Consider the following 1,111,313-nt stretch of genomic DNA (forward strand, 5'->3'; position numbering starts at 1 on the left):
GTATTCTATATACTAATCCTGGTGGTATCTAAACTGCCCTTTAATAAAGTCTCATGTGTTTTTATACTGTTCTCGGGAGTAAATTCTCATGTGTTCACCCCGCTAATCCTGATGTAGTCTCTATACTAGGTTTCCTATTTTTAATATGTCCTGTTATACTCAATATATTAAATACCAATTTATTCTCAAGGCTATGCATTCTTATGCTCTCTACACCAAGTCCGGTTCCATTTTCTACACTAGTACTTGCGGAAGTTTCCTGAGAAATTTTAGGATAAAATACCTGTCATTTTCTCCAAAGCATATCTGTTGCTTTTTTCATCCAGTTGAAGCAATTAATTTTAATAATATTATGAAATGCTTCAGTTAGCTGGTTATCTATGACAGAATTTATTGCAGGTAATTATCTGACCTTGGACATTTAAATATAAAGAGAGATGTTGTCTCTTAGATTTTACACAAGCAGGTTTCAATCTGCAGGATGAACACAGAAATCCTAACTTGCCTTATTGCAATTTATTTCCAGTAAGCTTATTTATCACCTGAGAATTCAGCAGTCAGCTCCTCAGAATGTCGGGCTCGGTGCACTGAGGACACGGTGAAGCTGCTTTTTTTATCTTGTAAAGGGAGACTGGTCCCCTGGCTGAGTTCTTGGACACGGTCACATATATCACAAATTTTACGGAAGATGTCCTCGGTGTCAGATTTTTTCAAACTTGTTTGAAAACGGGAGGGGTGGGGCGGAAGGAGAGAGCAGAAATTCAAGATTAATGGCAACTTGGCACTGTTAGAAATTATGCAACAGAAAACTGGGCTAACTTTCATTTCTGGGAAACTTCTATGTGTTGACCACCGAAAATACCTTTTAATAGTGGTATATTAACTTTGGTGGACAGATTTACCTGAAATATGCTGAAACTAAAATGGTCATATTATGAGGGCAAGATGCTTAGGCTCAGGTCTCATCTTCTCAATTGAGCTATTTTACATGATTCTAAAAAAAATAATAGAGAAGCTGGAAAGATTATTTCCTCCCACTGAGGAATCCAGAACCTGCAACCATGCAGCAGCTAGCCTTTTCAGGAACAACAGATCAGTGGGTGTAAAGTTCCCACTGCACTCCTTCCAAGGAGAGCAAATAAATTCTTTCCAATGTCCTGGATAACAATTTTCCCTCAACATCAGCATAAGCAGCTCATCTGGTCATGAATCCTGCGCTAATGCGCAGCTCTTTTCCCAAAAAATAAAATTAGAAGACTGAGTTTAATGGATTATTGTATTTCACATTAGGGCTGTTAAATGGAGTTAATACTGATCAACCATGGTCTAACTGAAGGAGAAGAAAGTTTAAGAACTGAGCAATGTTTCTCTTTCTTCATTCCTGTTTCTTGTCCTTTCTCTATCAAGTCAATATCCAATTGGCTTAAGGCACACTCTGAATTTGCTTCTCTTAACTCAATTTTGCCATCATACATTCCTTCCTTCCTCCCTATACCCTCACTGAAGCAAACTCAACACACAGTTCCCTTGTTCTAATTCATTAAAGTCCCCTTTGTGGACTAGCTATCGATGTAGCACTTTCACTGGTTGGCAAACCACAACGTTCAAGCAACACCTGAGTGCCTGCAGAAGCTTTTGGCGCAATACACACATCACTTTGTACAGTGTCATTGTTGGGTACCAGACCCACACTCACGTTCCTCCAGAAGCCAAGCCTGATTATCAGCTGAGATTGATTCCCTCTGCACTTACACTGCAGATGGAGGAAGAGCAGCTGCATAAATTATAACAGAATGGCTGTGGGTAATGTTCCAACAGATTGAGTGGGAAACTCCATTGGTGGTGCTAGATAAAACCATACAATTATTTGGGAATTACAACCTAACTCTAAAGCCTTGGTTTACATGCTTTCAGAAGTTTCTGGTTGACAGAGACTTTACTCTGGTCATGGACCACAAACACTTGGTGGCAATTTTTGGACCAAAGTCCAAAGATGGTAACCACAAGCCTGCAATGATGGGCTGTCATCTTACAACACTTGGATTACTCTATTGCACATCAAAGCAGAATGCTACAGCTGATTTACTGTAATGTTTGCCTCAGGAGGAGCCAAAGACTAATTTGGCACATGGCATTTTTCAATTGCAAGTCACAAGCTAGCCAGGATAACACACAAAGATGTTCTATTAAGGCAGGTATATGAAAATGCCTTGTCTGAGTAGAAACAGAGCGTTCAGGAAGGTATTGAGAACCTCTGGCCCATACATTAGGAACACAAAGAAGCCCAATATAAATGGAGGTATAACTTACAAGCTAACCACCAGCCCACCCCTCCGGGCACCTCCCACCCTTTCTTTTGAAGAGTCTGTGATTCCCACATTGGCCTTGTCAGTCTTTTCAGAACCCACTAGACCAAAGTGAAAGCAACTCATCCTCGATCCTGAGGAACTGCCTAAGGTGAAGAAGAAGGAAACTGATAGAATTTATAATGTGATGTGATATAACTGTGTAATATATGTAAATATTTAACTTGTTGCATAATTGCATTTGTGAAAATAATTGATGGTCAGTATGGATTTTCTTTCTGAAGGAGAAACAAAATAGTGTACAAGTCCTCTCCACATTACAACGGGGTTCTGTTTCTGTGAACTATTTGTAACTTGAACAGTTCGCAAGTCGGAAATGTGGCCGTGAACCAAGTTCCCACACAGCAGAAGGTGCCTGCAACCCTGCAGCAGCCAGCAAATCCATCCCGCCAGTACCCCAAATGCATGTTCATATGAACAGGCTGTACATAAGTTGGGTTTTCGTAACCTGAGGAGGACCTGTATATAACTGTAATGGTACCTTTAGAACTGAATGTACCACATGATATGATCTTAGTACATTGTTGTTCTGGACACTGCTTTTTAGTTGAGAGTTACTGCTGTAAATAAAGGATGCTCTGTGCACATCTCTACCTCTGTCAAGTCACCAATGCTTACAGCAACACAAAGAAATTCATGGACACTACATTATGTAAGCAATTTCCAAAATGTGCAGAATTTAGCAGGAAGATATCAAACTGTGTTCTGATTAAATATGTTGGACTCAGGCTGGCAACATGCCCTGTTGTGGCTAAATGGCCAAGAAGAACTAATTGTACATCTGGCCTACTCCCTCTTGAAAATGCAAGACTGCAGAAGGATATGAAGGCGAAAATTGTAACTGAACAGAACTCCACCTTCTAATTCTGTCTTTCTACTCCCCTACTTTCCCTTATTCTCCTCGCAGGATGCTGATACCAAGACTGTGAGAGGCTTAATACTATAAATGAATTAAATACACAAATGCTTTCCTTTTAGGGGCTAATTATTTCTGTACCTTAGCCTATATTCTCAAATCCTGCTTTATTCATCCACAAGGGGATGCAAGAGTGCATTAATGGTTTTGTTTTGCAACCACTGAACTAGTTGGGGTGAATTGGGACATAGGAGACTGCAGATGCTAGAATTTGGAGCAAAAAACAAATTGCTGGAGGAACAGTGGGTCAGGCAGCATCTGTGGAGGCAAAGGGATGATCAACATTTTGCGTCAAGAACCTGCATTGGGACAGGGTCCTAATACAGGGTCTTGACCCAAAACATCGAGCATCCCTCTACCTCCACAGATGCTGAAGGACCTGCTGAGTTCCTCCAGCAGTTTGCTTTTTGGGGTGAATTGGGACATGGGCTAAGACACAAACGTAGCAGTTAGCGTGACGCTATTACAGCGCCAGCGAACGGGGTTCGATTCCCGTCGCTGTCTGTAAGGAGTTTGTACGTTCTCCCGTGTCTGCGTGGGTTTCCTCCAGGTGCTCCGGTTTCCTCCCACATTGCAAAGACGTACAGGTAGGTTAATTGGGTTTAAAATGGGTGGCGCTGACTCGTTGGGCCGGAAGGGCCTGTTACCATGCTGTAAATAAACATTTTTTAAAAAACTTAACAGCTTTACTCCTTTTCCTTTATATCACAAAGACCCATTTCCTTTTTATCTCTCCAGCTGCTCTTTCTCCATACCAAGTTGATGTTGTACTTGATGAACAGTCCAGAGGTGTGGACAAATGGTACATACTAGTTACGATGCAGGGAAGAACATTTGGTCCATCGAGTCCCATGCAGCCTGCTATCAGAGCAACTCCAAGAGTCTCATTCCTCCTCATCTTACTCCCCTGTACCTCCGCAACTTATTTTCTCTCACATGCCCATCAACCTACATTAATTTGCACAAGGGAGTAATTTACAATGGCCTGTTAATCTACCAGCATGTCTCCGGGATGTGGGAGGAAACTCGAGCACCCAGAAGAACAAACATACAAACTCCACACAGACAGATCCTGGGATTAGAATCAAACCCAGGTCATTGGAACTGTAAATCAGCAGCAATAACTCCAGCAACAAGTGTAGAAGCATGATTTCAAATCCCCATGTAACAATCAATTTTAATTAATTAAATAAATCAGGAGTAATTAGTGTCAGTAAAAGTGAGCATTAAATTATCAGAAGAACGTAAATAGCCATTCTCTAGTGTCCTTTAGAGAATAAAATCTGCCATCCTTTCCCAGACTGGCTAATATCTGACTCCAGACCACAGTACGTGTGCTTCCCAATGTTATGAACGGCCCAACTTTTGTACAGCCTCTATGAGTATTTGGGAGACCGGTGGGACAGATTTGCTGCCTGCTGCAGGTATGTTCTGCCACCTGGGAACTCGATTCGCAGTTGCATTTCTGACTTGCGAACTGTCCAGGTTATGAACAGTTTACAGGAATGGTTCCCTGCCGTAACCTGGGGAGGACCTGTAGTGTAGTTGACTCTGAAACAACCTGGCAAGACACTCAATTTAAAGGCAGTTAGGAATGAAAATTAAACATCAGTCTTGCTGAATTGAAAAATAAAACAAAATCATTCAGGATTCCTGCTCCTGTCTGTCATCAGTGAACCCATCAGAAAAATAGGAATGTTTGGGGACAGGATCAGGTTTGACTGTGAAACTTTTCCTGCTAACTAATGCTCATAGTGTAAGTTCAGATATATGAAGATCAGATATTGTGTTGGGGTTGTATTCATCAAAGGAGAGTGAGAGGAAACAAAACTTATTTTTCTTAGGACAGTAAACAGCTGCAGTGAAGTAACTTAGTTCCCGTAGGCAGTACAAGCATTCAGGGTAATTATCAATTGCCTGACCACATACCACGGTGCATACCTTTCAGATGACTGCTGGTAGAACAGATGCTTCTGCAGCCGCATTATTTCATCTCTGAGAAGACGAATTTCAGACTCCATCGTGCAGCAACGAAAATGTTCCTGGTGCAGCTGATGACGCAAGTCCTAAGGGTGGTCACAGAATCACAGAATGGTTATTGCACAGAAGGAGGCCATTTGGCCCATTGTGTACCTGCCAGCCATCTACCAGAGCAACTCTCTACAGACTCTCCTCTGTAGTCTTGCGAAGTTTTCAGTTGCCATATATTTATCCACCCCACCACACCTGCAGGCAGTGCATTCCAGATTCATGCCACACACTACACGAGAAGGTGTTTCCTCACATCTGTCTTAATTCACCTCCCTTTAATTTTATACCCGTGACCTGTAATCCTTAATCCTTCACCAAAATGAACAATATCGCATAATCTACTTGGACCCCTGATCATTTCATATAGTTCTATAAAACCTTCTCTAAAGAAAACAATCCAAGTAGATAATCTATCCTGTAACTGTACTCCCAGGAGCCAATCTCATTTTCTGGACTTTCTCTCATGCCCTCACATTCTTCCAACTATGTGGTGTCCAAAATTGAACACAGAACTCCGATTGTGACGGGGCCAGTGTCTTATAAAGGTTCAGCAAGTTCCCTGTTTACACACTTCATACTTTTATTGATAAAGGCCAAGAAATATGCATTTCCTACTAACTGCTTTCTCAACCTTCCCTGCCTTTTCAATGATGTATGCATTCATAATCCTCAGGTCCTTTTGATCCTGCACCTCTTTTAGAACAATATTCTTATTCTGATTGTTGACTAAAAATCCCTTGTTTCATCAGGGGAAACAGGATAAATTATTTCTTCACGTCCTGGTTGGTTGGTTGGTTGGCTGAGTGGATCTCTTGCCTGTTGCAGGACTCACTTGGGATCAGTTTGAAGGAGCCATGTTCTGTGAAGGATATGGCTCCGCAGATTACTGCTCTGCTTCTGAAGAGTGAAAAATACTCTGAATATCATTTTGTGTTTCTTTTTAAATATGAGAAAGAAAAGCAATAAATAAAACCTGTTTTTTTTTAACCTAGCTGTTTTTTCTTTCATTGCAAGGCAGAAAGGTGGAATGGAATAGAGAGGCAGGATGGGATGGGGTGGGTCCAGTTCAGATTGAAATGGGACAGGATACAACAGCCTTGTTTTATAGGGAGCCACATAAATATCATCACAGAACCGCAACCTACCAGTATACACTATAGTTAGTGTAATTTCCAAACAGGGCAGCTGGCAGTGAGTGGCTGCCCTAATAAATATACTATTCTCCCTTAAAAATGTTCCTGTGGTCAATAAACTGATGACTATTGATGCTTCCTACGTTAGGCACCAAATGTCAGTTTTGTTCACTTCCAGATCTAAGTATAGTACAACCAGACATAAAGCAAAGGTCCTCTTATCTGCCTTAACCATAAACTCAGAATAATGGCCTCCACCGCCTCAGTGTGTCATTTTGCTTCTAATAATTGACCCTAGGTTCTTTGGAGAAGTGGAGATTTTAGCCTTAAATCAGTGTCTGTATTATCCCTATCGCCCCACCCAACCCTACCCAAACAAATACCTGAATGCCACTCCTGGTCAAATATTGGGAAGCATGGTGTACAGAGGTGACAATGATAGGAAATACAGTGAATAGCAACATCCTGTTATTACTGGTTATTTCAATGTATTTGGACAGGCATGTTCAACAGCAGAAAATATGAAGATGACAGTACTAGTGGTGAACCCAAGGCAAGTGCTTCCTGGATGATTTATTTCATTGCACCTGGCTTTAACTTTAGCCAAACAACTTCATGAATTCCAGTGATATCTTATGCACACCACCCTAATGCACCCTTCCATGTTCATACTTCACAGGTTGTTTTGTCTTTTACAAAAACAGAAGCAAAAAAATGAGGAAAAAGTGCTTCAGTGTTTATAGTCATGGTCAAACATATCTTGACAACTGCTTTGATTTTAGGTACCATTCCCAATGTTGGATATTCTTGCCTTTGATACAGAGAGGGGTACAGTCACCAGAGAGGGATAATGCATAAATATAGCCAGCTTTCTGCTGGGTAAATTGATCAAGGGGATTAAAATACCAGAGGCATTTGACAGAGTTAGAATCAAAGGAGGAATTTATTCTAGCAAGGCAATTAAGAACAGGGAGAAATTATCTTAAAATTATAAATGGGCTGTTCAGGAGGGAAATCAGAAAGCACTTCTTCAATCAGAGGCTAGTAGAAATCAGCTCCAGTGCTGGGACTTGGAGGCTTCAAAATTGGAATTGGTGTAGAGTTTGTCTCGTGAGGATATAAGAGACATGAAGCAAAGGCAGTTGGATGAAGGTATATGTCAGTCACGATCTAACAGAATGGTGGGGCAGACTCAAGGGGCTGAATGGCCCCCTCCCTGCCTCCTCTGCTGTTCCTACCTCAACCTTTTGCCTCCAGCTCTTCACTTCCTTATATGTACTGTCCTCCATGCGGTGAATTTCCTCTGCTATCGAGGATGTTGATTTTTTCAGAACCTGTTGCACAGCCTCGGCACTGAAGCAGCATTCAATAACACTGGCAAAGTAGGAGAGAGTGGAGCAAATATAAATAAGAACTAGCTTGGAAGGTATGCTAGCTACCCGAAGGCTCAGAAAAAAATGATAGAATTACAACATAATAGTGATAAAAATATAATTAATTTCACCATCTTGTAAACTATTTGCCACTGATATTCACATTTGCATTCATATCCACAGTCCTGGCAAAATGTGAGGATTCCCTGCCACCCACTCCCACCCCGCGCCCAAGAATGTACACAGAATAACCCGACACATGATTTATCATGGATATTATATAGAATATGTGCAGATTATATCACTGTTATAGATCTAATACATTGTATATTAATATTAATCAGGGTTTCTGTAGCTATAATAAGGATAACATTTTTAATACGTTGCAGTACATCTATACATTAAACATATAGTGTATTTCAATGGCTCTGTTTTGGTTTCTTACACTAATACTTACTTCCCACTCTGGGGCTTGGTCAGTAAGGAGCCGCTTTTCTGACTCAGGTCATTGGCTCTGTGTAGTTCGACCAGGATAGCTTCTAAAAGTGATTGAATTCCCGTGAGATCACTGGTGTCTGCTGCAATTTTTGATATTGCATCAGAAGATTCATTCATGCTGAAAGAAAATTGGTTTAAAATAGCTGGTTAGCTTCAGGTCCTGGTGCACATGGGAGAGCAATTTGAATGTTCTGAAGGGAATTCTGGTCTGACTACTTCTGAGGTAGCACTGACTACCTTGTTACCAAAGAGGCTTCAATGGTTTAGAAAAGTTCTGATTTGATGTGGCAGGGAGGGAATAAAACTTAATTTCAGCTGGAGGTAGCAGATAGAAAGCGTACAGAGGAGTCCAGAGGAGGGAACATTATCATACAGTTAGAGGTAGGTTATTCAAAGATTGTGCCAGAAATACTCCCTCATATAAGGGGCTGAGGCTGTTGAAGCTGTAACAGAGATTGAAAGCTTTCAGTATGTTGGGCAAGTGTATTGAGGATTGTGAGATGGATAGCTGGAGTTAGATACAGATCAGCCAGGAAATCCTAGGGATCCTAGGAAATTGCATGTCCATTATCTGGGCATGGTCCATATAAAGGCAGTGGCCCATGGCTCAAATTGCAAAGCATGGCACAGGTCCAAGTGTGACAGTGGCCTATTGGGCCATTTCAAATGGTCTCTGTCAATTATTTAGGGAAAAGAGCAGAGACCTACCTAATCCTAATGGATGGTCACTCCAGGTGACTGCAAGTGCCACACATCAGATCTTGCACCCCCACTGATAGGACCATTGAAAAATTGCAGTCAACTTTTGCAATTTCTGAATACTAGAAGAAATTGTGTTTGATAAAGTGCCACAGTTTTGCTCAGGCTTTATGCACGTGAATGATATAAAACCCATGTCCATGTCTCTGTATCACTCTACTTCAAACAGGAGGCAGAAAATTTAGCTTATAGTTTGAATGGGACAATCAAAATGTAGGTAACGGAGAGGAGGCCAAATATGTCCATGAATCAAAGGTTGGCTGCTTTCCTGTTAACAAACAGAATGACACCACATTTGGCCATTGATTGCAGTCAAACTGAGATGTCCATGGTCCATACGCTCAGGACAAAAATGATTCTGATGTAACTAAGTTCAGCAGGTAGAGGGGAAGAGAAGAAATGGAATTAAATAAAACATTTTAGATCAAACAGGAAAGAGAAGGATTTTGGTAAGGTGAAATATTTCATGGATTTCCCAGGGAGATTCAGATATTCAGATGGGATCAAGAAGTTGTAGAGGGGTATGGAGTCATGGACTGTTTAGAGAAAGTGGATGGAAAGTTCAGGAAGCTCCATATAGATCATGTGGTACCGTGTACAACTCGCAATGGGAGCAGATTAGTGGCAAACAGAACAATGGGATAGAAAACGTACTGGAGGAGGACATAATAAATGAATATGCAGAAGTTACTCTGATATAGTGGCCACAGTCCAAATGAGATAACACCACATGCAGCAGATCACCATCTATCAACATCTAATCAAGTCATTAGAATAACACAAGTCCTGCCAAAACCACTGAGAAGGCTCCAAGAGTTAGAAGATCAGTGAAGTGATTGGACTTACACAAGTCTTGTATAGCTACTTGATTGTAACTGTATCCTCTTTCTTTTTGTTTCTAACAACAGGCTGAATACAAATATGGACCTTGTGTCCCTCAATGCCACTGTAAGAACCTTTGAATAAGTTTGTGTTCCTTGACAAGAGCCTGCTCAAAACTGGGCATTAAGATTGAACAGTTGTTTGATGTCAAGCTTGAGTATCTTCAACCAATCTTTGCCCAGCAGGATAGGCTTGTAATCATCTACAATATCGGTAGCTTAGCTTCTTGATCATTTTAAAGATCTGCTCCAATATTTTCAGCAGTTTTATCTGCATAACTACATAGCACCATATTGGTGCTCATTAATGGGATCTTGCTGTATTTTGTCTGTATATTTCTCTTCCCATATAAGAGCAATTTATAATTTACAGCAGCATCTCCGCTCATTTCTAGGTTTTGGCCATCAGCGCTGTCTTGAAATCACCAGTATTATTCTTCTTTTTGCTGTTCTACCATTTTTGCTGTTTTAAGTACATTCTTTGTGGTCTTCATTCACTTCAAGATGTGTCAAGTAGCTCTCTGTGATTGCTTATTATATGTACTGCTCTGCTGCTGGGACATTTGTGCACTGCCATTATCTGAAATATTTATATTTTTTTTCTAGTTTTGTAGGCTGATGCTGTGAGTCCCATCTTTTTGCTGTTAAGACAAATTGTGCTAAGCAAACACACTGAGCGGAATGGTTGACATTATTGGCAAGGTTTTCCGTCAAAGCCATCTTTGGTGTTCATTGACTCGGGCCTGATGAAGTAAATGTTGCTGTTGCTTTCAGGAATATATACTACATGCATGTTTTGATGGAAACACCTGTGCATTTTTGGATGCAATTTCCATGGCAGCAGTCAAAGGTGATATCCTGTACGTTGAAGAATTTTGCCTGAAATGCTCATTTGCATGCCCATAGACAGATTAGTTGCTGATCTAGGATCATCCCAACGTTATAGTACCAGTCTTAAACTCTTTAATTTATCTATATAGTTATTGATCATTTCTTTAGGCTTTTGGCTAAGAGTGCAATGCTTATTGCTCTTGAAGATTTCTGATAGTGCTGGACCAAAATGACTGTGCAGCATTTCAACAGGCTCACTGAACCGGCTTCCCAACTCTCCAGCTTTCTAGGGATCAGGTTCTCCTCCACCATTCTTGGTGACAACAAAACGGTGAGCAATGGTGCTTATTGTGGAACTAATTCAATTTCATCCCATTGATTTCAAGGTGCTTACACTGTACTCAGAGCTGCACTATCTAATACATCATCTGAGATGCTCCAGCCAGTCAGTTCAGGTTCTCCAGGCAGATTCCAGCTTTCTGGATTTGAAGTCTGTATGTTGCCAGAAAAGACATCACTTTTTATCCACATTTTGTTAATTTTCATATAAACCAAATATGGAGATTAATTCTATTGGACTGTGTTCAGAATAATGTTTGTTAAATCTGCAGCCTTACTGACTCTAACAACATAAAGCAACATGAAAGATTGATTAAGCAATCAGGACCATAATTTGGATGGCTAAGTTTCAAACGATAACTATCAACTCATTCCTTAGATATCTAATTACATCTTGGTGCACCGTTCACTAAATGCATCACACTGTGCTGTCTGAGTGTTCCATCTATACAATTAACAGAACTGCTAACCAGAGAACCGGTGTGATGCACATAGAATGTAGTTGAAGGGTGATAGCATGCCATTCATTGCTAGCTCTTTGTATGCTGGAGTTTTGGTGTGCTGCTCACTTTCAGCCTGTATCACTGGCTCGGAGAAATGTAGGGAGGAATGTGAAATGTCTCTTCCTATCAATACCTACTCTCCCCTTTGGCAAGTCCACTGCTGTGCCTCTAGGTGGCAATGCATGGGAATTAGGACAGTTGCAGCCCTGGGCTAAAGCTACAGGAGAACTTGGAGGGGGTTTGGCTCTCAGATGTGCATTGCACAGGTCTACTAGGTTTACGGTGGGTGGACAGTACCACTGCCTGTAGGTACATTGCGAGTGAGGAAGACTAGGGAGGTAAATCCTGATAAAAATGCTGGAGTGAAGTCCAAGGCAGACTAATGCCTAACTAGATCATCTTTCTGGCAGCTTATTAATACACAATTGATATGATTTTCTCAGTTCGGCAATTTTTTTCCTCTTCACTGTCTTGTATAATTTATATATAAAGTTTTGTATGTTGTCTGAACCTATGTGCCTGTGATGCTGCTGCAAGCAAGATTTTCATTGTAGCTGTACTTCACTCTGCTTGTGTACATGACAATAAACTTGACTTAACAAGAGAAATGCCGTGACAAAAGAAGTCAAAAGGTTTGCTCTATGGAGCTGATATCCTTAGCACTAATAACGTGTTACTGGAGGTTGCTGACAGCTTCAGGTATTTAAGCTACACAATCATCATCAAAATGTTCTTTGATGCTGAAGTCAATGTGCATGTTGCAAAGGCTGCAGATGCTATATCCAAGTGGAGCATGAGAGATGGACCAAGAGCAACATGATGGTGAACAGTAAATTGTGAGCTTGTGTTTTCAGTAAACTCTGCTACAGTCAGAGGGCCTGGACAACACATGCAAGACGTGAGAAGAGGATTAATAGCTTTTGTCTTTGTTGTTTTAGATGCATCCTATGCCTTGCCTAGATGCACAACTTAAGAGATCCTGGAGCATGCTGATCCCATCAGCGTACCTTCGTTACTAAACCAATTGCGCTGGATTGGCTACATTCAGCAGATGGATAATAGCTGTATTCCCAAGGATATACTGTATGATAAACTGGCCACTGGGTCAACTTGCCAGATGTTCATACATCAATTACAATGACAAATGTAGGCAGGATATGAAGACAGTGGGCATTGATTCAGACACTGGGAGATAGCCACTGAGAGTTTGACCTCAGGAGATGGTCTGTTTTTACGATGACATTGGAAAAGCCAAGGAGAATGAGAAAGTTCAGCTGATTCAGAAGAGGGTGAAGAGAAAACAGAAGCTAAAAAACTTTGTACCTTCTCAGCACATCGCCTTCATCTGCAGTGAGTGCAGCAGAGACTGCCATGCCAGAGTGAACCTTCTAAGCCACACTATTTCCATGATTCCAAATGACATAGGAGGAGGCTATTCTGCCCATCGTCTATGCTGGTTTCTAGAGCAATCCCATCAAATCCATTTCACTATTACTTCCCTGTAATTATTCTCTCACATATTCCCATTGACACCCCACCGATTCTCCAACCAGCCACCAGCACTGGGTGTTAAATACATTAGCCACATAACAAAATGATGTTAAACCACAAAGGCATAAATTATTGTCCTATGAGATGGAAGGCTGCCAGGAGGAGAATCACAGATGTACTGCACTACCGTGTAGGGCAGGTGTGGGATATGCAGCACCGAGCTACTCCAGTTAAGAGTGTGAGAAGTGTAGTGCCAAAGCATAACAATATGTTAAGTACAGTGTAAACAAACCCCTAACCCAACTGCTAGGACTGGGTTGAATTTGGGTGGGCACCCATCTTGAAATACTCCTGCTTTCATGCCGCTGACTTCAACTTCAGTTGTAAAAATAGACTTATTTGATAGGTTGGAGGCCATGTGATGCTCAGCTGGGTCCTTGGTTAAAACAGCATCCCTATCCGAACAACATCATCCTCCAGTGGCACTCCTATTTTAATTAGACCTCTGTACTCTGGGCCTTCCTGCACTTGAAGTCAGGCAAAGATGCCAGTAGGAAGACACCAGGAACATAACTTGAACTCCCTCACCGTCTTACCACCCCATCAAATCAGTTGACCACAGAGCAATTGTGTAGCAGTTAAATTGTTGCTTAAGCCACCCTTCTCATTGATTTACCTGATAGAAATGGTCATTTGTTCATTTCTGAAGTCTCCAAGCATTTTATGCAAACTGGACTCTTGTTCTTGACTGACCTCCCACTGGCTCAGTAAACTGCTCATCTTCTCTTTGACTTTGTCAGTCTGCTTGGACACTTCTTCTGTAAGGACAGTATCCTCATGGTATTCAGAGTTAAAATCCACTAGTGTCTTCCTGAAACAATCACAAAGGTTTGGTAATTGGCATTGGGTGTATTTGAAATAGAGAAAAGTCCCCTTCCTTCTCTCTGACTACCCCTCCCATCCATAAGCTTCATGAACAATATAAGATTGTTGTATACTCTGGCCAGCAGGCTCTATCTGGCCCAGGGGATGTGTCTATCCAGTTCATCCTTGTCGTTCTTATAGCCCATTGGATGTCAAGTTCAAGTCCCCAGGGCCTATGCGGTGCCAAGCCTTGAGGCCTTCCTGACACTGGGTGCAGAGTATCTGGGTCCACCCAATTCCATGCTCTAGGACAAGGAACTCAACTGGGCTCAGAGTTAGGGATTTGAACGTTATGATCATCAGGGCCTGAACCCATATCCAGGTTTATTTGCAGCTCTGGGTGAAGGTGCACCATGCTGGTGGCCACAGATCTGGCAAGATGGAAAATAGTACCAGAGATATGAGAAGTGAAGCGGCAAAGGGAGAGTGAGTGAAGCAGTGAGGGGGCCGTGGGTGAAGAGGTAAATGGAGAGGTGAAGGAACAAGGAGGGGGCAGTGAGTGGAGAAGTGAGAGAGCAGAGAGGGGGGGCCTGTGAGTGGAAAGATGAGCGAACATGGAGGAGACATGGGTGGAGAGGTGAGGGAGTGGGGGAGGGTGCAGCGAAAGGGTAGAGGGTGGAGCAGTGAGTGGGAGAACCACACGGTTGAAACAAATGTTTCTCATGAGTGGTTCCCTGAAGTGTTTGAAATGTAATTCTGGTACTTCTGACAAAAATGTTGTGCACACTGGATTAGGGCAAAAAGAACATACGTATCAAAGTAGCACAAAAGTTCATTTCTGAAATGATGTTGGACTAGATATTTGTTGTGCAACAGTGTTAAGATCTGAAATAATTTGTTCCAAGACAAAGCTGACTTTGTAAAGACTTGCCTTGGTCCTAGGTGACTAGAGGGATGATTTAAGTGGCCGTTTTGTCATTTCTTGATCTTTTACCATCTCAAGTCATGATATGTAAGGTTTTATCGCTAAGAATGCAATTTTGTGTCATTGCTCATCATTTGTGCTAAGTGGAAAGATAGTCAGCCTTGCCAAAGCCTTATAAAATTAACATCACAACTTGTTGCTCCTTCTCAGAGCTTTGCTTGAGGGAAGAGTTGATTAGGCAATTGCATGCAATGCATGCAAGTTATGCTTCTCCTGATCTTTCAGTCATTAAAATGAACAAATGAAGTGGCTGTGAATTGTGGAACTAATTTCTGTGCCCAATTCACATTTTCATTGTGAAGTCCTACTGATTCATGGAGATAACCCTGGTATTTCCCCCATTCGTTGTTACTCAAAAAAATTAGCCAGAGGACAATGCTATAAAAATACCAATGGCTATGAACAGTCTCAGCCAAATTGTTCAATGGTTTATCTGAAATTTGTATAATTATTAATACAAACTATATGCTGAAATTCAAAAGAAAGGTCTCCATTGTGCTGCCTTCCACCAGGTAAGGATCCTAAGTGATCAAGTCAAAGGGGAATAAATGGGATTGAGATACAAAGACCAACCAGGACAAAAGAGAACTATATTAATTTCTTTAGTTTCTAGGGTCGTTATTCAAAAAGTTACAAGTATGTTGCCTTTAAAAGGTAAGAAAATAAATGGTTTACCAATTGTTGACTAGAGGGTCCCTGTAAAGAATTGCCAAGCACAATTTCTCCCATGCCCATAGTTACCTGATCTAGATGTGGAGCAACGTGCAACTCTACTTGGTGTTCTCTCCACAACAGCTCCACCCCCTCACCCTCCAGACAACCCATCACAGCCAGCAAGGCTCTGTACCCAGCAAGGCTCTGTACCCACCAGTGATTTTTAGAATTGTTTCTATGTCTCTAACATTCAGGGACATTTAAAAACTTGATTGAAATAAAGTTAAAAATGACTAAAAGGACAAATAAAGTTAACTAGGAACATCAACGACATCATTAACTAAAAAATTAAAGTCAATTGATATAATTGAATTATAGTAACTTACCTTCCTCCTTCCTTTCTTATCCCTTGTCCTATAACCCCCAGTGATCCTCAATACAATCCTAGCTCCTGCTTTGCCTGATACTAGTTCTAAAGGTCAATCTCCCTTGTTATTAAGAGAATCTAAGGAGAAGAAGTTTGTGCAGCAAAGCAGTATTGAGATAAAAGGTCAGCCATGATCTTACTAAACACTGGAGCAGGGCACAAGGGGCCAAATGGCTTACTCCGGCTTTTTCTTTAGGTTTTTGCGTTACCCAGTGAAATGTTGGGTAATCCCAGAAAACGGCAATTGATAGATTCAGCCTATGGGTAGGAACACAAGAAAATAGCTGTAGGTAGACCACTTCACACCTGCTCCACCACTCAAAATAGTCATGGCTGATTTCCTCTGGGCCTCAACTTCTCTTCTGTGTCATTTCCATATAATCCTGGCATATTTGTGGAATATGGTTGTGGATAAGGATTGGACTAGTAAGAGAAGTTCCAGACCATTGATCCAGAGGCCATGAGGCAGGTCCCATGTTGACAGCATAATTAATTAAGTCTGGAACTAAAAACACAACTAGTTCTTGGTAACTAAGATCATCATAAAAATCCATCTGATTCAATCACGTCTTTCAGGGAAGGAGGCCTGCAATTTTTACCCAGTCTGATCTATTTCTGACTCCAAACCCTGAAATGTTGAACCTTAAGTGCCCTCAATTCAGGGGCAATTTGGAATGGACTATAAATTGTAGGCATTACTAGGATTCATTCCACATTTTTTGAATAAGTGAAGAAAACAACTAAGACACCAGAACAGCCAGTGAGATCCAGACCAATGATTTAAAAATACTTCCCCTCCCTGATTGGCCTGGTACTAACTGTTATCCCTGTGGTGTTTAAGTTCAAAGACTACATTAGCCATCAGTCTTCTCCAGAATAGTCATGCCTGGAAGCATCCCCCTTTGTCAATATCAAATTAAACACTCCTGGACTCTTTAGAATTGACACAAGTTTTCAACTGATATAAATAGGAATTCATCAGCATAAACAATCAAGCCCAAAGCAATATTGAACCTATAACTATATTTGTTATTATTTTAGTCTTAAAATTAAACTTTTAAACTCCATCCATCATCATTCATCCACATTAGCCATGCTGTGTTTAAAATTCTTTACTTTGGGAGGATCTTTAATTTTTAGTGTTAATCATACTTGTGCAATAAAAATAAATTAAAAGTAATAGAAAGCACAGACCAACTTAGTAAGGATATTTATAAGTGCTTAAAAGATTGCAATTAGAAACCAGACAAATGATTACCCAAGAGATTCCGCAGATGCCAGAATCTGGAGCAATGCACATAAAATGCTGGAGGAACTCAGCAGGTCAGGCAGCATCAACAGAGGGAAACAGTCGACATTTCGGGTCCAGACCCTTCATCAGGACCTGCATTTTGTGTGCGTTGCTCCAGACAAATGGTTGTTTCCCTCTGAGCCTTAAAACCTTCTAATGCGAAGAGAACTGATCAAGAACAACTAGAAGAGTTGCATGAAAGTTGGAGGCATGGCCAGTTTTGTGGATGGAGATTCATATGGGCTTATGTAGGAGTCTTGATCATATTGGTTGCACTAGTGATTTAATCATGGCCAAAATTCCATGTTTTTTTAGATTTGCACCAGATTGCAGGCATTTTTGGACACAAAGCCAAAGGGAATTTGAATGTTGATATGATGCACTTGAGAGGGAGCTATATCCTGGAAGAAATCCATTGGACTTCCTTTTTCCCTCAGCCCAATTCTACACATAGCATGCCATGATATTAGCCAAGCAGAGCAATCCTCCAGTTATCTCAAAGCCTCTATGCTAAGTGCTCATGCTTGATGTTCTTACGTGTCCAATATAATTTTCCTGTTTCACTTTCATCTGTGAACAATACTATATAGAGAATATACAGGAAAATCCATCAAAGAGTGTGAAAAACTTGAGGAGAACCTTCAGGGAAAAGTCATGAATATGTTGTAGGCAGAACTTTCTGCTGACAGAAAACCTGTACTCAATGAGCAAGATTCTTTACTCTGGCACAGCCACTCCATTTATGAGCAGGAGGAGAGTATGTCCAGTTTCTTCAAAGCCAGAGAAGTTTGTGTTTCAGCATGCTTTGCGCAACCAGCTAAATCGTCAACCTTAATTTAGTAATAATGGCAACCTTCAGGCATGGATTAGCAGTTTTTGGATTTACACATTGATCATTTCTAGAGGCAAAAATAATATTTGCTTCGACATTATTTGTGATCTTCCTCTTGGTCAGATGGAACAAATGTGGCGACCTCCTTCAGTGACCATGTCACATCATCAGAGGGACAACAATAAAGTGAACACAATGCTTTTACAATCATCAGCCAAAACATCACATCAGATAAAATGATTGTACTAATTAATGGGAGATGACTTGAAATGGGCTGGGAGATGAGGTTGGGAAATTTAGCACTTATTAACACTTTCATTAATGTTCTCTGTTTTTAGGCCAAGAATGTAAGGAGGAGGGAAAAGGACAGTTGTGTTGAAGGAAAAGAGGAAGAAACAATAGTTTTTAGAGAGACCACATTTGGAAGCCACTATCCAGCAAGTATCTTATATTTACAATGACTGTGGATGCTGGAAATCTGAGAAACTCATTGACCTGGAACATTAGGCCTGTTTCCCTCTCCACATTCTGACCTGCTGAGTATTTCCAGAATTTTCTTGTTCATTTCAGCATCTGCATTTGTTTTGATCTTTCAAACACTGCCTCTCTCTCTATGGTTTCACAGCAGGGACAATAACTACTGAGCAGCTCCCTGGCACACAAAAGTCCTAACAGCCATCTTATAACAGAATATAATTCATCTGATTTATCAGTAAAACCAGAGACTGCATCAGTGGCAACAGGAGGGCAAATTTGGCATAACACAGCCCACAAAATGAAGCATAATTGTTCATTTGACCTTTAGCACCAATTACAATAGAATATATTGCAGCATGGATTTGGTTCAGGTTCATCCTCAGGACATAGCATATACTGTAAATGATGTATGGTAGAGCTTCCTCATACCTCAACATGTGTTAATCCCAACAGAACATTTCTCCATTGAAGCCAATGTGTTGCTTTTCGTTCCTTCACTATTCAGTCTGGTTTTAAGTTGTTCTGCAACAAAGTCCATCGGCTAAGTATATGCATAATCAGGCCACTTGGGTCCTTACACCAGCTATTGTTGGAAAAGCTGGGTTTCACACAAATACACGGATAGATCACTGATTTGTTGGTGAAGGAATGAACAAATCTGAACCAGAGTTTGATTTGAGAACAACTACAGCCAAAGTGAAAAGGGATTCAACATGCCAATCCTGACATCTCTCAAGAGAAGGTACACAAAAATTTAGCTTTATTGGTAGTATGTCATTGGGAAAGCAGTTCACCAGCTACAAGATAATTCTGTGAAATTAAACGCCTGGATTTACTCTATGTCTTCATTCATGTAAAAATTGCTGTGTCTTTCTTCCTTTTACACACACATCCTAAATGCTCCCTTCTTTATTTTGCAAGTTGTGCTCCAATGAAGCACCAGTGCCTACTTTATTAAGTATACTCCTTAAATATTAGTTGTTGTTATTGGACTACTGTGGCTCTTCCAGTTGCACTACACTTCTCACACTCTTAACTGGAGTAGCTCGGTGCTGCATATCCCACACCTGCCAAACATCAAGATCTTTCATTAAATATTGTATTTCTTTGGAAGAGAGATAGTCATTCATAAAATATTAAGGAGGACAGGTTTTAACTTGCAAATGTTACAATGACAATGTTTATACCTCTCATGTCATTCAATAATATATATATAGTACTTAATATATTATAAGTTATTGACCCCGATAATGATAAATGGTTAATGCCATTTCCCAATGTAAGCAGCTGCTTTTGATAAATATCTAAGAGGTGGGGATCTCCACATAAAAGTACAGGAGTACCCAACTTCTGCAGTCCCTGGAAGTTCTGTAATCAAGGATTTCAATTCCATCACCACATTCTCTTAAATGAAGAAACCAAACAGCAAATAAGTTATTTTAAAGTTGTGTAGAACTTTCACTAGGTTATATCACACTTGGGAAACACTAGCCAAGTATTGATCCCCTTGTTATAAAAGGGATATAATGGAGCAACAAAAGGTACAATAACATTTTATACTAGAATCCAGAGGTTGTACTCAGGAGGAAAAGCTGGGTCTTGTAGGTGATCTTGTAGAGACTTTTAAAATCATGAAAGGGTGTAATACAATAGACGTCGGGAAAATATCACCACTAATGGGACAAACTGGGAGACATGAATACAAAAGAGTCACTAATAAATCTGATAAGGAATTCAGAAGAAACTTTCTACCCAGAATCTGGGTTAGAAAAAGCCATTTATGTATTTGCACGTAAGGTAGTTGAGCTGAATTGCACAGACATAAAGAATAGTTAGACAAATATATGAGGGAGAAAGAAATGCAAGCAAATGTTGCAAATAAACCGGCGTGGGAAGAGGCTTGGGTGGACCATCATTGGCATGAGTCATTTGGCCCAAACATACTAGTCCTGTCCCTTTAATATATGTTGATCTAACATAGTCATGAGATGCAGAGAGATCTAGATATTTTGGCGCATGACTCACATCGGTCTTGCATTTAGGTACACTAAGTAATTAGGAAAGCTGACAAATGTTATTGTTTATTGCCAAGGGAACGGAATACACGGCACGGTAGTGTAGCCGTTAGCATGACGCTATTACAGCGCCAGCGATTGGAGTTCGATTCCTGTCATTGTCTGTAAGGAGTTTGTACATTCTCCCGTGTCTGCGTGGGTTTCCACCAGGTGCTCCGGTTTCCTCCCACATTCCAAAGACATGGGTAGGTTAATTTGGGTTTCAAATGGGCGGCATGGACTCGTTGGGCCGGAAGGGCCTGTTACCACGCTGTAAATAAAATTCAAAGAATTTAATTTAAAAATACAACACCAGCTCAAGTTACATAGGGCTCAATGTATACTATCGGCTTCCTTATTTAAGGACGGATGTTAAATCATTGGAAGCAGTTGAGAGAAAATTTGCCAGACTAATATCTGGAATGGGCTGATTGGATAGGCTAGGTTTGCATCTGCTGGAGTTTAAAAGAGTGCAAAGGGAAATGACTGAAACACACACCCTTTCATGATTTTAAAAGTCTTCACAGGGTGAATGTGGAAAAGGTGCTACATCTTGTGGGAGATTATGGAACTATGGGTCACCATATAAAAATAGGGAGTAACTCACTTACAACATTCTTTTCTCTCAGAAGGTCTTGAGTCTTTGCAACTCTTCATCACAGGACAGTGGAAGCAGAGTTTTTGAATATTTTTAAGACAGAGAGAAATAGATACTTGATAATCAAGGGGGGGGGGGTTTAAAGATTGTGATGGGAAGAAAGAAATGAAGATTTGAATTTACAATCAGATTAGCCAAGAGATATGTTTATATATTATGCGCTTACCTGACTTCCTCTAACACTGATGATAAAGATTTAGGCTGGTGTGGCATGTTTCGAGTTTCAGACTCCTTCCTGGATGTTACAGGATCCTTCTCTGGCATTCTGTCTGAACTGGGGTCCTCTTCAATGGTGTTTATAATGTCTGTCATCATCACCTCCAGATCAGACATTGTGGCAACAACATATTCAAGTGTCTGGCATAAACTTTCATTGGGGTTGCAGTATCTTGATGAGCCAATCTCGTCAGTCAGGCTTCTCTTTCTGAGTTTCTTGCTTAAATCAACTTTAATCTTTTTGTGTTTCTTCATGGTGTCCTCTTTGATGCGCCTGCAGAGCTGTCGCAATTTTAACTGTCATGGAGAAGAAACACATAATGATGGGCCTTTCTCCCAGATATTCCAAACAATGGTAGCAATGAAGCACTTGCAACTACCTTTTGTACACACATCCAGTTATGGCAAAATATAACTGTTTGAAGGGGTGTCTGCATTAAATACCTGAGAATTCACCTACACGGGAGTTCCCTGAGTTACAGAAGACCTGACTTATGCAAATATAACTTTAGGCAAATTCTCCTGTAAACTTTAAGAATTTTTCAAGATAGGATAGTTAGAAATGCAAACAGCTTTTGGAGTTATGGAATAGGGATAGCAGCTAGTTAATTTAAAACACAACCAGTCTTCAAAAAAACTGTTTACATAAACCTCCCTGTAGTAAACAAACACCACCATTGTCTTTAAGAAAGCAGGTGACATTTCAGAGTGGGAGGCCACTCAAAAGATTTGGTTTGGAAACTGACAAGGCAATCTCTTCTATTGACACTTATAAAATACTTCATCAAACAATGTAACATCCATTGGTAATTTAAGGCTATTGAAACTAGCCTTTGGATGTGGGATATTTTGATTCTGTGCCATTGTAATTACATGGAGAAGACAATAAATAAATGTTCACGGTAATCAACCCTCATTGAAATTGTTCATTTCTGACCTGCGATTTATGGACAGTTTTCAGGAACGGAATTCTTACACGACACGGGGACTGCCCGTATTTAAAATGAATGGGGAATTGTTGCATTTTGGGCAGGATTTATAAGAAATCTCTAACTGGGCCATTCTAGTTCTATCCACCAGATCAGCCAGATAACCAAAATAATAAATATGATACTTTGTGAACCAATTAGTTGTAAAGTCAATTGAAACTACTTGTGGATGTGAGAAATATCTCCCAAATCTGAGTTATTTCCTTTTCTTTAGTTGATTGCAAAAGGAAGACATCCAAATAAAAACAATATTTAAATGCACAAATGCCAAAGCACTCTCAATTTTCAGTCAGAAGATTGTGGGTTCAGATCCCACTCCAGAGATTTGAGGACCTAATCTAGGCTAATATTCCAGAGCAGTACTCAGGGATTACTGCACTGTTTTCCAGAGAAGATGTTAAACTCTCTGCCTTCTTAAGAGGATGTAGAAAATACAATCCTCTATTTCAGAGTAAAGTAATAGAATTCTTCCTGGTCTTCTAGCCAATATTTATCTCAATATCACTAAAAGCAGGAAATCTTATCATTGTCTCATTGCTGCTTAGAGTCACAGCGTCATACAGCACAGAGACAGTTTCTTCAGCCCAAATGGTCCACACCAACCAAGATTCCTATCTAAGCTAGTCCTATTTGCCCAAGTTTGGCCCATAATCTCTCTAAACCTTTCCTGCCCATGTACCTGTCCAAGTACCTTTTAAATGATGTTAATATACCTGCCTCAACTACTTTCTCTGGCAGCTTATTCCATACACTGACCATTTTCTGGGTGAAAAAGTTGCCCCTCAGATTCCTATTAAATCTCTCACCTTAAACCTATGCCCTCTAGTTCTTGATTCCCCAGCCCTGGGAAAAAGACTGTACACATTCACCCTATATACGCCCCTCATAATTTTATACAGCTCTGTAAGATCACCCTTCATTTTCCGACGCCCCACTGAAAAAAGCCCCAACTTGCTCAACCTCTCTCCATTATTCACTCCCTCGGGTCTCGGCAACATCCTTACCATCTCCTCTGCACTCTTCCCAGCTTAATGGCATCTTTCCTATAGCAGAGCGGCCAAAGCTGAACACAATATTCCAAATGCAGCCTCACCAATGTCTTCTACAACTGCAACATAACATCCCAACTTTTATACTCAATGCCCTGACTGATAAAGGCCTGTTTGTGATGCTTGCTTAGTGCAACATTGGCCACTGCATTTCCTGCATTGGATCTATGAACACACTACAAGTGTATTTCATTAGATGCAAAGTACTTACCTCTAGGAGGGAGGAGTTTTCCCTCACAGCTGCTGCTTTTCGCTGTATACTATCTACTGATGCTTCAACATCTTCACATTCATACTAAGAAGAAACAACAAGAGACATCAGCATACTTGAAAGCAAAATCAATTGATATTGCAAAATATTGAGAGAATCTGTGGGCCCATCGTAAGTTGCACTAACCCTCCAGGTTATGTAGATGTTTAAAACTCACTTGATCTCCCACTGATATCCAAAACATTAACACATTTTATGTTTAAATGCCAAAGATCTGAATGTTAGGCATGATCTAGATATAGGCTAATTGAAAATACTGCTGACACATGGTGAATTAGCAAATCATCAAAATAAAAAGGAGATCGGATCACAGGAACAGGTTTTAGAACTAGAATGGAACAGCACAGAAACAGGCCCTCCAGCCCACCATGTCCATGCTACCCGCCATACCTATCTACACTAATCCCATTTGCCTGCATTAGGTCTGTGGCCTTCAATGTCTTTGCAATCGGCAATCCAAGTACTTCTCTAAATGCTTCTTAAATGTTGTGAGAGTACCTGTCTTCATTCCGAATCAGAATCACTGATATATGTTATGAAATTTGTTGTTTTGCAATAGCAGTACAGTGCAAGACATAAAGACATAAAAATTATTACAAGTTACCAAAGCAAATAAATAGTGCAAAAGAGGAATAACAAGGTACTGTTCAGAAATCTGATGGCGGAGGGGAAGAAGCTTCAACCACTCCCTTGGAACCCCTCTATACCTCCTACCTCTCAATGTAAACCCATGCCCTCTTGTCTTAGACACCCCCACCATGAGAAAAAGTATCTACCATATCCATCCCCCTCATGTTTATATACCTCTACCAGAGCATTCCTCAGCCTCCTCCTCTCTAAGGAAAACAAACCTAGCCTGCCCTGCCTATCCTTAAAGCTGAAGTGCTCCAATTCAGGTAATATCCCAGTGAGTCTCTTCATTCTCTCCAGCACAATCACATCCTTCCTTATAGTGTGGCGACCAAAACTGCACACAATACTCCAGGGATGGCCTAACTAATATTCTATCAAATTGTAACACATATTCTAACTATAAGGGCTCTTTTATTCTAATTTTACACGAGTTTTCACACAGAAAATTATCTTGGGGTGGAAAATTAAGAAGCAAAAGGAGTGAAAAGGACCAAAAAAAAGGGAGCAGAGTGACCACTGCCAGATGAAACTGCAGAGAAGTCAAACTGACCAGTCATTTTCATTATTACATAAATCAAACACTGCATCAAGATTGTAAAACCCCATTCAGCTTCATGTACCTCCTGATTTTTCTTTTTGGCTTTATTGATAATACTCTTGACTGAAATATCTGAGCATCCATAAGTCCGTTTCAATCCAACCCACATGATGTCCAAAGGGTCAGGAGTGGAACCAACTGTATAGTTGTTCAGCCTATAAAACAAGAGGATATCATTGTCAGAAAGAAGTCATACAACATTCCAATTGTTTTCGATATTTTACAAATAAAGATATATAGAAAGTGATACCGCTCCACCATTATAAAGCTCTTTTGACTTCTCCATGATCTAAATCTTCCATCATAATTTCAGTTTGACATGCCTATATTTATTGGCAAAAATTTATTAAGTAGAAACCTATATCTTATCTTGAACTTTCATTGAGCAGTTACATTCTTATTTATGATACTGGGGTACATCAACTTATAACTGTAATTCATGATTTGCATAACACACTTTATTACTCATTTCCCTGAGGAGTCCCATTACCAGTTCAAAGCAGTCTGTATTTCATCTGACTCCACAGGTGATATTTGTTGGCTCTCAGGATATATATATGCTTCTTCAACTTCACCCTTCTCAAATTCTGAGGACTGCCAAATAGTTTTGAAAATAATTTCCATTTTGATAGATAAAAATCATAGCCAAGTGCTCTTTTCAACTAAAATACCTCTATTCGTGTCAGTAACCAAAACAAAACTTAGCAGGGTATTGGCAGCAAACAAGTTAGGTTTTGATTTGATATTGCCTCACTCATCTCTCATCCAGTTTACAGCTCAGAAGACTGTGGATCACAGTTGGGTTATATTCAAACAAAAGTTGTTTGAAAAGCATTATCATATTTTGTGATGTCATAGAACCTGAAGAATTCCAGTGATGAAAACCTCTACCTCTATAATTGGACATTGTATAACCTTGTCAAAACTGCCTGTTTTGAGGTAATTGACAAGTTAACCAGGCAGGAAGTGAGAAGATTTTTTGTTTACCTTGCAGTTTGTTATCTGGCATACACTGCTGAAAGTGAGGTGGAAGCAAATTCAATAGCTGGAACTAATTTGAAAAGGAAAACACTTGAAATGTAGGGAAAAAACAGGAGTGTGGGATCAATTGAATAGCTCTTTGAAGAGTTGACACAAGATGATGGACTGTATGGCCTCCTTCTGTGCTGTATCACAATGCGATTCTCAGTTGCCAGGGTATTGTGAAATGCTTAGTCACTTTATTTAAAAAAAAGATTTGAAGAAAAAACATTTCATTTTCTTCAAATGTTCCCCCTTATATAAATGTACATTTTGTTCAGTGCTTGTTGTACAAGTTAGATCTAATCTCAAGAGAGACAAGAAACAAAAAAATGCAGAGAGCAGAAAGGGAAGACAGGAGAGATAGCAGTAGAAAAAATTGTGTGAGTAAGTTTAATACAGATTAAGTGCTTTTGCAAAGGCCCTTTTACTTTCCTTCCAAATCTGCCTGAGATGGAGCCTAGCAGCCATCAAATCTAGGCCAAAGTACATTCCTACTCTTGGCCTTGTTTAGGGCTTTCATTTAATTCCGTTAAATTTAATGAGCACTGGAATGTTGTTCAATTTACGGTATGATGGAGCTTAGTCACTAGCAACCTATCTTCTGAGGTGGAAACAGAGAAATCCAGAAAGGGGAGGGAAAAGTTGGAGATGGACCAGGTGAAAGTGAGAGCAGGATGGTAATTGGCAGCAAAAGTAACGGAATTTGTGTGTTCTGTGTGAGTGCAGGAAGCAGCATCAATATGGTTCTCAATGTCCAGGAAAAAGAGCTGAGGGAGTGGGCCTGAGGAAGACTGAAACAACATGTCCCACATAGCTTGGACCCATATGAATTCCCAATCATAGAGTTATACAGCATGGAAACAGGCCCTTCAGCCCAACTTGTCTATGCTGACCAAGGTGTCTTCCTGAGCTAGTTCCATTTGCCTGCATTTAGCCCATTATCTTTCTAAACTTTTCCTATCCATAGTTAGGTCTTTGATTTGGAATAAGCAAGTGGAATGGAAGTAAACATTTATCAAAGCTTTGCAGCATTGATTGTGGCAAAGAGTAATGTGGAACTGTGGACCAGGACAACTGTGAGATAGAGTGAGTCAGGATTGTTTCAGGGAGAGGACAAGAGCATGCATATGTGTTTGGCCAGGCAAATGAGCATGTTGGCAGAGCACCTGTTCAATGAAGAAGCAGCAAGCCCTGAGACCATGCTCATGTGGCATGGAGGTGCAAAGAAATTATACATCCATGGTGAAGATGAGCTGGTTAGGACCATGAAACTATGAATGTAGTAAGGGCATTAGAGGTATCAATGACGTGAGTGGGAAAAGACAGAGCCAGGGGAGAAAGGAGGGATGTAAGGTAGGAAGAAGTTCAGGAGGACAAGAAACAATGGGTCTGCTGATCAGTTCAGCTTATGGATCTTGGGGCAAAGGTGGAAAGGGGCTGTTCTAAGTTAGGGGATCATGAGGCTGGAGTGAATGACTGTCTGGGAGACAATGGCCTGATGTTCCGTGGAGGGAGTTAATGTCTGAGAGGGGAAGTTTAGCTTCTGCAAGAGATCATTTTGCTAACCTACAACAGCTCCAGCAGGTTTAATGACTATGCCAGGGTTGTCTCTTAGTGAACAGGGTGCTGCAAGTTCAGAAGAGTGGAGGTGAGAGAGTGAGGGGAGTGGAAAAATGGAGATGGTCAATGGCACATTGGCAGTGAGCAATGAATAGATCTAGAGAGTGTAAGCAGCCAGAAGGGGTCCAGGTGGATCAGGAATTCTGGAGATGGAAGAAAGGGCCCGCCATCTGAGGTGAAGACTCCTGTCCAAAGAAACAGGCATAGATACAAAGGCAGCAGAATAAGAGACCAATGTTATACTGGGTTTGAAACTCATTAAGACAGGGACTTTGGGTTATAAAGCTGAGACCTCTGCTGGGGACTGATTGTTTGGAATCAAAGAGGGGAAGATTAGAAGGGATAGTGAAAACAGAGCAGGGTATGGAACTCTGGGGAAAGATAGGGTGAGAGGATAGTAGAGAGAGATCTGCAGGAGTATTGGAATTCAAGCCTTCAAGTGTGCAACCTGAAAGGAAGGAATAAGTTTTGCAGCAGTGAATGTAGCAAAGAATAATGTAGAACTGTGAATCAGAAGAGCTTTGTGCTGGAGCAAGTCAGGGTTGTTGCAGTGAGGAGTCAAGAACATGCTGACACACAGCATTGAGCATGAACCTCAGGAAATGATGAGTTCCCTTGATCAACACAGTCTACTCCACCAGCCTCAGCATTCAATGGATCATCCTCCGCAATTTCCTTCAACTTCAGTGCAATTCCACAACTGGACACATCTTCCCTTCTCCTCCCATTCAGCATTCCAAAGAGAAAATTCTCTTCTCAATTCCCAGGACTGCTCTTCCACCTCCACCAACTGATCCCCTTTTCGTAGCACTTTCCCATGCATCCACAGGAGATGCAACAGCTGCTCTTTTATCTCATTCCCAATCACCATCTAGGGAACCAAACACTCCTTCCAGATGAAGCAGTGATTCACTTCTTCCAATTTAGTGTATTGTATTAAACACCCATTGTATATGCTCCTCTATATTGGAGAAACCAAGTGCAGATTGGGTGAATGCTTTGTGGAAAACCTCCATTCCGTCCACAGGGATAACATTCAAATTCCAGTTGCCTCTCATTTAATTTTCATTCCATTCCCACATTAACCTCTCTGGCTGTGACCTCCTGCACTGTTCTAACCAGGTCCAACATAAGCTTGATGAACACCAATTTATCATCCATCTGGATATGTTGCAGCCTTCTGGACTTAATAGTGAATCCAACAATTTCAGATAGATTTCTATTTCTATCAGAACTGCACAATTCTTTTGAAATCCATATGTACTTTTAACTCAGGTTTTCTTGCTCCATAGATATTGCCTGATCCGCAGGCCTTTCCTAAAATTTTCCTTTTGTTTCAAAAACTCTGATCTGAATTTCAGTTTTAACAGTTTCCTTTGCTTATTTTCTCTCTTACACACTTCCCTCATTAATTTATCGATCAAAAAGTTCCGTAAACAACCGGATTACCTCAGGGTGGCCTCACTCCTCCGTCCTATTCAAACTTCTCCCACCCTGTCTGCAACTTGAAACTAACTTGTGATATTACCAAATTTTGATGAAGGATCTCCGAGCTGAGACATTAATTTTGCTTCTCCTTCCACAGATGCTGCCTGACCTGCTAGGTGTTTCCAGCATTTTGTTTTTACCTCCACAAGACAACACATGAGCATGCAGTCTTGCCACTGATCGTACAATATTGCCAAATTCCTTTTTTTAAAACTGTAACAGTTCTAATTTTGAATAAATCCCTGACTGACTTGTTTATTCGAGCGTTATTCTGACAGAAGTAGGGACATCACGCCACTGAACCTCACGGTGCCCACAGAGCAGCAGTTACCTGAGCAACCGCGCCCATCGAAACTTGCTCTGATCCAAGACCTGCCCCTCAAGCCTCGTTCTGATAGCGGAAAGAGAGCCGTATCCCGCAGGCTACGCTCCGACGCTCTGCCCCCCTAGCCTCGCTGTGGTGCCAGCCCCCCTCCAGCCGGTCGCCCGTGGCGGCGGGGTCCGCGCCTGCGCACTGATGCAGCGGGGAGCCGGCCAGTGGCTGTGTCTGTGCAGCGGAGTCCAGTCCGGACCGTGGGCAGCAGGAGAGACCGCACATCTCAGCGACGCTGCCCGGCGCCCTCCCGCTACAGCACCGCCATGATCCGCGGCGTCAGTGCCGATCGCGGCACGGTGAGGAGGCCGGCCGGCGGGGAGCCGAACGGTTTGTGGAGGGAGCCGGAGCCGGGAGATCGGCAGCAACGCGGGGAGGCAGCGAGCGGCCGGCGGGACAGGGTGGACGAGGCCCGGCGCAGCACCGAGTCCGAGGTGTTTGACGACGGCACCGTCACTTTTTTCTGGTGAGATCTGAGGAGCGGAGAGAGGGTCTGGCCAGGGTAGTGATGGAGGGGGGAATGACTGGTGATGGGGTGGATTGGGGGGGGGGGGGGAGGGGGGGCGGTTGTAGAGGAAGAGCCAGTGGCAGGAAAGAGGAGAAAGAACTGGTGATGGGGAGGAGGTGGGAGAAGAGGAGGAGGGAGAAGAGGAGGAGGGAGCCGGTGATTTGGTGGTGGGGAGGGCGGGGGAAGAGAAGAGGAGGAGGAAGAACAAGAGCTGGTGATGGGGAGGGGTGGGCGAGGAGGAGGAGTAGGAGAGGGAGCCGGTGATGGGGAGGGGGAGGGAGCTGATGATGGGGGGAGGGGAGGGGAGGGGGAGGGAGCTGATGATGGGGGGAGGGGAGGGGAGGGGGAGGGAGCTGATGATGGGGGGAGGGGAGGGAGGGGGAGGGAACTGATGATGGGGGGAGGGGAGGGGGAGGGAGCTGATGATGGGGGGAGGGGAGGGGAGGGGGAGGGAACTGATGATGGGGGGAGGGGAGGGGAGGGAGCTGATGATGGGGGGAGGGGAGGGGAGGGAGCTGATGATGGGGGGAGGGGGGGAGGAGGAGGGAGCTGGTGATGGGGCGGAGGAGGAGGGAGCTGGTGATGGGGGGGTAGGGGGAGGAGGAGGAGGAGGGAGCTGGTGATTGGGGGGGGGGAGGAGGGGTGTGGAGGAGGGAGCCAGTGATTGTTGGGGAGGGGTGAGGAGGAGGGAGCCAGTGATTGTTGGGGAGGGGTGAGGAGGAGGAGGGGGCCAGTGATTGGGGAAGAGGAGGAGGGAGCTGGTGATGGGGAGAGGAGGAGAGAAAGAGCTGGTGATTGGAGGTGGGGAGCCGGGGAGGGAAAAGAGGAGGAGGGGGAAGAGCTGGTGATGGATGGGTTGGGGGGATGGGACTGGTTGGGAGGTTGTTGTGTTTTGTTGATTGGCCAGTGATAATGATTGTGTGATTGTTAAACAAGGTTGGGATTATAATTATCAATTAATTGGCCAGTGACTTGGACAGGTACTTTAAATACTTTGCATATGGTGAGGGCAGAACCTGAGGAGGAGCTTTATTGTACTGGGGCTATTTTTAACTGTAGGACGCTGTCATATGATGCTAAATGGTGGGGCAGAATTTTCTGTACCTGCTGTTTGTTCTGAGAAGTGGATTTCTGTGAGATACAATAGATTTTCCAACTATTTTTGAACAAGATGACATAAAAACGGAATGCTGGAAATATTCAGCAGGTCAGGCAGCATCTGTGGAAACAAGAAACAGTTGATGTTTTAGATTGAAGACCCTTAGTCAGAACTGAAATGTTAACTCTTCTTCTCCTTCCACAGATGCTGCCTGACCTACTGAGTGTTTCTATCATTTTCTGTTTTATTTCAGATTTCTAGCATCTGAAGTTCGTTGATTTACAAAAGGACATTTTTTTATTGTACAAAGCTTTGATTATAACATATATCTCTAGTGTTATATAACAGTAGAGATGTCTGTTTATGTGTGCATTTCCTATAAAATGCAGTATTTAATTTTATAAAATGAAGTCTCAACAAGTTACAGGGCTGAGAAACCCAAAAGAGTCGATTCTCACAATGAAAGGGTTAAGAGTTTGCAGTATACTGTACTCCCGTCACTGCAATGTTTTGATTCTTATAGCACAGATAGAATCCTTCCATTCTGGAAATAGCAAATTAATCAATCTCCTGTTGGTCGAAAGGTAGCATGAGATTCCCTTAGCAGATGCTATTCCTGCCCCATTACATGTTACATAATGTGACTTTTGGTGACCTAAACTCCAGATCCAGTTTACTCAGTTTTAGTGCACTTTTTGGTTGTCATCTGTAAAATAGGCATTATTCACCCACAAAAGCCATAGAACATCCAACCCATCTGAGATTTGGTGTAGGGTTAAAGTAGTACTTGGAAATGTTATGTAAAAGTCACCTTGACTTATTCAAAAGCTGAGTTTCAATACCTGAGTTATTAAAGGCTGATGCAGAAATCTCATTATAACTAGACTAAGTCATAATTTTCTGGGCAAGATTGTTTCATCTATAAGGGAGAAGAAATTAACCATGTATCATGACTGGTTTTGAACAGATCTGATGGGAAATGGTGTTTAAAATTTACAGTTCATGATCAGTGATCATCAGAATGCAGGTGGTCAGTTCTTTTGAAACTGATGTGTGCTTCTGATTATCTTCCACAGTAAATTTTTAATTTATGTTCTTTAAGTAGTTATATAATAGATTAGTTATTGCGTTTTGCCCACACCCCTACAATCAAAGCACTTCAATTATTGTGTACTTTTGAGGTTGTTAATAAAAATGCTGTTCAATCACTTTGACAAGTACAGAAACTGCAGTGAGGTTTGTTTCGTAGTGGATAGTTATATGTGCTCTGATGCAATGCACTGCTCTTCGTCCTGCATAATGAAAATCTAAGACAGATTTCATCTTTCAACATAATTTACCGCATTTGTGATCCCCTTGGGTTTAGAGAAATAGCAACAAGGATGATAAAAAGATGCTGAGTTACAGATAAAAATGTATTATTTAAGGAATTTAGATAGTTAGCAGTGTAGTTTGAACTTTTATAGCTTACCAGAGACAGAACGAGTAAATCATGGCCATTTGTGATGTTGTCTTCTACTTAGTGCAGAAGTAGGCCATTTGGCCCATTGAGTCCATGCCAGCTCCCAGAGGAGCAATCCAATTAGTCCCATTCTCTCTCCTAATTTCCCTTTGTTCCATAATTTATTCTCTCTTGCACATGTCCATCAACCCCCTTTTGATTCTGTTTTCCCATTAACTTACACCCAGGGGTAATTTACTGTCTCCATTTAACCTACCGGTCTTTCTTTGGAATATGGGAGGAGTCCTGCACAGTCATGGAAACTCCACACCTGAGGTCAGGGCATCGCTGAGTCCCTGCAGCTGTGAGGCTGCACTGGCCATTCTGCCCAGAAGTCAGTGAAGTAAAATGCTTTTATTGTAATCTGGCTGTCTGCATTCATTTTACTGGGAAGTGCAACTGTCTGATGAAATTCTGAATATAAAGCACTCACTATATTTGAAAATTGGGCCTTGATCTCGAACATTGCACTTGAAAATTATAAAATACATCAATCTGTTTGTATTCTTTGAATTTTCTGCTTTTATTTCAGAAAATGAAGATTTATTTTGGTCTGTTTAATGTTGTCTTTCATCTTGTGACAATTGCAATGCCCTTGGTGTTGTCAATTGGTCTGTGCATTTGTGAAGTCTTTTGAATAAAAGACTTTTGAATAAATGACAAGCCCTTGCAAAGCATTTGGTAGATGGTCTTATTGAAGGTAATGTGTAGTAGGAGGAATAGTCAGGAATGGCATAATCATTTATGCAGCTCCAGCTGGAGTGTTGAGTGAAAGAAGTCAACTTGAAAGTGGACTCAAATCCAGGACCTCTTGGCCAGTGCAAAATTTTCAGAGCCATTAGGGCAATATAACCCTAAGAAAGTTAATACTATTTAAAATCAGTAAGATTTATGGTATTAATAGAATGTTTCTTTTGATCAGACATTTCCTATTCATTGTTGATTTTGTCATATCTGGCATTTGAATCTGAATTTGGAATGGTTTCTGAATTTAGTTACTACAAAGGAAACTTGAGTGTCTATATTTAAACATATTGTTGTTGCCTGTATTTAATACTTAATCCAGGAATGTTATTCTGCATTGAAACCATAGTGTAGGTTGCCTGTTAGAGTAAGCGGGAGTGGCTGGCTGACACATTGGAACTGTAGTGTTTATTCCCTCTTTTCTCTTCTCCCATTACTCCATATCCCATTAATTCTTATCTTTATTATTAGATCTTGGAGTGATTGCAAGTCTGTTACATAATTAATGGATTTAGCAAATGTTTATAAGTGTGTTGAACTACACTCTTGTCATTTGACATTTGAAGGCTCTGATCAGAATCACAGCCAGATGCTTTTATTCTCTCATCTGCCTCAGTAGAGTGGTCACTAGATTGTGGTGTAGAGTGAACACCATTTAAAACAAAAAAAAATCCACCTTGTATTTTTCGTTGGAGGAACTCAGCGGGTCAGGCAGCATCTGTGGAGGGGAATGTTCAGTCGACATTTTGGGTTGAGACCCTTCATCTAGACTGAAAGATAGAGGGGAGATAGCCAGTGTAAAAAGGTGAAGGGGTGGAGCAAGAGCTGGCAGGTGATGGATGGATCCAGGGTGGGTGGGTGGGTGGGATGATAATGGGCAGATGGGGGAGAGGAGAGTGGGAATAATGCTAGAAGCTGGGAGGTGGTAGGTGGAAGGGACAAGGGGCTGAAGATGATGGAATCTGATAGGAGAGGAAGGTGGCGCATGGAATAGAGGGAGGGAGGTGGGGAGGGGAACCAGAGAGAAGAGTGTGTGGGTGATGGGCAGATGGAGTGGGTGGGGGAGGGGATAGAGGCAAGGTGATGAGGGCTAGGTAGATCAGGAGGAGAGAGAAAGGGTTCAGAGAGGGAGCAATTACCAGAAATGGGAAAATTCAACGTTAGTGACACCGGGTCGTAGGTTACCTAGCTGGAATATGAGGTGCTGTTCCAGTTTGTGTTTAGCCGCATCTTGGCCGTAGAGGAGGCTGAGGACAGATGTGTCAGTGGGAGAATGGGGAGGAGGATTAAAATGCCTGGCAACCAGGAGATCCAGACAGCCACGGCGGAATGAGTACAAGGGCTTGGTGAAGCAATCACCCAGTCTGTGTCCAGTCTCACCGATGTCAAGGAGGCCACAACCATCACCTCCCAGCTTCTGGCACTATTCGCACTCTCCCCTCCCCATCTGCCTATTGCCCCCACCCCTCTACCTGAACTCAAAGTAGAGACTGTCCATTTCCCTCCATAGATGCTGCCTGACGTGCTGAATTCCTCCAGCATTTTGTGTGTGTTGCTCCAGTTTCCAGCGTCTGCAGAATCTCTTGTGTGCTCTCTTATATTTTTCATTCTTCTGTTATATTAATTTCAAATCACAAAATATCTGTTTCAAATTAGAGAAACATAGAACACCACAGCACAGTACAGGCCCTTCGGTCCACAATATTGTGCCAACATTTTATCCGGCTCAAAGATCTATCTAACCCTTCCCTCCCACATAGCCCCCTATTTTTCTATCATTCATGTGTCTATCTAAGAGTCTCTTAAATGTCCCTAATGTATCTGCCCCCACAACCTCTGCAGCAGTGTGTTCCACGCACCCACCATTCTCTGTGTAAAAAAACAAAAAACATACCCCTGACATCCCCCTTATACCTTTCTCCAGTCACCTTAAAATTACGTCCCCTTGTGTTAACCATTGTCGCCCTGGGAAAAAGTCTCTGACTGTCCACTCCATCTATGCCTCATCATCTTGTACACCTCTATCAAGTCATCTCTCATCCTCCTCTCCAAAGAGGAAAGCCCTAGCTCGCTCAACCTATCCTCATAAGACATGCTCTCCAATCCAAGCAACATCCTAGTAAATCTCCTCTGCGCCCTCTCTAAAGTTTCCACATCCTTTCTATAATGAGGCGACCAGAACTGAACAGAATACTCCAAGTGTGGTCTGACCAGAGTTCTATAGAGCTGCAACATCACCTCGCAGCTCTTGAACTCAATACCCCAACTAATGAAGGCCAACACACCAAACGCCTTCATAACAACCCTATTGAACTGTGTGGCAGCCTTGAGGGCTCTATGAACGAGGAACCCAAGATCCCTCTGTTCCTCCACACTGCTGAGTCCTGCCATCAACCTTGTATTCTACTTTCGAATTCAATCTCCCGAAGTGTATCATTCACACTTATCTGGGTTGAACTCCATCTGCCACTTCTCAGCCCAGCTCTGCATTCTATCAATATCCTGTTGTAATCTACAGCAAACTTCTACACTATCCACAACACCCCCAACCTTTGTATCATCAGCAAACTTACTAACCCACCCTTCCACATCCTAATCCAAGTCATTTATAAAAATCACAAAGAGCAGGGACTCCAGAACAGATCCCTGCAGAACACCACTGGTCACCGACCTCCAAGCAGAATACGCTCCAGCTACTACCACCCTCTGTCTTCTATGGGCGAGCCAATTCTGAATCCACATAGCCAGGTTTCCCTGGATCCCATGCCTCCTGACTTTCTGACTAAGTCTTCCATGAGGAATCTTATCAAACAGCTTACTAAAATCCATGTACACCACATCCACTGCTCTACCTTCATCAATGTACTTCGTCACATCCTCAAGGAATTCAATCAGGCTCGTGAGGCACAACCTGCCCCTCACAAAGCCATGCTGACTGTCCCCAATCAGCCTATGCTTCTCTAAATTCCCATACATCCTGTCTCTGAGAATCTTCTCCAGTAATTTGCCTACTACTGAAGTAAGACTCACTGGTCTGTAATTGCCAGAGTTATCCCTACTCCCCTTCTTAAACAAAGGAACAACATTTGCCACTCTTCAATCATGTGGCACTACTCCTGTGGCTAGTGAGGACGCAAAGATCATCGCCAAAGGCACAGCAATCTCTTCCCTAGCTTCCCATAATAACCTTGGATATATCCCGTCTGGCCCCGGTGACTTATCTATCCTAATGTTTTTCAATAGTTCCAGCACATCCTCTTTCCTCACAACAACATGCCCTAGTATATCAGTCTGTCATACGCCATCCTCACAAATGTCAAGGTCATTTATATTGCTCAGTCTTTATTTGTAGGTTAATATACATCCATTGTTAATTCCATCATTTTCCTGGTTTATGTCATCCCCAAAGCACTGAATGGTTGGTTAATCATTACCACTGACTCCAAAATGACATGTCTCTTTATGAGCATAGTGATAGCATCCTGGTCTGTGGTTTACAATGGTGAAGTGGCATTGGGGGTGAATAAAACTCTGCCTGAATTTTTCAGTCATGTCCTTGCCATAAACCTGATATTCATTGTTGGCAATGAGCAAGGCACTGTTGTTCAGGTTATTCCTTGCATAATAACTTCTGATGAAGGATAGGGGGTGGGGTGGGGGGGGGGGGGGGGAAGGAAATGACATGATATAATCTTGGAAGAACAGTGCGGTCATCCAGGCATTTTTATTAGATCAACACATCACTGGAAGATTTGCATATCTCTTCAGAGTCCCTGGGTTCATTGAGTGGTAGATTTAAGAGAGGTTTACATTTGCAGTCACCATTGACATTGCCTTTAGGAAGAATAGAAAGGCAATTTTTGGCTGCCTAAAGTCTGGGGTAGTGTTTTTTTCATCCTTTGAGATGAATGTGCAAGATGGCATCCTATTCCAAAAGAGCCCCATTTCATTCATGTTACAACCTAGCATGGGAGAGTAGCCAACTTCCCTGATCATTCACTCCATCTCTTTGGGGAATTTTTCTGCAGTCACAGTATCTGCACTTGCTGCCTTCCCTGCAAGATGAAAATAATTCAGGTTTGCATGTTTCTGAAAATGTTTGAACCAGCAAGGGCCAGCCTTGAATGTGCAGGCACTTTCATAAGATCCTTGTGTTCTTTCAAGACTTGTCATAATGACCTCATTTTTTTCATCTCCGAACTGCAACTGATTTTAATCGTCTAACTGCATGCTGAACCCTTTTTCCATTTTCTCCTTTAACATCTCTGTCCTTCATTAGACATAATGTACTTCCAGGGGTAGCATCTGCTATAGCCGATAGAGAAATAAAGGACTGCATATGCTGGAATCTAGATGAAAAACACGATGATACTGGAGGAACTTAGCAGGCCAGACAGCATCCATGGAGAAAAGCAGGCAGTCAACATTCCGGTTCAGGACTGAAGATAGGAAAAGGGGAAGCCCAGTATATAGGAGGGGAAAGCAAAGCAGTGATAGGTAGATAAAAGAGGGGAGGTGGGGTGGGCACAAGGTGGTGATAGGTAGATGATAGTGATAGGCAGGTGTGGGGGAGGAGGGGAGAGGAGATGCACCTGGGGATGGGTCAAAGGTAAGGAGAGAAAGAAAAAAAGAGGCTAGGAAAGGGAAGAAGAGAAGAAGCATGGTGAGGAAGTGGGGTGGGGATTTCCTAAAGTGGGAGAATTAGATGTTCAGCCAATAGAGGTTTGTTTCAATGGAAGTTATGTTAAGGGTCGGTCTAAACAGTAGCCTTTTTCAGCACAGCTGTCAGTCCAGTGGATAATGATCTTTGTTGACGCAGTGTGCCTCAGACCAATTGCCACTTATTAATAATAACCAGACAATGTCTCCCCCTCTCCCACCCCCCCCCCCACACAATCTAACATGAAGGATTGCTCATTATCATGGAAGAAAAGCCTTGTAAATCGAGGAATGTTTAAGGTGGCAAGTAGATTGTCAGTCATACAGGCTACTTTGTCCTGGCTTGTGTTGTTGGAACTGCATTCATCCAGGTGGGTGTTCTGTCACACTGCTGCCTTGTAGATGATGTATAGGTTTGAGTAATCGGGGTAGTCTGTCCTACTGATGGTTTCACCATTACTTCTACCTCGAAATCTGGCCCTATATATTAAGTAAAATTGGTAAATACATCAGGTTACTTTAGGTGTGACAATTTAATGTTAATCTTTTTCACATGTTGGAGTTGTACATTAAGACCCCTCGCACCACTGCTGAGGGAGCAGAAGTAAGCAAGGATTCAGGTGGAAACAGTGAAAAGAATGTTCATCAGATTGTTTCCACAAATGATGGGACTGTCTGATGACGAAAGATTAATCAGATTGGGTCTGTGTTCCCTGGAATTAAGATGACGACTTTATCAAAACAATCATCAAGGAGCTTGATGTGGTAGATGATGTAAGGTTGTTTCCACTGCTGAGGGAATTGGAACTTTTGGGGATACAGTCTAAGGATAAGTATTCACTTATTTAAGACTGAGATGAGAAGGAATTCCTTTTCCTGAGGATTGTGAATGATTGGAATTCTCTACCCCAGAAAGCTGTGGAGAACAAGGTCAAGAAGGCTGACATAGAGTTAAAGACTTGTGGGGAATGGAAGGTTATTGGAATTGAGTGTGTGGGTTGGGCCAAGATTAGATTAACCTTGACTTCAAAGCTAAAAATGGCAGATGCTGTAAATGCGAAAGAAAGATAAGTATTGGAAATACTCACCAGTCAGGGAAGAACAGAGTTGATGTTTTGAATCAAGGCCTTTTGTTCAATTTATAATAATTTTTCGTTCTGATATGTCTTTAGATACAGAGAATGGAGATGGGTAGAAAGAGCATCTATGATGGGATTGAGACCAAGAAAGACTGAATGACCACTTGAGAGAGGGTGGTGAAGGCTTGTTAATCACAGCTGGTCTGTCTGGAGAAGTTGAACAGAAAAATTGTTAATCTGAAATTGCTGTATTCTATATTGTTACAATTTAATGTATTCTGTTTGGCACTTACGATATGGTCTCCCCTACTTTGGAGAAACCAAATGGAGATAGGGTGACTGTTTTACAGAATGGAAAATGCTGAGAATATTCAGCAGGTCAGACAGCATCTGTGGAGGGAGTTTCAGATTAACATCTTAGGTTAATGGCCTATTGAGTGTTTCTAGCTTTTTTTTTCTTTGTATTTTATATTTCTAGCATCTGCAGTCTTTCGCATTTCTCTTTGCAGAATATCTCTATTCAGTTTGCAAGGCTGGACCCGAGCTTCCAGTTGTTTGTCACTTTAATTTTCCATTGCATTCCATTCCCACTTCAACCTCTATTTTGTTCTCTTCTACTCTTCTAATGAGCTTGAGCAACAGCATTTCAGTACTGTCCTTGGAGCTCACTGTTGAATTCAACAATATCAGCTGTACCAGTTTGTCAGAACTGGCCAATAACGTTAACTCAGTTTTTCTCTCTCCACGGATGTTGTGTGACCTGCTGGATATTTATCCAGCATTCTTTCAGATTTGCAGTAGCTGCAGTGTTGTACCTAACAGTTCGATATTTTTCTCTCTTCTATCCTTAGTCATCTCATTCTGTGTACACCTCCAGACAGCTCAGAACACGGGGAATAGGTCTGTCTGAATTGCTGCACAAATTTGATGGGTTGAATTGCTGCTTTCTTTGCTGTAGCTATTTTCTTACAGGTGCACCCTGGGACTCTCAGACTTCATTATCTTCCTCTATTTCTTCCTGCTTCCAAGTCTGTTATGTATCTTCTTCAACTATGTCTTCGTTTTCATCACTTCTGTGCCAAGTTTTTGGTTTTATTAAAGTTCGCACTCAGTTGAAGTTATAAAGTAATTTTAAATTAGTTTTACTAAGCATGGAGCATAATTTGTTTAGAAGTACGTCTGCATTTTCTTTTGCAATACAAACTTCACTTGAAATGAAAGTGGGTTTGAAAAACCTAAGCTATTAGATTCTTGAAAAATATGTAGCTTCAATAAAATGTGTTCCAACACTTGACGTGTTATGTTGAGTAATGATTTTTCAGAAAATATGTTTAAGACCCTTCTTTGTGCATTATTAGTAGATTTTAAATTCAGCAACCTAGGATCAGAATCTATTTTACAAGGATCAATTGATTTGTATCCAATCTTGCTTGTGAACCAAGTTAATGCAAAATCACTTTGGAGTCTTTGGAGTATGCCTTTATTAGGCGTTTTATTTATGATGTATATTTGAGCATATCCAGCATTTTTGTCTGCGGTATTTCAAAGTACAGCAATACCCTGTCTACTAGTACTCCCAGGAGAGTTGAAGAGCATGTAACTCGTATATTAGTTTTTCCTGGCTCCATACTTAACTAACAAATAGTTTGGTATTTACGGCTTGTTCTGAGTTTGAGGCTACTGACCTAAAATGTTTAGATGCTGCCTGACCTGCATTATTTAGAATATTTTTGTTCACTTCAGTTTTGTGGATTGCAGTTTACTAAGATTCTTCAAAGTTGACATGCCTGAGGTATTTGTTACTGATCTATACTGTCTTGATTTGCCTGCCAATATCAGTATCTAAATATGTAACATTGCAAATATAACTTGAAAGATCTCAGAACATGGTGGAGAGAATTTACATTTCAGAAAAGGCAGTAAGAATAAGCAGGGCTGTTTTTGGCCCCTTGAACCTGGATTACCACCTGTAGCTGATTTGTATCTTATCTTAACCTGCTACTTTACCTTGTAATCTTAAGTACTCTTACCTAGAAAAATATTTTATGAAATTCTCAACAGATCTAGCCTCAAAAATGCAGTAGTCCAGAGATCTAAGCAGAACGTGCTGGTTTTTAAATGGAAGACCAAAGTGAACCTTGTCCTGAGCTAAATGTGCATTATGGCTAGGCAGACTAAAATAAGATCCAATGTAGTCAAATACTATCACCTACTGACACATCTGGAAGAAACTGAATTTTTTTTTCTACTTGGAACTTCCGTATTTTAGTAGTTATTTAGTGTAAAAGAGTTAATTTGGTATATACTTTGATCTTAAGGACTCTTGTATTCTGTCTTGAGTCATTTGTTGCACTGCTATTTTATTACATCAGACGTAAATGCAAAATGTGAGATTTCCTTCTCCTCCAACACATTTCAAAAATGTGCTGATGTCCCTCTGTTAAATCTCTCCCGATTCTTGTCTGGATTTCTGTGTAGGGATGGGATGGGGGGGTGGGGAGGTTAGGAGGGGGTGGCAGTGCTAGTTGGAGCTCTGTTGTCATAGTGAAATTTCTTTTTGCAGAATAGTTCTATTGTGTCTCTTCAGTTGTCTGTGCTGAGATTGTCACTGGGTATAACCATTTATCTACAATGCATGACCTGTTGTGACAAAAATAGCTTGTTCGTCTTTTAAAAATAAATTGTTTGGAGAGCTATTAGTTGACCTGTCACAAAAAGTATATGTTTACAGTTCCAAGGCTGTATTGGATTTTTGGTGAAAGGTTTTAGTTTCTGTTAATATACTGATAAAATCAACATTTTGGAACACAGTTCAATGTGGATAATGCCTGACTGCCATTGTCTGAGTGTTTTTGTGAAAGTGGGCAACGTAGGGAATAGAAGTTTCACATGATTTATAAATTAATGCCTGTTTAGTTGTGTCTTGCAAAAAAAGATTCATGTTTATGATGACACTGGGCCCTCTTTGTTTAATGGGAAAAAAGCATGTGAAAAGGTTTAAGTTAATGCTTTTGTGGATCCTTTATCAGATTTTTTTGGATTCTGGTGAGAATATATTTTAATCTGGAGTGCCTAAAGATTTGAGATTTTTCCCTCTTGTGTCACTCTTGATTAACTTAACACTGCAGCTTTAGATGAGTGCAGCGCTATGGCACCTGTCAAGGGGTCAGGTTCAGATTCTTGCATCTCACTCCTGAACAGCTCAGATTAAATTCCTCCTCATGATTTGAATGCTTAAAAATGGCGCAGGTATAAAACAAAATCAGAAACTAAAGAGTTGAAGCACTGGCAGTGACGAGAGAGTGGAGAGAAAGGGGAGAAGAGAGGGTTGACCAGATTTCAACAGAATCAGTTTAAAAGGCTGTGCTGAAGAGTGTAGCAATAATAAGTGGATATTATACTAAAAGTATTGAGTTTCGTTGGGACTGATGAGACAATTGTCAAGCAAAAGTTAAAATTTTAATAAATAAAGGTGACAACATGTATATTATTTTTTAACCACTCGTTGGAAAGTAAATAGTTGTTGTAAAAGTAAGTGATTTTAAAATGAATCTGCCTTCTATTACTAAATTAGGCATTGTTCTGAGCTGGATAATTTTAGCAATTTAAACACATTTTTCAGTAGTTGTCCACCCCTGTAGATATCGCTTGGGTTCATTCAGCCAAACAAATAATGGTTATTGAACCAGTAATCTTATTTCTATTTGCAGGAGAGCTCACACCTTGACTGTGTTATTCATCCTCACTTGTGCACTAGTTTATGTTACCCTGTTGGAAGAAACTCCTCAGGACACAGCCTATAATATTAAGAGGTAAGTAATAGCTTCTTGTAAATAACTTGTCTAATACTTTCCCTGAAATCCAAAGTATACTTTGTCTTTTATACCTTGCTTTTTTTTAAATCCCTCAAGGGTGTTGAGAGGTGCTGTGCTAAAACCTGGTTCAGTAAGTCTGGTGACTTAAATTGTACGTGACAAAGTCCATAAGCTCTCATCTGAGTTGCAAATAGTACATTTCATCAATAGCTTAGAGTTCAGTAAAGACCCCTTGCAAAATTTTATTTTCTGCCCTTTGTGCAATGCAAAGAATTGAAAAATTACATTTTCCAATGTAATCTGATTTGTCATGTCAATTTGCTGCCCCAACCAACAACTAATATCTATGGCAGTCCTCATTGTGGAAGGAGGAAAATTGCTATTGGAGCCTACAATTTGGGTGGACAAGTTGTCTGAGAATAAACAGCAGTTCATGTAGAACTTTTGCCATTATCCTATTGCACATCAAGATCCACTTGCACATCACTCCTGTCCTTGCTAACTGCCTTGGATTTTAACTATATTTTACTATAACTTAGACCTACTCCTCGGAGAACGAACTCAGCCACTCGAACAGATGCAGGCCTTCACGGTCTTGAGGTCTGCTTTAGCATCACAAAGGGAAATTGTCCAAGCAGTTCCTGGTTTGGAAGTCTGCGCTGGGAGCTTGCCTTGGTAGATCCCTTGTGAATAATATACTTATCCATTGGGACAGCTCTTCCTTGGTGGGGGGGCTGGGCCTCTCTCCTTACTGGTCTTATTTCCCACCCCACTGTTCAGGTGAGTTGGCCCAGACTTGCTTGATTTCCATCATGCAATCCTCATTGATGCAGAAGTGCAAGGTCTATTCAGCAGCATACAATGCTTGGCCCTTGTGTGTAATTAATTTTACAGGGGTGGAGCTTCAAACGAAACCTCCATTGGCCAGCTGCACACCATCCCAATGACATTCATTTAACAGTACCATTCAATTTCTAGCAAAAAAAAACTTGCAATATTGTACTGTTTTCATTTGAATACTTTTTTTGTGGTAGCTCCAGTATAACTAAGTTAGCTAAGCTTGAAAATGATAAGTTTGAAAATGAAATTCCCAACTTTGCAATACATTATTGAGCAGGCTTTCCAATTAACATATGTATTAGGAGCAGGAGCATTTGATCCTTGAAGGCTGCTCTGCCATTCATCAAGACCAGCAGCTACTTCAACACCATTTACCTGCACTGTCCCCACATCCTTTGATTCATTTAATCTCCAGAAATCCAATGACCTCTGTTTTGAATAAACCTGATGACTGAGGCTCCACAGTTCTCTGGAGTAGAGAATACATTAAATTCACTTCCCCTTTTCCTGAGATTGTGATCCTTGGTTTTAGACTCGGTCAGGAAAGCATCAACCCTGCATCCACCCTGTTGAACCTTGTAAGAATCCTCTCATTCTTTTAAAGTTGAGATAATATCAGCCTAGGCCCTAGGCTATTCAGTCTTGCCTCATACAGATTTAGCATAGTGAATTTTTGCTGCATTCTGTCTACGAAGTATACCTTCTCTAGGTAAGAAGACCAAAACAGTACAGAGTAATCCAGATGTGGTCTTACTAAGTCACGATATAATTGTTGTGTGACATCCTTATTCTTGTACTGAGCCCTTTTATAACAAAAACCAACGTACAAATTGCCCTCTTAATTGCTTGCTTCACTTGCGTGTTGACATTCCTTGACTTGTATGTTGGCCAATTAAGTCCCTTTAAACATCACTGTTCACCATTCTCACTGTTTAGTGCACCAAAGTGCCTAACCTCACATTTTTCCAAATCATTTTGCCTTTCCCATGTTCTTGTTCACTCCTTCAGCTTGTTTATACCCTTGAAGCCTGTTTATAGCCAAATTGTTGAGATAGATCATGTGTAGTAAGGTCCCAAACACTGATCTCTGCAGAAGCCCATTTGTCACAGCTTGCCAGACTGAGAGAGGTTTTTATTTCCATATCTGGCTTTCTCTCCAATATCCCATTCTCAGTATGTTACCTGCTCAATTCCTTGTACTGTAGCCTTATTAAACAACCTGTGTGGGGGTGTTATTGAAAGGCTTCTGAAAATCCAAGTAAGTGTATGAGATTGTTTCCACATACTCTCCTAATAGTCACCTTCTCCAGGAGCTCCAGTAGATTAGTCAAAAATGATTTTCCTTTAATAAATCGATGCTGACTCTGCTCAATCCTGTTATTCTGTTCAAGGTGTTCTGTTAATATGGCCCTCATTATATATTTTGGCATTTTCCTTATTACTAATGTTGGGCTAATTGCTCATTAATTCCCTGTTTTCACTCTTTCCTCCAGTACTTTACTGGTACTTATTTTCTTCAGTTCCTCATTTTCACTTGATCTTTGGTTCTTTGGTATTTCTGTCAGGTTTTTTGTAGCTTCTTTCACGATGCCAGGCACAGGAGTTGTTTAATTCCTCTGCTATTTCCTTGCTCCCCTTCGTAAATTCTTCTGACTCTGAATCTTCCATTGCTGAATTCTACAGTACTGTCAATTATCGGGCTTCCTGCTGTTTTTGACAACTTTGTAAGTCTCTTTCATGGACTTCGTTCCATCTTTAATTTCTCTTATCGGGCACAGATGAACATACTTCCTGTTGGGTTTCAGTGCTTTAAGAGAACAGACTTTCTACTGGTTATGCATTAATTTTTTTTTAAATGTCAGCTGTTGCCTAGCCATTGCACACTCTTCCATCTGCTTTCCCAATCAGCCATCAGCTTCGTAGTTTCCATTGGATTTAAGAACTTAATTCATTCAGTCTTCTGTATTCTGTATACTTATGCAAGTAAGTTTGCATAAGCGACATCTACAAGACAAGCATCTCGTGTTCAAGATTTATAATCTCCAAGAGCTAATTAATCTGTTGATAATATTGGGAATTAAACTATTTTGAGGTCATTTTTATGTACCTCTTTAGATTTAGTAATAGGGACAAGTTTTATTTTTTCTTGTTTTCCTGCAATGGGCAAAAGAAGCAATAGGTTAAATTCCTGATGTTATTGTGCACTGACATCTGTACTGAAGGAGGAATGCTTAATGAGAGTCCAAATTTAATCCCACTCTCCCTTCATTGCCATAGTTTCACTTATTTGGATTTAAAACCTAGTTCATTTTGTCTTCTGTGTTCTGTACCTTTATTTGCTTTTCTGATTTTGTAAGGTTTATCAGTAAATTGTATACATAATTTTAATCTGTTGTATACAAGTACATATTTCAATAATGTCAACATTAATTGAATTATGTACTTTGTATACAATGGATTAAAATTATGTATAAATGATTCTGTTTAGAATCGTTACATAAAAATCCTTTTAGTTTTTCAGTTCCCTGATCTGCACATTCCACAAATGCCTTGCTGTGTACGTAAATTGCTGTGTTGTGTTTATTCCTCCACCAGTGACCCCCTTCCAGCCACACATGCACATTTGTCAAGTGGATTCATGCAATTGATTTTTGTGCCTCATTGAATGCATTTAATTAGTGAACTCAACGAGTTTGTACACGACCCTCAATTAAATTTTCTGATTTTAGTGAATAATTAAGTCTTGATTGAACTGCATCTTAAATGTAGGATATAATTAGTTCACAGCAATGTATTCCTGTGGGAAAATAGAACTAGATTAATTTTCCTTCATTGTAGAGCTTTGTTCAGCATTTCATAGAATATCAAATGTGTACATTTGAATGTAATGGGTGGGTGATGCATTGTTCAAAGAATTATTTCTTGACTTAACCTTCTGCTTGCAGTAACATTTTGTTTCCTTAGTTTCCTATTTGTGCACATGTTCATAGGTGTGTTTGCACAGAAATCTGTGTCCATTTATGCTGAAAATGGATAAAATGCGAAGAAAAACATGCATTTGTATATTGAAGCCTTTTTTTTCCTGTAGTCCTTTGAGACCACTCTGGCACCTAGCACCTCCTTGTGTAGGTGGCAGCAGCTGGTACAAGAGAAATAGGGTGCCAAAAGCAGTGGCAGGGCGAGGAGGAAGTGGGATCTCAGACGCAATGGTGGAGTAATGGAGAGGAAATGGGCTTCAGGAAATGGTGAAAGTGAGACAAATAGACTGATTCAAGTTTAAGTACCACAGAATATTTTTTTCCATTTGATAAAATGTTCTGTTCAATTGATGGTTCTGTTATTTGACTTGCTGAAGTAGCCATTTCAACCTTTATTATTCACCCATTTGTGGATTTTTCAGTCTCTTTCACTTAGGTTTATCATTTTGTTCTTTGATGTGGAGTTCAACTCAGATAAGTGTGAAGTGGTTCATTTTGTTGGGTCAAATATGATGGCAGAATATAGTATTAATGGTAAGACTCTTGGCAGTGTGGAGGATCAGAGGGATCTTGGGGTCTGAGTCCATAGGATGCTCAAAGCAGCTGCACAGGTTGACTCTGTGCTTAAGAAGGCATACGGTGTGTTGTCCTTCATCAATCGTGGAATTGAATTTAGGAGCCGAGAGGTAATGTTGCAGCTATATAGGACCCTGGTCAGACCCCACTTTGAGTACTGTCCTCAGTTCTGGTCACCTCACTACAGGAAGGATGTGGAAGCCATAGAAAGAGTGCAGAAGAGATTTACAAGGATGTTGCCTGGATTGGGGAGCATGCCTTATGAAAGCAGGTTGAGTGAACTCGGCCTTTTCTCCTTGGAGCGATGGAGGATGAGAGCTGACCTGATAGAGGTGTATAAGATGATAAGAGGCATTGATTGTGTGGATCATCAGAGGCTTTTCCCCAGGGCTGAAATGGTTGCCACAAGAGGACACAGGGTTAAGGTGCTGGGGAGTAGGTACAGAGGAGATGTCAGTGTTCAGTTTTTTACTCAGAAAGTGGTGAGTGCGTGGAATGGGCTGCCGGCAACGGCGGTGAGGCGGATGTGATAGGGTCATTTAAGAGACTTTTGGATAGGTACGTGGAGCTTAGAAAAATAGAGGGCTATGGGTAAGCCTAGTAATTTCTAAGGTAGGGACATGTTCAGCACAACTTTCTGGGCCGAAGGGCCTGTATTGTGCTATAGGTTTTCTATGTTTCTATGTTATTTTTGTGTTATCATTCTGTGTAACGTTGATTCCCAGACTGCATTTTCTTTGCAGATCTAAGATTGAGGAAAATAATACCTTAAAAATTTATTTGTGGGATGTGGGCCCTGACTGGGCTGGCAGTAATTGATTATGCTGGTTATCCTTGAACTAAGTGGCTCGATAGGCAATCTGAGGGCAGTTAAAATCTACATTGCCTGCCAGGACAGAGTGCTAGATTTTCTTCCCTGAAAGACTTCATTGAAACAGCTGGATCTTTAATTTCATGGTCACCATTGCATATGCCAGCCTTTTATTCTGGATTACTTAATTAATTCACTGAATTTAAATTCTCCAGCTGTCCAACAGGATGGGCTAATACTAATTTGGAATATAAAGGGATCTTTAGGTGTGGTAGTTTGGGATTATGATGATACTTCAATGTGTAAACAATGGAATTTATAAACTATGAGAAGAAATGTTTGTTGAAATATAGAGGCATTAACTAATTTTTTTATTTTAAGTTTATGGTAGTGGTTTTATATTATAGAAAGAAGATTCTTAATTAAAGCGCTTTAACTACTGCAATTAGGTTTTCCCTTGTCACCCGAAATGAAGATTTTGACCCACAGTTATTGGGGCCTTACACTGGAGAGTCATACCTTCGCTTCACTAGTGTGTGGTAAAATTGAGCACTAATTTTCTGATTTAGAACCATAGAAGAACCATAGAACAATACAGCACGATACAGGCCCTTCAGCCCACCATGTTGTGCCGACCTTCAAACCACTCCTAAGACTATCTAACCCCTTCCTCCCACATATCCCTCTATCTTAAATTCCTCCATATACTTATCTAACAATCTCTTGAGCTTGACCAACATATCAGCCTCCACCACCACCCTAGGCAGCACATTCCATGCACCAACCACTGTCTGGGTGAAAAACCTCCCTCTGACGTCTCCCCACCCATTACCTTAAAAGCCATGCCCTCTTGTATTGAGCATTGGTGCCCTGGGAAAGAGGTGCTGGCTGTCCACTCTATCTATTTTGTATACCTCTATCATGTCTCCCCTCATCCTCCTCCTCTCCAATGAGTAAAGCCCTAGCTCCTTTAGTCTCTCCTCATAATCCATACTCTCTAATCCAGGCAGCATCCTGGTAAATCTCCTCTGCACCCTTTCCAACGCCTCCACATCCTTCCTATAATGAGGCGACCAGAACTGGACACAGTACTCTAAGTGTGGTCCAACCAGAGTTCTGTAGAGCTGCATCATTACCTCGTGGCTCTTAAACTCGATCCCCTGACGTATGAAAGCTAACATCCCATAAGCTTTCTTAATACCCTATTCACCTGTGTGGCAACTTTCAGTGATCTGTGGATATGAACCCCCAGATCCCTCTGCTCCTCCACACTGCCCAGAATCCTGCCATTTACCTTGTATTCCGCCTTGGAGTTTGTCCTTTCAAAGTGTACCGCCTCACACTTCTCCAGATTGAACTTCATCTGCCACTTGTCAGCCCAGCTCTGCATCCTATCAATATCCCTCTGCAAGCTTCGACAGTCCTTCACACTATCCACAACACCACCGATTTTTGTGTCATCTGCAAACTTGCTAACCCAGCCTTCCACCCCCTCATCTAAGTTATTAATAAATATCACAAAAAGTAGAGGTCCCAGAACCGATCCCTGTGGGACACCACTAGTCACAGCCCTCCAATCCAAATGCGCTCCTTCCACCACAACCCTCTACTTTCTACAGACAAGCCAATTCTGAATCCACATGGCCAAGCCTCCCTGCATCCCTTGTCCTCTGACCTTCTGAAGAAGCCTACCATGCGGAACCTTGTCAAACGCCTTACTAAAATCCATGTAGACCACATCTACTGCACTACCCTCGTCAATCTTCCTGGTCACCTCCTCAAAGAACCCTATCAGGCTAGTGAGGCAAGATCTTCCCTTCACAAATCCATGCTGGCTGTCCCTAATCAGTCCATGATTCTCTAAATGATCATAGATCCTATCTCTTAGAATCCTTTCTAGCAGCTTCCCCACCACAGACGTGAGACTCACCGGTCTGTAATTCCCTGGACTATCCCTACTACCTTTTTTGAATAAGGGGACAACATTCTCCACCCTCCAATCCTCTGGTACCATCCCCGTGGACAACGAGGACTCGAAGATCCTAGCCAGCGGTTCAGTAATCTCCTCCCTCACCTCCCGAAGCAGCCTGGGGAATATTCCGTCAGGCTCCGGGGACTTATCTGTCCTAATATTTTCTAACAACTCCAACACATCCTCTCTCTTGATATCTACACACTCTAGAACATTACCCTTACCAACACTGTCCTCAGCATCATCAAGACCCCTCTCCTTGGTGAACACTGAAGAGAAGTATTCATTGAGAACCTCACCCACTTCCACAGCTTCCAGGCACAGCTTCCCACCTTTGTCTTTAATCGGACCTACCTTTACTCTTGCCATCCTTCTGCTCTTCACGTATGTGTAAAAAGCCTTGGGATTCTCCTTAACCCTACTTGCCAAAGCCTTTTCATGTCCCCTTCTCGCTCCCCTCAGCCCCTTCTTAAGTTCCTTCCTTGTTCTCTATATTCCTCACGAGCCATATCTGATCCTTGCTGCTTACACTTTATGTATGCTGCCTTCTTCCTAACTAGTTGTTCCACCTCTCTTATCACCCATGGTTCCTTCACCCTGCCATTCCTTCTCTGCCTCACCGGGACAAATTTATCCCTAACATCCTGCAAGAGATCCCTGAACAACGACCACATCTTCACAGTAGTTTTCCCTTCAAAAATGTCATCCCAATTTATACTTTCAAGTTCTCGCCTTATAGCCTCATAATTCGCCTTTCCCCAATTAAATATCTTCCTGTCCTCTTTGTTCCCATCCCTGTCCATGACAATGCTAAAGGTTATTGAGCAGTGGTCGCTGTCCTCCAGATGCTCACCCACCGATAGGTCTGTCACCTGACCCGGTTCATTGCCTAAAACTAGATCTAGTATGGCATCCCCCCTAGTCACCGTGCCATGCTTCTGGCAAGAACTTCTCTGTGCAAGAGTTCTTGCCCCTAATAACCTTAAAACCTTTGAGTGCACAAGTGGGGGTCACCATTAAATTGTCTTGTCTTGGAATATAATACAATGATATCGGTGCTCTGTATGGCTGATGAACCAGGCACAACAGTAGTTTCAGTTACGGGCCTGCTGCTGTATATTTTAATAGCATTCAAAGATCAATCGTTAGGTGCTGTTGAACTACTGCAAAACATTTAACGTACAATGACTTTGAGGGAAAATGAGTGGGGAAAGAAGCTTATGGAGTGTGGGACAGGAGAGAAGGGCAAATATGATTTAGGTCAGAAATGGGGCCTCCTTTGTGGTTTTCACTGGGGCATCAAGTTTTAGGGCATCAGGGGATTGAGGTCTTGTGGAGATGGGGCAGAGTGCTTAGGACTTTATGAAGGAGTGCATTTGGTGAAATTAATGGAAGAGATATTAGATGCAAAAAAATAGAATCAAATAAGGGTGATGTAATGGAATGTTAATCTGGCATGAAACCATAGTTGTGCTGACTGACCAATGACGCTGGCTTCTGGTACAACATGGTCATGTTTCCCTGCCAGCATTCTCAAAAGGAGCATTGGACTGTGAATGGTATCACTTAATGAATGTCTGGTATAACTTGCTCTGTGAGTACCCAGTCAAATTTCTGAGTTGAAGCGAATCACTACATAAATAATTGTTCACATGTTCTTGCTATCCATAATACAATTTCAGTCAAGTGATGCTGAAATAAACAGAACATACCCAATGAGTTTCTAGGTCTATTTTGAAACACACAATGACAACTTGATGATACTAGACAGGTTATCTTTGCATGTTGTTGTAAAACCATTAATGCAGGATTATTCAGCAAGGACAATAATAATCAGATTACTGCAGTAAATTGAGCACAGTCTAAAGCATATGACGTCCTTTCCTCCAAGAAGCTGTTTTTACTATTATAATATTTAAACCCCTCCACTATCTGTCTTCCTTCAATATATAGTTAAAACTCGCCATTGACCTACGTTTTTCATTTGTTCTAATATCTATCTCCTCCTCTGGCTGGTACCAGACATTTTTGCACACCTTGAGAAATTTTCCATGGTTAAAGAGGCTAGTAAAGTTGTGTTCAGGGGTGGTTCTGCTTCAGTCAATATATTGAGCAGATGGTATATGTTAAGACCGTTATTTCCATAAATTTGCATGGCAGATTTAGTAAATCCATTTATCTTCCCTGACACATGAACTAAAAGTATTAGTTCCTGATTTGTATAATCCTTGTTGAGATTCTTGCTGATTCAGATCTACTTCTAACCAATCACAACTTGAGCTAAAATTTTAAATTGCAATCATGAGCTTTGGTGTGAACGTTATACCATTGTCACTCATCGAGGATGAAGTGGATCTTATTCTTCTCGAGCTAACCTGTGCAGGCATATAGGGATCGAAGTTGTTCTCTCATTCTTTGTGTATACTAATCTGAAATTTATTTTAAGTGGTATATGTGTCTCTAAATGGACTATTTTCTGCTCATATGTTCATAACTGTAAAACATAATTCTATGGTCGAGGAACTTAAGGAAAGGGAGCATGAGTAAGCCGTTCAGCCCCTCGAGCCTACTCCACTATCCACACATCCCTTGATTGTTCTAATATCCAGAAATCTATCAATTTCAGCTTTGAATCCAATCGGTGACTGGGCTTCACAGCTTTCTAAAGATTTGCCACTCTTTAATTAAAAAGAAAAATCCTGATTGCCTGCCCTTTATTTTGACTGACCTCCAGTGTCAGACTTCTCAGCCAGTAGAAACTTTCTTCCTATACCTATGTATTAAAAACAGAAAATGTTGGAAACACTTGGCTGGTCAGACAGCATCTGTGGAAGGAGAAATGGTTAACATTACAGGTCCTAGACCCTTCATCAGAACTGGGAAAGAAAGAATACAATATAGTTTTCAGTAGCAGAGAAGGTGGAGGAGGGATGGTCTCTGATAGTGTGAGACCAAATGACTTGAAGTGGCAGTTAAAGCCTATTATGCTACTTTGCCTGTGTTATGAGTTACTAATAGCAAGGCTGTATTTCATGCTCAGCAGACTATACTAACAGAACGAGCCAAAATAATGACAGGCAGGAATGACCAGTTTTGGTACAGCAAGACAGAGTTAGCTAAAGAATACAATATTGAGTCTGGAAGGCTGCAGATAAAAGATGAGATGTTCCTTAAGCTTGCATTGGGCCTTGTAACAGTGCAGCAGACCACGGACACACAGATCAGAGTTGGAGCAGCATGGGAAGTTAGTGGCTGGCAACCAGAAGCTCAGCTTCAGTCCAGAGAACTAAATGATTTGCTCTGCAAAACAATCACCTGATCTATGTATGGTTTTTGCAGTGCAGAGGAGGTCACATTGTGAACACTGAATGCAGTACACTAGGTTGGACGAAGTACAAGTGAATCGCTGCTTCACCTTGAAAGATTATTTGGGTTCTTGGATGGCGGGAAGGAAAGAGGTGAAAGAGGATGTGTTACACTAGCAAGTGCTGTAAGATGGGAAGTGGTTGGTGTAGATAGGAGACCAGACCAGAGAGTTTGAAGGGAGTGATCTCTTTGAATGCCGAAAGGGGAGGGGAATGTGTATCTGGTGGAATTTTGTATGTTTCAGTGAGGGTGCACCTCATTCTTATAAACTCTATAGAATACAGGTCTTGCTATTCATTCTGCCATCCTGGGAACCGGTCTGCATTGCTTGAGATCTTGATATCTTCAAGTAGTTCAAATTCCCTATGCCCAAATTTACATTAGGTTCATGAAGAATCAACTTAAGGGGAAGGAGCTATTGCCATTTGGATATAAAAGTTTGCTTCAGATGGACGCAGAGAACTTAGCAGTATTAAGAACGTTTTTATTTAAAAAAAACTCTATCTTGCATGGGATACTTTGGTTCTCCCACATCTTCATTTCTGTTGGCTGATCTTTCACTTTTCCTGTTTTATGCCTACATCTGAGAGTGGTTCTGACAATGAAAATTGTACCTACATACAAATTTCCTTTATATTTTTTTTCTTTAATGTTTTAAGTGTCTGCAGAGGAATTGGAAACCACAGAAGTTTGCACAGGAGAAGGAGATGAGGAGCATAGGAGCAAATATTGGTGATTTGAAGCAAGTGCAAGAATTGCCTGGCACTTTATAGTTTGTGATGTTGACCCAGTCTAGTGGGAAGTTCCAAGAATAGACGATTTCCCATGTTACCTAGGGTGCAGCTGCATGCTAGCAAGCTGTTATTTTGTGTACAATATCCATTTGCATACGGAGTAGTCTAATTTCGCCAAACAATCAAACTGACATTCCATTACTAGTGTCAGATTTGAATAGAAAGCATTGATTAAGATTGCCTTTACTAGAACTGGAAATAAAAGGCCTTTACATTACTTAGAGTTCAGGGTTCCAGAGATCCAGGGGAACGTCAGGTTTTCAGACTCGTTTGAGGAACAACTGTTAATCTTGGGAAATCGTACCATAGACGATGAATCAAAATTTCCCAGCCTGCTGTCTAGAGCTTTTGAAATGACTCTCACTCATTTATCATGTCACCTTTCTTGCAAGCATCATTGGCGATAACAAAATCACTTCAGGATATATTGGGACACTTGCCTTTCAAGACATTAGCAGTCATGTCTTACCATGGGAAGATTAATACACTTTTACATGTTTAGAATTTAATGAGTACCTTCTGAAGGGGGAATTGACTTTGAATGTCTTTTTCCCTTCGAGATGTATTTGAATTAAGAACCTTGAATACCAATAAGGGTGTTTTTAAAAAAAAAACCTCAGATTTGAATTGTGATCAATTGTTTCTTTGAGCATCTTTCTCATTTTACCATTTGACTTGCAGAGGAATTGTTGCCAGCATTCTGGTTTTCTTGTGTTTTGGAGTCACCCAAGCAAAAGATGGGCCATTTTCCAGACCTCACCCAGGTATGGTTCTTGCCAGCTCTGTCGCAAACATTCTTATTTTGAAATAGTTTTCCAGTTATAAAGAAATATTCAAGATGATTAACTTATGCATGTAGCCCAAGAGACCTGATGTAGGGTCTCAACCAGAAATGTTGACCACCCCTCTGCCTCCACAGATGCTGCCTGACCCACTGAGTTCTTCCAGCATTTTGTTTTTTGCTCTGATCACAGCATCTGCAGTGTCTTGTGAAACCCAGGAATCTGTTGGAAGAGATTCCATAAAAGTGTTGTAACGCTATTGCTTTGGTTGCTTGAATTTATCAAATTGATTTGCATAATTTACTTGTAGCTTTCATCTTTGCATGACTGTTGTAGTATCTCTTGGATCAATCCAGTATTTTCACTGCCTCATGCAAAGTTGCAGTAATAGGGCAGAATTTCTACCATACGTTGAGATATATAGGTAAGCATTCTAATTCACTGAGTGTTTACTTGTCCAATTTCACAGTTTACTTAAGGGGAAATGAGTCCTTTAAAGACACTGGAATGACCAAGCTAAGAATCTTGTTTAGCATTTCTTGTGTTTTCCTTTGAAATTACGATATCAAAAAGGCTAATCGCACTCAAACTATATTCTTTGCCAGGCTGCTATACAGTCCTTATTACTCACTTTACAGATGGTTCACAGTTTAGACTGAACTTTCCACGCAATGGCATGTCTGCATCCAGAACTAATTTTCAATGTGTATTTGTCTACGTCTAACACTCTTCTTCCTCGTTGGTATGGTAAAAGAATGTGGGGGTTGAAGGCACCACAGGCAGTAATGGAGATGTGGCAGGTGACATAGAAGGGCTCATCACATACAACCTTATCAAACTCAAGATTTATGGGGACTTGCACTCGTACCTGGACTTCTCTGAGGAACAATTTCAACGTGGGCTACATTTCACTAGCACAATTCTCACTGAGATCTGTGAACCATGACTCAATACTGCTCACCCAATTGAGGTCAAGATCATGGCCACCCTCATCTTCATAGGCTGAGGTGATTCCAGGCTGCTGCTGTTGATCTGGGCTAAAATTCAGTTTGTGTCTCACTGCACCATTAGGGAGAACATCCAAACTTTCACCTAGTTTCCTTCAGCCTTGAGAGTAAGGCATGCTGGGCAGGAGGATGTGCTACATTGCAGGCTTTCTCAAATGATTATGCAGACATGGTTTATTCCTAGCAGAGATCTCCTGAGCAACCTCCTGCCAGAAGCACCTGACTGTAGCCCTGGGGGGTCTCTTTGGTCTCCCTTTTGTATAGTACATCTCTCCTACTTAAATATCCCATTGGTTGTTCAAATCTTTCTTAGTGAAAGAAATGCAAATAAAGGAAATCTAAAATAAATTGAGAAAATAGTGGATATGCTCAGTGGTTGTGGAGAATTATTGAAAATTATTAATATTGCAGCATAGTCCTGTCAACAGAATTGTCAGTCACTGGTAAGTGTCACAGGGATTCGCTCTATGTTACTGTTTCATTCCCCCTCACTCCCTACCTATTAATTAATGCAATGTTCTGATAGTGGACAGTCATAATTCATTAAAAGTAATCTGTAGCCAAGGTTGCATCTCACTTGCACACTTTGGAAAATGCATGTTGGGTCAAATCTTGCATTTTGTTTAGGTAAAGCTCTGTTATTCTCTGTGGCCTGCCTCACCCTTAAGTCTACTCTGACGTGTGTTCTGCCATCCCTGATGTCTCCAACTGAGGCAGGCACAGTCCACCCCAGAATGGTCTGCTTTTTTGCCATTCAAGCAAAACCATAAAATGTATTCATTTTTCAGCATGTGGGCTTTGTTGGCAAAGCCAGCATATCTTGCTTGCCAATCATTGCCCTTGAGAATCACTGCAGTCCCATCTGGTGGAGGTACTTCCACAATGCTGTTGGGGAGGGAATTCTAGATTTGCACCCAGTCGTAATGAAGGAACAGTGATTAGAGGAGGACCTGCATATGCTGGTGTTCCCATGTGCCTGTTGCACTTGTCCCCCTTTGTGGTATAGGTTGTGGATTTGGGAGATGCCCAAGTCATCTAGGTGAGTAACTGTAGTATACTTTGCCAATGGTACACACTAATGATGAAGGGAATGAATATTCACTACAACAGGTAGTACATTGTCTGATTCTATGGGCTTTACAATATCCAGTGCTGTAACCTGTTTCTGGATATCATGTGGATTGATTCGAGCTGGCTGAAGGCCGCTTCTGTGATGGTAGTAGCATCTTGGGAAGAAGTTTAGATAGACCTAGTGGTCTTTCGCAGGGATCTCTACGGGGACCTCTGCTGTTTGTGATATATATAAATGACTTGGATGAAAATGTGGATGGGTGGGTTAATAATTTAGTAGATGATACAAAGATTGGTGGTGTTGTGAATAGCATAGAGGATTGCCAAAGGATACCGCAAGATATAGATCAGTTGCAGATATGGGTGGAGAAATAGCAGGTGGAGCTTAATCTGGCCAAGTGTGAGGTGTTGCGCTTTGGGAGATCAAATGTAAAGGGACCGTACACTATTAATGGCAAGACCCTTGACAGTGTTGAATGTACAGAGGGATCTTGGAGTCCAAGCTCCCTGAAAGTGGCTGCACAGGTTGATAGGGTGGTAAAGAAGGTGTATAGCATGTTACCATTATTAGTTGAGGATTGAGTTCAAGAGTCAGGAAGTTATGTTGTAGCTTTATAAAACTCTGGTTAGGCCATATCTAGGGTATGGCACTTAGTTCTGGTTGCCCCAGTATAAGAAGGATATGGAGGCTTTTGAGAGGGTGCAGAAGATATTTACCAGGATACTGTCTGGATTAGAGGGCATGTGTTATGGGGAGAGGTTGAACAAACTTGTGTTGTTTTCACTGGAACGGCAAGAGACTGAGGTGAGACCTGATAGAAGTTTATAAGATTATGAGAGCCATCGATAGAGTAGACAGCTGGTAAATTTTTTCCCCCAGGATTGAAATGTCTAATACTAGATGACATACATTTAAGGCGAGGGGGGTAAGTTCAAAGATGTACGGGGCAAGTTTTTTTTGCACAAGTAGTGGGTGCCTGGAATGTGCTACCAGGTGTAGTAGTGGAGACACATACTATAGAAGGATTTAAGAGGCTCTTGATAGGCGCATGAATGTGCAGAGAATGGAGGGGTCTGGACATTGTGTAGATAGAGGGGATTGGTTTAGATAGGTGTTTAATTACGAGTTTAATTAGTTTAGCACAACATTGTGGGCTGAAGGGCCTGCTCCTGTGTTGTACTGTTCTATGTTCAAGGTCATACCAGTTGGGGTTTCTAACTGAATGCGAGGTAAGAGGTTTAGTCTTGTCTTTAACACTCACAGGCTGGGTCCCAATATCCCCCGCTAAACGAGGATTGCTGGACTATATTGCATTAGCAAGGGTTAAAGGAAAATAACTTCATCCCATAATGTTTTGGCCTTCTGAAATGTAGTTCAACAATGAGCATTATTTGGAATGGTACTCAGAGCTTATACCTGTGAATTAAAGTTAAATACCCACTTGCAGTTCACACAGATTTCAAATTGCTTTAGCTAATTTCTGCATTGGAAACTTGAAGCCTTCTACTGAACCCTTAGTCTATGTCTGTGAAACAAACTGGAATTCACGTGGAAGCACATTGCTGTAGAAGCATGTGACCTTGCTGAAATAGGCAGCTTTCAGAAGCATAAAGAAATGAAATCAATAGATGGGCTTTCTGAGAAGACACTCTCCCTTTTGCCCTATGGGAATGCTGTGTGCTTATGTTTAAACAGAATTGCTGATTTTCAAAAATTGCATGTTTTCAAAAATTGATTTTTTTAAAAATAAACAATGTTTACCCACTAGATCCATTTGTCCTCTGCCAAGGCACGAGATGGCAGCAATTTTCCTGAGAATTTTTGAGGCTTTTTTTCCTTAAAAAGCATACAACAGTCATGCTCCATAAGTAAGCACCATTGGAAATATAAATTTATGCTGTATGATGACAAGCATTGACTGCATTCCTCTAAGTAAAACTGAAGAAAAATTACTTTGGTGCACAAGATACCAACCTTCTGTGTGTGCAGGAAGGAATGTGTTGATGGTATTAATAAAAATGATCTAGGCTTCAGATTAAAGATTTAAGTGTTCCTGAAAAGTGTTCCATTTCCAAACTACCCGTCCTACAGAATGATATAGATATCAAGTAGGATTTTGTTGGTTGGGTGCTACTTATGGCTACAGGATCTTTTGAATGTTTCTGCTGTCATTCTTTTAAAGCTATTCTGTTTACTCCCTGTTGGACAGGGCCTTATCAATACTGCTTGATGTACTGAGGCTTAAAATCGTGGATGTAAAGCTGTATCTTGTCACCATTTTGTAACCCACAAATTATTAGTATTAAAAATAAAAATGTTTTCCCTTTCCCTCTACAGCATGGAATCCTGAGTCTATTCTAGCTGGGCTTTTAAACAATATCCAGTTGTTTAAGTTTAAAAGTGTGCCTCTTTTAAACTTTATTTAAAAATAATTATTTTAACTAATATTTTCTGTATTGGGGCATTCTCTCTTGCAGCATACTGGAGATTCTGGTTATGTGTCAGTGTTGTATACGAGCTGTTTCTCATCTTCATACTTTTTCAGGTAAGAGAGAAGTCCTTATTTCTTCACTCAAGTATCTTTAAGCATTCAAGGTAGAACTATTTTGGGTAACATAACGTTTATACAATGAAAAGTATGAGTATAATCATGGTAAATATAATATTGGTAACATCTCTAGGTAAGAACTAATGTTTTTTTTCTATGGGGGGGGATGTTGTGATTGTTGACATTTTGCCTGTAAAATTGTTTGAAATAAATGCTGATTTGAACTGCACTCGGGTTAATGAACACTGCAAACAATCTGTTGATGCTTGCAAATATGCATACATCCTTAAAGTGTTTTCAAACGCTTAATAATTAATTAAGCTTCTAAGAAGTTTGACTCTGTAATCAAGGGTGTGACTGAATAGTCATTGCATCACTTGCTTTATATTTGTGCTTTCTTTTACTTTTCATGTTTTGTTTGGTATCCTATAACAATTTTTTTGTCATCCTTCCTTGGGGATGGGCTAACTCAGTTTGCCGCTCTCACTGGTATTTGAATTAGTTAGAGCAAACTCAGACATCTGTATCTGAAATTTTAGTGGCTATTTCTCTATGGTTTCCTTGCCCTTTCAACGTTGAATTCCGTTGAATTGTTATTAAGTTTAGCATCTGATCTTCAGTAAAAATATAGACAATATTGATCCTTTTTTTATTGGACATGACACAAATGTTTTGGGTACATCTTTACCGAAATTTTCATTTCTCATTCCTCCAAATCAGGATCTTTATTTATACAAGAAAAATACTGCACATTAAGGCATCTTTGTTGACTTTGATATCAGAGATTTGAAAAAAATCTGAGTAGCTGTGTAAACGATCATACTACTAAATGCATCTGTAGATGGATACATAGCATTCAGGTTATGGATTCAGTGCTATGGTAAACAGCCATTCCTATTAAGATTAACTCAGAAAATGATATACAGGTTAAAATTCTGTGGTACAGCATGTTTTGAATCTATCGTGCAGATCTATACAAATTAACTAATTCTAACTAAGATCTAAAATTAATTAAGATTTGTACTAATCTGTAGCTAATTAACCTACCAGTGCAACTTTTGCAAACTCGGCCAATGGTGTTTCTGACTTGCAGAAACTTTGGGTTGCAGACAGTTCTCGGAATCCTTCCATAACATGGGGAGTGTCTGCACTTAAAAAGAACAATTCTCTTGCTCAGAAGATGATGATTGGGGGCAATTTCTGTGGTCCAGCACCAATCAGGTCTCAAGGGTGCTGGTCTGGAGAGTTTCAACCTGTTGTCCAAAATATTTTCATGTGTTTTGCAACTTTATTTTACCTAACATATTTAGCCAATTTATAAGTAGTAGATTCTCATGCTAAGCTATCCTGAACAATTTAGATTATGTAAGATTCCACTTTATGGTTGAATACTCATTTATGATTTTTAAAAAAGTGATTGCAGACAAAGCTGCTCGTCTAGAACTAATGTATATAATCTATTATAGGCAGATATAAAAGACTGAAGATGATTCCATGTGTTAGCTTGGTTTAGTGAAGCAAATAATGGCATTTAAATGTATTGTAGTCCACTGTCACTTTATATCTGGTCATTTGTGCTGCATTTGACCCGAGAGTGGTTGACATTGGAAAGGAGGCGAGTGTTGTTTTCCCATTGCCATCATATTTTTATCATGAGTATTAATTCAAATGGTGATTTATAATGATTTATTAATTTTGCTGGCTTACCCTTTTGAATAAGATGAATTGTTCTGAAGTTTAATATCAAGACTAGGTTGAATCCAATCTCTCTGCTCAAGGGTTGAATTATTATGTAGATGCTGGTTGGGAATAGTATACAGTAGTTAGGGATATCCTGATGGCTTGTGTTGATCTGATCAATTGATTACATGATGGTACTGAAGAGCCACGGTCCCTTAAAACAATGCTCTCCCATTTCTGGAACTAAAAGCTGGATTGACCTTTACCTAAAGAGATAAAAATTGTTGTTTACAGAGAGGAGCATGTAATTCTGGAAATATTTTCCTGTCTCAACAGTGTTAAGTAATTGTTCATGAGTTCAATTAAAATCTGTTAATAAAATCTGATTAATCAGATTTTGTGAGTCAAATAGGAATCAAAGTTGCTGTTGAAAGCACTTGGACAAGGTGGCATAACCAGAGGAGCTGCTGCCTTGCAGCTCCAACAGCCTGGGTTCAATACCGACCTCCAGTGCTATCTGTGTGTAGATTACACTTTCGTCCTGTGCGCATGTGGGTTTTCTTCAGGTTTCCTCCCACATCCCAAAGATGTGTGGATTGATAAGTTAATTGGTCACTGTAAAATTGCCCCTGGTTTATACGTGAGTGGTAGAATTCAGGGAGAGTTGAAGGGAGTTTTGGGAGAATAAAATGGGAATTAGTATAGGAGTAAATGGGTGCTTGGTGTGGAATCGGTGAGCTTGAAGGGCCTTCTGCTGTGCTTATGAGTCTATTTAACATAATAACAAATCTCAAAGCCTGGTCCATGATCTGTATAACCAGATGGTTAATTGTTACAGCAATATTTTGAACCCTTTGATAGTGCTGAACTTTGATTGGAGCCAAATCAAGCTCTTTTTCTGCTACAAAGAAGTTCTGCATGATTCCTCCAAGTTTACACAGGATAATTGAGAACCAGTTATGAGTATGAACAATTGGATAAACTAACCTCTTCCCCCCCTCCCCCCCCCCCCCCCCCCCCCCCCCCCCACACACACACACACACACACACACACACACACACACACACACACACACACACACACACACACACACACTCTGCTAAGGGTCAGGGTGTTGGTTAATCCAGTTGTTCACTTCTACTGGTAACAATTTGTCATTAGTTAAGCTATTACATGCATTTTGATTGCTGTGAGTTTTCTGATTAACGTGCTCCAAGATGACCAATTCCAACTTGAGCAATATCTTCAAGTGACTGATTCCTTGCATTCCATGTAACACTCAAGTAAAGCTCTTCTTTATCTTTTCCATGGCTTTGACATCATTCTTAAATTTTGTTGGACAATAATGTAATTGAGGTCTAACCAGTGAATCATTAAGATTTAGTATTGCTTGATTTTGCAGTTAGTGCATCTGTTGATAAAGCCAAGGATTCTGCTTGCTTCAGCAGCCTTATTTGTCCTTCCATCTTCACTATATTTCACTGCTGTAGTGAAAAGATCCCCAGTTATTTCGGTTCTCAGAATTAAAATCTCTCATACGTGTTATTGTGTTAATGGAACTTTGTATCCTCCATTTCTTTGCCATTCAGATACATATTTTAATGTGTTCTAGCAATGACTTGTATAGGTTTTCATTCATTTTTTACTTTTATATAACATGCAACATGCACATAGGATGAACAAATAAGTAATAAAATATCAAAGCAGTCTCTACAATTATAAGATATTTCAATACCTATCATTTTTGGTATCATGAATGACATGACATAAATATACAATTTTAGACTAATGGAATGAATGTCCTAGTTTAAGATTCTGTAGACACTAAGTGTGCTTTTGGTGGCTGGTTATGGAATCAAAAGTTGCTCCCACGCAGTGTCATGTTTTACTCTTTCTCAGTGAAATTTTTCTTTTCAGTGTATATCCCGTCAAATGCTCCAAAACAACGGGGCCCTAACATTTAAGGATTGCAAGTTGTTTAAATTGTTGCCAAGACTGGATCCCTAACAGTTGATTTTTCAAAAGAGTACAGGTGCATATGAAAGCTTTTGGATTTACTTCTGTTTTTGTTCATTTTCTTGTTAAATCTAAATAGCAGTTTATTGTCTGGCAGCTGAGAGAATTGGAATGTGGGGCAATTGACACAGTTTGATGGTCAAATGATCCTTATCACAGACACTTCAAGTAAAAGGTCAAGTTTTATCTCATGGGAAGCATGTGGATGCTTGTGTAAACAATGTTTTCAATTGACATGAGAAGCAGTACCTAAGGGAGTAACATCTTGTTTATCAAATGCACAATAAACTATAGAAACTTATAACATATAATTTACATTAAAAAGAGATTGGATCTGAAGAAATGATTGTCATTTGTATATGGTTGTTCTTTGTTCTATTCTTCTGGTGCCTAACATTTAAGCTGATTAATCAAAAGAACCATGCTCTGTAAATTCTAATTTAATAACCACAAGCAATGCACGAGATTGGGAAGATGTAAAAACACTTATCCACGAGTATCCTATGCAATATTTTGGGCTGTTAATTTTTTAACCAGATTTGTTAAAATAATCTTGGGCTTTAGCACCCATTAATATGGGGCATTTATCAAATCTTAGCTCATTAGAGGTTTGAACAACTTTGAGCAGACGTTCAGAGAATTCATGAGTAATATCACAGCATGACGTTCTAAACCTTTTGTATTTAGTCCTACTAGTTATTAAGCTTTGCACATAATGCATGATGAAAAGGCTGATTGTTTTTGTATTGTACTAATTACTAGGTGTTGTAGATATTGTACAATAAACTTGCACATCATTCTCCAAACATTAATTTTAGAATGGATTTTGCACATCTCCTTAAAACTGTCCTATTTCATTAAGGCACTCCTGGAAAAATACCCCTTTGGACAAATAGTTTGTTCACTGGCCAAATCACTGACTGTATCATTTAAGTTATGTGGCCAGATAAGTTCTTATGGGTCTTGGTGATCATTCTGCTATTGTGCTTCTCTTGGAAAAATTCTAATTCTAGTTCAGCAGTCGGACCTGAACTTATATTTGGCTTTGGAGGTTAAAGGGTCATCAGTGAGCCATGGTTGACATCACTTTGGCTGGGTACATTTGGGATTCTACCTTTGTCACGTATCAAAGCTGTCAAGTTTCATCAGTGCTCCTGAATTTGTCCCTGACTTCCTTGCTATTACTATTCAAATGAATGGACGTGGGTCCTACTGTAATGTTGTCCAGTGTACATTCTGGGGAGTTCCACCAAACTCCTGCTGCACACTGGGACTCCATGTGGGTTCCAGTGGCGGAGCTGATTTGGGAAATCAGCATGGACTTCAGTCAGCATTCAGGCAAGAGATCCAAAACTTGCATGCACTTTTCTGGGTAAATGCTGGCAGGTCCACACATGGCATTGAAGTGCTCAGCTCAGTGATTTCAGGACTGAATGACTTTAGTTGTAAAAACTAAATCACAGGGACTCTTCATTACAACAGAGAAGTACAGATCCTTTGAGGTGGTAGGCCAGAAAACATATATATGAATATACACCTGGCCCCTCAAACATGCTCCGCCATTTAATATGGTTGAGATTAATCTGACTGTAACCCTAACTCTGCATTCCTGTCTGCCTGTGGTATCCTTTCACTCCCTTGGGTTATCAATTTTCTATCAACCTGTATCTATTCAAATACTCTCACTGCCCTTTGAAAAGAGAGTTTCAAATAGTCTTGAGTAAGAAACTTTCTCCTTGTCTATCATAAGTAGACAATGGCTTCTTTTTAAACAGTGATCCTTTGTTCAAGTTTCTCCCACCTTCAGCAATATCCTTTCCATATCCACCCTTGATCTTGTATGGTTCAATCAAAGTAAGACTTCTGAAACATTCAAGATCCTTGACTTTATAAACAGTCATTGAAAAGCCACAGAAAATAAAGGCTTCCATAAATATAGCACATTTCATGATTTCAAGATGTCTCATAGTGCCTTTTCCTTTTTAATTTACTTGTATAAACTCATGTTTTCATATTTCTTGTTTGCACATTTCTGTGCAACACTGTATTTTTCACTTGAGTAGATTGAGCTTATGTTTCTCATGAACCACAAAGCCTCGCGTTATTTTAAAATGAAATCCCTTGTGCATTTCATAATTAAGCTCTGAATTCAAATTTCAACAGTGTTCTAAGCAAGATGTTGTGATTTCCCCATTTAGATTTAGTCTTAAAAGTAGCCATGACATGGATGTAATGAATGCCAGTGGACTCTATTAAAATATGTATAAATTGTTAAGAATTAAGATATTGGTGCATGTTACAAACCAGCAACAAAAGAAACACACCGAGTCATGATTCAGTGTTTAAAAACTACTTTATTAATAGCTACTTATGATAATAAGAAAAATAAAAGTAAAAATTTTAGAATGTTAGAAGTAAAAATGTTAAAGCTTAAACATTAACCCCAAAACTAAACTCGTAGTGTGTGTGTGGCAAATTTCCAAACTCGAAGTCCAGGAATGGTTCTTAAAGTTCCAGTCAGCAAGCCATAAGGTGAAACATGAGCAAAGGCTTCTTCAACAGCCACCGTTGTCTGAAGATAAGACATAGATGTAGAGAGAAAATAGAGAGTAATTACGAAATCCAAATGTTCCACGATGGAACCCAAACGACACCTCAGTGTCTACTCGGTAGTGACTTCCTCACCCCGAAAAGCATCCGTATCGTGGCCGTCCACACAAATACCTGTTTCCCTCTACAGATTAACGACAAAGTGGACTCCACCGGATTACTCCAAAAATCCATACATGGATTGTAGTGACAGACGCAGTTATTGTTTCTCATCCATCGATAGAAAAACTAACAGGCTGGTGTCTCTCACTCTCTTCTCCTTCTCTCTGACTCTCTCTCCAACCAACTCCGACTGACTTCTTCAACAACATCCTTTATCTCCTGTTGACGTAAGCACACACACACACACACACACACACACACACACACACACACACACACACACACACACACACACACACACACACACAGAGCCCTATCTTAAAGGGACATTCACCAATAATCAACTAGTCCGTAACAGTGCAGCATTCAGACATACTAACTTTACCCAATCCTTCAGTTAAACTTTCCCATTTAGATAATCTCACTTATTGTGCTGCAAGATCCTTCTGTGATTGTGATTTGGGTTGGTTACTTGTGTACTTCTCTATTGTAGGAATCCTTATTTCCTGCTGACCTGAATTTTAAAAAGGAATATAGTTAATAAATTCACCTCTGTCTTTGGCCTACACTTTCTTTAAAAAAAACCTCAAATTTAAGATGCATAAAATAAAATCCCTTTTCCAGTTGTTTGTCATGTACACCTAATGTAATATTAGGGTTTCAGCAAGATGCAAGTTAACAGCACATGGTGTAATTGCAAAATAGGTAATGGTGAAATGCCAGATTGCTAGATGTTATTCTGAGGTGCGAGATATTTCTTTATGAACTGTTTATCAATTTATTAGTAAGAGTATTATTTTATTTATCTAACGGCCATAAAATACCCGTATTTCAGTAATAGTTTACAATAGTTGAAAGACATTACCTGTTAAGCATTGAGTAGGCAGCAGATATAGCTGCACCTGTGAATTGAGCACAACGGTCCTGTGTGATAGTGGATTTAAGCTGGATGCTGTCACCTTTTCTATTGTCTTTGCTTGCACCTGCACCAAATTACAGTATGGCTGTTACTTTTATATCTAGAATAATGACATCCTTCACCTACCAGTTTCTGTCTCCACTTGCCTTTGATTTCTCAAGTAAATTTCCTGCTCATTCTCATCTCTTCTATTCCCAACTGGGATAGATGAACATGATCACGACTTTTGTCTGGTGAATGTTGCTAGCTGTGTCTATTAACATAACACAATTTTTTTGTTTCTTGCTTTGCCATCTATTTTTGTGGGGGAATTTGCCTGAACAAGTCTTTGGTTAGTTATGGGGCAGGGGGAAGAGATGGAACAGCTGGTGAGATTCATTACTACTTGAGAACACAGGGTTGCTTTTATTCTTGGAATTGTGACTTGTTCTTAGCTTGTGAGGCTGAGCATACAATGAACCTCCTATATATATATATATATATATATATATATATATATATATATATATATATAAAAATATATATATATATATATATATATCAATACTTGCTCTGCGTAACAGTAGGCAGACTCGGATAGGCATTTGAATAGGCAAAACCTAGAAGGATATGGACCTAATGCAGGCACATAGTATTAGTGTAGATGGTCAGACAGATCAGCATGGATGTGGTGGGCTGAACTCTGACAGTGAGTCTATGGCTCTTTCATCTATCATAAATCTGTCTTTCATTTTGTACTATAATCTCATTTCTGCAGTATTCTGTGGCCCAACAATATTTTTTATATCATGAGGTAAACACACCACATGCAATAAGGAAACATTGCAAAGTGACTCTTGGGCTAGTATTAAACACTCAGAATTAGGTAATAGAATAAGCTGCCTCTTATTGCCCAGGACATTGGAAGCTGTTGTTTCATGTAAATTCTTTTGTTATCCTTTTATAATTGACAAATGAATGATTTTCTGAAAACAAGCAATTATTCTAATTGGTGCTCATTTGATGTAAATTTGTGGACAGAACCAAATTATGTATATTCATTAGTTAAAGCCTTAATGTGATGTTCATTGCTTTTTTTTTAATAAGGACAGGATATTTTGCTTTCTGGAATTTTATTACATTTGTTGTGTATTATTGAGGGGAGAAACAAATTGGTTAGACCTATTTGAAACATCATTTGCCTTAAATTCAAATCAGTGGTTTGTCTGCTGCTTATAAAATGAATCCACTGCATACATTTTTGAGTAAGTTGGTGATAATGCTCAACATGATGTGATGTGAAGCACAGCTGATGTGAAAGGGAAATTTTACAGTGGGTGATGTCTCAGCATTGAGTAATTTTCTTTCTTCCTTCCTTTCCCTGTCTCCTACCCCTGCCTTCCCCTCAGAACTAAATTAGTTTGGTGAAATTGAGAAATATTGGGGTGGTGCAGTTAGTAGAGCTGCTGCCTTACAGCTCATGTAATCCAGGTTCAATCCTGACATTTGGTACTGTCTGTGTTGTTCTTGCATGTTCTGCTTGTAACCACATGGGTTTCCTCTAGGTCCTCCAGTTCTACCACCCCCCCCCCCCCCCCCACCCCACATTCCAAAAATGTGCAGGTTGATCAATTAATTGACTGCTCTAATTAACACTGTGTATGTAGGTGAATGGTAAAATCTGTGGGGACTTCATAGGAATATGGAGAGCATAAGTGTAATTAGATGCTTGATAGTTGGTGAGGAATTAATGGACCAAAGGGTCTGTTCCTATGCTCTATCACTCTAGATCTATGGCTCTTTAGGGGCATTTTTATTTTGTTGGACTTGAAAACATACACTTGAAAGCCCACTTAACTCTAGTGCAAGTATGTTGGTTATTCCATTTATGCATAGATGGTGAAAAGTTGACTTTATTAGTCTCTAACTAGATTCTATAATGCCTTACATCTGAAAGTGTACTGATAAAGGCTGCACATAGACTGTGTGCTGGAGATTCCAACCAAAGTGCTGGCACTTTTAATATTTCAGGCAGTAGTATTTTGGGCTGGAGAACTGAAATCCCATTTTTCGAGGACTTTACTGCCCTTGTGAGCACATGTACAGGTTAACTTAAAGATCAGATGCTGCCAGTGAATTGAGTGGAAAGTGCAGTTTATAGGGGCCATAATTTTAACCAGTTCAGTTAGAGAGCAGAAGGAGATGATGTTGCATAACATTTCTGAACTTTAACTGCATGAGTCCTTAAGTTTAAATACATGGTGGATATGTGTTTTATGGTCAGCTTTTATCTTCAATTGTACTCAATGCCACATTTAGGATCATTAACTTGTGCCATGTTTGTGCAGCATTACTGAGTGCTGGTTTTTGTTCCCACAGACTGTTCAGGACGGTCGTCAGTTCATGAAATTCATCGATTCGAAACTGGGGGTGCCGTTGCCTGAGAGGGACTATGGTGGGAACTGTCTTATTTTTGACCCAGGAAATAAGACTGATCCATATCACAACATTTGGGTGAGATTGATTTGCATTTCTAAACTGCCATCTTCCTTCTCCAATTGTGGGTGGAATTCAATTGCACTTAAATGCCTGAGAGTGCTCCCATCTTAAGTTTTCAGAATACTGTCAACAGCCTTAACTTTCCATACTTTAAACTGGATTCCTCCAACAGAACAGAACTAAGCAAATATTTTGCCCCTCAAATGGAGGAACAATGTGGGCAGGAGATGTAGTTAATTATGTTAGATTATGGATTAAGAGGAATGAGGAGGGGTGGTTTACAATTGTCATGTCAAAAAGAATTTATTGTGTCTTTAGTAAGTGCTCTACCATCACTGAAGAGTGGTCAAAATCCAGTTTGGGCTGATTGAAATATATTTGAGGGAAAGAAGGCAGAGGTGACAACAGTTCTAGGGGATGTGGATGGGAAAGGACAATGGAGGGTGGGGAAAAGCTAAATATTGCAGATGCAGGAAATCTGAAATAGAAAATGGTGGGAATGCTCAGGTCAGCATCTGTGGAAAAGAAAGCGGTTAGTATCTTATGTTGAGGATTTTTTTTTATCAGAGCTGAGGAGAGGGCAGTTATTTGCAGTGACGGTTAAAGGTCTCTTTGGAGCAGACAGTGTAATGACAGCAGATCTGGAGACATGAGGGGCAATGCCTGAGAAAAGGGAGACATTAACTGTATCAGCCAACATTAAGCCAGAAAGAGATTGCTGACAGTTCAGTATGAATAAAATTAAGTGAACTGGAGATGGGTCTTGTGGGCAAGATAAACTTGGAGAAAGCCAGAAAAGATGGTCAGAGGATCAAGAAAAAGATGTGATTTCAGGAATGGGGCAGCACAGCGAGGTTTGATCAAATGACCACAGTCAAGGAGAGGTAGAGAGGGATGAATGGATTTGATCTTTGACAAAAACAGTCATATGCTCCTTATACTTGTTTGAGGTGAGAATAGTGAAGGTTAATGATGGCATTTTAAGATGGTTTATTGTGAAATTGTCATTGCATTCCTCCCATTCAGATAATCTCTCTTATTGTGCTGCAAGATCCTACTGTCAAGTGTCATGTGCTTCCACCTAAATTTTACCTGCTCTTGTAGAGTTTGGGGGTGCAATGTACTTGGGGATTTGCTTTCCATTTAGCTGTCTTCCCCCTGCTAATCCAGGTATGTCCCAGTATCCTCATTAAACAAAGGGAAATGTTGAATCAGAAAACACCATTTCCATCCAGTCTGCCATTATCAAAGAATTAAATGTTCTAGTTGTGTTTTCGGTTACAGCCTACTAAATAAATATTAGTTTCCTGGAATATAAATCAGTCCTGGATTTCACTACCTACCTCACTAAACTGCTGCACATGGTCATCATCTGGAATCTTTATTGATCTTATGTTGACACTGGAGAGTCAGTGGAATGCTAATTAAAATGGAAGCATGTCAGCATTCAAGAAAAGTTAGGTGAAGGATAGGTGAATAAAAGGAGATGGGAACCAGAAGGGCATAGAGGATTAACACCAATGTTGACTGGTTAGGTCAAACAGCCTAGTCCCGTAGTAATTTATGTGATCATTCTGCATGTGCTTCTCCCAAGAGTGCTGTAGTTTCATTTCTTGAAATGATACCATTTGAATTAATTACTATTACTCAATCCAGGTCTGTGCTGGCTTATGTGGAATCTGTGATGTACTTAATTTTGAAACAGACATGAACTATGTTCGTGAACTCTAATTGAATAATCTAAAATAAGGTTTGGTGACATCTGCTCTTCCAGTAAAATAACCTAACCTTCCAGCTTTTACACATAAGCATTTTCATGGTGAAAAGAGCTTGCCTTTTTAGGCACAGTTTGCACCTGCCTTTTTTGAGTTATGGATCCCTCACATGAACTGACAGTAATAATCTTCCACCATAAAACAATCCTTTTTCTTTAATCTCCCACATGGGGCTACATCAGCTTTTTTTCTGTCTAGTCTTGCCTAATCGCATTTAATGCCACAGCTATTCTGTCGTAAATCATGTTTTTTTTTTAGGCTGCATGTTTTTTTTTATTCCTCTTATGCTCTACACTTTGAGATAAAGTTTGTTCACCTTGTAAGTGGTAAAGCATAACTCAGTTTTAATGACTGGCATTATTGCTTAAAACAAAATAGGAGATTTCACTTTATTTCTCACTGTCCCCAACCACCAAAATAACTCCAAAATCTTGCCCTTTTATAGTGAGGAAGTCAAATGCTTAATCTGAGGCCTCTCTTATCTCCTGAGGATTGACCCTAAGGAGATGAGAGAGGTTAGAAGTATGAAGATACCTAGAAAAGTCTGGGATCTAATTATTGATGTGTGTCAAATTTGGACACTTCAGCTGGAGTAGAATCAGTACCACAACACTCTGGGTTTAGGAAGGGAATATTTAGCCAGGTGTGTTGCTCCTGATTTGATATCCAGTTGGAATTATGGATTCGGGTATCTCCGGTGAGGACAAAATTGAAGCTCACTGGGCCCTGTTCATTTCTTTCTGGAAAATACTTGCATCAAAGCTCTGACATGTAAAAAGCTACTTCTGGAAAATAGTGGAGGGGAGCCAGCATCTTTTAAACAATCCCTCAAGTTAAAGTATAAGGAAGACAACTTCCATCAAGATATTGTATGTAGAAGTGAAGTTATTTATTCATAGTCATTCTTCCTTAATTTACTTGTTGCAAATATTTCTGGCATATAATTTCAGTGCATAATTTCTCGAATTTGCACTTCACATTGTTGCATCCATTGGAATATTATTTTGTATTTTTACATTGACATAATCTTTCACTGGACTGCAGGCCTTTTTTTTCGCAATGGTGTTTTGTATGTCCACATTTGATGTTCATGACATTTGGTCTTTACATGCCAGCTTTTCAATCAGTGAAGATTGCCTGGAGGCATTGGCTTAGTTGATTATCACTGTACCATAGCATCAAAGCTCTGAACAGTCCAATTGAGCTTGGCTCTCAATGGCTTTGAAGTTTTGAGACAGGAAAATGGCATGATTTAACTTTCAACATCTAATGGTTTTTGAAGCTTTTATTTATTATTTATTACATAATTGAGCTTTACAATTTTTGCTGTCAGATTTTTTAACATTTTATCCAAGTCCAAGCTGAGGTAGGAAGATCCTACGCATTATTTTTGGTTTCTTTGTATTTTTATTTCCTTTACTTTTCCACCCAATGCAGTTTCAAAGTTTAGAGGCAGCTGAATTTGTACTTGAGTATGCCACTTAATCAGCATGTTAGTGATTAAAGAATGGCTCTACCTGGATTTGAAACCTCAAATTATCCTCCATTCAGTCCACATTATACTAGTGTTAGACTGGTTTAAAGGCTTTGGTGTTGCCTTTTTCTATATCTGTAGTGTATGTAACGTGAGCAGAGGTTGGATGGTCACCTGTAGACCTTTACGTAATATATCAATCTTTTTCTCTGAGATCAATCAATGAAGTTAAGCAGCTTTTTAATAACACATTGAGCAAGGTGTAAAAACTAGTTTTCAGATAATTGGTAAAGAGAAAAGTACATTGTATAATTTTTTAAAAATGAAATTATAAGTTTAATTTTAAAATCTGAAATTTCTTGTATCTGTTGTATTTTAGGACAAATTGGATGGATTTGTCCCAGCCCATTTCTTGGGCTGGTACCTTAAGGTAGGATAAGAACTGGATTAGCTTTCCTCCATGACTATTTTTATTAGTAAGGCTCCGTCGAGATTTGTTATCCATTATGTTAAGATGTCATTTTACAACCTTGACCACTTGGAGGATTTGCAATCAGAACAGGAGTTGTACAGTAAGATGATAGGCATATTCCATCTTGATTATAATTTTTTTTGGAGCACATTTGCTATCAGGATGCGGTGAACTAGTGAGGACATATGTAAAGTGCAGATAAATACAAACAAATCTATCCAAACATGGTACAGACCAAATACATCATTAATTCATGAATAGGGTATGTTTAGCATTTCTAATTTTGTATGCAATATGGTACTTCAATATTTCATGCATTACAGCCATCAATTCAGAGCTGTATTTGATAACTCTGCCCATTATACACTTCATAGATTTAAAAAGCATGGAAGTGAATTCATTTGGCCATTGTGTTTGTGCTGAGTCCTTGAAGTGGCTCTTCAGTTGACTCTGCCCAGCTCCAAAACCTTGCAAACTTCTCCTCTTGAATTACTTATCGATTTCTTCTTTAAAAGTTATAATTCAGACTGCCTTTGCCATCATTTCACCAGTGCATTCCAGTTTGCAACTTGGATCCTGAATAGGCCATTGTGCCCCTTGAGCCACCTTTTACCATCCAGTGAGATGTGTGACCCAATTCTTCTAGCTAGCTGTGTTCCTTATCCATTATACCTTTACCTAAAAATATATATATAAAATGGACTTTGGTTTAAAGTTAATAAGTTCAGTATCAAATACAACTTGTAGAACAGTTCCAGATTTTTACCATGCTCCCTGTGAAAAGTGTTTCTTAACTTCTGTGCTGAATAGCCTGGCTTTAATTTTCTGGTTCTTTCCCTGTTTCTTCACCTGCCCATCCACTCAACTCAACTCAACTCCACTCCCAAATCAACGGGAACAAGTTTCACTTCTTGTGCCCACCAGTCCCTTTTCAAAATATACTAGCTCAGTTCACATAATCTCTCTGGATAATCTAATCCTTGGAACTCTGGTAAATCTGCGTGGCACTCCTTCCAAAGCTAACGTATCCTTTCAACGAAACATCTGAGATGTGAATGCCAAATCCTGTAAAGTAATTGTACACATTCCATAAAGTTTTGGTATCCTAAATCCATAACAAACACATTCATTGGACGGTCTTCCAATTTCTCATCACATCCTCATTCTTCAGGCTATAGAGAAAATTTGTCTTAATTCTCTGAAAGTAATGGAGAAATGACTCCTTACAAATATAACTCATTGTTCAGTCAGTTTTTTTTAAATTAGTCCTTTTAGTACTTAATTTTTTTTCCTCTTCTGCCTAGACACTAATGATTCGTGACTGGTGGATGTGTATGATAATCAGTGTGATGTTTGAGTTTCTGGAGTACAGTCTGGAGCATCAGCTGCCTAACTTCAGTGAATGCTGGTGGGACCATGTATGTATCTGGGGAAAATACAGCCATGTTCCATCCTGTAGTACAACCTGAAGTAAACTTAGCAACATTATAATTATTTATTGATACAGAAGTGTCTTTAATTCCATGGGTAGACCCCATGGTTTGTATAGTTTAACTGTGAAGAAATTTTCAGCAAATTTTCTCCTGAAGGCAAACTCAATATGGTTTGTGATGCACACGGTTAAGAAATTTTATTTCTACAACAATGCTTGCAGGCAGGAAAACATCTCAACACCTTTTGTTAGGATGGAAGTGAAAAATAGATGCTGAGTAAGATGATGAAAGGGGGAAATGGAGAACTGCTGGAGGAGGGTAATGATGTGTACAGGTGGTAGATTCCTAGGTGAGGAGGGTAGAATGGTGGAGAAACTGCAGAAATTAAGATAAATGAGGACTCAAATAATTGTATGGTAGTGAAGAAGTTGAATCAGCCATCGATAGACGATAACAGCTGCAAAACATTCTTTACCTTTTTTGAGACCTAATTTTGAGAATTTTCAGGGCTGGGACAGATTTTTGATGTTTGAAAGAGACTTTGGTTATTGGATGCAGGATGGAGAATAGCCATTATCTTATTGAGGGTTGTATGGCCTATTGCTCTGTTAAATTCCTATAATGTTTGTGGAGGAAGTCTGTGGTTCAGAAAAAAAAAGTTTTGAAATGCTGTAGTTTCTTCCAGGCAGGGCAATCCAAGAATAGTAAGTAGTTTTAGATAATGAGAAGCATCTTATGTTAATGAGGTGATCCAATCAGATTTAAAAGTAAATATCTGGTCGTCTTGATCACCAGCTGCTTCTTGAGCTTGTGTTTTATTTCATTGAAATAAGTGTATTTACTCTTGTAATGCAGGAAATGGGCAAGGGAAACAGTGAGAATGGCAGTGGCAGCCCTGTTGATAATGGAGACCATAAATGTCTGGGCACCAATTGAGTAAGTGACATTGAGCATATTGCCATGTGTATAAATGAGGAAGTCAAACAGTAGGGTTATGCTGAGGAAAATGACTAGTGTGAGGAAGTCTATTTTTTGTCCTACTCAAGCCACATGACCTTTGTATAATCATATTTGCAAATTATTTTGATGATCTGAAACTTGTTATAGTCACGCTTGAGTTAAATTACTCTGCCTATGTATGCATTTGCAAACTTCCATTCTGTCCACCCAAAACAAGATATGCCTGCCTTGTCTTGTGAAAGGTTTGTAAAATTTTCCCTTTGTTTACAGTGGATAATGGATGTGTTTCTATGCAATGGATTTGGAATCTATTGTGCAATGAAGACACTGGAGTGGCTTTCAATGAAGCCTTACCACTGGCAAGGACTCTGGAATATTCACAGCTACAAGTAAGTCAGTTTGGTTGTGAAGACACAGCGGGTGGATCATTCTGTGCAATTGCCCAACACTTCCCATTGTCCAACACTCACTTGCTAATTAGTCACAAGCACAGTTAGGAAGGAGGAATTTTTGTGGGGAAATTCAGAATTTTAGCTGTATCCCTGCAGTGTAAAATTATCTATATTGATGGGTAGCTAATGGTCACATTCCAGTGTAGATGTCTTTATTCTGCAGAAGTGAAGCCATTGTTGCTAATGTTTCCTGTTCTTTGGCTGGGGTCCAAATTGTATGAGGAACTGACAGCCTTGTGAATTCTGAGTTGGGAATTTTCCATCTGCTGAACGCTGCTGCTTTCAACAAGGTAAATGCTGGAATCTGACTGTATGCCAACCATTAACATTCTAAGTTTGCAATCAACATTTCAGCTTCGTGCCTGTCAGCAATTTACAGAAGGATTAGTTTTTGCTGGGTTTGATTTTATCTGAGAAAGTAGATGTGAAGCCAATGGTGCTTTCTCCCGCTGATTGTTACATACAAAGTAGAATGTTTTAGTTGCTTTCTGAAAACCCCACTTGCAATGTTTCTCACCAGAATTAAAGGTGTAAAAATACATTCCTAAAGTACAGCCCTTCTTTAAAAAAAATTTTTTTTTGAAGGAGGTCTCTGGGGCATGCCTACATATTTCATTTGTGCAGGTTTATTTATCCTTGCGATACTGCTTCCCTGTGTTTGTTTTTCAGGATGGTGCTTTTTGATGTGAATTCATTGATTGACCTTAATTTAACTTTTCTGTGGAATTGTCTTGGTTTGGAAATATTGCAGGCAGAGTAGTGTAGCGGTTAATGTAACGCTATTACAGCGCCAGTGACCCAGGTTCAATTCTAGCCGCTGTCTGCAAGGAGTTTGTACGTTCTCCCCATGTCTGCGTGGGTTTCCTCTGGGTGCTCCGGTTTCCTCCCACATTCCAAAGACGTACAGGTTAGGAAGTTGTGGTGACACTTGCAGGTTGTGCCCAGAACACTCTACGCGAAAGATACATTTTACTGTGTGTTTCAATGTACACGTGACTAATAAAGATATCTTATAAATAGATATTGTGATGTTTTTAGCTTTTTAAATAAAAATTGCCAACTTAAAATTGTAGGCTCCAAAATGCACAAAATCCAATGGAAAGTCAATGTTATCTGAAGATCACGACTGTAGAAAATCCACTGATCCTGCTAATAATTAGTCCATGAAATAATATAATGAGTACAACTATTAAAGAAAAGGGCAGCGTTATGCATTATGCTTTTCACACACTAGGAAATGAAAGTGAATTTTAAAAAAAAGCAATGTGTAAGATCTCCCAAAATTTATTGTTGGGAAAGTAAGGGGTACCATAGCAATGAGCTTTTTATGTTTTTCTAAGCACAATGATAAACAATTAAAATGTATTCTTAATCTAAATTAGAAGTTGGGTAGAGGAAATGTGGAATTGTGAAGAATTTGGCTTAATTAAACAGTACTATTATCATTGTAGAACACAAATTGAAAATTGTGCCTATAAAAATTATGCAACTATTATTGAGTGTAAAATTCTATTTCATCATCTAACTGTATCAAGGACCTACTTCATTACAGTCCATCACAGAAGAATTGTTTCATTTATCCAGAAGACCGTACATGAAATTTTAACTCCACTGAATGTTTTTAGTGCACAAGTGCACATCTTACACCCCTCCTCAGGCACCTGTCTCATCACTCCCCTTCCCCTCCACAGTCCTGATGCAGGGTTTTGACCCAAAACATTGACAATTCCTCACCTCCCACAGATGCTTCTCAACCTGCCAAGTTCCTCCAGCAGATTGTTTGTTGATCCAGATTCCAACATCTGCAGTTTCTTCTCTTTTTTTTGACAAAGTATATTTAATTGGTTAGTAGCAAATGGAAAATGCAAAGTGAGTTGGAAAATTATCTCCTATAAAATTGTACTTGAAACCTACCTCCTTAGCCAAACTTTTGATCACATGCCCTAATAACTTAAACGTAGTTTAAGATTTTTTTTATTACACTTCAGTGAATTGCCTGGAACCTTTGCTACATTAAAACTATTCTGTAAGTGTAAGTTCTGTTTTATGAGGGAAAGGTCATTGTTCAGTGTAAAGTTGAATGCAGATCTGTGCTCTTAAGCATGCAGTTATATTTTTGAAATTGGTGTTGAATTCACTTACAAGGAAGGGAACACATGAAATACCTGGATTTGATTGAACAAGTTGGTGACCTTATAGAACCTGTAATGTGGTAGCAGATTTTATTGCAGAGGTGAAACCAAAAGCCATAGTACTCCATAGGTGGAGTACAAATAATTCTAAATAAAAACATTAATATTTCCTTTTATGTACATCTAATCTGGAGCTTTTGAATCATGATCTGATACAGGTTTTGAAGAAATAGAAGTCAGGAAAATAGGAAGAATGAGCCAATAAAAACAAACTTTCTAATTGGTAGTATATTTATCTATGATTAAAAGTAATATATGTATGTTCACTCCAAGGCTCTGTATATATTCCCATTAAATCTTTAATCATGGTTCACCATTGCACACAAAAATTGTATCTGGATCATATTACCTGAAAGAACTGCAGTGGTTCAAGTGGCTCACCCTTGCTATCATCACATCAAGGCCAGTTAAGGATGGATAATAAATACTGGCCTTATCAGCAATGCCCACATCCCATAAATTAATTCCATGTTTAAAAATTTAATTGTTCAAACTTACAATGCCACAATCGCTCACCATGTCAAGGGACCAACATTGTCAAAGCACTCTGGATGTGGACTCATCGCTGACTTTTATGTTGTCGTAATGGTATCCTTTAACTTATTCTGACTTTTAATATGATTCAATGCTTTGTTAGCTTTGACTGCAATTTATCTGTATTGGTATTGAATCTTAGTGACTGGTTAAACAAATCATCTTATGACCAAGTTCATCTTCTTAACTTTCTATGCAAATGACGCATGTTTTTGTGTTGCCCTTACCAGCATGCATTGGTAATGCATATGTCTAAATTAAATGCTGTTTACTGATGTGCTTCTCCTTTTGAGGAACTTGCATGTGCCTTTTTAGCCTCTATTGAAATAAGATAAGGACAACAGGCACATAAGATTGTCACCACCTAGAGGTTCCCCTCCAAGCTGCACACTGTCCTTCTTTGGAAATCTACTGCCATTTCTTTGCTGCTGGATCTAAATTTTGGAAGTCCCTGCCCAACACTCTGGAGTACCTGCATCAGAAGGAATGCAGCTATTCATCACCATCTCCTCGGGGCAGTTAGGAATAGACAGTGAATGTTGTTTTTGCCTGGGATTTCTAAATCCTGCAAACAAGGTTTTAATGAAATGGAGGTTATGACGAGCCATCACAGTCCATTTTGAGTTTTTTGATCTGATTTCTCTTGGACTTAGAGATGGAAGCTTTAGGATTTCATAGTTCTGTTTTGTTGAGTCAGTGCAGTATGATTGATTCTCTCTGGAAAGAAGGGCAAATCAAGATTTAAGTGGCTTTGGAAGTGATGTGTTGGTTTCATCATGAAGGCCTCTGTATGCCGTTTTCTTAAAAATTGTGCAGCACTTTTTTGTTGCTCGCCTCATCTGAAAGTTCACTGGAGCCTGTTCAATATCTTGAAAATATAATAAGCAGTGGGTGTGTTGGTAAGAGCCCCATTTGTAGTATTATGGCTCAAGGGAGTATCTTAAATTTGCATCTTTAAACTGTGTTGAAGAGTCTAAAAATCTTGCTTCCTATAACAGTTTGTGGCATGTCCAAACAGTTCATTGTAGGAATGCAGCAGAGGGCTTCCTGTCACCAATACATTGGTAGAGAAGTTGTTTACCTGTGATTGACTGAGTTCTGCCCTCCTTCAACTGGCATTGTTTTATGAGTAAATGAGAGTTCTGTTTCAGGCTGTATCATTCCTGTCCAAAGGTGCCCAATGCTGCAGCTGAATATCTGAAACGTGACCAACATCCTTAATTTTGAGCACATATAGATAGGTGCTGGGCTCAAAGTTGCATGAGAGTATGAAACAAAGCTTATTAGCAGAAAGTTGCAATCCAATTATCATTACACATGTAAGTACATGTGATGGTCCACATAACATTTGAAGTACTCAGAAGTAATAGATAGAGCAATAATTGTGCACCACTGCAGGTTTAGAATCAGTAGGAGCTATTCCTTGCATTAATCTTTATGGAAGTGGGTTCAAGTTCCAGGATGGAATATCGCATATCATTGTTTGCTGTAATATATTGTATGTGCTGCGGTAGCATTACATTGAAAATGCAGTCCTGCAGGAAGCATTGTCTTATCACAATTAGAGACCTGAGATTTTCATTTCTAAATGGGTAGAATTTTTTGTTTTATTTGTGGGATTATCGGGCAGGTTGCTAGTCCTGGATATTATAGAGTTTCTTGTGTTGTTGAGTAGCACTCTTCCGGCAATTTAGCTGCATGGTCTTTTCCAATTGATGTCAGTTTTGTGGGGCCCAAGTAATTATTGATTCACATTATCGCTGACAGTGGAAGTGTTGCATTTCTGCTGTCAATGGCTTCCATCAAAGTAAATGGAAGATTACATAAAATTGTGCCCACAAAGCCACTAAGCAAAATGGCTTTTCTGTTCTTCTATCTTAGAACCTTTCATGTAGGCGCCTCAGTAACAAGTAATGTTGACGTTGAAATACGTAAGTGTAATTGTCTCTGGTGTAAAGCAGGTATTCAGTGATGGCCATTTCTGATTTTTACTGGATGTTTTGCTTCTCCTTCAGAGGGAAAATCAAGCGCATTGCTTTCCAATTTACACCATACAGCTGGGTGAAGTTTGAATGGAAACCAGCCTCAAATCTTCGCAGGTGGCTGGCAGTTTGTGGAATTATTTTCATGGTAAGGAAGTCTGATTATTGTGTGGCATTTGGATGTGAGTATCCATCTAAACTTTTGCTTATCAATGTTTCAAAATTTTTTGAGCTACTTACTGTTTGGGGGGTTGAAAATGGGCATAAATTAACGTTATTCATCTGCAAGTTTCAGGAATTGTTAAATAGTACTTGTAAATATGGTAGTATAGTGATTTGGTAACTGGAGTATTTGCAAGGCCCGGACTACTGATGTGGAGACTGGTTCAAAAACCACCAACTAAAGTTACTTAGACAGACAGTAGCTTCATAATAAAGGTATAAAAATTTTTATGTTTGAGTTTGAGTCCAAGTACAGAACCGTTAGCCTTGTAGATTGACAGTAACAAAATGTATTAATTGTAGCATTTGTATTTCCAGAAAACAAAGAAAAATTTCATGTTTCATTGTTTGTCAGAGAAAGTGCCATTAACTATTTACATTTGAAACTCATTATTTCAATTGTACTCCTAAGAAACTAGCAACCCTTTTCCATGCTTTGCAGTTCCTGCTTGCGGAGTTAAATACATTTTACTTGAAGTTTGTCCTCTGGATGCCTCCCGAACATTACCTCGTCTTGCTACGTCTAGTTTTCTTTGTGCATGTAGGTGGTGTAGCAATGCGTGAGATTTATGACTTCATGGATGACCTGTAAGTATTTGTTGGAAGAGAAAGATGTGTTTAACAATTATATCATGTTCATTGAAACAATTGTCAGCCTGAGACTGTAAACTCTATCTGATCTGTGGAAATCTGATCTGTGTAAATATATTGCCACTGTTTACTCATTGTAGTGACATTGATTTCAAGTGGATTTTTATCTCTAAAGCATACACTGTGCATCCATCTATTCAGTAGATGTTTTTTTCTCTCTCTCTTCACTATCAATGTACCAATTTGTACGTAAGATGTAGATTTCTGATTACCTGCACCTGGCATTTAAATTGTGCCTTTTCCCATTATATTTTTTCATAAAGGGGACAAGAAGTGCCTTCTCATACTTAATGACCACATCATGTTCAAATTAGGCACTAATGGGACATTTCCACCTTGCCTACTGTTGCAGTGGTGTCCATTGAAAACTCTAGTGAAACCGCCCAAATTTATTTCATTGATTCCTCTCAAATAAGGAAATATTGTTGAACCAAAATTAAAATCCATGTTCCTACTATAAAGTATTATCTGTATATCAGAATTGCTTTAGTCAGTTTAGACACCGCCATTTTGGGAACCTTTTCAAGGTGTAGAACTAAATTTCCACTGAAGTGTTAATCTTTGCTGTAGTAATTTTTCCCCCTTTTACTTTGTAGTTTCACTGAACCCGATTCTCTGAAGCCAGAAATTTAAGTATTGATGGTTGCCACATTGTGCTTTTTAAGTAATTAAACTTCCTTGATGGTAGGACAGGCATATACATGTGTTTATTTGTCCACTGGTAAGAACCAGTTTCCAAAGGGCAGTGAAAATTTAAATTTGCCTCTTCTGTAAATTTTATTAAAAATGTTCCAGGCTTGTGAACAGTCAGTGTTCACTACACTATGGCATTCTGTTCTTGCACTTTTGTTTCTTGCTCTCCCAACCTTGTAAAAAAAAATGGATCAAAATTAGTTGAGATCTTGTGCTCTGAATTGAATTTTAAACACGTAAGAGCTGAAAAATCCCTTGAACATAAGGGGTCCATTTCCGAGGGTTTTAAAAGTTGGCTACACAAGGCTTACAGCATTGGGTTTATCTTGCTTGAACTCCTGAGATCTTGGAATGGTCTTTATGGATTGGCAAGTGGAATCTAACACTGTTAGTCAAGAAAAGAGCATTTAAGTGAGAAACTGGAGATAAGTTAGCCTGACATTATTGTCAAGAATTGTTAGAATCCATTGTTAGATGGTCAAGGATACACGGAAGTTATATGATTGGGCAAAGTTGACACAAATTTGAGAAGGAATCCAGAATCAAAATCGGGCAGAGGCCGGAGATCTGAAGTAAAAACAGAAAATGTTGCAAGTAGATAGCAAGTCTGAATAGTCAACAGTCTGAAGCATGTCCTCTTCCTGTGTCCATGGATTCTGCCTGATCTGCTGAGTATTTTTTGTATTTATAGAAAATAGTTGTATCTTGTGGAAAAATGTGAAATTATTCTCTCTGAAAGATAAATTGGGCAAACAGATTTTTTTAAAATGGTTAATGACTTGGAGATGCCGAGGCATCAGTTAGCAAACAAAGGTTGACAGAGTCATTGTTGTAAGGGATGGGGGGGGGGCCGGGAGGGTGGAATGTGGGGGTAGAAAAGTTTGTTCAGGAGATCGAGGAGCCCAAGATGGTCTCATTGTAAATACTTCCAATGCTGGGGCATAAAGATTTGGATGCATTTTATGCAGAAAGTATTTATCAAGTGGGCATCCTTGAAATAATCCTGAATGGAATAAATTTGGCAAGTGTGAAGGTTAGATGATATTATTTTCAGTTTGTTAAACAGATCAAAATGTAAAACTGTCTAATTTTCACCTTGGTGAATTTTGAGTAATAGTGCTTTAATCACCTTTCTGCAGGCATTTCCATAAAAAGCTTGGTCAGCAAGCTTGGTTGGTAGCTGCGATCACAGTGACAGAATTCCTAATTGTGCTGAAATACGACCCATATACACTCACACTTCCGATTCCTTTCTATGTTACCCAGTGCTGGATCCTTGGTTTTATACTGGTCCTGTCTTGGACAATATGGCGTTTCTTTATACGGTAGGTTTTATACAAAATATAAAGTGAATCTATGCATAATTTATTATGTAATATACAAATTATTTTCTTGTTCATTAGAGGTTTAATTAAACATCTTATGTACTTAAAGAAATGCTTAAGTGTGTACTTATAGTTTTACCAAAGCTTTCTCACGAATATGAATGTTGTGCCAATGGCCTCAAATTTCAGGCATTGTTCTCAGTCAGGCCAGTAATTGCCCTTTTTTCTGCATTCTTTACTGATGTGGTTAGATCTGTCAGGTTTATGAAAGGATTCTACTGTGTGCAGTATTCGTCCCAGTGACGTTTCATATTTATTAGGGATGTCAGAATATTCTCATTATGTGTTTGAAGGGAATATTCAAGTTGTACGTATTCCTAACTTCCATTGCACAATGAAAATCAGAAGAATTACAGATGCTGGAAATCTGAAGTAAAAAGCCAAAATGTTGTAAGCAGTACCCAATTGCTACATTGTGAGCAAATGATTAGAAAATCAAACTGAAATATTAGTGTGCACAGATTACTACTTGGACTTGCAGGAACTCTTACTTGGTCTTTAAATCTCATGTTTCAATTAAATTGTGAAATTGAGAAGTATTTTGTGATAAGCCGGGGGCAAGTCTGTTTTCCAAACAGAATTTTCACATACTTTTTTTAAAAACTTTGGTTAAACTGCAGTTGGAGTATAGTGTGTGCGCATTCCTGGTCGCCCCACTACAGGAAGGATGTGGAGGCTTTGGAAAGGGTGCAGAAAAGGTTTATCAGGCTGTTGCCTGGATTAGAGGTTATACGCTATAAGGAGCGGTTGGACAAACTTGTGTTGTTTTCTCTGGAGTGTTGGAGGCTGAGGGGAGACCTGATAGAAGATTGCAAGATTATGAGAGGCATAGATAGGGTAGACAGTGAGAATCTTTTTCCCAGGGTAGAAATGTCAAGTACTAGAGGGCATGCATTTAAGGAGAGGGGGGGGAAATTTAAAAGAGATGTGTGGGGCAGATTTTGATTTTGCACAGAGTGGTCAATGCCTGGAATGGGTTGCCGGGTGGAGTGCTGGAAGCAGATACAATAGTGGTGTTTTAGAGGCTGTTAAATAGATACATGAATACTTTTAAATAGGCACATGAATATGTAGGGAATGGGGGTACATGGGCCACGTACAGGCAGAAGAGAATGAGTTTAATTCGGCATCGTGTTCGGCGCAGACATTGTGGGCTAAAGGGCCTGTTCCTGTGCCGTGCTATTCTATGTTTTCCCTACTACCCTCTGACCGCAGCCTCACTTGAGATTATTTTTCAGTGATAAACATCATCCATGAGCTTAGTCACTGTTGACTGGGTAGGTCTCTTTTAAAACTGATAAATATTTGAATACTTTGGATGCCATGAAAGGATGTGAATAATATAACTGCTTTGGCTACCCTTATTGTTGTAGGTGTGTTGGTAAGCAAGAACGCTGTCTTTAGGAAGTAAACCAGCAAAGAATATGCATTGGAATTTGGTTTCTTCATATGATATTCCAGCAATTGCCAATATATTCCAGTGAGCCAAGGCAAATTCAGTCAAAGTGCACAACATTTATGTTGTGTTAACATTTTAAGAATTTGATATGCGCAAGTGCAATGCCTTCTTGAAATTTCATCTCCCATTTATAAAGTGCAAAGCTGTGCACAGGAATTTGTTTTTAGAGGGGCATATTTAAGAAGAGAGAACTTAGAACCATAGAACACTACGGCACAGAAAACAGGCCATTCGGCCCTTCTAGTCTGTGCCGAAACTTTATTCCGCTAGTCCCATTGACCTGCACCCAGTCCATAACCCTCCAGAACTCTCCCATCTATGTATCTACCCAATTTATTCTTAAAACCGAAGAGTGAGCCCACATTTACCATATCAGATGGCAGCTCGTTCCACACTCCCACCACTCTGAGTGAAGAAGTTCCCCCTAAACCTTTCCCCTTTCACCCTAAAGGCATGTCCTCTTGTACTTATCTTTCCTAATCTAGGTTGAAAGAGCCTACTCGCATTTACTCTGTCTGCACCGCTCATAATTTTGTAAACCTCTATCAAATCTCCCCTCATTCTTGTACGCTCCAAGGAATAAAATCCTAACTTGTTCAATCTTTCCCTGTAACTCAACTCCTGAAGACCCGGCAACATTCTAGTAAATCTCCTCTGTACTTTTTCGATCTTACTGATATCCTTCCTATAGTTAGATGACCAGAACTGCACACAATACTCCAAATTTGGCCTCACCAATGTTTTATACAACCTCACCATAACATCCCAACTCCTGTACTCAATACTTTGATTTATGAATGCCAGGATGCCAAAAGCCTTCTTTACAACCCTGTCTACCTATGACGCCACTTCCAGGGAATTATGTATCTGAACTCCCAGATCCCTTTGTTCCTGTGCACTCCTCAGTGCCCTACCATTTACTGTGTATGTCCTACCTTGATTTGTCCTTCCAAAATGCAATACCTCACACTTGTCTGCATTAAATTCCATCTGCCATTTTCTGGCCTTGTTTTCCAGCCCATTTTTCCAGTTGGTCCATATCCCTCTGCAAGCTTTGAAAGCCTTCCTTGCTGTCCACAACGCCTCCAACCTTAGTGTCATCAGCAAACTTGCTGATCCAATTTACCACATTATCATCTAGATCATTGATATAGACAACAAACAACAATGGTCCCAGCACAGATCCGTGAGGCACACCACTAGTCACAGGCCTCCAGTCTGAGAAACAATCATCCACTACCCCTCTGTCTTCTCCCATACAGCCAATTTCAAATCCAGTTTACAACCTCTCCATGAATACCTAGTGTCTGAACCTTCTGAACTAACCTCCCATGTGGGACGTTGTCAAAGGCCTTACTAAAGTCCGCGTAGACAACATACACAGGCTTTCCTTCATCTATTTTCTTGTTAACCTCCTCGAAAAACTCTACAAGATTCGTTAAACATGATCTACCACGCACAAAGCCATGCTGACTATCCTTAATCAGCCCTTAATCAGTCCAAGTACCTATATACCCTATCTCTCAGAATACCTTCCAATAATTTACCTACTACTGATGTCAGGCTCACCGGCCTGTAATTACCTGGTTTACTTTTAGAGCCTTTTTTAAACGACAGAACAACGTGAGCTACCCTCCAGGGCCCCTGCAATTTCTACACTAGTCTGTCTCAAGGTCCGAGGAAATATCATGTCAGGCCCGGGGAATTTATCTACCTTTATTCGCTGTAAGGCAGCAAGCACCTCCTCTTATTTAATCTCTATATGTTCCATGACACTACTGCTTGTTTCCCTTCCCTCCATTATCCACTATGCCAGTTTACTGAGTAAATACTGATGCAAAAAAACTGTTTAAGATCTTCCCCATCTCCTGAGGCTTCACACATAGACGACTACTCTGATCTGCTAGGGGACCAATTTTGTCCCTTACTATCCTTTTACTCTTAATATACTTGTAGAAACCCTTCGGGTTTACCTTCACATTATCTGCCAAAGCAACCTCGTCTTCTTTTTGCCTTCCTGATTTCCTCCTTTAGTATTTTCTTACATCTTCTATGCTCTTCAAGTTCCTCATTTGTTCCTAGTTGCCTATACCTGCTATACACCTCTCTTTTTCTTATCCAGATTGCCAATATCCCTTGACAACCAAGGTTCTCTATGCCTGTTAACTTTGCATGTTCCTGCCAGGATTAAAGGCAAACTCTGCACTCTCGAAATTTCGCCTTTGAAGGCCTTCCATTTACTGAACACATCCTTGCCAGAAAACAACTTATCCCAATCCACTCTTCCTAGATCCTTTCTCATTTCCACAAAATTGGTCTTTATCCAATTTAGAACCTCAACTCGAGGACCAAACCTATCTTTCTCCATAATTAACTTGAAACTAATGGCATTATGGTCACTGGCCCCAAAATGTTCGCCTACACATACTTCTGTCACCTGACCTGTCTGGTTCCCAAATAGGAGATCAAGTATTGCATTCTCTCTTGTTGGTAGCTCTATATTATTAGAAAACTTTCCTGAACACATTTGACAAACTCCAAGCCATCTAGCCTTTTCACAATGTGGGAGTCCCAGTCAATATGTGGAAAGTTTAAAATCCCTTACTACTACAACTTTCTGTTTCTTACATCGGTCTGCTATCTCTCTACAGATTTGCTCCTCCAATCCTCTCTGACTATTGGGCGGTCTATAAGACAACCCTATTAGTGTGGTCACACCTTTCCCGTTCCTCAGCTCCACCCATATGGCCTCTGTAGACGAGCCCTCCGGGCTGTCCTGTCTACGCACAGCTGTGATATTTTCCCTGACTAGTAATGCCACTCCTCCACCTTTCATCACTCCCCCCTATCATGTCTGAAACAACGGAACATTAAGCTGCCAATCCTGCCCCTCGTGCAACCAAGTCTCACTAACAGCAATAATGTCATAATCCCATGTGCCCATCCACACCCTAAACTCATCTGCCTTACCTACAATACTCCTTGCATTGAAATAGACGCACCTGAGTACATTTCTATCATGTATAACCCTTTGATTTCTGTCTATACGTGCAGTCCTCGCATGACCTTTATCCTCCTCCACCTCACTATCTGCTCTAACACTCTGGTTTCCCTCCCCCTGAAAATCTAGTTTAAACCCCCTGGTGCAGCACTAGCAAACCTACCCCCAAGTATGTTAGTCCCCCTCCAGTTCAGGTGCAAACTGTCCCGTCGGAACAGGTCCCACCTTCCCTGGAAACAAGCCCAATTGTCCAGAAACATGAAGCCCTCCCTTCTGCACCATCTCCTTGGGTTGGATAATCCTGGATCAGTGTTCCTGCCTACCCCAATCTCTCCCATACCCCAACTAATCATTGCAGATGAAAGGGCCTAATGATGCTGGGTATCTCCAGCCTGGAATTGAGTGGCAAAACCGAGAAAAACCTCGTCAATGTCTAACCTTGGCTTACCTACTATTGGTATTGGTTTATTATTGTCACTTGTACTGAGGTACAGTGAAAAGCTCATCTTACAAACCAACTGTACAGGTCAATTCATTACACAGTGCAGTTACGTTGTGGTAGGAGGGAAGGTAGGAACCTTTTAAGAGTTTATAGACTCTAGGAGGCTACAGACCTAATGTGGGTAATTGTGGTTAGTATAGATGGATGGGCCTGAGGGTCTGTTTTGTGCTGTATGACTCTGACTCTATGACTCTTTAAATACTTCAGATTTAGTTTGGTGAGTTTAAGTAAATTGATATTATAGTGATTAATCTACTAAAATTGAATTAAGTAATAAGGAAAACAGATCTGAACTTAAAACATTTAAAGTGTTAAAATAAAGTAAAATAAATTTCTAAAACAAGTATTTGAACTTGCCTGTTTGTTCCTGACCTATGGATCTGGAATTTCTTTTCAAGTGCATGGGAATTCAGATCCAGCGCCAGGTTTGGCTGGCATAGGGTCTAAGAAGCACATTCCCCCATGTAATGTTCTGGAATCTCAATGCAGCCAGGCTAGGCCTCTGGAATCCAGTGTATCCTGGACTTACAGGGCCATACACATGTTCAACTTATTTGCCTGCATGTAGCTAAATGCTGGTGATCCTCCACGGCCACTGAACACAGCCAGTGTGTTTTGGCCCATTATCCACATTAAACCGTATAAAGGCAAGGATACAATTGTCGAGCACTGTTTTGGTTTAAATCATAGAGTTAGAAGTTTCAAGTAATTTTTTTTATGGATTCAATCTAAAGTTAATTTACAAATATACTTGGCAAGGTTAGGGAGCTGTAGCATAGTATGTTGTAAAGTTGACTTGGATTTACTTTGCAGTGGTAAGAGACTCGCGCCATTTCTTCTCAACTTCAGAATTCCTAGGGGCGGCACAGTGGCACAGCTGGTAGAGATGCTGCCTCCCATCTGGAGACACCATTGTTCAATCCTGATTGCAGTGAACGTGTGGGTTTCCTCCCATATCCCACAGATCTAGGTTGGTAGTTTAATGACAATCAGAAAAAAAAACCTGCAGATCTGGAAATGTGAAACAAAATCAAAAAATGCTGGAAAAACTCAGAAAATCAGGTGGCATTGGTGGAAAGGGAAACCGTCAACATTTTGGGTCTGCAATCCTTCGTCAGGACTATGTCAATTCTGACAAAGGATTGCAGACCTGAAACATTGACTTTCTCTGTCCACAGATGCTGCCTGACTTGCTGAGTTTTCCCAGCATTTTCCAGGTGGTTAGGTTAATTGGCCACTAAATTGTAAATTGGTTTATTATTGGCACATGTACCGAGGTACAGTGAAAATCATTTCATCACATCAGTGCATTGAGGTAGTACAAGGGAAAACAATAATGGAATGCAGAATAAAATGATACAGTTACCAAGAAAGTGCAGTGTAGGCAGACAATAAGGTGCAAGCCAATAATGAGGTAAATTGTGAGAACAAGAGTCCATTTTATTGTACTAGGGGACCATTCAATAGTCTTATAACTGCGGGATAAAAGCTGTCCTTGAGCCTGGTGGTCCGTGCTTTCACGCTTTTATATCTTCTGCCTGATGGGAGGGGCAGTGAAGAGAGAATGCCTGGGATTCTTTGGGGTCTTTGATTATGCTGGCTGCTTTACCGAGGCAGTGAGAAGTACAGACAAAGTCCATGAAGGGGAGGCTGATTCCGTGATGTGCTGAGTTGTGTCCACAATTCTCTGTGGTTTCTTGCGGTCTCAGGTAGAGCAGTTCCCATACCAAGCTGTGATGCATCCGGACAGGATAATTTCAGTGGTGCATATGTAAGTATTGGTGAGGGTCAAAGGGGACATGCCAAATTTCTTTAGCCTCCTGAGGAAGTTGAGGCACTGGTGTGCTTTCTTGGCCATGGCATCCATGTGGTTGGACCAGGACAAGCTGTTGGTGATGTTCACTCCTAGGAACTTGAAACTCTCCACCCTCTCAACCACAGTGCTGTTGATGTAAACAGGAGCATGTGCACTGCCCCCCTTCCTGTAGTCAATGACTGGCTCTTTTGTTTTGCTGACATTGAGGGAAAGGTAGCTGTCACGACACCATGCCACTAGGCTCTCTGTCTCCTTCCTATATGCTGACTCATTGTGTGATTACCCATAGTGTGTGGGTGAGTGGTAGAGTCTGGATGGAATTAATGGGAATGTGTGCAGAATATGCTTGGTGTTTATTGAGGAGAAAATCGTGGTTGCTCAAGAGATAAGGGAAATAAGTGGATATGTTTTGCAGGACATTCGTATTACCGGGGGAAGGTATTTGCAGCCTTACAATGTGTTAAGGTAGATAAATCCCAGGGCCTGACAGTACATCCTTGGACTTTGTGGGAGGCTAGAGAAGAAATTGTGGAGGTCCTTGTGGATATATTTGCTTCACTGTTAGCCACTGGTGAAGTTCCCGAGGATTGGAAGGTGGCTACTGTCCTTCCATTGTTTAAGAAGGCTGGCAAGAACAAGTCAGGGAACTATAGGCCGGTCAGCCTGACATCAGTAGTGGGGAAGTTACTGGAGGGGATTCTGAGGGACAGGATCTAATGGCATTTGGATAGACAGAGTCTGATTAGGAGTCAGCATGGCTTTGTGTGTGGAAAGTTGTGCTTGATGGATCTTATAGAGTATTTTGAAGAGGTAACCAAAAAGGTAGATGAGGGTAGTGCTGTGGATGTTGTCTTTTTGGGCTGGTTGGCTGGTCTGGAAGGTTAGGTCCTATGGAATCCAGCTAGTTAGGTGGATTCAAAATTGGTTCGGAAGTAGGAAGCAGAGGGTGGTGGATGAAGGTTGTTTCTCGGAATGGAGGTCGGTGACTAGTGGTGTGCCTCGGTTTCGTGTTGAGACCATTGTTATTTCTTATTTATGTAAATGATTTGGATGCAAATGCACAAGGTTTGATCAGTAAGTTTGCGGATGACACGGAATTAGGAGGTGTTGTTGATGGTGAAGAAGGTTATTGTAGATTACAGGGAGATCTTGATCAGTTAGGGAAGTGGGCTGAGGAGTGGCAAATGGATTTCAATACAGGTAAGTGTGAGGTGATGCATTTTGGAAAGTCAAACCAGCATAGGACTTATACTATGTATGGTAGGGCACTGGGGAGTGTAATGGAACAGAGGGACCTAGGAGTACAAGTGCATAGTTCATTGAAAGCAGCGTCACAGGTAGACAGGTTGCTGAAAAAGGCATTTAGCACACTGGCCTTCATCAGTCAGGGCATTGAGTTTAGGAGTTGGGACGTTATGTTGCAGTTGTATAAGTCGTTGGTGAGGCCGCACTTGGAGTATTGTGTACAGTTTTGGTCACACTGTTATAGGAAAGAAGTGGTTAAACTGGTAAGAACGCAGAAAAGATTTATGAGGATGTTGCCAGGACTAGAGGGCCTGAGTTATAGGGAGAGGTTGGCCAGGCTGGGTCTTTATTTCTTGGATTGTAGGAGAATGAGGGGTGATCTTAGATGTTTATAAAATCATGAGGAGCATAGATAAGGTGGATGGTAGCAGTTTTCTCCCTAGGGTAGGGGAGTCCAAAACTAGTGGGCATAGATTTAGGGTGAGAGGGGAAAGATTTAAAAGGGACCTGAGGGGCAACTTTTTCACGCAGAAGGTGTCAGTATATGGAATGAGCTGGCAGAGGAAGTGGTTGAGGCAGGTGCAATAGCATCTTTTAAGAAGGACTTGGATAGATGCATGGAGGGGCGGGGCTTAGAGGGATATAGATCAAGTGCAGGAAATTGGGACTAGCTGGGTGGGCGCTGTGGCCAGCATGGACCAGTTGGGCCGAAAGTCCTGTATCCCTGCTGAATGCTATGATCTTTCTTTTAAAAAAAAAGAATTTGTGTAAATTGATGTTTGGTTGTCGGGCGGACTTGGTGGGCCTGTTGCGGTAGTATATGAATCTAAGTGTAAGAAATAGAAACACGAGGAGACCCTCATTCCTACTGTGAATTCAATAAGATTATATCTGATCTTTTGCTTTCAACCACTTTCTTGCACAAGATGCTATGGCAACACTCCTGGTCCAAACACTGGCACCTGTGGTATTATATCACAGTCCAAGCAAGGGAACACGGCTATCCACTTGTCTGCTGCTATAATGGGTACCAGTGACTGCTGTAATGACATGATTGCGTCATCTGCACTATTATCACCATCAGTCAGTGTCAGCAGAAACATTTCAGGAGTTAAATGTCAAAGCTGTCAAAGACCCTACAATGGTAGCTCTTATCAGGCAATCTTCAACTCTCAGACTGCAGGAGTGGCAGTCCACAGCTGGTATGAAGTTCTCCATGTGGCACTCTTAGTTACTCTACCATGAAGAACCGGGACTGGTTGGATGAGAATCACCAGGAGATTGAGGAGCTAATTAACCACAAACGTAAGGTGTTCAAGGACTGGCAACTCTGTCTTTTCTGAGCCATGATGTACCTTGTTCTTTAATACCATCAAAACCATCAATATCCCAGACAGCCAAGGCCCTGCCCCAATGAGAGGAGAATGTACCAAGAGTGAACTCATCAGGGACAGAGAGAAAGTCGGTGCCTGTTGGAAGGAACACTTTGAAGACCTCTTCAACCACAATTCTGTGCTTGACTCAATCCACGGCAATCTGTTCAGTCCAGCCTTGTCGCCACTCCTGAATGACAAAGCAGTCAAAAAGGCCTTGAGAACAGTCTGCACCCACACTGAAGTTTTAAAACTGTGTGGTGAAGATCTTCAAACTCAAATCCACGATCTCATTATGCACATCAGGTGATCTCAGATGCTGTAATCATGGCCATCTTCAAGAAAGGAGATACCGCATTACGGTAACTACAGGAGGAATGCTGTAGGAAAAGTCAACACCAATGACCTCCTCTGAATGGCTGAAGAGCTGCTCCCTGAATTGCAGTGTAGATTCCATCCATCTCAAGGCACAGTGGATATGATCTACACCATGCAGTAGCTCCAAGAGGAGTGCAGGGAGCACCGATAAGATAAGATTTCTTTATTAGTCACATGTACATCAAAACACACAGTGAAATGCATCTTTTTGCGTAGAGTGTTCTGGGGGCAGCCCGCAAGTGTCGCCACCATAGCATGCCCACAACTTCCTAACCTGTACGTCTTTGGAATGTGGGAGGAAACTGGAGCACCCGGAGGAAACCCACACAGACACGGGGAGAACGTACAAACTCCTTACAGACAGTGACAGAATTGAACCCAGGTCCCTGGCGCTGTAATAGTGTTACGCTAACCGCTACACTACCATGCCTTTTGGACCTCAGTAAAACCTTTGACCATCAAACAGGAGGAATGGTGCACTCATCGTCACTTTGTTTGCTTCATGATGCATGCAAGCCATGCTCCTAACCAATGGGTCTATAACAGAACCATTCTCAGTGACGACCAATGTTCGACAGGCTGCATCTTTGCTTCAGCACTTCTTTCAGTCTTTCTCACCACAATGCTGCATGTGGCCTCCCACAAAGGATGGGCCATGCAGTCAACATCCACAAGTCAATGTCCTTTATTCACCTGTCCCCACCATGTAACACTGTCCTCCAACAATAAAAATTCCCAGTGAGACTCTGGAAAATGTGGACCATTTCTCACATCTTGAAAGCCAGGCAGACATCACTGACAAAACTCACCACCCCCTTGATTATGCCACCGCAGCCTTTGGTTCAATTCAGAAATAGGTATTTGAAAATCAAGACCAGAGATGTGGCACAAGGCCTGTGGTCTATCAGGCAGCTGCGATCTCTGCTCTCCTAAATGCTTCTGAGACCAGGACCACCTAAGCTGCTGGAAAGATATCACCAAGGCTGAAGGAGAAGTGAACCAATGTCATTGTCCTGCCTGAGCATTGAGATCCCAGTTAACCTCACGACTCCATTGATCAGTTCACTGGACAAGCCACATTGTTTGCCTGACACCAAACTCCTGAAACATGTTTTATTCTGAGCTCTGTCACAGGAAGAGATTACCAGGTTGTCAAAGGAAGATGTTGAAGGATGTGGTCAAAGCCTCTTTGGAAACAAGGTAGTTGATGGACTCTTTGGATCCTCTGTCCCATTACTGCCTAAAGTAAAGGAGGAGTATTCAGGATGGTATTGAGAACTTTGAGTCCATGAATTGGGAGCAAACAGAAGCCCTGTGTAAGGAGCACACCACCTCACAAACTGTCCACCCTGTCAAGTAATACCTGCCCCATCTGAGGATGAGTTCATGGTTCCCACCTCATTGGTTACCTCAGACTCTACAAACAGGAGTGGAAGCAAGTTGTGCTGAATCCTGAGGGAAGAAGGAGCTGTTATTCTTTCCCAGTTGTACTGAAGGGTCCCAGATCCCAGCATCTTTCTCTCTCTCCAGATGCTGCCTGACCTGTGGTTTTTCCCAGCATTTTTCGTTTTCATTTCAGATTGCCCGGATCTGCAGTTTTTTGACTTGCCTTTCACTACTTGACTCATGAAAAATATCTAAATAAGTTCCGCTGTTAATTTGACATTTTCATTCCGTAAGCAGCATGTGACTGCAATGACAGACTTCACAGTCTGATAAAAGGTCAACTTTTGTTTTTGTTTTCCTCTTCTTAAGCTTTCATTGACTAAAATATGGCATTGTTTGGCTGCATGTGCCTTAAGTTATCTTTTTTCTTTAAAAAAAATCACACAGTGAGGATTTACTTGAACAATGACATTTTTTTCACTAATTACATTCATTTCTCTGTTTGACTGCTTTGAACTGTTGAAATAAATCATTAAATACTTTGTGAAAAAAAAGTCTGCAAAAATTTTGATTTGAATTTCTGATAGAGTTGGGTGTTCAAACTAATAGATGAGAGTAAACTCAGTATCAGGGCCCCTTGTGTCCCATGTTGCATGTTTTTTAGTAGCTTTAAGATCCTGAGTGAATTCTTCCCTGTTTGCTTTTAGCTGGTAGCATGTATACGCTGTTCAAGCATTTCTTCACTTTATTTACTGGAGGCAATCGGAAATCATGCTATTTAGTCATGAGATATGAAGACCTACAAATTTTGTTTAATATGTTTATTTGGTAAATCTGCTTCAACTGATTATTAGAGGAGAAAATATAGTAATTGCCATTGCTTGAAAATGTATACTTATGCAATATTACAGAAAATAACCACAAAACGTATACACTGTTAGACATTACACCAGGTTGGTACCTGATGACATGTGGAGCACAATTCAGAATCTATATAGAATTGTGACCAAAATGGTTTGTCTTTTTGTACTTGGCTTATGTAGGTCATAAATCTGTTCTCGAAATCTTCACAAATGGTGATCAAAGGGATCTAATTAACAGTTTATAAAATACAAATGTTCAATGGAACTATCTGCATCTGAGAAAGAACTTCGTGAGAACTGTCATACATAAGTCTGTCTGTATAACAGTCTCTCTGGCCCAGAGAGTTGATGCATTCGTGGTGGTCTGTAAGGTTCTTTGAACCACCATCCCTGCCTAGGTCTTCCACCCTGATTTTTACTCATGTTAGGCACAGGCATGTGTGCATGAAGTGCCATGGTTATTTTGGAACAGTCACTTAGGTTCTGATTTGCCCAGCTCCTTTTGAAAATCAAGCCAGCTCAAGCGATATTGTTTGTTTAATGACTTAAAGTGGATGCCTGCACATGAGGGAGAGAGGAACAGAAGTATGTTATGGTGGTATGAAATAAGTGGGAGCAGTCTCATTAGGTACGTTAGCATCATTGTAAATCTGCTGGGATGGATGAAGTGTTGTGTAATGATATTTTTTCCTTTGTAATTTTGCTAGCATCCTCTGCTTTGGGAAAAGTTGTGCAGCTCTCCCGTAGGGAGCTGACAGTGGGTGTAATTCAGATGGGAAAGCTGGTCAATCAATTTAAAAAAATTTGAGGGAACCCTTCATGGCAGCCAGGATAATCCCACAACTGAAATAGGCAAGTTTGCTGTTGGATGCAGAATTCTACTTTGGAGTAAACCACAAAATGTTTCATATACAAGGCACTCTAGAGTATGATGCTTTGCATGTCACACTGAATTTATTCCTGACTATGCTGCCATTGCTGACATCCAATATGTTTCGCAAATTTGAAGATGGATAGGATCAACTTAAATTGCCTTCAGCACCTTCCCATTTGAGCAGATTGCTAAGCATAGGGCTGGCTTAGTGGGAGTTCCAAGACAGCAGGTAGAGCTGCATGGTGCCACGCGACTATGTTAAATTGTCATGGGCATATTTGGTACAAATTTGAAGGACTCTTAGCTATCACCAGTGCAGGCTGGGATTAATCCCACCAGTGTAAATGATCTGACATTTCACATGCTTTAGTGACACTGGAGCTATTGTAGCAGAAGTTGACCTCCTAACTTTATAATAATTTTAACCATTTTGTTTCCAACAGGAATATCACGTTGCGGTGGAAGGAAACCAGGTTGCAAAAACAGGACAAGACGAGTGAAAAGGAAAAAGTGGGCAATGGCAGTGCAAATCCTTTTATAAAAAGCAAGCACAATGGCAGTGATGCAAGGCAAAGGAAATGTTGAATGTTATGAAGTAGGAACACTGACAACTATGCACCATTAACAGGATTGCAAGAACTAGTTTCTTCATTGGGTAACAGCAATGACACTTCAGTTATTGGCTGATATATATGCACATATATATTTGTTACATTCACTGGGTGTTTAGTGCTGCAAAGTCAATATATTAAGCTAACTATATTATCATAATTTCATGAAACTAAATCTTGCCAATGTACCATATTTTGGATCAATGTTTCTTACACTACTTGCCAACTTACAGTTGTACAGACTGGTTCTAAACACCCATAGGTTCCTTTAAGCTGTCAAAACGCATGTGAATGTGGATTATGAACTAATTACTAACTTGGTCATCTCTTGCCAAGAATTTAACTTATTCCTTTAATGGAATTTTGAAGTGGCCAGCACTGTTGGATCTAAGAGACAATTCAGGCTTCCATGCCTAATACTGATTTAAAAAAATGCAGAAAGAATTAGTGTATTACAATTCAACCTAGAATGCCCTGGCAACTTAATGTTATACTGAATGTTGCTGGTTATATTAATGGTAGAATTGCACTGAAACAGCAATTTTTTAAAATCTTTATTGCAGTCTGTTAAATCTGTTCAACCTTTGATCCACAAGTATCCAATTATGCAGTTGGATACCTGGCTGCATCTAACACTGCTGGCCAGTGTTTTGTAAGAAAACTTCTTCCTTATACTGCATTGAATATTTTGGCACCTTTGTAAACAAAAGCATTTTTGCTTTCATGAAATTACGGTATTCAAATCCTTCAGCAATAGTAGTCTTGGTTTTGAATTCTTAAAGCCATAGTTAAATATGTCATATATACTGTCATTTCATCCAGGAATTGGAATCACTGATGTTTTTATACTTGGAGTTAACTTATAAAATAGTATTTGATTTTTTTCTAGTATGCTTCATTATGCCATTTTTTTTAAAAGCTGGTGAATTTTTTTCCTCTGAACACTGGGTACAGGATGGAGTGAGACTTTAGTTTGTCGAACAAAGCAAAAAAAATACAGTGCTAAATTTATTTGATATGCTTTTTGTTTGAGATATTAAGAATATGTTCTGTCTATAGATTATGAAAATTATATTTGGTTTTATAAGCTAAGAGGCCTTGAGAAGAATATGGTGTAATGAAGTCTTGGACATGCTCACTTTAGAGTGGGGCTCTGTGTACAGTGGAGGCTGTATACTGCTGGTATTAGTTTTTATAGCCATGGTGGGTTCAGTCAGTTCTGAATTAAATGAAGTGTAGGTGTCTAGATTTTGTAACTAACAAAATAATAGGAATCTGAGCAATAAGAATATGTGTTCTTTTCAAAGAAAAGAATCCTGTGTATAGACTGCAGTTTCCTGAACAAGCCACTACAAAGTGTGAGGGTATCGGTTTGCTAGCTTTATCACCTCTCATTCAGAGGTATCATCTTATTGATATAACTTCCCTTTTCCTCCACCACCTATAATAAACCTGGTAATGAAGTAGAAAAGTAACACTACACTGAAATGTATCTCTTAAAACTGTGCTCTCGTTCTTCCCCCATTTGTAATATAAGCCCATGGCCAAGGCGGTGTTAAAATATTTTGTTCTGACCCATGGCTGGAAAGTAACCTTATTCCTGAGAAAATCCAAGCCACCGAGCCTGTCCCTTAGCTGCTATCCTTGCCTCCATGTAAGGTGAACTGCTCTTCAAGTGATCAATGTAATATTACCCTCCTCCCCACTGCTGGTCTGACACCTTTTGATAACAATACCCTGTGAAGTTGGTCTTCCCTGAGATAATCATCATCTGATTGTGATGTGACTATTTCTCTGAGGCTAACTCACTCATCTTTAAAATTAGGCAGTTAATGAACAGATTACCTTGCTCTAATTTAAGCTTGTCCATGAGGCTATTATGGTTTTATGGCTTCAGAATGATGTACTAGTAGAACCTGAATGTAATTGACATCAATTCCAATTCTCAGGAAATCCACTTTTTTTCCTAAGCTTTTGTAACTGTACTTTCATATCTGTTGAATTGTCAATGTTTGCAATTACTACTTCAGTGGACTTGATTTGCGTTTACATTTTTTCTGAGCACTGAATATTTCTTCCTGGAAAATATTTTGCATTTAAATGAATTGCTAATAATGTCCATTGTTATACTGATGAGAAATGTGCAAATCCTCCTTTACAAAATGGTAAACTTCAAATCTGATTTCTAGTGCATAGTGTCCTTTTCAGTTTTCAGAGTGATGGTGGGTTTCTTGAACATGGGAATTTATGAAAATCGTTTTCAATGGCAGAGGCGGGTATAAATATTTCGGACCATCTTTCAGAAATAGAGTTGATGCTTGGAGATTGTTGAGCAAAGGAGGTTAAAGTAGACAAATTAGCCATTGAGGACTAGACTTGCATAATATTCACATTTTATTCTAGAAAAGGAATATACAGATTAAATTCAGGACATTTGGGCTTCCAATTGGATTCCTCAGAACTGGGGATGCAATAGGAAAGTGTAATTGTGAAACACCAAGTCCACTCTTTTTCTCCCTCTCGTTCAATCCCTCCCATAGGGCCCTGGAACACTTGTGTCCCCCAGTGATTGGTAAATCTACATACATAAACTCTGCTGTTGTCCTCAAAAAGTTAACAACCTACTCTACCTAGGCGATATTAATGAGTAAAGCAGTACTGAACATAAGGTGCCTTACTGGGGATTCAGTTGTGCTGGAGGCTGGACAAAGTGCCTAAATGTGGCTACTATCCCTCTTGGCCCTTAAAACACACTTTCAGTACTCTCATCACATGGGCACAGAAGTACATCTTAACCATTTATTAAATTGCGCTATTAATGGGCTACTTTGATTTTATATTAATATAGTTATTTTGAGAGGTACAAGCTCAATCCTGGTCCTATATATCATTTTCCCATTATTAATGAGTCAGATCCTTATTGCTAATGTATAATCTCTTGAAAACATGGATAGTTTTATGAATATTTTTACATAGTGATGCTCATCTCAACTGGTCTGAAGAATTGATTGTGGCAATATATTCTAAATAAACTGGAATATATTAGATTAATTTTGCTTCTATCGCAGTTACTGAAGTAATTTTGTTTTGTAGAGCTCATTATACATATTTATCAACAGCTTTTCTGCTTTGAAGTTTGCTTCTTGCAAGTGTGTTATTCCATTGACCACCAAACAGTGTATATTAATACATCAGGTGCTATTAGCTCTATGAGAGAGTTCACATTAACAGTATTGGAAATCCCCAATGCTGGTTGTTCTATAAACCTAACATGAGTGTGTTGCTATGCTATGGTGTCACCAGTATGCATCTTCATTGCTGTTGGTATCTACTGTGATTCTCCAGTGAATGGCATGGAATTATTTATTGCAAGGATGAAAGTAACTTGTTTTTTTTACCAGCACTGACATATCATTAACATAGCCAATTTAATGAATTTGTACTTGCTGTGTCTGCCACTCTCTTGTGTGCAGTCCCAGGCTGGTTGGCCTTGCTGTCATCTCTGATTTATTGTAGTTTCAGCACCATTTCCAGGGAATTGATATAGGCTGGCGTTTGTGAAGGGAATCAGTGGAGAACTGTGTCGTAAAAGATGTACATCTTTCAGATGAGACATTAAACTGAAGTCTTTTCAAACCCCTCTGGTGGGTATAAAATTTCATGTAGGAAGATGAGGAAGAGCAAAGGGACTTGTATTATTTTGATAATTTATTCTGCAACTGACATCTTAAAAAGTGATCTAATAATTTTATCTTGTTACCAATTGTGGGAGCTAGTGTGCAAATTTACTGCTGCAGTTCCAAGATCACAGGAAGAAAAAACTACATGCAAAAATATTTAAATTCTTGACGCATCCTAAGGTAGTGGTATGTGTGCATGCATATGGATGTCTTATGTTAAGGGTAATATCCTAGAATTCATTGTTGATTAACGTAAAATTAGGTTTTTTTTTGCAGTAATAATACAGGATATTCTAATCTGTGTATTACTGTTGAAGGCTAGAAATGGGCTGCTTCCAAGTATTAGTCGTCATGGAAAACTGAATTACAGTCATGGCTTATATACTGTCTGTTCCATTGCCTAGTGATTTTAAATCTTTGGGGCATTAGTACTTCTGAAACTGGAATAAACCACTTTAAGCCAGCTTGTGATCAAAAGCTTACTCTTGTTACAATACTAGGGATAGATGATTTGTCAGCTGAAATCCTAGTGTGAAATTATCTTCTCCTTTACAAGTTCAATGATAATAGCTATCTGTTTTCTTAATATTCATTGTGTGAACTTGGCACTGTTTTGGTGAAGGATTTATTTCAGCTGGACCCAAAAACACATATAAATTTAAGGAGTTGTAATCTATCTAACTTGAAGTATACTGCTTGCAATTTCTGCACTTCTGAAATTTCAAAGATTTATCAAGGCAGAATGTTCTTTATAAAGCTTTAGGTCAACTCCCTCTTGTCTTATTTATTGCTTTCTCAGGTGGTAATTTTCAGTCAGTTGTTTCCTGGCTAGTCTTTCCTACTATTTGCATAGGGTCATAGAGTTATACAGCCTTTTGGCCCAACTCAACCCTGCTGATCAAGGTGCCTACCTGATCTAGTCCCATTTGCCTGCATTTGGCCCATATCCCTCTAAACCGTTCCTATCCATGTACCTGAACAAATGTGTTTTTAAACTTGGTAGTTGTACCTGCCCCTACCTCTTCCTCTGACAGCTTGTTCCATATACCCACCACCCTGTGTAGATGAACTTGCCCCTTGGGTCCCCTTTAAATCTTCTCTATTCATAAACCTATGCCCTCTAGTTTTAGACTTCCCTACCCTGAGGTAAAAGACTGCGACCATCCACCTTATCTATGTCCCTCATGATTCTATAAATCGGTCACATCAACCCTCAGCCTCCTTCACTCCAAGGAAAACAGTCCCGATTTGTCCACTCTCTCCTTACAAGTCAAGTACTCCAGTCCCAGCAATGTCCTTGTGAATCTTTACTGTACCCTCTCTAGCTTAATCCTATCCTTCCTATAGTATGGCGACCAGAACTGCGCGCACTATTCCAGGTGTGGTCTCACCAATGTCTTGTACAGCTGTAACATGATGCCCCAACTCTTGTACGCAGTGCTCCATCCGATGAAGGCAAGTGTGCCATACACCACCTTGTCTACTTGCGTCTCCACTTTCAGGGAACTATGTACCTGTACCCATAGGTCTCTCTGTCCTACAACACTCCCCAGGGCCCTACAACACTGCTTATGTCCTGCCTTGGTTTAACTTCCCAAAATAGATCACTTCATACCTGTCTGAGTTAAATTCCATTTGCCATTCCTTTGCCCACTTTCCCAGTTGATTAGGATCCTGTTGTAACTTTAGACGACCATCATTGTCCACCATACCACCAATTTTGGTGTCATTTGCAAACTTACTAATCATGTTAACAACATTATCATCCAAATCATTATTATGTGTAACAAACAACAATGGACCCAGCACTGATCCTTGCGGCACACTGCTGGTTATAGGCCTCCGATCTGAAAATGCATTCCTGTGCTACCACCAAGCCAATTTTGTATCCAATTGGCTAGCTCACCTTGGATCCCATGTGACATAATCATCTGGACTCGTGTCCCACGTGGGACCTTATCAAAAACATTGTGAAAATCCATGTAGTCAATGTCTACTACCCTGCCCTCATCGATCTTCTTGGTCACCTCTTCAAAATAAAAACTCAAATCAAATTAGAGACCTGATTTCCCACAATTAGACCTGACTATCCCGAATCAGTCCTTACCTTTCCAAATGCGGTAGTTTATGGATATCAGAATCCCTTCCAGTAACATTACTGTTGGCCTCTAGTTTCCTGACTTGTCCTTGCAGCCCTTCTTAAATAAGCACAACATTAACCAACCTCCAGTCTTCCAGTACCTCACCTGTGTCAAAGGAAGATACAAAAATCTCTGCCAGGGCTCCAGCAATTTCTTCCCTTCCCACAATGTCATAGGATAACACTTGGTTAAGCCCTGGAAACTTATCCACCTTTATGCACCTCAAGACCACCAACACCACCTCTTTCATAATGTTGATATATTTCAGGACATTACTGTTCTCTTCCCTGAACTCCCTAGCTTCTATGACCTTCTCCATGGTGAATACAGATGAGAAATATTCATTTAAGACCTCACCCATCTCCTGCATCTCCACACATAGACGACCACACTGATTCTTAAGGGACCTTTTCTCTCCCTACTTACCCTTCTGCTCTTAATACACTTATAGAATCTCTACTTCATCTGCCAAGGATATCTTGTGTCCCCTTTTTTTTTTGCCCTCCTGATTTCCTCCTCAAGTGTACTCCTACATCCCTTGTACTCAGGGATTTGCTTAATCCCAGATGCCTATACCTGACACATCCTCCTTTACCCTGACCAAAGCCTAATAACCCTCATCAACCAAGGTTCTCTCATTCTGCCAGCCTTTCCTTTCACTCTAACAGGAATATGTTGGACTGAATGCTTCCTATCTCACTTTTAAAAGCCTCCCACTTGCTAGATGTCCCTTTACCTACCAGCAGTCTCTCCCAATCAACCATTGCAACTTCCTGTTTAATGCAATCAAATCTAGCTTTGCTCCATTTTAGAACTAAAACTATCAGAATTACATCTCCATTAGAATAACTCAAAGGGTGCAATGTTTCAAAATATGGAAGACTCAGACAGGTTATTCCAATACTGGGCTAGAAAATACAAGGTTAGATAAAACCCCAATGTAGTGGTATAATTTTTGAAGATTTGTCATGCTAGATCTGTTTCCTAGAAGTTACCTGCAGTGTAGTTCAGATACTAATCCATATAGTTGTATTCTGCTCACGCCATCATGTGTCATCCATGGCTTGTCTTGTGTCCATCAGCTATACTGAAATTTAATCCAAAGATCTTTCCTTCAGCTATTCATTTAATAGACTATCTGAGTATAATTCACCAAATAATGTGCTGCTTTTTGTTTTTAAATCTTTAGCTTACAAAATGAGTGTGTGCAGTTATGATCACTTTTGTTTTTATGTTAAGCAAGTGGGAACAGTTACAATAGCCAGCTAGTTTAGCATATTCACCTCAATTTATGCCATGGTAATGGATTAGCATAATCATGCTATAATAACTGTCTTGAGATAATTATTTCTAAGTTTGACTTGAATGGATTTTAATTTACCGTGAATTATTTAACAAGTCTTAATATGCCAATACAATCCAAACAAAAAAAGGTGCATGATTTGTAATGAGAAAACTTGCCCTGGAAATTTAATCCTTTCAGTAAAAGACAACAGACTTGATTCAGTTGAATTTCTTTGGTGGCTGGCTGTTTACTTTGACATTTTATCACTACATTGGGAATTGTATCAATTATTTACTTTAATTCAAAAAATATGAAATTGGGAACCACTGGCTTTTGTGAGGTTTGTTGCAACTCAGTAGTTGTAACTTTTCAAAGTTTGACTTCAGGCCAAGGGATGGCTGCAGATGATTCATCTCTATCATTTCTATATTTTTGAATGGTTGCAATATCTCTTTTGGAAGGTTAGAATCTTTATTAACTTCCCATCAAAAGATCAGATGATGCATCTTAAATAGTTTGCATTAGAGATTATTTGGCTTAACAACAAGCAACCTGCTGGGGTGTGGTGGTATGAATCGTGAATAAATTTATGAACCGTGCACCAGGACACCCAGATCCCTCTGCATCTCAGAGCTCTGCAACCTTTCCCCTTTTAGATCATACTTTATTTTTCCTGCCGAGCTGGATACTTTCACAGTTTCTCACATTATATCCACTAGCCAGAGCTTTGCTGACTCACACAACCTATCTACATTCCTTTGCTGCCTACCTTCCCCTGCCTACCTTTGGGGCATCAGCAACCATAACTTTTGGTGCCTTCATTAATTATGAAAGTTGAGGCCTCACCACTGATCCCAATGACATACCACTCATTTAACCAACTAGAAAGCCACCCACTTATAACCCGCATTGTAACCCACTTATGCCCACTTGGTCTCCTGTTAGTCATTAAAGCACTGTGTAATGTACTGAAAAAAAATTATCACTGGTGTAAACCAAATTATTTTAAAACAAAGTGGATCTTCAGATCATGAAAGAACAAACACGAGCATATATTCCCATTTAGGTTTACTGAGGACTATTGATGATGCTTTATGGAATACGTTGCAGTCCAGATCACCTTTCAACTTTCCTTTCATTCCCTAATGTCTGACATTTTTGTGGTTTCATTCAAGTGTCTGACAATAGCTGACATTTGATCAGTTTGTTTTTCCAGAGGCTTTGCTGAAAGTGTTGCAGGTTACATAACTGTGGAAAAACACTTATTGCTGAGTGAGGGCTGGTGTAATGGCACATATTTGTTTTCAACAACCATGCGATCTTTGCAGCTTGTATTCTGACTTTGGTGTATTAATATATTACATCAAAGCTGCATGTACATTTGGACCCTTGGAACAAAAATGAAAACTTAAGTTTACTGCTTTTATAAAATCAGAAGTTCGAATTGCAAGCATTGCACTAAAGCTGGGAGAACATTGCGGTAAGAACCTCAGAATAAATTTATAATGTAATCGGACATTGTAATAGCATTGTAAAATGTGTAAGATTCAAAGTTTGTGTTCTTAGATAGGTACCTCAATAATACCCATCTGAGAATAAAAGTTTTGAATCAAGAACAATTGCAATCATTTCAAGCTCTTGCCTACTATTTGAAGTTGTTCTTGGTAGTGGTAGGGGAAACCAGTTTGTTGTTGTTCTCACCACCAACCCCTCTTCCCCCCCCCCCCCCCCCCCCCCGCCTTCCCTCCTCAGATCTGAAATCGTAACACATTAACAAAAAGTGCATAATCCTCTGTTGAACTGCATTTCTAAAAGCAAGTAATATCGTCAAAGGACCTGAACAAAATAGTATTTAAAAATATAGGCAATCCCCAGGTTATAGGGTTCCATTCCTGAGAATTGTCTGCAAGCTGATTGATTGCTCTGTGAGTCAAACATTCATTTTCTATGGTAACCCATACAGTATCGCTCTACATACACTTGCTATAATTCTTTCATTTTATTGAATAATCACGCTAACACTACCCATAATTAAGCTAATGGAATACTGTATATCCTGGATCCAGTCATTAATGACTACCAGGAAACATTATTATTACGAGCTTGAAAAATGCTTTATCAATGTATGTAAGACTTTGTAAAGTGGGATTTCCACAAGTCGGGTCATTAGTGATCCATGGAGCCCCTGTAATGGACAGTCTTGCCATGTTCAGAGGATATTGGCTTGCTTAAAATGACCATTCTGGAAGAATACCTGGTTAGACCATACTTGGAGTATTGTGTTCATTTCTGGTCACTTCATTATAGGGAGGATATGGAAGCTTTAGAGAGGGTTCAGAGGAGATTTACCAGGATTCTGTCTGGATTGGAGAGCATGTCTTATGAGGACAGGTTGAGTAGGCTAGGGTTTTTCTCTTTGCAGAGAAGGAAGATGAGAGGTGACTTAGAGATGTACAAGATGATAAGAGGCATAGACTGAGTGGACAGTCAGAGACTTTTTCCCAGGGTGAAATTGGCTAACAGGAGGGAGCATAATTTTAAGGTGATTAGAGGAAGGAGATGTCAGAGTTAGTTTTTTTTTTACACAGAGTGGTGGGTGCGTGGAACGTGCTGCCAGCAGAGGTTGTGGGAGCAGGTACATTAGGAACAGTTAAGAGACTCTTAGATAGGCACATGAATGATAGAAAAATGGAGGGCTACGTGGGGGGAAGGGTTAGATAGATATTAGAGCAGGATAAAATGTCGGCACAACATCGTGGGCCGAAGGGCCTGGACTGTGCTGTAATGTTCTACGTTCTAATATGATTGGTGCAATGTTTTTAATGTACTGAACAAGATTACAATATAAAGCTGAACCATTTATGTATCACAGCAAACAATGTGTACGGACAATTGACAGATGTAGTTATGCAGGTGAAAACTTGCATTTTAATTGGAATGGCTAGCATGACCTTTGTATTCAATAAAAGGCAAGCAGTTTGTATCACACGACATCACTTTGCAGTGCATTGACAAGGGCTCAGTGTATATTCGGTGCATTTATTCAAGGCCAATATTGACAAATCTTTGGATGTCAAGGAAATCAGGTGCTGCAGTGGTTGGCCAGGAAAGTGGATTAGATACAGGAACAGGCATAACCTCATCAAATGGTGGAGCTGGTTTGAGGAGTTGCATGGGCCACTCCTTATTATGTCCTTAAATAAGACCAGCATAATTATACACAGGAAGTTCCAGAAATAGCTGTGAAAATAATTAGCAGTTTAGTCGGTGTGCAAGGCAAACTGAACTGCCTGGGATATTTAATGAACAGTATTTAAATTCTCATTTTGGAAACTATTTATGCCAACCCAGACAAGCTCTGTACCATTCTGAAGAGTCAGTCTAGGTATGCAGTGAGTCAGTGGGGTGATGTATTAGAGTGTTCAAAGAGGAATTAACATTATAGGTTACCAAATATGTTTAAAGTGCCAAAGTACTGTATATACGTATTGATTGTGAGGTTGGTTTTGTAAATCTTTGCAAATTGTCAGTTTAACCCATTGAAACAATGCTCAAAAGAAATGATATTTACCACTGAACAAGTTGGTTTATTTTCAACTATTTTGTTTGTTTAGTAATTGCATTTTTACACTAGTGAGCATCAGACTTCACTCAGGTATATTAAGCAAAGATATCAATGATCTGATATGTCATTGCTACAAGATATGTTTGTTTGCCTTTTACTCAACATTTATTTTCCAAACAGTACAAGTGAGTTTCCCCAAAATTAAAATCCAATTTTAAAATGTGTACTTTTTTTTGCTGTAGGTGTTGCCACAGAGGATAAAGATTAATGCTAGTGAAATAATAGTGAAACCTTCATTATCTTTCTCTGTACCAGAGCACTTTCCCTGCTGAAACTAGTTATCGATGTACGGCATGGCTATTGCCTCTATATCCACTGGACAGTCAGTAACGTCTGCCGTTAATGCATTCAGTGGTGGTTTTTTGTAGACTGGAATCGGAGAATCTGCAAGAGAGGGGAAAAAGTCTTTTTACTGTAGTTACTGTTGTGCTATAAGCATTGGCAGAAGAATTGGGTTTTAAATGAGTTGGTTAACACTCAAAATGGAAGGGTGCAGGACCGTTTGCCCAAATGAATATGCATATATAATTGAACCACATCATCAGATGTTACATTTATCCAACATTCTGCAACTAAAGTCCATAATACAGTCTATGACCATGTTATAGAAACAAGTCTCAGCAAAGGGCCTTCAGCATTGGTAGGTGTACTAGCCACGGCAAAAAACGGGCTGAGTCAGTCAGAAACAGGCCCTTTTGCCCACCTTTTTCCCATCTACACTAATCCCATTTGTACCCATAAGGTCCATAACCTTCTATGCCTTGCCTATTCAAATGCCTAGCTAAGTGTTTGGTCTGCAAAAATTTAGCAGTGTCCTATAGAACTACAGATCAAACCCAGTACATTTAACAAGTCTGTTCAACTTTTCTTGAATTATTGAGATAAATGCTTGACCTCTTGAACAGCATCAACCCGCTCTAAAGTTGTCCTGATCTGCTATTTCACTTCATCATTCACCATATTTGGTGCTCTACAAAAGACTTTCCTTCCTTTCAAGCACTGATGATCACAAACTTCATCAGCTCTTGAATTCCATTTCTCCACACGATCATTTTCCCCATTCACTTTTCTCTGAAACTACTTTGTCCTCCCCAAACTCTCCTTTCCTTCTCCTCTGCTGAGATCTTGAACAATCTATCCTTGTCTCAATGAATTCTGGACCCCTCATGTGATATTGAAATCTTCTGTCATCACCCCAGATAGTGGACCCTTCAGAATTTCTGGCCTCCTACCCTTTCTTGCTCTCTTCATTACTAATGCTAGAGTGACACTGGTCTCAATTTTTCCACTGCTCCTATCCCCATCTAAAAGTTCTGCACAGCGTTCAAACCTGCTGTCAGGTGTAATGGTGTTGTTGAACTAACTTCTATGTCAAAGGCTGAACAGCTCTGTCACCACCTAATACCTCCCTCTGAACCATAACCACCAGGCCACTTTCCCCAGTCACTTGCTGACCTTAATTTCCTCTATAGAGCTTGCCTCCACTGCCTCACAGGTCCCTAACCCTGCTAATACCTCCCCTAGGTCCACAAGCAGAACCCATTGTTTCAGCCTGCTCTTCTCCTACACCGGCTCCATTGCTTCAGTCTTGTTCAAGCTCTTCCCTCCACCTACTGTTTCCAGGCCTCAACCAGCTCATTTTCACCACAGCCATCCCAATCATCATCCCACACCAGGATGGCCTGAGGCCTTTTTCTCCCCTCCTGAATATAGAACCAATCACTTCCTCTATACCACCACTTGCTTTGCCTGGCTGAACTTTTTCTCCTGTTGAAAACCCTGACTTTAACCCCACTCACTTACTCCAAATTGGCTATGGGAACCACATGGATTCACCCGTCTCTGTGGGATGTGTGGGACAGTCCTTAGGCCCCTTATCTTGCTCCTTTTTATCCCCTTAAAGGATGACTGTATTGAAATTGCCTCCTGTTCTCATACATCACTCAATTTTCATCAGTGGTGATGCCACTTTAAATTTCTCTCTTTTTCAGGTGGACCACCTCAGGGGATGGCTATAATGCAATTAATATGCATTACAGGCCCACAACTATCTTGATCACACCATGGCCCACCCACTCTAGCTCCTCCGATTTCATTGTTTCTGTTCTGATGACAGCATTTTCCACACCAGTGCTGCAGGGATAATTCCTTTTTTCTTTCCCTGAATTTTAGTTGACACAGCTCTCAATCACATTTACATTTTCTGCATTTCTCTCCCCGCTATTTCTCCTTCCCCTTGCATTCCATCTAGAACATAGAACACTAGAGCACAGTACAGGCCCTTTGGCCCACAATGTTGTGCCCACATTTTATCCTGCTCTAAGATCTATCTAACCCTTCCTTCCCACATAGCCCCCTATTTTTCTATCATTCATGTGTCTATCTAAGAGTCTCTTAAAAGTCCCTAATGTACTGTATCTGCCAATGTCCCTAATGTATCTGCCATGTATCTCATCAGCTTCAATGTGATGCCACCACCAGGCACATCTTCCCTTCCTCTTTCAGTAGTCCGAAGTGATTGTTCCCTCTGCGATTTCCCTAGTCTACTCCCCCTTGCTGTGCAACCACAGGAGATTCAATCAGCCCTTCTACCTCTTCACTGCCCACCATCCAGGGACCCAAGCACAGTTTTTCAGGTGAGGCAGTGATTTGCTTATACTATTTTCAATTCAGTGTATTACATTCACTACTCTCAAGTTTCTCCTGCAGCTTGGATAACTGCTTTTTGGAATGTCTCCATTCAGTCCACAGGGGTGGCACTGAGCTTCCAGGTGCCTGTGAACTCTAATTTTCCAACCCACACCTGTTCTGGCCTTTGACCTATTGCACTGTTCCAAATGCAAGCTCAGAACAGAATCTCATCATTACAATGAGACAGGTTCTAGCCCTCAGGACTCAAATTCAATTAAAAACTTAACTCGTTTTTTCCGTCTGCAGACGTTAACCACCTTGCTGAATATTTCCATCATCTTATATTTCAGATTTCCAGCAACTGCAGATACTTCAATCTCTCTATGTTCCATCATTTTATCTCTCCACATTAATCTTCTATTTAACCTCCTCCAGTCAAATCAACTGTTATTAATCAGCCTCTCTCTGTCCTCCTTTGAACCATTTTCTACTCTACAAACAATCTTTGTTCTCTCCACTCTTCCCAGTTCTGAAGAAAGGTCATCGACCTCAAACATTAACTGTCCACAGATGCTGCCTGACCTGTCGAGCATCTTCATCATTTTTTGGTTTCATTTCACATTCCCAGCATTTTTTTTTAAACTTTGATTGGTATTAAGATCTACAAATGTAAATTGGACTTCTGTATGTTCTAAAATGAGACAATGTGATATACACATGATTTGGAGGAAACATTTGCCTTTGAAGCATTCCTCACAACTTGCCCCTTGGGGACTCCTTCCATCCTCTCTGGATGTGTTTTGGACTAACTGAAGAACGCTTTGCTTTGTTTATCCAACAATTAATGTTAGGTGAACTAGACAGACCCAAGTCTGTCTTCGCTTAGGGATTATGTTTTTACACTTTCCACAGCAGTTAATAAAATTGAATGCTAACTGAAAGCCAAAGATAATAGCCTCATGGCTGATCTGCTCCAGGCCTCAACTCCTCTGTTGCCTTTTCCCCATTATCCTCAATTCCCTGATCATTCAAACATCTTTCCACTTCCTCTTTAAATACACCCAATGATTAAGCCCCCACAACCCTCTGCAAACCCCTACAGGAATATATTTTCATACAAGCAGTGGCTGATTTTAAACTGCTGACCACGTGAACTCAAGATGGAGAAAACTGGAAGTATATGGACACACAAATGTAGCCTCTGAAAAGTGATGAGTAAAATAGGAGTACCTGTATGGGTTGGAGGAGGATTGTTGCAATGTAGGTTATGTTGAATAAAGGATTCAGTCATCCAGGATAGAACATCACTGCAGTATTTCATCTGCAAAAATACCAAGAAATAAACTCAAATGCAGTTATTACTGAAGCAGTAATGCAACTATCAAAATGAATCATTTCATCTGGGATTTTGATTAAGGAACTGCAACTGCAAAGGAATTTTCAGATTGATTAATGGAACACAAGTCATAGATTATATGAAATATAAACAGAAAATGCTGAGGAGGCCAGACACTATCAATGGAGAGGTAAATAACTAACTGGAAACATTAATTTCCCTTTCCTCTCTCGAGCTGCTGACTAACCTACTGAGTATTTCCAGCATTTTCTGTTTTAGTTTTAATTTCAAATTTCCAGCAACTATAGTATTTTACTTCTCAACCTTTCAAGTATAACTTAGTCAACTTAATTGATGTGATTACTAGTCATGGTTAGTGTAGTTGCCTGTGAAAACTGGGATGGTGCTAGGTCTAGTCAGTAGCATGTCTTATACCAAGATGAACTGATGTCATCTGTTATGGCACCGACTTGGAACAGCATCCGTTGCAGCATCAGGTAGTACTGTGTTTTATATCAATTTAGGGTTTCACTAATTGATTTTCACACTTTCAAAACAAGGTTAAAAATGTGGGTATTTTTGTTTACTGATTTATGACCCTTACCCAGCTGAGTAAAATGTCAAGTGCAAACGATATGTTTATGGCAGTGAATCAAAGGTAACATTTTCTTCCAGTCTCCCATGGCATGCAAAAGTTTGGGCACCCCTGGTCAAAATTTCTGTTACTGTGAATAGCTAAGTGAGTAAAAGATGATCTGATTTCCAAAAGGCATAATGTTAGAGATGACACATTTCTTTAATATTTTAAGCAAGATTACTTTTTTATTTCCATCTTTTACAGTTTCAAAATAACAAAAGAAGAAAAGGACCCGAAGCAAAAGTTTGGGCACCCTGCATGGTCAGTACTTAGTAACACCCCCTTTGGCAAGTATCACAGCTTGTAAACGCTTTCTGTAGCCAGCTAAGAGTCTTTCAATTCTAGTTTGGGGGATTTTCACCCATTCTTCCTTGCAAAAGGCTTCTAGTTCTGTGAGATTCTTGGGCCATCTTGCATGCACTGCTCCTTTGAGGTCTATCCACAGATTTTCGATGATGTTTAGGTCAGGGGACTGTGAGGACCATGGAAAAACCTTCAGCTTGTGCCTCGAGGTAGTCCATTGTGGATTTTGAGGTATGTTTAGGATCGTTATCCTGTTGTTGAAGTCATCCTCTTTTCATCTTCAGCTTTTTTACAGACAGTGTGATGTTTGCTTCCAGAATTTGCTGGTATTTAATTGAATTCATTCTTCCCCCTACCAGTGAAATGTTCCCCGTGCCACTGGCTGCAACACAAGCCCAAAGCATGATCGATCCACTCCCATGCTTAACAGTTGGAGAGGTGTTCTTTTCATGAAATTCTACACCCTTTTTTCTCCAAGCATACCTTTGCTCATTGCAGCCAAAAAGTTCTATTTTAACTTCATCAGTCCACAGGACTTGTTTCCAAAATGCATCAGGCTTATTTAGATATTCCTTTGCAAACTTCTGACGCTGAATTTTGTGGTGAGGACGCAGGAAAGTTTGGAGAAAAGAGGGTGCAGAATTTCACGAAAAGAACCTCTCTCCAACTGTTAAGCACGGGGGTGGATCAATCATGCTTTGGGCTTGTGTTGCAGCCAGTGGCACGGGGAACATTTCATTGGTAGAGGGAAGAATGAATTCAATTAAATACCAGCAAATTCTGGAAGCAAACATCACACCGTCTGTAAAAAAGCTGAAGATGAAAAGAGGATGGCTTCTACAACAGGATAACGATCCTAAACACACCTCAAAATCCACAATGGACTACCTCAAGAGGCACAAACTGAAGGTTTGTCCATGGCCATCACAGTCCCACACCTAAAAATCATCGAAAATCTGTGAATAGACCTCAAAAGAGCAGTGCATGCAAGACAGCCCAAGAATCTCACAGAACTAGAAGCCTTTTGCAAGGAAGGATGGGCGAAAAACCCCCAAACAAGAATTGAAAGACTCTTAGCTGACTACAGAAAATGTTTACAAGCTGTGATACTTCCCAAAGGGGGTGTTACTAAGTACTGACCGTGCAGGGTGCCCAAACTTTTGCCTTGGGCCCTTTTCCTTTTGTTATTTTGAAACTGTAAAAGATGGAAATAAAAAAAGTAATCTTGCTTAAAATATTAAAGAAATGTGTCATCTTTAACTTCATGCCTTTTGGAAATCAGGTCATCTTTTACTCACTGAGCTATTCACAGTAACAGAAATTTTGACTGGGGTGCCCAAACTTTTGCATACCACTGTATATGTATCACACTACTATGGAGCAAAATGCTGATGCTGTGTTCCACTAATTTAACATTTGGTTTGAGACCTGTTAAGTTGTGCTCAGCTGCATTGTTGCATACAGAGTAATCAATCCATTGTCAAAGCGATCATTGCCGCTGTAGCTGCAACTCCCAACATTTGCCAGTTTGCTTATTCAAGGGAAAGTTAAAATGACAAAACATTGGAAAATGCATGCCATTTACTCAGCATTATTTTATTTTACCTACCTTTGCCTCAAGGGTTACAAGGCGTTTCTCCCTCTCTTGAAGTCCACTTATGGATTTAAGTAACGAATCTACCCTAAAAGAAACAAATAATCCCGTTAGAGAATATGATTCCATCATGATTGAGAACTTGCTATCAGGGATCAAGCAAAGTGCAGTTAGCCCAAAAATGAATTCCAGGCCAGTTTAAAGAACAAAATATTCACCTCTCTAACAAGCTACATAACAATGCAGAGCAGATTTAGAGCAGATTTCACATCATGTAAATCAATTTAAAGATGTAACAGCTGCCAACCAACTTGGCGATAAATTTGTTTCCAGCTGTGCACAAGCTCAATTCATATTGATCAGTCTGTGGATGGATTAAACAAAGTGTTCCCTGCAGGCTATCTGAACTTGAAAGTTCAAGTTGCTATGGGAACATAATAGTCAAGTATTTATTACTGGTATTCAATATACATAAAAAAGCTCTTGTATTCACTTCAACTAAATCTTCACTTGTTACATTCAGACTTGTGTGCCCTCAGAATATCTATGCTTCATGTTTGTGATCATGTGGATTTTCATACAACACTGGTTTTGCACTCAGATGTAATACCAATGAAACTATTTTCAGATTTTCCTCTTTGCACTGGTTCAGAGTTTGTTTTTTTTTCTTTTTAACTTAAATCTAGGTCCAGAACCCCTCTGCAGCACAATTCTAGTAGAACTGCACTAAATAAATAGCATAGGGCAACCAGAGAAGTAATATAGTTGGAGGAGAAAATGCTGGAAATACTCAGTAGGCCTGGCACCACCTGCAGAGAGAAAGAGTTAATGTTTCAGAAAGGTTGCCTTGAAAGGTCATCAACCTGGAACATTCTCTGCTTCTCTCTCTGCAGATGCTACATACCTAACCTATTGAGTATCCCCATAATTTTCTGCAAGATTTTCAGAAAATGCAGTCTGCTTTTTGAATGTAATGTATTTGAATTGCTGAAAAGGTTTAAATAACACATAATGTAAACTCATTACATAGACCAAAATGTATGAAGTCAGAGGACAAGTATGAATTAAAAACAGAAGAGGGAGTAAGCTTAAAAGGTAGTTGCTCAGATTAGCAAAAAGATGGAAGTGGATTTGTTGAGACCACAATTTACAAATACTTGACTTGAACTGAAAAAGTTGATGGAAGAAAACTAGCAAAATATGGAAAAGCAAAATCACTGGGCATACCACCTTCACAAGATGATGTGCATAACAGTACAGTTTGGTATGGAGAATAACAAGGTGACACACTTGCACAGAGCAATGTAGATCTGGTGATGTACATGGATTAAAGACAAAATTGCAGCATTGCTTAATAAGGCCAGAGAAGCAAAGCACATACCTAGAGGGAAAATTGTGAAAAGCAGAGATATTAAACTTGTACAAAACCTTGCTTAGATTAGGTGGAGCAAAACAAACAGTTCTTATCTTACCTCACAAAATGGATATTAGTACGCTGAATAAAGCGCAAAACAAATACTGGAGTGATACCAAGGCTCTGAGGAACAACCTGTTAAAAACCCATTATGAATGGATATATAGAAGAGGTTTCTTTGTGGGTGAGACCAGAATTAGGGACCATATATAAACAGACCCTCTAACACATCCAGCAAGCAATTTGGGAAAATCTTCAGATTTCATAAATTCCTGCACAGTAAAGATGCTTTAGGTAATTATAATCAGATAAACATGAGAGAACAAGTTGAGAGGAAATCTTGAGTTTAGAAGAGATGTAGGGGGAGGTGACTGGAGTATTAACACTAACGTGAACCTATTGGGCTAAATGTTTGTAAATGTATTGCAAACACTTTATATTTTGTACAACAGATGAAAAGGGACATTAGAGGTAGACCCACCTGCAAACCCAATTGTCTTATATTAAGCAAAGGGATAAATTGACCAGGAACTTCCACTGGACCACTAACCCAGTTGATGGAAGGTTCACCAATTTAAATAGTCCCAGAGGATGCCTCCACAGCAAGAGAAAGAGCTGGGGGAGGGAATGGGCAGAGAAGAGGAGCAGAACCCATGATTGTGGTCAAGAAACTTCTTGATGCAAGGAATTATTAAGATTTGGCAAAAATCTCACCACCATTGTAAAGAATGCACCTCTGAATAAATTAAGGGCCTATTCAGTACTCCCATGGCTGGATTTTACAGGTGTCAGAGAACAGCACAGGAACAGGCCCTTCAGCCCACCATGTCTATGCCAACTATGCCACCAGTCTAAACTAATCCCATCTGCCTTCACAAGGAGCTACCGCTTCTCCCTATCCCTCTATTCCCTGCCTGTCTAAATGCCTCTCAATGTTGCTGCTTCTACTGCTCTCTGTGTAAACAAAACTTGCTTCATATCATGTGATTTAACAGAAGAATCTATTCCGGGCAGTAGTTCAGGGAACTGTAAATACTCCAAAAGCAGCATTGGGAGAACCCCGTTTCCACAATGCTGCTGAGACTTTCCTTGACACTTTAGCTACTGTGACGGAGTTGACTTCTGACAGTTTTATTCTCATCGTTGGAAACCACATTGTTATAAAGTAGTTTTAAGAACTTGGGTGAAGCATTTGGCTACATTTACTTTCTGACTGTACAGTCCTGTACTGCTTGCACAGTTGGTAGTCCCACAACACTGACCCAGTGAAAAAGTAGCATGTAACTATGCCAGGAATGCATTGCATTTTCGCTGTTAGGAAACAGCTTGTTTTTTTTTCCATAATATATACAGTGAATACAAATGGTGCATTCCTTTTTCATTATAACAGCAATTCAACACATTCCTTTACAATGTACCAATGCCACTCGCATTTCCTCAAACAATGCAATAGTGAAGTGTTCAAGAGGCTGTTACACAAAGTCCAGCCCCTCAAGGTCCAGTGGCAGCATTGAATCAGAGAGATACAGCATAGAAAGTGGCTCTTCAACCCACTGAGTTCCCAATGACCATGAAGTGTCTGTTTACACTAATCCCATTTTTCATTCTCCCACGTTCCCATCAACTCCCCCCAGATTTCACACTCACCTACACACTGGGAGCAATTTACAGCAGCCAATTAACCTACCAACTTGCATGTTCTGGGGATGTGGTAGGAAACCAGCACACCCAGGGGAACTCCACACAGCAACTGTGGTCAGGAATGAACCTAGATCAGTTGAGCTATGCAGCAGCTCTACTAGTTGTGCCCTTGGTCTGGGGTCCAACAGAGCTTCAGTGCATTCCTCAGCAAGTACTCCCACATCCTGGAATGTGCCAGTCCAGCAGCATTCACTTGCAGGCATCTCCTTAACCTGGAAGGCCAACAAGTTTCAGGTAGACCAAGTGCACCTTTTGCTGAGTTGATCTTCCAGCAGCAGTCGGTGTTGAACTGAGCTTTCTTTCAATTACACTTACTTGGTGGAGGTTTTCTTCAGTCGTTCAGTGCTGCTTTCTCTCTTCCCCTTTTCCAAATTGGCAAGATAATTCTCTTTTTGTACAGATTCCCAGATCCTGATTTTCTGGTCCAAGCCCTCCGGTAATTTTTTTTCTAGAATAGATGCATGAAACAAAACCTTTAAAGAGTGATGCTAGAATAATTTATTTGTTAAAACTAAAAGCACTTAACCATTAATTGGCATTCCCTCTCCCTTCCCTTGAAGGGTTGAATCACAGAACAAGGTGCAGGAGTCAGAGTTATACAGTACAGAAACAGGCCCTTCAGCCCAACTCATCCATGCTGACCAAGATGTCTATCTGAGCTGCTCCCATTTGCCTGCATTTGGCCCATATCCCTCTCGGCCTTTTCTATCCATGTACCTATCCAAATGTCTTTTAAACATAGTAATTGTACCCACCTCTACAAGCTTCCACTGACAGCTCGTTCCATATATCCACCGAGTAAAAAAAAATTTGACCCTTAGGTCCCTTTTAAGTTTTTCCCCTCCCACCTTAAACCTATGCCCTCTAGTTTTAGACTCCCCTATCCTGGGAAAAAGGCTGAGCGTTCACCTTATCTACTCCCCTCATGATTTTACAGACCTCTACAAGGTCAATCCTTAACCTGTTCTGCCCCTCGATAAAATGTCCCAGCCTACCGAGCCTCTTCTGATAATTGAAGCCCTCCAGCTCTGGTAATATCGTCACGAATCAAAAGGGCTGTGTGCTGAGGGACACACTGAAGCTCAGAAGGACCACAGACTAGGCACACAGCTGGTAGAGCAGTTCTAGCGATCCAGGTTCAATGCTGACCTCCGCTGCTCTCTGTATGGAGTTTATACATTCTCCCCATGACTGCATCGGTTTCCTCCAGGAGTTTCCTCTCACATCCCAAAGATAGGTGAGTTGCTAGGTTGATTGGCTGCTGTAAAATTGCCCATAATGTGTGGGTTTGAGGGGTAGCATTGAAATGAACTTCAACCTTCCGCAGAACGTACAATAGACCTGGCCAGAGAAGTTGATGCTATTGAACCTTACCTTGTCCTTGCCTAGTATTAATGCACACCCCAGGAGAAGGGCAACTTACCAAAATGCTCTTGCTTGTGCTGTGGTTCCTTAATAATCGTTCGAATGAAAAGGTTCAGGTGACTGATGATGATGAAGGGTGGGGCCAGAGCAGGCCGGCTGTGATACTCCACTATCAGATTGTAGCGCTGGAATTTCCAAAATATATCCGTGTTTACTTGTACAACCTGGAAGGTATAACTGGAAAAGAAAGCATCTCACTGAAGTGTAACAGTACAGATGAACCCTTCCGCGGACAGGACATTCTTCAAGTTTGCTCATTTTGACTGCCGCAAGTGATTTCCATGAAATAGTCATCAGTCTGCAGAGCTGGATGCAACATTTGGCATCACACTACGCAAACATCAGCCACGGATTTGCTCGAGTTATGAGCTTAACAGTGCTAAGTGACCATGTGAACTAGAAGACTGTTGTTGGAACTTGATGTTTGTGCAGGAGAGAATCTCTTTAGCATGGACAACCAAGTGACTGGACCATTTCAGATCAATTGTAAATTGTAATTTGCTTGGGTGGGGAGGAAGCGGATGGTGAGGTGGTGGGGTAATTTCCTGACCCACCAGTTCCCCCATAATGTATGAAGGAAGCTCCGAAGGAATCGGCTCTCCACCATCAGCCTGGAGATTTCACCAGTTTTATCCAAAGGCTGAGGTGGGAGATGAGCAGAATCACTGAGGAATTGGCCTAAATATCGATCTTCTGTCTCTGCTGAATGTTTAGCCACTTATTTGCAAATGCTAACCAACATCCAATCAGGGTTTGGAAAGTAAGATAATTTTAATTGGTTTAAGATTCCAAAGTCAAATGTTAAGGTGTGCTGCAATAAAAACAGAAATTGCTGGAAACACTCAGCAGGTTCTGATGAAGGGTTGTCAACCTGAAATGTTAACTCTGTTTCTCTCTCTCCCCACAGATGCTGCCTGACCTGCTTTGCACTTCCAGCATTTGCTGTTTATGGTTTAGATTTTGAGGAGCCTTGAATTTCAGTTAGAGTACACCTGATCTGCCTGCTTGACAATGAATTGCCATTGGCTTGCAGACTGATTGTTAATGTTGCTTCTAAATCTACCACAAGAGAGCAAGTTGACAGTTAGATTGCCGAAACAGATTTTCCAGTGACAAAGCCATTAATGATGTTTAAGCCCTTAAATGTTCTAGTACGTGTCAGATTTAACAGTGAAATTGCCTTCCTTAACCTCCTGCCAGTTTACGAATGTACTAGTCTTGGTGTATCAGAACCCGAACCCTCGTTCCTCCATCACAGGACCAAAACAGATCACCCTATTAATGAGCATGACATTTTTTTCTTGTATTGATTCAGTTAATAATCTGTAATAGCTCCAACTAACCATAAGCAATGATGTTTGTAGATATGTGACTACAGACCCACTCCATGCAGTTGACTCTTAAAAAGACCTCTGAAATAACCTTGTAAGCCACTCCATTGTCACCAACATCTTCTCAAAGACAGCTAGGGATGGGTGGTAATAACAGTGGCCTTGCCACTGATACTCAGATCCTGAAAAGTGGATAAAATTCTATACGTTTAACCTCTCTCACTTTATAATGTAGTCAGTTTGTACGAATAGATGATTCATTCTGAGTAATTTTGATTTTGCACATTTTTGGATCAATTGCCCATTGTACATCTCCCCCATGCAACCAAATAACTCCCATTCTGATGTGCATTGATTGCATAGTTCTTCTTATGTAGGAAGGAAATACTGATTCTTTTTCTTTGCAATTTGAAAATTTGAATGAATTTCCAAAAATCACTTTTCAAAGCTACAAGTTTCTGTGATTTTGTCGATGGTTTGTTATTTGCTGAAGCAGGGATTCTGGAATCACTGGGGAGGTGAATAAAGCAGTAATATTAAACAGCCCCGTTTCATATCATCTCTAATGCACGTTCTTTTGTGTCATTCAACAATAACCCAGGTGTCCCCAATAGCTTTTCAACACTAGTAGTAACAGTTTTTTTTAAAAAATCAAAGCGTAACCACTAGCATTTTGATGAAACGTTTAGGCCAATAGGGTTTGTAAGCCCTGAAGCTTTACCTGCTGAGAAATGTGCTCCTATCAAATCACACGACTGGAAGAAGTTAGATCAGCAGCAGCACTGAGCTTGTAAGGCAAAGTGCACACTGCTGAATAAGCTACTAAATTGAGAATTCAAGATTTGTGTGACTAGAAAATACAGGGTTTTAAAGGGGCAACGTAAAACTGTTGGGTAATCTTTTATTAATTTTGGGAAAAATTAAAAAGCCATTGGAACTTGCTAGGTATTTCCTTCTTGACATCAGAAGCCAGTATACATTGTACAGTAGCACAGGGCCACATTTCACAGTGGGAGGTGTTAGTCGATAGAATCATACACCAAATCCTCCAAAACTACAGAACGAGAACAGGAGGAGATCTCAATTCCTGAAGCAAATGTTATGCTACCTGAACATTGCGATCAAAAGGTTCAACAGCAATACGTTAGTGACCAGCAGGAAGATGACCAGTAGCATGATGACCAGCCAATTTGCATAGCGATTAATGCAGTGGGGTAAGTTAGCTCCCATTGTTACATTGCCTTCGTTGCCAACGCATGGTCGATTAACCATCCGAACTTCTAAAATTACATAGAAATCATTGTTAGTACCGAAGCCCAAAACTGGAAATGAAGTGAATGAAAAGATTTTGATGCTGACAAAAAATGATTGAAAACCTTCTTAAGTTGTACTTTGACAACATGGGCAAGAAATGAAACACGGTGGCCTGGAAATTCTTTGATTCAGGGCAACATTTCTGTATGCTGGAGAAAGTTAAATCAACATCTGTTCAGGTTGCTACCCTTGTTCTAAGTTGTCTGTTCCTGTAATGTGCTGACTTATAGAGCCGGCTGGAAGTCAAATGTTAGCATAAAATTAGAGTGGGAATGACCCACAAGTAGCACAGGCCTCCTGTTCAGAAGGTGACCTCCATAAGACAGGACAGAATTGCCAAAACATCAACAATTCCTCCCCACCCTCCTCCTTCCACAGATGCTGCTCGAACTGCTGAGTTCCTCCAGCAGATTGTGTGTTGCTCCAGGTTCCAGTATCTGTAGTCTCTTGTGTTCCCTGGTTCTGTTCTGCTAAAGGAGTCTATCCTGATCTGGGCCATGGCCGTGGCCATGGAGTCTGGTGCATGAAAGCTCCTGCTGGTTGATCACTACTTATTCCTTGATTCTAACACTGCTAGAGCCCCATTGCTGTACATCTCCTTCTGGACCAGTCCAATCGCATCCCCAACCTCTAAAGTCCCACATTTTCTACTCGTTCCCACATTCTTTCCACCACCCTCCCCCCACCCACCCAAGGACCAAATCTTCCCAATACAGGCCTCTCTCAACAACTCCCACCCACCTGTGACCCAGAACCCATTGTCCCACCTCCAAGAGTAGGCCATTTGGCCTGTGGTGTTTGCTCCACCATTCATTTACATCATGGCTGATCTCTTATCCCCACATCACTTTTCTGCACTAACTTCACATCCTGCAATCTCCTCAAAATTCAAAAGTCTATCTGTAATGATCCTTTAAACCCTCTTGGGTGGAGAATTCCAAAGCTCAGCTACCCCTGGGTAAAAATCTCTTCTCCTGAACTTTGAAACAACAACCCCTTGCTTCTAGACATGCCAGTCAGGAAATATTATCCATGAATCTACCCTGGAGAGCCCTGAAGATCATCTCTCATTTTTCCAAACTCAAAAGAGTAAAGGTCCAGTCTGCTTAATCTCAGAACAATTCCTCTCATCCACGAGTCAATCTGGCAAATCTTTGATGGACTCCCTCTGTGGCAAGTATAACCTTAAATGTGCATTGTATGTGAGAGACCTAGCTTATGGGACACAATGCCTTGTACCACACATGCAATAAATATTGCTACAGTGGGATCTACCTATAAAATGTACACAGGGACTCTGGCATGTGGCTGGCTTAATGTACTTTGAGGCCAGGATCAATTTCTAGACCAACACTTCCATTTGCAAGAGTGATTTCTGCTGCTCAGCACATGTTTTATGATCTCTTGTTCAACCCCAATTCAGAAAAGATTCCTTATGATTCAGTTTTGTCTTTAATGTCTGTACCATTTTTGAGAAAGAGGTGATCAAATTAGTCTTCTTCCTATGCCAATCCACCATACTATTTTCCCTCAATTTTACACCCAATTCTGCTTTTGAAAGTTACTACTAAATTCACTTCAACTATCACTGATACAAGTAGAATTTAAACCGCGTACCATCTATTTCATCCAGTGGAATCTGGCCAAATATCTGAAGGTAAGGTCTGTAGAGAACGTGCCTGAAGATCCAGTCCACCCGAGTCTCATTGGGGTGCAGCAGTGCCTGAGTGGCCACCCCGTAGGCAACAAGCCAAACACACAGAAAAAACAGGAAGAAGAAGACATCTTTCATCTGGTGGTAGAGATGGAGGAAGGGAGCCAGACATCAGTTGACTCTACTCAAGCCATAAGCATTCAGCAAGTAAACAATGTAAACTTTGTGGGGTAGGAAGAGATCGTGGACATTATAATTTACCCAAAGTTACCTGATGGTTTGTATAGCCCTGTGTGACTGACAGGGTATAACTAAACATCTCAGACCTGAAAGACTCTGTACTCATTCACCAATCATTGTTGAATTAACTGAGCTCAGCATAAGTGACTACAAGCATGTGAGACAGATTACACTAGCCTTGACAAATGAGTGGGGGAAAATAAATAAACAGGGTTCCTGCTTCAGGTCAGGAGGCAGTGACTGATATGAGAGGTGCATGTGTGAAGATAATAGTGCACAGCTGCGACAACTAACATTTGAATTGGCTGCCATCGGGCCATTCATACACAATGGGGCAAAGAATTGGTGAAACTACTGACAAAAAGTACAGTGCTCATTGATGTCACAAAATGTATCCCTCTGCTTATTCCTTGAAAAAGGGGTAAATCCATTCTGGCCACTGACCATCCCATCAGTCTGTTCTCAGTAATCTGAAGTGATGGAGGTGTTGTCATTGTTGCTGTCAGTGGTCAGTCTCATTTCTAGCCCGAGCCTTCGCCACAGCTTTAGGTCTAACATAGGCAAGAGAGGCAGACTCCACAGGTGAGGTGACAGCCACAGCTCTCAATGCCAAGGCAGCAATGCTATGTGGGGCATCGTGGAACCCTCGTAAAACTGACAACAATGGGAATCACAGACGCCATCCCCCAGAATCACACCTTGCACGAAGGAAAATGTTTGTGGTTGTCGGAGAGCAATCATTTCTGCAGCAGGCCGCAACGATAAGGGTTCCTCAGGGAATTGTCCTAGGTCCAACCAGCTTCAGCTGCTTTATCAATAACCTACCCTGAATCGTAAAGGTCAGGAGTGAGACTGGTCATTGATTCGAGTAGAACATTAAGTTCCATGTTGGAACTCTTCGGAAAACAAAGCAGTCTCTACTCACATGCCTGATATAAAGAAGGCATGGACTAGTAAGTGACAAGTACTATTCACACCAGTGTTACGACCATCTCCAATTGGAGAGAGTCTAATCACCTCCCTGGCATTGCTTTGCTGAAGGCACCACATTAATTGCTTGGGAATCACCTTTGACCAGAAATTGACTGGGTCAGTCACAAATACTGAGGCTACAAGACCAGGTCAGGGGCTGAAGATTCAGCAGCCAGCGACTCAGCTTCTGACTCCCCAAAGTCATCCACAATCAGTACTTTCAGTAAACTTGCAAGGTGGTGACTCACCACCATCTTCTCAATGACAATTAGGAATGAGTAATAAAAGCTGGCCTTGCCCATCATGACGTCCACACCTTGTGAATGTTTGAAAAAAAAATTACATTGTATAAACAGTTATAGATAAGAATCAGCACCTCCAGGAGAGGATTGGTCTAATAAATCTGCTAATGATTGCCTGCACTGGCACTTATATCTATCTGTGCACTATTTGTACTGTCATTTTATTGGTTAATGAATCTATTAGAGCTGCTGGGGGAAATAATAAAAGCAGTCCACCTCCTTCCTCAAGTACCTCCTGCTCGGAGAGGGCGAGTATGAACCCTGGCTGGACTGCAGCTTCTAGGTATACTGATCAGCAGCACAACGGAGTCCAAGCTGGTAGCTGCTCACCCATCAGCTGTTACAATAAACAGAAACCCATGGCAGGATGACCGTGGCAAGTTGTGCCATCCTTGGTCACCACTTAATGCTAGTCCTGTACTTCTTCAATGCAAACTTAAACCAAGAAAGTTAAATGAAAGTTTATATTCTCACCATTGTCAACTGCACCACTTGATTTTTTTTTTAAATACACACTTTCTCTCCCTTTAAGATACTAACCTCAATGCTTGGGCACATTTCTAGAGGGACCCCCAAATGGTTCTTTAGAAATGAGGCTGAGAAAGGAGTGCAGAGGTTCCATTGAATGGGAGAGGCCAACCCTGCCTTCACTCAACAGTTATGCACATATTATCTAGTAACACTACCTGATCCATGAACAGGGAACAATCTTGGAGCTATCCTATGTACTGTGCAGAAGTTATTCAAAGCAACATTATAGGAATTTAACCTGAGTTCTTGTACATTGTTCAATTACATATTTCAATAAAGAGAATGAAATGGCATAGTGTTGTGATACAAACTCAGGTTGTAAATGATGTTCTTGCTCGCATGGACACCTACCATCCGTTCCACAATAATAATCTTTGGCCCCAGCTGCTTATTAATGGCAAAGATGTGAATCAATCTCAGAGCAAACACCATGAAATCCAGGCACAGTGTTGCGCGGCCGGCATCATATGTGACAGAGAGCATTCTGTAAGGGAAAGGACATGCCACTGGTTAGAAAAACAGATACATAAAGGCCTGCAGATCTGCAGGACCTGGCACATGATGTGTCTGCATGGGCCCACCACATAAATGCATTTTGAATCTGCCTGACATGGGAATTCTCCTGTACAGTTTTGCTAAAGTTCTGTATTCTCTGTTGAATATTGAGACTGTAGAACAGTGCACAACATACTTATTTGTGATTCTATGTAGTTGTGAGAAGAATTCAAACAACCATTCAACTTCAAGTTAACTGGTGATCCACCAAGAACTTGTGAATCAGAACAAATCATGACAAATTTATATAGAATTTACAACACAAGGAGGCCACTCAGCCAAACATGCCCATCTTAGCCAAAACTGCTGTCCATTAAACAGCACCCAGCTATGTGGTCTTGTGGGTTGCAGCTCTTCATGTGCTTAACCAGGTACCTTTTAAGTGTGATGAGTGTTCCTGCCTCCACTGCATTTCAGGCAGTGAGTTCTGGACCCAACGCCTCAACTAGGATTCTTCAGCCTAGTCAACCTCCTCAATTTTCCCCTCTGGTTACCTCCTTCCTGTAATGTGGCGTCCAGAACTATAATACAGTTAACTATGACCTAACTGGTGCTTTATACAGTATGACCTCCTTGTTCTTGTCTTCTATGCATCAGTAAACAAAAAGTTATAGAGTAGCAAGGTTTGAGATGAGCAAATAAAAATCTTGATAGAGTAGGGAAAAATCTCAACGACGGAGAGACTAAGAAAAGCAGAATGTTAAATGTGGGAGATTCATATTATAACTGATGCAGCTCGACACAACTAAGAGCCCAAGTGCTCAAATTGTCAGCAAATAATATCTCCAGGGATTCATGGAAAGAGGGCTACATGTTACTGGAGGGAAAATATCATGGGGATGGAAGTTTCCTTGGCACTTGTTCACAACAACAAGTGAATTGACTGCTCATTTTATATGTCATCCAATTTAGTTTTCTATTGCTGTGGATTAAGCTTCGAGGGCTCCTCCCAGTTTCCTCTCATTCTCATATTTTCATATTATTTCCTCATACTTCCATAGGACATTCAGCCCAGAGTCCTTGCCAACTCACTGAACAATCCAAATCCCACCCCCCTCCCCCCCCACACCCATTTTCCTTTAACCTATTCTCTCAATCAACTCCTCACCCACTCAGATGAAGGGTAATTTACAGTGGACAATTAACTTACCAACTACACACCTTTGAGATATGGGAGAAAACTGGAGCACCTCGGGGAACTTGACGCAGTTGCATGGAGAACATGCAACTCTGTACAAAAACCATTGGAGGTCACGATCGAACCCAGGTCATAAGGAAAAACAGAGTCTAACAAATGGTCACAATTGACTTTAACATTTGTAGAGGAATACAGCAGATAGCTGTATAATAACCGATTGCCAGTATAACATCAAGGAGGTGGGACCAATTAGAAAGAGATATTTCCTATCATTGGGAAAATGAATGCAGGGTCTCAACCCAAATCGTTAACAATTCCTCTCCCCCCACAGATGCTGCTCAACCCACTGAGTTTCTCCAGCAGTTTGTTTTTTGCTCCAAATTCCAGCATCTGCAGTCTCTTGTGTCTGCAAGCATCTTGCAGCTTTCAAAATGCAACATTAATGTGTCTTGCTATACTGGCTTTGGTTACAGAGTTGACTATTATCCAAAGTATGCTGTGACAGACTGAACAAGCATAAAGAAGTTCATGAAGCTGCTACAAGAATCCAAACAGAAAGAGTTTGGAAAGAAGGAAACAACAGTTTATCTTCCTGCTGCATTCTGGATATGAATAGACACCAAGGGATGCACAAGTAAACTAGAGAACACTGATAGTCAAAGTGGAAGGCCAGAGCTCTCTGGAGTTGGGCTGCAGAGCAGATTAGGACCCTGCGATTGAGATAAGAGGCACAAGATACAAGACGTGGGTGACTTAGAAGTGTGACCTATAACCAATTTTGAACAATTTTTAAAATAGTTCCTAGAGTGGGTTTATGCAATTAAATGCAAGTTAATTATAATTAACAGAAGGACTGTAAGGGGGAATCCTGAGGAAGCACAAATAGAGTTGAATAGAGGTCATTTAGTCTTGGACTTTTCTGACTCAAATCAATTGGTCGCTTTCCCCAAATCCTTTCAGATTTCTGTTAAAACTGCTGTGTATCCTGATTCTCTCTGGAGTGGAATGCAGCAAGAGGTTTGAGATCATTATTGAACAGGACAAAGAGTACAAGGATACTTCAGGGACACCAGTACTGACCTGCATGTTACTGCCACTATGAACAATACCAGGGCCACCATGTCACACTTGTTCCATGAATCCTCCGCATAGAGCTTAAATTTCTTCACTATGTTAGTGTTTCCTTCAGTGAAAAAACTCTGGGGAGGGGACAGAAAGCAGTTAGTTATAAGAAGCAGGATGCTGTGATCACATTGGTTACATTTAAACTCTGGGCATTCATTTAAAGTGCATGTACGGGGTAGGTGGTGCATAAAAGATTCAACCTAGAGTAGTTTATGGTACATCAGTCAACTGGTTTGAAAACAATAACAAATCATGAGAAAATTAAAAGGATGTGTATTGGGTAGAGGTTCTGCATGTATAATTGAGGTGCTGGAATGGCCCATCTGCCCCACACTTTATATGCTTTGTGAGCTTTTAAACTTCATCCACCATTAAAATCGAGTGGCTGGCTCCATCTCATGGCCGTTGTGGGTACAGCAGCTGGATTTTGCGGGATTAGATGCGGCGATTGACTGAACTCACCAACATTCCATCACTTCTCCAATGCAAGCAAAACAAACAACAATAGCACGATGTGTAATTCAGCGTGGAGTTCAATTCCATTTTTTTAATGACATAGAATGAGGCTATTCAGCCCATCGAGTCTGTGCCGGCTCACAGAACAATACCATTTCTCCCCCTAATTGCTCCTGGAACCTATTCTCACATATCCGTTAACTCTCCCCAGATCCTCCCAATCACCTAAAAACAATCATAATTTACAGCGGTCAATTAACCTACCGATCCACATGTCCTGGTGATTTTTGGAGGAAACTGGAGCACCCATAACAAGTTCACGCTATCACAGGGAGAAACAAAGGACTGCAGATGCTGGAATCTAGATGAAAAACACGATGATGCTGGAGGGACTCAGCAGGCCAGGCAGCATCCGTGGAAAAAAGCAGGCGGTCAACGTTTTTCGGGTCAGGACCCTTCTTCAGGACTGGGGTATCACAGGGAGAATGTGCAAACTCCACACAGACAGCGCTGGAGGTTAGGATTGAACCCAGGTTGCTGGAGCTGTGTGGCAGCTGCTCGACTAGTTGTGCCACCCGGGACCATTTACAGTGGATTTTATTCACTATATTAGTTACTTGGGAACTTTCACATTGTGCGTAAAGTCGCATATTAAAATTATATTTATTTCTAAGTTTCTTAGCTAGTGTTTGATCTTTGCCTAGATTTTGTTGACACCAGAAATGCATATTAAAACTACGAGTGAGCTAGTATAGTAGTTTCAATAAGTCCCCAGGGTTCCATTCTCGAGAACTGTTCATAACCCGAACTGTTCGTAAGTTGGAAATGAACAAAAGACAGCGTGTGGGAGAGGATCACAGAGACAGCCGTGACGGGAGAATGAGCAGGCGCGGAGAGAGTGGCCGCCAGCCTGCTTCACTGACTCAGCGAGCGAGCCTGCTCAGTGCTCCCAGCCCTGCTTGCCTCGACCCAGCTCCCGATCGTTGCGGCTCAGGGCGACAGCACGCAGAAATGCCCTGTTCCCACCTGGCAGAGGGTGCCTGCAGCAGCTGGCAAATCCATCCTGACGGTCTCCCAGACATTCATTTGTATGTATGGGGCATCCATAGGTCAGGCATTAGTGACCCGAGCAGGGCCTTTATGGTGGAGGAGATGGTGCGGTGGAACAGAGATGGTGAATAAGCAGATTTGGTGGCATTAATGTAATGAGTTAATTGGTACAGTCAGCTCTGCAAGTTAAAGATTCCGTTTACACGGTATCAGTTTGCTTTGCTCTGAACACTTAGTTAGAGACTAACTGGTTCCAGCAGCCTGCCAGCCAACACATGCTTATGTTTTCACTGGTGAAAATTGCCAGTTTTATTCTACATAGAGCTAAATTAGGGGCACCTGCACTTTTGGGCCTGTGCCCACTAAACTCTCTATTGAGACTTGCCACACTTTTTAAACTTATAGGTTCTCTGCAGATGGAGATGTCTCTCACACCATCAGGCTGGCACAGATGGGATCTGGAGGTGAATCCCTGCCTCATACAGTCACCACCATGAACCTCAACTGCATAACTTAACGGCATCTGCTGCTCAAAATATGTTTATTTGCAGAGAATGCAGTGTGGAGTTCTGCTTTTAGTAGAGGGTAATAACTCCCAAACTCTGCCCTTTCTTTTTAGCATTCACAGCCCTACACGTGCCTGGGCAGGCACAGTAGTGTAGCGGTTAGCGTAACGCTATTACAGTGCCAGCGACCCGGGTTCAATTCCGGCCGCTGTCCATAAGGAGTTTGTACATTCTCCCCGTGTCTGTGTGGGTTTCCTCCGGGTGCTCCGGTTTCCTCCCACATTCCAAAGACGTACAGGTTAGGAAGTTGTGGGCGTGCTATGTTGGCGCCGGAAGCGTGGCGACACTTGCGAGCTGCCCCCAGAACACTCTACGCAAGAGATGCATTTCACTGTGTGTTTCGATGTACATATGACTAATAAAGATACCTTATCTTATCTCTTATATTACCACACCAAGTGATCTTCAGCCACGTGTTCCCCCCTCCCCCACCATATCTGCCTTTTTTCTCCATCCCACAGCTATATGGCAATGCAATTAAAATATATCTGCTCTCCTCACCTGTCTGAGCTCCTCCAGGGCCAAGGTGAAAACCCAGAAGTAGAGCGTTATCTCTGCCATAGAAGGACCGATAGGAGGTGGAGGCTGGAAGTCCACCAGCAAAACATATGCGAAAAGGGACAGAAATGCAAAGTACAGTATCACATTCCCCAGGAACACAGTTACAGGAGCACCCCAGAATTTCTTCCATCTTCGTATGATAAATTCCCAGTGTTGGTTTCCTTGGCAAAGTCTTTTTCCATCTTTCTCACTGCTGTCAAGCGATAAAATAACAAGTTGTTACATTTTAAACATGAATCAGGACGACTTTCAGGACTTACTTGGTATTCCCAAGAGACATTAGTCCACGAGGGAATTTTTATACCTCCTGCAACAATGAATCAGTCACCCTTTACCTATAAAGCATAATCATTGTCTAACTGCCACGGTAGCATAGTGGTTAGCATAATGCTTTACAGCGCCAGCGACCCGGGTTCAAATCCGGCCGCTGTCTGTAAGGAGTTTGTACGTTCTCCCCGTGACTGCGTGGGTTTCCTCCGGGTGCTCCGGTTTCCTCCCACATTCCAAAGACGTACAGGATAGGAAGTTATGGGCGTGCTATGTTGGCGCCGGAAGCGTGGCGACACTTGCGGGCTGCCCCCCCAAAATCACTACGCAAAAGATGTATTTCACTGTGTGTTTCGATGTACATGTGACTAATAAAGATCTTATCTTATCGTTAACCTACCTGAACTGGTCTTGTCTTATCACAGATACTCCCTTTGTCCTAACCATTCCTCCCGCCACCTTCTCCGCGCAACTTAACATTACCTTTCTCTTCTCCCTTTACAACCTGAAACATTAACTGTTTCCCTTTCCACAGATGCAGCCTGCCCCACTGAGTGTTTCCAGCATTTTTTGGTTTTATTTCAGATTTCCAGCATCTGCAGTATTTTTGATTTCCATTTATGTTCCTTGGGAATAGTTAGAAAGATCTCCAGTGCACTTGTGGCAATGTTATGGGAGTGCAATTGGAACAGCTCTGATTGAATTTAAGAGCAGGGAGGTTACACTGCCACTGTACAGGGTACTGGTGACGCTGCACCTGGAGTACTGCGGGCAGTTCTGGACTCCTTACTTGAGGAAAGATAGACTGGCTTTGGAGGCGGTGCAGAGGAGGTTCACCAGGTTGATTCCAGAGATGAGGTGGTTAGCCTGTGAGGAGAGATTGAGTCACCTGGGACTATCTTCACTGGAATTCATAAGAATGAAAGGGGATCTTATAGAAACGTATAACATTACGAAAGGAGTAGCTAAGATAGAGGCAGGAAGGTTGTTTCCACTAGTAGGTGAGACTAGAACTAGGGGACATAGCCTCAAGATTCGGGGGAATAGATTTAGGATGGAGGTGAGGAGAAACTGCTTTTCCCAGACAGTAGTGAATCTGTGGAATTCTCTGCCCAGGGAAGCAGTAGAGGCTACCTCATTAAATATATTTAAGACACAGTTGGATAGATTTTTGCATAGTAGGGGAATTAAGGGTTAAGGGGAAAAGGCAGGTGGGTGGAGCTGAGTCAGTGATCAGATCAGCCATGATCTTGTTGAATGGCAGAGCAGGCTCCACAAGCCAGATGGCCCACTCCTGCTCCTATTTCTTATTTTCTTATAGTGAGGTTAGTCTACAGCTATAGAATGATATTGAGTTACTCCCATGGACTTACACTGATCCTAACTTTTCACCATGTAAATAAGATCCGGATCTATCCTTTCTTGGCTCAAATGGATGACCTCACACACAACATGTTATCTTGACCCAGTCATCCATTTCAACCCTCCATAAATTACAAATCATTCAAAACTCTCCTGCCCAGATTTTAACTCACAACAAGCCCTGCTCTGCCAGTTGCCATTTACTCACTAATCTTCACCATCTCAATTTTAAATTTCTTGCCATAGTATGTCTCTTTCTCACTCCCGACCGATTCTACCTCTTGCTTCAGCTCGCCTATCACTGGAACCCTCCTTACCACCTTGGGATTTGACAGTTCCCAGCCAGTCACCCACTTTCAACCCATCTTCAGTTGTGGGCTTTTGCCCATCCCTTCTTTTAATCATTCCAACATTGGCATTCATGCTACCAGCTGTCTAGGTCTTATACTCTGGAATCTCATAAATGAATCACTTACCTCTCTATTTCCCTCTTCTCCTTTCAGATGGTCCTCAAATCCTACAAATTGACCAAGCTTTTTGTTATCTGACATAACATCTTCCTGTACTGTATTACGATCAAATCTGGTTTGATACCACTCCCGTTACCTTGAGACACATTTTACTACATTAAAACTGGATTATAAATCCATGTTGTTGTTGTTCTGCAAGGATGTAACATAATTAATTTGATAGATAATTATCCTGGTAGGTTTAACTTTTGCCTTGCACAGTAAACATTAGCCATCTTAGTCCATTACTGATATCTTTTGCACCATTGGAATCTATATTTGTTTCACCCTGTCCCACTCTTAACATTTTTTGCTCTACAAACGTTTTAGATGGGCAAACCTGTTTGCCTCGTCTTGGAGCAGTAAAGCCTTTTCCATGTCAAAACTGTTCTGTTCTCTCAGCTGGTCAGATTCCTCTGTGGAGGTGTGGTCATGTGCACTGCAGGGAAACAAAAAGGGTTATATGGTCATTTGTCTCATTGCTATTTGTGGGATCTTGCTGATCAGACATTAGCTGTTCCACTTACATGGTGACTATTTCAAAATTACTTCCCTTGAGGTGACAAGCTCTGGGGCGTCCAGAGGTCATGAAAGGCACACTGTTAATTTCTTCTATAAAGAGATCAAGTTTTGGGCTAGCATTATAATCAAAGAGGTTTCACTGAAGCTACGAACAGGATAATGGGAGGGCATGCAATGGAAATTCTTTAAGAAATTCTCTCGCACGGCGTGGGGTTCCCTCAGTACTTGCTAGCAGTGGTTACAGTCAGGCTCATCAGTTTACGTTGCCACCTGGCGTAAGAAGAGTGAATTGCATAGGCCAATTTATGCACTGTGAGCACCCAGAAACAGCAACGTGATAGAAACCTGATAACTCATTCTATCCCAAGGTACTATGGCTGACTCTGTTATTCCCCTTTCCAATAGTACCACACAAACCTTTACAGCCACTGGAGCAATGCTTCTGTTTAACGTCACATCCAAGAGGCAGCACCCCCAACACTGCAGCTCCCCTTCAGTGCTGCACCAGAAGGTCAGCCTGGATCTTCGTTCTCATGTACTTAGAGTGGGACTCGTACCCAGAAATGAGGCATGAGAGCTACCGCGGCTAAAGGTGTAAGAGATACTAATACACAAGACTTTCATCACCAGAAATCCACATCTAAGCTATTGTCATTATTGTGCCACAGTTTCAGTGGTGACTTCTTTGTTTACATGGTGTCAGCTTTCACCTTTGAGTCAGAAATCAGGGTGGGATATGAAAGTCAAGAGAAGCAGTAGAGGCTACCTCATTAAATATATTTAAGACACAGTTAGGTAGATTTTGGGCTGTTTTAGATAGATTTGTCTTAGATAGATTTTCGGCAGTTTGGGCTATCTTGAAAGATCCCACAACAGCATGAAGAGAAACTCATTAAGTTCTTCAGGACAAACATTCCACCCTCAACCAGACTGCCTAAAAGTAGACAAATTATATCACTACTTGAGCAAAACTACTACAGTACATTATTTGCCTAAGCAAGAGTAATTTATAATGCAAGACATCCTGGCTGAATGAGAAGAACTGTAAATTAAAAGACAATAGTTTTAGAAAGTCTGCTCACTAATTTCTTACCTGAAGGTAATAAGGTTTGTAAATATTAGAGGAGGGCAACAGAATCCTGACAGCAACTTCCAGAATGGAGTATCAGTCGACATATCGCCCCACCAGATTTTAGTCAATAGAGCCTAATATGAGGAATTGAAAATTGGTTAGTTGCTATAATGAGCAGCTTTATGCCCACTTTGGGGCAGAGAAAAAAAAAATCTATGGCTGTGGTCTCCTTAAGCCTTGACATTGGCGCTGCAGCTTGAGAGCAATGACTTTGTCGAGAAGCTGAAAAGGGTACAGGAAACGTGGGCTGAGTCTGCACGTTCTTGTCGGTTCTATGTGGGAAGATGATATCGCCAATGAGGAGAAGCACCTCATGGAGTCCAAAAGCAGAATCCAGTGGAATTTGGAGGACACTACAGGGGTCAGGAGTTGAACAAAATAAGTGTCGAGATCGAAGGACGAGGATGCAGAGGGCCAGACAAGGGAGGAGATGAGGATGGTGTGACCTGCCACAACAAATGCTGGATGGAGGAGCAGCAGGAAGGATGATGCACCTTGGCTCAGTGAAAGTTGTTGCAAATGCACTGTGCTTGTGTGAAGCACATTTTATAGGGTGAAGGGATGGTGGTACAAACTGATTACTGCAAAAAGAAGCAACCCAACACAATCTTAATAACTGCTAGTTGTTTTGCTGGAGATGGCAGATTTATTTTGTCAATGTTATTCAGTATAAAAGAAATATTGAAACATCTCAGGTCAATACCTGAACCCCATCATGTGCAAAGAAAGATTTGGCATCTGCTTCAGTAGCTAGCTGCAGGCAGGTGGTCTTGCTCCAGTACTTGGTCTTACGAATCAGTAAGTAAAAGGCTCTGTCTTCACTGTTGGCGTAACACTCACTAAACAGGTCTGCAATCAGAAAACAACACACCATTTCAGGATGCTGCATTTACAAACAGACAGCCATCTCTTTGGTGTGATTTGACAAAAGGTAGAAATTCATCTTGTACTGCCTCTACCTTCCTCAGAAGGCTAAAGAAATTTGGCACGTCCCCTTTGACACTCACCAATTTTTATCGATGCATCACAGAAAGCATCCTATCTGGATGTATCATGGCTTGGTATGGCAACTGCTCTGCCCGGGACCGCTAGAAACTGCAGAGAGTTGTGGACACAGCCCAGCGTGTCATGGAAACCAGCCTCCCCTCCATGGACTATGTCTATACCTCTCGCTGCCTTGGTGAAGCAGCCAGCATAATCTAAGACCTGACCCACCTGGGTCATCCTCTCTTCTCCCATCAGGCAGAAGATACAGGAGCCTGAGGGCACATACCATCATGTTCAAGGACAGCTTCTATCCCACAGTGATAAGACTACTGAATGATTCCCTTATACGAAGAGATGGACTCTTGACCTCACAATCGACCTTGTTTGACCTTGCACCTTATTGTCTACCTGCAATGCACCTTCCTGTAGCTGTGACACTTTACTCTGTATTCTGTTATTGTTTTTACCCTGTACTACCTCAATGCACTGTGTAATGAATTGATCTGTACAAATGGTATGCAAGACAGATTTTTCCACTGTATCTTGGTACAAATGACAATAATAAACCAATACCAATACTGTATGCTTTAAAAGCATGTTATATGCATTGAACTCCACTTCCAAAGTTTGGTTCCATTGAATTTAAACTCTTGAAGAAAGCTCAGTATGTAAACTTTGCTCAATCATGAATACTCTGAGAGGCGGGTTTTGTGATGTTTAGAAATGTACAATAGAGAACAGTGTGGAAGAGATATATCCAGTAAATGACTTCAAATTAAATTGCAGGATTAGAACAGTGGGCTGGATCATGGGCTCAAACTAACAAACCATAACTTTAGGGCAGCCATTAGGAAATGGTCCTTGAGAGGTAAAGGAAATGGTCTCCCAAACAGAGCATAGGAGGTGAAAACCATTTAAGAACCAATTGACAAGCTGAGGAAAGAAAGGCCATTTGGCTCTTTAAGTATCTTGTGATCAGCACCATGATAAGTGGTGGTGCTGGAAAAGGCATTTCTCAGGTCCTCCTCTGCAGTTGAGCTCACTGTACCTATCGCCAGCTGATCGTACTTCGCCCCCTTCATGCTCCGGGCGGTCTCTGCGTCCGACTCCAGCCGAGCCATTTCTTTCAAAATCTTGCACGCTGCCAGTGCTGCAGGCACGGCTTCTGGGCCCTGAAAAGCAAAGATTGGGTGGGAATGGAAATACATTATTTGCATGATTACTGAGGGAAACACTGGGCCATAGACCGAACCTGTTCATTCAAAGGTTACCTCATTACACATCGCACAAATTAAATCAGAAATGCGACATGCTAAAAAAAACACCCACAACTTGCACTTAGGTAGCATCTGTAACATAACAAGGAGGAAATCAGTCAATATGATCAAAAAGCCTGGGATTGGGAGGACAATTTGGAAATTGGACACTTGGTAAAGGATTTTTTAGGGGGATTCGGTGAAACAAAATGAAGCAGCTTAGGGAGCTTATTATTCCAAAATGGGCAATGGCTGAAGACGCTGTAATTACAGATAGAGTCATATCAGAGTGATAAACATAGTGGCCACTATCCAGAAAGAACAACTTCAAATCTCATGCCAGCTGCAGAATTTAGTTTCAGTTCAATACAATCTGGAATTAAAAGTTAGGTTAGCATCGGTAGCAGGAAGCACAACATATCTGAGAGGGAAATCTATTCATATGCATCTCCTGACGCACCCATATGGTTGAGTCTTAATGGCCTAGTAGGCCACTCAGTCAGGAGGCAATTGGAGATGAACAGGAAATGCCAACCTTGCTGGTGTTGTCCACATCCCATGAACAAATAAAGAGTGATCTGGGATGTAGGAATTGAGGCAGTTGGTAGTGTAGCACAATGAATCCATAGGGGAATTACAATTGTAGGATGAGGAACCAGTACAGGTCAATGAGAGTGGGAGAATTCATCTGGAATAGAATGTGGGCTTGAAGATAAGTTGCTGCTGTCTAAATTGGGCACATTATTATCACACCAGAGACTAATAATTGGATGCTGCCCTGTCATAACTGTGATAACATTACTTTAAATTCCCATTTCCAAACTGTTGTGGAACTCTGAATGAATGTTTCCCATTATCATAAAAAGAACTAAAACAGTGTAAAGTTCTCACAGTAGCATTCAGAGAGATTCACAGAATCAGAGGCATGTTTGTATTCAGAATTTTGCTGGAGACACTTTTTTGTTATCAATTTTATTTTTATTCTTATTACTAGCCAAATCTTTTTGGTTGAATTCCAAGATTCACTTTTGTTTTCCCAATAGAGTTAAAAAGAAAACATGGCGCTATCTGACATTCCCTCGTGTTCCAGCATTGAAAGGTTATCTCTTCGAGGAGGAATCTAGAACCGGGGCATAGATTCAGAACATAGGGCCTCCCCAGGTTATGACAGGGTTCTGTTCTTGTGAGCCATTCACAACCCAGGCAATTTGCAAGTCAGAAATGTGGCCACGAACCAAGTTCCCACGTGGCAGAAGATGCCTTCAGCCTCGTAGTAGCTGGCAAATCCACCCCACTGCTCTCCCAAACACTTGTTCGTACGTACGGGCTGTACACAAGTTGGGTGTTCACAAGCTGGGTAGGGCCTGCAAGGGGACCAGGATAAAGGGCCATGAATCTTTGGAATTTTCCACCCCTAGAAGTTGTAGAGGTTGACACAGTGAACATATTCAAGGCTGAGATCAAAAGATTTCGGTCTAAAGAGTTACTTGAGCGCTATGGAGAGCAGGCAGGAGAGTTGAGTGGAAGCCAAGATCAGATCAGCCATATTATTGAAAGGTGGAGCAGGTTTGATAGGCTTTTTGGCCTACTCCTGCTCCCATTTCCCATATTTTTATTGCTGTAACCAAAATTATTCACCAACACACCCGAATGCATAAACTGTTGTGATATGCCAGAAGATTTAGTAAAATTTCATATTAGTCTACGTTAAAATATCTTGCACCAAAGGGACAAATCCTCATGCTTCTGCAGAACCCAGAGTCATAATCATAGAGTAATACAGCACGGAAACAGGCCCTTCGGCCCAACTCATCCAGGCCGACCAAGATGCTCATCTAAGCCAGTCCCATTTGCCCATAACATGACATGTAGCTACACGCTCATTTTCTCAGAGACAGTGAATTAAATTAGACAGCTTCTGAAAGCAGGTATGGAGATCACAACGCGTGGTTAACCAGTGCTTGTTCAGTAGATTGCAGACAATTTTACACAGTCTGCTCATTTTAATAATTTCCTCCATGTGCACAGTGCTCCCAGCGTTTTAATTTTGGCTGCATTCACCTTCAGAAGGCCCAACATCATTGCTACCTTGAACTACTTTGTAAGCGTATGGGGGCTCATCAAAAATGGCTGGAGGATGGAACTCTGAAATGGGGATCCAAAACTGGGATGCGCCGAGCAGAATATCATTGCCTCCTCTGACAAGCGTTGTTTCACACATTTCATTCACAGTGAGGTTATGCCAGTGAAGTGACAATCTCCAAGAAATTTGTCCCCTTGGTCTTGCTGCCCTGTGTATAATGCTGTGGTTAATCAGTAAAACCTATACTAATTTGGGAAGCAGAGTTGGTTGAAGCATTAGGGGTTCCTATGCAGTATAAAGTAGAAAACAGGGAGAGTCAAAACTGGATACACAACAATACTGAATTGGTAAAAGGATATGAAGATCCTTATCCAAGAAACTCCAATAATACATAGAAACGTATAATGTGAAATACTGACGCATTATGTCATTTATAAGCAGGATGTTAATGCATGTTCAACAATCTTAGTGATCTGTAAATTAATAGTACACAATCCTTCCCTGAACTCTTCCTAAATGGAATGGTGCGGAAGTCTAGGCTCCTCGAAAAAGGTACTCACCATTTCCCAGAAATAGTTGGCCATCTCCTGTCGGTTCTGTAGCACTGCCCACAAAAAGAGGTCTCGCCAAGGGTTTTCAAAAGTTTGGTTTAAGTCAGGCATTGTGAACAATCTTTGACCACGTAACTTGCTGTTTAGTTCCTGAAAGACTCATTTGCATTAGAAAATATAAACAAGTCAACTGCCAGTCCAACAGAAGCTAAACTACCTTTGTAGAACTACTCTCCTACTTCTATTTTTTTTACATTTACCAAAGCAAAACTGTTGCTTCCTTTCCCTCCCTACAGATAAGATAGATATTTATTTATTAGTCACATGTGCATCGAACCACAGTGAAATGCGTCCTTTTGCGTTACTGAGAATGTGCTGGGGGCAGCCCACAAGTGTTGCCACCCTTGCGGCGCCAACATAGCATGCCCACAGTTCCTAACCGGTACGTGTTTGGAATGTGGGAGAAACCGGAGCACCCGGAGGAAACCCATGCAGACACGGGGAGAACGTATAAACTCCTCATAGACAGCGGCAGGAATTGAACCCGGGTCGCTGGCGCTGTAATAGTGTTACGCTAACCGCTACACTACCGTGCCTCTTGTGATGCAAGCCATTTAATTTTTCTATTATTCCCTAGCTTCTATCCTCACAGGTATTTGAGGGAGGGATTTGGGAGGTACATCGGTCTCTACCAAAACCCTTTCTGCAGAGAGCAAGTGCGAGGGGCAGTATTTCAGTGAGGAGATGAGCACAAGTACCTCACTGGAGGATGTATTAACTCAGCAGTTGGGACAGGTGTTGGAAAAGTGTCAGGAGGATCAGAAAGAATTGTCAGCGTTGTCGGCATGTACAAGAAAGTGCCAGAAAAGTAGCAGGGATGGAAAGTCATTAGACAACCACCACCTCCATTCACATATCACGTTACCTGAGATGCCATCAAGCAAAATCTGATGTTGAGATACACGAGATCATTGTGGTAGATGATCAAAGGTAGGCTTCATGAAGCATGTCAAAGAGAAAAGAGAGCCTGAGAGGCCAAGAGATTCAGGAAGGGGATTCTAGGACTTAAGAGCCTTGCTTCCTGAAGACATGGCTGCTAATAATGTGGAGATTAACTTCTGGGTTGATCTACAGGCCATAATAAGTGGTATGCAGATATCTCATTGAGTTACAAAGCTGAAGAAGATCACAGACTGCAGGAAGGGACAAAACCAATGAAGGATTTGAAGCCAAGTATGAGAATTTTAAACCTCAAGTGCTGCTTAACCTGGTGCCAATGAAGTCAGTGGTAGGATAATGGCTGAATGGAGCTTGGTATAACTTTAGGACACTGAGACAGTGACTTCAAGTTTACAGAGAGCAGAATAAGGGAGGCTTGACAAGAGAATTCAGGGGCAAAATAGATATTGGAGGTTGGGGAGGGTGTCAGATGACAGATTTATGTTATTTGGCAATAAATCCAGGAATGTTGCAGGTTATAAAGTTAAGGGTCACAAGTAAGTAGAAAGCAAATTGTGATCAGCTACAAAGAGATATAGATGGGTTAAGTGACCGGGCAAGGATCTGGCAAATGGAAATTGTCCATTTTGGAAGGAAAATTAAAAAGCATAGTATCCAAATGGTGGGAGATTACAGACAGATTTGGAAGTCCCAGTGCATTATTCACAGAAGGTTAGTATGCAGGTGTAGAAAAGAATTGGGAAATTCAACACAATGTTCTTATTTATTGCCAGGGGAATTGAAAGTAGGGAAGTTATGCTTAAGTTATATGGAGCATTGATGAGACATCAGCTGGAGTACTCTGTGCAATGTTCCTTGTTTAAGGAAGAACATTAACATGTTAAAAACAGGAAAGAGAATGTTTGCTAGACTTGTAGCTGGAATAGGCAGGTTGTTATCCTAGGAAAGATTGTACAGACTAGGTTTGTATCTGCTGGTCTTTAGAAGAGCAAGATGGGACTTGATTAAGACATAAGATTCTGAGGGGACTTGACAGGATGGATGTGGAGAAGATGTTTCTTCTTTTGGGAATTCTACAACTGTTTGAATAAAAGGGGCTGCCTATTTAACAGAAATGAGGTAAATTTTTTCCTCTCTTGTGGATGGCTCCAGGTCTTTGGTAGAAACAAAGCTTTGAATATTTTTTTTTAAGAGAGGTAGATAGATACTTGATTTGCAAGGAAGTGGTGAGTTATAGTAGGTAGACTGAAATACCGAGGTGAGTTTCCAGTCAGATGACCCATGATCTTATTAAATGGTGGAGCAAGCTTGAGAGGCAAGTGACCTACACCTGCTCTTAATTCTTAAGCATTGAGGAAGCAGCATGACCAAATTTATTTGGAAATTTTTATTATACTAAATCACCCAATTTTTTAAAACATTGAACCGATCCTAATTTTATTTTAAAACATGAGATAAAATGATTATATAATGCTCAAGCTACTTGGTGACTGAGCTGTGGAAAAGCATGCAGATTTAATTCAACTGAATATAATTTTATCTGACAATATAATTTATGAGACAATAAAATGAATCAAGGGATAGATCAGCCATGACCTTTTTGAACAGTGGAGCCAATATGAGGACCTGAATGGCCTACTCCTGCTTGTTTCTTTTATTCTTTCTCAGTGAATCTTGGGATGGGCAACAAGCCCAACATATTAAACCCCAGTTTTTGCGGGGTATTTACAGTGGAAGTAGATATATTTTTGAAAGATCGGGGAATTGAGTAGTATGAAGAACTGGCACAGAAAGGGAGAGGAGGTCTGGGGTAGGTCAGCCATGGTCATATTGAATGACAGGGCATGCCTGAGGGGTGGAGTGGCCTCTTCTTACCTTCTTGTGTTTTTGACATTACCAGCTACACCCACATTTGAGATGATTATTTTTATTTGGAAAAAGTAGTAATTTTTTTTCTTCATCTCTTTGGTTTGTACTTACCGCTATTGATTTTTTAACACCCATGTGCTTGCGAGAGCAGTTGGATTCCTGGAAAATTCCCTTGCACGCATCATGCAGGAAATCTCTCAGCACCTTAGATACTTCATACAGGGTAAACTTGGGTCTCTTCTCTGGAAAGTCCCGATGTGAAGGGGTGTTAATGCCTGTTATAGTAAGCCTGTGCTCCTCAAGTTTTTTCAGTAAGAGTTCATAGAGGAGGCACTTTTGCGAGATGGAACGATAGAGTTCTTGGAGCCGGCCATAAGTGAGGAAGTCGTACATATTCATCCCATTATCAATGAAGAGCCGAACAAATTCTGGCTTGTCATTCACCAAGGCATCCATCATTACATCTTCCAAGTCACAAGACTGCAGGGCAGAGGACATTATTTTTATTCCTGTGCAAGCAGTGAGAATACTAACAAACAAGACAAAATCTTTCTTTCTATAGCACATTTCATGATCTTGTCCCAAAGATATTGTGGTAAATTAAAATGCTTATTATGTTTGACGTGGCACACCAACACCAATGTAGTAATGACCAGATCATTTATCTCAACAATGATGTTCCTTGGAAGACCAATACAAGCTCCAGGACTGGTATCTTATCTTCCAACAGAGCACTTTTTACCTGCTTGGACTCAACAAGATTTAAACATTTCAGATCAAAACCAGTGCCCCAATTTTTTTCTGATAGCAGCTTTTGGTAATGAATCTCCTGTTGCAGTACTAGAGTTAGCTTTTGCTTTGTTACTTGTCCAGAGTGAGTTGACGGCAGTGAGAGGAGAGTGGAATAGGATTAATGTAGGATTGGTGTAAATGGGAACCTGATGGTCAATGCAGACACAGCGGGCTGAAGGGCTAGCGTCTGTACTGTGCGACTTTATGACTCTATCCTTTTAACACATTTCCACCATCATCCCTTTTGCTATTTAAATTGCTCCTGCCTCTCACACCAGCACACACCTTCCCCCCTCGTTCTTTCTTCCTGCCCATTCCCTACATTTGATACACCTGTAATTCTTCCAGTCTGGGTGGATATTGTCTGACCTCCCAAGCACTTCCAGCATCTTTTGTTTATGTTTCAGGGGTTCACATAGCTGCACTATTTTGCCTTCAGTTTGACTATTTGCTGGCCCTTCTTTTCACAGGAGAATGGTGAACTTATGGAACAGTTTGGCAGCTGGTGGTGTGATTCGATTTGTTATATACCATCAAGACAGCTAAATTTGTTCCAACTGAAGCCTACAAGTGGTAGATCCTCTATAGTACAAATCAAGATCTCTCAAGTTAGTTAAAATGTTAAGATTAGGAATTCCCCAATATTTTTCTCCCAGAGAATTTGGGATTTTGCCTTGCTAAGGACATAGAGTTTGGTCCACTATGACCATTCCAACCTTTCTGCCCATCTACACCACATTAGGACTGTATCCTTCTATGCCTTGCCTGTTTAGGTGTCTATCTAAACACCTCTTTAGACATAGTATGCCACTACCTCTGGCAGTACATTCCAGATATCAATCACTCTTTGTGTAAAAACCTTACCCCTCTGATCCCTTTTAAAACTCCTTCCTCTCACCTTAAACCTATGCCCTCTTGTTTTTGATACCCCTACCATGGGAAAAAGAATTTCATTATTTCCTGGAAGATTTTGACAGCTGACTGGAAATTCAAGTGCAACAAATAGTTTGCTGAACTGGCATTGTAATGGCGTGCTAGTAATTGTTTAGGTCATGTTGCGACTTTCAATCTCTCCCAAGATGTGGGTGGGGGAAGAGATGGTCAGTAGCTGTAGGCCTGCCCAAATGGTTGCAATACTTTGGATATCAGTCCCATCCAGCTACTAGCACCAAGGAGGAAATCCAGCCCCTATCCCCAGCTTCATAAATTCTCATTTAAATAAACATTGTACCTTCCACTCCACATCGCCATTGAAGATCTCACTCTTGGCAATATCTACCCTGTTCCAAGCAACAGCAAGTTTTAGTTCATCCAGGTATTCCTGGGCTTCACTGGTTTGACTTTTGCAAGCTGTGTGGGGAAGAAAGAAAATTATTGTATGAAACGTACATTTCCAGAGGTGACACACAGCATTACTTCTCCACATTGATGCCAAATTGTGACCAAGGTATCTCCCTACCTTTGACAAGGGCTTTCAGGATAATGGTATCCAACTCTTCCGAGTTCTCCTGCTCCGAATTATGAACTGTTAAGATATGGTCCTTGGCCATAATGTTTTGAATCTAAAAATAATTCAAAAGTTTCAGTCATTTTTGTTTTTGATTAAAGGTGCCAAAAACAATTAAATCCTGCGGGTCAGTGTTTGTATAAGTCACTTAAGAGTTGGTCGATATTTATGGAAATTCAATAGCGTACAGAACACCTCATTGTTGAGTTGATAATGAATTCCTCCTTTGAATTCAGAATAAAATAATCCATGAAGAGCAAGTAATTTATAAAATAGGAGGTATAAAAAGTAGGTAATACAAAATGTGTGGAAAAGTGAAAAGATTTGGTGATACGCAAAAGGGAGAATTGAAATACTTTGATATTGCGGAAGAGTTGAGTTAATGTCCAGGAAGAATCGTGCCTTCTACAGATATGACAAGCCATAGTCCAATTAAATACTTTGCTTTTATCCACAACTTTCCTTTTTATCCCAACAAAGAGCCAGTATGATATATGAAAAATTAAGATTAAAGCAAGAGACATATCATGTACAAAGACAATAAAACAGGAGAAGAGAATACATTATGATTAGGAAAGAAGTCAAATAGGCAATTAGAAAGACAGAAATCCTGAAACTAAATTATCAAGGAACACAAAAAACAAATAAAACAAATCAGGATAGGAATAGAGTCACGCAGGGATTTACATAATAAGCTCACCAGGTTATGATAGGGAAATGATAGAAATAATTACTGCCTTGGTAGGGAAGATTAAAATAATGGGTGTGCCTTTAGAAGATGAAATTTTTAAAAAATGACAGAAAGGTGAAGCTAATTTATGAATTAATCAACAAATGAGGATAAAACCCCTGGTCCAGGTGAATTGCATAAATACAATTTATAAGGATAGGGATAGCTGTGGCACCATTATTTACATACAGGCATTCATTAGGAAAAGGGAATAGTGCCAGAAGACTGCCTGGCTGCTAATACCAACCTTTAAATTGAAAAGTAGAACAAATCCAGGGAACCATAGACCAATTAGCTCAACACGAGTGGCAGAAAAGATACTGGAACCAAGATAGAATACAAAATACAATAGCTTTGCACAATGGAGGAGTTCATGCTTGAATGACCCAAGAGTGCTTTGAGAAAGTACAGCAAGATGAATAGGGCAATCTAGGAGAAATAATACATTTTGATTTCCAAAAAAAAAACTATGTGGTGCACTCTTGATCCAAATCAGACTACATGGAGATAGAGGACAAACAGTGGAATGGAAAGGAAGCCGGCTGCAAAATAAGTACGAGAGAGTGGGGGTTGAATGCAATTACTTAGAATGGCAATTGTCAAGTGATACTTTAGGCAGCTTTGTGCTGAGACCACTGGTGTTCATCATGAACATAAATGATATAGGCTTGGGAATCATAATAATACCTTTGCATAAAATGTATAATTAATCCAGAATAATCCATGATGGTAAATTTTGGTGCAATGAATAAGTAGGCATGTGCTTCTGATGAAATCAGTATCTGAATGCAGCAAAGGAACCCTGGCATCTCAGGTACACATACACACAGCATTAACAATGGCAACACATGATAGAGATTAAATCAACTCCACCCCACAAAATAAGCAAACAAGGCACTGGAATGGAATTAAAAATAGAGAGAAGTAATGTTAAACTTGTACAGAACCTCAGCAGGACCAAACACATCTAGTTTCCCATTACAAAAAGGACATGGATAGCCTGGAGAAGATGCAAACAATAAAAAAGGATTTGTCAAAATGACACTGGAACTGAAAAGTTATTTTTAAAACAGAAGATACTGAACAGATTGAGGTTCTTTAGAAAACTGGTGATAGAGGATATGATAGAATTTAAGATTATGTGAGGGTTTGATTGAGTAGATTTGAAGAAGAATTTTCTTAATTTGGGCCAGACCATGACGGGGGCATAATCAGTAATGTGGTCACTAATAAATCCAATAAGAACTACAGGAATTTCTTCTCTACGTAGATACAACATCAGTGCCTCAAGGAAAGTGGCACTGCCACTTCAGGCAAAGCTTGATGAGCACGAGAAAGAAAGGAATAAAATAAACACATCAATGCAATTAAATGAAGACAGTGCAAAGCATGCAAAGGAAATGCCCTTGAAGGAACAAGGCCTGTTTAGTAACATATGATGTTTTGGCTTCTTGCACCAATGAATTTTGCAGTAGCAAGCCCTTGAACAGGATGCCTGCACTGCCTCATTAACATGACACCAATTTCTAACCATAGCTTTTAATAATGTATCAAGGGATATGAAACAAAGCCAGGTACAACAGAGTTTGGGTACAGACTAGCCAATGTCCATTGAACTAAAGGTACGGAAAGGAGAACTCAGGTTCTTAATTATGATTCAAGAAAAAGCTGGCAAAGATGGTGTATGATCTTGCTTGTTAAAAAGTAAGTAATGCTCAGTTCACTGGTGAGTGTATCACTTTTACCAGTTTGGTCCATTCAAGAATCTTCTCTCTGGTAAAGGTTTCTCTGGGGAATTTTTCTTGAAGCTGCTCTTGTACAATTTCGGGTACCACAGGTCCATGCATCAGTGAAGCAATGACATCAGCTATGCCTCCTGATCCAGCCAGGATCAGCCACGGAACAGAATTTTCCACCCCCTGGTGCAACTTCTGCAATATCAATTAAAGCACACTGAACACATTACTGATGTGTTAACAGCAATCACTGAATATCCCTCTTTAACTATTGTTTTAAGTTATGGAACCAGCCAAGAAGGTTTTGTACCACCAAAAATATTACAGAAAATTAATCCACTTTTGCTTGCTTTGCATATCTTCCTTATCAGTTCTTCTATACTTCATATTTTTCATGATTTCCTTACAACATAGAATTGAGTCTATGCCAGTTCTCAGAGTAAATCCTATTTCCCCACTTTTAATTTCCCCTGTAACAATTCTCTTTTAACACATGCCCATTAATTCTACCATCCATTTAAATAGGTTCCCATAACTAAATGCAATAAAGTTGATCTATTAGGGAAGAAGGCTATTACCTGCAACAGCTTTGGGTGGCCATGTACAAGAACACAAAGCACGGGAATTTCAATGCTCCCTGTACCTGCAAAAGATAAAAAAACAGAATTAAAGCACAATGCAATCCTGAAAGTTATATTTCCAAGGATATCATTTAGACTTGTAAAGGATGACTTAGGAGATGGTGGCCTTCAGGTAATAATATCTGTGCCATTCCATTCAATGGTTGGTGAAACAGTAGACCATTTAGCCGTTTCTTTTTAGATCAGAGCTGACATTGGTTGGAGGTTGTGAAACAATTCAAAAGGTCTGTTAATATTTCTTTTGTATTGTAAATTGTGTGTGTGCAAGAAACAAGAATGTTGACTAAATTCTCCTCTCTCCCTGCAGAAAGAAACTATGAAAGGCAATTTGGTACATTTTAAAGAAATGTCTAATGGACGACAGCCCTCACAACTATGCATCTCTCACTAAATTGACAAAGAGCAACCACAAGCACGGCTCGCATACGAAACAAAAAACTATTCAACTTCTTACGTTGATGAGTTGAACTTGATATGGGAATACTTTTCTGACACCGGAGTTAGATGATCAGCTTTCTATCCACCTACTAAAATCTCCATTACACAATCAGCATTCCTTCTAGAACCAGGGTCATGCATTGAGACAAATATTGACTGCTGTCAACTTGGTGAAAAATGCTCTCTGATCTGCCTGAAAATTACCAGTCTTCCAGCACAAGGAGCTGTTCCCAACCAAGTGCAGTTCTCCCTCAGTAGCACACAGGGGTGGCAACATAGATTGTGTTCTCAAGACGAAAGTTAGACTGAACCCACACTGCCTCATTCAGACACTCGTTACGCGAAAAGTCAAATGATTCCTAAAAAGTGTAGCATATAACATCAAATCCATACTGGGACAGAAAATGAAAAATATCCCTCTTACATGCAAGAGCATGAAAATGTGTCATTCTGAAACATCTTGTTATGAGCCAGGTTGCTACTTGGTGAGTGTTTCTTTAAGGCACCTGAACGGTAGTGTGTGTGGCTTTGTCTGACTGCTGCGAGTGGGAGCGAAGAAGCTTCTGTAACTGGAATGATGCAAGTGTCTGAAGGCAGATTCACTGAAGTGCTGGCAACTGCAGACACTGACAGAAAGAGAAAGAGAGAGAGACAGAGAGAGACAGAGAGAGACAGAGAGACAGACAGAGAGACAGACAGAGAGACAGACAGAGAGACAGACAGAGAGACAGACAGAGAGACAGACAGAGAGACAGACAGAGAGACAGACAGAGACAGACAGAGACAGACAGAGACAGACAGAGACAGACAGAGACATGAAAGTTGGTAGCACTGACTGCAATCCATACATGGATTTTTGGAGCAATCTGTGGAGTTCACTTTGTCGTTAACCTGTACCAGGAATCAGGTATATCTGTGGGCGGCCACATATCGAGTGCCCTCATGAGGAAGTGAAGGGTTAAGAATTGCAACCATACCTATAACTGGCAAACAAAATATATATATATATATATATATATATATATATATATATATATATATATATATATATATATATATATATGCATTTATATTTCTTTCGCAAGGACTAGCAAACTGCTGACCCACTAGTTAGGTTGGAATGTTAAGTATGTTAACTGCCTTTGTTTCGGGTAACGAACCATTCCGATATGTCAGACGGTGGCGATACTGAGTGTAATTAAAATCGAGGTGAAGACTTGGTCTGAACAATGAAGGGTGATACCTGCCTTTGAAAGCCTTGATTATAACTCAATTATACTAAGACAAAAGGTGTGATAGCTGTCTCGGGATCTCTATAGCTTGACCGAAACTCGCGGCGCCATTTGCATGGGATGTGCGTGACAATTCCTGTATAAATGTCTGTCTGCCCTTTGTTCGGGGAGAACTCGGGAAGCGACTCTTAGTGAGTGCTGAAGAGAATTCTCCTAGCGGTGCACTGCTAATAAAGGTATTTGTTCGAATCGACCTCGTGGCACTGTGTTATTTACAGCGGACGGAAAGGGAAATTGATTTCGGGACGACACTCAGAGTGGCAGATACTTCTGACTAAAAGCAACGGAGATCTTCGGCGATTGGGGTGTCGTATTGGTTCCATCGTGGAACTTGTGGAATTCATAAACTCCTTTTCTCTACATTCTAATGTGGGTTTTCAGAAGCTTTTGCTCATTGTCTTGCTTAGAGACTGAACTGAACTTTGAGAACTGTTCCTAGACTGGGTGGTTTGGGAACTAGCCACACACACACACACACACACACACACACACACACACACACTTCAGGTTATATTGGTTAATGTCTGATGTCTAACCTTTTTCTTTCTTCTTTATTATTACAAGTAGTCATTAATAAATAGATTCTAACATTTAAACATGGCTCGTTGTGTTTCTATTGTTGCTGGTATGTAAAATCTCCATTTGGTGTATGAAAACATATAGTGAATCAAGTCTACAGACAGCATTTCCATGTTTATCTATTCAGACCATCAAGTCCACGGAGTGTCTCAAAGAAATCCCATCAATCCCAGTCCCTGACTTTTCTCCCTGCACACTTTTTGCTCTCACAGTACCCCGACCCTCCTACCACCCAGCCACAGTGGGGATAATTTACAGTGGTCAATTAACCCACTATCCAGCATGTTTTTGGAAAGTGGGAGAAAATGAGAGCACCTGGGGGAAACCCAGGGAGAAGATGCAAACTCCACACACAGTAATGATGCTGACTTATTAATGGAAATCTTCCAAATATTTCTGAAAACAAATCCAAGGAAAAAGAAAGTTAACATTAGATTTTTTGGCCAGACTTAGAGGCAGTCTTTTCAAATCCATCCCTCATTGTCCCCTTGTTTGGCCTGTAAAGCTTAAATAACTAGCAAAAACTACTTTAAATAACTACAGAAACAAGATCACCATAACCACATGATTTAACATTGTTCAACTATCTTGATCAATGTGAAAATAGATTCCCATGCAGGATTTGTGGGCAGTATATGGACTCGTGCTTTCACAGTCCAGCTTGTGACAGCTTTCACCTGCCATTTCATTTTCACTTGTCATCTGTTCATCAACCCATTGTCATGATGGAGATGGTGCTCTGCGCCATGTCCTGGTGCTTACCTGCATAGCCAGTGCGCTGTTCAGAAATATGTTTCAGCAGTTTCAGCCAAAGATTTGTGGTGCCATTGGGAGTCTTGTCATCCACTAGTATGAAGTGGGAGTGGTTGTTGTCCAAGGGGTAGAGAGGACCTTGTGCTTCCTCATCAACCCGGTAGACTGCTGGATGGTGCTTCTAATTAAAGATTGATAAAAATTAATTATAGGGGAAATCCTAGAGAAAAAGCAGGCCAAAACATTGCTTATTACAGATGAATTTTCTATCCACCATGGCTCAGTTGATAATTTCCAGACCCAAAGCAAGAGAGTGTTATGACACACACATACTTCCCTTTCCCAGTGTATCCTTACCAATATATAATCCTCAACCAACATACTGAAACCCATGACTGTTTATGGTGATATTGCCATGCACAAATTTAGATGCATTTTTTCCACCATTTAAAGGTTCAAATCCAGCTGTAAATTATTTTTGGATATCTCAAGGTACTGAAAAGGTTTTTTTCTCCCCTCCAATGTAGACACATGTTTTAATGTTTCACCTTTTGGTTACTTTGAACCACGTTCCAAATCCCATCCGAGGGAGAGGAAATGTGGCCCATTTCCTGTGTTCTGCCACACTGAAGGAGTAGCTATGAAAAGGTAATTGTGGATGAAGACAGAATGACTTCCATCTCCACTTATCTTCCTTGCTCCCAACAGCTCACACATGGGAGATCCTGTACGGTGCTACTCAAAGGCCCAGTTCACAGAATGTTCCAACATCTTCTTCCAATTTATTACTTGATACTGTATTGGGAAATAAATATTTCCTCCAACAAGTGCCACATAGTTCTGAATTTTAAGGGTACCTATGTGAGAACAAATGTCAACATTGGCACCGAACACTCACTGGAAAATCCAAAAACGAGTGGTGGGATTCGACCTCTGGGACCCTCCAGCACCGATACCACCAATGTACGTACAATTGGGCAAACCTCCACCATCAGTTACGTTTGAACAGGGTGTGGGGCAGGGCGTATACATACATTGTGGGGGAGATTCCACATTACAGCCTGCCCATCAGCCCAATCTCAGCTGCCTTTTGAGTAGCTTTAGCCAAGCCCTGAACCTGTGGATTTCCATGTGGACCCACAAACAAGTCATAGAGCCTCCAGGCTACTTCTGAGCAATCTCGCAGCTTGGGAGTTGCCTCCTCTAGTCGCTCATCTTTGGTGTGGGAGACCCCATTTGTGGTAGGCTCAAATTCCACACCCAAAAATACTATGGCTGTGAAGACTGGGACATGGTGTGCATAGTCCCCAATCTACACCCCAGCACTAACCATACCTGTTTTCCTGATTTATGACACAACAGCCTATGAAAATGCAGTGCCTCAAGGAGGCAGCATCCATCACTAAGGATCTCCACCATCCGGGACGTGCCCTCTTCTTGTTACTATCATTGGGGAGGAGGTTCAGGAGCCTGAAGACTCTCACTCAACGATTCAGGAACAGCTTCTTCCCTACTGCCAACAGATTTCTGGACGGTCCATGAAATCCATGAATATTACCTCATTATTCCTTTTCTTTGCACTGTTTGTTTTTGTAATTTATAGTAATTTTATATCTCTGCACTGTACTGCTCCCACAAGACAACAAATTTCACGACAGACAGGTCAGAGAAAATATATCTGGTTCTGAATGTTGTACTGATCACTCGCAAATGGAAATGTGTTCCTTAAAAATTGTAGAAATAGGAATAGAAGAAAATAGTTTTAAAATATTTGAATAACTAACCTTAACATTGTTCAAGGCTTCACGGTCAGCAATAATTTCCACTGGGGAGATTCCAATTGCAAAGACTTTGATTTTGGTGGAAGTGCTGGCCAAGGCATGATCACGGACCGCTTCCCCAATGAGTTTGGTGACTCCAGCCCGCAGACCACTTGTAATTATCCAGGCTCCTGTACAGCAATCATGGGGAAATTTATTTATTAATTTCAAGCAGTGAAATTATTTTCACTGTGCAAGAACCCACTGGCTTACAACCAGAAGACTTTCTGAAAATCAGTTTCCCCTTCTCCGCTATCAATTTTAAACTTCTCTCTCTTCACTCATGTGACTCTTCACCCTGGGATTCCCATCAAAGTAGAGAATCACCGAATCTTATTGTATAGAAGCTCATTCGGTCTTTGTGACTGTGCCGGCTTTTGTTTAGTTTCTTTCCCCCATAGTGCTAAATATTAGTCCTCTTCAAGCATGTCCAATTGCCTTCTGGCAGCTACAACATAATCAGATTCTATCGCAATTACAGGAAGAAGAATTCCTGGTCTGGAAATCTCTCTGTATGAAGAAACCTCATTTCACTTTTGCGCATTATTTTACATATGTGACCTCTAATTTCCTCCTCTTAATGGAGGGGAAAAATGGTTCTTCCGCCTTGTTACATTAAAATCCCTCCTAATTTTGAATACTTCTCTCTTGCACTACTGAAAATGCAATAAATTTCCCCAGCTGCTCCACATCACTCTATCTTCCAATACCATCCTAGTAAAGCTCCTCTCCGCAGGCCTTGATCTTCTTCCTTGTGTAGTGCCCAGAACTGTCTGCAAAACTCTGGCGAATGCCTAACTAGGGATTTGCAATGGTTTAAGCTGATTTTCTGTTTGTCGGTTCAATGCTCCTGTTCACAAGGTTTCCCATGTGTGTTCTAATTTGCCTCCTCAACCTGCCCACCACTATGTGACCATGTACCCTGAGGTTCCTCTGCTCCTGCAGTGTGCCCTGATAAACCTACTGTCTGGATTATGCCGCCTCTCCATACAGTTTCTCCCAAAGTGACTTTACCCACATCTGCATTAAATTCCATCTGCTATGTGTCTTGCCATTTCACTAATCTACGTCCTTCTAAGAGTCAAATCATAAAATTGTCACTTTTTTTTGTAATATTGCCAAGTCAGATTAAATTCCTTATATTAAGAACAAGTGGGCTTGATTTTGATAAGAAAAATAACATCCCTAATGCTGAACCCGAGGGGAAATCCCCACTGCAGTCTTCTCTCCAGTCAGGAAAGGATCCTTTCTGCATATTTCTCTGGCTCCTATCCCTTAGATCCCTGCTCAAACCACTGAAGTTGTTTTATATTAATCCTTTGATTTTTCTTTGTCTCCTTTCATGTCTACCTTAATTCTAATTATATTATGATCAGTGTTACCAAGAGATTCTCCCACTGTAACACACTCCACTTGTCTAATTTAAGTTAAGATTTCTTTATTAGTCACATGTACATCAAAACACACAGTGAAATGCATCTTTTTGCGTAGAGTGTTCTGGGGGCAGCCCACAAGTGTCGCCACCATAGCATGCCCACAACTTCCTAACCCGTACGTCTTTGAAATGTGGGAGGAAACTGGAGCACCCGGGAGAAACCCATGCAGACACGGGGAGAACATACAAACTCTTTACTGAGTGTGGCCGGAATTGAACCTGGGTCGCTAGCGCTGTAATAGCACTACGCTAACCGCTACACTACTGTGACCAGAACTAGATCCAGCACTATTTTCTTTCCTTGTGAGGTTAGAAACTTAGAACATAGAACACTAGAGAACAGTACAGGCCCTTTGGCCCACAATGTCGTGCTGACATTTTATCCTGCTCTAAGATCTATCTAACGCTTCCCTCCCACATAGCCCCCTATTTTTCTGTCATTCATGTGTCTATCTAAGAGTCTCTTAAATGTCCCTAATGTATCTGCCCCCACAACCTCTGCCGGCAGTGCGTTCCACGCACCCACCACTCTCTGTGTAAAAAACTTACCCCTGACATCCCCCTTATACCTTCTTGATTAATTTTTTTTTTCCTTGACACATGTTAGGAAGTTGGGAGTAAGTTTACCTGTGCTTTGAGCAGCTTTCACCAGACCTTTCCGAATAGCATCCCGAAGCCACGGTTTTAGAAAAATATTATCTTCTCCTCCAACGATTGATACAACTAGGTTTGGGACTGGCACATTCCATTCATGAGTCAACAACTCAAATATGGCACCTGGGGAAGTGTTGCAGGATACCTGGACAAACTACAGCAAAATGTGAAATCATTAAAACAACAAAAGCATACAGCCAAACCAGAAAGAAAATAAAAATCACATATTTACATAGTGCCTTTAATGCAGGAAAACATCCCAAAACATGTAGTCAGTTAGAGAAGTAATTAGGCTGGCTACTGCAAGCTTGAAGAAAGGGACAGGCATTACAGAGAGACTAAGTGAAGAAAGGAGGAGATGGTAGAGGGAATTCAGGGGTTTGGGCTCAGTCTATTGAAGGCAAAAGCCAATTAAAATAAAATCAGGATGCACAGAATTAAAAAGGTAAGCAAGAAGATCTGTTGAAGCTGGACAATAATATGGCAATTACAGATTCCAGGCCACTAAATCTCATCAGCTTGACATACATTTTCTTTCTTCATATAGAAAATTTATCACAATTCTGTAGTCCTGAGAATGGTGATAACTATGCAACTCTCCTGGGCCAGTTAAACTTGGCAATGACCAACATTCAGATACCAGAACCCATTTGAAACTAAGAGCCTCAGTAGGGTGACTTTATCCATTCAGAGTTGATACACCAGACACAACGTTCAATGAAATATTATCTACACTGATCTCATCATCTCTTTTCCAGTAAAAAAAAAGCATGACCTTCATGTTGAACTGAATGATTAGAGCAGGCAGATTACATTCCTCCACACATTCTTTTTGAGAGTCATTAGCCTGTTTAGGTTAAATTACATAATTACACCCAAAAGAAGTTATCTGATGAGGTTTGAAAGATCTGGGTTATCCATGAGTCTCCATTCCATATTTTTCTTGTTCCGTACCTTACCATACTTCTTGCCAAATCCAAAAAACTCTATCTCTCCAGTGTTGCAGATGGATTCCTTTTTAAAAGGCTCTTCGACACTGTGACTATTGTATCTGTTCTTTCTCGTTTGTTCCTGTCCTGTGTCCTCTATTTCTTCCAGTCGAGAGTGTAGACATTGGCATGCGCTCTCTCCACTAAAAAACATACAACAGATCATTATATTGCATCCTCAGAAAGCTACTCCAAGACTAATCTTTCTGCCTAGGTTGGCTTACTTCACATTGTCATTTATAATCGTGTGATGAGATCACACACCAGAGTGTGTGTAAACCACACACTGATCAAAACTAAATGAAAAGATTTAAGATTGTTTTTACTCTTTAGTCTGGAACCAGGGGTTTTGATTTTGGAAACACAAGAGACTACAGATGCTGGAATATGGTGCAACAAACAATAAGCTGGAGAAACTCAGCTGGTCAGGCAGCATCTGGGGAGGGAAATGGACAGGTCGACGTTTTGGGTTGCGACCCTTCATCTGGCTGTCTTCAAGTGGTAAGAGAATAGGTAGATCCTCCAGTGATGGATCGAGCCCTCTGAGTCCTACTTATTTATGAATGAATAGCGTCTAACAGACCCCCTCGGCACTGCCTTTAGAGTTGATATTGTTCTGATATATGCAAGTATTTCAAGCTCTATAAAAATCTATGCACTTTGAAACACCAATTATACTCCGTACAGGCTTAAATTTACAGCACATATGGAAGCCATTTATCCCCAGATGCTTGTTACAGGTCTATTATCTGCTTAATCCCATTCACTCTCCAGAAAACACTTTAAATAATTATCTCTCAACCAAGGAGAAATGTTCTGTTTACCCCCTTGAGTGGAGTGATGTGTTATTGCTGAATGTAATCATAGTCATTGCAGAAGCTCAGTTTGTAATTCTCTGCAATCTGGGGAAAATTACACAATGAATCACACAGGGATACTTATTTCGCTGACTAACATTAAATTCATGTTACACACAGGTAGGTACTTGTTCCCACCTCTTATTTTTAAAAACACTACACACCCATCCCTTTTGATCAACAATGAATGAAACCTCTGCAAAGGGCTTGGCATTGTTCCCTTATCCTTTGGTGATAACCAAAGGGTAGGAATCCGAGGATTTGCAACAAATCCATATGTGTGCGCAGTATTAACAGAAGCTCAGAATGCCACTTCCTGATCACTTGCAGCTGTTTAGGTTTGAGGGACTTGCTGGCTGTGCATAGTGACCAATATATAGTCGTTAATAGTGACACTGTTTTGTGGCTAAGCAACATTAGGAGGATGTTGGCTTTGGTGAGTAACGAGGGAAGATTAGCTCTCCGTTAATCTATGCTCTCATGAGCCCATTTTCCAGCAATAGGTTTGACCTTAATGTGGGATCATTCAAATTCAATTCACTATCGATGGGGTAGTCATTTAAACAACAGTAGCACTATGGTAGGCAAGGAGGTCAATCATATCGAACTGCTACCGTAGAATTAGTATGTCGCTCAGAATAACGTGAGCTTAAACACGATGCAAACACACCAACACTCATGCACATAAACTCTCAAGCACTTGGCTCATATGTACTCATGCTAAGATACACCTGGGCTGCCAGGAAAGTGCACGCAATGCAGGATACCAGACCTCTACTTTTATAAATACCACCATTGTATCATGAATCTATGCATGAGATGCAAAAAGGAAATGTACCCAAGGATTTGCATTTTCCTGTAAAATTCTAGTAAATTTCACAGGTGCAGTATTGCCAAGGGAAATAAATTTGCATCCTTTTTGTTTACCCTTTGCAGTCGCTTTCCATCGTGCTCTGACAATAAAGTGCCAGTGGGTTATTAGTTTTTCTGCAATCCACATTTTGAAAATATAGTTCCATTTACCACAAAATGAACCTTGGAAGCAAATTACACCACAAAAAGGTATAGAGGCAACACACTTTGCTGGTAATTAGAACAGTTAGATTTGGCCATCTCATTTAAGCAAGTCTGACGGGTCACGATGCACAAGTCCCGTGAGAATGGGGGCAAAAGTGTGTCCAACATTGCCCTCATTCTGATGACTACCTTCGTGTGTGGCTGCATCAGGTGGTGTGTGTGTGGACCCGAAGCACGTGGGCACAAGTGTCACTATGTACTGAAGTTCTACTTGTTGCTGGTGTTGTGGAAGACAGGCCTGGCCCTTTTACTGCGCAATGTCCCAGTCAGATGGATGTTGCCACACTACCTATCCTTTGTGGAAGAGTTCTTCCCAGTAAATACCTTTGACCAGAAATCCATCAGGCAGTGGTCAGTGCAAAATGTACTTCAAACACTGCGGGACAGGGACCCTATGGATTCTGTGGTTTTGTTCCCTGAGCAAATGGTCCAAACCATCTGGCAAAACACCTCATCGCCAGATCTGACCAACAAGCACCAAGACCTTGCTTGGCTGGCAGTGAGGTGCCCTCCCAGTCAGAGCTTTCCTCTACAGACGACACATCACTCCCAATGTACGCTGTCCTCAGGACGGCGATGGTGGGGAAGAGACGGTCACCCACTTCTTTGCGGACTGTAGATTTGCTGAGAGGGTGTGGAGACGGATGCAAGGGTCCGTGTCCCAGTTCATCCCCAGCAGCTGCGTGACAGAGGACTCTCTGATCTACGGGCTGTTTCCAGGGACAACACACTGAGCCAGACATTAGGTGCTGCTGGAAGGTCATCAAGTTGGTGAAAGACACCCTTTGGTCTGCCTGAAACTTGTTGATCTTCCAGCACAGTGAGATGTCTGTAATGGAATACTGCTAACTGGCACAGTCCAGGCTGCAGGAGTACATGCTGAGGGACGCACTGAAGCTCGGTGCAGCCAATGTTAAGTCTCTGTGGGGAAGGACCACAGTCCTTTCTCTACCCCACATGGAAGGGCAGAGTTGAGTGGAGAAGCCCCTCGAAAAACAAAAGGGGTATCACCACAGGGGGCTATGTGAGTAGCAATGGTGCTATATTTGTTTTTTTAAAAATTTACACTACTGAATGTAACGGTCATGAATGTAGAAGTTTTTTTTGCACTGTTTATTCCTTAGTATATATTTTATTACGAATAAAGTCTATTTTTGAAATTAAATTTTAAAAAAACTCATTTAAGCAAGGAAATCAAGCTCAGGGAGTTGATGTAGAAGGTAATTTGTATTTCTTTTACAGGTGACCCCTGCACTACAGCGGGTGGGGTGGGAGGGGGTGGAGGGGTGGTGGCTGTTTGCGTTCCTAGAAAAAAACAGCATCACGATTTTCTGCAATGTGAAGCTACATCATCTGAGCATATGTCAAGAAATAAGAGTTGAAAATTTCAAAAAAATTGTGTTTCTTTTTCCTCCACATAAATTTCGTAAGAGTGAATTCTTTTTCCCCGTATCCCAGATTAATGTGGTACTGATTTGCGGATTCCATAAGCACGAATTTCCATTACCCAAACTGCCGTAATGCAGGAGTTGCCTGTATATATATTTTTATAAAATGAGACAGAAGAGACTGCAAGATGCTGGAATATGGAGCAACCAACAATTTGCTGAGGGTCAAGCAGCATCTATGAGGGGAAAGGAATTGTTGATGTTTTGGGTTGAAACCCTGCATCATTAAGTTTATTTTGAAATTTTAAAAATTGTTGAAGAAGATATTCACTAAAGAAATTAAAGTGGTTGAGAAGTTTTAGTTATGAAGAATAATGACACAAACTGGGCTTCATTATCATGGAAGAAAAAGAGATTTGATAGAAGTAATCATAGTTAGTTACTAGTCACTCGATATTTAGGGGGACAGACAGGAGATTCTGTGGCTGTGGAAGAGGTGCCAGGATGGTGCATTACCTCCCAGGTGCCAGGGTCGAGGATGTCTCAGAGTGGCTGCAGAACATTCTCAAGGGGGAGAGTGGGCAGCCAGAGGTCGAGGTGCACATTAGCACCAATCACATCGGTCAAAAAGGGGAAGAGGTCCTGCGCAGTGAGTATAGGGAGTTAGGAAAGAGGCTGAAAAGAAGGACCTCCAAGGTAGTAATCTCTGGATTACTCCCAGTGCCACATGCTAGTCAGGGCAGGAATAGTATGGTAGAACAGATGAAAGTGTGGCTGAGGGACTGGTGCAGGGTTTCAGGTTCTTGGATCGTTGGAACCTCTTCTGGAGCAGGGGCAACCTGTACAAGAGGGACGGGTTGCACCTTAACTGGAGGGGAACCAATAGCCTGGCGGGGAGGTTCGCTAGTGCTTCTCACGAGGGTTTAAACTAGTTTGGCAGGGGGGTGGGAACCAGAGCACCAGGTTAGAAAGTGGAGGGATTGAGAGGAAGGCAGATATCATGACCAGTCAGAACAGGCAGGAGCACGGTAATAGACACAGTGGGACAGACGGGTTGAAGTGTGTGTATATTAATGCTAGGAGTATTATGGGTAAGGGTGGTGAAAGAGCACGGATCAGTACATGGAACTATGATGTTGTGGCCATGACAGAGACTTGGTTGTGAGAGGGACAGGAATGGGTGCTTAACATTCCAGGATTTCGGTGTTTTAGAAAAGGCAGAGAGGGAGGTAAAAGAGTAGGGGTGGGGGGGTGGGTGGGGTTGGGAGAGGAAGAGTTGTGCTATTAATCAAGGACAGTATCACAGCTGCAGACCACAGACTCCCCAGTAGCCACCGGGACATTGAGGAACAGATATGCGGGCAGATTAGAGAAAGGTGTAGAAACAACAAGGTTGTTGTAGTGTGTGACTTCAACTTCACTAATATAGACTGGAACCTCCTTAGTGAAAAATGCTTAGACGGGTCAGAATTTGTTAGGTGCATCCAGGAGGGTTTCTTAAATCAATATGTGGATAGTCCAACGAGAGGAGGGGCCGTACCGGACCTGGCGTTGGGAAATGAGCCTAGCCAGGTGACTCTCCTTTCAGTGGGAGAGCAGTTAGGGAACAGTAACCACAACTTAAGTGTTAAGATAGTTATAGATCAGGATAAGTATGGACCTTGCAGGAGAGTATAAAATTGGAGCAGAACATATAATGAGAATATTAGGCAGGAACTAAGGAGAGTTAATTGGGAACAGCTGTTTTTGGGCAAGTCCAGATCTGACATGTGGAGTGTATTTAAAGACCAACTGTACAGAGTACAGGATTGGTATGTTCCAGTAAGGAGGAAAGAAAAGGATGGCAAGGTAAGGACACCTTGGATGACAAGAGGTGGTGAATTTAGTCAAGAAGGAAAAGAAACCATATGTAAGGTTTAGGAAGTTAAAAATCAAATGGAGCCCTTGAGGATTATAAAAAAGCTAGAAAAGAACTCAAGAAGGGAATTAGGAGAGCCAGAAGGAGCTATAAAAATTTCTTGGCAAGTAGGATTAAAGAGAATCCCAAGGCATTCTATACATACATCAAGAGCAAGAGGTTAACTAGAGAGCAGGTAGGACCACTCAAGTATAAAAGAGGAAACATGTGTTTGGAGGCAGAAAATATAGGAGAGGTCCTAAATGAGTACTTTGCATCAGTATTTACCAAGGAGGAGGACGTGGAGGATAGGAAGATCAGTGTGAAGCGTGCTAATATGCTAGGGCATTGAGATAAAGGAGTTGGGTCTCTTAAAGAGCATTAAGGTGGATAAGTCCCCAGGGCCTGATGGGATATACCCCAGGTTATTGAGAGAGGCGAGAGATGAGATTGCTGGGGCCTTGACCAATATCTTCGTGTCCTCTCTAGCCAGGCAAGGTCCCAGAGGACTGATGAGTAGCTAATGTTGTTCCATTAGGAAATAGGGCTAATCCTGGAAACTATAGACCAGTGAATCTCATGTCATTGGTAAGGTATTGGTATATTATTGTCACTTGTACCGAGGTACAGTGAAAAGCTTGTCATACAAACCGATCGTACAGGTCAATTCATTACACAGTGCAGTTACATTGAGTTAGTACAGAGTGCATTGATGTAGTACAGGTAAAAACAATAACAGTACAGAGTAAAGTGTCACAGCTACAGAGAAAGTGCAGTGCAATAAGGTGCGAGGTCACAACAAGGTAGATTGTGAGGTCATAGTCCAGCTCATTGTATAAGGGAACCGTTCAATAGTCTTATCACAGTGGGGTAGAAGCTGTCCTTAAGCCTGGTGGTTGTGCCCTCAGACTCCTGTATCTTCTACCTGATGGAAGAGGAGAGAAGGGAGAATGTCCCAGGTGGGTGGGGTCTTTGATTATGCTGGCTGCTTTACCAAGACAACAAGAGGTAAAGACAGAGTCCAAGGAGGGGAGGCTGGTGTCCGTGATGTGCTGGGCTGTGTCCACAACTCTCTGCAGCTTATTGCGAGCCTGGGCAGAGCAGTTGCCGTACCAAGCCATGATACATTCAGATTGGATGCTTTCTATGGTGCATCGGTAAAAGTTGGTGAGAGTCAAAGGGGACAAACCAAATTTATTTAGCCTCCTGAGGAAGTAGAGGTGCTGGCGAGCTTTCTTGCCCATGGCATCTACATGATTTGACCAGGACAGGCTGTTGGTGATGTTCACTCCGAGGAACTTGAAGCTTTCAACCCTCTCGACCTCAGCACCACTGATGTAGACAGGTGCATGTACACTGCCCCCTTTCCTGAAGTCAGTGATCAGCTCTTTTGTTTTGTTGACATTGAGGGAAAGGTTGTTGTCATGACACCATTCCACTAAGCTCTCTATCTCCTTCCTATCCAAGAAGTTACTGGAGAGGATCCTTAGGGATAGAATTTATGAACATTTGGAAAACTATGCCTAATTAGGGACAGTCAGCATGGCTTTGTGAGGGGCAAGTTGTGTCTTACTAACTTGATTAAGTTTTTTGAGGAGGTGACAAAGGTGATTGATGAAGGTAGAGCTGTGGATGTTGTTTACATGGATTTTAGTAAGGCGTTTGACAAGGTCCCTCATGGGAGGCTCATCCAGAAGATTAAGATGCATGGGATCTACAGTGAATTGGCCTTTTGAATTCAGAATTGGCTTGCCCAGAGAAGACAGAGGGTAGTGGTCGATGGGACCTATTCTGGCTGGAGGTCTGTGGCTAGTGGTGTTCTGCGACTAGTGGTGTTCTGCAGGGATCCATACTGGGACTTCTGCTGTTTGTGATATATACAAATGACCTGGATGAAAATGTAGATGGGTGGGTTAGTAAGTTTGCAGATAATACAAAAATTGGTGGTGTTGTGGATAGTGTAGAAGACTGCCAAAGGATACAGTGGGATATAGGTCAGTTGCAGGTGTGGGCAGAGAAATTTAACCCAGCCAAATGTGGAATGTTGCACTTTGGGAAATCAAGTGTAAAGGTGACAGTACACTGTTAATGGCAAGACCCTTAACAGTGTTGATGTGCAGAGAGATCTTGAGGTCCGAGTCCATAGCTCCCTGAAAGTGGCTACATGGGTTGATAGAGTGGTAAAGGCAGCATATGGCATGCCTGCCTTTATTAGTTGAGAAACTGAGTTCAAGAGTCGGGAAGTTCTATTGGGCAATTAATATTAGATATTTAATTTTTTGGATACAAGATTCTGATGTAATTCAATGCCCCAAATGGGTACACCTTGAGCACCAATCAGTTCCTGACTTTTCATTAGCTTCTATTTTAGGTGCTTCAATCCCTTTTGCACTTACCAAGTTAAGTAAACATACGACTAACCCAATTGTTAAACATACAATACGAATATGGTTTTAATTTCGTAAATTTTTTGGATTGAATAAATTTAATTTGTCAAGTCCCATTCAATCTAATTTTTTCTTTCATCTGTCTAGAGTTGACTCAGCTTTTTCCATATGGAAAAGGAAGGGAATCGTATGTTTTCAGGATCTATTCATTGATAACTGTTTTTCATCTTTTGAACAATTGTCTAATAAATATAATTTGCCTACAGCACACTTTTTTTGATATTTGCAGATTAGAAATTTTTTTAAAAACTACTATACCCTCTCTTCCGACACCTTACAAAATTGAAACTACGGAAAAAATTTTAGGTCTTAATCCTTATCAGAAGGGCTTGATAGCAATAATTTATGATTTAATTTTGAAAATACATCCAGAATCATCAGACAAAATTAAGAATGAATGGGAAAGTGAACTCCAGACATCTATACCTATAGAGACTTGGAAGAAAATTCTTCATTTAGTCAATACATCTTCAATGTGTGCCAGACACTCGTTGATACAGTTTAAGGTAGTCCACAGGACCCATATGTCTAAAGATAAGTTAGCTCGTTTTTATAACCATATAAATCCTATATGTGATAGATGTAAATCAAATGTGGCTTCTTTGACACACGTCTTGATCCTGTCCTCATCTGGAAAAATATTGGAAAGACATTTGTAAACATTATTTCAAACATATTGAAGATTGATTTACAACCTCACCCTATTACTGCAATTTTTGGATTACCAAGGATAGAGTCTGGCCATTTATCTCCTTCCGCTAACCGTATGATTGCTTTTGTTACATTAATGGCCAAACGATCCATTTTGCTCAAATGGAAGGATCCAATACCCCCTACTACTTTTTAATGGTTTTCTCAAACTATATCATGTTTAAACTTGGAAAAAATTAGGAGTGGTACTGTTGATCCTTCGCTTAAATTTGAAGGTATTTGGAGTCCATTTATTCAATATTTTCACATGATGTAGATCCCCTTTCAATAACTTTCCAACTTGAAGGAACGGATTTGACGACATAATATTGCCCTGTTTCTACTGAGAAATTTTAGCCCAGTTTTTTTTCTTTTTTTTTGTTGTTTTTTTTAATTTTTTTTTTGTTTAGTTTATATTGTTTATAATTTTTTTTATTGATTTGGGTTTCTTTTTTAATTTATATAATAAATCTTTTTCGTTCCTTTCTTTTATATTATATTCATTTACTAAGAGATCATTGGATCTACAGATTTTTTTTATATTTTATTGTTCTTTATGATTATATATGCTATAATTGTTATCCTGATCTCTTTGTATTACATGTATAAATATTGATGCTATATATCAATCTGTATTAATTTGAAAACTAATAAAAAGATTGAAAAAGAGTCGGGAAGTTATGTTGCAGCTTTATAAAACTCTGGAAAGGCCATATCTGGAGTATTGCATTCAATTCTGGTCGCCCCCATTCCAGAAAGGATGTGGAGGCTTTGGAGAGTGTGCAGAAGAGGTTTACCAGGATGCTGCCTGGATTAGAGGGTATGTGCTATAAGGAGAGGTTGGACAAACTTGGTTGTTTTCTCTGAAGTGGCGGAGGCTGACAGAAGTTTATAAGATTATGAGAAGTTTATAAGATTATTAGATGATAGAGTAGACAGCCAGTATCTTTATCCACAGGGTTGAAATGTTTAATACCAGAAGGCACGCATTTAAGGGGAGAGGGGGTAAGTTCAAAGGAGATGTGTGGGGCAATTTTTTTTGACACTGTGTTTGGTAGGTGCCTGGAATGTGCTGCCGGGGTGGTGGTGGAGGCAAATACGTTAGAGGTGTTCAAGAGGCTCTTGGATAGGTACACGAATGTGCAGGAAATGGAGGGATATGGACATTGTGTAGGCAGAAGAGATTAGGTTACTTTAGCATTTGATTACTAATTTAATTAGTTCGGCACAACATCGTGGGCCGAAGGGCCTGTTCCTGTGCTGTACCGTTCTATGTTCTAAAATGTTGAGAGGTTTCATTGATGCAAACTATTCCTCTAATTTAAGGACCTAAAGGAGGTCATTGATAGAACAACCAGCTGGATATTCTCTCTCCTAATAGAAAAGGCCAGTCATTATTCACATCTGGAGTTTTGGGAAATGGTCAGTGTGTTGACCTTTCCTAACAAAATGAAGTTTGCATCGTGGTTCTTTTCCCTCAATGTAGAGTTGTGTTATCAATGAAGGAGTTCACTGAACCTGTCCCATCAATGCAACTCCTGCTGTTAATGCAAAGCATCCTTAGCCGTTGTATATTGTATGCACTGGAGACATATCCAGTGCACCAGAGACATATTCAATGAGCAACAGGGATACCATGAAGAGGCGATGATTTTCCCTTCTGACATCAGGAAGAGAACTCAAAAGAGGCATAGAACCAAGGGAAGAAGGAATACCTGTGAAGTGGTGAGGTAAAATGAGAAAATGGAGGAGAGGAAAAAATTAGATCCTGGAAGCAGTGGTCAGGGAACGGCAGTGTTTACTCAGGAACTGGAATGGAAAGAGAAGCTGATGTGAACGAATGAAAGATGGATACCAGCTTGAAACAAATTGGAAGAGGGGGAAAGGAGGCCCTTCCCCTCATTGTATGGGGGGGGTTGCGTCCTTAGAAAATGGTCCATATTGCGATTTTCTCTAATGTGAAACCACATCATCTGAGTATGCGTCAAGAAATATGAGTTGAAAATAAAATTGTGCATTTTTATTTCTGCATAAATTCTGTAAGAGTGAATTTTGTTCCGTATCTCAGATTTCTGGATAGTGATTTGTGAATTTCATAAGGCCGAATTTCCCTAACCCGAACGGCTGTAACATGGGGATGCCTGCACCAGGATGTTGCAATGGTGTGGGTGCACAATGCTTAGTTGGTTAGTAATCAAGAAACAACAAGTTCAAATCCCCCCCCCACCCCATGTCCATTTAAACGTAATTCACTTTTAAAACACGTGGAAATAAAGAGAGACAACAGATTCTGTCAAATAATACATTGCGAAAATACAACTGGATCACAAATGCTGGTTTTTCTTGGTCAGGTCTATATTTAACTCCAGTTTCAAACTACTTAGTTACTCTTTGCAGTGGTCAAGCATGTTAACTAAACATTTCAAACTAGTAGCTAGAAGTGGGTAATAACCAGTTTTATCAATAAGTACCCACACCCAAACAACAAATATTTAAAATGCATCGCTTTCAATGTAAAATATCAAGGTGTTCTGGACTCAACCCCACCCTCTGTCCAGGATAAACTACCAAATATAACTACGTGAAGAAGTGTTGCACGTACACAAGTTACAAAGCCCGAGTAACTGTTAGTTTTCACACATTACTGGTTATAATCAGGGTGATTAATCTACCTCAAACATACACCACCCACATATCTGTGCTAAATTATCAAAGACCAAGGTGGGACTTTTAATGTTGTATATGTGGAGCAACAGTGGTAATCCGACACTTTATCATGAATGTTACCAATCACAATTGTTGGTACAGTGGCACAGCTAGTAAAGCTGCTGCCCCACAGCTCCACTGACCTGCACTCAATCCTGCCCTTGGGTGCTGTCTGTGTGGAGTTTGCATGTTCCCCCTGTGATCACGTGGGTTCCCTCCAGATGCTCTGGTTTCCTCCTACATCCTACATGTCAGTGTTGGTAGGTTCATTGGCCATTTTAAGTTGCTCCTAATGTAAGCGAGTGATACAATCTTGAGGGGAGGGGGTTTAAACGACAATGTAGGGAGATTAGGTTACAGGTAAAATGAGTGGGGGAACGGGATTGCTCTGAGTTGGCATGAGCTCAATGGACTGAATGGCCTCCTTTTAAAAACAATTAGGTGTTGCAACCAAGTGTTAACTGCTGGAGATTTTTAATACCAGTTTCAAAAGTGCAACAGAGTTTAAAGGAAATTATGAGATCTTCAGCTAAATGTTTCTCCTCAGGAGAAAGGGCAGACTTGCAAAAAAGAATATTAAGTGGGTGAATTTTGAGGAATTTAAATATTGCAGTGTGCAGCTTTTCCCATTACTTAAACTCCTCTAAAGACTTGACCAATAATTTTCCTGTTCTGCAAAAATTTTTTTAAACCTTTGATCATTTTAATGACAGGCCCACTGAGAGGAATGATTCAAGGGTAAATCAATTCCCTGGGGAAAACAAAAATAGGTTACATCATTAATGCAGGAGAAGAATAAATGGTACAGAACGATGTTGGATTTTTCATGTGCCAATAAACTAGAATGCATGCACGTGACCTCACCGGAAAAGTTACCACACTAGGCGAAAATGGTTTAGTCAGTCAGACGTCCTCTTCTCCTTTTAACCCTGAGATATATTTCTCTTGAAGATATCCATTGCTAGTTTCCATTACTTATAGATGGAGCAGTGGTGGTTACTGCAGCTAGGTAACACACTCAATAACAACATGCTTGCATAATTACCATCATCTTTTGGCACAACACTAAATTAAATAACATCTTTTACTTACATTATGCTGAGTTGTGACCCTAACCTCTTCTCACTTTCTTCTTTATTAACACACATGGTCTGTGAAAAGAGGGAAAAAAAGTTGTGGAAGAGCAACAAGCAAACATATTGGTACTTGAATGTCCCCAATAAGAACTTATACTTGCTAATTAGGCTTGGATAAGAAGGGAAAGGAAACATTCTTAAACAGATGAGTTAGCTTACAGCTCCGATGAATCAAGAAAACTAAAGACAATGCTGACTCATGAGGACCATTGTCACATTGAGATCCTTTTGAGAACCCTATAGAGACCATCACTATTTCTTGGCATTAAAGAAAATTCACAAATTAAAAGTTAAGGTCAACAATTAAACTACTTCTTCGCTGGATTCGGGGAAGTTGGTTTAATGGAATTTACTGTACAATTTGCATCCAGAGCAAACCAGGCAGGAACTGAATCAAATACGCGGTGAATTAGATTTGGGCATACTTACTTGGCGTGTGCAAGATATTTCCAAATCAACCTTTTACAATCATTCCATACCTCTACCTGAATTAGTGTTGCCATTTTTAAAATGGCAAAGGAAAATTTAGGAAATTTAGTGGGAGCTGACACCTAAAGGAAATTTCGGAAAGGGAAATTTAGTGGGAGCTGACACAGTGAGCGTTTCCAGGCTGAGGGGCAGCACAGTAGCATAGCGGTTAGCGTAACGCTATTACAGCACCAGCGATCTGGGTTCAATTCCGGCTGCTGTCTGTAAGGAGTTTGTACGTTTTCCCCGTGTCTGCGTGGGTTTCCTCCGGGTGCTCCAGCTTCCTCCCACATTCCAAAGACGCACTGGTGAGGAGCTGTGGGCATTCTATGTTGGCGCTGGGAGCATGGCGACACTTGCGGGCTGCCCCCAGCACATTCTCAGTAACGCAAAAAGATGTATTTCACTGTGTGTTTTGATGTACCTGTGACTAATAAATAAATATCTTATCTTAAAATTCCAGAGGCTTCCGGTAGTCTCCAGTATAACAGCAATACTAGTGGAATCCCTGTGGAATTTCCATTCATCCACATCCAAAGGAATTTAATTTTCAGTTTCAATGCACACTCTCCTCCCTTTAAATAATCCATAATATGCCTCCATTTCCAAAGCCAAGGGTCTATGTTAACTCCTGTTTGGGATTTAGCTATTTATCAGTCTCTGTACTCTAAATGCAGTGTTATTTTTTTCACCATGACCTGAATGACTGACAGACAAATGTGGTTACAGCCTGTTAAACAAACTGGAGAAACAACATCAATTCTTGTACATATCTGCCACAATGGGTTGGGTCGGGTCGGGCTAGCCTTGTATTTTCAAATCCTAAGCATCTATCACTCGGTGGTCTTGCCTTTCCATGTTTCTGCAATCAGCCCCGAGGCATCATCAATCCTTGAATTCTGGCTTTTTGCTCACCCCTGAATTTTAATCACTCTACCATTGGTGGCTGTGCCTTCAGCTAAAGGCTTTAAGCTCTTTACTTCCTTCTCTCAACCTAATGCTTTCCTTCTTTAAGATGCTTCTTAAAACCCACCTTCTTGGCTATCTGCCATAACAAATATGAGTCCATATTAGTGCAAAGTAATTAAAGTGATCATAGTGTTGCTGTACTGTGGTGACTAGGGTTGTGCCGGTTGGTTCAAGAACTGAGTGGTTGAAGTGAAGTAGCTGTTCTTGAACCTGGTGTGTGGAACTCAAGGCTTTATGTCAAATTCTTGCTTGATATTGAAGTGCCTTGGGACAATTTACTGTAGATCAGATCACCACACCCCTCTCTTCCTTCGTAGTTATCATTGTTGGCTCTAGAGTTAGCTGAGCTTGGAGGCTGGGTGCTGTAATTGTGTTGCCAAGCATAGCGATCTGTGCATGCTGACTGGACCTCAAGCCATAGATCCCCAGGCCCTGCTCCAAGAACACACTGGCGGCCTTTGACTGCAACTTATAATAATAATTTCCCTGCTGTTTTCCACAGAGAAAGTCATTGAAAGGATCCTCCTTAACCAACTCCTCCCACTGGCCAAGGAGCTCCTCCCAGGATTGCAATGAGGATTCTATAGAAGGCACAATGAACATGATTTTCTCCAGATGTCAAATTCAAGTAGTTCAGAGAAGCAAGAACTATCACCATAGAGGGCCTTTCTCAACCTCACAAAATCTTTTGACTCCACCATCTGAGGTACTATGGAGGATCATTCTCAAATGTGGATGGTCTTATAAATTCACCACTGTCCTATATCTGCTCCAGTGATAGCACACAAACCACGATCCTCACCAATGCATTCACCACAGACCCAATACCAATCCCAGACTGGGGTCAAGCAAAGCTGCATCATCAAACCAACCCTGCTACAAGTACCTGCCATGGTGGAGTAAGTCTACAGGAGCAGGAAACTGTTCAACTTTTTTTTCCCTCCACTCCAGAAGCAAAATCGTACCTACCTCAGTCAGAATTATAGTTGCTGCCTGAGATCGAAGAATGATCGAAGACCAAGGCCTCAAGTCCAGCACAAAGCCCATGGTGTACTGTGCTGCAGTGATCTCCAACCACCAGTATGCACCAGAGACATGGACAATCTGCAGTAGCAACTGTAGGCACTTGCTAAGTATAACCAAAGTTTCTGCAAAATCTTTCAAGTCCATTGGCAGGTATCAACATCAGTACAGGGGCTTTCCGGGTTACAAATGACCTGACTGAGGGAAATATGACTTCATGCAAATTCTCCCATACATTTTTAAAACATTTTTCAAGCTAATAATAATGTTTCATGTTATTCATTAGTGACTGGATACAGTATATATTCCATTGGTTTAATTATAAGTAGCATTAGGGTAAATATTCAATTAAATGAAAGAATTACGTCAAGTGTATGTAGAGTGATATGATATAGATTACGATAGAAAACTGACATTTCTGACAGGGAAAAGTCAGCTTATGGACAGTTCTCAGTAATGGAACCCTCACGTAACTCAGGGACTGCCCATATCCTCTTCCAGGCTAACATTCCCAGCAAAGCCTCTGATCACACGCAACCAGCTCCAGTGGGTGGGCCATATTGCCCACATGCCCGACACCAGACACTCCACTCCAAGCTCTGTCGTGACATGAGATTCCCAGGAGATCAGAAAACGTGTTAAGAGCTTTTTCAAAGCCTTCTTGGAAAAAATAATGGAACATCCTCTTGCACGATCAGGCATGGAATCATTTAGGACTGTAGCAAACTCTACGAGCATCTCCCATGAGAACACATCGAAACCACATGCCAGCAGCAAATGAACACAAAACATTGCAAATAATCTACCCATCCACCCATCCCAGTTGCACTACCTGTCCCACCTGTGGCAGGATTTGCAAATGCCAGATAAGACTCATTGGTCACTCCTGAACCACAAAGCTGGAATGTAAAGAAACCCTCCTCAAACTAGAGGGACTGCCTAAACAAAGGCACCATTTCATAATTCACTGCTCTGGACTCTTTAACTTGGGACCGGGATCAATAGGCGCTTTAACTGGATCGACAAAGATACAGAAGATCTTCACTCATTTTTTTAATGATGGATTTGAATCCAACCTACAAAAGACAGTGAAATATATTTTCCAATTATCATTATTATTTGAGTTGGATGTTTCCCCCAGTCCTTCTGCCGAACAAGCCTCAATGCCACAAAATGCTCAGATCAGAAGTTTTATCTGGGCCTTTGGTCTCTGACAGGATCAGTGAGATTTATAGGCAGATGAACAGAGAGAGAGGAATTAAGTTAGGTGCAGAAGGTAAAAAAGAGAGAATTTTAACCTTCAAAAAAAGTGAGGTGGGTCAGTGGAACATTATGTTAAAAATCTCAAACTCAAATCCTGCTTTGAACCCAGGTGTTTCTAGATTAACATTATTTTAACAAGGTTGCAAATTTTTTTTTAAATACAGGATGATGGTTTTCTCAGGACATGGATACCCAGGAGCTGAAGAGAGGCACAGCCTGCTCAGTATAGTATGTAAATGCTTTACCAGCACAGCTTGTGGGCTACACTCAGTAAACCACAGTGCTTCAACCCAGCCCCATCACTGACAGCTTCCTCTCCTCGAGTATTCAACCCACTCAGACCTCCCTAACAACACTTCACTTTGGCTTTCTAATCCCCTCTCATTCAACTGAATCCCGACCTCTAACCTAACCTAACCCATTCTAGCATTAATCTCCAACCTCCCCCCACTCTTTAGCTTTACTACCCTCCATCCTACCTGGTCTCCAACCTCTACCCCACCTCTGACCCCTCCCCTGTTCTTCTTGGGGCTTGACCTGGTGCCCAAGACCATCCAGCTGAGGGGTCAGTTGACCCTTCAGCCTGGCTAGCTACAATCATGAACCTTATTCATATCAGTTTGTCAGCAAACCTGGACTCCACAACTATCACTCCTCAGCTACCTGTAAATATCAGGGCTCATGAGAGAATGAGCCCTAATCTCAGTCATCGTCTCACGAATGAATGATAGAAAAATAGGAGGCTATGTGGGAGGGAAGGGTTAGATAGATCTTAGAGCAGGATAAAATGTCGGCACAACATTGTGGGCCGAAGGGCCTGTACTGTGCTGTAGTGTTCTGTGTTCCATGAGAGGGCAAGGAAGACTGAATAAAGACTACAAATTAAAGTTTAGATTACTTTTCATTTTAAACCATTTCGAACAAGCTGCAGGTGTGAGATTTAGCATTGCACTTTGGGCTTTCTAGGCCAGACTGGTGAGTGATATACAAATATACATGCAAACATATGAATTATGAGCAGGAGCACGCCACTTGGCTCCTCGAGCTTGCTCTGCCAGTTAATAAGATCACAGCTGATCTGACTGCAGTTCCACATTCCTGCCTTCTCCTTGTAACCTTTCACCTTCTTGCATTACATGATAGACTTCACCATTGAAAACATCCCACTGCTAAGAATAAACCCCAACTGCAAGTATTCACTGTGAAAAATCGTTATTTTCCTTAAACCCACAGGAAGTCGAAAGCAAGCTCTTGCTTCTGTAGGGCTAACAGCAGTGTGAAACGGTCATCCTGAAGTCTGCAGTGACTTGAAGCTCAAAGGGTGAAAAATCCTTGCGTGCAGTTCAACGTTTGTGTGTGCTACACCATGCCACTTTAGAAGCACACTCTAGGGGAATCCAAGCCCTCAAAGACTGTGCTTTACTTTCCAGATCCTCTGTGCATCAGACACACCAACACACAAAGTTCCAATGGAGGCCATAGTGACATGCAGCATTCATTCATCAAACTCATTCCTGCAGACTTTCTTAAAAAAAACAATGTGCATCTTGTATTACTTTAATAGTTTGCTTTATCCATTCTTTTGACACCACTTCCACGATTTTGGTGTTTATCTGCCTGTGCAGGACACTACTGAGGAAGACTTTCATAATACACTGCTTCCATGTGAATTAGGGAGGGTAGTTCTCAGCCAGGGGGAGCCCAACACTAGGCAATGGCTTGAGATAGTCCACTTAAACAAAAATGAATCTCTTACAGCAACTCTCCCTCAGACCCCTTAATCTGTCACAACCCATCCAAGATGAGACTCTTTCCTCCACAATCCCACATACAGCAAACTGGACCCCAACCTGTTGGTTTTCCTCTGCTTCTCCACCCTTAAGGTATGGTCTCACCCATTCAACATCGCCAACACATCTTTTGCTAAAAGCAGGGAGGGGTGAGTTACTTCCTTCTGTAACCACAGGTCAATGTCTAGGCAAGACAACTCTCTCATAGAAAGATAGTGTGCTGCTGTTCAAGCTTGCTTGGAGCTTTACTAAAGCATGAGTGAAGACTGAAAGCAGTAGAAGGCAGAGTGGGACTTGAAAGGCAATTGTAACGATGCACAACATGGGCCATGTGATTGGACTGAACAATCCTTCTTAGCGAAGGAGAAGCTGCGCCATGAGCAGTGACCAGTCTCACCCAAGGACCTGTCAGTGCTGTACAAAGTAGTAAAGAAACAGGCTCGTCAAACCTTCAAGATTACCAGAAGTCTCCACTGAACCCTCCCTGAACTTTAGAGTCAGCCAAGAGAAAAGTCATTTATTTAAGCAAGTTTGTGATTCATTACAAAAACATTAGCAAATCCGGGGCAAGGGTCACATGGTGAAATCTCCAGGAATAAAGCCCGAGCTGGCAACCCTCATGTAATGTACTGTGCCATTAGACAATCAGGATCTCCCTCACAAAAGCCGATGTCTGAAGTTCTAACAGTCAGCATTCGGACCAGAAGGTTACTTGGTGCCGAGTCACAACTATCTGCACTAAATTTCCCTTTCCACATTCAAGTGTAATATTCCTGTCCATCTCTTCACAGAGGCAGTCCATCCCCAGCCTCTATTTTTGTTTCAGATTTCCATCATCTGCTTATTTCTTGTTTATTTTCATGTTCTGATATTTGAATAGGACTAAACGTCATTGACATTGATGGGGTTGGATTTTACTGCACATAATAATAGCGGTTGTCATCTAAACAAATAAGTAACTGCATTTGCATTCATGGACATGACCTCTCTAATGCATTGATGATATAAGATTTCTTTATTAGCCACATGTACATCAAAACACACAGTGAAATACATCTTTTGCATAGAGTGTTCTGGGAGCAGCCTGCAAATGTCGCCATGCTTCCGGTGCCAACATAGCATGCCCACAACTTCCTAACCCATATGTCTTTTCAGAATGTGGAAGGAAACCGGAGCACCCGGAGGAAACCCATGCAGACACGGAGAGAATGTACAAGCTCCTTACAGACAGCGGCTGGAATTGAACCCGGGTCGCTGGTTATGTAATAGCGTTACACTAACCACTACACTACCATGCCATTAGATAGGAATTGCGCTTGGTATCTTTTTGACTCTCGGATGCAACTAAATGCCTCAACAATTTGTGTTTATACGGCACCTCCCAAAAAGTAGAAATTTGCCAAGGTTTTTACACCTATAATAACCAGAATTTATGTAAGAGTCCAATGTAACTAATATACCCAACCGTTCCTACTGTGGAGTCACTGAACAACAATATTTCATCCACGTTTAGAATTAACTGATGGAAAGCTCAGCCACTTAAAGCTCTCCTAACTGGAATACTTAACTACAGAAGTTTAATGCTCTTATGCCCACGTGCACAGAAGGTGGCCTCAAACATGTTCCGAGACACAAGATTCTCTGTTCAAAAAGACCGTCAGTGCATGGCAATGTAACTTGGTGAGGGAGTGGGAACAGCTTTGGGAATTTGAACACATTGGAAATTATTGGGCAAATTTACAGACAAACTCTGTACATGCTTTGTGGTACTTCATGAAGTTCCATAGTAACTCCTCATCACAAGGTGATCTACCCATCGGGTAATAAGGTAATCTATTCTCATAAGCAATGTTCTTGTTTGTTCATTTAAAGCTGTTGTTAGGAAGGCCAGTCTTTATTGCCTATTCCTAATCACTCTTAAGGTGGTGGTGGTGAAGTGCCTTCTTGAATTGTTGCAGAGATAATGAAGATGGTGTTGAGGAGGGAGTTCCAGGACTTAGACCCAGTGATGTAGGGGGAGCAGCAACATATTTGAGTCTGGAAAATGTTCAACTTGGAAGGGAACCTGCAAGGTGATACAATTCACAAGTACCTGTTACCAGCTTCTGATGAAAGGCCATCAGCCCGAAATGAGAACTCTTTTTTTCTCTCCATAGATGCTGTCTGACCTGCTGAGTATTTCCAGCATTTCCTGCTTTTTACCTGTTGCCTCATCCCTCTTAGGTGATAGAAGCTGTGGGTTTGGGAAATGCTGTCATAGCACCCAAGGCGAGTAACGGCAGTACTGTGTGCAGGTGGTAGAGGGAATGAATGTGTACATTGGCGGATGGGGTGCCAGTCAAGTGGGCGGCTTTGTCCTGGATGGTGTTGAGCTTCCTGAGGGTTGTCAAGCAAGTGGAGAGTTTTCAACACCCTCAATCTTGTACTTTATAGATGGTGGAAAGGTTTTGTGGAATCATGAGGTGGGGCACTCACCACAGTCTCTAACCTGCTTGTAGCCACAGCACTTAAATATCAAGGCAAGCTTCAAGATATTATGGTGGAGGACTTGTAGGCAATGACATTTCAATGTTGGGTCCGAGCAGTATTTGATAAAGGGCACATAGTTAAACTTTGTCTTGTCAGAAATTGTCATTGTTTTACACTTCTGTGGTACAACTCTAATTTGACACTTATCAGGCCTATGACTGAACATAGTCCAGATCATGCTACATGCAAAAATGACTGCTTCACTCGCTGAGGAATTGCAAATGGAATTTAACATCGTTCAGTCAATACTGAACATCCCTACTTCTGATCTTGAGATGAAAGGAAAGCCATTGATGAAGCAGCTGAAGATGGGGGGGTCTGGACACTATCCCAAGCAGCCTCTGCACTGATGTCCTGGAGCCAGAGTAATTGATCTCCAACAACACTGCCATATTCCTTTGTTACGTATTACCATTGCTCCTTGACATGACACTTGGACATATACTCACTTCACGTCACGGGCAGTCACTGTCTCTGCTCCTTTGGAATTGAGCTCTCTCGTTCATGCAACGAGGCCTGGCTACTAGTTTTAATACAGGGAACGTAACAGGCAAGATCCCACAAACAACAATTAAATAACAAGCAATCCCACAGAGCAAGATGCTTCCTAGATCAAGTTGCACTCTATAGAATAAGTACAAAAATCCAGCCTGAAACTCCACTGCACTATTGGATAAGGGGTTAAATCGAAGGCCTGAGCATACTCCAAGGCCACCGTTCATCCCTCAACCATCAGAAGCACAAAGCAGTACTTGGTTAGTAGCCCATCACTCTTTCTGGGAGCTCGTTGTTCCCAAGCTGGCTGTTGAATTTTCTACAAATCAAAAGGAACTATGTTCAAAAGTGCTTGGGGGTTTTCAGAAAGGAATGTGACGGATGCCCATTTTGTTGGTTGTCCATCACCAAGGCCCCATTTTCCCCAAGTGACCAATCCATGTTAAAGCTCACAGGAGGCCTGCCCCACGTGAAGGAGGGGAGCACCCAAGAAGCAGGAAGTAATGAAGAGGATTGTGAGCTGCACAGTTTGCAGACACTGCCGGAAACCTTGGTGGAGAAGGTGAAGAGGTGGCCTGTATTCAGAGTGGGGGCAGGAAGCATTCAAAAGGCAAAAGGGGTGGACCGTCAAATCCAGGAGTCAAGCTCCAAGAGCCTATAAGCAGTAACTACTTCATTAATGTGGTTATGGTCAGTGGATACACATCCAAATACCATACCCTACCAACTGCAGAACCAGCCTCAAATGTTGTTCAATAATGCAGCCTAGCAACAATCTTTATCAAACAGAATTCTAGCCCAACATTCAAATGCCCACATCCTCATACTACCCAAACCTCATATTGATTGAGAACAAAGCAAAGCAATATCAGGAACATCAAACAAGAACACATGCTGCATCACTGACTGAGACATTGTCCATTCTATTGCAGGACAATGTGACACTAAGGTGAAACCAAAACATTGGCAGTAGCAGCTAACTGGCAGATAGCATAGATACACAGCATCTCTGACCATTATGCGACCCATGGTTAGCATTGGAGATGATGATGATGATATGCTGGTACCTTATCTCAGATCTACCATCTCCTCATCCCACAGTCCGTTTACAAACAGCAGAGAGTATGATCATGCCTCTCTTCCCTACATTCCACTCCCCCCTCCCCCCCAACCTCTTGTCCTTATTTGCCATATAGCTAAATAATGTAGCCTGGCCAAGTATGGCAGAAGAGCAGGAGGAAGCTATAAAATGGCTGGATTTGGCATTTGTAGCCACCACCTCAGGTATGAGTACTTGGCGTGTGCTAGAAGTTGGCTCACAGATGGGATCTGAATGTAGTGAGATGACAGAGATGCCAGCTTCCTTGAGCATATAGCTGGCAAGAATTCAGATGGGGACTTTGATGGTGTGCAATGAAATTCAAGATGTTTTACCAAGATATTTTGGAAGCCTATAAGCAATTTCAATGATCATGGAAGGAGTCCAGCACCAACTGGCCTGCATGCAGAGCTTGGAACTTATCATTTCCAATATGAAGAGGTGATCATTTCCATTTCAACACTCAGGGTCTCAACCATCATGTAAGCTCCGATGCTTGGCTTGTCAGCTTCCACTGGAGTGCAAGTAACAGCTCCTCAGTGTCTGGCTGCTGCAGTGGGAGCATCAACTGCTGCCAAAGTGGCTGGATAAGCACGTTTAGGGGCTCTGAGTGGCCCGCATTAAAGGATCAGTGGTTCTGTGGAACACAGATCTGCTGTAATCTCTCAAGGTGGCAGACAAATGATCCCACCCGCTGCCACACTGCTTGTTCATCAGCTACACAGGCTGCTTCTGACAACCTAAGATGGTGGATTCTGCCGGTCATTCTGCCGGATCAGCTGCAGTGTCCTCCATTGAACATCAGCAGACTTCTGCCAACCCAGTAGCAGCCGCTGGTTTAGCACTGCTTAGGAATTCTCATATTTTGTTACAACATAGAGGGAGGCCATTCGGCCCAGGGAGTCAATGCTGATTCTCAGAGCAATCCCATCAATCCTATTCCCCAATTTATTTCCCTGTAACCCATTTTCTCTCAAACGCCCACCAACTCCACCCTGATTCTCCCTCCTTTCTCCTGCGTTACACATAATTTACAAAAGCCAATGAATCTACCAACCTGCACATCTTTGGGATGTGGAAGGAAAACCCACGCAGTCACAGGGAGAACATGAAGACTTCACATTTCAATGTGAAATGAGATCATTAAAACAAATGAGTTTAATTTCAGTGGTGGGCAAATTATCACGATCCATTCTCAGGGATAATACAATGCTTCATTTAGAAAGATACAGATCAATCAGGGATAGTCAGCATAGATTTGTTGAAAGGTGGAGGTAACAAGGAGGATCAATGAGGACAGTGCATTTGATGGATTTTAGCAAAGGTTTTTGACAAGGTCCCACATGAAAAGCTGGTCAAAAAAATAAGAGCTGATGGGATTCAAGGAAGAGCAGCAAACTGGATCTAAAACCAGTTCAATGTCAGGATGCAAAGGGTAATAATTGAAGGGTGTCCTTGAGACGAGAAGACTGTTTGATGGGCTTAGTACTTGGTCCCTTGATTTTTGTAATACATGTTAATGACTTAAGAGACCATGATAAAAGCAGTTTACAGATGATACAAAACCCAGCAGTGTGGTTAACACTAAGGAGGAAAGCTTAAGGCAGCAGGATGATAATGGTGGTCTGGTCAGTTGGGCAGAAAAAAGCAAATGGAATTTAATTCAGATAAGTGTGAGACATGGCATTTGGTGAGAATGCAACAAGGCAAGGGAATATATAATAATATTGAGAGGCGTGAAGAAACAGATGGGTGTTGGAGTGCATGCCATCAGATCCTGAAAGATGGCATAAATGGTCAACATGGTGGTTAAAAAGCCACACAGCATCACAAGACAAAGGAGCAGAAGTAGGCCATTCGGTCCATTGAGTCTGCTCCATGAGTTAAACTAAAACTATTCCTATCTAGCCCCAATTTCTGGCCTTATTCCCATATCCCTTGATACCTTGACTAATCAGATACCTATCAATCTCCTCCTTAAACACCTCCAACGATCGGGCCTCCACAGCTGAACGTGGCAAAGAATTCCATAATTTCACTACCTTCTGGCAAAAGAAATTTCTCCTCATTTCTGTTTTAAACCGGTACCCTCTAATTCTAAGATTATGCCCTCTAGTCCTGGACTCACCCACCAAGGAAAACAGCTTAACCACATCTACTCTGTCCAGTCCTTTCAACATTCTAAATGTTTCTATGAGGTCCCCTCTCATTCTTCTGTACTCCAGTGAGTATAGTCCAAGAGCCGACAAACGTTCATCATATGTAAGCCCTTTCATTCCAGGAATCATCCTCGTAAATCTCCTCTGAACCCTCTCCAACATCAGCACATCCTTCCTAAGATAAGGGGCCCAAAACTGCACACAGTATTCCAAATGAGGCCTCACCAGTGCCCCATACAGCCTCATCAACGCTTCCTTACTTTTAAACACTGTACATCTCTAAATGAATGCTAACATAGCATTCGCTTTCTTTACCGGCGATCCAACCTGGTGGTTAACCTTTAGGGTATCCTGCACGAGTACCCTCAAGTACCTTTGTACTTCTGTACTTTGAATTTTCTCCCCATCTAGATAATAATCTGCCCATTTATTTCTTTTTCCAAAGTGTACAACTGCACATTTCTCAACATTGAATCTCATCTGCCATTTCTTTGCCCATTCTCCTAAACTATCTAAGTCTCTCTGCAACCTTCCTATTTCTTCAATACTCCCTACTCATCCACCTATCTTGGTGTCGTCTTGCAAACTTAGCCACAAAACCATTTACTTCATCATCCAAATTATTAATGTACAAAGTAAAAAGAAGTGGCCCCAACACCAACCCCTGTGGAACACCACTAGTAACCGGTAGCCAACCAGAACAGGATCCCTTTATTCCCACCCTTTGCTTTCTGCCTACCAGCCAATGCTCCACCCATTCTAATATCCTACCTGTAATTCCACGAGCTCTCATCTTATTAATCAGCCTCTTGTGCGGCACCTTGTCGAAGGCCTTTTGAAAGTCTAAATACACAACATCCACAACCTCTCACTTATCCACCCTACTTGTGATTTCCTCAAAGAACTCCAATAGGTTGGTCAGGCAGGATCTTCCCTTCACGAAACCATGCTGGCTTGGACCTATCTTGCCTTGCACCTCTAGGTATTCCATAACCTCATCCTTGAGGATTGATTCCAATAACTTTCCCACCACCGATGTCAGACTAATAGGTCTGTAATTTCCTTTATGCTGCCTCCCACCTTTCTTATACAGTGGAACTACATTTGCGATCCTCCAGTCCTCTGGAACCATGCCGGAGTCTATTGATTCCTGGAAAATTATCAGCAATGCCTCCGCAATCTCTAAAGCCACCTCCTTCAGAACCCGGGGGTGCACCTCATCCGGTCCGGGAGACTTATCTGTCTTTAGTCCATTTAGCTTCCCTAGCACCTTCTCTCTAGTAATCTTAACTGAACTCAGTTCTATCCCGAGACCCCCAACAATCAGGTATATTGCTGATGTCCTCCACAGTGAAGACCAATGCAAAATACTCATTTAGTTCCTCTGCCATCTCTTTGTTATTCCTTATAATCTCTCCCACACCATTTTCAATTGGTCCTATATCAACCCGTGTCTCTCTTTTACTCTTCATATAGTTAAAAAGACTCTTAGTATCTTTTTGAATGTTATCTGCCAACTTCCTTTCATAATTCATCTTTTCTTTCCTAATGACCTTCTTAGTTTCTTTAAGTCTTTAAAAGTTTCCCAGTCTTCTGTTTTCCCACTAATTTTTGCTTCCTCGTATGCCCTCCCTTTTGCTTTTATTTTAGCCTTCACCTCTCTCGTTATCCACATTTGTGCCCTTTTTCCATTCATAATCTTCCTTTTTCTTGGAATATATCTATTCTGCATTTTCCTTATTTCTTGTAGAAATTCCATCTATTTCTGCTCTGGTGTCCCTCCAACTAGCTTACTTTTCCACTCAATTTGGGCGAGTTCCTCTCTCATACCACTGTAATTTCCTTTGTTCCACTGAAATATTGACACATCTTTATCGGCTGAGGCACAGAATATACCAGAAGGAGGTTATGCTAGAACTGTACACAACACTAATCAGGCCACAGCCAGAGTATTGCATGCAATTCTGGACACTGCATGATAGGAAAGATGCGGTTGCTCTGGACAGGGTGCAGAGGAAGTTTATGAGGATATTACAAGGAGTGGAAAATTGTGGCCACAGGGAAAGATTGGATAAGCTAGTATTGCTTCCTTTAGAATAGAGGATACAGAGAGGAGACTTAATTGAGGTGTATAGGATTGTGGTACCTATATAGAGGAAGTATCAAGGATTTACTTCCCTTTGCAAAAAACCAGTGGACATAGATGATAGTAATAGGATCAGAGGGACAATGGTGCAAATTCCTTTTCAGACAGAAGTCACAGGGGTCTGGAACTTGCTGCCTAAAAGGGCAGTGGAAGCAGAAGCCCATATCACCTCATTACTTAGATGTGCACCAGAATAGCCCATGGTTTGGAGGGCCATAGACCTAGTGGTGGAAGGTGGGACTTGGTAGGGGAACTACCTTTTAAGCAACACAGGCACAAAGGGCCAAATGGCTCCTTCTGAGAGGTAAATTTTCTCTGACTCGACGAAACAATATCTGTGATGCATTCTGAAAGCATCTGATTACAAGTGACTGGTAAGATCACCACGGTAAAATGATGGCTTTGAGCTTGAAGACAGCAGCAGAGGAATGGTGTTCATCATTTGCTTGCTGATAGCTGTCCAATAATGTTTATGGATTTTAGAAGAGTCACTTGTTCTAATTAGCAGGATGATCCAGTGTGGAACTATACTTGCCATCAATGGCATGTGTGAACAGACCAAGAACGAGCAGAACTTCAGGTTGTAAAATTCTCCCTGCAACATACCGAGTCTAAACCAGGAAGTATAAAGCAGGGAGTATAAATTATATTTAGATAACCCACAGAAGTAGAATAAAAGATTGGAAAAGATAGATAGGAGTAACAAAGGAATAAAAAGATAAAACAGTAAAAAGAAAAAAAATATATTTATATATTTTCAACTTCTGAAGAAATGAATCCCAACACCCGCAAAATCAAATTTTCAGGACCAGAGAGGTTGCCTACTGGCAATTACAAATGACCACACCATTGCAAATTCACCTACTCCTGAATTCACCAGCTCTTAACTTTATAACTTTGATGAAAGGTTACTAACCTGAAACATTAACTCTTTTTACTCCCCTCTCTGCAGATGCTGCCCAACTGCTGAGTATTTCTTGCATTTTCTGTTTTATTAATTTGATAGAATGTCTTTGGTGGGAAATAGAGAGGGTTGCTTGGGTGGGGGATGTGTGTCTGTGTGGTGGCTGCTGATCTTTGCAATTATGGTGGGCGCAGAGAGTGTCATCATAATTCTGAACAGAAAATCCGTCTAATGTGGACACTATCTCTATGAGAGACAGTCACGCATTATGAAGAGTCCACATCAAAAAGAACTTGCTCCTTTGTCACAGGCACCACCCTACCTGCAACACCACCCTCAGATTCTGAGCAATCTGATTCAGACTATCATTAAACCACAAAATGCAGGGAACACTCAGATGGTCGAGCAGGTGTGGGTTTTGTTTCATTGTTCGGAACCTGTGCCCTGCCTGATCTTCTGTTGAGGCTCAGAACCATATTTTCTGTACCGCAAAGACTACTTGTCTACAAAGACTAGACCTCTGCAACACCACCAACCTCTATCCTTCTCATGGCCTCGCCAAACATGAAACCCCATGTCTCTATCTCCTACATTTCCTCCACACTCAGATTTTCTGATGGTCAAGCAGCACTTGGGGAAATGCATAAGGTTGATGCACTTCCCCAAGGACCTTTTATCCAGCTCTAATGCCTTCAGACCCATGTTGTTACCCCACTGTGGACAAGGCAAAGCAAACTGAATTGCCATAACCAGCAGGGAATTGCTTTAATTCTGCAAATTTCTTGGGTATGTCAGTCTGAAATAAACCTGTACATATGGATTTATCTTCAACTTTGCGAAATGTTGACTCCATCCAATGGCTGTACAACAGCTATTTGCCAAATTAATAACACAAATAATATTTGCACCGAGCTGCTATAAGGATTGTGAAACATAGAACCAGCCCTTCTTAATCATCCAATCTGAAGAGTGTGTACAAGTGCATTTCAACAAACGATGATTTTAGTTCTGTTTATTTCTCCTATCCTCAAGTAAGTTTTTTCAACACAGCGTATCAAACACCTGGACTCCATTTGAATCAGGAGAAGTTTATGACCATCCTTGCATGGTAAGAGAAAGGCAACTTCGGGATAATACAAAGCTCTCTGAATTCAGCCACACAGCACCCAGTACTCAGGTGCAACCTCTTCCAATAAACTCCCAAAATACTAAGCATGAAGCACACACCAAACTGACAAAGGAGGGAAACAGGTGTTGCACATGGCCAGAACAAACTCAAATGCAAATAATGGGCCTAAATGTGATTGAAACTCCCAGTTTGAGGAGTTCAACTTGACAGAGTTGATGCCACTACTCTCTGCTCTCAATGAAACTGCAGCTCACATCCAAATGCTACCAAATAAAATTTCCCAAATTTTCTTACTTATATATGGAATGAGTAAGGAGACTCCTACCACATTTAAACAACACCCCCATTGAACATTATCAAAGAACAGTACAACATAGGAACAGGTCTTTCGGCCCACAATATTCATTCCAACTATAATGCCAATTTAAATAATCCCATGGTCCATCTCCCTCCATTCCCTGCTTGTTCATGTGTCCTTCTAAATGCCTCTTAAATGTTGTTATCATTATCTGCCTCCACCATTTCCCCTGGTGTACGTTCCAAGAACCTACTACTCTCTGCATAAAAAGACTTGCCTCATAATTCTCCTTTAATTGTTCCCCCTTTCAACTTAAAGCTGTGTCCCCGAGTATTTGACATTCTTTATATCTATGCCTCTCATAATTTTATATACTTCTATCTGGTTGCCTCTCAGTCTCAGGAGCAAACAATCCCCTACAATTGCCAGCAGCTCCTGAAATTCCTCCTCAACTTGTCCCAGCCTCTCCCCCATTCTCCAATCACCTCCACTCTGATCCTAAACATTTCCCACCTTGCCATCCTCCTACCCCGGATCTGAAACTCAGTCATATTTCAGACCTTACTATTTGAGCACAGCTCATGCACTCCCATCACCGTCTCATGTTCCAAAATGGAGGCACAAATTTTAGCAGCAAACATCCCTTTCTGATATCTGGAGATAATGGTAGATCGTAGGGGAGCTCCCACACTTTGCTGCATTTTGATTTGAAAAGGCACTAATAATACAGACACTTTAATTTTACCACTAATTTTCTGCACCAGCATAGAACTGAAATTGCTCCAATGCACAAGTCTAACACAACTAACAAAGCAACTTCTCCAACAAAGAATTGAACAGGAGGAACTTTATCCCAACTAAGTGGCATCACAGGTAGACAGGATGGAGAAGGCGGCGTTTGGTATACTGGCCTTCATCGGTCAGGGCATTGCGTATAGAAATTGGGATGTTATGTTGCAGTTGTACAAGACGTTTTTTGAGGTGGCTCTTGGAATATTATGTTCGGTTTTAGTCACCCTGTTATAGGAAAGATACCATTAAGCTGGAAAGAGTGCAGAAATGATTTAGGAGGATTTTGCCAGAACTTGAGGGTCTGGGTTATAAGGAGAGGTTGGGCAGGCTAGGACTTTATTCCCAGGTGCGTAGGAGACTAGGGGTGATCTTATAGAAGTGTATAAAATCACGCAGAGCATAAATAGAGTGAATACATAGTCCTTTTCCTAGGGTTGTGGAATCAAGAACTAGCAGACATAGGTTTAAGGTGAAAGGGGAAAGATTTAATAGGAACCAGAGGGGCAACATTTTCACACAAAGAGTGGTATGTATGTGGAACGAGCTGCCAGAGGAGGTGGTTGAGACAGGTACAATAACAACTTTTAAAAGACACTTGGATAGGTTCATGGAACGGTTCAGAGGAATATGGGTCAAACACAGGCAAATTGGACTAGCTTCGATGGGCATCTTGGTCAGCATGGACGAGTTGGGTTGAAGGGCCCTGTTTCCGTGCTGTACGACTTTAAAACTTCCACTAAACCGTTGGATAGTTGATTAAGAAATGCCAAAGAGTACAAGGAGTCTTTGTGGATCCCTCCGTTAAAAGGAATGGATGTGTTAATTCACATCGGCGAAAGGTTCCCACTAACGTGGAATTCCTATATGCTCTGTTTTTAAATAGAAATGAAAATGCGTTGGAAGCAAACGTGTCTTTTATAATAATTCACAGCAGGTTTGTGCATTGCCGGAGGGAACAGATCCACCAGATAAATACATATGTTGTCTAGCACTTGGTCTCTTCAAAGTCCACGAAAAGTCAAGCCGGCTCGTTTCCCGACGCTGCACAGGCAGCGAAGTACGATTTTAATTCAGAACTTTCTGCAGAGAGCAGTCCCTGCACAGAACGATAGCAAGCAAACCGAGAAAAGAGCAGAACCAGGCTAGAAGCACATCAGCCACCTGCTAAATGCATCGTTTTCTTAAAGGCACCATCATACCACCAATATTCCCAATTTCCAGATATCACCTCAGCATACAGGATCATATATAATCCAGTCCCTTTCCCACAGTATCACTTCCAAAGGTAACAATTTGTAAGCTCTTCTTCGAGGGATTTTTTTTGGTGGGGGGAGAGGTAAAGAGGAAACAATTGAATTAAATGTTGTTAACATTTCTCACCAGGTGTAAAGGCTCCACACTGGTCATCTCGCCTCTTCTCTCTCCCCAGTTAGTTGAAGTGAATTCGCCCTGAGCTGCCTGTTGAGTGATGTCAGAAGTCCTGCCCTCGACAGAGGAGGGAAGGATGGGGCGTGTGACCAATAGAGTACACTGGATGTCTTTCATTCTCGCTTCCTGTTTCACTACCCCGGGAAAACATTCGACGCCTCCTTGTTTTATCACAGAGCAAACACCAACTAGTGGTTTTGGAGTGGGTGGAGGATGCAGTGAGGTGAGACTGGTGTATATCTGTACAATGTCGGTGTAAACTTGAAGGTTTGCTTACACGAGGTCTCTAAAGGGTTCATGTTCAGCAACCTCTTAAAGCACCGGGTTAAAAAAACTGCAGATGGTGGAAATCTGAAATAAAAGTAGAAACAGCTGGAAACAGTCAGCCGGTCGGGCAATACTGTGTTTTACTGTCAGTACTGTTTTAAACCGGTTTTTTATCTTTCCCTTTACTGCTGGGCCTGCGACCTCAAATGTTATCTCCGTTTCTCTTTCCACAGATACTGCCTGACCTGCTGAGTAGTGTCTGTTTCTCTCGAAGCACCTTACACCCAATCAAGCACTTTGGATGGGAAGTACTTGTTATTATAGGAAACATGGCCTCCAAGGTCAGTAAACAGCAATTTGGTAGTGACGGAGTCAGTGATATCAGTAGATGGTAAATGTTACATGGTATCAGGAAGAGATCCCCTGTTCCCCAAAATAGGAACACGGATTATTTTACAATCTCCCGGGAGGGCAATTCAACTAAAGTGCTAAGTGATTAAGAGAAACAGATGGGGCTGTATTCCTGGTTATTACACGTGACTATGTATGTGGAGAAAGAGTGAGATTTGGCAACTTTTCTTGTGATGGAAATGAGCAGAACTACGAAACATTACAGAGGAGGTGTTGGGGTGCTTCACTAAATGGATAATGTGTCACAACCATAGGTGCACTGGGTGTTGTTTGTGACTTTAGCCAGTCACAGTGCTTGGGTGAGGGAGAAGCAGCAGGACGGAGTGGTAGGTAAAGGTGTGGAGCAAGGGGCCCCAGATAGGAATCACAGAATCAGGAGCAGAGGAGCAAGGAAATAAAGATATTCCAGAAAGTTTGATGTTGGGTAATAACTGGAGGAGGTTAAGGATACTTTTTAAAAGGGAAATTAAATGAAACCCATTTTGAAATGATAAAGGAAGTGCCTGATGGAGACAAGGTGGTAATCTTGATGAGTTTCACACTGAGTGGTTACTGATCAAAGAGCTGGGGTGGAAGTGCATTGAAGGAAAGGTAATCAGATTCAAGGACAGCTAGGTTTAATGAGCATGGATGGAAGAAGGGCCTTTTTGTTTGGCCTCTCTGTAGCAATAGAGAAGGCCAAGCTTGAGATGGCCAATGCCGACAGAGTGCAGGTACTTCGCAAAGGTGTTTGCCAACTCTTGCAATGTGGTTTCCTCTACGTAAGAGGAAACAAGTGTAAACTAGGCAATCATTTTGTGGAGCCCCTGTGCTCTGTCCACAGCAGCCATCTCGAGCTTCTGGTCACATGTCATTTTGGCTCTCCTTCCTAACACTGACCTGTCTGTCCTCCGCTTTCTTCATTCCTATGGAAAGGCCAAATGCAAATTGGAAGAACAACATCTCATGTTCTGCTTGGGTAGTTTACAACCCAGTAGTATGAATATTGCATTTTCCAGTTTCAGGTAACCCACATTCATGGTGCTCACCTTCCACACACAGTCAATTGTCCACCTAGCTTTGGTTCGGAGGACTTCGGAGCAGCTAAGTGTTTTCTCTGTTTATCACTTTTATTAGGGTTTTTGGGTGTAAGGGTTAGTTTTTTGTTAGGGTTTTTAGTGTAAGGTTTAGATTTTTTAGTAAGTTTTTTAAGTAGTCGAGTGGGGGTTGGACTGCGCAGGCGCGGCACGGGCAGCTTAAAAAGCAAACAGCCTAGAGAGCGGGCAGCGGAGTGAGTGGCAGCAGAGTGTTCTGGGTTTTGGCTCAAGGGGCTTCGGCGCGAAGGGGCAAGGAGGGTAAGTAGCTGGTAAGTAGGTAAAGGCAAGGTTTAGCTTTTGGTCATTATAGATTTGTAGGTGGGACTAACTAGGGAAAAAAAAGGTAGTCAGATGGAGGACATGGTGGTGTGCTGCAGCTGTTTGATGTGGGAACTCGTGGACCTTGCTGCGGTCCAAGATGGCCACATCTGCAGTAAGTGCTTGAGGCTGGACGAACTTCGGCTCAGAGTTGATGAGCTGGAGTCGCAGCTACAAACACTGCGCAGCATAAGGGAGGGAGAGAGTTTTGTAGACACGGTGCATCAGGTGACAGTCACCCCCCTTGGGGTAGGTACATCTGAGGTTCAGGAGGCAGATAGAATGGTGACGGTCAGGGGAGGGAAGAGGAAGAAGAAGTCAGGCAGGCAGACAGGACAGAGAGCCCCGGAGGCTGTTCCCCTCAGTAACAAGTTTTCTGCCTTGGAAGCTGTTGAGCGGGATGACCTGCAGGGGCCTAGCTGCAGTTACCAGGTCTCTGGCACTGGGACTGGTACTGCTGCTCAGAAGGGAAGGGTGGGAAAGAGACATGCGGTAGTGATAGGGGACTCGATAGTCAGGGAAACAGACAGGAGGTTCTGTGGCAGTGAGCATGAATCCCGGATGGTATGTTGCCTCCCAGGTGCCAGGGTCCGGGATGTCACTGATCGGGTCCACAGAATTCTTAAGTGGGAGGGAGAGCAGCCAGAGGTTGTGGTCCATATTGGCACCAATGACATAGGTAGGAAGGGGGATGAGGTCCTGAAGAGTGAGTTCAGGGAGCTAGGCAGAAAATTGAGGAACAGGACCTCAAGGGTAGCAATCTCAGGATTGCTGCCAGTGCCACGTGATAGTGAAGGTAGGAATAGGAGGTGGTGGCAGATAAATGTGTGGCTGAGAAGTTGGTGCAGGAGGGAGGGTTTTAGATTTCTGGATCATTGGGATCTCTTCTCGGGAAGGTGGGACCTGTACAGAGAGGACGGGTTACACCCGAACCAGAAGGGGGCCAATATCCTTGCGGCGAGATTTGCTAAGGTGGTACAGGAGGGTTTAAACTAGTTTGTGAGGGGGAAGGGAACCGGAGGAGTAGGTCAGAGGAAGAAGGGAATGGGGAAAAGTTAGATCAAACAGGCAGAGAGGCTTTGGGGAAGGAGAAGCAGAATACAGGCTGTAAAAGTAGTAAGATAGATGGACTGAAGTGTGTTTACTTAAATGCAAGAAGTGTCAGGAATAAGGGGGATGAAGTGAGGGCTTGCATAAGTATGGGGGACTATGATATCGTGGCTATTACTGAGATGTGGCTGACGTCAGGAGAGGAGTGGATATTGAATATTCCTGGTTTTTGGTGTTTTAAGAGGGATAGGGAAGGGGGGAGAAGAGGAGTAGGGGTGGCGATACTGGTCAGGGACACTGTTACGGCTGTGGAAAAGATGGATGTTGTAGAAGGATCATCTCTAGAGTCCGTATGGGTGGAGTTAAGGAACAAGAAAGGAGCAGTTACTCTATTAGGAGTATTCTATAGGCCCCCCGGTAGCAGTAGAGATATAGAGGAGCGGATTGGCAGGCAGTGTTTGGAGAGAAGCAGAAATAACAGGGTTGTTATAATGGGAGACTTCAACTTCCCAAATATAGACTGGAACCTGCTTAGTGCCAAAGGTTTAGATGGGACAGAATTTGTTAAGTGTGTCCAGGAGGGATTCCTGACGCAGTATGTTGACGGGCTGACTAGAGGGAATGCCATGTTAGATCTAGTTTTAGGAAATGAACCGGGACAGGTGAAGGATTTATTGGTGGGTGAGCATTTGGGGGACAGTGACCATTGCTCCATAACCTTTAAAATTGTCATGGACAGGGACAGGTGCAGAGAGGACAAGAGGTTTTTCAATTGGGGAAGGGCGAACTACGAGGCTATAAGGAGAGAACTTGGGAGTGTAAATTGGGATGTCCTTTTTGAAGGAAAATGTACCATGGGGATGTGGTCGATATTCAGGGATCTTATGCAGGATGTTAGAGATGAATATGTCCTGGTGAGGCAGAGAAGGAATGGCAGGGTGAAGGAACCGTGGGTGACGAGAGAGGTGGAACGACTTGTTAGGGAGAAGAAGGTAACATACGTGAGGTATAAGCAGCAAGGTTCAGACGGGGCCCGTGAGGAATATAGGGTAGCGAGGAAGGAACTTAAGAAAGGGCTGAGGAGAGCTAGAAGGGGACATGAAAAGGCTTTGGCTAGTAGGGTTAAGGAAAATCCCAAGGCCTTTTTCACGTACGTGAAGGGTAGGAGGATGGCTAGGGTGAAGGTAGGTCCGATTAAGGACAAAGGTGGGAGAATTTGCCTGGAGGTGGCAGAAGTGGGAGAAGTTCTCAATGAGTACTTCTCTTCAGTATTCACCAGGGAGAGGGGTCTTGATGATGCGGAAGGGAGTGCTGGTAGGGGTAATGTTCTCGAGGTTGTTGATATCAAGAGAGAGGATGTGTTGAAGTTGTTAAATAATATATTAAGACAGATAAATCTCCGGGGCCTGATGGGATTTTCCCCAGGCTGCTTCGAGAGGCTAGGGAGGAGATTGCTGAACCGCTGGTAAGGATCTTTGAGTCCTCGTTGTCTACGGGGGTGGTGCCGGAGGATTGGAGGGTTGCGAATGTGGTCCCCTTGTTCAAAAAAGGTAATAGGGATAGGCCAGGGAATTATAGACCGGTGAGTCTCACGTCTGTGGTGGTTAAGCTGTTAGAAAGGATTCTAAGGGATAGGATTTATGAACACCTTGAGAATCATGGACTGATTAGGGACAGCCAGCATGGTTTAGTGAAGGGAAGATCTTGCCTCACAAGCCTGATAGAGTTCTTTGAGGAGGTGACCAGGAAGATTGATGAGGGCAGTGTGGTGGATGTGGCTTACATGGATTTTAGTAAGGCGTTTGATAAGGTTCCTCATGGTAGGCTTCTTCAGAAGGTCAGAGGCTGAGGGATCCAAGGAAGCTTGGCTGTGTGGATTAGGAATTGGCTTGCATGTAGAAAGCAGAGGGTTGTGGTGGAGGGAGTGCCCTCGGATTGGAAGGCAGTGACTCGTGGTGTCCCGCAGGGATCGGTTCTGGGACCTCTACTTTTTGTGATATTTATAGATGACTTAGATGAGGGGGTGGAGGGCTGGGTTAGTAAGTTTGCGGACGACACTAAGATAGGCGGTGTTGTGGATAGTGTGGAGGGCTGTTGGAGCTTACAGAGGGATATTGATAGGATGCAGAGCTGGGCTGACAAGTGGCAGATGGAGTTCAATCCGGAGAAGTGTGAGGTGGTACACTTTGGAAGGACAAACTCCAGGGCAGAGTACAGGGTAAACGGCAAGGTACTTGGCAGTGTGGAGGAGCAGAGGGATCTGGGGGTTCATATTCACAGTTCGTTGAAAGTTGCCTCACAGGTGGAAAGAGCAGTTAAGAAGGCCAATGGGATGTTGGCTTTCATAAGTCGCGGGATTGAGTTTAAGAGCCGTGAGGTTATGATGCAGCTTTACAAAACTCTAGTTAGGCCACACTTAGAGTATTGTGTTCAGTTCTGGTCGCCTCATTATAGGAAGGATGTGGAGGCGTTGGAGAGGGTGCAGAGGAGATTTACCAGGATGCTGCCTGGATTGGAGAGTATTGAATATGAGGAGAGGCTTAAGGTGCTAGGGCTTTATTCAATGGAAAGGAGGAGGATGAGAGGAGACATGATAGAGGTATATAAAATATTGAGAGGAATAGATAGAGTAGACAGTCAGCGCCTCCTTCCCAGGGCACCAATGCTCAAGACGAGAGGGCATGGCTTTAAGGTTATGGGTGGGAGGTTCAGGGGAGATGTCAGAGGGAGGTTTTTCACCCAGAGAGTGGTTGGTGCATGGAATGCACTGCCTGGGGTGGTGGTGAAGGCAGATACATTGAACAGGTTCAAGAGCTTGTTGGATAGGCATATGGAGGAACGTGAGATAGAGGGATATGCGGGAGGAAGGGGTTAGGTAGTGTGAGGGTGGTCTGATGGACGGCACGACACGGTGGGCCGAAGGGCCTGTTTTGTGCTGTATGGTTCTATGGTTCTCTCCTCCCTTTGTTCACCCTTCCCAAATCCCCACCTCCTCACCTCGTTCCATCTGTCCATCAGCCTCCTCACACGCATCTGGTTCCACATATAATCTAACAGCCTCTGTCTCACCCCTCCCTCATACTGCTCTTTACTGCTGACCTTTCCTCTTCCATCTCAGTACTGATGCAGGGTCTCAACCCACATCATCAACTTACACCTTTTGCTACCACAAATGTTACTTGACCCACTGAGTTCTTGGAGCATTCTGTTTTTAGTTATAGAAAATGATCTAGAATTTTATCCTTTAAGCCCTGGCATGTTAATTGAACGTGTGCTGTACCTTCTTTGGGGCCATCATACCCATCCTGAGGAGTAGTTCCAGAACGGAATGCAGTACTGCACCTGGTCTCTACCCAAGGCTCTGAACAACTGGAACACCACTTCCCGTGTGGCTAACCTCTAAGATAAGGCCAACATTATGATGGCATTTTGATTACTTTTTATGCTTAGGCACAAGCATTTACCACCCTAAGCACAGAGATAGCAAAATCATTTCTCCCTTGACGGTCCCTGGTGTTTAAATTGAAAAAAGTAATCTATCATTGACTTTTCCACTCATTTTATCTGCATTCTTTTGTAATTTCCTGTATCCATCTGTGGCTGTTATTCAGGGCCAATTACAAATTGGATATAACTTTATCCAAGCTGATAATATGTATTGCAAAATCATACTAAAGAATCTTGAATTACCACTTGCTAGATCCAACCAACCAATTAGCTCTATCCCCATCACCTATTCCAATCTAATTACCATCCCATGCATAATATTAATTAAAGTTTCATTTGTTTAATTTTCATTAATAACTCATTGTGTAGAACCTTATTCAACACCTTCTGGAAGACAATACAGGCAACATCTATATATGCACACCTCTCCACCAATGACCTTAAAAATGTCAACTAATGACACAATGGTGCAACTAGTAGAGCTGATGCATCTGAGCTCCAGCAACCCAGGTTCAATCCTGTCCAACAGTATCTGCGGGGAGTTTGTTGGTTTTCCCTGTGGCTGCATGGGTTCCCGCTGGGTGCTCTGGCTTCTTCCCAAAGACATATGGGTTGGCAGGTTAATTGGCCATTGTAAATTGCCCATAATGTATAGGTGAGTGGTAGGATACAGGAGAGTTGATGGGAACGTGGGGAGAATAGGTTACAGAGAAAATTAGTGGGGAATATTTTTGCTCTGTGAACTGGCATATTTGATGGGCTGAAATAGCCTCCTTCTATGTAATAAGGAAATATAGAGTTCTGTATTCACTAATAAATCAAATTTCTTTGATAAGCTTCTACTGGTCTGTCTCTGATAATGGTTTCTAATGACTTAGCAGACATTAAGGTCATTGGTTTGTAGTCACCTTAATTAATGGAGCGGCATCTGCAATTTTCCTATCAAAGGCACAATTTCTTCAGGGATTTAGAAAATTATGGTCTGATTCAGCTGCATTTGCCTCATTTCGGTGTTCTGTGGAAGACTCCAAAAGGTCCAGGAGGTTTGACTATTTTGTGTATTATTTCTATTACTGACATTCATGTGTGTGAATAAGTAATGGTGGTAATATTGTTCACAGATGTCATTTTTTTCAAGGAAAGGAAAATAATCAATGGTATGCAGTCTCTGTAGTGAAATATTTATTTTATACAAGTTATATTTGTGGTTAGTTTTTTTAGTATTTATGATGGCATATCGGGAGATCCCAGGGTTGTTTCAGGAAATTGTGTCTAAATCCTATTGAAGGGAATGATGATGATTGGCAAAAGAACCAAAACTGAAATAATTAAGAACTTTTTGAACAGCTAAGTATTTATGGTATGAAATGCACTGTCATGGGTAGTAATTGAGGCAGATTCAATCACAGCATTTAAAGGAGAGCTGGATAATTATTTGAAAGGAATGAATTTGCAAAGCAATGGGAGAAAGCAAGGAGTAGGGTTTGTTGGATTGCTCTTAACTGGAGCTAGTGCAACCTTGATATGTCATCTGGCCTCCTGTGCTGTAACCATTCAGAGATTTTGTGAGTAGTAGAAACTTTGGCAGTCAATGTACCAGTGAAGTGGCTTCGTCATCTGCGAAAGCTGTAAGATGAATGCTGCTGGCTGCCTGTGCCGAGATGGACCACCCCCTCACCGAGACAGACCCAGTAGTGAGACAGACGCTACACTAAGACTGGGAGTATGGTGTCACAACAGAAGGTGCTGCTGCCTCACGTTTACAGGGACCCAGGTTCGATCCTTACCTTGGGGTTGTCCATGTGGAGTTTGATTAGAATCAGATTTATTATCACTGGGGCCTGTTTTGTGCTGTATGGTTCTATGGACATATGACGTGAAACTTGTTGTTTTGCGGCAGCAGTACAGTGCAAAGACATAAAGATCTATACACGTTCTCCCTGTGACTGTATAATTCCCTCTGGTGCCCTGGTTTCCTCCAACATCCCAAAGATGTGCTGGTATTTTTACTGGCTATTCTAAATCATCCCTGAAGAGTGCAGGTTGCCAAAGAGTCAGAGGGGATCTCATGGGCACGTGAGAGAGAATAAGCTGCAAGGCTACAGGGAGAATGGGACCGATGGAAATGCTCTGCTGGGAGCCAGTATGGACGTGGTGGGCTGAATGGCCTCCTGCATTGAAATAGGTAACCTACCCTGAGCTGTGCTGGACCATGGTGCCAGAAGCTTGGCTTCCAGAGACAGACTGCACCCAGAGGCCATGCTGAAACAAACTCCCTGGCCCAAGGGCAGATGATCATCAATCTTGGGCAGGAGGAGTTCCACTCCAATAAGGAATGAACGGTCTGCGGTTAATCTAAGTATCACACTATCTTTATCATTTCTACATTCAGAGCATTTTTCACATGGTAAGCGTATGCTTAATTTTGAGTTTTTTGTTGGCTTGACCTAGTTCACAGTCCTGCCTCACAACTCTGGCTCAGAGACTTGAGAGATGCTCTGCAAGTGCTGTATTGTCACAGATGCTGGCTTGTGAATAGGAATATTCACTCAGGGCCTGTTACCTTGTCCAAGTAGATAGTTGTGGTGCCATTAAACCGCTGAAGAAGTGCAAGGTGTTCTTGTATCGAGATCAACATAAGTCTCTCAATCAACATGTTTTTAAAAAACCTCCTGGTTTTTCGACTGTTGGTGAATGTTATAAGGAAAGCAAAATATTGTGGCTGTTTGAGACTGGAGGTCAGGCATTCAGTTCACAATCTGCTTCCTAATTTAAAATGTGAAAATCATGGAAATGCAGATGCTGGAAATCTGAAATAAAAACATAAAATGCTGTAAACAAGGTCTGTGGGACGAGAAACAGAGTTGGTGCTTCAGGTCAAAGACCCTTCAACAGAACCAGAAAAGAGAGAAGCCAAGTGTGTTTTAAGTTCCAAAGGGGGTTAGGGAGGGATGATAGGTGTGGGAGAAATGTGAAAGACAATTGAGGATGTTCTCGAATTTCTGCAGGAGGGGAGCTAGAGGGTTAACTTTTGTTCTGCCAATAACCAAGGATGTAGGTGATGAACTTTGCCACAGGCTTCTGTGTCTTGTTTGTCATGTCCCACGCAAGATATGGCAATCTGATTATACTTTGTTCTTCAAGAGTGCTAGACTAAGGCTGAAACCATGGTTGCTCACTTCTGCCATTTATTTCCGCTATTCAAAACCACTCTCTGTGCTTGGATGCTTGTAGTCACATACTCTCGTAAATGGCCGGGCTCATCCATTTCAGCTGGGACACATGGTATATGTAAAAGAACTAAGCAAGGAATCCCTTTCTCCTAGGTGGAAAGGACCCTACACTGTGCTGCTGACCACTCGAACGGCCCTAAAGGTCAATGGAAAGGAGGATTGGGTCCATGCTACGAGGTGCAAGCGGCACCACCAATTGAAAGAAGATGAAGGGGCTTCTGTTGGGTCTAATGCTGGGGAGAGTGATGCTAAGGGAGGGTTGGACCTATAATACCTTCTTGTCCCTCTGCTATTCTTATGCTGAACAAAGTGAAGATGGGCCCTGCTGTGTCTGTGGACCCTTTTAGTCAAAAGGTTCTAAGGTGACGGAGGCAGTCCCAAGATGGTTCCTATGCTGCCCTGGGTGGTCCAGAAAGGTAGTTGGGGTGAGGAAGTGTACCCCAGCCTTGAATGTCCCTTCCCAGAAGGGTACACTCCTCTGTATGAAGAAGAGGACGAGGTGTGTTGATCTAAAAGATCAACAATGAGGGAACTGTGGGAGAAATGTGAAAGACGATCGAGAATGTTCTCGAATTTCTGCAGGAAGGGAGCTAGTGAGTTAACTTTTGTTCTGCCGATAACCAAGGATGTAGGTGATGAACTTTGCCACGGGCTTCTGTGTCTTGTTTGTCATGTCCCACGCAAGATGTGGCAATCTGATTATATTTTGTTCTTCAAGAGCGCTAGACTAAGGCTGAAACCATGGTTGCTCACTTCTGCCATTTATTTCCGCTATTCAAAACCACTATTTGTGCTTGGATGCTTGTAGTCATGTACTCTTGTGATATAAATAGAGGTTGTAATCTCTTGGTCAGGCAGAGCTGTAGAACTCTGCTTTTAGGAGTCTGAGCTCTCCATGATATCATGCTACAATAAAGATTTTTGAAGCAGATGCCTGCCGAGTCCGTGTAATACTCTTCCGCAACGATAGGACAATGGGAACATCTCTGGTTGGGGTTATTGTTGTAATAAACTGCAATGAAATCATCAGGTTGATAGGTTAGTAAGTCAAAGAGACATGTAAAAGCTGTGAAATGTGGGTCTGTGCTATAGGAAATTCAGTGTAAGTGAAGAGGGAAAAACTGTGTCTAATGTATAACCTGGAGCAGAACTGGCCAGTTGTGATGCAACAGAGAAAGCAAATTACCAGAAATTGTTCAATTCGAGTCATTGAATGTTAAGTTTTAAAATCCACACTGTGCCCAGATGGAAGGTGAGATGCTGTTCCTCAGGTCTTGTTGGATACATAAGATACATTAGATAGATAAGTCAGGATTGGAGAGGGTTGGAGAATTAAAGTGACAGACATTTGGAAGCTCAGGGTCAATCTTGCGGACAGAATGCAGGTACTCTGCAAAATGGTCGCCCAACCTCCAGTTGGTTTCTCCAATGTAGAGGAGGCCACGTTATGAGCATTGAATGCATACAATGAATTGGAAGAAGAGCAAGTGAATCTCTGCTTCATCTGGAAGGTCTGTTGGTGCCATGTATAGTGAGAAGGGATGAGGTAAAAGAGCTGGTGTTATACCTCCTGCAGTTGCATGGGGAAATAGAATGAGAAGGGGAGTGGTTAGTGGGGAAGGAAGAGGCTACCATGAAGTTGTGAAGGGAGCTGGCCTTTAAGAATACCAAAAGGGTAGGTGAATGGAAAATATATCCAGAGGTGGGATCTCGTTGAAGGCAGTGGAACTTGTGAAGGATGAGCCATTGAATCAGTTGCTACTTGGGGTGGAAATAGGATGTGGTCAAGGGTTTTGTTAACCACAGTGGTGGGGAAGCCACAGAAGAAAGATATTTCAGAGATATCTGTGTGAAAGGGCTCGTTATCGGAGCAGATACAATGGAGACAGAGGTACTAGGAGAATGGAATGGAGTCCTGATAGGAGGCACAGTGGGAGGAAGTTAGCTTTGGAGTCTGTGGGTTTATAGTGGATGTTTGTGGCTAACCTATCTCCTGAGACAGAGATGTGGAGTTTGATTGAAACGTGAATGGTTTGAACCTCAACATGACTGGCCTTAGCTCCTCATCCCTGGATACCTTTACCCAGTAATAATCAACAAAAACCAGCTCATTGTTTGTGTGGAAAGTTGGTGTGAGAATATTTCCTTTGAATACTTGTGCCGATACTTGGGGCAGCACAGTGGTGCAGCAAATAGAGTCACTGCCTCAGAGCGCCAGAGACCCTGGGTTCAATCCTGACCACAGTTACTGTCTGTGTGTAGTTTGCACGTTCTCCCCGTGATTGCATCGGTTTCCTCCAGATGCTCTGGTTTCCTCCCACATCCCAAACACGTGTGGGTTAGTAGGTTAATTGGCCGCTGTAAATTGCCCCTAGTGTGTAGGTGAGTGGTTGAGTCTGGAGAGAGTTGATGGGAATGTGGGGAGAATAAAATAAATTGGTAAATTGTTTTATTATTGTCACATGTACCGAGGTACAGTGAAAAACTTTGTTTTGCATGCCATCCATACAGATCATTTCATCACATCAGGACGTTGAGGTAGTACAGGGAAAAAACAATAACAGAATGCAGAATAAAGTGTTACAGTTACAGAGAAAGTGCAGTGCAGGCAGACAATAAGGTGCAAGGGCATGACAGGTAGATTGTGAGGTCAAGACTCCATGTTATTGTACAAGGGGACCATTCAATAGTCTTATAACAGTGGAATAGAAGCTGTCCATAGGATTAATGTAAATTAGTGGTTGATGGTCAGTGTGGATACATTGGACCAAAGTGTCTGTTTCCATGATTCACTGACTCTGCTATGAATTTCACAAGCTATAGTACTCATCAGTTCCTCAGGAGGGCAGTATCGTTCCTTCTAAAGTAGGGACAAATGTGCCAAATTTGATAGAACCCCTAGACACCAAACTCAAAAGGAGAAGCCCTTGACACCATCAGGCATGTGTGTAGTTATAGATTTCTCACTGTATAACACCAAGGTACATATAATACTGGTTGGGCACAGGTTTGTCACTGTATAACACTGTGGCACAGCACTGATGGGCACACGTCTGTCACTGTATAACACTGGGGTACCAGTACTGGTAGGCACTGGTCTGTCACTGTATAACACTGGGGAATATATAGCACTGATGGGTACACATCTGTCACTATAGCACTGGAGTACAGTACTGGTGGGCACTGGTCTGTCACTGTATAACACAGGTACAGTACTGATGGGCACAGGTCTGTCACCGTATAGCACTGGGGTACAGTACTGGTGGGCACGTCTGTCACTGTATAACACTGGGGTACCGTACTGGTGGGCACAGATCTGTCACTGTACAAGGGTACAGTACTTGTGAGTACAGCTTTGTCACTGTATGATACTTGGGTGCGGTACTGGTGGCTGCAGGTCTGTCAGTCTAAAACACTGGGGTACTTTACTGGTGGGTACTGGTCTGTTGCAATAAAATATGGGTACAGTAATGGTGGGTACAGGTCTGAAACTTTATAACACTGGGGGTCAGTACAGGTGGCACTGCTCTATCATTGTATAACACAGGTACAGTACTGGTGGGTATAGATTTGTCACTATATAATGGAGTACAGTGGGCACAGATCAGTTACTGTACAACACGGATACAGTATTGGTGGGCACAGGTCATTGTAAAACATTGGGTACAGTAATGGGTGCAGATCTGTCATCTACACCGCTGGGTACAATACTGGAGGGCAAAGGTTTGTCATTGTGCAACAACTGGGTGCAGTATGGGTGGGCATATGTCAGCCACTGTATAACACTGCGATACTGTACTAGTGGGTGCAGGTCTGGCAAGGTAGGAAGGAGCATTGGAGATATGTTAAAGGGACTCACAGGGAGGATAGCAAATGAAGCAGTAAAGAGACAACATGGAGCAATGAGAACTATAGCATTTGTGTCTTTAAACCATAGAACCATACAGCACAAAACAGGCCCTTCGGCCCACCATGTTGTGCCATCCATCAAACCACCCTCAAACATCAGTTTCAGGTTACATGAGGTTAAAATAAAATATTTTTCTTGTGATTGGCCATCATAAGTGGTTTGGACTGTAAATGTGGCCTATCCTACCAAAAAAGCTGTGCCTGACTGATAAATAGGCACTCGAAAAGTAATAATAAAATACAAGAGTAAGTGATAATAAACATTTGCCTTTTGTTTAAAAATAAGCATGGCTGTGCTATTACAAAGATAGAGACTGGTTGTTATCTCCTTCTTGTTTGTAGGACCATGCTTTAACCAAATTAGATGCTGTATTTCTTACTGTATAACAGTGGCCATACGTCCTAGGTACTTTAGCTGTCTGTGATGTGCTTTGGTATACCCTGGTAAAAAGATACCCTGACTATGTATTTATATTGATATATGATTAGAATTTGGTTTAACCTTGTGATTAAAGTTTTTGTCTTTTCTAAGTAGTAATCATGGATAGATGTTTATTTTCAGGGTGATTTATGGTTTGGTTGGACAGGTTGGGTGGAATTGGGGGCAGAGGATGTGTGGCTGTGAAGGTGGAAAAGACTGGTCAACACCTTGCTCTGGGTGTTTGAAATGACTGAGTTTGGTGTCACCTGTTTTCATTACCGCACTGATAAACAAGCTAGTTTCGAAGTAAGAAGTGGAACGATGGAAGACGAGATGAAAAACACTTGGCATCTGTTGTTTTGTTCAAATACATCCTCTCTGAGTGTCTTACTCACAACAGCAATCATGCCATAATTACTATTCACGAGAAACAGACTTTAAAGGTCTCAAACCATTTTTTAACAACTGATAGATGGATCCAGAACAGGAAAGGAACAGTGGACGGTTCTCTTAGGGAAATAAAACACGGTGTATTATTATCTTTGTGCATGTCTACTGCTTGAAGGTGTTGGGAGGAATTGTAACTCTCGAGGAATGGGGATAACATTTCAGACCATTGACTTTCCATCAGACTCATTGACCTGAAACATTAACTCTGTTTCCCTGTCTACAGATACTGAGTGGTTCCAGCATTGTCTGTTTTGATTTCAGATTTCCAGCATTCACAGTATATTGCTTTTGTAAAAATGACACAGTGTTGGAAACCCAATGCCATCCTGTTGCATTTCATGTTTAATCAAGTGCATCAGGCTGCAGTCAGGAAATTCTCTCAGGATAGCTGGGTTTGCGATTTCAATTTAGTAATCCCTAATTAAGAGGATTATTTACTGGAGTCTGTGGTTTAAATCAGTGCCCATGGGTTTCCCAGGCTCCTTGGAACTCCTTGATGAAGCAAAGGCGATTGAGCAGAGGAATTGGACAAAGGGTTGTGGGATTAAAAATTTCACAGGAAGTTTTGTCAGTTCTGCAGCCCCAAAGCTGCTTTCTTGAATGCCTCTGAGACAGATTCTCTTCACAAAAGGTGTGTGGAGAGGTTGGATGCAAAACTTTGGAGATATGCTTCTAACTACTGGAGAGAAACTTACAACCTTTGCGATGGAGTTGTCAAAATTTGCAGCTATTTATCAACTGCACCCTGCAGCTGCCTGTGGCAAAATTCACGTGGATGTGCTGGCAACTGCGGGTAAAGCAGGTGACTGATGGCAAGATGGTCAACTGAATGAACTTTGCCACTGATGGGGTCAGCCAGAACAAGAGAGCATTCAGTTTGTTCCTCTGACTGACCTCTTGCAGTTGAGGGGAGTTACAAGCTCGACACATTTGCTTGTCAAGACATCCCAAAGTCATTAAAAAAATGTTCATAAACCATAAGGACCTCCACTCTATTTATGTGCAGAGCTGGTGTCCAACCATTACGAGTTGTTCATGCAGGCACGTGCAAGGCTCCCTGGTAGCAGTAACACAGCATTTATTGACCATCAGTCTACACTTCCTTATCTACTTGTACATCATGGAGACACAAAAGAATGCAGATGCTGGAATCTGGCGCAAACAACAAACTATTGAAGGAACTCAGTGGGCTGAGCAGCATCTGTGGAGGCAAAGGGGATGGTTGACTCTGCATGGGTCCTGCTGCAAGATCTTGACCAGCCCTTTGCCTCCACAGATGCTGCCTGACCCACTGAGTTCTTATAGCAGTTTGTTGTTTGCTACTTGTTGATCATGACAGGCTGTTCCAAGACATGACTGACATTTGTGAGGAGCACGAGAAATAAAGACTGAAAACACATCAGATTAATGAAATCTCACCGATCAAGGCATCAGCGTGCTGAAGCTACACTTCAGGTATGCTGACATAACTGGAGGTGGTCTTCAATACGCCTCAGCCAAGATCAAAAGAATGTTTGCAGCAAGTGCTCTGTGCACTGCGCTGAAGAGATAGCTGGACATAGAGGACACAAGCAATGGAAAACTCTTATGATGATGAAGAGTACAATGAGAAGGAGGATGGTCCTGTCTCTGTCATCTGCTCTTGCTCACTTGTGACATGTGATTTAACCAAAAGGCAATCCAACCATCTTCTGGAATAACTGAGCTGGTGCACAATGCACGAGTTCCGTGTCGATGCATCCACTGAGTCACCCTTTGAAGCATCGTTGTCATTGTCCTGCTGCACACACCGGTTGTTGGGTGAACACTATCCAGCCACATTAAAGAAATGAAATAGAGCTGTCGTGGTAACAATGCTTAAAGTTATCATTATGCACAAGCTCATTTTTCACTTGCTGCTAATTTTGGTTCATGTTTTATTCATTGTGGCCAGTGAATATTGAATTGGGTCACAAGTATCTGTGACATCCCACCCGCCAGTCACCAATGCCGACTGCAGTCTACCATGCCTTTTATTGCCAGACCTCCTCTTCTGCAGATGTAAGGGAGGAAATAGTTGAAGGTTTGTCATTTCTGATTCTCTTCCTCTCCCACGTGCTTTGTGACCTCTTCTATTGTGAGGATGTAAAGGAGAGATTTATAATGAGAAATGCCATCCCAAAGATATGCTGGTAGGTTGATTGGTTTGGTGTAGGGGAATTGATGGGCATGTGAGAGAGAATAAGCTATGGGACTACAGGGAAAATAAATGAGGAGGAGTGGGACTGATAAGATTGCTCTGCTGAGAGCTGGCATGGACTGGATGGGTCGATTGGCCTCCTGTGTTGTGATAAGGAGTAAGAGTATTGCAATATATCAGAGAGTGGAAGGAGAGCTTTTTTTTCCAGGGCAATTATTGGAGGAGAGCCACGAAATTGCAGGTCTGAGGGTCCGTGATGGTTGGACAATTGTGATGTGCGTATGTGCACGGGCAGAAAAGGAGGGGTGATGTGTAAAGAGAGTTGGTGAGAGGAGGGCTGGGCTGAAGGCACTCATGAGGGTACATGGAGGGAGTCAGAGTATTATACAAAACAAGATGTTGGTAGGTGTATTATTGACCTCCCCTTCCCATGTCATACAAGATCATTAGCAAAAACATACTGCTGGAGGAACTCAGCATGTCAAGCAGCATCTGTGGAGGGAAGGGGATGGTCATTGTTTCGGGTAGAGACCCTTCCTCCAGCCATTTAATTTTTATAAGATCATTAGGCTGCTTGCGGCAATGAATCCATGAACATGGGATCATGTTTTTTTGCCGTTGCTGTCACTGCCGTCACATTAAACAATTCAAGGCAAAGAGGGTGCAGAGAAATTGTCTGATAATTAATACAATATTTTAGTTATGAGCGTAAAGACATGATAATGTGGGTAATAGTGATGATATTACAATTGTTGATTATGTACAAACATTGGACTAGTATGTAAGAATTATGATGATGATCCAATTTGAAGATGGAATGCACATCCATGGAGTCATAACTCACACTGTGACTGTGTGAAATCGTTCATCATTGATCCTGGGATGAAGTATCCAACTACCAGTCAACACCACATGATGATCATGGTTTACACTTAGTCTTAGCATGGGTTGGGCATGTTGGTGGAATATGATTTAAGATGATGGCTGTTTTTCAGTGGAAATTTCAATAAATCCAGTTGGGCATTAAAATGGTTGGATGAATTACACATACCATTCGCAAGGATAACAACCCATTTTTGCCACTTACTGTTGAACCACTATAGCAGTTACGTTTTTCTAATACTTACAGAAGACATGAGCATAATTACAAGTGTGGCGGCAACAAAATTCTGAAATCAGATTACTTTTCATTATGCTTTAGGTGTTTTCTTAAGTGACAAGATGTATAAGACAGGAAGTGTAAGTTTCTTGACTTGTTTTCATGGCCACACTGGTAAACAGTTAGTGAGGAAGTTTTGAAATAAGGGATGGAACAATGGAAGTCAAAATGAAAAACAGTTGGCATCTGTTGTTTTGGAGGAATACATCCTCTCTGAGCATGATGTTCACAATAACATTGATCATGCCATAATTATCGATGCCTGAATTCATGAGAAACAGACTACAATGATCAGGAGCTTTTGTTATCAAGCAGGAGAGATGGGAACGCAACAACAGCATGATTATGGCTCTACCCGTGAAAAGAAATATAGTATTTTTTATTACGCAGTGTGTTTTTGGTTTAACAGTAATGTCTATAACCTGGTCAAGTATATGTAAAAAGAGAATGTTGTATTTAGAGTCATAGGGTAATACAGCACAGGAACAGGCCCTTCGGCCCAACTCTCCATGCCCACCAAGGTGCTCACCAAAGCTAATCCCATTTGCCCGTGTTTCGCCCGTATCCCTCTATATTTAAACTAATTTCAAACCAAAACTTAAAAGCGAGGGTTTGACATTTGTTGTCAAGAGTCAAACTACATTACATTAATAGTGTGAAAGCTACAATATAAATGGAAATTCTTTCATTTACCTTTGGGTGGACATGTTAAGCAGAAGCCATGAACTTCCCTGGATCTGATGAGACCACTTCCTTTCCCTGCCTTCTCCCAAGCACCAGGATATAGATAGAGTACAACAGAGCTCAATGAATTCTTAGTCTGTGAAGAATAATGCAGGACTTCAAAGAGAATCTCGGTGCTCAATCTTAACAGGCATTGGAGAAATCGATATCAATTTAGATTCTTGATATCAAATTGGTCCATTGGGAATGGTTTCCAACCTTTGCTCTTCTTTCAAGGCATTGTGTGTAATGCCTGAGATTGTGGTCCTTTGTGGCCATTTAGTACTTCTGGATACCTATTGCATAATAAGTAGCACTAAACAGGTTCTAGTTCAACACCATGCAGTTTTTGTTTGAGCAGTCATATTAATGATGCTCTCCTCCTAGGTGCAATGCTTATTGCCTGAGGCTCTGGGAAACCCCTAGGTATGCATTGTTGGTGCTTCCAAAATAGTCCCATTGAGACTGGATCCTTGATTAAACCAGATTGTGGCCAGATGTGACTCATTGGCTGCCCTTCCTTTGTAAACGATGCCTTTACAGAGACAGACAACACTGAAGCTTTGCTGAATAGCCTTCTTGGAACATTTTGGTACTTCTTCCTCTAAGCAGTGTTCAGTCACCATTTTGTTTAAGGGAATAAGAGAAAAAGGTTTTAAATTTTTATTCCAATGTTCTCCTCTGTAGATGTTGATACTTCCTTAGGCATAATTTGATAAAAGATTTTGAGGTGTTTATCTTCTAGCTTCCAGACCAAAGGACCATAATTCATGTGTTAGCAAGAATTTTTTTTAAAAATTGCTTAATTTTTCCAACTTAGTTGCAGGGATATTTTCTACAAATTCAAATCTTGGTGGTTTAAGAAACCTTATTCATATAGAGGTATCTTTTATAGAACAACACAGAAGGAGACTGTTTAGTCTATTGTCACAGTGCTAGCTGTTTTGAGGAAAAATCTCAACTCTTTTCCCATATTCACAAAATGCTGGAGGAACTCAGCAGGTCAGGCAGCATCTATGGAGGGAAACAAACAGTCGATGTTTCGGGTCAAGACCCTTCATCAGAAAGGTCTTGATCTGTCCTGACGAAGAGTTTTGACCCGAAACGTCGACAGTTTATTTCCCTGCACAGATGCTGCCTGACCCGCTGAGTTCCTCCAGCATTTTGTGTGTGTTGCTCCAGATTCCAGCATCTGCAGAATCTCTTATGTCGCTCTTTTCCCATAGTCATGTACTTTTTTCCTTCAAGTATTTCCGTTTTGAAAACTATAGAACTATATATCAGTTAGTGTATTCCAAATACTATACACTTGCGTCAAACTGTATTCTTCATATAGGGTTTGATTTAATTCCAAGTGATTTAAGGCATTTGTTTTATATACGTGAATTAGTTGTCTTATGGACATCCAACAGTGGATAGCTATAATAAAATGGTCAGGTTTCTCATTCCCAGAACTCTTCAAGATCTGGATAACATTCAGCAAGAATGATGAAGGGTCCCGCTCCAAAATGTTAACTGTTTCTCTTTCCACAGATGTGGCTGACTTGCTTAGTTTTTGCTGAATTTTCCATTTTAATTTTTTTTATTTCTTTTCCTACACACATTAGTCCAGCCCCCAGGCAAGTCTCAGCACCTTACCATTAACAACTCATTACACAGACCTAGAAGTTTAATGTGCTAATAACTGTCCCCACTAAGGCATTTTGACTCTCCATATCACAGACATTCCCTTTGTTCTTCATATCCCTCCCAAACCTTCCCTCCTGCTGAAAATTACTTGCTTCTGACACACAATGAGTACTGCTTTTCTTTCCACAGATTCCATCTGACTTCCTGAGTTTTTCTGGTATTTTCTGTTTGTGTTATAGCAAGAATAACTTCTGTGATTCTTAAGTGGGGTTCTTCTGTTTGCAAAGTCAGTAATCTCTGAGATAAGAGGATAGCCTACATCATAAATAGATATGATAAAGACAAATGCATCAGAGAGAAAACGATAAGAACACCAGGGATGAGTTTGTGTGACTGGTAAAGATTTTAAGCTCTCCTTTATAACTTGTAGGGAGAAACATGACTGTTAAAATTTTTAGTGCCATTATTTGAGATTCCCTGCTGTGTCTTCACATTGATAAAACAAATACTATTTTTGTCATAGTAACAAATGGGCAGATTTTGAATGTCCTAGAATCTCAATGAAGATATGACCTGGAACTGAGCAGGTAACTGGAGACAGGGCTTTATTAACAGTGATTCCAGCTGCACAGTTGTAATCAGTGGAATGATTTTTTTTGTTATTAATCACAGCCACAATGTTGAAGCTACCATATCTAACTTGAGAATTTAGATTATGCTGTGTTTTTTTTTGATGAAATAAAATGTTCAGAGAAGAGTATTTTTCAAAGAATGTTTAAGCTCATTACGTTTTAGATTAGGCTCTTCATTTTGGGAAATACAAACCCATGTAATGATAACATTAAATCGTTCTGGACAGATGAGAATCAATTTATCTCTATTTATTTCTTCACAGGATCTGGCTATCGAAGGCAAGGCTGGCATTTAGTCCTCATCTCAAATTGCCCCTGAATAGCCTGACCAGTTCAGAAAGCAGCTAAGAGTCAACTACCTTGCAGTGGGTTCAGAACCACATATAGACCAGACCAGGTAAGGATGACTTATTTCTTTCCCTGAAGGAGATTAGTGAAACAGTTGGGATTTTCTGATAATCCAGTAATTTTATGGTCACTATTGCCGATACAAGCTTTTTTTTTCCAGATTTATTTAACTATCTGGATTTAAGTTCCCCACCTGCTGTTGTGGAACTCAAACTTGTGCTTCCAGATTAATAGTCTTGGCTTCCAGATAAATTATCCACTATAATATTGTATCGGATTTTTTTTATATATGGATTCAAATGCACCCCATTTTGCAAGCCACAAGACTATAGATAGGCCGGTTTTAAGTGGAGGAGCAAATATTTTTTAAGCAATTATTTATCATTCATTGATTTCTAGAGCTTATACCCTGCATAATTGTAAGATTCATTGAAAATTCTTATTAATGATGGCCCACAAAGGGTGAGGAGGCTTGCCATTTTGAAGAGTTGTCTCTGATTTGCTATCATGGTGAAATCATTCTGTAATGTACTGAAAAAGGAGTTGATTTCAGGTTTCCATGATCTCACTGATTTCCTTTCTGCTCTGCTTTTATAAGAACATAAGAAAATAAGAGGAGGAGCAGGCCACTGTCCCCTCAAGCCTGCTTCACCATTATAAATGATCATGGCTGATCTGCCCCATTCCTCAACTCCTCTTCCGTGCCAGTTCCCTGAATCTCCTGATCTTCCAAAAATTTATTAACCGCTTCTTTAAATGCCTTCAGTTATCTACCCTTTACAATCCTCCGGGGTAGAGAATTCCAGAGATTCACCACCCTCTGCATGAAGAAGTTCCTATGAATCTCAGTTTTAAATGATTGACCCCTTTTAACTATATTGCATTGTTCAGGATTCTGTCACAATTGAAAACATCTACCTGTTATTGCCACCTTAGGATCTTGTGTTTCAATAAGATCTCCCCTCATTCCTCTAAACTGCGAAAAATGCAGACCTAATTTCTCCAGCTGCTCATGATGGAAACATGTAGACTTCTCATGGTTAAGTGAAGATCTCCAGGTACCAGGGATTTTCTGGTACTCAATGAATGTTCAATCATTGTAAGATCCACCAGATGGTGTAACCTTAGCTGAAGTCACAGTTGAATCTGGATCTTGTCTTTATATTATGCAGCAAAGGTAGTTATTGGAACATGAAATCTGATTCACTTATTCAGTTTGACGATTGTGGGTGAGGAGTGGGGGGGGGGGTGGAATTGGTTGAAAAACCTAATAGCAAATCAGTTGTGCGAACTGTTGTGGATCAGACGCACATACTGAGAATTAGGATCATTGATACCACAATAGTCTCTCTCCTTCCAAGTGCTCCCCCAATCCATATGTTGTGCCATCTTGTAGCCATAAAGCTAGAATACCCCATTACTGACCATCAATACTGGAGAGAATATTTTGCAATTTTTTAAAGTTTGTGCATGGGATATGGGGATTGCTGGCAAGATCAGCGATTAATGACCTTGGCGAGGCGCTGGCCAGTGCTACCTTGAACGGCTGCACTTCTTCTGGTGAAGGTACACCATAGTGCTGTCAAGTAGGAAAGTCCGTGATTTTGACCAGTGATGATGAAGGAATGGTGATTTATGTCCATGTCAGGATGTTCCATAACTTGGTAACTTGCAGGCATTGGTGTTTTCCGGCACCTCATGCTCTCTTTCTTGTAGGTTGTAAAAGTCATGGGTTTGGGAAGAGCTGCTAAAGAAGTCTTGATAGGAACCTGCAGTGCAGTAGACCAGTACACATTTTTGCACAGTGGTGGTAGAGGAATGCTCGGGGGGGGGGGGGGGGGGGGGGGGGGGGTGGTCAAGTGGCCTGCTTTATCCTGCATGGTATCAAACTTCAAAAATACTGTTGAGCTGTACTAATAGAGGGCAAGTGAAACATGCTTCATTGAATGCCTGAACTGCCTCTTGTACATGAGTGTATGATGAGGCTTAGTGCAATGAAGCTGAAATCTCTCCAAGCACTGATCAAGGGTGACACCTACAGGCTCTCTTCATTAGCAATTTGAGAATTAAAGATTAAAAACTTTAAAAATTAAAGATTTTTTAGATGGAGATATTAACTGTTTACTTACGTGATCACAACCACCAGCAGTTAGTGAGGGTTGAAATGTCCACCTGTGGAATCATTATTATTGTGTTTTATGGCTCTGCTTTGCACACTGCTTTCCCCCTCGTTGTGTAAATTATTTAAACCTCCCATCACAATGAGGCAGGTGTGAGGGACTTGGAGTCAGCAGGGATTTAGGTAACCTTGGTGCAAAACAATGGGAAGTTCCCTGATGCAAAGGATTCCCCCATACATTTGCACCCATCCTTAGGGGAATTTCCAGTGGCTGTGAGGATTAGAATCTGCATCAGCAGTACTATTTATAGGGGTCATATGAACTATTTGGCAAAAAAAAGAAAACTGTTTACAGGATGGAAACAGTGAATACTATATCTCGGAAAGTTTTGCACCAGTACAATAAGAAATAAAAATTGTCAGTGTTTAAAAATACTTGGTTACTCTCTGACTTGTGACTTCTTAACATCTCTCACATGCTTCTATATGTTTACTCTTGTTCCTGACAAAAAACTCAGGAAGATCCTTTTTAAGGCACTGATTCTTAACTAGATTAGAACATGCATTTTCCACACTTCAGGGGAGGTTCTTAACCCTTGTATGCAAGGAGTTTTCGTAGGAGCAAAGGGGTCATCTGTAGAAAAATGTAAACCCAATGTGAATCTACCAACTTCTGGCTTTACCCTTGAGTGCATGGTGTTGGGATTGGGAAATCCTTTTGTGAGACTAGGTTGGCTATTTAAATGCTTTAAATGTTCATTAAGAATGAGTTCAACAGCATTTTGTGACTTTAACTCCGAACACAGGGATTTCCTGAGCTTCCAGTGAAACCCTGGTGAGTGCACAACAGAGGGAGCGCTGAGAATCTGGAATCACAGAACAGGATCATAGAATTGTTATAGCAGAAAACGAGGCCGTTTTGCCTCTAGAGTCTGTACTGGTTCTGTGTACAGCAAATCAGTCAATCCCATTCCCCTTCTCCTTTCCCGTTGTTCTGCAAATGTTTACCTTTAGATATTTCCCCAATTACCTTGACCCGCCATCTTTAAAGATCTATGCACATATGTACCCAGGTTTCTGTTCCTGCATCCATTTTAGAGTTGTCACATTTTGTTCACATAGTCATTCTTCCTTCTTGCCAAAGTCTATCATTTCACATTACTCTACATTAACTTCCACCAGTCGTGTATCTGCCTATTCCACCAGCCCATCTGTGTCCTCTTAATCTATCATTATACTCTCCACTGTTCACCACACTTCAAAGTTTGCATCTGGTATAAAATTTCATACTCCATACTCAAGTCTAAGTCAATAAGTCTTGAGGAACACCGAGGTCTACCTCCCTCCATTCTAGAAAAACTACCATTTATTATGACTCTCTGCTTTCTATCCTTAAAGCAGTTTCTTGTCCAAGTGACCAAACCATTTTACTCAGTGGACTTCAGTTTAGCTAACTTGCTTCTCATGGAAGCGTTTATCAATAATCTTTAGGAAATCAGTGCAGATGACAACAGCTGCATTACTGTGGTTAACCCTTTTTGCTACCTTGTCAAAACTTCAATTGGATTAGTCAAACATGATTTATCCTTAACAAAGACACAAGAAATTCTGCAGATGCTGGATGTATCTGGAGCAATACACAAAAAGTGCTGGAGGAACTCAGCAGGTCCGGCAGCATCCATGGAAGGAAATGAACAGTTGAGTTGTTTCGGGCCAAGACCCTTCATCAGGACTGGAAAGGAAGATGGCAGAAGCAAATCTGTGCTGGCACTCCTTTAGTATTTCAGATTTCTCCAAGCTTACTTTTTGTTGAACTATCTTATCTTATCAAGCAAGTGCCCACCACTTAAGCTGACCAGCCTGTAGAAGCCAGGCGTCATTTTGATCAGGCCGTAAGATTTCCCATTCTTCAGTCCACAGGCACAACTCCTGAAGATAGGGCTGATTGGAAGACCATGGCCTTATGCAACTTCCATCCCAATCTCACCACCTACAATCTACACCCACACACCCTCATGTCACTTTCACTCAGCAGCCTCAGGTGTACTGAGTGATATCCTCGCACCCTATCTATTTTTCTATTACTTCCCCTTTTCACTGAGACTTTGGCAGCACCCTATTCCTTGGTAAATACTAATACAAAGGACTTTTATTACAGTTCAGTCTTGGGCTCTGCATTCACTTGCATTTTCAAGCCTTCCTTTCCTCTTTTAGCTTCCTTTCTAAATTAGTTGACAGTCTATTCCCATATCCTCAGTCTTCTGTGTCTCTTCTGCAAGGAGGTTAAGAAGAGACCTTTGAGTGAGAGCAAAGTACACCTTGAATGAACAAATGGACAGAGAACATTTATTGATTGTGTGAAGGGGGCAAGGCATTAGACCAAGATGAGATTGAATGTAATGGGGGCTGGAGAGCTGGGAATATGAAGAAGTAGTTTGACAGAAATGATTGATTGATGTACATGTAAGGTATGTAAGTGCAGTGTAGATGCTGTAGTAGAGTTAAGAGAGGATATAGAGGGGTTGAGTTAGAATTCAGAGCAGAATATAGGTGGAAGTTCCACTGTGCTCACTTTTCCTTCCTTGTTTGATGAGGTCAAGTGCTTAAGGTATTGAATCCATGAGCAGGGGAACACCCCATCACCAATTTCTGTGGTTACCTCCAGCTAGGCCTTCTTGCTATCATCTGCAGGCTTCTTCCTTCCACCTTCAGAGAATATGATGCAGCTCCCACCAATGAGGCATCAGCTGATTGGGAGACAGCCTTAGCACAAATACTTTACATTTTCTTCTCTTTTATGGTGCAGGCAATTCCTGAACATCACATTCAGACTTATGTGCCTTTAAATAATACAGCTGGAATTGCATAGGTCATGTAATTATCACTTCCACTCAGCATAATTAATTGGGTAACCAGGTAATGTGCTGATCATGTGACTGTATTACAGGCATTTGTGCATCAAAACTAATCCTTCTTCTCTGTGGTGAATTTAACTGTGATTGATTACAATCCCACCTAATTCCTGAGAGGGGCACAAAGGAGCCACAAGGTGGCATTGCTTTGTGTTAGTGATGGAGACTTACCTTGTCATCACTGCTATATGTTAACTGTACCAGAAGGCTTATCGTTGGGAAAAGTTCCTGATTGACTGGAAAAACCATGTGACTATTCCTACGTCATGAGACAGGACTTGCATATGTCATTGCTGATAATTTTATTTTCTTTCCACTTGGGATCTATGTTCAGATCCAAAGATGTAATGTTCAGAAGGCTCTGTGCCAAATTCAACATCACAAATTATAACTGAGGTATGCAGTCAAACCTCTTGGCTCACAGCACAAAGGATTCTGTCACAATCTTGTGTTGTGAATTTGTCCAATGTAATAATTTTGTAATATGTATATGACTTTTTTTCATAATAGTGAACAACAACTTGCATTTATATGGTACCTTTAATGTAGTAAGGTGTCCCAAATATCAAAACGAGTATGCGCGCAGACACACACACACACACACACACACACACACACACACACACACACACACACACACACACACACACACACACACACACACACACACACACAGCTTTCCTGACCCAGGCACCAACCTACAAAGCTTTGAGTTCTAGACCACTTCTGTGCTCTAGCTAGGGGATACCTCCTGCCTTGGGAGTCACCTGACAAACACAATGAACTAGGATTTTGTGGTCAACAAGTAATGGCTACCATTCACTGACTGCTGAATTAATTGAAACTCACTTATTATAAATTTTTCCCATTGGAATCATTCCCAGAAGGCAAAATAAGACCTACCAACAATGAGCCCCACCCACAACAGGCTTCAGCCACAGCAAACCCTGCCTATAAAACACCCAATGATTAGCAACCCTTGGCCATAACCTTCATCTTTCAAATGCATTGTTGGCAACACTAGATGGACCACTACAGTCATCAAGCTTTTAAAGAAGGACCTGAGAGGAATTGGGACACAGGATGTTCCACTTATTTCACAAAAGGCAAATAGCAACATGTTTATTAGGAGAACTGAATGGAGTCAAAGAAGAAATATGAGAACAAGTTCAGCCAAGCAGAGAGGTGGTAATGGCTGGGCTTCTGTTCAGCAAAGACCCTCAAGCCATCATGGTGACGGGGCAGTAATCAAGGGACTGGACAACCACAGTGAAAAGGAGATGGTCACAGCCAGGACATGGGAGACTGTTGAAGCGCTAGAGGATGTCAGAAGAATCCTAGGAAAGGGGAGAAAGAAACTGGACAGGGTTAAGCAAGGAAGGAGTAGGTTCTGTGGGGCAAGAATATGCTGAAACTATGGATCTGTGGATGTCGTACCATTTGCAGATCTGACCACATCATTCTTGACTCAAAAGAGAATAAAGCAATCTCCATGATATCCATTCCTGTTTGTGTTTCAGTGACACCTGTTCCTATGTCAAAAAACAGGAATGTTATTGCTCAACAGACTTTTGTTCAGTAAAAGCTATCAAGGGTCACAGACCAAGATTAGGCAAATATGGTTCATGTTCACATTAACTAGAGTAAATGGGAAAATGGTCTCAAAGGGCTAAATGATACACTCCAGCTCTTATATAGATAGGAAAAGTTTATGAGAGCCAAAATTGGATTAGCATAAATGGCATCTTGGTTGGCATAGACAAGCTGGGTCGTAGGGCCTGTTTCCGTGCTGTACAACTCTATGAATCTAAAAACAGTGAGTCCATTGAATTGAATGTATAGAACAGCCGTGAAGGCCAGGGGGAAAGCATAAAGTCATTTACATTTGTTGTGATTTAATTGAATTTGCTTCACTATTTTTAATTAGTCCAAAGTGTTCTGAAGAGTTTTAATTTTTAAAAACAGTTATCAGATTTTAAAATTGTTTCTTTCATTGATTTTGTATTTTCTTAAATTGGGAGACCTTCAGAAGCATTCGTCGACCTTAAGTAAAAACAGAAAAAGCTGGAAATACTCAACATATCAGGCCATATCTGTGACATGTGTACTTCCAGCAATTTCTGTTTTAATTTTAAGAGTCCAGCATCTGCAGTTTTGTTTTGTTTTCATTTGTAGACTTTGGTTGGCTTGACAAGTCAGTTGAGCTGGGCATATAATTTAGCCAGATGTCAAAGTATATTCATCTATCTTGTGGGCAGGTTTAGTCTTTTCCTCCCCTTCCTCCCATGCCATAATGACAATACCTTGCCACAGTTGAAGGACTTGGATTTTAGATCAGGATGTTCACAACAATAAACCCCCAAAAGGTGAGTCCAAATTTGCAACTGCTCTGGCCCAATTCTTTTTTTCGTCCATTCATTAGGTGTGGGCATTGCTGGCACCAGCATCTGTTATCTATCTGTTGCCCTTGGGAAGTCATTGAAAAGTTATTGTGAGTTGAATTCTGAAAACAGCCAAAAAGGTTTCAGGTTCAAGGGGAGTTAAAATTCAACCACATTGCTGTGTGCCTCAGGCAGCACGGTAACGTAGCAGTTAGCGTAACGCTTTACAGCGGCAGCGACCTGGGTTCCGTTCCGGCCACTGTCTGTAAGGAGTTTGTATGCTCTCCCCGTGTCTGCGTGGGTTTCCTCCGGGTGCTCCGGTTTCCTCCCCCATTCCAAAGACGTACGGGTTAGGAAGTTGTGGGCGTGCTGTGTTGGCGCCGGAAGCGTGGCGACACTTGCGGCCTGCCCCCAGAACACACAATGCAAAAGGTGCATTTCACTGTGTGTGTCGATGTACATGTGACTAATAAAGATATTTTATCTTATCTTAACGTATAGGCCAGACCAATTATATATTGCAGATTTCATCCCTAAAGGACTTCAGTGAACCAGTTGGGTCAGTTACAATAATTAGGTCACTTTACGTGATAACATTATTTTTAAAAAATCTTTGTATTTTTTATTTGGATTTAAATTCTCCAGATGCATGGTGGGTTTGAATTTGCATCTCTTGGTCATAAGTCCTATAACACAATGGTTAAACAACTGTACTTACAGGTTGGCTGACTATAACACCCCCAACTTGAATGACATAAAGAGTGCCTGTTTTGCTTTGGGAAGATTGAAGAAAGGTCCAATGTTGTGACGGAACATTCCAGGACTGCTCATACAAATTGAAGGGTTAGGACTTGCTACTGACATTGTCATATAGCAAACATTTAATATGTGCTGAAGAAATAACAATACCATGCTATGTTACCAGTTACACCCGTTTTGCCACATGAACCTATGTTCTGAACTACCTCATTTTTCCAGCAATTATGAAGTGCATTCATGCTAGGAATTTTCCTTAAGGTTACAGAAGTGACAGTGTATTTTAAATTAGTTCCTGTAATCTGAGAAGCCTGCTATGTATGGCACTGCATTCAGTAATCTATTCAGCATTATGCAATGTATCAGTGGAGGCAAGCACATGGATTCCCAGCAGCAGACCCTAAAGCTGTGTGCGTTGTCTGATTGGCATAACGTTTTTGCATTACAAATACTAAGATGTTTCGTAATTAACCGAAAGATTGTTTCTGTTTCTTCACTTTTCACTTCGCATTTCCAGACCCATACTGCTGATTCTCTTCTATTCTAGGAACGGGATCAGAACTGCTCACAGATCGCCTTCAATCCGACTCTGTAACTGTTGTATGGTACCCAAGAATGCTTTAACTCTTGCCCTACCCAAACAAACCTCCCTCGGCGTGGCTCTGATCAATAACTCACTCCAATGTTATTGGGGTTGGGATGGAAAGAGGGGACCTTCAGTTTATCAGCACCACAAATCACTTCTCCGATGGGATGTTTTATCCATTCACTGTATCCAGACAAAGTTTCTGTTCATTCGGCAGGTTAACTGTATCCCAGTGTGATTCACCATTCAGTAGGGTAAGAATCACTTGTTTTGAACCAGTATGGAGCTCCTGGTTTTTCAGTACTATGGGGCTGATCACTGTTTAACATTATGTAGATTTTCTTCATCAATGAATGATTAAAATTAATTTCTCCATCTAGTTGTGACTAGTTGTTCCCTCCAAACCGAGGCCTGGGAATTGAGATGGACAGGATATGTCATTCAGCACATGGTCTATCACCCTGAAGGTGATTCCCAATTAACTCTATTGAATCACATATAATAATATTGTGTTTAGAAAGTGTACTCGAACTAGTACACATCAGAGTTGCTTCTAGTTTCAAATGCTACATGCATCACAGAATCAGACCAGACCAGAGAATAAAAGTGGCTCTTGGGGTTAAGATCTCTCAACTCTTAGTTGTGCTGAACAAAGCACCTTGAACAATGAATGCAGACATTGTCAACAGAGTGGAAGATGAGGTCACATTGCTGATAAGTCAAGTACAAAACACTTTGTTTAGTTTCTATTTAAAATACTATTTGCATTTTAACATGTTTGCCCATGTGCTCCTTTGGGCAAATAATGACAACTAAGAGAAAACAGGAAAATTAACCAATAAATTCACAGTCTGTAAAGAAGAAAGAGTTTACACATCCTGAGATTAAATTAAAGGCTGTATATCTCACAGAAGTTCATAAGCAGTGACTGTTCTTATATGGGAAACATACTTCAGTGGAGACCCCAAAAATGACTTGCAACTTAACTTTAAATGTGTACCTGTGCGTGTAACTAATGACAGAGGATTGGATGGTCTAGATTCTGATTGAGTAGGTTGAACAGCTTCTCATTTGTCCAGATGGAAGTTTGTTGGAGGTGAGGTACAGGATTGGAACAAGGAAAATTAGAAAGACTAACAGTGCGATGACACAGTCTTGCATTGTCTACACTGAAATTGGGTTTCTGGTGAACCCTTTCACAGCTTGCATGTTATCATGCAGCAATGTAGAAAGGTAACAGACTTATGAGGATAACAAAATGTCTCCATAATCCCTCTCAGTTGATGAATAGTAAGGCTGAGAGAGATCATGTACTGTGGCTGATGCTGTTTTCTTCATTTGTTGAGGGGATTTCTTGCATGGTGAAGATCATCTCCATTGTACCTCTCGCTGGATGGAATCCTGACTGTGGCTCAGGAAGTAGTTCTTTGGCCAGTGCGAGGAGATGTTGGGGAAGACCCTTGAGAAGAATTTCCCTGTTGCAGACAGGGAGACTCCCCTGTAATTGTCATAATTGGAATTGTCCCCTTTCTTGAAGGTGGTCACAATTATAGCATCTTTGAGATCCCATGTCATGCTATCCTGTTCCCAGGTGAGGTAGAGATCGTGACAAATTCAGTCAACAAGCTGTTAAGAAGACAGTGATATATTGGCTTCATAGGAAGAGGATTTGAGTACTGGAGCACCGATATCTTACTACAATTATACAGGGCCTTGGTGATATCATATTTGGTGGATTTTGTGCAGTTGTGGTCTCCTAACCTAAGAAAGGATACACCTGCCGTAAGGAGTGCAATGAAGGTTCATCCCATTGATTTCTGAGATGGCGGGACTACTGTATGAGCAGGGATTGTGAAATAGGTTTGTATTTACTAGCGTTGAGAAGAATGTGAGGGATCTAATTGAAACTTACAAAATTCTAGAGAGAAGATACATGGCCAGGATGTTTCCCCTGGATGGGGTGTTTAGGACAAGCAAATCACAGTCTCAGGTTACAAGGCAAGAACTTAGGACTGAGATGAGAAGAAATTTCTTAACTCTGATGAACCTGTGGAATCCATTACATCAGAGGCTATGGAGGTCAAGTTGCTGAATATAGCTAAGCAAGAGATGTACAAATTTTATGATGCAAAAGGCATCGAGGGGTATGTGGAGGAAGAAGGAATTGAGATAGATGATCAGCTCAAAGGGCTGAATGGTCTACTCCTGTTGTCTGTGTTTCTTATTTTAATACTTCAACTGGGAATTTTTCAGCTCTAGGGACTATTATTTTTCATCTTTTGGATGGGATGTTGAGCTGGGTTAGTACCAATGTAATGCTCGATAGTGTGCTGAGGGATAGAGTCAAAAGCAAAGTGTGGTTGAGGAAATCTTCAAAGTGCACTTCCAGCATGTTTTTTTAGCTTTCTGACTTTGAGCTCTCTTCCATCTTTGGCATTCAGCTGAATGGGCCCTTTGCTTTTTAGACTGTAGGTAGTATTGATAGTGTTGAAGAATCAATGTATGACATGATTATCAGCCAGTTGCTATATCTCCTGTGGTCTTTCCACCCACTCTCAGTTCTTTATGTCAGTTTTTTTGTTGAACTTTGACCTTCAGATTCCTGTAGAAATGTTTCCATTACCGAAGCACATGAGACAATTAGCTTTATGCTAAATTTCCAGAAGACATCCTTATCTTACCGCAGATCACCACCCTATCAAAAATCTAGATCCATGACCAGGTGCTGGACATATGCACATTACACCAACCTTTTTCACAGATCTCCAGAAGGTTCAAAAATAAAAAATTCATGGATGTTCTCAAAGTTTCCCTGAAAAACCATAAGATGCTCACTGACTCATGGGAATTCCTGGCCCTGTGGCCTTTCTGAATGGAGGAGGAGTACACAGCATCTCAAACCACCCAACTGTCTCCTAGCAGGCACTGCCTGCTCTCCTTCCCCAAGGCAGGATCTAAGATTCCCACATAGGACTCAGAACCCACAGGATTAGGGTGGAAGAAGGTCATCGTCGACCTATGAGAAGAGTAGAAAACACACTAGATGTTTAGAACAACAGTGCAGTGACATTCATAGCTAGATCATCCATCTGTATGTATTGGTTGAGGAATATATGTTGCATAGGTTCAAAGGGGATCTTGCTGCACTTCTTCCAGTAATGCAGTGGGATCTTGTGCTTTCATTTTAAATTGAAGACAAGGCCTCCATTTAGCATGGCCTCCACAAGGTGGCACCTCCAACAATGCGGTGCTCCCTCAGTACGGCACTGGAGTATGAGCCTGGATTCTGTCTGGAGTGGGACATGAAAGCATAATCTTCTGATTCAGAATAAAAGTGCTACAAAGTGAGCTATGGGTAATGAGCCCTTGACGCTCAGTGTATTTCTTCGACCAGAACCGGCCATCTCTCAATAGCTGTGCATTTTCCCAGGATGTTTAATCAAAGGAAAATAGTTATAAATCGCAGGAGATGAACATTTTCATTTCATCCATTTCAGCATTCAGTCCACAACTTTTTTTCATCAAAGAACAAAAGATTAGAGATGCTGGAAATCTGAAACGAAAACAAAGAATGCCGGAAATACTCAATGGAGAGAATAAAAGAGTTAATGCTTTAGGTTGACAACCTTTTGTCAGCACTGTTTGCTCATCAAGTGGAAGCTGGTATATACGAGAGCAAAATGTGAGGTCATTCACTCTGGTGGAAAAAGTATAACCACAGGGTATTTTTCAATGGTGAGAGATTGAGAAGTGTTCAGAGGAACCTGGGTGAAGAATATGGCTCTTCTGGATTAAACATCCTGGGAAAATGCGCAGCTATTGAGAAATGGGCAGTTCTGGTCAAAGAAATACACTGAGCGTAAAGGGCTCATCACCCATAGCTCACTTTGTAGCACTTTTGTTCTGAATCAGAAGATTATGCTTTCATGTCCCACTCCAGAGCAGAATATGGTTCACCCAACTGGCATATCTAGAACAAAGAATCACAGTCTCAAAATAAGGGGTCAGCAATTCAGAACTGAGATGAGAACAAATTTTGTCACCAGAGAGTAATCAATCTCTGTGATAAGGCTGTAGAGGCTCCATTACTGAGAATTTTCAAGGCATTGCTTGAATTTTGATTATTAATGGTTTTATACAATATGAGGTTAGTGCAGGAAAGTGGTGCTGAGGTAAAAGATCAGCCAATATTTCACCAAATAGCAGAATAGGCATGAGGGGCCAAATGGCCTACTGATGCTTCAATTTCCTTATTCATATCTGACTGCTCGAACAATCACAAAGCTTATTTAAAGCCATGTTACAGGTATGTTGGGTGTTAACTCATCAAAATGGATAAAGCCTTGCCTAGAATATTTTGGGTTTCAAATCCATCACCAGGCAGTGTGAGAAACAATTTACAAAAGGTGAGGAGCTCAGTAATGAAACACTTATTTCCTCCACGAGGAAGCATAAGTCGATATTTTTATACCCAAACATAGTTTTTCTAAAATTGGTACAGTGAGAATGCACCCTAAATTGTCTCAGCATCAAACTTATGAGAGAGCCCCTTACAGTGCCACATTGCACAATTGCCATCGGATCTGCTTGGTAATATCTTCAAAAACATCGTGCAGTGATCTGACAATATAGGAAGAGTGTTACTGTTCATTACACAATGAGCAACAATGCAGAACTCACTAGTAACCTTTAAATGACAGTGATGTATAAGTAGACCTTTAAGGCAGCATAGTGGTACAATGAGTGGGTACCTCACAACTCAAGTGACCTAGTTTCGATCCTGACCTCAATGCTGTCTGGTGTGGAGTTTGCAGATTCTCCCTGTGATTGCATGGGATTCCTCCGGATTCCCCAGTTTATTCCCACATCCCAAAAGATGTTCTGGTTGGTAGGTTGATTGCTCCTAGTGTGTAGGTGAGCAGTAGAATCTATGGGCAGTTCATGGGAATGTGAGGAGGATGGGGGAATTGGTGCAGGATCAAAGAAATGGGTACTTGACGATTTGCAACGACTCAAAAGGGTAGAAGGGCTTGTTTCCATGGTGAGCAGTAGGGCAGTGCATTTTGATAACATTCGGTATTACACTAGGTCCCACCCAGGAGAATCCTGAGCCCTCCTGAATCTTGATTGGTTCAATTTGAGATCTGTCTTATGGTAAGTGAAACAAGCAAGTATGTTCACTTGACTGTCAGCATCTTGACTTTGAAGAAGAGTGATTGTTTGAAATCCTCTTTTAAAATTTACTCTATGATGTGGGCATTGCTGGCAAGGTAAGCCACAAATAGTGTGGTGAAGATATTCCCACAGTACTGCTTGGTGTGCAGTTCCAGAAGTTCAATCCATTGGTGATGAAATCAGTGAAGTGCGTGACCTGCAAAATGATGTTGAGACAAAGGTGATCCTGTGCATCAGGTGCCCTTGATAGTCACTGTCAAAGAAAGTTTAAAATTTGTCATGACGTTATGACTGATAGCTAAGGGGTTGACTGTGAGAAAGTGTTGAGTGAGCTGATGAAGTTTGGAGAAGTGAGAAGCAATCTCATTAAAACATGTTAAATTCCAAAAGAAGATGAGGAGTGGATGTTGCGAGGTTTCTTTCCCCACTCTCCGGACAGTCAAGCAAAAGGGGGAAAGTACTAGGACGAGGACTGAGATGAGGAGAAATTTCTTCACTCTGGGAAATTCTCTGCTCTGGGGTCTGTAATTGCTCAGTCGCATTGTGTAGGAAAGACGAGATTTTGGAATCCAGGAGAAACATGGAATATAGTGATCAGAGAGGAAAATATCAGTGTCGAAGGTCAGCCATGATCTTATCACCTCCTATGGAGAAGTCTGACACTTTTTAAAACTTCTCTTCGCACCAGCTCCTTCCTGCCTGTTTTAAAACCGCCTTATGAGTAGTTGAGTTTGATTGCGAAAAGAGATGAACATCACTCGAGATGAGGGCATAACAACAGGAATGAGTGAGTACTCACTGGGCATCTACCACTGTAAATCTTCCAAATCTATTGCATCATCAGTATTAACTATTGAAACAAAGATATGTCAAACATTGACTGCAATCTACAGAACAAAGGAAGCTCTCTTTTCAGAATTGTTTCACTTTTTAAGGGAGTTTTGTGGTTTTTATTTAGAATAGATCTTATAAAACAGGACAGAGAATTGGCAATGTGCTTTTATTGCCACTGACATTAACAGCAATGAAAATTCCCTTTGAGGTAATATAAGCTGCTACTTTGCTATCATTGGTTTTACTCTCCTGCACAAAGTCATAGTTTACACCTTACAGTGAAAGAAGAACATTTGCAAACAAAAGAACACTTGGAGCCTGAAAAGTTTAACGTGAACAATATGTAAGAATCAGACACATTAGCAAATAGCATAGCTAATTAAATGGAAATTGCTTCCCTCTCTTATAATTACATTTCAAATGTACATCATTAGTATTTGAAAGGCTTATAAATACAATTCTTTCTTCTAATTAGTGATAATGCTGACATGTTGTATACCTGGACAATAAAGTAAGATTTCTTTATTAGTCACATGTACATGGAAACACACAGTGAAATGCATCTTTGTGTGGTGTTCTGGGGGCAGCCCACAAGTGTCGTCGCCACACTTCCAGTGCCAACATAGCATGCCCACAACTTCCTAACCTGTACGTCTTTGGAACGTGGGAGGAAACCGGAGCACCTGGAGGAAACCCATGCAGACATGGGGAGAATGTATAAACTCCTTACGGACAGTGGCCGGAATTGAACCCAGGTCGCTGGCGCTGTAATAGCGTTACGCTAACCAAAACTTTCAGGATGTGGACATTGCTGGCAAGACCAGCGTTTATTGCCCATTAATTATTGCTCTTAAGAAGGTGGTGTTGAGCCTGCTTCTTCAATCCAGTTACTGTTGGATGGGAGTTCCAGGATATAGGCCCAGCAATGATGAAAGAACAGTGATATATTTTGAAATCAGGATTGTGGGCAGCCGGCAAGTAGTGATGTTGCCATGCACCTGAAGCCCTTGTCCTTCTTAGTGGTAGTGACCATGAGTTGGTGGTGCTGAGGTGAGTAATTACACTGCCTTTTGTGGATGGCACATGTTGCAGCCACTGTGAGCTGGTGATAGATGGAATTAATATTTAGGGTAGGGTACCAGTCAAGCTAGCTGCTTTGTCCTGGATGGTGTCGAGTTTCTTGAGAGTTGTTGGAACTGCACTTATCCAAGCAAGTGGAGAATATTCCATAATGCTCCTCGGGTGCTTTATAGTTGATGAAAAGACTACAGTGTCAGGAGGATATTCACTGAAGATACCCAGCCTCTGATCTGCTCTTATAGCCATAGTATTTCTGTGGCTGGTTGGGTTGAGTTTCTGCTCAGCCGTGAACCCAAGATGATGATCAGCGATGGTAATGCAATTGAATATCAAGGGTAGTTGGCTGGACTCTCTCATGTTGGAGATAATCAACTCCATAGTGCTTGTATTACTTACCACTTATAATGCTTGAAGCTGTCCAGGTCTCACTGCATGCAGACAAGGGGTGTTTCATTTGCTAAGGAGATGTGTATGATATTAAACAATTTGCAATCATTAGCAAACATCCTCACGTCTGATGTTATGGTGGAAAGAAAGTCTTTGATGAAACAGCTCAAGCTGGTTGGACCTAGAACACTGTCCTGAGGAAGTCCTGGAGCAATGCTCCAGGGATTGACTTCCAAGAAATATAACTGCATTGTTACAGTGATAAAACAATCATAGTTAGAATGATTACAGTGTCAGGAGGTGAGTCACTCACTGAATTAGGGCCATCTATGGATATAGTACTCAAATCTTTATTTCCTTTCCATAGTATTGCAGATTTCCATTTTGATTCAATTAATTCATTTGAGGCAAGATGTCTTCTATTTCCTCCATGTGATATTTTAGCTACACATTAATATTATTGCAATATATTCAGGTCATACTTTTCCAAAGCCAATGGCTCCTGGATACCCAGAATGGTTTTAAAACAAATCTTGTGTACATACAATGGGACCTGTCTTCTTAAGGGTGGAATATTTGTTCCAGGATAAGCTGCCTAACCAAAATTGGATGTTATTACATGCAACAAAAAAAAATTCTCACGGTATGTAGTCATTACTGGCAAGGCCAGCATTTATTGCCTTTTTCTTATGTGCCCCCTGAATTAAGTGGCTTGTCAAGACCTTTCCAAAGGTTTTTTCCATCTTGGAACCTTGTAGCCTAACGGCATGAACATTGAATTCTCCCATTTTAGGTAATCCCCACCCCCCTTCCCCACAACTATGCCCCCCCCCCCACCATGCTTCTTCTCTCCTTCCCTTTCCTAGCCTCTTTTTTTTTCTACCCCTTTTTCCCCTCTCTCTCCTTACCTTTGACCCATCCCCCGGTGGATCCGCTCTCCCCTCCTCCCCCGCACCTGCCTATCACTATCTCTTACCTGCATCTAACTATCACCACCCTGTGCCCACCCCACCTCCCCTCTTTTGTCCACCTATCACTGCTCTGCTTTTCCCTCCTATATATTGGGCTTCCCCTTTTCCTGTCTTCAGTCCTGAAGAAGCGCCCTGACTCGAAACGTTGACCGCCTGCTTTTCTCCACAGGTGCTGCCTGGTCTGCTGAGTTGCTCCAGCATCATCGTGTTTTTCATCTTTCAAAAGGCAGTTAAGAGTTATCTCCTTTGGTAGGTCTTGAATCATATATAACCAAGACTGATTAAGGACTGCTTATTTTCCTCCCTGAAGGATATGAGATGGGTTTTTATGACAATTCAGTCATTTCAAGATTATCTTTACCAATACTACCTTTTTGTTCCAGGATCTATTTCATTTACCTTCCCAGCTGCCAGAGTGGGATTGGAACACATGATACCTGATTAACCATCCAAGTCTCGGGATGATATTCCTGTAGCATGACCATTGCACAACCATACCCACATGTATCTGATTGTTAACCAGTGATCTTTGCACAGAGTCTATGAAATAATTGTGAGGGGTGTTGCTTTGAAAACACTGAATGTGCTAATACCAAGTTCCCTTCCCCACTACTTCAACAGATGCATTAACTTCTTTTATTTCAGCAGGATTAAGATTTCCATTAAAGAGACAGTGAGGGAGAGAAATTTGGTGCTAGTAACAAAATAGATCTAAGAACAAATCCAGGCAATTAATATGTTTCTCCTACTCGCATATGGGTTCTGAACATTTATTATGTCCTCTGGGGCATTCTCCTGATAAGTCACCCAAAGTGATACTATTCTACTACAGAGGCACCACATTTGACCTAGTTGTGGTCCTTACCCAACACTCGTGCAGCGTATTTTCCAATCAGGAACATTGGGTAGCAAGCAGGAGTCCTGGGCAAGGTGTTCCCCTCCCGAAGCAAAGGGCTCTGAGTGCAGTTGTTGGACCTTCTCTGTTTTCCACATTAATACATTTAATCTGTATGATCATCCATTATGTGAGCTTACAGTCACCCTACTGGGAGCAGTTCTTGTCTCTCAGTAAAGCCTGGATGCTCATTATATTTCCTACTTTGCAACAGTAACTTTGAAAAGTTCCATTCATTGTAAGGATCTCCAGCATAGCCTGAGGTGGTTAAACTAAATGCAAGTTCTTCCTGTGGTCTGTGACTTCCTGTCCATTCATGTAGATGTGAATGAATACAAAGTCAATCCAAAAATGTCCTCACTGCAATCGGCTCTCCCTGCTGACAGCATCAGATTGGGAGTTATGCCTTTGCATCTTGTGAGGGGAGAGGGCCATGGTCTCAGATAGAATCCTCTCTTGTTTGTAACCACTGCGAGGCCTGAAACACTTTGTAGAACTTTGTAAGCAGGCTGCCGAAGATGCTCGATAGCAGTAAAAAAGAAAAAGCCAAAATGATAAATCCTACTTGCTGTACTCTCTAAAGGTCACTTACTCAGTATGAACTAGTGCCAAGTTCATGTCATGAATATCAGCGTGTCTAACTGTACTTTGGCAAGGGAAATTCCTAAAATACTTGCACCCTTTAAGAGTACCACAAATAAACATCACAAGAAGTAGCTCTTCTCATCACTGAACCATCCTTTTAACAAGCACCATGATTGTAATTAGCCTGACTTCAGTGACATTTTCCATATGGTCATGCCTGATAAGAGATGATAGAGCCATTCTCACCACTATAGACAGGACTAAGAATGGAGAGTATTTAAGCATTTATCAGTATTGATTCCAGTCGGTCGAAATCACTTCAGATGCAGCGGTAGCAGAACATTCCATATGTGGTCTTTCCCTTTTGCTTTGTATTGGGTTGAGTTTTATTTTTCCTTTCTAAACTTTTTAAAAATTGCAAGGTCTTCACTGTAGTCGGCTAGTCTTCGACCTGCTGTTCACTCCTTCTATCACCCAAGTAAGAAAATTTACCATTGGTAAAAAGATACAATTGCAATGAGGTGGGAATAAGCTTTCAAAATATCTCATCAGACTGGCACCTCCAATAATGGCTCTAGTTCCAATAATGGCTCTAACGTACAGGTTAGGAAGTTGTGGGCACGCTACGTTGGCGTTGGAAGCGTGGCGACACTTGCGGGCTGCCCCCAGAACACTACGCAAAAGATGTATTTCACTGTGTGTTTCGATGTACACGCGACTGATAAAGATGTCATATCATATCATATCAGTTCTGTATCCTGGGAGGTGCAGGAACCTTTGATTTTGTACTGAGCAGCCCGTGAAGTCAGGTTTTGCATCTACGAAGCTGAGGAATATACTGGGAATTGCCAGAACCCTTAATCTGCATCATGGGGGAGCCCACAATCCCAGGATTAGCAGTTTATGAAACATCAATAGTTCACTTAGTATTTGTGCATATCCAACTCAGTATATCTTATTGCTTAATGTTAATCTTGTACATTAGAAAATTAAGTTCTGTTGGTAATGGCTACTGGCTACTGAATCATTAGATTCTGAACAGGCCTGTTAAACCAGGATCATTTAAGTACACAGCTGTGTTTGTCACTTCTATAGTTTGGAGTGCAAAGCATTGACTTCCATTCACCAGTTCTCTCCAATCACATGGCTAAACTTTTTCTGTTACTTTGATGATCAAAACAAAATTACCAAAAGATGTCATGAGCACAGAACAACCACTCATAGAATTAACTTTAAAGAGAACAATTAAATATGGAATTAAAACCAATGTTAATTCAGATTAAAAGGTTTACTCATTTGACATTTCTGATAATATTTGAAAACCTGTGTGTGTTCGCATGTGCTTGTGCAGGTGAAAGAAGGTGTTGTTACATAGCATTTATCACATTGCTTTCCCCAAGTGCTTCTGCTTCCTTGTCTTGTGATCTTGTGAAGAATTTTCCTGTTATGATATAGAAAATGCAGCAGTCAGTTAGAACCCAACAGATTCCCACAAAACTCAATGTAATAAAGATCTGTGCAACTGAAAACAGATTTTTTTTGTGTGTGTATAGGTGGATGAGGCTTTAGGTGTGTGGTGTGTCTGTAGTGAATGGTTGTGTGTGTTGTGGGTGTGGGAGTGAATACAGATCCACAGACTGCTGGCTAAAATCCAGTTTAAAATTAGTATAAGGTGTACCTGTCTGGTATAAGTGATATTTGCTATATAGCAAGTCTTTCTTTCATTTGCACAAGTACGTGAAAGCACAAATAGAATTTCATATATTAGAAATGACAAATGATTAAACCTTTTAATCCTAATTAACCTTAGTTTTAATTCTGTATTCTTCAAGATAAAATTTTTACACTTTGGTTTCTCAGCCATCATTTCAAGTTTGTTTATTTTTCCATTTAACTTTGTTTCAGCTATCAAAAAAAATTATCTTAGCACCTTTGTGCACCTACTGAGTTTGCTGATTGCCACAGGCTAGGTTCACTTTCTAGTCTGTGTTAGGTTACCTGAAATATAGAAGTTGACATTGCCTGTTATGAGGAGAGCCCTTGAAATGGTCCTAGAGTTTCAACAGTATTTTCTGTTCTCATTCTCAGACTTATCAGCAGTATTTTGTTCCTCATTAAGTTACCTGTTTCAGTCAAGGGAGTGATACGGATGCTGCAAGCAGGGTTGGTGACATCAAGTTCAAGTTAAAAAAACTGCCTGGTACAATGCTAATCAAGCACTCAAGTGTGTGCAGGTGTTAATTTGAGAAGAGGATTATGCCTTCTGAGGTTGAACAGCATGCTGGCACTCATCACTTTGGCTCCAATGGAGTGGAACAGTAATTACATGCAATGCAGCACAGTTCAGGAGCTTGTAGAATCATTTCCCAATGGGGTCAGTGCATTCAGTTGAAGAGGAGAGGGGAGGGAGGAAAGGTGAGGAGCACAAGGAGAGGGGAAGTGAATGGGAAGTAATGAGAAAAAAGGATCAGGAGGAGGGATTAGGTGTGGAAGGAGGCATTGTTCACGTTGTTAAATGCATTCATCTCAGTGTACTACATGAAGGATGGTGAAACCAGATTTGATCAGAGTCGAAGTCAAGTTTATTGTCATATGCACAAGTACATGTCAGCACAGGTGCAGTGAAAAACTTACTTGCAGCAGCACCACAGGCACATAGCATCGTATAAGCAGCATTCACAAGAAAACCATAATTTTTTCATTTATAAAATATACTTTGATTATCTTCATAATCATAAATATACTTAATACTAAATTATGATCATGACTTAGAAAAGGATAATAGAAGTATATTTTAAAGTGAAAAAACTGTAAGGCCAGAACAGTGGAGCACACAAAGTACTGAATGGCTGCTCCCATATATATGCTGCTATGTATCATCAGTGTTGCATGTGCTCTAAGAGACTGCATGCAAGCTGTCTGCTCAATTATCCATCAGATTCATTCAACAACAAATCAAAAGCAACATGCCCCTGGAATTACCCAATTATTCACCCATAGGGTTCCACCTTCCAGCAGTGCTGCAGGGCTTCAAGAACACTCACCTTCCAAATAAACTTGTTTCTATGCATCAACCCTGGCATAGTAAAACAGTCCAAGGGTGGTAATCAGACAAAAATTTGACACTGAGCCAAAGAGTTGGAGAGGCTATGATTGTTCCCATCCAATTTTGCAAATACAAGTTGGGAGCAGAATTGGCCACTCAGCTCCTCAGCCCTGCTCCCATTCAATAAAATCATGCCTGATTTGTCTGTAACCTCATCTCCACATTCCCATCACCCTAAGTAATCTTTCACCCACTTGCTTATCAAGAATGTATTTAACTCTGCCTTAAAATGTTCAAAGACTCTGCTTCCGCCACCCTTCAGGGAAGAGAATTCCAAGACTCAAGACCCTCCCAGCGGAAAAAAATCAGCTCGCCTCCATCATAAATGGGTGACCTGTTATTATTAGGCAGTGATCCCCTAATTCTAGATTCTCCCACAAGAAGAAACAACCTCTACATATCCATCTTGTCAACATTCCTTAGGAGTTTATATAATTTAATGAAGTTCCTTCTCACTCTTTTAAATTCCAGCAGATACAAGTCTAGCCTGTCTAACTGTTTCTCATACCACAACCCAACTATAGGCATCAGTCTAATAATTCTTCTCTGAATTGCATTCAACACATTTCTATCTTTTCTTAAGAAAGGAGACCACTGTTGTATACAGTACTCCAGATGACACATATGTTACATCTCTCTTTTAACAATGAAATACGAAAAGATAAAGAACAATTGTCTTGTCACTATGGGTTTTGGCACAAACGTCTCCAGATACTTCAGGCCACAAATTGCCCTTTCCATTCTAGTCCTAACTGGTTTTGGTTCACCCAAGGCCTATTGTTGAGCTGTGGTGTTCTCATCCTGTGGGGTTAATGTTACATCCTCTGGTATCTCTGCATCAGCTTATGTCAAGCAAACATCCTCCTGAGATGGTGCTTGTGTCTTCAATACAGGCGGCCTAATCCGTCATGATCCCATATAATCCAGGGGCGTTGTGTGTATAGAGTCAGTACTGCCTTCTGTCATGTCTGATTTCCTTCTCAATTTCTGCCGACTCCAAAAAATGTTACACCACCAGACACACATTCCTCTCCCTTGCCCCTTTCAGTATTTCAAAGGAATCACTCCTGTACGACTCCTTGGTACATTGTTCACTTGCCATCTTACAGCACTTTCCCATGGAACCACAGGAGGTGCAACACCTGTCTTTCACCTCTTCCTTTCCCACCATCCAGAGACCCAAAGAGTCTTTTCCAGGTGAAGCAGTGATTCACTTGCAGTTATTCCAATTTAGTGCACTGCATTCAGCACTCACAGTGTGCCCTCATCTACACTGGAGAAACCATATGCTGATAGAACATTAGAAGTAGGCCATCTAGCCCCTTCAGCCTGCTCCACCATTCAGTAAGATCATGGCTTATCTGGCCGTGGATTCAGATCCACATACCTGCCTTTTCCCCATCACCCTTAATTCCCCTACTATGCAAAAAAACGATCCAATTGTGTCTTAAATATGTTTAATGAGGTAGCCTCTACTGCTTCCCTGGGCAGAAAATTCCACAGATTCACTACTCTCTGGGAAAAGCAGTTTCTCCTCATCTCCATCCTAAATCTATTCCCCCGAACCTTGAGGCTATGTCCCCTAGTTCTAGTCTCACCTACCAGTGGAAACCACCTTCCAGCCTCTATCTTATCTATCCCTTTCATAATTTTATATGTTTCTATAAGATCCCCTCTCATTCTTCTGAATTCCAGCGAATATAGTCCCAGGTGACTCAATTTCTCCTCATAGGCTAACCCCCTCATCTCTGGAATTAACCTAGTGAACCTCCTCTGCACTGCCTCCAAAGCCAGTATATCCTTCCTCAAGTAAGGAGACTAGAACTGCACACAGTACTCCAGGTGTGCCCTTACCAGTACCCTACACAGTTGCAGCATAACCTCCTTGCTCTTAAATTCAATCCCTCTGGCAATGAAGGTCAACATTCCATTTGCCTTCTTGATAACCTGTTGCACCTGCAAACCAACCTTTTGTGATTCATGCACAAGCACTCCCAAGTCCCTCTGCACAACAGCGTGCTGCAATCTTTCACCATTTAAATAATAATCTGATCTTCTATTTTTCCTTCCAAAGTGGATGACCTCGCATGTACCAACATTGTACTCCATCTGCCAGACCCTTGCCCACTCACTTAACCTATCTATATCTCTCTGCAGATTCTCCACATCCTCTGCACAATTTGCTTCTCCACTCAGTGTCATCAGCAGACATAGATACGCTATACTAGGTCCCCTCTTCTAAATTGTTAATGTATATCGTGAGCAGTTGCGGGCCCAGCACTGACCCCTGCAGCACCCGCTCACCACTGATTGCCAACCAGAGAAGTTCCATTCATCCCAACTCTCTGCCTTCTATTGGTTAACAATCCTCTATCCATGCTGATACCTTACCCCCAACTCCATGCATCCTTATGGTAAGTCTTTTATGTGGCACTTTATCGAAAGCCTTCTGGAAATCCAAGTATTACAACGTCCACCTGTTTCCCTCTATCCACTGCACTCATTATATCCTCAAAGAACTCCAGTAAGTTTGTCAAACAGGTTCCTGCCCTTCCTCAATCCATGCTGTGTCTGCCTGATGGAACCATTTCTATACCCCTTTGCACTGATTGTGCTACAGTTTACTGGCCTTGTTTCGAATACCTATGGGCATTCAGATAAAGTGCTCTTACACTCATTGTCCTTTTAGAATCTGGTAACCTTTGTGTCCTTTGCATTTGACTTTTCTGTACTCCACTCTAACCTTACTCTTTTCTAACTTTTGCTGTGTACTCTGCATTGCTTCCCTCTGTCTTTCTGATTAGGTGATTGCTTTGCAGAGCACCGGCATTCAGTCTGCAGGAGTAACCTTGAGCTTCCAGTTGCCTGTCTCTTTAATTCCCTATGCCATTCCCACTCTGACTTTCCTTTGTGTGGCCTCTTGCAATGTTACAGCGAGGCCCAATGTAAGCTTGAGGAACAACGTCTCATCTTCCGTCTGGGCATGTTGCAGCCTTCTGGACTCGATGTCAAATTCTCCAACTGTTCTGTCCATATCAGAACTGGCCACTGCTCCCTGCCGTCATCCTGGCTCAGTTTTTCTTTTTCTATTTGTTTAGTCTGGCTGCTGGGCATGTTCCACAGCCTTGCTATTAGCAACACATTACACAGACAATGAAGTATAATCTGATCCTAATTGCTACTCCTACTGCTGCATTAGTACATCTGGTCTCACCCTATCAGAGAGATTCTCTTTTGTTCTACCCAAGCCTCCTACACATTCTCTGCTACTGAAAACTAACTTGTTTTCTCTCTTTCCCAGATCTGATGAAGGGTCCCAGATTTTAAACATTAACTGTTTCTTTTTCCATAGATGCTGCCCGACTTGCTGAGTGTTTTCCCGGCATTTTCAGTTTATTTTTCAGATTTCCAGCATCTGTAGTTTTTTGATTTTCCTGCTATGTCTGATGTTGCTTTGACGTGGGTTTCATCCTCAGGCCAATTCTTATTAGTTGCTGGTCTGCACCTCTTTTGCAATAGTGTGCCAGTTGTCCTCCTGCACCTTATTGCACTTCTGGTTCCAGGTGTGAGTATTAGAGCTCTCATTCACCTACTTATATAAGCCTCTGCACAGTTCTACTCATCATCCCTTGGGTTGGTGCATTGTGGGCTGCCGGGATGCTCAAACAGGGGTCTGACTGTGATGTGATTTAGCTTTCTTCACCAGTTCCAGCTCCCGCCCACTCTTACAGCATTCTCTGTCTTTCCATTCCTCTGCATTAAGGGAGCTGATGTCTTCAGGTGTTCAAACTGTTTCTCCTTTGGGAACCTCACAAAGTTCTCTGTTGTGAACTGTAGAACTGCAGGGATGCCACATCTGGCACACTATCTTTTGAGCATGTGAATTAAAGCATGTTCTCTAACAATTTATCGCTTCAGTTTTTAAAAAAAAATTAATTCCCATCAGTGAACAGATCAAACCTGACATTTGTCCAGGCTCCGTCTGGGATGATGAGAATGAAGAATTATTTTGCTTGGTTCCTTCCTTGAGTTCCATAGGTTTTATGTTTTCACACATGGTCTCTGATCTCCTCATTCGTCCTTGGCCAGTAGATACTTTCTCTCAATCTGTGGAAACAGCCATTCACTCCAAGAGTGGGCAGTGAATGCATTTTATCATATGGTTCATTCGTAGCTTGGGATCGATTACCCTTTCGCCTCTGAAGATCAGATCATTTTTTGAGTGCCTAGTTCACCTCTCTTGTGGAAGAATCGTCTGAGAACAGCTTCAACCTCCCTGTGTCTCTGTCTATCCTGTCTCAATTATTTGCTTCAGGTACTACATCACATCCTCTGTTCTGGTAGCCTCTGCATCAATGGCTGAGAGATTGTTAAATGTTGAATGGCTCAAATTCCATATCCATAGTATCCCTCTGTATCCTTGAGAGAGGCTTGTGTTATCTACATGCATGTCTTTGCGCTGACCATCCTGAATATTTATGCTGCATTCTTTGTTCTCTGTGGATGGGCTTAATTGCACAGATCTTGAATAGCTTGAGCTTGCACTTACATATTTTCTCCCTTATGTGTATTGGTGAAACCTATGTGTTTCAAAGGTCATGGCAAGTAAGTTGTTTCTCGATTTGTGCTTAACACATCTCAACATAGTCAGAACTCTATTTGTATATTCTCTCAACTGACCCTCCTCATAGGATCATAGAAAGTACAGCATAATGTCCACGATGTTGTGCCGAACTTTAAAATCTCACCTAAAAACTATCTAGCGCCTTCCTCCCACATATCCCTCTGTTTTAACTTCCTCCATATGCTATCTAGCAATCTCTTGAATTTGACCAATGTACCTGCCTCCACCACCGCCCCAGGCAGTGCATTCCACTGCCCCAACCACTCTCTGGGTACAAAACCTTCCTCTGATATCTCCCTTGAACATCCCCCCCATTACTTTAAAGCCATGGCCTCTTGTATTGAGCATTGGTGAGCTGGGAAAGAGGTGCTGGCTGTCCACTCTACCTATTCCTCTTAATATTTTGTATACCTCTATCATGTCTCCCCTCATCGTCCTTCTCTCCAACGAGTAAAGCCCTAGCTCCCTTAGTCTCTCATCATAATGTATACACTAAACCAGGCAGCATCCTGGTAAACCTCCTCTGCACCCTTTCCAACGCTTCCACATCCTTCCTATAATGAGGTGACCAGAACTGGGCACAGTATTCTAAGTGTGGTCTAACCAGAGTTTTGTAAAGCTGCATCATTACCTCGCGGCTCTTAAACTCGAATCCCACGACTTATGAATGCTAATATCCCATAAGCTTCTTAACTACCCTATCCACATGTGAGGCAACTTTCAGGGATCTGTGGATATGAACCCCCAGATCCCTCTGCTCCTCCACACTACCCAGAATCCTGCCATTAACTTTGTACTCCGCTTTGGAGTTTGTCCTTCAAGACCCTTTCCTGTAGCATCTGCCTGCATTATCAGGTTCTTCTTATCATTAAAGTATCCCAACACAGGCTCTGCTGTGACTCTCTCTCCATAATTCATTTGACCATCTGCTCATGAATGTCCAAACAACCCCATTCTGCATCTTTTCTGGGGCAGGAGCATGCTCAGATCTTCAATGAATCCCAGAAAGCATTGTATTCCTGCAAAATCAGTGGTTTAGCACCTCCTTCATTGCTTTGACTTCAGCTGGATCTGGATTCAGGGCATCTCTGGTGATCAAGTAAACCATGACAATATTTCCCTCATTTTGAACTTTGATTTTTCTTTCAGCTTCAATTGCATTTCTTTGCATCTGTTTATCAGGGCTATCAGCTTATGGTCATGGTACAACTAAACATTTTCCACAGTTTCCCTGTACCTAAGACATGTATGCCATCTTTTAAAGTCTCTCTCCACTGAGACCTTAAAGTACAGCTTTTGAATCTTGCTATTGTGTTGATTCCAAATGGCATTCTTCTCCCAAAGTAAATATTGTGCTGCTACAAGCTAGAATTGAATTCTCCTTATCAAACTCCACATGCCAGAACTCATTCTTTGCATCCAACATGCTGAAATTTTTTGTTCTGCTCAGATCTGGCAAAACATCTTCTCTTATCTTTGTAGGGCAGGACTCTTCTTCAGAGCTCCATTATGTTTTCTCAGCTTGCTGTTTGATTTCCCAACATGCACCAAACTAGATACCCATGGGACAAGCATGTTTACCAGGACTATTATTTTTGTCATTGTCAGTCTCTCCAATTTGGCTTTAAGTATATCCTTGAGAGCCACTGGAACATGCTTCGGTGTTCACTACTGACTGCCTCCTCTCAATGAGGACTAGATGGACGTCTCTGATTGTGTTTTGTTTTTGCTCAGTCTTTTTTTTCACAGTCTTGTATAATTTATGTAACTTCTGTTCTGTGTTGTTGTCTGAATCTATATGCTTGTGATGCTGTTGCAAGCAAGTTTTTCATTGTACCTGTACCTCACAGTACTTGTGCATATGAGGATCAACTCAACTTGACTGAGGTAGTATTTGCCTTCCAGTTTCTGTGTTCTGTGAGAGACATTTCCATATTTACTAGTGATTTGTGTGATTCCTTGTGTAGAAGCAATCTGAATGATCCTGTCATGGTGCACCTTTAGTCATTACATTTGCTGTACTCTATTGCTTCCAAGTATAGCTCTTACATTTTTGTCATCTATTACAATGAAATCCAAATCACAGCTCTCTTGATTCGTTGAGATGACCCTTCAGTGTAGTCTTGGTTTCCATCAATAGGACATGACTTATTAGCTTCAACTGTACTACCTCAAGATTGATAGCTTGCTTTGGGAGAACATGACATGTTGCTCCCATGTCAAGTTGAAATGCTACTGGTTGTCCTTGCACCAATATCTTAGCATTGGTGCACCAATATCTTAGCAGAATCACCACCAAGTACATTGTTATCAACTGAATCCGTCCTTGTCTCTGTCCATGTGGATGGCAGTGTGAATGGGTGAGAAAGGGAAAAGGCTGGCACAATGTGGACTGGCAAATTGTTTCTACAAGCAGTGCTCAATGAAGAGGACATTGTAAATTGAGTGGATTCCACAAATAATCCAATCTCTGAAGAGCCAGTCCTTCAAATCTGCCATGTCATTGTGCCATGTCATAAACCTCCCACTGAGACCTTGGAGAATGCATTACAATCAACCTGCCTGGAAGGGAAATAGTTGACCATTACAAGTTACTTACACACAAACAGAAAGAGAGTGAATCTTTTGATGCTTACTGAATAGAACTGCTTCTATTAGCAGATAATTGTAGTTTGGCAGATTTGAAGGAATGGCTCTTCAGAGATTGGATTATTTGTGGAAGCTACTCAACTACAATGTCCTCTTCATCCAGGATTGCTTGGAGAAACAACTTGCCAGTCCACATTGTTCAAGCCTTTTCCCTTTCTCACCCATTCACCTTGCCATCCACAATGCTTGAAACAACAAAAAACAAGCTGCTGGAAGAACTCAGTGGGTCAAGCAGCATCTGTGGAGGCAAAGGGATAGTTGGTGTTGTGGTGCACCTTTGATGCATCACATCCTGATGCAGAGTGTGGACCCAAAATGTCAACTATCCCTTTGCCTCCACAGATGATACTTGACCATTGAGTTCCTCCAGTGGTTTGTATTTTGTTCCAGATTCCAGCATCTGCAATGCCTTGTGCCTCCATGTTGAAACAGCTTTGATCAGCAATGTTTGTCCCCATATTGGTATGTTCCCATTTCTGCCTTTCATCTCCTGCTTCGCTGTATCTACTTAAGGCTGTTGGCCATCCATTATTCCAGTCCTTTGCTTCCACAGATGCTGCCTGACCCACTAAGTTCCTCCAGCAGCTCGTTTTTTGCTCCAGATTCGAGCATCTGTAGTCTTTTGTGTCCCAATAATTCTTGCTTTGTTTTGGAGCTCTACCTATGTGTCTGATTTTTCTAGAGTTAATTCTGTCTCATATAGTAGCTGTTCCCTCAGGCTGGAATCCTGGATTCCACAAATAACCCAGTCTCCGAAGAGCCAGTCCTTCAAGTCTGCCAATTGTCTGCTACTAGGCCTAGGAAGCATCAAAGATTTGCCCTGATTCTGTTTGTATGTAGATAACTTGAAATAATCAACTAGTTCATTTCCAGGCAGATTGCAAAGTGCTTGTAATGCATTCTCCAGGATCTCATTTGAAAGTCTATGACATGTACAGTTCTCTCCTCTTGTAACCAATGGATACCATAACATTTACCTGTAATAGCCTGCTCAATATACACTTGCCTCCATCGTCTCCATTCTTTAGGCAAGTTACTAGCCTGGAAATCCAGCAGTATGGCCGGCTTTGTTCTATTGTACACTCTCTCAATTGAACCATACAGCTCACAGTCTCTCATTGTATGTTCATTGGTATTCCGAATCAAGCATGGCATCTAAATGCCATTGTTTCATCAACCAGCTCTTCTGTCATCATGTCTCAGTATCTTTGCTGAGATACTGAAAAATAGTCAGTAGTTCAAACTGATAGCAATGATATTTTATCAATAAAAGAAAAACTTACAATATCAGGACATTTCTCACTGTGTATTTCTCCAAAGAGGCTGAATTTTCTATGCTAAATATTATTGCAACAAAACCAACAGCGGTGCGTACAATTCTTAATATGGTACGCCCATTAAACAGCTATCTTAATTTCCATCAAATGTTGTATAAGAGACAGAAATTACAGATCCAATGCATTTTCATTGATCATGACTGATAGAAGGACACAAGATCCAGATCTTTAAAGCAATTGTCATCCCCTCCAGGTGTGAAAACTGAGTGCCCTACTGAAAGCAGCTTAAGGGTCTGGAGAGCTACCAGCATGTGCCTTGGGAAGATCTGCCATGTCAAGTGAGAATTTCACCACACTAATGCCAGCATCCTCACTTAAACCAATGACATCAGCATTGACGCAATGATAATCGTACAGCAACTCTGCTACCCTGGATGTTTGTCTGTGGATGCTAAGTTTTCATCTCCCTAAACAAGCCCTCTATTCTGGCTTGGCCACAGTCAGAGAGCACATGGTGGTCAGATGAAGCACGACTAGGTCACATGAAAACGTACATCACTAACACAGATGTAGATGTTGCAAGTTGAGAGGAACTGTAATTAAGAGGCCTCACTGGAACCACATCAGGCAATGGCCTGTTTCAAGGAGAAGCACTTAGGTAAAGAGAGAAGAGGAAGAACAGGGTAGGAACTCATTAGTAGACAACTGACTGGGAGGGAGTATCTGTACCTTGTGCAGGTGGGTTAGAGGTTCTGAGATCAGGCTCCTGAATCACCTCAGATCCCATTGCCGCTTGTGGTAGAGATAATCCTCAAATCAATGGTTAACTGATCTTTATTCACAATATTGTGAAGTAGCGAGTCAAGCATTAAGACCCAATTACAATGAAGTATCAGGGTGATGTGGGAATTGGAGGAGAACATGGAGTTGCTAGTGGTGTCATGTACCTGCTGGCTTTGTGCTGCGTTTAGTTTGGGTGCTGTACCTAAAGATGCCTTAATGGATTGATACAGTGATTCAGTTGTAATGAGAGAAGGTGGATGAATGTTAAATGATATTCTGATATACATAAAACTTACTTTCCTCCCCTCTCTCTGTGCTTTATGGTTCAAAATCATTGAGAAATTATATATGTGCAGAAGTTCTGTCACTGATATCTTGAATTGGGTTTGAGCCTGATGTCTAAAGCCTATTGTACACCCTACCTCCTGACTTTCATGGAGATACAACTTGCAGTATCATTGAGTTTATGAAATTTCATCATTTACATTTTCATTGGCAGAAACCAGACTGCTGGAGGAGCTCAGCAGGTCAGGCAGCACCTGTGGAGGCAGAAGGATAGTCAGAGAGTGATCACTGTGTCTGCAGTCTCTTGTGTCTCCTTTTTACTACTCGACTTCAAAACCTCTTCGAAGTACGCCTAACTTTGAAGAAGTTTACCTCCTCCCTTCAGGAGCTCCGGGAATCCCTGTCTCACTGCCCCACCACCACCCCCCCGACCTCCCGCCCCTTAATGGTTTTAGACCATTACCTCTGCCTCCACAGATTCTGCCTGAACCACTCAGTTCCACAAGCAGTTTAATTTTCATTCCGGATTACAGCACCTGTAGTGTCCTGTGTCAACGTTTTCACTGGTTTGCATTCCTGGGCTGTTTTTCACCAAGATAAAACTGTAAACCTCATGGCTGAAGACCTACCCACCATTTTACAAAGAGAGAAAAAGAATATTATTTTGGGAGAACTGTAAAGCAGGGCTACCTCCATCATTAACCTTCCTCAAATAATGGCCGAGTCATGGCAGAGGAGTTACGTCAATCAAGGTGTCGCATTTTCTTTGGAACAGTGTCCTCAAATGTGTGATATTTTTAGAAACGATAAAAATACTTTATCATTCATCTCACAGAATACACATTCTTCCTGCTTGCCTGCTAAATAGCATCCAATTTAGTTCATAGGCAGAAAAACTATACTGAGGGTTCTTCCAGTTCTGGGAGATAATATTAATGGGATCATTTTCAAAGTTCAGTGAAAATGAGAGAATACTCTCAATGGTCATTGGATGGTTTGATATGCAACTCCAAGAGGATATAGACATTTACATCTGTGTGCTATATGTGAAATTCATTGACCTTGCTGGAGTGTAAGCAATGATAATTGTAACTTTCACTAATGCCTAAATACTGCTGATATGTCTTCACCCCTACTTTTGAGTTATACTTTACAAATAGCTTGTTTTGTTAGCTTATCAAATGGCTAATAAATCTAAGTTTTGCTGAAACTGTATTACCACAGGGTTTTACACTGGTGTGGTAAGTACGGTTGCTGCCTCTTTGGTCCATGATTTATTGGTATTGGTATTGGTGTTGGTTTGTTGTTGTCACTTGTACCGAGGTACAGTGTAAAACTTGTCTTGCATACCGATCGTACAGGTCAATTCATTACACAGTGCAGTTGCATTGAGTTAGTACAGAGTACATTAAGGTAGTACAGGTAAAAACAATAACAGTACAGAGTAAAGTGTCACAGATACAGGGAAAGTCCAGTGCAATAAGGTGCAAGGTCACAACAAGGTAAATCGTGAGGTCGTAGTCCATCTCATGGTATAAGGGAACCGTTCAATAGTCTTATCACAGTGGGGTAGAAGCTGTCCTTAAGTCTGGTGGTACGTGCCCTCAGGCTCCTGTATCTTCTACCCGATGGAAGAGGAGAGAAGAGAGAATGACCCGGGTGGGTGGGGTCTTTGATTATGCTGGCTGCTTCACCAAGACAGCGAGAGGTAAAGACAAGAGTCCAAGGAGGGGAGGCTGGTTTCCATAATGCGCTGGGCTGTGTCCACAACTCTTTGTAGTTTCTTGTGGTTCTGGGCAGAGCAGCTGCCATACCAAGCCGTGATGCATCCAGATAGGATACTTAGGTAAGTAGACTAAAAGTGTACACAATATTCCAGGTGCATTGTCAGCAAGGCCCTTTATAATTGTTGCTGTAGGACATCTTTACTCCTGTACTCAAATCCTCTCATAATAAAGGCGAACATACCATGTGCCTTGCCAATCACTTGTTGGTTTTCAGTGATTTGTGTACAAGGACACCCAGATAACTTTGAACATCAACATTTCCCAATATCTGCTTTTCTCTTTTGTGTACCAAAATGGATGACCTCATGTCATATTGCATTTGCATGATTTTGCCCAATCACTTAGCTTATCTGAAGCCTTTTTTATATTGAAATCCCCGACAATTATTATATTACCCCTATCAACTACACCTATATCTTTCTGATTCATGTAACACCCATATTACAGTCACTATTTGGTGGCCTGTAACTAACTCCCACCAATGTTTTCTGCCTTTTATTTCTTAGCTCCTCTAAAAACTGATCTACTGAGACAAGATCATTTCTCATCACTATTCTGATCTCTCTTTATTAATAGCTCTACGCTGCCTCCTTCACCTTTTTCTCTGATTTTCCTAAATGTTGGATACCCCTGAATTTTCCGCTCCTACTGCTGTTAACCTTGTAGTCACATTTCAGTTAGATCATACCAATTCCAGTTGTGCTGCTAATTCATCTACCTTGTTGAACAGGGTCTGTGCTGTACTTGCCTCAAGGAGTGGGTACGGGACTTGTGCCATTTTTGTCCTCGGGCCAAACTTGTATTCATCCTATGAGCTGTCACTGTAAAGCACTCTCTCTATTGGTACTTGTAAGGTAGGTATGCTGGAAGGTGGCTGATTTTGGGAGGACTCCAGCTACACTAAGGGGAGGTACGGAGTATCAAATGAGAGAACACCAGTTTTCCAATGCTGATGTATTGCTCTACAGCATTTGGAATATTAAATGTGTAAGATTTTAACCTTTAAAATTTACAAGGAAATGCAAATGTACCAACCTTCTGTCCTCCTGCACTTGACTGTAGCTAAGAATGGAGTCATGGAGGTGAACATCACTCCCACTGTTTGTATCATTGAAATGTGCAACTTGCTTTTCTGGATTTCTTGGCAATCAGCTGAAGGTGTTGTCAGTTTCTTTGTTTAACGACAATGAATGCTGATAGTTTCACCATCATTGCAATCACAACATGTGAGCTAAAATACATACATGTTTACAGACTCCCATGTGCTGGATCCACTCTTTTTATTCTGGTCAATGACTTTGCAGCAGATCCTCAGCTGGTAAACCCATTCTCAAGTTTGGGCATTGGCACAGCCTTCCGTTGAGCAGGGCACAGGTAGATACCTCCTGTACTCCAACTGCGCAAAGCCAGCTTCAAAGGACCTCCCAGCTCTAAGGCTGGAATATCCCCTGTGCCAGGGTGGATGTGACAAAGGTACTGCTGTTCCACTGAGATGCACAGAAGTTGACTGTAGAGAGAGAGGTTTTTTTATTTGATTTAGATTAAATTGATTTTTTAGTGTGTGCATTTGCGTATTAATCTTTAATATTTAATTTTTTAAATGTATATTTTAAGTTTTATTTTTAACTAGTGCTGAGTGATTTTGAATGTTTGTGAGTGTGATAGACGTTTACAAAGACATGATAATGGTGACGGCTTTGACAGCCAGTGAACCTGTAGGGTGGAACCTCGCAGACCGACAAAGCTGCCTGTCGTTGTAATGCTGGAATGGGCCCTACCCTCTGCAATGTTGTGCTGGCCCTTGCTCATGAGCTAGGAGCTGGAGTGCTAGCTGCAGACTGCACCCAGAACAACGCTGGCAGAGACGAGATGGTCCAGGAGCAGAGGGCCAACAATTATGGGCATGTTAAAAATCTCTCCCAATAGCTCTTTGAAGTTAAGGTCACCTTTGAGGCTTCCCTTAGTCCTCTATTACATCTTTCTTCTGAGCCCTCTACTCCAAGACAAGCAGTGATAAGATAACATACGTTGATCCTGATCGAACAGAGCTCAGTTACAGTGTCCCAGGCTGACATTCTCAGTGGCAAATGAGGTGCAGCTTTAAGAAAGTGTCAGTAATCATGACCTCAAAATCTGTGAAAAACTTGCATTCGCATTCTGACTTTCACAACCTTAGGAGGTCCTCAAATGCTTCACAGGCAATGAGTTACTTTGCAAGGTGTAGCTACTGTTGCACTGGGGAAACTCTGCTGCCATTTGGTGAATAGCAAGGTCCTGTAAGAATGCGATAAATGACTATATAAGCTGTTTTGGTTATGATGTTTGAGGGAGAACAATGTAAACACTATGCACAAAATGAACAAGATGCCCAACACTATGTAAAATTAATATAGTAAAAGGTTGGTTATGCAGCTCTTTATGATCCAGCATGGTCCATCAATTAGCATTACCAAGGGAGTGCCTGGGATGATGAAGGGGCAGCACTGAGGAATCAGCTGGGCAACTCTAGATTAATTGGTATATTAGATTAACTAACATCTGACAAGTCTGGCCACTGTAAATTGTCCCCCGTGTGTTGGTAAGTGGTGGAATCTGAGGGGAGTTGATGGGATTGTGGGGAGAATGGAATGTAGGATTAGTATAAATAGATGGTTGATGGTTGGCATGGACTTGGTGAACCAAAGGGTGTGTTTCCATGCTGTATCTCTCTGTGACTTTATCAAGTTTTCCCTACAGCAAACATGATAAAAACACAAAATCTACTTTGATTGACATTTGAAGAAGGAAAAGCTGGGTTGAAGTGAACAGTTTCTCAGTCACTGTCTTAGTATTTCACTAACACGATTTGCATGTTGATTGTAGGCAATTCAACTTGATTGAGTGTGTAGTTCAATAGCTTTGCCAACTTGTTATGGAGCCATAGAGTCATTCAGCACAGTAACAGGCTCTATGGCCCACCCTATCCATGCCAACCGTCAGGTACCATCTACACCAATCCCGTTTTTGTTAATTTATGCCATTCCGAAAGAAACTCAAATCTCATTGTTTTTAAGAATGGAACACAGACTTTGGATGCTCAATGATGATAAAGGAAACTGGAGTCACTAGATACTGCAGATGCTGGAATCTTGAACAAAGCACAAACTGCTGGACAAAGGCAGTTATTACCTTTGGCTTGATGTGGTGTCACTGCCTGGAACCTTTCTGAAATGTATCTCTCACTTTTAGGTAGTTCCTCAGGACCAGTTTTGTGGTTTCTGAAGTGGTGGATAAAGCCAATGTGGGGACTGCAGACTCTTCTGTGATTGGGCAGGAGGTGCCTAATGTGATGGTGGAGTAGTGTATGAGGTGCAAGGTTTCTATTGCTCCCAGTGCATGGACTGGAAGTTCATCCTGAGTCCCTCTTGGTGCAGTCATGGGCTAGGGATTCCCAGGACTCAGTGGGGACATTGCAATCTTTCAAGGAGGCTTTGAGAAATTCTTGAATCTTTTCCTCAGGGCAAGACAAGGCTCTTGTGAACTGATTATACTTTAAGACTGTATGATCCTAAATTATTACTTACTTAATATTGTATACAAAGTCAATAGCTGATAGTTAGTTGTTCCTGTTTTAAAGCTGAAACTTTTTTTAACTGAATTGTTGAAATACCTGATAAGAAATGTAAAGTTAAAGATTTAGCTGGATGCCACAAGAAACATGCTCTTAAAGAAAGTTGAGACTCATGAGACTGCAGATACTGGAATCTGGTATAACAAACAATTCGCTGGAAGAACTGACCATAAGACATAGGAGCAGAATTAGGTCATTCGGCCCATTGAGTTTGCTCCATCATTCGATCATGGCCGATTTGTTTTTCCCTCTCAACCCCATTCTCCTGTCTCCTCCCCATAACCTTGGACGCTCTTACTAATCAAGAACCTATCAACCTCTGCTTTAAATGTACCCAATGATTTGGTCTCCACAGCTGTCTGTGGCAATGAATTCCACAGATGCACCACCCTCTGGCTAAAGAAATTCCTCCTCATCTCTGCTCTAAAGGGATGTCCTTCTATTCTGAGGCTGTGCCCTCTGGTCCTAGACTCTCCCACTACTGGAAACATCCTCTCCACGTCCACTCTATCCAGGCCTTTCAATATTCAGTAGGTTTCAATGAGATCCCCCCCCCCCGTCCTTCTGAACTCCAGCGAGTACTAGCCCAGAGCCATCAAACGCTCCTCATACGTTAACCCGTTCATTTCTGGGATCATTCTCATAAACCTCCTCTGGACCCTCTCCAATGCCAGCACATCCTTCCTTAAGATATGGGGCCCAAAACTGCTCTCAATACTGCTAATGTGGTCTGATCAATGCCTTATAAAGCCTCAGCATTACATCCTTGATTTTATACTCTAGTCCTCTGGAAATGAATGCTAACATTGCATTTGCCTTCCTTACAACCCACTCAACCTGCAAGTTAACCTTTAGGGAATCCTGCACTAGGACTCCCAAGTCCCTTTGCGCCTCCGATTTCTGAATTCGCTACCTGTTTAGAAAATAGTCTACGCCTTTATTCCTTCTACCAAAATGCATGACCATACACTTCCCTTCGCTGTATTCCATCTGCCACTTCTTTGCCCATTCTCCCAACCTGTCCAAGTCCTTCTGCAGATTCCCTGCTTCCTCAACACTACCTGCTTCTCCACCTATCTTTGTATCATCCACAAACTTGGTCACAGAGCCATTAATTCCTCAATCTAGATCATTAACATATAATGTGAAAAGTAGCAGATAGAACACCAACCGCTGCGGAACACCACTAGTCACCAGCAGCCAACCAGAAAAAGCCCCTTTATTCCCAATCTTTGCCTTCTGCCAGTCAGCCAATCTACTATCTATGCTAGTACCTTTCCTGTAATACCATGGGCTCCTTTCTTGTTTAGCAGCCTCACGTGCGGCACCTTGTCAAAGGCCTTCTGAAAATCCAAGTAAACAACATCCACTGAATCTCCTTTGTCTATCCTGCCTGTTACTTCCTCAAATAATTCCAACAGATTTGTCAGGCAAGATTTCCCCTTAAGGAAACCATGCTGACTTCGGCCTATTTTATCAAGAGCTTCCAAGTACCCTGAAACCTCATCCTTAATGATGGACTCTTGACATCTTACCAACCACTGAAGTCAGGCTAACTGGCCTATAATTTCCTGTCTTTTGCCTCCCTCCCTTCCTAAAGAGTGGAGTGACATTTGCGATTTTCCAGTCCTCCGGAACCATTCCTGAATCTAGTGATTCTTGAAAGATCACTACTAATGCCACCACAATCTCTTCAGCTCCCTCTTTCAGAACCCTGGGGTGTAGTCCATCTGGTCCAGGTGACTTATCTGCTTTCAGACCTTTGTTTCCCAAGCACCTTCTCCTTAGTAATAGTGACTACACTCACTTCTGCCCCCTGACTCTCTCGAATTTCCGGCATGTTGTTGGTATCTTCCACAGTGAAGATTGATGCAAAATACTTATTTAGTTCATCCGCCATTTCTTTGTTTCCCATTACTACCTCTCCAGCATCATTTTCCAGCGGTCCGATGTCCACTCTTCCCTCTCTTCTACTCTTTATGTATCTGAAAGAACTTTTGGTATCCTCTTTTATATTATTGGCTAGCTTACCTTCATATTTCATCTTTTCTCGCCTTATTGCTTTTTGATGAACTGATCCTGTCTTCCGAATTACTCCAAGAAACTCCTGCCTTTGCTGCTCTATCGTCATCCCTGCCAGGGTCCCCTTCCAATCAACTTTGGCCAGCTCCTCTCTCATGCCTCTGCAGTTACCTTTACTCAACTGTAACACTGACACATCCGATTTCAGCTTCTTCCTCTCAAACTGCAGGGTGAATTCTATCATATTATGATCACTGCCTCCTAAGGATTCCTTTATCTTAAGCTCCCTAATCAAATCTGGTTCATTGCACAGCACTAAATCCAGAATTGCCTTTTCCCTAGTGGGCTCAACCACAAGCTGCTCTAAAAAGCCATCTTGTAGGCATTCTACAAATTCCTTCATTTAGGATCCAATACCAATCTGATTTTTCCAATCTACCTGCATATTGAAATCCCCCATGACCGCCGTAACATTGCCCTTTTTACATGCTTTTTCTATCTCCTGTTGTAATTTGTACTCCGCATCCTGGCTACTATTCAGAGTTAATATAATTCCCATCAGGGTCTTTTACCCATGCAGTTTCTTAACTCTACCCACAAGGATTCTACATCTTCTGATCCTATGCCACTTCTTGCTAAGGATTTGAGTTAATTTTTTTACGAACACAGCCAGCCCACCCCCTCTGCCCACCTGCCTGTCTTTTCGATAGGATGTGTATCCTTGGATGTTTAGCTCCCAGCTGTGATCTTCTTTCAACCACGACTCTGTGATGCCCACAACGTCATACCTGCCAATTTCTAACTGTGCTGTGAGCTCATCTACCTTATTCCGTATACTGCGTGCATTCAAATATAACACCTTCAGTCCTGTATTCACCACCCTTCTTCTCAAATTTGTCTCCATGTTGCCTGAAGTTAAATTCTTATTCCTTTCTAAGCTTTCTATCTTAATCATTATTCTGGAGAGTTCAGTCACCTCTCCTGCACTCTCCTTCCCTTTTACTTTTCCAATCTGTTGAACCCACACATCTACTATTTAGTTTAAAGCCCTATCCACAGCCCTACTTATGCGATTCTCCAGGACCTTCATCTCAACATGGTTCAGGTGGAGCCCATCCCATTGGAACAGCTCCCTCCTTCCCCAATACCAGTGCCAATGTCCTATGAATTCAAACCCACTTCTCCCATACCAATCTTTGAACCATACATTTAACTCTCTGATCTTATTGACCCTGTGCCAATTTGCACGTGGCTCAGGTAACAATCTAGAGATTATTACCTTTTGGTTCTGCTTTCCAATGCTTTTTAAACTGATGCAGGGTTTCAATCGAAAACATCGATAATTCCTATCCTCCCGCAGATGCTAATCAACCTGCTGAGTTCTTCCAGCAGATTGTTTGTTGCTCTTAGAGAAAGTTGTTTTTCAGGCTAAATAATAAACAGCAGTACTATGGTTAGATGTGTACTAAACAGTAATGTTTCTGTGGTTAATCTGTGAACCAACTCACATATTTTGCTTAACCTATTTCCTTTCTGCATTTGTGTGTATATGTGTGTGTTTGTGTGTTCACTGTAAAAGGCTCTGCTTGTTTTATCATGTGTGATCCCATAGATTTAACTGTCATATTATTTAATCTTAATGCATTCAATTGACAGATGCATGAGAGATGCATTATTATTTCTCCCAGTCATGGGGGTGGGAGTGAGGGAGGAAATATTTTTCAGCTTGTCTTTGTAAAATTGAACAGCCCATCTAAATCTATTGGAGAAAGTAAGACAAAAGATGAGTGTTTTGTTGAATGCAGCACAAGTTAACTGCTACGTTAACTCATTCATCTTCCTTGAAGAACAAATTAACCACATTGTAACTGTAGGTCTACTATGAGTTATTGCTTCCATTCGTTTATCAATTAACTGGTTAACATATTTACTTGACATTCATCATTTAAACTACAAGTGGCTATTTTGCCACTTCCTGTAAGGAAGTAAGTAATCAGTAAGTTGGAATACTTTAATGAGGATCTTCTATCCAATTGCTGACTCATTACAAATGATTTAGATAAAAGGCAGTAAAGACACACTGTAGGTCAAGGACAATGAAGGCTTACCTTGGGGAATGGTCTGAAAATTTGAACCTCGAAACAGAAACATAATAAACAGTTTCCTGGTTAGCCTGTAGACTAATTTATATAGGAAATATGTATATTGTATAGAAATTCAGTTGGGTTATATTGTTTTCCTCAATATTATACAATTAAAATAGTTTTGTTCCAGAGTGTAACACAAAAATATGCAGGACCAGTCTTCACATTTCACTCTGGGAATTGAATGGGGCACATCTGGGCATGAGTCACCCTTGCATTCCCACTGATGTTTATATGAAGGTTAGAAACCCTCTGCGACTGGATCCCCGACTTTGTTATCGGGAGACCACAGTCAGTGTGGATCAGTAGTAACATCTCCTCCTCACTGACAATCGACGCAGGTGCACCTCAAGGATGTGTGCTTAGCCCACTGCTCTACTCTCTCTACACTTATGACTGTGTAGCTAGGCACAGCTCAAACACCATTTATAAATTTGTCGATGACACCACTGTTGTTGGCAAAATCTCAGATGGCAATGAGGAGGTGTACAAGAGTGAGATAGATCTGCTGGTTAGTGGTGTCATGAAAACGACCTCCCACTCAACGTCAGCAAGACCACGGGATTGATTGTGGACTTCAGGAAGAGGAAGTCAGGAGAACACACACCAGTCCTCATTGAGGGGTCAGCAGTGGAAAGGGTGAGCAGCTTCAAGTTCCTGGGTGTCAACATCTCAGAGAATCTATCTTGGGCCCAACACATTGATACAATCATGAAGAAGGCATGCCAGGAGTTTGGGGAGATTTGGTATGTCACCAAAGAGTATTGCAAATTTCTACAGATGTACGGTGGAGAGCATTCTGACTGGTTGGATCACCGCCTGGTATGGAGGCTCCAATGTGCAGGATTGAAAGAGGCTGAAAAGGGTTGTAGACTCAGCCAGCTCCAACACAGACACAACCCTCCCCACCATCGAGGATATCTTCAAGAGGCAGTGCCTCAAGAAGGTGGCATCCATCACTAAGGACCCTAACCATCTAGGACATGCCCTCTTCACGTTACTACCATCAGGGAGGAGTTACAGGAGTCTGAAGACCCACACTCAACAGTTTAGGAACAGCTTTTTCCCCTCCATCATCAGATTTCTGAACGGTCCAAGAATGCTACCATGTTATTCCTCTTTTGCACTATTTATTTTTGTAACTTATAGTAATTTTTATGTCTTGCACTGTAGTGCTGCCACAAAACAACAAATTTCACAACATATGTCAGTGATAATAAATAAAAACAAAAAGTTTCCTTCACTGGACAGCCTTCTGATTCTTTTAATGTTGTTGAAGTTGAGTTAAATATGTTCTTGGCTTGGCTGCACTTTTATTATATGAAAATCCAATAAGAACATAGTTTTTGTCATCCAACATTTCTGGCCTGGGTTCAGAAAGTTCTGAAGCTTCACAATAACTGTATGTACATTTCTGGAGTTTAATTTGTCTTCGATATTGGTCAGTCACTCAGACTGGACTCCCGAATTCCACAAATGATTTGATCTCTGATGAATGAGTCTTCAAACCTACAAAACTATAATTATCTGAAAGCAAAGAGAAGATGGCTGAAGAGGTTTGAGGAGGAAGCTCTACTACATTGCAGAGTGCTCAGTGCTGAATAAGCAAGAAGGGAAAACATACAGACCAGACTCAGAGTACCAGACCTCCTGACAGGATTATTAAGGTTGCATGTAAAGAATCCAGAAAATGGGCAACTGATTCATTTCTAGGTGGGGCTGCAATGTGTTCGTGATGCATTTCCTGGTGTCACTTTTGAGGTCTTTATTGTTGGGTACGGTTCTCTTCCCTTGTGACAAATGAGAAACAATACCATCTTTATGTTTTGGCTTATCTACCATTGTGCATTCAATATTGAATGTAAACTCTTCACTCTATTTTTTAGACAAATTACTTGACTAGATAGATGAAATGTAGTATACAGGAGGGAAAAGCAGAGTAGTAGTAGGTGGACAAAAGAGTGGAGGTGGGGTGGACACAGGTGGTGATAGCTAGATGCAGTTAAGAGGGGAGAGCAGATCTCCCCTCCTCCCCCACACCTGCCTATCACTACCTCTTATCTGCGTCTACCTATCACCACCTGTGTCCACCCCGCCTCCCCTATTTTGTCCAACTATCACTGCTCTGCTTTTCCCTCCTACATGTTGGGCTTCCCTTTTTTCTATCTTCAATCCTGAAGAAGGGTCCTGACCCGAAACGTTGACCACCTGCTTTTCTCCATGGATGCTGCCTGGCCTGCTGAGTTCCTCCAGCGTCATCGTGTTTTTCATCTAGATTCCAGCATCTGTAGTCCTTTGTTTCTCTAGATGAAGTGTAGATGAGTGCTTGACGGTCTGCATGGACATGGTGGTCCGAAGGGCCTGTGTCTGTGTTGTATGACTGAGAAATTCAGAAGCTTGGGCGGCTTTGTTTGTTCCATCGTGTGCTTTGTCAACTTAATCACACAACTCCCGATGAAGGGTCTCAACCTGAAACGTCGACTGTCCATTTCCCTCCATTGATGCTGCCTGACCCGTTGAGTTCCTCCAGCTCCTTTGTGTGTTAATCACACAGCTCACTATCTTTCATAGCATGCCATGTGATATCTCAATGGGATAAATTCTGGGATTCATGTTCCCTCTCAGGCACAGTTTCTGAATTTTCTCAGGCTAGTTTCATCACCCAGCAGATCTGTCATTTGCCTCAGTGTCTAAGATACTGGAAAATAGTAGGTAATTCAAACTAACAACAAGAAGCTCACACTGTCATGACATCACTTCCTCCACACTTTCACCACAGAGACTGGCAGACTCTGGAATTTCCCACACTAAACATTGTTGCAGCAATGCCAAGAGCAATTGGTCACTATACAATCTGTAAAATGATACACCATTGAAACAGCAATAATTGTCGACAACTAATGACACTTATGATTAACGTTTTATAAGTCCCTAACTTGCATTTTATGGGGGTTCTCTCTGCCCCTCTCACCCACAGTGCACCTAACACCACTAACTCCCTGATGTTACATTTAATCCCCTGAGACTTAGACCCTGATATTCTAAAAACCCTCTGTTGTCCCAAACCCAAACCACAGCTATCTAATTCTGCATTCTATGAAGGCCCCTGAAGAAGGCTATGGTCTCTAACAACACTCTCCAACACCCATATTACAAGTCATTATGATGCCTGGTCCTCGGTTGCGATTCTTGAACCCCCACCCTGAACCTTGAGTGGTCATGAGCCATGATCCTTCTAACCTGTTCCCACAGCCACTGACCACAGGCCCCAATCCTTCTTGTGTCCACCCACAACCCTGGACTCAACTGTATATCCAAAACCTGCAGATGCTGCAAAGTCTGGAATAAAAATAGAAAATGTTTGAAATGCACTGCAGGTCAGGCAGCATCTGTGGGTACTGAATGCAGCACCAAATGTTGTAATTTGTTATTTCAACCGGAAGAACTGTTTGTGTACCTGGATGGAAAGAAAGTTAAAAGGAATGCCGCCTGCATCTCCTATGGCTACATGGGAAAGGGCCAAGGAAGGGCAGTGATTGGTGGGAATGGAAAGGCAGACCAGTGCATCATGAACAGAATGGTCTCTTGGGAAAACTGGAGGGCATGGGAAGATGAGTCTGTTGGTGGAATCTTATTGAAGGAGGCCTAATCATCTTCAGCTGTAGCACAGTCAACATCCGAACACCAATTCCTGAGCGTGACCTCAATGTTGACTCACTTAACATGTCTCCTGTTGTCTACATTAAAACAGTGGTAGCACTAAAACATATTTTATTGGCTGCAAAGCATTTTGAAGCATTCTTAAAGGGACAGGAAAGCCTTTGCATAAATACAAGTCTTTCTTTTAAATAAGCATATATGCAACTTAATTTGTGTACTGAGCAGGCCCATGAAATTGAGTTTAAGACATTATGATGGGGCACAGTAGAGGGAGCCTTGCAATAACATGTGAGCACTTGATGCTGACGTTGGGTGATAAAAGCAGCAATGTGTTTAATTCCTGAGAGCTGACTTTTTGCTCTTAATCTTAATAACTGTTCAATTCATCCAGTTAAAAGGAAAAGAAGTGTTTCTTTGTGAATCTTGCTACAGTTGAGCAAGTTCACCATAAAACATTGGTCTGTGTAATGTGATGCCAGGAGTTAAGAAGAAATGCTGTTTTCTTTTACATTCAAAGCAGCAGTTGATGTTGAGTCTGTGAGAGATTGCTGTGGTAAATTCTGGGATATATAATTAAAAGGCCTTCAGGAATAAGTGATTATGAGATTCCTTGCTTCTACCTGGGGTACTAAGTAAATAAGTTATTGTAAGTCTGGGGTTTTGCTCATTCCTAAGTCCAGGTTTTTGTCTGTGCTTAAAAAAAAATCAGAAATCGTTCAACTGAACCATTTCAGGGAGATCAAAGATAAGTTTGGAAGTAATGTTTGAAGACAGCTGAGTTCATTTATTACAGTAATTAAAAGGGACTAAACTTCAGAGGAAAAAGCAGAAAATCAGAGTATTTTTAAATAGTAAAAGATTGAAAAGGTGTTGGTGTCCAGAGGGACCAAGGAGTCCTTGTACACAAATCAGTGAAAGTTAATGTGCAAGCACTTCAGGCAATTAGGGAGGGAAACAAGTATTGGACTTTATTACAGGAGAGTTTAAATCTCCATAAGATTAATGGAGATATCTTATTGGTGGCACAGTGCTGCAGCTCGTGGAGTTGCTGTTTCCAGCAACCCAGGCTCAATCCTGACTCCAGCTCTGTCTGTGCAGAGTTTGCATGTTTTCTCTGTGACCATGTGTGTTCCTCCCACATCCCAGACATGCGAGTCGGTGGGTTAATTGGCTGCTGTAAATTGCCTCTGGTGTGTAGGTGACTGGTAGAATCTAGGGGGAATTGATGGGAATGTGGGGAGAACAAAAAATGGGATTACTGTAAGATTAGCATAAGTGGCTGTTTGAGTGTGGATCTAGTGGGCCGAAAGGCCTGTGTCCTTGCTGTATGACTCTTGATTCTACTGCAATTATACAGGGTGATGGTGAGAACGCACCTGGAGTAATGTGCAGAGGTTTGGTCTGCACGGAGGTGTAGGACAGGAAAGATATTCCTGTAATAGAGGAGGTGCAACAAAGGTTCACCAGATTAATTCGTGGACTGGGGGGGAATTGTCCGAAAAGGAGAGAGTAATCAGACTGGGACAACATTCACGAGAGTTTAGGAGGGCGAGGACTTCGGAAGCACACAAATATGTGGCTTGACAGAACAGATGGGGGAATGGTGTTTCCCCTGGCTGGGCTGTCTACAATCAGGGAGTCACAATCTTAAAATAAGGAGCTGGCCACTCCCTGAGCTGGGCTGTCAGCCTCTGGATGCAGGCTGCAGACCCCTGTGTCTGGGACACCCTCAGATGGGCATGGGCAGCCAGCTGCAGCCCAGGCTCCTCTCATCATCCACAGGGTACCGAATCTTTGCAGTTCTCCATACAGAGGTTGTACAGGCTCAGGCACTGAGTACATTCGACAGAAGTCATAGATTTTTGGATATTAAATCAAGGAACATTGAGCTAGTGGAGGAAAATGGAGCTGAAATATAGGTCAGCCATGATATTGAATGGTAGAGCAGGTAGGAGAGGCTGAATATCCTGCCCCTGCTTCTGTGTCTCATGTTCTAATGTGTACTATATACTGCTTCAATGATTGTCGAGTGTGTGGGTCTGCTAAGACTGTAATGCAGAAAATGTGATTGGAGTCACATGGGTTTAACGGAGGTATGTCCTGAAGTGAGATATAAACACAAGTGTTCAGTGCACACTTTTCATTCGGTTTTATGACATTTTTTTCCATTCTCTTTTCATGAACCAGTATTATTTCATACCTTAATACTGTTGGCAATCTATAAAAAAAGGAATGTTATTTGTATACCAGTTTAGTTCAATGAAGTTTACTGTCGGCTGCCTTTCTCTATGGCAATTTATGTTAAGGTTGATTCAAGTGCGAAGGTTTTCCACGGGGATTCATCATCTGCTTTGAAAGTATCACTGCACAACAGAAGGAAAGACCTGATTCAAGCAATAGGAGGAAATTAGTGCAGGGAATCATTTTTTCTGCATATTACTGTGATTTGTGACCACTGCAGAAGAGTTGTGGTGCCACATTCTATAGGGATAGTTTTAACTAATGGTTTGGATGAGAATGTAGGTGGCATGTTTGTAGATGACACCAAAATTGGTGGCATAATGGACAGTGAAGAAAGTTATCTACAATTACAACAGGAGCTAGATCAACTGGGAAAGTGGGCAAGGAAATGGCAGATGGAATTTTTCTTGGTCAAGTATGAAGTGATGCATTGTGGGAAGTTAAGACAGGTCTGGACATACACAGTGAATGGCAGGGCCCAGGGGAGTGTTGTAGAACAGAGAGACCAAAGGGTATGAGTACACAGCTCCCCGAAAATGGGAACAGGATGGTGAGGAAGGTGTATGGCATACCTGCTTTCATTGGCCAACGTATTGAGTATAAGTTGGGAAGTCATGTTATAGCTGTACAAAATGTTGGTTAGGCCACACTTGAAGTATTGTGTGCAGTTCTGGTCACTACGCTTTCGGAAGGACATGTTTAAACTAGAGAGGGTGCAGACAAGATTCGTAAAAATGTTGCCTGTTATCAGGAGAGATTGAATAGGCTAGGTCTGTTTGCCCTGGAGCAAAGGAGGCTGTGAGGTGACATGATGGAGGTATATAAAATTATGAGAGGCATAGATAGGGTGGGTAACCAGTATCTGCTTCCCATCGTAGGGATGTCTAAAATTAGAAGGCATAGGTTTAAGGTGAGAGGGAGGAGGTTTAAAGAGGATCTGAGGGGCACGTTTGTCACACAGAGTAATTGGTATCTGAAATGAGCTACCAGAGGAGGTGGTGGAGGCAGGAACAGTAGCAACATCTTGACAGGTACTTAAGCAGGACGTAAGAGGGATATGGAATGCAGGCATGGGATTAGAATAGATAGGCATAACAGTCAGCATAGACATGTTGGGCCGAAGGGCCTGTTGCTCTGCTGCACAATTCTATGGATCTATGACTATGACTCTATAACATAATCCATCAGATAGGAAGCACATGGCACAAGATGAAATGGCTGGTTTAAACACATCCCAATATTAGTCTCTCTTGACTTCAGTGGAGAGCATCTAATCCCATCATTCACCCAGTGGTAGGTTGGGTTAACATTACCCTCCAAAGGTCTGGGGAGCAGCCTAGGCTTCATGTTTCAATGCAATACATCAAAATGTGAACTCATCAGTGGATGAACTTATAATTAGATAAGGAAATGGGAAGGCTTAACTTTTCTACGATTTCATGTTCCTATATAATTTTTAGCAGCAAGCAGTGCATGATATTAATGGATGCCATTCAAACCCTATAAAGTAAAAACAAGGAGCAGAACTATACATTAACATCTCATTGTCTATATACCATGGAACAGTGGTGTCCCTTTGGATTACTTGGTCCCCAGATAGGTCAGGCACGCATTGTTTACCGAGATTTAGATTCCAGAAGTAAATACTTCATGGCCTGCATATAAAGAGGATATGAGGTATAGTGTTTTCATACACTCCATGACTGGTATCACTGATATGATTACGGGTCCCATTCTCTGTGCTAGAGACACCCGCAAAATCTCTTTTGTGTCCACTGGTATCAAGTAGATCAGAAGTGTCCAGGCTTTATTTCTGGTCACCATTGCTTTGGTCAGGTATTATTCAACACTCAATATGTCAGTGACAATAACAGAGAACCAAAGAGGCATTCTCTACTCCACCCGTGCAATCAGTAATTATAAACCTTATCTGTTGTAATCCTGCATCAATCCGTGCTTGTTTTCAAAAATAAGTCACTTTTATCATATGTGGGTGACAACCAACATCAAGAATACCATCAAGATCGACAAGAATATCACCAATGATGCCAGGAATTTCATCACTGATAGCAAGAATACCATACCATCATGCACGATACATTAAGGCACAACTTTGATGGCTGTTTTATTTTGGTAAAAGTGCTTAATGGTGCCTGGTTTCTGAGTACAGAACCATGCTGATTCCTTTCTAGTATAAATATTCATCTTACTGTCATTCTTCCTCTTCTCAAGTGACAGTGGCTATGGTTTATTCTATTTAGTGGATGGCAATATAGTACGACTATGGAATTTTAGAAATGAAATGTCGGTATTTAAATCTCTCAATGAGAATATCTCGTTCTAAGGGTAAATCGGAGGGTGTGTAGGAGACATTGTGTAATGGTGGACTTATAAGTTTCTGCATATTTACCGTTGGGGTCAGTGATGAGGAGATGTCCAGGAAGCTGGTCAGAGGGAGTCAAACAGATGATTAGAAGGGGTTTACAGGTAGACACTGGAGACTGGATTGGGTGGAGAGTCAGGACAAACAGATGATAATTATAACTGGCATTTAAAATGTAAAATGAGGTGGAAGATGTGTGTGGTAAACTCTCCCATATGGTATCCTTGCTGACATACAAATGCATCAACTCAAAACTATGAAAAGAAAGATTGTATTGCATCTTTCATAACCTCAAGCAAAAATACTGCCATTGTGCCAAGTCTGACAACTAATTGTACATTAGCAATTAAGTGCAGGGAAGGTTGTTCAAGATAGAATGCTATCGTGCATAATTGCTTTTTATAAATGCATTGGACACAGTTGGCATCTGTAGTGAGTTTTACTGGTTAAGGGTCATACATTGGTCACACAAACATGTTTTCAACAACCCCATCAATTACGTTCTTAGTGATTAGATGTTATATTCAGCAACTTCCTTTAAATGACTCCCAGGATGCTCACAACTGTCGCTTATAATGTTCGGATCATTTCATCAAGGTTTCCTCTGTGCCTTTCATCAAGGCCATGGAAATCCTTTTGCATTTTGTTCAGCAGATCCAATTAACTTGTGGTTATGTTCCAACAATTTTAATTTGTGCTCCCAACCACAGGTCATCCCTAGGTAACGAATGGGTTCTGTTTTTACAGACATCCATAAATAGATTTTGTCTTTAAGTTGGAAAATACATAAAAATCACTCTGTGACCATACTTCCACAGTATTGTAATGAATGCCATTAAAAGCACATCAGACTGATAAGAAAGAACAATTACTAAAAGTAGAGAGAGAGGAAACAAGTTCTGCCATTCATAGGAATGAAGTTCTGCCATTCGTCGGACTTTTGAAGTTAATAATACTATGGGAGCTCATTTGTATGTTGAGGTGTCCATAACTCAGCCATTTGTAACCTGGGATGGGCTGTACTTATCTGCAGAATACGAGTTCAAATCTCATCTTTGCAATTTAAAATAAAATCTAGAAATATTGTAAAAGTAATCAAAAGTTTTCAGATTGTTGTAAAAGACCAGCAGGGCACAGAACTCCCTTAGGGAAGGAAATCTGATATTTTCACCTGGCCTCTAGGTATCTCAGTCTCACAGAAGTGTGGTTGCCTTAGGCTTCCATTATATCAACACCTACTAAGGCCAATCAAGGATGGCAATAGATGCTAGCTGTTCAGCAACACCCAACAGCAATATTTGTCAGGCATGCAGTTTCTTTATGTCTCATACGATATCTTCTGGTCTAAAAATTCAAGTGCATTAGCACTTGTCTATGGAATGTGAACGTTAAATGCTGAAAGGTCATTTCTGAAAATTTGCTCTTGGATATTGTATATGACACACATACACTTAGAGGACACCAGTTACATGCATGTTTTAAAATTCTTTGATGAAAATGAAATTCATGCTGTCATCAAAACAGGCCTTCAATGGAGGGTTGAGACCTGCTTTAATGTTTGTTAAAAGGTATGCAACCTTAACTGGTCCATGCCAAAGAGTCAGAGGTGTCTGTTATCTTCCAGGTTGGCTTCCCTGCATCTGGATTTATTAATATGTGCTCTGATCAACCCTTACCCATCCTGTCATATCACTACCAATGTCCCAAGGACCTCAGATTGCATGTTTCCTGTTCCACACACCTTCTCCTGATCACCTGTCAACTAACAAGTCAGATCTGACTGCCAGCCCCTGTGATCCTGCACTTGATACCTGATTTCCTGACTTAACCAACATCCACCCTCGACACCACCCTCTATCTCTGTCCAATTGTATCTGCAGACTCTTTAATATTCACTAAATATATTAAAGTGAATAACATGAGGAAAAGCTAGTAAAAGGACATTTTTTATCAGAGGTAGTAAATTATAAACTAATAGCAAAAATATATCAAAAGGTATATCTCATGCTATATATAGACATAAGAGTAGACCTACCCCTCTGTACACAATACTGATGAATGCCATCATTCCTCTCACCTAAATCCCTTCTCTTTAAACTACAGATCAACTGACTTCCTTCACTTGCAATGGGATTGCTAGCACCACCATTACGGAACAAACAGAGGAGAGACCTTTGCATGTGCAATGCCTGTTCCATTGTGCATGACATTTTGTGCCTCAAATGAGACAGAGTTTCACCGTCAAGGGGACATGCATAAAGGAGGCACGTGACCCACCTTAACCCCTTTTTCCAAGAAGTGTACAATTTCTGACCCATCATATCTTAACATTGATGGCTCCTCCTCCAGTCCATTAGTATCTGTCAAAAATTAAAGCTTCACTCTCTTTTCTGTCGTTAAGCATTCCTCTGACTCAATGACAGGGCCCTCACCTTTAAACAAGAAGTTGTCAGCTCAAGATCATGCAGACTAGTTGTGGATAACTCAGTGAAGCACGGCAAGAGCACTGACTTGCTGGAGGAGTCGGGACACAAATTTTGTAGTGTCTGAAACAACGTCGTGCAGAGGACCAACACCAGTTTAGTGCACTTTCCCCAGCAGCCAAATTTCATTGCATGTGAAGCCCAAGGACTTGCCCATTTATTTGCTGAAAGTCATCCCTTCTGGCAGCGGTGCAAGGAAAGGATGTTAGTCGACTCTGGATCACAAAGGTGGATTGGGGACTGGTTTGAAAAGATTGGGGTGGAGTAGAGAGAGAGGATTGGTGGAGTAGAAAGTGTTAGGGAGGAAGTTGGGGGATGAAGAGTAAGCAATTCAATGCAGGCTCAGCCTCTGTAGCCCATATCCCTGAATGAATAGATAAAAAAAAGATGGGGCAGGGCAGTCAGAGGTGGATCAAACCGGGGCTGATTGAAAAGAACATCATGGTTTGGGATAGAGGTGGGTCAATAAAGCAATAAGAAGCCAAGCTAAAGCTGATGCATAGGTGATTGGAAGTTGCCGAGAGGGAATCGGGGTCTAGAACTAATGACAAACCAGCCCTCAACCTCTGGTTAATGCCTGCTCCAGTGTCCAGTTCCAGGTTCATTTCCATGTGAGAATTTTGCATGTGATCTCAACACATGCATTACTGTGTGTGCCATTGACATCACTGTACACACTTGATGGCACCGTCATCTACACATTGCATTTTGCAGAGGAGCCAGAGCTCATTTGAATTTTTGGACGTCAGAAATAAACCAAAGAGGTTTTCTGGACACTCTGCATTCTTAACCTGTTGGTTAAGAATTTAAACCACCTGCCTGAAGATCTTGTGCCATTATCTGAAGAAAAGCAGGAAAGTTCAGCCCCATATCCTGATCAACTTTACTTCCTTAACCAACACCACTGAGATAGATCACTTACTTCCATTTGTATTTGTGGCATTTTGCTATGTAAAAAATTATCTACTTTCCCTGCATAACAATGGTGCCTACAACAGTATCATAATGACTGTGAAACATTGAACTGTCCTGAGGTGGTGAAAGGCACCATATAAATGCAAACCCTTGGTTCATAAATGTATTAGGTACAATTCCTTCAATTGTAGCTGTTTGTAGTGGGCAGAGCTCAACACCAAAGAGCCAATTCCATATCCCCGAGTCACATCTTTGACAACATTGTAGTAAAATACTAAAATCCAACATCACTTTCACTTCCCCTATCAGTTGCAATCCTATCAGTTTGCTCTGGAGAGTCAGAAGCAAAAATAACAAAGTCTTTAGATAAGGTTCTGATATGTAGTTAAAGGCAATGTCAAGTATGACATTATGGCTGATCTAATCTTTCCTTCTTGATTCTTTTGAATGAAACCAAGGGAGCAAAGGATGGGATAAAATCAGGGGAATCGGCACTGGGGAGAAAGAGGCAAAGAGGACCGAATGAAAATTTGACACAACAAAACAGTACTTTAGAAAAAAGTAACAAGTTTAAAAATCCCCCTATGCATTGTTCTCTATGCATTCCTCAAAACTATGCAACACTTCGATTTTGTTTTAGATGTTATTTCTATGCCAGCCATATCTCTACAATGGAAACAATGAAGACCTGTATCCTACCTAACTCAATACTATAAGCCATTGGCTTACCCCTAGTTGCGTCTACTATTATGTTACTAAATTCAAAACACAATATTTGTAGTCATAGGTAAGTTTCTTAATTGCACAGGAATTTAAGTAACACTTGCAGCAATATTGCAGGCTTCTGATCCTTTCTCCCCATCCCTTACCATTGATAAATGCTGGCCAACTGATCACTTTAATTTTACTTGAACCAGCTCATTCAGAATTTCACTTTAACCAAATATTAATTGGCACATTATATGAATGTTTATCTCTAGAAATCAGATTAATCAGTCCAGTACTAGTCAGCCAGAATTAAATTAATTGGAAAAAATAAGGCCACTGATAACACATCTCCAAAATAATATCCTGTTGTCACTTTTTACTGTGGGACACTTGCTGATAGCTCGAATGTGCAACAGTCCTGAAAGAAGCAACAAGCACGATACTGGTATGTTGACAGTGAAGAATCATCAATCACAAATAAGAGGTGTTGTCACTCCAGATAGAGAGCTTGCACTCTTCTCTTTTATGTCATTTAATCAACGTTATGTGTTTAGAGAAGTGTCTTTGGATTTTTTCCTATGGAACAAAATAATCTGACAAAAGTGCAGAAACACTGATTAGGATAAACCCAACTCCCTTTGACATGGTGGGGCACTTGAGAACTGAATTTCACTCCTGTGCGTTTGTGTTATCGGCATCCACTGACCTCAGAACCCAAGGATCTTTGCCGTGTTGTGGGAAAAATATAGAAAGGATGATTTGTGATTATTAAATGACAGTTTGCAACTGATGAAGTAGCTTTGCGATGTAGTCACTGCAATAGTAACAATATAGTATCCATTTGGCACACAAAATCTCACGTAATTTGTTTTAGTGATACTAGTTTAATGAAAGAGTTGCCTAGGTCACTGGACAGAACACTTCTGGTCTTATTCAAAATGGCACTGTAGGATTTTTTAAGCCGATTTAAGAGGGCAGTCTGGGTTTAACATCTCAATGCAAGTTACAATGTCAACAATGTAGCACATTTTTGGGTGTCAATCCAGATTCTATGCTCAAATCCATGGAGTGGGACTTGAAGCCATGGGTTATGCAGTCACTGACCTGCAGTTAACACTGGCTCCAGTATTTCCAGTAGGTCTGTGTCAGAGGAGCAAGGGGCTCACACTGCCCTGATGTATTCTTTCCCAGTATATTGAACTGGGAATTTAAATCCATTCCCCACTGGCAGAAGCCCAGAAAGCAGTGTGTTTAAAAACTGTAGTAAAACCAAGATGCAATGTATTCTAAAGCCTAAAACCTGGGGCTTCTAAAAAAATATAATTGGATAATTACTGGCTTCTTCTGGATAGGATCATTTATACTTTTGTCGTACTATATAGAGAAGAGCTGGTAGCTGATCTAACCACATCCCAGCCCTAACCAGCACCAGAAAATAGATTTATTGGGTATTTGTTGGATCTTCCTGTGTCTAAAATGCTTTCTGCCTTTGCCTATTCAATAGCAATGATTATAATTAAGAAGCACTTAAGTGTTCAAAGAACATAAGACCACAGCTCCTTGTGCCTGCTCTGCCATTCAATAAAATCTGACCTCGGCTCTGTTTTCCTGCCCGTTCCCATTACCCTTGCCTCCCCTATAGATCAAAGTCAGCATCAGCCTTGAATTTATTCAAGGATTCCATCTCTACATCTCACTGAGGAAGAGAATTCCAAAGATTCACAACTCTCTGTGAAAAGAAATTCCTCTTCACCTCATCTTAAATGGGTGACTGTTTATTCTGAGACTAGCCCCTAGTTCTAGATTTCCCAAGTAGACCAAACACAAAAAGTAAGCATCTTTCTTTTCTACCTCTCTCTAATTTCTCAGCATCTAACCTGAAAGCTCCCTCAGAATTTTACATGTTTCAATCAGATCACCTCTCATTTAAAAGCCAATGAGTATAGGCCCAACATTCTCAGAATTTCCTCACCTTGATCCTGACAATCAACCTAGTGAAGGTCTCTAAATGGGCTTTAATGCAAGTATATACCCCACTAGATAAGGAGACCAAAACTGCATGCAGTACTCCAGTTGTGATTTTACCAATGCCCAGTAAGACTGTAACAAGACTTCCCAATAAAGAACAACATTTCACTTGTCTTCGTAGCTACTTTCTGTGTTTCAGGTATGAAGGCACCAGAACCCTGTGTATCAAAGCATTCTGTTGTCTTTTTCTCCACAAACAATATTTTAGGTTTCTATTCCTATGTCATATTTCCCCACATTATACTCAATCTTCGAAATTTCTAAGAATTCATTTGACCTACTAGAATCCCATTGCAGACTCTTTCCATCCTCCTCACAACATCTCTGTATTGTCAGCAAACGCAGCTGTAGTAAATGTGGTCCCTTCATATAAGTCATTAATAGCATAGAGGAAATAGAAAGAATGCAGAGGGACCTAGACAGTTTAGGAGAATGGGCAAGAAAATGGCAGATGAGATTCAATGTTGAGAAATGTGCAGTTGTACACTTTGGAAGTAGAAATAAGCGGGTAGATTATTATCTAGAAGGAGAGAAGATTGATAGTGCGGTAGTACAAAGGGACTTGGGGGTACTTATACAAGATACCTTAAAAGTTAACCACCAGGTTGGATCGGTGGTTAAGAAAGCGAATGCTATGTTGGCATTCATCTCGAGAGGTATAGTGTATAAAAGTAAGGAAGTGTTGATGAGGCTCTACGGGGCGCTAGTGAGGCCTCATTTGGAATACTGTGCGCAGTTTTGGGCCCCGCATCTTAGGAAGGATGTGCTGACGTTGGAGAGGGTTCAGAGGAGATTTACGAGAATGATTCCAGGAATGAAAGGGCTTAAGTACGATGAGCGTTTGTCGGCTCTTGGACTGTACTCGCTGGAGTACAGAAGGATGAGAGGGGACCTCGTAGCGACATTTAAAATGTTGACAGGTAAGGATAGAGTAGATGTGGCTAGGCTGTTTCCCTTGGTGGGCGTGTCCAGGACCAGAGGGCACAATCTTAGAATTAGAGGGTACAGTTTCAAGACAGAGATGAGGAGAAGTTTCTTTACCCAGAGGGTGGTGAAATTGTGGAACTCCTTGCCACGCACAGCAGTGGAGGCCAGATCAGTGGGGGTGTTCAAGGAGGAGATAGACAGATATCTAAATAGTCAGGGTATCAAGGGATATGGGGATAAGGCTGGCAAATGGGATTAGAATAGTTTTTTTTTTCTCTCTCTTTTTTTCCCACCCCATTTCTTTTTCCCTTTTCCTTGGAGCAGACTCGATGGGCCGAATGGCCTGCTTCTGCTCCCTTATCTTGTGATCTTGTGAATATAGACTGTAAGTAGCTGATCCCTGTTGCGCCCCACTAATTACAGTTTGCTAACCTGAAAATGATCCATTTATCCCAGCTCTGTTTGTAGTTAGTTAGCCAGTCCTCCATAGTGAAAGTTTTACTGCCAATGCCATGAGCTCTCACTTTGTCCAGTATCCTGCTAGGTATTTTATAAATGCAAATTAATTGTTTTGTTTTGTGTGGAGATAAAATTCAGTAAAATTCATGGATAATGCCTAAACTAACCTTGTTCGAGACTTGGAATCAAGTGTGAGACCCAGAGAGTTATTTGAATGTTCTGGCTTTTTAAGGAAGAAGGCCCACTGGCCTAATTAATCTGGCCTAAATTTGACACCAGCTCTACATCAGTGTGGTGGAACCTTAATAATCCTTTGAAGTGGCTGAGCAAAGCCACACAGTTGCATCAATAAAGAATAGAAAGTATGCCACGAATGAATCTAGGCATTGTTCGAGATGAAAGCCCACCATCTCTTTCACAACACAACCAAAGATCAACAATAAATTCTAGCCTTGCAGTCTTTGCCCTCATTGCCAGGATTATTATCTTGAAAATTTGGGTGCAATGTTAAGTTTCTGATATCGGGAGCTTTATAATTAATGATATAAATGTCGTGGTGTAGCTTTAAATATTGGTAGAATTTCTGTTTCTTATGTAGTCAGTCATAACTTGGAAAATGAAAGTTGAAGCATCTCAGTCCTTATTAACAACACTGTTAACCTGACTTGTGGCACAATGAGATATGTCAATCACAAGACTGGAAGATAAAACCCCTCAATGGAAGTTAGTATCTTGCTTAAATCAGTTGTGTGGTTAAGGAGCCCTGTGCTTCATATAATAATAATTTGAGATACATTCCTTTGTGACTATTTTCTCCAGTGCTCCTCCTCTGCAGGGCTTCCTCCCACCATAAGAAGTACACCAAGCAAATTGATAGCCCTGACACGTTTAGAATAAGGCTGATAAATTTCTGAGAGCTACTCCTACTGCGCTACTGTAATTTTTCTGGAAATTTTTATAAACAAGATTTCTGCCATGTCTTGGTTCACAAAGAGCGGAGATGATGGGTATGTGAAAGAGGAAAAGTTGCAGAGAACAGAATAACAGGTGTGTTCTAAGAGCCAACATGGACTCAATGAGTGGAACAGCCCTCTTCGATGGTGTGGGGAAAGATGACTATTTCCAAAAGAAATTTTGCGCTTTTATCACAGCTGAGCCCAATTAACTTCTCTCTTAAGCTCTGCATCAACTCACTTTCCAAAGTTATTCACCCAATAGCAACCCCTGAAAGATCTTCTTTCCCTTTATACGAAGTATACTGGTAAGTTATGTACCAAGGAGTGAATGGGAGTTGAATCGAGCACTTTTTCTACATGGCTTTGGTAGTACCAGCCTTTGCCAAATGATGCATCAACAGCACCCTTATAAGTTTTGTTAAACTGTTTCCTTTACATAGAATATGCCACATCTTTTGGCCAATTTGTCCAGAGTAGTATATTCCATTTGGGCTTCCTCCTATGTTTCCTTATCTGACTCCATCGGCATAAACCCTTCCTCCTTTCTTCCCTTCTTTGTGTTTCTGGCATTCCCTTAAATGTGTTTATACCAGTCCCTTTATTAATGAATTTCACATCCTAAACATTCCATCGATAAGAAAAATTATTCTTCAGAATAAAGCGTGTCAGTGAATATCACTCCAACCTGAGGACTACAGGTGAATCTAGTGAAGTACCAGTCTATATTGAGCAACCTTGGATCCCGTTGAATATCTACAGATTTCTACAACAATGGCCTTGGGGCAAGGAGGTCACGCTTCAACTTAATGAAACATTGGTCAGACCTCAGCTGGAGTACTAACATGCATTTCTGGTCCCCGCACTGTAGGAAAGATGTGATGGTGCTAGAGAGGGTGCAGAGGAGATTCACCAGAATGTTGCCTGGGATGGAGTGTTTCAGACATGAGGAGAGACTGGAGAGGCTGAGTCTGTTTTCACTGGAGCAGAGAAGTAAAAAGGGGACATTATTGAGATACATAAAATTATGTGGGCTATAGATAGGGTAGATTGTGGGAAATGTTTCCCTTATCAGAGGTGAATAAAATTAGAGGATGTAGATTTAGGGTAAGGGGTAAGAAATTTAAAGGGAACCTGATGGGGGGGCCTTTTCCACCCAGAGAGTGGTGAGTACCTGGAATGCACCAGCGTGGTGGAAGCAGAAGAAGTGTCAAGTTGAGCACTTAGATTACCCAGGCATAGGAGGCTGCAGGCCAGGTACTGGAACATGGAATTAACAAGGATGGGTGCCCACTGGTTGGCATGGACGTGATGGGCTGAATGACCTGTTTCCATGTTGTGTAATGCTATTATTCATCTTGAACCTACTGCCTAAAAGATAGTCCACATTTGGCTCCTGATGGAAATTTGAGCAGCTGGTTTATATTCCCAAAGAGGTGCGACTTATGTGTACTTCTCCTTTGTATACCAAGCTGTTTTTAAAGTTGTGTAAAGTTTGAAGGACACTAATTGCTCAGAACAATGTGATCTGCTTATTGTCATTAGGTTACTGATAACCCCACCCAATATAGTTTTGTCCCACCATTTAAATGTCTTTAAAGTGCATTTGACAAGTTCAAAGATTTGCTTTCACAATCCAGAGAAGTTTTTTCTCACTGAGCTTTTGTAAAGTTGGTGCCTTGGGCTTAACTCCTGATATGATACCTGATAATTCTGAACGAGCTGTTTACAGTGTGTTATATTTGCATAGTGATTTAGTCACTCACACATTGCAGTGCAGTTGATGAGAATATTCAATTTACTGTCTGCAACACATAGATTTAACTGCTACCTTGTGGTTTGTTTTCATACAGTTTGTACTCAGGTAATTTGATTTGAGAAACAAAGGATTGCAGATGCTGGAATCTAGATGAAAAAACAAGATGCTGGAGGATTGATTTGGTATACTTTAGATCTTTTCCTACAGTACTGTAATCAGGCCAACTTGTGATCAGCAATAAAGAGACACCCATTATGATTAAAAGAAATTTCTGGTGAAATTCATCCTCGGTCAGTACACACTAGATGTTTCCAACAACACATTGCACTCCACTTCCAAAATTTAGTTCCATTGGAGCAAAGTCAACACAATGAATAAAAAGCCAAAATTTAATTCCAACAACAATTACAATGCAGCATCTATCACAGTCTCATGAAGTCCAACTATAGCTCAATAATGTCACAAAAGGTAGACTCTAGAATATAATCAGCCAGTTGCATCCAATCCACTGGTGAGAGATTACAGAGCACTAAAATGCAAAGGGATCTGGTTATCCTGGTGAATGAATCATAAGACGTTAACGTGCAGGAACAGCAAGTAATTAGGAAAACTCACAGAATGTTACTGTTTGTTGTGAAAGGAATTTAGTTCAAAAATAAGGCGGTCATGCTTTAGATATGTAGGGCATTGGAGTACCTGGAACACTGTATGCAGTGGTGGTTTCCTTATTTAAGAAAGGATGTATATGTGCTGGAAGCAGTTCATAAAAGGTTTCCTGGATTGATACCTGAAATGAGCAGTTCACCTTATGAATAAAGGTTGAATGGATGCTAAAGAGCTTACGTCTGCTAAGATTTTAGAAGAATGAGGGGGGCAATTGGAATATATAGGATTCTGAGGTTTCTTCATCGGGTAGATGTGGAGAACATGTTTCCACTTGTGGGTGAGTCTGGAATTAGAGGTCATTGTTTAATAAGAGGAGATCAACCATTTAAAATAGAGATGAGGTGAATTTTTTCACTCAGATAGTTGTAAGATTCTGGAACTCTTGTCTGGTGGAAACCGAGTCATTGAATGATTTTGAGGAAGAGGTGCACAGATTCTTGTAGATTCTTGATAACAAAGAGAATGAACAGTACCTGGGGGTAGATGGGAATCTAGAGTTAAGGTGATAGTCAGATCAGCCATGATCTTAGGAAATGGCGTAGCAGGTTCGGGGGGGGGGGGGCCGGTGGGGGGGGAGCTTACTTCCTAAATCATATATTTGTACATTCATCTTTTGCTTTTATTGGCTGTGGCAGACTATAGTCAGTAGGAACAAGAGGTAACTTTCTCCACTGCTTTTCAATGAGATAAAATTCAGTTCCTAAACAGGTATTGGAGCCTATAATGCTAACACAGCTAATTTTAATGAGTAGGTCAAGATTTCTGGACTCCACCTGCTCTTTAACCAGGTTTTCCATCCATTCTTCAGTGGCGTTAATAAGCTAAATCCAGCCTTTTGTAATGAATACCAATTTGACTGAGCAGAAAGTTACACAGAACATCTAAATACAAACACATATTTGTCCCAAACAATCCACATTTAAATTTATCCACAATATCATGGTCAGGGGTCTGCAACAAATTTATGCTCATCATTGATCTGGAGCTGAAAATATTAAGGCACTAAGTTGTGTGATTCCATTGTTTGTTGCTTATGAATTTATTGCTTACTATTCCTTATGTCAAGAGGAATGTGACATTTATATCGTATATAATGGTTGTACATTCTATGCAGGGTGGTGGAGTCAACAATAACATTTCTTTCATGAAGTTGTTGATAAGAATAGAGTCATGACTCTAGGCCAGGGAGTCGTGCATTGATTTTGCCATAAGACATCAAACATGCTTTGCATATGCATTTCAGGAGTTCACCAGTATATCAAAAGGTTCAATTGATAGTCACAGGACTGATGCAAAAATATTTTCTGAAGCGGTATAGCCCTTTTTTTGTTTTGTTTCCTTGCATTATTTAAAAAATGTGCCAAAAATCACAATGCTTTCTATTGTCCTGCCATTTTTATATTTAAAAAATAGGCAATAACTTGTTTCAACACCTTCATCAACTTATCCACCTTCATGACTAATATGATTCATGAGACAAATTATCAATATTCTGCAGCAGACCCTTTTCCATTTTTTCTGTGATTCTTCAAAATCACAGTATCCATTTCCTTACATATTCTGTAAAGCTCTTACTTTTTCAACCCAAGTCATTCACTTCCTAGAAAATTAATTCCTGAGGAACTATCTTCAGTCTCTGAGGTCCCATGTACCCATTGACATCTAAAGACATGACATAAATGCGGGTCAGTCTGATCTAATGAAGGTGATATGAATAACATAAGTTGCAGTTATAATTAACACAATAGGACAAGTGAAGAGCTGAGAACTTATGTTTGTTTAATTACATGGATTGCACTGCCCTAGTGAGTGGTGAAGTAATTTAATGAAAATGTTCAAAGTGAAATCGGATACATATCACTTGAAAAGGAAAAAAATAGCAAGCTGTTAGGAAGGAGTGGCAGAATGGGTCTCAGTAGGAAGATTGTTCAAATAACTGGCTAAAGGCCAAATGCTTCACTTTCCTGTTGCATGTTTCTACAACTGTGTATCAATTGTACCTTATATTGGGGATGTACCCATTTTGGCTTTAGCCAGGATAGCTGTAGAGACATCACTTTTGACCTTAGTCTTCTTGGGATCTAAAAGATTCTCCCACAAATCTTGCCAATAGAAATTTGTGTGGAAATCTGGCGAGGACAGGACATAGCTTAATCACATCATCTAGGCCCTAGGGCATTGCTGCAGATGTTCATTAGGACTGTGTCAATAGGTCAACCACCTTTAGTTGCCTCACTGCTGATCTCCTCTCTAAGGCCAAAAGTACAAAGTTCACTGATGGTACTGTTTGTTCAGTTCCATTTGCAACTCTTGAATTAGGAAGCAGTCCATACCTGCGAGCTGCAAGTAAGGGACAAAGTCAAGCTCTACTTAAACATTGGGAAGATCAGAGACCTTGTTGTCAGTCTTCACCACAAATTCCTTTCCTTAACCAATGAACACCTTCCTCCATTGGTATTGGTATTGGTTTATTATTGTTACTTGTACCAAGGTACAGTGAAAAACTTGTCTTGCATACTGTTCATACAGATCAATTCATTACACAGTGCATTGAGGTAGTACAGAGTGCATTGAGGTAGTACAGGGTAAAAACAATAACAGAATACAGAGGAAAGTGTCACAGCTGCAGGGAAGTGCATTGCAGGTAGACAATAAGGTGCAAGGTCAAACAAGGTGGATTGTGAGGTCAAGAGTCCATCTCATCGTATAAGGGAACTGTTTAATAGTCTTATCACCATGGGATAGAAGCTGTCCTTGAGCCTGGTGGTATGTGCCCTCAGGTTCCTGTATCTTCTGCTTGATGGGAGAGGAGAGAAGAGAGAATAACCCAGGTGGATGTGGTCTTTGATTATACTGGCTGCTTCACTAAGGCAGCGAGAGGTATAGCCAGAGTCCATGGAGGGGAGGCTGGTTTCCGTGATGCGCTGGGCTGTGTCCACAACTCTCTGCAGTTTCTTGCAGTCCTGGGCAGAGCAGTTGCCATACCAAGTCGTGATGCATCCAGGTAGGATGCTTTCTATGGTGCATCGATAAAAATTGGTGAGTGTCAAAGGGGACTTGCCAAATTTCTTTAGCCTCCTGAGGAAGTAGAAGCGCTGGTGAGCTTTCTTGTCCATGGCGTCTACATGATTTAACCAGGACAGGCTATTGGTGATGTTCAGTCCTAGGAACTTGAAGGTCTCAACCTCAGCACCATTGATGTAGACGGGTGCACGGACACCGCCCCCTTTCCTGAAGTCAATGATCAGCTCTTTTGTTGACATTGAGGGAAAGGTTGTTGTCATGACACCATGTCACTAAGCTCTCTATCTCCTTCCTGTACTCCGACTCATTGTTAGTTGAGATATGGCCTACTACAGTGGTATCATCTGCAAACTTGACCAACCATGGCCAACCATCTGAAACTGAACTATTTTCAACATTGGTGTCATATTTGACTGAGACAAAATTTAGATCACAGACGTGTCATCACTGAGACGGCCTATTTCCATCTGCATAATATTCCCTCACAGCTCAGCATCTTCCAACAATCTACAGCCTCCTCATTTGACCTCCTGTGTACTGAGATTATCCAATATTTTGCAGTCCATGTCCTAATTTACACTGTACCTTTCATCTACCACCACTGGTTTGCATCTCCTTGGGATGCCCCTAAAAGCCTACCCATTTGACAAAGCTTCTTGGAATCCCATCACCTCCAAGTTCCTTTCAAATTCAGAGATGATCCTGATTTAGAATTATAAAGTCATTGCTTCATTATTGCTGGATTAAATCTCAAACTCCCTATCTAACAATGCTGTGGGGTTATCTTAACCACACATTGGTTCAAGAAGGGAGCTCCCCACTCCTTGTCATAGGCAATTTGGAGATGGACAGGACATCCTGGTCTAATGAACAGGATAATGATGATGTCATGCATATATTAAGGAATGCATTAGGCTTCGGGTTTCTGGAAAGAAAACAACATGACAAGGTCTCTTTAAATCACGTGAGGCAAATTATCCACTTGCTCTTAATAAATGCAATTAAAATTTTGCAACTCTTCTTGTTACTACCATCAGGGAAGAGGTACAGGAGCCCGAAGACCCACACTCAACAATTCAGGAGCAGCTTCTTCCCTTTCACCATCAGATTGCTGAACAGTCCATGAACACTATCTCATTGTTCCTTCTTTTGAACTATTTATTTGTTTTGTAATTTATAGTTTTTTATGTCTTTGCACTGTACTGCTGCCACAAAACAACAAATTTCAAGTCAATATAAGACAGTGATAAACCTGATTCTGATAGGGTACTGTATTTATGCCATTAAAACATACCCAGGGCTTAACGCTCCATACACACACATTTGCCAGCAAATATTATGAAAACTGGATATTTAAGCCTAATTTTAGTGCTTGGTTATGAGCATTAACCCAACATTTGGAAGTGTTGGGGAGTTGTTACATACTACATTTCAACAATTTCTTTAAATCTTCACCTGGTGTCTCTACAATTAAAAAGAAAGACTGGAATGGGATTTATTAAAAGGCATTGACATCACCTAATTTGTCTTATTTTGCATTTATACCTTTTCAATGAGCTGTGGCTGCCAACATGCTGAAGGCAGCTGGATGGGTACATCGCTCTCTGACCCCCTCAATTGACTGGTTATTCCTCATCAATGACTCGACTGAAACGACAGAAAGAGCTAAGCACAGACAAGCAACTTTGTCGATCTAGCCAGGACTTAACTCACGCTTAAAAATTTTCTCTAGAATCGGGTCTGACAATAGTTGAATATTCACTGACCTGAGCACATCCATCAGTTCTGTGCTCAAGCTGGAACTGGTGGATCTGTTGCCGGCACTCTACCTTTGTTGCTTATTTTCCTGCCAGAATTGGTTGTCTCAACCACATCAAGGTAACAATGTGTGGGGAAAAAAGGAGAGTATGTGTCAAAGAGAAACTCTCATTGGCTTGAGTTTATAACTGATATAAAAACTTGCTTTCTGTATTATCACTTCAGGATGATGAAGGGCCATCGACTTGAAACGTTCTTAGTTTCTCTCTCTGCGGATACTGCCTGACCTGTTGAGTATCCCTAGCATTTTTTGTTTTAATATCACTATAGGAGATACTCAAGGATACAATCTCAACACAACTTTGAGGCATTTCAAGAAAGCCTTTAATTCTGGGATCATTATTGAGGCTTTTCACAGATCAATAAGCAGCGTTTTCTCCAACCACATCTACATTGATAATGAAAAACTCTGTCTAGCTTGTAGCAGGATAAGGCTTGAATTGACAAGTGCTAGATTCCAGTTCCATGTCTTAAGTTCCATCTTACAGAAGGAAAAGCCATTCGATCCTCAATAGTCTCACATTATTCAGTCCCACTCCATTAACATCTTGAGGCTTCAGAGGCAGGGCTCCTGAGGCTGACAAAATCTCTGACAAAGTGTTAAAAACATGGCAGAGAAGTTCTTCTGATGAGAATATGTTCTCATAAAAGCCTTTGACTCACTCAGCTGAACAAGATTGTGGAGAGTGTTTCTCATATTTGGCTGGCCTCAAAAATTCCTTAATATTCTACACAATGACATGCAAGTTGTAATCCAGGCTAATTGGTCCACCACACATCCAACCCCAATGCAAGTCATGGCTAAACTAATCTCTGCAATTGTTCTAACTCTCCTCTCAATCTTAATTACAATATTGTTCCTCACCTCCAGTAAGCTTCCCACTAGAGTGGAACTCGTCTGCAGGATCAATGGCAATCTGTTCAACGCTTCTTATCTCTACTTCAGAAATTACCTCAACCTCAGTTACTGAGTTAGAGTTTGCAGACAATACTTGCATAGGTGTGCATCACTTCTTCATTGAAACACATAAGAACATCGGGTTTGTACTAACTGTCCAGAAGATAGAAATCCTCTACCAATCCTATCAGCATGAGACAACACTGCACAACAATATCCTCGCTAACACCCTGGCAAATGTGGATCACTTCCATGTCCTGGATTCCACCTCTCAGTGAATGCAGACATTGTTGACAAAATTCACCATTGGCTACTGTCTGCCAGATCAACTATTGACCAGCAAAGGAAAAGCGTGTTCAAAGACCAAGACCAACATGGCACCAAGCACAAGGCCTAAGGAGCAGCAGAGATCTTTTTCAGTAAGCTCATTTCTTATTCTTGTGAAGTCCCATGAGTATAAGCCCAACTTGTTCAACCTTTCCTCTGATGACAACCCCTCCATTCCAGAAATCAACCCAGTGAACTTACTCTGAACTGCCCCAGTACATTCCTTCTGTACACCTCAGAGTCATGGACAGTAGACCCTCAAATTGCTTGGGAAAGAACACAAATACCATCTCAAATCAAATAGCAGGATGAGCAAACTAACATGAATGGCTTCTCCCAGGCCAACAGCTCCAGCATCAAGGCTCTGATCACACTCAACCTGTTCTGGTGGATGGTCCACATCACCCACCTTCCCAACACCAGAATCCATCAGGGGAAGAGGTTTCCAAGAGGACAGAGAAAACACTTCAAAGACATTCTCAGTATTCTTGGAAAAAAAGTAATATCCTCATAAATGCATGGGAATCTTTCACCTGTGACACCTCAACTGGAGAAGGAGCATCTGGGAAGGCACTGATCTGCTCAGGACTCAATGGGAGCACATAGAGGTCATTCATAAACAATGGAAGAACAGCAAGGAAGGATATTTTTGCACTGGGGCAGTTCAGAGTAAGTTCACTGGGTTGATTTCTGAGATGGAGGGGTTGTCATCAGAAGAAAGGTTGAACAAGCTGGCCTTATACTCATGGGACTTCACAAGAATAAGAAATGATCTTACTGAAACAGATAAGGTTTGGAAAAGCTTGTAAGGTTAATGCTGAGAGGGTGTTTCCCCTTGTGGGGAAATCCAGAATAAAGGGAAATGGGTGTAGTTACCCATATAATGTGGAGATGAAGTGGAATTTCTTCTGCCAGAGGATTGGGAATCTTTGGAATTCTCTACCCCAGAGAGCTGTAGAGGCTCAGCCATTGAATGCATTGGAGAATGAGACAGATAGATTTCGGACTATCAGGCACTCAAGAGTCAAGGGAAACAAGCAAGCAGTAGATTGGAACTGAAGGTAACTTCAGATCAGCCATGACCTTGTTGAATGGTGAAGTAGTGGCAACTATAATGGCCTTTTATGACCTCACAGATACCTTTAACTTCAGTTTGGCTGTCCACATAAATTTGTTTCCATCTTGCATCTGCTTCACAAAGCATGCAAGCCATGATCTTAACTAACAGTTATGCAACGGACTGAGTCATGGCAGACCACGCCAACGTTTTTCTCAACCTTTCCTGTTCTAGTGCTGCACGTCACCTACAACAATCTTCCCATTGGAGTGGAGCTATTCTAAAAGACAAATGGGAAACTGTTGAACTTACATTGTCCACACTCCAGAACCAAGATCACCACAATTTCAGTTATTGAGCCGCAGAACACAGATGACACTTGTGTGTGCCAATGTTCAAAGGCTGAGCTCCAAGTCATCATTGATTTGTTTACTAAAGAATTCTTGAGCATGAGCTTTACAAAGGCCCTCGACCAACCTGTCACCTACTGTGGAACACTACCCACAGATAAAGTCAAAGTTTATTGTCATATGCACAAGTGCACATATGCAATGAAAAACTTACTTGCAGCAGCATCGTAGGTTCACAGCATCACAAGATGCTAGGTTCATAGCATTCACAAGAAAAACATATATTAAACATAAATTTTATAAGTAAGGACACAATTAGAACAAAAAAAACAGTTCGCTTTAGTGCAAAGTGATCAAAGTGATCATAGTGTTGCTATACTGTAGTGATTAGAGTTGTGTCAGTTGGTTCAAGAACTGAATGTTTCTTGAAATCAAGGAAGGGAAGTAGCTGTTCTTGAACTTGGTGGTGTGGGACCTCAGGCTTCTGTTCCTCCTGCCCGATGGTAGCTGTGAGAAGATGGCATGACTTGAATGTGGGTATCTTTGATGATGGATGTTGCCTTCTCGAAGCAGCACTTCCTGTAGATACTACCAATGGTGGGGAGGGATGTACCCGTGATGTACTTGTCCACTACTCTCTGCAGCTTCTTATGTTCCTGTGCATTTGAATTGCCATACCAGACCATGATGCAACCAGTCTAGATGCAAACAAGGTCCACTGTGAGACTCTGGAAAACATGAACACTTCCCATATATCAGGAGCAAGGTCTCAATGATGGCAAAGCTTACTTACAAAATTCAGCACCACCTTCACTGCACCAGTACAGACTTTGGATGTCTGAGGAAAAGAACATTTGAAGTCAAACCTTCGATGCTCAAAAATCATGGATCTACTGGGGAGCAGTGATTCAACCCTCCGGTATGCTTGGGAATCATTGACCACTTACAGCAGGCACTTCAAAGATTTGAGAGATAACACCAATGCCACCTCCACAAAATACTCCAAATCCACTGGCAGATAAGTGAACAAGTGCTCTTTTCCAAGCTAACATCCCCTGCACCGAGTCCCTGGTCACACTCATGATGAGGTAACTAGTGAAGAAGAGGAAAAGATTCAAGGATGTCCTCAAAGCCTTCTTTAAAAAGTGTGAGATCCCACTGGGAATCCCTGTGCCATGATCACTCAAGATAGAGAAGGAGCATTCAGGATGGTGAGAACATGAGTCCATTGTATCAGGAGAATAGAGAAATCGAGCATAAACAACAGAAGGAGCACACCATTTCCCCAACCCACCCACCTGCCTTCCAAGCACCTCTTACCCCACCTGTGGTAGAGTCCATACTTCCCATGTTGGCTTCGTCAAGCACCTCAGAACTCACAGCACTGTAGTGGAAGCAAGTCATCAAAGGGACTACCTAAGAAGATGAAAGCACATTGACTATAAAGTGAAACCTGAAGTAACAAAGGTGCAAGATAACTGCAAGTAATTCCATCCTGTTCTATTGGAGGCATGGTTGTGAAGTCAGTGAGATATTATAGATAGGCCACATTGTTTGGATGTCACACCAGACTCCTGAAACAGACACTATTCAAAGTTCACAAAACAACCTGCTAGAGGAACTCAGCAGGTCAAGCAGCATCCCTGGAGACAAAAGGATGGTTGATGTTTGTTGAGACCCTGCATCAGGACCGCATCCCTTTGCCTCCACAGATGCTGCCTGACCCACTGAGTTCCTACAGCGGTTTGGTTTTTGCTCCAGATTCCAGCATCTGCAGTCTCTTCTGTCTCCACTATTCTTCCTTCCTTGATGACAAGAGATTATCAGGTGGAGAGGGGAAACATTTCAAGGATGTCCTCAAAGCCTCCCTGAAAACATGTAAACACCCCCACCAACTCAAGTGAATCCCACAATTGGCCAAGATCAAATCAGCCACAATCAACCATTGAATGGTGGAGTAGTGACCTCTTCTGACCAACAGGCCTTTAATTCCTTCGATCGAGAGGGATCATGGAGCATTGTTCTTAAGTGTGACTGTCCGCAGAAATTCACCCCCATTTTATGCAAGGGTGCTTGGCCAAATAGCGCCCAAATAGCAAAGTATACACTCACAACACCGAGAATACTATTAAAATAGATCTTTTAGAAAAGAAATACCTGCAGAACGTAGGTTAAGCTGTGCCACTTTTAATAAAAATCGGTCCCAAGTAACAGATTATCCTGACCTTTGACCTTCCAGAGACACCAATCCAAAATCTCTTCAGAATGCAAGAAGGAAACTTTTTTTAAAAAACTTTCTGTATATTTAACAAGCCTCAGGGAAACCAGATTCTTAGCAGCGATGCGGAATCCCACTAAATCACACGATCACAGGGGAAACGCAGGCGTCCTCCAATCTTTCATTGAAATAAGAACATCACCCCTTAGAAAAGTCGTAGGAGCAGCGTAAAAGAAAACAGCGAGCTAGGGGAATAAGGAATCAGAGGGATGTGTTGGGCATGGATCTTACCCTCCGTTGTAAACGTTGGAGACACAAGGGGATTGCACATGCTGGAATCTGGAGCAACAAACGAGATGCTGGAGGAACTCAGCGGGTCGAGCAGTATCTGTATCCAGATGACGGATCTTGACCGTCCATTTCCCTCCACAGATGCTGCCTAACCTGCTGAGTTCCTCTAGCATCTTGTTTGTTACACATTTTTAAAATTTTTTATTCCAAAATAAATTTTATTCATAATAAAAGGCAAACTATATACAATTATAACACAGTGCAAGCCTTTACATTCTTGTACACATTATTCATTAGTGTTACTTCTTTATATAAAAAGCAGCACCGATGCCACACGTGTGGCTCCCCGGGGGCTACCCAGTCCCGTATTTACAATATTTAGGGACTTTCTCGCCTGACCCCGCCCCTCCCTCTCCAGTGGCAGAAGAACCATAAACTGTAGTGTGTAAACCAATTGGCCCCGAATAAGACAATACAGCCTGTTGATCTATTGAGATCTGGGCAGACCTCATTTATAGATCTCAATCTCAAGTGGACCCTTTATGCTTGCATTTAACAGCTCTGAATTCCTGCCGCTCTGGATGTCCAGATAACATTGTAAAGAATTTCAAAGTCTCCTCCCTTTGTTTCAGGTGAGCAGAAGGGGGCAAGGCACACTTAGAGCGTGAAGTGTCAGCGATCCACCACGCCCCGACACACTCGTAGATTCCATTTAAAGAGACGCTCTCGTAACCGCGATAGTTTTCGGATTACTTGCAGTCCGGCGAGTAGGAAAGGCCGGGCCAGCCGACTCGGTGATTTCCCAGTAGCTAACCGCCGCCTGGTTCGGCTCGGCTCCTTCTGGCGGCTTCTTTCCTCACCGGAGTCATGAAGAAAGGTCGCAAAGTGCCGCCGGTTCGACCGTGGCTGCTGTTGCTTTAAAGACAAGTTAGAGCCCCCTTGTTTTTGGAGGGGTGGGGGGCGGGTGGGTAGGAGAGACCAGTCCCGCCACAGAACCCAGTCACCGCCTGCTTTGCTTAGGTGAGTGTAATTTATGGTTTGAAAGGTCTTCCTTCCTTCCTTCCTTCTCGGTGTAAGGCGCCGAGCGATGTTTTTCCTTACCCCTGAGACGCTTCCAGGTACAGCTGACAATACACTCCGGGCAGGAGCGAGACAGAGAGGAAGAGAACGTGCGCTTAAAAAACCCCTTCAAAACTCCTTGCAGACATGTCCCTTAAAAACACTGCCAGCGTCTCCCCTGCCGCCTGTCACTGCGGCACCAGCCCACTGACCGACCCGCCTCACTGCTCATTCGGAGCTCGGCTGTCAGAGTCGCCGAGCTGTGGAACCCGAGGCTCGCTCCGCCACTCTTTTTGACTTGAATACGACACCAAGCGTCCCGGTGCCTCTTTCGATGAGGGGGGTTTAATGCCTCGGCAAGTGTCCCTCAATTCTAAACACTAAAAAACACCCTAAATCACCAAATTAAAATCTCTTCCTTCCCCCCCTCCCCCACATTAATCTTGGAAACCTGAAAACGTCAAACCCCTTGCTTTGAAGTTTCGGTTTGACATTATGGATAGGAAACGTTTAGAGGGAGACGGGCCAAATGCGGGCAAATGGGATGAGTTTCGGTGGGCACCTTGGTGGGCATAGAGGGTTGGGCCGAAGGGCCTGTTTCCGTGCTGTATTGCTCTATGACTCTAAATCAAGTTAGTTACCAAATGTGTACCTACTTTCGCACTGTTAGAGGGAATGTAGTGATGGAGAAGTTGTTTAAAGAATAGTTGGCTCAAGGTTTCGATGTTTCCTTAAGACTATTTTTCCTCGATTCGGATGCCCGGGTTTTCTGGACTAAGGTGAAAAGGGCGCGCTCCATCCCTGGCCGCTCGCTGTTTACATTTCAAGTGGTCCCATGTGCTGGCAACGTTGTTATCCCCAACCCTCTGTTTACCCAGCCCGAGTTCTCTCAGGTCTCCTCAGCATCCACACATTAAACGTCGCCAGGCAGTGATTTTTCCTTGTACCTGCCTCCCACACTCCCCCACCCCCTCCCCCGCAGAAACACCTGTTCTGACCAGAGATCCTTGCGCAGATGTCCTCACCGACCGCTGTCTTCCCGCGCTCTGTTCTTGGCCAAGGTCCTGACCACTGGTGTCCTTGTCTTAAAATTGCTGACTCTTCGGTGTAATCTCTCCCCCCCCCACCCCCGCACCCCCCACAAAGGCAGATACCTGTCTCGGCCAGATATCTCAAAGCTGATGCCCTGACACTTCGTGGTCTCTCCTCCTCCTTTGTACTTGATCGGGCTACTCATGCCCACCCTTTGAATCTCCCGTGCCCATGTGCCCACTGTCTTCATCACCCTTCTCCCCTTCTCTCACCTTCCCTCAGCTCTGCTCGGTCTGACGGCCCGAAGCTCCGACCCGCCTGCCTGAGCGTCCCTCCCCACCCTGATGTCCTCCGAAGCCAAGTCACGATGGAGCGGCTCCTGTTCCCAGACGAGCGGCCCGGTCTGTAGACCGACCATGTTGGAGATGTCTGAAAACGCGAGTCGACAGAGGAGCCACCGCCCCGAATGCGCGGCGGACAAGACCCCGGAGAGCCGAGGGGCAGACGAGGTGGTCATCGACCCCCCCATTCCCCCTAAAGCTATTACCCTACCGAACCAGATGTCGGTGTACAGCGCGCGGAAGCCCCTCTTCTCCAAGGTCAACATCCAAGGCAGAACTTACAACTTCTTAGAACGGCCCACTGGCTGGAAATGTTTCATCTACCACTTCACAGTGTGAGTACAACTTTATGAGAAAAACAGTGAGAATTTTGCGAACTTGGCCGTTCTCGCATTCTCCCAGGAAGCGAGACTGTCAAATAGTTTAACCCTCTATTTTTCCGTCGATTTTTGGATGACAAATAAGATATTTGTCTTAAACTTTTATTATGCATTTAGCGGATCGCAGGGAGAGCGCGGTTGTTGAAGTGTTTGACAGTTCCTGCCATCCAGCCGAAGTCTGGTGCACCAGAACTGATGACCATAGACCTCGTCTCTTTGAAATAACTATATTCAGTAGTGAGTGAGTGGAGCTCCATCTGTCCCGTATCAAGATGCCAATGTTTAATATATTTAAAAGAATATATCTGCTCCTTCTAACAACATTACTGTCACTTAACACGCATCAAAACTGGTCCCAGCGCAAAGCTATTTATTAGCAAAGATTGAGAGACTTGGGTGAGACGGCAGAGCCATTCCATGAACTAATATATCCATATGTACTTACGAGAGGTTCGCGGAATCAATTAATGATTAGATTTGAACTAATTTATTTATGTAATGTATGTTCATCCTGTTGAACGTTCTGAATGTTGTAGCCAGGTTCGTATTGTTTATTGAATGAGACTGGAAATGTTTTAACTGGGGGACCCAATTGTCCGGGACTCTTTCTTTTTTGACCTTCCTATCGTATCAAATCGTGTTCGCAAAGAATTTCCTTTATAAATATTATTCTCGTATGAGTAATATTTGTAAATGATATGGCACGCCTTAAAATGCGTTACTTTGAACTTCTGCAACTAAAGGCAATCTTAAAAAGAAATCTCAGCATTCTTTCTGGATTTTCTCAATTCGTTTAAGTTCACAGAAACATAGAATCGTAAAAGGATACAAGAGTGGCTCTCTGAAAGATGTTTTTACTTTGAATGTTGTTATTGAATCTACTTTCTCTGCCCTTTCAGGCAGTTCTTTGCAGATCGTTCTTGTGAGAATGATTGATCGTGGTTGTTTTGTTGTCTTGGCACAGGTGGGGAAGCGAAATCATTAAAGAAATTTTTTTTATCGAACTACTTTTCTAACTGACGAATGAGGGCGATGGGGGGGGGGGGTGGAGAAAGTCCATTCTTCTATAAGTACTCCCTTCGTTGGCAATAATGTGGTGACAAAATACACTTAAGTATTGTCCTTGCAAGCTAATGACCTTCCAAGTTATTAATGTGCTGTGTGCAACAGCTAACGCAATGGGTCATTTTTTTCGCATTGCACCTCATCAATCCAGTTACATTTGTTTCTTGTTGATGCTGATACAAGAGTCAAAGTAGGTTTGATAATTCATTTCTTGTAAACGTGCGTGGTGCTCGAAATGAGTCTCGTCCACCTTTAGAAAGTTGTTACCAAAAACTGAACGGAGTAGTATTATCCCCGCACCCTTCAGAAAGAAAGCAAACTGAGGGGGGAGAATAAAATTACAAGGGTAGACTTGGAGAAACTGTTTCAATAAATATCTCCATAAATATAAGATATTCACTAATTACAATAAAAATATGGGGACTTCGCGATAAAGATCACTGGACAGGGTGCTTAGGATGTGGAACTTACTAACACATAGAGCAGTTGACAGAAGTTGGTCGGCTAAGTCTGTCAGTTCACGGAGAAGAGTAATTGTGGGCTCTGTTGAAAGGGTAAAATGAAGAAAGGGTCGGAGAAACCTCCTATGAAGTACGGAAACCACTGATATTCCGAACTGTAATTCAAGTGCTGTAACTGTGAAGTCATTGTTGCCACCTAACTTAAATCTATTCCTAATGCAAAGCTTCGGTATAATAAAATCAAAACCGTTGTGTTAGTTTTATATACAGTATATTTAGATAGATGAACTTAGGGAATGTAATTGCCCCATATTGAACAATACAGCATAGTACAGGCCCTTCGGCCCACGATGTTGTGCCCACATTTCATCCTACTCTAGTATTTATCTAATCTTTCCCTCCCACATACCCCTCCATTTCTCTATCATTCATGTGGCTATCTAAGAGTCCATTAAATGTCCCTAATGTATCTGCCCCATATAAATCTAATAAAATCAGGTCCTGTAATTATGCACCCCTGGTGTTATAATCGTCCTTCAGTTCAAATTATCTGACACTTGTCACTGGTAGAAGAAAACTTGCCAAAAATAAAAACGACGCTATCTGTGTGGATGTGTTATGTAGAGAGCTTCTTAAATCGCAGTTATGTAAGGCAAGCTGTGATTCTATGGGAATGCTTAACCTTGACATGTATTACCTAATAACACAGAAGCATACATATTACTTCATCAACACACACAGAGTAACAGGGTCCTGAACAGGAGATATTGATGTTGCACTCCTGTTCTTTATAAACAGAAGTTAATAAACTTGGTACACATGGGGTCCCAACACAACTCTGAACAAGAAAGGTGAACTAAAGTATAAAGGATGCTGGAAATATTCAGCAGGTCAGGCAGCTTCCACAAGGAGAGATATATTAATGTTTCAGATCAATGACCTTTCACCAGATTTCACTTGGAGTCACTGGGTAGTGAGAGAGGTTAATTAAGCACAGAAGAAGGGTCTCAACCCAAAATGTCGACGGTCCATTTCCCACCATAGATGCTGCCTGACCTGCTGAGTTCCTCCAGCACTTTGCGTGTTGCTCCAGATTCCAGCATCTGCAGTCCCTTGTGTCTCTCTCTTCTTAATGTTGTTAACATTGCTTTTCCCCAATTCAAGGGCAAAAAGTCAATTGCAACACCCCTGTTATGCCCTATTTGAGATATTAATATGTTGTTAATCCCCATTTTCCTGGATCAAGTACTTCACTTGACCAAGGTATCTTGGTCAAATCTATCTGATATTACCTGGTGCTGGGTCACTGACCTTAACCAGATTAAAGACCTTGAACTTTATCCCTTGTCAAACAAGTTGAGAGGTGTGCCAAATTTATTCTCAGACTCCATTTGATTAGGACATTTAGCTATTGCTGGAGCTAGCTACAATGTATTAAAGCAACCAATGCATTAAATAAGCAGAACAAATGACAAAACTGATGAAAATTTGAACCAGAGAATATGGAAATTAGGAAGCTTGACAGGCAGCCTCTGTAACAAACTGAACTTGCGTCATGTGCCAAAAAATAAGCTGCTGGAGGAAATCAGTGGTCTTACTATTTACACAGAAGATGGTTCGTCTGCCCCAAGAATTGATTTTACCTCTTTAATAAGGTTGAAAATGATGTCTTCTGAGCAGTAGTCAGAGAGCAGTGCTATAAGAAATGCTGGAGTTGGTCAGTCTGCTAAGTGTGCTCTTGCTTAATGCTGGTGCAGAGTATAGGAACTCGGAAAGGAAACAGGATCTTATAACAGGAGGCCCTTTATTGCATCTTGTGTTTCAGAGTGATATTGTTTAACATATATATCAATTATAATGACAATGAGGCAATGACACTGCTTTGTTGGATTGCAGATTTTCTCTGTAAGGAAAAGGAATGCTTTTGTGACTTAAAATAAAGCAGAAAATGCTGGAAAGCACTCAACAGGTCAGGCAACATCGGTAAAGAGAAAAAACCTAGAGTTAACATTTTAACCCAACAATCTTTTCATCGAAGCTAAAAGATGTTCAAGATAAACTAGGTGCATAGCCAGGAGAAGAACAAAGGAAAAGTTCTAATAGAGTGGAGGAGTGAACAAATAACAAACATGATGTTGCAGGGTAAAAGAAGGTGACAATGAGTGAGACGTGGAAGTAAAATATGCACATGGAAAAGACATAAATGGTTATAGCTGAATCTCAGAAGGGGAGGAGAGAGAATTGCAACAAAGAACAGAAAGTCTCCATGCCCAAGGAAGATGGTGGGGAAAAAAGAACTATCATCGTGGTGTAAATATTGGGCGTGTACAGATCGAGAATCTCTACCATAAGCACAAGCCCTCCTCACCTTTACACCAGTGCGATTGATAACGCCTTTTGTTCAAGGGGAAATCTGAGTTAAACTTTCTGGTTGATCAGTACCTGCCTCACATAAGTACAAGGGCAAAATAGTAGAGTTGCCTGCAATCTTGCGTTAAAAAATAAAACTATTGTAAATACTCAGCAAGTCAGGCTGCACCCGTGGAGAAAGAAGCAGAGTTGAAGTTTCTAACTGATGAACCATTCTGATGTAAGGTCACATAGCAGATACAGTCTTTGACCATGGCCTCACAACATGTGAGCCTGCTGCACTAATTTGCAGCAATAAATTGCTTGCTTTGTTGGCGATGGCCACATACTGCAAATAAATAGAGGAAATAAGTGTCCAGCCAGATAATAGATGCTCAGAGAATTATGTAAATGTTTTTCTCATGCTATTCATTTTTAATATCTCTTCTTCCATCCAGCTCAATCTGGAAGGAATGTAGAAATATGTTAGGAAGTTTTTAATTTTGTTTGAAAAAATACAACTTTGAAATTAGACTTTAAGTACATGCCATGTCAGTGATTATAAAAAAATAAAAACAAATCATTGACTGGTAGATTGGTCAAGAAAGGTAGGTATATCTCCATTGAATTAGGATTCTAATCAGATAGATCCAGGATGTTGCCTGGATTGGAGTGTATTAGCTATAAAGAGGTCAGTCAAACTTGAATTGCTTTCTCTGCAGCATTGGAGTCTGAGGGACGAACTGAGAGAAATATACAAAATTATGAGAGGCATAAATAGGGCACATAGTCAGAGTCTTTTCCTCAGGGTGGAAATGTGATATACTGGAGGCATAGGTTTAAGGTGAGAGGGGGAAAGATTAAAGGAGATTTGCGAGGCAGTTTTTTTTACACAGGGAGTGGTAGGTGTCTGGAACACGCTGCTGGGCAGGTGGTAGATGTAGATCCGATAGTAACATTTAAGAGCATTTAGACAAATACTTGAACAAACATGTAACAGAGAGATATGGACTATGTGCAGGCAGATGGGGTTATTTTGAAATGGCATCATGGTTGGGGCAGACATGGTGGGCTGAAGGGCCTGTTCCTGTGCTGGACTGTTCTATGTTCTGCGAAGGTGTCACTCAGCATACTATTGGCAGAAGGTTTGAGGTTTGTGATGGGAGCAATTTGTTTGAAATGCAAAAAAAACTGGAGGGGTCCAGAAAATGATTAGAAAAATTGACAATAGTGGCAATAATGTAATAAGCTGGTTGAGTAAATTGAACCTTTGTAAGAGATTAAGTGGAGTTCTGGTTGTCATAGTATGAATAAGATATAGAGGTATGGGAAAAGGTGCAAGAAAATAATTACGATGGCAATAATGGAATTGAGTGTTATGGTTCTGAATAAAGAAAACCAAGGCATAAAATTATGGAAAGTGTTGATGCACACAGAGAGTGTTTCAAAAGTAAATGTCATCAAAGATAGTTGAGTCATAAAGATAAGTAGGAAAGTAAACTGTAAGAGGAATTCCAGTTACAAAAGAATATAGATAGGTTAAGTATGTAGGCAAATGGGGTATAATGTTGAAAAAATTGTAATTTGCCATTTTGGCTAGAAAAATAAAAAGAAGCATATGATCTAAGTGGTGAGAGTTGCAGAGCTCGAAGATGCAGTGGTATCTGTGTGTGCCGGTGCATGACTCTCCAAAGGCAAGTATTCAGGTACGGCAAGTAATTAAAGAAGCTAACAGAATGTTATTTTGAGGAAAATTGAATACAAAATTTGTGAGGTTATGCTTCAGTTATGTGGTGCATTGGTATGACTACATCAGGAATACTGTGCACTGAAAAACAAGAGCAGCCCAACGGATATGGAAATTTTGAGGGGTAACTTAAGAAAGTATTGAGAGGTTAAGTGGGGGATAAAAGGTGTTTGAAATCTGGAGAACACTTCTTAGAGGGTGGTGGAAGTAGATACTCTCACAATATTTAAGAAGTATTTGGATGAGCACCTAAAATGGTATAGAAGGCTCTGGGTCCACTATTTGGGGTAATGGCATAGGTACAGAAAGGTATTTAACGCCCAACATGGACAAGGTGGGCAGATGGGCCTGTTTCTATGCAATATGACTCTATAACCAAGACTCTGTGAGTATTGCTCTCCTTATTTAAGAAAGGATGTAAATGCACTGGAAGCAGTTCAGAGGTGTACTGGACTAACAAATGAAATGGACAGGTTATCTTGTGAGTAAAGGCTGGATTGGCTAGTTTCACATCTGAAGAAGAGCTTAGAAGTGTGAGAGAGGATGAAAGAAATGCATAAGATTCTGAGAGGTCCTGATAGTATTGATTCGGAGAGGATGTTTCCTCTTATGGGGAAACCTACAATAGGGATCTCTGTTTTAAACGGAAGGGTTGTCCATTTAAGACAGGTGAGGTGAAATATTTTTCCCTCTGAAAAGCTGCTGAAAGCGGAAGTCCTTGAATATTTTTAAGGCAAAGGTTGTAGATTCTTGATGAGCAAGGGTTGGAGAGTTTGTTGGTGATGGATAATGGGGTTAGGGAGATATGCAGAGTTTAGGCTGCAGTCAGATGGCTATAATCTTATTGAATGGTAGTTCCGGTTTGATGGGTCAAATGGCTTCCTCCCACTTATAATTTGCTCATATGTCTGCATGAACCCAAAGAGAAACTCTTTCGGAGAAACTCTTTTACCCAGAAAGTGGTGAGAGTGCACCACGCAGAGTAACTGCGATGACCAGTATTGAAGCATACTAGTGAAGGCTAGATAAGCATTCTAAAGGCACCATTTCTTCTGGGATGCCCCACTTTATAGTGACTTCACCAACACACCCCTTCCCTTCCCATGGTTCATTCTGGTACGACTGTACACAGATCTAACACCTGCCCTTTCACTTCAGCACAGTCCAGGGCCCGCAATGCTTCACTTGTGCCTCTTTAATTTAAGTATACAGTATTGACTGCTCTCAGTGCAATCCCAACTACATTGAGGAGACCAAACACAGGTTAGATAAACACCTCTGTTCAGTCCACAAGCACTTTTATTCTCAACCACCTATACATTTCCAATACCACTCAATGTCTCCTTTGTCCAGACACAGGAGAACTATCTGTATTCAATATCATGCCAACAGTTTCATAAAATGATTGTGCTATTCTATGCTTTTTGTTGTGTTTTCACAGTGTAGATTCTTTGGGGAGCATAAGTACATTTTCTTTGGAAATAAGTCAACATAACATATGGTTTTGTTATACTTCCTCCAGATCCACCTTTTATTTCAATCCTATATCTGTTGTGTATTGCATCATTATCCCTTCCATCATTTAATATTTCCAGCATTCAACCCTATCACATACCTCCCCTCTTGTTCAGTCCTTCCATTCTTTTTCTGTTTACCTCCAACATTTCCCATTTCTGATGAAAGATTATTGATCAGAACCACTGTTTCCCTCCTTAGATATTGCTTGACCTACTGAATATTTTCCTGATTTTCTGTTTTCATTTCAAGAATATGCTTTGCAATGAAAAAATAAACTATGGACTTCCAGCATTTCTTAAAGCCAGACCAACCTCAATTCATATGGAAAAAAAAATGTTAACGTGATTAGACTTCATGTACAATAAAACTGATGTAGTTATACTTTTTTTTATTAAGCCATTTAAACAAACCATCTGCCTCTGAATAAACCTCAAGAGAGCAAGATTTCCTGGTTTTTAGCTTGGCTCTGCTGGTAAAATTCAGAGAAATGTATGATGAAATAATTGTATTTATATCTCACCTATCATGACCTTAGAATAACCCAAAATTATTATAACTAATTAAATTACCTTCAAAATGTAGTCACTGTTGTAATGTGAGAAATACTAAGTGTGCATCCATGCTTACAGGCAGAAATGATGTATTAGGAAGAAAAATCTGCCTCTCACTGCTTTTCATTGAAGGATAAATATTAGCCACATATTGCAGGGAATCCTCCCGCCAGTTCTGAAGAAAGTATAATAGGAAATTTCTATTTGTCTGAGTGGCCATTTGGAGCTTTGGTTCAATATCTAATGGCATGTCTGATGATCCTGCACTTCATTTGTACGTCACAGAATCACCCAGCCCAGGTCATTTAACCCAAGTCTTTGGAATATGGACTTGAACCCTTTATAATGCGACTGAGATGAGAGCCTATTGTTATGAACTACGACTGACATATTGAGAATGGGAGCACGCAACATTGAACAGTACAGCAGTGCAACATGACAGAGTGCTGTGTATTGGATACGTTACTTCTTACATGGGATATTAAACTGAAGCCATGTTCCATTAGCAATACTATTAAAACTATAGAGAGGTCTTAAGGCATCTTGGCGACTACTCAAGATTCAACCAATGGCATCAATAATAGGGCGTTGCTAGCGGGATGCTATTGTATTTTATCTGGCATAAGCAAAAGTTTGCATTACTTACTGGGCTCATAGTCATATCCTCAAGATATTCCAAAGTGATTATAAATACAATATCAACTTTGAGTTGTAGTTAGTTATTATATCGCATCCAAGTGATTTATAGCATGTCAGCTGTATCATGCTTTTTTAATTTCTAGGGGCATGTTTTCATAGTACAGTTTGCTGCAAAGTATATTTTCTTTGGGGAAAGTTAAGATAAACATAGTGTATTGTTAGCATGTTGAGCTCTAATTCCTTCCTTCATCTACTCCCCAACAGTCATTAAATGATTGCATTCCTACTTATCCAATGTGCAATATTTTCCACTTTTGATTATTAACTCAAAAGTGTCCTAAGAACCTAAACAAGAACCGATGTTATATATACATGCTGCCTTTTCATAGCACAATTTATAGATCCAGGTATTAACTTCCACATCGACGCTACCTAGGTCTACCTCTAGACATCTTCAGAGCTTTCATGTTGTTAGATTGTTTGCCTGAGGCGCCAGCTTAGGAAAGGTTTTGAATTGCTCTAATTTTTCTTTTTTGTAAGAATAAAATCTGTGAACCTTTTCTATCAACCATTCTACTTGCCAATGCAGGGCAAGCTGAATTAGACGGTGACTATCCTATTATTCTTGACCTTGAAAAAATTATAACATAACCTTCACACTTATTTTCATCTTTTCCCTCCATCTCACCAGTTGCTCAGTCATTTGTGAAACCTGATAGATGACTGTCATCCCTGGGTTCCTATTTCATGTCTCTCTCCTTCCTGATACCGTCTATTCATTTGATGGACTAGACACTTTGAATATATTGACAGGATTCGACAAAGTTAACATGGAAAGGAAAATCATGTTGACATACCTGCTGGACTTTTTTTGAGGATGTAACTGGTAGAAAAGATAAGAGACATTCAATGGATGAGGTGTGTATGGCATTTTAGAAGGCCTTTGATGAAGTCCCACAGAAAAGGTTAGTTGTGCAATATTAAAATACTCAGGATTAAGATTGGCATGGATTGAAAATTGGTTAACAGACAGGAAACAGAATAGGAATATTGGAGGCTTTCTCAGGGTAGAATATAAGTGGATAGTACTGGGATTTAATATCTCATTGGTATTGGTATTGGTTTATTATTGTCACTTGTACCGAGGTACAGTAAAAAACTTGTCCTGCATACGATCGTGCAGGTCAATTCATTACACAGTGCAGTTACATTGAGTTAGTACAGAGTGCATTGATGTAGTACAGGTAAAAAACAATAACAATACAGAGTAAAGTGTCACAGCTACAGAGAAAGTGCAGAGCAATAAGGTGTAAGGTCACAACAAGGTAGATCATGAAGTCATAGTCTATCTCATTGTATAAGGGAACCATTCAATAGTCTTATCACAGTGGGGTAGAAGCTGTCCTTAAGTCTTGTGGTATGTGCCTCAGGCTCCTGTATCTTCTACCCAGTGGAAGAGGAGAGAAGAGAGAATGTCCTGGGTGGAGGGGTCCTTTGATTATGCTGGCTGCTTCGCCAAGACAACGAGGAGGTAAAGACAGAGTCCAAGGAGGGGAAGGCTGGTGTCTGTGATGCGCTGGGCTGTGTCCACAACTCTCTGCAGTTTCTTTGCGGTCCTGGCAGAGCAGTTGCCGTACCAAGCCGTGATGCCTCCAGATAGGATGCTTTTCTATGGTGCATCGGTAAAAGTTGGTGAGTGTCAAGGGGGACAAACCAAATTTCTTTAGCCTCCTGAGGAAATAGAGGTGCTGGTGAGCTTTCTTGGCCATGGCATCTATGTGATTTGACCAGGACAGGCTGTTGGTGATGTTCACTTCCCAGGAACTTGAAGCTCTCAACCCTCTTGACCTCAGCACCATTGATGTAGACAGGTGCATGTACACCGCCCCCTTTCCTGAGTCAATGACCAGCTCTTTTGTTTTGTTGACATTGAGGGAAAGGTTGTTGTACATGACACCATTCCACTAAGCTCTCTATCTCCTTCCTGTACTCCGCCTCATTGCTGTTTGAGATACGGCCTACAACGGTGGTATCATCTGCAAACTTGTAGGATGGAGTTAGAGCAGAATCTGGCCACAGTCATGAGTGTATAGGGAGTAGAGTAGAGGGCTGAGACGCAGCCTTGTGGGCAGCAGTTTTGAGAATAATCGTGTCGGAGGTATTGCTGCCTATCCTCACTGATTGCGGTCTGTTGGTTAGAAAGTCAAGGATCCAGTTACTGAGGGAGGTGTTGAGCCCTCCGTCTCAGAGTTTGGTGACAGGCTTGCTTGGGATTATTGTATTGAAGGCAGAGCTTAGTCAATAACAAAAGTCTAATGTAGGTGTCTTTACTTTCCAGATGCTCCAGAGCTGAGTGTAGGGCCAGGGAGATGGCATCCACTGTAGACCTGTTTTGCCGATAGGCGAATTGCAGTGGGTTCAGGTTGTCTGGGAGGCTGGAATTGATGCGTGCCATGACCAACTTCTGAAAGCACTTCATGATGGTGAATGTCAGAGCCACTGGTCGGTAGTCATTGAGGCATGTTACCTTGTTTTTCTTTGGTACTTTGCTTTTATGTCAAGCAAAGGAGTTCTCCCTAAAGGGATTGATAAACATCATCTCAATATTGCACTGGGAGCACTAGCTTGAACTTTTTGCCCAAGTCTCTAGATGAGACATGAACCCAGAATCTTCTGGCTCAGAGGCACAAGTGCTACCAACTGAGCCATAAGTGACTTTGTCAAAGTCGAGTTTATTGTCCTATGTACAAGTACATGTATGCATATGTGTAATGAAAAACTTACTTGCAGCAGCACCACAGGCACGTAGCATCGGATACACAACATTCACAAGAAAAACATAAATTATACTAAAATTATACAAGAAAGAACACAATTAGAACAAAAAGAAATAAAGTTCATTATAGTGTAAAGTGGTCAAAGTGGTCATACTGTTGCTACACTGAGGTAGGGAATAGGGTTGTGCAGGTTAGTTCAAGAACCCAATGGTGGAAGGGAAGTAGCAATGGCTGAAGGAAGTAGTTGAAGGCAAGTAAGCAGGAAACACTGTTTCCTCCCATGTAATATCGTGGCAATCTGTCCTGAGGCAGGGTTTCAACCGGAAATGTTGACAATTCCTTTCCTCCTACAGATGCTGCTTGACCTGCTGAGTTGCTCCAGCAGATTGTTTGTTGCACTGTAAAGAATTATATTGCAGGTAGCAGTTTGAGATCTTACTCAACCTGTCACCTTGTGGTTCACTGTTAGCTACGCAGTGCTGCCCAGTCAGGAAAAATGGAGCTTGAATTAACATTTGATTGAGTAAACATGATTACCTGTAACCTTTAATATCTGCTTCACCAATTATAATGGAGCAATTTTCCCACTTGGTAGCAGCCAAATTATAAGTGTGAAAAAAGCAAAGTAAGTCAACAAATGGCTGGAGATCCATCTGCTTTGTGTTACATTTGATTCTCCATTGTGAATTGAGTGGTGAAAAGCAGAAACCATTAACTTCTATGTGAATGAGGTCAAAGTTATATCTCAAGGCCGCTCATGCTATTTCCATCGCTTGTACTGATGTCAATTACCCACAGTACGTGGTTGTTCCATCTGGAATTGGCACCTGATATTAAAATTAGACTGATTGCCCTGGAACAAATTACTCTGCCTCAAGTTCATGTGATTCACACTCCATTTCTGGCCAGGCTTATAAAGCCCAATTAATAAAATCTACACAAATACATTTACAACAGGTGCAATCCAAAATGGTGGGAAACTGTTGTCTCACTTGCCGAAACCCTTTGGGTTTGTTCACACTTAGATTTCGCATTGAAGCAGAAATGTAAATATATAATTTAATTGCTTTGTGATGTGTTTTCAAATGCATATGCTTGGTCCCAAATCAGTCAGGTTGTGGAATTGGGAGATTGCCTACTTGTTAGCAGGAAACTGCTTGCCACTGTGAGTTTTAAAGTTCTGAAGCAACCTAAAGCAGGACATTGGTTGGCAAAATGTAGTGCTTACAAAAAACATCATGTACATGTTTTTTACAAGGAAATTTCTTTAGCTTAAAGTGTAGTCTTCAGCATTCACAGCAGATGCTCTGTGCTATTGCGTTATGCTTCCTCTTGCACTAGACACTTGCATGAATCTAACTGGCATTCCTCATACTCTTTGTTGTAGTGGATTAGAAGCAAACATTTTTTGATTAGTGTTGAAATACTCAGACCCATTTTTGAAGCTAATCGAATTGGATAAATTCATGACTATTGCTCTGCTGTTATATATTTAAACTCAAATCCTTGAACTAATTCAATGGTCAGGAAAAGATTTGTGGAAGTGCTGGTGCATAATGTTTTAGGTAACTCTTAATTCAGTTGCCTGATACAAAACACTGCACAGTAGCATGGTTATTACTGGATGAGTAATTTAGAGATCCAGTTTAATGATCTGCAATATTGAGTTCAAATCCCAACATAGCTGCCAGGGAACTTAAGTATAGTTAAATAAGTCTGGAATTAAAAATGACTGGTATCTATTATGGTAACCATGAACTTTAAAAAGAGGTGACTTTAAGGAAAGAAATGAACTATTCTTACCTCCTGGCCTAAATGTGACTCCAGGACCACAGCAATGTGATTGATTCCTAATTGTCCTCTGAAATGACCTAACAAACCACTTATTTCAATTGCAGTGATGGATGGAGAATGAATGACAGTCTCATCTGATGGATAGTATATGAAGAGAATACTGCAGAGTACTAAATTTAAAATTAAATTCCCTTTTTAAAATTTTCACAATATTTAAATGTGATTTTGTAACCTTTAATTATGCCTTCAAAAAAATTTCCAGAAGTACTACATCTCAGTTGGCCCATTGTGTCTGAAGTGCAAACTGTTCACTGGACCCCAGTTGCTCTTATAAAGAACAGGCATGCATATAACTCGGTAATTTCTGATTCATTCATGAGATGAGAGTGTCACTCTGGCAAGGCCAGCATTTAATGCCTACCCCTATTGCCTTTTATACCTCATGAACAATTTGGAAAGGGATGTGTCAAGCAATGCTGGCCACATTTGAGTTTTGCGGCACAAGTTTAATGGCCGTCTTCAAAGTATATTTTACTTTACACCAACTTCATATGAAATCCTAACCTGCCAATGGATTGATACTTCCTGAAGAAGGGAACCTCACTCCATTTTACGTTGCAGCATGTTTGACCCTCACCAGGAGTTTAATGTTGGTACAAGGACACTTCTCACCTTATACGGCAGGGCATAAGTATTCCCAGAACTATTATTCTGCGAGTGTCCTGGCCAATATTTATCCCTCAACTGATATCGCTGAAGGCATATTATTTGGTCATTTTCATATTGATGTTTGTGGAAATCTTCCATGGGCTGTATCACAAATATGTAATTTGTTGTAAAGTGGGTTGAGTTCATGCAAGCACTATATAAAACCAAGCATTCCTTTTTATGATTAAGCATTAACAAAATACTTGCCCTTAACTAGATTACATGGATATGCACACAACAGTCAGCAGCACAAGCAAAATGATGCCTTCTTTTCACTTGCTTTCAAAGCTGATATAGTTCATAGCACCTTAACATAGAAAATAATCTCAAGGCATTTCACACATACTTATTCAACAATATTCTCCTTAGGACCTTTACCTGAAGTTTTTACCAGTTATCTTCAAGCTTTTGCCGTAACATGGGTGGATGAGGAGGTGGGACTCCCAGGGAGGTATCGTAACCTACTGCTTACACTTTTCCTCCAGTGAGGGAGGCTTGTTTTAGTGAGCTTCCAAATGAAAGTTCATTCCTCTTCCCTTCAACTCTACCTGACCTCAATTCCAAATTCTTTTCCTGACTTGGGTTTTCTTTCCCCTTCCTTGTTGAAAAATTTAGTGTGAGGAGCATTACACAAAAGTGATTCCTGGTTGAAATGAATGCAACAATGAATACTCAGTTACAGTGCAGCCAGTTAGATATGTGCCCGGCATTTCACAAATCATAAGACTAATTCCTAAACTGATTTGGATTATCTATATAGTCACAAGATTGAGACACTGCCAGCCAAATATTTACTGCTGGATCATTTGTTTTTCATTCCCTTTTATTAAAGTGCACAGTTAAGTGCAACTCGCTGTGAGCCAAAAGTTTTCAACGTGGTTGTGACTTAATTGCCTGGTCAGTGGACTGATACATCAACTTTACACTTGGTTTCGGTTTTGTGATCTACAGAGTCCAATACAAAGAATGCCTGCTCTTATCTGAGCACACAGTTTAGGAGAAGTATCACTCAGATGAGGATGTAAAAGCAGGAAAACAAGGAAGGTGACTGACTTGCTTAATACAACACAGATGGAGACTATTCAGTCTATCAGGCCCATGCCAGCTCCCAACAGAGCAATCCCATAAATCCCATTCCCCCTCTCCTTGTTTCCTTGTAGCCATGCAACTTATTCTCTCTCACATGACCATCAACTCCCCTTTGATTGTTTTACCATTTACCTATATTAAGTGATAACTTACAGGGGTGAATTCACCTATCAGCATGTCTTTGGGTTTGGGAGGAAACTAGAGCACCAGAGGTGAACCCAGAACAGCTACAGAGAAAACATACAAACTCTGCGCAGACAGCACCCAAGGTTGGCATCGAACCCAGGTCCCTGGAGCCATGAGTTAGCAGTACTAACTACTATGCCACAGTACCTCCCAAAGATCACCCCATAGTCCTGGCAAATAATTATCCTTCAATTGATGTCACTGAAACAAATGATTGGCTTGTTGTTTCATTGCTGTATGTGGGTGCTTGCGGTTTGCAGATTGCCTGCTATGTTTTCTACGTTTTAACAATGGCTGCTCTTTAAAAGTACTTAATTACCTATAAAGAATTGGGAATGCTCTCAGCTTCTGAAAGGTGCTATCTAAATGCAATTCTTCTTTATCAAACCTTTATAGCATGAATGGTCCAGTGCAGGAGAAAGGGTCTTGCCCAAAATGTTGACTGTCCATTTACCTCCATTGATACTGCCTGACTCGCTGAGTTCCTCCAGCTTTTTGTGTGTTGCTGTAGGTTCCAGCATCTACAGTCTCTTGTATGAGGTTGAATATGCCAGATGGACAAAGTGAGCAGGAAATTCTCAATTTAATTAAGATTGTCATTCTGTCGACTGATCCCACCATTTTGGTAACTCAGCTATAGAGTCAAGCTTTGCTGCAGGTCTTCCACAATAATGCTGTTTATTTGGAAGATGTATTAAATGAATATATTTTCCTGCTTCAGTGGTTCAGTTGGATATTGGAAGATCTAGTAGCTCTGCTTGAAGGTTTCTTCAGATGCCCCAGCCAAACATTCATTTCTCAACCAACACCATCAAAAACAGATTAAGTGGTCATTCATCATCTTGCTTTTGCTGGGTATAAAGTCGGCTGCTACATTTACCCAGAGAACAACTGGCTGCACTTCAAAGTAATTAATTGCAATCTGAAGCACTTTGAGATAATCCGCTTCAGAATTGTAAGTTCTTTATTAAATCATTTCTTTGTTAGTCTCATCTCTTTGCCTTAGCACCTTTCTATGCGATGTTAAGAGGAATTCCCTTGAGTAGTTTTCCACTCTCTTGCTCCAGGATAGCTAGGATGTATTACACCGACCTACCCCTCGCCCAACCAGCCAGTTCTTAGCACTGGGAATTTTTAAAATATATTTCAAAAATAAACATTATTCATAAAAATATAAGAAATGCAAAATCAGTGCATGGCTTTCTTTACATTTGTTGTGTCATTCAGTCAATACATTCATAGTGTTATCAGTTCTATACATTTATAGTGTTAGCACGTTCTGTGTACAGAGCAGCATTGCCACTCACATGGCTTCCTTGGACAATACAGACTTTAAGTGTTTGAGAGGCTTTTACACTGGGTTTAGCCCTTTAACATCTAGTGGCAGAAGGACCTTGGACTGCAGTCCTTCCCCACAAAGCCTTCGCATTGGCTGCACCAAGCCTCAGTGCATGTACTCCTGTAGCTTGGAATGTGCTAGCCGGCAGCATTCCCTTATGGACATCTCATTGTACTTAAGGATCAATAAGCTTCAGGTGGACCAAACTGCATCTTTCACCAAGTTGATGATCTTCCAGCAGCACATGATTTTTGTCACAGTGTTCATCCCTGAAAACAGCCGGCAGATCAGAGAGTCCTCTGTTACGCAGCTGCTCGGGATGAACCTCGAGAAGGACCCTTGCATCCTCTTCCATCCTCCTTTGCAAATGCACAGTCCACAAGAAGGCAGGCGATCATCTTGTTCTCACTCCAGCTGTCCCGGGGCAGCATGCGTCAGGAGTGAGACTCCGACCGCGCAGGAAGGATCTGAATGGTGGAGATGGCTTGAGGAGTCTGGTGGCCTCCTCCTGTTCCTATTTTCTAGTGTTATTGTGTTTTTATAATGTTGAGGGATAACTGTTAATCAGGACAGAAGGGACAATGGTACACGAAAATGAGGCTTTGGTTTAATGCGTCAACCTCTTTCATACTACAGGCAAATCCCTTAAAATAAAGCAACATCTAATATCCACCAGCTTCTCTGGTTAACCTTTGTATCACTCTGTGACATCCATCCTCATCACTCCAATGTGACTGTATCTCCTGGTACAGAAAAAAAAGAAGTAAATAACATTGGTTGAGCCCTCATAGTGAGGGGAGGCTGGGTTCATTACTCTTTCATATGCTCATGATCTGATTGTGTTTTGTTTCACTGGGACAATTTTTTTCTTAGTTATTGTGCAACCTGCTATCAACTAACATAGGCTATTGTTTAATTACAAATGGTGATTTCACTATAAAAGTGGTCTCCTTAGGTGCCCCCCCCCCCACCCCCCAGATTGTGGATGACCTATTCTGTGGCAAACTCTACCACGAATGAAGCGGGAGGTTGCTGACGGGGAAGGTGGGTGGTTAGTTTGTGAGCTGTTTACGCCTGGCTCTTGTTGCTCCTGATGCATGGACTCGAGAATATCATCCTGAATGCTGCACAGAATGCATCATTCTGCACTTTCAATGCACATAGGCCAGGAATTCTCAGGAGCTGGTGAGAAAGTTGCATTTTCTTTTCAGTAGACTTTTGAAAACATCCTTGAATCTCTTCCTCTGTCCTTCTGGTAATCTCTTCCTATACCTTGGTTTCAAATGGTAAGGTACTTCATCTCATGTGGCCCCATTTCAAATTTTGTTTACTTTTGTGATGAGTCATGGGACATTTTGCAATGTTAATGTGCTATATACCTACAGGTTGATGCTATTGTTGTGTTGTTTTTGATATCTCAGGCATATTCTTATCTTTTTATTGGTGTCCTTTTTGAAATAAACTTAATAGTCTATGTGCTCAAGATGGTACATCGATTGAGAACGGGTACAGAAGATCTAATCAAATTAACTCTACATGCCCGATAGTGAAACAAGGTTTTTGTTATCTGGACTGGCGGTGCTTTGACACTGACTTTTTCCTACAGCAGAGAGCTGAAAGGATTCCAAAGGTCTGGATGGTTATTTCTGTGACACTTCATTTACAACTTGTGCAATTAATTAGTTTATAACCTGTCTTTGGATATATACTCAGCAGTGGGTTGATAAAAATTGAATGATACTTATTGACAATCATTATACCCTGTCCATAAAATTATATGTCTTTCCTTTTCCCTTTTTCACAATCCCCAAATAAATACTTGGCAACTTGCTCAAAACATTTAAGAAATGCATGGTAGATATCTATAATTTCAAGGTCAAAGATAAATCAATGAAATTAACTAGGTTATTTAAAGCAGAAGCCCGATGAAGTCAATGGGGTGGGTGGGGGTTCTTCCCCACTGCTTCTATTATACACTGAAGCAGAGGATGGCAAGGCTGATGTTATAAAGTATAACCACCACCTTCCTGTATTCATGCTCATATAGCGTGAATGAACACAAAGAAAAAAAATGTTTGCCCACTGGTTGCTTAGCAGAGATGTCCCAGCTGCAACCAAACATTCCGACTAAATTAGCTAAAAATAGAACTGCTTTTCCTCAGTTGGACGTGATTCTAAATGTTGGATGAGATATTGAATAGCATTGTAATAATTCCAGTCATTTTCTTTGCTTGTGAAATCTACGTAGTTGCATGACCTGGCTATGACAGTGCCAGCTTAAATATTGCCCAGATGTGTACGGGCATTGATGTCATCTGCATGGTGTAGCACAATGAGTCCAATATTTTGGCAATTTAGTTGTGGCAGCAAAGGGAAGTTCACAGCCAGTGCCATGTAGATTGCAGCATTGGCTAGAGTCTTAAAGTAGTCGGAAATCACAGTGTGGGAGTGGGAAGGGAACAGAGACTGTTCTGTTATCAACCCTCCATACTGACTATTATACAATAGTTGATTATTTTCCTAACCATCTTCATTGGGAAACCTTCTTTCTTTTTCAATCTTTTTATTAGTTTTCAAATTAATACAGATTAATATATTAGCATCAATGTTTGTACATGTAATACAAAGAGATCAGGAGAACGATCATGGCATAGATAATCATAAAGGACAATAAAATATAAAATAAAATCTGTAGATCCAATGATCTCTTAGTAAATGAATATATTATAAAAGAAAGGAAAGGAAAAGATTTATTATATAAATTTTTAAAAAAAGAAAGAGAAAAAAAACCCAAATCAATAAGAAATATTATAAACAATATATCAAACCAAACTAAACTAAACTAAACAGAAAAATTTCAAAAAAAAACAAACAAAAAAAAAGAAAAAAAAACTGGACTAAAATTTCTCAGTAGAAACAGAGCAATATTATGTCGTCAACTCCGTTCTTCTAAATTGGGAAATTATTGAAAGGGGATCTACATCATGTGAAAATATTGAATAAATGGCTGAAAGATCAACCTAAGGGTTTCAGGGACCACAAAGATTTGAAAGAGTGAAGGAGAAACTTGGATATAGGGCGAAAGATAAAGGAGTAACCTAAGGACATAAAGAGGGCTGCAGTTTTGAGCTCCTCGAATATGTGCATTAGAATAAGATAAAAGCAATTTAAATGGATTCTGGAGACAAAGAGGAGGAGGCATGCATAACAGGGTGCATCAGGAGCTTAGAGAAAAGAGAGCAAGATTCAGAAGGGCTCTGAGCACTGGTTTATCAATACCATAAACACTGATGATGTGAAACATTTGGGGTAAGAATGGGCTTGTTTGATGGCACAATATCAGGAATTTACATTTTATGTAAATAGTAACCACTTTGCATTTTGTGTTTCTGTCCTGAGAGAGAAACTTACCAGGAACCTAACTTCTGCAGTTCCCTGTGTTCAGCAACGTATCACTTGCAATGATCTTATTTGGCTCCTGGCTGTGCCGCTCACGATTTCTTTCAGCCCACCTGAACCCAGAGCCTGAACTCTTCGAGCACTTGGGAGAACAAAGGGTGGTGACTGTAAGCAAGAGTAATAAAGCTGGCCTATCCGTCTGCATTAAGTTTTATCAGGCTCCATAGAGCCCTGTTGCTGTTGGGAGTAGGGGTAGGAAGGAACTGTTGATCCTTTACATGATTAGATTTCAAGGAGGATGAAATCAGCAAGCTTGCAGATCTATTGAGATATTAAACCAAAGCCTCAACTTTGCTGAACATGGGTATATGAGCAGTGTTATCCCTGCTGTCTTCGCCAACAGTCGTCTCTCAACCAACGTCATAAAAACAGGTTATCTGGTCATTTCCCTCCTACTAAGTTACAGCCTGCCCTTCTCGATTCCTCATACCGTGGCCCAGACTCTGCAATTTCTGACTTAAGACTTTTGTCTGACCAATATCAATTTAAGGTCAGCAGTAGCCGATGCCGCCCCTTTGGTGACTTGGAAAGGGCAATGAAGGTGGTTTTGCTCAATCCTCTGAACAAGTACAGTTAAGCACCTATAATGTGGCATCTGATTTTTTTGGAAGTCCCGATGGTCTGGCAGTGGGCTCACTTGTTAGTGCAGAATGTGAGCCAGGGGTCCAAAGTGCAAGGAGGTGTGTGTGCATCCGGGGCAAGGATCCGGACTGTGGTTGGGTGTATAGCTGGAGTAAGGGTAGGAGTCCAGAACATTAGGGGTCAGGAATGACGGTAGATTTGTGGCTGGAGCAAGGTTCTAGAGTGCTTGTATATTTCTCATTTCCTTTAAACTTATTGGGCTCACTGGAAAATTTATTATACTACTGTGTAACATTAAAAAAATGAAATAAAGGCATGTCTTGTATTAATAGAATAACATCCAATAATCTGGAAGATCTGCTGGTCCACACTACCAAAGACCCAAGGCCTCCAGATTATCAGAGGTTTACAGTAATAGAAATGAAGATATTAGATGCAGTTAGAAGTAGTAGTGGGTGATACAATCATGGCAGAAAAATTTGTTCACTGGAGGGAACATAACTAAAATGATTGGATTGAGGAGCTGGTTGGAAAGCTTATTCTACATGAATATGCATTCCATTGAGAAATAAAATCTCCATGGGAAAATTGCTTCATTCATAGTTATCTAAAGATGTTAAGGATCATAATAAATTAAAATAAGTTGCTTATAATTAGATGATCCATAACCCCAACAAAATATGATCAAAAAATTGAAAGAGAAAAAAGAATAAGAGAGTAAACTAACATGATGTTTATTAACAAAATATAAGTAACCATTTTCACAAATGCCTAAAGGAGAGTAGGAACAGTAAACTTTGGTCAGAGAGAAAGTAAGAATAAAATAGGGAGTAAGGATACCGACAGTTGGGCTCTTGTGAGTGGAAGTGCCCATAATACTGGAAGTTGGGCTGGTAGCAAGTGGTGACACAAAGGACTGCAGATGCTGGAATCTGGAGTAACATACAAAAAGCTGGAGGAACTCTGTAGGTCAGGCAGCATCTATGGAGGGAAATGGACAGTCAACGTTTCTGGTCGAGACCCTTCCTCTGGACAGCTGCTTGTGATACTGACTGTCAGGCTGTTAGTGTGTGCCAGCTGCCTAAAACACTAACATTTGGGTTGTAATGAGTGGTAACTGTCTGTAACACTGACAGTCGGTTCGTTGTGAGTGGCAGCTGCCTGTAATACTCGAATTGGAGCGTGCGAAGAGACCCACCAGAAAGAGAAAGGTGCTGTTGCAGTGACCTTGTCTTCCTGCCTCTAGCTGCCCGACAGTGATGCAGCTCAGGTAAAATAAATCTGTTATCTGTCTCCCCGATCACTTTGAGAACTCCCAGCATTGTACTGGCTGTGAACACAAACCTGTCATTTAGGATATGCTTTCATGCCGGGACCTGGTTCCTGTTCTCCTAAATACAAATCACTGAAAGAATGTAGCATGACTTGGGTTTAAGGAGCAGAGAGCTGAGTGTGTGAACATCTCCAAAAGAGCATGGCATTGTTTTTGGGTAACCTTAAACCACAGTCTCCACCCATCCAAGACACTCTTTTGTCAGTCACAGTTTTAAAACTGTTCATTTCTTATCTGGATCATTTGTTTGCAATTGAGCATGAAAGTGTATTTAACCTCCTTAATGGTGTGGTGGATCGAGGTGACTGCAAACTACTGGCAGCCTAATTAGATTTGTCTGTCTGAATAAAGAGAAAAAAGCAGCTATTTCTTACTGTATGAGTGAGCAACACTCCCAAGGTTAAACCCCATTTGAGGTCAACTCTCAGTCTCTCCAAAAATATTCAAGGTGGCAGTGAGCTCTGCACTGGGCAAGTGTGTTTAGTGGGTAATGGCAAGTAGTGATTTGAAGCTGTGCATTTTAATGTCATCTCCCAAGACAAGTTCACCCCAAATATTTTTAAATGGAAATGTATTTATAGATTCCAGTTGGTTTTGCAATAAATCTAATGGTCTGTTGTTTCAAAGTGTGACTGCGGTCTTTGCCATTTATTTATAAGTAACGTAATCAGAGGATTTATTGTGTGGCACCAGAGGATATTTTACATGTTAAAGGCACCTCACAAATGGGAGTTATCACTTCATGTCTCTGTTGATTTGGTAGTTCCACCAAACATTTGAAAATCTGAAATCAAGTAGGTCAGGCAGCATCGGTGAAGAGAGAAGCTACAAGTTGATGACCTTCCTTCACAACCTGAGGACTGTTGGTCTTCAATCCCTAGACCAAGGCATTTAAAATTTATTAGATTTCTTTCCTGTTACAACCCCTGTTGGAAATGCAGTTGTTTAAAAATTGGCTAAGTATAAAATCAAGCTCTGCGCCTTGGTGTGATTAACAGCCAGACAACATTCACCATTGAAGCTCTCCTATTAATTTTGCCCACTTTAGGTGAAATGTAGAACTGCAGCTACCTCCACTGTCTGATCCTTCAGGAGAACATGAGATAGGCTACTAAGTGCTACCTCTCCTGAAATCAAATTGAGCAAAAGGCTCCATAATGTCCTCAGTAAAAATGCAAGACTCCAGGAACTATTGTGCCATGTTAATGCACTTATTCTTTGAACTGAAACCTATGTATTTATCCACTTCTTAATTTTTTTTTCTTAAAGATGTTTCACTAAAGTTGCCTCCATGTGCCGGAATCTCATAAAACTTTAAGTGAATGCACCCACTTAATGCTGCCCTTCATTGTAATGAGTGGAATGGCGCACTCTGTGGTATGTAGCTGAATCAGAACTGAAGCAAATGCTCAGGTCCAGTTTCCAGGGGACTTGATTTTCACCTGTTCATTGTTAAGGGGCAGAAACCCTAGCTTAATAGTTTACTGAATCCCACCACGATAGTTTAGATATTCAGAATTACCACATATCCTCGCCCTCTGGTGACCATGTAACTGGCTGAAACAGTAATGTGTTAAGATCTTGTAATTCTATTTGTTCTGTAGGACCGGTTGTCAATGGCAGACGTCACAGTGCAAAATTGTGAGATGTGTACACAATGAGATGAAGTGCATCAGTTTAAATCTTTAACATGTCCTGCAGCCAGCCTTACAATCAGCACATAATCTGAAACCGAAACATAATACTGTATAACCAATTAATCAGGGACCCTTCTCTGTTTTCCACTGATAACATCATTATGCTAGTTATGGCCATGTGTATTTAAGTGCAGACTGCCCTTTGGGTTTGTTTGTTATGCTCCTACTGAAACCAACCACCATTCGCACCAAAAATTGAAGCAAGGTAGCACTGAGAATCCAGCAGTATCATTAGAATAAAACAGTCACCAGAAATAGAGTTAACAGGTTCTGGTTGTGCATATTCCTGGAGCTTTCATCACACACATCCAACCGGCCCAGCCTGTCAAGCAGGCTTCCTTTCTATCTTCAGTCTTCTTATTACTAATATCTGAAAAGAAAATTAATATAAACACACTTTGTAGCCCCTGTATGCATTCCTACTCTCAGAAATGTAAGTAACATTTCCTCTGTTAAACTGCTAAAGCAGTGTTATACTCAGGATGCTTCAAGTGTGTATGTAGACCCTTTCTGCAAGAAGGAGCATGGGTCCTGGTCAATCATTGCACCCTCCTCACTCCATTGACCAGTATTAAGTGCTGAACTGTATTTACTATGACCAGTAAGTAGTCTCATCCATGTTCATGTGAGAATATCCAACCATTCATTCATTCCAAAGTTCATGGTAGGCCATTGCATTGTAACATCTTGGAATCAGGTGATCTTGTGTTTAATCTCTCCTGGACTCAGGTGATCTTGTGTTTAATCTCTCCTGGAATCAGGTGATCTTGTGTTTAATCTCTCCTGGAATCAGGCTAACCTGTCTTCATGGGTCTTTCAGCTGTGTGTGTATTGTAATGCAAGTCCAATAACCAAATTGTTTTTACCTGTACTACCTCAATGCACTCTGTTCTAACTCAATGTAACTGCACTGTGTAATGAATTGACCTGTACGATCGGTTTGCAACACAAGTTTTTCACTGTACCTTGGTACAAGTGACAATAATAAACCAATACCAATACAACGTTGCAGCTGGTAGAGCTCCTGCCTTACAGCTCTGACGATCTGGGTTCAATACTGACCTCCACTGCTGTCTATATGGAATTTGCACATTTTCCTGTGGCTGCAAGGGGTTTCCTCCCAGCGCTCTGTTTTCCTCCCACATCCCAGACATATGGGATGTTAGGTTAATTGACTGCTGTAAGTTGTCCCTAGTGTGTAAGTGAGTGGTAGAATCTGGGGGAAGTTGATGGGAACATGGGGAGAATAAAATGGGATTGGTGTAGGATTACAATAAACAGGTGCTTGTTGATAGCACAGACTCAGTGGGCCAAAGGACCTGTGGCTCTACAACTCACCATTCAATTAGAACTTTCCTTTACAAATTGACTAAAGTGGTGTTTCTTATTGGGCCAACGAATTGGCAGTGGACCCCTGTATTGGCAGTGGTCCCCTGTAGGAATACTCATCCAGGCATTTTATATGTCCAATGAGAGAGTAAGGTCATCAAGGGTTGCCACCAGAAATTAAAATGATCACAAAATTAAGAATAACAAAGTTTCATCTTAAGCAGTAAGTAGGTTCAAATAAACTCTCCCAGGTTTGGTTTACTTTGTTGAAGTTGCTACATGGTGTGTGGTCTAACAAACTATAAGTCGATGCAGCCACTATGTTTGGTTCTGGTGAGCCCAGAAGTGTGGGTTTTGCAATGAGTACCTCACTCCTGGTGACCCACAAGATGGTGCATGGCTGTGATAATATTCTTAAAGCCTTTCCTCAATGTGTTGGATGTGGCTCAGTTGGTAGCACTCTTGAGTTTGATGGTTGTTGGTTCAAGATCCTGTTAATGAAAGTTAGTGGGCCTCAATTTGCTGGGCCTGCCCAGGTTCCCAGTGCTTGCTCTCTGAATGCAGAAGGCCTGACTGGCCGCCCATGACTGGTGAGTGTCCTGAGGCCCCTACCCTGGAACACCTTGATGGCCTTTGAAGGTCACCAGCTATCAAAGACCACTTTAAATGTCTCAGAGAAAGAAGTAAAAATTATTCAGATAGATTTAAATGCTGAAAAATGCAAACTTAAAAAAGTAAATGCAAATTAAACTATTAACTAATAACTTTAAAAAAATGTCAAATAATATTAATGAATTTCTGCTGGTTCTGAATGCTGTTTACCTCCACAGATGCCATTAGCCTCTACCTCCCCAACATCCACCATCATGTGGACAGGGGGCTACAGTCATATTTTGACTTTGTTTCTGGAGATTAAGGTTTTCACATCTTTAAGTTTTTCCAGGAGAGCTCTCGGCATGCATTTCTGCCCAGATTGTTCTGCTCAAGGTCACTGTCGGCCAGCACACTGTTGAACTGCTTAATCCTACAATTGGACCAGATCTGGAGGAGCTGCAGTTATTGCACCATCTGAAGGAATGCTAGATGGAAACACCATGGGTATCTCTGTTAGCAGTTGCATTATTGGCACTACACCACAAGCTGAGACAGAGCTGGTGCCCACATAATTGGGTACAAGCAATTCAGAAATTGTGTGCATCAAGGAACTTGGAGGCATTAATCCAACTTTGCAGACAAACTTGCATGTACAGATCACTGAAGGAGGCTGTCCACATCATGACATGATGAAGGCTTGAGGACAGGACAAACCAGGAAGGAAATCCATGAAGTGAACCATCTCACATATGACTTGGGGGGGGGGAAAGTGGTTTATGAACATTTATCTTGTGAATTATGAACAATAAATGGGAACTCCAGATGCACAGCATCCTCAGTGACTGGGCAGCACCTTATATGATTTCTTAGTTATTGTTGAGCCATGCAAGTCATTGCTGATTTTTACTTAATTTATTGCTGTCCAGGCAAAGATTATCCACATCTGACTTTATAATTGAATCATCAGCCATAGATAAGGGCCAAGGAGGGATATTCAGTATTCTTCAGAGTGACATGAATGCATTTGAGCTGATATTATTAAAGACAGTTGGACATGTTCACGATACTGCGCATTCTGGACATTACAGCCACAAGGCCCCCTGCAAAACTGCAACACTTGCATCTCTTTGGTACCTTAGCTATTCAGTGATTTAATAGTGTCATCTGGCATATCTGTGCTTTAGGAACACAAAGAAAAGATGAGAGTTCCTATCAGGGAGACCAGTGATCCAACTCTCACAAAACTTTTCATTTGCACCTACCATTGGATTTTGCACTTGAATAACTGAAGTAAAGATTTTAATTAACAGATACCTTTAAATTATAAATCAAAATGACACATGCTGCATTAACCTAAATAATTAGGGATCACCTTTGTATGTACACTCTGGCTTGGTTTGTTTGGCCTGCTCCTACACTGCAGTGTCCTTCTTGTGGCTGCTGCCAGGATGGAGGCTGGCTCCTTCCTTCACCTGGGGGACAGCAGATGTTCACACGGACAACCATGATAGGCTCTTGACTGCCAGTGAGGATGATATGGGAATCGTTTCTAAAACCACATGAAGGTTGCAACAATATGACTTGATCTGAGTGAACTGCGCAATGCTTGGTTGATGCTCAAATGACAGAATTTTGAGGCAAGAGTCTTTAATGTATTTTGGAACTTGCTGCAGTCAGGATGAATAATGTGCTTCTCGCCAAAGAGCACCTTCTGTGAAAATGTAACACACCTCTTAAGTTTCCTTGGAGCTGTTTTTATTTAGCTGTGGTAACTTACTTGTAATTGAAGCAGAAACCTCTTTGATGTGGCTAGATTGCAGTTGTAGTGATGGAGCAACCAAGGAAATTCTTGGCCTTGTAGCTTCTTCTGCTGGAAATTAAGAATGTGATATATGATCGCTTAAATTAGATTTTGTTTACAGTAATGCCAGAACCTGAGGCCTCATGTAAAAGACAAATCTACAAGTATTATCATCCTCATGTAGGCACTGATCAACATAATGAATAGTCATCCTTTGGAGCAGTGAAATCTCAGCAGGTCAGGCAGCATCTGTGGAAGGAGAAGCAGAATATGGGTCCTCCCCAGCTTATGACTGCCTGACCTATGTACAACCCATATATATATAAGATAAGATAAGATCTCTTTATTAGTCACATGTACATCAAAACACAGTGAAATGCATCTTTTGCGTAGTGTTCTGGGGGCAGCCCACAAGTATCGCCATGCTTCTGGCGCCAACATAGCACGCCCACAACTTCCAAACCCGTATGTCTTTGGAACGTGGGAGGAAACTGGAACACCCGGAGGAAACTCACACAGACACGGGGAGAACGTACAAACTCCTTACAAACGGTGGCCGGATTTGAACCCGGGTCGCTGGCGCTGTAAAGCGTTATGCTAACCGCTACACTACTGTGCCTGTGATATGAAGGATATATATATGATATATATGAAGGAGCACATGGGAGACTGGCGGGATGGATTTGCCGGCTGCTGTGGGGCTGCAGGCATCTTCTGCCGCCTTGGAACTCGGTTCGCGGCCGCATTTCCAACTCGCTAACTGTTCCGGTTATGAACGGTTCACGGGAACGGAACCCTGCTGTAACCTGGGAATGTTCTGTAATGATTCAAGTCGAAGAAACTTTCTCAGAACTGGGAAAGAGAGAGGAAATGAATCAGGTTTAAGCTGAAGAAAGAAGGCAGAAGGAGGGGATAGGACAAAGGGAACATCAGGGATAGGGTGATGCCAAGGGATAAGTTGCAGAGGGCTTCCGGACAAATGGGTTAACAGGGAGAGTTCGAGGATAATACAGGCAAAGAAGTGTAATGTGTTGCAAATAACAGGCCCATGGCATGTGCCCATCAGGTCAGGTTGTACCTATGGAGGGAGAAAAACTGAGCCAATATCACAGTTGGATGAGTTACAGCAGAAGTGGCCGATTCTGATACAGACAGCGGAGGTGAGTAGTCAGCTGAAGTAGAATTTGATATTGGGCTGGGAAGGCTGCAGAGTGCTGAGAGTGATGATGAGGTGCTGTTCCTCAAGATTGCAGTGAACCTTGTTATGACAGTGCAGGAGGTCACAGACAGGTAGGACAGAGTGGGAGCAGGATGGAGAGTTAAAGTGGCAGGCAGCTGGAAGCTCGGCATTGCTCCTGCGTTTGGTTTTGCCATTGCAGGAGAGACCACATTGTGAACGTGGAATTCAGCTCACAGGATGGAGTAGTGAACTCAGATATCCTGGAATCATTAATCAACTGGGTGGTGCAGTGGGAAGGTAGGCTTTGAGATCATCCTCAAAATAATGTAGGAATTAGAACATCGAACATAGAACATAGAGAAACTACAGCACAATTCAGGTCCTTCGGCCCACAAAGCTGTGCCGAACATGTCCCTACCCTAGAAATTACTAGGCTTACCCATAGCCCTCTATTTTTCTCAGCTCCATGCATCTATCCAACAGTCTTTTAAAAGACCCTATGGTATCCGCCTCCACCACCGTTGCTGGCAGCCCATTCCACACACTCACCACTCTGAGTAAAAAACTTACCCCTGACATCTCCCCTATACCTACTCCCCAGCACCTTAAACCTGTGTCCTCTTGTGGCCACCATTTCAGCACTGGGGAAAAACCTCTGACTATCTACCCGATCAATACCTCTCATCATCTTATACACCTCTATCAGGTCCCCCCTCATCCTCCGTCGCTCCAAGGAGAAAAGGCCGAGTTCCGCATTCCAGGCAGCATCCGAGTAAATTTCCTCTGCACCCTTTCTATGGCTTCCACATCCTTCCTGTAGTGAGGCGACCAGAACTGAGCACAGTCCTCAAGTGGGGTCTGACCAGGGACCTATATAGCTGCAACAACACCTCTTGGCTCCTAAATTCAATTCCCCAATTGATGAAGGACAATACACCATATGCCTTCTTAACCACAGAGTCAACCTGCGCAGTCGCTTTGAGCGTCCTATGGACTCGGACCCCAAGATCCCTCTGATCCTCCACACTGCCGAGTCCTACCATTAAGACTATATTCTGTCATCATGCTGTCAGGACTGAGTTACGAGGAGAGGTTGGGCAGGCTAGGAGATTGAGGGGTGACCTTATAGAGGTGTATAAGATCATGAGGAGTGTAGATAGGGTAAATGCACTTAGTCTTTTTTCCCAGGGAAGAGGAACTAAAAAATAGAGGGCATAGGTTTAAGGTGAGAGGTGAAAGATTTAAAAGGGACCTGAGGGGCAATTTCTTCATGCAGAGGGTGGTATGTATATGGAATGAGCTGCCAGAGGAAGTAGTTGAGGCAGGAACAATGTTTGTGATTTTGTTCTCTTAGTTAATGATCTTCCCGGCCCATCACCGTGTTACAGTGAAATACCGTGGATACTGAATATCTGAAGTAAAAGACAGAAAATGTTGCTAATACCCAATAGGCCAGGCAGAATCATTAGAGAGAGAAATACTGACTGATGTCCTCTTATCAGAATTATGTCTAACTGCAACAGAATAATCAAAGCACCCTGTGGTTCACTTGTTCATTGTAACTGTTGTTAAGGATGGAGTTGCCCTGCTTTTACTATAAGATGACATGCAATGTCCTAGCAGTTTGTTAAAAATTGACTGCAGGGCATCTGACAGCTCCAGTGGGTTCCACCCTCCAAAGACATTCCAATGAACTTGCTCGGCATGATGAGCTGCTTTTTTAGTGAGTCTGTAAAGGGTAGCTCACCATTACCAGACAAGAGTTTCCCTTGTGTTGTCGCCTTTTTCAGGTACTCTCAAGTATGTGGTCATGAAGAACGTGCTCTCAATGTTTCTGGCATTTACCTTTAGTGGGTGCAATTTGCGCTTGAATGTCTAGTTTTCCAGCATCAAAACATTCCTTCTATGAACTTTATTTTTGATGTTTCTGCTCCAGACCTTGAAATGAATGAATCAACCCAGCCCAGAGTGAGATCGAAGAACAGACTCTCATCTTCCAATGAATCACGAGCCCTCGGGTTCAACAACTTCAGGGAACCAGCCTTTCCAGTTTGCATCAGTCTGATGGCATTGATCTGCAACAGTAACTCTTGTTATTCTCTCCCCACGATATACCCGTTGAATATTTTCAGCATTCTCTTTTATTGCAGACTTCTAAAAACTTTTTTTCTTTACTTCACAGTCCCGGCACTCCCCCCACCCCAACCACTTCTCCTCTGCCTTCGATCATCACCTGCTATTTACATCCCTTCTAGATTGAGCAGCTGTGATTAACAAGCCTTCATCACCTTCTCTCAGGCACCACCACCACATGTTATTGGGTCACTTGGTCTCCACCCTATCGCAGACATTCCCTTTGATCTCTCCACTCATCCCCCTTCTCTGCAGCTCAAGACATGATTGATCTCTAACTGCTCAGTTCTGATGAAAGGTCATTGTTGACTCTGCTTCTCTCTCTGTGGACGCTAACTGACCTGCTGAGCATCTCCAGCACTTTCTGTTTCTAATTATGACCTTGGGATAATCAGGTACCGATGCACGTGGTGCTTTTACAAATATACATTGGCTGCAGATCTGGTCCGATGCATGCAGTGCCTTTTGCAAACATATATTGGCCGCATGGCTGTTTATCTTTGTCAACAGAACATATTAAGCACTCTCGTATTGCCGTTTACATGTCCTTCGGAGAAAATTGATCATTTCAAGAGCACAGTGGTGTGCCTGTCTTCAACATAATTAGATTGTGTAGGGCATGCTGAGGAAATACAGGCAGGTGCTCCTTAAGATGACGAGTGAAATGGTTTGCGGAGAGAGAACACGAATACAAGGGAGTTTTGATGTCATCAAAAATTCATTTGATTAAGCTAACTTGCTTCCTGGCCATGACTGATTGTCTCAGTATTCAGCTATTTGTATAATCACGAAAAAGGCTCCCTTCAGGATAACAGCAATTCTTTTCAATCATATAAAACTAGCTGTTTTAATAGCCAATTGAAGTGATCCAAGCACCAGTCTACAGAGCTTGGGCAAAATCTGTGGACCAGCAGCATATACATGTTAGGTAGAGCGAGGAAGTCCCCTCTAAATAAAATGAGGTCCATGTGCAAGGGTGCTGAAGTAATCAGGGTCCACAGTCACAAAGCCTTTAGTTTTGGCTCTGACTGCTTTGGTGGCAGCTCAGCCTGCTGCTACTTCGGAATCCACCATCTGCCGCAGCTCGATACCCTTAAAGCAAAACACAGATTAGGGCGTCCACACCATCACCCTCACTCTGACACACTGATGTTGGGCGGAGCAGTGGACGTGCTGAGGCACATCCCTGGGCATGTGGTACCATGGAAGAGGTACTGGATATCCTCCGTCAGGATGGCGGGATGCCTGTTGTATTCCTTCCCTCCCCCAATGACTCAACCAGTGCTCATGCTGTGGCATAGAAAAGCAGCAGGGACGGGCTGTCTAGGTGTTAAGGTGCTGCAGTGGCCCCCACCCCCTCCCACCCCTTATTTGAACTCACTAGTTAGTCTTCAAGTGCATTCATTTTATATACAGGACCTTCCACTCCCCTCTGTGGCCACTGGAGTAACCACCCCATTGGAACAAAGTAAGGGAGCACCTGAAATGGGGGAGAGAAAAGGTTGTTTTTCCTGCTCCCTGACAAACAGCCCTGAGGAAATTCTTAGACAAGCTTACGAATTTTTGCTTTGCGTTTCCTTTCAGCTTTGGCTTACAGCTGTGCTGTCACAAAGCTTCTCTGTCTTTGCCTGCCCTGTGTGGGTTTTTTTTCCCACACTAGTTCTTTGAAGTCAAACCAAAGCTTCCAAATCAGCCATTTAAAATCAATTTGTCTCAATGTTTAAGAAGTCATAGCTCAGGTTCAATTAGCAGCTGCTATAATGCTAATACTCCACTTACACACTAACTGCATTAATTAGAACATTCAGAAGGCTGAGAAATACAGCCACCTAACAAAAAGTTGACCTGCTGCTGGTGATCTCTGTAAAGAAGGCTAAGTGCAGATTACAAGGAAACCCTACACTGCATCTGAAATTAGCTCTACAGCTAAACTACAAGCAAAATAAGTAACTGAACCAGTAAGTTTACTTCCTACCCAGAAGGAAATAAATTAGGCTTACACTTTAGCACGGTACTGCCCCATTGACAGATGTGGTGTTAAACCACGACATATCTTTACCTCTTCAGATGATTTTAAGAGACTAAGCAACACCATTCAAAGAAGAGCAAGTGGATTTTCACTGTGTCTTTTGTAATGAACTGTTCGTAAGCATAATTAAATAATTCCTCTTAATTCAGGCTTAAATGTGTTTAAATGCAGGCTTGTTACTCAGTGCATTTATATTTAGTCACAAAAACTGGTTTCCTGCAAGGTGATCAAGCTTGGCATCTGTGACTGTTGGAATAACATAGTACCATGAATTCTATTGAGTTGCCACCTATGTCTCATATCAAAACCTTCTGATTTTATGTCACATTACATGATGCGTTGGACTGAAATGAGGTCACTTCTGACCAAACCTTGATGTAATCGTCATTTGTAATGGTTTAACGGCTGTGGTGGTATAAGCAAACTTTTCCTGCTTAACACCACAATAGGACAGCAGACGTCACAGCCATGCCAGGCAGACATTGTGATTACCGAATAACCCATATGACCATAACCTAAGATGTGATTAATCGGAACTGCAAACAAGGCTGTAAATCCTTAACAGGAATAATGAAACAAAAACACATTGTAAAGTCCTAGTCCAGCAAAATTAGATTGATTAAACGTCTTTTTCAGTTTGCCATTAGTTCATTCTTTGCTGCTTTGTTTCACCTGAATGACAGTGACTCCACTTTGAAAGGGATTTGACTGGTTGGAAATCAAAAGAGGATATTCTGACATTGTGATGATAAGCCACGATAGAAGTGAAGCTTCTCTGAGTTGTTATTATCTATTTTGGTAAGATGGTGATACTTGTTGTTTGAAGCAATAATATTACAGTTTATTCAAGCAAAGGATTCACAGTGAGACAGCAGTAATTCACACTGGGAAACTCTTCCTCTCTTCAGGCAATAGACCGGCTCACCACCACTTCTTAGGGCAACGAGAAAGGGGTAATAAATACTGGCTAAGTCTAGCCATGCTTGTATATCAAGAAGTAATCATTTTTAAATAAAGGTACCCATGAATTATCATTTTTGTTCTGTTGCTCCCCGAATCTTAAATATAGTTGAGCAAAGCTCCAGAATATCAATCATACACTACAATCAAAACTGGTTGCATTCCACAGGTGACATTCCCATGGTCCCCGATGAAACAGTAGAAATTTTGATGATTTATCACTTTATCTTATCTCTGTTTATTTAGCTGTCTGTTAAAAATGTTATAAAATAAACCCAGTGCCCAACTCATGTGGAACCACCAGCATTCAGCCACCATTTACTCTTTGTGTAGTAACTTGCGGGTACTCTAATTGTGGTCCCAGGCTCATGAGTGTAAGCGAAAGAGGATTTCTTGTACCTGTTTTAAAGTGGTCCATTGCTTCAGAAATATAAATATCTCAGGGGCAATAGTTAACATCTAATGTTACTTGCTTAACTGATACAATCACCGATTTAACATTAAAAACTTGCTTTGAAGTAGTATCTTGAATATAGAAGGGCATTCCAAGGTGCTTTGCAAGAGAAAGGATGGGTAGAAATTTTAGATTGATAGCAATTCATCAATCGTGGCTGTGCATAGAAATGGAAGCTTCAGGCCCATCAATCTGTCCTGGTACTAATCCTCCATATGAGAAGTCCAGGCGACCCCCACATTATGGGGAGAGGGGACTGCGGTCCTAGAAAACAGTCCGTACCGCGATTTTCCATAATGCCAACCTGCTTTATCTGCACATGCGTCAAGAAATGAAAGTTGAAAATATATATACTTTCTGTTTACTTATTTATTTTCTTCACGTAAATTCTGTAACAGCGAATTTTATTCTGTTTCTCAAATTTCTAGGGAGTGATTTGTGAATTCTGTGAGGGCAAATTTCTGTAACCCGAACCACTGTAACGCGGGTGTCAAGTGTAGTCATAATTCATTGTGCTTGCTTTGCTGATATAACCATTTATTCCCTTTCATTTACCAACCAAACCTGTTCTTAAATGTTGACATGTATTGGGAAACTTCCTTTGGGCTTCTGTTGCTCTTTTGCCATAGCTTTGCCAAATATCCAATTTACACCTTTCAATGTGGCTCCTTAACGTAGAACATAAAACACTACAGCACAGTACAGGCCCTTCAGCCCACAATGTTGTGCCGACATTTTATCCTGCTCTAAGATCTATCTAACCCTTCTCTCCCACATAGCCCCCTATTTTTCTATCATTCATGTGTCTATCTAAGAGTCTCTTAAATGTCCCTAATGTATCTGCCCCCCACAACCTCTGCCGGCAGTGTGTTCCACGCACCCACCACTCTCTGTGTAAAAAAACTTACCCACATCCCCCTTATACCTTCCTCCAATCACCTTAAAATTATGTCCCCTCTTGTTAGCCATTGTCACACTGGGAAAAAGTCTCTGACTGTCCACTAGATCTATGCCTCTTATCATCTTGTACACCTCTATCAAGTCACCTCTCATCCTCCTTCACTCCAAAGAGAAAAGCCCTAGCTCACTCAGCCTATCTTCATAAGACATGCTGTCCAATCCAGGCAACATCCTGGTAAATTTCCTCTGCACCGTCTCTAAAGCTTCCACATCCTTTCTATAATGAGATGACCAGAACTGAACACAATACTCCAAGTGTGGTCTGACCAGAGTTCTATAGAGCTGCAACATCACCTCGCAGCTCTTAAACTCAGTACCCCAACTAATGAAGGCCAACACTCGATACGCCTTCTTAACAACCCTATCGACCTGCGCGGCAACCTTGATGGATCTATGAACGAGGACCCCAAGATCCCTCTGTTCCTCCACACTGCCAGGAGTCCTGCCATTAACCTTATATTCTGCCTTTGAATTTGATCTCCCAAAGCATATCACTTAACACTTATCCGGGTTGAACTCCATCTGCCACTTCTCAGCCCAGGTCTGCATTCTATCAATATCCTGTTGTAATCTACAACAACCTTCTACACTATCCACAACACCACCAACCTTTGTATCATCAGCAAACTTACTAACCCACCCTTCCACATCCTCATCCAAGTCATTTATAAAAATCGCAAAGAGCAGGGGTCCCAGAACAAATCCCTGCAGAACACCACTGGTCACCGACCTCCAGGCAGAATACGCTCCATCTACCACCACCCTCTGTTTTCTATGGGCGAGCCAATTCTGAATCCACTTCTAGCAAACTCTTGCAAATGATACTACTACAATGATGTTGCTGAAACCAAATTTCAGAAGTAGGAGACAGCACTCATCCATCTAGTGCATGCTACTGTTTTAATCTACTTATTGTTGCAACACAGAAGGAGGCATTTCTGCCCTTTGGGTCCATGCCGGCTCCCAGCAGAGCAACTCTGTCAGTCCCATTACTCCTCACCTATTTCCCTTTATCCCTGCAACTTATTCTTTTTCACATGCTGTTAAATTCCCTTTGATTCTTTTGCCAGTTACCTATATAATAGGTAATTTGGGGTAGCCAGTCAGACAAGCAGTACGTTTTTGAAATGTGGGAGGAAACTGGAGTAACTGGGGAACCCACGTGTCTGAGGGAGAATGTGCAAAGTCCACACACACACAGCTCCCGAGGTCAGGATTGAACCCAGGTTCCTGGAGCGATGAGGCAGCAGTTCTGCCTGCTGCGCCGCTCTGTTACATTTTAAAACCCTTTGATCTAATCTTTTTAACTCCTGTATTCCAACAAACTGAATCTCAAATTTATTCCTCTTTTGCATGTCCTCACACCAGACAACATCCTATTGAATATGAGCTGTTTTCTTTCCATTGCCCCAACCTGCACACAGTATTTCATCTATGATTTTATTAGATTTTGCATCAATTCACCATTACAGTGCAAGTATATTGTACATTATGCCTCTTGCCAATAGTTTTTTTTACAAAATTATTGACACTGCATCAATCCTTTAGAGATGTGGTGGGTTATATAACTTATCGATCTGTTATATGGAAGCAACGAAGGCAATTTACTCAGATAATAGCCTCAGTTTAAGGGCAAAAGGAACAGAAACTGCAACCAATTCTTCCAATAAAAACAGGTGAATTTCTCCAAAAAAATGCACTGAGTGGAGGATAATTACACATTAATTTGTATCTAAACTCACCCTCCCATCACTTAAAGCAATGTGGTCACTAAGTTTGATTAATGGCAGAATTACCCAGTAATTTCCATTTTGATTGATTATAGCATTGTTATGGTGTGTGGCCTTTTTGTTATGACCTTTTTGTGATACAGTTTTTGTTATCTTGTAAACCTAAAATTGATTTAGTTTCTCTATATCAAGCAGATTTCTGTAATTACTTTATTACAAGATATATCACCATAGTCTTGCTGATCTTGAATTCCTTTTGCCACTTTTCATCCTCAGAGTTATTTACATTGTCCCCAGTTTTGATATTTTATATAAATTTTGACCAATATCTTTACTCTTCAGTCCATACACATACTGTACTCTACTGCTTTTATATTTACTCAGCAGTTCAATTTGTTGCTAACTAGTTGACTAATGATAATAACCATTCATTTTTTACCATGTCAAATTCCTTCAAAATTATCAATCATTTCTCAAATAGCCCTTTCATCCTTCTCACCAATGATGATATCTGGGTTTTGAAAGTCTCAGAACCTTCAACTTCTGATTCCTCTTAAGTGACTTATCTGTGGCTTCAACCAGAAATTCTTTATTCTTATCATGAACCCAAGGGCCACTAATGTAGTAGGGTAGGGGGTAAAAGCATTTCAGATGGCAATTTGTGAATGATTATGTTCATTAATCAGCGAATTACCAACAAGATGGCATAAACTTAGGATCATTTAAATAATGAACTTAGGATCATTTAAACAATGAGCAGAATTTCTATCTGTACAAAGGGTTATTGATTATGGAACTTAATTTACCACGTTGATTATGGAACTTAATTTACCACATTCTGTATAGCACAGATCCAGCACAAGTGGCAAAATGACAAAGAGTTCTTTAATGGTCAATGGGAAGACTGATCTGCTGTGCTTCAGTGTACTGCAAGAACCATGTACAGTGGTTTTCCATTGCTGGTCAAGTTTGCATAATGCAAATGTCTCCATTTTCTGCCTAGTGATCAGGGACTGAACTTTCAATTCTATTTCATGCTGATTCCTCTACTCTACAATTTGTCTACTACGCTTTGTGTTGTGGATCCATGATATCTAATCAAAACCTCAATTACTCATTGAGCTAAGAGTCTTCTGGCTAGGTTTTGCACATTACTGAAAGGACAGTCAAGTATTTAGTCATACACACTATGATAGGGCTGCATTCTATCCACCCACCCTGAAAAAATAATTTATATGTAATATTTCATTTTGCAAACATGCACTGTGTGGTTAAGCTACATTATGTAACAAAGATTCTGCCCATGTTTACCTGTATTTAGCATCTAGGTTGGGCAATTTGCCTCTCTACTTCAGGTCAACTTTCTGCCAAATTCACTGCCTATCCAACTGCCAGGAGATGTGCAGATTGAATTTTAAATAATTGTTTTTCCCTTTCTTGTCAGTGGAGAATTACCAATGGGAGCGAACTCATTATCGCTTACTGCTAAAATGGCATAGATTGAGTAATTGCTGCCATAAATCAATCGTCAGCTGCATAGTGCTTTGTTGCACTAATACGCTCAAGCAATGAGTCACCATGTAAATCACATCCAGCAGGAATGTCGGAATGTTAAAGGACTCCTTGCTGTTCTTTGGCCTCAGAGCCACGGCAAGAGAAGTGTAGAGAGCAACAGAAGCATAGGCTCACAATAATCATTAAGAATCTTTAGGATGTATATATGCGTGTGCATAGGTTTACATTAATTTTGCCTACCCCATCCTCAAATAGAGGTTATATTTAAATTCATGTCCTAAGTTTGTCCTCTTTCTGTCTATAGCGAGAGGCAAAGAAGGTTTTCACTTTGCAGCTGATAGATGTGGGATTGATTGCTGTTTGATTTTTTTTCTTGCCGAGGCCCACATGCAACTAACATCACTGGTACACTGATGAAAAACACGATGAGGCTGGAGGCCAGGTAGCATCCGTGGAGAAAAGCAGACAGTCAACGTTTCGGGTCAGGACCCTTCTTCAGGACTGATGATAGGAAAAGGGGAAGCCCAATATATAGGTATAAGTAGAGCAGTGATAGGTAGACAAAAGAAGGGAGGGGGGGTGGGAAGAAGGTGGTGATAGGTAGATGCAGGTAAGAGATAGTGATAGGCAGGTGCAGGAGAGGAGGGGAGAGCAGATCCATGAGGGGATGCGTCAAAGGTAAGGAGGAAAAAAGTTTAGAAAAAAGAGATATAGGCTAGGAAAGGGAAGAAAAGAAGAGGCATTGGTTGGGGGGGGATGGTTGAGGGAATTACTTGAAGTGAGAGAATTCAATGTTCATAAGATAAGGCATCTTTATTAGTCACAAGTACATTGAAACACACAGTGAAATGCATCTTTTGCGTAGAGTGTTCTGGCGGCAGCCCGCAAATGTCGCCACGCTTCCGGCGCCAACATAGCATGCCCACAACTTCCCAACCTGTACGTCTTTGGAATGTGGGTGGAAACTGGAGCACCCAGAGGAAACACAGGCAGACACGGGGAGAATGTACAAACTCCTTACAGACAGCGGCCGGAGTTGAACCTGGGTCATTGGCGCTGTAATAGCGACACACTAACTGCTACACTACCGTGCCTTCCCCGAAGGGTCCTGACCCGAAACATTGACCGCCTGCTTTTCTCCACAGATGCTGCCTGGCCTGCTGAGTTCCTCTGGCGCCATCATGTTTTTCGTCTAGATTCCAGCATCTGCAGTCCTTTCTTTCTCTAGTATCACTGGTACACTTGCTTTCTGCAGGTGACACTTACAGAACAGAATTGTTCAACTTTGTTTTGTCAAAAGAAATCTTACAATGAAATCACTTTTCAGCTGTAGTCACTGCTTCCAATGTAGCAATCTTAACTGTGCACAGCAAGCTCCCACAAACAGCAGTGTGATAATAACCATTTAATCAGTCTTAGTGATCAGGGGTGAGAGTTTTTTATGTATTTGCACAAAGGACATGAACACTGCTGCCTATGTCAGCATTTATTACCTGTCCTCAATTTCCCCCAGCTGCTAGCCCTGATAATCTATCATTGCGCTACTACACTTCAATGTTACCAAATAAGTCTAGCACACACTGCTGCTGGTTGGTCAAGTGACCTAACCCCAGAAAGGTACAAGAACAACACCCTGGTTATAAGATAAGATAAGATTTCTCTATTAGTCGCATGTACATCGAAACACACAGCGAAATGGCATCTTTTGCGTAGAGTGTTCTGGGGGCAGCCCGCAAGTGTTGCCACGCTTCTGGTGCCAACATAGCACGCCCACAACTTCCTAACCTGTACATCTTTGGAATGTGGGAGGAAACTGGAGCACCCGGAGGAAGCCCACGCAGACACATGGGGAGAACGTACAAACTCCTTACAGACAGCGGCGGGAATTGAACCCGGGTCGCTGGCGCTGTAAAGCGTTACGCTAACCGCTACACTGGGATGAAAGTAACTATAACTTTTTGTGAACTAAAAGCGATGGGAAGAATCTTTGTTCACCATTAGTCACGCCAGATGTACTGAATAACCGATGCCAAGTTCTTCAGCCAACCATTCAAGTGACCTGACGTTCAGCATGGTAATTATGAGCCCTGATTATCTGGCTTGATATATAATTTGTCTGAGATGTCAAGGCAGAATACTTGATAGTGAGCCAGTTTAATGCTTCATTACATTTATTATGGAAAAGTGTATCCAATAAATACTCAGCTGGAAAAGGAAAATCTCTATTCTTAAGTAGTGCTTTTTGCAACTCGAAACTAGGAGAGTACTTTAGATATCATGACGTATTTTAGAAGCATAGTTACTGTTGTAATTTAGGCAATGGAACAGCCAACACATGTACAGCAAGCGCCCCATTAACAGAAATGAGTTAATGACCAGATAATCACATTGTGATGTTGGTTGAGGAGTAAATGTTTGCCAGTGCACCACTGAGAGTTCCTGCTTCTCTTTAAATTGGTGCCACTGGACTTCTTTTATTTAAGAGGCTTAAAGAGGGCCCTGTGTAACATTTCATTTTAAATACAGCATTTTTGATATTAGGACATGCCCACAATGTTGCACATGGTTATCTCCCTGGATTTTGTACTCAGGTCTCTGGAGTTGAAGCAATGATCCTTATGACACACAGATGACAGTGTTATCCACCAAAATGTGGTAATGTGTTGGCATTTGTATTTGGAAGCTCTGGGAGGAGACTCTGTTGCAGTTGTTGCAGGTATCTGGTCACGTGGCGTTGCCTGTTCCAGAGCCATGCACAGAGCTAGTATTTCCTGGAGTGCAACATGATTATGAGGTTTTCCAACTTTAATTGCAACACCCTGGAAAATTGGACAGGCACTTCCGGATCTGAGTCACAATATGTGGATAAGGTGGTTTCCAAGAATAATGTCATTTCCGCATATTGCCAGGAGGAACTAGGACGAGTAGATCCAAAGCAACGTCACCCAACCAGGATCTCATAGCACTGCTTGCTCTGCATTCCCAACCTGTTGCTGGGAACCTGACCCAGGCAATCCCTCCCACCCCCATTACCTAAGGTGCCATCTCCCCAACTGATCGGCCAAATAACCTCCATTGATTAACCCAGTCATACTTACTAATCACCTGATCACTCTCCCATTGATTAGCCAAGCACCTCCCATTACAGATCACTGCTCATCCTGGCCATCCTGATCTCCAGTTCCCCAACTGTCAGTCACTACCAGACCACCAGCATTAACTCCACTGCCATTAACTCACGGTCTTCCGACTCAGTGAGAGCTCTCTGCACCACTGCTTGCAGCCCCATTGACTCATCAACCTCCGGCTCCCAACCAGAGCTCACCGGCATCACCAGCAACTGACCCTCAACGGACCCGACTTCTTACTCATGGTCCTTCTCCCACACCTGACGCTATCTCTTTTGCAATCCACTTGGCTTAGTCTTACCCGGATTTACCTTCACATGCTCAGTCCTGGCCTTTCCTTGTGTAAAGCCAACTTTTTTTTAATCCAAATATACTTTATTCATAATAAAAGAAACTATATACAATAATAAAACAGTTCAAACCTTTACATTCGTGTACAATTCCATTCTTAGTGTTACCTTTTTATATTAAAAAAACACAGCACCAATGCCACACGTGTGGCTTCCAGGGGTGATACCCCAATCCCATATTTACAATATTTGAGGGGCTTCCTCGCCTGATCCCGCCCCTCCCCTTCCTGTGGCAGAAGAACCCTAAACTGTCATCCTTCCCCACCGAGCCCTTGCGTTGGCTGCGCCCAGCTTCAGTGTGTCCCTCAGCACGTACTCCTGCAGCCTGGAATGTGCCAGTCGGCAGTATTCCCCTACGGACATCTCGCAGTGCTGGGAGACCAACAATTTTCGGGCAGACCAAAGGGCTTCTTTCACTGAGTTGATAACCTTCCAGCAGCAATTGATGTCCGTCTCTGTGTGCGTCCCCGGGAACAGCCCGTAGATCAGAGAATCCTCTGTTACGCAGCTGCTGGGGATGAAACGTGACAAGGACCCCTGCATCTTTCGTCACACCCTCCTCGCAAACCCACAGCCTGCAAAGAGGTGGGCGACCGTCTCATCCCCAGCGCAGTCCTCCCGGGGGCAGTGCGCGCTGGGGGTGATGCCCCAACCATGCAGGATGGATCTGACTGGGAGGGCCCCCCTCACCGCCAGCCAAGCGAGGTCTTGGTGCTTGTTGGTGAGTTCTGGCGATGAGGCATTCTGCCAGGTGTAAAGCCAACTCTGATTAATGACTGATGCCGCGGGCCTCAGGTGCTAATGAAATTCCAAGTACTGGCCCCTGAATGAAGCAATTATCAGCCCACGTCACAGTAACCAATCAATGCTCCATTGGAGGTGCCAATTAAATTTAACTAAATATACTGACTCCTGACACAATGCCCTCTTTTGGTCTATTACAATATGCATGTAAAATAGATATATAAAATAACTTTGAAAGATTAACAATAAAGCTGCTGTATTAAAGGTTCAAATCTGAATGGACTATTTCAACCAAGCAGTTCACCTTCCAGTTGATGAGCTCAGGTCTGTCTATACTGTAAAAAACTTTAGGTTCGCGTAGATGCTCCGCCATAGTGAACATACCAATGTTGTTCCTATTCCCAGACTTGTAGGTGCCAGCTTTCATTGTTTCTATTGCTCCACTTGTTAGGAAACAGGGTTCATTGTCCTGTATAAATCAATACTTAATGCATACTGTGCATGGCAGAGTGGTTTAATGATTGTGTGACTTTGCATTGTAGTTAGTAAATCTTTGAAGATAACTTCACTACAGGAAAGCCTGTTAGGTATTTTACCATCTTCTTTCATGTCTTAATCAGATGACTAAACTTTCAGTTCTATGTTGTTTACTCTCTCCTCTTCCATTTGTTCCCTTGTACTCTCTCATGTGTCATGGATCCATAATAACTAATTACACCTTCAAATGGGCCAGTAGACTTATACCCGGATGTTACAGGCCGTCCCCGTATAACGAAAGGGTTTCATTTTTACAGATGTGCTTAGGTCAATTTTGTCCATAAGTCGGAAAACGCACAAAAATCGCTTGATATGGCAATAATACCTCCACAGTATTGTAATGAATTATGTCAAAAATACATAAGACTGATAAGAAAAAGCAATTACTATGTGGAGAGAGAGAAAAAACTAGTTCCGCCATTCCTGGGAACAAACATATGTATGTATGTTGGACTTTTGAACTTAATGTTATTATGAGACCTCGTTCAGATGTAGGGGTGTCTATAGGTTAGCTGTTTGTAACCCAGGGGTAGCCCGTACACATTACTGAAAGATCAGTATTTCACACACTTTTGGAGTTGTACCCTGTCTGCTACTCAAGCAGAGTAACATATATAAATTTTGGATTTTGTGAAGTTCCAGTATGTATTTTGAGTTGCATCATTGGTCATGTGCATCAAAAATTTTAGTGGTTGGGCTGTATGGTTTCATGGCACTTGGCAACTGGTTAGGCATTTTAGGTTGATCATCTACCAATGTTACTGCAGGGAGTTGTCCTGGACAGTATTTTCCTTCTCACTCAGGTATTAGGTTACAATGGAGAAGATTTCAACCTCAAGGTTAGGCTGGAGATGTGTAAAATGGAGCAAAGACGTTTGAAGGGAGATTTGATTGTGATAAAAAAAAGATTGTGGTTGGTTTAGAAAGGATTGATTGAGCCATGCAGTTTCCATTAGGGAATAGTTCAAGAACTATGGGGATGCAGAATTAAAATTTGGAGCAAACGATGCAGGGGGAGGGGGTGCGGGGGGGCACTGTGGGGAAATCTTTAAGCAGGGAATAGTTGGAATTTACTGCCTGTAGAGCTGGTGGTGGAAAAGGATTTAATCTGTGTTTACAAGAGGGAATTGGATAACGTGATAATTTACAGGGCTAAGGGGAAAGAGTGGGGGAACAGGACTGACAGATTGTTTTACAATGACCTGGCATAGACTTGATAGGCTGAATGGCTTCCTTTTGTGCTATAACAATTCTATGACTCAGAGTAAAAGTTTACCTGCAGGCTCGGACATTGCTTCTTGCTAGAAAAATGGGTGGGATTGAATAATTGCTGCCGTTAATAAATTCGCAGATGACGCAGTATTTATTATGACTTGGATAATTTGTTGTGTGGAAATTGCAGCAAGGTTTGCATCCATATTTCAATTCGAAAGGATGTGTGATGGAACCAAAATTATGACAGTGATGAGAAATGTACAATTGCAGATACAGGAGTGGCGTTTAGGAGGCTTTAAGGTAGGCACATGAGGGAATGGAGGGATATGGATCATGTGCAGGCAAAAGGGATTAGTTTAATTTGGCACCATGCTCAGCACAGACATCACGGGCTAAAGGGCTGTACTGTTCTATGTTATTCTGTGATCTAGTGTCTGTATCTTGATCTAACCTGCCCAGTGTTTCTGAAAGTCTATTCACACCGTGTGACCACAGTAGTTTGTGAATTCACGTATGTGAAATGTTAGTCCAATAAAGTCTTGAAGAATTTAATTCCTTGCATCTGTCTGTTGAATAAGGCCCCACAGCACACTGCAGAGCACCTGCCAATATTTTTTTAAGTGGATGGTACCTCGTTGAGATTTGCATCTCTTGCAGTTTCAGATTGGTCTTGGGTGTAATCAAGTATATTGTGCACATGATGTCATTCGCATAATTGGAAACACAAAAGAAAACAAAGGGTTTGCAGCTGAATTATAAGGAAAGCTGTTTTAAACATGTTGTAAACATGTTTGTGTTATGTGCAAAGTTAATGCTGTACTTAGAGGTCTGTTCAAAGCCCAGAACTCAGAGGCTAGTTTCCATTGCAAGGAATTTAGTGGATGGGCATAGTTTGTCACCTCAAACTGTTGTTAAGCTTGGGTCTTGCTACTATTCTCAAACTGGCTATTTTAGGGGAGCCTGTGAGTGTAACTCAGGCTATGTTTAGACAAGTTGTAATCTGTGGTTTGGAACACAATGAAGTGTCAGTTACTGGCAATCCAAGGAGCAGATGGCAGAATAGAGGCTGATTACACAACAGCATGCAGTGCTCATAGGGAGCTCCATTATTTCACTAATGGTTCTAAGTCACAAAGGGACTAATTAATAATGAAACGATCAGAAGAGCTCAAATGCTGTCTGCTTCTTAAGGACAATAATAATACTTAATAAATTGTAAACCACATAGAAAACAAATGGCCCACACAGGCTGCTTTTAATCACCTCCCAAAGCCTCTTATTTTGCCTGGTTTACTTGACAGACATTTCTATTTTATGCTTTTTCAAAATGCAAAAAAGCCAGTGACCATTTATCACCCCCTCTGCTTGCCAGCCACATCCCCATCACAGAAAAAAAGTGAATAAAGTTAAAAGCTGAGGGTGAAATGTTTGGTCATGTCTGGTTTGCTAATCACAGCCAAGACTTTGTCAGCTGTGACGCCCCAAAACCTGTAGGTTTAAATCTCACTCTAAAGGCTTGAGTATTGCATAGGCTGATGGAGTACTAAACTAGTAAAGGTCCTCTCCTTGGATGACGTGTCAGACTTAGCTTCTGTGTTCCCTTTTTTGTTAGATACAAAATATTCCATGAACTATTTGAAGAAGAGTAAGGGAGAGTTTTATTTTGCATTGCCTCGTTCATTATTTATCGAATCTTAACCAATATTAACAACAGTGCCACCTTGCTATTTATGAGAACTTGCTGTATTGGCTTCTGCATTTCCTTCATTACAGCTGTAATAATATTTGAAAAGCACTCACAAAGCATGTGAAAAAGCTGTAATACACTGAGGTCATAAAAGGTGGTGCAGAAATGCAAGAGTATTTTTTAATGGAAATAGAACTTCTTGTCTGTCATTCAGTTTAATTGTATAATACAGTGGATTTGCTGTGGATATAGCTACAATGATAAAGGCCATTGACTTCATATAGTAGAAAGTGACCAGAATTTGTGGTGAGACAGAGATGGAGAAGAATAGGAATTGAACCTATTGGTACAGTATGCCAAGGATTTTTGGAGGAGAGAAAATCAAAGGATTAAGGTTTGAAAATTTGGGGAGATGTGGGTAGTGATGACAAAGGTTGCCTTATTTGCATAGGTTTTGTTAGCTGTTCATTAGGTCTGAAGAGAGATTTAATAAAGTTGTGCAGTGGCATTTAAACCTTGTCACAAGTCTCTCTAGCCACTGACACTGTAGATTGCTTTGGCCACTTGAGGCTGACGGAGTTTGAGGGTGTGCATCTGACCTCAAGACGAGCTCACAACCATACACCCGCTACATCATTGATGACTTCCAACATCTGTCCTCACGTAGCGTAATGGTTAGTGTAATGCTATTATAGTGCCAGCGACCCGGGTTCAATTCCAGCCACTGTCTGCAAGGAGATTCTACATTCTCCCCGTGTGTTTACGTGGGTTTCCTCTTGGTGTTCCAGTTTCCACCCACATTCCAAAGACGTACGGGTTAGGAAGTTGTGGGCATGCTATGTTGGCGCTGGAAGTGTCGCGACACTTGCGGGCTGTCCCCAGAACACTCTATGCAAAAGATGCATTTCACTGTGTGTTTCAATGTACATGTGACCAATAAAGAAATCTTATCTTTACTGCAGAAGCTTCATTCCTGCCTTTGTTACTTCTAGATTCAATGATTCTAAGACTCTTCTGACCAGCCTCCTACTTTCCACCTCTTTGGACTTGAGCTCAGCCAAACTTTGCTGTCTGATTCCTAGTTTGGACTAAATCCAGTTAGTCATGTACCTCAGTTGGCAACCCACTGGTTTGAAAATTCCCATCTCTGTTTTCAAATCCCTCAGTGGTCTTCCCTGCTCCCTATCTTTGTAACATAATTTAGTTTAATACACCTCTGAGAAATGTGGGGGAGAATAAAATGGGTTAATGTAGGATTAGTGTAAAATTGCATGCTTGATGGTTGGCACAGACCTAGTGAGCCAAAGGGCCTGTTTCCATGCTGGATCTTTCTGACTATGACTCTATTCTCCTTCTAGGGTATGTCTAGATTCCCTTTAAAATGCACCCGCCCCATTCACCTCAACGTTCTCTATATTTCTCTCAAATTTCCTTTTAGATTTGTCAGCGGCAACCTTATAGTTATAATTGCTCGCTTTGGTCTCCCGTGCTGTTTCGTAACAGTACCTAGGATACAGAAAAGAGTGCAGGAGCAAAACTCAGTGTGGAAGAAGTCTCAAGTTCAGCACCTGGTGTTGATTTCTCATGGTGCAATGGTATAAACTGAATGTTTTCTTTAGGGCTCCCGGTTGTGAAGGGGATAAGCAATAATGCAGTGGCCCCTGTTGGAAAGTGCAGAAGCACTGGCATTATAACGTTACATTAAGCACTGCTGTTATAAACCATACGTAAATTCCAAGCTTAAGTGCAAATAATGCCAGTTTGATATTAAGTGGTGTTTCTGTCCATGATACCAAACTTAGAATATGTTACTAATGCTCTATGCCAGAAATCTAAATTTTAAAACAGAAATTGCTGGAAGATCATCTACCCAGGTGGGGCTTCTGCGGGGAGAGAAGCAGAGGTAACATTTTGGGTTGATTTTTGTTTGCCTCACCAACTCTCTTGAACGGTCATCAATCTGTAAGTGCTGTAAGTTGCTGAGTGTTTCCAGCATTTTCTGTTTTGTTCCCACATCACTGCTTTCAATAGGGAGAGTGAGGAGAGAAAGAAGGGTGTATTCTTGTAGCTAACACCTTCTCCATACATCACAATAAAAGCCTGTCATGGATGGCAGCTGGATGATGTAAATGCCTGTTCATAAGTGCCACAGATGAATGACACAACCCTGGCCAGGCTATTATTTTGTGCAGATAAAGACCAGCAGTCTGTTATTAGCACACACATGCCTGACAGCAAACTGGCAAAATAAAATCAGTTTGCAGTTGAAACCTTGCAGGGTGCTGCTTTTACTAATCATCATGCAGTAATATTAAGTAGATATTGTTTAGTATTTATTTTGTACATAAAGACAGACAAGAGTTAATAGGACTTTTTACATCCTTAAGCTCTTTATGGCCAAGTAGGACTTCTGAAGTATTTTTAATGTTGGAAGTGCTGCAGCCTATTTTGCACACAGCTGTCCCACAAAGAGTGATGTGATAATGCCACTCACAGGTGTCAACTGAGGGGATAATTATGGCCAGAATATCAGGAAGAACTACGCTGCTCTTTTTTTATTTGTAGTACGAGGGGACCTTTTACATTTATCAATGATCACACATAATTCTGAATTCCCTTTGTACTGCACTAGAAAGCTTTATGCTCAAGGGGAACAAGTGAAGTTCTGGGGAACCAGTACAGGCAGTTCCTGGGTTATATAAGGGTTCCATTCCTGAGAATTATCTGCAATCCAATTTTTCCATAAGTCGGAAACGTCCATTTTCCATAGTTAACCATATCATATCGCTCTGCATGCACTTCCTACAATACTTCCATTTCATCGAATATCTTCTATGTTCACCTGAACACTACCCATAATTAAACTAATGGAACATTTACCGTATCCAGTTGTTAATGAATGCCACAAAACATTTTATTTTTTTATTATTACTACTATCTTGAAAAATTCTTTAAAAGATTATGGGAGAATTTGCATGAAGTCAGATTTGCATAAGATAAGATATCTTTATTAGTCACAGTTACGTCTTCCATAACCTGGGGAGTCCCTGTAGTCCAGAAGCCTTTTCTATTGCTTATTTATGTGATCTGAACATTGGTGGGCAAGGCCAGCGTTTGTTGCCCATTCTTAAATACCCTTGAGAAGATGGTGATGAGTCGCTCCCTTAAACAGTGCAGTTTATAAGGGGAAAGTGTTTCTGCTGATGGAAAGGGAGTTCCAGGATTTGATGAAGAATTTACAATCCATTCTCAAGCAGAGATGTTACCCAAATTTGGAAGGCGGAACATATGTGTGGACAACATACAAATGAAAAGAGACCAAGAACTCGATGTTGCAATGTGCTGTTCTTAAGTTGTTTGTGCAATTGGGAGATGATAGTGATATACAGCTGACAGTGCTGGATTTCTGATCTTTGTACTTTCTATGTTTATACAAGTCCATTATGTACATTGCTCATTGCAACGAACTGTCTGACCACAAATGCAGCTCAAGCAGCCTACTGAGCCGCTCTAATACTAAAATTTGATGCCGATTATAAAGAGAGAACTTGCAATCATATAACATCTTTCACATTCTCAGGATGGCCCAGGGTGCTCCACAGTCAATGGATTACCTCTGAATTATGGTCATTGTTGTACTTTGAATGAAACATGACAGTTTTAACCTCAAGTGCCATGACCATCAAAAAAACGAGTCACAGTATCAGGAGAACTACTTTGTGTTCTTTGAAAAGTGCCATGCATCTTTCACTCCCACCTGAAGGTGGGGATAAAATCTTAGTTCAACAACCAATGCAGCAACTGACTCCCTTAGTACCAGGCATTGTATTTCCATGGGAATTTGACAACTATCTGAGTGGCGGACAAACTTTACTTTGCTATCTTATCTGACGTTGTAGCATTTCCCTCTTTTAAAACTGTTGTAATGTAATCAAACTTCACAAGCCATTTTCCCACAATTGGCAGTGGGGTTATGTTCAGATAATTTGCTTTTCTGAAGACAACTGAGGGATGTGGCCAGGAAAATGGCTTAAAGGTAGGCGATAGACTTAGATCACTTGTGAATGTCAAAACAAGGTTGTAGGGCTTGAAGGGTTTACCCTGTTCCCCTGTTCAACACAGTGTTTATGAGGTCAATTTTAACAGTCACAAACGAGGTGGAGGAGCAGTTACACTGGAGTAGTGGGCACCACCCTGTTCTGTCCCACAGCAATTTCAATCCAGGTCACCAGGACACTCTCACTATCTAGGGTGGGGTCCTTATTGGATTTGCCATTGGAGTCTGGTAACGTTATCTGGTCTGATGTGCTATCTCAATTAAATGAGGCAACAGCAGAGGCTTTTCCCCCATGCCAAGCCTATTTGGAAAGGAGCCAGGGCAGGAAGCTCAGGAAAGTTACATTTTAGTTTTTTTATTGTGTGGGGGCCAAGAACAGCAGAGGGCTTCTTCAGATCCTGCAAGGAAATTCTGGGCTTCCCTGAGTCCACCTTCCCCTATTTCTCCCACAAGTGGGACTTCCTGATTTGAATAGCCAGGCAGATGCTTTTAATTACCTTCCAACCTTACCAGAGAATTTTGGTTGGGAGGTTGGCCTGAGGCAGTTAATGAGTCCCAGCTGTTGAGAACAGCCAGCAGCCTTGAATTGGGTATCAATTAGCCACGCTGATGGTGGAAGCTGGTATTGAATGAGTAACGAATGACATAGCATTTAAAAACACTTAAGTGCTGGTCACAGGGAACTACCTGCACTACTAAACATCCAATGGCTTTTGCAGCTGGCTTGGTGCATAATTCATATTAAACATTGCTATTCTGCTCAAGTGCTGAAAATGTCACCCTGTTCCAGGATTTGTTACAACCTTCTGCCACTAAAAGAACATGTGACCAATCTGTCAGTCAGTCACTTGTTTCTGAATTAATCTGGTTGGGTTTTGACAGGCTGCTGAATGTCATACAAAAGAGCAGATGTTGTTCCATAGAATCCAGTAAATGTTGGGATCTCTGTTGTCTAACGTGACAAAATGCAAATGAAATGTCAATGATGTAAAGGGAAAACGCACAGTGTTTATTCTTTGTAGTAAGTCTTCCTATTCATTGTTATAATCCTGTTCTCCAATAAAAAAAAACCTTTTGATCAGAGTGATGAAACCAGCTGAGCACTGACATGCCCATCTTAGCAGAGAAAAGATTTGGTTCTGATCTGAGTATACTTCCCTTTTGTTGCTAGATGTAGCTATAATACAATACAGGGTGACATGCTAAGAATTATTGTAAGGGGCAGCAATGTGAACACTGAAGGTCAAAATAATTGTGGCTGCAAAGGTGGAGCAAGTTTGTAATAAAAGCAAAAATGTGCTTGGTCAGCAGGATGCTAGAAGGAGCTTTTTCTGATGTGGACTGGCAGCAGCTGAGGTTTTAATGTGGACTTACTGTACGATTTGAAAAGGGATAAAATGCGCTAAAATACCACCACAATTTCTGCAAGTGGGGTAGTGCTGTAAGGTCAGCTAGAAAATAAATTTCATATTTTCAGTAATCCAATGCTTCTTCCTGATGGTGGTGGTGTCTTGATGCATGTTTTGGTTAATCATTCCAAAAAGTCCATCTTAAACTTTTCCTAGGTTGCTTTCCCCCTTTAATGGTTAATACTGTTGTTCGACATGTGTTGGTATTCTAACCCTATGTGCATCAATGCATTGAGACTGAAAATGGAGCTGAGCTGGTCAAGAATCATGGTTATAAAACCCACAACCTGTTAGTTCGCAGTGTAGTACAGGAACTTCGTATTCCTGAAAGTGGTCCTTAATTTAGATGTTAATTGGAATTATGGGCCTCAACACAAGGTAAGGTTGCTGCATAACAGACAGACTGAGCTACCAACTAAAGGATAGGAGAGGTCCCTAAAATTAGAGGACACGGGTTTAGGGTAAAGAGTAAAAGATTTAGAGCAGATCTGAGGAACGTTTTCTCAGGCAGAGGGTGGTTGGAATATAGAACGCACTGGCTTGGGGTGGTGGAGGCTGGCTCTCTCACACCATTTGAGAAGTATCTGGACAAGCACTTGAATTGTCAGGGCACAGAAGGCTCTGGGCCAAGTGCTGGTAAATGGGATTCGTGTCGATAGCTATCTGGTGGTTGCCATAGACACAGTGGGCCAAAAGGCCTGTTCCTGTGCTGTACAACTCTATGGCTGTAAAGAAGATTCAAGTCTAAGGCAGATTGATGTGAGTAGTCAAATTGAAGTTAATGGACTGCAGTTATTTGTTTCCACTTACCCTGAACATGTAATTTGCCGTTGATTCACTGTTAGTACAACGCACAGTTCTAAGGGCTGGAAAGGAGCCTATGCACGTTTAAACAAGACAATTTGAGCACAGTCATGTGAGAACAGATGGTGGAATGCTTACAAGCTTGATGTGCAACTTGTGCGGCAATATTTCTGTTTTCTTAATTAGTCACGGTAAAGGCAAAAATTGATGACAGTTGTCTTCTTCAGGCCAGGTCCTGAATGATTTCCAAACTGGTTGTCATGTTAATTTATAAACCATTGATAGGATCAGTGTTATGATGTTTGACTTAGAGCATAGAACAGTACTGCACAGGAACAGGCCCTTCAGCTCACAACGTTGTGCTGTACTAATTAAATTGGTAATTAAATACCTAACTAAACTAATCCCTTCTGCCTATACAATGCCAATATCCCTCCATTTTCTGCACATTCATGTGCCTATCTCAGAATTGTTCTATCTTGATGCATACCGTTTTTGTAGTATAACCACATGCATACTTGCTTGACTCTAATGGTTTGCAGTGTGACCTTCTGGACCTTACGCCATTGGTAGCTTGTGCAGGTGTGCAGTATGTAATCTGATGGTGATCAGCAAGCCAGTAATATTGGAAAGCAGTTGAACAAAAGAACACAAGAAAATAAGAGCAGGAGGAGTCCACCTGGCCCCCCAAGCCTGCCTCACCATTCAATATAATTATGGTGAATCTATGCTGGCCTTAACTCCTCTTCTGTGCCATTTCCCCATAGCTTTCAATTCCCTGACCCTGCCTCAGTGAGAGTGCTGTCACCACTGAGTGAGCCGGTTGTGGGCTCAAAGACCCACTCATAGCACAAAATCTTGGCTGACATTTCAGTGCTGTGCTACTGCTGGTGCAGTAGGATGCAGCAGATGAGGGTCTTGACCCATAACGTCGACTGTCCATTTCCCTCCATAGATGCTGCCTGACTCGCTGAGTTCCTCCAGCATTTTCTGTGTTGCTCCAGATTCCAGCATCTGCAGTCGCTCGTGTCTCGCCTTCTAAAGACCATCCAGTATGCTACTTAGTCACAACCCCTGGGTCAGAAGGTTGTGTGTTCAAGCCCCATTCCAGCCTCTTGAGCACAAAATTCTGCACTAGAAAGCCACCAATTAATCAGAGATAATCATGTGGATTTATTAATGGAAGGTGATGTTGAATTTTTCGATATGGTAACAAGGATGGTCAGTGCAGGTATCATGTTTGAAGTGGTTTCTGTGGATTTTAGCAAGGCAGTTAACTAGGTCCCACAAAACAGGCTGATTAATCAAGCAAAGGCTGTCCAATGAATAGACAGATCTAAAACTGGCTTAGACACAAACGATAGTTGAGGGCATTTTAGTCACTAGAAGGCTATTTGCAATGGAGCTCTGTGGGAAGCGTTGCCTGTTATCAGTAACTTTTATAGGAAAATGCCAAACAGACAGCAAGAGGGGTATAAAGACAGCAAGAGGGGTATAGTATTTCATGCCATGTAGCTCACTGAGCGGGAACTTCAGCATGCAAGGTTTGCAATGGGAAGTGACCAAAAATAAAATGTGAAAACTGGACATTGGTGGTTTGAAAAGCTAAAGAAGTTCTCTTGATCTTCAAAAATTGCTCTGCATTTATCTTGCACCTTTCTCATCATCCTGAAATATTTTACTGCCAATTAAGTGCTCTTGAAGAGTAGGAATGTAAGAATTGCTGCCAAACTAAGCTTTCACAAGAAGTGAATTGGTAACATAATCTTTTTTCAGTGCTGGGATAGATATTGGCCAGGACACCATTGGAGAATTCACTTACTTTTCTTTGAAATGATGTCATATAATCTTTTAGTCACCCAAGAGAACAGCCATAACTTGAGTTGAACAATTCAGCCAAAATCATGCCTCCAACTCTTACAGTACTGCTCTGCAGGATCAGTTTAAGGTTTTGAACTCAAGTCTGGAGTGGGACTTGATCTCACAACCTTCTTCCTCAGAAGTACTCTGGATGGGGAAGTGCTTTAGCCATCTCTAGCTTGAATAGACCTTGCTGGACTGAGTTGGAGCACTGAAGCTAGTTGCTGCTTGTGTTGAGATTTCCCTACAACACTGAGACATGCAAGCCAAGTAACTTCAGCAGGAAGCATCTGTCCCATATATGTACATTACTTTCCACCGACTCATGTCTGATTAGATAGCAGCTGACATGACTAGCCTGCTGCATGGCCAGAATTCAAGAAAACATTAACAGTTTTTTGGTGTTCAATATGAAGCTGGGAGCGTGCCAACCTGTTTTGCTAAACTGCACACCAGCCACTGGATTTACTGACTAAAAGCAGCAGGGAAAATCACTCCCATGTTTACAATGTTTATCAATGAGATACACTCAACAAGAGATCAACTTTCCTCTCGGTATCATACAATTTCCCAAAGCTTGAATGAAGTCAAATTATTCTTGTGTGTCTTATTTTAGAAGGCTATTTTTTCCCTCCAAATAGCATAACACATTAATTTAAAAATAAGATGCAGAAATTGTAGAATCCAATGCACAGTGTATTTTTTACACCAAGGATCTATAATTTCATAAGACCCCCTGCAGGTCATTCCAATGACTCTCCATTGTGTTTAGAATGACACTCCACCATTACTGCACACCTTACACTGGTAGGAGGAATGAATTGGTGGTAGAAAGACTGGAAAGCAGTGGCTTGTACAAGAATTGTCCCTATTTCTTGACTCCATAAAAGGAAGGATACCTGACTGATGATCACCACAATTCAACCAACTGAATGGTTAGATAAACTGTCACAAACCAGACTTTTGCAAGTTACTGTTCCCATCTCTCAATGCTTGCCGTGCTTATTGTTCAATCTAGAGCATGCTTTGCAGAGAATTTGCAGGGCAAATTCTGTTAGAGGCCAGAACCTTCACACCATTCATCATTTTTATCATTCGCATTCTTCATTATCTGCAGCTCATTCCACTGAAGCTGAGGCTGATCTCTTGAATCTAGTACACTTACTTTGTGACATCCCTTGCAGTGAAGGTTAATACACTTGGGTAATGAGTTTAAACCCTTGCTGTTTAGGATAATCTCAAATGCATAAAACCTTTCTTTAGCTACTTTTTCCTTATTATTATTGATAATTCTTAACAGACTATGGGTTCCTCTGTTCAATAATTTAAAGAAAAGGGTAAGATTTGAGTAAGAAAGATGTAGTATTGGCAGAAAATATTGACATCTATAATTAATATTCCCATGAAAATTCTGACCACCTCTAAAAATTGACCAACAAATAACCAAGGACCACTATTATGACCATAGATGAATCTGTGGAGAGCTGTGCATCCAAAGAGATGGGAAGACAACAGCTTCCATTGCATCCAACAGGAGATGATGAGGGAGACCGAAGGATCGGGGCTCCGTCCACACATTGAGCAGGTGCTGCCAGTCCCCAGCAATGGCCCCACTCACCATACTGGTCAGGGTGCAGCCCTGAACCTCACATCTCAGTGCTGAGCAGCTGCATCCTCGCCCTGGGACCCCCTCCTCCCCGCCCCCACCCCCTGCCTCCCAAGACACCAGCCTTCACAGGCAGCCTCTTCACACGACGCCCTGGAGAATTTCATTGCTGGGGGGTTAAGCAAGGATTCGTGCCCATTCCCTGGCACAGCAGCGTCCAGCCTGAGCAGATGCCCGTTTTAAAGTACAGTGGGGTACGTATCCTTGAGTGCTCGGACTGCAGCACCAATAGCACTGCAATGAATCAGCCTGCTGCATTGTAGGACTTAATGGGGTACAAGTGAAGCTGGAATAAAACAAACAAGTGAATGCCATTACTCAGACAGTCGATACAGAACAGTAAACATTCGCTATTTTTACGGATTCCTTGTTTAATAGATGTCCATTTTGTAATTTTATAGGATAATGCCTGCAGAGACTGCTCCTTTAACTGGATCCGAATCTTTCCCTCTCAAATAACCTTTCTTCCCCTTCCCATTTGACCTGCTCCATGTAGTTTTGGAATCTTTTTGTATACGTAACCTCAATAATAGTGACACAAGTGTCACTGTGCAACAGTACGATCTGAATATCAAGGTCCTCACAATATGAAGGCACTATCTACCCTGCATGATATTATTTGCTTTCAAATCAGCAGCAGCTTCATTCCTTCCATTCATTCAAGCTTCCCACAATTCTGGCCTTTTGACCAGAGAGGGCATTCAGTAGATGAGTCAGTCACCACCTCTTTTTCCCTTTGGTCATGTGTACTTTCATTTCCTGAGCACTTGCCTTGCGAGCTTTATTCTTCTTTAAGATATTTTGACTGCCTCTGAGCATGGTCTGAATCAGTATTTGTGTAATTTGCTGTGCTACATATTTTTCCAGCATTTCTGAAATCAGTAAAAAAGATAAAACTGAGTGCAGTTGACACCAAGAAGTTCGCCAAGTGACCTATAGGAAGAATGGCTCATAGTTAATGTTTCTACTGAATTCAAAAAAGCTAAGGATGGGCACCTGGGGCACATACAGGTGGATGCATCACAAAATAGTTTTATTAAAAGGAACTGGCATCTTAGAGACTTAATCATCCATTTTCACTGACATATTTTTCCCTGCGCTGTCTTACTCTTTGAAGATCATGGCAAATGCTTGGATATAGTATCACAGGTTGGAAAGGAATTCTATCAAAAAGTACATCATTGGTTATAAAACAAATGACTTGAGGTTTCGAAAAGTGCAGCAATGAATTTGGTTACTTCATTCTACATTTCTCTTCCTGCTTCTCTCTTCTTTTCTTTACCTTTTTGTTTCTCTACCCTATTTCTACCTCTTTTTCTCTTTTGCTTTTCTTATTCCTTTTTCTCATTTCCCTGTCTCCATCTCTGCACCTTTCTCTTTTTCCACGTTTGTCCATTTCCATAGAACCATAGAACCATACAGCACAAAACAGGCCCTTCGGCCCACCATGTTGTGCCGTCCATCAAACCACCCTCACACTATCTAACCCTTTCCTCCCGCATATCCCCCCATCCCACACTCCTCCATATGCCTATCCAACAAACTCTTGAACCTGTCCAATGTATCTGCCTCCACCACCACCCCAGGCAGCGCATTCCATGCACCAACCACTCTCTGGGTGAAAAATCTCCCCCTGACATCTCCCCTGAACCTCCCACCCATAACCTTAAAGCCATGCCCTCTCGTCTTGAGCATTGGTGCCCTGGGAAGGAGGCGCTGGTTGTCTACTCTATCTAGTCCTCTTAATATTTTATATACCTCTATCATGTCTCCTCTCATCCTCCTCCTTTCCAGTGAATAAAGCCCTAGTACCTTAAGCCTCTCCTCATATTCCATACACTCTAATCCAGGCAGCATCCTGGTAAATCTCCTCTGCACCCTTTCCAACGCCTCCACATCCTTCCTATAATGCGGCGACCAGAACTGAACACAGTACTCTAAGTGTGGTCTAACTCGAGTTTTGTAAAGCTGCATCATCACTTCATGGCTCTTAAACTCAATCCCACGATTTATGAAAGCTAACATCCCATTGGCCTTCTTAACTGCTCTATCCACCTGTGAGGCGATTTTCAGTGAACTGTGAATATGAACCCCCAGATCCCTCTGCTCCTCTACACTGCCAAGTACCTTGCCATTTACCCTGTACTCTGCCCTGGAGTTTGTCCTTCCAAAGTGTACCACTTCACACTTCTTCGGATTGAACTCCATCTGCCACTTGTCAGCCCAGCTCTGCATCCTATCAATATCCCTCTGTAAGCTCCGACGACCCTCCACACTATCCACAACACCACCGATCTTAGTGTCGTCCGCAAACTTACTAACCCAGCCTTCCACCCCCTCATCTAAGTCATCTATAAATATCACGAAAAGTAGAGGTCCCAGAACCGATCCCTGCGGGACACCGCTAGTCACTGCCCTCCAATCCGAGGGCACTCGTTCCACCACAACCCTCTGCTTTCTACATGCAAGCCAATTCCTAATCCACACAGCCAGGCCTCCCTGGATCCCTTGGCCTCTGACCTTCTGAAGAAGCCTACCATGAGGAACCTTATCAAATGCCTTACTAAAATCCATATGGACCACATCCACCGCACTACCCTCATCAATCTTCCTGGTCACCTCCTCAAAGAACTCTATCAGGCTTGTGAGGCAAGATCTTCCCTTCACAAAGCCATGCTGGCTGTCCCTAATCAGTCCATGATTCTCCAGGTGTTCATAGATCCTATCCCTTAGAATCCTTTCTAACAGCTTACCCACCACAGACGTAAGGCTCACCGGTCTGTAATTCCCTGGACTATCCCTACTACCTTTTTTGAACAAGGGGACAACATTCGCCACCCTCCAATCCTCCGGCACCATCCCCGTGGACAACGAGGACTCAAAGATCCTTACCAGCAGTTCAACAATCTCCTTCCTCGCCTCTCAAAGCAGACTGGGGAAAATCCTGTCAGGCCCCGGAGATTTATCTGTCTTGATATTATTTAACAACTTCAACACATCCTCTCTCTTGATATCTACAACCTCGAGAACATGACCCTTACCAGCACTCCCTTCCACGTCATCAAGACCCCTCTCCTTGGTGATTACCGAAGAAAAGTATTCATTGAGAACTTCTCTCACTTCTGCCACCTCCAGGCACATTCTCCCACCTTTGTCTTTAATCGGGCCTAGCTTTACCCTAGCCATCCTCCTACCCTTCACGTACGTGAAAAAGGCCTTGGGATTTTCCTTAACCCTACTAGCCAACGCCTTTTCATGTCCCCTTCTAGCTCTCCTCAGCCCTTTCTTAACTTCCTTCCTCGCTACTCTATATTCCTCACGGGCCCTGTCTGAACCTTGCTGCTTATACCTTATGTATGCTACCTTCTTCTCCCTAACAAGTCATTCCACCTCTCTCGTCACCCACGGTTCCTTCACCCTGCCATTCCTTCTCTGCCTCACCAGGACATATTTATCCCTAACATCCTGCATAAGATCCCTGAACATCGACCACATCTCCATGGTACATTTCCCTTCAAAAAGGACATCCCAATTTACACTCCCAAGTTCTCTCCTTATAGCCTCATAGTTCGCCCTTCCCCAATTAAATATCTTCTTGTCCTCTCTGCACCTGTCCCTGTCCATGACAATTTTAAAGGTTATGGAGCAAAGGTCACTGTCCCCCAAATGCTCACCCACCAATAGATCCTTCACCTGTCCTGGTTCATTTCCTAAAACTAGATCTAGCATGGCATTCCCTCTAGTCGGCCTGTCGACATACTGCGTCAGGAATCCCTCTTGGACACATTTAACAAATTCCGTCCCATCTAAACCTTTGGCACTAAGCAGGTTCCAGTCTATATTTGGGAAGTTGAAGTCTCCCATTATAACAACCCTGTTATTTTTGCTTCTGTCCAAACACTGCCTGCCAATCTGCTCCTCTATATCTCTACTGCTACCGGGGGGCCTATAGAATACTCCTAGTAGAGTAACTGCTCCTTTCTTGTTCCTTACTTCCACCCATACGGACTCTAGAAATGATCCTTCTACAACATCCATCCTTTCCGCAGCCGTAACAGTGTCCCTGACCAGAATCGCCACACCTCATCCTCTTCTCCCCCCTTCCCTATCCCTCTTAAAACACCGAAAACCAGGAATATTCAATATCCACTCCTGCCCTGACGTCAGCCACATCTCAGTAATAGCCACAATATCATAGTCCCTCATACTTAACCAAGCCCTCAGTTCATCTCCCTTATTCCTAACGCTTCTTGCATTTAAGTAAACACACTTCAGTCCATCTACCTTACTACTTTTATAGCCTGTATTCTGCTTCTCCTTCCCCAAACCCTCTCTACCTGTTTGATCTAACTTTTCCCCATCCCCTTCTTCCTCTGACCTACTCCTCCGGTTCCCTTCCCCCTCACAAACTAGTTTAAACCCTCCCGAACCACCCTAGCAAACCTAGCCGCAAGGATATTGGCACCCTTCTGGTTTGGGTGTAACCCGTCTTCTCTGTACAGGTCCCACCTTCCCGAGAAGAGATCCCAATGATCCAGAAATCTAAAACCCTCCCTCCTGCACCAACTTCTCAGCCACACATTTATCTGCCACCTCCTCCTGTTCCTGCCTTCACTATCGCGTGGCACTGGCAGCAATCCCGAGATTGCTACCCTTGAGGTTCTGTTCCTCAGTCTTCTGCCTAGCTCCCTGAACCCACTCTTCAGGACCTCATCCCCCTTCCTACCTATGTCGTTGGTGCCAACATGGACCACAACTTCTGGCTGCTCTCCCTCCCGCTCAAGAATCCTGTGGACCCGATTCCTTCATCCACCTTTCCTCCTTCCTTTCTTTCCTCCTTTCTCCTTCATTTAGATCAATTCTTTCCTTCCTCTTTCTTAGCTTCTGTTGCTTTTTATTTTCGCTTTCTCTGCCTGAATAGTATCTTCTAAAACACTTATGAAAAAATGTGTCTTTACATAGTGCCTTTCACAGCCTCATGATGTACCTTTAAGCAAATGAATAACTTTTTGCGGTGTTGTTTTCATTGTAATGCAGTGGACAATTTGCCAACAACAGACTTGTGCAAACAGCAATGTAATAATGATCATGTGAAACGCTTTAGAGGTGCTGACAGAAGGATAAATATTGGGTGGGACAATGATCAGAACTCATCATTCACCTTTGATATGATGCCATCCATCTGAGAGAGCAAATGGGACTTTGGCACAAAGCCTGTTTCAAAAGGCAGCATCTCTGCTGATGTAGCAACACCTCAATAATGCTTTGCTGTCTCAGCTTGGTTTAAAGTCCATGGTAAGTTACTTAGTAGTTAGTTAGTTAGTTAGTAGTTAGTAGAGTTACTAAGTTACCTTCTTACTTAGTGGTGCTGCTCAACCAGAATTCTTATCATAGCCAACTTAAGTTTGTCTCGCTAAGATTTTCAAAAACGTATTTCCCATCACAGCTCTCCCACAAGCAACTACAATACATTTTTCTCTTATCAGTTATGTAACATGCTGCAAAATGCAATCTCTGTGTTTATACAGGAGTCCAAACCTCAGCAAAGCGCCAGAAACAAGTCAGGCACTGTGACTGCTAAGTTGTCATACATGGTCACCTATAAGCAAGGAATCATTGCATTATGCTGAATTAATGTAGCATTACAAATCTCTGTTTAGGAATTTTTAAAACTAGTGTTAATAAATTCAAACAGAAACAGAAAGAACTTTGTGTGATTCTGATTTCCTTTTTTCAAGAGCTATCCAATAAATATTCTGCAAAGTGGCAGAAATTATGGTTTATTTCTTATAATCACAAAATCATTCTCCATTGTCAACTTTTGATCACGTGGCTTTGGAAGGATTTCATGGCGCAACTTCAACCATGCTCCATTCAAAACATTGATAAATATTGGCTTGTGTTAGGAATTTAAGGTTGTAAAATAAGATAAAGAAGCATATCATGCCTGTTCCTTGCTGGGACCATTGCAATAATATATATGGGCTTCCCTTCTTCCGGGTCAAATAACGATAAACTAACACCGAGTGCCCTTTGAATTATAGATAATATTAAAGAGTTCTATGCAGGTTAAATTAACTGATTTAGTTTTCTAATGTAGAGGTTATTCATTGTCAGGTAGCCCTGACATTCCCTGTTACTGAAAAATGAAGGTGGGTGATTATTTTTTCATCAATCCACTAAAGTTGAGTTGGGACTAGCAGCCCTGAAACATTGGATTACCAAGGATATGACCAGCAGATTATCAATTAAAGGTGCAAGCTTATTCACATTTCTTATTTGGTCAAAGAAGAAATTTCTTTAAAGCATTTGAGAGGTACCTGGCATACCCATATCATTTACAATGGGATGATGCATCTATTAAGTGTGAATTCCCCATTTATACATTAGATGGTCTTACTTCTTTGATAATTTAGTAAGCTGAGTGTCCAAATAATATTTATTTCATATTTAATACTTAATTCATGTCATTGAAAACATCCTCCTCTCAAACATACAGGTGTAGGGTTTTGAAAATAAATCAAAATTAGCAGCCAATCAATAAGAATTGATAGTTTTGATCAGAAGAATTCCTCAGTAATAAGTATGGCAGGCAGTGCATGACTTATGAGAAATAATAGTAGTATTTATATTCAATGATCATTCTGCCATCTGCCCGTTGAATACTATATTAATTGTAAACCTTGTAAATTGTGAACAGGTGGTGAGAGCTTTTCTACAAATGTTACAAACCACCTCAAGTTTTGCTCCAAAACTGTATTTTGAATATCTACTCTCCCAAACTTCCCTTTAATAAAATCTAAAACACAGCAAAATGATATATCTATACAGCATGGAAATGAATCTACCAGTAGAGTAAGAGGGAGTAATTCCTACTCCAAAGGCAAAGGTCTGAAATATTAACAGTTATAAGGCATTTATTGACCATTCCTAATTGAGCTGCCTTCTTGTGCAGCTGCAGTCTTTCTGGTGAAGGTATTCCCGCAGTGTTGTTGGGTAGAGAGTTCCATTATTTTGGAGAGATAAATATGATGCAATAACTTCAGTGAGAGTCAGGGAGATTTTGGGCAGGAATGGAAAATGGGCAGTCTGGAACTGGCACCAACTTTAGAGACCAATTGCTTGGGGTATTTTATCCACCTTTGGCCCTTGAACTTTCCCTCACTGTGCCTGTGATTGGATCTGTGCAGGAATTGCATGGTCAGAGATTAAAAATAACATTGGGTGTTGAATGCATTAGACCCTGACCTTTGCCTAATTGGAAAGCCTTGCCTACTGCTGGAAGCATGCCTGCAAATGCAATGTGGGCCTGGGGAGCCACATGCTAACCATGTTTTAACATGCTGGGCATCCTGTTCTTTGGAAACACACAAAAAGCTGGAGGAACTCTGGATCAGGCAGCATCTGTGGAGGTAAATGGACAGTCAGTGTTTCAGGTCGGGGCCCTTCATCTGGAGTCCAGCGTCAACTGTCCATTTCCCTCCACAGATGCTGCCTGACCTGCTGAGTTCCTCCAGCTTTTTGTGTGTTGCTCCAGACTCCAGCATCTGCAGTTTCTTGTGTCTCCTTTCTGTTCTTGGGAATGGGTGTGGTGAGAAGAAGTAATATTGCTTCCTTGACCTTCAATAATAATGGAGGAGAGTTTGTCACCTTGGAAAGTATGCATTCTTGGAAGCTCAGCCATATTTAAAGTGTTTAAAAATCTTTTCTTCAGAGGCAGCCGGATAGATTGAGACACCAGATGGCTGTCAGATCAGTAGATTTTCTGCACCAGCCTGCAGGCAGGGTTCAGATATCGGGTTAAAAAAAATCAGGTGGTGGTTAAGGTGAATGGTTTGATGGCAGAAACAGTGAGGTGGAGTGCTGGGGGGAGGTGACCTGGGCTCCAGGAGAGCAGAATTGGACCTCACTGGAGTTTGTTGGAGTCCAATTTTGGGGTTGCGATTCCAAGTTTGGAAGCAGGTTAAGATTAGCCAGCGCAAAGAACTCCTTATCATACAAGCAGTCCCCAAAGGCACTTACACCATCATCCATTTATTCATTTCCCTTCAGCTGACTGGTTTCCCAAAACCAAACAGCCACCATTAAAGGTGGAACAGAGATAACATCTCAGGCATTAGCCTCATTAACTTCTAGCTGGTCGCCACTGATCAGGTTGAGTGCCTGAACACCATTCTCTCTCTGTGAATCCTGGAAGTAGATGGGCTGCAGGCATCTAGTTTCCCGCTTAAAAATATTTCAACCCCAGAGACTCCACCTCTGGTCTCCCACCTTGCTGGGTACTCATGGTACCTGTAAAAAGACACTTTTCTACATTACGCAGGCTGATATTATTATAGAAACTTTTTGAATAATGTATGAATCCTAGAGTCATATAGCAAAGCAAGAGGTACTTAGGACCACCAATTCTATGCCAGCATCAAGCAGCCGTTAACACTAATCCTACATTAATGCTACTTTATTCTCCCCATGTTCCCATCAACTACCCCAAGATTCTACGACTCAGCTACACACTCGGGGCAATTCACAGTGGCCAATTAACCGAGCAGCCCACACATCTTTGGAGTGTGGGAGGAAACTGGAGAATGCCGAGGAAACACAAGTGGTCACAGGGAGAACATGCAAATTCCACAGAGGCAACACCAGAGGTCAGGATCAAGCCTGGGTTGCTGGAGTTGTGAGGCATCACCTCTCCCAGATGTGCCACTATGCTGCTGTAAGAATACAAACTCAGAAGCAGAAGGTTTAGTTATAATGCACTTTGGACAACCATAAAGGCGTGGTACATTGGTTGTTTGAAGCTCACTTTATCTTCATACCTCTCTGTTCCTCCCCTCAGCTCTGCTGCTTTGGCTGGCCATTAACTGAAGGTGGAGCAGTCTCCCAGTGGACAAGAGGACAACCCTTCCATGCAGCTCCCCTACTGGTTGAATGTGACAGTTTTGGAAGTCTGACATCAAAATGACCACTCACCAATTATCTCACACAGAATAGGGTCTGTGGGGAATAAAGAGGATTTTTAACTTACGTAAAATTCTCCTCAAACTGAAGCTGAAGCAAATTGTTGAAAGTTGAGCCAACCAAGTTCTGCAAATCAGAGAAAAACTTCAGATGCTGGAAATCTGAAATGAAAACAGAAAATGCAGGAAATGCTTAGCAGGTCAGGCACCATCTAGGGGGGAAAAAACAATAAACGTTTCAGGTCCAAGACCCTTCATCAGAACATCTTTCCACAGATGCTGCCTGACCTGCTGAGTATTTCCAGCATTTCTGTTTTTTAGGACAGTTTAGCATATGCGTTATAGTAAATAAATGTATCCAGTCACAAAACAGGCAAGAATTGCTCAAGTTGTTGTTTCTTTTTGAAGGGGAGTGTGGAGTTTCAGCAATAGTATAGGAGCACAATGGGCATCTAGGGAGGATTTGAATTTTTACACTTGGAATGATTGAGTGCCACTTTCCATAACTATTTTTGAAAGAAAAGTAGAAATGAACTCTTGTGTGATTATGGTCTCTAAGTGAGGCACAGCACTAGCTGTAATAAAAGAGTGTTGTTGATTGACAGCCACACTTCTCTATTGCCGAAAAGTTAAGTGAAAGGAAAAATATATATCCAGAGACAAAGTGCTTAAACTCAATGGAATAATGATCCAGCCACTTACTGTAATTAGTGTTCAGTCCTTCACATTAAAAAATAAGTTGACTCTAATTCCTAAAGACCAGCATCTCTGTTAATGATTGAGGCCAGCAACATTTCCCACGTATTTTCCTCCTTTTAGAAACTGCCTTTGCTATCTCCACTGCTCTGCATTGGACTGTTTAGAAGAAAATAATAATCTGTCCATTTCCTTATGTTTTGTTTAACATTTTATTTATTTAATTAAATAACATTTTATGTTGGAAATACTCAGCAGGTCAGGCAGAATCTTATGAAGGATCTCGGACATGAAATGTTTCCTGTTTCTTGCTTCTGATTCTGAACACCACTCAGCAGATTTACAAACAGAACCCTGGATTAGTGCAGTAATAAGAGAACTCTGCATTGTTAGACATGCCATCTTTCAAATGCGATGTCAAGACAGGTAACATTGGTTCGCAAACCACCTTCTTACGGTGGGATTTGAACTCATGTCCCTGGATTGTCCGTATATGACTGTGAGTAACTGAACACCAGTGTCTGGTACATCAATATACCAAAGTCATACCATGTGGTACACTCAGTTCTTAAATGTCACACTTATACACAGAGCAATTTTCAATGAAATACTTCTCAACAGCAGTCATTTTGCAGTGTGAGAAGATTTTGGTTAGCGTTGAATGGCAAGAGGAGGTGTTGAGGAAGTTGTGGACAGGGGTATAGTGGTGATGGGACTGAGTGAAGAGCAAAGACCTGGTCAAAATGATATTTGGTTTGGCTGAAGAACAAGAGTGAATCCTTTTCAAAACTCATTTATTGGATGTGAAACACTTAGAGATGTCCTAATGATGAATAAAAGCAAAGTACAAATGCTATCCTTTTTTCTGTGAGTGAACTAAACTCAATAAAATGCACTTGTTTACTTTGTCAGCACGTACAAAGAAAAAACTAATGTAATTCAATTTAAATCTTTGTCAAAACCTTAAAAATACTGATGGTCATTGAAAGGAGAATAGTCTTCTGTTGTTCCAAATGGATTGTAATGACTCCAAAAGTGAAAGCACAAATGAACTAAGGAAGAGGGGAGGTGGTCAATGTCTTGATTTTAAAATTCTCAAATACCTCCACAGCTTTGCTTTTCCATACCTCGGTAACCTTCCTCAGTCCTATGACCTTCCGCGTCCTCCAAGGCTGGCCTCTTGTTTCCCCAGTTTTCATCACATGAACTTTAGCAACCATGTCTTCAGCTGCCTTGGCTCTAAGCTCTGGAATTTCTCCCTAAGCCAATCTTGTCTTTTGAGGCGTTCCTGAAAACTTACCACTTGAACCAAGGTTTTGGTCAACTGTGCCAATATTTTTTTTATTAGGACTGGTGCCATATTTGCTGTGCTAATACCCTTATGAAGAACCTTTGGATATTTTTCTGTGCTAATGACTCATTGTTCTTGTGATGACAGCCAGACTGACAGGACCTTGCAGGTTTCTTGCAATTTTATCAAAGGAGCTATGCAGTGATTTTAAAAGAGCTGGGGAAGAGAAAGGAGGCAGAGTTTCTTCTTTGGTTTATTGTTGGGAAGGGTGCATAATTCATATAGAACATATAGGACAGGGCTAGGCCAAACAATCCAATGCTGGTATCTATGCACTACTTGAACTTCCGAACTTCCTCTCACCCTCCTCCATTTACAAATGCCTTATCTTGCTTCTCTCTATGCTTTTTGCCTCAAGCACTCCTAGTGAGATTCTCACATTTTCTGCAAAGTCCTACTGCATTGAAGGTTCTGTGTGAGTACCAATTGTTGTTCATGATAAGTGCGATGCATCTCCTCAATGAAGTTCCATTATCCCTCCCTGTCTCACTATCAATGCCCTGCACTAGACACTAAACAAACATGGAGCAGGCAATACTTTGGACTATATGTAGACAAGTAAGCTATGAATCCAAAACAAAAATTGCAAGTAATTTCATGAATCAGAAAGGAAACATTGAGGCACACGAGCTTAATTATGGAATGAAAAATGAGTGTGCAAATTTACATCCTGTCCTTATCTAAGATGCTATTATCGGTGAACTAGTCCCCACTGATAATTTAAAAATTAATGTTCTTCCTTCTTGCCTCCTTACTGACGTTAGTTATGAAACACAATGATAGGCAGTGGTCAGCAAATTGGCCCCTACTATTCAGAAGAGTTTTGAGTGCAAAATGCAAAATACGTTGTAATTGTTTGGGTCCTTGATTAAAGCAGACTTTTTAATGAAAGTCCATAAGAATCAAGTTCCCATGTCACTTGATAGGCAGAACCTGTCAGTAAACAATATGATGCCATATATATAGAAACATCATGGCATCCACATGGATTTAACAATTGAACACTGGACAGCATGGCAGGAAAAGTATAGAAAGCATCAGTTTCCATTTCCAGAAAGAAAAGATAATTGGTGTTGTGTGTGTAGTGCTTTTGAAGATCTCTGCACATTTCAAAGCACTTCACAGCCAGTGGGGGACTTTGGTGTCATTATTGCTGTATTGTGTGGAAAACACCACACAATCCATTGGCAGTAGTGTTCTGGAAATAGCAAAGCACAGTGGTGCAACTGCTGCTTCACAGTTCCAATGATCTGGATTCAATCCTGACCTCTGGTGCTGTCTGTTTGGTGTTTGCACATTCTCCTTGTGACCACGTGGATTTCCCCTGGGTGCTCTGGTTTCTTCCCACACCTCAAAGGTGCACTGGTAGGTTAATTGGCCCCTATAAATTACCCCTTAGTGTAGAAAAGTGGCAAAAGGAGCAAAGAGAAGTTAATGTACATGCCAGAGAGAATAAATTTCAGTGCTACAGGGAAATAAGAGGGGGAATGGGATTGGTCTCTAGGAATGGGCATGGTACCCAATGGGCTGAATGGCCTCCTTCTGTATTGTAATAAATAAATATGACTAGATCCTTCATAATTAGATATATTGGCCCTATTTTTATTTATTCAGATTCATCTTTGTTTTCAAGAATCAATCAAGAAAGAGACCTAACAGCGTGCTGAATAACCCAGAATTTGTTAATTAATTTGAAATGGTCATAGAAACTGGACCAAGTTCAAAAATTCTTACAGAAGTTGCTTTGGAGGTCAGTCTGAACTACTGACAATGTCAGTAGTTTGTGACAATGTCTCTCCGTAATCAGATCGTGAGGTAATTAAAAGGTAATGAGTAGATGATAGTTCCTCACTGGCACCTCTAAAAAAAATCACTGTTCCAAGGTTGAAAGATCTTGGTGACCCCTTTCAAGGACATAATTTTTATTTTTACTTCAAGAAGACCTGCAGACTCACTCCATCCCATTAAATTGGACTTCAAATAGAAGCCATTTTTTTGGTTGAACATGTGTGCTATTGATAGTTAGTTGGTCTGTTTTTAATCAGATGTTTGGTCCTATTGCTAAGAACAAAATCTATGCATGCTGACGGGTTATTGTTTCAGGCTTAACTTTTCAGATCACTCAACTACCAGGAAAACCTGAGAATGAGACAATTGATATTGCTCTTCTGCACTTATCCACCACAGAACAAATCAGAAAGAGGGGAGAGGCCTTCCACTGTAAGCTAGTTACGTAATTCATCAGAGATTTCTTCCACTGATGGTGACATCAAAGAGGGAAAGAAAGGTAAATGTCTTGTGTAATCAGTTTCAGACTGAGCATTGGGAATATCTAAAGGTTAACTGCAGCGTTTCCTGCGGTTCTCAAGGAACTACTCCTTAACATGTGCTTTTGGCTGCAAGTGTGGAAGTGCAAAGTCTTCCCGATTTGGATGGCTGAGGCCAGCACTGCTTCTACCTCAAACTGTCAGTGTATTGTACTGGAATAAAACCTTCAGCTGCTTGCCATACATAACTTGCACTTATATCCATGACTCCTCATTCTAGATCCCTCAGTCAATTTATCAATTGGAAGACTAAATAATTTTTTAAGGACAATTTCTTATGATATCAGTTTTCTTTTTACAATGGAAATTCCTTTTGAGAACTTTGTTGTTAAAATATAGCATGAATATTTTCATGTGATTCAATGTGATGTCTGAGCTGTGGCAGATGTATCTCAAGCTCATTTCTACATGTATCAGTGGAGCCTTTGGACAGCTTCCCATTAGAAAAGAAAAGGTTCATTGAACACTGTGAAGAGGAGTGCCTATATATGGCAGTTCAAAGATAATTCATTGGTTGTGGAGTGCTTTATACTATCCCGGGCATGTAATCAACTACTATATAACTATAGAGCATGAGTTCAAATCCAACATCAGCTCGCGAATTTGAACTTTTATGTATCTGGAAGCTAAAATGTTGGTATGAGTAAAAATTGATCATGAAAGTGAAGGCTTGTTGAAAAATCTCGTCAGCTCGCTATTGTCAGTTTCAAGGTCTTTGTGCCTTGTCAACAATAAATAAGTTGCAAACAAAGTTATGATAAGTGGTTGTCTGTGTTCTGCAATCCCCTTGTAATCAGGTTTCCTACAACTGTTGTGATAATCGGCACCAGTGAGGCAAAACATTTTAGCGGTGAGGGTCACATTTACAGTCCAAACCACTTCTGAGAGACATGGGTTTTATCTGAACTGCACATAACCAGCTACTGAAACGTTTAGTTGTGTTTAAAGACATAAAACCTACAAATGTCCGACTCCATTCACCGTCCCTCACTCTCCCCTCACTCTTCCCTCACCGTCCTCTCACCGTCCCCTCACCGACCCCCTCACCGACCCCTCACTGCTCCCTCACTGCTCGACAACCAGTCCCCCACTGCTCCACTTACTGCCCCCCACTGCCACTGATGAGTGGTAAAAATGAAGTGAAAGGGGCTTTGGATGAAAGAATGTTTAAGAAATGGAGCAGAAAAGGGTAATGGAGAGGAAGAGACAATGCGACAGTTTTGTGAAAAAGCCAAGGCAAGAAAACTAGGAATCTGTGTGATAAATAAGAAAAGTAAAGATGGTATAAGGAAGGGAAAGGCTGTCAAAGAACTTGTAGCTATTCGTCTTTTCTTTGATGCAGACATTTAGGACTTTTTGTAACTTTTAGCCATAAAATAATGTCAGAAAATGCTGGGACACTCAGCAAGTCAGGCAGCATCTATGGAATGAGAAACAAAGTCGATGTTTTGGGCCAAAGATGCTTATTTAGAACTGTAATGTTAATTCTTTTTCCCTTCCCACAGTTGCTGCCTGACCTGCTGAGTGTTTCCAGAATTTTCTATTTTTATTTCGGGTTTCCCGTACCAGTAGTTTTTTTTTTTATTTTCACACCTTTCAGCCAATAGTGCAAGTACATGCACCTCAAAATATGTCAGTTTTCACCTTTGCCATACTTTGCTAAGAGTTGTAGGACCTCACTCTTTCCCACTGGCTCTGGCACTGGTTAGCAACACACTGACATTATCACCCATTACCCTGCTTAATGGTTATAATTTGAAAAGTAGTCAAAAACTTCAACAGCAGCATTAGTGTACTTGCAACGTCAAGTGAAAATATAAAAGGTGGAGGTATTTTAGGGGACCTTTTGCTGCTTTGCATGTTGATTGGTGCCCATGATATGCTCCTACTTGGAGCAGATTGTTTTAATAATATTGCCTAAGAATTTATCTGGACCAGAGATTGGCTGTGCATTATGGAACGATGTGAGAATTTCCTTTGGGTTCCCACACTCCACCAACAAGGGTAACAATCTTATTTTAACAGGTAATTGCCGTTCTCTGCAACATTATCGTGGTGATCAAGAAAGCTCCTAGAAATTCTTGCTCCCATATATGGAATAGACAGAGCACATATTCATGCCTCGGTTTTTGGGGTATGTAGTATCTTGCCCCTATTATTGGGGTAATATTTCTTGGTACCACCCTAGCATTAATGCGCAGTGCCCACCAATAATCCTGCTATTGGTCCATGTGGTTTACTGATCCTATTAATGGTGTGGGGAGGGGGGAGATTATATGTTTAAGCATCCCTTTCTGTTTTACTCTCCCAATGCTGAATGACACTTAAAACTCCCTGTTGTAAGGCTGGTGTCCCACTTTCCCTTAGTAGGGAAGGAAGAGTTCAGTTCCAGTTTGAAGTGGGTCATGCCTTTTCTGTATCTTTATTTGTGTTTATAACTGAGTCAAGTCTACACTAAACTCTTCTGGGAATAGAAAAGTTGAACATTGCAAGCCTCCACAAGGGCAGGCTCTGTGTTGGGAAAAACATTCCCTTTGGGCCTTTTATCCAGGTTGAACTTATTGTGAAAGCTTTTAGAAGACACTGGGAAAAAAGCTGCAGCTGAGGAAACATGTCCTTTAATCACAGTGCCCGCTACTTGGCTTCAGCTGGTATAAAGCAATTATTAATTCCATGGAACTTCCATGTAAGGAATAATGTGATTGTGCTAAGATTCGAACATTTTTGACCTTTCTCTTGGGGTTTATCTTCAGAAGGTAAACAATATGGTGAGATATTAAAGGGGCAGCACATTTATTGAAAAATGTTGTGGCAACCCATCATGTTTGTTTACAAACACAGAAAGAAAAGATGTCAGAAAAACAAAGGACTGCAGATGCCATAATCTAGATGAAAAACACAATGATGCTGGAGGAACTCAGCAGGCCAGGCAGCATCTGTGGAGAAAAGCAGGCGGTCAATGTTTTGGGTCAGGACCCTTCTCCAGGGCTGAAGATAGGAAAAGGGGAAGCCCAGTATATCAGAGGGAAGAGTAGAGCAGCGATAGGTGGACAAAGAAGGGGAGGTGGGGTGGGCACAGGGTGGTGATAGGTAGATGCAGGTAAGAGATAGTGATAGGCAGGTGTGGAGGAGGGGAGTGCAGATCCACCGGGGGATGGGTCAAAGGTAAGGAGGAAAAAAAGGGTAGAGAAAAGATAGGCTAAGAAAGGGAAGAAAAGAAGGGTGTGTGTGTGTGTGAGAGTGAGTGAGTGAGAGGGGGGATTACTTAAAGTAGGAGAATTCAATGTTCATGCCATTAGGCTGCAAGGTTCCAAGATGGAAAATGAGGTGCTGTTCCCCCACTTTGCGCTTGGAATTCTCCTGGTAGTGGAGGAGGCCGAGGACTGACCAATCTGTGGGAGAGGGTGTTGAAGTGACTGGCAACGGGGAGATGCAGATCACGGTTACGGACAGCGCGCAGGTGTTCTACAAAACGGTCACCTAGTCTGCGTTTGGTCTCACCAATGTAGCGGAGACGTCAGTTCAAATATATCACTGTGTCACCTCTATGTGGTTCGCTCAGCTGACATTGCTGCTTAGCTATTTGTTCTCTCTAGAATAAATAACATTTGCCAGGCAATTTTTCAGTAAGGTATCATCCCTTTAATTCACATCCCCAAGGGCACTGCTGGCTATCTCCCGAGGATGACTAACCAGTCGAGAAGGGAAAAGGATTTTTGAATTCCACTGAGAATGTGTTCATAACAGTGGGCTCCCAGGTGATTCAATTGTGTGGGATGCCAAATACACAGACTGTTTGCCTCTTGTGATTTAAGAAAGATGCATAATATTACATGGGCAAAGTGAAGTGTCCATTTCATGCAGAGCGTGGAGATAAGCACTAATCTTTTGGCCAAGTGGGTTGAGAAGGCAAGTTATTCAAAAAGCACCAAGAGCTCTTTGCACTGCTTTAAATCGTGCTGTGGGATATTTCATGTTCATCTGATTCAATGAAGCAAACAAATCATCAAAAAAATAACAGCGTATTTCCTTATTACACCATGGTGCGACAGTACAGCAGTTCTGGATTGTTGATCCCAAGTTTGAATCCCACCATGGCAGTTGGGGAGTATAAATTCAAGGAATCAAATAAATCTGGGAAAACTACCTGTCTCAGTAATGGTAACATGAAAGTACAATAATCAAAGAGGAGATAGCTAATCATTCGGTAAAGACAAATATAATTGAACTCAGTCAACATGGTTTTATGAAAAGTAAATCATAGTTCATAAATTTGTTCAAATTCTTTGAGGATATATCAGGCAGCGTTAACAGAGGGGAACATGTAAATGGAGTATATTTAGATTTCCAAAAGGCATTTGACAAAGTGTCACATAGAAGACTGGTGCACAAATTAGAAACCCATGGTATCAGAGGAAGTGTGTTGGAATGGATTGAAGACTCTGACAGAGAGTTGTTATAAATGGGTCCTTATCAGACTGGAAGCAGATAACTTGTGGAATACGACAGGGATTAATTAGTTCTTAGCCCGTAATTATTCAGTATTTACATTAATGACCTGGAGGAAGGAACAAATTTGCCAATGATATGAACATAGGGTTGTGTGATTCTGCAATGGAATATAGATAGATTGAGTGAGTGGGCAAAAGACTGGCAAATGGAGTTTAGTGTGGGGAAGTATGGGGTTATGCGCTTCAGTAAGAGAAATCAAAGGACAGATTATTAACTAAATAGAAAGTAACTGCAAGTGAGTGAAGGACAGGGGGATCTAGGTGCTCTCGTGCATGAATCACAAAAAGCCAGCAGGCAGGTCCACCAAATAGTTAAGAAGGCAAACGGCACTTTTGCCTTCATTGCAAAGGGATTGGAGTTTAAAAAAATAGGGAGGTTTTATTGCTATTGTACAGGATGTTGGTGAAGCCTCACCTGGAATACTGCATACAGTTTTAGTCCATTTACTTAATAAAAATGTAGTGGGACAATCTCAAATGAAGGGATATAACTACAAAATAAGGGACCAGTGCTTTAAAACTGAGCTACATAGAAATTCTTTCTCACAGAGGATGATGGATCTTTGGAATTCTCTGCCCTGGTTGATGGTGGATCACTAGAAGTGTTTAAAGTGGAGGTGGATAAATATTTGATAGATCAGGGAATAGCGTGGTATGGAGAAATGGTACAGAAGAGGAGTTGAGGCCAGCATGGATCAGTCATGATCATATTGAATGGTGGGGCAGGCTTGCAGGGCCTGATGGCCTACTCCTGCTCTGATTTTCTTCTGTTCTTGTGTATGGAATTGTTGTAAAAACCTGTCTGGTTCACTAATGTCATTCAAAGGAAGAAAAACTGCCAACTCTTTCATCTAGCCTATGTAGGCCTCTGGATCCATCAGTATGATCAATTTTATTGATTTGTTCATTTTTTAGGATGTGGGTATCACTGGTAAGGCCATCATTTATAGGCCTTTCCCTAATTTTCCCTGAACAGATTGGCTTGATGAGCCCTTTTCTGAGTTTATTGTGACAATCTTTATAAAGACCAGCTTTTAAAAAAATAAAATTCCAGATTATTCTGAATTTAATTTCCACACTGGGATTTGAACTCGAGTCTGGAGAGTACTGGTCTGGGCTACTAACCCAATATTTTAACCACAGCACCAGCATATCCATAGCAATTCTACTAATGCCAGTGATGACCATGTCTCAATTGGTCCTTCAATTGAATAAATATAAAATAAATTGTCAGCCATGGCTCAATGCTGCACTTTCGCACCTGAATTACAAGGATATGGCTCCTGATACACAAAGAATCAAACTAACATGTATATCAGGAGCTGTAACTGGCTGTTTGGTCCCTAGGCCTGTTCTGTCTGACAATTAAGTCATGCCGGACCTTCCACCTCATATTCATCTTTGCAAAATATCCCCCGTCTCTTACTTCTAGGGTTTCCATCAGTATCTAAAAATCCATTGGTCCTTCTCTCTTGAATATACCCAATGGCTATCTGTCAACAGTAGTGAATCCCTAATATCAACAAGTGAAAATAATTCTACTCATCTCAGTCCAAGAGATTTGAGCCCTTATTCTGTGATGCCTAGTCCCACCCAGAGGACATATCCTCTTAGCATTTGCCCTGCAAGCCCTTAAATATATTCCTTTCATGTCCTTCTGAACTCTATGACTATTGGCACAGTCTATTCAACCTCATCTCGGAAGAAAATATCGTCATCCCAGGAATTAGTTCGGTAGTTTTTTTAAAAGTCCTGCTTTTGGAGGTGAACTAATTACTCAACTGGCCTTTTCTATTCTTAGCATGTGTCCAGTATTAATAGTTTCAATCACTGAGGTAACATAATTAAATTGCTTCAGAAGGTAATAATTGAAGGAAAGAATTTCCTTAAAGGATATTGTGCAACTCGTATAATAATGGATTTCCTAGATAACAACAATGAGTATGGTACTTCACTGAATATAAGCTACACTAGAATATTCCAAGTTCCTAATTGTAAAAGGTGGCATATAAATGCAATTATTTCTTTCTTGATTTCTCAAATGGGCCATGGACTAGAAATTGTACAATGCTGTGGTTTTTCTGGGGTCTGTCTATGCCAGATGTGTGTGCAGCTATACTCTAGTGTGCTTGAACCTCAAGGAATCTTTGGTGATGAATACTTCATGCACACCATGTCTTTTTGCCCACAAGTTCCTGCCATTGAACGGTTGTTGGATCAGAGAGAATCAGACAGCAGAGAAAGGATTGAGGTGGGTTAAAGGGGCAGACCAGGCAGGGTTAGTGGAGAGGATTAGTTGGAGAGGGGATAGGACAGGGTTGGGGGAACTGGTCATGGGGACTACCATACTGTGTTTGGGAAGGGGGAGGGGAATAGTCAGAGGAAGGATTGTGCCGTGGTTGAGAGGCAGGCATCTGGTCAGGGAGATTAACTGGGGTGGAACTCAGACAGGATCAGTCAGGAAAGGAGGTAGAGGGAGCATCAGAAGCAGACGGAGTTGGGATGAGATCGTCATTGGGAGCAATAACTCAGAAGAGCAGGGAGGCTTCTTTGTAACACATCAGGTAAGGTCAAGCCCCCATTTCAGTGACCCCAGAGCAGACCTCAACCTTTTGCTCCACAGGGTCTCAGGCTTCCTACACACACACAAGTTCGGTAAAGATGATGGTAGCCATTTGACATCACTGCACTTGCAACACTCCCTCCATGTGTCTGCATCTCAGCTGCACAGAGGAACTGAACAAAAGTACTGAAATTAAGTCCTGATGCAGGGTTTTGACCCAAAATGTCACCAGTTCCTCCCCACCCCCCCTCACAGATGCTGCTCAGCCCGCTGAGTTCCTCCAGCAGATTGTTTGTTGCATCTGAAATTCGCTTCCGACTTGTTGTTGGGCTTTAGGTTAAATTCTATTGCATACTGCACAGAAACAGTTTGCAACAAGAGATAAGATGGACTCTGACCTCAAGATCTACCTTGTTGGGACCTTGCACCTTATTGCACTGCACTTTCTCTGTAGCTGTGACACTTTACTCTGTACTGTTATTGTTTTTACCTGTACTTCATCAATGGACTCTGTACTAACCCAATGTAACTACACTGTGTAATGAATTGACCTGTACGATTGGTACGCAAGACAAGTTTTTCACTGTACCTTAGTACAAGTGACAATAATAAACCAACACCAATACCAATGTTACCCACTGTTGATTTGTTGTTGATTACGACAGACTAGACCCATTCCACTCTCCAAGTCAAATAAGGAAAGGACTCCCCTGCACTAAGTCTGCGTCAATTCTCCTACCCCTGAAGAAATAATTTTCACAATTGTTTGGAAGTTCACCCCAGGCAAATATGTTTATATGAAAAGGGGTGAAAAGAAAACAGATTATGTCACCTTTCTGCAACTAGTGCAGTAACTTCTACTTGGAGTGCCACTTAGAGTTTTGTAAATCTCTTGCAACAGGACAAAACAAGTTTTAAGGTGTCCATCGGAGAAAAAACTCAGAAATGATGAGGAGGGCTTGGGTGGGCTGGGGCATGTGTGTTGCGGGGAGGGTGTATGTGGGTGCACTTGAGTGATAGATCTGATACTGCACCAACTGAGCTCTGATTGGTCTGAAATTGCTGCATTTGGTCATTCATGGTTCTTAATGTTGGAATAAATGATACACATCCAAGAAATCAGATACAATTTTTTTGTTTCCTAGATGTGGGTGAGAGGAATATGTTATGCTATTTAAAACTATGTCTTGTACAATGGGATTAAGCCAAATGTGATCATTTGGAAATTTTCATGAATTTGAGCTTTGTTCTCCATTATATGAAACGCTGCAACTTTGCTCAGTTACTGAATATCAAACTACAGTGAAACGATCCATGTTTTATTTCATTGTATCCCAGCCCTGTGTTAAAGGTGGAGGGTGGGGCCATGGAGGAACTGGATCCCTGTAACCGTTAGTTTATTTCAGTAATTTAAGATTATTTTACAACAGACCTGATGGTAAACTATCCTAATGATTTAGATCTGATCTCCCATTGTTAGCTCACAGGGCATATGCCAGGAAGTGATTCAGACCAGCTGTCCTACTCGGTCAGAGAGAGCAAGCTTTCTTAATAGACCAATAAATGGGAAAGGGTCAAATGTAATTCCAGGGTCCAGTTCTTAATCTGCTTTAAACTAACTTTAGTGTTAGCCTTGGCTCAGTAGCAACATGACCAGGAGGTAATGCATGCGAAGCATATTCCAGAAACTGAGATACATGAATTGGGATCATGTAAATGCTGCACTGAGGGGCTTCAGCATTGTCTGAAATGCTGGCCTTTGGATGAGCTGTTAAACTGGTGACATCTTTCAGGTAATCTTTCAGGTGATATGAAAGATACAGCAACAATCTTTGTACTGGGGAGCTCTTCTGGTATCCTGATCAACAGGTTAATTGATTATTGTCATATTGCTATTGATAGGACCTTGCTGCATTCAAACTGGTACTGTGGTTCAGCTGTTTCAAAAACTTATTAAAACTCACCTTTTCAACCAAGCTTTCAATTACTCCTTGTAGAATGAATCCAGTCTCATTTCTCCCTTTCATTTACTATTACTCTGTATAGTAAGGGTGGCATGTACATTGGGGCGGTCTGTACAGAAGGTGTAGTGTGTACAAAGGTGGTGGTAACATGTACAGTTGGGGCAGTCTGCACAATGGGGGTGGTATGTACAGCAGGGGTGATCTGTACAGTTGGGGTGATATGTTCAAGTGGTGGTCTGTTTAGTGGGGAGTATTGCGTACAGTTGGGGCAGACTGCACAATGGGGGCAGTCTATACAGTGGAGTGGTCTGCACGGTAGGGGTGGTTCGTATATTGCTGGTGGTCTGTACAATGGGATGATCTGTACAGTGGTGGTTGTTATGTACAGGATGGGCAGTCTGAACATGGGTATGGGTAAATCTGAGGATGATATATACAATGGAGTAGCCTGTACAGAAGGGAGAGTATGTGTAGTGAGGTTAGTATGTAGATTAAAGGTGGTCAGTGCAGTGCAGGTGGTCTCGACAGCAGAGCTGGTTTGTACAGTAGGGATAGTATATACAGTGGGGGTTAGCATGTACAACATGGGTGTGTATACAGTGGGGGTAGTATGTATAATCAGGGTGATACCTAAAATAGATGGATTGTCTCATGAGGAAAAAGGTTGGACAGACTGTTGGAGTTTCGAAAAGTGAGAGGAGATTTGATTGAAACATCTAAAGTCTGGAGGGTTCTTGGTGAGGTGGATTTGGAGAGGGTTGTTTCTTTTGGGAGAATTCAGAACTAGGGTCTCTGTTTGAAAATAAAGGGTCACTGATTTAAGATAAGTGAAGTGAAATCTTTTCTCTCAGAAGGTCATGAGTCTTTGGAACTCCATTCCTCAAAGGGAAATGGATGAAGAATCTTTAAATATTTTAAGGCAGAGTTAGATTCTTTGTAAGCCATGGTGTCAAACATTACTTGGCATATGTGGGAATGTGGAGTTGGGGTCACAATCAGCCATTCATGATCTTACCAAATGGCGGAGCAGGCATGAGTGACTGAGTACCCGATTCCTGCTTCTGTTTCATATATTTGAATATAATCAGTCAGGAGTTGTGGAATCCTGCAAAGATGGAGCTAGGGATCAAGTCAAGTGAGTTGGTTAGCGGCTACATTGTCTCATCAAAGAACGTGCCTCAGTACTGAGTGACAAGTTGGCTTGTGTTTAATTCATGAGTAAATTCAACTGAAACTTATTAAGCACACTGAACTTCAGATATGATCTTCTGTGCAAAACTGTGACACCTATGAAAATGGTGGTGAAGACACTGAAGAATTTGTCCGATGGAAGATACAAATACAGCTGCAGTTTACAATCATAAAGCAGCAGTGAAGAGTAGAGCTCCAATGCAAAATCAGAAGCATGTGGATGAGGATGGAATGAGTTGCTGTTATTGGAGATAATGGGTGGGGCATTCACAGCATTGCCGGAGGAAAGGGCGCATATCGTCATCTGTCAAGTCTCAAGCCGTGGCAGTTGACAAAACTAACTCAATTTGTGTGGCTTCTTCACAAAAGGGAAGCTTTTAATCACAAAAAGCTACAAAGGGGAAGTCCATATTGTATTGAAGCTAATGTGAAAAATGAAAAATTGGGCTCATATCGCATTTATATCACCAGTAGGAGAAAGCAAAATGACTTTAAGCCAAAAGTAAAGTTATATGGTCAGTGCAGTCACATGAGCGTCAACGTGGCAACATATTGCTCAATTATGGGCAAGGATACCTATCTAAGTCAATTCAGCTAAGTACAAAGAGTACAGTGAACTTGCAGACATACTGTATTCAGGTGAGGTATTGAAGACATTAACTGGATGGAATGTTCAGTGACTCATAATGTCAGCAAATAGAATTGCAAATGGTTGCAGCTAATTACTCTAAGTGACCAACACTGATGGGTGAAGTTTAGGTCAGAGAATGGAAGCGAGACTGGAATAAGATGGTCAGCATGGATGCTTCAAAATCTTGGTTAGACATCCTAGTGGGAAAGGATGAAGAAATATTTAAAGATCCCTGCATGGGTATCATGGTTCATGTTAAGGGAGGCACACAACCAATATACTGATAAGTCTTGACCTGTCCAATACGTAATACAGAACCATGTGCAGGAGGAATTGGATAATTTGGGACAAAAGAGAGTTTGGCTGATTTTTGGACAAATGCCAACTGTAGTAGTACCTAAAATGGACAAGATCTTTGTCTGTTTTGATAGTTTTACAATGACATTTAGCGAGGCAGTTGAAGACATGTTACTTGTTATCTACCTCATAGGATTTACATTGTGTTAGCAAGAGCCAATGTTTTTACTAAACCAGACCTGTTATATGCCTAAACTCAGATAAATGCAGATAAGTGTTTAACAATTAGTACACATGTCAGCCTATATTCCCACATAAAACTATTTTATGGTGTGAAATCATCATATAAATCTTTCAAGTTGACAAAATACTACAAGGTATAGATTGTTGTGTAGATAAGCTGAGGTACTAGCAGCTGAAAGTTCCAATAAAAACAATCTGCAAATGTTTGGGCAGCTACACAATAAATGTGAAACTCAAAAGAAGCAGGTACACCTTCAGACAGAAAGAAGTTGTTTATCTGGGGCTAAGTGTACACAAACATACAGAAGGGGAGGTGAGACAGTACAATAACCAACAAAATGACTTGTTGATGGAGAAGGCTGTGATAAGTGGGGACATAGAGTTGTCAAAAAAAGTTTGTTGAAAAGATGTTCACATACATTCTGATATTGTGAGCATAAAGGCAATTGCCAAAAGTTTTGTTTATTGGTTGAATTATATAAAGATCTAGAGCAATTTATGGATAAGTGTGCTGTCTTCCAAGATTGCAGAGTTAAAACAGCAAAGGCAACTTTACAGAGTTGGAAATGGTCAATGATGTCTTTCTGATTGTTATGAGAAAGGGATTGAGAACTGGTACTCATAGAAAGTGATCTGAAATAGATTGAGGTGAAACATGTTGGGTCTTATGGTATGGCAGAGCATGCAGTTGAAGAATTGAGATCTATTTTCTCATGTTGTGATTTACTAGAAGAGCTAGTCACGGTTAACCTATCACCTGCCAGCGTGTCCTCCGACCTTCTTGTTCTGGCTTCTGCCCTCTTCCTTTCCAGTGCTGATGAAGGGTCTCGACCCGAACCATCGACTGTTTATTTCCCTCCATAGATGCTGCCTGACCTGCTGAGTTCCTCCACCGTTTTGTGTGTGTTGCTCCAGATTCCAGCATCTGCAGAACCTCGTGTGTCTCCAGTAACTGTTCTCAGCTTTGTTTGTTTTTATCTGCACACTTTATGAAGCAAAATGCTATTGTGTACAGATATTTCACTATAATCATCCATCAATAAATGATGTGGCAGCAAAATCAGGGAGAATTGTCAAAGAAATGCTGAAGAAACAAGTGTTGGGGTGGTGCTCAAGTTTAACAATGAAACATCAGTCAGCTAGCTTTTTGCTAAATCACGGACAATACCACATTCTACAAGTTATGCTCCTGGTGACTTAATAATGTCTGTCTTAGAAAATGTTTGAGCTGAGTTCAGCCAAATCTTGAGGGTTCTGTGAAAGAAAAGCAATTGAAGCAGAAATAAAATTTTGACTCAAGTTGTGGAGAGAAATGTTTTAAACAACATGATAGATTTTGCTCAGTGTTAACACCATCTAACAAACACTCAGATGAACTATTGGAGTAATGGTTGAAGTAGTTGGTACATATAGATTGGTTGTGAAAATAAGAGATAGTGTGCTTGTAAATAACTTAAACTCAGCAAGAGATATACATGAACGTATTGAAGAGTGTCATCATTGTATTCCAGAAATTAAACCAGTTGAAGAAAAAATAGCACAAATACTACTGAGTTGTCAAGTAGTGACGCTTTCCTTAAATGAAGGCATAGATACAATACCAAGGGAATATTCCATTGACAATATCCAAGACACTTAGAAAATCCGTGAATGGTTTAAATCTGTAGGTATTGCGAAAATAGAATCAGAGAAAATTTATTACACAGAATAAGGCCATTTGACCTATCAAATGCTGATTGAAAAAGAGCTCTCTAGCCTAATCCCACTTTCCAAAATATGTGCATTGCCCTGCAGACCACGGCTCTTCAAGAGGACATCCATGGACCATTGAAGTGTGCTGGTAGTTTCTGCCTCTTTCATCTGTTCAGGCAGTTAGTTCCAGACCCCTACCACTCTGGATAAAAAAACATTTTATTCATCTCCACTCTAATTCCAAGTTACTTTGTTCCTCCACACACTCAATATTTTGCTTCAGGCAGAGAAATAGATAGCTCTAGAGATTTTATTCTAATGCCACACTGATTCCATTTAAAAGAAACAAAGCAAACATGGATTTGAGTATGCTTGAGTAACCTTGAAATGATGAACAAACCTCTGCATTGGTGAGACCAAACGCAGACTAGGTGACTGTTTCACAGAACACCTGCGCTCTGTCCATAACTGCGACCTGCATCTCCCCATTGCCGGTCAATTCAACTCCCCCCCCCCCCCCCCACACCATCACTAATATGACAGTCCTCGGCCTCCTCCAGGACTGCCAGGAGAATTCCAGGCACAAACTGGAGGAACAGCACCTCATTTTCCATCTTGGAACCTTGCAGCCTAACAGCATGAACATTGAATTCTCCCACTTTAGGAAATCTTCACCGCGCCCCCCCCCCCCCCCCCCCCCCCCCCCACCACCATGCTTCTTCTCTTCTTCCCTTTCCTAGCCTCTTTTTTTCTAGTTTTTTTTCCTCTCTCTCCTTACCTTTGACCCATCCCCAGGTGGATCTGCCCTCCCCTCCTCCCTTGCACCTGCCTATCATTATCTCTTACCTGCATCTACCTATCACCACCCTGTGCCCACCCCGCCTCCCCTCTTCTGTCCACCTATCACTGCTCTGCTTTTCCCTCCTATATATTGGGCTTCCCCTTTTCCTACCTTCAGTCCTGAAGAAGGGTCCTGACCTGAAACGTTGACTGCCTGCTTTTCTCCATGGATGCTGCCTGGCCTGCTGAGTTCCTCCAGCATCATCATATTTCTCATCTAGATTACAGCATCTGCAGTCCTTTGTTTCTCTACTATTCAAGTCCCGATGCTTAGCGAGACACACAAAGGTTGCTTGCATCTTTAAACACTTCATTTCCTGCACTTTAGGGGATTTCAATCAAGGACATTCATGAAAAACAATGCTGGATGGTAATGAAGCACAAATTGGTGTAGCTGAGTCATATGGCTAATTAAGACCTTTCTATGGCCACTTAAGAGTGTCTCAGTCAGTAGCACTCCCACCCCTGCATCTGTAGGTTCAAAACCCATTCTGGAGAGCTCAGCAAAAATCTAAACTGAATGTGCAGTACTAATGGGGTGCTGCATTACTGGAAGTGCATCCTGTCACTGAGAGTCTTCCTTTACAGGTGGGCTAGTCGAGAGGCGGGCAAGTTTTTTCTTGCGCTCTGCCCAATACTTATACTTAAAATGTTGTCAATAAATTAGATTGTCTGACCATTAGAACACTCCTGCTTGTAGAACCTTGCTGTGCCTAAATTAACTGCAACATTTCCTACATTACCATGTTTAAAATGTGGCAGTAAAGAGCTTTGGGGTGTTCTAAAGTTGTGAAAGGCACTGTAAAGGCAAGTCTCTATATTTTCACATGATGGCATTTCATTCCCTATAGAGAGCCGCTGAATAGAGATGAGTTATGGGCAGTTCTGTGCCGTGGACCCAAGTGCACTATGCACTGGGTTGAAATGGTTCAAGCCTAATGGATACGAAGTCCTTGTGCCCGATAGGTAGTCTGGATTTAAGACAAGATCCCTGGAATGAGAGGATGGTATATCAACCCACTGAGATTTGAAGTCAGTTTGCAAAAATACACTTTGGGACTGAAGAACTAATGTGGTTGTTTCCAAATGGTTGCAATTCATGTTGGGAGACAAAGCTGGCACCTGCTTGTCTCCAGCTGTTACCATCTGTGCCCCAAGAGGACTCTCCTGGATGATTATTCCAGCCTAATTATATTGCATGGTAGAGCAAAACATTGCAGGGCCAAGTGAAAGTGTGGGCATGTACCTGCAACAGGTATGTGCAGGTAAAAGGTTTGAAAAGTCAGCACTGTTGTCAAAAGTAAAGGTGAAATGTTTGTTTTCTGCTTTGTTTTCTTGGAGGGAAGCCAACATGATTTTGTTTCTCTTTTTGTGACCATTGGAAATTAGGTCAGAGAGCATTATATCGCATTATCATAAATCCTTTTGAATTTCTTTGTGCAATAGCATATTGCAGATTTTGGACAGGTTCCATGATTTTGGAGGGTCATGTGTAAATGACGTAGCCTTGATTGACACTGAGGGAGCACTGAGCTGGGCTGAACCTCGCAGACAACACACAAAAAGCTGAAGGAACTCAGTAGGGTCAGGCAGCATCTGTGCAGGGAAATGGACAGTCGATGTTTTGGTTACTGACCCTTCCCTGCATAGATGCTGCCTGACTGCTGAGTTCCTCCAGCTTTTTGTGTGTTGTCTGCAAGATTCCAGCATCTGCAGTCTCATGTGTCTGAATCTTGCAGATTCTGGGTCTGAATTGAAGTCCCATCTGAGTCCAAGTCTAATTGACTGGTTTACGTGGCCCAGTAGCAGAGCCCCCATTCTTGCTGAGGTTGCCCAGCTTGGGAATCACCTGTCAGTTCCCCCACCACTCAGATCTCCTGCAGACACCACTGATATAAAAAGGGACTCTCAGCTGGCAGAAGAGGTAAAGAAGAAGCTAAGTTTTCTTTTCTTTTTTTTTGCTGTACTTTAATGTTTTCAACCATTTCTGTTTATAATTTACTTTTAAATTTTTCTTTATTTATTTGAATTTGAAAAGCTTTTATATATCTCTGACATTCAGTGATGTAAAACTTATTAAATTCAAACACCGCCTTGACACAAGAACTCACAAAAGTGCACATGAAAATGGGAGCAGGAGTAGGCTGCTTAGCCCTCAAACCTGCTCTGCTATTCAATATGATCATGGCTGATCTGCCCCAGGCCTCAACTCCACTTCTTTGCCAGTTCCACATAAAACTCAAATCTTGGATCTTTCAAAAATTTATCTACCTCCACCTTAAACATCTGCAGTGATCTATCCACCTCAACCTTTTTGGGTAGAGAATGCCAAAGATGAACCACCCTCTGTGGGAAGAAATTCTCATGCGCTTCAGTTTCAAATGACCGTCCCCTGACCTTGTCCTCATTTACATTTTCCGCTTGTGGCAACATCTCAATATCTACCCTGTTATGCCCCCTTAGAATCAGATATATTTCAATACCATCTCTCCTCATTCTTCTAAGCACTAAAGATTACAGATCAAACTTTCTTTAGTTTTCCATGATAGGGCAGCTCTCTCATCCCAGTAAATCTCTTCTGGACTACCTCCAATGTTAGTACATCCTTCCTTAAAGAGGCGACCAAAACTGTACCCAGTATTCCAGGTGATGCAAGGCAAAGCCGGTCCCCAGATTTCCATTTTGTCAAAGACTGTCAGGGATGTGGGGTGGGGGGGTGGAGGGTGGAACCTTCTCCATCTGAGGCCAAGGCACCATTCAGACCTCTCTGCTGAACTCCTTGCTGTGGAGGTCAAGTGGGAAAGGATCCCTGCGCTGGGCCCACATTAGTGCGGGCGTATAGGAATCATGGATAGCGTAACACCGCACACTGTCAGAGGTTCCAGACACTAACATGTGGTCCCATTTAGGGGAACATCAAGGTCACACAGCACAGATTAAATCAGAAAAAGGAGTTTTCCCTGCATATTGTGCAACAGCCCTTCCTCAGCTAATTTACTCTACAACCAATTGAACAGATTAGCTGATCTTTATCTCTTTATTGTCTGTTGTTGCTTTGTCGAAATAGCTGGCATGCAACAGTTCTCACTGCACAGCTAAACAGTTCCTCATATGGTAAGTGTTTTGAGATATTTCTGAGAAGCACTGTAAACCACAGTGTCAACATAGATGTCCTTTTCCATCATTCATGGTTGCATCTTTGAGATGATTCTGTTAATGTTTGCAATTGGAAAAGGTTTGGTGACTGCTACATTAGATTTATTCCACATGCCTCTGAAGGACATTTACAAATTCCTTCACTTATGCGAACCTTTGGCTGATATTTTCAGTGGCAGCTTGATTTATGTGTTCCAGAAAGAATTGCCTCATTAACACAGAGACTCGCCTGTAATCTAATGATCCAGAGCAACATGGCCATTTGTTGTGTCTGACCTCAATACTTCCTCAGTAAGATCCTGCTCTGTTTATAATTTTGAGCTTCTATGATGCTGAGGAATAGAAATAATCATTCCAGCCTTGAATAACGTTCCCACAGAAAGTAACCATGGTACAATAATGACAGTGACGAAAGTTATGGCACAAGTGCATGCCAATGTATTGCATTTTTCAAAATAATTATGTTGAGAATTGATATTTTTCTTCTGTCCTTTTGCTGTAAAAGTTCTGCAGCCATTTGGTCCATTGTGACTCGGTTGGCTATCTATACAAGTTGGTATTGGTATTGGTTTATTATTGTCACATGTATCAAAATACAGTGAAAAGCTTTTCTTTGTATGCCATCCAGATAGATTATTCCATACATAAGTACATTGAAGTAATAAAAAGGAAAACAGAATGCAGAATAAAGTGTTACAGTTACAGAGAAAGTGCAGTACAGATAGACAAATAAAATAAAACAGATAAAGGGCCATGACAAGGTAAATTGGCAATCAAAAGTTCATCTTTTAGCATACGAGAGGTCCATTCAAGAGTCTGATAGCAGTGGGGTAGAAGCTGTCCTCGAGTCTGGTGGTACGTGTTGTCAAGCTTTTGTATCTTTTGCCCGACAAGAGAGGGGAGAAGAGTGAATGACTGGGGTGGGAGGGGTCCTTGATTATGTTGGCTGCTCTCCCAAGGCAGCAGGAAGTGTAGACAGAGTCACTGGATGGAAGGCTGGTTTCTGTGATATGATGTGATGTGCTGAGCTGTGTCCACAACTCTCTGCAATTTCTCACGGTCTAGGGCAGAGCAGTTGCCAAACCAAGCTGTGATGCATCCAGACAGGATACTTTCTATGGTGCATCTGTAGAAATTGATCCCATTCCCTTGCCTTTAATTGGCTTTTACTTTAACAATGTTCCTTGAATAAATAATATGAACATGCAAACACATGAATTTGGAACTCGAGTAGACCACTTGGCCACTTGAACCTGCTTCATCATTTAATAAGATCATGGCTGATCTGATTGGAACCTCAACTCTGGAATGGTATCTTAATAATTGTAGGTCAGGTAAATTGGTTAGTTATCCAATGACCTCTGAGCTGAACATTGTGGTAGGAGGTTTAACCAGCACAATATGTTTATAATCAGGACTGCAATAACTAAGAAAAGAATATCAAAGTAGCCTCTGTTAAACTATATCAATAGATTCCTATCTGCATGTGTTTTGTTAAATGAAATTATTTCATTGATTTAATGATAGCAAAGTAGATATCAGTATAAACAAGTGTGAAATGGCAAATCTTGGGATTATTCAGGCTTTCATATCAAGTGTAGGAAAGATTCTAACAGCTGTCCTTCTGTTGTCCTTTAAATTCATAGAGCATGGAAACAGGCCATTCAGCCCACCAAGTGCATGCCAACCATCAAACACCCCCCTACACTCACCCTACGCAAATCCCATTTTATTCTCCCAACATTCCAGTTGATTCCTGCTGGATTCTGCCGCTCACCCACACAGTGCGGGCAATTTACAGCAGTCAGTTAACCTACACGTCTTTGGGACATGAGAGGAAATTGGGGCATTCTGAGGAAACTACACGGTCAGAGGCAGAACATGCAAAGTCTTCACAGACAGCACCAGAGGTCTGGATTAAACCTGGAACACTGGAGCTGTGTGACAGCAGCTCTACAGTCATGCCACTGTGCTGTCCAAGGTAAAGGTATCACTGCTGTTCCTGTCAGCAATGCGGTAACTTTCCATCAGCACCATTAAATCTAAAACACACTTCCTCATTGTTGTGTCTTTTTATAATGATGTATTCCAACCACCAATTTTCCACCACCTTCCCTTCCCACCCTACCCCTCCCCCCCCAACTTTACATTTTTCCACCACGAAAGGCACTTTTGTAAAGATTTTATAATTCAAAATTAGTTCCCCATCTCGTGGCATCCTATGACCCCTTGAAGGAAGTCACATTTTTTTCATTCAACTGCCAAATTTGTTTCATGGAACATCTGAAGACGATAAGAATTCAAGAAGGCATGAACTTTTTTGCTGATTGAAGCTTCTATATATCCGTGACAATATTTAAACAGCACTTCATAAAGGTTATTAACAAAAGGGAAGGGCACTTAGCTAATGGGTTAACAATCATCAGTGAGGACCAGTTGAATGAATGGATCTTAGGAGGGATTTTTAGAGGTGGAGCAAGTTGAGAAATGTAAATGTTTAAAGAAATTCCAAAAGTGTCTCAGTTGTTGGCAAATGCAGAGGCCCATTTAAAGATAAACTTTGAACTCAGAGGTATCACCAAACTGTACTAAAGCTTTCTGGCACTCCGGAGGAACAGGCTTCAAGGCACTGCACATTCATTGTTAACCAGTTTTTAGTAGGTTAATTGGAGACTCGTGTTCCCTTTGTTTGGCTATGCTCGGTCTACCTGCGGCCATGAATGCTATCTGATTAACCTTAATCCTCAATCTTTCTTTCATTGCTTCCATGCCTCTTTCAATGAATGGCAATATTATAGCATAAAATTTGAGCCACAAAATAGAGTTTAATTGTCTTACTGAAGAAAAACAATTCAGAGAAATTTGCCTCTGCTGCTTTTGATTGGGTTTTGTTCCATTGATGTGACCTAGATGGATTTGTTTTCTTGATGGAAAACAACAGTTGATGTGAAAGACCTGTGTTCTATGGCTTTCTCTTACCTACACTACACTGGCAATAGCACTATATAATATCTGGCCCATTTCCCATTCAGAGGAATGTCTCAAAATGACTTTTGGACACCTTTAATGAGAATCATAGAGTGCCATTTTGAAGTAAAAATTAATTCAGGTGTTCAGTTAGATTGTGTCTGCACCTTTAATAGTAAAACAAGTAGTTGCCATATCTGATGAAATCTTATGGGAGTATAATGATGTCTATCTTGATAGTGTTTTAGTCTTTAAACACATGTAGATATTTGAGCATTGACCATAATGGACAACTGCCTGGTATGGAAACAAGGCACTTACAGTTCACCATTACTGAGTTTTTCTCTAAAACGTGATAGGTTCAAATGTCCTGTAGAAGGTTGCCTCGGGATCCTGTGCAAGAAAGATGCATTGTTTAAATATGGGTTAATCTTCATCATCACTGGGAGGTCATCAATTCTTGATATCCTCCGCTGCCAGTGGCAATAGTCAAAGGTTCCAAGTCCGGTGATAACAATGGTGATGAAGCAAGTTTGGTGCAACTTCCTGATCTGAGAGATTGTGCGAGAGGCCTACTCCATGCCTTGAAGGCTGTGAAAACCAAGAAGGTTGCTTGGATGCCTTTATGAGAATCAAGAACAATGAGAGACATCATCAGATAAGATAAGAAATCCATCATTTATCTTTTCTCACATCCATTGAGAGTTCAGCCATCAGATTTGGAGAATGACTTACTTCATAGAAGAGCGGCATAGTGACTCTGCAGGTAGTGCAGTTGTCTCACAGCTCCAGCCAGTCAAATTCAACCCTGACCTCCAGAGCTGTCTGTCTGGACTCTGTGACTGTGCAGGGGTTCCTCCAGGTACTTGAGTTTATTCCCACATCGCAAAGCATTGTTGGCTGGTAGTTTAATTGGCCATAGTAAATTATTTTCTGTCTTGGAACCTTGCAGCTTAATGGAATGAATATTGAATTCTCCGACTTTAAGTAACCCCCCACCCCCTTCTCCACAAACCCCCCCCAACACCATGATTCTTTTCTTCCTCCCTTTCCTCACCTTTTTTTCTCTCTCTTTTTCTCTCTCTTCTTACCTTTGACCCATCCCCCAGTGGATCTGCTCTCCCCTCCTCCTCCGCACCTGCCTATCACTACCTCTTACCTGCATCTACCTATCACCACCTTGTGCCCACCCCGCCTCCCCTCTTTTGTCCACCTGTCACTGCTCTGCTTTTCTCTCCTATTGGGCTTCCCCTTTTCCTAGCTTCAGTCCTGAAGAAGGGTCCTGACCCAAAACGTTGACCGCCTCCTTTTCTCCACGGATGCTGCCTGGCCTGCTGAGTTCCTCCAGCATCGTCGTGTCTTTCATCTAGACTCCAGCATCTGCAGTCCTTTGTTTCTCCATTGTAAATGGGTGATAAGAAAATGAAGAGTTTGTTAATGAGCATGTGTTGAAGAATGGATTACCTGAAAATAAGTGGGGGAATGGGAATAATAGGATTGCTCCAAGAGCCGGCATGGACATGATGAGCTAAATGGCCTCCTCCTATGTCATCAGGAAACATAATATACATAAAGTAAATTGTGTATTGGAACATTGGACCTTTAATAACTTGACTTTTCATTAACTCTCCAGGTGTACAAAGGATTCACTAACTATAAGACTGGTACTGTTCAGCAACAAAATACAGTAGTAACTACTGTATTATTGAAATATTTTTTTCGAAAGTGTAAAGGATGAGTTTACTGACGAATGCTCAAAGCAGCTGTCTTGCCAGATCCATTGGCCAATTACATCCCAATGATGATCCTCAGTGAACTGTTACTCCCAAGCATTCCTTATCTGTAGACAGAAGATAATAGAATTTCACATCGGACACTTAATCCTTTGTTCATATGTCTAACCACACCCCATTCCCTACACCCTTTCAAACATCGGACACTTAATCCTTTGTTCATATGTCTAACCTCATCCCATTCCCTACACCCTTTCAAAGTTTTCTGTTACAAGTATTTGCTTCCAAGCTGTTAGTTAATGTGCTCCAATAATTATTACAAAATTTTACTATTTAGCGTATCTTCCTCCAAGAATATTTCACTTTGACTTTTATGTAACCTCAATAGAACTCAGCTATTGCCTTGTCCATGCCCGCCTGAAGATGCTTATAGTCTTAATGTATGTACATAGTTCTTTTTTTTACCAGTGGCAGGTTGGATAGTTGCACAGTTAACTGTATGATAAAGAATAATATATTTCCCCTTCAGATCCATTCTCACTCAGCTGTAATTCTGCAGTGGGATACAGATAGATTGAGTGAATGAGTGGGTAAAAGACTGGCAAATGGAGTTTAATGTGGGGAAGTGTGAGGCTATGCACATCGGTAAGAGAAATCAAAAGGTAGATTATTATCTACATAGAGAGAGAATGCAAGTGAGTGGACAATGAGATCTTGGTGTTTCAGTGCTTGAATCACAAAAAGCTAGCAGGCAGGTCTAACAAGTAGTTTAAGAAGGCAAATGATATTTTGGCATTTATTGCAAAGGGGTTACAGTTTAAAAATAGGGAGGTTTTGTTGCAATTGTACAGAGTGTTGGAGAGGCCTCACCTGGAATACTGCATATAGATTATGTCCCCTTACCTAAGAAAAAATATAGTAACATTGGAGGCAAAACAAAAGAGAATCAGCAGGCTAATTCCTGGGATGAGAGGGTTGTCCTACTGAGAGAAACTAAATAGTCTGGGCCTGTATTCTTTGAGGCTTAGAAGAATGAGGGGTGATCTCAGTTAAACATACTTGTGGGAAAGTCTTGAACAAGGGGATATAACTTCAAAAAAAGGTCAGTCAGTTAAACTGAGCTACATAGAAATTTCTTCTCACAGAGGGTGGTGAATCTCTGGTATTCTCTGCCCTGGTGGATGGTGGAAGTTGGATCATTAGAAGTATTTAAAGTGGAGGTGGATAAATATTTGATAGATCAAGGGGTATAGAGAAATGGTATAGAAGAGGAGTTGAGGCCAGCATAGATCAGCCATGATAATATTAAATGGGGCAGGCTTGCAGGGCCTGATGGCCTCCCTCTGCTCCTATTCCTCGTGTTCTTTTGTATGGAGTAACCTTCAAATCAACCAGATCTATGTCACATATAACTCAGTCCTGGAATTAGCAAAATTCTCAATGAATTATGTGTGAAACGTACAAAGAGCAACTTTAACCTTGGATGTTAGTGAAAGTGGGGAATACCAAATCCCCAGCATCATTTTCATTGACCTTACGTTCAGATCCCAGCCAGTTTAGATAATTAAAGGCTGCTTTCTACAGATAGTGCCATCCCCTTCTCTACTAAACTAACAATGTGGGATTTTCAATCACATCCAAATTCTTGGAGGTGAACTTGGGCAGCAAACAAGATTATGCTAAGAGAGACACAAATCATATTTTTCTTTGTTTCCATCAGATGTTTATGGTATTCAGTCCATTCTATTTAACGCACTTTTAGAGATGTGTGTCAATAATACAACACAGAGGCTTCAAATAATGTAAGCTCGATCATTTACTTTATGCTTTCCTTAGCCTTACTGTATAGCTGGCCTAACGTTATTCTCTCTTTACACATTAAAACAAACCATGTAGATAACTTACCCTACATCAAGTAGTCATTTGATGGATTTTGTACCTAATGTGATTCCCTCTTCTTACATCATCACTGTGTTGAGATCAAGGCACATTGCACAATGTCTTAGGATTCCATTCCTCTCAATGTTTACAACCCAAGCTTGACACCGCTGAATCTCTTTCTCCAGGTATATCATCTTATCTTATACTTTGGCTCAATGGGGCCATGTTAGCTCCCAAGGGAGCAATCCCCAGGCACCATTTCCCCAATTCCTTATTTCTGTGTATCCTTATGATTCATTCTCTCTCACACACATTCCCCACAACTCCTCTTTGATTCTTCCTGGCACTTGCTTACATTAAGCAGTGATTCACAGAAGCCAATTAACCTACCAACATGTCTTTGGAATGTGGGAGGAAACCGGCTCCATAGAAATGGAGAGAATGTGCAAATTCCACACAGATGGCACCTGAGGTCAGGATTGAACCTGGGTCCCTGGAGCTGTCAGGCAGCAGCACTAACTGCTGCACCACCATGCTGTCTTTACTGCGTGTCTGTCCTAACATCATTTCAACCTTAATAGTTACGTGCATTGTGGCATTTAGCCTTTTTCAATGAAACCTGTAACTAAGTATCAATTCTGTCAGCATGACGTGTTTGGGAAGATGAGGTCCAATGAGCTCACCACACCAACTCGTGCAGTGGATTGTTAACCTGCTCCAGACAACTTGGTGGAGGAGTGGTTAGAGGATGACATGATCCATTTCATCCCGTGTTCAGATTCAGATCCCAGTCAGTTTGGATATTTTAAGAGCTACAGAGCACACCATCCCCTTCTTTACCACACTAACAAGTGTGTGGAAATGTGCTAGCTCCTTTTGACCTGACACTGGCCATAAATATATCACCTATCTTGTCCTGTGGGCAGGCTTGTTTCCCATGTCTTTGAGGTGGCTCAGCAGGTATTACAAGGGGAAATATCTCATGAAGAGGGTTGTGGTAGTTGCTGTCATTGTGGAAAGATTTTTGAATTGCTGCTTTTCTGGGAAGCTGGCAAATGAATGACTGTTTTCCCAGAGCCTAATGCAGGAACCATAGGCTAACAGGCAGTGGACATTGCACTGATCTAACTCCTTACAAAAGCCAGGATTTCAGGTGCAAGAGCATGAAGTGTGTTAGTTTCCCTATAAAGTTTTGACCATAAAATAGCCATTTATTTCATATCACTTTTTTGCAAACGTTTAACCAAAAGCTGGAAGTCCATTCACTCTAAAATTATAAAGTTTAAAAATACAGGTCCTCCTTGGGTTATGAACATGGGACTTATGGACAGCCCACACATACAAGCGACTACTGGGGAGTCCAGCGGGATTGATGGGGAGGGATTTGCCGGCTGCTGCGTGGCTGCAGGCATCTTCTGCCTGGTGGGAATGGGGAATTTCCAGGTGCCTTCTCTCCTCACCTCCCACCTTCGCAAGCACCCCCACCCGACAACCGGCAACAATCAAGCCAAGCAGAGCTGGGAACACTGAGCAGAATCACTCACTGAGTCCATGAGGTCGGCTGGCGGCAGCTCTGCCCGCGCCTGCTCACTCTCCCATCATGGCTGTTTCTGTGACCCTCTCCTACACGCTGTTGTTGTTCATTTCTGACATATGAACAGTTCTTGGGAATGGAACCCTGCCGTAACCTGGGGACTCCCTGTACTTGTAAAACGTGGTGGGACACAGGAAGTAATGTGTTGTAACTTCTGGACACCATTGTGAAGCCAATCTCTTATTTTTCAGGGAAAACTGATACCATCTGGTTTATTGATTACCTTGGATATAAGGAGATCTGTCTACTTTTAAAAATTCCAAGAAACCATTGATCAAATAGAAAACTGAAAACATGGTGTACGGATTTTTAAAGAAATGTCAGAGTACCACGATTATATAACTTGACACTTAGAGGCTTGCACTAATAATCAGAAGAATGCACTTTCAAATCCCGTTTTGCAGCTTAAGAATATGAATATATTTTACAGAGCAAAAAAATGTAATTTGGAAATGAATAATCTGCCATTTGCAAAAGTGACCAGGAAGCTGGTGAATGTTGACATGATACATGATGATCCACCAATGCCCTTTGCAGGGGAGGAGAACTGATGCCCTTCCTCTGATATGTGACTCTAGTCTCATACAAACAAGATTCACTTTAAATTAACGCAATAACAGAAAATGCTGGGTAACTCTTAGCAGGTCAGGCAGCATCTGCGGGGGGAACAAACAGTTAATGTTTTGGGTTCATCAGAGCCAGGAAAGAGAGTAAAACAAGTTAGATTTCAGTGGGAGAGGTGGGGGAGGGGTGGGTAGAACAAAGGGAATATCTCTGATAGGGCGTGACTAAATGGCTTAATGCGGACAGTCACCTGGCATACAAAGCTTCCTTGTCTGTATAATGTTCTGAAAATGGTGAGGCTGTGGGACTTGCCCAGCAGGACAGTCTCTACAAATAGAATAACAAAAAACTGAGCCAGCATGATGCCGGGCAGAAACAGCCAGTTGAGATACAGACAGAAAGAAAGAGTGAAGAAAGAGGGCACGTACCACCAGCTTCTACCCCACTGTGATAAGACTATTGAACGGTTCCCTTATACAATGAGATGGACTACGACCTCATGATCTACCTTGTTGTGACCTTGCACCTTATTGCATTGCACTTTCTCTGTAGCTGTGACACTTTACTCTGTACTGTTATTGTTTTTACCTGTACCACATCAAAGCACTCTGTACTAACTCAATGTAACTGCACTGTGTAATGAATTGACCTGTACGATCGGTTTGTAAGACAAGCTTTTCACTGTACCTTGGTAAACCAATACCAACACCAAGAGTGAACTATCTAAAGTTGGAGAATTCGATATTGAGTCCTGCAGGCTGAAGCGTGCCCAGAAGGAAGGTGAAGTACCTTTCCTCAAGCTGACTTTGGACCTCACTGTAACAGCGCAGGAGGCCACAGACAGAAAGGGTAGATGGGGAGTGGGTGGGTGAATTAATGCAGCAGGCAACCAGAAGCTCAGGGTCACTCGTGCGGATTGAACATTTGCACCTCTGAACTGCACCCTTGCTCTGAACTGTCCTTTCAAGTGGCCCAGCGTGCTGCGAGTTACCTCAAAGCTGCTCTTGCAGAATTTCCAAAAGAAAATGCTCACCGCCACCTTAAGGGCAATGACAGGTGAGAAATAAATGTCAAACTTCGCCAATTAAAGGAAAATTTTGTATTTTTTCTCAATCACAGAAGGACGTACTGACTGTCCAGGAATGTCCCGCATACTTGACCTAGTTACATGGGCTTCCTGTATCGGACTTATGTTTGTGCAAAGTACAGAACCTGACACTGTAACATTGGCTTCCATACCCCCAGGCTAGAGAAGAGAATCACTGGCTTGGGTTCCAGCTCCTGACTGCTGGACACCAATCCCACTTAAGAGTAAATGTATACCGAGCTCTCTAGCACAGGATTTTCTACCACAGAAAGCAGTGAAAGCCAAATCATTAAATATATTTAAGGAGTTAGATATTGTTCTTAGGGCTGGAGGGATATAGGAAAGACACTGGAACAGGATACTGAATTTTGATGATTGGCCATGATCTTAATGTATGGCGCAGCAGACTTGAAGGGCCGAATGGCCTTCTCCGGCCCATTCTTTCCACGATTCTGTGAGCTGGATGAGAGCTGGAAGTGAACGAGTCACATGGTCAAATGGTTGCACGTGGCTCAAATTTACATCTGTAATGATGTCATTTACTTGCAAACTTTGTTGTGGAACACTGGGGGTGAGGGGATATAGAGGGGGATATGGAGGGAAAATAGGTTGAGAGGTACCAAGAAGTCTCCAACTGCCAGCATTGGCAGACCAGAGTTACAAGCTGCAGCTTCAACTGAATAGCAATGGAAAAGAATAATTTGATTGCAACTGTACAACGGCCTGCGACTGTAAAAGAAAGTACTACTTTAATGAGAGTGCAATGAATATTGGCTGTTGGTTGCACAAGAGGAGGTATGGTGATCAAGGCATGGGTAGCAATGCACTGGCACGATTGCAGGCATGAACACAAAGGTGGGAGCCATGCCATGGGACCCTCAAAATCCAGTCTCAAAATCCCCATTCAAAACGACCCGATTGTATAATGGCCGCAGATGGGGGATATTGCATGAGGGCACAAGTTCATGTCAAAAGTAACTGCCAGCAAAGACAAAATTGCCCATTTGTCTTGAATACAAGGGCCCAAGGGTAAGAAACAATCCCCTTGAAGTACATAAATCTGGGTTACAAGGAGGTGGAAACAGAATGTTGATTTGCAAACCCATTGATTGAGAAAGCAATGATAAACAGGCCCATAGATGTTTCATTGTTAGTTTGTAGAAGACCAAGACATGTCTTAGAAACGCCTCAACCATTTTCTATTGAGGTAGAGCCAAGTGCTGTTGGGCACATATTGAGGAGGAATCCTGCAAGCTATTGGCGGAGAAGAGTGATTGGATTGCCAGTGGAGAAGTCGGTGGTCATGTGAGTTGGTAATATCAACAAAGAATAAAGCTTCTATGACATAAAGAGAAGATTAATACATTTATAGAAGGTCATAGGTTTTCAGCATTGGCCATTCAGGTGTCTGCCAGCAAGGGATGGACACCTACCTGCTTCACTCTGGGCAGGAAGTCAAGCACACATTGTGTTGTGAAGTTAGATACTATTAGTGAGGTACCAGAGCAGAAAGTATTGATTACTGAGGTATCTCTGAAAACCTCCATGAGATTTGAGAGACAAGCCTGCAAAGCAAAGTAACAAGCTGGTCCAGAATTAGACCAGGGTAGACGAGATGTTCCTGAATGAAGGAAAGCTCACTTTGAACAGGCTGACTCCAAAGCATATGATTTAGTATTTTTGGAGCAATGGTATTATTTGCAATTCTCAACACCAAATTGTCCAGCGGAAGAGTCTGTAAGACGTTGTAACCATATGTTAGGAAGCCAATTCACTGGAGTTCCAAGGCAACACCTATGCCGCTGCAAGAATCCACAGATAAGTTGCAAGGCAAGAGGCTCGGCATTATGTGCTATAGTGAGGTTAGGCATAGAGAGTTTCAGTAGAGGATGTGAGACCTGTTGTGTATGAGGCATATCTGGAGATGAGATCCAACAGAATTATCAGTCATCGGTGAAGCAGTGTTAACTGTGAATAGAACCTCTTCCATTCCACCTACTCGTTATCGCAGATAGAATAAGCTTCTCTTTGGTTACATTTATAACTCCGTAACTTCATATACACTGATACTTCCTTGGCATTCCCAGGAATTAGAGCACTAATGGCAGCAAAAATCAAATTGCTGGAGGAACTCAGCAGGTTGAGCAGCATCTGCAGGTTGGGGGTGGGGGGGGGGGGAAGAAATTGTCGACATTTAGGGTCGAGACTCTCCATCCAAATGTCGACAATTCCTTCACCTCCATAGATGCTGTTTGACTTGCTGAGTTCTTCCAGCAGTCTTTTTGACTCCAGACTCCAATATGTGTAGTCTCTTGCGCCTCCACTAGTGGAATCAGCACAATAGGGGTTATTCTCGCATTACTTAGATGCATTAATGACAGTGCTGCTGTGCAGCAATGTAAAAGTTAAAGGTGATCTAATCACCACATTGTTCAGTGTGGAGTGAGCAACTGAGACAATATGTACGTTCCCTGTATTTCCTCTATTAGCAGGATGGGTTTCAGAAATAGTCCAGCTACATTTTAGTTCCCCATTAACAGGTTGGGACTCAGATGTGTGTGCAGCTGTATTCAAACTCTCCCAGCTGTAAACTGGGATTTGGATGTGTGTCCAGCTGTATTTTGTTTTCCTCATTCAGAAGGTAGGACAGCTCAATCTTATCCTCCCCAGTAAATGGTTAATAGATATGGGGCAGGTATATGTTCCATCCTCATAAGCTGGTGGATGGAAATGATGTAGTTGTATTTTATTCCTCTTTTTTGAAAGGTTGGTGAATGTTATCAAAAATGATGAGCTTTTATATTTCTGTGCTCTTCATCCTTTTCATTTCATTTTCTTTTTGCCTTCCAGATTTCTAATTGTTTTGGTTTGCCTCATCTTCAGTGTCATGTCGACAATCGAGCAATACCATTACTTTGCCAACAGAGCTCTTGTTTGGATGGTATGTAAACAACTGTTCTTACCTATGATAACACAGTTTCTTCTGCACGCACTCTGGAATGTATGCCTGGTTGTTAAGAGTAAGCATTCACACCATTTAATGTTCTTCTAATGGGGCATACAAGTCTCTTACAGTCTTTGGCCAGAGTAATGTGTATGAAAAATCTTCAGTTGTTACCTTAAGCCTGACATGTCAAATTGTTGGACTGGAACTGACAAGCTTCTTACTGTTCCTCAAGGTGATGGATAGATTGCTGTCCCTTGCTGCAAAATTAATCTTACCAAGTATAATTGTGGTGGAGCATTTAATCTTTTTTTTCTGGTCAGTTGTCCACAAGATTACTCTGGCTGACTGATTTGTTGCATCTGGTGCTTACACAGCTGCTGGAGTCACTGTCCTGAGTCCAGGTCAATACTGCGTGCTCAGTATCAGCCAGTATACTTGATGCACTGATACCTGTTGTTTCAGACATTGTAATCACCAGGTCAGAACAACAATTGACCAATGTAGACTGGGGAAAGTAAGTTAAAAATTTCACAATAGATAAGCATTCAAAGAAGTATTTATTAATTCCCAGCAAATATATTGAGAAGTAAAACCCACTGATAAAGTTATCCATCTGCAGTATTGGAGACTTATAATATTGCTAAGAAGAATAAGAAGTCTGAGAGTGTTAGGTAACAGCAAATGATGATCAAAATCATGATGGAGGTACTGGAAATTAGCAAGATTTAAAAACATTGTAAGAGCTTCTACACATATATAAAAAGAAAGAGATTAACAAAAATATGTGTGGGTCCAAGAGACAAATTATAACAGAGAATAAAGTAATGTCTAAGGTATTAAACAAGTATGTTTTGTCTTCACTGAAGAAGACATCATAAATAAGATGATGGAAGACCAAGGGTTCAATGGCAGGAAGGAACTGAAGGCAATTAATATTGCTAAAGAACATGAACTGAAGAAATTAAAGGGACTAAAATCTGCCAAATCCTCTGGTCCTGATTCCTGCATTTGTAAAAGAGGGGGCTGCAGAATAAATGTACTTATGATGATCAAGCAAATGTCCAGAGATTCTGGAACAGTCCCAGAGATAAGGCAGCAAATCTAACACCACTGACGTCAATTGTCAGTTAGTGCTGGAATCCATTATTAAGCATTTGTTTACAGAGCATTTAAATCATAAACTAATTAGGCAGAGTCAACATAATTTATAAAAGGGTGATCTGGGTGACAAATTTTAATAGCTCTTTGAGGAGGTAACCAGAGAAATAGATAAGGGGAAACCAGTGGATATAATGTATCTGGATTTTCAAAAGGCATTTGATACCAATCAGTCAGCCAAGTATACCAATACGATCAATGCCGAAAATAAGGGCTCACTGGGTTGGGGGTAGTGTATTAACATGGATCAGTTTGGTGCCAGGTGTCAGTACTGAGCTCTTAGCTGTTCACAATGTTAGTAACCTCAATGAAAAGACTAAAACTTGTGTATCTAAATTTGCTGATGATACAACAGACTGTAAGGAGCATGTGAAGAATCTGCAGAGGATACAACCAGGTCAAGTGAGTGGGAAAGGAGGTGGCAGATAGAGTATAATGTGAGAAAATGTGAGGTTATTCACTTCAGTAGGAAGAAAAGAACAGTTTTTAAATGGCAAGAAATATTATGTACGTCTGTAACATGGGACATCATGTTAGAGTTGGTTAGACTGCACTTGGAGTATTTTGTGGAAGGGAAATTAGAGGTGGGCAAAATATTGTTGGTCTTGCTGGTGGTGTCCACCTCCTGAGAATGAACTTGAATGGGTTTAAAAATAATGAAGGCAGTTCAGGAAAGCTAGAGGTTGAACTTCAGTGAGGATACAAGGAAATCCAACCTGATGCCCTTGGGCATCTTCCGTAAATGGATGTTTCAGCATGTTCCTTCCTCAAGGATCAGAATTGCCAGCTTGTGCTCATTGTTGGGCACAGGTGGAGAAGCACATTCTTCAATGTAATGCACCTTTCCCCACTTAGAGTGGATCCCTGCACGCATGCACAGAGTGCACAGCAACATAACAAGTGTGTGTCGCTCCTGTGGTGGGTGAATGCAGGAGCTTGATGCTTGACCTACTCCCAAGGACTGAATGTTAGGTTAGGAACAGCAGTAAGGTTCCCTTCATTACCAAGAAGCGATGTAGCTTGGCTTATGGGAGGTGATGGGGAGCCGAAGATTTCATTGACTTGGGATGAAGGTGAGCAAGGCATGGCAGAAGGAGAGTGCCAATGTTCCTTGGTCAAATAGGTGGGACCTCACATTGTATTGCCTCCAAATGAATGGGAAGGAGTCCGAATCCCATCCCTTCACCACTATTGCTGGTTCAGGTGCAGCTCAATGCTTAGTCTCAACACCAGAGTCCATATGTGCTCAATGCTCTCCTATTTTAAGGGCATGAATATGCTAGCATTCCTTATTGATTCTAAGACCTGCCATGAGTTAAAATAGGGACAAAGCAAATAGCAGGAACAGTGGCTTTAATTCTGTGCTCTGAGGCTTGCCTTTAATGGGGGAAAATTCAGGGAAAAGTTCACCATGCTCAAAGTGATAAAAAGGGAAGCATAGAGTACAGGCAGGGGTTTATCTTGCACTCCTGCTACCCCAGTGACTTCTGGTATGAACTGATTTGGAGTGCTAGTTTATCCTGGGTCTCTCCCAGCAATGTTGGTTGAAGCAGGGAAGTGGCAGGCCCTTGAACAGTGTCTGGGTTCCTCGTGCTGATGATGCCTGATGAGGTTCCTACAGGTCAGCCGTCAGGAGGCTTCAGCCAGTGGCAATCACACCTGGTGTCTGGCCTGGCACCGCAGCAAATCATCAGGAGCCGACCCTCATTCAGACAGGCTGAGGGGTGGATCTGATCGTCAGGACTGACAGGCGCTCACTCAAAGTGCCCTTGAACCTGGGTGTGTTATCACATGAGGGAAATTTCTTCACTCGGAGGGTGGTGTTCCCATGGAATTCTCCACCACAGATTGGCTGCGGAGGTCAACTCATTGAATATACTTAAGAAGGGTGTAGGGAGGTTTGTAGATAGGGTGGGCTGCAGTGTCTGACTGATGCTGTGGCCTCTGTTCCCACTGCTGCTGCCTTTTGGGCTGGGCAGGACTTGGGACCTAACCCAATGGAGCCTGGCCATGCTCCTGTCCCAACTATACAGCGCCAGAGACCTGCATTCAATCCTGACCTCAGGTGCTCTCCATGTGGAGTTTGCATGCTCTCCCTGTGGCTGCGTGGGTTTCCTCCGGGTACTCCCCCCACCTCCCAAAGACATGCGGGTTGGTATGTTAATTGGCCACTTGTGTGCAGGTGAGTTGGTAGAATGGGATGGCAATTGTTGATTATATGGGAACAATAAAAAATGTGGTTAATATAGGATTGGTGTAAATGGGTGGTGGTGGTCAGCAAGGATTCATTAGGCCGAAGGGCCTGTTTCCATGCCGTGTCTCTCCATAACTCTATAAAATGATGAAGGTTACACACCATCAGAGTGCCCTTGAACCTCGGTGTATTATTACACGAGGAAAAATCTCTACACTCAGGTGGACTTCTCTACCTCAGATGGCTGTGGCCAACTCATTGAATATACTCAGGAAGGATGTAGGGAGGTTTCTAGACACAAGAAACATCAAAGGGGTATGACAAGAGAGTGGGATTATGATATCAAGATAAGCCAGTTTGAATGGTGGAGCAGGCACAAAGGACCAAATGACCTGTTCCTGCTCCTATTTTTCTTTGTTCCACTGTCACAGCCCCACATCTCTCTAACAGTAACCCTAACACTCTCACATTGCAACCACCAGCATGGTAGGAAAAGGAAGTGTAGTGGAAGAGCATATCTTCTTTACGTTCTTGACTTCTGCCTGGTGTGGATATTGGAACTTCAGAGAGTCTTGGAACTGAAGGTTGGGCAATTGCCCCAGATTCCCGTTATAGATCTCTGGCCATCAGGTGTCCCTACCTGTACGTCTGAATCACTCCAAAAATACCCCCCCACCCCAAAAAAAACCCTGCAGATGCTGGAAATCCTGAAATCAAGAGACAAAGCACTGGAAATGCCCAGCAGGTCAGGCAGCACCTGTGGAGACAGAGGTTGAGTTAATGTTTCAGCTCCATGACCTTTCATCAGAAATTGCTCTGTTTCTGCCTCCACAGATGCTGCCTGACCTGCTGAGTATTACCAGCATTCTCTGTTTTTATTTTAGACAGCCCCACTTTACCCACTTGGTACCCAAACTGTGTCAACGTTTCCCAGAGATCTCATCATAATGGACTGGAGGGGGAATGGGGACATCGAGCTCTACTTAAGGAATTCCATCAATTGGTGTACCGAAAGGAGTTGATTTGCCATCACCGATGACAAACCCCTCCCCTTCACCCTAACCCCCCATCCCTAGAATTGAACACCAGCAGTTCTAGTTGAACAACTGTGGTCTGGATAATGTAACTTTGACTCTGGAGTGGTTTGGTAAACAAACCTGAATGTCTTAGTTATCACTCTTGATTTGCCATGTTGTGTGATTCTTATCATCTTATGTCAAACCTGTCGCTGTTAATCCTCTTTTGCTGGGAGGATTCCAGAATATGGAGCGTTTGATGTCTCTGGGCCTGTACAATGGAGTTCAGAAGGATGAGGGGGGAATCGCATTGAAACCAACCGAATACTGAAAGGCCTGGCTAGAATGGATGTGGAGAGGATGTTTCCATTAGTGGGAGAGTCTAGAATCCGAGGGCACAGCCTTAGAATAAAAGGACATCCCTTTAAAGTTGAGATGAGGAGGAATTTCTTCAGCCAGAGAGTGGTGAATCTGTGGAATTCGTTGCCATGGAGGACAGTGGAGGCCAAGTCATTGGGTGTATTTAGGACAGAGATTGATAAGCTCTTGATCGGTAAGGAGGCTTAAGGGTTACGGGGAGAAGGTGGCAGAATGGGGTTGAGAAAAAAAACTGCAATGATTGGTGGGGTAGACTCAATGGGCTGAATGGCCTGATTCTGCTCCGATGTCTTATGGTGTTAATGTGAAAAAATAAATCAGGCAGCAGACTACTGGAGCCAGGCCCCAGGCCCAAATCATGATCACAGTGGTTTAACCAGATTGTTCTGGCTGCTGCGGTAATAGAGTGGATCCGGAGGTGCACAATGTAGGTGCTGACGTGGTTCAGGGGGTTAATGTGGTATGACAACCAGCTGGAGGTCCTTGCCTGGACCTTGTGGGGCGGGAAGCAAAGCAGCATTGTTGGGGAACGTTTCCCAATTTAAGCTGACACCCCTCCCACCCCTTGGCTGCCTCTGTTTTTCAGGTTTTCCATGCTGCATTCTTCCTTAATTAAACCCTGGTTCAATTCCAGCACCTTCAGTTTGCAAAAGTGCTCACTCATCCTTCACAATACCGCATTGTAGCAGATCAAATTATACATTTTTGTTCTTAGAGCACTCAGGCCGAGAGGTTCAATTGCACAATGCCATTTCCTTTTCAACCTCATACAACTGAAAATGGAGTGAAACACAGTATCACCGGAAATTCGACTGACTGCTCCAGGGACAGAGTTGTCCCTGTGCTCGTCACGATGGCAGGGATTCAGGGCTGATGCCATTCCCTGTTCACTTCTCCTTTCACAGGATCATGGGAGTACTTCGACCACGTTGTCCTGGGAGCTTCTGGTATAGTTGGTGGGCTTGTGAGAGAGAAGAGGGAAATATGTGTTGGAATGGGTGTGGTAGGATTTCTCTGAGAGCCAGCATAGACTGGATGGACCAAATGGCTTCCTTTTATGTTGTAAGACAACATAAAGTAAGCTAATAGGTGTAGCAGGCTCCAAGAATTTCCAAGGGTTGCACAGCGGCACAGCAGTTAATGCTCCAGCGACCCAGGTTCAATCCTGACCTTCAGTGCTGCCTATGTGGAGTTTGCACATTCTCCTTGTGGGTTTCCTTCAAGTGCTCTGGTTTCCTCCCACAGCCCAAAGGTGAGAAGGTAATTGTCTACTGTCCTATATCCCTCATGTAGGGTGGGTGGCAGGAGAGTCAGAAGCGGGTAGTTGATGGGGATAGGAGAGGAAAAGTGAGATTAGTGCAGAAGAGTACTCAATGGTCGGCACAGACGCAGTGGGCCGAAGGGCCTGTTTCTGTGCTGTGTGAATCCATGACTCCCAACACCATCTTTCTGAGATCTGGACCCCTGTCAGTTAAGTCCCTTACTTATCTTTCATCCATCTGGGAACCTCCCCTCCCCTGTGAAAACAATACACCAGCCAGTCTGTTCCCCAATCCCTGCAAACTCCCCAGTCCTGGATGCCCCATCTGAGTCCCACCAGACCTCCCTCTAACTGGGCCCTGACTAGGCCTGAGGCTACCAGCCAGCTCCCACCCACTCCCCCTCTGCATCGATCCTGTCCTTGATCCAGGAACCCAGGCAGTGCCTTTTCCAATGGTTTGAAGTTTGTAGCAGGGGTGAAGTTCACAGCCAAAGCAGAGACTGCCACCCCATTGCAAGGGCCCTGTCGGAGGGAACGAGAGTTCTTCCCCGAGTTTGCACCTTGCTGTTAGCGTGGGCTTAGCTTGAATTATTTATGATTTTATTTGATTTACAGCATTAACAACCACTTTAAATTATCATTCTCATGGGAAGACACTGAGGTTACAGGCCTGGAGAGCTATGCATGAAGCCTTTCTTTGTGCTGCACTTGTGCAGTGCCTGTGACGTGCCTTTGACAGAGTGGGAAAGCCAGACATAGAAGATTAAAACCTGACACTACCGTGCCAAACCCAACCAGTACTTATAATTCTTTCCACATCTTGGCCGTAACTGCAACAATCTCAAGCATGTCACTCACATGCAGTGATATCACGTATACCATCCTGTCCTGGACAGAGTGCTGAGATAGACTGGTCCTGACTGGACACAGACACAGATGGTCAGGCCCCATCAGGCTTGGGTTGAGTAGCCAGCTTCGCACCAAATACAACTTGTCGTTGAGATAGGGAACTTGTATTTCTGTGGCTCATCTTTTATATTGTATATCCTTGAACTGTGAAGTTCAAAGCTCAGTGATGTCTGCTTCCTGATATCTTAACTCATCCTCATAAAAAATTGTTAACAAGGAATTTGGCTCTGGAGATGTCTGGCTCTTTATTTGGTTAGATACCATACCTTTCCTCTGCCGTACACTGAGTGTCCAACAGATGGCAATATTGTCTATATTTTCCACAGCCGGTGACGGACGGGAAGACCACTTAGTTTATTCTCAGTGAAAGGGAAAAGAGGGGCCAGGATACCAGGAGAGTTTGCTGCCCTTCAGTCATTAACACCCAACCCAGCAGCCAAACAGGGGTTTAGTTTCAATGTCTCATCCAAGAACGTGCTGGTTATTAGGTGAATTGTCTTTGGTAAATTAACCCTCGTGGGTGAACCGGGGGGTGGGGGAGGTGGCGGTAGTTTAATGTGAGTGTGTGAAAGAGAATAGATTACAGGGAAATAAGTGGGACAGTGGGATTGATAGGATTACACACAATGGGCCAAATAGCCCCCTTCCAAGTCATTTTTTGAAATGTTGATGTAAATATAGAAACAGGCTTTATGGTAAATGCTTAAATTGAGTTGTGAGTATTGAACTTATAACCTTCTGACTTGGGCTAAAAGCCCCACTGAGTGTAGCCATGATGGAAGAGGTGAAGAAGTCTCCTTTCAGACCTGGAAACTTTGGCACTTCACTGGCCCTGAGATCCTTCAGGCAGCTGGTTCTGACAACAACTTCTGCTTATATGGTGCCCTTTACTGACTTGGACAAGGCTGGGGAATTCAAAACATAAAAACCTGCAGATGCTGGAAATCTGAAATAAAAACAGAAAATGCTGGAAGCAGGTTGATGTTCTGGTGGAGGTTTATCGACCTGAAACACCAGCTCTGTTTCTCTCTCCACAGATGCTGTCTGACTCAGCCTTCTCTGTTTTAATTTAAATCTGGTGAGTTTCCAGCTATTTCTATTCAGAACAGCACCTCAAGGCAGGACTTAACAGAATTCTCAATCATTAGACATGCTACTTATTTATACACCTGAAGCTTTATTTTTATATTTTTACAAACGAAGTTGCAATTTCTCTCACCCCACAAAAGATCCTGACTGCTACGTTCCCTCAAGATGGAACCCTGCCCAGCTCTGCAAAATTGACAGTCAGAAGATAAAAGAGAAGGATTTCAACTTTGTTTGCCCGTGTTAAACTTACGCAAGAACACGCACATCTCTGCACGATACATTCCACTGAAGGCGGTGCACTTTAATTAAGTATTCCCAAGTAATCTGAATCTAAGATTTGTATTGTGGCAGTATCATTATATTTTTTAACTGCAATTATAATTTAACCGTTTAAGAGATTGTCCTCAAAACACCTTAAAAACAGTGTCTTAAAATCACTTAGCACACAATTTTTAAGGTGTTTGAAGAAGATCACTCCTCCCATCCTATTCCCCACTGGTTTGGTGGGCTCAGAGAGTGGTGGCTTGAGTGCCAACAGAAGTAGGCAGTGTATCAATTGCACAGTGGGCACTGAGTGTGGTGAACCTCCTTCCCTCCAACAGAAGGGGAGAGGGAGCCCAGACACCGTTCACACAAAGTCCCTGGACTTTTTTCTTTCAATAAGTGGAGATGTATGGTCACATCCAGAGAGATGGCAGGTGTGTCTATCTCTGTAGCCCATGGGCAGCCATTATGAGCTGTGTGATTGACGGGGAACCTGCATCAAGTATTGTACAGAGTTGTGAATGTCAGGAGGGATCTGGTTGGGGTCACGTCTGGCAATCTCAGCTGGGCAATAAGATAAGGGGACTCAAGTGATATGGGGGTTAATGCAGGAAAGTGGCGCTGAAGTAAAGGATTAGCCATGGTGTTATTGAATGGCGGAACGGGTGCAAGGGGCTTCTCCTGCTTCTGCCTCGTTCTTATGGCACCTCCTCAAACTGGTGGGAGGGGAAGTCAACCTGGGTGTCGAGTCCAATCACTACCAATGGTCGTATGGTGGGGGGAGGCAAAGGCAAAGGCAAAGTCGAGTTTGTTGTCATATGCACAAGCACATGTATGCACAGGGGCAATGAAAAGCTTACTTGCGGCAGCATCACAGGCACATAGCATCAGATACACAGTATTCACAAGAAAAATACAAATTAAACATAAATTATACACAATTTTTTTACAAGAAAGAACACAATTAGAACAAAAAAAAGTCCATTTTAGTGCAAAGTGGTCACAGTGTTGCTAAATTGTAGTGATTAGGATTACCACAGGGTGAAGTTGAGCCATAACCAGATCAGTCATAAGGTAATTGAAAGGCAGAGCAAGATCGAAGGTCTGAGGGCCCTCCTCCTCTGGCTCCTGTTGTTGGTAGTGCTGGGGTATGAGGTTCAGTGGGCCAAAGTCCTGCTGCCCCCTGATAATGAGAGTTGCAGGCAAAATACTGCAATGCTGTCTGCCGCTCTGGAATGTTTTTCTCAGGGATATGGAAGAGTTGCAGATAAGGTTCATACCAGCCATGATCTAACCAAATGGAGGAGCAGCCCCAGGGAACTTGAACGGTCTACTCCTGTTCCTATTGTGTAGTATATCATCCCCTTCAGGACCGGGGGAAGAGGAGTATTGGGTTATAGTTCTAAAGTTTAAAAGCTTTGATTTCAATGACTGGCCAGTCCCAGGGACTCTTTATCCCTGGGGTGTGATGGGAGAGGGGGGTGGGTAGTGGGTCATCAGTAACTGCTGCAGGTTCTCATGGGTACATCAGTATTTATGGGGACATGGGATGGGGTGTGGTGGGAGGAGGATTTAGAGTGTGTGCCACTCTGTAAAAGGGGGATACTTGTGACAGTGTGACAGGAATGTGTTGTAAACACTGGCCCTTGTAACGACAGACACTGAGGAAGGACCATTCTGCAAGTGTGACAAACTCACAGACTTCTTACACTGCCCCTCGGGATCAAGTCTGGGAAGAGGAAGGGAGGAAGGTGCCTGTGTGGGGGTTCTTTTAACACAGTGGTTCTTGCACACCCTGTAACCACATGGTCTGATGGAGAGAGGTATTGGATCAGTGACAAAGAGGTCCAAGATGATTGGAAAGCAAGCTCTGCTGCACGTACACTCACACACACACACACACACACACACACACACACACACACACACACACACACACACACACACACACACAGATATACACACAAACACAGATATATATACACACACACACACATATACACACATAAAGGCACTTACACACATACAGACATATATGCACAGACATGCACACAGACCATAGAATCATAGAACAGTACAGCACAATACAATGACTGTATAATTTATGTTTAATTTATATTTTTCTTGTGAATGCTGTGTATCTGATGCTATGTGCCTGTGGTGCTGCTGCAAGTAAGATACAGACATACACAGGTGCACACGCACATATACACACATTCACAGATACACACACACAGATATACATACACACACACACATATTAAGATACACACATACGTACATACACACGGATAGACACACAGACACACACACACATACACATACACATATACACACACACCAGACACACACCCACAGATACACACACACAAACACACACACACAGATACACACACACATATATACACACACACAAACACACACAGACACACACAGATATACACAGACACTTACACACACAGAGACATATACACAGACATGCACACAGAGATACAGACATACACAGATGCATACACACATTCACAGATACACATCTCCACACCCACACAAACCTTTCCCTTATCCCCCCTCCTTCACATCCCACACCCTGATTCCTTCCCTCCTCCTTCCATCTTCCTATTTCTGTCTCCGTTCCCCAAAATGCCTCCTCAGTAGCACTGGCTTCCTGAGGCACTGCAAATGCTGTCACACCTCTGTGAACCCATTACAAACAATGACACATTCCCTGCAACACCCCCACAAGTCTCGGTATAGTCCCAGGGGTACCAGGTCAGGAGGATGGACTTTCCACCCTACGGTATTTTAATTTCAACATTAACAGCAGTGACCCTTCACGTTGTTTGTGGAGGAGTACGAGGTGCCTGTGTGTCTGCCCGCATTCACATTAGAAAAGACGTGGTACTTGCACCTATATAGCTACCTTTAACAGTACTAACCTCTTCACAGCCAAGCACAATGTAGGGACTGTCACAGTGTCATCCAGGCAACAGCCAATTTATGCACAGCAAGCTCCCACAAGAGCTATCCAGCTAATGACCAGAAATCTTCTCAGTGGATACTGAGAGTTAATTATTGGTCAGGTTACTAGGTGAATCCCCCTGCTTTTCCGATAGTTCCATTGGAATTTTTGCCTCCTGTGGAGAGGGCAGGCAGCCACTGCACCCAAGTGTCAGCCTGCTTACATGACACCCAAAAAAGCCTTTTTTATTTTAAAAAATAAATTTTATTAATTTAAAAATGTATTCAAGAAATACAAGAATAGTACATGGCTCTCTTTACATTCAGATTGCCATCCAGTCTATGCACTCATAGTGTTGTTAGGTCAATATATTTGTAGTGAATCAAGTTAATACATTCTCTGCACAAAGCACCAATGCCACTGACATGGCCACTTTGGACAATACACTCGTCCAGTGACACAGCACCCAGCCCCTCAGTGCCCAGCATCAGCAGGACCATAGATTGCAGTCCTGTTCTCCTCCCGCCCTCACCACCCGACAATATCCTGAGTGAACAGTCACTCAGCCAAACTGTGCAAGGAAACGAGAGCAAAGTGACTCTGATTTTAAATAGGGCAAGCACAGTAGTGTAGCAGTTAGCGTAACACTTTACAGCGCAAGTGACCTGGATTCAATTCCGGCCACTGTCTGTAAGGAGTTTGTACGTTCTCCCCGCGTCCGCATGGGTTTCCTCCGGGTGCTCTGGTTTCCCCCCACATTCCAAAGACGTACGGGTTAGGAAGTTGCGGGCATGCTATGTTGACGCCAGAAGCGTGGCGACACTTACGGGCTGCCCCCAGAACACTCCACGCAAAAGATACATTTCACTGTGTGTTTCAATGTACATGTGACTAATAATATATTATCTTAAATACACAAGGGTGAAATTCACTTCATAGTGAGGGCAACTTGGATAAATGGCTGAGGAGTGAGGGGCAGGAAGCAGAGCTCCCATCGGTCATAGATAGAAATTCACTGACTTTACTGGGTTCTAGAAGATGTCAGCATTTCCTTTTAGTTTTATAATTAATCAGGAATGGCTGTAGGATAATTTTACTGGTCCAGGGAACCCACCAGGGGAAAGCAAAGGAAGATACAGTAGTAATGTATATGGGTTATATAGGTCGCACAACATCGTGGGCCAAAGGGCCCATACTGTGCTGTTCTATGTTCTAATGTACTATACAGCAAATCGGGAACACCCAGGTGCTGGGTTAGCAGACCTTCCAGAATTTCTATGTATGACCGATGGGAGCTCTGCTTCCTGCCCCTCACTCCTCAGCCATTTATACAAGCTGCCCTCACTGTGAAGTGAATTTCACCCTTGTGTATTTAAAATAAGTCATTTTGCTCTTGTTGCCTTGTACAGTTTTGGCTGAGTGACTGTTCACCCAACACATTTTTAATTCACATTTTTTAGATGATACACTATTATAATAAATCTCCCAGTAAGTTTAAAGGGAACATGGGGAACAAGGCCCCGGTGAATGGAAGGGAGTGTGAGAACTGAGGCCACAGTGAGTTAACAAGGAGGGCAGCATCAAGGACACCCAGCAAATTGGAAGGGAGCACAGCTGACATCACCCGGTGAGCCAGGTGTCGAATCATCAGGATCTCCAAATGGTTGGATGGTGGATTATCGGGGTTTAATTTTCTCCCTTTCCCAGTTCTGACAAGGGGTCTTCAACCTGAAACATTAACTTTGCCTCTCTGCAGATGCTGCCTGACCTGCTGAGTGTTTCCAGTATCTTCTGAGTTTGGAATTCACCACCATCACTGAATACACAGTAATCCTTTAAGCATTAACCTGACACTTCCCTATAGACTGATCCCGGCAGCAGAAAGCCAGGGGTTCTGCCTCATTTTGTGGCAGGTGTTCTTCTAGCCAAAGTGTCCAATGCAAGAGTCGGTCATTACATAATATAGCCTGCATACCCCTGCCCTCCACAGAACTTTTGTTAGGTACTTGTTTTACACATTAGCTTGGCCAGCTGCAGTCCTATTTTAGAGGGATATGGGCCAAACGTGGGCAAATGGGACTAGCTTAGATGGGCATATTGGTCGGCATGGATGAGTTGGGCCGAAGGGCCTGTTTCTGTGCTGTAACACTCTATGACTCTGTGTCTTTATTGTTTTAAGTGTAATGTTGTGTCTGATATAACACAACCAAATCAGCCAGGGTTTTTCGCAGTCTTGGTTCTGTCGGATCCGGTTATCTTCAAATCCGCAGGTTCTTTCAGGAGTCCAAGAATGAGTTGAAAACAACTTGGTGCTTCACAAAGTTTTACGGGAAAAATTTAAAACAAAGAAACGGTCACAGAGCACATGGCACTAGCTTTACTGCTGGGAGATGAGCTGAGACAAAATGAACTAAAAATGAGCTAGGGCCGGTGGGGGGGGGTGGGGGGTGGTTGGGAAGAGAGCAAGAGAGCAAGACAAGCAAGAGAGAGATAAGAGGCAAGAGAGAGCAAGATAAACAAGAGAGAGATTAGCAAAAAACCACACTTTTATACCTGAGATAAGAGGTACTCCTTAGCTAACAATAGTCCAATCAGAAAACCTATTAGATACCTGTGGCAAAACCAACCAGTGAGAAAACACATATTCACCTGATGGACGAACCAATAAGCTAAGAAGCAGCCATTCCTTGTACACCCACTTGAGGTGTATTAAACACTGTACTTGTTAAAACACTACTTAAAACAGTGGAATTAGAGAGATTCAGATTATATTTTTACTGCTTGTGAGTATATATATTAACCGTTATTATTGTTATCCTGATCTCTTTGTACCATATGTATAATATGTATATTAATTTGAAATTCAATAAAAAGATTGAAAAAGAAAGAAAACAGTCGAATTCAACAGTTCCCAGGGCTGGCAATCTGTCAGAGTTTACCATAATTGACAGGCTGCCTGCTGATCACAGTTGAGGCCGTGGTCTTGATCTAACCAAGGCTTGGAATGGTCTTCCAGATGTCGCTATGGTTACCTTCCAGAGGTTGCTTCTGGGAACATGCTGTCTGGGTATCTAATGTTAACTGTCTCGTTTTTGCAGCATCTGACGTCATTATAGCACAAGTGATATTAGCATTCCATGCCTGGCTGGATTGAGGGGCTGACTGGTGGAATAGCAAATAAGGATGCCCAAAGCATCGAAACACTTAACAAATGAAGTACCTTTAGAGCATGAGAATCCAAAAACTGCAGATGCTGGAAATCTGAAATAAAAACAGAAAATGATGGAAACACTCAGAGAGTCAGGCAGCATCTGTGGGAAGAGACCCTTCGTCAGAACTGAGAGCGGGTGAACAGGAGTTAAGTTTAAGTTGCTGAGAGGGTGGGAGAGGAACAGATAGAACAGAGGAAATATCTGTGAAGGAGTGAGGGCAGGGTTGCCATTGGGTTAAGTTGTAGAGGTCATTGGTTAATAGTTTCATGGGGGCAGGTAGAGAGAGAGAGAGAGAGATCAGGGCTGTTAAAGAGCGGGAATATTATTGGTATTCGTATTAGTTATTGGTTTATTGTACCGAGGTACAGTGAAAAACTTGTCTTGCGTACCGTTTGTACAGATCAGTTCACTACGCAGTGCATTGAGGTAGAATGATTATAGTAAAAGTAATGAGTAGATCTGCAGAGAACAGCTTGCACGAGAACTTAAAAGTTGGTAAAATATAGGGCTGCCAGACATGCCCAGTAGGTTGGTCTGTGCAAATGGAGAGAGAACAGCATCCAAAATCACAATGGATAACTTGCAACAGAACTGGCCAGTTCTGATACAGACAGAGAAGGCAAGTTACCCGAAGTTGTATAATTTGATATTGAGTCCTGAGAGCTCCAATGTGCCCAGATAGAAGAACAGTGCCTCATGTTTGTTTCAGGGCAGGGGAATGTCCCTGGGTGTTCACTGAATGAGCTTCCAGAAGCTATTAGGTCTGGTTTGCTAAGATTAGAATGGATGAAAAAACATAAGACTAGAGGCAGCCTTGAAGGCATGGATTGGATATTGGGTGGGAGCTGAACGTTGGAGAGGATGATTAAGGATATGAAGGATACGGGTGATGTTTCCCACGGAGTACTGGGGGCTTCCACTTGTTGGAACTGTTTCAACTTGCTTTTGATATCCTGCAGCAAAACCACATCCAACCTGCCAGTTCATTCCAGAAGTTGAAGACTCTACCAAGAGATCTGCTCCATTGCCTTCTGACTGAGTGAACCTGCCCCAGCAACCAAGCTCCAGCAACCTATCCATGTGAACAGAGCTTAAACCTTTCATTATTTCAACCAGTACAGTCATGTTTACTTGAAGTCTATCCCTTTCCAAAGTTAAAAGCCCTCAGTTCTCTGGGCCCATCCAGGTAACTAAGGGCCTCAAACTTGTTGGAAGTCCAGGATCTCATCTTCCCTATGATGCAAAGTGGCAACAGAAAGTATTAAGGGTACCCTGGTGCACAAGGATAAGATTTCTTTATTAGTCACATGTACATCGAAACACACAGTGAAATACATCTTTTGCATAGTGTTCTGGGGGCAGCCCACAAGTGTCACCACGTTTCTGGCGCCAACATAGCATGCCCACAACTTCCTAACCTATATGTCTTTGGAATGTGGGAGGAAACCGGAGCACCCAGAGGAAACCCATGCAGCCACGGGGAGAACGTACAAACTCCTTACAGACAGTGGTGGGAATTGAACCAGGGTCACTGGTGCTGTAATAGCATTGTGCTAATCGCTACAGTACTGTGCAGATCCCTGAAAGTGGCAACATAGGTGGATAAGATGGAAAAAGCACATGGAGTACTTGCCTTCTTGAGCAAGGGCATAAAATGTAAGAGCAGGGAGGTTATGGTGCAACTTTCTAAAACATTGGTTAGGCCATAGCTGATGTATTGTTTCCAGGTCAGGTCACCACACTATAGGAAGGACGTGATTATACTGGAGATGGTGCAGAGGAGATACACCGGGATGTTGCCTGGGATGGACTGTTTAGGTTATGAGGTGATACTGCATCGGCTGTGTTTGTTTTCTTTGAAGCAGAAGAGGCTGAGGGAGGCTGTAATAAAATATAGAAAATTATGAGGGGTGTTGATAATTCGGAGTTGGTAAATGCAACAAGTATAAATGGGTGGTTGATGGTCAGTATGGACATAATGGGCTGAAGGGCCTGTCCCTTCCCTGTATGATTCTATCTCTCTATGACAAAGCTGTTGGTGGTCCTCAGTTTCCAGGTGGACCAAGTTTCCAGGGTACCTTTGGAATTTATTAAAACTCAATGGGAAGCTTGATCAATTGTGCACAGTTGTAATTCCACTGAGTGACTCCTGGTGGCGAGACTGAGTTGCCATATGCGACTGATCTGACATTGCCACCATCAGGTTGATCATGATATTGCTGCTGATTGCAATTCATTCTTCAATGCAAGCCTTCAATGTTATCCCAGTTATCCTTGGTATCGATTTGACAACACAAAAGACTGTAGCAATTACTTACAATACTAGAGACACAGGCTGTTGCATATCCATCATTTGAAATGCCTTTTTACCTCAACCATACTGGTAGTCCATGAAATAATAATTTTAACCTATGATTCATGGGTTACAGCTCAAATATTTTATTAGTAAGTGGTTATTATGGCAAAGCAACTCATTTTGATGTGAAGGTTGCTTAATACAGGTAAGTGTTGCTTAATGCAACTTGGCCACTCTGGTAAGGCGGCACAAATGTGAAAATCTCTTCCTGCCTGGACTGCGAACGCAGGGACATTTGAAGATTTCCAGAAAGAGTTCACTGGAATTTTACAACAAATGCTCGAAGGGATGAGGAGCAGAGGTGAGAAGATGGAGGTGAGGTATGGATAAACTGCGATCGGATTGGGGGTGCATTAGAGCCAAGGGCTGAATGGCCTCCCCCTGATCTTGAGTTTCACTTCATTTTAAAGTTGCTTCCCTTTTAAGTGCATACGTTCCTTTGTTTATGAAAAGGGTGTATTCCTGGAAAACGTTTTGCCAAGCAAAATTTCATAAATGTGAAATGCTTGTCAAAATGCAATATAGGGACTTCAGTACAGTGTATTCCATTGGACAGTGCCATTCATTACAGAGAATAGTTTTGTAAATCGAAGACGCATACCCAAAGAATTAATTGCATTACAGCAACATTATATCTAAACATACAAACAATGGAGACTGAGTTTTGTCCTGCTGAGAGCACTTGTCTGCAAAACACAGCCCTGACAAAGATTAACCAAAATGGTGTAAACCACCGAAGAACAAAACAATGAAACAAGATAAGTCCCCAAAAGCACCATGATACCTGCTGGCTTAGCGGAGAACAATGATCAATGACATACATTCAGTTGTATCCATTGAAAATTCATTAATCAAAGAATTACTGATTTTGGTTCTCTCAAATTTAGAGGGAATGAGAAGAGAGAGAAACAGATTTGGTTAGATGTTTAATTGAACAACAAATGAACTTTGGTTGTGAATTGAGGAGAAGACAGTGAATAGAAGGGAGAACTGAAGAGGCTGCAAAGACTTCAAGAAGATATAAGACCCATTGGCAGGACTAGAGAGAAGGAAGTTGGGTGGGGGGGGGGAGGGTAGGAGGGATAGTGGCGTGGTTTGGGGAGAAGAGGCTGGGATGAGGGGGTAGATTGAAGGACTGAAGCTTGCAGAAGGAACTGAGGTTCTGAAGAAGCTATCAGAGTGGAAAGGAGTCAAAGCCCTGATATTTGAATGTAACAACAAGTCAAAATGATATGGATGTAAAGGAGCCAAGAATCTCTACACAGTTAAAGCATTTGTCCCTAATTACTATCAATTTGTGATCTGCTGCCCCCTACTGGAAGTTGTTCAGTTGCTGTTGCATTGAGTTGCTAGGTTTGGTTTGCTATTATTGTCATGTGTACTGAGATACGGTGAAAAGCTTTTGCCATCCGGGCAGATCATTCCATACATAGGTACATTGAGGTAATAAAAAGGAAAAACAGAATGCAGAATATAGTGTTACAGTTACAGAGAAAGGGCAGTGCAGGTCTACAAGTAAAGTGCAAGGGCCACGACAAGGTAGATTGGGAGATCAAGAATCCATCTTTTCGCATGTAAGAAGTCCATTCAGGAGTCTGTTATCAATGAGATAGCAGCTGTCCTTGAGCCTGATGGTATGAAGCAGATTTGAATGAGACTGCAGGACAGATCCAGCCCTAGGATATGAAACCATGAACGAGACTATCTTGACCTCAACAACATGGCAATCAGGAGACAGAAGTTGACCAAATTCTTTCTAGATCATCTTTCACCATCCTGGTGGCCATATGAAATATCAACAATGGGGTTACAGTGAATTTACAGCATACAACCAAGGCATTAAACATAAAATATAGAATGAAGAACAGTACAGCACAGAAACGATCCCTTCGGCCCACAATGTCTGCACCAACCATGATACCAGTCTAAACTAATCTGACCTGCCTGCATATGGTCCATATCCCTCTATTCCCCACCTGTTCATGTGTCTAAGTGCCTCTTAAACATTTCTATTGCATCTGTTTCTGCCACCTCCCCTGGCAGCACATTCCAGGTACCTACCACTCTCTGTGTAAAAAAAAAACTTGCCTTGCAAATCTGCTTTAAACTTTTCCCCTCTCACCTTAAACCTACACCTTCTAGTATTTGACCTCTCCATCTTGGGAAAAAGACTCTGCCTCTCATAATTTTACATACTTCTCACAGATCACCCCTCAGCCTCCGACAATCCAGAGAAAACAATCTAAGTTTGCCCAACCTCTCCTTATAGTTAATGCACTCTAATCTAGGGCAACATCCTGGTGATTCTCTTCTGCATCCTCTTCAAAGCCTCCATATCCCTCCAACAGTGTGGTGACCAGAACTGCACACAGTGCTCCAAATGTGGTCTAACCAAAGTCTTAATAAAGCTGCAACACTGAAAGCAGCTGTTCTATTCCACATCCTGAATGATTAGCTTTGCTCAGTGTCCACAAAGGAGCACATGAACCACGTGCTCTGCCTTGCGATCAACAAATGAAGTAGCTCAAATGAAGGATCTCAGACCTGAAACATAACTGTTGATTCCGGCATAAGGAATTTGTATGTTCTCCCTGTGTCTGCACAGGTTTCCTCTCACATTCCAAAGATGTACAGGTTAGGAAGTTGTGGGCATGCTATGTTGGCGCCGGAAGCGTGGTGACACTTGCGGGCTGCCCCCAGAACACTCTACGGAAGAAGTGTATTTCACTGTGTGTTTCGATGTACATGTGACTAACAAGGAAATCTTATCTGATCTGGTCTGATCTGACCTGCTGAGTGCTTCTGGCACTTTTGTTTCATTACCAACATCTGCAGGATTTTATTTTGATCTGACAATTGAAGTAACCAGCTTTGACCTGAGTTAGCCTCAACTTTTGGGGAGTCTCAAGGGTGTAAGAGTTTTAGTGAGGAATGAAGAATGTCCTTACATTTAAATGGTCCGTGCAAGATCCCCATACACTTCGCAGCCCTGACGGAACTCCAGTCACTGCTGATCCATGGGCCAATGCAGCTGTCAGTCACCCACAGCAAAGAGATGAGTGAGCAGTTTGTCTGATGTGAGGGTGGGATGCTGGCCAACTTATTCAGGGCTTCTGGTGGTAGTTCACAGAGAGCCACACACAATGGTTCCTAAAGTCTGTGGGATGAGTTACATGGAAAGGAGCCAACTGAGAAATAACCATCAGGTTAGTAAGTAGCGTGGTAAAGGTAGGCTCTGACTAATACTAGGAAAAGTGTAGGACCAAGAGGCAGAGGTCCAAGATTGTAAATGGTTCATAAACAACTACTCTCTTCACTTTATGCATACAAGGAGAAAATTGGTAAATTGGTTTATTATTGTCACAGGTCACCGAGGTACAGTGAAAATCTCTGATCTGCATGCCAATCCATACAGATCATTTCATCACATCAGTGCATTGAGGTAGTACAAGGGGAGAACAATAACAGAATGCAGAATAAAGTGTTACAGTTACAGAGAAAGTGCAATGCTCAAATCATGATTGCTCAAGAGATAAGGAAAATCAGTGGAGACGTTTTGGAGAACATTCATACTACCGGGGAGGAGGTATTTGCTGCTTTACAGTGCATTAAGGTGGATAAATCCCCAAGACCTGACCAAGTGCATCCTAGGACTTTGTGGGAGGCTAGAGGAGAAATTGCAGAGATTTTTGCTTCGTCATTAGCCACTGGTGAAGTTCCTGAAGACTGGAAGGTGGCTAATGTTGTTCTGTTGTTTAAGAAAGGTAGAAAGGACAAGTCAGGGAACTGCAGACCAGTCAGCCTGATGTCAGTAGTGGAGGGAACTCTGAGGGACAGGATCTACCAGCACTTGGATAGACAAGAGTTGGATTAGGAGGAGTCAACATGGCTTTGTGTGTAGAAAGTCGTGCTTGATGAACCTTTTAGAATTTTTTGAAGAGGTAGCCAAAAAGGTAAATGAGGGTAGGGCAGTGGATATTGTCTATTTGGACTTTAGCAAGGCCTTCAACAAGGTCCCGCATGGTAGGCTGGTCTGGAAGGTTAGGTCATATGGAATCCAGGGAGAGCTAGTTAGGTGGATTCAAAATTGGCTCGGAGGTAGGAAGCAGAGGGTGGTGGATGAAGGTTGTTTCTCAGAATGGAGGCTGGTGACTAGTGGTGTGCTGCAGGGGTCGGTTTTGGGACCCTTGTTATTCATTATTTATATAAATGATTTGGATGTGAATGCACAAGGCTTGTGGATGACACGAAATTAGGAGGTGTTGTTGATTGTGAAGAAGGTTATCGTGGATTACAGGAGGATCTTGATCAGTTAGGGAAGTGGGCTGAGGAGTGGTAAATGGATTTCATTACAGATAAGCGTGAGGTGATACATTTTGGAAAGTCAAACCAGTGTAGGACTTATACTATGAATGGTAGGGCACTGGGGAGTGTAATGGAACAGAAGAATCTAGGAGTACAAGTGCATAGTTCGTTGAAAGCAGCGTCACAGGTAGACAAGGTGGTGAAAAAGGCATTTAGCACACTGGCCTTCATCAGTCAGGGCATTGAGTACAGGAGTTGGGACATAATGTTTCAGTTGTACAAATTATTGGTGAGGCCACACTTGGAGTTCAGTGTATAGTTTTAGTCACCCTGTCATAGGAAAGATGTGGTTAAACTGGAAGGAGTGCAGAAAAGATTTACGAGGATGTTGCCAGGACTAGAGGGCCTGAGTTACAGGGAGAGGTTGGCCAGGCTGGGTCTTTATTCCTTGGAGCGTAGGAGAATGAGGGGTGATCTTATAGAGGTTTATAAAGCCACGAGGAGCATAAATAGGGTGGATGGTAGCAGTCTTTTCCCCGGCGTAGGGGAGTCCAAAACTAGTGGGCATAGATTTAGGGTGAGAGGGGAAAAATTTAAAAGGGACTTGAGGGGCAACTTTTTCACACAGAGGGTAGTGAGTATATGGAACGAGCTGCTGGAGGAAGTGGTTGAAGCAGGTCCAATAGTATCATTTAAGAAATACTGGGATAGGTGCATGGAGGGGCAGGGCTTAGAGAGATATGGGCCAAACATAGGAAATTGGGACTAGCTGGGTGGGCACCGTAGTCGGTATGGACTGGTTGGGCCGAAGGGCCGGTATCCCTGCTGTATTACTCTCTGACTCTATGCAGGTAGACAATGAGGTGCAAGGCCATAATGAGGTAGATTGTGAGGTCTACAAGGAGTTACAGAAGCAATTATTGAAATGAAAAAGCTGGAAGTTTTCACCAGGTCAAACACCATCTGTGGAAGGGGAAGCAGGTAACTTTTTTCTCCACAGATTCTGCTTGAGTGATTCTTTTCTTTTCTGTTTTTATCTGAGATTTCCAGTACCTGCACTATTTTGCTCCTGTATTACAGATTCAGCTGCTCTTGAATTTGCAAATACTGCAGGTGGCGCTATTTTCATTTGGCTTCCATAAATGTCAGGGATTTTTAATTGGTCAAAATATTCCTCATGTACTTCTCCAGTTCAGTGCTCACCCGATGTTGTGAATGAATACCAAGATTTGCAGCAATAAATAATTCTCCAAACCCTGATCTACAAATCATGTTTAGCCTTGAAATAAATGGGAGCATTGCAACAGCAATTGCTATATCTAACGGACTGCCTTAGATGAATCTTAGGCACTTTGCAGGCTGCTGTGGGACCAGGAACAGCCACACGTATTACAGGGGCAGAGGTGGATGCAGCAGGGATCAGGAGAGCCATCGGCTGCACAGAACTCATACAGACTCGACAGGACTAATACAGTTTGCCCTGAAAATGGGTTCATGTGTCAGGAAACAAACCATTTGAGAAAGGGGCATTTTCAGCAAATATCCCCAAGCTTTTTATACATCTTCTACATTGACTGAAACCATACTTTGTACGTAAATTGAGCTAAGGAAGCCCTTAATTACAGGCTAACTAATCGGTGCTGAATAAGTGCATATAATGTACCTATTGTTTCATTTTCCAATTATTTTCTTTAAAAATTAAAACCCTTCAGCTCACCCAGATTTAATAAGATCATCTGAAACTAATACAGATTTGGACACATTAGATTAGATAGAGTATAATATCTGAAAACTAGAATATTACTTGCCAGTGGAGACACTGTCTGTATTAAAGTACTGGTCACCCTTAGAGCCCCTGATTCTGTATAATGGAGGTTAGCACAATGGTCACTGACAGATCCCTTGTACGGAGGTTTGTTAACTGCTTGCTGATAGAGCCCCTGTCTGTGTGTGAACTATAGAGGTTAGGGCACTGCTCATCAAGAGAGCTCCTGAAATTGTGTCTGCGGAGGTTAGGGCCGTCATTTGCGAGTATAGTTGAGTGTGGTTTAAATGTAATGTGATCTGATCTCCCTGACATGACCTTTCTATTGATAATAAACAGGCTTAACAAGGGAAGGTAATCTCCAATGTCTAGTTGGTGGACATCAAGAAGGGTCAGATGCTCATGAATTGGAATATTTTAGACCCCTTGCACCTGCACAGAATCAAAAACTCCATGAATTAAATGCAAAATAATATTCCAGATGTGTTATCCCAATGGCCTGCACTAATGCCAATCTCAAAGTCCTACTTGCAACTGGACCAAGATGATAACTTATGACCTACTCTCTGGGGTGAAGTTGGGGGAGGGGGGGTGCATTTCTCCATTGTAACAAACTGGGAACAGTTCAAAATCCCCCAAGGCCACCCTTCCCCTCCTTTCCCCAGTTTTGTATCACATTCCACATTCTGAAACGGTCTGGTGACTTGAGGAGAAACTTTAATGCTGAAATGAAAATCAAGCAAACTGCAGATGCTGGAAATCTGAAACAAAAACAGAAAATGCTGCAGATCAGCAGGTCAGGCAGCATCTGTGGAAAGAGAAACAGGTTGAGTTCAAGTTCACCTTCTTCACTCACATATCTTGCCAGTGTTGGCATGTAAACACTGGTCTCTCATGCAAAGATGTGGAGGTTTCTGGTTCTCAAGGAACCTAGAGAGCTGACCTTGGGCAGATAATCATGGTAGAAGAGGTGATGATTTACTGGAATCCAAGGTTTTTGTCAGATTAAGTGAAGGCGGTTTATATAGGCATGTGGGATTTTGGTTCTGTTTTCCAAGATCAGAAGCAGACAGGATAGGGTGTAAAAGTAATAACTCTTCAACACTAAACTGTATAAACTAGAAGGTCACCGGTCCAGTTCCCTGTCTGTGCTGAGCTATCTAGTGCCAGCCTGGTTGGTCGTAGTAAACAGGAGACACAAGAGACTGCAGATGCTGGAATCTGGAGCAAAACACAAACTGCTGGAGGAACTTGGCAGACTGAGCAACATCCGTGGAGGCAGGGGGATGGCCAATGCTTCAAGTTGATACCCTGCATAGTAAGTATGCTACAATGTGACATATCCGTCCCTGGCTAAGGTGGGAAGAAATTGGCAAAGATATGTTGTTTCTCATTGAGATCTGATAACTCTCAGTAATGTGCACGCGGATGTTAAGGGTGGGTGTGATCTTCTTGGCTGTGACGATGCCAATGGCAAAATCTCATTGTTTCATCTCCCTGCCTCAGTTCACACATGAAGAATGAGATCTGGATGCGTGAGCTGAGGCAGAGAGATGAAATAGTGGGGGATCACTGCAAGATATTTTACCACTGGAACCATAACAGCGTAGAAGATCACACCCTGCCTTAACATCCACATGTGGAACAGTGTAGCACACCACCAGGAATCAGTGCCTTTAAAAGAAAGAAAATGAATATTGCAAGAACTGATTTTCTTCCATTACTCTCTGTCCCCAACAACACAGGAAAACCAGGTGTTGGGGAACTGGCTAATTTTTAGTTGTCCAGAGCAAAATAGTAAATTATTCCATATTTCTTTACACAGGTGATGGTCAGATATTAGAACAAATGGGGGAAGGGGTTGGCCCACAAACTGCCCCACCATTCAATATGATTATGGCTGATCTGTCCCATCTCCTCTTCTGTGCCAGTTCCTCATAGCCCTCAATTCCCCAGCCTTTCATAAATTTATCTACTTGCACTTTAAATACCCCCAGAGATCTTACCCTCTGGGATAGAGAATCCCAGAGATTCACCACCCTCAGCAAGAGGTTCCAACACACCTTTAAATGACTGCCCTCTAACCTTGTAACTATATTCACTTGTTTTGGATTTTCCACAAGTGAAAACATTGTGTCATCTACCCTATCATTGCCTCCAAAGGATCTTGTGTGTTTCAATAAGATCACTGCTTATTTTTCTAAACTCCAAAGAATATAGGTCCAAATTCTTTAGCCACTTGTGACAGGGCCTATCCTCTTATCCCAGGAATTAGTTTAGGGAATCTCTTTTGGACTGTGTCCTATGCCAAATTATCCTTTCTTAAGAAAGGGGAACAAAACCATGCACAGTACTCCTGGTGTACCCTGTACAATTGTAACAATATTGGCTATTGAAGATTTGTCTTGATGGTTTCCAACTATAAAATGTTCCTGGTTAAGCAATGAGTTGCAATGTTATCTAAGAGTTTAAGGAGTGAGAAACAGCAGTTGCTATTTCTTTCTTTTACTAAAGCTGAATATTCCACTATTCTGTTATAAATGCAAATGCTTAGTCAGGAGTATTTTTGCCATTGGTAGCCACTGATGTATGAAACACATAAACAGCTCCAGATGCAGAGTTTCCAGCCGAAACATCGCCAATTCTTCCCCCCCCCCACCCCCCACCCCCCACCCCCCTCCCCCCACAGATGCTGCTCGACCTGCTGAGTTCCTCCAGCAGATTGTTTGTTGCTCCAGATTCCAGCAAGTGCAGTGTCTTGTGTCTACATAAACAGCTTGATCCTTTACCGAACAGCCAGCGATTAGTTCAGTGTCCTGTTTAGGGCAATCATCGTTATCTCACACTGCCTCAAGCAAACTTTGCATTTCCATGCTTTCATGTTTTTTGGAGATTTGCAAATCATTGGATTGAAAGTTACCCTGTGCAGTACGATGTTGCTTAAATCCTCATTTTGGTGTCAGTGGAAATAAAAAGAACAATTTTACAATGTGCCTTTTCACAACCTTAGAATGTCCCGGAGCACTTCACAGCTAAAGAGTTGGATGCTCTTCCAATGTGTGCAATGTAGCAGTCAGTTTGATGCACAGGAAGCTCCCACAAGCAGTTATGTAGCAAAGAGCAGATGATTTGTTTAATGATGTAGGTTGAAGAATAAATACTGGCCAGGATGCCAGGTAGAATTCCCCCGCTCTTCTTTGAACAGTGTCATGGAATCCTCTACCTGACAGGGCAATTGAGACCCTTTGTTTAAAATCTCACCCAAAAGGGAAAATAAAATCAGGAAGCAGACAACCTTCACAGGACCTGCTTTCTTCTTTTTAAAAGAAAATTGCTGTCTAGCTCTTGCCGAAGCCCTGCCTTTTGTCTTGTGCAGGTGAAGGAGTTGTCATGTCTCGAGTTTCGTGCCACCTCAATGTCACTTCCCAGCCATTCCCCATCTGTGTCTGTCTGGGCTCCCTCTGCCTCAGGGGCTGGGGTCTGTCGCCAGCACAGTGGCAGCAACCAGACAAGCCATTTCCCTAGAGGTCCTGTGCGTTTAGTGTAATCTTAGTGCATTATTATTGAGTAAAATGTAAATTGCATCTCGTTTTCTGGCTTCAAATTGAGTTAAAGAACGTGGAATCTGATAAAGTGAGTTTGTAAATGCTGAATATCAGAATCCAAATGGAACATGCAATTGAAGCAAGTAATATAGCCTGGGAATGTTTGAAGCTAGTTATTCATCAGCAGGTAAATTTTACTTAAAGATGAATTCATTTGAGGACATCCGGAGTCAGCTGAGCAGAAATAAATATGCAGAAAAAATGAATTGTTTTGGTATCATTCAAAATTAGAACATATTTTAAAGAGTTTACAAGTATAATTTTGGGCATCGAGTCTCAAAGTTGAGCTTTGAATGTTGGAAGAGTACTTGAATAATCAGGGTACAGAACCTGCCTCCCACGTTCTCCTTGCTCCGATTCCCTTCCCCTATCGCCAGGTTTCTGACAGATTTCATGCATTTCACTCTGCTGTGGACTGCACCCACATTCAGTGCTAGAGGGGCAAATCTGCAAAATTTGCTGCTGTGATTATTCACAATTCTTTTCTGTTTGTTCAGATTTTCTCCCAAATGTCCTTTTTAAGGTACAGATTGAAAGAAGTCAGCAACTCCTTGGTGGCTCAGAAGTCTTCTCTTTCCATGTGTGAAGACCCGCATTTATATCGGCACCTTTCATAACCACTGAAGTTGTGAACTGCAGCCACTGTTGACATTTGGGAAAATGCAGCAGGCAGGCAATTTGCACACAGCAAGCTCTCACAGATTGTATCGTGATGATAAGCAAATCATCTGCTTTAGTGATGGAAGGTTGTTTATTGGATGAAGGACTACCACCACCTAGTTTCGTTGAAGTCTGAGGAACTTCGAAATTCACTGGAGAAGACAGAAGGGATCTTAGTTTGATGTCTCATTGGAAACAGACTACACCTGACAGTGAAGTACTTCCTCAGCACTGCACAATGGGATGTTTGATCCTTGGACAAAGTGTTGTGGTGCCAGGTTGCAGTGTAGCATTCTGAGACTGGATTGGGCATGGAGTTTCCCAGCTATGGCACTACAGTGGGCCATTTGTGCCGGGCAGCAGGTCATGCATTCAAGCCCCACTCCAGAGACCCAAGCACGTAACCGAGGCTGGCATTCCTGTGCAGTGCTGAGGAAGTGCCGACAACTGAATCTTTTAAGGAACTAACAAGAAGGGTTAATTAGGGTAGCACTTTAGGTGTTGCCTGCATGGATTTTAGCATAATGTTTGACAAAATTCTGCATGGCTGACTGGACATAAAAATAAAAGTTCTTGGGATTCGAGAGAAAATGTCAAGTTCCATCCAAAGTTAGCTCAATGGATGGAAGCAAAGTGTAAGGGCCGAAGGGTATTTTGGTGACTGGAAAGCTGTATGAAATGGGGTTCCACAGGCCTCATGATATGGTTTTTGCAATATACAGCAATGGTTTAGAATTAAATGTGACCTCATTAGTGAGGAAGAAAGGTGGGGACTGCAGGAAGATATTGATGAACCAGTCAGATGGGTGAAATATAGCAATAGGACTTCAGTCAGAGAACGATGTGGGGAGGGCAAACAAGGCAAGCGAATTGACAGTTAATCTTTGGGAGATCAAATGTAAAGGGACAGTACACCGTTAATGTCAAGACCCTTAACAGTGTTGATGTACAGAGGGATTTTAGGTTCCAAGTCCATAGCTCCCTGAAAGTGGCTGCACCCATCGATAGAACCGTAGAACCATAGAACATAGAACAATACAGCACAATACAGGCCCTTCGGCCCACCATGTTGTGCCGCCCTTCAAACCACACCTAAGACTACCTAACCCCTTCCTCTCACATATCCCTCTATCTTAAATTCCTTCATATGCTTATCTAACAATCTCTTGAACTTGACCAACGTATCAGCCTGCACCACCACCCGAGGCAGCGAATTCCATGCACCAACCACTCTCTGGGTGAAAAACCTCCCTCTGACATCTCCCTTGAACTTCCCACCCATTACCTTAAAGCCATGTCCTCTTGTTTTGAGCATTGGTGAGCTGGGAAAGAGGCGCTGGCTGTCCACTCTATCTATTCCTCTTAATATCTTGTATATCTCTATCATGTCTCCCCTCATCCTCCTTCTCTCGAATGAGTAAAGCCCTAGCTCCTTTAGTCTCTCCTCAAAGAACCCTATCAGGCTAGTGAGGCAAGATCTTCCCTTCACAATCCATGCTGGCTGTCCCTAATCAGTCCATGATTCTCTAAATGCTCATAGATCCTATCTCTTAGAATCCTTTCTAGCAGCTTACCCACCACAGACGTAAGGCTCACTGGTCTGTAATTCCCTGGACTATCCCTACGACCTTTTCTGAATAAGGGGACAACATTCGCCACCCTCCAATCCTCCGGTACCATCCCCGCGGACAACGAGAACTCAAAGATCCTAACCAACGGTTCAGCAATCTCCTCCCTCGCCTCACGAAGCAGCCTGGGGAATATTCCGTCAGGCCCTGGGGACTTATCTGTCCTAATATTTTCTAACAACTCCAACACATCCTCTCTCTTGATATCTACACACTCTAGAACATTACCCTTACCAATACTGTCCTCAGCGTCATCAAGACCACTCTCCTTGGTAAATACTGAAGGGAAGTATTCATTGAGAATAGGGTGGTAAAGAAGGCGTATGGCATGCTTTGTTAGTTGAGGCATTGAGTTCAAGAGTCAGGAAGTTATGTTGCAGCTTTATAAAGCTCTGGTTAGGCTGCATCTGGAGTATTGCATTCAATTCTGTTTGCCCCATTATAGGAACGATGTGGAGGCTTTGGAGAGGATGCAGAAGAGGTTTATCAGGATACTGCCCGTATTAGAGGGCATGCGCTATAAGGAGAGGTTGGACAAACTTGGGTTGTTTTCTCTGGAGCGGCGGAGGCTGAGGGGAAACCTGCTAGAGGTTTATAAGATTATGAGAGGCATAGAGTAGACAGCCAGTGTCTTTTTCCCAGGGTCGAAAATCTAAAACTAGAGGACATGCATTTAAGGTGAGAGGGGATAAGTTCAAAGGAGACACAAAAAATTCTGTAGGTGCTCAAAGGAGATATGCGGGACAAATTTTTTATACAGAGAGTGGTGGGGGCCTGGAATGCACTGCCAGGGGTGGTGGTGGAGGCAAATACGATAGAGGTGCTTCAGAGGCTCTTAGAAAGGCACATGAATGTGCAGAGAATAGAGGGATATGGACGTTGTGTTGGCAGAAGAGATTCATTTAGTTTGGCATTTAATTATCAGTTTAATTAGTTTGACACAACATCGTGGGCCAAAGGGCCTGTTCCTGTGCTGTACTGTTCTATGTAAATGACAGGATACTGGGAAGTACAGAGCAGCAAGGCACAGAGATCCCTGAAGGTAGGTGGTGTTTTTAAAAAGGCGTATGGAATACTTGCGTTTATTGGCTGGAAGCACAGAATATAAGAGTACAGAACTCAAGCTAAGACTTTATATAACACCCAGTTGGCTAGAGCCAGGATACTGTGTACAGTTCTGGCCACCACAGCACAGGAAGGATGTGAAAGCATGGGGAAGGATGCAGATTAGATTTGATGACATTGCCAGGGCTACAGACATTTAATTATGAGCAAAGATTGGCTCGTCTGAGATTACTTACTTTAGACAGAGGCAGCAAAAGTGGTAATTAAATTGAGATGTGTAAAATTATGAGAGACTTAAATACGTTGAACAGGAAGGACTTGTTTTCCTTAGTGTATAGGTCACTACCTAAAGAACACAGGTTGAATATTTAGAGGGCAATTGAGGACTTTTTCTTTTGCTCACTTGCAACCTTGGCCTCATACTCACACACGCACGCTTTGAGTCATAGAGATAAACAGCGTGGAAACAGGCCCTTCAGCCCAACTCATCCCTGCTGACCAAGATTCCTATCTAAGCTAGTCCCATTTGTCCATGTTTGGCCCATATCCCTCTCAATCTTTCCTATCCACGTACTTGTCCAAGTGTCTTTTAAATGCTGTTAATGTATCTGCATCAACCATCACCCCTGGCAGCTCGTTCCAGGCACCCACCACTCTCTGTGTAAAAAAACTTGCCCCACACATCTCCTTTCAACTTTCCCCCTCTCAGCTTAAACCTGTGCCCTCCAGTATCTGACATTCCTAGACTAGGAAAAAGATTCTGACTGTCTGTTCTATCTACGCCTCTCATAATCATATAAACTTCTATCAGGTCTCCCCTCAGCCTCCAACGCTCCAGAGAAAATAACCCAAGTTTGCCCAACCTTTCCTTATAGCGCATACCCTCTAGTCCAGGCAGCATCTGGTAAACCTCTTCTGCATCCTCTCCAAAGCCTCCACATCCTTCCTGTAATGGGGCAACCAGAACTGCACACAATACTTCAAGTGTGGTCTAAACAAAGCTTTATACAGCATGACTTCCTGTATCCCTCTCCTCTGTAACACCCTCCGGCACCTACACTACTCCCTATCTCTGTAACCCCCTCCCTCCCCTATGCCCCTCCTTGCCTCTGTAACCCCCTCCAGCCCCTACATCCCTCCCTGTCTCTGTAACTCCCTCCCTCCTCTACACCCCTCCCTGTCTCTGTAACCCACTCCAATCCCTACTCCTCTCTCCATCTCTGTAACCCCTTCTGGCTCTTACACACCTTCCCATCTCTGTGACTGCCTCAGCCCTTACACCCATCCCTGTCTCTATGACCCACTTCGGCTCCTACACCCCAACCCGTCTCTGTGACCCCCCCCCCACTCCAGCCCCTACACCCCTCCCTGCCTCTGTGACTCCCCTCTGGCCCTTCCACCCCTCCCCATCTCTGTGACCTCCTCCGGCCCCTACATCCCTTCTCATCTCTGTGACGCCCTCTGGCCCTACACATCTCCCCATCTCTGAGAACCCCTCTGGCCTCCTACACACTCCCTGTCTCTGTGACTCCTTCCAGCCCCTGTTCACTTCCCTGTCTCTGAGACCCCTTCCGGCCCTTCCAACCATCCCTGTCTCTTGTGACCCCCTCTGGCCTCTACAGCTCTCCCTATCTCTTATATCTAATGAAGGTGATTACTGTCTGTGTGCCTTCATACATAAAATTTTAACCCTGTTATATATTGAACATTGAATCCTTGATTTATATGTTTGTGGAAAAGCAACCATTCCTTTCATGTCCTTGTCACATCACCATGTTTTTAAAATCACCGAGTTGGAATTCAAAGATAGGTCTGGTGTGAAATTGGCTGCCACTGGTTGCAATGGATGAATGGGGAGAGGTGAATAAGAGCCTTCCCTGTGCTAAGGAGGAAATCCATTCCTTCCTTCCTTTTATGGGTACAGAGTGAAAGCAAATCATATAAAAGCGGTGACAGAAGAGACTGTATCTGATGGAAAATCTGGAGCAAAAAAGCAAACTGCTAGAGGAATTCAGCGGGTTGAGCAGCATCTACTGGGGGAGGGACGGGGGAGGAATTGTCGACATTTTGGGTTGAGAAACGTTGACAATTCCTTTCTCCCCCCACAGATGATCCTCCACCGGCTGAGCTCCTCCAGCAGTTTGATTTTTGCTCTGTATGAAAGTAGCTCTGCTAGTGCGGAACTATCATTCTTAAGGGAGGTGGCTCCTCAGAAGGAACTCTTTCCACTGGCGAGAGAATCAGTAACAAAAGGACATGGATTTAAAGTAATTGGTGAAAGAAAAAAAGAAAGAGAATCTTTCCTTTTTACACCTTGGGTGGTTATCGTCAGGCAGAACCGTTAAGAGTGATTTCAATAACTCAGAAGTGAATGAGTCTTTAGAGGAAACATTTGCAGGGTTTTGACAAAGCAGTGAGGGGGTGGGAATAAATTGGTCTTGAGATATTCTGAAAGGGATGTAAGAAATCCCAAATATACTTAAAAAAAGAAATCTGACATAAATGCAAATCAATCTTTCAAACAACTGTCACAAGTGCACTGAGTTAAATGGGCTCCTCCTGTGCGCTGAGGTTCTGTGTTAAAGATGCACTGATTAATTTTATCTCAAGTCAATGGCTGAATCGCTGCCAAACCGAGCAATCCAGTGCACACCCTACTGCCCTTCCCAAAGTGCATTGTGTTCTGGACATTCAGTTTGATCAGCCTAATCTCAAGGTAGTCACTGCCCTTCTGTTTCCTCCCCAATTACTCTTTTATCTTTTGGGAAGTGGAGGGCGGAAGGAGATCAGATTGCCCTCGAGGCCCTGTTTAAATTGCACAATGTATGTAATGTGATTGGCGTCACAGGAACACAGCTGATCCTCTGTGTTGTCTTGCATTTAAATTTTTAGGCTTGTCAATAGCAGTTGTTGAATGGTGACAATATATTTGGCTGGCAGTGAGAGGGGCCCTCCCCATCAGATCCTTCCTCACAGTCAACGTCTCAGCCCCAACGCATGCTGCCCTCTGGACGGCTGCGATGAGGATGAGCCGATTGCCCAACTCTGTGGATTTGGAAACGTCTGGAAAAGGATGCAAAGGTCCTTGTCGACGTTCATCCCTCAGGAACTGCACAACAGAGGACTCTGATCTGCAGGCTGTTCCCAGGGTCACACACCATGGCAAATATCAAGTGCTGCTGGAAGATCATCAACTCTGTGAAAGGCACACTGTGGTCCGCCCGAAACTTGTTGGTCTTCCAGTGCAATGACATGTCCGTCAGGGAGTGCTGCTGCTTGGCACATTCCAGGCTGCAGGAATACGTGCTGAGGGATGCACTGAAGCTTGGTGAAGCCATCGCAAAGGCTTTGTGGGGAAGGACTGCAGTCCAGGGTCCTTCTGCCACTAGACATTAAGGGGCTAGGCCCAGTGTAGTAGCCTCTCAAACACTTGGGAGTTTGTATCATCCCGTGAGGCCACATGAGTGACAATGGTACTCAGCATGCAGAACATGCCAGCACTACAAATGAATAGACCTAGTAACACCATGGATCTATAGACTGAACAAGACCATGGACGTGAAGAAGGTCATGCTCCGATTTTTGTATTCTTGTGTATATTTCTTATGGATTAAGTTTATTTCTGAAATTTAAAACATGGTGACAGTATGTGTAGTAAATCGTGCATCTAGCACAGTCCTTTGTTCAGTGACTGTCCCCATGTATAGTAAATGGTGAATCTAGCCCCCATTTCATTCAGTTTGATGACTATTCTGCAACTTAGTGAGTGCATATCATTCCACCATCATTTAATCGTACATTTGATAGTTGTCCCTTTATGGTGACAAGTGGACAGCACGGTAGTGTAGCGGTTAGCATAATGCTTTACAGTGCCAGTGACCCGGGTTCAAATCTGGTCACTGTCTGTAAGGAGTTTGTACGTTCTCCCTGTGTCTGCGTGGGTTTCCTCAGGGTGCTCTGGTTTCCTCTCACATTCCAAAGACGTACAGGTTAGGAAGTTGTGGGCATGCTATGTTGGCGCCGGAAGAGTGACGACACTTGTGGGCTGCCCCCAGAACACTCTACGCAAAAGATGTATTTCACTGTGTGTTTCGATGTACATGCGACTAATAAAGATATCTTATCTTATCTTATAATTGGGACTCAATGGCAAAGGGGAAAGGAGTGAGTAATAGTGTTTAACTTAAGAGCTTTGTATCGGCAGCAGCATGTTTTCCATGAAGCATGTTTCAACAGTGAAGCATGTTGATGGGTATCTGGGGAGAATAGGCTACACAGTCAATTAGTGGGAGATGGTATTATGCTGTGAGCTGGCATAGACTTAGTGGGCCAAATGGCCTCCTGTGCTATAAGGAAATATGGACATCAAATACGAGACAAGAAAATTATTAACGATTGGTCAACAGTGTAACAGATAAACGTAGTGATTACTATGAACAGTGTTGACAGCTGAATTTGAAATGCTTTCACTGGACCCTCTTGTAGTATTTGGTTTAGATCAGTAACCACCTTTGTGACTCTCCCACGTAAGGAACATACATGATGCAGATGCTCTCAGCTATGTTATTGCTAAATGCTAGGTTACAGTGGGGTCAAGGGTTAAAACCAGCTGCTGTGATGACAATGAACAACCTTAGCTGGACTTGGTCAACGCCAAGTGCCGGGGTCCATGAAGAAACCAGAAGGTGCCAGTGGTCTGCCAAGTGAGGTTGGTGAGCATCTGAAAATGGGAGGAAATGACATCAGCAACCTGCAGGCTTTCATGCAACCTCTGCAGGAGAGCTGGCCAATGAAAAGAGAGCAGTGTACAACCTGAAACAGTGCGAGTCAAGTGGGTCTGGGTGGTGAGGCAGCCATGTCACGTCTGAACTCTGACACATAATGCCCCATTGCAACATCACCGCTGGGTCCCAACCTTGCATCAGCTAATTAACCCCCTTTGTCACATACTCCAGAAGTTCAAGGAGCAAGTTCTCAGCACCAGCCGGGGATAGGCGATGAATGTCAGCCTTACCAGCAGTCCCCACTTGGTCAGAATTAATTGAATAGAGGTGGGACTGGCATCGTTTGGATCCCCTTGGTCCCAGGAGTTTGAGATCTGCCAACCTTAGCTCCACAGTCTCATCAGGAAAGCATGTTAACCTTGCAAACAATGTTATGTTACTGTGATAGGTAGGGTTGCCATTCTAGGGTAGTTTCCATATACGCCTCACCCACTCATTTGGAATTATGCGTCTATTTAAGTGAGTTCCAGTCTCTCCCTCACTGTGCTCCCAGTCTCAGCGGGGGACTTTGATTATAGTCTCCTTCATTAACAGCCTGTGTCTAGCCTCGGGCAAGAAAGACACTGATTGTTTCATTTGAACATCCTGGCCAGGCCATCCCATGGAGCCAAGTTGGGGGAGTTCAGAAGGCTGAGTGTGTGTGTGCTTTAATGAGAAAATGAAGGGAGGAGGTGAAAGGGGTCGGGGGTCGAGGTGTGGATGGGGAAGTGGGGGGGTAAGAGAAGTGAAAATCATTCAAAGTGTTATAACGTTTCCTGTCACTTCGAACGTGTAAGGTAGCTGGAGCAGGTTTCAAATGCAGGGAGGGGAAGATAATAATGCTTATAAACTTCTTAGTGGAGTGACCGGCTATATATGGTGGTAATTATCTGGCTTAGAAAGTGAAAAATACTGGATGTAGAAAAGGCACAACGGGACATGAGTTTTAAACTTTTTTAATGATACAGGGCTGAATGAGTGTGCTGCCAGTCGTCAGTCCAAGGTAGTTTATCATAGGGATGCGCCATTGAATGACAGCCTGACTGTCTGCAAGGAACCTATTTATATACTTTTGCAATAACAGTTACCACTCTTGTGTATGTTGTCTTGGTGCGGTGTGTGGGCGGGGGTGGGGGTGGTGTGGGGGAGTAGAGAACGTGGTTTAAGGTCTCCTTCCCTTCCCTCCGTCACTACCTCCAGACCCCACCTCCACCCCGAAGCCCCCTATCCTCTGAAAACTTTAGATCTCTCTCTCTCTCTCTCTTTCCACCTCCAGTGTATTATGACTTCAAAGATATCCTGAAGTCTCTGATGTATTGATCATTAGCTCCACAAAGCTGTAATTAGTCATTTGAACTTGGAGCAAAGAGGTGGGAGGGGGTGCTGGGGGAGATATCTCTCCAGATCAACTGCGCGGGGCTGTCTCTATTAACAGTGAAGCGATGGTGGGGGGTGATGGGGTGGGGAGATTAACTTTACTGCAAGGGTTAAACCATGCCCTATTAGTTTATCTTTGCAGGGGAGTTCAATTAATCCTGGGAAGCTTTGTTGAAATGACGGAATGAGAACAAAACTGGCAACACAATCCAAGAAAACAAGCTCTGGAAGTCAGGGATTAAGCTCATAAAAACCATTTAACTTCTCAGCAAGTATGGTTGGTGGTGGGGGGGGGGTGGGAGATGTGGTGTGGGGTGGGGTGGCATTTCAAATTAATTGAACCTGCATCGTCAGAATGCCGAGCAGATTCATCCCCACGTCTCCCACTGCTGCAGATGGCATCTGAAGTTTTGGGAACGAAGGAAGGGATACTTGCTTTTAGGAACTGAACAGAAGCAAGCAGCCGCACAGGCGGCTTTGTGGCACAGGAGATTTTTCTTTTGCCTTTTTGTTTGGAGGCCTGTGAGCTGGCCAAGCACAAGCCTCCCACTTGTTTATTATCCCGGTGGCACAGTGACAACAGCTGGCAGCTACTCTCCTCTCCACCGCTGCGGGGTGGATGGGAAAGCTGGTGTCCACGACAACCAGGAAGGCATTGCAGCTGCTTCCCCCCTCCCTCCCCTCCCCCCCTCCCCTGCTTGGCCTAACGTCTCTCCCTAGACCTGGCTGAAGACATCTGGTCAGTGAAGCCATTTCCCAAAGGAATCGCTTAATTTCATCCAAGACTGACTATGGAATCTCTTGGCTGAGATTTAACTGTGCTATGATGAATAGGAGCAAGAAGGTGGCAGATCTAGTGGTTTCATAGGTCAAGGGTTATCGGTTATTTTATTAGAATAAAGTAGTTACCTGCTGTTAGCTTCGTAGCACAGAACAAAAAGAAGATGCTTTTAAAGAAAGAACAGAAATTGGTAAAATGCTCCTGGTGTTAAAGAGACAGTCTCCCAAAAATTGTTTCTGAACTGCAGCATTTCAACAGTATTATTTAGATTGGATTTTGGGCACTTATTTTTTTCATTGCACGGAAACAGATCCTTCAGCCCACGGAGTCCCTGCCAGCCATCAAGCATGTATTTGCACTAATCTGACAACAATCCCATTTTATTCTCCCAACATTTCCTTCAGCTCCCCCCCAGATTCTACCCAACATATCAGGAGCAATTTACAGTGGCCTGTTAACCTACCAATCCACACATCTTTGGGATGTGGGAGGAATCTGGAGCACACAGACGAAATGAATGCTGTTTAGAATTTAATTGTAATTCAACATGATGTTTTATTTAGTCCTGATCCTTACTTGTTCTTCACATTCTACACCTGTAGACTGGGTTTATTTTATCTCTCAAACAGCTGGGAATCTTTGCCTCTCCAATAATTCCTTATGAAAGATCTTCTGATTATCTTCGAGAACCATGCAGTTTGTACATTGAATTAATGTTTGTGTTTTTTAAAATGAACAATATTCTGAAGGTTGAAAGAGAAGGTGATATTGTGAGATCCTGAAATGATGTGATATGTGAGCTTAATCAAACAAAATGCTTGTTGTAGGTTTTTAAAACACTGGGTTGTTGAAGGGGCTTGTGTGGAGGGTTTATGCCATTGTAGACCAAATGGCCTGTTTCTGTGCTGTGGATTCATTGTAATTCTGCATCATTTTGGGAAGAACAAGAAAGCAGGGCTGTGCTGAAATTCAGACTGAAATTCAGAAACTATAATATCACAGCAGATTATCTGCAGTCTTTTGCTGGTATTTTAGGGGCTTCTCCATTAGATTAGACAAAGGTTTCCAAAGTGATGGGGAACAGCGGTGGTTTCATCACTTTCTGTAGGTTCCTGTTTGTGACTTTGTTTGCATGCTTTCACTTTAGTAAGGGCTATATTGAGGGTTGGTGGTGTTCTTAGAATCATAGCCCCACACCTGCCAAAATCCCCAGGAGAAGGGGAGGGAAAAATAAAGTTTTATGTTACAGAGACACAGGAGTTTTTTTTCAAAAAATACCCAAGATGGGGAAATTCCCTTTTAAATCCCAGACCTTACTCCATTAGTTGCATTCTTGTACAGTAGTTCAAAAACAATTGAGTGTAATGCTCCGTATCTAGTTCTACATTATCTGTTTATCATATCCTCTGGACATGTAAGAATCGTAATATACACACAATATGATACTCATTGCACTTAGATAAATCATAGTGCAAACAGTGCTCAAATTGTATGGACTGGCTGATATGTTCAAGGTATATAAAGAATGGTTTCCTGTATGTTTGGATTTCATTTCTCATGTTGTGGGATTCCTTCATTCAATTAATTCCCCTCAAACACATCTGACTAATCAATTGTTAGAATGCTGCCCTACAAATTTAACCATGGACATGCTGTTTTCTCTGTATCTAAGTGTCTGTTCACATGATGATCCTGATTAGACAGGACACTCATGTTGTATCTTTGCATTGTAACAACATTGCAGATAGTCTGTAGCAGGAACTTAAAGACAACGTGCAAATAGATAACGTTCTGCTTTGCAAATAAACTTGTATATATGCTGTGCCCTGCTGCATGTGTGAAGACAGTACAAATTGGCAACAAGAATAGAACATTTTCTTAGGAATATTCAAGGACATTGATAACCCTCATTTGGCAGGTCATAGATTCATAGAGCAAGGAAACAGACCCTTCAGCCCACTGAGACCGTGTCAACTAACAAGCACCCATTTCGACCAATCCTACGCAAATCCCATTTTATTCTCCCCACATTCCAATCAGGTCCCCCCCAGGTTCTACCATTCAGCTACACACTGAGGGCAATTTACAGTAGGCAATTTACAGTAACCAATTAACCTACCGATCCACATGTCTTTGAAAAGCACAGTCTTAGGTGAGCTTGCAGCACAAAACTGATATTTCAGGGTGCTTTTCTGCAATCATTTTCATGGAATCTCATTTGTCTTAATCTTCTGTATGAACCAATGAGTGTGCATAGCACAGCAAACCACAGTGACTAGACATGGCAGCATTAACATATCATTGGACTTCTGCACTGTCACAAACAGAGATAGCCACTGTCTGTAAGGAGTTTATATGTTCTTCCCGTGTCTGTGTGGGTTTCCTCCGGGTGCTCCGGTCTCCTCCCACATTCCAAAGACGTACGGGTGAGAAAGTTGTGGGCATGCTATGTTGGTGCCAGAAGCATGGCGACACTTGCGGGCTGCCCCAGAACACTCTACGCAAAAGATGCCATTTCACTGTGTGTTTCGATGTACATGTGACTAATAAAGATATCTATCTATAACTATGTGGAGATCCTTGGCATATACGACTGTGCTTGAGAACCATGCAGCTTGTACATCGAATTAACGTTCGTGTTTTTTAAAATGAACGATATCCTGGAGGTTGAAAGAGAAGGTGATATTGTGAGATCCTGGAAAGATGTGATATGAGAGCTTTAATAAAGCAAAATGCTTGTTGTAGGTTGGGCCAGAAGCCTTAAGGACACAGAAGAATCTTTTCACACCATTCAAGATGTTTAAAGATACACAGAAAGTGCAAGAATATTTTAAGCTGAAGCCTGTAGAAATAGTATTAACTTGGGACAAGGAGCCAGAGATAATTAGCGAGTGCATTGTTTTAGGAAAGAACTTAACCTTACATTTTAGTTTGTTTTTTGATCGTTGCTTAAATCATATGTGGACTGGTACATGGATAAATTCAGTTAAAGCTGTTGAGAATTCATACTTGCATTAAAACTGCTGTGTCTGGAAATGGCTTCCTAGAATACCAGAGAGTTTCATCATCCACAAGCAACCAGTAAAGCTACAGTCCACAGTTAGGCGCAAAGTCCAAGGCTTTGAGACCAACTCAGTTAGTTACTATCATTACAATTTATTCACTTGCCTCACTATTGTCAGTTCATAACAGCCCGGTGTTTCAATTGCCAGAAGAAAGATCACATTTCAACAGCCTGCAGATCCAGTGCTAGGACAAGCAATTTCAGTGGCCATTTAAAATGACAGCAAAAAAGAAAACTTCATAGTTTGGAGGTTCATTCAGACAACGAGGAGCTGTGATTGTATGGTGTCTGTGTTGCAAATAGTATTGGCAATGGATAGATTTTCGAATAAAGATGTTCCCATTGACGTGCAAAATCATACTGCTGCTGCCCATGAATCAAGATATTAATCAAGCGAGCTCAGTCAGATACCATCGATGGAAAGCTGTGTCATCATAAAACCCTGCATTGGTGAGGTTCTGTGGACATTATGGTAACTGGAGCTGACAGCACAACACAATGGACAGTGAGGGTGACTACCCATCACTGTAGAATATTATCAAAATGGGTCAACTTTAAAGGGGAAGGACTGGCTGAGGCAACTCCTGCTAAGTTGGAGAAATGTTTTCGGCATTGACATTTCAAAGTCACATCTGGGCACATTGTTGTAAAGGAATGATGTTACGTTGGAAGACATTCTCAGTGACATAAAAGTGTGCAATCAACACATTCATATCAGATAAGATGATCTATCACAAACCCAGGCTAGTCCCATGTTTATATGTTCTAATGTCAAGTTGAGAAGGAACTGGATAGACTAGAACAAAAAAGGGGTACTTATGAAAGCCTACTAGAGTGAATGGGCCATGCCGGTGGTGATTGTTTACTTACCTACTAACCAGCATATCCTTCGCCCAGAGCAGCTGGGGAAACCCATGCCATCTACAATCTCCAACAGACAGCACGGGGGAGGAGGATCGAGCCCGGGTTGCTGGAGCTGTTAGGCAACAGCATTGCCTGATGTCGAAGTTGAAGTTGGCACATGATCCTTCAAGTTACTGTGTAGAGAGATAAAACATGGAAATAGGTCCCTTGCCCTGCCGAGTCCTCCCCAAACATCAAACACCCATTTTAAACCATCAATCAATAAGCCGCATGATGGTTGATAGGCAAGTGGAGCCCATCGTTGCTTCTCACTCTCTCACATGGAGCAAGTGCAGCTGTGCACACATTGGGAAGGAAGCATTTAGAATGGTGTTTGCATTGAAGAAATGATATCACTTTACATGGCACATTCCTTATCCTAGTAATAGATCATCGGTCATTACTGGCAATGTTATGTCCCAAATAACCAAATGTACTAAGGTGGCACCAAGAATGCAAAGATGGGCCATCCTTCTATCACAGCACTATCAAGTACTGTCCTTGCCAGGTTACAGCAGGGTTCCGTTCCTGGGAATTGTTTATAACCTGGACAGTTCGCAAGTCGGAAATGCGGCCGCGAACCAAGTTCCCAGATGGCAGAACATGCTGCAGCCCCACTGCAGCGGGCAACTCCATCCCGCCGGTCTCCCAAACACTCCTTCGTATGTACGCGCTGTACGTAACTCGGGTTTTCGAAAGCTGTACAGAGTTTATAAGCAGAATGCCACCCCAGATGCTCTGTCACAGTGTTGGAAAGGAAAATGTGATCTACATAGTAAATGCAGTCAATCAGGACTTTGCAGTGAATGCTTAGGCAAGAACCAGTGTTGAAGAGAATCTAGGAACAGACGTTCAAAGGGTAGGTAAAAATAACTTCTTTCTATTTGAAAAAGAAGCGGAGGTGAGGGGGCGGTGTGGTATAAAGCACGGATGTGCTGTTCTTGCTGTCTTTAATTATGTGTTCACACTATGCACATATGATGTGTCTGTTTTCTAACAATGTCACAGACAGTCAGTCCGTAACAGGAGCTTAAAGACTTAATGTCTGTAAATTTGGCTAAGTGTTCGGATTTGCAAATAAACTGCCACCTCTTGATGCATATATACTGTGTCTTTGTATATTTGACCTGCTGTTGAGTGCCTTCTTGTCAAAATTTTACTTGTTTTTGTTCACAGTTGGGCCTTTATTTCCTGTCAAACCTATTGAAACATTTGCTTGGCCCCTGCTTTCTGGACTGCTTTCATTCACAGTTCATACACCTACTGTGTGTGTACAAGTAATTAGAAATGTTTTTACTCTGTTATGGTCAGCTGATGATATTGCTAACTCTTCCTCAAAGCCAAGTTAATAATGGGTGAGGTTTCATTATTATGCACATCACTATACAAGTGTTCCCATGAGATATCTCACATCCTTGCCTTCCTCTGAACATAATAATCATGTTCTGCTCACTATTCATGGCCAGATAACATTGCTTAAAATGCAATGGCAGGGCTTTGGTGTATAAATAAATCTTAGATATTCGCGATACTCCCAGGATGCTTTTCCGTCTCCTAATGACTAGCAATTTAACAACAAACACGTTCTCTGCATTTATTTTCTGCCATCATGCCTTCCATCAAATGAGAGTCAGGCAGCAAATAAATTCCATTACTTTGAGGAGATGGTTCAAAGTGGAGTTGCACTTTGATTCATTTCTACTGTGAAAATGATTCAGTTAATATTTTCACTTGTCTGCTGTTTTGCTTTCTTAATTCTGAGGAGATACTAATGATAGTCTGGGCATTAAACATTGAATTCACAGGCAATGCAACTGATATTGATTTGTGAATATGTAGGTTATTTTAAACAATATGATATCTGCATTATTAATGTATTGTATAAATATATATCTGAATGTAATTATTCATGCAGTTTATGGTGCATTTATATCTTATTAGATTATTGGCAGAGGGGATATAGCGATGTCCAGGGTTTCAAGTATTTTTAATTCCGGTTACCACCTGCAGTTTTGTAAGCACAGTACCTCACCCCTCCTCCCCTCATTGATTCTGAAGTTGGCAATGTTAGGTTCAAGCATAAAGCCTCCTCTAATTTTGCTTTCCTTTCTCTCATTTGCTCTCCATCTTTCTGTTCAAGTTTAAATTAACTGCTGGTGTTCTCTGACACAATATGAGGCAAGTTTTTCCTCAAAGGATGTTGCCAGACATTTAAACAAAAAGACATCAGCGGCACAGGGGCGTAAAGTTCCGCAGACAATCAGGGCTTGTCATGAACCTGCCGGATCTTTGTTTAGTTTGTGGAGCTGTCAGTGGATGGGGAAGGGAGCTGAGTCACCTTTCTGTCTAATTCCAGACTTACAAAAGATAACTGAGTGTAAAACTCGGAAAATAAAACTATTTGGAGACTTCTGATGCTAGCAAAGTTGCTATCTGGCTTACATTTTGTTTTTCATTCTCATTTCCTTGCTCCTTCAGCACTAGGAAACGTTGCTATTACTTTATCTCCTGCACTGGCACAGTGCTGAATTGCAATTAAGATCCACTGTGATTCACTGGTTCATTGAACTAGCACTCAGTCTTGTAGCTATGTACTTGTGTTCTATTGTTATGTAGTGCATTGCACTGGTAAGCTCTCATTATTGACCAGCACTGGTGATCTATTATGGTTCATCATACCAGTGACCTAATGCAATGTAGTGATGCAGTACCCTCGTGAAGTAAATAAAGCTTTGCCTCCATCAGTCAGGAGGGACTGTGGAACATTCCTCAAATTTGGCTGCCCTCAGAAATTTGCCCCCATCTCAGTTTGCTCCACAATGACATGCAAGCCACAATACTAATCAGTTAAAACTGGTGTCAAGCTAGGCTGTGTCACTGCCCCAACATTTTTGTCAGTCTTTCCCATTGTAATGTTGCATCTTGCCTCCAACGAACTTCATGTTGAAGTGGAACTAACCTTCAGAGCTAATGGAAACTGTTCAACCTACAGCAACTAGATTCCAGTACTACGGTCACCCAAACCTCAGTAATGGAGCTGCAGCGTGCTGACGACACTTGTTGTTTGTGCATGTTTTGAGACTGAGCTCCAAGAAATGGTTGACTTGTTCATGAATCAAATGAGAGGATGGGCCTTACACTCAACATCCCCAAAAGCATGGTCCTCTACCAACATGTCTCTGCTGTACCACACTGCAACAAAATAGACCCTGAAAAACTGAACCACTTCTCATGTCTCAAGATCCCCCATCACCTTCAAAGTGCCAGCACAATCTTTGGTCAATTGAAGAAAAGGGTGCTTGAAGATTAGCAACTCAGAGCTGATGCAAAACTCATGATCTACCAGGCAGCAGTGATCCCTGCCATCATGTATTCTTCTGAGACCTGAACTACCTGCAGCAGGCATTTAGGCACTGAAAAAATACCACCATCACTGTTTCCACATATTCCGAGTTCACTGGAAGGACAAGAAACTAACATCAGTGACCTCTCCCAGGCCAACATTCCTGATAGTTCCCTCAGTCAGTTATGCTGGGCAGGCCATGTCATTTACATACCTGACACAAGATTCCCAAAATAGACCCTCTATCCCAGGCTCCATCATGGAAGGGAGAATACCAGACAGACAATGGAAAAGATTCAAAGATATGCTTGAAACTTCCCTGGGGAAGCACGACATCCCTACCGACTCCTGGGAAGCTCTGGCTCTAGGCAGCTCAAAGTGCAGAAGGAGCATCCGGGATGATATTGAGGACCTGGAGTCGATGCATTGGGAACACACAGCAGTCCTGCATTAATAGCATGTCACGGCACAAGCTACCTATCCATCTGCCCTGCTGGCTGTCACCTTCCTCACCTGTGGAAGAATTTGCAATTCCCATTTTAGCGTCGTTAGGCCCCTCAGAATCCATAAAACTGGAGTGGAAGTTATCCTTAGTCCTGAGGGACTGCCTAAGAAGAAGGGTGCCTGAGTTATCAATTATGATAAAATGTTAAATTGTTCCAGAGATCAGTGCACTGCACGAGTTGTCCCTCATAATAAAGCATTGCATTGGTGTTTAATAATGGTGAATGATGGAATCATATCCTCAGCTTATGCCTGATAGGAATTGCTATTAGAATTGGGAGAAATCATTTATCCAATCCAGGAGAAAAGGAAAAGCAGATCATAAATGTAAGAGAGGAGATGAGCGAGAGGGAAACAACAATAGCATGTATTTATATAGCACCTTTTAACATAGTAAAGTATATCAAGGCAGTCTCCAGTACAATTATCACATAAAACATAATTGAGCCACATGCAGAAGTGACAAAGTGTTAAGGGCCATCTGAAAGCAGAAGAGAGAAGTGTAAGGGATGAAATGCAGTGCTTAGGACCTTGGCAGCTAAAGGTGCAGTGAGTAGATAGAGGGGAGATAAAAGTGTGCAGTGTCACAGATGGTTGAGTGACCAGAGTAGTTTACAGACGTAGGATGGACCTTGACCAGGAGGGATTTCAAATAGGGTAACAGTTTTAGAACTGAGGTGTCATATAACCAGTATATGCTGGTGAGCGCAGTTGTGATGGGTGAAAAGGGTCTGGTGAAAGTTATCACATGGGCAGCAGGTGGATGATCCCACGTTTAGGATGGCTGGCCAGGAGTGCATGGGGAGGGTCAAGACCAGAGGCAGGATGAAGGTTTCTGCAGCTGATCAGCTGAGGCAGGATGAGGGTCAGGTACTATTAGGGAGAAGGGAAAAGGCATGGACATGTGGTTGGAAGCTTGTCTTGAGATCAAGTGTGTCCCCAAGGTTGCAAAGCATTTGGTTCAGCCTCAAATGGTTTCCTAAGACAGCGAGGGAGCGCAGTGGTGGGAGGCAAAGCATTGGTTAATCATTAAATAGGGCAACAATTTGGAGGCAGTGACTGGGAAAGCAGAGGGTCACATTGAGGCAGAGCTGGATGTTATCACTGGGGACACGGGCATTGGATGTGTTCTCAGATGATTTTACTGAGAAGAGACGGGCCAAGTAATTGTGTGGTCTACAACTGCATAGAGAAGAAAACAAATAAAACTGTAGATGTTGGAATTTGAATTTAAAAAAAGTGCTGGAAGAACTCAGGCAGTCAAGCAGCATCTGTGGAAAGAGAAAGCAGTTAATGTTTCAGGTCAAAGAGCCTTCAGCAGAACTGAACTAGGTGAACAGGTCCCTGTGGCCGTTCCCCTCAATAACAGATATACTGCTTTGGATATTGTTGGGGGTGGGGGTGGGGGTGGGGGGGAGCGACCTACCAGGGGAAAGCTGCAGTGACCAGGTCTCTGGCACTGAGCCTGGTTGTGTGGCGCAGAAGGGTGGGGGTGGGGTGGGGGAGAAGAGGAGAGCAGTAGTGATAGGGGATTCAGTAGTAAGGGGGGGCAGACAGGAGATCCTGTGGACGTGAAAGAGACTTCCGGATGGTATGTTGCCTCCTGGGTGCCAAAGTCGGACGTCTCAGATCGGGTCCACAGCATTCTGAAGGGGGAGGGCGAACAGCCAGACGTCGTGGTACATATTGGTACCAATGACATAGGTAGGAAAAGAGATGAGGTCCTGAAGAGGGAATATAGGGAGCTAGGTAGGAAGCTGAAAAGCAGGACCTCAAGGTTAGTAATCTCTGGATTGCTGCCTGTGCCACGCGTCAGTGAGGGTGAGAATAGGTTGATTTCGTGGATGGTGTAATCCATCCCTTTTGTACAGGTTTTAACTTCCCAAGAAGAGATCCCAATGATCCACAAATCTGAAACCCTGCCCCCTGCTGAGGAGTTGGTATGGGGGCAGGGTTTCAGATTTGTGGATCATAGGGATCTCTTTTTGGGAAGGTACGACCTGTACGAAAGGGACAGATTACACCAGAACTGGAGGAGGACCAATATTCTTGCGGGCAGGTTTGCTAGAGCTGTTGGGGAGGGCTTAAGTTAGTTTGGCAGAGGGATGGGAACCAGAGTGATAGGTCAGAGGTTGGTGTATTTAGTGTACAAGTAGATGCAGAGTGTAGAAAGACCGTGAGGAAGGATAGACAGTTGAAAGGGCAAAATTGCAGTCAGTTGGATGGGCTGAAGTGTGTCTACTTTAAGGTGAGAAGTATCAGGAACAAGGCTGATGAACTTAGAGCCTGGGTAAGTACGTGCAACTATGACGTGGTGGCCATTACAGAGACTTGACTGTCACAAGGGCAGGAATGGCTGTTGGATATTCTGGGGTTTAGATGTTTCAAAAGGGACAGGGGCAGAGGTAAAAGAGGTGGGGGAGTGGCTTTGCTGATCAGGGACAGTGTCACAGCTGTAGAAAGGGAGGATATACTAAGGTATCGTCCACTGAGTCAGTGTGGGTAGAAGTCAGAAACAGGAAAGGAGCGATCACTCTATTGGGAGTATTCTACAGACCCCTCAATAGCAGCAGAGATACTGAGGAGCAGATCGGGAGGCATATTTTGGAGAGGTGCAAAAATAACAGGGTTGTTGTCATGGGTGATTTCAACTTCCCTAATATTGATTGGCACCTCCTTAGTGTAAAGGGGATAGATGGGGCAGAATTTGTTAGGTGTGTCCAGGAAGGATTCCTGACACAGTAAGTGGACATGCCGACTAGAGGAGAAGCCATACTGGACTTGGTGCTAGGCAATGAGCCTGATCAGGTTTCAGATCTCTCGGTGGGAGAGCATTTTGGAGATAGTGACCATAACTCCTTGACCTTTACCATAGCCTTGGAGAGAGATAGGAGTAGACAATATGGGAACGTATTTAATTGGGGAGGGGGAATTATGATGCTATTAGGCAGGAACTTGGGAGTGTAAATTGGGAACAGAGGTTCTTGGGGAAGTGCACAGCGGAAATGTGGAGGTTGTTTAGGGAGTACTTGCAGGGGATTCTGGATAGGTTTGTCCCGTTGAGGCATGGTAAGGATGGTAGAGTGAAGGAACCATGGTTGACGAGAGATGTAGAATATCTTGTCAAGAGGAAGAAAGAAGCTTACCTGAGGTTTAGAAAGCATGGATCAGACTGGGCTCTGGAGAGTTACAAGGTAGCCAGGAGGGAGCTTAAGAATGGATTTAGGAGAGCTAGAAGGGGGCATGAGAAGTCCTTGTTGAGTAGGATCAAGGAAAACCCCAAGGCGATCTACACATATGTGAAGAATAGGAGGATGACTAGAGTGAGGGTAGGACCGATCAGGGATAAAAAAGGAAACGTGTGCCTGGAGTTGGATGAGGTAGAGGAGGTCCTTAATGAATACTTTGCTTCGGTATTCACCAGAGAGAGAGCGACCTTGACGTTTGTGAGGATGGTGTACGACAGGCTGATATGGTAGGGCATGTCGACGTGAGGAAAGAGGATGTGCTGGAACTTTTGAAAAGCATTAGGATAGATAAGTCACTGGGGCCGGTATCCAAGGTTATTACGGGAAGAGATTGCTGCGCCTTTGGCAATGATCTTTATGTCCTCACTGGCCACAGGAGTAGTGCCAGATGATTGGAGGTGGCAAATGTTGTTCCTTTGTTCAAGAAAGGGAGTAGGGATAACCCTGGGAATTACAGACCAGTGAGTCTTACTTAAGTGGTGAGCAAATTACTGGGGAAAATTCTTAGAGACAAGATTTAGAGAAGCATAGGCTGATTAGGGACTGTCAGCTTGGCTTTGTGAGGGGCAGGTCGTGTCTCATGAGCCTGACTGAATTCTTTGAGGATGTGACAAAACACATTGATGAAGGTAGAGCAGTGGATGTGGTGTCCATGTATTTTAGTAAGGCATTTGATAAGGTTCCTCATGGAAGGCTTATTCAGAAAGTCAGGAGGCATGGGATCCAGGGAAGCTTGGCTGTGTGGATTCAGAATTGGCTTGCCCATAGAAGACAGAGGGTGGTTGTCGATGGAGCGTATTCAGCCTGGAGGTCGGTGACCAGTGGTGTTCCGCAGGGATCTGTTCTGGGACCCCTGCTCTATGTGATTTTTATAAATGATTTGGACGAGGACGTGGAAGGGTGTGTTCATAAGTTTGCAGATGACGCAAAGGTTGGTGGTGTTGTGGATTGTGTAGAAGGTTGCTGTAGGTTACAACAGGACATTGTTAGGATGCAGAACTGGGCTGAGAAATGGCAGATGGAGTTCAACCCAGAAAAGTGTGAAGTGATACACTTTGGAAGATCGAATTTGAAGGCAGAATGCAAGGCTAATGGCAGGACTCTTAGCAGTATGGAGGAACAGAGGGATCTTGGGTCCCTCAAGGTTGCCACGCAGGTTGATAGGGTTGTTAAGAAGGCTTATGGTGTGTTGGCCTTCATTCATCAGGGTATTGAGTTCAAGGGCCATGAGGTAATGTTGCAGCTCTATAAAACCCTGGTTCGACTACATTTGGAGTATTGTGTTCAGTTCTGGTCGCCTCATTATAGGAAGGATGTGGAAGCTTTAGAGAGGGTGCAGAGGAGACTTACCAGGGTGGTGCCTGGATTGGAGAGCACATCTTATGAGGATAGGTTCAGCAAGCTAGGGCTTTTCTCTTTGGAGAGAAGGAGGTGACTTGACAGAGGTGTACAAGATGATAAGAGGCATAGATCGAGTTGACAGTCAGAGACTTTCTCCCAGGGTGAAAATGGCTAACACGAGGGGGCATAATTTTAAGGTGATTGGAGGAAGGTATAGGGGGGATGTCAGAGGTAAGTTTTTTACGCAGACAGTGGTGGGTGCGTGGAATGCACTGCCGGCAAAGGTTGTGGGGGGCAGACACATTAGGGACATTTAAGAGACTCTTAGATAGACACATGAATGATAGAAGAATGGAGGGCTATGTGGGTGGGAAGGGTTAGATAGATCTTAGAGCAGGATAAAACATCGGCACAACATCATGAGCTGAAGGGCCTGGACTGTGCTGTAATGTTCTATGTTCTGTGTCAGCTGAATGAGAACGAGGAGACAGTAAATGAAAGTTAAAAACCTTCTGATGCTGCAAATCTGAAGTTATGGAAGGAAAGTGCTGGAAACTCTCAGCATGTCAAGCACCATCTGTGGAAGGAGAAACAGGGTTAACCATTCAGGTCTGATGTCTCTTGTCAGAACTGGAAAAGAAAGTCAGTTAGTTTTCATTTGCAGAGAAGGTTGGTGAGGGTTGGGTGGAACAAAGGGAATATCTCTGATCGGGTGAGAACAAATAACATAATGTGGTATGTTATGGAAACAGCCTGAGTTATCTGTTGCTACTACAAGGCTGTGGGTCATGCTCAGCAGAGCAGTGCATACTTGTGGAGACAGAAAAACAGAGCCAAAGTCACAGATGGAAGACTGGAAGAAATGGCCAGTTCTGATATGGAAAGAGAGAGTTACCTAATGGAGAATCCAGCAGCTGCATTGTAGATGAAATGTTGTCCCTCAAACTTGTGTTGGGCCTTGGTGGAGCGTGGATAGTGGAGAGACATTGGAAGATGATAATGCAGTCAACTATGTCGAAGGCCACAGACAGGTCAAAGGAGGACAGGCTACCACTCTCGTAGGCACGCCGGATGTTATTTATGACTGTGATAGGACATGATTTGGAACTGTGTCTGCATAGAAAGAGACAAGTCGATGTGACTTCACCCCATCCCTGCAGAAAATAACAAATGAGATCATCTTTAGATTGAGAGTTTGCCAAGAAAATTTAACAGCCTTAAACCTTCAGTTTTCAGGAGGTCAGAGGCTTAAGTTTACTTTGGAGTGCAAAAAGGTAATAAAAAGGAGTATGCGATACCTCCAGCAGACGAGGATAACAATGGTGTCTCATCCCCCCTGAGTAACATTAATCTCCTCGCCGCTCTCCTGCTTGTACCTTCGATGCACCCAGCACTGCAGAACAGATAAGAAAAGTAAAGAAGGCGCCAGGAGCAATGGGTTTATGTAAAGCCACGGTGCTGCTAATTTGTTTTTCTGGTCGAATCAACAGGTGCCCATGTTCCAGTCTGCTCCTCGACCAAGAGATTTATGAGCCTAGAATGTGCCCTATTCATCTCGCTGCCTCCTAGGAGACAGATCCCTCCAAACATGTCATTAACTTGGACGGTTTAGCAATCACCAGCTTGCCCGTCTCTAGTCAGCTACCGTATTTGCCCTTTTCCTTATGTTTTGTTTTCCCAAAGCTCATTGGTGGCCACGGTTTTTTGATTTAAAATCTGGTGCATGGTGACCTTTTGGATTGTACTTAGGTCATTTTTGTAAGTGGGAGGTCATTTTGTAAATTACTACATCTCTGCACCCTCTCCCTCCCCACCCCAGCACACACTTTTGCCCATCCTAGAACTGGATATATTAATATGAGTTCCAATTGTCCATTTTAATAGTTTAATTGCACACTCTCTCCATATGAGATGGCTATTTGACTGTGGGTGCATCACAAATCCTCACGTCACGATTATTCACTGAACAGTGCTTCAGCAGGGACGGTGACATTTTTTTTCTGCACCTTTTCCTGATTCCAGTTTCCACAGGCATAATGAATGGGAATGGAACCGAGGAACCCCAGTCTCTAGAAAATCCACCACGGAACACAATATTTCTGTGTGCCACGCGATGGAGTTTATACTTGGTGCAATTACGGATTTTTGTTCTTGGTTAGAGTACGAATACAGTCTGCCAGCCTCACACTATGGTGCTGAATGGCGAGTTTGCATTTGAGTTATTGAGCAAAGCTTCCATGCTTGTAACGGTCCAAGGCTAATGCAGGCCATAACTCTGACAGGGTGTTTGTTCTACTTCCCACATCTGTGGTCTCACTCCCCCCTCCTTCCCCCACCCAGAGCACAGATAGCATTCTCCTCGTGTTCATCTTACACCCCACCAGCCTCCACATTCAACAGTTCTACTTGTATCGTTAACTGTTTCTCTCCCTCCTCAGATGCTGCCTGACCCATTGGGTATTTCCAATTTTCTCTTTCAATTTAGATTCCCAGCAGCTGCAGTGTTGTGTATCTTTCTATACTTCTCTGTCCACTCCCCTCATTCATCTCCCTCTGTTTACACCTCTAGACAGATCGTATACAAGTCCTCACCCTCTTCTCTCAGCCAGCACCACTCGTGAAAACCAAAAAAAAACTGCAGATGATGGTGGTCTGAAATAAAAACAGAAAATGCTGGAAATACTCAGCAGGTCAGGCTGCATCTGGGGGAAGGGAAACAGAGTTAATTCTTCAGGTTGAAGACCTTTCCTCAGAACTTGCATGTGTTCCCAGAACCTGGTGACATTCTGTCTCTTTCGATCTCCACCCTATCACATACATTCCCTTTGGGTCTTTCCATCCCACCTTGCTGTTTGAAACATGCTTGTTTTCTAACTTTTCCTTGTTCCAAAGAAAGGTCATTGACCTGAAATGTCATCTCGGTGTCTGTCTCCACAGGTGCTGCCTGATCTGCTGGGTGTTTTCAGCATTTTCTCTTTTTATTTCACAATTCCAGTTTCTGAAGGTTTTTCCTTGCCCATAACCCTGAAGGGTGTGCCTGATTCAACATTAGTTAAAGGACTTCTGAGTCACCCCAGCTGCTGGCTGCTTTTTTCACTCTCCTGTTTCTGCCAGTGTCCTCAAATCCATCTCCCTGCTACTGTTGTCTCCCACATCCCTTTCCAAGGGTTTGTGGTATTTCACCAATGCTTTAAGGTTCCTGCTGTGAATAGTCCATGGTTCAGCAGCATGTAGGAGGGCAGGGATCACTGCTGTCTGGTCAACTGTGAGCTTTGCGCTAGATTTGAGATCTTGCTCTTCAAGCACCCTTTTCCTCAGGTGCCCATATGTTATGCCTGCACACTGAAAGTATTGGTATTGGTTTATTATTGTCACTTGTACCGAGGTACAGTAAAAAACTTGTCTTACATACTGATCGTACAGGTCAATTCATTACACAGTGCAGTTACATTGGGTTAGTACAGAGTGCATTGAGGTAGTACAGGTAAAAACAATAACAGTACAGAATAAAGTGTCACAGCTACAGAGAAAGTGCAGTGCAATAAGGTGCAAGGTCACAACAAGGTAGATCGTGAGGTCATAGTCCATCTCATGGTATAAGGGAACCGTTGAATAGACTTATCACAGTGGGATAGAAGCTGTCCTTAAGCCTGGTGGTACGTGCCCTCAGGCTCCTGTATCTTCTACCCGATGGAAGAGGAGAGAAGAGAGAATGTCCCGGGTGGGTGGGGTCTTTGATTATGCTGGCTGCTTCGCCAAAGCAGCGAGAGGTAAAGACAGAGTCCATGGAAGGGAGGCTGGTTTCCATGACATGCTGGGCTGTGTCCACAACTCTCTGCAGTTTCCTGCGGTCCTGGGCAGAGCAGTTGCCGTACCAAGCATGTGATACCAAGGGTACCAAGAGTACCAACTGATAGTGAATTTCATCATTGATGTATCCCTTCCTTGTGTGGTGGCTCCTGAGATATGCAGAGTAGTCCATGTTTTCTATATTCTCATGGTTGACTTTTATTGTCTGGGGTTGGTGTTATAGGGCAGAGACAAATTGGTTGAGGACCTTTGTTTAATGGATGTTAAGCGTAGGTGTTCCTTTCTCGAATATGGTTAAATGAACGAGCTTGGCCTTCTGACATGTGCGTATGCAAGCATCACTTGTGTACTGCAGCTCGATGAGTTTCTGGCCCGAAGACAAAGAGAGTGCAATTTACCTTTGATCCTGTAGACCTAGCTGTATCCCCAGGGGAAGCTTGTTGGAGGTGAGGTGCAGCATTGCAGTGGGAAAAATTGAGAAAAGTGTTGGGCGATGAGGCATCCTTTGCTTAACGTCAGTCTCCACTGTGACTGGGTTTGTTGTGGACCCACTGATTAAGATCACAGCTTTCAGATGCAAGAGGGAGACAAGTTTCCGAGGCAGCCGATTTCGAGAAGGATGTTCCACAGCCCTTTTTGATTGTTGGAGTCAAAAGCTTTTGTGTGATCGCAAAAAGCTGTGTACAGTGTTTGAAGCTGTCACATAATAAAGGTCTTGTCCATTGTGTCACTGGGTGACTGGAATCTGCATTGCAGTTCAGGGAGCATCTCTTTGGAGTAGGTCAAGGAGGACCTGGCAATGACTGTCTCTGCAGCTGAGAGCAGATGGATCCCTTCTGTGGTCAGTGCAATTGGATTTGTCTCCTTTCTTAAAGATGATCACATATAAAGTGGCTCCAAATACACCTGGCATGTCCTTCTCTTCCCAGGCATCAGGTTGTGAGTTTGTAAGTTTATGTTGCTTGCAGAGTGCTGCTATGGCATCTCTTTTCAGAGCCCAATACACTTATCAGTTCTTTCTTTTTCTATAAGGCACAGCACGCAATCACATACTGAACCATTGCACTGGATGAGCTATTAGCCCCTGTAACATGTGATCAAATAGTGCCTTATGTTATCAGGTTCCCTCTGCCTGTTTAATATTGGTGAAATGTTCCCACTGCAAGTTGCAGAGATGGGAGTTGGGAAACCTGTGATTCCCCTCAGTAGGGTAATGGGGATTGGAGTGGGCAGGTCAGGCAATGAGATTAAAGCATTACAGTGCAAGATTTAAACACAGAAGCATAAGATTCAGTAATTATTTTAATGCCAAATTAGGTGCAAAAATAGGAGGAAGGAATGAAAAGATTAACAGGAAGAGAAAATGGTCATAAAAATAGTTTTTAAATTAAAATTTATGAAAAGTCCTCCGTGTTAATTTGAAGGAATAAGATTCCACAATTATAATTGTTAATATACAGTTCCAGAGAGGTTGGTTGGTGGCACTGAACATCATGGAGCTGAAGTTTGCGAGGGATTAGTAAAGACAGGTACTTGATGTCTGGCATGGACATGGTGGGCTGAAGGGTCTGTTTCTGTGCTGTTTGACTTTATGACACTAGGGAGATATTCTCTTGCCCCTTTGGAAAACAGTCAGGGCATAGGGGAAGTACACTCTGTGGCAAGTTTCCTCTAGATATACTGTGCAAGCAGAGGAACCACACTCTACTCAGTGCAATTGAGCTGGGACACAGCCAGTGAAATGTTACTTTCGCAAAGGCAGAGGCATGTTTTTCACAGCAACTTCTAGAGTTCTGTGTTTAATCACTCATCTGCCCATGCCTGGAGTTGCTGTGGAATTTGTACTAACATTCACAAGCATTGTTGCCTTTGCTCTCACTGTAACAGCAATTTATGAGTTGTTACTGCATCATGTGGCAAACTTGGGTAGGTTTTGAACTTGTCACCAAGGTGGAAAACTGGCAGCGTGGATCAGCCACCAATATGGAAACCACACACTTTTCATTTTCTGTTTAATGGAAATTAAAATAAGAATCAGATGGCTTGTATAATGGGATCTCAATCTGCATTGCCAATTTTTATATGCAGCTGGCAAATTGAGAAATCACTGTGTTGTATCAGGATAAATATAGTTGTACGATTAACTTTGTTACAGGGAAAATTGAAGCATTTTTCAACCCTATTGTATTAAGTGCAGAATTTAACATTAACAATATACTGAATGTAAAGGTGCTGGCTGCAGTGATCCCTACACTCCTACATGCTTCTGATTGTTTTGTAAAGGGCCAAGGGAGTTTTTCCTGTGGTAAACTTTATCTCTTAACCAAGTCAAAGAAACAGATTTATCTGTTCATTGTCAGATTGATGTTTGTGAGACATTGCTGTATACAACTGGCTGCTACACATTCCACTGTGGTGGTGCTGTAAGGGCACTTTGGGTCTGTCCTGAGGTCATCAAAGATAAATCTGAGCTCCTTCGGAATTCACTGCTGAAATTAAAGCAAAAAAGTTATTTTGGATCATTTTCCTCACCATGTGAAAGAGGTCGCATTTCAAGACAGAGTCTGGTGAGAAGAGGGCTGGTTGGACGATCTCTAAAAGAGTGAGAAGCTCCCTAGAGTACGTCTGCAGCTTGAATCTTTGTGGTTGATTACTGTGGTATTTAGAGACTTCAAATACAATCTTCCTTCGTGGCTCTTTGGTCAAATGGTTTCCAATCTGGCCATTAGTCTCCAACTGTGGGCTCATTGAGAATACATCCAGTATTGGTAGCTGCAGAGCCTATAATGTGCTAAGAATTAACCTCTTTTCCTTTCCCTGGGATAATTTTATGCTCCTCGTTTTTTTTTACCAAATATAATGTGTCAATTATACTCGTCCACCAGAGCAAGGGCTCAGGAGCTGCTAATAAAGTTGACTCCTGAAATGGAATGATATTGCATTGGCAATGTATGGGTGGATCAATTCTGAAGGGTAAAGAGTTTTTGTAAGTCACTGTGTTGGTCTACAGATTACTGTTTGGCGTCATATACAAATCATCCAGTTAGAAGTGTAGCACTGACCTGCTGAGAGTCCTTGATCTACTGTCACTCCATGACGTTTCAGTAGGTAGTGCCTAAGACTAGCCAATGCCAGTTCAAATCCTATAGGAACACTATGGCTTAGTCTTACATGACAGCCCACCTCAGAACACATCTGGGAACAGGAGATGCAATTTGTGTATTGTCACTATCTTAATGCCTCCTTCTTGTTCTGGTAACTAGCTCCACTGTCTAAGTGCAGTTTTAGTTGTTTATCCCCAATAACCCAAGGCCTCACCAGCTCTTTTTTCTCCCAGCTGTTGCTTGACGCTCTGCTCTGACATTTCTGATTCTGTATTTTTCTCTTTATCTGATTTTCCTCCGTTTCTAGCTGGCTGTTTCCTTTCCCTCCTTGCTGTAAGTCACAAGTGATCTTCATGGAGTTTTCTCATTGTGCAGTGATTGACAGGAGCAAGTTGATTTTAATTTTAATTCTTCTGACAGGAATGCGAAAGGGCACATGTGCAGCCTAGTGTAATATTTGAGTGGATGCTGAATTGCTCACGCTGGGCAGACGTTGGTTGTTATTGTGAAACTAATGAGAGCACAAGTTAGTGTAATAGTGAAAGGGTTAAAGCAATTTTCCCTACAGTTTAAGGGAGCTTGATTGACAAGATTTAGCCTTCTTTCCATTGTATGGCACTTTGGCCTGGTTTCCAACAGTGCATGGTTTATGTCAAATGTGACTTACTACCTGGTTTGACACTGTACATGACATGAACTGACATTGATGCCTATAGGCCTGTTAGAGCTAGAGGCAACAAGATCCATTATGCATTTCTATTTCAGTGGAAAAGAAGCATTTGGCTTCTGTTCATCCAAATAAAATTTATTGCTTCATTTCAGTAAGATATCATGGGTCTGACTGTTTTTAACTCTGTTAATGTGGATGCCTACATTCCCCCTTTATTTCTGCCATTCATAATGGTGCCCTGGCTCATCATGTTAATATTCTCAGGTATAAATGCCACTACAGGATTTGGAAAGTCCAAAACTTCATGAATTTGTGCGTGAGAGACAATAAACTGCAGGAATACAGGGAAATAAGGAGGTGGGAACAGGACTAATGCTGCCATGGTACCTCTGGACTGAATGGCCTTCCTCTGTTTCATTACGAGTAAAAAGGAACAGTATTTTCCCTCCAGGTTTTTGTCCCCTCCCTCCATTCTAGTCCCTCTGTCCTGCCCTCAAACTTATGACAATGACGTCCATCACTGTCCACCTATAAGATGATATAGATGGCCTGACGAGGCATCCTTCATTGTTATTTTTCTCATCCTTTCCATGTGGAGGTCATTAGAGCTCTATTCAACAATGTGAATGTATTGCTGGACATGTTTATTATTGGTATTAGTATTGTTTTATTATTCTCACATGTACCGAGATACAGTGAAAACCTTTTGTCTGCGTGCCATCCAGGCAGATCGTGCCTTATATAAGTACATGTAGAGTTCAGGCACACAAATTTCTGCCTCACGTTGAATTTATCAGAGCTGTCTGCTAACGGAATTGGAATTGAGTTATTATTATCACTTGTACTGAGGTACAGTGAAAAACTTTCCTTTCATACAGATCAATTCATTACACAGTGCATTGAGGTAGTACAAGGTAAAACAATACAGAATTCAGAGAAAAGTGTCACAGCTGCAGAGAAAGTGCACAGTGCAGGTAGACAATAAGGTGCAAGGTCATAACAATGTAGATTGTGAGGTCAAAAGTCTATCTTATTGTACTAGGGAACTGTTCAATAGTCTTATAACAGCAGGATAGAAGCTGTCCTTGAGCCTGGTGGTACGTGCTTTCAGGCTTATGTATCTTCTGCCCGATGGGAGGGGGGAGAAGAGAGAATATCCCGGGTGGGTGGGGTCTTTGATTATGCTGGCTGCTTTACCGAGGCAGCAGGAAGTGTACATAGTCCACGGAGGAGGGGCTGGTTTCGTGACGTGCTGGGCTGTGTCCACAACTCTCTGCAGTTTCTTGCGGTCCCAGGCAAAGCTGTTGCCATACCAAGCTGTGATGCATCCAGATAGGATGCTTTCTATGGTGCATCGATAAAAGTTGATGAGTGTCAAAGGGAACATGTCAAATTCCTTTAGCCTACCGAGGAAGTAGAGGCGCTAGTGAGCGTTCTTGGACGTGGCATCTACATGGTTGGACCAGGACAGGGTATTGGTGATGTTCAACTCCTGGACCTCTGACCCCCACCCTCCCTGGTACTTAGTTTGCTGTGATTCATTTGATTTCAACAGACTCCAGTAGAGCTCCCAAGTATGTTTGACCTCCCCCATTTTAAGAAAGGAGAATTCAACTGGCGTCTTGCTCCTGTTTTCCCATATGGACCAGCTAGAAATGAGTGGCACAATGGGTCAGCTGGCAGAGCTGCTGCCTCACATCTCCAGAGACCTGGGTTCAATAGTGATCTCCAGTGCTGTCTGTGTGAAGTTTGCACATCCACCCGCAACCCCCCCCCCCCCCCCCCCATGACTGTGTGGTTTTCCTCCCACATCCCAAAGATGTGTGTTGGTAGGTTAATTAGCAACTGTAATTGCCCCTAGTGTGTGGGTGGATGATAGAATCTGAGGGGAGTTGATGGGAATGTGCGGAGAATAAAAATAAGATTAGTGTGGATTGTCGCTCAATGGTCAGAGCATTCTTGGTGGGTTGAAGATCCGTTTTCTGTACTGTATGACTCAGTGATAGCCACATATTGGCAGTGGACAGGGTTGAAACTTTAACTATATGCATCTTAGAGAATTAAGAACATAAAACATAAGAAGCAGAAGCAGGAATAGGCAATTTATACATGCTCTGGCATTTAGTAAGATCATGGCTGATCTTTTACCTCAGCACCACTTTCGTGCATGAACCCATATCCTTAAACATCTAAAATTCTCTCAATCTATCTTGAATATTCTTGGCAATTGAGCATCCAGAGCACCCTTGGTGGTAAACTTCACAATTCTCTATGCTCTGAGTGAAGGCGCTACTCACCTCATCTGGAAGGGCTGAGCCTTTATTTTAAGACTGTGACATTTGGTCCTAGATCATTAAACTATGAAGATGAATTTCATAGCCTTGCCTTGTAGTCTCATAAAGAGAGATGTTTTGAGGGTGACTGGATTGAAGTTCATAAATTATCATAGACCTTGGAAAGCAAAACTATTTCCTGCAGGCATCAGGTACAAGATGACTCAATCTCAAAACTGGTAATGAAGATCTGGAACTAGCTCCTTAAACTGGCTCTAGATGATGGATCATTTGAAGTTTTTATGACAGACTTTTGTTAGTGGAGTGAAAATGGAGCTCAGGTAGGGATTACCCCTTGCTGTGAGAACTGACTCAAGAGCCTATGGCTGGAGTAATGTTCTGTGTTCTTTGTCATCAGATAGACTGTGAATGTCCACTCTATAGCCATGCATATAAATCATGGCATGTTGAGTTTGACTCCCACACACAGGAATTGTACCCCAGTAGGAAGTTAACTCCAGTAGCCTATGGGGAGAAAAAGATAGAGTAGAAATATGGCAAAGTAAGTGGAAACTAAAAATAAAAACAACAAAATATTCAAAATTTTTTACACATGTCACCTTCAGTCAGTGGTGTATAATCCAGAAGTCCTACATGGCCAGCAGACCCTGGTAGTATTTCAGAAAAAGTCATTTGCTTCCTGTAAATGTCTTGCCGATTAAAATTGCATTAGCTTTTTTCTTAAATCCATGCAAGATCCAGTGCAGAATGGCTGACTAGGAGATCCTGTCTTTTCCCTAATGATGGTAGCTTCCTGTACATGTCATTGAAGAATCCGTAACTCCAGCCACAGATTGGCAGGGCCAGGGGGCATATCGAGTGCAAACACTAATCACACACTGGCGTTAAGCTTTTCTGCCAACTCGGGCTGCCAGCAAACGTTTGCTCCTTTGAGAACTGTTAAGTGCTGGACCGTGAGGGTCGGTTTCACTTACTGTTGTTGCAGCTGTGTGGTGGAGCATGTCGGGAATTCCCCCGAGCCAACCTCAGATGGAAAACTTGTAACATTTACCGACACGGAGTTGAGTGCCCAGTCAAGGGTTGTTTTCATAACAGCGGCTTAAGCAAACACGGTGACAGATTGTTTGTGTGCAGTCATCCCAAACCTTTATGAACTCAAGTTGTTACCATCAGACCTATTTTATTTAAGCCTTTAGGTGTGAGTAAAATTCATAACATACTTAAACCTACAAGAAAGGAGCTGGATTCAAATAACCATTTTACAAGCAATGATACTTTTGGTTTATTCTTGAGAACATTTTATTTTATGTATGAGTTTTATTGAAACTTAAAACTTTAAAGTAGGCCCTGCAAACCTGATGCACAGCTATTACAACAGTTCTCCAGATTCACTAATCCATATCAAACTGCTCCTCATCCAACTGCTGACTCAGTGTTGTTAATAAAATATCAGTCTCAGTAATGGTGACCATGTTTAAAAGCAACACACAAAAGCGCTGGAGGAACTCAATGGGGCAGGCAGCACCTATGAATGGAAATGGACAGTCAACGTTTTGGGTCACCTGAAACGTCGACTGTCCATTTCCCTCCATAGATGCTGCCTGCCCCACTGAGTTCCTCCAGCGCCTTTGTGTTTTGCTCCAGATGTCCAGCATCTGCAGTCTCTTGTGTCTCCATGTTTAAAAGCATACAGTACCTGATTCACTAATAGCCATCTTCCCCTTCCCTTAATGCATCCTGATTCTGCCATCCTTACACAGTCTGACATGTACAGTATGTGACTATGGAGGCACAGCAATGCAGCTGACCTTAAGCAGAAATGGTTGAGAAGACCACTCATTTCAGGGGCGATCGTCAATAAATGCTGGCCCAGCTTGCAATGCCCAGAATTGTGAATGAGTGGAAAAAATGAACACTTTCCAACGTGCTGTGCTAACAACAGTGCAATCATTACATGGCGGGTTCGCGTGTTGGAAATGATGCATTCCGAGTCAATCAATTTCATCGAAGGCTACAGTAGTTGAAATCCCATTGCTGGTGACAAGAAAGGGGTATCTTTAAGGGTGATCACTGACCTATTTTCGAAGCTTGTATGTATCTGAATTCAATTCACTTATTACAATACTGAAGGAGAATTGCTGCTTGAGTTGTTGTTAGATGTCTGCTGCTGTCCTGAGCAAAGTGTACCCAGGGCAGTCACGATGGTGTGGATGAGTCTGGTGTAAGCTCAGAAGTGCGTTAGGAAGCAAGAGGTGATTTATGCCTTTATTGCTCTCTGCATTAGATGATATGACAGTTTACCACTTCACATTAATGGTGGTCTCAGAGCTGTGTATCACCACGAGTGCCTGTCAGTTGCTAAGGCCATCAGGTCATTAAATTTGACCACTATAGCAAAGCTAACGGTAAGGCATGTGAACACTGACTGTTAGGCTGATGGCTGCCCTCTTCCTTCCCCCAATCTCCTGCTCAATCTGAGAGCTTAAGTAGCCATTCCTATCACGAGAAATGGCAGCCTCTACATCCATGCCACAGACAGCTACACTCATTTCAGCTGAACGCAAACCCATCCTCACTGGCCACTTGTGTACAGCAAACAGGAGAGAGCAAAGGTTTTCATTCAGCCCCTCTCAGAACACCTCAAAGCATTTTGCAGGCAATGAAATAAACTTCTCAAGTGGAATTACTGGTGTGAAATAGGGAAGCAAGGTGCCAGTTCGCACGCAGTGAAGTCCACAGTCAACAATGCAAGACGTTACAGGTGCTGGAAGTTTAACATACAGATCAGTCAGTGTCCATGGAAAGGGATACAGAGTTGACCTCATAAACAGCAGTGTGATTATAAGTAGATAGCTGTGTTCATGATGTTGGTTGAGGTGTAAAAATTAGTAGGATGTTGGTTAGAATGTCCTGCTCATTTTCAAATGATGCTGAAGATGGTTTGCATCAGCTTGAGAGCTGATGGGGACTCAGAATTCTACCTGGGCCCCTGAAAGAGTGAAGCAGCAGCACTACCTGCTGTGCCATCATGACACCCTATCACAATTGGCCCCTGTCAGTGCAGCTCTCTCTGAACTGACCATGGGTATCGTCCTGTCACCGTGCACTCAACTCACTCCAACCTACAACCTTCCCTCTCAGAAGTGAGGGTGTTGCTTGCTGACCCAAAGCTGATGAAGGAGTGGGAAGCCCTGTCTGGATTTTCCCTCCAAAACTTTTTGGGAAAAGCCCATTCATTTTGCTTTGAGAGAAACAACCCACACCAGTGAGCAGCTCGAATGGGGCTGCAGTCTGGTTTGGTTAAGATGTTGGACTGATAAATCCATTGGTTAGGCACTTCTTTTCATTATCTTTTCAAAGACAAATAATTGATGTATATGGCTGGAGAGATTAATACATAATTGGTCCTGCAATGCAATTGCCTTCCATTCACCCTAATCTATAAATCAGCACATGTGATTATATATATTTAACTGCATAATGTAAGAAGAAGAAAAATCTACTCCAGCATTAAATACCGCCCCGCTCCTTTTGAAGTCAACCACAGTAGCGCACATTTTATTCATGAACCAGCTGTATCCTCTTGAGCTGAAAATATCAGACTGATTAAAGCAGTTTTGGTGCCAGGACAGAGCTCAGACAGTAACCCTGTATAATCGGAATCCGACAGGCCCTTGTATCTTTGCAAACAGCAGAGCAAAGTTCGCATCATGCTGCTGATGTTTGTTCATTTTTCAGAGAACGATAATAAGGGGCAACCAGAGAAATAATTGCTGTCTGTCCCAGTCACTCTCCTTGCATTGCCTACTTCCCAGGGAGTTACATCTTGGCCCCTACCCCAGTTTTACAGCGAAGAAAATCCCATTTGCGGACTTAATTTACGTTAGGATTTAGGGCACTTTGTAATGTTCCTGATGAATTCTGTAATGTGTAAAATCAATGTCAAAATTCCTGGAAAAGAATTCACCTCACCATTGCCAGAGGTTTGACAAATGTTGCAGCTGCTGCCAAGACCTGTGGTAAAACTTTTGACTGTGCTGCCAAAAGATCCAATTGAAGTCTTGGGTTTTGACTGCCAGCTCTCCCTTTCACTGATTCAGTCACAGCAGAAAGGGACTGAATGAAGGAGAACTGGAAAATGGACAATAAGGGGGAAATAAATGATGAGAAAATGAAAGACAAATGATTTGCATTTATACAGTGCTCATCACATCTTCAGGCCAACTCAAACCAGCACAGAGTGAAGTGTAGTGAAGCGTCAAAATGGAATTCTGTGAGGTTCCACCAGATGAGATGAGATAATGTCTTCTGGGTGGTTTTAGTTAAGGAATGAATCTTGGATTGGACAACAAAAAAATCCCAGATTTTGCTCAGTCCTTTGTGGGGAATAGATTAGAACTCAAAGAATTGGATTTCCTTTTCCACAGACTAATAGTTACTGGAGCTGTTGTCAGGTGCTGAGATTGGCAGAGGGGTTTGCAAATCACCAAGCTGATTGCCTTTTGGCCACCCGCTCACCAGCACGGTTGGTCTCTCGCTAAATCTCCCGGCCTTTGCAACAGCTGGTTGTCCGCACCCTCTAGCTGCCTGGTTCAGCCAAGCTCTGTGGGTACAGCTGATTAAAACACTGGGCATTGGATCAGTCTGGAATGCCTGGCATGGGGTCCTGTGTTTTATAGGTGAATTTTGTAAACCATTGTGCATTCAAAATACCAGCCAACATGGCCATAATATTGCTTTTACTTTTTTGAATTCCCACTTACTCCCAAATGATTGACAGAGAAACCGTGGTGACCTTTCCCAACTGCATCATTTTTGAGGGTAACAGATGGATGTGAGTCCACTCCACCCTCTCAGGAGGGGAACACAAAAGGTTTCCATGTCAATCACCCATGACCTAAAGGATGTTCTCTAATCCCCCACCCCCTGCTCTCCCATATGTGTGTGTTTGTACCTTTCTAGGTTTGCGCTTAGAGTGGGAGTAGGTATCTGTGTAGTCAGACTGCGTCTGCAGAGGCACAAGGGACTGCAGAGGCCAGAATCTGGAGCGACAGACCATCTGCCAGAAGAACTCAGCAGGTCGAGCAGCATCTGTGGGGAGAAAGGAGTTGTCGACGTCTCGGGTTGAACCCCCATGCCAGGACTGAGAGTGGAGCAGAGGGAGATAGACAGTATAAAGAGGAGCGGGGGGGGGGGGGGGGGGGGGAAATAGGTGGTGAAATAGTGGCAAAACCAGGATGAGATGTGGTTAGAGTGTTTGTGGGTGACTTAAACACATGCTTGAGCCCATGCATGTGTTTGTCCATTCATCTTCACATTAGTGGAAGCAAGTCAAGCTTGACCACCAAGGGAAGAAGCAGGTTATGCCATCAGCAAACGCGATGGCCTTCCAAGTGACCTCCGCCGCAAGCTAATTATCAGTGAATGGCCACCAATGAGTTTGTCTGCCAAAACAGGCTGAGAGAGCAGCAGGATTGACAATGTCTCCCGAGGAGTGCTCATCGCAGCCACAAATACAAGGCAAGACAATTACATTCACTGCTCTAGAACGTCAGCCTTGCTTACGTGCTCAGAGTTGGCCTTTAACCTTTTGACTCATGAGGTGAGAATGCTATCATTGAGCCAAGCCTGATAAGATCTAAAGCAAATTTAAATTCAAAAAACAAAATTTAAAAGATAAAAGAGTTTGCAAGAAAAAACAAAAGAAGGAGCCATGCATACACAGAACACACAAAAAGGTAATTTCAAGGGGAAAAGCAGCAAAAATAATCAGATTAAATATTTATGAAAAGTCAACGTAAAATTGTGAAATAATAGATCATGATAATCAATAGAAGCAGTTTTTCTTCCACCTAATATCTTTCAAATACAACTTAATGATTGATGTAAAATCTTGTTAAATCAATGTGTTGGATTAAAAGATGATTATGCTCAAAGTGTGGAATGAACTTCAAAGAACTGTGACTGAGTTGTAGACAAAACACAACATTTTGCAGAAATAATTTTGGCTTCTTCTTATTTGCAGTAATTTGCAAAAGTCAGTAAGCTTATTCATTTCGGTGGGGTGGGGGAGCAGAGTGGGGAAACAGCTTAAGCTACATAAACACTTTGATACCTGCTAAAATCTCTCAAAACCAAACATTTTTGGTGCATTAGCAAAGGAGAGAAAAAGGATTTTAGCTTCCTGATAGTAGTAATTTGCAAAAGAAATTAAGTATATTATTTCTTCTAACAAAGTCATCTTGAACTACAGAACACTTTGTAATGGAACAGTCTGCAACCACCCTGAGTGATTTCCGAAGAATTTTTCCTCCATGCATATTACTTAGTACGTTGTAGTTCAGCTTTCAAGGATGTGATTAGTGTGGAACAGAGCACCTGCATTCAGTCCACAGGAGTGACCTTGAACTTCCAGCTGCCTGCTAATTTAATTCACCATCCTGCTCCCACTCTGACCTCCTGCACTATTACAATGAAGCCCAACACCTTATCTTTCGACTAGACACATTGCAGCCTTGTAGACTCAATATCCATTGCTCCAACTTCAGATAACTCACTTTTTTTCTATTTCAGAATTGGCCACTTCTGCTTGTCATCATTTAGAACATAGAACAGTACAGCCTAGGAACAGGCCCTTCAGCCCACAATGTTGTGCTAAACTAATTAAGGTAGTAATCAAATGCCCAACTAAACTATCCCTTCTGCCTACACAATGTCAATATCCTTATATTTCCCACACATTCATGTGCCTATTTAAGAGCCTCTTGAATGCCCCTATCGTATTTGCCTCCACTACCACCCCAGGCAGCGCATTCCAGGCACCTACCACTCTCTGTGTAAAAAAACTTGCTCGCACATCTCCTTTGAGGAACGTTTCCCAATTTAAGCTGACACCTCTCCCACCCCTTGGCTGCCTCTGTTTTTCAGGTTTTCCATGCTGCATTCTTCCTTAATTAAACCCTGGTTCAATTCCAGCACCTTCAGACTGCAAAAGTGCTCACTCATCCTTCACAATACCACATTGTAGCAGATCAAATTATACATTTTTGTTCTTAGAGCACTCAGGCCGAGAAGTTCAATTGCACAATGCCATTTCCTTTTCAACCTCATACAACTGAAGGTGGAGTGAAACACAGTAACACCGGAAATTTGACCAACTGCTCCAGGGACAGAGTTGTCCCTGTGCTCGTCACGATGGCAGGGATTCAGGGCTGATGCCATTCCCTGTTCACTTCTCCTTTCACAGGATCATGGGAGTACTTAGACCATGTTGTCCTGGGATCTTCTGGTATAGTTGGTGGGCTTGTGAGAGAGAAGAGGGAAATATGTGTTGGAATGGGTGTGGTGGGATTTCTCTGAAAGCCAGCATAGACTGGATGGACCAAATGGCCTCCTTTTATGTTGTAAGACAACGTAAAGTAAGCTAATAGGTGTAGCAGGCTCCAAGAATTTCCAAGGGTTGCACAGCGGCACAGCAGTTAATGCTCCAGCGACCCAGGTTCAATCCTGACCTTCAGTGCTGCCTATGTGGAGTTTGCACATTCTCACTTTGGGTTTCCTTCAGGTGCTTTGGTTTCCTCCCACAGCCCAAAGATGAGAAGGTAATTGTCTACTGTCCTATATCCCTCATGTAGGGTGGGTGGCAGGAGAGTCAGGAGGGGGTAGTTGATGGGGATAGGAGAGGAAAAGTGAGATTAGTGCAGAAGAGTACTCAATGGTTGGCACAGACCCCATGGGCTGAAGGGCCTGTTTCTGTGCTGTGTAAATCTATGACTCCAATTTACCCCCTCTCACCTTAAATGCATGCCCTCTGGCATTAGACATTTCAACCCTGGGAAAATTGTACTGGCTGTCTACACTATCTATGCCTCTCATAATCTTATAGGCCTCTATGAGATCTCCCCTCAGCCTGCACCGCTCCAGAGAAAACAATCCAAGTTTGTCCAACCTCTCCTTCTAGCACATTGCCCTCTAATCTAGGCAGCATCCTGGTAAACCTCTTCTGAACCCTCTCCAAAGCCTTCACATCTTTCCTATAAGGGCTCAGTTTTTCTTTTCTTTTTCTATAGCTATCTGGTCTGCTGGGCATGTCCCTCAGCCTTGCTCTTAGCAACACATTAACAGGCAAAGAAGATTAACCTCATCCTAACTGCTATACCTATTGCTACCTGGACTCATTTTGTCTCACCCTATCAGAGACATTACCTTTGTTCTAACCATCCTCCCCCATCCTCTCTGCTACTGAAAACTAACTTGCTTTCTCTCTTTCCCAGATCTGATGAAGGGTCCCAGACCTGAAACATTAAGTATTTCTCTTTTGACAGGTGCTACCTGACCTGCTGAGTGTTTCCAGCATTTTCTGTTTTGATGAGAGATTCTTAGCATCTGGATTTTTCTGACTTTGATATGATTGGTGAGGTTTGTGGGGTCCGCTGCAGGAATAGATGAGCTTGGAGTTTGGTTTGGGATGACAAACCATCAGACCTGCTGGGAAGGAAGCCAAGAATCCTGGGGAGCATTCACGAGAGAGAAGCCCATCAGCACCGGCCGAGAGGGAGGCCAGAGGCCTCCTGAGCAGGTAAGAGGGAAGCCAAGGACCCTGGAAGCAGCCTAAAGGGAGGCCAGAGATTGTGAAAATAGCTGAGAAGGAGGCTGGAGACCTTGGGAGCAGGAGTGGTAGTGACATTCAGAAAAGCAGATCCAACAAGCTGCACGATCCAGCTCAGTGTGGTAGAGTCCTGGTATTGCAGGAAGTCAAAGTCAGATTTATCGTCATGTGCACAAGTACATGTCCGCACAGGTGCAATGAAAAACTTACTTGCAAAAGCATCACAGCAACATAGCATCAGATACATAAAATTTGCCAGAAAAATATAAATTAAACATTAAATATACATAATTTTTACAAGAAAAGACACAATTAGAACAAAAAATACAAAGTCAACTGGAGTACAAAGTGGTCATAGTGTGCTATATTGAGGAAGTGATTAGGGTTGCTCCGGCTGGTTCCAGAACCGAATGGTTGGGGGAAGTAGCTCTTCCTGAACCTGATGGTGTGGGACCTCAGGCTTCTGTACTTCCTGCCTGATGGTAGCTGTGAGAAGATGGCATGGCCCGGATGGTGGGGATCTGTGATGATGGATGTTGTCTTCTTGAGGCAACGCCTCCTGTAGGTACTACCGGTGGTGGGGAGAGATATGCAATTTCCACAACATTGTTAGGTGCTAACAATAAGTAATTGGTTGAAGCAGAACTGGGTAATGAGCACTGAAGGACAGGAGAATTGGTAGAGAATAGAATTATTTTTAGAGGAATTCAGCTGAAAATGGCTTCAGGATTTAGTCTGGTTGAATGAGGATTCAGAGTTAAGCAAGATTCACTAGGATTGGGTGAAATGGAAAATTAATTGACCTGTGATATTCCAAGGGGAACTGCCAGCATTCAGCCATTTTTAGCTAAGGGAGTGTCAGGTTCTGCCCAGACCTACAGCAAGTCAGGGCCACGCAGAGTGATGGATGATGGCACATCTGTTACTCCGCTACATCACTGGACCCCATGCAGAGTCTAACAGTGGAGCCCGATCATAGTGGGATTACATGAGGAATCTGTCTCTCTGACACTTCCCCATTTACACCTGGCACAGTGTCTTGGTACCCATTCACTAGAATGGGGATTTCCAGCCTGGGTATTAGAAAGAAAAAGGTAAGTTTAGTTGAGTTAGATGAAGGCAACAAAATCGGATTGAGTTAGGATAGGTTGGGTAAAAGGAAGAAAGGCATCTATTCATGTTGTACTTTTCATGAACAAAGAGCACACCAAGGTGCAGTACAACCCACAAAATACATTCTGAAATGCAGTCACTGTTGTAAATTCAAAAACAAGGCAACCAGTTTGCAGATTTCAATAAGCTAACAATAAGGTAGTATATTTTGTGAGGGGCACACTTTCTAGAAAATGTGTCGTATTGGAATGGAGGAATGGAAGATAAACCATCTCTTATAATGTAGTGGCAGACTATAGGCATGTTAAAAAAGCTTGGGTTTCATTTTTAGAGAAAGAGATTTTTAAAAAAAACTATGTTAAATATATGAAGTCTCATTTAGATCACACTTGCAGTTCTGATCTCCATATTATAAAATAGAAAAGGATCAATGAAGGTTGTTCAACTGCTATCAGAACTGAGATTCAGATTAGGAAGAATTGAGAAGACTAAGTCTCTTCTCTTAGAAAGGACACAAAGGGAAGTAACATGGTAGGCCTTCTTGAGAGAAGTTAACAGGCCAGAAGTAGAGATGCTTTTACTTTCAATATAGTATAGCCCCAAATAAATCGAATGGGGAATTCAGAGAAACTTCTGCATCCAGAGAGAGTGGTTAAAATATAGAACTTATTACCACAAGGGGTGTAATTGGGGTAAACAGCATGAATGGATTCAAGGAGAACAAAGGGAAGGATAAGCAAATAGGAGGAAATGCAAAGAGTGGGAAAAGACTGAGGTGAATCGGAATCACTGGCCACAAATGTCATGTTTTTATGCTGTGAATATCCTGAATTTCCAAGTGACAAAAGAAGTAGCCAGATGTTGGTTGAGGTATTGCTGGGAAGAATTCCCTGATCTTCCTCATAATAGCTTCATGGGATATTTTACTCCCACCTGGGTGTGTCAGGCTCTGCCGCATTGAAGAGAGTTGAACAAGGTATTGCAGCTGGACGGAACTGAAAGGGGATTTTTTAAAAACTTAAACTCTCTGTGAAACATTCCTGATATTCTCTCTCCTGGCTCATACTAGTAGCTGCAGATTAAGAGACCAGGAGAGATTTCTAGGCTGGAGCCAGGGCACAGATTTTAAGGCATGGCTTTCCAGTTTAAATAAAGGAGAAGATTTATTCAATGAGCAAGCCATTTCTTTCTGGTTTACATGGTTACAAAGGATAGAACAGATGTATTTAATTATTTTGACTTTATTTAGTGTTTGTATTCAAATAAAATAAAAGTTTCTGTGGCTGTCAGGCAAAGATCTTTTTAATTTTCCTCCTGATTGCCTTTCCTCTTTTGTCTTTCTGATATAGAAGTAGTATTTTTTGCATCATTTCTGTTCTCACTAATGATTACTTTCTTATTTACCCCAACAGTGCAGCTTGTAAAATAAACTCGTACTTTCATTAGGGAGTTGGACTATGTTTTGATCTTGCCTACTTACTCAAGCTTTGTTACACTATAAGTGTTTACACAGTTACTCAGGCAGCAGTGTTCTCATTCCAAGGACTCACTGTTCACAGCTGACAGCTCTAATGGAAGGCTGCTGCAATTGTATTCTTGTCTCCTGAATTCAACATGTTGCTCCCGCCTGACATTTAACCCTTTGAATGTGGTGTCACCTTTGGCTTAGCTGGCAGCAATCTCGCCTTAGAGAGTCAGAAGATTATGGGTTTAAACCCTACTCTGTGGACTTGAGCAAATAATCCATACATCAGTTTGGATTTGGTTCGTGCCTTTAACATGATAGAACATTCCCAAGGCACTTAACAGGACTGTTGGTCAAATAAAATATGACAGCGAGGCTCACATTGGAGCTGATAGGATGGTGGCTGGAACCTTGGTCAGGGAGATAGGATTTCAGGAGGTGGTAGGAATGAAATTCCAGAGTTTGGAAATTCCAAGGCAATGATAGGCAAGGGCACCTATGAAGGAGCAAAGAAAATCAGGGATGCTGAAAAGGCCAGAATTGGATACATGTGCAGAGATTAGAAAGGGGCAAGGTCCTGGGGAGATTTAAAGACAAAGGCAAGAATTTAACAGTTGAGGCTTCGCGGCTGAAAGTGATGCTTCAATGTTACACTGAGGGAGTGCCCATAAATTGAATGGGACATGAAACTGAAGCCACTAACCTGCCCTCTTAGGTGGGTATAGCAGTTTGGAGAAGGACAGGAAAGTCCTCCCACCTTCCCTGTCTGCATTTCACGTCCATGATGGTTACTAGAAAACAAATTAAGGGATCACTTATCTCACTTCTCTTTGTGGGCACTAGTTGTGCAGAGATTAGTTTCTTCAGACAGGAGCTTCAGCTCTGAATTCTGCTTTAACATTGTCAGATGCTAATGTTGACTCAGATTCTCTCCCCACTGACGCTGCTTGGCCTGCTGAGTACTTCCAGCATACTCTGATTTTGTTTCGGATTTCCATTGTCTGCAGTCTTTTGCTCCATGATGTATGTGTGCAGTACCCCTTCACTGTATGGGATTTGGGAATCCATAAAATACTTCCACCACATTGCTGTCACAGACACTGCTGGAATTCCCCACAATATCATTAATGATCAGTTGATTATGATTTAGTCTACAATAAATAGTGAGATTACAAGGTCTCTAAGCACAGAGCTCATGGCCTTGGCTGCTGGGAAACCTTGTTAGAATCCAAGTTTGCATTATAGTTGTTGATCTTGTTCTAGGTAACTGTTTCATAAAATAAAATCAACTCAAAGTTGCTTTGTTCAACAAATCTAATAACTTAAATACACTTTAGTATTAAATCCCCACTCATTTGTGGGTGATTCAAAGCATTGAGTAGCCAAAAAAATGTCCTACTGTCAGGCATGTGATATATATGTTATTCATTCGCATGCATAGCCTATTCCTGTAGCATGGTTGGATAAGGATGAAATGGTGTAAGTGGAAGATATGTGTAATAAGCGTAGCATCTCATATTGCAAGAATACTTGAAGAATTGCTTTCCTGTATGCACTTTATCAAGCAGAACAGATAATCTATTTGATATTACTTTATCCAATTTACATCTTTTGTTGAGTGAGTGGTATCCGTGTTCCTGGATTTTTCTGGTCACTGTGTCATAACATTACAGGTATTTCCCTTATATGGTAACACTGACAAAAGCCTGAGCTACTAACAAGTATAATTTTGTTAGAAGTGGCGGGCACTTATACAGCCACACTTGCATGTTTACAAAGTTGAGCGGTAAACTAGCTGTGATCCTTCAAATGATGAAGGGATACAGTGGGCTAAATACAGAAAACTGGGATGGAAATTTGTCCATGGTTACATGTGCTAAATGCATGATACAGAAGTGTGTGCATGTTGTAATTTACTTCTGAAGCTTGGTTCCACCGAACTTAATGCAGCAAAACTTTGGAAGAGAAGGACAAGGACCGCCACTGTCAGTGATGCAGAGTCTCGACCCGAAACATCGCCTATCCACTTCCCTTCACAGTTGCTGTCTGATCTCCTGAGTTCCTCTGGCAGCTTGTTATTTGCTCCACATTCCAGCATCTACCGTCTCTTGTGTCTACATATGCCACTATCCTGTGTTTGCTGCAATATGACCCAGAATACTATTTCTATCCCACTGTTTCTCATGGTGACGGAATTCAGAACAAGGATGCACAATCTTAGAATTAGAATACAGCTGTTCAGGGGTGAAGGAAGAGGCATTTTGCCTCTCAGAAAGAAGTGAACGTAGGGAATGGAGTTCCCTCAAAGGCTGACATTTAAAAGGACAGATTGATGTAATCAGGTAAAAGCATCAAGGAAAGGCAGGTAAAGGAAAATGAGGGACACATCAGTCATGAACTAAATGGCAGTACATGATTTACAGGCTGGGTGGCCTTCACTCATTCCTGTGTTATTGCTTCACTCATGGAGTAAAGTGTTGTTCTCTCTCCCTTCACTGCTTGTCACCTTCCCTCTGTCAAAAGTCATCAGTTTTGTATGAGTACATTGTAACACAAATGGGGGAAATCTTCTGTCTTAGTGAGGAGTAGTGTTGAACATAAACTCCATATCTTTCCTCAAACTTGAAATGTAGTCAGCCGTTCCCCAGCACAGAGGAATTAAATGAATGACTAGCGGCAGAAAAAGAATAATTGACTCTAATTAGGGTACTTAGGCCTGATCTGATTTGTGACTTTTACTTGCCTGAAGAGGCGTGTTCCCTTTATGAAAAAGATTTAAGCACAATAAATAACATTCCTGAAGCCTGGCTTCCTTCTGTTTTTATTTTCATTAAAGTTGCACAAGTTGTTGTGGAGAACTGAATTATGACATTCATTATATTTTTTAAAAATCCATACTTAGCTTATTTAACTCATATGAGGCATCGCCAGAGATTCCGGATAAGGATTCTTGGCAGAGAATTGTGATGTAGAATTCTCGTGCAAAGATAAAATCTCCCTCCACCAGAGGCTAAAAGCCTTTGGAGCTGTTTATATTACAGTTTGAAGCAGGTTTTTTCTAAACCTGATTTACCACCCGCCTAAAGATTTAGTGTTAGGGTTAATGTTCAATGATCCACATGAGACTGCCTCACTGTAGTCGTTGGAGTACAGTAATCCCCCACCCCCCAGTCCTGCCCTGACATGTGCGTTGTTGGGACCATTGGATGTGCCTACATATGATTATCAGTTCTTATATGCAGTATTTTTCTTAATTGATTCTCCTTTTTGTATGCTCTCACTGGTTAGAATTTTCAGCTTTGAAAAGATCTGAGCTCTTGAAAACTTGTTTTATTTCTCGCGCTTTGGTAACATTATCTGCTCTGGGTCTGCCCTTAATAAACGTACTCAACTGTAGCAACAAGCTATTTATTAAACTGCAAAGCTGTTTGCATTCATGCAAGGGCCTAAGAAGAAAATACTTTCCGATATCAAGCAGTCACCAGGGGGCATGTTCTGGTTGCTAATGGTTACCTGGATTGGTTTTGTACAGCCACGAAGAACAGCTTGTGCACTTTCACCTTTGACCTCCCATGAATATCTGAGGTCTCGTTGGGGTCAGTGGTCCTTTATTTAAACATCAGACGTGAATAATGGCGCCTGGCGCTCAGCCGACTAGTCCTCTCCTTTTAGTCATTTTAGTCTCTTGCAAGATTGATCGATGCACACTTAGCTTGTCTGCATGTAGAGTTAGGAATTCAAAGACAGTAACCATTGCCTACTTGTCTTGTGCTTTGTCTTGCTGACAGTGCACATTTACATATTTGACAATGCCTTGGTTTACAAGCTGTACACATGGAAAAAAATAATGAAAATAGAGTATTTTTTTCCCTTGTTGATTAAGATCTCTTGAAGAGGTGTGACAGCTGATGAAGTTTCCTGCTTTGACAATGCTGGTTCAAAGTCCAAATTATTATTTCACAGAGACATGTGGTTTGACAGAGAGAAAGAAATAAACTTAGGAATATTGAGTGGGAAGAGTCACCCGTGAATTCCAGTGTGAAAGGCGGTTCCTTGTAGGGATCCAATCAAAGGATCCCTTTATTAAGCAGCAAGGAGACTACCATCTGTCCATGAACGCTAATTAACTTGTCAATTAAATAACTTGATAAACACTTAAAGGAGACTTTTATACCGACTTCATGATTGATTCCCTAAGCATAAATATTATTCATTGAAGTTTGTTCTCAGGCCTTTACCCAAACTTATGCCAGCTTGTGTGTGTGTGACCAAACAGTTAATTTAGCATTAGTTTGGTTCTCAAATGTTTTGTTTAGTCTTGTAATACTGTTGGTGTGCCCAGTGACCATTCCATTGGTGTTTCTACAGCTACAAATGATCTGGTACCACTCCTATAACATCTACTACCACTACTCTAGTGGCACTCTCTCTGTTTCAATTGAATGGTACTCATATTAGACAGTTCCTCCTAACCAGTAGTTTGGCTCGGGATGGTTCCAGCAAGGTTTCATCTTGAGCAGTCAATATTCCTACTGCTTTTATAAAGCATTGTTAAAAAGAGAACAATGTCCATGGTGACAAATAGATTAAAAGGAGGATGTGGGGGCGATGGGAAGAACTTTAAGCTGAACTGACATCACTTCATTTTCATTTACAATTTTTATCAAATTGGTGTATCCAAGTGGTACCAATGACAAAAGAAAACATGATATCGAAGCCTCTGAGCTTGGATTGTAGAGGGTTAGAAATGTGCATCCCCTCACTTTGAATCTTAAAGTATTAATGTAAGGACAGCAGCAGAGCTTGTGGTTCTTGACCTGACTTTACCTCGCCTGGATTTGGGCTGGCTTATCAGAATTGTCGTTATTACAGGCAATTTTGAGTGGTGGCATGTGACCAGCTTCAGTTCATGCAGCTCCTAACGCCTGTTTTCTTTTAATCTCAACACCACATTAGCAAAGTTCTAAACTCAGCACAAAGGCCCAGGTCAAGATGGTAAAACAAGTGTACAATCCCAGACATTCATTCCAAGTTAAAATAAGAACAAATTTATTTGATGACATAGTATTGCTCTGTTTCTACTGAAAATTTTAGTCCAGTCTTTTTTTTTGTTTGTTTTTCTTTGAAATTTTTCTGTTTAGCTTAGTTTGGTTCGATGTATTGTTTATAATTTTTCTTATTGATTTGGGGATTTTTTTTTTCTTTCTTTTTTTATTTATATAATAAATCTTTTTCTTTCCTTTCTTTTATATTATATTCATTTACTAAGAGATCGTTGGATCTACAGATTTTTTATATTTTATTGTTCTAGGCCATGATTGTTCTCCTGATCTCTTTATATTACATGTACAAACATTGATGTTATATATTAATCTATATTAATTTGAAAACTAGTAAAAAGATTGAAAAAGAAAGAAAGAATAAATTTCCAATGTAAATCTATGAGTCACTCCCTCCATCCAACACAATTAGTCTTCTTAAAGACAAACTGGCTTGCCAGATCCAAAGCAGGAAGAGGCACTATGTTTGTCGTGGTGACATCACTAGGATGCATAAATACATAAATGCTCTCCAATCCTCAAAGATAAGCAAATGAAACAGAATATATCTCCTTTGCTGCATGTCCATTACAACTGCAGTCTGCTCTCAAACATGCCTACTCCCAAATCCTACCTCGCTATAGACCATTCATCAGCAAAATACAGCAGATACTGCAAATGTTGGAAAGACTCAGCAGAGCAAGGCCTGTGAGCCCATTTCAATGTCTTTACCTGCTGAGAATGTCCACCACTCTCTCTTTTGCTTCAGATTATCCATTGTTTTAGAGGAGCATTGTTACATCAGTCTTTCATTGGGCAGAGTTTTAGCAGTCACACTGAAGCTTCTAAACTTTCTATTTGCATCCAAATCTTGTGCCTTTTGGAGTGACTCCATATCCATCTTCTTTGTTTTTCAACAGGAGATTGTATTAGTGGTATTTTTTGGAATTGAATACATTGTCCGACTATGGTCAGCAGGCTGCCGCAGTAAATATGTTGGATTTTGGGGAAGGCTCCGCTTTGCGAGGAAGCCCATCTCCATCATAGGTGAGTGACGAATAAGTAATACTTTCCCTGAAATAATTTGCCATTTAGTCAAACCTTTAATGGGTGCAAGCTGTTTGAGGGGATAAACCACACCAGTTGGCAGTTTATTGCAGCTTTGTTGGGGCCCCAGTGCACCATACTTATAATTATATAGAAGGAGATTATTCTGCCAGCTCCCAGGGATGCAATCCCATTAGTCCCATTCCCTCTCCTAATTTCCCTGTATCCTTGCAACTTATTCTCTCTCACGCATACTCACAAACTCCTCTTTGATTCTTTTTGCAATTATCTTACACTAAGGGGTGATTTATGGCAGCCAATCAACCTATCATTATATACTTAGTGGAACTCACCCAGTGGTCACAGAGAGAACTTGCAAGCTCTGCACAGACACCCCCCAAGATCAGGATTGACTGCAGGTCCCTGGAGCCGTGAGGCAGCAGCACTAACTGCTGTCCCACTGCCACCCAGTAGATCACGTTATACATTAGCTTGAAGTATTGTGGCACTCTCCTGCCCACCACATTTTAGAAAGGACATCAAGATCCTAAAGATGATGCAGAGAAGATTGGTGCCAGCGATGCAGGATGTTAGATATGTGGAAAGATTGAAGAACTTGAAATTATTCTCTGAAGGACGGAGATTTAAGGGGAGATTTAATATACAATTCTGAAACATTTTATAGAGTAAGAAGAAACTATTTCTGGCACAGAAAAGCAGTAGACAGATTTAACGTAAGTGCAAAACAACCAGTGGAGAAACAAGATTTGTTGTTACATCGCATGTTATGATGAAGACTGTCTGAAAGGATGTTGAATATGGATTCAGTAATTGAGGGGGAAATATTTGCAGCGCCTTAGAGAAAGGAGAGCACTGATAATCTCTTGAATGGTGCTGAGTGGCTCCATCGCACAGCAAGGAGGAAAGCACTTGGCTCATCATGCTTCTAACTGAGACAACAATCCCATTAGTCCCACACTCTCCCTCTGTCGTCATGGTCCTTTCTCCTTTATATGCAAGTGTGGTGCATTCGTATCATGGACTCTCTCTCTGAGATTTTGAGGACGTGGTGAGCGGCAATCAGTTACTTTAACAGGCAGAGAGCAGGTCCTGCTCCCACATATCTCCTCACATTTGGCTTCAGAGCCACACTTACAGAAGTCCGTTGCAGACTGATGTTCTGTTCAGCTGAGGAGTGGTGAATCGTGTGTGAGCCCTGAGCAAAGGAAAAAATGGAATATCTAAAATGTGAACGATCAAAACATACGAAATAAATGATCAGTACAGTTCATTTTATGTACTTGCACGAGCAGAATGAAAATAGATTGGGTGGAGGAGAGATGTGATTAGGCTCCTTATTTCCCATTCTCTAAGTGCCTGCTGTAATTTTGCATATTCCATCTCAAACATTGATTTTTATTTTGGGCGGGGCATGTTTATAGGCTGTGTGGTGAATCCTAAACTTCTGTAACCTTCCTTAAATTTGTTCCTGAACCTGACAGATCTCATAGTGGTGGTGGCTTCGGTCATAGTCCTCTGCGTGGGTTCGAATGGGCAAGTCTTTGCAACATCAGCCATCAGGTAGGTAGAGAAAGTTTAGTATCAACTGGGTATCATGCTGGAAAGTATATTATTAGTTAACGCCTTCCCTGACCTTTCCTCGTCTGCAGTGCATTTCCTGCTATCACACAGGACATTTTTATCTAGTTTGTTTTACATTTATTATAGTCGCTAGCTCACCTATGCTCATTTAAAATCCCAACTGTGTAAAGGGATAATTTTTTGTCTTTTTGCGAACTTCTCCTCAAACCTCCACACATGTTGGATACCAGCCTGATTTTCCATCCATTTAAACAATACAGTTGTGATGTTTGGGGGCAGGTAACTCACAGGAAATGTGGAGTCAGGAAATTCCCATTTAAAAGACCGCAATCCCATTTTGAGGAGCCTCATGGCTCAGTGCCAGGGTCTGCTTTGTCCTGCAGACCCAATGGTCTTTCTTCGACTTGACCCATCCCTGGTGTTAAGAGTCAACAGGTGACTTGCACCATCTTCTGCAGCAGAATGATTTGACTTTACAGGAGTTCAACATGAAGAATTCACTCTCCAATTTATTTTTAATCTTCATTCTTACTCTTCGTGTTGTACCAAGCATTCATGAGGTGCATTGTTTATGATCCGTACCTGGAATGCAAACATTTTGTCAGTGCCAAGAATTCAAAATAAGTTCAAGACAGGGTGGTAGGCTGACATAGCCAATATAATTTTTAAAACAATTCATAAATTGCACCATTGCACATTAATCAATTTAAAAGTGAGAGATACTGGCCCTCAAAACTTGGGTCTCACTGAAGCCATTTCATGTTAGTACCTTATATATCTCAGTTACTGGTCAAGAGGAACTGAGTTCTAGTGCCACCATTCCACATTAAGAATTTGAAACCAGTTTCAAAAATCTAGAAATAAAAAGAAAGCCCATACAAGTGGCTCACGAAGCCTGTCAGGTTGTCATGACAACCCAACTGATTCACTGCTGTTCTTGAGGAAAGAAACTGATGCCCGCATTAGTGTGGTTAAAACTTAGTAACGTTCTGAAGTGCTGTTGCAAATAACACGGTTATATCACATCCACAAGCATTGCTCACCGTACATCAGCAGTGGTTTAAGACAAAGCAGCTATCCCCATTATCTTTACAGAGCAGCTTATGATAAATGCAGTTGATGCAAACAATTGGAGAAGGAAGCAAATAAAATGTTCCAAGGCTGCAGCCTGAAGGTTGGGTTTAATTCTGATTTCTAACTTGTTGCTACTTTCAGCATCAAAGCCTCGATTTAAAGTCTAATGACCAAGGTTGTGCCATTGGAAGCAGCTTATCCTGTTATGCAAGTAACTAATAAGTGTTCCACCTCTCTTCTCCTCTTCTAGGGGCATTCGGTTTCTGCAGATCCTTCGAATGCTGCATGTCGATCGCCAGGGTGGCACCTGGAGACTTCTGGGATCAGTTGTCTTTATTCATCGGCAGGTGGGCGAATCTGGCTTCATGTTCCAGGAGCCAATTTAAACAATAAATCAGAGAGACAGCTGGCTTCCATCAAAGTCCTCATCTCACCTAATCTAGTGTGACAGGAACTTTCTTCAGCTCCTACCCTCGTCGCTTGATTCAGTTCTTGTTTCCCGTTTAATGTTCTCAAGATAACTGACAGAGTCTGTAAAGCTGCTGTGTTTCGTACTGAATGCCCTCATTCCAATTCATATGTTGCCTTTCCCTATGGAGATCAAGTAGGTTAATTTTAGCAATGAGAAACTGTTAGTAGGCTGGAATTCACTGGAGCAGGTTATCACACAGGTGATCTATTTCGTTGCAACTTTTGCTGCACTCTTTGGCTCTTTGTCTATATGTTGTTGAAATGTAAGTTGATAACTGGAAATAGGACATCTGCGACATTGAAGGGCAATGGAACAACTTAACCAGTGAAGTTTAAGAATTGTCAAATAACCAGAACAAAGACTGAGAAGAATTCGATATCAAACTTTGATATTGAGGGAATTAAATATTGAACAAAGAGAAAAAAATAGAAATTTAAAATTTGACTTTGCTAAAAGCAACAGTACATCACTTGACAAAATGGGGCTTCCACTTGTTCACATTCTGAGCCAAAGCAATTGATTGGCATATTTTTAACACTATTAATTATTGGACTTAATGCCCTGTGGAAGGCTTAATGAACAATAAGTGTGAAAAACAGCAACTTCATAAATCTATTGTGGAATTTACAGGCATGATGCTGTTTTTACAAGGTAGAACTGTACAAATTGTCCAAAGACCTATGGTGATTTAATACCAGAATGAATCAGAATGAATAAACCAGAATGAATCAGGTTTGTTATCACTGACATATGTCGTGAAATTTGTTGTTTTGTGGCAGAAGTACAGTGCAAGACATAAAGGCATAAAAATTTCTGTAAGTTACAAAAATAAATAAATAGTGCAAAAGAGGAATAATGAGGTAGTGTTCATGGGTTCATGAACTGTTCAGAAATCTGATGGTGGAGGGGAAGAAGCTGTTTCTGAATCGTTGAATGTGGGTCCTTAGGCTCCTGTACCTCCTTCCCGATGGTAGTAACATGAAGAGGGCATGTCCTGGGTGGTGAGGATCCTTCATGATGAATGCCACCTTCTTGAGGCTCTTCCTCTTGAAGATGTCCTCGATGGCGGGGAAGGTTGTGTCTGCAGTGGAGCTGGCTGAGTCTACAACCCTTGGTAGCCTTGTTTGAACCCCTGCACATTGGAGCCTCCATCTCAGATGGTGATAAAACCAGTCAGAATGCTCTCCACTGTACATCTGTGGTAATTTGCAAGAGTCTTTGGTGACATACCTTTATAATATCTCATTTGAAAGATCTCAACAGTGCAATATTTCCTTGTTCTTGCATTGGAGTGTCAATCTGAGCATTGTGCAAGCATGCTGTTCTATAGGCTGCTATTTTGATTTGATCCTTGCATTCATTGTGATTGTGTGTAAAAATGCTAGGTTGATTGAAGATAAGCAAGCAGACCAAGAAGATCCATAATTTGATGGATGGTCTTCAACTGCCCGTGGTACAATGAAACAACTTTTATTTTAGGCATGTGGGTGTGTGGAAAGAGCTTCTAGGAACGACGATAGAAGTGAAACAAAAGTGCCTTCACTTTTGGGCATGGCAGCACCACCTTTGGTACCATTGGACAAATGGTTATTCTATCAAAGATAACAGCTTTCTATATATTGGAGCCATTTTGCCTTTTAGAAAGAAAAGCAGCTACATTTTAAAATTTTAAACAATTCTTATTCTTACATGCTAAGTCTCAACTCACTGATTTAACCACTGTATATGAGAAAGACTGCAAAACATAAATTTAAAGTTAAAAGAGGTAAATGGAATCAGGGTGTTGCAATGGGTCACACACACCTTTTAACATAACTGGGTTTAGCTTTGACTTAGGCCAATGTGACATGAGCATCTTTTCCACACAAGCATGAAAATGTGTTTTGGGAATTAGGATTACGTTTAGGGTTGCATGGTGATTATAGATCCAAGGCACTCTGTGGAGCTTTGTAAAAGTTTACCAGTCTTTTCACATGAAGGGTTGATCAATTGGGTGAAAACTTGACTATTGTGGTTGGAGTGTTATTCTATAACTGAAATTGAGATGTTATTTGGCTTTTGAAGAAAGTTAAATATATTGGCCCTGTCCTGAAGGTGAAAGTTTCAAATTAATTTTTTTTAGCTTGCAATTCTTCAAGAATTGAAGATTGAAGGGTGAACAAATTGAGATGTCTACAATGTTAAGCTGGTTCATTTGGGTAGGTGCAGAGACACTATTTCCAGTGGTAACCAGGCGATATAATCATAAAATTAGTGGCTGGCCATTTAAGGGGAAAATCACGAAGAAACTCTACACGCGTGCAGTTAATGAAAATCTAGAATTCTATCCCTCCCTATAGGTCGTGAATGCTGAAAGATTGGAGCTTTCAAGATGATGTCAGTATCTCTTGTTATCTATGACACATAAATTAGGTTTGGTAAATTGGGTTAGGACAAAGATGAGCTGAATCTAACTGATTGGCCGAACAGGCTTGAGGGGCTAAATGGTCTACTCCACCTTTCATGTTCCAATGATGACGTCCCTCATGAGAACAAAGTATTCCCCTGTTGTACAGTGAACCACCCTAAGGAACAATTGTCAGATGTTTAACTTTGTTGTCACTTTGTCTTTGAATAGGAGCTGATCACCACTCTGTACATTGGGTTCCTGGGCCTGATCTTTTCCTCCTACTTTGTGTATCTGGCTGAAAAAGATGCAGTGGATGACAGTGGCTCCCAGCAGTTCGGCAGCTATGCAGATGCCCTGTGGTGGGGTGTGGTAAGTGTTTGTAAGTGGGAAAGCTCTCTGCTTAGCAGAGTCATTTGGGAACTGGAAATTACTTTAGTAATATGACCTGATAAGGAAATGGACTGTAAAAAAACTGTAATAGGGGCCAAGGATAATTAGTATCTGATGTTTTCAGTTTGAAGCACTCCTGTAATTTTCTGCTCAGCTACAACTCTTGTCTTCTCCTGTTACAATTTTCTGATTGATATCTAGGAAGGTTAATGAGAAACTTGTGCTGTTTGTTCCATCAAGGCATTGCACAGAACCCAAAGTCTGCTTGGTGTGACGTGGATCTTTGTAAGCAGTGCTGGGCCCTGATTTATAGTGGCCAGGAGTGAAATTTGTCTATTTAGTATAACCAACCGATTTGACATTGGGGTAACTTAGGGCTCCACGGCAGTGCAAGCTGCCTGAAAAAATACTCATCAAATTGCTGCTAAGTATGCTAAATGCTTCTAATATATCAGTATGTATTTTTTTTAATCTATTTGATACTCCATCAGGAAGAAGCAATGTGCCTTAGAACTTTTGTAGTTTAAAATATGAATGTAGCCATTTGGCTCATCATATGTTTCTTGACTTTTTGCTGAATTCATCCAATACTAACCCCAATGCTCTGCTCTCTCTTCATACCCTGATATCTTGCTTTGTTTCAAGTATTTAACCAGCTCACTTTCAAAAGATTACCTTTGTCCTCAGTCAAACCTTGTGGTTAAAAAAAAGTATGTTCACCCATTCTCTTTTCCTTAATAACTACTTTAAATTGATGACTGTTGATCATGAACAACTGCCTGATCAAAAGAAATATTCTTCTTTTTGTTGACCTTTTGAAGATAATATTACATCTTCCCTTGTTCTCTTCCACTGCAAATGCTTCTGGTATCTGAAGTCTCATCGTAAATTGGTTTCTTATTGTTGATGTCATCCTGATTAATCTATGCCATAAGCTGCCTTTGGTCCTTGAGTCTTTCCTATAGTGAGTCACGCAACACTGAATGTGAATTATTTATGGAAATCAGATGCTCTTATTGCCTCTGATAGTTGCCATCACCCGACCACAGGTCATCATCTATGTGACCTATGCAGTGGTAGGTGTCACAAAAAGGTGTCACATTGGATATCACATGGTGTCAGCGTTCCAAAACCATGAGATTCATAACTGTTCTCCAACCGTGATCCAACCGAGGGATCATAGCATCATACAGCACAGAAACTGGGCCACTACGTCCATCAAGTACCTATCTATACTAATCTCATTTACCAGCACGTGGTCTGTAGCCTTCTATGCCTTGGCAATTCAAGTCCAGATGTTTTTTAAATGTTGTTTGAGTACCTGCCTCCATCACCTCCTCAGGCAGTGCGTTCCAGACTTCAACCACCTCTAGGTGAAAAGACTCTTCCCCAGATCCCTCTAAACCTCTTCCTCCTCACCTTAAACCTGTGGCAATTCAGAAAAGTTTCTGATTATTTATCCCATCTATCCCACTCATAATTGTGTATACTTCAGTCAGGTCTCCTCAGCTTCCTCTGCCCTGAGGAAAATAAACCCACACTATCCAGCTTCTCCTCATAACAAAGCTTTGTATAAACTCATCATTATCATTCATTCCTTATATGATCTTCTTGTTTTAAAATGCTCTGGACATTTTGCCTTACCTTTATTAATGTACCTGCCTGCAGTCCACCTTTTAAGTCTTATGTTCTCGTACTTTTACTTTCTGTTTCTGTTTTATCGCACACTATCATCTTCTTATTGTCGGAATACTCCCATTCCTTGTTTATTTTTACTCCCAATGTGTATTACCCAACATTTATCTACATTAGACTAAATTACATCTGTCATTTCTTCTCTCTTACTGTAATTTGCTTTCTCTTCCCAAAAATCTTTTGAAATCATCTCTGTGGAATTGGCAAAAACCCAATTTATATGACATCAGCAAATTTTGAAATTAAGCTTCTGATGCCTGATTCTAAATCATCTACATATGCTTGGAGAAAGTATGAATCCAGTTCGGCCAATTATCTATTGTTATTCAATTTATCCTCCCTTTTCTTTGTCCACAAATGTATAACATCAATTGCTCTCCACTTCCATTGCAATATTTAGATTCCTACAGGATTGAGTATTGTGGTGAGACTCTCCGCTCTCTTCTTTCCAACCATTCAGCAGTCAAGAGTATACACCATTGGGCTCATTCAGCCTTGAGTTTTGGTAATTTTGTTAAAACCAATTCCTCTCTACCATTAACTGTAATGATGTCCCACATCCTTTTCTAGAACACCTACATTCGCAGGCCCCCATGGTTTGTAAAGAATGATGTAAAATATTTATATTGTATTTCTGTTACACTTTTATCATCCAATATTGCATTTTCCCTCCATCCTTCAGTGTTCCTCAGGCTCTTTAAAGATGCTTTTGCTATTTATTATATGTCCATAAAAGCCCTTGCTGTTTGTTTTTATTTTATCTGTTAGCTCATTTCATGCTCAGGTAGCAAAGCACAATCATAAATATATAATTTTTAAACAAATTTATTACGTTACTACAGCCTGAAGCCTCATATTTTCACTGCAGATATTGGTTTACTAGACAACTATTGTGAATAAAACATTTGTTTGGTTAAGCTATGCCAGAAGAATGAGAATTATTGACATATACTTTTTATAGAGTCATACAGTAAAGACACCTACGTTAGACTATTGTTTATTGACTACGGTTCTGCCTTCAACACTGTAATTCCAAGCAAACTCATCACCAAACTCTGAGACCTGGGACTCAACACCTCCCTCTGCAACTGGATCCTTGACTTTCTGACCAACAGACCACAATCTCCAGCACGATTATTCTCAACACTGGTACCCCACAAAGCTGCATCCTCAGCCCTCTACTCCCTATATACTCATGACTGCGTGGCCAGATTCTGCTCTAATTCCATCTACAAGTTTGCGGATGATACCACCATAGCAGGCTGTATCTCAAATAATGATGAATCGGAGAACAGGAAGGAGATAGAGAGCTTAGTGACATGGTCCTTTCCCTCAATTGTCAGCAAAACATAAGAGCTGGTCATTGACTTCAGGAAAGGGGACGGACTACCTGCAATACACTACCCTGTAGCTGTGACACTTTACTCTGTATTGTTATTGTTTTTATCCTGTACTACTTCAATGCACTGTGTAATGAATTGATCTGTACAAATGGTATGCAAGACAAATTTCTCACTTTACCTCAGTACGAGTGACAATAATAAACCAATACCAATACAGCATGAAAACATGCCTTTTGATCCACTGGGTCCATGCTGACCATGAACCACCCATTTCATTTGTTCCAGTTTATTTTCTCCACATTCTCTCCAGCTTCTCCCAGATTCTACCACTCACCGACACACTCGGGGCAACTTACGGCGGCCAATTAACCCACCAACCTACGTGGCTTTGGGATGTGGGAGGAAATGGGAGCACCTGGAAGAAACCCACAAGGTCACAAGGAGAACATGCAAACTCCACACAGGCAGCACTAGAGTCAGGATTGAACCTCAGTTTCTGGTGCTGTGAGGCAGCAGCTCTGGTAGCTGTGCCACTGTGCCGTCCTAAATTTTAGATTTGGAAACCTCAGTGTTGAGCCCCACTTGATCATGGGAGGCGGACAGTGGGTAGGAATAGATTGATTCTATCCTAAAGGACTACCTAAAGTTCAAGGATACCATTTTGGAAGACCTCTACAGCTTTTTAATTAAAAAGCTCCACCATGATACTGTGAGAGGAAGAGAGAGGGAGGAAGGGAATAGAGTCTTCAGAAGCATAATTCAAAATAATAGTTTAAATTTGATAAATCAAAGTAAATATACCTTCTTAATTTCGACACAGAAGATGTGGGCAGTGCTGGAAAGGCCAGCATTAATGCTCATCCCCATGTGCCCTAAATAAAATGTGGTTGTGAGCCACTGCAGTACTTGTGGTGAAGGCAGGGAGTGATTTCAAGGATTTTAACCAAGTGGCTTAGAAGAAATTGAGAAACATCACTCATCTGAGAACATAGAACAGGAACAGGCCCTTCAGCCCACAATGTTGTGCTAATTAAGTTAATGACACCTAATCCCTTCTGCCTGCACATAGTCCATACCCCTTCATTCTCTGCACATTCATGTGCCTATCTAAGAGTCCCTTAAATGCCTTGATTATATCTGCCTCCACCACCACCCCTGGCAGCACATTCCAAGCCCCCACCACTCTCTGTGTAAGAAGACTTGCCCCACACATCTCCTTTGAACTTTCCCCCTCTCATCTTAAATGCATGCCCTTTATTATTAGACAGTTCGACCCTGGGAAAAAGACACCAGTTGTCTATCTATGCCTCACATAATTTTGTAAAGTTTTATCAGGTCTCCCCTCAGTCTCTGGCCGCTCCAAAGAAGACAACCCAAGTTTGTCCAACTCTCCTTATAGCATATGCCCTCTAATCCAGGCAGTATCTTGGTGAACCTCTTCTACACCGTCTCCACCGTGTCCACTCCATGGTTTTCACTCCATTCCAATAATGGGCCAACCAGAATTGAATGCAATACTCTAGATACAGCCAAACCAGAGTTTTATAAAACTGCAGCATAACTTCCTGACTTTTGGCATATGCCATATGCCTTCTTTACCACCCTATCAACTTGTGCAGCCACTTTGAGGGAGCTCTAGACTTAGACCCCAAGATCCCTCTGTACATCAAAAGATCCCACTATACGTCAAAACAGTGTAAACCTCGTTTTTTTTTATTATCCAGCATAAGGTGCTAGGTTATAAATGTATGATCAGATATACTACACTGCACTAACAAAGGTAGCTGACAACATCTTACCACAGGCTGGTGTCCATGTTATAGGAAGAGTGTTTGCATGGAGACAAGTATTGAGTTTGATTTCACTGGACATTATCTGGAGTTTGCCTTCCTTCCACGATCACAAGATATTCTCATCAGTAATCCCACCAATTTCTAATTGCTAGTTACCTTGTCTGAACAGTTTGTTTTTCTGTTGACAGCGACTTTGTAGAAGAAAGAAACTGCAACTTGAATTACTGATTTTGCCTGCAATGCCCACATCCCATAAACTGAAATTAAGAAGGCGTATTTACTTTGATTTATCAAATTTATTCAAATGCAGTTCACGTAAGTTAAAGCCAATAATATATGAGAACTATGATTGTACGACAGTGTGATATAAACTATGTGCATTGAATCACAGAAATAATAGCACAGAAGACAACCATTCAGCCACTTTTATCCATGCTGGTTGCATACCATATTTATCTCTGCAGCCAGTTGGCTTAAATCATTTTACTTTCTTTTTTCTTGTTTTTCTCATTCTCCCAATGATTATTTTAACTGCAGAGCTCACGAGTTGTAAATCATTCCTTTCATGAATACAAATTCGCGTCAACAACACTTTAGCATAGTTAATATGCTCTTGTTGATTCGGTAAAAATGATTCTTTTATTCCTTCAATCATTCCTATATTTAGCAACCTTTTGTGCTGCCTTCCTCCAACCTACCCCTCCCCTTCTCCGTCCTTTATTTCTCCAGTGATTTTAGCCCTCGAATCACTATGTTAAATCAACCCTGCCTCTTACCTGGTGGCTCTAAATATACCCATTCCATATACTTTGACACATGATAACATTTAATGAAAGGGCTGCTGTATGAATTGAAGAGAGATCTAGAGGGAAACATTAACAATCTACTGGGGAATGATATTTGTGGGTTGTGGTAATCCAAACGTTTGCATCTGTAACTTCATGCCATCTTTCCATGGAACATTCTTTCAAAAGAAAGAAAACTAAAAATGTAAGTGACATTCCCTGTTGGTGCAGTTTATATGTACTGCTTGTGACACCTATGCAGGCTTTTGTCCTGTCTTTCTCTCCAACTCATGTTTAAAGCATTTCCCCTTTCTTCTGCGGGGCCAGTAACATGATGCTCTGTTTAAGCCTGCAGCACAGCAAAGGGCTTTATTTGGTGATAAGCCCCCCGACTATAGTGTGGGCTTTTTCCTGCAGTGGATCAGTGCAATACTGTAATAGGACACCTGGTCGCACTTCAAATGGAAACCAAGGATGTACATTGGTGAATTATTGATAAAGCTGTGTTATCTTTGAAGAGAGGACATCTGTGCATTGGTAATAGTCAGTGGCTCTGCCTCCAGGTCTGAAAGCTGAAGCTTTTCGTTCACATCACTATCGTGCTGTCGTGCGACTTCACATTTCTAATCCTTTCTACTTTTGTTCAGGCACATGCTCCCCAGCTGTGCTCCGCTTCATTGTTCTCCTAATCATCGCTGCAGTAAGAAGAGAGAGAGGGGGGAAAATCTTTAACAAGGCTTTTACCTGTGTGAACTTGTTAAGTATCTGATTTCAAACAAAGGAATATCTTTTTTTCAGCATGGAATGAGAGCTGTACCACTCAGATACTATTTCATTGAGTCCTCATACCTTTATGATTGTGGCTGATCCTATCCCACCCCCACCAACAAGCATTCTCTCCAACCCCTCTGCTTCCCCACCCTCTTTGCAATTAACTCCTGAGGCAAAGCTCCCATTAAGTATCCCTGGCTCTGACGCTAGGTTTTTATTCAGAGGCTGCTGCTTATAGAATAAGTGACACCTTCAATGACCATCAAACGCTTAGTTTTTCTGTTGCTGCCAGACACTTGTTCTCAATAAAGTCACTTTAAAAAAGGGTTCAGGAATAGAGACACTTAAGAGTTCATATACACAAACCTTTGAAAAAAATGTATGTGGGATCCTCATCTTTATAAGAGGCATAGCTTCAGTTTAACTGATGATTTTTAAAGGTTAGCTTCCTTGCTTTTATTCCAGTTTCAAACATCACACTTTAGAAGAATGCAAAAGCATCAGAATGAATGTTTGGAAGATTTACAATGGTGGATAAGGGACTTTGGTTACCAAGAGAGTGGAGAAAGTGGAATTATCTTCTTCACTGCATAGGAGGATGAGGCACGATTTATTAACTTCAAAATTATGACATATTTTTTGTTAGGCTGTCCTCATCTTTATAAGAGGCATAGCTTCAGTTTAACTGATGATTTTTAAAGGTTAGCTTCCTTGCTTTTATTCCAGTTTCAAACATCACACTTTAGAAGAATGCAAAAGCATCAGAATGAATGTTTGGAAGATTTACAATGGTGGATAAGGGACTTTGGTTACCAAGAGAGTGGAGAAAGTGGAATTATCTTCTTCACTGCATAGGAGGATGAGGCACGATTTATTAACTTCAAAATTATGACATATTTTTTGTTAGGCTGTGGAGAAACAGTCCCCACAGTCAGAGGAGAGAGCAGTGTAACACAGGTTTGTCAGAAGTACCAGAAGCGTGTTTTTACGGAGCAGGTTATGATCTGGAATTAGATGATGATGGAAGTGGATTCAATAGTAATTTTCAAAACGGAACTGGGTTTGTAATTAAACAAAAAATAATTGCCAGGCTGCAGGGAATAAGCTGGGCAAGGGAGCGAACATCAGTTTCCAAAGAGTTGGATGTCAGACTAAATGGCCTTGTTCTGTCTTGTGAGCTTTTAGAACTCTAAAAGGGGAATTTTAATCTTAAAAATTAAACGGTAAATAGAAATGAAAAAAAAATCCCAAACCAGAAAAAAAAACCCACTGATGTGCACTTTAACTTAAGGCAGGACAGGAGAGGGATAACCGAACAATCCCCAGGGAGGGATTGCGGGGGGGGGGGGGCCTCATTTAACTATTTTAGGGAGACTGCCTATATCAGATTCTTTCATTCAACTTTACAACTGGATGATCACTAAAGTGGTGCCAAGAACTGCCACGTGTGAGAGATGAGTGCTTTTCCTGGACTGCCTGTGGGCTTTGAGAAGCAGAATTATTTCCCCCACCATTCTTATCCCATGCAAACCAACTAACCTCCACAGCTATCAGGACACCTCCCTCCTATCCTAAACCTTCCCATTGCCCTCCACAGCCAGCAATCTTATCCACACTCATCGATCTCTCCACCTCTGCCTGATTCCTCTGGCCACTCCATCTATGCCTCCTTTAGCCCCGTTCACTCCAAGTCCTCCCACTGGTATCACCATCAACAATCTGCCCGAGAGCCCATTCAATGTCCCAGGTCTTCCCCAATACTCATATCTCCCACTAACCTCCCCTGCCCCATCCCCACAACAAATCCCCACTGATGCTGACCTCTCAATGCCCTTCCCAACACAAAATATTCTCCACTATCTCCGCTCACCAGACAGCCTGTAAACCCTGCATGTTCCATCCTCTTGACAAATTAGTAGCTACTACATCTGCTTAACAAATTACCAGCCAAGCCATCCATCCAACAACCTACCAATCTCCGCCCCACCTTCCACAAGGAACCTGCTGTCCTTCCCGCCCACCCAGGAACATACCATCCTTCCCACCTGCCTGAGACGTACCTTCCTAACCCAATCGCCCAGCAACGTGCCAGCCTCCCAACACAGCTGACCGTGAATGGGAACCTGATTCCAAAAATGGTCATCCAGTCTACTCACCAAGTTTTTCTAGGCCTGATAGAAATCTGAACTTCCTGATTTCCTGCCTCTTCATTCTGTCCATTCCCAGCACACCTCCCCCCCACCCCCCCCCCCCCCCCCCCAGTACTGAGGACCATGATTCTCATTTAACATGGATTCTGATCTTGTATCAGATTCATTAGGTTTTCTCTATAAGAGTAATTATTTCAGGGTGTAGTATTGATTGTGGTATTTCGCCATGCGTATAACAGGCACATTTCCCTAGGTATTGGGAACTGAGGTTATGATATCTCCATGTTGACCTTGAGATTCAGAATATTTTTATCAGTGATTATTCCAGTTTGACTGGATCACATTATCAAATCTCAGCAACCCACTGTGTATCTCATTAAATATTCTGTTCCATTGACTTTGATGGCATTGAATATTGGGCAGGGTATTTAACAGTGAGCAAAGAAATCATTAGGCAAATAATTCAGGCTGAATTAAGTACTCCGCTTCTATATTTTCTGTTCTTTTCTAGAGCAGAATATTCCTTGACAATAACTTTAGAATTCACAAGCTTGTCTTTTTCTAATCAGGTAACTGTTACAACAATTGGATATGGGGATAAGGTCCCTCAGACCTGGATCGGCAGAACCATTGCTTCCTGCTTCTCTGTATTTGCAATTTCTTTCTTTGCTCTTCCTGCGGTAAGTGTTTGCCTGAGTTTAATCATCACTTTACTGCTCTGGTTACCTGAAGCAACAATTATGTTCTATCTATGCATTAATTCCTGTCAAGGGCAAAATAATTATTTGAGAAGGTTATCTTGTTTTGTTTTAATTACTCTAAGTTCTTGTTGTCCAAGAGGAACAGGGCATGGACTTCCCGACAATAACAAAAATGTGGATACCACCAAGAGCCTCTCCTTTGTACCCAATACACCCCCCAAATAAACATAAATACGCTATATAATAATCAAAAGCATTAACTTGCATTAAACACATTTAAATGTTTAAATGCCTGAAAGGAAATGATATCAGCTAGCAAACTACTTGCAATGAAACTTATAAGCAGTGATTGATTTTGAAATCACAAGGTTGAATTATGTAAAAAAAGACTGTTCTCTGTTAGAACAGTGCACAGTTGGAAGCCACTTTACACAAGTGGTCTGGAAACTGATTGCTATATTTATATAGACAATAATTGGTTCCTCAATGTATACAAATACATGGATAAATTTGTTAGAAGAGAATCAAGCTGGAGCCTGAGGCTGGCCTTGTGAGTACATGGATCCATCGATAGCAAATCAGCGGATAATGAAGACTGAGTGTAATAAAGTTTTCAGAACCATGAACATATATGTCTCATATTAAATTGAGCAATTGGTCCACTAGAACTGGTCAGCATTAGTATCAATGGGTAAGTGTCCACATGAAGAGGTGATGCATAGTCAAAAATTGTCAAGATAAAGAGATGGTGTTTGGTCAGTAGATGCATGGGTATTACAAACTCCATTGCCTAGCCATCAAATGTGTGTTTTTTATTGTCATTTGTCTGACACTGACCTGGACCATTCTCAATCAGAGTTGAGCACATAAGTCTTTTGCACCGCCATCTATTTCCACTTCTACTCCTGCTTCTATTTATTATGTTCTTATGGTACCTTCTCAAACTTGTGGGAGGGAAAAGTCATTCTGGGTTCTGAGTCTGATCACTACTGATGCACAGCAGGAAGAGGGAGATAGATTCTTGAAAAGTGATGGGTTAAAAATTAAAGCAGGTAGACTAGAATGCAAATCATCCATGATCTTACTGAATGGCGGAGCAGGCTCGAGGGGCTGAGTGGTCTACTACTGCTCCAAATTTGTATCTTCGTATAACAATGCATGAGTCTGCCTCTACCTCATCTCAGCTACCGTTGACACCCTTATCCACACCTTTGTTATCGCTAGACTAATCCAACATATTCCTAGCTACCTCATCTCCACCCCATCCCTCCCAACTCCCATAAATATAAGGTCATTCAAAACCCTGCTGTTTATGTCCTTCCTTCTACAAAATCCCATTGAACCATCAGCCTATGTTCGCTGATGTGTACTGGCTTCTGGTTAAGCAGATATTAAAATTCTCAGCCTTGTTTTCAAGTCCTTCCATATAATTAGTGCATAGGGCAAAGAGATATCTGATAAAAGCTGATGTCTAAAATGGATATCAGGGTAAAAGATAAATGGGAGGGAGGTGTATAGAATGACTAGTTATCAAAACAAAGAGATGGTGTATAATTAATAGATATTTGTAGAAAGATCTGGTCACTAAGCAATGGATAACCGAATAAAGAAGTGGTGTTTAAACAAGATTTTTTGGATGAAAAGGGGTCTCCAACCAGCACCTTCTTCTTAGGCAGTCCCTGAGGATTGAGGATGACTCACTTCTATTGTAATTCAGTTGGTTCTCAGGTGGACATTGCTCTTCCACAGATGGGGGCACGATTTGGCTGATGGGGTGTGGGGTGGTGAGTTTGTGAGGTGGTGCAGTCCTTCTACTACCTACACACGACTTCTGTGTGTATGGACTCAAGGTTTTCAATACCATTCCAAATGCTCCTCCAATTTGAACAGTCATGGGCCGGATATTTCGAGGAGTTGATGCAAATGTTGCACTTCTTCAAGAAAGCTTTGAGCACACCCTTGTATCTTTCTCTTTATCTACCTGATAATCACTTCCCTTGACAGAGCTTGGAATAGCATGTGTCATCTGGGACTCTGGTGTTGGGAATGAGAACAACATAGCTGGCCATGTCAACTAAGTGGGATTCGGGCTACAGTGCTGCGGATATTGTCCTGGAAGAGGACTCTGATGTCGGTTTTGTTTATCTTTCCTGTGAATTTGGAGGATTTTACAAAGTCAGGATTAGTGTTATTTTTCCCAGTGCCTTGAGATGCCTGCTGTAGGTAGTCCAGGTCTTAGAAGCATATAGGATGGCAGAAATCACCGCTGCCTGGTAGGTCTTGGCCTGGCCTGAGATCTTGATCTTCGGTTGACCAAGAGCTGTGCTGGTACATTGAAGGCAGTATTGAATTTCATTATTGAAGTCTGACTTCACTGAGGGGTGGCCTCTGAAGTATGGGAAGTAATCCATCTTTTCCAGAGTCTTGATCTGAACCTTTAGTGTTGGATAGCAGTGCAGTGCAGCATGAGAAAGTTGGTCAAGAACCGTGATCTTGCTAATGTTGAATAGAAGGCCCATCCTTTGATATGTTTCAGTGATTGAGTTGACAATGTCTTGGAGCTCAGCCTTTGAGCATGCACAAATGCAAGAGTCATCTGCATATTGAGGATCAGGTGCCCTTGGCTCTGAAGTGTTGTCACTATAAGTTCCCACTAGTTCTGAAGATTAGCTAGTTTGTTGGAGGTGAGGTGCAACATTGTGAGAGAGACATTGAGAGAAATGTTATAGCAATGATTCCACCTTGTCTTGACACCAGTTTTCATTGAGATTGGCTCTGTTATAGACCCATTGCTTAGACCCATTGTTTAGTATCACGGCTTGCATGCTGTCATGGATGAAGCTTAAAATGGAGATAAATTTCTGTGAGCAGCTGAATTTGATGAAGATGTTCCACAGACCCTACCAAATGATGGAGTCAAAGCCTTTAACGATGTTGATAAAGGCCATGTATAGTGGCTTATGATACTCCCTGCATTTCTGGAGTTGCTGAAGATCACATCCTACATGCCTCTAGATGGGCAGAATCCATACTGCAATTTGGGGAGCAGTTCTTTGGTTACTGAAATAGCAGGGATACTCATCTGTACTCACCACAGTGGGACTTCTCTCCTTTCTAGAAGACGGTCACGATTGCAGCATTTCGGAGATCCCCGGTATATCCTCCAATTTCCAGATGTGTGACTGAAGCTCTTCCCACTGGGATTTTAGAATTTCAGTGAGGATGCCATTTCTCCAAAGGCGTTGTTACTTCTGAGTTGGGATACGGTCTTCTTGACTTCTTGTAGGTCAGAAATGTCAGTGAGGCTGGACTGAATAGGTTGCTGAAGGGTGGAATCCAGGGTGTTAACGTCAATGGCAGAGTCCAGCAGCCATTGACTGTCTCTTTGTCCTTGATGAGCTCCCCCGCACCCCCCCGTCCCAACCTCCTTAGTTCCCAGTGAGGTGTGGTCTTGAGTGTTTGGACCTTTACAGCACTGAAGGATCCTTGTATGTCATCACTATCAGTATGTTGCTGAGCTTCTTGTGCTCTCTCCATCTGCTATCTGTTCTTTAGGTTACAGAATTTCTGCCGGACCTCTGCCTCCTGTAGTGCTGATTCTTTTCCCTTGAATAAAGTTGGAGCCTCCTTATATTTGCAGTTGATTAGCCTTTCGATCTCTTGGTCATCCTCATCAAGCCACTCCTGGTTCTTCTTGGTGGTGAAGTCATGAATCTCTGTGCAAGAGCAATTAATGGTGGACTTCAGGGCACCTGCAGACGCTCTGTGGCCTCTGTAGTCTGGGAGCTAACAGGTTGTCAATGAGGGGCTCTCTGAGAACAGCTACCTTTGTAGGTCCATCAGAGATTTCATATTGATCTTCTGTTCGTAACCCTTCCTTCATTGCAGTGTTTTGGGGAGCATTTTAATGGAGGTAATCAAGTGAATTAGGCAGTGGTCAGTCCAGCAGTCATCAATTCCTGTCACGGTGTAGGTGATGCAAATATATTTGCTGTAAGGGGCAATGATAAAAGCACTTCCATTGACTCTGGTTTCGTTGTAGCTTTCTGTCATGCCACACCATCCCACTTGAACTCACCTGGGGGCAAATAATCGGATTAAACACCCAAACAGAGGAGAAATAAATTCTGGAAAATTCATCTGTGGCCCTGCTCGGGATACTGATATTGACCCTCATCCATGTTAGACTGTACAACTTTTCACCTAGGATGATCTGATCTGGCTAGAAACAGGTTCAACTCTCATTTATAGGAATTCAACAAGTCAAAATCACTCCCAGAGTCTGCAGCAGTTTTTATGACTCCATGAATGCTTGGGATTTGATGAAAAAAACATGAGCAGGTATTTTCCTTGGGCTCAGCTCTTCACTTATTTGCTCCAAATCTGCCCGAAACTCATTGCATTTTCTACAGCAGGTTCTTCAACCCAGAACCTTCTTCAAGGCACAGCTCTGCAGGCATCAGCTTGTAGTCTCTCCAGCTCAGGGCAGCAGAGATGACAAATCAACACTTGAGCCTTTGGCATTCCTGGATAATTTGGTGCAGCTTCCAGTTTGTAAGTGCACTTAATTAAGTCAGCTATCCAGCCAGGACAGTGAATTCAGGGGAAGCTCCTAGAATGTGGAACCTACTACGATGAGAAGCAGTGCAGGCGAATCGTCTTGATGCAGTTAGATGAACAGATGAGGGAAAAGGTCATAAAAGGTTAAGGTGATGATAGGATTGGTTGAAGGTGAGTGGAAGGATAGCTGCCTGCAGCATAAGCCTCAGTATTGACATGTCATTGATCAGTTTGCTCCACGGTCTATCCCATTACACACATTCTATGTACGTCACCAGGAAAACCTACACGAGCAATTTGATTTTATCTCTCTTGTGCCAACCCAGGGGATTCTTGGTTCGGGTTTTGCTCTCAAGGTTCAACAGAAGCAGCGACAGAAGCATTTTAATCGTCAGATTCCAGCAGCTGCTTCCCTTATTCAGGTACGCCATGGTCTCTCGATCAATTTATGTACTGACTATAATCTGATGCTTTGGTGTTTGGGAAGAGAGAAATGACTGAAGTTTTACAGTCCAAAAAAATCCACATTGACATTGAATTTGGCTTTTTGAAATAATTGTAGTCAGGTTATTTACCCTTGGGATTTTGTTTCCATCGGCAGATTTCATTTCTTTCCAGAAACTTTAGAAATTACAATATATTTCTTAAAAAGTTGTTCTGATGCTACTCATAATGCAGGCTGGGATATCCGACTTGGAGCCCTAATTCAAAAATCGTGGTCCATATGATGTTAAAGAAAGGTCAAGGCAATTTAATTTATTTTTTAAAGAGCTACTCTATTGTCATCATGGTGCACACGAACGATTTGTGAGTATATTATAATCAACAACAGGACATAAAAACCCAAGTCATTTTGCAAGAACATAAATTTCATGTTGTATGAAACTTGCCAGATGTACCTCCTTAATGCATCTCAGATGTGTTTTTTTTAATATCCTCTCCCATAGTCTGTCACTACTTCCTCACACTGCATGCAAACATAGAGAAAGGTTGGTGTGCAGGGCAGTAGAGTGTATTACTATGGGAAAAGAAGAAATATCTGTACTAATAGTAGGATGTTCAACAATTTTCTCAAGCTAAACTCTTGTAGAAAGATGTAACCAGTGGTAACCATGTGGTCCTGTGGAAAATGGGCAAAGTGTAATCAGGTGTACACCTAGATCACAGTCACGCCGAAGAGAAATGAAGAGAAAGGAAAGGGACCCATTGGGGTGGGAAAGGGTTAGTGTTCACTGGTGTAACAAGGAGTCAGGGGTTCGGAGCTTGTGGCTCTTCTACTCTTTTGAATTTAGTGTTTGCTGTTCTGCTTTGGTTGGACACCATTCATTCTTCATTCCAGTTCAGTTTTAGTTACTTCAGCATAATTCTTGGTAAATTTAGGAATGTTATGAGGAAACTTTTCATTTAATGAATGGATTAATACATGGAGTAAACGAATTAGAATACTTGGGGTTATATAAAACCCTGCACTCAATGGTTAATTGGATGTATCAATGGGGGGAATCTAGACATGGTCAATGGTGGAAAATGGATTGATAGATCTTCCTCATATATGATAATCTCACGACCGGTTTAAGTAGAGTCAGAAGTAAGAAGTTCTATAATTTAAAGGTCTCCTTCACCTTGTAAAATTAAAAGGAAACTGGAGTGAAGAATATTGGGAAGAAATATGGCAGAGGTGTCATGGGGGTCTTAGATAAAGATAGTCGAGTGAAGCCACCCTCTCACGGGAGGGTTCAAGAATGAAGAAGGACAGATTCAAACTGAAGGGCAAGGGATATATCGAGATGTGAGGAAGAACTATTTCATGCAGTCTTGCAAACGATCTGGAATTTGCTTTGGAAACAGAGCCGAGCAGAGTAACCAAAAGGGAATTGCTTAGGCACTCAGGAGAAAGTCGAACTAACTCTCAGGGCTACAGGATAGAAGAGGGGGAATGGGACTAACTGGATTGTCCTACAAAGATCCAGCATGAATTTAACAAGCCAATGGTTACCTTCTGAACAGTAACCATTCTATTTTGAGCCTATTTTCAAATGTGACTTATTTTTGATGACTGATAAGATTATGAAATTCATAAAGCTCTGCAGCTCACATTTTTCCTGGAACTGGTGAACATTTTGAACTTGTTCACCAGGTTTGAGGAGTAAGTACACCCATGAAACATCAGCGAGTTGATCTTCAATTTTGTGAACATTTCCATCTCTCAGACTTAATCACCACAGTACTGTGAAATAATTCATTCTGAAATTTGCAACAAATGAATTCAGCGTGAAAACCAAACCTCATTGCAAGGAAAAACATAAAATGCAGGAAATCCTCAGCAGGTCAAGCAGCATCTATGCAGAGAGAAATAAAATTAATATTTCAGGATCTTTCATTAGAATCTCATCATGATTACAATTGTGCCTTTGCTCAGTTACTAATTCAAAAGAAATACTTAGCTCATTTAAAGAAGAAAGTTTATGTGGCCTTATTGGTCTTCTTCCATTTAGACATCATGGAGGTGCTATGCAGCAGAAAACCACGAGTCTGCAACATGGAAAATGTATGTTCGGCAACCTAACAAATTTTATGTTCCATCTCCAAGTCCAAAGACAAAGAAACCAGTGGTAATAACAATCTTCCATTCTCTTTCTTTTCTTTCACGTCATCCTTCCTAATTTTTGCATTCTTGCCTTCCTTCATCTGCTTTTCTTGGTCCCTTTCTTGCTTCACTATAGGGTGGCACAGTGGCACAGCTAGTAGAGGTGCTGCCTCACAGCTTCAATGACCTGGGTTCAGGCTTGACCTCCGATGCCGTCTGTGTGGAGTTTGCACATTCTCCCTGCAACCATGTGGGTTTCCTCCGGGTGCTCTGGTTTCCTCCCACATTCCAAAGAGGGTTGGTAGAATGATTGGCCACTGTAAATTGCCCCTAGTTTGTAGGTGAGTGGTAGAATCTGGAGGGATTGCTGGGAATGTGAGGAGAATAAAATGAAACGAGTGTAGTAAATGTGTGCTTGATGATTGACTTGGACTTGGTGGGCTGAAAGCCCTGTTTCTGAGCTGTACAACACTATGAGCCAGCTCTTATCCAGATCTGGTCACCAATTGTGTCTCACAAAAATACAGTGAGTATCACACTGCCATGCACATGAGCTGGTGTGAGGTTACACACCCCTGCACCCCCATCCCACTCTGCGTGTGCATTTGGGCACGTTTTTGTCATCTGCCTTGTAGGCCTGTTGTTTGACGAACAAAGTTGTTGACTGCTTGGCATTTTTCAGGTTAAAAGAAAGAAAGTGAAGTCTGATAAAGACAATGGATTAAATTCTGAGAAATCACTGAATGTGCCCAATATCACATACGACCATGTTGTTGATCAGGACGACAGGAAATATGAAAACTCAAATATCGATGGAGACGATTCATCAGGTAGGAGGGAGAATTAAATGTAAATAGACAACTGTTGTCTTATTAGCCAATAACCTCCCAATGAGGCATTCGATAGAGTTCAATGCAATGCCAGTAAATATTTTGAATCAAAACAGATCATGCTGGATTTACTCAGCAGATCAGGCAACATTTGTGGAGAGAAACAGGGGTAACAATTCAGGATGACCATTTTGTCTCTTTCTCCACATATGTTACCTGATGTGCTGAGTATTTCTGTTTTTATTTCAGATTTCCAGCATTTGCACCTTGAGCTTCTTGGAAATATTTGCACAATCCCCTTTTTTTACTGTTGAGATGAGCCAAACCGACTCATGCAACTTAATAACCAAGTTGTTATGGGCAGCCATGTAGGTGCTTCAGAAGTGTTTGGAAAGCTAGGAAACTTTGGAACTATCCCTGTAAAGATGTTAGTTTAAGAGATTATCTTAGAAAATTGCATTTGTAATACATTACCATCATTAATTCATGGGAAGGACAGCACCCACACTTAGTAAAATTCAGAAACAATTCTAAATAAAAGTCTGTAAAATACTATGATCCTTGATCATTTTAAAACAAGCTGCTTTTAATTAAGAGAGTGCAGCATTTGACCACATAACGCTTTGAACATCTGAGGCTCAACCTAAACTCTAAAATCTATCAAAGACATTTAAAGATATTTAAATAAAGATAAACAAAGTAACTTACAGTATCTCATAAATACAACTGAGTAAATGTTATCTGTAATTAAACTTGCTTGTCATTACATTGACATCGTGCATTGGAGTGAAGAGCAAAAATATATGTGTGGTCCATTTAGCCCAGGAAGTTTGTGATAATGGCTCAGGTTGGGTCTCCTATTACTAAAGTGATCCAACAAGCTTACTGTTTCTCCAGTAGACAGTGAATCTTCAACACCAGTTAAACACAGACTAAAAATTAAAAATCCTCCTTAATGTGACCCAACCATAAATTATTTTGCCTAAAAGTAATTGCCCAAGGAGATCAGAACATGAATTTCTTAACCACCAAGGGGGAAGATTTCACTTCTGTGTTATACATACAACAAATACCATTTATACAGCATGTTTAATATAACAAAAAAAAATGTCTCAAGTCATTTGACAGGATTGCCATGAAGCAAAATAGAGATGTCCAAGTGATTGTAGGGTTAAAAGGGATACCTTAAAAGGAAAGAAAGATGGAAAAGTGGTGGGATTTTAAGGTGGCAATTTCAAAGCATAAGGCCTTGGCAACTAATGACACAGACACCAGTGATGAAGCTATTAAAGTCGGGGAATTATATCTCGGTAGGTTAAGGAGGATGATTGAATCTGCCAGATCTTGAAAATCAGGGTCAAGTATTTTAAAATCAAGGCATGAAATCATAGAGCTGTTTTTAAAGAAAGAATTTGCCAGTAAGTGTGCATTAAGTCACCCATATGATATGCCATGAAATTATCAGATTGTTCTTCCCCTTGAAACAGAGGTATATCTTGAGAGGGTATTTCCTGTGGTTAGAAATTATATCTCAAGGGAGCATAGTCTTGAGATAATGAGTTTACCATATAGGAATGAGATAAGAAGAAATTTCTTCACTCGAAGTTCTGTGAATCTTTGGAATTCTGCATCTGCAGACCCTCAGTTGCTGAGTTGATAGAGGTCTGAAGTCAAACAGAATCAAATGGCACAGCGATCGTGAGGTATTGCAGACTTGAAGCAAAGGATCAGCCATGACATTGAATGTTACAGCAGGCTGCTGCTCTTCTTAAAGTATCAAAAAACAAAAGTAAAAGGGAAAATGTGCGTTATTTTATCTGCCCACATATCTCAGTTGTTTTGTGAGTTCTGAATTTAAGTTGAAAACTGCAGTGTGAAATGAGTAGTTCCTTTTTTTTAATGAGTCTAGAAAATGTGCCGTGCAGTGCTAGCATGCAAATACCGATTGATTTCCCACAAAACTAAATTGCCCACTATTTAACTTCTATTTTGAATGAACACTTCCTTTCCTCAGTAAAATAGTGAAAACGTTACTGCTTTATTCAGATGCAAATTCATGGTGACATTTATTTCCAGGTTATATTTTATAGGATAGTGAACCATTTTATCAGGTATTCCAACAGAATCTTCCACAAGAATAATCTCAATATGTCTAGTCATTGTTGCTTGAGGGTATGATAGTCTAAAAAAACACACTTTAAGATATGTAAGCTGATTTTGTCTGTGTTATTTGCAGCTGTCAACTTTTCTTAGATTTGCATCATGCTATTTTCAGTCTTATTATCTTCAATGAAACGAGATAAATAGCTTATTTGAAGCCAGAAGCTGAAGAATCTGGAGAGTTTAATATTAAATAGAGAAGCATGGTATCAAACTGCTTACCTGTCCTCTGATAAGGATATAGAGCCTGAAGTGGGGAACCTAGAGATTAAATTAGCACTCACTACTTGATATTGGAACAAGATTTCTAAAGCACTGGTGAAGCAGAACTGGATTAGGAATGAACCATGCCAAACTATTAGGAAAATGCCCTAAGAAAGCTAATGCAATTACTTAGATCTTTACTGATAACAGTTCACTGAAAGGATTTTGAAAGTAAACCTTACTAATTGCAACTTTGTTAAGAAGCCTAAATTGAAAAGGCCATTGTTTGTAAAGAAGTTAGAATGCAGTTGATGAGACTGTATACTTGTGTGCAGTTAATCTTTCTGATATTGCATTAGTGGGGATTGCAAAACTAAATCTCCAATGGCCTTACTTAGTGTATTCTTACAATCCAGCTATGTACTTTACTGGTTTTGCTGTGAAAGGTTTATTTAAGTGTGGAATATAACAGGTTTTATCCAAGTGTGTCATGCGGTAATGGAGCTGGGGAATGTTGACGTTTTACCTTTTGATTAAAAAGTAAGTACCAAATATTTGGCTAACACCCCAATTTTGGAAGGTTGCATGGACAGGAGTTAGAGTCGATAGGAAAACTGGCAATGACATTTTCTGGGTTGGTAAATAGCGGACAGGGAAGAAAGACAGGAAAAGAAAAATGGGGATGGAGGAATTACTGGGAGAGATTGAATGGGTCATGGTGGGGTGAAAAGACAATGATCAAGTAAGGCCGAACAGTCGCAGTGTGCACATGGAGAGGGAAAACAATGACCGGAGGTACATGTAAATGATAGGAGGATAAGCAGGAGGGAGATGTTGTAGAAGAAGGAAGTTCCCATCCTCAGCAACTTCATCAGAAGGGAGACCATTTATCAGTGCAATCCAAAGTATATTTGGCATCAATTTAATCATATGTGCTTGGTTTTATTCTTACAAAAAAAGGATCAACCTTCTTCTGTTTTTTTTCTTATGGAGAATACAGTGAGGAGCACTGTTGAGGCAGTACTGCAGTGGCCTCCTCTCACTTGTACCTCCTCAACCCCCACCTCAGTACCACCACCATCATTTTCTCTCTCCCGTCCCATCCATTTGGTCAGTTGGCTTTGCTAAAGCTTTGTAAGCTATATCTTGCTAGCGGACTCTTCCCACCCCATCCCTGCTCTGACATGATGCTTCCTGCTTCCCCATCATGCCAGCATCACCCCGGTAATTGTAACCCTGGTCTCCAAATTCATCATCCGGCTGTTTTGTGTCACCATGGAACTCCAGGTGATTACATATTTTGTAATGTTTTGAATATGTTCAACATTGAAATTTTCTGACTTCTTTTCTATCTCTCTCTGTCTGTGACTCCTCTGCCTGTAACCTCTCTCCCACTTCTGCAAGTATACAGGAAAAGCAAAGATGTTGAAAACAACTGGTAAGTTACCAGCTGTCCTAGACTGTGGTTGTAGACATGCTTATGTTATTTTTAAACCTGGAGCTTTCAGTGCTGTGAGAAATGCTGTGAGTGGTGTCTCTTGCAAACAATGTCATGGTGATTAGCTCAGCGCTGTAGAAACCTGTGAAGTTCAACAATTGGAACTAAGCATGCTCCGTTTCTAAGATGAAGTTCAAAAGATGTGCATTTTGTCTGTTTTTTTTGTGTCATTGTTAAGTACAAATATTGACTGCAGTGAAGGACTACAACAGGACATTGTTACCTGCAGCAGGAAAGGTCAAGAGCTCTGTTGCTAAAGCAAAAATACAACAACTTTTAATTAGAGTAATAGGAAAAACAGGGTAGTGAGAAATAACTTGGGCCTCTTGAAGACGGTTAACATAAAATAAGGAAATGGCAAACAAGTTGAATGATTACTTTACATCTCTACTTATAACAGTAGGAGAAGACAGGGTGTTGGACATCATGAAGAAACTAATAAAGAATCAGGGAGAGCTACTCCCCGGAGTTAGCATAAGCAAAATAATAGTAGTTAATAAAGCAATGCCGCTAAAAGGTGGGGATTGTTTCCAGCTAATAGTCTTAAGGGAAGTAAATGAAAAATTGCAGATCTTCTTATAGTAATGTATGGAGCTTGCAAGACCCTGCTGGCAGTTACCACTGTAACTAATGACACCTACTGCCTTTACTAATCAGTAGTTTTTGAATGACCTCTGGTTAGCCACTGATCTTCCAACTCACCCTGTACCATTCACCCAAGGATCTACCTGAACTCCCCATGGATTGGCCACGCCCGCCACTATGGGCAATCCAAGAAAACCTGGCCAGCTGAGTGGTGAGAGGTACATCAGTGCCCTGTAAAGCCTTGCACAAGTTAGGGCAGGAGATGAAGATCATTGATAATCGATAGAATCAGAATCAGGTTTATTATTACTGTCTTATATGACGTGAAATTAGTTGTTTTGTGGCAGCAGTACAGTACAAAGACATAAAATTAGCATAAATTTCAAAATAAATAGTGCAAAAAAAAGGAATAACGAGGTAGTGTTCATGGGTTCATGAACTGTTCATAAATATAATGGTGGAGTGGAAGAAGATGTTTCTGAATCATTGAGTGTGGGTCTTCAGGTTCCCATACCTCCTCCCTGATGGTAGTAACGAGAAGAGGGCATGTCCCGGATGGTGAGGGTCCTTAGTAATGGTGGGGAGGGTTGTGCCTGTGATGGACTGGCTGAGTCTACAACCCTCTGCTGCCACTTCTGAACCAGTGCATCGGAGCCTCCATACTAGGCTGTGATGCAACCAGTCAGAATGCTCTCCACTGTACATCTATAGAAGTTTGCAAGAGTCTTTGGTGACACACCAAATCTCCTCAAACTCCTAATGAAGTAGAGCTGCTGGTGTGCCTTCTTCATGACTGCATCAATGTGTTGGACCCAGGATAGGTCCTCTGAGATGTTGATGCCCAGGAACTTGAAGCTGCTCACCCTTTCCACCGCTGACCCCTCAATGAGGACTGGTGTGTGTTCTCCCCGACTTCCCCTTCCTGAAGTCCACAATCAATTCCTTGGTCTTGCTGACGTCGAGTGCGAGGTCGTTGTTGCGACACCACTCAACCAGCCGATCTATCTCGCTCCTGTATGCCTTCTCTTTGCCATCATTGTCAACAAGAGTACAAATTTGCAAACATCTGCAAATTTATAGATAACGTTTGAGCTGTGCTTAGCTACACAGTCATGTGTGTAGAGAGAGTAGCGCAATGAGCTAAGCACGCACCCTTGAGGTGCACCTGTGTTGAGTGTGAGCGAGGAGGAGATATTATTACCAATTCACACTGTGATCTCCCGATAAGAAAGTCAAGGATCCAGTTGTAGAAGGAGGTATAGAGGCCCAGGTTTAGAAGCTTGGTGATTAATAATGAGGGAATCATGTTATTGAACACTGAGCTGTAATCAGTAAACAGCAGCCTGACGCATGTTTTGCTCAGAAACAAGAGTGGAGAGCCAGTGAGATTGCATCCGCTATAGTCCTGTTGCAGCGGAATTATGTCCACACGTTAGGAATTTGGATTTGATTGGCAAGAGGAATTGAATGTTGTTTCAGTCATGTCAGTTCTGATAATCTCAACACTATAGATGTTTATGTTCCAAAAGGCATTTGGCAATGCCCCTCAGAGAACTGTTAGCAAATGCTGAAGCTTATGGAACTGAAAGGAAATTATTGACCTGATTTCAAAATTGGCTAAATGGCAGAAAATAGAAAGTAGGAATAACAAGCAGGTACTCAAAAAATCAACCATTGTGGTGTCCCACTGGATTCCTCTTAGACCTTCATTTATTCACATTACGCACTACAGAGCTGACTAATAAATGCAAAGAATGGCCAAAACTGTGGCAAATGGATTTCAACGTAGGCAAGTATCAACAGTAGAGGTCCACAGAGACTTGCTAGAATGTTGCAGGGTGAAGTCCATGCACACAGATTATTGAAAGGTTATACACAAGTACAGAGAATAAACAAAAGAACTATTGAGCTGTTGGCCTCTATTTCTAGGGGACTGAAGTTATGAAGTTAGAAGTCATGATGTACGTATTTATTTCTACTGATTAGATGACAGCTGGAATACTGAGGACAGTTCTGGACACCACTCTCTTGGAAGAACACGTTAGACTCAGTTCTAAATTACTAAATTGAAACCTAACCCCCAAGGGTTATATTATGAAGAGGAATTACGCAAATTAGGGTTGCATTTTCTGGAGTTTAGATGGCTAAGAGGTTATTTGGTCTTCAAGATATTAAGGGGAACTGACAGCATGAATGGAGGGAAACTTTTTCTGTTGTTTGGGGAGTCTAAGACTTGTGCGCAATTGTCTATAAATTAGAGCCAGGTATTTCAGTAAAGGGAAGGAAAATGCAAAGGGCTATAGAAATTGGAATGCTCTTCCACGAAGAGTAACTGGATGCTTGTGATAGTTATTAATTTTAAATTTTACTAATATGATAGAATTTTATTAACCAGAAGATTAAGGGATATAGAATTAGATCAGCCAAGACTTCATTGAATAGTGCAACAGGCTCAATCGGTTAAGTGGCCTCTTCCTGTTTCCTGACAGTGAATTTTACTTAAAGTTGGAAAGATTATCATTTGATCAACCAATGTAGGCCAAAACTGAAGTCATTATTTGTCATACTGGAACACCTGCTTATATGTTTTTAGAAGAAGAAATTCTCTCCTTGTTTATTGTAGATATTTCTTCAGCAAATATCATCCTTGTTTTGTTGGTGGTCAATTTTGCATAACCTCACTTTTAGAACATTGAACAGTAAAGCACAGGAACAGGCCCTTCGGTCCACGATGTTGTGCTAAACTAATTAAACTAGTAATTAAACACCTAACTAATCCATTCTGTCTACACAAGGTCCATACCTCTCCATTTTCTGCACATTCATGTGCCTATCTAAGAGCCCCTTAAATGCATCCACTATCACTTTCACTACCATCCCTGCTTGCGCATTCCAGGCACCCACCACTCTCTGTGTAAAACATTTGTCCTGAACATCTCCTTTGAACTCATCCCCTCTCACCTTAGATGCATGCCCTCCAGTATTAGACATTTCGGCCCTGGGGAAAAGATACTGGCTGTCTACTCTATCTATGGCTCTCATAATCTTATAAACTTAATTCAGGTCTCCCCTCAGCCTCCGCCGCTCCAGAGAAAACAATCCAAGTTTGCCCAACCTCTCCCCATAGCACATGCCCTCTAATCCAGGAAGCATTCTGGTAAATCTCTTTTGTACCCTCTCCAAAGCCTTCATATCCTTCCTATAATGGGGTGACCAGAATTGAATCTAACTTTTATTTAAACCATGAAGCTCTTCCAACGATATGCACATGGTCTTGAGTTATTTGGAAGAAATATGTTCCTCTTCAATGAATTTTCATACCTCCCTCACTTGATAATTACAATAACAATAAAAATTACCAGATGCCTCAAATGCCATTACACCACTTCTCTGGGAGATACCAGGGGCATTAGAATGTGATGCCCTCCACCGATAATAAGTGTAATTTAAAAGATGTCGGTATTTCTAAAAAGGGTTTCTAACTCTAAAAGCCTCATTCTCCTACCAGTCACCGGAGAAAGATGTCAGTGAGTCAATGCCACACCTTTTCTGCCCCATCCCATCCTTTTGGATAGTGGACCTTGCAAAGTATCAAGCGTTCTTTGACAACAGATCCTCATCTTCTTATCCTTAATATATGAAATAATGTTTTCCATTCCCACATCAAGCTCCTGTCACTTTGAAAACTTTAATTTGGTCTCCAAATCCACTTCATCTTAATCAATCGCTTGTCAAAAATGGTTTTCAGTAGATGACATATTGTCAGGACAATAACTATAATATTATAAACTGACGGCATTATTTACTGGAAATATATGGAAAATGGGTTCACTCCTGTATAACCACAAGAAAAATCTCCATGTATTGATAATTGTTTCTTGATTTGTCTCTTTCTTTTATGCTGTCTCATTTCAAATTCTGTAATGGTAAGAACCGAATGGATTGAAGTGCAAAAAAAGCATTTCCTTCTGGGCAGGTATGAAGAAACTGTTTTTATTCTCTCTTCCAGAAGTAATGGTTAACTTCCTTCTTTTTATCTCCTTTTCTCCTGTTCTCTGGCTGGTGACCAAGTTCGTCAGCATTCTTGGGCTTCCTTTGCTCCACTCTATTCCTTCAGCTCTCCTTCTCCTCAAGGTAATGGCCAAGTTGGATGCAAGGGATTGATTTGACTTGAATAGAAAATTGAACTTTAGTTGATATTGTTCATTACAAATGCTTCCACAGTTTGGTCAACTGAAACTTGTCTCACTTGGAGTTGGTGCAGTGTTTTATGCACAATTCAGTAAAGTGATTGACTTTGATGACTTAATGCTGAAAGAGGTTCTCCTTCTGTCTAGGTAAAGAGGTTATCTTCCTGATTAGGGAGAAACAGAGTGGGTTCAATTATTTTTACTGCTCTAACCTGCATGACGAATCCATTAACAAATTCTGTTTATGAATGTGGATCAGTTGGGGACTGAAGCTGGCAAGTCTGAGCTAGGGTTCTGTTATGAGCTCCTCTCTGATTTGACAAGAAGTAAAAAGGTGTATTTGTACATCACCATTTGACAATTCACGCAGGAGTAGGCATTCATCCTCTGTCAAAAAGTACACATGTTGTAGCAACTGTGTGTTGTACTCCTCTTCCAATATATGTCTACTGAAGCCAATGGAGTTCAGTTGCCATTATGTGCAAGAGAACGAGGACAACTTTCTATCCCCAATGTCTTTTAAAGAATAATTACTGATTATAATGATTGATCAATTAATCTAGTGTTTTTCCCTGTTGGTAATGGAGGAATGCCAGCTGGAACACTGGAAGGATTTGCTGTTCTTTTTCAAATAGTAGTGAGGGATCTTAACCTGAAACAATGGAAGAGTTAGGTGGGACTTAGTTCACTCTCTCATCCAAACTCTGTGGGTTCTCTTCAGTTAAGCACCGGTGAAATCACACAGAGGAGCTTATGCCCACAGACTTCGGGCCAAAAGGCTGCAAGCTCTATCCATGTTGACAGGAATTGGGTCAATAAGCATAACTAACATGTTGACATTAAAATCTATGTCATTCTTTCCGTTGGCAATTTCCACTAACATTTCCTGGGAATCTTATGAACTTAAATTCAAAAATGGAAGCTTGCAGGAATTAAACAATTAATGGTTGATAGTGCAGAACTTAAATCATTATTCCTTTTTTTATGTTCCTGTGCATGATAATTAAATTCAAAGTGATTGAAGCATCTTTTCTCTACGACAGGCTTGGTTAAGAAAATAGCAAGTGTAGAAGCTGGATTACATTCCCCCTCCCACCTTCCACCTCCTGTACCTTCTGTAACTTAAAGCTCCACAGCTCTCCAACACGTCAAAACTCCTCCAGCTCTGGCTTCTTAATCATCGCTGGTTTTAATCACTCTGATATTGGCATCTGTGCATTCAGCCACCTTGTTGCTAATCTTTGGAAGTCTCTCTCCCAGCTTTACTGCTAACCTGCTTCTCTCCTCTTATTGCTCCAAAGAAACTATTACATTGACCAGCTTTTTGTCACCAGTCCAGACATCTCTATTATATGTCTAGTCATCTGCGTATTTGGATCTACAACTGTTTCTCCCAAGTTATTAATATACATGTTGAAATATTAATGTTCCTATTCTGATCCCTGGGTGTCAAGCCATTACTTCCGATGATCCTTACACCCTCCCTCAAAGTTTGCGATCTCTCTCTATTTGGTAGGTGATCTCCAAATTTCAAAATAGTTTCTTCATTTTATAAGCCCATTTATTTATATGCATTTTCTAGCAGCCACCACACTTTTAAAGTACTGTAAAATATTTGGAATATTCTGAAGGCATGAAAGGTATTGTACAAAAGTATGCTAATTTAGCACAGCCTCTTTAAAACACCACTCACCCCCTTTGAATTCTGAAACATGTTCTCCCTTGTCTCTTTCCTTTCTGCCTTCCAAACATATCTTTCTCCACTTAACTCCATTATTTTTATCATGCCTTGGGTAGTAATTTATCAATAAACCTTGCATGTCATATTAAATTTAATCATGCTGCCTCCTCACATATATAGCCTGCCTTTTAGATCTCTGTACTAAATGTGACCCATTAACATTCTGGTGATAAGTGTATGAGTATACCCACCCCTACACCCTCCCTATAAGCCGAAGAGGGCGAGGAGAGCACAAGTGGAAAACAAAACTCCATCCAATCATTTTAACTATTTGTTGCTTTGAGACATCTAAGTATTCAGTTCTGGTTCAGATAGAATTAAGTCCTTTTAGAAGATAAATGAATGAATTCAATGGAAAGATGAGTCTGTGGTTATAATATTCAAATAATATCCATTCATATGTTGACTGCAACTTGAATTTTTTTACGGACTGATCAGATTTCCTGGAACTAGGGAAACTTGGCAGGTAAAGCAAGATGGGTGCTGCAGCTCACTGCTGTATATAGCATACCCTGCAGAGCCTGAGGAGCAGGATTGTTTCCTCATGCTTCCAATTGGCTGAACCCACCCCACAATCTAATTTAGTTCACCCTCCTGGCCAATTCTGATTCTGCACCCTTGCCCATCCACTGCCAGCCTGAACCATCCTATGATGTTTCCTGGTTGCTATCAACAGTTCCTCGGCGCATCCTTCTGTTGCTGGGTTTCCTGTTGACAGCTGGGTACTGTTAATCTGATTGGATCCCGGGTGAAAAATGGGAGCAGAAAAATTATGATGTGCCTGGCATTAAGTTCACCAGGATCTTTGTGCTCAGTGCATTTTCTTTCTGTTGGCCCCTGCCTTCCCTCACAGTCTTTATAGTGTCAGGTCTTTTGTGTGTGGCATTATAAAACCATGTGTACTTTGACTGAAATCTGCTAGTAGACAAAATGTCTGCAGTAACTTGAAGACACTTCTTTCATATAGCTGATGTTGTCAAAGAGAAAGGTGTGGTGAGCTAGACAAATATTCCATCAGTTGGTATGGTTCTAACTCTGTTCTATTTAATTGTAGAAATAATCTCCTTCTCACACCCCTTAGTGAAATAAGGATGTTTCTAGACGGAATCCTGTGGCTTAGCAAACTTAACAAGTTTGTGCCTTGAATAAAGTTGCAGCTGGAATTGGAAAGCCACACACAATAAGAGTGACCCTGACCTTGTTGAAAGGAATTTATGAAGGTGGTATAAAAAAGGCAATTAGTTGTCTCACTTAACCTTACACTGGGGTCAGATTGTGCACTCTGCATTTGATTAAGATTTTCTAAGGGTAATGGAAAGACCCAGTCAGGTGTACATTCTGTGTGCTAGCAAGATAATAATAGTTTTGTGTTTCTTGGTTTTATTTCTGTAGATATGTTGAGCTGTGCTGCATCAAAATTCTCCCTGAAATTCTGCAAATATATATATTTTTAGCGGGGGGGCAAGGAGGGTAGTTCAGAGGGCATTTGGAATGAATGTATGGTGTGCCACAGATGCTCAGTTTTTGGATTGTATTGGATGCTTTGAAGAACTGGCAGCATTTGAACAAGTTCCCCTCTGTCAGGAATAGTTGAGAGCATTACACTTGCTTGCCAGCTTATGGTTTAGGCAATGAGTGTACTTTCTGTGGGTTTAGAAACAGTTTTCCCCCTTTATCACAACCGGTCTTTACCAGACTAAAAGGTCTCGACTACTTTTTCCTTTGGGCATTGTTAAAAAAGATGTCAGTGAGGTTGATAGAAAGCAGTAAATGCTGGAAAAGTACTCAACTCCCACTTTGAGGGGTAGATTTTGACTGTGCCCCAATGTAAAATGATGGATGGTAAGTTTGCAGCTTATTTTGTATCTCTCCTGATTTTTATTTCTATTGAAGTGTCCCATGGGAGGAAGTGAGTTACTTTTCTAGACTCCTTTTGACTGGAGATACTTTTATAAAGAGATTCAGATTTCCCTTTTTGCTATTACCTCAGCAGAACCTCATCATACATATTTAACATAATGAAATTAACAAATTCCTTTGAGTGGCTCTTCTCTCCCGAGGACACTGGATCATGTTGAGTAGAGCTCCTTGGGTATCTATAGCCTCTACTGCCTCAGCCACTAGCCCATCATTATATTTCAGCCAAGAGCCTACATGGTTTTAAGACCATCATAGACTAGCAAGTTCCTGCCCCTACTTGACTTTCCTACACATACTCTATGAACTTCTTTTTCATGATGGAAAATGGCCAATGGGAATATAAACAGTCGGCTGATGCACAATCGCCCATTTCCACCAGTTCAAAGTGAAAATCAATACCACCTTCTTGCAGCAGTATTTAGGACCAGGAATTCCCTTTGACTTTCCATTCCAGAGCTAAGTCGTTATTAGCCCCCTTTAACCTGCAGCTTTTCTATCTGTCTGTCTGTCTGGAAAAGCTTTGGTTCACCCAAGAAGAATATAATATTTAAAAGAAAACTGGCTTCATCTTTCCCCTTTTAGCATGACCCAAAGCAGTTCTGACATTCATCAATTTAATGCAGGATACATGGTATGCAATTTGTGAACAGGAAATTTCCACAAACAGCAGTGTGATAAAACCAAATAATCTGTTTTTGAAATGTTGGGGTTGAGGGTGGAGCTTGAGTACTGTGGTTAACCTCCCTGTTCTTTTTTAATATAGAGCCACTTGAAAGAATATGCAAGGTATAATATCTCATGCAAAATATGGTTTTCCCTTAGTACACACTGGAGTATCTGGAGTGACCCCATGCACTTCTCACTTGGGGGCTGGAGTACTATCCACGAAGGCATAACTGACATACATTCATTTTAGTTTTATGTATGTTTTCTACTTCATTTGGGTGGCACACTGGCACAGCTGGTAGAGCTGCTGCCTCACATTTCTTGTGGCCTGGTTCAATCTTGACCTCCAGTCGTGTCTGTGTGGAGCTTGCATATTCTCCCCGAGTGTTCTGGCTTCCTCCCAAAGATGCATGGGTCGGTAGTTAATTGGCCACTGTAAATTGTCCCTAGTATGTAGGTGAGTGGTAGAATCTGGGGGGAGTTGATGGGAACGTGGCATGAATAAAATAGGATTAGTATAAATGGGTGCTTGATCGTTGGTGCAGACTTGATGAGCTGAAGGGTTTGTTTCTTTGCTGTATTATTCTATGACTCTATTGTGTACATGGTGAATAAATAGCTTTCCAATCAGTCAAGGTGCATCATACGTGCCCAGATTGATTGTGGTCGCCTTGACATAAGGTTGAGGATGATTAAGTTTATGTACTGTGAAGTGTTATTACAGATACAGTAATTTCCTTCTTGTGGCTCATGCATTAGGAAACTATTTCATTTGGCTAATAGCTATAAAAGAGACTTACCTCCTGCTTCATTGCCCAGGCCAGTCACAAAGTAAGTCTGGGAAAACCTTGCCTAGCTGTTGGATGTCAAAATTAGCTCACAGTTAAATTCACTCTCTGAGGAAGGCCACTAACTTCAGCAATGTTTCATCAAAAGTGAAAAGAATCTTCATGTTCTTTGCTGAAGACTGGAAGCATTACTTTTTATTTGTTATTTATTTTTAAAACCTGTTAAAGTAACATGTTGTCTGCGATAATATACCAAACAAAGTGGAGAAATTTATCTTTGCTCTCAAGCATAATGGATGTGAATTTGTGGGATTGAATACAACCAGCATTCAATACATTTTTGTGCTTTCAACCAAAGGCAAATTTCTCCTCCACAGGTGTCCCTGCTTTGCCTTTAGGCTACATAAGTGAGTACATTTGCGTGGTTGGCTCAGTGGAAAGGCAGTGGCTCTTTGAGTCAATTTGTTGAGTTAGCTGATGTTCACTGGTGGCCAAGTGGAGAGTAAAATCAACCACAGTTCTTTTTCCCAGTTGCTGGTGACCCTTGATGGAAAGTGCAAGTTCTTGGATATTGGGAGGGTGGTGCACCTGGGTGTAGGACAGGATTTAACTTGGCGCTGCACAGCTTGCCGACACTCGCTGTCAAGACCTGTGCAGGAATAATGGCCACTCAGCAATGGCACTGGAGCAGTGCCAGTGTCTGTAAACAAAACTCTGCCTCAGCACGAACCAATGATTACAAGAGGGAAGGGAAAATGGTGGAAAATTGCGGTGGGAAATGTCAATGGATGTTGAATTTTGTTGTGCTGCATGCAGATGTACTTCATCATTTTTTTAAAATGATTCCTCACAGTGAAGAAATCCCTGGGGATGCTTGATGCGAACAGTGGAACCTTGTCGAGGGCAAACAGCTATGCAGATGATCTTGACCTCATCGAGGGAGAGCCAGCACTGGCCCCCATCACGCACATTTCGCAGTAAGTCACAGTGTACAGTAACTAAGTGGGCGTCGCTGAGGTTCTGGGGAGATCTTGGCAGCTGGCTCAGTCTACTGCAAGAAGTCAGCCTTGATCCTAAATTTCCTGGACTGACACACCAATGATGTTGCACTCACTCTATGGTATAAAAGTCCCAGGAAAGTCTTGCATGATTTAGTTACCATATAAGTCTGCTAAAGATTGCTAAACATTTACCTTAATAAGTCTTAGGTTGATTGAAACTTTTCACCATTTCTAAGCATCACATGACCTGTTGTTGCAGAAGCAACTCAGAATGTGATGGAACTGTGGTGCTTGCATGTTCTGAAATGCATGAGGTTATGATGTGTTATCTGAGCTACTCAGATAAATTAGGAATGTTTCATAAAAGAATTGAGGATTTATCTTCCGGGTCATGCCTCCTGAGAACACCCAGGAACACTGCCTTCCAGGAACACTGGATGAATAAGGTACAACTGAAAAGAAAATTGAGCAGGACCACATAACCCAAAGGAATCATGCCTAACTTTAAGTGTGTTAATTTGTAAGTCTTTGAAAATCCTTTACAGATAAATGTACTTTCCTGCCCAAAATTATCTGCACAGACTGCACCCAAGCAATTTAATGTACATGGGCAGGAGCCCAAGAAAATTTACCCTTCACATAGTACTGCAGCTCCTGGTGGACTGAGATGTATTGGGGATCACTAAAGTTTACGCACCCAGCAGCAGGCTGATTGGATTGCTTTCATTTTGCATTCCATTGACTTCAATTGGAGTGTAAAATGTATCCAGTATGGTCTGGTCAGATTCCAGTCCCATGGGCAGATTAAAATCACTCCCTGGCAGTCTGTATCAAGCTTGAGTCGATGTGATGTTCCCTTGTTGCGTGTTGTTTCTTTGTTTGTTAATTATTAATAACCATTGCAATTCTTGTTGAATGGCTTGTGGTTTGTGAGGACGTAAATCCAGAAGTATCACGCTGGTCCTTGAGCTGTTCAATTAATCACAAAGTCAAAGCTGTCAGTGCAGATGGAGAGTTCGGACACTGGCAATAGTGGAACTTGAACTTTTCTTACTCTTGTATATATTTCAAATCTTTGCTCATGAACACTCCTCTCTGGTGTGGTTCAAGCATCATTTATGTATCAGGATGGTGTGGGGAAATCTGGCCAGGGCTGTTATATCTGGTGGGACACCATTGCTTCTCCTTCACTCTGGTTCTTGGCAAGAACATGACCACAGATCAACCACAAATGTGTTTTACAGCTTTCTACTGAAATTTAGAATGTGAACTTTCCATTCAAAGGGCCAAGCATAAATTTTAGGGCTGCAATGTTCTCTAAAGTAGCCAACAATGACTAAGTTTTTCCTTGTTGTCAGCTCTGGTTCTCTGTCTCTCTCTCTCTCTCTCTGTGTGTGTGTGTGTGTGTGTGTGTGTGTGTGTGTGTGTGTGTGTGTGTGTGTGTGTGTGTGTCCCTCTCCCTCTCCCTCTCTCTCTCCTCTTTCTCTCTCTTTCTCTCCCTCTGTCATGGCTCCTTGTATCTTCTTTCCAGGTGTTTTTTGACTGCAATCTTTTATTGTCACACAGTTACATGGTTAGCTCTTGTAGCTGGTTCAGGCGTCATCAGGTCTGCAGTGAGTGTTTCCTTAATGTGGAAAGTTAGCTTCTAGCTGAACTTTCTCCCTGAAGCTTTTCTGAATTTCATATTCATTTGACAATTAATTGATTCCAGAAGCAAAAGATTAGGTGATGTATTGAGTTTCCAAACATTTTCCCTTTGTACAAAAATGGCCAGAATGTTACCAGTGACACATAACCTGGTTTGGGTCTTTCACATACGAATTGGATTATTTTATTAATGCACCAGCTCAACGTTCAAAGAGGGGAATAAAAGACTCATGTAACCTTATCAGGGTATTGGTGAGTGATTAGAGCATTTAAACAAAGTATCAAGCAATCTGCCATTAGACATGGAAGCAAGGTGAATAGAGAATTATCTTTAAGAGACTGGTACCTCTAGTATCATGTTAGTGTAATGTTCCATTATTTCCGATGGCCGTTCATTTGAAAAGTAGAGAATGGCTGTGTCGTCATTTCAGTATCTAACTGAGACTAATAAAGGAGCAATGCATCCCATTGGAGTAGCCTTTAAAATTTGGATTGTAGTTCCACTTTCATTGACGAGGTGGGAGGCAATTGATATTTCCCAGTTGACTCTTATATAAAGATATAATTTCTACCAGCTCACTGTGGAAAATCAATGCCACAGCATTGAAAATCACGAAGCAGGCGCGTTAGAGTGAGGACAATGGTCACTCATTTCACATATCCAAGAGAGCCAACAGAAAGATCGTGTGTGGGAAGGGCTCTGAGGGAGAAGTCACCAGTAAAGGGTGAGTGAAGTTTGATGACCTTGTTGTGGCTAAACAGTGAAAGATTGTTTCCATTGTTTGAAAAGCAAGGGCAAAAAAGTCATGGGTGAGGAGTAAGCTCATGCTGTTAGACTGAAGACTAATTTGGGAAAATTTAAAACATAGTTGATGACACTAAAACTTAATTTAAAAGGGAATGGAATTAAAACTTAATATAGAATAAGATATTTATTGGAGATGAAAATGGTGTTTTGGAGTGATCAACAGCACCTGGGTTTACTTCTGTGCAATAATTTCTAAAATGTTATGAAAAGATCCTGTTAAAAATTCTGAGCCCATGTTGTGATTTTGGAGCTGAAAGGAAGACAAAATTTCCTTCCACCAAACACATTGCCCTTTATGATCCCATGGTTCGTGTTAGGTCAGTCTGTGTTGGCCTAGTTTCAATATGTAGTCCACATCCAACGTCATCTGAAAGCACTCATCACTTTTTTTATTGGCACTGATGACATGCAACTGTAGCTTATTGCCGTTTCACTTGAAACCTCCACTTGTTGACATATTTGATTGATATATAAATATGCAACACCAAGAAGGAAAACTGCAGCAGCCACATGGGAATGCCACCTGCATGTTCCCTTTCAAGTTGCACACTATCCTGACTTGGAAACATATCACTGTTCCTCAATCTTGGAACGGCCTATCCAATAGGATAGTGGGAGTAACTTCAGCAGAAAGTACAGTGGCTCAAGATATTGGCTCACCGCTCCCACCGCAAGGCCAATCTAGAATGGGCGATAAACTCCGACCTAGCCAGACAAGGTCATGTCGCCAAAACTACATAAATATATGTGTGGCAGATGAGTGGAGATTTCTAATTAACCATCAGGGAGACTGATACGATTAACTTTGGTCTCTGTCACAAACTGCATTTGCTAATCACCAACTCTTATCACTCTCCCTGGCAGCTTTCTGAAATTGAACCAAATTCTTCAGAACTTTGGTGTCATATTTGAACCAGGTTTGCCTTAAGACTTCACAACCGTGCCATCACGAAAACCACCTATGTTTTTTCCCAGAACCTTGCTCGACTTCTCTACTGCTTTAGATCCAGTGCTGAATCCTCATCCGTGCATTGGTATCTTTAAACTTCACCATTGCAATGAACTCTGCCACTTATATAATAACCTACAGCTCCTTACTGGCTAGTCACTACTGACATAAACTGGCTTCTGGTTAAGTTACGCTTTGATTTGAAATATTCTGATGCTCATCCTTGGTTTCCCTTTCCATGCCCTTCCCCCTTTATCGCCATAGTTTCCTCCATCTAAATAGCTCTCCAAGGTACCCCACTCCTTCAGTTCTGATCTTCTGCTCATCGTCCTGTGTAATTGTTCCATCTTTGGCAGCTGTGCCATTAGCTGCCGAGGCCAGAAACTCTGGAGCTCCTCCCTAATTCTCCTGCATTTTCTTTACCATATTAACAGGTGCAATGTAAATACACATAAGAATATAAACAAGAAGATGGGAGCTAGCTCCTTCAGCTTGCCATGCCGTTTATTATGATCATAGCTGACCTGCCTCCGGTCTTTCCTGTGCCAGTTCCGCACACCCCTTAATTCCCCAATCTTTCAAAAATGTATCTACCTCAATTTTAAGTATCTCCAATGACCTAGCCTCCACACCACCCTGAGGTAGAAACTCCAGAGGTTCACTGGCCTCTGCGAGAAGAAATTCCTACATGCCTCAGTTTTAGATTATTTTGTAACTGTAACCCCTTATTCAAGAATTTCTCATTATGGAAACATCTCAACATCTATCTTGTCATGCCTCCTTAGGATCTTTTAAGATTCAGTAAGATCACACTACATTCTTCAAAGCTCCATGTGTCTAATTTTATTCATTTAGTTTGTGTTCGGACAACTCTTTCATCCCAGGAATTACCCAAGTGAATCTCTTCTGGACTGCCTCCACTGCTAGTGTATCCTTTCTTAAATAAGGGGACCAAAAACATTCACAGTGGACCAAAACAATACACAATGGATGTTATTGTATTGACTGGATCTGCCTTGAGTTTTCCCTTTCAGGTTGTTACCATCATGTAGAATCAAAGTCCAACAAGATTTGGACAGAGATCGGACCTGTTAAAATTGGTATCAACAAGGGAGCCTGATGACACTAGGAATAGGATTCTGGTTCATGTGTGGATATAAGTGTACTGTTGCATACTGGTCACAAATGGGAAGATTTACATCTATTATAGCCAGTTAAATACATTATATTACTGTTGGTTAAGAGGGAAATCCCAGTGTTACCATTGTACTATTAATTATCAGTTCCATTTCAGGGAGTTTTCATGAGTGACTGTGGAATCAAAATTCATCTTACCTTGGGTATTCCATCAAAAGTTCACTCATCTTTGGATTTACCAGTTCTCCTCTTCTTAGCCCTCAATTTCCCCCCTTCACCTGCTCAAGGATGCCATTGAAATTATTCCTACGGCAGCTGCTGGCCCCAAACATAAATGCTCCACTACAGGAGACCCAGCCCCTACTGGGTAACTAGTCTATTAACGGAGCCACTAAATTTCCATACTCTGGTTTGAGGCGGAGAACTGGATGGCAGTAGGACACTGCACCGTGTGGGAAAGGAAACATGCAAAGAAACAGCCCTGTTTCTCCCAAACGAAATGCCTTTGATGTCAGTCTGAATCCATTCAGCTCCCGCCCAGAGGAATGAATTAATGGGAAACCACAGTGACTTGCCCCTTCTCAAAAAAGAAGCAAAATATGGGAAGAAAATGATTGGAGTAAAGTGATCTTTTCAAAGGGGATTAGACAGTATTTATAACTAAGTCAGTGCATTTAAAAGCAAAAATAAACTGACTCAGAAGCAATTTGAATGCAACCTTTAACTAGTAAAATAAACTGTGACTCAGAAGCAGTTTAAAGGCAACCTTTAACCAACAATTATGTTTAGTGATATTTTCCATGTTTGGAGACGTGTGGTGGAATGTTAAAAGTACCATGTTGAATATTGCTTGTTAAGTAGAGGAATGCTGATGGTTTTGACTTAGTATTGGAGGGAGGTCTATTTAATGAGATGCACATACACATATGCAGAAACACACACATGAGCGCGCGCACACACACACACACACACACACACACACACACACACACACACACACACACACACACACACACACACACACACACACACACACACACACACACACACACACACACACACCCCGTAGAGCCAATCCAAAGTGTTAAAAATCTTTAACTGAATGGAATTTAAAGCTTATGTATGGAGACAAATGTAGTTGGCATGCGATCAGTCAATTTATTTGTGAACAAAAGAATTCTTCACTCAAAAAGTTGACATTCCTCATCAGGGAATCTGCAATCCTTGCTTCAGAGGGAAAATTGAAGCAGGCTCATGCTCATCTATATTGGCTTCAAAGAATCTTCAAAGAATATGCTTAAAAGACATTTAATTTTTAACAGTTGGATGCAATTTACCAGTAATGAAAGCTGATGACATCATGTCTATGACATTATGTTCAATCCCAATTGACAAGCATGCGTTAAGAACACATGCATGTTCTAACCAAGCTTACACAGCAGTAAAACCAATTGATGTTGATACAGCAGTTTGCAGTCAAAGTTTAATTCCATCAGTGTCTTTTTTTAAGGTTGCTGGAATGTCTGGTTTAATTTTTCTCTTGATGTTGAAGCTTATTTTCTGGTTCAGAGAGCAATAAAGACAATGAAAAATGCTTCACAATTTTATTTTTAGAAATTAAAACGTTAGATCCACAAGCTGATCTGTTCACTGCTCCAGGCAATCAATTTCTGAACCTGTTTTCTCCTCTAATCTCAAAGCATATTGGCTTAAGTTTATTAACAATATAATGATGGAGTGTTCCTCCTTAAATAATGGTTTCTGTGGTTTGTCGCTTGCCTTGGTTAGAGTCTCATTCTGTGAAGCTCTAGCCACGCTTCTATTTCACTTTCAAAGTGCGAGGAATTTTGAATCTGATGATGAAAATAGACCTTTAAAAATTAATTGAAGATGAATTGTGATTAACAAAAGCCGAATCTTTCATTAAATATCTTTTCCCTACTTCACGTAAGTATTACTTCTCATTGATTTACGGAAAGACTCACCTTCTCTTGCACTGTTACTTGCAGGCAGAGAAGAGAGGCAGGAGAGTGACGCAGCTAGGAATGAGTAAAGGATATGACCCAGGAGTAATGGGCAGGGATTTAGTGGTCTGTCAAACTCATCTGGTGATAAGGAGCAACTAGGCTGCAAATGGGAATCCCTGTCAGAACCTGAATCTACAAAATGATAAACAGGAACAGAACTGCTGTCTATTAAGGACTCTCCATATCACCTATACCCTTTGGAATGGTCTAAGAATCTCCAGATATTGAAAATTAACCCCCAGGATTCTGCTATGAGAAATCTGAGAGAAAAATCATAGAGGCATTAATAATGTTATGACAAATATTGAAGATTGGGACAGGGTGTGTAGAAGGTGGCTGCATAAAAAGGTGAAGAAGTATCTAATTGGTTAATGAATAGTATTTTGGCTTCCATTTGATGGGGGAAAGTGGTAAACTGTGAGGATGGATGGTTTAGGCAGTTCATGGTAGGAATGCAGGGGTGGGAGGGGTTGCATAACGAAACATCCACAAATGCATCCAATTAACAGTCCCAGTACATCTTAAACAAGTTATTTCCCATTCCTAGCCTCAATCCAACCAGCTAGCTATACACGTGTCTGGGAGAGATTTAATAACATATACTTAGAAGAGAAACAAAAGCAGTTTTAAGATCATTTCTTTTGAATGATGAACATTTCAGACAACTGGGAGAATGCGGCAGATCAGAAGGGTAAGAATTGAGGAGAAGTTAGTACACACCTCTTTCTTCCAGCTTCTTCTGCCTTGTAACCAGGGAAATATTATGACGCTTGTAGAGTGGTGACTTCCATTTATTTATAATGAAGGATTTTCTCAGCATTTTCATTGTGGGCAATAACTAATTACAGAATTGAAATGGATGGCATGAGGCTTAAGACTAGAAAATAATCAATGCGAATCCATTCAACATGTTCAGCATTCTGCTGAGAAAGAAGGTTTAAGTAAGGAACCTTGCTAAATGTTATACTTGAGTACAAAAACAAAATACTGCACAAGTAAAATGCTGCTGTAAATGTGAAATACAGAGAATGCTGGAAATAATGAGCTGGTTAGGTAGCATGTGTAGATAAGGAAGAAAGTTAACTTTTCAGTTCAATGATCTTTCATCAAAACTTTTAATTCTTATCTCTCTCTCTCAACCAATTCTACATGAGCTGTTGAGCATGTCCAGTACATTCTGTTTTTTTTGTTTCGGATTACCAGCATCTGCAGCACATTGCATATGTGCTACCTTTTTAACAACTGTATCATGGCTTTTCTTGAGTGGGGTATAACCTCTCCAGTCAGAACAATTGCATATCTACTAACTGCTCCTCAGAAACTCTAGAATTATATTTTTCTTTTCTGAAGTTGCTCCTCAATGTGCTTTTGAAGGTGTAAAATTTTATTGGGACAGGAATGGTAGCCTACAGTTTGATGTAGTGGACTGGCACTCGGCAGTCTTTAGTTCAGTTACCATTTTTTGTGTTCTGTTGTTGACAGATAGTGGATAAATCACCCTAAAACTGCTGAAATGTTGTAAAAATTTCCAATCACTGATGTTTGTTCAGAAATGGACCTTTCTGTACTTGACCGGTCTAGTCAACTAGTCCAAACAGGACTAGAATACCAAGTGATATGGTTGAATTTCACTGTCCATGGAATGACTAAGTATGAGGAAATAAATAGGGGCTTGACATGTTGCTGCATTCCAAAAGCAAAAGAAATACTCTCTTACAACTCAAAATATTTGCCATTAAACAATGGCATTTTTGAAACGTTATATTTGGATTCTTTCATCTCTCTCTCTCTCTCTCTCTCTCTCTCTTTGGCTGAATCTAATCAATTACTGCACAAATTTAAAAGAAATAGAAAATGTTGGAAATACTTAGATTGGGAATCATCTGTGGAGAGGAGAATGCTAATTTATATTTCAGATCAATGACCACTCATTAGATTCTGCAGACAGGTTATCAACCTGAATCATAATCTCTGTTTCTCTTTCCATAGATGCTAGCCGACCGGCTGATTATTTCCAGCATTTTCAGGTATTATTTCAGATCGCTGGCATCTGCAGAATTTTGCATTTGCACAATTACTGTCACAAATTGGTTAGGTAATAGTATTTTAAGTAAAGATCAAACAATACTCTTGATTAACAACAGCAGTTAAGGGCAAACAGGGTGTTGTTAGGATGGGTCATCCTCTCCAAAACAACAGTTAATTGATTGGATATGAATTTAATCAAAGATGATCTAAACTGCATTTTGTTCTCTCTCTTCTGTTTCATTACTTATAAAACTGTGAACCTGACTTTATCTTATTCCCAAGCATGTTCAGTTTATAAACAAAGTTTAGTTAATCATTGGTATTGTATAAAACCTAATGAAATGTTGTGGTCAGGATATCTCTAGATCCAGGGCAAGACTGTATCAATAATTTTAAAGAATAATATGGTAAGAAAAATAATAGATGTGGGAGGAAAGAGGCTGTGTCATTTAATGTTTCTTTTGTTTTATTATAGGATGGTTAATGCAGCCCTGTCCCAGATGAGCATTTAATCTCTGCTGTGGGTGTTTCTGTGAACTGACAGGAGCAAGGAACAGGAAATGGCAAATTAACTGTTTGCAATTTCATCAAGGCACCGTTAGATAGTGACATTGTGGTCCAGAAGAGGTATTTAGTTGGGGGACATAGCTTTCCATTTGTAACCAGAACGCTGTGCAATGCTTTTACAAGGCACCATTGTAAAAGCAACAGGGGGCAGCTTCTCTACCAGGCTATCTGGTCTAACCAAATTTATGCTTCATCTGGTTGGTGAGTGAGAAATACCTGGGTTACAGGTGCCTTTGGAAATTAGGGAAAAGATCTAAACCCATAACGCTGAAAAGAACCATCTGGAAATGCCCCTGTTCTCAGGCAGTGATCTAAGTCCAGGAGTTATCCATTTCTGTGCCCTCAGAATGAGTTGCCCCATTATTTTGTTTTACACCTATTAAATAGGCAAAGTCACAGGATGTACTGTGAGTGTGGGGTCTCTGCACGTTAAAAAGAATAGGATGACTATTTCTAGGAATAATGATAGGATGATAATTCATTGACAGGTAGCTGTGATAGTTCTTCTGTGACAACACCATAGCTATTCTGGGAGAGGAAACTGCTGGTTAAAGAAAATGAAAAGCAATAAATGTTTGAAATCAAATTAGATATAAGAAGATGGAGATGCACAGTCAGCCCCAGTTAAAGTAGAATATGATGTTTTGGCAGCATGCCCTTCATCAAACTACCCCATAGACTGGTTCTAAGATGAAGTACATTCTTGCTTTTTTTTAACTTCAAAGCCCCTCTGATCTGAACACATAGTTTAGCAGCTTTAGGGCTCAGCTACATTCTTCATTTTCTTCGCTGCAGTGAATGCTTGAGATGTATGTGCAGGATGGCGGGGAGGTAGTCTGTTCTATCCACTTGGGAGGGAGTGGAGACAGGATTACACCTAAACCAGAGACCACTTCTCAGAGTTTAGCGCAGGTAGGGGTCTAGCCCCTTGGAATAGACCCTGTCCTCCTTGATTAGCGAACTCACAATGTTTCATCTGCATTTTCTGCTGTAATGTTATTTCTGCTGCTCCTGAGGCACTTTGTTCCTTGTTTTGTTATTTCTCTTTTATTTTAAATGTTCTGCTTCCTGGCTCTCACATTGTTTCACAGTGGTTTGTCCTTTCTAAACATCCGTGTTATCACATGCATGATCATTTACGTTACCTTACTTTTTGTTAAAACAGCTTGCAGATCACTTAACTCCTTGCTCCCTTTCTGTGACTGCTGGTTTTAACCCCTCTCTTCACTCCTTTTTCCTGTCTGTTTTTCTAACGTCATTAAAGGGCTCGTTTGACTTAGTCTTCAGTGTGATAAGGAGTACACATTGTACGAATAATCAACTGTTTTTTCTCCATGGGAATGTAAGTTACTTAGGTAGACATTTAAGGAGTATTTTGGGATGTGGTATGATGGTTCAGGACCACAGTTCTTTTTATGACATTATTTCTATTGAATGACCAGTTGTTGAAAATCTGCTGTATTTTTTATTTGAACTCCATTTATTGACTCACAATGTTTGAAACATCGTCCCATGGTTCTGACAGTACTGCAGTGTCAATCATGATTCCTACTAAAGAGTTCATGTCCACATTTTCCCAACAATTTCCTCCCTTCCTTTCAAATTGAAACCACTTCCCAACTTCCTCTTTAATGCACCAACTAGATCTCATTGGATGTTGGATGTAGGTGTTTAGAAAGAAGCATAAACTTTGCAAACCTGAAACAGATAGAATAACAGCAACCAGCTATAACTGTATCTGGAAGAGTTAAGTGTTCAGCCAGGTTGCCTTGGGTCGTGTGGTAACAAGATAAAAGTAACAGGTGCTCAGACATCTCTCCAGAGCTCAGACTTGTGGTGTAAATGAACAAATAGATTTAGCAGCTGGTTTCAATTTTTATGGTGCAGCTGAGATCTTCACGTCCTATTCATGGCGTAGTTAACAAGTAGGTGTGAGGTATCAAGTGCTAATGAGTCACCTTGATGTGATCTCCCATTCCCTACGTAGGCAGAGAGGGAAATGGATTGGAACAAAGCATTACTCGAAAAGGAGAATGGAATGGGAAGGAATGGCTTAAGTGGTGATTAAACTGGAGTTGGAAAATGAATTGCTCAACCGATTGGGAGTGAAAAATAGTTAAAGAGAATTAACAGATAGAAGGCTGCAGTGCTCATGGCATTGATAAACAAGTATCTGTGAATATTTTCACATACTACTTATTGTCAAGATAAAGTATAAAGTTCTCAGTGTTCATTGGGTTAAAGGATCAAGTGATTGATAAAGAGAGTCATGGGTTTCACCTCATTGGCTTCAGTCTCTGATCAGGGATAGTAGTCTGGTCTTTCCAAAACCAACAATATCCACTCTGCTTCTCAAGGCACCTTTCCATGCAACCACAGGAGATGCAACAGCTATCCTTTTACAAGCTATTCCCAGGTGACCAATGGGTTCTGTTTTCACGTATGTCCATAAGTCGATTTTATGTCAGAAAATAAATCATTCTATGTTAACCATACAACCACAGAATTGTAATGAATGGCACCAAAGGCACATGATCCTCATAAGAAAGAGAGGAAAATAGTTCTGCCATTCATAGGAATGGACATATTTGTTTTTGGCATCTTACACTGTTACAACAAAGTTCAACATGAGTTAGAGGTTCACCACCTCATCTTCCAACTGGGCTCATTAGAGCATTAGAGACAGAGATAGAGACGGAGACAGCATGGAAACAGGCCCTTCAGCCAACTGAGTCGGAACTAACCATTTACACTAATTCTACACTAATCTCCTATTTTATTCTCCCCACATTCTCCTCAACTCCCCCCAGACACTCGGGACAATTTACAGCGGCCAATTAACCGAGCAACCCACACATCTTTGGGATGTGGGAGAAAACCTATGCAGGTACAGGGAGAACACACAAACTCCACACAGAGAGCACCCGAGGTCAGAATTGAACCCAGTTCTCTGGCACTGTGAGGCAGCGGCTCTACCGGCTGTGCCACTGTGCCATCCGACAAGACTCAACAATGAATTCAACAACTTTAGAGAATCGGCCATTCCAGGCCTGTGTCTCACATTTCCAGTATTATTTCTATCCTCCCTCCTCTTCTGCTGCTTCACATTTCAGTCACCTCTTTCTAAAAGACTCCTCCCCAGACATACCTTTTGTTAGTCCCCCGCCTTTACCAACCTCTTTCAGCTGCCGTCACTATCATTTGTGGCATTCACTCTCTCCAAGTTTCCACCCAGACCTTCTTTCTTGTTCCATCTGCCCTCCCCAACTCCTATCACTTTCTCTGCAATTTAAGATTTGTTTAGTTCCCAGTTCTGGCAAAAGGTCATTTTTTATTAAAAATTAGCTTGACTTCTTTTTCAATGGATGCTGAGCTTGTGAGGATTTCCAGTATTTTCTGATTTCATTTTGCATCAGGAAATATCCTTGTTGTCTTTTGGAAGGGTGATGCCAACAAGATTATATTTATTGCCCATCCTTACCTTCTCTGAGAAGTTAGTGAATGATTTTGCCTTGAGGTGGTGAAGTCTTTACAGAGATGATGCAATGCAAGGATTTCAAGGACAACAACCCAGCAACAATGAAGAACTGGTAATATACTCGCTCCTGATTACTATTTAATATCTCTTCTGGAAATAGGCTGAGGTTGAGACTGGGTTTAGCCAGATTGCTTCCAAACATTTATTAATCAGGTTTATACATTACTGCTGATTACCAGGGTGAGTTGCTGAGGAATCACTGATGCAGGATAATTAGTCCATCAGGTGTTGTCGTCTTCCGAGGAAGATGGAAGAAAGAACATTAGGGAATGAACCATATTCTAAGGATTATAAGACATCTTTATTAGTCACATCTACATTGAAACACACGGTGAAATGCATCTTTTTGCGTAGAGTGTTCTGGGGGCAGCCTGCAAGTGTTGCCACAGTTCCGGTGCCAACATTAGCACGCCCACAACTTCCAAACCCGTACGTCTTTGGCATATGGGAGGAAACCGGAGCACCCGGAGGAAACCCACGCAGACACATCACTATTTGAGAAAAATAGCAAGTTTTGAATCTTCACAACTCTTATCAAAACACACTTTGGCACAGGGCTCAGGAGGAAGTGATAGGAGTTTTGGGCTTTGCTGCAGGTTTCAACACATAAGGTAAATGTGGTGGAGCAGGCTTTGTGTCTCCTTGACTAAAATGCATTTGTTCTATGAGAGGTTTCGTGATTAGCTTTATATACATTTTTGGAGTGGGTTGCTATTTACACATGGAAGCACTGTAGCTGGTACTGATGAAAAGGGTAAAAAAAATCATTTCCCTTTAGTTATGCAACATTTGTACCAGCTTAAAGGAGAAGGCTGTTCACAGATGAACAAATTCCAGTCCCTAATGGGGACACCGTATCTATTGGCACTCCATCATACAGTGTTCCTTCCTTCCTCCTTGATTTTGCTGTCCACCCTCCCTTAAAGATAATAAATCCCTGTTTAATACTGCTCAAAGTTATCTAGAGTATTGCCAAGCCAACAATGATGAAAAACATGATATGCAACACCACTCATCATCTCTGTTTTATAAAATAGTGTCTGGCCATGTTTGTATGTCAGACTCTCTATGTCTGATCACTCACTGAGCCAAGATGGGCATGGATTCAGGGACACAGACCCTTAATCCAACCTATTGTCATGGGTTAAGTGGTGCATACATTCCCACATAACCTGAATTACTCAACAACTCCACCAGAAGATATTTGGGATAATGACAAGATAGACATGGCAGATTTGGGTGAGATGCATTTATGAATTCAGTCTGAACATGTATATACCCAATACAGGTAAATGCACAAAAGGGACCTTCTACTTTCATTAGGCGATGTGCTGAAAGAATTGTCTTGTGGCTAGCAAGTGACTTCAGTCAGACATATGGAAGCTTTAACACTGAAAGAGTTCCGAGGGTTCTTAACAAATGAACTCTGGGCAAAAGATGACATTCAAAGTGTTGACTAACAGCTCAACCAAGAGATGGATTTTAAGAAAAATCTTAATGGAATAGGTGGAAGCAGCAAAGCTCTCTTCTTTCAGGAGAATTCTGTTCAAATCCAAAGAACTTTCTTCTGTGATGAGTCAACAGTTTGTGGCCTTATTCTCAAGCATTAGCCACATAATCCAGGCTGACACATTAGTGCTGCTTTGACAAAGGAGCTGTCTTGCAGATATATCCTTAAACTGAAGCTCTGTCTGCCCTCTCAGCTTAAATGTACGTTCAAGGGAAACCAAAGGAATTCTTCTGGTTTCAACAATTGTCCATCACCCAGCCACTTATAATTATCTCATTACTGCCATGGTGCCCTTACGTTACCTTAACCTTCCTCTGATGATGACAACAATAATGGCTGTGAAGCATTTTAAAAGTTTCTGTGATTATGCCTTCATTAATTAATCATATTAACCATATTTCCTCATGATACAAAAGAAAGCCATTTCGGCCCATCGAGTCTATACCAGCTCTCAGAGTAATCCCATTCCCCTCCTAACTTTCCCTGTAACCTCTTCTCCCCACATTCTCATCAACTATCTTAGATTCACCTACTTCCTAGGGGCAATTTACAGTGGCCAATTAATCTAGGAGTTATGAATGAAACTGAACTGCGGGCAATCATTAGTGAATATCCTTTTATTGTGGATGCTAGCTCACTGACAAAACGGCAGAAGGTAGATGGGGAGAGGAAGAAGACATCTCTGAGGATAAATCTAACACCCGCCTCTGGCATTTAATTGTTCCAAGGGCTTTGAGAGCACAGGAAAGCAGATTCTCCAAGGCATTACATCATGGGAAGTTCAAACTCAAGTTCAAGTTTATTGTCAAAGGCATACATACATAGGGTATAAATGCCATGAAAATTAGCTTTTTTGCAGCAGCAGCACGGTACATTGCAAACATGACAAACATAAGTTTACATAAACTTAAATTAACATAAATTACACATAACTTACATGTGCGCAAAACTAAGCAACAAAATAAACATAACAATACTAGTGTAAGGTTGAGAAAGAGAAAAAAATATATAGTCTGAGGTAGAGTTAGGGTTTTTCAGGTCGGTTCAAGAACCTGATCACAGTGGGGAAGAAGCTGTCATTGAACATTGAGGTGTGGGTCTTCAGGCTCCTGGACTTCCTGCCCAATGGCAGCATCGAGTAGCGGGCATGGCCCAGAAAGTGGGGATGGGGGGGGGGGGGGTCACCTTCCTGAGACATCCTCGATGGTGGGAAGAGCTGTACCCCTGATGGAACTGACTGAGACCACCACTCTCTGTAGCTTCTTGGGTTCCTGTGCATTGGAGTTTCTGTATCAGGCCATGATGCAATCAGTCAGAATGTTTTCCACTGTACATTTGTGAAAGTTGGTCAGAGTGTTTGATGACATGCTGAATCTCCTTAAACTTTAAAGAAAGTAGAGACACTGGTGTGCCTTCTTCATGGTTTCATCTATGTGCTGGGCCCAGGATAAGTCCTCAGAGATGTTGACACCCAGGAACTTGAACTTGCTCACCCTTTCCACTGCAGCCCCTTCAATGAGGACTGGTGCGTGTTCGTTTGACTTCCCCTTCCTAAAGTCCACAATCAGTTCCTTGATTTTGCTGATGCTGAGCGCAAGGTTTTTGTTACAGCACCACTCAACCAGCTGACCTATCTCACTTCTGTACACCGCCTCGTCACCGTCCATGATTCTACCAACAACAGTGGTGTCATCGATGAATTTGTAGATGGTGTTGGAGCTTTGCTTAGAAGTACAGCAGGGGGCTAAGCTTGCAGCCCTGAGGTGTGCCTGTGGTGATGGCCAATGAGGAGGAGATATATGTGTTCCAGGTTTATAATATACTGATGATGCAGAGGTATTGAGATAATAGAAACATAAATATTACAGCACAAAGAGTAGTTACTGACAGTTATTCCCAAGATTGGGGAAAAATAGGTAAACAAGTACTTTAGAGACTGAGTAGAAATGTGCAGCATATGTCCCAGGAGATGAAGGAAAGGCAATGGTTGACATTTCTGAGGATGCAGAAAGATGTAAAGGCAAATGTTGCATTGATGTACACTGTGCTGGTGATATTCTCTGAGCATTGGATTATTGACTTATTATACTTGGAATTGCATTGTACAACAGAGTGCTGGAAGTATGGATTGAATTAATAGAAAATGATATGATTTGAAAGTGTTTATTAATTCTCATTGTAGCCAGATCCTAAGATCAGGTGTGCTTTAATACCTTATCCCAATGTTTTACAGAGGAGTTTGTGAAAATAATCACTATTGCAAGGTCATATTAATACAAGAATATTAGCTTGAAATTAACTGCAGCAGTGCACAAAATAGTGTAAATGAGACTGTTGCAATCCCAAGTGGGGAGTTTACATGGAAATTATTTGGGACGAACTGATTAGAATCTGGTACATTGGGGACAACAGAAGCAATGTGGCCACTGACCAAGGGAAAAATCAGTTGTGATGTGATACTTCTCAGACCTGGCATATTTAAAACCAATGTTCAAAGGTTGAACTAATAGGCAAAAACCAGCACAAATTGAAATGATAGCTGGTTCGTCTTGAGGCATGTTTTAAATGTGTCTGGTTGCTTCATTAGATGAAACAGTGACCCATTCCCGTTAAGGATGTATGAAGTATACAGAAACCAGATGCTTTTAGTCTTCAATTGCCCAAGCTGTTCTATAATCCTTGTGCTATTGGATTGGCTGTTTGGATTGTAATGAGGTGTAAATGGGCACATTGTGATCACAGATATTTACAATGCAGAGGACTAACAGTCCCAATTACACAAAGAGGAAAGTTGCATTGAGATAGTATCTTAAAGCTAGGGATTGGCAACTTAGTGGAAGTCCAACTAGTGAGATACATGTTGTAACAGGAAATTAAGACAGCTGTGCTGACAGGAGGTCTTGCTTGAATTGACAGTAAGCTGTTAGATCAGATGCAGCATAGAAATATTTCAAGATTTTAAATATCTGCAAGCAGTTGAGGCTGATTGAATTAGATTAATGAGTCTGATTCCATCAGTGGCACTGGAAGTGTTACTTAGATAAAACTAAGAGGTGGGATCTGTCTATTTCATTTCTCCACCTATTAGTTTTATCTAAGTAATTATATTGATATATTGATATTGTGCTTTTCACAAACTTGGAGTGTCCCAAAGTGCTTTATAACCAATGAAATACTTTTAAGGTGCAATCACTATTGTACCATATGAATCAAAAAGCAAACTGCTGGAGGAAGTCAGTGGGTCAAGCACCATCTGTGGAGGTAAAGGGAGAGTCCTGATGCAGGGTCCCGACTTGAAGTGTCGACTATCCACAGATACTTCTTGACCCACTGAGTTCCTCCAGCAGTTTGCTTTTTGCTCCAGATAACAGCATCTGCAGACACCTGTGTCTCCATTGTACCATATGAAACCCGGCAACCAATTTGTGTGCACTAATGTCCCACAAGTGACTTTGTGATTATTGGCCAGATAATCTGTTGTAATGACATCAGTTGAGGGATAAATATTGGGCAGAACTTCTTGATAGAACAGTCCCTTTAATTTCCACCAAGGGGCTTATGAGGATTAACAGTAACAACGTACATTTAGTTAGCACGTGTAACATGATGTAACACCCCAAGGTACATAATAGAATTATTATCAAATGATGTGATGACAATATTTGATACCAATGGATATATGAGGGCAGATGACCAAAAGCTTGATGAAAGGTGGGTTCTAAGGAGTGTCTGAAAGAATGGAAGAAATGTTTGGAACAGGAGAGTTTTAGGGAAATCTTTGAGCGATCAGGGCAAAGGAAGCTGCAGGCATGATTACTGGTGATAGAGTGATTAAAATCATGAGAGCAAAAGAGGTAAATGCCAAAGATCTAGTAGCTCTCTGGGACTGGAAGAGGTTGCAGGGGTAGGATAGATCCATGGAGGAAGTTTCCAATAAGGATGCGGATTTTGAAACTGAGGCATTGTTGGAGAGTGAGCCAGTGAAGCTCAGCAAGTACAGTGGTAAGAAGTGAAGGAGACTTGAGAAAGAATTGATAGATAGTAGGGAAGCAATGTAGAATTCTGTGGCAAAGACTGTGCAGTGAGAAGACAACTTGCATTTACAGGCGTTTCTTCCACACAGGCCATCAAAAGCCTCTGTATGCTGCGGAATTAAACATTAATCTGTCTGAACCATTTAATTTGGCTTAAAACTGAATTTCAATGCTGACATGTGTATTTTTGTTTTAATTTCAGAGCAGGAGATAGAGGTTATAATAGCAGAGCTCTGCCTCACAGCTCCATGTGACTGGGTTTCTCCCACATCCCAAAGCTGTGAGCATCAACAGTTAATTGGCCACACTAAATTGCCCTTGGCGTGTAAGTGACAATGATAGTGGTGATGGAATCTGGTGGTGGTGGGGGGGGGGGGGTGATGGTGGAGTGGTGGAGTGGATGAGTTTGTGGGGAGAATGAAATGCGATTAGTGTAAATGGGTGCTTGCTGGTTGGCAGAAGTTGGTTGGCTGAGGGGCCTGTGTCCTTGCTGCGTGACTCTACAGAATAGCTGTCTTGTACAACTGCAGTTCATTACAATGGAGACCAGGAGCACTGGCGTTGATGTTAGAGCACCATCAGACGACCTCCCACTTAATAGTCAGTGGAAGTGGTAGGTTGAGCAGCTGTGATCCACTTTAAGTTGACGGAGCAAAAATGCTGTAAGATGATACCTTCACTCTGCATTATTGCAATAAATCTCTCACTTAAGCTGCCTGAACGATGCCTACCTACATTTTTGTTTTTCACTTTTTTAAAGAAAATAGTTAATAAATAATACACAGCAGATATAAAATAAATATAAATCATGTCATCCATAGGTGCTACATTCATTTGTTTTAGCTGCAGATATGTTTGGGTAAGATATCCAGGGACTTCTACATTTAGGAGAATGGGAATTCTGGAATAAATAGCTGTATTTCTTCCTGGAAGTGTACAATTCCCAATGGTTATGCGTGTAACTATTCATTACCATATAGGCAACTTCTACTACTGATGAAAACTCCCTGGAGTTCAGCTCCAATAAATTTTTTTTACCATTCAAGTCTGAACATTGCAATGTATTAGAGGAGCTTAAGGAAAATTACAGCAGAATATTTCACATCGTATGTGCCAAATGGCTCAGAAACCTTAGAGCAATTCTCCTTCCTCTTCTCTCTCCTCAGTAAGTATGTTGTCTTGATTCTTGGCAGGTATTGCTCCCAGTTCCCTCTCCAGAAACAGGGATGCAATAGTCTATGGAGAAAAGGAAGTCCATACATTAATTTGTCTTGTGCATAGTTTGCATTATATGTGGGGTGGAGTTGGAGGGAGGTTGAGGTAAGTTGCTTTATTTGTTGTATAGAGGAGAATGGTTACATTTCCCAATTGGATTTATGAGACTATCTTATAGTAATGGTCCTAGTTTTGCATTAAATCACAAGAGAAACCTTCTCAACATTATCGCTGGTGATCACTGTTGTGATTTTAACAATGTATTAGATCACTGCTCAGTCTTGTCTTCTAGAGAATGGAAACTAGATAGTTCTGAATTAAAAACAGAAAATGCCAGAAACATTGAGCAGGTCAAGCAACACCTGGAGAGAGAGAAACAGGGTTAACATTTCACCTTAATAATGTTTCATCTGAACTGATGGTTCCTTAACTGATCTAATCTGCAGCAAAGTTGAAGATTTGCAAGTACCAGACTATACTGTGCATTGGCGATGCACTCCATTGTGACACGCTAATTTGTGCTTTGCTCCTGACTTTCCAAATACTGTTGTGTTCATCTGCAGAAATCCAGACAGCTAGGTGGAATTGCTAGTAGACTCACCAGCTCGTCACTTCTTAGAATGTAGCTTCAGAAATACATTGGTAGAGGCCATTATTCAACTTGTCTCCACCTTGGCAACATGTATGGTTGTACTTTATCATGTGTCTTGGAAAAGTCTCATATGCAATTCATTATTTTGTAGAGTTTACTGTTATTTACCAGATCATGCTATTGCCTTGCCCCTCTTAGCACTGCAACCTCCACTGGTTCTATAACTTCTGCCACCCTCCAGTTCTGTGTATTGTTGATTTCCATTGAGCTGTTGACTTGGTCTTTCGCAGCCTGCATCCCAAGGTGACAATGAGCCACATGGTTGTATTATTACAGGTGACCAAATTACGTGCAAAACAACTTGTGATGGTTGTCTGCATTGTAGACACCATCTGACTGCAAAATGCTGGTGTGTAGGTAGGTGCAGAATCCAGTCTGCAAGTAACAAGGTTGCACCAATGACAATGAGCTGGCTGGTGTTTTAACCTATCTTTGACCATATTGATTGAGCAAAGACACCTGAATTTGCTGCTGCTCTTCTCAGAATGCTGTCATGTTGTACAGGGACACACCCTGTGAAGAGGTGGTATTCCATTGGTGTTCATTTCAAACTCAGAGACAACTCAGACTGAAGCAAGCTAATTCTCAAGGATGGGAACCATTTAAGGGTGAATTCTTTCTATACCTGTACTTTGGAGCCTGGGATTTGGGAGACCACAGTAAATGAGTTGTTTTCTCTCTTTTGTCAGGCACACATAGTCTTCCTACATACCTGCTACCATTTCACATGCCTGGCTGCTTTAGGCCCATAATGATATTGTGGAATCCACTCATTAGTTTATTTCTGCTCCATAAATCTTCACCAGTCTGGCTGAGAGCTGGCTCAGGTCACTCACTCACTTTCTTAATGTACCTCAGAACCCAGCGACCACAGAGACATGTTGTCTATTCTAAACCACGGATTGCACAAGTGTATTTTAGAGGAGCAGAAGGATTTGGCAGGTGCTGGGAGATAAATTAGGAACGACAGTTTCAGTACACAAAAGCTGAGGTGTTCTACCTTTTGTCGGAACTAGCTTGGATCTGTTTCATCTTTTTCCTTCAGGCAGCACTGTCTACCTCAGGAAACAAATAAAATGACTTGGAACTAGTGAGATCGAGGGAAACCGGGAGAGGTTTATGAATTAAAAATATCAGGGATAAATATCTGTCCAAGAAAAGCCAATGGCTTTACAGAGAAGTGAAGGAGAGCTGCATTATGGGAGCTGGCATGGAAGAGGGAGGTGGGGCAGCCAGAAGGACATAATGGCAGATTTAATAAACAACATGAGCAATGGCAGATGCAGTCAACGATAAGATGATGTTGCCAACAAACTCTTCCCTACACAAAATGTTTACTTCAGAAACGGGCCTCCTTTACAATGAATAAGCATAAACAAGATAAGCTGTCGGTTGTGACATTTCTCTGCGATTATTGTGTTTTTTTCATTTATTTTGTGTTGTGAGTGCCCTCGCTTGCCAGCTCCCTTATGAGATTGTTCTCCAACTGTGAACTGGCCCCGGACATGATTAATGTCAGTAATTAAAGTGCTTGATTTGAGCTGCTGTCTCGTTCTCCACCGCTTTGATCCTTTGATCTGATAATGAGGACTCTGCCCCTGAAGAACGTCCTCCTTTTATTGTTTGTTTTTGGATGTCACGCAAAGCTGGAGTTGGAGGAGCCACAATTGCTAACTTGCATTGGACATAAACTTGTGGCTCCCTGCAGACCAGAATGTATTACACTGGTGAAACCCCCCATAAGGAACCTTTGTGCACTGAATAGTTGAGAGAGGCATTTCTAAATTGGGGTATTGATGAAGAAGAAATGTTCAGTGAGATGGGGTGCAGCGCGAAGGGGTTCAGGATCCTCACAGTTTCGCTCCATATGCCTGTAAGCTTCTATGTTTAAACACGTGGATCTGGGATTAACAAGCGCCTCAAATTATTTTCAGTTGTTGAGATCCTGCCCATTGCAGGGCTGTTGCTTAGCACCTTCTCTTTAATTGTGAAGAGCATTGCCCAAGCATTGCCTTTCCCTGTGTTTCTTGGTGGGGCTATGATGGAAGTCAGGGTGACTGGTGATGGTGCAGGGGATGATTTTTTAAAATTGTTTACGTCAATGGAAAATTAAGCAGAAAGTAAAACACGAAACTGCCCTGATGCCTCACGGCCTGCATGGACCCAAGAATTAAAATTAACAGCCGGATCATTGTGTTTACTACATAAAGTAGATCAGAGCAAAGGGAGGCCATTCAGCCCCTCGAGCCGGTTCCATCATTCAATGAGATTATGGCTGATTGAATATTGGTCTCAATTCCACATTTCTGCCTGATCCAAATAACTTTTGATTCCCTGACATTCCAACAATCCACTATTCTATCCCTGCCCACACAAACCACCAGCACATAAAATGGAAACCCTGAGTGATAATCCAAGCTTCCCAAACTTAGAAACACAGAGTCAATTAAAACACCCAGTTCTCCCCAGTTAGAATGGCACAGGACAACCCAAGAATTTGACTATGGCACCTTCTGATCTCGTGGTTTAGTGGTCTGTGGTCCATTAAATCATTGGAAGTGTTTATTAAAGACAGGAATCCTATTATCTGCCTCAGAACTCTTTAATGATAGATTATCATTAACTATAATAGATACATTTTTGCCACCACAGCCCCTACTTCAAATCAGATCGCTCTTAATTCATCTGAGGATGAAACTGTTCATGTGCTGTGGTTACATCACATGCTCATAAGCACTTGATCACCAGTTAATTGGCAAAGCAATCTAGAAAGAAAACATCACAAAAGTGGAATACTGCAGTCACTAGAAATCTCAAATTAGAGACAGAAGATGCTGGAAATACCAGACAGGTCAGGCAACATCTGTGGAGAGTAAAACAGAATTAACATTTCATGACCTGCCATCAGAAGTGGAAAATATCAGGGATAAATATATGTTAAGATGCAGAGAAAGTGAGGGTGGGAGTGGGTGGGGAGAGAAGTACAGAGGGGAAGGTGTGTGATAGAGTAGAGTACAGAATGGATTAAATAACAAAAGGGATGGTAGTGCAGGGTGTAAGAGGGAAGCAATGGAATGAATGAGGACACAAAATGTCATTCTAGAGGATGTGTGACTAGGAATGGTAAAGCTATTAGCTGAAATTGTTGAATTCATTGTTGAGGCTGCAAGGCTGTAATGTACCTAACTGAATAATGAGCTGCTGTTCCTTGAGCTTGCATTGAGCTTCATTGAACTAGTGTAAAACAGGTTCAATTGGGAATGGGATAGAGAAATTAAGTAAATGGCAGCCAGAAGACTGAACACTGGCTTGTGTCCAGAATGGAGGTTTTTTGCAAAACATTCAACTCATCTGCATTTAGTAAAAAAAACCACAAATTGTGACTCTTCTTCCCAAGCAGTCCCTCAGACTAAGGATGACGTGCTTCCACTCCTGTTCTATGCCAGACTGATGAGGCCAATGGGGCACCCACAAACTCTTGCACAGATGGGGCGGGTGATGGCTGATGGGGTGTGTAGTGGGCAGTTTGTGAGGTGATCTGCTCTTTTCACCGTTTGTAGTGGGCTCCCGTGTGCTCTCTAACATCATCCTGAGTGCTCCTCCTTTACTTTGAAGGGTCATAGTCCCAGGAGTCAACCGAGATGTTGGATTTTTGTCAAGGAGAACATCCGTCAATTCTTTTCCTCTGCCCACCTGTGACTCTCTCCCCACTGGAAGGTGGCACAAGGAAGAATGTGTCTGTTGGTGGTGATGACAGAGTGAACCATAGTGTCTTGATGGGGAAGGTCCCTTTGGACTGCTGATAGGTATGAGGAGGGGAAGATGTGCCTGTTAGATGATCTTTTGAATATAGAGGCTGATGGGGTGGAAGATGAGGGCAACAAGAAACCTATTATAGAATAACATAACTTCTGTTCAGCTGCTGTTGGTCTCCACTTGTTGTACCAATTGATTGTCCTGTGTGGAGATGAGGTTTTGACTGGTGAAGTGAGGTTTGGTCTCCATCTGGGCAAGCAAGGACATCGGCAGCAGGGCGGGGCCACAACCTTGCTCCAGAACAGTCACACTATTTGCTACTGATCACAGCACCTTCCTTTTCTCATGGATGGATAATATTAACTTTGTAAGAGATCAAATAAAATACATAGATGAAGCACATGGTGCATGCACTGGGAAGGAATGAACCTGTGTGGATGTTTCCAGTGAGGAACAGGTGGTGACATGGTATAGCCCACCAAATGTCCCTGTAATGAAATCTCTGTTGTTCGTAAACAACAGTAATGCACTCTTTGATTAGAAGATTGGGGAATGGTGCGATTTAATCACTTTCCAACCAGTCCTGTCATCCACATATTTGGAAGGTGACGATTTTTGGGGCTGATGTGATTGTCTCCCCAGAAGTAGCCAGTAGAGGGCACTGAGTCTACACATTGATCACATGCCCTGAATCCCTTCCCCTCCTGCAGAAGTGGCTCAACATCGAAAATGTGTTCATTAACACTTTGATGCCTGTGCATGGTTGTGTGCAAGTGAAGTTACATTTAGAAGGCAAACCGAAGTGATTGTCATCTACCCTTCTGTGAGTAAAGTGTGACCAAGAAACATTGATTAGATAGTCGAGCAACAGTGATATGACAAACAATGAGCAGCTTGTGTCATTATTCGGAGACTTGCTGCTGAGCTGGTATTTGCTTGAAAGTCAGCCTTATGCATCCTGCTTTCCACCCTGCCCCTCCCCCACCTCCCCACAGCTTCCCGCCAACATCCTGAAAGAATTGGTTTGAAAGTCTTGCTGATTGAAACCAAAAAGAGGTATTAAATGCATTTGAGCTGTTGGTTTACCTGTGTGATGAGTGAGAGACTTTAAACTATGATCAGTGTTTTAAGTCACGTTTGGCCCTGCTACCTCACAGCAGCCTTCTTGCAGTACATGGCCATGACAGGGGAGCAAGATCTACGGGGGCAATTCACAAAACGCTGCAGGAACTCACAGAGATTCCAGCATCTGTAGTCTCTTGAGTCTCCGAAATCTATAGGGGTTCAGGCTCACTTTGGAAAGTGAAGGCTAAGTCCGTGGGGCAACTTCTGTGCTGATTACACAATGCATTAACTTGCGGCAGTGAGGTTTGCTGCTGCTTTTAGATTTTATGCCATCTTCCAGGCACTTTTGAGTCCCATGACAACAGCATCAACAACTTGTATCCACATAGTGACATCAACATTGTAAAAACACCCCGAGGTGAGTCACTGGAGTGCTGGCAAACAAAATTTGACCTCCAGACAACAAAGAATGTTTTAGGGCAGATGGCAAAGACTGCCATCACAAATATGGTTCTCTGGCTACTGAAACCTTCTCCCTATCCTCCAGGAATGATTCAGGCAGTTTATAAACGTGGTAACATAGATTCATAGTAAATTTTTCACACAGGAGAGCATTCGGCCCATCATGCTCATGTCAGCTGAAAATGAGCTACTCAGCCTAACCCCCTCTTCCAGGTCCTGTTTAAATGTAATGAGGGTTTCAGGCAGTGGGTTTCCATACCTCTTCTACATTCTGGGAGGTAATATCCGCTGCTCCATGCCTTGCTTTTCTCTATTTTAATGCCCTGCTGGAGGGCTTACCAGTCTTCCATTCACCGTAAAGTTACCCAACATTCTCTTCCCCTTGTGTCCATTCATCCATTGCCTCCATCCTGGTTGACCTGCACTATCTCCTGTATAATAAGCAATATTTCAACTTTGAAATAATTATCATGTCTCTGTGATCTTGCATCTCCACCACACTGCCGCCTCCTCCATCCGTGTAACACTCTAAGTTACCCACATTTCTCCAATTCTGACCTTCTGAGTACCTCTGGTTTTGATTGCTCAACCTTTGGTGGCTGGCTTCCAATGTCCCAGGCTTGTTAGCTCCCCAGCAACACACAAAGGCTCTGGAGGAACTCAGCAGGTCAAGCAGCACCTATGGAGGGAAATGGACAAACATCGACTGTCCATTTCCCTCCATAGATGCTGCCTGCCCCGTTGAGTTCCTCCAGTGACTTGATGTGTTGCTCCAGATTTCCAGCATCTGCAGTTTCTTGTGTTTCCTTCTTGTTAGCTCCGCACTTCTCTGCCACTCAGTGCTTTTCACTCCTTTAAGCAGCCACTGAAACTAACCTCTTTGACGAAACTTCTTGATGTCACCTTATGCAGTTTGCTGTCAGATTTGAATCACACTCCCATGAAATGCCTAGGGACATTATATAACATTAAAGGAACAATATAGATGCAGTTTACAATGAAAGCATTTTAAGTGCTGTTTTAAATGAGAAAAGACTGGTCAAGAGAGAGGGAGGTTTGGGAAAGGAATTTCAGAGCTTGGGAGTGGGTGGCAATTAAATTTGGGGTGTGCATGAGACAAGAATTACTGGAATGTGGATATCTTGGAGCAATTGTAGGGATGAAAGGAGTTATAAAGATTTTTTTCAAGATATCTATTAGTCACATGTACATCGAAACACATCGTGGAATGCATCTTTTTGTGGAGAAGCTGGTGATCAGGAGAAGTGAGGTTATGATGATATTCGGAAAAGAACTTGAAAATCCGGTTTGGGGATCTTGGGTTAACAGGGAATTTACTATGAATTGGAGTATTGCAGTGGAGTTTTAGTTGACACATTGCTAGAGGGTGGGGAATGGGAGGTCAATCTAGAGAGCATCAGAACCATCATAGCAGGAAGGTTACAAAAGTGCTGATATGGAGTCCAAAGCGGATGAACAGAGGCAAGAACAAAGCTATTGATGCTAAACAGGTGGATGTAGGCTGTCTGGAAATCACTTAGAAATGTGGCTGGGAAGCTCATCTTGTGAGAGCAAGGGCTGCAAGCAGTCTGGTTCAGACATTTGCCTGGGAGAGGGGTGGAGTTGGTGGTCGCTCAGATGTTGATGATGGGAACCAAAGAAAATGGCTTCAACTTCCTGATGTTGTATTGGAGAACTTTTTTGTTCATTCATTATGCAATGTTGGATGAACAGACCATACAGGGAGTGTGGAGTGGTGGAGAGAGGGTGTTGTGAGGTCACAAGCTTGCATGTAGAAATCTTTGGATAACCTTGCTGATGAGCAGCAAACAGATGATTAAAAAAAAAGAGAGGAGGACAAAGGTACCCCTGGTGAGGAAGGGGGTCTCTAAATGATCTGTGCAGGAACAGAGTGAGAAGCCATTTCAAGTTACCTTCCAGCCAAGACTGAAGGTATCTGAATGAAAGCGGCTCAGTGCAATCCCATTGAGAAGGACTATGGTGGAGAGACAATGAGAAGAATGGTGTGAAATAGCTCTCCTTGTCCTTGACACCTCTATCATGTTAAAGATTGTGGAGGTGTCAAGGACAAGGAGAGCTATTTGTCACAGACACTTGTTATCACTGTGACAGGATGTAACATATTTAGAGGGACGAAAACAAAGCCCTGAGAAAAAAGGGTGTGGGTTTTGGAGATGGCCACATGCTCAAAGGGAGGTGGTAGAATGAAGCTTTGGTGTACAAGACTGGAGAGATCAAAGGTTTGTACTTTGAGGAGAGGGATGATAATGGCAGATACGATGGGAGAATGAAGGAGACTGGGGGAGTAAAGATTGTGGTCACTGTACCTGAAAAAAGAGAACTATTAACAATAACAGCTCATGGAGAGCAAGAAGAGAAGGCAGGGGTCAGCAGTTCAGTGGGTCTCGTGGACAAGGTAATCTTGGAATGTGGCATGTGGAGAGAAAGGAGAGAAATTAGTGGGATTAGAATGATATTGCAAGTATAAGGTAGGATCATAGAAGATTGTCCTGGCTGGATGGAAATAGAAGAGGCAACTATCAGATGGTCTCAATCAGTAAGTGGCCTCTCCTTGCACTTGTTGGTAAAGGTGGAGGAAGTAACCCATGCAATGAAGGGATAACAGACTATATTTTACTGGTGAAATTATTGGATTTACTGAGACGATATTTGTCAGTCTTCTTTTTGCTTTGCTTCTGGCGATTCGTATACCAATACATCAGGGAGGGGTGCACAACTCTTTTCGCCCTTCCCCAGTGGTGGAGACATGTGCATGCACAGCTGGTGATCAGCCAGGGATCAGGAGACTTACCTCTGCCACCGCTTGACACGTGTGCATTAAAGAAACAGAGCGGGCAGTTTGCACCTGAAGGAGGAGGGGGAGGTGTGGGTGGGAATGAGGCTCCAGAGAGTAAATTGGTAACAAAATAGAATAAGAGGGTTTGATTTGGACGAAAAGTTTAAATGCAAGAAAAAGTGGAAATCCAAGCCCACTTCATCTGGTTTTAACAGAGACGGGAGGGTGGGTGAGTGACCAATCAGCTCATCTCTCCACCTCTGGGATAGTCCTCCTCCCACATCTGGGACTATTACAGAACACTTGACAGGTGATGATTCCTCCTCTCATCCTCCTCCCTCTTATTCACCCTCCCCTTAGCCCCTCACTTCCTCTTCCCCCCACCCCCCCTTCCCTGCACCTCTCCTCTTTTGAGTATCCCACCGCTTGCTGTCGAACGTCCTCTATCCCTCCCACAGTTTGCCTCCTCTCAACTCTCGGGTTACCCCTCCCTCTCAGGACACAGTTGGCCCTCTTCCTGTCCGTGCCTCTGGTTTCTCATCCGGGCTCGGGAGCGCCCATGTTCCCACTGCCAGAGGCTTTGGGGTGCTGGGCTGACTGTTTGCTGAGACCGGATAACTAGGGCAGAAGCAGATGGGCACGGGACAGATGGCAGGAGCCATCTCGACTGACTCACATTATTGAGCTGCCGAGCTCCAAGTTGCCATCAGCTCATTCACAGAAACATACGAGAGGGTGACTCTTATACGTAACATCTGCAACTGCCCTGCTGCACAATGTCACCTTCCAACAATATAGGTTCATGAGAGACCCTGGAAAACCACTCCCCATCTCTTGGAAGCCACCTTTCAGCAAAGGTAGACATCGATCTTGAAATTCACTCTATCCTTCAATGCACCAACACATCATTTGGGTGACTGAAGAATAGGGTGTTTGAAGATCAAGACCTCAGATTCATTGTCTATTGGGCAACAGTGAGCCATGCCCTCTTATATGCTTCTGGGACTTGGACTACCTTCAGTAGGCAGTCCAAAACACTGGAAGGATATTACTAATGCTGTCTTCTCAAAATTCCCCAAATCTTGTGACAGGGTAAGTGAACCAATATCAGTCTTCTCTCCCAAGGCAACGTCCAAGGGCCTAACTACACACAGTCAGTTCCAATGGGCAGGCCATGTTATTTGCATGCCTGACAACACACTGCTGAAACAGACAGTTTATTCTGAACTCTGTCACAGAAAGAGATTACGAGGTGGACAGAGGAAAAGATTCAAGGACGTTCTCAAAACCTCCTTAAAAAAGTACAACATTGCCACTGAATCCTGGTTTTCCCTGGCTCATGACTGCTCAAAATGGAGAAGGAGTGTTCAAGATGGCACAGGGAACATTGAAGGCAAGTGTCAGGAACACACACAAACCTTATGTAAGTGGCGGAAGCAGACACCACCTTGCAAACTGCTCCTTGCACCCCATCCCATCTCATCAGGCAACACTTGCCTCTTCTGCAGAAGGGAGTCTGCATTCACACATTGGCCTGATCAGCCAACTCAGAATGCACAAAACCAGAGAAGAGAGCAAGTCATCTTTGATCCCTTGGGCCTGCCTAAGGAGAAGGAAGATTGATTGCTCTGATCATTCAACAACTTCATTATCATTGCATCATGTGACCACTGAGATGACAGGAGGCAAACTATTTAGTCTTTGTTTGCACACAGTTTCTGTGTTCCTAAGTGACCATCCTCCAATTTACCGCAAGGGACCTGTTGGTTATGTAGGGCTCACACTACAGAATTCCTTTTGCAGAATAATGTGGTCTCCCATTAGCTGTATTTTGTTGCTAATGTTGCACCTAATACAGAGTGTGAGTACTTTCCTGCTTCCTACCAGTCAGCTGCGCGCAGTGTGTTTTTGTTGTGTTTGTTTAGGTTAGGTTGCTGAATGAACGATTGAGCAGGCTGGATCCTGCGCGGCTAGTGGTAGGGTGAGAGCTAAGCTATTTTTATCAGCCTTGCAGAAGATCTCGATCCAAGAAGAACATTTCTTGGCAAAGCCACTGATTTGTTTCTCGGGACTTGCCTGCAGGCCTGGAAAGATCATGTGGTAAAAGCTAATATTCTTGGCATGGCTTTGAGCAGGAAGAGCAGGCAACTAGCGGCATATTTTACTTTTGAATGGTTGTTAATCACCAGTTTGAAGTACCTCCTGGTCCTGCAAAAACAAACAAAAGCTGTGCCTGCTAATTATTCAGTAAATGTTTAACCGTCACACTGCAGGTTGAACTATTTAACTAACATAATATGTTCTTTTACATTCTTGCTTGATTCACCAGATCTCTCTATTCTCTTGAGGCTCCCTGTATTACACACCAACCTTCACTGTCCAGTTTGAGGCTTACTGCTTAAGTTGTGTCAATATCAGTCTGTTGCTGTCTGCCTGGACAATCGGCCTTCTGACTGTGGACTGAGGTGGAGTGGGGTGGGGACTCCTCCATCCCCTGACAGAAGGGGGAAGCCTGACTCATAGCGGGCTGGGCTGTTCAAATCTGCATCGTCGGATATAGCTCAGCTTACGACTCACTGGTCTACTTTAAAAACAAAGAACAGGACCTGCACTTCAAACCAGATCTGAAAATACCGCTGCCTCTCCAACATTCACATGTGCCAAAAAAATAAAAGTTAATTTCTTTTGGGCCAAGTTAGGTTCTTTTGCTTGTAGTATCTGTTTATACAGGTGCTTGGAACTCATATTGCAGTAAAATTGCCTGAAAATAGGCCTCTGTTCAACAATGTGGGTGCAATTATATGTGCCACGTTAAGTTAGACTCGCCTTTGAGGTAGGTTTCACAGCTGTACAATTTAGAATGAAGGAAGATTGCATCCGTTTTTAAATTCTCCAGTGTTTCCACTTGAGCATTTGAATGTCTACTGTCTTCTCCTGCAGAATTCTCTTTCACTTTTCATATTTTCTTGTGGTACAGAAGGAGGCCATTCAGCCCATTGTATCCATGCCAGCTCTCAGACCAATCCCATCAATCCTTTTCCCCACACCCCCAATTACTTACCTGCAACCCTATTCTCCATCACGTGCCCCCTGATTCTCCCACCGCCCAGCTACACTAGAGGTAATTTACGGTAGCCAATCAACCTACCAACTAGCATGTCTTTGGGATGTGGGAGGATAGAACCAGGGTCCCTGAGGCTTTGACGCAGCTGCACTACCAGCTGCACCACTCTGCTTGACCTTTCACTTCTCTACTTCCCATTGAAGTGCACCCTCCTTCAGTCTTGAACTCCCACTCCCCCTGTAAATATCCATTCTGGCACACCAGTGTGGCATTAGTTATTCTTTGTCCTTGTCTGTTCATTTAAGAAAAGATATGCTGCCCACTCTTCCTTTCACAATGATGCACATCGTGGAGAAGTGTCAGAAGTAGAAGGGAATGCTTGCCTTCACAGTGGGAGGGGCAGTCTGGAGTATTAATAGATCAGGGAAATGTTAGGGTTTGAGAGGCCCAAGGTACTTCTAACGCGGCCTGTCTAGGCCCGTCAGATTTGCCTTTGTGTTTTTGCAGTTATGCCAAATACAGTGCAGGGCTGCCCTATGGGGCTGATGACTCCATGAGTCTAAATTGGAAGGATGTCCCTCATACGTTTAGCAGGAGCTTCTTCCAAGCCTTGAATCATCAATATTACCACCATGATGCGGATTGGTTCTTGATATTAAGGATTTTAACTGGTCAACGGGAAATAGGTGGGGGTCAAAATTAAGGCCATTCATCTGGCACTGACTTCTCTATGCCAAGTATAACCCCCAAAACTGCTCGCTTTATGTAATTTTGAATAGTAAAATATGTATTTCACAAATTAACTTAAAACCTTTCAGTTTCTATGAGTTGACAGTCAAGGTTTGTGCCAATAAATATGCCGCTTGGATTAAAATCCCGTGTGCCCAATTTTTAGACGGGCATTTGATTTATTTACCCCACTGGAAGGTAAAGGTCAGTGTGGCACTTGGCAATTCAAACATTGTTGGATCTAAGGTAAATAAGGAGACATTGAAGTGCTCCAGTAACAATGCTCAGGTACCAGGCTAACACCAATAGTTCAGTAGCTGGCTGGGGTCTGAGGAGGAGACTTTACCTGGTTGACAGGGGAGAGGTGAAGGAAAGATAGAAGGAGCTCTGAAGTGTAGACTACATGCCCTAGCATGGCCAAGTGTTTCACCTTGTTCCAATTTTCATCATTCATTCATTTATTTTCTGGCATGGTTTGCAGCATATGACTCGAAGCAGCCTTGCATTGTCACCTTTATCGTCAGATCATTGGTGAGACTGAACCAATCATGTTCAGGATCCAAACTCTAAGCCTAGTCCTGGATGAACATAACAATGCACAGCGTCAGTTTTGTGTTTGACCCTGAATTGAGCCTGTAATCCATATTTCCAAATATCCTCATAACATAGGAGGAGGCTATTCAGCCCATTGCATCTATGCTAGCTCACAGAGCAATCCAACTTCCCCACTAATATTTTTCCTATGTAACCTATTCTCCCCACATTGATGTTGCTGGAGTATGGAACACTTTGTCACAATGTGGAAACAAAGACAATTGCTCCTTTTTAAGGCAGCTGATCAAAACAGATGATGGTACAAGAATGTGGAGAGATTGGACAGTGATAAGACCAGTTTTGGATTAAGCCATGAAAAAGTGCAGATGGGCTTTTATGTTATTAATTCTTCATCATCCTACTGTGGAGTGCAGTGTCACGTTGAAATGAATCGGGTGACTCAGAGCATTGATTGTGTCAATGAGCCCAGTGTCAATGGAATTGGCTCCTGCTACCTGCACATCTATAGCATCCATTCCTAGGCGCACGTTGTGGTTTCTCCTGTTGATTGCTTTTAGTTTTAAATATTCACATTCAATCATATCACCGCTTCAATGGTGCCTGCAATTTAGCAGTGTAATCTTTGTCCTATTGTTGATGGCCCCTCAAAGTGTTGTGCCTCCTGAGGTGGTTGTGGGTTCAAATCCCACTGCAGACCCGAGTATATAAGCCATCTAGCCTCGTACTGAGCCAGTGCTGCTCTGCTATCTTTCGAATAAGATGTTAAAAAGGACCTGCCTGCTCCCTCAAGAAGGTGCAGAAGATCACAGGATCTTATTCAATATGCAGGAGAAGTTTCTTGGTGACCGACCAACATTGATTCCTCAATCTCCAACTAATACTTTGGTCTTTTATCCGATCATGGGAGCCTTGCTGCATCATAAGTTGTCTTCAATGTCTTCTACTTGACTAAGTTTTAAATTGATCGTAAGGAAGTGGGGATATCTTAGGGTCAGGAAAGTTTCTGTATAAAACCAAACATTTCTTCAAGTGTTGCTTTGTTTGTGGGGCCGGAGTGGGGGCAGTGATTAGAAGCTATTGCAGCTATTGCTATGGTGGGAAGATGAGGGCAACAATCGCAACTGGTAGTGTGCATGGGATGGTTGGGGAGTGGGGTTGGGGGAAAGAACAATCTCAACAGAGGATATGGACCAAGAATTGACAACAGTCAGGTCCGTGTGCCGGATTGAATGGGTGGGTGATTGGTTGGTTGTAACAATGGGCCTCCTTTGGGGGTCCAAGGAGATAGTAGTGTAAGCCTTGGATGTTAGGTAGATTAGTTAGGCCATTGGGAAGTTAGGGGCAGCGTCTTGAGAGAGGAGTTGGGGGTGGGGGGGAAGAGGAAGGAAATAAGAAGTGAATCCAGGGGGGAGGGTATTGACTGATGTTGGGGTGATTGATACCTTGTGGGTGGGGAGAATGAGATAAGTCTGGGACCTCCAGGGGTTCTAACCTGCATTGCACTTTGAAGGCCCAATTATTCTGGAAGTGCCCAGTAACACTCTCTCAAATCAAATCAAGTCAAGTTTATTATCATGTGCACAAGCACGGTGAGGTACAAGTAAATGAAAAACTTGCTTGCAGTAGCGTCGGAGGCACATGGGTTCAGACAACACCCAGAATATAAATTATACATAAATTATACAATAAAGTGAAGAGAGAGAGAAATAAAGACTGTGCAAAAACAAGACATTAGTGCAAAAAAGGACACAATCAGAGTACAGTAGTGCAAGAGGTGGTCTGTAGTGTTCCATTACTGAGGTAGGATTAGGGTTGTGCAGGTTGGTTCAAGAACATGATGGTTGTAGGAAAATAGCTGCCCTGAACCTGGTGGTGTGGGTCTTCAGGCTTCTGTCCCTCCCGTCTGACAGTAGCAGTGAGAAGAAGGCATGATCCAGATGGGGGGGATCCACCATCTCAGAACAATGAGACCCATGCTTATCCAGTGCACCCTGAAAGAGAAATCACATCCGAGCATAAGAGGTGACTCACTCCACAAAGTGACTGGTCAAATTTTTGGAGTGATGGAAAACAATCTGCAAATGATGGTCGCCACATTTCAATATGGAAAAAGAATCAGTTTCCAATTGTACAATGCTGAAAGAAACTGCATTGTGCAAGTGAATTTCTCGGCATATTTGTCCTCGGAAGCAGGTCAACTATAAGAAACAATACACAGAATTGTTGGCTGAGTTGCATTTTCAGCTTGAAGGTTGCCTAATTTTCTGAGCCATAAATGATTTTTCACATTTGATTATGGTTAACTAAGTCACTGTTTCTCACAGTTACATAAGGTTCACCGTAGTCAGGGCTAAATTATTGGTCAGTGCTTCCCTGAGATCATTTTTGGGAAGGCTAAAAGCCTTTGTCACGGTGACCCAGACTTGCTTTGAGAAAGGTTAAAGCCTTCAGGCCAAATTCAATCGTCTGCAGTAAGAATAATTAAAGTGACTGGTCCTGGGTTAGGAAGGGTTAAGGCACTACTCAGTGGCTACAAAACCAGAGTGAAAATGCTGCATAAATGACCTTTGACTCCTTTCCTGCTGATGCTGAATTATGGAAACTTCTTGGAGGCCAGAGAGAAATCTCTGGAGTTCAGATGGGGTCAGTGGATCAGCAATTGCACTCGGTGTAACACTGGCACAGGGTAGCATCTGATAAACTCCTACTGGTTCTCTATCATTAACCTCCAGTCACAACATGCTCAGCATATTTTCCATTTTTTTTTCCAGAGAAATTATAGTGGCCTGCAGGCAGAAAACATGACCACAAAACAGTGGCTAAATGTGTGAGTTACTGAAAAACAAATAGAATGGATTTTGTAATGAAGCAACAATGCCATATGATAGCCAAAATGGCTGCAGTTGTTGTTATAAATCTGCTGACAATTTAGGTGCTTAGTTTTTGCTTACTGGGAAATACTTGGAAATGTCTGCTGGTTGTATAAGTAAACCAGTGCTTAAATCACTCACAGGACATCCCTCTGTCCAATATTTTAGCAATATTTAAAGCTGTTCATGATTCATTCACCGTTGTCTGCAAGAATATCTAATGAATTTCACTGTAACCAAGAGGTTTGTTAATTGGGTGAAAATGAAGTAATATGCTTAATTAGACATTAGAAAGAAAGATGCCTCTATGTTCAAAATTACCCATTTTATGAGGAAAATCAACCTCACCGCTTTTTACTTATGAATATGATGACACTCAGAATGAGAATCAGGTTTATTATCACTGACTTAGATGACGTGAAATTTGTTGTTTTCAGACGGCAGTACAGTACAAAGACATAAAATTAACACAGATTACAAAAATAAATAAATAGTGCAAACGAAAGGAATAATGAGGTAGTGTTCATGGAATCATGGACTGTTCAGAATGAAGGCGGAGGGGAAGAATCTGTTTCTGAACCGTTTAGTGTGGGTCTTCAGGCTCCTGTTGCTTTATTGCAGTGAGACAAATGTTTTTAGGAGGATAACAGGCCTGCAATATTTGATGGAAGTGTGACAATATTTTCATTTTGAAGTTTGAGTAGAATTTATATGAAACTTTTTTCTTTGGTAGCTGGGTTGATTCTCATGGCTTTTGGAAGGACCCAGCTTGATGGGTTCATCCAAAATCTGGAAATCTGAAATAAAAGCAGCAAACGCTGGACATATTCCACTCCTGAGATAGCACTTGAGGGGAGAAATAAACAGGGTTAACATTTCAGGTTGAAGATCTTTCATCCGAAGTGGAAAAGTTAGAGACAAAACAAGTTTTGAAATGCAGTGTGGTAGAGGGAGACAGGGGTATGTGGTGGAGGGGTATGCTGGAGCAGATGGCAGGCAAGATGTAATGGAGTGGAAGACAAGAGGGATCAAATGGCAAAAGGCAAAAGGGGAGTCAATGTGAATGGGTCCATTGCCTCCCATCCATTTTATCTCTTCTTTCTTCTTGAACAAATGTACAGCTGATTTATTTCTTCAGTTATACAAACAGAGAATGCTGGAAGTTCTCAGCAGGCCAAGCAACACCTGTGGAGAAAGAAACAGATTTGATGGTTCCATCATCAAAATGGAATCCTGGCAATAGGTTGTTTTCCGGAATTGTTAACTCTGTCTCTCGCACCACAGATGCTGCCTGACGTGCTGAGTGTTTCCAGAACTTCCTATTCTTACTTCAGATTTCCATCCTCCACTAATATTTTTTTTTGCTTTTCAATTACTGATTTTTTTCTTGTTTTATTTATTGGGAAGGCCTGAGAAGTGTATGTTTCACTGCTCTAATTACGCAAGATTGTAGCATCAGTCTGCTTTTAGTAGAAGGAGTAGAGAATCACAGGGCTGTTCGACATAATCAAAGTTTCCAGTCAGAAGTCCTGAACCTTATTGACAGCTTTCAAGAAATAGGGCAAAAACATCTGCATTTCAGATCAATGTTCACTTATCGTGCTTAAGTTCAAATGTTGGGTGTCCAGTGGTGAATTAAACAATAGATAGGCCTATGTAATTACAAATGAAGAATTTTTTCTCGTTTGTATTTTGAATACAATTGGCCTGTTTTTAAGAAACTTCATTTGATGGAAACCAGGTGAGAGGAGATGGCAAGGAAATGGAGTCTGTTAAAGTTGCTGGAGTTATCTACCTCCTCTGATTTGGCTTCCTTACCCTGCTCACTTGAGTTGGGGAGCTGGACATCTGCAGTGCATGTATCCTATGGTAGATTCTGCTGGAATGTTGATAGGTTCTACCCACAATAACAGTTGCAGGATACAGGAGCTTCAAGCAAGACTGTTTATTCTAAGTTCAGCAGCAAGGAACTGTATCTACATATTGCTTATGTGTACATCACCACATCCTCTGACCACATGACTTATTTACATAACTATATATAAATGTTCCACACTACTTTTCCTCTGAAGAAAATGTATTTATGCACTTTTCTCACTTAGACACAGTTATAACAGATACAATTTGTTGACTATTTTCTTTTGTCAGCCATGGACTTTTTACTCATTCCTAGAACTGAAGAACTTGCAACCACTTGACTCACAGCTATGTTGTGCCTCTTTAACAGTAATTGATTTATATCAATGTCAGGAATAGATGCAGCATCATACATTACTTTAGTGTCCATAAGTCTGTCTCTTGGTTTGAGAGAGTTATAGTCATGGAGACATAGAGTCATACCGCATGGAAACAGGTCCTTCAGCACACACTGACATCAAACACTCATCTACACTAATCTTATTATATTCTCCGCACTTTCCTATCAATTCCCCCTAGATTCTACCACTTGCCTACACACTAGGGGCAATTTACAGTGGCCAATTAACCTACCAACCACTTCTTCTTCGGTATGTGGAGGGGAAACTGCAGTAACTAGAGGAAACCCACACAGTCAAAGGGAGAACATATAAACTACACAGACAGCACCAGAGCTCATCTGATCTACTCGGACATTTCAGTTATGATTTCCAACATGAACCAGGTGTCCTTCTCGCCTGTAGACTGTTCCATCGAGGTCCCATTGCTGAGTCCCATCCTTGCTCATTGGTGACTCTGAAATCTCTCACTCAGTTGAAATTGCTCTTCTTTACCCTAAAACATTGCCTTCTGCCTCAGTTGCTGCCTCTCTACACTCCCCACTAAGTTAGTCTGTACCAAGCTCAATTGTGTGGGCAGACAATGATGCAACAATAACAATGATTCTGCTGGAATCCAGCCAGTAGTAGAGTGTGAAGGAGTTTAAATTTCCACTTAAATGATTCATCATGAAGTTAATTTAACCTTGGAGTACTTGCTTCTTCATGGCATTTTTTTTAAACATGCGAACAGATATGTCTGCTGCCCCCCAGGAAGCAGGATAGTATGGAGGACCATAGATGTTTGATGCTGTTAAATTATTCAAATGCAGAATGAATTGAGGTCCATTGTCAGACAATAATTCCACCAATGTTTTATGTGTTCCTCCTTAATTCTTCAACAGTATATTTGGTACAGGCACCTACATGTCTGACTTCAGTCCATTTTGTGTAGGTGTCTATGAGCACAAGGAAATGATCATTTCCTTTTTGACTTGTTGGAACAGTCAAGCTGACCTTTCTATGGTTGTAATGGTGTCTTAGATGGCACTGATCTGCATTGCAGGCAAATTGGACACAAAGTCGCAACTTCCTCCAACTCTTGATTAGTATTCAGCCAAAACACAAAAATCCTGCCAACAGCTTTTATATTGTCAATTGCAGTGTGTAGGACATGTAGCTCATCTACAGTCCTTTTTCCAAGAACACTTGAAATAACCAAACAGTCCCCATTTCAATCACCTTTGGTCACTTGATAGTTGAATCCCAGATGTTAGATTGCCTGTGTAGCTGCGTTTGGATACGTGTGTTTTGTAGACCTGCTTAAGTACAACATTTTGTTGAATCGCTTGAGCAATCACATTATGGAAAATCTTAGTCCACAAGTTACAGTGTGGAAATGAAACTGTCATTCCCAATATCAGCTGATTTATACAGTAATCTAGTCAAAGCACCAGCCTGAGCAGTAAATATTTCTCCCAATCAAATTCCTATCTTGTTAATAAGTTTTCCTTATTCTCACTGGCCAACTAATGTAGCAACTCAAGGCCGCACATTTTATGGCATATCATGTATTTCAAGCTTCAAAATCAGGTATGAATATGTCTTAAGACTGACCTTTCTCCTTACTGTGCGTAGACAAGTGAACTGCTTGGCATTCCCCACAATGGAACAGTCGGCAGCTATGTCAAGATTAAAGACTGTTTGTCAATCAGGACCAAGCTTAAAATTGTGTTGTCTCAGACTACTAGTTGAATTGGATGCTAGACAGAGCAAATTCTGTACCTTCTGCAGTAGGTGTAAAAGTTGCAGAATCCATCTTTGTGACTTTCTCTGAGAAACCCATTCTATCTATGCTGTTGCTGCATTTGAGATCACATTCCTGTCTGTTTTGTTTTTCATCTTATAAGGCACTACAATATGTCCTTTCTTCTGACATGAGTAGTAATTGGACTCCTTAAGAGTTGTGTGTGTAATAACTGTCTATCAAAATGACTCATGCCATTTGCAATCACATGATATTGTTCCTGCTTCTGAGCAAAAGTACTGGAAATTGACCTGTAAATGGAGGCTACCGCGACATCTGTAACTGCCACTTGATGACAATTTTTGGCTTCCTTTTCCATGGAAGCTGCAATCCTACATGCCAAATCAAATGCAAAAACTTTTTGTTTCTGCCTGCTTTGATCTCAGCATAAGTTGGCTTCAGCACTCCTGAGCCAGGATGGGAAATGTTTCTTTCAGAGCTTCAACTGGATCCTCTTGGGCCAAATGTGAGCCTGTCTTTGAATGCATAATCCAGAAACACTCCAATGTTACAATATCTAAAAGGGTCTTTGAGTGTACCAAATTTGGAGCAAGCTGCTCTCTCAAATGGCTGTGCATAGAAGTATTCCTTCAAACTCTGTTGCCTCTGTAAATGCGGTATCTGTAGCTTTCTGCAGAACTACAACATCTGCTTGTTTTCAGCACAGTCTTCCAGCATAAGAATAGTATTGGCCCTGAATACTGGAAGTCATCTTATTAAGCTTAGTAACCCGTCTTATTAATTTTGGGGTATGCAGTTAAGTCACACGAAGATAGCTTGTACTCTAAATTTAATGAATTCATTCCTACCTGCTTATTAGAGAATCTACCCAACTGTGAAATAAAATTTATCCAGTCGTAGCTGACTTCATCTCACCACCTGTTTGCTTGGGCTCACTTTTTGCTCAGTTTGCCTTTATTAAAGAGTGAGAAAAACACAAGTGAATATTTAGTTTAGATCACAAGGAGGTACTATTGTACTATTGTTACACAGTTGGGTTATGCTAACATGCACGTAAGGTGCTCTGTTTGCCACTATGAGCAACCAGCAGCACTGGTCCCAAAACTAGTATTTAAAAGAGAGCAAGGTTTGTGACCACCTTTTCGATTTTTCCCCTGAAACATTACAGGATAGTTTGCAATCTGTGTGCTGCTGAACTACAAATATTTATTATCCCTTTTCTGGTTTTAACTTGCCTGTCTAATGTTCCCAGTGTCACTCAGCATCACATTTTATCTTCCATTCTGTGAAGCGCATTGAAGCATTTTTCATTATGTTTAAGGCACAATATATATGTGTATTGTTGCACTCACAGTTGATCCACAGATCACATCACAGGACCTTTTGCCTTAAAATGAATGAGTTACAACTTGTCTGTAGTCACCCATCTGGTTCTTTAGTTGTTGGCGTGGTACTGAATTGCATTAAGAATGTCCCACTCTCTGTCCCTCGCCTGCATTGATCTCAGCATAAGTTGGCCTCAGCACTCCTGAGCCAGGATGGGAAATGTTAGCCAGAGTTTCTTTCAACATAAGCAAACCACCACTGTAATATGTGCGGTGTTGGATGCCAACAGGGTCACAATTAAGAGTGAAGCCCACAACATTCATGTGGCCTTACCTTTTAAATAGCATATGAAAAGTGGCCTCTGGATACTGGAGGCTTGAGTGTGCATGTATCTTTTACTTAGGAAAGGAAAAAGAAAAAGTTGGAAGTGAATATTGAGGTAGGGGCAGGGGGCGGTTGATTGTGATTTGTTCCCAGAAATACAATGTTCTGCCATCAGTTGTTTAAGCGCAACAGAAACAGCATTGGCCGCTACAATTGAATTAAATCGCAGGTTTGATTGTTGTGGTATGCACTGAGTAGGCTGATAAATGTGGGCTGCAGAATTATCATTATGACTCAAAGCTTTTAGCTGGGGGATGGGGGAGGGGTAGTTCGAAATCCTTTCCTGTCATTTTCTGAGAATGTGTTTTTCTGTTTACCACACAGCAAAATTAAGAAATAATAATGTAATAACAAAGAATTACATTGTGGTGTTCTTAAACCCCTGACCTGAAAATTTGTTTCTTTTAATTCTGATTGTTGCCCACACTTAAAATATGTAAAAGATAAAGGAACAAAACAACTAAATGGATCCCATTCTTATAGATGCTGGTAAATTAAAACAAGCAGCAAAATGGGGCTGTAGAGTTAGGATTTTGTTTTATTAATGCAATGGAACATCTTCCAGTATATCACAATCAAATTTTGCCCAGTGAAATTGCCTGCTTTTGATACTTGGATTATAATTTTCATGCAGTCAACTCTAAATCTTCCATCAGATACAAAATGATTAATGAGCAAATCAACTCCTTTGAAGGCTTTTCTGCAATCAAACATTTCAGAATGATCAAAGTCATGTCATCTTAAATTTACCTCTGCCTTGAGCTACTCTAACTTGCATCCTAATTGCCAACCTAATTAACATTAACATTCAGTTTTAGTCAGTCAACGTTGCTTTCGGGCAACTTCCAAACTGTAAATGCAGCAATGGTTTCTACTTAAAAGAGAGAACAGTTGTTTCAGTAATGCTTCTTAGTTTCACTTAGTTCTGTGTCTGGGTGAATTCATCCTTTCTCCCATATTGATATCTGTTGACAAATCAGCTGCTGTTTTAGCTTTTGATAGAAAGCAGGTTTCAGGCCATCCTGTTGTGTATAAAGTGTTTGATCAGTTCCAGTGGTTTATATTACCACATATCAAAACTTCTTGGGGGCTAAATTTGATAACACCCAAAAAGCGGGCAAAATGAGACATGCGTACTGCTTGCTGGTTTGAATTGTTGTGGAGTCCAGCCTATTCATTGGCTGTACAGTTCAATCAATGGCCAGCATCAATTAAAGCAAACCTGTGCCGTTTAAATGTAGCCTATGTCTTTAAGACGGGAGATAGATTATTGCTGGAGATCTTGTCTGAGGGTCAGGGTCAGGCCAGAAAGTCTTCCAGATATTTGAGAAGCACCTGGACAAGCACTTGAATTGCCAAGGCTCAGCAGGCCAGTAAATGGATTTAGTGTAGAACGGTATCCAATTGTCAGCATAGAAATAATGGGCTGAAGGGCCTGTTTCTGACTCTATGACCTTTTCACATGCACTCTGCAGTAGTCATTCAGTCAAAGAATCAAATCCTGATGACCTGGATGTGGTGCTGCAAGAAGTTCAATGATCTCACATACAGTCATTCAGAGTCAGAGCTTCAAATGTCATCTCACACCAAGTGCACCACTAGCCTCAGACACTACTCAAGTAACCACACCCCATCATTCCCCCAATGGCAATCTCTATCAGACAGGACCTGTACCAAACATTCATATGCTCCACTGCACCCTTACGTATATAGTACTGCTTGTGCTCTTATCTAAGAATTAGCATATACTGCCAAGTGTTCGACCATGACAACCAACTCGCCCAAGCACAACCTGTGACATTAACAGACTTCCCTTTCTCTTGAAGGAGAAAATGGCACAAGCTGAGCAGCAGCTACGTGAAGGAGACCAGGTGCACTTATATATCCGAATCTAAAAGACAATATAGTGCTGGCCATTACTAGGACACCCATACTTCGGGACATTGAACTTTGAGGGAGACTGTGCCCTGATACCTAATCCTTCAATCGCCTCTTCCTCAAACTACACCCTCTTGTGACTTACAAAGCTGTAGACAGTGCAAGTGTATGCTTTTAATATTCTCTGCATTTTGCACCTCTAATGGTGTTCAATATTATTTTCATCCCTATTGCATTAAAAAAAACAAGTTTGTAATCTGACCAAGAGGAGAGAGAAAAAAAACACACAACATGACTTGATTGCACAGTTGAACTTACTAGCTCAGACACTGAGTCTAATTCCCAGGAAGGCATAGAGCAGGATATGGATGTGGTGAGAGCGCTGGGTACACACGGCCTGCAGCCAGGAAAGGATTGTAGAGGATAGCTTGTCGGAGGGTAAAGGTGCCAGCTTGTCAAAGGGTAAAAGTCATGGACAAGGGCACAGATGAATACTTGAATGGTCAGCCTATAGAAAGAAGGTGGGTTTGTGCAATGAAATGCGCAGAGCATTTGAGACCTGCTAGAAAGCCCTTGCCCACCATCAAAGAACAGGGAGGAGCCCCGCACAAACCTGGCACCGCGCTTTAAATATAGCCTATGTTTTTCAGTGTGGACTTGTTGAACATTTACATGTATGTCCTATGTTGGCCAATCCTGCAGTGTCTGTTGAAACATAGACATCATTCACCAGTTGTTCTAAGAATGCATCGCAAGTTTAGATTGTGATCATGCAATTTCAGAATGCTGCCTTCATGGCTGTGGATTACAGAGAACAAAGGTCACCATTCTGCCCTCCAATGGGTTTCTAAAATTGCTCCGGTGTTATCCAAGGCATTGCAATAATGCAAAGAGCATGAACACATTGTCCTCTGTCCTTGGCATCCTCCTACCTTTGCATTCACTGTGTGCCTCATTGTTGCCTGTGAATCAGACAACCCACATTGTTGCTGCCCACGCTGAGATAGTGCTATTCCTGCTTGAGGTCATCCTCAAAGCCATCTGTAGTCTTCTCCACTGAGGGTCAGCTGCCATTTGCGAGTCAAGTTACAGCCTCTAGGTTTACATAGAGTAGGAGCATTTGAACAGACACATTGAAGACAGTCACGAAGGGAATACCACAAGGGTATTTAGTTAACTTGCATGGATATTTAGTTAACTTGCATGGAATATGGAAAGCTTAAATGTGAATTTAATTTGGAATCTCTGTTTTAAGGTGATGGTTATTTTTGAACCGCGAACAGGCTGTAATGGTCAGTGAGATGTGGGACTTTTAGTGAAAGGGAAAATAGGATTATCGAACATAGAACGTTGAACTGTACAGCTCAGGAATGAGCCCTCTGGCCCACGATGTCTTTGTTGGCCATGGTGCCAATTTAAACTGCACATCTGCCTGCACGTGGTCTATATCCCTGTATTCCCTACCTGTTCATGTGTCTGTCTAAATGCCTCTTAAATGTTGCTGTCATATCTACTTCCAGCACCTCACCAGGCAGCACGTTCGAGGAACCTATCACTTTCTGTGTAAAAAAAACTGCCATGTAAATCTCACCTTAAAGCTATGTCCTCTAGTATTTGACATTTCCATCCTTGGAAAGAGACTCTGACTACCTATGGTTATTGGAATCATACTTTGGTTCTTCGTTGACAGCTCAGGCAGTTAGTGGCTGACTAGTTTGCTTCTTCAGTTGTTCTTCCTCCTCTTCTACTCTCTCTTCAGCTTCCCAATATATATCAGGTGGCAAGTGCTGCATCCTATTGTCAAAACCACCAGCAGAGAGCTCGGTACCTGAAGTCACCCTTCAGTTTAAAACATAAACAGAAAATGCTGGAAACACTGAGCAGGTCAGGCAGCATCTGTGGAAGGAGAAACAGTTTTAAGAACACATTATGCTTCTTTGTCAATGTGATGTGTTGCCAATGCTAAGGCTGTGGGACATGCCCAGCAGGCCAGACTATATAAAGAAACGAAAAGCTGAGTCAAGGTCATGACGGGCAGAAGTGGCAAGTTCTGATACAGACAGAAAGGAAAAACAATTTACCTAAAGTTGGACAATTTAATATTGAGTCCAGAAGGCTGCAAAATGCCTAGAGAAAGTTGAGGTGTTGTTCCTCAAGCTTGTGTTGGGCCTCATTGTAACATTGCAGGAAGCCACGGGCAGAGAGCATGGTGGGATGGTGAATTAAAGTACCACATCTATATCTCTCTGTAGACTCTCTGCATTGTCTGCTACATCTATTTCTTGGTTTATTGCCTGTGCCTCTGTGATGTTATTATTTGGTGGCCTATAGACAACTTCCACCAGTTATTTTTTTCCCTTTACTCTTCCTAAGGGCAAGCACGATAGTGTAGCGGTTAGCGTAACGCTATTACAGCACCAGAGACCCGGGTTCAATTCCGCCACCGTCTGTAAGGAGTTTGTACTTTCTCCCCGTGTCTGCGTGGGTTTCCTCCGGGTGCTCCGGTTTCCTTCCATATTCCAAAGACGTACGGGTTAGGAAGTTGTGGGCGTGCTATGTTGGCGCCGGAAGTGTGGCGACCCTTGCGGGCTGCCCCCAGAACACTCTACGCAAAAGGTGCCATTTCACTGTGTGTTTCAATGTACATGTGACTAATAAAGATGTCTTGTCTTGTCTTGTCTTGTCATTAGCAATGCATTACACTGACAAAGAAGCTTAATCTTAACTGCTACTTAATTAACTATTCTATCAGAAATATTCTCTTTCTTCTACCCATTCCTCCCCCCACCTTCTCTGCTACGTAAAACTAAATTGCTTTCTCTCTTTCCCTGTTCCAATGAAGTGTCTGGACCTCTAATGTTAACTTGGTTTCTCCTTCCACAGACACTGCCTGACTTACTGAGCATTTCCAGCATTTTCTGTTTTTATTTAAGATTTCCAGCATCTGCCGTTTGTTGGTTTTCACCCTTTAGCTTGTTGTGGTAGCTCAAGTGCGGCTGGATTTCATAATCAAACATATGAACACACTTCACAGGATGATTACCAATGAAAGATGAATGCTGAACCATTAATCAGGTTAGGTCAGATAACCAAAAGCTTAGTCAAAGCTGTACATTATAAGACATGTCTGAAAGGTAGGTGAAGATGTTTTGAGAGGGATTTCCAGCATTTATGGCCTTGGCAGTTGAAGGCATGGCTGCCAACTGCGGGACTATTAAATTTGAGGATGATCAAGAGGCCAGAAATGGAGGAGCACAGATATCGTGGAGGGTTACAGGGTTGGAGAAGATTGCAGAGATAGGGATGGACAAGATCATCGTGTAGATCAGCAAGCACAGCAGTGCTGAGTGAACAGGATGCATTACAAGTTAGGAAGCAAGCGACATGGTTTTGGATGGCCTCAGGCTTATGGTGAACATGGCAGATTGCTGTAGAATGAAAGCATGTTGTGAGTCATAGAGTCATACATCACGGAAACAGGCCCTTTGGCCCAACTCATCCAGGCTGACCAAGGGTGCCAACATAGAACATAGAACATTACAGCATTACTACCGGAGCTAGTCCCATATCCCTCTAAACCTTTCCGATCCATGTGCATTGAGTCAATGGAACAAAAGGCAAGAATCTTTCCAAAACCACATGTTCTCTCTACCTGCTAGTCTCTGCATGAATTGTAGTCAGCTATCTTTGATTAGAGAACAAATGTGACAAATAGGATTAGTGTAGATAGGCATCATGGTTGGCATGGATGCGTTGGGCTGAATTGTACAATTCAATGAAAGTTATTCAGCAATCTCCATAAGGCAGCAATGGGTGGCAAACTCTGATAAGATAAGATAGTCAATTATACATCGAAACACACAGTGAAATGCATCTTTTGCATGGAGTGTTCTGGGGGCAGCCCGCAAGTGTTGCCACACTTCCGGCGCCAACATAGTATGCCCACAACTTCCTAACCCGTACGTCTTTTGGAATGTGGGAGGAAACCAGAGCACCCGGAGGAAACCCATGCAGTCACAGGGAGAACGTACAAACTCCTTACAGACAGTGGCCGGAATTGAACTTTGGTCGCTGGTGCTGTAATAGTGTTACGCTAACTGCTACACTACTGTGCTTGTTGCAAATATCTTGAGCTCTACCCTAAAGGAGTCAGATGTAAAGACTTAATTACCACAGTCACCTTGACAGCCACTGGCAATGCACTCCTTGTTCTAATCTAGGTTGCACTTCTGGCAATTTTTGGCTAAAACGTCCTTATGGAGAAAGGAGACAACCCATATGATGTTCAACACTGATTTTCAGGAGAATTAGTCCCTGAACATCCTGAGTGGATGCACCCTAGAGCTGAAAGGCTTCCTCCCACTCCTCCTTCCTCTTCTGGCACCTTGTCCTGCCCTCAGCCCTCTTCTCATTCCCCTGACTATGTTGTATTCCAAGGCCTAGTAATGCACTTGGGCCTGGAAGCCACAGTTTGAGCAGCAAAATGTCCTTCAGTGCCTGCTACATCGCTCACTGAAAACTGCTGCAACTTGAATCAACTCATGAAAGCACTAAGCAGTTACACAGTCAGAGCAACAGCAAGATGAAATTAACCCACGACTAATCTGTAAAGAGCTGTTGATCCCTTTAAGTGGCATGAGTTTGGGATGGATTGAGATGGGGGAGTGATGGCATTCCACTTACCACTGGTAGTCAGCCGTGCATGTTTAAAAGGAGTTAGCTAGACGGTTTGGCTCCAAAATAGCAGTGCTTAATTCAAATCAGTGATGCATGCTGATTGACATTACGATTTGCCTGCTCTGCATACTTCCAGCAAGCTTACAGTGTACATAAACCAATGACCTCACCTGCATGGTATCTGACGTGACATAGATCACATGTGCGCATGTACTATGTATATCATTCTGTACCTTCTCAAAAGATTCTCATATCATCGAAAAAATAGCAGTGACTGAATCCAATTTCGCATTCCTCCCTAACTCCCATATACATTCGGTGTCTACCTTGTGCTGGTCACACTTTAACTGTAAACAGTTTGCCCTCGTCCACCAACATATTCCCTTTGCAGGCTTTGGTTGTGTTTTTCTTCCATGAGTTCATCTTTTAAAATTAGCGCAGACAGTTTAATTTATAGATTTCTAGGTTTATTGGGGCTTGGTCAATGTTTATCCTTCAGTCAATACCACCAACAGAATATCTGGTTCTTATTCTGCAGGACAAACCAACTATCTCACTTCACGCAGTGGGACAATGACTACACTCATTTGCCGCAAAATTAGATCTGTTTGTGCCTGCTTTATTATGTGCATAAAAAGCACAATTTACCTTTTAGTTAAGTGTTTGCATCCATCTGGAAACTGGGCCCAAATCTGTTCTGTCATGATTCCCCCTAATGTAGGTTTCATTTTCCCACTTTTTTTCCCACATATTTTAATTACTCAGCAACCCAAAGTTTGCGGCCTACGACTTTGGTAATGTATTCACAAGACACAAGACACATCACACTGAAAGTAGTGAATCCTGTGAAACTTAGAGGGACATCACCAAGATATTGTTTTACGCTTTGTAAACCAGCCACTCTTTCCTCCATAAGTTTTATTACATTAAAAGTGTCATGGCATCACACCATTGGCCCTGACTTATTCCTGTCCTGATCACGGCATTCTCAGACCAGTCCCATTGGGTTGCTTCATGACTCAGGGGCCCATGTGCAGTTAAAGCATTCCTCATCCATCTTGATTTCTTTCTTCACTTCCCTCTTCACTCCTCCCCCACCCCCCCCCCCCCCCCCCCCCGATCTCCTCTCTGCAACAGCTTGAGTCTGCTGGGCAGAGATCCCCTTTCATTGTGTGGATATCCCTTTAATAGCATTGTTGCTGCAAGCAGCAGTGGGTGTTGGGTTTTAGCCTCTCGTAAAGGGAGTACACAATGACAAACATTTTCTTGAAGCAGGGATGTCTCACTTTAGTGATTTCTTTTTGTGTGACATCTCATTTCCCCATAATGCTAAACAGAGCACCCAATTAGCACACCAGAAATGTCTAAAGTCCAATTTATAGGCAGGTGTCTGAAAAGCATTTTGCAATGCCCTGAAGTTGAATAAAGCGCAATGTAACTTGCAAGATCTAGTTTTGCCTTCTGCATAAATGTAGATATTGCTGCATATTACTCATGAAAGAATTATATTGTCTACTGTGCATTACATCCATCATGAGTTTTGTGGTCACTTATGCTTGTTGGTTTCTGTAATGTTTGTCCTCAAGTTAACCCATAGAGTTGTGCTTGAAGTTTAAGTATAAACAGAAAATGATGGGGATACTTGGCAGATCAGGTAGCAAAAGTGGAGAGAGAAATGGAATTAATCTTTCAGGTTGACGATCCTGCATTTTAAGTTTTCTTTGGTGTTTTTGGATGCTACTGATGCATAATTTTTACACAGAGAGTGGTGGGTGCCTGGAATGCACTGCTGGTGGAGGTTGTGGGGGCAGGTACATTAGGGATATTTAAGAGACTCTTTGATAGACACATCCATCAGTAGCATCCAAAAACACCAAAGAAAACTTAAAATACAGGATCGTCAACCTGAAAAATTAGTTCTGTTTCTCTCTCCACCTTTGCTGCCTGATCTGCCAAGTATCCCCATCATTTTCTGTTCATACTTAAACTTCAAGCACAAGTCTATGGGTTAACTTGAGGACAAACATTACAGAAACCAACGAGCATAAGTGACCACAAAACTCATGATGGATGTAATGCACAGTGGACAATATAATGATAGAGAAATGGAAGGCTATTTGGGAGGGAAGGGTTAGATAGATCTTAGAGCAGGATAAAATGTCAACACAACATTGTGGGCTGAAGGGCCTGTATTGTGCTGTTATGTTCTCTGTTCTAACACCCATACATTTATAGACCAAAGGCAGTGCTTGTAAGTTAACTTTCAACTTTGTATTTAAGTGGAGTTTCATTCCACAAGTAAGAGGTAATGACCCCATTGATGTTTGCTGATGTTTTGCAGTGAGTAGTGGACAAGGGTGAGGTCATTCACTTTGAAAGATAAATATAAGTATTTGCTAAAAGATTGTGGAAGCTAGGCCAATTTGTGCTTTTACGTCTGCAACAGATAAAAGTGTTTTTACTAGTTAACATTACTGAGCAGATAAATGGAGGTGAGTTGCAATCAGCCATGATCTAACTAAGATTCAAGGATGGAATTGGCCAGTTCTCTCCCTTGTTTGTCAGGCTGCTAACGCTGCTCAGCATTTGATTCACAACAAGTTTGATAAGTTCTTCTTGCAGGCCCTATATTATCTGTTTCCAATTATGTGCTTGTTATGAGGTCATGGCATCACATGGCTTGTGGTCTTGTTTACAAAGTCCAGCATGGCTTGTTGGTGTTCCACTTCCTGCTGTCTGAGCTTCTGTCTGGTTTCCTGGTACAGTGCAGTTGCCACAATCAACTTAACATCAAATTGGTGGTTAGAAATCAAAACTGGAAGTCAAGGGATTTCTGCGTAATGCTGACGCACATTAATGTTTTAAAATAACCATATTAGCCTCAACAAAACCAAGACTTAAGGTCCTAAGCATATCTAGATCTGTTATGGGTAAATTCCAATCAATAAACAAGAGCAAAAGTCGGTAAGAGAAGTGACAGATAGTTTCTACAAGGAAGAACTTGCCCTTAGGTAATGACTTTGATGTTCTAAAGCACTTTACTGCAGATGAAGCATTTTTGAAGTGTTAAAATGCAGGAAGCAAAAGCATTTCAAAATGGCAATGATCAAAATGTCAGCAAGATTCACCAATTTTTGAAAATCTTTGTTTTCCTCCTCCCTTGCATGGTGTCAACCTTGCTGAGCAACACTTATCATCCTGTTAAACTGCCACTTTAATGTGAAGACCAGCAAGTGTGTGTTCCCTGACTTTTTGACTGCAGAGTGCATCATAGCCAAAGCCTATACCATCCTCATGTGGGAGATTGTGCACATTGAATAACCTTGCAGAGTTGCTCAATATCAGTTAACAAAAACTGATAATTTTTTAATCTGGCACACTTTCTGGGTGGCTAATTTGTAACTTGTACCCAGTAACAAGAAAGGTGTATGAATATCCTGACTGGATATGGGTGGAAATACTGCCTTTTCTGTGCAAATATGAGATTAAAACAACAATCTTAAACAATGGTGTCTGTTTTCACAGAATCTTGTAGAAAGATCTATGGTGAGTTCATTCCAGAATTCCTGATCAGTGCAGTAAAATCAGGTTATCTGATAACACTAAGGATTACCTCATTGCACTTGGCACAATTCATTCCAAGATTACCCTGTAAACTCCACATTCCAACATGGTTAAAGTACTGCAGGGGACTGGACCTTTAACCTGAATTTGCTGTTGAGCTAACAAGGAAATTGGGCAAAAAAGTAAAACTGTAGTCAAGAGAACACTTGCCAGGTAATGTGTGACACTTGTAAGGAAGTGTAAAGTGTATTATTATGAATGCAACTGAACCCTTTGTTAAACATAGTGAAGAACGCCTTCCTCTCATTTCCATGGGGACTCTGCCTTGTGTTTAATAATCTTCTTTGTCTTGGAACCTCCTCTCATCGCACTTTGTAAAATGCCGCGGGATGATTTTATTCTGTCTTAAAGGTCCAGTCCCTGAAACCTGTAGCAGTCCAAAAAGCGAAGTGGAAGCTCAGCTCTGGTATAGCATGATGGAATATTGAGATTCCTTCAGAGCAAGCACTTTCACTGATGGTGAACAAGCAGTGGCTATGTATTAATGTGATGTTATCTTAAGTATATTGACTTCTTAATGTGGGAGACTCAACTCTTATAGTTGGCCAGCTGTCTAATTATGGAGGTAGTGATGGCTGAGCCTTGTCCTCAGGCAGTACCTTACAGTTGACAATGACTTACTTCCAACCTCCTGTGGGTTCTGTGGTGGCTGACATGAGGCCCAGCGACTCTGCCTCTGGTGGAGCAGGAGAGGAAGGGAGAGGTGGCAGGACGGCAGGTGCATAATTTGGGAGATTATCATTTACTGTATGTGTGCACCCAACGAAGGAATTTAAGCTCTCAGTGCCATCCCAAACCTTGGTTCACCATTTTGAGTGGATGGGTGCCAAGGATTCCCAGGAGTTCTTTGGGAAATTGCACATTTTCAAGGAGGTTCTGACAGCATTCTTAAAAATATCCCTCAATCCACCTGGTGACCTCTCACAGTGTCCGTTTTGGGAGCCTGGTGTCAGGCATGTGAGTGAGGTGGCCCATCCAGTGGAGCTGACTGATTGTAGTTAATGCTTCAAAGGCTGGGGGTGTTAGTAGGGGAAAGGATGCTGGCATTGGCTCATTTATGCTGCTGGTGGATCGGGATGATTTTGCAGGCACAGCTTTGCACAATACCACTCTCCCAGCAATGGTACCCTGGAAACAGTGGATCCCTTCCCACAGATGGCACAGCTCTCCAGCACTTCAATGTGCTAGGTGTAGGTAGTCCTTGAGTCAGAAGTGTATAGAAGGACAGGCATCGCTACTGCCCAGTAGGCTATGAGCACTTTGCTAGGTTTGAACGTCAAACACTCTTTTCCTCAGATGGCCAAAGACTTGTGATGGCACACTGAAGACAGTGATGAATTTCATCGTCGATGTCTGCCTTCATTGAGTGGCGGGAGGGGATCCACAGTTTCCAGGGTACCATTGCTGGGAGGGTGGTATTGTGCAGCAGGGGCAGGTTAGTTGAGAACCTTTGTCAAAGGTGAGGCCCACCCACCCATATACTTCAACGAATGACAACGGCACAGTGGTGCAGCTAGCAGAGCTGCTGCCTCACAGCTCCAGTAATCAGGGTTCAGTTCTGACCTCTTGTGCTGTCTGTGTGGATTTTGCACGTTCTCCGTGTGTGTGCAAGGGTTTCCCCTTAGGTACTTCAATTTCCTTCATGTCCCAAAGATGTGTGAATTTCTAGGTTGATTGGCCACTTTAAGTTGGCCTTAGTCTGTAAGTGAGCGGTAGACTCTGTGGGGAGTGGATGGGAATGTGAGGGGAATAAAATGGGATTTGTGTAGGATAAATGGGAATTGATGGTCAGTGTGGACTCTTTGGACAATGGGCAGTTTCTGCATTGTATGATTCTATTATTTCATCAAATATATGAAGACTTGGATCTCGGCCTACTTGTGCATACTGCAGCCTGGTGACGGAGGTGGGCGTGACCTTGGTTCTGGGTAGACGTGATGTAGGCTGAATGGTTTTTCATTTATCCTACAGATTTGCTCCACCAAGGCGGGAAGCTTATTAGGGGTGAGGTGCAGAACTGGGGTGACAAAGATTGAGAAAAGTGTTTGGGCTAAGTCAAAATACTTGCACAGCAGATATTTCCCTCACTAATACAGCATTTAATTAACTGCATGTGGAATATTGGTGGACAAACTTAATACAAAGGTGTTGTGGAGGCTGTCCTGAATACATGCACTTACTTGCATATTGCTGATTTCAAACAAGTGGAACACTCAGAACGATTCCTTTAGGCCATGGCATTGAGTGATAAACCATATAAGTCCATGGGTGCAACCTGCACTCCCTTCAGCAATCTTCCCGTTTACTAAAGTTGCACAATCCTCTCATAATGCTGCCAATTATCCACAGGAGGGAGATTAAATCATTTACTTAAGTCATCCATCACTTGCTTTCTACATCCATGTACTGCAGGTTGACTGATATGACTGATATCATCCATTCACCAACATGGAGTCATTAGCAGGTGGGTCTGAGATCACTCGGTGGTTATGAACCTGATTTGCATCTCCCTCCTGGCACAACAAAGGTAAGTATAGAAGGATTAAAGTTGAGGTACAACAAAAAATACAAAGACTGCTGCGTATCCAACAGGTGATGGAGAGAGAATGCTGAAGACCCAAGACAAATTGCTCAAATAAGTTAAAGTTTTCCTCTAAATACTCTTTCACAGCTCTATAAATGGTCCTTCACATTAAGCTCAGCTCCCTCAACCTTAGACACCCATTTATACAAATGAATGATTGAGGCAGCACTTGATTGTCAGAAGTATTCCAACGTGGCAACAAATCATAGGTTGGCACACACAGAAAAAGGCCATTCAACCCATTGCTGTCCACTTATTCTCACTAGGCCCATTGCTCTTTTACCACAGCCCTGCAAACTTTACTCCCTCAGGAGGGCATTGAAGGCAGCTGCTGCTAGAACTCATTGCAATGTACAAAAGTCTTGTGGGATCGATACAGGGATGATATGTCTCGCAGCTTGGGTATCAAGAAGCAGGGATCATGGTCTCATAATCAGAGTGAGGACTGAGAGGGGAAGAAATTTTCTCACCAGAAGGAAATTAATCATTGGAATCCCCTACCCAAGAGAGCCGTGGAGGCTCAGTCACTAAGTATATTTCCAGACAGGCTGCATTTAGAGTATTGTGTGCAGTTCTGGTTGCCACATTACTGGAAGGAATCTAATCAATATTGTAAGTCCATCACTCTCTGAAAGTGGCAACTCAAGTGGATAGGGTGGTAAAGAAGGTGTATGGCACACTTACCTTCATTGGTCGGGGCATTGCGTTTAAAATTTGGGAAGGCAGCTGTATAAAAGTTTGGTTAGGTCCCATTTGGAGCATTGTGTGCAGCTCTGGTCACCACACTATATGAAGAATGTTGAGGCTTTGGCGAGGATGCAAAAGAGGTTCACAGGATGTTGCCTGGATTGGAGAGCATTGGCTATAAGGAGACTTCAGGCAAACTTGGATCGTTTTCTCTGGAGCATCAGAGGCTGAGGGGCTACCTGACAGAGGTATATAAAACTATGAGAGGCATAGATAGGGTAAACAGTCAGAATCTTTTCCCCAGGGTGGAAATGTCAAATACTCAAGGTCATGGATTTAAGTTGAGAGGGCGCAAGTTTAAAGGTGATTTGCGGGAGAAGTTTTCTACACAGGGATTGGTAGGTACCTGGAACGCATTGCCAGGGGAGGTGGTGGAAGCAGATATGACAGCAACATTTAAGAAGCATTTAAACAGATACATGAACAGCCAGAGAATGCAGGAATATAGGCCACGTGGAGGAAGATGGGATTAGTTTAAATTGGCATCATGGTTGTCCCAGACATCGCAGGCCAAAGGGACTGCTCCTGTGCTGTACTGTTCTATGTCCTATGTACAGAGATCAGTAGGTTCTTGGATGTAAAGGGAATCAGAAGGTGGTGCAGCAAAGCAGCATTGAGATAAAAGATCGGCCACAATCTTACCTAATGGTGGAGCAGATACGAAAGGCTGACTGGACCACTCCTGTTTCTTTTTCCTATGTCCTTATCAATTTGCAGCTATATCACCTGCATGTAGGCTACTGGGACATGGGTCAGTGCTGTTAAGGAGCCATCTCTGTGTCAGGCCACCCAGAGAAAACTAGGGGGGGGGGGGGTGTGGAGGGCAGAAAAGGGAACGTTAAGAGAGGGAGGGATATGAAAGGGCGATGGGAGAAAGCAGGGGGAGCAGAAGGGTTAAACAGTGCAGTGTGGTGTAACGGACGCCCGGTGTGGGAAGGACCCTCCTGAATGGGCTGTATCCCATGATTGGGACACTGGCACAACACTGAGTGGGGCCCCCAATCACAGCAGCTAGTGAGTGCACTGATGTTCCAACCTTTGTCAGTGCTGCCTGTCCACAAAAGAGCAACACATGTAAGTCAATGTGGAGGGTGTCAGTGAAAATACAGTCACTGTCCTGGCAGAGACCTTTTAACTCAAATATGACTCATAATTTGCCGGGTGATTTGCACCTTATTTAACTGTCTGTAAACAGCACTGGTTGCAACATTTTGATCCAAGTTTCTGTCAGTAAGTTAGAAACGCGCCCCATACATATTGATATCGTCACAAGTGTGAAAGGCGAAGGGGTTATGACGCCAGCACTGGCATGCAGTAAATTGTGAGTGAAAATGCTCAGTGCAGTTTCCTGATGGCCGGGGCATCTGTTGGAAATGGGCTCAGACACTTCAAAACATGCACAAAATGTGCATATGATAATACATATAATAAACAAACAAGTTTTTTTTAGAATTCAGTTTCTTGGCTCCAAAGACTTCTGAAAGTCTAGCATAACTTCCTTGCTTTCGTCCTCCGTGCTCCTGATAATAAGGACAAGTGTCTTCTGTAATGGTTTTCTTAGCTTGTTCTGCTGCCTTCAAAGGCTTGTGTGTACAACCCCGGGTCATTCTGTTCCTACACTCTCTTTAATGTTAAACCATTTAGTTTCAATTACCTCTCCTTTTTTCTTCCTACCAAGTGAAGTATTGCAAAATGACATGATGTCATCTTGACCTTATTTCCGTACATCCACCCATTGCTGCCAGGTGAAGCTGAGCGGGTAGAAAATAAGAAATTTTGGGCCATGCACTTTTTTACTTAGTGGGTGTATCATTAGAAAGACTGATGTAGTGCCTATGTTTCAGAAGCAAAGGATGAAAACAAATGTCTAAATAACATGAGGTGCATGTACTTGAAGGTGTGTACAAATGATGCAAGGAGATTAGTTTGCACAATAAAACTTCACCGCACTACTGCAGTTTACTGCTGATTGCAACCTACTTGGTTTTCAGGCATTTTATCTTTACTAATTGGATCTTCCTCCACCCCCCCCCCCCCCCCACACACACACACACACACACACTCTGGGACACCCTTTGTGTCCCTCCCCCCACCACTGACAGCAGAGCCTTCAGAGATCTCAGTCCCATTCAGATATTTTCTACCCTGTCCCCCCTGCTTGTTTCATCAAAACCTTTTCCAGCAGCTACTCTTTGATCATGGCTTGAGTCCAACTTTTCTTCACCACTACATGCCTTGTCCCCTGCCTTATCCACCCTTCACCTCCAAAAAGCGTGAAGAGTTCATTGTCTTCTTTGTCCCTACAGCTGCCTCTCTCATTCCCTCCCTTCATCTCTCCCCTCAGGTTCCCCACCACTTTTTTTCCTCCATCTCCCCTCATTTCTGACAGTATTTGTCCATGAGAACTTTCACATTGTGCCTGACCATATTCACACCACCTTCTCTTCCCATTCCCTATGTCAGCTGATACTTGTCCCTCGAGCTTGTTCCCCTTCTTTTCAAGTCTGCCATTGTTGCCTTGTCCTTCAGAAAGAAACTCCATGGTTCCTCCATCCTTGCAAACTGTTCACTCATCTGCAACCTTCCTTTCCACTCCAAAGTCCTTGAGCATATTGTCAGCTCCCTAATCCATGTCTATATTACTTGAAGATCCATGTTTGAATTCTTGTGATCAGATTATCTCCCATATCTCTTCTAAATGCCTCCTATTAATCTTACGTAACTCTCGACAGCGGTAAAGTATCCTCTTCTTTATCCAGTTTGTTTTTAAGAAGTATCTCAAGTAAGAAAAAGGAGATGGAGAACGCACCAATGGTTGCACCATCCACCTCCCACGGCTTTCTGGAAAATGCAAAATCATTGGTCTGAACTCTGTTTCTATCTTCGCAGATGCTTTCTGACCTGTAGTATATCTTCAGCAACATTTGCCTTTTACCTCTTTTCTGTTGTCCATCTGAATGGTACCATCTTCACCTGATTCCATTCTTACCTGTTTTATCAGAGCCCGAGAATTATTAGTAATGGCTTCTCTTTCTGCTCCTGAACCTCTGCCACCGGTGTCTTCCAGTGCTCTATCCTTGGCTTATCTTCCCCTACACTACTCTGCGTTAACTCTGTTTCTCACTCAACAGATTGAAACATTTATCCATTTTTTTATTATTTCCAGATGATTACTCCAGTGCACTTATGGTAGGACCTCCTCATCTTCCTCTCCATAACTTGACTTTGGAACTTTGCAACCCATATCCTATGTTGCACCTCTGTAAATAAGGCTTACACCACCATGCTGAGGGAGCTCCAATCTGCACAGTCCCATTCACCCATTAGCTTTTCCTTGTCAACCCATATTGACTTGCAACTCAACAGTAACATTTTCAAATCAATCCATAGCCAGCCTCTCACTATCTCAAAGAGCCACTTCAGCCCTACGTGGTCTCAAAGCTCTGCTCTTTCAGTTCTAGCCTTTTGCATATATTGTATTTTAATCACCATGCCATTGCATCAGCTATCTGGATCCTAAGCTCTTAATTTTCTCTCTATACATGGTTTCTCTTTCTCCTTTTTCTCATTTGAGATACTTTTTAAGACCAAGCTTTTTATCAACTGCCTTAATAGTAGTGTTGGGGTTAGAACATAATTACAGAGGAAAATAGGAGCAGAAGTAGGCCTTGCTTTCAATTTGATAGTGGTTGATCTGTCCCAGGCCTCATCTCTTATTCTGTGACAGTTCTCCATAGCCCTCAATTCCCTGATCTTTCAAAAACATATCTATCTCCTCTTTAAATACCTCCAGTGATGTACCCTCCACAAATTGCTGGATAGTTAATTCCAGAGATTAAATCACTTCAGTTTTAAATGATTACCCCCTTAACTTGTACAAGACTCTTTCTCTCTGGTGGAAACATCTTAACATCTACCCTGTTAAGCCCCCTTAGGATGTTATATGTTTTCAATCATCCTTCTAAATTCAAAAGAATATAGATCTCATTTCTTTAGCTGCTTGTGATAGGGCAACCCTCTCATCCCAGGAACTAACTAGTGAATCTTGTTTGGACTGCATCCAATGGTAGTATATCTTTCCCTAAATAAGGTGACGAAACTGTGTACAATACTCCAGGTATGGCCTTATCAGTACCCTGTACAATTGTAACAATACTTACCTATTTCTAAACTCCAACCCTCTTGCAATAAATGCCAATATGCCATTTGCCTTGTTAACTTCTTGATGCACCTGCCTGCTCACTTTTTGTGATTCACGCGCAAGTACACCTTTTTTACTTTGCTCATCTGTAATCTAATGCTTTTGATAGCCCTGTTAGATGCACTATGCAAGTGTAGTGAGTCACGAACAAGCTTTATTCTACACATTTTTACCTCTGTGGTGCACTATGCGGGTTATTTCCATTACATTTAAGTGTGCCAGTTCAGGGTGAGTTGCATCTGTGGGCAAGGCAGAAGGCTGCTGGCCACCTTACTCGCTGCAGCTGTGAAATAGGCCAATATGACCTTCAGCAGTACAGTCCAGGAGATTTACTTCTCCTTTCTTAAGGGCTGCAAAGAAACAGGAATCCCTCACATCAACCCTCTCGCCCCATCCCGATCCCACACCCAATGCTAGGTGGTTGAGAGGGGAGGTATTGGTGTATGTGTGTTTGGAAGGAAGGGTTGCGGACGTAAGGACAGGCTCAACCGTTCCTTGGCTCCACAGTCCATTGGTTCACATCACAGAGCTCCAGTCGGCCAATGACATCTACATTTGCACAAACTCTGGTCTATTTGCTTCAGATGACTGAATAACAACCAAAATTTAGTGCAGATGCCAACAGCCCAAGCCAACCTGTGTCGCAGTGTAACTTCTGAATCAAACTTGGCACCAATTAGTTCTGGGCTGTTGACTGCACATTGCATGGCATGTTTAATCTGGCATTATACAATGACAATGTACTACATCCAACGATTAGCATCCCCTCTCCACTTCTGCCACCACCCCACCACACCAAAGGACGTAGTAGTTGATCTTCAGCCAGTTGGTGTCCCATAAGTTAACTTGTCAACAGCTGGGGTACGAATGCTCTATTGCTTTTTGTGTGAAGCATTAGCTCCAACTGTCTCAGTGGCAACTCTCAACCAGTGCAAGAACTTTTCAGAATATGACCAGGTCACTTACAGTCCAACATTTAAGAGCACTTCCCACAGATCTGGCCAAATGTTTTTTTTAATTATTCATTTCATTCTCAAAGCCAGCGTTTTTAATTATAAAAGCAGTTAACTATTAATTTGTGAATAAAATAATTTTAATTGCTCACAATTGTCTTAGTTTCACAATTACAGTGTTGATGTGGTAAGTGCACTACTCCACAAAGAGGGAGAAGTACATGAGGGAGAAAGAAATAGATGATGTGCTGATAGATGAAATAAAGTAGGTGGAGGCTTATGTGGAGCATAAATATCAGCATGGACCTGTTGGATCAAGAGTCCTGCATCTTTCTGTAAAACCTATGCATTTAATATGGTGCTCACATGGAAATGCTATTTTCAGGGAGGAAGTCACACATCTCTCAAATCTTCCTTCCTTCCTCTCATTTTTGCATTTCTAAGAGTGGAAGTAAGCAGTGTTAGTGACTTCACAAATAAGGCAAGAATGTCAAAGGCAGCAGGAGACTTTTATTCAGAACCACACTGCCTGGATTTTTCTCTCTTGCCCACCACCCAAAGAAGAGCCATGGTTACAACTGGAAATCCAGTTGCAAAATGCTGAATCGAAAATGAAATGCTGTTGCTTCAACATTTTAAGGTTCAGTGGAACGATGTCGGAGGCCAAAGGCAGTGAGTTCAGGGAGGCTGGGCACAGAGAATAAAAGTATGTCTGTTCAGAAGCATAGGACCAGCCTTGCTCATTGACTGCACATGATTCCCCCATTCAGCAATTGGTCTCCCCCGTGTAGAGAAGACCACATTGTGAACAGCAAATACATTATAAAAAATTTAAAGGACTTTTAAGTAAATTGGTGTTTCACCTGGAGCAAGTAGTTGAAGAAGTGAACCAAGATGTCGCAGGGGTTGGGGAAATGGTCTCTTCAGAGTGATATGAAGGGCGGGGATGGGATGTACTGGAGATGGTGAAAATAGCAGTAGATAATCAATTGACTATGGAGGTGGGTGGGAAGAAGTGACAGGACAAGTGGAGCATTTTTGTTAATCAAGAACTCATTTTTAAAGAAATTTGATTTTAGCATTATTATGAAGAGACGTGATTCACACTGAAGCTAAACACCTCTGGAGTTTAACCTGATGCTGCTGTAAAGTAGACAGGATATAGTTAAGTAATATTGCAGATTATGTACCCTTTCTGTGGAAAGAACAAGCAAGCATGGTTTAAAAAATCATTGTCTTTTTCGATATCAGTCACACATAAAATTACTGCTCTGTTGTCTAAATCAGGCGTGAAGAACTGGGCTGTTTCCTTGTAGAGTATCATTTCACTGCAGTCCATTGTTGGACAGGGCTCCTTCAGATTTAGTATATGAAAACAATATTGTCATGAGGTAGAATTTTCCATTGGGGTTCCAAACCAGCACCAAAACCAGAATAGAAAATTGGAACAGTCTTGTGGCATAAACGACTGCTTATGATGTTCTTTTGGAGCTGATGACAATGTTTTGCCAAAGTTATGGTGAATTGTCAGGAAAAGATCCCTGCAAAATGAGGGCAGGCATGGTAGTGTAGCGTAACACTTTACAACATCAGTGACCTGGGTTCAATTCCGGTTGCTGTCTGTAAGGAGTTTGTATGTTCTCCCCGTGACTGCGTGGGTTTCCTCCGGGTGCTCCGGTTTCGTCCCACATTCCAAAAGACGTACAGGTTAGGGGTTAGGAAGTGCTGGGCATGCTCTGTTGCTGTCGGAAGCATGGCGACACTTGCGGGCTGCCCCTGGGAACACTCTACACAAAAGATGCATTTTACTGTGTGTTACGATGTATATGTGACTAATAAAGATATCTTATCAAAATTACTGGCTTTTGTACTCTGCTACAGTCTTTCTTGAAAAAATTGGCTGATGCAGGAACATAAGTGGCACAAATCAAGTTTTTTTTCTATTCACCCCCAAGATGTAGGCATTGCAGGGACAAGCAATATTTCAAATTGATCTTAATTGCTTCTGAGGTTATGGTGACCCAAAGCCTCAAATTGCTGCAGTCTGCCTGATGAAGATACTCTCACACTGCTGTTAGATTGGCAGCTTAAAGAATTTTGACCTAGTGGCAGTGAAGAAATACTTCTGCTGTGAATCTTGGAGGTACGTCACAGTGAAGGGAAAGGGAATGAGTGTTTATGGAGAGGATGTGGTGCTGATCCAGTGGACTCTTTTTGTCCAGAATGGTATCAAGCTTCTTGAGTTTTCTTTTGACTACATTGAAAGCGACGTTCAATGCGACAGATAGACAGGGTGGTGAGGAAGGCATTTAGCATGCTGGCCTTCATCAGTCAGGGCATTGAGTATAGGAGTTGGGACATTATGTTGCAGATGTATACGTTGTTGGTGAGGCCACACTTGGAGTATTGTGTACAGTTTTTGTCACCCTCTTATAGGAAAGACGTGATTAAATGGGAAAGAGTGCAGAAAAGATATAGAAGATGTTGCCAGGACTACAGGGCCTGAGTTACAGGGAGAGGTTGACCAGGCTAAGTCTTTAGTCCTTGGAACCTAGGAGAATGAGGGGCAACCTTATAGAAGTGTTTAAAATTATGAGAGGCATGGAAAAGGTGGATGGTAACAGTCTTTTCCCCAGGGTAGGGGAGTCCAAACTAGGGGGCATAAGTTTAGGGTGAGAGGGAAAAGATTTAAAAGGGACCTGAGGGGCAATTTTCTCATGCAGAGGGTGGTGCGTATATGGAACGAGCTGCCAGAGGAAATGGTTGAGGCAGGTACAATAGTATCATTTAAGAAGCACTTGGATAGGTGCATGGAAGGGTGAGGCTTAGAGGGATATGGGCCGAATGCAGGAAGTAGGCACTAGCTGGGTGGGCACTGTGGTCAGCATGGACTGGTTGGGCTGAAGGGCCTGTACCTGTACTTTATTGCTCTATGTCTCTATGACTTTTCCAGGCAAGCAGAGAATATTCGTTTATATTCCTGACATGCTTTACAGATGGAAGAAAAGCTTTGGAGAGTTAGACTTGAGCCAGTCACCATGTCCCTTGTACACAAAGAATCCAAATGACTTGTCCAGTGGAACTTCAAGTCAATAAACCTCAGGAAATCACTGGTAGAGATTCAGGTCTGGTAATGCCATTCATCATCAAAAAGAGGTCGGTGAGTTTCTGTCTTCTGGAGGTGGCCATTACCTGGCACTTGCAGGACAAATGTTGCTTGCCACACCTGATGCAGTTCCAGTCTTGCTGCACACAGGCATGGACTTTTCCATTGTCTGAACTGAACACCATGAATCCTCACCACATGACGGAGGTAATGGAATGTCATTGATAAGGCAACTGAAGATGATTGAGCTCAGGACACTGCCCCAAAGAACTCCAGGAGGTGTTAGGGGACTGACGTAACCTTTCCTAAATGCAGCAGTTTTTTTTAAATTGTTCAGTTTTGACTCCAACCAGTAGGAAGCTTTGCCTAAATTGCCATTGACTATTCAGGTTGCTTGATGTCATTTGCAGTCAGAAGTTATCTTGACGTCAAGAGCGTCCTCATTTACCTCGTCTCCGGGATCAAGTGTTTTGTTCACATTTGCACCAAGGATACAATGAGTTTTTGGAGCTGAACGATCCAGGCAGAATCCAAGTTGTCATCAGCAACCAGGTAATTGTTGACTAAATGATGCTGGAAAGCACTATCATTGGCTTTTTTGCACCATTTTGCTGACTTGAGCATAAACTAATTCATGGACTGGTCAGGTTGGAAGTTTCCTGCTCTTTGTGGACTGGATGTTTTTCAATTTTGTTGTGAGGAGTTTTGCTGGGACAGCATGGTGGCGCAGGTAGTAGATCTGCTACCTGACAGCTCCAGCGGCCCAAGTTCAATCTTGATCTCGGGTGCAGTCTGCGTGGGGTTTGCACAGCTGCTCTATGACTGCACGTATGAGTGCTCCGTTCTTCAGCTACATCCCTAAAATGTGCGAGTTGGTTGGCCACTGTAAGTCCCACCAAGCACAAGGCGAGTGGTAGAATCTGGAAAGAACTGATGGAAATGTGGAGAGAATAAAATGGGATCAGGCTAGGTGGGTGCTTGGTGGCCAGCATGGACTCAGTGGGCTGTAGGGCCTATTTCCATGCTGCATGACTCTATGACTCAAGTGTGAGGTTCACTCCAACAGCAAGCTCTGCAACGTGTCTTCAGTGTAAAAGCCTGGATAGCTGGAAGTGAATTTCACAGTTCAGGCCAGCCCTGAGCTCCATTTAGCTCATGTAAAAACAAAGTCAGGTCCTTAATTTAGATTCTGTATTTGAAACAGAAAATAAGACAAGAATTTTCCTGGTTTAAGAACCCTCAATCTTAATAAATGCAAGAATGCACAGCAATAATTGAAATAATGAATTAAGCACATTTAAAATGTTAAATACACCACCACAAGGAGTGAATGGGGCAGGTAATGTTTAAGAGGAAGCTAGCTAAAATAATGACATCATCCAAAACTCAGTCAGCTACTCCCTAACTGGTGCTGAGATGTTCACTCCCCCCCCCCCCCCCCACTTCAGATGTGCCTTGGTTTCTTCAGACTCTCCCCCTCATTTTCAAATCTCTCCATGATCTCACCCACTATACTCTCTTCAAGCCCTTTAATTGTGTTCCTCTTGATCAGCCATGAAATTAAATCCTCTACCCCTTGTCTTCAGCTGCTGTGACCCTAACATCTGGAATTCCCTTGGTATCTCCTCCTGCCTTTCTTGCTCTCCCCCAACTTTTAAGCCTCTCCTTAATGTCTACCTCTTAACTGAGCCTTTGATCATTTGTCTTAATATTTCCTTATGAGTTTTGTTTGGTCGAACTCCTATGAAGTGCATTTTGATGTACGTTAAATGTGCTAAACAAATGCAGTTTGCTGTTCTCAAGAAATGGTGCAGAAAGGCAGTAAGGCTGAAAAAAAAGGCTGGGTAGAATTGTGCTTTGGGAGGGGAAGAGTCAGTTTTTGTTAAGAAAAACAGGTTGCATGCAATTATTCTACCAGATGGAGAAAGTGTAGATCTGATTAGGAAATGATCTGTAAATAGAACATAAGGAGGCTTTTTTTTGTTTTAAGTGACATGCATTCAGTAGAAGTGCGATGAGGAACTGAGTACTTTGTTTAAAAAAAGCTCTACTCCCCTCCCCCATCCTCGTTGTAAGAGTGTGTGTTTGGTGGTTCCTGTCCATGTTGGTGGCCCTGTCCTTACATGAGGGTGTCTCCTCTACAGTTGGCTCTGTCTTGTTAAAAGCCTCCAAAGGAACAGTGGCAGCTGTGGGTCATGTGTGCCGGAGCTTTACTGCGCCCGACAGAGGTGTCTGAACCTGCCTGTGTCCGTCAGACTTTTACACCATGTGCAGTTGAGTTGCTAAAGGGGCTCTCAACCTTCACAAACACAATCGCTTGACTCTTGTGATGGATAGCACCCTGCCTGAAGATGAGTTAGTTGGTGATTGTTATGGAGTCATACAGAATGTAAACAGGCCCTTCGGCCCACTGAGTCCGTGCCGACCATCAACCACCCACTTACACTAATCTCATTTTGTTCTTCCCATAGTCCCATCAGCTCCCCCCCAGATTCTACCAGGACAATTTACATTGGCCAATTAACCAACCAACCCTTGTATCTTTGGAATTTTCATATGATGCTATGTGCCTGTGATGCAGCTGCACGTAAGCTTTTCATTGCACCTGTGCGTACATGTACTTGTGCATTTGACAATAAACCCGACTTTGACTCTGATGTGGGAGGAAACCAGAGCACCCAGGGGAAAGCCACACAGTCACAGGGAGAACATACAAACTGCACACTGACAGCACTGGAGGTCAGGACTGAACCTGAGTTGCTGGAGCTCTGAGGCAGCAGGTGCATCACTGTGACATCAACTGTCCCCATGTTCTCTCTTGCTCTCCGCAAGCTGTGTGCATGTTTGCTTTTATTTTCATTTCGTCTTTTAAAATCTGATCTAAACGTTTGGTATTGTAAATTGGCTTTCAAGTATAGGAATATACAATGATGTAAATAAAATGATGTATCCTATTCCAGAAATATAGAGATTAAACATCTCGGAATAATTTTTAGTTGGTCGTGTAATATGTTTTTCTTCATATTGCACCAAACAACTTATATTTATGCAGCACTTATAGGGAGTGGAGAAAGTATGGAGTGGAGGGCTTTGGTGGTAGCTGTGGAGGAAGAAGCTAGAAATGCGTGAAGGGAATGGGTTTGTAAAGGAGGGGATAAACTTGAGATGAAGGGAGCACAACGAAGGTTCATCATATTGATTCCTGGGACGGTGGGTTTGTCCTGTGAGGAGAGATCCAGCAGACTGGACCTATACTGTCTAGAGTTTTGAAGAATTGAGAGGTGATCTCATTGAAATGCAACATATTCTTATGGGGCCGGATGGAGTCAATGGGGAGCTGATGTTTCCTCTGTGTCTACAACCAGGAGTCACAGTCTCAAGATAAGTGGCTGACAGAGGTTAAAGAAAATTTCTTCATTCAGAGATGGTTTAATCTTTGGAATTCTCAGCCCAGAATGACTGTGGAAGTTCTCTGAGTATGTTCAAGATAGACACGATAGATTTTTAGATATGAAGGGCAACAAAGGATATGGGGTTAACGCTGGAAAGTGAGGTAAAGGATCTTATTGAATGGTAGAGCAAATTCAGGGGCCATATTGCTTACTCCTGCTTCGATTTCTTATGTTCTGATAATTTTGGGAGGATCAAGTGTTAAGGCAAAAGAGTTTAGAAAGATTTGCAGCAGATTGGTGCGGGAGTTGTAAATGTTGTTGGTCACCAAAAGCTTTAAGGCAAAGATATTAGATTATAAATATGCATATTTAAAGGATTGCTAAGTTTGATTCTACATTGTACCTCGGTATGCAGCAGATCTCAATGACAATTTTTAGCAAGATTCGGGGAATGACTAATAGTTGAAAGATAAAACTTGCAAGATATGGAGAAAAAAAAGAGTAGTGGAGCCGAACTAATTGGATAGCCTTTCAAAGAGCTCGCCTCCTGGTGTGGTGGGCATTTTCCAGTGGATGTTTACATTTACGTACACACAAATGATGTGTCTGCTCCGGCACGTGATTTCCCAAACTCCAAGTGTATAATTCTGTAATTAGGAGCTTGCCCACTTGAAGTTGGGAAATCATGTGCTAGAGCAGTTGCATTATTGTGTGTGCAGAAGCATTAAGGTCCTCTGGAACATGCCCATCTCACTCACGGCACGGATCCAGTTTATCTCAGAGTAACCTTGGATCACATGCTTTCCTCCAAGAGGCCCCTTGGCAGAATGAGAAGTGAATTCAATGTCTTAAGTAATATCATTTGGAATCTTGCAGATGCAAACTGGGGACATATCCACCCACGTTGGGAATTTCCATTTTGTCTCTATGTTATTCTGGTGCCCAGTAACCTATATAAGAATGCCCTGCTTAAGAAAGGCAAGAAGTGACCTGGTGCTGAATGATAACTGTGGAATATAATCACTGGCTACCCACGTACGCAACATTGGAGTAGCACTTCCCGATATGCAGAGAGCTGTGGATAGTCAAGGTGAATGGAAATAGCAAATAGACAGCAAACCTCTAAATGGTCATTTCATCGCAGACAAATGCATGAAGGTGCAGAGGAGCATCCTCACGAGAATAGGTGGCCTATACTGCCACCACGGCCACAAGGAGCAGTGGCGGGTGCTATTTCAGACAAAGATGGCACGGAAGCTGGGGTGGTCACTGTGGACAGTGGGGCAGCTGATCTGTGAACTGGACTATCTGAAGGGCCCTGAACTGCCAGTCAAGGACCAACATGGTGAGATGAGGCCAGACTACAACCCCTGAGATATCTCTTCTTGGTCTGCCTGCTGTTGCAAGGTGGCCCCTGCATAGTTCAGGACCTTGTCGAGACCAACTCCTGAACTTTGCCAACAATGGAAGGGTGAATGGCCTTGGTGGATGGGAAAAAGAAAGGAAGTGCAGAGCCTGAGCGTTGTTGGTTACACTTTACAAAGGCGTCCAAGATCGCTGCTGAGCACAGAATTCCTCCACAGTTACTAGTTAAATTTCGTGTCAGAGTTGGTTTGCTAACTCTTCTGTGAAGCACCTCGGGGTGTTCTACTATGTTAAACGCCCTATGGTTTGTTTATCTCATTTATTATTTTGGAAACAACAGTTTTGTGACTATGCAGAGCCAATGCCCAGGCATGATAATGATGAGGCTGTCTCTCCAGACAGCAAAATATGCTCCCCTATGTATGTGGCAGGAAGTGAGTAGGGGTAGATGCTTGTGGCTTAGCATAAATCATTTATGCACACTATACAGACCACGGGCCACATTTTGTCTGATTCCCTGTGTCTGATTTATCCCGAGTTACCTCATTAATAAACTGAGGTAACTCAGAATAAAAGTTAGCTCGGTTATATACACAGATCCTACAATTTTACTTTTACTTTGTTCCCCAAAAGGGAAAAGAACACAGTAGAAGTCCAGATCCATGGCCAAATCCAGTTCCAAACTGTACTGTGTACTCTGTACTGTGTTTCTGGGCATGGGTCAGTCACGATAAAACAGGAGCAGCACTGGTAAGTCACAGTATAACACTGGGGTGCAGTACCAGAGGGCAAAGTAAAAAGGAACACAGAAGGTTTGGCTAGTGGACCAGCATTGAGGGGCAGTGAGTGGACCAGTGAAAATAAAATGAGGGATGAATAAGAACTTTGCCATTTACTTCTTTGAACATGACTTAAATATCAACACCTGGTTATGTACAGTTAAAATAAAATGTGTTTCTCATGGGTGGCCTTAACCTGGCCCTTTCCACAAAAATATTATACACTGCTGATATAAATGGATGGGGCAGCAGCCCCAGTCAGGACTTTGGTGCCCTTAGACATGGACCATCCCGACACCCAATAGCCAATCACATTGTATACGCAACTATTGAGTGAGCATGAAGGAGAAGCACTAAATCAGATTAAAAAGTTCACATGTCTCAAAATAGAATAAGAGGAAGTACAAATGGTAAGAAAAATGAAGCACATGTACAGGTTATAGCGTGTAAACAAAGCTCCAGTAATACTGAAGTTACTGAGAAATGAGATGTTGCTGCTGGTGTGGCATGGAAGTGATGGATGAGGTAGTGAGAATAGATGTTGAGGTGCACAAGGAGGAGCTGAGAAGTGATGGTTTCTTTGTGGTGGGTAAGGGACAGATGTAGATGGTGGGTTCATGCCTTGGGGTGATATGAATACCAAGAAAAGATCTCCCATATCAGATGGGCACAAATGTCTCTTGAAATAATCAGTGGGTTATTCTGTGCTTGTTCTTCAAGTTGCTCTGCCTGCTGAAGCTGACATCTCACAAGCCATTAATGAACATACCTCTAAATAAGGCAATGTTATACACAATGCAGTACATCATGACAGTATCTGACCTGATGTCCCAGGTTAATATTAACACTGGGTGCTTGCCTTTAATACATTTATGATCTGTTCATTGATAATGGAGCAGTGAGGGTCTGGTTGAAAAATGACAATGATTCTTTTATCAAAGGATGCATTAAAGTAGTTCTTTCTGGTTCTGTCTGGGTGCTTTGTATCTTCCTTATTGTTGACATTTAAAGTACTATTCAATTGGCAAAGAACATTGATATCATAAGGAGCAACACACAAGATGCTGGAGGGACTCAGCAGGTCAGGCAGCATCTATGGAGGGAAATGGACAGTCGACATTTCGGGTCGAGACCCTTCATCTGGACTGATCATATCACCAGCCTTGGATCTGTAGATTAAGCTTCATCACAGAAACACTGCCCAGTGATTTGCCTTTCTAAGTGAAGATTGGTAATATAAGGAAACATAATTGCGAATAAAGGCACACAGGCAGTTTTCAGTTTGCCTTGTGATTGTTGGCTGCTGATCACAAAGAAGTTTCATGTTGAGAAAGTTGATTCCTCATTTGGTGACATCATGGTTGTGCTTGGTTGCCTCTGACTCCAAAGTAATAGAGCAAGAGCTGGAAAATGCCAAGTCATGCCACATAGTTGTGTACCAATTAGATGCCAGCATGCAAACCGGCTGCAGCATGGGAGAACCATCTCATGGATTACAAGTTATGTTGTGGTGACCCTAAAAGCCACTGGCAGAACAACACAGAGAGTGAAGGAGGCCACAAATCTGCTTTCAGTGTGTAGCATAACTCAATAAATCATAACTCCGTCTTCACAGGCAATGCTTCTTGATCAGACACGGACAGGAGCACTCCTGCCTGCTTACTGTATGAAGTGCGTAACCTCATGGATGCCAATCAGCTGAATTTCACCTCACCGATCTGATCTCCTTGCACTGGACTTTCCCAAGATAGAGAGGCATAGAGCCATACAGCACAGAAACAGGCCCTTTGGCCCACCATATGCATTTTGACCCATTTGCCCATCTACACTAATAGTGGCAGAGAAATCTTAGTGGGAAACCTTCCAGGCCTGGTCTGAAAGGAACAGAAGCAAGTTGCAGCCCTCCATCGAACCATACCAAGAAAAATGTCAGTCATTCACACAAAAATCCTTGATCCCTGGCCGTCTGGTAGGGAATTGCTGGCTAGTTAAAGTGGGCAGCAGTCCAGTCCAGCAGATTATGCCAGCTTCCCTACCCAGCACCTTACATCAAAAAACAGGCAGTGTGCAGGGGCAAACCTAGACAAACGTGGTTTTAGCTGGTTGCTCTGCAAGAATGTGTTTTCTATTTGATGGGTACAGTGGGGTACGTATATTTATACAGCTGGCTGAGTAGAAATGGTTTGTCCCGGTAATCATATGCTGTTACTTTAATGATTTTCAATCAGGCGTGACCTGCTGGAAGTCTATCTGGAAAAACTGAGGGTGCTTTTCAAAAGAACAAAAAAAAATCAGATGTCTGTTATCACAAACACGTGTGGTGAATGCAGTGCTGTGCATTGCATCCGATAGCAGTGTTTGCAAATTACATTTGGATGTGGTTTATTCTGTTTAAACCATGGCTATGATTCAAGCTACTGCTTTGAAAGTGGGAAAGATATTAATAGTCCTTGCAAGTGTTTGAATGAACTGTTCTAATTGGAACTCTGTCTATATGTGACTATTTAGGCCTTCTAATTGATGCCATATTTTCCAGTCAGAACAGCAGAGCATTTAAGTGTGATTTTCCTAATGAATTTCTTTTGATGATGGAGTCCAGACTGAACAGTGGAGATGCGAATGCCTCATACACTTACAGTGGCTTTGATCCGGTGACCTGGCTCCAAAGTATGAGGGCAAGAGCTCAAATTGACCAGAGTTGAAATTGGCAAGTGTGCCAAATCACGCCACGTGTTTGTGCATCAATTAGATGCCAGCATGCAAAAACCTGGGACTCATTTGCAGCAGCATTCCTTGTTGTTAAGTGCAGAAACCTAGCCACAATTTGCCTACATTTCTTTGTACCTAAAAAAAACCCTCAAGAAATCTCTGCTTTTAAAAAAATGATTTGCAGCTTCTCCATATGGTTCTCACCATCACGAGGATGAATCTGGATGCTTTGTGCCATGATTATTGTTAGCAGTTGTGCTGAGTGAATAGAATTACCCAAGCTGACAATGTTTGTGAGTTATGCTATGCTGTATTTTTCAGATTCTTCAGTACTGTTACTCTTGGATCTCCACAACCAGGTCCCAGATTACTCCTGTTCACTTCCCATCAAATAATAGTTGCTTCCAAAAAGCTCTATTTTTGTCAAAGCTACATTATGAATTATCGAGGAGCCTTATCACTAAGAACATTTGGGACTTCACTGCACTTCTCATAAAATCATATGAAGAAATTGCCCGTGCAGTGTTTCCACACCAATAATGAAGTCAAATCACAGTATGCCATAGCTATATATGTGTATCAGTCTACATATGGATCTGTGCAAGATCCTTGGCAGGGGTTTCTTATTTGGCTGTGTCCTTGGCTGTGAATACCAGAGCTCCATGTGTTAATAGGCACCTGACTTTGGCTCTATCCTCTTTTTTCACTCTTCCACTTCCAGAAGGGTTTGTTAAGTTTCCTGCAAGTAGTTGTTTCCTCAGTGGCCCAGATAGCCCTGCTAAATTTCTTTGCTGAATGTCAAATATCTTTCCTTCTGTTTGGCCCTACTGAATCTCAATAAGTTGTCACCAGCTTTTATTTTTGGAAGGTGATTTTAGAGATTTCCATTTCTCTCCAACATATTTCATGGATCTGCAGGCTATTCCCTGGCTTAAAGAACAGTGCACATTTATATTGAGAGTCCATTCTAATTAATGATTAAATAAATAAGTGGATGCACCATGGAGAATTGCTTTCCTGTTCATTAAATAGTCATTTAAAAAATTCATCAAGGTAGGAAGGTAAACATAAAACAGCACAGCACAGGAACGATGCCCATGCTGACGATGATGTCAGATTAAACTAATCCCATCTGCCAGCACATCCCTCTATTCCCTGCATGTTCATGTGCCTATTCAAATTCCTCTTAAATGTTACTGTCATATCTGTTTCCACAACCTCCCCTGGCAACATGTTCCAAGCATCTATCACTCTGTGTAAAAGACTTGACCCGCACATCTCCTTCAACCTTTCCTCCTCTCAGTTTAAAGCTACGCCCTTTACTATATGACATGTCCACCTTGGGAAAAAGACTCTAGCTATCTACCTTATCTATGCCTCTCATTAAGTTTCTCCCAGGTCTCCCCTCAGCCTCCGACACTCCAGAGAAAACAATCCAAGTTTGTCCAAGCTCTCCTTGTAGCTAATCCTCTCTAATCCAGGCAACATCCTGGTGAACCTCTTCTGCACCTTCTCCAAAGCCTCCACATTACTCCTGTAATGGGGTGACCAGAACCACAGACAAAACTCCAACTGTGGCCTAACCAAAGTTTGAAACATTTATTGTCGATCCGTAATTGTCCTTGTGAAGGTGTCGGTGAGCCACTTTCTAGAACAGTTACAGTTCCTTTTGATGAAAGTACTTTCCCTCCCATTGTTGATGGACAGGCAGCTTCAGAATTCAGATCCAGTGACGATGGAAGGGCAGATGGGATGTCAGTTTGAGATCTCATCAGGAAGACAAGGGTTTAACATTTTCTGGTTCCATTTGCTCTGTATCTGCTGCTTACACTTGAGGCAGGTTCAGACCACCATGAAACAACAGCAGATAGAACAGAAATATTTATTTGTGGGTTTAAGTTGTTGCCTGCTGACCTTTACCATTTTTCATGGGAGAAATTCTTTGCAAGCCTCAGCAGTGGTGAAATGCATTGTTGCCCGTGCAGTAGATGGTCCAAGGAAGTGTCAATCCTGGCACTAAGTGGCACCCTGTACAATGGTTTATTCTTTGCCAGCTTCAGCCCTAGTGTCCCAGGGAGGAGTATCATATGAAAGGGATAACCTCCTGAGTCAGTGATGCAACCTCATATAGTGGAGCCCTTTACTTATCTGCAATATAAAAAATGCACTGGTAATATCCTTGCATATCTTATAACCCAACACCCAGGCATGGTAGTGTAGCGGTTAGTGTAACGCTATTACAGCGCCAGCGACCCAGATTCAAATCCAGCCACTGTCTGTAACGAGTTTGTACGTTCTCCCCGTGCCTGCGTGGGTTTCCTCCGGGTGCTCCGGTTTCCTCCCACATTCCAAAGACGTACAGGTTAGGGCATGCTATGTTGGCACCGGAAGTGTGGCAACACTTGTGGCTGCCCCCAGAGCACTCTATGCAAAGATGCATTTCACTGTGTGTTTCGATGTACGTGTGACTAATAAAGATATCTTATCTTATCTTATCTTAAATGCATCAGGTTATTGCAAGGTAGCATTTCCAAAGTTGCTGGTGTTGTCCTCTACTAAATGGAAATCCTTACAGACAGTTATTTTAGATTTGGAATTATTTGTGGCCACCATTCATCAATGCATGCTCCTTTGCGTGCTTGTAAAGTACATGTAAAGCCCTCTGTGCTATTCATGTGGCTGCTTTCTAAAGCAGCGTTATGAGGAAACCCATTGCAGGGACTAGCAGGTCAGGCCCAGCTTCAAACATGTGTGTTTCAAACAGCAGCGGGTGGTGCTGAATTTGCCTTTTTAGGCGTGAAGCCCTCAAAGCATTTGACTAAAGTGGAGAATGGGAAAAGGCAGTCTGTGAAATATGTTTGGATTGCCTTTATGTTCTGGTGAAGAGGTACACGCTCTTAAAATTAACATTGTTCGATTCTCTTAATGGAAAGGGCAAAAGTAGTGGAATTTTATGCAAATGAAATCTCCAATCTTTGTCTTGCATCTCCCTCCCAGACTGCCCATTACCACCCAGGTTTGAAAGGCCTGCTTTCAGATGAAAATGGCAGTGACAGTGGGTCAGACAATAAACCCATTTCACGCCTCATTTCATTATTTTTAAAACTTATCTGCAGTTGCATCCTTCCCAATCTATCAGATTCTAAATTGATGGCAGCATCGTTATCTGATGGGGGGGGGGGGGGTGGTGGTGGGGTGGTGGGGCACACTCGGGAAGGGAAGACCCAAGATGTGGTTACTGGGAGAGGGGGAGGGGAAGAGGAAAGCAAGGGTTGGGGAACAGTGTGCTGTAGGGAAGGGACATACAGAGGGAGAAGAGTAAACCTGGAACTGAGTAAATCATGCACATGCTGGCTCTGTGGGTGCCCGTTCCAATAAGTCCCACTGCCATGCACTTTTTCTCAGGGATGCACACATCTCCTCTATGTAAAAGTTAATTCATTTTCAAGGGATGCAGTTGATTCTGTATCTACCTTCCCTCCAGATCACAACCTCCTTTGTTTCAAAACAATATTAGGTCTCTATTTAAAGTCATGACTTCTGCTTAATGACACTCCTGAGACTGGAAATAATTTCTTTCCCAAGCAGAACCACTAGAGTAGGGGGAGGGTTGGGACACGGGATTGCAACCCCTCACCCCTCACTCCCCCTAGACCTTAAAATTAGGATTAATGGGCTCTTTGGAACTGCCTGAGATTGCAAAGTTTATTGTAACAATGAGGCTTTAGAGTATTATGCCTGGTGTTGATGAAGCAAATGGGCAGGTAAAGTCACAATCAGAATCAGATTTATTATCACTAATGTATGAAGTGAAATTTGTTGTTTTGCAGCAGCAGTACAGTGCAAAGACATAAAATTGTATAAATTACAAAAATAAATAAATAGTGCAAAAAAAAGGAATAATGAGGTAGTGTTCATGGTTCGCGGACCATTCAGAAATCTGATGGCAGAGAGAAAGAAGCTGTTCCTGAATCGTTGAGTGTGGATCTTCAGGCTCCTGTACCTTCTCCCTGATGGTAGTAATGAGAAGAGGGCATGTCCTGGATGGTGAGGGTCCTTCTTGAGGCACCGCCTTAGAAAGTTTTTTGTGGCAATAATAACAACAATTTTCACTTGTATAGAACATTTAATGTGTTAAGGACCTTTTACAATACTGCAACCAAACAGAAAAGCTGGATACAGAAGGAAAGGCAGTCATTCGTAGGCGAAAGTGATAGATTTAAAGAAGTGATAAAAGGATGGGTGTAATTGGGCGGTGCGGGCTCATTGGGCCAGAAGGGCCTGTTACCGTGCTGTATAAATAAAGTTAAAAGTTTTAAAGTAAAGGAAGAGAGAGATGGAGAGAAACATATGAAGAGGTTTGGGAGGGAAATTCCAGAGCGTTTTCTGTGAAGCATTGACTGAATTCTAAGCCATCTGACAATTATTTCTCCACAAGTGTCCTTGATCTGCACCTTCAAGATCAGAAATTAAGAATTATTAATATATAATTTCAACATAATTGAATTGATTTGATGTCTCAGATTTGGAGAATCTGAGGACAAGGCAGCTCAGGAGAAACCTTCACATCCCTCACTTACACCAAAGTAAGTAAAGTACTTCTGAAGTGTAGTCACTGTTTATTATGCAGAAAAGCCCTTAAAATGACCAGATAATGGATTGGAGATGCAAGAGACAGAAGATGCTGGAATCTGGAGCAATAAAAGTAACTGCTGGAAAAACTCAGTGGGTCAAACAGCATCTGTGGAGGCAAAAGGGAGATTGATGAGAATGGATTGAAATGTTCTCTCAGAGTGGACTTCTCTTGCAGTTACTAAGATGTTATTTGACTCATGACAAGCGACCAAGTGAATCTGTGATTGAAAACAGAACTGAAAATTTATTCTCATGGACTTGATGATCAAATACTCTGTGGGATATGAAATCAAAAACCGACAGGTGCTGGAAATCTGAAATAAAAACAGAACATTCTTCGACCTGAAATGTTAAAGTCAAAGTTGAAAGTCAAAGTCAAGTTTATCATATGCACAAGTACATGTATGCACAGGTGCAATGAGAAACTTACTTGCAGCAGCATCACAGGCAATTACCATCATATAAGCAGCATTCACAAGAAAAACATAAATTAAACATAAATTATACAACATCTTTCCAAAGAAGAACACAATTAGGACCAAAAAAAACAAAGTTAATTGTAGTGCAAAGTGGTCATAGTGTTGCTATACTGAGGTGGTGATTAGGGTTGTGCAGATTGGTTCAACTCTGCGGGCATTATGATTCCTTGACCTACTGGGACAATAGAAATGTCTTCTGTAGAATTAAGTCAGTCAGGGTTGAAGAATGTTTTGTAAAGCTGCAACATAATGTCTCAACTTTTATTTTGAATACTCTGACCTATGGAGGCAAGCATGCCATATGCCTTCTTCACCACCCTGTCTACCTGTGTTGTCACTTTCAGGGAACTTTGCCACCTGTTGTTATTGGAAGGTCATTGTTTTCATTGTGTTTAATGCTCATTGACGTACTTTGGAGATATGGACAAAATCAAATAAGCTGAAGGCGACCTCATTAGAAGGCAAGGAAGGATGTACAGTTCTTGCTAAAGGTAGTTGCAATCACTTCAGCCATGTCCTTTCCACTCAGATGATGACCATAGAATCTCCTCCCCCCAAGTTCCTTAATTGCCCACCGTGATTTGAAACTGAATGTAGCATGACATTGACTGGATCTGTCGCTAATAGAATCACTTTGATCCATCTTTAACTTGCTGTTTCTCCAATTTCATCCAGTATTGCAATTTTTGGTGCACCAGTCTGGCAAAACATTTTCAGGTATGCCTGCAGCTGCTCATAGCATATTGTTCTGATATATCTGTTGTTGGTCATTGGTGATGTTAGAGAGCACGACATAACCTGATCAGGAAGTTACAGATTGCAGTGAAATAAAATTCTTCTGCCCAGAGTACAGCAGAGGATGGCACAGTGGTAGATCCACTGCCTCACGTCTCCAGAGACCCAGTTTCAATGCTGGCCTCCGGTGCTATCTGTGTGGAGTTTGCACATTCTCCCTGTGACTGTAGGTTTTCTCCAGATGCTCCATTTTCCTTCCACGTCCCAAAAATGTGTGGGTTGGTTAATTGGTCCTAGTTACTGGGATTGCTCTGTGAGACTACAGAGAATTGATGGGATGAAATGGCCTCTTTCTTTGTCTTAAGTTAATATCTAATATGGAATAATGGTACATTGGTGCCCAGTTTTAATCATCTAAATCTGTTTGAGTAGGGCATGATGAATTGGCACTGATTGCCATTTTATATTGGATGCATTGAGCTAGAAATTGAATTTGATGGATTTAAGTTGAGGGTGGTTGGCCTTGTGTGGATGCTTGATGGATTAGAAGCAAGCGTACGATGCTAATGGGAATTGTGTGATGGATCAGGAGTAATCCTATATCAGATTTGCCATGCATCTCGGATGGTTGTGTAATGAAACAGAGGCTGGTTGTCCACTGGAAACAGACCAGGTATGCAATCCTACTTTGTGTTGACGATGGTGAAGTTCTGTGTGGGACCTGAAATGTATCCGGACTGATACTGCCAAGCATAAGGCTTGGAAGTGTGTTTAAAACTTTTGTTATCTTTAATTACTATTCCTTCTGCTTCTTGAAGGAAGCAAAATAAAAGGTGAGTTATTGAAGTCAGCTGGAATGGACAGCAGGGCTGCAGTCTGAATAAAGCAGAAGTGTGCAGTGAGTGCTCCGTGCTGGGACCACCCAGCTTCTTTATGCTAAACTCTTTGCCCTTTGTTCATTAAGCTGAAAATGTGTGTCTCATATTTCACCTTTTAAGCCTCAAGATTGATTTAAATTATAGACTGGTAACAACGGTAAATGGGATTTCTAAAGATAGCAGCCGTGCCATGGTCTAGTGAATTGCTTGAATATTAAGACTGTGTTGAAATTAGAGCCCTGTTAATGCTTCCATGTATGTAAATAGAAATTAAAGGGGCTGTTGAATACCCTGGGCTTGTTAATAGACCCCTGTATGTAAACAGAACTAAAAGGGCTGTAGGATACCTACAGGGGAGATTTTTTTTAATATTTTGGTAGGCTAACATTAATAAATAATGGATGGAAGCTGGGTGAAAGATCAAGGGCTTGTTTGGATAAGGAACGAGTGGATTTCTATGGCATCCAGTATATTTATATGGTTAAGAATCTAGTGATTTTCTTTTAAACTTTCAAACAACTGATGGCCCTTGGTTGTTCAAAATCACAAATGCCTAGAAAATGACTTCTAAGACATTATAATAGGCCTACCCTGCAACTACAGTGTGTTAGCCTTACTGTGATCTTTCAAACAAGCTGCATTCACTATATTTAATAATGCAGTGCAGGATTTGCATGCATCCTTTGTAGATTCTTGTTTTGATCTCGACCTCTCTCCTGCTCAGAGTGCCGCAAGGAATAGTTGAGATGAACGGCAAAGACGCACTTAAGGGGAAGCTAGATAAAGCACAGAAGATCAGGGAACTGGACGTTAAGGAGATAGATGAGGTAAAGTAGGATGAACTGAAAGGCTTCTATGGAGTATAACCACCAGCAGATAGGCTTGCTGCTGGGCTGTAGGTTCTCTGCATTTCTATGTAAAGTCTTTAAATGTTTCATATTTCCTTATGACATAACAGGAGGCTATTTGGCCCATCTAATATGCCAGCTCACAGAGCAATACCATTTCCCTGCTAGTTTTCCCTGTAACCTATTCTCCCCACAGTCCCATCGATTCCACCACCCTTGTATACAGGGGTAATTTACAGTAGTCAACTAACCTACCAATCAACACTTCCTTGGGATGAGGGAGGAAGCCAAAACACCTGAAGGAAACCCACAAGGACACGGGGGGAGGTGCAAACCCCATACAGACAGCACCTGAGGTCAGGATTGAACCCATGTCTCAATTGTAAGGGCATTCTACCTGAGGTTCCCCTCAGATAGAATAGAGAACACAAGTGATCACCAGAAAATGGCAGTGTCCTACCCACCCCCACTAGGAGTCACATGCCTGAGGCGAAAACCGGTTGGACTGACCCATAATTTACCCCTCAGTCAGAGATACTGATAGCATTGACACAAAGATTGGTGCAGATGACACAAAGATCGGTGGTGTTGGGTGGCTGCAAGGATATTTGTGGCCAATATCCTTGTGGCCAGGTTTGCTAGGGTGGTTCAGGAGGGTTTAAACTAGATTGCGAGGGGGAAGGGAACCAAAGGAGTAGGTCAGAGGAAGAAGGGGATGGGGAAAAGTCAGATCTGACAGGTAGAGAGGCTTTGAGGAAGGAGAAGCAGAGTACAGGCTATAAAAGTAGTAAGGTGGATGGGCTAAAGTGCATTTACTTGAATGCGAGAAGCATCAGGAATAAGGGAGATGAACTGAGAGCTTGGATAAGTACATGGGACTATGATATTGTGGCTTTACAGAGACATGGCTGACATCAGAGCAGGAATGGATATTGAATATTCCTGGTTTTTAGTGTTTTAAAAGGGATGGGAGGTGGGGAGAAGAGGAGGAGGGGTGGCGATACTGGTCTGGGACACAGTTACAGCAGCAGAAAGGGTAGATAATGTAGAAGGATCCTCTCCAGAGTCAATATGGGTGGAAGTTAGGAATAAGAAAGGGGTAGTTACCCTTCTGGGAGTATTCTATAGGCCCCCCGGTAGCAGTAGGGATACTGAGGTGCAGATTGGGAGGCAGTTTTTAGAGAGATGCGAAAATAACAGGGTTATTATAATGGGAGACTTCAACTATCCAAATATTGATTGGCACCTACTTAGTGCCAAGGGTTTAGACGGGGCGCAGTTTGTTAAGTGTGTCCAGGATGGATTCCCAACGCAGTATGTTGACAGGCCAACTAGAGGGAATGCGATATTAAATCTAGTTTTAGGTAATGAACCGGGTCAGGTGACAGATCTATCAGTGGGTGAGCATTTGGGGGGCAGTGACCATTGCTCCATAACCTTTAGAATTGTCATGGACAGGGATAGGAGCAAAGAGGACGGGAAGATATTTCATTGGGGGAAGGCGAATTATGAGGCTATAAGGCAAGAACTTGGGAGGGTAAATTGGGGTGACATTTTTGAGGGGAAATGTACTATGGAGATGTGGTCGATGTTCAGGGATCTTTTGCAGGATGTTAGGGATAAATTTGTCCCGGTGAGACAGAGAAGGAGTGGCAGGGTGAGGGAACCGTGGGTGACGAGAGAGGTGGAACAACTAGTTAGGAAGAAGAGGGTAGCATACATAAGGTGTAAGCAGCAAGGATCTGACAGGGCTCATGAGGAATATAGAGTAGCAAGGAAGGAGCTTAAGAAAGGGCTGAGGAGAGCGAGAAGGGGACATGAAAGGCTTTGGCAAGTAGGGTTAAGGAGAATTCCAAGGCTTTTTTCTCATATGTAAAGAGCAGAAGGATGGCTAGGATAAAGGTAGGTCCGATTAAAGACAAAGGTGGGAGGATGTGCCTGGAAGCTGTGGAAGTGGGTGACGTTCTCAATGAATACTTCTCTTTAATATTCACCAAGGAGAGGGGTCTTGATGATGCTGAGAGCAGTGTAGGTGAGGGTAATGTTCTGGAGTATGTAGATATTAAGAGAGAGGATGTGATGGAGTTGTTAGAAAATATTAGGACAGATAAGTCCCCGAGGCCTGACGGAATATTCCCCAGGCTGCTTCGTGAGGCGAGGGAGGAGATTGCTGAACCGTTGGTTAGGATCTTTGAGTCCTCGTTGTCAACGGGGATGGTACCGGAGGATTGGAGGGTGGCAAATGTTGTCCCCTTATTCAAAAAAGGTAGTAGGGATAGTCCAGGGAATTACAGACCGGTGAGCCTTACGTCTGTGGTAGGTAAGCTGTTGGAAAGAATTCTAAGAGATAGGATCTATAAGTACTTGGAGAAACATGGACTGATTAGGGACAGCCAGCATGGTTTTGTGAAGGGAAGATCTTGCCTCACAAGCCTGATAGGGTTCCTTGAGGAGGTGACCAGGAAGATTGATGAGGGTAGTGCAGTGGATGTGGCCTACATGGATTTTAGTAAGGCGTTTGAGAAGGTTCCGCATGATAGGCTTCTTCAGAAGGTCAGAGGCCAAGGGATCTGGGGAAGCTTGGCCGTGTGGATTCAAAATTGGCTAGCCTGTAGGAAACAGAGGGTTGTGGTGGAGGGAGTGCATTCAGATTGGAGGGCTGTGACTAGTGATGTCTCACAGGGATCGGTTCTGGGACCTCTGCTTTTTGTGATATTTATTAACGACTTAGATGAGGGGGTGGAAGGGTGGGTGCAGATGACACAAAGATCAGTGGTGTTGTGGATAGTGTGGAGGGCTGTAGAAGCTTACAGAGGGATATTGATAGGATGCAGAGCTGGGCTGACAAGTGGCAGCTGGAGTTCAATCCAGAGAAGTGTGAGGTGGTACACTTTGGAAGGACAAACTCCAACGCGGAGTACAAGGTAAATGGCAGGATTCTGGACAGTGTAGAAGAGCAGAGGGATCTGGGGGTTCATATCCAAAGATCACTGAAAGTTGCCTCGCAGGTGGATAGGGTAGTTAAGAAAGCTTATGGGATGTTAGCTTTCATAAATCGGGGGATTGAGTTTAAGGCCGCAAAGTATTGATGCAGCTTTACAAAACTCTGGTTAGGCCACACTTGGAGTACTGTGTGCAGTTCTGGTCACCTCATTATAGGAAGGATGTGGAGGCATTGGAAAGGGTGCAGATGAGATTTACCAGGATGCTGCCTGGATTGGTGAGTATGGATTATGGGGAGAGATTAAAGGAGCTAGGGCTGTTCTCATTGGAGAGAAGGAGGACGAGGGGAGACATGATAGAGGTATACAAGATATTAAGAGGAATAGATAGAGTGGACAGCCAGTGCCTCTTTCCCAGGGCACCAGTGCTCAAAACAAGAGGACATGGCTTTAAGGTATTGGGTGGGAAGTTCAAGGGTGATGTCAGAGGGAGGTTTTTCACCCAGAGAGTGGTTGGTGCGTGGAATGCGCTGCCTGGGGTGGTGGTGGAGGCTGATACGTTGGACAAGTTCAAGAGATTGTTAGATAAGCATATGGAGGAATTTTAAGTTAGAGGGATATGTGGGAGGAAGGGGTTAGATAGTCATAGGTGTGGTTTGAAGGGCGGCACAACATGGTGGGCCGAAGGGCCTGTATTGTGCGGTATTGTTCTATGGTTCTATGGTATTCATTGCTTCACACATAAAGGATGGCCATTTGGGGAAATGAGTATGAAACTATGTTGCTATTAGCTGCCAGCAAAGCGTCGCCTCTCTCTGGCATCATCTTTAGATGCTATGTGCCTGTGATGCTGCTGCAAGTAAATTTTTCATCGCACCTCTGCACACATGTACTCATGCATATGACAATAAACTCAACTTTGACTTTGGGGATGTGGAATACTATGGTCTTTTTAATGGGCCCCTATGTGTAAGAAGAATGAAATGGGATATAGATCACCCAACTATAGATTTTTAAAATATTTTTGTAGACTAATTTCATTCTACAGAAATAAAAACAGAAAATTCAGCAGGTTCAACCAATGTCTGTGAAGGGAGAAAAACAGGAGTCAATGTTCCGTACCAATGACGTTTCGTTGGAACTGTGAAAAGCTTTTTAAAAAGGTTTCGAGTTGCAGAGAGTGGGATGGGCATAGAGAAGATCTGTATAGGGTGGAGACCAGGAGAGATTGTATGACAGAAGTGATGGTGCTGCTGATTGAAAGAGGGTGGTAAAAGTTGGTGAATAAGAGGTGTGCTCAGGTATACAATTGAAAACCAAACAGAACCTTATCTGACCATGGCCAATTCAAACCTGTCCTGACCACATCAAATCCAAACCTGACCCACCACAGCCAATCCAAACCCAACTCAACAACAGCCAATCCAAACACAATCTGACCATGGCCAATCCAAACCTGCCCTGACAACACCCAATCCAATCTTGACTGGATCATGGCCAAGCCAAACCTGACTTCACCTTGACTAACCTGAACCCAACTCAACCACAGCCAATCCAAACATGACCTGACCACAGCCACTTGAACCCGACTTGACCATGACCAATCAAAACAGGACCCAACCCTGGCCAACCTGTTCCTGACTCGACCATGCCAATCAAATCTGTCCAGACCCCAACCAATTCAAATCTGAGCCTAGCAGGACAATTTCTCCTTAACCAACCTGACCAACTATTGCCAGAAATATAACACTCTCAAACATGCCATTTAAGAATGAAACATCAGATATTGCTCAAGGACTGAGAACATGAGCAATAGAGTCATTGAGTAATACAACATGCCCTTCAGCCCAACTGGTCCATGCTGACCAAGATGCCCATCTAAGCTAGTCCCATTTGCCTGCATTTGGCCCATATCCCTCTGAACCTTTCCTTATCCATGTACCTTTTGAATATTTTAAGTATCGTTATTGCACCTGCCTCAACGATTTCTTCTGGTAGCTCATTCCATATACGCGCCACCCTCTGCATGAAGAAGTTGCCCCTCAGGTTCCTTTTAAATTTTTCCCCTCTCGCCTTAAACCTATGCCCTCTAGTTTTTGATTCCCTTTCCCTGGGAAAAAGGCTGTGTGCATTCTGCGGGTATATTCTGAAGTTCACACCACCACTCCATGAAACATTGTCTTCCCACTAAGTGTGGTTAGTGTAGTAGCCTTGAGTATGTATAGTGCAAGCTCTTATTTCTGACATGTCTGGGTAGGAAATAGTAAATCACAACTGGTTTAAAGAATTACTCCTTTGAAATGGCAAGAACCTTATCTTATTGTTAACCAGCTCCAGCTGTTTAAGTGAGAGAGGGTAAGGAGACATGTTGCCCACAAGTGAGGTGTTCAACACTGCATGCAGATACAAATTATTATCCATGCTCAGCCATAAAACATCAAAAATCTGCCCACTTGTTTACCGGGGAGCTGCTCCCCTTTAAGATAGCCAATATGTCATTGAATCAGGGACTTGAAGGCCCACACAGCTTACTCTAGGGCCTCTCTTCAGCACCAGAAAGGCAGAATCCTTTGCTGGAGTTTGATCATTCAGATCTTATTATACAAAGGATTCTGGCATCCTTGATTGACAAAGTGGAAGCTTGCAGGCTAAGGGTATTTAATTCTGACATTCAGACTCCCTGCCATTAAACTTCTTGATTTTGAACAGTACGTTTTTCACACGAGGTGGTGGGTACATGGAACGAGCTGCCAGAGGCAGTGGTAGAGGCAGGTACAATTACAACATTTAGAGGACATTCAGGCAGGCATATGATTTAGAGGGATATGGGTCAAATGCAGGCAAATGGAACCAGCTCAGGTAGGCAACTTGGACGGGTTTCCATGCTGTACAACTCTATGACTCTGATTGTACATACAACCATATAAAGAGGGAGGACATCGTTTTATGCTTAAGAGAAGGTATCTTCATTGTTCCATGGTTATACCATTAAGCATGGTAATATCTCCCAAGACACATCACTGAGCCACATAAAGTCATCTCAAGACAGGTTAGGAAAGCTTGGTCAAAGGGGTAGATTTTTAAGAGGCAATCTGATGAGAAAAGGGAAGTGGTGGGATGGAAAAAATTAGGGAGGGAGTTCCAGAGCTTAAGCCTTTGGCATGGCCAATAGTGGTGGAGTGAATGCAGTCAGTCATGCTTGGGAGGCTGTTGATTGTGTACCCTTCTTCAAGGTCCTGATTCCCAAACCCTTCCTCTGTTTTCACACGCTGGGCACAAGGGTGTTTAATATTGCGGGCCTCTTATTCATTGAAGTGCAGCTCCATATTTAGGATGATTTTGTGTATTTTAGTGACATAATGCACTGCACAGCCAGACGGGTGCTTGAACCAAATAGGGAATAGGAATATCCAAATGCTACAAGGACACAAAGGATGGTATTCTTCTCCATGCAGCATTCCTTTTGGAACTTACCCTCCTTTTTCCACTTCACAATGTATGGCTGGTCTCAGTTCACCCCTCTCCCCCCCCCCCCCCCCAGTCAAATGCTATCCTTTGTCGCAAGACCACAAGATCACAAGACAAGGGAGCAGAAGCAGGCCATTCGGCCCATCGAGTCTGCTCCAAGGAAAGGGAAATAGAAATGAGAAATGGGGAATGGGGGAAGAAGAAGAAAAAAACTATTCTAATCCCAGTTACCGGCCTTATCCCCATATCCCTTGATATCCTGACTATTTAGATATCTATCTATCTCCTCCTTGAATGCCCCCACTGATCTGACCTCCACTGCTGTATGTGGCAAGGAGTTCCACAAATTCACCACCCTCTGGCTAAAGAAATTTTTCCTCATCTCTGTTTTGAAACTGTACCCTCTAATTCTAAGATTGTGCCCTCTGGTCCTGGACTCACCCACCAAGGGAAACAGCCTAGCCACATTTACTCTGTCCTTTCCTATCAATATTTTAAATGTCGCTATGAGGTCCCCTCTCATTCTTCTGTACTCCAGCGAGTACAGTCCAAGAGCCGACAAATGCTCCTCATACGTAAGCCCTTTCATTCCTGGAATCATCCTCGTAAATCTCCTCTGAACCCTCTCCAACGTCAACACATCCTTCCTAAGATGTGGGGCCCAAAACTGCGCACAATATTCCAAATGAGGCCTCACTAGTGCCCCGTAGAGCCTCATCAACACTTCCTTACTTTTATACACTATACCTCTCGAAATGAATGCCAACATAGCATTCGCTTTCTTTACCACCGATCCAACCTGGTGGTTAACCTTTAAGGTATCCTGCACGAGTACCCCCAAGTCCCTTTGTACTTCCGTGCTTTGGATTTTCTCTCCTCCTAGATAATAATCTGCCCGCTTATTTCTGCTTCCAAAGTGTACAACTGCACATTTCTCTACATTGAATCTCATCTGCCATTTCCTTGCCCATTCTCCTAAACTGTCTAGGTCCCTCTGCAACCTTCCTATCTCCTCAATACTCGCTACTCCTCCCCCTATCTTGGTGTCATCCGCAAACTTAGCCACGAAACCATTTATTCCATCATCCAAATCGTTAATGTACAAGGTAAAAAGGAGCGGTCCCAACACCGACCCCTGCGGCACACCACTAGTAACCGGTAACCAACCAGAACTAGATCCTTTTATTTCCACTCTTTGCTTCCTGTCAACCAGCCAATGCTCCACCCACTCTGTTATCCTACCCGTAATTCCATGACCTCTCATCTTATTAATCAGTCTCTTGTGAGGCACCTTATCAAAGGCCTTTTGAAAGTCTAAATACACAACATCTACCACCTCTCCCTTATCCACCTTACCTGTGATTTCTTCAAAAAACTCCAGTAGGTTGGTCAGGCAGGATCTTCCCTTCACAAAACCATGTTGGCTAGGACCTATCCTGCCCTGCGCCTCTAGGTATTCCGTAACCCCGTCTTTGAGGATAGATTCCAATAACTTTCCCACCGCTGACGTCAGACTAATAGGTCTGTAATTTCCTTAATGCTGCCTCCCACCTTTCTTATACAACGGAACTACATTTGCGACCCTCCACTGAAAGACATCTATTAAGTTTTTTCTCAAGCGTTTTGTTCCAGCTAAAAGAGATCCAGTCTGTGCATAGATATTTGTTTCATATAATGAGGTAACTAGAATTGTACACAATACTCTAAATGTCCTCTAACAAAAATCTGATAGATGTTTACGATAATTTCTTTGCATCATTTTGTTCCTTTAGCCCATTTAGATTTTCATTTTCCACAATGTACGTGACCTCCTTATTTTTTCTTACATATAAGTAATATTTCACATTTACCTGTCCTCAAAAGCATTTGCCAACTGTATAAAGTCAAAGTTGAGTTTATTGTCATATCCACACAGACAGTGCCCAAGGTCAGTTTGGAACCTGGGTCACTAGAGCTGTGAGGCAGCATTACAACCTGCTACACCATTGTGCCACCCCTCATCTACAAATACGTTGAGTGCTAATTTGAGTTTTAAGTTTATTGTCATTGACATATGCACAAGTACATGTATGCACAGTTGAAATGAAAAACTTGCAGCAGCATCACAGGCACATAGCATCAGATAAGCAGCACTTACAAGCAAAACGTAAATTAAACATAAATTATATACAATTTTTACAAGAAAGAACACAATTAGAACAACAAAAAGTCTATTTTAGTGCAAAGTGATCAAAGTGGTTATAGTGTTGCTAAACTGTAGTGATTAGGGTTGTTCCAGTTGGTTCTAGAACTGAATGATTGAAGGGATGTAGTTTCTTGAACCTGGTGGTGTGGGACTTCAGGCTTCTGTACTTCCTGCCCACTGGTAGCTGTGAGAAGATGGCATGGCCCGGATGGCGGGGATCTTTGATGATAGGTATTGCTTTCTTGAGGCAGTGCCTTCTGTAGATACTACCAATGGTGGGGAAGGATGTGCCTGTGATGTATTGGGCTGAGTCCTCCACTCTCTGCAGCTTCTTACGTTCCTGCGCTTGCGAATTGCTGTACCAGACCACGATGCAACCAGTCAGGATACTTTCAACAGTACATAAGTTCTTCAAGGTTTTTAGAGACTTCTAATGTGTTGCCATCTACCTCAGTATTTACTATACCCCTCACCCTGGCATTTGTTGACACTGGCAAATTTGGAAATGTTGCTTTCAGTTCCAAAGTCAAATTTGTTATTATAAATTGTTAAGAACAATGATCCTAATGCAGATCCTTTTGGGACCCCACTTCCCACCTTCTGCCACTCTGAATTACTAGCTAATTCTTTTCTTTCTGTGTTGCAGCCAGGGAATTATCCATTCTTTTGACTTCACTTTCATTATGCGATACCTAATGAATTCTTAGAAATCTAGCTAAATTTAATTTACTGAATTGTTCTCATGTACTTGCTTTATTACTTCTTAAAATAATTCATAAAGTGGTCAATTTCCTTTTTTAAGTTCATATTGACTAGTCATTAATGTATTGTTTATTTCTAGATGCATTTCTTTCTTCTGCTTTACAAAGGTTCCATTATTTTACTACCACTGATCTTAAGCTCACTTCTCTGTCATTCCCTAGATATGTTCTCTCTCTATCCTTAAATAAAGGTACAACATTAGCTACCTGCCAGTTTTCTGGCATTCTACCTTTTTCTAACATCTTAAATATATGGAATAGTGCATCTGCTCTCTTCCCTAGATTCATCTAAAATACACATGTATAATCCACCTGGACAAGTGCTTTTATCCTCTTTGAATTTCATTGGTTTCTTTCATTTCTTTTAGTGTGATCATATCATTTATAATTTCGCTTTCTGCTCTCAGGTCTACTTTGTATCTCTGAAGCAAAATACTGAAACAATGAACAGTGGCCAGTCAAGGACTCTGGCCTAAATACAGATATTCAGAAGAACCCAGGTGGAAATTTCAATGTCAGTGTATTTACTTTAAAACAACACTCACACTATCATAGATGTTCATTTTATGTTCAGACAGACAAAACAGAAATTCACCTCAGGATGTTCTACCTTGTATATGTTGTGACCTTTTTACATATCCAACAGATAAGAGATGCCCTAAATGCAGTCTAGAAATTTTTATCTTTTCTCAAGTGTTTATTTCTGTTTCCAAATATATTTGGCCATTGGGCCAAAATCTTGCTTGATCTTTGAGTTGAATCTTGGTTATGAAGTAGACGTGTGCTTAGGTATAAAATTATTATGAAGCAGTGTATCCCTTCCAACAAAAATAAAGTCTGCATTTATAAAGTACCTCTCACATCATTGGAAAGTCTAAAATCTCTTTGCGGTCATTGAATTACTGTCATCATTCCCTCAGTAGCAGATATGACAATCAATATCTGCACAGCAAGATTCCACAGGCATTTGTCAATTGTGAATTTTTTTAATTGATGTATATTGCCAGCTGCACATATTCTTGGGTGTTTACTCATGTGATGTCAAATCACATGATACATGCCCACTGTTTACAGATGTTAATGTAAAGTTGAGACGCTTTGTTGATCAGCAGTTTTTGCTCAGGCAGTTCATGAATCAGAGCAAATCAAGAGTGCACATGGGTGTCAAGCACATAAAGTACAGAGATCCTGGGCAAGAAATTGTGACAGCAGAAGACATGACAACAAGGCTCGCTTTTTAGCATTGGGAAGATGCGTGCAGAACGAAGAGCAATTATTTTTACCTGAATTACAGAAGAACCATGAAGGTCAAGATGACCAGAACCATACTAATGTAATCATAATAAAGGGACGTGTGTTATACATTGTAAGTGAGAGATTGTTGGCGGTATGAGGACATAGTCTGGGGATGTGTAAAAGGTATTGGTACTAATACAGTAAAAAACGAGAAATACATTCTTTTCTATGAATGGGGAAGTTGTGTGGGTGAATGAGGGAGTGAGTTCGAGGCTGTTTGAACAATGTCAATGCATCAGTGATTTACAAATTGTGATGTATAATTATAGGACTTTTAAAGAGTTTGTTGTTGGTGAGGAAGGTGTAAGAGATAAATTTACTCCTCTCAGGAAAGGGTTTTAATTGAGTTTTAACTGTCTAATGTGTTTGCTTACAACCTTGTAAATGAAGTGCTCCCTAATATTAAACACAGTGAAGTGGCAACAGTAGTGTTTTATACCCCAATTTCCTCACGCTGCTGAAACTGCTGTGTTGTGCAGTGGAAAAGAAACACCTGCTTTGATACCTTTTGAATGGCTATGGTAACAGCTGTGCCAAATGGAGAAGGAACTGGGAAAGGCAACTCTTGTTCCAGATATAGCACCAGTGGTCTCCAGGTGAGCTGGCGAGTGAGAAAGGAGGGAATATACTCCAAAGCTTCAATAGGAACAATACTGCAGTCACCTGCTGCACCAGCCAGAGAAGCTGAAAGACCTCGGGTTTTAGTCTGCTTTCTCAATCTGTCTTTCTGCCTTTAAGTTTCCCAGTGCAGCGCAGGTGTGGATTCTTACTCAAACGCTTATCTTACAATCGGTTTCTGATTGTGTTATGGACAGCGAGAGATCTCTTCACTGAGGCAGCCTTTTCCTAGTGGCCGCCTCTTTCTGTCCCCGCATTGATTGTCATCCAGTGACTCATAGACTTGCTAATTATTTTGTGCGTGAAAAGCTTGCCGCCGATTCCAGAGGATTTCTTTCCCCACCAACTGCCTTTATGTTCTCTTTTTCTTTGCCTAGTGACCTCCGACCTCCTTCTGTTGACTCCGAAGCTATAGAAAGCCAAAAGAAATAAACCCTCCCCTCCCCCAATACCCATTTTCTCCCTCTCCTCCACCTTGCATCCACCTCTTTCAGATGGGTTTCTTAAGGCTGCTGATTTTATCGGTGTTAACTGCAAAACTTCAAGAGGAATAAGGGTTGAAAAATAATTAAAATGATAGTAAAGCATGTGTAAGTATTTTTGAGCTCAAAGAGGCATCTTTGATGTCTAGTTAATCAGCGTTAAGCCAAGAAATGTTATTGCAGGGTATACTGGTACACTGGAAGTTAATTCTCTAAATAATAATCAGGTGGCCTATTACTGGACTTGAGTATCACTGGCAAGAGCAGTATTTGAAAACCAAAAAAATGCAGATGTTAGCAATCTGAAACAAAAACACGAAATGCTAGAAAAACTCAGCTGGTTAAGCAGCATCTGTGGAAAGAGGAACAATCAATGTTTCGGTTCTGCCTTCATCAGAGAGAGATTCAAGAAGATTTTCAGCCAACGAGATATAAAAACAGAAAATGGAAAATGCTGGAAAAACTAATCATGTCTGGCATCATCTGTGCAAAGATAAATAGTTACTGCATCAGATGAAGGAGACTTCATTGCATCTGAGAAAGAGAGAAAGAAATTAGTCTGTTTGGCAGTGTAATGGTAGAGACCAGTACTTATTGCTCATCCCTAACTGCCTTTAAGAAGGTGCTGATCAACCTCCACTTTGAACCACAGCAGTCCACCTGTTGAAGTTTCTCCCACATTGCTCTAGAACCAGGATCTTGACCCAGTGATAATGTGGTAACTTGTGCCCATGGAGAGCTTGCAGGTGGGAACAACGCCATGCCCATGACTCTCTAGATGGTAGAGGTTATGAGAGTGCTGCCAGAAAAGTCTTGTGAAGTTACAGCAATGCAACTTTAAATGATAAACACTGTAGCCATTGTAAGTAGTGACGGAAGGAGTGAAAGTTTAATGGGTGCTACTGAAATGGGCTACTTTGCCTTCAGTAGCATCTGGCTTCTCAGATGCTCTTGGAGCTGGACTCAGTGGGTAAGTGGAGAGTATTGTGTCACACTCTTGACTATGCCTTGCAGAGAGCAGAAGTCAGGAAGTGAGTCATTTAACATGTAATACCTAGCCTCTGACCTGCTCTGTATTTATGTCACTGGAACATGGTTAACGCTGACCCCCGAATGTTGTGGGGAGATAATTCAACAATAGAATGCCATCGATCATCAAGAGGGATGGATAGGTTTCTCTTGCTGGAGATTGTCATTGCCTAATACGTGTGCATGCGCATATTATTTGCCACTTATCAGCCCATGCCCAGGTCTTACGCCACGCAGGTGTAGATTTCTTCAGTATCTGAGGAGTTAAAAATGAAACTGAGCTGTATCTGTTAACACCCCGACTTTAAATCTTATGATGTACAGAACTGTTGAAGAAGTAGCTGAAGATGGTTGGGCCTAGGACACTAGACTGATAAATCCCTGCAACAATGTGCTGTGGCTGAGATGATTGACCTCCAACAACAGCAGCCCTCCTTCTTAATGCTACCTTTGACTTCAGGCAGGGGAGAGTTTCATCCCTGATTTTTATCAAAAGAAAGATTAAAGTTAAAGTAATTCAGTGATTTATGAACAATCAATTTTTATGAATTTTTTTATCATGCAATTAACTCTTTGGGGTAATGAAAATAAAAAAAATCTCCAGGTGCTGGAAATCAGAAATAAAAACAGAAAATGCTGGAAATACTCAGCAAACCAGGCAGTGTTTGTGGAACAGAAAACTGAATTAACATTTCAGGTTGAAGAATCGCTCTTTGGGGTATGTGTTTTTGATTTGTGCATCTAGGTTTTTGCTATAACAAAGTTCACAGCACTCTCTGTGCATGGAAATACCCACAATGTAGTTTACTGAGCCTTTTCATTTTCCAAGACTTGACTTAACGACACAGTTTCCAGGAGTGCATCCCTTTCATTAATCACGGAGTTACTGTATACATTTTCCCATTCCTCAATGCTTCCCACGATAACAAGACTAAATATGTGCTGGAGAAGGTAAACAGCACACCTACAATGGGGACAACTGGATTCTGAACCAGTGTGGGATTGTTTCTCGTTATGGAGGGATGTAGCAGTGATGCAGCTGCACAAGGAGTGGGATTACTCAGAGTGGAGGTGGAAGTCAAGGCTGGACCAGAACCAAAGCAACATTCAGATTGAATCATTGCTCAGTTTCTCTAATCTCACAATAGGCAACACTTTCTTTTACCATTCCATCCATCTCATTCCTCCTGAGTTGTGACTAAGTACTGTCTGTTTACTCTGTTGCTCAGATGCAATCCTCATTTTGCACAAATACTGTAGGTCCACATTTAAGGAGCATACATTGGTAGTAATTATCTGTATTTCCGGATTAAAGTGGTATTTTCACTGATCAAAGTAAGACCTTGTTCAAAACACATGCTAGACCTCTGCAGCTAATGGTGTCTCTTAACTTGGGAAAAAATATCCAGCAAGACTGAAGAGACAGGATCACAAATCCTTGAAAGGTGACCTAATAGAGGTCATTAAAGTTATAGAAAGTTTCCTAGCATGGATACAGAGAGAATATTTCCACATGTAGGGAAGAGCATTTCCAGATGTCATTAAAGTAAACTGGAAGTCCGATAGGAAATTCTGAAGAATCCAGAACTTTGTCTGAAAATCAGAAAGAAACCTACAGATTCTGGAAACCTGAAATGAACAGAGGCACTCAGCAGGTCAGGCAGCATCTGCAGAAAGAGAAACAATCAATGTTTTTGGTCCAGGTTGAAGGGTCACAGACCCAGAACATTGACTGCTTCCCTTTCACAGATGCTGCCTGACCATCTGAGTATTTCCAGCATTTTCTGGTTTTATTCCAGAATTTTGTCTCCAGTTTTGGTCTCCTTTCATACTTCCTGCAGTGACCATGCACCAAAGATTCACCAACTGGTTCCAGGTTTCCATATTAGGAGAGATTGAAAAGGCTAGGCCTGTATTTTCTAGAATTCAGGAGAGCGAAAGGTGACCTCATTGAGATGTACAAAATACTTAGAGGGCTCGAGAGGATAGTACTGGGAAGGTGTTTACTTTGGCTATCAGTCTAGAGCTTGAGGCTCAAAAATAAGAGGAAGGACATTTAAAACAGAGGTGAGGAGGATTTTCTTCTCCCAGAGAGTGGGGAATCGTTGGAATCATATGCTCCAGAGGGCTGTGAAGACTCACTCATGGATTGCACTCAAAGCAGAGATTGTTAAGTTTCTAGATATTAAAGAATCAAGGGGTATGAGAAAAATGGTATTGCGGTGTAACACCGTTGATCTTGTCAAACAACAGAGTAGTCCTTAGAGGCTAAGTAGCATATATGTACTCCTGTTTCTTATGTTCTTAGATTATGTTACCTGTGGGTAAGAATGTGAGACTTGCTATCTCAGGGAGTTGTTGGGGCGAATAGTTTTGGTATGTTCAAGGGGAGGCTGGTCAAGCATCCGAGGGAGAAGGGAATAGAGGATTACGCTGATAGATTTGGCTGAGGGAAGTCAGGAGTGAGCTCAAAAGGAGGATAAGCAGCAGCATGGACCAGTTGGGCCGAATGGCCTGTTTCTGCACCATGCATCCCACTTAAAGTTCTCTTCCTCATTGGTATTCAATAACTCCTGCCACGCAGGTGGACTCACAGATGAGATTCTAGACTGATGTACCTCAGATGCCCTCACAGTCAAATATCCTCGCATATCCATGCAGGCTTGCCCATGATAAATCACCACCTTAGGCAAGTCCCAAAAGGCAGCTGCTGAGTAAGAAACCATACACCACTCCAAAGCACTGCCTTCAGGAAGGCTGGTGGGGGGAAGGGGTGCAGAGTTGTAATAAGAATCGAATTGTATCTCAGAAAGATTTGTTTCCAAGAGGAGATCTTACTGTATGTAATAGCTGCACAACTAGGGGCTGTTAAGTACTTAAGGCAATTTGTAAAGATAATGAATCCACTGAAAGAGGATTGTATGAATTGCTTTAAACTACACAAGTGACCCTTTGTTAGTCAACATGCTTAGCACCATTGTAAATTAATCCAGGCCTGAATGGACTCCTGTGTCCCTCATAATAACATATTTTAGATTAAACGCATAAAACTTTGTTCGAAACGTAAATCCTAATTTAGTATTGTATGTACTAAAGCAGAATGTGGGTGATTTGGCTGCTGCTTGCTTCACATTAGCGTATTTAGGCAATGAGTATAAACGTCAGATTGTTAGGGATGTAAATCATTTCTTACTGCAGCCTACAACAATTATGTTTACTGATTGGCACAAGCAATTATTGAATTGCTTCAAGCAAAATATTCCTGGCTTCTTGTCCTAGGCTGGTGACGACAGTCATTAGCATTTTAGTTTGTGTGTAATGCAGGATTGATGTACCCAGTAGGAGTATAGCATTCCAAGGTCTTTGAACAACTCTGTCTATCTGCTTTTGTAAATTGTATTTTTTTTAGGAGTTAAAAGAAACACAATCTACAAAAGCCTCTTTAAAGATACAGACGCTCTGGAACTGGGCCTGTTCAAACAGGAACCAGAAAGCAGCGACAAAGGCTTAGGACTGGGTGGGCTGCATGTAGTCAGGCACCGGCTGCAAGGAACTGGAACTGGACGGAGCACATGTGACAATATATTGCCATCAAGAAATTGAAATAGTGTAGGATAAGTGACAGTACATTGAAATGGGAGAATCTGAGTCAGGCAGGGTACATGTGTTATAACACCACAATGGAGGAAAGGAATTGGGCAGCTAGCTGTGACCTTACACTGGCAGTGCAGAGTGAGGAATGGAGGACTAAAGTGGGTGGTACAAGACTGGGGAAGAGTGGGGATTGGGCAGTGAAGTATGGCTCTTCACTGGCAATGAGGAGTGGGAATTAGGCAATGCAGTGTGTGTCTGTATTGGCAAGGAGGGCTGGGAATTGAGCAGTGCAGTGTGTGTCTGCACTGGCAGTGAGGGGTGGAGTTGGTAGGACAGTGTGGGTTTTACACTGGCAATGCAGAATAGGGATTGGGCAGTGCAGTGTGGCCCTACACTGGGAGTAGGGAGTGGGGAATTGGGTAGGGCCATGACACTGTGCACTGGCAGTGAGAAATAATGATTTGAGTTTCCAACTCCTGCCATTAGTGTGAACAACCCACAGAGTGGGTGATTTGCCATCAGACTGTTTTCATGCACTTCTTAATATCCCCCTTAAGAGTAACTCAGTCTATTAGTTACTCTTGCAACCTATCTACTCCATCCCTGCCTCCAAAGATCCATCCCAGTCCTACTTCCTCAGCTGACTGTCACATACGTCTCAAGAGGGCAAAAGCTCTCAAAACTGTCCAGATGAAGGTAGTGTCTACTGTCTACTGTCATTACAAAATGTCTATTGTTCATTTCCTTTCACAGATGCTGCTCGACCCACTGAGTTCCTCTAGCAGTTAGTTTCTTGCTCCAGGTTCCAGCATACACAGTCTCTTGTGTTTCTCTTTCAAAATTATCACTGTTTTCATTTTTTAGGGTACGTCACTCATTATTCCATTCCCAAGGCCACCCTCTCCGTGATCCCAGAATAAGATTAAAATTGGAATTTCCTGACCTGCGTGATTCTATCCACAACACAGTGAGTTTACCAGCTAAGCTCATGGGAAATATCTGGAGTATTGTCATATTTCATCCTCTTAAGGAAATACTCAACTAAGTTCAACCTGACTTAGCCAGAATTTCTGACAAGATGACATCACCTGCCTGTTTGATACCCTGATTGATTACAGAAGCACATATTTTTTTCTGGCATGTTTGAAATAAGTCCCTCACAGATGGATCACTGGGTTAAAGTTTGGCTGCAACTTGTGTGGGGAGATTTGAGGACAGACGGTCAAACGTTTGGTCAGACAAGTCGGTTTTAACAATGTTGGAAATACTCAGCAGGTCAGGTAGCATCTCAAGAGCAAGTCTCACCAGAATCCACGTACATTTAAAAATGTATTTAGCATTTCGTGTGAGCAAGAGGAAAAAGCACTGGAATGCTTTTTGTTTTAAATGAGGCTCAGGGGGTGGTCAAAGGGTTGTGGTAAAGGAAGGTGAGATGATAGAATAAGGATTGGACACATGCAGGTAGAAATGGTTCTCATCAGAATGTTATTTACCTGAGTCTGTTTCTCTCTCCACGGATGCTTCCTGACCTGTTGAGTGTTTCCAGCATTTCTCTGTTTCTGTTTCAGATTTCTAACATCTACAGTGTTTGTTTTTTGGTTGTTTTTTATTAAGGTGGATTTTGAGGAGGAAAGAATTAAGGGGCAGAGAGGTTTCTTTGATTGGCTGTTGGATGAAGGACAGAGAGCACTTTAGAGTTGTTGGTGCAGGGGAGGGAGAAGCAAATCTGGGCACCCTGTGTAAAATGGGTGCTAGATTCCCAGAATGTAGAGTGAGCCCCTGATGATTCCAGGATTAGTTCTTCCATTCTGCTAACATTGGATGGTTTTGCTGTACATATCCTCCACTGAATTTGTATAAAATGGGTTTTGGATTGGGAATGTGGGTGGATGGCACCTTGAAGCAAATTGGCAGTTGCTAGATCTGCCTGAATTTGATGCTTCTATTTCCTGTTGTACCATCTCACCTCCCTCTCCCACCAACTACACCCCTCCCCGCCTCACTTTAAAATGAAAAGGCATTCCAACATTTTTTCCAGCTGCCCACACTTAAATACTGAATGAAAGTTGAAACGCACGTGGGTGTCCGCATCCACCTCACGCTAAAAGGTCGGAAAGAAAGATTTTTCCTATTAATCCAGCAGTTGCTGGGATGGAAGCCGATTTGCATGTTGATAATGGAACACTAAAATGAAATGGGACAAACCCTGGTTTGAAGAGTGACTATTCTTACAGTAAAACAAAGGGCATTTTGTTGGCCAAGGTGGCAGCACAAAGGCATTGGCTGATTGACAGTTGTATGCGGGCGTGTCAGTGACTTTGACAGAGATTTTCAATGAGACCTTTGTTTGGAGAGCTTGTCGTGTTCCACTGCTAGGGAAACTGTTTTCATTTTCTGATCAGATCTGTGCTAGCTGGGGTTGCTATTAAAGGACAGCCTCAGTTCTTGTGAGGAATTATTAGGTGCATATTTCAAAGCACACACTACTTTAATTAGGAGTTTAAAAATTAGATATTTAAAGATAAATCATAGTGTCATGGAGTCATACAACAGAGAAGCAGGGTCTGATGGAGATATACAAAATTATGAGGGACATAGACAGGATTCATAGTAGGAAACTTCATCCCATGGCAGAAATATCTAAAACTAGAGGGAAGAGACTTAGGCCAATGGGTAAAAGGTTTAGAGAGATCTGAGGAAGAACATTTTTCATCTAGAGAATGGTTGCAATATGGAACGCACTGCTTGAGTTGGTGGTGGAGATATTTAAAAACCCTTCGGCCCATCACATCCATGCCAACCAACCTATCTATGTTCATCCCATCTACCAGCACTCAGTCGGTAGCCTTCTACGCCTTGGCGATTCATGTGCTCAACTAGATATTTTTTAAATATCTCCACCACCAATTCAGGCAATGAGTTCCATAATGCAACCACTCTCTAGATGAAAAATGTTCTTCCTCAGATCTCTCTAAACCTTTTACCCATTGGCCTAAGTCTCTTCCCTCTAGTTTTAGATACTTCTGCCATGGGACGAAGGTTCCTACTATGAACCTTGTCTATGCCCCTCATAATTTTGTATGTCTCCATCAGACCCTGCTTCAGCCTTCTCCAAGGTGAACAAACCTAGCCTTGTGCAATTTTCTTCTCCTGACCAGTTTCAACCTACACTCCTCAGATGCAGCTTTTTAGATTGTTACTCCTTACTCCCGTCCCCTCCTCCATTTCCCACCTTGCAAGGTAATGAGCTGGCCAGACTCAACAAGGACAATGATTTGACTTGTAAAAGGTAACAATACTTCCAATGTAAGGAGGGGGAATATCAGAGAGCCTGCTTGCTAATCCACTCCACAGAATGGTGATACACCATCAGCCCACTCCACAAGATGGTGATACATCACTAACCTTGTGGCTGTGACACTCTGTACTGTTATTGTTTTTACCTGTACTACTTCAATGCACTCTGTACTAACTCAATGTATCTGCACTGTGTAATGAATTGACCTGTACGATCGGTATGCAAGACAAGTTTTTCACTGTACCTTGGTACAAATGACATTAATAAACCAATATCAATACCAATACCAACCCACTCCATAGGATGGCGATGCTCTACTCAACCCACTCAATAGGGTGGTGATGCTTTACCCAGTCTACTTCTTAGGATAGTGATACTTTACCCAAACCACTCCATAGGATGGCAAAACTCAATTCTCATCTGCCTTAAGATGGTGCAACCACGTCCTTCTTCAAACTATAGCAATGTGATACTACGACGTAACTCATACCAGAGCAATGAAACTCTGTGCTAAACTTCACCATGGAATGTCAATGCTTTGTCCCAACCTACAGACATCAGTGATGTAATTTTCACTCTAATGTTTGACTCTTCGTGGGCGGATGCTGACTTCCTCCCTCAGTCCCTGAATACACCACCTCTGACAAGGATAGCAAGCAGTTACAACAAATAAAAAATGCTGAAGAAATTTGCTCATCACGTTGCATATTCCAAGAATGCACGGCTGCATAGTGTCTCATGCCCACACAGGTCATTTTATTAAATCTGCATTGAGTCTAGTCATTGAACACTGTCCAAGTCGCCCACATAACATAGGAAAATTTGATCAGAAGCACTTCACTTCTTGGGTATTTTTAAACCTAACCAACCAAATTCAAACTGTCGCTGAATGTAATGGAACAAAGTGATTCAAACCAGCCTTACAATTCTCCAAGGGCTTCTCAATTCTGGCCTCCTGTGCATCCTTGATATTTATCTTCTTTGGCACTCATGCTCTGGAATTCCCTTCACAGATTTTTATGCTTCTCTATTCCCCCCCTCTTTTTCTTTAAGGTACTCATTAAAAACTGCCACTTTGTCCTAATGTCAGCTGGGAGGTTAGTTCCAAATGTTGTTTGATGCTGGTCCTGTGAAGCACCTTGGCACATATTACTACATTAAGAGAACTGCATAGGTATAAGTTATTGTCCTTGTTATGCTATGGTTTCTCTAGGCATTCTTGATGTTGACTCTGGAAGAAAATAAAAAGTGAGGATAATATTCTACCATTCACTCATCAGCATTTAAACTCTTCACTTGATCAAGACAAAAATGCAATAAACCAAAAAAAATCCAAAGTATTTGAAATGATTTAACTGCTAAAGCATTGCTGTCTGGGGAAAGCCTCACACTGAAAGTAGTCATAGAGTCATACAGCATTGAAACAGACCATTCGGCCCACTGAGTCTGCCCTGATCATCGCCACCTGTTTTCACTAATTTCCATTTTATTCATCCCACATTCACATCAACTCTCCCCAGATCCTATCACTCATCTACACATTAGGGACAACTTACAGTGGCCAATTAATCCATCATCCAGCATATCCTTGAGGTGTGGGAGGAAATTGGAGCACCCGGGGAAAACCCATGCAGTATCCAGGAGAACGTGTGAACTCCACACAGATGCCACTGCAAGCAAGAATTGAACCTGGGTTGCTGGACCTGTGCTACTGTGCTGCCCACAAATAGATTCAGTTTGGAGGAAAGATCTGTCTAAACTTTGAGCCGAGGAGTGGTCTGGTTTTCATTGTTAAAATTATATATTGGATCAACAGTTCCTCCAATCCATTTGACATACCAAAGAATTGTTCGAGCAGTTCAAATCCTAATAAGGCATTGAATGAGGGCCCAACCATCTTGATAATAGCACTTGCTGAGTCTTTACGCTTTGGTGGAAAGGAGGTAGTTGAGGAACAGTATGTTCAAGGTTCCAATGCATTGCCTATAATTAGGCTAAATGAAGCGCAAGTCTAAATCAATGTAGACCCAGATGGAAAGCTGCTGAATACAAATCAAAGTTTCCAATCAGCAAAAAATTGTCTTGCAGATTCAGAATCAGCCACTCTCCATCTTTGGTGTGGCACTGACGTGACTGACACATTGGCTTCAGTACAATAGATTAAGATCTGCAGTAGCGTAGTTTGGAACTTCATCAGCCACGTTGGTTGGCAGAGCAAACAAACTCTTATTGTTGCTCAGGTGTGTACAGGGCAATGAGTAAAATAGGCACAGTGGGAGTTTAGTAAAAATGCAGCAAAATGTGGAATGAATTGCATATGCTGCTCGGTACTTCATTCGTAAAATGTTCACAGACTTTTCTTGTCTAATTTTGGAACAACTATAATTTGCCTCCAGAGAAGTGTTCCCTTTTCCTTGTTTCCTTATTTTAAACACCGTGGCATAAAATTCATCTTGGGTGGTTGCACAAACTGAGTGATACCCAGTCAGCAGCTTGTTTGCACCACCAAGACAAATATTGCCGCCTTAATCTTTGTTAAACCACATTTTCACCACAGTTTCAATTATATCATTCCACTCATGGGTCCCAGTCAAAATAGCTGAAGTAACTATTTAACAGCTATTCCTTGTTATTGAATTCCATCTTCTCCCATAATTCTTAAACGAGCTGAAGCTTTCCTTCACCCTTTGTGCACCATGTAAATATAGTTATATAAAAAAACACCATCATTACCAGAGAAACAGTCTTAAGATTTTCCTGAGCTCTCTATAATTATTTTTAAACCTATTTTTGGTTGCAATTATGTTACATCCAATCTTCCTGTCTGCTAGGTTCCTGTATTATTAAAAACCTACTGTGTCTTCTTAATACAGCTCTTTACTTTCTTGACTATATTAAGTTCCATTGCCCTCTAATCTTTTCTGACTTTGCCTTGGATGATTTTTGATTTACTGTTTTATTTTCTCTTGCAATTTTATCTGAAAAAATCAAGAACAAAAATTCAGAGTCTTATGAGAAATATTCCAAAATCTGATTGTAGTAGTTTATGAAATGTTATGGAATCTTAAGAAGCAATAGGGAATTAAATGTGGTTTTATCCATTTTTTTAAAAACTAAACTTGCTAAATTCATAAGAGCATTCAGAGAGCTGGTAGGTGGCTTTTATTTTATAATAGGAAAGAGATATATTCTTGAAACAATTATGACGAATGTTTTGGAAATGATTTGAAAGATCATATGGCTAAAACGCAAATAAAATGTAGGTATTTGAGAGAAAGTTGAAAATGCTGCAATTAGACAAATGAAAGTGGCAAAAGACATTTAACTATAAAAGGGAAGCAAAGAAATAGGAACAGATAATGAAAGAATTGCCCAGAGTGACGTTTGGCATTATTATGGTCTGGAATCTTTACCAGTGCCATACTCTTGAGTTGCAACCAAGTTAAAAAACAATTCTGTCCATTCTACTTTCAGTAACCTTGTGACTGAATTAGCATGTATTTGCTTTGGAAGACCCACATTTAAAACACTTCAATTGTAACATGGACTGCATTTGAAAAGTACTTCAATTTCTGTAAAACACATTGGAAAGTTGCTTTTGGAAGTTCATTAAAGGACACCTTGGAGTGAATTTACTGTCCTTTAACTATTGGAAAAGTTTGATATAGTGCTCTTAGTAACAGGAGGCACACACTTGTTTTAATTTTAACTTTGATTGAGAACATTTGCTGTGAGTTATAGGATCAATAAATTGTACTGTGCCAATCTCTTTATGGTAAAACAGCATGGGTCAGCTTTTACACAGCACTAACCAATTTAGTGAAAAGTAATTCAACAAGGTCGCACCTTGTGCCACTATCCTGGTTTTCCATTCACATCCCAACCTGCTCGCAACCTTTAAAATGTATATTTATAGTCACATCTACTTTCTGTGCATGTGGTCACCTCATTTTGGGTGGTATGTTTTGCTGTGTTTTCCCATATTCAGAAGTATCCATGGAAGTACCAATGTCTGAAATTGTTTAGGACTTTTAACGAGGAGCTGGAGTGCTCTGCTTCAAACCACGAGACTCATTGGAATTTCCTGCAGTTGACAGGTTTCCATTCTGCTTCAAGCTATCCAAGCAGGAGATATTGGGATGAAGCTGCATTGTGGGCTGATTAAGTGTATTCTCTTTTTGGAGGAGTATTAAAGGCTCAAATTCCACAACAACTGGCAGCACTCACTGGTCCCAAGAATTGTCACCGTTTTCCCTCCACACTGAGTAATATTGAGGAAGTCAGATCTGCAAGTTTTCAATGTGTTCTCAAGATTATTTCACACTATTCGTTATTCTTATTTTGGTTGGGTGGTAACTTATAATGGAAGCAATGTATTAGCAGGGCAATTTGCAGTCTGCTCAATTGCTTTATCACCCAAATCCAATTTCATTCCTAAATTTTCTACCTTTACCCATCTCCACTCTAAAGACTGACCTGGTCCAAGTGGTGTTCTGAATCAGCTCCCAGGAGGAGGGAAACAGTGGCCACTTCTCTTCTATTCTGATGTCCCTTGCACTCCATGGGCTTGACCGATGTCGGTCACACTCAGCAGTGCCTCCAAGAGTGGAACATCAGTGGAATGGACAAATTGAGCATTTATTGAGCTGTGGCAATTAGTGTGCAAAATTGAAGTGCACGGGATTGGGAGTAATATAATAGCATGGATTGAAAATTGGTTGAGAAGAAATGGAGTAGGAATAAACAGGCAGTTACCAGTGGGGTACTCTGGCGTCAGTGCTTGGGCCTAAGCTATTCATGATATCAATGATTTGGATGAAGGAACTGAATGTAATATTTCTAAGTTTGGTAATGACACAAAACTGGGAGAGATTGTAAGTCGTGAGGAGGAGAGAGTGAGGCTTCAATGACTTTGACAAGTTGAGTGAGTGGGCTAATACATAGCCGATGCAGCATAATGTGAAGAAATTTGAAGTTACCTACATTGGTAGTAAAAACAGAAAGAGAGTAAGATTTAAAAGCTGACTGATTGGAAACCATTGATGTACAAAGAGATCTGGATGTCCTCATACACCTGTCTCTGAAATCTAATATGCTGGTGTAGCAAGCAGTTAAGATGGCAAGTGGTATGTTGGTCTTCATTGCAAGAGGTTTTGAGTATAGAAGTAAGGATGTCTTGTTACAACTATTCAAGACCTTGCTGAGACCACATGTGGAGTATTGGGTACAGTTTTGGTCTCCTTGTCAAAGAAAGAATATATTTGCCAGAGGAGGAATACAGTGGATGTTCACCAGACTGATTCCAGGAAGGTGAGAGAGTTGTGTGAGGAGAGATTGGATCTCCTCAGGCCCTTTATTCACTAGAGTTTCAAAGAATGAGTGAAAATCTCATTGAAAAGTACAAAATTCAGACAGTACTGGATAGACTGGGTACAGGATGGATATTTCCTCAGCCAGGGTGGGGGTGTGGGTGTGAGGTGGGTGCCGTGAGGGGTTTAGAATCAGGATTACTGAATCAGGATTACTGAATCAGGATAAAAAATTTAGGACTGAGGTCAGGAGAAACTGCTTCACACAGAGTGGAATTTTCTACCACAGTAGGCTGTGGAGGCTAATTCGCTGAATAGATTTAAGGAGGTAGATAGATTTCTGGAGAAAAGAGACATGAAGGGGTAAGGGGAATATGGTATTGAGATGGGGGAACAGCCATAATCATATTGAATGGAAGAGCAGGCTCAAAAAAGGGCTGAATGGCCTATGCCTGTTCCTATTTTCTGTATTCTATGTTTCTGTGTGATTGAGTGATCAATATTGAGCAGGTCATCAGGATGACATGACTGTGCTTTTTAAAAAGCGAGAAATGAGATCTTTCACTTGCAACTTTTTTACAGCTCATGTAAAAGACAACACCTTCAACAGTGCGGTGACCCTCAGGGAAATTCATCCCCAGCACCTTTAGCAGTGAATGTGATGGCAATGCTTTCATCTCATTGGCAATTGAATCATCTATCTTTTCTCCACAATTTCTAGCCATGTTTTGTTAACAGCCAGATGTTATACAGCGTGCTAGGCACTAACATTACATATTCAGATATAATTTGAAGCCAGCTTTTATAGTTGGGAGAATGCATTTGAATACAGTCGAAACATCATTCATTCTTAAACAGCAGATAATGAAAAAGAAAAATAATTCAAGATTGTATTTGAACCAAAGGCAACTGTTAATACATACTTAATGTTATGATCTATGGGACAGGAGTATAAGCAGTGTCTCTTCCAGCTCCTACTTCTTTTATCAAATGTACATCCCAGAGCTTGTTAACCAATGCCATGTCTATTCCTCAATGTTGGTCCATTACCAGATTTTCTCAAACATAAAATATCAGCAAGAATGTTCCATTACACAACTTCTTGCGTGCTTTTAATTGTAATTGAAATAGTTTTCCCAAAAATGGAGCATTATTGCATGTAGTTGCTGTAGTCATCTATAATTAAAATAACATTCAAGGCAATAAATGTGGTAAAATATGTAATTTGGACAAAAATGATCATTTAACTGGAATGCCAAGCTAGAAAGCAATTAGAACTGAAGGAGTGAATATATTGGGGGTATTGGTAGAGGGAGGGCCTTGGATTTTCAATTTCTGTTCAGTAAGTATAAGTGATCACCACCTTTACAGGGAACACTGAATTGCTTTATTAGGGAGAAGGTGCTCTGAATAAATTGTTCTGGTTGTGCTCTTTTGAAGTAATGATTTCAGTATTATTATGCATGATTTCACAAAACTTGGCAGACAAATTTTTCACTCCAGTGAAGGTTTCATGTTTCAAGGAAAGAAGTTTTTAAGTATTTGGTCGTTAAGAGAACAGTTGGAAATTTTTATTCAAATAGTAATGAGCCTCTGGAGTATGTTGGCAGAAGAAGTCAATGTAATGGATTTTATGGAATCAAAGAATTGTACAGCAGTGGAACATCATTTAGTTTGGGCCATCTTGCCTTTGAAATGGATTTCTGGTTAGTCCCATTCATTCCCTACAGCAATCAAAAGTTTTTCCTTGTCAAGACTATGTTCAATTTCCTTTTGTAAGTTATGGTTCAGTAGTTTCATCTACTTTCACATCTCTTTCAGGCAATCTATTTAAGATCATAATAATTCCTCTGAGCTAAAAAAACCTCATCTCTCCAGTTTCTTCATCAGTTACTTTACAACTGTATCATTTGGTTTCCCACCCCTTAGTGGAAGCAGCTTACCCTCATTTACTCTGCAAAACCCTCCATAATTTTGAACATCATCACTATATTTTAACTTTATGTTAGAGAGAACATTTCCAGCTTCACTATTCTCTCTCCAAAACCAAAGTTCCTCATTGCTGGTACAATTCTGGAAAATCTCCTCCTGCACCCTCTGCAAGCTTATCCTTCTTAAAGCATTACTGTCAAAATGCAATTGAGGCCAAACTCAGTGATCTGTAAAATAACATAACTTTCTTGCTTCTTGGTTTAAATCGGTGTTGGGTTTCTGGTGAAAGGAGCATAGTAACACGAGTTAGTAAAACCTACCTTATGTTGAGAAAGCAGCAACTGGTACTGATCCATCTGAGAAAAATCACTGGAATTGGAATTATCTTCTTTGTAATTGTATAAAACAGGTGATGTTGGGTTGGCCACCTTGTGTACAACTCACCAAATTATTTATTTCTGTTACTTGTCTTCTCATTCCACATTTATTCCCAGCTAGAAATTGAAACTGGAATTATTCTTTTTAAAATACAGAAAATCACAAAAATAAATAAAAAGTGCAAAAGAGGAATAACGAGGTAGTGTTCATGGGTTCATGGCGGAAGGGAAGAAGCTGTTCCTAAAATGTTGAGTGTGGGTCTTCAGACTCCTGTACCTCCTCCCCGATGGTAGTAATGAGAAGAGAGCATGTGCTGGATGGTGAGGGTCCTTGATAATGGATGCCGCCTCCCTGAGGCACTGCCTCTTGAAGATGTCTTCGATGGTGGGGAGGGTTGTGCCCATGACGGAGCTGGCTGAGTCTATAACCCTCTGCAGCCTCTTTTGATCCTACACATTGGAGCCTCCATACCAGGCGGTGATGCAACCAGTCAGAATGCTCTCCACTGTACATCTGTAGAGGCTAGCTTTGCAGACTCTCTAACCCAGTCCAACTGGATATTGCAGCTTATAAGTTAATGCCGATGGTATCTAAAATTCATTTAACCCAGAGATTCTCTCCTTTAATTCTTCTGCAGAGTTGACGCAGATTTCTATTTAAGGTCGTTAGCCAGTATATTAAACTTAACTGTTCAAGTGTGTGGAGTTTGAATTTAAGATAAGATAAGATATCTTTATTAGCCACATGTACATCGAAACACACAGTGAAATGCATCTTTTTTGCGTAGAGTGTTCTGGGGGCAGCCTGCAAGTGTCGCCATGCTTCTGGCGCCAACATAGCATGCCCACAACTTCCTAATTGGTACGTCTTTGAAATGTGGGAGGAAACCGGAGCACCTGGAGGAAACACACGCAGACACGGGGAGAACATACAAACTCCTTACAGACAGTGGCGGGAATTGAACCCGGGTCGCTGGCGCTGTAATAGCGTTATGCTAACCGCTACACTGCCATGCCTGCCCTCCAGCTAGCAGAATTTAACTCCAACGAGTAAATAAAAATTCAGATGCTGAAAATCTGAACTAAAAACAGAAAATGCTGGGAACACCCATCAGGTCAGGCAGTATCTGTGGGAAAACAAACAGACTTAATGTTCCAGATAACTGACATTTCACTGAGAAATGTTTCTACCTGCACACATTCAGTCCTTATTCTATCAGCTCACCGAACTTTCCCGTACCCACCTATCCTCAACCTCCCTTTAAAATAAAAGATTCCAGCAATTTTTCCTCTTGCACACACTGAAATGCTGCAGCTGCAGGGTCATTGACCTGAAATGTTAACTCTGTTTCACTTTCCACAGATGTGGTCTGATCTGCCAAATGTTTGGTCACAATAAGGTTGTGTCTGTATTTCAACAGCTTGATAATGATTCAGGACAAAATTGTTTCTTATCAATTCCTCTCCATAATTTTTACATTCAGAGTCTTGTAAGACTCCAATAAATTGTTTTATTCTAATTGGTGACTGTAACTCCAAATAAAGTGCAAAGGTTACAGCTTCATATTAAGTTCTTTGTCTGTTCTCCTCCCTGTTTCCTTTCTTTTAGCCTCATTATATCATGAAGTTTACCTTAGAAGTGGGGAAGGGGATAGGTTTATGGAGACTAGGGATTGAAATATACTTCCACTGGACCTCCGTTGATGCACCTGCTAACACAGGTGCAGAGGTCATGTGTAATCTGACTTTATGGGTTGCCAATCTAGGATTTTCCTAGCTTCTGGCTTTCGGTCAGCTTCAGAAGACTCACTGTGCGGGGAAAACGCTACTGAAGAGAGCGGAAAATAAATCTAGCCGAAATGAGACAACAAACCTAGCCAAGCCTCTGCAGTTCCTGGTGGTCATTTCAATGGCTTCTTATTTCTTTTTCCCTTTGTGTCCACATCCTTAGCTCATCATCATTTGGTGTGGGGGCTTTCTACCCACACTGTGAATGTTGTGGTGTTTACAGCTGACACATGCTGTGGTTTCAGATAAATACAGATGGTGACTGTCTCTGTGGGAGGCTTTACAGATCAGAGGAGATTTATGTAGCCTTTCCCCTAGACAGCTGAATGTACCTCACTGTTCCTTTCATGAAGGACGATAAGGATGAGCTGAATCAATAGTTGACCCACTCCTGCTCCAACGTAATGTCACTGCATTCTGATTTAATTCTCTTCTCCACTCTCTCTCTTTCTGCAGTCTGTCACTGTTCTTCATATTGTCACTTTATTGTTTGCATTGACTGTGTAACACCTGCTGCCTTGAATGACGCAGAGGGCAGGGAAATTCAGTGAAAGAGAAAGGAAGCAGTATCTTCTGTGTCAGTCCTGACATCCTGGAAGTATCTTGGGAGGCTTTTTTTTAATTTGAGACCTTTTTAAAGGTGCATGCAATTAACTGGCAACAATCGGAAAGTGATAGACCAGCAGGAGAAAGAGCTCCCCTCCCTGACCTGTGATCCCACTGGCAATGTGCCATCCCCCCAGGTTCAAGGATTTGGCATTTAGCTGTTTTCACAGTTTTGGGGCAGTGGCATCATGCCAATCCCACTGGCGCAGTGACCTGGGTAGAGCTCTTCTGGCACCAGCCCCATTCTCAGAGACTTACATCTGCCAGGAGAACTGTCATCACTGGGGTTTTCTTCAAAGGCTCAGGCATCAGGAACACAATTTGGTGTCAGCTTGCATTAGCAGGCTGAGTCTTCCATGAACTAAAACCTTTGACTTTATTCTCTGCCACAGGCATATACCCCTGCCCTTTCTCCATGCCCCTAAAAGTTTTTCAAGTGGATACTCAATGTATCAAAAGTTTTATACAATAAATTGTGATTTAACCCTTTAATTCTTGGTTTCATCCTGGCAAATTTGCACATCACCCTTTTAAATGTAAACATATCCTTCCTGAAGTTCCTTGCCCAACATTGAATGCAGTTCTCAAGGTGGGGTCACACCAACACTCTACCTGGTGCCTTAAGAACAAAAGGCAACACTTCCATCATTCTTTTAAAGTCCTTTTTTTAACTATAGAGCTGTTTTGGTGATCCCTGTCCCTAAATACCTAAATGCCTTTGCTTCTCCACAGTTCTGAGTCTGACTGTGCAAAAACAATAAACTCTGACTTGTAATTTTCAAATCCAAAGTGGGTGATCTAATTTCCCACAATGAATTCTATATGCAATAGTTTACTTGCATACTTTGTATGTCCCTTTGTAACTTCCTCGAGCAGCATATTATGCTTCCTAACTTAGTGTCATCCCCATTCTTGGATATATTATTCTCTATTTCTTTGTTCAAGTCATTACCATATATGGTTAAAAGACGACACTCCAGTAGATCCTTGGAGAATACAATGTCACATCCAAGGAATCAGTGAATATTTCCTGTTCTCTTCCTCTACCTCTCGTGCTACCTATTAAAAGATTCCCTCTAATTCCATGTGCTTTCATTTTTGCTCATATTTATTGAAAATATCTTTAAGAAGAAGAAAGGAATAGAAGGATATACAATTTAGTTTAGTTGAAGTCAGGTGGTAGCTGTTCAAATGAAGCATAAACATTACTTTTGATCATGCCTTCTCTTAATTTATTTATAAAAATTAATTTTTGGTATCCTTGCTATTCCTTTTGTGCATTACTTTATTTCCTTTTTTAACTCTTAAAGTGTGCTAGATATTCACTTTCTCTCACATCACGTAAGCCTTTCCTTTTAGCTTGACTCTGTTTCTGACCTTATTTGTTGACTAAGGTTGCTTAACTACACAAGTGGACTCTTACCATTTTAGGGGAATGTACTGGTTTTGGATTGTACCAAATGTCCCTATGAATGCTTCCCTCGTCCATTCGTGGTGCAGCCCAGTTTATTGTGATAAGTTTGTTCCTTCAAAGTTTCTCTTACTTACATTTCAAATCCTTGGTTTGTAATTCTCCTTGTCAAGGCTGGTATCAAGTTCAATTTCATCATGGATGGACACCATCTTCCAGATTTTCTCACAGTATTAGATTATTATCTAATTCCAATTACCCTTCAAAACTGCATTATTTATAATATCAAAAAAGGCCAGTGGTACAACATCAAACTCAAGAATATCAGTTTAACAAGTTCCCTCCAGTCTCACAACTATTTGCCTGCACACTCTGCTTCCCGTCCTTTAGCCAATTTCATATCCAGAAAGCCATTGTCCTTCAGATCCCTATTTGCTACTGCATGAAATGCCTTTTGAAAGTTCACATACACAATATTAATTGCACTGCCCTCATCCACTAATTCATCATAAATTAGTCAAACACTATTTGCTTTTAACAAATCTCAGTTGCCATTCATTTAGCAACCCACATTTTACCAAGAACCATTTAATTTTGTCATCACTAACATTAGGCTGATTGTTTGCAATCACTAGACTAAACCCTTTCCTACATTTTAAACAGGGATGTAACATCTGCAGTCTTCTAGTTCTTTGGTACCACTCCCTTATCTAAGGACAATGGGAAGATTGTGCAGTTTCCACCCTGGCTTCCTCAGCAACCGTTTAAACTGAGTGAGGTTCCAACTTTACCCACTGTCAATGTTTTAAGTACTTCCCCTTTATTTTTATCCTTTCTGATTTCTCTTATTGGCAGCATCCTCTCCATCAGTGAAAAGATATGCAAATTCCCATTTACCACCTTGGTCATGACCTCTGCTTCCATAAGATCTCAATTCGGTGGTTACTAGAGTAGCTCTGCTTTCATTAGCTGACGTGAAAATTAACTTGTATTTATAACCATATTATAACCGTATTATTTCATTTATATCTTTCCCACACACCTCTATGTTTAAGTATGCTCCCACTTCAATAAGAGTAAGCAACTCCTGTCAGAGTCTTGCTTCCTTTGCTACGCTTTAACTCTAGTTTCCTTTATCCATTATCCTTGTAGAATCCTTGTTTTCTATTGTGGTAATTGTCTGTTATCAGCGTTTATCCTCCCCAACTTTTCCCGATCAACTTGTCCTTCCTAAATATTTGTGTGCCATTGTGGGAATGATACTCAAATTGAAAGAAGGAACTTTAGTCACCATGTTCTCCTACCAACATTACCCTTTGCTCTTGTGTCAGATACTATTCCCCAAATGATAGATTGCCCGTTGGTCTTATTCTTTTGCTGCTAGATTTAAACCCATTTTAAGCATGTAAGAAGGCCTGCTAATCTTTCAAACATATAAAATGCTGAAATACTCCTCGAGTCAAGCAGCATCTGAGGAGAGGGAAACAGAGTCATTGATTCAGGTCAATGATCTTTCAGCACTGTGTTTATTCCATGTTGCCTCTACTTTCCTTCCCTTTAATTTCTAGGTACTTGCTTAGCTTCTATTTTGCACTCCAATATCTCCTGATTACGGAGAGTAGGTCCCACTGCTAAGGAACTACTTTCTAGTGCAGAGTTTTGGGTGAATCAATAAACTAGGATACCAGAACCCTATAGTTAACTCTGAGGCTAGAGGATCCCCTAGCTTTGTGACACCATCAGGAGATTATTTCATTGCCATTCAGATAAATAGATCCCAGAATCATTCAATGTCGAGTTGATTCATTGTGGTTCCAGAACCTCGACAGACATACTAGAATCAGTGCTTGGAGTGAGGAAAAGAACATCTATTAAGTTTCCCACTCCTGTTCATTAAGGAGGAATCTCTGCCAGGTGTGCTCACAATTCAGAACATCTGCTGGGGGCAGGACTGGACTTCACTGGACCATCTCTATGCTAAAATAGCTTGAACATTTACCATCAATGCTTACAGGTAGATCTTGGCCCTTAGCAGATGGATTAGAAGTAAATACAATAGCTAAGGAGCTGTAATTGGTAAAAGTCAGGACTTTTCAGAAAGATGGGAAGAAATTTGACAAGAAAGAGGAAGTCTGACTCCACATGCAGCTTGTAAATCTCTGCACACACACCCTTCCAACTTGAGCTGAATGGCATTTTGCCTATTCAGTTCCTGCTCCTGATCACCTAGCTTTATTTGAGCCAGAACCCCATTTCAGAGCAGGCAGTTAAATACTTTGCATAGAGCAATTCATTGATGAGCCCTTAAATTAAACACGTGAGAGTATTGTCCACTGCTTGTTTTTGCCTCCTGCAGATACAGTTTATTGACTGAACATGCTGGAGGTAAATTGAGCTCGAAGCCAACTCTCCCGTTCAGAGCTGGTGACCAAAGAATTTATCCCCTCTGTTCCTTTGTTTGATCTGCAAACATTTATTCCCCAGTCACCTAGTGTCTCCATGTGCTGACCCATGTTTTTGAACTAGTGGTTTCCCCTCACTCCCTCAACCCTCATCTGATGTACCTTGCTAACTCAAGTGCCGTTTTTGAATCACCACAGCTTAAAGCCTCTGCTGCAGAGCCTGCGTTAAATATTGTGATCATGTATTTCACTGATGTCATTGTGTAAATATGTCAGGCTGTGAAATAGGTTGCTTTGAAAGACTCCGACAAGAGGGTTGGTGGAAGTAATGCCTCTCTTGATATACAAGGCTGAGGAGTGTCAGAGTGAGATTTTCACTTCCTGCTTTATTTTTGTTACATACATACTACATGTAGTGAGTAATGTGTCTTCTGAAACGACTAGATAGGAGAAAATGTTCCCAAGGTCATTTGTGTGGGTGTTGACTGAATGATATCATCAAAATCCCCAGACACTGACTCTGGGCGGTGCATGGGAACAGGAAGGGAGCTGATGTCATTGGTGATTATTGTTTAATAGCAGCTCAGTTGTCATAGTATCACCTGATACAGGGTGCTGAGGAAAAAATTACCACTCCAGAATCCACTTGAATTATACCTTTGCCTGGAAACTAGATTGCACCTTTACTGGTCAAGGTATTGAGTTCAAGAGTCAAGAAATTATGTTGTAGCTTTATAAAACTCTGGTTAGGCCACATCTGGAGTATTGCAACTTGTTGCTAGTCTGAGCACAGCCAGCAATGTGTATGCGAAGACTCCAGTGAAAATTGGAGCTGCCTTGTGAATTGTTCCAGTGTCAGCTGGGTAGCCCTTTAAATAAAAGGTGCCGTGTTCCTTGTGTCCTGGTCAGTGTGTGGAGCATTGAGTTCCTTTTTATACCAGTATGGGACGAAACTTGTTGCACAATAATTGATGCCATTAGATGCTGGAGAAAGCATGAGGGTACACAAGCATGGATCGGGGCTGGGAGTGTTGGGTACAATTTTGCATTTAGCTCACTTTCACTCAAACGATCGCTAATGAGATTCATTCTGGTAAAAAAAATATTGATTTTGGATCATGTAGCATGGAAAGAAACAGCATCACACATTCCAGTTTCTAGACAATTATATTTTATTTCTCAGAGCTAGCTTTCAAACTATCCTGATACTTTGCACACACTCATGAAATGATATTAGATTAAATTACAGTGCAATGTTAGCAAGCAGGTTTCTGAATTCCTTCTCAGTTTTAATACAGGCGCATAATCTTTGTTAATTAGTTATGACTGGGAACAGTTTCACATCAAAGGCAATATAATAAGGAAATGGTTGTTGTGGAATGGCTCTCAGTGTAGTCCAGACTCATTATTGTCAGGCAGATTTCTTTACATTTTAGATCAAAGACCCTTCATATAAGAACTGGGAAAGTGAGAAAACAAGTGATTTTTGGGATGCAGAGAAGGTAGGGGAGGGATGGATAGGACAAAGACAATATGCCTAATAGCCTAGTTGCCGAGGTGATTGCAATATCTACAGCTTTATAAACACTGGAATCACCAATGGCAACCCTGTCCTCACCTTATCAGAGAACCTGGGTGGACTGATGGGAGCGGGGAAGGAACACAGGGGTGTGGGTTACCTGAAATTGATTCATATCATTGGGCTGTAGGCTCCCCAAGTGGAATATGAGGTGTTGTTCTTCTAGTCTGCATTTGGCCTTACCGTGGCAGTGGAGGCCGAGGGCAGACAGGTTGATGTGGGAGTGGAAGGGGGGAGTTGGAATGACATGCAAGTGGATTGCATGTCAGGGTCTCTGTTCATCTTTTCCATCCCTCCTTCCCTCCACCATCTGATTTCATCTGCCCATCATTACCTTCCTCCTCTGTTTCCACCTATCACCTACCAGCTCCTGTCTCACTCCTGTCCCGCACTTCCATATACTGGCCATCTTTCCCCTTCTCCCCTGGTCCTGCAGGTCTCCGCCTGAAATGTCTACCCATCCCTTTTGTCTCCACTGATGCTGCTTGACCTGCTGGGTTCTTCCAGCAGTTTAATTTTTTGCAGCAGCAGTGAAATGAGTAAGGATAAGTGTGCGAAGAAATTAAAAAGACCTTACTTATTTGGTTGATTTTGGAGTAGGGTTGCAAAATGTATATTGTGGTAGTGTGCTGGTGACATTTGTTTGTTCTCTCATTTTCTAAAGGTAAAACGAATGAAGATGAGCACCCTGTGATGTTATCTGTTATCATTCCAACTTAGTTCTGCTGAAATCTTAGCTCTATCATCAGGGGGCCAGGAGCAGAATTCAACATAGCTGTCCTATCATAGAACAGTACAGCACAGGAACAGGCCCTTCAACCCACAATGTTGTGCCAAACTAATTAAGCTAATGACACCTAATCCCTTCTCTCTGCACATGGTCCATATCCCTCCATTCTCTGCATATAAGATATCTTTATTAGTCACATGTACATCGAAACACACAGTGAAATGCATCTTTGCGTAGAATGTGCTGGGGTCAGCCCGCAGGTGTCGCCACGCTTCTGGCGCCAACATAGCATGACCACAGTTTCCTAACCCGTACATCTTTGGAATGTGGGAGGAAACCGGAGTACCCGGAGGAAACCCACACAGTCACGGGGAGAATTTACAAACTCCTTACAGACAGCAGCCGGAATTGAACCTGGGTCGCTGGCACTGTAATTGATTTCATTCAGAGATCGATAGACTTCTAGACAATGAGTAGCAAGAGGATATGGGGATAGTGCAGGGAAATGGTGCTGAGATAGAAGATCAGCCATGATCATAATGAATGGCAGAGCAGGCTCAAAGGGCCAGATGGCCAAATCCTGTCCCTAATTCTGATGGGGTTCACACATTCTTCCCCAGAGACTTTGATTCATTATTAGAAAATTTTCAGGTTCCTTTTGTTTAGAGATAATTTTGCAGAGAGAAAATATGCGAGGACTAGATTTTCTTCTTCCCTGTGCAATTCACTCTGTAGGCCAAACAAGCGCAAGACATCAAGATAATGCCAGTAAAAATTGCCATTTGCCCAAATCAAGTTTCTGCACTCTTTTATGCTGATTTTCTCAAAGAAACAGAATGGAATCCAGTAACTGCCAACAAAGTTGCCCATACCCCCAAGTTGAATTAACCATTGTGCTGTTTCTGCTAATTATGGCTGCCTTCAAGGAGACTCTTGTGATTGAGCTTTCTTGACACAAAGAGATGAACATGTTTTAAAAGCTTCTCCTCCGATATTTAGTGATGCCTTGGGGAAATCAGGCAAATTTGCAATGGTATTCTAATACCCTCACTGTGGCCAGGCACTAACTGACATGAGTGAGCTTTTATCCACAGACACAGCCCTCTCCCTCCTCACCCCCATCACCACCCCACCCATTATCCCAGCCCATTCTTACACCACTTTTTCTCACCTTTACCACATTGGCAATCTATGCCCCATTTCAACTTCTTTTTCTCTCCTTAATCACATCATCACCTCCCAGATAGCTGGCCAACTATTCCACAACTTTTTATTGAGAGAAATCTTACATTTTTACCTCTAAAGTAATTGAGGTCATATTGGCATTCACTGTAACTGTATCTTCTTGTCCCCACTCATCTTCTTTGACCTTCTACAGCTTAGATATGCCACATCACTTTCCTCCATTAACCAGCCTGACATGAGAGCTCTTACTTTGTTCCAGTGGTCAGCCAGGTGTCACTCTCTGAGATTCCCTCCAGCGTTAGATATCCAAGTTTAGACAACCTTCTTTGCTTGTTAATTGTTCCAAGTTTCTACAGAGGGCAGATACAAAGGTAATAAAAGTAACAGACCAATGGCCTTGATCTCAAGGACACTAGAATACAAAAGGGAAGAAGTAATGTTTCCAACCACAGCTGAAGTTCTACAGTTATTTCTGTGCCTCAATAGCTTAAGGGAAATATAGTGAAAGTTTACCAGAACAACACAGGGTAGAATTGTGGGGCCCGGCTACTTAAAACTGCAGAGCTAAATGGTGATCTAGTAAAGATGTTTAAAGTGACATGAACATTTGATAGGATGCATACAAAGAAATTATTTCCTTTTTGCTTGAGATTCCAGAACAAGAAGGTAAAATCTTAAACTGAGAGCTGGCCATGTGTGAGCAAAATCAGGAAACAGTCCTAAACCACAATAGTAGGAATCTGGAACAGCCCAAATCTTCCCCACTGCCCTTCCTGCATCCCTGCCCACTAGAAGCAGTAAATCAATATTTTTTAGCACAAAGATTGATTGACCATGGCTGGGGAAGGGCACTGTTGGAGATGAGTCAAAGCTATGACCTGGTTGAAGATCGAGTTGGCTTAGGGGTGTGTGGTCCTAAATCCTAATGCCACCCTTCCTTCCAGTCCCCCTTCAATCTCCTCCTTAATATCTATCTCCCTGGATACCCTTCCCAATATATCCTCTTTTGATTTGGCATTCATTTTGCCTGACCATAATCATCACTAATACAAGGACCTGTTGTTTCTTTAAGTGAAGTTGGCTTTCAGATTACTACCCAGATAGATGGGGTGGGGTGGTTGCAGGAAGGAATAGCCCAGGAATCCCAACACATGGTTAACATGTGTCTGTTGATTGCCGTGCAGGCAACAAGCCAGTTTGCAACACTTTTAGCAAACAACCTGTACTAACCACACTGAACATTGATTAGACATGTCAGCACGAGTTAAACTTGCACCTCTTGAAGTAGAGTCATAAAGTCATACAGCACAGAATTAGGTCATTTGACCCACTGAGTCTATGCTGGACACCAAACGCTCACCTACATGAACACTACACTGATTCCTTTTTAACCTCCCCACATTCACACCAACTGCCCCCGCAGATTCTACCACTCACCTATACACTGGGGGCCATTTACAGCTGCCTACTCACCTACCAACCTGCATGTCTTTGGGATATGGGAGGAAACCGGAGCACCAGGGGAAACCCATGCAGTGACAGGGAGAATGTGTAAACTCCAGGCAAATGGCATCGGAGGTCAGGATTGAACCCTGATCGCTGATGCTATAAGGCAGCAAGCTCTACTAACTGCGCTATTGTGCCACCCCGAAGCGAAGATGCATTATAGCTGGAATATGTATTGGCAAGTGTATCTGACTGAGAGAAGAGTGAAGAACAGCATAATGTCAGCTCCAAAGAATTTGAACATGCATTGAAGTCCTTGGCAGAAGAGGTACAGATAGGAGAGATGTCCTTCTACAGGAGCCCAGGAGGACCCCAGACACATGCTCAGAGGGAAGTGGGAGCAGACAACAATGGTGGTCAAAACTAAGACCCTGTGTGTAGTGTTGCAAAAAAAGTTCAGTGGTCTCATGTATGTTATCATTGATTTTGAAGACATCTTCAAATGTCCTGTCCCCCGAATGCACCACCAGATTACTCACTTCATAATATATTCTTGTCAGGAATGCTTGCCCAAATGCCCCATTGACACAGTTCTGGATTTCATACAGGCAGCTATTTAGTTGCTAATTCCTGCTGTGTAGGTTCATACCGATGATAATAGTGTTTGTCATCATTTGTGATCATTATTGTTGATAAATGTGAAGAATGGATGAGAGATAAATTGGAAACTCATCATTTCAAAAATAGCCAGCCTTAGAAAGACATATGTTGTGTCTTTCATAATTTCAGGACTATGGTGAAATGCTGTTATATTTTTATTGCAGGAAACAGATCAATGATGTGAACATAGTAAAATCCCACAGACAGCAAACTGATCATGACAGGATCACTTTTGTCCCACATATTGATTGAAGGTTAAAGTTGGGCCAGGACACCAAGGAGAAAATCCTCTGCCCTCTAGTAAATTAGCTCCAGCGGATCATTTACACCCATCTGAGAGGTCAGATGCAGCCTCCGTTTAATGTGACATTCAAAAGATGGCATCTCTGACAGTGCAGCATTCCCTCAGTGCTGAACTAAAGTACCAACCAAGATTTTGTGCTCAGGTCTCCACAAGATACAATGAATGTAGAGAAAGACAAGTACCAACTGTATTTACTGTATATATTATGAATAAAGTATAGTTTTGAAATAAAGAGAGGTCTTCTCCATAGAACTTGAACCCACAACCTTCTAACAAAGGGGAGAGAGTTATCACTGAGCTGCAGCTGACACCAGGCACACTTCATTGCTTAATGCTCAGTGGAGCAGGAACATCTGTTGCAATGGCTCTAAGGGGAAAGTAACCTGGGTGATTTTAATGGGAGGGGGTTAGGGATTAAAATTGCCCCTGGGATAAAAATACTCTTAGGAATGTTTAGCATTGAAATGGTTAACCAGGAGCAATTGAGAGGCAGCTGACTTTGTGCCTTTGCCACAGTTCCTCATGCTCCCAAGAGAAGCTGTGACTCAAAAAGTGCTCATGGCTGAAAACAGGCTTGGCTGGGGAGGCAAATAAAAGAGCCTCTTTTCTTTTTACAGAGACTGTCTCTGCAAACAGCATGTACAGCTTCTGCGTTAGATCACCCATCGGCCTTCCAATCCCAGCCAAGTACAGCCATCTGTGGTTATTATTAGAACGTCTGTGTTGATGAAAACTCTCTTGTGCAGTGAAAGCGGGCTTTGAAGAGCTGAAGTGAAATCGGAGTAAAATTGATCTTTTATCTGTTGTTAGCGATTTGATCAATGCTGGTGTGCATAGTGGCGTTACTGTACCCGCCCGTGTTGCTCTCTGCAGGGCACCATAATGTTTGCTAACCTGGGACATGTGGACATCTAATGTATTCTGCAAGTGCCAGACTGCCACAAAGCTGGGATTGTGACTGAGTCCCTGGTTTGCCCAGCGCACAATAGATTTTATTATTGCCAAACCTGCTCGAATGAGGTTGTCTTTTTTTTCTGCTTCTCTTTTAAAAAGGAGAAAAAAAAACTTTGATTTAATGCTTCAGCGCTTCTGAAGGACGGCAAATGAGAGAGGACGGTGGAGCTTGCGCTCTTGGGGCCTGTCCCTTTTTTTCCAGGTTTTAATTAATGGTCGATTCAGGCTGTGACACACAGCACAGAAGCAGGGGACAGAATGAAATGTGGTGATTAATGACTCCCAGGAAGTAAGGAAAGTTCACTGAAAAGAGCAACCTTAAATTTGAATAAATTGGATCAGTTTAGGGAGCCTTTTGTTGCAGCGGGGTCTTTTTGTCCAAACCAAATGGTGAATGGAAAGTTATTTTTTTTTGTTGTTTCAAAACAATGTTGCTAATTTGATCACATCCCTCATCTACTGCCATTGTTTGTGATGGAGAGCAAGTGAGATACAAGGCTGTTCTATTTTGCCGCTGATGTAGAACTAGTTACACGAGGGCTCACAGGTGTCGTACAAAGTAGCGCAAGGTGAATTTTCCAGGCAGGCCGGGCATTGAGTTTTTATGTCAAATTTCTCTGTGCGTTTCAACACAGTTCTACAGGCACCTGAATCAGCAGTTCTTCACTACTGAGCCAAAACAGTAAGCACAGGCACGTTATCCTACAGCCAGACTATCACAGCTGAATGCAATACTGTTCTCATTGAACATCCATATGTGCGTATTTCCAGCAGTGATTTGGAACAGAAGATCTGTTGGATTTCTCACCTCCCAATCCAGGGGCACAGGGGCCATTTCCATGACCACACCTACTACCCCAGCTCTTACAAATGATGGCCTCTGGCCTTCAGCCAGCAATGTTTTCACTCCTTGTAATTTTCAGGTCAGCGGTTAGCACTCTTGTCTCTGACTAAGAAGGTACAAGCCCTGCTCCAGAGAGTTGAGCATGCATTCGGCCTGACACTCTGGTGCAGTTCTGAGTGAGTGCTACAGTGCCTGCGCCAAGGTTTTCCATGATTTTTTTTGTAAATGTTTGCATGATCTTACTTGCCATGCAGGGAGTGCAGTGAAGATTTACTAATTCTGGGAATGGCAGGTTTGCCATGTAAAGAGAGATTGAATAGACTGGGACCGTGTTCTCTGAAGTTTAGATGGCCGAGAGTAAATCTCATCTAAACTTACATAATTCTTAAAGGGCTTGACAAGCTAGATACAGGGAGCAATCCTGATGAAGGGTCTCAGCCCAAAACGTCAACTGATGCTGCCTGACCTGCTGAGTTCCTCCAGCACTTTTTGTGTATTGCTCCAGATTTCAGCATCTGCAGAATTTCTTGTGTCTCCGTAGATACAGGGAGGGTGTTTCCCCTGACCGAGGAGTCTGGGACCAGCAATACAATTTGAGAGTTATGGTCATGCTGTTCAGAACTGAGATGAGGAGAAATTTCTTCACTCAGAAGGTAGTGAACCTTTGCAATTCTCTATTCCAGGAATCTGTTCATTCAAAACAGACATTGATAGATTTCTGGGCTTTAAGGGCATTGAGGGATATAGGGAGAGTGCTGGAAAATGGTATTGATGAATGACAGAGCAGGTTTGAAGGGCCACCCAGCCTACTCCTATTGCTTATGTTATGTTCCGCTTGCTCTTTTAAACTGAGGCCCCTTTCTGCCCTCTCAGTTGAATGCTGTTGTGGTATTGTTGAAGATCAGGAAGGTTTACCTTCTGCCCTAGCCGATACTTATCCATCAGGCATTGAGTTCAAGTTCGTAACAATTTTCTGTGTGAAAAGAAACATTTCTGCTCACGTTCTCCAGTATATATTTGTTCATTGCATTGAATCCATGTTTCTTATGCCTTGAATCATCTGCTCATATTTTCACTATTTATCCTATCTAAACACTTCTTGATCTCGTGCACCTCTACCAGATCTCCTCAGCCTTCTTTGTTCCAAGATGATGCAGCCTGTTTTCTCCAGTCCACTCTTGTAGCTGGTTCCTCTTTCCTGCAGCCTCCCTAGGACCATTGCATCTTTACTAAAGTGCATTGACAAAAATTGGATACAACGTTCCATTTGTGGTCTCACCCCAATTTTGTATTCTATATGGCTCTGTATGAAACTCAGTATCCCATATGCTTTACTGATTGCTTTCTGGAAATGCCGTGCCACTTCCAAAGATCTATGCAGATATAAACATCTGTTTTTCTCTTACTGCACACTATTTAGAACTTTAATCCATGTTATTTCTCAAATTTCTTCTCAACTTGCATGCCTGTTCTGCAAGCCTATCTATGACTTGGAGTCATAGAGAGATACAGCATGGAAACAGGCCCTTAGATCCTGAATCCATGCTGGCCATCAAGCCCTCATTTGCACTAATCCAACACTGGCCCATTATACTCTCCCCACATTCCTACCGATTCCCCACAGATTCTGCAACTCATCTACACACTCGGGGCAATTTATAGTCGCCCATTATTCCAACGACATCCTTGGAGAAAAACCAAAGCATGTGGAGGAAGTCCATGCGGCTTCAGGTTAAAGGTGCAAAGCTCCACACAGACTGCACGGGTAGGTCAGGATTGGACCCCTGTTGCTGGAGCTGTGAGGCAGCAGTTCTACGAGCTGCACCACTGTGCCAACCATTATGTCCTTTTACGTCCTTACACTCTTCCTCACTGCTTAACATACATCCAAGTTTTGAATTCAGGGAGACACATTTCCTTGCGCTGGTATAAAAGATGAATTGGTCTTTCACTTTGTCTCTACACATGTTCCTGTTTCAATAAGGTTGCCTCACATTGAAAATTATAGGCAACAAAAACAGCATCAGATCAATAACTGACTCTAAGAAGGCAAACTCATAATGCTTGTCTGAGAACTTGGTATCAGCATCGATTGATTGCTTACCATTGTGCATTGCCTCAGTGCATCCATTTAACTATATTATAAGAGTACTTAAATTATAAAACATCTAGATATGGTGTATATTTGCAGATAACTTTGCACTCCTAACACATTCAAAGAATAAGAGCAAGCATTTTGATTATTGACTTACAAGGTCTTACCTGCTCCATAGCCCAAAAACTGACTTAATGTGTTCCATGTGCTGATTACCTGTGACTCCCCTCCTTTTATTTGTCTTGTTGATGATGATGTTTGGGCTTTGATTGATGGCTTTGCTTCTCTATAATTTGGAGCTGGAGTAACATCCTGGTGCCAGCTAATCACTGCCTGGAGAGTAAATGCCACTTTCTTTTGATTTATGAAAGGTGCTAAATTGTGATGTTCATGTTTTATTTTTTTATCTGCCAGTTTTTGTAGCCTTTGACTGTCACAAATTCTTAAACCCACAAAGAGAGAGTAGAACCTCTTATTTAAGCCATCCAAATACATACCCTTTCATTTGAAGCTGTTTGCTGATTTTAACCCTAATACAGGTGTGGACATCCCAACTATCAGCTGCCTGATGTGTAGAAACACTAAAAAGTAAACATTGTGATCGCTGCATTCCCTCCTTATCCACAAACATTTGTATCTCCATAGTACCTTCAATGTTATAAAAAATCAAAGGCAGTCCATGAGAGCATTATCAAACAGAGCTTGACACCAGATCATTCAAGGAAATAATAACATATCTGACCAAAAAACTTGGCCAAAGAGGTAAATTTTAAGGATTATCTTCAAGGGAGAAAGGGAAATGGAGAGCGAGAGAGAATTAGCATGGAACCTAAGTCCTTGGTAGTCAAAGACACCAGCACCAATTATGGGAAATGGGAAGCAATTAAAACTGAGGATGATCAAGAAGACAGAGTTGGAGGAGCGTCAAAGCCTCTGAGGTATTGCTTGATGTTCGCTCGGAAGGCAAGGGTGTGTCAAGTTAATGGGACTTGGGCAGCAGTAGGGATTGGCACAACTTTAAGTAAAATGGAGTCATTTGCAGAATTCTACTATCCATGTTCAGTTATGAATATTTAGTAAAGCACATCCTTGGAATAAGATTCCCATTAACCTGTGTCTCATCTGTTGCTAAATCATCCCCTGCAAATGCTTGAGTGACAAATTTAGGCAGTGCCATTGGTCAGACAAGGTTAGGAAAAGGAAAAGAGCAAAATAACATTTATACAACCTGTCTTCAGATGTCCCACTTGAGAGTCCCAATGCTTCACAGAACTAATGGTCAAATATTGTCACAGCTGTTTAAGACAAATAGAACACCAAGGTTGCATAATAATAATGTGGGAGACTGGATTCAGTGTCCTAAACCTTCTCAGATATTCTGCCATCATGATGCTGTTACCTTATCAGAACTAGAGTGGAACCCTTGCTGGCTTACTTAAACCTGATGCACTTCCAGCAGGGCAGTTTAGTGAGCATCAGGAAGGTTCAGGCCAATTTGTTTTAGTACTGTTCATTTTGTGATAAATATTGGTCTGATATCAGGAGATTTTTTTTAGCACTTTTCAGATTGGTACTATTGGATCTTTTACATCCTAACCTGAGAAGGTTAACCTAACTGGGCAGCACGGTAGTGTAGCGGTTAGCATGACGCTATTACAGCACCAGCGATCAGGGTTCGATTCCCGTCGCTGTCTGTAAGGAGTTTGTACATTCTCCCGTGTCTGCGTGGGTTTCCGCCGGGTGCTCCGGTTTCCTCCCACATTCTAAAGACCTATGGGTAGGTTAATTTGGGGTTTAAAATGGGCAGTGCAGACTCGTTGGGCCGGAAGGGCCTGTTACCATGCTGTAAATAAAATTTAAAAAAAAGACCAATGGCAAAAAAAATTACATTCCATAAAGGCTACGGATGCCTTTTTTTGTTTCCAAAATTGCAACTGAACATGCACAGTGATTTATGGAGTGAACTGCATTGGATCCTTTTCAGTGAGTGCTTATGTGTATATGTAGTTTATGTCCAACTGAAGTACGCAATGTTAGTTTAATGTCAGTGGTTTATGAGGCCCAACAAATAATACTATCTTAACACTACACACTCTTTAAAAGTGGAAGGAAATCTCAACAGCTCTATCAAAAATGATCACCTACTTTCAGTTACTTACTATACAGGAGGTCCTGTAGCAGGTACTGAAGGACATTGCTTTGATCTCTGAGCTTCTGCAAGAAACATCTCACATCTCACCAATGTGAGATTCTTTGGCAGTAACTCAAAGCATCAGCCAAGATTGTGGGGCTTTAACCCACTTCTTTCAAACTTTAAGGCAAGAGTGCAAAACTCTGACATTTTAAGGGAATGCTGGATTCTAAAATGTGGGAGGCTACATTGTTATAAGACTAGCCACTCAACCACTCTGAATGCAACAGAATGGATGGTGCAACACACACAAAGCTGGAGGAACTCAGCAGGTCAGGCAGCATCTGTGGAGAGAAGCAGACATTCGACGTGCCAGGTCAAGACCCTTCATCTGGATGAATGGTGTCATGCATATGACATCTCTGCATGCCAATAAAACACACATTAGCTGTGAATTTGTCCTTGGTCAAGCTTGTTCCTTAGCTATTGGTCATGTGCTTTGAAGCTCCATGCAGATGTGAAGAATTATTCCAGATGGGACAGCACAGTAGATCCACCACCTCACGGCACCAGAGACCTGGGTTGAATCCTGACCTCAGCTGCTGTCTGTGAGGAATTTGAATGTTCTCGCTGAGACCGCGAGGGTTTCCTCCAGGTGTTCTGGTTTCTTCCTATATCCCAAAGACGTTCAGGTTGGCCAACGTAAATTGCGAGCTGTAGAATCTGGGGGGAGTTGATGAGAATGTGGAATGAATATAAGTGGGACTAATACAGGATGTGTAAATGGATGGTTGATGGTGAGCTCAGACTCAGTGGGCTGAAGGACCTGTTTTCATGCCCTGTCTATGTCTTTCTATTACATGACCCATCTGTTGACTAGGGATGACAGAAATCGATAAAGAGATGTGGAACAGTGATGCATGGCTCAGGTAATGTGAGGTGCAGAAGTCAGATATCATTACCTGAGGCCAATGCATTCATTGTACAAGAGGCTTCTATGAGCTTCAGTTTCACAATGCAACAAAGTTCTTCAAACCGTGGAACGAGTGGATATTTCATGCTGTGGAAGCACAGGGGGTGGGGGCTGGGGTATGACCTGTTGTAGCCTAAAAGGTGAATGAAGAATTAATACTTATTTGCTGAACATCTGCGTTGTAATTCTCAACTTGCAGGTGACGTAGAACATTGAACAGTTCAGCACAGGAACAGGTCCTTGGGCCCACCATGTCTGCGCCAACCATGACGCCAGTCTAACTTAATCCCATCTGCGTACACGTGCTTCGTATCCCTCTATTCCCTGCATGATCATGTGTCCGTCTAAATGCCTCTTAAATTCCCAGCCTGTTCATGTGTCTGTCTAAATGCATCTCCAGCACATCTGGTAAACCACCTCTGTATCTTGTTCTCTGTTTTAGTTTTATTTATGGCCATTGCATAGAATACATTTTAGTTGTACCTAGTATGTTTTGCACTACAGCTGCTGAGAGAGAAATGTGAAATATTTTCACTCCAGTGATAAGCTTTAGCGAACCCCTGTATATGCCCCTATGAGTTCCTATTCTTTTGTGAAGTAGTAACACATAGGAAACATGGATAGATTTAGATGATGAAAGACAGAAGGTGATTCAAGTGGAGCACAAATGCTGCTTTAAACTGCCTGGGCCAATTCCATGATCTGTATCCTAGATATACAATGTCATAGTTATAATAGAGAAGAAGAATGATCCACTACTCCATGCTTGTGAATGACCTCAATGGTTTACCTCACAAGCACTGGTGGAACCCTATGATCCCAGATATGAATCCCTATGCCTCCTTTTCTACTTGCAATTGGTTTCAAAAGCACATAAGACTGATAAGAAAGAACAATTACTAAAATTGGAGAGAAGAAGGAAACTAGTTCTGCCTTTCATAGGAACGAGCATATGCACATACGTCAGATTTTGAATTTAATAATATTATGGGCGCTCATTCGTATGCAGCGGTGTCCATTAGTCAAATGTTTGTACCCTAAGGATGACCTATACTCAGGAAAACTGAAATCGCATCAGACGTGGAGATTTTCCTCCTCAGTGGCAGTTGAAATTAAAATGTCAACTTGGTTGTATAGACACCATCAGACTCCCTTGGTAGCCTGCAATTCTTTGGGTGATGAATTCACTCCATTAGCGGGCTTGGTATAGAAATATGTGTTGATTGTTGGACTGTGGTGTCTTTTTTTAATCCACATTTAATGTGCGTGTGTGTGTGACAGGACCAAGGCCCCTGCCTGTGCTGCATACAGATCCTGTGGCATGGGCAAAGCTTATTGTTCATTATCCATGGTATTTTACGATCCCCACAAAGCCAGATAGTTTTGCCTGCTTTGGTCAGAGCAACAAATGTCACCCAACTACTCTGTGCAGTTTTAACCAACTCAAGGCATTGTTCATATTTATTCAGCTCCTCCTCTTTTTGAGCCTTCAGTATGTATGGTACAGGCCTGTGCTTGAGTTAAATTGGCAAAGTGTTTGGATTAATTCAAGAGTGGGCTTTGTGTGCCTTAATTCCGAGATGAATATCCTTGAACAGATCCGCCATGTTGCTCTAGAAACTAACCCAGACGAGGTTGTGAAATGCTCACACTGAACACATTCTACTAATCCACTTTTACTTCTTTGAGCCTTTCATTCCCTAATTGAGTAGGTCTGTTTGTGTAACATAAGAACATAAGAAATAGAAGCAGAAGTAGGCCATTTGGTCTATAGTATCATTCCACCAGTCAAGAAGATAATGGCTGATCTTTTACCAAAGCACTATTTTCCCTCACTCATGCAATATCCCTTAATTCCCTTCTGTCTTGAATATATTCAGTGACGGAACCTCCATAACATTTCTGGGTGAAGAAATTTCTTCTCACCTCTGCTTGAATGGCCTATCCCTTATTTTGAGACTGTGCCCCTGGATCTAGATACCTCAGCAAGGGGAAATATCTACCTGTCATTCCTCTTAAAAAATGTATATGGTTCAATAATATCACCTCACATTCTTCTAAACTCCAGAGAGTATATGCCCAGTCTGTTTAATGTCTCCTCCTATGACAAACCCACCACCCCAGAAGTCATTCTGGTGAACCTTCTCTGCACACCCTCTGTCACAAATATATCTCTCCTTAGGTAGGGAGACCAGACATGCAAAAAATATGACATGTATTACATTATACATATGCTGTTTACCCTCTGAGTTACTCCAGAAGTTTATTTTTTGCTGCAGATTCCAGAATGTTTCTTGTGCTTTCAACAATGTTAATATGTCTGGTCTCACCAGAGCCCTATATAATTAAGGCAAGGTGTTTCTACTCTTGTATTTAAATTCTCTTAGAATAAGGCAACAATTCTGTGTTATCAGCTGCTATGATTGGTTGATTCAGTTTTGACCATTATAATAATTACAAATCTTATTTCACAGGGTTTATGGTGTCTTGCCATATCGTGACTTCAGTTTAAACATGCTTTTGTTAATCCCTTTTTCAAAACCTCTTGATGTACCTATCTCTGCCCATAATCGAGCAGTCAGAGTTATATCAATGTTTATGTTGATGTACTGATTACTAACTTTCACTTCAATTTAAGATTGCTATACTTTTGCTGCTGGTAGCGCAGTTGAATATGCTGTTCATATACTACTCATCATCTTTGGTATTATGTAAGCCTCCTTTCTGTGGCTTTCAGTAATCAGTGATGCCCTTATATTATGAATTGCTTGGCTTATATTGTCCTAGTTTACAATCTTAGTCCAACCTTACACAGTGAGGCTATATACCCTTTTTGCAGCAAAGTATTTCACTGTTCGGTACTGGCCCAATTGTGAGAGGGGATATCCATTACATTAGTCTCAGCTTCTCCCACCAGTACTCTCAAAGACAACTATATGTAGTGGCGCAGTGGCACAACTGGTAGAGAGACTCAGGTTCAGTCCTGACTTTGGGTGCTATCTATGTGCAGTTTGCACATCCTCAGAGGGCAGGCACAGTAGTGTAGCGGTTAGCGTAACGCTATTACAGCACCAGAGACTCAGGTTCAATTCTGGCCACTGTCTGTAAGGAGCTTGTATGTTCTCCCTGTGTCTGCGTGGGTTTCCTCCGGGTGCTCTGGTTTCCTCCCACATTCCAAAGACGTATGGGTTAGGAAGTCGTGGGCGTGCTATGTTTGCGCCGGAAGCGTGGTGACACTTGTGGGCTGCCCCCAGAACACTCTACGCAAAAGGTGCATTTCACTGTGTGTTTCGATGTACATGTGACTAATAAAGAAATCTGATTTTATCTCTGTGACCACCTGGGTTTCTTTCAGGTGCTCCAAGGATGTGCAATCTGGTGGGTTAATTGGCCTCTAGTGTGTAAGCTGGTGGTAGAATTTGGGGGGAATTGATGAAAATATGGGGAGAATAAAAAACAGAATTAATGTAGGCATCATGTAAATGGGTAGCTGATGATGGGTGTGCACTTGGTGGGTTGAAGTACCTGTTTCCATGCTGTATCTCTCTATGACTGTCAATGACTTTATGTTCACTAATGACCTCACCTGACTATTCAGGTTTCTTATCCTAAATTAATAGCTTTCTACTATCTCCAAAAGTACCAGCGTAAAATGATTCTTTGGTCTTCAGTTTAAGAAGATTCTTTAGTCACTCCATCACTTTATCAAATGAAACATCTCTTGTCTTGTGTGACACCAGGAAGTCTGCCAAGTGCCACACTTATTACTAATGAGCTATCTCTTTTAGTAAGGCTGCTTTCTTGTGGTCTCATACGGCTTCATTTTGTGCAGGCACACTTTTGTCTTTGTTTCTTTTATATATTCATTCAAAGGTTTCACAGGCTCAACTAGCATTTAATTGCCCATCCTTAATTGCCCTTGAGAAGGTGGTGGTGAGCTGCCTTCTGGAACTGCTGCAGTCCTTGAGGTGTGGGTATGCCCACAATGCTGTTAGGGAGGGAGTTCCAGGATTGTGACCCAGCGACGGTGAAGGAACGGCGATATATTTCCAAGTCAGGATGGCGTGTGGCTTGGAGGGCAACTTCCTGGTGCTGGTGTTCCCCGTGCTATCGCTGTCCTTGTCATTCTAGCTGGTATAGTTTATATGTCTGGAGGGTTTGTCGTCAATTTCAACAAAATTGTTTGCACTGAATGAACTGCCAGTGTAGAGGCAGGTACATTAACAATATTTAAAAGACATTTGAACAAGTACATGGATGTGAAAGGTTTAGAGGGATATGGGCCAAACACAGGCAAGTGGGACTAGCTTAGATGGAAATCTTGCTTGGCATGGACCAGTTGGGCTGAATGGCCTGTTTCTGTGCTGTATGACTCTATGACTCAATGAAGAACATCTCCATTCATTCTCCATAACAACTGCAGGCTTCATGCACTATATCATAAACGTCAAGGCTGAAGTAGCTGGATTAGGTCCGAGCTGCCATCTTTCAGCATTCCTGCTTTAACAGTTACAATCAACATGCACTACCCTTTGTTTCTCCTGCATTCAAGTCCTGTCACTTCAAGTTGCTGTGACTAACACTACCGCATGAGTAAACAGTCACCTTCAGCATTCAACAACTTCACTTCTTCGGGCAGCTATGACTTTTTTCTATTCTATCCTTGTTGCCTGTATAATATATATATGCTCCTGTGGTTCCTAGCCTATACATTAGAAACATACAGATCTCTAAAAGATGTGTCATGTTTAGTTAATTATGCACGTATACACTAAGGTACACACGTAAACAAGTTTGTCATCAGTGATGTCAGACTTTTTAATTTCAAAAATAAACTTTATTCATAATAAAAAAAACATACAAAAGAAGAAATAGTGCAAAATTTTTACATTCATGGTCATTATATTCAGTAGTGTTAACTTTTTTTAAAAAACCACAGCACCATTGCCACTAATGTGGCCCCCTGGGGTGATACACCCTTTCATTATTTGAGGGGCTTCGCCACCTGACTCAGCCCCTCCATGTGCGGTAGCAGAAGGGGCCTAGACTGTGGTCCTTCCCCACAGACCCTTTTGCATTGGCTGCACTGAGCTTCAGTGCATCCCTCAGCACGTACTCCTGCAGCCTGGAATGTGCCAGTCAGCAACATTCCCTTATGGACATCTCACTGTGCTGGAAGAGCAACAAGTTTCGGGCAGGCCAGACTTACTTGCATATACTACATCTAGAATGGGAGAAGCACACACAAGAGTGGATTGCTAATAATAGTCAGACAGGTCATTGATAGACCATGTTATGATGTTAGTAATCATGAGACGATCACCAACAATGTGCCAGGAAAGCTCCCAGAGGCCCAGAAGTATATTTCAATTTTTCCTCCCAAATGGAAAATTGGTGCAAACTACAGGTTGAATTAGAGAAGAAGGAAACTTGTTGTTTTTAATTAATTTCATTTGTAAAGAGTGGGCAAACCACTGGGTGTCAATGAACATATGAAGTGAGGGAGTTATGCAATGACTTGAGGACTGACACATCAAAGGAGTGCTGCATTGACAAATTAACATCATTCCGATATGATATTAAACAGAGGTCACATATGATCTATTAAATCAAGTAGAAGATCTTGTTGCAGTAATACAAAGAAAATAGGGCTACTCTGATTAACATTTGTCCCTGGATTAATATCACTAACACAAAACATTGTAGTCATTCCCACATTGTTTTTTGAGGGTCTTTGCTGTTTGCAAATTGGGTGTTATGTTTCCTGCAATACAACTGTGGCTGCAATTCAAAAAAGACTTCATTGGCTGAAAGCAGTTCTGAGGTTATTGAAGGCGTTATCTGAATGGAAGTTCTTTTTCTTTGTTTGCATTCACTAATATATTAGGCTGCTCTTTATTTGTGATATTTCCAGAACAGAAAACCATTGTTTGATCCAGAGTTATTAACTAGACCTGCATGATTCCCTTGAGCTACTCAACAGAAAGGATCAGTTGAACCTTTTACAACCATTTATATTGGGGGTGAAGCAAAATTTTCAAACACATTGAAGAATCCAAGTATTGTGTGCAGCAGCATCAGTAATCCAAAGGATGCCCACAACATATCTGTACTAGGGGGTTCCCTGACAAGAAAGAAGTAGAAAGTTAAAGCATTCTTTGTTTCTCAGATGGAATGAGTTTGACCTCTGGCCCCACAGTTGAAACTTATTGTAGGGTTAAAATGGTAATGGGAGTTTTAATGGGTAATTGCAGAATTTGTCTTGTTGCTTCTGAATGCAGTTCTGCTGAATGCTGATAATATTTTGTAACCTGTCACCAGTGACTAATTTTTGTCAGTTTTTTTTATCCTCTTTTTGGAAATTGAGCACCACACTAAACACACAAGGACCCCTGTTCCTCATCACAGCATCCAATAGTAACTCTGTTCCCAAATAATGGGAGGGAAAGGGCGATGGCAGATCAACTCCCCACTCCACTATGCCCTGCCTTATCCTGGCCTGCAATGTGAACATCTCAGTGCAGTCAAGGAAGTAAAATGGCATTGACATTTTTTGGTCCATTCTCTTCAACTTCCTCCTCATACATGTGACATGTCCAGAGTGGTGGTGCTGTGATGGAGAGGTTTATCGGTGGAAGCAATGCAGCTGCTGATTTGCTGGCCCATCTGTTGGTTGACCAAACCCCTATCTATGTTTTTGTTACCACAAGACATACCTATCACAATGCTTTCCTCCTTAGCTCCCACCCTTCCCCAACGTAAACTTTAGCCCATCCAACACTCTGGTTTTGGTCTTGTACTGTCCCATTCACTCATATTCAACACCCAAATCTAAAATTCTCATATAATATTAAAAAAAGAAAATATTGGAAATAACAAATTGCATCCATGGAGTGAAAAACAAGAGTTAATGTTTCAGGTCAACAACTTTTCAGTAGAACTTTGTTTATTTTTGGGGTCTGGGCATTGCTGGCAAGACCAGCATTTATTGACCATCCCTCTTAGCCCCTGAGAATGTGGTGGTGAACTGCCTTCTGGAACTGTGGCTGTCCTTCTGGTGAAGTTACTTTCACAATGTACTCAGGCAGGGAGTTCCAGGACCTGGACCCAGCTGCAATGAAGGACTGGTGATATATTTCCAAGTCAGGATGGTGTAGGACTTGGAGAGGAAGTTGCAGGTGGTGGTATTCTCCTGCATCCGCTGCCCTTGTGCTTTTTGGCAGTAGAGGTGATGGGTTTGGGAGGAACTTTCAAAGTAGCCTGGACAAATAAATGCAGATGGTACACACTGCGATCACTGTGTGCCAGTGGTGGAGGAAATGAATATTTAGGATGGTCGATGGAGTGTCAATAAAATGGGCTGCTTTGTCCTGGATGGTGTTGAGCTTCTTGAGAGAAGTTAGAGCAACATTCATTCAGGCCAGCATGAAGTATTCCATCACATTCCTGACTTGTGCCTTGTAGATGGTGGAATGGCTTTCAGATATCAGGAGGTGAGGATACCCAGCCTCTGATCTGCTCCTGTACCCACAGGATACCCAGCCTCTGATCTGCTCCTGTACCTACAGGATACCCAGCCTCTGATCTGCTCCTGCAGCCATGGTGTGTGTGTGGATGGTCCAGTTGAGTTCCTGGTTAAAGGTGACATCCAGGATAATGGGAAGGCTCATCATTGAAAAGTCATCTCTCACCCCCACCTTGGAATTCAGCTTTTTGGTCCATGTTTGGACCAAGGGTGTGAAAAGGTTTGAGCAGAGTCAGCCTGGCAAATCCCAAAATGAGCATCATTGAGTGTGAGTATGTGCCGCTTGACAGCACTGTTGATGTCAGCTTCCATCACATTGCCGATGATTGGGAGTAGAGTGGGCAGTATTTGGCCAGATTGCATTTTTCCTGCTCTTTGTGATCCATATTGTTGGGTAGTTGGTATTGTAACTGAACTGGAACGGCTCAGCTAGAAGCACAGCTGGTTCTAGAGAGCAGGTCTTCAGCACTGAAGCTGGTATGTCATCTGATCCAATAAACTCTGCTGTCTCTAGTGCTCTCAGTCATTTCTTGATATCACGTGAAGTGAATTGAATTGGTTGAAGACTGGTTCCTGTGAGGGTGAGGATCTCAGGAGGAAGTCGAGGTGGATCATCTGTTTGACGCTTGTGGCTGAACATGGTTGCAAGTTCTTCAGCCTTTTCTTTGGCACTCATATGCTGAGTCCCAATGTCATTAGGGATACTCATCCTTGTATTTAAAATCTCTTCCTGAATATGACCTTCCCTATCCCTGTGACTTTCTCCAGCTATGCGATAAAACCCTCCACAACTCCAACCCTTTGCTGTCGTTCTGACAGAAGGTCTTTGACCTGATGCATTAACTCCGTTTATCTTTCCATGAGTGCTGCCTGAACGAATGAGTGTTTTCAGCATTTTCTGTTGTTATTTTAGATTTCCAGCATCTGCACTTTTTCTGATTTCCATCTTTATTGTCTTTGCTGAGCTTTTGTGTACCCACCAACCAGTTGCAAGCAACACATCTTCCGTCCCCAACCCCAGATTCCTTAACCATGCCATTCCATCATCCAGGTCCTACATTTCACAATTCCCTCCTAAACTCTTAACCTCTCCACCTTCTGTTCAACCTTAAATGTCTCCTTAAAATTTATCTTTCCCTTGTTCAATATCTCCTCCATTGGTTCCACATTCTTCACTCACTTGCTGTCAGCCATTACCCAAGTGGTTCATGGAGGAATTGCTCAGTCACATAAACACTCAGCAGTTTCTCTTGAGCTCTCATGCAATGTCATTCACTATTTCACCAATGCTGCAATTGGAACAATAGAGTGAAGATTACTATGGCCACTGTGCAAGATTGACATACAATCTTTTCTCTTGAGAGTTAACAATTTCCCTTTGCAGTCACCTTTCGTCATCTCTCATGCTCGTCTCCAGTTTCCATTGCACACACTTCCTCTATTGCTTTGTTTCCCATAGGTCCTGTATGTAGTGACTAGTTTTATTTTCTTCCATCCTCATTTTTTGTTTGCTTATTTACTGTACTGGATAGCCTTTGTCCTTGAGATAAGAGACTTGGAACAGAATCCTGTCCTGATGTGATCCTTGATGTGACTGATATTCCAATTGCAGCAGTTTACACCAAGATTATAATCTTTTGCAGTTTACACAAATTGTCTTATGAGTAACAACCATTTATTTAAGGAAAAATACTTCTAGATTGCATTGGCAAATGCTATTCTTCAAGAGCGTTTAAAGGCTGTTCTATTGCAACTTCAAATATGTTGGCCTAGAACTTCGAGCAAGTCAGTGTGCACACCACAAGGATTCAGGCCCATGTGCCCTTGTGGTGTGTATACACTGGCTCTGGCTCATCCCATTTCTTTCCAGGAATTTTACACCCCATATTTTCTAGGAATTTTATAAGCCTTACAAAGCGCACAAGGAGGCCTAATTAAAACACTAATTTAAAGTAATTTTAGACCTTCAAGCACTGCTTTTCCCTTTAAAATGGACACTCTTGCTCCCTGTTGAGGACCTGAGAACTTTTGTTTCTTTATGCTGTCACTGATTAATTTTGGCTTAATTCTGACTTGTTTCAACTTTTAATGTTGCAGTTTCTGCATTACTGCTCGGGTTTCTTCTGCTCTTTGCTGTTATGTTTATTCTCCTACAATATTTAGCCAAAGCAGAGTGGAGACCTCAACCACAACTGTACTCATCAGCACAGACTACCCATCGAACCTTCCAGAGAATCACACCCAACAGGTGGCCACTCAACCCATTAAGTATAAAATGTAAGATATCTTTATTAGTCACATGCACATCAAAACACACAGTGAAATGCATCTTTTGCGTAGTGTTCTGGGGGCAGCCCGCAAGTGTCGCCACACTCCGGCACCAACATAGCATGCCCACAACTTCCTAACCCATATATCTTTGGAATGTGGGAGGAAACCGGAGCACCCGGAGGAAACCCACACAGACACAGGGAGAACGTACAAACTCCTTACAGACAGCAGCTGGAATTGAACCTGGGTCGCTGGCGCTGTAATAACATTACGCTAGCCGCTACACTACCATGCCTGCCCTTTTCTTTGGAAGAGCCTCTGCCCTGTTGTTCCCACGTCCTAGGCCTTTACCAAATAAACTTTTGAATCTGCTTCCACTATCCTTTCAAATAGTGCATGACAACTCTTTGTTTATTGATAAAACATTCTCATTACTCTCTTAATTATCTAGTCAATTGCCTTAAATCTGTTTTCTGAAGACACAGGAGACTGTAGATGCTGGAATCTGGAGCAACAAGCAATCTTCTGGAGGAACTCAGTGGGTTGAACAGCATCTGTGAGGGGAAGGGAATCATCGACGTTTCAGGTTGAAACCCTGCATCAGGACTGGTGCTGATGCACGGTTTCGACCCAAAATGTCGGCAATTGCTCCAGCGGAATGTTTGCTGTTTCTGAAGACACTGACTCATTTACCATGAGAAATCTATAAGGATTAGAGGACTGAGGGAGGAACGACAAATTTGCAAAAATTTGAGACTCAAAGAAGCTATTAAAATATTTAATAGAATGCATAACACAGCAGGATGAGGAGGCGTACAGGGGTGAGGTACATTGGCTGGTTGAGTGGTGTCACAACAACAACCTCACACTCAACGTCAGCAAGACCATGGAATTGATTGTGGACTTCAGGAAGGAGAAGTCGGGAGAACACACACCAGTCCTCATTGAGGGGTCAGCGGTGGAAAGGGTGAGCAGCTTCAAGTTCCTGGGTGTCAACATCTCAGAGGATCTATCCTGGCCCCAACACATTGATGCAATCGTGCAGAAGGCACGCCAGTGGCTCTACTTCGTTGGGAGTTTGTGGAGATTTGGTGTGTCACCAAAGACTCTTACAAATTTCTACAGATGTACAGTGGAGACCATTCTGACTGGTTGCATTACCGCCTGGTATGGAGGCTCCAATGTGCAGGATCGAAAGAGGCTGCAGAGGGTTTTAGACTCAGCCAGCTCCATCACAGGCACAACCCTCCCCACCTTCGAGGACATCTTCAAGAGGCAGTGCCTCAAGAAGGTAGCATCCATTATTAAGGACCCTCACTATCTGGGATATGCCCTCTTCATGTTACTATCATCGGGGAGGAGACACAGGAGCCTGAAGACCCACACTCAATGTCTTAGGAACAGCTTCTTCCCCTCCACCATCAGATTTCTGAACGGTCCATGAATCCATGAACACTACCTCATTATTCCTCTTTTGCATGATTGATTTATTTATTGGTAACTTATAGTAATTTTTATGTCCTGCACAGTACTGCTGCCGCAAAACAACAAATTTCATGACATATTGTCAGTGATAATAAACCTGATTCTGATTAGTTCATCTGAGTTTTGAAGTCAGCACTAACATTTTATAACATAGGCAGTCTCAAAAAAAATCACATCATAAAATTTCATGGGATAAAGATTCCAGTTGTAGCTGCTAATCTTTCATTCTGTCAAAGTTGCATTGAACAGTATGAGTCCTGGAAGCTCACGTATCATAGGGACATCATCTTATCCCAAAAGATGTACTTTGAGTCTATGGGTGGTGTAACCAAGGCAACAGGAGATTTAGCTGATTTGTCCAAATGACTGATACATTCAAAGAAACTTTAAAAGGCAACTTACTGAAAAGGATATATTAACTCAGTGTGGAGCGATGCCAGCTCTCCCATACAAATGTTATGTTGTTTAGTGCTGTGCTTATACCTTGCCTTGCTGATGCAAATTTTGATTCTGAATCCAGAATTATGGCTTATACCGCAGGAAATGCATTTATGATCCAAAGTGACACCAGCACAGCAGGCATATTCCATGTTCTCCAGTGAGCTAGCCTACAAGGAAGGTTATTTGTTAGGACTGAGCTACTCCAATCCAAATACAGCGGGGAATGAAATAAAAACAGCTTTCAGTACACAGGAGACTTCAGTTGACTTATGGAAACTGTTGTCAAGCCATCCAAACACGACCAAGCTGTAACAATGAGCATTGGCACAACTGCTGCCGCCTGTTTGACATATGTTGCCAAGCAACCTCTGTGTCCATCAACTCACTCTTGGGCAGACTAGCTGTGTGCTGATACATTTATATTACAAATGTTGATCTGGATTCATTCCAGTGTCAAAACCCTGGTATCTATAGAAACAGGGAGCTTTTTATCTGGGCGCACATGGAGTAGGAAAGCATAGTGTGAAGGGGACCTTCATGACAATGGGTGTCTAAGTGGAGTGGTAGTGAGTTCTTTAAGAAAACAATGCCTCCTGAGAAAGCACATTTTTGAAATTAATTCTTAAAAATTAGGTTTCAGGGAGAATAACACATAAAATGAAAAAAAAACATTCAATTTATAACATTGGCTGCTATCCAAAACCCAAGCACAGAACAAACGTGCACTGACATTGGCTGTACTGGATAATATCTCAACCAACTCCACTGTATTTGAAGATGGAGATCTGAAGACTGATCTTAATACAGAAGATGTGAGGATCAGTCCAGACTTTGACTGAATCACTGACTGTTTCTTATTTGGCATTGATAAAGTGTTGATAAGCAGCAATTTAAGGAGGCATTTACCTTATATCCTTTAGCACCTGCACAAATCAGCTTCAATTTTGTTCTGAAAATAAACTTGCTTTGTATAAATTCATAAGATAAGCACTAAGTAAGTTTGAAGTGAAGCAGGGTGAGGCTGTATTCTACAGTGATCTGCCCTTGCTGTTCAGGAGTGACTCTGGACTTGGCTGTTTTTTAACTGTAGCTATAGGTCAATGAATACACCTTTGAAAAACTAACTTTCACCAGTCCCCCTACCAACCCTGCCCTCCCCCATAGAGAAAAGTCCCTGGCCCATCCTGTTTTAAGTTCTGTGTTGATAAATTGCTTGGCTATTGCTGTTTGTGATGGCTTGCACAGATACGACAAACTGTTTGTTTCTCCAAAGAGACCCACGCCCTTTCCGTTGATATGCTGCATTTAGCACCCTGAATTTGGGCTTGTTGCTACCCAAGCAGAAATAGCTTGTTGTCACACAATTAGCCCTTTCCATTGTTTACTCTTTCATCCATTAAACCTTCCATGATCCTGGGCAATTATGTCTTTTTGTGTCGATTACAGATGGTGTATGGAATAGGATGGCCAAAGAGGATTCCTCATCAAGATGCTTGATGCAAACACTTTTTGGTTTATTTCTGTATTTGCAATATAGAAATAACCTTTTTATGAAAATTACATTCAGGGTCACAAATCAAAAATCCTTCCAAAGCTCAGGGCTAATTTAGGAAATGTGCATCAGATTTCATAACAGGAAATTGTTGATATTAACGTTATGGTAGATTAATGGTGTTTATGTTCAATCTGTGATGATATCAGGTAGAAAGTGGAACAGTCAATGAATTATTTTTGAAGTGTAGTTGCTTTTGGAATAATTTCTAACCTTCCATGCACTTTGTGCTTAGAGTAAGATAGATTTTGCCACTTCCTGCATGTCCTTATTTCCCCTTCTACATGTCTTGCCATGTTGAGTGTTTAAATCTCTCCAACACTTTCCAAAGACCATTTCAATCCTAAAGTGGGGAAGAGCCCTCACACATTGTGTTGAGATGAGATTCCTAAGTGCAACAAAGCTCTAAAATTCCATTTGATTTAATGAAATAGAGGTATCAGTGTTAACCTTTGCGGTGTATCAGCTGAAGTTTCCACAGCAACCAAGAGTCAATGAGCATCAGAAATGAATTTCAGTGTGATTAACCTCAGACTAACCCTCACTAAATCTTGGAGGACGAATCCAGTGGTGTCAGCCATGGCTGAGTGGAGAGCATTCTTACTTCCGAGCTGGCAGGATGTGGGTTCAATACATGACCTTGAAAAAAATCCAGGCTGAAGATCTAATGTATTACTGAGGGACAGCTGCACTAACAGAGCTTGCCAAACGGAGGGCTCGCAGGAATGCACGGGAAGGATCCCACGATTTGAAGGGTAGTTCTCCATGGTGTTCCAGCCAATATTTATCTTTCAGCTAGTACCAACAAAGTAGATTAGTTGCTGTGTGCATGTCAGCTTCAGCATTTCCTGCATTTTAATAATGTCTACACCTCATTGGCTGTTTCACTTCCTACATATCTGGGGGTGAAGCTGCTCCACCTTACTGTTCAGTTCCTACTTGAAATCCAACCCTGAACCCCAGATCACCTCTCTGATTACAAACTAAGAGGCGATCTCATGTTTATTTAAGCCATCAACTGGTCTTTGAACCTCATATCCAGCCCAGCACAAGAATCCTTGCTTCCAACCCCGAAATGTAGTCCGCCCCTGACTCTACCTCTCTCCTACTGCCACTTAAACCCTTAACAAGTCATTGAGTATTACAACGGGAAATTATTCATCCTATTGCACTTCTGGAAATTCTCAGAAAATGTTTTCCACTTACATCCTGTTCCTTACCTTTTACCCGTATCCTTTTAAATTTTGTTTTTTCAAACACTTATCCCACTTCTTTTAACACCACAGTTTTTCATGGCAGCTCCATTTTCTGACTGAGCTCTGTGGGGGACAGTAGTTTGCAGGGTGGAAATTCCTTACCATTGCTCCGCTGAAGATGCCCTTGAATGCCCAGACCCTTTTCTAGTCTTTTATCTTCTCCTTTCTTATTCGGAATGTGACTGCCACTGGCAAGACCGACATATTTTGACCATGCTTGAGTAGGTGAGCTATCATCCTGAACCACTGTTGACGTGTAATGTGGGTGCTACCACAATGTCGCTGGCTAAGGTGTACCAGGACCACGCAATTGAAGTGATACAGGCCTTCCCCAGATAAGATATCTTTATTAGTCACATGTACATCGAAACACACATACATCTTTTTGCGTAGTGTTCTGGGGGCAGCCAGCAAGTGTCGCCACGCTTCCGGCACCAACATAGCATGCCCACAACTTCCTAACCCATACGTCTTTGGAATGTGGGAGGAAACTGGAGCACCCGGAGGAAACCCAGGTAGACACGTGGAGAACGTACAAACTCCTTACAGACAGTGGCCGGATTTGAACCCGGGTCGCTGGTGCTGTAAAGCGTTATGCTAACTGCTACACTACCGTGCCGTGATAATGAACGGGTTCTGTTTTTACAGATGTCCTTAAGTCGATTTTGTTCGTAAGTCAGAAAAAACACAAACATCACTTGATATGGTAGCTATACCTCCACATTATTGTAATGATTGGCATCAAAAGCACATAAGAAAGAACACTTACTAATAGTGGAGAGAGAAAAGAAACTAGTTCTGCTGTTTGTAGGAATGAACTTATGTATGCACATCGGACTTCTGAATTTAATAATGTTGTGGCAGCTCATTCGTATGTGGGGGGGGGGGTGGTGTTCCTAAGTTGGGAGTTCGTAACCCAGGGTCAGCCTGTGTATTGCCAAATCATGGTGGTATGTGGCTTGAACAGTAACTTACAGGTGGTGATGCTCCCCTCTAGCCTGCTGCTGACCTTGGGTCTGGAAGGTGGAGTTGCTGGTTTTGGAGAAGTTGCCATGCCTTTGGTAGATGTTACATCTTGCGGTCACAGAGAGCCAGTGGTGGTGGGAGTGGACGTTTAGGGCAGTGGGTTTGGTGACATTAACCCTTTATTAAGGATGGTGATGCCTTGCTTCTTGTTGCAGCTTCACTCTTCCTGGCAATTAAAGAGTATTCCATCACACTCCAGACTTGTATATTATAAATGGCAGAAAGGTTATTGGGCATCCAGTAATGAGCTGTTTGTGGCAGAATTCCCAGGTGATTCTTCATCATCCTCCGTTAATCCTTCTGTCACTGCTGCTCTCTTTCTATTAGTTTCTATCTGACATTCTCTCTTTTTTTCCCTCTTCACAACCACCACATTTTCTGTTGCTGTGAATCAGCCTGCCCTTCTTTTTCCTTCAAGCTCTCCACCTTTCTTTCTTTCTGCCTCTCACTTTCACGCTGACCATATTTATCTTTCTGGCCTTTCCTTATCTAATTCTGGCTTTCTTCCTCAGTGTGAGTGCCTCTAAGATCCTCGAGATCCACCCTGGGCCTCTTCAGGGCTCAGCAACTCACAGGAGGGGATTCCACTGAGAAATGGCATTAGTGAAACAGTGTTATAGTCACACAATGTCAGATTTCTCCTGCCCTTTCAAGGCATTTTCCGTTGCTTCACACTTATCAAGAGGGATTCACAACTACACTAAATTGAAATATTTTGCCAGTATCATATAAAAGATTAATTTTTTAATGGGTGTTAATAATTATTTTATTTCTTAGAAGCAGAACTGTAACCTGGTAACTTATAAATCCTGCATCCTTCAGTCGAGTGAATTGTGTCAGTAACAGTGCACCATTATTGTCCAAGCTTGTACACGGAGCTGGTTGGACCCCACTTGCTGCAGATCAAAGAGCTGCTTAGAGGATTAAATAAATGCTAACCAGAGCCTAAGGAGAATGGCTGCAATTGTCTCTCGGCTGTGTCATTAGAGATGTGTTCTGTGGATTATTGCCGGCGTGCCACTGATCAAAGGCAGGCTGATTGTGTCGGAGCTGTGCCTTACAGTCAGTGTGTGTTTGGATCCAAAGTGTGAGTCACCGAGGAGCTGAACTTGAAGCCAAGTCATTGTTGTATATTTATATTGATGCTGTGAGTTGGCGAGAGGTGACAGTGGTGGGGGGGGGGGGGGCGGTGGGGGTGGCGGGGGGGGGCGTGAGGTGTTATACTGTGAGGAAGAGAGTCAGGGGAGGAAGACTGAGGCTCTGGGAAATAATCCTGTGGGTAGATAAAGTAGTTGGATACAGTGAAGCTGAGTGATATGTCTATGAGGAAAAATTTAAGGCATGAGGAATTTTCTGAATGTTAAAAGCACAGCATGTTGTGCTTCTGCCTCACAGCTCTAGTGACCCGGGTTCAATCCCGACCTCCGGCGCTGTCTGTGTGCAGTTTGCACGCTCTCCCTATGACCCTGTGGGTTTTCTCCAGGTGCTCCAGTTTCCTCCCATATTGGTGGTAGGTTCATTTGTTATTCTACGTTACCCCTTTGCTGTACATTGGGGCCAATTAATCTACCAACCCACATCTTTGCGATGTGGGAGGAAACCAGAGCACCCAGAGGAAACCTGCACATTCACAGGGAGAACATGCAAACTCCACGCAGACAGGACTGAACCCGGGTCACTGAAGCAGCAGCCCTGCTAGCAATGCCGCTCTGTAACAATAGAAGACAAAAAGTAGAAACTTGCATTTAAAAACAACTTGCATTTATACAATGCTTTTAACAGAGCAAAGCATCCCAAAGTACCTTACCAGAATTTACCATTAAAATACGATATGCAGCAATCATAGAGTTGTACAGCACAGAAACACACCCCTCAGCCCACTATGTCCATGCCGACCTTGTTGCCCATCTATATTAATCCCATTTGCCCAAATTAAGACTATATCCTTCACTGCCTTGTCTATTTAAGTGTCTGTGGTAATTGTATCTGATTCTACCATCTTCTCTGGCAGTATATTCCAGGTATCAACCACTCCCTGTACAAAAACCTTACCCCTCACATCCCCTTTAAATCTCCTTCCTCTCACCTCAAACCTATGCCCTCTTGTTTTCGATACCATGGGAGAAAGATATTGATGATCTACCCTATCTGTGCTCCACAAAATGTTATATACTTCTCTCAGGTTAAAAATAAGACACTTAATGTCAATTATAATGGGAAGTCAGAGGTCAGAGGTAAACAAAGATAGAGGCTGTCACACTTCTTGACACCCTTAACATCTCCACTGGGAGAAAACAAACCTCAGCCTCCTCAGTTCCTGACCAAACTGAAAGGCTCCATCCAAGACAGGATCACGATGAATCTCCCCTGCACCCTCTCCAGTGAACCATAGAAATTCGGTCAACCAGCTGCTCGGTTCACAATATGGACAATATTTGGATAAGTGACCAAAAGGGGTAAATTTTAAGGAATGCCTTAAAAGAGGAAAGTGAGATAGCTGCAGAGAATTAGAGAGGGATTTTAAGCTTCGGGCAGCTGAAGGCATGGCTGCCAATGGTGGAGTGATGAAACTCCACGATAAACAAGGGCCAAAATTAGAGAACACAGAGTAGTCGGAAACACATGCATATCTGCTCACTGGCCGGTTATCAGCCCATTGAGCTAGTGGCCAGCATTTATTGCAGGTGAACCACCTGAAGCACATTTAGCCTCCATTAACAGGCCATAAGATATTACATTTCAGTTGTCGGGTGCAAGGTGGATGGATGGTTGAAAAAAAAACTGGACACTTTAGTAACTGGGTGAGCTTATTTTTCTGATTCTCATAAATAGTTTGGTAAAAAGTAGAAAAAGAAGATTGAACCTGTGTTTCTTGAAGTACTGACGAATGCTTGGCAAAGATCCTCACCTCTAGATCCTCTAGCAGCACCCCCCCACCCCGCCCCAATGCTTACCAATGCTTAGAGAAAGTGCAGGTTCCTAATGAAGGTGGTGACACCAAATCCCCATTTCAAAAGAGTTCAAATGCATAAAATAAATGTGACCAATGAATATTAGAAGACTAATCAGTGCAGATGGCACACTGGAAGTATTAAACATGATTTGCTCTCACCCTGTTTCCAACATAACAGAAAATTAGATTAGTATGTGAAAGTCAGATGTTAAGGGTGTCAAGAAGTGTGACAGCCTCCATCTTTGTTTACCTCTGACCTCTGACTTCCCTTTATAATTGACATTAAGTGTCTTATTTTTAACAATTTGATGGTTGAACTCTGGTTTGCTTGTTTTTCTGTTCTCGAAAGTGGGTAAAACTGAAGTCATATGTAGGCTAGTCCTATTTTGGATCCAGACCTACCATTGGCAAAGGTGTGTGAGGAAACCTGGACTCCACCATTTCTTCCAGGGAGTGGTATGTGACTTGGAGGGATCTCATAGACTGAGGGGGAAGGAAACTGGTGGGCCTAAAACATGAAGAGTAAAATAATGTTTGAGCCTTTATATCAAAGTTACTGCATTGGTAAATGTGGGTTGAAAAGGTGGGCTGTGTTTGACAGGGTTAGAGATATAACAATATCATTGACACAGGGTGGAAGATTAAGAGGCACAGTAATGTAGCGGTTAGCATAATGCTACTACAGCGCCAGTTACTCGGGTTCAATTCCCACTGCTTTCTGTAAGGAGTTTGTACGTATTGGTATTGGTTTATTATTGTCACTTGTACCGAGGCACAGTGAAAAGCTTGTCTTACAAACCGATCGTACAGGTCAATTCGTTACACAGTGCAGTTGCATTGAGTTAGTACAAAGTGCATTGATGTAGTACAGGTAAAAACAGTAACAGTACAGAGTAAGGTGTCACAGCTACAGAGAAAGTGCAGTGCAATAAGGTGCAAGGTCACAACAAGGTAGATCATAAGGTCAGAGTCCATCTCATTGTATAAGGGAACCATTCAATACTCTTATCACAGTGGGGTAGAATCTGTCCTTAAGTCTGGTGGTACGTGCCCTCAAGCTCCTGTATCTTCTACCCGATGGAAGAGGAGAGAAGAGAGAATGTCCCAGGTGGGTGGGGTCTTTGATTATGCTGGCTGCTTCACCAAAGACAACGAGAGATAAAGACAGAGTCCAAGGAGGGGAGGCTGGTGTCTGTGATGCGCTGGGCTGTGTCCACAACTCTCTGCAGCTTCTTGCGGTCCTGGGCAGAGCAGTTGCCGTACCAAGCCGTGATACATCCAGATAGGATGCTTTCTATGGTGCGTCGGTAAAAGTTGGTGAGAGTCAAAGGGGACAAACCAAATTTCTTTAGCCTCCTAAGGAAGTAGAGGCACTGGTGAGCTTTCTTGGCCATGGCATGTACGTGATTTGACCAGGACAGGCTGTTGGTGATGTTCACTCCCAGGAACTTGAAGCTCTCAACCCTCTCGACCTCAGCACCATTGATGTAGACAGGTGCATGTACACTGCCCCTTTTCCTGAAGTCAATGACCGGCTCTTTTGTTTTGTTGACATTGAGGGAAAGGTTGTTGTCATGACACCATTCCACTAAATTCTCTATCTCCCTTCCTGTACTCCGACTCATCGCTGTTTGAGATACGGCCTACAACGGTGGTATCATTTGCAAACTTGTAGATGGAGTTAGAGCAGAATCTGGCCACATAGTCATGAGTGTATAGGGAGTAGAGTAGAGGGCTGAGGACGCAGTCTTGTGGGGCACCAGTGTTGGGAATAATCGTGCCGGGGGTATTGCTGCCTATCCTCACTGATTGCGGTCTGTTTGTTAGAAAGTCAAGTATCCAGTTACAGAGGGAGTTGTTGAGTCCTAGGTCTTGGAGTTTGGTGACAAACTTGCTTAGAATTATTGTATTGAAGGCAGAGCTGTAGTCAATAAACAATAGTCTAACATGTGAGTCTTTACTGTCCAGATGCTCCAGAGCTGAGTGTAGGGCCAGGGAGATGGCATCAGCTGTAGACCTGTTTCGCCGATAGGCGAACTGCAATGGGTCCAGGTTGTCTGGTAGGCTGGAGTTGATGCGTGCCATGACCAACCTCTCAAAGCACTTCATGATGGTGGATGTCTGAGCCACTGGTCAGTAGTCATTGAGGCATGTTACCTTGCTTTTCTTTGGTACCAGGATGATGGTGGTCTTCTTAAAACAGGAGGGAACCTGAGATTGACATGTTCTCGTGTCTGCGTGGGTTTCCTCTGGGTAATCCGGTTTCCTACCACATTCCAAAGACATATGGGTTAGGAAGTTGTGGGCATGCTATGTTGGCACCTGAAGCATGGCATCACCTGCAGGCTGCCCCCAGAACACTATGCAAAAGATGCATTTCACTGTGTGTTTCAATGTACATGTGACTAATAAAGATCTTATCTTATCTTATCTTATCTTATCTTATCTTATCTTATCTTATCTTATCTTACATTGGTGTCATCTAGGTGCCATAATTGTGGATAACAAAGGATAGGAATTAGATTTTAAAGACAATATCGGGAAGTAGAAGGAAATTAATCCTGTCACTGGAAAAAATATGGCACTTCAAGTAAGGTGTTTGTTGGAAGCAGATTTACAGTAATTTCAAAAAAAGAGACGTAATTTGCAGAGCAATGTGGGGTGAAAGAGGAAGCACACCAGCTAACCTGTGCACACCAAGCTCCCATAAACAGGAGAGGGATGAATGGCAGATCCATTAAAAGAGTTATCGAAGTGGATTTGGATGCATTAAAAAATGCTTGGAGAGGAATTTAAGGATGAAAATCCAAAAAAAAAGCCGCTGATGCTGAAAATCTGAAATGCTCGAAAAACTCAGCAGATCAGGCAGCATCTGTGGAGGAAGAAAGTGTTTCAAGTCAAACGTTCTTCATCAGAATGGAAGGTTGATGTTGGGAATAAACTTGTAAGGAGATGAAGATGGATGCTTTGAGGTGGGTGGGTAATGCAACTTTAAAAAAGGAACATGAAATACCTGAGGAAATGGAGGATGGTTAATGTTACGCCTTTACTGACTGAAAGATGGTTATTATCGGTGAGGCTGCATTTGGAATATTGTATTCAGTTTTGGTCACCCTGCTAGAGGAAAAGTCCCATTAAGCTGGAAAGAGTGCAGAGGAGATTTACAAGAATGTTGCCGGGACTTGAGGGACTGAGTTATGGAGAGAGGTTGAGCAGGTTGGACTTTATTCATTGGAGTGTAGGAGAATGAGAGTTGATATTATAGAGGTGTGTAGGATCCTGAGGGGCATAGATAAGGTGAATGCACACAGTCTTTTTCCCAGAGTTGGGGAATCAAGAACTAGGAGGCATAGGTTCAGAGTGAGAAGGAAGAGATTTAACAGGAACCTGAGGGGCAATTTTTTCACCCAGAGGGTGGCCTGTATATGTGATAAACTGCCAGAGGAAGTGGTTGAGGCAGGTACCTTAACAACATTTGAAAGGTACATGGGTAGGGAAGGTTTTGAGAGATACGGGCCAAACACAGGCAAGTAAGGCGAGCTTAGATGGGAAGTTTGGTCAGCATGAACCAGTTGGGCTGAAGGGCCTGTTTCTATGCTGTATGACTCTATGACCCTATGACTAAATGGATAACACTTCCAAAGCATCAGTGCAGCGACTGTGTGGCAAATGACTTCCTCCTGCATTGTGCGATTCTATGCTAAGCATTACAGCCATTCTGTAAATGAAAGAGCAAATCAGGTGGGTTACTGTGGACCAAGCTGAGGTCACAGAGCCATATAGAACTGGCCTTAGGGCCACCAGTTCAAGAACGGGAAAGACTTGCTGTGCACCTGTGGGTCCATTTTGGCTGTGGACTGGATTGGGTTGCATTGTTAGGGGCTCCTCCCAACAGGTAACATTCATTGTCTTGGCAGTTCAGTGGGAAAAGTATCTCTAGGGTACTGGAGGGCTTTGTGTTTCCCTGGTAAACATGTTGCTGTGACTGTGACTCGGACACTGGAGACACGAGGGAAATTGGTAGAGTGGAAGGTCTTCATTCATCTCAACAAGCAAACGTTGTCTTGGAGATCCTCTCAGCAGAATCTCCCTGAACTCAAAGCACATCAAGTTGTTAAACTCTTAAGAATAAAGATAACAGTACAATTTCAATAGCTTCAATTATACATTTACTTCAATATTTTAGCACCAACAAATTGTGCTATTGAATTGCATATCTACAATGGGAGCACATCATAACTGACTAGACACCTCTGAATGTTCAAACACCTTTGCTGGGACAAAGTAATTCATACAGCTGGTCTAAAAGCTCCCAAGGACAGAGAACCCAGACAGTGTTGTGAGGGCTGACTCTGTAGGTACACAAATATCCTAATTATTGATAGAAAGAGCAAATATGCCCATGGCCATGTTTGATGTGCTAAGTGACAAAATAACTAAGCTGAAGATGCCTGGTTTGATGTAGGCCAATTAACATAGCCCCATTGTCTTACATTTGGCTGATGCATGCAAGAACGTCTCATGGTCATGTCAGTTTTCTTGTCAGTTGCATATCTCTTGAGCAGCCAACTGTGGGCCAGTAGACAGCACTGTTTGTTTACATAGCTGTCCTTTTAATTTCAGAACTGATTATTGCTTGTATTTTACAATTTCAACAGGTTTTTTGAAGACTGGTTCTCATTTATATTATATCTACATGATTCCATAACTTCTGAATAATCCTGAACACATGCCAACAAGGAGTTAACACCTTTGGGGAGGAGAATGAGAAGGGCCATGCGTAGGAATGTTCCCATACTTTTGAGGCATGCACATGCATCCTCAGTGTTATGAAGTGAACATGTGCCCGCAAGCTCATAACCTCACTTTACTGAGCTGATTCTGAGGAGGCCCACACCATTCCGTGCCTCCCACTTGTACACATGCCCCTGGGAAAACATAAATAGGAAAGTAGGCTTTGGTCCAACTGCGTCACAGCAAAAGCAATGACATATCTTTTGCTCACAGTGGCATTGTGGTTTTTTGTGGCTTGTTGCTTCATTTGTATCTAAGCTCCCATCTGTAAAATGCACAATGGAAAAGGTAATCAGATGTGGTCCCCAGCTGTCCTTTATAGCAGACATTTTTTTAAGGAATGACATTTGAGTTAATCCCCTGATTGAGGCAGCCTTTTGTATGGTTTTCTCCAAAGCAAAATCTATACTTATTATGTTCTCCTACATGTGGTTTGATTATGACTGTCATAAGATCCCAAGTATGTGCTTCTGATAAAAATAACAGAGGTCTTTTAAACCTCTTCTCACTCAGAGGGTTGTGTCCACGATGGGGCTGGCTGAGTCTACAAACCTCTGCAGCCTCTTTCGATCCTGTGCATTGGAGCCTCCATACCAGGCTGTGATGCAACCAGTCAGAATGCTCTCCACCGTACATCTGTAGAAATTTGCAAGAGTCTTTGGTGACATAACAAATCTCCTGAAACTCCTAATGAAGGCGAGCTCACTGTCTTTAGACTCTTAAGTCCTTACTTACTTACTCTTGAACCCTCTCTCATTATCAACCTCATTCACCATTTCTAACTCCTTGAACCATCCCTTACCTTGCCTGGCCAAAGGTTATTGCAACATCGTTTCCTGAAGGTATAGCAGAAATTAATCTTTTAAAATTAAAAGCTTGAATGATTCAACATTTGATTAAAAATATGGCAGTGAGGAATTGAGAGTGGCAAAGGGACCAGTTAATGAGAGACAGTTCCTCTTGCAAATGAGCAGATTTTATCCCTTCCTATTGTGATACTTACAATGTGCTGTACCAAATTCAATCCACTCATAAACATAAGTTTAAATGTTGAGTGTTTAGAGAAACCTTTAAGATTGTAAATATTACCTGTGAAGATACCGCAATAGTTAAAAAACTTGCCTTTACATCTAAGAGCTAAAGGGCTAAAAGCAAGAGATTTAAATTGTTGACTCAATTCGATGCATTAGGATTAGTGTTAGTCCAGAGTGGGACATATTTCTAGACAAACATCCCCATACACTGAACTACAGAGGCTGTTGTCAATGTCCATCCCAATTTATCTTCAGTATTAGAAGATACACTTCTTTTAAAATCGCGCCTAATTTAGATCATTGAAGAGGCAATGTGAAAATGTACTAATGACAGGTGCAAAGGCTGTAACTTGCACTGTTCTTCACTCTTTACCTGAAGTGCTGCCCCTGAGAGTGGGGATATTTTGAATCTGACTGAAATGATCCATCCCAGAGTTTCTGTCAGTGTGGCCTCTGGGGAGTGAGCCTGACCAGAACCGAGTGGTGTATCCGAGTCTTAGTCCATCCGGGTCTTCTGGTGCTGAGGTCACTTGAAGTGCTGGTCTAATTGTAGCTGACAGATACTTGCATCTCAGTAGAATATGGCTAGCTTTGACCAACATCTGCCTAATATTCTGGATGTTGTTGAGAACCTTGAGGCCATGCAGCGGAAGCACACAGAAGCCCTGAGTAAATGGCAAAAGGGATGCACCACCTCACAAACTACAATCTGCCCACCCCATAAAATACTCCTACCTCATCTGTGAAAGAGCCTTCTGTTCGTACTTTGGCCTTGTTGGCCACTCAGAACCCACAACATTGAGTGGAAGCAAGTCATATTTAATCCTGATAGAGTGCCTAAGTGGAAGTATATTACATCTTTACTTTCTGCCTTTGCATTAGATATATTGATTTATGGTAATGATTGTGAAGGCAAGTCTCATCAAGTTGAACAAATTTAAATTAAACTTCAACAGAAAACACAGCTGTGCAAATTTTTGATGAATAATTCAAAAGTGACAGAGAGCCGATATGTGATAAGATCCTTCTCCCATAATGAGGCATTATTATCTTACTATCTAGGCCATTCCTAGAAACACCATCTTTTGTGTGGCTTTGCATATCTAAATGATGCTCTGTTGTGAGTGACGTGAACTTTCCTCTCTTACACTTGAGGCTTTAAAAGATCATAAACGTTTATGAGACGCCAGTGAAATGGGATCTTTGTTGGAGCTGAAGTGATTACAATGTTGTAAAATGCATTGCTGAAGTGTACACACTAAGGCAGGGTGTCACACTGACCCTTAATGACCCACTTCCCACTTTGCTTCAGAAGGTCATACTTGTACAAGAGTGCAGAAAGATTACTAATTAAAGGCAAGTACATTAACCTCTTGAACTGATTGGAGACCACCCATTATATGTTAATGAGGACTATTCATGGGCATCATGTCAGAATTGGAATAACTGCATACTAATGTATTCTTATTGGTTCCCACTGTTCCTCTCTCTGCATAGGGCAATGCTATCAACAGCTTTTGAATGAGGTTCAGCATGTCTGTTACCTGAGAAGAGATGTGTCAGGGCACAATTTAAGATAATACACCCTTCTCTTTTGGATAATGAAATTGGCTCAAAACATAACAATTTACTGGTGGCTCCTATTCTGTATAACAATAGTGTCACTGCAAAATTCATGGGGCTATTTTTAAACTATTAAGTGCTATGCTGTGCTGCCTCTTAACTAGTTCCATACCCTTGCCCAATTGGCTCTTAAGTTGGTAAGGCTTCAATATTTTTTAACGTCCACTACGTTGTACTTAATCATGGCTCTTAAGTTGGTAGGGCTTCAATATTTTTTAACGTCCACTACGTTGTACTTAATCAAACAGCCCTTTGAGCGACCTCACGACTTGAATAGCCACACCACATGCGTACACACACCAACACACGTTGTGGCACAGTAGGACAGCTAGTAAAGCTGCTACCTCACAGCTCCGGCGACTCAGGTTCAATCCTGACCGCGGATGCTGTCTTTGTGGAGTTTGCTCATTCTCCCTGTGACCACATGAGTTTCATCCAGGCGATCCCTTTTCCTCCCACATCCCAAAGACATGTGGTTAATTGGACACTCTAAATGGCCCTAGTGTGTAGGTGAGTTAAAAAACCTGGGGGGAGTTGATGGTAATGTGGGGAGAATAAAATGGGATTGGTATGGAATTTGTGTAAATGGATGCTTGATGGCTGGCACAGACTCTTGTGACCTGAAGGGCCTTCTGTCCATGCTCTATGACTCCATGACATATCATCCCCTTCAAACCTCTTTGCCATTTTTATTGGAAAATTTCATCAAGGTAGCCAGACACAATTTGCTTTTAACAAACCAATGGTGATTATCTTTTCGTTTCAAAAGTGACAATTAATTATGCCCTGGAATATTCTAGAAGTTTCCTCATGATCTACAAGCCTTATAGTTACCAAAATTATTCTTCTTCCCTCTAAGATAGATTAGAAGATCTTAGCAAGATCCTCTTTAACTTCCACTATTTCCTCACTCAGAAACTTTAAACTTATCCCGTCTTCCACTATACCACCTCCTGAGTACCTCTTCTTTCTACTTTTAATCTCAGCCAATATCTCTACTACCTGCCATATTGCAACATTAAGTGCCAACTACTCATTTGTACTACTACCTCCACAAAAAAAATCCTTTTCTGGTCCCTAATAGGCATTATCCATTCTTTGACGATCTTTTTTTATTCTTTATATATTTTTGACGTACGTCAGCGTTCCTTTTCATGTGTCTTCTGGTCTTTTTTGACTTTGCAGCACTCATTTTGCAGAAGCGTAGGAACAGGAACTGGCCTTCAGCCTATCGACCCTGCTTCAGCATTCAGTTGGTATCCACAGCCTACTGAGGAGATGAATATCAGATTTCCATCACTCTATGTATGAAAAGCCATCTTACTCTTAAATGGCTGAATTCTAATTTGGTGATTGTACTCTTGTTCTAGAATCCCCCACCAGAGGGAAGAGTTTCTCTGTATTAAATCCCATTATTATTTGAAACACCTCAATTAGATCACTCCTCAACCTCTCAGCAAGAAAACAGTAGGCTTGCTGTCCAAGTTTGGCTATCATTCTGGTGAATCTAGCTCCATTGATGGGATGAAGGCCAGCATTCCATTAGTCATTCTGATTCTGTTTTGTACCCACCCAGATGCCTTCAGTGAATTTTGTATGTGAACATCAAAATCCATTGGCTCCTTCACAACTCCTGGTCTCTCACCATTTAGAAAAAAAAATCTGAATTGTCTTTCCAAGGTTCAGAGTAGATACCGATTGTTCTACCTTGCCTGTGCTTTGTTAATTATCCAGCTAGAGCTATCCACTTCAATGTCTTCCCCAACCAATTCCTTATACCCCTTTATATATGGAATTGCATTTTCATAGCAACATGATAAAGCATTTTATCTTTTGAGTAAAAAAGACTGCCAGGAAACTGGATTTCACCCATTTTTGCTAAGTGGATGCTGTATTTTGCCCTAAGGGACTCACACAAAAAAATTGCAAAACTGGTTAAGTGCACCTTTGAAGAATTGTCAGGGTGGGCTGTATTTTTTTCCTTTGTTCAAATGCTGTCGGCGCGTTTTCCGACAGCAGCTGCATGCAGGGCTTGCAGCTGCTGCTTCATTCCCAGACTGACTGCTGGGGAGTGATCAGTGCCTTCAAGTACATTTTCCACAGCAGTCACAATACAGTGGCCAAAGGCTGCAACCCTTCCCATCCCTGCCGCTGCAATTGTGCCCTTGCATCCTATGTCAGATACAGGATTGGAATACAGGCAGAGGCTGGAAGCACTGATCACTGCAGTTAAGAGCGCCTGTAAGCTCACAGGCGCACTCCACAAACGCACTGCTGTGGTAGGCTGGTCATCATTCACACAGGCACAGTGAGGGGGCAGAGTATCAATGTCTCAGCGGGGACACTTCAATTCACCTTAGCCTGGTGACCAAGTGCAGGATTTGTCCCTTGTTGAACAATGTGTGAAAAACACAGGTCATAGGTTGCACATTTTTGCACCAATTTCCAGTCAATATTGAGGAAATGAGCATCCTGTGCACTGAACTCGTCAAATGGTAAAACAATGCTAAAGAAATGGCATCAACCTGTGGGTGAATCCTTCGTCTATTTTTTTAGTGGACTGGACTTCAAGGGGAAATGGACAATTGCATTAAAGTATGCATCAATTGATTTTTTTTGAACATTTTACGTATAAAAAATCAGGAGTAAATGAGTTCAATTTCTATATTCAATGGGGAACAGCAGAATCATTATCTGACTTGATTAACACAATTTAGAGCCTGATAGCTATAACATGTTTATAGAAAGGTGGGGTAATGTTTCTTGAGCTGATATTGAAGCTGAGGACAAAGTTGGAGTGGGGTAGAGAATTAAAATGACGGGAAACAAGAAATTCGGGGTAACATATGCAGCTGAGTGGAGGTGTTCTGCAAAGCAGTCACCCACTTTGTACTTGGTCTCCTCCATGTAGGGACCACATCATGAGCAACAAGGAAGGAGTGTTGGGGACCCTGGATAGTAGGGTCACAGGTGATTGTAAAGGCAGATATTGCACCCCCTGCAGTCGAAAAGAGAGGTGCTATTGGAATGGACAGGACCGATTGAGGAGTGGACCAGGGTATGGCAGGGTGAACATTTCTTTTGGAATGCTGAAAGCTGACCAGAGAGTCAGATGTGCTTGGTGGTCGTGGCATCCTCAACGACCCACGGCACAGCAAGATCCATTGAATGTGGGAGGTCACGGGAGTGGAAGATGAGAACAAGGCAAACACTGTTGTTGGAGGGAAACAGGTGAGAGCAGAATTGCAGGAATTGGAACAGACTTTAATGGTCCCTAAGCCCAATTTTCTGCTGATAATCCTTCATCTGTTTCTCCTTGTTCAAGTCCTGAACTTGTGGAAACCGGGGCAGAACATGGTGCCAGCAGCCAGCTGCCTGTAAGTTGTGATGAGTAAAGCCAGAGTCCAAACTGAAGAAGCCCAGCACAGAGATCCACTGTCATCATGTGAGTGGGTCTGAAAAATCCCAGCCTACAAAATGGTTGGAGAAACTGTGCCAATTGTCCGAACTATCAAGGACTTGAGCACTTCCCCTACATTCAAAAGCTTTAAAATCTATTGAATAATGAAGCATTTAAAATTATTGAAAATTACAACATTTAAATACTTAAAGCACCAACAAACAATTAAAAACATCAAAGCAAACTTATTTAATTAAAATTGTGTTATCTTATACTTAGCCTTCTCCCCTGCAACTGTTCTTCTCCATTCAGATAAACGGGCTTGCTACTCTTTCTCCACATCTTAAATGGAGCAGGTTCAGTAGCAGATTCTCCAGAATCAGTGCAGGGAAACTCACTAATTTGTGCTCCATCACTGGAGACCCAACATCTAGAGTGCAGCCAGGAAATCACCAGCAGGAGCATAGCTGACAAGTTCAGGAGTTCTGTGTTTGCACACGAGTCCCAGAATTGCTAATGTGTAGGGGTGGTAAATGCTGCAAATTTATCATGAAAGTGCTGGCATTTTCCACCAAATTCTGACACAGTCTTTTCACCATTTGGCTTCTTAAAACTATTATTTAAAAAAAATCTCTGCTTAAATTTCCTTTGTCTCAATTCTTCTAGCCTTTCTTGTAATCCTAACTCTGCAACAGTGGTTTATTGAGAGAACGCTCTAAGGGTCATTGGCAGAGTAATTTTAAATGTATTTGTATGATGAAAACTGGCAAACCAGGGCAAAATCCCTCAGAGCTCTTATCTGGCCTGAAGCCTCCAGGAACCAATCAGCTATGATTGTAGTTGTGTACATTGACCAGGCAGCAAGGCGTCCCACGCAAAGCTGCAGGTTATGCATCTCAGGTCTCAGTGAATTCTCTGAAACTACACATTTTGTCAGATTGACTGAAGGCCATGAGTATTGGCAGGTGTGTCAACTTGAAGCATGGTGAGTCCAATTCTCTTCTTCTCCAATCTACATATAGGTGTGCATTCTCCTGTGTGCATACTTTACTGCTCTCTCTTATTCTTTATCTCATTCCCACTCATTTACTCTCTCTGTCTCTTTCTTCCCCACTCCCCCCTCTCTCTCTCTTTCCTCTTCCCCCTCCCTCTCAGTGTCTCTCACACAAAGCAAAGCGCACTGGTTACAAGGACAGTGACCGGTTTTCTTTGCAGTGCCATGTTGCGAAGGCATGATTTTGAACAAGGGGTCCTTGTCAATGTGGGTAGGTATTGGGATGGTAGTTCACCCACTTACTACCCAGTCTGTTTTACTTTGATTCCCAACAAAATAACAGGAATAAGACACTGGGCAACTTCAAACTGCTGGCTGGGGACCTGAGGGGAAAACAACTCGCTCCCCTCTGAGTATCGTGACGTTGATGTTGCTTCTGGCTTAAAACAATCCACATTGAACAGTGACTGGGAAGAGAAGGATAAAGAATTGCAGTGCCGAGGTTACAATGTTGTTCAGGTCCAAGAAGGTCAGTCTTTGAAAGGCTGTGTATCTGGGCAGTCACTGTTCAGTACCTTGTTACCTGTTTAGAGGTGTTTAGAACTACTAGCATGATCTCCTCTTTATTTGGGAAGAATACGCATTTCTCAATGGCCAGCAAATTGGCCAAGAAAGCTTACCAGTGCCTCTACTTCCTCAAGAGGCTAAAGAAATTTAGCATGTCTCCTTTGATACTCACCAACTTCTACCAATGCACCATAGAAAGCATCCTATCTGGATGCATCACAGCTTGGTATGGCAACTGCTCTGCCCAGGACCACAAGAAACTGCAGAGAGCTGTGGACACAGCCCAGTGCATCACAAAAACCAGCCTCGCCTCCATGGACTCTGTCTATACCTCTCACTGCCTTGGTGAAGCAGCCAGCATAATCAAAGACCCCACCCACCTGGATCATTCTCTCTTCTCTCCTCTCCCATCAGGCAGAAGATACAGGAGGGCACATACCACCAGGCTCAAGGATAGCTTCTATCGCACTGTGATAAGACTACTGAGTGGTTCCAATATATGATGAGTGGACGCTTGACCTCACAATCTACCTTGTTATGACCTTGCACCTTATTGTCTACCTGCAATACACTACCCTGTAGCTGTGCCACTTTCCTCTGTATTCTGTTATTGTTTTTACCCTGTACTACCTCAATGCACTGTGTAATGAATTGATCTGTACAAATGGTATGCAAGGCAAGTTTTTCACTGTACCTTGGTACACGTGACAATAATAATCCAATACCATTTGTCCCATTGCTCCTTTGCAAGCACTTTGAAAGAGTTATCCAATTCATAGCTACCCCCTGCCACAGCATTGCATTTTTTTTACAAGTATATATCCATTCACATCCAAAAATTACAATTGAATTTGCTTTCATCATCCTTTTAGGCAATGTTTTCCAAATCATAGCAACTGACTTCATTAAAACAATTTCTCCTCATTGCTGCATTCTGGCACTTTATGTCCATTCTCTTCTTGAGTGGGAACAGTTCTTTCTTGTTTATTTTTATCAAAGCTTGGGTCTCTGGACCGGGAGCCTTCCAATCTGCAGTTCTTCCACTGGGTTCAACCCACACACCAACTAGAGTTCACATCTGTCAGAGAGCCACACTAGATCAAACAACGCTGGCAGGGGGGCAAATAGCACAATTCATTTTTGTGCCAACGGGCCTTTTAAAGTGCTGAAAATACACCGACCACTGCTGATACTTAAATCCATTAAAAGCAAGAGATTACATTCCTTAAGCCAGATCCCAGCAGGGTGAGGGAGGGATTGCTGGCATATCTTTGGCCCTAGCCCTGGTTATCTTCAAACAGACAGATTAGTTTGATTTTGGCTAGGGGGTTGCCATTCAATTTTCATGGTTTCGTTATCCCAGGAAGAAGTCCATGGCTTGAAGCCTATTTGTGGCCCTGGTAAATTTAATTAAATGGCAATTATCAAAAGTCCTGTTTCACTTCCCCAGCCCAGTCCAGCCCACCCTATCTACAGGAAATGCCTCCGTTCCAGCCAGTTAGAGGCCCAGATCGTCTGAAACAAAGACGGCATCCAAGACTCACATCTCAGATGGATTTAAAAACTCAAAATATTGCCCGTGTTAATCTGTATTGGCTGGACATCGAGGCATGTGTGGGATACCTGACTGGATGTAATAGTAAGGGCTGATAGGCACCCATGTTGGAACGCTCTGTATGTAGATGAAAGCAAACGGCAGTTGGCACAAGAAGCATGGGGAGGGAAGGTGGAGATATTTTCAGTGGCTGGAGTCCAGCTGACCCTGAAACATTGTGACCCCAAACTGATGTAACTTGGAGGATTTTTCTTTCAAAATAACCCTGAAACCATTTTGCTGGTTAGTACTAATGCTCAGTACTGGCAAGATTACTAGTGGTCGTAAGAACAGAAGGTCGACCATCTATTCTGAGGCAGAAGCTGGGCTCTTATCCCATCCCTGGAGATCTCAATGGAGCAGGTTCGGTGTGATCCAGAATATCTTACTTTACCTGATCTTTGTGCAGTCAAAGGAAGGGGTAAAGGGGATTGGGGGTAGGGGGATAGACTTGTTAATCCTCCACAACCTCCAGGGATTATAGATTAATTTCTTGAACGTTTATGTAAAAAACCAAGGAAAAAATACACAGGGGCATTAAAAAGATGTGTTGTCTTTCATCTTTTGAACACTAGTGTCAGTCACAGAAAGACTAAATGAAAAAGGTTACTTAGGGGAGTTGAAGGTGAAAGGTCATATGACAAACATGTCCAATTATTAGGAAATTTTTTGGAGGAGCACATTTGTTTTCTGTCTGTTGTTCTTCTTATCCCATGCCTATTCTCATCTTGCCTTTCCCTTCTCTTAACTACCTTGTGCATTGGCCAAAACATTGATATCCCTTCGCAGACTTCTAGGTAGTGCCATTTTACTCTAACTGAACTGTAAACACATTTACCTTTTATTACCTTGAATATTATGTTGCTAGGATATTACAAAGAGTCATAGAAACAGGCTCTTCAGCCCACCAAGCCTGCATCAACCATCGTCTCCATCTACACTAATCCCATTTTATTCTCTCCACATTCCAGTCAAACCCCCCCCCCCCCCCGAGATTCTACCACTCACTACAAACACTAGGGGCAATTTGCAGGGGGAACGTGCAAACTCCACACAGACAGCACAAGAGGTCACATTTGAACTTGTGAGGCAGCAGCTCCACGAACTGTGCCATTGTGCTGCTTTGCATACTTAATACATTGAAAACAAGTGAGACATTGTGCTAGTGATGGGAGTTTGAGCCCAGATTGCTCCTTCACTCTGAAACCCATTACAGATGTAGTAAAATCTACTTGCATGCCACCCATTTGATGGCTACCGAACTGGTGCATGGTGGCAGTTGCAGGTTTAATCCCCTGAAGACTTATCTTGGGGTAGAGCCTGACCGGTGCTGACACCTATTTGATCCTGTGGATAAAGGGTATTTAACATATTTACACTTAGGTAGAGAAAGGATTCAATCTTGGATGCAACACAGCTGAATGCGACGGTATCCTGAGCTGTCATGCACTTGGATGGAACTGGGGGGAGAATTTCTCATTGTCCTTTATCCAAACTCTCATCCTCCCTCACTCTCCGTCCTCTGACCTAGCAACGCAGGCCGATGTAAGGTCCTCATTGGCAGCCTTAAGTGCAATTGTTCCATTCAGCACAGACCAAGAATTGAAGTTAGAGTATTTGTGCAATGTATACCAAGGCACAGGCTACGTTTAATTCATATCACACCTTGGTTCCAGTTGACTTTAACATTAATTGAATTCTGTGGTGTTTTGGGGTTGCGATGCAGTTATGGGTTGACTGAGCAGGGACCTCCTGCTTTAGTCCTCCACAGTATGAATCATCAGCTTTAGTCACTGTAGCTTGTTAGTGTGTCAATTAGTGGATGGGGAAGGATGGAAAAACTTTTCAATGAATAGTCTGATGTGGGCGACCGTACTGTGTATCTGTTATCCATGCCTCCTAATTTTCATTTCCATTAGCTTCAACAGAAATGGAAATCAAAAGTGTGCAACAATTGTTGTGTGTTGTACACTACCAGAAAGAATTAAAATGATCCACTTTGACAGCATGATATAAAAGGCATGAGAAATCCTAGAGCAAAATGCTGCAGGTGCTGGAAATCTGAAATCTCTTTGTTTGCCTCCACCTATCATCCACCTGACACTCTCTCCCAACACCATCCCATCCCCTCCCCTACCTGGCGTAGCCTGCCCATCATCGTTCACCCCTCCTCTGTCTACCAATCACCTTGGGCTCCTGTCTCACCATTCCCCCTCTCCTCTTTATAGTGGCCATCTCCCTGCTCCACTCTCAGTCCTGATGCAGGGCTTTAACCTGAAACATGGACTAATCCTTTCCTCCCACTGATGATACTCGACCTGCTGAGTTCCTCCAGCAGATTGTCTGTTCCTCCAGATTCCAGCATCTGCAGTCTCTTGTGTCTCCAGAAAAAAGAAAATGCTGGAAATACTCAGCAGATCAGACAGCATCCATAAAGTGAAAAATAGAGTTAATATTTTGAATTGATGGCCTTCCATCAGAACTCTGCTGTTAGAGGAACCCTGATAGCTTCTGATGGCTGTATTGCCAAAGTCCTGTAAGCTGATCACACATACTTTCTCAACAGTCTCTTGTGGCACAGTGGACAAGGAAGACATGTTCAGCCAAATTTATGCTTTTCACATTCTAGAGATTAATAAACATATGGGAAGCTGTAATCATTTCATCTTGTGTGATGGCACTTAAACGTACAGTAGAGTGTTCAAAAGGAAAATATATATCATCATGTTTAGCCATTGAGCAGCTGACTCTTCAGGACAGGAAACTCCAGCACTTGAGTCATTCGAGACCCAGTTGCTCAGGGCTGGATGATGAGAAGGTTTCTCCAACTGACCTCAGGGACCTCTGTGAGGAAGGAAACAATTAGACAGTGTTCCTGATGCAACTTGCACTACGGTCGTTTCTGATGGATGTGGACATGCCAGGAGCCATTAATTGTCTCAGCTGACATCTAAATAGCCTTATAACACCAAAGCAGTAGATGCAATAAGTCTTTATTCAATCCCAATCCAAGCATCCACGCAGGGAGATCAGGTGGAAGAGTCTCCTTGAGAATCAAAATCCAACGTGTTTTATACATTTTGGATACAATGATAAGGTGTGACGGGTGATTATCAGTCTACTAGATGTGACAATGACCATTTCTGGTGAGTCTAGTAGACACATAGCTGGATCTCCCACGGTCCTATATGTAAATTTGAGAAGCTTGCTCTTTGTATTTCCATGTTACAATGATAGCTTAATTATTAAATGTATAGTAGCCCTAATTATTGGTCCATTCATACTTGTCTGCTTCCTACATAGGCCATTCTCACTTATCTAGTACACTTCACACCTATCTTAAACTCATTTGCTTATTCTCCCCCTTCACCTTATCTGTAAGTGTCTCCATGCAAGGAATTTTGATATGTCTTTCAAGGTACTGATAAGAATTCCTTTTAGTTTAGCCCTTTGTCTCAAACTGTCTCAGTGTGACCAACTATGTTCCCTTGTCCAATTATTCCAGTACGCCTCATGGTCAAGTCACATTTGCTGTCTGTCCCAATGCTGAACAAATATATCTATGAAGTTCAGGGTTTCTCCCACTGCCATTTAACCAGAACCAATGAGGACTGTACAAATCCCATGGTTACCTTTGAGAACCAATTACATCAAGTGTGCAAACATTGTGACAGTCGGCTTTGTTGGCACAGGTGTGTTCTGGTGATTTCAACTATCCATTGTTGCTTGTATATCAATAGAAGACTAGGGTTTCTGTGACATCAACACTATGCATAATAGAAGTAGGTATATGAGAGTAGGATGCCCACCTTGAGCTCCTGGTTGCATGCCATTCTAACTCCCCTTCCCATTCACACACCTACCCGTCTGTCCTTGACCTTCCCCACTACCAGGGTGAGGCCAGATGGAAACTAGAAGAACAGTATCTCAAATTCCTCCTGGATATCTACAACCCAATGATATGAACATAGAATTTTCCAGTTTCAGGTAACCCATACCCCCTGTGTTCCTTTCTCTCTCCTTCTGATCCACCCGGACTTTCTCACCCCTCCTTTCGAACCCCACCCTTCCCCCTCAGCTCTCCATTACCCAGTTTCTTTCCCCTCCCCCACCTGGTTCTGTCTGCCCATCATCCACACACTTAACCCCCTGGGTCTTCTATCCCCTCCCCCAACTGGATCCATCTGCCCATCATCCCTCCCTTATCTGCTTTCACTTTTCACCTTCTGTACTCAACAGATCCCAGAATCTGCAGCCCTTTGTTGTGCCCACTTATCACCTTCCAGCCTCAGTCTCTACCTCCACCTGGGTCCAACTGCCCATCATCCCCCTCCTCATGTGGTTAGACCTATCGCCTGCCCACTCCTGCCTCACCCCTCACCTTACCCCTTTATACTGGCTATCTCCCCTCTACACTCGCAGTCCTGATGCAGGTTCTTGACCCGAAACATCAACTATCCGTCTGCCTCCACGATGCTGCCAGACCCACTTAGTTCCTCCTGCAGTTTGCTTTAGCTCCAGATTCCAGCATCTGCTGTCTCTTGTGTCTCCAGAAATAGGTTTAAGGCTGGAGTCCTATTAACTATACCCTCTGACTGTGTCTCTCTTTGCTCTTTAACAAAACACTCACAGTTAAACATCAGACAGGAATTATGGGTGCCTCAGTGAGATGTCAGAGAATACTACTGCTTCTGAAACAATACCCAAAAAATCAATCAATGCCTTTCGGGGAGAGTAAAGGCTGCATAATAGGAAGGATAAATATTCCTAGAGAGTCTGGTATTCTGGAGGTTTTAACAACCTTCCTTCTCTTTTTGTTACCAATTTGTGTTTTGCCACTGTAAGAATATGTTTTGAATTGGAGGAAGTCTGATGTGGATTGCCAAGATGGACAGTATAAGCATGATGCCAAAGGGCAGAGCGAAAATGGTGACCCAATGCATCGTGAGCTAACGTTGGAATCAGGAGGAAAGGAAGAAGATGGGAATGCACATAGTCTTAAGAGTTGGTGGAGGCTCAACACATGAACAGTGATAAAGATTGCAGATCAGTGGCTATTAGAACTAGGTACATATCAGAGATTTATGGTTTGATGGAGTGAAAGGAAGAGAGGAACTGGCTCCACAAAATCCAAAACAAAACAATAGCTCCTATGTGCAGTCATGGGCATGGATTTGACATTAGAATATTGAATTGTTCCTGTTAATGGGTGTGAGATATTAATGGTACCCATTCTTATTTTTTCTCAATAGTTTGTTGGGAGCGGCATCATGTAATTTTCTGATTATCCTGCTGCTATTTTAGTTTAGTTCATGATTTAGAGTGAATGAATCTTGGATTCTGCTTGCCCTTTGTTCCTCCCTCCCTCTGATTCAGCATCATTGTGTGTCCATGATCTTTAAAATTCCCTACTTTGATACCTCCACTTTGCTTCCACCCTCTTGTTTTCAAAAGCCATTTATAAGAACTTCCCTTCAAATGTTCCTTTCCCCACCCCATTTTTTCTTGCTTCCTCTTCCCATCAGCTGAATGCCCATTGTTTTCCTTAACTCAGGAACATCTGTGAGTGATTGAACATGCCCTGTTCAAAAAAAAATGTTTCCACCAGAATTTCCATAAGAATTCCCTGGTCTTCCCCCAGAACCAACAAAACCCAAAGGAACAGTGTAAACAGTCATGGAAATTTCAGAAATCCTATTTTCATTTCCTTATGGATTTCTGCCATAGTTTAAAGTATTTTAGTTCCTTTAAGAAAGACTCCATCTCAGAATATCTTCTTACTGCATGCTGGGGAAATGGGTCCTGCCATTTTGACTAAACAAAAGGCATAAAGACATCTCACATAGTCAATTACTGACCAGTGTAGACGTTGTGAAAACAAATCATATCTGTGTATAATGTATATCTGTGGGTTATTAATTAATAACATAATCTAATCTGTAGCTCTAACACAGACAGCACTTATTGAATGCTGCCATTGTCAAAATAAAACCCCGCCCTCAGTCTGCCTTTTCAAAGCCAAGAATATATTTCTAGAAGTTATATGAATAACAGAATCACAGTTCTGTTGCATCCTTTAGCTAAGATTTATACTTAGCCACAATAGATTCAAAGGCAAGGCTTCAAAGAAACTGATAGGGATCAGGGAGTGATCCCCTTTAGAGAAGGATTTTGTATTTTTCTAAGATAATTCGACAAACAAAACCACGGGAAGGATCACACTGATTGCTTCTCTGCCTACTCCTTTTGCAAAATGGTTCACAACTACTCTGCTGTTTGGATTGACTTTACCAATACACCGCTCCTGCTCACTCCTACAAATAACTATCTGAACAAACTTGTTTGGTAGAATAGTCCATCAAAAAATGGCTGGTGTGACTAATATCATGCTTTGATGTGGATGATGGATGGAAATTGAACATAAATTGAGAGGCAATAATTGGGTCTGTTTTGCTCAGGGCTCATTATTCCATTTACTTTACTTCAGTTTATAGGAAGCATTAGTTTGCCTAAGGGATATAGCTGATGTTTGGTGAAAGAGGATATTATTATAAATGGGCCTTTTTTTCCATGAGATGCACTTTAGAAATGCATATGAACATGCAAGAAATTCACTACACAAGAAGTCCTGAGGCAGACAATAAACTGGGGGGAAAATGGCCTTATTTGGTGGGGTGGTGTTGGGTGGAAATACCTGGCGTGAATATCTGGAAAATTTCTCACTGATGCCCTTTGGGTGATGAAAACCAGTTCAGGAGGTCACATTGATTAACATTACAAGGTACGTCCTGCTTGCTCCACCACCATCAACAGCCCTCCCAGTCATACCCCACTCTTTCCCAGTCAGAAAAGAGGGTTCAACCCTTGCTTGTTAGAATGCCTACAATACATTCTGTTTTGATAGTAAATATAAATAAAAATTTCCATCTGCATTGCAGCAATACAAAATAACTTTTAAATCCTTGGATTATTTGATTGGATCAAGTTTCCAGCTCAGTGAAAGATACTACCAAAGCAGCATGTGGAAATAATTGAAATCAGGTTTGTTAGCAGAGGGATTTTGAGTGGTAATCTTTATAATGAAACTAAACCATGCAAATGTGATGAGCTAATTACATTGCTGTCTTGGAAGTGGTTAAGGTATCTTCAATTTCTCCCTTTCCCCAAACTTTTTGCCATGATTCCTTGTGACAACTTGTTCACCTCTATTGGTTTAGCATGAAAAGCAACATAAAGATTTCACTGCACTCCAATTCTGGTACAAACTTCAGGGCTGCATCATCAGGTTTAGCATCTGTAAGCAAATTCGGCATTCCTTACAAGCCGGAATTTATTTCTATTCTCCAAAGTCTTTGCATATATGTTTGTTACCCTGGGCTCATAACAATTCGTGGTTGTGGTTGTGTGCAGGACAGTAAATACAGATTTAAAGAAATAAGATTTGATTTGCAATGAATATTTTCCTTTAAGGTGGAAATTCACAACAAGAAATGTGGTCCAACCTTGAATTAGAGGAGAAATTAAAAGCACAGGCCATCCCATGGTTATGAACATCCAACTTATGGACATTCCTACATGTGAATGCACTTCTATTATATTATTAAATTCAGAAGTCTAATGCACGTAATACGTTCATTGCTACAAACAGCAGAACTAGTTTCCTCTCTCTCTCTCTCCACTTTGAGTAACTATTCTTTCACATCAGTCTTATGTGTTTTTGGTGGCATTCATTACAGTACTATGCAGGTATGGTTACCATGAAGAATACTTTTTGGACAAAATTATAGATGTCTGTAGAACCAGAACCCATTTGTTACCCAAGGACAGCCTATAGTATTCAATCTGAGACTTATAATATTGCCTGAAGTAGCAGCACTTCTAAGGATTAGGAGTGTTTTTGAATTCAAGAAAGGGTGGCCATGAAAGGGGTAGTAGGTTCTGAGAATAAACTAACAAGAAATATAAAAACAATCTGCAAGAGTGTCTATGGATATGCAAAGAGGAAAAGACTAATGCGGACAAATGTGAGTTCCTTTAGATGGGAGACAGAAGAATTTATAATGGGGATTAGGAAAATGGAAATAGATACCTTGCCTTCACAGAAGACATGGAAAAAAACTCTCAGAAATAGTGAAGTACCAAGGGGCAAGTGCAAATGAGGAAGTAAATGAAATTAATACAGCAATGCTACTGGAGAGGTTGATGAGCCAGCAAATTGATAAATCCCAAGGACCTGAAAATTTAGATCCCGGAATTTTGAAAGAGCTGGCCATGGAGATAGAGGATGCACTGGTTGTCACCTTCCAAAATTCTATACATTCTGGAATGGTTCCTGCAGATTGGAAGGTAGCAAATGTGAACCTGTGACTTCAGAAAGGAAGGAGAGAAAAAAAACAGGGAACAACCAAACTGTTAGCCTGGCATAGGTAGAAAATTGCTGGAATCTATTATAGAAGATGTGGTATCAAGACTATTAAAAAATAATAATAGGATTAGACAGAGTCAGCATGGCCTTATGAAATGGAAATCATGTTAGACGAATCATCTGGAGTTCTTTGAAGATGTATATAGTAGGACTGACAAGGGGGAATCAGTGGATTGTTCTGAATTGAATTTTCGGGACGTTTTTGATAAGGTCCCAAATGGGAACTTGCTAACAACGTAACAGCATGTGGAATTAAACATAATATACAAACGTGGATGGAGAGTTGGTTGACAGATGGAAAAGAAAGAGTGGGAATAAGTAGATTGGCAGGCAGTGACGAGTGACGTCATGAATTCATACGGCTCAGAAACAGGCCCTTCAGCTATTTTTATACCATTCCAATTTTATTCCCATCAATTTACAACTCACTACACACAAGGGGGCAATATACAATAGACAATCTGCATGTCTGGGAGGAAACCAGTGCACCTAGAGGAAGCCTGCCCTGCCGCAGGGAGAATATGCTAACACCACACAGATAGAACCCAAATCCTGTCTCAGTGGAGCTTTGAGGCAACAGCTCCACTAGCTGTGCTGCTATGCTGTCCATGGTGATGGTTGCTTACCTCCATCTCATCACAAACCATACCAACTATTTGGTTGAAGGCACCAAGTATAATATTTCCAGGTTTGCTGATGACATGAATCTAAGTGGGAATGTGAGCACTGATGAGGGTGCAAAGATGCTTCAAGAGAATGTAGGCAAGCTGAGTGAGTGGGTAACAGCATAGCAAATGGAGTTCAATCTGGAAAAATGTGAGATTACATACCAGTGAGATGAACAGAAATGTTGAGTACTCTAAATGGTGAAAAACTGGCAAATGTTGATGTTCAAAGGGACTTGGTGTCCTTTCACACAAGTCATTGAAAGCTGATGTACAGGTGCAGCAGTTACTCAAGGCAACAAATAGTAAATTGGAAAATTGGTTTATTATTGTCACATGTACTGAGGTATAGTGAAAAAAACTGTCTTGCGTACCGTCCATACAGATCAATTCATTACACCAGTGTATTGAGGTAGTACAAGGTAAAAACAATAACAGAATGCAGAATAAAGTGTTACAGTACAGAGAAAGTGCAGTGCAGTTAGACAATAAGGTGCAACAAGCAAGGTCGCAACGAGGTAGATTGTGAGGTTAAGAGTCCATTTTATTGTACAAGGGAACCGTTCAATAGTCTTATAACAGCAGGATAGAAGTTGTCCTTGCGCCTGGTGGTTTGTGCCTGCAAGCCTTCATGTCTTCTACCTGATGGGAGAGGGGAGAAGAGAGAATGTGTGGGGTGGTTTCCGTGATGTGCTGGGCTGTGTCCACAACTCTCTGCAGTTTCTTGCAGTCATGGGCAGATCAGTTGCCAAACCAAGCCATGATGCATCCAAATTGGATGTTAGCCTTATTTGCAAGAGGATTTGAGAATAAGAGTAAAGATGTCTTACTGTGATTATATATGGTCTTAGTGACCACACTGAGATCATTGTATACAATTTTGGTCTCCTTACCTAAAGAAGGATATACTTGTTCTAAAGCAGTGCAGCGAAGATTGATCAGAGTGGTTCTTGGGATGATGGGTCTGTCATATGAGGAGAGGTTGATTAGGTTTGATAGGCTTGGCCCTAATTCTTTTAGAAAAATGGGGGGTGACCTCATTGAAATATACAAGGTTCTCAGAGGCCAGAACAGGGTGCACATGGGGAGGATGCTTGTCCTGGCTGAGGTCTCTAGAACCAGGGGGCACACTATCAAAATAAGGACTGGACCATTTAGAACTGAGATGAATTTCTTCATTCAAAGACTGGTTAATTTTCAGAATTTTTTTCCTAGAGGACTAAAGAGTTCATTCATAGGGAGTTCATTGAGTTCATTCAAAACTGGGATTGGATTTCTGGGTATTAGAGGAATCAAGGGATATGGAGATAGATTGGAAAAATGAAGTTGAGGTAGAAGATGAGCCATGACTTTGTCGAATTATGGAGCAGGCCCAAGGAGCCAAATTGCTGATTCCTCTTCCAACTTCTTACATTTTTATGAAATTAAACATATTTCATCTCACTTCCAGTAAAGCAGAAAATAATAAAAATGCACAAGATTTACACCATACTGGACTGAATGCACATTTTTGGTGAGAATATCCTGACCTCCAATCAATGCCACAAAAGAGAATAGTTTCTAATCTCTAGGGAACTACTGAACCGTTAGCCTGACATAGGAAGTTGGGAAAATGCTGGAATCTATAATAGAAGATGCGATATCAAGACTTTTAGAAAATAGTAATAGCATTATGCAGATTCAGCAGGATCTTATGAAAGGGAAATCATATTTGACTAATCATTTGGAGTTTTTTGAAAATATTTCTAGTAGAACTGATAAGGGGGAATCGGTGGATGTTATGTATTTGAGTTTACAGAAAGTTCTTGATAAGGTCCCGTACAGGCGTTTGCTAAACAAAGTAAGAGCATGTGGAATTTGGAATAATATACAACCACGGATTGAACGTTGGTTAACAGATGGAAAACTGTTTTCTTGCAAGAACCCGGCAGACACAGTGCTGTTCATTTTGATTTTGTGCAATGAATGATGTTGAATCTGCAACCTATTTTATATCTCTCCGGTTTTCCTTTCTGTCAGCGTGCACTGGCATTGGCCAAACACCGGAGACTGTGAGTGAAAATGAGCACGAGTAATTAAAGTTTCTAGGACTCCATGCATCAGTTTACTGCTTCCCCTGGACCTTGAGATGCACCAATGATTCAGATTCAGATTAGATTATTGTCATATACACCAGGGTGCAATGAAATTCCTTGCTCACGTGAAGCTCACAGAGTAAGCAGTATACATGGTAACAATACACAATATGTGCTGGAGGAGCTCAGCAGGTCAGGCAGCATCCATGGAGGGAAATAAACAGTTGACATTTCGAGACCCTTCATCAGGACTGGAAAGGAAGAGGGCAGAAGCCAGAATAAGAAAGTGGGGGGAGGGGGAGGAGCACACACAGGCAGGTGATAGGTGACTTGAGGTGAGAGATGAGTCCAGGTGCGAGGGGGAAGGTAGGTGGGTGGGGGAGGGGGATGAAAGGGTGATGTCAGAAGCTGAGAGGTGATGGGTAGAAGAGGCAAAGGGCTGAAGAAGAAGGAATCCGGTCGGAGAGGGCAGGTCATCAAGGCTGGGGAAGGGAGCCACAGGAATAAGGGAAGACAAAGAGTGGAGGGGAGGGGAGAAAAAGAAGGGGTGGGGTTACCAGAAGTTGGAGAAATCGATGTTGAAGCCATCAGGTTGGAGACTCCTAAGGTTGAATATGAGGTGTTGTTCCTCCAACCTGTGCCTGGCCTCAACGTGGCAGTAGAGGAGGCCATATAACAATACAGTATTTATGGTAACAATGCTACTCCAAGTTAAAATGGAGCCTTCTATCCTTCGGTGGACCTCAGCAGGTCAGGCAGCATCTGTGGAGGGAAATGGACAGTCGATGTTTCGGGTCGAGACCCTTCATCTGGATTGAACTAAGAGGCCAGATGAAGGGTCTCAACCCAAAACGTCAACTGTCCATTTCCCTCCACAGATGCTGCCTGACCCGCTGAGCTCCACCAGCGCTTTGTGTGTTGCTCCAGATTCCAGCATCTGCAGTTTCTTTTGTCTCCAGCTACTGATTTCTAACCTGTTTTTCTAAGAGACTAATTTCTGCTGTTGAGCTGAATTTAGCACAATAGTTCTATCTTGAGATAACACAACGGTGCAACTAGTGGAGTTGCTTCCTCACAGCTCCGGCAACTCCGGTTCAATCCTGACCTCCGGTGCTGTTTGTGCAAAATTTTTGAGGTTCTCCCCTTGACTCTCCCAGTGCTCTAGTCTCCTCCCACATGCTGAAATCAAATGGATCATAGGATAATTGCCCCCCATGTTGTCGGGTAGCAGGAGAAATGAGGGTGGGGAGGGGTGAGGGTGGAGTTGATGGGGATGTAAGAAGGAAAAAAATGGGATTAGTGCGATTCAGTGCTAAATGTGGTGGGTCAAAGGGCCTGTCTCCATGCTCTATGACTCTATCATTGACCCAAAATTCCTCAGAGATGAAATAGTTAATAGACAAAAGGGTAAGAAAAAAGGGCACCTTCCCTCAGACTTAATAACTGAAATGGGGAAGAATTTGAACTGGAACTCTTCTTAGTTACATATCTTACCCACACCTCTTCAGGTAATTTCAGGAAATGCCATAAATCTCTTAGGGATGAAAAGAAATTCCAAACAGATTAGTTTATCCAATCTGATTTGAAACAATTTACATTCGTTGAACATAGATAATGTAGACCTGTTAGGCCAAGTATTTTTTTCTCTCTGCTGTGAAATTTGAAGTAGTTCAATGTAATAAACATCGAGAGAGGAATCTACAAAGGGACGTCAGACCTTCTTGCCCCCTAGCAATTCTGTTCATTACTTTAATCAGGCAGCTAGAAGACCTATTTAAAATAATGACTGTCCCACAGCATCCTCTAAAAATTCTCCAAATTTATAGTGAATAAGCAGATATCCAATTAAAAAGAGCACATCTCTTTCCTCGACTGATGTAGCCACTGGTTCAATCAGGAATATCAACCAGCAAGCTGGAATGCTTAAAAAATGTGCATGCAAGCCAAATTAATTTATCAAATCCTTTCAGCTTCACACACAAATGAAAACTGGAACTGAGCCTTGTTTTCATATCATTTTGGATGAAAGCATTTCAGCCTGAAAAAAGCAATTTAACCAGGGTTAGATTGCACAAACAATCATTTCCAGGTGATATTGCGCCTGTCAGGAAATTGGCCAGAGCAATTCACCTTGGTGACAAATTCTACCATGATTCTATGGTCGACAGTTCTACCTGTGTGCTGACTTCAATGTCTTGTACTCAGTGTTTGCCAGCCACAGTTTTCAGTGTTCAGGATACTTGAAACTCTGCACTGGGTTGTTCCATTACAGTTTGTAGCCATTTTATACAACACACATCAGAAGTACATCCTGCAAGCTCTGCCTCATTAACCTCCCGGCACCTCGTAGTCGCACAGGGTTGCTGGCAGTGCAGGACTTGATCAAGGTAAGATGATTGATGTGGGAGTAGCCTATGCATGCATGCATGCAGTATCACCCACACACATGTGCACACACACATGCACAAGTTTGTGCACACATGTGAAAACATATGCAAGTGCACACACACATTCACACACTCAGACACAAATGCATACGCAGCCACACACAGGCAGTCACACACACACACACACACACACACACACACACACACACACACACACACACATACACACATAAGATATTTATTTATTAGTCCACATGTACATCAAAACACACAGTGAAATACGTCCTTTTGCATTGCTAAGAATGTGCTGGGGGCAGCCCGCAAGTGTCGCCAAGCTTCCGGCGTCAACATAGCATGCCCACAACTTCCTAACCTGAACATCTTTGGAATATGGGAGGAAACCGGAGCACCTGGAGGAAACCCACTCAGACATGGGGATGATGCCATGTCACTCCTTTGCTCCATTTTCCCTCACCTCAATGGCACCATTTTGTGCAGCTGTTCTGTGGTTGCTATGGGGATAGTTTGGCGAGAGTGCCATCAAGGTCTGATGGCCTTCCCAGTGATCAGTGCAGCATTTGGGATCTTCCCCTGCAGCTCCTGTCAGAACCATCGCCTTTTCATTCAGTACGTGATTCTGGGTATAAGCCTCTCTGACCCTGTTTCTAATGTTTGTGGCCAATCTCCTAACATGTTGCTGGTGATCCTGTTGAACTTTTGCATATAGTTAGTGCACCTAAACATGCTGAAATCTAATTCAAGACATTTTTTCCCCAGAATGCTCTGAAATATTCTGGAATTGAAGGTTAATGATCTCTTGACACATTATTATCACAAAACCCTGTAAGTTCATGTGAAATGAGGGTGATTTGTGTTAATATTCCTGAATTTCTGAGTCAAGTTACCTTCCATGGAATTGCAAACAAGCATCGTGTTTGTTGGGTACAATATTGCAACTTGTTAACATCCTGAAAATATCATTCTGTAAGGTTATAGCTGAATGTCTGGTGAAGCACAATGATCCTGCCTCAAAATTGGCCTTGAATTGGGAGACTGGTGGAAGGGATTTGCTTGCAAGTGTTGGTGGGTAAATTTAAAGGGATGTGATCACTGCAATGGCCACATATGGGAGATAAGTCCTTACAGTTGCTGACACAGTACTCTATGTGGCTGCTTGCTCACCCTGCTCAAGAAAAGGGTGTAAGATAACCACAGCAAATGTCGGCCATTCCATTTAATCTCAGCACTGCGGAAATGCTTAGAAATAATAATGAAGGGCAGAATTAGCAGCAACTTGGACAAGTGTGGACTTTTTAGAGCAATCTAGCAGGGATTTGTTAAAGGCAAACTTGTTAACTAGTCAGATTTAGATGAGGTAACAGAGAAGGTTGATGAGGGAATTGTAGTTGATGTAGTATTTATGGTTTTTCAAAAAGTGTTCAATAAAGTGCCTTATCATCCAGATTGGAGCCTATACAATAAAAGAGGCAGTAGCAACAAGGATATAGGAATGGCTAAGTGGCAGGCAGCAGAGTAGTCAATGGTTATTTTTAAGAATGAAGTGTGTTCAAGAGGCAAATGGATAAGCACTTATACAGAATTGGTGTGCAGGACAATGGGAAGGGTGGGAAAATGGGAAGAGCAGGACTACTCTTACTTAGAGCCAACATGAATCAGATGGGCCAAGTGGCCTCCTTCCATGCTGTACTAACTAGTGAACACCATCTCCCTCATGTGCAGCCTGGCTTGAGATTCTTCCCTAGGCCCTCTTCTTCATCCATCAATATGTGATGTTGGTGTCTCCATTGTAAAGTTCAGTGCTCCAATACAGTGGCTTTACAGTACAAAATGCCTTTGTCAAAACTCCTGCATTGTTTCACTGATCACCTTATGAAAACGGGAAAGAAACAAACAAAAAGGATTCACAAAAAAATCAAAATTTTTTAACAACTCTAGACATTGGATTCCTTAAAGTACTTTCACTAACAGCATACTTCAGCACCTCTGCTCATCCATTTTAGTTACCAATACACTGTAAGCATTGGGAAATTGTGTGTCTAAATGTTATGGCATTTAATGTAGTTGGCTGCACATTCATGGCACAAAACCTAACTAGAATACTGGATGGAACAGTGGATGGTAGGAGATGTGGCAAAAATAGATCACTATTCATATCGGTTGTGCCTATATTACAATTATTAATCAGGCATGACCATTGAATGTTGACTTTCATAGTTCCCTGAAAGATAAGTCTTTACTGGACCTTTCTAAGATTTAAATGTGTCCCTCTGGAAGTCATTCATTGTTCCAGTGAGCCCTCTTGGACTAGTTAATTTATTAAAGGTGAAGGAAATGAAGTCTGAATGTTTTTCTTCCAATTTGGTGTTTAAGTAACCTTTAGGTTCTTACCCTGACTAAACAAAATATTTTAGTGTTTATTTTGTTATATCCGTTGCTGTCAATTTATATTTCACAGTTGATTTTTAAAAACCAAGTCACAAATTGTTAAAATAATGAATACAAAAGCCTCCCTGGAAAGAACATAAAAAGCAGGAATGTTGTTTCTCTGGATAATCTGGATTGGAGTATTTTTAACCACTGCAGTCAGCTTTATGGGATGCGTCACTTTTCTTTAATGTTTTCCTTCACTGATCTTACTGTCGTCATGGCAACGCTGGAGTCAAGTAAATGAGAGGTCAGAGGTTTGAGTGTTTTTGTCTGCCTGGCGGGCCAGTTGGGAGCCGAGCATTGCAGTATCATGTCAGGCTGGGTTCTTTTCAAAGAGCCACTATGGTATATGTCATCTCTTTGTTTGCTTCCCCCTCTCTCCAACCTCCTCCCCCCCCCCAACCCCACTTAACAGGGTGACATTTGAAGTGGTAAATATGGACCCTTATTTAGATATCTCAGCTGTGCACAGAAATGGTTTGTGATTTGGGCTACGTTAAATGATTGTCACAGGTCCCATTTCACCGTCACACCATGCTGAGCACATTGGTGGGTGAGGGCTTGTTGGAAAAGAGAGGAAAAGTGAAATCATTTTGATGCCAAAAGCTGATAATTAATTTCTAATTTGAAGGTTTTTTTTTGATAAGCTTATCATAACAATGACATCTATTCTTTTAAACTTTGTATAGTTCCATCAGGGGTGGTGGGATTTCCAGATTTAATCGGAGGAAGTGATGGGTGATTAACCATTTGATAAGCTTGCTTTCCATGTGTTACACACTGCAAGTCGGAGCAGGTGTTCCTCAAGCCTCCTTTCTCCTTCCAAGGTTACTCAAGGAGGTTGATGAGTCTGTAGATTTCCCCGCAGATCCTTGGCCAATCTTGTATAAGCCACTCCACTCATCGGAGGACCAGGTTGTGGTCGAATATAGTTTGCTCCCACACTAATTTCAGTGAAAGAAAGGACTTGCATTTATGGAGCACTTTCTATGGCCTCAGGTCACCCCAAAACTATTTTGCCACCAGTGAACCAATTTCATCATGTGGGACTCGTGACACAGCAAGATTTCTGAAACAAAGCAAAGTATTAACGATGAGATGACCCATTGCTGATGATTCTGGTGGAGGGACAGAAACTGACCAAGTCACCAGGGAGAAGTTCCTTGCTTTTCTTTGAAACATTGTCATTGTTCTTCTTGTATAAACCTGAGATGACAGACAGAGCCTCTGTTTAATGTCCCTCTGTATGGCATTGAAAAATCCACCTAGAGTCACAGGCAGTAGTTCTGGTGCTGGACCACAGCAAAGATATATTTGATATTTGCACTTACTCTCTGACTATAGTTGGTTAAGGAGTAGCTATGCCCCTTGATGATTATAAAAGCACTCCATTCCTCTGATCCACAGCCCACTCAAAGAGAACAATCAAAAACTGAGTTGCTTTCTTTGGAAGATTTTATTCCTGCAAGTGGCACAGGATTAAGTTCACAATTCTCTTTGATCATGGGAGAGGGCACAGTGATGGTGGGCAGGTGGTTTGTGAAGTCATAGGACTTTTGGGAGTGAGGTTGCCTTTGAAGTCAAACTTTTTTTAAGTTCAGCGGTCCGACAGACAGCATAGTTCTGCAGGTGGCTGTGTTCCACAGTTAGCGTTTAAGGGAAGGTTGGGCCCAAGGGTTATTTTGCGATTTCCAAATTCAAGGTACAAATTGACGTTTACCCCTTCCTAAACAAGTGGATTTGCTTCATTACTTTAAAAAGAACAGAGAGCAAAGTTAAAGCAATACCAAAAGCATGAAGAGCAATGGCAAAGGCCATTGCTAAAAGTTCATATGGTTTGATGGACCTGCTAAAAATCCAGCTGAACAAGAGAAACTTGCATGTTTCAATGGTAAGGCATAAATTTAGTGTTTACACCTCCCCAAGATCCAAAATGAAACCCTCCTTTATAATCTACAACCCTCTACGTGTTTGCAAGTATCATTTATGTCCATCTCCCTGCTGTCATGATTTTTGGCCACTCGTGTAGCCAAATATTGAAAGAAGTTACAAAAACATTTAGAATGGAAAGCTTATATATAAATAGTGACCTCTACTGCAGGCTATGACCAGGAGAGATCACTTGTGGAGTGAGCTCCTAACGATGCTGATTTATTTGTGAGTAGTGGTAATGTCAGCAACCTGTTCAGATGTGGGGATACTGCAGCTAAGAATGAACCTGTGTACCCATTCTATGTTCACACACCCTTCAACATGTACCATGGAATACAATGTGCTCAACCTCAATCGATTTGTTCTCTGTTCTTTGTCACAACCACCTAACTTAACCGTAGTACCCTTCGTCTCCCGATCCCACCCACACCTTTACTGTCTAAGATCAGATAGATAGTCAGGGACCTGCAATCTTCCTGGTTTCTTTGGTAATTTGAAAAACAAACCAGTAACGTTGGAATCCACAAGTCAACTGACATCTATAAAGTAATAAGATAGGGTAAAATTTCATAGTCCCTTCATTAGAAACACTCAAGTGCCCCATTATAGAAAGCTCAGTTTGTTTGGAATTTGCATACTTTCTTTATTTCAGACCTCCAGAATTAGCTATATTCCTGTTTGTACAGTGCCATACCATTAGAGTCACCTCTGTCATTTCATTGATACCGTGTGGATACAACTTGATGTCAATCCATACTGTTCAGTAAATAAATCCACTCAATCAGACACATGTAAAACCCAACAGACTGGGAAGCCTCTGAACAATCATCTGTCAAAGTGCAAAACACCCTCATAATCATGAAGTTTCCCTTTGGATTTGAGGGAAGATGAGGTCATCTGAGATGCTGCATTGGCAGGAAGAATCACAAATAAGTTTGTGACCGTTAATCCGTTTATATTCTAAGTGTAACATAAATGCAGTGAGAGAAATACATGCATAACTTTGTTAGAAAAAATCAAGCAGAGGAAATCCTGATTGCATGTATTTAGACTGTTAAACACAACAATAAAGGTTTTTTATTTATTGATGTTTTGGGATCTGGATATCATTGGCAAGGCTGGCATTTATTGTCCATCCTTAATTGTGCCTGGGAAGATGATGGTGCACTACTTTCTTGAACCACTGCAGTTCATTGGTGAAGGTACTTGCACAGTGATGTTAGGTGGGGAGTTCCAGGATTTAGATTGAGTGACAATGAAGGAATGGCAATATGCTCCAAGTTAAGATGGTGTGCGACTTGGAGGGAAACCTGCAGGCGGTGATGCTACCATGTGCCTACTGCTCTTGTCCTCCTTGGTGATAGAGATCAGGGGTTTGGAAGATGCTTTCGGAATAGCCTGAGCAAGTCACTGCAGTGCATTTTGTAGATACTAAACACTGACTTAACTACTGCAACAGAGAAGGAGGTTATTCAATCCATCAGGTCCATTCTAGCTTCCAACAGGGCAATCCCATCAGTCCCATTCCCCTTTATTTATTTCCCTGTAGCCCTGCGACACATTCTCCCTCTCTCCCACATGCTCTTTAACTCCTCTTTGATTCTTCTTGTCATTTACCTACTCCAAGGGATAATTTACAGTAGCCAATTAACCTGCAATTCCATCTTTGGAACAGCTACTTTCCTATAACAATCAGGTTCTTGAGCCGACCTACACAACCCTAATCCTGCCTCAGCAGTGCAACACTATGGACCACCTCTTGCACTACGATAGACTTGTCTTGGATTTTTTTTTCTGCTGATGTCTTGTTTTGCACAGTCTCTTTTTTCTTAACTGTCTTGTATAATTTATGTTCTCTGTGTTGTCTGAACCTATGTGCCTGTGATCCTGCTGCAAGCAAGTTTTTCATTGTGCCTGCACATTACCTTGCTTGTGCACATGACAATAAACTCGACTTTGGAATGTGGAAGGAAAGTGGAGCACCTGGTGGGGAACTATGAGGCAACACCACTAGCTTCTGGGTGTCAGCATCTCAGAGGATCTATCCTGGGCCCAACACAGTGATGCAATCACACAGAAGGCATGTCAGCGGCTCTACTTCATCAGGAGTTTGAGGAGATTTGGTATGTCACCAAAGACTCTTGCAAATTTCTATAGATGTACGGTGGAGAGCATCCTGACTGGTTGCATCACCGCCTGGTATGGAGGCTCCAATGCACAGGATTGGAAGAGGCTGCAGAGGGTTGTAGACTCAGCCAGCTCCATCACGGGCACAACCCTCCTCACCATCGAGGACATCTTCAAGAGGTGGTGCCCTAAGAAGGCGGTATCCATCATTAAGGACCCTCACCATCCGGGACATGCCCTCTTCTTGTTACTAACATCAGGGAAGAGGTACAGGAGCCTGAAGACCCAAATTCAACGATCCAGGAACAGCTTCTTCCCCTCTGCCATCAGATTTCTGAGTGATCCATGAACCCACGAGCACTCCCTCATTGTTCCCTTTTTTGCACTATTTATTTATTTTTGTAATTTATAGATTTTTATGTCTTTGCACTGTACTGCTGCCGCAAAACAACAAATTTAACATCATATGTCAATGATATTAAATCTGATTCTGATTCTAACTGCTGTACCTCTATGCAGCCACTGTGCGTTAGAGGAGATTAATGTTTAAGATGGCGGATGGGTATCAATCATGTAGACAGCTTAAGATCAAAAGGATTGTCTTTAGTTCTGACACAAACCCTTCACTAACTACCGATTCCAACCCTCTGCAAGCCATCTGTCTGAAATGCTCCCAAGCTTGGTCATTTTTGACCCTTGAGATAACCTTTGGACCACAAATCCACAATAGTAGCAAAACACTTACTTATCACAATTGTTATATTGCCCAACTCTACAATTTCCTCAGCTGATGAAAAGCCAACTGTGCCCTTTGTCACCTCTAGACTCGACTATTTTAATCCAGTCTTGGCCTGTCTCCATTGTTCAACCCACTACAAACTTGAGGCCATGCAAAGTTCTGCTGTCCATGTCCTGGCTTGCATCAAGTCCAAGTCAATCAACACCCCTGTGCTCACTGACCTCTGCTGGTTCCCATTCAACCAACACAATTTTCTAATTCTCACACGTTTTCAAAAGTCTCCATGATCTTGGCATAGTTTCAGTCGCTGCAACCTTCCAAGTTCTCTGCTTTTCCCCAGTTGTGGCCTTTTAACCATCTCTAAATTTGATTGTTCTCCTTCACCAGCGAAGGCCCCAAGTTCTGGAACTCCCCCTCAAAAATGGTCTGCCATTCATCATTTCTTTCCCCTCCAGCACCCTCCTTATAACCCACTCTCTGAACAAACTTTTGACTTCTTTGTGGTAGAGTGTCAGATTTTAATAAAAACATCCCTCATTTTTGTATGGTCAAGGCTCTGTATAAATCTGCATTGTTGTTGTTGCACCATCTGGGTTGTATTATGACCCAGGCTGTTGATGAATTTATCCAGTGGGAGCTATGTAAGTACTAAGTATGCTTTCTGCTTTGCCGTATTGACCCCAAGACACCAAAGACGTTGGCACCAGTATTGGGGAAGGATGGAGCTGTTCTGATGGGACGGGCTCCACCTGAACCACACTGGGACTAGGGTCCTGGCAAATCGCATAACTAGGGCTGTGGATAGGGCTTTAAATGAAATAGTAAGGGGGTGGTTTCAACAGATTGGGGAAGTATGGATAAAGTAAAAGGGAAGGAGTGCAGGAGAGGTTACTGAAGTCTCCAGAATAAAGAATAAAACAGAAAGTTGAGAAAGGGATAAGAATTTAACTTCAGGCAACTTGGAGATAAATTTGAGAAGGGTGGTGAATATAGAACTGAAGGTGCTATATTTGAATGCACACAGTATTCGAAATAAGGTAGATGAGCTCACAGCGCAGTTAGAGATCGGCAGGTGTGACGTTGTGGGCATCACAGAGTCGTGGTTGAAGGAAGATCACAGCTGGGAGCTAAACATCCAAGGATACACATCCTATCGAAAAGACAGGCAGGTGGGCAGAGGGGGTGGGCTGGCTGTGTTGGTAAAAAATGAAATCAAATCCTTAGCAAGAAGTGACATGGGATCAGAAGACGTAGAATCCTTGTGGGTAGAGTTAAGAAACTGCAAGGGTAAAAGACCCTGATGGGAATTATATACAGGCCTCCGAACAGTAGCCAGGATGTGGGGTACAAATTACAACAGGAGATAGAAAAGGCTTGTAAAAAGGGCAATGTTATGGTGGTCATGGGGGATTTCAATATGAAGGTAGATTGGGAAAATCAGGTTGGTACTGGATTCAAGAGAAGGAATTTGTAGAATGACTACAAGATAGTTTTTTAGAGCAGCTTGTGGTCGGCTCAACCACAAGGGAAAAGGCAATTCTGGATTTGGTGTTGTGCAATGAACCAGATTTGATTAGGGAACTTAAGGTAAAGGAACCCTTAGGAGGAGGTGGTCACAATATGATAGAATTCACCCTACAGTTTGAGAGTGAGAAGCTAAAATCAGATGTATCGGTGTTACAGTTGAGTAAAGGTAACTGCAGAGGCATGAGAGAGGAGCTGGCCAAAGTTGATTGGAAGGGGACCCTGGCAGGGATGACGGTAGAGCAGCAATGGCAGGAGTTTCTGGGAGTAATTCGGAAGACGCAGGATTAGTTCATCCCAAAGAAGCAGCATTCTAAAGGGAGGATGAGGCAACCATGGCTGACAAGGGAAGTCAAAGACAGCATAAAAGCAAAAGAGAGGGCATACGATATTGCAAAAATGAGTGCAAAGCTAGAGGATTGGGAAGCTTTTAAAAAGAAACAGAAGGCAACTAAAAAAGCAATAAGGAGAGAAAGAATGAAATATGGAGGTAAGCCAGCCAATAATATAAAAGAGGATACCAAAAGTTTTTTCAGATATATAAAGAGTAAAAGAGAGGTAAGAGTGGACATCGGACTGCTGGAGAGACATTAATGGGGAACAAAGAAATGGCAGACAAACTGAATGAGTATTTTGCGTCAGCTTTCACTGCATAAGACACCAGCAATGTGCCAGAAATTTGAGAGTCAGGGGGCAGATGTGAGTGTAGTCGCTATTACTGAGGAGAAGGTGCTTGAGAAACTGAAAGGTCTGAAAGGAGGTAAGTCACCTGGAGTGGATGGACTGCATCCCAGGGTTCTGAAAGAGGTAGCTGAAGAGATTGTGGAGGCATTAGTAGTGATCTTTCAAGAATCACTGGAGTCAGGAATGGTTCCAGAGGACTGGAAGATCACAAATGTCACTCCACTCTTTAAAAAGGGAGGGAGGCAAAAGACAGGAAACTATAGGCCAGTTAGCCTGACTTCAGTGGTTGGTAAGATGTCAGAATCTATATTAAGAATGAGGTTTCGGGGTACTTGGAAGCTCATGATAAAATAGTCCGAAGTCAGCATGGTTTCCTTAAGGGAAGATCTTGCCTGACGAATCTGTTGGAATTCTTTGAGGAAATAACAGGCAGGATAGGCAAAGGAGAGTCAGTGGATGTTGTTTACTTGGATTTTCAGAAGGCCTTTGACTGGGTGCCACACATGAGGTTGCTAAACAAGATAGGAGCCCATGGTATTACAGGAAAGGTACTAGCATGGATAGAAGATTGGCTGACTGGAAGAAAGCAAAGAGTGGGAATAAAGGGGGACTTTTCTGGTTGGGTGCCGGTGACCAGTGGTGTTCTGCAGGGCTCGGTGTTGGGTTCGCTACTTTTCACGTTATATGTGAATGATCTGGATGACAGAATTGATGGCTTTGTGGCCAAGTTTGCGGATAATACAAAGATAGGTGGAGGGCAGGTAATGTTGAGGAAGCAGGGAATCTGCAGAAGGACTTGGACAGGTTGGGAGAATGGGCAAAGAAGTGGCAGATGGAATACAGTGTAGGGAAGTGTACCGTCATGCATTTTGGTAGAAGGAATAAAGGCGTAGACTGTTTTCTAAGTAGGGAGTGAATTCAAAACTCGGAGACTCAAAGGGACTTGAGAGTCCTAGTTCAGGATTCCCTAAAAGTTAACTTGCAAGTTGAGTCGGTAGTAAGGAAGGCAAATGCAATGTCAGCATTCATTTCGACAGAACTAAAATATAAAATCAAGGATGTAATGCTGAGTCTTTATAAGGCATTGGTCAGACCACATTTGGAGTATTGTGAGCAGTTTTGGGCCCCATATTTAAGGAAGGACGTGCTGGCGTTGGAGAGGGTCCAGAGAAGGTTTACAAGAATGATCCCAGGAATGAAAGGGTTAACATATGAGGAGTGTTTGATGGCTCTGGGCCTGTGCTCACTGGAGTTTAGAAGGATGAGGGAGGATCTCATTGAAACCTACGAAATATTGAAAGGCCTGGATAGACTGGACGTGGAGAGGATGTTTCCAGCAGTGGGAGAGTTTAGGACCAGAGGGCACAGCCTCAGAATAGAAGGACGTCCTTTAGAACAGAGATGAGGAGGAATTTCTTTAGCCAGAGGGTGGTGAATCTGTGGAATTCATTGCCACAGACGGCTGTGGAGGCCAAATCATTGGGTACATTTAAAGAGGCGGTTGATTGGTTCTTGATTAGTAAGGGCGTCAAAGGCTATGGGGAGAAGGCAGGAGAATGGGGTTGAGAAGGAAAATTAAATCAGCCATGATCGAATGGCGGAGCAGACTCGAAGGGCCGAATGACCTAATTCTGCTCCTATGTCTTATGGTCTAGGTCCAAATTACTGTCCTGCCTCTTTAAATTGTGTTAAAGGTGAACATCAGCATTTCCCATGTTAGACAAACTACCTTCTCACTTCTCTCGGCGCAAGCAATCCTAAGGTATTAAATGCATCACAGTTATTAGTGTGCACTACACTAAGGACAGTGGGAAAGATAACATGGTCCATCTTCCTTCTTGGAACACTTTTACCAGGAAGATTGTGTCCCTTTAAATGTTGGATTATCAAGCTTTTTATGTATCTGTAGCTGGGATTAAGACCTCACTGTTGGGTGTTTCTGTATGTTTGCCTGCAGCCTGCCTTTTGTTGTTGTACGTAAACCAAGATGAGGTTAGTGCAGCAGGACAGCTCTACACCATTAAGAATTACGCAGTGGGAAAGCTGATATGCAATGTGTTCATGATTTTGGTTTTATTCTCAATAGAAATTGAAGGCTCCAGATTTGTAAATGGAGCAGTTTCGTGTTCGCTAATTATATTTTAATGTTAGCTTTTATTGACAATATAATATTAGTTCCCTGTCTTGTGGTCAGTGGGTCTTGCCTCATGGGGTGACATAATACGGATCAAGTTGTAGTCTCTTTAAATGATGCCTTAAATTGGAAAGCTGGGGCAGGCCTACAAGCCACAGGCAACCTGGCAAATTAAATCAATGTTTGAAAAAGTGAAAATATCTTGAAACTTTGGTTAAATTCAAAAGGAAGGTGGCAGCAGAGTGAATGATAGCAAACTTGATCAAAGGCAAGATATTGGCATTGGTCCAGCTCTAAGTCTTTTTATCTTGCTCTCCATCAGTGCTTTGTTCCCTCTGGTTCATTCTGTGATTTTATCTCTCATAGTTTCTCTGTCCTATTTTCTATCTATCTAATGATCTCTTTCACCCTTTCACTTAGCATCTTGATCTGCAGACTTACTAGTTCTGCCTCCTGTGTTATGCTCCATATATCTTGCTATGTTTTTATGTCTCATTTTTTGCTTTGATTGTCTTTCGTTCTCCTTTTCCCTTTAAGTGTTTTCTCTTCACTGTAATTCCATACACCCAGGACACTTTCTTTCTCTGTCTGGTTGCCCTTCTATGTCTTTTTTTTACATCTGTCAGTATCTCTTATAATTCCTCATTTATTTGGCTCCTTCATATACTTACAGTAAGTACTTCATTTGCCTCCATACTCAGTAATTTTTACTCCCTCTTTGCCTCTATCTCTCTCTGTCTCACCAATTCTCTCAATGTTTTCCTCTTTTAATCTCATTTGAAAATGTTTCCCCCCTTTTGCTTAAGCAGATACAGTTACTGAAAGCTTGAATTTGGGAGAAAGAAAATATAAATTAGTCCCAGTTTTACAGAAGACATAACACTGTTGTTTCCGGTGTGATAGCTTTTCGAGTTACTCAGCACTTGGCTTTGAATGTTTATGACCAAAGTTTGGATATTTCTGTAATTAATCCAACTGTCTCAGCAGCAGTGAGAACTCAGTGGGACTATCAGATTTCTGATGCTAGCAAATGCTCGTGAACTGCAAAATAAACCCCAGTACATTTGCTGTTTCAGTCCATAATTGCCATTCTACAGAAGATAGTCATTTAATTCGCAAAAAACATGTTTTCTTTGGAAACTTTATGGCCCCTTGACTAGTTTCTGTAGAAATTGGATTGGAAAAAAAAGAGCTGTAAATGCAGCAAGTAAAATAATCACAGATTTGCAAAAACCATCTTCTCTAAAATGTTTTCACATCCTGTGTGTTTTTAAACTGCATAAAATTGCCACTAGTTAAGGCAGCTGGGACATAAATTTGAATGGGGCACTTTTTAATTGAATGAATTACTAGAATTTCAGCTGTGGAATCCATTTTTCCAACACCTTCAATAAATCATAATGATATATATGTATAAATGTAAATTGTACATTGCAGTAATATATCATTTGGACAAAGGAATAGTTTGTCTTCTTAAGGCTCCTGATTCCAAAGTGGGTGCTCTACTGATATTAGTCACAAAGCAAATCACTATAACATTCTAAAATATATCTAAGCTAAATAAAACCAGTTGGTTTTGCACAGTATGCCCATGCATGACCAGATAGTTAATTGTTAAAGTCTTTGTAATGACATCAGAGTCTATCGTGTAAATTGGCATGAATTGAGCGATTTTGCTTAAACTTCCTTAATTTTGGATTGAGAGCCTTCATAATTGACATTTACGGTTAGATGTTTTCCTGGCGATTCATCACATGACCTCCCACCTTCAGCTGCCCTGCCGAGTCAAACAGCTGCATTTTCCCTTTCCTTGGCATTTTTATAACTAATCAGTAAAGGTATTGAAAGAAACAGAAAAACACATTGGGAGTAGAACTTCACCTATAATCACCAGTGCTAACATACTATGCATTAATTGAAGTCAAAAGGAAATGAATTTCAGAATTTCGAAGGAGAAGTTCAAAGTACAGCCACCAGGACATTATACATTTAGTCCTTGTGTCCAAAGTTAAATTTCAACCTCATTGTCTTTATTGGCCCAAAGATTTTGCTCCCATCTTATTCAGTGTACCAATATGTAACTGCTGAAGACTCCTGAAGGTGGGTAGCTAAGTGACTGTACCCAATGAATAGCTGAGCCAATCAAATCCAGAAAGACCCAGGTTTGATCAGCTGGTCTGAACCAGGGTCACTGTGGAAGTCCAATAAAATACCTCAGCGATCCATAATTCCTATTTGATGATGATGTCTGTGGGCAGTACCTGCATACAGATGTTGAGTAAAGAAACGCTGTGGATTAACCAGTGAGTTTCACGGTGACCCCACATCGTCACACTCACCCAATGCTCACTGTCTCAAATAAGAGCTGAAGAGCTGTAACTCAGATAAAATGAAGAGAATGGTGCTTATGAAATGATATTCCAATCATAAGTCAAAGACTCTAAGGAAAGCGGGAGGATAGGAAGAAATAGGATGGGAAAAGCATTTGAAATGTATATAGTTTACATAATTTGCAAAATTAAAAATGCAATATGTCTGTGTCAACAATCAGGAATGTGCCTATGACTTAAAACAAAAGAAGAATATTTAATCATGCTCGGAAAATAAAACTTCATGATGAAATCTTTCTGTCAAAGATCTTCCCTCCTAACACACTCCTGCTTTACTTACAGGCTGAGGGATTCCCACAGGATCACCATCAAGGTGATCCGCAAGATGCAGTATTTTGTAGCGAAGAAGAAATTTCAGGTGAGTCCTCAATGATATAAGGGAAAATAAAAAAGCATTTGCCACTATTTCATTTGGACCCTGCAGAGGTAATGATCTTCTATTACACCCTCTATTCTCCGGGCTCCTCAATGGGGGAGACTGTCTCAACGGGGAAGGGTAGACTGGAAAGAACAGGGACTGCTGAAATTTGACCTGGCTGAATGTAATTTATTTCTCTCTCTGTCGACGACCTTGACTCTTCAACTTCAGCACCTATATCACTTTCCACTAACACATTCCAGTTTCTTTTCACCAGCTCTACAGTCGCTTCCACCCCTTGTGTGAAGTTACTTGATTACAAGATAAGAAACCAGTCTGTGTTATTTTTTGACCTACTTTTTAACTAATGCCTTTCCTTGTTGATGCTGTGCAAAGCAGTGGCCATTTCTGCACGAGCTGCTATCCTTCGCTCCTTCCTTTAATTGTACTTTTTATAATTAATGGTATATTGTAAGTATTGTATATTTATTGTAAATACTCAGTTTAGTCAGAGTCACACGGCACAGAAACAGGCCCTTCAGCTCACCGAGTCCACACTGACCAGTAGGCACCCATTTTACATTAATCCCATTTTGTCCTCCCACATTCCCAACAACACCTCCCAGATTTTCCCACTCACCTCCACACTAGGGGCAACTTAACAGCAGCCAATCGGCCTACTCGCCTGCACGTCTTTGGGATGTGAGAGGAAACCGGTGCAACTGGGGGAAACCCACACGGTCACAGGAAGAACGTGCAAACTCCAAACAGACAACACCAGAGGTCAGGATTGAACCAGGGTCGCTGGAGCTCACAGGCGTCAGCTCAAATCAGCTGCACCATTCATTTCACCCTTGCCACTGTACTGCATAACAAGCTTTGTCCCCCACTCCCTCCACTGTAGGTGGTTGGAGGGGTAATTAAGCATCTTGTTCTCAAAATGCTGCTGAGTTTACCCACTTCGGCTACTTATCTCACTCCTCCAGCACCCTCCCTCAACATGCTCCGCTCTGTGCTAGGTGCTTCCACTTGGCAAAACAATTAAAATAAAGGAGAAAGGTGGGTATTCATTTTGTTACCACTCCATGATACTATGTGCCGTTATTCCAAAGAAAGCACATTCCACTCTTTCAGCTAGTCGTGGTGTTGCTTCGCAGTGTAAGTATTGTGCTTAGTACTCCCTGAAAGTGTCCGCATTTACTTCTTTTCACATTTCAATGGCCACACTGGATCATCACACTTTGTTAACCATATTAAAATGAAAATATCACAAGTCACACCTGACAAAGTAGGGAATGTGAGTTTCAAATGTAAGAAAGAAGGATGCCACCATGGACCCAACCCAGTTTCTTGGGTGAGGATCATTGTATATTCACAGTGGATGACTTGAGGATTCCTGCCATGGGTGCTTGGCAACAGAAAAGTGCTGCTGCATCATCTTAAGGCATGGAAGCGGCTGCAGAGCCCCAAAGATTGGACCTGTTTATAGTCTGTAGACCTCATCTTCGGTGAGAAAACAGTCAAAGGATATGTGTAGTTGGCTCTCATTCTCCCTTTGCTGGATCTGGGACCACTCCTGCTGTCCACATTTTCATTCTGGAGAGGAATGGGAACAGAGCAGATGCAAGGGAAATGGGTTGAGAATCTGAGTCCAGGTTTGCATGTGGAGAGGGAACCAGTTGGGTTAGGAGCAAAGAACTTCGGAGCAGGGCGGTGTTACACCCAACTTTTTCCCAATTTGTTCAAGGATAATGTTTACCATTGGTATCACAGAGCCCAGGGAGTCTAGATTTCAAAGCTAAAGCCACAGTGTGCTAAAAAACTGTATCGGTTAATATTATCGAGGGAGACACCTCGGCATTCCTTGCTGTGTTGCCCCCGTTTCTTGATGTAACAAGGGCTGTTGGAGAGAGCTTGTAAACATTTGTGACACCATTCCCAGTTCTCACAACACACAGAACTTTCAGGTTCAAAGAATATGGCCTAAAATATTTACTTACAGGCTGCCTCTGATCAGAAGTTTCAAATATATTCAAACCAACCAGAGAAACCACTGAGAAGTGTACAGAGCTCCAGCAGTGGGAAATTCTGGGAGCAGTTCAGTGTGAAACACTTCTGAAATATTTGGTCTTTTGGGCTGAGGATTTCTCATTGTTGATAATAAGCTGAAATGAACCTTGCGTATGGATACCTCATGTTTGAGTTTTTGGAATTGATCATTGTGCACTGACATCTCCCACAGGTTTACAACAACTTTGGTTTATTAATGTTACTGGAGCCACAAAAATCTTTATTTTCCTTGCCTGTGAAGCATAAAGTTCCACAGGACTCTATTAAACAGTCACAATTGGCTGATAATGGCTCATACACTAATAACAGCAAATAAATCTACAAAACCCCAGGGAAAATAGGTTGCTACAATCCGAGATTTAAAAGTCCATGCCTGCATCAAGCCAGGCAATTGTAATGGGGTGGGATTGGTTTTGGGTGATTATCTAAAGCAGAGAATTGCATACTTCACAGCTCACCTGTTTGACTCGCCATTAAAGTCAATGAATCATTGATGCACAGCAGGGCTGGCTCAGTGCTTTCAATCATTTTATGCCCAAGACCACTTTCTCCTCATGTCAGTAATGACAATGATCTTGAATACAATTGCATTTAAGATATTGATATTTTTTGACTTCCTCATGCCATTAAGCATTTACTTCTGTCTTCAAGGCATACTGAGGAAAAGCACACCGAACTTTCCAACCTTGCTTCGCCTCATGGTTCCACAAATATTTGTTTTGTTTTACAGCAAGCCAGAAAGCCTTACGATGTCAGAGATGTAATCGAGCAGTATTCTCAGGGTCATCTCAACCTGATGGTGCGAATCAAGGAACTGCAGAGAAGGTATTTAACTGTAATTGCTCTACAATTGGCACCCTGAGAATTGACTGTAAAATGTAAACAGGTTACATGATATGGAGCATACAGACTGGTGACTGTAAAATTCCAGGTGAGTCTTTATTCTGTATCCCTGAGCCAGGTCAACCATCTCCCCAAGCTTTCCAGCCTGACCCTGCTGGAGCCTATGTAGTTATCTCTTAAAATTACCATTGTCAGTTCAGTAGCAAACCTGCAGTGTAACATGAGATCTGTGCTATACTTGTTGTGTTGGGGAGGATTGGAGAGTAGAGGTCAAGAATGGTTCAGCCTGGTGTGAGAGGGTGGGGGAGTCAGAACATTGGAAACACTGAGCAGTGCAGGTAGCTTCAGTGAAGAGGGAAGGTGTTATCTTGAATACCAATCTTTGAGGCAATCATTGTGTGGAGTACTGCAGCTTCCTTGGGATCAGCAGCAGCTCTATCTCCCCACCTAAGAAGCAACCTGCGAATGAATAATCAATAAGTTGTGGATTGGTAGAAATTTGCAGCACAAAAGGGAGCCATACAGCCCACGGTGACCTTGCTAGATAAAAAATAAAAGAACTTTTTTCGCACTACTGCTGCTTCACAGCTTTAGGTGTAGCCTTGCAGGTTACAGTACCTTTGAGGCACTTCTTAAATGTGATGGGAGATTCTGCCTTCACTACCCATTCAGGTAGCTAGTTCCAAGCTGCTCCAGACTTTGGGTGTAAAACGAATTCCTTAAATGTCCCCTTATCTTTCTAAACTTAAGTTTGTGCTCTCTAAATGTTGAATCTCTGCTTGAGCAAATTTGGCTGCCTTAATCACTCTATTAAGGCTTTACAAAGAGTCAGAGTGATACAGCTTAGAAACAGGCCCTTTGACCCACTGAGTCCATGCTGACCAGCAAATGCTCATTGGCATGAATCCTACACAAATCCTATTTTATTCTCCCCACATTTCCATCAACTCCTCCCAGATTCTGCCACTCACATACACACTAGGAGTAATTTACAGTGGCCAATTAACCTATCAGACCTGCATGTCTTTGCAACAATGGGAGGAAACTGGAGCACCCAGGGGAAACCCACAATGTCACAGGAAGAACATGCAAACTCCACACAGACAGCACCAGAGATTAGGGTCAAACCCAGGTCACTGGAGCTACGAGGCAGCTGCTGTACCAGATGCACCACTGTGCCGCTCCAACCTAATGTTATGTGCATTGAATAAATCTTCGCTCAGACCTCTTTGATTAGAAGCAACGCCAGCCTAGCCAATCATTCTCGTAACTAATGTTCTCCAACCTTCTGCCACTATCTTTGGAAGTCACCTCAGTTCCCTTTCTAGTGCTTTCATCCATCCTGTAAAATGGTGACTAGTACTGATGCAGTACCCTAACTGTGGCCGAACCAGGGTGTTATACAGTTGCAATGTAATCTCCTGCTTTAATATTCCATAGTTTAGACAATAAAGGGAATCTGCTATATTTACCAGCTTGCATAGCACTCCAAGGCTATTCTGTTACGTTCTAACTTTTACTATCCCTGCACAGCTTTGCAATAAATATCTCCTCCTAGGAAATACAGTAGACAGCACAAGGCCTGTTGATAATCCCAGAGCAGATTCTCACTGTTGGTGGATGCAAAATTGTGGGTGTCTTCAAAAGATGAAAGATGGTTGTTTGATATTGAGGTCAGTGATAGTGGGGAAAGGTAAAAAAGGGAACAGGTTTGGAAGATTGAATGGCCCACTGCCTTCCCTATAATCCTGTGAAAAATTCTTCAGGCTGCCAGTTTCAAAGTGAGGCACTTGCCATTGTCACCAATTACTGGCAACAGATATGACGCTGTTATGGGCTGTTCCTATTTATAAGGAGCGTGAGTATAGAAATTTACTGACTCCACTGGCAGCACTATTGACTTTGACATATGCCACTGAGGCAACAGCACATCTATGCACTAAAGGTCTCATGTTATTTCAGGGACCACAATGTAACCATTATTGATTGAAAATCAGTAAAAATGAGCCTGTCCATACAATCCATCCGTCACATTTCTAGTTCGTTGATAAGACCATGAGACATAGGAGAAGAATGAGGCCATTTGGCCCATCAAGTCTGCTTCGCCATTTGATCATGACTAATTTATTTTTCCCTCTCAACCCCATTCTCCTGCCTTCTCCCCGTAACCTTTGATGCCCTTACTAATCAAGAACCTATCAACCTCCACCTTAAGCATACCCAATGACGTGGCCTCCACAGCCGTCTGTGGCAACAAATTCCACAGATTCACCACAATCTGGCTGAAGAAATTCCTCCTCATCTCTGTTCTAAAGGGACATCCTTCTATGCCGAGGCTGTGCCATCTGGTCTGAGACTCTCTCACTACTAGAAATCCTCTTCACGTCCACTCTATCCAGATCTTTCAATATTTGGTAGATTTCAATGAGATCTCCCCCATCCTTCTAAACTCCAGCGAGGACAGGCCCAGAGCCATCAAACACTCCTCATGTATTAACCCTTTCATTCTTGGGATCATTCTTGTAAACCTCCTCTGGACCCTCTCCAACGCCAGCACATCCTTCCTTACATATGGGGCCCAAAACTGCTCACAATGTTCCAAATGTGGTCTGATCAATGCCTCATAAAGCCTCAACATTATATCCTTGCTTTTATATTCTAGTCCTCTCAAAGGTTTGATCTAATGACTACAGGACCCCCAAAGCAGTAAGTAAGTTCGGGGCTACTGTGATCAGGGAGCGGAAACACAAGAAACAGTGAACAATCCAATGGCCCACTTGAACATAGAGTTGAAATCTAAAATTAAAAATGATGGGAGTCAACATGTGCAGCTACAACATACTGACAGATAAATAGTTCATTTATAAGTATTGACATTAAATTTTACAGTGTACATTTTGCGGTATACAATTGATACTGGCATTGGCAGCTCAGAGTAAGTTTGCACTTTAGGATCTGCTTTGTCTTTTCACCTATTTTCTCCCTTTTGTTTGAGCTGTTAAGAATGTATTGTAGTATATGAATAGTGAAAGGCAAAGCACAATCCTACCGTTGCCATTCGGGTCACAGATGTTTCTCCACAGAATTCTGTTTCTGTACCGAATTATCTCAAAAGCTGTGTCAGTTGTTACAAGATTAAGAGATCCAATAAAGGTTACACTTCTAAGCCTTATCCACTCCAGAGTGAAATGGTTCCATTCTTAGTTCATTCAGCAGTAGTTTAGAAAGGACATCAAGGTACCTTTCAGATATTCAGTTGCATTGTGTGGGAAGGCTAGAATACACTGTACATGTATAATCAAATCTCACTCCAAGTAAATTGAACGATGAATGTTTGGGGAGAAAAAGAATATGCTGTATGTTACCATCTGCCAGTATCATGTCTGCCCATTTATTCTTTCTGTATACAACAGCCTGTCCATGCCACTTATATATTCAATAGTGCCTACATGCCACTTTATCATTGATGACCTAGCAAAAATATCACAAGACACTTTACTGCAGTGTTATCAACACACAAAATTTGATGCCCTGTCACTTAAAAAGAAACGTTCAAAAAATGCCCAAAAGCTTGGTCAGAGAGAGGTTTTAAAGAATATTGCGGAGGGAAAAAGAATTTCATGGGGGGATTTCCAGAGCTTGAGGTGTTGGTAATTGAAGGCATGGCCACCAATAGTGGCACAATTAAATATGGCGATGAGCACGAGACCAGAATTACAAGAACGCAGATATCTTACTGGTTTATTGGACTGGAGGAGACTACAGAGACATGATTGGGTATTTAGGTCATGGAGGAAGTTTAAAACAAGGATAAGAATTTTAAAATTAAAGCATTGTCTAATCAGGAGGTGGTGGTGGTGGGCAAGTACTGACATTTTGGGTGAATGAGATGGTATGAGTTAGGATATGTGGAAATAGCCTGTCTTAATGATGGTGTGGATTAGTGGTCCAAAACTTTATACAGAGTCAAATATACAACCAAGGCTGTTAACAATCTGGTTCAGTTGCCAGAGAGAGGGAAGGAGGCGGTGACTCAGCAATGAACTTTGTGCCAAAGATGAAAGACGACTTCCTCTGCCTTCCCAATACTTAGAGGACACTTCTGCTCCTCCTGTACGAAATGCTGCACAAGCGATCTGATAAGTTAGACAATGGCGATGAGGCAATGTCATCATGACTGCAGTTTCAGCTTTTATTGGGAGTAAGTGCTTCATAGAACATAGAACACAGAAGAGTACAGCACAGTGACAGGCCCTTCAGCCCATGTATGTGCCAACCATGATGCCAATCTAACTAATCCCATCTTCCTGCATTGGTCTGTATCTCTCTGTTCCTTGCCTGTTCATATGTCTTGTCTAAATGCCTCTAAAATGTTGCAATCATTTCTGCTTCTACCACCTCCCCTGGCAGTGTGTTCCAGGCATTTACCACTCTCTGTGCAAAAACCTTCTCGCAACTCTCCTTTAAACTTTCCTCCTCTCACCCTAAACCTCCACTCTCTAGTATTTGACATTTCTGGGACAAGGACTCTGACTATCTCCAGTAACTATGCCTCTCATAGTTTTAAATACTTCTATCAGTTCGCCCTTCAGCCTCCAACACTCCAGAGGAAACAATCCAAGTTTGTCCAACCTCTGCTGATGGTTAATGCTCTCCAGTCCAGGCAAAATTCTGGTTAACCTCTTTTTCACTCTCTCCAAAGCCTCCACATCTTTCCTGTAGTGGGTGACCAGAACTGCACAAAGTACTCCAAATGTGGCCTAACTTTATACAGCTGCAATATGACCTCTCGACTTTTATACTCAGTGCCCCGACCGATAAAGTCAAGCATGCCATATGCCTTCTTTATCACCATATCCACTTGTTTTGCCACTTTGAGGGAGCTATGGACTTGCGTCCCAAGATCTCTCTGTGTGTCAGTACCCTAAGGGTCCTGCCATTAACTGTGTAGTTTTGTTGTGCACTAGCCATCAGCAAGGGTGGGGTCTGTTCATCCAGCTGCAGAGGGGTTGTGTAGGGACCAGTGTATGGAAATGGAGCAAACTTCCTGTATCCTGGCACTCTATTGATTTTCCATCCAAATACCTCAGATGTGGGTGTTCATAAGGGGAAATCTATTGCGCTGGGCTGGTGAAACTGAGCTGGTGGCAATAGTAGGCACAAGGAACTGAGGAAATCTACATGCCAACAAAAACAGAAGAGACAGAACAAAGCAACAGTTAAAGTACAGATAATACATGCATTTAAGGTGAGGGGGGGTAGGTTCAGAGCAGACATGAGGGGTACGTTTTTTACTGAGTGGTGGATGCCTGGAATGCGTTGTCTGATAGGGCGGTGGAGGCAAATTCATTGGGGGCTTTTAAGAGGGGCTTGGATGGGCACATAAATGAGAGGAAAATAGAGGGATATGGGCATTCTGTAGGTAGGAGGGAATAGATATGTCAGCACAAAATTGTGGGCCAAAGGGCCTGTTCTGTGCCGTACTGCTCTACGTTAATACAATGTTTATTCCATGCTATAACAGACCCTAGCAACTCTGAATATTCATTACATAAGGGAGTGAGTGATAACAATGTGGTATTCTGCAAACTTGAACATAGGGGAGTACACAGTACGTCTCTGACCTCACCGCCTTCACCCCAACCCCTCACCCCCAACTCATCTCAAACAAAAGTCCTGCCTGTTTCAGGCCATTGTTGCTTACGCTGAGATCCACTAACCAAAGAAAACTTGGCAGGATGCAGAGCAGATGGAATTGGTACATGGACCTCCACACCCTTCTTAGTTTCAAAACAGTTCAATCCAGATTGGAAAATACTCCCTCTTCCTGCCTGCAGGTGTTGATAACAAGCAGGCGGACAGGCAGAAACGTGTTGAAACCGTCATTAGGAATTCCACAAAATAATGCTAAAACTGACACTTGATTTCAAAATTATGTCAGCCAAATCATTCTGCCTCAACAAAAGGATGTGCAGTTACTTGAACAAGAAAAGTTGTAGTCATGCTTGCACAGTGTTGTGGCATATTTATGTGATTCTCTCATTTCTTATGCCATTGGGTGGATATTTCTGTTCAAAACCCTGTAAATTGAACACCTTTTGCATAAAGTTCACTGAAATAGAAAGGAAATCCATCTCTAACAAGGCAGCACAGTGGCACGACTGATAGAGCTGCTACCTCACAGGTCCAGAGACCTGGGTTCAATCCTGACCTTGGGTCCTGACTGTGTGGAGTTTGCACATTCTCCCTGTGACTGCGTGGGTTTCCCTCAGGTGCTCTGGTTTCCTTCCACATCCTAACAACATGTGGGCTGGTAGGTTAATTGGTCAATATAACTTACCTCCAGTGTGTAGGTGAGTGGTAGAATCTGCGGGGAGTTTATAGTAATCTTGGGAGAATAAAGTGGCTAGTGTTGGATTAGTGCAGGTGAGAACTTGATGGTTGGTGTGGACATAGTGGACCAAAGAACCTGTTGCTGTGCTCTGTGACTCTATGATATGGTGACTTTTATATATTTCCATTTGTGCTTTAAAAAGTGGGAAAATGTTAATGATTGAGAAATACACAATAGGATCAGGAGAACTGGCCAAACAGAATGGCATCTCTGCTTAATTGCTGGAGAGGGTTACAAGAAAGGAACTTGAATTTCATGCTTGAGATGAGTGTGAATCATTTTTAAGCTTTGACATACAGTTTTTAAAAAATGAAATCTGACTTCCCATAATAAACTGATTCAGTGTAGGCAGGATGGCAGTTAGGGCAGTGGAATGCTCCTCCTGTAAGATGTGGGAAGTCAGGGAACCTCACGGTCTCCCTGATGGCGACATTTGCAGGAAGTGCACCCAGCTGCAGCTCCTGACTGACCAGGTCAAGGAAATTGACCTGGAGTTGGATGTACTCAGGACCATCTGGGAAGCTGAAAACCTCATGAAACTTTTACTGAGGTGGTCACACCCAGGGTACAGGGTTCAGGTAGATGGGTGACCACCAGGAGAAGTAAGGGGAGTAAGCAGTCAGTGCAGGGTTCCCCAGTGGCCATAACCCTCAGCAATATGTATGTCCCTTTGGATACTGCTGGGGGGGAGTGACATCAGGATACAGCAGCAGCAGCCAGGTCAGTGGCACTGTGGCCAGCTCTGTGGCTCAGGAGGGAAGGGTAAAGTCAGGCAGAGCAATAGTGATAAGAGACTCGATAGTTGGGGGGACAGACAGGAGATTCTGTGGCTACGAAAGAGACAGCAGGATGGTGTGTTGCCTCCCAGGTGCTAGAGTCGAGGATGTCTCAGAGTGGCTGCTGAATACTCTCAAGGGAGAGGGTGAGCAGCCAGAGGTCGTGGTGCACGCTGGCACCAATGACATTGGTAGAAAGGGAGAAGAGGTCCTGTGCAGTGAGTATAGGGAGTTAGGGAAGAGGCTGAAAAGCAGAACCTTGAAGGTAGTAATTTCTGGATTACTCCCGGTGCTATGTGCTAGTTAGGGCAGGAATAGGATGATAGAACAGATGAACAAGTGACTGAGGAACTGGTGCAGGGGGCAGGGTTTCAGGTTCTTGGATCATTGGAACCTGGGGTAGGGCTGACCTGTACAAGAAGGATGGCTTGCACCTCAACTGGAGGAGAACTGCTATCCTGGCCGGGAGGTTCACTAGTGCTACTTGGGAGGGTTTAAATTAGTTTGGCAGGGGCATGGGAACCAGAGCACTAGGTCAGAAAGTGGAGGGATTGAGAGGGAGTTAGATGTCATGGCCAGTAAAAACAGGCAGAAGCAAAGTAATAGACATGATGGGACGGACAGTTTGAAGTGTGTGTATTTGAATGCTAGGAGTACTACGGGTAAGGGTGGTGAACTTAGAGCATAGATCAGTACATGGAACTATGATGTTGCGGCCATAAAAGAGACTTGGTTGTGAGAGGGACAGGAATGGGTGCTTAACATTCCAGGATTTTGACGTTTTTGAAAAGATAGAAAGGGAGGTAAAAGAGGGGGCAGGAGTTGCACTACCAATCAGGGACAATATCACAGCTGCACTTAGAGGGGACATAATGGAGGGCTTGTCCACTGAGTCTATATGGGTAGAACTCAAAAATAAGAAAGGTGCAATCACTCTGATGAGATTATACTACAGACCCCCCAATAGCCACCGGGACATTGAGGAACAGATATGCAGGCAGATGAGGGAAAGGTGTAAAACTAATAGGGTTGTTGTCGTGGGGGACTTCAACTTCCCTAATATAAACTGGGACCTCCTTAGTGTAAGAGGTTTAGATGGGGCAGAATTTGTTAGGTGCATTCAGGAGGATTTCTTAAGTCAATATGTAGATAGTCCAAAGAGGGGGGGCCATACTGGACCTGGTGTTGGGTAACGAGCTTGGCCAGGTGACCGACCTTTCAGTGGGAGGACAGTTTGGGAACAGTGACCACAACTCCTTAAGTTTTAAAATAGCTATAGATAAGGATAAGTATGGATCTTGTGGGAGAGTATTAAATTGGAGCAGGGCAAATTTTGAGACCATTAGGCAGGAACTAGGGAGAATTAATTGGGAACAGCTGTTTTTGGACAAGTCCACATCTGACATGTGGAGAGTGCTTAAAGACCAACTGCACAGAGTACAGGACAGGAATGTTCCAGTAAGAAGAAAGGACAAGGATGGCAAGGTAAGAGAACCTTGGATGATGAGAGAGGTGGTGAATTTAGTCAAGAAGAAAAAGGAAAAGTATGTAAAGCTTAGGAAGCTAGGATCAAATAGAGCACTTGAGGATTATAAAGAAGCTAAAAAGGAACTCAAGAAGGGAATTAGGAAAGCAGGAGGGGCCATGAAAAGTCCTTGGGAAATAGGATTAAAGAGAATCCCAAGGCATTCTATACATACATGAAGAGCAAGAGGATAACTAGGGAGAGAGTAGGACCACTCAAGGATTAAGGAGGGAACATGTGCTTGGAGGGAGAGGATGTAGGTGAGGTCCTTAATGAGTACTTTGCATCAGTATTTACCAAGGAGAAGGATGTGGAGGATAGGGAGATCAGTGTGGAGCATACCTATATGCTACTGCATTTCAAGATAAAGGAGGAGGTAGTGTTGGGTCTCTTAAAGAGCATTAAGGTGGTTAAGTCCCCAGTGCCTGATGGGATATACCCCAGGTTATTGGGAGAGGCGAGAGATGAGATTGCTGGGGCCTTGACCAGTATCTTCATGTCCTCTCTAGCCACATGGGAGATCCTGGAGGACTGGCAAGTAGATAATATTGTTCCATTATTCAATAAGGGAAACAGGGATAATCCTGGTAACTATAGACTGGTGAGTCTCACATCAGTGGTAAGGAAGTTACTGGAGACGATCCTTAGGGATAGGATTTATGAGCATTTGGAAAACCATAGCCTAATTAGGGACAGTCAGCATGGCTTTGTGAGGGGCAAGTTGTGCCTTACTAACTTGATTGAGTTTTTTGATGAGGTGACGAAGGTGATTGATGAAGGTAGAGCTGTGGATGTTGTTTACATGGATTTTAGTAAGGCGTTTGACAAGGTTCCTCATGGGAGGCTCACCAGAAGATTAAGATGCATCGGATCCATGGTGAGTTGGCCATTTGGATTCAGAATTGGCTTGTCCGTAGAAGACAGAGGGTAGTGGTCAATGGGACTTATTCTAGCTGGAAGTCTGTGACTAGTGGTGTTCCTCAGGGATCCATACTGGGCCCTCTGCTATCTGTGATGTATATAAATGATCTGGATGAAAATGTACATGGGTGGGTTCGTAAGTTTGCAGATGATACGAAGATTGGTGGTGTTGTGGATAGTGTAGAAGACTGGCAAAGGATACAGCAGGATATAGATCAGTTGTAGATATGGGCGGAGAAATGGCAGATGGCCAAATGTGAAGTGTTGCACCTTGGGAGATCAAATGTAAAGAGACAGTGCACGTTAATGGCAAGACCCTTAACAGTGTTGATGAGCAGAGGGATCTTAGGGTCCAGGTTCATAGCTCCCTGAAAGTGGATCCATAGGTTGATAGGGTGGTAAAGAGGGCATATGCATGCTTCCCTTCATTAGTCAAAGCATTGAGTTCAAGAGTCAGGAAGTTATGCTGCGGCTTTATAAAACTTTAGTTAGGCTGCATCTGGAGTATTGCATTCAGTTCTGGTTACCCCATCATAGGAAGGATGTTGAGGCTTTGGAGAGGGTGCAGAAGTGGTTTACCAAGATGCTGCCTGGATGGGAGGGCACATGCTATGAGGAGAGGTTGGACAAACTTGGGTTGTTCTCTCTGGAGTGGCAGAGACTGAGTGGAGATCTGATAGAGGTTTATAAGATTATGAGAGGCATAAACAGAGTAGACAGCCAGTATCTTTTCCCCAGGGTTGAAATGTCTAATACCAGAGGGCATACATTTAAGGTGATGGGGGGTAAGTTCAAAGGACATGTGCGGGGCAAGTTTTTTACACATAGAGTGGCGGGTGCCTGGAATGCGCTGCCTGGGTTGGTGGTGGAGGCAAATATGATAGGGGTATTCAAGAAGCTCTTAGATAGGCACAAGAATGTGAGGGAAATGGTAGGATATGGACAGTGTGTAGGCAGAAGGGATTTGTTTAGTTGGGCATTTTATTACTAATGTAATTGGTTTGGCACAACATTGTGGGCTGAAGGGCCTGTTCCTGTGCTGTACTGTTCTATGTTCTAACACATTACGTATCCATGACAATTCCCACTCAATTTTGACTCAAGAGTAAAATTCTCATTTGTGACTCTAGGTTCAAGCCAATTCAGAAGTTGGCACATAACTCAGATTGACACTCCGGTGCAGCACTGATGAAGTGCTGCACTGTCAAGGGTTCTGTTCTCTGCATGAGACTTTTAAGTCCTTCGGTTGAACATTAAGTGGAATCTTCGAAGAAGAGCAAGAAAATCTCTTGGTGTCTTGGTCAATATTTGTTCTCAGTCAACATCGCTAAAATAGATTAATGAGTCATTAATCTCTTGGTTATTTAGATTCTTACTGTGCATAAATTAGCTGCTGTATTTCACTCCATTACCACACTTGAGAAAGTACTTAAGTGGCCATAAAGCTCTTGGGATGCCCCCCAGACTTGGAAACATGACATGAATACATATTCTCTCTTTTTTTGAACTGTTCACCAGGCCTTGCAAGCAGTTGGCAAAGGACTGTTATCAAGACACTCTTTATGTGAACAAACAGGGTTTTATAAGTGCAGAGTTGTGACTCAAAGTGACTTTTCTTACACTCATCAAATCGCAGCTTCATGCAGTAACTGTTGGAGGAGAAGTTTTGCAGAAAGGACCAGAAGTCTAAGATCCTTTTTCTCTGTTGTTTTGAATTTGGTCATGGTTTGAACCTTGTATATAATTTTCAATGTGATAGATGCAAAAAGCTACTTGGACAAATTGTTTTACTTGTGTTTACCCTTGCAATGCAGGCAGTAGTTAAGAAAACAATGAAACAGAATGCACAATACTGCAGATTTCTTAAGTATTTAATTGGAGAGATTACTGTTGCTCCTTTAAATGGCCAGCGTGTCCTCAGTGAGTACTTTAACCAAAAAAAGACTTGGAAAAAAACAGTAGAGGGTGTTAGAGGCTGACGCAGATCTCCCTTACTTAAGATCCTTTCTCCTGCACTAAAATGGGTTCAGGGAACTTCAGTGCTTTCACTGCATTTTTAAGTTCTTGCAGAATTACTTGGAGGAATACAGAAACCTAAAACAGAATCAGAACTTTGTTTCATACCTGGTAGGAGTTACATAAGGGATGGATGGGATTTGGTAGAATAAGCACAGACAGGACCTTGTTATTTGAAAATAATATAAACCTCGCACTTTGTGTTGCCACCATGCAGGCAAGTCATTGCAGGTGGAAGGGCTTCCAGTTGTCATGGCCACTGCTGCAGGAACTAAGTGAGTAATGAGGAGCCTGGAATGGGACACAGATCCATGGAACTGTTCAGGTCCTGTTCCACCTTTTTTTAAACAATGATTTCAAGTGCTTAAGGAGACACAAGAGACCTCTGAAAAAGGAGGACATCTCGGATGTCGTGGAGTGGAAGGCCTCATCACGAGAACAGATGCGGTGGAGATGGAGGAACTGAGAAAAGGGAATGACGTCCTTTGCAAGTGACAGGGTGGAAGGAAGTGTAGTCGAGGTAGCTATGGGAGTCAGTGGGTTTGTAGTAGATGTTGGTGGATAATCTGTCTCCTGAGATGGAGACAGAGAGATCAAGAAAGGGGAGAGAGGTGTTGGAGATGGACCAAGTGAATTTGAAGGGTGGGGTGGAGGTTGGTAACGAAGTTGATAAAATTGACAAGCTCTGCACAGTAAAGGAAGCGACACCAATGTAGTCACCTATATAGTGGAGCAAGAGTTGGGGAGCAGTGCTGGAGTAAGTTTGGAACATGGATTGCTCCATATAGCCAACAAAAAGACAGGCACAACTGGGGCCCATGTGAGTGCCCATACCTATACCTTAGAAGTGGAACTAAATATCAGAAATAACAGAAGGAAGTAACATTTTACAGGCATACTTACAAGATTGATTTTTCTTTACCAGAAAGGACTAACGGTAAAACATTCAACATCTAATAAAACATGCGCACTTGTACAAACATACAAATTAGAAACAATATTAGTCCACTTAGCCTCATTTAATAAGATCCTGGTTCCAAAAGACATGTTGTTGAGGGTAAGCACATGTTCTGCCAGATGGAGGCTTCCATCCCCAAGGATCCAGAGAAGGCCTTTTGCCTATCTAACTCATCTGGAGCTAATATCTCAAAGGAGTCAAAGTGGCAAGTACTCAGCCTCTAATGACACGTTCAAGGATCTAACTTTTCCTTTTAGGGATCCTCTGTGAATGGCTAAAAAAGGGACCCACAAATTTGGCTATGGGATCAATGTCATTTGCAAGAGACCCCAATGACAAGTGGGTGGGTTCTGCACTCATACATTTACCATTCCACACCACACCCCCAAACTCCAACAAGAGATGCTGATTTCTACCCCAGTGCATCCATTTACAAGACTTAATAAGATTTCCCTTTTATCCTACCTAGAATCCTAAGGGATATTGACAGAGAGGATAGTTCCTCTTGTGGGAAAATCTAGAATTAGGGACCACTTTCTAAAGCCAAGGGTCACCATTTGAGGTAGAGATGAGGCAAACATTTTTCTCTCAGAGGGTCATGAGTATTTGGAACTCTCTTCCTCAACCAGTGATGGAAGCAGAGTCTTTGAATATCTTCCAGGCAGTGATAGAAAGATTCTTGATACTCAAGGGAGTGAAAGGTTACTGAGGATAGGCAGGGATGTAAAGTTGAGCTTACAATCAGATCAACCATGATCTTACTAAATGAGGCTAAGTGGACTACTACTGCTTCTAATTTGTATGTTTGTACAAGTGCGCATGTTTTATTAGATGTTGGATGTTTTACCGTTAGCCTTTTCTGGTGAAGAAAAATCAATCTTGAGAGTGTACCCTGTAAAATGTTACTTCTATTATTTAGTTCCACTTCTAAGCCTTAAGCTTACTCCCCCTGCTTCCCCCCTGCTCCACACACCCATCCTCTTTCTGTCTATAACACTGGAAGGATATTGTTTAGCACAAAAGTAACACCAAGCATCCTATAACACCGAGGCCTCCTTGTAATTAAGGTCCTCCTTAGTAGTTGACTCCATGTTGGTTTGCTCAACTGCCTGGCGCTGTGCTCATTGGGGTGAGTGAAAGTTAATGAGCTTTGTCCTCTGGCTTGAAAAGTTCAGTACATGTATTGCAGAATATGACTTTGCCTTGGTCTGTGCATTAAGCTTTCTGGGTATTTTGCTCCATTTGTACAAAGCACTGTGAGTTCTGGAATATCTGCCATTTACATCAATTGAGTGCCAACTAAAAAAGTTTGAAAAGCACGAAGAAAGCATTATCACAGCTGGCTCTCCTTTACTTCTGCCATCAAATTCAAACGATAAGTTAACAAACACCTTATACTTGAGGCATGTGACCTAAACTACAGGACCTGCAGGAGACAATAATGCAAGGGTCTGAATCAGTGCACAAGGAAGCTTCACCACACCACAGGCCAAAGAAATACATGCGTTCTGCGAGCTGAAATGGCACAGGGATAATAACTCACTTCAGCCTTGGATCTGCCCTGCATTGTGTGCCTTGGCTCTTCAATTAAGATTATACTCTTCGAAAAATCCAGCTGGAGCTTCCACAAGAAAGCTAAAAAAAGAGTAAGAAAGGGCATACGTTAAACTGTGAGAAAATAATTAGCCAATTGAAAGCTTGGCTTTAAAATCCTTTATATAGTATGAGGGTCAAATGACTGAAAGCTACAGGATTCAATTTTCCTTCGTGGCAATGGAAGGAAAAGTACATCCGGTTTCTCATTCTTAGTCTCCTTTCCTATCACCCACTGCGCTCCCGGCTCTTCCCTGCATTACTTTCTGGCTTGCTGAACTGTGGGTTAGCCTTCAGGTTCATCTTCCTCCCTGTCCACTCCAGTCACCACAGTTCTGCAGTACAGACTTGTGAACAACAGCAATTGCCCCTGGGATGTGGTGGAAAAGTCACAAAATTACTTTAAAAAAAACAAAGTCTTGTCGAGGGCTTCCTTTCCAACTACTAATTTCTTCTGTTCCTTTTATTTCATGGATGTGAGTGTCATTCCCTAATGGAGAAAGTGGTGGTGAGCCTCCTTACTAAACTGCAGGAGTCCTTTGGTGAAGCTGGTCCAGTTATTGCAGAGTGAGCTCCATTGTTTAGACCCAGCAGTGATGAAGAAATGACAGCAACAAACAATCCGCTGGAGGAACTCAGTGGGTCAAGCTGCATCGGGGGTGGGGGGGTGGGGGGGGTGGAGGGGGGGGGGTGCGCAAAGAAATTGTTGACATTTCGGGTGGAAACCCTGCATCAGGACTTTTCGGGTTTTGACCAGAAACTTCGACATTCCCTCTCCCCCCACAGATGCTGCTTGACCCACTGAGTTCCTCCAGAAGATTATTTGCTGCTCCAGATTCCAGCATCTGCAGTGGCTTGTGTCTCCATGAAGAAATGGCAATTAACTTTCACTGTGTGCCTTGAGAGGTCTTGACAGGGTGGATGTGGAAAGAATGGTTCCTCTCGGAGGGAAACCAGAATTAAGGGTCACTGTTCAGAAGTAAGGGGTGGTCTGTTTAACACAGAAATGAAGCAAGGTACTTTCTTTCAGAGACAGTGAGCCTTTAGAACTTTCTTCATCAAAGGGTGGTGGAAGAAGAGTCCTTGAGTATTCATAAGGCAAAGAAAGATATATTCTTAACAGGGAAGAATGCAGAATTGAGGTTACAATCAGATCGGCTATGATCTTATTGAATGGCAGGGCAAGCTTGAAAAGCCTCTTTAACCTATTCCTGCTCCTAATTTGTATGTTCATATTACCATTTCCAGCATTTTGATTTCCGATTTCCCCTTTCCTGTTCCTTTGGATCTTCAAATAATTATTCTGTGCTTTCACTTCCCCTAGGCGTTTGATATCTTGCAGTACCATCCGTTACAACAAATGTCTTCCACCTTCCACCCTATCGCAGAACTTTCTTTACATTCTCTTTTCCCTCTTTCTCTACATCTTAACCCCTGTTCACCTTTTAGCTCTTTCAGCTCTGGTGCAAAGTTTTCGGTCTGAAACATTAATCTGATTTTCTCACAACAGGTGCTTCCTGACCTGCTGAGTATTGCCAGAACTTCCTGTTACTTTTTATTATTTTGTAAGATTAAGTAAATCTTATCAAAGTTGAGGAATCAGACTTGATATCCCCACTCTTCAATAATATCGAGACTTTCAAACCAATCTAGTCATTGGCTCAATTGTTTATCTTGTCTTCTTTCTTGTATTGTGGAATTATCCAGCTGGATTTTTCAATAAATATAATGTTATATGAAGGTCTAGACATGCACTGCAAAAGCTGAAATGAGTTATTAATCCTGACTTGTTTCAGTATAAATGATGTGTTTGGAGTTTTTTGGGCTGTAGTGTGGTGAAGCTTCTGTGTCCAATAATTTGTAGTCTTTAAATATATGGCAGCGCTGGTGGGAGGTGCTGACACAGAAGCCTTGGTAAGTTGCTGAAATCCGTTTTGTGGATGGTACGTACTACAGCTATAGTGATCCGGTGTTGTCGGACATGCAAGTTTAGAGTGGAGCAGACTGCTTTGACCTGGTTGGTGTCCAACTTTGTGTGTGTTGTTGGAACTGCACTCATCCAGGTAAATGGATAGTATTCCATCACAGGCTTGATATCTGCCTTGTAGATGGGAAAGGCTTTGAGGAATTATGAAGTGAGTCACTTTCCTTAGAATCGCCAACTTCCTGCTTGCTCTTGTAGCCACAGAATTTATACGGCTGGTTCAGTTAAATTTCTGGTTAATGGTGACCCCTAAGTCATTGAAGCTGGTGGTTTTAGTGGTGGTAATGCCCTTATGTGTCCATGTAATGGTGATTAGAACCTTCCTTGTAGGAGATAGTCATCTCCCGCCATTTGTGTGGCAAGAGTGTTGCTTCACAACTATCACCCAGTGTCTGGATGATGTCTAGGTCATGCTGCAAGCTACAAAGTATAAAACGTTTTCACTATCTGAGGAGCTGCAATGATTGCACTGTGTAATCATCAGTGAACATCTGCACTTCTGACCATATGAAAGAACTGAAGCAGCTTAGAGATGGCCCTGTGTCCTGCATCAATGTCTTGAGGCTGACATAATTATATTCTAACCACCAAAACCATCTTCCTTTGTGTGAGGTATGACCTCAGCCAATTGAAGGGCTTGCCCTCAATGCCCATTGACTTTAAAATCCTTATTCATTTGAGTGTTGGAAGAGGCCCAAAAAGCAACTTTCACTTTATTTTGGAACATTTTGTCATCTCTGGTCATGATGTCGACGTGTACCCATTGAAGCGTTGCTTGGATTTTCCTGGTGCTTCCTGCTTGCCAGTGGGACTCCAGCCAACGAATCCGCCCCACATATCAACAGATCTGAGACTCATGGGAAATAGATGTTATAACATTGAAAAGATTTTTCTTTAGCAAATTCAGCATCCAATAGAACTCGGCCTCTTGTTAAAACTGTTCTTGTGTTCTTCAAGTCGATTTGCTCAGAAGCCTGGCACTTCTGTCTTTGTGTTAAGTGAAAGTTAATGAGCAAATTTGAAGCCCAGCTCAAACTCTGCACTGAAGAAGGAAGCCCAACTTTAGGAGTATTACTGCTTTGACATTCTGCGATACAATGAGTTAGAGCAAGAGATGGCCTAATATTTCCATAAAAAAGGAGATAAGGATTAATTCCTCTGACTCAACCATTAAAAATATCTGTAGCCCAGTTATTAGTTCTCTACAACCTGCCAAAATTGAGCCCCAACAACTGTGTTACACCTGATCTTTACAATGCATTTACAGGGCAATAATTCTGGTGCAAATTTGCTTGTATGGAGTAGCCAAACAACATTCTAATTTTACTGCTTCACTTCCACCACACCCAGATGGCTGGCCATGTGCTAGATAATCAGTACATTGGCTTCTATGTAATTGCTCTCTGTAAGTCAGAATATTGCAATGCATGTTAAAACCACATCCATGAGTTGAAACCCATTTAGAACTGGACAAATACATCTCGAACTTTTGTGTGTTGGAGGAATGAGCCCCCGGCTTAGTGGGAACATTTCTATTTCCGAATCAAAAAATACAGGGCTTCACTCACCATGGGGGAGATAGAGCTTTGAATTTTAGGTTGACTTGATGCAGGTTAGTTGCATCCAAAGAGATGTGCAAGGGCTGCAGTGTGCGGGTGGATGAGCTCCCACTTATCAAATGAGTGATGGGTGCACGTGGTATGGCCATAGAAGGAGTGTTCATGTTGTGGCCTGCCAGACAATTAATTAAGCAGGAAATTCTGATTAACTCTGGCAAGCCAGACATGCTTTAAACTGTCCTCCGAGGGAAGAGTGCAAAGGCAAAAAAAAATTAACCAGTCTGTGTGATCAGGTGAATTGATGGAATATTCTGAAACTCAAAAGTAGGACTGCACTTTATACAGACGTACATGTGATATGGTGCTCCAAGTTTCAGAGAAGGTCAGGGTCTTTCTTTGTAACACAGCTAGTGTTCACGAGCAGTCATAAATAATGTCTAGATTTGGTATTGGTATTGGTCTATTATTGTCACTTGTACCGAGGTACAGTGAAAAACTTGCCTTGCATACCGATCGTACAGGTCAATTCATTACACAGTGCAATTACGTTGAGTTAGTACAGAGTGCATTGAGGTAGTACAGGTAAAAGCAATAACAGTACAGAGTAAATAGTCACAGCTACAGAGAAAGCGCAGTGCAATAAGGTGCAAGGTCACAAGGTAGATCATAAGGTCAGAGTCCATCTCATCGTATAAGGGAACCATTCAATAGTCTTATCACAGTGGGGTAGAAGCTGCCCTTAAGTCTGGTGGTACGTGCCCTCAGGCTCCTGTATCTTCTACCCGATGGAAGAGGAGAGAAGAGAGAATGACCCGGGTGGATGGGGTCTTTGATTATGCTGGCTGCTTCACCAAGGCAGCGAGAGGTAAAGACAGAGTCCATGGAGGGGAGGCTTGTGTCTGTGCCGCGCTGGGCTGTGTCCACAACTCTCTGTAGATTCTTGCAGTCCTGGGCAGAGCAGTTGCCATACCAAGCCGTGATGCATCCAGATAGGATGCTTTCTATGGTGCTTCGATAAATTCCATTTTTCTGAAAAATAGTCAGCACATCTGTAGGACCAGTGCCACCTTGCCCCTTCATTCAGAAGGCTGACCTGAGAGGTGCTGCTGGCTGACACCAGCGTCACTTTGACTGACCATAAGAAATGAAGAAGAGCAGCTTGATTGATGCCCCATCATAACATTAAATCTGTCATGCTGGCCGACTGAGGACTTGTGATAAACGTAGAGAGATTTTAGGCAGTGGAATGGAATATTAAATGTAGAATATTAAATAAGATTTGGAAAACATTATTATATCTCCAGACTTTGCACATATGTTCATTGTTACCAGACAGTGGAGCTATTTCACTGTAAGGAACATTGTATGCATTGCAATTCTCATTCATTCTCAGATCAGCACTGGAAAGGAGTTGGACACATTTCAGTGCCTGTCTCCTTACATTAGGAGCTGTACTGGTGTCTGCTTTCTCATGTACTCCTAAACTACCTAGGGAGTCAAAATCTCTGATCCAGGCTGAAAAACGCAATATAATGTCAAAGCCTTCTTCCTACATCTAATAGATGATCAGGAGATGATGTAAAATGAGAATTTGAGAAACAATGCATGGATCCAAATTTTAAAAGAGAAAATTAAGCCATCATTGTACCTCTGTCTTACATATTTTGGCCAGTTTTGCCATTGGGTTGGGCTTTTTATTTCAGCACAATTTGCTTGAAATTGACCAAACCACTGCAATAGATCAACAAAACTTCAAGCATAAGTTAAGTCCATGGCAAATCGATTTTCTGCAATCTTTTGTGCTAGTTTAAAAGTCATGTTGCACACTGGCCCAGTCCACGAAACTGGCCATACTCCAGATCGAACTAATCAGCATTGGGAGTTTCCAGTAATTGTGCCCATTTTCAGGGCTTCAAGGAGACTCTTAAAATTAACCTGGCACATTTTCAAAGCAGTTGAATTTTTTTTTGATGTATTAAGCAATTGATCACTGTAAATGAATGTAACCAGAAAATGGTTCTGCATTATTTTAAGCCATTTTCGGTTGTTTAAAATCAGTTTTCTCAAGGTAGCTCTAAATACAACAAAGAATATTTTGAGAATATTATTTTGAAAGACTTCATTCTTGAACATTGATCAATTATGCTGGTTCTGTGTGAACATTAATCTCAGCAAAATGCAAATGAGAGGTTCTTGAGGATTCAAAGCTCTTTTCAAAATGGGTGCAATTTTATAGACATGACCTGGTACAAACAAAATGCAGATCTCTCATGGTGAGAAGTAGTTTTATATCTTACCTAAACATGTGTAGCGGTTAGCATAACGCTTTACAGCGCCAGCGACCCGGGTTCAATTCTGGCTACTGTCTGCAAGGAGTTTGTACGTTCTCCCCGTGTCTGCGTGGGTTTCCTCCGGTTGCTCTGGTTTCCTCCCACATTCCAAAGACGTACAGGTTAGGAAGTTGTGGGCATGCTATGTTGGCGCCGGAAGCATGGCGACACTTGCGGGCTGCCCTCAGAACACTACGCAAAAGATTCATTTCACTGTGTGTTTCGATGTACATGTGACTAATAAAGATATCTTATCTTATCTTATTCCTTTTTACAGGGGTTAAAATTGCAAGTCAATTGTAAAATCAGTAAGATGGTTGATAACACCCAAAGCAGGAACACTAACCTCTTGTATCTTTCTTATCAACATTATATCACTCATAGTTGTTGAAAGTGGCAAGTCTTTGATCATACTTTGTGTGTAATGTTAAATGTTTGCTCCATGAATTGTTAATTCAGTTTTTTATCTTGCTTCCTAGGCTAGACCAGTCCTTGGGAAAACCAACAATGTTCCTATCTGTGTCAGGTAATTATATCAACTACCTAATGCAGGTAATACCTAATAAAAATGAAAGTACATCTTCGGCATCGAAAAGCAGGAAAGCTTTATCCCCTGCCCTTCACCAACCACTGACTAAAGTGGACAGTTGGACCAGAAAGATCTCAATTTCAAATCCAGCGTGTGGTAGGGTAGCTGATGTCAACTAGAACAAGACATAGAAAACCACGAAACAATGCACTGATGTAGCACTGCAATAATATTTATAAGAGTGTAAAACATCCTAAATTGCTTCACAATGGTGAGAAGTAAGTAGCTAGCCACAAAGTGGTTTAGAAAATCAAAAACTACAGATGATAAAAATTTGAAACAGAAAACAGAAAATGCTGGAAACAGCAAGTCAGGCAGCATCTGTGGGAAGAGAAATAGATTAATGAGGGCAGTTTGAGTGGGAGAAAACATAAAGGAATTCAAAAAGCTATGAATTGCAGATCTGTAGGGAATACTCAGCTAGTCAGGACATGCTAATGGAGATGAAAAACTGACCCCAGTCTTACAAATCTATGAGCAGAACTAGCCAGTTCTGATACAAACAGAGGAAGCAAGTTACCTGAAGTTGTTGAATTTGAGTTCGGAAGGCTGCAACGTACGATGGGGTTTACTAACAGGGACTGACAGCAAGATCAAAGAGCAAAGTTTTAAAGAGGGTTTTGGAGAGTGATCCAGCCAGGGATGGAGGGATTGAGGGAGAGTGTTCCTGAGTGTAGCATCAACACATTTGAGGTTGAGATGTGCAGGGATAGCAGGGAAGCACAATGTAGTATGGAATGGATATGGACAACAGGGCTTTCAATGGATTGAAATCTGGATGACAAGCCATGAAGGCTTGGGAGTGGTTCAGCAAGACACATTCTGATTCCATTGGGTGTGAGCTGTGCATTCGTGTCATTCCACTCCAGATCTGGTCCTTCCTGGGGCACAGTGGTGCAGATGCCTCACAGAACTAGTGACCCAGGTTCAATCAAGACCTCAAGTGATGCCTCTGTGGCGTTTGCATGTTCTCCTTGTGAATGCGTGGGTTTCCCCCAGGTGCTCCAGTTTCCTCCTAAATCTCAAAGACACACGGGTTGGTAGATTAAATGGCAGCTGTAAATTAGCCTCAGTATAGGTGGATGGTCAGAGAGCTAGAGTGGAATACATTTGCATGTGAGAGAGAACAGTTTACAGTGAAATAAATGGGGAAATGGGATTGCTGGGACTGCTCTGAGAGCCAACATAGTCTCGATGTGCCAAATGGCCTCTTTGTATGCCATGAGAAAATATGTGAAAGATGAGAGGTGTTTTAAACAGAGAGATGAGGAAACAAATGGCAATAACTATACCAAGTTAGAAACCTTGTGGGAGACAAGGTATCTCAAAGTGATAATGTTAAATAGGTGGCTATCAAGCATAGATGAAGTGTTTAAAAGGAGTTACAGCTACAATCAGCTTTGGATTAGAGAGAGGAGGACCAGCCAGTAATCCTATTCATGTGCAGGTAAGCCATGCCAGTATTTGGGCATTGGAAGAGGTTATAGATGGGCTCAGCTGCAATGCCCCACAATAGAACAGTCTGTCTGAATTCACTAGTCATTATCCACATGGATAAGGCATCAGTGGGTGTTGAACACCTGCGATCCAAGTCTCAGCCAGAAGTCAATGATTTCAGGAGAAAAGGAGGACGGGTGAGTGGAAACTGGCCAGAACATGGAGAACTGGGATTTGGGTTTGAACCCAATCCAGATTAAATGGGGAAGGAATTCTTAAGTGAGATGACTTGGCAATGTAAATGCCTGCCTAAATTATGTGCAGTTTTATGCATGAGTCCGTAGTACATTTCCAGCACAATCCAGCACTTATTGGCACTAAACTGTCAAGTCTCATTCAGAGAGGCCACAAGGTAAGCTGCTTGGAAATATTCCACAAAAGCAATTGGCAGTAGGCATTCTGAGGTTGCAGCAGCATAGAGGAACCTTCACTCCACATCAAGTATCATGCTCCACTTGACCTTTCAGTCTTTGTGTTGACATAAGGGAAAATTCACCATTCTCCAGCACTGATGCCGTTCCCCATTAAGTGATGCACAGAAGATTCTTCCTCTCAAAATCAAACCAGCCAAGTCACTGAAGTATATTTTTACACTTTGTATGCTTTGTGTCTCAGGTAATTGGACATTATTTATTATTACATTGACCTTATCTGACGTGGCACAAGCAAAATCAGAATTAATCCATTTCTCATGGTAAGAAGTAGTTTTACATCTTACCTGGAACATTCCTTTTACAGGGGTTAAACATGCAAGCCAGTTGTAAAGTCTTAAGACTTAACAGCCCAATCCAGCCTGAAAACTAATTTAGTTTACAGCAGGGACTCTTTGGTGGGAAGAAAATAATTTCAAAATGTGAATTTGATACTTTAACGAGTTTTGCAGTTACAGAAATTTGTAATGCAATTTATTCTTATCAGTTGTAAAAATATTTATCCAAATGTATCGCTATCACTTTCTGTGAAATCATTTAAAATATTCATCAACAAGTAATGATTTCATTCTTCTTCTCACGGTATGTTTCAGAAAAGAGCCAGGACAGGGGAAAGAACACAATTGGAGCTAGACTTAACAGAGTAGAAGAGAAGGTAAGACAGCTTTACGATTAACACTTCATGAGGTTGTAAACACACATTTAGCCAACTGAGTTCCTACATATTCTACTAAAATCTTGATATTGACCAGAATTTGCCATTTTGAAGGACTTTCACGTTTCTGATGGAGTTGATGAGTACACACCAACCATTTTGCTTCTCGTACAGAGTTTAGTTATGACACTGGGCAGCGTACGTCCTGTTCTTCTCCAGAGGTCCTAATCTCAGCCATATTACTGAAGAGATGTGTCGGAGGAGATGGCAGGACCAGTATGTCAGAGGGCAAATGGATGAAGCAAATCAGATGCTGCTCCTTTGCCCTCCCTGGTGGTCAGGCCAAGGAAAAACAAATGGTGTCCAAATATGAGGTCACTTCATTCTCAACCACAGCTCTTTGCATCACCTGGATAAGAAATTAGATTTTCTAACATCAATGACAAAAACCGTCTTCAGCCTACCTCTGTTGTACAGATCCTAGGGTCTGCATTCTGAAATATGAAACTAGAAACTCATGAGTAGTTTGCAAAAGCATATTTCATCTTGCAGAAAGTACGTTGTTTAATTGATGCTGTACAGTTCCATGTGTAGATTTGCCTAATACTCCTTTGACTAGCTCCTAAAGAGTACCATGTGAGGGCAGCATGTATATTATGATGAATAACAAATAAGTAAGAGTCATTACCAGACTATAATTGTAGCCTGGGACACAGTTAATCAGGAAGTACCTTATCTGAACTCCTTTGCTAGATATGTTTCAGACTCAGACTCTTGAGTGTCGTTAGCTGATTCTTGCCAGGATAACAATCCAATGCTATAGCTATCTTCAGCATTGTGGTGCGTAAATAGGAGAACAAAATAAACTCAGGTTTCCCATTCCAACATTGTTGCTCCTATGGTTGAGATTAGAGGTGGAGTTTTCCTGAGGCACCATTGAAACCTCAAGCACAGTAAGCAATTTAATAGATAATTCCTTGAACACTGCAGGCAGAAAATCGTGGGTAGTGCATCACCAATTGCTTTAAATAAACCACCCTGGTCTAACTCATCTGGTCCAGCAAAGGCCTGTAAAATGTGCCCTTCCTGTCCAGGCATACTCAGAAAGAAAGAATGACCACTGCGGTGAGATGCTAATGAGTAATTTGTCTTTGTGCATCCATAATCCTAGTTTCAGTTAACGTTCAAGGAGAGTGCTTTGCAATCTTGTGAAATTCCAGCAAGATAACTGGCTTGTAATTGATGCAGAATATCAGTCATTCAGTGCAGACCTTAGAGCAGGTAACAAAATAAAAGGCTTTCAATTCTACTTTTAAAGCAAGAAAGAAAACCCTCTAGGATCTTACTTGTTATTTCTGCTGGTTATAAGCCTCTTCTGCATTGTGATCCACCACTATTTTAACAGATATTATCAAGAAAGACTGACTTGTGATTCTCAGTTCAGAGAAGTATCAGTTCAATAGCAAAAAAAAAGCAATACTACCTTTCTCAGAATGTCGAGGCATAGTGCTCCCAGCCCTGTTCACAGGCACACTACAAACTAAGTGGCAATCCCCTAACCATCCCATCTCTTTCCTCATTAATTGAATTATCCACAATGAGCCTTTGGTTTCTGCCGTCCCATCTGGGAGATCAGTGCTAAGTCACAAGTGGGATGTAAGGAGAGAGGAGCTTGTACATTGAACCATGTTGAGTTGCACTTTTAACTTGACCTGAAGGCTGATAAACCCACAGCACCGGGTTGAATGTTACTAGGCATCATCAAATATTGTTCTCCATTGTTGGGATGGGTGGAACCGACACATATTCAATCCTGTCAATCTCCCGACCAGGTTAAAACTTCCTAGAGGCATCAAGCTTCTTTAGTGCAAGGAACATGATGAAAGCAAGATTCACAAAGAGGTGGGGAATTGGAATTGTTCTATTATTGTCACTTGTACCAAGGTACAGTGAAAAACCTGCTGTTCATACAGATCAATTCATTACACAGTGCATTGAGGTGGTACAAGGTAAAACAATAACAGAATGCAGAATACAGCTAGAGAGAAAGTGCAGTGCAGGTAGACAATAAGGTGCAAGGTCATAACGTGGAATAGAACCTTTGCCCCTCCAATAGTAGTTAAGCACTTTGAGGACATGTACATGTATGTCTTCACCATGCATCTGTTTAACATACCCCCTCCAAAAATGCAGAGGAGTGAACTTAAATTCTTGTGCACAGCTCTGCGTGGCTGAAGCAGATGAATCATAGAAGTTTTAGCACAAAAGTGACCATTTGGTCCATTGTACCTGTGCTTTTAAACAGCCTGCCACCTTGTTCCCACTCCTCTGCACTTCCTCCATTGTCATTTCAAGTATTCTTTGCTTTCAAGCACTCAACCTATTCCCCTTTGGAGAGGTTGCATTTCAGGCAGTTCGTTCCATAAATCACAACTTGTTGCACAATAAAAAAATTCCCCTCGTCTTCCTTTGCCAGACATATTAAAAATGAAGACTAACGTCAAAAATAAATCTGCATCTCCTCTCCCCTCCCTCCCTCACTCTGCAAAAGAAACAGACAAAGCTGTACTTGGAGATCACAGGGGAAGAACGTAATGGGGAAAGTCCCAACACAGATCACAGGCTGCAGAGTGCAGAGCAGACTTGTAAAATAGAAGGTGCTGAGGAGACCTAATTCTGTGAAATTCAGCTCAGAATTAATGGATTTGAAAAATTCTAAATAATTGTTCAATAACCATTTCTAGGAAGCACCATATATGTTGAGGTTTGTAAACCGCATGGTCACATTTTTTCTGATGCAGAATGACTGGAAGAATATTGTTTGATATGTGCAGATCTCTTGTCATCGCAACTGTTATTGGGATTGGGTAAAAGTTGACAGATATAGCTCATGCCCTCAATTATCATATCTCTTTGTTCAAAGGCATCATTACCCACTTTAAGTACTGTAATATCTTCAGTGCAAGAGATGAATTGATGACTTTCTTCCCACAAGCTCAACCTTCTTTCCTTCCTGTGCACTCAGTGGCCCCTCTCTTTCTGCTTCCCTCATGGCACATCTCCCTCAATGTCTCTCATGGCACTTCCATCACCCACTCACTCTCTTCTAATGTGTCTGTCTATGTTCCTCCACCCTGCTCTCTCACCCATTCCTTCTGCACCTTTCTCCATCTGTCCCACACTTGCTTTTTTCTGTCTCCTTGTTTCTTTCACCCTTCTCCATTATATACTCTTTCCACAACTCACTCTCTCTGTTAACTCTCCCTTGCCTACCCTTTCCTTCTTTATCTCTTGTGCCACCTCTTTCCCTACTCAGGCACGGTAGTGTAGCGGTTAGCGTAACGCTATTACAGCGCCGGCGACCCGGGTTCAATTCCCGCCGCTGTCTGTAAGGAGTTTGTACCTTCTCCCCGTGTCTGCGTGGGTTTCCTCCGGGTGCTCCGGTCTCCTCCCACATTCCAAAGACATACAGGTTAGGAAGTTGTGGGCGTGCTATGTTGGCGCCAGAAGCGTGGTGACACTTGCGGGCTGCCCCCAGAACACTCTATACACAAAAGATGCATTTCACTGTGTGTTTCGATGTACATGTGACTAATAAAGATATCTTTACCACCTCTTCCTCTCTTTTACATGCCATCCCTCTTCCTTGTTTGCACCCTTTTCAATAACTCTCTCTTTTATTACCCTTCTCCATCTCTCATCACTTTCCCTCACTAGCTCTGTTTCCACATTTCCCTCTTCCTGACAGTTCATCCGCCTTTCCCTTGCTCTCTGTGTTTGGCTTTAACAACCTGAGGGACTCATGACACGGTGTAATGTTATCCTTTACACTTGCAGCCCTCTGGCTCTTTGTAACAATGCATTATAATCAACCAAACACCTCCAGTTGCTGCAGAGAAATTTTCCTCCAAATTTACATGAATGAAAACAAAATCTAAACATCTGTGTGAGTCAAACTGTGACTCTGGTATGGTTTAAATGCTGAAACTTTCTTATAAATCTTCTGGTCAAGACTGTGCAAGGAAACCTGAAATACTTGTTACGTTTTCAACAACATAAGTCTTATTTCCTTGTCCAGAGAAGGATCAAATAATTTTTTCTGTATTTCCTTCTTTATTTTTTGCTGAAGTGAACTATTCAAAGGCTCGGGATATTAAGGATCATTTGTCTGGAGAATTTCCCTTTCCAGTTGAAAGTCTCCCTCTCCAGTGAATTGGGTTACCATTAGTTCTCATTGTCAAAGCCTTAATGTGCCAAAAGCTAATTTATTCTTACGCTTGATCTCCATCTATATGAGTCTGTACAGAGATTAAAATCATAATTAAAAAAAACCATGATGGTCATTATCATGTTAAGTGATGTGACATTGGGCTTCTAATTGACCGTGTATAGTTGGTCAGGAGTACAGTCTGTTCAAGGGGACCTAGTATCATATGATGGGTTGTAGACGGCATTCATTTGAGCAGCATCACAGTGTACTTGACTCCATGTGGATTGGTTGTAGCATTAAGAAGTGACATGGTCTACCTTGTAGAGGATGTTGGGGCAGTTTGCTCATTATGGGATTGCCAACTGTATTTGGATGTATTGCTGAAGGTTTTCCTCCTAACCCAAGTAAAGCAGATTTGTTTATTAAAAATATTAAAAACTAACAAATAAAAATGAGAACTACAGTGTTTTTAATACTCTGTTTACAATTTCCCTCTCTGGTTGCTCATGACAATGCCCGGGAGAGGAATCCTAATGAATCTGGGATGGATGGTGAACCTAGATTTGTTCAAAGGAAGGGATGAATCTATAGCTTCACTTTAAACAGTACTTGTGTATTGCTGTGACTCATCTTCGACTCACTGGATGACAGAAAGTCCTGGGAGTACAAAACAAATCAAGCAGCATCTGCAGAACATAGTTTATGTTTTAAGCCGAAGAGAGATCAGGCAAGTTTGAGTGAGGGGAAGTGAGGAGGGAAGAAGGGACAAAAGGGAAAGCCTGGGAAAGGGCCTCTTTAACTTCTCACCCCACTTCCACTCCCACTCTGACCTTCCTGTCTGTGGCCTCCTGCACTTTTACAACCAAGGCCAATGCAAGCTCGAGGAACGACACCTCACCTTCTGCCTGGGCCTATTGAAGCCCCCCAGATTCGATATCAAATTCACCATATTTGGGTAATTAACTCTTTCCTTCGGTATGTATCAGAACAGGCCGTTTCTACCTATCATCATTTTAGCTCAGTTTTTCCTTTTCTACTAGTATAGTCTAACCTGCTGGACATGTCTCATGTCTTACTATTAACAACACCTTACACAGACAACAATGTACTTCTAACTGCTATTCTAACCATTATATTAACCCATTTGGTCTCACCCTGTCAGAGGCATTCCCTTTGTTCTGCCCATCCCTCCCCCACCTTTTCTGCTACTGAAAACTAACTTGTTTTCTCTCTTTCCCACTACTGACGCAGGTTCTTGGACCCGTTTCTCTTTCCACAGATGCATCCTGATCTGCTGAGTGTTTCCAACATTTTGTGTTTTTCTCTTGTCATTATTCCCTTATTTTCACCTTGCATTGCATTCAGCAATGTCTGTTAGGTGATTATGGTCCATTAATGAATGAATCAATATACATTTAGGGAGAGAAAGAGGTAGTTGTAAGTTATGAGTAACACACACTAATTGTAAAGTCTGCTTCTAGCACAGCAAGAGATCTGTGTATGAATTATATCTGACTTGTGACCTGCCTCCTATTGTGTGGGCTGACCTAAACTGGGAGCTTCACTACTCTTTACTAAGTCTTAGAATCAAATGTTGCAAAACAGGCTTAACTAAGTCAGCCAACATTACCACATTCTTGTTCTTAGTTTTCCAAATCATGGTTGTTAACTAAAACAAGTGAGGATTTCCTCTCTAAACTAACTCAAAGCATATCCATTTTTGTTCTGAACGAAACTCTCTGTTGTCCATTGTCGCTGCACCTGCTGTCTCCTCCACATCCTGTTTCTCAAAGAAACAAACAAATAGTGGAAGTTGAAATACTCCATGGATTCGGTACATTGAATAGTTTATTTACAGGGGGTGGGGAGAAGATGAAATACAATGTATATACCACCAGATCTTGCCACTGAATTGCACCGATCCCACAGCACAGTTAAAAATATAACCTGCCTACATTAAGTGGCTGCCCACACTCTTTCGCCAGCAGATTTCTAGCTGTGCAAGGGAGTCTCAGAAAATATTGATGCGCACTCTGATTCACAAAGCCACTGCAGAAAATGTATTATTAATATGCAACACAAATAATTATGATAAAAATTAAGGTCAGGACTTCTGTCTGCCTTATTTAAATTTAATCACCTAGCAAAAGTATGTTCTATCATCAAGCTAGGATAAAGTTCAGCAGTCCCAAGCTGTCAGTGGACAACTGATTGTAAAGAGGCTCATGGAATTAGTGTGATAAGAGTTACAACCCATCTACGCACAGCAAGATTGTGCAGGGCAGCCATGATGCAATGACTGCATAATATGTTTCTGTGATGTTAGTTGAGAGGTAAATACTGATCAAGGCAGCAGGAGGAATCTCCTGCTCTTCATCAAATACTTCCATTGGTTCATTTACATCTGCCTGATATGATAGATGGTTTCTCCTTTAATATCTTATTCCAGATGTGGCACATCCAATCTGTTGAACTAGGATTTGCTCTCAAGTCCCTGGACCAGTACTTGAACCCACAACCTCATTCAGAAGGAAATGTGCTACTACATCTAGGCTAGATTGAACACTGTTTCAGCCTCTATGTTAGGAGATCACACTGTAAAGCATCACACTCAATTTCAAGTTACTACAGATAAAACATCAAAAGAAATCCATTTTTGACCATTTGGATGCATGTTGGGAGTCACGTAGCACCATTCAAAGAAATTTCCCAGCAAATCCTTAATTCACAATTAACAATCAACAATCATTCACCTAATATCAGAAGTTGCCCAGCGAGTGTATCAATATTGGTGCTACGTGCAAAGCGGCTGCCTTTGCTAATGTAAACGTCACTAGACTGGTACAGGGGGCACCCAAACCTTGTTCTGAAACCAGTGCAGACACTGTCATTGCCGTTTAGTGCCAGAAAGGGTGAAAGTAACTTAAATTGCTTACTGGTATGGCCAAACAGATGCCAAATACTACTATAGTCGAAGCAACCTCTATATTGATTGAGTGACCATTGTAAGTGGCATGGATGCTCCAGGCAATCATATCCCACTGTAAGTACTTGTACAGAAATTGAACATGGTACCTAATGTGAGCTCTTTAGAACACCATCTCTTTGACTCAAAGGGCTCCGCCTGGCCTTAGGGTCTATTGGAAGATATTCTGAAAAAGAAAGAGTCTTATAGAGTCATACAGCACAGAAATAGACCCTTCAGCCCACCAAGTCTGTGCCAAACACCAAGCACCCATTTACGCTAATACCTACATTCTCATCAATTCCCCTCAGATTCTATCACTCGCTCACACACTTGGGGCAATTCACCCTAGCCAATTAACCTACTGACCTGGACAGCTGAGGGATGTGGGAGGAAACGGAGCACCCAGGGAAAGCCACGTGGTCACAGGGAGACCATGCAAACTCCACACAGGCAGCCCCTGAGGTCAGGATTGAATCTGGGTCGCTGGAGCTGTGAGGTGGCAGCTATACTAGCAGTGCCACCATCAACACATTTATTTTGTACCTTTCAGAATTTATGAAGAACATTTGATAGTAATGTTTTTAACATGCCTGGTAAGAAAATAGAAGGTTTTCACACACACATACACACATGTGTGCAGAAAATTACTGTATATATCTGTTCTTCCTTTATTCTTAGGCAGTCCTATGAGAAAGCAGATGACTTGGTTCCACTCCAATTTTGTGAGTTCTGCAGTGGCTGATAAGGCCAATGCAAGACCTACAGTCACTAAAGTAGAAGGGGCAGGTGGTAGCTGCCTGGGTGGGTGGATGGGTATTTTGTGAGCTGCTGCTCTCCTTCCACCACTTACACAGAGCCTCTTGTGTACCACTGACGCCTGAACGCAAGGTTCTCAGAACCACACCGGATGCTCCATCACCACCTTGAGTAGCCGTGGGGCAGAGATCCCCAGGAGTCAGTGGGGACGCTGTAATTTTTTACAAGAGCTCTGAGCACCTCCTTCAATCTTTTCATCTGTCCACCTGGGAAATCTTCCTATGGTATTGGTATTGGTTTATTATTGTCACTTGTACCAAGGTACAGTGAGAAACTTGTCTCGCATACCAATCGTACAGGTCAATTCAGTACACAGTGCAGTTACATTGAGTTAGTACAGTATGCATTGATGTAGTACAGGAAAAACAATAACAGTACAGAGTAAAGTGCCACAGCTACAGAGAAAGTGCAGTGCAATAAGGTGCAAGGTCACAACAAGGTAGATCATGAGGTCAGAGTCCATCTCATCGTATAAGGGAACCGTTCAATAGTCTTATCACAGTGGGGTAGAAGCTGTCCTTGTCTGGTGGTATGTGCCCTCAGGCTCCTGTATCTTCTACCTGATGGAAGAGGAGAGAAGAGAGAATGACTGTACTTGGAACAGTGTGTCTGTTCTGGGAATTGGGTGTCGGGAATGCGAATGATTTGACCTGCCCACGCTTAGCTAATGGAGAGTAGCCAGGGCCTCAATACCAGGAATGCTGGCCTGGGGGAAGACACTGACTCATGGTCTCCCTGCAGCAGAGATTCCTGCCCTCCTACATACTTCTGAGACACGGACCACCTATAGAAGGCATTTCAAGGCACTGGAGAAACCACCAACGCTTCTGCAAACTCCTCCAAATTCACTAGAAAGACAAGTATCCTCTCCCAAGCCATCTTCCCCAGTGTTGAGGCCCTAGTTACACATATGATTTCCTCAGTATTCAAATCCTGATACTACTTCCTGCTTCAGTAAAATCCCTAACATTAAAAATATTACAGAATTAAGGTTAAATTACACCTCACCCCTGCAGAAGAATTCACTCAATGAATTCATTTATCCCGGATCCCCGCTGTGTTCCATGGTATTCTCTCCTGGCCTTCCTTTCCCCTGGGATCTGTCTGCATTTCTCTGATTGACAAAGTCTGGGTAAATTACTCAGGCACCACATCCTACTGCAGCCTTGCAGGTAAGTAGAGAATGCTCATTGTTTGGTGCAGGGCATTCTCTGCAGCCAGAACTCACTCTGGACTTTCATTTCTTCAAGTCAAGTCAGCAGGGAGACCGAGTGCAGAAATTACATAAAATGAGCAACTTTTCAACCACTCACCCAACCAACTGCAATATCACTGCAAAGCCAGGTCTTTGTTCAGATTTTACTTCATTAGAGAGGAGCAGGGCTCAAGCTGACAATCTTTGCGACTGTGCACCTAGAAACTGGATTGCGGTGTCTTTAAGTTCTGTGAAATTTAATGTCAATGTTTTTGTGAGTAGGTGATGGAAGTTCCGTCTTGCTATTATAATCATGTAGTTTGTGAAATGAGACCAGGTATTTTTAGTTGAGGTGCATCTGCATGTCATAAATTAGGTGCACAGAAGATTTTGACCACTGCCAGCCAAGACTGGGCTTTGTTTGTCGGTGCTGGGGAAACATGGGCATGTTTTGTTGGTTTTGTCTTCATTTCCACCATGTGATTTAGAGGGCTACTGACTCCTTTGACATCTGTGCATTCTACTGCAGAGCACGTTGAAGGCTGCTTGCGTTGCAGTTGGACATTGCCATTTCTCCACTTTTTTGCACATCCCCAACATTAGGTCCCCAGTTTCCCCCAATCAGTGACATTGGGCAGGCCACTTTGTTTGCACAGCCAACACCAGACTCCCAAACAAACACTCTTTTCCACGCTGTTTGCACGTCCACTTAGCTCTGTAATGCGATGAGATTGCTGGGCAGAACAGGTAGAAAGATTCAGGGATGTGTTCAAAGCTTCCATGAAGGAGCGCAACATCCCCAATGTCTCCTGGGAACCTCTGGCTCAAATTGGAACAGGAACACTCAGGATGGTGCTGAGAACCCCAAGTCCATACACTGGGAGATACAGAAGCTCTACATAAGCAGTGGGAGGTATGCACCGCCTCACAAACTACCCACCTGCCCACCCCACCAGCCAGCTCCTGCCCCATCTGAGGAAAAGGTTCTGGTTCCCACATGGGCCTCATTAGCCACCTCAGAATCCAAAGAGCTGGAATGGAAGCAAGGCACCCTCGATCTCCAAGGACCGTCCAAGAAGAGGAAGAAGATAAGGATGGTTCCGTGATGCTAAAGGGTGTGATACATAACTAGACTTGCAGGGGATGTAGTCAGTGAGGAGGGAGTGTAGGAATGTGTGCAGACCCTAATCCCCAGGATCCATGATCCTGTTTATAACTTTCCAAGAAGAGTGCAGTAAGATTTTCTTAGACAGTGGAAACAGATCAGTGACGTCCTGCAGCCAAGAGCCTGTGCTTGACAGTTCTTGGCCAGAGGTCAAGGTGACTGTTGCCCTGAACTTCAGTATGATAGCAGTTACCGCCTGTGTTATATCCCAGTTTGCTACACCCCGCAGCAGTAGGAAGCCCACTGATACATCCTTTTGCTCTAAGTAGAAAGTGTCTCCTTCTCCTTGATGAGACAGAATCGTGCTGTGGGGTCATACTGTTTTGTGAAAATGACCAAAAGGCTCAGGGAGTGCTGTGCACTGTGCACATCTGGCATTCAAGCTCCAATTCTGAATCAGAAGCTCTGCAAAAATTGCAAGAGCTATCATTCCCTCAACACACAACTCTTGTCAAACAATCCATGTGTAGAAATTTGTTATGGTCAGTAAAATGTAGCCAGAAACTTTGTGAGCTGTTTCCACTCCAGAGAGGGAACTGGAACTTGGAGGGTCAGGGCTATGCCCTCCTTCTGTGCTTCAGCAGGTACATCAGACCACAGTTATAATGATTACCATCAGGAGCCTGGTGGAGAATGTCACTGGAGGCCTCAAGAATCAATCCTAATGTGTATTCCTCTCACAGGTTTTCCATGTAGTACTCCCCATCTGAGGGTGAAATATCTTGTGGTCATCTGCTGACTCCTGTGTAACTGTGCCATTTGGAGTACTCACTATTTATTGAAGATTATGGCAGGCACAGGAGGAGAAGGAACAGAGGACACAGGTAACAGGGGAGGAGAATCTTGGCAAATGGATCTCATAGGGAGTTCTCACTGGATGCACTCTCATGGCCACTTTGCTTGCCTAATGATTCTCTTGAGGACCCCACATGTCCAGGTAGCAAGGAAATAAATGGAAAATTGACAAGCTATCCTCATCTTTCTGCCATTGGTATTTCAAAGAACCCGTGCTGACAGTTTGTATTACCACTAACACTCTACATTTCAACTGTAGTAAGCCCGACCTATAGTTGCTTTGGAAAGTCTTCATTCATGAAACTAGGTCAACCTGCAACGACTCTGCACAAAGCTGCCCATGGATTGGTGAACAGCTTCTGCTTGAGTAATCAGTGGCCCTACCGCATGAGGTAAAATTTCACAAAAATAATGTTATAAAGAGCAGGTGGCCAAAGCCTTGACCTTCAGCAGGGCAAAGACTGGAGATAATGAAAATAGCAAGCCACTGGACACTGATGGTGCTCAGCACAGAGTCAGCAGCAAGTATGTTGCCCAACCCATCCAATTGCTTGTGGATTATTTTGCTGTCAGGTCTGTTGATTACACTGCGTTGATCTCCATGTTATTATTTCCCACATATGGCTTTCCTCAAAAGCCTCACTAGTAGGTTAGGTCCAAGCAAAGGCCATGCAGAACCTGCTTCCTCCTTACAAAATAAAATGCAGTAAGGAATTGCATAGACCCAGGAATCTACACATTTTGAGGAAATCGCAAAGTAGAGCTCTCTGACCCAAATCACTTTGTATACTCAAGTGCCAGATAACTCATTCAGCTCTCCAGTACCTACATCACCTTCTTTAATGGTAGTGCCAAGGTGGCTGGCATTTTTGTCTTTAATAAACCAAGGTCACCTCCTCAGTGGCTCAACTTCCAATAATTAAATAAACCATAAAGATTAGATTGACAATGGCCAGTTCTGTATGCAGTTCCTCCATCTTTTGAAAGTCATCATTCCTATCCCATCCATTAGCTTCAATGAAGTGCTCACTGGAAAGATTTAAGGAAAAGATTTTAATTAATTTTAATGTTGTCTCAGTAATGGTAAAGCCCTCTGGCCCTAATTAAATAATAACTATAGGTTGATATTAACTAAGCAGACTAGCGTCTCTCAAGTACTGCACTTCTGCTCAGACTTCCTCTATGTTTGCTAACTCTGTGGCTGCAACCAGGCTGACGGAAGGTTATGGCCTTTCACATGGCTGAACTATAGATGGCCATGATGGACATCTAGGTTTCACTCCAGTTCTGGATTGGTTGGCTGGAAACTACAGTGTCCTGGACGGAGAGGCTGCTGTCTAGGATTAAAGGCAATGTGGCACATGCCAGGACATGAAAGCTGAGCCCAAATGATGGCAGGCAAAAATAACCAGTCCTGATGCAGACAGGAACTGCATCTAAAGTTGGAGCAATCGGGATTTAACCCTGCAGACTGCAAGGGGCTCAGATGGAAGATGAGACGTTGTTCCACAGCTTGTGTTGGGCTTGGTTGTAACAGTACAGGGGGCTACAAACAAAAAGGGCAGAGTGGGAGTGGGATGGTGAATTAAAGTGGCATTTCTTCTTCCTCCCCCGCTTCCTCAACCTCCGCAGAGTGATGTTGTTACACAGATAGGGTGGTTAAAGGATAGGGGAAGTAGCCAGGTGAATGGTGCCTCCTGAGGCTCTTCAATGATAAAATTAATAGTGATGGTTAGTGCAGGGTACTTTTAAGTGGAGAGACAGCACGCATACAGAAGGTCCAGCAGGTATCTGAATACCTGATATATCTATCATATGCTCTACTGTAGTAAGAACTTATGGACGAAGTTACTACAACTACAAGTTAATGGCAGGACTCTTAGCAGTGTGGAGGAACAGAGGGATCTTGGGGTCCACCTCCATAGATCCCTCAAGGTTGCCACTCAGGTCGATAGGGTTGTTAAGAAGGCGTATGGAGTGTTGGCCTTCATTAGTTGGGGTATTGAGTTCAAGAGCCACAAGGTAATGTTGCAGCTCCATAGAACTCTGGTGAGACCACATTTGGAGTATTGTGTTCAGTTCTGGTTGCCTCATTATAGGAAGGATGTAGAAGCTTTAGAGAAGATGCAGAGGAGATTTACTAGGATGTTGCCTGGATTGGAGAGCATGTCTTATGAGGATAGGTTGAGTGAGCTAGGGCTTTTTTCTTTGGAGAGAAGGAGGATGAGAGGTGACTTGATAGAGGTGTACAAGATGATGAGAGGCATAGATTGAGTCAGAGACTTTTTCCCAGGGCAACAATGGCTAACACGAGGGGACATAATTTTAAGGTGATTGGAGGAAGGTATAAGGGGGATGTCAGGGGTAAGTTTTTTTTTTACACAGAGAGTGGTGGGTGCGTGGAACACACTGCCCGCAGAGGTTGTGGGGGCAGATACATTAGGGACACTTAAGAGACCCTTACATAGACACATGAATGATAGAGAAATGGAGGACTATGTGAGAGGGAAGGGTTAGATAGATCTTAGAGCAGGATAAAATGTTGGCACAACATTGTGGGCCAAAGGGCCTGTACTGTGCTGTAATGTTCTATGTTCTATGTAACAGTTGTAAGTTCATACAGCACAGAAACAGGCCCTTCTGACCACCAAGCCTATTAGCATCCATCAAACATCCATCCACACCAATCCCACACTAATCTCATTTTATTCTCACCACATTCCTCTTCCACCAGGTTCTACCACTCAGGACAATTTACATAATTTACAGTGTCCAATTAACCCACCAACCTGCATGTCATTGGCATGTCAATGTCTGCGGGGTGAGGTGGAGGGGAGACCTTTCCCCATGCACAAGGATCCCCCTCCAGGCAATAAACAATCTGCTGGAAGAACTCAGTGGGTCATGCAGCATCTGTGGAAAGAAAGGAATTATTGACAGGTGTCCTGATGCAGGGAGGTAGCGTAGCGGTTAGCGCGACGCTATTACAGCGCCAGCGATCGGGGTTCGATTCCTGCCGCTGTCTGTAAGGAGTTTGTACGTTCTCCCGTGTCTGCGTGGGTTTCCTCCGGGTGCTCCGGTTTCCTCCCACATTACAAAGACGTACAGGTAGGTTAATTTGGGTTTAAAATGGGCAGCGCGGACTCGTTGGGCCGGAAGGGCCTGTTACCACGCTGTAAATAAAAAAAACATCGACAATTCCTTCCCTCCCACAGATGCTGCTCGACATGCTGAGTTCTTCCAGCGGATTGTTTGATGCTCCAGATTCCAGCATCTGCAGTCTCCTGTGTCCCTCTCCAGGCACAAGTTGTAGGCATTTCTTTTTCCCTGGAAGTCAAAGGGGAAAGTTAATTTCACAGTATTACAATGACATGATGTCTTTTTCACTTGTAGTGAGAGTCTAGTGATGTGTGTGTGAACTCTTTGAGAGTTGTTGAGATGAAGTCAAGCAACGAGGAGTGTGAATGTGCAGCTGAAGAAATGGCTGCCAAGTGGGATAAGTGTCTGCGAGTGAATTGAATCTGAGGTATGTGATTGCTTGTATTTCTAGGCAGCACTAGTGAACATTTGAAGTGTCGGAGAACATAGCTTGACTAATCTTGAAAAGTCATTGAATCCTAATCCAGCACCGCTCGCAGGTCTGGGGAGAATCACTTCCCAAGATTATCCTTTCGTCCCTTTTCATCTCCCCTCTGGCAGTCTTTCCTGGCTCAGAGGTCATGGCTTCTGCATTCCACCCCATCAAATCTGAATCAAAAATACAGGAGAAAACTCCCTTTCCAAGGCAGCCTCCATTACAACCATTTGGAATGATACAGCAGCATTGTGGCTTGGTGGAAAGTACTTTTAATGGGTGAGCCCTGATGGTGATTAGCACAACAGTGACCAGCAGCTGCATTAAATCTAGTCAGTAATGAAATGGTCTTGTGTACTAACTACTAAAAGCTAGTACTGCACATGGACATTTTTACAAAGATAGACATTTTTACAAAGTTTGCAATGTGATATTGGGCTTAAGTGTCACAGGCATGAGGAGGGAAGGAATAAATACCCAGTAAGTGTTTAGATCTCCTTTTAGAAGTTTCCAAATTTCTAGGGAACATTCTGCTAATGTTTGAATTTGATATATCTTTTCATTTCTGTGTAACTGGTCAAGAGAGGATCGAAACCCCATAATCACCCCCAGTTCAGTACTTGGACCATATAGTATTGATTGCACAAACTCAGCTCAGTACCACGTGACATTGACTACCTAATCTCACTTCATATTTGTGCACTGATTATTGGGCCTCATTTCAATTCCTGGCCCTAATCTGAAACTTGCAGCTGTCCCCAGCTTCCATCCCAACTCCTCTCCTGCTATCTACAAACTATCATGTCCATGAGACAGCTTGTGCTCTCTCCATCCTATTCCCACTAAACTAATGACAACCTGATTTCTCGTCCTGTTGCCTGATTTAGCTGCTGTTGTTAATGGTTCCCCTTCCTCAGACATTGTCCTCTCACTTTCTCTCCTCAGAAATCCAATCCTTGATACTGCCTATACCAACAGTCTCTAACCTTTCTCTTGAGAGTCCTTGAACATGCTGGAGACTTGCAAATATGTGCCCATCTTACCCAGTCCTCTTTGCCTGAATACCCCCAATTATATTTCTGCTCCTGCCATGGCATCAATCACTAATGACATCCTCTGTGATTACCCACTGTCACAATCTATTGCTCCTTCCCTTTTTTGTCCTGACTACATAGTCCCTCTGTTCAATCCACATCCATGATCCTGAGCTATCGGTTGTCTGTTTCTTTAGCTCACCATCTTGTTCCCACTCTGACCTTTCTGACTCTGGCCTCCTAGGTTGTTACAAGGAAGCCCAATGTCAGCTCGAGGAACAACACCTCAGTTTCCAACTTGTCTCATTATTTCACAGTTGCCTTCTGGACTCAACGATCAGTTCAGTCATTTTGCATCACAGTTTCAACTTTCGCAATTTTCATTTCCACCATCTGTGGTTCTTTTTTACTGTTGGTTTCAGATGTTATTGTTTTTCCATTTTCACCTCCTCTGGACAAACCTCCTGTTATTTATTGTTGTCTCTACCACTCTCAATCAGTTCCATCACCAATTTCAATATTCAGTTTCTCCTGCATTTCACCCTATCATTGGACTTTCCTCATCTTCCCTCCACCCCTCTGCCTGTTCTCTGCATCCTAAAATTTGTTTGTTCTCTAAGTTTTCCAAATTCCAATGAAAAATTTGTTAGCCTGAACCATTGGCTTATCTGCTCTCCTAGCCCTTTATTGTTTCAGACTTTCAGCATATGCAGCCGTTATTTTCTATATTCTTTGAATATGATGACCCAGTCTAACTCCAGTATCTGCAATATGTGATACTGATTACCCAGTCTAACTCCAGTATCTGCAATATGTGATACTGATTACCCAGTCTAACTCCAGTATCTGCAGTGTGTGATACTGATTACCCAGTCTAACTCCAGTATCTGCAGTGTGTGATACTGATTACCCAGTCTAACTCCAGTATCTGCAATATATGATACTGATTACCCAGTCTAACTCCAGTATCTGCAGTGTGTGATACTGATTACCCAGTCTAACTCCAGTATCTGTGGTGTGTGATACTGATTACCCAGTCTAACTCCAGTATCTGCAGTGTGTGATACTGATTACCCAGTCTAACTCCAGTATCTGCAGTGTGTGATACTGATTACCCAGTCTAACTCCAGTATCTGCGGTGTGTGATACTGATTACCCAGTTTAACTCGAATATCTGTGGTGTGTGGTACTGATTATCTAGTCTAACTTCAGTATTTGTGCTGTGTCATTATCAATTATTTAGTTTTGTAATTAGATTGTAGACAGATTTAAAATGAAGATTAAGAGCTTCATGAAATATACCTTTATCTGCTGAATGAAAGCCTTGCAAAATTACCTGAATGACGTTGACATGGTGTTAATGCTGAGTGGAGCAGAGTTTGATTAAGTGAGCTGCAACTACTGAGCTATGTGCTAGAGCTGTAAAATTTCCACTGTTCATCTTGGGACCCTGTGGTTACCAAAGATAAAATGCTGTGATAAACATCCTCCTAGAGAACAAAATGCAAAATATGTCAAAGCTTTACAATATTCTATGTCAACTACTGGGTGATATCTGTAATGCAGACATATACTGTATATCTTGTACAATGGATCTACATATCTATAATATGGACATGCATATCTGTAATCTAGACAGATATCAACCCCAACTTGACTTTTTGCTCCAGTTCAATTTAATGGGCACATCTTCTGGCCTCCCCCTCCTCCTCCTCTACAGTCTACTGGTATTGAGGCCAATTGCCATATCCTTAACTACTGATTTAACTGACATTGATGAATTCAGTGTAGACCAGGAACTGAATCCAGGGACTTTTTAACCGTATTGTTTTGTTGTATACTAGGGCAAACTTGGGGAGCTGGAGCCCAAGGATTGAGAATGTTGTCAGTCTAAACCTCAATCATGTTTTTGATTTGGCAGCAATCCCTGGATGGTCTCAGATTAATTCATGAGTCCTAAGGTGATTCAGGAGTCTGATCCTGGACCACAAACCCACCCACAGAAGGTACAGATGTCTCTTTGCCAGTCAGCTGCATACTGGTGGTGGGATCTTTCTCTTGCCTTTCTCCTCTCCCTCTTTCCACCCTGATGGCAGAGTGCTCATCTGCAAAGACAGCCACTGCCTTATGGAGTATGTGGCACCACTGAGGCTGAGCTACGGCTTCCTCCTGCCAGCATGCTTGCGTTTTCCTGCAGTACTTCTTCAGCATGTCTCTGCAGTGATCACCATGGGTTCTCTAATTCTGGCTGAGACAAGTAGAGGGCTTGTTTGGAGAGATGAACATCTGGCATCCACACACAGATGTCTGGTTCAATGGAGTTGGTGCCTTGGCTCAATGCTAGTGACAATGTAAACTTGAGGAACAATACCTCATCTTCCATAGGGGAATGTTGCAGCCTTCTGGATGCAGTACTGAATTCTCCAACTTTAGATAACCGTGCTTTCTTTCTGTTTGTATCAGGACTGGCCATATTTGACTGCCATTGCTTTTTTTCTTTTTTGTTTTTTGTGCATAGTCAGACCATACAACTTTACACAGATTGTAGAGAAACAAAGGACTGCAGATGTTGGAATCTAGATGAAAAACACGATGATGCTGGAGGAACTCAGCAGGCCAGGCAGCATCTGTGGGGAAAAGCAGGCGGGGTCAACGTTTTGATTCAGGACCCTTCTTCAGGACTGAAAATAGGAAAAGGGGAAGCCCAGTATATAGTGGGGGAAAGCAGAGCAGTGATAGGTGGACAAAAGAGGGGAGGCGGGGTGGGCACAGAGTGGTGATTGGTAGATGCAGTTAAGAGATAGTGATAGGCAAGTGCAGGGGAGGTGGGGAGAGCAGATCCACCGGGGGATGGGTCAAAGGTAAGGAGAAAAAGGAAAAAAAGGGAGAAAAAAGAGAGAGGCTAGGAAAGGGAAGAAGAGAAGAAGCGTGTGGGGGGGGGGGAGGTTGTGAGGAAGGGGGGTAGATTGCCTATAGTGGGAGAATTCAATGTTCGTGCCATTAGGCTGCAAAGTTCCAAGACGGAAAATGAGGTGCTGTTCCTGCAGTTTGCGCCCGGAATTCTCCCGGCAGTGGAGGAGGCCGAGGACTGACATATCAGCGATAGTGTGGGAGGGGGAGTTAAAGTGACCAGCAATGGGGAGATGCAGATCATGGTTACAGACAATGGGGAGGTGCAGATCGTACATCGAAGACACAAGAAATTCTGCAGATTGTACATCATTAGCAACACATTATTACAAACAAAGAAGCTTAGCCTTGTCTTAACTGCCCCCATTACTTCACCTCCTCAGAAAAATTCCCTTTGTTTCACCCATCACTCTTCCCTAACTTCTCTGCTACCTAGAATAACTTGTTTCGCTCATTCCTAGTTCTGAAGGGTCCCAGACCTGAAATGGTCAGAAGATGCTCAACTGAGCATGCTCCCTCTCACCTCTTTATACCAGCTATCTTCCCTCTACACTTTCAGTCCTGATGCAGGGTCTCAGCCTGAAACGTTGACCATCCTTTTGTCTCCATAGATATTGCTTGACCTGCTGAGTTCCTCCAGCAGCTTGATTTTTCGCTGAAATGTTAACTGTATCTCTTTCTACAGAGTTGCTTTGTACCTTTCCAGCATGTTACGTATTTATTTCAGATTTCCAGTTTTTTTTTCCAATTTACATTAACTTTGGTGGTTGGCTTTGTTGATTAGATGGGAGAGAAAGGGAATGAGATCTTATTCTGAGTGCTCTGTCTTTATATGGTGTGCTCTGTTTACTTTTGCTGAGAAAGGTCAGCAGGCATGAGGCAAGTGCAGATTAGAATCAGACCCTCAGGCTTTATAATTGTTTTGGTCTTTCTTTTGCAGACTGGGCAGGCACATATTGTCTTTGAACTGGAATAAATAAACACTTGGACAATGCCCTTACTGTTCACTGCATGCACACCTCTGACTGTTTAACTTGTTTTGTTGGGGGTGGAGGGTCACATTTCAGCATCAAAGCATACTGACCGCTAAGCAACAAACAGGATGCTGGAGGAACTCCGCGGGTCGAGCAGCATCTGTGGAGGGAAATGGACAGTCGACGTTTCAGCTCAAGACCCTTCAGCTGGACCAAAAGATAGCATTTTACTACTCCACTGTGAAGTCTCTTCAAGGTGTGCCCACTTCAAAGGCGTTTTCCTCCTCTCTTTGGCGGATCCCCTCTATCTTTCAGTCCAGATGAAGGGTCTCAACCCTGAAACGTTGACTGTCTGTATTTCCCTCCACAAATGGTGCTTGACCCGCTGAGTTCCTCCAGCATCTTGTTCTTTGCTCCAGATTCCAGCAGTCTCTTGTGTCTCTGTACTGATAAATTGGTATAACCCCATGTGAATGGACTGCCCTGTCTAACTCCTGTATCTGTACTGTGTGAAACTATGTGATACCTATAGCAGTGAGTTGGTTGGGATGTGCCAAATGAGGATATATCTTGCACTTATATAATGCCGCCTTTGACCTCAAGATGTCTCAAACCGTTTGACAGCCAGAGAATTACTTTTGAAATGTAACTGCCATTATCACATGGAAAGTTTGGTGGCCAATGTACACACAGCAAACTCTTAGAAATGCAGCAACCACAGAATACCTATTTTAGTGTTCTTAGCGGAGATATAAATATTTACCAGTACACCACAGAGAACTCCCTTGCTCTTTGTGATATCTTCTTTACCTACCTGAGGGGAGATGTGATTTCGTTTGAAGGTGGCATCTTAGATGGAGAATTCTCTCCCACCTTCACCAGAGTATTAACCGAACTGTTATACTCAACTCTGTAATGAGGGCAGAGTTTGCCAGCCACTCTCATTTTGTAACCTTACTGACTAAATTTATCACAATATAAAAAATGTTCTGCTGAATGTTATTCAAAGGGTGATATCTTCGGGCAATACATGGTACATACTTCATTTATTCTCAATGTTGTTTCAGATTGCTTTTCTGGAGTTCCCAAGTGTATTTGTGGCTTGGCCTTCCCACCCCCACTTTGGTTTGAGGAACTTGGTGTTATTTCAGTGGTCTCAGCAGGAGAATGTGGGAGATGAAACTGCTGCCCATATCCTACTGAACACCAAGTCATGCTCATGAATCAAGTCACTTTGACACCTAGTCTCTCAAAATCTTGAATTTACAAATGTCCTAGTGCTTGAATCTCCATGTGGCTTTATGCCATCCATTACTTATCTCCACCCTGTTGCCTTACAACCCTTTACAATCCAATTGGTGCTTCTAACTCTGCCCTCTCTGCATTCCTCACTCTCTTCATGGCCAGGTTTGTAGTTGTGGTTTCATTCATCTAGGTCCCATTGTCTGGATCTCTGTCCCAAAATCCCTCCAATAAACTTATTTGAGATACCCTGGAAAATATATCGTCTTATATGGGACCATGAAAATTCGAAAATACCTCTTTCTTAATAGACTGCTTCATGACCTTCAAATGTGCTGCACACCCATTTAACCATTTATCAGGTGTACTAACCATTGTTGGTAAGAAATTTTTGCATAGAATGATCCCACAAACAGCAATGTTATTGTAACCAGATATTCACCTTCTTTGTGGTGCTTAGTAAGGGATACCAGAGATAACTCTCCTGGTCATCTTTAAGACAGTGCTAGGAAACATTTGTCCACCTGAAAGCAGTCTGGGCCTCAGTACAGCATCTTCTTCAAAGAACAGCACCTCCTACAGTACAGCACACCCCACAGTACTAGACCGGGACTTGAACACACAACCTTCTGATTCAGAGACGAGGATACTACCAGCTGAGCCAATGACAGACATAGTAATCACTTGCTCCAGTCAGAGAGTACCCTAGTGATTAACAACATGGACATATCTTTATCCAAACATTATTCCAATTTTCATTCCAATTTTCCCTTCTTTGAGTTGGTGTCTATTTTCCTCGTGTGGCTCTGAAGTATCCTGTGTCAAAGCCAATAAATCCACATAAGTTGACACTGTACACTGGATTCATGGAGACATTGTATGAGACTGGATTGCTGACAGGAAGAGTGGTTTGTGCGAGATTAATAAGCTATAGTTAGCCATGAAGCATGACATTTGGTAAATTGGTTTATTCTTGTCACATGTACCGATTTACAGTGAAAAAATTTGTTTTGCATGTCATCCATACAGATCATTTCATTACATCAGTGTATTGAGGTAGTACAAAGGAAAACTAATAGCAGAATGCAGAATAAAGTGTTACAGTTACAGAGAAAGTGCAGTGCAGGCACAATAAGGTGCAAGTGCCATGATGAGGTAGATTGAGGTCAAGAGTTCATCGTATCATACAAGACATCCATTCAATAGTCTTATAACAGTGGGATGGAAGTTGTCCTTGAACTTGGTGGTATCTTCTGCCTAATGGGAGGGACAGATGGAGCCTCAATTTGACATTTCAACCAAAAAGACAGCAAAAGTGTAAGACAAAATGTGGGCAAAGTTCCTCTCATTCGATGCACTGCCAACATCTAGTTGAAGCCAAAGTCGAGCTTATTGTCACATGCATGAGTTCATGAATGCATAGGTGCAATGGAAAACTTACTTACAGCAGCATCACAGGCACATAGCATCATATAAGCAGCATTCACAAGAAAAACATAAACATAAATAATACACAATTTTTACAAGAAAGAGCACAATTACAACAAAAAAAAACAGAAGTCCATTGTAGTACAAAGTGATCAAAGTGGTCATAGTGTTACTAAACTGTCATGATTAGGGTTTTGCCGGTTGGTTCAAGAATAGAATGATTGGAGGAAAGTAGCTGTTCTTGAACCTGGTGGGGGATTCAGGCTTCTGTTCCTCCTGCCCGATGGTAGCTGCGAGAAGATGGCATGGCCCGGATGGTGGGGATCTTTAATGATGGATGTTGCCTTCTTGAGGCAGCGCCTCCTGTAGGTACTACCAATGGTGGGGAGGGATGTTCCCATGATGTATTGGGCTGAGTCCACTACTCTTTGCGGGTTTTTACATTCCTGTGCATTCAAATTGCCATACCAGATCATGATGCAACCAGTCAGGATACTTTCAACAGTACAAGGATGCCTTGAGTTACTGCTTTCAGGCTCTTGTATTTTCTGCCCATTGGGAGGGGGGAGAAGACAGAATGTCAGGGGTGGGAGGGGTCTTTGGTCATGTTGGCTGCTTTACCGAGGCAGCAACAAGTGTAGACAGATTCAATGTAGGCTAGGCTGGAGGCTTGTGCATTGAAGTCTGGAAAATATTATTTTAAGTAATGAAGAGGAAGACATAAAAAACTGAGTAGCTACAAATGGTCACACCCCTGCTATTTAAAGCTTGTACCAAAACCTGCACAACCAGTCCAGTGATGGCTGTGAAATTTATCAAGCAAGTATCTGAGCAGTCCAGATCATGGAAGTCCCAGGTTCCATCTTCAGCCTGCTCCAAGTTGATTGGTTGTAGCTAAGATGGTTGCAGGAAAGATGTAGTTGCCTTCAGTGGCCATGAATTTTGGAGAGGAGTGTGGGGCATTTAAAAACCTTGCTGGAACTGCACATCAATGCTGTATGATTGAGGAATTAGGAATGACTGCCGTGTACCTCGTTGTTTGGAAGTCTGCCAACACTCACTGCCAACTGAGACGACATAAAAAACTGATTCTTGAGAAAAAAGAACTTGGATTTATAAAGAGCTTATTAATCACCAAGGAATGCCTCAAAGCCTTTTACAGCCAATGAAGTACTTTTGAGCTGATGTGACAGTTGTTATGTAGGAAACTTAACCATTAATTTTTGCACACAGCAGTGTCCCAAAAAGAGCAATGTGTTAACAACCAAATCATCTCCTTTGATGATACTGGTTGAAAGCTAAACATTGGCCACAGCAGCAGGAAGAACTCCCCACTTTGAAACAGTGCAATAGGATCTTAGAGGTCTGATAGAGCCTCAATTTGACATTTCAACCAGAAGGCAGCAAAAGTGTAAGACAAAATGTGGGCAAAGTTCCTCTCATTCGATGCACTGCCAACATCTAGCTTTGGGTTAAACAATGGTGCCTTGAGTTACTGCAAACTGTCATTCCTCTAGTGCGAGATATTTGAGACTTGGAGGAGGAGGTGGTTAGAAAATTGGTGAGGAACAATTTTAAATAAAGCAGTTGTCGTGGCGGTGAGTGTAACAATTATGTGCTGGTTCTGTTTTGTGTGCTTGTCTCACTTTTGTCTTTTGTGCTGTATTTACAACTAAATCAGTGTGACAGTGGTAAAAAGCAGCTATTAGTGTGAAAAAGACTTTTCTTTCTGAAACTACATCATTGCACAGTTCTTTCCAGACCTATAAGGGTTAATATTTTCTGGAGCAGTTCTTCAATGAACTACTGCATTGTTAAATAATTAATTGGTCGTGTTGCTGTGTAACATCTGTGCTTAATGGTCTCTTGGTGCAGTTAACACATTAGACCCAGTCCACAAGCACAATTTAATCACTCAACTAGTAATTTAAGAAAAACACTTAAAACAAAAACATGTGTAAAAATGCCCGCTCATCTTCCAACAAAAGCACCCATTTCACACGCTGTATTGAGCAATTGGCAATATATGTGATCTGAGAGACTCAGCACAATTTAAACACCCTTCACTAAAGGCCTCTCTATCTTTAGTTTTCCCCTCATCACTCTCCCTTCTCCAGAATGGGCTGATCTTTGTTGGGCTGCAGTTGCTTGGATGCTGATTGCCCTCCAGGGTAGGTGAGTTTCAGTGTAACCTTAGGTAGTATCGGGTGACAATTTGGACATGGGGTGCAAGAAGGGAGGGTTTGGCACTGAGCCCAGTGTATTTCCCTGCAGTGGCCACTGTATTATTGAGCAGAAGCTTTCCTCAGTCAATTGTAACACTCAGAATGCTGACGAAGATCTGTGACCTTATGGTTGGGCTATGCACAGACCCTGGAATTTTCTCTGGGTCAAGCACCCCTGATGTTGGACTTTAGACTCACTTCCACGGATACTCTAGAACAGACTATGCTATGATATAATTTCAGAAAAAAGATGTCCTTCATACTATTAGCTGTCATACTGATTTATTGCTGAATACTGTGAGACAATAGCACAAAACAGAATCAACAGTTAACTGTGGTAACTGGTGCACCCACTGCTGCTATGAGTGTTTTTTTAAATTATTTTTTCTCACCCATTTAATAACATTCTCCTCCAGACATCAACCATCACACAATTGTTGAGTGATAGTCAGTCTCCAAAACTCAAAGCACTGTTGTTCAGAGCTGCCAGTGGAGGCTTCATTGAACAACAAACAATCTGCTGGAGGAACTCAGCGGTTTGAGCAGCATCTGTGGGGGGGGGGGGGGGGGGAGGGGGTGGGAAGTAAATGTTGATGTTTCAAGTTGAAACCCTGCATCAGGACAGGGAGTTCCTCCAGTAGATTGTATGTTGATCCAGATTTCAGCATCTGCAGTCTCTTGTGTCTCCGTGAGGCTTCATTGAAAATTGGCCTAAAATAAAAGCAAAGTGCTAGAAACACTCAGCAGGCCAGGCAGCATCTGTGGAAAGGAAAACAGAATCAATGTAACAGGTTGAAGACCCTTTGCCAGAAATGGGAAAGAAAGAAAACAGGTTGCAGGAATTTACACAGATAAGAAGAAGCAAAGCCTTGGAGAGATCTGGAAAGAAATAATTCTAAAATGGAGGTCTTGCTGAACTGGGAGCCAGTATTGGTCAGCAAACAGAGGCGTGGGTGGACGCCATCTGAAACCTAAAATTAATTTGTCTTTCTCTTTCATAGTTCAGACAAAGGGTCTTTAATCTTAAGCATTCTGTTTCTCTTTCCACAGATGGTGTCTGACCGACTGAATGTTTCCAGCTTTTACTGTTCTTATTTCAGATTTCCAGCTAACTGCAACTTTTTTTAAACATTTTTCTTGAAAGCGGGGCCACTGCTTGAGTTACAACAGCTCTCAGGGAAAGAAGTGAATGACTGGGTGAGCTCAGGTAGAAATGGGGACAGAGGGGTTGAGGCAGAAGGTGGAGATGGATGGAATAAGTATTTATGTTATCGTTTAGGGTGTTGTTCAGGGGAAGAGGGGAAGGATTCTTTTAGTCCTGAGTGGTTAAATACATTCATTATCCTCCCTAACTTCATACAGATAAGCAACAAACACAAAGTGCTGGAGGAACTCAGCAGGTCAGGCAGGATCTATGGAGGGAAGTAAACAATCGACATTTCAGGCATTTTGTGTGTGTTGCTCCAGATTCCAGCATCTGCAGAGTCCCATAAGAATGGGATTCGCTCTGACGTTAAGCACTACATGAGTGTGTGATAAGCAAAGCTCTGTGGCAGTCAAAAGTTGAGCAATGGGTCCTACAGAACCCACAAAACAAAAACAATTTTAAATAAATTATTCTGGTCTGTAACTGTTGCCAAAGTGCACTCTTGGTGAAGGTACACCAACCCCATCCAATATGGTGGGATATACAGTTATAGGATATCTGCAAATCCTTCTTGCTTGCCAAATTGGGAGTTTAGTAGGCCAACTTGCACCAGAAAGAGAAGCATTGAGTAGCCAAATTTCCAGGGAACAGTCTTTGTGGTCAGTCATCAGTACAGTCTCCCTATTTTTTTGACAACTTCAGCACACTAATAATGTTAATGAAACCAATGTGTGTGCAATTTCATTGGCTGAATTTTACAAGCACTACAAATAATACAGATTAAAACAACATGTTGAGCTGTTAGTTCTCTTTCCCCTCCCCCAAGCCTAGTGTGATGCAAATTTGTAGTTATTTTAAACAAATGTGTCCAAGTACAGAAAAGCAGCTGCCGTGAGCATACATTGCAGTGTATACACATACACTCAATGCCAACAGTCCAAGTGCTTTGTCACGTCAGTGCTTTCACTGGTTCTGCAAACTGACCAATTCATTCTGTCAGAGTAGTATATACACCAGTCTGAGACAGGACGTTTCATTGTAATGGGTTAGGACTGGCACAGACTCTAGACAGGGCAATTCATTATGTTGGAATTTAGTTGAGACTGATTCTGGGCAGGGTGTTCCATTTTACCGGCATAAGGCTGGCGCTAGCTTTAGTCTTCACATGTCATCGTCCAGGATTAGTACTGATACTGGTATTAAACCTAGTCCAGGCATTTCATTGTTCAGGTCTGGTACTAGTATTGGCATTAGCTCCAGCCTTGGCATTTCATTGTATGAAGCTAACACTACTGACAGCAGTGGCTCTAATCCACTACTAGCCTACATAACCATTAAACAGCGAGGAAATGATTCCTCTGCCCTAATCCAAAACTCAGGTCAATGATCCCTCAGCAATGCTCTGAATGTGACTGTAATCCTGGAGGAACTGGAAGTTTAAGGTCTCAACATTGGAATCAGGTTTATTATCACTGACATACAGTATGTCATGAAATTTGTTGTTTTGCGACAGCAGTACAGCGCAAAGACGTAAAAGTACTATAAGTTACAAAAATAAATAAATAGTGCAAAAGAGGAATAACGAGGTAGTGTTCATGGGTTCATGGACCGTACAGAAATCTGATGGCGGAGGGGAAGATGGATGGAAGGGTCTAGATGAATATATTGAAATTATTAACGGTATTATTCTGATTGACTGGATACCCACAAGAAGTCAAAATCAGCAGATTTCCAATTCCTTCAGCTGTTTACCGGGTTCCTCATATTCCTCCCTAATTCTCACTTTTAATATTACAAATCACCAGTATGCAACATGTAAACATTCCACCACCTCACTTGGATGGAAGAGTATTGCCATCCGCACAGGAGTGGTCCCTGGAAGAACGCCACTATTCACATTGGTCTTCGATTGGAAAAAACGGAACTCCACCCATGTGGAGGTACAAACAAGTGCACAACTCCACTCTTTGGCTTTTGACTACTAAAGGAAAGACGAGGCTTTATATAGCAGCTTTTATGACCTCGGGAGGTCCTATTGTAGAGAAACTTGGCAGACAATTTGCACACAGGAAGGTGTTGTTTGGGGAATAGGCATTGGCCGGTACAGCAGGGGAACTCCCCTACTCTTTGTCGGATAGTGCTGTGACACTTTTTCATCCATCTAAGGGCCTCGGTATAACATTGCGTCCTCTGTTCTTGAGCTCAGTTCTTGAGCTTGAGCACATCGTTGTGGAAGCTAATGGTACCAAATGGTCAGTTAGTGTTTTGCTGGTGAAACAGGCTAGGCATTTCCTGGCAGCTGTCCGATCGCTGCAGCAGTGATGGGACGGATGTATCACTGCAATAATGACACATTGACAATGAATCGTGCTCAAGTATGGTGGTGGCACAGCAGTTACCTTTCTAGCAGAGACCCGAGTTCAAACCCCACTGCTAAAGGCCTTGGATACAGCACAGGCCATGGGCCCTGACAACATTCCTACAACATTACTGAAGGCTTGTGCTCTTGGTCAAGCTGTTCCAGTACCGCTGCAACACTGGCATCTACCCAACAATGTGGAAAATTGCCCAGGTATATCCTGTCCACAAGAAGCAGGACAAATCCAACCCAGCTAATTACTGCCCCATCAGTCTACTCTCAATCATTAGCAAAGTGACGGAAGGGATCATCGATAGCGCTTTCGAGCAGCACTTGCTTAGCAACGACCTGCTTGTAGAAACTCAGTTTGGGTTCAGCCAAAGTCACTCAGATCCTGACCTAGTTACAACTTTGGTCCAAACATGGACAAAAGAGTTATCTCCAGAGGTGAAGTGAGAGTAACGGCCCTTGACATCAAAGCAGCATTTGATCCGATTATGGCATCAAGAAGCCCCAGGCTAAACTGGAGTCAATGGGAGTCAGGGGGAAAACCCTCTGCTGGTTGGAATCATACCAAGCACGAAGGAAGATGGTTGTGATGCTTGGAGGTCAAACACAGGGCATCTCTGCAGGAGTTCCTCAGGTTAGTGCCCTGGACCCAGTGAGCTTCAGCCGCTTCATCGATGACCTTCCCTAAATCATATGGTCAGAAGTAGGGGTGTTCAGCGGCACTCATGACTCCTCAGATAATGAAGCAGTCCACAACCAAATGCAGCAAGACCTGGACAATATCCAGGCCTGGGCTGATTGGTGGAAAGTAACAGTCACGTCACACAAGTGGCAGGCAATGACGATATCCAACAAGAGGAGATCCAGCTATCATTCCTCTCAAATTCAATGGCATTAACATCACTGAATCACCCATCATTAATACCCTGGCGGTTACTATTGATCAGAAACTGAACTGGAGTAGCTGGATACACTATGTGACTACAAGAGGCTAGGAATCCTGCAGCGACCCACTCACCTCTTAACTCTCCATAACATATCCACCATTTACAAGGCTCAAATCAGGAGTGTGATGGAATACTCTCCACTTGTCTGGATGAGTGCAGATTGAACAGTATTCAAGAGGCTCAACATTACAAACGACAATGCAGCCCACTTGATAGGCACCACATCCACACCCATTCACTCGCTCCACCACCGACACACAGCAGCAGCAGTCTGTACCATCCACAGCAACTCACCAAGGCTCATTAGACAATACCTTCCAAACACACAACCTTTACCAGCTAGAAGGACAGCAGAAGCACGGGGAACACCAGCACCTGGAAGTTGCCCTCCAAGCCACACGCCATCCTGACTTGGAAATATATCGCTGTTCCTTCATCATCACTGGGTCACAATCCTGGGTCTCTCTCCCTATCAGCATTAACCCACACCTCAAGGACTGCAGCGGTTCAAGGAGACAGCTCACCACCCCCTTCTCAAAGGCAATTAAACACTGGCTCAGCCTGCAAAGCCCACATTCCCTGAATGAACAGAAAAACCATGGTAGCTTAAATTCATTTAATAATCTGCAATTCAAAAACAAACTTCTTGATAGTAACAATGACCACAAAAATCACTAGATTGTTGTAAAACCAATCTGATTCATTCAGACAGGGAAGGAGACCTGCCATACTGGCCTATCACACCCACCAATGTGATTGATCTTTAAACACCCTCTGAAGTGGCCTAGCAAGCCACTCACTGCAAGGGCAATAGATACACGGAACATAGAACAGTACAGCATAGGAACAGGCCCTTCGGCCCACAATGTCTGTGCCAACCATGACACCAATTTAAATTGTGCATCTGCCTGTACGTGGTCCACATCCCTGCAGTCCCTGCCTGTTCATGTGTCTGTCTAAATGCCTCTTAAACTTTGCTTTCAGTGCATTCCAAGCATTGACCATTCTGTGTAAAAAAAAACTTGCCTCACAAATCTCATTTAAACTTTCTCCCTCTCACCTTAAAGCTATGCCGACTAGTATTTGACATTTCCATCCTGGGGAAGAAGCTCCGGCTATCTATCCTGTCAATGCCTCTCATAATTTTATGTACTTCAATCAGGTCATCCCTCAACATCTGACATTCCAGAGAAAACAATCCAAATCTGTCCAACCTCTCATTAAAGCTAATCCTCTCTAATCCAGGCAGCATCCTGGTGAACCTCTTCTGCACCCTTTCCAAAGCCTCCACATCCTTCCTGTAATGGAGTGACCAGAACCGCACACAATACTCCAAGAGTGGCCTAACCAAAGTTCTATACAGCTGCAACATGACTTCCCGACTTTTATACTCAGCAGTCTGACCAATTAAGGCAAGTTTGCCATATGCCTTCAGTACCACCCTACTCACTTGTGTTGCTACTGTCAGGAAGCTATAGACTTTCACCCCAAGATCCCTCTGTAGGTCAATGGCCCTAAGGGTTCTGCCATTAACTGTATCCTTTCCTCCTAAACTTGACCTCCCAAAATGTAAACTCCATCACCATTTCTCTGCCAACTGGTCTGTATCCTGCGGAATCCTTTGACAACCTTCCTCACTATACACAACTCTGCCAATTTTTGTGTCATCTGCAAACATAATGCTGACAAATAGATGCTGACCCTTCCAGTGACACCCAGATATAACATAGAACAGTACAGCACAGGAACAGGCCCTTCAACCCAAAATGTTGTGCTGAACTAATTAAACTAGTGATTACACACCTAACTAAACTAATTCCTTCTGTCTGCACATGACCCATATCCCTCCATTCTCTGCACATTCATGTGCCTATCTAACAGCCTCTTGAATGCCTCTATCATATTTGCCTCCACCACCATCCCTGGCAGCACATTCCAGGCACCCACTCCCTCACCTTAAATGCATGCCCTCTGGTATTAGATATTTTGGCCCCATGAAGAAATTACTGGCTGTCTTTCTATGCCTTCTATAATCTTATAAACTTCTATCAGGTCTCCCTCAGCCTCCGCTGCTCCGGAAAAAACAACCCACCTTTGTCCAACTTCTCCTTATAGCACATGCCCTCTGATCCAAGCAACATCTTCTGCACCCTCTCCAAAGCCTCCACATCCTTCCTATAATGGGGCGACCAGAATTGAAAACAATACTCCAGTCTGGCCTAACCAGAGTTTTATAAAGCTGCAACATAACCTCCTGGCTCTTGAACTCAGGGTCCTGACTAATAAAGCCAAGCATGCCATATGCCTTCTTTACCACCCTATCAACCTGTCCAGACACTTTCAGGGAGCTATGGACCCCAAGATCCATCTGTACATCAACACTGTTAAGGGTCCTGCCATTAACTGTGTACTGCTCCTTAACATTCAATCTCCCAAAGTGCAACACCTCACACTTGGTCAGATATCTGCAACTGATCTATATCCTGCTGTATCCTTTGGCAATCTTCTACATTATCCACAATGCCTGCATTGTGAATAGTTTGTATCATCTGCAAAGTTACTAACCCAAAAATGAATGCCCTGAAAAATGAATGAAATAAAAGCAGGAACACACGGATAGGATATAGGAGACCACCCAAAGAAGGCAGTGTTAATGCCAATAATCTTTTGCCAGGACCACTAACCTGAGATGTTACCCTTCTCACTCTCCACTAACACTACACAATCTGCTGAATATTTCCAACTTCTCCCATTTTTATTTAAAATATCACTTCTTACTTAATAAACAATTGTTCATAACGTGCAAAAAACATGTTAATCAAAATACTGTACTGCCTCTTACATGCAGACTCAGTAAGAAAAAAACGATGTTTTGCTGAATGTTTTTTTTCCACAAAGCAGTGGACACAGATTTTTAAGAAAAGGTTAGAGCTGTCAGCTGCAGTTCAAGCAAACTCAATGAGCAATAATAATCCAGTGAACACCATTCTCTGTGTGCCATAATAGGGCACAATTGTCATAATTACTCAAGGAGCTAAGATGATCTTCCTTCTAGGCCTAGTCACAGATGACTTTTTTTTGTATTTCAAAAACAGATTTTATTCATAATAAAAAATATTCAAAGGAAGAAACAGTGCAAAAACCTTTTACATTCATGGTCGTTGCATCCAGTAGTGTAAATTTTTAAAGAAAAAAATACACAAACATAGCACCTTTGTCACTCCCGTGGCTCCCTGAGGTGATGCCCCTTTCATTGTTTCTCTGTGCCACAGTGAGAGAGAGGACTTGGAAAAATGAGCTGAAAGGTATACTTTTGCAACTAATCCCATCAGGGATGCTCATTCTTCACACAGAGGGCAGCGAGTCTCAAAAATTCTCCACCCCAGAAGGTTGTGGAGGTTAAATCACCGGCGGTATTGAAAGAGGAGGTAGATACATTTTTGAAAGATCAGGGAATTCAGGGCTATGGCAACCAGGCACAGGAAAGGAGATGAGGCCTGGGGCAGATCAGCCATGGTTATATTGAATGGCAGGGCAGGTTTGAGGGGACTGGTGTCCTACTCCTGTTTTCTTGTGAGTGTAAGACAATGGTGTTATATTAGCAAGCATCAGGTGACAGGCCTTGTCACAACCACTGTACCTCATGAAGCAGCAATTACACGGGTATCCATCTGACAGTTAAAGACCTTCCTGTGACTATTCAAAACACTTTGTACTTTTCAAAGGGATTTCCTTCGCCAGCCCCTTCCAAACGGATACTTTACCAAAGGGAGCAAGATTCCCCACCCCCAATCCCCACAGTACTTGTGTTTGCTCCGTATATTATCAGAACACCAAGTGCCAGGATTTTGAGTCGAGGTGCAAGGGTCTGAGGGATCGGGTTAGAACTGGGCGAGGCCAGGAGTTCCTGGCCGTCGGATCAGAGGCTGCTGTAGTGAACACAGCGGCACAACACCGTGACATTTCCTCCTTTTAGGTTCGCTGAGAAGTCACAGGAGGAAAAGCAACACCGTCCCACCCTCGCCCTATCCAGCTGCACGGTTTGGTGGGGATTGTTTTCTGCGCTTGGCACCGGCCACGCCCGGGTAATGCTCATTCGGCAGTGTAGAATCATGGAATTATTCCGGTTCTAGCCCCTCCTTGGGGCAACCAGGCAGTTCATTTGGCAAAGGTGAACTGTACTGCGCTTGACTGCATAACCTGCCTTCAGTTTCTTGCTGGAGCGACTCCTCCCATTCTCCCCTCCCCTGCTCTCTCTGCAAGTCTGCCTGCTTCCATTTGTCGTGTCTCACTCTCTCTCTCTCCACTACCTTCCACATTCTGCTTCTCCGTTGAAAGAAACACAGCGAATAGGGGAAATAATCGAGGAATGATTCTTTAAGACCGCACGGTTCCTGCACACACACTCTCTCTCCCTCCCTCCCCCACCACTGTTAAATGCTATCTCTCCTGTCGGTTCATGAGATGGTGTCTATTTCCCTTTGTTAGCCGGGTCACATTCAGAGTTGCCTTCAAAATCCCTTCGTGTAGCCAGCGAGGGCAAGAACCCCGCGCATCAGAGCAGAGGAGACTCGAATCCCGTGTCCTGCATGGCTGCATGCTCAGCGACTGCTTCTCAAATACTTTGTTTTTGTTTAAAGCCTGGAACCAGGCCAGGCACTGAACAGCTTCAAGTTTCACCAACATTTTGCAGAGGCATCCAGGAATTAAACCCAAAGCAAAGGCTGCGAGCACGGAGCGAAAGCTGGTGCCACTGAAGGAGTCTGTTCCCGAACCGAAAATCTTGACAGCTACAGTCTTAATATTTGACCCAGGTTCCCGAAAGTAAAATTACTCCCTGATTGTAACCCTGCTGACTTACGAGCTTTCCCAGGATCCCTCTAAGGTGTGGCTTTTAAAACCTCTGCCTGGAAATAAAACAACGTCTGCGGGTGAGGAGGAGAAGAGTCGCTAACCGACAATACTTCTGGGCTCCCGTGTCCCAGACCAACACTGGCACCTGCTCCGCCCGGCTTCTGGAAGTGACTGCGATGAAAATTCCTTGCTCCCAAACAAGCATTGCGGCACCTATTTACATTCTTCGACTGATATATAATGTAGTTTTTAAAATATAAATTGGCACTAAAAGTCTCAGAAAGGAACAGTTCCCGTCTGGCCAGTATTTATTCCTCAACCGATATAATCGACCAGTTATCGCCTCATTGATGTCTGTGGAAACTTTCCATGCACAAATTGGCTGCAGGTTTCCTACAATGCAGCATCTAACATAGAACAGTGCAGCACCGGAAGAGGCCCTTCAGCCCATCATGTCTGCGCCTCCAAGTTCAAGTTTATTGTCATGGGCACACATACCCAGAGTATAAATGCCGTGAAAATGAGCTCTTTGCAGCAGCAGAGCACAGTACGTCACAAACATGATAAACATAAATTACATAAACTTAGATTAAGATAAATTATACATAATTTACACAACCAAAGTAGAAATAAACATAACATTAGTGCAAGTTGATGGAAATATAGTCTGAGGTTGAATTAGGGTTTTTCAGGTTGGTTCAAGAACCTGATGGCAGTGGGGAAGAAGCTGTTGTTGAACCTTGAGGTGTGGGTCTTCAGGCTCCTGGACCTCCTGCCTGATGGCAGCATCGAGAAGAGGGCATGGCTCGGGTGGTGGGGGTCCCTGATGATGGATGTCACCTTCTTGAGACATCACCTCTTGTAGATGTCCTCACTGATGGGGAGAACTGTACCCGTAATGGAAATGGCTCAGTCGCCACCACTCTCTGTAGCCTCTTGCATTCCTGTGCATTGGAATTTCCATACCAGGCCATGATGCAACCAGTCAGAATGCTTTCCACTGTACATCTGTAGAAGTTTGCCAGAGTGTTTGATAACATGCCAAATCTCTTTAAACTTCTAAGAAAGTAGAGACACTGGCACGCCTTCTTCATTGTTGCATCTGTGTGCTGAGCCCAGGATAGATCCTCTGAGATGTTGACACCCAGGAACATAAAGCTGCTCATCCTTTCCATCGCAGACCCTTCAATGAGGACGAGTGCTAGTTCATCTGACCTCCCCTTCCTAAAGTCCTTGGTTTGTTGACATTGAGTGCAAGATTGTTTTCATGACACCACTCAACCAGCTGACCTATCTCATTCCTGACTGACTGCCTCCTTGTCACCATCCTTGACAATGATGCTAATCTAATCCCACCTGTCGGCACATTGTCTATATCCCACTATTCCCTGCCTGTTCATGTGTCTGTCCAGATGTTTCTTAAACGTTGCTATCATATCTGCTCCTGCCACCTCCCCCGGAAGGACATTCTGGGCATCTGCCACTCTCTATGTGAAAACAACTTGCCTCGCACATCTCCTTTAAACTTTTCCCTCTCACCTGAAACCTATCCTCTGGGTACTTGACATTTCTACTCTTGGAAAAATACTCTGACTATCCACCCTATCTATGCCTTTCATAAGTAGGTCACCCCTCTAAGTTTGTCCAACTTTTCCTTATATCTAATACACTCCAATCCAAGCAAAATCCTGGTGAACCTCTTCTCCAAAGCCTCAACATTCTTCATATAGTGTGGTGACCAGAACTGCACACAATGCTCTGAATGTCACCCAACCAAACTTTTATACGGCTGCAACATAACTTCCCAAATTTTAAACACAATGCCCTGACCAATGAAAGTAAGCGTGCCATACACCTTCTTTACCACCCTATCTGCTTGTGTTGCCACTTTCAGAGAGCGATGGACCTGCCACAGTGATTAGAGTGGCTGTAAAATCATTCGGCAAGGTGTGAGTTACCAGGCCTTGAACTCTTCTCACTAGGCTGGTGAATCTCTGGAACTCTCCGCCAGGAGAGATGGAGGCTAGATCACTGGGGCTTTTTCAAAGAGAGTGTAGATAATTTTTTTGAAATATTAAGGAATTGAGGGCTATGGGGAATTAGCACAGAAGAGGAGATGATGCCTGGGGCGGAGCAGCCGTGATCATATCAAATGGTGGGTTAGGCTTGTGGGGCTGGGTGGCCTACTCAAACTCCTGCTCACACTTTCTGATGTTTTTATGAAATGATCCGTATAAATGCAGTTTTCCCTTGTTAAGGTTTGATAGATTGCTGGGCACAAATTTTCATTATTCAAATGATTACACTTTTAGGGAAAAAAGATGACACACTGCAGCACTGGTGTGTCTGAGTGGAATTTGCATGTTCTCCCCATGGTAGCGTGCGTTTCCTCTGGATGCTCCGGTTTCCTCCCAAATGCCAAAGGCATGTGGGTTGACAGGTTAATTTGCCATTGTGAATAGTCTCTGTCTGTAGCTGCATGATACAAACCAGGAGTGCTGGTGGAGGTAGTGGGAGTTGATGGAAATATGAGGAGGATAAAATGGGTTAGAGTAGGATTAATGTAAAAATGGATGCATGATGGTCAGCGTGGACTCAAGTCGACTGATGAGTCTATTTCTATGCTGTAGCTCTCTATGAATCTTTGACTATTTTCATCTTATTTCCTTCACAATCTGCCAGAAGCCTTTGAATTCAGAGTTCACAATGGACTCTGCATTTTCTGTGCCTACCTGTCTAAGACCGCCAAGGAGATTATACAATCTCTGGCAGGCTGGTGAGGTGCCATCTTCATGTTTCCAATTGCAACCAGCAAATCTAGTGCCATTTGCATTCAAAATGGATTCCCATGACCAGCAAAATAGTAAACAAAAAAACATGTATTTATAGAGTATTTCATAACTTTCATATCCTCTAGACACACTTAGGAGTGCAAAAAGCAACAGCTCACTTGCCTTTTCAGTCTGGCAGTCAAGACCCTCCTCCATGGGCTTGATCATCATATGCTCACCAAGGGAACATAGCGCTGCTGTGAGGTGGCATCTTTCAGATGAGATGTCAGCTGAGACCCCATTAAACCAAGGTTCCGCACCTCAGGTGGATCCTCATAATCCCATGACAGTATCTCAGAAAAGAGTGGTACAGTCCTTTATCCACCCAACCAATATGTCACCAGTTATCAACCTATTACTGTACTTGGAAACTTTCTGTTCACAAATTAGCTGCAATTTATTAAACTGGCTGTAAAGTGATTTGGCAAGGCTTGAGTTATGAAATACTCTATAAATACATGCTTTTTTGTTTGCTGTTTTGCTGGTCATGGGAATCCATTTTAAGTGCAAATGGCACTAGACTTGTTGCTCGCAATTGCATCTGGAGTCCTGTGATGGGGTGCTGTCTGGGAATGCAAATGGCAGCAAGCAGCATTTAGCACTTGGTCCACAAACGATGGGGTAGTACAGGAGAACAAGGGTTGAGGCCTCTCAAGACAAGAGCATGAAGATGGTAGTTTGTCCTGTAAAGTAGCCTTTCTCATGCTAGTTTCTGACATGAACCATACCCTTCCCTGTTGGAGGTACTCCCAGTCATTGTTGACACTCGAATACTTGCATCCATGCCATCTCTTCTTTTTCTATAGATTGATCTCAGCTGGTGCTCGGTCCAGATTTTTTCTGATGAAGGAACTCTGTTTCTTTCTCCCGAGATGCTGCTTGACCTGTTGAGTGTTTTCAACATTTTATCTTCTTACTTCTGCAGGTTTTTTTTGATTTTCAGATCTTTTTTGTCTGCCTTCCACGTCTCTTAGTTTAAGAATGAATCATTTCTCGCTAACACATTCCACACATTAAGTGTTTCCTCAGTGCTGTCCCCTGCAACTAACTATCTTTTTTGTTATTTCTCTTTCTCTTCTCTTGTCCTTCCTCTTTCTCTTCTTGTCCATCTCTTAAATGTAGCTTATTTCAAATTACATGCACTTTGCAAAATTGATTGCAGTAATCAATGGTCATTTCTGCGACGATACAGATAAATGATTGTCGGATATTAAAAGACGACCCTTTATTCTCCTTTCCCTCATCCCTCCCATTGCACCCATATCACATATAGTAAGGGTATGGAATGCAGTGATAGGGTTATTGGGTTGGAAAGGGATCAATGGTGTGAGTGTAGGTGGAGGTGATGCTGGACTGACACCAGTGCACGTTCTGTGCCGTCACAGATTCTTGGTGAGCTGGCCCCACTTTTTTCCAATCCTATTCACCCGTGACGAGTTCTTTAATAGCTGGATCGCTGGATCAGCGCAAAGTGCCACATAGAATTAGTGGGAGTGTGCACGGCAGCAGTGTGTCCAAAAGACTGCACTAACGATTCAAGACAGTGAGGTTGATTTGCAACCTTTGACCTCTGACAGCCAAGGAACTGACACACTTGTATGTTTGTTTTTAACACTAATTTTCCTCTTAACATACTACTCTTCTTCCTGGCTGCTTTTCACTTAAGCTTATTTATTTCTACTTTCCTCCCTCTGCATATTCATTGCATTTGCTTGCCGTTTTTACATTTTGCCTCATTTTCCATTTTTCTTTTTGGTTCCCTTTAGGGGCACTGCTTTGGTATAATTTGATTTCTCTCCTTTGTAAGCATGGCAAAACAGATTAGCTACTCATTCATCTCAGTCCTGTTTGTGGAACCTTGCTGTGCAAAAAATGGTTTCCACATTCCCCTGCGAAGCAAGAGTGGCTGGAGATCAACATTTTTCACTTGCGTTGAGCTGCTTTGGAATATCCTAAGAGATGTGATAAAGAGCTAAATAAGTGCATGCCCTTCCTTCATTCATTTATTAGCATCTTGAATCTTAAGACAAGCGTAACATTTTCCAAATTTGATTTAATGGACCTTACTTGGTAAAATTGTCTTCCATTTTAAGAGATGATAAATGTCATTTTGAGTTTCTGTTACTTCTTGCAATGTGGCCTTATTAGAGAGGTATATATACAAGTAGGTGGGCCTGTTTCTGCATGTTACAGAAATCGCTCAGGCAATCTGAAATGCCACAAGCCTGATGGTCTGAAATTGTACAGCAGACATTAGCCCCCTGCCTCCCCCCCATTTTAATAGCTTCTTCTCACAGCTGGCATTTTTATATTGTGTCCAAAAGTATTTCCAATGGCCAGTAATGACAATACCATATTAGGATTGAAGTACAACATAGTTTATTATGATCATTAAGTAGGAACAACACTCCTCGTTCTGGCTGAATTCTCAAAACTCAACAAAACATTATCTTTGTGATATTATAGTCAGGCTATTTATGGTGGCAATCAAAAGCCCAATTGCCTTCTTGTTCCACTTTTTGGAATATGAACCCTTTTTGCTTCTCTGAACAAGGTTCATGTGAGAGAGGATACATTCCCTCGACAAAATAAGAAAATAAAAAGGGAGATTTGCTGAGATCTTTGAAATTATATGGTTGATTAAAAAAGGTGTTAATTCTCTTTTGAAAGAAGCAAGCAACACAAGATGGAGGGAATATTCAAAATCAAGTATAAAAAACAAGTATAAAGTAAAAGGTGCTTAATGTGAATGGACAAAGAAGGTTGCCTAGTCAATGAATAGTTTCTGGATCCTTTCAAAAAATAACTGGAGAGCTTACTATTGAGGGAAGGAACAGGGGAGTTTATCACTGTATTAATGATCAGAGGATTAAAGTGGAGAGTAGGTGTTGATAACCTACATCTCTAAACAAGTTATGTTGGTTATGTTGGCAGGCACGGTAGTGTAGTGGTTAGCATAATGCTTTACAGTTCAATTCTGGCTGCTGTCTGTAAGGAGTTTGTACGTTCTCCCTGCGTTTGCATGGGTTTCCTCCGGGTGCTCCGGTTTCCTCCCACATTCCAAAGATGTACAGGTTAGGAAGTTGTGGGCATGCTATGTTGGCGCCGGAAGCGTGGTGACACTTGCGGGCTGCCCCCAGAACACTCTAGGCAAAAGATGCATTTCACTGTGTGTTTCGATGTACATGTGACTAATAAAGATATCTTATCTTAAGTGTTCATAAAATCTTACTTAATTTTTTAAATTAAATGATAAATGATGCATTTTAATTTTTTGTGATTTGTCATGACGTGCTAAGAGGCCATGTCATGAAATACGTCCATTTAGGTTGAAAGTTTTCCCAGGTGTGAATTCTCCTCAGCTAATTACCCTTCCAACATTTCCTTAACTTGATGCAGACAGGGAATGGAACTAAGTGATTAGTTCTTTATAGTGTAGGTTTGAATAGCTGAATACGTTTGCTGCAAAATTCTGTGATTGGCTTCAACACAAGAAAAGACAGGTGATTCCTGTGCTTTGTCCCAATCCTGAAAACAATATTGCATCTGGATCTGTCCAGTTTACCGCCTGCTTCCTTCCTGAATAGGCGGGTTGTGTTGCCTGCTCTGTTTTTAACAGCAATGCTGAAAGATTGATTTCAGTATAAGTATTGTGTAATTATTGAATGATGGTCATCAGGAGACCATACCATTGGTGAATAACATACGTTTACCTGATAAACAGTGAAACTTAATGGAAAATCAACTGTGAAATTGACATTTGTGTAATCTGTAAAACTGCTTGCATGGAGCTGGCATGGTCTTGCATTGCTAGAAATATAAGGTGGACTGTGTCTGAAAGAAATTGCTAATAATTCTCTCACTTCTAGGAGATGTTCAGTCTATGAAACTTTTATTCCAGTCCTGCTTAGGTTTGGATGGCATCTACAAATTGGTCCTTAGTTATCCCGTCCTTTCTGTGGTCGGGGGGGGGGGGGGGGCGCAGGGTGGTGGGAAAGGTGGTGAGTGGTGAAAATGGTCTTGTGTGATTACACAAAATGGGCGTCAGTAAAAGGACAGCTGGTTTTTACATTGTGACTGAATTATTCACCAAAGGACTTGCTCTCAATGTTTTTGTCTTCTGCCCAAAACAGTTTACCTCTACAATCATCCCCTAAGCCCCTGCCACACCGCTCACCCACCTCTAAAGTTTGCCATCAGTGTAAGAGTGTATAGGGTTTAGCAGGGTAAATGCTGGAAACCACCTCTTGGAATCCATGTGGCACTGCTATAAAGCTGCTCCAGTTTAAGGTCTGGAACATCTTCCATTAAAAGGTATGAAAGAAAGGGGGAGTATTAGAATAGCTCTGTGAATTTATCCACAAAATTACTGAGCTTACATAATGAGACGTAGTAAATCATCTGTCAGTCATTTACTCTGAAACCATATATAACAGCTGTTTGTACTTTGCTTCCAAAACTCAATTCCATTGATTTAAGTGGAGGTGAATGTTGTAAGCAGAATGCAATACCGAACCACTACTGTTTTGTGAATTAAGTGCTAAATTTGGATATAATTCAGGGAGTTGTACTCCTGCCTCTAAATCAGAAAGTTATGGACTCGAGTCCCATACCAGTGAATCCAGTGCGGTACGGAAGGTGTGCTGCATTGTGTTTTGGATGAGATATTAAGTCAATGCTTCTCCACCCGTTCAGGTTGACGTAAAAGAAAATACAACAGCACCACTTTTCTCCATTGCCTTGGTTGGTATTTAGCCCCTGACTAACGTCACTGAAACTTAAATAAAGATGGTGAATACTGAAAATAATGGTAATGGTCATTGGTCAGGCAGCGTCCGTGGAAAGAGAAACAAGAGTTAATGTTTCAGGTCGTGACCTTCCATCAGAATCTTCATCAGCTCTGATGTAAGGCCACTGAACTGACACATTAACTCTGTCTTTCTCCACTGCTGCTGCCTGACCTGCTGAGTATCTCCAGCACTCTATTTTTTTGGACGCAACATATACACTTTATTGTTTCTAGTTCACTGAAAACCAATGATTGATCTCGTGCACAAGTTCGCTGCTGCTTTCTCAACATTAGATGAGGGACAATACTTTGAAATAATTACTTAATTGGCTGTAAAGTCCTTTGTAGCACACTGGTGGGTGAAGAGTGCTATAGAAATACAATGTGTCCTCTCCTACACTGGTACTTGGAAGCTAATGTTAGGTGGGGGAAAACCAGGCAGTTCTTCGTGACCTCTGTTCAATGACCCAAAGGTTGAGTGACGTCAAACCTCCTGCTGAACAGATCACTAGGTTTGTATATCAGAAATCGTGAGGAGAGAAAATTATGCTGGAAAGGTAAAGGTCTCTTTTGAAAAAGAAGTCAGTGGAAATAAAGTTGAATAAATCCTCATGTGACTTTAACATGAACTTCTACCTCCTACTTTGTAACCTTTTCAGAAGCTGGTAGTTTTTATTCTTTCTGAAATGTTTTCTTGTATTCATTTTTCTCCATCATTTTCACTAGCTGTTCTTGTTACATTCCCTGAAGGCTCCAGCTATCGTTGAGGAACTTGGAGCTGTGCCAGATTCAGGAGAGTCACGGGACTTTCTTTAGGGGCCGCATTTATTAATTAGATTTGCTGAGGATTCTGCATACTAGAAACTGCTTGTGCAGGTTATGGACAGTCACATGCATTAGGTGCTTAGAGACCATATATACTAGAAAATGCTTGTGCAGACTATGTACAGTCACATACATTTCATGTAAGGATATTTATGTACAAGAAACTGTCTGTGTTCAAATGTGTTATTTATGATTGAAGATGGGCATAAGAATTCTGTACATGATTACATAGATTAGCACATGGTGTCTTCATGGAATTTATTGTAATATTTTGGTATAGGAGCTGTAGAAGTTCCTACATTAAGTATATTAAATCAGTATAAATTTCATAAATGTTACCCAAATTATAATGCTGTCTTTGTATGAATTTGTACAGTTATTGACATAAAGATCTGAACTCTCTGCAGATCATATACCATTACCTTCATTTGAACATGGATTATGCTTGGACCCTATACAAACTATCTGCAGCATGGCAAGCCTTTAGGAACGGCTCTGACCTTGTTGACAGCTTCCATTTATTTTATCTGGAAATACAAGTAACCTGCAGTGATTCATTCCTACACTGTTCATTTTCGTGTGATTGCATTTAGTCACGGAAACAGGCGGAGCTTAACTGTAAAGCACTGGCAGCCTCTGCCTGACTCTTTTGGGAAACCAGATGGTTGATGCCACATGCAATTCATGTTAAGACTAGTTAAAATAGAGTTCTCGCAGAATCTCTCCCGAAGCAGTGCAGTTGGTTTTGAACTTGCAGCAGTCTCCAGCTGCTGTTAGAGTCGGGAGGCTGGGGGATGGGGGGAAGAGATACTGATCGGTGTGTCTGTGCTCAGGAGGTTTACAGTCCATGCCATTTCTGAATCTGTAAGCTGTGGGTGAGATCAGATTACTGAACATCAGAAGGTGAGCAGAAAGTCTAGCAAACTTCATCTGTGAAATAATCTGTTGGGCAATGTACACATGTGTACGCAAAAGTCTTGGCTATTCCAACCTTGTTATCTATCAGTTAAATTTTGTTATCGACAGTGATTACAATATTTCAATTTGCCATTACACATGTAGGCGGGTGCACACCGCTATGCATTAATATCATTACACCTAAACCTCTGCATTCATCAGCTAAACTACAGACACAAAAATTAGGAAAAACTTACTTGTAGAGAATTTGGAGTAGAAACTTCTTTATGGCTGCGTGCACCAAACATAGTGCATCCATATTGTACTTCACTTCCAAAATTTGATAAGATAAGATATCTTTATTAGTCACATGTACATCGAAACACACAGTGAAATGCATCTTTTGCCTAGAGTGTTCTGGGGGCAGCCCACAAATGTCACCACGCTTCCAGCGCCAACATAGCATGCCCACAACTTCCTAACCCGTACATCTTTGGAATGTGGGAGGAAACCGGAGCACCCGGAGGAAACCCACGCAGACACGGGGAGAACTTACAAACTCCTTACAAACAGTGGTCGGAATTAAACCCGGGTCACTGGCGCTGTAAAGCGATATGCTAACTGCTACATTACTGTGCCTGCCATATTATTTCACAGATGGTTCTGTTGGTTTCAATAAACTGAGTTTTGGAGCAAGACTCCGGCACACTTATGCCTTTCTTTGCACATGGTATCTGAAAGTGAATTTCAGGCTCGACAGTTTTAAAATCAGCCATTCCTTTTAAATCATCTGTAGCTCGCAAATATGTACACTTACCATATACCCATTTACATAACTCCCCACCAGCAGAGTTTCAGCTGGCTTTCTTTCAATCACTCCACCGCATCTTTTGCAGCCAACTGATGGAGTAGATGGAGCCTTGGTTCAATGTTTCATCCAAATGTAGTCGTCTCTGATGGTGCACCACTCCCTTAGTAGGATCAGCCCAAATTATGTGGTTGATGGTAGTGGGGCATGAATTCACATTATAATTGTAAGTGCTCTAAGTGCTGCCTGTCAAATGGGAATGATACCAATTAAGCCGAGGGTGACAATCTTTGATCCTTTACCAAGTTTGATACCCAGTACCAAATTTCACTTTGCAAGGATGGCTTCGATACAAAACATAAAACAGCCACAAATACACAAGAGCATTTTCCAAGTGGTACCATTTGGAGAATCCAACACACAGGTATCACAGCTTAAGGGCCTTTAAATCTGAAAAAGATCTCTTGCTATCAGTGCCACTTCAGCATAATGCTGAATAACTCCTGCTGGAATTAAGTTGAGTGGTATTCAAGTACTGTAAGAATAAAATCAGAAGTTGGTGGAAATACTCAGCGCGTCAGGCAGCAAATGTGAAGATGGAATCACATGCAATCAATGACCTTGCATTATAATTGTAAACACTAAGTATGCCCTAATGCCAAGCTGAAATCAAGATAAAAGGTTTGAAGCAAAACATTCTGTAAAACCCCGATACAGTCAACATTTATGAAATGCACCAATGTCATGACTCCGCTGTTACGGTGCTGCTCACCTGACTATGAGTAGGAGTTGGGTTGTTAAGGAATTCTTACCTGACTTTTACAACCCTTTTTGCATTCTTGGGAAAAGCAAAGTTGGCATTCAGAATAAGTTGTTTGGCATCTGAAAAAATCCAAGGCAGGTTGGCAGGTCGTGTGGGCTACTGTCAAATGCAAATCATCCATATCCATCTTTAAATCTGGATGCCAATGGACTTGCTGAGGCAATTCTCCTTCATTAGTGTTTTAGGCACTGGTACCTGCTCATAACAAGGATCCATGAATGGAAAGAATGTTTATTTGTACAGCCTTCTTCCCTTCAGTGCTTCACACACAATCAATTACTTGTTGAAGTGTAGTATCTAAACAAGGCAAAATACTGTAAATGTCAGCACAAGGCAACCAATTTATGTACAGCAATGACAAAAGGCAGACGAGGGGCTGAGTGGCCTATTCCTGCTTCTATTTTCTTCAGTTCTTGGTCTGATGCCAAGCTGAAATCAAGATAAAAGGTTTGAAACGAAACATTCTGTAAAACCCCGATACATGCAAGCAGAAATGAATGACTTCAAGACAGCTGGTGTCACTGGGTGTAGGTACTGTTGTAATTTGGGAAATATGGCAACCAGTTTCTGTGCAGCAAGTCCCCACAGATAGTCATATGATGATGATAACAGAGAGACACAAGAGACTGCAGATGCTGTCATCTGGAGCAACAAGCAATCTGCTGGAGGAACTCAGTCCTGATGCAGGGCTTCGACCCGAAACGTCGGCGTTTCCTTTCGTCCCACAGATGCTGCTCAACCCGCTGAGTTCCTCCAGCAGATTGTTTGCTGCTGAATATGATGATGATGTTAGCCAAGGGATAAAATATTGGGCAAGGCAACTGAGATGGAGGCAGCTCATGTGGATCTTATACACTAACGAACTGGCCTGCTTTGTCCAATAAATCCTGTATGATCCTGTATAAACGTCATGTTTCCAGAGCCTGGAGCACTGGACAATGTTGCAAAATTGGAAAGACAAATAGTGTGAACGTATTTAAGGATGGCCACCTTAGTAACTGCACCAGCCATCTGTTGGCATCTAATCCTGACCATAATATGCAGCCCTTCGCTGGCGTTTTCTTCCCGTTCTTTCCTGAATTTGCAAGATGGCGCAGCCTGCAGATGTTACGTGCCTCGGGTTTGTGCTGTGAGATTCTGATTTGTGCGGAGAAGGCACTGAACAAGATTTAATGTGGCAGTGCACGGTTCACTGCTCCGTGAAGGGAGAGAACTCAATTCGAGGCATCTCTGCACCCAGGGCTTCCAGAGTGCTGCAGAACGGTGTCAGTAGGGGGCTAGGTGGCCTCTACCCTTCTCAGTCAAGAAAGGTTGCAGAGCATGGGAGGGTTGGGTGAGAGGTTGGTATGGGGGTGGGGTGGGGGGGGGGAAGAGATTGGTGATGGTGGGAAGGAAAAATTGTCAACAAGTGCTGGAGGGGGAGGGAGAGGAGATATTATAAAATGACTGAAGATCACTGTTTATTTCCCTCGATACGTGAGAAAGAATTGAAAAGAGTTTGACTGTATTGATTGTCAATTCCTTGTAAGAGCCCAGCCTGGATTAGGCTGCTCCTTTAATCTGTAATTGTCAGCGAATGAATGGGTAATTACACGGGACTCTAGGCGATTGTTAATTGTTTGTTGGCCCAGTGTCACTGGGTAATTGACTTTGAGTGAGGGGTGTACTCATGTGTGAGGCATATTGCAGGACTTTTGTCACATCAGTGAAAGGGAGTTGAGGCCAGGACAGCATTCATGAGGCCTCTCTTTGTGACCTTACAGGACTTTACGGTAAACTAAAATGGCAATTATTTCATACAATTCAAAACTGAGGTTTATTTTAAGTGCCTGCACAAAAATGGATGCTCAATGAAGCTAATCAACCAAAAGTAAAATAGAATCAGTTAATAATCTGCTGGAACCTGATAAAATGGTGAAATGTGTCTCATATTTTCTAAAGCCTGGTTATATTATCAAATAAGTTATAAGTTTGATATTGGCTGATGCATGAGCATAGCTGGCAAACTGACAGTCAACATAGGGCCAATTCCATTTACGAGCAGTTAATATAAATTGATCAATGGACAGATTTGTTAGCTCATGATCGCAATACATTGATTCACACAGGGTTTGCACATGCATTATAATCTCTTTGTGCACTTGTTAGTAAATAAGTTTCAAAAAGCAGAGTGTGTGAGTGTTGTTTTGCTTGCTATGGGTTTTACTTCCTTAGTTAATGAATGGCGGGAGATGGATGTGAAGTAAATTTATATTTGAAATACAGTTACCTAAACTGTGTTTACAGTGTTTTCTTCTGAAATTAATGCACATGGCTGAAATGATGCCACCACTGGCAGATTTGGGCTTATTGGCAGTTTCTGTTGGACATTACTGGTTGCTGATAAAAATTAGTTTTACAAACAGACTATTAAGCTTTTCCCAGGGTTAAGTGGGTTAAGTGTTCCTGGGGTGCACTGGGGTTATTAGTATGAAATGTTGGTTATGTTGTTTAACTCTTTGTTACCTTCAAGAATGGTTATCCCACATGCCAGGGGTATATTTGTTGAGGGTGGAGCTCTGCAAGTATCATGTGTGATGAATACAGAAACCTATCATTGTGTTTCGGTCTACAAGCTAAGCAAATGAGAAGCTGTTTGAGATTCTGTTCCCAATGTGAAGTACACACACTTTCCCTATAGAGAGACACTATGCTCACCATATCAAAGCAAGTAGAGCCCACCTGGACGCTTAATTAAACTGTACAGCCAGCTCAGCAGTCCCTACCCCACCTTTTTGTTAGTCGCCCCTGACCACTAGATTTCCTAGAGTGTTTCAGAAGCCATGTGGAAGGATCCCAACTTCCTCCTCCAGGTCCTATGATTGAACCAAGCAGGCTGGCCATTCATTATCCCTGCAGGCCGGGTCTAAAATCTAGAACTACCTGCGCAACAGGACTGTGGGTTTATCTGCACCACACAGATAACTCTGGTTCAAGTAGACCACTTCCTTCTCAAAGGCAATTAGTCATAGGCAGTTAATGGTGGCCTTGCTAAAATTGCCTGTATCTCAAGAATGAATTAAACCAAATCCTTCCTCTTGGCAATGCAAGATATTAGCTAGTTAAATGAATCTGTGTAATCTAACGCATGTTTCAGAGAGTCCTCTTCAGCCACATGTTGGGCATCTGTCATCAGCAGTGGAAAGGCCTTCATGAGGCAATTTACCATGTGGCAGTACCCTGCTGTTTTGGAGTTCTAAGTCCAGTATTGCAAAGCCAAATGATTCTTCATCAGTTGCTTACTTCAACCATTTCATGGGCCTTGGTTAAGGAGATGGTGGTGGTGCTGCCCGTCCCTATTGCCCTTGAGAAGGAGGTGGTGAGCTACCGTCTTCAACCACTGCAGTCCTTCTGGTGAAGATCGTCACATTATGCCACTGAATGTGGTTGCAAGCTGTAGATCCAATGGCAACAAAGGAATGGAGATATATTCCAAGATAATGTGACACCTGGGGAAGCACAGGGGTGGTGGTGTGTCTGCTGCCCGTGTCCTACGACTAGCCAAGGTTGCAGCCTTTGCAGGCTCTGCCTAAGTAGCCTTAAAGAGTAACTGCTGGGAGTTTTGTAGAAGGTACACACTGCAGCCTTGGTTGGCCAAAGTTAGAGGGAGCAACTACTGAAGTAATGCCCATTGTGAGGCAGCTTCTCTGCTGAGCGAATATATGGACTTCTCAACAGTAGGTCAGATTCCTTGCAGCAGTCTTACCTCTGCCACGGATTGCTTTGTCATTTACTAAGACAGCTGATTTGACTGTAACCTCAACTCTGCATTTCAGTTTACCCATTTGATCCCCTTGATTGAAGGAGGGCAGGGAACAGCATAAGTAAGAAGCAGCTCGGTAAGATGACTGCAGAACCAACTGGATGGACATTGGTTTTCTGTGTTCATACTGCAACATCAGGAGCTGGCTCCTGCAATCCTCAATTCCTGAGACTCCAAGCCAAACCTAAAGAGTTGGCAACCCTCCCTGAGCACATTTTGCTCACCGTGTTCCAATACTTGCACCCCCCCCACCCCCTCACCGTCTCCACTGCCTAGTGCGAGGCAAGGGGTGACCACGGTCAAGCATCACCCGGCAAACAGCTTGGTCCTGCTGAGGTTGTGTTTGAACTGGGTCAAATGTGGATTGAGGATGAGAAGCTGCTGCTGGTTTATTGGTCCTGGAGCTCATGTGGTTAATAAATGTATAGCACTAAAGAGAATTGAAAGTGATAAATTCTTCATGTGTCACGGACACTGTTATGATAACGAAACGTTATGTCATCCCTTGTTTGCAAAGCCTACTCCAGCATGAATCCAGAGAAGGAAGGGTGGGGAGGGGGAGGGGATGATAGAATTAATAACCACCTCCTAAACACACATTGCTCTATTTTATTGAAGCACTGAGAGGCATAAATGTCAGCCATAGCTTCAAGCATAAATAATCTCTCGAGGTCTTCAATCAATCCACTTATAGTTCATTGTGGACTCTGAACCGTTGCTATTTGACCCTTCACTGGTGTAGTAGATGATTGATTTGAAAAAATTGGAGCTGCTTTTTGTTAATGCAGAGGAGATTAAAAGGTTTATTTCCAAGAAGTGTGGTGGAATGGTACAGGGTAGGTGTAGCCCTTTACTGTTTCCTGGACTGAAGGGATTAGAACGAGAGGGCGTGGACACAAAATTAAATGTACAAGATTTCAGATCACAAGCAGGAGGATTAATCATGGGTTGGATGGACAGTTAACAAAAGAGGGAATAACGGGATATGTGACCATAAAGTTTGGACTGTAGCTCATGAGGATAAGCAACAATACATGGGTCAAGGCAGCCTACGCATATTACAAATGTAATTTAAGTATGCAACCTGTAATGTAGACGCCAAGGAGCCTTAACTATTCCATTCCTCTCACTTTCAGAAGCAGCCCCTCCCTTCCCTCTCCCCCCTCCCTTTTGAGAAGCTTGCTTGCAGCAAGTTTTTTTGATGAGCATAATTCATGTGTAATATGAGAGAAGGACACCAGGGCCGGATGTCAAGCTATGAGGATCCAGCTCTTGGTAGAGCAACACTTTGCAAAACAGATACTTTGTCAACACCAGAACGTACATGTGTCAGGTCATGACCTCAAATTGACCAGGTTCATGACCTATTCTGGGGTTTGCACTATTTTCCTTGAAGCCCATGTTTCAGGCGACTCAGCAGTAAATCTTCCCAGATTTTTCACATCTGGGAATAATTACTGCCCTTGTTGCACATGACTCCAGTAAAATGCCCTAATTGCCTATCTCAGCACAAAATGTACCAGAAGTGCTGAGAATAATTTAATTGTAAACAGTGGAATTCTTCACAAAATGCAAAATTAATACTCTCTGCATTGCTTATTGGTGCTTGTTCTGCCAGTAGATCCATTGAAAAGTTATACCTCTCAATGGTCTTTTCTCCCTTCTTCCTTGCCCTCTCCAGCCCTTGCCCTATCTGGCTGTGAGTAGCAGGCACCTTGGTCACAGTGCCGCTGCCAGGGGTGCTCAGGTTCTCCTTACAGGGAAAACCTTTAGCAATTTGACCTTCCTTCATGACTTGTCCCCACCTCACCCTGGGGAAACACTGTAATGCCACAATATCCTCCATTCCAAGAATGGATGCCAGTCACAACTCACTGGTAACACTCCTCCTTCCCAACCAGAGTGGCACAGTTAGTGCTGTCACCGCACAGTTCCGGCATCCCGGATCTGAACCTCCTCTAGGGTGCTACCTGTGACTGCCTGGATTTCCTCCAGGTGCTCTGGTTTTCCACATCCACAGGAGGCACTGCCTTAAGGAGGCAACAACATTCATCAAAGCTCCCCACCATCTTCTTGCAGTTACCATTGACTAGGAGGTACAGAAGCCTAGAACCCCACACCACCAGGTTCAAGGCCAGCTATTTCCCTTCAACTATTCGGTTCTTGAACCAACCAGAGCAACCCTAATCACCACAGTTTAGCAACTCTATCACTATTTTGATCACTTTGCACCAAAATGGACTTTTTTTTGTTTTGTTCTAATTGTGTTCTTTCTTGTAAAAAATGCGTAACATTTATGTTTAATTGATGTTTTTCTTGTGAATGCTGCTTATATGATGCTATGTGCCTGTGATGCTGCTGCAAGTAAGCTTTTCGTTGCACCTGTGCATACATGTACTTGTGTATATGACAATAAACTCGACTTCGACTTGGTTGTTGGGTTAATTGGCCATAATAAGTTACTGCTTGTGCAGGTGGATGGCCGGAGAATTAGGGGACAATTGACGGGCATGTGAGAAAGAATAGGTTACAGTGCAAATAAGTGAAAGAATGGAGCTGAAGGGAACTCTCTGAGAGTTGGCATAGACTTGATGGGCTGAATGGCCTCTTATGTCAGGAGGAAAGCCACAGGTGGCAAGTACTGCTCCAGCGATATCATCAGGGCTGACAGTCTGATACTGCTGGTGCGCCGTACTAAGGTGTTTTATTTTGAATAAAATTTTAAATTAATTGATAACTGGTTTATTGTTGTCACACATACCAAGATACAGTGAAAAGCTTTGTTTGCATTCCATCCATACAGATCATTCCACACATAAGTACATTAAGGTAGTACAAAAGGACAAACAATAACAGAATATAGTTCACAGTTACAGAGAAAGTGCAGTGCAGGTAGACAATTAAGGTGCAAGGGCCATGATAAAATAGATTGTGAGACCAAGAGTTTATCCTTATCATGCAAGAAGTCTGTTCAAGAATCTTATAGCAGCAGGACAAAAGCTGCCCTTGAGCCTGGTGGTGCGTGTTTTCAAGTTTTTGTATCTTCTGCCTGATGGAAGGTGGGAGAAGAGAGAATGACTGGGGTAGAAGGGGTCTTTGATTATGTTGAGTGCTTTCCCAAGGCAACTAGATCCCCTTCTGCCCTCTGAAATGGATGTAAAGGATTTCATGGCTTCTATTTTGAAGCATTTGTCTCCTGTATTTAGGCGTCAACCTGCAAATAAAAGGAGGCCTCAGCATCTGAAGGGCCAGGAAAGTCAGAAATGGCTCTTTTTAAGGAATTATGGGACAAATAGGGTGAGAAGGAGGCAGGGTGGAGAGGAGAATGATTTTAAACAAAAAGCATCTTATATCTTTATTTCACTGATTTGTGGCCTCAAGGAGAGTCTCTGGAGAGCAGGGCGGTGAAGACAAGCCACTGCCCTTTGTTTTCCAGGCTCCCGGATCAATTTAAATCAAGAAGTTGTCATTTAAGAACAGGATAGCACTCGGCCACCTCATTAACATGATCAGTGCCTTTTGGAAGTGGAGCCAAGTCCTGCCTTCATACTACCAATCACTAGACAACGTAAGAGAAGCAGAGACCAGGTTCCAACCAGACTTTGCTGATCATTGTGCTGAAGGAACTGGATGGTACTCTGGATTGTGGATGGGGATTGGGTGGAGTGAAGAGCTGGGGGAGACCTAAGTTGGCACTGAGAACTGTCCAGCAGTTTGTTCTGGGTTTACGTGACTTTAATTAGTCTTCAAAGCACTCCTGTGAAAATTTTTCTTTATATGTCTTTGTTAAACCTTTTTTGTTTCTTAGTTTAATGATATTAGGATGGGGAGAATGGGCAGGGTCCTTGGAGATGCATAGTCATGTGATTAGATCTTCAGGTACACCCACCCAGAGCTGGCAACTATAGTCAGTCAGCAGCCCCAACTCCTGTACTTTACTCATTTGCACTGGCCAAGATGTATTAAATAACAACATAGAGAAATTACAAACTGAGATAGAGCAACTAGTCTTGGTGTCTCTCCAGTGAATGAGCACTATCTTTATGCCCATCCATATCCCTATATCTCTCTCCAAGTTGACCTCTCAGGTTTCTACTGAATCTGAGTGATAAATCACAAAGTCAAAAGATTGCACAAAATGGACAATATCTCCTTGTTCACCAAATAAAAGCATGCATGATACAACTGAGTGTCAGGCAGGGCTTATGGCATGTGCCTTGTTTTGCACCAACAAGGGAAATTTCTCCACATGGTGATTCACACAAAGATTAGATCAGGTGTTTCCATCTAGGTTTAAATGGCCAACATATTTGCAAGGAGCAAAGGGGAAGCAGACGTCAAAGTGGTAAATTAAATTGTTCAAGTTACTAGCAAGGTCTTCTTGCACCTGTATTCTGCTTGTAATAGTAAATGGATTATCAGGTTTGTTGGCTGCTTCCGTAATGGAGCTTCCCCAGAGAAAGTTTACTCCGCTGCCTGCGTATGATTCAGGTAGCTGAGAGTGTGACAATGATGTCTGCCACTCCCAGAAGCACTTCAGGCTTGCAGCTCCTTACAGAGAATGGCATCAGAATTTCAGTATACTAACCTTTCTAGGTTTGACTGTGTTCAACAATAGTTTTAACGTCCATCATTTGGTATTAATTTTAATTGGATTTAATCCCAAAATATTTGGAGTGCATCTGAAATGGAGCTTTAAGATATTCGTAGTGAAGATTTCAAATGAAACATAATCTCAGCTGCTGTTTGGAGCCACTCTTTCCGGTGAGGACTAACATCGGGAGGTGATGGACTTAGTGACAGCATTAGACTCCCAGCATGGGCCAGAAACCATTTCCTTCTGAGCGAATGTTGTCTGCTAGAAATTCCTTGAAACCCAATCTCAGCGAGACATCTCCTGCTGGTTTCTCCTGACAGGATCAATGTTACTTTCCAAGCAGTGTTAAATTATGGACAATTTCATGTGGTGGGTTTAGCCCCACAGACTAGTGGATGACCAGTTACTCTCTTTAAATACCAACCCAGGCAACATATGGTTTCTTGGCTAGATTCCAACCCAGCTTGCAAAGGTGAAAAGGCATCACTTGGACCTGCTGTGTCTCCCAAACTACAATCAAAAAGAGAAGTCTTTATTCCATTAGCCTGGAGTCATTGAAACATCTGAAATCCAGAGGTGAAAGGACAATGTAATGAATTACTATGGAGACACAGGAGAATGCAGCTGCCATAACCTGGAGCAAAAAACAAGCTGCTGGTGGAACTCAGCAGGTCTGGCAGCATCTGTGGAGGGAGAGGGATGGTTGATGCTTCGGGATGAGACCCCGCATCCAAACTGTCCGATGAGCTACTGTGGCTGCTTTTTTTTATTGCAGCCTTATTTTTGAGAGAGTGTTTTGACTGTATCTAATTTGTTAAAGTTTTCTTTAAAAATGGGTGCGCTGCATGCACATGTTTGATTTTATTTTTGGTCCTGCACAGTCAGGTATTCGTAATACCACAAGATCACTTCTAAGTGAATGGCTGAGTCCATGTCTATGGATGCCATTACCCTATGATAGTTCTCTTGCCCTGGGGGATTAGCAGTCTTAAAGAAAAATCATCTGAGAAACAAGTGTCCTTTCCTCAGCAATTGCCCAAGCACTTTGACAGTGTTCAAAACACAAAAGTATCTTTACTGAGCAATTAGTCCACTCATGTTACTGATATAAATAAAAAGTTGTTTGTTTATCCAGGTACCATATCTTACAACCTCATCCATCATGAACTTTGATTCAAATAGAACGATAGTTTTCTCTGTGATAAGCAGCGGAATTGCGAAGTGAGCTAGGTAACAGTCCTTTTATCTCTCACATTTTGGGGGACAGACATTTAGACAGACCAAGTGTGGCAACAGAACTATATAATGGCTGATATTCTTGTGTATTTTATAAAAATGCCTAGGAATTAGATTTTTATTTGTATTAATTAAATATTCCATTGAATAACAAATAGATGTATGTTTTCTTCAAATCTTGCCTCTTCTCAACTTTTCTGTGCCCCTTGACTTGGTAAATGCTTTCCTCAAGGTAGGGATTTCTTCTGTCCTGTTTTTTTTTGCTCACCTTTCAAAAAATATTTTAAAATTACTGGGCCGGAAGCAGTTCTGAAAATACTCGACAAAAATGGCCTCCAAAAACCAGTGTCACTCAACAATCAATGTAATTCAATCCACAAATTTATTTTTCTTATGATTGTTGGCAATATTAATGTTACATGTTTTTTGTTTGACAGAATGCAATGCAAAAACCTTGCCGATATCGATTTTGCCTTGTATGTTGTATCTTGGGCTTTGCACAAATCTATGGTGTGACCTTCTTCACCCTTTGTCACTGAGAAAGACATTCCATTCCTCTGCAGTCAGAGTTAAGAGCACTCTGACTCTTTGAACATAGTTGATATTATTTTTCACATTGAGGAGAGCAGTTTGTAACAAAAATATCCAGAAATGCTGACAAGGCTGCACTAACTGATTATGCTTCAGAAATGAATGATGGTGGTTTGAAAAGGTTACTCCTGAATCTGTAACAAAACTAGTCTTCCACTCTCCGACAAGCACCCAAACCAACTGTGTGTCAGCTACGGCTCAGTGGCAGCCGATTTACCTTGAGAGTCAGTAATTCATGATTCAAGTCTCACTCCAGAAACCTGAGCACATAATCTAGGTTATCTGCAGTACTAAGGGAATGCCACACTGCTGTAGGTACCATCTTTCAAATGGGGAATTAAAGAAGCCTGCCTTCCCTCACAGGTGGGTGTTACATATCCCACTGTTCTACTTTGAAGAGTATGAAGGGAATTATTGACCAGAAGTAGCCGTAGCTGTATCAGACTGGACCCAGGAAGGGCTGACTGTATCAGTCTGCCTCGAAGAGGGGGTTAGTTGTATCAGACTGACCTCAGGAACGGTATCAGATGGGACTAGTTGTGGTGGCACGGTTTCAGTCAGACCATGAAAGAATCAACTGTTGTCAGACTGCAATCTTGTCAACAGTTGCATCATCGTGCATCCTTCGTTTGTCGGGAGCTTCTATTGAACTGCCAATGATTCAGAAGATGCTGTACTGCATGCTTAGAGTAATCAAACCCATGACATAAATAATGGAACCAGGAGTCAGCCAGTCACCCTCTTGTGCCCTGTCTGCCCCTCAATAAAATCGTGGCTGATCTTTTACCTCAGTGCCGTTTTCCTGCACTAACTTCTTATCCCTTGATTCTCGTAATTGGAAAAGAAGTAACTGAATATTTGGCCAGGTAGAGCAAACTATAAATTATCCCTTTCATATTTAAAAGGACAGCTTCATTCTGAAGTGCACATACCTGATTGTCACCGTGATGACAACTTTATTTCCCAGTAGTTTATCAAAAAATTTGTGTAAAATAAAAGATAACAGTAATTTATGATCATCAAAGGTTACACCTGCTTCATCATAATCTTCCTCTTTGCCTAATACACAGCTCCTAGGGCCTTAGATTATTGCCAAAAAAGAGGTGGTAATACCCCTTTAAAAATATGTTGGCTCTCTCTTCTGAAGTTCCAGTGAATTAGTCTCATGGATCATGCCAGAACATGGTCAGCAAACCAAGCTGAGAGGAGGAGAGACAGAAGCTCAGGCTGGCCCTGGTGTGATATGTGTGAGCTCTGTGACCTGTGCTACTATTGCAGACTGCTCGTACAGTCCTGGGGAAAGTAAAACACCTTTACATGTTGCCAGATTTCAAGTAAATTCTAATGTGCTGATTTATGATTAATTAAATAAAAGCAAATTCATTCAAGCAGCTCAAACAGTAAGAAACAATTGAACATTGATCCTGGCTCAAAGGTCTACTAGTCAAAAATAGATCTGGATTATGACAAGAGATTTTGTAATGCCATGGATGATACACTCTCATCTAAAACTTATAAATGTTGGAAACATAAATGACTCAAGATTAGGCCTTAAAACAATGTCCACTTTTTGTGGTCTCCCTCTTTCTTTTTCAATCTTGTTATTAGTTTTCAAATTAATACAGATTAATATATCAATGTTTATACATGTAATACAAAGAGATCAGAACAATCATGACATGGATAATCATAAAGGACAATAAAGTATAAAAAAATCTGTAGATCCAACGACCTGTTAGTGAATGAATATAATATAAAAGAAAAAGATTTATTATAAAATATAAAAGAAAGAAAAAAAATCCCCAAAACAATGAGAAAAATTATAAACAATATATCAAACCAAACTAAGCTAAAGAAAAAAAAAATTAAAAAAAAACTGGACTAAAATTTCTCAATAGAAACAGAACAATATTATGTCATCAACTCCGTTCCTCTAAATTGAAAGGTTATTATAAGGGGATTTATATCATGTGATTTTGTGGTCTCCCTCAACGCACAATTTTACATACCACCTCCTTCGTCCTTTGAATATTATTCCAATGAACCCATCTACATTTGAGCACGTTGATTGTATATCATGTCTCGCACTTGGTGGAAAATGGAAACAAGGTGGATGGGGATTGGACATCCTGGTGAAATTGTTTCACGTTATTTGCATAATGTTTTGACATTTATTACATCAGACACCACACGATGCACCAAGTTAAAGTTAGTGTAGTATCTGCGATGAACACTAGATACCCTGGGAGTGATTTATAAACTGTTATGTCATTTCAGGCTTCACCAGTAGACATAATCCATTTTATTCTTATATTGCTCATGGTCCTCACTGGGATTACAGTCTATAATAATGGAACAATTGGAGATGTATAGGTATAGTAGTTGCAGATTATGGACTATCTGGTGCATATACAGTTTCGTGCAGTTAGCCCAGATATGTGAGGATCGTGACTTGGTAAGGAATCACTGGCTAGAAAAATCCTGAGCTACATTCACTCTTCAATGTACTGCATCAGAAGAGCACCAAGCTCTTCTGTTTATTTCCAGGATCAGAATTTCCACTACATGCCAACAATGCAGGAGCAGCTCTGAGATCAGTTAATATGTGCTGTGACAAGAGGGGCTGGATCTGTGATGCTTGTCACCTTTGAGGTACTTCAGTCTCAGTTTAATGCACCTCTTGTGGGGACTCCAGGATACTTCTCTTACTGTGCAACAGCTCACATGAAGGAAGCTGGCATGCTTCAGATCCCCTGCTATAGAATCTGCTGGTTATAACTCCAGAGTATACTAAAATTAAATAATCGCTACACTGAATTTTGGAATTGTGATACCTGTCCTCAGTAGTGGCTTTGAAAATCTATCTAAAAAAGCCAGGGCATAGATTGTTTTCTCTGATCAGGTGAGTTCAAATGCAGTCCTGATCTGGCAGCTTTGTTCCATTGGATCCTTGTTGGGTTGAGCCTCAACCAAATCAATAGCATTGCTCAGAATGCACACAAGGATGGCTTCCATGTAACTGAAAGCATCAGGTTAACATTGCAAGGGTGATGATTAGAGTCATAGTCATAGAGTAATACAGCACGGAAACAGGCCTTTCAGCTCAACTTGTCCATGCCGACCAAGATGACCATCTAAGCTAGTCCCACTGCCCACGTTTAGCCCATATCCCTCTAAACCTTTCCTGTCTATGTACCTACCTGAAAGTCTTTTAAATGTTGTTATTGTACCTGCCTCAACCACTTCCTCCGGCAGCTCGTTCCATATACACAGCACCCTTTGTGTGAAGAAGATCCCCTTCAGATCCCTTTTAAATCTTTGCCCTCTCACTTCAAACCTGTGCCCTTTAGTTTTTGATTCTTTTTTTCTGGGAAAAAGACTGTGTGCATTCACCCTATCTATGCCCCTTCTGATTTTATCCACCTCTATTGTGTGGCAGAGCAGGGTGATTTTGCTTTAAGTCCACAATACCTGCCCTGGGAATCCTTGAGATTTGACGGCACATTGGCACAACTAATAGAACTGCTGCCTCACAGCTTCAGAGACCGTGGTTTGACCAAGACCTCCGGTGCTGTCTGTGTGGAGTTTGCATTCTCTCTGTGACCGCATGGGTTTCCTCCGAGTGCTCTGGTTTCCTCCCACATCCCAAAGATCTGTGAGTCAGTAGGTTAATAGGTCACTGTAAATTGTCCCCAGTGTGTCAGTGAGTGGTAGAAGTTGGTGGCAATTGATGAGAATTCAGGGAAAATAAACTGAATTAGGGTAGGATAGTGTAAAAGTGGGTGTTTGATGGTCAGTGCGGATGATTGGCCTGTTTCTGGCTGTATCTCTCTGTGATCCCATGAAATTGTGGCACTTTGCTTTGTAGCTTTGGAGATTGTTGTCTGGCTTTCTGTCAGATGTAGCCATCTATAATTTAGATAAGAAGGTGATGGTGTGTTTATTTTTCATTGTGTGCCCTTTAGTCTGTAATAACTCAGTGGCAAGATCATGAATCAACAGTAGTAGCTAATAGTTAACTCATTTTGCTAAGACTGCTATTGTTCGTAGTTGAATGAAATGTAGATTACTTACTTATTATGGCATAGAGTGCATCAAGTCCATACTAACTCCCAGCAGAGCTATCACATCAGTTCCGTTCTCCGTCCTTTCCCCCTCTGATCCTGTGATGTATTCTCCCACACATGCCAATCATCTCTCCCCTTGGTTCTATTGTCACTTATCTAAACTCAGAGGTAATTTACAGTAGCCACTTATCCAGCAGCATACCTTTGAGATGTGGGAGGAAACCAGAAATCTGCACGGTCGTAGGGATCCACACACAGACAGCACTCGCAGTCAGGATTGAACCCAGGTCTCTGAAGCTGAGAGGCAGCAGTCCTAATTGCTTTACCAACCATGCTCCCCCTTCTGTGCCACAGTGTACAGGCTTTAAGAGAGTTTCGGCCATTTTTTGTGGGGTTTTTTTATGCTTATTATTTTATTCAAGATATATTAACATTCCAAAACAATCTACGTTGGGATTGCTTTGTGCGTGCAGTCTGCCGGAGCAACCTTCCAGTATGGAGCTCCCAGTTGCCTGCCAGTTTAATTACTGTCCCTCTCCCACTCTGGCCTCCCTGTCTGTGGACTCCTACGCTGTTATAATGAGGCTTAACACAAGCTTGGGGAGCAACACTTCATCTTCCGTCTGACACCTTGCCGCCTGCAAGGCTCTAACATTAGATAACCCGCTCTTTTGTTTGTACCAGGACTGGCCATTTTTGCCTGCTATCCCTTTATTCTTTGATTTGTTTTGTCTGGCTTGCTGGGCATGTCCCAGTAGACAGGACTTGACAACATTACACGGTCTCTAAAACATGAGCAACCTATTGCACGATGGAGCTAAACAGTGACATTATTTCACTCTGTCAGTGAAATTCCCTTTGTTCCACCCAGTGCCCTTCCTCCATCCTCTCTGCTCCTTAAACTTACTTGTTTCTCTCATTCTCCGTTCTGATGGACGGTCCCAGACCTCAAACTTTAACTAGAGGAACTCAGCGGGTCAGGCAGCATCTGTGGAAGGAGGCGTTTCGGGTCGAGATTTCGACATTTCGGGTTGACATTTCGGGTCGAGACCCTTCATCTGGACTAAAAGCCAGAGGGGAGATATCCAGTATAAAAAGGTGGAGAAAAGGGGTGGAGCAAGAGGTGGCAGGTGATAGGTGGATCCAGGTGAGTAGGTGATAGGCAGATGGGGGAGAGGAGAGTGGGAAGAGCGCCAGAAGCTGGGAGGTGATAGGTGGAGGTGACAAAGGGCTGAAGACGATGGAACCTGATCAGAGAGGAAGGTGGAGCACGGAATAGAGGGAGGGAGGTGGGCCGGGCAGATGGGAACAGTGGGGGAGAGGAACCACTGGGAGGAGTGTGTGGCAGTCATGGAGAGAATGATCCCTGCGGAAAGCGGGAAGGGGTGTGGAGGGGAAGATGTGGTTGGTGGCGGGATCACGTTGTAGCTCGCGGAAGTTGCAAGGAATGATACGCTGGATGTGTTAGCTGATGGGGTGATGGGCGAGGACAAGGGGAATTCTATCGCTATTCTATCTGGGGGAGAATGGGGTAAGTGCAGACATGCAGGAGATAGAGAAGATGCAGGTGACGGCTCTAAATTCCAGCATCTGCAGTCTCTTGTATCTCCTGAAAGACAGGAGGGAGACAACCAGTATAAAAAGTCTCCTGAAACTTTAACTATTTGTCTTTCCACAGATGCTTCCTGACTTGCTGAGTTTTTCAATCATTTTTTGTTTCTACTTCAGATTTCCAGCATCTGCAGTTTTTTCTGTTTATATTTTGGGATTCCATTGACATAAATCACTTCAATTGGAGGGTACAGGATTGCACTTTTCAGGAAAAAAAAGACACCATGTTCTCTTTTATCCTTATGCACAGAAGGGGTGGGTGAGATGGCATTTCCAGCAAAGTTACTAATGACGGAATAGCTCTGTGGGACATCCAGGGTGTGGCCCTTCCTCAAAGATTCTGGAAAATAATAAATAATAAGTGCAAATTCGAGGAGGTTGAACTCATGTTTTTTATATATAAAACTGTAATATGCTTCAAATGAACAATAGTAACCACAATTTTCCTTTGGTTTTACACACATGGAGATTAAAAACATTTTTATTGGAACCAAAACCAAACCTTTTCCTCTTTCACTTTTCAAATGAGTTGGTAAATTTTTGTCAATAGTCAGCAAAAAAGAGACAATGTGAGGCACTGCGGTCCAGGTTTAATGCATCCCTTCTGGGGACTCCAGGATGTCTCTGTTGCCCTGGACAACCTCACATTGCAGGAAGAGCCAATATCCAAAGGAGAATGAGCTATAGGCTTCTGGTGGTAGCTGCCATCACTGCAGTGCATCGCTGAAACTGAGGAGGGGGACACAATGGCATGTTTTAGGAGGTGTTCTGTCATTAGATTAAGAGCACGTAGACAGAGAGGGAATGGGTGACTATTAGACAAACAGGACAGGCAGTGAAGCAATTTCCTGAGTGCGCCTTACATTCAAATCAGTGTTGTGAATTCTGCTGAGGGCAATATTTCCTTTTGGGAGTGGAGCCAGAAAGCCAAGACAATGGAACTCAGCTGATCAACAGTGTCAGGGTGTCAGGTGGGAAGGGGGAGAATGTGAGCCAGAAACACAACATTGATTGGGGACTAATTAGGAAGGTGTAATTCTAGGATACTAGGTTTCCTTCATGGTACTTGTGTGGGAGATATCTCCATGTAGCTGTAGAACATTCTCCACTAGAAAGGTGACAGACCCTGTGGCCCTTACTGGCATCACTGACTTGAGGACAAAGAGAGGTGAGGACTTGCAGGCAGATTTTGAGGAGGGGGTTCTAAAAAACAGAACCTCAAAGGTAGCAATCTATGTATTACTATCAGAGGCATGCAGCGGTGATAGTTCAGATGACTACTTGCTGGTCACCACACTTTGGGAAAGATGTGATGGTGCTGGAAAGGGTGCAGAGGAGATTCACCAGGATGTTGCCTGGGAGGGAGTGTTTTCCGTTATGAGGAGAGACAAGGGAGGCTGGGTCTGATCTCCCTGGAGCAGAGGAGGTTACAAGGGGACATGGCTGAGGTACATAAAATTAGGAGAGTAGATAAGGTTGACAGCAGGAAACTCTTCCCCTTATCAAGGGTGAATAAAACTAGAGGACATAGATTTAGGAGAAGGGGTAAGAGGTTTACAGGGGTTCTGAGGGGAACCTATTTCACTCAGGAATAGGTGAGTACCTGGAATGCACTGCCAGAGAGAGTGGTGAAAGTAGAATGCTTAAGTAGTTGAGGTGCTGGAAGATGGCATTAATACTGTGGGTGCCCATTTGTTGACATGGATGTGGTGTGCCAAATGGCCTGTCTCCCTGCTGTATGACTCTATGGCTGAAGGTATGGTTCTTGATGATGGACAGGCCTTAGATTCCTGTTGGTATTGGGAAGGATCCTGAAGGGGGTGGGCATAGCAAAAGCCAAGCTGGAACTAAGGTCTTCATGATAAGGGGCATGGTGAAGCTACTGACAAAACAATACACAAAAAGTGCTGGAGGAACTCAGCAGGTCAGGCAGCATCCATGGAGGGAAATAAACAGTCGACATTTCGGGCCGAGACCCTTCATCGGGATGAAGTCAGGAATGATTTAAAGTAGGACAGTGGGATAAATTTGAGGATTTGGTCTTATAAAGGAGAAATGAGCTGTGCACAGGACTCAGAGAGGCAGATGGCACAAGAGTAAGAAACAATAAAGTGTTGAGTGAGATATGACAAAGGGAGAACACAACATGGTCAAAGATAACCTTTCAGTACTGATGTATAAATGCAGAAAAAAATGGCAAATAAACTTGGTGAGCTGGAGGCACAAGTAACCACATGGGAATGTGAACACATCAAAAGGGCAGGATTGGATACTAAATATTTCCGGATATGAAGGACTTGGTTAAGATAGGAGAGATAGTATTGATTAAGAAGAATTTTATTGTGCTAGAGAGAGAGATATCCCTGATGGGTCAAGGATTCAGTAGATAGTGTTGATAAAAATGGAAAGGCCTTTACACTTTTGAATAAATATTCCTGGCCACCAACAAGTGGGAAAGATATGGAGGAGCAGCTTTTCTGGGAAAGCATTTTGAATACTGATAATGGGAGGCTTCAACTATTCTCAGACTGGAGTAGTAATCGTGTAAAGGGATACGAGGGGGAAGTGTGTGTTCAAGGAAACTTGCCCACATTTCTGGCCCAAGATAAAACATGTTGCAAGCTCTCGTTCAAGGGAATGAGGTGGGTTAAGTGAATCATGTGTCAGTGGGGAAATGTTCAGGGAACTTTATCATGGTATCATAAGGTTTAAATTAGCTATGGAAAAGGACAAAGAGCAATCAAGAATAAAAATACTTAATTGGAGGAGGGCCAGTTTGAGAGGGTTGAAAGCAGATCTGGCCAGGGTAAGCTGAAATCAAAGATTGGCAGGCAAAACCATAATCAAACAATAGGAGTCTTTAAAGAGGAGATGGTTTGGGAACAGTCCAGTTACATTTCCACCAGCAGGAAAGGTAGGGACGACATAAGCCAATGGTCCCCTGGAAACAGCAGAGATACAGAATAAGCTGGTGTAAGACAAAGTCAGGTTGAAGATACTAGTGAAAACGCAGCTGAATGTGGAAGCAAGCAAGGAAATAAAAACAAAAATAGAGTATGAAGGGGACTGGCAGGTATTAGAAAAAGAGTATCCATAAGTCTTCTATAAAGCGTATAAATAGAAAACAGGTGGTAACTGGAGTGCTGGAGACTCTTTCAGGTAAATGGGACGAGTGTAGATAAATAAAATGGTCCACATGGACGTGGTGGGCCAAAGGGCCTGTTTCTATGCTGTATGACCCTTTGGGGACCAAAAGTGATCTATGCAGAGAGCATTACACAGTTTTCAGTGAGTCCTTTACATTGGACTCCACAGACAAAGATGCTGCTGCCAATGTCACAGTAAAAGAGAAGGTTGTTGAGTTACTGGCTAGGTTAAAAATTAATTAATAGGAGGTTCTAGGAATGCTGGTTCTATTTAAAGCAGATGTCAGTGGTTCCAGATGGGATACATCTGGTTGCTGGGAGGTGGAATTTTCAGAGGTGGTGGCTATAATTTTCCATTCCTTCATGTATACAGGGTGGTTCCAGAGAACTGGAGAACTGCCAGTGTTACACCCTTATTCAAAGAAGGAACCTTGGATAAACCCAATATCTATAGGCCAATCAGTCAGTCAAATCTTGGCAGTGTGGAAGATGCTGGAAATGATAACCTAGAACAAAATGAAATAGTCACTTGGGCAAGTGGAGATGAATAAAGGCAGGTGTCACGGATATTTTTAAAGGCAAATTGTGTTTAATTAACAACTGTGTTTCATGACAAGATATCAGTAAGGATTAATGAGGGCAGTGCTGTTGATTTTATGTCCATGGGCTTTCAGAAGACAATGGTTAAAGTGTCACAAATAGTGTTCTCCCAAAAGACGCAGGGTCAGGCAAAATATGAAATTGACTTTGGGACAGGAAACTGTGCTTTTCAGCCTGGTAATAATGATGCAGAGATATTTTCCAGGAATCCGTGTTGGCACCACCGTTTTCCTTTATATATATTCACATTAATTACTGACTATGGGTTGTGGACATTGCTGGCAAGGACAGAATTTAACACTGATATCTAAATGATTTGCTTGGGTAACAGATTAACTTTGCAAAACCTTCAGATGATGAAACATAGTAAATAGTGAAGATTACAGTGAAAGATTTCAAGGGGCTGATGGAATGAGCAGACATGTGGTGGTTGATATCAGTACTTGAAAGTGCAGGTGCTTTTTGGTAGCAAGAATGAGAAGAGGTGATACAATCTAAAATGTGCAATTCTAACGTGTGCAGGTAGCAGAGTGAGCAGAGGGACTCAAAAAGCAAAGAATAATTTTATTACCACTGGTTAAGTCACAATTTGAGTATTGTGTCCAATGCTGAACTCTGCATTTCGGGAAGGATGTGAAGGCCTTAAAAGAACGTGCAGAAAAGATTTATTAAATGGTCCTGGGATGAGAGACAGCTAAGTATACAGATTGTGGAGGTACACCTGTTCTTAGAGCTGAAAGTGTTGAGTGCTGATTTGTGATCTAGATAGCTTATGTAAAGAGAAACCGACAGAAGAATCTACACACAGATTTAAAGTGATTGTCTAAAGAACCAAGGGGAAACATTTCATGCCCTAAGTAGTTATGATCTGGATCATGAGTCTGGAAAGGGTGATAAGAGCAAATCCAGTTATGGTTTTCAAAAGGGAACTGGATAAGTATCTGAAAGGAAAGAATTTGCAATTTATAGGAAGGAGTTGATGAATTGGATTGCTCTTCTTTTGACAGTGAGCTAAATGGCTTTTAAAAGGGAATTGGATAGATGGATGAGGGAAAACAGTCAGAGAATGGGACAAATAGGAGTGCCTTTACAAGGAGCTGGCATGGGCCAGAGAGGCTGGAAGGCCTCCTTCTGTGCTGTAATGTTTTTTTTGTTCTGTTTATATTCTATGATTCTAATTGAATGCTGCTGTCCACTGCAGCCAAGAAGAAGGAATAGTTTGAGTGTTTAACCAGCAAGGCCAGTGAGGTTAATTGCTGGATTTCCCATGTCAACTGCTGCTGCTGATGATGCTCCACCATGGCCATAATAAGCTTTCATTTTGGCCATGATTTGTCTATTACCCTGGCCAGTTACTGATTGAACTTGCTGAGGAACAGGATGTGGAAGGTGAATTTCAATGTTGGGAAGTCCTTCATGCAGAGCTGGATTCGGGCCCACCACACACTGCCCCAAGGTGGAGGTGAGACCCACCTTGGGGAACGTGCCAAGAAGGTGTGGAAAGAGATGCAGTGATCTTGTTGAGGTTCAACCCGAACAGTTGTGTAGCAGCTTCATGGGCTGTTCTCAAGAAACTGAGACAAACACTGACCATTGTTGAAAGATTGTGAGCTTGGCGAAGGAAGGAAGTCCTCTGGGCTGGTCTTCCAGTGGAAGGAGCTGTCCATAGTGAGGTGTTACAAATTGGCACATTCCCAAAGCACAGGATTACGTCCTGGAGGACACACTGAAGCTTGGTGTAGCTGCCACCAAGACTCTTTGGGAAAAGGTCACTGTATAGGATCCTCCAACCACTGCACCCTGAGGGGCTGGAACCCATGCAAAAACTTCTCAGACTTACCGCTTGTGGAATATATGTAAAAGAAAAATTGATAAGACAAGATAAGATTTCTTTATTAGTCATATGTACATCAAAACACCCAGTGAAATGCATCTTTTACGTCAAGTGTTGTGGGGGCAGCCCGCAGGTATGGCCACACTTCCGGTGCCAACGTAGCATGCCCACAATTTTCTAACCCTTACTTCTTTGGAATGTGGGTGGAAACCGGAGCACCCGGAGGAAACCCACGCAGACACATGGGGAGAACGTACAAACTCCTTACAGCGGCAGGAATTGAACCCGGGTCGCTGGCGCTGTAACAGTATTACGCCAACTGCTACACTACCATGCTGATATAATCTTGTTATCAATATGTCTTGTACTGTAAATGGTGACAAGTGCTAGCACCGTACTAGATATTTGTAAATTTTTTGAATGAATTATATTTTTGGGGGGGAGAAAATAAATGTTATTCAGGGTTATTAGGTTCTAAGGTTTCTGAATGGGAAGTCCAACACACCGCTGTAAACGACTCTCTACTGGAATAGTTGATCAAGATTCCTCTTTAGTATCACATTTGTTCATCTGTGTTTTTCTATGTTGTGCTGTATCAATTGCCAGAGCCTTCAGCACCAGACTTCCCCCCAACATCTCCCCTTCATTTCCCCCCTCCTCTCTACACCACTCTGTCTTCTTCTTTAAGCTGCCTCGGCACCAGTGTCAAATTTTCTTTGACTATGTTCCTGTGAACAGATTTGGTATATTTCACGATGCTAAAGGGGATGTGCAAACACAGACCTGTTGTATTTATGGCAATTGATTGAAGTGTATTAATTAATTACATTTCTATCAATTAATGTTTGGAAACAACTGGTTGGCCATTAGCCTGGCTGATGTGGATGTGAGGGCATAGTTGTGGACTACATAAATGTATGCAGGGGAGCCGAAGTATTGTGAGCATTGTGTCAGGAAAGGTCTGGGGTTCCAAAGAACCACAGCCAGGCTCAGACGGAATGGCCTGCTGATAAACAGGTCATCCTTATCTCTCACTTACTGCACTCGCACTGCGAGTAAATAAATTATCCTTGACCCTGAACTTCATTGGAACTGGCTGTCCTCCATTTAAACCCTGTCTTCCAGTAACCTGGCTCAAGACTTTGTTTTCTTAACCTCTTGTTAGTTTACTTCATCCTGTGGGATCAGTGTGATATAACAGATCATTGAGTGCAGACAGTGAGTTATTATGATATTCTCGCAATTGCGGAATCCACGGGAACATTCCAAAGATTTTCTTCAGCTCTCCCATATGTTAAAAAAGAGTTGCCTGGGAAACTAAATTATCCATTATCATTAAGCTCTATGTGAGATGCAATCTCTAGTATAACATAGGTTAGTCACTAAGCATCATGCTCACAGATACTGGTCTAGAAGCAGTAGTATAAACAAGGCATTTAAGGGGAATCTGGATAAATACACTTGGTACAGTGGAACAGAAGGTTATGCTGATAAGATGAGATCAACAGAATGAGAGAAGACTGTTGTAGATACCAAACAGTAACAGACCAGTTGAATTAAATGTCCTATCACCCTACTCTAAATTCTATGCAATTAGTGCATGGACAACCAGTGGCCCATTAGTTTTACGTCAATACTCAGACAATTAAGTGATCAGGAGTAAACAGGAGGATTAGCTGTAGTAAAGTAATCTAATAAACAGCAGTTATTCTGGATCCGTGGAAAATCCTGCCTAGCTAATGTGCTTGATGATTTTAATTCACCCATATCCGTGAATTAAAAGAGCTCCAACAACACCACAGTTAAGGGTCATCCAGGAGGGAGCAGTTTGGTTAAACCATGCCCCTAACATTGGGCTCAATATCTATCCCCTGCAACAGAAGTTTTCAGTACTGCAATATATTCTTCTTCTTAAGTTGCCCCATGAGGATGACGTGGCCCCAGCTCTTTGAATTCTATGGTGTATGTAGAACCCACAGGTGGGACAGCTGTTGCTTGATGTGGGACGAGGGCAGATTGTTTGGGATGTTGTTTGCTCCTTCCACTATCTGCACCCAACCTCCACGTTCTCCCATCACCTAAGCTTCTCAGAACCTTCCTGGATCCTTCTTCTCCTTTGTGAGTGTCAGGATTCCCATGAGTCAGTAACTATGTTACAGTCCTTCAAGGGGCAAGTCCTTGAGACATTTCCTCCGTCCTCCCAGAAATCTCGTCCTGTGACAGTGCAGAGTGCTTGTTACGGAACCCTCATGTCAGCATGCAGATGATGCAGCCCATCTACTGGAGCTGGGTGAGCATGATCACAGCCTGGAGATGTTGGCCTGGGAGAGGAAACTGCCATTAGTTCACCTACCCTGTCAATTGATGAAGAGGGTTTTGCAAAGACAATGTTGGTAGTATAGTGTGTCTACTGTTTGTGAAAAGGGTGAAAATCATTGCTTCTTAGTAGCAGGCACAGTAGTGTAGCAGTTAGCGTAATGCTTTACAGTGCCAGTGACCCGGGTTCAAATCCGGCCACTGTCTGTAAGGTGTTTGTACGTTCTCCCCGTGTCTGCGGGGGTTTCCTCTGGGTGCTCCAGCTTCTTGCCACATTCCAAAGACGTACACATTAGGAAGTTGTGGGCATGTTGGCGCCAGAAGTGTGGCGACACTTGCGGGCTGCCCCAAAAACACTCTATGCAAAAAGATGCATTTCACTGTGTGTTTTGATGTACATGTGACTAATAAAGATATCTTAGAACATGAGCTTCGTGCCAGATTTTGTGTGTGTTGCTCCAGTTTCCAGCATCTGCAGAATCTCCTGTGTGTTCTCTTATATTTTTCAGTCTTCTGTTATATTAATTTCAAATCACAAAATATCTGTTTCAAGTTAGAGAAACATAGAACACCACAGCACAGTACAGGCACTTCGGCCCACAGTGTTGCGCCGACATCTTATCCTGATCTAAGATCTATCTAACCCTTCCGTCCCACATAGCCTCTTATTTCTCTATCATTCATGTGTCTATCTAAGAGACTTTTAAATGTCCCTAATGTATCTGCCCCCACAACCTCTGCTGGCAGTGCATTCCACGCACCCACCACTCTCTGTGTAAAAAACTTACCCCTGACATCCCCCCTATACCTTTCTCCAATCACCTTAAAATTATGCCCTCTCGTGTTAGCCATTGTCACCTTGGGAAAAAGTCTCTGACTGTCCACTCGATCTATGCCCCTTATCATCTTGTACACCTCTATCAAGTCACCTCTCATCCTCCTTCTCTCCAAAGAGAAAAGCCCTAGCTCACTCAACCTATCCTCATAAGACATGCTCTCCAATCCAGGCAGCACCTTGGTAAATCTCCTCTGCACCCTTTCTAAAGCTTCCACATCCTTCCTATAATGAGGTGACCAGAACTGGACACAATCATGTTAAGGTCATGTTTTTCAACACTCTTTTCTTCAAGTGTCCAAAGACTGTGTTGGGGCACTGGAGTCAGTGCTGAACTTTCTCGTCAATGCTGCCTTTTGCTCTTGAGATATGGCAGGAGCTCCGTCTTTTCCAGAACTTCGCCATGGATCCCGGTTGTGGCAGGAAGGGAGTGCAGTGTTGTGTGCAAGGGCATGTTGGTAGAGGAACCTTGTCCTCCAGATGCATAGTGTCAGGCCTATTTTTTTGTATGCTTCAGTGAAGGTGTCAACTTGGAGCTCAGTCTCTTTGTGTGCACAGACACACAAGAATTATCTGTGTTCTGTAATTCAGTGACTGAGATTGGATTGACCCTGCTTCTGCAACGGAGGTGACAAAGACTGGACAGATTTCCACCTGTCCTGTAGACTAGCACCACTCCGGCGGGAGGCTGATTGGAAGTGAAGTGCAGTGAGGAAGATTGAGGAGAGGATGGGTGTCATGACACAACCTAGCTTGACTGCAGTCTGCACTGAGATTGGGTCTCTGGTGGACCCACACTAGATAGGATAACATCATTGTGTAGCAGATGTAGGATGGTTGCGAGTTTCTGAGGATAGTCAAATCTGAAAAGTTTCATCATAAGATGGACAGCAGCAAGGTTACTTAAGCAGCACAGCCTTTGTCTGCAGTCCCTTTCATCAATAGAGACAAATGAGGCAATGTTGGGGAAATGTCATCACTGTGACATCGAAGTTTGCCTCCCAAGCCATACACCATCCTCATGTGGACTTTTATCACTGACCCCTCACGGATATAGGATCGCTGTTCTGAATCCCAATCCCAGAAATCACAAGGACTGTAGATGTTCAAGACAAAGTCCACCATCATCCTCCCCAGGCCAAAATGGTGGACAATAAATAGAAAAGAAATTCCAAGCAGATCCTCAGAATGGATGGAGAATTTCTGCCAGGTCTGAAAATGTTTATTGCATGAGCATGAAGGAGTTTCTTCATGTGTGCATTAATGTCAGGGCCGATGTTATTGCCCAGCCCTTCAAAAAGTGGTGGTGAGCTTCCTTCCCGAACCACTGCAGTCCATGCGGTGAAGGTAGTCCCACAATCCGATAGAGAAGGCTTTGCAGAATATTGACCAGTGATGGTGAAAGAATGGGGTCATCAGTAAGGCGTGGCACAGCACAGGGCTTTTCCTGTTGGGAGTGTTATTGCTTCCCTTGATCCAATGGATGGCCAACACTTAAAAAGAATGTATGTAGGAGTGTTTAAGGTAAAAACCCTGTAATTGTTTGAGAACCTGATGATGTAATAGAGGGATTCATTGCTTTTCAGAAATAGGCAGGCTGGGGATAGCCTTTATCATTTGTATGTATTCATCGATTAAGTGTTCTATGATTTGCAAAGTCATTGCTAATGAATTCCGTCTTGAACCTAGTTCTACTGGGTCTCAGTGACATTTCCTGAGGTAACTTCTCTCACATTCTTACATTTTTGTGAAAAAGTCAGCTTCAGTTATCGTTTGCTCTGAAGAGTTCTAAAGTTTAACTTAGGAATCATTTTTTTGGGGTGCTAATATCCACGAACTCAGTTTTTTGCCAAAATGTCATCTCGGCTACCAAAAAGGAGACAAGTCCAACAACTTCAGGAACACCACCACCTGAAGGTTCCCCTCCATGTCACACACCGTGCTGACTTGGAAGTGTATCACCATTCCGTCATTGCTGCTTGGTCTAACACTTGGAATTCTCTACTCAATAGCAGCAGTTCAACAAGGCAGCTCACTGCCACTAACCCAAGCATGATGATGGGCAAGAAATGCTGGGCATAACAGCGATGTTTCTATCCTGAAACTGAACCATAACAAAAACCCACACTCAACGCTTCAGGAATATCTTCTTCCCCTCCACCATCAGACTTCTGAATGGTCCATGAACACTACCCTCGTTATTCCTCTTTTGCACTATTTATTTATTTTTGTAACTTACTGTAATTTTTATGTCTCTATGCCTTGCACTGTACTGCTGCCGCAAAACAACAAATTTAATGATATATATCAGTGATAATAAACCTGATTCTGATTCTGAAATAAGAACAAGTGTAAGACATCCACCCTCTCAAATCTGTGCTGTCATTCAGTTTGCTCATGGGTGACTTCGACCTCAAAACTGTTTGCCTGCTTTTGATCCAAACCTCTTGGAATGATTCACAAATAAAAATCTGTCAACTCTGCCTTGAAATTTTCAGTTGACCCACATCCACAGGCTTTTCTCACCTGCGCTTTTTATCAATATGTTTATAATTTCACAGCACATAACCCACAGGGGAAATCTTTCCAGCTAGAATCATCTTCATTCCTTGCCTCTGAATCTTTTGAAGAGGAATATTATCCTTTGTATGACTGAGCAGCCAAAACTGCACATGATATTCCAGGCAGAGCCTGACCAGTGCCAGTAGCAACATTATAACCTCCTTTGATCTGTACTCTTGTGTCTTTTGCTCCTACATGTTATGATGGGTCCTGGGATCCGTCCAGTTTCAATTCATAGGAAATTCTATATTTTATCTTTTTTTATGTGAATTTATAGCTTGGCAAAGAGACTGGAATGCTTGAAAGAGAAGCCATAGTTTCTGTATTGTTTAAGGTTTTCTTAACTCTGGATCCAGTTGGTAAATCAAAGTGCAAGCCTCAATCTGCAAATATTTCCTCTTAATGAAATCTAAATGGATGGCATTTTTAAATAACAATAAATGGATTCTGAGTCATAAATCTGCCTTTGAGTCCAGTCCTAAGTTTTCAGTAGAAATAAAACTCATATTAGATGTAAAATGAGAAGATAATTTACTATCACTCATTTTGTGTGTAGCATTAGGAAAAAATCCACAATATTGGAGCTCAATTTCAGTTGTGTTCATTACCAACAAAGGCTGGGATATGAACCATTGTCTGCACCCACTCTGCAGAGAAGACCAGTTTTTTCTCTAAGTGAGGTCACCAGCTGAAAATCCAGGTAAATTTGTGCAGGAAGCCAGATAAAAGTAGTTCAGAACTTGTTTGCAATCTGCCGAGAATGGAGGTTTTCATTTTATGGATAAACCTTACTGTGACCCAACCCCTTCAAGCCATTGCTCTTCAGGAATCTAGGTGAAGGCGGTTGCAAATGTTTTGGTTTCTAGAAGAGCTTCAGGGATGCTCGCAATAATGTGAGGTTTGTGCATTATGGCAGAAGGCTCTTATTCTGTGATTTTTACAAATTCCTTGCTCATTAGACGTAACAAAAATAAACCTGCAATAGGCGGTGCTCTGACAAGAGATTGCAGCCTGCTAGGGAATGATTGTTTTCTTTAGAAGCAGTTACAGCCATTAGTTGAACTCTGCCACATAAAGCGACAGAGAATATTTTGAGTGCTGAACAAACACTGGTAAGAGAGTAGCCAGAGGGACATAGCAAAAAAGTCAATAGGGCTGGTCACTCCCTGCGGATGCTAAAAATAAAGTGAAGCTGAATCCACCAATTCACCATTTCTCTTAGAGTCAGCTCCCTACTGCTCCAGAGAATGTCTATTTAAAAAGGCAACTGATTCCAGTGGGTAATTATGCTGCTTAGTTTGATACTAAGGCGAACAAACAAGACAATATGGATTTGATTCCCAGTCTTTATTTAGTTACGTTATCTCAATCAGAAAGACAATTGAGTCATGAGACTTGCTGCGTTCCTCTGGCTGGAGATGTGAAAATTAAGCCTGGTCCTTATTCCAGTCCAATCACCTGTGCTACAAAATATGCCTGCATGTGTATGTACACGTGCAAGTGCATTGGCTGAGAATTGAATTGGTCACAGATGTGATGCCCTACACAATGAAAATCCTGGCTTGAGGCAATACAGATGATTGCTTATAGAATCATATAATGCAGAAGAGATATGCGGCTGCCGCTTCCACAGATCTATGCAAGCCTTTCCTGGAAAAGTATAAACCCAATTTCATTCCAAAGTTACCACTGCATCTGCTTCCACCAATCTTTCAAGAAGTAAGTATGGCTGAAATGGTGGAACATACCTAACAATAATCAGTGGCTTTGGGCAGGACAGGAAGGATTATTGTTTAACAAGTTGACTGATCGAGTTTTGTGAAAGAGAAGTTGCCTGATTGGAAAAACAAAGCGAACGTTAGACATGACAACAGAGAGAAAACATTTTTCTTCCTCCTTATCAGCCTCTTCTGATGGCGTTGACCACTGCTGGTGAGTGGGTCCACAGATTCTGATTTCATGTGTTCCATCCACTATACTCCTGCCTTCTGGAATTCTTTTGTCAAATATTTCCACCTTGCTCTTTCCCTTCCTGCTTTCAAAACCTTCCATCAAAAAAAAAGACATTATCTTTATTTGGGCCTTTGTTTTCCCTTCATTTTACCCTTGCTTATTATCACCCCCGTCGTCACATCCACAATTAATTTTGCTTGAGGAATGCCAAGTAATTGCAGACTGTTTTTGTTGCTTAACATTTGGCCAGCCTAGCCAAAATATATTGGTCAGATGAGGGCCATGGGATGCTGTGTGGCTGCCAACTATTTAAATGAAAATGAGCAGTTTGATAAATGTTCTGCTCCTTTGGTACACCAGTAGTCATGGCTTGAAAAATGTGGTGTGATATGCCGTCTGGTGTTTGTGATAGGATGCTCGAGTCGGTCAGTACTTCTTCAAGGATTTGGTTTGACTGCCGAGCACGCCCACAATAGCTGGGCTGGCATGGAAGGGCAGAAATTCACCCTTGGTAGTGCCCTACACCCAATCTGAGATTGCAGAACAGCATACTCGGTACTGAGATATAAATCACAGTAATGAGCTCCAGTGATTCCAGTTTTAATGCCACTTCAGCACTCCCTTCCCCCTTCCCCTCTCCCTCAGAACATCTGGAGCTTGTCTCACTGACTAGTTCACAAAAGGTACTGAAAAATGTTTGCTTTTCTACCACAGAATTGCCTAGAAATTAGATCGCGTAGCGCTGTTTTTTCAGCACTACACGATCCAAAATCAATTTGCAAACAAAGCAATTACCTCTGGGTGAAATCGCGCCATTTGCAAAATTGGACCAGGCGCTTCCAGTCGTGATCAATGTTAGCATGCCTGATGTTTTCCCAGCATTAGGTGCCCACCTAGTACTATCTGTCATTGTGCAATGCCTATTTCAGCCCCCAGCATAAATTGCAGCCCACAGTTGTGGAGAATGACTGTCATGAGACAATCTCAGGAGAACTTGGAGCACACCAGGCCATGCTATTGCTTCACTCGTGATTTAAGGAGGTGCACTGCTGACATCAGAACATCCCTCAAAGCAGCTTCAGAGGTGACTGCAGCCAGCTTAAACTACCAGGGAAGGCTTGTGTAGCTTTAGCTAGTGAGCTCAGAGACCTTGAGGATCAATCAACTCAGTGAGGAGAAGGTGACATGTTGGGCACTGGGGTTTCCAGGTTCCCCCAGAATGCAGGCAGCCATTGATCACACACACATACCTAGAATTTGATTAACCCAGATCTGTTAATAAATAGAGTTTCCCACTCCTTCAATGTCCAGGATCATGAGGTGGATTTCTTGATGGTGAATGCCATGTTTCCTGGCAGCTATCATGTCTCATTCACCCTAATGGTGTCCGCACTGCTGGACACTTTTAGCAACCAACTTTGCTCCAAGGTGTGGACCTTGGAGGACAAAGGCTGCCCTCTGTTTCCATGCCTTCTAACACTCTTCTGCACTTCACACCAGCTGAGCAGAGATATAATGACAGCCATGCATACAAAGACAGTAGTGGGGCATGGCATTGGTCTACTAAAGCCAAGATTCCACTGCCTTCATTGATCAGGCGTTGCCCTGCAGTAGACACCCAACAGGCTGTGCCTACTTGTCCCCAGGTCACCTTTAAACTTCCCCCCTCTAACCTTAAAAGCATGTCCTCTGGAGTTTGACATTTCCACCCTGGGGAGAAGATTCTGACCATCTTCCCTATCTATTCCTCCATTAAGTTTAAAAACCTCGATCAGGTCTCCCCTCAGCCTCTGACACTCTAGGGAGAAAAACGCAAACTTGTCCAACCTTTCCTTATAGCTCATACCCTCTAATCCAGGCAGCATCCTCTTCTGCACCCTCTCCACAGTCGCCACATCCTTCCTACAATGGGGCAACCAGAAATGCACGCAATACTCCAAGAGCAGTCTGACTAAAGTTTTATACAGATGCAGCATGACTTCCTTACCCTCATTCTCAACACCCTTACCGATGAAGGAAAGCATGCCATGCACCTTCTTTACCACCTTATCCACTTGCATAGCCACTTTCAGTGGACTATGGACCTGGATGCCAAGATTCCTCTGTACTTCAATGTTATTAAGGGTTCTACCATTAACTGTATACTTTCTCCTTTCATTTGACCTCCCAAAGTGCAACTCCTCACCCTTTCCCAGATTAAACTCCATCTACCACTTCTCTGCCCATATCTATAACAGATCTATATCCCACTGTATTCTTTAATAGTCCACCAATCTTGTTTTAATCTGCAAATTTGCTAACCCACCCATCTACATTTTCATTGATATGCATCACAAACAACAGAGGTCCCAGCACCGATCCTTGCGGAACACCACTGGTCACGGACCACCAGCCAGAATAACAGCCTTCCAACCCTACTCTCTGTCTTCTATGGGCAAGCCAGTTCTGAATCCAAACTTGCAATTCACCCTGGATCCCATGCATCTTTCTCTTCTGAATCAACCTACCATGAGGGACCTTATCATATGCCTTACTAAGGTCCATGTAGATAACGTTCACTGCCTTACCCTCATCAAGCTCCTTTGTAACCTCGATCAAGTTTGTAAGACATGACCTGCCCCGCACAAAGCCATGCTGACTGTTCCTAAGCAGGCCATGCCTTTCCAAATGCGCATAAATCCTATCCCTCACCATCTTCTCCAATAGCTTCCCTACCACTGACGTGAGGCTCACTGGCCTATAATTACCTGGATTAATCCTATTTCCTTTCTTGAACAAAGGCACACCATTTGCTATTCTCAGTTCTCCAGGACCTCGCCTGTTGACAAAGATCTTTGTCAAAGCCCCAGGAATCTCCTCACTTGCTTTTTCAATATTCTGGGATATATGCCATCAGGCCTTGGGGACTTATCCACCTTAATGCTTTTCAGAAGACCCAGCACTACCTCCTCCTTAATCTCAAAATGTCCCAGCACATTAGCATGCCCCACTCTGTTTTCACTATCTTCCAAGTCCTTCTCCTTGGTAAATACCGACACAAAGTACTCATTGGAGCAGATGGAATACAGAGTAGGGAAGTGTATGGTCATGCACTTTGGCAGAAGGAATAAAGGTGTAGACTGTTTTCTTAAACGGGGAGTGAATTCAGAAATTGGAGATGCAAAGGGACTTGGGAGTCCTAGTGTAGGATTCCCTAAATGTTAACTTGCAGGTTGAGTCGGTAGTAAGGAAGGCAAATGCAACGTTAGCATTCATTTCCAGAGGACTAGAATATAAAAGCAAGGATGTAATTCTGAGGCTTTATAAGGTGTTGGTCAGACCACATTTGGAGTATTGTGAGCAGTTTTGGGCCCCACATCTAAGGAAGGATGTGTTGGCATTGGAGAGGATCCAGAGAAGGTTTACGAGAATGATCCTGGAAATGAAGGGTAAACATATGAGGAGCGTTTGATGGCTCTGGGCCTGTACATACTGGAGTTTAGAAGGATGAGGGGGGATCTTATTGAAATCTACTGAATATTGAAAGGTCTGGATAGAGTGGATGTGGAGAAAATGTTTCCAGTAGTGGGAGAGTCTAGGACCAGAGGCCAAGTCATTTGGTATATTTAAAGCGGAGGTTGATAGGTTCTTGATTAGTAAGGGCATCAAAGGTTACTGGGATAAGGCAGGAGAATGGGATTGAGAGGGAAAAATAAATCAGTCACGTTCGAATGGCCGAGCAGACTCAATGGGCCGAATGGCCTAATTCTTCTCCTATGTCTTATGGTCTTCAGTATGTCAGCCACTTGATATGGCTCCAAGCACAAATTCCCTCCTTTATCCTTGAGTGGACCTACCCTCTCCTTAGTTATCCTCTTTTTCTTAATATAAGTATAAAATGCCTTGGGATTCTCCTTGAACCTGCTTTCCAAAGACATTTCATGGCCCCTTTTGGCCTCCCTAATCGTCTGCATGAGCACTTTCCTGCCATCTTTATATTCTACAAGGGCCCAGTCTGATTTTAGCTTCCTAAACCTTACATATGCTTCTTTTTCTTTCCTGACTAAATTTAGGACCTCTCTGGTCATCCGAGGTTCCCTTACCTTACCATCCTTGTCCTTTCTGCTACCGGAACTCCCACATGGCAGACGTGGACTTGTCCGATAGCAACTGCTCCCAATCAACACCCCTTAACTCCCATCTTATCCTGTCGTAATTTGCCCTCCCCCAGTTTAGTACCTTCCCACCTTCCCATAAGATCCTATTTTATCCCTACTTGTAACTATCTTAAAATATAATGAATTGTGGTCACTTCTCCCAAAATGTTCACCCACTGTCAAGTCTGTCACCTGGCCTGGCTCATTTCCCAAAACCAGGTCCAGTATGTTGTAAGACTCTCCACATACTGTTTCAAGAACCCTTTTTGGATGCACGAAAAAATCCCACCCGATCTAAGCCTCTTGTACTAAGGAAGTTCCAGTCAATATTGGGGAAGTTAAATTCTCCCACTATGACAACCCTGTTGTTTCTGTACCTTTCCATAATCTGTCTCCGTATCTGTTCCTCCACCTCTCGGGTGGCAATTGAAGGGCCGATAATATAATCCCATCAGCGTAATTGCATCTTTCTTATTTCTGAGCTCCACACAAGTTGGCTCTGTGGATGAGCCCTCCAGTGTGTCCCCTCTGAATGTTGCTGTGACATTCTCCCTTATAAGTAGTGTAACTCCTCCACCTCTTTTACCCCCCTCTCTATCACCTCTAAACCAATGAAACGCAGGAACGTTGAGCTGCCCGTCCTGTCTGTCATGCATCCAGGTCTCTGTAATGGTAACAACATTGTAATTCCATGTACTGATCCAGGCTCTAAGTTCATCCTCCTTACCCATAATACTCCTAAGCGTTGAAATAAACACATTTCAGCCCATCAGTCCCACCATGTTTATTAGCCTGTCCCTTGCTGTTCTTCCTTTCAATCTTACTTGTCATACCATCTTTCTTGCTCTCAACCCTACCCACCTGTTGCTCTGCTGCTGTGGTTCCCATTCCCTCCGCCGCTCTAGTTTAAACCCTCCCAAGTATCACTAGCAAACCTCCCGGCAAGGATATTGGTTCCCCTGCAGTTCAGATGCAAACCGTCTTGTTTGTACAGGTCCCACCTGCCCTGGAAGAGAGCCCAATGATCCATAAATCTGAAGCCCTCCCTCCTGCACCAGCTCCTTAGCCACGTATTGAACTGCACTATGTGCCTATTTCTCACCTCACTAGCACATGGCATGGGTAGAAATCTTAAGAGTACTTCGGAAGTCCTGCTTTTTAACTTTCTACCTAGCTCCCTAAAATCCCTTTGCAGAACCTCATCCCTGCTCCTGCCTATGTCATCGGTACCTATATGGACCATGATCTCTGGCTGTTCACCCTCGCCTTTCAGAATGTCCAGTACCCACTGCAAGACATCCTTGACCCTGGCACCAGGAAGGCAACGCACTATCCTGGAGACTCAATTGCGGCCACAGAAACGCCTATCTCTGCCCCTTACTATTGAGTCCCCTATCACTAATCGCTCTGCCTGACTTCACCCTTTCCTTCTTTGCCTCAGAGCTGGGCACGGTGCCACGAATCCGGCTACTGCTACTAGCCTCAGAAAGTTCATTCCCCCACCCCCCAACAATATCCAAAGGGGTATTCCTGTTACTGAGAGGAACCCTGCACTGTCTGGCTATTCCCTTACTTCTCCTGGTGGTCACCCATCTATCTGTAGCCTGCACCTGAGGTGTGACCGCCTCATCCATGATATCCTCAGCCTCTCTGATGATTCTGAGTACATCCAACTGCACCTCCAGCTCCTTAACCTGGTCTGTGAGGAGCTGCAGCTGGGAGCACTTCCCACAGATGTAGTCAACAGGGAGAATCTGAGATTCCCTGACTTCCCACATCTTCTAAGACAAGCTTATCTGTGGGGTCATCATATATTCCTTGCTGCTTTAGTCTAATGAAGGACATTGAGTGACCTTTTCATTGTCATACATTTGAAGGCTTGACTTCAATGCTTTGGGGTAAGTGGTTTGAAGGTGAGTAGTGGGGTGAGGATTGGGGCTGGTGTAGGGGAGAGTTCGGTGTGTGAGGGCCATGAATTAAGTAACAGAATGTAAATCTGTCTGTTGGACAGCACAGTATTTTTTAATGGTTGGCACCTCACCTTGACACATCTTGTGAGATCATGAAATTTCTTGCAGCTTTGCTCCACTCCTTCACTAGTGGAGGAGACAGCTCGGCTTTTGTGCCAGTGGCTCTAGTCCGCCAGTTCCCAGCATGCACCCACACATCACTGACCCTTTCAGCTCTCCTGCAGGCTATCAGTACTCAAAATCAGCCAGGGTGTGCGTTGCTTCCTGCTACCATGGGGAGTGTGCCTTTAAGAGCTGATACCCTTCTCTGATTATTGTGCATAAAGTTTCAACAGCTGTGCTGAATTTAGGCAAGTCCCATTGGGAATCGTGAAGGTCACATTTTAATACTATTGTACATTTGTTTTTGACCAATTGCACAACTTTTTTTGAGGGGAGCCTGATTTGGTGCTGGCACTAAATGCAACGATGTTTTATGCACCAGTAATGAAGTAATCCAACTTCTGGGCAAATGTATTTCTTTTTAACCATGAATGCACCAACAACAAAATATTTTCCAGATAGTGATTGGACTATGGGTTAGACAAAATACACAACCTGTGTATGGCATCATTAGAGCCAGTTTTCAGCCAATCAGAGATCAGATTCTCAGTAGGGAATCAATCTCCAAAATGTAAATGGTCATCATGTACATAAAACATGAAAGAGATTACGTGTCTCCTTTTATAATGGAAATTGCCTGAGCAAATTGTCAGGCAATAATTACTTGCCCCTGTCTTGTTTTTTCTCCCAGCTCTCCAAACCATGTTGTAAAAAAGTTGCTGTACTCTAAGCAATGAGCAACTGCTTAGAGTACAGCAACTTTAACCAACTCGAACCAACTTTAAGCAGTGAGCCTTCATGGCTGTATTCCCACCCAAATCAAGGTTCAAATCCCACACTAGGTGATCAAGATAGATGTAGGTTGTATGAACGCTGGGTGAGCAGCCAAGTGCCAAAATCGAATGTGAGAACCCATGAAGTTAGAACCATAGAACCATAGAACAATACAACACAATACAGGCCCTTCGGCCCACCAAGTTGTGCTGACCTTCTAACCACTCCTAAGACTATCTAACCCCTTCCTCCCATATATCCCTCTATCTTAAATTCCTCCATGTGCTTATCTAACAATCCCTTGAACTTGCCCAACATATCAGCCTCCACCACCACCCCTGGCAGCGCATTCCATGCACCAACCACTCTCTGGGTGAAAAACCTCCCTCTGACGTCTCCTTTGAACTTCCCACCCATTACCTTAAAGCCATGCCCTCCAGTATTGAGCATTGGTGCCCTGGGAAAGAGGCGCTGGCTGTCCACTCTATCTATTCCTCTTAATATCTTGTACACCTCTATCATGTCTCCCCTCATCCTCCTTCTCTCCAATGAGAAAAGCCCTAGCTCCCTTAGTCTCTCCTCATAAACCATACTTTCTAATCCAGGCAGCATCCTGGTAAATCTCCTCTGCACCCTCTCCAACACCTCCACATCCTTCCTATAATGAGGCGACCAGAACTGGACACAGTACTCTAAGTGTGGTCTAACCAGAGTTTTGTAAAGCTGCATCATAACTTCGCGGCTCTTAAATTCGATCCCACGACTTATGAAATCTAACATCCCATAAGCTTTCTTAACTACCCTATCCACCTGTGTGGCAACTTTCAGTGATCTGTGGATATGAACCCCCAGATCCCTCTGCTCCTCCACACTCCACAGAATCCTGCCATTTACCTTGTACTCCGCCTTGGAGTTTGTCCTTCCAAAGTGTACCACCTCACACTTCTCCAGATTGAACTCCATCTGCCACTTGTCAGCCCAGCTCTATATCCTATCAATATCCCTCTGTAAGCTTCGACAGCCCTCCACACTATCCACAGCACCACTGATCTTCGTGTCATCTGCAAAATTGCTAACCCACCCTTCCACCCCCTCATCCAAGTCATTAATAAATATCACAAAAAATAGAGGTCCCAGAACCGATCCCTGTGGGACACCACTAGTCACAGCCCTCCAATCCGAATGCACTCCCTCCACCACAACCCTCCGCTCTCTACAGGCAAGCCAATTCTGAATCCACACAGCCAAGCCTCCCTGGATCCCTTGGCCTCTGACCTTTTGAAGAAGCCTACCATGTGGAACCTTGTCAAACGCCTTACTAAAATCCATGTAGACCACATCTATTGCACTACCCTCATCAATCTTCCTGGTCACCTCCTCAAAGAACCCTATCAGGCTAGTGAGGCAAGATCTTCCCTTCACAAATCCATGCTGGCTGTCCCTAATCAGTCCATGATTCTCTAAATGCTCATCGATCCTATCTCTAAGAATCCTTTCCAACAGCTTGCCCACCACAGATGTAAGGTTCACTGGTCTGTAATTCCCTGGACTATACCTACTACCTTTTTTGAACAAGGGGACAACATTCACCACCCTCCAATCCTCCGGTACCATCCCCGTGGACAACGAGGACTCAAAGATCCTAGCCAACGGTTCAGCAATCTCCTCCCTCGCCTCACAAAGCAGCCTGGAGAATATTCCGTCAGGCCCCAGGGAGTTATCTGTCCTAATATTTTCTAACAGCTCCAACACATCCTCTCTCTTGATATCTACATACTCTAGAACATTACCCTTACCAACACTGTCCTCAGCGTCATCAAGACCCCTCTCGTTGGTGAATACTGAAGAGAAGTATTCATTGAGAACCTCACCCACTTCCACAGCTTCCAGGCACAGCTTCCCACCTTTGTCTTTAATCGGACCTACCTTTACTCTAGCCATCCTTCTGCTTTTCACATACAAGTAAAAAGCCTTGGGATTCTCCATAACCCTACTCACCAAAGCCTTTTCATGTCCCCTTCTCGCTCTCCACAGCCCCTTCTTAAGTTCCCTCCTTAATACTCTATATTCCTCACGAGCCCTGTCTGATCCTTGCTGCTTACACCTTACGAATGCTGTCTTCTTCTTCCTAACTAGTTGTTCCACCTCCCTTGTCACCTTCACCCTGCCATTCCTTCTCTGCCTCACCGGGACAAATTTATCCCTAACATCCTGCAAGAGATCCCTGAACATCGACCACATCTCGATAGTACATTTCCCCTCAAAAATGTCACCCCAATTTACACTCTCAAGTTCTCGCCTTATAGCCCCATAATTCGCCTTTCCCCAATTAAATATCTTCCCGTCCTCTTTGCTCCTATCCCTGTCCATGACAATTCTAAAAGTTATGGAGCAGTGGTCACTGTCCCCCAAATGCTCACCTACCGATAGATCTGTCACCTGACCCAGTTCATACCTAAAACTAGATCTAATATGGCATTCCCTCTAGTTGGCCTGTCAACATACTGTGACAGGAATCCATCCTGTACACATTTAACAAACTCCTCCCCGTCTAAACCTTTGGCACTAAGCAGGTGCCAATCAATATTTGGGAAGTTGAAGTCTCCCACTATAATAACCCTGTTATTTTTGCATCTTTCCAAAATCTGCCTCCCAATCTGCTCCTCAGTATCCAGATACCGGGGGCCTATAGAATACTCCGAGTAGAGTAACTGCTCCTTTCTTATTCCTAACTTCCACCCATATTGACTCTAGAGAGGATCCTTCTACATTATCTACCCTTACTGTGATAGTGTCCCTGACCAGTATCACCACCCCTCCTCCTCTTCTCCCCCCCCCCATCCCCTTTAAAACACTGAAAACCAGGAATATTCAATATCCATTCCTGCCCTGATGTCAGCCATGTCTCTGTGATAGCCACAATATCGTAGTCCCATGTACTTATCCAGTTCATCTCCCTTATTCCTGATGCTTCTTGCATTTAAGTAAATGCACTTTAGCCCATCCGCCTTACTACTTTTATAGCCTGTACTCTGCTTCTCCTTCCTCAAAGCCTCTCTACCTGATAGATCTGACTTTTCCCCATCCCCTTCTTCCTCTGACCTACTCCTCTAGTTCCCATCCCCCTCGCAAACTAGTTTAAATCCTCCTGAACCACCCTAGCAAACCTGACTGCAAGGATATTGGCCCCCCTCAGGTTTGGGTGTAACCCGTTGTCTCTGTACAGGTCCCACCTTCCCCACAAGAGATCCCAATGATCCAAGAATCTAAAACCCTCCTTCCTGCAACAACTTCTCAGCCACGCATTTATTTGCCATCTCCTCCTATTCCTACCTTCACTGTCACATGGCACTGGCAGCAATCCCAAGATTGCTACCATTGAGGTCCTGTTCTTCAGCCTTCTGCCTAGCTCCCTAAACTCACTTTTCAGGACCTCATCCCCCTTCCTACCTATGTTGTTGGTACCAACATGAACCATGACTTCTGGCTGTTCTCCCTCCCGCTCAAGAATCCTGTGGACCCGATCAGAGACATCCCGGACCCTGGCACCCGGGAGGCAACATACCATCCGGGATTCATGCTCACTGCCACAGAACCTCCTATCTGTTTCCCTGACTATCGAGTCCCCTATCACTACTGCCTTCCTCTTCTCCCTTCCCTTCTGAGCAGCAGGACCGGTCCCAGTGCCAGAGACCTGGCCACTGCAGCTGGGCCCCTGCTGGTCATCCCCCCCAACAGCTTCCAAAGCGGAAAACCTGTTATTGAGGGGAACAGCCTCCGGGATCCTCTCCACTATCTGCCTGTTCGTTTTCTTTTTCCTTTTCTCTCCCCGACAGTCACCCTTCCATCTACTTCCTGGGCTCCAGAAGTACCTGCTCTAAAGGAGGGTGACTTGTCTCCTGATGTACAGTATCTACATAACTCTCCCCCTCCCTGATGCTCCGCAGTGTTTGAAGCTGCAACTGCAGCTCATCAAGTTTGAGCTGAAGTCCCTCCAGCCTCAAGCACTTACTGCAGATGTGGCCATCGTGGACTGCAGCAAGGTTTACGACTTTCCACATCAAGCAGCTGCAGCACACCACCATGTCCTCCATCTGAACTAACTTTTTCCCCCCACCTAGTTTTTTCCTACTTAAAAATTTATAACAAGTAACAGGTAAATCTTACCTTTACCTACCAGCTACTCACCTGCCTCACCCCTTTAAGCCGAAGCCCCTTAAGCCAAAGCCCAAATCACTCTGCTTCCCCCTCACTCAGTTGCCCGCTCCAACACTGCCCGCTGGATATGGCAGTCTTCTTTTTAAACTGTGCGCGCTAATGACTGACATCACGCGCCTGCACTCTTACTCCCCGCTATCTCCGAAACCGTTAGAAGAAAGAGAGAAAAAAAAACACCACTTATCTCCTCGGAACTCCTCGGCTGTTTCCGTGCGCTGGCCTCTTGCTCCCAATCGAAACACCAAAGACTTCTGCTCTTTTTAAACTGTGCGCATGGGCTAACGACTGACGTCACACAAGTGTAAAGTGTAAAGTGTTGCAAGTGTAAAGTACTAATCACCATGGTTCCTGATGTAATAATGGTTCTGATCAGGGAAAGAGAGTTCTCATCACATCTTTGGAGGTTAACATGAAGCAGTCTGACAGAAGGTGATGAGAACTCTCCATGATCAGAACCATTATTACATCAGGAACCATGGTAATTGGTTCTAATTACCATGGTCTAAAGACATACAAATCAACCCTACTTTTTAATTCTCAAGTTGTTCTCATTTTGCTGTATAATTCTAAAGAATAACATAAAGTTAATGTATTTTCTAAAATAAGAGCAGAATATTTAGCCTTAAAATGGAAAATGAATATTGTTGCAAGCTCTGGTACAATTATCCCCTGCCCTGTAATCCTCTTCACCTGAATTCTACAATTAGTCTAAATACCCACAATGTCTAGTAATTAAATAAATGCCAGAATTTCAGAACTTCCATATTCAAGGATGTCACAAATGAATAGTCTTGCCTCTCTCTCCCCACAAAAGAAAGAATTGCTGTCTTAATCATGGTGTGTGCTGTATTTTCCCTTCCCTTGAAAATTGCAGATTTAAAAATAGATTTCTAACTCAGTGCCAATCAGAAGATCAGAACTATATTTTCAAGGATATAACTTTATAGTAACCATTTGCAAGGATTTTCGCGGCTTGGCATCCAGGCCCTTGTAATAAACAGACTCAATTATGCCAATTCTCCTTTGACCTCCTGCCATTCACAGTCCTCAATAAGCCAATGCAAGAATGTTCAGTGGTGCCTACTTCATCCCATGTCATCCCATGTTAACAGGCTTGACTACTCCATCCACGTCCCACATTCCGGCCTCTTGTGCACTTACCTCTCCCTGTCCCAGCTGAGGTGGTTTAAACAAGTTCTCCAGACTCCATTCTCTGTAATTTTCTCCCTAAACCTTTCCACCTCCTCTCTAATACTGTCTAAAACTCACCCCCCCAACCCTGCCTGCCCCCTCTCCCCACCCCCCATTCTTTGACTGAATCCTGAGAAATGCCATTTCTCCATGCTAAAGACACTTTATCTAAATGTGCTTGACATAGGACTTCGCCCATGTAGTACCATGGGTGACTGTTTATGGCAAACACAATTGACATATTAATTTGCACATCTATTTGACTCTCACTAATTGCAATGTTAATTTGTGTGATCATGAACTGACATTCACAGGGATAGTGTAACTGAACAGCAAGCAGAAGCCCCACAACTCAGCTGTTTAAAGGGATCCTTCAATACCTAGAGGTTTGTTGGGGATTGACGAAGGGGACCTCATCATTCGCTGCAGAGCTGTACAAGACTTGTACCATTTGCTCTGTCCTATTCTTGTTAAAATGTGGTAGATCAGTCATGTTCTCACTGGAACTCCTGGTGCAGAAGGAAAGGGGCCATGGACAAACCATCATGTTCTGTTGGGGGTGAGGAGGATCTAGCCATGAGGATCCACCCTGAGAATCTTTGTGTGCAAGGCTTCTGCACAAGGCTTCGTGTGAAGGGCTGCGATTAATGTGCAAACGTAAGAGTTTTGGAGCTCCAGCGACAAGGGCTGTGGTTGGACCCACTCTGCCTGGAGAGGTGAAAGTCACCCTGGCCTGGGTTTCCTCTCCCTGGATCATTTCAGGTCGCAGCAGCTGCCTTTTGCCACCTGTTGCCATTTGCGATCCACGGTCGCAGTTGTGGTGACACAAATGGTCAAAGAAAGAGGGTTTCATCCCTTGAGCAGACAGAGAAGGCATGTGGATCTGCCTAAATTGCAAGCACATTCAAGGTTTATGGAATGATGTAGTGCACACTTACATATGAACCATGTGTAGGCACCAACAGGACCCCTTAAGCGAGCAAATGTTTTTACACTTCCTATAGAACTTACAATTCAATGCTTTCCACCCAGAAAGCCTGCATGATTCGTTCATTTTGAGGCTGTCCACTGTGCCCACCATGTTTCCACTGCTGTCCAAACCAATGGATGGTGTTAGTGGGGCAAGGACAATTTACACGAAACCATGTCTCCTCACTCCAGTGAAAAGTCCTGGTGAGCTCGATTACTACCAGAGCCACTGGGAAACTGTGAACACTGTGAAAACAGCCATCAGAGTGGTCAAACAGATTTTAGTGCCTGCACCAGTCAAGGGGTACCATCCAGTCCACACCAGAGAGGGTCATCTACTTTGTTGTTAGGGCTGCAGATAAGCAGCAGTTGGTTTTAAGAGGGCATATCCCTTGCTTGCTGGAGGATGAAGATCATGGCAGATCGCCCCTCCCTGTGCATGTTCTCCAAAAATGTCTTGTCACCTTGAGATTCAAATGAGAATGCCACTCACTGAATAAGGCAGTCCAGGCCAACATGCAGCAAGACCTTGCCAAAAATCAGAGTTGTGATGATAAGTGGCAAGTTGCCATCATGTTGCGCATGTGCCTCACACTGATCCTCTCTAACAAGAGAAGACCTGGCTTCTTCACCTTGACATTTAATGGCTTTATTTTACCATCAACGCACCCAGGATAACCACTGATCAGAAAATGACTTGTACCAGCCATTTGATTACTTCAGCACAGTAGAGATTGAATATTGTGGGACTCATCTCCTGACTTTGCAAAGATTTTGCAAAGGCACCTCAGGAGGTGAGTGACTGAAGTTCTCTATTTGCCCGTGAGCGTGGCTCCAAAGACTAAAGAATTCCTCCACTTGCCTGCACGATTGCTGTCCATTTCCTTCCATGAGTGCGGCTCCACAGATGTTGAAGTACCTTGGATTTATTCAGAACAGTTAGCATCTTTTACTGCCAGCTCCAACTATCACCCAATAGCATTCACTGGTACAGGTGCAATGCTTGAGTGTATGCCATCTGCAAAATGGATGGCAGCAGCTCACCAACACATGTGAAGCCTCGGTATCTACCATCTAGAGGACATCTGCTGCTTGGATGTTCTAACAACTATCAGGTGGATTCCAAGTCATAAATTCCTGTACTCATTCACTCAGCATGGGCTCCAGTCTCCAGGCAAGGCCACGTGTAAGGTTGGGGTTAGACTCGTTTATTTTCCTTGCCATCTCGCTTTAAGGTGGCCAGGCAACTTCTTGCTCCTCTTACTTTTGTTGCTCTTCAGGTTCTGCTTCCTGGTCCTATAGGCTTGTGGGCTCCTTGCCCCTCTCACTCTGGCAGCAACTGCTCTGCTCAGTTGGCAAGATTGTACAGCGAGCAGCATGTTCTCCACACTTCCTTAACCCGTGTCGTCTTTTACCCCTGGCCGTAGTCGGCTCATGCCTGGTGGCCTACTGCATGCACATTTTGCTGCTGCCGTTTTCTCCTGCAGGCCGTGAGCTGGTGGCTTTGGGTCTTGGATGGAATGACAAGATGTCTTCGTCATTTTTGAGTGGCTCATCCTGTGGGGCCTGTGCAGTGGGATTCCTTTATCGAATTGAGCAAAGAACAGGGGTATGGTCATGGTGACAGAGGGAGGCTTAGAAGTCGGACGCATTTAAATCATCTGACTTTTAAAAGGTTATGAAATGGGGGAGAATTGGGACTTGAGGAAGTGATTATATAAAGCTGTACCATCAGATTCAATGATCTCCAAATCACCACCTGCCACAGGCTATGTGGCATCCAACACCCTGTTTGCCATCACCCTCTTCTCAGGGCCACTTAATTTGTGGGCATGGTTGTGTTTTCTGCTACCGATTGTCTTGCATACCGATCGTACAGGTCAATTCATTACACAGTGCAGTTACGTTGAGTTAGTACAGAGTGTATTGAGGTAGTACAGGTAAAAACAATAACAGTATAGAGTAAAGTGTCACAGCTACAGAGGAAATGCAGTGCAATAAGGTGCAAGGTCACAACAAGGTAGATCATGAGGTCAGAGTCCATCTCATCATATAACGGAGCCGTTCAATAATCTTATCACAGTGGGATGGAAGCTGTCCTTAAGCCTGGTGGTACGTGCCCTCAGGCTCCTGTATCTTCTACCTGATGGAAGAGGAGAGAAGGGAGAATGACCCGGGTGGATGGGGTATTTGATTATGCTGGCTGCTTCGCCAAGGCAGCGAGCGGAAGACAGTCCAAGGAGGGGAGGCTGGTTTCTGTGACGCACTGGGCTGTGTCCACAACTCTCTGCAGTTTCTTGCAGTCCTGGGAAGGATTAGCGAGTTCATTGTTATCCATCTGTCATTGTTGAATGATAGGAAGCATGAGTAATATGCACGAGTGTTGGAGTAGTTGAGTAGATGCGAGTGTTAAACACTGTTAGGTGGGCTGCTGGAAAAGCAAAGCATGGAGTAGTGTGTGAGTGGAGTTCGCTAGATGTTGGTAGATAAAACATACCAACATTTTCACTGACTTCAACCACATGTATGAGGTCATAAAGTTCTTTGCCCCCAAGACCACATCTTCCTTGGGCCATCCCTCCTACCATTCACATCCCAGGCAACATTTTCTCCTTGCCATTTCGCCTCTGACCTGGATGGCTTCCTGGGCCACTGAGTGTACAAGATCTTTCTCCCGGTCTGCATCCTCTTCTACCTGTAGTTCAAGGAAGATGGCCAGGAAGTATGGGTTAACTTTCATTAAATTCCCTCTCTATATGCATCCACACTTCACAATCTATGTCCTCCTAAAGTGTGCACAAACAGGATCTCTATTTGCCACATTGAGAATTTTTATATTATCCATAAACTTCGAAACTGTTCTCCCTATAGTCAAATCTTGGTCAATTATATATTAAGAACAGCAACAGTTGTAGTTCGAACATTGAATAACCCATTTTATTCTTCTCTTCAGTCAGAAAACATCCATGTGCCATTATTCTTCTCTTGTCCCTTAAGTGTATCCTACTTTCCACTGCCCCTTGAATACGATGGGCTACTATTTTCTGAACAAGTCTGTAATGGAATGCCATCATGACTTTTATTCCAAATAATTATTTTCATGTAGTTTGATTTTCAAAAGATGTAAACGCATCGTTTAGGAATATTGCACTCATCCTAACAGTTCATAAATTAGACCTACCTTAAGTGATTTAAGTGACATTGTAGTTTCGTTGAGTATTAGAAGCCTAATATTTACAAACCAATTTGTTGTTTTAAAGTGCTTTGAAGGCCCAGTGTCCCGCTGCAGGATCTTTGTAGTGGAGCCAAGTCTAGTTAAAGATTGCACTAATCAAATTAATCATCATAGCAGATAAGCCTTAATAATTAGGGACTGCTGCTCTAGAGCATGAATACATTACATACTGGAGAAAGAAAACATAGTCCTGGTGCTAGAAAACCTCCAAATAATTGTGGTTTGAGATAATGCAGGAAATATTTGGGAGTCAGAGACACAGAATCTAAGAAATGTTGTTTATTTGGATTCTAATTGGACTAGAGGATGTTCAAGGAGATTTGTATTGTTTCAGTATTGTAAATAGCAATAAATTATCAAATTTAATCTACGTTCCTTGAATTTTCATGCCTTAGTTAACCCCAGAGTGACTTTCATTTAAATCACTTCATCTATCTGTCAGAGTGTCCTGTCATTCAAAGTAGCCTCTCACATGCTGCTTCAGGGAGTAATCCTACTTCTCCGAACCTCAGCCCTGAATCAGTTTAAGGCAATTTCCCCTATGGTCCCAAGCTTCCTGCCTTACTCTGCTTCAGGGAGTTGTTCTATCACTTGAAGCTTCCTGCCCTACTCAGTAGCAGTATGTGGAAAAAAAATGCTTGACGTGTTTTGACTAATCAATTGTCTGGATTTTTATTACTCTGTAAAATTCCTTCCCTTGTTCCCTCAATGCCTGAGTCTTCTGCTCCCAATCTCAGCCATTGCCCTGTCATGCTAAGGATCCTACCTTCAGTTCCAGCCATTACCCTCACTGTCTGCTGCCCTCAATTCCAACCATTGCCCTCACCGGGTCTCCTGGCCTCAGTGCCAGCCATCGACTCCCCTCAATTCCAGCCATCACCCTTGGTCGGAGATTCCTGTGTCCATTCCAAGCCTTTGCTCTCAGTCAAGTCTCCCGCCCTCAATCCCAACCATCGCCCTTTCATTTTGAGTCTACTGCCACGGTTGGTTCCTCTACCTGGCGCCTGCCTGGTCACACAGAAAAAAAAAACTTTAAATTCAAAGGTAAAGCGTTATTTAAAAGACTGGGCAAAACAAAACCATTGGAGGAACTCAGTGGATCGAGCAGCATCTGTGGGGGAGGGGGAAGGAATGGTCGGTGCTTCGAGTCAAGACCCTGCATCAGAACTGAGAGTGGAGAGGGGAGATAGCTGGTCTTGAGGAGAGGGGGAAGGGTGAGACAGGGACTAGTAAGTGATAGGTGGAGGCAGTCAAGGAAATAACAAAGGCAGATGGAGCCACGTAGGGGGGAGGAGAGAGTGAAGGTGGAGACAGGGACTGGAGGGTGATAAGCGGGGACCATATCAGGTTCCAGCGCTTGTAGCCTTTGAGTCCCTGTTTATCACCCTCCAGCCTACACCTTCACCTTCCCCTCCCCACCACCTGCCTCTGTCTCCTCCTTCCTTTCATTGTCTGTATCCACCTATCACCCACTTGCCTCTTGTTTCCCAGCACCACCCGTCCCCCTCCCCCACCCGGCTCCTTCTGCCCATCATCCCTCCCCCCCCCCTCCTCGATCCACCTATCACCTGCCAGCCCCTGTCTCACCCCTCCCCCTCTCCTCTTTGTACCAGCTACCTTCCCTCTCCACTCTCAGTCCTGATGCAGGGTCTTGACCCAAAATGTCAACAGCTTCTTTCCTCCCACAGAGGCTGCTCGACCCACTGAGTTCCTCCAGCAGTTTTGTTTTCTGCTCCAGATTCCAGCATCTGCAGTCTCTTGTGTCCCCTTTAAGAGACTGAAAATAGTTCTGTAGCTACTAAGCTTGCTGTATAATTTTGTGTTTGTAGAGATGAACAAAAATAGCCCTGCACACTGGAATAAAGCTTTAACATGTTGCTGTTCCCCATTGCTTATGATGTTGCACTGACACCGTGCACATACAACTGCACGCATAACAAAATAAACCTGCTGAGCCCACCCACCCCGCCCCCTCCAATCTGGCGAATACCAATGGAAAAATAGAGAGAAAAAAAACAAAAGAAATTATCTGCAGACTCGAGCTGTAATGGAAAAAATGTTGTGGACAGCCTTGTCTTAAAACACTGTGATCCAGACCCTGCGTGCAAGCTGCTCTTTCCAGCCTCTGCACTCAGCAACGTAAAGAAGAACAGCCAGCCCTTGCACCACAAGTGAAACCGCAAAGCTGGGGTCACAGCCTTGTAGTTAGCTACAGTTCAGCTGACCAAAACAACATGTGCTGGCTGTCGAGACACGGAGAGATGGAGAAGGGAGAGCTTCTTAGTTTCTTGTTTTCCTCTCTCCCGTTTTAAAACACTGTGCCAACTCCCTTGTCCACTTTTCATCAGTGCTCTATTTATGCAGCGGCAGAGTCCAGGATGTCTTTGTGGTCAATGTTATGTTCTTTATTGATTTCGAAGGTCTGAGTTTCTGTCCTTATACAAGTTGTAGGCCTGCATCAAACCCAGAGCCAAGCGCAGTTACAGCCCCGTTAAAGCTCCACTTAGGCTGACACTAGACTTGTACTTATAAAAAGAAAAATGAAAAGCATGCATTTCTATAATGCCTTTCATGACTTTAGGTCAATCCAAAGTGTTTTATAGCCAATTAAGTCATTCTGATATGCAGCCAATATAGGAAAATGACAACTAACAGGCACCTGACAAGGGCTTACAAGCAATAATATGATAAATAAACAGATAATTCATAATTCTCACGTGACATAAAAAGGGGGCCATTTGGCCCATCGAGTCTATGCTGGCTCTCAGAGCAGTCCTATCACAGAGTCAGAAAAAGATACAGGAGGAAAACAGGCCCTTCAGCCCAATGAGTCTGCACCAACAGTTGACCATTTACACTGATCCTTCATTAATCCTGTTTGCTTTTATTCTCCTTACGTTCTTGTAAATTCCAAAATATAAATAAATAAAATAGTGCAAAAGAGGAATTGTTCTGCTCCACATCTGCAAATACATTGTTATTTCAGGAATAAGTATTGGCCAAGGCACCAGAGACTTCTCCCCTGTTCTTCTTCAAATTATTCCTACCTTTTTGTCCTTTAAAGTGGTTTCAGAAGGAAAATGGCTTGAGATTAATATCTAATAAAACAGATGGCATCTCTGACCAGGCAGGGTTCTCTCAGTGTCAGCCTACACTTGGGCAGGAATCGCCGCTGATTCACATGCAGCACGGAGGGAGTGCTACACAGCCACCGGCTGTAAGGAACATTTAAACTGGCATCCTGTCTGGCTGTTTCTGCTCATTGCAGTGGATATTAAAGATGTTGTGATGCTGTTCAACAATAGCAGGGACTTCTGCTGGTGGCATGACCAGCATTTGTCCTTCCATCAACAACAGGTGAAACATCCAGAGCAACCATCTGCTTGGAGGAACTCAGTGGGTCGAGCAGCATCTGTGGGAGGAAAGGAATTGTCAACATTTTGGGTTGAAACCCTGCATCAGGACTCTGCAAAACATCAGCAATTCCTTTCCCCCCCAGAGATACTGCTCGACTCACTGAGTCCCTCCTCCAGATTGTTTGTTGCTCCAGATTCCAGCATCTGCAGTCTCTTGTGTCTGCAGATTAAACACCCATTCATTTTGTTACTGTTTACCACCCATGCTCAAAACGCTGCTCCTTTCAGTTACATAAAAATCAATAGCCACAGAGTTGAAGCATTTCTGAGAAATAAGACCAAACTCTTCCCTTGCTAATCCATCTCATCTTTACCCCTAACCTCAGAATTCCCCCAAGCTTGTCCCTTCGCTGTATAAGTCAGTCATAAAACAGTCATTCTTCCTGAGACCTGTGGTAGTGTGTTTGCATGGGTGCAAGTATGAATCTGATATTGCCATACTTCTCCACAAATTAATGTGAAATTGGCTGTTATTAAGGCAACCATTCTAATTCTTTATTAGTCTGCAATGCTCATTGTTGGTGGATGATGAATTTAAGTGGCATCGCAGGGCTGCACTATCAGCAGTTAATTAAATTATAAAGCTCCAGTTTGCGCTCCCACCTTTACAGCTCCAGAGGTTGTGTGTCATTGACTTAAGGCAGTCCTTTCTCAACTTGTTTGCAAGCTGAGAGCAGTCTCCTGAGTCTTTACATATCTGGTTTCAGTGTTGTTTGCCCTAGACAGTTTTCAGACTGAGACGTGCTCTAATATCTCTCGGGGTCTGTGCATGTGTAAATATGAAAACTCAAGCTCAACATAACTTGCCAACAATTCAAATGCTTTTTATTTAATGCATGAGCTTGGCTCAGTGAAGAGACTTTTGTCTCTGAGTCAGCAGTTTGTAAGGTTGACCCTTAAGAAACTTGGCAAAATAACCAGGAGAGAGCCGAGGAGAATTTGTTTTACATGAGTTGGAACTTGAGGTCGTACAAAACGGCTGCCTGCATCCTTTCTTGAACTAACTTCCATTCACCCATCACCCCTGTACCCCATTATGCTTGCTGAGCAAAATTGGGTCCCAGTTATGATGTACCTTTAACATTCTTATATTTGACTTAAAGTCTTTCCATGGCCTTTCACCTCCTAATCTCTGAATCCTTCTCCAGCCTCCTTAGATATCTGCCTCTTGTGCATCTACAGTTTTAACTTCTCCACAGTTGGTGGTGAGGCTTTCAACTGGCAAGCTCCTACGCTCTGGTATTTGCTCCCTAAAGCTCTTCATCTCTCACCCCCTCTTTCCTTCTTAAAACATAGTTCTTTGATGAAGCTACAGTTAATCTTCTATAATATCTCCTTACGTGGCTCAGTTTCAGATTTTCTTTCATAACGTTCCTGTGAAATGTCTACCACATTAAGAATACCATATTTCTACAGTTTCTTATAAAGTCTACATTATGCAGTGTGAAGGAGTGGTGGTAGCAGGTTCAATAATTATGTTCAAAACGGAAATAGATGCTTGTAAAGGATAAACTTGCATGGTGTGGAGAAGGTACAAGGAATGTGAGAGTAATTGGACAATTCTTTGCAAGTGTCAACATGAGCACACTGAGTCAGTCCACCTCTGCTGTTTGATTCCATAACCCCTACGACAACATCCACAGTCTAGAACAAAGATTTTTTATTTGGCTGGACAGTTGGGCTTTTAATAAAAATAATTTCTTTAATTAAACTTCCTCGCAAGTTCCTCTTATGAGGCTCCACTTTCCTTTCACTGGTCGGAGTTGGAATTGGTATTGGTTATTATTGTCGCATATGCAGAGATACGTGAAAAGTGTGACCATTTTTTGTTTGCATGCCATCCAGATGGATCATTCCATACATAAGTACATCGCACAAATCAGCCTCACCTCCATTGACTGTCTACATTTCCTGCAGCCTCAGGAAGCAGAATACAGAATATAGTGTGACAGCTACAGAGAAAGTACAGTGTAGGTGTTGCAAATAAAATGCAAGGGCCACAATAAAGTAGATTGGGAGATCAAGAGTTCATGTTTTAGCGTATGGAGTCTGATAACAGTGGGATAGAAGCTGTCCTTGAGCCTGGCGGTATGTGTCCTCAAGCGTTTGTATCTTCTCCCTGACATGAGAAGGGAGAAGAGAGAATGACCGGGGTGGGAGGGGTCCTTGATTATATTGGCTGCTTTCCCGAGGCAGCAGGAAATGTAAATAGAGTCAATGAGGTGAGGCTGGTTTGTGTGATAGACTGGGCTGTGTTCACAACTCTCTGCAATTTCTTGTGGTCTCGGACAGAGCAGTTACCGTACCAAGCTATGATGCGTCTGGATGGGGTGCTTTCTATGGTGCATCTGTAAAAATAGGTGAGAGTCATCAGGGATATGCCGAATTTCCTTGGCCTTCTGAGGAAGTAGAGGTGTTGGTGTGCTTTCTTGGCCATACCATCCAAGTAGCTAGACCAGGCCACATTGTTGGTGATATTTACACCTAGGAGCCTGAAGTTCTAAACCATCTCCACCTCAGCACCATTGATATAGACAGGGGTGTGTACTTCAGCCCACTGCCTGATTTACATTTGAAGTGGTTGATTGGGAGAAGGCTACTTTTCACTTAAGGAACTTCCTGACCTGGGGATGTAAATCTGAGTTGGTGTTGGATCAGAGACAATACAGGTTGGTGAGACAGAGATGAGTGAAGTGGACTTGGTGTGAGTTAGGATCTAACAGTGTCTTGGATGAACTGATACTTATGAAAGGTGGATGATGGAAAGGCCACCTTCCCTCCCAGAACGTGGCTTGTCCTTCAAAATGCTCCCCTCAACCAAGGAGAAATTAAGATTTAATTCTATGCTGTTTTACAAATAAGTGGGAGCCTGTAGTCTGCCTTTTTTTGTAAACTCTTGCCTCCTGCAAAAAAAACTAAGTCAAGATATGATAACAAAATGGATGTATATTTAAGGCGGAGTAGAGATGGACTGATTACTCAGATCGGAGTCAAGTAAGGTCTCTAACATTTTCCAGACATGCTCAGTTACAAATAGTGCTCACCTCCCAAACACTTCATGCAATATTATCTCCACTCTGGCAGGCAGGAGCTGAATGATCAACTGTTCCATTAGATCCTTGGGGATTATTGCCTTCAAAGTTGGTTTCCTTTCCTTCCATTTTTGCCTGTTCCTTCTCGGCCAGTTTCCCCTGCAGCCTTGGGAAAATATTATTAATGGTTTGAAGTGTTTGCTGGGCCTTTACTGAAGGTGCAAGAATTTTTGTCCTGCTTTCTTAGCATTTCTTAATAATTGCCCCTACCTCCTCAAGATTCATCTGCAAAAATTTTCCACCCCCTGCACAGGTCCACATCCAGACCTACAGCTGTGATAATGAGTTGACCGCAAATACTTGGATGCAAACAGTTCACTTTAGAGTAAGTGAGCTTGGCACTCAATTCATAGGAGTAAACTGTACCTGTACTGTGACGATCTCTAGAGATACCGTATGCTATAATATTCCCCTTTCTCTTACTTCTGATGTACCTTTTTGCACATTCACAGCCTATTTAATGGTGAGTTTGTTATATCCAAACTCAATTATTGTACTCAGCAGGTGCTGCTGGCACTGTTTATATACCTCCTGACTTTAATCACCGATGGCACATATAAAATACACTGGGTTCCAAACTGGCTCAGGTATACTGACGTTTAAAGGATAATTATGCCTTTCTAAAGCAAATGTTTTCTCAGATCAGCTCCAGTGCCAAGGAACATCCACAATGAGATTCCTAAAAGAACCACCCTCCAGTCTGAGCAGTCCAAACTGAACACTTCTAGTGTTTGCTAGCAGGAACATCTTGCCTTATGATAATCTAAACTAGGAGAGCTGTCCAACAGATAAAGCAACAGTCTTATCTAATCCTGTGCACTGGGCCTCTCTCAAGAGCTGCCCACAGAGCAAAGCAGAGCCAAGGTTCCAATACAGTGACAAGGTATCAAGAAATTTAGCATTTCCACTGACATCTGGATGAACCCTGCCAGAAGAAGACAGGTCAAGGCTCGTGCAGTACAGTGGTGACAAAACAGTTACGTTACCAGAAGGTCTGTGGAGGTTCAAGAAGGTGGCCCACCACCACTTTCTCAAGGGTCGTTAAGGACAGGCAGTAAATATTGGCCATGCTAGTGGCACCCAACCCAAGAAATGAATATTATTTTTCAGAAGTCACCGCAGAGTCAACAGGTATTCCTTTGTTACTGGCATCTTGGGTTCTTCTCCCACGTAGCTCCCAAGCACCATTACCTGGTTGTCTTTGTCACAACATATCATCACCTGTCAAATGTCTGGTGTGTTAATTCAAATTAACAGCCCACTGTTGACTGAGTTCTCTTCGATTAATACATTCAGCACCAATATAATGCTTCTTGAGCAAATGAGTGTTTTTTGAAGGCTTGGTGTGGGTGGAGCTTTCATATTTCTCATTCGAGATCAAATAATGTGGAGCACTGTCATGAATCATTTTAACCTGTGTTGGTGATCCAAACTGTTCTGTGTGCTTTATGGAGGAAAAGGCATATATGTATTGCAAGGTAATAGCACCGTGGGGGCCTTATACAACATGGCAAGCTGTGAGAATGGAGATTGAGCACACTTTCCCTCCCAGAATGCGGTTTGCCCTTCAAAAATGCTCCCCTGAACCATCGAGAAATTAAGATTTAGTTCTATGCTATTTTACAAATAAATGGGAGCCTGTATTCTGCCTTTTCATCGTTATATGTGAACTCTTACCTCCTGCAAAAAAAACTAGCCAAACTCCTTTTCCTCTATGCCACATGATCTCATGAGTTTGAGGGAGTAACTGCATCCCTGACTGTTATCATTAAATGTACAAGATAATGCAAGCTTTGCAATTTCCCTTTGTGTTTGAGAAGAAGCATGGAGGAGAGGAAGACTTCATAGCAGTATAGCATTATCAACGCTTCATCACAGTGGCTGCATTAAATCATTGGATCCAGGTTTCCTGCACTTGAGGCACAACAGTGATTGGTGGGCTGGCTCCCTGGAAAATCTGAATCTGTGCTTTCACTCTACAAGCACGGCAATTGCCTTTGTGCGGTTTCTTGCCACAATGTGGTCTAGAGAGTCCGGGATCAGGAGCACTGCAGAACAAGACAGAGATTAAGGTCTCTTGTGGAAACATAGTACAGAGGAGGTCATAAAGAAAGGAAATGCATTAAGGACAGTCCCGTGTTTAGGCGATTTTGGAAACAATGGAGAGACTTCCTAATTCTTACCAGTTGCGCCTATGAAAACTGAGCTCAGTAACAATATACCAGAGTCAGGTTGGGGTAGGTTTTGCCATGATTTTGATTTATCTGTTTCTGTTTTGCACCATTGAGCTTAGTTTTGAAACATTCATTTCTTTCCTACCGATGTTTATCTTTTAAAGAAGCATTTAAGTGTTGTAGAAAGAGGATTTTTCTTTTCCTTCTTTTTGACTACAACTGAAAATTTGTCAAACTGAAGCCAGTTATATTGAGCTTATGCTCTGTTTCCATGTCTTGATACTCTCAATGAACCTAGGCCCTCAAGCTCTATTTTGAATGCACTTGTAACGTGTGAACCAAATATACTGAGTAGAATCTCAGCAGGGAGCAGCTATTCCTGGCCCTGCCATATTCCTTGGTGTCACCTGGAGTCAAGAACGGAAGAGGCAGGGAGCCAGAACTGAAAGAGTGATATTAGGGAAGACCGTGTTGTTCAGTTTATTTCTTCATAAGTTCATTCTCATGATGTGATCATTACTGCCAAGGTCAACATTTATTGGCCATCCTTAGCTGGCCATGATCCAAGCCACTTCTATTAAGAATCAATCACATAAGCATGGAACTGGAGTCACATGTATAGACGGAGTGATTGTGCACAGCAAGTTTCTTCCCCAGAGAATATAAACCAGCTTTACATTTACTTATTACTCCTAGATATTTTTAAATCTGTACTCAAATTCTCAAACTGACACATTGTTATTTGATCTCATGCTCTTTGGATTAAAATTCAAAGACTAGTCCAATCAACAGCAGATATGAAAATACAGTGTCAGTTTCTGCATGTATGTTGATATCACCAGCTCTACCTCAGCAACATCTCCCTTGACACCCCACCCAACTTTGCATCTAATTTTGTTTGCCCAACACCAGCACAGGATGAGCAAACATTTACTCCAAATATACGCTGGAAAAACTAAAGCCATCACCTTTATCCCTCAATAGATCCTGAACCACTGAAGACATCTGTCTCCCTGGCGACTGCCTAAAACTAAACGCAGACTGTTCTGCCTTGTGTTGAATTTTGAACATCATATGTATGCTGTCTGTGGGACTTCCTGTTTCCACCTCCTCATATCACCTGACTCTGGCTTTGCCTCAGCCAATCTGTGGCTGAAACCCTCATCCATATCTTTGTCATATCCACACTTGACCTTTCCCATGCACTTCTCGCTGGCCTTCTTTATTCCAATTCTGTTGACTTAAGGTCATCCAAAACTCACACCAACTCACTAACTCACACCGAGTCCTGTCTGCCCATTACCCCTTGTATCTGATGGCCTACACTGGTTCACAATTAAGAAAAGCCTTGATTGTAAAATTCTGAATCCTCAATAGTCTCACCTCTGCCTACTTATACAATCTCCTCCAGCACCTTCACCCTCCAAAATACCTGTGCTCCTCCAATTCTGGACTTGAATGTACTTGGATATTTGCAAATTTAAATATTCTACTGTTTGTGGCTAAACGCTCAGTTGCCTAATCTGTTGAATTCCCTCAAACTCTTCCACCTCTCAACTTCCCTTTCATCCTTGAAGATGCTTCTTGAAACTGACCCCTTTGAATAAACCTTTAATCATCTGTTCTGATATCTCTTTATGTGGCTTCATGTCAGCTTTTTTTGTTTGATGATACTCCAGTGAATCATCTTCTGGCACTTTTGTGACATTATAGGTGCTATATAAATGGAAGTTATTGTTGTTTTTGCTATAGGCCTTGGATCAATAATTCAATGACGTAACCACTGTGCCATCATGTTCCAACATTCATAATTATAAATGTAATATTCTTCCTGGTTCCACTGATGATCAAAAGTAGAAGTGAGTGATTTTATCCAATGTAGTGTCACACCAGATTCATTAAAGGGGTGGGGTAATTACACCAATTACCCGGTAAACAGGAAAGTTTTGCCTGTTTTGAAATGTAATATTCCTTGGCTGTAACTGAATACAGTTATCGCCCTGTTGTTTAGACAGATTCATTCCTTGTTAATGAGGCCTGTGTTTGTCAGTCTGCTTATTAACGGACAGAATGTCTCCTTTTACAAGGGTCAGTGAATGGGAAATGGAACTCAGGTTTGGCTTTGAGATTGTAATATATATGCCCCTGTGGGTTCCTAGCCTCAACCATAGTAACATGCAGAGTGTACATAGTAACATGAAGGAAATATGGAGAGCTTTAGAAGGTGTGACTGGTTTATTTGAGGTTCTTCCTGGACTGCACCCATGCATACCATGATTCACACATGATCAAATATATCATGCAGTGAGATCATACTTACAACACTGCTTCCTCCTTCAAAAGGAGAGTGCAACTAGTTTAACAAATTAACTGTGTTTTGAATTCCCTTTGATCTTCTTAACCCTACTGGTGTTGCATGTGTTGATCCTGGAGACTTGACAGATGTCGTTGCTGTAGCAACCAGTTCTGGACTTAAGAAGGAATCACTTCTTGACTCACTTCAATCACATTCTGTGCTGACTTGTTTTCAGCAATGGAAGGACTTAATTTGGAAGCATATTCAAGCTCAAAAATTTTTGTCACTATTCATTTGGGTATCTCATGCTGAGATTAGTTGTCTATGAACATTTCTGAATCTCTCATTTCATGTTCTGAGATAATTTTTGGAAACATATATCTCCACAATCTTTTAGTTCTTCCCATTTCTCATTTCTGACCTTCCTGATGTTCTCAGCACACGTAGCTTAACATGTAATCTCAACCACTCCCGTTATAGGATGTGTTATGGTGCTTGCTTTGGTTCAAATGCTATACTTCTACAAATTTGGCTGAACCAAACTGAGATGCAACACTGAGTCTTCTGTGCATCATTTCTGGAGTAGGATATTCTGTTGTGCAGTGCTAATCTGTAGTTCGGAAGAAAAGTTTTGAATTGATGGCCCCATAGTAATCTGCCTTGCAAGATTTGCATCCTTAGTGCTTCGTTCACTGTACATACTGATCTCACAGCTTCTTTGCCTGAGGCTGGATGATTGGGAGATGTGAAGCAATGTTTGATCCCATTTCATTTTACAAACTGTTCAAATTGAAATGACTGAAGTTATAGAGTGACAGTTGTACTGCACAGAAACAGGCCCTTCGGCCCACCACATCCATGCTGACTTTTTTGCCCATCTACTCTAATCCCATTTGCCCACATTAAGACCTTCTATTGCCTTTAAGTACCTGTCTAAATGTCTCTTAAAGGCAGTGATTGTATCTGATTCTACCGCCTTCTCTGGTAGCACATTCCAGATATCAATCACTCTCTGTGTGAAAATACCTTCCCTCAAATCTCCTTTAAAACTCCTTCCTTTCACCTTAAACCTTTGCTGTCTTGTTTTTGAAACCCCTACTATGCTTCTCATGATCTTATGTACTTATATAGGATTGTGGACCATCAGTCCAATATAGAATACTAAACTTGATCTGAGCTTCTCATCAGTGCTTTCAGTGGTGATACGTGACCCACCTGCTTAACCTCAAAATAATTGGAATGGTTGTCCACTGATACCAGAACCTTTACTGCAGTAGCCTCTGTGGACACACTGGAAAGATCCTGTGGTAATGCCTGTAGGTGGCCCTTGATGGCCGGCTCTTTCAGACCTTTGTCCATGCTGGGCAAATAAACAACACTACTGTTTCATGTTAAGAGTGACCAAGAGCTCCAAATGAAGTTTCCCCCATATAATTCTAGTTTGTAGTTCTTTGGGTATAACTATTCTGTGACCCCACTTGGTGCAGCCCTGCTTCATAGAAAACTCATATTATATCTATGATGGAAAGGTTTCATCTTGTTCAAGTCAGTCCAGTCACTCAAGGTGGATCCAGATACATGCTTTAATAATGGATCTGTGTCAGTTTTGGAAATTGTCACTGCCACAACAGGAAAATCGTGCTCGAACCTGTAGCATGTGTATTCCACTCTCTACATCTGTATCAATGTTTTAGTAACGCAATCTTGATAACATGTCCGCTGAGGCATTCTGTTTGGATGCTCAATATTCAATATCGTGAATAAATTAGGACACAGGTGTGGCCCGCTGTGGCATTCTCGAGGCCACTGTTCTGGGAATTCCACATCCAAGTCAAAATGGTCAACAAGGGCTTGTGGTCAGTGACCTGTGCAGAAGGTTTGGACAACAAGAACTTGTTGTCCTCAGATCCTCAGAGTGTTCTTTTCTGTTTGGGTGTAGTCCTCTTGGCCCTTGTAAATGTATGTGACTCAAAGGCAATGGGCCTTTCCTGTCCATAATGAGACGTGCAACTGCCCCGACGCCCCAAATGGAAGCATCATTAGTAGGTTTTAGTATGCAAGTGGTGTCCATAAGACCATAGATATAGGAGCAGAATCAGGCCATTTGGTCCATCAAGTCTGCTCCGCCATTCAATCACAGCCGATTTTTTTTCAACCCCATTCTCTCACCTTCACCCCATAACCCTTAACCCCCTTACCAATCAACAACCTATCTATCTCACCTAATGACTTGGCCTCCACAGCCCTCTGTGGCAATGAATTCCACAGATTCACCATCTCCTGGCTGAAGAAATTCCTCCTCATCTCAGTTTTAAAGGGACGTCCCTTTATTCTGAGGCTGTGCCCTTGGATCCCAGACTCTCTTGCTAATGGAGACATCCTTTCCACGTCCACTCTATCCAAGCCTTTCCATATCCTGTAAGATTCAGTGAGATCCCCCCCCTCCTGAACTCCATCAGGTTCAGGCCCAGAGACATCAAGCACTCCTCATATGTTAAGCCTTTAATTCCTGGGATCATTCTTGTGAACCTCCTCTGGACCCTCTCCAGGGCCAGCACATCCTTCCATAGATACGGGGCCCAAAATTGCTCGCAATATTCCAAATGCAGTCTGACCAACGCCTGTCATAGTGAAATAAGAGGGAGTCATAACCAAGATTTCTCTTGCAGAGGCCTTACATCTTTTGTTGTTCCCTTCCCCACTCTTACAGTTCATCCTTCTCCAGCAGTGGATGCAGCAGTGTTAGTACAGTAGTAGGGTCCAGCAGAAACCTGACACAATATTGGGCCATTCCCAGGAAAGATAGAAGTTCAGTGACATCCTCAGGTTTCCTAGCCCCACAATCTTTTCCTTAGCCTGTTGATGGTTTGTGTCCACCCCGGGCCCAAAAAGGGAAAGACTCAACAGCTCTAAAAGATGTCTTTTTTATTCAAGGTTATGTTTTCCAACTGCTCTCTTGAACATAATAACACACACCTGATCAAATGTATCATGCAGTGACATCAACATTTACATATAGTGCAGACATCTGCTTCATTTTTGCTTTTAACTAAATGTTGAAAGCTTCAGTCATTTTAATTTGCTTTTGATTTCACAACAATAAGGAATATTTAAAAAGTAGCTCTTCATGTTATGACATTAGCAAACAATGGCAGATATTGATTCAGCAACACTTAGGAATTGCTTTAGGCTGATTTTTGTAACGAGATTTAAGTTGCTTCAATAGCACTGACTGGCCTATGTCCAGTATCATCAGACATGCCCTCCTATGGTAGCACACAGGACTTCTCTTGCACCAAGGTAACGATCAGATAAATGGCCCCAGACTCTGGACTCTTTCAATGCAGCAACTTCAACACAAAGTTTGCATAATGTTTGGTTGTGGTTTTCCAGGAGTAGCTGTGCTGGAGGATTTAAGTAAGTGTTGACAGTTCCATTTTTACCAGAATAGTGGTCAATGTGTGTGAGGACTCTTCTCATATTTTCTTCAAATTTTTTGTTAATCACAAACATATAGGCTGAAACATTCTGTTGTTGATCATTGCTACCATCCTCACTTTTGATTAAATATTTGCAGGAGGCTGTGTTACAGCAAGAGAAATGCTTTCGAAATGCAGTCATTCTTATAATCTGGGTAAATTCTGCAGCCAGTTTACATACAGTTAGGCCTCATTAACACTAAATGAGATAAATGACTGGTAAGTTTGTACTGGTGGTGTTGACTGAAGGAGGAATGTTGGTCCAAACACTGGATTTAACTCTTTCCTCTTCAAATAGTGCCAAAGAATCGATCTTTTGGTTTGCCATTTTGCGTGAAGGACAAACCCTCTGAGGGTGTAACTGTCCACACTAGATTATGCAATCAAGCCCACAGCTAGTGGCTGTAAACTTCATTGAGCCAAAGAGAGATACAGCACAGAAACAGGCTCTTCAGCCTACTGAGTCTGTGCTGACCATCAACCACCCATGTGCATAAATCCTACATTTTATTCACCCCACGTTCTCATCAACTCCCTCCAGAGTGTACCATTTACCTACACACCAGGGACAATTTACATTGGCCAATTACCCTACCAACCCGCACGTCTTTGGGAAATGGGAGAGAAACAGAGAGCACTCTGGGGAAACCCACACGGTCACGGGGAGAACGTACAAATTCCACACTGGCAGCACCCTGAGGTCAGGATTGAACTGTAAGGCAGCTACACTCCACTGTGCAGCCCATTGTGAAGCTGGCCGGGTGTGGGTGTTGTGGGTTGAGTTGTGGTGGATGTGAGAAGTGGTCAACTGGGATCAAGTGTTTTATTTTAAGTCATTCTCTGGAAGTCGTATTGTGGACAAGGTTGATTGGGTACCTGAAGATGATCTTAAACTGAGACCTCCTCAGTCAATCTAGTCAGATGTTAAACTGAAGTTCTGTCTGCTACTGTGAATATAAAGGATCCCACATATTCCGATATAGTAAAGATTCAGCTCTTTCTGTTTTTATTTCAGACTTTTTTTTATTTTAAAAAAGATTGCACAGTTCAACCCAAAGAAGAGCAGGGCTTTTTTCTCCTCCTAATTTATCCCACTGCCAGTCTCGCTCAAAAAAATCGGACTTCCTGTTTGGACATCTCATTACAGTTTGTGGAAGCTTGCTGTGCGCAAATTGGCTGTTGCAGTTCCTAAATTACAACAGTGGCTGCACTTCAAAAATACTTTATTGCTGCAAAGTGCTTTGGGATGTCCTGAGGTTGTGAAAGCTGCTGAATAAATCTTTCTTGCTAACTTCACCAAGAAATAGCTAGAACGTATATTAAAAAGAACCGAATCTTTCAAGCTGTGCTTGATTTGAAGAATGTATAAATGTGTAAACATAAACACCCTTCAAGAGAAGGAGAACAGCCTCTATTTCTTTGGTAGCAGTTCAGGCTTCCTTTAGTTCTGTTGTTGTGGTTTAAAATGAGTTGGAGGGAGCGTAGAGTTGGTGCTTGCAAAAGCGACTGTAGTTGGGGCTTGGGGTTTGCTCCAATTTACACGTATGCTCCTAACGTGCTCTGAGGCTTTTGTGTGTTGGGGGATGGGAGGAGGTATGTTTGCTTTTTGAAGGTCATTGAAAGTGGAGACTTGAGTCTTAACTTTAACCCCTCCCCATGCTGCCTGTGTTCCCTGGGATATATACAAATTGTGCTTTTTATTTACTCTGTGAATGATCCACAGAATGGGACAGGCCCAGAACCTCATAAAAACTGCAGTGAAACCATAAAGCTCATTACCAGAGCATATCCAATTCTACTGCCAAACCTCAGCATAATCTTTAGTTAAACTAATTTGAATGCAAAATATTGAGCATGGATGCTTGCTTGCAGGGATGATATAGCAGATTAAGAGGACTTCAGATTGAATGTTTTTAAGCAAGCTTTTTTAATGAAGTAGTGCAACTTGAATTCACCAGTGCTTGCTTGCATAGAACCAAATGTCTTAAAATTCCAGGAGGTTCTTCCAGCTTTCAGAAGGAGGACTACAATTTCCTTGGAGAAATAACTAAAGCATATTAAACATCAGATGACTCATCCGCAGCCCTCCTCCAGTTACAGTGCAGGAAATCTGGTTGTGTTAAGATGTCAGCTTGGCTTTGTTGGGAGCATAAGTTAAAGCCCCTCAACAGAGACCTGAGTCCATCCTGCAAGCATAATGGAGTGCTGCTTGCTGGAGGTGTTGCCTTGCAGAAGGAACATTAAAGCAAGCCCCCAATCTAGCTGCTCAGGTAGGTATACCTGTACCGCTGTTCAAAGGTGAGCAGAATGAAGTTTGCTTCTCGTGATTTGGAGAAGGATATATTCACACGGCAAGTTCCAAAAAGTCCATAACTTATCTCATTCCCAGTGAAGGTCTATATCTTGTTCAACACCAAATTTATCCACAGAGCAAAAGGACAGGAATATATTCAAGTAGGAATTCTGGTTCTGGCCCCCTTCGTCCTTCCCTTTGTTGCACTCCTGCCGACCTGCATGCAGTCATTGTCCAAGTATTTGTCCAGTTCCTGATGCCTTGGAAGTATTGTGTGACAAGAGGCTAGTCCCATTACTTGACAATTAACACTTCGCATTAGACTGTAAGGTTAGATACCAGCCATGCCTCTAAATCTACCATTAAGGTCTGTCACTATATAACCTTTCACCTGTTCCAATATAATGGGTTTCCACGGCACTCTTGACAGTCTTAAAAATAATGGACAACTGTTACCAGTTGTGTTTGTGCTCGGGAATGGGTGTGGGGGTGGAAAAGGGAGTACAGTAAATGGAAAGAGGTGAGTGCAAGCCCGGAACATTCACTGGCGTAGCGATAGGGACAAATGAGCAGAGCAGGTTCAATGTTACCAGCATGTTTGAGCTTGTTTACCATGTTTCGCTTCAATACCGTGAGGAGCTAATTAAAAAATAAACCTGACAGGGAACAATTGAGTGAGTTCAGCGAACTCCACACGAACTTGAATGGAATTGATTTTGCTTATAAAGGACTGCTCTTAAAAACTCAAGGCCACTTCAGTTTCAACGGTGGCCTGATTAATTGAATGGTGCCCAGCTCTAAATTCCTTCAAATATTTGTGCATTTTGTTTTTAAATGATATTCCTGAGAAATCTGTTCTGCTTTGGCCAGGGAGAGTTCCCCCAGCTGGAATTGAGGAAGCAGTGTTTGTGTGTGTGTGTATGTGTGTGCATGCTTGTGTGCATATGTGTGTGTGTGCGTGCTTATGTGCATATGTGTGTTTGTTTGTGTGTGTATGTGCATGTGTGTGTATGTGTGTGTGTGCATGTGTGTGTGTGTTCATGTGTGGATGTGTGTGTATGCTTGTGTGTGTGTGTGTGTGTGTGTGTGGAGGTTTTGTTTTATGCAGTGTTCTGGCGGAGAGTGTTTTGGCTACAGACCGGGACATAGAACCTGAAGCAGCTGTATCACTCCTCGCAAGATGGACAGACTGCTTGTGCGCTGCTGCAGAGTGGGAGCTTGACAAGGAAATTCAATCAGAGCAAAGTGAAAGAATTTCAGGCAAGCTTTAGCTGGACCAGGGAGTTGGTTGCCCTCGGCCTCTCTTTCTCCTGACCCACAAACCAACCCAGCCCCGCCACCCTACAGCTAATCACCCAACCTAATCTTAACGTTGTGCCTTCGCCAATACACAGTTGTCAGCAGTGTGCTAGATTTCTCTCCATTAACAGTCAAGAGGCACAGTGGCACAGCTGCTAGAGCTGCTGCCTCACAGCTCTGGCAACCTGATTGAACCCTGACCTCCAATGCTCTCTCTTCTTCCTGTGACCACGTGGGTTTTCCCCCAGTTGCTCTGGTTTCCTTCCACACCTCAAAGATGTGCAATTTGGTGGGTTAATCGACCATTATAAATTGCCCTTGGTGTGTAACTGAGTGATAGAATAAATTGGTGAGAATGTTCTAATTTGCAAATAAATAAAGAAAAAGGGATTAGTGTAAATGCAATTCTGAGCCTTCTGGTAACCGTTTCCCCTCTGTCACTTTTCCCCCTTTTTTCTTTTCTCTCTTCTCCTGATCCAACTGGCCCCCATCATCCTATCTCTTTCCCCTCCCCCCACCATCTCCCTCTGCCCGTCACCCACACACTCCTCCCACTGGTTCCCCTCCCCACCTCCCTCCCTTTATTCCAGGTCCCACCTTCCTCTCCAAACAGATCCCATCATCTTCAGCCCTTTGTCGCTTCCGTCTATCACCTCCCAGCTTCTGACATCATTCCCACTCTCCCACCCCCCTCCCCATCTGCCTATCACCCCCCTCACCTGGATCCACCTATCGCCTGCCACCTCTTGCTCCCCCCCTTCCCTTCACCTCTTTATACTGGCTTTTTCCCCTTTCCAGTCCAGATGCAAGGTCTTGCCCCGAAACGTTGACTGTCCATTTCCCTCCATAGGTGCTGCCTGACCCGCTGAGTTCCTCCAGTTTGATGATTAGCATGGACTCAGTGGGTCAAAAGACCTCTTTCCATGCTGTATAACTCTATGACCCTAAGAGTATAAAATGCTGGTGTAATAGAATTGGTACAATGCTTCATAATAAGTAATACATAAAGAAGGAAAGAACTTGGATGAGTATGTTGATAGATGGGTTAGTAAGTTTGCAGACGATACCAAGATTGGTGGAGTTGTCAATAGTGTAGAAGACTGGCAACGGATACAGCGTGATATAGATCAGCTGCAGATGTGGGCAGAGAAATGGCAGATGGAGTTTAACAAGGATAAATGTGAGGTGTTGCGCCTTGGTAGGACTAATGTCAAGAGGCAGTACACTCTTAAGGGCAAGACCCTTAACAGTGTTTAAGAGCAGAGAGACCTTGGGGGTACAAGTCCTTGACTCATTGAAAGTGGCTACACAAGTAGACAAGTGGTTAAGAAGGCTTATGGAATGCTTGCATTTATTAATCAGGGTATTGAGTAGAGGAGTCAAGAAGTTATGATGCATTTCTATAGAACTCTGGTTAGGCCACATTTAGAGTATTGCATGCAATTTTGGTCACCTCACTATAGGAAGGGTGTTGAGGCTTTAGAGAGGGTGCAGAGGAAGTTTACTAGGATGCTGCCTGGATTTGAGGGCATGTGCTATCTCGAGAGGCTGGACAAACTTGGGCTCTTTTCTCTGGAGTGGCGGATGCTGAGGGGTGATCTGTTGGAAGTGTATAAAATTATGAAGGGCATAGATAGGGTGGACAAGCAATATTTTTTTCCCATTATTGAGCAATCCAATACCAGAGGGCATAAGGTGAGGGGGATAGGTTCAGAACAGACATGAAGGGTACATTTTTTACTGAGAGAGTGGTGGATGCCTGGAATGCGTTGTCTGATAGGGTGGTGGAGGCAAATTCATTGGGGGCTTTTAAAAGGGGCTTGGATGGGCACATGAATGAGAGGAAAATAGAGGGATATGGGCATTCTGTAGGTAGCAGGGAATAACTATGTGGGCACAACATTGTGGGCCAAAGGGCCTGTTCTGTGCTGTACTGTTCTATGTTCTAACTTTTGTTTTACACTCAACCTTATTTTAGGCTGCTGATCATGTCACCACTGCCCCATCAATCATTTCTATGAAAATCAACCCCTTGTTGTATCTCACAATCTCCTCACCAGAACTGTGCTCTTCATCCACCACTCCCAATCTGGTCCCCAACCCCCTTCTACCACCTTCAATGGAAGGAGGTTATGGAGAAAAGCCCTTTATGAGGTAGCCCTTTAATGCTGTAAGGGCTATTTTACAATATTCAGTTTCATGTGTGATAGAATATTGGAGCCAAGGAATTCCACACACAAGTGGCCTGAGCCTCTCTGTGCAAAAACAACTCAATGGGTGTTTCTCCAGACATTACAGTCTGGAGGCCTTTGGCTGGAATATTGGTTACACCACAGATCCAGTAGCGAGTGGATTCAATTCTGTATACTATACCAGAGGAGCATTGTTACAAAGTGCTTTCTGAACTCCCATTATCTCCACAGTTTTTTTTCTTTTTGTGGGCTTCATTCTATTTTGCCCGTGCTGTACATCAGACAGACAGAGCTGGTGCCACCTTGTAACCAGTCGCCTGGAGGTGCGTAAGAGAAGCTACCAGGAGACTCAGTGTTGGATCTTCTATAACATCCTTCTTTTTCCTCAGTGGAAACTACTTTGGCCTCTGCCTGGCACCTCCCCTTCAGTTTCTGCTATGTGTGTGGAAATCATATGGTCACCCTCAATTAAAGCACGAGGCCTAAAGATTCTATTGTGCGTTGAATGGTTTGCATGCACAATGTGAACCGGCACTTAGTATGTTGTCTGTGAGGTCCAGCATCTTCCTTCCGGGTCCTCCATTGACCACTCCCAGTGCGCAACCCTTGACCTTGGACCTGTGACCTAACTGTAATTGTCTGCAATGGCAGAGCAGGCATTAAATGTGCAAGACCTGTTGTGTTGTGTATGGCATCTCGTGTCCAGTGGGCAATGGAATTTTGCAGCAATAGGCCCTTGTGAGAAGAATTTGTTGGTTCACTATGCACTCGCGTTTACCGCACAGAATAAACCCGGGTTCAGTTCCTAGAATATTACAGAACACAGGCTGTGCTTTGAAAGAGTTTTCCAATGGTACCCAGTACCCCAATCTTCCCCAGTTTCCCTGAATTATTTCCCCCCAAGTCAAGTTGCAAAGGTCTTGTTATGGCCAGGAAGAGCAGAAATCTCCTCAGGGGTCTCCTCTGCTCCAACTTTCCTTCTGCCCCTCCCACAATCACACCCACAGCCCCTGACCATCTCACCTCACCAAAAATCCAATGGTCTCCTTGCCAAGAAATAATCACACAAAGTCCTCCTAGCCAGCTTCCATCCCTCCTGGTTTTGGCAGTGGTTTTAGGCCTTCAGTGTGTTGATTAGGCCCAGCTCCCTATCCTCACATACTGGCCAGGGTTGCCAATCCAGCCAGGTTAATTTTCTGGCCTCAGTACCGTCACAACATCGGCTGAGCATTAATGTCTTCCAATATACAAAATCACGAGAGACACAGATAGTAGACACAAGAAAGGCTGCAAATGCTGGAAATCTGGAGCAACACACACAAAATGCTGGAGGAACTCAGCAGGTCAGGCAGCATCTATGGAGGGAGATTTCAGGCCGAGATCCTTCATCAGGACTGTAAGATAGTGAGAAACTTTTTCCCATGTCAGAGGTGTCTCAGATCAGGTGGCATAGGTTTAAGGTGGGGAGTAAGAGGTTTAAACAGGATCTGAGGGAAATTGTTTTCACCCAGAGAGTGGCTGAAGTGTTGAATGCACTATGTAAGAAAATGGTGGAGGCAAGTACTCTCACAAGATTTACGAAGCATTTCGATGAGCACTTGAATCGCCAAGGCACATAAGGTTGTGGACCAAGTGCTGGTAAATGGGATTAATATAGATGGGTACTTGATGGTTGACACAGACAAGGGGATGGAAAGGCCTGTTTTAGTGCTGTATGACTTCAAGATTCTTATTCCCAGCATTGCCACTCCATCCACCACTTCCTTTAACATGAGACACGTCTCAGTTAACCAGATTTGATGTGTGTACTCACAATATTGTTCCACTCAGGCTCGCCAATCCGCAGCCTGCACTGTCTTGGTCTCCAGCTCATGTCTGTCAGTGGCAGGGTCCAAAATTACCCTGCTCCCCGGTCCAAAGGATTGTTTTGAATTCCAAGAAGTTTCTTCTACCCCACCCTTCCCCCCCACCCCCCACTCACACACATACACGCACGCGTGCGTGCACACACATGCACACACGCACGCACGCATATGGCATACCATCACTTGCACAATCTAGCACTTGTGATTTGATTACAGGTAAAGATCAAGTTGCTGTGGGCTTTGCAGGGACCCTGGGTGATCAGTGAATTCATTGTGATGATACTGGATATCACACAGACAAGGGGATGGAAAGGCCTGTTTTAGTGCTGTATGACTCCAAGATTCTTAGAGATTCTTCAAGACAAGGTGATTTAAATGGATCTGGAATACCTTACCTTTTAGATAATTCCACTGAATTCTTGACACTGCCCATTCCTAGAAGCCCGAGATGAAGAATCCACAGTCCCTTTCCAGCACCTGTACCTCGGAATAGCAGAGCTGTCGGACTGTCAACTTTCAATGCACACACATGGCAGTACTTAGGTGCTCAGCCTTAGTATGTTCCAATCATTTTTATTACTCTCAAAATGAGCTTAGACAGCAGAAAAGTACCTTCACAGGCAGCCTATTACCACACACTGACCCAAATCAGTTGTACTTTGGATCGACTGAGCTTTCCCTTCATCTTAACCAGGCTGAGGACTTTAATTATACTTCCACACTTGTGCACGTTCTCTCTAATTAGGGCTGTAATGGTGAACCCTTTCCTCATTCATTAACTCTTTACTGCTTAAAGACCTCTGAGTGTAGCAACCCACAACTGCTAACTGTTTGTACTTCAGAGGGCTCTGGTGACCACAGAACATGATTAGTCGTAGACATTTCCTGCAGTCACCTGTCAGGTGACTTCTCAGCTCTTGTCTGTTTAGAATGCCGTGGCATCTTCCCAGGCCCGTGACATCAGCACAGCCCTAAGTCTTACCTTGGCTTCTCCTTTCTCTCCCACTTGGCATCACAGGCAAGACAGTGGGGTTGTTTCTAAGGGACCATGAGTTCCAGAATGGCACTGGTGATGGAGTGCACACTTGTGGGCAAATCACAACAACAACATTGGTGATACATGGAGGATCCATCAAAGTGCACAGAGCATGCTTTGACAGCTGCAGTGTTATGCAGTGTTGCTTTGGAACAGAAGTGAAAGTAAGCTGCTATGGGCCGTTACAGTGTACCAGTGAGAAAGTGGCTAGTGCATTAAACACGTGGGTTAAATTGGCGACGCAGCCTATCAATAAGAAAATTACATTACTTTCACCCTTGCCCTGAAGCTTCCTCCTTTTGCCATGTGTTAAGCAGCAGGAGAGTCCCCAAACCAGTGCTACTTAGAAGGGTCATCAAATTCTCACAGGCTAATTGGTTTCTTCAGACTGTTGCAATGATTCTGATGTAATGCCATCCATGGATACTTAAATAGCAAAAGTATATAGAATGTGGTCTGACAGGAGTCACAGAACTTTTCCAGCTTCTGCACAAGCCAGTTGTTCTCAGATATTGGTGTATTTGTAGACATTTCCCTTGGAATACAGTGTTACTGGGAACATGAGCAGAGGGCACACAGAGCAGAGCAAGCTGCTGGAACAGGAGGAGGAGGAAAGCGAAAGGGACTCTCAACAGAAAGCAATATCCACACACAGTGGTCAGTGTCCTACCTGAGCCTCATTTTGGTACTCTGTGTGGGAGGTCAGGGCTTGTATAAGGAGGAACTCACTGAAGTCTGTGAGCCACAGTGGTCACAAGTGCAATCTCAGTGCAGGGAAAGGACGCCACTGCCAGTGTGTGTCAAAGTCACCATAGCATTGAAACTCTATGCATCTTGTTCCTTCCAGGAAGGAGCTGGAGACATTTACATTATCTCACCACTTACCACCTACTGTTGATAAGGCAGATCAATGAGGCTCTTACTTTAAAGGGTCAGATTTAATTTCACTGTCTCACCGGAGGGAATCAGACAGACTTTCCAGGCTGGGTACAGGGTGCGTTGACAACATGAATGTTGCCAAGTAAAATGCTGCAGGTAAATCTGACATAAACTGGAATGGGAGAACATTTCACCGCCTCAGTGTACGGCCAGAAGCAGGGAATTGTGCAGCTGCCCTGAAGCCACTGTTCTCCAGCAGTCTTGTGTGCCATCTGCATTTGCTGAGCCAGTGGGTGGCTACCAGCTAAAGAGGACTATTCACAGAAGACATGGACCATAATTCTGGTTCACAACCTCTGCACATGTGTGCAGCAGGTATACAATGAATGCCACACTGCCACACAGGATGTATACAGCAGTCTATTGGCTATGTTGAAGCAATGCTTTTAACAGCTGCAGCATTCAATTCAGTGGATCTCATTGTGCTGATCTTTGCGCTGCATAGTCCTGCCATTATGAGGGGATTGGCTCTTGTTGTGGGGTGAGGAGCAGAGGAGGATTAGAAGGTGGAGGAGGAGGAATGGGGCACAGCAACCTAGATAGTCCAGGCTGTCTGTCGCATCATTCACCACCCATACCTTGCCTTGTTCCTGTTATCCACATGGTAGATTCTGCTTGGCCAGAATACAAAACTAAAATTTTCAAGGAAGGACTTTAAATGCAACATGAATCATGCTCGGCGATAGTTAGTAGTAATCCCAGTCTTAGGAACTGTTTTAAAGTGAGAGGAAAGTTGTGCTTTGGAATTCTGGAATAATTGGATATGGTTTAGAAGAGAAAGGATCTTGGAGGGTGGTGGTCTGAAGGGCCTGTTTCCGTGCTGTATGAGTCTATGAGTTCTCCCTCATTTTACCAGCCAGATTCTCTGGCCATTTGGATTATAATTAAGATTCCTAGAAACTGGTGCTTGGAAACAAATTAATTTCTTCGAGGGCCAACCATTGCAAAATTCTATAATGGACAAGATGGTGGTGGGGGCCCAGAGAGAGCCATTGAGAGGGATAGAATTTTTATTTAAATATGACCCACAGGAAGTGAGTTCCCAGCAGCAGACTCCAAAGCCTATAACCTGCTTGAGTAATTTCTCTTTTGGTATCTTATACAGATATATTTAGATATTTTTGATATTTTATTTATTAGTCACATGTACATCGAAACACACTGTAAAATATATACAGATATATTTAGATATTTTTGATATTTTATTTACTAGTCACATGTACATCGAAACACACTGTAAAATGCGTCTTTTTGCGTTACTGAGAATGTGCTGAGCGCAGCCCGCAAGTGTCGCCATGCTTCTGGCGCCAACATAGCATGCCCACAACCTCCTACCCTGTACGTCCTTGGAATGTGGGAGGAAACCGGAGCACCCAGAGGAAACCCACGCAGACACAGGGAGAACGTACAATCTCCTCACAGACAGTGGCGGAATTGAACCCGGGGCGCTGGCGCTGTAATAGCGTTACGCTAATCGCTACACTACCATGCCACCTGTGGTCCACACATGAGTGAACCAAAATTTAAAAGTTGGTGTCCAGACATGTGTTGTATGCCATTGGACACCACTACAAATATCCAGGTGCCTCCTTACATTTGTACATCAGATATGAGGGAAACTTGTAAAGAAAATTCCAGACTTTGCAGAGTATTTGTTAAGCCGCTGAATTTCTTAATGAACATTTTTGAATAAAAATATTATTTTGTATATTGCAAATAAACATTGGTCTGCACAGTGACACAACTAGTAAGGCTACTGCCCCACTGCTCCAGCAACCTGGGTTCACTCCTGACCTCTGGTGCTGTCGGTGTGGAATTAGTCTCCCTGTGACCTTATGGATTCCCATGGGTGCTCCAGTATCCTCCAACATCCCAAGACTGTCCAGGTCTGTAGATTAGGCCAGGGTTGGTACCCTAGAGTGTATGTGAGTGGTGGAATCTAGGGGGAGTTGACAGAAATATGGGGCGAATAAGAGGGATCAGTATAAATGGGAGCTTGATAGTTGGTGCAGACTTGGTGGGTTGAAGGGCCTGTTTCCATGCTGTGTGACTCTGTGATTGATTCTGTTACTCTACGCAATGGAATTCCTGGGGTGTAAAATGGAGCTGCACTGACTCCATAAAAGCCTCCAATGACTGACCTGTCTCCTGAGAGCAGGTTCTTTTCCCTCTGATCCACCAACCTGGAAAGGAGATGGGCTTTTTGTGACTTAGATTGCTGCTTGGAACCTTCTGCTTCCATCTAATCCAAGTCAATCTTTTTGCAGCTTAAAACTACTGCCAGTGGAGTTGAATTGGATATACCTGGAAGGATTTAAGCTGATAGGCAGAATTATCAAAAGGAATGTTCCTGCATTGTAAAGATTTGTTCTAGGCTATGGACTGAGCCAGTTGGTTAAGCAAAAGACCCCCACTGAGAGGAAACTGAAGCGTGTGTGGGGAACCTCATGGTCACAGGAAGAACGTACAAACTTCACACAGACAGGACCGGAGGTCAGGACTGAACCCAGGTCCCTGATGTTATGAGACAGCACTCTGTCTGCCACTCTAACAGGAAAATTAGACCTTTATGGGCTGGTCTTCACTATTTCACTGTTAAGATCCAAGTGTAAATACATTCATGATAAACACACTGACCTTTAGGGCTCATGTAGGTGTAGATGCTATCACAGATCCTGAAAGCACTGAGTAAAAGTTTGTAACTGTAATATGTTAATTAATTGTAGCATCTGTCAGACAGAATGCAAAGAATGCTTCTCAAAGTGTATTCATTCCACCATGTTTAGCATGATTTGTATACCAAAGTCATTGAAATATTTCTGGAAACTTTCAAACAACTCTGCCCTCCAAATTAATACAACAGTGTTGCCATGGGGCATGAGAGAATGCCAGTTGTGAAGAGGCTCAGTCTGAGAATAAACAATATGGCTGAGTTCTGATTTACTGTTCACTGACAGCTATGGGACAATCCATAGAAACTGTCAGAGCGGCTCCTTTATGATGGGCACCGCATCATGTCCAGGGGGGAGTCTTTTGCTTGGTCTGCTTTTACACAGAATGATGTCCATCCCCTGAGCGAAGCCCCAATAGCTCCATGCCATGAACTGTGTATGCATGCTCACTGGCAGGCTGCCCAGCACCCCTGGTATTCATCCATCAGCCCTATTCAGACGCCTGAGCCCTTGATGTGACCCCTGGATCATTTGTAACAGCCCTAGAATGTGATCTCACCTTACAGCTATTTTGTGCCTTTCCTTTACTCCAGCTCCCGCTCACAGATTCACCAGATGAAGATGCCCGCCCTGTATTTATTTCCAAAGGATGCTTGGTGCCAGTCTCTGAACTGGTGTCCACTTGGGTGATATTGAGTGATGGTGCATTCTTAGTACCCCATACACTGTCAGTGAGGCACATCATTGCTGCTGTATTGTGGAATCGGAGTTCCTCTCATTGATTGTCCAGGTAGTATAAAGTTGGCTGGAAGGCATCTGCCACATGACGACAATGAGTTCTCCCCTTTCATGCACCTCAGCTGTACCAGGGTCTCCCAATTGGAGAGCATCCAAGCTTTGTCTGTCTGTCCTGCAGCTATTTTTGAGCCAGGTTGCACCACCCCTCCAAGGAGTGTTGGCTGCCTTTGAGAGACAATCGGTTTAACTTTTGAACAGGGATGCAGGCAATAAGTAGGCAGCACACCTGAACTGCATTACTGAGGACTTGGCACCAGTCTGACTCAGTCCCAAGGACCACAGGCTCATTTTCAGGCATCAAATTTCTGAGCTAAAATTCCTTTGTCACTGTGCACAGTTTATATCGAACGCTTCAAGGCCCAGACTTCCATCGGCGAAACCTGTTGCGTGGTGGTATGTTATTTCAGTGCCCCACCACTTTTTCTCCCGTGCTTGCTACCTGTCCGAGAGTTTCAGGGGTATGGATGCTGACCATCAGGCAGCTGATCACTGCCTGGAATGATGACGCTGTTCAGTCCTAAGCAGCATCACAGCCTGTAAGTCCAGCTCTGGAGTGACGTCCACACGTGCAGACTTTCCAGCAGGGGCCACTGCTGATCCTTCTTCATTCCTCTCCCTGGCCCAGGGGCGTTGAGACTAATTATAACATCTCTGCTTGGGTCATAACAGATGGGTCAAACCTGGGGACATCTTAGATTGTTTGGCTATGTTCAACATTGCTTCGAAAATGTATCGGCAATAATAACCTGCAATTTTATATCACCTCTAATATAGGAAAACTGCTTCAGACGTGTGCTGTCAAACAAAATTTGTTACCAAGCCACATGAGAAGATAGTAAGACAGGTGCAGTGAAGCTTGGTTTAAATGGAACATTGTCAAGGAGAGTGAGAGGCAGAGAGATGTAGAGAGGGAACAGAGATCCCGGAGTTTAAGCAGCTGAAAAGATGGTCTCCAATAGTGTGGAGCAATTAAAATCAGGGGCGTGGAGGTGGTCTGGTGGAGAAGCTCAGTGGTCTTGGGCTGGAGAAGAGTCAAGAAATAGGGAGAAGAGAGTATGACCATGGAGGTATCTGGAAGTAATTTTTAAAATCAGGGCATTGCCAGGAACCATTGACCATGATGGCAGATGACAAGCCATCGGGAGCCCACTGATTTTTGCTTTAAGTTACACAAACACGTTGCGTACTCGATCAGGTACAAAGCTACAAATCCAGCAGTACTTCTCCAATAGTGTATCTGGGGTTCATAAGCTATCTCTGTTGAGGAACAGACTGGGGCAGCACAGTGGCGCAGCTGGTAGAGCTGCTGCCTCGCAACTCCAGCGATCCGAGTTCAATCCCGACCTCTGGTGCTCTCTATGTGGAGCTTGCATGTTCCCCCTGTGGCCAGATGGGTTTATCCCATATCCCAAGAATATGTGGGTTGGTAGGTAACTTGGCCACTGTAAGTCACCACAAGTATGTAGGCGAGTGGTAGAATTCAGAAGGAGGTGACAAGAATGTGGGGAGAATAAAATAGGATTCGTATAGATGGTGCTTGATGGTAGGCATGGACTGAGTGGGCCAAAGGGCCTTTTTCTGTGCTGTATGACTAACCATAAGTAAATACAATTCTTTCAGGAGAAACCAAGGATGCCTTCTAACCTCCATTGACTCTGCCAGATTCACTGCTCGCATCACTCCTCATAACCAACACCCCCTCCATCCCTCCAACCTTTCACCAGCAAGGTCACCAACTCCAGATGAATGTCTTTCTGGAGGTTTCATCACAACCTCCTGCCATCTACAGCTTCTCAGCCACAGCTCTGCCAGTGGTTATCTGGGACATTCATCCTCGTAGAACACAGGCCAGTTTGAAAGTGCAAAGAGTTTAGTTTACCCATTTGGTAAACTACTCTTTATTTACCCTTTGCCTGTACTGTAATAGCTGATACAGAGAAATATTCAATGAAAATAAATAAAATAATTCCTTTTTCAGTCTCTGTCAGTTCCCTTCTGGTTGCAACAGTGCCTTTGTGATTATTTTAATTCCTGGAGTCTCCAGGCCAATCCCAAAGGGTTGGCAACCCAACAACTCCCTGCTTCCTTTCACCTCTCTTACACAATAATGAGCTGAATGCTGGAAGTATTTCTCCTGGAACTGCTTTTAACCTCCAGCTAGGTACGGCAGTGAATGTTGATTGTTGAGTCAGCACTTTTCCTAATTGTGAGCTTGTTGTTAAGAGTAGCTCCTGACATTTTGGAAAGTCTAGCACAAAAGTAAAAGCTATCAGTCATCGCTGAACTAACAAGTCTGCTCCTGTCCTATCAACACTCCCTGATATTTGCTTCTCGCGTTGTGATTCTAAGCACAGACTGGACTCCCCATAACTGTAGTACTTGGTTACAGCTGTCATGTTGACAGCAGCAGTGCAGTTAAATACTGAAGTCTATTGTTATTCTGTGCACTAGATAAAACTGACTGAGCAAAAGCTTATTTCCCTTGTCCTCCTTGTGCTATTTGCTCTTCTGTGCACCCAGCACTGTGTCTGGCACATGGATTTGCAGTGTTTTATGTATCGCTCCTTGCATTTGCTTACACTGCCATTTCTTCAGCTGCCATGGTCCTCTCTTCACCTTTCCTCCTTTAAAGAGCTCCTGAAACATACTTTTCTGACCAAGATTTTGGTCATCTCTCCATATCTCCTTCAATGCAATGACTGCTTTTGTAAAATGCCTCAGAACATTTTACACATTGAAGGTGTTTCACAAATGCAAGTTATTGGATATATATATAGATCCAATTATATATATGGCTTTTTGTCCCCTACCCTACCCACCAAATAGAAAGTTTGGCCAATACTTTTTGGGGGAAAGTGCAGCATTTTAAATTGCCATTTAAGTAATGAACATTAGGTGGTGAAATTAGGTGTTAAAGCACAGTGGAGTCCTGAGAGTCAAGTTTAGTGTTCTCAGTTCACAAGGCCTCCACTCTTGACTCCAACAGTGTGCCACAACTGCAGTGTTTTCTGTCTGTGGAACGGAACTCACCATCTGGTGATAATGATGTTTTTATGCCTTTGGTTTTTAATTGTACAGTTCCAAGTACTTCTGGTTTCATTTCCATCCCTAATCCTGACCTCTGGTGCTCCCTATGACTGCATAGGTTTCCTCCCAGGGTTCTGGTTTCTTCTCACATCCCATTGGTAGGTTAATCATCTATTGTCAATTACCCCTAGTGTACGTGGGTAGTAGGACAATCGGGGGGAATGGATAGGTTGAACTATGGGAAGAGGTTACAGGGAAATAAATCAGGTAATGGGATTTATGGGAATGCTCTGAGAGTCAGCATAGGATTGATGGGCTGAATGGTCTCTTTCCCTGTTGTAAGAAAGTATGAGAAATATGAGAGATACTCTTGACCCAGCTAATATTAGCCATCCTTTTAGCTCAGCGACTTCAGCTATCTTCCCAGCTCAACTACTCTTGGGCCTTCTCGATGCACATCTTTGACTCAGCCATCCTCTTGACCCAGGGGAAGGTGAGAAGGGAAGGATTTAGAAGGGACCTGAGGGGTAAGTTTTTCACGCACAGGGTGGTGGTTATATGGAGCAAGCTGCCAGAGCAAGTGGTAGAGGTGGGTACAATTACAACATTTAAAAGTCATTTGGACAGATACATGGATAGGGAAGGTTTAGAGGGATATGGGCCAAGGCAAGCAAATGGGACTAGCTCAGGTAGGCAACTTGGTCGGCATGGACAAGTTAGGCCTGTTTCTATGCAGTATAACTATTGGCTATGTTCTCGACCCAGCTACTGTTGACTATCCTCTGGGGCCAATAACTATTGGCTATCATTCTGACCCAAAAGTTTATTGGCTGCCCTCATGACCTAGCTCCTCTTAACCTAGTTCCTGAAATTTGTTCTCCTTGACCAGCTTCTACTGTCTGTGGTAAAATAAACCTGAAGATGCTGGAAGTACTCAGCAAGTCAAGCAGCATCTGTGGAGAGAGAAACAGAGTTAACATTGTAGTTTAATCAGAACTGTTGGTTGGCCCTACCATTATTGATTGTTCTCTTGGCTCGATCATTTTTATCTCTTGGTCTGGTGATGTTTTGGCTGCATTCTCCAGCTGGGCTACCATTTCCTGAGGCTTCCTGGCCCACCAGCCTGTACTTGCATCTTTTTGATGTGTCTTCTCAACCATCTGCCACAGGATGATATCACTCAGCCTGGTTACTGACACATCTGCCTCACTACCCTGCTATTTTCTGTCCTTCTTTCCCTGGCAAGAATGTGCAAACCTCACCAAAACATCTACTGCTATATGGCAGGAAATGGGGAGGAACTAAATCAGTGAGGAATTCCTGAAGTTAAGGGTCTACTTACTTCTTCATGGAAAAAAAATAAGCATTGCAACAGATTGTGCAGGAAAGATATGACAGGTTCACGGGTTTGGTTCAGATTCCTTATTGTTCTAATGAAGAGTTAACACCCAAATCAGTAAAATCCATTATTCTGTTAGAAGGGGATATCAAAATATTATCCCTTCTTTCCTTCATCATAATAAATGTATTACATGATATTTACTTACCACTTTTTAGTACTTTGTGCATAATTGTTGATTTGTCATCGAGTCACACAGCAGGGAAACAGGCCCTTCAGCCCACTGAGTCCATACTGACCATGATCCAACCATTTACACTTAACCTACATTAATCCTTTTTTTTTATTCTTCCCACATTCCTATCAACTGCCCTCAGATTCTTCCTCTCACCTACATACTAGGAGCAGTTTACAGTGGCCAGTTAACCTATAAACCTGCACTTCTTTCTGATGTAGGAGGAAACCCACTTTGTCACAGGGAGGGTGTGGAAACTTGACGCAGACAGCACCCGAGGTCAGGATTGAATCTGGGTCCCTGGCGCTTTGAGCCAGCAGCTCTACTTGCTGTGCCACTGTGTTGCCCTGTCATTTGTGTGAAATAGAATGGTTATGATGATGGTATGAGATGTAGTGAAATGGGAGGAGGCATGGTGTGGGGCAGTGGCATACATTTGTTTGGCTGAATGGCTGGTACCATGCTGGAAAGACCTGATGGCTGGCATCAAAAGTTGTTGCAGTGGGAGCTGGCAGATCGGCTGATCAACAGAGGAGTTACAGGAGCCTGAAGACCTACACTCAACGTTTCAGGAACAGCTTCTTCCCCTCCGCCATCAGGTTTCTGAACAATCCATGAACCCATGAACACTACCTCGTAATTCCTCTTTTGCACAATTTATTTATTTTTGTAACTTATAGTAATTTTTATGTCTTTATGTCTTGCACTGTACTGCTGCTGCAAAACAACAAATTTTGTGATATATGTCAGTGATAATAAACCTGATTCTGGTTCTGATTAATCATGTGTAGCAAATCAAATCCCTTACAATGGGAACATTAGAGGTGAATACTACTATAGGGAATTGAGGCAGGCCAATGGGGAGAGGCAGACAATCAGCCGTACCTGCTTGGATGTTCTCTCTAATAGTTGTGGTGGCTTCAACCACTGTTCTGTGGTAGCACTAACGCACTGATGTAGAAAGCTGTTGGCGGACGGATTGCTATGTTCTCTGAAGTTCTGGTGGAGGGCTGCAAGGTTGTCCTTCAGATGAGATATTAAACTCAGGCTATTTCTGCCCTCTCAATAAAAGACTCCATGGCACTGTTTTGAAGAATAGGGGATGTACCCAAAGCTCTAATTTGCTTTGATAAGATATAAGATATCTTTTATTAGTCACATGTACATTGAAACACACAGTGCAATACATCTTTTGTGTAGAGTGTTCTGAGGGCAGCCCACAAGTGTTACCACGCTTCTGGCGCCAACATAGCATGCCCACAACTTCCTAACCTGTACGTCTTTTGGAATGTGGGAGGAGAGCGGAGCACCCGGAGGAAACCCACACAGATACAAGGAGAACGTACAAACTCCTTACAGACAGGGGCCGGAATTGAACCTGGCTTGCTGGGGCTGTAAAGCATTATGCTAACCGCTACATTACCGTGCCTGCTAGAAATACCAAATGTCACTTTACCACAAAGTCCTTCAGCTCAGCGGGTGGATGACACTCGGTTGCTTGTCCCACCCTGAGGTTTGTCGGCTGTGGATGGGTGCCGAGAGTTTTGGTGAACACCAATGCTTCTGTGACCTGCGCCCTGTTGTGGCACTCACTTCAGACATCAAAAAATAATTTTATTTGTTCAGTACAGATAATGACTACCACACTTTATAACAGTCTGGACTTCAACAGTAAACCACTTTGGGAAATTGTGGAATTGTGAAAGGCACTATAAAAAGTACACATATTTTTCTTTCTTTGTTTTTCTATCACTATCTATCTCTTGTCTAATGGCCCCACCAATATTCTTATGGGAGAGGCACGTTGTCCACCAAGCTATTGCTGTCAGTGCAAATTAATTGGAAGGGGGAGCTTGGTGTCAAACTCATGCTTCATCTTTATTATTGCAGCATTCCAGAGATTAGTTCTCAAGAAACATATTGGATGGGACTGTGACCTTTCTCAAAATATCGGTGCACAATTGTGCTGCATAAAATCAGTTTAGAATTGATCTTTGTCTCAGATTTCATACTTTATTTGCTCACACACAATTAATGAGCCAGGCATGAAATTATTCACGGGGGAATAATCTACATATAGACTGGGCAAATCAAATTAACGGTAACAGTGTGAAGGACAAATTCTCGAAGTATCTAAGAGGTGAGCTTTTCGATCAGTATGTTGAGAGAACAGGCTTTTTTAGATTCAGTGTTATGAAATGAGAAAGGACTAATTGAGGATCTGGTAGCTATAGTGTCTTTGGAGAACAGTGACAGAATTTTATATTATGAAAGTGAAGGTGACTTCGTTCAAACTGAAATCAGGGTCATAAATCTACATAAAGCTGACTACTAAGGTATGAAGTGTGAGTTGGCTTTGGTAAATTGGGAACCTGCATTAAAATGTATGACAGCAAACAGGTAATGGTTAATGTTAAAAGAATTCATACCTAGTATAAAAGCCATATATATCACTTTTAAAGCACAAAACCCCAATTGGAGGAGTAGTCCAGTTATGGCTATCAAGAGAAGCTAAAAATAATATTAGATCAAAGGAAAAGACAGAGATGAGATATCTTTATTAGTCACTTGTACATCGAAACACAGTGAAATGCTTCTTTTGCATAGAGTGTTCTGGGGGCAGCCCGCAAGTGTCACCATGCTTCCGGTGCCGACATAGCATGCCCACAACTTCCTCACCCGTACGTCTTTGGAATGTGGGAGGAAACCGGAGCACCTGGAGGAAACCCACAGAGACACAGGGAGAACGTACAAACTCCTTACAGACAGCTGCCGGAATTGAATCCGGGTCACTGGCGCTGTAAAGCGTTATGCTAACTGCTACACTACCGTGCCTGCCAACAAAAAAGTGGTAAGCCTGAGGATTGGGAAACTTTCAAAATTTTGCTTAGGAAGGCCAAGGCATTAATAAGGAAAGGGAAGGTAGAGTATGAAGGTAGCCTAGCAAGAACCATAAAAAATGACTATAAATATTCTATAGATTGCTGTAGTTAATGTGGGTCTCTTAGAGACCTAAGACAGGGGAAATTATATTGTGGAATAAAGAAACAGCAGAGAAATTAAACAATTGTTCTGAGTCTGTCTTCACAGCTGTTAAATTACCACATTACCAATCCAAAGGCCTAAACTAAAAAAGTGAATCAAGCTCAAATTCTCTCATGGCAGCTGGAGAATTTAAATTCAGTTAATAGTTTGAAATTTGGTAAAATAACTGGTTTTAGTAACTATTACACAAAAACTACTAGATTGTTGTAAAAACCCGTCTGGTTCACTAAAAACCTTCAGGGGAGGGAATTTACCATCCTCACTTGATCTGACCTATATGTGACCCAAGACTAGCTGATGTGGTTGACTCTTAAGTGCCCACTGAACCAGCCAAGCAATCCACTCAGCTGAAGAGCAATTGGCGATGGGAATTAAATGCTGGTCTTGCCAGCAGCATCCAGATGCCCAAAAATTGGATAAAAACGGAGATTAGCATTTGCAAAAAAAACTAGTTAAAAGGAATAAAGAGGTTAGTAGGAATAAAAAGCAATAAATCCCCAGGACCTGATGACCTGTATCTTCAGCTTTTGAAAGAGGTGGGTGTGGCAATAATGGCTGCACTGGTTGTCATTTTCCAAAATCCCATACATTCAGAAATGGTTCTCACTGACTGGAAGGCAGCAAAGATAACAGCACTAAAGAAAAGAGGGAGAGAGAAAACAGGAACATGTAGACCAGTTGGCATGATATTAGCGTTGGGAAAAATTGCTGGAATATATTATGATTGATGTGGTTACAAGGCACTCGGAAAATAATAGTATGTTTGGGTGGAGTCAACATTTTTTACAACTCTGTTGTCATTGTTTGATGTTGAAACCAGTGAAATAGATAAAGGTGAACCAATTGATGTGGCTCTAAGAAAGCCTTCAATAAGGTACCAGACACTAGATTATTAAAGTACATTAGAGGGCATTCGGGACAACGCACTGACAAAGATTGAGAATCAGTCTATAGGCAAAATAAGAATAAACCAGTCATTTTAGAGCTGCAAGATTGTGACTAACGTCACAAGGATCCATGATGTTCATCACCTTTATCACTTCATGAGGGATGAAGTATAATATATACAAGTTTGCAAATAGTGAACTGTGAACTGTGAGAAGGATGTTGAGAAGCTTGGGGGAAAATATAGACAGATTAAATACATGGGAAGGGACATGGCAGATGGAGTATAATGCAGGAAAATGTGAGGTCATCGGCTTCAGTAGGAAAAAAAAGGCGAAGCATTTTTTTAAATGGTGGGATTCTGAAAGGCATTCCTAATCAGAAAGTGTCCTTGTGCACAAATCGCTGGAACTTTATATGCAAAAACAGCAAACAATTAGCAAGACAAATATTTGGCCTTTATTGCAAGAGGATTTGAGCACAAGAGTAGTGATGTCATGCTTCAGTTTTATAAGGACCTGCACCTGGAATGTTGTGTCTGATCTCACAACCTACAGAAGGATATATTTGCGACTGAAAGAGTGCAACAAAGATTGATTCTGAGGATGACATATTTGCAGAATGAGGAGTGGTTTAAGCAGACTGAGCCTACACTCACTTGAGTGTAGAAAAAAATGAGGGTTAATCTCATTGGAGCAGACAAACTTCTTAAGGAGTTTGGCAGGATAGACACAGGGTTAGTGTTTCCCCTGGCTGAAGTGCCTAGAATCATAGGTCACAGTGTCAAAATAGTTAGGCAGTCAAGACAAAGGACTGTGGAGGGCAGTCACTGAGTATATTCAAAACACAGATAAATGTTTCTTTTTAGATATTAAAGGAATCAAAGGAGAGTGCAGGAAGGTGACACTGAGACAAAAGATCAACCACGATTTTATTGAATGGTGGAACAGAGTGGATGAACAGGAGTGATATTGGTTGGCTCCTATCTTCTTCTCTTCTCAGGAAAACTAATCAGCACCACCACTTCTGGGACATCAGAAACCAGAGCAACCCACTTTCATATGGTGCCCTAATAAAATGAAACACCACAAGGAGGGAGGTGTGAGTGTTACCAAGAAAAATTGTTACCAAGATTAAGACTGGGAAATAAATGCAGGGAGAAAACATTTGGTCAAAGAGCAGTACTTCAGGAGGTTTAGGGAAGTTATTGTAGAATCTAGACCTCGACAGCTGAGGGCAAGTTCAGCATGGTGGGACAGGAAAATGAGGTAGTGGAACTACTCTCAGGTTTTTGTTTGGGCTTAACTCTGACCCTGCAATGCCATCCTTCCCCGGGGTTGACTCTGGTATTCCCTCACCTCAGCCCTGTTTATATAGTTGTGCCTCCAACTACAATCTCTCCTTCCTTCTCCCAACATGGCATCCTCTCCATCACACCACCCCTCCCCGACAAGATGAACTGCAGGCAGGACAGACTCTCCCTTGGAAACCTATATCCAAATTCCCTGTGCCTCAGCCCAAATTAATTATCATTAATTTAACTACTAAAAACTCCCCAGCTTTTTGTTGGGGAGTTAGAGAAGGTGAGAAAGATATAAATAGTTAACATTTTTTCTTGAGTTAGGTGATTGCATCTTGCCTCAATTCCCCAGTCCTCAGGTGGCAGTTTTTATTATATTTTTTTCTTCATATGCAAAGCATTTTTGCCAGAATTCATTGAACAGCTGGCGGTACGGCTCTGGCATGCGCGGGACATGTGCAAAGTAGGATGTGGTTTTAATAGATCAAGAACACGCAGTTCTCCTCTTCAAACAGGAAGCTGCACAATGTTCTTTCGCTGTGACTGCAGCAGAAAAAAATAAGCTTCTGCCGCCCAGATCTCATAATAGAGCGCTCGCAAAAGACAATTAAAAGGTTTCTTTGCACTGAGTTCACATTGCAATCCAGGGAGACGGAGAGGCATATTAAAAAAAAGCATCAAAACATACTAACCAGCAAAAGCCTATCTCCAAAAATCTTAATATGTGAACAAGTAGTTGGAGACTGAGGGGGTGGCGAGATAACATTTTACATATCAGGAGCGAAGTTATCCCTGGGTTATTTATCACTGCATGAAAGGTGCATTGCATAAATAGTAGTACTGGCTGGTTTATTGCAATTTTTATAACTGCTCTGTGCTGTGTTGTCCTTCCCACATGCAAGCACCATTTTTGATTCCTTTAGATTTTTACCAAAACAACAATTGCCATTGCAGTCCAGATGACAAAAACATGTTTATGAAGCACCTTCCATAACCTTAGGACATCCTAAGTGCTTCATGTCCAGTTAAAGATTTTTGAAGTGCAGTCACTTCTGTGATGTAGGAAAATAAAGCAAACACCACAGAGGCCAACAAGTTTAAAGAACATTTTATTTTTCATGCTGTTGATCATGGGGTAAATATTATCCAAAGTACGCGAGAGAGTTCTCCGCCTTCCTCCTCTTTGTGCCATGGGATTTTTTATGTTGACAAGAGGGAATATGAGGCCTGAGTTTACTCTGAACCTCAACAATGTGGGAATGATCAGATTGTGTGATTAACTCCCTGAAATGAGCTTGAGCTTCTAACTGAAAGGCACACATGTCATCAGTGAACCAATCAAGGCCAACATCTCACAAAGTGGCATCAGCATTCCATGTGTGGCCACCTATAAGCGGATGATGCATTGGAACAGTTGGAAAAACCACACTCTGTCTTATTGAAGGAAGGGTACACTTGTGATAAAGGGAATGGAGCGAAGGTTCACCAGGTTGGTTCCAGACATGACAGGTTAGTCAGAGGAGGAGAGGTTAAGCAAACCAGGCCACTTTGTCTTAAGTTAAGAAGAATGTGAGATTATCTCATTGAATCATATAAATTTCTTACAGCCTTGACAGGTAGATGCAGAGTTGATATTTCCCCTGGTTGGGTATCTAGAACCAGCTGTCAGTCTCAAAATAGCAGGTTACCTATTCAAGACACAGGTAAGAAGAAATTTATTCACCCAAAGGATTAGGAATCTTTCGAATTCTCGACCCAAGAGGACTACAAAGTTCCGTTACTGATTACATTCAGGACTGAGAGGGATAGTTTTTTGTTATGTTAATGGAATCAAGGGATATGGGGCTGTTACAGGAAAGAAGGGCCAAGATGAAAGATCAGCCATGATCTAAACGAATGGCAGAGCAGGCATGTGAGTCCGAATGGCCTACTCCTGCTTCTATTTCTTATGTTCTGATTCCAGTCCTTCCACCAGTGCCACCTTTGACTTGTTGGGTGGACAAAAGTGATACAGTGAGACATCTGCCTTCTCCTCTTGGGGAAACTAATTGGCACCTCTGTTTCACAAGGATCAAATTGACTTACTCTTCCTTCTATTTCTTATGTTGTTATGTACAAAGGTGGTAAGAGTTTTACTGTCTAAGTCCAGTAGTGCAGCCTTCCACCAGCACATTTTGTTGGGATGTTAAGGTGTCAAAGATTTAATTGTCAAGTTGTGGACCCCTGATTTCAATTATGCCATCAGTAATTTTCCATTGATGATACTGACAGTAGATGAGAATATATTTCACAAGATTCCACTCCTAACTTCCACCCACTTTATTGGATCTGGAGATGTGAATGTCACTGGCAAGGCTGGAATCTGTACTCAGTCTAAGTTTTCCCTGTGCAATTGTGGGGATTGCTTAGTGACCTGAGGCCAGCTAGCAGCCATTTATATTGGTGGGACTGTAGTCACATATATCCAGAGCAGATATAGGACAACAGGTTCCCTTCTGTAAATCTAGCTACAAGAGCAGGTACCCGGCTCTTCAAGCCTGCTCCATTGTGTCTCAAAGATCATGCTGATCTTCAACCTCAGCTCCATTTTCCCTGTACTATCATAATATCCCTTAATTGTCTTCATTGCCAGAAATCTATCAATGTCTGTTTTGAATGAACACAATGACTCAGCCTCCACAGTCATCCAGGATAGAGAATTCCAAAGGTACACCACCTGAGTGAAGAAATCTCTTCAATCTCAGTCCTAAAGAACCTATCCCTTATTCTGAGACTGCATCCTCTTTTCTGGAATTCCTATTCAGGAAAACACCCTCACTGCATCTTGCCTATACGTTTAGGTGAAATCTCCTCTCATCTTTCTAAATTCTAAAGAAACAGTCCTAATCTCTCCTCACACAGCACATGTGCCATTCCTGGAACCAGTCTAGTGAATCTTTACATGGCAAATTTCCTAAAGAACATAAACCAGTTTGGTTTTCACAACAAGCAAAACCAAACTGTTCGAGAAACTCAGCAGGTCAGGCAGCATCTGTGGAGGGAAAGGGGTGGTGGACATTTTGGGTCAAGGCCCAGCATCAGGTCCTGATACAAAGTCTTGACCCGAAACATTGATCATCCCTTTGCCTCTACAGATGCTGCCTGACCCACTGAGTTCCTCCAACAGTTTGGTTTTGCTCCAGATTCCAGCATCTGCAGTGTCTTGTGTCTCTCTTGGTTTCCACAACAGCTTGCCAGCTTTATGCTCACTTTTACTGATATAAGCTTTGTTTTCTGATTCTTTTTTAAACTCTTAAACTGCTGTGGTGTGATTTGAATCACATTCTCTGGATTGTTGCTCCAGCTCCCGGATTGCTGATCCATTAACATTATCAAACCCAACACCCCACAGCTGTGTGCTGAACTCTGTGTGCTCCCGGACAAAACCTTACCAACTTAATGTTTTCCTCAGCTCCCTGTAGTCGATACTTTCCCAGTAATGGGTTAATACTGTTATGTTATAAAATGCAATGGACTTGGAAGTGCTGTATTATCATTAAAAAAAAGCAAATGCATGATCAGCAGCTTGTGAATGTACAATTCAAAAGACTGTTTTCTTTTTATTTCTGCTTTCCAGTATCTCAGCAGTTGATAGCATTGAGCAGTGCAGAGATTTGACTCCAGTGCCTTGATCCTCTGGGTCTGGGAAGGGAAATTCGCCAACGGTTCTTGCCTCTGATTGTTACCCCATAACTCTCTTGCTGAAGTGTGCAACAGTGGGTGGTGATTGAAGGTTGGCTGCAATGGTCTCTGCAATAACATAGCCTGCCTCACTCCCTGGCTTCACACATGAAAAATGACTATCTGGGAGAGCTAGTGTGGGAAAATGAATGGCAGACAGAAGTGTAGCCCGGCGAGCTGTCAATGTATTCAGAGAGGGAGAACAGTAAATTGATAGCAGTTAAGAGGAGGGCAATGCATCGATGCCAACTATTCACATTTGGCATCAGCAGTGTGTGGGTCCCACTCTCCCTCAATCCTGCCTCTGCTCTTGTGAGTTGATCCAACTCCTGAGCAGAGAGTGGATAAAAGAGAAATTACTTTCACTCTGGGCTCCAGAGGGCATAGACTACAGGAGGGAGGTTTGGAGGAATATCTCCACATAAAGGCCAACAGAAGTTTGGAACTGCCTTCCAAAGATGGTATGTAATTCAAGGGAAAACAGTAGTTCTCAATTAAAGATTGATAGATCCTCGTTTACCAAAGATGTTAAGGCATTTGGAACAAAAGGGAATATGAAATATCTGGAGTTACAACAGATCAGCCATGATTTCATTGAATGGTAGAACAGGCTCAAGGATCTAAACTGCTGTTCGAATGCTGTATGAATAACTATGTCACATGCAAGTTTGGTGCTGTGGATCGAGTGACCAACGTTACATAAAGCAACCAGGATTCTGTCTTGAGAATCACAGAGAGGGGGAGGATTGAGAGCCAAAGCTTTGTGACAGTATTTTTTTTTGCTTTTGGATGGGAACTTACTGTCAGAGGGATTCCTTGGGTTTGCAAGGTTAATTCTCCCTGGTAAAAGGAGGAACCTGCTGCAGTTGGCCTGTCTTGTTTCACGGATGCCAATTTTTGAGATGCTGGATCCGCTCTGGAACCTGCCTATTTATCAAGGTGGCTGCATCACATCGCACGATGAAGGGTGTCAGTTGTGTGAAGGTGGGATTTTGTCTCTGTGTAAACCACTTCCAGCAATGCTGATATGATCAGATGCATCTTTAACGGGTTTGATTGGTGAGATTATATGTTTTTCCCTTTTGTTGGTTTTCTCACCACCTGTTGCAGACCCAGTCTGGGAGCTATAGCCTCAGGACTCAGACATCTTCATCAGGAGGACTATTACTGGGCCACACTTGGTGAGGGTTATTGATGTCCCCACCCTGAGTACATTCTGTGCCCTTGCAGTCCTTACTGGTTTTTCCTCAATCTTGTTCAAGAGAGTGGAAGACTGAGTCATAGACAATCTCAATGGCACAATATTTAAGGAGTCCAGAGTCAATTTTGAGAGCTCCCAGTGTCCCTCTCTCCTGCCTGTGCTCCACTCTGCCGCTACCTCTGGTGGGCCTTTCCTTGCATGCTGATGGAGAAAGTCTGGGGCGTTGCCTGAAGGCTAAGGTCTGTGAATATGATTGCATCAGTCTGTTGCTTGTCCGGCTTTCAGAAATCTCTCCCAGTTACATTCCCAGATATCAATGAGGAGAACTTTGCAGGGTTGGCAGGGTAGGACATGCCTTTGTCTTTGCCAATATCAAAGCCTGAGATCAGTCCAGTTTTATTCATACTATGCACTTTGTAGAAGCAGCTTTGTACAAATGAGTGGCTTTCCCAACCATTTCAGGCAGCAGTTATGGTTTAACCACATTGCTCATAGTCTGGTGTCACTTGTAGTGCAGACAGGGTAAGGATGGCAGATTTCCTTCCCTAAAGGACATCAGTGAACCAGATGTTTTGTTTTAATGACAGTCTGAGGGTTTTGCAGTCACCATTGCTGATGCAGTTTAATAAAACATCAGACTTAGTCAATGAACTGAATTTAAATTTCAAAATTGTGTGAGTGTGATTTGGACTAATTTCCTCAGAGCATTAGTCCAGGATTTTGGATCACCAAATCAGAATGATAACCTTGGTGCGCATCTGCAGAAATGGGTAAATACTGGGGGAGCTACCTCGGGGTAGTGTTACCAATTCTGGTTGGAAGCATTGCTGCAAATGCTTTAAGAACACAGTGAATTGGAGTGGGAGTGGCCAAACAGCTCTTTAAATCTACTCTGCCACTCAGTTCCATGTTTTTATCCAATCATTGTACCTCCTGATCCTCTACATCTCCAAAAATCCATTAATCTCATGATCTCAACCTTGAATATACTCAAGGGAAGGGTGTCCACAGCCCTCTGAGGTAGAAATTTCCCAAGATTTACAACCATCTGCATGAAGGAAATTGCCTTTCATCTCAGTCCCAAATGGAAACCATGCTCACATAACCTCCCACTGCTATTCACCCTGGCCCCACAGTCACTCAACAAATCCATCCTTGTGATGCATGGCATTACAGAGTCATCAAGGAAAACAGGCCCTTCGGGCCACTAAAGCCATTCTGACCATTAATCACCCATTCCCACTAATCCTGCATTAATCCTGTTTTATTCTTCCCACATTCCCATCAACTCCTCCCAGAATCACTATACCTACCCATCAGAGGCAACTTCCCAATAGCAACTCCCCACCCCCCTCTATATCTACACACCAGACAACTTAAATTGTCAATTAACCTACCAACCCACCTTCCCACATAAATTCCCACCAGACAGATACTTAATCATCTGTATGGAAGATATTTGATTTCCAGACTTTTCAGCACACCTCCAATACCTTTATAATTTATAAACATTCAGAGAAACATTACATACATTTAATGGCCCTATGAGTTTATTTCCCACGTTGCTTAAGGCCTTGTTAGCCATGGCTCATTTGCTAACACACTTGACTCTGAGCCAAAAAATTTGTAGATTCAGCTCTTACTCTAGAGGAGTGGTTCCCAACCTGGGACATGCCAAGTTTTACAAGGGGTCTGGGAGGCCTTAATAATATTGAGGTAACTTAGTTAGAAAGTTCACAAAAAGAGTAACAGGAAGTAAAAATACGCAGCACACTAGCTTCCCCAATCGTAGAGGTGAAAGCGGTCCTCGGAGATCCTGGAACAGCCACAATTCCTTAAGAGGAAAGGCCAATGATGATGCCAGGCATTTATGGGGTGGTGTATTTTACTGAGTGGATAAGTGAGCCTTTCATTGAAGAAGGTTGAAAACCATCAGTCTGGAGGCTTGATCGCAAGACCAAGGCAGAAGCCCTGTTTCTGATGGAGGACTGCACTGCTGGAGGTGCTCTACTGAGCTTATCCTCATCTATCCTCTTGTGTACAGTCTTCCCAGCCCACCCTCCTTCCCAAACTCTATCCCCTATTCCATCCTTCCCAACCTGCTTTCCATCCAGTCCTCCCTCCCTCCCAATCTCTCTCCATCCTGTCTTGCAGCCCATTCCCTCCCTTTATCCTCCACCTTTCCTCCTATCCCCTCTTACCATCTGTACGCCCTCCCACCACCCCTCTTCCCACTTCCCTCCTATCCGCCATTCTCTTCCTCCCCACAGTCTTCCACTTGGCTCAAAGCTACTTTCCCAACCCCTCCTATCCTCCCCACTCCGCCTCCTCCTTCATCCACTCTTCCCTCCTATCCTCCCTCCCCCTTACTTCCTCTAACCTGCCCTCCATAACCCGAACTCCTCCCTCATATTTCTTCACTCCTATTCCTCCACTTGCCAACACCCACTCTTATTCCTTTTCCTCCTCCCTACCTCCCTCATCCCCCTCCCTTCTAAACCTTCCCCCAATTCTTCCCCTCCTCATTCCTTGACCCCCTCACATTTCCTCCAATGCTCCCTCCCCACATCCTGCCCCCAACCCACCTATGCTGTTGTTCCCCACACCAACACTTTTCCTTCCTGCCTTCCCTCGTCTCCTTCCCTCACACGCCCTCCTATTCTCCCTTCCCTCTCCGACATCATCACCTACTCTCCCTCCTACCCCTTTAACCCTCCAACTCCATCGTTAACTTTCCCACCAGCCTCTGAAACTCCCTCCTCTCTCCAAACATCCTCCCTTCTTCTTTGCCTCTCTCAGCCCTCCAACCCTCCCTCCTCTCATCCTTTCTGCTACCTATTCACCTCCCTCCTTTTTATCCTCCATCCTCCCTCCCCTCCTTCTCCCACCATCCTTTTTCTCCTCCCCCTCCACCAACACTTACCAGCTACCACCCCTCCTATCTGCTCTCCCACTCTCTTCTACCATCCCTTCTCCCTCTTACTCTCCCTCCTACCCTTCTCCAACTTCCTCCTACCTTCCCTCCTCCTTCCTACACATCTTCCTCTCATCTCCTCATTAAGCTTCCTTTCTGCCCTCTATCCTCCCTCTTTTCCCCCTTTCTTCCTACACTCACTCCAACCCTACCTGCTTTTATCCCTCCTTCCTCCTCCCTACCTGTTCCCCCTTCCCTTCTCCCTCTTCCTCTCCCTCCCATCCCCGTCCTGTCCTTCCACCTTCCCTCCTGCCCTTCCTCCCACTCCCCTACTCCCTCCTATAGCCCCTGCTCCCTTTTCCCCCTATCCTTCCTTGCCCCTCACACCCTCATTCCTACCCTCCTCATTCTAACCCCTCTGTCCCCCCCACTGCCCTTCCTTCACTCACTCCTTCTCTTGTCATTGTTGGGTCTTGCGCCTGATTGGAAGGACTTCTGGAGGATCCCACATCGAGTTTTGCTTGGGCTCGAGATAAGTTTCAATGTACTCTTGAAGTCAGCGTTGAGCCAGGAGAGACTGAATTGATTAAAACATCCTGATTTTCCTCACCAGGGTTCAACATTAGTAGTTGGGGTCCCTGGGTCAAGAAAATCGTTGTAGAAATAGGATGACCTGAACCAGAATCTTACGGATGGCGCAGTGGCACAGCAGTTAGTACTGCTGCCTCATAGCACCAGGGACCCTGGTTCGAGTCTGACCTAGGGTGCTGCTCTCCGTGGAGTTTGCACTTACTCCCTCTGACAGGGTGGATTTCCCCGAGATGCTCTGGATTCCTCACATGTACAGGCAACTCTTGCGTTACGGCCTTTCGGTTAATGGAAATTCACCCTTATGGAGTTCACAAATCACTTCCCAAAAAATTGAGATACGGAATAAAACTCACTCTCACAGAATTGATGTGAAAAGAAAGGAAGTAACTGAACGCAAAATTCTTCTTTCAACTTGCATTTCTTGACTGTAACACAGGAGTCACCTGTGTCATATACATGTTGGTAGGTTAGTTGGCCACTGTAACTTACCCCTAATGTAGACAAAAGAATCAGAGGGGAATTGATGGGCATGAGAGAGAGAATAAGTCGCAGGACTACAGGGGCATGAGGAGAGGTGGATGGGAATAATGGGAACCCTCTTCTGGGATTTAGCCTGGATCCATGGGGATATGTGGCTTCCTTCTGGTTCATAATATATAAGTAAGTAAGCAAAGGACAAACTTTTCCCATTGAAATGAGGAAGGTCCTGTTCAATATGGATCCAGATGATAAACCAGGGGAGGAATCTGGGAGATTCCTCTCTAACTAATCCAGAACTCTGAACTCCCCAAAAACCCGAGGTGACGTCCCCACACCAACTAGAAATGGGCTCACTTGAAGTTATTGAGCAAGATGCCATCCACTGCAGGAGATGGCATCCTGTTTCTAGACACCCCTTGGCTTCTGAGGATGAAAAGGAAATGGACAGGGATAGAGGTGGTGGGAGTTGTATGTCTTGGGATTTTGCCCCTTGATGTGCAGAGAATGAAAATACCAACCTCTGATCTTACCGGGCTATGACTATTTGAATTTTCAATGTAAATATTTGATTTTGCATACCTTTGGCATACCTTCAGAGCTGCTTTTGAATTGCTGACTTTTTTTTAGAGCTATGTCTTTTTTTAAAAAGATGCTTTTGCTGTGATTTAATGTTAGTGTTTCTGGAGGAGCACCAGTAATCCACCAGAACATGTTTCTGCTGCCCTTTAGCAGAGAGAGATATTCCAACGCACTTCACAGAGGCGTAAAAATAATGTGTTTTTAATCAGCTTGTATCTTTAATTATAGGGACATGGTTTATTATAGAAGCCCCCTAACAGGTCTTTCTCTGAATTTGCAAACAATCTGGCTTGATTTACATAATTGCAATGCCTGAGAGCACAGAGTGTAACATGATGCCATAATGACACTATAATTATGCAAATGAATTCATCAGATGGTTTTGTTTGCAAACGTAGAGAGAGGTTTGCCAAACACTTTCCCATGAAGACAATGGCCCTTTAAAGAGTTCTTCACTCCCCCTAACCCCTACCCCGCCCCCAGCTCCCCAAAGGCAAGGGGAAGCAGCTTCACCTGAACAAGCAAACTGTGGATTGAATGACTTGGGGTGGGGGGGGGGGGGAAGAAATGAGTGAGGTGGGGGGTGGGGATTTGCTGTTGTTTTTGTACTAGAATGTCAATAATAATTCCAGCTGTATGAAAAGACTCAAGCTAGCCAAACTGGGCATTTTGAAAATGTGTTTTACTGACGCAAAATGAAACTATTGAAAGCCTCTCAAAAACACAGACAGATTGTATTAAAGTCTTTCGAGTCTTTCCCCGCTCTGTTTAACTGTGCTAGTCTCTGCAGTGTTGTATCTAACAGTTTGAATCACTTGCAGGACACGTTTTGGCTGCAGGCTGGCAGTATAGAAGCCGTGAAAGGGTTTGTGTGCTGTTGCTGTCAAAGAGTCCACAGAGTACATAATGTTCCATCTCCACGGCATCTCTCGTCTGCTTCCTGTGTTTACATGGCTCAGAGCACGAGTGAGCAAACCGAAGAGAATCAGATTCAGGTGGGGCCTTTTGGATCGAGTCGCCAAGAGCAACAACATCCTGTTGCTCTTAGAAAGATTGCAGGACACCGAGGGGAAAAGAAGTTCTTCTTCCAACCCCCTGCCCCAACCTCTGCACCACCCCACCCCCAACCCATGGCTGATTTCAAAAGAGAGCTGAGACAGGCCAAACTTTGTTTTCCTCAGCAGTTCGCAGTTCTTAAAGGAGTACATCACTGCCTTGGGAAGGGGCACTGTTTTGTGGGAGGAGGGGTAAAAATTGGCAAGCTCATTCTGTTTGTAAGGGCTTATGGGGTTTTTATTTGCACTTTATGCATAGTTTATATTCTGTGTGTTATTTGTACCTTTGTGCCTGTGATGCTGATTCAAGCAAGTTTTTCATTGTACCAGTCCCTCACCGTACTTGTGCACATGACAATAAACTTGACTTGACTTGGACTGAGGGTAAAGCGCCCTCATGGAATTGATTTAGAAACAAACCGTTTGCGCCTGTTTATTCACACGTGAAGCAGACGGCGCTTTGCACATGCTTTTGTCCATTTCCGCTCAGCGGGAAATTTGTCCGGGCACCTCCTGTCGCAGTTCACCCGCACGTGGGCGTCATCTGCCTGCCACATTTCGAGCACCTGATGACGTCATCAGAACAGGCGTTCCTGACTCTGATCGATAGGCCACGACCTTTGACACTTGTTTCCCGCTCACTGGAGAAAATCGGGCATCAGCTTGTACCCGATGGGTGAAGTAAAGGTCAAATAAAGGGTCCCCGCTGGCACAGTGCTTATTTTCACCAATTCCCCAACGTTCATTTCCATGTCCTGCCCTTTTGCAGACAGGCAGCACTGATAAAGATTAGCTTATCTGTGCACTAGCTGCTGCAATATATGACCCTGATGACTCATGCGTAAGCAGCCCCATTGAGACACAAGGCCCAATCGCATCGCTCTGTAATCCGAGAAACCCCATCACTTACCATTGTGCTTGTTAACCCTTTCCTAGCCCTCATTTTCACCCTCTGTCCTGCCTGTATTTCCCCCCCCCCCCCCCATTCCTTCCCCTCCCTTTCCACATCCCCTCTTCTCCATGCAGTCCGTGTGGCTGCCCCAGAGAGTTTGCATTAACTGCACCTTCCAGCAAAACAAATGCGACAATGGCTACGAGCTCTGTAAGTGGCTGCCTTCTGTGAATTCCAGGTCAGAATCTAGCCCCTAGAATTGGGCTGAAATCATGGCAGTGATTTCTTAAAGTAAACGTGTCCCAATTTAGCAATTTTGTGGGGAGCACTGATTTATCATCAGGGTCCAATTAGTACACCAAAAGTGGGTGAAATCCAACTTTTAGGCTTCAGTGGAAACACTGTATGGTCTGTTAGGTGAGCTGTTCTGTATGAATGCCTTGCAACAACAGTCAGTGATACACTTCATTAGGTTGGTCCAGGTGATCTCATCCTTCTGGGCTACCAATCTGACCAGGTTGCCATTTCAGCCTTTAATTAGCAGTGGGGACCTTGAAAACCAGCACTTGACTCATCCTGCACATTCTGCCAGCACTGTGAGGGGAAATGTTAACCTGGGATTTTATTGCATTTTACTAGTACTGTATCACCCAAGTTACAACCCCACAGCCTGTCATCCCAGAGGCAAGAATGCTGTCAATGGAGTCAAGCTGGGAACAACATGTGTATTAGCACCACAGAGTACATGCTTAGTCAAGGAGGACTGATTTGGGGAGTTCTTCTAAAGGTGAAAAAAGCTGAGGGGGAGAGAAGTCGCGGGGAGACTTCTCGAGCTGGGGTGAAGGAAGTGGGAGATGCTCAAGAGGGCAGAATTTGGAGAATGTTCTTTGAGGGTTGAATAAGTTCAGAGAGGTAAAGAGGAAGGAGTGAGGTCAAGGAGAGATTTGAACACAGGGGACAATTTTGAAACCTCTCAAAAGTGGCAGGACTCAACCTCTGACCCAAAGCTGATGTGACAGTCTAATGTTATTGCAGATGAGCATGAAAAAGTTTATGGAACTATTATGAAGAATGGGAAGGGTGTATGTCTGGAGTCCTGGCAAATTCTTACCCTTTGATGAACATTATTAAAACAGATTGTCTGGTCATTATTACATTGCTCTTTGTGGGAACTTGACATTTGCAAATGGGCAACCACTTCAACATTATAACAGTGATGTGTCATTCAGAACAGAGTAAATAACACAATTTCTTCACCAGCACTGGTCTAAGTCCTGGAACCCCTTACCAAATGGCTCAGAAGGACACTTCCCTACCACCATCTCAAAGGCAATATATGCTGTCTTTTCTAATGTTGCTTGCATGTGAAAACAAAAGTCCAATCCAATGGATCATTCCAATGAAAAATTCTAATCCAAAGGAGGATGGTATTTGTTTCCCTTTGATTCTGTTTTTGCATATGTTTTGAGTAGATTAGTTATCTGCAAATGACTCTCCCAGTGAATTTTGGTAACCAGAGTGTTTGAGGCATTGGATTGGTATACCACAAGTAGCCCGTCAAGAAGTCATAAGTTACCTTTACATGGGAGAACACCACTTGATCCTATTCTGTTTTGTGGCCCAATTGCAAGCCCACTCATCTCTGAAATAGAAGGTTATGGGTTCAAGTCTCACTCCAGAAACTTGGGTATCTAAAAAATCCAGCTGGATTGGAGAGCATGTCTTATGAGGATAGGTTGAGTGAGCTAGGGCTTTTCTCTTTGGAGAGAAGGAGGATGAGAGGTGACTTGATAGAGGTGTACAAGATGATCAGAGGCATAGATCAAGTGGACAGTCAGAGACTTTTTCCCAGGACGACAATGGCTAACATGAGGGGACATAATTTTAAGGTGATTGGAGGAAGGTATAAGGGGGACGTCAGGGGTAAGTTTTTTACACAGAGAGTGGTGGGTGCGTGGAACGCACTGCCGACAGAGGTTGTGGGGGCAGATACATTTGGGACATTTAAGACACTCTTAGATAGACACATGAATGATAGAAAAATAGGGGGCTATGTGGGAGGGAAGGGTTAGATAGATCTTAGAGCAGGATAAAATGTCGGCATAACATTGTGGGCCGAAGGGCCTGTACTGCGCTGTAGTGTTCTGTGTTCTGTGTTCTAATGTGCCTGTTTAATACTGAAGGAATTCTTCAGGATGGGGCATTAAGTGCTCTCTCAGGTGGATGTAAATGATCGTATAGCTTATTTCAAAGAAGAACAAGACAGTCATTCTGTAATCAACATGATGCTGGTTGAGAGAGTTTCTGGTGCAAATTAGTTGCACTTCATCCGTCCCAACAATGACTATACGCCAAAAGTACTTTGGTATACTCCAAAAGTGAAATGCACAATATTATTGGAAGACTTAATTCTTCCTTTATTGCAATGCACCACGTGGAACTACACTACCATGGCCACGACCCATCCAGTCCTAAAACTGTTGACTGGCTTCACAAATGAAACAAAGCACATCCCCGATATCTTATTACGTGCTGAACAACACATCATCCATCCTCATAAACTATTCCATCTCCTATGCCTGAATTTAAAGCATTCAATCCAAATCATTGTGGGGATGCAGTGACATACTGGGCTAGTCTCCAGAGACCTATAACACTAATCCAAGGACATGTTTGAATCGCAAAATGGCAGCAGGGTAATTTAAATTGAAGTAATTAAATAAACCTGGAATTTTAATGTAAAAGCCTTTTTCAGTGATGGTGACTGTGAAACTGCTGTGTTGTAATAAAAACCCTGCTGATTAATAAAAAACCTAAGGGTGGCATAGTGGTGCAGCTGGTAGAGCTGCTGCCTCATGACTCCAGAAACCCAAGTTCAATCCTGACCTCAGGTGCTGTCTGTGTGGAGTTTGCACATTCTCCCTGTGACTGTGTGGGTTTCCTCTGGGTGCTCCAGTTTCCTCCTACATCCAAAGGAATGCAAGCTGGTTGGCCATTGTAAAATTCTCCTGGTTTGTAGATGAGTTGGGGGAGACTGGGGGAGAGTCGATGGGAATGTGGGGAGAATAGGTTACAGGGCAAATTAGTGGAGGAATCAGATTGCTCTGTGAGTTGGCTTCAACATGCTGGGTTTAATGGCTCCATCTATGTCATAAAAAATTATGAATTTAATGCATTACTATCCTTTGGTGCAGTAAAGCTGCTATCCATATCTGGTCTGGCCAAAACGTGACTCCAGACCTACCGATATGGTTGACTCTTAATCATCTCCTCAGTTCAGGAATAATTAAGCATGGACAATAAATGCCAGTGGTGCCCACATTCCATGAATCAATAAATAGAAGTAAAATTATTTATTTTTTAAAGTTGAGTCAGTTAGCACTAACCAATTCTGATGCATATCCCTTCTGCAAGTCTCCAGTAGATTTACAACGTGTGTGTTACTGATTGAAAGTTACCCTTCTCAAACTGCAGGAGGTCATGGACTGTACAGACTGGCCTCTAATTCAATGGAGAGGAGTGATTAACAAGACATCCAACTGCCAGGTGTCACAAAACACCTCTGGTGATTTTCCAAGTTAAAGGAAACCGTCTCAGGCTATTTTCAGAAGTGGTGTCCATGAAGGAAAAAAATAGATGATAACGAGGACTATGGAAGGAGCGATAAAGTCACAGAGTCATACAGCAGGGAGAAAGGCCCTTCAGCCCACTGTGTCTATGCCAGCCATCTAATACCTGTTTATATTAACCCATTTTCCAGTACTCTGCCTACAGCATCCTATGCCATGGCATTTCAACTGCTCCTCCAATACCTCTTAAATGTGTCATTTTATTCACTATTAGGATGTGGGTAGCCTTCTTTCTAGTTACCCTAAGGTGGTGAGCCACCTTCTCCAACTGTTCGACATAATCGATTAACCTTCTAGGCCACTGTACCAGGTGGGGGGCGGCTACGAATTAATGCTATCAGCGTGGAATGAAGTTTTTCCTTCTTTGAAGGACATAGGTGAACCAGCTGAGTTTTTACAGCAATCCAATAGCTTTTTCTTCCCTTTTCCTACTGCCCGCTTTATACTTCCAGATTTTTAAACACTGCATTCAAATTCTCAAACCTGCTTTGGTGCCTTGAATTATTATTGTAAAGAGTGCCCGGAAGTAATGAAGAAAAAGTGGATTGATCAAGCATCCGCCAAAAAGTGTGAAGGCAATGGAAATCAACAGCTGGAGAGATCATAGAAAAGTTGCAATGAAGCAGAGCAGTGGCTAAAGGCTACAACATGGCAGTGACCAAAATGGTGTTGCAGGAAGGAATAAAGGCTAATGTACTAAGAGGAACCACAGAGAGATGACCGAGAAGGTCATGTAGAGAAGACAACGTACATGGATCTATAAGAGGAAACAATATTGCTTAATGCTTATTTCATACATAAGACCTTGGTACAGTTGTATCCAGTTAAGTACTTGTCAGCAGCAGATACTCTGTATAAAAATGAATAGATTTATTGTTCTCTGACACTTCTGGTTATTTTGACTTGCCTTGGATTTTGTTCAGCTCATCTCAGCATTTTAAAAAATTACTGCCTTCTTGCTTTGCAGATACAAAACATATTAAATTTATCTCTGGTCTTTTTTTATCTGTCAGCCATATCAGGGGAATGATTCCTATCTAACCTACCACTGGCCCAGGTTTGGAATTTTCACATTTACTTGGTGCAGCAAGTCGGGGAACTAACTCTTCACAGGATGGCAGACATCCGGCCTGTAAAGTCATATCAGTTATTGGCAAGCCAGTCCCACTCCAGCTAATCCCAGTCCCCTGACATTCCCATAGCCATGGAGGTAATAGAGTCACATAGCATGGAAGCAGGCCCTTTTGCACACTAATTCTGTGCCAACATCAAGCACCCATTTAGATGGATCCTACTGTGGTTAGCCCTGCAAATTCTTTCCTTTCTGGTGCTTTGCACAGCTCCTGCCTCATCACCACCATTGAATCTTGGGTTAACTACTCCCACAGGTAATGTTTAAAACAAACTTTTTCCTCTCATCACTTTTGCCAGCCAGTTTTATTCTATGCCCTCTGGTTCATAACTCTTCCGCTCATGAAAACAATATCTCTCTGTCTACTCAGTCAAGACCTTTCGTGAATCTAAAATACCTAAAACAGATCCCCTCTCAAACCCCTTCTGTTCCCAAAAGAACAATCCCAGCTTCCCCATCCATCCATGTATCTAAAGTCCCTCCCTGGAATCATTTTGGTAAATGTCTTCTGCAGCCTTATCCAAGGCACTCCACATCTTTCCTAAAGAATGGTGCCCAGAACTGGAGACTATACTCAAGTTAAACCCAAACCAATGTTTCATAAAGCAAAAGCAGAAAATGCAGGAAACACTCAGCAGGTCAGGCAGCATCTGTGGAAAGAGAAACAGTTTTAACATTTCAGGTCAAAGACACTTCATTAGAACTCTTCTGAGGAAGGGTTTTCAACCTGAGATATTAGCTCAGTTTCTGACTCGGAGACGAGTACTACCACTGAGCCATGTCAGAGACCTGGTCTTTTTCATGAAGGATGAAGATTCCCAGCTAATGGGTGAGAATTGGCAAACTAGATGGTAAAAGCTTTCCTGCCATTTCACAATAGAGTCCCCTGAGTAATGGTTAGAACTTGGCTAGGCCATTGCATATTGACAGAGTTTTCATAGAATTATTGTTATATAGGTCTAGCTGCATTATTAAGTGTTACAGGGAAATGTAATAAAGCACACAGCACAAAGTCTGTTTACTTTTATCCGTTCCCCCACCTCGTGTGGTCTCCCTGCACTATCTGCCATCCCGAAATGAGAGAACTGAGAGGCCACTTGTTCCTGAACCTCTGCCAATCTTGGTGTGCAGCCAGCGTGGAGGTGCATGAGAATTGATTGCGGCTCACTGTCTCCAATGTTTCTCCCTCCTTCCCACGGGAAATGGCCATCCTCCACTCGAGACAGTTGAGGTCAGGAATTCACAGGATAGCCTGTATAATCTGGCTTTGCGGCAGAATGTATTGCATCACCAATAGACTGCTGTTATATGGAGGAAAGGTCTATTAGAAATGTTTAAATGAATGAAAAGAACACTAGAGTTTAAACGCAACAGTAATATTCTTCCATATGTGTGTAAATTAATTAATGAGGATTAAAAACATAAATCTGCACAATGAGGAATTATTGTGTGTACTCCAAGAATCATTTTAAAATAGATCTGTACACAAGAACTATTTAAATAAGTGTGTACACCAACATATTTCCTCAGGTTTGATTACTGATTGAGTCACAAGTTAGATTCTTGAATAACTTACAGCCAATTTGATTGTACCTTTCCAGAGTACTCACGGGGCTACTTTTTCTTATAGAGTGCAGCTTCTTCTTAAATAAGTCCATTGTCTTAATCTCCACTGTTTCACCTGACAACTCATTCCAGCTGCCAATCACTCTGCATAACGAAAAGCTTCCTGACATCTGTTCTGAAATTGCCTTTTACAGTCTTGTGACCCCCGCCTTGCAGAATTTGTTCTGGGTTCACTTTCTCTGTCTAATTCTGTGAGCACTCTGGAATACACTTCTTTTCAAGTTTATCTGCATCGGTACTCTCTCCTGCCACTGTGCAAGTCCCTCTTAGCTGGGACATGGGATTCACAGGAGCCATTTGAACTGACAGTATCCTGGCGCCAACTGGACCATGTAGTTAGGAATTTAGTGCAATAAATTAGTACAATGCAGTCATAAATTTTTATCTACTTTTCTACAATTGAGCCTTAGCTTTATCGGTAAACTACAGGCTGCAATGTGAATTTTCTGATCTTAACCAACAACTTCACTGTAACTAAAAATCATAGGAATAAGGCCATTCAGCCCATCATTCAGTTACATCAGGGTTGATCTCTACCTCACTTTGTTTCTCCATTGTTTGATACCCTCACCAATTATCAAACTATCTGGAAGTTTTGAATTGGCATTAATCAACAGATGTTAGGGGAGGTTGTTCCAGATTTCCAGAGCATCATGAGAACACAACGCTAGCATCGCCTGTGAATGGGCTAGCTCTGCCCTCGTTCTGGAGACCCTCGCCAACTAAGTAGCTTTCCTCTATCAGCCAGTCAAGCAAACAGAGGGCAAACTCATGTTCTGTTGGAAACCCTGCGCACTGTGCCATGACACTGTTTACGGAGAGGGTAAAGAGGACCACGTTTCAGTACTGTCTCTGCTTCAAAGACTTGCATCTGCAGGTGAATGCATCTCACTTCCGTGTACAGGTGTTGCATATTCCAACACCTCTCCCCTAATGGTATGGCTGTGAATAACTATAATGGATGCTTTTCCAGAAGCATTCCAATCACAGATGTCACGCTCTCAGTGACACTGCTTTTCTCTCTACATAAGCTTCTGGAGGACAAGCTCCAAATGACTGAAGCATTGAGAAGATGGGCCTTACACTCAACACCTGCTGAACAAAGTTCTTCCAACAACCTGCCCCAGCTGTACCTCACTGTCTGATAATAAAGGTCTCCTGGAAAAGACCCTGGAAAACGTGAACCACTTCCCATAAGTAGGGATCCACCTCTCAACAAAAGCAGACATCATTGATGAAATTCATCATTGCCTTCAATGCACCAGCACAGCCTTTGACCATCTGAGGAAATATGTGTATGAAGATCAAGAGCTCAACCCCAGTGCAAAACTCATGGTATACTGAGCAGTGATCAGTCCTGCCCTCCTGTATGCCTCTGAGACCTGGACGAGCTACAGTGGGCAGGCACAGTAGTGTAGTGGTTAGCGTAATGCTTTACAGCGCCAGTGACCCAGGTTCAAATCCGGCCACTGTCTGTATGTTCTCCCCGTGACTGCAATGGGTTTCCTCTGGGTGCTCCGGTTTCCTCCCACATTCCAAAAATGTACAGGTTAGGAAGTTGTGGGCATGCTATGTTGGCGCTGGAAGCGTGGCAACACTTGCAGGCTGCCCCCAGAACACTCTACGCGAAAGATGCATTTCACTGTGTGTTTCAATGTACATGTGACTAATAAAGATATTTTATCTTATCTTATCTCAAAGAAATGGAGAGGTACCACGAACACTGTCTCTGCAAAACCTTCTAAATCCACTGGTAGGCTAAATGACCCAATGTCAGCATCCTCTCCCAGGTCAACGTCCCCAGCATTGAGACCATAATTTCATTCAGTCAGCTCTATTGGCCAGGGCATGTCAACACCAGACTCCAGAAACAGACAGTCTACTCCATCATGCATGAGATTACCAGATAGATAGGGAAAAAGATTCAAGGATGCTCTGAGAGCCTCCTTGATAATGTTCCACAATGCCACCCCCTTAGACCCACAAAACTTGAGTAAGAGCATGTCAATCCCAATCCTGAGGAAAAGAAGATGCATTAAAGCATGTTAGTACTCTAGCTATGACTGTCCATGGCAGCCAAAGTTTCACTGGTCATCTTTAGACCCAGACACATTGACCCAGACAGGAATTTGGGAGGTGCCATTCCATTGTCTCTTGCAAGGAATCAGACAGATCAGGGGTAGGTGTAACCAGCAGCGGTGACACACAAGAGGTTGCAGTTTCAGTCAGGGAATTTTCAACTGATGTAATCTCAGTAGTTGGTGGGACCACTGTATGGGAGCACCCCCATCATATTGGCAGACGGTAGAGGCTAAGAGGGTCACTCTTTGCCACCTTTTCAAAGACAATGACGTTGACAACAAATCCTGGACTTGTCAAGAAAGCCCACTTGCACAAATGAGTAAATGTTTAAAGAATTCCACGCAAAGGACGACATGAGCGTATTCTACATCTGCCTTCCAAAAGTACAGTTGCTTTAGAACTTAATTTATGGCAGAATGCATTTTTAAGTGGTTGTGAAGTCCATCCTAAGGTTCATTGAAAATAAATCTTAGTATGGCGGGAACAGTTTCTTCAGTATTTTGTTTTATTCCATCCCCTCACAACACTAAACTATGAGCATTTAGTATTGTAAAATATAAATCTTTGAGCATAAGTTCGTTTTTGGAAACGATGTGTTGTTGCAGGAAATGCTAGTGTTGCAGTTTTCCTGAATCACATCTTTCCACTCAGACAATCTGTTCTCATAACTTTACTGTGCAGCTTACGGTGTAGTCTCCCACCTTCTCCAATCACCACCCTCTAACCCTTCACTGAACTTCCTGCTATTGAATCACTGCCATGGACACACTGAGCTAAATCCCAGCGTTCTCTACAAGATGCTGGCACACTTTCAGATAATTGTGATGGGACCTTTCCTGAATGCAGAATCTGGCCACATAGAGACTAGACTACTGACCTAATCTGCATTTCAACATTTTGTCCCAAGGGTGGCTTCAGAGTGTAGTTGACTTGAAATGAACCAAGTGTCTCATTCTCCAGAACAATACTGCTTTATATAATTGGTTTATATGAATATTGAGAGAGAAAGCCGTTTTTTGAGCTGGGCATAAGCAAGGACCATGTTGAGGGAAAGTTTAAACCTATTATGCCCCATTTTTGTGGTAATTATTGAGAGCAAGGGCATGTGAAATTGTATGAATACGCTGAGCAATGAAAGAAGCTTGGAGATGAAGTGACAAGAGGGAAAGCGTGTCATGGCTAAGCTATACAAGAGCTGACATTTTTTTGTGTGCATTCAATTTGGAACATCAACATTTTACATTTCCTTTGCAAATAACTTGCAACATGACAGTCCAAATCCATGTGGCCTTCTTCCTGTGGTCAGCCAGTGTTTCTCTGTAACTGGTACTCATGGGTGTATTTGAGAGGACATCAGTGCAACTTCTCCACAACGCACTGAGAATTTACCCTCCCTCTGTCCTCTCAGAGGAGGTTTACAGTTTATAGTTGCCAACCAAGTCTCTGTTCTTTGTGCTTGTGAGCCCAAATGATAACTCTTTCTGATCCATTTCCACATTTAGGAAGTGTCTGGACAAGCACTTGAATCGCCAAGGCATAGAAGTCTACGGACCAAGTGCTGGTGAATGGGATCAGTATAAGTGTGTACTTGATGGTCAGCATGCACATGGTGGGCCGAAGGGCCTGTTTCTGAACAGTGTGACTTTTGCCAAGCTCAATTCTGCTCTTACTGTTGCACAAGCACACATATTTTATTAGTAGGGATCATTGAATAGCAATAAAGTCCATTAATTGAGGCTGTTTTTAATTCAAAGCAGACGTGCCATTTGCTTCCATGTTTCTATCATTTGTACAATTGCCATTGCTGTTTGTAGAGTTGTTACGGATTTCTGTAGCCCAGCTACTGCTGTTTTTTGCTCTGTCACAGGCGTCATCAATGTGCTGTGTCACCTTGCTACTCCGTGAGTGACAAGCTGAGCAGAGACCCGCGACTAGCTCTGGGACCTCTCTGGCTACTGAGCGTTATTTTGTCAGTGTGCAGATTTCCAACTGAGCTGCCAGCTTTCTGCTGTTTATACTCTCCCTCTGATAGTATTTATCCAGGGACTTTTATCTGATTGAGTGCAGCCTAATTGTGTTAGCTACTACGAAGTATGTAACATGTTATGGATTTAAACATTTTGGAGGTAGAATTAAAACACAAATGCATATATTGATGAGTTTTTTACAAGTATTTCATAAGATTTGACCAGTGTGTTGGATCCACAATATTCTGTATGTCTTATTGGAACAGACCTCTCAATGAAATAACTTAGATAGTAATTTTCATGACCTTGGGATGTTAAAAAGTACTTTACAACCAATAAACCTGCAAAGAGTAGTCACTGTTGCAATGCAGGGAATATTACAAGCAATTGGTCATAGAGAGATACAGCACAGAAAAAGATTCTTTGACCCACCAAGTCCACACTGACCACCCGTTGGTGAGTAGATACCCCTATAAACAGCAATGAGATAATGACTAGATCATTTGTTTTAGATGTTGATTGAGGGGTAAATATTAGGGACACTGGTAGGTACACCACTTATCTTTGAATAATGTGCATGGGATAATTAATACCTCATTAGGCTGGACCTTGGTTTAATGTTTCATCAAAAAACACAGGCTCCCTCAGTACTGCAGTGAAGTCTCAGCCAAGATTTTGTGCTCATATCTGGAGTGAAGGTTGACCTTCCTGTCTCAGTGCCACTGAGTCTGAACTGCAACAATCACCAACTACTGGAAATGAGTTGGCAAGGCCACCCTTATACCTTGGTTGCAACAAAAACTCCACTGAATCATTGGCAGACAACCGGGAGCTTAACATCCACATCCAACCTCTTTGCTGACTCATACATGAGTTACAAAGGCAAAGTCAAAGAGAGAGAGTTTGGAAGATAAAGAGGGAAAGAAATTTTTAATTTAAAATCATCACTCAGCTAGGAAGTTCAATCAGGACCGAGTTGGTTGATCACAGGTGGTTGAACTTGCTTCAGTCCATTCTGAAGAAAGTTCCCATTCAGTATCATTGTCCACCATATGGCAAAGTGGCACAGAATTGCTGCCTCACAGCACCAGCAATCCACGTTTCAATTCTGACCTCCAATGCTGTTGGTGTGGACTTTGCACGTTCTCCCCGTGACTGCATGGGTTTCCTCCGGGTGCTCTGGTTTCCTCCCACATCCCAAAGATGTGCAGGCTCATAGGTTAATTGGCTACTCTAAATTCCCCTTAAGGTGTAGGTGAGTGGTAGGAACTTTGGGGGGTGGGGAATTTGACAAGAATGTGGCGAGAATAAAATGGGATTAATGTAAATAGGTGTTTGATGGTCAAAAGACCTGCTTCCATGCTGTATGAATCTATGATAATAATCTCTGTTGTCAGCTGAGGAAAAGCTTTCTTTCTTATGACACACTCCAGGTTGAATACCCTGCCTGTACTTGTGCTCAGTGTAACCTTATGGCCAAGATAGCCAAGGGCTGTCAGAATCCATAAGACAATACTCGAGCATGAATCACTGAGAGTTGTCTGTGGAAGCGCAGGGGTGGGTGTTTAAAGTCATTAATATAATATTTGAAAGATATTAAGAGCATGTGTGATCCTTACAAGTAGTAGGAGATGTTTTACACAAATTGGGAGGATGTGAGGGTGGGGCTGGGTAAATATAATTACCTACAGCTTACTGATAGAATGTGTGAAGTGTTGTGACTGTAACATTCTCTGCTCCTGCCACACTGTTTTGTGGCAAGTTAATGTTGTTGGTTTTCTAAAACAGTTGCATTTAAACAGGAATCACCCCGTTCTCCTGCAAATTCCTACTTTTCAGAGCTCTAGTTCTTCCATTCCCTCCCCTCCCGATCCTTTGTTACTGATATTCCAGAGTTCCCACAAGATGTAGTTCTTCTATTAACCATTTTCTTGCCCTATCTTATAACAATGCACTCAGGGAGACAGAATTGTTACCAGACTTTTACATTTGCCAACATATTTTGTTAGTGATTATTGCCTAGTGGGCTGGATGGTGAAGTGATGTGTGTCCCAGCATTAAAATGTGCACTTCAGATTTGTGGGTTGTGCTAAATGGGTGAGTTCAACACCTCCATGGCTGCATTCAGCCCTAGTGTAACATGGGAAACATTAGATAGTATTGCTGCCCTTAACATGCAAGTTCAGGATTCTTTGAGATGTGTGCAGTGTTGTCTTGTGAGAACTGGGCATGGTAGTGTAGCGGTTAGCATAACACTATTACAGTGCCAGCAACCTGGGTTCAATTCCCGCCGCTGTCCGTAAGGAGTTTGTATGTTCTCCCTGTGTTGGCGTGGGTTTCCTCCGGGTGCTCCGGTTTCCTCCCACATTCCAAAGACGTACAGGTTAGGAAGTTGTGGGCATGCTATGTTGGCGCCAGAAGCTTGGCAACACTTGCGGGCTGCCCCCAGAACACTCTACACAAAGATGTATTTCACTGTGTGTTTTGACGTGCATGTGACTAATAAAGATATCTTTCTATCTATCTAATGCCACAATGATTTCTTCCTACCTGAGCAGGGTTAACCTCGCAATAAATAATGAAGGAACAATTGCTTTATTGAGATGCTGGAATTCAACCTACAACTGTGGAACCTTGCTTCCTATGAATCACCACTGTTTTGTAGAGGTGAGGGGTGGTGGCAGAGAAAAGTAGTAAGTAAATAGTTGTATTAAAACTCCAATAATCTGCTGTCCAACTCTTTGTAACTCCCAATGGTTTGGCATCTGGCTCACTGGGTGATGTTCCCTGTGTTCATTTTAAACACACAGGGGCCCTGTTTCCTGTTCTCCCTTTAAACTCACCAGGGCCCCAGTTCCTGCTCTCTCTTTAAACTGACGGGGGCCCCCTCTCCCAAGCTTTCTCTAAATTTACTGCATTCACGGGAAAATTTATTATAACACTGTATAACATCTAAAGTAAAATAAATTAAAAAATGAGTTGGAGTACTCGTTGGAATAACAAACAATAGTCTGGAAAATCCAGCACTCCGGCGCCACCAAAGTCCTGAGCATGCCAGGTTATCGAGCGGCAGGGGTGGAAAGAGGTAAGATTATCACCCTGTCTCTTTCCCCTCCACCTACCCCTCCATCTGCCCACCACCCACACACTCCTCCCACTGGTTCCCCTCCCCACCTCCCTCCCCTTATTCCATGCTCCACCTTCCTCTCCTATCAGATTTCATAATCTTCAGCCCTTTGTCACTTCCACCTACCACCTCCCAGCTTCTGATATCATTCCCGCCCTCATCTGCCTATCACCCTGCCTCACCTGGATCCACCTATCACCTGCCAGCTCTTGCTCCACGGCTTCCCACCTCCTTTTTATATTGGCTATCTCCCCTCTTTCTTTCAGTCCTGATGAAAGGTCTCCACCGGAAACGTTGACTGCCTATTTCCCTCCATAGATGTTGCCTGACCCGCTGAGTTCCTCCAGCGTCTGCAGTCTCTTGTGTTTCGGGATTATTGGAGTTTTATTGTAACTCTTAAAAACAGTATGACTCCAGGCTTGTGGGATTGCAAGAACCTGGAGCAATCATTAGGATGGAGGAACAGCCAGATCCAAGTGTTTTTGGATAATTCCATGGCTTCAGATGCAGGCTAGTACACGGGAGAAATTGGAACAGTTGCAGATTGTTTGTTGTGACACTGGGGATGGAACAGATAATTTTGATTCACTGATTGTTGGAATCATGGAACGTCAGTCAACAAGATAGATATTTAGACTGCAGCCAGTATTTATATTTCTCTGTATATGCCCACACCCTTTTTGGTTCCTGGCTGCTGTCCAGTACATCTGCAGGGAAGTGTATAGTTAAGCACTCACACACGGCAGTCAAATAGAGGAATAAGGTGCACAGAGGAGTGGGAGTGGCAGATATGTAGAGTAGAACACAGCAGTTTTAGGTAGAAAAGTGGACACAAGAATGACAAAGGGAAGGTTTAGAACGTATGAGGGAAAATGCACAAAGTATGTATCATAAAAGTGTAAAGTTTGGTGAATAAGGCTGGTGAACTGTTGGCACAATAGCAGGGGTAGTAGTGAGAATTGAAACATGTCTCAAAAAAAAGGCACAGTATTCCTGCACATATGTCTCAAAAAGAGGCACTTAATATTTCTGGAATACTTAATGGGTACTTGGGTTAGTTTAGGAAAGGTAAAGAAGGGAAAACGAGGCAGGGTGACAGTACTGATGGAGGTTGGCATTGGACTTGTCATTGGTAGATTCCAGAGATGTGCAAGATGTGCAATATTTATTGAGTTAATGTTAGAGTAAAGGGAAAAGAAAGGGTAGAATTTCTGAAGTGTATTCAGGAGAACTTCGTTGGTCAATATGTTTTCATACAATGATAAAGGAGATGTGGTCGGATGGCCTTCTATGAATGAGGTGGCCAAGTGGACCATGTATCAGCAGAGGAATATGTGGGGAAACCTTATCATTGGACCACACCGTTTAGTTTAATAATAGAGAAGAGCAATGATCAATCTAAAGTTGAAGTTGTTAATTGAAGGAGGATCAACTTCAGTGGACTGAATGGATACCTGGCTGGGACAAAGAGGACAGAAGGCAGATGGGTAAAACTGTATCAGAACAATGGGAGATCTTTAAAGAAGAGCTGGAGTCATAGATGGGAGACAGCCCACCATGCTGGCCATCAAGCACCCATTTTACACTAATCCCATCATAATCCATTTTATTCTCCCCACATTCCCAACATCTTCCCGTCAAGTTAAATTAAATTTTTAAATTTTATTTACAGCGTGGTAACCGGCCCTTCCGGCCCAACGAGTCCGCGCCGCCCATTTTAAACCCAAATTAACCTACCCGTACGTCTTTTTGCAATGTGGGAGGAAACCAGAGCACCCAGAGGAAACCCACGCAGACACTGGAGAACGTACAAACTCCTTACAGACAGCGACGGGAATCGAACCCTGTTCGCTGGCGCTGTAATAGCGTCACGCTAACCACTACGCTACCGTGCTGGACAATTAACCTACTAACCTGCATGTTCTTGGGATGTGAGAGGAAACTGGAGCACATGGGGGGAATCTTCTGTATTGTATCAATTCTATGATTTTATGACATCCAATGTAAATGAGATTGAGTTGACCCTAATCATTCTCGGCTGAATGACCTTCCAGTAGTCCCTGGTTGGTCTCAGGCAAAAATACTAGCCTACTTTGTCCAGATACTGGTAGGTCTTGGCACCGATAGAACAGCTACTTGCTTAACAAACTACCATATCCCAAGGTGATCTCCCAGTCTGACAATACCCTTGGAACTCTATGACCAGGAAGTTATTAACTTGTTCTGAGAGTAAAATGTAGAGGGAAAGGTGGAGAGGCAGAGAGATTTGGGAATGTGATTCCAGAAGTGGACAGTTGAAGATACAGCCAACAACATTGGAACAAAGAAAGTCAGAATGCACCAAAGACCAAATTGGAGAAATGCAAAAAAACCCAGCAAGTTTTAGGCTTGCAGGAGGTTATGGGGGGGGGGGTGGGGGCGCAGGGTGGGGGGGTTAGTGTGAACATGAGGCAATTTGAATGAGGCTTTCCATATCGAGGCATTGCTGATATAGGTGTGAATGAAGGTCCAGTGGGTATCGGTGGAACTTTAGAATGCAGGCAGCAGATATTTGGGTAAAGTTCATCTTATCAAGAACTGGAGAGGAACAAGAGGTTAAAAGGGAATGAATAGTTTATAAATGGGGTAAGCCCTTAGCAGTTGAGTATATGATGGGTTATTTTGATGGTGTGAGTTGAAAAAGAACCATGAAACTTGGGTAAGAGTTGTGGTCGCTTGCCGGTCCCGTAGGGGAGTATTATTCTATGCTTCAGTAGGCAGTAAACACAGATTCTACTATTATTTTGCTGACCCACATTTCACTTCCCTTTCTTTCCAACTTTCAAGACAGAGCATGTTGTGTTTTGTTAGGCCCGCCCGCTGTTTAACTCAGGGAAAGGAACAGGCCTCTTCCCAGGCATACAGTTGTTGGATGTTGTCCAAGTGCTGAGTGACGTCTGATCTTGTTGATTGACATGCCATGTTTGTAGAAATCAATTATCTAATTACTTTGGTGTTTTCTGTTGTTGAGCACACTCATGTCCATTGCTGCTTCAATTGTTTGTTTGTTGCTCAAATTCTCATGAGAAAGTTTGTACTCAGGTTTTGAGCCACTCGCTGAAGGAAGTTAGAATGAACTTTGGATTTTTTTATAAATATAATCAACGGTCATATTCAAGTTTAAAGCTGTAGGTGGACCCCCTTTTGCCAACCATGGCTGCAGTTCAAAGCTATCAGAAGGGAAAAGAATACAGCACCGCATTACCATCCATAATGTCTTCAAAACAATGTGTACCCTGTTCGTGTCCAGAGCTTGGAATTGGGTATGTAGTAAGGTTGAGCGTTGAACTCTCCCTTTCAACTAAACAAAGGAAATGAAGCCCTTCTCTTGAGGGAGAACAAAATAATGGAACCTGTTACATTGTGCTGCCCTTTCACCTGTGAGACCTAGCTTTATACTCCTGCCTACACACAGAGAGGTTAAAAGGCCCCACCTTCTGTCCATTTGCCCAGTGGAAGTTCTGGGCAGGCCACTTGCCAGTGTGCACTGTTACTGAAGTTGTTGCCAGTGAATGTGGCCTATGCTATGGTTAATGTTGAATGGAAGCCCACCAGCACAAAACTAAGTGATAGGCTCTTCAGTTACTACTAAATGGACAACTCCCTCAGAAAAATCTTAAGGATAGGTGCTATTGAATGGAAAATGTTTTTGCATGAGGCTGGGTATAGAATAAGAGCAGAACAGGAATGAAGGGTAAGTAGAGATAGTTCTGCAAGGGACTGGGTTTGAGCTACACACACATTAGCATCGAAAGTGCTTTATCTTTTGAGTGGGTGTAAGCGAGAGAAAAGTTCCATTCTAAACCTCGATAACCTTTGCTTTAATAAGCACAGAGACTCACTGAAGTAAAAAACAAAAATAAACACCATGCTCTTTGCTCAGTTCACCAAGAAAATTAGGTGTTGGGTGTGTGGGTGAGTGATAAGTTAAGTGTGGGAAAAAAAACACTGGGGCTTTGCAAGAGAGAATCCAAACTATGAGGTGGTTTTATGTCCATCTCTCTGTTGCAGAGTGTGGCTACAACAACACTCTCCCACGGGTCCCCAGCAGGGTGGCTGGTTCAACTAAGTAACCCAGAGCACTAAGCAAGATAACTGTCAATCCTTTCTGAGCCCAGCTCCTAGTTATGAGTTTTCAAACTCGTAAGGATTCTTTCCCACCCTTAAGAAATTAAGTTGTGAACTGAAAAGTAAATTTTGAAATGTAAAAATAATGACAAATCCTGGAATAAATGTTCATCCAAAAGGTATAGGTCTTTGAGCAGTTGATTAATAGATCTGCAGAAAAAAGGTTTCACCACTTTCTGTGTTCATTAACTTATTTTACATAGTACAGTATAATGAAAGAAGCACTTCCTACCCCTACTGTTATCACTGATGATCTTTTAGCTCACTCCCCTCTCCCCACTCCCTCTCTCTCTCCCTCTTACTCTCTCCCCTACCTCCCTCTCTCCTAATTCTCTCTCTCCTACCCCCATCTCTCTAACCCTAGCCACCCCTCCCTCCCCTCTCTGTACTCCCCAAGCTGCTCCCTCTCTCAAACAAAAATGCTGGAGATTGGTAGGAAGGCATTCACGCACCTCCCTTAAGGCAGTGGATAGGTTGTGGGAGAGGGGAGGACATCCAACAACTTGTTAGCCAATGGGATTGTCCAGCAGTGTTCTGGACCCCATTCCCACACCCCCTCTGCTGCCACTGACCCAACACCATACTTCTCCTCCACCCCTACTTTGGAGACCCATTCACTCTTACCAAGAACTCCCCTTCATCACACCTTCCCCCAGGCTCTGCACACATATACCAGATCCTTTGATTTGCCATTACATTGAAACATGCTGCTCAACCATGTAAGTCTGCCAGTTTTTCACCTTAACCTTGAAGAAATATGGGCAGCCCATCAGACTTGACTAAAACAGAGTAATCCAGAGTTCTTTGCCATCTAACAACCAATTTGCTTAGTTATAGCTTTAGCTCAGTGGGAACAGTCACATCCATGTATAAGTGGGTAGCGTTGTCCATGCACGGACATCTGGATGGGTCACCCAGATATGTGTTGCACTATGATGGGCAACTGTGCACTCCTGCATCAGCACACCAGTCACATGGAGTTTCTGGAAGGAAAATCATTAAGATTTATGCAGGGATCCCCCAATCTCACTTGACAGAAATTCTATCATGTAAATTTAATGGTATTAAAAGTATGCAGTAGAATTTCTGGGCTCCTATGGCACAGCTCAAAGAAAAACTAAGGGATTATATAGAGGCAGTATGTATTCCTCAACCAGTGACAAAATAGGTTGTCAGTTCATTATCCCCTTGCTGTTTATGGTGTCTTGCCGTGTACCACTTTTCCAACATTGACTATACTTCACAAGTATTTTATAAATGCTTTGGATTAACAACAATAATTCCTCCTTTTCAATGATGCAGGGGTGTTGACGGGCACTAAGAGACGGGATTATCACCCTCCTCCTCAGTGGGGTTGGGTGTGGGGAAGCACTGCAAATTGCACAGAAACCCAACATATCAACACAAAGAGTTTGAAATTATGGTTGTGACACCTTAAAATGCAATCGCTGCTTAGCAGGAGTGAGACGTGCAGCTTTAAAAACAGAACAGAAAGCTTTTAATTCTCAGCAATGAGAAACAGCCAGAAGCAGAGAAGGATATATGTTCTGGTATTCTGAGTCTGCTGGAATGCTGCATTGTTTTTGAAATTCTGTTTTGAAAGGAGGGAAGCCAAGAAACTCTCTTGCAGGAAATGATAAATGGAGGCTCAGGGCTGCAGTGCCGAGTGGTCTGTGCAATGAGAACTGCTGACTCAGTCAAGTGCTTTCAGCCACCAGCCACAAACCAAAACAAGGAGTTGTGTGGGGGGGATGGGAGGTGGGGAGGAGAGGAGTGAAGGGTGGGATACCCTGCCCCACATTCACCGTTCTGATGTATGCTGTGTGTTCTTTTCCTGCCCAGTCTCTTTTGTTGCATCACTGTGGCGATCGTAAACAAAAGGAGCAAAGTGTCCGTTTAAGCCCTGCAACATAAATCTCCTCTGCACAAGCGGCTGCAGCTTCAGATGCTGTCTGCCCAAGGAGGGTTGCAGGACACACTCAAAGAAGTTGGTTGCAGGAGACTTAAAGAAGAAACAACAAAAGGAAATCTAACCTCATGGGGAGTTTTGCTACTTAATTAAAACGTACCGACTCCTAGATATTCCAGAATGCCTGAGCCACACATTTTTAAAACAATACCCCTTGTTATTCAGTAGCTAACTTGTTGGATGGAGTGGAGGTTAACATTGACTTTGTGTAGCTGTTCCACTGGCAAGCAGAGAACTGGTTCCATCCAGAAAATTTTGGAGTCTCAGACATCAGGAGGATGGATCGTGGAATTGGTCAACATTTCCAAAGTCACAGGCATGTTGACACTCAGTTTCAGTCACTGATCTGTGCAAGGTTTCAGGTCGGGGAATCAAGGTGAAGAACATAAGTGAGATCTTTTGCAACATCATGTACTAATTAGCATTAAGTTGAGTGGTTGAAAAATTCATTACTCGTGTCTGTGTAGCATTATGTTTACTTCAAGTTTCGGATGCTTCCTAAAAATGGCTTGTAATTAAGGAAAGGAAGCTTACATTTATACAACATCTTTCAAGAACTCCGAATGCCCTGAAGCACCCCACAGCCAATTAATTACTTTGATGTATCGTCAGAAGATGCCCACTTAAGCTAGTTCCTTTTGGCTGTGTTTGGCCCATATCCCTCTAAACCTTTCCTATGCATGTACCTATCCATGTGTATTTTAAGTGTTATTATTCTACCTGCCTCAACCACTTCCTCTGGCAGCACGTTCCATATATGGACTAGAGGAAATATGGCAGCCAATTCACACTCAGCAAGCTCCCAGAAATGACAACATGATAAAGATCAGAAGTATTTTTTGTGATGTTGGTTGAAAGATAAGTATTGACGAGGGCAATAAACTCCCACTCTTATTCTCAGTGGTGTTGCAGGATCTTAAATGACTGCCTGAGGAAGAATATAGGCTTTGGTTTTAGTGCCTCTACTGGCAATGTACTGCACTGGAGTGGCAACTTCTTCACGCAGAGGGTGGTCCGTACATGGAACGAGCTGCCAGAGGAAGTGGTTGAGGCAGGTACAATAACAACATTTAAAAGACACTTGGATAGGTACATGCATGGGAAAGGTTTAGAGGGATATGGGCCAAATACAGGCAAAAGGAACCAGCTTAGGTGGGCACTTAGGCCAGCATCGACGAGTTGGGCCAAAGGGCCTGTTTCCATGCTGTATGACTGTCTGACTGTATGACTCTATGATTGACAAAGACTTCTGTGCCCACGTCTCAGGAGTGGATGAACTTTCTGATTCAGAGAGGTGATTACTTCCAACTCTACCTTGCCTGATGTCTGGAAGGATGTCAGGGCAAGATGTATTTTGTTGGATTGCTAATGTGGCTGCGGGCGCAGAGGAATGGGGCGGGGTTGGAGTGAACAAGTGTTCAGTCATGCTCCTCCATTCATTATGGGGTGGGGCAGCCTTGCTGGATAATCTTACTTCACTTGTCTGTTGGTTTTGTATGTTTGTATACTTGTGGTGTGTTGACAAGGAAGACAGACTTATTATTAGAACTCCATTCATGATCTCAAGACATCGCAAAATGCTTCGCAGCCACAGGGTAGTAACAGTTATAACGTAGAGGAAGACGGAGACACAGGAGGCTGCAGATGCTAGAATCTGGAGCAAAAAACAAACTGCTGGAGGAACTCAGCAGGTAAAGCAGCATCGGTAGAGGGAGAAGGACAGTTGACGTTTCAGGTTGAGACCCTTCATTCGGACTGAAAGGGTGGAGAGGAAATAGCCAGTATAAGGAGGTGAGGGGAAGGGGTAGGACAAGAGCTTGCATGTGATAGGTGGATCCAGGTGAGGAGGGGAGATGGTGGAATGAAGATTGGAAATAGCGACAAGAGGCTGGGAGGTGATAGATGGAGGCAACAAAGGGCTCCAGATGATGGAATGTAGAGGAACTCAGCAAAAAACCTGTGTGGCTAGTGCAATATTGATCATACTGATTGATAATTAAATACTGGCGAAGGCACTAGACAAAGTCTTGTGTTCTTCAAATGGCTGTATTACCAGAAAGGGCAGAGAGTTTATTGTCACGGGTGAAAGACAGCGCCTTTAACAATGCAGCACCTCCTTCTCACTGAACTGGGGTGTCACCTTGGCTGATGTGCTCCTGCTTCCACAGTGGGGGTTCAACCCACACCATTCTGGCTCATCCAGAGCTGGCAATTAGGTGATGTTTTAGAACATAGAACACTACTGTTGTGAGAAATCCACATGGCTGTCACGCAACAGTAACGACAATGACCCCCGCTGACCGGAGGACAGCATTGCTCCTCTGATCGGAAGTGATACTACTGTCAATCAAGGTGTGGCTCCACCCAGCCCTCAGGTGTGAGAGTACCTTTTGCCTCTGAACTTGCCTGACCACTCTGAACCTGCCTGACCAGTACCCTTTGTCTCTGAACTTGTCTGACCACTCTGAACCTGCCTGACCAGTACCCTTTGTCTCTGAACTTGTCTGACCATTGGCTGTGGCAGGAACCTTTGTCTTTGACCCCCCCCCCCACACCATTGGCTCATTTAAGTCACAACAGTGAGGCTCCACCCAGCCTCCTAGCACCATAAAAAAGGGCTGCATCCCCTAGCCCTTTCTTTTTTGATGACCCCAGGAGTAGTGAGACAACGCTGCAGAGATCACTGGTAAGAGTGCATCACCACATGGTCTGGGAGCGTTCCACTCAGACTCTGGGTAGTATTAGAGCCAATGCTAGTGTGGGTCAGGCATTGAAGGGTTATATCGTGAAGTTGTACATTGTTACCGTGTGCTTGTGTGTATTAATGTGTGTGTGTGTGAGTGTATTTTACCCCAGCTGCGATCCCCTCTCGTGTTCACAGTATCCTGCATGTGAGTGAGTGTGTGTCTGTTCCCATCCATTCTGTCCCGCATTTGCCTTTGTGATTAAACTAGTTTTGGTCTACAAAGCTTGTGTCCAGAGTCCTTGATCCTTAAGACACAAAAGAACGATTTCACACAACAACTACAGAACAGTACAGTACAGGCCCTTCGGCCCACAATGTTGTGCCGACATTTATCCTGCTCTAAGATCTATCTAACCCTTCCCTCCCACATCGCCTGCTATTTCTCTATGATTCATGTGTTTATCTAAGAGTCTCTTAAATGTCCCTAATGTATCTGCCCCCACAACCTCTGCTGGCAGTGCGTAATACTGATGGTGCTTACATTGACCATTTGTGTCAAAATGTTAAATTTAGTACAACACAGGAGCCGCATTCAGTGGGCAGCGGACATCTTCAGTGATCAACTGCCACATTACCACATCATTTATTCATGTGGCCCTCTTCTTACCTCTTCCTCTGACTCTTCTCCACCATCACTGCATCCCAAGAACTCTTTGAGCCTTCTCCAAATCCCTGAATCAACTTGATGCATGCCATCATGCATCAGTGAGTGCACCTCACACCTTCAATGGATATGGGTCTCTGTGTTTGTTTGTGTGTGCATGTGTGCGCGCGCGCGCTTGTGTGTGTGTGTGCGCGCACATGTGTGTATGTGAATGTGTATGCATGTGTACATGTGTGCATGTATATGTGTGTACACATGCTACATATACGGCTTGTGTAAATTGTCCTAATTAAGAAATGATCAAGCCTCCAGTTCGGAGCTGTAGGCATGTTTAACTCTCAGCAAATGGCACTTAGCTCCAAGACTACAGCAAACTTTTAAGCAGGTGAATTCACCTTCACTCTCAAATCACCCCCTGTAACCCCTTGATTTCTCCCGCCACCCTGCCCCTGATATAGCTGAACACTGATCACAACATTGCCTGATTCTTTACCTCAGCTCGTCTACTGTTGAGGCAGGGACACAGCAACAGAGAGGCGAGACTGTGCAGAAAGGAAACAGGAGGAGTAAGTGACACCATGACTAATGTCGAAAGAGCAGTAGTCAGATGAAGGAAAATAGCAAAGTAAACAAGCGTGCTGCTGGAGCACATGGATGTTAATGCATGTAGTGCCACATATGAGATTGATGAGGTGCAGACTCAAATTACCATATTATGATATGACGGCTATAACAGAAACCAACTCAAAGGCAAGCAATTGTGGAGGCTAAATGTTCCTGGCTACCACGTATTCTGAGGGGAAGAAATAGATAGGAATGGTATGAGACGGAATGATGCTGGTAGTGTCGGGCAGCAGCATAGATTAAGAATAATATCACAGTTCTAAAAAGGCATGATTCAAATGCTAAATCCATTTTCATGATGTTAAGAAGAAAAAGTGCTCCATTTCCATTTTTTACTATAAACTGTCATGAGAAATGAGAAACACAAAATCAGTGGGCAATTTCAATGAAATGTAAGGATAATAAAAGCATTTCAGTCCACCCTAATATAGACTAGAACAAAAAAGTAAAAGGCAAACAGATTGAAGGATTCGTCATATGCGCATCGGCTCTTTAGTTAGTTTACATCCCCATGAGGAAGGCAGCACTCAATGCACTTCTGAGGAATCAAGTAGTATGAGTGTTGGATATTTCAGGGGAAGAACACCTGGGTAATAGTGGTCAAAATTTATTAGATTTATTGTAATTATGACCAGGAAAGAAAAACTCAGAAATGAAAATGACTAGTTCTGAGAAAGATTATTTCACTGATTTGAGAAGGAATGTTGCACATGACTAGAAACAAATAAAATAAGCATAAGGAAGCAAAGGCAAAAATTGTTCAGCTACGGAGTATTTTCCCATTAGGTAGAGACAGCAGCAGCAACAATAATGACAACTTTTATTTATGTAGCACCTTTAATGTAGTGATCAAGCCCAAGGTCACTTGTAGAGCTATGGAAAAGTAATAGCACAAAAGGAAGCCATTCAAGTCCATCAAATCTGTGCCAGCTCCGAGTAGAACATTCCATCAAGTCCAATTTTTCTGCTCACTCCCCATGGTCCTGCAAATTATTCTCTATTGAGCCTTACAAACTTTGACACCAAAGCACAAATTGATATATGAGGACCGATATCCAACTATCTTCTGGATGCCTAATTGTCATCACTTCACTTTTGCTGGCCATGCTCTTAAAGGCCTAGGCTCCGAGCTGTGGAAGTCCCTCACTAATTCTGTCTGCCTATCTATCCTTCCCCCTTAAGAAGCTCCTTAGTACATACCTCAGATCCCAATATATCCTTGCATGGCTTGGAGACTAATTTTATTTAATTATACTCCTGTGGTGTGCCTTGTGGCATTTTACAGTGTTAAAGTCTCTATATATGTGTGAGTTATATAAATTATATAACTTATATTTGAGAGATTCAACAGTATGGGTACTGTTCAAAATCTCTACATATTTAAATTTTAACAACTGTGAGGGGAAATCTGTGCGTACATTTAAATGCACATATGCTGCACTTTCCATATAATGAGGCACTACCTGGCTGGATTCCAAGCTATGGCTACTAGTCTCAGGGTAGAAGCTTAATGCTTTATTCCAGTTTGCTAAACTGCAATGATGTTTTCATGAATAAATCTTAGGAGTGAAGTTAAGCAATTAAAGTAAAAAGACAGAAAATGCTGACGACATTCAGAAAGTCAGGCAGTATCTGCGGAGAGAGAAACAATGTTGATATTTCGAGTCACTGACTCTTCATCAGGAATTGTGATAGATCAAACTGTTAATGTTCCGCTCTGTACAGTTTCTGTCTGAACTGCTGAGTATGTCGGCAATTTCTGTTTTTGTTTCAGAAACATGTAGTATTTTGATTAAGCAGCTAAAATTCTTCTGCTGGATAGAATTACAAACATTATTTCAATTTCGAATCCTTTGTTGCTAGAGTACTTAACAAAAATGTACTTCCTCCAATATTTTCTTTTAGGTACAACAATACTTTGTAGAATCTTATTTTCCTTTCTTAGTGGATCCTCCTGAGAATACCATTTTACTGTACAATTGACCAGATTTATAGTATTTTTTAGGTCTTTGCACTGCTCTGCTGCCATAAAACAACAAATTTCACGTCATATAAGTCAGTGATAATAAACCTGATTCTGATTCTGGTATTTGTGGTAAGGTTTTGAGTGTGCATGGGAAGTGAAAGGCTTCCTCGGGACCACTCCTGTTCTTTGCCCCACAAGGGACGCTGAAGGAGACATCTGCCTTGCGGAGCTGATATCTCTTTTTGCTGTTGGGAGGTGACCCCCGAATACTGATGAAATGGCTGTATTGGAACTGAATAAAATTAATACTCTAGATAGGTGAGTGGAAGGCATGTTGGGGAATGGAACAAACCTGCCACAGGAGTGACTGAAAAACATGTGAGAATAGTGATAGGTTAATGCTGACCATTACTGGTCATTGGAGAAAAGCCGATAACAAGGCTAATATTGCAGAACTCTATCATCAAGTTAGCAGGGGTCATTGTACTTTAAGAGTGCTGAGTCCTTTTTAGAAACCTTGTCATCCATTCTACTTCAAATTAAAAATACAGGATTGGCTTCTGCATTTGGAAGAATTGTATGGAAGCCTCCAAAGTGAAGATAGTTTTTTTCCCTTCTCTTCAAAATGTAGGTGAAGCTACCAACTAATCAAAGTGCACAAGCAAGTCTGGATTAGGTAATGATAAAGGCATACGGGCTAGGAATTTGTGGGCATGCTATGTTGGCGCCGGAAGCGTTGCAACACTTGTGGGCTGCCCCCAGAACACTCTATGCAAAAGATGCATTTCACTATGTGTTTCGATGTACACGTGACTAATAAAGATATCTTATCTAAACCAGCAAAGACAAACTACAACCCTCAAGAGAAACAGGGAGGTGGAATTTAAGGATGGAGAAAGATCTAATGGCAGCAAGAAATCATTGTACCTTTTCATTCCATTTGAGGTTTCTTTGGCATAAACGGCAGCAGTCCCGAGCTGCCTCAACAGGAAATTCAGGGACCTTAAGTGCTGTTGAGGGAAAGTAAGCTGTATTCAGCAGCCAATCCAAATCTAACAAGGAGCATTGGGTGTACTTGGAATTTAGTTACAAGAAGTTTTTCCCAGTCCCACTACTCTCACATAATATCCAGGCCCCTGTTATCAGCTCTTTTGGTTTGTGTTAGTTTTGGGAAACATGATCAGCCTATAATAGTTTTATATGGGGGTGTGTGTGTGTGTGTGTGTGTGTGTGTGTGTGTGTGTGTGTGTGTGTGTGTGTGTGTGTGTGTGTGTGTGTGTGTGTGTGTGTGTGTGTGTGTGTGTGATAGGCAATCTCACCACTCCGGTTACCCTTTGGCTTTGTGGAAAAAAGAAAGTTTCACATTTGTAATACTTCAGGATGAGCAGAAATACCTTTGAACAAAACACTGGGAAAATTCTTCGTGTTTCCCTAGTCATTGAATCCGTCTCACTCACTGAGGTGTTTATGATCTTGGAGTCTTAACTGACCTGGAGATGTGCTTCTGAACTCACAACCACTCCATCCCTGAAATGGCCTACTTCCATCACTGTCACACCACCTTCTCCAACCTCATCTCAGCTCATCTGCTGTTGAAACTCACATCTGTGCCTTTGTTGCTTCTTTATTTGTCTGAATACAGTAATGTCCAATCTGATTTCCACCCTCCATTAATTTGAACCCATTCAAAGTTCTGCTGCCCATATCTTAACTTGAACAACATCCCAATTTGCCCCAAAAACAAGCCCTCACTGGGTCCCAGTCTGGCTCCCAGTCTGTCATCCTTGTTTTCAGAATTCCCTATGGCCTCACTGTTCCCTATCACTAAAATCCCCTCCTGCCCTACAGCCCTACAAAACCACTGCTGGCCTCTTGCACATACGTATTTGCTTTTAGTTCCTCACTATTGCACACCATGCCTTCAGCTGCCAAAGGCTTAAGCTCACTAAACCAACCCTACCTTCCAACTCTCCGTGCTCCTCCAAGAGACTCCTTAGAACCTTTCAAGACCTTCTGTGGCTCAATGTCGGGTTCTGCCCGGCCAATATTCCTGCGCAGTTTCTTGTAATGTTATCTTGAAGGTACTTTCCAAATACTTCTTTGTTATTGGTAATCACATCAATCTCTGAGGCAGTCAGAGTTCCAGCAAAACTCAGTTTCTCCCCTACCCCCAACCTTAAAATCTGAAATGGAAAAGTTTATCTTCCCGAATAAAGAGGTCTCTCATCTTCATGAATGCAGAAAAAACACCAAAACAATCTTTTTTTAGAGTGGTTTCAGATCATATGACGGGATGTTGGCTAGGTTTTGCAACTGGCAGATTAAAGGATTAATTCTAGTTTAATTGTAGAAGCCAAATCCAAGACTCATGCACAGATCTCTAACATCCAAGAGACATCCCTCGTCCTAATCCTAAACCACTTACAGCGGATGGAAGGGGAACAGGGGATTAAAACCGGAGAGAGACACCATGACAGTTAAACCAGCTTGCTTCTGAGTCCAACTGAGATTCGACCTGACAATGCTTATTGCACACCGTTGTCAGCTGGACCATAATGGCATTGCCAGTTTATTCTCAATCACTAATTCATGATCAGCTACGTAGTTGTGAGTTAAGCTTAGCCGTAGAGAAAAAGAAGTGGAAATATTATTTTATCCATACCTCTAATCATCCCACTGATTATCACATCAATTCCATGAGTTTGCGGATTACCAGTGGAATCATCTCATGGGAACCAACATAATATATTGTTGGAAAGTTTTGGTTTTAAGCATGTATCCATTTTGTTCAGAGTTGATAATAAGCTTCACTCTACTCCCAAGTTAGATTCATTTAGCTTATCTTATGAATAAGATTAATCCAAACTACATCAGGTGTTCTCTGTTTCAGGTGGCTACAGTGAAAAGCTTTTGTTTGCATGCCATCCAGACAGATCATTCCATACATAAGTACATCAAGGTAGTACAGAAAGGAAAAACAGAATGCAGAATACAGTGTTACAGTTACAGAGAAAGTACAGTGCAGGTAGACAAATAAAGTGCAAGGGCCATGGCGATGTAGAATGGGAGACCAAGAGTTCATCTTTAGCATATGAGAGGTGCATTCAAGAGTCTGATAACAGCAGGAGAGAAACTATCCTTGAGCCTGGTGGTATGTGTTCTCAAATTTTTGTACCTTCTGTCCGACAGGAGAGGTGAGAAGAAAGAATGACTAGGGTGGGTGGGGTCCTTGATTATGTTGGCTGCTTTCCCAAGGCAGCAGGAAGTGTAGACAGAGTCAATGGAGGGGAGGCTGATTTGCACGATGGACTGGGCTGTGTTCACAACTCTCTGCAATTTCTTGTGTTTTTGGGCAGATCAATTGCCATACCAAGCGGTGATGCACCTGGATAGACACAAAGTGAAATCAGCCTTGCAAATTCATAACACAGGCCCTCAAGTAATTCAATGCAAATTGGATGTTCCCACTCAGAGAGGCCTATACAATGACTGAAGTGGGAAATGATAATACAAGACATGACTGTTCTTCACAAGTTGCATTTAAGGAACGTTGGCACAGGTATAGGAAGATATTAATACATTTGGCCATGCTATGGATCGTTTGATGCAGACAAGCAGTTTCCAAAAGGAATAAAGATTTCATTTAAATGCACCAGGATCTCTCCAATTAATCAGGTCAAAAATTTGCTCAGGAAAATCAAACAGAAAAAGGGCAGAAGAAACAATATTTCTTTGAAATGATTGATTAACCACCTGTAATCAAACATACTTTGCCTACTAATTATAAATGTTTCAAGCAAATGGTACCCTTTCTGTGTTGGTACAGCTGGGTTAACATCCAACCCATAATTAACATACATCTTAATACTTCCTTCCCCCTCAGCATACCCAAACAAGTACAGATTTATCTTTCCACTGTGCAATGTTCACTGTTTTTCCCACTGCTTTTGCCCAGAAGTTGGATTTCACCTGGTTTTGGTTCTTTTAACCATCATTGTGTTCTATGCTAACGTCTAATCAGATTCCCAGCAAAAATGAGCATGAAAATTGCCAAAGAGATACTTGAAATGATGTTAGGCAGTTTTAGATCCAGAAAAATGCCCAATTATGGGGCTTGAGTAATTCCTGAAGGAATGACTTCTTTCAGGTTATTTTACTTTTTTTCATATTTTAGAATCTGAGCATCGCTGGCGTGGTCAGCACTTATTGCCCTTGCCGGGTGGATGTGCACACCAATCTGAGATGGCCTTTGAATGTACACTCCCCATGACAACCAGATAGCAGTGAAACACAGGATGGCTGATGGAGGAGAGAGAGAGGCTGCAGGGGAGAGGGAGAAAATGCATAGATTCTCTCAAAGGAATGTGCAAGTCCTCATTGGAGAGATGTATAGCAGGAGGGACATCCCATGCAGGAAGGAGACCAGGAGACCGGCCGGGGCCAACATAGGAAATGTCAGTGAGGAGAAAAGTCCAGCTATCTCCTTGTATGAGAATCCCCACCCAATGGAGCAATGTAGGAATAAACCATGTCCTCGGCACTGGGTGGCATAGTGGCACAGCTAGTAGAGCTGCTACCTCATAGCACCAATGACCTGCGTTCAATCCTGACCTTGACAATATGGCTTTCCTGTGACCACATGTGTTTCCTCTGAATCCTTGGGTTTCCTCCAACAATGTGTTGGTTTGTAGGTTAATTGGCCACTATAAATTGCCCCTAGTTTGTAGGTGAGTGGTAGAATCTGAGGACGGGGAGGAGTCAATGGAATGTGGAGAGAATAATAATAGGATCAGTGTCGGATTAGTGCACAAAAGGGTGCTTGATGGTCGGTGAATACTCACTGGACGAAAGGGTCTGTTTCTGTGCTGTATGATGCTATGATTCCTCACAAGATACATCAGAGTGAGCTACACACCACTGAAAACAATTGCAGTGAGCTATTTCAGTGATTGGACGAGGGATCTATTGACGTGTTATCTTCACTGCAGGCAGCCCTCTAAAGGAGGATGCAAAGGAACGTTATGTCATCTGGGCTCGCTTGGCTGATTATTGGATTCGGGATTAAAGGGGGTCGCTTTGCCTGGATTGAGAATGATGATTTTCCAGGTCCCTTCTGAAAAGTAGTCAATGCTTCTCTCTTCCTTGACGTTCTGCTGGAGGAACTCAGCAGGTCGATTCAGATTCTGATTCCTCCAGCAGATTGTTTGTTGCTCCAGATTCCAGAGTCTGAAGTCTCTTGTGTCTTGTTCTCTCTTGCCTCTATGCTGGGAGATAAAGCTGGGATGTCCCCCAGTAGCCTTCTCGGCCTCTTGTTCCTGCTGTTCTTCACCCTGCACCTCATGTTCTTCATGCTCCGGGTTACCTGGGTATTTTTCCACTGCTGTCTTCTGATGGTCTGGTTATACAGCATGCCACACATACCTGCTGGACATATAGGGCAGGTGATCCCAGTCTGATGAGGACAGAGGAACCTCGTCTTTAGGAGACCAATAGCATTCTCCACCACTAGCATCATAGAATCAAAGAGAGAGATACAGCACAGAAACAGGTCCTTCAGCCCATGGAGTCTGTACCGAACATCAACCTCTCATTTAATCCTACATTAACCCCTTTCTTTAAATTCTCTGCACTCCCCCCAGTTTCTACCACTCACCTGCACGCAAGAGGTCATTTACAGTGGCCAATTAACCTACTAACTCATATGTCTTTGGGATGTGGGAAGAAGCCTATGTAGTCACAGGGAGAACATGCAAACTCCTCACAGACAGCACCCAAGATCAGGATTGAACCTGGGTCTCTGGCGCTGCGAGGCAGCGGCTCTGCTGGCTGTGCCACTGCGCCACCCTCATACCATGCTCACCTTTGTGTAGCCATCCCTGTATCTCATTTCACCTGGTGTGAACAGAGTGTTCAGTGGCCTGGGATGGCCAGTGATGTCGAGCACAGCTTGTGTCCGCCAAGATCCATCCCTCTGGGGAGTGCTGTTTGTGGAACTTTGTCTGGCAGTCAATCTCCCTGAAGATGAAGTATTATGTGTATTTCCCAGCAACACGGCATTCATCATCAGGAAGATCTTTGGGTGATCCTGAACACTGAGGGAGTGAAAACCTTTCCTGTTGAAGAAAAGGCCCATGTTATTAAGGGGAGCCTTAACAGGCATATGAAAGAAGTCAATAGCCACAGTGTGAAAACCCAGCAATGCTGGCAAATCCTAATGCCTGAGATGGCACCTGTTCCTCACTGAAATCAAAGCAAATGAAACCAGTACAGTGCCTGAGTGACTGACATGGACACATGGTAAGATATGGCAACAGTTTGGAAAGTTGTTGTGCTCAGGATGTTCACAGTGATGTTGGCCTCCACAGAGAGAGCAGTGATAATATGGCTGAAGGTCTCCCCACAGTATTTCACATATCTCTTTGTTGAGAACCTGAGCACGTGAATACACTGTTCATCAGCGAGGTCCAGGTGAGAGTAGGTCTATCTAACATACCTCGTCATGTCTTTGCTTCCCACCAGGAGGTTCCCAACTCATCCTATGGGACCAGACATTGCCCCCAGTAATAGACCGCAGTCAGCAGTGTTACCACAGAACCATCCATTACATGAGCATCTCAGCAGCTAAATGTTGGAGAAAACACCCCCTGTTGAATGAAGTATGCTGTGGATTTTGACCATCATGCAGCCAGTTCTGAAGGTGCTTTGTCAAGTGTCAGTGGAGAATAACAATAAATGCAAAATAGCATCATGTGCTCAACAATAGCCCTAGTTTGCACCCTGAAGTTCCAATTATGCCAGTATGGATGGAAATGGCCATTGCGTGAAAAGGGAAATTGTTAGATGTGCAATTGATGCCAGAAAATTTTCAGATACACTAACATCAACACGGCCCGGAATCCTCTGATCCAATTTTCCGCTGGGCACTATTTCACCTGGGGGTTATCCCCAGGGCAATCTATGGGTTAAATTGATTTTTACGTGATTTACTCGTGAAAAACATGTGATAACAAATTCATTTTCCACGCATTTATCTTTTTGTTACCCATTTGTCCATTTACATTTCACTGTTTAGCATTCTAGGAATCAAACACAGAGTAAACAAGCACCTTCACCAGAAGTTCAGCCAAGTTAGAGAGCTGTAGTCCATAATTACCAGATGGATTTCGACTCTCTAAGACAACTTTACAGGAATGGAAAAACTCTGCAATACAGCCTAGTGCTCAGCATAGTTCCTGTTCTCTGAAATTTGCTTTGATTTGGGGAAATTATATTTCAGATGATCTAAAATGTTCTCTATGCCCCTCTTACTGGATCTTATTTGTTGGCTTAAAGTATGCATGTGTGCATTGGAGAGGGGATGGTTGCTAACATAGGAAGCATAAAATAATCACCCAGATATTTGACAATGTGGTATTATTGTTCCTTCAAAATGCTTGAGAAAGCCCAAAGCCCATCAAATTTGAAAAGGCTGGGAGTCACTTAGCATCACCTAATCAATAACTAAATTAATCATAGTAATGGATTAGGTGGTCCTAAATTTAGCATTATAAAGGAAAGCAAAGCTGGAGAAAGGTAGAGTTCCACAGTTTTGAGGTCCTGGGAAAGAAAGTATACCATCCATTATAAGCCTCTTAAATTTATTGTCACATCCTCTCTTTAATAAATAGGCTGACTTAGTACCAGGACATATTGATGTTCATGTCTATGGCCTATTTGAACTCTCTATTAAAAGATTGGCCTATTGCCAGTTTATAGTGAGGCCTATCTCTCTGTGGGCCCCATTTACACTCTTTCTGACAAACAAATTGGCTTAGAGCCAGTTTTTCTTGAGGCCCATTTACAGTCTCTCCACCCTCTTTTTTTCCAGAAGCGAGCTGGCGAGATGCCAGTCTGTAATCTCTCTGGGTCACATTTATAGCCTGTTCTTCCCCTTTCTAATGATGTTGATGACATCAGATCATAGTGAGGCCTGTTCTAGTGAAACCCACAGAAGAAAGAAATCCATACGTGATATAGTTGCTAATTTTCGAGTATGAATGAGGAGGAGGAGGTAGAAGAGGCTGCAACCTTGACGGCCTCTTTCTGCCCTGGCTCTATGAAGCTGTACCAGTAATCCGCTTCATTTATGAGATAAGGACACCTCTGACAAGACCTGCATTTACTGCTCATTCCTTAATTGACCTTGAGTTGCCAGATCATATCGGAGGACAATTGTGTGTCTACCACATTGTTGTAGGTCTGGAGTCATATATAGACCCAAATGAAGTAGGTCTGGCAAATTTTCTTCTCTAAGTGATATGAATGAACCAAGTAGTTGTTTTATGATGATCCGTTAGTTTTATGATCAACATTACAGATGCTAGTTTTAGATTATAAATTAAATTTAAACGAGTTGCCTTCACGGGACATGACCTCATGTTAGTCCCAATTCTCCATTTGCCAGTAGTCCCACAGTCCTTGCGATCCATCTGACCTTGACTCTCACAGACAAGGTGAAGCCATCATCAATATTCCAGTCAAATTGATAATGAGCTCATGCCATGCACTATGCAAACTTAAAATAATCACCCTTGAGGGTTTATTTAGTTACTTCCTTCCATATGCCTTTGCCTATCCCGGTGCTCCTGTACACTTCAAAAGTAGTTAAAGGGCTGTAAAGCGCTTTGGGGCAGCTAGACTTGCAAAAAGTGCTCTGCATAAAACAAATGAATCATTCTTCTTTCCATGATGCATGCTAAACAATCATAGTCACTAGTGAGAGAAAAAACAAATCAGGAAGTCAAATACTTCAGCTGTCTCTCTTCCAAAATAGGTAGTTAGAAACGTAGAAAATAGGAACAGAAGCAGGCCATTTGGCCCTTCGAATCTGCTCTGCAATTCTGTGCTATAATGGTCGCTCATCTATTTCAATACCATATTCCTGCTCTCACTGCATATCCCTTGCTGTCTTTTGTATCGAGAATTTATCTGTCTCTTTCTTAAGAACATACAGCAACTTTACCACTACTGCTCTGTGGTAGTGAACTCCTATAAATTATTTCTCCTCATCTAATTGTAAACCTCTTGCCCTGTAACCTAAGACTGTGACGGCTTGTTTAGATATCCCAGCCAGGGCAAACATCCTCCCTACACCCCATCAGAATTTTCGGTTAGATCCCCTCTCATTCTTCTAAGCTCTGGTCAGTACAGAGCTATCAATTTAATCTCTCCCCATTCAAAGTCTGATGAACTTTTGCTGCACTCCCTCTAAGGTAAGTTCATCCTTCCTTAATTAAGGAGACCAAGGCCCTATATAAGCCCTGTTCATTTGATGTGAAGTAACTGGAGTTCGTGGTGAATTCTGGTGTTTTGTCATTAATTAGCAGCAGAGCATGGTTGGTAATGAATGGAATAATGTTGTGGTCAGTCAGCAAGTACCAAGAGAGGGTTGACCTGAAGTCAGTGGTAATTCGTACAATCATGGAATTGGAACTTGACTGATGTAAGACTGTTCCAGTGTGATCCAAGAGATACCTACTCCGTAGTTTGACACAACTTAGAGTATTGTGTGCATTTCCAGTCACCACATTATTAGAAGGATCTGATTGCACTGGAGAGAGTGCAGAGGAGATTCACCAGGATGTTGTCTGGATTGGAGGACTTCAGTTATGGGGAGAAATTGGATAGGCTGGGCTGCTTTTCCTTGGAGCAAAGGAGGCTGAGGGGTGTATAAGATTATGAGAGCCATAGATAGGATAGATGGTCAAAATCTTCTTGCCATGGTAGGGGTATCAAACTCAAGAGACATAGATTTAAGGTGAGAGGAAGGAGTTTTAAAGGGAATCAGAAGGTATGTTTTTTACACAGTGGTCGAATGCACTGCCAGAGAAACTGGTAGAATCAGATACAACTACTACGTTTTATGAGGCATTTAGACAGACACTTGAATAAGCAGGGCACAGAAGGATATGGTCCTAATGCAGGCAAATGGGATTGGTATAGAGGAGCAAAAGGGTGGGCATGGACACAGTGGGCCAAAGGGGCTTGTTTCTGAGCTGCACAACTCTATGACTCTGTAACATAAGCGACAGAGTCAGTGAAGACTCAGGCCTGACTCCCGCACACCCTGAATGATGAATTCATTAACAACAAATATAATAACCTAGACTTTTTCTGGCACCCAGGAAACCTCAATGTACTCTCAGACCTTTGCTCCACTCACACTGCCATTGCCTGTCTAGTTCAGGGGGTCCCTGGAAAGCAAGAGAAAAACAATCCAAGGATTTAGAGGAGTGGATTAAGTTTCAGAGGTGGAGGATGGGTTAGGGAAAGACCAAGAGGATTGGTTAAGTATTTCAGCGGGAGTACTGATTGACTGCTGCGGGCAACAGTACCACCCGTGCCATCCGGTGGTGGGGGGAGACTTGCTTCGTGACAGTGGTATTGGTATTGGTTTATTATTGTCACTTGTACTGAGGTACAGTGAAAAATTTGTCTTGCATACCGATCGTACAGATCAATTTGTTATACAGTACAGTTACATTGGGAGAGGTCTAGTCAAAGGGCGTAACTGGGGTGGGGTTGGGGGGTTGGGTTGTCACAATGGAAATTTATCTTGAGGGGTAAGTTTTTGTTCAGGAGGGCCTGGCTGGAGCAGATCCCCAGTCACAGAGCTCCCAGAAGACAAAGCAGGCTCACGTGTGTTGTTGGGCCTGCTTCCACACGATTGGCTCGCCCCTCTGCAGGTGAAGCACTACAACCGTGTTGGACACCACTCCCCATGTCTGGGCACCTACTTGTTTTAGTGCGTCAGGAACATGATGGACCCTGGAGAAAGAAACTAGGATCTCATAGTCCATGCCGCCAGTCCTGGTTCGCTTTAAAGAAAGTTGTTCTCACAGAAGTTCAGTCACAAAGAACATACGAATGTTGGGTTACAGAACAGAATTTCAAGGCAGTACCACAACATTAATTAAGAGAGATTTTCCTGAAGTGATGAATTTAAATAAAGATTAGGTAATTTCATGAGGAAGAAAGGAACATGAGATGATGCTGGGGTCAGAGAAGATACGAGTGTGGACGTAGGCACAGCTGTGAAAGGCTGATTACCTGTTTTAAGTGCTGTAATTTCTCCCATTATTGTGCCCCGATCTCCATGTAATTCTTACCAAAAGTTAACTGGAAGACTCATGGGGAAGGGAACAGTGGGTGCTCCAGCAGTGATCGGACACTGGGAGCTATGAGGAACAAGCAAGGGAAATTTAAAAGGTCAGTGGCAATCCACACTGTCTTAAGTGGTTTAATATGGAACAAGTTGGCTGTACCTCTGTGTTGCCCCAAAGAAGCTCAGTCAAACACACCCTCGAGAAACTGTGCTTACACTAACTTCAGACCAGGTTGAGATTAACTAATTACATTGATAGGGGATGAGCAAGCTAGCAAAATAGAAGAAAGCAACCAAAACCATGTACTCGCTAAATTTTATTTGTTAACAGTGGGATTTGTTTAAACCCTGTGGTTTAAGGAGTATTTTCTAATGCATTCAGCACTCTAGAAACTTTCCATAGCCTTCCCTTACAAATATGACTACTACAAATATAAAGTAATTTATATTAATTACTTATAAAGTAATTTTATCAATTTACAACAACAATTTGCATTTGTGGAGTGCCTTCAATGAAGAAAAGCATCCTGAAATATTTTACCAAGAATAATTGAGAATCACCAGTTCGATGAATCACTAACACAATGTGGCAGGTGGCTCTGGGTGTTTGGGGAGAGGTGACTAAAAGTGTATGGAACATTTAAAACCATGTCTGAAGGTGGAGAAGGAATAGTTTGGGAGTGGTTGGATAAAAGTGCAAAGCTGGAAAACCATAACATGCTGGAAGAGTCTACAGACATCGGCTGTAAAGAAACCAGACATCAAAGGCGGTTGCTGTAACCCAAGGATAGGGAGTGACTTGAGCTATGGACAGGATTGCAAAGAGGGTTTGGAGATCAACCTCGTTCTATTTTTTATGTGTTGCGCAATTGATTTGAAGCTTGAATTGACTGCAGAATGCTGTCTCAATGTTTATAGCACAAACCTTTGATTGGATGCTCCAGTGCAAGTAATGCACGCAAACACAAACACACAGCGGACAGGGTAGGGGTCACTCCTTGTGCAATGCTCAGTTGATGCTGTCTGTGTGAAACAGATTCACACATAAGCAGCTTGCAATCACCATGGGTCTTTCACAGGAAAGTGGACCTGAACAGCCTGCATTATTTAAAAGGATTGCTGAAGGTTTGATTTGGAGATGATCCCAGCATTGAAGGTGCGTGAGACTGTCAGTGAACATCTTGAAATGACTCCCAAGTCATAGAGTCATACAGCATGAAAATAGACCCTTCAGCCCAACTGGTCTATTCCAGCCAAGATTCCCATCTAAGCTAGGCCCATTTGCCTGCATTTGGCCCATATCCCTTTAAACCTTTCCTATGTATGTATCTATCCAAGTACCTTTTAATGTTGTTAACGTACCTCCTCAACCACTTCCTCTGGCAGCTCATTCTATATATGGACCACCCGCTGGGTGAAACAGTTGCCCCTCAGATTCCTATTAAATCTCTCCCCTCTCACCTTAAACCTATGCCCGCTAGTTCTTGATTCCCCAACCCTGGGAAAAAGACTATGCACACTGACCCTATCTATGCACCTCATGATTTTATACACCTCTATAAGGTTACCCCTCATTCTCCTGTGCTCCATTCGACAAAGTCCCAAGTTCAAAGCTCATCTTCAGTAAACTGGAATTTTGGAACCATTTTAGAGATCTCACTGGGATGAGGAGCAGAAAGAGAGGGGCCAAAGTCAAGGCTCCCCTTGATGAGGAGACTGAAGGAAGATAGAGAGAAGTGCCTATTCTCTAAGGGTGTTCTGGGACCAATGCTCCTAACTCTACCTGTCATGCCTCCAGAGGTAGTGGTGGTGATCTGAGCTTTCTGCACACAGAGTTCCAGCCACACATCTCATCAACACCTCAACTCCTCAGCCTGTGGAGGCAAAGATCACTGACACCTTGAACCTCAGCTGGCAGTGGCTGGTATATGCACCATATGGGATATGGTGGTAGTGCAGAGAGTGGTGCTGAGGGAAAATATCAGCCATGGTCTTGCTGAATGGTAGGGCAGGTACAAGGAGCCAAAGGGCCCCCTCCCATTTCAATTACTTCTGTTCCATTCCCACAACTCAAGAGAGGAGCAGGCATTGCAGGCACATGGATATGCCAGGATTGTGCACTTCCTGAAGACTCAGGGCACGGGACACTGTAGTCACATGATGCTCTGGGCTCCCTTTGGAGCTCATCATGAACTGCAAAGGCTCTCGAACTTCCAGACGATCTGTGAACAGCAGCTAAAAATTCTGATCATAGTGGCATGTACAAGACTGTTTACATGACTTGGCCATACTAAGGCTGTCATATTATGGGCCTGCCCTGTTTCAGCTGTTGTTTTGGAAGGATGGATAGATGGTTCTTGGGGGTCCTTTCCCTACCCAAGGCTCCTCACTGCCCATCTTTTGGTATTCCTAGAGAGCATATTTGGTCATTGGTAATTGGTTTATTATTGTCACATGTACTGAGATACCGAGAAAAACTTTTGTTTGCGTGCCATCCAGACAGATCATTCCATACATAAGTACATCGACATAGTACAAAAGTGAAAAAGAACAGAATGCAGAACATAGTGTTACAGTTACAGAGAAAGTGCAGTGCAGGTAGACAAATAAAGTGTAGGGGCCATGATGAGGTAGACTGTGAGGTCAAGAGTTCACCTTTGTCGTACAAGAGGTCCGTTCAAGAGTCTTACAACAGCGGGGTAGAAGCTGTCCTTGAGCCTGGAGGCAGGTGTTTCCAAGCTTTTGTATCTTCTGCCCTATGGGAGGGAGGAGAAGAGAGAAGGACCAGGGTGGGAGGGGTCCTTGATTAAATTGGCTGCTTTCCCGAGGCAGCGAGAACTGTAGACGGAGTCCGTGGATAGGAGGCTAGTTTCCGTGATAGACTGGGATACATTCACCACCCTCTGCAAGTTCATACGTTCTTGGGCAGAGCAGTTGCCATACCAAGCTGTAACGCATCTGGATTTACCTGCAGCCACACAAAGCACAGTGGAGAATGCCATTAAAGTACTGTAGACGTGATTTTCCTGCATTAACTTTTTGAGGGTTGGTGATTCTGGGCGGTCCCCTCCAGAGAGGGTCTCCCGCCTTGTGATCACCTGCTACGCAATCCGGCACTGAGATGGGACAGCCTTGCTTGCTATTTGGCAGCAGCAGAAGAAAACTGAGAAAGGCAGCAGGATTAGGTGTGACATATGGTTGTTGGTGCTTGGAATTGCTTGATAACATTGATCCTGAGAGAAGTCACTAAGTTTCACCCAACTCTGAAACCAGACCTCGGGACAACACTGATGACTTTGATCACTTTGGCCACTTTCCCCCATTGGTGCTGCATTTTGGCCCATGAAAACTTCTTGGACCTCCTAGCGTGCAGGACCTCTCTCCAGGAATCCACCTCTCCTACTTGGATCTCACAGTGCCTACAAGGTAGGCACACACACACACACACACACACACACACACATGCGCGCGCACACAAACACACATGCACACTCACACAAACACACACATGCACACACATACACACACATGCATACACACAAACACACATGCACACACACATACATGTGTGCACACACACAAGCACACACACACACAAACACACATAGGCACACACACAAACACACATGCGCACACACATGCGCACACACACACAAGCACACACACACAAACACATATGCACACACATGCACACAAACACATACACGCACACACACAAACACACACATGCACACACAAACACACACACAGACACATGCACACACAAACACACACGCACACACATGCACACACACATGCACGCATATAAACACACACACGCACACACATGTGCACACACAAACACACACGCACACACACAAACACACATCTGCACACATACACGTGCGTGTGCACACATGCGCGCACGCGCGCGCACACACACACACACACACACACGCACACACACAGTGTCTACTCACATGCTTCCATTGTTCCCATTATTGTTATCAGTACTCCACAACCAGCACAGGATCTTCCAGCAGTGGTTGGATTCCCTGGACATTTTTCCTTTAAGATATGCAAACATGACACGAATTAGCACAAGTTAGTTTCAGTACTCCTGAAATTACTTGCCCTTACCGTGCACTAATGGGGAGAACAATGTTATTGGCCTCCCTTATGTCTTGCATGAGGTATGCACATGAAAATCACACACTGAAGGCATCAGGGGCAAGCTGGCAGAGGTCCTCTTGGACAGACCTATTTTGCAACATGTTTTTGTCCATGAATGAATTATTCAGCTATCAGGTCTAGCAGTCACAACAGTGCAGATAAGAGTTTCAGTGGCAGAAAGTCTGAGGTAAGTGAAAGTAAGTAGTCATGGTAACCCACAGAACCTGTGGTTTGAAACTCAGCTCGGACTTTTGCACAACAGTCTGACTGTTTTGCAAAGTCTGGTTTAACCTGAGCAAGTGGCCACGGGTGGATTGATAGCTCGTTTAGTGTTTACGATAAGGGTGAGAATAACGGCATTGGGTTAATACTCAGTTGGCTGAGGGAATTTCTGCCGAGGTGAGGTTGATGGTCAACAGCTGATCCATGCCCACAGATGATGTCACCAAAGAGAAACATGCAAATGAGGAAGTGACTTTATTTCATCACCGTCCCAATTCCCAATAAAATTAACATGAATGTGGCCTTTGATCTGACTTGTTCATCTGCCTTTGATCTCTGGCCCATCACTCAGTGGCTGATCTAATATGCCTTGTTTTCTAGTAAAATGGCATCTCTCTTCACCCCCCCCCCCCACACACACACACACATATAGATACACACAGATACACACAGACAAACACACACACACACATAGATACACACTCAGACACACATACACAGACAGAAACACACACTCACACACACACTCTCTCTCACACACACACTCACACACACACGTATAGATACACACTCAGACACACAGATACACAGACAGAAACACACACACACACACTCACACACACACACACTCTCTCTCTCACACACACACACACACACACACACACACACACACACACACACACACACACACACACACACACACACACACACACACACAAGTTCCCCTAGCTATTGCTTCTGTCTCCACCAAACATTGTACCCAGTGCATCCTGACTTGGTGGGGCATTTCAGCTTGATGCTCACATGTAAAGCTGGTGCCTGCATTGGCAAATTGGCTGCCATTTATGGGAACCACTCTATTTTCAGTTCCACACAAAATAAACACAATTAAACTTTACTCATTCTCAGAAGAATGGTCATAAAATTCTATATCAATGACTCATAGAGATGAGGAAGGTTGCTTCATTTTCATCTTTGCCTGCTGCTGGGTTAGCTGAAAGCTCAGGCAGTGCCACAGAGCGCCATGCAGCACAGAAACAGCCCTTCAGCCCACTAGGTCTGTGCCAACCATAAAGCTACCATTTGCACGAATCCAGCACTAGTCCCATTTTATTCTCGCCACATTCCCATCAACTACCCCTAGATTCTGCCACTCACCTACACACCAGGAGCAGTTTGCAGTGGCCAATTAACCTACCAGCCTGCAGATCTTTGGGATATGAGAGGAAACCGGAGCACCTTTGGGGAAACCCACGTGATCACAAAGAGAGTGTGCAAATGCCACACAGACAGCAACTGAGGTCAGGATTGAACCTGGTTGCATCAGTTATGAGGCAACCATGTTCAATTGGCTGTTACACTGTGCCAGTGCGGTGTTTGGGGGGGTCATGCAATTGGTTTCAATGATGGTGCTTCAGAAGGGTGAGGAGGTTTGACAGGCAGAAAGCAGATTGGCATTCTTGGTGACTATCCAGTGACCCTTGCACAGACATAGTTGCTGGATTCAACTGGAATGGTCTCAATAATCAAACAGAGTGGCAAAGAAGCACAAGGCTTTAATTCTGGAGAATCACGAAGAATTGCAGAGTGCTTACAACACAGTGAAAGGCCATTCAATTCATCGAGTCCATATCATGCCTATGTAAAAGCAATTCAGCTAGTCCCACTACTCCACCTTCTCCCCATTATCTTGTTTCAAATACTAATCCAGCTCCCTTTTAGATCTGCCTCTGCTACAAACTTTGGCGGTGTATTCCAGACCCTAATTACTCACTGTGTAAAAAGGCTTTTCTTCACATCATCCTTGGTTGTTTTGCAATCACCTATATGCTATGTCTTCCGGTTCTTGACTGTTCCATCAATAGGAATAGTTTCTGTCTGTCTCTACACTTAATGACTTTAAACACCTCAATCAGATCTCCTTGCCCTGCTCTGTTCCAAGGAGAACAACCCTAACTTCTCCAGCCTGTCTAAGTAACTAAAGTCCTTTATTCCTGGATTCAGTTTAGTTCATCTCTTCACCCTCTCTAAATCCTTTACATCTTTTCTAAAGTGTGACTCCCAGAACCGGAGACAGTACTCCAGTTGTGGTCAAGATTTATGAAGATTGATTGTGACTTCCTTATTCTTCTACCCTAGACTTCATTTTAGATGTTGTTTGCTTTTCTTAACCACTTTTGCACCCTACCCTTCACATTGAATAAACCCTGCTCCAGATCCCTCTGTTTTAGAATTGTTCCCTCTTGTTTACCTTGGCCCTTCTCATTCATCTTCCACAGTGTAACATTTGCGTTTCTCAGCATTAAATTTTACCTGCCACCTCTCCACCCATTCCACCAGCCCGTCCATATCTCCTCGAAGTCTATTACTATTCTCCTCACAATTCACAACACCTCTCTATGTTATTTGCTTATTTGGGAATTATGTGCTGTATACTCTACATATATCAAGAAAAGCAATGCTCTAAGCACTGGCCCCTGAGAAACTCCATTGCACACTTCCCTCCAGTCTGAAAAACATCCTTTCACTATTATTCTCAGTTTCCTATTATTTAATGAATATTCTATCCATGTTGCTCCAGCCCCACTGATTCCATGGGCTTCAATCCTGATGCTGTTTATTATTTGCACTTTACTAAACACCTTTTGGTATTCCATACATCCCACATCAACTGCATTTCCCTCATTGATCCTCCTTGTTACTTCCTCAAAAAATGTTATCAATTTAGACATGACCTGCTGTTAACAAAATCATGCCATCTTTCTCGAATGAATCCACACTTATCCAAGTGACTAACAATTCTGTCCCTGATTATTGTTTCCAGAACTTTCCCCACCACCAAGCTTAAACTCTAGTTGCTGGGGTTTTATTTTGAACAAGGGAGTAATATTTTCAATTTCCCATGCCTCATGCAACTTTCCTGAATGTATAGAAGTTTGGAAGATTAGGGCCAAGGCCCCTGCAATTTCCTGGCTTCCTTTTCTCAGCAACCATCCATCTGGATGAGGTGATTGAAAAACGTGATAATGCTCGAGGACCTCAGCAGGCCAGGCAGCATCCGTGGAGAAAAGCAGGCAGTCAACATTTTGAGTCAGGACCCCTCTTCAGGATGCTGAAGAAGGGTGTGACCCAAAACATTGACCGCCTGCTTTTCTCCACAGATGCTGCCTGGCCTGCTGAGTTCCTCCAGCATCATTGTGTTTTTCATCCAGATTCCAGCATCTGCAGTCCTTTGTTTCTCTGGACCAGGTGATTTATCTACTCCAAATGCAACTCACCTTTTAGTACTTTCTCTTTCTCCAGATTTAGCCCACCCAGGATCTCAACCATATCTTTCTTTACTGAGACCCTAGCAGCATGTTCTTCCTTGGTAAAGAAAAGAGAGGGAAAGAATTGAAAAGTAGAGAAGTTATGCTATTGAACTTTGGTTGGACCACATTTGAAGTTCTGTGTACAGTTCTTGTCACTATAATATGAAAAGAATTTAGAGGCACAGGAAAAGTTGCAAAGTTGATTCGTAAAGAAGATATTTGAAAAGTAAGATAATACAGGAAAGAATAGACTGGAGGTTCTTTCCCTTGAGCAGCCTTGTCAATGACGTCAAAAGGATAAAAGGTTTTAATAAGAGAATATTTCCAATTGTGAGGAAGAGCATGTCTAGAGGCCATCAAAATATCATTGTCACCAAGAAATCCACTCATAAAAGACATGTTCACCTAATGTGTGGTGAGAAAGTGGAACTCGCTGCCGCAGGATGATTGAAGTGCATAGTAAAGATGCAGGTCAGAGGAGGCTGGGCATGCAGTTGAGGGAGAAGGCAACAGAGGGCTACACTGATAGATGTCGATGAAGAGAGGCATAAGCAGGCTTAAGCAGAACATCAACGGGATGGCTGGGCTGAATGGCAGGTTCTTATGCTGCATACCTGACATAATCCATTACTGACTGGCAGAGCTCAGCTTTTAATCTGATGAAAAAAGAAGAAAAGTCAGACTGGCATGTTATATGGTACTTTTCATAACCCTGGAATGTCCCAGCATGTTGCATAGTCAATGGGGACTTTTTGTAGGAAATGAAGCAGCTAACCTCCACAAAGAACAATGTCATAATGACTAGAAAATCTGTATTAGAGAAGTTGATTGAGGGATGGATATCGGTCACTGTTATAGAAAATAACTCCCTCCTCTTCTAAGAAACAGTGCTTCAGGATTTTTTTACTTCCACCTTCTGGGGTTTTTGTTTAATGTCTCATTGGAACGACAGCACCACTAATACTGCAACACCACCTCAGCACTGCACGAGCATCAAGCTGAATAGTTTGCTCAGGTCTGCTATCTGACTGGAGGAACACTACAGTACTTGGCAAAATGGTTCGTGATTCTTGCTGCATTTTGTGCAATGTTGTCATTATTTGGTGGCAATAGGGCAAGCGGTAGTGGATTAGAAGGATGAGGCAGAGGAAGAGGAAAAGAAATGGAGAAAGACACACAATTTCTGCACAGACTGTTCAAATATATCTGAGAACAATACTAATTACTGCACACCTAAATTCTCCATTTGTCAATAGTCCCACACCTTAACTTCCCACTTGACCAAATCTCATTGGGAGCAGTGTTTGGCAGCTTGCTGTGCACCAATTTGCTGCAGCAATTTCTGCATCACAACAATGGATGGACATCAAAGGTACTTCATGAGCTGTGAAGCACTTTGAGATGAAGAGATTAATGCTAGAGGAATGTGTGTCCTTTAATTTTGAGAAATTATGATGATCAATGGTTAAGGAAATGTAAAGTGTGATCGCTCAGGAAAATTAACACACAAAAATTTATTTATTCCAACCATTATTCTTCATCATGAGCACAGGGTAAGTAAACTTTAATGCCAGATGTTGACCCCACCAGAGTTCAACAAAGGCAAATGGTGTTGTAAATACTGGTGAGTGGGACCGTACTCAGACCTCATTTGTGTGCCAGATGTAGCCTAGCATGGTATGATGGGTTCAAGCTGCAGCTCACTTCTGTTTTGGGGGAATTTTCCAAAAAACAGCTGAATCTTCTGAAAGCAGTTGTGTAAATTTGTATGGCTGTGAGGTGCTCCAAGTTCCTCCAGAGCTACAGTGATGATAGAGGAATAACTGCACATTGCTCAAATGTTTTTACAATGATCATCTCTGGATATGAACCACACTGGAAGACCAGTTCTGTTAGACTATACCTAGATGACTGAAGCAGCTGAGAATAGTCTTCTTCCTAAGTTGCTGTATTTCTTGTGACTATGGTTCTTCAACAATGTCACAAACAGGACTGCAAAATTATGACACATATTATAGCCATGGCTCACTAGTGATGGAGGAGAAGGATATTGCTGAGGCTAATAAAACCAACTACTTTGTCCTGCATCTTGTAGAGCTTCTTGGGTGCTATTAAGTGTAGAAATACTACCAAATTCTTGTAGGTGGTGGAGACACTTGGAGAAATTGTCGGATTAAAACCTGACTGATTTCTCAAACTATATCATGTTTAAACTTGGAAAAAATTAGGAGTGGTACTGTTGATCCTTCGCTTAAATTTGAAGATATTTGGAGTCCATTTATTCAATATTTTCACATGATATAGATCCCCTTTCAATAACTTTCCAACTTAGAGGAATGGAGTTGACGACATAATATTGCTCTGTTTCTACTGAGAAATATTAGTCCAGTTTTTTTTTTGTTTGCTTTTCTTTGAAATTTTTCTGTTTAGCTTAGATATTGTTTATAATTTTTCTTATTGATTTGGGTTCTTTTTCTCTTTCTTTTTTTTATTTATATAATAAATCTTTTTCCTTCTTTTATATTATATTCATTTACTAAGAGATCATTGGATCTACAGTTTTTTTATATTTTGTTGTCCATTATGATTACCTATGCCATGATTGTTCTCCTGATCTCTTTGTATTACATGTACAAACATTGATGCTATATATTAATCTGTATTAATTTGAAAACTAATAAAAAGATTGAAAGAGAAAGAAAACCTGACTGATTTTCCCCTCGCTGATCTTGAGGAGCAAGGTCAGTTGTGGCACCTCAAACATGACCTATCTTGAAGTCAATTATCTCGGAAGAAATAATTGACCAAAGGCAATGTCATGTTTGAAATTCACCATCAGAACACGTTACTTCCTCCATTCAAACAGTTTTCCACCCCAATCTTACCTCATTTATGTGGCATGAATATTCTCTGCCTGAAAGGATGCTGGAAGCTGAAACCCTCACCATATATACAAAGTATCTAGATGACCCATAATCTGCAAGGCTAAGGACCAAGAGCTGGAACTGGAATTAATCTAAATAATCCAATTCAGGCCAACAGTGACACAAATGGACAAAGGTCCATAATTCTTTGCTCCTACTCTCCCCTCACCTCATCGTCGTCTCCAGGCTGACCATTTACAAGTCTCTTCTCATCAGCCCTGCCAACCTCCAGTTCTTCATTCCCATTTGGATCTCTGCTTTTCCAACTCTGATAAGTCGAAGGCACTCAAGTCTTCAACCATTCAAACCTACACTGTATCCTGGAAAACTATTCTCAAACCCCTCCTTCTTGTTAAACTCACCCTTCTCAATACTTATTTTCACGACCTCACTTCTTATCTCTTCTCCTTACTTCTCAGTTGACCCCCATTTTGTGAAGAATCTCGGGAAATTTCAGTAAATTGAAGTCCAAGTTGTTTTCGTGTCTTCTGCTCTGAGCACCTTACCGTCTAGAATCATATGAAATGATTAACTTTGAACTGAATTAAGGCATTTTAAGATTTTAATTATTGTGTATTTCCATCTTCATTTATTGGGTGATCACATCTCTTTGATTTTAACCCTGACTAGTTTAGTGTGGTAGTCGGGAGGGGTGAGTGTGAATTGTGCAAGCAAGTTCTGAAATGTCAAGACCTCACTTACATAAAACCTATCACCTACCCACACAAAGTTGGCTGCTGGCCAGTAGGTGGAAAGGAAAGTTCAGCAGGTTCGCTGCCACGGGCAAGCGCTAAGGGAGGGCTCCACAGCCCATCATTAATTTCTATGGAGGGAAAAAGGGGAGACCATGGGACAGTTTTGCAAAGACCACTTCTGCTCGATGGGGCTCCACAGAGGAAAGCTTTCGGTTTGCCTCAGAAGGCCTCTTCCTGTCTGGCAATGGGTTTGACCCTTGGCAAGAAAGTCAGAGCACACAGACTCCACACTGACAGCACCCAGGATTGAACTCTGGGCCACGGAGCTGTGAAGGAGCAGCAGCACCCATTGCACCGCTCTTGTCACCTGCAGTGGTGTCAGGTAACATTTACTCAACTGCAAACAACTGGAAATCTAGATAACTCCCTTTCAAAATGTGGTTGGGGGCAAAGTAACTGAAAATTCTAAACTGACATCACTTGGGCGTGTGTATGAAGTGACAAAGACACAGTTAAGATGGCTAGACGGAGTTAAGATCAGTCATGATCTGTTGAGTGGCAGAATAGATTCAAGGGGTTGAATGGCCTGTTTCTGTGTTCACTAATTAAACTCCATTCACAATGCATTGGGGGTTCTTTCAACATAAGAGTATGAGGTTTGTGTACATTAGGTAGCTTTGGGCAGTTACTTCATCCTGCGGACAAACTCTTCAGGTCAAAGTCAGCAATGTCAGGGAAAGTTTGTTTGTTTTCTACACCGTGCCAGTGTCAGTGGTGCAGTTAAGATTGATCTCCCTGTTTTCATTTAGCCCAGATCTCGACACCACACTGAATGAGCTGAATCGTCCCCTGCGTTTGAAACGGTTTGTGGCTTGCAGTGTATTGCCATCTTGGATGTGCTAAATAAATGCAAGTTTGATGCCGTTTTAGGGAACATAAAGGTCAGCTTGGCGTGAGGCATCAGGAGCTGGCTGTCAAGCAGTGTCGTACAGCAGATCTCTGGAATTCTCAGAACAGGTTCTGTGATTCCTGGTGGTGGCTCCGCTGCCGACTGTTCCATGCAAGGCTTGGGACATTGATTTATGGAGGCATAGTAGTAATGCCTTGGCAGTTTAGGATGAAAAACAACCCATTTGGGATTTTCTTCCGAGAGCAAACCCTGAAGACTTTACTCTGGCTGTTAAAGTGTACAGACTCAGTGTGAGTGACGGTGGGGCTAGTAATAGGGTGGGGGAGGTTAACACCAGCAGCTTGTATTTCACTGACACACAGTTATACTGTTCTACTCAATGACAAGTTATGAAAACACCAGCAAGGGCAGGAGAAACACTGGAAATTGGCTCCTCTCTCTAATAAAGTACACACTTATTTCAAAGTTTTTTTCAGTAAGCACATTTAAATGAGCCGAGCAGGCCTTTCTCCCATAACTCCTAGGGGCCACGACTGTGACAGAAGAAAGAGTGGGTGACAGGTAGGGGCAGGCTCATTTTCCCCGACTAAGAATGGTACCTGGCTTTGGATCAACAGGGAATGAAAATGAAAATCGATTATGGAGGTTTGGACTGGAAGGATATTACCCTCTATATGAAAGCTCAGGGAAAAGTTATTTGACGAAACTACCATTACAAACCAGCATCCTTTCCTTTCTCAATGCTGAGGGTCAGATCCAACCTCAGTTTATGGCTGAACTGGTAAATGTGAAGCATTTACAACTGCACGAAACCATATGGCTGCCAGGAGGGCCTCAAGAGATCGGTCTTCCCTCTCCCCTTTTTTTCCCTCTCACTCTCTGCATCTTTATGTTCTTTTCCAATATCTTCTTCCTCTCCTCCCTCTTTCTATTTCTGTTCCCCTGCCTTACCCATTGTGTCTTTGTTTATTCCTGTGTACTAATGAGGGACGACAGAGATGAATAAGAATCATAGCGTCCCTTATAATTTCTCCAGATATCTAAGGGAGAAGAACTTCTTACAAAGTATTGGTATTGGTTTATTATTGTCACTTGTACCAAGTGAGTACAAGTGTACCAAGGTACAGTGAAAAACTTGTCTTGCATACGGATTGTACAGGTCAATTCATTACACAGTGTAGTTACATTGAGTTAGTACAGAGTGCATTGAGGTAGTACAGGTAGTTAAGAGGTAATGGATTGGTAGTGTGATCCAGTCAGAAAGATCAATCAGCATCAAATCTATTTTGGATTAGATTCAGCAGATTCAGAAATAAGGAAAGCAGAGCAATTCTGCTCCCTTCATAGCAGGAAGGCTCAGTTGTACCAGGCTCCGTGGAGCCTCGCTCTGATCCATTTACCTCCGCCCCAGCGGTTGTGAAATTCTCCTTGAAGTTTGCATCTGTCGGTAACTTATCAATTGCTTTTGTTTTACAAAACTGCTGTATGATTTTGGAAATTTTCAACAAAGGATGGGGTTGGCAGCAATAAACATGGAAATAAGTTGAACAGGTGAGATACCATTTCCTTAAGAAACTCATTCCCATGAACCCATGTACACTACTTCATTATTCCTCTTTTTTGTATTATTTATTTATTTTGTAATTTATAGTAATTTTATGCCTTTGCACTGTACTGCTGCCGCAAAGCAACACATGTCACGAGATATAATTCAGTGATAATAAACCTTATTCTGAATCTGATTCTGAGAAACTTCCAATCTGTGTCAAGCAATTTGGAATAGGTACCCAGTACTGCTGGCTTAACCAAACATTAATAGTTTGCTATTAACTCTGCAAGTAGGTGCTTTATCAGTGTCCCTTTTAGGTGACATCATGCAACCTTGATATTTGCCTGTCATCCATCGAAGGACATGGACCTAATACAAGCAAATGGGATTAGTGTAGATGGGCAAAAAGGTCAGCATGGACATAGTGGGCTGAAGGGCCTATTTCTGTGCTGTTCAGATCTGTGACTATTTGCTTCTATGACCTGTGGATCAGAGTAAACCATGCTATGCTTTTGGACAGGATAGCTCATGTGATGTCGAAAGACTCCAGCTTATAAATAACACCAAGTGGAAGTCAGCTGAGCAACGCAAGCACCAAACAACATGTAAGCTGAAAGGAGGAGAGAGAATTAGTGAGCAAGGCAACGTCAGTGTTCTCTCCCAGACCAACATCCCATGCATTATAAATCATTTGCTTTATACAATCAGTTTCTTATTGACTTCAGCTAGCCATGTAAGTTTAAATGACATCACGTCAACAAAGAAAAGAGGACTGGAAGATTTTCAGGAGCTTCCATCAAATTAATCAAGAGGCAGGATACTGTCACAACCATGCCAATTGGTAACACATAATGTGCTGCATTTCCCACTATTTATCCTTCAACCACTGTCACTAAAAACAGGTTATCTAATCTTCTTTGCTCAAGTTGTTTGCTATGTTTTCTGCATTACAACGGTGATGACATTTCTGCAGTGCTTCATTAGCTACAAAGTTCTTCATAACATTCTGGGGTTGTTTAAGGTGCCATATAGATCCAAATTATTTCTTTTCTGCATGCATATACTTCAGGCATGTTTCACAGTTACTATCGAGATCATCTAGTATCGAGACGTATAAGGCTTTATTCCTCTTCCTTCCCAACACCATGCTGGAGATGATAGCAAGATTGTACAGATCTCAGTCCTGGCACAAAACTCATAATCTACCAGGCAGAACGATCCCTGCCCTCCTACATGATTCTGAGACCTGGATTTCCAGTGCCTCTAGGCACTGGAAAGATACCACCAACACTATCTGTGCAGAATCCTCCTGGGAGGATAAGCAAGCCAACACTAGGCCAACTATTTCCAGCACTGCGACCCTGATTATGTGCCGTCTCCCTGACCCCTTTCCATCAGCAGTAACGTGTGTCCATTTGGGACTAGTTTGAGACTTGTGAATCAGCTTGCCTAGGCCCAGCTGCATTCACTTCCTTCCTTGTTTACAATGTTTAAAAGGCATTTCGACAGATATAGGGATAGGAAAAGATTAGAGGGATGTGGGCCAAACTCAGGCAAATGGGTCTACCTCATGGTTGGCATGGACGAGTTGGGCCGAAGGGCCTGTTTCCACGCTGTGTGTAATTCACAAGATCACAAGACAAGGGAGCAGAAGTAGGCCATTCGGCCCATCGAGTCCGCTCCAAAGAAAAGGGAAAAAAGAAAAAGAAATGAGAAATTGGGGGGGGGGGGGTGTGCAAAAAAAACCACAATATTCTAACCCCAATTTCCGGCCTTATCCCCATATCCCTTGATACCCCGACTATTTAGATATCTATCTATCTCTTCCTTAAACGCCTCCGATGATCTGGCCTCCACTGCTGTAGGTGGCAAGGAATTCCACAAATTCACCACCCTCTGGCTAAAGAAATTTCTCCTCATCTCTGTTTTAAACCTGTACCCTCTAATTCTAAGATTGTGCCCTCTGGTCCTGGACGCACCCCCCAAGGGAAACAGCTTGACCACATCTACTCTGTCCAGTCCTTTCAACATTTTAAATGTCTCTCTGAGGTCCCCTCTCATTCTTCTGTACTCCAGTGAGTACAGTCCAAGAGCGGACAAAGGCTCATCATATGTAAGCCCTTTCATTCCGGGAATCATCCTTGTAAATCTCCTCTGAACCCTCTCCAACATCAGCACATCTTTCCTAAGATATGGGGTCCAAAACTGTGCACAGTATTCCCAATGAGGCCTCACTAGTGCCCCGCAGAGCCTCATCAACACTTCCTTACTTTTATACACTATACCTCTCGAAATGAATGCCAACATAGCATTCGCTTTCTTTACCACCGATCCGACCTGGTGGTTAACCTTTAAGGTATCCTGCACGAGTACCCCCAGGTCCCTTTGTACTTCTGTACTTTGAATTTTCTCTCCTTCTAGATAATAATCTGCCCACTTATTTCTGTTTCCAAAGTGTACAACTGCACATTTCTCAATGTTGAATCTCATCTGCCATATCCTTGCCCATTCTCCTAAATTATCTAGGTCTCTCTGCAACCTTCCTGTCTCCTCAATACTCTCTACTCCTCCACCTACCTTGGTGTCATCCGCAAACTTAGCCACAAAACCATTTACTCCATCATCCAAATAGTTAATGTACAAGGTAAAAAGAAGCGGCCCCAACACTGACCCCTGCGTAATTCTATGACTCTCTGACTCTTCAGCACGAAGGGGAGCCTACCTCACCCCACTGGCACTCTAGCTCTTCCCTGTTCCTCTCAGTTTCATTTTGGGCCTTATTCTTCACACCCCCACCCAGATTACACACCCAGATCTCAGCGTCAGAGTCTCGGACCTGAAACATTGGTTCCGTTTCCCTTTCCGCAGACGCCGCCTGACCTGCTGAGTGTTTCCACCATTTTCTGTTTTAATTTCAAGTGCATAGTACTGCTATTTGCAGCACTGTGAGATCAAATTTCTCACATATCTTAAAACTGATGTGAAGGTCAGCATTCCATGCCGTACCTCTCACACCTGCAGGTGATGCTGTGAGAGGAACAATGCATTTTGCAAATGCCAAGAGGTCTGCTATTGGTAACCCTCACATATACCTGTTTTTCTGGTTCCTTTTATCCATACCAAATCCACCAGTCTCAGTATGAATGATTCCAGAAAGATAGTGAAGCAAAATCTCTGCAGTGTTAGGTTGTTTATTCCAAAAGAATATATTTATTCCACATGTCTGACAGCAGCCACTGTAAATATTTAAATAGATTTTCAAATAAATTGTTGTATACTGAAATACTCTTGAAAAAAATTCCAGCAACGCTAAATTGCCCCAAGCTGTCAAATGCCAGCATCCGCTCGTGCCCCAAGGTTTACACAGGTCTTTTTAAAGTCTCTTTGGCTCTTTGATCAAAGCTCAGGTAACTGGGCAGAAGGACCGTCTACCAGTGAAATGGACCCCCACTCTGAAAAATAGGGAGAAGAAACAGACAGACAATTACAGTAGGCCAAAGGAATTTTACTCTGACAGGAAATACCTTCTGATTGACTTCAGGAGTCACGCTTGAAAAGAAAACCAGTCTGACTCTTAATTTTTCTACATAATATTGTCAGAGATAATTCACCGGCTGTGAAATGTCAGAAGAATATGACAGGCATTTTATAAATAGGTGCAAGTTTGGTCTGATCATGCTGATGATTTCCTGATCAATTCCTAATGGCCCTCACGAAAGCAAAGCACTTATCCCTTATGTTTAATAAAAAGATAATTAGACAATAATGTAAGGCAGATTTTATCCTCCATAATAAAACACCCTCATGCTGTGTTTGCTTTCAAACCTTAGGCAAGTGCATATACATTTTTTTTCTGCAGGCACTGGTGTTTACTTCAACACTAGTTCAGAACTTTGGTGTTGTATTAGTGAGAAATCAAGGCCAGATAGGATACCAAGTATGAACTTTTGCCACTGTATTCAACTGAAACCAGTACAGGCTAGTTCTTTGCACTCGTAAACACCACATGATCACTGTGTTTTGCAGAATTTATAATGCAGTTTTTATCATTATTTGGAAGATTTTTTTTAACTGGAAGGAATCTTTGAGTCCAGTGACTGTCTGGAAAAGGTCAAAATACTTTAAGCTTCACGGTGTCTTCCATATGATTAATATATATTTATCGCAGATCTGCCTGTTTATAAAACTGCAAAGGCATGCAATGTGCTACCAATGAAAGAATGTTCTGTTCAGCAAAGGTGAAGGCCACTCTGTTGTTGATTTGAAGTTTATTAGCCCATAACAGTGGCTAAAACTTCTAGGTTTGTACTGTTTAATAATGATTAAAATTTAAATCAACTTAGGCTTATTAAATAAAAAAACATGGTTGTTAATTTTTATATTAATTTCAGAAGAGTAGAACTAAATGTTGTGAACTGAGTTAAACAGGTGATAGTGAATTGGTCACGAATTTAACATATATCACTATTTTGGTTCCTCTCACTTCAACCCACTATTGCCCATGCAATAACTCACACGTCCAAGATTTACTCAACAAATCTTATCTCCAAATTCTCTTTCTTTCCATGTCCCTACCTAATATCAGGAATATAGATCCAGCATTATCCCTCAGTGTAATAATGTTACATATGAACACACCTTTAACTCCACCCCAAGATAATATGGTGCACTAAATATAGCCCAAAACATGTCTGACAGTACTCAATTCCTTTGCATTTACTGTTGTAAGAAAATATGAGAAAGAAATATGAGAAACCGCTCTTATACTCTACATGCACCTGCAATGTAAATTGGAAGAACAAATACACACTTTTCTTGTCCTCAATACTACAAAAAACAACTTAAGCAGAATTTCAGAAGAGGACTTAATATATGATATACCACTGCCAACCTTGGCTCAGCGGTAGCATTCATGCTGGCTTGAGAAGATAATAGGTTCAAGTCCCACACCATGGACTTCAACACATGATCCGGACTGTCCCGTACTGAGATCAGACTGCAGCATCTGAGTCTTGTGTTTCAAGTGAAATATGCCAAACCCCAGGGAGACTTGGCAATTGGAGCCTTGTTTCCTCATTTGGGGTTGGACTCTCTTTTGCCCGTCTTTGCTGCACTTAAGAACTCTGGTGGGAAGGAAAAGAAAACTGCTCAAGTGAGACAGACTTTGTGACGATTTGCCAACTGTACATCTTTTAGTTAACGGGTTTAATCTCTCTTCTCCCTGATAGATCCCCATCCTATTTTGTTTGGCAACAAAATCCAGGCTGACACCCCAATGCACTGGTGAAACAATGCCACACAGTTCGAGGTGACATTCTTTGGAACTGTGGTCCCATCTGCCCTTTAGTTTGTCATTCTTAGGGCAGCAGGGAAGTCCTCCCTGGTCTCCTGCCCAATATCCATTAGCCACTGGTACCCCTAAGAGAGGTGACTCAGTCATTTACCCTTGTCGCTTGTAAGAACTTGCAGTGTGCAGCTGGGCAGCCATATTTTCTCTGTAACAACTCTGTCTACAAAGACTTTAGTGGCTGTAAAATGTCCAGAGAATTTGAAAGGCACCACACCAATGCAAGCTTTGTCTTTATTTACTAGATGGTGATCAGCACTCACTTCCCATAACCATGAAGCATGTTTCATCTGCTGACAGTTACTAATTTGTTGGCGTTGTGGATAGCGAGGAAGGTCATCAAGGAATACAGCAGGATATAGATCAGTTGGAAATTTGGGCAGAGAGATGGCAGATGTGGTTTAATCCAGACAAGTACGAGGTGATGCCATCTGGGAGGTCAAATGCAAATATATAGCAAACGGCAGTATCCATTGGAGCATCGATGTACAGAGGGATCTTGGGGTGGCAAGTCCATGGCTTCTTGAAAGTGGCAAGACAAGTAGATAGGGTGCTGAAGAAGGCATACGACATATTCTCCTTCATCAGAAACTGGAAGTCAGCCAATATAGGTGAGGGTGGATAAGAAGGCCAACAGGTTGGAGGGGGATGGAGGACTGGCGTTTTCAATGAGGGTAAGAATAGCAGGGTCATGAGGGATTGCTGTCTAGGTGTTTGGGGATGGTGAGCGAGATCAGTGCAGTACTGGGTGTAATGAAGATAAGTAATTCACCCATCTGGCAAGCATCCCAGACCGGTGCTGGAATGGGCAGTCCATGTTGGCTTGGGCATGTCCAATGATGTGGTCGCAATGTTGATCCGAGTCCCTCCTCGTTGTTCCGAAAGGTGGATTTTACGAGGAAATGAAGTCATCCCATGCATCCCCAAAGATACAGAAAACGTGTCGGGGTTCCACATGTGACTCAGCCAGAAATTTCCCCATTAAATTTCCGCAGTGATACAAAACAATCCAGAAGTGGTTATCATCACAGTTTATTCCAGAGAAATTGATCTTCAATTACATAGCACTTAAAAAATGCAGAATGCAATTGTAATTTGGACTCAATGATGAGTTATCTGGGGGCTGGATCTTTTTAATTCATTCTGAGTTATTGACAATGTGTTATTAACAATTATTGCCCACTGGCCTTAGAAGATGATGGCAACCCTACTTGTGAACTACCTGTAGTGGTGTAATACAACTGAATGGCTTGCTAACCCCGCCAATAGTTGGTGGTTAATATTCTGTATCATTGAACTGAAATCTCATGTAAGCTGAACTGGGTAAAGATGGCTGATTTATTTCCCTAAAGAGCAGGGTAATCCAGTTCAATTTTTATCACAAGCTCACAGCTTCACGGCAATTCATTCTCACTGATATGAGCTTCTTACTTTCACGTTAGTTAAGTCTGCTACCATAGTGCCATTTTCCAGCACTTTCACCATAACCCTTCATTCCCTTAATGCTCAGAAATCTATTGATCAGTGTTTTGAATGAACTCATTGGTAGTGCCTCCAAATCCCTTTGGGGTAGAGAATTCTAAAGACTGTCACCCTCTGAATAAAGAAATTATTTCAGTCCTAAACAGCCTGGTCCTTATTCTCAAACTGTTCTGCTGGGACTAGACTCCTCAGCCAGGGGAAACATCTTCCCTGGATCTAGCCTGTCAATCCCTTTAAGGATTTTGTATGTTTTGATGAGATCTCTCATCCTCCTAAACTCCAGAGGACAATGTCCCAGTCTATTCAATCTCTCTTCATCGGGCAATCCTGCCATCCCTGGAACCAGTCTGGTTAGTGAATCTTTGCTGTACTTCCTCTATGGCAAGTACATCCTTTCTTAGAAAAGGAGACCAAACCTGTACACAGTGTTACAGGCATGGCCTCAATTCTATGTTAATGCAAAATAAGAATGTAAGTATTGAGAGATGTTCTTTGCAACAGGAACAGGCAGAGAAGGAAAGCAATCATCAAACGATCCTGTTGGATTATCCAAGCTCTTTTGGTAAACGAGTGAAATGAGAGGAATCTTTCCTTTGTTAGTAATACACAAAAATATCACACTAAGGGCAATATCCCACAATTAATAATCAGCAAAAGAATTGGCAAGTTTCAAAGACCAAAGCTACTACAGGTAACCCTCACATTACAAGGGGTTGCATTCCTAGAAAACAATCCGATTTTCCGTAACAAAAAGCCATGTCATTTGCACATATGTCAAGAAACGCAAGTTGAAATAAAATGTGTTTATTTATTTACTTTTCTTTCACATAAATTCCATGAGAACAAATCTTATTCCATATCTCAAATTTTTGGGTAGTGACTTGTGAATTTTGTAAGGGTGAATTTCCGTTACCCAAACAGCCTGTAGTTTGTCATATGAAACTGTTGAATCCAGTTTACTCACAGTGAAGAATTTTGTTTGACTTCTTTGCCCTTTACTTAATTCTACTTTCCTGAACAAATGCATCTTAAGCAGGAATCAAATGAATTCTTCAGCCTAGGCCTAAGTTCCTGGGCCCACAAAAGAGCTCAAACTTCTGCAGTAAAACTCTGGGAACTTTGCACTATTGACAAAAAGAAATGCAAAGAAGAATTTCTCTTTAGTGTGAACAGATGGCTTACATTATTGGTAAATATTGATATTGTGTTTGCCTGTACAATTGGGTTCTATCAATTGAAAAACAAATGAATCTGTCATTTTGTCTGAGGGAGTTTGCCATTTCCCTTTGTGGGGAGTTTGGCTGCTGGCTGCTCTTTGAACCTTCAGCACCCCTGACTGGTGCCGTCATGTTGTTTCACAGGTACAGAATCAGGAACCATAGCAAAGTCTAAAACTCCCCCAGAATAAAATGGGAATCCACCTTTGGGTTTTGGGAATTCACTGCATTTGCTTGTGGACAACTGAACTGTGATATTTACTGAAGAGCTTAATGGTGCATGTGTTGTATTCTGGGATAGATCAGTAATGCCTCTGGGAGGTGAGTAGTGGTGGTGGAGGGGATGGAGGTGAGGGGAGAGGTAGCAGGTAAATATCCACGAGTGCTGATCAATTGTGTTCCTCCCCAAGTGACTCGTTAGGCTCAAGGACCAACATTGCTACACTCTGCGTGGTAGCAAGGCATGTGAAGCAACGTACTTCCAAGAGGTAGTTGATAGAGAGAGAGAGTGAAGCAAACAACAAGATCTGGATGCAAACCTTGAGGCTTTATTAAAGACAAGACACTGAGTCTGTGGAGCTAAAGATAACTGACAGATTTTCAGCACTGGAAGTTGGCAAGGGGGAAGAGCTTGAGTGTTTCAGTGGCTCAGGGTAGCAAAGGTCAACAGACAAGATGAACTTACATGCAGTTATAAGGGATTGATGGAATATACTGCAAGTACTACCAGGAACCCCGAATAGCATGTTGCTTTGGATGTTCTGGGTTTCAGGACTTGACTGAGGTGGGAAGAAAACAAAAAAAGGGGAGCAACCAGTATGGGAGGTGTAGAGTGAAGATCCATAAAAGAGCCTTCAGAAGCCAGGGAAAAGACAACAAAATGCCAGTGGGGTGATGGATGACAAAATTACTGCCCTCTCCATACTCTGTACCCATCTGGGAGAGACTGAGAAAGTCTGGGTGAGTGCATGTGAGGGAGGTGCTTCCAGGTCCAGTCCTAGTGGGATCATTTCTGAGGAAAGCTGAAGCTGTGCTTTTGTAACAATCTTCATGAAAGTCACAGTTTAAACAAGGGATGGAGAAGAGTGCAGTGGGGACCAGTTATTGGGAAGGAGTTAGGTATTTACAGATGTTAGATATATTTACAGATGTTAGATATATGGATATGAATTCATAGAACATAGAACAATCACAGCACAATTCAGGCCCTTCGGCCCACAAAGCTGTGCCGAACATGTCCCTACCCTAGAATTCCAAGGATATGGGGGAAAAGAATGGATGTGAGTTGGAAATTTATTGCAACTGTTACTGAAACTTAACTATTTGAAGAGTATAATCTCCAGAGTCATGTGTTATTCAAGAATTGGAAAGTGATGTTGTGACTTATCAAGGAAAGCACCCATCAAAGTTCTCTGGGGAATGTTAGTAGTGTGAATATGTTGTAGGAGATCACCAAATAAAGTGGAGGTTCTGTGGAAGGCCACTAAAAAAGCTTCATTTGCAATCACTTGTGATTTGGACAAGACTTACAGAGAGGACAATCTCCATATTACAACCTCTACTGAAGTACTCCTGGAATCCTTTTTACAATTGGTGAATGAATGCACGGTTGGGAAAGTAATACTGGATTAATGAGCAAGTAATAACGAATAATGATTTCAAGTTTGTTAATTGGATTCTAGAAGTGAAAATTAAGGTTGGAGATGGAACATTGCCTAAATGGAATAAAATGGGAAAAAAGCTACTTAAAACAGGAAAATATGAAGGAAAGAACTAGTGCTTTAAAGTCAATTTGTTTTCATATAGGTTGTTACATTTAGGATGTTTTTAAATCTTTCCCTGGATTATCTTGGCTCTGATATCTTAGATCGCTTTTATGGGTGAGTCCCAGCTCCCTCTACCTTCATGTTTGTCTTGTGATCTAAGTAAGCTTTTGAAAACACTCTTGGCAAAAACAAACAGTAAACTCAATTTAGTATTTCTTATTCATTGAGGCTCCATAACATTTAGTTTTGGTCTTTGAAACCAAGAGGGCAGCAAGTCAGACTTTGTTTAAAATTAAAATAGCAATCAAATTTATTAAACATAGAGAAAACAAGTAAAAATAATGATTATATTTAATTATGTACACAATTAAAATAACAATTTAATGCTAGACTATTCTTTTACAGACACCCTTTTAAAATAAAAGTCCTTTTCCTTTATATAATCTTCTCTAATTTTGGGAGATAATTAGTTTACTTTATCGTTTCCTATGAAGATTTCAATGACTTGAAATGCTTCTGCAAAGCTAGTGAGCAAGGCAGTGCTGAATTTCTTTAGGAAGTTCTTTCGGGAACTGTTGGCTCCTCTAGCTCGTTGCTCACCTTGACTCAGACATCTGCGCCCATGCGTCGAAGTGCAGAAACTGAGGATGAGCTGAAGGTCAGATCCTGATGCTGCACCATCGCCGGACTGCAGTGGACCACCAACGCACTGCAATGAGGGGCCAGATGTCCTTCCCATCTGGTCCCTTAGCTTTACACTGGCTCTGACTGATGTAAGGATCACAACCTATTCATTTCACTGAAGTTGACAACCCCTTGCACAAAGGTTTAATTAATTTACTTTTTTTTTAAATGCTCCAGGTATTTTTAATTAAGTTTAATTATTTAGATAAGATAAGATATATTTATTAGTCACATGTACATCGAAACACACAGTGAAATACATCGTTTGTGTAGAGTGTTCTGGGGGGCAGCCCGCAAGCGTCGCCATGCTTCTGGCGCCAACATAGTATGCCCACAACTTCCTAACCCATGCATCTTTGGAATGTGGGAGGAAACCGGAGCACCGGAGCAACCCCACGCAGACACACGGGGAGAACGTACAAACTCCTTACAGAAAGCAGCCGGAATTGAACCCGGGTCGCTGGCGCTGCAAAAGCATTACGCTAACCGCTACACTATATGACTTGGTACTAAATTATTTCTATATATCCTAACAGTTTTTTCAAAGTTTCTAATTATCAGGGAGTTTGATAGTAGCAAACATTACAAGGCAGAGCCTCGGGATCCACTTCCTGCGGCTCAGGTGCCAGTGGGAGCCCAGCCAACCTGAGGGGACTCCCCTCAGGTACGGAAGGCCAGCTCACCATTCCTCTGCTTCCTGAACAGTTTGGAGCAGGCACAAGGTGAGTTGAAGGATTGGGCCAGATCCAGGCCTATGAGACCCAATTAACTGAACCAAATCTTCACTTCAGTTAGCACTTTCCTCAGTTGTCATTGGCTTATTTCTGGAACTACTTGATTGTGGCTACTATGAATTGAGCTGAATACAGCACACTGTATGTCTTTGGTCAAAGAGAGCTTGGAATCACCTCCCGTTCAAAAAACAGATTGAACCTATCTCATGATGTGTTTGACTATCTTTACATTTGAGTATTTAGACAAGCAGATGAATCACCAATACGTAGCAGGATTCAGGCCAACTACTGGTGAATGGGATTAGTATAGATAGGTACAAGGACATGGTGGACCAAGGAGCCTGTGTCTGGGCCATATGTCTCTATGACTAAGACTAAATTGACAAGTGGAATAATCATGTTCAAAGGGACAACTAACTAAAACTGCATATAAATTTTGTTCCAAAATGGCAGTCTATTTCTGAAGAATTTGAGACCAAAAAAAAAACAAAACCGATGGATTAAAAGGGAAGTGGCGATTACAAAGAATGTATAAAATAAAATTGCAATTGTACAGAGAAGGAGCAGGAACGAGAGAACTTCAGAATCAAGTGGTAGAACGACAGAAAGCTGATAAGAGTTGCAGGGGGAAACAGTGAAATATACATTGGGGAATACGAAAGTGAATAACAGCTTAGTTATAGCTATTCAGGAGTCAAATCTGGCTGCAAAGATACACTCAAGCGTTTTCAGATGGAAATGGGGAAGTGGTATCTGAGGACGTGAGAGTGGTGGATTTAACAAGTTGTGATTGTTTGTCCATTTTTACCGCTAAAAGGTAAAGAGATGGCAGGGTTGCGAGAGCCTACAGGAAATCCTGAGCATTGCAGCTGAAGTCATAACAATTATATCGTACAATTCAGACAAGGGAAGTGGGTTATGGAACTGTTAGAGCACAAAAGGAGGCCATTAGATCCATTGGATTTATTCCTTGAGTCTTGTTGCTCCCTTCCTCCTCTACTTTCTCCACTGCCAAACGAGTTATTCTCTCTCAAGTGCCTGTACAATTCACTTCTAAAAGCTCAGATTGGCTCTGTTTATATTACCCTACAGGCAGTAGGTTCCAGATCACAATTATTCTCTGCATTAAAAGTTTCTCCACACAGTCCCCCATTAATAACCTCCACAACACCCCACCCCCCCCCCCCCACACACACACCAAATATTGTCTTTCAGCCAAAATTGAACCCTCTACTAATTGGAAACGCTTCTCTCCGTTTACCTTATTTCGTCTATCTTTTCTTGTAATATGTCTAGTCAGGAAGGCCAATTCCTTACATACATACGTGGTCTTTCCATATCAGGGAAGTTGAAACTTCACTCTCTGAGAAGAAGAAGAAAGAGAAACAACTGGAAGAAGAGATGGGAAGTTACATACAGATGGATAATATGCTCTGGATGTAGAAATTTAAATGACTTTTTCTTAGTGAGAGTACTTAGAATTGTGAACCAGGTTACCAGCAGGGGTTGAAACAAAATGACAGTGGTTAACTTATCATTTACAATTCCGAATGGATAAGAGAAGAGCAATTCAATGTAGGGAGTGATCTCTAGAACTTTGATGAGGACACTGATGGGAGATTTGAAAGAGTGGGTTGGATGGATTAATGGTTACCTGCAGTTTTGTAAAGTAACAAAAGAACATTTTTTTTTCAAACATTCCCCTACTTAATTTTGCAGTGTTTTTGTTTGCAATTCTTTCCTAAGGTCACGCATCCCCAGCAGATGCCGAAAGGTGGTTATCAAGTCTGTTCGTGGCATTTGTTGCTGGAGGGTTTGTTGCCATGGAGTTTTTGTAGAATCAGGGCAATTGAGTTGTTGTTGGTGTTGTCCTCTCTCAACTAGAAACAGCCACTACCCCGCAACTCATCCAGGAAGCAATACTTTACGTTTGCAATATTCTGGGTAGGTGCCAGGCATTGCACTAACCAACCAAACATTCTGAGGAGACCAGATTGAAATTTGCATTTACGGGCAGATGTGGTTGTTAGCGTATGAAGGCTAATTGAAAGCTAGAAGTGTGGTAAGGATCCAGGCAGTTGTTATGAGCTCCCAATGGGTAGGACTTGGCACGTGCTATCATATAAAACAACCAATGGTGAGTTGGCTACACTTACCATTTCCAAAATGGTAAATGTTGTGATGTAAATCACCAAGATGCTGTTATCCACAAAACTGACCATTGAGACACTACATCAGAAATGCTTGGTGTGCAACCTTTGTCAGGCACAGAGTTGTTTAGCCATAAAAAAATCATTTTTTTCTGCTATTTTAACACCTATTTTGAGAAACTTTTCAAAAACAGATCAAGGTTTCTTATATGCAATGCTTTACTTTGAGATGGAATGGCCAATGTTATGCCATAATCATTTGGTGCATTTGAAGATCCCATAAACATTAACACATTGTTAATCTAGTTTTAATGACGTTGAGAGGAGACGTTTATCCAAGATATTGAGAGAATTCATGTTATTCTTAAATTAATGAATTGGAGTCTGTAATGTGTCTAACCTGGAGTGATCCATTTCCCAGCCACTGACTTCATCACTCTCCCTGGAAACTGCCTGAAGTTGAACTAAACTTATTGCGACTGAGAGATAACAGTTTTGTTACATGTCTGTACCAACATGAAGACCAGCTGTTTCCATGTCCATAACATCACCCTACCAAAGCCTCACCTTAGTTCCTCTTTGTCCATGCCTTCTAGTCTACACTGCTTGAATGTAGTTCCAACCAGACTCCATTGATCCACCCATCATAAACTAAAACTTACTAAGCATTAATTGCATCAACAGATACATGGATAGAAAGGATGTGGGCCAAAACACAGGCAAATGGGACCAGCTCCGGTAGACAACTTGGTCAGCATGCATAATTTGGGCCAAAGGGCCTATTTCCATGCTGTATTACTCTCTGAATCTATGCCTCTAAATCACATTCACCCATCACTTCTTTGTTTACTGTCCTATATTGGCCTAATTAAGCAAAACTAAAGTACAAGTTTTGCTTAATTACCATCCTTCTTCTTAAATTCATCCACGGCCTTGCCTTCTCCCTATGTTGGTAACCTCCTCCAACTACCAGTCCTAACTTATGCAACTCAAAGGTTAACTGCTTCACTGTTGGCGACCATATCTTTGACCACTCAGGATTTAAGATCTGTATTTCCCTTCCTAAACGTGTCTGCTTCTCGACGTTCTTTTCCTCCCTTAAAACATTGCTTAAGATCTCGCGCTCTGACCTAGTTTTTGGTCATCTACATTATTATGTAGCTGGGCGTCAAATTCTGTCTGATAATGTTCCTGCAAAGTACCTTGGATGATTCACTAAATAATTGTAAGTTCTCAACTATCCGCTCAATAGGTGGCAGTCATTTAAATCTGAGGTGTGCAGGAATTTCTTCCTGCAGAGGGAGGTGAATCTCTGGAATTCTGTACTCAGAGGGTTGTGGAGGCCAGATTGTTGGAGGTATTTAAAGAGGAGGTAGATACATTTTTGCAAGATCAGAGAAATGAGAGCTACAACGCAGAAGGGGAGTTGAGGCCTGGGGAAGATCAGCCATGATCGTGTTGGATGATAGGGGAGGTCAGAAGAGTCAGGGGGCCTACTCCTGTATCCTGAGTTAACTGAGAACTTGGACTGGTTATAGGGATATTTCAATTGGCCTCAACACTTGTGGGCAGCGTGAAAAGAAATCAGCTTTCCCATTCCTACTTATTGGCACTATGAAAATGCCAAGAATTGTTACCCCAGAATGTACTCAGGTCCCTGGAGCTGGATTCGAACTCTCAATCTTCATTCGGAGATGAGGGTGCTGCCAACTGGATCTGTGGCACGTCCAAAGAGGTGAAGGCTTGGCTTAACTGGTCCATTCTTTCTGCCTATGATATGCAAGAACTGAGATTAGCGATAGGACAATTGGCACCATGGTGTTTTTGTCCGCAGCAGATATGGAGTGTGGGAGTTAGTATTCAACGTAATTTAGTGTGAATAATGTGTATGTGAGAGTTTGGTAAGTGGATAGCTTGTGTGCAGGCCTGGTTAGGAAAACAAGTTATCAGTGAGTATAAAAGCCATTAGCAAAAAAGATCTGCACCTGTAATATTTAAACATTCCAATGCAGTGACCTGCCACAAGGCACAGACTAGTGAAAGATGAGATGTGATTAGGGGAAGTTCAGAGTCAGATTCATGGGCACAAGCTGAATGTTCCTTTTCAGGGCTGGGATCTGACTGAAATCCAAGCTTTGCCATTGATTACAATGGAACCTGCTCTCAGGAGGAGGCAAAAATCTCTGAAACAGCAGAGCCCCAGGACACCTGACTGGACCCCTCCAAAAATAGTTTCTGTGTAGCGTTGAATATTTTCTTTGTATTTATCACGGGTGCTGTTGAAAACTAAGCACAGCCAGGGAAGTGGGAAAATAGCACTTGCATTGTCATTTTGTTCAATAATTATTTGTTTCACAGTTTGTTGTTATTTAATAATCTGGTATTCGCTGTGACGCATGGCCGACATTTTTGCTTCTGATTCAGAGCGTTCATGGGTTCAAGCGGCACTGAGGGAGCCTGAGACTGGCTGAGGTACCACCATTCTGATGAGATGTTAAACCAAGGCCCCATCCATTTCCTCAGATCGAATATGCATGCCCAGTTATCAAGGTTCCCTGTCAGAAAGTCAGTCATTCAATGAACCATCCCTGTCCCGTCCGGTAACATTGGAAGTCCGATTTTCACACAATTCCAATTACACTGTCAATGCAGAACATCAATATTAAACTGTAGACTGTATTATGTATTTGAAAGGAACAGCAGGGGTAGGGATTTGCACCTGGTCCCAGGCCCCAGTTTAGCTGGTAATTAAAACAGCTCGAGAGCATTGGCCTGCAACAGAGGCAGAATGCTAATCTCACTGGTACACCTGGCCAAACAATGCTGACTCTCCCACCTCCCACACTGTGAAATTCTCTGTCTATTGATTCCCCTGTTTGCATAAAACCTATTTTCTATAATCAAAATAAATTACCTGGGCAGGTTATGGGAGAAAAGACTGGGTCTTGGGAAAAAATGTGCTGTAATCTGCAATTTGTTCAAACCACGGGAAGATTAACACAAAGGAGTTTGTTCCTTGGTAAGAACAAAAGAAAAAAAACATGCCCAAGCTGGTCCATTGTGGTTTGATTTAACTGTTTAATATACAACTACAGCAACTTGCAATTTATATAGTGTCTTCAATATAATAAAATGTTCGAAGGCATCCTGGTAAACGTACTGGGCACTTTTTTGTTTAATTCCGCAGACTCTCTCAACCCCGTGCTGCTGCTGAACAGTGTAATCTGTAGGATCCATTTCTGACTATATAAAGCTCTCCATATATAATAAGGACGCAGTTGCTTCCTTCCATGGGCAACTCTTATCTAAGCTTCACATACCTGCATATTAGAATCACTCCAAAATATTGCATCTTTCTTCCAGCACTATAGCATCTGGGGTGCATCAGACCCACTCAAGCATCTCCTAATTTTTACTCATTTTACGGGATATGGATGGTGCCAGCATTTTTTTCACAACCCTCATTGCTCGAGAGAAGGTGGTGATGAGCCGCTGCCTCGAATTAAGGTATTCTCTTGTAGCAAAAATAGTGGTCAGCTGGTCCAGGATTTTGTCTCTGAAATAATGAAGGATCATCAATATCTTTCTGAATCAGGATGGTGTGTGGCTTGGAGAACTTGCAGAGCTAACGCTCATGTCCTGCTAGGGATCAGTGGTTGAAAGTGTTGGACGGAAGTGCTGTCCAAGCAGTGTTGATCATGCTGAGATTACCCTTACAAGTGGCAATCACTGCAGCTAAGTTGTGCCAATAGTTGATGGCTACTAATCAAGCAGGTTACTTCCCTGACTCCTCTCTCTCCTTCCTCGATCTTTCCGTCTCCATCTCAGGATGGTCCTTATCTGCCGACATCTTCGACAAACCCACTGACGCCCACAGCTACCTTGATTACAGCTCCTCCCACCCTGTCTCTTGCAAGGACGCTATCCCTTTTTCTCAATTTCTCTGCCTCCGCCGCATCTGCTCCCATGATGAGGCTTTCCACTCCAGGACATCCGAGATGTCCAACTTCTTTACTAACCGTGGCTTCCCCCCTGCTGTGGTTGAGAGAGCTTGCACCCGTATCTCTGCCATTTCCCGCACCTCTGCTCTCACCCCCATCCCTCCCAGACCCAACAGGGATAGGGTCCCCCCGTCCTCACATTTCATCCCACCAGCCTACGTATGCAACACATCATTATCTGCCACTTCTGCCACCTCCAACAGGACCCCACCACCAAGCATATCTTCCCCTCCCCACCCCTTTCTGCCTTTCGCAAGGACCGCTCTCTCCGCGACTCCCTAGTTCATTCCACCTCCCCCCACCCATCCCACTCCCACCCCAGGAACTTTCCACTGCTGCCACCATAGGTGCAACACCTGCCCCTGCACCACCTCCATCCAGGGACCCAAACAGTCCTTTCAGGTGAGACAGAGACTCACCTGCACCTCCCTTAATATCACCTACTGCATTCGGTGCTCCAAGTGTGGCCTCCTGTACATTGGCGACACCAAACGCAGGCTAGGTAACCGTTTCGCAAAACACCTGCGCTCCGTCCGTAACCGCGATCTGCATCTCCCCATTGCCAGTCACTTCAACTCCCCCTCCCACACTATCACTGTTATGTCCGTCCTCGGCCTCCTCCACTGCCAGGACAATTCCAGGCACAAACTGGAGGAACAGCACCTCATTTTCCATCTTGGAACCTTGCAGCCTGAGGGCATGAACATTGAATTCTCCCACTTTAGGTCATCTCCACAACCATCCCCCCTCCCCCCCAACGATCTTCTCTTCTTTCCTAGCCTATCTCTCCTTTTTTTTAACCTTTTTTTTTCCTTTCTCTCCTTATCTTTGACCCACCCCTCGGTGGATCTGCTCTCCCCTCCTCCCCCGCACCTGCCTATCACTATCTCTTACCTGCATCTACCTATCACCACCTTGTGCCCACCCCGCCTCCCCTCTTCTGTCCACCTACCACTGCTCTGCTTTTCCCTCCTATATATCGGGCTTCCCCTTTTCCTATCTTCAGTCCTGAAGAAGGGTCCTGACCCGAAACGTTGACCGCCTGCTTTTCTCCACGGATGCTGCCTGGCCTGCTGAGTTCCTCCAGCGTCATCGTGTTTTTCATTCTTCAGACAGGTTACTTTGCCCTGGATGGTGTTGAGCTTGTTGATTATAGTTGGAGCTGCACTCACTGAGGCAAGTGGAACTATCCCATTAACTTGCCGATGGTTTGAAAATCTATTGGGTGTCATGAAATGAGTCTCCTGCCACAGGTTTCCCAGTCTTTGGCCTGCCCTTATAAGTACAGGATTTATGTGGCTGGTCCAATTAAGTCTTTGATCAATGGTGAACTCCGGGAGATCAATGGTGGAAGATGCATCAGTGGTAGACCTGTTGAATGCCAAGGAGAATGGAGGGCCAAGGAGAGTGGAGCAACTACAAACATGGAGGGCTATGTGGGAGGGAAGGGTTAGATAGATATTAAAGCAGGAGAAAATGTCGGCACAACATCATGGGCCGAAGGGCCTGGACTGTGCTGTAGTGTTCTATATCCTGTGGGAGATGTTCAGACATTGCCAGAAATGCTCATTGTCAGCACTTCTGTGGAACTAATGTTACTTTCCACCAAAAGCCCAAACCAATATGTAGTCCAGGGCTAGTTGCATGTAGGCATTTATTGCTTTATTATTGAGCTGTTGTGAATGGGACAAATCACAGTGCAATCATCAGTAGCAATTTCCATGTGTGACCACTGAAATAATTGGAGATGATTGAGGTAGGTCGCAGCCCTACCAAGTTCATGTAGTCGAGATCTCCAGCAACTACAAACATCTCCCATTGTGATGAGCTGGTGAAAAGTTTTTCTCTTGATTCATATTGATTATGATTTAAAAGACTCCTTGACAGCCAAGTGCAGAGAAGGGCAATCACCCTCAATTCACCTCTGCAGTTCTGCTCCTTTGTTCCTACATAGAACAAAGCCACAATGAGATCTCTGAAAAAAATAGTGTTATTCAATTGAATTTCCAGGCCATAATTCCATCAATATGACTGCATTAGACTGTTACTTGACTTGCCCGTTGTGAGCTCTCTGAATTTTGGTACATCCCCTGATATAAATCACAAGGATTTAGCAAAGTTACTCTGAACACTTCAGGATTAACAAGTCAATTAAGAAAGAACTTTAGCACTATCCACATCTGTGGAACATCACGGTTTTAAGTACGTTTGAAGTCTGATCACACCTGTGGTGTAAACAAATTAGTCAACTCAATCCAGGACTGCGGTGTTTAGGAAAGAATTAGCAAGACTCACTGGATTCTGGTCATAATGTTTGTGCTGCACACACAAGCCTTCTAGAGTTTTCCAATCCAGAGGATCCTGACACAAGCCCTAATGTCAGGTGTCTTCAGGAGCCTTCCCCCCCTGGGGTCAACTGAGGAGAGAGCAGGAAGAAGATTTGTTATCAGCCTCTCATATTATTGATTCTGCAATATCTTCAGGATCTCAGTTACAGCTTGTCGGGGTGGGGTTGTGGTTGGGGAGAGCGCAGTGGTGATGGTAATGATTGTTTGAGGTGTAGAGACCATCGTCATGCTCACATGCCAAGACCTAGTGAGACTTTAAGGCAATATTCGAATGGGGTCTCCTCTCGCCTCTTTGTTGAGCCTTAGAACTCCAGGTGATGTGAAGTGGAAAACGATGCCAAACCTCTCCCAAAGTGGCATTTGCAGACTGATGGACAAATTTTTCTCTTAACCTGAGGAGATGTAGCCAAATGTAGGTCTTTTACTCCACACCAGTATGCAGTGGCTGGCTTAATTACACAGTGGCATCACTGCTGCTGGATTGCAGATCAGAGATTCAGGCAGAGTATTCAGTGCTGTAACAAACACTATTGGAAGTAACTTTCTTTGGAAAACCAAGCCCTCATTTGCCAGTAACAGGTGGATGTAAAAGATCCCATGGCACAAGCAGAGCAGGGGAGCTCTCCTTGGCATGTTGGCCAATAGTTAACCTTCCACCAGCTTCATGACAAAAGCAAATTAGCAGGCCACTATCACGTTTCAGTTTGTGGGGCCTTGCGGTGTATTAGTCGACATTTAGAAAACGCCAGTGTCAATGTTTTAAGTCCTCCAATCACCTGCCAGCCTGTGCTCCTCCCCCTCCACCCAACCTCCTTGTTCTGGCTTCCTTCCCAGTCCTGATGAAGGGCCTTGACTCAAAACGTCAACTGCTTATTTCCCTCCATAGATGCTGCCTGACCTGCTGAGTTCCTCCAGCACTTTTGTGTGCATCACTGCCTTATGCTTGGGGATGTTCTGAAGTTGAGGGAAGCGCTGTTGCTTTGTTTGCTTCCTATATAACAAATGAATGAAGTTGCTATGTTAAAACCAGCTGATTGCAATCTTCCTTCTGGTTCACCCTCTTTTGTCAAATCTCCACTGAGTGATTGCACTTCCTTTCTCTGGTAGGTTGTGGACATGGATCAGAAGTTAAACACCATCACAGATATGCTGCACCGATTGGTTGCCAACCAGGAGGGACATTCAAACTCACAGGCTCAGCATCCGCCGCAGGGAACCGTTTTACAAGCCGTTGCCTCGAGACACAGCTCTCTACCCAGCTACGAGCAGCTCACCGTACATCAAGACAACATGGCTTGATCTTCAATCCTCTGCTGTTTCAAGTTCAGCTACGTCCACAAGATTGCAAGAGACCATTTGGATGTTGTATGATAAGCCTCAAGGTTATACACATAACTGGCACAAGCCTTGAGGAGCTGGCAATGCACTGAAAAAGTGTGTGAAACTTGAAACCAGCCACAATTAGACTCTGTCTGCCTTCTTGACGCAAATGTCCCTTCTGATTCTGGTTTATGGATCCCATCGGTTTTGCTGAAAGTTCTTCGTCACATTCTCCGAGAGCCTCAGACATTTCCCAAGCACATTTCAAACACTCCTCCAGTCGCTTATTCAGGAAAAAATGAAGGCAATACTTGGACTGTCTGTAAGACTGGAGGAAAAGACTGGTAGCATACAATGTTAAGACAAATTGTAATCCTTTTTAGAATAGATTTGTTTTAAATGCAAAAATCAAAATATTGTATGATTGCTGAAAGATGTATGAACACTAACTCAGTGTCACTGCAATCTTCCCCAGACTGCTCAGTGACAGCATCAGATATATCTAACTGTGAAAATTCCGTCTCTTTTGTCCATTCTGCTGTGCAGGTGTACTAAGCACAGGAGTAATGCACAGTCAATTTACGTCACAAGTAAATTTCCCAGAGCCCAGAGGGTTGATATGTATCTGTAACTTTTCAGAAACGTTTATCCCAGTTCATTCCAGGTAGGCCAGGTAGCTGTTTTGTTTTCAGCACCATAAAGGGATATGTATGTTCTAACTAAGGCTGCACTAATCCATATTTCACTTGGATTATTGTGCTTAGTTTCACTTCCCTATTTTATTTTTGAATGTCTTCAGGCATGTCGGTTGCTATCTCTGGAGCCGCACTTCTCCTTTTAGCTGGACTAGTAGACCATCCCCCAGATCGTAAGTACAACCAGAGACTAATTTACAAGTGATTTGTTAGTCCTAGAGCCTGTTTGGTTTTTCTCATCTCCCTTTGTGGAGATCCTCAACTTTCCTCAAGAAGTAAAATGGTTTTATATTTCCACAATCACTGCAGGCATGATTTCAAGGAAATTCACTTTGGGGATTTCTGACATGTGATTTCCAAATGTCCTTATGACGTAGAAGGAGGTCATTTCAGCCCTCTGAGATTGTACTGCTTCATAGGGTTCACCTTCTCGTCCCCAACTTAATTTTTCCTGCAACCCATTCTCCCCAGATACTCATCAACTCCCCTCAGATTCTACCACGCATCTACACACTTGGTGCAACCAGTTAACCAACCAACCCACATGTCTTTGGGACGTGGGAGGAAACCAGAGCACTCGGAGGAAACTCACTGCATCACAGGAAGCCCTTACAATGGGATGGGAAACAAATGATAGTGAAGCGGTAGCCCACTTTAAATGTGTACCAGATTTTATTTCCATGTACAAGTGATGTGAAGATGCCAACTGTCTGCCTACCAGGGCACAATATTATGCCCTCTCTTGCCTTTCTGCAGCTGATTTTTACAACCGTAATGAAACTGTTATCAGCCACAGTGACGGAAAAGTACACAGTGTCCCAAACTATTGATTCCAAAAGACCTATCAACTCAGCGGTTGGTCCCATAACATGCTGGGTTGAAATTTAACCTGCCTTTGTGAAATGCTGGCTATCCAAGTCTGGGATCAACCTATTAGGTCATTCAGGAACCAAAGACCCATGAGTCTATTTGTCAATTGCTAATATAGTCTGTGACTACAAGCTACTGGAATTACTGTTGCTCTGTGGCGGCAGCTAATCAGAAGATTAGTTGAGTGATACAGAGCAAACAGCTCCAGCTGTCCCAGAAGATAAAATTCATTCATAATGGGGTGCGCTCTAAACCACAGTCAGACCCAGAAGAAATCCCATCACTTTGAAATCAATTGAAAGGAAATTGAGTGGGATGTTGAAGTGATGGGCTTAGCATTGAGCACTTGTAGAGCCATGTCCTACAAAGGTACGAACCAAAGGCTCGGAAGTGCAATTAACTTAGAGTCTGTATTTGGCCAATATTGACATAATGGGTCAAATGATTTCCATAAGTGGTGTAAACTTGTATGATTTGCTGAGTGGGTAGAAATCCAAAGTTGCCCATTTTGTGCCTTTCTCCCTCCCCAATTGAACTTTTTACACATTGCATTTAGGAATTTTGGCAATAAGTCTGTAGAAAGAGCTAATGTAAATCTCAGCTAACTTGAATAAGGTCAGCAGTAAGCGAGCCCAAGAATTTTACTTTGGCACCCTGAAGCAAGGCGAGAGTCAAAAAGTCAGTCACAGTTCCAAACAACCACAGTCACATGGAGATTTAACAACATCAAGACTGGGACTAACTGGGATGCATTGCGTGGTTACCTTCCCTGTTAAAACTTACAGCAAGGCTTGCTTCCTGTGTCACGGTGCAATGCTGACAGAGTATTCCTTGGAAACCACTCCCCCGGTTTCGATGACCCCTGCTACTTCTGGCAAGTGGCAGGCGTGTGAAACATTTACCAAATTGGCAGCTCCATCCCAGTCGGATGCAAATGAAGGAACGAGACAATTTTCATCATCTGTGCTTTTGCAACACTAGGTGCTGGGAACACAGGAGTATACCTGGGATTCAGAGCATCACGGACCATAATTCTACCAACAAAAATTCCTACTGACCGGGGCCAAATGACTCAAATTATGTTGAATTGGAATCCAATCCTAATCCCTCAAGAGTTTTGAGGATTATATTTTTAGCCACAAGAGCTATAAATGTCATTATTAGGCAATACTTTCTGATATCCTTTTCCTTTCCTGGAGGAATCCTGCAATATCCCTTCATTTTACTACCTTATCACTTTATTTGTCCTGCCCCTGTTCCCCCCACCCCCATATTATGACTCATCCTCCAGTTCACTGAAGATTTTAATTACATTGCTATGATTGAAGTGAGTATTTCATCTACCCAACACCCTCACAGCCCTCCACAAATTGACAGCAAGAGAGAGAGAGAGAAAGATGCATTCACAGTGGAAGAACAAAATATTCAAACAAACTAGTCCTGGAAGTCAAACCTGAATGGTCCCTCCATAGAGTTGATTCAGGTGTGCTATCTTTTTGAGAAATGGAAGTGGACCCTGTGTAACATGAAAACGGAGCCTTTGTGTCAACAATAAACACAGTTCAAAGGATTTGCAATAGAGGAAACCGATGATAGAGAAATTCAATGAAGTCCAGTACATCTCAAATTTATAAATGATGCCATGATTATTGCACAAAGCACTGTAACTAATCATTTTCTTTTTAAGGATGAAGTCACTTGGTGCCTGCCAAGAATATTGATGCTGTATAGAAGGATCTGTTTGCAATTGACATACTACTGAAGCTTACATGTCAAGCTACAAAATGATTGAAGAGTTCTTTTATGTATATGTAAAAAAAACATAGAATATATATTGTAGATTTTCTACTGATATAAACAACCTGGGGTTTCTTGTAATTTTTATAAATTCTCCTCATCAAGTGAGATTGACTCAGTTACACCCGTTACTTTAATAATGACCAGTGGGACGGCAGATTCCTTCCTTGTCACTTGCCCGTTTTCCTCTCTTCCTTCTGCTTTCTACCCTCCTTCAACCTTCTTCTTTCAGCCTCGATTCATTCCTGTCTTCCTCTAAGAACTTCCCTCATTTTATTCATTCACAAGATGTGGGCAAGGCCAGTACTTATTGCCCTTTCCTTTATATACTTAAAGGTGGTGGTGATGAACCATCTTCTTGAAGCACAGCTGCTTTCCTTCCTTCAACCTCTTTTATTTCCTTCCTCACTTTATGTTTTCCTTTCCACCATCTTATTTCTTTACATCTTTCTGTCTTTTTACTCTTTCCCAATTCTTCCCTTCCTCTTTCCATTCCCATCCTGCTTCAACCTTTCTCTTTCCACTCTACTATCTGCTCACCTACTCGGTTCCCTTTCCTCACCTCCTCCCTTCTTCCCACCCACTGTCTCATCCTTTGGCTCTCTCACTGACTTTCTCTGCTGAGTAGACTAAGATTTCGGTGATTTGTTAGGCTTTTTTTCCTTCATTTCAATCCAATGCAAACTTGCTGCTCAGAAACCCACAAATGAAGCAAATTATCTGGGACTCAGGCTGTGATTTATAAGCTCAATTTTATAATGATGCTTTCTTTTTTAATTCAAATATTGTGTGTAAATTTGAAGAAGCCAATTTGGTATCATGCCTCAAATAAAAGAAAAAGCTCTGTTAAATGTGGCCTGGTCTTAAATGACACTTGTCTTGATGCAACACATAAAATCCTGTGAATCTGAGGCCCTCGTGCGCATTTAGCAGAGTTAAACTCTTTTTTTTAACAGATTTACTGATCATTGTCTATTTTTATATTTAATTAGCAGGATTTAGGAAATATTGTTAATCACACTTATTCCCAAATTAAATCTTAATTGTTTTTGTAGAAAAGGTTCCCATTCATTAGTTTGCTTTAAGTCAATCAATTTTGGTCTCAATCTGCCTTTCGACCTTCCCGCACCCATCCCCACCTTTCTGTCACTGAAGTCAGTGGAAGGGTAAAATTGTACAGAGTGTACAATGGGCACCAGATCTCATTCCATCAGTTGTTCCATTTGGTGGTTAAGGTTAAAGTTATTCAAGAGTGTCACAGTGCAGATAGTAGATTGCATGGTTTTTAGGTCTGCAAGCATTTTACTCAGTAACAGATGACAGACACTATTATTCAGTAGCAAAGCACTGACCATATATTAGTAATACAGTAAAGTGAGTACAATGTATTCCTTAGCATAGTACAGTTTATTATTCAGTATCATGGTAAGACAGTATTAATCAGTGCCACTATTCAAATGCTATTGTCCAGTATCACAGTATATAAACTGTGTGTCTCTGTTACAATAACTAGTGTCATGGGATTCATGTGCCTCTGTCACAGCATCAATGCAGCACTTCTGTTATAACACTGAGCAACATAATTTTTGCACTGGAGAATGAGTATCTCAATATGACACTGAATTAAGTGATGGTATGCCAATACAGAGTAAAGGTAGTATGACATGAACAGCTTCTGTTCAATGGTGCTGAGTAGAAGTATTGGAGGTGAGATAGTATGTGTTGGTGGAAATGTTGTGATACTGAGTTACACAGTGATCAGGACTATCATACTGAGTGACATCCACACACACCCCTGAGATACTTAGCTATTTTGCACCTACAGTCACTGTTGAAGTCACTTGAGCATGTATCTAATTTGTGTCCTGTTTCTGTTCAACAAGTTTGGTTTCCATACATCAAACATGTGCCACTACACACTTGCTCTGGATCAGTGAATGGCAAGTGACTTTATATTTGTGCTTTATAGTGATCTTTGTTTTAATCAAAGTATCGTTAATTTAAATCAATACATTTGCTGTCTGCTGTGAACAAGCACAGGTGTCAAACCTATGGTTCTGTTTATTGGGATAGTATTATATTTTCTTATCCAACATACATTTTCTCTCCTCTCTCCCCGGCTACCCCCTCCCCCAGCCACTCCCTGCCAAACTCATGCACACTTTTCATTTTGTTCTTGATCAGCTATTGTTCATGTAAATCCTCCCCATATATTTTATGAGTGCCTTCAGTCTAAAGGAACAGATGGTGTCCTGTTCTGTCTTCTGAAGCGATTTGCAACCTACATTCCATCACTTGATGCTGACAGATAACTGAGTTATACAGCACACGACCATCTGGTGTATGACACATCTTATGTCTTCCAGACAATACTCCATCAAACCTTCTCAGGGGAGAGGTTAGTCTCTATGGTGACGGCAGCATGTGCAGCTCCAGGCCTTATTCAGGCACAAGCCATCTCGCTCCTTCCCTTTTCTTCCTTTGCCATTGTTGTCGGTAGGTTCTTAGCTGCATGGCTACTCAGCTGCTGACAATATCCGCGAAGGTTTTGTCCTTGGTCCGGTTGCCATTGTCTGCAAACTTTACTCCATTATTTATATTTTCAATATCCAATGGCTGACTGGAGCATCTGCTCTGGCTTGACGCAGCAAGTTCACTTTAGCTCCTGGGTCTTGACCACTCTTGCTTCTTGACATGCTTCAGCTAGTGCTTTGAATGACTCTGTTTGCGGCAAGCTTCGATCTTCCTTTATTTTTTTTGTCTGAGCTTTGCTGATATTGTTCCTCCTCCTGTGTTATCACTGGCAGAGTTTTGTTAAAGTTACAGATGGGAGGATTCTTCTAAACTCTTCTTCTTCGGTGCATCTTTAGCACTACCATTAAAAAGCACTTGCAACGTGTTTTCCAATTTGTAGGCTTGCTCTCTGTTATTTTAATTCTCTTGCTCTTTCTTGTTTTGTTTTTTTTTCCTACTAAACAGGGCACCTTCCTTTTCCCCCTCTTCAATGATGTAAAAAATGCCCTGGATCATTGTGGGACTGAACAGAGTGTGTTCATAGGCTTTGGAGGTTTATGAGGTTTGGTATCTTCTGGATTTTGTATGATGCCACTGAATTAAATAATAGACAGGTATGGCTGGTGAATGGACAAGAACTATAGTGAAGCAAGCTGCTTGCATTGAGGTGTTACAGAACATCCACTTCTCTCCTTCCTTTGGTGTGGTTCTTTTAAATAATTCAAACAAATCACATAATGTTATAAATTAGTGGTACTCCCTCCATTTCTCATCTTCCTTTCTTTTTCCTTCTGTCCTAGGTGTAATGGGCCCTCAGTACATCAGTCAAATGTGAGCAGGTCACTTAGGGTATGTCCAAAATTGTTTTGCCAGCAGAAATATGAAAACCTAGCCAGTGCTATCAAGACCCAAAAAAAATGCACTTTCCAACAACGTCAGTTAAGGTGAGGGTATTTCCCCATAACAACTGGTGAGAAGAGCAGGTTTTGGAAGCAAACTTGAGGTTGCCACATTCCACAGGTGGAATATACTAGGCTGTTCTTGTCAAAGATAAATTCACTCATTACTCATCATGTGCTTTCAGGATGAAAGACAGCACTGTTTGCGGAATATAGCTTATTGCCATCTTCTGCACCAAAAATATGTTATGGGTCGGATACAAAGTAAAACGTCTTGGTGCCTCACACCAACTCTCTGCCATAAGTCAGTTCCTAGAAAGAGCACTGCTCACCACATCAATGTTCCTTCTCCGTTTCACGTGGCAGTCATTTTTACAGCTAAGTTTGCTCAGTGTGCCCATATTAAGTCAGATTTGGATCTCATCATGCTGCATCCTCACTAACGATTTACTACGCGCCAGATGTTCATCTCTTTGGTTCGTGCTTGGTTCAAAACCAAGCCGCCATGTGGAAAGCACAGTGTAGCAATGGGCTTACTCAACTCCACAATTTCTTGGTAATTTTAGGAGTAATTTTACTTTTTTTTAAATAAATCCTCCCTCCCCCCCACCCCACTCTGAAAAAAATGCCCAGCTCCCTTGCTTTCTAGAACTAGCCTTGGACTGCAGAAGAATGATCCAATGAACTGTTCTTTAATTCCCTCCCCCATCCCCTCTGCATGTTTTCCATTCTGATGAATTGACTGAGAATAATTTATAGCTGAGCATTTGGACTCAGTGTTCTGGCAGTACCTTGTTAATAAACTAAAACCACACATGTTATCCTCATGGCTCAGTAAGTTCAGTCAGAGAGCTATATTAACACTCCCCTCGTTCATTACTAATCTTTGCTGAGTTAGCTAAAGTCAGCCAGGATAACAATAGAGGATATGGGATTGTTCTCACTGAGCCTGGGTTAGGGAGAGGAACACCAGCCAAGATTCTCATTCATAACTGCAATCCAGAGAGCCTGCTGCAATTCATCCTTTCTACACATTGGAAGGCAGCAGCATTAGACTTGCCTGTGATACTTCCAGCAGTCATTAGGTTTGCCAGTAATCACTGTCACAACCTGTGAACACATGTCAGAGATGTTTTGACCACTTTCCCATACGAGGAATTTGGAAAAGCAAACTAGATCGTACAAATAAAAAAGGTCTGACAGTAAATAACTGAGATGCAAATAATTATGTTATTTTTTCATCAGTGATAGCAATTCAGAAAGTGAGGTTTACATTTACATAGAACTTTTCATGAGCTCTCAACATCCACAGTGCAGTGAGATCAGTTTACTGGATATTGGTTAAGGGGTAAATATCGGAGAATTCCTCTCGTCTTCTTCAAAAAATTGCAATGCAATCTTTAATATACACTTAAGCAAACGGCAGTTCAGCTGAACGATGGCACCTCCAAGTGTGCAGCACTCCCTTGGTACTGCACTGGTTGTCTGTCTGGATTTTGTGCAAGTCTTTGAAGCGAAACTTGAACCTTACAGAGTACAGTCATTGAGCCACAACTGACATCTAATCAATCCAATGGTTATGCACTTCACTGAAAGGTTTTTGATCTTGTTCTGATTGTGAACAGGCATGAATACAGTGAGCTATCTGCCATCTAATGTTTAACTTAGCTTCTCTGATGGAAAATACAACCAAGGTAGGAAGGTCCCAGGAAAGATAGGCTCCCAAAAGAAAAATGCAATAAAGTTATAATGAAGATATCTTAAGCAGTAGTACAAAAATTGTGCAAGTGATTCAGTGATCCATTTTACACATTGCCTAATTTTCTTTTCCATACACTTTGCATTTTGTGACCAACAAATTTCACACCTGGTTTGTTTGAGATGGGCAAAGTAAACTGCTGAAGTGAGATAGCTTAATGTAGTCATTATTTTTATGTTAGTGCACAGAGATAAATTGTATTAAATGAATCTGATCAACATGCTTTGTTCAACCATTTTAATGTAGAAGAAAGTGAGTCAATCCAAACCTCTACTCTGGTGTTACTTACGCCTTTCAGAAAGATTGAAGAACACAAAGGGAAAAGATGTAACCCTGGTCACAATGGAGCTTCACTGTTACATTCAGAGGCTGAGGACATAAGTAGGAGGCAGAATGAACCAACCCCAGCAAAGGTAAGATGTGCAGACCATTACAGGAGTGGTTGACACCATGTCTATGACAGACCTGATCTTCTAGTACTTGCAAGAAAATAGTGGGGAGCATGTTCCAGAGATGAAGGGAACTATGAAGGGAAATCTGACCAGAGGTCCAAAATTGCAGTGAGGAAGTACACATTATACATGTACATAGAAAGAGGGTAAATGTACAGATGCAGAGTACTTCAAGGTCTTGTGGTTCTACTTGTAACCTACACCCATTTGGAATGTGAGTCTGAATGGAGTAAGATGAGAGTTTTCCATCTAATTTGTCTCAAATGTACCGGGTGGGGATGGAATCGATTAGTAAGTGTAATCCAGCAACCTCTTTCTGAGTAATATTATATACTTGCAATTGGTGCCTGAGAAGATTGCTGTGTACCTTATAAAATTAACCAGATCAAATCTGTTAAATATCACCGGTTTAGTAAAAACAGCAGGTGAACACATTCTGTGCTTTCATCAAAAGAAACCACAATATTTTAAAATCTTCAGTTATTTCCTCTCCCTGTCATTGGAAAATTAAGATAAAGTTTTGCAGGTTAGCCAAACATTCTCATACAGGTCCTGAAAGCCTGTTACTGTCCAAAGCATTTACCTTAAAATAAGCCAAAGGATCAGGTAATTTACTCCACTTACCCTTAATGTACTGTACACTTATGTCAACACAGTCCCAACATACCATGAACACTTCTTTATAGCTCTTTAGAATTGCATTAATTGCATTTTAATGAACCAGTTTCATTTAAGCTCCTTCTGTTATTCTTGGCTGCTGGGAGGCTGTCCCTCAGGGAACAAATGTATTGGCCCATCTGCTGGTTGAGATTAGAGACTGTGAACACTGTACGATCAAAGTGCTTTGCGGTGGCTGCACTCTGCACTTAGCTATTCCACAGCAGTCATTTGAGGCATTTACTCTATTCAATTTTCATTTGTCCTGCAATAAGAGGAAGGACTCCATAACACCAGCCAAAATATGCAGAGCGTTTTACATAAATCACCCACCCCTCAGATATAAGATCCAGATTGTGAGCGGAACAGTCTAAATTTGGCAACTTCATGAGAGAAATATTGTCTTTCTGAAGCATAAAAGTCTTACATGTCTTGGTAATTGTGGGGACATTAACCGTTGCTCACTCTTGCCTCTGTCAGAAGGTTGTGGGTTCAAGTCTCTCCCCAGAAACATGGGACCATCCAACCTGATGAACTAGGGAAAGACAAATGGAATAATGCAGTACCGAAATAATGCCATCTTTTACCCAAGGTGTGGAATCTAGGCCGTGTCTGTTCTTTCAGGTGGATGTATAAAAATGGTCTGGTATCATTTTGAATAACTGTTACGTCCAATGTAGATTCAATATCTATTCTTCAACCAACATTGCTAGAATATGGGACCATCAACACATTATTGATCTGGATCCTCACTGAGTGCAAATTGGCCGTCATGTTTTCCACAACAGCAACTAGAATTCAGAATTACCAGCTTCGAATCATCGTAAACTCTTTTCCACGAATTCCTGAATGATTCTGAGAGCAGCATAATAAATGTGAAATACTTGTGCTAATAGACAAGGTTAAATGTCACCTTAAAGCATGGAAAAAGAAGTGAAATTGAAACTGGTCGGAATCAACTGAAATCCCCACAACTCAATTCTGCAGAGCCAAGTCCAGACATGAGGTTCAGCACTACAGTCATCACAGATAATGACTTCTGTGTGTTCCTGTTCCAAGCGCTTTGTGCAGCTGTTTTAAAAGAGGTGTATCATTGTCTTGATAATGTATGATACTCACACATTACAGCACGTGGGTTGGTGCTCTGCAGAAAGTGTGCTATTGTTTGGTGCCTTTGGGAGACATCATCAGATTTGCATCCCAGAAGATGAAGCACAGTGAGTCAAGAAATGAACAAATTAAGAATAACTCAGAAGAACTCAGTGTTGAAGTGTATGTTTAACTAAGGAGGGTGGTTTCTCATGATTGTTGCATTATATCAACAAGCAGAATTCCATCATCCCTCAATGTGAATTTCTGTTAAATAAAAAGAGATCACCTTCATTGCTCTACCCTTACGGTGGATGATAGCAAGAGGGATATGATACCACCCACCCTGTCTGGTACCAGTCACAAAGGGTGCTCCTACGTTCTGCCTGGCTTAGCCTGAATCCATCTTATTTATATGGGCTAGATGGTCCTTGAACAAGGCCCCATTTTTTTTCTGACTGGGCCTAACAGCTAGAGGTGAGAAAGGAAAGACTTGGAGTCACAGATTTATACAGCACAGAAACAGGCCCTTCAACCCATCTCACCAGGGCTCTCTGTGCCAACGGAACTCGAAAACGAAGCCTTCAACCTGTTATGTATAAATGGGAGCCCAAGAGACTCCAAACCTGACCCTCTTCAACCCCACCTTTGGAAGTAACTGCTTGCCTTTTGTATGGCTCCAGCAGATGGCATCTATATGTCACTTAGATCCTCAGGTTTGGGCAAATCAACTGGCCTCAGATAAGACCAGGGAATGCTGGAAATGCTCCACGATTCGGGCAGCAGCTGTGGAGAGAGCTGAGGTGACTTCACTCAGAATTTTCATCAGATCCGGTAAAAGGTCATCAGTCTGAAATATTAAATGTTTCTCTTTCCACAGGTGCTGCCTGACCTGTTGAGTGTTTCCAGCATTTTCTGTTTTTATTTCAAATTTCCAGCATTTGCAGGGTTTTCTTTTTTTGCTTTTTGACCACTGATGTAAGAGCCATTTCTTCTGGCTTTCCTACAACGTAACCCACTTGCCATTCGGTCAGGAAAACAAAATGGTGCAGTTTTGTCCTCCTCCCTTGATTTGCATGGGAAGGCTGTTTAAATAGGTGCTACCCCAGGAGTAGGAAATGTTGATGGGACAGAGCCTTGGGGTGACAAGGCCCCACAGTGGCACAACTAGTAGAGCCACTGCCTCACAGCACCAGAGGCATGGGTTCAATCCTGATCCCAGGTGCTGTCTGTGTGGACTTTGCACGTTCTCCCTGTGATTGCATAAGATGTTCCGGTTCCCTCCCACATCCCAAAGATGTGGTGGTAGGTTGATCAGTTACTGCAAACTGCCCAAGAGTCGGGTGACAGAAGAAATGTTGGGGGGGGGGGGGGTTTGATGAGCAAGTGAAAGAAAATAGATTGCAGGGAAGTAAATGGGGGAATGAGATGGAAGGGAGCATCCAGAGAGCCAGCATGAATGGGCTGAATGGCTTCCTTCCATGTCGTAAGACAAAATGAACCTTTTTCTACCCTTCTGATTAGTGTCTGGGTAACTCTGAGACCCCGGGGGTACCAGGCAGTGGCCAAAATACGCTTACAAGCAGTTAATTCCTAATCTTAGCCGGGCCATGGGAGGGGAGCAATGAATGGGAATTCCCAATGAAGTGGGAAGGGTGAGCCGAGTCAGGTAATTCTGTCCATTCCCACCTGAGGAACAGAGAGAAGACCAGAGAGAATGGGAAGATTGGTGCTTATTAGTTGGGCCCCGGGAGGGATCACAGTCTGTTGCTCGTAGTGTGTGGGTGAGGGACTTCACACTGCCGACTATCTCAGCTGCCGACCCCACACCACGCTGAGGGTGTCGCCTATCCTGAGAGACAGACGTCATGTTAGTACAGAATATCAGAGTGGCAAGGTAGAAGGAGGCGATACATTACTTTCTTACTTAGAATCAACAGAAAGAACAAAGAATCTAATCACCTCCAGTGATTACTCCAAACTGTTTCTCCTCACCTTCTCTGCCAAAGTCGCGATGATTTTGGAAACCTCTGTAGCATCTCTTCTCAGCCTGGTAAGGAGGACAATCCCAGTTGCTCCATTCTCTTCAGGTCACTGGCCGTCCTGATAACCACCTCTGCACTCTTTCTAAGGCTGAGCAATCTTCTTCAAGCACAGCCTCCAAAAATAAATACAGGTAGTTCTGCTGTAACGTCTCGAAGAAACCTTGCGTTACAGAAAGCTGCCTTACAGCAGAACAGGCCGCAGTTGCTTTTGAAGCACAGATTTAAACGGGTTTTCCAAATCGCGAATGCACTATATCCAATGCGACCGGTGTAGTGCAAATAGTGTTCTCTCATCCGTCAGTCGTATTATAACCAATCCACGTCATGGAAACACGTGTTATACCTGTTGAAGACCAGCAGATACCTGACCAGTATTTTATACATAGCGTTGTAGCCTCTGTTTATAGGCTGGGGATGCCATGTGCATTTTTAACAGTCTATTCACCTTATCCTGCCATCTTTAAAGATTGGTCCAACAGTCCCTCTACAATTTAGGGAACTGATGGCTTGCACTGTGAAGGGAATTAATCCCTCTGAGTTCCATGTCCTTTGCCTTGTGCCTCAGATTCTACACCAAGCCCACAGTGGAACCAGGCCCATTGACAGCAGGAGTAAGCTGCAGGTCAGTGGACCTTATAGAGCAGCTCAGTGCAAGTCCTGGAGTAGTCACAGAATCTCAGATGACATGCCCCCAAACTACTGACAGGATACAGTGGGCATGGCTGAGAGATGGACCTCGCCTCCGTCAAGATGTCTGATGTCCTGTGAATGGGACAGAAACTGGTCCAGATTGGGTTTTAGTCGAATTACACCCACCACATCAGGGATAACAAAAATAAACTGTGCATGTTGGAAAATAGAGAAAAAGTTGTCGTAAAGTTGTACACAGAATATTTGAAGTAAATGTTAAAAATGATTTGACCATTTATTTTAACTTGTGTCTCGAGTTAAGTCCTGTCCCCTCTTTATGGTAGAGTCTGTGGCTGCGTTTCTCCTGTACACCTGGACAGATATGGCTGTGCTTTGTCCCAACATCAGCTCTGCCTAACTAAACATCCCAGGCCAGCAACAAAGCTTTCAATGGGGCTGCTTGTATGGCCAGTGACCTTAGGCTGACCTTGAGTTGTGAGTTAAGGATCAGGTTACAAGAGCTCATCTATCCATCTGCATGCAGCCTTTAAGCTTCAAAAGGAAAACACAGCACATCTTTAACAGGTGAAAGCCAGCGTATCTTCACTGAAAGAAATTAGTGACCTCTTCTGCACTTAGCTGTCACAATAATGTGCACAGGCTCCTTATTTCAGGGAGACACCTGTTCCACCATCATGTCTGCTATAACTACGAAAATAAACTCAAAACAATGATTGAACAGCTAAGTCCTGAAAACACTGGGAGATGTTAGTCTACTCACTGGGTTAATTCTTTAGTTAAGGTAATAGGCAGAGGAATCTGATACAAATTTGGGAAAAAAGATGAATCTGATTAAACTCTCAACACATTACGTGGGGAACTCAACAAAAGAGTTAAACGCATGTTATTGACTCTGCCACCACCCTTATCCTGGTCCTCCCCGGGTTACGAACACCTGACTTACGTACAACCTATATGTATGAAGGAGAACCTGGGAGATCGACAGGATGGATTTGATGTGGGTCTGCGGGCATCTTCTGCCAGGAGGGAACGGGGAAGTTCCACGTACCTTCTCTCCTCACCCCCTCAGCCCCCCCCACCCCCATCACAGCTGCAACAACGAGGGGCTGGGTGGAGCGAAGCAGACCTGGGAGCACCAAGCAGAATCACTCGCTGAGTCAGTGAGGCTGGCTGCTGGCTGCTTCCCCGCGCCTGCTCACTCTCCCATCACAGCTATTTCTGTGACCCTCTCCCGCACACCGTTGTTCATTTCTGACTTACGAACAGTTCTCAGGAACAGAACCCTGTCTGCATCTCTCTGCTCTCCTTTCCATTGGCTTACTGCTAGCTTCTCCCGGCCAATAACTCTTGCAATGTTGCATCTTTGGAACTATCTCTGGCTGCTTGTCATCATCTCCGCTGACTGCATCTCAGGTTGTGAATGGGTGTTCCCTCTCCCTTCCTCCTCATGCATTTATGCACTGTTTCATTTCCCTGTGACCAATCCATAAAGCGGGCTTGCAAGGCTGTTCCAATACTTTTATCATGAATTAGGGCAGGCATGGTAGTGTAGCGGTTAGTGTAACATTATTACAGCGCCAGCGACCTGGGTTCAATTCCAGCTGCTGTCTGTAAGGAGTTTGTACGTTCTCCGTGTGTCTGTGTGGGTTTCCTCCGGGTGCTCCAGTTTCCTCCCACATTCCAAAGACATACAGGTTAGGAAGTTGTGGGCATGCTATGTTGGCGTCGGAAGCGTGGCGACACTTGCGGGCTGCCCCCAGAACACTCTATGCAAAAGATGCATTTCGCTGTGTGTTTCAAGGTACATGTGACTAATAAAGAAATCTTATCCTGGGAAAATTGAACAGCTGAAAACGTCTGCCTCTTTTTCTGGACCATGTGCCACTTTGGATCTGGTGTGTCACACATTCCTTGATGTAGCCCAGGCCAGGTTATGTCACCCTACCTGGCGATGGCAATGAGGATCAGGTCCCGCACAAATCGGGAACTCAAGCCCAGCACTTAAGCCCTAATGCAGCACATATACCAATAAGAGAATGCAGGCATCGTTCTGTGCCGTTTCCAGTGATTCTTGTTGGGACTCCGCTGACCATTACTTTCTCCCTTATAAACCAGGCCTAGCTGCCACTAACAGGAAGTCCAAACTTAATGGGAAGCTGTAAGGACATATGTAGCAGAAGGCTTTGTTTTTGCCTGGTTAATTTTTTTTTCAGATTTTGTTCGAAATATTCTCCTGGCCACACTTCACCATTTTATGGAGTGTGTGCTGTATCTTCACATTTGTATTACTTCCATATTTCCATACAATTTAGAAAGAGGCCATTTCAGCCATTGAATCTATGCTGGCGCACAGAGCAATCTCATTCCTCCCAATTTTTCCTATAACATATTCTCCCCGCATTCCCATCAACACCCCCTGCCCTCCCAGATTCTCCCACTCACCCATACACTCGGGGCAATTTGCAGTGGCCAATTAACCCACCACTCCGCCTGTCTTTGGGATGTGGGAGGAAACCGGAGCACCAGGAGGAATTCCAAGGAGAGTGTGCAAACTCCGCACAGAGAGCATTGGAGGTCAGGACTGAACCCAGGTCACTGAAGGAGGAATAAAGGCAAAACAACAGACAGGTAAGGTTGCACCTGTGATCGATCACAAACACCCTTGTCGCTACCCAATTCAGCTGTAGCCAGAGGCTCAGATACCGTAGCAGATCTGTTGAAAGAGGAGTGGCAGAATTACGTCAATTGCTGGAAAATAACCTCCAGTACTATAAGTACACTGCCATAATGTGTAAAATCATTGCTACCGGTCTGACCTTTCCTGCTCCAAGTTTTAACAAGGATGTAGCAATTGCTCTGCAGCTCACAAATGCAACAGACAGGTGACTCATGTGTTGCCCCACAGAGCAAACAATCTTATCACTGTGACTGAAGACAACTGGCAGCTGAGTCAGGCGAGGCTGAATTCTCCAGATTTCCCAAAGAACGACATTGATCAGCTTTGCACTTCCTGCGGTAAGGAAAGAACTTGGACTTCCACAAACACTACAAGTGCTGACAGGCGAAATTAAAACAGAGAACGTTGGAAATGCTCAGTGGATCAGGCAGCATTCTTGGACCACATGAGAGGTGGTTAAAGTGTCTCCTATAGGGGATGGGCATTGTCTGACAACAGTGTGGCATGGTTGTTACTTGCCACGTATCAATCCAAGCCAGGACATTTCCCCGGTTTAGCTGTAGGTAAACACATACTGCTTCATTAGCTGGGGGATCGCGAAGAGAACTAAATGCCATGCAGTCAGCAGAAAACATCCCCACTTCTGAACCAACTGAAGGCGTTTGGGCCAATGACACTGCCCTGAGCAACTTTGGTAGTACACAGCCAGGTCGTACAGATAGACGGTCTTTTTAATGACGTTGATTAAGCCAGTACTGGGCATGACGCAAAATCTCCATTGGTGTACTGACGTGGAGTGCTGCTGAATATATTGCCACAGTTCAGAACCGAATTTGATTCAGGTTTTTCGTTCAAAGCAAGACTTCCATTTATAGAATGCCTTTTAAGCTCTTAGAAATCCCAAAGTGAATTAACCCAACAAGGTACTTATGATGAGTCATCATTGCTATAATATAGGAAACACAACAGCCAACTTGAATGCAACAAGCTCCCACAAACAACAATAGTGGCCATTTTTTAAATTTCAAAAATGAACTTTATTCATAATAAAAAATATATACAAAAGATTAAACACGGCGCAAAACATTCATGGTCAATACGTTGAGGAGTGTTAACAGAGATTCTGTTAACAAGAAATTCTGCAGATGCTGGAATCTGGAGCAACACACACAAGATGCTGGAGGAACTCAGCAGGTCAGGCAGCATCTGTGGAGGGTAATAAAGAGTCGACATTTCTGGTCGAGACCCTTCATCAGGACCAGTCTTGGTGAAGGGTCTCGACCCGAAATGTCGACTGTTCATTTCCCTCCATAGATGCTGCCTGACCTGCTGAGTTCCTCCAGCATCTGGTGTGTGTTGTTCAGGAGTCTGAACTTTTTTTTTGAAACCCTAGCACCATTGCCACTTATGTGGCCCCCTTGGGTGATACACCATTTCAATGATCAAATGATCTGTACTTTAGGGATGTTGATTGAGGAATAAACACTGGCCAGGATGCCAAGGATAACTACCCTAATCTTTGAAATAGAGCCAAGGTGACTTTTATGTCCACCTGAGAGAACAGATAAAGCCTTAGGGTAATGTGTTATCTGAAAGCCAACACCTCTAACAGTGTAGCTTTCCCTTGGTGCTCCCCTGGGCTGTCAACTAAATTTTTGAACTCCTGTCTCTGGAGTGTGACCTGAACCTTGAATCCTTGGTGCAGAGGTGAGCATGCTATAAACTGAGGCATGGCTAAAAGCAGGGTCAAAGTTTGGAGCAGATATGAACCCAGATCTCAAATGTACATCATCTCCAAAACAATAGCAACAGCATCTTGTATTTATGTGGCACCTTTAACATGGTAAAACATGCTAAGTCTTATCACAGGAGCAAAATCAAAAGTTCGATACTGAGGCAAACGAGGAGTTATTTAGGCAGACTGGCAAAGAGTTGGGTATTAAAGAGTGTCTTAAAAGAGGCGAAAAGCTGGAGAGGTTTATGAAGGGAGGTTTATGAAGGTTATAGATACTTAGATATTTATTTATTAGTCACATGTACACCGAAACACACAGTGAAATGCACCTTTTTGCATTACTGAGAATGTGCTGGAGGCAACCCCCAGGAGGCTAAAGTTATTCCAGAGTTTAGGGCATTGACAGTTGAAGGCACAACTGCCAATTGTGAAGGTGAGCTGGAGGTTAGAAATGGAACATGGGGTAGGTTATACAGTTGGAATTCCAGGGAAAGAGAAAGTTACAGATGGGATAGTGGAGACCTTTGAGTGATTTGAAAACGAGGATAAGTATTTTGAAAACCCTGTGCTTTGCAGATGTATTCACCCTGAGGTTGAAATGTTAACCTGGTCTTGAATAAGTTTTGATAATAAATATCTGTGTTAGAATATGCCATTGTATTACACTTTACATTTTCCAGGTAGTTTAATAAGGCAGACAAAAATAATGTCAGACCTTTCCTGGTGTTCTGCGAATAGGCCTTTGCATTGCTTGAAATGCAAATTCATTCATTTATCTGAGGCCTTGCTGGTTGACATCTGCACAGAAACAGAATGTATATACTTGCAGATGATGTTGTAGATGTCTGGGCTTCTGAATTGAATTTTAATTGTGCCATCTGGTATACCCGCAGTATTGTGAGGGAAGTGTATTTTAGTGTCCGTCTATTAACTGTTTGAACTGCAAGGTTTGTGAAACTGCCGAAATGTTCACAAATGAATTGCCAAGGATTTCCCGCACTTTTCATCATCAGCTTGCTCTCGCTATTTTATATCCTTGTTAAAGGAATTTTGTTAATCTGATGCTGTTGAAGATCAAAGAAGTAAGTTTAGGAGCTGCTGCTTTAAGGGAAATCTTCAGAAAGCACCTTTAAAGCAAATGTTACGCTGCCTTTCTTGATCAGCTCTTTTAATCAAATTAACTTTAAACTGGCAAAGTATGTGTTTTCCATTGAAAGGATTTTTTTCTGCTTTGCTTTTGTACCAGTATTGCATTGAGTGTATAGTCTTTTGCTTTTTGCTGAGTATACCAGTTGCAGAGTATTTCAGTGTATTTTATAATAGTTAAATAAATATTATAACTGTGGTTCATATTGGTCTTGACATACACGTAACATTAAGCTTTTTAGATTGATTGGAGACTAATTAAAGTTCAGTTTACAGTTTTACCATAATCATGATAATTGCTAATACTGGGTTTTACAGTTCAAGAACTACATCAGGAGAGCCATGAATCTGGAACAGGGAGCAGGTTATAACTATTGACAGAGGGAACCGTCTTAACAGCCGATTATAACATCCCCTACTGCAATCCCTGATGCTGCAATTTAGTTTGCACATTTTGCGACATTTTTTCCATGTAGAGAAAATGTATACAGATTGAAATGTTAAATCTGCTTTCTTTGGGTGACCTGCAAAAATAAATGAGTGTTTTTTTTGAAACAGAATATTTATTGACAACATCACATTGGCCAATGGACTGGAGGAGTGGCTCACAGTGGACTCACAGCAAACAGTTCATTGTACATCAAACAAAAGTCAATGTATTTAGAAAATAGAGTCTGTTTTAAGAAAGGAAGAAGCAGAAGCTAGAACATCTCCTCCCAAAAATGCAGGGTAACTTTCCCAGAAAAATGTAGTGAATGGAAGATGGTTACACATAAAATATGCACATACAGTCAACCTCAGGCACTCACAGCAGATTAACTGACAGGGAGGTTAACCAGCATGAATGTCCTGTCTTTTCTCTCTTAACTTCTTTCTCTGTAACTGCCTGTCTTTCCATTATGTCCAACAATTTGAATTTTAAGGAGATCAATGTGGCATTAGCTGGGAGACTGGATAAAGATGGGGATCACCCTTCACCTTAAGGAGCAGACAAACAGAAGCAATGAGCCACGTGGCCTATTCCTGCAGTAATTTCTTATGTTCTAATTTAAAACTGTGTGCTCTCTTACTTCCCATTGTCTTCCACTTATTCTGTCTCTTTCCATCCCTCTGTTCATCATCATTGTTTTCTGTGCCATCCTTTTGTCTGCTTGGTGGTCTGGTTAGTCGCCCAGATGTAGTTCGGGAGGGGACTTTGGGGGAATGGGTTAGAGGGGGAGATAACCTGCTGGTGACCTGAAGTTGGAAAGTCCAGAAGATCAGGCTCCCTCAGGTCCCGATCATTCCACCAACCTGATGGACACATCAGGACTCCATGCAGATATATCCGGAAACTGGTGCAACTTTGGACACAGTGACACAAGATGGAGACACGGGAGACACGAGAGACTGGAGATGCTGGAATCTGGAGTGGCAAACAATCTGCTGGAGGAGCTCAGCAGGTCGAGCAGCATCTGTGGGGGGAAAGGAACCGTCGATGTTTCGGGTCAAGACCCTGCATTAGGATGTGGTCAGATGCCGCTCGACTTGCTGAGTTCCTCAGGCAGATTATTTGTAGCTGGTGATATAAGATCATTAATCCACTTGAGGGTGTAAGTGGAGGCACCTTGTACAATGTAGCTCCCTCTGTTCTGTAGTGAGATGTCCACCAATATGACATGCTGAAATCTGTGGAGGATACCTCTTGAATCTGAGAATGCCACCACTTAAAGTTATTAGCTAAAACTACCGGACAGGCTATGCTAGTTGTACACTAAGTACAGTATGCTTTTATTATCAGGAGACATCATGTACTATCTCAGTTCTCCCCATTTTAAGAGCAGACACTTTTCCCAAGTTATTAATCTGTCATTTCCCTTCAAAAGTGCAACCATGTTTGAGATTCCAATCAGTTTGCTGGTTGTTCTTTGCCGGCCTTTTCTGGATTTTGCTCCAACCATGGACCCTTCCTGTATTCCAGTGGCAGAGAGCGAAGGCACAGGATTTCCCCAGCACCTACAATGAGGAACCTGCCAAAAGAACCATTGCCACGTTAGACTGGTGCAGCAACAGTGAAACAAATTCCCCTTGTTGGATTGCTTGAAATTAGTTACGTGCTTTAGTTGTTTTAAATGTTCTTATGTGTTTCCAAATGCTGGAAACATTCGTATTGTTGGCAAGTTTGACAGCAGGATAAGCAAGGCCCTGCCTGTAGTTTATCCTGCTGTGGAGGCATTATCCAGCCATTTCAGCAGCAGAGCTTGTTCCACACCCACCCGCCACCCTTGATTCACTTGTAGAGCCACTGCCTCCCAGTTCCAGTGGCCTGGGTTCAATCCTGCTGCCTGTGTGGAGTTTGCATGTCCTCCCTGTCACCCCCACGTGTTTCCCTCAGGTGCCCCGGTTTCCTCCCACATCCTAAAGACGTGTGGGCTGACAGATTAGTTGGTCTCTGTAAGTCGCCCCTAGTGTGTAGGCGAGCGACAGAATCTGGGGGGGGGGGGGGAGAGGGAGGGCTGATGGGAATGTGGGGAGAATAAGAAAGGGATCCGTGTGAGACTAATGGAAATAGGTTGATGGTCGGCATGGACCTGGTGGGCCAAAGGGCCTGCTTCCCTACTGGACGACTGTGCGATACTATCTGTGGGCACAGGGTGCTGGGCATCTGGCCATGCCAGGGTGCACAGCATGGGTCAATAACTCTGGGCCAATAGGTGGAAGGGTCAGAGGATAGGTGAAGAAGGTTCATCCAGAGGTTAGTGGTGGCCTGAAACTTACTACCCAAAGGGCAAGGGAGGGAGAAACACATCACTTTTAAGACGTGTTTGGATATGCCCTTCTCTTCAAGACCCTATGGAGCTGAGATTGGTCTGAATAAGCCCCCCTCCCCACCCCCCTACATTTAGCCACTATGGACCAAGTAGCCCAATGTAAATACATATGATTGGATAATTTCTGTTCTTTATATTTGTTTATTTCTCCGCAACTCCGTGTAGTAGCATGACCGCGTTCTCTGGATTTGAGATTAGTTGTTATGTACGATCAGCTTCACTCGAGTAATCTTGTAATAAATAGTGATTTGGTAATAAATTGCTCCGATAAAACAAAGCCAGAGCTGGAGGTGAGAGCAGAACCGGACAAGGCCATTAGCAGTATACAAGGAGCACTCATCGCCCACCACGGCGAAAGTTTTCCTCCAGTACTCTCGCAGGAGTCTACGATTCCCCGGTAAATGTATCTGCGCTGGGAAATCGGTCCCGGGCAGGCGGAGCCGGGCTCTCGCTGTCCATCGGACAAGCTGCCACGAGTTCCTTGTCACTCAGGCTTCTGCCTGGCCGCTTTGCCTGAATGAGTCCCCATTGTCTGCACTGGAGATGAATGCAAATGGGAAACAAGCTACCGCTCCCAACACCTGGGAGCGGGCAGGCAGGAGAAAAGAGAATCGGCTTCTTCCTTTTCACTGCACTGGTGGCTTAAACTGGGCTTCAGGAGGACAATAACAAAGGAAAAGTTGGTGTCGGATTCGCCCAGTTGTGGCAGTGGGGTGCACTCCAGTCACAACTTGTGTTACCAGAACGTATTTAATCTAGCAAAGAGTTGCAAGTTGCTTCACAGGAACGTTATCAACCAAAATTCGACACCCAAGACAATATTAGTGCGGGGTAACCAAGAGCTTGGTCAAAGAGATTGATTTAAGGGCGTTTTAAAGGGACGCAGAAGCAAAGAAGGTTAGGGAGTGAGTGACAGCACCAAAGTAGAGAAGTCGTTTGCCTTTATTTTACGTTTTCAAGTGATTTTGTGGCCAACAATTAAATCTCCCTACAGCAGGACGAACGGCTGACACTCGGTCTACCCAACCCCAGTCCCAATTTATTTAATTCCCGGTAGCTGTTGAAAGGGTAGGCTAACTCTTCACATTAAATAAAAACAAGAAATGCTGGGGGCGGGGGGAACTCAAGTCAGACAGTATGTGTGGAAAGTGCGGAATCCCCATTATTTTCCAACAGCACTGAATGTCTGTGGCTGTGGTTATTTGTTACAGCTCCTTTACATTGTGGGTTATTGCATTTGCTATTAAGGGAGCAATAATTACTCTGCAGCTTTCGTTGTGTGAAGAAATTGTTCCTCGCTCGTTATGCGCCGCTCCTCTTTACACATAACCCTGCTTTAAAAGGCGTTTCTGTGTTGACTTTGCCGTCCGCCTCCCCGTCCCTGCACGGTCGGTCGGTCGGTCGGTTTTATTCTGGCGCTGCCCCGGGGAATGTGATTGATCGGTGGCGCTGGTGCTTGGTGACCAGCTCCGCCGAGCTGGCTCTCATTCGCGCCCCTGAGATTGACTGATCGATCGATCGGTCTATTCCGCCCGCTCCCGGGAGAACTCTGGTCGCCTGAGCTCGCCCCGCAGTCCCGCTCTTCCGAGAGGCCAGGCCAGTAAAGGAGCCGCTTTTCCCGCGCATACAATGATTGCGAAAGATGGGCGTGATCTGGTCAGGTACAATTTCTAATTGCCAAATATTTCCACTAAAACGTTAAAGGGGCGGATGCAAGAAGCACACTAGGTTGCTTCACATCGAATCCAGTTCAGCTTGACTCAAAATACTTAAAGTAAATGAAGGCATTTTCTCGGGTATGTTATTTGAAACTTTACCCATATAGGATTCCAAACTCCTGCGTATCTCAGACTAGTTTATTGTCATATACACCAGGGTGCAATGAAATTCCTTGCTCGCATGAACCTCACAGAGAAATAAACTCAACTAAACGATCGGTTTGCTCCAAGGCAGAATTTGATGGGCGGGGGGCAACGAAATGTTCTCCCGCCTCTTGCGCCTTTTTGGCCAGAAACCTCACTCACAAAACCACTTGGTATCATTGCTTCAACACATAAAATAACAGAAACCACAGCGACAGAGTATTTGAGGTTTGCCTGATATTATTTATTGAAAGAGACAGGTTGTTAACACCATGACCCCGTCCTCAGGGTGCGTTGGAAGATGAGCACAATGCTCCGGGCACCCAAGGAGCTGCTGATACCGCTAATCACTCCCGTAGTCCCTTCTTGTTGTTATCGGGACCCTGGCTACATAATGGGAGTATGTGAGAAGGCAGACGGCACTCATTAGTGTTTTCGTTCAGATTGAGGCCGATCGAGCTGATTGCGAGCCCCGGGACGGGGGTGCTTTAATTCGGGTACAATGGCTTATTTACAGGTCAATAGCGTGGCACGCTCGCTCCAGCCCTCAGTCTAAACGCGCCATGAAGCCCTCTTTTGTTATTCATCCACAAACGTCGTCTGCTTCGAAACAAACCCTAGTGCCAGATGCCCTGTAAAATGCTAATTGTCTTAGCTTTTTTCTCTCCCTCTCTCTCTCTCTCTCTCTCTCTCTCTGGAATTAAATTGTATTGCTCTGCAGATGGGCAAGGAATGTCTGCGGATTTATACCGAGGCGCGGTTTCCCCCATCCAGACCCTGAACGTACTAAATCTGATAAATCAGCTTTGTAACGTTGAGTGTAAAGCTAATCTCGCCAAGCAGTCCACTATCTGTGTGTCAGTACCAATATTCGGCGGACTTATAGGCAAAGGGAAAAGCCATTCGGTTCATGCTGGGGTCAGGTTTAGTTCTTTCTCAAAATCGGTATTTGGTTTCTGCTGTTTACTTAACATATGACTTATTTTAAAAAAAATAAGGCAACAATAGTTTGCGTTACGCAATGGAGTTGTGTACAGGAGGAGGAGTGGACCGCGGCGAGTTGTTGTAGTGAGCAACAGGATTGGCTGTGAAATAAAACGAGGCAATGTTCAAATTAAAAGGCTCAGGATTGAAGGCGCGCTTCATGTATATATATATATATTCTGATTCAAAATAAGAATTGCTTTGGTTCCCATACTTTTCAATGTAGGGGCACGGGTTGTCTGATATTTGAAGCTTAACTGAGACAAAACCATTGCTGTTTTTTTTTAAAGTTTTGCATTTGTCGCAGTTTAAAATGACGGCAAAGTTAGCAAACCCCTCCGGATTCTCGGTAGGATTAACAACTTTTCTGGAAGGTTAGTGGAAGGTGTCTGAGTAAAATGAAGACCTCATCCTCCCACAATCAAATGAGCTGCAATCAATCTCCAGGCGAAAAAAAGCAACAAAAAAAAAGCTGTATTGGTTAATTTGGTTGATCCCTCGTCGTTTTACTCAGCCCCCCTTCCTTCCTCTCCAGAAGAAAATGGATTTTGTTGGTCCAAGTTTGCAATATCGCCCTCGAAATATCCCCCTGTCAAATTTCATTTAATGCTTTACGCAAGATAAACTCCAACCGTTTTTACAGTTTTGCTTTTCAGGCTCCAGACCTTATTAATAATAATAAAAAGTATGAATGGTTCATGGAAGAAGCAACACTTTCTTTTACAGCTAAGGATTATTTCAGAATACGACCGCAATAAGTATTATACAGCAGTGGTGATAATCGCCTTATGGAAGGACTGAAACCTTTACGCATACAATGGCAGCAGATTAGGTTACGGAGACCACACAGTTATTTAAAGATTTAGGCTTCACACAGCTTGGTGCGATATTGTATGCCCGCTGAATAATATATCTAATAAGTAGACCAACTTTAGTAGCAGGTAAATTACACGGGTCAAATAAAGCAGCCCAATGCAGGGGTGTTAGTCGAGACTAGAGGGGCCGCTACTTTCTTGAATGACTGATGTTTCTCACGAGTGTTTGATGAGCTATGTGGACGCCTCTTTGAAGATCAGAGATTTCGAACAATATCATCGAGCCAAAGTCTTCCCTCCGCCTTAAATCGAACTGAACATGAGTTTGTCTGGGTGACACAGCACAGGTCAATGAGTAATAAGCAAACGGATGCTGTGGCTAGTGATACACACATGATGCAGTTACGTTGAGCTGGTTGAGGTTGCTTAATGTGTCTGGAGTGATGTTGATTTTGATTCGTCTGGGTTTTCACCATGTGTGAATCTTAAAACCACCTTCTTCATACCAAAGGCTATGAGAAGTTTTAATTCATCCTCTGCTATGTTTAGACTAATTCAACCAGAACCATATATATTTTTGGAGTAAAGGAATGAGGTGGATGATCTTGGTAAATAACCCATGTATATGTGACACTTGAGTAACTTAAATAATTTACATTTTAAGCCATTGGATACGGAATAATTATATAGGGAAATACGCAATGAATGTTCCTATTTAGTTAATGATTAAAACGGTCCTCGTGACTCATTTTTATCTTCTCCTGAGCATTTATTGATTAAAATGTATTGGTCACGTAGAATTGTTTCTCCTTAAAATTTAGAACCTACTGATTCATTGAGTCAGTCGTTAATGTATGCGGGTTTCATCATGTGGAGTGTTAGCACACATAGACAAGTCTGTTGATATTAGTCATTACTACCATGGTAAGTCTAATAAACAGTCGTTACAATTCCCCTAAATAGTTTTCTAGCAGATATTCGGTGCATTGGTAATAGGTCTGTAGGATTTATTTTGTGATAACAATTAAAATTGACGTTTTATTTTAGCCACACAAAGGATACACATTATGAAGGTATGCATTCTGTGCGCGCGTAGGAGAGAGGGGCTGTATCTTGAGTTTAATGTCAACCAAATACCCTTTAGTATATGCGATAATAGCCCATTCTTTCTAAATTACAAATATGAAATGTAACGCCATAATGGATCGACATTCCCGAAATAAATTGCCTCCAATATGATTCGCCTCTAGAGACTCTCTAAAGGTTGATCATCGTGGCTTTGATTGGAGTTTATATTATATTGCGTATTCCCCTACTCAATTAATCCCTGCTCAGTTTTAAAATAACAAAGGATGTTTTTTCATGTGTTGCATATATCCACACATGTGGCTTATTTACCCCCACAAGATCGTCCAGTTCATTCAATTACTCTAAAACTATAGGCACATATGGGCTTGGTTTATAATTAGCTGGATATCTCTCATCGTTAGATTATTTCCCCTCCCTCCTCTCTTATTCGCTTCTATATAAAGCAGCCAAACAAAGTTCCAATTGTTCCCGATGCAAGACATTATCGCTCCGAATAAATGGATCTCGACTATGTCTACACGGATTTGCCATATGGCTACAAACCTCGTGAATAATAGGGGCCCAGTGTGCTTTGTGTCCGTAATGAGAACAGGGCTCCTCCACTGTTACTGCAAAAAAATACAGTGCAACAATCATCTACAACCTGAGCCATAGAGAGTGATGGACATGTCTGTTTATATTACATGACTGCGACACACACATACACACACACACGTATATATTCTACATCAAATTCATATACTTTGAGCAGAGTACTCTATAAGTGAGTCATTGTGATTTCGATGAGGCTATTTTAGTTGGAGACTGGCTACACAATGGTGCGTAAGACACCTGCTTCCATTCTAGCAGGAGAGAGCCTATAAATCGGGCTCCATACAGCTGCCTTTCCTGAGTCCATTGTTAATATTGTTTAACATGGTCATTGAAGTACAAAGACCATTCCCCCTACCCCTCCCCCTCGGGAAATAAAAATGATATTGCTAACACTCTGTATTGTGCAGGTTTCACTCTCTCAACCGTTGGCGGAGGAGACGGGCGTCATTCAATCTCAGTAATATCGAGGTTGACTAGCCGCTTATTATTTGGTTATCCATTTCATTCTGATTTTATATGACCTGCTGGGCGTTTTCCAGCACGTGTTGTTTTTATTTTAGATTTGCCAGTCCCCGTAATACTTTGGTTTGGTTTCCTACTCTGACATCTTTGTGTCTTCTGAGGGGTTGGGGAGGGATGTCCATCGATGGATGTAATTTCAGACTTTTTTTCCGAATTCTCCAATACATCTTGTTTCCTTTTCGATAGTGAAATGCTGACACGGAAAGACGGCGATACGGAGGAAATATGATTTTCAGAGTAGCAGATTTACAGAAATTATATGACTTCGCATTTGCACTTTCTGTTTCACAGACTCGAAACGTCAATCACAGGGCGGACGGGAATACCCTCGTGTAAGGAGGTAGCACGATCGGATGCCCCGCTCCTTACTAACAAAAAGGGGGCAGCTCTAGGTAGTGAAATCAGCCAATTTCATTGGCTATTTCTATTCTATCGTTCTCCGGACGATTCCCGCCTCAGGAGTGTCGCACCGCTGTATGTAGCACTGAGAGCGAGAAGTTCACGGAGAAGTTTTGCTTAAAACATTTCAATGTGTGGTCTTGCTTTCCTTCTCACCACTCGAACCCTCCCACTCCCCCCTACTCTACACACACACACACACACACACACACACACACACACACACACACAAAATCATGACTCCCAGGTGATTTAGTCTTTGTCGGTACGAACATTAGCTGATGAAAGACAATCTGTTATACTAATGGCAACTGGACAGAAAACAACCCTTCCTACTCAGTGCACACAGCTCTAAAAGAATAAAGTCAATCGTGATTTTAAAAGGACTGGACGAAATTGCTTTACATCTCATTTTAAAAGCGCACTGGACGGAATTCTAAAGTCATGTACTCCGTTGACGGCGAATTTCATGAAAATGAGTAAAAACTTAAGAGAGTATGTCCAAGAAACACGTGTGTCTTGGACATTATCTCCAGGACACATGTTTCTTAACTAACTCGCTGCGGGATAATGGAAGGGATGCCTACCCGATTCAAGTGGGAGAAAGTTACACACAGGCCATCAATCTCAACTCCCCCTCCCCCCGCCCAACCCCCCTGCACATTTTATTGTTGGAAGAATCAAACGGAGAAGGCGGGAATTCGCCTGGCGTTGGCTTTGCAGCGAATATGAACAGGTGTTTAAAAGTCAATAGAGACTTGGTATGAAGACCTGGGGAACACCTACGGTCGGTCCAGGTGCGCCAGCATCAGACAGCGCGGATTGGTGACACCAAGTGTGTGTTATTTTGTGGAAGCCACTTCTCGTTCAGTCCTGACTCATATAGACAAGTCCTTAGTGACGAATTATAAAAATATCGCGCTCTTTTATTTCTAGCTGCCTGTATGAGTTGATCAGCCAATTTCTGCACTTTTCTGAGACTTAAAGGAGTTGTTCAGCGTCTAACAACGGAGAACCACCAGTCAACTTAAATATTACTGCTATTGAAAAAGGGAATCATGTTCTTGCCTCTCGTCGAACGATGGGGAGACTGGAACCTACACAATGGAGTCTTATTTTTTTAAAGTGCAAGGAGGAAACGAGAAATTAACGCAGCTTTGAAATAACCCCGCTAACTGAAGTCTGAACCGTTAACACCGCAATCCACAACCAGCCAAGAACAGTGAAATTTCAGGCTGCTATATAATTTTACCGGGCTCAAGTGTGTCACAGTCAGAATCATGATTGAAGAAGGTAAACGAGACAGGACAATATAAAGTTAAACTGTATTCATTTATTCAGCTGAAAAAATGTGATTTTTTTTGTCTTTCCAAACTTTACCAACACAAAAGTGGCAGTGGTACATGAACGGCTCAGAAACAAAAAAAAAGGAACCCTATGCTCAACCTTCAAGTATACTAAACATTTTGGCTACAAACATGATGTGGCCGCAAGACACAAACTAAAAAAATAAAAACGTATTTACAGACTTTGTAAATAAAGCAAGAGTGCCCTTTCGTCCCAAACCAAAGGGAGCTCATGGGGTGCCAGAAACTGATGAAACCATTCTTAACATAAATAGGAAATATAAGTTAGTATAAGCTTTTGTAATTTACAAATATACATCTCGAGTTGTACTGAGAGATATCAGCAGAGCACTATTTAGAACTTATTTTTCCCCGTAATATATTCATTGTTAAGCATTACACTTTTGACCAGTGTAGATACAAATGTTCAGATTTAAATTGTTGGCTGTGCTCCTTATCACTGGCTGCAGTGGCTTTTCCGCCACTGGGGGCTGGTTTGCTACATTTACTGTATATGCATACTATACAATCGAAAGACGGTCAGTCCTCCGCTCTTCTGATATTCGGGTCAGTGCCCTCTTCTTTTTGATCAGTCTTTAGGAACAGTCAGGATGGCGATGGTCGCTGTCAGCCACTTCTTTTCGTTATACCAAGAAAAAAAAGAAAGTGGAGTGCAAATAACTACACGGTTGAGGGGAGAAGAGGAAGAAAACATTCTTAGTGTCCGGGTCTCGAAGCAAACAGCAAGCAGTTGTCAATTACGTGACTAAACCAGATCTCGCCCTCATCAATGGTGAGTCAGCTCAATCCGATCGCACCGTGACGTTTATAAGACCCCCTCCCCCACCCAACTAACCCACATGGCTGACGTCACTAGCTCCCGGGGAGATACTACAGACTCTCATATACAAGTTTTTTTTCAATTCCTGAACACAATAATATCGCGAGGGTGAAAGATTCAAATCATCGCTACTTCTCAACGCAAGTTAATTACCAAACCGGTGGTGCTGAACCCCCCACTGCAATCCCAGCCACAGCCACCCCCCACCCACCCCCCCCCCCAACTAACACATTTACATTTACAGCACTGAGAGTTTCTTAAAAGATAAACCAGCAAAAAGTTGCAGCTGACTTGAGACTTCAGCCGCCACTGCGCTCGGTTACTGCAGTTCACAAACTACTGATCGGAGTCACGGGACAATGACAGCTCAAACCTCGCCCCCTCTGGCCTGACGTAAAAAGCCTGAGTAAGTTGTTTACTACTCGCTACTACGAGCCATTTCTCATGCCCGACCCAGGCGTTGTTTTCTCCCAATTCATGATTTCCAGTTGTTCAACGCGCGATCTACTCACTTTTATTCATGTTGTCCTTTTATCTGCTGTTTTTTTTTCTATCGTATTCTCTTGCGCGGAGTTTGTTCTCCGGGCACAACAGAAAGAGACCCGTTCTCACTGGAAGCTTTGGCCACGATCGTCCTTTTTCGCTTGGCGAAAAAATCTAATCACAATTTAAGAGAAAAAAAACACGCACACATTTAAAACTTTCTCCAAACCACAACCAAGTTATAAACAAACAAATACATTCTAAAAAAAAGAGACACGTAATTTTTTTTCGGGGGAGAAAGAATTTTAAAAATGTTAAGGAAAAGGTGATAGACTCCAACAATTGGATCGGGTTGTAAGCGCAGATTTCTCGCTTTCCCCACTCGACTGAAAGTTGCTGTGTAAGCAGTTCTCAGGGAGAGGTATTGCTCCTACGTTACACAGGAATTTTTCGCCTTTCAGTCTTTCAGTAACAGCCACCAGACGAGACTACAATGGCAAGCGTTCCCAAGGCAAAGGATTTTTTAAAAAAAGTATTCACTAAACGAGCCGAAGGGCGAGTAGGTGTAGCTGTGGTCAGGAATTCCTTCTCACCTGTGATGCGCCCCGTGGAGCTCCTTTTCCGAGCGCACGCCAGTCTGCCTGGTTTAATTCCTGAGTGCAAGTTATCCGATCGGTTTTCTTGGTTGGTCTCTCTGCTCTCCAGCCCTGACAATCGGTGGACGATCTCCGGGGAGTCCAGGTCTGCGGAACCGCTGCTCTCCGTATCCGAGTTGCAGGACTCGGGAGCCGGACACTGCAGGCGGACCTTCCCCCGCTGGATGCTCTCCCGGTAGAAGACGGGCACGTCGCTGCCTTCTTCCCACTGGTACTCCCCTCCTTCCAGCGGGGTGTCCGTCGCGAAGTTGAAATTCCACTTCTGCTGGGCCTGCTCGCTGATCTCCCGCAGTTTGTTCGTGGTCTCCCGGCGCAGCTCCTCGTGGTCAATGGGTCCGAAGAGGTTCCTGCAGACGGCGGTACTGGCTTGGTGAGGGAATGTTCTCCTGGTCGCCATCCTCTCCAAGCTGCCGCTGAAGAGTTGCTGCACGCTGGACATAGCGGGCTCTTTAACCCCAACGTAGGCGAGCGCAGCAAAATGCAGAACCAACCGGGGGAGGGGGGGTTCCTTCTGCAAATAGTCGGTGGTGGGAATAACTAAATGCAACGAGAAGCACAGTCCTGGGGCAGGATTCCTTTTAAAAAAAAGAGGAGGGGTTTTTTTTGATCCGCTTGCTATGGTGCCGCGTTTGCGATGTTTGTCTGTAGCACCACCTCGAAGCTTTTTAACTAGCGCGTCGTTCTCCGCCAGCCCTGGAGGGTTGGACAGAGGCACACCGACCTCCCTCTCATTGGCCACACCGCGGGCATCGCCTCCCATTTTCTCTTCCCCGATTGGTTCCTTGCCTCACCGCTCGGCCCCTCTGATTGGTGCCGGCATCCGCCACTCATGTTAATTGGCAGGGACCGAGTGGGTGGAGAAGGAGGGAAGGGTGTGCCTGTCTTGATTGGCAGCCTCGCACTCTCTTTGTTTACGCCAGGATCTACTATACTATAGCAGACTTGCTGAGTGTGGACAATGTGTAACGCAGACACCGGCCTTTTAAACCTCCATCACTACACACCAGCTACAATAACAACTTTGCAGCTGCAAACCAGGTTATCAAACCAATTAGATGGTTGTGTGTGACCATGTTTTTTTCTGTCTTGCAACAATCTGGTTGCAACACACGTAAAAAAAGCTATTTCCAGCTTATGCATATATATATTTAATATACTCTTCTGAATATTACGTATTGAGATATGTGGAGACTCCTTTCCCGATAAAACCCACAATAAAGGTGCTTTCAATCTAAGCATGGATTCTTAAATAATGTTTACGAGTTGCATAGCTAATAAAACATGTTTGAGGTTTCTAGTTAATTATAGTTTTAGGTTTGGTAGACAAAACAATACTTCATTCCTGTGGAGTCTAATTACTATGCTGATGGACCTTTAACTAAAGTAAACACAAATCCGAAAAAAAACATGTTCCTTTGTCATACTTGAATACTGTACCAACTGTGTTTTTTTTTAATATGCATCTTACACATATCGAACTCATGTGGTCATTTTGTGTTTTTTTTCTCGCAGTGAAATTGACCCTAGACGTTGCTTTAAACCGCCTCATCTTCCCGCTGGGGAAACCGACACATTTCCGTGCTATTGCCGAGTTTTGCTCAAAAAAAAACCCTCCTTACATGGAGAAACTCCCTAAACCAGAGGACTCGCCCCCTTCCCCCGCCACTACACCATCGCTGACTAGCGATCTCCCCCTCTCTGTCCCCGTGCAGTAGTTTCATATCACCGTTTGACAGATTGCTCCGGTTTCAAAGACACTGAAGGGAGTTCCGTGTTCGCTTTGAACCCTATACACATATATATATATAATCCTTAGAAACACACACATATGCTGTTAAGAAGTCGCACCCCGCTTCCTTCCACTACCTTCCCTCCAATCCCGCCAGCACCCCCGCCCCTTGATCGGGTCTTTGTCCTGTCTCCGGAAGGCGATTTACACCGAACTAACTCCACCTTGTCCAGCTCACAGACGCAGTATTTCCATTGCCTGATGCAATATTGCTAGTAACTCAGCGAAATCCGGAAATGAATAATCAGGATTTGGAAATTTACAGAGATTTTTTTTAAAAATCACATCAAATAATCTTCATTCTTTAAAAAAAAGTATACAGAGAATGAGATAGCGGAGTAGCGCGGATTATTGTCAATAGCAGTTCTGACCCATTGGTTTCGAGAGACAACAGACAGCATCTTCTACTAAATTGTTTAATTCACAGATAAACACAATAACCCTGCATGGTCGCTCGGACATACTTCACGATGGTTCACAGACTTCAGCTAAAATGCAATGGGATTGTTGCTTACGCAATGTGCCATTTAAAGCCGCGATGTTTCCTACTGTCTTGTAAGAAAATTAAACTCCCTAGCCAGAGACTTGGCAACGTAGAGTAACTGCTTTTAAAAAATACCTGGCTACTCCCTATTAATAGCATGACCCACCCACTCCAAAAAAATACAATCACAGACATGGAAATATATTGTTTTGCCATCTCTGCAAATCTCGTGACTCGACCATTACTGCACCATAAATCTCAAGCAGAACATAACTGGTTCCAGGTGGGAGCAGACGGTGGATTTTCCAAGGGAAAACAATCTTTAAAAACAATACTAGAGATTGCTTCTCCCGCCTTTAAAATGCTTTGGAAACGTAGTTTGTTCTTGGAACGTTGAATTTTACTAAATCAATTTAAAGGTCATATCATTATGAGTGAATTGAATTCCGTCTGAGATGGGATTGAGGTTTCACAATGATAATCTCCCGTCTGGTTCCTACTATCGGCCAATGGTATCTACGGCGCTGGGTGAGAGTGGTGCGGTGGTTAAACTGAGGAGACAGAACAGGAAGGTGTCGGTGTGCATCTCTATCAGCCCTGAAGCTGTTGGGCAGATTTAATGTGAATGGATTTAACACGGAGTTTAATAAAACAAAGAGAATAAGTGTTCAGTCATTCATTAATAAAAAACGCTAAAAATATTTTATTCATGCAAATGTGGGGGCGGCTAGTTTTTTTTTTAAATAAAAAAGCTTCCAGGAATTCAGAGCACCGATTATGGAATAAGTTATTTCTAAAATAATGGAATTGGTCCAAGGGGCTGAAGTATTATAATGGGGCCAGTTTGATAGAAGTGCTTTGATAAAGATATGATAATAGAATGCATAATAAATAGAATAAATGGAAGAGATCAAATCGCATTCCCAACGTCTTTGCAATACTGAAGTCTGCCCCACGCAATGGTAATCCACACGGAGCACATTGAGATTCAGCATTCGTGGATAACAAGTCTTCCTTTTATAACAATATCCTCAGTTATAAAATGTGCTTCTCGGTTGTACTTCGCACGGACCCCGTTAGTGGGCGAATCGAAAGAAAAGACGCACAGTGGTACGACAGACTAGATATTACCGCTTCTCAGAAGTGGCTTGATCAAGGGCTAGAATTAAAGTTCAGGCCACACTTGCGGCCCATCTTCAAAGTGCTGTATAAAGCTCCAGTAACCTCTTGATCTGGGCGTCATTTCTGTCAGACCAACTCTGATGATGTTGGGTGATGAAGCCTAAGGATTCCGAGTATCATGTGGAAAGCCATCTTCAAGGCTTTCCAAAATGTCCTTTATCAGAGAGACTGCTTTGGCTGTGCTTTGGGGCTGGCAAAACAACATTGAACCTTTTCAAGTGCATCTGACTCGCCAATACAGGAAGGCAGAAGTACCACAGAAGTTCGGAGAAATTAAGGATAAGTGGCGGCATAAAAAGATGAGGGAAATCCAAGAGTTTGCACACAGGCCTGACATATGGAGACATAAGAGACTGCAGGCAACATTGAAAAGTCTCCCACCCATTCAATACTCAATTGCAATCCCAAGCAGTGCTGAGAAGGAATACAGGATGGTGGACAATGGGTCAGACAGCATCTGTGGGGGCAAAGGGATAGTTGACGTTTTTGGGTCAAGAGGTCCACACATGACATATGGAGGCTCTTTAGAGCTGCTAGGACCATCTTGGCCCAATCTCACATCATTTGGTCTCCTTACTGTCCCAGATGGACAACCTCAAGGACAACCTTGCTCGAAGCTGGATGGAGAAAGCACATACAAATGCTTCCAAAGAGGGAGTCACCAGTAACATCATGAATCCATCACACAGTAGCCAAATTAATCACCTATTCAGCCCCAACCCACATGCCTCCTCCTGCTTTCTAACCTCTCCGTGAGCTTTACTGTACTATAAAAAGGGATGGAAAACAAAGGTCCTGGCCCAGATACCATTCCAACAGAGATCTCCGAAACTCAGGGAGAGGCTTGGACCGCAGACTCTGCTGCCTCAGAATCATGAAGGAATTCCTGCTGATATGGGATACGTTAAATAGACAGCATCTTCAAGAAGAGGGATAAGTTTGACTGTGGGAGCCACCATAGAGCTTCCCATATAAAAGAGATGGCATTTCTCTTCTCCTCACTGCTGGGAAATACTTTGCCCACTCCTTCCCCTTTCTGAAGATATCCTTCTCAATTCACAGTGTGGCTTTTTCCAGCAAGAGGAACTATTGATATGATCACTGTGGCCAGGCAAATCCAAGGAAAAAAGCTTACTGCCAATACCAGAAACTGATTGTGACCTTCATTGATCTCTCTGAGGCCTTCTATTAACCATGAAGTTTTTTTGGCAATGGTTACTTAAGTGCGGCTGCTTACAGAAGTATGGCGACATTGAGAGCCTCCTGTGAACTCATATAGAACATAGATCATAGAACAATTACAGCACAATTCAGGCCCTTCAGCCCACAAAGCTGTGCTGAACATGTCCCTACCCTAGAAATTATTAGGCTTACCCATAGCCCTCTATTTTACTCAGCTCCATATACCAATCTAACAGTCTCTTGAAAGACCCTATCATATCTGCCTCCACCACCGTTTCCGGCAGCCCATTCCACGCACTCACCACTCTTTGAGTAAAAAACTTACCCCTGACATCTCCTCTATATCTATTCCCCAGCACCTTAAACCTATGTGCTCTTGTGGCCATCAATTCAGCCCTGGGGAAAAGCCTCTGACTATCTACCCTATCAATACCTCTCAACATCTTATACACCTCTATCAGGTCCCCCCTCATCCTCCGTCTCTCCAAGGAGAAAAGGCTGAGTTCCCTCAACCTGCTTTCATAAGGCATGCTTTGCATCCCAGGCAGCATCCTTGTAAATTTCCTCTGCACCCTCTCTATGGCTTCCACATCTTTCCTGTAGTGAGGCGACCAGAACTGAGCAGAGTACTCCAAGTGGGGTCTGACCAGGGACCTATATAGCTGCAACAATACCTCACGGCTCCTAAATTCAGTTCCCCAATTGATGAAGGACAATACACCATTTGCCTTCTTAACCACAGAGTCCACCTGCGCTGCCACTTTGAGTGTCCTATGGACTCGGACCCCAAGACCCCATGACCTCCATGTTCCTCTGTAATGATTTAGATTCAGACCGTTTTGCACCAGCAGTGGAGTCCGGCAAGGCTGTGCTAATGTCCAAACCCTTTTTTCCATTTATTTTGCCACCATCCTGTATTTCTTGACAGCAGAGATCACTGCTAGGGCTTGCAATTGAGAGAACAATGGCTTTACATCAACCTGGACCGCCCATATCACCAGAGAGTATTAAGGGTGATGTAAAATTAGTAAGAAACTTGTAGCATTTTGCTTACCCAAGAAGTTTTCTTTCCCAGAAAGTAAGTATTGACAAAGATATCCCACATTGGATCAGATGTGCCAGCTGTGCCTATGAGAACCCAATGCATGGCACTTTCAAAATCATGACCCCTGGGCCTCAACCTGTCTATAAATGTATAGCCATACCAACCCTTGTTTATTGCTGTGAATACTGGGTTTCATGTCAAAAACATTGAAAGGCCTTGAAACAGCAACACTAACAGTGAATGCTGTTAATGAATCCTCAGAAGCAAAGGGGAAAACCATTGCATGAATGCCAGTATCTCATTCAAAGCTGACACTACCTGTATTGAGACCATGGTTATTAAATACATTTGTGTTGGGCCTCCCCAAACAAGTTCTCTATTCTCAGCTTGGCCAAGGCCAGAGAACTCAATAGAGGACCAAGGAAGTGTTGCAAGGACATGAAGGGATTTTCAATTGACACAGAATATTAAGAAGTTTAAACAATGAAGAAACTATCCTGGTGGTAGTGTCGAAGGAAAGGGTGGGGGGGGGGGGGGGGAAGAGATAAAGTCCTTCGAAGTGAGAGCAAAGAGAAAACAAATGACAATGAACATGGCCTAGTCTTTCCTTGGCCAATGTGTGCAACATCTGCCTATGGGATTGAGCCCATCAGCCACTGTAGGGCACATATTCTGATTCTGGATAAAGGAAACACCTTCTCCAAGGGTTTTGCCAAGAACAAGAGCTACATAAGCACTGACTTTATATTTCATGCATCTTGTCCCATGAGTTATATTTTACTTAATGGAAAAACTGGCAAAGAATATTTCAGTAAGTTTACTTTTATCATGTAGGAAGAGGAATAAAATATATCAATATAGTGTGGCATGGCTCTGTAGCAGCCCTCTGACTCAGCACATAGTGAGTTGAAGATTGGGATTCCAGTACACAACCCAGCCATTCTGCACAGTGAGAACCCTGGACTGCTTTTCTAATGAGATTAAATTGAGTCTCTCTCAGGTGGGCCCTAAAAATCCTGAAGCACTTGTCAGATTCGGAAAGGTTTCCCAGTGTCTTGTTCAATGCTTATCCTTCAACTAATGTCACAAAAGCAAATAATTTAGTCATTTATTCCATTGTTGTTGGTGGGAGTTTACTGTGTACTCAATTATTTAACAACTGCATTTCCTACTTTACAACATTATCTGCACTTTATAAGTTCTTCAATGTCTGTAAAACTCTTTGGTATGTACTGAGGTCATGAAAGGCAAGTTCCTTTTTAACGAAAGCAGAAAAAAGTTCACTGTATCCTCAGGTCAGAAAGTATCTGTGAAGACAGAAACAGAGTTTTTATTTCAGGTCAACAGATCTTCATCAGAATCTGGTTTGCTTTCTCTGGTTCTCCAAGCAAACAGAATTATTTTCATGGAAGTATTATTAGGCTAATATTGGTTATTAAAATGCCCAAATGAAGAAAAGACAGGTAGGTTAAAAAGGTAATAAGCACATAGAAGGGAACTGTTAAAGCATGAAAATCATTGCTGAAACAACCAGTCTGGGTTAGGGTGGGCATGTGGCAAGAGGATGATGGCTCTGGAATTACACAAGAGTTCTGATTACTCTGGTGATTGGTGGCATAGGAAGAGACTCCCTCGGCATTACTTGCTATGAGATCACAGATGTACATACATTGATGCTATAATTAGAGTTATTATAATTAGAGTTCATGTTTTAACATTCTTAGCAAAATTATATATGTTTTGTTTCTAGAGAACATATCAGAACTTAGGAACTGTATGCGGGAGGGTCCATCTGTCACTCCCAATCTTTAGAAAACTTTGCATTTCACATTCCCTCTCAGAGCAAATGTTTCCCTAGTTATCTATCCGATTCTCCTATTTGCTGATACAATTAGCTCTTCTCAATATAATACCATACATTGACTACTCCGTGAAAGTTTTGACTCTCGTAGCACTGACCTGAAGAGGCAATGTTAATCTTAATAAACTTATCAGTACACAATAAATCCAACACCTCCCATCACAGAAGAAATGAGTCCTAGTTGTGGAAAAGAGATATTTATGACATCAAATGAACTTGGTTGTTGTCAATGCAACTAAGATACATGACACTGTTATCCTTTCTGACCCTCTTTTTAGTAATAAACTACACAACTGATACTGAATCAAAGGCAGACTCCTCATTGGAGGGATTAACTCAAAAGACAGAAACCAGCAGGAGGACCAGAAAATGGAGGCTATGAGGAGAGGAGGAGAAGGTCAACATTGTAGTCGAACATCATTTCACTGTAATCACAGAAATTTATGTAATTTCTACACAAATAGGAAGTAATCAGTTTATTGATTGTTAGGGTAAGTTTCTCTTGCTGGAGAGTTTGGAACTTGAAGTAATACTCTCAGGTAATACTCTCAACCATATAGGTCTAAGATACAGGGGGCTGTGGATGCTCAGTTGAGTATTTTCAAGATGGAAAGTGATAGATCTTTGGGACTAAGGGAGCAGGTGGAACAGTGCAGTTTGTTTTGAAGATTATTCAACAATGGTCACATCGAATGGCATAGCGGGCTGGAGGGAACATTTGAGCTGCTCCTGTGTTCATGCTCAATAGGGCCCTTAACATTGTAACATTTTCCAAAGTGTGAGGTCACACATAATTGCACTCTGAGCTACAAAAGGGATGTTAAGGTGGCTAACAAATGCAGAGAAAGGTAGAATTTCTTGAGGTTTAGCTTGTGAAGTCAAGAGCCGAGGGCATCAGTTAAGGCCTAGCATAACTAGGCCTTAATTAAGCTAAGGCCTAGTTAAGAAACGATTGAACAGTTCCCTAGTATGAGAAGATGGACTCTTAACCTCACAATCTACCTCGTCATGACCTTGCACCTTATTATCTGCCTTTACTGCACTTTCTCTGGACTGTAACACTTTATTCTACATTCTGTTATTGTTTTTCCCATGTATTACCTCAATACACTGTTGTAATGAAATGATCTGTTTGGACGGCATGCAAATCAAAGTTTTTCACTGCACCTCGGCACATGTGACAATAATAAATCGATTTACCAATTTAGTTCCACTATCCTTACAACTGTTCTAAGCCTTTCTAGTTAATACTCAAAATATGGCAGCAGTCCTCCATTGGCATTGTTTCTTATGCAAGCTAAAACTGATGAGTGCTGCCAAATTATTGATATTTTGAGTCCATTACTTGTCCATGCACACTGCCAACATAGGTTGCTGAACAGCAATCAAGAATGGGAACTCAATTCATTTTTCCCCTCACAGATCCTAACAACATTTTGCCCAATTGTACCAGTGTCACATAATGCACTAGAACTGCAAAAAAATACGGAACTAGGTCAAACCCAACACCTTACTGGTTGTAATCAGGACTGTGCTTTTCCCATGGAGGCCATTGTTGAGCTCTAAGGAATTGTATCTCATCTAGAACTCTTGATTGTCCCTTTTTATCACCACAAGATGTTTGGTCAGTAAGGTCACCAGCAAATTCAAAGCTTGCATGCCCATTTTTACCACGCACCTCTTTAATCTATCCTCAGGTAATCCATTTCCTTGAAACTAGTCTAATTTACATTAAAATATCTCAAATATTTACCCTAAGAAAGCAATATTTTAAAATAATATTTTTGGACTTTAATTTTTGATTAAAGTAACAGAGAATGGGATTTCATTCAAGGGTGAAAATCATGTTTTTTATCTAAAATTCACGTAAAGTTTGTGTCTGAGGAGGGGTTGACATTCATTCCTCATCACGAACTGGTTTAAGAAGATGATGCTGAAATGCCTTCTTAAACTGCTGCAATACCCATGGTGAAGGTACTCCCACAGGACTGTTGGGTAGTAAATTCAAGGATTTAGTCCCAGCAATAATGCTTTCCAGTCAGGATAGCATGCGACTTGGATGAAAACTTGCAGCTGGTGGTTGCCTATGTGCCTGAGCCCTTGCCATTCTTGAAGGTAGAGATTTATGGGTTTAAGAGGTGCTGTTGTAGAAGCTGTCAACATTTGATGCCAAATTAGGATCTGAGCCAAATGGACTGCAAGGCTTCCTCATTGGTTAACACCCAGTTTGTTGCTGTCAACAAGGGGCGGAATTAAGGTGAAGGACAATGGGCAAAGCCTTGGAGAAAAAAGCTGCCTGATTTTCACTCCAAAATACCTGCTGAGCAGTAATGGTTTACCATAAGAGATAGGAGCAGAACTAGGCCATTTGGCCCTTCGAGTCTGGTTGATTTATTTTTCCCTCCCAACCCCATTCTCCTGCCTTCTCCCTGTAACCTTCGACGCCCTTACTAATCAAGAAGCTGTCAACCTCTGCTTTAAATATATCTGATAACTTGGCCTCCACAGCCATCTGTGGCAACGAATTCCACAGATTCACCACCCTCTGGCTAAAGAAATTCCTCCTCATCTCTGTTCTAAAGGGACGTCCTTCTATTCTGAGGCTGTGCCCTCTGGTCCTAGACTCTCCCACTACCGGAAACATCCTCTCCACGTCCACTCTATCCAGGCCGTTCAATATTCGGTAGGTACCTGGGTTATTCTCTGGACTCATGCACAAAGAATGAATTAGAAATAGAAAATGCAGGACATTGTAAGCAGATCAGGCAGGATCTGTGGAGAGAGAAAGTCCATTAATGTTTCAAGTCAATGACCTTGCTTCAGAACTAACAAAAATAATAATTCAATAAGATGCAGGGAAATGTGTGCTGGTGGAAGCAAGGAGGAAAGAACTAAAGAGAAGCCATGGAATAGCACAGAAGCCAGAGGAGGTAAAATAACAAGTGGGATTATGGTGGAAGGCAATTGTGGCAGTAATGGGACATATAAAGAAACAATAAAAGAGTCTAGAGGGAAAGTAAATGGGAATAGAATAATTATTGTCTGAAACTGTTGAACTCATTATCAAGTCTGGAAAGCTGTATGACGCATAACTGAAAGATGAACTGATGATCCACAACCTTAAATCAGACGAGCTTAAGGGGTTGAAGGCAGGCATGTTAGAGTGGGAATCAAAACAGAAAATGCTGCACTCAGCAGATTGGCCAGTGTCTGTGAAAGAAATGAAACTAATATTTTAGCCCAATGACTACATTAGAACTGAAGAGGTCAGCAAAGGTGATGGTGCAGTGGTATTATCACTGGATTAATATCCTGGACCCCCAGGGTAATGTCCTGGGGGCATGGGTTCTAATCCCACCACAGCAGATGGTAATAAATTCAAATTCTGGAATTTAAAAAGTTTGATGATGACCCATTGTTGATTGTTGTAAAGATCCATCTGGTTCACTAATGTCCTGTAGGGGAGGAAATTTGCCATCCTTACCTGGTCTGGCCTACACATGGCTCCAGACCCACAGCTATATGTTTGACTCTGAAATGTCCTCTGAAGTGGCCTGGCAAGCCACTCAGTTGAAATAAACCACTAGAAAGCCACAAGGAAATAAAACCAAATGAATCACCCTAGGCACGAGAAATGACAATGGCAAAAACTGCCCTGTTGAAATATATCACCATTCCTTCACCGTCGCTGGATGAGAATCCTGGAACTCCCTCCCTAACAGTATCGTGGGTACACCCACGCCTCAAGGACTGCAGCGGTTCAAGACGGCAGCTCACCACCGCCTTCTCAAGGGGAACTAGAGATGGGCAATTAAATATTGGCTCAGTCTACGAAGCCCACATCCCTTCAATGAATATAAAAAGTGGGAGTGAATGGAATAAAGTAAAATATGGAAGGTTGGCTCATATTTGCAGTCTAAGTGGAGATCATCATCGACTAATCTGTCTCCTAATTTGGAGGAAACCACATTATAAAGTGCTAAATGCAGTATGAAAGTATGATTTGAAAGAAGTACATGTGAATCATTGTTTATGTGAAAGGAGTGGTAACTTGGATAACGGCAAGGAAGGAGTTGAAAAGGAAGGCATTGCTTTACCCGCACTAGTTTGGGAAGGTGCTGTGGGAAAGCGAGAGGTGTTGGAGACATTATGGAGTGGATGGCCCCTTTGGGATGCTGAAATGAAGAGGGTGGGTTTGATGATGGCAAAGATCCATTGACTGTAAAAGCTGGAAGATGAGATTAAGTGGTACCTTCTCATTGTCCTGGCTGGAAGGAAAAGGGATAAGAAAGAAATGCTGCAAATGGAGTGCACATAGTCAAGGATCTCGTCTAAGGTGGTAGAGGGAAACCCTAACTTGAGGATGAAAGGCATATAAGAAGCACTGATACGGGATGTGGTATCGTCATCATAATGAACATGATGGAGATGGAGGAAAAGTAGGAGATTGAAGTCAGGTCATCGGATGAAGAGTGGTGTGAGGATAGGTGTGGGAGTTAATGGTTCAAGGGGGGCAGGACTTGCTGTCAGCAGCAATCCACCCAGCCTCTCCATGATCCACAAACTAAGTACACACATACCTTCTGCAGCTTTACTGCTCTCAACTTGCTGTTAAGCACCCTGTCAGTTCTTATGCTGAAGTTGGAAGGTGCTGGGGAATTACCGCGAGTTCCCACTTCACTGCTGGACTCTTAGTGTCATGAAATTGAAGAGCAGCTAGGAGATTCAGAATTTCCAACTGTATGGGAATCCAAAACTTGGCAGCTCTTTGGCAAGGAAACATGGGGATTTCCCAGAAAGCTCTGGATGAGTATGACTAACCAATATTTACTATCAGACCACTAATCACAGCTCTTTAAAGCCAGCTGAACACAACATACAAGCTCAATAATTTCAGTAAATTATTCAATTATTCTCATTTATACTTCCTTGAGACTCATCCCTTGTTAATTGACCCATGAATCCCCTTTTCCTTGCATCATCATCCTTTGTTATTTAATCCTTTCACAGACTCGCCCTTTTGTTGTTTCCTCTGATTTCTCCCTTCACTGCATCTTAAAACTTCTTTTTTCACTAACTTTGCCTGGTTTTGACGAAAGTTCAAGGAAATGAAATATTAACTGTTCCTTTCTCTATAGATGCTGCCTGGCCTGATGAGCATTTCCTGCTTTTATTTGTTTTTATTTCAGTTTTCCAGCATCCAGCATATTTTGCTTTCATAAGAAATAAATATTTGGACATGGTAGCAATGTGTCGGTGCCTGTGGAAGGCTATCTCAGTATGAGTTACTGCTTTCATGAGAGTAGGAAAAACTGAAGTGGAAAATTTACCACATCCTGACTCATCTCTCCCTTCCTCTACCCCATGAAATCTTCAATGTCACGAACATTTACAGTCAGCCACAATGCTACCAACGTGAACCAAACTGAATGAGACTGTGCTACAAAATATTATATCAATGTATAAAAGAAAGGGAAACTGAAATGTTTCAAAGAAATAAATAAAGAACAGATATATATCATGCCTTTCATAACCCTCAGAATATCCTAAGGTAGTTTACAGCAATTAAATACTCTTGAAGTGCAGTCAACTGCTGTAATGTGGAAGATACTACTTGAAAGGAAATTTACAACTTAACCTTTAGTACAGATAACGGTTATAAACTGTTCAAGTTTCCAGATTCCTACTTTCTATATAAACTACCTCTGAACAAATTGGTTAGATTATGGCCTTATAATTCATAATTCATAATTAGTCTTTATGTTCCCTGTAAACCATGAGACTATTTGATTAGAATGCAGTCCAGATAATTATTAATCCATAGAGAAACAACTGAATATCTTGTTTAGATTCCAGCCTATGACTTATTCCCAGGTACTCATAGCTTAACATACTTCCAAAGGCACCAACTGCAATTTACTACCATGTCCAAAAATCTATTCATACATAAGTAGTTGCTAGAAATCTGAAAGAAATTTAAATAATATTTTGGGAAATGAGATCATTTAAGGCAGAATCTGATTCCACAAGTTTGCAATGTGGAATTTACTCAGGAATCCTTTACTAATTTTTCCAGGCATACAATGGTGATGGGAACCATATTCACTTTGAGAACAGATTAGAAAATCAGGAGACAACTACCTGAAATTTTCGGATGTATGCGGGTGATGGATGAGGGAGTTGTTTCAATTATAAGGCAAATTATGCCTTATAAAAGTGAAACAACTCAGCAGTTAGACTTCAGCCTTCTCCCAGTTATCCAATATTCAATGTATTGTAGCGGCTGCTACCGTGATGCGAAAATAAAGACATGAGCCTGTGATCTGTTGAACAAGACTGATTTATTTTTGTGCCTTCTGCGGGTCTTTTAAGGAGCGCGGTTCCCGCCCTCCGAACTTGGAAATGACGTACGCGCTACGTCATCAACTTTTCACGCACGCGGGTTCTCCCCATCGCTCGGGGAAGATGAAGGCCCAGCGCCACCTTGGGTCTTGCCGTTGTGACGACGCGTGCCCTGACCACCGAGCCGGTTCGCTTGCTCGGACAGTGAGTCGCTACACAACCCCACCCCCCAGAACTGGCAATACGGTCCCCAAAGTTCACGGGCTGTGCTAGCCGTTGCTTGGGTGGTCGGCCTCTGCTTCGCAGTGTCGGGACCTCAACCGGTTGTCGTAGGTCCAAATGGGCCGGTTTGAGGCGGTCCATCGTGAAGGCTTCTTCCTTGGCCCCAATGTCCAAAATAAAGGTGGACCTATTATTTCTGACGACCCGGAATGGCCCCTCATATGGTCGTTGTAATGGTGCCTGTGGTGTGCCCCTGCGAACGAAAACGAACTTACGGTCTCGGAGTTCCTGAGCACACATAATGGGGACTGACCATGTCGCGAAGTGGGAATCGGTGCCAGGCTGCCAAGCCTCTCACGCAGCCTTCCAGGACGGCCGCAGGTTGTTCCTCTGGCCCCCTAGGTGGCAGGTATGTACTCCCCTGGGACGACCAGGGGTGCACCATACACAAGTTCAGCTGACGAAGCATAGAGATCCTCCTTGGGGGACAGTGCGTATGCCGAGCAGGACCCAGGGCAGTTCATCGATCCAGTTAGGACCTGTGGGGCAGGCCATCAGGGCTGATTTCAGCTGGCGGTGGAAACGCTCTACCAACCCGTTTGACTGAGGGTGGTAGGCCATGGTGGTGTGCAGCTGCGTTCCTAGCATGTTCGCTAATGCAGACCATAGGCTGGAGGTAAATTGAGCACCTCTGTCCGAAGTGATTGTGAGCAGCGCCCCGGGCGCAGGAATCGGTCGTGATGTCTGAGAGGGGGGTTGCCTCTGGCCACCTCGTGAACTGGTCCACGATGGTAAGGAGGTACCACGCCTCTCTTGAAACAGGCAGGGGACCGACAAGGTCAACGTGAATGTGGTCGAACCTTCTACAGGTAGGCTCGAACTGCTGCAGTGGGACCTTGCTGTGCCGTTGGATTTTTGTTGCCTGGCAGTGCGGACAAGTCTTGGCCCACTCACTGACCTGCTTGCGCAGGCCATGCCAAACAAACCTGCTGGCGGACTAGTCGGACAGTCGATCTGACGGACGGGTGCGCCAACCCATGTACCAAGTCGAAAACGTGTTTCCGATAGGCTGCAGGGACTATTGGACGGGCTGACCTGTTGCGATGTCACACAGGAGGATCCATTAATCTGGGCCGACTACAAAATCTTGGAGCTGCAGGCCTGATACTGCGGTTCTGTAGCTGGGCAGCTCATCGTCAGCTTGCTGTGCGTCAGCCAGGGCTGCGTAGTCTACACCCAGGGACAGGCTGTGAATGGTCGGTCTGGAGAGCGCGTCAGCAACGACATTGTCCTTTCCGGAGACATGTTGGATATCTGTTGTAAACTCGGAAATGTAGGACAAATGTCACTGCTGGCAGGACCGACCAGGAATCAGAGACCTTAGAGAAGGCGAAAGACAAAGGCTTGTGATCAGTGAAAGCGGTGAAAAGTCTGCCTTCTAAAAAAGTACCAAAAAATGTCTGATCGCCTGGTACAGCGCTAGTAGTTTCTCAATCGAAGGCGCTGTATTTAAGGTTCGGGTGGTCTAATGTGCCTGCCTGAAAAACACCAAGGGTTGCCAACAGCCTTCGATTAGTTGTTCTAGTTACCCCGCCGACCGCAGTGCTGGATGCGTCCACCGTGAGGGCGGTTGGGACGTCTGTCCTGGGGTGTACCAGCATTGCAGCATCTGCTAGGCTTGTTTGGCCTTAACGGAGGCAGCCGTGGCCTTGTCGTTCAAGGCGATGTCTTTGCCCTTGCCAGCCATCAGCGAGAACAAAGGGCGCATGATACGGCCTGCTGCAGGGATGAAACGGTTGGTAAAAGTTGACCATGCCAACAAACTCCTGCAGGCCTTTGACTGTGTTGGGATGGGCAAATGGCGGATAGCGTCTACTTTGGCGGGTAGAGGTGCTGCTCCCTCACTGGTGATTCTGTGGCCAAGAAAATCGATAGAGTCGAGGCCGAATGGCACTTGGCTGGGTTGATAGTGAGGCCGAAATCACTGAGGCGGGAGTACAGTTGGCGGAGGTGGGAAGGTGTTCTTGGTGGTTATGGCTGGTGATCAGAATGTCATCTAAATAAATGAACACGAAGTCCAGGTCGTGGCCTACCGCGCCCATCAGCCGCTGGAAGGTCTGCGCGGCGTTCTTAAGGCCGAACGGCATCCGAAGGAATTCGAAGAGGCCAAACGGAGTGATGATTGCAGCTTTGGGGACGTCGTCAGGGTGGACCGGGATTTGGTGGTACTCCCCGGACGAGGTCCACCTTGGAGAAGATGTGGGCCCCATGTAGATTTGCTGCTAAGTCCTGGATATGAGGGACGGGGTAGCGGTCTGGGATGGTGGCATTGTTTTAGCCTGCAGTAGTTGCCACAGGGCCTCCACCCACCGGTGGCTTTGGGGACCATGTGCAGGGGGGAGGCCCAGGGGCTGTCTGACCTGCGAACGATCCCTAGCTCCTCCCTGCGGCGGAACTCCTCCTTCGCCAGGTGGAGCTTGTCGGGAGGGAATCATCGTGCTTGGGCATGAAGGGGTGGACCTGTTGTGGTGAGGTGGTGCTGCACCCTGTGTTTGGGCATCAAATTCGTGAACTGAGGTGCCAGGACTGACAGGAACGGCTAGGAAGCTTGGTGAACTCATTGCCAGACAGGGAAACGGAGTCCAGGTGTGGGGCTGGTAGGCTGGCTTCTCCCAGAGAGTAAGTCTGGAAAGTTCTGGAGCGCACCAGCCATTTCCCTCGTAGGTCAACTAACAGGTTGTGGGCCCGGAGGAAGTCGGCTCCCAGGAGTGGCCGGGCAACAGCGGCAAGGGTAAAGTTCCAGGTAAAATGGCTGTCATCGAATTGTAATTGGATTGTACGGGTACTGAAAGTTCGTATCATCATGCAGTTTGCGGCTTTGAGGGTGGGTCCCTGTTGCCTGCCTGCGGAGTGTCGTGGCAGGTCGGGGGTTAAAACACTTGGCCTCTGCTCCCATATTGATGAGGAAGCGACGGCCGGACTGCTTGTCCCAAACAAATAGGAGGCTGTGTTGGTGGCCAGCCACCATAGCCATCAGCGGCGGCTGGCCCTGGCGTTTCCCTGAAACTTTCAGGGTGGGCGGCATCGACGGGCCTCCGCGCCCCACCTCTGACGATAGAAACACAGCTGGTCGTCAGTGTCATCATCTGTGTTTCTGGGGTGTGGTTGATCGGCTGCTGGGACAGGTTTAGGTAGGCGTTGGGCATGCAGTCTGGCGATTTGGCCGACGGACGAACCGCTCTCACATTTGGCCTTCCACAGGATATCTGCCCGGGCAGCTACCTCATGTGGGTTGCTGAAGTCGGCGTCGGCCAGCAACCGGTGAATGTTGTCGGGCAGCTGCTCGAGGAAGGCCTGTTCGAACATCAGGCAGGGCTTGTGTCCCTCAGCCAAAGCCAGCATCTCATTCATCAGGGCTGATGGAGATCTGTCCCCAGGCCGTCGAGGTGAAGTAGGCAGGCAGCACGCTCGCGATGGGAGAGGCCAAAGCGTCCAAAAGAGAAGGGCCTTAAAGGCCGGGTACTTATCTTCCTCCTGAGGAGATTTGGATGAAGTCTCCTGGTCCAGAGAGCTGACCATGTGGTAGTACTGTGTGGAGTCGGAGGTGACTGCTGCAGCTGAAACTGGGCCTTTGGCCTGGTCGAACCATGCGCGGGGCCGAAGCGTCCAAAAGGTGGGCAGCTTGGAGTGCCACCTGCGTGGCTGCTGCGTTGTCAGTCATTGTGTGGGTCCAAAATCCGTTTGGACCGTCGGGGTCACCAAAGTAGCGGCTGCTACCGTGATGCAAAAATAAAGACGTGAGCCTGTGAACTGTTGAACAAGACTGATTTATTTTCGCGCCTTCCGCGGGCCTTTTAAGGAGCGCGGTTCCCGCCTCGAGACTCGAAAAATGACGTACGCGCTACGTCATCAACTTTTCGCACGCATGGGTTCTCCCCCATTGCTTGGGGAAGATGAAGGCCCAGTGCCATCTTGAGCCTTGCCGTTGCGACGACGCGCGCCCCGACTGCCAAGCCAGTTCGCTTGCTCGGACGGTGAGTCGCTACAGTATAAACTTTCCACTTCCTGATTTATATGTTATCCCCTTCAAAGTCATGGTGACAGTTTTCACATTTGCATCAACAACACCCAACCCTATCTCTCTGAGCTGTCAGAATACTTCAAGAGCAGGCTATGACAAAACTATGATTTTCTTTTAGCTAAATACTTGCCATGGACATTTCAGGAATTTTATACCCTCCCCAACCCATTTCACACTGGACACCTAAGCTAATCTACAGTCTCAGTGTCCTATTTGTCCATTAGCTGAGTTTTTAACCCCCCTCATACTAAAATCCCAGATTTCCACATGTTCAGCTACTTCTCTCCGCCCTAAGCTCCTCTGCTGTTGAATTCTCTCCCTCCATACCAACCCCGACTCCCACTGCCAACTATTGTAAGTTCTGCTTTAGCTTCTAAAAATGGCTACAACTTCTTTATCTATAGTTTCTGACTACTTTGGCTAGCCTAATATTAAAGCTAAATATTAGGCAGCTGCGTGCCTGATTGTCCTTTTGCGGTCCAACCTTGTATGTCATTCTTCTTGAGTCTATAGGGAAGGAGGCATTTTAAGCTGACTTTTTAATTGATCCACAGAGCTGACACTATTTGCCCCAGTCACAATATATTGTCCACTCCTTTCTCATGTAATCCCAAACAGACATGGAGATGACTGCCTGAAGCAATCAGTCCATTATTTGAAATGATTATCAACTATTTCATCAATTCCAAATTTGACTAATCTAGAGCAATCCTAACCTATCTCCTACACCTATTCTCCAAAAATTTCAGCTCATCCAAAATTCAGTTTCTCACGTCCTAGGCACTAAGATTGCTAGCCATCACCTATGTTTACTGGCGCCAGGAGGAGCAATATATTCTCCACTTTTATGTTCAAATCACCTGAATGTCTAACAGCTCCCATTGCTTTCAACCTCTCCAGCCTTCCTACTACTCTGCAAGAACCCTTCAATCTTTTGATTCTGACCACTTGTACACAGTAGTATCCATTCATTCCAATAAATGGTGATAGTACTTTCAATTGTCAGACTCATAGAGTCTTATATTCATACGGCATGAAAATAGGCTCTTCGACCTACCATCTCCATGGCGACACTAACCCAATGTATCAGCACTTACTGTATGACCTTCTATGCCATGGCAATTTAAGTGCTCCTCTACTTCTTAACTGTGAGAGTACCCTGCCTTCACCAACCACTCCAGCAGGGTGTTCCAGATTCAATCACCTTAAGAGTGGAAAAAGTTCTTTCTCAGGTCCCCTCTAAATCACTTACCTATTACATGAACCTATTCCTTCTGTATTTAGAAACATAAATGTCTGGGCCCCAATCTTGGATTTCCCTCCATTTATCTTTTTTAACAAACCCTTTTTTTTTAAAAGAGAGGAATTGACATAACATAACTCTGACCAATCTGACTTCATCAGTCAAGGCATTGAGTTCAGGAGTTGGGATGTCACGTTGCAACTGTGCAAGCTGCTGGTGAGACCACACTTGGGGTAATGTGCACAGTTCTGGTCGCCCAGTTATAGGAAGGATGCTATTAAGCTGGAAAGGGTGCAGAAAAGATCCACAAGGATGCTACCATGACTAGAGGGCTTGAGTTATAAGGAGAGGCTGGATAGACTAGGAATTTTTTTTTCCTGAAGCATAGGAGGCTGAGGGGTGACCTTATAGAGTATATAAAATCATGAGGCATAAGGTGGATGGTTTCAGTCTTTTTCCCAGGGAAGTAGTATCTAAAACTAAGGGGCATAGATTTAAAGAGAGAGAAACAAAAGGATTTGCAGATGCTGGAATCTAGATGAAAAACACCATGATGCTGGAGGAACTCAGCAGGCCAGGCAGCATCGGTGGAGAAAAGCAGTCGGTCAATGCTTCAGGTCAGGACTCTTCTTCAGGACTGAAGATAGGAGAAGTGTAAGCCCAATATATCGGAGGGAAAGCAAAGCAGTGATAGGTGGACAAAAGAGGGGAGGCAGGTGGGCACAGGGTGGTGATAGGTAGATGCAGTTAAGAGATAGTGATAGGCAGGTGTGGGGGAGGAGGGGAGGGAAGGTCCACCAGGGGATGGGTTAAAGGTAAGAAGACAGAGGAAAAAAAACATAGAAAATAGATTTAAGATGAGAGGGGAAAGTTTAAAAGGGACCTGAGGGAAAGTCTTTTCACTCAGAGGTGGTGGGTATATGGACGGAGCTGCCAGAGAAAGTGGTGGAGGCAGGTACAATTACAATGTTTAACAGACACTTGGACAGGTACCATGGAGAGAAAATGCTGAGAGAGATACAGGCCAAACGCAGGCAAACGGGACGAGCTTGGCGAGACGACTTGGTCAGCATGGACCAGTTGGGCCAGAAGGGCCTGTTTCCGTGCTATGACTCTATAACCTTCCTCTCTAGCATGGGCTCAGCATTCATCTGATTGATTCTGTAAAGTGGCCTTGGGATATTTTTCTATATTAATGACATGATGGCCTACAGTTTTGGGTGGTGGCTGTGAAGCCACATTAGTCATTTGATTAGTGGTGGTGCCATGAATCTAGTTTTGTTGGGCCTGGTGTGGGAAATTCACTTGTGCCAAGTTTCCTTCATTGCAGAGCTTTGCAAGCAAGTAAAGTAAGTTTAAGACCAGAAAATGAAAAAAACCTGCAGATGCTGGAAATCTGAATAAAAGCAGAAAATGCAGGAAACACTCAGCAGGGCAGGCGGCATCTGTGGAAAAAGAAACAGTTAACGTCCTCAGGTCTGGGACCTTCATCAGGGTCCTGGATCTGAAATGTTACTCTGTTCCTCCTTCCACTGATGCTGCCTAACCGGCTGGGTGTTTTCAACGTTTCTGTACTTATTTCAAGTTTAGATGAGGTCCAGATCTGAAGGGCACGGGAAAGAAAGGCATATGGTTTGAGGGAGAACCGGGGATCAGCTGGGTAGGGATTGATGCCAATAGTGAATCAGAAGCATTAAGGGGGGCAATAGTTTAGTAGGTGAGATTGGATGAGTGTGATCAGTACGTAAGGGTATATATCAGAGCTGGGAAAGGTCTGTAGTTGAATTGGGAGGGTTTGTTAGTCAAGATTGGAGGGGATTTAGATTTAAGAGGAGTTCAGTGGTCACGTTGGGAAAGAAGTTTGGTAGTTGGGAGGGGACAAAGGTGATCAGGAGGAGCTGGGTGGCAATTGGTGGGTTGGGAAGGTTGCTGTTGGGTGAGGGTTATCGGTTTGGAGAAGATTGCTATTGGGGTTGAAGGATGGAGGGCCCAAGGGAGAGTTATGGATTTCATGGAGCACCTGAAATGGGTTCCTAGCACCATGCTGGGATCTGCTCAGGCAGGTCCTCTTATGTCACACTGAAATAGACTTCAGAGATTCTGGGTAGACATGCTTCTGCATAAGCGGACTGTAAGCACTGAGGGCCACAGATTGAAATTGTGAAAATAGTGCAATTGTTGGATACCACAGCGCATGCTTGGCCTTCTCTGTGCAATTGTGTTAGATATACAGAGGGCTCAGAAGGCAAGTTACAACTGAACAACTCATGCAGTTCATTACATTTTATTTTTTTTACTGTAATTGAATCCCTTGGTGCACAAAATTATAGGAGGAGGCAGTGCTATGTACTACTGGCAGCTGTTGCGATCTTAATTTGTCATTGGATTCCTGCCTATAAAATCATCATTTATCTTATTATCCTGTATATAAATTATGTAAACTTGTCGAATAGTTTCTAGTAAGTAATTTACTGGGGCACCCACTATTTGATTGCTAAACCATCTGAACACCTTGATTAGACTTCCAGCTAGTAACTCACTCACAGATATATGGTATTCGAACATATAAACAGTGTGAAATTCTCAATTAAATTCCCAGCCAGTAACACAGTCTCAAATATCTACTATTCCATATATATCACCCGACTGTTTGTCTTGTAACTCAATCCTATGTATTTCTCACTCTTTTGGATATCCTCCAAATCAGATCTCAGCCTCTACCTCACTCTGTGTGCCCATTATTTTATATATAAGCTTGTTCAATTAGAGTCACTAATCACTGCAAGATAGAAGCATGTTTTGCAGGGACACTCAGTGGCTAAGCGATATATGGAGTTCAGGGTGAGTCAGTTCTCTGGCTGAGTGAATTATGTGCCCAGGACTAAAGCCTGGTTTGGCATTTGGTGATTTGCCAGATGTTATTTTGTAGATCACCATGGCACAGTGCTACATGGTGTAACCATTGGTGCTGCCACCTCACAGCTCCAGTGCCCGGGTTTGATCCGACCTTGGGTGTGTCTGTGTAGAGTTTGCATATCCTTCATTGTCAATGCGTGGGCTTCCTTGTGAGCTCCGGCTTCCTCTCATATTCCAAAGATGTGCTGGTATATTATCCCTGGTGTAGACGAGTGGAAAGGAATCAGAGGGAATTGATCATACGCATGACAGAGCATAAATTGCAGGATTACAAGGAATTAAGAAGGGGAATTGGACTGATGGAAACTGCTCCACGGGGAGCTGGCATGGACCTGATGGGTCAAAAGGCCTCTTTATGTATAGTAAATAAATAAGATGAGCCACGTTTTACTAAATTGCTCTGGTGAGGAAGTCACCCCACTCTCTGTTAATCACTATTTAATTGTGAGAAATTGCAATTTTTTTAATGAAAGAAGTAAAATAAAATCTACAAAGACTTAACATTGAATTGTGTCATTCTTTGGCAAGATTTTTCTGATGTACATATAGCAAACATAATGTTACTTATTCTAAGGACATATGCAATATTTGTCAGCATATTCCCAATAAAGCTATATTCCAACTCTGAAAAGTCACTTCCATGAACTCTGGAACTGTTTTACAGGAATTGAGAAAGTTGGTGAAAGATTCAGCTAAATAGTGCCAAATCAATCATTTGATCTTTAACGAAAAAAATAACAGTAAGATTTGAAATAAAGATCATATCACTGCATCAAAGAGAGAAAGTTTTTTTTTCCTTCTCTCATTCATGTCAGTTAGGGCCATTAAAAATAAGTTCAGGATGGATAGGAAAATCACCTCATGCAGTACTCCCAGGCATTTCCTGATATTACCGCAATGTAATAGCTCCATCTCCTGGACATAAGCATGTCATTCAGGAGCAAGAAAAGGTAGGCCCAGAATTTCCAGTCTGTAGCCAAGCCCTTTTGTGCAGTAAATGATAGAACTTTACCAAAATGCCCATCATATTTAACTGGGTACTTAATGTTAGAGGTCACTGGGCAGCACACAGTAAACTGCAGCACATGTTTTGGCATCACTAGTGTAAAAGTGTTGTGTGTGAACAAGGCCTGTGAACAGTCCAGGCCTTGCATGCTGAAACAAGCTTTAACCAGAGGTCTGCTTCTGTGTAATTTAAAGGAGGCCCAAATTTACCCAGTCACTGTTGAGTGTCTGAGGTTTTCTTAATGATCACTCCCAAACAATCTCCAACTCGTTGCCAATGTCTTTATGAACCTCTTCCCCCACCCAGCCCATCGACCCAGTTCACCACGGCCAATGTCCCAACTCAACGATTCTCTTTCCATAGATCCTTTTCCCAATTCTTACCCAGATTAACCCTTTGGATGTTTAAATTCTAGTGCCCATTATGATTTGGAAGTGGCATGGTAACGCGCAACTTCAGGGTTCAATCCTAAGCTTGGATCTTGTTGTGTGGAATATTGCATGTTCTTCCCATGGTGGTTTGGGTTTTCTGTTGGATGTTCTGGTTTCCTCCCACATCCCAAAGATGCACTGGTAGGTTAACAGCTGCTATAAATTTTACAGGTAAGTGACAAAGAACCAAAAGGAAGTTGGAGGGAATGTAAGAGGGAATACGTTGCAGGGATACAAAGATAAGGAGAGGGGGAATGGGGCTGATGCGATTGTTATGCTGGGAGCCTGCATTGGCCTGATAGGCTGAATGGACTCCTTCTGTGGCAAGGCAAGTAAAGCTTTTGAGCAAGGTAGAAACCCTTGGTCAGCCTCTCAGTGTGGCACTGCTTTAACATTCCAAAGTTATCTACAGCTTCACACATTCATTGAGGCATAGAATGATACAGCAGATCAGGCTTATTACATCTGTAAAAGATCTGTGGAAGAAACTTCCCCTTGCTTTTCATACAAGTCATCCCACATTGTAACAATTCACTACATAAATCTATTTGCCTCATGTTGCTTCTGCTTGTTTTGCCAAGTTACATAAATCTTGTGCCTTGTCACTAAAAACATTGTCCAAACTGTTCAGGATTTTGAATTAATCTCCTTTTAACCTTCTCCTCTCAAAGGAAAATAACCTCAATTTTCCTGACAATATATCGGTAAATCTCTGCACTCTCTTTAAGTTCTTCGTGTGCTCACACTCTTGCTTCTGTTTATGGGTTTGAAGACCCACTCCAGATATGTAACAATAAAAGTCCAAAGTGACACCCCAGTGCCAGTACTTAGGGAGTGTTGTTCTGCCGTAGCTGCTGTCTCTGGGATAAAGTATTAAACCCCATTCCCACCTATCCTCTTAGGTGGAGGTAAGAGATCTTGAACACACTACTTTGCGGAGCAGGGAGAGTAATCCTATGGTGCCTTGGACAAAATTTATTCTTCATTCAACATTTATAAAATAGACCACCTGCTCACTATCACATTGCTGTTGTTGGAGCTTGCATTGTAAAATTAAAAATCAGCCGAGACTTTTCCTACATTGCAACAGTTCCAACGTATTTGATTGACTGTAAAGCATTTTAGGGACATACTGAAAGATACATGAAATCCCAAGCCCTTTTTCCAAGTTTGTATCAACAACAAACTTTGAACAAAAATATACATGCTAAGTTCAGATCCACGTCATTAATAAATATCAAAATGAGTAGTGGAACTAACAATTCTTGGAAGACATCAATGCACACTTCTGAAAAACAGATTTTCTTTTTACTACTCTACTTTCTGTTTCTTAGCCAATTCCTGTCTTTTAATCCCATGGGCTTCAATTTTGTTTAAAGTCTATTATATGTTAAATGTGATTTGTCTTTCATTAATTCATTAATTAATCCATATTTTTCTAATTAATTTTGTTCAGAATTATTGTCTTTATAAGGCTTCCCACCATCAGTATTAGGCCAACTGACTTGTATTTGCTGCGTTTTACACCCACTTTTTTTTGGCATGGTGCAACATTTGCAATCTCCCATTCTTTCAGGCATCATTCTGATATCCAAGGGGGACTGGAAGATTGTGTCCTGGGTCTTTGCAATCTCAGCCTTTCCCTCAGCAATGCAGGGACTCATCCTTCTCCTGACCAGTTGCTTTCCTACTTTGCTAATCCTCCTTCCACTCTGCATTAAATGCAAAGCAGCTGGCGTGAAAATTGCTGGTGTTGTTGAATGTGGACCTTCAGAAAGGGGAAGTTGGGGTGACTATCTGCCAGTTCTCATTGGTGGGTCAGAGGTGGAGAGAGTTTAACAGTTTCAAATTCCTGGATGTTAACAGCTCAGATCACCTGTCCTGGGCCCAGCACATAGATGCAATCACGAAGAAGGCACATGAGTGCCTCAACTTTCTAGAGGCTTAAGGAGATTTGGCATATTGCCAATATTCTAACAAACTTCTACAGATGCACTGTTGAAAGTATCCTGACTGGTTGCATCATGGCCTGGTTTGGCAATTCCACCACACAGGAATAGAAGAGGCTGCACTCCAGTAGTGGACGCAGACAGGTCTATCATGGGCACAGTCCTCCCCACCATTGAAAGCATCTACATGAGGTGCTGCCTCAGGGAGGCAGTATCTATCATCAAGAATCCCCACCATCCAGGTCATTGTCTTCCTTTTGCTGCTACCGTTGGTTAGGAGGTAAAGGAGCCTTAAGTCCCACATCATTGGGTTCAGGACAGCAACTTTCCTAAACCATCAGGTTCTTTGAACTGACCTGCACAACCTTAATCTTACCTCAGTAACGGAACTCTACAGACCATCTACCATGCACTTGTCTCTGATTGTGTTTTTTTGCACTATGTTTTGCACACTTTTCTTCTTCACTGTCTTGTATAATTTATGTATAGCTTAACGTTCTGTGTGTTGTCTGAAGCTACATGCCTGTTATGCTGTTGCAAGCAAGTTTTTCATTGTACCTGTATAATGTATACTTACGGTATGTGACAATAAACTCGATTTAATTTGACTTGACTTGATCATGATATGTGCAAGTTGATGGATTTTGATAGGATTAGTAAGGATGGGGCATATACAATTAATGGTAGTGCCCAAGGGAGTATTGAGGAACATGGGGACTTTGGTCTACAAGTCCAAGGATCTCTGAAGGTGGTGGCACAGGCAGATAAGGTGGTGAAGATGACATATGGGATACTTGCATTCATTAGCCGGAGAGTAGAATATTAGAGCACGGAGGTTATGTAGAACTTTATAAAACGTTTGGTTAGGCTACAGCAAGGGTACTCTATGTAGTACTGGTTGTATGTAGCTTGTATGTAGTACACATTATAGAAAGAACATGATTGCACTGGAGGGGATGTGAAAGAGATTCATCTGGAATGGAGTGTTTTACCTATGAGGAGAGACTGGATAGTCTGGGTTTGTTTCCTTGGAGCAGAGAAGGATGAGGGGGTGTATGGTAGAGATATACAAAGTTATGAGGGACATAGAGGTGTCTACAACCAGTGGATATAGATTTATGGTAAGGCTTAACAGGTTTAGAGGCAGGGTTAAGGAGGAATTACTTCACCCAAAGCATGGTTGGAACCTGGAACACACAGCCTGAGTATCTAGCTGAGCATTAGAATCACTGAGGGAAGGAAGGTTATGGACCAAGTGCTGGTAAATGGAATTAGTTTACATGGGTACCGATGTTTGGCATAGATGTGGTGAGGCAAGAGTTTCTGTGCTGCAGGACTCTAGGACTCTAAATAAATCCTATAACTTGTTCCCTGCATTTAAGGCAACATTACATGTCTGTACAAACTATTAGGTTTGCAATCAGTGTAATCAGTTCAGAACTCAGATTCCTGAATATGTATTAATATACTTGGTGATTTAGATTGTGCTACTTTGGTTGACCATCCTCACAACTATCTATGTTGTAGTTTTGCATGTTTTTACTTCTGCTGCTAATGGCATTTTGTAACATTTCACTGTGCGTTTTGATGTACATGTGATTAATAAAGATATCTTATCTTCTACAGATTATAGTGTTGCTGGCAGCAGCTGCAGACCTGAGCCAAATATACTCACCACGCTGTGAGTGAAGAAAGTTCTTTCTCACCTCAGTCCTAAATGGGCCTACCCCTCATTCTGAAACTGTGACCCGGGTCAGGCAGCACCTGTGGAAAGAGAAAGATCGCCACGAGACTCTGTAGCATTCACCATAGGTGCTGTCTGACCTGCTTAGTATTTCAACCATTTTCTGTCTTTATTTCAGGTTTCCAGCAGCTGCAAATTGTTTAGCACTTTGATAAATTGGCTGCTCTTCCTTTGGACTATGGTAAGTATTTCACTGGCCCTGCACAACTTTAGGATTTTGGACAGAGAGAAGAGCGACAGACTTGCACCTCAACATCTGAAGCCTATTAGCAACAGCCCATGAATGATCTCTATATGTGGGCAAGCCTGAGGAGCCCTGTGTTCATCACAAGGCAGCCTGTGACTAATTTTGCTTTTCACTACAGTGGACCTGCAGACAAGATCTAGCACTTTTGGCCTCTCCATTGTGGCGGGTCACCGCAATATTAAAGAATTATGTAACCACTTCCTTTTGCATCACCACTGGTGATATTTCCCGCATAGACCAATCTGGAGTGCATTGGGCAAGGTTGCAGAAGCGTTGTTGACACAATAAACAACTTAGCCCAAAGGAATGGCATTCATTTTATCAAAAAGACAAAAGACTTCAGATGTTGGAAATCCAAAATAAAAACACAAAGCACTGGAATACTCAGCAGGTCAGGCAGCATCTGCAGAGAATGGTACAGAGTTCCATTGATCTGAAATGTTAACTGCATAAATGCTGCCTGACCTGGGGTCAGAATAAGAGATATGCTATGGAGGCCTGGGATGGGGAAGAAATTCCTTCAGAGAGGGCAGTGAATTTCTGGAATTCCCTGCTGCAGAGGTCATTGAGTTCATTCAAAACGGAGATTGATGGATTTCCGGATATTAAGAGGGATCAAGGGATATGAGAAATGGCCATGAGGTAAAATGTCAGCCATGATCTTGTTGAATGGCAGAGCAGGTTCAAAGGGGACAGCTGGCCGACTCCCCTTCCCAATTCTTATGAACATTCTTTTATCTTGCACTTTCTGTTTTAGTTCCATTTCATTAAGGTATCTCTGGCAATGCCAGCATCTGTTGTCCATCCCCAATTATCCCTGAGCTACGGAGGCCACATCGGCGTCACAAGAGAGACTGCAGATGCTGGAAATCTGGAGCAACGAACACAAATGCTGGAGGAACTCAAATGAACAGACAACGTTTCGGGCTGAGACCTAATGAAGGGTCTCAGTCTGAAACGTCGACTGTTCAGTTCCTTCCATAGCTGTTGCCTGACCTGCTGAGTCCCTCCAGTATTTTATGTTCGTTGAACCACATTGGTGTGATTGGAGCAGTCCAGGTAATCCATCCCTGAAGGACAAGATAGGTTTTTACACCAATCTGGTGTAAAATGATCACTTTAACAGGGTTTATTTTTAATTCCAAATTTAGTTAATTTCTTAATTTAAGTTCCCAAGTGTCATGTTGGGATTCAAACTCATGTCCCTTGATGAACGGCTGAGACCTCTGGCTGCTGATCCTATAATTTAGCTACTGCTCCACCTTCCCCTCTACATCCCATGTGCCAGAGTTCTCTGATCTGCACCCAGATAGCTGTTAATGCACAAGACCATAAGATATAGGAGCAGAGTTAGGCCATTCGGCCCATCAAGTCTGCTCCACAATTCAATCATGGCTGATTTTTAAACCCCATTGTCCTGCCTTCTCCCCGTAACCCTTAACCCTCTTACCAATCAAGAACCTATTGATCCCTGCCTTAAATACACCCAATGACTTCGCCTCCACAGCCATCTGTGCAACAATTCCACAGATTCATCACACTCTGGCTGAAGAAATTCCTCCTCATCTCAGTTTTAAAAGGATGTCCCTTTATTCTGAGCCTGTGCCCTTCGATCCTAGACTCTCCTCCTGATGGAAACATCCTCTCCACATACACTCTATCCTGTGATTATTCTCAAGTACCTCCTTTGGGCCCTCTCCTGGGCCAGCACATCCTTCCTTAGATATGGGGCCCAAAATTGCTCACAATACTCCAAAAGCAGTCTGACCAACAGCTTATAAAGCCTCAGCAGTACATCCTTGCTTTTGTATTGTCCTTTGGGACAATATTAGGGCACTTCAAGGTACCATCAATGCTGTCTTTGCAAATTCCTTCAAATTTACTGGGAGGCTATGTGAACCTACGTCGATGTACTTTTCCAGGTCAGCAACTCCAAAGTAGTATCGAGGCCAGAGCAATATCTAGTCAGTTTTGTTCAGCAGCCCAAGTCATTTACATATCCAACACCAGAGTACTGAAACAGACACTTTATTCTGAGCTCTATCACAGGAAAATATTACCAGGTGGACAGAGGGAAACATTCAGGGATTTGATCATAGCCTCCTTGTAAAAATGCAATGTGCCACTGACATCTGGGAATTTCCAAACCATGACCATGTGGAGAATCATCATTTGGGATAGTATTGAGAACCCTGAGCCCATGCATATATAGAAGCCCAACATAAACAGCAGACAGAGAAACTACCCAAACTACCCACCCACCTGTCTCATCGGTGGTTCTCACACTGGCCTCATCAATCACCTCCGAACCCACAGAACCAGAGTGGAAACAGGTCATCCTCAACACTGAGGCACTGCCTGAGAAGAAGATTAGGAATACAATCAAACTGAGTAAGTCTATGGCAATGAGAGAAGAAAATCATGGGGGGTTTCTGATCCCAGTCATTACCCTATTCCCTTCCCTCCTTCCTCTCCTGTTCTAAGTGTGGGCACTTTTGTCTTCAGGCTTAGATCAGTTAACCATCCTAGACCAATGGGTAGATGCTAACACTCAGGCGCCAGATGACATCAGTGTGCATCCTGAGTAGGATCTCAATGCATGGTGATGTTGAACTGCATGGTCCATTATTGCAGTTCCAAGCTGTGCAATTGGTGTAGCCCAGGGCCAACCTGACTGGAGAATGCTTCTTGTCTTCTTGGCCTGATATTAATGAATTCTCATAGATATCATTGCCCACTTGCCCTAACAGACATTAGTGAACTTCCACTTACTTCTGGTCATGAAACTCCTACCTGCTTCAGGCAATCATCTATATTGAGCAAAAAAAACATACTGCTGAAGGAACTCAGCAGGTCATGTAGCATCTGTGGAGGCAGAGGGATGGTCAACGTTTAGGGTGCATCAGCGGTTCCACCCAAAATGTCGACTGTCCCTCTGCCTCCACAGATGCTGCCTGACCTGCTGAGTTCTTTGAGGAGTTTGTTTTTTGCTTCAGATTACAGCATCTGCAGTCTATTGTGTCCTCAATCACCAATATCGCCCAGCTGTAGCCCCCAGTCCATGGGCAGCATAGAAAATAGAGCAAGTTCAAAGCAGCTGGCTTTTAACTCAACAGTCTTGGTGTCTTATCAGCTCCTAACTCTCCGAGCTTATCCGCAAAGTTTGGTTCATCGCCAAGATACTGGAAAGTGACCCAAAACTACAAGAACAGAAGAAGAGAAAGACTCAAAAATACGTATAAAAAAAGCTTTGTGTCACAAATGCTGAAATATAATACTATCATTCTTATCAAAATATGATGCAAATATTCTTATAACTATCATTATGTCAGATAACTCTGACATGGGTGAAATGTGGTCATTCTACCTATTCTTTCTGTCTGTAAATTCTAGCTATTCCTCCTGTCTATTACAGTGATTTTAAAAGTAATATCTACCTTTTCCAGCTCACAACATCCCAGAAAATGTTGCTGTCCTGCAGTTCCTTAATTCACCAACAGTGGGGGCAAAGTCACCAAACATCTCACATTCTCAAATGATACAAATGCGGAGGTTAAATTATCTTGTTTAAAATCACCAAATGGAAGTCTTTTGATTACATTTACTCCTTAAATGGGTTTTTAAAAGAAAAAAAATTGCAATTAGTCAGATTACTGCACAATTTTTTGGAGAAGCAATTAAATTTGGGGCGGCACAGTAGCGTAGCAGTTCAATTCCCGCCGCTGTCTGTAAGGAGTCTGTATGTTCTCCCCTGTGACTGCATGGGTTTCTTCCAGATGCTCCAGTTTCTTCCCACATTCCAAAGATGTACAGGTTAGTAGGTTGACATGGGTGTAATTGGGTGCCACGAGCTCATTGGGCTGGAAGGGCCTGTTACTGGGCTATATAAATAAAATCTAATCTTTAAAATTTGACAATCATAGGGTGAATGAAGGCAAATATCTTGTTTAATTTTTGTACCTCTCATCTACTATGCAGGTCATGATCAGGTTTAGCATCCTCTAGGGCTAGAGCCTTGTGGAATATTATTGCAAAGGAAGAGAAACAGCAAAGATGGAGCAAAGGAGAGCCAAATAGCAATGAAGGCTTATTGGCTCTACTGATGAATTCTGTGTAAGAGCTGTGGACTCCACTATTGGGGATTCCAACTATCTGAGCATCTGTAGTCAGAGGCATCTGTCAGTTCTGCTTTTTTCTGTGTCAGTGAAGTGCACAGCAATCAGCTTTAATGGCAGTGGTTGAGTTATGACATCTTTGGTATCAGCAAGGGTGCAGTAGGAGGCAAGCATTCATTGGGTGGACAATGCACATTAATAAAATGCAGCCAAATTCATCACCTTTGGTGTCACAACAAAGTAGCCATGGTACAGAAAAAATTGCCAGATTTTTACAGACCAGTGCCTCTAATCAGTGGATAGTCATTGACAATATGAAACGTGGTTTCTGTGTTTTGTCATAGCCATGTTTGGCTGTCACAAGGACCCATGGTAGACTTGCCCTGTCTGGGCAATCATCATTCCAAGTGGTCAGATGGGAGCTGAGTGACTCTAGGAGTTCTACCACCTTTTTCATGTGTGGTGTGAAGGTGAGGGAGTGGGGGGGTAAAATTGGAAATATACCCTATGATGGTTTATACCCTAGGGTTATACTCTAGGGTTTATACCCTAGATATACCCTATGATGGTTTGGCTCTGACAGACATTGCACATCAAAAGTTCTCTGGACAAGAAGAAAAAAATAAAATGAAAGAAAGCTACTTGTTGAAAAGTGAGGGGAAAAGAGACAGCAGGTGCTGGATACTGGAGCAAAAAACAAACTGCAGGACGAACTCAGCAGGTCAGGCAGCATCTGTGGAAGCAAAGGGATAGACGATGTTAGGTCACGACCCCGTCCTGATGCTGAGTTGCTCCAGCAGTTTGTTTTTTGTGTGCTGAAAATGAGTCCAATTTTGTTTTTGTTTGTATTAAAACCAATATAAATGCCATTCCTTATTATTACACACTGGTAAAGGAGAGCTGGCAAGCAGATATGGGATATCAGTCTGTTAAATGATAAGCAAATTACAGGAATTATGGAGGGGATTATACACACCAGTAATTGTGGTTAGGAGAGCTGAGTATACATAGTGCAAGATACCGGGTTAAGGTTTCCCTTAATCAGATCAGACACAAAGGTTTCATTTTTCAATGGTGCTTTTACAGGGTGAAGAGTGCATTAGTGTTCAGGGAAGAGAAGTGATTGTTACTACGTCTGCCCTGGAGAGGACATTAAACTTCCTTCTTATCATTGTTCCAGCATGTACTTTGTCACATGATACACTTCACAAAAATCATAATTCATTGTACCTGGAAACAATACAGCAAAGAATTGACAGAAATGATGATGACACTTCGATTAAAAGTTTGAAAGAGTTCTTTCAAAAGTTATTTCGACTGAATACAATTTCTCAAATAAACAAATCATACCCAAAACAAGTCTTGTAAAAATTGGGTACATTAACTGTGTTTTAATAACAATTTGCTTGCTTTTTAAAGGAAGCCAGCAAGTTGTACTTGGAAAGGGGCAGTTAACCCACTTAGGGTCATCTCATTTTATGTATAATTATACTTTTGTTCTTTAAGCATTTATTACAGCACAGAACACCATTGGCTCCACGCCAGCTCCCAGTACAGCAATACCATCAGTTGCATTCTGCTTCTCCTTGTTTCCCTCCACCCATGCAACATTCTCTCTCAGATGCCCCTCAACTTCCCTCTGGGTCTTCTGCCACTTACCCGTACTAAGGGGTAATTTACAATAGCCAGCAGAACTTTGAGAGGAAGGAGGAAACTAGACCAATAGACAAAAGCCTGCATAGTCAGAGGAAGAATGTGCAAACTCCACAACCAACAGTACCTGAGCTCCAGAATGAAGCCTGAGTCTCTGGAGCCGTGAGGCAGCAGCACCACCCAAAACAACTCTAAGTGTGTGCAAATATCGTATTCACTGGTGGATGTAATGCACAAGGGTCTTCAACCTGAAATGATAACTCTTGTTTCTCTTTCCACAAATGGTGTCCTACCTACTGTGTCTTTCCAGCACTTTCTGTTTTAATTTTATATCGTGGCTGAAGAGCACCAGGTAAAGCTATTTATCTGCTTAAAGGTGCAACAAAACTGGGGCAGGGCGCTGACCCAGATTCTGTAACTGAATCTTCCTAAGGTTAACACAAAGAATGGTGCTACATGGGAGAGTGCAGGCTGCATGATTTTTGGACAGGGCACTTAAGGAAGTGAAAATGAGGAGGTGTGTCCTGTGTCCTCAGAGAGCCACAAGGTCCTCCAGATACAAGCACAGAAGACAACAGGTCCCGTAGGTCAATGTCAAGCCTCAAGCATCCAGATATAGTGCCCTAAGCAGTTCAACAAGCTCGCATGAGCAACAAAGTCACCAAATACACCTTCACCACTATATCCCATTAACTGTATCACTAATTTTAAGTCCTGTTCAAATCAACAAACCCCAGCCCCCACACCAAACACAACTACTAATAATGGGTTTATTACTATTTTTGTCATATGTACCGAAATATAGTGAAAAGCTTTTGTTTGCATGTTATCCAGACAGATCATTCCATACACATGTACATCGAGGTAATAAAAAGGAAAACAGAATGCAGAATATAGAGTTACAGTTACAGGGAACGTGCAGTGCAGGTAGACAAATAAAGTGCAAGGGCCACGTCGAGGAAGATTGGGGGATCAAGAGTTCATCTTTAGCTTTTAGTCTGATAACAGTAGTAATAGAAGCTGTCCTTGAGCCTGGAGGTACATGCTCTCTAGCTTTTGTATCTTCTGCCCAACAGGAGAGGGGAGAAGAGAGAATGACCAGGGTGGAAGGGGGACTTGATTATGCTGGTTGCTTTTGCGAGGCACCAGGAAGTGTAGAAAGAATCAATGGAGAGGAGGCTGGTTTGTGTACTGGACTGAGCTGTGTTCATGCAATTTCTTGCGGTCTTGGGCAGAGCAGTTGTCATACCATGTTGTGATGCATCCGGATAGGATGCTTTCTATGGTGGATCTGTAAAAATTGGTAAGAGTCATCAGGGACGTGCTGAATTTCATTTGCCTTCTGAGGAAGTAGAGGCGTTGGTGTGCTTCCTTGGCCATATCGTCCACATGACTGGTCCAGGGCAAATTGTTGGTGATATTTATACCTGGGAACTTGAATCTTTCAACCATCTCCACCTCAGCACCACTGATACCGAAAGGGGCGTGTACTCTGCCCGCTTCCTGAAGTCAATGGCCAGCTCCTAATTCTATCAGTTAGGTGTGATACCTACTATTCCTGTGGTCCACAGGACCCTCCCACACTTAATGCTGCAAAAGTTCAGACCCACATCTTGCAACTTATACACACAGTGAGCTCTTCAATCATGACAGCCACATCACCCATGCATATTGAACTTACTTCCTTCTCTCATGCAACTGAACCCAGAAACACTGAACGAAGAAGGGATGGTAATACCAGTTATCTGCTGGGAGAAGACAATGCTGGCCCTCATTACGACAACTGTTGCTGATCACAGCATAGCGGAAAATAGAAAAACATGCCCTATACTCATAATTCATTTGTGTACTCACAGATCTCACTTTATCCTCAATCCACACACTCTTCTGCTTTACAAGTTGCAATAGCATGCACCTCCTCTTCAATAACCCCTCGCCCTCCCCGTCTTTCCTGCTCCTGGTTCATTTCACTTGTCTAAGAACTGTAACCTGTCCAGGCAGTGCACCTAATGCCCACCTCAAAAATCAAACAGGGTCCCACTCCCTATTGCTTCAATACCCCACCCTCTGCCTTTACACACTAAGGACTGGCACTGAGCTGTTACCATGGGAAGGTTCTAACCACTTTTTAATTTCATGATGCAATATGAACATGTTGTATTACACAGTGACAAATTTTACATATTAGTCACACACCTGTGGCGTCACTGCAACAGTCTGCATCTACAAAAGAGGTTACTCAAGCAACACAGGCTGCTGTTGTTTATAGTCATTGAGGTGTTCTCATTCAAAGCAAAAGATTAAAACAAGCTAAAGCTGCAAAGCCCTCAACAAGTAAGTGAAACAAGTAAGTGTGTCTGCGTGGGTTTCCTTCAGTGCTCCGGTTTCCTCACACATTGCAAAGACGTACAGGTAGGTTAATTTGGGTTTTAAAAAGTGGGCGGCGCAGACTCATTGGGCTAGAAGGGCCTGTGACCATGGTGTAAATAAAATTAAAATTAAAAAAAAGAAACATTTTAAAGTGAGTCTGATTGTTACGACTGTGCCTGAGATATAATTAGTAACTATTGTCTTGTTTTCATGTGCTTTAGCATGAGAAAACCTTTATAATAATCACATAATTAGTTCACTTTATTAATTTATTGTTTACAAAGCTCACTTGCTGGCTTTCAGATGAAAGAAAAGTTTGTGTTTTGCTTCTGTGGTTTTTTTGTTATCAGCATCTTTTAAATTAATTATTGTTCAGTACTAATGGCTGAAGGATATTTCTTTTCAGTATTTTCTGTGCTCTTTTGGAGGGAACTAAGTCATGTTGGTGCACAGTTCTATGGGAAATAGCAGCCCCTCTGTTACTTCACCCAAACAGTTCCTTTCCACGCCTAACCCAGGCTTTGAATGCTGGTCACCGATTTATCTATGGGAAGCTCTTTTACTGTCACACGTCACACAAGAAACATAAACAGTGTTGCTGTAGGATGGACAGCAGTACTTTGCAGGTTTTTTTTTGTTGTTGGGGCCCAATGAGTATTAAGCTATTATGCAATTTCTGCCACATATAACTGTCCACTCTGCCTCCAGCAGCAATGCCCCTTCCCTTGTTGAGCACAGAACCTCTTAACGCTAGGTGCAGGACTGAATCTGATAAAACCTACTTTATCTGACTAGTCACATAAACTCAGTGTAACTTGCAATGATACACTCAGATTCTTGCAGTTGTCTATTTTTTAAAAATTAACAGGACAATTCCTTTGTTTAAAAACAGTACTTTTGAAATTTAAAAAAAATAATAGAATACTTCTGATAAAACGTCCTAGTCTCCCTCTTATTTCTGCTGTTCCCATTGTCTTAGCTTTGCCCCCTAAAGAACCAATCCCATTTGCCAGGAGGGTGACACCCATATCTATCAAGAATTCCTGCTTTATGACAGTCAGCAGATTTACCCGTCTTCAAATTTCTAGAAGAGCCTCCTGATCTCGCTATACATATAGTTGTGTGCTGGCGCAGCTAACTTCTAGCTTGTGATGTGGAAAATGAATGTTGAAATTATCACTAGATTAGTTAAGTTTTCCTTAATTACCTCAATGAATTTTACACAGGATCTGATAGTTTTGGTAGTGGTGGGGGAGGGGGAGGAGCGGGAAGGGTGGTGTCAAGCACTGTTTTGGGTTCTGAATATAGGAATTGCCACCAAAGGTGTAGCCAGCAGACTCTTTGGTCCCATATACTATGTATCCAGTGAGAAAATGCTACTACACCTGAATTTTTTTTCCCCCCACACAAATGGTTTGCTCAGATGTATCCAGCAAAAGCAACGTTCAAAGATGCTCTGGTTTCTCCAGATGCATCCTCAACATTGCTGTGTATTGGGAGAAAAACAAAGGGGCCATAAATTGCATGTGCTTTTTTTCCCCCCATTTACTTCACAAGCTTTTATTTATTAGTTACAAGAATACTGGAGATGTGTTTCCAAAACAAAAAGGCTGCTTGGCTGGCAATCAAGAGTGAATCAACTGAATAATCTCAAGTATCTTTACTCTCCAAATACTGAGGAAAAGTTCCTGCACTGTGCAAATTACAGACTAGTAAATCAATGGCATAGATTTGTGGTCAGGGCAGATGGAGAGGTGGGAGTTCAAATGTTTAAATTAGGATTACATTCAACCAGGTTAGGTGACACTTTCTTGAAGGATAACATTATCTTGAATAACAGTATGTGAGCTTCCTTCTTGAAGCTGAAAGAGCCATATCTTTGGTTGTTGGGCAGCAAAAAGACTTAGTGTGCCAAAACAGACAAGGGAACCAGTCTTAGACTCATTGGTTTAATCTGGCATGTGCACTCCTTCTGCTGCTTGCATTTGAAAAGCAGCTGCTACAAACTGCTGCCATAAATATAAACAGGGTGGCTCCTTCTATACTCCTTACTTACAGGTAGATTTACAGATCAAAATCATAAAAGGATTCTATGATGTTAAAAACATTGCAAAGGAATATTGCTCAATAAAGCAGGAAAACACAGTAAAAATTAACCATCAGTTAATCATGAACTGTAAAGAGAGTGAGAGAGCCAACATTACACATTGATGATCTTTTATTATACTCTGGATGATTTCCGTTTAACCAGCTCCAAAAAGGCTCCACTGATTTGCATTTCCTCAAGATGGATGGGGGATTAGATTTTTGTGGGCTTCCTTTTGACAACAGCCTAAAAAGATGAAGCAAAGGTATGTAGAGAATCACACTCAGGGGAAAAAAATGCATGACTCATCCAGCATTTAGCAAGCAAGTAGTTGCTGGTTGAGGCATTATTCAGCTTAAGTTTGCTGATATGAGTCATAACATTAGACTTCCTTTGAAACTGTAAAGTGTTCCAAGGATGAATGCTGTGACTACATAGGAAAGGGACTTTTAAACAGCTTTGCTGTTGCACAACTGTTGGAATAGGGCAGCACAATAGCACTGCTGCCTCACAGCTCCAGCCACCTAGGTTCGACTCAGACTTCAGATGCTGCTACAGAGAGTTTGCACACTCTCAATGTGTTTCCCCCAGGTGCTCCAGTTTCCTTTCATATCCCAAAGACGTGCTGGTAGGTTAATTAATTACTGTAAATTAGCCATGGTGTAGGTATCACTCCTGACTGATAGAATTAGGAGTTGGCCATTGACTTCAGGAAGCGGGGCGGAGTACACACCCCTCTCTGTATCAATGGTGCAGATCCGAGTGGAGATGGTTGAAAGATTCGAGTTCCCAGGTATAAATATCACCAACAATTTGCCCTGGACCAGTCATGTGGACAATATGGCCAAGAAAGCACACCAACACCTCTACTTCCTCAGAAGACTAAAGAAATTCAGCATGTCCTCGATGACTCTTACCAATTTTTACAGATCCACCATAGAAAGCATCCTATCCGGATGCATCAGAGCATAGTATGACAACTGCTCTGCCCAAGACCGCAAGTAATTGCATGAACACAGCTCAGTCCAGTAAACAAACCAGCCTCCTCTCCATTGATTCTTTCTACACCTCCTGGTGCCTCGCAAAAGCAACCAGCATAATCAAGTCCCCCTTCCACCCTGGTCATTCTCTCTTCTCCCCTCTCACCTTTCCTGCTGGGCAGGAGATACAAAAGCTTGAGAGCATGTACCTCCAGGCTCAAGGACAGCTTCTATCCTGCTGTTATCAGACTAAAAGCTAAAGATGAACTCTTGATCTCCCAATCTTCCTCTACGTGGCCTTTGCACTTTATTTGTCTACCTGCACTGCATGTTCTCTGTAACTGTAACTCTATATTCTGCATTCTGTTTTCCTTTTATTATCTCAATGTACATGTGTATGGAATGATCAGTCTGGATAATATGCAAACAAAAGCTTTTCACTATATTTCGGTACATTTGACAAAAATAGTAATAAACCCATTATTAGTGGTTGTGTTGGTGTGGGGGCTGGGGTTTGTTGATTTGAACAGAACTTAAAATTACTGATGCAGTTTATTGGATATAGCAGTGAAGGTGTATTTGGTGACTTTGCTGCTCATGTGAGCTTGTTGAACTTCTTAGGGCACTATATCTGGATGCTTGAGGCTTGACATTGACCTACAGGACCTGTTGTCTTCTGTGCTTGTATCTGGAGGACCTTGTGGCTCTCTGAGGACACAGGACACACCTCCTCGTTTTCACTTCCCCAAGTGCCCTGTCCAAAAATCATGCAGCCTGCACTCTCCCATGTAGCACCATTCTTTGTGTTAACCTTAGGAAGATTCAGTTACAGAATCTGGGAAAGAAGGAGAAAACAGAATGCAACTGATGGTATTGCTGTACTGGGAGCTGGCATGGAGCCAATGGTGTTCTGTGCTGTAATAAATGCTTAAAGAACAAAAGTATAATTATACATAAAATGAGATGACCCTAAGTGGGTTAATTGCCCTTTCCAAGTACAACTTGCTGGCCTCCTTTAAAAAGCAAGCAAAATTGTTATTAAAACACAGCTAATGTACACAGTTTTTACAAGACTTGTTTCGGATATGAATTGTTTATTTGAGAAATTGCAGTCAGTCGAGATAACTTTTGAAAGAACTCTTTCAAACTTTTAATCGAAGTGTCGTCATCATTTCTGTCAATTCTTTGCTGTATTATTTCCAGGTAAAATGAATTATGGTTTTTGTGAAATGTATCATGTGTCCACGTGCATGCTGGAATGACTAACGACACTAATGTGGGACTCATAGATTCTTGTCATAGGTGGGACAGGAGGTGCTTGACAGTTTAGGCGGGTGAGTAGTTTATCAGGTGATGCGCTCTTTCTGCCATTTACGCTGGGCTTCTATGCGGTCTCAATGGATGGACATGAGCTTCTCAGTGCCATCCCGAATGCTCCTTCTCTCACCTAAGTGGTCATGGGCCAGGGGTTCCCAAGCATCAGTAGGGTTGTTGTACTTTCTCAAGCACACTTGAGTACGTCCTTGAATCTTCTCTCTCCACCTGGTAATCTCCTCTTGTAATAGAATAGCCTATGTTTTGCAAGTCCAAAATTAGGGATACTAATGAATAATTGAGGATAACTAGGACACAAAGCTGGGATGTTGGCCTGTCTGACATTGGTTCACTTATCCTACCAGTGAATTTTCAGGATTTTGAAGCAACTGATTAACATGCATTCACTTTCTTCTCATGAACAACATAGAAAGCTATTGATATCATGCAGACAACTTTGGTCTCACTCTTTCACAGCTATCCCCTTTGCAAGCTCAGACACTTTTCCAGATTTGATGAACCTGAAATATGAATTATTTTTCTCTCTCCAAAGAAGCCACCTGACCTGCTGCGTATCCTCAGCATTTTCTGCTTTTACTTGGCATTATTTGGTTGAATGTGGTTGTTCTGTGAATAAATAAGAACTCTCATTTGTAAGCACAAAGAGGTTGAAAATCTCGATGGAAGCAAATTTTACCTGTTGCACTGAGGTTGACATCATGTGGGGGATTTTAACACCGGGTAAAAGGTGCTAGGGAAACAAAAATCTTGCTGTTGCATCAGGAGTCTAATTTCTCAATGTGCACAGGAAACGTAGTAATGTGAGCAACATTTCTTAGCTTCGATTTAAACCAATTTTCTACTACATAACATTTTTTGAGAAAGAGTTGTGCAAAGGAATTTCTAGGCCACAGTCTTTCACCTTTGCACTTGCCCTTCTACACACAATCCCAACCACAAATTCCATGACCCAGCCACGGATCCAAACTATTTGCAGTGTCAGCATTCTGCCTGGTCCCAAATTGAACTTCTAATTCCACACTCACTTCATCACATAAACCGCCTGCCTCAACCTCTGCTTGAACTGAACACATATACCATTTGAAACACTCATCTACACTCCCAGGCATCAATATTACAATGTTCTCTAGCCCAGATCCCATCATCAAGCCATCATAAATTTATTCCAGATCTATGCAGTTTGTATTCTATGCCAAATCAAGAGTTAAGTGAACTGTAAAGAAACTAGTTTCCATTATAATAATCCACGCTATAAAATAATTAACAAAATCTTACTGGAAGAATAATGGCATGTTAATGGAGTTTTACATTATTAATGTGCAAACTCTCTGGCAAATTCAAATGATGAAGAGATTATCCTGTAAAGTGTGAATCCCCAAGCTTGCTGCTTGATTCATCACTGCTCTGTCATTTGCTTTGTACAATTGGCCCTTCATCCTCAGTCCCACTGTTATAGTTAAGAACTTGCTGAATTTGCACACCAATTGCCCATTAAACTTGCCATAGAAAGCGAGTAAATGTTCTTTTAACAATGTGATATTTCTTAAGATAATGCCAACCTACCACTCTGGCCTGGAAAGAAAACACTTTATTGGTGTCATTCTTGAATTTAAAGCGATTTTTAAAAGTTAATTGTGGGTGATTCTTATCTCCCTGCTGGAATTAATCACCCTTCTCCCCCATTCTTCTGTTTCTTTCTCAAACTTTAATTCTCATTGGCTAAGGGAATACTTCATAATGGGGCAAATATTCCGAAGACAAATTGAGAAAATGGTTGCTGAAAGATTGTTTTCTCATGCTGGAGAATCTAGAAATTGGGGGCATAATCTCATGTTATGAAATTGACTGTTTATGATTGGTTTATGAACTTAAATATAATTAGATATGGTTAATCCAGAACCTTATTTCAAGTTGTATCATAAGTGGATAAAAGTTAATATTTCAGTTAACTAACTTTTTTTCAAATACAGATAGTGGCTGAGCTGATGAGTGTTTATAACATTTTCTGTTGTTATTTCAGATTTTCAGCATCTATTTTATTTTGCTTTTGGGATTTAGAAACAAACTGGTAAAACAATCAAGGTCTTCACACTTCTCTACTCTGGAAGATTTGAGTATATTTGCAGCTGAGGTTAATCTATTTTTGGACACCAAATCATTCAGGGAAATAGGAATCAGGTGGGAAAGTAGTACAGGATCAATAATGATCTTAAACTGGTAAAGTGGTTTATTATTGTCACATGTACTGAGGTACCTTGATTCTATGGCTTACTGCTACTTTTATGATATGACGCTCTAAAGAAATACTTGAAGTGCAGAACGCAGAATAAACTTGCCCACAGCATATGTCCTGCTACAACAAGTCTGTGTTCAATAACAATGTACTGTAGCTGAAATACTGCCAATGACCTGTTGTATTATAGTGCAAATTATTAAATTACATGGATATGGATAGATAGCATTCTAGGTTCAAAACCAAGATAACATAAGCTTGTTCTAACATATCCTTATGAAAATATTAGAGACAAACACAACAACAAGCCTTAAAGGTACTTATACCACAGAAAGTGGCTCTTTCAACCTGGATAACTGGTATTGCAACCAGTAAGCAGAATGCTGAATTGTCACTTTCATTGTGGCCGGGACGCTTCCCAAAATTAAAAGTTGTGCTCAAGGATAAATTGTCAAGAAACAGAGACTGCAAGAGCTTTTATATTTTCAGGAACTCCCCAGGTTACGCAAGGGTCCCATCCCTGACAATTACTCGTAACCCGAACTGTTCGTAAGTCGGAAATGAACAAAGACAGTGTGCGGGAGAGGGTCACAGAAACAGCCGTGACGGGAGAGTGAGCAGGCACGGGGAGAGCGGCCCCGGCTGGCCTCACTGACTCACTGATTGATTCTGCTCGGCGCTCCCAGCTCTGCTTTGTTCCACCCAGCCCCTCATTGTTGTGGCTGGGGTGGGGTGGGGTGGGGTGGGGTGAGGAGAGAAGGCACACAGAACTGCCCTGTTCCCACCCAGCAGAAGATGCCTGCAGCGCCCTTGCAACCAGCCTGCTGGTCTTCCCAAACACTCGTTTGTATGGACAGGGTGTCTGTAACTTGGGGAGGATGTGTATGTAAAAAGGAAAAGTCTAGCAAGGGCAAGTTACAGACAGACACAAGAGATTCTGCAGATGCTGGAATCTGGAGCAACACACACAAAAATGCTGGAGGAACTCAGCAGGTCAGGCAGCATCTGTGGAGGGAAATAAACAGTCGATGTTTTGGGCCGAGACCCTTCATCTGGACTGGAAAGGAAGAGGGCAGAAGCCAGAATAAGAAGGTCGGGGGAGGGACACACGCAGGCAGCTGATGGGTGAGTCCAGGTGAGGGGGGGAGGCAGATAGATGGGTGGGGGAGGGGGGGGGTGCAAGAAGCTGAGAGGTGGGAAGACAGAGATGGGAATAAAGAAATGTTAGGGGAACCACCTGACATCATCTGCTCCCTTTCTGTCTCTCCTTATCTGTTCCTACCTATCACCTACCTGCCACCAACTCCCCCACCTGCCCTTCATCCCCCTCCTCACCTGGTTCCACCTATCACCCGCCAGCCCCTCTGTACTGGCTTATTTTGCCTCTCCACTCTCTGATGCAGGGTCTCGACTGTAAATACCGACCATCCCTCAACCTCCATAGATGCTGCTATAGTTCCCTTGGCAGTTTATTGCAGTTTAGTGCTCTAGATTCCAGTGTCTGTGGTCTCTTTTCAACAAGCAGCCCTCCTCTTTCTTGGTGCAGAGAACTTGCGGTGCCTGTCAGAGCCAAACCACCCTAGGGTATATCCCCAATTTTACCTTTAAACCCCACCCCTCTTCACACCACACATGAAAAAGAACTCCTGGAGAATCACCCAGCTCCCATGTGGCCACCTGCAATAATCCCAGGGACGCAATGTACGTGAACATTGTTTGAAATCTGTTTTTTCTGCTGTGAACTAAACAACTTCTTTGTGTCTGCCATCATGGAAGACATAAAAACCTGCCAGAAAGTACCAGAAAACCATGAGGAACTGAAGGAAAATGAGTGAAAAGTATTGCAAGAGGAGTTGATGGGATGAAAGATCAATAGGCTGGCAGAGTTTCACAGCAGGTAGTGCTGCTGTCTGTCAAGTCCAGTGTCTTGGGTTCCATTGTATATCAGTGATGTACAGGTAGAATTTGCACATTCTCCCTTGGGTGAAAGCTTGAGGGTGTGGTCCACATTATGCCAGAAGGCTTATGCAGCAGTACTGACATGATCTGAGAGGACGAGGTGACCCATGGTCAGAGAGCAGACCCAATGAGGATAAATGGTGGAGGACAAATAGAGGAGGAGGGGTTGTGGGGAGGCAGGGTGGCTTTCTTCTAGATGACAGTGGCTGGCGAGCAGGGGGTAGAAAGGATTGGGAGATCTGAGGATGGTGGGAGAGAGGGAGATTTAGTGGATAGAGAGAGCGAAGGGGAGTAAAGAAGAGGGTTGGAGAGAAGGGGTGGAGAAGGTTAGTGAAGGTAGAGAGAAAGGGGAGGTAGTTGAGTGGGAGAAATGTGAATGGAGAGGATGGTTAAGATGGTCGTTAGGGGAAGGTGAAAAATGGAGGGGGAGGGGAGATGGGCGTGTCTGTCCATATGTGTGGTCAGACAGTGTCTATAGAGAGTGTCCACCAAGTGGATGTTCACCAAACGATAGCAACAGTTCCACCACAGCACATAATTTTACTTTCTGGGTGGTCATGAGTACGGAAGAGGGAGATGATGGCTTGCCAAAGGTACAGAAGAATCTATTACACCCTATGACCTCTTCTAGTACTTTCCTTGGCTAGTTCAATATCATTATCTATGTTCCAGATCAAGTTCTTACAATATGTAGAATATAATATAATCAAAAACTACACTTTAACTTTTGGCTATCAACTGCTCTTACAGTGGCTTTTATTCTAATTTGTTTTCTGCCCTTACAAGATCTGTGAGATGATCCATTTCCTTCCAGAAGTCCTGAGTTTGGCCTTTTTGGTCTCGGCAACAACCGTTCTTCCTTACCCAAAACATTGCGAGTTTCTGTGGAGATTCAACCCTGCTTTTCTACAAGTTCCACCGTGAGCTCTTCCTGATGTTCAATAATTGCATAATAGTTCATATTTCCACAGCACACTGTTCTCCTCAGGATGTGAACCCAGCAGATACCTGGCGTTCATCTGACATCTGTGCCTCTGTTTCAGACATTCATATCACTGTATTGCTCAACCATTTTATTTCATCTCTTCAGTATATAGTACGGTGGCTCCTAACGTTCATCCCAATTCATTTCAATCCTCTCATTACTCCCCCCTCGATCCTCTACCTCACTTACTTGTCAGTTTAGACTGACCACAACATCTTTTCATTGAAGCCCTCCCTTTATATTGCTGCCTTTTTCTGCTTTATAAACACAGTCTTTTTCTTACGCCATGGTTCTGTGGGCAGGCACGGTAGTGTAGCAGTTAGCGTAATGCTATTACAGCGCCAGCGACCCAGGTTCAATTCCTGCCACTGTCTGTAAGGAGTTTGTACGTTCTCCCTGTGTCTGCGTGGGTTTCCTCCGGGTGCTCCGGTTTCCTCGCACATTCCAAAGATGTACAGGTTAGGAAGTTGTGGGCATGCTACGTTGGCGCCGGAAGAGTGGTGACACTTGCGGGCTGCCCCCAGAACACACTACGCAAAAGATGCATTTCACTGTGTGTTTCGATGTACATGTGACTAATAAAGAAATCTTATATCTTAATTTTAGAGCTAGTGCCAGAAGCATCCTTTTAAAAATAAGTATTGAATAAATCTTTGTCCCTTTACTTAAAGGAAAAAAATAAAGATTTTAAACTACATTTTTACAAGGATTACGGTCCTCAGACCTGGGAGAGTGACAGCATTTGGAATGACCCCATCACCTCGTTTGTCTGAAGGCCGTATTTTAATCGTCGTATCGATGGGGAAAGGGCCAGTAATAAACCTATGCAGGGTGCTGTAACTCCTTGAGTTAAAAGCGCTGCAGATACTGGAAATCTGAAATAAAATCAGAACTTTTTGAAAACAGTGGGCAGGTCTGTGTTGACTCGAAGTTTTAACTTAAACATGTTTAATTTCCAACAATTCTGACTAAAAGTCAAGCAGATGAAACGCCGATTCTGCGTCTCCCTCCCCACAGACATTCAGCTGCCTGACACACTGAATGGTTTCCAACAACTTTTGTTCTCATTTATAGATTTTGTTCCAAAAGGAAAAAAAAAGTACTGAAGAGAACCCCCCAATAAATGCACACATTTAGATTTTATATATATAAAAAAAGCAACGTTGAAAGATGGGGGGGGGCCAAAAACACGACGCCTCCTTTTTATTTCGCCACTGGGTGCTTTCTCACAGAAAGAGTTTTAGAATGAAGCACCAAACTACAAATAAAAAGTAAAGGTGACTTAAAACAAAAAAATAATCGAAAGGGTGGCAGACACCCCGCGGTCGTACTGAAGTCCGCCCCGTATCGCCGAGACGTGAACTTTCGCCTGAAATGGACGTGGGTGGTAGGAGCCTGTGGCTCGGTGCCCGTGAGGTTGTTCGTCAGGGTGGAGACTGACTCACCTGAGGAGGGTGGGGCGCCGCGAAGGGCTGGGCGCCAAACACTCCGCCCTCTGGCAGCGGCCGCGCCTCACCCCGCAGTTGGAAAGCAGAGAGAAGAGGCGAGCGGCTCGGGGTCCCGGAAGGGGGGGTGGGTGGGCACGCAGATAAGAGTTCCTCGGGAGAACTTGGCCGCAGGGGCTGCGAAGATGTACGTGATGCAAGAGACTCACTTCCTGAAGTCCGCCTTACCGACGGACGCCCCGGTCTCCACCCTGGCCGTGCCGTCGGAGAGCCAGCTGGACCATCGGAACGGGCACCAGCAGCGGACTCAGCAGAAGAGCATGAGGGTGCAGGAGCAGGTGATGACCATGCTGAAGAACAGTAGCGGCCGGGCCGGTGGCTCGTCCTACGCGGGCTCGGTTCATGGAGGTAAGAGGGAAACCCAGGCGTTCACACCTCCCCTCGAAGTTTCCTAACACCCTGTCCACTGTGTTCCAGCTGATCTTCCTCTTTCCCCCAACTTTAATTATTTAAAAAAAACTCTTCCAGTTTAATATTCAACTGAGTTCTTCGGGTATATTTCGAGTGTAGCTATCCCAGTGCCAAATTAAGGGGTGAAAGGCCCGAGACAGTCCTTCATGTGGCTCGATCTTTGAAGTTAAAAAAAAATGCGTGAATCTGTTTCTGTGGATTTACTGAGACAGAATGTAATTTGTGTTGAATAGCCGATGGCTAACTGGGCGTAGTCCTCCAAACAAAGTTCAGGATTGGAGTTTTCTTTGTGTAAATAGCTCTGTTCTCATTTGCAAAGGTGCCATTTAACAGGTCGCAGGACTGCTTCTTAACCCTTCGTGGAACTGGTGCAGATTGTTTTCGGTATTTCTCCATCTTGATGCTGATCCTTTTGGCAATCACACGCACCCACCCACCCAACCTTCTTCCTCTCCATAAGGCAAGATCTCTATTCGTCACATGTACATCGAAACACACAGCGAAATGCATCTTTTGCGTAGAGTGTTTTGGGGGCAGCCCGCAAGTGTCATTAGAACAGTACAGCACAATACAGGCCCTTTGGCCCACAATGTTGCGCCGACCTTTAAACCTCGCCTAAGAATATCTAAACCCTTCCTCGCACATATCCCTCTATTTTAAATTTCTCCATATGCTTATCTAGTAATCTTGCCATGCTTCGGGTGCCAACATAGCATGCCCACAACTTCCTAACCTATACGTCATTGGAAAGTAGGAGGAAACTGGAGCACCTGGAAGAAACCCACGCAGTCACGGGAAGAACGTACAACAAACTCCTTATAGACAGCAGCGGGAATTGAACCTGGGTCGCTGGCGCTGTAATAGCGTTATGCTAACCGCTACACTACTGTGCCTGCCTGTTGTGGATTTTCCCCTAAACCTACCTATACTTCTGATTTTTGATAGCTCCTGATTTGCTTAGCTCAGTTTTGATCCTGTGCAGTTCTGTGGGATCGAGGGTGACTTGCTTCACGTCCAGTTTTGTGGGCTGTGAGGTGGTTGAGGAGGTGAATGTGGGAACCAGAGACTTGCACATATTGGGGAGGAGGTGGGTGATGGTCTGGGTAGGTTTAAAATCAGACAAGCTGCAAAAGGTGGAAATCTTAAAAAAAACAGACAATGCTGGAAATACTTAGCAGAAAGAGTAAACATTTCAGGTTGAAGACCCTTCTTAAGGTGGGTAATTTATTGGATGGCCCAATCTGTTGTTTACCTCGTGCTTCTGTAAGTTCTTGATGCATGGCCTCAAGGTTCTTAATACCACTGGGGTTGCCCCTTTTTCACTTAGACTTGAGGCTCTCAGGTGTCAGAGGGAAAGTTGCACTCTTAAGCTCTGAGTGTGTTTTTTATAGTCCTCTTCATAGTGATAGATGTAAGATACCATGAATGTCAAATGAATTACAGAGGCTTTTGATATGTTTCACTCTATAAACATTCAGTAGTCTGCCTTCAGAAAAGGCCTTTTTAATAAAATGACTAAACTTTATTTGATTTCTTTTTAATATAATGAAATAACTAGGAAGCATATCCTCTTGGAATGTTGGTCTCCGCTCATTAGTTTCTGTTTTATATATTGGAAGTATTGAATTTACATTTGGGGGGGGGGGAGGAACAATTTCTTAAGAATCTATTTCATTAAAGTGTGGAAAAGCAATGACGAGGAGTAAATCCCTTAATCTTTTCTTTTTTGGAACTTTAGTAACAAACTGCAAAATATAGCATGCAAAATTACAAGTAGAAAATGTTGGGAATAGTTAGCAAGTCAGGAAGTATCTGTGGAGAGATAAACTGAGGTAATTGTTCATCAATGACCTTTCACTGGAGCAGTTACACTTCAATGACGATGATATTTACACATAAATATTACAAAAATCAGAGAGCAGGAAAGATGTCCATCAGGCCAGTTCCATGCAGATAGGGAGCAAAGTTTGAATCCACAGCTGGCCTACATTCAACACTAATGATTACAGATATAGTGATGGTCAAACTGTTGCTACAATGTAATCTTGTACAACTGCTGAGCAGAATGACTTACTATTCCAGTTAGATATTACCAATTTTAACCAGATTGCTGTCTGTAAGGCCCTCAATTTAAAAAAAACCTTTTGTACACTTTGTAGGTTTGTTGAAATGATATTGTATGTGTGGTTTCGAGATGTATCTTAAAATACGCAAGTTTTGCTTAAACTTTATCATATTAATTCAAATAAAATTACAGCTTTGCAACTGTGGGATATTGGAAATATGCTCGAACTTCAATGTAAGTCGATGAATTACAGAGGCTTTTGATATGTTTCACTCTATAAACGTATTCGGTAGTCTGCCTTCAGAAAAGACCATTCTAATTTAAAAAAAAGACTAACTTTATTTGAAATTTTTTATAATGAAATAACTAGGAAGCACATCCTCTTGGGATGTTGGTCTCCGCTCATTAGTTTCTGTTTTTATATACTGGAAATAATTGAATTTATGTTTGGGGGGGGAGAAACACTTCTTAAGAATCTGACTCATTAAAATGTGTATTCATTATTATTATACATCATAAATAGCTTCAAGGTATTTGGTGTTTAGAGATCTGTTTCACATGTAGGGTGCACTAAATACATTTTCATGAAACTCCTATCATTAATTTATTGCATAAAAATTAGAATAGTAGGGTTGCTGTTTAAATTTTCCATAGATCACTAAATAAAGTACTGTTTTCGGCAGCTATGAAGTCATTAGCTCCATGATATTCAAAATGCAAAGATTCAGATAAATGCCATGTATCCAGTTGTTGCTGCAAGCTTTGAAAGTGACGTCTCTAGCTTCACTTTTGAAGAGAACAGTTTTCGTGGACTGGGTTAGTCACTTGTCAGATGTGATCTGGACTGTGGCTGGAAATCTAGTTTTTTTTTCACGCCCTGTAAATTTGCTGCTTGCCTTCTATCTTAGGGGCCTCGCTCCCCTTTGCACTTACTAAATTGAATAAACAAATGATTAATCCAATAACTAAACACACAATACGAATATGGTTTCAATTTTGTAAATTTTTTGGATTGAATAAATTTATCTTATCAGGTCCTATCTAATTTTTTTTCTTTCAACCATCTGGAATTGACCTTGCTTTTCTTTTATGGAAAACAAAAGGAATAACGTTTTTGTGATCTATTTGTTGATAACTGTTTTTTGTCTTTTGAACTGTTGTCTAATAAATACAATTTGCCTAGATCACATTTTTTTTTAGATATTTACAGATAGAAACTTTTTAAATGTTACTCTACCTGCTTTCCCGATACCACATCCAATTGAAATTGCAGAAAAAAAAATTTAGGTTTTATCAGAAGGGCTTGATAGCAATAATTTATGATTTGATTATGAAAATACATTTAGGGATACCGGATAAAATTAAGAATGAATGGCAAAGAGAACTTCAGATATCTCTACCTATAGAGACATGGAAGAAAATTCTTCAATTAGTTAATACCTCTTCAATGTGTGCTAGACACTCTCTAATACAGTTTAAGGTGGTTCATAGGGCCCATATGTCTAACGATAAGCTAGCTTGCTTTTATAACCATATAAATCCTATCTGTGATAGATGTAATTTGGAGGTGGCTTCCCTGACACACATGACTTGGTCCTGCCCTCTTTTGGAAAAATATTGGAAAGACATTTTTGATATCATTTCAGTGGTATTGAATATTGACTTACAACCACATCCTATTACTGCAATTTTTGGGTTACCAATGATGGATTCTGGCCATTTATCTGCCTCAGTTTGTCGTATGATTGCATTTGTTACGTTAATAGCCAGAAGATCCATTCTATTTAAATGGAAAGATCCTAAACCTCCTACCACATTCCAATGGTTTTCCCAAACTATAACATGTTTAAGCTTAGAAAAAATTAGGAGTGGTACTATTGATCCTTCGGTTAATTTTGAAGAAACTTGGAGCCCATTTATTCAGCATTTTCATATGATGTAAGCTGACCTTTTCGGAATCCTTCTCAATAACTTTCTATTCGAATACAGAGGAGCGGAGTTAATGACATAATTTTTTTTTAATCGATGAACTACAGCCCAGCTTTTGTTTAGTTTTTGGGTAGTTTTTGTTTATTATTACCATTCATTTTGTCTTGTTACTATTTTTTCTTAGTTTGGGTTTTTTTTCTCATATAATCAAATTTATTTTAAATCTTTTTTATGTTCAATAATTAAGAGATTGGGAGGTTCAGATTACATATTTTACTCTTTGTGTTTGTATACGTTAACCATTATTATTGTAATCCCAATCTCTTTATATCATGTGTATAATTATTGTTATGTATTTAATTTAAAATTAAAATAAAAAGATTGAAAAAGAAAGAAAGTAAATTTGCTGCTTAAGGTTTAAACAATACCACTAAACTGGAGGTACTTGTTACTAAACGTTGGTGTCTTGTATGAACCCCTCCTTTCACCTTGCCTACCATAATTGGAGGGGGGTGGGGGTTGCGGGAGCAGGATAAAGATCTTAATGTACTTCATCAGTAGCACTCCTCCATATTCTACTTCGAGATGTACTCCAGGCTTTTATTGTTTTGGTTAACTTTCTAATCCTTAATGCCTGCTCGAATTTTAGGTGCCTTGTTCACATTTTACAAGTCTATAAAATTTACCAGCTAGGGTTAAGCTTTTTATTGTAGAAGTGAAATGATCAAGTTAAAATTCTTTGCATGATGAAATCTGAATTAATTTGAATTCTGATTTGTGTATTGAACATCTCGGGACTGAAAATGCTCATCAGCTGGAAACATGCAACAATAGTAAAATTTCATCTTGGAATGAGGTATTCAGTCCTTAATTAGCATCCCAGGTTCTATGGCAAATCTATCACTATCTCAAACCATGGCTGTATGCTTTGTTCCACAATGCTGTACCTACATAGTTCCAATTTAAAACAAAAACCACATGAAGTGTAACATTTCTTTACAAAAAGACATTGAATTGTAGTTTGGAAGAAAAAGATTATTTTCTAACAATGTAAATATATTTATCTCAGCTCATTATTTTGACTCCACGTTAGTGACAGATTAACTTTGGAAGCGAGGTCAATGGTTGCAGGTGTTTTTCCTCCACTTCAGAGTTTTCACAAAGTTTTAAATTGATTAAGGTTCACTTTGTAGTTTTGAAACTGTGCAATGTATTAATTTTGTGTAGCTGTTCGTGGAATGTGAGAGTTACATTCCTTGCATGATCTTAATGAATTTGAATTCTAATTTGAGTATTGACTGCTTGAGGACTGAATATGGTTTCAGCTTTCAAAGTACACCAACAGTAGAATTTTGGCTTGGAGTGTGTTGTCAAGTTGGAATGTCATTCTTTAATTTCAAAGGCAAATCCACTTGGGGATTTCTCACTTCTCAACAAAATGTAACTGCAAACTTGAAAGTCATTATTTCAAAGTTTTGATAACAAAACCGCTTATTTATTTTGAGAGAATTATATTGTGCTGTATCTTCTTGTTGCTCTGAGATGTTAATCTCAAAGGTAACAAAATTTGTTCCCGTATTACCTTTTTCTTAATTTTCAAAAAATAAACTTGATTCATAATAAAAAAATATATGTGCGCGGGCACGCACACACACGATAAACATAGTCCAAAACTCTTTATAATTCTTGGTCATTTAGTCCATACATAAGTAGTGTTAACACATTTATTTACAGAGCACCATTGTGGCCCTCTTGGGCAATACGCCCTTTTGTTGTTTGAGGGACTTCCCCCACCAGACTCCACCCCTCCATTTCTAGACACTGAAGAACACTACACTCTGGTCTTTCCCCACTGAGTCCTTGCATTGGCTGCTCTGGGTGCCATTTTGTTCTAGTAAGGTAACTGATATGTGGCAGAAACAAGTCATAACAGACTCCCTCTTGGTGAGGGCCTTGGTCCATACAACCCTAAGGCTAATCAAAAGTATGTGGACTAAGCAGTTCATAATTTTATACTGCCCCAGACCACATTGAATGAGCATTCAGCAGCAAAGTTGACTGCTTCCACCTCCCAACCCACTTCACCACCACTTGGAGAGTGGGTAGAGGAACATAAACAAGGGCCAGTTGCTAAACCATTTAAGAGAAGGCAGAGTAGGTGTAACTTTTGATACCCTCCCACGGTGGGGTGTCAAAAATGAGAGCATAAGTTTTAAAGTGAGAAGAAGTTTTGAAGGGATCTGAGGGGTACTTTTTTTTTTGTACAGAGTGGTTGATATCTGGAATGTGCTGCCAGAGGGGATGGTGGAACCAGACACGATTACTATGTTTAAGAGGCATTTAGACAGACAAGGTATAGAAGGATACAGGCAAATGGGATTAGTGTAGATGGGTAAAAAGGATGGCATGGGCATGGTGGGCCAAAGGGCCACTTTTTGTGCCATATAATTTTGGCTCTGTGACTCTCAGTTGGAGCTTGTATTCAAACCTCACCCGCCAAGGTTCTCCTGAAGTGTTTCTTTATCTGATCAAAAGTGAGGAACAGCATGTGAGTTATTCTCACTGAATTTTATCATCTACTCCAGCCACAACATCAACCCTTCCTAGTACTTTTCTATCTACAGTTTTTATTATTTGCTTCTTATCCTTGAGGTGCAGTTTCTGCATGGTTATTCTCTCTCTGATCTAATTGCATGTGATTTTTATAATCTTTTCGACGTCAGAACTGCACCAGTTCTTTATTTCCCACTATGTTCTTCTAATCTATCTGCTTGAAACAGCTAGTCATAGCATTATGTATCTAAACATTTGTGATTTCTTTTGTGTTGTGTCTTAGGATTTTGTGGGACTTACTATCTATGTTTTCTTGTAAATCAGAACTCAGTGCTCTAACATCTGTACTCTAATTTCAGCAGTAAGTGGCAGATGCCTTAAGAGAGTTGATGTACAGATCTTGGGGAGCAAATCCATAGTTCCCTGAAAGTGGCAACACAACAACTTTTAAAAGACAGTTGAACAGGTACATGGATTGGAAAGGCTCAGAAGGTTATAGGCCAAATGCTGGCAAATAGGACTAGCTTGGATGGGGCATCTTGGTTGGCATGGGCTAGCTGGGCCAAAGGGCTAGCTGGGCCGAAGGGCCTGCTTCTGTGTAGTATGACTCTATGACAAGTAGAGAGAGTGGTAAAGAAAGTATATGGTATACTTAATCAGTTGGGGCATTCAGTATAGGAAGTCACGATGCAGCTGTATAAAACTTTGGTCAGGCCACAGTTGGAGTATTGTGTGTAGTTCTGTTTGCTGCAATACAGGAAGGATGCAGAGGCTTTGGGGATTGTTGTCTCTGGAGTGTCAGAGGCCGAGGGGAGCCCTGATAGATGTATATAAAATTACGAGAGGCATAGACAGAGTAGATAGTCTTTCGCCCAGGGTGGAACTATCAAATACTGGAGGGCACAGATTTAAGGTGAGAGTGGTGAGTTTCAAAGGAAAATTTTGAGGCAAGTTTTCTTACACAGAGCTGTAGGTACCTGGAACATGCTGCCAGGGAGGTGTTGGAAACAGATGCAATAGCAACATTTGTGAGGACGGGCAGGGGTTGGAGGGATAGAGATCGTGGACAGGCAGGTGGGATTAGTTTAAATTGGCATTGTGGTCACCTGTTCCTGTGCTGCACTGTTCTATGTAACACAATCTAGGCCCCCTCAAACTCACCAGGTGAAATTGATTGATTTGTGCTTTTTTTAAAAATGTACTTCATATGATGCTCTTCCTTCTGTGGAATATCACAGTGTGTATGAATCAGATGACCCTATTACAGAACACCTTCATTCAGTCCATGTGTTATGTTGAGTTTCCTTTCTCTGACACTGATTTTCCTTCCCACACACTTAGCCAGAAATAGTTACACAATGAGTGCTCAATGTAATCTCAACAAGGCACAATTTAGCCTTCTGATCTATACACTAAGTTCAACAAACTAATGCAATAATTCTGCCATTCTGTTTTGCATCTCCACCTTTTAACACCACGTTACCAATCTCTTTGGTCTTTAGCTGTTGCTCTCCTTTGTATTCCACTCTATCACATTCATACTCTTTTGCTTCTCTTTTCTTCCTTTGTCATCCTCCCAAATGAACCCTTTATCTATGTTAACTTTTACTAGTTCTGGTAAAAGGTTGTTGACCTGAAACATTAACTCTGTTTCTCTTTCCCATTTGCTGTGTGGCCTGCTGAGTATTTAATTCCAGCAGCTTCCATTGTTACATTTCCAGCATCTGGAGTATTTTGCTCTTGTACTTTGAAATTCTAATGTTGAGCGTCATCTAAAGGGTGGGGGTGTTGAGTAAATTCACAGGGTAGGAGCATTTTGGGGGACTCTGGACCAGGTTTACTGGAAAGAATGGTTGCTGGGATAATATGGTACTCCTTCTGCAACGTAGACTAGGATGCCAGTCAGGGAGATAAATTACTTGCTTTTTGTCCTTCACCAGCCCTTCCCCTTCACCACTATAGCATCCATTCCTCCCAATCTCCAGCCTGATCCCGTGATTTCTACCCCCTTCATTCCACTCCATGAACCTCTAAACTGAAAGCCCCCTCCCTGGGCCATCTTTCACCCTTCGATGAGAACGCTACCTCAATTGCATCAGTTACTTCTACTGCCACCAGATTCTGGCCTCCAGGAGTGGGTGGTGGCACTTTTTTTGCTGCTTAAGATGTGCCATGCTGTGTTGCAAGGGAAGTTTTTGATGAAGGCCAGTGACTGAAATGGCCATTGGCACCCACCCAGCTCGGTCATTACAGTGTGGCATAATTTATATTTTTGGTAATGGAATAGTCTTGAAGACTTTTGATTTATAAAGCTTCCTCAACAGCATAATGTGGTTGAGCAATGAATGCTATAAATCCTAAGTTGCATTTTGGTGTACTCAGTTTGTAAATTGAATCATTCATTTGAATTTTGAACTAGCTGCTTAAAATTGAACTTTGCGAAAAGAAAGGTTTCATTTGGTGGTGCTGGAGGACATTGTTCTTAATTTCAGGAGCAGAAAGTAGAACCAACGTTTAGTCCCAGGCCAAATAAGGCTAACTTCTTCCCTTGAGATCATGATACTAAAGCAGAAAATAGCATACTTTGAACATGTGTAAGTGGAAAAAAAACAATGGAATAAGTTAAAAACTATAGAATAATTGAAAACAAAATTTGGCAAGATGGAAAAAAATCTGAAGAGGAAGACAGTGAAGCCACTAGAATATCTCTGGATCAGTTTTGGGATGGTGTTGCTGATAGGTCAGAGTTAACTTTGACTCAAAAGTCTCTGACAGATTGAAGATTTAGGATAACTGCAAAACATTCAACTAGAAATAAAAATATTTAAGCCTCCTTCTGCTGTGAGCATCAAGCCAATACCGTTCATTTGCCACTGTTCAAAAGTGGAATAATCTCAGTTGTCCTTAGTTACAAAGATAAAGCAATACTTATCAGTGACAATAACTGGACACCCATACTTGCATGAATACTACCCATAATTTAAAAAAAAATTCTATGGATTGCCTGCAAGCTGTGCAGTGTTAATTTGTTGGTGTTAAGTTCTTCAGATGCTCGGTATTCATTGTAATCATCTTGGGTATTATTGAATTTTAATTTTTCAAGAGCAATAAGAGGACTGTTGTGAGTGAGCAGCAAAATTTATTTTTGAAACCTTATGGCCTGTTATTTGAAGGCCTGTGTAACACTGAGACATACCAATCAAAAGATTCTTGGTCTGTGGTAGATTGGTTAATCCAGTTGGGAGCCTGCCTCTGGGCTGAGGAGATAATTATGAAAGGGTTCTGCTCCTGAATGCTGAGCTGTTACTCCTGCTAGAAAGCCAGCTGCTGTGGAACAAGGTTGCTATCAGATACCAGTCTGACAATCTTCACTGTATAATAGCCAGGTGACGTTTAGCCATAGAATTTCAGTGGGATACTGGTGCCAAAATCCTGGCTCTTTGCCAAAGAACAAGTAATAAAGGGCTTCCTTGTACAATTAGATCAAAAACCTAACAAGTGTGAGCAACCAAGGGTAGGAAACATTTCTTGAATCTGACTAAAATTAATATTTGACTTTTTTTTCTTTTAACATCACTGTAGGTTCTGGAGGAATGACAAGATATCAGACAACAACTATGCCAGGTTTCAGCTCCAAGTCACAAGTTCCTTTAACAGAGAAAAAGTATTCTGTGAGTATATGGCTTTCCTGTATTATAATGAGATTTTTCCTCCACATGCTGCCATAAGGTACGAACAGAATGACAGTTCAAACTTGACCAGTACTGGAACTGGCTCACTGGAACTGGTGTCAACACTCCTTGGCTAGGGAGAGAAAAAAGCAAAATATAAAGTTCCTGCTTCTTCGTAGTTAGGCAGTGGTTGGAGTTAGTAAACTGATTCTGTGATCAGGTTAAAGGTTTAATGATGTAAGATTATGTATGGATATATGTTGGTTGGGGAAGGGTGTGAAGCAAAGGTAGGAAATTGAATTGAAGTTTCGACCAATCACAATCTATTTGACTTTCATAATGAACTCCTTGGGTTAATGATCAAATTCTGTTCCAGTGTTGCTCGTTTTGTTAGTGGAGTGAACAAGCAGAGGTACCTGAATCGCCCAAGGCTTGTGTGTAAGCTTTCTAGAAGTACTGTTCCACAGCAAGAACCTCGGTGCTGGGAATAAGTCCTATGTGTCACTTTTAGGAAAGATGATGAAGATGCAACATAGATTCATCAACCCTCTATCAGGAATGAGAGGTTACATTTATGGGAAGAAACTTGAACAATAGTAATTTTTTTTTGGAAGGAAGATTGTGGGGTGGCCTGGTAACTATCTTCATGTCAGTGGTTGATTACAATGGTTGATGCCAAATGTAGCATGAGGGTGCAAGTTTAAGATTATCGCTTGCAAAAGGGAATCAATCCTTGGAAAAAGAGAATGGGGTTTCGTTAAGTTTTATGGAGAGCAAATGAGCACAGACTTGATGGTGATGGATCAAGGCATCTGCTTCTTTCCTGTAATCTCTGATTCTGATTGCTGCAAATTGATGAACTAAGGGAGAACAGGATTGTGTAGTCCAAGGCAGGCAAATAGCCTGCCAACACTCATTAGCATTGTTGAGCTATGATGAATGACTTCTGTGCAAGGGTTATTCATAAATGTAAAATAAAATCCCAGCACAAGTCAGTTCTTTGATGAGAGTGAAGAAGGGAAGTAAACTAGTTATCAAATGGTACTAGATTACTGTTGATTTGTTTATCTCCTTTGTTATCGTGATTTAATAAAAGATTGCATGGTTATTTTTCCTCAGACCGTCAAGCCATCTGTGTACCGACACGGAGGCAGTCAGAACTGGTCGTCCCGCTCAGCTGTGGGAGATTATGCCTTTAAAAGGGCATCCGGGGCAAGTCAGTATGACAGACAGGGGGAGGAGGTCGTCTCTCGCTACAGATCTATTTCCAGTCATCAGACCAATCCCAGACCAATGTCCTTTCACCAGTCTTCACGGTACAGATATGCCACCCTATCTCAGTTGGGACAACAGGACAGTGATAACTTATCTCTGCGCTCATTGCAGTTGCCAGGCAAATATGCTCAGAAAAAACCTTGGTCTGGATCTCAACTGAATGGGCAGGCTATGTACCAGAGACCAGATGATGAAGAAATTAGCATGATCTCGGATCAGGTTGATAATGGCTACATGTCTGGTGGTAATGAATATGGCAGCAGGACAAACTACACAGTGAGTAAGCGGATGAGTATAGGAGGCTCTGTGAAAAGCTCAGCAAGGATGTCAAGTGGGTCAACAGGCATGGCTGGTTATGCGGCAGAAGAAATAGAGGAGACGTCCGTACGCCGGCAAGTTAGGCCCCCGGCTCAGCGCACACTGCAGAGGGTCCAACAATGCAGCAAAGTCTCTCGAGGAAGAGCAGGTTCGAGTTCACAGATTTCAGTGCAAATGTCGCGCACTCCATCTCTGCACAGCCTGACTGGAATGCAAGCTGGTGCCCAAGAACTGGGAGATCAGCAAATGCAACAGTTACAAATGGATATGAACAGATTTCAGATGTCACAGTAAGTTCCAGATTGATCTTGTGCTTGGTGGTTCTACCGCAAACCAGATTTCTTGATGAGAGTGAAAGAGATCGTAGAGTTTCTAATCTTTCAACCTATTGGAACACAATTTTAAAATAAAATTAGAAGATGCTAGGAATAAGTCATGGAGAGAAATGGCATTGGTATTTTCAGGTCAATGACAGTGCATTGTAACCTAATTCTGGTTGACTCAAAGGATGCATCATTTGAAAATTTTAGAGTGGGGAAAATCTGATTTGAACTTGTCCTTAACATTTTTAATTTATAATGGAATCCCTTGCATATTTATTATGGTTAATCTAGCTCTCCTTGTCTACAACACTGTTTGTACTTTAACAGCTCTGAAATCTACAAAAAGGACTAATCCTTTTCTTTAAAAAAAAGAGCATGGAAAAATCTATTTCTCCAAAACTAACTTTTTTTTTCTCTCCCATTGTATAAAGCTGGCTAATGACCTGAGTAAGAAAACCAAGCAGTTTTCTTTTGTGTAGTTTACAAAGTCCATCCAGAGACCTGAAACAAATGCCAGTTTTCTATACAGCTAAGTTAATGACTCAACAACTGACAAAAGGATTGGTGGGCTGGGGATGTCCAACATCACACCATTTAATTAATCATTTATTACACGAGGATTATTTGACGGGGAGAGAGCTGCTAAGTTTTATTTTCCCGTTTGGCATTATTATGTGACAGTGTTAATGATCATCATGTAAGTAATTTTCAGCTGCAGTGGTGATTATTGTATCCTGTGTATGTCAGCTTTCCTAAAGAGGAGTTACTGGATAGGTTTTCTGTTAATGAAATAACTTGTGTACCTATACTGAATCATGGAAGCTTGAAGGGTTCCAAGTCCAATCAACGCTGTACGTCATGTTAGCTGAACTCTTCAGAGAGCTTCTAGGCACCTGCAGTTGGCCATCATGTCTTTGAAGTATGGAGGTTCTGCATCTGCTTCTGATTCCTGATCAATAATCCTTGCGCAAAGCACACTAGTATAGATAGTACAGAGGGATCAGAATCCAGTTCGAAGTAATGTTTCCCCACAACAAACTTAATGGCAGTATGAATCACTTGAGCTTGCACAGGAGCGATGGATGTTTGGCTGGAGTGTTCAAAGAACCAGTTTCTTGCATTAAGATTTCTTGGGAAAGGTGCAGTATTTGGGGACGTAATTATTGGCATTTAAAAGTCTTTAAGGGCAAGTTTTCAGTATATGCATTTTGGATGAAGAATTTCTCTTGCCTTGTGCACATTTTAGGTTATCTGGGATGTTAATGTAACTCCTCAAATTTCTACAACAGTTAATTTTTAAAGAACAAAGTCTTGTTAAACAAAAGTTCCCACAATTCTAATGTGCATTCTGAATTAGAAGTTAAAGCTTAATTTCTCCAAAATTTGATCAATGCTTCCAGAAATTAATCTTTAATTATTGCTGCTAAACAGGTATCACAGCACTGGCTGCATGTCGCATTTCCTTCTGATTTATGTGCATGTAGATATTCGATTGTGCAACATTGATCACTAATGTAGTGTGGGGTAATCTGGGCATGGGACTTCTCTAGCATGACTCTGTAAATTTGGGCACCCCCTGCTGTGAATTCATCCTTGCACCCTGATGCAACTTGGGCATCAATGTGCAAGGTGACATATTTTCCTTTTGGAGTACTGCAGCAGAACTTTGTCCACATTGTCCCAGGTACCACAGTTGTTGGACACTTTGAGAACAACATGCTCTTGCCAGCATAGTGCTGGACTGAAATATTTGCCAAGTGAATTACAAACCTTAATTTGTGAGGTCCTGCCTCTTGCTTCAGTTACCACCCATGCATATCTTTCCTTCCCCCTCCAAGTCAACAACTGACCAACCTGTTGATCTCCCAGTGAAGTCTCTGATACCCCACCTCTACCACTAATCTCTGCCTCTGGCTGGAAGGTCAATGGCTGAAACAGTCACTGATATTCCCACTGCTGCACCCATCCAATTGATTCCTGATGGTGCACTGGAATTTCTGGACAATATAGTTTCATTGAGGGCAATGGAATAAATATGGGAAGGCAGTACGTTCGGTGGCTGATACATTAGTGCTGATGCTTAGAGATTAATTTCTACTTCAGTACATTTCAGATATGTCAGTGGGTTTTATACCTTTGACTCTGTTCCCTCTAGGACTGATGTAATGAACCTGCCTACAGCTGTGCAACTTCTGAGCAGCCACGATGTTAATAACCAGGTTATTGGAGCTGGGTACATTCAGCATACGTGCTACCATGATGCAAATGCTAAAACACAGGTAAGAGTGGTTGGCGGGGTGGGGACGCGTGTAGAACGGTTGACTATCTTCTTTACTGGAATCCTTGTGACTGAGTGTTGGAATTGTGTGAGAGGTCAAAGTGGGGCGGAATGGAGAGTTAAAGCGATTCAACGACTGGAAGCTCTGGGTCACTTACGGACTAAGTGGAGGTGTGCGGGAAAGTGGACACCAGTTCTGCACTTGGTTTCTCCAGTGTAGAGGAGACCACTGAATGTAATGCACTAAACTGGAAGAAGTGACAGGTAATGGCTGCTTTAGCTTGAAGGGCGGTTGGATCCCTGGATGTGGGAAGGGAAGAGGTAATTACCTTTCATTTCATCCATACCGATGTGTATGTTTTTTATACATAGTTTTATCAATGGAAAATGGTGATTGGTTTGGTTTCAGTTACACTGATGGAGGCTTTAGTCTAAGTGTGATTTTAAGATATGAAAGCACAACTCTGCCATGGAAAAATTCATTTTTTAAAAAATGCACGTAAGTTTTTACAGGCTGTGAATTCTACGTGTGTCAGTGCCCAGTGACCCTGTTCATTTTTCTGGGCAAAAGCATTCTTTGCAAAGTGACCAAGATTACAGGTTTCTACTTCACTGCGTTTTGTAAAATTGGGTTATGGTCATCATAACTGTGTTGCTGAATTGGGTATTTCCCTCTGACAGGCCTATAACTTGAATGCCATCCAACTACTAGTGAAGCTTTTCAACCACGATGCATTGGAGGTTCAGAGGAGTGCTACAGCAGCAATGCGTAACCTGATCTACAACAACAATGTAAACAAACTGGAGCTGGTCAAGCAGAATGGAATCCCTAAGATGATGCAGGCAATCAGAGTTAAGGATGAAGAACTGAAGGCCAACATCACAGGTATGTTTTAATTCGATCCTTTATTCAGTTACCATGTCTCAAACCTATCAAATAGGATAATGTAATAAATGAATGGACCAAATAAGTGGATAACAATCAATTGCATTGCCACGGTGACTGATGGAAATGTATCTCAGACAGTTAACCTTGTGAAAGATGGCTCTGACCCAGATGAGAATAATGCCAAAGAAATGTTTGAAGCCACATCAGTCAAACTCCCATTTGCATGTGTCAACAATTTGTATGCTATTTTGAGGTGGTGCATCACCAATTTGGTGCCAGTTGACCATCTAGCTTGTGGAATTATGGAGCACGTGGCCACAGGGAACAATAATAAGAATGCAGGAAAAGTATCTTCCTGTATGACTGTTTAGGATCTGGGCCTGTAAGGATAAATTTCAAAAATTATTTTATTCCGGATCTCCTCACTGGAGTTACACCCTCTTCTGTGTAACTGCATCATCATCAAAGCCCAGCTCTCTTTTGTTCTCCAGCTTGTAACTGTATCCCATCAATTCTCTGATCTATATCTACACCCACCAGTTACCCCATCAATTAGTATCCTCTCCTGTCTAACTGCATCAGGTTACACACACTCCCGGAGTGTGACTACAGACCTAACCCAGCTTTCAGTAAGTTACTAAACTACTATCCCTGCTTCTAATGAGCATGTAACAACTCCACCTCCATCCTTTTTCTTCTCAATGTGATCTGAATCACCTTGACTGTTAATTGCAGCAGTAGTAATTGCAATGCTCAGTATCATCTTACTGTTAGCAGAGAACCTATTTTCCAGTAATAGATCACTTTTCTCCAAAGATAATGTGATACCATTCTCCACGTGTCTGGCAAACATCCTGGGTTGAGCAACAATGGTGTCAGTGAAAAATAGCACTTGCCGAGTTGAGTGTTGACTCAATCTGCTGGCTTTGGCTTAAGAAACAGTTTTGTTACTTAAACGCTTTAATGTTCTTGGTCATCTCATGGTTTACATACCATCTGTGACACCTTTATAAAAACAAAAAGGTTCAGCAGGTCTGTTATTCTTGGCGTGCGGGGGAAATGTGAAGAAACTTGGTTGTTGGAAACTTTATAGTGTGCAGGTAAGGTATTTTGAAATGGAAGAGTGTTCTTAGTTAGTTTTACTGTAAAATAGAAATTGCAACACTTATTTTCTGAAGATTCCAATTATAGATCAGTGGTGCATAATTGTTTTAGTGGAAAGAGCCAGACTGATGATCAGAATCATTTTGAGCTGCTTCAAAAATATGGAGCAGGTTCTGGACGGGGCTTGTTTTGCCAACTGAAGCAACACTGGCAATTCTCCAAAATACAAGCTGGAAGAATTGCACCAACGTATGTTTCAATCATTTTGGAGGTCAGTGGCAAGCTGGTATCCTTGTACATGATTAGGATTAATAGTGACCTCGGTGCTATTTGTGATCAGTTCAGCTCATAGCTCGCTGAGTATTCAATCATTATAGGCTTTGAAAATTAGCTTGGACAATAGATATCCTTTACTGATATCATGGGGTGCAGCCTATTTACCATTCAGTTTGGACTATTGACAAACCTACTCCTTCTCCCTTTGCTTTCTCATTCTTCTGTTCGTAGAATAACTGGTGGATAAGTTTTATTTTGGTTTTGGAATTGGCTGGAGATCCTTTGTCCTGCTAGATGCAAAAATGCAGTTGGTTGTTTCTTTACTAGTTTGGGGACTTAACCTCGGTAGATTAGGTATCTGGATCACAAAAAGAAAAATATGTATCCCTTTCCAGTCTCATAAGTGACTTGTCTACGTTCCTTACAATAAGGAACTTTTCAACACTATTTCTGAGGGTCTCAAATGAAAAATGCTTCATTTTATCAGAATGTGGTTGTATTTGGTTATTTTTAGTCATGTATGTAAAGAATGAATTTTTGTTTATTAAGAGCCTAATTTATATTCAAATTTCTATGAAGCAACAACAAGCCAATGATACCGTTTAATTATTTCAAATGCAAAAACTGTGATTGGTGTTTTGTGTTCGATGGTAGAACATCATCAGTTACAATGGGCATTCTGCAGTGGGCAAGTGCGGGTAGTAGGAATTGGTTGCAATTATCACCAATTGCTAACCAAAGACCAATTGCGATCCCATTCCTGATCATACTGTTTAGTGTGGTTTTAAAAACTAGATTGGTCGGGTGGTGTCATGAGCTGTTTGAGATCCTAGGCTTGCTTGTCAAGAGTGACCTTCAGAGTGAGTGTCCGCACCCAATAAGCTTTACTTTGAAGAGTGACCAAAACTATAAAATGTTCTTCCCATTTTAAAAAAATGAGCTATCTGTTCATGTTATTCAGTCTTCCCATAGGTAAAGTATTGGTTAAGAAGATCAAGCTATTAGAGTGTTGACCTGCTGTAGTACACCTTGATATTTTGCTCCTTTGCTTTATCCTTTTTCTATTTGAATCATCTCTCTCTCTCGATAAATCTTTCTAGAGTGGAAACAAAATTTCAGCAGCAGTCCAAGTGTTGAACACTGAAGTAACAAAGCTACCTCCAGTGATTTGAATATAATAGCCTTTCATTGGTCAGATAGGAGTAGGACAGAGTCAGATTAGAATACATTATGCATTTTGGTGTTACAACACCAATTGTTTTAGGGAAGGGCACTCAACTTCTGGAAAGTAGTTTTTTTTAACTCAAATCTATTTGCTTTACATTTTAGTTTCCAGCAGAAACCGGGGTGACTAGCTTTTAATTCCATGCTACGACTGTTGGTAACAAATGCTAGTGCAATTTCTTTTGAATCACTTGGAGTTTTCCACATTAAGTGTCATTCCAAAGCCAGTGGCAATGAGAATATAAAGAAGTTGTTCTCGGGGTTCCCTGAGCAAAGTTTCTGAAACGTATACTTGCCAAGTATAAACCGGTGAAGCACAACACGTGTATTAATGTGGAATTTCTTTGAATTAGGTTCCACCTCTTGTGTATTAACAGTATATGTAATACTAGAAGTTACTGAAATGAAGCAGTAAGTGGTCCTGCAGTATGAAAACAACTGTAAGAAATCAATGTTTATAAGAAATCATTGTTAATGAACGCGGCTACATTTGTGTTGGCAATGCTTTTCGGGAGGGAAGTAAGTCGTGGAAATTGAAGTAGATGGGCTTGATGTGGAGATAAATGAGTCATCGAATGTTTTATTCAGTATAACTTCAAGTTGTGTTTGTGGTTTGGCTCTGTTGTTTTTAGGAACATATCTATTCCAGAGAATAGGTATGTCAGTGATGGGAGTATCACTAACTGTTGCTGAGATATGGCAGGTCTAATCTGTCCATGCAAATTGTGTTTTGAAAGGCATTCTGATCCCTGTGATAATTAATTCCTTGGAGGTAAACTTGGTATCTGCTGCTTAAGTGCTGCATCTAAGCTCAAACTCGTTATTTCTGGTATGTCTATAAATTTACTGTGGGGTCGGTTATGATGATACATTGAAGATTAAACACTGCATCAGGAGACAAATAAATATCTCATCAGAACAATTGATGGGTTGAGCTTTGTACTCAAGCTGCCTCTAAACAATTGACATCCCGCGTGTATTTTGGAAAAAACACTATTATCTAAATGGCACTAGATTCATAAAATGCCAGAAAGTTGCTCCATTATAAACTACTTGCTTTTTATGTAACACTAAGAATGCCATTCAGCATATTCGTGAGTTTTCAAGATGATTGAAAATGGTAAGATTTCAAGATCACTGGAATCGGGGTTTATACTTGGCAAGTATACATTTCAGAAATTTTGCTCAGGGAAGCCAGAAAACAACTTCTTTATACGTATTCTCATTGCCACTGGCTTTGGAATGACACTTAATGTGGAAAACTCCAAGCACTTCAAAGAAATGGTAAGTTTTCAAGATCACTGGAATCGGGGAAAGTTACAGTTTCATACTGCACAAATTTACTCTTGCATTGAACTTTGTCTCCTTAGGAATTTTGTGGAATCTGTCTTCCAATGAGGATCTGAAGAATACTCTTGCTCAAGGGGCATTAGATGAAGTCACTCAAGAAATCCTTTCTCCTTACTCAGGCTGGAGTAAGAGTATAAATGAGCACCAGCTTCCTTCAGAGGATAATGTCTTCTTTAATACAACTGGCTACATTAGGTAATGTTTCAACATCAGGCATAAATATCATTGCTGCTTCACTAGTATTATAAGTTCATTTGCATCTATATCGACCACTTAAATTGAAGAAATGTTCAAATTCATAAGAAAAATATTGTTCTTAGCCCCTGGCTATTACAGCGCTTAAGAAGTCATCAAAGCCATGTTTTCACTTCCTATTGAAAATAAATCTTTCCTCCGTGCAATCTTTTTCCAGCAATATGATTAAGAACTAGAGGTTGCCAAAGAAAGATGTGGGCATGAATCTAGATTGTATTTGACAAGCCACTGTGAAAGAATATTTCCCTAAAATTTCTGTATTTTGTAAAGAAATATTTGCACAAGTTGTCCTTGTTGTCTACTTTTATACAAAACATTTCAGGCGGCAACTATTTATAAATGCTCTCAATGAAGTAAGAGGCTGCCTTGTGTTGCAAGGGTGAATTAATTAAATGGATGGATAAACAAATTGGAGGGGCTTGACATGAACACACCTATGTCTTGTCGGTGATGAGAGTAAAAAGTAATTACTATTGAGACATGGAAGTTCTAATGTCCATGCAAATTAATTGAGTTTTGAAAGGCTTTTGGATTGTGGTGAGGGAGATAAATTACTGAATAATTCATGCAATTCAGAATTGGTGCTCCCTTTTCAGAAATAACTATTTTTCCCCATTTGTTTTAGTACAAAGAATAAAGCTATTCATCTTCTCATAATGTATACAGAAATCTAAGCTCGGGAAAAGTGGAAACTCGTCAGAAAATGCGACAATGCAAAGGTTTAGTGGACTCGCTGGTCTATTACATCCAGCACTGTCTTGATGTCGGCAACACTACTGATAAGGTACGGAGTTTTTAACCTACATACAAAGACTTTAACTGGGCAGAGGTGTTATCTTCAAAGAAAATCTATTCAAGGTCAGAACTTCAAGCAATCTATTGTGATCACACCCCAGTTTATTTCATTGGAATCAGAGCACTTTTTAAACATTTATCTTTTGTATCAAATTACTTTAAGTTTGGGAAAAGGTGTTTTTAATGAACTAGATTGTTTTGAAGTTTTCCTCCATTGCTCTACTCTTTACACTGCTCACCAGCATACACCTCTGCCCATACCCCAAACAACTTACCCAAGGTTCGTAGTGACGCAGGACATGACCATTGAATAGTTGTGCCCCCAGGATAGATCCTGGCAGGACACCACAAGTCATATTGTGCCAGTTGGAATGGTTGTCCATTAGCTCCACTCGTATGTTTTCTGCTCCTCAGGCAATTTCCTAGTCCGGCATGTTAATTACCATTAGTTCCATTATGTTCACCTTTAGTTGTGGTCTCTCATAAGGGCTGAAGTAAGTGACTTCTGGAGTATAAGCATCCATTCCCCTGTTTGCGTGTTTAAAATGTTCAGTTGGGCTTATCAAGCATGAGCTTCAGTTTACAATTCTTAGTGGCTGTCTTTGCTCAATTGAAAAATTTCAAGCTGTTCCAACTGAATCCTTAATTATAGACTCCAGTAGTTTTTTGACAATAGGTGTTAAAACTAATTGGCCTGTAATTCCCTGGTTTCCCCCTTTTCATCTTTAAGTTCCTCACTATTCTTGTCTCTAAAACATTGGGATGATATTTGTGGCATGACTGGTTTTTATTCCCCAAAACTATTAGCCCATGAGAAGCTGGCAGTTAGCTAGATTCTTGAATTACAGCAATCCTTTTTGGGACTGATTTTGCACTATGCTCCATATTGCTATTGGGTAGGGAATTCCAAGATTGTGACCAACTGACAATAAACATTCACCAACACTTTTAAGTCAGTGTGGTGTGTGACTTAAAGAGAATGTGCAGATACTTTTGCTTTCATGAGCCTGCTGCTTTGACCTAGGTACTAGAGCCTGAGGATTTCTGAAATGCTTTTGAGAAACCCTTGGCCAATTGCCTCAGTGCATCTTATAAGTGGTGGAGGAACTGAATATTTAAGGCTTGGATAAGATGCCAGTCAGTGGTCAGTTCCCTGGATGGGAGAGGAAGGTGGAGTGTGCAATCAAGTAAGGGAGGGCGTTCTGAGAGGAGAAGAAAGCGGAGTAGGAAATCAAGTAGGGGAGGTGGGAAGAGCACTAATAGGAGGGGAAAGTTTCCATCATCTTCAGCCCTTTGTTACCTTAATTATCACCTCCTGGCTTTTGTCACTATTTTCACTCTCCCCTCCTCCATCTGTCGGTCAACCCTCCTCACCTGGATCCACCTATTGCTTGCTAGCTTTTGCTCCGCCCCTTCCCTTCATCTTATTACACTGGCTATCTCCCCTCTATCCTTTAGTTCAGATGACAGGTCTTGACCCAAAATGTCGACTGTCCATTTCCCTCCACGGATGCTGCCTGACCCATTGAGTTCCCTCCAGCATTTGTTTTTGTTGCCTCGTAAGATATAATATATATATACATTGAAACACAGTGAAATACGTCTTTTTGTGTAGACTGTTCTGGGGTCAGCCCGCAAGTGTCGCCATGCTTCTGGCGCCAACATAGCATGCCCACAACTTCCTAACTCGTACGTCTTTGGAATGTGGGAGGAAACCGGAGCACCCGGAGGTAACCCACGCAGACACGGGGAGAATGTACAAACTCCTTACAGACAGTGGCTGGAATTGAACCCAGGTCGCTGGCGCTGTAATAGTATTATGTTATACTGGAATATTGTTAGAGTGGCATTTGTTTCAGCGTGGATAGTATTTCAGAACTCGCCTAACATATGCTTTGTAGGTGGAGGGAAAGCTGGCAAATTGGGAAGTAGGTTGTTCACTGCAGAATATTCAGTCTTTATGTTCTTGTGCTTGAGTGGCTGATTATGACTTCCAGGATATTGATTGAATTAATGCAGTTGAACATCCTGGGGAGGTGGTTAGATTCTTAGCGTTGGTCTTGCAGTCACATGATATGTTCTTTTTAACTATTAATCAGCCTAAACTTTGGGTCGTTTTGCATGAGCACATGGACTGTTTCACTATTTAAAGAGCAGCAATGGAATTTCACAGGCATCCCCACTTCTGACCTTGTGATCAGGAAGGTCATTGATAAACCAGTTGTTGAGTCTAGGGCACAGCCCTGAGGAGCTCATACAGTGCTGCTATCTAATAACCACAGCCATCTTCCTTTGTTAGATACAGTTCTAGCCTGTGGAGAGATTTTACCCCTGATTTCCCAATAACTTTTACAAGGGGACCTTTTTGCCTCTATTGTCCAATACCGTCTTGCTGTCCGGGCTAGTTAACATGCGTCTACTCTGGTCTATATTTGTGGTGGAATTCTCATCTATAACCTGGTCCTTGGGGTGCAGGTAATTGATGAGAAAATGCCACATGACACTTAGGAAATAATTAAATTATATTTGGCCTGTTTGTTTTGTGGAAATACTTAGTTGACCTCTAATGGTTGCGGTAGTTTGTGAAAATTTAAGGAAAACCAGATTTCCCCCACACATGACATTTCAAGTTTGCGTTCTGTTTATTATTCAGTCTGTCTATTCATTATTCACTCTGTCTATTACAGTGTGTGCATGTGGGCCCTTAGATTACCTTATGGAGACATGCACTTGATTTCATTCTAATTTGCCTGTTGAACATTTGAATCCAGATTGGAAACACAGCCAAGTGGTACCGCGAGTGATTGTCAGATAGGTTGTTATCATCTCCCAGGCCAAATTTGCTTGGCTGGACAGTGAATACCATTTCAGTGAAAGCGATGACACTGAGCAGGGGTTTATTTCACTGTGGGGGGTGGGGGGGGAAAGGCTCTTAGCAGCGTCACTAATCCAAACTGTTTCACTTCACTCTAGAAAGCAGTGATTACCTTCTGATGGGTGATTAATAATGTTGTGGAAGATCTTTCTCTTCATTCGTAAACATAGATAACCAGCTGAGGTGCTGAGAAAAAACAGATGTTAACAATCTAGACCCTGTTTCCATCCATTCTTTTTTTCTTTTTCAACCTTTTTATTAGTTTCCAAATTAATACAGATTAATATATAACATCGATCTTTGTACATGTAATACAAAGAGATCAAGAGATCAATCATGGCATAGATAATCATTAAGAATAATAAAATATAAAAAAAATTTTTAGATCTCACGATCTCTTAGTAGATGAATACAATATAAAAGAAAGGAAAGAAAAAGATTTATTGTGTATATAAAAGAAAAGAAAGAAAAAATCCCCAAATCAATAAAAAAAATTGTAGATAATCAAACCAAACTGAGAAGAAAATTTCAAACAAAAAGAATAAAAAAAACTGGACTGAAATTTCTCAATAGAAACAGAGCAATATTATGTCGTCAACTCCGTTCCTCTTAATTGAAAGGTTATTGAAAAGGGATCTATATCATATGAAGGTATTGAATAAATGGACTCCAAATGTCTTCAAATTTAAGCGAAGGATCAATAGTACCACTCCTAATTTTTTCCAAGTTTAAACATGATATAGTTTGAGAGAACCATTGAAAAGTAGTAGGGGGTATTGGATCCTTCCATTTAAGCAAAATGGATCGTTTGGCCATTACTGTGACAAAGGCAATCATACGGTAAGCCGAAGTGGATAAATGGCCAGTTTCCATCCATTCTTGGTGGTTACATTTGGCGCTGTGGATTTTGTCGTGCTGTATCACAACACACCTTAGTGTAACATAATTTATATTGTCTCTCCTTTTTGTTAGAGTTTGGAGAATTCGGCCTGTGTTCTGCGTAACCTGTCCTATCGCCTTTATGAAGAAATACCATCGTATTACCAGAACCGATTGGAGGGTCCTGGCAGGAATGACAGAAGTGCAAGGAAGAATGATGTTGTGGGATGTTTCACTCCTCAGAGTCGGAAAGTTAAAGAGGTGAGAGCGTTGTATCTCTCTCCATATCGTGGAGGTCATGCAACCGTCTGGCAGGTGCTCGCTTTCTCCAGCTATCAAAATTCCTCTGGTTTGATATATTGTTTATAATTTTTCTTATTCATTTGGGGATTTTTTTTCTTAATTTTCTTTTTTTATATATATAAATAAAATATATATATATAAAAAAATCTTTTTCTTTCCTTTATATTATATTCATTTACTAAGAGATTGTTGGATCTACAGGTTTTTTTTATATTTTATTGTTCTTTATGATTACCTATGCCATGATTGTTCTCCTGATCTCTTTGTACTATGTGTACAGACATTGATGTTATATATTAATCTGCATTAATTTGAAAACTGATAAGAAGATTGAAAAAGAAAGACAAAATTCCCCATTCTTTCTACCAGAATGTATTTGCCTCCCATGACACATGGTGGGTCAGGGGGTGGGTGCATTTTCAGTTGCTGTCCAGTGAAACAAAAGGTAAGCTCGCTAATTGTAATTAATAGTACACGAAGGTAACTTTCATCTCTGGCTAAGTATTACATTGAATAAAAATAAAACATGTATGCCCGCAAACATATGTAATTTTATTTTCTTAGATCAATACAGACATGGCAATGTTTTCTGAAGTATCAAAAAATCCAAAAGGAATGGAGTGGCTGTGGAACCCCGCCATAGTGAAAATGTACAGCAAACTCTTGGAGCATAGCGAGTGTAACCTGCAGACCACTGAAGCTGCCTTGGGAGCGCTACAGAATATTACAGCAGGAGACTGCCGGGTAAGGGAGCATCCTTGGGGCTTATTACATTTAACAGTTGACTATGCTGAGACATGATATATAGAAAAATAAGACAAGTGCCCTGTTTAGCTTGTAATGATTTTCTGCAGGGTTGGCCACATCATATATGGGAGGCACATGTTGCAGGCAATGGCTTCCCCATCCTGTACTGTTTGGTGAAAGCTGGCTACGCCGTTTCTTAGTACTGGCCAGCTGAGAAATGTTGTTATTTGAATCACTGTTGGAGCAGTGGTATGGGTGATAACTCTAAAACGGGCAGGGTTTAATCCTCATCACATAGGGCTCGACAGCAGTTCTTGGACCCTGGGAGAATTTCTGTAAGCTAAATTTTCACTTTATTTTATGGTTCAGTCCATTGATTGCAGAATCCTGGCCATTGAGTCCTGGTTCTATATGCAAGTGGGTGGCAAGTTCTGTAAAATAAAGGAAGTAGACGGTCCCTTGCCAGTCTTACAAAGGACGGTCTACTTCTCTATCAAATAAGCTGCCCTGTGCAATAATGGAATATTGGCAACTCCAATTTCCAAACGGTCCTGGATTTCTGGTCTGGAATTGTGCCTAAGTTTTATATCTCTGAATTCTCAGTGGGCCTCTGTGGTGAGTCGATTGACAATGGATCAAGACCGAACGTGGTTCACGCTAATTGACTATTTGAAGAACAATAACGAGAACGTATTAAAAGCCTTGACTGGCCTACTTCGAAATCTTACCATACACGCAAAGAATAAGGAAGATGTCTGTGAGTAACTGCAGCCTTGGATAGAGTTTTGTTTATTTGTGTTAATAAGAGCTTGTGATAACCAGTGCCCATTTTCTTGTGAGGCAAAACGAAAGCAGTTGCCAATCTCAGTACTTGAGCACTGACAGGAGTTAGTGTTTCCTGTTGCAAGATTTGCATCAGAGGGGCTAGTTGAAGAGGAGGAAAGAATGTCAGCTTTACAATAAATTGAAAGCATACCTATTTCCACTATTAGTGCAATCTTGCATTATATAAATTACATACATTATAATTCACAGAATAGTAGTAGAAGGGAAGGAGTCCATTCAGGCGTGTGAGTTTGTGCAGGATGTATGCAACAGCAATCCAACTAGTCCTGCTTTCCTATCCTCTCCAAACATCCCTTCCAATTCTTTCTCCTCTTATACTTATCCAGTGCCCTTTTTGAATGCAACAAATGAATCTGCCTCCACTTCTATTCCTGGCAGGGTAGTGCAGACTATAAGCACTTACTGTGCTTAAAAAAAAATCCTTGCATCATTTTTGTTTTTTCCCAATTCATTTATTCCACTAGTTCACAATCCCTCTAGCAATGGAACAGTCCCTCTCTCTCGCTGTCTCTCGCTTGTAAATACCTTCTGGATCTTCTCATAACCTTCTCTTTCTAGGGAGAACAACCCTAGCTTCTCCAGTCCATCCATAGAACCTTCATCTATGGAATCATTTGGTAAATCTCTTCTGCACTTTATCCAAAGCCTTCACATTCCTAAACTGGCACTCAGAATTGGGTACAGTGCTCGAATTATGACTGATCCGGTGTTTTATAAAGGATCATCAGGATTTCCTTATTCTTGTACTCAATGCTTCTATAATGCATTGGATCTTTGTATGTTTTTTTAACCACTTTCTTAACAAAGTATTGAAGGTGTATCCCTTGATCTCTGTTCTTGTAGCTCTTTTAGAATTGTATTCACTGGTTTACATAACTTCATCTAAATATTGCACCAAGATGTAACCCTTTGCATTTCTGAGGATTAAGTTCCATCCACTCATTCCACCATGTCCATATTTCTTTGACGTCTGTTACTATCCTTCTCACAGTTCATGACACCTCTTGGATTTGTGGAAATTGTGCCCTGTACACCCAAGTATAGATCATTAATAAATGCTTTGAAAGCAGTAGTCCTAGTAGTGACTCCTGGGAAACTTCGCTGCACATTCCCTCTTACTAATACAACCTCGTACTAAAAGTTGGAACAAAACAAAACTGCAAAATACGAAACAAGAACAGAATGTTGGAAACACTCAACAGGTCAGCAGCATCAGTAGGCAGAGAAACAGAATTAGGTCAAGGATCCTTCATCGGAACCGGAAAAGAGAACCATATCTCCTCCTACCCTCCTAGCCACTCAACTTTATTAATTTCTCTGTCATATCTGTTCTGATGATCAGACTTTTGCCTTTTAAGATATTTTCCTTTACCAAGGTTCTCTCTCTCTACCACAATTGACAGGATTCTCAACTGCATATTTCTCTATTTCCTACACTTCTGCTCTCAACCCTTTTCCTCCCCAGCAACAAGAATAGGGTTCCCCTTGTCCTTGCCTTTCACCCCACAGGCCTCCACATCTATGGACCCCCACAGCCCCATTGATGCTTCTTCCCATCCACTTCTCTTTCAGCATTCCAAAAGGACCATTCCCTCCGAGATTCCCAAGTTCACTCTTCCATCTCCACAATCCATCTCCTTTGCCAGGGCACTTCTCCCTGCAAGGACGAAAAGATGTAACACCTTCCCCATTATCTCCTCTTCCCACCATCTGGGGACCCAAACAGCTCTTCCAGGTAAAGCAGTGGTTCACTTGCACCCCTTCCAGTTTAGGTCAGCAGTGTGGTTTCCCTGACATTGGAGAAGCCAAATGCCAATTGGGTGACTGTTTTGAAGAACCCTTCCTCCAGTCAGTTCACAAGATGGACTCTGAGCTTGCATTTGCCTGTCACTTTAATTCTCTGTTCCTCATCCACTTTGACTTCTCTGTTTTCAGCCTCCTTTATTGTTCGGTGATGCCCAGCATACATGCAAGTATCAGTACTTCATCTTCCAATTAGGCACGTTGCAACCTTTGGGACTTGATATTGAAATTTACAATTTCGGGTTGCCCTGCCCACACACCTTTTTGTTTTGCACTGATGTGGTGGTACTTTTGTTTCAATTTATGTTTGAAATTGTTTCTGTACCAACTGTAAGTTCTTAAAGTAATTGTTATCTTGACAACATTGATCTGTGCCCCATTGACAGACATTCCCTCTGTTCTGTCCACCTTCATTCTGTAGCTGAAAATAAGTTTATCTCTCTTCCAGCTTTGAAGGGTTCTTTCACTGTTTCCTATTAATTAACCAATTTGCTGCCCATGCTTTTATTGTTTCTAGAATTTTTTTTGCTGGACATTAACTTGTCTAGTCTACAGTTAATGGATTTATCTCTGCAGCCTTTTTGAAAAAATATGTAATATTTCCAGTTTTCCAATCTTGGTTCAAAATTGTGCCTGTACACCTAAGTACAAATCATTAATGTTTATTAAGCAGAGCTCTTTCTAAAATAAATATAATAGTTCAACACCTGTCTTTTCCACAGCAATCAAAATCATTGGACCCCTCTTGAATAAATTACCAGAGGATGTCAACTACTCTTCACCATCGAATGAGGTGGCTGCGAATATTTGCTCGATACTCAACAGTCTAGTAATCGAGACCAGTGAAGCTCCCAGACAAATTGTAAACCATAATGGATTAAGAAAGATCATGAACATCAAAGAGAGAAGAGATAGGTAAGTGAATAAATACCAAATGGGAAAATGATACTTTAATGTTCTCCCCTTGGAAATAAATTTAAATCAGAATATCAAGATTGATGGGAAACCATGTTGGAAAATTCCACAACCAGATTAAATTAAGCTTTTGTGTCTTGGTTTAGGGGGACCCAATTATCACACTTTGGAATTTCAGGGTGCAAATTGCAAGTACTATTTTCATTTGTGACGAATAAGATAAAGCAAGATGTACAATTTTTAATCTCATTTGATGTCAAGGAGGATTATCAGTACTGGTAAAAATCATTGCATTGACTTATTGATAGTTAACTGCAATTGCTTGCCAGGGAGCATAGCTAGAGTCTTGATGAATTTATTTCAAAAATTTATTAAAGTATAAATAGTTAATACAATACATACCTTTCTTTACTGTCATTATGTCATCAAACCAACCCATTCTATTTACAAAGCACAAATGCCACCTGTTGCCTCCCTGAACGATACACCCATCAAGTGGTTGAGAGCTCCTCCGTGCCCAGTGGCAGCAGGACCTAGAAATGAAGTCCTTCCCCACAAAGCCTTTGCATTGGCTGCACCGAGCTCCTGTGCGTCCCTTCGTATGTACTTCTGCAGCTTGGAATGTGCCAGTCAGCAGCACTCCCTTACAGACATCTTGTTGTATTGAAAGACCAGCAGGTTTTAGATGGACTAAGCTATGTCCTCCACCAAGTTGGTGACCTTCCAGCAACAGTTCTTGTTTGTCTCCGTATGCATCTCTGAAAACAGCCTGTACATCGGAGTCCTCTGTTATGCGACAAGGACCCTTGCATCCTTTTCCAGACCTTGGTGAATGCACAGTACACAGAGAAGCAGAGGATCATCTCAACTACATTGCAGCCATCTCAAGGGCAGCATGTGTTGGGATTGAGACCATGCAGGAAAGATCTGACAGGGCCCCTTACTACCAACCAAGCAAGGTCTTGGTGCTTGTTGATGAGTTCTAGCGATGAGACATGCTGCTAAATGGCTTTGACAATCTGTCTGAGAAACCATCTCACAGGATCCATTGTGTCCTCCCTCAGTTTGATCAAGTGTTCTAGTGTCTACATGATGAATAATGCAGGGTCAATATTAATTTGATATAAGTAAATCATTGTAAACTTTGTCAAACAACACTTATTGTGACTAAGGAATGGTAGAAACCAATAAATGTTTTGTTTTCAGAAGCTTGGCTGACAATTAGTTGTTTTGTTTTCAGTGAATCTGAGAAAGCTGCAAAAGCTGCTTCTAGCCTTTTGGGAAATATGTGGTATTACAAGTCCATGCACCGTGAATACAGATCGTAAGTAGAGAAGCAATTAGACACACCCAAACCAGTACGACCAGTCTGGCCACTTCAGCCTTTTGATGAAAAGGGAGGGATAAACTATAGCTATACACCAGAGCAGCAATCAGTAAAGTTAAAGGCAGATCACATTCCTGTTTTCATGATTGTGTAGTTTTCCCTTTCCAATGACTCTTAAAGGGACAGTAGCCCTGTACTGTTCATCTGAAAACATAACTAAAATTTGTGATTTTGTGGCTTAACCCTTCCTAAATCTGAAACCATTTGCAAATCTTAGAATTGTTATGCACAGGATACAAAATTGTTGGCATCTTTGACTTCCTTCATCCCACCAGTGGTGGCTGCCCTAGACCCAATCTCTGGAGTTACCTTCCAGACTGCTGTCTCTTCCAATTTTTAAGAAGCTCCTTAAAGCTGAACTGTTGGTGCAAAATTTTAACCTGTCACAGTATTTGTTAAAGTTTTAATTTGTCTAGTCATGCTTCTGTGAAATACTTGGAGATTCTCGAAGGGGATCACTATGTTAAAGGCATTGTGTAAATGCAAGTTCATGAATGATTATGGCACAGAAGGAGGCTATTCATCCATTGTGTCCACACCAGCTCTCCACAGGAACTACCCATTATCTCCATCCCTGGCCCTTTCTCTGCCTTCAGATTTTTCTTCACCATTTATTTATCCAATTCCCTTTTGAAGGCCATTATGGAACCTGCCTCCACTGCATCTTCAGGCAGTGCCTTAAAGATTCAACCATATGCTGCACACAAAATAATTGTTCTCAAGTTGCGAAATCCCTTTTTAGTGATGCTTCAATGGACTTGAATACAGAAATGTTTCAGTGACAGGAATTGCTAGTTTAATGGGTGGCACACAGTGGACCAATTAATTTTAATAGGCAAGATGCTGAAAAATTCTTACTTTAACAGGTCTATTGGTTTATGTTCAATAGCATAGACCTTACCCGCTTAACGTGCTCCTTTCCTCTGGGGGATAAACAGGGAGGTCATTGTTGGGGTATGAAGGTGGAGGAGAGAGACCAGGTGGTAGACTTCCCAACACTATTCTGATGATCTACAAATTGTGCATGGGGTTTGTTGTGGGTGACACTACTGTGAGCTCCAGTATATTACAAGATCCAGGAGCAACATTGATCTAATGAGCTTATTTGTCTCCTGTAACCATGGATATTGTATGAAATAACATTTACTTTTATCTCTCCCACTTTTTTTAAAAATGATCTGCCAGTGATCTGTTCAAAAGAAAAGTGAGCTTTTGTAAAAGGGCTGCAGTCCTGAGTGTGAGACACCATATTCGGAGCCAAAATCTAAATGTAATAGTCTAGACCTCTCAGGAAAAAAAATAGGGAAAAGCTAAGTTTCTTTCTAAAAACAAATATTTCCTGATTCCCTAGGTGAAGAAAGTTGGATATCTCCTCCTCCTTGTCAGTCCTCAATGACAGCTGTACTTCATCAATTTTATCTGGGAATCTCAAATTTACTTAACAGTACTGAAAACTGGGAGTGGGGATAGTAATTCTAACATTTTTTATCCAGCCCATTGTGCCTGTACCAGCTCTTCAAAAGAGCTCCTTGAAATTGTATTTAGTGTCAATGAGGAAATTGTACCCATTGGTACTGTACCTAGTGTTGCAAAATTGTACCATTGTTAAAGTAATGGTCATTTTATCTCCAGTACTTTACCTTAGTGATATAGTGACACTGATGCAATGTCCTAGATCTAGAGTTTGATATGGGTGTGGATCTGGACATGGTCCTGGGACCTGGGCCTAGTCTGCACCTAAGTTTCAGGCATGGTCATTGAAGGAAGCCTGTAGCCTTGTATTGCAAAACTCCTAGTCCCCATGCACTCTGCTGCAGGGCTTCAGCTTCCAGCAAACAATGTGATGACATCTCTGACTGTTCTGTTAAGGAATTGGGCTCTCTTGTACTCCTCCTTCCTCTATCCTGCTTTCTCTCTCTCTTTCCCTCTGCCACCCAACTCTATGTCAGCACCGGAAGTGTGGCGACACTTGCGGGCTGCCCCCCAGAACACTCTACGCAAGAGATGCATTTCACTGTATGTTTTGATGTACATGTTACTAATAAAGATATCTTATCCATTTCTTTCCCTCCACTGGGCTACAGAATTATGTAATCAGCCAGTATGTTGGACAGAGCAGCTGTAGATGGAATGTAATCCCAATGAGGATGCAATGCTGCATTTTGGGAGGTCTATTAAGAGTAGGATGTACACCATGAATGGTAGGACCCTAGGGAGTATTGAGCAAGAGGAACTTTGTTTACAAGGATCCTGAAACTGGTAGCACAGTAAATAATGTGAAGTAGGCATACAGGATGTTGCCCTATAAGAGGGTTAGAAGGGAACATAGAACATTACAGCACTGTACAGGCCCTTCAGCCCACAATGTTGCACTGACATTCTATGATCTATCTAACCCTTCCACCTAGCCTTCCATTTTTCTATCCAAGAGTCTCATAAATGTTCCTAATGTATCTGCGTCCACCACCACTGCCGGCAGTGCATTCCACACATCCACCACTTTCTGTGTAATAAAAAAAAAGCTTACCCCTGACATCCCCCCGATACCTTCCTCTAATCACCTTAAAAAATTATGCCCCCTCATGTTAGCCATTTTTGCCCTGGGAAAAAGTCTCTGAATGTCCACTTGATCTATGCCTCTTATCATCTTGTGCACCTCTATCAAGTTGCCTCTCATCCTCCTTCACTCCAAAGAGAAAAGCCCTAGCTCACTCAACCTATCCTCATAAGATATGCTCTCCAATCAGGCAGCATTCTGGTAAATGTCCTCTGCACCATCTCTAAAGCCTCTACATCCTTCCTATAATGAGGCGACCAGAACTGAATACAATACTCCAAGTGTGGTCTAACCAGAGTTTTATAGAGCTGCAACATTACCTCGTGGCTCTTGAACTCAATCCCCTGATTAATGAAGGCCGACACACCATACGCCTTCTTAACAACCCTATCAACCTGCACGTCAACCTTGAGGGATCTATGTCATGGACCCCAAGATCCCTCTGTTCCTCCACACTGCTAAGAGTCCTGCCATTAACCTTGTATTCTGCCTTCAGATTCGATCTTCCAAAGTGCATCACTTCACACTTTTCCGGGTTGAACTCTATCTGCCACTTCTCAGCCCAGCTCTGCATCCTATCAATGTCCTGTTGTAACCTACAGCAACCTTCTACACTATCCACACCACCACCAACCTTCATGTCTTCTGCAAACTTACTAACCCTCTCTTCCACATCTTCATCCAAGTCATTTATAAAAACCACAAAGAGCAGGGGTCCCAGAACAGATCCCTGCGGAACACCATTGGTCACTGACCTCCAGGCAGAATCCGCTCCATTTACAACCACCCTCTGTCTTGTAACTCTCCAGAGCCCTGTCTGATCCTTGCTTTCTAAACCTTAGGTAAGCTTCTTTCTTCCTCTTGACAAGATATTCTACGTGTCTTGTCAACCATGGTTCCTTCACTCTACCATCCTTACCCTGCCTCAATGGGACAAACCTATCCAGAACACATGCAAGTACTCCTTAAACAACCTCCACATTTCCATTGTGCACTTACTCAAGAACATCTGTTCCCAATTTACGGTCCCAAGTTCCTGCCTAATAGCATCATAATTCCCCCTCCCCTAATTAAATACTTTCCCATATCAGGATCTGAGAAAATTTGTTTTTCACCCAGAGGGTGGTTGCAATCTAGAATGCAGTGACTGAGAAAGTGGTGGAGGCAGGTACTCTCAGTATCTGGATGAACACATGAATCACCAAAGCATAGAAGGCTATGGGTCAAGTGCTGGTAAATGAGATTAGTACAGATGGGTACTCGACAGTTGACATGAACGTGGTGAGCCGAAGGGCCTGTTTCTGTGCTGTATGAATCTGACTCTGTGTTTGGCGTTTTATAGATCAGAAATCTTGTAAGAGCTTGTCAAAAATGTTCACTTAAGTAGAACAAGATAATGGGTGTGTATAAAACAAGTCTGAACAATCAGATCTCCATTTGACGAAATAAGCATGAGTACAGAGGAGTAAGTGCTTTAAAATCTTTAGCTTTTTACTGATTGTATGAGCACATCTATAAAAGAGTTGTACTTTGCTGCAATAATGTTATAACACAGTGGTCAGGAAGGAATATAAAATGCTCCGAAATACTGAAACCTCATGATGCCTGCATTCAACTGCAAAGTGATAAATAGTTAATCGTGGTTAGAGATAAGATAAACCAAACCAAAATCTCTGATGCAGATTTTGATCCTGTGGTCATTGCAAGTTTAAGGAACCTTGGTTCATGAGGGATATTAACGGCCTGGTTAGGAAAAAGGAAGGGTATGTCAGGTATAGAAAGCTGGGATCAAGTGAGTCCATTGAGGAGTATACGGAATGTGGGGGTACACTTGAGGAGGAAATTAAAGGGCAAAAATGGGCCATCAGATATCCCTGGCAGACAAGGTAATCCTATAATATTCTGTAAGTATGTTAAAAGCAAAAGGATAGTTAGGGAGAGAGTAGGTCCCCTTTAGGATCAGTGTGTTTATCTATGTGTGGAACCACAGGAAATGGGTGAGGTTTTCAATGAATACTTCTTGTCTGTATTACCATGGAGAAGGACATGGAAGCTAATGAGTTCAGGGGAAGGAACAGAAAAGGAGGTGTTGGGGGTCTTGAAATGCATAGAAGTGGATAAATCCCCATGGCCTGACCAGGTGTATCCTAGGGTGTTATGGGAAGCAAGGGAGGAGATTGCTGGGGCCCTGGCAGAGATTTTTGTATCTTCATGAGCCACAGGTGAGGTGTTGAAAGACTGAAGGGTAACTAAGGTTGTGGCTTTATTTAAGAAGGGCAGCAGGAATAAGCCAGGGAACTACAGGCCAGGGAACCTCATCAGTGGTGGGAAAGTTATTGGAGGGAATTCTGAGGGGCTGGATTAATTTGCATTTGGAAAGGCAAGGACTGATTGGGGATAGTCAGCCTGGCTTCGTGCGTGGGAAATCATGTCTCTCGAATTTGAGATTTTAAGAGGTGACCAAGAGGATTGTCAAAGGCAGGGCAGTAGACATTGCCTCCATGGACTTCAGCAAGGCCTTTGACAAGGTCCCACATGATAGGCTGGATGGGAAGGTGAGAACACAGAATCGAGGATGAGCTACCCAATTGGATACAAAATTGGCTAGGTGATAGGAGGCAGAGGGTTGTAGTGGGGGGGTTGTTCTTCAGATTGAAGGCCTGTGACCAGTGGTGTGCCTCAGGGATTGGTCCTGGGACCTCTGTTGTTTCCTGAGAATGTAGCTGACATGATTACTAAGTTTGAAGTTGACACCAGAATTGTACTAGATGGTGAAGAATGTTGTCTAAGATTATAGCAGGATACATACCAACTGGAAAAGTGGGCAAGGGAATGGCTAATGGAATTTAAGTTGGAGAAAGGCAAAGTGATGTATTTTGAAAAGTTAAACCAGGGCAGGACTTGCACAGTGAATAGCAGGGCCCTGGGGAGTGCTATTGAACAGAGACACCTTGGTGTACAAGTACATGGTTCTCTGAAAACTAGAACACCAGTAGGAGAGAGACGGTGGTGAAGAAGGTGTCTGGCATACTACAGCCGTACAAAACGTTGGGTAGGCCACATTTGGACTATTTTTGTGCAAAGGAAGGTCATGATTAAGCTGGAGACGGTGCAGAAAAGATTCATGAGGATGTTACCAGTTATTAGGAGAGATTTGGATAGGCTAGCTCTTTCCTCCCCTGGAGTGAAGGAAGCTGACAGGCAATAGGGGAGTCTAAAATTAGAGGGCATAGATTTAAGGTGAGAGGGGAAAGATTTAAAGGGGATCTGAGGGGCAATGTTTTTCACACAAATTTGTGTGCATGTGGAATGAGCTGCCAGAGGAAGTAGCAGATGCAGATATGGCAAGATTCTGGAAGAGGTGACCCACTTCCCATTATCTGAAAGGCCATCTCAGCAAAGGCAGGCATCGATGCTGATAATTCACCATCACTTCGAACGCTCCATTGCAGCCTTTAGTTGACAGACAACAAGGGTATCTGAAGACCTCAAACCTGGCACAAAGCTCATGGTCTCCAAGCAGCAGTGATCCTTGCCCTCCTATATGCTTTTGAAAAATGGACTAGCAACAGTAGACAGCTTGAGTTACTGTTAAGATGCCACCAATGCTGTCTCTGCAAAACCTTTCAAATCCAATGGAAGGTTAATTGATCCAATGGTCTGTCAGGTCACCTGCATGCCTCACACCAGGTTCTTGAAATAGGCTTCCTTCAGAGCTGTGTCCCATTAAGAGATTACTAGATGGATAGAGGAAAAGATTCAAGGATGTTTACTGAGCCTCCTTTTGCTGAATATTGCAAAAGTAGAGAAGGGACATTTGGGATGGTATTAAAAAACCATGTATCAGGAGCACACAGCTCTGCATAAATGACAAAGGCAAAGCATCACCTCAAACTACCCACCCAATCACCTTGCCTTCACAGGCTGCCCTACCTGTGGTTGAGTCTATGCTTCACACATGGGCAAGCTCAATCCTGAAGGACTGGCCCATAAGAAGGAAAGATGGACAAGATTGAGTATATTTCCAGAATTTTAAGTCGGCTTTTGAGAAGGATTGTGGGCTGCAGAATTGTTTGAGTTACTATTCCTTCCTAGCCTCCCTTCCAGATTTTATTATTTTTGAAAGACACGTGCACAGCTCGAGGGATACTCAGATAAAGCTGGCTGACATTACAAAGTACAGTGGTTATTGAGGATTGAATTGGGCAGGTAGGAACTGTTTGCTTGCTGAGAGGAAGATATGAACAGCTCGTTTTTCTCTTTAAAAAAAAAATACATAGCTGTTTGTATTTTTTTTCTCTTTGAGTGGCCTGGAGTGTTGAAATTAGTTCATAACTGTTAAAGTGGAACATGTTCAGCACTGTAGTGTATTGTCTTTTTTTATATATCAGAGAGCCATATTTCCAGAGTGTGTAACTGGCAGATCCTATCTTTTTCTTTCCTTTTTCATTTATTTAATATCATATCATAAAATGTACAGGAGATAGTTTGGTCCATTGAGCCTGTGCTGCTATTGGGATCTTCTGTTATACAGCAAGGCTTGTGGCCTTGCCCACAACCTATCCATCATTATTGGAATAAAACATTGACAACCCTACTCACTAGCAATTATTGATCTGCCAGACATCTGTACCATCCCTCACCACCACCCACTCCCCCTATGAAAAAGCACAATGCCCAGGGTAAGAGTTAACTGCAGGGGAATTAAAAGGCATGGAATATAAATACAAGTTGTTTTCTTTGATAGTGTTGTAATGTATTGTTATAAACAGTCTTTCAGATGGTTTGAAACAACTGACTTGTGTAATTTTCTTTTCCTGCAGAGGGGCTTCGTAAAGAACAATTTTGTGTCCCACTGAAATCTAATCGGACACCATGGCTTCAATCAAAACTGGAAACAAAGGCAAATACTACTGAATGTGCCACTTCGAAAATAGATATAAACATGAACTTTTTTTTGTTTTCATGTACTTAATACTTACTTAGTAGTGTCTGAATCTAATCAAAGAGCATTGGGGCCGAACATTGCCATTGGCAACACTGAGGTCTGATGCACGCAAGTGAAAGTTATATTACCAAAATGTTTATATTAAAAGTTAGTAATAAACAATTGCGTGTCTACCTTTTTGGACTCTATAAATAGGGCTTCTCAATATTACTCTTCAAAACGTATGAGCCAATCCAGAATTTAATGTTTTTTTTGTTTACTTTCAAAGTAGTTCTGCATTTAAAATTCCTTTAATACTTTAGTTGAAACTGCTAGTCCTGCACCAATGTGTGGCCAGATAATTCAAACGTGTAGAGTGGGTTTACAGTGAATTGAAATAATTATAATTGCTGGTTGGGTTTTATATTTCTGTTAAATTGCCATTTTTTGAGGTGTATAACTCTTTCAAAGTGGTGTATATTATACTAGTTATCTAATAGCATTCTGAATCAACCTTGATATATTATTTAGTTTGGGTCTCTTGCATTAAATATTTAGAGCAAAGAGAGATTGGAATTTACGTAACATTAATAATACTTAGGCAATATGAACAGCCTACAGTAGAGTTAGCAAAATGTAATGAACAAGAGAAGCGGCATTAAGGCCCAAAAGTTAATTCTGGCATGCTTTATGTGGCGGGTGTTTTATTTAAAGAAAGACATATTAAACATTCTTAAAAAGGCTAAACAAATTTAATTGCAGTTTATTGGTTAACATGTTGGCAACATCAGTGTTTCTAATATCAATTCCCAATGATGTTTTTGATCTAGCTAAGCGCAAAGAAGAAGCGCTTCCCAATTCTTATGAACATGACTTTAAGTTGTTAGATTTAAAGCTTGGGTTTGGAATGGCACAACTATATACACAATGATTTCAGGGGTGGTGGGTGGGACAGCAAAGAAATGTAATGAGAAACCCAAGGAGTGGGAAGAGCTTTGGTTGTGTAATGTGATCTGCACAAATCATATTCACAGAATTTAAACACTCTGGGAGATGGAATTTACAATATATAAGTTAATTGGGCTTGCTACCCTTTCTAATTAGCAATAAAATGGTTAAAGAATGAGAATATAACTGTAAATAATGTATATTTGTACTATAGTGTAACCTTCCCACTACCAATAGAGATTCTGGTAATATTCTTGATACTTTAATTGTAGTAGCAATTTGCAATTCCAAAGAAGCTGGTTTTTTGTTTTGAGATAGTCTTATTATTTCAGCAGACCAACTGGATGGGCAACCAAGTGCTGTAGTGGATCTTGGTTGTTGTATGGGAACTCTTGACAGTGGCAGATGTTCCAAATGTCCAATTGTATCTCTCATTTCCCCCCCCCCCCCCCCCCCCCCCCCCCGAGGCTGGAAAAGTAGGAGGCGGATGCAAAGTACATGGGAAATGAACAAGGTTGCAGTCTGATCTGGAAGTTAGAGAACAAATTTTTGACCCATGTTACACATAGGCTGGGAGAACAGCTGGAAAAGGGAAAACCAAGGTTTGTTCTTTGACATGTCTTGTGATTTCCACAGAACAATCAAATTCTTGATATAAAAATGACAATCATGATTCCTGTGGACCAGTCAGACTGATAATCAAATGACTTGGGGAAAAGAGCATTTTAATCATTATAGAGAAATGGATGGATGATTAGGTATTTTGTAAATTTCCTAATTTTTTTTTAATGAATTATTGCTGTACTGATTTTCACTGTAAAATGCCAGCTCTTTGCTTTTGTAAAACTTTGTTTTTAAAAAAAAATAAAAATGCTTTAATTTTGCATCTGCTCTCAAAAAATTCACCTTCATTGTACTTTATGTAGTTCATCACGGTCTGATGAACGAATTACCAGAGGATATCCCTTCGAGACTTCTTGCAATTATATAACAATGTTGATTTTAAAACAAAATCCTTCAGATTCACTGGAAGAACAGGCAAACTAATATTAATGTTCTTTCTGAGGCCAGCATCCCCAATATTGAGGCCTAAGTTCATCCTGTTGGCTCCATTGGGCAAGTTGTTCGCATGTCTGATACTAGATGCCCAAAACAGACTTCCAAGCTCTATCATGGAAAGAGAAAACCAGGTGAACAGAGGGGAAGGTTCAAAGATACCTGCATAAAGATAAGTGTGCCACCTTACAAACTACCTATCCACCTGCCTGCCGTGTCAGGACCTTTTGCCTCTCTCGTGGAAGAGTCTGCAGTTCCCACCTTGGTCTCTTTAATCCTAGAGTAAATTTCTTTTAGTGTAGTCAAGAATCTCACCTTCCAAACACAAGATTATGACCCAGTGGAAGTGAAGGAATAGGCAATCAGAGAGGTTTATAACTTAAGATTTATAATTTAAATCTTTATAACTTATAACTTAACTTTATAACTTAAGTCATGTTTCCATTGTCTGAACTTTCTTTTATTCTGTTGGTTGAGTTTGTCAGTTTGGGAACTGTTCTGGAAGATAATAAAAGGCCAATGAATAAAATGATGGTATCAATATAGGGAATGATCTTTTGATGGTTTTGTTTTAGGTCTAGGACATCCCAAGTCCATTTCCAGTGGACTATCTCGTGACAAGGAAATGGGAAGATGTAACAGTCTATTAAACGTGCCATATGTTGTCATTTTAATGATTTAACTAAATCTAACAGTTGTTTACGAAAAGAATAGAATAATTTGTTATTAATTTCAGCCGCTAGTGTAAAAATTAACTAGTGTTCCAGTTCTCAAAGTCCCATTCACTAAACATTTCTTGGATTGCTGAGCTGCAAGCACAGGTTATTTCTGGTCTGATTATTTGTGTGTTGAAGTTCTAATACTAGTTTTCAGATTCCCTTACCCCTCTATTTGCCTAACCTTGTACAGCCCTTTGAGGTTTCTGTCCACCTTCACATCCTCAATTTTAAATCAGTCTGCCTTTGGCTGTGCTTTCTGGTCCCCGAACTTTAAACTCTAGGATTCTGCATCAGCCCCCATCACTGCTAACACACTCCCCCCCTCCCCCCCCCCCCCCCACACACACACACACACACACACACCCTCTGCCTCTGCCTCAATACCTTTACTCCTTTCAGACTCTGCTTGACCTGACATTTTGTCTAAGCTTTTAGTTAATTATTTAAATATCCAAATGTTTAATTCCAATCGAACTTGGTGCTGAAATTTTGGACAACTTTTTGACATCTGGATATTTGTATGGAATTAATTCAATTCTGCCTTTGTCCTCAGAATCCTTCCATTTATTTTTTCCCGTTTCCTGCTCTGTTACTTTTAACCCTCTATAATTTTCAGTCAGGCATTAGTAGTGATCTTTAAAGAATCACCAGAGTCAGGGAGGGCCGCAGAGGACTGGAAAATCGCAAATTTGACACCACTGTTTAAGGAGGCAAAGACAGGAAATTATAAGTTGGTTAGCCTGACCTTGGTGGTTGCTAAGATTTTGGATTCCATTATTAAGGATGAAATTTTGGAGTACTTTGGAAGTATATGATAAAATAGGATAAAGTCAGCACTGTTTCGTTCAGGGGAGATCTTGCCCGACAAATCTGTTAGAATTCTTTTGAGGAGGTAACAAGCAGGTTAGACAAAGGAGAGTCAGTGGATGTTATTTACTTGGATTTTCAGAAGGCCTTTGACAAGGTGCCATACATGAAGCTGCTAAATGAGATAAGAACCCATGGCGTTAGAGGCAAAGTACTAGCATAGATAGAAGATTGGCTGACTGGCAGAAGTCAGAGAGTGAGGATAAAGGGATCCTTTTCAGGATGGCTGCCGGTGACTAATGGAGATCCGCAAGGGTCAGTGTTGGGACCATAACCTTTCACTTTATACAATAGTGACCTGGATGAAGGAACTGATGGCATCGTGGCCAAGTTTGTAGTCTGTACCAAGATAGATGAGGGAACAGGTAGTGTCACAGAGGCAGGGACTCTGCAGAAGGATTTGGACAGGCTGGGAGAGTGGATAAAAAAATGGCAGATGGAATACAGCATAGGGAAGTGTGGGGTTGTGTACTTTGGTAGGAAGAATAAAGGTGTAGTTTATTTTCTAAATGGGGAGAAAATTCAGAAATCAGACATGCAAAGGGACTTGGGAGTCCTAGTTAAGATTACCTCAAAGTTAAATTGCAGGCTGAGTCAGTAGTAAAGAAGGCAAATGCAATATCAGCATTAATTTTGAGAAGACTAGAATATAAATGCAAGGATGTACTGCTGAGGCTGTATAAGGCATTGGTCAGACTGCATTTGTTATATTGTGAGCAATTTGGGCCCTGTATCTAAGGAAGGATGTGCTGGTCCTGGAGACGGTCCAGAGGAGGTTCACAAGCATGATTGCAGGAATGAAAGGCTTAACATACAAGGAGCGTTTGATATCTCTAGCTCTGTACTTGATAGAGTTCAGAAGAATGAGGGGAAATCTTATTGAAACCGACTGGATACTGAAAGGCCTGGATAGAGTGGAAATGGAGAGGATGTTTTCACTAGTAAGAGGGTCTAGGATCTGAGGGCACGGCCTCAGAATAAAGGGATGTCCCTTTAAAACTGAGATGAGGAGGAATTTCTTAAGCCAGAGGGCAGTGGTATTGGCTTATTATTGTCACTTGTGAAAAACTTGTCTTGCATACCGATCGTACAGGTCAATTCATTATTACCACAGAGGGCTGTGGAGGCCAAGTCACTGTGTGTATTTAAGGCAGGGATTGATAGGTCTTGACTTGCAAGAGGAGTTAAGGGTTATGGTAGGGGGTGGGGGGGGGGGTTAGGGAGGCAGGAGAATGGGGTTAAAAGAAGTCAGCCATGACTGAATGGCAGAGCAGACTCGATGGGCTGAATGGCCTAATTCTGCTCCTATATACTATGGTCTTATGCATTTACTTTTTTTAATGCTGAGGTTAAAATTTGCACCCCACCCTCATGATGTCACAGTTCTAGCTCGGTTCAGAGAGAGTGCATAGCTTTTATACAGCTTCATCCTACTGGACTGGAGCCAATACCCTACAGACATGAAACCATACCTCTGGCATCTCTCAGATGAAACATTTCAGCAGCTAAGTCCTCCTATTCTTTTATTTATCTGCACCTGGAACATAATATTCTATGCTTCCTTTCTCTCTTCCCACACCCTACTCACTCCACCTTTATCCTATGTAATTTCCCTCGCATTTTTTTTTAAAAAGGAGTTCACTCAACTGTTTGCACAATCCTCGAAAGCCTAACCCAGTTACGGGGATGGACTCCACTTCATAGACATAGCCTTCAATATCCTGATCAGTTCCCATTCTCTAATTGCTATGCTATAGTTCACATTATTTTTCTCTGGGTGCTATTTCTGTCAAGTTATCTTCCTCTAAACTACCATACATCAGGTGAGAGAAGCAATTTATTAATTTATTTTACTTTAACCCTCTCTCTGCTTAAATCTTATTACTTTTCTTTTACCTCTCATGCTCCCAGTTCATTCCATTATCACTTCCTTGCAAAAGTGTAACTACGTAATGAAATACTTAGGATAAAGATATCTCTAGCCTTTCTATTGCTTACTGCATTACAATGTTACCCAGATTCAACAAGCCCTCATCAAATATATCAAAAATACAATTGGTCATTCAATTTTTTTAGTTAGCAAGTCATGGGTTTTGCTATTGAACACAGCATTTTAGATATCCTTCATGTGTCTTATAAAATGCCTTATTATGTAAAGTTGATCAGATTCACTGTGCACAAAAAACAACACAGTTTCTTTCGGCTGAGCTGATATTCCAGCATTGAATTCCCAGGGCTCCAACCAAGACCAAAAGGTACTTCTCTCATGTTTTCATTTTCCATTCAGTGATCTTTGAATTAAATAAGTCTTCATTTTGTGGAAGAAGTGCTGGGGAGAAACTACAAGATGTGTTATGCCTTTTTAAAATCCCTATCAGTTATATTTATGCAGGATAATCTACAAGTTCCCAATGGGTTGCAGGGGAAATTAATGGGGGCTTGAGACTGCTCTGTGAGCCTGCAATGTCTCGATGGACCAAATGGCTTTCTATTTTATAAGGAAATATGATAATATGGTAACTATTTGGAAGCCTCAGCCATTCAAGTCTACGGCCAAGTACTAGACTTTTTTATCAACAGGTACGGTAGCACGGTGATTTAGTTATTTTATTTTGAAAGCTGCACAGGACCAGTAGTTCAGTGAGGATGACTCCTTCTTCGGAGTCCTGGGCAAAATATTCCTGTAACCCAGGGTTCTCCCTCTCTACAACCATCTTCCTTTTGCCACAATTTTCATACAGATCTTGCACAGGGGTCAATGGTATATTTTCTGCTGCATAATTAGTGATTCTGTAGTGGTTTAAACTCCAAATTTGTACAATAGCACAAGTGATATTAAAAGATTTCTTCTGAAATTTGAATAAGTGATGGGTTGGCCAAGAGAGGCGAGTAAGTGAGACTATGCATGTGTGACTGTCCAAAGAGCTGCATATGTCTGTGCAGCTCCTTGCAACTGGACCAAGACCTCACTCTATCAAGTGCATGTAGTACCTGATGTGCAACTGACACACTATGTTCAAAGGTATCATGCAACTTAAAACTATCCTCAATTCCACAGGTCTGGCTAAGATGTGTCCACAAATTGCAATGTGATAAAACAATAGCAACAAAATAATTTGTTTCTATTATATTTGTGCCCAAAGTATCTTTTTCCTAAATCTATCATTTGCCCTGTAACTACTTTACCCTGCAATCACCTGAGCCAATTTACCAGTGCCGTCTCCTCTTATATCACTGACATTAGCTCTTCTTCACTTGAGCAATTTTATGTTTAATATTTCCTAGTCTTTTTCTGTAATTTCTCTTGTATCTGCTTTTCACCATTAAAACACTCCAGTCCTCATTCAAGCCAAATTCAATCCTAAAATTTGGTAAGCGTAGCGGTTAGCGCAACGCTATTACAGCACCAGCAATCAGGGTTCGATTCCCGTCACTGTCTGTCAGGAGTTTGTACGTTCTCCCGTGTCTGCGTGGGTTTCCTCCGGATGCTCCGGTTTCGTCCCATATTCCAAAGACGTACGGGTAGGTTAATTTGGGTTTTAAAAAAAATGGGCGGCGTGGACTCGTTGGGCCGGAAGGGCCTGTTACCACGCCGTAAATAAAAAAAAATCAAATCAAAAATCAAACCGTTTTAATCTAGAACTGAAACGTAATCAGTACTGCCAAGCCTTCTCTGCATTCTTGGCAACCAGGAATTTAAAAACCAATTGCTGCCTTTGTGCTATATCTCTGTTTTAATACAGCAATGTAAAATCCCTCTTGTGCTTACATTTTACCAACTTTATTGCCACTTCAACATCAGGGTGTACTTACAATTTAATACTGCCTTTGTCGCTTTTACAGTTTTACTCAAAATAATCCTGGCAATTTTTGGCTCTTAAAATTCACTATTGCTTGTTATCAAATTCATTTCTGCACCTTTCTGTTATTTCATGCTTCCACTTCCACAGTCAGGTTTAAACCATCACCATCAGTTCTTGTTAACCTTTCAGTGAGAGTATCATACTCTAGATTTATTCATTTTATACAAATGCTCTTTATCCATGACCCAATGAAACGCATCATCCTCCTGCCCTTCAACTATGTATTTACTTGAATTGCTTCCTCTTTCTATCACCGCTGTGGCATTCGGAGCGATCCTGAGATGACTTCTTTTCTTAGTTCTTGAAATTCTACCTCAAGGGTCATAACATATGTTTATCTACAGCACTGACCATAACTTATGGCTGTTCCCTTTTCCCTTGCAGAGTTTCTGGTACTAGCTTAGTGTTGAAATAAATCCTGGCAACCTCAAGAAAAATACCTTTGGGAAACATATTTGCAAGGTGGCACAGTGTGGACTCAGGCAGAATTGCTGCCTCCCAGCTCCAACCTCCATTGCTGTCTGTGTGATGTTCACACGTTCTCTCCCTGACCGGGTGGACTTTCCTCAGGTGGTCTGGTTTACTCCCACATTCCATAAGACATGTTAATTGGTAGCTTTATTGGCTAATATAAATTACCCCTAGTATAGGTGGGTATCAGGAATTGATGGGCATGCGAGAGAGACTAGGTTATCAGGAAATAAGTGGAGGAATGGTATTGATGGAATTACTCAGAGTCAGCATAGTCAATGGTCTCCCTCTAAGTTGTAAGAAAGAATGAATATGAAAAGTCTATCTACCCCCCTTTGACTTGTATATTTCTACTTTCTCTTGTGAGCAATCAAATCTCCTGTGTTGTCAGGGACTCTGATTCTTACTGCATTCCTTCAAGGAGTTGTCACCCTTCCTTCAAAAATGGACACAGTGGAGAGTATCACTGGTGTAGAATATTTCTGCAGTACCATTGTTTCTTCTTACCATGTCTGCAAGTCACCCTATTCCCCTTGCCTCCTGCATTTTCTGTGGAAGTCAGATGGTCATGTCCTGGTATCTACCTTGAGGAAAATGCACTGAAGCTCAGAATTTGAGCTTAAGCTATAATCATACTTCTTGCACACTTGGTATCCAGAATATGGGAAATGTAGGAAAGGATGCAGTGTAGTGGCTTTCCACCTGGCTACAGTGGTAGTCAATGACTAACATCTAAATCACTGAGTGCTTGGCCAATAAAATACTTGACACTGAGCTCTAAAAATCCAAGACATCTAATTGACCTCTGAAAGACAAAGTGCTAAAATGGTAAGAAGTACTTAAACACTGGGAATGAGAACTATATATCTATTGTATATTGCTATTTTTTCCTACAAATCTGGCAGATACAGTCCACAAACTGAAACAGTTCAGTCTCCAAGATAAGCTTCCATTTTAATACTTCCTTTGGATCAACAGATAGAAGGTCTAAACTGCATCTGGAATCAAAAACCTCCCATTTTCCAACTAACAAATTCTGCTGTGGAAAAAAAGCTTCGAAAGCATGCTACGACTATTAAAGCAAATTTAAACACACTGCAACCTTTGGTCTGTCAAATACATCAAATGTAAACATCCAAAGCGAACAGCAAAAACCAGGCAACTTGAGTTGTACATACACCTGGCTATTCCTGCCAAGAATTTGAGAGGAATTTCTGATTTCTGCTTAATCAAACATTCCCCTGATGATTGAGGCAATGTATCAAGATCCTTGTCAGCTTTGTTTCGAAAGGCTGCTTCTTTTGCTCTGCAGGTTATGGTTTTAATAACAGATGAACAATGTCATTTTAATGTGACTTAAATGCCTATCTGTGACCAGCCAAAGCTGAACTCTTATTCATGACTTGTGTGCAGTAGCTCTATCTAAAAATGTGTAGAAAAGTCATTTTAATTTTCACATGATATCAAATGATGGTTAAATTCATTAATTTGTTTTGTTGCTCAGAAACAGTGTCTCTTTTTGCTTTGTTTCCAGTAATATTTATATTCATCTTTTCATCTTTGTTTTTATTAAACTCTTTCTGATGGCGTTGCACTAAATTAAAGTGACAAAGTAAAATAAAACTATGGGATGTACAAAACAAATAGCCGAGTGGCTATTTGGTACCATCAGGATTTGATGATCCTGAGACCTGTGTTGGCAGCACTGAACATCCCAGCTGTCAGAGAATATGGGCTGTCAGCCAATGTGTGGTAGCATTCTGTTGTTCTAGTTGAGTGAACAATTGTCAGTAGGAGTTTTAGAAACAAGCATTCTCTGAGTGTTCCCATGAGGAAAATGCAAAACTATATGTTAAGCTGCTCGGCACTCATAGTCAATGACTGCAGCACTCCCACCACAGAATCAGTACTGACCCTCATTAACTTAAATAACAACACACTCTCCCACCCCTCCATCATCCCACTCCTCTCACTCTAACAACCGCAATCTTGTATGCTGTCAAAATTGTCCCTTTCTTACAGCAGGCAATTCAGAAGCAATGGAAGAGAAGCTCTTGTCTCCAACTGGTGCTCACTCCCTTCAGGCTTATGTGCTGCAGTGAAGAGAAGTTCATACATACAACTTTCAGAAATTACCTGGGCAAATGTAGACAGGATTTAATTCTGTTTAGCTGTTGAAGACAATCTGTGAAGGGGTCGAGGTTTTAGGCTTGTGTAAACAAGAATATTGAGGTCTATTTCAGATGGTTAGCAAAATTCAGGGTTTTAAAATGGAAGATCAGTCATTCCCAATCCATCTGCAACCCTCCCTCAGGCCTCTTACCTTCTCTCAGTCTATTCATTTCTACTGCCAACAGGGCACCGAGTGCCTTGATTTTCCACACGTTCACTCTAATCTATCCCCAGCTGAACTCTACTCACCGAGAATCAATCCAGAGTTCTGACAAAGGGTCCTGGACCTGAAATGTTAACTGCTTCTCTTCCCACAGATGCTGCCTGACCTGCTGAGTGTTTCCAGCATTTTCTGTTTTTATATCCTTGAGATCAGTATTGGGAATAAGTCTGGCCCTGTCCAGTAGCTTTTGTATCCTAACAAAATCTAAATGCAGTTGTCTCTCAATTAACAAGTAGCTAATTTACCAGCCTGTTAGTTAACCATGCAATGTTTAAGAAGGTTGTGTTTTCATCAGGTTTAAAAACTGGTTGCTATAGAACCTCCAGAGAATAAATTAGAAGTACATTAATGATAGTAAGATTACATTAGTGATTGAACATGTCAAGACTACTTAAGCTACTTACACAGCAACTGTATCTTAGGAGCCATGCTTAATGTAAATATATCTTGTAAATATCTGTAATTGGAAACATGCAGTTTTGGCCATCAAAAATAAACTGAGAGTGCATGAGGATCTGGAGAAAGGTATCACTGTAAAACAACTCTCAATGGAATATGAAATCAGTGAATAGACATGTCGTGATTTAAAAATCAAGGCAGTACTAATTTCTTGAGAATGACAATGTACAACGTAAATGGATCAAGCAGAGGAGGAAGACCTCAGTCTGCAGCAACAAGGTTATCACAGTGCAGCTCTCACCTGTGTTGTGATACTGCTTGATTATGTAAAGCCACAAGATGTTGCATCCTTAAATGACTAACTACTTCTGGGTGCTATGGACAAATATTAGAAAAAAAGCAAGCCAATCAATGAAACAAATATGACTGAATATTTAAAAAAAACAATAAAGCAGGTAGATTTGATGCCTTTTAATGCGTTGTGTAATTTTTTGCATTACTCATGGCGCAGTCAGCTGTATGTCTTCCCCCCCACCCCCCAAACATTAAGATAAAACAAATCTTTTTATCTTCCAACCAACAGATCGGTTTATAATTTTCATACCTGCGTGTACTTGCATTTAGCTGGGTCTTAAACCTTGGGCTGCAGCTACAACGGCAAAACATTCCAGGGTGCTGACAAGAGCTATCAAATAGTATTGGGCAGCACGAGGGTTTTTTAAAATCACCGATGACCAAAATCTTGGTCAAAAAGGTAGGTTTAATAGGTAGTTTTAAGGAGGAAAGAGAGGTAGGGAGGTAGGAATATTCTGGATAAAATTTCAGGAAGGGCCTTGACAGCTGAAGGCAATGATTCAGCTTTAAAACTTAGGAATGACAAAGATCTCAATCAAGGAATGAAAAACAAATAAGATTCTCAAGGATAAGTCCAGTATCAAGAGGATACACTGATTAGGAAAGGTAGTCGCTTTTCCTCTATTAAAGAATAGGTTGACAGAATGACCTAATAAATCTAAAAAATGTTTTGTTAAGCAAGACTTAAGAAGCAGGTTCTTGTGGAGGATAACAAAACTAAGGGCCATAAATGCAAGACAGTAGTTAATAAATGTAATACTGATTCAGGAGAAATTTCTTTATCCATAGAGTGATTGGATTGTGGAATTTAGTGTCACATAGCATAGTTAGACATGTTAAAGAAGGATAAGCGCACAAGGGTGAAAGGAAGGATATGCTGTTGGAGTTAGATGGAGAAGACTAAGCAAAGCCCAATTGGAGCTTCAACATCAGCATAGACCAATTGGCTCAATGACCTATATCTATATTAAAGCCACTATGTACTTACACACCAAATGACTGAATGTAGGACTACTTTGAAATCAAAGTAGTCTGCATTACAAAGAGGTAACAAAAGAAATCAATTGACCTAAGACTGCAAATTTAACAAGGATACATTACTTGCAAAAATAATGGAACGTATATTGTGCCACAATTTTAAGAACCTTGAGGCAACCTGCAGATACAAACATGGGATATTTTTTGCTGCTATTTGCAATGGGCCAAGGGGTTGAACCCTCCAGGGGCAAGTGCACATGGGTTGGAATCTTAAACTGTGGACATTCTTGCTTTGTGCGCCCTAACTTTGCTTTACTGCCTGCAGTGTGGCTGATTTGGCCAAAGGACACACATGGCGTGCTGATTTCATTCCAATGAATTCTGAGGAACAATAAAGAGTTATGAGAGTTGGGAGCTCACCATGTTGGGCTGTTTCAGAAACTTCCTATTGAACTTATTCTGCAAAAAACTGGTAAATCTGCAGGCACAGGTCTCTTGGAATCACATGTACCACATGTTTTCACAGTCTAATGTGCCTGATTCTGGCTGCATGATGATTATGAATTCTATCCCACTGGAAGAACAGCTGCAAGTTTACAAAAGCACTTTGACAATGTGAGCATGCAGAAGATAAATCTGGAGGCATACATTTTGGCATGTGGTGATTTTATGTTCACACAGAAGTCCCCAGAGCCCAGTAATTTCTTACATGACTGGAAATTCTAGGTCAAATCCAGAAACTTCCCAGATGTGGTAATTTCAATTGCCTTAAAAAATGTTAGTGCCACATGCATAGATGCTGATACTATTTAGGGACACAAGTTGAACATGCACCATTCAGTCAAACCAGACTAGCAAATGGAACAAACAAAATAGAACAAATACATCTTTTCTATCTGGAGGAGTTCTCCTCCATGCTTTGCAACAATCAGGTGGGTCATTGCCTGCTCAGGTATCCCATTCCACCATTCCATGACGGGCTCACCCTACTGGGGATATTGCATGGAATGAAGACAAAAAGTTTCAGCATAAAATTTTATATTCTAAATTAATATCAAAGCTGGTCAATGCAATGAAGATTTGTGTTTACTTTGTAATATTCCTCAGAAAGCAGAGAATCTTTCTGAAAGTACCAAATTTAGGCCATTCCAGAATCACCATAAGGTGGGGTCTGTCTTGAGGAAGTCAAATATCGGTTTATCTCGGTTAAAACTAATAACTTAGGATTGTGTGGTCTCTAGGAGAATATACGGAACATCTTAACTAAGGGATAGTGAAGATGAATAAAATCAACATACACATCTTTGAAAATACATTATAGTTGAAACATTCTCAAACTAGTCAAGACTAGTTTCAGAAATAATTGGGAAACCAATGTTCATGAGCTTCTCTCAGTTAATGATAGGGTACCATGTGTGACACATCTTCCTATACATCTGGGACAGCTGGTTATTGGCTTGACTCAAAAACTAATACTTAGACAATAAATCCGTCATAGTTCACCCATCGTCATGCAAAATATCCCATTGATGTTGGGAAGGATAATTGTATGATTGGCATTAGTTATTACTCCCTCAGTTTTACTCAATATTACATGCAACCTCCTCTTTCAACTTGTAAGAAATAGGAACAGGAGGAGGCCATTCAGTCCCTGAATGGTCAGGCCTGCTGTCATTTAACAAGGTCCTGGCTGATCTACCTCAAACACCAACTTCATACTTCTTGATTCCTTTAATATCTCAAAATCCGTCATTCTCTACTTTGAATACAATCAAAATGATTGAATCTGCACACCCCTCTGGGATAAAGAATTCCAAAATTCACCACTGCTCGAGCAGAGACATTTTCTTCTTCTCCATCCTAAATGGCCTACCCCTTATTTTGAGATTCTGATTCTTAGTTCTATACGGGTGACCTCCACGTTTCGGAGGGGTTGCGTTTCTAGAAGCGTAACGCTATTACAGCACCAGTGACCCAGGTTCGTTCCGGCCACTGTCTGTAAGGAGTTTGTATGTTCTCCCCGTGTCTGCGTGGGTTTCCTCCGTGTGCTCCGGTTTCCTCCCCCATTCCGAAAACGTACAGGTTAGGAAGTTGTGGGCGTGCTATGTTGGCGCCGGAAGCGTGGCGACACTTGCGGGCTGCCCCCAGAACACTACGCAAAAGATGCATTTCACTCTGTGTTTCGATGTACATGTGACTAATAAAAAAGATATCTATCTTATAGATATCATGACTATCTGTAATGTGAAATCCTACTTCCCACTGAATCCCATTTTATAATGGGGATGTGTTCCTATGGGATGTTTTTCTCTCAACAGTAATGATAATATTGCAGCTGCTGGTTCACAGCAAGGGGCAACAAAAAACTGCCCTGTCAGTTTCGAAAACAAATCTCATATGTGGGCAGCAGTTGCACTGGAAGACATAAGGGACTGCAATGCTGAAATCTGGAGAGGAAAAAGAACAAAACTGAAGCCTGGAAGGTGGTGGTAGAGACAGATAAGGAATTCACAGATCACTGGTTCCACTTATCATCGCCCTTACTTGTCAGATTCCAGTATCTGCAGCCTTTTGTGTTTCCACTTATCACCTTCCAGCCTTCAATTTAGGTTTATAACCTACACTTAAATTTAAGACACAAGACTGAAGATGCTGGAATCTGGTAGGCAAAAGACAAACTGCTGGAGGAGCTCAGTGGGTCAAGCAGCATCTGTAGAGGGAAATAGACAGTCAACTGTTCATTTCCTTCTGCAGATGCTGCCTGGCCTGAGTCCCTCTAGCAGTTTGCTTTCTTGCACTTAAACTTGATGATCCTGTTTCAGCCATCTTACGGGTAAATAATATGGAAGAACTGCTAGACAAAATAAACCTACCACACTAAAAGAACCTGCCACGTTATCAGCGCATGCATCAAGAAATGCAAGTTGAAAAGAAATGGACAAAATGTGTTGATTCTTTCGCATTTTGTGTTAATTAATTATTCCACCCCCCCTCCCCACATAAATTCTGTAAGAGCGAATTTTATTCCGTATCTTGGATTTTGGGGTAGTGATTTGTGAATACTCCAAGGGCAAATTTCTGTAATCTGTACTATAATGTGGGGGTCACCTGTACTATTCAACCAGGGGAAACATCCTCCCCATATCTACACAGTTGAGCTCTCTAAGAATTTTCTATATTTCAACAAAGTCACATCACATTCTTCTACACTCCGAAGAGTAGAGGCCAAGCCTACTCAATCTCTTCTCACATTCCAGCAACCAGTCTGGTGAATCTCCACTCTTATAATGAATATTCAGAAATTCCAGGAATTTCAAGAGGTCATTTCTGTGAAAAACCTTTCTAAATTTTTCCAAACCTTTCAAGTAGTTTTGCGTTTAACTTAGGCTGATTAGCATTTTCTTGATCATTGCTTGGTTTGACTTCTCATTTATTACTCATAAACCTGCAAGTGAACTGTGTGCGTCAGTATCAATGTAATCCAATTCACTTGCTTGCTCCAAAGTATAACTTACAGTTAACAGTCATTCAAGAACTTCACATGCGCAGCTGCAACCAGAACCTATGCTGCAGCCACTGTCTGCCAACACCCAGTTATCTGTACCTCATAGTACAATCCATAAAACATCATGTAGCAATCTGCCTCATTAAGATACAGCCTATATTTCATTACATTAGTTCCCTGTCTCATTAGTCTGTACTTCATAGCTGCTTTGCCCAATATATTCAGCACCCTCTCTCATTAATCGATACAGCCTCCACTCCATCTTCATTAAGCAACAGGCCTCATTAATGCTAATGTCTTCACCTCAACCCATTCATCCTCTGCGCCATCCTTCAATAAAGCTGAAATCAAAGCATCATTTAGCGTTCTGTCCTCTCTAATAAATTGTCTTTAACCAAATGCCATTCACCATTCTGACCATTCAAGGTGCAGCCTACAACCAATCAATACCTCTTGTCTGTTTTCTTTTACATAGTACATTTAAGGCTGTGTTTTTTCACATGGCCTCGTGCTTCCTCATTGATCACATGACAGACTATCCTTCTGTGGCATCTCTCCTTCTGACAGTAATTGGGAAACAAACACCTTGCACTGATTGTTTGCTAGAGGGAGTCAAAAGTCCATCACTCAGTTGGCAGTTGTGGTTTGGTAGTAACACTACCCTCTCGTGGCTGGAAGATTGTGGGTTCAAGTCCCACTGCAGCAACTAGTACTTAAACTGAGCCAATCATTTTGTACAATACTGGGAGAGTGTTAGCAATAAGAAGTTTAAATTTGGACTTGGCTGTCCTGTGAGATGGAACTCAAAGATCCCACGGACTATTTCAAAGAAGAAAGGACAGTTCTCCTGGCAAACATTTATCCTTTAACCATACCCAAACCAAATGATCTGGTCATGTATTGCATTTTCTGAGAGCACTGTTGACAAACTGCTTGTACTAGAATGGTTAGATGAAATAATTAATACCAGCCAAGTAACAAAAATCACTTTCACTTTTAGTTCAGATTATCAGACAGGTGTCCTGAGGCCAATTCTCTGCATTCACACGACTGAATCTTCCTCGCTTATTCTGGCAGCAGATGTCATTGATGCACTGGGGACACCATTCTGCTACTGGCACAAGAGAGACAGATTTAATAACAAATTCATCAAGCCCGCTCATCATACTGGCCTCACAGAATCTGAAGTAAAATAGTATCAGGATAAACCTGGCAAATAAGATAATGTATGAATGCTGAGAACTTTAAGTATACAAGAAAAGTGATCATAACCTGCTGTGAGCTATAATAAAGATCTGTTCCTTAATAATTCAACATCATTATCATTTACAGCTGACATAATCCATTGAATGGTCTAATCTTTGTGGTTTATTGGCACCTGATACTGTATTAGACATTCTCAGACTTGTTGCTTGCTTATGTGGTCAGAATCTAGCTTGCCACTCCCAAAGCTACTTATGTCACCATCTGTTTGTTATCAAGCTGACACTCCTTTCTGTTGCCATGGTCCCTATTCACATGGCCTGGAGGGTTGAGGTTTAGTCAATATCTTCATTTTAATCTTTTACAAACAAAAGAAGTTCCAGAGTAGGTGAACTGAATCTGCAGAGTCCCAGTCACACAGGAAGAGGTGAGGGTTCTATGTGATACATCATATTACTGCCTACTCAGGTAAAATAGAAAGGTGAGAAGGCAAGTAATACTATCTGCTGGGGTCTTTAACTACATTGGTTTAATGCTAAAGACCACATTTCTGACTTTCAAATTATCCTTCTTGGCACCGATTTCTTCCTCAAAAGCACAGTTAAATCGTTATATGCACAATTAAGAAATGACAAGCTATTGTTAGCTATGACAATCTCTACACCTTTATGAATCCACCTTATTGTGCCCTGCCCTCACAAAAAGAACATTCCTGACAGAATTAAGGTTCATATGGAAGCATTGATTTCTATTTAAATAATTAACTACCATAGAGAGGCACCACCCAATAAAAGTGCAGATATATTCAGTTTACAATGGATAATATCTTCTGTTTCCTGTCTGCCTGCTGCATGCTCAGTATAGCAACCCTTCTCAGCTTGGATTTCAAACTCAGGTAACCTTTTGCACAAATGTGTAAGTTTTCACCGAGGCAACATGCTTTCCGCAACAGTTTACCATATTTGTTAAGGATGGTGCAATGACGACGCATCAGTATCATAGTCATAGAGTCATTCAGCAGAGAAACAGGCCTTTGGCCCACCATGTCCATGCTGATCATCAATTACCCATCTCCTCTAAATCCCATTTACCAGCACTTTGTCTGTAGCCTTTGCCTTGGCAATTCAAGTGTTAATCTAGATGCTTCTTTAATATTGTGAGAAAACACCACCCACTAAGGCACTGTGTTCCAGATTCTGACCACCCTCTGGGCAAAAGGTTCTTCCTTAGATCTTCCCTAAACACCCCCCCACTTACCCTAAACCTGCATTAATTATTATGGTTTCAATGAAATCAGAAGCAAGGAGGGAGAAGATTTGTAAAAGTAACATTCACAGCAGAACAAATTTGGCCAAATGCCAAACTTTTCAGGACAACGTTCTTCAAGTTACTGTGACTGATCATGAGCTTGAAGAGTCAACCTGCCACCGAGTCTACAATCATTGGATATGTTCAACAACTTTGTTACTTTGGGCAATTCCAACTCTTTTTTATCCTGTCTTCTGCACAAAGGTAATATATTTACCCTGGCAGGTTCCTAGTTTCTCATGTAGTAATATGCATAGTGTACAGAGTAACAAGTGGGAAACAGTTCTGGGAAAGGTGTGCTTTCTCCCAGGCTCATCTTTGACTACAACACATGGTGCAAGAAGTCCTGTGTGGCAATGCGAGGCACGAGTGTTCACTATATGCTTTTGAACCACAACCAGGTCAGATGATCTCAAAGGCTAAGCATTTGTCAGTCTTCCTAATGTCCAATCAGCATCCACACTTCCCTTTCATCTGTACAGAATGTGGAATAGTTCAGAGTCCAACATTGCCATGCACACACATCTCAGAAAATAAGTAAATATAGGCAATATATGAATGTCATAGATTGGTGAAGGCACATGGCTTACCACATTTGTCAATTCTGATCACTTCTACTTGAGTTTCGGGAAAAGTAAAGACAAGAAGTCCTAATTCAATATTTAAGGCACATACGTATGAGTGTAGTATTTGTGCGGTAGTTGTGAATATTTGATTTTGCATTTATCAATGTGCACCTTACATAGTCTGAGAACCTGAAATAAACCAGACACATCTTTCAGAGCTCTCTGTGTTTTCAGCATACTATCCTGTTACCTTACTGGAAACTAGGAGTCCACAGAGATGAATATATTACACTGGACAGAACAGAAAAGAATCAAGAGCTGCAAAGTAACAAAGAGCACAGGAACACAGACCTGTTATCTTAATGTCAGTCACAGAGAAAATGCTGGAATCTATAATGATGTGAAAACAAAACACATTGAACAGAGTAGGATTAAGCAGAGTCAGCATGGATTTATGAAAAGAAAATCAGGCTGACTAATCTATGGAGTTCTAAAAGGATGTTACTAGGCATCAGAGGATACAGTGTATTTGGATTGCCAGGTAGCTTTGAATAAGGCCCCACACAGGACATTGATCAATAAGGTTATAATACATGGAACTGTGGATAATATATTAACATGGATGGAGAATTTGCTATTAGACAGAAAGCAAAGAGTGGGAATAAATCGATTTGTTTTTCATGTTGGGGAGCTGTGACTGGGAGCGTGGAAGGGTTCCACAAATCTCTAAGGGGACAAAAAATGTTATATTTCCAACTTTGTTGATGACACAAAAGTAGGTGGGATTTGAAGGAGGATGTAGTGAGGCTTTGAAGGGATAAAGGCAAGCTGATTGTGTGGGCAAGAACAGGACAAATGAAATTTTATGTCATTCCTTAAAACTACAAAGAATACACATACAACTACTTTAGTTGCTTGTGGTACGACATCCATTTCATCCGAGGAATTAGCCCAGTGTATCTTTTTTGGAATTCCTTCAATGCTAGTATATCTTTTCTTACATAGGGGACCAAAACCTTGCACGGATGTGATTAAGAAGGCAAATGGTCTGCTGGACCTCATTATGAAGGTTTGAGTAAGGGAATAGAGAAGTCTTGCTGCAATGATATAAAGCTTTGGTGAGATTCTACCTGGAATCTTGAGTACAGTTTTGGTTGCCCTAGCCAAAAAAGAATATATGTGCCATAGAGGGTGTGCTCTGCAGATTCACTGGACCAGTTCCAGGGGTGGCAGATTTGACGTATGAAAAGAGATCAGACTGAATGCAGGGAGGATATTTCCCTGGCTGAGGAGTTGAGAACCAAGGGTCATAGTCCTAGAACAAGGGGCAGCCATTTATGACTGAGGGGAGGAGGAACTTCTTCAAGCAGAAGGTGATGAATCTTTGGAATTCTCTACCCTGAAGGGCTGTGGAGATTCAGTCATTTAGTTTATTCAAACCAGACTTTGATTGATGTATAGACATAATGGCAATCAAGGGGAATGGGGATAGGAAGCTAAATGGCTTTGAGGTAGGATATCAGACATGATCTTGGTAAGATAAGATATCTTTATTAGTCACGTGTACATCGAAACACACAGTGAAATGAATCTTTTGCGTAGTGTTCTGGGGGCAGCCCGCAAGTGTCGCCATGCTTCCGGTGCCAACATAGCATGCCCACAACTTCCTAACCTGTACATCTTTGGAATGTGGGAGGAAACCGGAGCACCCGGAAGAAAGCCACACAGACATGGGGAGAACATACAAACTCCTTACAGACAGTGGCCGGAATTGAACCCAGGTCGCTGGCGCTGTAAATGTTACGCTAACCGCTACACTACCGTGCCTGCCCGATAGATAGTGCAGGATGTTCAAAGGGCTGAATGGCCTACTCTTGCTCTTATTTCCTCTATTCTCATGGCCCAAAGGCAAAGCCACTAATGGAGCGATACAAAATCAAGGGCTAGAGTTCTTGGATGTTGTCAGGGCTGGAGGAAGTTGCAGAGATAGAGAGAGCCTGTTGACAGGTTTCAGATTAACGTTTTGCAACACAGACATCAAATGCAGCATTCAGTTACCTGTCTGGAAAATGCATTGGGATTTGGTGATAAGAACATTAGAAATAGGAGCAGGAGTAGGCCATTTGGCCCAATGAGCCTGCTCCGCCATTCAATAAGATCATGGCTGATCTGGCCGTGGACTCAGATCCACCCACCTGTCTTTTCCCCATAGCCTTTAATTCCCTGACTATGCAAAAATTTATCTAACTATGTCTTAAGTATATTTAATGAGGTAGCCTCTACTGCTTCCTTGGGCAGAGAATTCCATAGGTTCACTACTCTCTGGAAAAAGCAGTTTCTCCTTATCTCCGTCTTAAATCTATTCCCCCAAATCTTGAGGCTATGTCCCCTAGTTCCAGTCTCACCGACCAGTGGAAACAACCTTCCTGCCTCTATCTTATCTATCCCTTTTATAATTTTATCTGTTTCTATCAGATCCCCTCTCATCCTTCTGAATTCCAGCGAGTATAGTCCCAGGCGACTCAATCTCTCCTCAAAGGCTAACACCCTCATCTCTGGAATTAACCTGGCGCGCCTCCTCTGCACCGCCTCCAAAGCCAGTATGTCCTTCCTTAAGTAAGGAGACCAGAACTGCACGCAGTACTCCAGGTGCGGCCTCACCGGTACCCTGTACAGTTGCGGCGTAACCTCCCTGCTCTTAAATTCAATCCCTCTAGCAATGAAGGCCAACATTCCATTTGCCTTCTTGATAACCTGTCGCACCTGCAAACCAACCTTTTGCGATTCATGCACAAGCACTCCCAAGTCCCTCTGCACGACAGCGTGCTGCAATCTTTCACCATTTTTTATTTTTCCTTCTAAAGTGGATGACCTCGCATTTACCAACATTGTACTCCATCTGCCAGACCCTTGCCCACTCACTTAACCTATCTATATCTCTCTGCAGACTCTCCACATCCTCTGCACAATTTGCTTTTCCATTCAGTTTAGTGTCATCAGCAAACTTAGATACACTACACTCAGTCCCCTCTTCCAAATCATTAACGTATGTCGTGAACAGTTGAGGGCCCAGCACCGACCCCTGAGGCACCCCGCTCACCACTGATTACCAACCAGAGAAACACCCATTTATCCCAACTCTCTGCCTTCTATTGGTTCACCAATCCTCTATCCATGCTGATACCTTACCCCAACTCCATGCATCGTTATCTTATGGATAAAGTCTTTTATGTGGCACCTTATTGAATGCCTTCTGGAAATCCAAGTATACAACATCCACCTGTTCCCCTCTATCCACTGCACTCGTTATATCCTCAAAGAACTCCAGTAAGTTTGTCAAACAGGACCTGCCCTTCCTGAATCCATGCTGTGTCTGCCTGATGGAACCACTTCTATCCAGATGTCTCTCTATTCTTCCTTAATGATAGCTTCAAGCATTTTCCCAACTACAGACGTTGAGCTAACTGCCTATAGTTACCTGCCTTTTGCCTACATCCTTTCTTAAACAGTGGCATGACATTCACTGTCTTCCAATCTGCTGGGACCTGTCCAGAGTCAGAGAATTTGGTAAATTATCACGATTAGTATAGTATAGAAGTTATAGTAGCATTTATCTACCATAACTTCCACCCATTTCTTTCAGTACCCTGGGATGCATTCCATCAGGACCAGGGGACTTGTCTACCATTAGGCCTACTAGTTTTGTTCATCACTAACTCTTTGAGTGACAGGATTGTATCACCCTCCCGTCGCATCCACAACATCTCTCTTTGGCATGTTAGACGTGTCCTCCACCCTGAAGACTGACATAAAATAGTTGTTCAAGGCCTCGGCCATTTCCACATTACCCAATATTAATTCCCCCTTCCAAGGGACCTACGTTCACTTTAGCCACCCTTTTCCACTTTATAATAATTATGAAAACAGGTTATAAGGATTTTTATATTTTGTGCTAGTTTACTTTCATAATCTATCTTCCTTTCCTTACTGCTTGCTTAATGGTTCTTTGTTGTTTTCTCAACCTTCCAGTTTCCCACTACTCTCGGCGACTTTGTATTCATCAGCTTTTAGCTTGATGCCTTCTTTTATTTCCTCAGTTATCCAAGGCTGGGTCTCCCCACCCTTACTGTCCTTGCTTTTAACTGGAATATACTTTTGTGAGCACTGTGAAAATCTCTTTGAAAGTCTTCCACTGTTCCTCAACTGCCCCACCATATAGCCTTTGTTTCCAGTCTACACTAGCCAACTCCTCCCTCATCCCATTATAGTCTCCCTTGTTTAGGCATAATACACTGGTTTCAGATCGAACTGTTGCACCCTCCACTTGTATGAGAAATTCAATCATACTATGATCACTCTTTCCAAGAGGATCCCTAACTACAAGTTCATTAATTTTACCTGTCTCACTGCACAGGACCAGATCTGACATAGTATTTTCCCTTGTAGGTTCACTAACATACTGTTCAAGAAAGCTATCACGGATGCATTCTATGAACTCCTCCTCAAGACTGCCTGGACCAACTTGATTCGCCCAATCTATGTGGAAATTAAATTCTCCCATGACAACTGCCGTTCCATTCTTACATGCATCAAATATTTCTTGGTTTATTGCCTGTGCCACTGTAATGTTATTATTCGGTGGCCTATAGACAACTCCCACCAGTAATTTTTTTTCCCTTTACTTTTCCTAATCTCTACCTAGATGGACTCGACATTCTGCTCCTTAGATCTTATATCGTCTCTCACTATCGCCCTGATCTCATTCTTAATTAAGAGCACTACCCCACCTCCCTTACCTTCCTGCCTATCTTTCCATATTACCTGATACCCTTGGATATTTAATTCCCACTCATCTCTGTCCTGCAACCATGATTCTGTAATGGACAGTGAATCCTACTAATTTGTACTGATTTGTGCCTTGTTTCGAATACTACAGGCATTCAGATAAAGTGCCCTTACACTCATCGTCCTTTTAGAATCTAGTAACCTCTGTGTCCTTTGCGTTCAACTTTTCTGTGATGTATTACAGGACAAGTGATCCAGAGGCTCTAGTGTAATGATCAAGAAACATAACCCACAGTCATATGGCTACTCTAAAATGCACTGAGATAGCAAGCCATGCAGTTGAAAGGTAAGTAGGGTCTCACCAATAACAACTACATTCTGGTCATTAATAAAAAAGGCCCAGAAATATGCCTCCAGTGCCACTTAGATTCCTAACCAGATTGCCAATACAAATAGCTGCCATGCTCACATGATCTCATTGCATAATTACTTTGCTCTTTTAAATTCCAATTGGCCCAGTACCAAAAGCTTGTGGGGAGAGAGAAGGTTCTATATTTCCACTTCTGTAGTATAAAAATAATCATGACACCTATTTGCCAATATACTCAGTCTGCATCTGTGATCACTTAACAGTTTTGCATTAGTGGAGTATTACTGCTGAGAATAGTTGGATAAGGGGCAAACAGAATCCATCCAATATACCCTGCACTTTGGGGAAACCCAGTATAAGTGCAGATTCCTTCATGATGTTGGTTGATTTCTATGAGGAATTTGTCCTGGTGGACAATTCAATATTTCCCAAGATGAACACCAATCATTAAACTACTTCTTCCTGTAGGGATGAAGTTCCAATGAAGGGACCCAAGGACCCAAACCTGAAACATTACCTGTTTGTCTTTCCACAGATGCTGCCTGACCTGCTGAGTTTTTCCAGCATTTACTGCTTTTTTTTACAGATCCAGAGTCTGCAGATCTTTTTGATTTTTAGGAACCATTCAATATAGTTGGTAGAAGATGGCTGCATTTTTCCATTTCGTGAAAGAAAATCAATTTAAATATCTTTTGCATCCCAAAACAAAGGAATGGCAGACAATCTGCACTCAGTTCCTTGTTTTCTTCTTGCTGTCACACTAGTTAAAAGAGAGCATAGCAACAAATAGCCTTTTAGGCCATCGTAGAATATATTGCACATTTTCCACTGGCAGAACTGCTGGAATCTATCACAGAGTTAGCCCTACTGGAAAGGCGTAACAATGTAGTCGTTTGTAAAATTTTAAAGTTCAGAAACAAATCCATGGTGGGTTTTATGTTCCAAGTTAGCCTCATCCCACCTCATTTTGTTTAATCCTCTTTGCATATCCTTCTATTCCTGTTCCCCCCTTATATGACCATTTAGTTTTTCCTTATGCTAATTGCCTTAACTTTACTATATGGAACTGACTTACACATTCTCACCAGTCTCTGAAACCAAGAGTTTTCTCTTCTAACTTTCACTGGATTATTGAACTTCTAATTATGACATCTGGTTTCGGATTCTTCCACAAGGAACATTATTCGTTTTTAAAAACTATATCTATAAGATTGCTTTATTGTGCCGTGGACTGGGGGCAGGCCTTGACAGAAATAGTATCCAATCAAGAGACTTAAAAGGTTCTGGCTGCAAATGGAAGATAAAAGTCTTGGCAGTTAGTTTTATTTCTAGGATATGCTTCAGCAATCACACACATTTTTGGGTGACAAAAAATATCTGGGTAAATCCAATAGTTGGCAAAAATAACGGAATGCTGTGGTGGTACTGCTGCCTTACAGCTCCAGGGGCTTGGGTTCAATCCGGACCTTGGGTGCTATCTGTGTGGATTCTGCATATTGAGTCTCAAATTCTCCAATTTCCTTCCACATACCTCAATGTGGAAGTGACAAAGAACCAAAGAGTTCATAAGCATGTGAGGGAAAATTCATGGAAAAATGAATGGAATTGGTCTGCCTAAAATTAGCATGGACCTGATAGGCTGAATGTACTCTTCTTGTGCTGCAGTAAGGAAGGAAGGATAAAAGACAATATCTAGCCAATTGATTTGCGTATTAGATGCACGTTCACCAAAATAAATAAAGTGTAGCGATTGCTACTGCGAAATAAAACAAGACGCTAGTTGAAGGATTGTCAAACAAGAACTGGTTTATTTTCTCGCCTTGTGCGGGCCTTTTAAGGGAGACTGTTCCCACCCAATGCAACCGGCAATGACATAAGTATTACGTCATCAAGTCTTTCCCGCGCGCGGGTTCTCCCCGTCGCTCGGGAAAGACGAGGCCCGCCACCATCTTGGGCCTCGTCGCTCCGACGCCGCACGACCCGACTGCCGAGCCGGTTCGCCTGACCGGACGGTGAGTTGCTACAAGAGCCTCTTAATGAGCAGTTGGAAAACCACCATGAAATAGCTTAACAGAGCCTTATGTAGGATGCATGTCTGGTCTGCCATAATTGGATAATCAGGGCAAGTTTTACCAGCCTTTGGATCTAATATGGAGCTATAGTACTTCCTTGGGTTACAAATGGGTTCCATTTTTACAGACGTTCACAAGTTGATTTTGTCCATAAGTTGGAAAATATATCTGTACGTACACAAACAAAATCACTCTATATGATAACCATATCTTCACAGTATTGAGGTAGATGCAACTGGTTCTAGAGATGCTGCTGAGATAGAGGTGACTGGTTCTGATTTTTTTTCAAACTTTTAAATATATATATATATATATATATATATATATATATATATATATATATATAATTTCTTGTAGCATTGAATATTCTTGTCATCATACTCTTGATATCACAGAAATCCTTCATAGTCTGAAGTGATGGTGTGCAGCAAGATTAGAATGTTTTTGACAATTAAAATCCACAGAGAACAGTGCAGTTACCAAACTTTGGCTACAGGATCTCATGCAATAGCTGCTAGTCTCCCCAATTATCTCTGGTGAATCCTTTTTAACAGCTATTCTCCAAGTCCATTGTATGAATTGTGCTCTGTATATATTTTATGGAAAAGGCAATGTCGAGGGTGGCATACTATTTTCAGATGCTGTTTCCTTCTCCTTGGCTCCTCCAATGCTATTTTTCCTCCTCCAGGACAATGGTAGACAAGGATATGCTTGCTAGGAATGCCATAACTGCTCCTGAGAAGTGATCTCTTTGTGTGGTGTTTAAACTTGCAATACATCTCATGCCATCACAAGTAATGGGAAGCAAGTCTGATCTATGCAGGAGAACTAACAAGAGAAATTACTGCAAAGTATTTGGCTCTACAGCAACAATGCAAGAATGTTCACATCATATTCGGCAGGGAATAGTTATCATGTTTGAATTCAAGTAACTTGTGCACTTCCTGGGAAAGATATCTCAGTGCATACCATATGCTGTAAATGCAGTAATAGAGCAAGGAATTCTCTCAATGTCCCAGCCACCATTCCTCTCTCAACCAACACAAAAAAATACAATGTACACTAACGTGCAGGCTTAAACATTAATTTGTTGATTAATTATGGATATATGTTGAGATCCATGCAAGAGTGTAAATGTAATTTTACCATCTCAAAATTGAAGTTATGGAGGAAGGGAGGGCATTAGGAAAGATATGGGGCAGGTTAATCTTTAAATTCCTTTTAATTTGAATGGTTTTGCTTTCCTTCTCTCTAATCAAAGACTCTAGTTCTTGATAATAATGAAACGTGTTTATTTGGCACCTTTAATACAGTAAAACAGGAGCATAATCAGATGAACAATTGACACCAAATCAAGGCACAATGACTTATTTTTAAGAAATCTCAAAAGTAAGAGAAAATGGAAGGAGCTAAAGGCCCAGATGGTTTAAGGCACTGCTGCCTACAGAGTGAAGGAAGTTAGAGATGCACAAAAGACCAAAACAGGAGATGCACACAAGTTGATCCTTTCTATGTAAACCTTTGTTCACCCCTGATCACAAATCTGCATAGTCTTGTTTCACTGGTCTCTCTGTCTAAATGGACTTCAAATGCTTAGATATTGGGAACTCAAAAAAGGGTAATCTTTCAAATGCAAGCTGAGCCTCTACTATGTATTTCTGACAGAAAAAATCTTAATGTAAAATGGATTAACTGTGAGCCTCCGATAATATTCAAAGACTGACGAGACTGGCTGTTCCCTGGGTTCAGAAACAGAATGAAGGGGATGAGAAATGTTATTCACTGGCACTCCAAGGAATCGTGATAACGATTTTGTGAATTTAAGAATGTAAACTGGAGAAGGACATACAGCTAAATTCATTCCATGCCCTTCAGCAATTAAAACAGCTTTGAATATGAAAATGCAATTCATGGATTTGGGAGGTCCTACACACTCACATGTTTTGACTCTAACTATGAAACACAATCTAGTTTTTCAAGAAGTAACTGTGATTCAGGAAGCTCCAGGGCTTAGTGAGTCAATCCACAAAATTCATGATTCTGAAAGATAGAGATCAGATATACACCATTGAAAGCCACACCTACGAGATACTTACAAAATACTTCTGATCACACATAGTTTGAAGTTGTGACATTATTTGTGAGTCACTGTTCAATGCACCCTCTTAAGACAATTGCTCACAACCAGGGTGAATACTCAGGCAAATTATAATTTCAAACCAAACTGACTGCTTGACCTGAAGATTTTTGGAGTTACTGACAGCAGATGCAAGTTATAAAGGTCCTGCACATTCTCACTATTTAACTCTCATGCACAATTGTACAACACAGTCTAAATTTTGAACAATTAACTGAGCATTCTATGAAGCTCCAAGGCTTTGCTTAGTTAATCCACAGATATTCATGATCCTGAAAAGAGGAGCTTAGTTTTATATCCCTGAAAGCCACGCCTGCAAGCTACAATGTCACATTTTGAGTAAAAAAAAGGTGCTTAGTGTGCATTTGAATCACTTCCCCTGTATGAATTGGGGCCACATTGCTAACCAGTGCAGAGGCAAACACGCTGCTTAAAGCTCCACAGAATGTTTCCAGTTCCACACACGAATTGATAGGGATGCTGGAGATGAGGGAGGCAAAAGAGGTGGGGGAGTGGCACTGTTGATCAGAGATAGTGTCACGGCTGCAGAAAAGGTGGAAGTCATGGAGGGACTGTCTATGGAGTCTCTGTGGGTGGAGGTTAGGAACAGGAAAGGGTCAATAACTTTACTGGGTGTTTTTTTTATAGGCTGCCCAATAGTAGCAGGGATATTGAAGAGCAGATAGGGAAGCAGATCCTAGAAAGGTGTGATAATAACAGAGTTGTTGTGATGGGAGATTTTAATTTCCCAAACATCGATTGGCATCTCCAGACAGTGAGGGGTTTGGATGGGGTGGAGTTTGTTAAGTGTGTTCAGGAAGGATTCTTGACACAATATGTAGATAGGCCTACAAGAGGAGAGGCTGTGCTTGATTTGGTATTGGGAAATGAACCCGGTCAGGTGTCAGACCTTTCAGTGGGTGAGCATTTTGGAGATAGTGATCATAATTCTATCTCCTTTACGATAGCACTGGAGAGAGATAGGAACAGACAGACTAGAAAGGCATTTACTTGGAGTAAAGGGAATTATGAGGCTCTCAGGCAGGAAATTGGAAGATTAAATTGGGAACAGATGTTCTCAGGGAAAAGTACGGAAGAAATGTGGCAAATATTCAGGGGATATTTGTGTGGAGTTCTGCATAGGCATATTCCAATGAGATAGGGGAGTCATGAGAGGATACAGGAACCATGGTGTACAAAGTATATAATAAATCTAGTCAAAAGGAAAAGAAAAGCTTACAAAAGGTACAGAGAGCTAGGTGACGTTAGAGATCTGGAAGAGTATAAGGCTAACAGGAAGGAGCTTAAGAAGGAAATTGGAAGAGCCAGGAGGGGACATGAGAAGGCCTTGGCAGGCAGGATTAAGGAAAACCCCAAGGCATTCTACAAGTATGTGAAGAGCAAGAGGATAAGATGCGAAAGAATAGGGCCTATCAAGTGCAGCAGTGGGAAAGTGTGTATGGATCCGGAAGAAATAGCGGAGGTACTTAATTAATACTTTACATCAGTATTCACTACGGAAAAAGGTCTGGGGCATTGTAGTGAGGACTTGCAGCAGGCTGAAAGGCTGAGCATGTAGAAAAGAGTAGTTCCAGCAGCACCCCTTAGGAAAGAGGAGGTGCTGGAACTTTTGGAAAGCATCAAGTTGGATAAGTCACCGGGACCGGATGGGATGTACCCCAGGCTGCTGTGGGAGGCGAGGGAGGAGATTGCGGAGCCTCTGACAATGATCTTTGCATCACCGATGGAGACGGAAGAGGTTCCAGAAGATTGGAGGGTTGCGGATGTTGTTCCCTTATTCAAGAAAGAGAGTAGAGATAGCCCAGGAAATTATAGACTGGTGAGTCTTACCTCAGTGGTTGGTAAGCTGATGGAGAAGATCCTCAGAGGCAGGATTTATGAAAATTTGGAGAGGTATAATATGATTAGGAATACTCAGCATGGCTTTGTCAAGGGCAGGTCCTGCCTTACAAGCCTGATTGGATTTTTGAGGATGTGACTAAACAAATCGATGCAGTAGATGTAGTGTATATGGATTTCAGCAAGGCATTTGATAAGGTACCCCACGCAAGGCTCATTGAGAAAGTAAGGAGGCACGGGATCCAAGGGGACATTGCAATGTGGAACTGGCTGACCCACAGAAGGCAAAGAGTGGTGGTTGAAGGGTCGTATTCTGCATGGAGGTCAGTGACCAGTGGTGTACCTCAGGGATCTGTTCTGGGACCCTTACTCTTTGTGATTTTTATAAACGACCTAGATGAGGAAGTGAGGGATGGGTTAGTAAGTTTGCAGATGACACAAAGGTTGGATGTGTTGTGGATAGTATAGAGGGCTGTCAGAGGTTACAGTGGGACATAGATAGGATGCAAAGTTGGGCTGAGAAGTGGCAGACACAGTTCAATCCAGATAAGTGTGAAGTGGTTCATTTTCGTAGGTCAAATATGATGGCAGAATATAGTATTAATGGTAGGACTCTTGGCAGTGTGGAGAGTCAGAGGGATCTTGGGGTCCGAGTCCATAGGACGCTCAAAGCGGCTGCGCAGATTGACTCTGTGGTTAAGAAGGCATATGGCGTATTGTCCTTCATCAATCGTGGAATTGAATTTAGGAGCCAGGAGGTATTGTTGCAGCTATATAGGACCCTGGTCAGACCCCACTTGGAGTACTCTGCTCAGTTCTGGTCGCCTCACTACAGGAAGGATGTGGAAGCCATAGATAGGGTGCAGAGGAGATTTACAAGGATGCTGCCTGGAATGCAGAGCATGCCTTATGAAAGCAGGTTGAGGGAACTCGGCCTTTTCTCCTTGGAGCGACAGAGGATGAGGGGGCACCTGATACAGGTACATAAGATGATGAGAGGCATTGATCGGGTGGATAGTCAGAGGCTTTTCCCCAGGGCTGAAATGGTGGCCACAAGAGGACATAGGTTTAAGGTGCTGGGGAGTAGGTATAGAGGAGATGTCAGGGGTAAGTTTTTTACTCAGAGAGTGGTGAGTGTGTGGAATGGGCTGCCGGCAATGGTGGTGGAGGCGGATATGATAGGGTCTTTTAAGAGACTGTTGGATAGGTACATGGAGATGAGAAAAATAGAGGGCTATGGGTAAGCCTAGTAATTTCTAGGGTAGGGACATGTTCGGCACAGCTTTGTGGGCTGAAGGGCCTGAATTGTGCCGTAGGTTTTTCTATGTTTCTATGTATTCTAACATGAGAGCATGGTCACAAAAAGACACATGAACAGAAACAATAAAATGAAGAAGAAATATGGAACCTTAAGACAAGTTAATTCAGCTAAATATAATGCAATTTTATATGAGGAATAGAAAATGAGAAACCATCACTGGGCAGCTAAGGCTGTCATATAGCCTGTCAACAATACTTCATTGCTTGTACTTGGCTGTAACACTTCAGGGTATTCTGAAGTCATGAAAGGCACTAAATACTACATTCCTTTTAAGAATAGAAACATTGGGGTAGAAACTCATAAGCACAGCACTTCATTTATGATGGACTAGAGCTCCCTATTTTGTACAATTTCTATTGCAATTAGCAACTAGCATATTTGCAAGGGATATTGGCATGGTTCCACGTCCATTGAAACTATGAGTACATTGAGTAGGCAGCAGTGACGTAAACCCTCAAGTAACACTGATTTTTATGCTGTCCTGCACTGGTGAGCGAATGTGCAACATAGACCATGAGACATAGACTTCTTCCTGTTGTTCAGATCTGATCTGTGTATGGGCCACAGATCAGATCTGAACAACAGGAAGAAGTCTTGCATTGGTGTCATTTGAAGAAAATCATAATTATTTGCAGATTTGCTGAGGATTATGAGAGGAAAGCTTGTTCAGGCCAGCTGTGCTGTTATTTAGACCTACAACAATTAAGATTCTTGTTAAAGAAAATGTCCATATGCTTGTGGAAGAATGAAATTATAGTGACGGCCCTGTTGGACCTCCAGCATGACCAAGAGTAGAAGGAAGGTCCCAAAGGCACCTTCTTGCCCGAACAAAGTGGAGGAGTAGTCTTCTAAAATCAAAGGTCCTATCTCCATGTGCCCAGGAGGCACATTGGTACAACAAATGGAGCTGCTGTCTCACAGCTCCAGCAACCAGTGCTGTTTATGAGGAGTTTGCACTTTCTTCCTGTGACTGCTTGGGTTTCTTCCAGGTGCTCTGGTTTTTTTTCTCCCACAGCCCAAAGATGTGCAGGTCAGCAGGTTAATTGGCCATTGTAAATTGCTTCTAGTGTGTAGGTGAGACTTATAATCTTTGAGGAGTTGATGGGAATGTGGGGGGAATAATATGTGATTAATGTAAACAGTGTCTGTTGGTTGATGTGGACTTGGTGAACCAAAAGGCCTGTTTCTGTGCTGTGTGAGTGTATGCCTGAGTAGCAGTGAACCAGGAGACCAAGTCTTCTTTTAAAAACTGAGGTCACTGAAATCTGTTCCAGGATCATAGATTGATTCAAAACCACCTGGTCATTTACGCGAGGAATTCATTATTCCTGTTCAGCTGTGTTCCCACGACCAAATACTTTGCCTTCATCTTGTCATCATCAACAGACAGTCTTAACTCTTTGATGTCTACAACACTCTTAATGGTTCAGTTTCTATTTCATGCTCAGCATGTACCAGAGAGTCACATTGACAAGGAAGATTCCCAGGCTTGGTTCTTGACCTATGTCAAAGTCAGATATCCTCACAATACTTTCAAAGCACAGAAGAGTTTTTATTAGCAAAGAAATTCTTGTTTGAGTTGAAACTAGTGTTCTGAGACTACTTAGAAGCAAAATTCATCCTTTAATTACATTAAGTCTAGTGTTTACCATGAAAGATGACCTTAACAGTCTCAGTTACTTCATAAAAACACCTTCCAGATGAATACTTTCAGATTGAAACTAAACCATTTATAGGTGAGATGATTAAACACAATCAAATACACATAAAATTACCTGCAGTATAAATGTTTGGTAATAATAAACTACAGGTTTAAATTATTCTCTCTAGAACACATTTCCCTTGCAGTCCTTCCCAGTGTATTTGGATAGGGCTATATTCCTGTTCATCATACAAAGTCCACTTCTGGTTCCCAAACCTGATACAGTACTGAAAAATGAAATGGGTACTCTGAATATTTGTAGCAACATTTGTATGCCAAAAGAAACCTTTCACAAGTGAAAATCTTGAAACATTATTTACATTTTCTTTTATCCCTTGCTAGGTTGACCACGACAATAAATTAATTAATCTACTTCTCACAGCCTTCAAAGGTGCATTATTTCAGCAATAATTCACATTCAAATAAATTTGACCTAGTTAATATATTAATAGATTGTGTCACCAGCAAGGAAAGCCACTTGGGGATGAATCAAGACAGTTTCACGCTTATGAAACCCCTTGTTTGCAGGCACAAAAGAAGTTTCCCAGCATGTTCAAAGTCAATTTTAAAACCTGTACCTCAAAAATCATACATAGTATTTTTCACAGCTGGTGCAGAAAGAGTGTTTTTTCCAGTCAACCGATTTTAACAGGCAAGACAACACAGGTACTGAAATAAAACCTGAAAAATACAGCAGGAGCTGATAATTCAAAACAAAACAACGTATTGAATTCAGGTTCAACAGCAACTTTTGAAGAATAGCTACAGAAATGAGAATTCAAGGAAGAACTATTAGTAGACAAGAAGAAAGTATTTTACTGTTAAAACACTGTTGATTCCTTCTTACAAAGCAACACCAGCTGTTGCACTTGACTTCAGAAGCAAATTCATCAGTCGACTACTTTAAGACAGATCCACCAAAAAGACCTAATCAGTGTCAGCCAATTATATAATAAATATGACATGCACTTCATGGAACTAAATCATTGAATGGAAAGCACCCCTTTTAACTGGTTATCATGACATCCTTGAATGCTGAATTTCAGCAGTATGACAAAGGAAAGGTCACGGGCTTTCTGAAGCTACTCACACTGATTTGTTCAATTAATCAACAGAGCAGATTTTTTTCCAGGCATGCTATATGGTGAATCTTGTCTGAATCCCTCGAGTTTTCCTTCCCTACTCATTGGCATGAAGAACTGATATCAATTGCTCCAATAAATGAGCTTTTCGTTCTCTGGCCCTGTAGACCCTCAACTAGATTCCACTGGTGTTATTCAACCACTTTCAAAGTGGTTACAAACAGTGCACCTCTACTGTTTACCTTAGGAGTCTTTATGACTATGACAAATGTCCTTGCAGACAAATACAAACCTTGTCCAACATTACTGAATCATTACCATTAATTGAACCATGTGATGACCTTTGCACTTTGTATGCCGTTGATGACTGCTTTCAGATGTCTTGAATTATACACAGTCTGCATCCGCTCAATAACGAAGAAGGGGTAACCTGTTTTGGGATTTTATTCCTTCATACAACTTGACACTAATTTCAATTGACACACAGCACTCCTTAAGAAATGAAATACGAGACTTTTTCAGTCTATTGAAATGAGCTGGTTCAGACTGGGTCAAAGATCTCATAGTAAATTGTTTACTGGATTTCATATAGGATTCACTTGCACTTCCTATCAATCTGGAAATCAGAATTATCACAGCAGTCCACAGCTACGAATGTAACAATCATACTTAGTTAAAATTTGGTGTTTAAGAAGAGTGAAAATATGGAGCCAGTATTGTGTGTTATATACTACAGCTACAGAAAACTAGAAAATAGTTTTAAAAACTTCAAGATTAGCCCCATTTTTCTGGAAAGCTTCTCAATAAACACCTACTGAAAGTGTTTGATTCACCTTTGACCATGCATCGGGCCATTGGAAGAAATGTTATTCAGTGGTAGATCCAAATGAAGAGTGAAATGCTGCAGATGTTGAAAATCTAAAATGAAGCACAAAATGCTGGAGCAACATCTGTGGGAAAAAAAGCAAGGTTAATGTTTCATGGCAAGGCCTTTCATTATAATGTCAATCAGACTAACAGTATCTGAAGTTGACACTTCTTCATCTTAAGTTAAATTATCCTGGACAGAACAAAATTCTTATCAGTAAACAATAAAATGAAGCTGCGAAGCAGTATCCTGACAAAGGCAATACTCAAGCGGCTGTCAGTGTACATGGCAACTATTGCATGTAAATTACTTATTCTCCTGTCACTAAAAACAAATGAAGAGCATTATTATGTCATCAAATCCCAATCTTCCTATGAACAATTGTTTGCTGTGATTGGATTCAAACTTTCATCTCACTTGAGACCATATAAAAATATTTCAATGGAAATACTTTAACCACGTAAATTTAGGTGGAAAATTTGCATCTTAGAACACTACTAGTTATGCCATTTCAAAAGTCTTTAGTTGAAATCAGAGACGGAAATTTGATATGAATAGAGTGTTTGAGCATTCATGTCACACAGTATAATTTCCAGATATACCTGAAAAAAATATGCACAATATTCACAACGTTGAATTGTCAGTTTAAAATGTTATCAAAAGGTACAGAAGCAATCAACACAAACTTATTTAATGCCATGTTTATTTTCTGGATAGCACTGGCAAAATGCTTATGTGACAAATCTCCAGCCAACATTTTTGAACAGTACTCATTGATTGCACATTATTGACATAAATTCCTCAGTCTGCATTAACTGGAGATTCACCCACCCATGACTGTGAAACAACTGTATCTGTAGCCCATTTCCACTGATTAAGAAGGATCAAGCATATAATCATTGGAGTTTAGAAAAATTAAAAGTGAACATATTGAAACATCTAAGATTCTCTAAGATTCTGAGAGGACTTGGCAAGGTAGATGCTGAGGGGATGCTTCCCTTGACGAGAAAATCTAGAACAAGGGGACATCATTCCAGAATAAGGGGAAAAGGAGGAATTCCTTCCCTCAGAAGGCTGTGAACCTTTGAAACCACTGGATAACTTCAAGGCCAAGGCAGAGATATTTTTCGTTCTACTTTTGGGGGTGTGGGGGGGGGGGGCGAAGACAACAGTTATGAAGTCCAGGTAGGGTAAGCATGTGCAGCTGAATGGCTGAGGCCTGTTTTTGTCTCTCAAATTCTTGTCAACGTCACTCCGAGGTTGCTCAGCCAATCACAAAGATGGCTGATCCTGTGTCTCAAGTCCACTTTTGCAACAATCCTTGTATCTCTTGATTCAATGTGTGAATTGTAACAACTATTAGGGAAAGGATTTACTTGCATTTGGAAAAGCATGGATTTATTAGGGATAGTCAGGATGGCTTTGTGTGGGGGAGGTCATGTCTTACGAACGACTGTTTTGAGGAGGTGACAAAGACAATGGATAAGGGTAGGGCAGTGGATATTGTCTGCATAGACTTTAGTAAAGCATTCAACAAGGTCCCTCATGGTAGGCTGATCAAGCAAATTAATGCACATGGGATCCGCAGTGACTTGGATTGGATTGAAAGTTAGTTTGGCCGAAAAGGACAGAGGGTAGTGGTGTAGGGGTACTATCCTGACCGGAGGTCTGTGCTGGGATCTCTGTTGTTTGCAATATGCATAAATGATTTGGACAAAAATGTCAGTGGGCTAATTAGTAAGTTTGCAGACAACACGAAAATGGGCAAAATTGTGGATAATGAGGAAGGTTGTCAAAGGATACAGTGGGATATAGATCAGTTGGAAATTTAGATGGAGAAATGGCAGATGGAGTTTAATCCAGACAAGTGTGAGTTGTTGCACTTTGGGAGGTCAAATGCAAGAGGAAAGTATGTGGTAAATGGCAGAACCCTTAGGAGCACTGATGCACAGAGGGATATTGGAGCGCAAGTCCACAGCTTCCTCAGAGTGATAGCACAAGTGGATAGGGTGGTGAAGGCAGCATATGGCAGTCTTGCCTTCATCAGTTGGGGCATTGAGTATAAAAGTTAGGAAGTCATGTTGCAGCCATATAAAATTTTGGTTAGGCCACATTTAGAGTATTGTGTGCAGTTCTGGTCACTCAATTACAGGTTTGATGTGGAGGCTCTGGAGTGGGTGCAGAAGACGTTCACTAGGATATTGCCTGGTTTGAAGGGTATTAGGTTTAAGGAGAGGTTGGACAAACTTGGATTGTCTTCTATGGAATGTCAGAGGCTAAGAGACCTGATAGAGTTATATAAAATTATGAGAGGCATAGATAGGGTAAATAGTCTTTTCTTGGGTGGAAATGTCAAATACTAGAGGGCATAGGTTTAAGGTGAGAGGGGGAAGGTTTAATAGAAGATGTGTGAGGCAAGTTTTTGTTTTACACAGTGGTAGATGCCTGGGAATGCACTGCCGGGGAGGTGGTGCAGATGTGATAGCAATGTTTAAGATGCATTTAGACAGACACGGGAACAGGCAGGGAATGGAAGGATATAAACCACGTGCAGGCAGATGGCATTAGTTTAACTCAGCCTCAATATTGGCACAGACGTCATGGGCCTATTCCTGTGTCGTACTATTCTAATAATGGGGTAGGGGTGTAGGAGGTTGGCAACTCAAAATGATGGGAATATCAATTATATTGGTTTCATTGTCCTTATTTATTCTTTATGTTTGTAGCGGTTAGCGTAACACTATTACGGCGCTAGCGACCTGAGTTCAATTCTGGCCACTGTCTGTGAGGAGTTTGTAAGTTCTCCCCGTGGCTGTGTGGGTTTCCTCCGGGTGCTCTGGTTTCCTCCCACATTCCAAAGACATACAGGTTAGGAAGTTGTGGTCATGCTACGTTGGCGCCGAAAGCATGGCGACACTTGCAGGCTGCCCCCAGAAAATTCTACACAGAAGATGCCATTTCACTGTGTGTTTCGATGTACATGTGGCTAATAAAAATATCTCATAAATAGGTTTGTTTTCATAGCTACTCCTAGTACCTGTCCCAACAGAAACACAGCCTCCCACCGACTGTGCCCAGATCACGACCGTCCCTTCCTGGCTGCTGGGCCACTTGCTTCCCGGATTTGGCCACCAACCGACGGTAAACGAGTGCACCCAGCCCAGGCTTGCCGACAGAGCTGATCAACCTTCCCCCGGGTTCCTTCAACCACCTCGGCCGGCGACGCCCATCTCCGCCCGCTTTCCCGCCCGGGGAACCGCGAGCATGCGCGCCGGCCGCCCTCGAGCTCAACGGCCACCCGTTCCTCTCTCCGTCGGCGGTGCCCGACCGGCCGACTATTTACGACGGCCGCAGTTTTAGTTTGTAATTCTCTCCGAAGGGCGGAAATGCATGTGTCCTTTCAGTTGCGAGGCGGAGACCCTGACGGGCGGCGGTTTGTCGGTGATGAGGAGACAGGGGCCAACGCCGGGGGCTGGCCGCCACCCTCCCAGCAATCCCACCCCGCATGGCAGCCGGGCCTTGACCTCGTCTCGTTGGAGGTTCCGCCCCCACGTTGGTGAGTGAGAATGGTCATATTACTGACATTTTAAATGTACGGAATAGTTGGTAGTCTGCTTGTACTTGTTAGAAATCGGAGCGGGAAAGTTATTTTAATTAGTTGGGGTCGTGTCCTTCCAGTTGCTACCCCAAGTAGCTAGCACATTCACAGCAAATGGTGATAAGCACTGCTCGCAGCCTCGTCAGAGTCACCCATATTCTAAGGCCGAATCCCAAACCTGTCTGGAACCAACAATTTTAAGAGTTACTGGATGTTCCCTCCTGTTCTGACAATGTCGTGGCACATGTGACACATCTATCAAATGCTTTTCCAGAAGGCATTTGACAATGTGCTACATAAAGGCTGGTGCATAAGATAAGAACTCACGGAATCGAGGGATATCTGTTTCCATTGTTTTAAGACTGGATATCAGAACAGGAGAGAGTCAGAATTTTGTTTCTCTTTTGGAGGGTGGAACTCAAAGATGTAACCAGTTGAGTGCCTGAAAGATTAGTTCTTGACCTTCAATTATTTACTTGTACTGAGGGAGGGGGCAGTGTGTCAGGTCCTCAGGTCTACTGATGACATGAGTGGGAGGGCATACAATAAGGATATTTGGACTAGACACGCAATATAGATAGGTTGGGCAAAAACTTGGCAAATTAAGTTTAATGTGGGAAAAGTTTGAGGTCCTAGAGAGTTACAACACAGAAGCAGTCCCCTCAGCCCACTGAGTCTGTGCCAACCATTAGCCACCTATTTACACTAATCCTACATTAATTCAATTTCATTCTCCCCACATTCCCATCAGCTATCCCCAGATTCTACCACTCACTTGCACACTGCAGGCAATTTTATGTTGGCCAATTAACCTACCGACATGCAGGCCTTTGGGATGTGATAGGAAACCGGAGCACCCAGAGGAAAACCACATGGTCATGGGGAGGATGTGCAAACTTCACACAGGTAGCACCTGAGGTCAGGATTAAATCTGGTCTGTTGTGCTATGAGGCAGTACTTTGGTGAGTGGACTCTAGAGACAGACTAAAGGAAAAAGATTGCAGATGAGCAAAGTACAGAGGGACCTAGGTGTTCTTGTGCACAAATAGCAAGTGATAAGAAGGTAAATGGCCTTAATTGTAAGAGGATTGGAGTTTAATTGTTATGTAATGTTGAAGCCACACCTGGTGTTGTGGCCATGGTTTTGGTCCCCATATTTAATTAAGGATGTTCTAACATTGTAGGCAGTCTAAAAGAGATTGCCTGGGATAATTCCTGGGATGAGAGGGTGGTCTTATCAGGAGCAGCTAAAGTAATTAAATCTAGGTTTTTTGAAATTTAGAAGAATTAAGGGTTAATTTTATTGAAAGGTACAAGATCTCGGGGTAGAAGTTGTGATGTTTCCACTTTTGGGAGAATGTCAAGTGATTACATTGGAGCGACTCACTGCACCGGCATCGAACCAGCTACCGACATCGCGAACATCGTTGGAGGCCCTGATCCAAGATGGCGCGGGGCCCTCCTCCTTCCCTGTCATCGGGCTGGGAAAGCCCGTCTGTGGGAAGGTCAAGTGACCTGCGCGGGAACTGTAGCGTGGGAAGTTTTCGGATATTAAAGGCGCACTGCGCCCCTGTCGTTCATTTGACTTCGGATTTCAAACCAGCGACTCTATGTCCACATTTCGTAGTGTGTAGCTAGCTGCTACATTGGTGACTCCGACGGGCCCAAACATTTTTGGACCCACGATGTCTGCACAACAAGAGGTACAGGCAGTAGCCCTTAAACTGCCCACCTTCTGGACTCTCAGGCCTCGCGTCTGGTTCGACCAGGCCGAGGCCCAGTTCCAGATTCGCCAGATCACCAGGGACGACACCAAGTACTACTATGTGGTGAGCGCCCTCGACCAAGACACCGCAACCCAGGTCGAGGACTTCATTCAGGCACCCCCAGAGGAGGAGAAGTACGATAAGTTCAAGGCCCTCCTTCTCGAGACTTTCGGCCTTTCCCGATGCAAACGGGCCTCCCGCCTCCTCCATCTCGATGGGTTGGGTGACAGAACCCCTTCCGCACTCATGAACGAGATGTTGGCCCTGGCAGACGGTCACGAACCCTGCCTGATGTTTGAGCAGGCCTTACTGGAGCAGTTGCCCGATGACATCCACCTGCTCCTGGTGGATGCCGATTTCAGCGACCCCCGGAAGGTGGCTGCCTGGCAAATGTCCTTTGGCGGGCGAAAAAGGAGAGCGGGGCGTCCGTCGAGCGAGTTGCCACGCCACGTACCCAGTGGCCCAGTAGGCCAGACCCGGCAATCAAATGCACCCCACCCGCCACCAGGTCTGAGACACCGACCGACCAATGGTGTTTCTACCACCAGCAGTAGGGCGCTGACGCCCGCAAGTGCCGGCCACCATGCAGGTTTTCCGGGAAACGCCAGAGCCAGCCACCGCTGATGGCTACGGCGGCTGGCCACCCAGATAGCCTCTTGCATGTGTGGGACAGGTGTTCTGGATGTCGTTTCCTGGTGGACACTGGAGCAGAAGTCAGTGTCATCCCTCCCAACAGCCACGAGACTTGCAACTGCACACCAGGACCTACCTTCAGAGCCACCACCGGTAGCACCATTAGGACTTTTGGTACCCATTTGGTGCACCTCCAGTTCGGCACTTGCAACTTTACTTGGAAGTTCATCCTGGCCGCTGTCGCACAACCACTCCTCGGGGCAGACTTCCTTCGCACCAACAGTCTGCTGGTCGACCTGCGGGTTAAGTGTTTGGTACATGCCAGGACCTTCCAAGCGTTCTCACTGGGTGAGGCCAAGCTACCGGCCCCACACCTTGACTCCGTCACCACGTCGACCAACGAGTTTGCCAGGGTCCTGGCAGAGTTCCTGTCCGTACTCATGCCCCAGTTCTCCACTACCTTGCCCAAGCACGGTGTCCAGCATCACATCCCCACCCAGGGCCCTCCCCTCCATGCCCGCGCCTGGCGGCTACCCCTGGACAAGCTCCACCTCGCGAAGGAGGAATTCAAAAAAATGAAGGAGTTGGGGATCATCTGCAGGTCGGACAGCCCATGGGCCTCTCCACTACACATGGTCCCCAAGGCAGCCGGAGGCCGGCGACCCTGTGGCGATTACCGGCGCCTGAACGATATTACTACCCCGGACCGGTATCCCGTGCCGCATATTCAGGACTTCGCTGCCAACCTGCACGGGTGGTCCATTTTTTCTAAGGTTGACCTTGTCCGCGGGTATCACCAGATCCCGGTACATCCGGACGACATTCCAAAGACAGTGCTGATCACACCTTTCGGCTTCTTTGAATTTGTCCGGATGCCTTTTGGCCTCAAGAACGCTGCTCAGTCCTTCCAGCGACTGACGGGCGCGACCTTGACTTCGTTTTCATATACCTCGACGACATCTTGATCGCCAGCAGCAGCCACTAGGAACATTTCACGCACCTCCGCCAAATCCTTTCTTGCCTGAGGGATTTCGGCCTGACCATCAACCCAGCCAAATGCCAGTTCGGGCTTGAGTCAATCGATTTCCTGGGCCATCGGATCGACAGACGTGGCGCCATGCTCCTGCCTGCAAAGGTCGATGCCATCCGCCATTTCGCCAGACCCACCTCCATCAAGGGCCTGCAGGAATTCCTCAGTATGGTAAACTTTTATCACCGGTTCATACCATCCGCTGCCCGCATCATGCGCCCGTTGTTTGCTCTCTTGTCGGGCGGAAGCAAGGACATTGTTTGGTCGGAAGAGGCTCACACCGCGTTCGTCGAAACCAAGCAGGCCCTGGCGGATGCGGTCATGTTGGTGCATCCTCGTAAGGACGTCCCGACTGCCCCCACGGTCAACGCCTCCAGCACAGCAGTCGGAGGCGTTCTAGAGCAGCTTGTCAAAGGGCGTTGGCAACTGTTGGCGTTCTTCAGCAGGCACCTTTGACCACCAGAGCTCAAATATAGCGCCTTCGACCGCGAGCTGTTGGCGTTGTACCTGGCCATCAGACACTTCTGATACTTCTTGGAGGGCAGGCTGTTTACAGCTTTCACCGACCACAAGCCGTTGACCTTTGCTTTCAACAAGGTCGCAGATCCCTGGTCAGCACGGCAGCAGCGGCACTTGTCGTACGTTTCAGAGTTCACCACTGATGTCTGCCATCTGTCTGGGAAAGAGAATGTGGTCGCGGATGCACTGTCATGGCCCACCGTCCAAGTTTTGTCCCCGGGGTGGATTTCGGTGCCTTGGAGGAGGCACAGCGAACGGACACGGAGGTGCCCAGCTATCGCACCGCAGTCTCGGGCCTGCAACTGCAAGACCTACTGGTAGGCTCCGGCCCTGGTGAGTGCACCCTGCTCTGCGATATCTCCACAGGTAGACCCCGCCCCGTCGTCCCAGCTGCCTGGTGCCGACGGGTATTTGATTCCATCCACGGCCTCGCACACCCATCCATCCGGACTACTGTCCGGATGGTGTCTGACAAGTTCGTCTGGCATGGCCTGCGTAAACAGGTTTCCGAATGGGCCCGGTCCTGCACACACTGCCAAACCTCGAAAGTACAGCAGCATGTCAAGGCTCCCCTGCAGGATTTTCAACCTACCTGTCGGAGGTTCGACCATATCCATGTTGACCTGGTCGGCCCCCTCCCAGTCTCCTGAGGAGCGCGGTACCTCCTCATGATTGTCGACCGTATTACCCGCTGGCTTGAAGCTATTCCCCTCGCAGACACTTCCACCCAGTCCTGAGCACGGGCCCTTTCGTCAGCTTGGGTGGCCTATTTCAGTGTCCCGGCACATATGATCTCAGACAGGGGAGCCCAATTCACCTCTGGCCTGTGGTCTGCCGTTGCCGACTTGTGGGGTTCCTGGATCCACCTCACCACCGCCTATCACCTGCAATCCAATGGGCTGGTGGAGAGGTTCCGTCGGCACTCATGGCCCGCCTTAAGGGGCCCAACTGGGTAGACGAGTTCCCCTGGGTCCTGCTGGGGATACGCACCGCGCCAAAAGAGGACCTGCATGCCTCGTCTACGGAGATGGTCTACGGAACGCCCTTAGTCGTCCCAGGCGAGTTCCTACCAGCCCCTTGGGGGCCAGAGGAAGAACCTGCCACGGCGCTCAAGTGGCTGCGCGAGCAGCTTGGAAACCTGGCCCCAATACCCACCTCGTGACACGGACGGGCCCTGACCCGTATGCCGACTCCCCTCCAAGACTGTAAGTTTGTCTTTGTCAGGAGGGGCGCGCACCGAACACCGCTGCAGCGGCTGTACGAAGGGCCATTCCGGGTCGTCAGGAACAATGGGTCTACGTTTGTGCTGGACATTGGGGGGCGCGAGTAGGTTTTTACAATTGACCGGCTGAAGCTGGCTCATTTAGACTTGGACCAACCCGTGGTGGTCCAGCGAACGCGATGCAGGGGCAGGCCACCCAAGTCATAGTTTATTTAATTCTGGTTTTCGCGATGGTATCGCCAGTTTCGGGGGTGGGGGGGGGTTATGTAGCGACTCACCGCACTGGCATCGAACCGGCTACCGACATCGCGAACGTCGTCGGAGGCCCCGATCCAAGATGGCGCTGGGCCCTCCTCCTTCCCCATCGTCGGGCTGGGAAAGCCCGCGCGTGGGAAGGTCAGGTGACCCACGCGTGACGTCAGCATGGGAACTGTAGCGCGGGAAGTTTTCGGATATTAAAGGCGCACTGCGCCCTGTCGTTCATTCAACTTCGGATTTCAAACCAGCGACTCTGTGTCCTCATTTCGTAGTGTGTAGCTAGCTGCTACAACATTGTTACAAGATTAGAGAGTTGTCATTTAAAATTCATGTGTAGGAACTTCTTGCGGAGGGTGGTGAATCTCTAGGATTGTCTATTCTGGAGGGTGGTGGAGGCTAGATCTTTGGAAGTATTTAAAGAGGAGGGAGAAAAACAAAGTTGAAAGATTAAGAAATTGAGAGCTATGGAGAACTGGCACAGAAAAAGGAGATAAGGCCTGAGCAGATCAGCCATGGTGGGGTAGGTTTTGAGGGGCCTACTTCTCCTATTTTGTTTTAGCAATCCAAATACACTATTTCTATTTGCTCCTTCTGCTCGTTAAACGTGATTTCCATTCATGAAATCATGCTGACTTGGTTTGAATGCATAAAGTTTTTCTAATTGGCTAGCTTTATTTTTCCTTGAGTATAAACTCCAGATTCTTCAAACAATAGGTATTAAGCTAACAGGTCTGTTGTTTCCTGCTTTTTGTCTCTATCCTGTCATGAGCAAGGATGTCATTTTGGGTGTTTTCTGGTATCTTCCTGGAATTCGGGGAATTCTGAAAAACCTCAGCCAATAGCTGTACTATCTCTGTGTTTGGTTGGATTGGGGTCATTATGACCTGGCAGCTCGTCTGCGTTTAGTCCCATTAGCTTTCCCAATAGTGATAGGAATTGTTACTTCCTATTGGAAATTAGCCCATTTGTTAAGAATCTAGATTTAATGTCTTTAGCTGCTCATGATAAGACCTCCCTTTTATCCCAGACATAAATGTCTTTGTCTTGCACTGTAATGCTGCCACAAAACAACAAATTTCACGACATATGTCAGTGATAATAAACCTGCTTCTGATTCTAAACTTGGGATGTTTGCGCTGTCCTCCACCATGAAGACTGATACAAAATATTGGTTTAAATTTTCACACTCACCGTTACTCATTTATCACACTTACCTACCGTCTTCCCTTTTATGTCCATAGAAGGTCTTGCTGTTTCTTTTGATATTACTTGCAGGCATGGTAGTGTAGCAGTTAGCATAACGCTTTACAGTGCCAGTGACCTGGGTTCAATTCCGGCCACTGTCTGTAAGGAATTTGTACATTCTCCCCGTGCCTGCGTGGGTTTCCTCCGGGTGCTCTGGTTTCCTCCCACATTCCAAAGACATACAGGTTAGGAAATTGTGGGCATGCTATGTTGGCGCCGGAAGCGTGGTGACACTTGCGGGCTGCCCCCAGAACACTTTATGCAAAAGATACATTTCACTGTGTGTTTCAATGTACATGTGACTAATAAAGATCTTATCTTAGTTTTCTTTCATAATCATTTTTCTCTCTGCTTATTGGCTTTTTAGTCCTCTGCTATTGGTTTCTGAAATACCTCAGTTCTGTGGCTAGCTCTGCCTTTTGCCACTTTGTCATAGATGACTCTTGGAAAAAGATCCTTTGCCCAGCTTGTCCATGCTGACCAAGGTGCCTTCCTGAGTTAGTCCCATTTGCCTGCATCTGGCCTATATCCCTTCAAACCTTTCCAATCCATGAAGCTGTCCAAATGTCTTTTAAATGTAATTGTACCCACCTCTCCCACTTCCACTGGCAGCTCGTCCATATACCCACCACCCTCTGTGTGGAAAAACTTGCCCCTCAGGTTCCCTTCAACTCTTTCTTCTCTTGCCTTAAACATATGAGGTCTAGTTTGAGACTCCCTATTCTGTGAAAAAGACTGTGACCATCCACCTTATCTATGCCCTCATGATTTTATATACTTATATAATGTCACCCCTCCAAAGAAAAAAGTCCTAGCCTATCCAGTCTTTCCTTACAGCCCTCCATCCGAGCAATATCCTTGTGAATCTTTTCTGCACCCTCTCTAGTTTAATCACATCATTTTTATAGTATGGCGATCAGAACTGCATACGATATTTCAGGTGTGGTCTCACCAATGTCCGAGACAACTGTGATATGATATCCCAACTCTTGTATTCAATGTCTCATCTGATCCTTTGTATGGTGTAGTTGTTAATGTCATATTTTTCTTGACCTTCTTCATTAACTGTGCATGGTTCATCTTTCTCATTGTTTCACTATGATTGGGATAAACTTATGTTGAGCATCATATAATAGCAGCTTAAATATCTGCCATTGCTGATCTACTGACCTTTCCTTTAGCATACTTCCCCAGTTGACTCTGGACAACTCTTCCTTCATACCTTTGTAATTGCTCTTACTTAAGCTAAGGACGTGGGTTTAGACTGGAGGTCTTTGCGCTCGAACTGTACCTGGAATTCTACCATGTTGTGATCACTATTCCCTCGAGGATCCTAATTCCAAGATCTCTTATTAATCCTATATCATTACACACAACCAAATTTAAAATAGCCTGCTCATGGTAGGTTCCGTAACATATTGCTCTAAGAAATAGTTCCTGATGCACTCCACAAATTCTTCCATAGTACCAGTTTGATTAACCTAATCAATGTGCAGATTAAAATTGCAGTTCTCTTCTTGCAAGCCTTCAACATTTCCCTGTCCTACCATGATGCAAACTTATGAGGCCTATAGACCACTTGCACCCATTCCCTTGTCATTCCTTATTTTCAGGTAAGTAGATTCCACATCATGATTCACTACCCTGCCTCCTTTTCCTTTTGCTTATTATTTGAAACATTGAATAACCTGGAATATTGAGTTCCAATTCCTGGTCATCCTGCAATCTCATCTCTGAGGTAGCTATTAAATCAAACTCATTTATTCCTCTTTGTGCCATCAAGTCATCTATCTTTTTACAAGAACTTTGTTTTTTCAGACAGAGAACCTTAAGCTTTTATCTTTTAGAGAATTGTTATTTATTCTTGTTCCAATTTCTGCTGAATGCTTTTGCTTGTATTTTCTGCCCCTTCTGTTGCGCTTTGATTTTCATTCACACTTTCACCACACTGCTCCGGTGCTCCCTCCTTTCTTATTGATTTCTTAAACCTCCTGTCGCTCGAATCCTCCCATCGTCATCTCCCACCAATTCATTTAAAGCCCTGTATAATACTTGTTATGCGGTTTGCCAGACACTCTTCAACCGAAGCCTGTCCCAATGGAACGGCTCCCCCTTCTCTTAGTACTGGTGCCAATGCCCCATGATTCAAAACTATTTCTCCCACACCAATCTTTGAGCCACTTGGTTACTTCTCAAATTTTATTTACTTTCTACCATTTGTATGTGGCTCATGTAATAACCTGGAGATTATTACCTTTGTGGTTCCGCTTTTCAATTTGTCTCCAACTGTTCTTAATCCCTCAGCCTAACCTCCCTATGTTGTTAGTACCATATGGACAACTGCATCCTTCCCCTCCCACTCCAAGTTCCTCTCCAGCCCAGAAGAGATGTTGTTAATCCCAGCACTGGGCAGACAACATAGCCTTCGGGACTCTCTCTCTTTGCTGCAGAGAATCTGTTCCTGTCAGTATCCTATCCCCAAGACTACAACATTTCTCTGCCCACTTGAATGGTCCCTGTGCCACGATACTATAGACAACTTGCACGTTCACCCTCATCCAAACACGGATAAAAACTTTGTATCTGTTAGAAGGGGGCAAGGAATGAGGCTCTTCTAGAGCTGCTTCTAGATTCCTTTGCCTTTCTCTTCTGCAGTCTTGCCCTCAGCTCCTGATCAAATCTGAGATAGTGTGGACGTTACGGAATCAGATCTTGGTCTTGTGGTAAGGAGGTTCAAGGTATACTCACAGACACTCACACATACACACAGTAATGACAATTAACTACTGGAAAGGAGAAAGTTAAGGGAAGATGTCAAAATTATTATACATGAGAGGTTTCAAAATAAGGAATGATTAATTCCTCCATGAGGATCACTGATGAGAGGTCATCAATTTAAATTTCTTCTCAAGAGAGATGTTATGAGAAGTCCATTCACCTCAAAGAATGCAATGCTTTAACATGGGAATGACTGAGGCTGAGAACAATTTAGCCTTTACGGGAAATTGGATAACTATTTGAAGTAATGGATCCAGGGCTCTAGGGGAAAGAGTAGATTGGTTTTGCAGCTGACATGAAACTCGTGAATGTTGTAAACAATGTGAAGGAGACTAGACTTTAAGGGGACACAGACTGATTCGTAAAACTGGCAGACACAGATAGAATTTAACACAGAAAGGTATGAAGTGATATATTTGGGAAGGTAGGAAAGAATGAGGAGAGGTAATATCTGTAAGAAGTAAAAATGAGCAAGTGTGAGGCTATCCAGTTTGGTAAGATGAATAGAAAAGCAGAATAAATGTTGAGACCATCACTTGTAGACTTTGGAGAGAGATGGGTGACCTCGTATATGAAAAGCAGAAAATTAATGTGCACATGGAGCAACTAATTAGGAAGGCAATGAAACCTTGGCCTTTACTGCAAGTGGGATGGAGTACAAAAGTAGGGAAATTTTGCTGCAACTATACAGGGCTTTCATGAGACCAATTGGTAGCCTTAGTTTGAGGGAAGAACTAATTATATTGGAGACAGTGCAGCAGAGATTTAATGGAGTGATTCCTGAGAGCAGGGTTTTGGCTTATGAGGAAAGAATTCGTTTTTTGGGGGGCTCATATTATCAGGAGTGAAGTAGAAAGTGATCACATTGAGACATATGACTGAGAGGTCTCTGCAGGGTATCTGTTGTGAGGATGTTTTCACATGGGAGGGTCTAGAACTGAGGGTATGATCTCAGAAAAAGGGTTGTCATGTAAAACTGAACTGAGGAGTAATTTCTTCTCCCCGGCAGTTCTGAATAGAGAGAGCTGAGTCATTAAGGTATGTTCAAGGCTGTGAAGACAGATTTTTAGACCACAGAGGTCAAGAGTATGGGCATTAGAAGGAAATTAGAGCTGAAGCTAAAGATTAGATCAACCATTATCTTATTGAATGGTGAAGCAGTCTTGAAGACCCACTGTTCCTATTTCTAATGTTCTTACACTTTTGGAGGGTTGTAAGAGCAGAGAAACCTGGGAATCTAAGTACACACAACATTGAATCCATATGGGATTTTGGCTTTAATAATTTGAATTTAAAAGCAAGGCAGTTTTGCTGAATCTTGTTGGTTAAGCCTCAGCTGGCATATCATTTATGGGCACCGTGCTTTAGAAAGGATGTCAAGGCCTAGTAGAAATATATATTAGAGGCTTCAGTTATATGAAGAGACTGCAGTGGCTGGGGCTGCTCTCCTTAGAACAAGGAAGGTTAAGAGGAGATTTTTTTTCAAGATGTTGAAAGTTTTGGAGAGTCAAGTCTACAAGGAAAAAGTGTTTCCAGTTGTACAAGTAACCAGAGGATATAGATTTAAGGTAATTGCCAAAAGAAACAGAGGTAACCTTTCACTCTTTTACTTATCAAGTATCAATTGACCTCTGCCTTAAAAGTATTCAAAAACACTGCTTCCTGCATGTTGTTAGGAGTGTGGGTGGGCTCTTGAAAGGCTGGCAGAAACTGATTCAGTGGCAATCAACAGAAAGAAATGGGATAAATATAAGATTGTGAACCATTTGATGGATGATGGAGCGAGAGAGAAATACTGATTAGATAGCTTTTCAAAAGAGCTGGTACATGTTCTAGGGACCAAATACTTGATGTTTTTTTTAAATTCAGTGAAAATACACAGGTGAGGGTAAATGGTTTTGGTAATATAGATGGTCTGAAATTGAAGGTCACCTGAAGATCATATAAATTAATGAGGCTACAAATGATGTTGCCTAGATTCAGGCTGTTGCCTGGGAGAGGGACACCAGTGGATAGTGAATAGTGATACAGCAGATAATTAAGACATTGGCTTTGGTTTTCCAGCACTTAATTGGAGGAGATTTCAGCTCATCCATTGTCGGACCAGCAACGTGGGCTGAGTGAAGTGTAATGAGGTGGAGCTGGGTATTATCAATATGCATATGGAATCTAATGTGACATTAGAAAAGAAATAGACTTGCCAGAATTTCTGCAAGAAAAAAGTTCATGAGTAGCTTGGGAGAAAATAATTAGTTCTACTTCTCCCTGTGTGTTGTACGAGTTTAGCACTTTGTGGAATTAGGACACAGGCAAATTAGCTTTTGATTTCTAGCAATTTGCCATCTGGCGTACAAGTGAGGGGATTTACCAGTATCCTAGAAAAGAATTTGTGTGGGTGCAGTGGTTAAGTTACTGAATCAGTATTTAGAAGCCTGGTCTATCAAGTTAGCGATGTTTTCCAATCCATGGCAGCAGGGAATTTTAAATTTTAGTAAGCAAATAAACATGGAACAATAAAGCCGGTATTGGTTCTGATCAGGCAACCAGGTTGTTGTAAAAACCCATCTGGTTACCAAATATCCTTCAGCTAGGAAATTTGCCATCCTTGCCTGGTCTGGCTTGCATTTGATTCCAGACAATGTAGTTGAGCCAATGTAGAAGAGCCAATATAGTTGGCTCTTTGTTGCCCTAGAATTAGCCTAGTACACCAGGGAATAATAAATGTTGGCATCACACTAACATCTGCAATTCTTGAACAAATTTAAAAAAAACAAAATAAATTTGTCTGAAAAGTTGGAGAACACACGTTTTCTTGTAATTAATTAAAGTTGGCATCTCAGAGATCCAGTGTCAAAGCTTGTACATTCCAGAAATTTGCTATTAACTATGAAGTAAAACAGACATTTCAGAAGTTAAAAGGGAAATGTTTCCACTTTCAAAATGACCTTGCTGGAAACAGAACTCCTGATGGCTCCTTGGGGAGAGAGAGAGCGCAGTATAAAGAGATTGTGTGACTATTGTATGCCCAGATCAACAATAAATCCAAGCTTCACTCTCATTGTTTTACGATATTGTTTGCTCTCATCAATGAATCTGGAGATTACTTTCCCTTATCTGTATCAAAAGTTTACTTGCAAGTGTTGTAAAATTTCCACTGAAAAGCATCTCTTATCAAAAAGCTGCCACGCTATATAGAAGTAGATCATGTACCTGCTTACAAAAACAATATCAGCTTTTTCCTTCTGACCATTAAGAATGCTGTCTTTTTTTACTTCCTGTTTTCTTGGGCTAGATCTCCATGTGCAGACAATATGGATCTTTGGAGATATCCTTTGGAGTTGATGTCCTTTTGACACTCTAGAGAATGTCAGGAATTTCTACTATGTTTATAGGGTGGGTATGCAATGCCATGAATTATATGGGCAATGTGTAAAATGTGAAGCTTGAAAGATGGATTTGTAGATCATTGCTCCAAAGGCAATGTGTTTAAGTATTGTTGCTATACTTATTAATACTGTGACTCAACATAAACTGGATCTTTGGGGGGGGGGGTGGGGAAGTTATCTTATAATATAGCTTTGCATTTTAGGGCAACCTTGACTTAAGTACAAAGAGTTGTATTTATTACAAAGTATTGAATAAAATTGTATAAGAAAAACTATTTGTGCCAAAGCTTTGCTTTTTTTAAAAGAATACATGTAATGCGATAATGGTGAACTTATTGCAGCGTTTCACTAGCACTGTTGTTATTCAGCTTTGTTTGTTCATTCAAGCTATGGGATTCACTAGCAAAGACCAGTATTTATTACCATTCCAGAGAGGGTGATGATGACTAACCTGCTTGATGTGCTGCAGCTTAAACTTTGAAAATACTGAGGAGCAGGAATAGGCCACTTGGCCCATCAAGCATGCTCTGTGATCTGGTTCATCAGGCTATAACCTCCTGTCTACTAGAAGTAACCTTTTGCTCTCTTGCTTATCACTCAGTATTCCCGTCTACCAGAAGTAACCTTTCACTGTCTTGCTTATCAAGTATCCATCTGTCTCTGTCTTACAAATATACAAAGACTCTGCTTCCCCTGACATTTCAGGAAGCGAGTTCCAAAGACTGATGATCTTCTCAGAGAAAAAAGTTTGCTTTGTCTGTTGTAAGTGGGTGACCCTCATTTTTAAATGGTTTTAAGTTCTGTCATAAGAAGAAAACATTTTCTCCAAATCCACCCTTTTGAGACCCCCTCAGGATCTTGTATTTTTCAATCAAGACCCCTTTCACTCTTCTAAACTCCAGCAGATACAAGCTTAGCTTGTCAAACCTTTCCTCATAAAACAACCTGATCATTCCAGGTATTAATCCAGAAAACCTTCTCAGAGCTGCTTCCAATACACTAATATTCTTCCTTAAATAAGGAGATCAGTCCAGCACAGAGTACTCCAGATGAGATTCACCATTTGCACTGTGAAATTGAAGCATTACCACCCTACTTTTGTATTCAATTCCTCTAGCAATAAATGGTAACACTCTGTTAGCTTTCTTATTTAATTGCTTTCATATATACTAGCCTGTTGCAAATTGTGCATTAGGGCACCCAGATCCCTCTGCATCTTGGTGCTCTGCAGTTTTTCACCATTGAGATAATGTGCTTTTCTTTCTTTCTTTCTGCCGTAGTGGATATTTCACATTATAATCCATTTGCCAAATCTTTGCCGATTCATTTAACCGTATGCCATTTAAACCTCTTTATGTCCTCTTCACAGTTTACTTTGTCTTCTATTTTTGTGTCATCAGCAAATTTAACTACCATACCTTTTGAAGCCTTCATCCAAGTCACATATAAATTGTGAAAGTTTGAGATCTCAAAGGTTGAGATCCTGCAGTTATTATTCATTACCTGTTGCCAACCAGAAAATGACTCATTTATGCCAGCCAATCTTCTTTCCACCCCAATATGTTACCTTCCACATGAATCTTTTACTTTCTGATACGGCATCTTATGAAATGCCTTCTGGAATTATCACTGGTATATTGCATCCACCAATTCACCTTTATCCATAGCACATTACTTGTTTGACTAATTTACTAGACTTCTTCAAATATGACTTTCCTTCCCAAAAAAAAAGTAGATGACATTGGGGGAGGGAGGTGGTGGGATTATGGAGCAAATTACCATCAGAAAGGAAGAAGTATTATATTTTAGCAGGTTTAAAGGTGCTTAGATACCCAGCGCCCGATGCGATGTATCCCAGGCTGGAGTGTGAGGCAAGGTAGGAGACTGCTGAGGCTTTGACAGAAATTTTCAAACCTTCACTTGCCATGGAAGAGGTGCCAGATGATTGGAAATCTGTGTATGTGATACCTTTATTCAAGAAAGGCAGAAGGAATAAACCAGTTAATTGGTTAATCTAACATCAGTCAGAGGGAAGTTATTAGAAAAATTTTGAGGGACAGGATTAATATGCACTAGGAAAGGCAGGGATTAATCAAGGATAGTCATTATGGCTATATGACTAAATTTGATTAAACATCAAGATGGTGACTAGGTGTGTTAATGCAGTTGCTGTAGTCTATATAGACTCAGTAAGGCCTTCAACAAGGTTCCACATGAGAAACAAGTCCAAAAGTTAAGAGCACATTGGATCCAAAATTGACTTGCAAGCAATTCTGGTGGCCACTCCTTGGATGTGATTGGATTGGAGACCGTGCAGAGAAGATTCTCCATAATGTTGCCTGGGATAGACCTTTTCAGGTATGAGTAGAGATGGATAGGCTGGATTTGTTTTTCTTTGAGTGGAGAAAGTGAGGGGTGGTGGGGGAGGGGAAAGAGACCTGATTGTGATATATATAATTATGAGGAACATAGAGTAGATATTGAGAGTTTTTTTTCCCCTCAGCATACGTGTCTATGACCAGAGGGCATAAGTTTAAGGTGGAAAGAAGAAAGAAGATTTAGAGCAGGCTTGAGGACAATTTTCACCCAGAGGGTGAATGAAGTTTGGAAACCACTGCCTGAGAGGGTGCTGGAGACAAATACTCCCTCAAACATTTAAGAAGTATTTACATGAGCACTTGAAACACCACAGCATGAAAAGCTACAGACAGAGTGCTGGTAAATGGGATTAGTGTAGATAAATACTTGATTGACTGGCATGGACCAGCTTCTGTGCTTCATGACTCTGTAGAGGCCCATCAGCAACTGTAGACTGCAACAGTTTGCTCAGAATCACTTTCTTGGTGATTGCAATTTTCCTGAATTTTCCTTCCAATTCCTGATATGCAGTTATTTCTGGGATGTTGCTTATGTCCTCAAAGGTGATGAATGATGTAAAATACCTGTTTAATTCATCTGCCATTTCCTTATTTCCCTTTATTAATTTTGCTGACTCATTTTCCATAGGACCAAAGCTCACTTTAACTCTTTTGTCTATTTTAAATGTTTTTTTTAGAAATTCATGGTGTTTATTTTAATATTTCTGACTAGTTCTGACAGTGTGGTAGGGAGAAGAAAACGAAGAAAATTTGCAATTATTTAACATGTTCCACTCAAGATATTCCAAAGTGGGAACTATTTCAAAGTCTCGCTACTGTGTTGCCATCTTTCCCACAGAAGAAAACAGAATATATCTCTCTAAATTAGATGAGGTCAGACATTATTGCCAGATCTCTAATCAATAAAGTCATATTGTTATTTTCAGCAATCTTTAAACAAAAATAGGTTACCAATATTTTGAATAGTCCAAAGAAAAACACTGCATTTGGAAAAATGGGGTGAGTGCAGGGAACTACTTCTTGGAAATGATGGCTAAGGAGTCGACGAGATATCAAACTTGGTCTTGATTTTTAGACCAAGGAGCTTCCTGGGAGAGGTTGAGCTTTTGCTGCATTTTCCACTATCCCCACTTCCCTCTTCCCCCATGTCCTCTCTCACCTTGTTATTCTGTTCTCTCTCTTATCCTTTCCCCTGGTCTTCTCCATCTTTCCCTGCTCTTCCCTCCCCCTCCCTTCCCTCCGGTCCTCTCTCTGTTTTCCACCCACCTTTCGCCCGCTCTTCTCTGTCCCCTCCCTCATCCCCTGCTTTTCATGAGTCTTCTACATCCACTGCTCAGATTCCTGCAGCTTCTCTGGGTGTCAGTGTATCTGTAGAATGCTAAATTTTTGCTTTTCCTTTCATGTTTTGAGAACATGGGTCTTTTGAGGCAAAAGAAATCAGGGGCTTCTAGCAATAGAAGTCTCTCATGTTGAGTCAAGGAGAAGATGGAAATGAAGCAATGCTGTATGGGGAAGGCAGGAAGATTGACTGCAATGGCAGTCCCATTAACACGAGAGTGCCTCTCTGAAATTTTACTGCTGAGTATAACTGGCTGAAAGATAGGATGCACCAAGGTCAGGTAGGGAGTTCCAGGATTTTGACCCAGCGATAATGAAAGATCAATAATGTGTTTCTAAGGCATGGTGGTCGTATTTCTTTGCATCTGTTGCTGCTGTTTTACTTGCTGATGAGAGGTCACTAGTTATAAGTGCAGTCAAAGAAACCTTGGTTAGCAACTACCATGCAAAGTTTAATGGTACACATTGCAGCTGCAGTGACAATGCTATTGAAAATCAATTGAACAAGATTAGACTTGTCCTTATCAGTGTAAAAATGAATGTTGTCTAGTCTTGCTACATGTGATCATGGACTGATCTAACAGAGGAGCTTGGCACTTTTGGTAGAGGGAATAACATTGCTGAAGCAGCTGATGATGCTTGGGTCTTAAGTGCCACCCTCAAGTGATGTTCTGTGTCTCAGGTAGCAGCATCCAACTATCTCACTTTTGAGTGAGAACCATGCTCTTCTTATAAACTAAGAGTTTGGCATTCAGCATGTGATAGAAATTATTCTGAGTGCTATAATTAAACATTTTTCCATTCTGCCTCGTAAAATTCCTATTTGTTCACGAAGTTGTTAGTATGTTTATTTTTGAACAGTGATTTCTTCATTATAAGTACCAGTACAGTCTTTGAATCAGGAGTTTGTGGCTTCATTGCCACAGCAAATGCACAGCTGAATCTTCCTGGCCCTGGCTAGCAGTTTCAAATGGAACCATAGGGTTTCAGCCATTCCTATGGAAATAGAAATCAAAAAACTAAAACTAATCAAAATGTTTAGATGGGGCAGAATTTGTTTGATGTGTACAGGAAGGATTCCTGATACAATATGTGGACAGGCTGACTAGAGAAGAAGCCATACTGGATCTAGTGCTAGGCAATGAACCTGGTCAGGTGACAGACCTCTCGGTGGGCAAGCATTTCAGAGGTAGTGACCACAACTCCCTGACCTTTAGCATAGCCATGGACAAGGATAGGAGCAGATGATATGGGAAAGTTTTTAATTGGGGGAGGGCTAATTACACTGGTATCAGGAACTTGGGAACATAAATTGGGAACAGATGTTCTCAGGGAAACGCACAGCAGCAATGTGGAGGTTGTTTAGGACCACTTGCATGGGGTTCTGGATAGGTTTGTCCCATTGAGACGGGGAAAGGATGGTAGGGTGAAGGAACCATGGTTGACCAGAGGTGGAACATTCAGTCAAAAGGAAGAAGGAAGCATACTTCAAGGTTTAGGAAGCAAAAATTAGACAGGGCTCCTGAGAGTTGTAAGGTAGCCAGGAAGGAGCTTAAGAAGGGACTTGGGAGGGTTAGAAGGGGACACAAGAAGGTCTTGGCGAGTGGGATTAAGGAAAACCCCAAGGCAATCTACATGTATGTGAAGAACACGAGGATGACTAGGTGAAGGTAGGACTGCTCAGGGATAAAGGGGAAAAAGTGCCTGGAGGAGGTAGGGGAGGTCCTTAATGAATTGCTTCACTGTTCACCAGGGAGAGAGACTTTGACAAATGTGAGGTCAGCACAGAACAGGCTAATGTGCTGGAGCATGTTGAGCTTAAGAAAAGTGGTGTTGGAGCTTTTTAAAAAAAATTAGTAAGTCCCCAGGACTGGACAGGATATACCCCAGGTTACTATGGGAAGTGAGGGAAGAGATTGCTGGGGCATTGACGATGATATTTACATTCTCCCTGGCCACAGGAGTGGTACCAGAGGATTGGAGGATGGCAAATGTTGTTCCCTTGTTCAAGAAAGATAATAGGAATAATCCTGGGAATAATAGACCAGTGAGTCTTGTGTCAGTGCTCGGCAAACTATTGGAGAGGATTCTTAGGGACAGGATTTATGAGCATTTAGAGAAGCATGGTCTTATTAGGGATAGTCAGCATAGCTTTGTGAGGGGCAAGTCGTGTCTCACGAGCCTAATTGAGTTTTTCGAGGAGGTGACAAAACAAATTGATGAAGGTAGAACGGTGGATGTGGTGTATATGGATTTTAGTAAGGCGTTTGACAAGGTTCCCCATGGTAGGCTCATCCAGAAAGTCAGGAGGCATGGGATCCCTGGAGACTTGGCTGTGTGGATTCGGAATTGGCTTGCCCACAGAAGGCAGAGGGTGGTAGTAGATGGAGAGTATTCTGCCTGGAGGTTGGTGACTAGTAGTGTTGTGCAGGGATCTGTTCTGGGACCCCTGCTCTTTATAATTTTTATGTGACTTGGATGAGGAAGTGGAGGGATAAGTTAGTAAGTTTGCAGATGATGCAAAGGTTAGCGGTGTTTTGCATAGTGTAGAAGGTTGTCGTAGGTTACAACGGGATATAGACAGGATATAGAGTTGGGTGGAGAAGTGGCAGATGGAGTTCAATCTGGAAAAGTATGAAGTTATACACTTTGGAAGATCGAATTTGAAGGCAGAGTACAAGATTAATGGAAGGATTCTTAGCAGTGTGGAGAAACAGAGGGATCTTGGGGTCCAAGTCCACAGATCCCTCAAAGTTTCTGCGCAAGTTGATAGGGTGGTTAAGAAGGCATATGGTGTGCTGGTCTTCATTAGTTGGGGGATTGAGTTCAAGGCATGAGGTAATGTTGCAGCTCTATAAAACTCTGGTTAGACCACACTGTGTTCAGTTCTAGTCGCCTCATTATCGGAAGGATGTGGAAGCTTTAGAGAGGGTGCAGAGGAGATTTGCCAGGATGCTTCCTTGATTAGAGAACATGTCTTATGAGGAAAGGTTGAGTGAGCTAGGACTTCTCTCTTTGCAGCGATGGAGGATGAGAGTCAACTTGATGGAGGTGTATAAGATTGTGAGAGGCATAGATAGAGTGGACAGCCAGCACCTTTTTCCCGGGGTATCGGTGGCCAATACCAGAGGACATCCATTTAAGGTGAGTGGAGGAAAGTTTAAGGGAGATGCCAGAGGTGTTTTTTTAACACAGAGTGGTGGGTGCCTGGAACGCACTGCCAGGGGTGGTGGTAGAGGCTAATACAATAGGAACGTTTAAAAGACTCTTAGATAGGCACGTGGATGGAAGAAAAATAGATGGTTATGGGAGTAGGTTTATATAGGTCAGCACAACATCATGGGCCGAAGGGCCCATACTGTGCTGTACTGTTCTATGTTCGAAAACTGCAGATTCTGGAAATCTGAAATAATAATAGAAAACTGTTGGAACAGAAAAACAGAGCTGACCTGAACAACAAACCTGTTTCTCTTTTCAGAGTTGCTGCCTGGCCTGCTGAGTATTTTCTGAATTTTTCTGTTTCTATTTTCCATAGAATTGTTTCTAGCAATTTATTATTTCTTGTTGAAATAAATTCTGTACTTGTGTAGATCCGGTGCAAGTCTGGGAACTACTGAATGACAGTCACTGCATCTGTTGCCGCACTCTGGCACTGAAGTTCTGGAGAGGGCCCCGCCTTACTGGGATTTATCAGGGAATTGCTTCTCTGATGCTAAGCCAGGGTACTTTGGCCTGAGGAATAGGGAAGGTGAATTATTATTTGTAATTATTTTACTTTAAGGGTGTTACTTTGTTTTATTGAACTTTTTTAAAAAATAAATTGGGTTTTTGCTGTTGTAGTACCAGGCCTCAGCTACTGGCACACCCTGGCAGCCTGCCTGTTTCCTGCTGTCCATGTCCGGGTGGCCTGGGAGAAGGAACAGCTCATCCTCAAAGCTTTATACCTGTGGGGACTATGAGAACTGCTGTGTGGATTGGACTCTAGGATTAAAATTATTTAATTTTAAAGTTCCTTTCATTTCATGGTTTAGTACTTAATTGGTAATGGCCTGCTTAAAAACAAGAGCACTTTTGTTTTGACAATTCTAAGCAATCCAACATTTTTTTCTTTCCATTTAGAGAAAGGATTAACTGTTACCAAAAAAAGGGTAACAAAAATCTGCTTGATAACAACCAGTAGTTAATAAGTAGAACCCATTGACATTGTACAGATTTGCTTCAGATAAAATCAGTTGTGCTTGTCTTGGCAGCTAATGCTATAGAACCCATGCCCTTTACACTGCAGATTCCTAAACATTAAGTGTTGCAGCTGTATAAATGCCTCGCATTTTATGGAAACACAGCCAACAGCAGGGAAAAAAACATGCTTTTCTTTCGCTTAAATCTGCATTTCTGGAGACTCATGCAGAATAGGTGGCATTTGGCTGGCTAATCTCAGGATTCTGCATCCAGGATTGGGACTGGTCTGTGGACAAAGTTTTCAAGTCTCGGTACTCTGCATCCCAGTGATGAATTGTCCTGCCTTTAGTTGCAGCCTTGAGATTTGTGCATAGCCAGAACCTCCTTCTCAAGGCCATGACTCCTGAGTAGGTAGCATCTCTTGAACATTAGTAGGGTCTTAACGTTCACTGTATTACAGAGAGAGCCTGAGCCATGACTTGGATGAGAACATAGGGGGTGTGATTAGTAAGATTGCAGATAACGTGAAAAGTTGGTGGAATCGTAAATAGTGGAAAAGGTTGTCTAAGGATACAGTGGGACATAGATCAGCTGAAAAGTTGGATGAAGCTGTGGTAGATGGAATTTAAGTCAGACAAGTGTTGGGTAATACACTTTGGGAGGTCAACTTCTGGTAGGACATAGAGTAAAATGACAGGCACGTTGGGAGTATTGATGTACAAAGAGAGACACTGGGCTGCAAGTCCATGGTTATTTGAAAGTAACGACAAAGGTGGGTAGGGTTGTAAAAGTGGCATCTGGTTTGCTTGTCTTCATAGGCTGAGACATTGACTGTAAGGGTTAGGATGTCATGTTGCAGATGTACAAAACATTGGTTAGACAGCACTTAGAGTATTGTGTACAGTTCTGATCGCCACACAACAAGAAGGATGTGGTAGGAATTAGAGAGTGCAGAAGAGATTCACCAGGATATTGCCAGGATTCACCAGGACATAGGGCTATAGTTATGAGAGATTGGATAGGTTGGGCTCATTCTTACTGGAACGTAGGAAGCTGAGGAATGACCTCAGAGAGGTTTATAAAATTGAGGAGCATCGGTAGATAGATTGTATTTCCGTGTCTAAGGTGTATAGAACTAGGGGGCGTAAGTTTAAGGTAAGAGGAGAGAAATTTTAAAGGAGATGTCAAAGACAAGTTTTTGATACAGAGTAGTGAATATCTGGAATGAGTTGTCAGAAGAGGTAATGGAGGCAGATACAATTTATAAAGTTTATAATGTGGGCAAATGCGATTAGCATAACTATGCACAATGGTCAGCATGGACAAAGTGGGCTGAAAGGACCTGTTTCTATGCTGTAGGCTTCTATCATTCACTGACATTCTGTCTTGCCTAAACCTGGGGCTTTGACACCAATTCACCCACTAACACCAGCTGGATCCAGGGGCTGAATTGGAATCTATCGGTCTGCACTTCAGCACACATTTATGCATTTACTGATCAAACGTGGAGCAAAGATGACACAGAAAATTTATGGAGACATAAGAGACTGCAGATGCTGGAATCTGGAGCAACAAAACAATCTGCTGGAGGAACTCACCGGGTCAAGCAGCATCTGTGGGAGGAAAGGAATTGTTGACATTTTGGGTCAAAACCCTGCAGGGATTCCTCTGAGTTCCTCCTGCAGACTGTTGCTACAGAAAATTTATGTTTAGCCCAAACAACAGTTTTACCTTAAAAAGTGGTTTTATTTGAAGTGAAAATGTGGCAAAGTCTTGCAGTGTTCATCAAGATGGTATCTTTATATTACAGGAGCTGTGCTCTGCTGAAAATTCTTTAAATTGGGTGACAACAGTGCTTATTTGCGTCAATAACAGAACACTGAACAGAGGCTACAGGCATGCATTCCTCCCTCCCACCACTGAAATTGTATTGAGCTGATTACCTCCCCAACATAAATCTTCAAAATGGATCTCAGAAAACTATTCATTGCTCTCCTCCTCTAGTAGCCCAATCCCTCTTCCTCTTGCTTTCTTAATCTTCCATTTCCTCTTCTCACCTTCTTCTCTTCCCCCTCCCCGAGTACCCTTTTGCCATAATCTCACCATCTATCAATTCCATTCTTCCAGCTACATCAGCTCCATCTTCCTCCTTGTTTTTCTCTCCATTTCCATCTTCTCCTCGCTTTCTCCACCAAACTTCCACTCTTGTTCTCTTGTCTTTGTCTCTGCCTCCCTACCCTCCCAAAAAAAACTCGCTGCATATCAAACAACTTCCATTGCAAACACCATCATATTGCAAATAACAAGTAATATTTAAGACTCAACCTAAATTTCAATTTTCCAGAAGTTGCTGATCCTTCAGTACCTGGCCTCTACAGCAGTTTGTTTTGGTTCAGCCCATTAGTGCTGAGTTCCACCCTACTCACACTCTCATACGTTGACTCTATTTGTTCCAGACACCCAGTTTGAAAAGCAGGTAGTAATAGAGATCAAAGAGAGGCAGCAGTGGCTATATGAGCAAAAGGATCAGACTGGATGGGTCTGTGACTATGAAAGAGCAGAAAGAATGTTGAGTGTTGGTAGGTTCCTTGCAGAGGTTTTGGGGAATGAGCATGGTCTGCCAGCAATCCTGTGGCAGGATTGGGTTAAGTGTTGATGCCATGTATCTCCCAGCCCAGGTTTAAGAGGGAGTGAAGCCCCCCACAGCTCTGGATTATGAGTGCCAAGTGCAGCTTCATTCGCTCTTCAGTTCCTGCTGAAGAATGACGGCTGAGGAAAGACAGGAGTGAGTTCCCAACAAGAGCCACAAAACAAGCAGTTATAATTTTTAAAAATTGCATTTATCTAGTTTAAGCTGTTTGTCCCCAGAAATGAATGTACCTACTGACTCTTGCCAAGTCTCTATTATAAAATGCCAATATTACCCTACCACAAATCTGTTTGCCTTGTTTGAAAGTCTGCTACAATTTTCTGAAGTTCATCCTGCAACATAGGCAGAGCCTCAGTAATAAAGCTTCGATGCTATAAATGAATTCCATGTTAAAAATAGCCCTCCTATACCAAATTAATTCCTGCATTATGTTGCCCTGTTATAAATAATTCTTTGCATTACATATAAACTCCAAGCCATAATTTTCCGATTTGGATGCATATTTTATAAAAATACACTTTCCTTGATTGTGCCAAAGTAACCCTCAGTTAGCCAAAAGAGTGACTAAGGCTGACTCCCACTGAAACTTGCTCTCCACCCAGGCTGGAAATCCTTTATGAAGAATATTGTGCATAATTCCATGTCCACCCTCTCCTGAAGGAATATTACACAGTCACAGTATTCAGATGTTTCTAAATCTATTGAACATACAGGTTTAATCAGGGAAAGTTATTAGTAACTGCAATGATGCAAATCTGTTCTATTAAAAAAAACACTAAAATGTGGTGTATTATTTTTAAAAATGTATGTCTTATTCACAGAATGTTGATACTGCTGGCTAGGCCGATGTTTAATTTTGATTGATTAATTGCTTTTTAACTGAGGGCTTGCTCAACTATTTCAGAGGCTAATTGAAAGTCAGCCTAAAAAATCTAGCATGCTCAGAGAGGGTGTCTTGGCCAGTAACTCATTACTGCAAACTTTCAAATTCAAAAACATGATGTTTGATTCTCTGTTCCAAGGCTGGGTTCAGGGAATTGAGATGGTCAATGGCCATAGATCAGAATGGGACTGTGCATCAGCCAGAGTTCAGGGAGTTGCAAGAGGGGTGAGGCGCATTGGAACCCAGATAGATGGATGGATTATTTTGGGTGAACAGGCAGAGACTGGCACAGAGGACAGATGGATAATAGGGGGAAACCAACACTGGAATTAGGGTATCCTGGTGGGGCAGAGGAAGATAGATGGGTACTGATGGATGGGAGGGATAGGAATTTTAGAGGGAGCCCAGCACTAATGCTTGGGTAGACCAGCATGGCTATTGGTGAGGAGAGAAGTCAGGTAGAGATCAATGAGAGAGGAGGTTTGAGGGAATGTAGCACTTTTAGAAGAATGGTTAGGAGGATTGGGGTAAACCAGCATTGATGGTTGGCAGGGATGAGGGGAGATTAGGGAAGACAAGGGATTAGGGACAGTCAGCATGGCTATGTGGGGCAGGTCATGCCTTACAAACTTGATTGAGTTTTTTTGAGGAAGTAACCAAGGTAATTGATGAGGATGGGGCAGTGGGCGTTGTCTATATGGACTTCAGTAAGGCATTTGACAAGGTCCCTCATGGTAGGTTGATCAGGAAGATTAAGAATGCAAGGCATCCACGGTGACTTGATAGTTTGGATTTAGTATTGGCGTGCCCATAGAAGACAGATGGTAGTGGTGGAAGGGTCTTATTCTGGCTGGAGGTCTGTGACAGATGGTGTTTTGCAGGGATTGGTGTTGGGACCTCTGTTTGTGGTATATAAAATGTAGATGGGTTGGTCAGTAAGTTTTCAGGTGACACAAAAATTGGTGGCGTTGTGGAGAGTGAAGAAGGTCGTCAAAGGATGCAGCAGGATATAGATCAGTTACAGTTATGGGCAGAGAAATAGCAGATGGAGTTTAATCTGGGCAAGTATAAGTTGTTGCACTTTTGGAGGTCAAATGTAAAGGGAAAGTAAACAGTTAGTGGTAGGCTTAACATCATTGATGTACAGAGGGACCTTGGGGTCCAAGTCCATAGCTCCCTGAAAGTGGCCGCGCAAGTAGATACAGTGGTAAAGAAGGCGTATGATATGCTTGCCTTCATCGCTGGGGGCATAGAGTATAAGAGTCAGGAAGTCATGATGCAGTTGTATAAAATGTTGGTTCGGCTGCACTTGGAGTACTGCGTGCAGTTCTGATTACCCCATTACAGGAAGGATGTGGAGGCTTAGCAGAGGGTTCAGAAGAGGTTTACCAGGATGCTGCCTGGATTAGAGTATTAGCTATAAGGCGAGGCTGGACAAACAGATTGTTTTCTCTGGAGTATTGGAGGCTGAGGAGAGACCTGCTGGAAGTTTATAAAATTATGGGAGGTATAAATAGGCAGAGTCGTTTTCCCAGTGTACCCAGGATTGGTATTGGTTTATTATTGTCACTTGTACTGAGGTACAGTGGAAAAACTTGTCTTGCATACTGTTTGTACAAATCAATCCAATACACAGTGCATTGAGGTAGTCAAGGGCAAAAACAATAACAGAATACAGAGCAAAGTGTCAAAGCTACAGGGAAGTGCATTGCTGGTAGACAATAAGGTGTAAGGTCATAACAAGGTAGATTGTGAGGTCAAGAGTCCAGCTCATCATATGAGGGAACTGTTCAATAGTCTGATTGCAGTGGGATAGAAGCTGTCCTTGATCCTGATGGTATGTGCCATCAGGCTCCTGTATCTTCTGCCTGGTGGGAGAATGGAGAAGAGAGAATGACTCGGTTAGGTGGGGTCTTTGATTTTGCTGGCTGCTTCACCAAGGCAGCGAGAGGTAAAGACAAGAGTCCATGGAGGGGAGGCTGGTTCTGTGATGTGCTGGGCTGTGTCCACAATACTTTGCAGTTTCTTGCGGTCCCAGGGAGAGCAGTTGCTGTACCAAGCTGTGATGTATCCAGATAGGATGCTTTCTATGGTGCATCGATAAAAGTTGGTGAGTGTCAAAGGGGACATGCCAAATTTCTTTAGCCTCCTGAGGAAGTAGAGGCACTGGTGAGCTTTCTTGGCTGTGGCATCTACGTGGTTGGACCAGGACAGGCTATTGGTGATGTTCACTCCGAGGAACTTGAAGCTCTCAACCCTCTCGACCTCCGCACCATTGATGTAGACAGGTGCATGTACACCGCCCCCTTTCCTGAAGTCAGTGATCAGCTCTTTTGTTTTGCTGACATTGAGGGAAAGGTTGTTGTCATGACACCATGTCACTAAGCTGTCTACCTCCTTCCTGTACTCCGACTCATCATTATTTGAGATACGGCCTGCTATGGTGGTATCGTCTGCAAACTTGTAGATGGAGTTAGAGCAGAATCTGGCCACGCAGTCATGAATATATAGGGAGTAGAGTAGAGATCTGAGGATGCAGCCTTGTGGGGCACCAGTGTTGAGAATAATCGTGCTGGAGGTGTTGCTGCTTGTCCTCACTGATTGTGGTCTGTTGGTCAGAAAGTCAAAGGATCAGTTGCAGAGGGAGGTATTGAGTCCCAGGTCTCAGAGTTTGGTGATGAATTTGCTTGGAGTTATAGTATTGAAGGTGGAGCTGTAGTCAATAAACAATAGTCTAACGTAGGTGTCTTTACTGTCCAGATGCTCCAGAGATGAGTGTAGGGCCAGCAAGATGGCGTCCACTGTAGACCTGTTTCGGCGGTAGGCTAATTGCAGTCGGTTGAGATTGTCTGGAGGCTGCGGTTAATGCGTGCCATGACCAGCCTCTCGAAGCACTTCATGATGGTGGATGTCAGAGCCACCGTTCAGTAGTCATTAAGGCATGTCGAATACTAGAGGGCATAGCTTTAAGCTGAGAAGGAGAAAGTTTAAAAGGGATGCGTGGGGCAAGTTTTCTACACAGAGAGTAGTAGACGCCTGGAGCAGGCTGCCAGGGTGGTAGTGGAAGCAGATGTGATAGTGGCGTTCAAGAGGCTTTTAGATAGGCACATGAATGGGCAGGGAATGGAGGGATATGGATCATGTGCAGACAGAAGGGATTAGTTTAATTTGGCACCATGCTCAGCACAGACACTGTGGGTTGAAAGGCTTGTTTCTGTGCTGTACTGTTCTATGAAGGATTATTGGGTGGGTAGATCAGGGGAGATTAGCACTGTTGGATGCACAGCTGGAGTGGATGTGAAAGCCAGCTACTGGTAGGGAAGATGGAATTATATGCTGGGGGTCTGGAAGCTTTATTTTACAGTGGGGGTGCAGATCAGGAGATGAAGACCTGAGGTGATTGCAGAATTGAGGGATGGCACATTAGAGGATTGGGGCCTAGGCCTTGTGGGATCACAGGACAGCATAGAAAACAATGAGGAGTGGGGGTTCAGTTCATTAAGGAGGTTGGGGAGGCCAAAGGATGCAAGAACTGGCTCTGCCGGTGTTCAATCTGGTGTTCTGGAAAGGTCAGGTCGTTCCCTGGAATGTACGACGTTAGTTGCTACCAGAATAATGTGGTCCACGTTACTCTGCAATACTTCAAAAAGAACGTTACTCGGGGAATGATGTTATCCCCACGCACCCTGATGTAGAAGTCTTCTCTGGAGCATGAGGGTAGTTCATACCTGGAGGAGTCTGGTTAAATTTCTAGAGTGACACAAAATGATCCAGAAGTGGTTTTTCTAACATTTTACTTTGAAAAGGAACTCAATTTTTTAATTGCATAGTGCTGGAAAAAAGTTTTACGTGAGTATGTTTCTAGGCCATTGTGGCACTTCCACTGTAGTGCTGCCCTATGACAGAAAGACGGAGAAAGGTTAAATATATGATCAGGTCCAGTGGTGTCATTTCATTGACCTTTTGTTCAAAACATGCATAGAATGCATTGAGCTCATCGGGGAGGAATGCATTGTTGCCAGCGATACAAAATGAGGTCGGGCAATAGCCCGTTATAGCATTCAAGCCTTGCCACAACTGACGGCTGGTCTGGGATTCTATTTTGGTCTGGTATTGTCGGGTAATTTTACGAAGGTCATACCTAGATTTCCTGTACAGGTCAGGGTCACCCGGTTTGAATGCTGCAGACCTGGACTTCAGTGGGGAGTGGATCTCTCTGTTCATCAATAATTTCTGATTGTGGAACACTTGGATTGACCTCTTTAATTCTCAGTTCTCTATACGCTTGCTGATAAAATCTATGACAATGGTGGCATACTCATTGAAGTTGGCCTGGTTGAAGTCCTTGGCCAAGATGAACAGAGCCTCGGTATATTGTTTCATGGCTGTTGATCCAGGAGTATAGTTCATTGAGTGCAGGCTTCACGTCCGCCTGAGGTGGGATGTTAACTGCTATCAGGAAAGCCGAAGTGAATTCCCGCGGCAGGTAGTATAGCGGCACTTCACCATTAGATATTCCAGGTCTAGTGAGCAGTAACTCATCGGGACAGTCACATCTGAGCACCACAAGGAGTTGATTAGGATGCAGACCCTTTGCCCGAGGGTGCTGTATGGTCCCTTTGAATTGAGAAGCTCTTGGGTGGTATGGCAGTCAGATGAAGCAGGTGTAAACCATGTCCCTGTAATACAGGTCACACAGCGATCTCTCAGTTCCCTTTGATAGCAAGTCAAGTTTTAAGTTCATCCACTTTCAATGGCCATCCCCAGTGCTGTAAAACTCTGATCCTTGATTGCTCAAAATGGAGAAGAGGCACTTTGTGGCACCGGGACCACAGAAGCAATGGAAGAAGTACACCAACTCATAACACCCACCTGCCTGTGCCGTCAGCCATTTTCTGCCTGTTTGAGTCTGGAGTGGCCACATTGGCATCATTAGCCTGCTCGCAACCCCAAAAAACCAGAGTGGAAGCAGGACATCCTTGATCCTGAGGGACTATCTAAAGAGTAAGAAGCTGCCTTGCAGCTCTAGCAACTCTGGTTCAATCTTGTCCGTAGAATTTGCACGTTCTCCCAGTGGGTGTACTCTGGATGTTCTGGTATCTTCCTGTATCCCAATGATATGTGGTTTGGTAGTTTAGTTGGCCACTGTAAATTGCTATAGGTGAATTGTGGAATCTATGAGGAATTGATGGGAATGTGGGGAGAATAAAATAGTAGGATTAGTGTAGGATTACTGTAACTGGGTATTTGAAGGTCGGAACGAACTCGGTGGGCCGGAAAGCCTGTTTCCATGCTGTATAATTCTATGACTCTACACTTTTGTTGCTTATAGATTCGGGTATTCCAATGCTCTTCAGACCTGTAACTACCACCACTCCATCTCATCTCCCAATCCTCCTTAACTTCAGCTCATTCAAAAACCCGTCTCTCTGTAGCCTAAATCGTATCATGAAAAGCGCACCCAACACTTCCACCTTAGTTGATTCACACAGGTTCTGATTGGTTGATGACCTGAATATAAGATTCTCATTTTTGTTTTTGTGTTCTTCCATACTTTCACCCCTCCTTCCATCTGCTAGCTCTACAGTCCTCTGAGAGTTCTGGATCCCTCCAATTTTGGCCTCTTGTGTTTCTCAGCTTGTCTTTGCTTCACCATTGGCAACTCTAACCCCAACCCTGCTGTTTAGTATTAAATTCTGGAATTCCCTCCCTAAATCTTTCTCTCTCACTTCCTCTTTCCTCATCCAAAACAGTCTCTAAAACATTTCTCTTTGGCCAAAATTTTGGTTACTTCTCTGTGCTTATGTGAATTTTAACAGGTTTTTATCAGATTATCCTCCTGCAAAACTTTGGGATGTCTTATCTTGTCAGACGTGTTCTATAAATGCAAGTACTTGTGAAAGAGAGAAACACGAAAAGCTATAGAGAAACAATCAATGAGGCAGATTGTGGGAGAGAGGAGGCATTCGCAAAGGATGAGAAACCTAACCAAAGACATCAAAACCCAAGAGGCAGAAAATACAAGGTGTGAGAAGCAAAGGAGTAAAGAAAGAAACCAAACAGAGTTACCTGGATTATTTGAGTTTAGCAGAAATGTCTATTGTGAGTTCCTGGCGCCACATGCTGGCCAGTTAAAGTACGCTTGCCATTAAAAGAGAACTGTTATTTGAGAAATGCAAAAAATGATATATATAAACAAGGAAAAAAATAGGAATGCTACTGGGTCCGGAGCTCATGAGTTCAAATCCTGTAATAGTAATTTGACTATTTGAATTCTGATTGGATATTCAAAAAAAATTTACTAAGTTTTTTTGTAGAAACCCAACTGGTTAATTAATGTCTTTCAGTGAAAATAGCCTGCCATTCATTACCTGGTCAGGCCTATATCTGTTTCCAGGCTTGCAATAAAGTACTTGACTCTTTAACTCCACTCCACAATGAACAGGGCTGTTGTCATAGGTGACTTCAACTTCCCTAATATAGACTGGGACGTCCTTAATGCAAGAGGTTTAGATGGGGCAGAATTTGTTAGGTGCAGCCTTTTCTTAAATCAGTAGGTAGATAGTCTAACAAGAAGAGGAGCCATAATGTACTTGGTGTTGGGAAATGAGCTTGGCCAGGTGACTGACCTTTCAGTGAGAGAACGGTTAGGGAACAGTGACCACAACTGTTTCAAGACAGCTACAGATGAGGATAAGTATGGACCTTGTGAGAAAGTATTAAATTGGAGCAGGGTGAATTATGAGAATATTAGGCAGGAACTAGGAAGAGTTAATTGGGAACAGCTGTTTTTGGGCAAGTCCACATCTGACATGTGGAGGGTGTTTAAAGACCAACTGCACAGAGTACAGGACAGGAATGTTCCAGCAAGAAGGATGGTAAGGTAAGGGAACCTTGGATGTTGAGAGAGGTGGTGAATTTAGTCAAGAAGAAAAAGGAAGCATATGTAAGGTTTAGGAAGCTAAAATCAAACAGAGCCCTTGAGGATTATGAAGAAGCCAGAAAAGGACTCAAGAAGGGAATTAGGAAAGCTAGGAGGGGCCATGAAAAGTCCTTAGGACTTGGGATTAAAGAGAATACTAAGGCATTCTATACATACATCAAGAGCAAGAGGAGAACTAGGGAGAGGTTAGGACCATTCAAGGATAAAGGTGAACATGTGCTTAGAGGCAGAGGATGTGGGAAGAGGTCGTAAATGAGCACTTTGCATCAGTATTTACCAAGAAGAAGGACATGGAGGATAGGGAGATCAGTGTGGACTGTGTTAATATGCTGGTGTATTTTGAACTAAAGATGAAGGTAGTGTTGGGTCTCGTAAGAACATTAAGGTGGATAAGTCCCCAGGGCCAGATGGGATATACCCCAGGTTATTGAGAGAGGCGAGAGATGAGATTGCTGGGGTCTTGACCAATATCTTCATGTCCTTCCCAGCCACAGGTGAGGTGCCAGAGGACTGATGAGTAGTTAATTTTGTTTCATTATTCAAGAAGGGAAATAGAGCTAATCCTGGAAACCTTAGACCGGTGAGTCTCACGTCAATGGTAAGGAAGTTACTGGAGAGGATCCTTAGGCATAGGATTTATGAACATTTGGAAAACTATGCCTAATTAGGGACAAAGCATGGCTTTGTGAAGGGCAAGTTCTGCCTTACTAACGAATGAGTCTTTTGAGGAGGTGATGAAGGTGATTGATGAAGGTAGAGCTGTGGATGTTGTCTACATGAATTTTAGTGAGGCATTTGACAAGGTCCCTCATGGGATGCTCATCCAGAAGATTAAGATATATGGGATCTACAGTGAATTGGCCCTTTGGATTCAGAATAGGCTTGCTCATAGAAGACGGAGGGTAGTGGTTGATGGGACTTATTCTGGCTGGGGGTCGGTGACTAGTAGTGTTCCTCAGGGATCAGTACTGCGACCTCTGCTGATTGTGATATATGTAAATGACCTGGATGAAAATGTTAATAGATAGGTTAGTAAATTCACATATGGTACAAAGATTGGTGGTGGTGTGGATAGTGTAGAAGATTACCAAAGGATACAGTGGGATATAGATCAGTTGCAGATGTGGGTGGAGAAATGGTAGATGGCCAAGTGTGAGGTGTTGCACTTTGGGAGATCGAATGTAAAGGGACGGTACACGGTTAACGTTAAGTGTTGATGTACAGAGGGATCTTGGGGTCCAAATCCAGAGTTCCTTGAAAGTGGCTGCACAGGTTGATAGGGTGGTAAAGAAGGCATGTGGTACACTTGCCTTTATTAGTCAAGGCATTGAGTTCAAGAGTCAGGAAGTTATGTTGCAGCTTTATAAAACTCCAGATAGCCTGTAGCTGGAGTAATGCATTCAATTCTGGTCACCTCATTATAGGAAGGATGCAGAGAATTTGGAGAGAGTGCAGAAGAGTTTACCTGAATGCTGCCTGGATTAGAGGGCAAGTGCTACGGACAGGGTTAGGTTGTTTTCTCAGGAGCAGCAGAGGCTGAGGAAGACCTGATAGAAATTTATAAGATTATGAGAGGGATAGATAGACAGCCAGTATCTCTTTCCCCAGGGTCAAAATATTTAACACTAGAGGACATGCATTTGAAGTGAGAGGGGCTAAGTTGAAAGGAGATGTGCGGGTCAAGTTTTTATACACGGAGAGTGGTGGGTGCCTGGAATATGCTGCCAGGGATGGTGGTGGAGGCAAATACGATAGAGGCGTTCACATGAGTGTGCAGAGAATGGAGGGATATGGACATTGTGTTGGCAGAAGGGAGTAGTTTAGTTAGGCATTTAATTACTAATTTATTTCGGCCCAACATTGTGGGTCGAAGGGCCTGTTCCTGTGCTGTACTGTTCTGTCTATGTTCTTAAAGATAGGAATAAATTAAGGGAAGAAGCTCAATGTTTTCAAACTAAGGATTGGGAAGATTTTAAAATTCAGTCAAGAATGTCCAAGAAATTGATGGAGAGAAAATAGTATGCCTGAATAAATTAGCAAAAAATACACTGATTTAAAAGCTTCTTTACTTGTGTTAAATTTAATCAGGGAAGATAAGCATGCAGGAAACAAAAAGAAAATAACTGACCCATTAAAGGAATGGTTTGCATCCATTCAAAGTAGAACACACAAAAACATTCTGGAAATATTGGACAAATTTTTTAATTCATTTATTTTTGGCTGCAGATGTTGTGGCAAACTGGCATTTATTATCCATCCCTAAATCCCTTGAGAAGCTGGTAGTGAGCCACTTACTTGAACTGTGTATTTCTTCTGGTGAAGGTACTCCCACATGCTGTTAAATCGAGTGATAATGAAGGAACAGCAGACTATTTCCAAGTTAGGAAGGGAAGTGTCTAGAAAGAGAACTGCAGGTGGCGGTGTTTCCATGTGCCTGTCGCCATTTCTCTTGGTAATTGAAGTCATGGTTTTGAGAGTTGCTGTCAGAGTAGCCTGGATGACAGCAACTCTCAAAATTTCAGTGCATTTTGTAGATGATGCATACTGCAGCCCCAGTGCAATAGGGATGGAGGGAATGAATTACAGGTTGATGGATCGGGTGCTAATTAAGCAAGCTGCTTTATTCTGGATGATGTTGATGTTGTTGGAACTATATCCATCCAGGCAAGTGGAGAGCACTCCTTCATACTCCTAATTTGTACCTTGTAGATGGTTGAAAGGCTTTAGCGTGTCAGGAGGTGATTCCTTGCAAGATGTCCAGCTTTTGACCTACTCCTATGGCCATAGTGGGCCACTTCAATTGCTGAAGTGCAGTGAATGGATCAAACATTGTGAATCATCTGCAAACATCCCCACTTCTGACCTTATGACAGAAGGAAAGTCATTGATGAAGCAGCTGAATTGGTTGAGAGCAGCAGTTTCAGAGTGCTGGCTTTGGTGAGTACATATTTCATTTTTGTAAGTTTATCCTAAGTTTGACAGTCAAAGCTAGTAACTTCTACAGTGATATCCTTGTTGAGTTGAAAATTTTAGCTGGAGCTTCAGATGAGGAGGTACCTTGAGGGGGAACTACCCTGCCCCTCCCTTTGTCATTGTAACCTTTTCACTTGAGACCAATTAATTTCAGCTGACTGAACTGCTGTTTGCGCACAAAAAGGAAACCAGGAAACTGCATTGTGGCCCCCCCCCCCACCCCACCCCACCCCACCCCACCCCACACAGCAGTTCTCTGAGTGCAACACTGAGTGCAGGCTTTGGTGCGGGAGAGCATTTCAGTAAAAATGGTCTGTGGCAACTTCTGAACACTGACCTTTGGTTGGACGGTATGACATTGGTGCCAATCAGATAGGTAGTTGCTGAGTATTTCCACTTTTACAGGCAAAATACAGTGTAGGAACAGAGATGGGATTGTATTTTAAGGGGCCCTTTCTAAATTAAATGCTGTGGTAGGAGAGCGCAGTTCTGTGTATTGTATGGCTTGCAGCATATGGGAATTCTGAGATGCTCCATGCAGTCTGGATGACCACTTCCAGTCTGGCCAGGTTTTACAGCTTGAGTGCTGGCTGGAGACCATACAGTGTCCTTGAGGCTGAGCATTATGTTTTTAGTATATTTTTAGAAGTGGTCACGCTTCAGGGTAAGGAAAGATGGTCTGAGAAGGATTGGGTGACACCATGCAGAGGAGCAGAGATAACCAACCTCAGAATACATCTCACTGCAAACCATTTCTCCATGTGGGAAAACGATGGGGGTGAGTGTATCCCTGGGAAGTCCATCCAGACCTGAGATCCTGACACCGTTGGTGGCTCAGCTGCGTCAGGAGAGAGGAGCAAGAGTCCAAGGACAACTGTGGCAGGAGACTCAGTAGTGAGTGGAATAGATGGGTGCTACTATGGCTGTCAATGTGCATCCAGGATCATGATTTATTTCCATAGTGTCAGGGTCAAGGATGTCACAGTACAGTTGCAATACTTTCTAAAGGTAATGGTTCTTTTTGGTACTAATGGCTTTGAGGTCTTGCACCGTGAATTCAGGACACAGGCCCTCCTAACGTTTTAATCATGGATTACTTCCAGTGCTAGAGGGTATAGGAATAGAAGGATAGTTTAGATGAATGTGTGGTTAAGGAGATGGTGGAGGAGGGAAAGCTTTTAAATTTCTGGGTCACTGAAAACATTTCTGGTGAAGGTGGGCCCCTGTACGAGCTGGATAGGTTGAACCTAAATAAGCCTAACATCCTTATGGGGAGGTTTGCCAGTGCTTTTGGTGAGGGTTTAAACTAATTTGGCAAGGGAATGGGACATGAAGTAGATGTACAGTTGAGGGGAGATATGGTCAAATACAGGAGAAAATTAAGTTAGTTCAATAGGCAGAACAGAGATGGGCATAAGGCACATGGGACGAACGCAAGGGTAAAATGCATCTGTTTTAATGTAAGGAGCTTGACTAATAATGCAGGTGAACAAGGGAATATGATTTTGTTTCTATCAGAGACTAGGTAAAAGGGCAGTACTGGAAACTCAACATTCCAGTGTCTATTCGTTTCTGACGTGGTAAGGACGGGGTGGGTGGATATAAGAGGTGGTATTGCAACATTCATTAAGGAGTCTGTTACTAAAGTAATTAGGGAAGATACCCCAGAAGGCTCTTCAAATGAGGGCATATAGTTAGAACAGAAACAAAAAGCAGGTAATCACCTTGCTGGGAGCCTCCTAACAATCAGCAGATGACAGGAGTGAAAATGCAGGCAAATCAGAGGTGTAAGAATAATAGGGTTACGGCAGTGGGGGAATTTATTCCCCAATATTAATTGTGATTGCCTTACTTTGAAAGACAAGGTGGTGGAATTTTTAAAGTGTGTCCAGGAGAGCTCTTTGAACCATTATGTGGCTAGGCCAACTAGAGATGGTATGGGATCTAATCTTGCAGAATGTAGCGGAGCAAGTTGTCGGTGTATCAGGAGAGCCTTTTGAAATTGGCAGAGGTAAGGTCATTAACTCCAAAGTAGTTATGAGAAGGAATAACGATGGTCTGAAAGTAAGGTCCTGAATTGGGGAAGGCCAACTTCAAAAGTATAAGACGGGATCTAGCTTAAATAGACTGGGAGCAACTACTTGCAAGTAGGTCTACGTCCGACAAGTGAGAGACACGTAAAAGCGGAATAGAATTCAGGGCCAACATGTTCCCATAAGGTGAAAGGTAGGGGTGGCAAGTCCAAGAAACCTTGGATGTCAAGTGATATCGATGGTTGAATAAAGGGAAAAAAAAGAAGCTTATGGCAGTCACGGTGAATTAAAAACAGGGGAGGCTTGTCAGGAGTACGGGGAATCTAGGGTGGTGCTTCAAAAAAAAAACAAATTGGGGGTCAGAGAGGGGACACAAAATATCACTGCTGTACAAAATTAAGAAAAATCCCAAAGCATTTTATGTATATTGAAGGCAAGAGAATAATTAGGGAAAGTGCAAAGGGACAATCTCACATGGAGCTTAAAGGTCATGAGTGAGGTCTTAAGTGAATACTTTTCATCTGTATTTACTAAGAAGGAGGACATCGTAGTTGGAGAATTTAGGGAGAGGAATTGTTAATTGTAAAATAGGTTGCTGTTAAAAATGGGGGAGGTATTAGATATGTTAGAAGACTGAAAGATGGATAAATCTCCAGGGTCTGATGAGGTGTATCCCAGGCTGATGTAGGAGGCAAAGAAGGAGAATGTTCGGGTTCTAACATTTTTAAGTCTTTACTGGTCACGATTGACGTGCCAAGTGACTGAAGTACAGCAAATTGATGATTTTTATTTAAGAAGTTCAGTGGGGAAAAACCAGGTAATTATAGGCCCGTGAGTCTAATGTCAATGGTAGGGAGGTTATTGGGGGAGAAAAACATTGAGGGGTGGGATTAATCTGCACTTGGAAAGGCAGGGGTTAATCAGAGACAGTCACTTTGTTGAGGGCGATCCTGTCTGACCCATTTGATTGAATCGCTTGAAGAGGTAACAAGAGTACATTGATAAGGGCAGGGCGTTTGAAATAGTCTATAATGAGGATATCAACTATATACTGATAGCCTTTGACAAGGTCCCATGTGGAAGATGGGCCCATGGGATTCAAGGTAAATTGGCAAATTAGATCCAAAACTGGCTTGCTAAATGGAGGCAGAGGTGTTGGAGACTTGTTTTTGTGATTGTAAGCCTGTAACTGGTGGTATACCATGGGAATGGTTGTGGGACCCATGTTTATTGTTATATAAATTAACAATTTGCATATGAATGTAGGAGGTATGATTGGTAAATGACACACAAATTGATGGTGTTGTCAATAGTGAGGAGAGTAGACTTAGGGTACAGGATGTTGCCGATCAAATGGGCAGAACAATGGCAGGTGGAATTTAATCATGATAAGTCGATGCATTGGGAGGATATACAAGGCTAGGACGTACATAATGAATGGTAGGATCCTAGAGAATATTAAGGAACAGGGGGACCTTGGTGCACAAGTTCAAAGATCCCTGAAGGTGGCATTATAGGTAGGTAGGTTGGGAAGAAGGCGTATGGGATACTACCCTTCGTTAATCAGAACATAGACTATATGAGCAGGAAGGTTACAGTACAACTTTATAAAACATTGGTCACCACACTATAGGAGGAATGTGATTGAACTGGAAAGGGCACAGAGGAGATTCACTGGGATGTTGCCTGGGATGGAGTGCTTCACTTATAAAGGAAGACTGAAAGGGCTGGCTTTGTTTTCCTTGGAGCAGAGATAGCCGAGAGGGATGTGACTGAGGTGTACGGAATTAACAGGCATAGATAGGGTAGGTAATGGTGGGTAGGGTAGTTAGTTCTCTCGGGAGATGTGTCTAAAATCAGAAGGCATAGGTTTAAGATAAGGGCCAGGAGGTTTAGAGGGGATCAAAGGAATAATTTTTTTTCATCTAAAGGATGGTGGTTGCAGTACAGAATGCACTGCCTGGAGATGCTGGAGGCAGAAAATCTCATTTAAGTATCGAGATGAGCGCTTGAATCTCTGATCCATAGAAAGCTATGGATCAAGTGCTGGTAAATGTGATAAATATAGACAAGTACTCAATGATTGGTATTGACTCGGTGGACTGAAGGACCTGTTTCTGTGGTGTACAATTGTAATCACTGACCTCTTCCTTTGTGCAAGGTAGAAATCCAACCGTGGAAATGTTTTACATAGAACATAGAACACTACAGCACAGTACAGGCCCTTCAGCCCACACTGTTGCGCTGACATTTTATCCTGCTCTAATATCTACCTAACCCTTCCCTCCCACATAGCCCCCTATTTTTGGTGATGGAATATTGTCTTAACTTCAGCCATTCTGTACAAACCAGTTGCTCTCAGGCATTGGTACATTGATAGGATTCCCCAGCACAGCAGCATGATTTTGAGGCATGCAAATCAGGGGGCAGGTACACAAAGGAGTGAGAGTGGCTAAGTCTGCATATGCTGCACCCACAACTGCAATGTAACAGCAGAGCAAAGGGCACATTGTCATTGGCAGTAAAGATTGCCATTGTAGTGTACTGTAACCTTCCACTTTTGACCTGGAGATATTCGTAGCATCTTTCAGTTTACCCATTGCTGTAAAATGGAAAAAAAATATAATGCTCTCTATCGAATGAGAATTGACCATATTCTTTCCCTTCTTATCAAAAAGCAGATAGATTGAACATATGTTTTTATTAACGTACAAATTAGGAGCTTGAGTGGCCACCTGCCTGTCAAGCCTGCTCTGCAATTTATTAAGGTCATGGGTGATGTGCATTCCTGTCAGCCCATGGTAACTTTTCAGCCCCTTGTTGTCTACTCTGCCTTAAAAATATTTGGAGACTCAGTTTCCATTGTCCTTCAGAAAAGAGTTCCAAAGATTCATCAATCTCTGAGGTGGAAAAGAAAAAGCCTCATCTCTGTCTTAAATGGGTGACTTGTAATTTTTAAGCATTTTCCCCTTGATGTCCATTGACTTCAGTTTTACCAGAGCTTCTTGATGACATATTTGGTCAAATGAAACCTTGATGTCAAAGACAGGTCACTTCTGTCAATCAGCAACTCCACCACCACCCCCCCCCCACCCCCCCCGCCTTTAAAACTCAGCTCCTTGGACCATGTTAAACCAAGGTTACAATGAGGTCTGTAGCCAGATTATTTCAATCTAAACTTGGCATCAGTGAATAGGTCTTTGAAGAGTAAAGACTGCTTGATAACATTATCCACCACGCTTTCCATTACATTGCAGATTGAGAATGTACTGATTGGACAGTATTTAGACACAATGGATTTGTCCTGCTGTTTGCAAGCAGGACATACCCAAGCATTCTTCCATGTTGTCAGGTAGATGGCAGTGTTGTAACTGTGGACACAAGAGACTGGCAGTGTTCTAACTGTACTGGATCAGCTTGGCTGGATATATGGTTAGTTCTTCAGTCCTACGGTTGAAATGTTGTGTCCCATAGCCAAAGAGGAAATTAAAGAAACTGGCATTGACTTAAAAAAAAGTACGAAGGAAATTAATGGAACTAAAAGTTGACAAATCCCCAAGAACTGATAGCCTGTATTGTAGGGATCTAAAAGAGATGGCTTCAAAGATAATTGATGTTTTGACCTTCCAAAATTCTATAGATTTTAGGATGATCTCACTGAATAGAATGCGCAACCTGGCTATTCAAGAAGAGGGAATGAGAAAATAAGGAAGGATTGACTAATTATCCTGATACTAGTAGAAGGGAAAATGTTATAAGGGAAGTGGTTAAAAGCCACTCAAACGCATATTGTGATAGTGCGTGATCTCTGCCCAATTATGAAAATTCAATTTGATGAATCTGTTGATTTTTTTTGTGACTGTATTGAGCAGGATGGATAAGGAGAACCCAGTGGAGCCAGCATTCAAACAAGTGCCACACAAGACTTAATTATATAAAATTAGGCTGGGGGGAGGGGTGTTAAATCCAAGCAGGGATTGAGGATTGGTGAACTGGCAGAAATCAAAGACTGTTAGTCACGTTCCCGCCATAGGTGCAACACCTGCCCCCACACTACCTCCATCACCTCCGGCATATCTTCCCCTCCTTACCCCTTTCGCAGGGACTGCTCTCTCTGCGACTCCCTCGTTCACTCCTCCAACCCCCCCCCCCAACCATCCCGCTCCCACCCTGGGAACTTTCCACTGCCCCTGCACCACCTCCAGCCCACAGCTACCTCACTTTCAAATTGGCAGTCTGCAACCAGAAGCTTTAAGGAGCAGTATGCTGACCTCAG

At 42.2% G+C, this 1,111,313-nt stretch overlaps 6 protein-coding genes across 8 annotated transcripts; 3 read left to right on the forward strand and 3 right to left on the reverse strand.

Annotated features, from left to right (window-relative positions):
* Positions 1-526: 526 nt before the first annotated feature.
* On the reverse strand, positions 527-29,684 carry LOC127577999 (testis-specific serine kinase substrate-like). The gene is made up of 9 exons (XM_052029706.1): positions 29,582-29,684; positions 25,142-25,274; positions 23,829-23,912; positions 21,530-21,876; positions 13,798-13,992; positions 8,277-8,435; positions 7,685-7,820; positions 5,224-5,348; positions 527-715 (listed from the first exon to the last, which is right to left on the reverse strand). The coding sequence occupies exons 2-9, from the start codon at positions 25,226-25,228 to the stop codon at positions 532-534; spliced, it is 1,317 nt and encodes a 438-aa protein (XP_051885666.1). The 5' UTR covers positions 25,229-25,274; positions 29,582-29,684; the 3' UTR covers positions 527-531.
* ptdss2 (phosphatidylserine synthase 2) lies at positions 29,642-100,362 on the forward strand. The gene is made up of 12 exons (XM_052029550.1): positions 29,642-30,089; positions 42,924-43,025; positions 55,047-55,129; positions 59,704-59,771; positions 69,461-69,595; positions 73,209-73,259; positions 74,606-74,719; positions 75,965-76,083; positions 80,888-81,002; positions 81,519-81,664; positions 83,560-83,745; positions 97,146-100,362. The coding sequence occupies exons 1-12, from the start codon at positions 29,890-29,892 to the stop codon at positions 97,285-97,287; spliced, it is 1,461 nt and encodes a 486-aa protein (XP_051885510.1). The 5' UTR covers positions 29,642-29,889; the 3' UTR covers positions 97,288-100,362.
* Positions 100,363-107,989: 7,627 nt separating this feature from the next.
* On the reverse strand, positions 107,990-186,569 carry trpm5 (transient receptor potential cation channel, subfamily M, member 5). The gene is made up of 26 exons (XM_052029017.1): positions 186,387-186,569; positions 167,899-167,957; positions 155,710-155,887; positions 154,729-154,909; positions 152,631-152,797; positions 150,856-151,027; positions 147,722-147,786; positions 147,153-147,338; positions 144,630-144,732; positions 144,402-144,520; positions 142,490-142,858; positions 139,559-139,699; positions 136,708-136,831; positions 135,376-135,521; positions 134,634-134,746; positions 133,359-133,457; positions 130,821-131,073; positions 128,203-128,321; positions 125,781-125,913; positions 123,348-123,522; positions 121,525-121,696; positions 119,084-119,262; positions 117,976-118,108; positions 114,561-114,633; positions 111,906-111,996; positions 107,990-108,428 (listed from the first exon to the last, which is right to left on the reverse strand). The coding sequence occupies exons 1-26, from the start codon at positions 186,549-186,551 to the stop codon at positions 108,319-108,321; spliced, it is 3,825 nt and encodes a 1,274-aa protein (XP_051884977.1). The 5' UTR covers positions 186,552-186,569; the 3' UTR covers positions 107,990-108,318.
* A 91,906-nt stretch (positions 186,570-278,475) lies between these two features.
* Positions 278,476-916,547, forward strand: LOC127577750 (potassium voltage-gated channel subfamily KQT member 1). Of its 2 annotated transcripts, none has more exons than XM_052029275.1 (17): positions 278,476-278,839; positions 280,193-280,586; positions 379,166-379,256; positions 455,434-455,560; positions 457,063-457,141; positions 458,487-458,583; positions 461,326-461,466; positions 470,594-470,704; positions 475,612-475,707; positions 477,781-477,897; positions 478,555-478,702; positions 493,308-493,431; positions 678,915-678,990; positions 681,791-681,885; positions 702,439-702,485; positions 705,070-705,131; positions 915,897-916,547. In XM_052029275.1, the coding sequence occupies exons 2-17, from the start codon at positions 280,255-280,257 to the stop codon at positions 916,086-916,088; spliced, it is 1,935 nt and encodes a 644-aa protein (XP_051885235.1). In that variant the 5' UTR covers positions 278,476-278,839; positions 280,193-280,254; the 3' UTR covers positions 916,089-916,547. The 2 variants fall into 2 exon arrangements, with proteins under 2 accessions (XP_051885235.1, XP_051885236.1); XM_052029276.1 differs by having other exon boundaries at positions 278,476-278,746.
* Positions 916,548-945,483: 28,936 nt separating this feature from the next.
* LOC127577734 (cyclin-dependent kinase inhibitor 1C-like) lies at positions 945,484-948,271 on the reverse strand. 2 transcript variants are annotated; one of them, XM_052029243.1, is made up of 3 exons: positions 947,434-948,271; positions 946,870-947,014; positions 945,484-946,153 (listed from the first exon to the last, which is right to left on the reverse strand). In XM_052029243.1, exons 1-2 carry the CDS (start codon positions 948,254-948,256, stop codon positions 946,908-946,910), a joined length of 930 nt encoding a protein of 309 aa, XP_051885203.1. In that variant the 5' UTR covers positions 948,257-948,271; the 3' UTR covers positions 945,484-946,153; positions 946,870-946,907. The 2 variants fall into 2 exon arrangements, with proteins under 2 accessions (XP_051885203.1, XP_051885202.1); XM_052029242.1 differs by having other exon boundaries at positions 945,484-946,197.
* Positions 948,272-994,209: 45,938 nt separating this feature from the next.
* Positions 994,210-1,032,579, forward strand: LOC127577909 (plakophilin-3-like). Its single transcript, XM_052029559.1, has 13 exons — positions 994,210-994,789; positions 1,004,982-1,005,070; positions 1,006,190-1,006,953; positions 1,009,142-1,009,265; positions 1,009,946-1,010,150; positions 1,014,128-1,014,302; positions 1,015,029-1,015,146; positions 1,019,005-1,019,172; positions 1,019,779-1,019,958; positions 1,020,565-1,020,718; positions 1,023,333-1,023,525; positions 1,024,766-1,024,849; positions 1,032,292-1,032,579. Exons 1-13 carry the CDS (start codon positions 994,567-994,569, stop codon positions 1,032,326-1,032,328), a joined length of 2,514 nt encoding a protein of 837 aa, XP_051885519.1. The 5' UTR covers positions 994,210-994,566; the 3' UTR covers positions 1,032,329-1,032,579.
* Positions 1,032,580-1,111,313: the final 78,734 nt, after the last annotated feature.

The sequence above is a fragment of the Pristis pectinata genome, chromosome 14, assembly GCF_009764475.1.
Source record: "Pristis pectinata isolate sPriPec2 chromosome 14, sPriPec2.1.pri, whole genome shotgun sequence".
NCBI classification, from domain to species: domain Eukaryota; kingdom Metazoa; phylum Chordata; class Chondrichthyes; order Rhinopristiformes; family Pristidae; genus Pristis; species Pristis pectinata.

Bases quoted from the DNA above. Each gene is read 5' to 3' on its own strand.
- LOC127577999 (XM_052029706.1), bottom strand. From the start codon at position 25,228: ATGTGGGTTGGATTGAAACGGACTTATGGATGCTCAGATATTTCAGTC. The intron at 23,913-25,141 runs GTACATGAAGCT...GTTTCTTCTTAG, and splicing joins CCAAAAAGAAAAATCAGGAG to TATGAATGTGAAGATGTTGA. The intron at 21,877-23,828 runs GTAAGTACTTTG...TCTCCATGACAG, and splicing joins AAAACTCCTCCCTCCTAGAG to TTAAAATTGCGACAGCTCTG.
- LOC127577909 (XM_052029559.1), top strand. From the start codon at position 994,567: ATGTACGTGATGCAAGAGACTCACTTCCTGAAGTCCGCCTTACCGACG. The intron at 1,014,303-1,015,028 runs GTAATGTTTCAA...TAATGTATACAG, and splicing joins AATACAACTGGCTACATTAG to AAATCTAAGCTCGGGAAAAG. The intron at 1,024,850-1,032,291 runs GTAAGTAGAGAA...TCTTTTCCTGCA, and splicing joins ATGCACCGTGAATACAGATC to GAGGGGCTTCGTAAAGAACA.
- ptdss2 (XM_052029550.1), top strand. From the start codon at position 29,890: ATGATCCGCGGCGTCAGTGCCGATCGCGGCACGGTGAGGAGGCCGGCC. The intron at 74,720-75,964 runs GTATGTATCTGG...CTTTGTTTACAG, and splicing joins GTGAATGCTGGTGGGACCAT to TGGATAATGGATGTGTTTCT. The intron at 81,003-81,518 runs GTAAGGAAGTCT...CATGCTTTGCAG, and splicing joins TTTGTGGAATTATTTTCATG to TTCCTGCTTGCGGAGTTAAA.
- LOC127577750 (XM_052029275.1), top strand. From the start codon at position 280,255: ATGTCCTCCGAAGCCAAGTCACGATGGAGCGGCTCCTGTTCCCAGACG. The intron at 458,584-461,325 runs GTGGGCGAATCT...GTCTTTGAATAG, and splicing joins TTGTCTTTATTCATCGGCAG to GAGCTGATCACCACTCTGTA. The intron at 681,886-702,438 runs GTATTTAACTGT...CTTGCTTCCTAG, and splicing joins ATCAAGGAACTGCAGAGAAG to GCTAGACCAGTCCTTGGGAA.
- trpm5 (XM_052029017.1), bottom strand. From the start codon at position 186,551: ATGAAAGACATCCAGTGTACTCTATTGGTCACACGCCCCATCCTTCCC. The intron at 147,339-147,721 runs GTAATAGCCTTC...TTGATATTGCAG, and splicing joins GCCACCCAAAGCTGTTGCAG to AAGTTGCACCAGGGGGTGGA. The intron at 136,832-139,558 runs GTGAGTACCTTT...TTTGCTTTTCAG, and splicing joins CCAACTATTTCTGGGAAATG to GGCCCAGAAGCCGTGCCTGC.
- LOC127577734 (XM_052029243.1), bottom strand. From the start codon at position 948,256: ATGGGAGGCGATGCCCGCGGTGTGGCCAATGAGAGGGAGGTCGGTGTG. The intron at 947,015-947,433 runs GTGAGAAGGAAT...AATTGTGATTAG, and splicing joins CTCCACGGGGCGCATCACAG to ATTTTTTCGCCAAGCGAAAA.